This window comes from Homo sapiens, chromosome 11, assembly GCF_000001405.40.
Source record: "Homo sapiens chromosome 11, GRCh38.p14 Primary Assembly".
In the NCBI taxonomy this organism is placed as follows: domain Eukaryota; kingdom Metazoa; phylum Chordata; class Mammalia; order Primates; family Hominidae; genus Homo; species Homo sapiens.
In genome coordinates, this window is record NC_000011.10 from 46,274,744 (window position 1) to 47,206,365 (window position 931,622).

Genomic DNA, 931,622 nt, shown 5'->3' on the forward strand with positions numbered 1-931,622 from the left:
CCTCCCTGCTGGGTTAGAAGGCAGACTTAAGACCCAGGGAGACATCTCATTTCATCTCCTGGAAAATCTTTAATAGACAAGAGAGAAGGGATGTGTGACTGACCACACCCTACAGAAGGCTTTAGGTGGGCACAGTTCTTTCCAGTCCTGGCACAGAATAGAGCCTGGGCTTCAGTGTGGCCATAAGTACGGGGTTTGTGTAGGGCATTGGGGTTTCGCCCTCATCATCTCACTCCTGCGCCACTGCCTGTTCTTCCCAGTCCGGCCTTCCTCCTCTTTCTCTTCTACTTGCTGTTCCCTCTGCCTAGAATGTTTTCCCTGCATTTTGCCCCATAAATGACCCCAGTTCTTGATTCAGTTCTCAGTTCACATGTGGCCTCTTCAGAGAGGCCTTCCTTACCCAAAGAGTCACATCACACTATTTTATTTTTTCATAGTCCTTACCACTCTCTGAAATCATCTTCTTAACATTTTTTTACCCACCCACCTCTGTACAAACACGTTTACTCTGGGATCCAGGTTCTTAATCACTGCTGTGTCTCCAGTGCCTAGTCTCGGAACCATTCACAGTAGGTACTCAATAATGCTTGTAGAATGTGTGAATAAATCTGCGATCATCCTCATCTCTGCTGGACTTTGCCATCCTCTTCATTCCAGAAAGAAAATGATCACACTCCTCTGTGTGCCCGGCTCTACACTGCCTGGTCTCCCTCCTCCCCCTGCCACCCCTTTCCCCAGGATTTCTCTTGGGAGATTCTGCCTCTCAGACTCCGCAGAAGCTGCTGGAACCAGAATGGCTCCCCAGGATTATTTTCAATGGTTTCCTGGGGTGTTCACCTGGGTAAGAATAAGGAAAGAGAGGACACTCTAATCCTACTTATCTAAAACTATATAATCTTCCCCAATCACTTAAATGGTACCTGTGTCTCTAATTACAGAGCAGGCTGGGAGGAACACAGGCACAATTTCCAGCCAACCTCAGGCGGGGGGCCACTTTTTCTCCTCCTGGGGGCCTGTAGGGACTATAGCTTAGTAGCCAGGACTCCAGACACCTGCTGCTGGAGCTCACTCACGATAGCCTGTTCACCCAGCCAGAGACCCCTCCCCTCCCCCTGAGAAGTATCAGCCACATCCCAGTGTTTGAATGGTCCCCATTTGGCCAGATGTGACGCATTTGGGGAAGACACCCATGGTCCCAGCACCCTAATTCTACCCGCCACTGTTGTGAAAGTGAATTGATTTCTTTTTGGCCCAGCCTTACTTCTCGGAGTTGCATGGCTGGTGAACTGGTCCCCAGAGCATGGGTTATAATCCTACTTTCTCAGGAGCAAATTCTACAGGAGGCCTGGGAGCTAACAGTCATGTGACAGCCTGGAAGGTCAGAACTTCACTCTCCAGAACTATGTCAACTAGATCATAAGGTGGGGAAAAGCCACGTGACTGCCTGCCTGCCAGGGAAGCAAACAACTGCTGTCTCAGCCTTGGTATGAACCCTTCTCCCACCTGGTGCTGAGAGCAATTTTGGTGACATCCATGGCTTAGCTGCAATGACATCTCTACCTCTTAAAGGCCTTTGGTTCCTGAGCTAATTAAACGTCCCAGACAGAAAGGACATGCTTAATCTTATTAATAACTTCTGGTCAGGAAACAGTGTGCCCAGCCCTCTGAGGGAGTGCCTTTCTGAACCACCTCCATTTGTTCAGGTGCTTGGCGATTGCTATCAGCCCTTTCAAGAGATTAAGTTTGTACGCAGGAGCAAGCCACTTAGGTAATGGATCCCGGGGCCCTGGGAGTGTCTGGTGACTGTGGAGTGTGCAGCCAGCCAGCACCTTGGCTCATTCAGATTCCAGAACCACTGTTTTCCAACTTCCTGCTCTTCAGAACCATTGGGGGGTAGGGAGGGACTTGACTATCGAGGAGAAGAGGGGGACTCTCCTATCTCTGGCTGTTCACCCAGCCCTTTCACACAGAGGGAAGCTGGGGACTGTCCTTGCCCTGAGGAGCCTCACAGCTCAGTGGGGTCACAGATACAAACAATGTGAGCAAATAAGGACAATACCACATTAGACTGGAAACAGTGGAGGTGAGCACATGATGCCCTGTGGGTGTATACCGTTGGTAACTGCTCCAGCCTGGGGGTTCAGGGAAGGCTTCCTGGAAGAAGAAACAGGTGAGATGAGAAATGAGAGTTACAAGCTGAAAATCGGCTGGGCATGGTGGCTCACACCTGTAATCCCAGCACTTTGGGAGGCCAAGGAGGCCGGATCACCTGAGGTTAGGAGTTCCAGAGGAGCCTGGCCAACATGGTGAAACCCCGTCCCTACTAAAAATACAAAAATTAGCTGGGCGTGGTGGGGCGCGCCTGTAATTCCAGGTGCTCAGGAGGCTGAGGCAGGAGAATCGTTTGAAACTGGGAGGCGGAGGTTGCAGTGAGCCGAGAACACACCATTGCACCCCAGCCCGGGCAAAAAGAGCGAAACTCCGTGTCAAAAAAATAGTAATAATAATAAATAAAATTTTTAAAAAGCTGAAAATCTCCCCCGTTGAGGGGAGATCTGTTGAGGGGACTGTGAAATGGAATTCCCTGACTGGGTTTCGTGCAGGCTTTAGTATAAGGCTGGAAGGATGGAAATAGCTCCCTCATCAATTTACGGGACAGTGGTTGGTGAAGCCTTAAAATGCCAATGTTCCAGGAACACTGTTATCGGTTCCAGGACTATTGTTGCTTTAAGCCCCCACCTTGAGCATTCAGAGAAGAGAGATTACTAAGACGAAGTTGCAGATGTCTCTTTAAAAAAGGAGAGAGGATTCCTCGAGCCACGCCCTCTTCTCATTAATATTAAATTATTGTGAATATTGATGTGGGGGCGTGGCGCCTTGGCCAGCTGGGCTAGCCAGCCAGGGGTTCCCGGTTTCACAGAGAGGAAAGTGACAGAAGACGTGCGGAGGGAGACGCAGAGACAGAGGAGAGGCCGGCAGCCACCCAGTCTCGGGGGAGCACTTAGCTCCCCCGCCCCGGCTCCCACCCTGTCCGGGGGGCTCCTGAAGCCCTCAGCCCCAACCCCGGGCTCCCCATGGAAGCCAGCTGTGCCCCAGGAGGAGCAGGAGGAGGTGGAGTCGGCTGAATGCCCACGGTGCGCCCGGGGCCCCTGAGCCCATCCCGCTCCTAGCCGCTGCCCTAAGGCCCCCGCGCGCCCCGCGCCCCCCACCCGGGGCCGCGCCGCCTCCGTCCGCCCCTCCCCCGGGGCTTCGCCCCGGACCTGCCCCCCGCCCGTTTGCCAGCGCTCAGGCAGGAGCTCTGGACTGGGCGCGCCGCCGCCCTGGAGTGAGGGAAGCCCAGTGGAAGGGGGTCCCGGGAGCCGGCTGCGATGGACGCCGTCTTGGAACCCTTCCCGGCCGACAGGCTGTTCCCCGGATCCAGCTTCCTGGACTTGGGGGATCTGAACGAGTCGGACTTCCTCAACAATGCGGTAAGATGAAGGGTCTCCGTTCCCGTTCCACCCCTCGGCACCCGTCCTCGCGGCGCGCCTGGGCCCCTAGAAGGACCCGACTACACATCACTGGGCAGGAGCCGGGGAGAGGGTTCAGCGCAGGGTCTCCAGGAGCGACATGTGTTTGGAGCTAAGCGCCCCTCCTGGGGGCTCAATCTTTGAATACACTGGCCTCCACCTTCTAGGGGGAAGGGGCCATCGAGGTATCGGGTCCGTCCGATCCTCGGATCTGAGCTCAAGAGACACCAATCCCGCCCTCCACCCACGTCTTCTAGCCGTCCCCAACCCACCCCAGGTTCCAGGACCAGACTGGGCGCAAAGTGGCAGCGCCCTTTCCTGCGCCTCCCTTGGGGCTTCGGTGGCTCATAGGCTGGATCTCCGCTGGGGGGCGCACCGGGGAACGTTCAGAGGGCCTGAGACCCGACCCCTCGGGGAAGCCAGGCCCAGAAATTTCAGGGTGCTACCCTGGCAGCCCCAGGGAATCAGGCCCAGAGACCCCCCACCCCAGGGAGGGACCTGAGGCTGGGGGCTGGGAAGAGGCGGTCAGGGCAACATAGGGTGATGGCTCAGGAGGAGGGAGCCATTTCTCTCCATCTGCCTCTAGATCTCTGCTCTGTCCCTCTGTTCCTGGAGTCTGGCTGACTTTCTCCCTCTCCCTATGTCTTCTTGACTAGGTCCGACTGTGAGCTTGTCTTTCTCCTCTTTCTCACTCTTCCCCTCCCTCCCTAAGGAAACGTGGCTTCTCTCTCTTCTTCCCTCCCTCCCTCTCTCAGGCTCAGCCCTAAGGCCTTGATGGGGGAGGGGCACGGACTTAGAATGGGAGAAAATATTTGGGTTCAGAAGGGCCTGCCCAGATGAAATGTGGATTGTTTGGGGAGTCTAGTGGGAGCCCCCTCTTCAGTGAACCACCAGTTGCGTGTGCATGCCTGTTCACACGCCACACACACACACACACCCTGTGATCAAGCACTTGAGACTCTTTACCTGCTGACCTCTACCTCCCAGGACCAAGATAAACTTGGCCAGGCAAGAGTCAAGTCCTTAGAGGACTTGAGCATCTTGGACTTCCACCTAAACTGTCCCAGGCCACTAGATTGATGGTGAGGAACCAGGCCAAGGGACAGGAGCCGGAGTCAAGGAGGCATGGGGGCTGAGGTCTCCCTGTTCTCCATTAAGCAGCACATCCTGGTCACCCTGCGCTCTGAGGAAGGCCCCTGTCCCAGGCAGAGAGAGCATAATTCAGCAGACAAGACAAGGGTATAAGGGCAGAGGGCTTGCATTGACTGCAGCGAGACTTGGTTTCTAGTCCTGGCTCTGCTTCCCCTGTGAGCTTGGCCCCTACCACTGGCTCTCCTCCCTGAGCCTCAGTTTCTTTGTCTGTAAAATGGGGGAGAGGTTGGATCAGGTCTTCCTATAGATGGTTCTGGCACAGATCCCAGGAATAAAGCAGCAGGGATCGGGGGATCCACACCTCCTCTTGAAGCTGGTAAAAGACACTAGTCAGAGGGAAAGAGGTTTGTCAGAGCTCGGACCCTTGAAGTCAAGCAGGGCAGTAGAGCCCTGCAGTAAGCTTCTCTCGGCCCTTGGCAGCTCTGAGTTGGGCTTTCTTCTGAATGAACTCGGCCGCCCGAAGCCTCTTCCTGCTGCTCCATTCAGCCCTGCATCCCCAGCTGCTTATCTGGGCCTTGGTCCAGCACAGGAAAAGAGGCACGACCAGACAGTGGGATCCAGCACTAGGACACTGGGGAGGAAAAGCCCTGCTGGGGAGGCTCCTGATCTCGCACCTGGGGCAGCGCCAGGAGAGGCAGCGGGAGAAGATGGGGTGCCTAAGGAAAGAGAGAAAGGACTCTTGGGCTGGGAATCAGGAGATTTAATTCTGTCTCTGTTTCTGCCACCAGCCAGCGGGACAATTCAGAAAAGTGACTTTTCTTTTCTTGTTTTTTTTTTTGTTTTTTGTTTTTTGTTTTTTTTCAGACGGAGTCTTGCTCTGTCGCCCAGGCTGGAGTGCAGTGGCGCGATCTCGGCTCACTGCAAGCTCCGCCTCCCGGGTTCACGCCATTCTCCTGTCTCAGCGTCCCGAGTAGCTGGGACTACAGGCACCCGCCACCACGCCCGGCTAATTTTTTTTTATATTTTTAGTAGAGACGGGGTTTCACCGTGTTAGCCAGGATGGTCTTGATCTCCTGACCTCGTGATCCACCCACCTCGGCCTCCCAAAGTGCTGGGATTACAGGCTTGAGCCACTGCGCCCGGCCAAAAGTGACTTTTCTTCTTCTGGGCTTTGACTTCCTCATCTGAAAAATGGGAATATTAGAACTATAGCATTACTGTAAGCATTTCGAGAGAAAATTAAAGTGAAGGTTATGTAGCACAATGCCTGGCATGTAACGTTCATCGTTGGCTTGATCCATAGAGACTGGATGGGCGTGATAGTGAGAATTGCTCAGCTACGAGTTGCTGTGTGAACATAGCAAGTCACTTTCCTTCTCTGGGGTCTCCATCTCCATATCCGAGGTTCTTTCCAGCTGAGATCCCATTCCAACCCTTCCCCCAACTTCTTCATTCTGCATGAGGATAGGAAAATGTTTCCAGGGTTAAGGATGGGTAGGGATGGCGTCTGTGTGCCTCTCAGTCTGGAAAATGGAGAGCAGAATATTCGCTATCCTCCTTAAAAATCCAGATACGGGCCATAAATCATGTGGAAATCATGTGTGCTCTGTTGCTCTGTGCAAAATGCAAAATGTATGCTCACCCTGAAAACAACTATGCAAGAAATACGCATGCACTTGGACAGACAGGAGAGTGAGTACACAAAGTCAAGACAAGTGTGTTTGGAGGTGGCTGGGCTGCCTTATTTTTCTTTCTATGAGGATACCTTCATGTTGCTGCAATTCTGTTTATGCGATTCTCAGAGATCCTCAGAAGGGGGCTGCCCTTCCTGTCCCATGTGGGGGCATCTCCTCCCTGCCCCTCCCGCTCTCCCATGGTTTCTGATGTGGCCACCCTTGAGCCACTGTACTCTGTGGTCCTTCAGCCCCTTGGCCAGTATGAGAGAGAGGGTCTGGGCTCCAAGAACTGGGATAAAGGACCAGAGGGAGAGCAGGTCGTTTCTCCAGATGGAAACACTAGGTCTGTGTGCTGTCCCCTCCTTCCTCTGGCTAAGGGGAAGGGATGTCTGGCTTCTCTAGAGGGAACTGGCTTGGGATCCCAGAGAAGCCCCAGCTGGGAGGGTGTGGGGAGGAGAAGGAGGAGGAAGAAAAGGTCTGTTTTCTCAGAGGGGAGCAGCAGGAAGCTGCAAGGATGTTTGCCCAGCACACCCGTTTACTCCCTGCAGCTGGGGAGGCCAGGTGTGGGAGTGACGGGGACCCAGGGACCAGCCCAGCATTGCGGGGAGGCGGTGGGGGCTAAGGCTGATCGCTACTCCCCACACGCCTAGCCTGGCTTCTCCTGAGCTAACTGGGAAGCAGAGAGGCACCCCCACCCCCAGCCTTCGGGAGATTTAGGGAGATTAGAGAAGTATGTGTGTTTGGGTGTTCCTATGTCTGTGGGTGGGCCTTTAACAGTCCTTAAAAGGGGAGATTTGTGTGTGTTTCTGTTTAAGTTCTCACCAACAGGAAAGAGGACAGAAGTGCTAAGGCACTCTGGTCTCAGAGTGCAATCTGCTAGAAAAGATCTAATGAAAAACCTACTGGAGGAGCCCAAATCTCAGGGTGCCTATTCAGAAAGGAGACCTCTGATACCTACTCTATCAAAACATTAAGTTCGTTTTGAGCAGAGGTTTGATTTGGGTTTTGCTTCCCCCAGTGTTGAGGGAACAGTTCCTTGAGTCAGGGGCTTGGTCTGTCTTGTTCACTGCTGTATCCCAGTGCCTAACAACCGTTGATGAATGAATAAATCGATGGATGGATGAATGAATGGATGGATGGATGAAGAAAAAGGGGCCCAAACCAGACCCCACATTCTTAGAGAAGAGGGAAAAGTGTCCTTAAGCCCATCTATTTGCAGCCATCGAGGTCCTGCAGACCCTGCACTGTCTCTGGGGTCCAGGAAGGGCTCTCCATGGTTTTTAATGAGTTCTCATTACCTTGAGCCATCCCCCTACTGCACAGGCCTCTGCAGCCCCTGGTCTAGAATAGTCTACAGCTGGCTGACCCACAGGGGATTTGAACTTGTGGCTCAGGTGTCACTCTTGAGCACTGTCTCTAGGGCTTCCGTTTTCCCCAGTTTCTTCTTCAGATTGCTCTAGGACTCCTGGATCCATACTCACCCAATTTAAGACTAAGCCTTTTCCAGCCCTGCCTCAGAGCCCTTGCACATGCTGTTCCTGTCATCTGGACTGCTTTTCCCCCAGTCTGTCCATCTCAGCCTTCTGATCCCAGCTCAAATATTGCCTCCTTAGGGAACGCTCCCTGACTACCTAAAGTGGGACCCCCCTGTTCTTTTCTGTTTTAGTCTTTTGATATCTTCTAGCCCTTAACCCAGTTTGCAATTATTTTAATGGCCTATTGTCTATTTCCTCCACGAGAAAGTAAGTTCCATAAGAGGAGAGTCCATATCAGTTTTGTGCATTGACATAAACCTAGCACAGTCACATGGGACAAAATAGATGCTCAATGTAGTAAAATTCTACAATAATGCAATAAATATGCCCAGTCAAAAATTTCCAATTATGTTCCTTTGCGGTGACTCATGCTTGTAATCTCAATGCTTTGGGAGACCAAGGTAGGAGGATTGCTTGAGCCCAGGAGTTCAAGACCAGTCTGGGCAACATAGGGAGACCTCGTCTCTACAAAAAATAAAAAAAAAATGAGCCGGGCATGGTGGCATATGCCTGTGGTCCCAGCCACTTAGGAGGCTGAGGAGGGAGGATCACTTGGGCTGGGGAGGTTGGGACTGCAGTGAGCCATAATGGCATCACTGCACTCCAGCCTGGGCAACAAAGCCAGACCCTGTCTCTAAAAGTAATAATAATAATACAAATTTAAAAATAAATTTTCCAATTACATAAAATGTGGAGTAATATTTTTGTAGAATTAACGAAAAACAGTATTTTTCAGATGGTCTGTACTATCACAAAAAGCAGGAAAGTAAAAATTGTGACACCTTACTGCACAAAGCAGACCAAACAGAAAGAGTACCACAGGAGCATGAGGCAGTCACTTTTTTTTACCAGCCCCATAGAGAATGGAGTTTTGCTCACTTTTATTTGAGAAGGGGCCTGAGCATAGAACAGAAGTCAAGTTTGGGTCACATTGTAGTGAACTTTGCTCTATTTCAAGGACTTACTATATTTGTAGAGAAAATTACTTTAGACTGGGGCAATCCTTGTAAGGGAAGGGAAAAATTGTTTTAAAAAAATCCCAGGCTGGATGTGGTGGCTCACACCTGTAATTCCAGTACTTTGGGAGGCGGAGGCAGGGGGATCACTTGAGGCCAAGAGTTTGAGACCAGCCTGGGCAACACAGAAAGACTCCGTCTCTACAAAAAATAAAAAATAAATTATCCAGGCATGGTGGCACATACCTGAAGTCCTGGCTGCTTAGGAGACTGATGTGGGATGATCACTTGAGCCCAGGAGTTCAAGGCTGCAGTGAGCTATTATCACGCCACTGCACTCCAGCCTGGGCAACAGAGCAAGACCCAAAAAATCAGATCTAAGTGTTCAAGAGGTGTACTTATGATTCCTGAAGGGATCCTGGGGTTTTCAGGATCCTGGACTGGCCATCCCTTAGGGTGGTGGGGATGCTGGGTCCCACAGAAGTGCTGTCTGTGCCCCGATATGTTGTGAGGTCCCTCCGGCTTCCCTGGACCAGCTGGGAATTCACTTGCTCATTCATTAATACACATGTCCATTCCTTCAGCAACTGGGCACTGAAGGAACATCTATGCTGGTGCCAGGGTAACCCAGATGAAGAAAACACACTTGACCCTCCAGTCAATCGCGGACGAATGAGAGAGACAGAGAGGGAAATAGGCAGTATCAACACCATGGTGGGCGCCATGATGGAGCAGAGCATGGCAGGAGGCTGAGCCAGGCTACAGGTCATGAAAGCTTTCTCAGAAGGTGATCTCTGCACATGCTGCCCCAATTTCCCTCTTCCTTAGTGGCAAAGGAGTTATTAGAAGGCTTTTCTGGCCAGGCATGGTAGCTCATGCCCATAATACCAACACTTTGGGAGGCTGAGGCAGGTGGATCACCTGAGTTCAGGAGTTTGAGACCAGCCTGACCAACATGGTGAAACCCCATCTCTACTAAAAATACCAAAAAAATTAGCCAGGCATGGTGGCATGTGCCTGTAATCCCAGCTACTTGGGAGGCTGAGCCAGGAGAATCGCTTGAACCCAGGAGGTGGAGATTGCAGTGAGCCAAGATCGCACCATTGCACTCCAGTCTGGGCAACAAGGGCAAAACTCCATCTCCAAAAAAAAAAAAAAAGGCATTTCCACAGGGACTGGGGCCATGTTCCTTTTACTGAACACGTATAGGCATTATTATCCATTGTGCACTCTGCTCAAGGGCAGGAGTCCTATGGAGAGTCAAAGAGGGGAGCAAGAAGAAGCTACAAGCAAGTTCTCTCATTGTTCTAGTTTGAGATTTCCCCTCTAGAGCAAGGAAAATTCAGGATCTTTCATATCACAGGGTCCCTGTCTTCATCCTCACCCACTCCCATCCTTAGGGCACCTTGGATGCCTAGAGCTTTATGGGCAAAACCAGATCCCCTGAATAAGCTCCCACATCCCATTTCACACCCTATCAGATTCACCCCCAGGATGCTGTTCCCCAGCCCTTCTGGGGACTTGGATCTTTGCTCTCTGCAGCTCCCAGGACTCCTCAGGAGACTCTGTTTCTGTCTGCCCTGGCCTGGCCTGGCTACTGCACCAGGAGAGGGGAGCATAAAGGACATCCCTGTTTTGTGTCTTCTCCCTGTATCATGTGCCTCGTGCGAGTCCTGGTACCGAGGCCCTCCTGGAGCATCTCTCTCTGGAACCTGGCTTGCCCTTGAACCTCCCTCAAGAAACCAGCTCCAGATGCTGGAGAACAGGCTGTTTCTCTGGAAGTCTCAGCACTCCTGGGGGCAGGATGGAGGAGGAATATTTGGGTGGAGTTAAGTCAAGACTGTGAGCTGGAACTCTGTGTAACCCTCTTGAGCAGCCCTGGGGAAGCCAGACTGAATGGCAGGACCCTGGACCAGGATTGGGGAATGTGTGGGGGTGGGATTGTCTGGTTCAGGAGAAGCTGGGAGAGGCAGGAAATGCCCCAGGACTCTGACCCTCAGAGGAAATATGTCAAAGGTATTGATTTCTTTGGAATGTCAAAGATCTTGATCCCCACCACCTAGACACACCATATTGTCTACAAGGCCAGTTTGATAGCTGGAGCAACCATGGGCTTCCCTGCCGCCGGGTTCAGTGTGCCTCCTCCCCTAATTCCCCTGGGACAGAGCCTTCACTGCCGCTTCCTTGGCCGTTGGCTCGTGGCTCGTGGCCCAGAAGCCACTTCACCCATCACAGAGAGTTTGACACATCTGGGCTGGGATGTGCGGTCCGACATAACAGCTGGACAGCAGCAGCCACTGGCTCCTCCTCCCCTTCCAAAAGAATAACAAAAATGAAAGTAGCGATGGAGTGAGGCAGGCTCTTCAGGCCTTCATGGAGAGCCAGGAGGCGGGTTTCAGGCAGTGATTGACAGGGGCTCGCTTTGGAGGCAGACAGGTCTGAGCCTTTGCCCATGGGTTCCCCTCCACCTGGAATACCCTCACCCTTCTTTACCTCATTTCCCTCACTTGCTGTGTGACCCTGGGCAAATCACTTTCCCTTTCTGGGCCTTGGCCTCCTCATTTCTGAACTAAACTGAGGGCTCCTTGAGAGCAGGGTGTGTCAGTCAATTATTTGCGGCTATTCCCTAGGTACAGCTATAATGACTGAGTGCTCAGGAAATGTTTATTTATTGGATGGATGGAAGGAAGGCAGGATGGAGTAGGGTGGGGACGATAGAGGAATGAATAGGTGGGTGGATAGATAGTAAAAGAAAGGACACTTCTACACTTCCAGCTTTGATGGCCCTCTTTTTTAAAGTAGATTGCTTCATTCGTTCACTCATTTGATTACTCAAATCGTGAATGTTAGCATAAATGCCATCTCTCCCTTTCACTTTATCATCATGGCCTTTTCTATTATGATATCTTGTGCACTGGTAGAATATATAGACTGTATATCTATCAGTTATAAAGTATAATAAAATTAATACATGGAAACTTACCCAGCTTAAGAATCAGACTCAGGGCCGGGCATGGTGGCTCATGCCTGTAATCCCAGCACTTTGGGAGGCTGAGGCGGGTCAGTAGTTTGAGACCAGCCTGGCCAACATGGTGAAACCCCGTCTCTACTAAAAATACAAAAATTAGCCAGGCGTGGTGGCGGGAGCCTGTAATCCCAGCTACTCAGGAGGCTGAGGCAGGAGAACTGCTTGAACCCAGGAGGCGGAGGTTGCAGTGAGCCGAGATTGAACCACTGCACTCCAGCCTGGGCAACAGAACAAGACTCTGTCTCAAAAAACAAACAGACAAACAAAAAGAAAAAAGAAAAAGAAAGAAAGAAGAAAGAAAAAGAAAAGAAAACACACTCGGTTCTGAATATCTTGGTCTCTCAAAGCTGCATGAGTTTGGGACAGAGGTGAGCTGTAGACCCTGAATCCACCCCACTCTGGGGAGATTTTAAACAGGAAAGTCCCAAGACTTCCCAGGTGCGTACTCCCAGGCTCAACGTGTGCAGACAGTGGGTCCACAGGTCAGATGGCAGATGATGAGGCAAGTGCTGGGGAAGTGATCCTTGCCTGAGGCGGGACGTCTTCAGCACTGCTTAGACCTGGGGCCTCCCACTTGTCACCTGTGTGAGCTTGGGCAGGTGCTTTAACCTCTCCAAGCTTATTTTCCTCATCCAAAAGTAGGGTTCATGGTAAAACATAGGGTTCTTAAGAGAATTCCATTAGAAATTCTTGCAGAGGGCCTGGTACACCATAAACCCTCTATAAACAATAGTTGCCACTGCTGTTTTTATTGTTTTGGTTTTTAAATTTTTTTTTGAGACAGGGTCTCACTCTGTTGCCCAGGCTGGAGTGTAGTGGCACAAACACAGTTCACTGCAGCCTCAACCTCCCGGACTCAAGTGATCCTCTCACCTCAAACCCCTGAGTAGCTAGGACTACAGGGACATACCACCATGTCTGGCTAATTTTTTGTATTTTTTGTAAAGATGTTTTTTTTGCCATGTTGCCCAGGCTGGTCTTGAACTCCTGAGCTCAAGCGATCCTCCCTCCTTGGCTCCCAAAGTGCTAAGATTACAGGCATAAGTCACCACACCTGGACAATTTTTAATTTTTGTGGGTACATAGTAGGTTAGATATTTATGGGGCACATGAGATATTTTGGTACAGGCATGTAATACATAATAATCACATGATGGGACAGGTGCGGTGGTTCACGCCTGTAATCCTAGCACTTTGGGAGGCCGAGGCGGGTGGATCACAAGGTCAGGAGTTTGAGAACAGCCTGACCAACATGGTGAAACCACATCTCTACTAAAAATACAAAAATTAGCCGGGCGTGTTGGTGTGCACCTGTAATCCCAGCTACTCAGGAGGCTGAGACAGAAGAATTGCTTGAACCCAGGAGGCGGAGGTTGCAGTAAGCCGAGATCATGCCACTAAACTCCAGCCTGAGCAACAGACTGAGATTCTGTCTCAAAAAAAAAAAATCACGTCATGGAGAATGGGGTATCCATCCCCTCGGGCATTTATCCTTTGTGTTACAAACAATCCAATTACACTCTTTTTTTTATTTTATTTATTTATTTATTCATTTATTTTTGAGATGGAGTCTCGCTCTGTTGCCCAGGCTGGAATGCAATGGCGCGACCTCCACTCACTGCAGCCTCCGCCTCCCAGGTTCAAGCAATTCTCTGCCTCAGTCTCCCGAGTAGCTGGGATTACAGGCATGCGCCATGACACCTGGCTGATTTTTGTATTTTTAGCAGAGATGGGGTTTTGTTATGTTGGCCAGGCTGGTCTCAAACTCCTGGCCTCAAGTGATCCGCCCGCCTCAGTCTCCCAAAGTGCTGGGATTATAGGCGTGAGCCACCGCACACGGCCCTCTTAGTTATTTTAAAATTAAGTTATAATTGACTGTGGTCCCCCTTGCTGTTTTTATTTTGATTGTTGCTGTCATTGCTTAAAAGGAAGGCCCATGGCATTTGACAGCCCTCGCAGGAATATCCCACCTTGTCCAGCCCTGCAGAGCCCTGATCACGGGGATTTTATTTTTCTGTCTCAACTCTCTGGAGATGGAAGGCTCTTTCCTTTGGGTAAAGCCAAAAAGCCCCAGGCCACTTCTCAGGGCTCTTTCTGGGCAGCAGGAGAGGGATGGCCAGGAAAGGAGCAAAACCGGATCCCCAGGATGAACCCAGTGTGTGGAGTGGGGGCCCATATTTTGTATCTGGCCCTGGACTAGGTGCTGCAATGGGGCAGCAGGATCATTCTTTCAGCAACCAGTGTTGTTGTGGGTGCTTAAGAGCGTGGGTTCTGCAATCAGAGCTTGGGTTCAAATCCCCGCTTGACCACTTGCTAACTGAATGAACCTGGGCAAGCTGCTTAACTACTCTGAGCCTCAGCGTCTCATCCATAAAGTGAGGGTACTAAGAGGACCCACTTTATCCTTTGAAGCTTAAATGAGATACTACATGCAGGAAGTTAGAGCAGTGCCTGGTACATAAATATTCGCTGTTATTATATTATGATCATTACCATTAGGCAGAGTATATGCTGGGCCCTGTTTGAGGCTCTGCAGAGGGTTCAAGGATGAAATCCGGCCAGGCGCGGTGGCTCACGCCTGTAATCCCAGCACTTTGGGAGGCTGAGGCAGGCGGATCACTTGAGGTCAGGAGTTCAAGACCAACCTGGACAACACAGTGAAACCCCGTCTCTACCAAAAAATACAAAAATTAGCCAGACATGGTGGTCCATTCCTGTAGTCCCAGCTACTTGAGAGGCTGAGGCAGGAGAATCACTTGAACCCAGGAGGCAGAGGTTGCAGTGACCCAAGATGGTACCACTGCACTCCAGCCTGGGCAACAGAGTGAGACCCCATCTCCAAAACAAAAAAGATGAAACCTGTCCTTGATCTACCCGAAAGAAGGGTAACGTTTAGAAGGACAGCTGGATCCCATTGTGTGTAATTAGAGTTCAGGGCATGACATTAACCAATGACCTAACAGTCTGTAAGTGCTGTGGTAGAACAGAGAGGGAGATTACTCTTCAAGCTTGGTGATCAGGGAAGGCTTCTTGGAGGAAGCAGCATTTGAGTTGGCCCCTTAAAGGATAGGAAGAGTTAGAATGAGGAGATAAAGGACAAAACACTGCAGGCACCAGGAGAGGTATAAGCAAAGGTCCTACAGCCATGGGGACCACAGCAGGTTTAAGGAGCTGGGAATGGTCCATCCAACTAGCCTGGAGAGGAGAGAAAATGAGGGGGCTCCAGCTCTAGTGGTAAGTTGGGATCAGTTTCTGACAGTCCTTGAGTATCATGCTGAGGAGCTGGGAGTTTTTCAGCAGGCAGGAGGGAGCCAACGATAGTTCTGGGTTGCACCAGGTGATGGTCACCAGCTCCTCTGAAGGGTCTCAGTGCTAGGAGGCCTGCGGTCCATCAGGCGGATCTCAGCTGTCAGCCTGTCTGGGTGATCAGGGACTCTCCCCCAGGGGGAACAGAGTTGTGGGACCTCCCTGAGCCCAGGACAGCAGCTGACTCCAGGTCCCTTCTCTCCTCTGATTTCTACTATTCAGTGCCCTGATGTGACTCTCGCACTGGGCCAGGAGTACCAGTTCCCTTCTGGCTCCTTCACCCCCAGCACTGAGAGCTAGGCTGGCCTGGGGAGGCCCAAGGCAACTCCGCCCTTGCAAAGGGACAGGCTGTTCCTCTTTGGGGCTGGGAGCTCCAGCCTGAACCATGTCCTGGCTCCTGGCCCAACACCAGGACCCTAACAAGATTCCCCCATCTCCTCCAATACTTCAGGACCCTCTACTATCAGACAAAGCATGTCTCTATGAACCCCAGGGGCCTAGGAGGGTCTGAACCCTCCTCCTGAGCCCAGCCCAGCCTGGCACACCAGCTCCTTGACCCTCTTACCCATTGGCTGGGACAAGATGCCCAGAGCCCCACTCACCATCCTTCCAGCCCTGCCCTCTGCCGCCCCAAGGCCTTCACCCCTTTCTCTCCAGGGCTGCAAATCACTTCCACATTTGGGATCTGGCATGCACTATCTGCTTGGAACTCTCTCCTCCCAGTTAGCTCCCATCTCCTTCCACCCCACAAGTTCAGCCCCTGGGGTCTGCAGGAGGGGAAGGGCTCCTGCCTCTGACAATCCCTTCAGAGGACTAACAGGGAGCCTGACTGTGGCACGGTGCCAGAGGGACAGTGTACAGGAGGCCTCCCAGGGAGAGATGAAAGAGGAGGAGCCAAGGGGGTGGGCGGAGGCAGAGCTTGAGCAAGCAAGGGGATGAGGGGTTGGGGGTGGGGAGGCAAGGAAGGTGGTAGTTCCCAGCTCAGCACATTCCTGAGACATCTGGATGCACTGGAAGGGCCCCAGCTGGCCTGCATAACTGTGGCTCTAGCTTCTCTGCTCTGTGATGTCAGGACCCAGCACTCCCCGCTCCCCTCAGAGTCCCACTGGCCTGGGGGCCACTTGGGGCTGAGTACTGGGGTCTCTTCCCCAGACCCCTGACCCTCAGTGAGCAAGAAAGAGGCCCCTGGGGCAATGGAGGAAATGCTTGCCACAGAGGTGGGCCAGGGTATGATGGCAGGAGGGAGGCACTGAAGACCCAGTGGTTTGCCCATCCGACTGACTCAAGGAAAATGTGCCTTTGGGCTGGTGCCAGTCCTTCTCTTCTCCTTGGAAGGGAGATAGAGACAAATGAATGACTCTGGAAACGGCTGCTTACCTTGGGCTGTGTGACCCCAGGCAAGTGCACTCCCATCCCCAGCTCTCGGTTTTCTTCATCTGTAATAATAACAGCTACATTTAATGAGAGCCTTCCTCCTATATGTCCTGCATTATATAAAGCACTTCGCAATTGTTGTCTCATTTAATCCTCACAGCAACCTGGTGGGGTGGATATGAACGTTCCCATTTTATACTCAGGACTGAGGCTTAGAGAGGTTAAGTAACTTGTCCAAAGCCTGCACAGTGTATAGCAGAACCAGGATTAGAACCAGGTCCGTCTGACTCCCTTGCTTATAACCATTGAACTGCTTTGCCTCTTCACGTAAGAGGGGGTGGACCTAATGATGCCAAAATTCCTTTCAGTTCGAAAATTGTAATGATTTCTTTTGGCCGTTGCAGGGCTCTTCAAGAAGGGCAAGGGCAAGCATTAGTCACCTACTGGGTGGGGGAAGGAAGGCAGAGACAGCTGGCTTTGAAGCATCGGGTGGGTCAAGAGTCTTTGGAGGTCCCCTCCCTTGGAGGCCCAGAGAGCTCCAGACCCCAGGGATTGGAGTCAATAGCCTAATCCCCAGCTGAGCCCAGGGGTCCCACACCTTCCCTGAAAGAAGGGAGTAAATAAGGAGAGAGAATACCACTCCTTCCAAAAATAAAACCTGAGGACAACTCAGGCCAGGACCGCTGAGGATGTCAGAGGCTGAATGCTGAGTACACTGAGGAGAGGGGAGAGGCCAAGGGAATTCCAGCCAGAGTGAGGCGGTAGGCTCCAGGCGAGGAGGGCCTTCCAGCTGGCCAGGGGCCGAGAGAGCAGCCCTGGCGGGTTGGCCACTGTGTTCTGTTTATACCCTTAGGCCTGACAGGGTCTGGGGGGACAGCAATTCCAGCACTGAGTGGAGTCTGTGCTTCCCAGGTACCTGGTCTGCTGGGGCTTAAGAACAGAAAGGCTTAGGGAAGGAAGAACAACCCGGAGAATGGGTACAGCGGCCCCACTAGGGAGGAGCCGAGGGAAGGGGTCCAAACACATGGAAACTCTGCCTGGAGCAGAAGCAAGCTGGCATCAGAGCAAGATTCGGGACGGTCATTCCTGGAGGCTCTCTGCTACAGAAAAAAGGGCCTGACTCCATAAGCTCTCTGACACACTCCTTTATTCACACACTCATCCAGTCAGTCAGTCACTCCGTGAATGCCTGAGCATCCACTGTGTGCGGGGACCAATGCTAGGCTTTGCAGATTCAAACGAGAATTGGACACAGCAAGACATATAGGCAATACGGCTGGATCATTTGAAGCTACACCAAGGAACCTGTACTCTATCCTAAGGGTAGTAGGGAGCCATGATTCACTGATGATGAGTACAAGTTCCTCATCAATGGAGCAGAGAAATGACATAGGACTTCTAAGTTTTAGAAGATCCCGTTTTTTAGAGACAGGGTCTTGCTCTGTTGCCCTGGCTGGAGTGTAGTGGTGTAATCATAGCTCACTGCAGCCTCAAACTCCTGGGCTCAAGTAATCCTCCTTCAGCCTCCTGAGTGACTGGGATTACCCACCACACCTGGCTAATATTTTTAAATTTTTTTTTTTTTAGAGATGGGATCTCGCTATGTTGCCCAGGCTGGTCTCAAACTCTTGGCCTCAAGCAATCTTCCCACCTTGGCCTTCCAAAGTGCTAGGATTACAAGTGTGAGCCCCCTTGAGTGGCCTAGAAGATCTCTCTTCATGTAAGGTGGAGAATGCTCTGGAGAGGGATCAGAGTTTGAGACTTGGACTTACCCTTCATTGTCACACCATTGGTCAGAAAGCCTTTTGAGAGCAGGAACTGGATCTTGTTCATCTCTGTATCCACAAAGCTGGGCACCCAGTAGGTGCTGAGTAAATACCGAACAAATGCATGAATGATGAATAAATGAATGTGACTAGATGCCCTTATTCTCCAGAGGCCCCTGCGCCAACCCCGGCACTCGGTTTCCGGTGTCCTAAGCTGCCCTGCAGGGATCCCCTGGCCGCTGCCTATAGACCAGCATCTCCAGCAGCCAGACCGTGGGCTGCTGTGCCCTCGGAGGTGCCAGACACAGCTAATCCCAGCCCTGGGCGGCGGCACTCGCTGCCATCGCTTCCTCCTGCCCAGACAGTGCCTGGTGCCCACCCCAGGGTTGGACCACAGCGCATGGGCTGCCTGGTAAGAAGATGCCAGGGGCTGGCTGGGAAAATGAGGAAGCTATGGCCTGACCAGGACAAGGTTACCAGTGTCAGGAGGGGCAATGGAAGGGCCAGACTAACAGGGCTAGGGGGCTGCAGAGAATACACACCCTCCCCAGGACTCTGCTCTGCCTTGAAGTAGCCCGCGGCTGGCGCCAGCCTGCTGATTCCTCTCTCCTTCCTTTCTCCAGCACACACTGGCAAAGAAAAGCTCAGTCCCCATGTTGGCGCTTTCTTCAGTCCCAGCCCTCAGTGTCCCAGCCCCATGCAAGCCCGGGGCTCCCAAATCTCCCTCACTGGTGTTCACATGACTCAGTCATCTCAGGCACTGAGATGCTGGCTTGGCAGCCAACATTTAGTTCTGTGGTTATGTGAGATGGTGTGTGTGTGACAGCGAGTATGCGTGACCATGTCTGTGTGATCCTGTGTCTGGGGTGACTTCGCATGTGTGTGAGCGTAGGGGTGTGAATCACTGTTTGTCTGATCACATCTGATGAGTGTGTCTTGTTGAGTTTGTGTTCATACCTGACAGCGTCAGCCTATGTGACTCTGTGAGGGTATCTGTATGTGTGATAGCGCCTGTACAAGGCTGCACATGGAACTGGCTGAATGTGTCGATGAGTGTACTTTTCACTATGTGGTGTCAGAGAGGTGGTGTTTCCCTGTGTACAAAGGAACCCCTCAGCCCACATCTGTGTAGCATGTGCACATGCATGCGTGCACACACACACCGAAGTATTTCTGCTTATTTGGACTTGGGATCTGTGGTGACCAGTTCGGTAGGGGAAAATATGAAACTTCAGCAGCCGCCTTCCCTAGGCCTATGGGGACTGGGGGCTGAGAGTGAGGTCGGGGGTCAGAACAACGTGCTCCCTTAACCCCCATACTCTGCCAGGAAGACTCAGGGAGGGACTGGCTCCAGGGACCAGGAGAACTGGTTTCACACCATCCAGTCCCCAAAAGGCCAGGGCAGAGGAAAAAGGCCCACGTTCTGAAGACTAATTCACTTTTCTAGGCCCCTGTCAACCGCGCTTCCATAAAGACACAGACTGTAATGGATGAGGAAACCGAGGCCAGGAGAGGAGACACCTGCCACTGCCCAGGTCTCAGAGCACACCTGGGTCTTGAATTAGGGCCTCCTGAGTTTCAGTTCAGTGCGTTTTCTCCTTCACAGGGCGGCTTTAGCTCTGGGAAGGCAAGGCCTGGGCCTCGTAGGAACCCCAGCTACTGGATGGCAATGCTTAAGGACAGGGGGGTCTGCTGACAACCGGGGACTCAAGGGGCCCACCTCCTCTCCCTGCTCTCACCACTCCCCGCCCCCTAGGCACAGCAGTGACTCAGACTGAAGGCCCTTCAGCTTGAAATGGGGACAATTTTCTAGTGACCACGAGGCAAGTAACCGTCCGGGAATGCATGGGTCAGTGTGTGTTGGGGTGTGGGGGGGTCTGTGGGCCCCAGCCTGCGGGGGGAAAGAAAGGGGGAAATGTGAGAGGCCTCTCCTCCCATCTCTCCCTAGCTCTCACTCTCTCGGAAGGAATGTCCGGGCTCAGGATTCCCCCCCACCCCTTATCCCACAGCTCAGCCTGGACCCGCTCTGGTCTCCTCCCTCCTTTCCCCAAGCACAGACTGAACCAGCCTGGGCCGGGGGAGGGGCAGAAGTTAGGAGTGGGGGTGCAGGCGCCAAGGAGCCAGGGACCTGAGGGAAGAGGGCGCGCTGAGGCTGCTTCTGGTCAGGGAAACCATTCTCCTACACCGACCCCAGCAGGCAGCTGCGCCCCCAGAGCTTTACCCTGTCTCTGCACTGACCTTGGGGAAGGAATTTAGGGAGGGGTAAAACAAGGCTAGAGCTGGTACCATTACTGCCCCGGGAGAGTCCCCTCTGCCGCCACCAGAGACAGCCACCAAAGCGCCCCACGGTAGGACGATTCGAGATGGAGCTGCAAGGGGATTTAAGGCCCGGCTCGCCCTTTGAGTCGGGGTCGTCGGGGAGACCCTCGGTCTCCACTTCTCCCTGCGGGGGTGGGGGCGGGGCCGCGCTACTGATGAGGGGTTTAGGACACCGTGAGACGGCCAGGCCATTTCTGCCTCGGCCCCAGACGCAGAAGGGGTCCCATGCAGGCCCGAGCCAGTGCACCCTGCGCTCCCTCAGCCGCGGGCCGTCGGCGCAGGCCGGGACCCTCCTCCGCGCGAGCCCTGCACTCCTCCGGTGCCCTCCACGCCGCCACCGGCTGCTGCTCGCAGCCTCCCGCCATTGGCCAGGAGCTCTGCGGCTCCCACCAGTGAGCAGGCCGGATTCCGGTGAGGGGCGGCCCCGGGTGTTCCCGGGTTAACCCTTTGTGGGCCGCTCCAGGACGGCGGCACCCGGATCCTTCTCTAAAATTTAAAGGGCGGGCGGCTGAGGCCAGGCTCCAAGAGAGGGTGCAGCCGAGAAGAGGGGTACGCAGGTCTGCAAGCAGGAGAGCTCGGGAACCTCTCCTCCAAGGGAGGGAAGCCGGCGCCGGCTGCGCGTGACAGCCGAGAAGGAGCTTATATTGGCACGACTATAGGAAAAAGTCTTTAACGAGGAGGGAAACAAATCATAATATGTCCTTCTCCGGCTTCCCACCCCCGTTGCCTGGAAAGGCACCCCTGTAGGACGCTCACCCCCTGCAGAACCCTGTCGCCCTCAGAGCGTTGACACATGGCTCCCCTGAAGTTCGTGAACTCCTGGCCGCCGACCCCTTGCTCTTGCTCCCCAATTTCCATCGGACAATCTAAACCTGAACTTTTGTGTGTGAAGTGGAGGGAGGGCTGGGTGTGGTTGGGGGTAGAGGGGACAAGGGGGCGTGCTGGAGCGGAGGAGGTCTGAGGTCTCCAAAATGGGCTTTCCAGGGATGGGGCCAAGTGGATGCGGTGGAAGGAGTGAGAGGACCAGAAGGTCCCGCACACGCCAGGGCAGCCCTGGACTTCACCAGCTCACTTTGCAGCCCCGGACATCACCAGCTCGCTCACTGTGCGTCCTGGGTAGCTGTGTTTCCCTCTCTGGACTGGAGTTTTCTCTACTAAGAAATAGGAGGGGGGGAACGAGGGGCAGGGGACCGTCGGGGAGCTTTCTCCCGTCCCTTCTGCCTCTAACTTGGTGATAGAAACCAACCCTACCTTAGCCGCCATGAGAGGCCAGGCATCAGACGGAACTAGGGCCGCAGAGCGCTCTAGGGGAGTCCCTGATGGCAGTGCTCCCAGGAGGGCGAGGTGGGCCTAGGGATGATGGGACGCGCCCACCGTCCACCCAGCACCTGAAGAAGCCCGGCGCAAAGAGGACCTGGGCGTCGGAGTGTCCTCCACCCCCACCCCGCCTGCCCCTTGGCCGCCCTCCCCTTCCACTTGGCTCCCGTTGCTCTGGAAGCTCCATCCTGCTGGGTTTTGGCTGCTGTTTCTAGCAGGTGGGGTGGGGACTGCTCACACAATGGGGCCAGCTGAGCTCTCTAAGCAGTTTCCTGTGGGCACCCTAAAAGGGTCTCTGGGAAGAACCTGGGTCATCTGCCTGAGCCAAGGCCTTCAGGGAGTCCAGCCCAGATCCGAGGAAGCATCTTTCCTCTCCCAGGCCCCAGGAAGGGGCTTGGCAAACCCTTATCGCCTGAGAAGCAGCTGCTGGAGAAATACCTTAGCGGCTGACTCACCGGCTCCCTCTGCTCACAGCCCCCTCCCACTGGGCCCAACACCAGGCCTTTGAGAGACCCTAAGGGAGAGAACTGGCGGAAGCGCCCCCAGCCGGCAGGCCCGGGCTCTGCGGAGGGTGTAGCCAGCGCGGCCCTGGCTGTGGCTGGCTGGGTGGTTGGGGGGTGGTTATACCCTGTAAATGGCCTCTGTCTGGGATCACAGTGATTCTTAGAAACTCATTCAGCTCTGACCTCCTGGTACTGCCTCACTCCAGGTATTGATGGACAATTGGTATGCTGATGGCATTGCCATCTGGGTTCTAAGGCCCTGTCCCTCCACCAGTATCATGAGCCAGGTGCTGGAAGGCAGCAGGTGAACAGGGTGCAAACCCTGCTTCAGGGCAATTACCGGACCGGGGAGGGTCTGCTGCAGTTGTAAAAGACTGGACAGTGAGGGATGGTGGGCACCTCCCTGCTGCATTAGCGCCCTTGGCCTCAGTTTCTCTCTCTGTCAAATGCCAATATGCATTTGTCTTGTCTCATTGGATAATTGTGAAGATTAAATGAAATAATGCATAGGAGAGCACTTTGGGTTAAAAGCACAACAGAAATGTAGGATGATGATTGATTGCTGGCAAACTGGGAAGTGGGAGAGTACCCCTGCCAATGGGGCTTCTGAGCTCATTTTGTCCTGGATTATCTCATCAGGCTTTGTTTGGAGGGAAAGGCCAAACATTCCCCCCACAACTCCCACCATTGGTTCCAAGCTCAGCTCGGGGACAGAGTTTAGGGGCTGCAGTTTTCATGATGACGATAACTAACAATGATCGAGCATTCACTCTGTAGCAGGCACTGTTCTGTGTTTTATATGTACAGTATTTACTCATTTTACCCTCATACTCCTATGAGGTGAGTACTAATCTAACAAAATTTTAGATCCTCATGGCAACACTATGAGGTAGGAACTATTATTTTCCCCTTACGGATAAGGAAACTGAGGCACGGGGAAGTTAAGCAACTTAGCAAGTGGTGGAGCTAGGAGTCAAAAGCACGTCTATGTGACTCCAGAGCTCGTGTTCATCTCCTACTCCATGCAGACAGACTCATGTGGCCCTGAACCTTATGCTCATACAGAAGGCTTCTCTGCTCATTACCTTCCAGGTTGGGACAGGCTCCCAATATTCCAGGCCAGAAAGGGCCAACAACTCCAGACCTTGAAGGAATCCCCTGGCACAAGCCTTTAACCACTCAGCAGGCAGGGCTTCAGGACCTAAGGCAGCCCCCCATCCCCCATCTCTTCTGACCCACCAGCAAATTCATTCGTTCAATAAATAAGGAACAAACAATAGAAACATTTATTGGACAGGCACGGTGGCCTACACCTGTAATCCCAGCACTTTGGAAGGCCGAGGCGGGCAGATCACTTGAGGCCAGGAGTTTGAGACCAGCCTAGCCAACATGGTGAAACCCCATCTTTACTGAAAATACAAAAAATTAGCTGGGCGTGGTGGTGCGCACCTGTAGTCCCGGCTGCTTGGGAGGCTGAGGCATGCAAATCACTTGAACCCGGGAGATGGAGGTTGCAGTGAGCCAAAATCATGCCACTGCACTCCAGCCTGGGTGACAGAGTGAGACTCTCACAAGCAAGACAGAAAGAGAGAGAAAGAAACATTTCTTTACACATTTATAATTCTTTAGAGAGAGAAAAATAATGTACAAGAACCTACCATATGTCAGCCACTGGAGTGCTTTACTAACAATAAGAGGCAACGTTTATTGAGTAATTACTATGTGCCAGGGACTGTTATAAGGCCTGTACGTGGATTAACTTGTTTAATCCTCATGACAATCTTGGAAGGTAGGAACTATTAATATTACCAGCTGTACAGAGGACGAAATGAAACAGAGAGGTTAATTGACCTTCCCAAGATCATGGAGACCAAGATTTTTCAGACTTTTTTGTTTCTAAGAAATATATTTTACATCATTACCAAGTACACACATGTGCGTTCACACACACAACTGTGATTTTTTTTAATTGCCAGGTATTTAACTCCACTGTGTGCTGTGCACTCTGATATTTTCTACTTTTTTTTTTCTGTTTTATTTTTACTTAAAATTCTGGTCGTGACCCACTAAATTGATTTCACAACCCATTAATGAGTCACCACCCACAGTTTAAACAGCACTGAATCATAGCTAGAAGGATGGAGGCCACCATTCGAACCTAAATAGTAGGGCTCCGGAGCCTAACCTCTCCATATAAAGGATGGCTTGGGAAAGGAGAGAGACCCCGAAGTCTTGAGGACAGATGGACACTGTGCTGCTGAGGAGACTGGAGGCCTCAAGAATCCCACTGCCCTGCATCACTCCCTTCCCACATTCCAGCAAAAGATCATACAAAATTCACTAATATTGCCTTTGGAAAACAAACTTGTTGGCGTAGACACACGGTTGTTCTTTTACTTTGTCTTCACATCAGCCTATGAAGGAAGTAAGAAGGACTGAGAAACTGACTCACGCAGTTTAAGTGATTTGACAAAGGTCACAGAGCCCAGTGTCCTGTTGCCTGGTCCAGGGAGTTTTTGATCCCATCCTGAGCTCACCCTTGCAGATAACAATGGTGAGCGTGGAGCTGGTGGTAGAGAGAATGGGATGACAGTGGTAACGGTCATGATGGAAATGATGAGAGTTGGTGTTGCAATGTTGGTACTGGGGAGATTGGTGATGTTGCTGATATTAATGGGAATGGGCACAGTAATGGGAGGTTGCAGGGACAGTGGTGGCCATGGTGGGGTGCTGCACCACCACAGTAGCACCTGCACCCCCTTCCCAAGCAAAGCTGAATTCCCTCTTCCCCTCACCTCTTCCTTCCCTAGCACTTTCCTGAGCACCTGGACCACTTTACGGAGAACATGGAGGACTTCTCCAATGACCTGTTCAGCAGCTTCTTTGATGACCCTGTGCTGGATGAGAAGAGCCCTCTATTGGACATGGAACTGGACTCCCCTACGCCAGGCATCCAGGCGGAGCACAGCTACTCCCTGAGCGGCGACTCAGCGCCCCAGAGCCCCCTTGTGCCCATCAAGATGGAGGACACCACCCAAGGTAAGAGGTGGAAGAACCTGGGGACAGCACAGGCCCAGGAGGCCCAGGAGGGAGGAAGCTCTGGGGTGACAAGAGAGTGTGCCTGCAGCCTGAGACTCCCAGAGGCTCCAAGAGGAGCCACCACAAACCCCTTAGGAGGTGCTCCTCCCTGCCTTTCTGTTCTCCCTCAGCTCAAAGCCAGAGGAGCACTTCTCAAAAGGGTTTTTTGCTGACTTAAGTCAGTGGTTTACAAAGTGTGGTTCCCAGACCAGCAGCATCACCTGGGAATCTGTTAGACATGCAGATTCTCGGGTTCCACCCCCAACCTGCTGAATCACAACCCTGTGGGTAGGGCCCAGCCTTCCAGGTGATTCTGATGCACACTCAGATTTGCAAACCGCTGACTTAGAGGAGACAGTGGGGGTAATTCAATAATAACTGTGGGGCCGGGTGTGGTGGCTCACGCTTGTAATCCCTGCACATTGGGAGGCCGAGGCAGGTGGATCACCCGAGGTCAGGAGTTCGAGACCAGCCTGGCCAACATATGGTGAAACCCCGTCTCTACTAAAAAAAAAATACAGGGCCGGGCGCGGTGGCTCACGCCTGTAATCCCAGCACTCTGGGAGGCCGAGGCAGGCGGATCACTAGGTCAGGAGATCGAGACCATCCTGGCTAACACAGTGAAACCCCGTCTCTACTAAAAATATTAAAAATTACCCGGGGGTGGTGGCGGGCGCCTGTAGTCCCAGCTACTTGGGAAGCTGAGGCAGGAGAATGGCGTGAACCCGGGAGGCGGAGCTTGCAGTGAGCCAAGATTGCGCCACTGCACTCCAGCCTGGGCGACAGAGCGAGACTCCATCTCAAAAAAAAAAAAAAAAAAAAAACCAACTAGCTGGGCGCGGTGGTGGGTGCCTGTAATCCCAGCTACTCGGGAGGCTAAGGCAGGAGAATCGCTTGAACCCAGCAGGCGGAGGTTGCCGTGAGCCATTGCACTCCAGCCTGGGTGACAAGAGCGAAACTCCGTCTCAAAAAAAAAAAAAATACAAAAATTAGCCAGGCGTGGTGGTGCGCTCCTGTAGTCCCAGCTACTTAGGAGACTGAGGCACAAGAACTGCTTGAACCCGGGTGGAGAAGGTGTAGTGAGCTGAGACCGCACCACTGCATTCCAACCTGGGCAACAGAGTGGGACTCCATCTCAAAAATAATAATAACTGGCTGGGTGCAGTTGCTCATGCCTGTAATCCCAGCACTCTGGGAGGCTGATGCGGGTGGATCACCTGAGGTGAGGAGACGAAGACCAGCCTGGCGAACGTGATAAAACCCCGTCTCTACAAAAATACAACAATTAGCCCAGCATGATGCCCTCCATCACATGGTGCCTCCATTACATGCTGCCTGTCATCCCAGGTACTTGGAAGGCTGAGGCAGGAGAATCACTTGAACCTGGGAGGCGGAGGCTGCAGTGAGCCAAGATTGCGCCATTGCAATCCAGCCTGGGCAACAGAGTGAGACTCCGTCCCAAAAAAAAAAAATAGACGGGGTGCTGTGGCTCACGCCTATAATCCCAGCACTTTAGGAGGCTGAGGTGGGCGGATCATTTGAGGTCAGGAGTTCAAGACCAGCCTGGTCAACATGGTGAAACTACTAAAAATAGAAAAATTAGCCAGGCGTGGTGGTGGGCACCTGTAATCCCAACTACTCTGGAGGATGAGACAGGAGAGTCACTTGAACACAGGAGGCAGAGGTTGCAGTGAGTCGAGATCAAGCCACTGCACTCCAGCCTGGGTGACAGAGTGAGACTCTGTCTCAAAAATAATAATAATACTATCCTGGCTAACAGAGTGAAACCCCATCTCTACTAAAAATAAAAAATAAATTAGCCGGGCATGGTGGCGGGTGCCTGTAGTCCCAGCTACTCAGGAGGCTAAGGCAAGAGAATGGCGTGAACCTGGGAGGCGGAGCTTGCAGTGAGCTGAGATTGCGTCACTGCATTCCAGCCTGGGCAACAGAGCGAGGCTCCGTCTCAAATAATAATAATAATAATAATAATAATAATAATAATAATAATAATAATAAGCTGTAGACAAGTTACCAAGACTCTAGAACCTCACTGCCTCCTCATACTATGTTGTCCTCTGAGACGCTACTTGAGAGAGATTCCTTCTTTTATTCCTGAAGGTAGCATTCTCTAAAGCTCTCCTCTCCCCCTAACTCCATCCTTTAAAGCAAAGAGCACCCTGAGTTCTTCCACTCAGGTAATCAGCATTCAAGACCCACATTGTGCCCCACTTAGAAATGGTCCCTTCGGGCATTTCCTCAAATACAGGTGGTCCTGGCTCTGTCGCTTTTGGCTACGTGATCACAGACATGTTGCTTAACCTCTGTAATCCTTAGTATCTATATCTACAAATGCAAATAACAATAAACATTTCTATAGTACTCTCCAGTCTACAGATTGCCTTCATGTTAATTATCACATTTATTTCTCATGACTGACAGGTGAGGTTGGAATCACTTTTATCATAATCTCCATGTGACCGATAAGAAAACTGAGACTTGGCCGGGTGCAGTGGCTCACGCCTGTAATCCCAGCACTTTGGGAGGCCAAGGCAGGCAGATCACGAGGTCAGGAGTTCGAAACCTGCCCGACCAACATGGTGAAACCCCATCTCTACTAAAAATACAAAAATTCACCAGGCATGGTGGCGTGCGCCTGTAATTCCAGTTACTCAGGAGGCTGAGGCAGGAGAACTGCTTGAACCCGGGAGGCGGAGGTTGCAGGGAGCTGAGATTGCACCACTGCACTCCAGCGGAGGTGACAAAGCGAGATTCTGTCTCAAAAAAAAATAAAAAAGAAAACTGAGACTTCACAAAAGCTCAGTTGTCTAGGTCACGCCCACAGTAAAATGCAGAACAGAGACATAATAGCACACCCTGATTCTCAACCGCAAACCCTTGCCACCACCACATTTGCCAGTCAAGAAGGGCAGCCAGGGCTATTTGGTTGGGACCCACAAGGGCATTGGTGTGCATCCCCGTGTCTCCACCAGCCACTGGGTGATCTTGGGCAAGTTACTTAACCTCTCTAGGCCTCTGTTTCCTCAGTGATAAAATGAAAATAATATACGCCTTGAGAGTTCTCGTCAGGCTTAAAAATATATATATACAAAATACCCTGCTAAGTGCCCAGCACATAATATATACATCAATAATTAGCAGCAGCCAAGTGCAGTGGCTCAGGCCTGTAATCCCAGCACTTTGGGAAGCCGAGGCAGGAGGATTGCTTGAGCCCAGGAGTTCAAGACCAGCCTGGCCAACAGATGAAATCCTGTCTCTACTAAAAATACAAAAATTAGTTGGGAGTGGAGGTGTGTGCCTGTAATCCCAGTTACTCAGGAGGCTGAAGCAGGAGAATCGCTTGAACCCAGGAAGCGGAGGTTGCAGTGAGCCGAAATCATGCTACTATGCTCCAGCCTGGATGACAGAGTGAGACTCTGTCTCAAAAATTAATATAAATAATAATAATTAGTGACTATTTTCACTGTGCACATAAAAGTCCTATGAATACTATGGGTGGGCCAGGCATGCTGAGTCACACCTATAATCCCGGCACTTTGGGAGGCCGAGGCAGGAGGATTGCTTGAGCTCAGGAGTTTGAGACCAGCCTGGGCAACATAGCAAAACACCTTCTCCACAAAATTAAAAATTAAAAAATTAGCCAGGCATGGTGGCACATGCCTGTAGTCCCAGCTACCTAAGAGCCTGAGGCAGGAGGATATCTTAAGCCCCGGAGGTCGAGGCTGCAGTGAGCTATGATGGCACCACTGCACTCCAGCCTAGGCGACAGAGCAAGACCCTGTCTCAAAAAGAAAAAAAATAAAACAGAAACACTATGGGTGCTTGTAACAATGAACAGTGTTCTTCTTATTCCTCTTTCCCTCTAAAGGACCTGGTCTTGAGTGAATTTCTTAATTTTCTCACTTGTTAAATGGTGAGAACAATGGTGCCTGCCCCCAGAGAGTTGTTGGGAGGAGTAAAGAAGCTCATTTGCCTGGGCGCGTGACTCACGCCTGTAATCCCAGCACTTTGGTAGGCCGAGGAGGGTGGATCACCTGAGGTCAGGAGTTCAAGGCCAGCCTAACCAACATGGAGAAACCCCGTCTCTACTAAAAATACAAAATTAGCCGGGAGTGGTGGCGCATGCCTGTTATCCCAGCTACTCGAGAGGCTGAGGCAGTAGAATCGGTGAACCCGGGAGGCAGAGGTTGCGGTGAACTGAGATCGCACCATTGCACTCTAGCCTGGGCAACAAGAGCGAAATTCCATCTCAAAGAAAAAAAAAATAGAAGCTCATGTGTGACAAGGGCTTAGAGCTGTGCTCAGCGCAAGAAGTGTGAGCTGCGTCTGATAGTCTTTGAGATTCCCTAGGGGCAAAGACAAACCTTTGTACCTCCCCCCAAACCCCATGAAGGCAGGGACATCCGCCCCTCTTAGGTCAGCCCAGCAACTCCTTAGCCACCCTAAGTCTTTTTTTAATTATTAATTTTTTGGGGGGGGCGGGCAGGGTGACAGGGTCTTACTCTGTCACCCAGGCTAGAGTACGGTGTTGCAATCTTGGCTCACCTCCTGGCCTCAACCTCCTGGCCTCAAGCGATCCTCCCACCTCAGCCTCCCAAATTGCTGAGATTACAGGCATGAGCCACCACACCCAGCTCCCACGTCTATTTTTAAAGCAATTTGTCTGTGGGCCCTTTGCAGGGGGCAGCTTCCCGGAGGCCGGTGGCCAGGCCCTGTAATTTGGGAAGATTGTGGGTATTCCTGGAGCCCATGGGCAGCCTGTGGCCCAGAGCTGGGGCACTCAGGCTCCCAACAGGGTGCGGCCTGGCCTCCAAGGTGGTCAATCAGCCACTACTGCCTCTCCCCGACCACAGCAGGCCCCAAAGTCCAGAGTCCCCTCCAGCCCTGCCTTGAATGTTGGCTCCCCTCCCCTCTCCCCTGTCTTACCCGCTGCTTCAATGGCTACCAGGCAGTGTGGCCACCATGAACAGGGCTGACTTAGAGTGGAAGACTGTGGGCACCCATCAGGAAAAGGGGTGATGCCTGCCAGCCCTATTGCCCAGGTGAAACCAGGAGGCCCACTAGGTGGGCAGGAGGTGGGTTCTTCCCTCAGGAAATCTAAGCCTCACCTCTCACTGCTCCCCACCGCTCCCCACCGCCGCCTCCTCCACCCGCCTCATACCCCCAGTCACTGGGTCCTGTGGATGCTTCCTTCTAAATCTGTTCCCTCCTCTCCATCACAACTGCCACTGCCTTTGCTCAGGCCTCCCCTTCTCTCTCTCCTGGCCGATTTCAACACTTCCTGCAGTTCTCCCTGCCTCCATCTTGCCTGCAGCCAGTCTAGTCCCCACACGAGGGCAGAGTGATCTTTTATATATATATATATGTATATATACACACACATATATATGTGTGTGTGTATATATATGTATATATATACATATATATGTGTGTATATATGTGTGTATATATATGTGTGTGTGTGTATATATGTGTGTGTGTGTGTGTGTGTGTGTGTGTGTGTGTGTGTGTGTATATATATATATATTTTTTTTTAAGACGGAGTCTCGCTCTGTCGCCCAGGCTGGAGTGCAGTGGCGCAATCTCGGCTCACTGCAAGCTCCGCCTCCCGGGTTCATGCCATTCTCCTGCCTCAGCGTCCCGAGTAGCTGGGACTACAGGCGCCCGCCACCATGCCCAGCTAATTTTTTGTATTTTTAGTAGAGACGGGGTTTCACCATGTTAGCCAGGATAGTCTCGATCTCCTGACCTCATGATCCGCCCGTCTTAGCCTCCCAAAGTGTTGGGATTACAGACGTGAGCCACCGCGCCAGGCCATATTTTTTTAATTGATTTAATTTTAGAGATAGGGTCTCGCTCTGTCACCCAGCTGGAGTGCAGTGGTCTGATCATAGTTCACTGCAGCCTTGAACTCTTGGGCTCAAGCGATCCTCCTGCCTCAGCCTCCCAAAGCTGGGATTATAGGCGTGAGCTACCGCACCCAGCCATAATCTTTCTTAAAATTGCAAATTTGGGCCAGGTGCAATAGCTCATGCCTGTAATCCCAGCACTTCAGGAGGCCGAGGTGGGTGGATCACTTGAGTTCAGGAGTTCGAGACCAGCCTGGGCAACATCTCTACAAAAAAATACAAAAATTAGCTGGGCATGGTGGCATGCGCCTGTAGTCCCAGCTACTTAGGAGGCTGTGGCGGGAGAACCAATTGAGCCAGGAAGGTCAAGACTGCAGTGACTCATGATGGCACCACTGCACTCCAGCCTGGGCGAATGAGTGAGATCCTGTCTCAATAAAAAAAAAAAAAAAAATTGAGCACATACAAAACTCTTCAGCGGCTCCCCATTTGCTTTAGGATAAAGTCACATCTCTGAACTAACCCAGCCTCCAAGGCCAAGCCACCCCCACTGGCCTCTCTGACCCCATCTTCCACTCCCCTTTGCATTCCAACTATGCTAAACTGCTTGTGACTCTTGCTATATCCCCAGCATCTAGCACAGTAAATGTTTACTAAATAACAGTAGTTGTATTAACACTGGCTTGTATTTATTGAACACTTACTCTTTTTTTTTTTTCAAGACAGGGTCTCACTCTGTCTGTCTAGGCTGGAGTGCAGTAGCACAATCTTGGCTCACTGCAACCTCCTCCTCCCAAGCAATTCTCTCTCTTTTTTTTTTTTTTCAGACAGAGTCTCACTCTTGCCCAGGCTGGAGTGCAGTGGTGCGATCTCAGCCCACTGCAACCTCTGCCTCCCGGGTTCAAGTGATTCTCCTGCCTGCCTCAGCCTCCTGAGCAGCTGGGACTAACAGGCACGTGCCGCCACAACTGGCTAATTTTTGTATTTTTAGTAGAGACAGGCTTTCACCATGTTGTCCAGGCTGGTCTCAATCTCCTGGACTCAAGCGATCCACCTGCCTTGGCCTGTCAAAGAACTGGAGTACAGGCATGAGCCACTGCACCTGGCCGCTCAAGTGATTCTCCCACCTCAGCCTCCTGAGTAGCTGGGATTATAGACACACACCACCACACCTAGCTAATTTTGTGTGTGTGTATTTTTTGTAGAGATGGGATTTCGCCATGTTTCCCAGGCTGGTCACGAACTCCTGGGCTCAAGCGATCTGCCTGTCTTGACTTCCCAAAGTGCTGGGATTACAGGAGTGAGCCACGGCGCTCAGCCTGAACATTTACTTCTCACCAGTGTTAAGTATTAACACTCACAGTGTTAAGTGTCTTATGTACATTATACTACTTAAGCCTCAGAACTTCTGTATTAGGTACGTCCTGTTCCTTTCCCCATTTTGCAGATGAAGAAGCTCAGGCTCAGAGAGGTTAAGCAACTAGCCTAAGGTCACACACACAGCCAATCAAGAGGAGTGTGAATCTGGTGCCCAAGCTCATTCTGTAAGCTGCTGAATGAAGAGGATGTCCTCACCTCTTCTGGCCCCAGACAACTCCTCCTCACCTCACAACCACCCTCTTTCCTGCCTGCCCCCTGGTCTACCCTAACAGCTCTCTTCAGTTCAGCCTAGGGTAGCTCCCAGGGGGCAGGCAGGGGGCTGAGACCTCTGCCCTAGAGTCCCCTGAGCCTTTCCCCTTCCCCTAGATGCAGAGCATGGAGCATGGGCGCTGGGACACAAACTGTGCTCCATCATGGTGAAGCAGGAGCAGAGCCCGGAGCTGCCCGTGGACCCTCTGGCTGCCCCCTCGGCCATGGCTGCCGCGGCCGCCATGGCCACCACCCCGCTGCTGGGCCTCAGCCCCTTGTCCAGGCTGCCCATCCCCCACCAGGTGAGCCTGGGAACTGTTTGTAGCGGCTGAGGGAGGGAGGAGGGCTGGTGGGTCTGTGGGAAGAGGTGCCCAAAGCCCTGTGCCCTGGGGCTCTGTGAACAGGAAGACATGAGCCTCAGGGCTGAGGGTGGGAAGCCCCCGCCCAGCCCAGGCCTCCGCCTACCCCCCTGGCTGCCCCCTCACCATACCGCAACGGGCACAAGCCACAGCCCCCTTGGAGTAACTGAGGCTCTCGTCTGTGCAGAAAAAGACAGCTTGCAGGGCTCCAGGCAGGGGTGGCATCAGGAGCCCAGTCCAGGGTCTCAGAGGTGGAGACAGCCCAGGCCACTGACTTTTCTCAAAGCTTCAGTATTTTTAAAAAAGAAAAAAGACCAAAAAGGAAATTACAAAAAAAAGTGTGCTATATTCCAATTGTTTACATTTATGAGATTAATATTTTTAACCCACACTCTCAGGCTGAACTCCCTCCTCCACCAATGTGTAGATGACAGCATTCAGCTATAAACCCAAGACCCCTCTGGGAATGTGAACCCCAGACCCCTGGCTCCTAGCCGAGGTCCTGCCTGAGTCCCAACTCGGTGCCTCCTTTGTGTTCTGGGCATGTTGCACATCCTCCTTCTCTGTAAAAGGGGCTCATGAACCCCCTAAGGTGCTTCTAGCCCTGGGATTCCACAGGATGAGCAGCATCTTAAAATCCCTAGATGGGAGCGTGGCTGGCCCTGCCCCCTGCTGGCCACACGGCTCACTTGCTCTAACTGTACGTGGCTGAAGGCAAGAAAGGTCAGCCCCTCCCTGCCCCACCACAGACCCGTGGGATCAAGGGTCGGCGGCAAATATGCAGGATCTTTTGAGACCATCTCCAAGACTGGCTCTGAGACTCCTCAGGCCTTGCCAAAGCAGGAAGGGATGGAGTGACAGCAGCAGCAGCCAGGGAAGAGGAGACTTCAGAAAGGGAAACTGAGGCTCAAGGGGTTAAGTAATTTGCCCAAAATCATGCAGTTAGAAGCAACTGACATGCCTTCCAAATTCGGCCTGCCAGACCCTGAAGCCCACGCGAGTGAGGTCATAACCCCTAGTGGAAGGCACAGGAGCTGGCATTGTCAACAGTGAGCTCTCTGCACCGCAGTCCCCTCTCTGTCACTTGAGGGCTGAGCTGGGATGTAGACCAAGGAATCTCCAAGGTCCCTGCCAACTTGAACCTTCTGGGATTCTTACTCATCAGCCTACATTCTGGATTCTGCGTCCCACCCACAATATCATGATCTCTCTGGGGCTGCAGCCCAGGGCCTGCAATCCAGCCCCCAACAACGCCTTCCTCAGACAGAGCACCACTTACTTGCATGTTGGTAGTCATGTGTACAAAGCCATGCATGCTCTTGAAGTCCTTTCTGGAACAACAAGTCAGAATAGAAATAAAGAGAAATGCATGTTTGTTAAAAATGTCCATCTGATTCTATCAAGCCCTTACTTCAACCCATTAGGAGCTCTCATTGCCTCCAACTTCTTTGTCTAGATTCTACTTCTATTTATACCCCGGGACTCATTTCAGACTTTGACTTCTCAGGGAGCATCCTCGGAGCCCCCAGCCAATTAATGCCTCCTTCTGTACTACTGCTACCAGCCATTGAACAGCTACACTGTTCCAGACATTACCTCTTGTTTTATTCTCATGGCAACCCACATACCAAAGCCTGTGTGGCCTTCACAGTTGGTGTGGAAGGTGGCCCCACACTCAGAGGCTCACCTTCTCTGAGCTTAAGGTCTGAGCTACACTGCTTGGCCAGCAATCCTTTCTCTTAGGTGTGACTTGGCTTCTTTAAGCTCAAGAGCTTGCCTCTGTTCCCTTGCAGCTGTGCCCAGAACTCCAAGCCCAGCCACTTCCCCAACTGTGCAGGGCAGGCAACCAGCTTTAGGGAGGAGGTGGGTAGATGGCATGGTGGGGACAGACCCAGGGGCAGCTAATGGAGCTGGGCTTGTCTGTTCCTCAGGCCCCGGGAGAGATGACTCAGCTGCCAGTGATCAAAGCAGAGCCTCTGGAGGTGAACCAGTTCCTCAAAGTGACACCGGGTAGGTGTGTCCAGGGGAAGGGCTCTTTTCCCCTCCAGTCATAGGCAGATAGCATCCCCACTTCCTTGGTTCAGCCCATCCCTATCTCTTGACAACCTTCCCCCACCCAGAATATCCTCTCCACCCTGCCCTACCCACTGTCCCTCCATCCATGCCCACTCTTCGTCTAGTCCTCTTCGTTTTTGTTTTTTGTTTGTTTGTTTGTTTGTTTGTTTTTTGAGATGGAGTCTCACTCTGTCACCCAGGCTGGAGTACCATGGCACGATCTCAGCTCACTGCAACCTCCCCATCCCAGGTTCAAGCAATTCTCCTGTCTCAGCCTCCTAAGTACCTGGGATTACAGGTGCCCACCACCACGCCTGGCTAATTTTTGTATTTTTTAGTAGAGACGGGGTTTGGCCATATTGGTCAGGCTGGTCTTGAACTCCTGACTCAGGGGATCCACCTGTCTCAGCCTCCCAAAGTGCTGTGATTACAGGGGTGAGCCACTGCACCCAGCCTTCGTCCAGTCCTCTTCTTGCCCAATCTACTGCTGCCATCGCTCCTGCTTGCCCAGCCTGACCCTATGAGAGAGAGGCCCCAGTCACCTTCTGGGGTTGCTGAGCTAGAGCTTAGTGATCTTCTGGAGTTGCTGAGCTTAAGGCCCTGAACCCTGTGAAGTCAGAGGTCACAGAGGACCTCCCACGAATTCAGCTCCTATGATGTCTATGCCAAGGGCGAGCTTGTAAAGGAGCTGGGCCTCTGTGGTGTCAGATGAGGCAGCACCCAGGAATTGGCTACCCAGATGTCAACTGTCTTTCTGACCCTGCAGAGGGGCTTCTGATGTCATAGCTGAGACCAAGCGCCTGGCAGTCCGTGTCCCACAATGTCAGGGCTGGTGCAAGCTCATGCTCAGCTGAACTCATGATGTCCAAGTGGAGCTGATGTGCAACGTTGCTAACTCGGTTTCCCCTGCTCTCCCCAGAGGACCTGGTGCAGATGCCTCCGACGCCCCCCAGCAGCCATGGCAGTGACAGCGACGGCTCCCAGAGTCCCCGCTCTCTGCCCCCCTCCAGCCCTGTCAGGCCCATGGCGCGCTCCTCCACGGCCATCTCCACCTCCCCACTCCTCACTGCCCCTCACGTAAGGAGCTGGGGGTGGGCTGATCCCAGAAATGAGGAATTGAATACATCCACCTGAGCACACTGGCCAGTCAGGAGGGTTTGGGGAGCCCCGAGACTGATCCCCACCCTCATCAGAATTCAGAGGGATGCTTACCTGGCAGATGGGAGTTCTAATCCTTTTATTTTTGAGTCTTGCTCTGTTGCCCAGGCTGGAGTGCAGTGGCTCAATCTCGGCTCACTGAAACATCTGCCTCCCAGGTTCAAGCAATTCTCCTGTCTCAGCCTCCCAAGTAGCTGGAATTACAGGCACTTGCCACCGTGTCTGGCTTTTTTTTGTTTGTTTTTTTTTTTTGAGATGGAGTCTCGCTCTGTCGCCTGGAGTGCAGTGGCACGATCTCGGCTCACTGCAACCTCCACCTCCAGGGTTCAAGTGATTCTCCTGCCTCAGCCTCCCGAGTAGCTGGTATTACAGGTGCACACCACCACCCAGCTAATTTATGTACTTTTAGTAGAGACAGCATTTCACCATGTTGGCCAAGCTGGTCTCAATCTCTTGACCTCTTGATCTGCCCACTTCAGCCTCCCAAAGGGCTGGGATTACAGGCGTGAGCCACCGCATCTGGTCAGGAATTCAAATCCTTTCGCCCTGCCTCATGGTGAACAGGAGACTATTGCAGAGCCAGGACTAGAACTTGACATTCCTGACCTCCAGGGGATGACCCAGGCTGCCTCCAAGGAGCGCTGTGTGAGGGGAAGTGCCCAGATGGTCCAGAATCCCCAGGAAACATGGAGCTAGGCCCTGAGCCCTGGGATGGGTGTGGAGTCTCCCAAGCCAAGATTGTAGGGAGGGGTCTGAGGGAGATGCTGTTTGGGGCACCCTGGACAAGTAAGCTTTGAGGGTGCAGTCTCAGGGATGGGATCCAGGAAGCCCTCCCGAACAATGCACTAAGAGCCTAACACCTGAGCTCTCAGCATGGCCCTGGCACCTGACACATGTTACTGAATTTCACCCAGATCCACTCCCTTTCCAGATGAGGAAACTGAGGCATAGAGCATTGTGTGCCTTGCCCAGGTCATATAGATAGCACATGGCAGAGCTTGAATTTGAACCCAGGGCTGCCTGGCTCCTAACTACCACATCATACTTCCTACAGAAATTACAGGGGACATCAGGGCCACTGCTCCTGACAGAGGAGGAGAAGCGGACCCTGATTGCTGAGGGCTACCCCATCCCCACAAAACTCCCCCTCACCAAAGCCGAGGAGAAGGCCTTGAAGAGAGTCCGGAGGAAAATCAAGAACAAGGTAAAGCCTGCCACCCTGGGGCTTCAGAGGGCTTCCTTGGTGGGTGGGCTCCCCTGGCATACCAGCTCTGAAATTGGGGGGCCCAGGAAGTGAATATGTGGCAGTGCTAACCCTTGTTTTCGGGCCTCCCCCTCTAGATCTCAGCCCAGGAGAGCCGTCGTAAGAAGAAGGAGTATGTGGAGTGTCTAGAAAAGAAGTAAGGGGCTTGGGAGGGGTGGGCAATCCACTCCCTTGCCTGACCTGCCCTCCCCTAGGCCCTCCCTCAGGGGGCAGCAGAGGCAGGGGGCACAGGGAGTGTGATGGTGGTGGGCTGGGCCGAGGAGCTGTTGTGAGTCTGGGGGCTGCCCCTGAGCCTGTGCCTGCTTGGCCCCTACAGGGTGGAGACATTTACATCTGAGAACAATGAACTGTGGAAGAAGGTGGAGACCCTGGAGAATGCCAACAGGTGGGTAGTGCCTCCTGCATCCAACCTGGCCCCCTGCCCCTCTGCAACCCGTGCCTGGCTCTGCATAGCTCTGGGAGACAGGGGAGAGGAGAGAGAACTAAGTTTAGGATGACAGGGACCCCAGAAACACACCCTGCAGCCTTGGGCCACTTACATCCTGCCCCTCTCTGTGTTCCCATTTTTCCTCACCTACACCTGGCAGGGCTGGGGAGTTGCTTAAGTGAGCAGATGTTTTCAAAGTGTGGTCCTCAGACCAGCAACAATCCCTGGGAATTATTAGAAATGCTTATTCTCGGGCCCCATGCCAGGTCTACTGAATCAGAAGCTCCAGGGGTAGGGCCCAGCGCCCTGTGTTTTAATAAGCCCTCCACGTAATTAGGTTGCACCCTCAAGTTTGAGAACCACTGGTGTAAATCCTTGTTACTCAAAGCCAGCTGACCCAGACAGGCAACATCAGCATCACCTAGGAGCTTGTTAGAAATGCAGGCTGGGCACGGTGGCTCACGCTTGTAATCTCAGCACTTTGGGAGGATGAGGGGGGTGGATCATTTGAGGTTAGGAGTTCGAGACCAGACTGACCAACATGGTGAAACCCCATCTCTACTAAAAATAGAAAATTAGCTGGGCGTGGTGGTGGGCGCCTGTAATCCCAGCTACTCGGGAGGCTGAGGGAGAAGAATCACTTGAATCCGAGAGGCGGCAGTTGCAGTGAGCTGACACTGTGCCACTGCACTCCAGCCTGGGCCAGACTCTGTCTCAAAAAAAAAAATGCAGAATTTCAGAACTCTCTCCAGACTTACTGAGCTAAAAACTGCACATTCACAAGGTCCTTGGGTGATTCACATGTACTATGAAGTTTGAGAAACAGGAGTATAGAGACAGCAGGACAGTGCCTGGCAGGTAGCAGCCACGTCAAGTCACAGCTCTGGGTTCTTACGCTGCTCTGCCATTTTTGTGACTCTGGAGAAATCGTTAAATATCTCTGGGCCCCTGTTTCTTCGTCTAAATGGGGATGATAGAAACATTATCTCATAGGGCCAGGCACAGTGGCTTACGCCTGTAATCCCAGCATTTTGGGAGGCGGAGGCGGGCAAATCACTTGAGGCCAAGAGTTCGAGACCAGCCTGGCCAACATGGTGAAACCCCCATCTCTACTAAAAATACAAAAATTAGCCGGATGTGGTGGTGCATGCCTGTAATCCCAGCTACTCAGGAGGTTGAGGGAAAAGAATCACTGGAACCCGGGAGGCAGAGGTTACAGTGAGCTGAGATGGTGCCACCGTACTCCAGCCTGGGTGGCAGAGTGAGACTCTGTCTCAAAAAAAAAAAAAAAGAAAGAAAAGAAACATTATCTCATAGGATGGATGTGAGGGTATTAATAAGATCCTGCGAATAAAGGATCCAGCCTGATGCTTGGCATTTAGAAATGTGCAATTCATGTTAGCTTTTATTCTTCTTTCATTATTTTTATTTATTTATTTTCTTGAGATAGGGTCTCACTCTGTTGCCCATGCTGGAGCGTAGTGGGGTGATCATAGCTCACTGCAGCCTCAAACTCCTGATTCTCCCCCCTCAACCTCCTAAGTAGCTAGGACCACAGGCGCACACCACCACCCCTGGCTAATTTTAAGTATTTTGTAGAGACGTGGTCTTGCTGTGTTGCCCAGGCTGGTCTCCAGCTCCTGGACTCAAGCATACCTCCTGCTTTGGCTCCCAAAGTGCTGGGATTATAGGTGTGATCCACTGCACCTGGCCTTCTTTCATTATTTTTACTTTTTTATTTTTATTTACTTTTTTTTTTTTTTTGAGACACAGTCTTGCTCTGTCGCCCAGGCTGGAGTGCAGTGGCACAATCTCGGCTCACTGCAACCTCCGCCTCTTGGGTTCAAGCAATTCTCATGCCTCAGCCTCCCAAATAGCTGGGATTACAGACGTGTACCACCACACCCGGCTAATTTTTGTATTTTTAGTAGAGACAGGGTTTCACTATGTTGGCCAGGCTGGTCTTGAACTCTTGACTTCATGTAATCCTCCTGCCTCAGCCTCCCACAAGTGCTGAAATTACAGGCGTGAGCCACCACACCCCACCATTATTTTCATTCCAAATTCCTGATAGTGCCCAGCCATGAGCCTGTGGTAGGTCTTTAATAATTATTTGCTGGGATTAATTACAATAACCTAGACAACAGCCTTGGTATGCAGCAGGTGCTCAACACAAGACTTTTTCCTTCTTTCCTTCCTTCTCCCCCAGCTTCTCCAGCGGGATCCAGCCACTCCTCTGTTCCCTGATTGGCCTGGAGAATCCCACCTGACCCCCCACCCCACCCCTCTGTCTCTGGCTGGGGTTCCTTTCTGGCCCAAAGTAGGTCCAAGCCCTTGTAGTTATTTCGCCACCTGCTGTACATTGTGGGAACTGCAACCCCTACGTGCCCGTTTGGGTGGAGAGAGATTAAACATTTGCCCACCAAGCCTGTGCTGAACGCATTCTGTATGCACCCAGAAGATTCCACGCTGAGTGGGACCCGGTCCTCACCCTCAGGGAGGCCACAGTTAATAAAGGAGACTGATGTGGAGATATATAAATAAACGAAGTGCCGTGATAAAAGCAAACACAGCAATAAAGCAAAAATGGCTGGGCACGGTGGCCCATGCCTGTAATCCCAACACTTTGGGAGGCCGAAGCGGGTGGATCACCTGAGGTCAGGAGTTCCAGACAAGCCTGGCAAAACCCCGTCTCTACTAAAAATACAAAAATTAGCCGGCATGGTGGCGCACGCCTGTAGTCTCAGCTAGTCAGGAGGCTAAGGCAGGAGAATCACTTGAACCTCGGAGGCGGAGGTTGCAGTGAGTCGCAAACGCACCACTGCACTCCAGCCTGGGTGAAAGAGCGAGACTCTGTCTCAAAACAAAACAAAACAAAAAACCTAACAAAAACAATAGCTACCATTTACTAGACACTCACTACATACCAGGCACTGTGCCAAACAGCTCCTTCTTATCAGCTCAGGGTGCTGGGGGTGCCAGGGAGGGAAGGTCAGTGAAACTGTGGCAGGTGTCGGTTAAGCAAAAGAAGGCTGGCATCTGTGCAGCTGGGGGCAGGCCTTCCCTCCTCCAACCCCCTTGGCCAGGAGCATCACAGGGCAGGCCTGAGCTTCCACAAGGTGACCCAGCCAGTCACCATGAGGCAGGCCCCAGGCGCCAGGCCACTCTGCAGAGGAGCCACGCAGGAGGTGACCTTTCCTATCTTGACTGAAACGGGCACCTGGCGTGGAGGCCAAGTCTGGAGCCAGCCCCCTAGGAGAGCTCCAGGAGGCAGAGATGCCTGCGGGGTCAAAGCCTGCCAGCTGACTGCTGTGCCCTCCTCAGGACCCTGCTCCAGCAGCTGCAGAAACTCCAGACTCTGGTCACCAACAAGATCTCCAGACCTTACAAGATGGCCGCCACCCAGACTGGGACCTGCCTCATGGTAGGTGTGGCTCCCTCCACCACAGACCCACAGGAGGAGAGTTCTTCCCAAGGCTGGCTTTTTCCAGGGTTGGGCAGAGCTTTAAGGATCGGTAACATCGTGGGCAGCGTCCCAGGGTACACCATCCTGGCGCCTGGTGGGCTGGTTCTAGCAGACTCCAGACTCCTTCTCCAAGCCCATGGTGCCTTCTGCCTCACACCGGTCCCCGACTGGTTAACACAGTGTAGATGTGTAGGTGACTCCAGTGGCCCCAGCTAGGGGACAGCTGGGCAGGTTCCTTGAGGAGGCGGCTTCCACAGGCCTTGTGCAGGGAAGGGCTTGGGGAGACTCAGGGAAGAACGGACATGGTTCTTTCTGGAACAGATGGCAGTGAAAAGGCTGAGGAAACCCCTGGAAACCCGGAAGGCTCCCAGGGCGTGTTTCAGACCTCTTCCAGTCCCTCTTCTATCTTCTTCTGGAAATGGCCAGTCTCTTGCCGCCTGGCTCAGCATGCCCCGGCCCTCCGAGACCCTCGAGCTGTCAGGCAGCAGAACCAGGCTATGGGCAGGGGTAGTGTGGGCTCCGTGGCTCTCAGCACCTCCCGCTAGCCAGGCTCCTCAGAATCCTGCTGAGAACGTGATGTGGCGGTGTGTCCCCCTCCCTCGTCCCAGCCCCAAGCCCCACCTGCACCTATTCCTTCCTTTCCTGATTCCTCTACCCCGTAAGGGGACTCCACATTGGCCACTTCCCTCTTACTTCTAGCACTGCCTGTGGCGACCCCCCTACAATGGGCTGGGATGGCCTGGGCTGTCCCTGCCTTCCCCAGAGAGGATAGGAGACCCCACATGTAGGAGGGAGTGGTCGACTGGAGCAGCTGCTTCCTTGGGAAAACGCTAAGACTTTTGTGCCTGTTGGTTTGGGAGAGGAGGAGTGGGGTGGTCAGGGCCGTGGCCCCTCCTTACCCCAGATCTGATGCCACTCTCTCTTTGCTACCAGGTGGCAGCCTTGTGCTTTGTTCTGGTGCTGGGCTCCCTCGTGCCCTGCCTTCCCGAGTTCTCCTCCGGCTCCCAGACTGTGAAGGAAGACCCCCTGGCCGCAGACGGCGTCTACACGGCCAGCCAGAGTGAGTGCCCGCCTGTCATGCCAGCTCCCTGGGCTGAGGCTGCCCTGCCCCAGCCCCAGTGTCCAGGCAGAAGCCAGACATAAGAGAGAAGCCAAGTGTGGGGTCAGCATTATCTCATTTTGCCTCATTTTCCAGATGGGGAAACCGAGGCCCAAAGAGAGTCTATGCTTTGCTCAGTGTTTGTGGTAGAATTGGGACTAAAATACAGAGCTCCCGATGCCCAGCCTAGCTCCCAGAGAGCTCAGGAGTGGCTTGCAGGAGGTGGGTTTAGGGGATAACAGGAATGTTCCAGCCCTGGGCCCCATGCATTATGGTGCCAGTGCTTATGGGGCATCTGCTAGGCACCATCAGTATCTCATGATAGGGACAGCAAGTGAGTTTCAGCTCAAAAGCCATTTCCAATAAGGTGGTGGTAGCTGCCTGAAACACTGAGTTAAGAAGGACCCTGGGCCGGGCGCGGTGGCTCATGCCTGTAATCCCAGCACTTTGGGAGGCCGAGGCGGTGGATCACCTGAGGTCAGGAGTTCGACGCCAGCCTGGCCAGCATGGTGAAACCTCGTCTCTACTAAAAATACAAAACTTATCTGGGCATGGTGGCATGTGCCTGTAGTCCCGGCTACTTGAGAGGGGTGAGACAGGAGAATCACTTGAAACTGGGAGGCAGAAGTTGCAGTGAACCAAGATCACGCCACTGCAGTCCAGCCTGGGTGACAGAGTGAGACTCCATCTCAAAAAAAAAAGAAGGATCCTGAGGCACCATTCAGAATTGACAGGAAGGAGTGTCATGATCCACTGATAATGTCTACCATGGACAGAAGAAGGGTAGCGGTGGTGTGGGTTCAGATATCTACTGTTTCCAAGGGGGATAGTAAACGTACAGTGGTTAGGAGCATGGGGATGTCAAGTCCATCGTAACTGGCACTGCCACCTGCTGTGTGACCAGGGGCATGTGTCTTAAGCTTTCATTTCTTCATCTAGAAAATGGGAGTGGCAATTTTGCACTTACTGAGCCATGGCTGTGAGACAGTGCATGAAATAGCACAGTGTCTGTGCTTATGAAATGAGCACACTCAGTCTCTTAGAGCTCACGGAGGAGAGAATAGCTACATCACAGTAGCTGGCAAAGGGAGAACCAGGGTAGGGCCCAGCAAAGAAGAGTGTGGATTTCAGACGCAGAGAATCCTTCAGGTGGACCCACAGAGGAACTTCCTGGCTGTCCCTCATCACTTACCAGTCAGTCACTTACCAAGAACCACGTGTCTGGCAGGACAGGAGGAGGAAGAGGAAACAGATGGGAGGTCAGAGGAGGGAAGATTAAGGAGTGAGTTTCAAGAAGGAGGGATATAGCAGGGAGGATGAGCTAGACGTTGAGGGCCTTGAGGGGAGGAAGCTGGTGTGGGGAGGGTTAGGGAAAGAGGAAGTAGAGACAGGGAGAGTGAAAGCTCCTCCCCGGACACGTGCAGGCTGAGGAGGAGAGAACGGGGTGGTCACTAAAGGCGGGTGGGCAGCAGCAATGCAAGGTCTGGAGAGCCATGTGTCTGCTTTTCCAAGGCCACAGAAGCCACTGGAGAAAAAGGAGTGGAAAGAGAGCTGGGGTTGATGGATAAAGCCACAGTGAGAGGAGGCAATGAATGAGCCCCTTGGAGGGAAGGCAGTGGGTTTTAGGCCCAGGACCTGGGCTGGGTGGAGAGGAAGACACATCCCAGCAGGCAGATGGCTTTGGAGCAGGCTGGTTTGCAGAGCTGGCGCACTGCGCAGTTCCAGGGACCTCTGTTCACACAGACTATGAGGTCATGGCTGCAGAGCCGGAGGGGCAGCAGATCCCAGGGCCAGGCAGACCTGGGTTCGCATCCTCCCTTCAGGGAGGACAATTTCCCTGAGTGCCTGGAACTTCAGCTGCCTCCTCTGGGAAGCGGGGCTAAAGAAACCTCATTCCCTAGAGTTTCTCTAAGATTTTAACCACTCTACTTAGGTCTATGGGCCTTGGATAATGCCTAACAAATGATGGGTGTCCAACAAATGTTTGTTTTCCTTCTCTGAAGGGCAAATTAGGATCTAGAATGGGGAAGAGACTTATTCCAGGTCTCACAGAAAGTAAGTGGTGGACTGGCCGGGTGCGGTAACTCACTCCGGTAATCTCAGCACTTTGGGAGGCCAAGGTGGGAGGATCACTTGAGGCCCAGGAGTTCAAGATCAGCCTGGCCAACATGGTGAAACCCCGTCTCTACTAAAAATACAAAAAGTAGCCAGGTATGGTGGCACACACCTGTAGTCCCAGCTACTCGGGAGGCTGAGGCAGGAGAGTCGCTTGAGCTCGGGAGGCGGAGATTGCAGGGAGTCAAGATCCTGCCATTGCACTCCAGCCTGGGCGACAGAGCAAGACTCTGTCTCAAAAAAAAAAAAAAGGGAGATAGAGCAAGTAAGTGGTGGAGGTTAGAACACAGCTCCCAGATGCCCAAACTCAGTACCCTCTGCTAGGAAGAGGTGACTTTTCTGAGTATTTCCTGAACACAGTTTCAATCACTTCCCCTGTATTACCTCATTTAAACCTCTCATTTACATGAGGTTGGTCCTAGTATCCCTATTTTACAGAAGAGCACACTGAGGCTCAGAAAGTTTAAAGCAAAGTGTGTGGCTTACCTGAGGTCACACATCCGGGAAGTGTCAGAGCTGGGACTCAGATCCAGGGCCTGCGTCCTTAACCACTAGGCCATGAATGTGGCCAGGATGTTGAGGGAATCTTGGGCACACCGCTCATCCTACACTCCCTCTCCAGTGCCCTCCCGAAGCCTCCTATTCTACGATGACGGGGCAGGCTTATGGGAAGATGGCCGCAGCACCCTGCTGCCCATGGAGCCCCCAGATGGCTGGGAAATCAACCCCGGGGGGCCGGCAGAGCAGCGGCCCCGGGACCACCTGCAGCATGATCACCTGGACAGCACCCACGAGACCACCAAGTACCTGAGTGAGGCCTGGCCTAAAGACGGTGGAAACGGCACCAGCCCCGACTTCTCCCACTCCAAGGAGTGGTTCCACGACAGGTGGGGTGTGTGGCCCCTTTCCCTCCTGAGGTCTCAGGCTCCACCTGCCTCCTGCCCACCCTTGGTCCCCACATTGGCCACACCCTCCCAAGGCCCCATCCCTACTTGGTCTAGATCCAGCTTGCAGAGGGTAAGAGGGTTCCTGCTGGACAGTCATCGCTGGCCTCTCTTCTCTCTCCAGGGATCTGGGCCCCAACACCACCATCAAACTCTCCTAGGCCATGCCAAGACCCAGGACATAGGACGGACCCCTGGTACCCAGAAGAGGAGTTCTTGCTCACTAACCCGGATCCGCCTCGTGCCCCTGCCTCCTGGAGCTTCCCATTCCAGGAGAAAAGGCTCCACTTCCCAGCCCTTCCTTGCCCCTGACATTTGGACTCTTCCCTTGGGCCGACCACTCTGTTCTCATTCTCCTTCCCACCAACATCCATCCGTCCTTCTCAGACAAACCACTCACTGGGTACCCCACCTCCTCTCTCATATGCCCAACACGACCACTGCCTCCCTGCCCCCACACCTGCACCCAAACAGACACATCAACGCACCCCACTCACAGACACCCCTTACCCCACCCCCACTGTACAGAGACCAAGAACAGAAATTGTTTGTAAATAATGAACCTTATTTTTTATTATTGCCAATCCCCTAAGATATTGTATTTTACAAATCTCCCTCTTCCCTTCGCCCCTCCCTTGTTTTATATTTTATGAAGTTAGTGCGGGCTTTGCTGCTCCCTGGCCCAGGAAAGAGGGACTACCTGACCCTCACCTGGCACCCCCCTGCTGCTGCCCAAGCCGCTGGGCCTTTTTAATTGCCAAACTGCTCTCTTCATCAGCTCAGCACATGCTTTAAGAAAGCAAAACCAAAAAAAAAAAAAAAAAGATGCAGCATCAACTCCTGACTTTGTGCCTTTCTTCATTGGAGGGGAGGGAAAGTAGAACCAAAGGGCAGGGGAACAACAAGGGTAGGTTGATTTTATGTTCTGGCAGGGGGTGTGGGGGTATAGGAGTATGAGAAGGCATTTTTTTTTTTTTGTAGAGGTAGGGTCTCGCTATGTTGCCCAGGCTGGTCTCAGACTCCTGGGCTCAGTCTGCCCACCATGGCCTCCCACAGTGCTGGGATTACAGGCGTGAGCCACCATGCCCAGCCTGTTCACTTTTTATTTTCCAATATTTTGTTGACTGATTTGTTATTTCCTCTTCTGTCTTTGGGCTTTATTTATAGCTTTTATATGTGTATGCTTTTATTTGAGGATTAGGAAGATAGTTTAGATAAATGTTTTTTATCTGCCTATTTAAGGAGAACCCCATGTATGTATGTATGTGTACATGAATGAATGACAAGATCTCGCTCTATTGCCCAAGTTGGAGTCCAGTGGTGCAATCATAACTCACTGTGGTTTCAAAATCCTGGGCTTAAGCAATCTTCCACCTCAGCCTCCCAAAGTGCTGGGATTACAGGCGTCAGCCACTGCACCTGGCCAAGAAGGCATTTCTATTGGGCTTTCTCTTCTAGCCAGGTGCAGAATTCAAACCAAACAGCCAAAGAATCTGCTGCAATTCACTCACCTCAGGGCTGCTCCAAGGATCAAGACAGAGTATCAAAGCCACCATCTTGGCCTTTGGGGATGGCCACTGCAAGAATGGAGCCTCCACTGTGGTCCAGGCACTGTGCTAGACACTTCACATACTATACCCAGTTTGGTCCTCCTAAGACCTGCCAGTTTCTTAGTTCTTGTATCCTTTGCCTCAGCTGGATTGAAGGCATAGACTTCTAAGTCAGAAGAGCTGCATTTGAGTATTGGAGCTGCCACTTGCTAGCTGTGTGTGGCAGGTAGAATTCTAATATAGCCTCTAAGATTCCCATCCACTGGTGTACACACCCTGTTGAATCCTTCCCCTAGAACATGGAGGGGACCTGCGAAGATGAGAGACCATCACGCTCATAATTAGATGATCTTTTCTGGAAACAGTTAAGAGATTTTGCAGATGTAATTAAGATCCCAAATCGGATGATTTTGAGTTCATTAAAAAGGGAGATGAGGCCGGGCACGCAGTGGCTCATGCCCGTAATCCCAGAATTTTGGGAGGCCGAAGTGGGCAGATCACTTGAGGTCAGGAGTTCCAGACCAGCCTGGCCAATATGGTGAAACCCCATCTCTTTGTAGAAATACAAAAATTAGGTGGGCATTGTAGTGCACACCTAAAATCCCAGCTACTCGGGAGGCTGAGGTAGGAGAATTGCTTGAACCTGGGAGGTGGAGGTTGCAGTGAGCCGAGATCATGCCACTGCACTCCAACCTGGGTGACAGAGCAAAACTCTGTCTCAAAAAAATAAATAAATAATAAAAGGTAGATGATCCTGGGTGGGCCTGGCTTAATCAGGTGAAAGCCACGAAGGAAGGGACTGGGCCTTCCTAAATAGAGAGAGCACCTCCTGCTGGCCATGGGGCAGAAAGCCATGCTGTGAGGGGAGGGGCGGTTTCTAGGAGCCGAGGATCCCAGTGCCATAGCAGCAAGGACCAAATTCTGCCAACAACCTGAACACGCTCGGAAGATGACCCCAAGCTCCAGATGCAAACATAGCCTAGACAATACCTGGCTGCAGCCTGGTGACACCCAGAGGGAAGGACCCTGTTAAGCCATACCCAGACTGTGAGCCATGGACACAGAGATAGGGAATGTGTGTTGTCTGAAGCTGCCAGGTGGTAGTGATTTGCTAGGCAACATAGGACATAAGTAAGACACTCTGTAACCGGAATCTCTCTGAGCCCCCATTTCTTCATTTGTAAAACAAGGCTGTATTGGGGACTCAAGGAGGTAAGTCATCTAAAGTGCTCAGAACAGGGCCCAGAACTAGTGAGCTCCAAGAAGCACCAGCTGTGCATTAAGAGGCAATGTCGGGACCGGGTGCAGTGGCTCACGCCTGTAATCCCAAGCACCCTGGGAGGCCGAGGTGGGTGGATCATCTGAGGTTATGAGTTCCAGCCTGGCCAACATGGCAAAACCCTGTCTCCACTAAAATATAGAAATTAGCCGGGCGTGGTGTCAGATGCCTGTAATCCCAGCTACTCCTGAGGCAGGGAAAATTGCTTGAACCCAGGAGGTGGAGGTTGCAGTAAGCCAAGATTGCGCCACTGCACTCCAGCCTGGGTGACACAGAAGACTCTGTCTGAAAAAAAAAAAAAAGAAAGAAAGAAAGAAAAGAAAGAAAAGAAAAAAGCCAATATTGATACCATGTGCTACAGAGGGCCTCACAAGCGGGGCTAGGAAGGCACACAGACCTCACCCAGACCTGAGCACCAAGCCTTTCTGGAGGAGGGGACAGGAAAGATTGTTAGACATTGGCAGGAAATGGCCAGACATGGTGGCTCATGCCTGTAATCCCAGCGCTTTGGGAGGCTAAGGCGAGAGGATTGCTTGAGCCCAGGAGTTAAAGGCCAGCCTGGGCAAAACATAGTGAGACCCTGGTCCCTACGCAAATTTTTTTTTTTTTTTGAGATAGAGTCTTGCTCTATTGCCCAGGCTGGAGAGCAGTGGCAGGATCTCAGCTCACTGCAACCCCCCACCGTCTTCTGGGTTCAAGCAATTCTCCTGCCTCAGCCTCCCGAGTAGCTGGGACTACAGGCACACGCCACCACGCCCAGCTAATTTTTGTATTTTTAGTAGAAACGGGGTTTCACCGTGTTGGCCAGGATGATCTCCAACTCTTGACCTTGTGAGCCACCCATTTCCACCTCCCAAAGTGCTGGGATTACAGGCGTGAGCCACCACGCCCGGCCACAATTTTTTTTTTTAATCATGATAATAATGGCCCATGCCTGTTGTCCTAGCTACTCAGGAGGCTGGGGCAGGAGGATCACTTGAACCCAGGAGTTCAAGGCTGCAGTGAGCTATGATCGTGCTACTGCACTTCAGCTTGGGTGACAGAGCAAAACCCCCCCACTCTAAAAATACTAATAAAAGGCAGAAAAGAGGAAAAGGGGCATGCCAGGAAAAAGCAGCAGCCTGGGCAAAAGACTTCAAGGTGAGACAGAACAGGAAACGTTTCAGAAAAGTCAAACAGGCCAGGCGAGGTGGCTTGCACCTGTAATCCCAGCACTTTGGGAGGCCGAGGTGGGAACATCACTTGAGCCCAGGAGTTGGAGACCAGCCTGGGCAACATAGCAAGACCCTGTCCCTATTGAAAGAAAAGAAAAGAAAAGTCAAATAATTTACAATAGCCAGAAGGTAGAGGCCAGAGACGCTAAGAATTAAGCCTGACTGATGAGCCAGGGCCGGATCCAGAGGGGTCACGAATGCCTTGCTAAGGCATTTGGACTTTATCACTCAGGCACGATACTTTCATACACAGAAGCAAGGGCACGGTGGTGGGATGGTGCCTACACTACCACCAGCCACCCACCAGAAGAAAAGTGGGACGAGGCCAGGCAGAATCATGAAAACTCAGAACTGGCCTCCACGCCCCTTCCCCTCAAAGCTTCGGCTTGACCACCTCCAGTGACAGTGACAGAGACCTCACTGCCTGCTGCTGGGCATCAGTTTTAACTGCTGGAAAGCGTAGGCCTTTAGAGCAAGGCCATTAAAGCCTGGGCTCTGGATCCCACGCTGTTATTATTATTATTTTGAGACAGAGTCTCACTCTGGTGCCCAGGCTAGAGTGCAGTGGTGCAATCATGGCTCATTGCAGCCTCCACCTCCCATATTCAGCGATTCTCCTGCCTCAGCCTCCAGAGTAGCTGGGATTACAGGTGTGCACCACCACATCTGGCTAATTTTTGTATTTTTATTAGAGATGGGGTTTCACCATGTTGGCCAGGCTGGTCTCAAACTCCTGGCCTCAAGTGGTCCACCTGCCTCGGCCTCCCAAAGTGCTGGGATTACAGGTGCGAACTACTGCACCTGGACTCAATGTTATTATTATTAATGATAACTTTTTTTTTTTTTGAGACAGGATCTCACTCTGTCGCCCAGGCTGGAATGCTGTGGCATGATTACGGCTCATTCCAACCTCCACTTCCCAGTCTGAAGCCATCCTCCCACCTTAGCTTCCTGAGTAGCTGGGACTGCAGGCATGTACCATCATTACCTCAAAGGCCCCAGGCCGGTGGTGGAAGTTGGGGAATAAACCAGCCATGGGGATGTTGTGATGGAGGGGTGTACAGGATATTAAGGGACACAGAGTATCATGTAATTCAGATGGAGGGGGAGGTGAGGGAAGGCAGCCGGGAGGAGGGTGACCCTTGAACCGAGGCTTCAAGGATGGGAGGAGTTGGTAAGACAGAGAAGGGGTAAGAGCATTTGGAGTGGAGAGAATGGCAAATGCAAAGGCATGGAGCCATGAAAAGCAAGACTAGGGTGGTGCAAGCGGGCTTTGATACACACATGTGATGGCTTCTGCCGCACCAGTCATCCTGCTCGGATTGCCACAACAAACCCTTTGTTATATCTGGAAACCAGGGTGCAGAATACAAGGAGGCACCTGGACAGACCTGAGAAAGGGCACCTCCTGGCCGAGCATAGTGGCTCACACCTGTAATCCCACCACTTTGGGAGGCCAAGGCGGGCGGATCACTTGAGGTCAGGAGTTCGAGACCAGCCTGGCCAACATGGTGAATCCCCATGTCTACTAAAAATACAAAAAAACTAGCCAAGCGTGGTGGCACACACCTGTAATCTCAGCTACTCAGGAGGCTGAGGCAGGAGAATCACTTGAACCCAGGAGGTAGAGGTTGCAGTGAGCTGAGATCGGACCACTGCACTCCAGCCTGGGTGACAGAGAGAGACTCCGTCAAGAAAGAAAAGAAAAGAAAGGGAAAGAAAGGGAAAGGAAGGAAGGGAGGAAGGGAGGGAGGGAGGGAGGGAGGGAGGGAGGGAGGAAGGCAGGCAGGCAGGCAGGCAGGCAGGCAGGCAAGCTCCTTAAACGTCACACCTTAGGTGCCAGCTTGTTTACCCTCATCCTGGCCCTGAGGAAAACCATGGCCCTTCCAGAGATCTAAAGAAAGAACACCTTATCCTGAAGGGGTGGGAGCCACCGCATCCTTTCAAGCCAGAGAGTGAAAGAATCAGACGTCCCTGCCCTGAGTCTCTGCAGAATGGAGAAGATGAGATGATTCCAGACAGAATTAGAAGGAATCATCAACAAGCTCTGACATCAAATTGGCCGTGAGGTCTGGAGGAAGGGTGGGGCCTGAAATGACCCACTTGGAGGTCCTGAGTGGGTGATGAGGCTGTTGACCATGACAGGGATTCAGGAGGAAGAGCAGGTTTGGAGAGAAAGATTAGAACTCATTTTAGCACATCTGGCATTTGAGTTGCCTGTAGAACATTCACATTAACATGTAATTATAGGGCTTGGGAGAAAAAGATCCCAGCCAGAGATGAGGAAATTGTCAGCGCCCAGGTGGTAGGTGAAAGCCTTGGGTCTGCATAAAGGGATGTGAGATAAGGGCAGGACTCCAGGGAAGAAGACATTAAGAGTGGAGGGAAGAGGAGTGAACCAGAGGGCAGAGAAGGGATGGTCGGAGAGGAAAGAAAACCAGGAGAGATGAGTGCCCAGAAACTGACCAGGAGAGCACTTCCCGGGGCGATGGTCAGGGGTGTCCTCGCTCCTGGAGTGGAGGCTGAAGCAGGAAGCTCACGTGAGCCCAGGAGGCTGAGGCTGCGGCAAGCTGTGATTGCACCACTGCACTCCAGGCTGGGCAATAGAGCAAGACCCAGTCTCTAAAAAAGAACTTTTTTAAAAATGTGGTTTGGGCCAGGCGTGGTGGCGCATGCCAGTAATCCCAGCACTTTGGGAGGCTGAGGTGGGCGGATCATGAGGTCAGGAGTTCAAGACCAGCCTGACCAACATAGTGAAACCCTCTCTCTACTAAAAATACAAAAAAAAAAAAAAAAAATTAGCCAGGCTTGGTGGCGCATGCCTGTAATTCCAACTACTCAGGAAGCTGAGGCAGGAGAATCGCTTGAACCCGGAAGGTAGAGGTTGAAGTGAGCCAAGATCACGCCACTGCACTCCAGCCTGGGCAACAGAGCGAGACTCTGTCTCAAAAAATAAAATAAAATAAAAAATATGGTTTGGAGCAGTTTTTCAGATGGGAGATCATTGACCATGGTTATTTCTAGAACACAGAGCCAACAGAGGGAAAACCCAGAGGGCCACAGAGAGGATGGTAGATGCGGGGGGTGGGAATGGGATCCAGGGGCAGGTGGATAGGTCCACCTTTGGACAGAGAGGACTAGACAAAAAGGGAGAGCATTCTGTGGGTGCAGAATGTGAGGAGACAGGAAACTGAAGGAGTACTCCAATAACTGAGGTGTGGGAGAGGGGCAGTGTGGAGGGTTGGCATGGGCGTGGAAGGGGGAGAAAAGGGACAGTTTGAAATAGTCACTCAGAAGAAGGAAAGACAAAGCTGACATTTAGTGTGACCTCTCATCATTCATTTATTCATTTAGCAAGTATTCACGGGTGTCCCTTATGGGCAGGGCACCATGCCAAGAATGGAGCTCAAACAAAACACAGCTCCTAAAGGAAAGGGCTGGAAATCTAGGCCGGGCACGGTGGTTCACGCCTGTAATCCCAGCACTTCGGAAGGCCAAGTCAGGCAGATCACCTGAGGTCAGGAGTTCGAGGCCAGCTGGCCAACATGGTGAAACCCCATCTCTACTAAAAATGCAAAAATTGGCTGGGCACGGTGACTCACGCCTGTAATCCCAGCACTTTGGGAGGCCAAGGCAGGCGGATCATGAGGTCAAGAGATTGAGACCATCCTGGCCAACATGGTGAAACCCTGTTTCTACTAAAAATACAAAAATTAGCTGGGTGTGGTGGCGCGCACCTGTAGTCCCAGCTACTTAGGAGGCTGAGGCAGGAGAATCGCTTGAACCTGGGAGGCAGAGGTTGCAGAGAGCCAAGATCATGCCTGTACTCCAGCCTGGTAACAGAGCGAGACTCTGTCTCAAAAACAAAACACAAAAATTAGCCGGGAGTGGTGGCATGTTACTGTAATGCCAGCTACTTGGGAGGCTAAGGCAGGAGAATCGCTTGAACCTCGGAGATGGAGGTTGCAGTGAGCCGATATCGCACCACTGCACTCCAACCTGGGAGACATAGGAAGACTTTGTCTCAAAAAAAAAGAAAGAAAGAAAGAAAAAAACAAAAGAAAAAATTAAAAAAAAAAAGAACTGACAGCCAGGTGCAGTAGCTCATGCCTGTAATCTCAGGGCTTTGGGAGGCTGAGGCAGGTGGATCACCTGAGGTCCGGAGTTTGAGATCAGCCTGGCAAACATGGTGAAACCCCATCTCTACTAAAAATATAAAAATTAGCTGGGCATGGTGGCGGGCGCCTGTAATCCCAGCTACTTGGGAGGCTGAGGCAGGAGAACTGCTTGAACCTGGGAGTCAGAGGTTGCAGTGAGCCAAGATCGCACCACTACACTCCAGCCTGGGCAACAAGAGTGAAACTCCAACTCAAAAAAAAAAAAGAAAAAAAAGAAAGAAAGAAAGAAAGAAAGAAAGAAAGAAAGAAAGAACGAACTGAAAATATTCCATCTCCCTTTTTTTTTTTTTTTTTTGAGACAGAGTCTTGCTCTGTCACCCAGGCTGGAGTGCAGTGGTGCAATCTCGGCTCACCACGATCTTGGTCTTCCAGGTTCAAACAATTCTCCTGCCTCAGCCTCCCAGGTAGCTGGGATTACACGTGCCTGCCATCAAGCCCAGTTAATTTTTTTTTTTTTTTTTGGATTTTTTAGTAGAGACGGGGTTTCACCGTGTTGGCCAGGCTGGTTTGAAACTCCCGACCTCAAGTGATCTGCCTACCTCGGCCTCCCAAAGTGCTGGGATTACAGGTGTGAGCCACCGCACCAGGGCTGCATCTCCCATTTTTGACCAGTTACCCTGTGCCAGGCATTGGACTGAGGATCTGAATATCCCAATTAGGAATTTAAGTGATCTTCAGGGGTGGATATTTTTACAGATGAAGAAAGTGAGGTTCAGAGAGGTGACTGACTTGGTGAAGTTCATGCAGCTGGAAAATGTCAAGGCTGGCATCTGAACATAGGTTTGTTTGGCTTCAGAGTTCATGCTGCCCCTCAACCCCTCTCCCCAGTCCCACTTCCCATGTCCTCTAGGCCTCCCTGCCTCCGCCAGCTTCATATTACTGCACAAGATCTAAGAACATTGGAGCTTCCTGAAGTAACTAAGCCAGCGAGCCCATGGTTGCTGAGCTGGTCAAAATGCGGTCATCTGTGATCACTACCCTCTGCCCATTCATCCAAAGCCATCTTACCGGCCTGTGTTGAGAAGCGAGGCGAGGTTAGTCCCCATGAATAAGCCACCTGTTAACATGCCACCTCCTCAGTGCCATGTGTCATCGTCCCAAGGGGGCCCAACCCCAGTGTGTCCCCAGCAATGGAGCTGCAGTCCCCACGCTCTATTGTCAGCCCTTGGCAGCCTGCTTTGCCACGCACATATGATGGCTTTTGCGGTGGCAGTCATCCTGCTCAAATTGCCACAACAAACACTTTGTTATACCTAAACCAAAGCTCTGGAAAAAGGGAGAGTAGCTGTGGGCAATGCCTGGAGCTGGTATGGGCAGAGGCAAGGTCCCAATCCCAGGCAAAGTTCTGATCTCGGAGAGGTTGGATGACCTCAGGAGCCATTTGGCCAAACTGGGCACATATCTGATGTCAGTAACAGGTACCCCTGGGGTCTTTCCAGGGAGTGACGTAGGCAGGCTGGGAACTCAGCTCCAAAGCAGCATGAGATACTTTGTGGGCTCTGATACCTGTGCTACACTAAGTATGATGTTGGCAAATCACTTAATCTCTCGAAGCCACAGTATCCTTATCTGTTAAATGGTGCTCACCCTCTTAAAGATGCTAGGAGGGGTAAATGAAAGCTTGCACATAAAGCTCTTAGCACACTGGTCAGTTATGCAGTAAATTCTCAAAAGACATTAGCAATTATTTTCTGAGCACAGAGATAATGAATGGGCTGGAGACGGAGATGTTCAGAGGAGCGAGCTGCAGCTGGGAGAGGCTGCAGAAGGTGGTCGGGCTGGTCTGGGGAGGGAGTCTCATTTTCTCCTTCCTCTGTGTGAAAAGCACAGACCACAGCTAAACGATAATGCAGTCAGCAGCTGGTCCTAAGGGGGAGGGGAGCTGTGAGGACAGAGGAAAGAAGCCTCACTTTAAAAAGGATTGAGTGGGGAGAACGCGGCAGGAAAGAGCTCAACAAAAAACCAACCTGGAAACCCAGCAGCTAGGCAGCTGGCGAGGGAATGTCAAACCCAGCCAGAACTACCATAATTCACAGTGTAGGAGGTTCCCCTGGCCCAGGCCGCTTGGAAATAGGAGCCAAGACTCCTGAAAGAGCAAACCCAAGGGCAGCTGACCCCCTTGTAGGGGGTCGGGGACAAGTGCCCCACCCTACCCACTCCAGCAGCAAGACTTCTTTAGAACTTGGCTCTCGGGAGGAAGCTCCCCTGTGACCAAGAAGTTGAATGCAATTCCACTCATCCGACAGGGAAGTACTAGACAGAGACAGAGATGGGAGGTGGAACTGAAGCAAGCTATTCCCTGCCCTTTGGGAAGCTTCCAGATTAGAGCGAAGAGGGCAAACTGCAGGAGGCTGCTACTCTGTGGCTGGCAGCATGATGAAGTGGAAAAGGGCGTGAGTTCTGAGGCCAGAAGCCCTGAATTTAAATCCTGGCCCCACCACTCACTGCCTGAGCCATCTTGAGCAAATAAATCACTTGAATGATATCTCCGTGTCCTCCTCCATAAGACGGAGGAAGTGATAATATCTGCCACCCAGGGTTGTGGCGAGGATCAAATGAGATGTTAGTTATTGTTCAAGGGTAAAGGGGAGGCCCAGGAAATCGTTATGGGGCTGAAGGAGGGAGACTGTATCTGTACTGGAGTATTGGGGAGGGGTTCATGGGGGAGGTGGCACTTGACATGGGCCTTGAAGGGCACTTAACACCTCTTCCATAGGCAGGACAGGGAAGGGGACATACTCCAGGCAATGGGAACAGTCTGAGCAAAGGCACAGGGCAGGGCAGCTATGACACAGCTGTCTCCCTTTGTAGCCCATTCTCTACCTCTGTGAGTCTGGTCCCTCCCACCTTCCCACACTCATAGTCACAACTTCAGTGAAAAGAAAGACACAGACTAGATTAGACATCTGAGGCAGAGGGCCATGGGGTCTGGGAGGAAAGAGAGTGTTGTTCAGCTGGAGCCATCCAAGGAGACTTCCTGGAAGAGGAGGCTTTTAAGCAAAGCCTCAGAATTTGAAGTACATCAATAGGAGATATCAGATGGAGGGGACAATAGGAGATATCAGATGGAGGGGACTGTACAGTCCTGATGCAAGTTCCCAGAATAAGGAGCATAAATGAGTGGGAGAAAACGGAAGAGCCTGGGCTGCAGGATGGGGGAAGATCAAGGCAGGCCTTGAGTGCAGGCTAAAGTATAGGCATGAGGAAGCTAGGAAATACCACGGGAGAAGAGTAGATGCTATGGCCAGAAAGATGAGTCTGGGGCCGTGAAGAGGAGGTGTTCCATCAGAGAAGTTCACCAGGGCCCCACTGTAATCCAGATGGAGGGTTCACCTGAGGAACACTGCAAGGACAAGAGGAGGTGACCCAAGGAGGAACCATGGGATTTGGAGGGAAAGAAGAAGGGGGAGTCCAAGATGGACCTCAAGGAGAACTCCAGTCTTTCCTTTTGGAGTTGGCTTCTCCCCTATCTCATCAGCCTCTCCTGACCCAGCAGGCCGATTAAATCTAAGAGACCCTGGCCCTGAAGCCTCAGTAATTCAGGTCCTAGGAGGCCTCCCTGCCTTGAGGAGACACCACCCCCATCTGGGGCCCTCTCTAGGCACGATCCAGAAGAGCTCTAGGCCTGAAGGTAGTGTTACCCGCCATCGGGTCCATCCCCAAATTCAAGGTATCCCTGGGTATGTTCCCTCTCCTGTGCCCCTTCCCCAAACCCAGTGGGTCTCTAAATTCCAGCGGCGCCGACGGGGTTAATGTTGGCTCATGTCACCGCCTCTGCACGCCCCCGCTCCAAACCTGCCAGCTGCAGCGGCGAATGCCGAAGCCCGAAAGCGAGGGACCAGGCAGCCGTGGGGGTGGAGGGGACACATCGCAGTAGCTGAGTGACAGGCGGCGGGGTGATGATTGGCAGCTGCCGAGCTGCCTGGACTAGGACCCGGGCGGGGGCGCAGAGGTGGTCGCAGGAGGCGCCCCACACCCCGGGCCTTGCGCCCTGAGCTAGGTTCGTGCCCGTGGTGGGCTGGGCCGGGCTCGCTCCCTTCGTGCCCTGAGCGGGCGGGCTGGGCGGAGCGGCGCCCTCCCCTCCGGACCCCACCGGCTGGAGAGTGTCTCTAAGGTGACACTCGGGTGCGCGGCAGCAGCGGCGGTTGCAGGAGCTCGCTCTCCGCCCGGGCTCCGGCTCCGCTCCAGCCGTCCGGGGGGCGCCGCGGCGCGCAGAGCGCAGCACCCCGACTCCAGCCAGGAGCCCCCGCCCCCCCGGAGCGCAGGAGGACCCCGGCCCGCCTCTCCCAGGCGCAGCGCCCAGCATCTCGCTGCTCCTGTCGTCTAAGCGTCGGCGTCGCTAGGGACCTGCGGAACCCGGCGCTCCCCTCCCTCCCCGCCTCGCGTCCCCGGCCCGGGCGGACTGGAGACTCGAACTTGAGCGGGTGCCCGAAAGGCCGCAGGAGCCGCGGGCGGAAGGCGGCCGCACGATGGCCGAGGGGCAGGGCGGCGGAGGGCAGCGCTGGGACTGGGCTGGCGGCGGCCGGGCAGCCGAGGAGGAGGTGGTGCGGCGGCGATGCCGGCGCGGGGAGGAGGCCCAGGTCGCGCAGCCCTGGCCCGAGGGTTCCCGGGGCACGGCCGCTGGGCCCCCGGTGGAGGAGCGTTTCCGCCAGCTGCACCTACGAAAGCAGGTGTCTTACAGGTAAGGAGGACGTGGGCAGAGGGGAGCGCGGCGCTTGGGACCACCCCTCTTGCAGGCGTCATTGCACAAACGTTTATTGTGCGCCCGCCGCCTGCCTGGCGCTGGGAGTTTAGAGATGACTGCCGAGGGATCTCTGTCTTTTCGTGTACAGCGGGAAGGAGGCAGCTTCTGAGACTCCTTCTCTGCCTGAACCGTGAAAGCCGTATTCATCCAATATGCAGTGGCTGAGGGAACAGTGTACCAGGCGCTAAGGAGAGGAAAGAGCCATGACATTGTTCTTACAAACCTCTATCTGCTGGGGAGAGCCAGGAGATGCCCCCTGGCCCTTCTGGGGGAAAGAGGAACCCCCTCTTCATTCAACAGGTCTACCCTGAGCTTTCCCGTGGGCTGAGTCTGTGCCAGGCACAGGCTTGTGGAAATGACTGAGAGGCTCCCTGCCACCACTGTGGAGACCCTGCTGCCCAGAGATGGGGAACAGAATTCCCTCCTGAACCCCCATGCCCCAGCAGGCCCTGGCTGGCAACCTCCAGGGGCAGAGGGAACCTCCCCACCCCCACCCAACATCTTCTTAATTCAACTGTCTTCTGTCAGTGTCAGAGTCTCTTGGCCTGCCACCTCTGCCCAGAGGGTCCTGGAGGAGCCAGCTGGAGTGGGCCCCAGAGGTCATTTTGGTGACCTGGGGTAGGACGTTAATGAGGGAGGACAGCCCTTCAGAACAAGGGTGGGAAAGTTACACAGAGGTTGGAGCTGGGACAGCCCAGTACACACCTTACCTTCCTCTTCCTCTCCCAAACCACAGCCTCAACTTGGACTTGCTGTCCCTCTCAAGCCCTTGGCCCAGAGTGACCTCCCCTGGAGAGTCTAGCAGGGCCACTAGGGCAGCTGCGGTCCTTACAGCCATCGGCCTGGTTGGAGAGGACAAGTTCCCTGTCCACTTACAACCATGGGGTGTTTGGGATATGTCTGAGGCTGCCCTGGTTCTCCCAGTGGCTTCTGGGAAGACGTTTCATAAAACTTGCCCAGCCCTGGGAGCTTGAAAGGCCTCAGTATTCTTAATGGCTCTGGGGCCATCAGGGCTCCATCACTTGGGGGAGGAAGGGACAGAAGGGGAGGGGATTTTCCAAGAAGCAAGATGCTCAGAGCAAATGGGAAGCAGGCCAGGTTCCCATGGGCCCTACCTCCACCTTCTAGGGTATACTAGAAATCGTGGGTACACCGGGCTCCATTACCAAGTTCTTCCAGAACACCACGCCCAGGGGAGTGCATCATCCATCCCATGCCTCTGGCTGTAGGTATGAATGTCCCCCTGGGGCAGGAGGAAGTGCAGAGGGACTCACAGGGGATGCAGCAAAGAATGGAGACTCCTGGGATAAATGTCAGCCTGGGAGTCAGAAGACCTGGTTTCTACTCTCAATTCTGCCAGAGACTTGTGTGTCCTTGAGCTGGACAATATCTCTCCCTGGGCGTCAGTTCTTTACTTTTAACATAAGGGGATGACCCCGAGTTTTGCCTTAGCTGTGGGTCAGAGACAAATCACAAATGGAGGCTGGGCGCGGTGACTCACACCTGTAATTCCAGCACTTTGGGAGGCCGAGGCAGGAGGATCACTTGAGGTCACAAGTTCAAGACCAGCCTGGCCAACATGGTGAAACCCTGTCTCTACTAAATATACAAAAATTAACCAGGTGTGGTGGCAGGCACCTGTAATCCCAGCTACTCGGAAGCCTGAGACAGGAGAATCACTTGAACCTGGGAGGCAGAGGTTGCAGTGAGCAGAGATGGCGCCACTGTACTCTAGCCTGGCGACAGAGGGTGACTCCATCAAAAAAAAAAAAAAATCACAAATGGAGGCCAGAGTGGAGTGGAGACTTAGAGGGCAGAGAGCAAAGAATAATTGAATAATTAAAGGGCTGAGATAGAAAATGTTGCACACGTGCACGCACACACACACACACACACACACACACGCACACAGCGGCAAGGGCTGGGATTCCCCTGGGTGGCCCCAGAAGGGAGGCCCCTCCACAGCCCAAACAACTTGGGGCCTGTAATCACCAAGGATGCCAGGTAATCCCACTGAGGTCCCCCCAACCCCTGCCTCCAGGTTACCTGTGTGAGGGCGGCAGAAAACAACACCAGGGTGGACTCTGCTGTCACCCTTGGACAGATGAGAAGGATAGGGCATCTCCTCACTCCCTGGGGTTAGTCTAGGAACCCAGTCTCAGTCTCAGAGCCGAACAAGGCATCAAGGCAAGGAGAGCCCCTGGTAGAGGACAGACAGACAAGCCCTGGGAAAGAGCCAGCAGCTCTTCCAGGCCCAGGGGACCCCAGGGGAACAAACTGTGCTCTCCAACTAAGCCCTCTCTTGTGGCTGCTGTCCTGGGTGGCCTGTGGCCTCCTGGCAGGGGGACTGGGGGACCGGGGGCTGGCAGGAGCTCAGGCCCATGGTGGCCCTTTTCACATCCTCCACATGCCACAGTTCCGTGCAGCTCTGGCTGGCAGCTAAACCTCCTACCCTGCTGTGCGGAGTTGCTAAGAAAAGCAGTTGAAAGCCCTTTCCAGAGCGAAAAGGCTTTTAGACAGAAATGTGGGGGCAAAAAAATCTGAGGGCGAGGAGTGGAAGCGGAAGCGGGCTGAAGGCCTGGCTGCTTCTGACGTAAGTGAGGACGGGGGCTTTGGCAGGACACTAGAAGCTTAGAGGGGTGTGGGGCTTTCTCAGAAATAGGTTTCCTTCGCCTCCCAGTGCCAGCATGGGCTGGAAGCAACCCTGGCAGCTTCTTTAGGTGGATGGAGAGATGGCGGGTGTGTGCCAGCAGAAACTCAGACACCTGGAAAGGCAGGGGAGGGGGGAAGGGCAAGAAGGCAGGAAAGAAGGCAAGGGAAGAACTTCAATGGGGTATGTCCTTGTTTGGTTTAAATGGGTCCTGGTTTCCAATAAGTCATAAAAGGGCAGGGCAGGTCTAGGCATGGTGACTCATGCCTGTAATCCCAGCATTTCTGGAGGCCAAGGCAGGAGGATCACTTGAGCCCAGGGATTTGGGACCAGCCTGAGTGACACAGTGAGACCCTGTCTCTACAGCAAAAAAATTTTTTGTTTTTGTTTTTGAGATAGGGTCTCACTGTGTGTGTCACCCAGGCTGGAGTGCACTATCATGATCATGGCTCACTGCAGCCTTGACTCAGGTGATCCTCCCACCTCAGCCTCCTCAGCACACACTACCATGCCTGGATAATTTTTGGTATTTTTTGTAGGGATGGGGTTTCGCCGTGTTGCCAGGCTGGTCTCGAACTCCTGGGCTCAAGCGATCGCCCATCTTGGCCTCCCAAAGTGCTGGGGTCACAAGCATGACCCACTGCTCCTGGCCTCTACAGATTTTGTTAAAATTAGCTGGGCGTGGTTGCATGCGTCTGTAGTCCCAGCTACTCAGAATGTTGAGGTGGGAGGATTGCTTAAGCACAAGAATTCGAGGCTGCGGTGAGCCACAATTGCGCCACTGCACTCGAGGCTGGGAGATAGAGTGAGATCCTGTCTCTAAAAAAAGTGGGGGGCAAGGCAGTAGTGCCTGAGATCTTGCATCTCCATCTGGGGGAAAGGAAAAGTCACTCTCAGCGTAAATGATCAGGGTTGGGCTCAAGAGACCATGGGAGAGCAGGCTCCAGCTAGGTAAAGCCAGAGTGGGGCAAGGGATGCAGGGCTTGGTCTAAAAAGATCAGTTCAAAGATGCAGGATTTGCAATTCCAGAGTTAAACTCAGTGGCTTCCAAACTGGATCACCTGGGGGTCTCTTTTTAAATGGGTTCTTTTTTTTTTTTTTTTTTTTTTTTTTGAGACAGAGTCTCACTCTGTCGCCCAGGCTGAAGTGCAATGGCGTGATCTTGGTTCACTGCAACTGCCACCTCCCGGGTTCAAGCAATTCTCCTGCCTCAGCCTGCCAAGTAGCTGGGACTACAGGCGCCCACCACCACGCCGGGCTAATTTTTGTATTTTTAGTAGAGACGGGGTTTCGCCATGTTGGCCAGGCTGTTCTCAAACTCCTGACCTCAGGTGATCCATCCACCTCGGCCTCCCAAAGTTCTGGGATTACAGGCATAAGCCACCGCGCCCAGCCTTAAAATGGATTCTAAAGCCCTCTCCCTAGAGGTCTTGCTACAGGTGTATAGGGTTGGGCCTGGACGCCTCCATGCTAAAAACCTCTCCCAGGTAATTTTGACAGTGGAGCAGGTTTGGAAACCACTGGTTTTGCCTGTGAAGAAGCCGAAGGAAAAAGAGAAAAGGGCAGGGCAGGAAACAAACAAACAAAAAAAAAAATGGAGGGAGGGGGTGTCCAATGTGAGATGACTCACTGGGATGTGGCTGGCGGAGGGCTTCCCTGTGCTGAGTTCTGTTTTGGCCCCAGAAGGGCCTCTAGGAAGAACCAGTGCCTGTACCTGGTGTCCTGGGTGTGGGCCAAGCATTACCTGAGATGGAAATATGGGAAACAGTCCCTTCCCTTAACAAAAGTGTGACCCCCATACAGGGTGAGACAGTAAATACTTTAGGCTTTGCAGGGCACTCGACTCTGCCATTGTGGTGCAAAAGCAGTCATAGACAACGTGTAAGTGAAGAAGCGCCAGGGTTCTGCTAAAACTTTATTCATAGACACTGAACTTAACATTTCATAGAATTTCAGCAACGCAATACCATTCTTTTGCTTTTTCCCACTCATTTAAAAACTTAAAAAGCATTCTTGCCGGGCGTGGTGGCTCACGCCTGTAATCTCCGCACTTTGGGAGGCTGAGGCAGGTGGATCACCTAGCTCAGGAGTTCGAGGCCAGCCTGGCCAACGTGGTTAAATCCCACCTCTACTAAAAATACAAAAATTAGCCAGGCGTGATGGTGGGTGCCTGTTACCCAAGATACTCGGGAGGCTGAGGCAGGAGAATCGCTTGAACCCGGTAGGCAAAGGTTGCAGTAAGCCAACATCGCGCCACTGCACTCCAGCCTGGGCAACAGAGCAAAACTCCATCTCAAAAAAAAAAAAAAAAAAAAAAAAAAAAGCACTCTTAGCTCCTGGGCCCTACAAAAACAAGCAGCAGGCTGGATGTGGCCCCGATCCAGTAGATGGGACAGGACAAGCTCATGGGAAACAAGAACTGAGGCATCGGAATGAACCTGAGCATGGTGGCGGGGGGCTCCGTGGCACATGCATCCCACCAAGAGAGGTCATGCAATGCCCGTGCATCCTTCTGGGTCAGAGAGACCTGGGCTCCAATTCCAGCCCTGCCCCTTCCTAGTTGGGTAAGAGGCTTTCACTTCTGACCCTGTTTCCTCACACGGAAAATGCGAGCGATGATACCTTATCAAGAATGTGGCTGGGAAGATTCAAGAAGATACCAGATGTCAACTTCCTGACTCAGAGCACGGGTAAAACAAGTTAGAGCTTTTGTCCTGTGTAGCTGGACCCCTCCGTGGGTTCCAGAGGCCCTGTAAGGTGTGGAGATGGAGGCTGGCCCCGAGCCACAGATGGTGGTGGGACCCAGGGGTGGTAAAGTTTAACAGAGACTAAAAGCAAGGCTGAGCATGCGCGCATGTCCCAGCCTACGGTCCTCCCCCTTCTCCACCCCTGCAGAGGGGCTGGGGGCAGGGACTGGGCACCAACTGGCAGATGAGGATGCCCCCTGCCGTGGGCACGCTGCTGCGGGTCCACGACTCCTCAAGGGAGGGGCACCTGATCCAACTCTCCCTGCGGCTATTTACCAGAAGCTAAAAATAACCCAAGAGTGACAGGGAGATGGGGCCGATTTGTAATTTAAATAGCAACAGGATAAAGCAAGGAGCTGCCAGAGATCACATTCTGTCCTGAATTAACAATGCAAAACCAGGGGCAGAGAGCTGAGCTGAGCAGGGGGAGGGGACCACGGCCAGAGGAAGCCTGGGGTCCATCAATTTTCTTTCCTTTGAAAAGGGCGGGGCCCAGGCCCAGCCCGGAACTCCTTCCCTCCCCTCAGGGACCTGCAGTTCTTGCTGATCAGTGAGTCAAAGGCCAGAGAGGGCAGTGCCACACTGTCCCAGAGGCCAACGTGCAGGGATCGGGATCCCAGGAGAGGGTCTTATCTGACCTCATTTTGGCACAAGGAGCTTGGGACGTGCCCCCAGCAGCCCATGTCCCCCAGTCCCCGCACCAAGGGGCACAGCCACTTGGGCATTTTGGAGGGAACCTGGGAAGGCCAGTTTGATCAATGGCATTTGAAGAACTTATTTGGTGGCCTGCTGAGATGGTGGCCTGTGGGCCAAGCATGGGGAAGCCTGGAGTGGAGTCTCATTTTTGCCTCAGTTGGTGCCTTTCAGAGTTTTCAGAAAGGCCCCTCCAAGGTCCAGGGTGCCAGGGACAAGGGTTAGTACCAACTGGAGAAAACCTCTCTTCAATGACATACAAAGAGGGTGGGGAAGGAACTGGGACTGGACTCTAGGCTTCTGCAGGGCTCCAGTGTGACTGACAAGGGCTCTCGGCCTATAGATGCCTGGAAAAGGCTAATCAGAGATTGCAGAGTAGGCAGTGCTTTGGAGGCCACTGGGCCGCAGCTTACAAATGAGGAGCTAAGGTTGGCAGAAGTTAAGCAATGTGTTGAGATCACAGAGCCAGTAACTGGTGGAGCCAGGATCCAGACTGAGATCTGTTTCTCTCCAAAGCCCTTTTTACTCTGTCAGGCTTGCAAAGGCCTAGACTTTCATCCTTGAGGATCTTGCTTTTGGCTCTGTACAAAGTGTACATATCTCTGGGTGTGGTAATAGGATAGGTAGTAAGGGGGCTGAAAGGTAGCTATGCAATCAGGGCTTATGACCCTACAGATGTGAGTGGGAGGCTTGGAAGGCAGGAGACACACTGACCGTGTCGTGGGGGCTTGGTGTAGTCCAGGGTGGGGACAGATGGAAACTTTTGAGCAGATGCAGCTGACCCAGACTAAGGGGAGAGCTGTGCAGGCTCCTCTCTCACCTCCAATCCAGGAAATTGGGAGGTGCCAAAGGACAGCTTTCAAGAGACATGGTGGTTTGAAGGACCACCTTTGGCTGCTGGGCCGCCAGTGCTGTGCCTGCAGCTCTCTTGCCTCAGCAGGAGAGGGTCTCCAGCCCCTCCTCCAGGTTTCCTCCTGCTCATGACTTTCGTGAAGCTACCCAAAAGGAACCTAGTCAAATGTCCATCTGTCACTAGCCAGCAGCACCTGCAACCCAGCTCAGACACATCTGTCTCCTCTGTGGGGGCAGAGGCCCAGCACTTCAGCAGGGGCCAGTGATCAGCAGGTGATCCCAGGCTCTGGGTTGCTCCCAAAGGCTTCAGCAGGTGCCCAGATCACAGGCATAGCTAATGGGGAGGCATGCACTTAAACTTCAAAATCCTTGTAGGACAGGCATGGTGGCTCACGCCTGTAATCCCAGAATGTTGGAAGGCCAGGGCGGGCCAATCACTTGAGGCCAGGAGTATGAGACCAGCCTGGGCAACATGGCGAAACCCTGTCTCTACTAAAAATACAAAAATTGCCAGGTGTGGTGGGACATACTTGTAATCCCAGCTACTTAGGAGGCTGAGGCAGGAGAATCGCTTGAACCTGAGAGGCGGAGGTTGCAGTGAGCTGAGATCATGCCACTGCACTCCAGCCAGGGCAACAGAGCAAGGCTCTGTCTCCAAACTCTCCATGTCTCACCATGGCCACTTAGGCAAACAAGAAGCCAGTCTCCCTCCCTCCCTCTGCCCAGCCTTCTGAACACCTGTATTCAACCCATGGCAACTTCCATAGGAAGTCACTGAGCACAAACTCATGTACCCAGCACTGAGCTAGGAGCAACATAAGGTTCAAGAATTTTGTAAGGAAGCAAGACTAAGTGCACAAAAAGTCAGATGATACAGGAATATCATTGGGAACAAAAGTGAGCATCATAGGTAAGGGATCAGCAGGTGGGGTGGAATGCCAGTTCAGGAGAAGTGTTTGACACTTGGTAGATATTTATGAAATATTTGTCGTACAAATGAATGAAGGAATGAATGACCAAAAACTTGGAAATCAGGAAAGAAGATTCAAATGGAACTGTCAGATCTAGAGCAGATCTTAGAAATCATCTGGTCCAACCCAGAGAGGGTAATGACTGGCCCACAGTCACACAGCAAGGGCTGGAGTGTGAACCAATGGACTCCATGTCTGCGGCTCTTTCTACCTTCCCACTTTTGCTGCTTGGGCTGGGTCTGAAGGATGGAGAATGTGATTGGCCAAATACTCAGGGAAGACAACCTAGGAGTGCAACATAGGCAAAGGGAATGGCAGGGGTTAGGGCCACATGTGAAGGGAATGCGAAAAGGGGGAGGAGGGGAGGTTCATTTAGCACCTACTATGAGGCAGGCACTAGCATGGCATGAGCTGAGAGAAAATCTCTGCAGGGAAAGCCTGGACAAAGAGGCGGAAAAGCAAGAACAGCCAGAGAACGTAAGGAGCCGCGAAGGTCAGGCCAAGGAGGCTGGCTGGGCGGGTTTTGACAGCAGAGGATGTCCAGGTCGTGGGTTGAGTGTTTGTTGCCCTGGTACATTTCTTTTCCCCAGCTCCCACTTGCTCATCCAGGCCACAGAAAGTAGAACACCAACCTCTGGGGCCTCAACAAAGCCCAGAATAATTTTCTTACCCAGATTCTTCTTCCTGTGTGTACCTGGGTGGATTCTGAGGGGTCCCCAGCTTCCCAGGGCTGGCACATGTTGTCCTAGGAACTGCCAAGGGCATCCTCCATAGTCCCATGCACCTGTCCCTTCCAGCCGTGTCCTCCCCACCCCACCTGGAAAGCAGAGATGACATTGACAGCGCCAAGGAGTGCAAGTTCAAGGTGGCCCTAGTCTCACAGTCAGGACTGCCCTGCTTCTTGAAGCCTCCAGCCTGCCTGCTTCCCCTCCAGGAGCCCCATTTCCTGCTCTCTGCAGCTCCAGGGCTGCCAGACGCCTCAGATGGAAAACAAGCCCAGCCCCATTTCCTCTGTTTAACTGCTCGAGCTACTTGCAAAATGCCTGCAAGAGGAAGGCAGGGCCCTGCACAGCCTCCTTCCAGAATAGACCTTGGTCTGGTGGACACAGTCTCCGATGAGGCCACAGCATATAGAACCCATCTTGAGGCATTCAGAGATAATGGGTTGGAGAGGAAACGTGGAAAAGTGGGGACTGAGCCTTGGGGGCATTACATGGCCATATCCCCTACCTTAGAGCAGCAATAGGATGTTTTATTTAAGAGCACAGATTCTGGGGCTAGATTCTCACTTCTACCACTTACCAGCTGGGTGACCTTAGACAGGTAAGCTTAGCAGCCCTGTGCCTTGATTTCCCCATCTGTAAAAGGAGGAAAATAAGGCCAGGTGCGGTGGCTCATGCCTGTAATCCCAGGACTTTGGGAGGCCAAGGCGGGCAGATCACTTGAGGTCAGGAATTCAAGACCAGCCTGGTCAACATGGTGAAACTCCGTCTCTACTAAAAATACAAAAATTAGCTGGGCATGGTAGCGCACGCCTGTGATCCAAGCTACTCTGGGGGTTGAGGCACAAGAATCGCTTGAACCTGGGAGGCAGAGGATGTAGTAAGCAGAGATCACGCCACTACACTCCAGCCTGGGTGACAGAGTGAGGCTCAGTCTCAAAAAAAAACAAAAAAAAAGCAAAAAAAGGAGGAAAATAACAAGATCTACCTCCTAGAGTCATTAAGAGGATTCAAAGAGCTACGTTACATATTCAGTAAGATTTTTGGCACAGAAATGTTCAGGAACTATTAGCCATTGTTTTATGATTACTGAGTATTAATTATTAATTGCATAGCATGCATTTATTAAACAAATATTTACTGAAAAATATTATGTTCCCATCATGAGGGACACAAAGGTGATTACAGCACCAGATGGAGGTTTTTAAGGGTCGGGATAGCATCTTGAAGGGTTCTGTAGCATAAATGTTTACTGAACTGAACTGATGCTGTTTCTGTCCTCAAGAAATTCACAGTAACAAACACATATACAACTAAAGAACTAGTTATAGAGCAGGGCGATTAAAGAATGCTTGAGGAAGGTACAGTTTCCTTCCTAGAACCAGTCCTAAGAATAAAGAGTGAATATATGCCCTAGTATTTATTTACCAAATCCTCACAATGGCCTTGAACTCCAGCACAGTTTGGCCTCTGGAGATCTTTCCAGCTCCTAACGCATTCCCCCTGGCTCCCTGTTCTCTGGCCATGCTGGCCTTTTTGCAATTCTCCAGACACAAATACATTCTTTGTTCCATGCCTTTGCTCTGACTCTACTTCCACCTAGAATGCTATTCTCCCAGGTAAGTCACATAGCTCACGCTCCCCATTCATTCAGGTCTGCTCTCAAATATCACCTCCCCAGAGAGGCCCTCCCTGATCCCCTCCCCCTGCCTAAGTCACTCTCATCACTCTTCTCCCTTCCTTTGGCTTCATTTTTCTTTATAGCACATCTTTTTTTTTTTTTAGACAGAGTCTCATTCTGTTGCCCAGGCTAGAGTGCAGTGGTGTGATTTCAGCTTACTGCAAACTCCGCCTCCCGAATTCAAACGATTCTCCTGCCTCAGCCTCCAGAGTAGCTGGGATTACGGATGTCCACCACCACACCCAGCTAGTTTTTGTACTTTTAGTAGACAGGGGGTTTCACCATGTTGGCCAGGCTAGTCTCAAACTCCTGACCTCAAGTAACCCACCAGCCTCAGCCTCCCAATCTTTATGGCACATCTTGTTTGCTGACATTATATTGTACATAGATTGTTTGTTTCCTGAATGTCTTCCCCACTAGAATCTAAGCTCTGTGAGGACAGAGCCCTGCTTCCTTGTTTTTAGAGCTATGTTCTCCGATACGGTGCCTGATGCACAGAAGGCATTCAATAAGTATTTATTGAATGAATTAATTTGTCAACCTTCCTATCTCTTCTTTATTCCTCAGATAACACCATGAGCTCAATTTTTTTTTTTTTTTTTTGGAGACAGTGTCTCACTCTTGTCACCCAGGCTGGAGTGCAGTGGCGCGAACTCGGCTCATCACAACCTCCACCTCCCAGGTTCAAGCGATTCTCCTGCCTCAGCCTCCCAAGTAGCTGTGATTACAGGCACCTGCCACCACGCCGGGCTAATTTTTGTATTTTTAGTAGAAATGGGGTTTCACCATGTTGGCCAGACTGGTCTCAAACTCCTGAGCTCAGGTGATCTGCCCACCTCGGCCTCCCAAAGTGTTGGGATTACAGGTGTGAGCCACCATGCCTGGCCTATTACTCCACTTTACAGATGAGAAAACTGAGGCTCAGAAAATCTCCCTGGCACATGTATTCATTAGTTTATTTGTTTATAGGCTACCTTGTCCCAAAAGTTATTTAGAGGACTCCGAGAGGTTTATGACCTGATCCAGGCCACACAGAGCTGGTAAGAGGCAGAACAGGACACATGCTCATGTCTCCAGGCTCCATCCTCATTGCTCATTTCTCTACACCACCTTCCTGTATGCCCAGCCCTGTGTAAGATGGTATGCTGCACACAGAAGTGCTAGGAAGAGAGCGCTCTTTGAGGGCTGGGCACACCCAGCCATTGTACCTGGTGGTTGTCATAAAGCGGGAGACCTCAGCAGGACCAAGAGTTGAAAATCAGACAGTTTAAATGGAGAGGAAAACCAGACAGGAGCCCAGGTGCAGATTCCAGCCCAAGCAAGCCCCATGGCTGCCTCCTGGCTGCTGGTCTGGGCTTGTCCCCACCTGCCCCTTGCTTTCTTGTGCAGCTCTTCACGGCAGCTGGCCCCAGCCAGCGGAAGGCGCCTATGAGCCCTGAGCCTGTGGTCCTCAGCTTGGGCGGCCAGCGGCCTCTAGCAGGCCCCCCCCTCGACCCCACCCCCGTCAGGAAGTGCCGAAAGAGGAAGAGAGTCGCCGGGCAGGATGAGCGCACCGGGGGCTGGCCACAGTGCCGGGGGAAGCTGCAATGAATCCTCAGCTCTGGGCCCAGTGGAGGCGCTGGGGACGGAAGAAGGGGAGCGGCCGGGGTCACTGAGGCAGATGTGGCGCTACCGCTCCTGGGACGTGCCACAGATCCCATCAGAGGCACCCCAGACACAGTAGGTACAAGGGGTGGCCTGGGAGTGGGCATGGGACCTCTGTCCCTCTATGAGCCTTTTATCTGAGATGGGGGTGACAGAAGTAGGGTCACCCATCTGTCATCCAGCACTCTGCAGAGGCACAGAGTAGGGCAAAGGAGTTATTGGCAGGGTGCAGGGAGCTCTGATGTTTGGACTGTGTGGAGGAACTGAGCTCGAGAGAGGCCAGGAGTTGAGCAAGCTAGCAGTGGGGGGATCTGGGAAGAGGAGCCCCCCCAGGAGTGTGGCACTGGATGCTGGAGATTTCTGACCCAGCTGCAAGGCCTTGTGGAGACTCCGTGGGGTCTTCAGTTGCCTCTGATCTCTTCTCTCAGAGCTTGGAGTAAGAGCCATTGGGAAACTTCCCCAAAAGGACCCATGCACCCCAGAGGCCAGTTGTCAGGCATACTTGGGGATTGATCTGCCCTCCTCCTGGCCACCCTGGCACCAGCTGCTGGCTGGAGGGCTGGAGCCCCACCTCCCTGATCAGACCTTCTCCCAACTTGCAGGAAACTGGGAGAGGGTTCTGGGCCTCGGGGTGCTGGTTCTTCCTCAAAATCACAGGCTTGTCCGCAGGTCACAGCCCTAAGCATTGGCTATTTGCGGCTGACTAAGGCTGGAAAACGGGCTGCCAGAACCCAAGAGGGGAGGATGAAAGCGAAGGTGACACAGGATGTGGCTTGGCAGAGAGGCGTGCACACAGAAGTAGTGGGCAGCTGGTGTGGGCAGCAGGGTGGTAGGGTTTGGGGAGGTGGAAGACCATGCTTCCCAGCTCCTGGCCTCCCTTCGTCAGCCCTGCGGGGGCCATCAGAAACAGCCCCGGTGTGTGTGATGGCTGTGCCCCTACAGGTGACTGCTTGGGTTCCAATTGCTCTCATTTCTGGAGGGGGACGGCCTCGGCTGCATTGTGGGGTGTCTTTGTGTGTGCATGTGAGGTATATTTCTGGATGGGAGTGTGTGCATATGCACACACATACATATGTGTGAGGGATGTGGCAACCGGTAACCATTGTCCTGGGAGTATTTGTATGTAGGAGAAAGGTGTGTGTTCTGTGTGGGCATGTGTGCTTGTGAATGGGAGTGTGGTACCTGTTGTCCTTCTGTGTATTTGTGAGTGTGTAAGGGCTGTGCAGGTGATTCCCGTAGCATATGAGATCTATAGGTTCTGTTGAATACTATGTCAGGAAAATGCGATGTGTTGGGCCTGGGTGAGAAGGTTGGAAACCATTGTGAATAGCTGTGGAAGGATGACTTTGTAGGAGAAACTTGTGAGTTCTTTGTTGGTGTGTGTGCGAGTCATTAAGTGACTTTGGTCACTGAGTGCGAGAGGCTGGGGTGGGAAGTGTTCGTTTAAGTAATGAGTGGGCATAATTGTGTAAGGGATGTGTTTGTTCTGCGTGCATGGGGAGCACTGTGTGACTTTTGTTCCCCTGGGTGCGATTTGGGGGAGCCAAGGAGGTATGGGTGGAGATTGTGAGTGGCTATGAGTAGGGTGTGCGAGAGCGGAGGGGAGGTGGTGACAGCAGCCCTCGCGAGTGTACACTTGTGAGCGTGCAGTTGTTTGGTAGCGGAGGGATCGGGGGAGGAAAGATGCGCGTCTGGATGCGCGCAGTGCGAGTGTGCCAGGCCGGGAGATTCAGTCCCATCCAGGCGGGCCGGGCCGGGCTGGGGGCAGGGCTTTCTGCTGCCCCGCCCATTCGTCGCCCCGCCCCTCGGACCGCCCCAGCGGGCTGCAGCGCAGCGGGCGTCCGGCAGAGGGCGCTGCGGGCCCGGTGCCACCGTGCGGCCGAGGGGGCGTGCTCGGCGGCGGGCAGGCAGCGGCCCGGCCAGCTATGCGGGGTCCTGCGGCCGCGGCTGGCGGCACTTCCTGGAGCGGCGGCGGCAGCGGCTTCCCGGGCACCTGGGCGTGGGGAGCGGGGGCGCGCGGCGCGGGGCGGGCGGAGCGAGCGCGCGCCATGGAGGTGGCGGGCGGCGCGGAGCGGGCGTGCTGAGCCCCGGCCGCCGGCCCGGCATGGGCGTCTCCCGCGGGCCCTCCGCCGGCCGGGGCTAGGGCCGGATGGAGCCGCGGGACGGTAGCCCCGAGGCCCGGAGCAGCGACTCCGAGTCGGCTTCCGCCTCGTCCAGCGGCTCCGAGCGCGACGCCGGTCCCGAGCCGGACAAGGCGCCGCGGCGACTCAACAAGCGGCGCTTCCCGGGGCTGCGGCTCTTCGGGCACAGGTGAGCGGGGCGGCGGCGGGGCAGGCACCGAGGCACCGGCAGGTTACCGCTCCCTCACCGGGGGACATTCCTCGGCCACTGGGGGTCCGGGCCACTTCGGTACTGACACTGAGTCGGGGAGAGGCTGGCACCGGCGGCACGAGCCGTCTTGGCGTGGGCACCCACTGGGAGTCATCCCCCAGGGCCGGGACACGGGCGGGATCGGTCGGCTTGGCACTGTCACCGGGTGGGGGTCATTCCCTGGCACCGGCAGTCTAGTGCGCCTCATGTGTAGTACCGTGGGAGGATCGGCTCCCAACCCTCCAGCAGGAAGATGGAATCACCCCAGCCCCCGGCACAAGCAGGTTGGGCCCCCAGGACTGGTCACCCACGCCTTCTTGGCACTGATAGAACAGGGCCTCTCTGAGCCTCCTGGCACCACTGAGGTGGGGATCACACCGCCCTTTGGACTTTCGTGGGACCAGGTTGCCTACCATCACTGCGTGGCATCTGCAGAACGTAGCCCCGTTGATACCGTCACCACACATGGCTTGTCCCCAAGCTCTGGTCACTGGTTTAATTGTTTAACATGTTAAGCTTCTCCTTGGGGTTGGGGGTGCCTGATCATCTGCCCTACCTTGCTCTTAATTAGCAGAGAGACCCCAGCCCATCCCTCTGCTAGGCAGGCAGCATGTCTCCCTCTACCCTCTTCCAGCCCATGCTGGGAAAGGGATGGGGTGGGCTGGAGTCTGGAATCTGCTGGCTGTTCAAGCTTCATCTTGCCCCCTCCCCCAGCACTCCAAATGTCACCATCTTGTGCCTGTGACAGAGCTTTGACCAGGACTCTAGCGGGGAACCGGGGGGAGAGTGTGGAAAGACTGAGTGCAGGCAGTTCATGGCAAGTGTGCTGCTCTTGGTCGTGAGCCGCTGCCTGCCCTGGTAGCCGTGGTGTAAGGTAAGGGACGTGAGGCCCCAGGAGTACCTGACCTGGCTCCCTGCGCTTCTTCCTGACCGAGCCTTGCCCTTCCCTGGTGGCCAAGGAGCTTGTAGCCAATCAGCCAAGGACCCCAGAGCCACCTCAGACTGAACTCTGACCACTTGGAGTCTGCCCAAGGCCTCCCTCTCACTTTTCTGCAGCTGCCTAGACTTGGTGGCATTCACCCCCACCCCGCCCCTTAGCTTTGCTCTGCCCCTTCCCTGGGTAGACTTTACCCACCAATAACATGGGCGGTTTTCTCCTGTCGTGTGGGCTAGCATACCCGTGATGCTGACTTGTGCCCTCTACCCGTCTCACCCGGGCTAGGGCCCACTCTTTGCACCTGCACTCTGTCTCTGAGCACATGCACAGATCTGAATTCTTACACTGGCAGATGGAGCTCCGTGGGCTCCTGTGTTACCACGCAGGCTTCAATGTCATATAAAACAGAGCAGGGAGTGAAACTTCCAGTAGCTCTGTTTTGTCACCCACAGCCCTGCAAGATGGAGCAGTTTACACCCAGCTCTGCAGGATGTAGCCTCCAGTATTCACAGGCTCCGCAGGGGGAGGGAGGGGCGCCACCAGAGGCTTCCTGTTGCTGCCCACAGGGTATCAAGTGTTGGGTTCTTCTGACCTGTGGCTGTGCCCCTTCTGAAGGGCACAGGTTTGTGGGTATAGGGATGAGCACATTCGGGAGGAAGAACAAGAAACCAGAGAACCAACAGATACCTTTATGTAATTCTCTAAAATAAGCAGGGTAGGTGGTATTCTTCCTTTTGTAAAACAAAAAAAAACCAATTTTTTGTAGAGATGAGATCTCACACAGCATTGCCCAGCCTGGTCTTGAATTCCTGACCTCAAGCAGTCCTCCCACCTCGGACTCCCAAAGTGCTGGGATTATAGGTGTGAGCCACCACACCTGGCCTGTTTCTCCATTTTTATAGATGAAAGAAACACAGTCAGAGGGGATTTGCTCAGAGTCACATAGCAAGGAAGAGGTAGAGATAAGGTTTGAAGTCAAGTTGGTGTGATTCCAAAATCCACATCCCTTTCTCTATACCAGGATCCCAAACGGAACATCACAATGGCCAAGGGAGCTTTAAGAAATACAGATTCCTAGATCTTCCCTTGGCGTGTCTGACCCATCAGGTCTGGAGGTGGGGCCTGGGCATTGTTTGAAGCTTCCCAGGTGATTCTCATGTCCCATCAAGTTTGAGAAGCACAGTAGTCCGTCACGCTGGGGAGTGTAAGTGCTCTTATAGGATGCCTGATGAGAGGAAAGAAAATTCAGCAGCACCTCTGGAAGCATGTAAGGAGTGTCCTTTGTTTGGGAGCACTGTGCTGGGGATAGTGGGGCCTTCAGAAATGAATACATTCAGAGAACCCAGTAGTATCAGGCAGAGAGCAGCAAGGGAAAGCACTTTCTCCTGGCAGGCCTGGGAGCTCACTGGGGCTGGCCTCCTTCCCTTTGACTTGATGGGGCCAAGGGGTGGGTGCTGGGGGCAGACATGTGGAAGGGTGGAATAGTACACCTGCTCTGGGTTCTGCCCCCTCCAATGCTGCTTGGCTGGTCCTGCTACCTTTGTTTGTTTGTTGCAGCCTCAGGTAAAAGTCCTCGAAGCCCCAGCTGAAACCAGCCCTTCATCTTATCCCAGCTCCATGCTAGCTCTTAACCTAGCTCTTGCTTCTCCCCAGTCATCCACCCCATGTCCCCCATCCCGCCCCCTCCCCACCCCACCCACATACACACATCCAGCCTTGGGGTTGAGGGGCCCGACGGGAAGATCAAGGGTAACAACTAGGTTGGCAGTGGCTGCTGAAGCCAGGTGGAGAATTCTGCATGCGGGCCCTGGCTCATGGGGAGAGTTCCATGAACAATTAGCAGTGTCTGCTGTGGGCTTGGCAGGGGGTCTTGATGGCACATGGGCCACATGTTTGCCATCCTGGCCCCTCTGGGTAGGACAGTCTCTGAATGGCAGCCCCTGTGGGGCTGAAAGAGGCTTTTCCTTAAAGTCCATCTCTGCCCCACACAACTGGCGTCATCCTCTCAGAATCGGGGGGTGGCAGCTTGCCATCTCCCTTTTTTTTTTTTTTTAGCTCAGTGAGCCATGATTCTCCCCAGCTTGTGGATTCCTCCCACCCCAACTGCATCCCACCTTACTTCTTGCCGGAACTATCAGTCTCCTCCCTGAGGAGGAGGAGGAGGAGAGGAGGTACAGGCCCCTACTCTGATCCCAGGGTATTTAGTTTTCCTCTACCCTGAGCAGAGGGCAGGCAGGACCTTTCCATTTAAGCTTCTGTTGACCCTAAGGATTGGGCAGCCAGGAGTGGGAGAGAAGTGGACTCTCTCTCCTCCTCCAGGACCCACCGGGAAGGAGGACCCGCTTATCCTCTGGCCTGGTCTCAGCAGCCTGATCCTGGCAGGTCACAGGGCTTCTGGATTAGCTGGTTTTACACCCCAGGGGCATCAGAAATTACCTGGCACCTCACACATGTAGACATAAGGAGCCTTGGCCTCAGAGCCCCTAGGAGCCTGAGCGTCTGTGCCGCCATCCCCTGCCCTTCACGGTGCTCAAAGTCACAAGCTCCCAGAGGGCAGGAGGCACACCTGCAGAACCAGTGTGAGACAATGGGTCCCATTTAGAGGCACTGCCACACGGCCCCAGCGAGCATGGCCCTGAAGTCAGGGCTGCAGAGGGTGCCCAGCGGGTGCCTGAGCAGAAGCAGCCCCTGTTTGAGTTGGTTCTGCAATGAATAGGGAGGGACGTGTTGAGGGACGCCTCTTTTGCAGAGGTGAGAACCCTGTCTATGGTGCCAGGGTGTCTGGGAGCGAAAGGAAACCTCTTTGAGTGGTTTGTCTCACCTGGGCTAATGCTGGGAGCAGCCCAGGTTGCTGTGAGAGGCAGGGACAACCTAGAATCCTTGGGTTCCAGCAAGTTTGGGAAAGAAAAATGGGCCTCAGTGGCCGAGCTGCGTTCATCTCACTGTGTTTGCTCCCCACACAAGGTCAGGTGCCAGAGTATACAGCTGGCCCCTGCTGGGAACCCAGTGTAGAATTCTCACAGTCTCCCTCTGTGCCAAACGCTGTCAGGGGAGGGAATGACAATTCTTGTCATTTTGTCTCCATGCCATACTCCAAAAAGGTCAGATCCTGGGATGTGGAGCTGCCCAGGATTCTCGGTTGGCACAGGAGCTTGAGAGTTGGTGTCCCCTCAGGCAAGGACAGAGGAAGGACTAAGTGACCCCTGGTGAGAGAAAGCTGAGGCTCCAGGCAGCTGGGCTGGGGGAGAGTGAGAGAAACGGGCCTGCCCTCCTCGGCTCCCTGGAGGCCTCTCCAGAATTCGCCAGTGGCCCCCCCGGGGCAGAGGTGAAAGTGGAGTCATAGGTTAGCCCTGAGTCTTAGGCCGCGCGGGCCCCTCGGAGAAGCAGGGATCCGGAGCCCTTCCACCCACTTTAAGGCAGGAGAGAATTGGGAGGTGTGGAAGCAGCCCCTGGAGGCTGCCCTGCAGTGCCTCTGGAGCGACACAAGGGGGCGACAGCTGCCGTTGTGGGAGGCCGGTGGGCGAGGAGCTTCTCCTTCCGCCAGTCCACAGGCCCACGGGGACCCACAGGCACTCGCTGGAAGTTACCTGCAGCTCTAGCTGCCGGGCGGAGCCAATCAGTGCGGCCCAGGGCAGGCTGGGTGGGTGCCTCTAGCCTCCTGGCCCCACCCCTCCCGTCCCCTGAGGCCCAGGCCCAGCCAGGTGGCCTTGACTCAGCCAAGTTCTCGCAGCTAGCCGGGGTCATCTGGGACTCCCGCGCTGGGCTTCCAGGGCCATGTTCATTAAGGCCTCATCACAGGACCCAGGACAGGCTGACCACCTCTCCTCCCTGCCCCCTCTGCCTCCTCCTTGAACAGCCCTCTAAGTCAGCTGCGGGGGCAGTGTGTGCAGGAAGCGGGATCTGCCACACCTGCGGCCAGGTTCTTCCGCTCCCCGAGTTCCTGGGCCACCCCTGAGCGGTGCCAGGCACTCATTCCTTGCTCTTCTTGGCTCTCCTCTGTTCCGTGTCGGGGTCAGCCCCACATCCAGCCTGCAGTGTGGGTTTCAGCACAGGACTTGGCTGGCACTTGGGTCACAGGTGTGGAGGGTAGGCCAAAACTAACCAAATGCCCTGGAAGAGCTATCATTCTGCCATCTTTCCTCTTCACCCCCTGCCTCGCTGAAACACCAGAGACGTGGTTAGGTCGGGAAAGCAGGTTCGAGTGAGACCAAGGGCTCTGTGGCCGCGGAGGGGAGGGAGAGGCTGAAGAGACAGGAGTGGCGTTCCAGCTCCTCTGTCTTTGGTGATTAACAGCTGCCAGAAGCTTGTAAATTCATCAGTTTCATGTGATCTTCATAACATCTTTGTAGTTGGTTTGATTCCCATTTTGCAGATAAGAAAACCAAGGCTCAGAAAGGTCAGGGGCCTGGCCAGGATCCCCCAGCTCACACTGGAGCCCAGCCCAATGATCTTCTCATGACATTGGGCCACTCTACTTAGGAGTACTCTTTTCTTCTATTATTTGCCATCCCTAAACTGGGAAGACCTAAGAAGAGGTTTGAGTGCTCCATGGGGTTTAGTGAAAGGTCTTTGCCTCCGGTGCCAACGGTGTGAGACCCATGAGATAATCTGACCTGGACCCCCAAGGGAGAATGGCCACCAAGATCCCTCAAGTCAGGGGAGCAGGCTGGACTGGGAGAGACCCTTGGTAAAGAGACTGGGGCTGTGAGCCCGTCATCATGTGGCGTCCGGGCTGGGTCTGGCGTGGAGGACAAGTCTGATCTTTTTCCTTGCTTTAAGGGCGCAGGGAGTCTAAAGCCCAATGGACATGCTCAGAGGAGCCCCCATACCACCCAGGGGTCGGTGGCTGGTCTGGGGCAGGGAAGATCGCTTCACTCGTACCCAGTGCCTCATGGTGAGAGGTCTGAGAGGAGAGGGAGGGCCCCAGCATCCTCCTCATCTACACTGAGACCTCCTCCCCTTGCTCCTGGCAGAGCATCAGTTCAGAGCTCCCACGTAGAGGCCTCTCCCCTGCCAGGGATGAGCCCATCTCAGCACATGCCAAAATAGCTGTCTGGGAGCCTGGGCCCGCACCGCCCACACCCCAGCATCTCGCGGGTTAACAGCTTGCCTGTCTCTCCGCCCCCTTCCCCAGCTTGCTGACATTTTACAGAGAGAGGCGGGGGCGGTTGTGAAAGGGGGCAAGCTGGTTCTTGCTCCCCAACCCACACGGACACCCCACTGACACAGCCTGCCACCACCCACCCACCTCTGGAAGGCATCCCCTTGGGGGAGACCTTCCTTCCATCCTGAGGGCCCTGAAAGGGTGAGGGACAGGCTGCCAAAACCATCCCTGGTAGACCCAGGGAGCTCTAGGGGGCTGGTCTCCCTCAAGGGGTCTTTTGTAGGACACAGGATCTCCCTCTGTCACCCAGGCTGGAGTGCAGTGGCACAATCATAGCTCACTGTAATTTCAAACCCCTAGGCTCAAGCAATCCTTCCACCTCAGCCTCCCGAGTAGCTAGGACTATAGGTGGGGGCCCCCATACCGGGCTCATTTTTTCTTTCTTTCTTTCTTTTGTAGAGACGAGGTCCTGCTATGTTGCCCAGGTTGGTCTCGAACTCCTGGCCTTAAGTGATCCTCCCACCTTGGCCTCCTGAGTTGCTGAGATTACAGGCCTGAGCCACTGTGCCCAGCCTCTGGAGTCTTTTTAAGAAATGATTTTGAAATCTTTCTAAACACATTAAATATCTTGGCGTTAGAAAAGTGTGCAGAATAAGGTGACACCTACTGCCTAGCTTGGTTGGAGCTTAGCATTAGGCCATATTTGCTTTAGATAGAGATGGAGGCCCCTGTGTCTTACTCCCTGGAGGAAACCACAATTCTGATTTTGGTGTGTGTGATGTTCTTGTGCCTGTTTTTAAAATTGTCCTACATAGGTATTCATGCCTAGCAACATACAGTGCTGTTTCGTATGATTTTACTCTGGTTTAAATGGTATACCAGGCATATTCTGCATTTAGGTTTTTCCCTCAATATTGTTTTGGAGATTTAACCATCCTAAACATGAATTCTCACGGATCCATTTTAACCTCCACGTCCGATTCCATTGTGTAACAGCAGCTTATTTGCCCAGGCTCTGTTGACGGACACTTGGGTGGTGTGCAGTTTTTCGCTATTGCAAGCGATCCCTCTGTGTTCTCTCCACCAGTGCTTGCTCACAGGGTCTGTGTATTTTCAGCTTAGACAGATGTTGCCAAATTGTGCTCCGAAGTAGTTGTCCTAATTTTTAGGCCTCTGTGTTTATTTTTTTATTTTATTTTATTTTTTTGAGACAGAGTCTCACTCTCGCCCAGGCTAGAGTGCAGTGGTGCGATCTCGGCTCACTGCCAGCTCTGCCTCCCGGGTTCAGGCCATTCTCCTGCCTCAGCCTCCCAAGTAGCTGGGACTACAGGCGCCCGCCACCACGCCCGGCTAATTTTTTGTATTTTTAGTAGAGACGGGGTTTCGCCATGTTAGCCAGGATGGTCTCGATCTCCCGACCTCGTGATCCGCCCGCCTCAGCCTCCCAAAGTGCTGGGATTACAGGCATGAGCCACCGCGCCCGGCTATTTTCTTTCTTAAAACTTTCAGTAAACTGGGGAATTGTTTCCCAGGAACAAACACTTTCTCCTTCAAGCCTGCAACACTCCCTTGAGAGAGACGAGGGTGGGCATTAGCCCTATTTATCAGATCAGGAAACTGAGGCTGAGGCAGGTTAAAAGGCTTAGCTTGAGGTCATGTAGCTGGTCAGAGGCAGATCCTCTGGGCCTTTGAAGCTAAACCTACTGTGAAGGCCTTTGTCCCCTGTGTGAGTAGTGTGGAAGCCTGGAGAGTGGGGTGGGGCCCTGGGGGCTGATGGGGGAGGGAGCAACATGGTCAGAAAGTTGAGGGGGGAGGTGTTAAATTTTTTTTTTTTCTTTTTTTGAGATGGAGTTTTGCTCTTGTTGCCCAGGTTGGAGCGCAATGGCGCGGTCTCGGCTCACCGCAACCCCTGCCTCTGAGGTTCAAGCGATTCACCTGCCTCAGCCTCCCAAGTAGCTGGGATTACAGGCATGGGCCACCACACCCGGCTAATTTTGTATTTTTAGTAGAGATGGAGTTTCTCCATGTTGGTCAAGCTGGTCTCGAGCTCCTGACCTCAGGTGATCTGCCCGCCTCAGCCTCCCAAAGTGCTGGGATTACAGGCATGAGCCACCCGCCCGGCCAGGGTGTTAATATTGAATGAGGGGTGAGGGGGAAATGCTTCTCCCAGCAGATGGGGAATGGGAGCCCTCTGCAGACACAGGAGAAGACAAGGATGGGACGGTCACCAGAGAAGAGTGGGGGCCCGCGAGGGGTTTATAACAAAGGGGCCCCTTTGGGAGGCTAAGGGAGATATATTGGCATTCCCATCAGGGATCGGTTTCAGTGTTGCCTCTGAGACACCAGAGCTCAGCCCAGACCAGACTTGTCCACCCAGTGCAGCAGGAAGTTCTCGGGAGCTGGCCCACTCCTGGGGCTCTGTGCCCACCTGAAGCCTGTGCTGTCAGCGGGATCCATGAGGCTGAGTCCAGACCATGCGCTGTTCCCTCCACTCACTCTTCAAACCACACCCAGCACTTCTACACTCTGGGGATGCCATTAGAAGCAATGTGAGGCCCTGGGGCTCACAGCCTGTCCGGGGATGCAGATTTGCACATTAGTGCTGATTGCCCAGGGTCTGAGAGGAAAACCATGAGGGAGAATTCACTGAGTAGAGAGGGGAGTGGTATTCCAGGTAGGGAGACCACCGGATGCCACGTGGTGCCACGTGGAAAAGGGACCCGCGGTGTTTTGTTTGCCAGAAGCATCCAGGGTGGAGCCTGAGGGGTCGAGGGTATGTGCCATGGAACACACTACTGAGTTCAAACCCCAGCACTGCCACATGTTAGCTGGACGACTTCAGGCAAATGACTTAACCGCTTTGTCTCTCAGTTTCCTCATCTGCAATATGAGGATACGGGCCATGGGGATAAGAATACCAACTATTCTTAGGAGGATTCGTAGCTTAATATTTGTAAAAACACTTAGAGTAGTGTCTGGTGGAGTGAGTTATGTAAGTGTCAAATACAGCATTAAAAATATGAAAGAGCAGAGAGGAGGCTGGGAGGCCTGTTGCCTGCCAGCCCCAGGTCTTTGCATTTTGCTCAGCTGACAGTAGAGTCAGTAAAAGGTGATTGGGTGCTTTAGGATGAATTCTGATGGCAGCGGGAGTCTGGCTTGGAGGGAGGCACTAAAGGAATGGGTTGGTCATTTGTTGCGCAAACATCTCTTTGAGGCCTAGCAGGGGCTGAGTCAGGGACTCGGATGTGAAAGAAGAGACTGGGGGTATTTCACCAAGGAGCTCAGGCCAGCTTAGGATCCCCGCCTAGCCCCCAAGCCTCTGAGACAGCCCCTCCTCCCCTTTCCTTGCCCACCACCCTCCCCTTGTGACTTCATGTCACCAAACCGACTATCTAGTTTTCATGAGAAAGCCATGGAGAACATGGAGCGGGCGATAGCATCCAGCCCAGAAAGGGGCCTCCAGGTGTCACTCTTGGGGTCCTCTAGAGAGGAGAGGAAGGTGGCCACCCAAACCAAGGCTGTTGCCATCCCCTTGTACCCAACAAAGAGAAGTGGCCTGAGCCAGCTGGAGCCTGTGGTCAGCCGTTGCATGTGGTTACACAAGGTGGAAGAAGCCTTTCTCCTCCCTTAAGGTGCTGGCCCCTCCCCTGTGGAATTCCCTGTTCTTTCCTCCTGCACTGATCAGCAGTAAATGCTGGACTCACTGCCAGGCACCATGCCGGGCATGCCCAGATGCGCTAGACCTGGCCCCGGCCCCCCAGGAGCTCGCGGTCTGGTGGAGGAGCAGGCATGTGGGCTGAAAGAAGCAGGCCTCCCAGGGCTCTAGTGGCAGGGGAGCCAAATGGGCAGTGCGGAGCTGTGAGTAGGAGGGGTGTTCCGTTGGCTGTGAGCAGGCAGCTGCTTATCAGGTAGAGAGGGAGGCCAGTATTCGGGGCAGAAGGTGTGCCAGGTGCGGCGGCACAGCAGTAAGTCAGGCACAGCCAGATTGGGGCACAGAGAATAGGCTGGCTTGGTTAGAACTAAGGCTTCGTGTCACAGTACAGGAGGCTTAGTGCCACACCGCAGGAGCCACGTCTGCCAGGGTGGAGAAGGCAGATTCACTCTGAATCAGTGGTCTTAAAAAGTATGGTCCTGGGGGTGCCCTGACCCATTTCAGGGATTTGATAAAGTCAAAACTATTTTCAGAGATACCCTGGTTCCTGCCTTTTTTTTGCTGTGCTGATGGCACAAAAGCAGTGGTGGGTAAAACTGCTAGCCCCTCAACGCGAATCTAGGCAGGGGCCCCAACATCAGAGTCCTTACTCCATACATACATTTCTTTAAAAGTAGTGAAGATCATTAATTTTATAAAGTCTAGACCCTTGTGTACCTATATCTTCTGATATTTTACATGAAGGAATATGAAATATATATAAGGCACCTTTGCTGCAAACCAAACTGTGATGAGGAAAAGCTCTTAACTCGATGCAGTTGTAAGCTGTACTAGATGCTTTTTTTTTTAAGAACACCATTTGTACTTGGACACCTGATAGACAAACTAGTCAGATGTAGGTATTTGGCAGACATTTTCTCAAAAGTGCATGACATGAGCTTGTCATTTCCAAAACAGTGTCATTATTTGTTGCCAGGCACAGGCCACCATGGCTCATATCTGTAATCCTATCACTTTGGGAGGCCAAGGCAGGAGGATCACTTGAGCCCACGGGTTAAAGACCAGCTTGGGCAACATAGTGAGACCTCATCTCTACATATATTTTTTAAAAATAAGTAATAAAATATTTGTTGCCAATGATAAAATTTGAGCTTTTGAGCAAAAATGAGAATTTTGGAAACCTTTTATTCACTTCCTAGAGCCTGACGGCTTCCTCAGGCTTAAAATTTTTCTGATGAGATCAGTAGTGAAGTTAGTGTGATTTTTGGTATTGTATAATAACATGTGGGCCAGGTGTGGAGGCTCACACCTGTAATCCCAGCACTTTGGGAGGCTGAGGCGGGCAGATCACCTGAGGTCAGGAGTTTGAGAGCAGCCTGGCCAACATGGTGAAACCCCATCTCTACTAAAAATACAAAAATTAGCTGGATATGGTGGTGCACACCTGTAATCCCAGCAACTCGGGAGGCTGAGGCAGGAGAATCACTTGAGCCTGGGAGGAGGTTGCAGTGAACTGAGATCGCAACACTGCACTCCAGCCTGGGCGACAGAGCAAGACTGTATCTCAAAAAAAAAATAATAAAATAAGGCCAGGTGCTGTGAATCATGCCTGTAATCCCAGCACTTTGGGAGGCCAAGGCGGGCGGATCACGAGGTCAGGAGTTCGAGGTCAGCCTGGCCAACATGGTGAAACCCCGTCTCTACTAAAAATACAAAAAAAAATTAGCTGGGCATGGTGGCCCATGCCTGTAATCCCAGCTAGTCAGGAGGCTGAGACAGGAGAGTCACTTGAGCCTGGGAGGCTGGGGTTGCAGTGAGCTGAGATTGCGCCATTGCACTCCAGCCTGGGCGATAAGAGCCAGACTCCATCTCAAAAATAAAATAAAATAAAATGTGTCACCATTTGGAAGATCTGCATAACTCAGTAAACCAGTATTTTCCAATGACTGGTGCTTGATGTTACAAAATTCAAAATGCAAGGTAGTCCAGTGGAAAGTTCATTGACGTGGTTTTATATTTATATTTATTTATATTTATTTATTTATTTTGAGATGGAGTCTCGCTCTGTGGCCAAGGCTGGAGTGCAGTGGCGTGATCTCGGCTCACTGCAGCCTCCGCTTCCCAGGTTCAAGCGATTCTCCTGCCTCAGCCTCCCGAGTAGCTGGGATTACAGGCACCTGCCATCATGCCCGGCTAATTTTTTTTTTTTTTTTTTTGTATTGTTAGTAGAGACGGGGTTTTGCCATGTTGGCCAGACTGGTCTCGAACTCCTGACCTCAGTTGATCCGCCCACCTCGGCCTCCCAAAATGCTGGGATTACAGGCGTGAACCACTGTGCCCGGCCTGATACGGTTTTAGATTCCACATTGCAACTAACCTTTGAGAAACTGTCATTTGTCATATTTTGGTGTAGTAGCAAAGAAAATCTATAATTACCTGGAAAGGCTGTTAAAGATATTCCTTCTTTTTGTAACTACATGTCTGTGTGAGGCAGAATTTTCTTCATATACTTCAACCAAAACAACATGTCACAACAGATTGAATGCAGGGATAGACAGGAGAATCCAGCTGCCTTCTATTAGGCCAGATGTTAAAGAGATTTGCAAAAAATGTAAAATGATGCCACTCTTTTTGCTAACTTTTTTTTAGAAAATTATTTATAAAAGTGTTGTTTATATTAACGTAATGGGCTTATTGTTTTAAGCTAGTAAGTATCTTAAACATTTCTCAGTTTTAACATCTGATATGATACATATTAATAGCTGTCACCCCCTAAAACAAAACTCTTTTGGGATCTTCACCAATTTTGAGAGTGTAAAGGGGTCTGGGAGCTTTCAAGTTGCTGAACACATGGAGGTTCCTGGAGGATGGTGTGCCCAGGGAGGGCGTGGAAGCTCCTCGCCCCTTTCCTCATCAAAAAAAAAAAAAAAAAGGCTGGGTGCGGTGGCTCATGCCTGTAATCCTAGCACTTTGGGAGGCCGAGGTGGGCGGATCACGAGGTCAGGAGTTCGAGACCAGCCTGGCCAACATGGTGAAACCCCGTCTCTACTAAAAATACAAAAATTAGCTGGGCATGGTGGCAGGTGCCTGTAATCCCAGCTACTCGGGAAGCTGGGCCAGGAGAATCATCTGAACCCGGGAGGCGGAGGTTGCAGTGAGCTGAGATCACGCCATTGCACTCCAGCCTGGGTGACAGGGCAAGACTCCATCTCAAAGAAAAAAAAAAAGAGTTTAAAGAGGTCTTGGGATCAGGCAGTTGGACAGCTGCCACTCCAGACCCTAGGGTACCATGTCAGGACTGGGAGTTGGGGGGGTGGCATTCCAGTCAGGATACATATAACACAGACTGGTGTCTTCTGGGCGTTCCTTAGCTTGGCAGAGCCAGAAGACCCAGAAGCTGGAGTCCCAGCTCAACCAAATCGGAGTTGTGGGCAGTCACGGGCTTCCACAAGCCTCGAGTTGCCCCATCTATTCAGTGGGACAGTAGTGCTGTCTGCACAGGGGAAATACCAGCCTCCCGTTTGTAATGCTGGTGAAAAGTACTTTGTAAGTTGTGAAACACTCCACAGATACTTATTTTTGTGATTGTTTTGTCTGGAGCCGGTGTGATTAGCTTCCCCAGACCTCAGAAAACCTGTCCAGTGGGCGTGAGAAGGCATTAGGTGGCTAAATAGGGGGCATTAGTGGGGGGCCCCCTCCCTAAAAGGGCCTGGCTCCCACTTCTCCCTCCTTAGACCTCGTTCCCAAGCTGAGGCATGGGCTGGGCTGTACTGGGTGCCAGGTGGAAGGGAGGCCACTGGGTTGTCACCCAGCCTGGCTCTGGGAACCTTGGGAAAAGGAGCTGGGAGGCACGCTCGTGCGCTGTGTGCCCGTCCGCCCACCCGTCGCCTGCTGCAGGGCCTGGAGCCGCTGCTGGGAGAGGAAGTGCGTTCAGTTACCAATCGGGTTATTTTCATAACGGCTGTCTCAGGCTGCAGGGAGGAGGGTGACAAGGGGGAGGGGGCAGAGGAGCAGCCACGGCTGCTAGCTCTCCAAACTAGGACTTGCTCAGCAGAGGCCGCCAGCCCGGAGCTGGATCCAGAGCCCGGCCTTGGGGACCCCAGCTCCCACCTGCGCCCTGCCTTCCAGATCAGGTCAAAAGGGGCCCCCAGCCCCTCCTTGCTTTCTGCTTCCTCCCTCTGTATCTGGCTGGGTGGGTGCGGGGAGGGTTGGATCCGGGCGGACCCGGGCCCCACCATCCCTAGGCAAGGAGCCTGCCCTGCCAGGTTCCTGAAGCTGATGGAAAAGGGTCCCCCCGAGCTCCTGCTGAGCCAGGGCAGACCCTGCCGACTAAACACTCACTGGCCTGGTCGCCTTCTTACCATCCAGCCTGGCCCACCTGCTCCCCGAGGTACATTTTGTTTGTTGTTTTTGACAGGATCCCTGTGGTGAGTCTCAGCCTGGGGAAGGGAGGAGGACTCTGCCTCCCCAGCCCCTAGGCTGACTGGGGAGGGACTGGCCTCCCTTCCAGCTTCCCCACCTCCTTCCCTCCAACCCAGGTCTGTGGGAGCAGAGCCGAGGGGGTTCTGGGGAGGCAGCTGCAGGCCCTTGCTCTGGGGCTGCTGGAGGTGGGGTCGCCATGCACCATGCCCAGCCTTCACGGAGCAGAAGGCGGACGAGGCCCTGCCCAGGGTGTGGAGTGGGCGCTCTGGGTCAGTCCCATGGGGTATCCTGTGAGAGCAACTCAGGGGGCCAGGCCTGGTACCGGGTGCAGAGGGCATTCCTCATGGCACGAGCAGATACCCAGGTGACACCTGTGGCCGGCTCTGTTCCTCATGCGGTGGGTGGTGGCCACCCTGGGCACTCCTGCTTCCCTTTCTGGGTTCCTGGCCTCACTGTGGGCAGACAGACCCCAGGAGGTAGCACAATCACATGCTCTGGTGTCTATGGTGGGTGTAGGCCCTGCCAGGCCCTGCTGTCTGCCAGGTATCACCAGGCACTCTCTCTCTGTCATCGCATCCAGACCTCCTTTAGGCCAATCTTCTGAACCAGGTGGTGTGAGCTCCATTTTGCAGATGAGAAAATTGAGGCTCAGAAAGGTTAGTGGATCAGTCTAGGGTGGCAGTGGCAGATTCAGGATGCCAACGCCCTTGAAACTAGCACAGGGCGTGAGATGGCCTGGGCTCTGGAGGGTGGGTGTCCTGTCCGCTCCAGCTGTAGCTGATGAAGCTCTCCGGCCTGCCTGCCCCGATAGCAGCCACTGCAGCTCGGCCACCTGCAGCCACAGCCACTGTCCAGCAAGGGTGCACGGCCAGACACCAATGGTCTTGTCTCCTGACTTCCTCTGTCCTTTCCCAGGCCCTGTCCTTGTCAGGCCCCAGAGCCGGCCAAGGGTTGATGGGGTCCCCTGAGTCCTTTCCCATCCTGTCCCCATTGGTGTAACAGGCTCCCCACCCGGAGACCGAGGGACAGCCATTTTGCTGTGCTCTTGGTGTTGAAGCCCTCAGGGTGACCTTTACACGTACTGTGTGGCGAGGTGGAGGTGACCAAGAGCACGAGGTGAGAAGACACTGTCACGCAGAGCTGCGCTATGGGAGAGGCTTAGGCCCAGGGCGGGCTCCAACAAGGCCCAGGAGAAGCCCCAGCAGAGATAGGAAGTGAGGAGTCAGGCTCTTGCTGACCAGGGACAGAGGTTTCTATGGAGACCAGAGGAACAGGAAACTCAGGCCTGCGGGGAGGGGCATGGGAGCACGGAGGCATGGGTGCCCAGCAGGAGAGCCTGTGACAAATTGTCAGCTCAGCCACTCTGACAGCCTCCCCAGACACACAGGGAAACTGAGGCCCGTGAGGGGCCAACTTGCACACAGTCACACAGCACTGCCGGCCTTGCCCACCCCACTCTGCTGGGAGGGGCGGCATCATCGGCCGCCGAGGAGACTCCTGGACAGATGTGGACCTGGGCTGCCTGGCAGTGTGTGGAGCCGGGCACCACAGGAGCTCCTGTAAGCCGCCCTTGTCTCTCGAGGGGGTCCTGGCCCCTGTTGTCAGTGCAGGTCTGGGGCCGCAAGCTGGGCTCAGCCCTCACCGCTGCCCACGGGTGCAGCGGCACCTCCCCCCACTGACTGTGGCCTTTTGTTTTCTGGGTGACAGTAGCATCAGGCGGTGTGTCCGGGTGACTAATCTCCTCCAGGCTGGGCAGCTGTCACAGGGCGGCCTGACCAGGCAGGCAGGAAAGCTGACACCCTGGGGAGGGCTGGCAGGCCGGTGCCCTGACGGCAGGGGGCAGTTGGGCCTTCAGGCTCCTCTTCCCCTGACACAAAGCAGGCCCCAGGTCGGGAAGACCCGGGTTCAGGTCCCGAATGCCGCTGACTGGCCGTGGGACTGTGGCATGTTACTGGCCCTCTTGAAGCCTCAGTTTCCCCATCTCTAGAATGGAGCTGCAGGTCCTGCTTACCTCACAGGGCTGTGGTGAGGATTACACGAGATGATAAAGTACTTAGCCCAGGGCCTGTCACGTAGCAGGTGTTCGTTATTATTCCCTATCTGGTTCCCTTTCCTACCCCATCCCAGCCTCATGTTCCAGGAGGAAGGACCCTGCAACCCACCCCATTTCTGGGACGCAGGCTTTGCCGTTAGGTAGACTTGGACTCCAGCACTGACTCCACACTGACTTGCCGTGGACTCTAGGCGGTCACCTCTGCGTCAACTTCCTCATCAGGAATGCAGTGTGATGCAGTACCTATTCCTTGGGGTTGCAGTTTATGAAATGATCTAAGTGTTTGTCAGGGGCTTAGCACAGTGCCTGACACATAGGGGCTCAGTAAATGTCAGCCGTGACACTGGTGATTTTGGGGGAGACCCAGCGCTCTCCACCCATGCCTGCTGTCCTGCCCCTGCAGCTCCCTCCGGCCCAGGTGGTCTGCTTTGAGTGGGGCACTATTTGGGGTCATAAGAGCACTGCCCTGACCTCCCTGTCATCTGAGGCAGCTGGAAACTCCAATAGGCAGAGACCAAGAGCTGAGCTGTGCAGAACTCTGCTTCCCTAGGCACCTCCACCCTGTCCATCTCTCCCCCAACACCCCTGTACCTGGCCTGAAGCTGCTCAAGACCTGCAGGGCAGTAGCAAATCAGTGCAGTGTATGGAAGGAGAAGGTGCTAGACGTGCGGCCTGGGCCTGACTCCTCCAGCCCTTCATCTTTGCCTTCATCCTTCCTCCTGCCCAACATGCGTCCAGGGCATCACCCACCATGCCTAATTAATGCCAGCCTTCAGGGGACCACAGGGCTTCTTCTGTCAGCCCCAGGCAGCACTGTCCCAGGGCTGTGACCTTGACCTCTGTGGCTGCCAGCGGTTAGGATGCATCCCCCACCAGTCTCTCCCCAGGACCAGGGCCCAGGAGATCACCTGCTGTGGGGCACAGGTGGCCTCAGGTACCTGGAGGCATCGCCAGCCTGATCCATGCCAGGCAGGCTGCCCTTCCCCCACTGTTAGGAGAGGTAGGGCACAGGAGCTCGATGCTGGCTGTGAAGAAGGGTAGGCAGGGCTGAGGTGAGCTGGCAGAGGGAGCAAAGCATGAGTTCAGGATGGGTCCATGGAGGCCAGGTCCAGGTGGGAGCTAGGATGATGCCCACAGCTCCTGCCTGCCTGCAGGAGGGAGCTCTGGGCTGTGCAGCGTTTGGAATTGTGAGTATGGGGGCTTCCAGCATCAGGGCCGCAGAAGAATGTGCAGTCACAGGCTCCATCAGGAGCAGAGTCAGAAGGGTTTCCCGGCATCACCCAGCTTCACCCTGGGGTATCCGTACTTTGTCCCTTCAGAAAGGTGAGACAGAGCAGTCGAGCACCAGAAAGTTCTTACCATCAGCACTTCAGACATACAGGCACGCACACACCCAGAATCCAGAAGGCTTTGCTTTTGGCCCAAGCCTATTGTCACGGCCCCCTGGGTGTGAAGGGAGACTGAGCAGCCTCTCTCCCAGGAGAGCCAGACAGTGACTCTCCAGTTCCCTGAGACCTGGTCTCCCCTGAGCTACACATTAGACCCTCTCTATTTCCAGGAGTCACCTTCAGCCTGACCCCAAGGCTATGGGCTGAGAGACTCTGGGGGTCCTGTCAGGATTAAGTTCCTTTGCAGAGAGCCTCATTTTGTTATAGCTTGGTTTGCTCCATGTCCCATGAGGGGACACCTAACCTGCCCCCACCATGTTGGTGGCAAAACAAAGGCCCAGCAAGTGGGAAGCCCTGCCCTGGGCCCCACCGTCCATCCAGGCAGACCGACTCCCCATTTTCTTTTTGTTTTCTTTTCCATCAGCTTCCGGCAGGGCAGGTGGAGGCCTTTAGGCCCAGAGCTCTGTAGATTCTGGTGCCTGGATGGGGGAAGAAGGGGTAGCCTGAAGCACCCACCTCCCTGGGACTCCAGGGCTCCCTAGGGTGCAATGGGGGAGAGCATCAGTGCCCCAACAGCTGTAAACGTGGGCTCCCCTGAGCACCCCTGGGATCCTCACATGGAGGTCAGAGGCTGCAGTGACCCCTCCCTCCCTCAGGGGTTGCTTCCCTTCTCATGGGGCAGAGGCTGTGAATGGGCTCCTGGTTGCTTCCCTTCTCATGGGGCAGAGGCTGTGAATGGGCTCCCGGACACAGGACAGACCGTGGCCTGATCCAGCTCCTGATGCTCCCGGTCTCTGTGCCCAACAGCCAACCGCCTGCCATGGAGACTTTCTTTAGGAGACATTTCCGGGGGAAGGTGCCAGGCCCTGGAGAGGGGCAGCAGCGGCCCAGCAGCGTGGGGCTGCCCACAGGCAAGGCCCGGCGTCGCTCCCCCGCTGGGCAGGCCTCCTCCTCACTGGCACAGCGGCGCCGCTCCAGCGCCCAGCTCCAGGGCTGCCTCCTGAGTTGCGGGGTGAGGGCCCAGGGTTCCAGCCGCCGGCGCTCCAGCACTGTGCCCCCTTCCTGCAACCCCCGCTTCATCGTGGATAAGGTGCTCACTCCACAGCCTACCACCGTGGGGGCCCAGCTTCTGGGTGCACCCCTGCTGTTGACCGGGCTTGTGGGCATGAATGAGGAGGAGGGTGTCCAGGAGGATGTGGTAGCCGAGGCATCGAGCGCCATCCAGCCAGGCACCAAGACACCAGGGCCACCCCCACCTCGGGGCGCCCAGCCGCTGTTGCCCCTACCCCGCTACCTGCGCCGAGCCTCCTCCCACCTGCTCCCCGCGGATGCCGTATATGACCACGCTCTCTGGGGCCTGCACGGCTACTATCGGCGCCTCAGCCAGCGGCGGCCCTCAGGCCAGCACCCTGGCCCTGGGGGCCGAAGAGCCTCAGGCACCACCGCCGGCACCATGCTGCCCACCCGTGTGCGCCCACTGTCCCGCAGGCGCCAGGTAGCCCTACGGCGCAAGGCGGCCGGACCCCAGGCCTGGAGCGCCCTGCTCGCGTAGGTATAGCTGTGGCCAGCAGGGCGAGTGGTGTGACCTCCTGTGGGTCTGGCCTGGGCATGGGCCTTGAAGCTCTGCCTGGCTGAGGGTTCCCCACTTGGGAACACTCTGGGCAGTACCCTGAAGCCAGCGTACCCCAAAAGGCCATGTCTCTTGCAGGGAGCCTCTTAGTGTCTGGGGCTGCTGGGAGGCTCCTCCGCCCTCCCTGTTGCCGAGGTCACGGAAAGGGCAGAGGCCCCAGGAGGTGGGAGGAAGTAGGGTCAGCAAGTGCTCAGCCCCCTCCTCAGCTGTCTTCTCCTCTCTAGGAAAGCCATCACCAAGTCGGGCCTCCAGCACCTGGCCCCCCCTCCGCCCACCCCTGGGGCCCCGTGCAGCGAGTCAGAGCGGCAGATCCGGAGTACAGTGGACTGGAGCGTGAGTGCCTGAACACCCCTGGGTCCCAGACCCTCTGGGCTCTTGGCCAAGGCGCAGCTGGCGGGTGGAGGCACTAAAGGCAGCTGGGAGAGCCAAGCCTGGAAGGGTTGGGACAGTGGGGCAGACGGAACAGAGCAGGGTCGATCGGGGCGCTGGAGTGGGTTTGTCTTGGGAGAGGGCGGGTGGGCGGGGGCTGATGGGAGGGAGGGCTGGGCGGCCAGCGTGTGCTGAGCAAGCCCATCCCGTGGCTAGGAGTCAGCGACATATGGGGAGCACATCTGGTTCGAGACCAACGTGTCCGGGGACTTCTGCTACGTTGGGGAGCAGTACTGTGTAGCCAGGATGCTGGTGAGTGCTCGTAGGGGCACGCCGCCCCCTGCTGGTGGAGCCAGTAGCCGCAGCCCTTCCGGGAACGTGGGATTGAGCCCGCTCCCTGGCACCCCTGCTGTGGGCCGCCCCAGGATGGTGAGGGGTGCAGGGGCTTTGTCCGGATGCCAGGACTGGGGCTTCCCAGTGCACACAAAGGGCAGCTGTGCTGGGGCAGGCAGCCTCCGAGATAGACTTACCTGGTGCCTCAGGGGCCCTCTCTTCCTGTCCTGCAGCAGAAGTCAGTGTCTCGAAGAAAGTGCGCAGCCTGCAAGATTGTGGTGCACACGCCCTGCATCGAGCAGCTGGAGAAGGTGGGTGGGTAGCTCAGCTTTGCCCGCCCCTGCCCTTTGGGTGCTGAGGCCCTTTCAGCGCGCACTCACACCCACATGTTATACAAACGGCCTGCCAGGAGTGACCCAGCACTCGGGGGTGAAGAGTCAAGGACCCTGGAGCCAAATGCCTGCGTTCGAATCCTGGCTCCTCACTGATTAGCTGCTGTATCCCCACTGCCTGGAACAAACCTGGCGCCTAGTGGGTTCGTTGAATATCACTCAATGGAATGAATTGACGAATGGTGGCCCTTGTACCATTTCACCATGTCCAAACTAGTGCTTAGAAGAGGCCATTGATTTGCTGAAGCTTCATAACTCAGCTGTGGCTACACCCTGCCTCTGTGGAGACCTTTCCCCAAGGGCCATTGTCCACTGTGCATTTGCAGCTGGGGGCATGTCTGGGCACTGTGCTTCTAGAGGTGGAGGCAGCACTGGGCAGACGGGTCAAGGCCAGGGGCAGAAGGGTTCGCATGGAGGGGCAGCGCTTCCCAGCCTGCAGAAACCCAGGCCATCATACGGGAGAGACTGTAAGACTAGGAGTGGTTCAGGCAGGCTCACACAGGCTGCTTTCCCCAGCCTCTGAATTGTAAAGTGAGGCTTCCTTATACCTCTAATAAGGCTGAAGTAGGGACAGTTATGAGAAGGGAAATAGAAATGCAGCCCCAAGCACTGTACACTCATCATTTAAGGTGGAAATCGACCTAGGGTTCCACAAATTAGCTAAAGGTCTCCAGGGGCCAGGCAGTGCAAGTCTGCGTGTGAGGACCAGGCTGGCTGCGTGTGCCCGGGTCGGGAGTGCCAGAGGGCGAGGAAGAAAGGATGCGGCCGAGTGCGGTGGCTCATGCCTGTAATCCCAGCACTTTGGGAGGCCGAGGTAGGTGGATCACCCTGAGGTCAGGAGTTTGAGACCAGCCTGGCCAACATGGTGAAACCCCATCTCTACTAAAAATCACAAAAATTAGCCAGGCGTGGTGATGCACACCTGTAATCCCAGCTACTCGGGAGGTGGAGGTTGCAGTGAGCCGAGATCGCACCACTGCACTCCAGCCTGGGCAACAGAGCGAGACTCTGTCTCAAAAAACAAAAACAAAAAAAAAACAACGAGCAAACCATGGTCCCATGTTAGTGGGGGAGACGGACCCAAAGCTCCCAACCTCCCCCTCATCCTGGGTCCTGGGTGGAAGAAGGAAAGATCCCTCTGGCTAGTGAGGAGGAGGCAGAGAGGCAGGAGGGCTTCTCACAGGAGGTGTCTCGTGTTTCAAGGACTCTCGTGACGATTTGGGGGTATCCCCACCTTGTGAGGATGACTCTGGGTTGTCCTGGAGGGAGTGACCACATACCTGACCCCGAAGGGAGGTTCTGACATTTTGGTGGTCACTGCCATGTTTCACAGATAAATTTCCGCTGTAAGCCGTCCTTCCGTGAATCAGGCTCCAGGAATGTCCGCGAGGTAAGTGCCCAGGGTGGTCAGGGATGGGGCCACCCTAAGATTCCTGCATGGGCCTCTGCGCAGTGCCTCTGGAGTGCCACCAGGGGGCTCGGCTCCCTCTAGGCTGCTGCTCACTGAGGTCTGTCTGAGGTCTGCCATGCGGAGGCCTAACTAGCGCTGCCTGCGGAGTGGGTGGGACAGCTTGTGCCTCCTGGTGCTTCCCAGCCTTCTCTGTCCCTCTGAGTCTGAGCCTCCCCCAGGCCATGAAGAGAGTCTTTAGCCCCTCCTCCACTCATGCGCAGGACTGCAGAGCGCTTCCTGCAGCCCCGTGTGTTGAGCCGTGTGGGCAGTCCTCAGGACTGTGCCCCTGCCCACCCCTCACCCAGTGAAATTTTTCCCCTTCTCCCCCAGCCAACCTTTGTACGGCACCACTGGGTACACAGACGACGCCAGGACGGCAAGTGTCGGCACTGTGGGAAGGTGAGAGGCCCTGCCCGAGGACATCGCCACCTGCACCTGCGGTCCTGAGCCCAGGCCATGTGGCCGGTGTGGCCTGCCGATCACTGACCACACCCTGGTGTGCAGAGTCCGGGGCTGACCCTCAGCCTGGCTGCAGTGCCTTCAGTTCTCAAGCACCCTGGCCTGCTCTTGGTCTCTGGGCTTAGTAGGAGAGCAGGGAGGAAAGTTTTCTTCCCATGTGGCACACCTGGCCTGCTTTGAAGCTGCAAGTGGCCCTTTGGAGAATCGTATAGACTTACTCATTCGGTGACTCCATGGATACTTGTGTGCCGAGCGCCAAGCTGGGCAGCGGTTTCCCACCCTCCTGAGGACAGTGTGGCTTGAAGCCAGGCTTTCCAGGCGACCGCCTAACCCAGTCCACAGTTGTTTGGTTCACTTTCTTGTTTGCTTCTTGCCCGCCTCCCTCAGTAAGTGCAGGCTCTCAAAGATGGAGAGGCTTGCTTCACTGATTCTCAGCGCCTGGCCCACTGCAGGCCTTTCATAACAGCCTGTGTGATGAACAGGGAATGAATGTGATAGGTACTCGGAAGCGGCAGTAAATTTCTTTAACAGCACATGGGGGTCTGGTCAGGCCTCGGGGGTAGGAAGGAGGGAAAATCCGAGTGAGGCAGGAGTTAGCCTGCAGTGTGGCAGAACGGGTATGCATGTGGTGCCGTGCAGGTAACTTCAGGGAGTCAGGGGGCCCGGGCTAAGCCACCCTGCTCTTCAGGCTTATCTTATACATATTTTTTTTTATTTTAAAAAATGTGTTCAGACTGGGTGTGGTGGCTCACGCCTGTAATCCCAGCACTTTGGGAGGCTGAGGTGGGTGGATCACCTGAGGTCAGGAATTCGAGACCAGCCTGGCTAACATGGTGAAACCCTGTCTCTACTGAAAATACAAAAAATTAGCTGGGCGTAGTGGTGGGCGCCTGTAATCCCGGCCACTCAGGAGGCTGAGACAAGAGAATCGCTTGAACCTGGAAGGTGGAGGTTGCAGTGAGCCAAGATCACGCCACTGCACTCCAGCCTGGGCAACAAGAGCGAGACTCCATCTCCAAACAAAAACAAAAAATGTGTTCAAAGCTGGGCATGGTGGCACATGCCTGTTGTTCCCAGTTACTTGGGGGGGCTGAGGCAGATTGCTTAAGCCCAGGAGTTTGAGACCAGCCTGGGCAACATAGCGAGGCCCTGTCTCTGGGTGGAGAGAGGCTGGCACCAGGAGAGGGGCTGGGTCTGCTGCTCCACGCCTGCCCTGGTTCCCATCCATCCTGTCTACCCTCAGGGATTCCAGCAGAAGTTCACCTTCCACAGCAAGGAGATTGTGGCCATCAGCTGCTCGTGGTGCAAGCAGGCAGTGAGTGGTGCCCCCGCCCCCAGGGCCAGGCCCTGCACTGCTGGGTTTGGGTCCCCGAGTCTGAACACGGTCCCGCTGAGCCCGGCCCCTCGCTCTCCTCAGTACCACAGCAAGGTGTCCTGCTTCATGCTGCAGCAGATCGAGGAGCCGTGCTCGCTGGGGGTCCACGCAGCCGTGGTCATCCCGCCCACCTGGATCCTCCGCGCCCGGAGGCCCCAGGTGAGTACTGCCTGCACCCTTGATGCCCCGTACGCACTTGGGGTCTGCCAGCTACCCCAGCCTGCCCACCTCGTCACCAACACCCCTGCTTCCCTTGCAGAATACTCTGAAAGCAAGCAAGAAGAAGAAGAGGGCATCCTTCAAGAGGAAGTCCAGCAAGAAAGGGCCTGAGGTCAGCCCCAGGCTGGGCAGAGGCTGCAGGGGAGCAGGAGAGAGGGGTCTGTTGCTCAGGGTACAGAACTTCCACCCCCAGCTAATGCTGCCAGCTGGTGGGGGTCTGTGTGGGCTCTGGGGCCTCTGAGGAAGGCAGGATTAGATGCCAGTTTCTGCTCTGTGGCCTGGTAAGATCTGGCCCAGAGATGGTACGTGAGGGTACAAAGAGGGAACAAAGTCACCCAGGGGGCCTGCTAAGGATGATGGTAGGGTGTCCTGGACGGGAAGGAGCTTACAGCCTCTCACCTTGTCTCCCAGGAGGGCCGCTGGAGACCCTTCATCATCAGGCCCACCCCCTCCCCGCTCATGAAGCCCCTGCTGGTGTTTGTGAACCCCAAGAGTGGGGGCAACCAGGTGAACGCGGCCTTGCCTCTCAGCTAAGGGCTCGGGCGGGGGTTGGGGTCCAGCCCGTCTGCCAGCAGCTGTTCCCAGAGCCCGTTTCTGGCTTCTACCCCAATCCCTCTTTCCCAGGGATCCTGAGAAAATCCTGTCCTTTCTCCACCCCTCACCCCTTATTGGCCCTGGTTCCCACAGTCACACCCCTCTCCCTCTGCTGCTCCCACTTCGTCCCACCACTGCCTGACTGTCTCTTGGCTCCCCATCCCATCCAGGGTGCAAAGATCATCCAGTCTTTCCTCTGGTATCTCAATCCCCGACAAGTCTTCGACCTGAGCCAGGGAGGGCCCAAGGAGGCGTAAGTACTTGCCAAGGTTTTGTGGGGGACATGGGGGGGAACTTGCCTCACTCCTGGGGTACAGCACACATCCCCTGACCCCACTGCCATCTTCCCATGAGCCCAGGCTGGAGATGTACCGCAAAGTGCACAACCTGCGGATCCTGGCGTGCGGGGGCGACGGCACGGTGAGCTCCCCGCATGGGCCAGCCGAGCACCAGGGCTGGGCCTGAAGCCGGGGTCCCTGTGGGCCTGATTTGCCTCTGTTCTTCCTCCCCCAGGTGGGCTGGATCCTCTCCACCCTGGACCAGCTACGCCTGAAGCCGCCACCCCCTGTTGCCATCCTGCCCCTGGGTACTGGCAACGACTTGGCCCGAACCCTCAACTGGGGTGGGGTAAGCACCCATAGGAGGGGGGTGCAGCTGGGGCCTCTCCAGCCACAGAGGGCTCAGTCCCTGCCTGCTCCCCCAGGGCTACACAGATGAGCCTGTGTCCAAGATCCTCTCCCACGTGGAGGAGGGGAACGTGGTACAGCTGGACCGCTGGGACCTCCACGCTGAGCCCAACCCCGAGGCAGGGCCTGAGGACCGAGATGAAGGCGCCACCGACCGGGTAAGTTGGCCAGGGTTGGTGGGGGGCAGGGCAGGTGACTGGGGACTGGATCCCACTTTTCCACTTGCTGGTTCTGGGACCTCGGGCGTGTCTCTTCATTTCTCCAACTTCCACTTCTTCCTTGTACGATGGGAATAATAGTACTTGCCTCACAAGATGCTGTTTTTTCTGTGTTTTTTTTTTGTTTTTTTTTTTTTTTTTTTGAGACTGAGTCTCGCTCTGTTACCCAGGCTGGAGTGCAGTGGCGCAATCCCAGCTCACTGCAACCTCCGCCTCCCAGGTTCAAGCGATTCTCCTGCCTCAGCCTCCTGAGTAGCTGGGATTATAGGCAGGTGCCACCACACCTGGCTAATTTTTGTTTTTCTGTTTTCTTTTTTTTTTCTTGTTTTTTTTTTTGTTTTTGTTTTTTGTTTTTTGTGACAGAGTCTCACTGTCACCCAGGCTGGAGTACAGTGGCACAGTCTTGGCTCACTGCAACCTCTGCCTCCCGGGCTCAAGCTATTCTCCTCCGTCAGCCTCCTGAGTAGCTGGGACTACAGGCACCCGCCACCACACCCGGCTAATTTTTGTATTTTTAGTAGAGATGGGGTCTCACCATGTTGGTCAGCCTGGTTTTGAACTCCTGACCTCAGGTGATCCATCTGCCTCGGCCTCCCAAAGCACTGGGATTACAGGCATGAGCCACCACGCCTGGTCAGAAGATGCTGCTTTATTCCATAGACATGCACTGAGCGCCTGCTACCTGCCAGGCACTTCTCTAAGCAGTGAGCAAAACCAAGCCTCGCTGTTGTGCTCCACATGGCATGTCAGGAAGAAGTGTTAGGGGAGCTGACAGGGAAGAGATGCTGCAGGCACGCAGGGAAATCCCCCAGGAGCCACCAGGCAGAGCAGGGCTGTGCCTGACAGCGGGTGAGCTGGGCTGAGCCCTAGCGGACGCTGCTGACCAGGAAAAGCCTGTGAACAGATGGGCTGAGCTGGCTCGGCCACACGAGGCCCCTGGAGCGGGGACATTTGTGAGGCCCAGCCCTCATTTTGGTCCCTTGACCTTTTTCCAGTTGCCCCTGGATGTCTTCAACAACTACTTCAGCCTGGGCTTTGACGCCCACGTCACCCTGGAGTTCCACGAGTCTCGAGGTTGGCAGCCTCCCACTGAGGCCAGGGCAGGGTGGGCACAGGAGTGTCCCCGGGAGGGTCAGACCCTGCTCCCGCCAGTGAAGGCATCCATCCCAGCCCTCCCCCAACCCCACCTGGGCAGGCTGGGGTGACTCACTGGCCCCCACTGCTTGTCTCCACCCAGAGGCCAACCCAGAGAAATTCAACAGCCGCTTTCGGAATAAGATGTTCTACGCCGGGGTGAGTGGGGTCTGCACCCCCGCCTGTGCCCACCTCTTCTACCACCCGTGCCCGTGCCCACCTGTGTCCACCAGGCCCCAGGAGCCCTGCCGGGTGCTGGTGAGGAAAGATCTCTGTCAGCAGATGGTGACGCCCTCTGTCTCCCACAGACAGCTTTCTCTGACTTCCTGATGGGCAGCTCCAAGGACCTGGCCAAGCACATCCGAGTGGTGGTGAGCGGGGCCAGGCTGCCGTGGGTGGGTGGGCCGGAAGGGAGGGAGGCGGAGGCCACCTGGCACATGCACCTCAACACCCTCCCCGCCCGCCTCCAGTGTGATGGAATGGACTTGACTCCCAAGATCCAGGACCTGAAACCCCAGTGTGTTGTTTTCCTGAACATCCCCAGGTGAGGAGGGGGCTACCGGAGCTGGGGGGAGCCCTGCTGTCCTTGTCCTGCAGAGACTGTGTTTTGAGGCCCATGTCATCGCCCGCCTTTGCAGGTACTGTGCGGGCACCATGCCCTGGGGCCACCCTGGGGAGCACCACGACTTTGAGCCCCAGCGGCATGACGACGGCTACCTCGAGGTCATTGGCTTCACCATGACGTCGTTGGTGAGTGGGCCCTGGGCCCATGGTGCCTGGGAGCACAGCCCAAAGGTGGAAGGGGTCACCCATACTCACCTCCATGGGCCACGGCGGCCTAGTTCACCCTCACCTCCCTTCTTTGTCTCATTCCTCTGGCTTGAGAGCGGCACCTACCCCCTCTCCTCACTATGCCTCGGGATACCTTCACTCCCCACTCTGACTGGAGCGTCACCCTCATTGCCTCTGTCCCTTCCCTTTCCTACCTGGGGTCTCAGCCTCCCCTCTGCCCTCTGGCCAGGGGTCACTCTCACCTTTGTTCTCTGGCTAGAGTTTCTGCTTCGGAAGGAGCAGAGTCTGGGACCCCCCTGCCCCCAGCCCTGGTGCCATCTGACCCAAGCTTCCTGTGCCCACAGGCCGCGCTGCAGGTGGGCGGACACGGCGAGCGGCTGACGCAGTGTCGCGAGGTGGTGCTCACCACATCCAAGGCCATCCCGGTGCAGGTGGATGGCGAGCCCTGCAAGCTTGCAGCCTCACGCATCCGCATCGCCCTGCGCAACCAGGCCACCATGGTGCAGAAGGCCAAGCGGCGGAGCGCCGCCCCCCTGCACAGCGAGTACGTCCCACCCTGCCACGTGCCCTGGGTGCCAAGGCCAGACCCTGCCCTCTCTGGGCCTTGATTTCCCCATCTGTAAAAGGGGCTGACTGTCCCTCTGCCCCAGGGGTGTTGGGAGTGGAGCGGGACCTTCTCTCGGCAAGTGGTTTGGTGCCAGGCCGAGGGTGGCACCAAGGCAGGGCCCTTGCTGAGCCCCCGCTTGCCGGCCCTGCCCGACAGCCAGCAGCCGGTGCCAGAGCAGTTGCGCATCCAGGTGAGTCGCGTCAGCATGCACGACTATGAGGCCCTGCACTACGACAAGGAGCAGCTCAAGGAGGCCTGTGAGTGCGGTGGGGCGGCCTGGCAGGGTGGCCAGGAGGGGCTGAAGCAGCCGGGGCCCCCTTGGGCAGGGCTGTGGGGTGCAGCCAGCTGCTGACAGGTGCTCTGTTCTCCAGCTGTGCCGCTGGGCACTGTGGTGGTCCCAGGAGACAGTGACCTAGAGCTCTGCCGTGCCCACATTGAGAGACTCCAGCAGGTAAGGGGTGGGGGCTTCCCCAGGTGCCCACCGAGAGGGTGGTGGGAAGTGAGGCCAGGCCTCTTCCTCCCGCAGCCAGCTCGCCCTGCGGAGCCTCCTCTGTGCTGGTTCCCCCTACTCCAAGTTCCCTTCCCTCCCTGGCCCCCACTCTATCCCAGCCTGGCCTTTGCTTCTCTCAACAGGAGCCCGATGGTGCTGGAGCCAAGTCCCCGACATGCCAGAAACTGTCCCCCAAGTGGTGCTTCCTGGACGGTGAGTCTACTCCCAGGGTGCCAAGCTGTTTCGTGTTCCCTCCCTAGGGGATCCCAGGTAGGGGCAGCAGAGGACCTGGGCCTGGACATGGCACTCCCTGATCCTCAGCTGCCCTCTCTCCCACAGCCACCACTGCCAGCCGCTTCTACAGGATCGACCGAGCCCAGGTGAGCGATTGCAGGCCTGCTCCAGCCACAGCTGCTTCCGGGCCCCAGGGTCGCCTCTCCTGGGACGCCTTCCCTGTTAGCTCCCCCGATGGGCTCACCTCTGTCCTCATGCCTCTGAGAGCTTTTACTATTGCCTGTGTGCATGGACAGCGTGCGGCCCTGCCCTCCACACTGGAGAGTATAGGGCGGTGCCAGCCAGAAAGGCAGTGGGGTACCTACCAAAGGCTTGCTGGGTGGGTAGGAGGGCCTGGAAGCCCAGAGCCATCCAGGGAGACACAGAAGCAAAGGCATTCTGGTCAGGCGCCAGCTCACCTGGTAAAGTCTGGGCAGTCGGAGGAGGTGTCAGGAATGGGAAGGAGTGGGAGAGGGACAGGCAGGGCCCCTTGCCTGGCCACCTCCTTTCAGTGTTTGTGCTCATGGCAGAGGCTTCTCCAGGTCTACCAGCCTTGCTGCCCCTCGGCCCCCACCGTCAGGTGCCCTGACCTCCCGCCCTGACCTCCCCCCACAGGAGCACCTCAACTATGTGACTGAGATCGCACAGGATGAGATTTATATCCTGGACCCTGAGCTGCTGGGGGCATCGGCCCGGCCTGACCTCCCAACCCCCACTTCCCCTCTCCCCACCTCACCCTGCTCACCCACGCCCCGGTGAGTCCTGGTGTCCCGTCCCTCCAGCCCCTGGCTTTCAGCCCCACCTGTAAGCCGATGACTTCTGAATCCCTGCTTCTAGCCCCTCCACCAGTTAACTAAATGGTGTCAACCTGAACCTGGCCAAAGCCCACCTGACGGCCTTCAGCCCTGTGGTTCTGTGGGGAAGCGGCCTCACGTCCACCCTGGTTCCCTCCCTGACTTCTCCCTCCTCTGGACCTCATCCTTCAGCCAGTCCTGGCAGCCCCCGGACCCACCACCTGAGCACTCCTCCCCACCCCTACTGCCACCAGCCCTTCCCGGCTGCCACGCCCTGGCCCCCAGCTCTTATATCCCTGTGGCCATTCGTGCCCTCGAACCCCCATCTCCATACCACGGTCAACTAAAAATGCAGAGCATACCAGGCCACTCCCCAACCTAGAAGCTTCTTTCTCAGCAGCCCTTTGGACGTGGATTCTCCCCAGGCCCCCCGTCATTGCACTGGGCTCCCAGCCCCCTCCCTGAGTTCACCTCCATGGTCCTGCCCCACTCTCTTCTCTTGGTTCTTTGAGGCATCAGGTGTTTGCCACCACTGGACTTCTGTCATCGCTGCCTCCAACTCTTCCCCCATCTTTCCGGAGCTCCCCCACCCCCATCCCCTTCGAATCTCAGCTTGGCTGTTTCCTCCTTGGAGAGATCACTCCCAGGACCCCCTCTGCAGGGGTGCCACATCACCTGTTCTGAATTCTTAAGAGCACCCCTGCTCTCAGAACTCCTTATTTATTTGACTTGTTTGTATCCCTGAACTAGAATGTAAGCTCCATGAGGGCAAGGCCTTCCTCTGTCTCGTTTCCCTGCTGTATCCCCAGTGCCTGGAATAGTGCTTGGTGTGTAGCAGGCACTCAATAAACTGTGGAAAGGATGAAGATGCCCCCAGTTGGGGTTGGGGAGGGCGACCAGCTGGCCTGTGCCGTAGCCGGTCACAGCACATCATGCTCTGTTGCAGGTCACTGCAAGGGGATGCTGCACCCCCTCAAGGTGAGGCCTCTCCCTCTGGGGCCCCTCCTTTCTGCCTGGTTGGGGGCAGGAGGCTCAGTGGGGTGGGGATAGGGCCCAGACACAGCCTTACACAAACACAGCCTTTGAGCTTCACGCACCAACGGAGCCCTGGGCACACATGCCTGGCCGGCACAGTCCTGTCCACTGAGGCACCAACCCAAGCCCAGGCCTCCGACTGCAGAGTAACAGGCAGGTATTCCGTGCAGGTGAAGAGCTGATTGAGGCTGCCAAGAGGAACGACTTCTGTAAGGTACTAGCTCCAGGCTCCAGTTCCTTCCCCCAGCAGCTCCCTCGGGCCCTGGGGAGCGAGGCCTCTGGGTTGGGCCAAGAGCTGACCTGCTCAGGTGCTGTCATCTGTCATCGTCTGGCCCTCTGTGGGATCTCCAGTGATCGTCCCATTCCACTTCACTGTATCTCTGTCTAGGCCACAATAGATGGCTCCTAGTAGGGGCTTCCTAGCTCAGTCCACCTGTCCCTGGTGCTTAGAAAGGAGCAGGTCAGAGGAAGCACTGCTCCAGGGCTTGGTCACCAGTGCTGCCAGAGAGCCCACAGGCTGTGGGGTGAGAGGCCCCTCCTCCGGTGTGCTCCAGAGAGACCCACAGAGGCAACTCAGGAGTAAGATGTGTGAGCGCACTCGTTTCAGGCCTGTGCTGGTGTACCCGGCTGTGGGCCAGCGTGTGAGCTCAGGGAAGGAGGGGTGGCCCCAGGAGGTCCAGCCCTGCCATGCCTCCTGCCCTCAGCTCCAGGAGCTGCACCGAGCTGGGGGCGACCTCATGCACCGAGACGAGCAGAGTCGCACGCTCCTGCACCACGCAGTCAGCACTGGCAGCAAGGATGTGGTCCGCTACCTGCTGGACCACGGTGAGCCGGGCAGTGGAGCCCAGGGCCTGGGGCCAAGGTGGGAGGAGGAGGGGCTGCCAGGCCTCTCTGACCACCACCTCCCCTTCTCCAGCCCCCCCAGAGATCCTTGATGCGGTGGAGGAAAAGTAAGTATCTGGGCAGTGCAGAACCGTGGTCACCCCGGAAACCACCCTTTTCCCCACCCCTCCCATTTTGTCAGGTCAGAGCCCATAAACTTCCTGGTCACATCTGTCATCCCCTGGGCCACCCCTATTGCCCCAGAGCCCTGAACTTCCTGCCCTTTCTGATGGCCCTTGGGAGACAGATGGGTGGATCAGGGGACGGGATGGGGTACACAGCCAGCCCCTGCTCCCCCAGCGGGGAGACCTGTTTGCACCAAGCAGCGGCCCTGGGCCAGCGCACCATCTGCCACTACATCGTGGAGGCCGGGGCCTCGCTCATGAAGACAGACCAGCAGGTGAGCAGACGGCAGGCAGGGAGCCCACGAGGGCACCAACCAAACCTTTCCCAAGGTCCTAGGCGGGAGCTGGGGCTGGGGGCTGTCCCTGGGAAGACACAGTCCAGACCCTGGGAAACCTGAGCCAGCAGGGGAGGAGCTGGTGGGCAGAGAGGCCTCCCTCCCTGACCAGGCCACAGGGAGGTAGAGCCCCTGCCTCTCAGCCTGCTAGGGGTTAGGCCTGCCTCTGGCCCCTGCTGATCGCAGCTCCGCCCTCCTCCAGGGCGACACTCCCCGGCAGCGGGCTGAGAAGGCTCAGGACACCGAGCTGGCCGCCTACCTGGAGAACCGGCAGCACTACCAGATGATCCAGCGGGAGGACCAGGAGACGGCTGTGTAGCGGGCCGCCCACGGGCAGCAGGAGGGACAATGCGGCCAGGGGACGAGCGCCTTCCTTGCCCACCTCACTGCCACATTCCAGTGGGACGGCCACGGGGGGACCTAGGCCCCAGGGAAAGAGCCCCATGCCGCCCCCTAAGGAGCCGCCCAGACCTAGGGCTGGACTCAGGAGCTGGGGGGGCCTCACCTGTTCCCCTGAGGACCCCGCCGGACCCGGAGGCTCACAGGGAACAAGACACGGCTGGGTTGGATATGCCTTTGCCGGGGTTCTGGGGCAGGGCGCTCCCTGGCCGCAGCAGATGCCCTCCCAGGAGTGGAGGGGCTGGAGAGGGGGAGGCCTTCGGGAAGAGGCTTCCTGGGCCCCCTGGTCTTCGGCCGGGTCCCCAGCCCCCGCTCCTGCCCCACCCCACCTCCTCCGGGCTTCCTCCCGGAAACTCAGCGCCTGCTGCACTTGCCTGCCCTGCCTTGCTTGGCACCCGCTCCGGCGACCCTCCCCGCTCCCCTGTCATTTCATCGCGGACTGTGCGGCCTGGGGGTGGGGGGCGGGACTCTCACGGTGACATGTTTACAGCTGGGTGTGACTCAGTAAAGTGGATTTTTTTTTCTTTTCTGCTTTTCTTCTTTTGCGGGGGAGGTCTAACAAGCAGCGGGGGCTGCGGGGTTGTCCTCGGGGTGGGGGACTGGACGCTGTCGACAGCACCTTCCTGGGGCCCCGGCTCCCGTTTGGTGGTTGGTCCCAGGGCCTGCCCGGTTCCTGACCTCTGCCCGGCGGCCGCGCTCGTCGGGGCCGGGGGCGGGGCCGATCCCTCCGGCTTCCCGCTTCCCGCGGAGAACAACAATGAAAGTGAAAGAGGGGTGGGGCGGGGGCGAGCCCGGGTTCTGTGGCCCATTTGCCCTGTGGCCTTGAGCAAGCCCCTCCCCCAGGCCTCGGGGGCTCTCCCGGTTTGGGGGAACCGGGCGAGGCAATGCCACAGGCCCAGGGTTAGAGGGGGTGGGCACTTGCAGCTGCCGATGTGGCTGGATCTGGAACTTCTCAGACGGCTCCTGTCAGCGCCAAGTTTCACCAAATCCAGGCCTGCGGGCTCCTCCCCCAGGACCCCCACTCGCAGTCCCTCAAGCCTGTGCTCCCGGAAAGGCACTGGGCGACCGCACCCGTGGCTTTCTCTGGGCGACCGGGTCCCAGACTCCCCCCAGCACAGCAGAGCGCTTCCCTGCCCACCCGCGGAAACCGCCCCAGGTGGGCCGCGCCCCCTCCCCAGCAGCCAGCAGGGCGCCAGGGCTGAGCCGGCCGTGGAGGGGAGCGGGTCCCGCGGGTTATACAGGCGCCGGGGCTCCGCGGCAGGCAAGAGAAGCTGAGGCCTGAGAACGGCCCGGGCCTTGGCGTACGGCAGGGGACGACCTGGGATGGGGGCAGCGGGCGGCGGCGCAGGGAGTGGGCCGGGGGCCGGTGTGCGCGGGCGGGACGGGGCCCGGGGTCGGGAGACCACCGCTCGGAAGATGGGGCCGGGAGAGGCCGCCGTCGCAGCGCAGAGGGCACCGGCGGGGAGACGCGAGGACGCGGGGCCGGGAACACGGACGCCGGAGTAGAAGCGCGGGGGGCGCGGGCTGGAGCGGGGGCGGGGACGCCGGGGTCGGGGGCGGTGCGGGTTTGAGGGGAGGGGGCGGGGCGGGTCCTTCCCTGGGGGGGTGGGGAGAGGGGGCGGGGGCCCATGTGACCGGCTCAGACCGGTTCTGGAGACAAAAGGGGCCGCGGCGGCCGGAGCGGGACGGGCCCGGCGCGGGAGGGAGCGAAGCAGCGCGGGCAGCGAGCGAGTGAGCGCGCGGCGGCCCCTGGTCCGCCCGGCCGCGGCCGATCTAGGGGCTGGGGGCTGGAGGCGGGGGTGGGGGTCTGAGCTGCGTCCTGGGCTCGAGGCGTCCCCCGGGGAGTCGCCTCTTAGCGGTGCGTCCGGGCTAGCGGCGAGGGGCCGCCCCAAGTCTTCCCACCGCCGCCACCTTAGCAGCCCGACTTGGGGCCTGGAAAGTGGAGCACGCGGAGGTGGGAGGGCCCTGCACGCGGCCCCCGGTGGGGAAGGGGACGGGCCAGGGATTCAGACTCGGGCTCTCCCCTCAGGATGCAGCACCGAGGCTTCCTCCTCCTCACCCTCCTCGCCCTGCTGGCGCTCACCTCCGCGGTCGCCAAAAAGAAAGGTGATGGGGGATGATCGAAGGAGGGCTGGGGACGGGCAGGCGAGGCCCCTCCACTTCTGGGCTGGGCCGCCTGGGTTCCTAGCCTGGAACCCCAGGAAGGCGGCTCCCGAGGGAGTCTCCCCGTGCCCCAGTCCTGAACTCTGTTCCTCGCGCGTTGTAGATAAGGTGAAGAAGGGCGGCCCGGGGAGCGAGTGCGCTGAGTGGGCCTGGGGGCCCTGCACCCCCAGCAGCAAGGATTGCGGCGTGGGTTTCCGCGAGGGCACCTGCGGGGCCCAGACCCAGCGCATCCGGTGCAGGGTGCCCTGCAACTGGAAGAAGGAGTTTGGAGGTGAGGCGGGGCGCAGTCAGAGGGCAGGAGACGGGGGGCACAGCCTCGCCGAAGCCTGGGCGGACCCTTGGCGGAGGGCGGGGCCGCGGGCCGCGCAGCGCTGACCTGGGCCGCTCTCTCGCCAGCCGACTGCAAGTACAAGTTTGAGAACTGGGGTGCGTGTGATGGGGGCACAGGCACCAAAGTCCGCCAAGGCACCCTGAAGAAGGCGCGCTACAATGCTCAGTGCCAGGAGACCATCCGCGTCACCAAGCCCTGCACCCCCAAGACCAAAGCAAAGGCCAAAGGTCAGCGAAAGGAGAAGGGGGTGGGGCTGTCGCGGGGGGCTGCCCCCCCCCCCCCCCGCCTGTGAGGGGACAATTCCAAGTTAAACCTTAAGTTTTGAGTCCTGGCCAGTGGCTTCCTGACATCGCCTCACTTGGCTTCCCTGCCTGGAAAAGTCTGAAGATGGGCACTACAAGAGAGGCCGCAGGTGATGCTGGGGACATAAATCCTCCCTGGCCCAAATAGGGACCAACTCAAACTACTCCATTGGAGCATCTGGCTTAGGACCCAGGGAGAGTGTCCTGGAACGGCTTGCCTTTGTCAGCTCTCCAGCCACGGGCAGCATTTGGTCAGCTCTGCCCTTTCTAGTGTTGGGAGGAGGTCAAGGCCCACCCTGGGCCTCTCAGCTCACTCGTGACTCAGCCCAGCGAGGCCAGCAGGGCAGGGGTGAATCTGCCCGCTTCTCAGGTGAGGAGGCTGAGGATGCCCAGGGCTGCTGTGACCAGGACTAGGACTGGAAACTTGAAGGTTTTCTGATCCCAAGTGGAAATAGGAAGCTGGGGATGTCCCATGTCCACATCACAATGGCTGCCCCATCCCCTGCTTCCGAGTCAGCTGATTGGAAACCACTAGGGGGCAGAATCTTCTCCTTCCCTGATGCCCGGGTGTTTGTGGAGCCGGCGGTCTGCAATGGGTCAGCCTAACTGCTGATATGGTATTAATATTTCTTTCTTGTTTTACAGCCAAGAAAGGGAAGGGAAAGGACTAGACGCCAAGCCTGGATGCCAAGGAGCCCCTGGTGTCACATGGGGCCTGGCCCACGCCCTCCCTCTCCCAGGCCCGAGATGTGACCCACCAGTGCCTTCTGTCTGCTCGTTAGCTTTAATCAATCATGCCCTGCCTTGTCCCTCTCACTCCCCAGCCCCACCCCTAAGTGCCCAAAGTGGGGAGGGACAAGGGATTCTGGGAAGCTTGAGCCTCCCCCAAAGCAATGTGAGTCCCAGAGCCCGCTTTTGTTCTTCCCCACAATTCCATTACTAAGAAACACATCAAATAAACTGACTTTTTCCCCCCAATAAAAGCTCTTCTTTTTTAATATATAAAAGCCCCTTCCCAAGGAGTTTGCTGTGGAAATGTGTTTGGGAGTGGGAAGGTGGGGAGAAAGACCAGGCTGTAGGGACTGGTGGGTTTCAGGGGGCTTGGTGGTGGGTGCTCTCCAGAGCTCATGGAAAAAGCAGAACAATTACAAACATTTCTTCCAGGGCCCCTGAAAGGGTGCTCCCCATCAAGTCACCTAAGCCTTTCGGTCCTCATCTCCCTCAGGGACCAGGGCTGGGGAAGGGAACCTGGCTGACTCACTGGAACCACCACACCCATCTCAGCCTCACCCAGTCAAAGGTCTTTTGATACAACCCACAGCCAATCAGGAAGGTTCTACCCATGGGGGAGAGCAGATGCGAGGGCTGCGTGCCTACCTCACTGCCCACCTCCCCCCTTCCCACTGTCATGGAAACCCGAGTGAGCCACCAGGTTGACCCCTTTCCTCTTGCCTGTGTGACCCAGGCCTCCACCCTGCAGAAGCCAGGGGGTGAGAGGTTTGAAGAGGGCAGATGGGAATGCCATCCACCACAGCCTCACCCTGACTCGATGTGTGACCTGGGACAGCCTTCTAAGGCCGGGGCTGCAGGGGGCTGTCTTCTGAATACGTGGACCACTCACGGCTCAGCCTGGGATCGCAGAAGGCCAGACCTCAGTTCCTGAGACAGAACCTCTGACCTCCCAGCTGCCCCATCTTAATGTGACAAGGGCAGTGCTGCTGGGGCGGGGGGGACCTGGCCTCCATCATACCCACCCAGAACCTGGCTAAGTAGCTGCAGCCAGAGGAGATTTCTGCCCCTGGAGTGGGATTTGGGGAGAGGGGGCTGAGCCTACATGCGGGGTGCAAGGGGGCAGAAAGCACCGATTACAGCAGAATGGGGGACCCCACCCTTCTACTCCCTTCCCAAGCCTCCTTTTCCAAGCACTGGCCCCTTTGTTCTTCCTGAGGGGGCCCTGGGCTTCGGCCCCCATCCAGATGTCCATTCTTCCAGCACTGCTGATGGTTGGTCACAGTGGGGCAGGTGCCCACCCAGGCCAGTGCCCCGCAGCTCGCTGAAGCAGGGCCACAGAGGTGGGCCAGGCAGCCCCAGTTCAGACACTCCCTGGGGTGAGCCTCCTCAGCCTGAGCAGAGATCTGGTCTCTGAATGCAGCCACAGAGCCTCTTCTGAACTTCCTCCTCAGCAAACGTGAACGCAGAATGGTGCCTGCAACTCTTCCCCACAGCAAGTGAGCCGTGTGGTCCCCCCAGCACACGCACGCAACACCAGCACCTCCTAGGGCACTCCTGCCTGCCTACCTGGCAGTGCCGATGTTCCGATACTGGCACAGCAGCAGGTGCCGGAAGGTCTTTTTAAAGGTGGCGTTGCACAGAGCATAGCAGGCAGGGTTGATGGTGCTGTTGACGTAGCAGAGCCAGTAGCCAATGGACCACACCGTGTCAGGGATGCAGCTCTGGCAGAAGGTGTTCACCAGGACCATGACGTTGTAGGGCGTCCAGGTGAGGATGAAGGCTAGCAGAATGGCAAAGATCGTTCGTGTCACTTTGCGCTCCCGGGCCGCCATCTGCCGCTTCTTGCGCACCTGGTTGCGAGCGATGCTGGCGAACTTGCGGGCCACGTTGGCCGCAGGGCGCATGCCAGCCGGCGTGGCAGGCACAATCTCAATGGCTGTCACACACTCATTGCCTGTCTGCTTCGTCACAATCTGGATCTTGGACCATCTGGAGGCTGGGTTGAGGGCCCGCGGCTGCAGGGGAGGGGCGGGCATGGCGGGCGTGGTGGCCTCTGTGGTGGACAGCTCTGTGGCTGGGCGTTCCTTGGTGTTCTGGGTGGCACTGCCTGAGCTGGACTCATTGGAAGTGTCCTTATCAGCCACGGGGCGCGGTGGCGGTGGCAGCGCTGGCGGGGGGGCCTCCTCCAGCTTGCCATTGCGCAGCTCCTCCCGGGCGGCCTCCCCGGGCGGGGGCTTCTTGACGCTCTGCTTCATTAGTGGGCTCTTGAGGAAGGCCAGCGTCTTGGCTTTCTTCTCCTTCGGGCCCTCGGGCCGGTGCTTGTGGACTCGGCTGCGACTGGCCAGGGAGATGTGGATGTACAGCACCGTCATGATGACCACAGGCAGGTAGAAGGCAGCAATGGCTGTGCCAAAGGTCACTGCTGGGTTGGACAGGAACTGGATGAAGCACTGGTTGTCGGGCACCGTCCGCTTACCCACCACAAACTGCCAGAACAAGATGGCAGGCGCCCAGAGCACGAAGGACAGTACCCAGGCAGCAGCAATCATGAGGCCTGCCATCTTGGTGGTGCGCCGGGCAGGGTAGGTGAGAGGCTTGGTGACGCAGAAGTAGCGGTCAAAGCTGATGATGAGAAGGTTCATGACGGAGGCGTTGCTCACCACGTAGTCCAGGGCCAGCCACAGGTCGCAGACCACGGCGCCCAGGGGCCAGTAGCCCTTGATGATGTACACGGTGTAGAGGTTCATGGAGAAGGCGCCTATGATGAGATCAGCACACGCCAGGCTGAAGAGGAAGTAGTTGTTGACTGTCTGCAGCTGCCTGTTGACCTTGATGGACAGCATCACCAGGATGTTGCCCACGACAGTCACCAGGCTCAGGGAGCCTGTCACTGTGGCAATGAAGACCATTTCCACCGTCTCATAGCGATTGTGGGATGATGACGTGACCAGGCGCACGGACTGATTGCCCGAGCTGCCATTGACAGGTGTGAAGTTGGCCATGTTGGTTGCCAGGGGTGGGTAGGCCGTGTCTGGGGAGGAAGGGGAGAGAAAAGCATGAACTACAGGAGGGAATGGGGGAGTCATCTGGAGGTACACTGGATTCAAGGTGACAGAGGGACATTCTCTGGCAGAATGCCTTGAGAGAACTCTGTCCCGCCATCCCGCATTTGCCCATTCATTCAACATTAATTGAGCACCTACTATGTGGCAAGCATTGCTCAGGGTGCTGTGGCTACAGAAGTGAATAAGACACACATGGCCCCCTGCCTCATGGGGGGAGACATGCAAACACGTGAGCCACAAAAGAAAAAAAAGGCAGGGTGATGAGAGAGTGAGTCAGAAGGCAGGACAGGCATGACTCCTTGCTAGGTGGCCTCACCCACCAGGTCATCTGGGTGATGAGGAGCCAGCCACAGGAGGAGCTGTGGAGAGTGGCCCTGCCAGGGGCAGTAGCCACAGCAAAGGCCTGGAGGCAGCGCAAGGCCTGGACAGAGGCCAGTGCTGGGGGAGCTCAGGGAAGCAAGAGGAGGAGGAGAGTGGTCCCAGAGGCCCACGAGCATGTGGGCTCTGGAGGGAGGTGTTCTGTTCATCCATTTACCCATTCGGTCATTTCTTAACACCTGCTCTCCAACCCCTGTAGAAGACACTGGGACAAAGGCAATAATCGGGGTATGTATGAGCACCTAACACTGATGGTCTACTAAGTGCCAAGCACTTTTGACACTTAAAAAAAGTGTCTATTTATTTATCTATTTATTTGTAGAGACAGGGTCTTGGTATGTTGTCCAGGCTGGTCTAGAACTCTTGAGCTCAAGCCATCCTCTCACCTCCTGAGTAGCTGGGACTCCAGGCGCCATCATGCCTGGCAACATTTTTTATAGTGTTAACTCATTTCATCCTCATAACAAACCTATGAGGTAGATACCATTTTTTCTCTACTACTTACAGATGGGGAAACTGAGGCACGGAGCTGTTAAAAGCCTGACCAAGGTTTCACGGCTTCTTGCACTATGTTGCTGGTGGGATTAAGTGCGGGGTGAGGTGGTGAGAGGAAGGCAGTCCCGTAACTTAAGAGCTCTGGCTGAAGGAGGCCAAAGAGCTCCAGGAGCCAGAAGGCTTTGCAGGGGACCAGAGGCGGTGCATGGAGCTGGGCACCCCAGAGAGGAGGAGAGTCCCTGCAGAAGGGGCTTCAGGAGGTACCTGCAACTGTCACATCCCCTTCAAGGAGTCCTCAGCTCCAGCCACAGGGCATGCAGCTGGGAGGGAGGCAGTGCAGGGGTCACTAGGTTGTCAGAGAACCCTGAGGCCCAACTGGGGACCCGTGAGGTGAAAGAATTGTCCCAGAGGGAAGAGAAGGGCTGCCAGGGCCGCCTCTCCCCTCCACAGTCCACTCCGCACACCGGGCGGCGCCCTAGCTGGAGTCCCCACCACAGGCCCTTCCCTGAGCCTGCCCTCCCTCCCACCAGGCTCCTCTTAGCTCTCCTCCCCCTCTTCCTCTTCCCTCCATGTGAGGGAGGCCCACGCCAGCTCTGAGTGCCAGGGCAGCCGCTCAGCCCAGCCTCCTTCACACCCGCCAACACACACACCGCTCCACAGACGCACGCGGGCCCATCACAGCCACGCCAGCCCAGCAGGCATGGTCGGATACGCAGTTCTGTGCGTCTGTGTGTGAGAGGAAGAGAGGGCGCGGCAGCCGGCTGTGGAGGAAGGAGCACTAACCCGCAGCCTGGGCTCTGGCTCTGTGGCCTGAGACGATCCACTGCCCCTTCCTGCACCTCTTTCTCATTTGCAGAATAGAGAGGATCCTGTCCTGGGACATCCTCCCCAGCAGCTATAGGGATTGGCACCTAAACTTGATCTCTATACATAAACACAAAAATGTACTGCAGGCTGGGGCCAAGGGCCAGGGTAACTGCCCCAAGTCTGACCCCAGCCCTTCTATTCCACCGTCGCAGATACAGACCCAGCCTCCTAGCCTGATAGTTCAAGTTCTCCTGTTCTAAATCCTTGGTTCGTAGGAGGAGAGGCTGAGAGCAAGTGTTGTCACCCCCAAGGTCACACAACGAGTCAAGGGCAAAGACCACATACTGCCCTCTCTTGGGGTCCCTGACAACCCCATTTGGCTCTGAGAGCCTCTGAAATAGAAGCTCAGGTGTCACTCTCTGAGCTGTCCCCTCCAGCACCAGGAGGCTGCCCTCCCCCAATCACTCACGTGGAGGAGGGGACAGGGCAGGCAGGAGTAATCAGTCAGCCAGCCCCAAGGAAACTCACTTCAGCCTCCCAAGGCAGGATACAGGGCAGCAGGATGATAACAAACGGGGCTAGAAGTGCAGAATGTGAAAACATAATAGCTCTTGTTTATTGAGTGTTAACTGCGTGTCAGGAACCCCTCTGAGCTTTTAATATAGATTATCTGGTTTAATCCTTACAACAGCCTGAAAAGGCAGGTATTATTAGTGTCCTCATCTTACAGATGTAAATATCCTCTTATAGATGAGGATAATGTTAATCAACTGGCCCAAAGTCACCAGGTTAGGAAGTACGGGTGGGGGCAGAAGAACCCGGGAAGCTCCTTCTTAAAGTCCAAGGTGCTACTGCTCAGAGTTGACCTCCTGCCTCTGCTCCCCTCGACCCGAAAACCACACAACTGAGGGACTGTCCAGGTGAGGCTTGGGTAGGGTCCCCTCACATTCCTGCTGGCTTCTCGACTTAGCTTTCCCAGAAGACAAGCGATGTCTTGTCTTCTCCCAGATCCTGGCGGCTGGGCTGAGCCGGGACCACTGGATGGCCGGTGATTAAGTCCTGCTCTTGGCCCGCGTGAGGGAGCTGCCAGGTGCTGACAGGGCGAGGCTCAGGGTCTCCCCGACTCCGCCCCGCCCCAGCTGTCGTCGTTTTGGACACCTCGGGGTCACCCGCAGACATTCCGACCCCCTCTGGCGCCTTCCCTGGAATCCAGATACGCCTGGCATCTGGGGAGCGAGCCGCCGCCGCCGGGGCTGTGCGCACCGCTAGATGGCAATGTCGGTCCCTGGTGCCCGCTCCGGACCTAGACCGTGCGGCCGCCGTTGGCCACCGCCCCCAACTCCAATGCGACTGCGAACCCAGAGGAGCCCTCAGGCACAGCCTCCCGGGGAAGTGACGCGGGGTCCCCTCGCCAGGCCCCGTCGGACGCCGCCCCAGAGCTGCCCTCGGCTCCGCGCGGGGTTCTCGGGTGGGAAAGTTGAGGGAGCCCGGATTCCACCCGGCACCCTGCGAGGAACGTGTGGGCGGGAGCGCGAGTGCGAGTTCTGTTTGTGTGTGCCTACGGGGGAGCGCGAGTAGACGCTAGTAGCTGTATGCATGTGCGTGTGTGTGCGCACGGCCACGCCTGGATACCAGTCCGCCCGTGAGAGCGCGTGAGCATGCCGCGCCGTGTGCACACGTGCATGTGCATGCGTGTGCGTGCCTAGGGTGCTGTGGCCGGGAGGATGCACACGGTTCGGGTGCCTCTACACCTGTGGACTTGCATGCACAAGCAAATGCAGGGCCGAGAGTGGGTGACCGGTCACATTCCAAACGCCCCTGCCGGAGACTCAGCCAGACCTTAGCTGTCCGCCTGAGCGCGTAGAGGGTCGGGCCAGGAGCCTGCATCGGGATTGCACCTGGCCTGTGGGTGAAGGGTTGTGCGGGCGAGGAGGCCAGACTACTAGGGGCTGCCTGCGACGGGCCACCTAACTTTGGGACGCCGTCTTAGCCCGGTGCCCAGAGGTGTCCAAGTCCTTAAAGATGTGGCAGAGTCCTAGCCTCTGACTGACATCTGTCGAGGGGCCTCTGCGAGAGTCGCCCAACCTGGCCTTGAGGGACACCAGGCACGCTCAGCTCTAATAACTCCCCTAAGAGGCGTTATTGCCAAAAGCCGCCCATTCTCGCGGCGAGAGGGCATCCGCAGTGCACCCACAAGGCGGAGGCCCGGACAGAGCTCGGGTCAGGCGAGTGCAAGACTCTTGTCCTCCTTCTCTCCTCACCCTGCACCCTACCCCAGAGGCACTGTCTAGCCCCTGTGACCAAAGTGGGGACCCAGTTTCTCACGCTAGGGTCGGGCGGGCCTCGAGGGCCGTGTTTTCCTAGGCCATCTGGAGGCTCCTCCATGTCTCCGCCGTGGTCGAAGGAGCCCTGGCTCTCGGGTGCCCCGCCCTCCCTCCAAGCCCCTAGCACGCAGTTCCTGCAGCCTCTGGGCGTGGGCACTGTGTTTCCCGAGTCCTCGACACCCCTCTTCCCCGGGCGAGACCGGAGGGGGTGCTCCGCACGCCCGTGGGGTGGTTTGGGGTGTAGGTCTTCGGTTCTTGGGCATTCACTCCATGGCTCTGGGAAGGCTGTGGCCCCTGGATCTGTCCCTGGGGCGGGAGAGGAGACTCCAGAGTCCAAGGGAGGGAGAGGCGAAGATTTGGCACCGACATTGTGCCCAACACTTCCGTTGCGGGGCCGGAGGAGGGGGCCTGGAGCTGGAGGACCCCGGCTTGGAGGCTGGGCAGCAAAGGGGGGTAGTACCGGAGCGGGGGAGGGGTGTCGGGGAGGGCAGGGGTGTTTTCCGTCGGGGCTCAAGGTCGTAGATGGAGGACTCCAGGGGCCGGAGTGGGCTGGCAGCGCGGGGGCAAAGGGGTGGAGGGAGAGGGAGGGCGGGGAGACGGCGGGAAAAGGGCTCTTTGGGGCTTCAGCGCCCGGCGCCCTGCTGAGCCGCCAGTGGGAGGGCTGGAGTACAGGGTCCCACCCCCGACGGCTGCCCCTGGCTCCGTGGGGTCTGTGGGCGGGCAATCCCCCGCCCCCGACATCCTGGATGCCCACCCCTTCCCACGGGCGCACCCGGGCGCACCTGGAGAAGCCTCCGAGAGCCCCCGGCCTTGCTTCCAGCGGGGTCCCCCAGCCCCGGCCCACTGCCGCTCCCGGCCCGCGCTCGCCCCGGAGGGGGTCTGGCGCCCTGTCCCAGTCGAACCCACCTCTGGGGAGCCTCAGAGCGTCCCGGGGACCTGCTTCCTGCTCTTCCCGGCGAGCCCCCCGCCCCCGCGCCGCCGCGGAGCCACTTACCCGCCGCCTCTGCCCAGCTCCCCTCGCGCCAGACAGACGGCGGGACGGACGCGCGGCCCCGCGGGCCGGCGGGGCGGGCGGCCGGGCCGAGGGCCGGGGGCGGGGACGGGGTGTCGAGGGGCGGCCCCTGCTCCGCCCGCAGCTCCCGGCGCTGTGGCTCCGACTCGCGCTCACGCTCGCACTTTTCCCCGAGCCGCGTGATGTCACGAGGAAGCAGCCAATCGTGGCGGGGCCGCGCCGCCCGCCCCGGGCCGGTCACCCGGCGGCGACGCGCGGGGGTCAACACCCGAGGCGTCGGAGACCCCGGCGGTCCGCGCCCCTCTCGGGGGCTGGCCGGCAGCTCCCTGCTTGGGCACAGAGGGCGCCGCCCACGGCCAGCGACGCAGGGGAGCAGGGGGCGCTGCCCTCCGGGGGGTGGGGGTGTCCGCGTTGTCATGGGGACGCGGCGCCCCCTCGCGGGCTGGGGAAGGAGCTGGCAGCTGGGTCCGGCCGCGCTCCCGCCTCCGCCCTGACCATACTCCCGGGACCCTGAGCTATTTTCGCGCCTCTCCGGGACCTCAGCGCCCTGCGTGGCCCCGCTGGCGGTTTGGCCGCGAGGCGCGGGAGTCTGACCCCAGCGGGAGGCTGCGGGTGGGTGGGGCGGGCTGCGCCGCCAGGGATCCGTCGGGGTCGAGGGCCGGGAGCTCCAGCCGCGCCGCTGCGTGCCGGCCGGGCCGCCCGCGAGGAGGGGCGCCGTCGGGGCCTGGGGAAGCGCAGGAGCGGGTGGACTGGAGAGGTTCGGCCGGGGAGAGAAGAGCCCACCGCGGACCACTCGCCCGCACCCGCTCGGCTGCCTGCTCAGCGTTCCGGGCCGGGGAAGGGGCGCGCCCCTGCTCTCCCAGCCCTGGGATGGGACGCGCCGCCAGTCCAGGCGCAGCCTGGACCGCCAGTTCACCGCCGCCTGTGAGGGACAGTCGGTTGCCCAAGGTCGCCGGGGCCGGAGCCCGGGACAAGATCCCGGAGAGCGGGCAGCCAATCTCAGAGGTCGCTGGGAACCGCACGGGCCGTAGCCTCAGGACTCCGGGCCTCGCCCAGGCTGGGCGGACCTTGGGGCGGCTTCAGCACCTCGGAGAGCTCCCCGCGCCCTGGCCCAGCAGCCTCGCCTGCCTGATTCCGCTCCAGCGCTTGTCTCCCTCCGAGAGCGCCCTTCCGGGGGACCGCCGGGGTCGGACGCTCCCCACTGCGCCCAGGACCGAGGCCTGTAACCCCAAATTCTGATCGCAAACATTTGATTAAGCTTAAGACGTCTGATTTCTTCTCTCGGGGAAACAACTCAAGACCCTCCCCCGAGGGCCGGAGGTGGTGAGGGCGATTGCGGGGGCGGCGGTGGAGGAGAGGCAGGAGCCTCTTGGCAGAGAATGGGAGGGAACTCGAGTAGAAGCCAGCGCTGCGGGGCTCTTGGTGTGGGGTTCTCCGCGCGGAACCCGGAAGTGGAGTTCGGGTCCCCAGAGCTCGCGAGCGCGACGGCTGGGGTTGGTCGGAATTGGGAACTTCAGGGCTGGGGTTGGTTGGCTAGAGTAGGAAGCCATCTTCTGTTGTTACATGAATGATCGGGTCTCCCAAGACCTCATAACTGGGGGTGAAAGAAGCACTACTCTTCTTGCCCCACTTCACAAATAAGGAAAGTTGGTTCATAAGACCCTAAGACGGCACTCCTGCACTTCTTCCACTTTGCCATATCCTTCCCAGGGCACAGAAGAGTGTGATACTCCTAAGAGGAGGTGGGGGTTGTGGAGGAGGAAGGCAGATAGATCCTTAAAACAGTCAGATGAGAAAACAAGCAAGGCCAAGGGCGGGAGGCTGCATACACAAGACACGCCTCCAGCTACTGACCCCAGCTCTTCCAGAAGCTGGCAGGCAAAGTCACTTTAATTTCTCCACAATCCCTGTTATGAAGGGCTTTTGACCTCTCTCAATCTCCCAACCCCAAGAACCCACGGTGGAACCCTGGAGAGCTGAATTGGGAACAAGGGGACTTGGTGGTTTCTCTGCTCTGCTTTTGATGCCACTAGGTCAGCAGACAAGTAACAGAATTTCTCTGAACCTATTTCCTCATCTCCAAAAGGGACTGCCCCTATCTTTGCCCTGGTGACCCCACAACCTTGTGACGTGTAAGGGGCCTGCAAAGGTTTTACTACCAGAGAGGCTCTGTCATTGGGCAAGGGCTTTCTAAGGAAAGGGGCTGGTGTGGGGACAGAGAGGTGTTGACAAGGGCCTCCAATGGGGGGTGGGGAGGTTGGGGAGGGTGGCTGGCACCATCCAGAGACAGCAGAGACAAGGCCTGGCAGGTCCAAATTTGGACCACCTTGGCCGGATGGTGGCTCACGCCCACAAACCCAGCATTTTGGGAGGCCGAGACAGGCAGATCACTTGAGGTCAGGAGTTTGAGACCAGCCTGGTTAACATGGTGACACCCCATCCCTACTAAAAATACAAACAAAATTAGCTGGGTGTGGTGGCACACACCTGTAATCCCAGTTACTCAGGAGGCTGAGGCAGGAGAATTGCTTAAACCTGGGAGGTGGAGGTTGCAGTGAGCTGAGATTGTGCCATTGCACTCCAGCCTGGGTGACAGAGACTCCATCTCAAAAACAAAACAAAACAAAACAACAAAAAACAAACAAAAAAACCCAAAAAACAAATTTGGACCACTTCATCCCTAGGGACCTCCCCATACCCTTTTCCCCAAAGCAACAGAACAAGTCAGGGTTCCATTGTTTCTCCTACACCTTGTCTTCCTTCTGTAGAAATGACTGGCTGAAGTGTGCACTCTGGAATCATACACTACTTGGTTCAAACTCTGGCTCTGCCAGTTAATTGTGTGCTCTGGGGGTAACAGCAGTAATGACCTCAGAGAGTTTTTGTGAGGATTGACAGAGAGAACGCACATTGACTCCTGGCCTGTGGTTTACATTAAACAAATTAGCAGGACCCACTATCAGACCAAGGAATTCTTCCTCCAACGGGTGGTGGGGAGAGGATGTGGGGCAGTGGGCTCCCTTCTCCTTCCATCCTTCAATGCTTAGCTCAAATCCACTTTTTTTTTTTTTTAAAGAGATAGCATCAGCCGGGCACGGTGGCTCATGCCTGTAAACCCAGCACTTTGGGAGGCCAAGGCAGGCAGATCACCTGAGGTCGGGAGATCGAAACCAGCCTGACCAACACGGAGAAACCCCATCTCTACTAAAAATACAAAATTAGCCAGGCGTGGTGGCTCATGCCTGTAATCCCAGCTACTAGGGAGGCTGAGGCAGGAGAATCGCTTGAACCTGGGAGATGGAGGTTGCGGTGAACCGAGATGGCACCATTGCACTCCAGTCTGGGCAACAAGAACGAAACTCCGTCTCAAAAAAAAAAAAAAAAAAAAAGAGAGAGAGAGATACGGTCTCACTTTGTTGCCCAGGCTGGACTTGGACTCCTGGGCTCAAGTGATCCTCCTGCCTCAGCCTCCCAAGTACTTAGGGACTACAGGTGTCTAAATCCCACCTCTGAAAGGAAGCCTGCCCTAGCCACTTGTGTGCTCTCTGGGCTTCAGTGATTCCAAAGTACAGAACTAGAAGTAACTTTGAGGTTGTGTAGTACAAGCCCTGCATCCTAACAAGGGAAAGTGAAGCCCAGAAAAGGCAAATGGCTTGCCCAAAGTCACACAGCTAAGTGATGTGTCTTTCAGTCCAGAGTCCACTAATACAGAATTTTCTAGAAAATAAGAGTCTTCCTAACTCTGGCCATGGTTTTTTATTTCTTGCTTGCCAACTTATCTTTTGGTTTTGTCTCTGTTGGAGCAGAACCTGGAATTCTGAGTGCCCCATGGCATCAGGGACAGATTTGGGCACACACACACACACTCAAAAGTACGTGCTGCTGGCAAAAAGCCCTGGAATTGCTTGGATTTTCCATTAGAGCTCTTGAAGAGTTGGGGCAAATATCCTTTTCCCACTTGAGACGGAGTCTCACTCTGTTGCCCAGGCTGGAGTGCAGTGGCGTGATCTTGACTCACCGCAACCTCTGCCTCCAGGGTTCAAGCCTCCCCAGTAGCTAGGATTACAGGTGCGAGCCACCACGCCTGGCTAATTTTTTTGTATTTTTAGCAGAGACAGGGTTTCACCATGTTGGCCAGGCTGGTCTCAAACTCCTGACCTCAAGTGATCCGCCTGTCTCGGTCTCCCAAAGTGCTGGGATTACAGGCGTGAGCCACCACGCCTGGCCAGCTGGAAGCTTTCAAGCAGCCAAAGCCCACGAATAGAGCAGGCCTTTCGGCCACTGTAGGGAAGACACAGTCAAGGGAGACCTGAGCAGCTAGCAACTGGCACCTTGCCTGCAGATAGGACCAAGCCCCTCCACCTGCCTAGCAGGCTGGACACCTGCTGTGCGTGCTTTCCCAGGACTGGAGGGGATCCAGGTTTCTGGCCAGTTACATCACTTCAGGCCTGTAGTCCTGGGTGGGAAGCTATTAGGATGAATAGCCTTCTGTCGTTCCTTCCTACATACTCACCCTGGCACTGGAAGGTGGCCCCAGTCTGTAGCAGGCCCTGGGGAAGCAGGAAGTGGTGGCGTACAGAGAAGTGGTATGAAGCAGAGGTGGCAGCCCTCACCTGACCAGCTCTGGCGAAGGGGTCAGAGGGGTCCACTGCACCCCACTAGGAGAGCACCAGAAACAGTGCCGGGAGAACCTGGGCCTGGCCCAGTTCAATGCCCCTCACTTCCCAATCCCCACCCCTCCCCCATCCTCCTTGGAAATAAGAGAGAGGAGCCTGGCGAGGGGCATGTCATCATTTTAATGATGTGATCTTTGGTGTTTCCCTCATTAGCTGTAGACTATCCCCTCTCCTCCCACCACAATGTTTCTATGATGAGTTACAAACAGAAAGGAAATCACATTTTCATACTAAAAACAAAATGATCAGAGCCTTGATTTCTCCACTAGAAACTACACGTACAGTTAAGAGTCCACATGCAACACCTTAAATCACAGACTGAGACCTCACATTCTGACCTGGAGTCTCCTCCCCTTCCCCAGCCTTGGGCTAGCTTTGGCCTAGGCTCAGGTAATACTGACACCCACAGGCGCTGCTCTGAGGGCCTTGCGGGGAGAAGACTGGTGGACAAGCCCTGGGGGCTGGCCAGCCTACACCCCCCACTCCTGAGTGAGGACCTGCCCACTGTCCCTTGACCCCATCCTGTATCAGGCAAGCAGGCGCCCCCTTACCCCACAGTAGTCCCCCATTAGTAAATGCCGAAGTCCCTGTCCTCAAGAATCTGGGAGCCTGGCCCGATCCCTGTTGGTTTCAGTGGGGTAAGACGACGAAGAGAGGCTGAAGCTCTGGAAGGCTCAGAGTTGGAGGTGGTGTCTGGGTTCCTGGTGGCTCTGCCCACCCAACAGGTGGACAGGGCAAAGCTGCCTCGCGGGCCTCTGTCCAGGATGATTGGCCCAGATCTGGAAGACTGTTCACTCTCTGGAGGCTCTCTGTCCAGGGCTGAGTCCCCTGAGCCCATGTTACTAGGAGAAAGTGGGGTGCCTGGCAGAGATACCCACTTGTTCCTCTATTCACATTAAGCCCACAGTGTGGCTCTCCCGGGCTCCAGATCCTGGAAGGTTCTAGTTCCCCGAGGCAGGCCTTGCCCATTTGACTGTCTTGTGCCCACTGACTGATCTTCCTCTCCACCCTGACCCTCTTCCTCCTCCTGTTCCCTGATGCAGCCAGCAGCTCTTCCACATGTCCAGTTCCCAGTCAGCTGTGAGGTCCGGTTTCTGCTTGGCGGTTCGAGGGGAGGCACCAGTGCAACGTTTGTCTCTACCTGTTCCGTGGTTCTCCCCTAGGGCCTGCAGCGTCCCCCCTGCTGCTGCCACCATCCAGAAGGTGGTTGTTATTGGTCAACTCGCAGTGGAGGGTTGGTCCCTCAGCGCTGGGAAGGGAAACAGGAATGGGGACAGGGGAGGAAGAGGGCAGGGTTGGCTGGGTTGGCTCCCGCCCAGGGGTACCAGGCTGGTCCCAGGAAGCTGTCCGGGGGCTTAGGCCTCGCTCTGCCAGTTGCCCGGCCTCTGGGAGCAGTCCCCGAGAGGTGGAGGGCTGGGGTGAGGAGGTGTGGGCGGCACCAGGTTCAGTGCCCGTCTGAGAGCTGCGGTGAATGCGGTGGCTGACGATGATGTTGTTGCCGAAGCCGCCCATGGAGGCCATGGTGGTGCTCTGCTCCCGCTGCACCACGGCTGTCATGCCGCCCTCCGCCATCAGCCTCTGGATCCTGCTGAGCGCATCTTCTCCACTGGCACCATACTCTGAACCCTCACCTGGCAGATACAAAGCAGAAGAGAGAGCGAATTGGCTGCTGGCCTGGGCCTCTGAGGCAGGTGGGCAGCCACCGGTAGCAGCTGGGGGATTCTTGACTAAACGCAGGATAGAGAAAGACTCGCTCCATCACTGTGAAAACCAATCCGAGTCTTGAAAGCTAGACAAAACCCCCAAAATGTTCACAATCCATACTTCTGTTTTACTGGTGGGGAAACTGAGGCCTAGGATGGCCAGTTAAGAGGCAGCACTGGCCCAGAAGGCAGCAGGTTGGCCTCAATGAGTTCTCTCAGCACCAGTGGCAGCTTAGCATGCGAGAAGGCAGGTTCAGACAGCTGGTTTTGTCTGCCTGCTCCCTGTTGTGGAAACTCAGCAGACCTAGGGCTGAGCTGGGGTATGCCACCCTTTCTCTGCAAAGAGAGTAGGTACCCTATGGGTGTGGCCCAAAGGGAAACAGTCTGCTCTGCTTCATTACAATGCTGTCTTCCTTCAGCGTAGTTTTGTGTTACCTCCTCAAAGCCCCTGAGGAAGCTGAGAGTTATTTTTATATTGATTGATTGATTGATGGAGTCTCACTCTTTCACCCAGGCTGGAGTGCAGTGGTGCGATCTCAGCTCACTGCAAGCTCTACCTCCTGGGTTCACACCATTCTCCTGCCTCGGCCTCCTGAGTAACTACAGGTGCCCGCCACCACACCCAGCTAATTTTATATTTTTAGTAGAGACAGGGTTTCACCATGTTAACCAGGATGTTCTTGATCTCCTGATCTCGTGATCTGCCCACCTCAGCCTCCCAAAGTGTTGGGATTACAGGTGTGAGCCACTGCGCCTGGCCTATTTTATTTATTTTTGAGACAGAGTCTTGCTCTGTCACCCAAGCTGGAGTGCAGTGGTGTGATCTTGGCTCACTGCAACCTCCGCCTCCCGGGTTCAAGCAATTATCCTGCCTCAGCCTCCCAAGTAGCTGGGATTACAGGCATGCACCATCATACCTGGCTCATTTTTGTATTTTTAGTAGAGATGGTGTTTCCCCATGTTGGCCAGGCTGGTTTCGAGCTCCTGACCTCAGGTGATCCACCCTCCTCGGCCTCCCAAAGTGCTAGGATTACAGGCGTGAGCCACCACGCCTGGCCATATTTATTTATTTTTTTGAAATGGAGTTTTGTTCTAGTCGCCCAGGCTGGAGTGCAATGATGCGATCTCAGCTCACTGCAACCTCCACTTCCTGGGTTCAAGCCATTCTTCCGCCTCAGCCTCCGAGTAGCTGGGATTACAGGTGCCCGCCACCACACCCAGCTAATTTTTGTATTTTTAGTAGAGACGGGGTTTCACCATGTTAGCCAGGCCAGTCTCGAACTCCTGACCTCAGGTAATCTGCCTGCCTCAGCCTCCCAAAAGGCTGGGATTATAGGCATGAGCCACCGTGCCCAGCCTTTGTTTTTTGAGATGGAGTTTTGCTCTTGTCACTCAGGCTGAAGTGCAGTGGCACAATCTTGGCTCACTGCAACCTCCACCTCCCAGGTTCAAGCGATTCTCCTGCCTCAGCCTCCTGAGTAGCTGGGATTACAGGCTCCCACCACACCTGGCTAATTTTTTGTATTTTTAGTAGAGATGGGGTTCCACCATGTTGGCCAGGCTGCTCTCGACCTCCTGACTTCAGGCGATCCGCCCACCTAGGCCTCCCAAAGTGTTGGGATTACAGGCGTGAGCCACCGTGCCTGGTCAGAAGCTGAGAGTTTTAACTGTTCCTTGGAAGGGCTGTTTCCTTCTCTTCTTTCCCTTTACCCCCCAGTCTTCACAAGCTATTCCCCAGTTATTGTTCTCCTGGGGCTCAATGCCTGATGCCATATTTCCCGGAAAAGAGTCAACTGACCAGCACAGGACCCAGGTCTAGGGAGGGAGAGAAGGATCTGTCCGCCACTCCCTCTGCAGAAATGCCTGAGCATTCCCTTGTGTGGGAACAGAAAAGACTTCGGCTCAAATCTCAGCTGTCACTTGCTTGCTGGGTGACCTTGAAAAAAATCCCTAACATCTACCTTGCACGGTGCTGGAGAGAGAAAAGGAGCTAACGCACAGCCCAGGCACTTGGTCAACGGTGCCTGTTGTGATTAACTTGGGGTCTGCAGCAGTGGAGCTCTATTGCTGTGGGACCTCCCTTCCAGCTTTCTGCTCAGCTCTTGGTAGGGTGAGAACCAGGCCAAGACCGTGGGCAACTATGATCAAGGCTCTGAGGCTGCGAGGGATGGCTCCACTGAACTGCTGATTTGTCTCCATCAGCTACTGTTTGGAATTTTGCAGTTTTGGGGGTTTTGATGGTGAGTTTTCTTTCCTTTTGGGGTACTTGCCAGCAGCTATTTTTATGAGACTTTCTTTGCTCCCCTAACCCCATCCATCCCCTTCTCTCTGCCTGCCTCATTAGAGTTGGATTTCCAGGCCAGCCAGTTTCACAGCTTGGTGGCATCTAAGGCCCCAAGAGATCTCTCACCCTTCTTGTTGGTACTTGGCAGCCTCATGCTTCTAGTTCTTTCTATAGTTTTTTTTTTTTTTTTTTTTTTTTTTTTTTTTTTTTGAGACCAGGTCTCGCTATGTCACCTAAACTGGAGTGCAATGGTACAAACATGGCTCACTGTAGCTTAGCCTCTTGGGTGCAAGTGATCCACCCACCTCAGCCTCCTGAGTAGTAGGGAGTACAGGCAAGCACCACTCCTGGCTAATTTTTTGTACTTTTTGCAGAGACGGTTTCGCCGTGTTGCCCAGGCTGGTCTTGAACTCCTGGGCTCAAGCAATCCTCCTGCCTTGGCCTCCCAAAATGCTGGGATTACATGGGTGAGTCACTGCGCCCAGCCCCAGTCTTAGACGATCTTCCTCAGCATTATGTCCTCTCTTGCTTTTCTGGACAACCCCTGATAAAGCACTGCCCTCCATCCCTCAAGGTGGCTGCCCTTCCCCACTTCCTCCTGGGACACCCGGCTCCAGCTCCCAGGGCAGAAGGAGAGAAAACCTGAAGGGCTCTCAGAGTACTGGGTCAACCCCATCTTCAGGTTTTAAAGCCTTCTAACAGTGGGGCAGAAGGTAAGAAGAAAAAAGTCAACCTACGGCCTTGGTGCCCACAGAGATTCTACCCTGGGAGCCAAGGGCTGCCTGGGGAGGTCCCCTGGGGCCCTCCCTGTGCTCACTGTAGCCCCAATGCTTTCTCAGAACTCTGTGCACTGAAGCCCTCGCAGCATGGTCTGGGGCGTGCTGTGGCTGGCCTGAGGCCTGCTGGCATTGGAGTGCACTGTGCCAGGCGCTGTGCCTAGTGAATTCTCAGCTCTTTTCGAGACAGAGTCTCGCTCTGTCGCCCAGACTGGAGTGCAGTGACATGATCTCAGCTCACTGCAACCTCCACTTCCCGGGTTCATGCAATTCTCCTGCCTCAGCCTCCCGAGTAGCTGGGACTACAGGCATGTGCCACCATACCCAGCTAATTTTTGTATTTTTAGTAGAGACAGTGTTTCATCATGCTGGCCAGGCTGGTATCAGACTCCTGACCTTGTGATCCACCCACTTGGACCTCCCAAAGTTCTGGGAGGCATGAGCCACCGCACCCAGCTCAGCTCTTCTCAAGTAGATTACCAGGGGCAGAACAGGCTGCCTTGGGGCCCTATGGGTGCTGCTGCAGCCAAGCCCCCAGAGAGCCCCGGATGGGCTTTCCCAGGCTCTGCGGGAGGCCCTGCTGCTGGCACTCAAGTCTGAGCCCACTGCTTGCTTGCCTATGGCTCCAGGCCTGGCCACCCCTCTCTATGGCTATGACTGTGTCCTAACTGGGCTTCTTGCTTCCAGTCTCCTCCCCTTCCGTCTAGTCTCCACACTGTTCCTATTACCATCCTAATTCAGCTCTGCTGACTTGAGCTCTGGTTAAGTCTGCACCCTGTTCAAAACCCAGCAGCTGCAAAAGCCCTCACAGTAGTCAAAACTCCTTAGCTTGACATTTGAGGGCTCTCTGGCCAGACCCTTATCATGCTGCAGACCTTCCTGCCCTGTCCCCCACATTCCTGCAGGTACCCGGCAGCCCTGCTCCCTGCCTGCACAGATGGGCATACACTGTGCACACTGTGCCATGCTCTCGTCCCATCTCCTCTGCCACCCACTTCTCTCTGGTCCCCCAGCTAGAAGGGGATGCTCCTTCTCTGGGACCTCACAGTGCTTCACAACTCCCCGTAGCTGTGGCATCTCTCTTCTGGCCTATAAGTTCCTGAAGGTCTTGGACTCAGCTGTATTCTCTTTTCAGCCAAGTCTAACACGTGGGTTTACACTGGGCGTGTATTTGTCAAATACATGTATGTATTAATAAAAGGGCTCCCAGGCTCCTCACAGGGGCTCCAGACTTAAGGATGCTTGGAAAACCGGTCTTGTAACTGCCCATTGTGGGAGAAGCATTTATTTTATTTTATTTTTTTGAGACGGAGTCTTGCTCTGTTGCCCAGGCTGGAGTGCGGTGGCGAGATCTCAGCTCACTACAACCTCCGCCTCCCAGGTTCAAGCAATTCTCCTGCCTCAGCCTCCCGAGTAGCTGGGATTACATGTGTGCACCACCACACTTAGCTAATTTTTTTTTGTATTTTTAGTAGAGATGGGGTTTCACCACATTGGCCAGGCTGGTCTCGAACTCCTGACCTTGTGATCTGCCTGCCTCAGCCTCCCAAAGTGCTGGGATTACAGGCATGAGCCACTGGAGAAGCACTTACATGTCTAGTTCTCTCTGGACTTGCTCTTTGAGGGAAGAGACACAATGGATTCATCTCAATGTAATTCCCTCCACAGTGCCCTTGAATTCATGGTGCCGAACACAATACCAGACACAAAGTAAGTGCTCAAAAAAGAATGAATGGAAGATTTTAAAATGTACAAACAAATGGCTCCCCCAGGGCTCGGTGTGGACAGCTTCAGCCTACAGAACTATGAGCTATGCTTCCCTCCTGGGAACTCTAAGCCAAGGCTAAGAGCAACTGAGGAGAGCTGGCACATTCTTCAAGAGAAAAAATACCAGGGCTAGAGGGAAATGGCAGTTACAGTCAGGGATCCAGGCACAGTGGCAGACAGGGGGTTAATTCTGCAGTCTCCTCCTCTGTAGCAAAAGCATCTGTTTTTGTCTTTGAAAATAGGAAATTGATTTAGAGTTCACATGAGGTCTCTTCCTTGGCAAGTCCTAAGGTACACTCTAGAAGCAGAGGCCAGGGTAGGATCAACAAGTTCCCACCATGCCCTACAACCATATTTAATTCTAGAGATTTCATTGCCAGAAGAGCCAAAGAGGGAACTGAGGCTCAGAGAGTCACAGGAGGAGCTGCCCTTCCTGACCTCTGGGAGTACTGGTCTTCCAGCCCCTCCCTCTTCACATTTGCTTTTTCCTGGCCCAGGGCCCAGGCTACTGCTGCTGGTCTACCGACCATCTTCACCAGACAAAACAGAGGCTCAGATGACCTTTGCTACGGGTCAGGGGCACAGCCATGGTGCTCTCCAAATAGTGGGGCACAGCCATGCTCAGAGGCAGGGCCTTGCCTCAGCTCAGCTAAACTCATTAATTCCATGCTTGCCCTGAATGCCCACTGCAAGCTAGGGAGGCACTGTCATCAGTGCTGGAAGCCAACGGTGAGCCCAGGAAATGCTTCCCTCCCTTTTCGAGCTATGCTCTTGGCCAGCAGGGTAGGAAAGCTTGCTGTAGAGTCAAATTCTGGGAGAAGTCAAACTCTTGTTAAAGTTGAACATGCAAAAAAGCTGACGCGTGCAAATACCCCTGTGGAGGGCTCCTCCTGGAAGGCCTGGAAAGAGCTGAATGGATTTCAACCACATTTTTATAGAACAAGAAAATGAGAAGTAGCCTAGGAGCCCTTTGGTGCTAACTGACAGAAAAGGGCCAAGGGGAGTGGGGAGGGGCAGGGCACAGAACAGCAATTACCACAAGCAGAGCAGGCTTCCCACATTAATAAATCTGTGTGGCTGCATGTGGCGGCTCACGCCTATAATCCCAGTACTTTGGGAGGCCAAGGTGGGAGGATCACTGGAGCCCAGGAGTTCGAGACCAGCCTGGGCAACATGGTGAAACCCTGTCTCTACAACAAACAAAATAAACAAAATTAGCCAGGCGTGGTGGCGTGTGCCAGGAGGCTGAGGTGGGAGGATCCCTTGAGCCCAGGAGGTCGAGGCTGCAGTGAGCCGTGTTCGTGTCACTGTACTCCAGCCTGGATGGAAGAGCGAGATCTTGTCTCAAAAAATAAAAACAAAATAAATAAATCTTGGTGCCTGTAGCAGGTGTGAGTACAGGTGGGATCTCCCTTCTAGCCCAGCCCAGAAGAGCTGAACTCCCTGACCAGAGGGTTTCACTATCCATGCTCTTGCAGCTCTGGTTTTGTCAATACAAAACCTGCCAGCTGCCTCTGCATGGGGAAATCTGGGCTCAAAGAGAGCCCTGATCCCTGGGCTCCCCTGAAGAGTCTGACAGCACAATAGTGGTGTGAGTGCCTCAGAGCAAGGCTCCTTGCCCTAGGAGGGACAAGGCTGGAGAATGACACCCATCCATCAAGTGCCCATACCCTCTGACCCACACCTCCCCTGCCCTGACTGGTTTCTGAAAGGGGTATGGTGTGTGGAACAGCTGTGGGTACAGGGTATACGCAGAGCATGCAGGGATGCAGGCAGGCAGAAGCAGCCAGCTGCCCGGTCTCACTCTGCCTGCTGCTCCCGCTGACCAGAGCCTCAGCTTAGCTGGGGCCATCCTCTACCGCCTACTCTACTTTACAGGAGGAGGGGATAGTGGGGCGAGGAACCAGGTCTTGCCTCCTAAAACCAGGGAAAAGAGCTCCTTCCCTCTGCCCCACCCTCTGTCCCCATCCCCCCAAAAGAATGAAAGGAACTTATAATTGACTAGAAGCCAGAAATGGGCTGCATGCTAACCAAGAAAACAGCAGAGAATTCTCTGGGAGGTGAAACACCAGCAGACATACTTCTGAAGGTGGCAGCTCCTGCTCCCAGAGCCCCAGCATGTCACCTTCAGGCTGAAGGCCTCACTCCCAGCCCAGTCCCAGTAACTTGCCTTCCCCACTCATCCAGTGTCAGTTCTCCACATGCACCAGACATGCCATGAACACAAATTAGTGGTCCTTTATGCAGTAACATGTCTTTGAACTTGGTGCCATTTCATGTGCTGAGACATGTCTCCAGGAATGCTTCCCCACCACCCTACTTCACCTGACTCCTATTCATCCTTGAAGACTAGGCTCAGGGCCACCTCCTCCAGGAGTCTCCCCTAAACCCCACAGGCTGGGCAAAGCCCCTCCTCCTCTATGCTCCAGAGGTCCTCATCACACTAAAACAATTATCAGTTTAGGTGCCCATCTCCCTCTCTAGACTGCGAGCTCCTCATGGAAGGACAGAGAGGCCTACTTGTCTTCACCGCTTTTACCAAGTGGCTGACACATGGTAAAAGCTCAGTGAAATCAAATCAGAAAGGGCTGCCCAGCCGGGTGCAGTGCTTCATGCCTGTAATTCCAGCACTTTGGGAGGCCAAGAAGGGAGGCTTGCTTGAAGCTAGGAGTTCAAGACCAGCCCAGGCAACACGGTGAGACCCTATCTCTAAAAAAAAATAATGATTAAAAAAATAGCCAGGCATGGTGGCACACACCTGTAGTCCCAGCTAGTCAGTAGGCTGAGGCAGGAAGATCGCTTGAGCCTAGGAGTTCAGGACTGCAGTGAGCCATGATGGTGCCACTGTACTCCAGCCTGAGTGACAGAGTGAGACTCTATCTTTATTTCATTTATTTATTTATATTTGAGACAGGGTCTCACTCTGTCTTCCAGGCTGGAGTGCAGTGGCATATCACAGCTCACTGCAGTCGCCACCTTCCAGGCTCAAGCAATCTTCCTGCCTCCAGCCTCCAGAGTAGCTGGGACTACAGATGCGTGCCACCATGCTCGGCTAATTTTTTGTATATTTAGTAGAGACAAGGTTTTGCTGTGTTGCCCAGGCTGGTCTTGAACTCCAGGACTCAACAGATCCTCCTGCCTTGGCCTCCTAAAGTGCTGGGACTACAGGTGTGAGCTACCATGCCCAGCTGAGATTCTGTCTTTATTTATTTATTGTATTATTATTTTTGAGACAGAGTCTTGCTTTGTTGCCCAGGCTGGAGTGCAGTGGTGTGATTTTGGCTCATTGCAACCTCTGCCTCCCAGGTTCAAGTGATTCTCCTGCCTCAGCCACCTCAGTAGCTGGGATTACAGGTGCCCACCACCATGCCCGGCTAATTTTTGTGTTTTTAGTAGAGACAGCGTTTCACCATGTTGGCCAGCTGGTCTTGAACTCCTGATCTCAAGTGATCTGCCCACCTCGGCCTCCCAAAGTTGCTAGAATTACAGGCGTGAGCCACCACACCCAGCTGAGACTCTATCTTTAAATTAAAAAAAAAAAAAAAAAAAAAGGTCCGGGTGTGGTGGCTCACACCTGTAACTCCAGCACTTTGGGAGGCCAAGGTGGGAGGATCACTTGATCCCAGGAGTTCAAGGCCAGCAAGGGCAACATAGTGAGACCCCATCTCAAAAACAAAACAAAACAAACAACACTCTCTTCCAGTGACTGCTATTTGCACATACATATATACATACTACAAACACACATAAGGGGCTGGCTAGGTATGGTGGCTCACGCCTGTAATCCCAGCACTTTGGGAGGCTGAGGTGGGCATATCACTTGAGGTCAGGAGTTCAAGACCAGCCTGGCCAACATGGCGAAACCCCGTCTCTACTAAAAAATACAAAAATTAGTTGGGAGTGGTGGCAGGAGCCTGTAATCCCAGCTACTCGGGAGGCTGAGGCAGACAGAATCACTTGAACCTGGGAGGCAGAGGTTGCAGTAAGCTGAGATTGCACCACTGCACTCCAGCCTCTGCGACAGAGTGAGACTCCATCTCAAAAAATAAAAAAACAGGCCAGGCACGGTGGCTCACGCCTTTAATCCCAGCACTTTGGGAGTCCGAGGTAGGCGGATCACGAGGTCAGGAGTTCGAGACCAGCCTGGACAACATGGTGAAACCCTGTCTCTACTAAAAATACAGAAATTAGCCGGGAGTGGTGGCACATGCCTGTAATCCCAGCTACTTGGGAGGCTGAGGCAGGAGAATCACTTGAACTCGGGAAGCGGTGGTTGCAGTGAGCTGAGATCGCAGAGGCTGAAGTGAGCCGAGATCATGCCACTGCACTCCAGCTTAGGTGACAGAGTGAGACTCTGTCTCAAAAATAAATAAATAAATAAATAAAAATAAAAAGAAGGGGCTGCCTAAGAGAATGGCCCACTTCTCCAAATCCCTCTCGCTGTCAGGGGTTACTGGGAGCTCTGAGAGGTTTGCCTCCTACTGAGAGGGCTGGCCTGCTGGCTCCATTGAGAAGCCCGTGGTGGTTCCCTTTTGCCTGGCCCTCAGGCTTCCTGGAAAAGGCCTAATGGACTCCAGAGCAGCTCAGAGTCCACAGAAACCTGCAAAAAAGGGCCTGAAGATGGCAGAAGGAGCCTTCCACCACCTCCTCCCAGAGGCTCACAGCGGAGGTTGGCTGCTCCAGCCAGCACCACCTTATGGTCATGGCCCCAGCGAGGGGCTTCCACCAAGCACAAATGCAGGAGGTGGGCTGTGCTACAGACCAAAGAGGGACTTCACTTTGAAAATTCTCAGTTCATGGCATCGCAAGCGACCACGCAATACCCTGTTGGGGACTGCGGTGTAGAAAGCCATTCCCTGGGGTGATAGGCACGTTTGTTATTCTTTGCCTGACGTGCACCGTGGCTTTTCCTCCCATGGTCTCTTCTGGGCAAATGGCTCAACACAGACTTAGAAAATGTGTCTGTTTGGAGGCTGCTTTGTTTGGAGCTAGGATCAGCAAGGGGGCTGGAGGTAGGGGGTGAGGATAGCAACTGAGTGAGAACAGCCTGTTTAACACAGCTGCTGACGGACTCCTAAGTGGCTCGAACTCTGCTGCTGGGAAGTGCTAATTGGTTTTTAAAAGTGTGAGGCTGGCACAGAGAGTCAGGGCCGAGTGTGGCAGAGCCACACCTGAAATAGGTGAGAGGAAGGGGCTGATGATAGGCCAGGCTGCAGCCAAAATGTCAACGAGCCCCAGGTGTGACAGGATTGTGAGAGGTCCTCCCATGGGGCAGTCCCAAATCTGCCACACTGGTAGGGGGACGACAAGCTAGGCTGTGGTTTGGCCCCAGAAGCTAAGGCCTGGGGTGTACTTCTCTGGAATGGCAGCTTGCAGGAGGGAGTCTCCCTTTAGCCCTTTCAATCCAGGCTTTCTGTGCTCTCTCTTTGGAAAAAGAGACAGGGTCCTCACATTTTAGAGGAGAGGGACATCAGTGTACTTGGTGGGAGTTGAGGCGAGCTGCAAGAGTGACCCAGCTCAGGGAAACCATGTCGCTGCTGAGGAGGCTCTTAATGCCACCAGGTGGGCATCACCCAGACATGGGAGGGGGTATGCATCCTGAGTGGGAAGTGGCACTCACTCGGTCTTAGGGTCCCTCTCCCACCCCCTCCAGCGCCACATGGCTCCTACCTTCACCAGGACCTGAGGCGGCTGTCCCTGGCTCCGGCACCTCCCTCTCAGTCTGTGTTTCGGCATTCTGCAGCTGAAGGGCCAGAGTCTGGGTGCCCTGAGATGTCACTGAGGTGGCAGGGTTCCGGGGCTGAAGCCCAATGGCATTCATCAGCCCCATGTCTCTGTCTGTCCTCCATGTGGCTCTGCTGGTTCTAGGGAGAGAAAGGCAGACTAAAGTCAGATGGGGCTTGGGACAGCACCCCTCACAGCACTCTGCTGGCTCTGTGCCAATCCTCAGGGCAGTGTGGGCCAGGCCCTGCAGGCTAAGAGAAGCCCTGTGCTCCTGCAACTACATCTTGATGGTGGTTAACTTGTCTGTGTCCATTCTCCCCCAAGGTTAGTCTATACCCTAGAACAATGAAAGGCCACAGAAACATCCAATCTTGCAACCCTGGCTCACTCAGTCATGCCCTTCAACAACAGGCCCCTGTCGGGGAGTGGGGAGGAGCTGTAGAGATGGCTGATCTGAAAAGACTAATGAAATTCAGGAGGCCAGTAGCTGAGATCATGGGATAAAGAGTGAGCACTAGAAGAAGGTCCTTTCTCTCTTTAGCTTTACCTTCCTTCCAACTGTATGCTCATAAGATTCCACTTTGAATTCTTGAATTTGCAAGTGAACTGAGAACTCCACTTTGGAAGGAAAGAACTGGAACTCTTTTTTTTTTTTTGGTGAGACAGTCTCGCCCTGTCACCCAGGCTGTAGTGGCGCAATCTCAGCTCACTGCAACCTCTGCCTCCAGGATTCAAGCGATTCTCCTGCCTCAGCCTCCCGAGTAGCTGGGATTACAGGCATACACCACCATGCTCGGCTAATTTTTGTATTTTTAGTAGAGAGGGGTTTCACCATGTTGGCCAGGATGGTCTCCATCTCCTGACCTCGTGATCCGCCCGCCTCAGCCTCCCAAAGTGCTGGGATTACAGGCATGAGCCACCGCGCCCATCCAGGACTGGAACTCTTATGAGGCTGTTCTGGGATCCTCTTTCCAGGGCCTTCTGAAAACAGACCCTTGCAGGTAGGGAGCACAGGCTGTCCTACAAGGAAGGTTCTGGCCAATGCTAGCATCCCCCTTCCTTGGGCATCTCCCAGGCACTGCCTTGGAATAGCTGGAGCTGGCAGCAGAGGCAGCCCAGGCCTTTTGAGACTATCACCAGACACTCACATTTCTAGCTGCTTCTGGGACTATTCCTCCAGCTATGCTCAGCAATTCCTAGGGGAAGTAGCAATTGCTTTGGGTTTATCAACAACCCAGCGCTTTGTTCCAGTCTTCATTAGTGAATTAAGTGATGAAAGGATCAGTACCAGATTTCTACTAATGGGTGCCTCAAGAGGATTTGTCCCTGGGCTACAGCCCTGGGCAGCTTGGTCCCTGAGGTCCTGGTCATCTGGAAGAGCCTGGGCCATGGAGCAGACTTCATGGGGCGGCATCCTTCTCCAGGCCCTATCTTCTCTCCTCACCCCAAGTGTGCCCAGGCACCATGGCCAGGATGGGAGAGGGCCAGGGGGTGGTTCTACAGCAAGACTCTGAGAGCAGAGCTTTTGTTCTCTTTCTTAGCCACACAACACTTTTCTCAAATGAAACTGTACACAAAAGATCAAGGAGGTGCTGCTCTGGTTGAGGAGGGACCCAGAGCCCTAGAGGGCGCTGCTTAAGAGCCCATCAAAAGCAGGAGGAAGGGATGGGCCTCCAGCCAGCTGCTCCCTGCCTACTTCCCAAACATACCCAGGCCGCTCGCTGCTCCTGCTGTTGGAATGGACAGTGAAGACCGTCTCGTTCAGCTGGTCCCAGTAGTACTCAACACCAGAGTTTAAGGCCCTAAAAATCAGTTGGGAAGGGTAAAGAAGAAGGTGAAAGGCATTAGAGAGGGAAGGATAAGAGCTCCTGAAACTCCTGGCTTTGTGGACTGTGGCTGCCCATCCTTTCTCTCTCCTGGGGCTGAGCTGAAACCAAGACCAGAGCTGCTGCCTCATCAGGATGCTCAGTGCTGGATCAATTCAGACAAATCTCTAATAGCCTAAATGCCTGGAATGGTGGGTTTAGCTTCTCCCTTCCCCCTGACAAGCCTAACCGGCTCCTCCTCGGAGCTAAGAGACAGCTAAAAAAATAGCAACAACAGATACAGGCAGTGGGTCCTGAGTATTCTTCAGACACAGAGAAAGGAACTAAGATGGCAAATGTGAGGCTGGAGTGAGGCCCACTGGAGAGATACAGAGCCATGGACAGCCCTGCCCAATGGGCATGCCTAGTCTTGAAAAGCAGAGGCCTTGGCCAGGCGCCAGTGGCTCACGCCTGTAATCCCAGCACTTTGGGAGGCCGAGGCGGGCAGATCACAAGGTCACAAGATCAAGACCATCCTGGCCAACATTGTGAAACCCTGTCTCTACTAAAAATACAAAAATTAGCTGGCCGTGGTGGCACATGCCTGTAGTCCCAGCTACTCAGGAGACTGAGGCAGGAGAATCACTTGAACCAGGAGACAGAGGTTGCAGTGAGCTGAGATCGCGCCACTGTACTCCAGCCTGGGTGACAGTGCAAGACTCTGTCTCAAAAAAAAAAAAAAAGAAAAAAAAAAAAAAGAAAAGCAGAGGCCTCAGAAAACAAAGACAGTGCAGGCTCTCGCCCCTGGGGCGGCCTGAGCGGAGGAAGACAAACTTCACCAAAAGTCAGCTATTTAACCTAGAGGCCTAGGTCACCCTCCTTTAACAACAGAAGTTACCTCCATAAAGAGCAAACATCCCCAAGTGAGTGTATTATAGGATGCTGGGAGGTGCTTCCTTCCTAAACATGGGTGTTGGCTAGGACAGAGACCAGGCAGGGCCTGGAAGACGAGGGACTGTGTCCCAGGAGGTCCCAGGAGGTCCCAGGAGGCTGTGCTGCCTCAGGTAAAAGGCAACAAAACCAGGCACTGAGCCTCCAAATCTGCCTTTTTTTCTGAGATGGAGTCTCACTCTGATGCCCAGGCTGGAGTGCAGTGGCATGATCTCAGCTCATTGCAACCTCTGCCTCCTGGGTTCAAGCAATTCTCCTGCCTCAGCCTCCTGAGCAGCTGAGATTGCAGATGTGTGCCACCACGCCCGGCTAATTTTTGTATTTTTAGTAGAGATGGGGTTTCACCATGTTGGCCAGGCTGGTCTCGAACTCCTGACCTCAAGTGATCTGCCCACCTTGGCCTCCCAAAGTGCTAGGATTACAGGCATGAACCACTGCGCCCAGCCCAAATCTGTCTTTTTAATTTTTTTTTTATTTTTTATTGTTTGAGGTGGGGTCTCACTATGTTGCCCAGACTGGTCTTGAACTCCTGGGCTCAAATGATCTTCCCACCTCGGCCTCCCAAAGTGTTGGGATTACAGGCGTGAGCCACCATGCCCGGCCCAAATCTGTCTTTTAGAGGGTAACTATGATTAGGCTTCACCTGAGGGAATACTACTTGCTTCTTTGAAGGGAAAGAGCCACAGCCAAACAAAAGTGCTCTTCTTTTCACTGCGCTGTAGTAAACCTCTCCCAGCTCCTTTTAAGGGGCCTGTCAGGCTGTGGAGTTGGTGTAATTCCAAAGGCCACCTCTTTAAAAAGCAGTACAGTTGTCCCTTGGTATCTTTGGGGAATTGGTTCCAAGACCCCCTGTGGATACCAAAATCTATGGTTGCTCAAGTCCCTAATACACAAACTATCCATATCCTTTTGTATACTTAAAATCATCTCTAGATTACTTGCACTAATACAATGTAAATTATGCAAATAGTTATTATACTGTATTGCATCTCACTCTGTTGCCCAGTCTGAAGTGCAGTGGTGTGATCACGGCTCACTACAGCCCTGACTTCCCTGGGCTCAGGTGATTCTCCTACCTCAGCCTCCCGAGTAGCTGGTACTACAGGCGTGCCTCACCACGCCTGGCTAATTTTTTTTGTTTTTTGTTTTGTAGAGACAGGGTTTCACCATGTTGCCTAAGCTGGTCTCAAATTTCTGGGCTAAAAAATCTGCCTACCTCAGCCTCCCAAAGTACTGGGATTATAGGTGTGAACCACCGTTCCCAGACTAATTGTATTGTTAATTTTCACTGTTTTTTTTTCCCCAAAATGTTTTTGATTTATGGTTTGTTGACTCCATGAATGTGGAACCTGCAGATACCAAGGGCCAACTGTTTATCCTTCCTCTTCTAAACAGCCATTTTTGTGGGGTTTGGGGATTGTCTGAGAACCAGATGGGCATTGGAGGGCAAAGATGAGAAAAGGCTACCTTACATTATGCAAGAGGTAAATGGCCAGAAGTAACAGCAGAGGCCTCCAAAAACAAACTCATCTCTGTTTTTGGTGAGCAAATCCTGTCTGTGTTAGATACTATGTGAAGCTGGCTGCCAGGAAGACTGATTTACAAACTTGTCAAGATGTATTGACAGGTTGCAATACCACATGGGTCCCTGCCAAATCCCTCTTCTGGAATTCTTGCTAGCCAGGGCTGGTTAGTGACAACAAACTGTTCACATCAGACCTACAACAAACCATGTACTTCCTGACCCGGAACCTTCCTTCCTACCTCAGAAAAGAGGCCACAAGAAGGCCTTCTGTCTGAGCTGGGACTGTCAGCATAATGCTGGTGGCCAAAAGGTCCCCTCGAATGCTTTCCATCCAGGCAGCAGCATGGAGCATCATCGGCTCAGGGCTGTGACCTTGGCTACTGACTGAAGAGGTCCACTGCCAACAGAACAGGGGCCGTACTTCCTGTCTCAGATGTGTTGCTCCACTATGCCTCCCCATCCCAATCCTTTCTGCTCCCCACAAACAGGTCTAATTCTAAGCCTGGATTTGCTTTACTTTCTGTGGTCAGAGAGCTGGACTACAATGAGCTCATGGATTTGGTTTCAATTCCAGACACTGTACCAAGGAATAGAGTTGAAGACACCCTCTCTGGCTACTGAAACTCTTAGCTTTCTTTCTTTCTTTCTCTATTTTTTTCTGAGATGGAGTTTCATTCTTGTTGCCCAGGCTGGAGTGCAATGGTGTGATCTCGGCTCACTGCAACCTCAGCCTCCCAGATTCGAGTGATTTTCCTGCCTCAGCCTCCCGAGTAGCTGGGATTACAGGTGTGTGCCACCATGCCTGGCTAATTTTTGTATTTTCAGTAGAGACAGTGTTTCGCCATGTTGGCCAGGCTGGTCTCGAACTCCTGACCTCAGGTGATCTGCCTGCCTCAGCCTCCCAAAGTGCTGGGATTACAGGCATGAGCCACCATGCCCGGCCTGAAACTCTTAGCTTTCAATACCCAGTGTCACTGACTGTCTGTGAGCTAAAGAATGATCCCAACATGTCCTGGTGTCTTCTTGGGTCTCAGTGAGGGTGAATGAGTCACTGTTTGCTCTGGGTTCTTCCTGGGAACTACACAAATACACCAAGGGAGGAGGAAGGCTAGGAGGTCCAATCAGGGCCAGCCTTTTCCAGTGGGCTTCCACCTCACACCTGGCTTCCTCCACAGCATCTGGAAGCTGTGCTTCTGGGCCTGGCTCAACAACTTCCCCATGCTGAGACCTTCCAAGGGCTCCCTGAACAGACCTGAGCTCCCTCAGTGTCACGATGCTCTCTTCACAGAACTTCTGGCTCTGAACTTCCCAACTTCTTGGGACCATTCCCTTGGATAACATTCTTCTTTCATTTATCAGTGACACGACGGGAGAGGATCAGACCAAAGATGCCTGGTGTCTCTGCAGCGCGGGAAAGAGCCAGCACCTGGCTCTTAGAGCCTCGCCTGAAAGATGTGGTTTCCGTGGCAATTTTGGCTCCCTTTTGATTCGGAGGCATGCTTTCCCCTCCCTGGGTGATGATACTTGACTATAATTACCATGATTACAGAAGGGACAGAGCTGGGGCCTTGTCAGGAGCCCCACAGTTGGCCAATGGGCCAGATGCCCCATAGTCTCAGCCCACCTCTCTTCTGCCATGAGTCCCCTGATTCTGTCCTTTGAGCTGACTCTGAGAGGCAGTGGGCTTCCCGCCAGCACCTCCCCCTATCACATTTGTAGGGCTGGTTTATGAGGCCGGAAGTAAGCAAGCACCCCCTCATATCAACCTGGCACTTCACACCCCCCATGGTTATCAGTGGGGGTGCTGGCTGGCTGGCAGGCAGCCAGAGGCACAGCAGCAGCTTGGGCAGAGTGCAGGTGGGGGAGCAGAGGAGGAGGGAGCGCCTCAGTGCCAGGAAGGGCGGGATGACTGCGCTATCAGCCCCTGGGATGGCTTTGTAGAGGGGCTGACTGGCCAGTTGTTTGTCTTCTTGCCTGTCCTAAGAATTCCTTCCCCTGGAGAGATGGAGGATTTTTGAAGGCCTTAGTCTACTGCCAAGTGGGTTTTAGTACCACCAAGAGATGCCCAAGGAGCTTGTTCCTCTGTCTTTGTGCTTGGAGAGACTGCTGAGGCAAAGACAATGGAGGAGAAATCAAGAGCAGTATTGAGAGCACAAAATGGGGTGCAGCTGCCTGTGCCTGGGACAAAGGCAGACAGCCACCTGTTTCGGAGGGAGGGCTGCAATCTTGGCCCAGCTGGCTGGCTGGATCCTGTGCCCTTGGGAATGGGTGTGCCAGGGAGCTGTATCACCCAGGGATAGGCAGCTGCCTATGAGACACACAAGAACCCTGAGCTCCTACTTCCCTATTTGTTCTCCTCATTTGAGACTGGAGACCACTCATCTGTAGACCGCTCAAAAGACATGAATGCGCTCACTGATCCTCTCTCATTTCCACCTGCATCCATGCCTGACCTGCTGAAATGTCTCAACACAATCTAAAGCTGCATTCTTTACCTGAGGTCTTAAAGAGTTACAAAAGTATGTGTGTGTTATTGTGGCATATTTTTCTGTGGAAGACTGTACATTGCTTTCGTCAGAATTTTAAAGGGGTTTTTGAGTGAAAAGCGCTCTGGATAGTAAAGTGAGGAATTCTAGTTCTGTCATCTGTTAGGAGGCCTCAGAGGAGTCTTAACTTCCTTAGGTGTATATTGCTCACACACAGTCTTCCTTGCCTAAGCTTTGAAGAACTTAAGTCATGTCCATGTCCAATTTATATGGTACCCTTACATTTTGGGCCCTAAGGCTTGAGGCATTTGCCAACCTGACCCAAGAAGTCAGGAGAAACAGCAACCAAAAAAGATGGGCTAAACTAGTTTTCTTAGTCCAACACAACTTGGTCTGTGACAGGACACTGTTCAATGTGTCCAGTGCTAATGCCATCTTACTCAGGGAAGAGGCTTGAGTTCCTGGTGGGTAAGAGAGTTCCCCAGGCAGCCCAAGATGGCTTAGGCCAGCTGAGACTCTGGGATGCTGGAGCAACATATGGGGAGAAAAGAGAAAACAGAAGCCAAAGTCAGTTTCATGTTTGGCTGAGGTGACTGTGACTGACACAAAGTAGGCAGGCTGGGGTTTCAGACATAAAAACCTTTATGAGGCCACAACAAACTGGGTGTAGATTATTTTTGCAAGGGAGAGGACTAGAAATTTGGCTGGGACAAAAGTTAGTGGTGGAAGCCATAGACAAAACAACACTGCTGAGGAAAGAGGTCTTGGAGAAACAGGGAAAGAAAGGCCTGTAACTGAAGTGTAAGTAAGAGTAGAATCATAGTCCAGAATTCTGTGCCAGTTTTGGAAAAGATGCTTATTAGATTTCTCTTATGAACTGTTAAGAAAAGAGATAAGACAATCAGCATCATGTGCTTTGGGGAAAAGGAGTATTTCAGGACAGATCCTGGGACTAGGGACAGGCCAGAAGAAGGGCAGAAACTGAGAGACCCAAGGAGATAATGAAAATGCTCTCTGGATGCTCCAGAGATGGTGAAAGATGGTCTCTGGAGCAAGTGGCTTGCAACACAAAACATTCTTGCAGCTCCAAGAGCAGCCTGAGCAGGCTAGGCTTAGACAGTAGTCTGTCTTTGGGAGGAGCTCAAAAAATTCAAAATGGAATGCAAGAGCTGCCCTAAGAACCAGTTTTCCTTTCTCCTAGGCCACTGACCTAATTCAGCCGATAAGGACTCAATCAGCACTTCCCTACCAGGCCACATGAGCTGACCCAAATACATCCTTTAGGAGAAACTATCAAGGATCCCATCAAAAGGCAACACGGACACTTCCGATAACCAGAGACCCTGTTGGAACTGTCACACCACACTCTGTGATCTGCAGAACACTCTGGGAAAAGACTCTGCACCAAGTGGAGGTCAACATGAGGACAGCCTGGAGGCAGAAGTGGCATTTAGTCGGCTGGAACCTTGCAGCGTCCCACGCAGCAATCAACCTGATCGGCAGTGAGGCAGAGCTTCACACTCTCCACCTGGCTGAGGCTGGAAACTGATGACAGACCTGGCTGACTCCCAGCGTCTCTAATGAATGGATGCCTGGAGAAACTCTGACCTCCATAAAGCCAGAGGAAGGGGAAGGGGTGTCATCAGGACTTCAGACACAAATCCCCTCCTACTCCCTACTTCAAGACCAGATAATAATTGCTTTGACTGTAAATTGAGCTTTTCTTTTTTTTTTTTTGAGACAGAGTCTCACTCTGTCGCTAGGTTGGCGTGCAATGGCATGATGTCAGCTCACTGCAACCTCTGCCTCTCAGGTTCAAGCGATTCCCCTGCCTCAGCCTCCTGAGTAGCTGGGACTACAGGCACGTGCCACTATGCCCGGCTAATTTTTTGTATTTTAGTAGAGACGGGGTTTTACCACGTTGACCAGGATGGTCTCAATCTCCTGACCTCGTGATCCGCCTGCCTCAGCTTCTCAAAGTGCTGGGATTACAGGCATGAGCCACTGTGCCCAGCCCCAAATTGAGCTTTTCAATCTGCTTTCACTAGTATAAGCTAGAGCTCCAAGCAGAAAGGAAAACAAGCAAGACAGAATTGTTGTTAGAGATCAGTTAGAGATCGGCTATTAGAGATCAGTGGCTTAACAAATTAGGGTTTCAACAATACCTATTTCCAATTCTTTTTAAGTTAAAGTCTACGGTATTTACTCAAACCCAAGACCACCTGTTGAATTTTTCTAGCAGGGTTTAAAAAAGAATCTTTGATATCTATGCTTTTGACTGCAGGGAAACTTTAGTATCACTAGGAAACCAGAGAACAAGGGAAAACAAAGAAAAAAAAATACTGCCTTTAGATTCAAGAAAACATGATCACTAAATCAGTCTCTGGATGAAATGTGAAATGGGGAGCTAATCCTACCAGCCCCTGTGGGAAGAGGGCCCTTTAAGGAGTGGCGCTGAGAATGAGGCAGGCTCTAGATGGATTGACATTTCCCTTCTAAAAGACCCCAGTTGGTGAATACTGATTACCCCAGTCCTCGGCCCCAGTGATCCCTCAACCCCCACACTTTAAGCCACTTACTCTGGTCGGCAGATCACCAGGTCTCCTTTGTTAGTACCATAGGCCAAGCCAAGCCCTGGCTCAGGCAGCCAACGGGCAGAGTTGATACTGACATGTCTCCGCTGGTCGGCAGGCATGGGATAAAGGACGTTGAAAACTCTCTAGGTAGAGGAAAAGAGGGAAAAAAAGAGAATGGGAGGAGAAACAATTTGTTACCAAGAATAACAAAATCCAGGGAGAAACAAATTAGAAGGAGGAAAGGAGGTGGTTAGGCTGGGAACAGGATGACTCTTTTTTTTTCTTTTTTTTCTATATCTATCTATCTATTTTATTATTTATATATAAATATATATAATATATATTTTATTATTTATATATAATATGTTTTATTATTTATATATAAATATATAATATATATTTTATTATTTATATATAAATATGTATTTTATTATTTATATAAATATATATTTTATTATTTATATATAAATATATATATTTATTATATATTATATATATTTTATTATTATACTTTAAGTTCTAGGGTACATGTGCACAACGTGCAGGTTTGTTACATATGTATACACGTGCCACGTTGGTGTGCTGCACCCATTAACTCGTCAGTCACATTAGGTATATCTTCTAATGCTATCCCTCCCCACTCCCCCTACCCCACAACAGGCCCCGGTGTGTGATGTTCTCCTTCCTGTGTCCAAGTGTTCTCATTGTTCAGTTCCCACCTATGAGTGAGAACATGCGGTGTTTGGTTTTCGAACAGGATGACTCTTAACTCATGCCTGAGAACTTGGGGCAGCAGGAGAGATGGGATTCTCTTAGTTTTGGGGAGAGCTAGGTCTCTTTTAAGAAATACTAGGGGACTCTATGGCTCTAATAATGCGCTCTCCTTAGAGCCTTTTAGCTAACTAACTTCATTGCTTTTAAATTAACTCCCTGGAAAGCCCCATAAAGCCCACCATACCAGGACGGACTGCCCATAACTTTCCTCTGACCAGGCCAACCAGTGAGCATCAGCCTTGGCTGGTAGTCCTGTTACCATGGTAACCACAGTGCTCTCACAGCAATGGGGAATTGGAGGTGATAGGGGGGCGGGAGGGGGTGATAACATCAGAGAACATTCTTAATTCATCTAATTAAAAGCAATGTTAAAACTGCTATTGTTAAGGAAACCTAAAAGGTGCATTAAGATGGAGGGAGCGGAGCAGAGGGGAATCGTGAACATTCAGGCACACAACTTGTTTCTAGCTTATATAAATCACCGTTAAATTGATTGTTTCTCTTTTTCCAAGCTAATATTTTCTGAGCGGCATATTTTCTAAGTATGTAGGGTTTGGGCTGAAGGTAAACTATGGCCTCACAGTCTCTTTCACCACTCTCTGATATGTTTTAGAAGCAACTTAATCAGAGATAGGGGCAGGTCAGTGGAAGAATAAAAGACATGGGCTTTAGAGTTAATAAGACTTGGGTTCGAGTCCTGATGCCACTACAAAACAATATCTCTAGATCTCAACTTAGAACAAACACATACATTCAAATAATTTGGGAGATTAAAAGAGATGATGTATAAAATGCCTGCCATGGTGCAAGCTCCTAAATAGTAACTGCTATTATTGCAACCAGGAACCTGTATCTCAGTCTCTTCACAAATGATCATCAGGGCCTATGAAAACGACAGGAAGCTGAAACTCTATAAACTGGAGTTTATTTCCCTTCTTGCTTCCCCAGTTTTTAATTTATCAAATATGAACTTCATTTCATCTGCCTTTACCTGCCCCCAGGGTTGATAGAAGGGGAAAAAAAGAGAAAACAAATGAGCATGTGGTTTAGACAGTAATATTCATAAAATGAACTTAGAGTGGTACAATTATAATTATTTTTCTGACTATCCTGATGAGGGATGAAGGTGGGGAGGGAGGAAGGCAGGGAGGGATGATTGAGTCTGAACTAAGGGTCCACTCCATTTATGCAAACCAAGTGATAAGCAGCCCTGGATCTGAGAACACATGTTCATGTGCCTTGGGTACGTATCTGAAAGGCCTCTGACAGGACAGCCTCCAGAATGGAAAAGACAGCAGCACGTGTCCTCAATACACACACACACACACACACACACACTCTTCCAGGTGTTGTGGTGCTGAGAAATGTGCCCAGGTAGCTAAATGGTACTCTTCCAGAATGGCCTAGCTATGGTCCTGAGGTCAAATGGGCCTTTTACAGACATGGAACTGGTTCAGGTTTGAGGCACGGCACTGACTGCCCTGTGGCAGCTGCATTAGGAACCTCCTACACCCTTCCTGTAGGACTCAACTCCAAATGTAAGGAACTCGTTAAGGCTCCTTAAATCTTTGCTCTAACTGAGGAGACTATTAAAAAAGAAACCGATGAAGTTAATGAATTTCTCTCGTAGTTATCTGGAGTCTGGCTGCTTGGCCTTTGGATCATCTCCTCCTGGCTGGCAGGAGTCTCAAACAAATTCATGGCTGCTATTCTCACTCAGCCTCACTGTCTGAACGGGCACAGATATGGTAATACCACTCTTTCTCCTTTGCACCTAATCAATATTTTGCCTTTAAATCAAGCAATGAGGTGTGGCACCTTTATTCTTTCTCATGGAGGTTTTCACCTTCTCAGAAGATAACCAATGGTTTCTGTCCAACCTATAGACTTTATGGTTAAACACAACTTGCCATTTAACTTTTAACACTAAAAGGACAATGTGGGTGTGATGAGACAATTGTGGCTGGGATCACTTAATCTGTTTAGTTTTCCTTCTCCAAAGGTCAGATGGTGTGAGCAGAGCACACCCAGAGTTAAGGAGGGATGAGGGTTAACCTCAATGGGTGCATGAGGGGAGCACCTTGGTTTTGAGCCTGTGGTAGCTCTACATGGGCCTCACAACAAAGTCTCCCCTGAAACTACAATGATTTATAATTGTAGGGAATGGGGCAAAAGGGCCAGAGAAAGTAGCCTTACGAGGAGAATAATAAGACTTTAGTAATCAGATGCTTAAGTTGCTGTGCTGCGTTTTTTAAATGGGGGTCTGAAACAAAAGAATAAAAGACCTCTTTCCTAGAAATGTTCCAGACCAGAAAGTAACAAAACAAGCCTCTGTCACAAATTTACCTTTTATCATTTGTTGCTGTACAGGGATTAACAGGCAAATATTATCTATTTGCTTCTTAGTATAGGAACTTCCTTTGGGGACAAAACCCTCAAGACGCCAATATGATAGATGAACCCAGCTTAGGTGAGACAAGGTCACAGAGGGATTGGAGAGAAGTAATGAAATGTTGAGACCCCCGGGTTGTTGCTAGCCACTTCCCAACTTCTGCAGTGGCAAGAGTCATGGGGGCATCAATCTGTCCTCCAGCTATGGCACTCCCTCATGCTCGAGTCCTTAAACAGTGCCGAAAGGGCAGTTCTCAAGTGCACATCTCTTCCCATGTTTGGGTATTAGGCTAAATCCTGCTTTGTGGCAGGAAGCCAGAAAATGCCGCACAAAGATCAGCAGCCTCCTGGATCCTGATAAGCACTTGCTTGCTTAGCACACTCTAGTGCGGTGTGGGAAGGAGGGAGATGAGGGCATGGAGGGTGCAGAATGGGAGGTTAATCACTGATCCATAGGCTGAGAGGTCATCTGGTCCAATCATCCTGATTTCACACATGCCTGAAACCAATGGACACTTGAACAATGAGAATCTGGCCCATTTTGAAAAGCACCCAGAGATGTAGTGTCTACCCCTTTCCCGGGCCAAAGCTGAACAGCTCTCAGTCCACCTCACTGAAGGGAAATACCTCTCACAATTAGCCCTACAGATGAGAGACTATCTGGACAAGTTTCTCAGTACTGACAGATGGTTACGTAGCTCTGCTAATCCCAAACCATTTACGGTTTTGGTCATCAGTCTTTCTAACCCAGAGACTGGGTGAGTTGTGAGTCCCCTTTTAGATTTCCACGGGGACTGGCTCTGTAAACCCAAAGGTCATCAGTACTGACAAAGACAGTATAAGAGATGGCTCTGGTCTTCATGTACAGACACCCTAAAAACATCTCAAGTAAAGGTTTCTTTAATACTAGTCATGTGCCCTGAAGCTCCCCATGGGATGTTCAGAACAAAGCTTGGGTGGCCTGCTGAACACCCACCCTGTCCCCCACTCTTCTCTCTGACACAAGAGACATGCCGTGCAGCTACACCACCAAATTCTATTACACCGGACGTATTATCAGAACAGGGGACCCTCTGTGGGGCTGAATACAAAACCCAGCTGCTGATTCATGATTGACGAGTCCTGGTTTCACCTGTCTCCACTGCAGCTCTTCCCTGGTATATGACGAATGCTGACAGCAACCCCTCTTCCCAAAGTAGATTGTTCTCATTTCTGTCTAACATCTATGAAGGGAAATAGAATCAATATGCTAGAAAGAAGAAATTTCTTAGAGTTAGTGCAGTCTCAGCATGTTAATAGGGAATGAGTCTGGTTGCCAAGATCTTTGTGGTTCTAAGAGAGTAGAAGACAATGATTGCTCCACTTCTGGTGTCCAAGACAATCTCTTGTACCGCTTGCCTCTCTACCCCTCAAACTCTAATAGGAAGTGAGAGCAAAAGAAAACAGTTCTCAGATCAAAACTAAAAGTGTCTTGTTTCTTGTTCAAAGATAGACAGGAAAAGAATGAGAGGGAGCCAGGAGGTCAGCGGGAAACCTTCTTCTCCATCCTTTTAAAATGAAGAGGAAAAAGGTATTGCAGCCCTCAACAAGATGGTCGTATTTTTTTTCCCCTACTGCATGCCAATAAAACTCAGACGAGTAGTTCAAGCAGCAAACGGCACTGTTCAGATCAGCCCGGATAAGAAGCTAAAAGAAAAACTTTATGGTTATTTTGTTTACATTTGGGAATCTCATCATCTGTAAAGCTAAAACCTCGCAGTGGTGGCCAGAGGTCAAGTGCAGTTGGCAGATCTTCTTTAAGACAATGGAAGCTGGCTGGAGGAAGCGGACAACTGGAAACTGAGGCTAGAAGAGCTGTGGAAAAAGGTGCAAGGTGCAAAGCAAGGGGGCTTTGAGGAAGAAAGGAACTGTGAGGAGGAAAGATGCCTTCTGGGTAATGATGGGAATTAAGGAAGGCTTAAGGTTTTAGTGAGGGCTACTAGAAGAGAATCAACTGAGAAGAGGGAAAAATCAATAGAAAGCAGATGCTAAGAGACAGCTGACCTTTCCATTGGAAATGGATGGCTACATATCTTGTCACAGGCTGAGAAATGCACATATCCTAGAGTGGCAGTGGGAGAAATACCTTGGCCATCTTTTCTTCTTTTCCAGCTGTTGATCTGCTTAGATCAATGAATTATTGAGTTTCTTCGACCCTAGGAAAGCCTGATTGCTTTTTAAAAACTTTAATTTCTTTTACTGTCTCCAAACCTTTATATTCTATGTTGGAATTCAGAATTCACAAAATGTTGATGTAATTTTTATAATTTTTATTATTTTATTTTTTTTCTTTTTTGACATGGAGTCTCGCTCTGTCACCCAGGCTGGAGTGCAGTGGTGCGATCTTGGTTCACTGCAAGCTCCACCTCCTGGGTTCATGCCATTCTCCTGCCTCAGCCTCCTGAGTAGCTGGGACTACAGGCGCCTGCCACCACGCCCGGCTAGTTTTTTGTATTTTTAGTAGAGACGGGGTTTCACCGTATTAGCCAGGATGGTCTTGATCTCCTGACCTTGTGATCTGCCTGCCTCGGCCTCCCAAAGTGCTGGGATTACAGGCGTGAGCCACCGTGCCCGGCCAATTTTTATTATTTTTAAATTTTTACTGTTCTGACAGAGCAGGACTAACTCACAGGCAGTGCACCCATTTTTTTTTTTTTTTTTTTTTTTGAGATGGAGTTCCGCTCTTGCTGCCCAGGCTAGAGTGCAGTGGCACGATATCAGCTCACCACAATCTCTGCCTCCTGGGTTCAAGCGATTCTCCTGACTCAGCCTCCCGAGTAGCTGGGATTACAGGCATGGGCCACCACGCCTGGTTAATTTTGTATTTTTAGTAGAGATGGGGTATCTCCAAGTTGGCCAGGCTGGTCTCGAACTCCTAATCTCAGGTGATCCACCCGCCTCAGCCTCCCAAAGTGTTGGGATTACAGGCATGAGCCACCGTGCCCAGCCAGTGCACCCAATTTTTAAAGTGATTATTTAAAAACCCAAATCACAGCTTTGTTTGGAAATTTTTAAAAAATCAAAATAACAAGTCACCTAACTCTCCCCCTTTGAAGCAGGAACAAATCCCTAGATTGCACATATCCAAACCAAAGCTCTCTCCCAGCAGAAAAAAAGGGCAAACAGCAAACAGCCTTTTTTTTTTTTTAATTTGTTCAAATTTGTTGCCCTTTGTTACTATTGACAATGTGCTGCCTTCAAGGCATTTCTAGGCAACCTCCTATGATTTGCTGATTCCTACAAACTTTGTCTTATTCATTTGTTCCTGAAGGAGACCCCAAAGACAGTCAGAGGACAAGCTTTTTATTTTTCAATTGGCCCGCTGCTTTCCAAAGGCCACCCCTGGCCATTAGGATCAAAGCACAGAGATTACTTCAGCTGAGGAATCTACTTCTGTGCTAAAAGAAATACTGAGGCACTCACGGCTTCTGGAATTCCCAGAAATTATACTCGCTGGGCGTGATGGCTCCTGCCTGTAGTCCCAGCACTTTGGGTGGCCGAGATAGGAAGATCACCTGGCACCAGGAGTTCAAGACCAACCTAGCTGACATAGCAGGATCTGTGTGTCTCCAAATAAACAGCCAGGCATGGTGGCACATACCTCTAATCCTAGCTACTTGGGAGGCTGAGGTGGGAGGATTGCTTGAGCCCAGTTATTAAAATTTACAGTGGGCTATGATAGTGCCACTGTACTCCACCGTGGGTGAGATCCTGTGTCTTAAAAAAAATTTTAAACAAATAGGCCAGGTGTAGTGGCTCATGCCTGTAATCCCAGCACTTTGGGAGGCCGAGGTGGGTGAATCACGAGGTCAGGAGTTCAAGACCAGCCTGACCAAGATGGTGAAACCCCATCTCTACTAAAAATACAAAAATTAGCCAGGCTGGTGGCAGGTGCCTGTAATCCCAGCTACCTGGGAGGCTGAGGCAGGAGAATTGCTTGAACCCGGGCGGCAGAGGTTGCAGTTAGCCGAGATCACGCCACTGCACTCCAGCCTGGGCAACAGAGTGAAACTCTATCTCAAAAAATAAATAAATAGAAAGAAAGCAATTACTCTGGTTTCCACATCTCTGGGCACAGAGCACAACACAAGTTCTTGAACTTCTGTGTCTTTCTACATCTCAAAGGAAATGGTCTAATGAGTTCTAGAGATTCACCTTGGATAAGACAATGCTTCTGTATCTTTTGCTTGATCCATTTGTGTGTGTGTGTGTGTGTGTGTGTGTGTGTGTGTGTGTGTAAGAAGTAGTATTTCTCTGTTCAGGACAGGGATTATATTAAATACTTTCAGTTTTTACAAATATATGAATTGATTTTCCAATTCTTGAAAAAAAGGATGTTTTGCCTTTCACTTTTTAAACTATCTACTGGGAACCTCTCATCATGTCTCAGTGCTGGAACTAGAACCTGGAGAAACTCACTGATATCGGTTAGAACTGTGGAAATGAGGCTGGGCGCGGTAGCTCACGCCTGTAATCCCAGCACTTTGGGAGGCTGAGGCAGGTGGATCACGAGGTCAGGAGTTCGAGACCAGCCTGACCAACATGGTGAATCCCTGTCTCTACTAAAAATACAGAAATTAGCCGGGGTGGTGGCATGCACCTGTAATCCCAGCTACTCGGGAGGCTGAGGCAGGAAAATCACTTGAACGCAGAAGGCAGAGGTTGCAGTGAGCCGAGATCGTGCCACTGCACTCCAGCCTGTGCAACAAGAGCGAAACTCCGTCTCAAAAACAAAAAAAAAGAAAACAGCGGGCTGGGCGTGGTGTCTCACGCCTGTAATCCCAGCACTTTGGGAGGCTGCGGTGGGCAGATCACAAGGCCAGGAGATCAAGACCATTCTGGCTAACACGGTGAAACCCCGTCTCTACTAAAAATACAAAAAAATTAGCTGGGCGTGGTGGCGGGCTCCTGTAGTCCCAGCTACTCGGGAGGCTGAGGCGAGACTCCATCTCAAAATAAAAAAAAAAAAAAAAGAAAGAAAACATTGTGGAAATGAGTAAGATGCTCCCTATTTTCAGGATTATCTCATTACTACCTTGATTCAATTAGGGCGTACTGAGTAATGGGCTGTTACAGTGATAGTGGTGGTGAGCAGGGTGCACATGCGTGGACATGCAGAGAAACCCAGGGCACATGAGATTTCAAAGTAACACACACTTAGGAAGCAAACGTTGCATGCCTCCCGCAGCTAACTAAGCACAGTGAGGGCTGGGGAGATGGCAGTGAAAAGACCAGAAGAAGCCAGGCATTGCACATGGACGCACTACAGAGGAAGGGACTAGGTCCATTTTGTTCACTGCTGCATTCCTAGACCAATGACAGGGGCTCAATAAAGTTTTTTTGAGTGAAGAGAATAAAATGCAGCATAGACTGCACTCTACTAAGAGGCCACAGAGGAAAGACACTGTCAGAGTTGGTGAATCTGTCATGGAAAAATTTCCTAAATGAATGGCTCTGACTGCAGTTCTAGTGTTATTTTTAATTTTTATCTTGCCCCCCTCCCTTCTCTGACAAATCACACCAGAGACACCTCTTACTTCTCCTATACTTCTTCCCCCTTTTCCTACAATGTTCTGAAGAAAAGAACTTTTTGAGGATAGATGCTTTGTGCCACATCTCAGAAGTCAACTTTAAGATAATTGCAGCGGAAGCAGCTTTTAATCAACTGACAGGCAGCTTTAAGAAAATTAATGAGGACAAAATTTTAGGAAGGAGTAAATCATTTCTGACAACAAAGCCATCTGTCTTTTATCCCAATCTCCCCTTGAAGAAATAGTACCCTTCCAGGATACAAAAATAAAATATCATTATTTTTGGTATTTGCCACCCCCAAGTCCAGACAAGATTAAGAAAAGGCTCAGTTTCCTTAGATTTCTAGAGAATACTCTGGATTGAACTAGAATTCTAGGTCACTTTTGGAAATCAAATTTGCAGAATATAGGGAAGCACAGATGATTAGGACTATATTATAAGTTCAATTCAAGGGCAGGGAAGGAGAGAGTCATAATGAAGTTTGTAGATTGAAGAATAAAGCTGGGACAAGTCAAAAGAGCCTATATTTGTGAAGTTATATAAATTCTGGTCAGTGCTGACAGCACTGGGCACTCATCCTGACCCAGGATCTAAGCCACAACTATAGTTACCACTAATTTGAGAAGTCTGGATCCCAAGTTTTTTCTATGGTTCATTTTAATGAACTTGATCAGCAGCAGCAGCAGCAGCAGCCATCATTAGTCTCTGTAAGGATGGATACCCAACGGTATAAAAGAAAGCAAGCAATCTAATGTTTATTTTCAGAGATAGTAAGAGACAGAGCAAGAACAAAAGCGGAAAGGATCAAGATACATTGACAGGCAAGGTCTAGATGGAATCGCCCTACAGCCCATGGTTCGTTCTTAACTTAGCGCGCAGAGTCATCAGGAAGGCTTGTTAAAACACACATGGCTGGGCCTCGCCCCCAGAGTTTCTGACTCAGCAGATCTTAAGTGGGGCTGAGAATCTGCATTTCTAATAAGTTCCCTAGAGATGCTGATGTGGTCCCCTGGGGGCACACATTGAGAACTGCTGTGCAATCAGATTTGGGTGGGATGTAGGTCTATAAAAAATGGTAACAGGCCGGGAGCGCTGGCTCATGCCTGTAATCCCAGCACTTTGGGAGGCAGAGGTGGGCGGATCACCTGAGGTCAGGAGTTCGAGACCAGCCTGGTCAACATAGTGAAACCCTGTCTCTACTAAAAATACAAAAATTAGCCGGGAGTGGTGGCGAGTGCCTGTAGACCCAGCTAATCAGGAGGCTGAGGCAGGAGAATCACTTGAACCCAGGTGGCGGAGGTTGCAGTGAGCCAAGGTTGTGCCACTGCACTCCTGCCTGGGCGACAGAGGGAGACTCCATGTCAAAAAAAAAAAAAAAAAAAAAAAGTAACAAATATGCTTTCCTTCCCTGCTGCCTGGGACCTGTTTAGGGTGAGGGGGAGGCATATTGCTAGCGCTCTAGAGGGAGAAGGGGTATAAAGGGATAGACCACTACTGACCAGCAAAACTCTTAGGTCAAGAAAGGAAGAAAGAAGAAGGGGAATGGGGAGGGGAAGAAGAGGAGAGGGAGAGAGATGGATACTTTCTTTTCAATGTGTCCTACGAACTATTGATTTGTCTGGGTAACACTCACTCAACTCTTGGCTACGGTTTTACCACATGGCCACAAAGAAAAAGCTTTCAATAAAATTGACCCTTAGGTATTGGAGGCTTTCCCTTAAAGACCACAATACTGTTCCATGGAGAAGGGGGAGCAAAACTGCATTCTATCCCAGAGCTTCCTCCTCAACCCAAGTCAAATGAAGGTGTCCTTAGTCATCCCTTCTGCCAATAAAATGACCCGAGAGAAAAGCAAACTACGCCTGGTGAGATTCAAGTTCCTAGTGCCTCTAGGATCTGCAGCGATTAGGCAATGAGGATCTTTTCCACTTCTTCTTCTTCTTCTTCTTTTTTTTTTAAGGTTTTTTGGCTATAAGTTTATTCAATGCAAAAGAATCCTCTCCAATTTTACTGAGGTGGCTGACCACGTCCACGACCAAATCCGCCTCTAAACTGGAATTCGGTTGCTGACCCAGCCCCAGCCTCGGCTTTCTTGTCGGCACCAGGTGGCACAGCACTCCGTCTGTAGGTATCTCTGTCAGCTTCCCCTCTTGTGAGTCTCGCAGGTCGCTCACCCTCCAGACCTTTAGGCCGAGGCCTGCCAGTCTCTGGACGGCTACGGCGTAGGATGGCAGGCACAATCTCTGGGGGCAGATGAAGGTAATCACGGAGATACTGGATACCCTCATTGGTAAGGTACCAGTAGAAATGTCTCCAGGCAAACTGTTCCTTCACGTAGCCTCGGGACTTGAGAGACTGCATGGCCTTCATGACATGAAGGTTGGGCACATTCTTGTCTGCCAGCTCCGGGTGCTTAGGCATGTGGACATCCTTCTTGGCCACCATGACTCCCTCCTTAAAAAGGAGTTCATAAATGGCAATCCGGTTCTTCTTAGGCATCAACATCTGGCAGGTCTCCGCCACGCACTGGCTTCATCCTCCCCCTCTCCCTCGGACAATCTTCGCCTACCAGCGGCCCCCTACCCCATAAAATAAGCCTCCAGCCCCTATCGCTACTCAGAAATCGGTGTGTGGGGAGTGGGAGAGAGGCCCCCTGCCCGCATCCTGGGGAGGAGCAGCCGCTAAGGTGGCAGGATAGCCCGGATGGGAGCCGATGGAACTCGAACTCCACAGAAAAACCTTTTCCACTTCTTACTAAACCACTTATGTGCCTACAATCCCCACTTATTGGGAGGTGGGGGGGTGGTCCATGTTAATTCCAGTGTTGAAAGCACTAATCCTTATTCTTGCTTTCTAGCTCAAAATGCCCTAGCTTCGTCCTCATGTCCCTGAACCTCCCTGCCCAGTTGCAGGCTTCTGCCCCTATTCCTAAGTAACACAGCACTTACTGAGATACAAACTAAAGGAAGAATGTGGTATATGACTCTTTCTGGTTTCATCAGTAATTTTGTATTTTTGTTATTATGCTTTCACTTGGTTACAACCAAAGTTATTATACTGTGCAAGTTGCCACTATTTTAGAAAATTAATTGCAGTTCTCTGTTACAATACTGTGCCTGGTTCCAATTAGAAAATGAAAGCCGAGAGGGAACACAGGCAGTTTAGTGTTTTGAGAATTCAGCAAAACTTCAGCTCAGCAGTCTCTAAAAGCTTAACCTAAAAACAAAACAAAAATTAACAAAAAGCCCTCTCTGGCTCAAGCAGAAGGGAATCAGACAGAAAATAAGATTCTGAGTCATAGAGAGTAGCATATCCAGTCTGGAGGAATCGCAAATGGACAGTGGGAAGGGAGAGAGAAAATATGTGCCCAGTCTTACTTTCCTGACTTACCCATCATTAAAACTGGGAGGACTAGCACGATAAACAGAGAAGGGAAAGATCAAAAGGACCCTAGATCCTAGAAATAAGGACAAAAATTAAAATGATTCAACATAAAGAAAAGACTCCAGCACATACAGCTATTCAAGGGAGAAACCTGGAAAGCAGCAACAGCCTAGAAAAGATGGGAGGTGAGGCGCAGACAGCCAAAAAAGCTGAGTTTGGTAGGAAACAGAAGACAAACACCACTGTGCCTGCAACATAATTAGCAAAGAATCAAAGCACCATGCACAAAACCACAATGGCAAGTAGACCTGAGACTGACTCTGCCTTGCTGAGGAGGCTGAGGGCAGACACCTAAAATGAAGAAATCTTGTTTTAAAAATACTAATCCTGGGTCCCTCTGACTCCCATTCTTATTCTGATTTTAGGTCTGAAATGGATCTGTATTTTAATAAGGACCCATGTAGTTCTACTGTAAGTTGTCCAAGAACCACAGTTTGAGAAGCACTGATCCAGAAGTCTGAAGAACTGCTTAGAGTAAGTGCATCAAGGCTAATAGCAATTAGCAATTCATTTTCAGAAGAGTTTTCATATGGGATTGTGTCAGAGATCATCTCTTGGGGAGAGATGTCACTTAGTGCCATCTTAAAATAAATCAATGCTCTGGAGGATGTTCTCCTGGGAATGTCTGTTGGCCCAACACATTTGCCTCTCTGAACATTACCACAGTGAATTCCAAGAGGTAACACCAGACAGAAGGGGAATTCTGGGTAGCAAAGCTCTAGGACAGGCCCATTACCCACTAAAGCATTCCTTTATGGTCAGAGCTTGACATTAGAGATGGAGACACCCACCTATACTTACCTGTGCAAAGAGGGAGATGCTGTACTGTCCCATTAAACCCTTGCTCCCTGTTCTCAGACAAAAATTCACTTCTTGCCTTAAACGGTGATACAGCACAGCTATCCAAAAAAGCTGGTGTCTTCCCTTCCACCAATCACTGAATTCAGGGACATTTGCTGAGTGATCTGGTGCCTTTGGACGTAAGGGGCAACCAAGACCTGGAAAACCAGAAACCTTTCTGTAGCATGGGGGTTTAAAGTCAGACTGGGTGGACACTTGGTTGACCTAAACCTTGTTGAGATGCCTTGATCCTGTCTCTTGGGTGACAGGAACACTTCCCAAATGGGAACTTTCTAGGTACTTCAGCTCCCTTTCTTAGTGCTTGGTGGCAGATGGTACCTACTGAGAATCAAAAAAGGTTCACCAGGCAGCCTGGCAGTAGTAGTAGCTCCAGTCACCAAGCATGCAGCTGCTGGCTAGCTGCCTTGAGACCCTTGGCAGGACAGCCAGGGGCTGACTGGATTACCACATCTCCTCAGCAGAGAACCACATTCCTTGAGCTGCCAGCCCCATATGTGACAACAGATCCCATCACCTTGGCTTCTGCTTTGTAACTGTTTGTCTTCAGCCAGATGTTTCTGGCTACTATGGAAAAGTGGAACTGTGCTAAGATGGAGAACTGGCAGGCTGTGTGCAGGAGCTGGGCAAGAGCCCTGGCTTATGAAAGAAGCTAGAGAGGTCTGTCAGAGCTACCAACATCAGATTCTGTCTCTTAATGATTTAAACGATTATTCCACAATTAGGCCGGAAGGGTTAGAAGAGCAGCTGTTGGGACTGGGATTCCAGGTGGTGAAAAGCAGAGACCAGCTTCTGCTTAAGAGAAGCAAAAGAAGAATATTTAAATGAAAACTCAACTTCCATCCTCAAATATCTAGATAAGAAAATAGACTTGATGAACATCCCACAATGACATCTCCTATTCACCCAATGTCAAATATTTCCAGCCATATGGAATTCAAGATCAGAACTTTCTTGTCATTGTGATATCAAGAGGACAGAATGACTTGTTTTCCTTTCAGAAGCTTGGTGGGACATGATGTTATGTTACCCATCATTGGTTCTGCTAGTTACCACCTAGAAATGATAAAGAGGATGCTTTATTTTTATTTATTTATTTTTTTTTGAGATTCTCTTTCATTCATTCATTCACTTTCTACTAAGTGTCAGGTTCCGCATGAAGTTCTTGGACTTCATAAAGATAAAACAGACACAGTCTCTATTCTCAAGGAGCTCACAGCCCAGGAGAAGAGAGTGACATGGAAACAAATAACTGCAGTTTGGTGTGACAAGTACTGACATGAGAATGTGTAAGAGGTACAATGATAGCACAAGGAACGAGTGATCAATTCTATTAAGATGGATGCCACAGAAAGTAAAAAGCTTGCAGGTAGCTGGAGATAGGGGACAGGAGGGCATTCCAAGTAAAGGTACCCTGGCAAGAAGGCACTTTGACAAATTCAAGAAGCTTGAAAAGTGGCTCAGTGTAGTTGGACAGAGGATATCTGTAGGAGACAGGAGGGAGAAGAGGCTGGAGAGGAAAGGACCACACCAGGCCACCCACTTTCTATCACTTTGTATATAATGGGTGCTATCTCTAGTTTTTTTATTTAAAACAAATGCTTCCCATTCCAGATATTCAACAGCCATCTACATGCACAGCACTAAATGAGGGACCTGAGGGATATCCCTCTAAGGAGCTTACACTGAACCGAATTGGGTGGATTAAACACATACGCTACACAGCTAAAGAAGACAAAAAATGGACCAACAAGTACATCCAACTATAAATGGTACAGATTGCACAAAGTACTAAGGAAATTCACAGGTTCTTGGATTCTGACAAAGCTTGAATACTATCTAATTAGAGAACTGTTCAAATGCTTGAATCCCCTTGACAAAACCCTGGCTAAATGAGCACCTATGGGACGTGGGACGTTCACTCAGGCACGTTAGTCTGGCTGAGGCCAAAAGGCCACGAACCACAGGATGCCCAGAAGGCTTTTATGGCAATATAAGAGAGACGTGCCTTAGACAAGACAGGGTCCTAGACAGGACCTTTTCTCCACTGGTGAAATGAATGGGATGATTAAGAATACAGCAACTGCCTAAAGTCTTCATCTTCCATCATAATTATAACCCACAGAAAAAAAACATTTCATGGCATACTATTACTTTTTACAGCTTGTTCCCTCACACACACACACAAAAAGCTTTAAAAATAAGCATTTCATTGGGTCCTTTATGCATCTCCAGATTAAAAGTTTCACGTAGAAGTAAGGAAGTATTCAGTTTATCTGAAGATACTTGCAGGCCTCTGGGGAATGCAGCACATATTCTAGGGTGTGAGGAAAGGCCTTTGATAGTCCAGAGCTTCCACAAATGAAGCCTGCTGGTCATGGATGGGCTTGACTACAGCCCTTCCTTACTCCTTATGACTGTGTGATAGCTCTGGTCCTGGCTGGGAGGTCACACCACTGTCCCCTCATTACCCTTCCAAGCCTAGGGGAGCTGCCATACAGTGAAGGCACAAGCAATGGCACTCACCCTCATGGAGGTCTCTCCACCATGGGCCTGTTGCAGCCTGAAGACCTGGGCCACCATGTGCTCTGTGGAGGGGTGCAGCAGGATCCTTCGTGAGGCCAAGCCCACCATTACATATCTGCCCATTGGGGACAGGCTCACCGAAATGGCATTGGGACCTGAGGGCCAACAAAACAGAGAAATATTTCCTAGGCTTCTGGCCATTCCAAGGAAACAACTTTCACTCTTACTCTTGTCTTTTTCTCTAATCTTCATATTCACTTGCTCATCCTGGTGTTATCTCATAGGACTGTAGTGAGGAGTATGATGAGAAGGCATATACATACTGAGTGTAGTGTTTGACATATAGAAAGCACATAATAAGGCTGAACGCGGTGGCTCATGCCTGTAATCCCAGCACTTTGGGAGGCCGAGGTCGGGGGATCACCTGAGGTAGGGAGTTTGAGACCAGCCTGACCAACATGGAGAAACCCCATCTCTACTAAAAATACAAAGTTAGTCAGGCGTGGTTGCGCATGCCTGTAATACTAGCTACTCGGGAGGCTGAGGCAGGAGAATCGCTTGAACCCGGGAGGTAGAGGTTGCGGTAAGCTGAGATCACGCCATTACATTCCAGCCTGGCCAACAAGAGTGAAACTCCGTCTCAAAAAAAAAAAAAAAAAAAAAAGAAAGAAAGTACTTAATAAATGCTAACCGTTGTTATCAACATTTTAAAAAATTGTTAACATCCTGTAATTACTATTTTGAAACCCACCTTTTTCATTTAATACATTATGAACACTGTTCTGTAAGAGCATTTTAAGGGCCAATGGAGCAGTTCTATCACTGCACCATCATTTGTTTAGTCAACTCTTAAAAAAAAAACAAAAAACACTTAAATTCAACTCAAGGTGACACCAACAAAACACCCACCCCACCCTCCCGCAAAACAAACAAACAAACAAACAAAAAAGTCTCAAGGCAACAATTTGGCATTTTTCTGTATGGTAACACTGCTGTGAACACCCTTGTATGTAAATCTTTGTATAGTTTTCTGATTATTTCCTTAAAAGCTGGATTGCCAAAGAGCTGACACATTTTGGGAGGTTTTAAATACACAATGCCAAACTGTCTTGCAGTGCATGTGTGTGCTACAACCACCTCCTCCCTTATTCCTGACCGTCGTAACAGGGGCATGCGGTAGGACTCTAATGCTCAGATGCTTCTGCAATGTTACTAGCCAGCACTCCTGCAAAGCAATCTTTCTCTGGCCTGTGCCCCAGTGAAGGTAGGGGCAGTATGTGACCATTACTCCCACCCAAGCTGTGCCTCACCTAGCAATGACCATGCCAAGGCACCAGCGTCCCTCTGTCATTAGGTTGGGCTTCCTATCCCTTACCAAATCGCTTGGTGTAGAGCATTTCGCCCAGGTTATGGGGGGCCAGGGAGTACACTGCCAGGATGCCTTCATCAGGAAAGCCCCTCTGGCTGCTGGGGATGAAAGCTGCCAGGAGCTGGCCATCTGCAGAAATGTCACAGCTGGCATCATTGTAGATCTTGCAGTTCTGCACCAGCACATTCACGGAAGCTGCATCAGACAAAGAAAGAAAAGAGGATAAGAAACTTTGGAGTTGATACTGTAAAAATTCTGGGGCCAAGAAACTTTAGGGACTTCCTAAGGGCCTGAACCTTGTCTAGAAATGCTAAAGAATACCTTCTCATTCAAACTAAAATGTCAAATGAACAAAACACAGGAGGCAAGAAAAGTATGTCTCTTCTCCCACCTTAGCAGGAAACTATAGGATAGTCAACACCACCACAACCACCTGCTGAGTCTTAGTTCACATTTAGGAAATACCGCTTGAGAGATTAGATAAGGAAAAAGTTATTAAAAATTATTCCTAGAGAGCCATTTAACAGCTGTTATTGTCCCAGAGATCAAAACCAAGATAAATGAAAATGCAAACCCACTGGTTCCAAGAAAAAGATGATACAGGTAGAGCTTTCTTGGGGCAGGAATCCTATTCAACACCTGTTATGTGACCTTGGAGAAGAAAGTCATTTCATAAATTTGTATCTTACTTTCTCATTTAAGAGAAAGAGAACTGGAACATCTAGAGACCAGTTTTCTGGAACAGCTCCTTGCTAATACTAATCTCTAACTCTACCAAGAGAGGAAACAGAACAAAGCCCAGCTGCGGCTGGATGGCCAGGGCTCTTTTCATTTCCCACTATGCTCTATGCCAATGTCCATGACAGCCCTAGTCTGCACTTTGCAGCTCCTGAGAACAAACTGCAGGGTCAGGCAGGCAGCAGGCTCAGCCTGGTAAGGTGGCAAGATCTGAGGGTGGAGGAATGTCTGTTGGTGAGGAGCATCCACTCCACACAACAGCACCAATGAGATGTTAACTGGCACTGTGCCTATAGGCCTTGTTTCGGTTTTCATTTGAATCCCTCTGAGTCCCACCGTGTGATTCCCTGCCAGGAAGAAGTGGCTTACCCTTGATGTGAGCATAGAACAAGAGTGCCCACATCATGGGCCCGGGCAGAACAGCACAACACATTCAAACAGACCAAGCTCATCAGGGCTTTGTCTCATGTAGATATACCTCAAGCAAAAAAACTTTTCACTGTTTCTCTTATTTGAAGGAGATGTCCACTGTCAGAGGCATTGTGGTAATTTTTTAAAAGCCAAGCTCAGCTGCCCTCGCCAGAGTCCAGGTGATCTACTGCAGTAATCCAAAAAAAGTCAAGGGCAAGTTTCCCTAGGAAATTACCTCAAGGAAAACAAAACAAGGAATTGCTCTTTCAGAGGCCCCCAGGCTTATGTGATCTGATACTTAAGAGTGATTTGTAAAACTCTATTTGTTCTCCTTTCCCTGTGTGTTGCTAATGAGATGACAGTGTATATCAAAAAAGGCATTAGAATACATTGATTAGGCTATTGTGCCAACTCGGGGGCTGACACCTACAGCACCATTACACATAAAACCGAAGAGGGACCACAAGGATGGTTCTGTTTGCTAACTAATAAAATAATGATATCCAAATACTCACTGCTATCACCATTAGGCCTTTCTACTGCTCAACTCCCAACCCACCATCTGGTCTAGCCTGTAAGGCTAGATTTATCTAATTAGCACTGGGACCGTCTGCTACTTACTACTCAGGGTCCCAAGCCCTTTGCCAAAACAAAAACAAAAACAAAAACAAAAACAAAACACGGCAATATCCCTCTCCTTTTCTGGATCAACACATGAATCCAGCTGGGGATATAGAACCAAAGGAACTGGGAGAAGTTTCAGAAGTGAGACCATCTTGGTTTTCTAACTCTGAGGCTGACAATGCTCAGAAAAATAAACAGAAACTAACAATTTACACTCTAACCACCAAAAGCAGGGAGAGAAAGAAAATAAAGAAATCATAAATGTTAAGTAGTACATGAACCTAAATAGGAAAGGAGATGAGACTCTATGGGCTTTAAGACAGCTTTGAACAGTTACCATTTTATCTACATTTAATGTCTCGAAAATGTCTGTTGGGTATGTTATTAAAGTAGACTTTCCTATCTTGCTGTTACATAGATCCAGCTCGTGTGTGTTAACGTTTATTTTGGTCAAACACCTAGAAGGCTATAGTAACCCTCAAAACTCATCACCAACACACAAAAAAGCATTTAACTGCTTACGGAGACAAGGTGTGCAGAGGAGAGTACAAGTAAGATTTTCCTTCTTCTGGAAAGCTTGGCTCTAAAACCCCTTAAAAACTGGGCATATGGACAAAAAGCATTTCGTCAGCCTCAAATCCAGGCCACTGTGCTTGCATTTGTATTATATGATGACGATTCCAAGTCAATAGCTATCTCCCAAATTCTGCCCTCTCCCCTGACTCCACCCAACTTCATAACTCTTCCTGGCTACTGCAATGAGCTCACAGAGATATGCAAAGGACAAACGAAAAGAGAATGCTGAAAATTGTAACAGCTTCTCCGGTAGCATATTCAGTTTCAGAAATTTTGCAGCTCATGATCTGGGGTTTCACTTCTACCCTAATGGGATGTGGTGGCATAGAGTGATTTGGTAGCTCCATTGCACTGGGTTCTGTTTACAATTTCATTCTCACATTTGCTGTTTGTTGTCTATTAATTTCACATGTGGAAAAGGAAATGTTCAGTTACAATAAGTGTCACTGCTTCCATTCACTTGTGCAGCTTCCTCTCGTAAGGCTGAAATTTTGATGAGTTAATTCATACAGGAAGAGATTTCTTGGATCTCAATTACTTGTTTATTTAGGCCACAGGAAAGTAATGTACTAATGACAAAGAACAACTAACTCATCCTTTTTGGATTCAACAATAATATAAGGTAGAGAGAAAAGGGAGAAGTAAAATATAGCCGAAGACACCGGCTATAGCTTACACACCATTAGAAGTCTTTGTGGTGCTCCATACCTTGTGTGACCCCAGCAGCACACAAACTTTAACACGTATCAAACTCACCAGGAGGGCATATTAAAACACAGAATGCTGGGACGGGGCCTGAGAATTTGCATTTCTAACAAATTCCCAGGTGTCTCTGATGTTGCCGGACTGGGACTACACCTGAGAAATGCGACCTTGTCAAATAATCCTTAGTCTGGGAGATGCATCTCCAGCAACTGGCTTTCACTTAAAGGCAAAAAACATATTGGAAAAAAATGATGGGGTATTTAGCTGGGCAGTGAAGAATGGAAATAAAGATTAGGAAAGAAAGGATTTTCAAATCAAAACTGCTCTAGAACTTCAGGGGGCAGCTCCGGAGGGAGAAAAAACAATGCAGGAGACAGCAGGAAGCCATGTTCCAGACTCTGCAATGTAATCTCCTCCCAATTAGAAATGATTTCCAAGTGAAAATGCCCTAGCAGGGAATGGGAGGGGTTAGAAATACTGATGCCTGGAGGAGCAGATGGCTCTGCCTTCCTATCAGCTCCATAAATTATAAACAAACACCTTGTACAAAGATCGATTTGTAGCCTGTTGCTGGCTGGCCAGATGAGGCCACGGGAGCAATTAGCAGTTGCAGTGCCTTTGCAAATGCATTAGATACCGATTTGGAAAACCCAAGGGGGGTTAAATCAGCAGAAAAATTTCCTCCTGGCTATCTCTGAGCCCCCTGGATTTCAGAATAAGGCCTGTACAGAGCTCCAGATGACCCATAAACACTCCCTGAAGGCACTATATCCCCTGTGGTATCGCCTGCCCCACACCACTCATCCGCCGGGTTTCTTAAGGCCTATTCTGACAGGACAGCCTAGTGACCAATTCCATTCACCCAGTAAGAGTTCACTCTTAAAAATCATAGTGAATCTAATGTGCCACTTTTTTCAGGAAAGCAATTTCAAAATTATTTATGCATGAGGCCTTATTCATAAACTTCTAAACACTAATCTCAAATCTCAAGTGAGAGAAGCAGGTGGCAAGATCTTTAGCCTAACTCCAGGAAAAGGTTAAATGCAATTCACATAAATCAACTTGGTGGTTGCTGAACTCATCAGTAAAACACAGAATCAGGCTGGGCTCACACCTGTAATCCCAGTACTACGGGAGGCCAAGGCAGGGTAATCACTTGAGGTCAGGAGCTCGAGACCAGCCTGGGCAACACAGCGAGATCTCATCTCTATAAAAAAAAATTTAAAAATCAGCCAGATATGGTGGCATGTGCCTGTAGGCCGAGTTACTTGGAAGGCCGAGGCAGGAGGATCATTTGAGCTCAGGAGTTTGAGGTTATAGTGAGATATGATCACGCCACTGTACTCCAGCCTGGGCAACAGAGCGAGACCCTGTGTCTAAAAATAATAATAAGTAAAATAAAACATAAAACCTCAAAGATTAAACTCACGTGGAACTTTCAAATGAATAATCAGACAGATCACTAGAACAGAACAGAGAGTCCAGAAATATATCTAAATACAGAAAAGAAATTAATAGTATGATGAAGATGACATCCCAAATAAATGGAGATAAATGGATTATTAATTAGTTGGGACAAGTGAGTAGCCATATGGGGGGGAAATTGGATCATACTTTGATTATTTGGGACTAAATTTCCTAGTGAATCAAAGACTTAACTATTAAAAAACTAAAATATAAAAGTTATAAATGATCTCCCTAATGATGACACAAAACCAAGGAACCATAAAAGGAAAGTTGTATAATTTTGACTCCTTAAAATAAGTTCTATGACAAAAATAACCTTCAGCAAAGTCAAAACTCGAATGACAAGTAGGAAGCTCCTATTATAAGTTAATTTTCTGATTTATAAAGAATTCCTGTAAAATTGCTAAGGAAAAGACCAGTAACACAACAGAAAAATTGGTAAAGCACATGGACAGGTCAAGAGAAGGGAACACAAATGGCTGTGTATATGAAGAGGCATGCAATCTTGTTTGTAACACAAAAAATACAAATTTAAAATGCCCACATACTACTTTTTTTTTTTAACATATCAGATTTGCAAATATCCAAAAATTTGATAGTACATTCTATCAGCAAGAGTTTATGAAATCAGGCACTCTCATGAACTCCAAGTGGAATAATAATTTGGCACGAGCTGTATAGAGTGTGGTATGGCAATAACTACACACTCTTCCCCCCTGCAATTCCATTTCTAGAAATGTATCCTAGAGATATACCTGCATATGTGCAAAATGATAAACTGCAGCACAGTTTGTAGAGTAAAAGATTGAAAATGACCTAAAGGTCCTTTAATAGTAGACTAGTTATGGTACATTCATACAATGGAATAGTAGGCAGTCATAAAAAAGAACAAATAAGCTCTTTATATACTGACATGAAAAGAACACTGAGCTATACTGTAAAGAAAAAGGGCAGGAAGTACAGACGAGTACATACAGCATGCTACCATTTGGGTTAAATAAAAGGCAGAAAAACATAAATTTGCATTTGCTTGTATATACATATAATATTTCTGAAAAGATATATAAGGAACTGCTAACAGTGGTTACATGTGAGGAGGAGTGGTAGGATTTGGGGGCTTCTTACTGTATTAATCTTTTATATTTTTTAAATTTTTGAACAGTAATATCAATTTCAGATGACAATTAAAGAAAGAAAGTGACAAAATAACAAAACAAAATAATTTTAAATAAATTATGGCCAACTTTAAATAAATTATGGAACAGAAAGCTAGAAATGAAGAAGCAAACTTCATTTTCAATAAGGGAAAATGTGGATTGTGGTTAATTTCCAGCAGAGTTAAAGAATGAATTACTGGACATGTGGCCTATAAGCACTTAGAAATAGATGGTTGCTGCTGAAGTTTCATTGAGACAGGACATGAAAAATTAAACTGATTTTCCTTGTCCAATAAAGATACCAAGACTGGCATCAGGAAATGCCACAGACAGAGAATATCTTAATTATTTTAAGGCAACTGGCAAAGTCTTATAATATCATACAGACAAGATAGAAAAATGTCGTCCTCAGATATGAACAACCAAGCCCAGAGTGGTAATTCATAAACCAAAATCAACACAGAGGAAGTCCACAGTAATGTACTACAAGGTTTGGTGCAATGCCCTGCCTGATTCACTACTTTTTGCTAACAATCTGACAGAAGACAGAAAAGCATGTTTATTGAATTAGTAGACAATGGAATACTGAGAAAGAAGGACTAAAACAAAGTTCAAATAGATGATGAGAGGCAGGAAAAAGAAACTACAGTTGACAGAAAAAATTGAATAGAAACAAATACAAATCTGTTTTCGTTATTAAAAGATAAGCTGGGCCGGGCACGGTGGCTCACGCCTGTAATCCCAGCACTTTGGGAGGCCGAGGTGGGTGGATCACCTGAGGTCAGGAGTTCGAGACCAGCCTGGCCAATATGGCAAAACCCCGTCTCTGCTAAAAATACAAAAATTAGCTGGGTGTGGTGGCGTGCACCTGTAGTCCCAGCTACTCGGGAGGCTGAGGCGGGAGAATCGCATGAACCTGGGGGTGCGGAGATTGCAGTACACCGAGATCATGCGACTGCACCCCAGCCTGGTGACAGAGCAAGACTCTGTTTCAGAAAAAAAAAGATCAAGCTGTACAAGTACAGGAAGGTTGAGTCTTGGTTTATTAACAATTATCAAGAAATTTTAAGTGACTAAAAATTCAAGAGTGGCTTCTGAAAAAACTGCTGAAACCATAGGGTAAGCTAATAGTGTCTGAAGCACCACTGTACTATGTATTCGACAGCTCACATCTAGAGTTTTCTATTCTTTTCTGCCCTCCTCCACTGAAAGTTAAAAGGAAAGAGGAGCAGAACTGTCAAGGATTTGGAAATCAGTGAAAGGAATCTAAGGAGGTTTGACCTTTCAACAAAGATTTAATGGAAAATGGCAGCTTAGTTTAAATAGTCAGAGTACTGTCACTTGAAAGAAGCATTACGAGATTTATACTATGGAGGTTCAGAGACAGAACTAGGACCAATGGGAGAAAGTGACAAGGGAAATGGTGGCTCAGTGCAAAAAAAAAAAAAACTTTTTTTTTTTTTTTTTTGAGACAGGGTCTTGCTTTGTTGCCAAGGCTGGAGTGCAGTGGTGTGATCTTGGCTCACAGCAGCCTCGACCTCCTGGGCTCAGATGATCCTCCCACCTCAGCCTTCCAAGTAGCTGGGACTACAGATGTACGCCACCATGCTCAATTAATTGTGTGTTTTTGTTTTTTTTTGGAGATAGGGTGTCACTCTGTCACCCAGACTGGAGTGTAGGGATGTGATCTTGGCTCACTGCAACCTCTGCCACACAGGTTCGAGCAATTCTTGTGCCTCAGCCACCCGAGTAGCTGGGAAAACAGGCATGCACCACCACACTCAGCTAATTTTTGTATTTTTAGTAGAGACGAGGTTTCATCATGTTGGCCAGGCTGGTCTTGAACTCCTGGGATCACGTGATCCTCCCAACTCAGCCTCCTAAAGTGCTGAGATTACAGGTGTGAGCTGCTACACCTGGCTGAAAGAATATTTTAACACAAATCTAGCAGTGATGGTCAGGCCACCTTGTCAGTGTGGTCTATCATCAGAAGCAGTCAAGCAGAGGCTGGACCATCCCTCTCAGAAATGTGCAAGAGAGAGCCCTTCACGAGGTAGAAAGTGAAATGAGAGGTTTAAAATGTTGTGATTCCAATAGAACAACTGGGATGTGGACTGCAGACTTCACTAGAAGCAAGGAAACTGAAACAGTCATGTTTGTAAATCAGATATCAACCATACCATTGAGATGAATAAAGATACGAAAACTGGCATATCAGGAAATGCCACAGACATAGAATATCTTAATTATTTTAAGGCAACTGGCAAAGTCTTATAATATCACACAGACAAGATAGAAAAATTTCAGCTTCAGATATGAACAACTAAGCCCTATGGGATTATAGGTGCATGCCATCATGCCTAGCTAGTTTTTGTATTTTTAGTAGAGACAGGGTTTTACCATGTTGGCCAGGCTGGTCTTGAACTCCTGACCTCAAGTGATCCGCCTGCCTTGGCCTCCCAAAGTGCTGGGATTACAGGCGTGAGCCACCGCACCCAGCCTGTAACTCTCAATTAAGCAATTCAGCAAACATGTCTTGCACCCACCCTCAGCAGCAAACAATGTAAGGTACTGAAGTAGACACAAAAACAAAGATTTCTCTGCTCTGAAGAGTTTGTGGACTAGTAGTTCACTGGTCAAAACCTAAAGTTTAGGTGGAACTGAAAAGAAGAGAAAGAGAAGGGAGTGTAGGATCCAAGAGCTAAACCTTGTGACCCTTTTAGGAAAGACTACAGTGATGTTAATTAAACTCGATTAATCCAGATCTTAATAGACTTAAGTGTATGGTATGGTTGATATCTGGTTAATGGACCTGAAAAGAAAGTTACAGAAGAGGTGCAGAAATGGCATGTAGATAACAACTGCTCAATAGGATGATGAAAAACCCAGTGCTCCATGAATTTTTGAGTTCTGGCTCACCAGCAAATATAACCCTTCCACTGATACCCCCATTTGACATTGACTTACCATTACTGATTTCAGGGAGGTCAAACTTAGTGAAGTCCCACCACTGGAGCCGGTAGGTAGTATTGGCAATGTTACTGGCCACAGCAGACTGTCCATCACCGATCACTGCCCCTTATGAGGAAGAAGTCAAAGACAGCACATTATATTATTTATCCACGTTTCCACTGCAAAACATAAAACAATACTGGGATTAGTAGTGGGGAGAGAAGAGGAAAAACTAGACTATGGCTGAAGAAAGCTAATGAGTCCCATCTGGCAAGTCTTTGTCTCAAAGAAAAACCAGGCATGTTTGCCAGGGAACAATTCAATGTGGAAATATAATCCCATTCATCAGTCCTTCCCATTGTTACTTAACATTTACTTAGTGCCAACAACGTGGCAGGTACTGTACATACATGGTCTGGTAGGCTCAACATCTAAAAGAGACAGGTGAATTTTCACAAAAATGTGAGAAAAGAAAAATGAAAAATGGGAAGACACCATTAACACAGAAAAGCCAGCAGCATTTCAGTCCCTGGACATCCTGATAGTAAGCAGCACTCTTTCAGACAAAGTATCTCCTCCTTTATCACTTTCTTCCTAATAGGACATCTCAAAAACAGGCTTCCTCCAGGGAAGAGGCAGCTACTATACAGCTGATTGGATAGAAACAGACAGTAAAAAACAAATAAGGTAATATTCATTCATCTCTTCTGGACCCCTGGCACGTAACACAATAAAAATTTATGAGCCTCACTTTGTAGCATCAGAATATTTTTATTAAGGCCATCTTTTATAATACCTACCCCCTAAGAACCTCCTTGAATCCACATTTGCTTGTAACATCTCCAGGTTTAACTTTCTCTGAGATATATTCTTCTGTATGACATTTTTTTCCTTGGTAACCAATTAAATAAAAAATGGATTTTTTTAACAGGGTGACACTTTAATTTGCAGTTGTATTTCATTTACATGAACATGTCATTTCCTCCTCCTCCTTCTGAGGTGCATTTCATACACAACCACCCTCCTTCTGATCAGACAGAGTCAAACCCTGTTGGAAGAATAGAACATTCTTGTATGCTAGCTAACCTAAATGGTATTCTCAGCTGTAAATCAAAGGCTACTGTGAAAAACTGAACTTGTTAGAGTTTACCAGCCTTGGAAAAATGGACAATTTCATACCCAGATTCTTCAGTATCACCTAGTCTTCCTCCTCTGCACATCACTGCAAAAGCATCTTGTGAACTGTAGTTTTTTTCTTTTAGAGAGCGGCATTTATTGCACTGCTACTCCTGGTGTCCCTTTCTTTCCCCAAATGATCAAGAGATGGTTCAAAGAGAAAACCTTCATAGAAGCCAAGAAATATGAGAAAAGTACTCTCTGCACTCTTCCGGTTGCTGCTGGCCACTGTGTCAGAAGACTGTTTTTCAGCATTAATTTATTGACAGTCTTGTCTTTGTCTCATTTTCAATTTGTAAGGAAAAGTACAAATAACAGTTCATTTCCAAAATGATGATACTTCTAGATCATGCATTCTCAACATGGGAAATATCATCCCCATGGGGGTAAAAATTGGTTCAAAGGGGCAAAAAAAAGAAAAACAAAAAAAAAAAAACAAAAAAAAACTTAGTGTAATCATTTGTTCCCCTCCAAAGCATCAGAGTATATAAATAGATACACATTGTATCTGTGATATTAAAATTTCATGGGAGGAGAGACAAGTAGGGAAAAAATGTCTAAAAAGGTTCCTCAGGAGGACAATAATGGAATAAAGGCTAAAACAAACCGTTCTAGATAAATGAATACCCACAAAACAAGACATCCTTTAAAATCTTGCAAATTCAAAGACATAAGCCCAGTCATGCTCTCCCTGAGACCTGAGAATGACAGCATTTGGGGGTGTGCTGTCAGTGAGTCCACTGACCTCAAATCTCTATTTGAGGTCCCTGTGGCGTATCATAAGATGAGGTAAATATATACCCTTGCTTTAACCTTCACAGAAAATTCCCCTTTAATAATTATATCTGACTTTTGCTGAACCTCTGGGTCATGAGGAGGGTAAGATACCTGAACGACTTTATTAAAAGGAACTTTCTTGATTTTTCTATGCCTCTTTGATAATGAAAATCATTCTTTAGTTACAAGGTCTACCACTTCCCTGGAAGGAATTATTCCATTTCATTCTGATCCAGGCTCAGTTCCACTGAGTTTCCGAATTGTTTCCTGGGCTTGCTTATCAAGATGGTTGACACCCTCCTTTGACCACTAGTCTCTCAAATTAATTTAGCTCCTTATCATTTTCTCCAGCTTTTAACAACCCCAAATGATAGAAGGTAAGTTGATTTTCTCAGTACATGATGAACAAAATGCTAGTTGCTAAGAGAGGGTAGAAAATAAATTGAAAAAACAAACTTCATATTTTAAGAGCTTATTCTGGGGGAAGGGATAAGAACTACAAACAGGAAAACAGTTAAGGAATAATACCAGATGCTTTTTGAGTACTGTGGATCTGCAAATGGGAACACAAATGATTAAGACTCCCAAATCCCGGCTCCAGAGGCATCCTGTACTGTCCATGTCTCAAGAAACATCTTCTGGAGAACAGCTGTGCCATAAAATCAACATGTAGGGTTGCCACTGTGTGGAAGAGACTGGGGAGGTGCTCTCTGCCAATGGTGCCAGGGTGCTGAGGAGGAATGAAGCCTGGCACCAAGGAGAGTCATTTTTTTTGTGTCATATAAACACAGATTAGGGAGCTAAAGATGCCAGCAACAGATTAGAGTACTGTTACCAGGTTCTTTTCTTCAAGAACTGTAGGCCAACTGAGCCTGTCTCTTGGAAACAACAGGAGGAAAAAGCCTGATGTTATTAAAACAACCCCAACCATTTAGTAGGCCTCTGGCCACTAAGATGAAGGCAGGAAATGTGCCAGAGGGGGTTAATGGACTGAGCTAGAAAGTATTTACATACGAGGCACTTAGCCTCAGAAACCAAATCCTGAGAGACTGCTAAGGGATTTCTAAGGTTTCAAGGTTCTCCCATGTAGTAATGACAGAATGGAACAAGCTAGACTCAGAGTTTCTCAACCTCTGCACTACTGAAATTTTAGGACAGATAATTATTTGTGTGAAGAGTCTTGTGCATCGCAGAACATTTAGCATCCCTGGCCTCTACCCACTAGATGCCAGTAGCACCCCACTCCACATAGTTGAGACAACCAAAAATGTCTCCAGACACTGCCGAATGTCCTCTGGGGATAAAAATCATTCCTAGTTGAGAAATGCTAAGCTAGATAAACATATCCTACATTTTAACTCCAGGGTAGGTGCTCTTAGCACCACTACTAGAATGTCTGCTGCTAACAAGTGATGCTGTTATAGTCATGGAAAGAAACTAATCCAAGGCACAGCATTACAACTTCAATTTTCCATATCTGCCAATGGGATCTTACGGCTTGTTTTTTGTTTGTTTTGAGAATACAGGTTTCAGAATCAACTGGACCAGATTTTGACACTTCCTGTCATTATCTACTATAGTGTGACTTTGTATAAATTAATCTCTCTGAACCTCAGTTTCCTTATCTGTAGAAAAGGGTATAATAGTACCTACAACTTACAGGATTGTTGGAAGAACTTACTAAGACAATAAATACAAAGTGGTCGGGCATGGTGGCTCACGCCCATAACCCCAGCACTTTGGGAGGCCAAGGTGGGCAGATCACTTGAGCCCAGGAATTTGTAACCAGCCTGGACAGAGTGAGACTCTTATCGCAAAAAAAAAAAAGGCCACGCGCAGTAGCTCACACCTGTAATCCCAGCACTTTGTGAGGCCAAGGCAGGAGGATCACTTGAGGTCAGGAGTTCGAGACCAGCGTGACCAACATGGTGAAACCCTACCTCTACTAAAAATACAAAAATTAGCCAGGCATAGTGGTGTGTGCCTGTAGTCTCAGTTACTTGGGATGCTGAGGCATGAGAATTGCTTGAACCCAGGAGGAGGAGGTTGCAATGAGATGAGATCGCACCACCACACTGCAGCCTGGGCAACAGAGCAAGATTCTGTCTCAAAAAACCCAAAAACACAAAACACAAAAATTAGCCAGGTGTGGTGGCGTGTACCTGTAGTCCCAGCTACCCAGGAGACTGAGGTGGGATAGCTTGAGTCTGGAAGGTGGAGGTTGCGGTGAGCTGAGACTGCACCACTGCACTACAGCCTGGGTTACAGAGCCAGACCATCTTGTAGATAGATAGATAGATAGATAGATAGATAGATAGATAGATAGATAGATAGATAGATAGATAGATAGATAGTGATGGCAAATACTAAGTGCATAATAAATGGCCTTTAAAATTATGTCTGTCATCTACTCCACTCTCTGTGTGTATTGCATCTACAGTTACAGCCTGGGTGACACAGCCAGACCATCTTGTAAATAAATACATAAATAAATAGTGATGGCAAATACTAAGTGTCTAATAAATGGCCTTTAAAGTTATATCTGTCATCTACTCCAATCTCTGTGTGTATTTCATCTACAGTTACACTACTACTTACATCAGCATCAACAGACAGCTTATAGAGAGATGTCCTTGTGTAAGAGACTGGCCCAAATAGTGTGCCAGGGCCAAGAGAGAGAAGTGTTTAATCTGAAGATTAAAATAAACTGTCTAGGCCCTATACTATTTGGCAACTTTCTCCTTGAAAACAGCCCAGGCCAAGACAGACCACCTTCTGGGCCACAAAACACAATGTAACAAATACAAAAGAAAAGGAATAATACATATTACACTTGCAGACTACAAGAGAACTAAACTAGAAATCCGTAATAAAAAGATAACTGGAAAATCCTATAAAACTGACAGATTAAACAATACATTTCTGAACAACACATGGCTCAAAGAATATGTCTCAAGAGAGATTTAAAAATATTTTGGATTAAATGTAAATGAAAATGAAAACATGACTTCTCAAAATTCGTGAAATGTAGTGAAAGCAGTGCTTAGAGGGAAATTTATAGCATTGAATGCATGTATAAGAAAAGACGAAAGATCTAAAATCTGTAATTTAAGCACCTACCATAAGAAAGAAGAAAAAGAGCAAATTAAACCCAAAGTAAGCAGAAGAAAAACATGAGCAGAAACCAATGAAACTGAAAACAGGAAATCACCTATAGAGAAAAATCAATAAAACCAAAAACTTTGAAAGATCAATAAACAATAAACATCTAGGTAGGCCAACTACGAAAAAAGAGAGAAGATACAAATTACTAATACCAGAAAAGAAAGGGGGGCCATCACTACTGATCCCATGGACACCAAAAGGACAATAAGGGAATACTATGAACAACCGTATGCCTACAAATTTGAAAACCTACATGCAATGGACTAACTTTCCTTGAAAGACACAGTATATTACAATTTACACAAGAGACAAATAATCTAAATAGGCCTATATCTATTAAATTGAAGCAATCATTAATAATCTCCTAAAACAGAAAGAACTGGGCCCAGATGGTTTCACTAAATTCTACCAAACATTTAAGGAAGAAATTGTACCAGTTCTCTAACGTCTCTTCCAGAAAATAGAAATATGAAATACCTGCAACTAACATCATACTCAATGGTGAGGAACTAGATACTTTCCCCCTAAGACCAGGAACAAGGCAAGGAAGCCCCTTCTTACCAATACTTTTCAACATCATATTGGAAGTCCTAGCTAATGCAATCAGAAACCACCCCCCACCGCAAAACAAAGTAAATAAAAGGTATACAGATTGGAAGAAATCTGTTTGTTGCCAGATGACATCACTGTCTAATCCCAAAGAATCAACAAAAAAACTCCAGTAACTATTAAATAATTATAGCAAGGTTTCAAGATACAAGGTCAACTGCTTTCCTATATTGCAGCAATGAACAAATGAATGACTGGAACTTGAAATTAAAAATACACCACCACTTACATTAGCATCAAAAAAATAAACTTAGGTATAAATCTAACAAAATATGTACAAGGTCTATAGGAGGAAAGCTACAAAACTGATGAAAGACATCACAAAGGATAAAACTAAATTAGCGAGATATTCCATGTTCATGAATAGGAAGGCTCAGTACTGTTACAATGTCAATTCTTCTCAGCTGGATCTACAGATTCAACACAATCCCAATCAAAATCCTGAATTATTTTGTGAATATTAACAATCTGATTCTAAAGTTTATATGAAAGGGCAAAAGACCCAGAATAGCCAACACAATATGGAAGGAAAACACAAAATTGGAGGATTGACACAACCCAACTTCAAGACTTAATATAGGCCGGGCGCAGTGGCTCACGCCTGTAATCCCAGCACTTTGGGAGGCCAAGGCAGGTGGATCATGAGGTCAGGAGTTTAAGACCAGCCTGACCAACATAGTGAAATCCCATCTCTACTAAAAATACAAAAATTAGCGGGGCGTGGTGGCGCATATCTGTAATCCCAGCTATTCAGGAGGCTGAAGCAGGAGAATCGCTTGAACACAGTAGGTGGAGCTTGCAGTGAGTCGAGATCACGCCACTGCACTCCAGCCTGGGCAACAGAGCGAGACTGTCTCAAAAAAAAAAAAAAAAACAACTAATGTCCACACAAACACCTACACATGGATATTTATAGCAGCTTTATTTATTTATTCATAATTGTCAAAACTTGGAAGCAACCAAGATGTTCTTCATTTAAGAGATGAATGGATAAACTGTGGCACATCCATACAATGGAATATTATTCATGCTAAAAGAAATGAGCTATCAATCCACAAAAAGACATGGAGGAACCTTAAGTGCATGTTACTAAATGAAAGAAGTCAAAGGCTACATACTATAGGATTCCAACTGTATGAGATTCTGGAAAAGGAAAAGTTATAGAGACAGAAAAATGATGGGTAGTTGGTAGGGGTTGGTTTGCAGGGAGGCAGAGACGAACAGGTGAGCACAAGATTTTTTTTTTTTTTCTTTTCTTGAGAGAGGGTCTCACTCCATTGCCCAGGCTGGAGTGCAGTGGTGCAATCACGGCTCACGGAAGCCTCAATTTTCTGGGCTCAGATGATCCTCCCACCTCAGCCTCCCGAGTAGCTGGGGCTACAGGTGTGTGCCACCATGACCAGCTGATTTTTTTTGTATTTTTTGTAGAGATGGGGTTTCACCATGTTGCCCAGCCTTGTCTCCAACTCCTGAACTCAAGAGATCCACCTGCCTTGGCCTCCCAAAGTGTTGGGATTATAGGCATGAGCCACCATGTACAGCCACAAGGAGATTTTTTAAGCAGTAAAGTTATTTTCTATGTTACTACAATGTTGGATACATGGCACATACATTTGCCAAAACCAGTGAAATTTACAACACCAAGCATGAACCCTAATGTAAACGCATACTTTGAGTGATAATGATGTGTCTACGTTGGTTCATCAGCTGCAGCAAATGTACCACACTGGTGTGGACAGTGGGGAAGCCTGTGGGTGTAAGGGGAGGGAGTATATGGGAACTGTCTGTATTTTCCACTCAACTTTTAATAAACCTAAAAAAGAGGGAGGGGCCACGACTTTCATTCACATTCTAGGAGACAGTGGGAACAGCAGCTGTTCATAAGGACAATACTAGTCATGGTAGTTCATATCTATCATATAACCACAGAAATTCCTTTCATTGAGGCTTAGAGCAAAAGAAGAAATAAAGATTATTCTGATGACAGACAAAACAAGGAGGAAAAGAAGCTTAAATCCAGTGATCCTGGCTAACTATCAGCCAACAACAATGGCAAAAACTAAGCTGCCAAGTCTCATTCCAGAGTCAGGTCTTCAACTTGTAGGCCAGAGCTCCCAGAATGTGTCTAGGGATAAAATCATAATAATCATCACAGTCACATGATAGGTGAGCTCTGCCAAGCCTAATAGCCTCTGTGCATCTCTCTACCTTTGCTTCTCTCAGAAACTCTTCTCTTCTGTTGCTTGGAAAGAATTAGGAATCTTTTTTCAAAACAGCTTCACAGCTTCTCTCTAAGATTTGTTCTAGGAGAAGGGAAATGAAAAGTATGATTCAACAGTTCAGTGAAGATACTGAACAATGGGAATCATTAGCAAATCTATCAGAAAAGCTAATTCGGGGAAGGTAAAAAAGGGCAAGTTGCAAAGAAGGAAATGATTAAATTACATTTCAGTCCTGAAAAATCTGTTTAACTTGAGACTTTCTAATTCAGAATGGCCATCTCTGACTGTGTGCTGCTGGGAAGATGAAATAAGAATGGGGTTGGGGATGTAAACACTCATCATCCTGGAGACACAATTACTATCTTTCTGCTTGGCTGTTATATGAACCTGCCCTGGGCTTTCTAGTCTCAGCTCTCCTGACCAGCTGAGCTGGAGGAGAGCTGAGACTAGAAAGCCCAGGGCAGGTCCAACTGAAAAACTTATCAACTTTTCAAACAGATTGACAGTTGCTTTGGGCTGGAGGGATGTGAGAGAGGGAAAGGGGAAGTGACTGCTGATGTGTATGGGGTTTTTTAGGAGGTGATAAAGATGATATGAAATATCTAGATAGAGGTGATGACTGCACAACTCTATATACTAAAAGCCATTGAAATGTATACTTTAAATAGGTGGCCTGTATGGTAGGTGAATCATATCTCAATAATGCTGTTATTAAGAAAACACTATTCAAATAAATGTCTATCAATTTGTGAAGTAAAAAATGGTAATCCTATTTTTTGGATCCATTTCATTTCCTTAATAATTAAGAGTATTGGTGAACATCTTTTCATTTGTTTACCAGCTCACTGTGTATCTTTTAGATGGTCTACTAGTGTCTTATGTACATTTTAAAAACCTTTGTTATTTTAAGGTTTTTTGTTGTTGTTGTTGTTGTTGTTTGTTTTTTAGATGGGGCCTCACTATGTTGCCCGGCTTGCCTTGAACTCCTGGCCCTTAAGTGATCCTCCTGCCTCAGACTTCCCAGTAACTAGGACAACAGGCACATGCTACCCTACCTAGCTTTGGTTACTTTAACTTTTCTCTTATGGATTATCTGAGCTCTCTGTAAATAAATACACTGGCTTCTGTTTACAAAAAATAATTCTCAGAGCAAGGGAACCATCTTCCCTTTCTGAGTATATCTGCATGGCATCCTAGGAAGAACACTTAATCTTCTTTCCAGAAAGCTTCATTCAAATGCAGTCTTAAAATCTGTCCTAAGAAAGGGGTATAACTAAGTACTCAGTCACACTCACTCTAATCATCATTTAATCTAATCTGAAATCACAGTCAATGTATCCTATAGCCTGGTACCTGGAAAAAGTCCCTGATGACAAATAAGAAGACTTCTTCCATGCTTAGAAGTGTCCCAAGTTTCTCTGAGTTCTCATTTATGATTCTGACATTGAGAAAAATGCCCAAATATATATGTGTGTCTGTCTGTTTAAAATTATAGCTTTACTGAGATATAACTTACAATTCACCTATTTTAAAGTATACAATTCAAGGTTATTAGCATATCCGCACAGTTATGTAACCATCAGCAAATAAATTTTACAACCACCATCATTACTGTCTAATTTCAGGCATTTTCATCTCCCCTAAATACCGTACCCATTAACAGTCACTCCCTTTTACTCTGTCCCACTCCTGCCCTAGCCCTAGGCAATCACTAATTGCTTCTCCTGGACATTTCATGTAATGAAATCATATGGTAGGTGGCCTTCTGTGTCTGGCTTCTTTCACTCAGCATAACATTTTCAAAGTTTATCCACGCTTATTGCATGTTTCAGTACTTCACTTTTTTTTTTTTCTTCCCCAAAGAGACAAGGTCTCATTCTATCACCCAGGCTGGAATGTAGTGGTGCAATCACAGCTCACTGCAGCCTTGAACTACTGGGCTCAAGCAATCCACCCACCTCAGCATCCCTAGTAGCTGGGATTACAGGCACGAGCCACTCTGCCTGGCTTCATTCCTTTTTATGACTGAATAATATTCTATCATATGTTTATAACTGAACCATAGGTTCATATGAGAATTAAATAGTAGTTTTTATTTTATAGAAAATATACTGTGTGGAAAACCAGCAATCATAAAAGGACTTAAGATAAATAGAATTATTTCCATTGTAAAGAAAAAGTAGGGCTTCAAAGACTAATTCTGAGTGTATTATCTATAGCTGAAATAGAGTCTTCACTGTTTCCTGAGGCTAAAAGATATGAAGAGTATTAGGGAACGTCATTTTCTGCAAACCACAAAAATAAAATCCCAAAAAAGCACCACGTGGCTGTCTATAATTCTGGCATAGGAAATGTTCTGAGTAAGGCACTTGGTCTATCATGTTTAGGCAGTTTAATAACTACTCTACCAGTCATTTAATCTGATGCTGAGATTAATCATTAAACAAGTTTGCAATATATTTAACATGAATTAAAGGGTAAATATTTTCTAAATACAGACTTCAATGGTTACGTGTCTTATTTGTAGGAATTAGGCCCCCAAATAAACATAATTTTATTGTCCAATAAACTCCTAAAGGCTCCAAAGAAGGATAATATTAGTCCACATGCAAATCATGAACTTTAGGGGCAGACCTGAGAAAGACTCTACTGAGGCCAAAGGCACTGGATCAGGCCAATATAGCAATGATAGTCTGAGAGTTCAACAAGAAAAGTAGCAAGGCCTGGAATACAGTGTATGAGGAAAGGAAAAGAAATAGCTATGAAATTTTTTTTTAATTTTTAATTTTTAGAGACGGGGTCTTGCTGTGTTGCCCTAGCTGATCTCAAACTCCTGGGCTCAAGTGATCCTCCTACCTTGGCCTCTCAAAGTGCTGAGATTACAGGCGTGAGCCATCATGCCTGGCAAACTGTGAAATATTCCTATGTATCACAGCTTCATAAAAAAATTTTCTCAAAACAACAATTCAAACCAGGATTACATGGCCACAGCACAGTAAGGTTTATAACAGGTCAAAAAAGAAAGAGAAATTGGCCAGGTGCGGTGGCTCACGCCTGTAATCCCAGCACTTTGGGAGGCCAAGGCAGGTGGATCACGAGGTCAGGAGATCGAGACCATCCTGGCTAACACGGTGAAACCCCATCTCCACTAAAAATACAAAAAAAAAAAAAAAAAAAAAATTCTCCGGGCGAGGTGGCGGGCGCCTGCAGTCCCAGCTACTTGGGAGGCTGAGGCAGGAGAATGGTGTGAGCCCGGAAGGCGGAGCTTGCAGCGAGCCGAGATCACGCCACTGCACTCCAGCCTGGGTGACAGAGCGAGACTCCATCTCAAAAAAATAAAAATAAAAAAAGAAAGAAAGAGAAATTAACCTGATATTCATTAAAGACACAGCAGTAGATAGAGCCTTCTTATCTGGAATAAGTAGTAAGTGAACAAGGAATCTGGTATTAGCTTTTTTTTTTTTTTTTTTGAGATGGAGATGGGTTCTTGCTGTGATGCCCAGGTTGGAGTGCAGTGGCATGACCACATCTTACTGCAGCCTCAACCTTCTGGGCTCAAGTGATTCTCCTAACTGAGCCTCCCAAGTAGCTGGGACCACAGGTGTACGCCACCCCACACCCAGCTAATTAAAAAAAAATTTGTTTTTGTAGATATGGGATCTCAGTATTTACCCAGGCTGGTCTTAAACTTCTGGCCTCAAATGATTCTCCTGCCTTGGCCTCCCAAATTGCTGGGATTATGGGCATAAGCCACTGCACCCAGCATAGGTTTTCTTTTTCTTTTTTTTTAATTGTGCTAAAAAGAATACAACATAAAAGTTTACCATCTTAACCATATTTAAGTGTACAGTTCAGTAGAACTGTATGTATGTAACAAATCTCAAGCTCTACTCATTAAACAATTCCTCTTTCCCTCTCTCCCCAGTCCCTGGTCACCACCATTCTACTTTCTATGAATTTGACTACTTTAGTTAGCCTCATATAAGCAGAATCATTTACTATTGGTATCTTTTAACATGCTTTGAAAGAGGAGATGCATAACTAGGTAGCGTGCACACAAAGACATTCACAGACATGGCATAAAATCAGAATAATATTCAACTCTACAGGAAAGTAGTAAGGTCTGATGGGAGAATATAACCTCTTGATCTGTCATGGCCAGAATGAAAATGGAGACTCCCTTAAAAAGCCAGTCAAATAACTCAAACAGAGGATAGGGCTCATGCCATCCGGCCTGGTGAGCCTCAGAAAGCATACAGCTTCCATAAGAATACTTTGCTCCCTAATTCAGTAATAATCCCCAATGATTCAATCACATTGCCTTGAACGCACCAGTGCCATCCAGAGTTCAGCAATGAGTTACCACCCCAAAGAAAGTAAGTAAGTTGCTCTTTACTAGGTCATCCTTCCTTCCTCCCATGACACTGAAACCCAGGATTAATCTGGGCTGTTTACAGGGTGGCTGGTGGCTCCTGGATCCCTGAAGTCAAGCTGAGATGCTCCTGTGTGGGTAGAGAAAGAGGGTGAGGCCTGTTTTTATCACCATGCTATAGACTTGCCCTCCCTCCTTCAATACATATGTCCTAATGAAGCAATTACCTGCACTTACACTAATGATGTAATTGGGACAAGTAATTATGAAAGCAGAACATCCATTTTCAAAGAAATGAGTATCATTACCTTTATTCCACCCACAAACATTATTTAAGACAAAAACAAATAAGCTCACAAGAACACATGCTACTGAAAGATTACTAGGAACAGTATTCCAAAAAACGTAGTGTTAAGGAAAAATGGGGGAAAAAAAAACCCCAAACACAAACATCTAGCATTCGCTCCCACCAGGCAGGGATTTCCTCAAAGCCTCTACCTCTGACAAAAGACTTGCAGGTGGATAAGAGTATTAAGAATTACTCTACCTCCACTAATACATTCCCCACAACCTGACACTGCCAATACTTAATCCCAGCAACAGAGGACACTGGCTTAGGTGGGTCCCTAGGTGAAGCCAGGAAAACTGTCAGCCTCTCATCATTATGCAATGCAGCTGCTTAAGGGGGTGCCTCAGCAGCATAAGAATGGGCAAAGAGAGGGGTGAAGGTAGGGAAAAGGACTGAGGGAGAAAAAGGTGAGAGAGAAAGAAAAAGAGAGCGACTGACTCAAACACTAAATGGCTCTCACCAATCACTTGTCTTAAATTGCTGAGACTCCCGCAGCTTTTATTGTTTGGTGGAAGCACAAGCGAGTGGAATTGGACCAGAGGGTCTTTGGCTCGTCAGCAGCAGGAGGGAAACGACCTTTATTGCTGCAAAGAGGATGCAGATTTCAAAAGCCTAAAATCTGCAATGAAGGGAAATGGAAATGTGCTGAACGTGGGTTTGACTGGCAGCTTTCCTCATCTGTCGATCACAGGGTAATAAACACTGGGAGATGGCAGAAATGAAGATAAATGCTTTCAGCAGCACCAGTCCCCACCCTCCCCTCCTCTTCCGCCCCCACTCAGCACATGACAAGAGAGTTAAAGCAAGAAAATAAATCAGCTTCTTAACCAACTCTTTTGTTAAAACTTTCCTTACAGGCCACCTACACGTGAATTATTGCTCTATGAGCCTACATTCACATTAGGGGGCCCAGCTTCTAAAGGGTGAAAAGCTCCTGTCAAATCAGCACCTGTACATTTCAGGGTACAGCATTACAGCTGAGTCAGTTGGGGCCAACATGCAAGAAAGAGGACAGGCCTGCTCCCAGCGAAGAAAGGTGAAGAGCTCCCAAGCCTGCTGAACCCTCTAATTCAAAGCCTGCTTCATTCAGGCTAAGGACAGCATGGTGTCAGTCCACTGCAATCACTGCCACATTACCATTACCCAGCGACAGACAGGCTAAGCTCCAAGGGCTAACAAATCCCACAGAACTTGGTGGTCAAAGGTGAGGTTAGATCGGAAAATGGACTCCTAAATACAACACTCAGTCCAACTTCACATTCACCTTGGAAGGGGGGAAAAATTTAACGGTTGACAATCTTGAGGGTGTTCCACAACTAGGTTCAAGGAAAATGTTAATTTTGAGATTTGTGGCATCAAGATAAAGCATCTGGCTGACTTGGTTACTGTAATGGAACTGAGGCTTTTTTGAGTAAGGTCAAAATATTAGTGATTCTTAATGGATTTGGTGGTGACGGTTGCTTATAAGATGGGCTGGGCCAGGCGCAGTGGCTCACGCCTATAATCCCAGCACTTTGGAAGGCCAAGGCAGGCAGATCACCTGAGGTCAGGAGTTCAAGACCAGCCTAATCAACATAGTAAAACCCCGTCTCTACTAAAAATACAAAAAATGAACCAGGTGTGGTGGTGCATGTCTATAATCCCAACTACTTAGAAGGCTGAGGCATGAAAATCACTTGAGCCAAGGAGGGAGGTGGAGGTTGCAGTGAGTCGAGATTGCGCCACTGCACTCCAGCCTGCGTGACAGGGCAAGACTCCGTTGCAAAAAAAAAAAAAAAAAGACATTCCACCCTACTGGCCCAGCCATGCTGTTTTCCTTTAGATTCTAAAATGGAAAAAAGATTTCAGACCCTTGTTCTGAAGTGCAGGAACCCACTAATGGAAAATCAGGAGCAAAAATAAGTGAGAGAGAGCATGGTGAATGGGTCTGTTTCACAGCATAAACTGCTCTGAAACTTGAGAAGTCCCCAGAACCAGGCATATGCTGTGGAATCTGAGGAGAACAGCACTTGTCATAAAAAGATAGCTAATTTGAAATAGCTTCTAATTAAAATCCAGTGTTCAAACATTAACACCAGGAACACAGTGGAAAAGCAATATTAGCAAGCCATATATTGAGACGCTGCTAAAAGGACGCACCTGGAACACAGCCATCCAGATGAGCCTTTTCAGTCTTGAAGCCTGTTTAAAACCCCACCTCCTCCCAGAAGCTTTCCTGAATTAGAGAGAAATCCCTGCCTACACACTATTAGCTGTTTTTCATAACACAAAACTTTGTCATCTGTTAGGTTACCTGACTACAAGTACATAAAGTTTCCTCCGAATTCAAGTGTTTTTGCCTCTGTGTACACTGAGCCATCGATTTTCCATTGGTACTGTGTGATTTTTCCTTCTTCTTGAGATGGTGAACTCCTTGAGAGAAGGGATCAACTTTTCCTTCATATAATATTTTTTAAGTTTTTAATTTTTTAAGAGACAAGATCTTGCTCTGTCGCCCAGGCTGGAGTGCTGTGGCATGATCATTGCTCACTACAGCCTTGAATTCATGGCCTCAAGTGATCCTCCCACTTCAGCCACCTGAGTAGCTGGGACTAAAAGCTTGAGTCACCATGACCAGAACCTCACATTTTAGATACTGTCCAGCCATGGGATTAGAATATTCCCATCCATAAACATGAAATACACAAGGAATGTCACCATTGGCCTTAGAAACTGCTCCTTCTGCAAGTGAGATAACAGGTCCTAGACGGCTTTTACTACCTATGCGTATTAGAGGGACTGGCTGAATTATACAGAACCAAATCATAATTTAAAGGAGTTTTTAGTATGGCATATACATCCAGGAACAGGACAAAGCAACTATATTTTGCAAAAAGAGTTTGTCTTTCATTATAAATAAATTTAAACATCCATCGGGAAGAAAATAGGTGACCAAATTATGTCCAACTACACCATGGAACACCACGCAGCCACTACTAAGAATAAAGCAGATCTAGATACACGGACAGACAGAAATCCTGGATATTCTGTATGATTCCATCCCCACTACAAAATAAAATGATGAAAACTATACAGATGTATAAATATACGTATGTTTTTTATTACACATAGAAAAAAACTTGGAAAGACATGTTACAAACCAATCAAACTTTGGAGAATGGGGTTGGAAGAGTGGGAAGAGAAATTTGAACATTTTACTTTATATATTTTGGTATTACTTGAATTATTTACAGTGAAACTATATTACTTTATAAATTTTAAAAGGGGGTCAGAGACACTGATACTTATATTTATAACAACTTAATAAAAAATTTATATCCTAGATTGGGAAACCGACGCAAGTGGATCACCTGAGGTCAGGAGTTCGAGACCAGCCTGGCCAACATGGTGAAACCCCGTCTCTACTAAAAATACAAAAAGTAGCTGGGCATGGTGGCAGGTGCCTGTAATCCCAGCTACTTGGGAGGCTGAGGCAGGAGAATTGCTCGGACCTGGGAGGTGGAGGTTGCAATGAGCTGAGATCACACCACTGCACTCCAGCCTGGGCAACAGAGCAAGACTCCATCTCCCTCCCAAAAAGAAAAAAAAAATACACATACACACACACACACACACACACACACACACACACACCCTGGAATACCACAGAGAAGTAAAAAATATATACATTTTACTATTTAATCTCCATTGTATTTGACATATACATTTACTTATTCCATGAAGCTAAAGAGTTGAAGGACTTCAGAAAAACTCCTTGGTCTTGGATTTACCAATGAAGTTCAGGAGCCTCAGGTTCCCTCTTTTCACTGAGTGCCGGTCAGAATAATACCCTGAGATGCCTTTCACATGTTTAAGAAGTAAGAGTGTTATAGCTTTAGTAGCCAAAAAATCTGTGCTATATAACTGAAGATGAGCCAGAACAATTTCATCTCTGTGTAAACATCTTAGAGAAGACACCACATGTGTACAGAATTTCAGGGCACATTATAAGAGTGAAAAATCTAGAAAGTTAAATGTTCATCAATCGGGAACAGACAACAAGACATACGAATGACTATTAGAATACTATGTAACAACAGAAATAAATCAATCAAACTATATCAACATGGACTTATAATACTGAATTTTAAAAGTTATATGATGATCCATATGCATACGACCCCATTTATATAAACACAACTCTTTTTTTTTTTTTTTGAGACGGAGTCTCGCTCTGTTGCCCAGGCTGGAGCACAGTGGCGCAATCTTGGCTCACTGCAAGCTCCGCCTCCCGGGTTCCCACCATTCTCCTGCCTCAGTCTCCCAAGTAGCTGGGACTACAGGTGCCCGCCACCATGCCCGGCTAATTTTTTTTGTATTTTTAGTAGAGACAGGGTTTCACCGTGTCAGCCAAGATGGTCTTGATCTCCTGACCTCGTGATCCGCCCACCTCAGCCTCCCAAAGTGCTGGCATTACAGGCGTGAGCCACCGCGTCCAGCATAAACACAACTCTTAAAATACAAAACAATATTTTACTAATATATTAAGCTATAAAAGATAAAGTACAACCATATAAACCAAAGTCATAAGAGCAGATGCCTGTGAAGTGGTAAAGATAATCAAAGGGGTCAAAGGAACTTCAACTTTATTTGAAATGTTTCATTTTCAAAAATCTGTTGGGAGGCCAGGCACGGTGGCTCACATCTGTAATCCCAACACTTTGAGAGGCCAGGGTGGGAAGATCACTGGAGGCCAGGAATGCAAGGCCTGTCTGGGCAACATAGTGAGACCACATCTCAAAAATAAATAAATGAATTAATTAAATAAAAAACAATTAGGGCCAGGAGTGGTGGTGCACACTTATAATCCCAGCACTTTGGGAGGCTGAGGCGGGAGGACCCCTTGAGCTCAGGAGCTCGAGACCAGCCTCAGCAATCTAATGAGACTTTATTGCTACAAAAAATTAAAAAATTAGCCAAGCACGATGGTACACGCCTATAGTCCCAGCTATTTAGGAGGCTGAGGTGGAAGGATCTCTTGAACCTGGAAAGTCAAGGCTGCAGTGAGCTGTGATCCTGCTATTGCACTCCAGCCTGGGTGACAGAGGAAGACCCTGACTGGAAAAATAAAATATAATAAACTTGTTGAGACAAATGGGGCAAAACAACTCAATTTGTTGAGGCAAATAGGGCAAAATGTCAATAACTATTAAATTTTGGTTGTGGAAGCACAAATGCATGTCATATATATGCCTGTATAGATACTACTCTAAAATTTCTGGGCATATGTTTGCAAGTATTTTTAAAATTTCTCACAATAGGAAGGAAGGAAGCAAACGAAAGCAAACAACTGGGAATACAAAGGAAAGAACATTTATGTGCTTTCCCACAATCTTAAGCCTTGACCAACATAGTATGGGGGAGGTCATAATTGGCTAAAGTTAAATACTTGGGGATGTGGAGTCCCACTAAATTCCAGAGGCAGGCAGAAAGTCTACATTCTGTTTATTTGGAATTGCTGACATAAAAGATTATGCCCACAGAAACATGTCCTGAGTCTTGATGAATCAAGTTCATACCATGTAAAGCCTGAGCTACTGCACTGGTGAAACTATTCTGCAGGCAGCTATTGAGTGACATATGGTCACATAAACTTTGTACCCCACAAAGGCAGAGACTCTAAAGCCATGGAATTCCTGAGTTCAAACTAGGAACAATCTGTCTGCACAGATGAAGCATGCAAACACATGCCCAGGCCCAAGCATTTCTCTTCAATGCCATCTTGATGCCATATAACGTCTTACCCTGAAAAGAAGAAAGACTTAATTTTAAGTCTCATACTGCCCCCCACTATCTAGACTCCTTCCTCCCTGCCCTAGTCAATGTTTACTAAAATCCCCTTCATCCTTCATAATTTTAATGTCAGGTTAGATAAATGTCTGAGAAAGGCCTGTGGCAAATTTCTAGCTTTTACAAGAGATATCTGACGAGATTAAAATGTATTTTGGTGTTTCCTTTTCTGTCAGAGCTGCATGCATCTCCCAGAAAACCCTGGACCTGCTATCACAAGTTAGGGATGCGCGTAAACAAGTGAGCACGGCGGTGTAAGCACACACCTTTTTAAGACCAACTCCGTTGCTGGTCATCATAAAGAATACACAAAAACCTGCAAGCTTCTCTATATGCCCCTTGGGGTATGGGAAACCAGGAAATAATCTTGCAGTCAACACTAAGCGCCGGGCCCTTGTCCCATACAAAACCATCTATCTTCCTCTTTACTCTCCTCACGTCTGTCTTCAATGCCAGATTGTTTTTAAAGCAGATTTTTGATTGTCACTTACCTGCTCTAAAGCTTTAGTGGCTCCTCACTGACTACACTGAGGTAGACTCGTTGGTCTTCAAGGCCCTCCTCGATCTGGACCTGTCTGTCATCTACCCCTCTGGGCTTGTCTCCCACTGCTCTCCAGACCCATCACTTTGTACATGTGTTTTAAACACATCCCTACATTTAAACCTTCTGCTCATACTGCCCCCACTATCTAGACTCCCTCCTCCCTGCCCTAGTCAATGTTTACTAAAATCCCCTTCATCCCTCATCTCCCCATTCAAGTACTTTCTCAAATAATTCACCCCCCTCCTTTTTTTTTTGAGACAGGGTATCACTCTGTCACCCAGGCTAAAGTGCAGTGGTGCGATCCCAGCTCACTGCAACCTCCGCCTCCCAGGTTCAAGCGATTCTCCTTGCTTCAAAACTCCCAAGTAGCTGGGATTACAGGCGTGCACCACCATGTCTGGCTAATTTTTGTATTTTTAGTAGAGACGGGGTTTCACCATATTGGCCAGGCTGGTCTCAAACTCCTGGCCTCAAGTGATCCACCTACCTTGGCCTTTCAAAGTGCTGGGATTACAGGCGTGAGCCACCACGTCTGGCCAATAATCCCCTTTTCTAAGAAGTCTTTTCTAATCTCACTAACCTGATTATGATCTCCTCTTCAGAAGCCCCATGGCACTTTGTTTCTCTCTTATTCTGTTACAGTTCTTCTGCTCAATTTCCTGCCCTCTGCAGGATGCTCTACCATTATTCACTCCACTTGAGGATGAGTTTAAAATTCAGCCCACCAGGGGCCAACTCAAAATCTACAAGCCAAGTATACCTGTTCTATTCCCACTCAACACTTTCCCTGAATCTGAATCCCCATAGTACATTATTAGTAGGTGCCTCTGATAGCAAGAACACACACAGTTTCTTCATCTTTATATAAAATATATAGATGCTCTGCTGTAGAAGGTATGCAGTAACTCCATATTAATTAAAGAAACAAAGGGCCACTTGAATATATCTGACTTGGACTATTCGACTGTCAGCTCCTTAAGAGTAGGGACTACCTTAAATCCCTCTGAGAGACTTAAGTACCTCCGAATCCTTGCACTTAACTAAAGAGTACCTTGCACAAAAGCACAGAATTACAACTCAATTTGTTAACTAGGACTCAAAGTATCTTTGGCTTTGAGAAGATACCCACTCAATCGTCAGAATGGCACTTCCAAAATTCCTAAAAATCTTTTGTCTGATTTCTGCAACTCCAGGAAAGCACCCAACTTCTGGAAGTCTACATAGCACAGTACTCGGGGCCCTAAGAAATTGATGGTTTCATGCAGGGGAAATATAACTGCAGCCAAAACAAAGCCGGGGTGGGCGGGCTTCCCTCTGCAAGTTGGTAAAACGTAACAAAAAAATTCCTGCTCTGGCCTGTGGAAGATCCAAGTGGGTGCAGGCCTTCTCCTTTGTTAGCCTCTGCAAGGCTCTTGCCTTGGGGCCAACAGGATTAGCACAGCCATTTCATGCTCTGAAAAGTCAGAAAAGGAGAGATAGGGAGCTTTTCACTCTAGGAAATGCCTAGTAGTCAGAGACAGTTTTTGTTTCTGTTCAAAAGATAAGTGGGGATGCTGAGGTTAAAAAGCAAAAATTCCAACAATGGTTAATGAAAGGTTTGGAAACAATATACAGAATTAGGCAATGGGATAAACTCCAAGAAGAGAAGAGCAGGTGCCAGAGAATCAGCACTAGATGTTTTCATGCATTCAAAAATTTCCATGTATTTAAAATGTCATCAGGACGCCCTGTGAGCAGACTTGATGCAGCAATTAGAGAATGCAGGCTTATCCCTCTTGGCACAAAATACCCACAAATAAGCTCCTAGTATAAAAGTCAAAACAAAGTAGAAAGAAAAGCTTTACCAAAAAAGTTGAGCAGTTGCTGCATTTCCCTGGATTTAATAATTCACTATGCACCTTCCTGAGATGGTCTAAACTAAACTCAAATACTGTATTCAAAGGCACAGAGCTCCCAGGACCCAATTTGGGTTTTGTACCTTGGGTCTACAGATAGGCTTCAGGTGGTTCAAGAAACCCCTGAAATAGCAAATAAAATTGTGCATGTGTTCATGAGTGTGTTATTACATTAATATTTTTAATTTTCTATATTTTATGATGCTTTGACATCTTAGGGGCTTTGCAGATAAGCAACTGTACCTCCCAGGGTTAGTTACTTCCTGGAGATTGCAAACAACTTGCCTTTGATATGCAAACCAACCAATCCAGAGTCCATACCCTAACTACCTCCTTTATTAAACACCGAGACAAGGCCGGGCGCAGTGGCTCACACCTGTAATCCAAGCACTTTGCGAGGCCAAGGCAGTCGGATCACGAGGTCAAGAGTTTGAGACCATCCTGGCCAACAGGGTGAAACCCCGTCTCTACTAAAAATACAAAAATTAGCCAGGCATGGTGGTGGGTGCCTGTAATCCCAGCTACTCAGGAGTCTGAGGCAGGAGAATCACTTGAACCGGGAGGTGGAGGTTGCAGTGAGCTGCGATCGCGCCACCGCACTCCAGCCTGGCGACACAGTGAGATTCCCTCTCAAAAAATAAAAATAAAAAATAAAAAAAAATAAACACCAAGACAATATTCCCCAGCCCTAAATCACCCCAGGGCCAAGTATGGACAACTAGTGCCCACACCTACAGCCCAGACCCTGCCAAAATTATTCAAACCGATCCAATCCTAAACTTACTTAGCCTCACCCATCCCTTCCCCTAGAAACCCCAATAAAGGCTCATGCTCCTCCCTGCCCTCCTTCTGCCTCCTGACTCCCTGGTACTTCCCCATGTGGCCTTGTGTTGTGTGGCATGGCACACGCTCATCTCTTGGGAACTGTAAGGAACAAACTATCCTTTCAACGGCAATCATCTCTTCATCTTTTGTCCTTACCATATTGGAATAAAAACAAAATCCTGGGCACACGTTACTACAGTTATGTGTAGGTGTTTTTTTCTTAGTGTAGGGTCTAAGTTTTTACCATATTTTCTCAGAGAGTTCACTGTTCTCTAAAGATTAAAAACTAGTGACCTAAATATTTCAGGTAACTTTGGGGCTCAACAGGCTAAGATATATCACAGAGGAAGCCTCTCTAGGGAACATGCAAAGCCAGGTGGTTAGAGAGTGCAAAGAGAAAAAGTGGAGACTGCATAGGGCTTTATTTACTTTTGGTTTTTCCTGGCTCTTTGCAGTGTAAGGGATCATCAGTGTAAGGAGGTAGAAAGGAAAAAGGTTCATCCATCCCCAAAATAGTGATGCTCATGATAAATTAGCACTTCTCATAAGTAACACAGAACTTCTGAAATGTATACATACAATCTTGCTTAAACATTCACAGAAATTGTGCAACTGTCCATGCTATATTCTATAAAAAACAACTAGCATGCTGTGCCAACCAGCGACAGTATCAGCAGCAAACAGATAAAGCCTTGGCCTTCAACCTCACTAAGGCTGACAAAGATACACAGATTTGGGATCTAGACTAAAGTACAGAGTCTTGAGACATGCCTAGAATAAAGAATAGTGATCTCAAAACAGAAAGCTTTTTGATGGCTGAGTGAGAACTGAATATTAAACAGGTATTTATCAAATAGCACTGTGGAAGATGTACATAAAATGGTAGTAAGATGTACTTCTTGCTTGTTTGGAGCCTACAATCCAGTTGGGAAGATAGGACTTCCATCAAAAGCATTATAAATGAGGCCAGGCGTGCTGGCACACGCCTGTAGTCCCAGCTACTTGGGAGGCTAAGGCAGGAGAATCACTTGAACCCAGGAGGCGGAGGTTGCAGTGAGCCGAGATCGTGCCACTGCACTCTAGCCTGGGCAACAGAGCAAGACTCTGTCTAAAAAAAAAAAAAAGGGCAATGTGAGTATCTAACGAGGAGACCAACCACAGCCACAGCCATTTAGGAAGGGGCCACTGGGCACCAATGGCTACCTGAGAAGGAGCAGGAAATTTACAGAGTACAGAGGAACTAGGGCTTGAAGCATGTGGAAAGGAGAATGGTTCAGGATAGAAAGAGGTTACTGCTCAAAGTGGATTCAGGGGTCAAGAGCTAATACCAGTTCAGTGGGAAGCAAAGGCTTATATAAATAATAATAGAGATCAGGTTGAAAAAAGATAAGGAACTTGTCATCTGTGTGGCAGGAAAGAGAAATCTTTTGACATTTTTGAGTAAGTAAATTACACAGTGGATAGCTTTCAAATTTTTATTTTTATCAAAGTACTACCTACCCATAATTTTTAAAGTTAGAAAGTATTCAAGGCTAATAAAGTTAAATGGCAGCCTCCAGCCCCATGACCCACCCTCCTTGATTTCTGTTCTCCAGAGGCAATCACTTTTCAAACCTTTTTTTTCTTCTGATAATTAACCATCATATTTCTAAAATTACTAATGTTTCTTTTTTTCTTTTCTTTTTTCTTTTTTTTTTTTTTGAGATGGAGTCTCGCTCTGTTGCCAGGCTGGAGTGCAGTGGCACGATCTTGGCTCACTGAAACCTTCACCTCCCGGATCCAGGCGATTCTCCTGTCTCAGCCTCCTGAATAGCTGGGACTAAGGTGCACGCCACCACACCTGGCTAATTTTTGTATTTTTAGTAGAGAAGGGGTTTCACCGTGTTGGCAAGGCTGGTCTCAAACTCCTGATCTCAAGGGATCTGCCCACCTCAGCCTCCCAAAGTACTGGGATTACAGGTGTGAGCCACTGCACTAGGCCTATAACTGATTTTTCAATTTCCGCTATTATCTACTGATTTCCTATGATGGGAGATGATTTGTTCCTACCTTCTTTTCTCCCCCATCCTTCCAAAATAGTTACATCCCATGTTTGGGTTAATGTAAATTATTTACAGTATTATAACTATATAAATATTCACAAATACAGGAATAGTATAATAAATTCGTATTTCCTTTCACATGCAATTTTGTTTCTTCTAGAAGAGAAATGTTCTTGTCATCACTTACTAATCATCACTCGCTTTTTCCCATTCTCTTTTTACAATGAATATATACTTTTGTCTAATTCCTTTACTGTTACTCTATGTTACTCTTTTTTTTTTTTTTTTTGGGATGGAGTCTCACTCTGTTGCCCAGGCTAGAGTGCACTGGCACGATCTCAGCTCACTGCAACCTCTGCCTCCTGGGTTCAAGCGATTCTCCTGCCTCAGCATCCCGAGTAGCACACCACCATACCCGGCTAATTTTTGTAGTTTTAGTAGAGATGGGATTTCACCATGTCAGCTAGGCTGGTCTCAAACTCCTGACCTCACGTGATCCTCCCAAAGTGCTGGGATTATAGGTGTGAGCCACTGCACCTGGCCCTTTTACTGTTAATTTAGAAGAGATCTGGGAGAGAGTGGAGATAAACACACATGTTCATTCTTTCATGTTTACCAGAAGTCTAGGGCCACATACTGGCAAGTATTTCTGGCATGGGAAGATTATAAGCAGGGAACAACCAGGCAGGAAACTGCTACGAAAGCATAATGGCCTCAATCAGGGCTAGAATAGTGAGAAGAGATCCTGGAATCTTCAGTTTACTTAGGAAAACATGGTTGCTATTCTTCCAGGGCATAGGATGGTGACAGGTATATTGGAAACCCTCACACATTTGTTGAATGAAGAAATGGCCAAACAACAGCTGCCTTCTTTGAGTGGTTCTGTGAATTATAAGAACAATAGATGATAAAGAATATGCAGCAAGCAGTGCGTGGTGGGACCAATCACTAATACAAAAAAAAGTGGGGAGGGGTGGCGGGCAGCATGGTGGCTCACACTGGTAGTCCCAAGCACCTTAGGAGGTGCCAAGGCAGGAGGATGGCTTGAGTCCAGGAGTTTGAGAACAGCCTGGGCAATATAGTGAGACCTCATCTCTTGAAAAAAAAGAAAAAAGAAGAGGAAGGAGGCCCAAGCATTACCCTTGGCTCAATGTAACTCTGAACTCCTGGGCTTATGGAATCCTCCCACCTCAGCCTCCTAGTAGCACAAGCATCACTCTTAAAGAAAAGGAAGGCCAGGGCCAGGCGCAGTGACTCACGCCTGTAATCCCAGCACTTTGGGAGGCTGAGGTGGGTGCATCACAAGGTCAGGAGATCGAGACCATCCTAGCTAACACCGTGAAACCCCGTCTCTACTAAAAATACAAAAAAATACAAAAAAAAAAATAGCCGGGTGTGGTGGCGGGCGCCTGTAGTCCCCGTTACTCAGGAGGCTGAGGCAGGAGAATGGCGTGAACCTGGGAGGCGGAGCTTGCAGTGAGCCGAGATCACACCACTGCACTCCAGCCTGGGCGGCAACAGAGTGAGGCTCCGTCTCAAAAAAAAAAAAAAGAAAAAAGAAAAAGAGAGAAAGAAAAGGAGGAAGGCCAGACACAGTGGCTCAAGCCTGTAATCCCAGCACTTCAGGAGGCCAAGGCAGGTGGATCACCTGAAGTCAGGAATTCGAGACCAGCCTGACCAACATGGCAAAACCCCGTCTCTACTAAACATACAAAATTAGCTGGGTGTGGTGGTCTATGCCTGTAATCCCAGCTCCTCAAGAGGCTGAGGCAGGAGAATCACTTGAACCTGGGAGGCGGAGGTTGCAGTGAGCCGAAATCACGCCACTGAACTCCAGCCTGCGTGACAACAGGGAAACTCCACCTCAAAAAAAGAAAAAGAAGATGTAATAAAATATTAGATTTAGTTAGTTTAGGCTTTACAGTTATATCTATATCTAACGTATTTTCATTGAATATGGTAAAATGTGTTTTATGCTGAACTCTCCAGCTCCTAATCTTCCCTTCCTCCAAAATGAAATCATTGTTTTTATAACAGAATTTTTTATTTCTCTGAATGTTTTAGAAACAGAGTACCTTGGGAATGATAGTAAGGAGTTAAAAAAAAGAAATAGAATCCTTAGATTACAACAGACTGTAAAAGAAACATTGGGGACAGCAACTATGAAAAAAAGGTATGGTTCCTAACTTGAGAGAACTGACAATCTTGAAGGAGACAGAAAATATGTACACCTATTATATGTGTAATATATATGAAAACTGTATGAAAATATGTACATTATATGAAAATATGTACAATGAAAATACTATAAACTAGGCACAATTTAAATATGTTATCTTCAGAGTAAAATGAATCTAAGAATAAGACTTAGCAACATATATTTCTTTCTTTTTCTCTTTTTTTAGAGATAGGATCTCACTCTGTTGCCCCAGGGTGGAGTGCAGTGGTACGATCATTGCTCACTGCAGCCTCGAACTCCTGGGCTCAAGCAATCCTCCTGTCTCAACCTTCTGAGTAGCTAGGATTACAGGCCCAAACTACCATGCCCAGCTAACTTAAACTTTTTTTTTTTTTTTTTTTGGTAGAGATATGGTCTCACTATGTTGCCCAGACTGGTCTCGAACTCCTGGCCTCGGGCAATCCTCCTAACTTGGCTTCCCCAAGTGCTGGCATTACAGGAATGAGCCACTGTGCCCAGCCTATTTCATTTTAAAAATTTACAATAATCTAATATCCATACTTGCATTCTGATATAACTAAGCATTGTGTAGCAAGATACTTTATACATTAATCAGTTATATAAATAAGACTTGTATTATCTTCCTTAGAGCTAAAGAAAACATGCCAAGTGCCAAAATAAGTGCTCTAAAAGCTTTCATTCAAGACTGGACACCATGGCTCATGCCTATAACCCGAGCACTTTGGAGGCCAAGCTGGGAGGATCACTTGAGCCAGGAGTTCAAGACCAGCCTGAGCAACATAGGGAGACCCCATATCTACAAAAAATTTTTTAAAAAATCAGCCAGGTTGGCCGGGCGCGGTGGCTCACGCCTATAATCCCAGCACTTTGGGAGTCCGAGACGGGCGGATCACGAGGTCAGGAGATCGAGACCAATCCTGGCTAACACGGTGAAACCCTATCTCTACTAAAAATACAAAAAATTAGCCGGGCGTGGTGGTGGGTGCCTGTAGTCCCAGCTACTGAGGAGGCTGAGGCAGGAGAATGGCGTGAACCCGGGAGGCAGAGCTTGCAGTGAGCCGAGATGGCGCCACTGCACTCCAGCCTGGGCGACAGAGTGAGACTCCGTCTCAAAAAAAAAAAAAAAAAAAAAAAATTAGCCAGGTGTGGCACCATGGGCCTGCGGTCCTAGCTACTCAGAAGGCTAAAGTGAGAGGATTGCTTGAGCCCAGGAGTTGGGTGCTTGCAGTGAGCCATGTCTGCACCACCATACTCCAGCCTGGGTGACAAGGTGAGACTGTCTCAAAAAAATAAAATAAAAAGCTCCCATTCTATCTTCACAACCACCCTAAAGGAAGTTTGTTTACTCATCAGACAAATATTTGAGTATCTACTACATGCCAGACAATGAATAAAACAGACAAAAATTCCCACCTTCATGGAAATTACATTCTAGAGGGAGGAGGAGAAAGAACTAATAAGTTCACCATATAGTATGTTAAATTATGGTAAGATCCATGGAGAAATATAAAACAGGGAAGAGGCATGGAAAATGTTGCATGGCGATTTCTGATAGGGTAGTTGCTGAAAGAATTTACTGAATCCCTATCTAATAGATGAGGAGGAAATTGAGGCTCAGATCAAGATAAACCATTTGCCCATGGTCTCCAGGTTACCAAGAGTTTAGACGAAATTTGAATTCACGCCAGATGCAGTGGCTCATGCCTGTAATCCCAGCACTTTGGGAGGCTCGGGCGGGCGGATCACTTGAAATCAGGAGTTTAAGACCAGCCTGGCCAACATGGCAAAACCCCACCTCTGCTAAAAAATATAAAAATTCGTCTGGGCACGGTGGCTCATACCTGTAATCCCAGCACTTTGGGAGGCCGAGGCAGGAGGATCACAAGGTCAGGAGATCGAGACCACCCTAGCTAACACGGTGAAACCCCATCTCTACTAAAAATACAAAAAATTAGCTGGGCATGGTGGCGGGCGCCTGCAGTCCCAGCTACTCGAGAGGCTGAAGCAGGAGAATGGGGTAAACCTGGGAGATGGAGGTTGCAGTGAGCCGAGATCGCCCCACTGCACTCCAGCCTGGGCAACAGAGTAATATTCCTTTAAGAGTATTTTGGCATTTCCCCCAAAAGGGTTAAGAAATAACTTTCTTTCTGTTTTGTTTTGTTTTTTTTTTAGATGGAGTCTTGCTCTGTTGCCAGGCTGGAGTGCAGTAGCGTGATCTCGGCACACTGCAACCTCCACCTCCGAGGTTCAAGCAATTCCCCTGCCTCAGCCTCCTGAGTAACTGGGACTACAGGCACGCGTCACCATGCCCAGCTAATTTTTTGTATTTTAGTAGAGATGGGGTTTCATCATGTTGGCCAGGATGGTCTCGATCTCCTGTCCTCATGATCCACCCACCTCGGCCTCCCAAAGTGCCAGGATTACAGGCGTGAGCCACCGTGCCTGGCCAGGAATAACTTTCTACTTCAGGATTTGTTGCCTCGTTTCACATCCACATTAATTTTTACAAAAGAGTTGTGAATGGCCTAAGATCTTTGGTTAACGTTATGTTCTTGGAAAAGCTGAGAAGAGATTAAAATAATAATTAGCCAGAGATAGTCAAAGGACACATTGTGGAGCAACATTCAGCCTATGAAAAGATTCTGTGCAAATCCTGGACAAGTCTTACCTCCTCCTTACTGCTGCTGTGACCGCTTCTATTTAGTTCAACAAGAAGTATTTATTTTATGTCCCAAGGGTGCCTAGCACAACTCAGATGTTCTTTGGCAACTCCTTTTATTAAACTGAGATGGATCCTTTTCAGCCACCTGAGCCTGTCTCTTAGCATTGAGGTGTTCTTGTCACTGGAACATCTAAAGTTGGCAGTCCCAGCTTGTCTCAAGTAGTTCAGCTACCGCAAATAACCTGGGTGCTAGGACATATATTTAATTTTCTTCCTTTGGACTACAGATAATATCTTTTTCAAATGAAGTTAGAGCACTTTACCAATTTTTCCTACTTAAATTCTGGAAGGAACATAGCGGTAAGTACCACACCCTCACCTGTCAAGTGGACAGAGGTTAAATGACTCACTCAAATTGTATAGAGAATTACTGAAGGAGTCAGGAGAACAACCTGTCAACTTCTAGTTTATTTTCTAAAACACAAGATCAGTAGTTCTCAATCTTTTTGTGTTCACAACATACATTTGAATACTAGATTTCTTAGCAATTTGAAGGAATCAAAAGACTCAGAGAACAGTAAAGTCAGCAATAATAAAAACACAAATCACTTACAGTAAGACAATGTCTCCTAGTCCTTATCTGGTGGCCTTCGGAACTATGTCACTGAGTCACTGAGCAGAGCTGTTCTCCCTGCCCTGTCACCTGCTCACCAGGCAAACTCCACACATGCTCCAGGAAACACAGGCTTGCTCTTTGGTACCAGTCCCTTACCTCTTGCTCATACCAACTTATAAATCCCACTCTAGAACACAGTGTGACTTCCTCAACCTCAAATCAACCTGATATTACAGTAACAGTTTTAGTAAAGGTATATTTTACACACTGATCAAAACTTATTGGCATACAAGAGTGCTAGATCATGTTAGGAAAGTCAGTCTGCCTGCCTTCAGGAAAGCAAAGCCTCCTCAATTAAGAGGTCAACTTGAATTTAGTGGTTAATTAATACTTTAATGCAACGTCACTGGAAAATAAGCAATTGACAAGTAGTGCCAAAGGCACTCATTAAAGACTACATCCTCCTGTATCATGTCAGCATGACAGCCTCTGTGATAGCCAGGAAGAGACAACTGACCTCATCAAAGGAAGCTAAAGCTGGAAAGACACTGCAATACCCCAAAAAAGCTTTCTGAGGAAAAGAAGCCTGTGTACATCTGGTTTGAGTGCCAGGAACTTTAGGTGTGTTTAAGTGACACAGAGAAAAGTAGAGAGGGTGATAACTTGCATTTTTGTAACACATTTCTCTGATAGGATGAGTATTGTATTGACATCTTTGGATAAAGCCCTAACATAAAACAAAGTTAATTCTTCCTGTTACTTGTGGGGGAAACTGTCACAGAGTGATATAATGATCAGTGATAAAGAATCAGAAAAAATCCAGGATTTCTGGAGGTAGAATAGCAATAATAAGTATTGAAAAGGCAGAAAAATAATGGATCCTTTAAGGATTCTTTTTTTGTTTGTTTGTTTTTGAGACGGAGTCTCGCACTGTCGCCCAGGCTGAGTGCAGTGGTGTGATCTCAGCTCACTGCAAGCTCCGCCTCGCGGGTTCACACCATTCTCCTGCCTCAGCCTCCCAAGTAGCTGGCACTACGGACACCCACCACCACGCCCGGCTAACTTTTTGTATTTTTAGTGGAGACGGTGTTTCACCGTGTTAGCCACGATGGTCTCGATCTCCTGACCTTGTGATCGGCCCGCCTCAGCTTCCCAAAGTGCTGGGATTACAGGCGTGAGCCACCGCACCCGGACAGGATCCTTTAAGGATTCTTAAAGAAGGTAACTTAATTTTTCCTGTTAAAAATTCCCAACACTTAGTGTAGGACCTACCTAGCACATAGTAGCACTCAAGAAGTATATTCCAATGAATACACACAAACTTGAAAATAGGACTATATTACTCCTTAGAATAGCAATGAGGAGATCCCTGAACTTTTACTGGTTCAGGGTGCTGCCCTGATTTAGGAAGAAAAAAAAAAAAGAGTAGCAATAAATGTGGTGGTAAAATCAGTCAGTTTGATATTTTTCCTGGTTGATTAATTTCATTATTAAGTTAGTAAATATTAGAACCACCGGAGGAAAATACTTTCAAATGAATAAGGGAATAAATAAATTAATTATTATCAGGTATATGATCAATACGAACAGGTCTATTCATATACTTCTCAACATAAACAGAGGCCCAATTTCTAACCTTGTTCTATTTTTTGAGACAGAGTCTTGCTCTGTCGCCCAGGCTGGAGTGCAGTGGTACAATCTCGGCTCACTGCAACCTCCACCTCCCAGGTTCAAGCGATTCTCCTGCCTCAGCCTCCCGAGTAGCTGGGACTACAGGCACGTGACACCACGCCTGGCTGACTTCGTATTTTTAGTAGAGTCGGGGTTTCACAATGTTGGCCAGGCTGGTCTTGAACTCCAGACCTCAGGTGATCCACCCACCTCGGCCTCCCAAAGTGCTGGGATTACAAGCGTAAGCCACGGCACCTGGCCTCTACCCTTGTTCTTAAGCATCTATACTATACTGTCTGTTGGACAGAGGGGGAAATCCAGAAAGGATTAGTACTCATTCTGGATTTTCCCTATGGCTAGCAGGTAAAGTTAAGTTCAAGGAAAGAAATACAGTACTGGTTCACTGAGGGCAGCTAACCCATATCAGAGCCAGAACAGTGAAAAAAAACAAAAAGCAAGATAGTCGAAAGAGAAAGAACACAGTGTGCGCTTGAGAAATGGACATTTTAAGGCTCAGCCTGACAAAGTCCGCATATATGTATAACATGAGGAGGATGACATTATGTTCCCATAGGATCAACCTGAGTACTTGGAGAGGAGATGAGAGGAGAAAATGAGTGAGGTGAATTGAATATATCTTAAACTGAAAAACAGTCTTATCAATAGAAAAAAAATTAAAGTATTTTAGGTTCTTCTGCAAAGTAGAATAGCAACCCAACTAACTTCAAACCCTAGTCAGCCTATCTGGCAGGCAGCCTCCAGCGCCCAGTGCTACCTATAACTTGGAATGCAAAGTATTAATTATGAATAAGAGAAGAATTCAAGTCCTTGGTTTCCTTACAAGAAAGTAGTTATGGGTGTGTCTCCATGACATTTGCTAACGTTCAACGTTTAAGAACATCAAAGCCAAAAGGGAAGATAGACAAAATATTCAACAGTTTAATGTCCAGGTTCCAGGTTGGAAAAGGAACAGACAAGCATACATTTCTTTGAGGGGGTAGACTGGACCTTAATTCCACATGTATTAGTTTGCTGTATTCTTTGATTGAGTCTATTTCTCTGTATACAAAAATCCCCTCCCATCACAGACTATCCAATGAAAAATGAAAATGAGAGACAGAGGAATCCTAGGATAATTCAATTTGTCAAATTCAGAAGGCCCAAGGACTCAAAATTCCAACCCTTTCCTTCAGAGACAGAGCCCCTGAGGCCATTCCCAGTTTGATAATTTGTTTCAGTTATGCTCCCCACACAAAAGTTATGAGTCATATAAAACTGTAAAATGTCAAATAGTCAACTTGCAACCATCATCACTTTGCTCTGGATACGAGAATCCCGTAATTTCTTGTCGCATACTTCTTTTTTACTGTAAGGTCTCAGATTCGGAGAAAGGTGGAACAGGAAACTGTGGCATTCACAAGAAAGAAGGCAAAGAAAGCAGGCAGCTTCAAATAAAGGATATACTAAAATATCAAGACTAAAATGATTTTTTTCAGGAATTCTAAACCCTAACAGCTATTCTCCAGGTGTCGGAAAAGAACACTGTTCCCCTCCATAGCTGCATTAGCCTTTCAGAAAATGGTCACTCTTCCATATAGGGGAGACACTAATATCACAAAGGAAAAGGTGGAGAGCTGCACTCAGTGCCTGAAAACAATGACTGATGAGTCCACACAAACCAAACCTCCAACACACAGTACCCAGAAATAATAACAGAGAAGAGGAAAAAGTGTCCATGAAGTTGAGAGGGGAAATCAGCCAGTCAGTGTTTCCTTCAGCACTATTACCTCCAAATCCCATGGCCAATTTCTCTGTTAGTTCCATCCAGTGGCAGCTCAAGAAATTCTATAAATGAGTCTCAGGGTTGGCAGGTGAACGAGTAGGGTGTGCACAAGTTAGGTGACTTGTCTTGAAGCTGCCGGCAGAGCAAGCACACTGTTTTTCACTTAGATGGTGTATTTTTAGGGGTGGCTTGTGGTTAGATAATAGTGGTGGGGAGATACGTAAAGAGTCCCAAGCCAACCCGTGGTGCTGGTACTGCTTCTATCCCATAGGACCTTCACATTCTTCCCAGGTAAGACATAGATTAGAATAGCCAGAAACTTATTCACAGCATGTGCTCCTAAACTGTCCCTGTGGCCTCTCCACCTAGAACATGGGAGTGAAGAAACTGGGCATTTTAAACAATTTACTCCAGCTTTGCACTGATATTTTCAGTTTTAATTAGTTTGCAAAATAAGCTATACAACATTTTACCACTTTTCCCCAGTTGCTTCACATCAGCAGAATCCAGAAAAATATTTAGACCAAGAAACACTTTGTGGCTTTTATAAGCTCTCAGTTAGCTCCTGTGTTAGCTCTATTAGTTCTGCCTTAAAGAAAATCAAGTTCAAATTCTGCTTAAGGCTGGGTGTGGTGCCTCACGCCTGTAATTCCAGCACTTTGGGAGGCCAAGGTGGGTGGATCAGCCAGGAGTTCGAAACCAGCCTGGTCAAGATGGTAAAACCTTGTCTCTACTAAAAATACAAAAAAATTAGTTGGGCATGGTGGCGCACGCCTGTAACCCCCCAGCTACTAGGTAGGCTGAGGCATGAGAATCACTTGAACCTGGGAGACAGAGGTTGCAGTGAGCCGAGATTGCGCCACTGCACTCCAGCCTGGGCAAGACTGTCTCAAAAAAAAAAAAAAAAAATCTGCTTAAATACTGAGACCCACAACAGATAAAGGGAGAAAGGTGGAAGGGTGGGAGGGGAAAGGGACCCAGGAGTAAAAGTAAAGGCAGAATAGAAGGACACTAGCTCAATCTCATCACCACAACCTCTAACTCTTATCAGACAAAAAAGGATAAGGCCGAGTTTTCATTAGGGAGAGTCTTTGTCTCTTTAAAGATACTTCTTTTTTTTTTTTTTGAGACAGGATCTTGCTCTGTCACTCAGACTGGAGTGCAGTGATGTGATCTCTGCTCAATGCAGCCTCTGCCTCCCAGGCTCTAATGATCCTCCCACCTCAGCCTCCTGAGTAGCTGGAACTGTGGAACTACATGCACATGCTACCAAGCTCAGCTAATTTCTGGAAAAAAAAAAAAAAAAACTTTTTGTAGAGATGAGCTCTCACTATGTTGCCCAGGCTGGGCTTTCCTGGGTGCAAGCAATCCTCCCACCTTGGCCTACTGTGCTGGGATTACAGGCTTGAGCCACTGTGCCCAGCCTCTTTGAGGACACGTCTTTATTGTACATAGGCTATACCATTTTGAATGCACATGCCTAGGATAATATCCAGGGTTTATCAACAGCAGAGCCCCCAGCCCATCAGCGACTGAGGTGGTTCTAAAAGTACATCAAGGAAGTCCTAAAAGATTGATTGGTGAGGCCAGGCATAGTGGCTCACGCCTGTAATCCCAGCACTTTGGGAGGCTGAGACGGGCAGATCGCTTGAGGTCAGGAGTTCGAGACCAGCCTGGTCAACATGGCGAAACCCCATCTCTACTAAAAATACAAAAATTAGCCAGAGCTAATTTTTGTATTTTAAAAGAACTCTCTACTTTGAAAAGAACCCTGAGACACTATGTGAAGAAGCACAGGTTAGTTTACTGGTGAATGAAAAAAAAAAAGAATGACTGGTGAATATACTGAATTTGTCTCTATGTGACCTGAGGCCCAATCTATGCAATTCACATTTGGTCCCCATAAAATAGTTTTTAACCAATCTCAATAATGCCAAGTAAAAGCTAAGTCCTATGCTTGAGAATAGCTGAATTCTTGCTTCTCCCAACCACTGCTATAAGAAAGCATAATATGCCACAGTAATTGGGCACACAAAAATTCCTTGCCTTAGTTTTTAGGAACTTTTCTTCTGAGTTGCTTCTGTTCAAGGAGCTCTGGATTATAAATGATGCCACGGGTACAGGTTCACTTACAGCAAATTAGTAAGTGCTTGCACAGTTAATTCTGTCAGTCTTACTCCTACACAGAAATACATTTGGCCCCAAGGGGCCCAACCACCCACAGAGCTCTTTTGCACATCTTTTTACCCTCCAGCACAGAAATACAGGGCTATATCCTAGAAAATACCCAGAGAAAGAGAAAAGGTAGTTTCCCTGATATCCTATGTCTAGGAAACCAGGGTCCAGCTTTTTATTTGAATGTTGTTCCTAAATTCATTTCTCTGAATAACCCAAATAATTACCTAAGGCAAGATATTTCTTGTTTTTTTCTTTTTTCTCTTTTTTTTTTTTTTTTTTTTTTGGAGATGGAGTTTCGCTCTTGTTGCCCAGGCTGGAGTGCAATGGCGCAATCTCGGCTCACTGCAACCTCCACCTCCCGGGTTCAAGCGATTCTCCTGCCTCAGCCTCCCGAGTAGCTGGGATTACAGGCATGCACCACCATGCCCGAAGATATTTCTTGAAAGTTCTAAATCTGTACCTTTATATCCTTTGGTATGCTGAAGCTTTCCTCAGTATATGTAAGGACACTTTTAAAAAAAGCAATTTGTGCTGGACGCAGTGGCTCACGCCAGTAATCCTAACACTTTGGGAGGCCAAGGTGGTAGGATCGCTTGAGCCCAAGAGTTTAAGACCAGTCTGGGCAACACAGTGAAACCCTGTCTCTACAAAAAATACCAAAATTAGCCAGGCATGGTGGCATGTGCAGTAGTCTCGGTTACCTGGGAGGCTGAGGCCGGGGAATCACTTGAGCCCAGGAGGCAGAGGTTGCAGTGAGCTGTAATCAAACCACTGCATTCCAGCCTGGGCAACAGAGTGAGACCCTATCTCAAAAGAAAGAAAAGAAAAAAAAAGCAATGTGTTCAGAGTGTGCTAGCAGGCTACCTCAGATTTCAAAGCCTACTTAGTTGTGGCAGCATGTTACAGTAATGGCCCCAAATGATTTAGGCCCTTCTGTATCCATGGCCTTAGAGAGTCTTCTTCCTGGTTTGGGGCTTACCCAAACAGCTTGCTTTAGCTGATGGAATGGACAAAAGCAAACATGACATAAGGAGAGATTCAAAAAGTGCTTATGCAGTAGGACTTGACCTCTCCTGCTTCTTTTCAGAACTCTGAGGTCAGGAGTTTGAGACCAGCCTGGCCAACATGGTGAAACCCTGTCTCTACTAAAAATACAAAAATTAGCCAGGTGTAGTGGCAGGCGCCTGTAATCCCAGCTACTAGGGAGGCTGAGGCAGGAGAATCACTTGAACCCAGGAGGCGGAGGTTGCAGTGAGCTGAGACTACACCACGGCACTCCAGCCTGGGCGACAGAGCGAGATTCCGTCACACACACAACCCTGAGACACTATGTGAAGAAGCACAGGTTAGTTTACTGGTGAATAGAAAGGAGACAAGTCATCCCAGCTGAAGCCAAATAGCCTGCCAAATGCCAGATACATGTGTGAAACTATCTGTTATCAGTTTTCTATAACTGCCATAACAACAAGCAGAAACTTAGTGGCTTAAACAAGACAAATTTATTATCTCTCAGTTCTATAGGCCTGAAGTCAAACAAAGGACTCATTGGGCTAGAAGAAAGGTGTTGGCTGGCCTGTGTTCGGGTCTGTCTCCTTGTCCATTTCGGTTGCTGGCAGAATTCAGTTCCTTGCAGATGCAGAACTGAGGTTCCCACTCGCTGCTAGCTGTTAGCAGAGGCCATTCCCATCTTTGATCATTGCAGCACCTTGACTGACCCTTCTGCCTTCCTCTTCCACTTTTAATAGCTCATGTAATCAGATGAGGCCCACCCAGATAAATCAGGATAATCTTCCCACCTCAAGATCTATAATCTTAATCATAACTGCAAAGTCCTTTCTGCCATGTAAAGTAACATATTCACAGGTTCTGGGGATTAAGATGTGGAAGGACCTCTTAGGCAGATCATTATTTTACCTACTAAACCATCTAAGATCATCCACATCCAGCCAAGCTATTAATTGACCACAGAGAAGAGCCAATGATGCAGACCAGGCAAACTGCAATTGGACTCGCAGAATTGTGAGAAACAAGAAATGTCTTATGCCACTAAATTTGGGGGTGGTTTGTTCAGCAGCAAAAGCTAAATGACATAATGGCCAAAGCTATACCACTTCCCAGGGTTGTGCAACCCTCATCCCAATACATGCGTCTTTTCCTTCTTTGCTCTAGATCAACATGTGTACCTTAAAAGCAACTGGCAGTTTTTTGTTCTCTGAGTCATAAAACAAAATAATTCATTTTATTTTTTCTTCTAGTCCAGATCTAGAGATTATTGCTGAAGTTTAACCAAAGTCAGCCTTATTATCTCAAAACAACCAGAGAGAGGCTCTTTGCTCTACAACTTTGGAAGCTACATACATGAAAAAAATATATACATACTGCAAGTCCCAGGGAATGATTTCAAGGAAGGACTACCTTTTGACAGAGCTAAAGCTGCTGATAGAAGAGGAAAATTTCACTGCCATCCAACTATCTCTCCTTTACGTATAGAGACCAATGAGGGGTTTGGGGCACAGCCTCTTAAAGAGGGATCTCTAACCCTTCACTAGCCAAATAAATTTTCTCAACTAGGCTCCCCCTCAAATTTGCTGATACTTAAAGGTCTGGAAAACTTCAGTAGAAGGAAAATGCCAATAGCAACTTAATGTCCTCTTGGCTCTTTTGGCTGACTTCCCTGTGCCTGGGTCTTGACTATTAATTGAATGCTGTTCAGATTCCATCTCAAAAACAAATGAGGATGGAGACCAGAGGCCTGCCGTCCCCAGACTGATAAGAGCAGCACGGTGCAATTACACCCAAACAGCTCTGTTTTGGAATGTAATCACCGCCCCAGCCTTCTTCCCAAAGGGATGGCAACAGTGTAATTACCACTACACAATTCATTGTTTGGGAATATAATTCTTCTACAGGGCCCTCTTTCTAGGGGAAAGGATCTGCGACAAGGATATAAGAGCATAGTAGCCCCCTCCCCAGTAGCAGTCTTCTGAGCTGAACACACTATTTTTGTTTTTGTTTTTGTGATGGAGTTTTGCTCTTGTTGAGCTCAGCACACTGCAAACTCTGCCTCCCGGGTTCAAGTGATTCTCCTGCCTCAGCCTCCTGAGTAGCTGGGATTACAGGCATGCGTCACCATGCCTGGCTAATTTTATATTTTTAGCAGAGATAGGGTTTCTCCATGTTGGTCAGGCTGGTCTCGAACTCCCGACTTCAGGTGATCGGCCTGCCTCGGCCTCCCAAAGTGCTGGGATTACAGGCATGATCTACCGCGCCCGGCCTATTTTTGTTCTCTGAAGGTAAAGCCTGAGATTAGATTTTAGCCTGTTTTTCTACCAACAAAGAATCAGATCACACCCCATGGTGGTTCTGTTGGAAAAGAGCAGGACTGCCTGAGGTCCAACTCCCACTCTGTCAAGTACTAGCTGTGGTTTTGGGTAAAATACTTCATCTCTTTTAGCCTCAGTTTCCTCATCTGTAAAAATGACAGTGTATCATAGCAATGCTGCTGGTGATTAATATGTGAGAAGTGCTTGGAACAGTACTTGGTATAGAACAAATGTTCTTAGGGGTTTTGTTTACCAAATTTGAAATATCATATTCCAAAGTCCTCACGTTTTGCAAGTTTTGGTTACTACATCCTTGTAGTATAATTCGAAGTCAGGTAATGTGATGTGATGTTTCCAGCTTTGTGTTTTGTTTTGTTGTTGTTGTTTTTGCTTAGGATTGCTTTGGCTATTCAGGCTCTTTTCTGGCTCCCTATGAATTTTAGGATTGTTTTTCTCTATAATACTACTTCATGGCCAAATCTAAGCTTGAGTTACTAAATTCTGTCTTTTCACTACCCCTCTGCAGTTCAGCATGATGGGCAATGTTTTGGATAATTGTAAATGCTGTTATAGAACTGTCACAATCTCAGAGCTATTTGTCTGGGTGAAACTTCACTCTAATGAGCAGGAGTGACTGCGGATATTTCCATGTCATTCCTTTATGTTACCAGTCCAACGGAAACCGTAAAAGACTGTTGTGAACACTTGCTGTTGGGAGTCAGCAAATATTACAAAAAGCAGCCACTGGCACTAACTATATCAATATGGTAGATTCTGGAGACAACTCACCTTTCTAGCCAGCTTCATTTGTGAAAATAAATGTCCCTCACATGTTTACTGTGCACCCCACTTCACAGGAACAAGGAGAAACCCTTGTTCCCAATGGGGACTTCTACCCTTTACCTCCTGTCTAGCTTTCCCTTGTTCCTTTGTACCCTGGACCAGTTAACTTCCCTGCATTAGGAAGGAATCTTTTTGGCTTCTACTTTACCAGCTATGAGCCACAAGAGTAAAAACCAGCCAGGCGTAGTGGCTCACGCCTGTAATCCCAGCACTTTGGGGTGCCGAGGCAGGCAGATCATAAGGTCAGGAGTTTGAAACCAGCCTGGCCAACACAGTGAAACCCCATCTCTACTAAAAATACAAAAATTAGCCAGGCGTGGTGGCATGCGCCTGTAGTTCCAGCTACTCAGGACGCTGAGGCAGGAGAATCATTTGAACCTGGGAGGCGGAGGTTGCAGTGAGCCGAGACCATGCCATTGCACTCCAGCCTGGGTGAAAGAGTGAGACTCTGTCTCAAAAAAAAAAAGAAAAAAAAAAAAGAGTAAAAACCATGAATCTGCTTACCAGGCATCCCTAAAGAATGTAGCCCCACAGCTCAAGACAGTAGAAGTGATGCTGGGCTCCTTCTTCATGGCACAAAGCTGCAGTGAACTGGGCCTATGATAAACCCAGGGACTCCCCTCAATAGCCCTATAACATGAGAGACTATCTTCACAGGGTGAGTATGTGGTTACAAGATGACTCTCTGGCTCTGGGGTGACACTCAACAGCTACCCAAAAGAAATACCCAAGGGAGTCTTAACACTCCCAAAGGGCCCCAGTCACCTATTTGCAGGAGTTTCTTTCCCCATCATGGCTCATACAAAGATATCCATGCTTGCTCTTCAACCTGAGTGGCATGAGGACCCAGGGGAAGAGCTGGCCTTTGTTGATCAGCAAGTTTTAAAGAAAGGAAATTAACAACCACAGGTTGGCTCCACTTTGGTAGAAAAGGTAAGAGGTGATGTCTGCCAGCTCCCATGGCATTTCCAGCCAGGTTGGAATAAACGAGGCTGCTTGGAGATAGGAAAAGGAAACGAGAAAGAAAAGCTGATGTGAGCCCAGGGTTTTAAAAAGGAGGAGGCTGGCAGGCATGGTGGCTCATGCCTGTAATCGCAGCACTTTGGGAGACCAAGGTGGGTGGATCACCTGAAGTCAGGAGTTGAAGACCAGCCTGACCAATATGGTGAAACCCCATCTCTACTACAAATACAAAAATTAGCTGGGCGTGGTGGTGTACGCCTATAGTCCCAGCTTCGGGAGGCTGAGACAGGAGAATTGCTTGAATCTGGGAGGTGGAGGTTGCAGGAGTGTGCCACTGCACTCCAGCCTGGGCAACAAAGTGAGACTCTGTCTCGAAAAGAAAAAAAAAGGTAAAAAGAAGGAGGTAGGGGGTTAGTTAGCATGGGTTATTAACTTCCAGCATTCATACTGCTCACTTTGGTAAAAACTACTGAAGTAGATGGGACAGTAAAGAGGATTGTTCCAAGTCTCTTTACTCACCCTGTAAAGACAGTCTCTCATGTTATAGGGCTATTGAGGTGAGTCCCTGGGTTTATCATAGGCTCAGCTCACTGCAGCTTTGTGCCATGCACAAGGGGCCCAAGGTAGGGGATATCTAATCCTAAAGAAAGTTTGAAATGTAAAGAAATATAACAAAGAAAGCTGCTGCTTCCACTGGAAAATATGGGTTTTGACCTCACATTTGGCCTTCTCTTTCCTCACATGTCCTCTGCAGATTTCTAGATCATTGCATTTGTTCTGAGGGGTTGCAAAACATGTCAAAGCACATACTAATCATAACCTAAGAAGAGAGAAGTAAAAGAATTCTGGCATTATACTGAGTCATTATAGATTAGAGAGAATCTTCAGCTGGCACCTTCAAAATGAGCAGTAATTCCAAGGAGCACACAACCATGGGATTTAATAATCTTTGAGATCATTTTAGGTCTAGGGAAGCCCCAGAGTACAGAGAACTTAAAGTACAAATAAATAGTGGCGCCTCAATCCAGACATATGGACATTAAGATTTCTACTTTGTACTAACTTACATTCCCACTGACAGTGTATACGCATTCCCTTTCCACTGCATCCCTGCCACCACCTATACTTCTTTGGCTTTTTTTTTTTCTGAGATGGAGTCTCACTCTGTCGCCCAGGCTGGAGTGCAGTGGTGCGATCTCTGGCTCACTGCAAGCTCCGCCTCCCGGATTCACATCATTCTCCCTCAGCCTCCCGAGTAGCTGGGACTACAGGCACCTGCCACCACACCAGGCTAATTTTTTGTATTTTTTAGTAGAGATGGGGTTTCACCGTGTTAGCCAGGATGATCTCGATCTCCTGACCTCATGATCCACCTGCCTCGGCCTCTGAAAGTGCTGGGATTACAGGTGTGAGCCACTGTGCCCAGGCTTTTTTTTTTAAGACAAAATCTCACTCTTGTCCCCCAGGCTGGAGTGCAATGGCGCGATCTCAGCTCACTGCAACCTTTGCCTCCCGGGTTCAAGCGATTCTCCTGCCTTGGCCTCCCGAATAGCTGGGATTACAGGCACCTGCCACCACGCCCGGCTAATTTTTGTATTTTTAGTAGAGACAGGGTTTCACCATGTTGGCCAGGCTGGTCTCGAACTCCTGACCTCAGGTGATCCGCCCGCCTTGGCCTCCCAACATGCTGGGATTACAGGCGTGAGCCCCTATGCCCGGCCTCAAGAAGCCCAAACTCTTAAACATTTCACTATACTGTCTCTCAGACAGAGTATACCATATAAATGACAGCTGTCCTTCCAGTGCCCCACTTACTCACGCTTATAGTCCCACTCAAAAGATGAACGGGGACACATTTGCAGAGCTTCTTCAAACTGTACGAAAGACAAACTGGACTGAAAGTCCTTGATCCAAGCCCAGGCTTACACCCCACCTCCCTTAGCTAATCTATCAAGACTGGTAGTTAAAGTCTCAGGGGAATTAGTAAATTTTTAGTGGCAGGGCTAAAACAAAACATAGATATTGGGCTACTCCCTGGCTAGACAGTAAACTCCCTGAGGGCAGAATCATTTAATTATTTTGTAATACCCAAAGTGTTCTGGAAAATACTAAGCATTTAGAAAGTGCTGTGTACATTTTAAGGTGACAATACAGAAAGGGCACACGGGTAAAGCATAAGTGGGGAAAGATCAAGAGGAAATTTCCTGGGGAAAAGAGAGACAAAAGCACAGAAAAACTTACACATATAAAAGGAACAGAAAAGTTCATTGACAAGGCCCAGTATTTTTCCCTAGAAAAGCCTGAAGAAGCACAGGCAATTCAGCTTAGAAACTGGGCCCCATGTTCTCAATAAGCACACTTCTCACTAGTGGTATAAGATAAGGTAAAGGGCTGGGGTAGAAAGGACTCGAATGCTCCAGTGACTGGTGGACACCAAATAGGTAAAAGGCCCCGGGTGCTATAAGGCAACTGGGAAGGCTGAGTTCTCTGGGAGGAGTACTGCATTTACTTCTCTGTTTCCCAGGCAACAAAGCCAGCCTCTTATTCCCTTCACTTTCATCACTGGAGCAGAATGAAATGTAATTGGGTTAATTATTAAAGCAGCACTACCAGTACCACCACCACTAATTGTCCATTTATCTGGGGTTTATAAACAGCCATCTTAATTGATGTTGAGTTGGAATGTGCCACTCATGTTATCTGCCTGGCTACTGGGTACCAGATGGGTACACGGCAGAAAGATAAAGGGAGATCAAAGAGATAAAGGACCCAACACCAGAAATATTATTCATTTCTGTTCACTTTCATCTAAGTAATATCACGATGGCCCTTAACTGCAGTCTCTATTATTAATCTATACCAGATTTGCCAGTTCAAGTGAAGATCTGCTATATAGTGATTAAGCAATTTGTTGTATTAGACAGCTATGCTATCAGATGGTGAAATAAGGCTAATTCCTAAAAGTTAGCAAGCCTGAGGCTCTAGATGCCCACCCCAGTTGACTAAGTGAGACTAAAAAGTCCTCCTGAAAGTAATTCCCTAAGGAACCAGGGAAGTGGGGAACATCTAAGACCAGAGTACTGGTGTTTTTAAAAGAGACAAGAGGAGGCTAGGTGCAGTGGCTCACACCTGTAATCCTAGCACTTTGGGAGGCCAAGGTGGGCGGATGACCTGAGGTCAGGAGTTCGAGATCAGCCTGGCCAACATAGTGAAACACCGTCTCTACTAAAAATATAAAAATTAGCTGGGCATGGTCGTGGGCACCTATAATCCCAGCCACTTGGGAGGCTGAGGCAGGAGAATGGCTTGAACCCAGGAGATGGAGGTTACAGTGAGCCAAGATCGTGCCACTGCACTCCAGCCTGGGTGACAGAACAAGACTCCATCTCAACATAAATAAATAAATAAATAAATAAATAAATAAATAAATAAATAAATACAAATAAAAGAGATGAGAGGGGCCAGGCACCATGGCTAACACCTGTAATCCCAGCACTTTGTGGGGCTGAGTGGGGCAGATCACTTGAGCCTAGGAGTTAGAGACTAGCCTGGGCAACATGGCAAAACCCCATCTCTACGAAAAGTACAAAAATTAGATGGACATGGTGTTGTGTGCCTACAGTTCCAGCTACTCAGGAGGCTGAGGTAGGAGAATAGCTTGAGACCAGCAGGTTGAGGGTGCAGTGAGTCGTGACTGGGTCACTGCACTCCAGCCTGGGCAACAGAGCGAGACCCCATCTCTAAAAATAAAATAAAAATAAAAGAGATGAGAGGGGCAGAGGACAACCAAAAATAAAGTTAACAATAATAACAAGTAAATTGTTGTTAACCAAAAATAAAGTTAATAACAATTTTATTAACAAGTTAATAAAGTTAGATGAAAATAAAAGTAAATTTTATGAAAAGTATAGCTCTGTCTTTCCCACACCAGGCAACAAACAGAAGGATGCCTGAGAAAAGATTGTATTAATCAATAAGTTAACACCACATTGTTGGGTTTGTAATACATATAGATGTAATATTAATATATATATAACAGCACAAAAGAGGTAGAAGGGAATGGAGCCACAGGGGAACAACAGATAGTGAAAAATGTTTCTATATCTTACCAGAATTAAGTCTGAATAAATTGGAAACTGATCCTGATAAAATACATTCAAAAATCAAAAAAGGAATTTAAAAGACACATTAGATGATACCCATTTAATACAAATGAAGTCAGTAAAGAAGGAACAGAGGAATAAAAACATCAGAAATACAAAAAACAAACAGTAAAATGGCAGACAAAAACCCAACTATATCAATGATAATATTAAATGTGAATGGACTAAACAATCAAAAAGCAGAGATTGTCAGACTAGATAAAAAACAAGCTCCAATCATATGCTTTCTACCAGATACACATTTCAGATTCAAAGAGCTAAACAGGCTGAAAGTAAAAGGATGGAAAATGATATCTCATGTAATCAACAACCATAAAAGAACTGCAGTAGCTATATTAATATAAGAAAAAATTGACTTTAAGACAAAAAATATTACTAGACAGAGAGGGACAATGGTAAAATAGTTAATTCATCAGGAACACATATCAGTCGTAGACATATGTGCACCTAATGACAAAGTCACAAAATACATTAATCAAAAATTGACAAAATTGGGCCAGATGCAGTGGCTCACGCCTGTAACTCCAGCACTTTGGGAAGCTGGGGCAGGTAGATCCCTTGACATCAGGAGCTTAAGACCAGCCTGGCCAATATGGTGAAACCCCATCTCTACTAAAAATACAAAAATTAGCCAGGCCTGGGGGCACACGCCTGTAATCTCAGCTACTCAGGAGGCTGAGGCAGGAGAATCGCTTGAACCCAAGAGGCGGAAGTTGCAGTGAGCTGAGATTGCATCACTGGGCAACAGAGCGAGGCTCTGTCTCAAAAAAACAAAACAAAACAAAAAAAAAAACTGACAAAATTGAAGGGAAAAATACACAATTCAATAATAATAGAGATTTCAATACCCACTCTCAATAACTGACAAACTAGATAGAAAATCAGCAAGGATATACAAAGCTGGAACAATAATATTGACCAAGTAGATTTAACCGACATCTACAGGACACTCCACTAAATAACTGCAGAATACACATTCTCCTCAAGCACATGGGTAACACTCTCTAGAAGAGCCTATATACTAAGCCATAAAACAAGTTCCAATAAAATTAAAATGAATAAAATCACACAAAGTATGTTCTCAGACCATGATCAAATTAAATAAGAGAACAACAGAAGGAAATTTGGGAAATTCAAAATATGGGAAAATTCAACAACACACTCCCAAAAAAGTAATAGGTCAAAGAAGTCGTACTGAGAAGTGACACCGTTCAGTAAAAAGGTTTTTTTGTTTTTTTGTGTTTTTTGAGACGGAGTCTTGCTCTGTCGCCCAAGTGCGGGGGCGAGATCTTGGCTCACTGCAAGCTCCGCCTCCCAGGTTAACGCCATTCTCCTGCCTCAGCCTCCAGAGTAGCTGGGACTACAGGCGCCCGCAACCGCCCGGTTAATTTTTTTTTTTATTACACTTTAAGTTTTAGGGTACATGTGCACAACGTGCAGGTTTGTTACATATGTATACATGTGCCATGCTGGTGTGCTGCACCCATTAACTCATCATTTAACATTAGGTATACCTCCTAATGCTATCCCTCCCCCGCTCTCCCCACCCCACAACAGGCCCCGGTGTGTGATGTTCCCCTTCCTGTGTCCACGTGTTCTCATTGTTCAATTCTCACCTACATGCCTGGCTAATTTTTTGTATTTTTAGTAGAGATGAGGTTTCACCACGTTAGCCAGGATGGTCTCAATCTCCTGACCTCATGATCCACCTGCCTCGGCCTCCCAAAGTGCTGGGATTACAGGCGTGAGCCACCGCACCTGGCCAGTTTTTCTTTTTTATATTTAAAAAGAAGAAGAAGGAGTCATAAGAGAAATTAGGATAACTGGGCACAAAGCCATCTCTTGCTCAAGACACTGGACCAGGCCGTAATGACCTGTGGCTAGGAGCAAGAAAACCCTGACACTTCCCATTGATTTTAATCAAAACAGTAAATTAAGTATATCAGGTCCACATCTGCTAGGAGCAGATGCTCATTAGGATGAAAGTCAAAAAGATTATGCAGGACAGACAGCTAATACCCCACATTACCCAGGCCCCTATTCCTCAGAAGTTTTTTGTTCTTCCAGTAATTACCAGGAAGCTGTCAAATGCCAAGCTTCTTATTTCACTTTTATGAGGCCTCAAACATGCAGAAAAATATTATAAGCTTAAGAACCTTTTGGCAGATATTCCCTACTTGAACTCAAACAAAACATGGCACAGACGACAGAACAGAACTCTTCTAAGAGTCAGGAAGACCCGGTTTAAAATTCCAGGTCAGCCTCTCACAGTGATATTGGGCAAGTGACATAACTTTCTGAGCCTCAGTTTTCTTCCCTACAGAATGGAAATGCTACCACCTACCTCACAGGGTTGTTGCAAAGATGAAAAGAGATAACGTGGGAAAGACAGTACCTGGTCCACGGTAGGCACTCAGCTTCATTTCCATCATTTCAGTTGCTGTGACTACACAGAGCTAGTGGTCTGCTACAATGTCAGCAGGGGGAGCTCCTCAGACTTTTGTATGTTCTCCCACAATTTTACCTGGTAGAGCTGCAATAGCTTTAAATGTACTTACAGCTCTTTAAGTATGGGTCTAGAATTTGTGTTGCTGATGATGATGGGGAAAGGCCTGGGTTGATGACCAATTGGAGGCTACCAGAAACCTACAGAATTGCAGGTGAAGGCACCAAGATAAGGGAGAAGAGATGAATAATAGACTATCAAAACACTTTTCTCTTTATTTTTTAATATTTTAAAAATTCTTTTTGCAATAACTTACTCTTCACCTTATAACACTTTTCTATAGTAGCTTCTGTTTTCTATTATTGCTTTCAGTCTCTTGTGGGAGGAAGTAGAACGGATCTTGATTTTCCGCAAACCCATTTTTGTTGATGATTCTGAATGGCTTTGCTTAGGGTCCACTGAAGACTCATTTGGCACTACAGTACTGGTCACACCCCCTAAAACTGCAGGTGTGTGTCTGCTTTGTCCCTCCAGGTCTGCCAAATTTCCAAGCTTCATCCCTGCAAAAAGCCATTCACCATGCAAAAGTTCCACTTATGTCTGGAGTAAGACTGAGTCATGGCTAACCACCTAGACTTGGAGCTACAGGAAGGCAGGGATCATAGTCTGTCTTATTCACTCTGGTAACCTAGAACACTGCCTGGCATATGACAGCTGTAGAACAAATGTCTGCTAAATGTAATTGTTCTGGGACCATTACAATCTCATTCCAATCATACATGACAAAGTGCCTTTCCAGGAAAATTGGGAGTGCTTACTGCTAAAAGGTCAATTGCTCTTTCACTCTGAAAGCTATTATTATAGCAGCTCAATTACATGATCACAAGTAAGTTTAATAAAAAGCAAAACATCTGTATCCAGGAGGGCAAGAAGGCTCAGGAAAAGGGCGGTTACATAATAAGATTTTCCTCAGCAAGCACCACTGGATCATAAAAACCTATGTCTAGGAACCATTTAAATAGAATAATTAAAACAAACAAGAAAAACACTGAAGTTCCCTGGGAGCTCTCTCCCTCTTATAAAGTCCTAAGAAAAAGAATGACATTTTAATGTTTTGTCCTTTAAAACAACTACGAGGAGGCGGATCGGGAAGGTGGTTTAGAGACTACTGGCTCCATTCTTCTACTTCTTAGCTGCATTACTCTGGGCAAGTTAGCCCTCTGGGATTCAGTTTCCTCCACTGTTAATTAGGTAATCGCACCTATCTCATATGATTACTGCAAGACAGAAACGAAATATGTGTAAAGCACGTAAAACACTCCCTAGTATATAGCAAGTGCTCAATAAATGTTAGGCTTTTGTTGCTATATTATTATTATTGGAATTTTCTCAAGAGAAGAAAACAAATGATACAACTGCCAATAGAATCTGGAGGGACATCAAAATATCAACGAATGATAAATAAATACTCTGTAATATGTATTTTGAAAAATTGGTAGAAACTAGTTTAATGGTGAATGAAAACCATCTGCTAATCTAACTCAAGAGTGAGGTTCTAGGGAGTCTAGAGTTCCTTCTCCTAATGGCATTCTGCATCCTTTGATAGATTTTCTCAGATTTCACATCTGTAAACAGCTGCCCACTGCAACACAGCCCCTATATTCAAAGGCATCCATAAGTGTAATTAGGCCATTTGGGGTCAGACCACAAGGCATAAAGTAGGAAACAGGAAATTGAAGTAAGGAGGTCTTGGAGGCAAGGCAGAAAAAAACAACATACAGCTGTTCCCCCAAAGCTAAATGCCAAGGAAACAGAGATCTGCCGGCAGTAGAGAAGCAGGAGGTGCTGTATGGGGTGGTGGAGGCAGATGTCTGGAACAAAGAAGGGTGGAGAAGAGCTCTAGAGTATTGTCTGGCAGCAAGTTATTATCTGCCAGTGAAAAAAGCTTTAACGTGCCTTCGGTTAAGCCACACAGAAGTGCCAGGCAAGGAGAGGCACGGACCACAGCATCTGTTTTACAACTAGGGCCAGAGCCTCCTCAGATGAGGCTGTCAGGAGATTGTGGTATAGTCTGCTCTCCTGCCAGGCCAGAGCCTATGAAGTCCTGGTGTCTGACAGAGAAACCACTGAGGTTTCTGGAATTTCTAAGCATTGATGTTGGATCAAACATACTATTTAGGAAAGGCCAGATCCCATGGCCTTGATGCTGTCACAGCAGCTTGGTTAGAAATCATAAGATAAAGCTTGTAACATTCTCACAGTCAGACAGTGCCACTGCCTCAGTAGATCCCTCCCCACCTTTAACCATCACATGGCCCAGATTCTCCAAAACAGAATGTCATTTTAAAACTTTTAATAAAGATGCTTATTAAAGATACCTCTAAATGTGGCTTGATTTTTATACCTTTTATGCATTTGCATTCATAAATTTATAAGTCGGCAGTGGAGGTGGGAGGGAGGTAGGGAAAGACTGTGACAGGGAAACAACCTTTGCCACATATAAAAATGGAATTCTGCTTTACTTCCTTCTCTAGAGACTGACCAGAAGCAATAGCACACACAACGTCTCAGAACACAGTCACGTCATGCCTCACAGCCGAAAAACATCTGTCACTAAGCTATTCAACCATCATAAAACTGCTGGCCAGGCACAGTGGCTCACGCCTGTAATCCCGGCACTTCGGGAGGCTGAGGCAGGCAGATCACGAAGTGAGGAGATTGAGATCATCCTGGCTAACACGTTGAAACCCCCTCTCTACTAAAAATACAAAAAATTAGCTGGGCGTGGTGGCGGGCACCTGTAGTCCTAGCTACTCGGGAGGCTGAGGCAGGAGAATTGCTTGAACCCGGGAGGTGGAGATTGCAGTGAGCCAAGATCGTGCCACTGCACTCCAGCCTGGGTGACAGGGCGAGACTCTGTCTCAAAAATAAATAAGTAAATAAACAATAAAACTGCTTCAGTGGGGCTTGCCTAGCCCATTTTCTGTTCTGTGGAGATTTCTGAGCCAGCTCCAAGGGCGTCTCCCTCTTTTCCTTCCTCAGAAGATTCCACACTGCCTGGAAATTCCACATGCTGGCAGTACCAAAGGAGTGGAGAGGTGTGCACTAAGCTCCTAATTAAATCACAGGATCTGGCTCATGAGTATCTCACCAACCAAAACATAAACACGGCACCTTTATCATTCAATTAAAAGCATAGCTAGAATTTAATTGCTGGATTAAGAAACAAATGGTTTAAACAAATAATTTAAAAGAAAAAAAAAGGTCTAGGGAAAGTGGGAATAGGGTAAGAGAAACATTTTTCTTCAACCCTGCCATTTCCTGCCTTCAAGTAAGGAACTGAATATCAAACCAGGACCCCAAAATAGAATTTTCAGACAGATGCCAAGACACCATCACATCAACATAGGTAAAGGAGGGAGAAGCTTTATCTGGCTCCTTGGCCCTTCACATTTTCAAAAGCCAAAGAAACATTTCCTTACCTGCCAGGACCCTGTTAACAGAAGAGTGAGTAGCCAAGCCAGGCTGTCCACGTTCATGAAAAATCCCAGCATAAGGCAAGTACTCAGGCAGCAAGAAACGCCTACAAGAAGGAATCACATGTGAAAAGCTGACTAAAGACTACCACGAAACAGATACTAACTACCTACACTGAAAAATCTGGGCTAAGGGACCCACTGAATCCACAGATGCCCAGAAAGAAATAAAATCTCCCAAGATTGGTCCTTCCGCAGATTTGTATCTATCTTTTTCTGCCCTTCCTTCTAAAGTTCCCCCAACACTTCTGTTCTTAAACAGGATTCTCCCAGCACCACTTTTTCATCTCTTTTGAATGTGGCTAACCATCATCCGTCAAGAGTTTAGACAGCAGGGCTGGGCTATGGGCCCACTAGGAAACAATGCCAGATGTGGACAATTCAAAGACCAGAAAGTAGGTTTAAAACTAAATCCTAGGCTCTAACGAAGGCTCCCTCTGTTGCTAGCAACTCGGTTCTTACCTTGGGACAAAGCGTCCAAGCGAAGGTGCAGACATCCGGGCATTGCGTGGAGCTCGGTGCCTGGATCTGTCACCATTGTCCCTGAAAAAAATAAAAACACTACACATAAGAGAGTCACTAAGGAAGAATCATCCACCAGCCCAAAAAGGAAACATCCCCAAAATGACATTCTTACACTTAGGAGAGGACCCCACATAAATTAGTCATCTGGCTGCTCACTAATTAGGCAGCACATTAATAAAACATATTTCTGGAGAACCTCAACTAAGAGATTTATGAGCATTTACCAACAGCTCAGGAAAGAGGAGGATTTTTCTTGAGTTAATGTGGTCCCTTAGCGTCTCAAACTGAAGCCACATTTAGATCTTAGGATTTGGAATGGATATATATAAACTTTTTCTATATTGAAAGATGCAAGAAAAATGTGTCTTGGGGGGTTGTCTTACATTATTTATCATTTTACTTGTTATCCAGACGCCTGCTGTGGGAGGAGGTCTTAAAGGAAGAAAAATTCCCCCACCAATTTCATTTGGCAAATGGTTATCTTCAAATGAAATCTGTTTAGGTCTTCCATGTGGAAAAATCAGTGACAGGTAAAAGAAAAAAAAATGCACAAGAAAAAGACAGTACCTTCTTTTACAGACTGTCAATGGTGAAGAATATTAGAAAACGTAATCCTATGTTAGGTCATTTGAATACAAAGTCTGGGTGTTTTCTTTATGGACTGTTAACAGTCCATGCAATAGTAGTAACTGCCATTTATTAAGTATCTGCTAGGTTCCAATACAAAGGTTATTGATATGTTATCCCATTTAATTCTTCTGGCTAGGCCACGAAGTATTATTACTATTTTACAGAGAAGCGGACGAAAGACCAGAGAGGTAAATACCATGGTCACATAACTAGTAAGTGGTTAAGGCAGGATTCAAGGAAGATTGGACTTTGAAGTCCTAGATCTTTCCACTACATTTCACTGCTTCCTACAAGAGAAGAGGAAAGGAGCTTCACATGTTTTAGTTTCCAGTACATCAAAAGAATAATAAGCCAAAGGGCACTGGCTGGACAGAGCAGTTAATGAGCGGCTTAACCAACTCCACAAAATAAATGAACCTTTGAGAGCTTGATTTGGGATATTTTCTGAATTCTCCCTTTGGATTATCTTCAAATCAATGAGATAATCTTCAAACTGGCCCTGAAACCGAAGTTAAGGCAACACTTGGCTTTTAAGTGGACCACTGGGAACTTCACAAGCCAGAAACAAAAGTCTATGATGGTTTTTATATCTTGGTAGAATTGGCTGCCGAGCATTAAATGACAAATCAATACCAGGGATATTGGAAGCTGATCCATTGAAAGTATTTGGTTTTTATTTTCCCAAAAGAGAAAGCGTACACTGTGTTCCTTAACATATCTTATTCCTTTGACCTGAAATTGTGCAGATGAAAGGAGGGGCAAGGAGAAAGAGATAAGACTATATGGAATGTAAAAGGGGGGTTAAAGAGAACAATGGAATCAGGAGTTCCTGACCAGCAGACTGCAGTTACTGGGGAGCCCACAAATTATACATGTACACAGAGTAGCTGAATATCAAACAAATAAGACAGTTTCCAAATTAAGCATACTATTATTTTTCAAATATACTACTGTTGTGATAAATTACTAATTCATTTAAAAGTACAATTGAATTCATGATAGCTTTTCATTATCGTATATTTCACTTATCAATTAGTACTGAACAAAGTACAACTAATTATCATAAGAGGAGTTAGAAAATATTTTGAAGTTAAAAAGGATCCTAAGCGGGGGAAAGGGTGGAGGCCTCTAAGCCTCAAAAAGATAAAAAACTATCTGGGCACAGTGGTGTGCATCTGTAGTCTCAGTTACCTGGGAGGACTGCTTGAGTCCAGGAGTTCAAGGTCAGCCTGGGCAACAAGAGACTCTCATCTCTTTAAAGAAAGATAGAAAACAGGCCGGGCACAGTGGCTCACACCTGTAATCCCAACACTCTGGGAGGCTGAGGCAGGAGGATCACCTAGGGTCAGGAGTTCGAGACCAGCCTGGCCAACGTGGTGAAACCCTGTCTCTACTAAGAAAAAAAAAAATACAAAAAATTAGCCAGGCATGGTGTTGCATCTTGTAATCTCAGCTGTTCAGAGGCTGAGGCAGGAGAATCCCTTGAACCCAGGAGATGGAGGTTGCAGTGAGCTGAAATTGCGCCTTTGCACTCCAGCCTGGGCGACAAGAGTAAAACTCTGTCTCAAATAAAATAAAATAAAAAATAGAAAATAAAGCTAGAAAAGAAGCATCATGGGTCAAATCTAATTATTCCACACCCATGAGAGAGAGCTGGCCTTCCCAGAATCACATTACAGAGCTGACAATTTGCTCCTGCAAGATCCAAAGATTCACCTCCTTCTGGACAACAAACACGAATCTATCTCTCGTTAGAAGGGCTGAAGAGCAGGGAAGGAGAAGCCAGTGCACTGGACAGTACTGAGCAGTTGCCAGTGCCCAAAGGTAACACAGAGCTTGGTGAAAGAACACAAGAAGACAACAGAGAAAAAGGGGCAAACCCCAGGGCTGGGGAAAATGTGGGCCCGTACAACGTAGGTCACAAGCATCTTTTTGTTGCTATTAAAACCTAAATATAATTTCTTTCTGATTCAGTTTATCCCTTCATTTAAAAAAAAAAAAAAAAGGGAAGGGGGCTGGGTGTGGTGCCTCATGCCTGTAATCCCGGCACTTTGGGAGGCTGAGGCGGGCAGATCACTTGAAGTTAGAAGTTCGAGACCAGCCTGGTCAACATGGTGAAACCTCATCTCTACTAAAAATACAAAAATTAGCCAGACGTGATGGCGAGCGCCTGTAATCTCAGCTACTTGGGAGGTTAAGACACAAGAATCGCTTGAACCAGGAGGCGGAGGTTGCAGTGAGCCAAGAGTGCACCACTGCATTCCAGCCTGGGTGACAGGGCAAGACTCTGTCTCAAAAATAAATAAATAAATAAAATAAAATAAAATAAAAAAATAAAGGGAAGGGGTTAAGATGATAAATTTTATGTTATGTGTATTTTACCAACATTTTTAAAAACTGATGGAAAAGAGAGGGTGCAAAATATGGTCAGAGATAATGGCTTTATAGTGTTTAGAGATTAGTGGGGGATATATAAAGGAAAACAAGAATGAGATCAGCTGGCTCAAATACACGCAGTCTCAGACTGAAGGTTACACGAGGCACTATAAAAGAGGCAACATGTTAAGTAAGGGGAGGTGCTCATGCTGGTCCTCAGTTTATTTAACATCTTGGCTAAGAATGGAGAAATAGGAGCTAAATGTCATCTCAATACAAGGCAGAGCAGATTTCAAATTCCAAGTGTTGAGAACTCTGAAGGAGAAATGACAGGAGAGGACCCAGCACGACCAGGAAAATGTGAAACATAATAAACACAATATGAGATGCTGCCTATGGGAGAAAAGAACCCACAGACCTCTAGGATAAAATAGCCTATAACCAAACCAGCTCAAACATTTACTGAGCAGGTAAAACCTTGAATACCGGAATGGGTAAGGTGGCAAAGGTCAAAATATACTACAAAAGGACGAGTTCGACAGGAAGAGGGGAAAAGGCCATCAGTTTTAGTACTGGTACACAGAAATCCTGGACCAAAGGCACAGTTCCAAATAACTAAAGGCAGAAACAGTAACTGATGACTCTCTAGATTCTATAGTTTAGAAAGAGGGGAAGATTCAGAGATAATGGGTTGGGGTGGGAAAAGAAATTTCAATGCATGGGATATTTAGTGGAAGAACTGAAGGGAGAGGGATAAGTTCCAATAGAAGAGCACAGGAATTAAAAGTACTTAAAATAATGATATACTTAGAAAACTACACAGAAATCTGCCACTCACTTCCGTGCTGATACAAGGTCGACATCAAGCCAAGGCTCTATGAGATAGAAGGAGACAAATTTGGTCAGGCAGGCAGAGGCTGAATATGAGTGAATTGGAAGATATTTGCCAGATGAAAAGTGAGAGAAAGGCAGACCCAGACAGTTTAGGAACAGTGAAGGGTGCTAAATACCGGGCTCTAACAACATAGCCAACACCCTTTCCAAGGGTAATGACTTAAAAGTGTGAAGAACAGAGTACACAAATATGTTGGTATTGCTCCTCCAACATAGGAGGAATACTTTTCAGGGAAACACCAGAGAAACCCTCATCAATTCCAACAGCCTGAAGCTGACTTTGAGCCAGCAGGATAGAAGCTGGCTGGGTTATTAATGGCTTTCCCAGTTGCTGAACTCTGTGCATCTCTGATTAACTCTCAGAGGGGTATTTGGGAAGGAGTAGGGGGAAAAATACTTTCTTATCAAAGATTTTACCAGAAAAAAAACACCCTTCAAACAATCAAGTATCCAAAATAAGTGCTGAATACAAGAAGATGTATTTCCAGAACAAGGGAGAAACACAGCAGCAGCTCTTTTGCTAAATGTCTAGGATTAATTGCCTCGGAGAGAGGCTGTAATTTGAAGGAATGAAAAATGCACCTACAGACTGCTGTCTGAGTCCTGACCAGACAGTCAGGTTGTCATTGCTCCTCAGTGACAAATGGCTCTGACTTGGGCCTTTATAAATGAAGCTCTTGCAGCAAAAAGCTCAAAAGGCCACTGTCCTCTTGACAGTATACAGTTGACTTTGCTGACAATTAGACTATTAAAAAATTTTTGTTTCCCTATGCTGCTCTGTTTCTACTCAATCTCCAGACAACAGAAGGCCTAGCTGGTATTCCTGTCCCTGGAGAGCACAGTGATCTTGGTCAACTCATTTCCTTACTGGAGTGCTGCTGGTTAGAAACTGAGGCCCCAGTCTCTACTTTCAATGACTGTGCACATATGCAAGGGCTTTGATTTCTGGAAGGAAGGCACAGCCCCAGCTGATATCATTCATAGGGAATAGCTAATAGCATAGGTCTCCTGGAACTACAGAGCCTTCATTTTTCTCCAAGGAATGGTAATACAAGAGATAATTACCATTTACAAATTCCTCTCCTCCCTTATGTTACCTTTTAATTTCATCTGCCTACATTATGCAAATCCACATTCCTATTGTGCATTTTATGTTAAAAAATAAGCATATAAATCTAAGGGTTATGTCTTCCTCCCCCAAACCCCCACTGCGTAATTCTTTCCTGCTGTATTTTCCCATTCTAAGCCCAAGCACAATCCAGACGTGTTCCATTTTCTTTCTCTTCTTCTGCATTCCTCTTAACAAATATTCATATGTATTTTACTTGCCCAGTAATTCTAATTCTAGAATCCTAAAGTATTAATTCTAAAGTTGCTAAGCAATATTACACGTTTTTAAGCAATAAATCAAAGTCCTCAGTAAGAGCTAGAATTCAGGTAAAGTATGTATTTTACAAATACATTGAGGCTCGACAGGTACCATATAGCCTATTCTTAATCCTCAGGAAGGCCCCTTACTTTTCTGAGACTTTTCATTATTGTACCTCTGCCTACTACAGGGGAAATTTTTCTTTTTTTTCTTTTTTTTGAGATGGAGTCTCACTTTGTCACCCAGGCTGGAGTGTAGTGGTGCAATCTCAGTTCACTGCAACCTCCGCCTCCTGTGTTCAAGCAATTCTCTGCCTCAGCCTCCTGAGTAGCTGGGTTTACAGGCGCCCGCCACCACGCCCAGCTAATTTTTATATTTTTAGACAGATGGGGTTTCACCATCTTGGCCAGGCTAGTCTTGAACTCCTGACCTTGTGATCCATCTGCCTCGGCCTCCAAAGTACTGGGATTACAGGCATGAGCCACCGCCCCCGGCTGACAGGGGAAATTTTTCTAAGATAGTTAACTCCAACAAAGATCCAAGAAGCTTAAAGCTACAAGAATCTGAGGTTATCTAATCTCATTTTACACATCAGACACTGAGGCCTAGGATGGGAAAGGGGCCGGCTCAAGATCAGATAATAAATCACAGCCTCAGCCAAGACTAGAACCCAGGACTATTCCGTAGACAATAGCTGTCAGGCTGTGGGGCCAGCAGGCATTGACAAGTGATCTCAATGCCAGTCACTGCTGTTCTAAGAAGCAGTGATTGCTAATTTATAAATTTAGTTCAAAACTGGATCCAGTAAGAGTAAAAAAGGACTTAGCATTTTTTTTTTAGACAAGAAAAGTAAGATGGCTGTGCTTTCAGGAAGCTCGTTCCCCTAAAACATTCACAAACAGGCTCCACACTTAGAAAACATCAAGCCCTCAGACAATCAATACTTACAATGCAACCCTCAGATATCCTCACCTGTACTATGCCCACTGCTTTCTAACTGGTACTTCTGCATCAGTACACTTGTCACTTTAGGTCACCTTAACCAATGCTATCAGAGTTAGCTGCCTAAAATATATATTGGATGATGGCTGGCCTGAGACAAAGTCCAAACTTCTCAGCCAGGCATTCCAGGCCATCCAGAGTTCGGGGCTTTCTGATATCTCTCTCATATCACAAACACTCCATAGCTCTAGCCACAGATCTATTCAGGGTCCCTGAATAAGCCCTGTAAATCTCCTGTCTCTACGCTTTTGCTTAAGCTACTCCCTTTATCTAGAATCTCCTCGCTATACCCATCACCAATATCAATTCCTCTCTCACAGTTCTATGCAGTCTTCAATACCCAGCTCAAATCCATGAAGCTTTCTCACCTCTCCCCAAATACTCTCTCCCTTTATACAATGCTCTCCTAGTATTTTAGTGGTAACTTATTACAGTCTATCTTTTTAGATACTTATGTAAAACTTGATGCTATTCCATAACTTAAAATGCTTCAATGATTCCCTCTTGCCTATGGGATAAAGTTCATCTCCTTTGCAAGGCACGCAAGACAAAGATCTAGCTCCATTCTAGGGGCTCATCTGCCACACATCTTTAACTTTACAGTCTAGCCACACCTATCAACAAAGCAATTCCCCAAATATTCCATGCTGTTTCATGTTTCTATGACCATGCATTTACAGCTGGTACTCAAATAATGTTGTTTCATTCAATGTTGTTTTGTATAATGTTGATGAGGGAAAAAAATCAATTCCTGGCCATGGCCACTGTCTGAGTTTGCACACTTCCCCATGTCTGTGTGGGTTTTCTCTGGGCATTCCAGTTTCCTCTCACATCCCAAAGATGTGCACATTGGATGAACTGGCATGCCTAGACTACCTTAGTCTGAGTGAGTGTGGGTGTGTGCATGAGTGCACCCTGTGACGGAATGGCATCCTGTCCAGGGCAGGTTCTCCCTGTGCACCCTGAGCTGCCAGGATAGGCTCCAGCCACCTGTGAGCCAGAATGGGAATAAGCAGGTTGGAAAATAAATGAATACAAAATAATGTAAAAATATGTAAAGCATACAATAATCATACAGATGCACAACAATAATGATGCAGTACTAAGTCTCAGGGCACTGACCATATTTGTTCCTGTTTATGTTTTAACTACATAGTAGTTCCTCACAATTTTCACTTTGCAAACATCTATTCCTTGATTTACCTCACCCCACATTGACCACTGTCACTCACTGATTCACCAAAAATCAAATAATTATATTTTTATTAATCTTTTAGATGTACAAACAGCTCACATTTATTTCAATGTTTAATATAAGAAGTGTTTTGGGTGTTTTAGATGCTTGGTGACGTTTTTGTAGCCAGAAATATGTCACAGGAACTTAACTCTTGTTCATATCAATTAGTCTATGGTAAAATTAGTTTCATTATAGTAGTTTCGCTTAAGTTACAGTTTCCAAAGAGGAATTACTGTACTTGCCTTTCTCCTAAGTATACCTAAATAAAGACCCTATTTTAAGACTTACAGCTCTTTTCTAAGCCATTTTGTAAAGACATTCGACCACTACAAAAATTATCTGGAAAATAAGAGAGGTTTTTGTCTCTCTCCAGGTCATTTTCTTTCTTTTTTTTTGTTTTAATTTTTTATGAAAATAAAAAACTGCACAGGCTGGAGAGCAGTGGCATAATCTCGGCTCACTGCAATCTCCGCCTCCTAGGTTCAAGCAATTCTCCTACCTCAGCCTCTTGAGTAGCTGGGACTATAGGTGGAGAAGTTTTTGTCTCGTTCCACATTAAGAACTAATTTTGTATAATACCACCACTCAATAAATGTAGATGGCTGGCTGATTCCTAACTGCTTTAAGCAGGTTCCAACCTATAAAGAGAGTAACTTTACAGTGTGTTTCCTCAGCATTTCTCTTGCACTCCTAATATTAGAGTCTGTGGCTCATAAGACAAAGGAAAAGACAAAGGGAACTCTATTTCAAAATGAAGTAGATAATACCTTATCCCTCTCTGACGATTTTACTTGCCAAAAGTTACCCCCTCTTCCTTGGGTACAAGTTATATATTTGTTATTAGAGAGTAGTCACTGATTCCTACAGAAGTCCTAGAAATTCCCGGCTCAGAAGAGAGCAGGAACAAGTACTGTCAAGGACAGGTGGCTAGAATTCTAGTCAGGAGAACTTGAAATACATGAGTCATCAGGTCTATCACCTGATAAGAATGGTATTCTCTAGTTTCTAACATATCTTCTTTGCCATGACTCAACTAGGCTTTTTAAGTTATATCAAAGGGGCAGATGAAGAATATTAAATTGTGGGCCAGATGTGGTGGCTCACGCCTGTAATCCCAGCACTTTGGGAGGCCGAAGTGGGCAGATCACGAGGTCAGGAGTTCAAGACCATCCTGGCTAACACGGTGAAACCCCATCTCTACCTAAAATACAAAAAAATTAGCTGGGCGTGGTGGCAGGCACCTGTAGTCTCAGCTACTCAGGAGGCTGAGGCAGGAGAATGGCATGAACCTGGGAGGCGGAGCATGCAGTGAGCCGAGATTGTGCCGCTGCACTCCAGCCTGGGTGACAGAGCGAGACTCTGTCTCAAAAAAAAAAAAAAAAAAAAAAAAAAAATGAATTTTTGCTTTGTGTTCACAACTTGGCTGTTTATAGCAGAAGAGGACTAGCTTCTGGCCTATCTCAAGTTTCAACATGTCTTGCTCACTAATCATTTGTAGCTTTTGACATAAAGTGAGAGATGTGCAACTCTTCCTTTTTCTTGAACATACAGAGGTCACTATAGGGATATTAAATGGCCTAATTTCAATATTGCTGTGTATCAGGGAATAGGAAGGCCCAAGAAGAGGAAGAGAGATGGGGGAATCGCCAGTGAGTGGAGCAGTCAAAATATATACAACATTTACAATTAAGCTTATTGTCTTATATGATTGTGGTTCACAGTGCCCCAAAACAATTACAATTGATCACAGGTCACCATAACAGATCTAATAATAATGAAAACATCTGAAATACTGCAAGAATTACCAGTGTGACAGACAGACACAAAATGAGCACATGCTGTTGGAAAAATGGTGCCAACTGCTCAATGTCGGGTTGCCACAAACCTTCAATTTGTGAAAAACACAATACCTGCAAAGCGCAAAAAAAGCCAAGCACAATAAAACAAAGTGTGCCTGTATTTGGTCACAATGTGGACTTCTGGGAAAAGAGGACCCAAATATAAGCAAATTAATTAGAATAGTTAAGAAAATAAATTAACAGACCTAAAGAGAATTCATCTTAAGGCTAAAAGACTAGAATTCTCATTGAGATGTTTTTTCCAGGCAGAAATCCAAAGTACAGCCCGTGTGTCAAAATTGTGAATAAGAGACTTCTGTGCCAGCAACAGTCTTTTATTTGTTTAATACATATGGGGATCTCACTATGTTGCCCAGGCTGGTCTCGAACTCCTGGGCTCAAGCAATCCTCTTGCTTCAACCTCCCAAAGTGCTGAGATTACAGGTGTGAGCTGCCACACCCGGCTCTAGCAACAGTTTTCAAGAAGCTGAATGTAATTATCCAGTGGCTAGTATATACGATGCAGATATTTGCGACTGATCTAATCTGAAGCTTCTCTAGTCTGACTGTCATTAGCAAAGCCTTTGCTACAGTATCCCTTTGCCTCAGAAAGCAAAGCAGCTATAAAAAGAGGCAGGAAGGGCAGGAATATGGGCTAGGGAGGATTCTGGAATTATAATTACATTTAGATTAACAGATAAAATGAGTAAGGGGGCAAGCATAGCTGGAATAATTGTCATAAAGCATACACACCACCTCTTTTGTAGGCCTTAGCAACTACGGGCCATAGCACTTAACCTGGGCTTTATAAAAGCCCCCTCCCTCTTTCCAAAGGGATGGCAAACATGAAAATGGAAGTCTGCCTTACGCTTATTTGCCATCTCCATTCTAGTAGGTGGTCTGGGCTTGAAAGCAGACAGACAGCAATGTCATGGGCAGCCACACCTTTACCCTGCTTATGAACATCTTTATGCAAAGGCAGCTGCTGAGAGCTTCAGGAGAGACCTGCTGACAGCAGGTTTCTGGATGTCCTGTTTGTGCAGTTTGATAAACACAAGGACCCTGCAGTCTCAATCCTTGCTGTAGACAGAGATGAATGGCAGGAGAGGAAGCCTGCCCAGGAAGATGGTCATTCATCTAGATCACAAAAGAACAGAAAATTTAACCTGATGCTGACCAACCTCCAAAGCCACCCTCCCAAGAGATAAATCTCAATGGTCTTGCTCCACAGCAAGCTCTTGGAAAGGCTCAAAAATGGTGGTACATCATTTTCAAAGGTTTTTAAATCAGCAGGACAATAAAACTCAGACACTAAATATGCTTGCTCCTGTCCTCTAACCTTAGACATATCTGATTTGGTCAAATGGAAGAGAACCACAAAAGATGGGCTCTGAGTAATGGCTCCCTTGGTTTTCTGAGAACACTATACAACTGGATGTGACAAGCCCAAAAATGGCAAAATGATCTATGACTTAGCAAACAGAGGGAGAGGTCATCAAAGTGAGGTAGCAAAGGCAAGAGCATGAAGTGCTGAGAAGGTGAGGATACCAAACAAAGGAACAACTGTCTTAATGGTAACCTAATTGTTAGGAGGATTACTCGCCATATCTACCTTACATGTCTCTCTGTACCTGAAAAAAATATAAATCGTGACTGCACATGCCTCTGACTTTCCTTCTAGTTACCAAAGCTAAGGCAAAAGATTGGGGCAGAAAAATTAAAATGTGCTGGTACATTCCTTCTTTGTTATTCTCCCTCCTCACAGAGCACGTGGACACTCAGAGGACAGGAGCAACCACAAGCAGCATTCAGTTTACTGTAGAGGGAGGTGGGCAGGGAAGGAGACAGAGAAAGAATAAACAGTCAGTTTCAACCAGCCAGTAACATCCTTTACTAGAAGACCTGGACTACTAATGTTGAGGTGACTAATCCACAGCTGCTATTAAAAACAAGATTCTAGTCTACATCAGCCCAAAAAGAAAGGCAAACACCCCAGAAGGGACTTTCCAAGGAGTATGAGAGAAATCAGTCCATTGTTACTAACCAGGGAGCAATATAAGACCCCCTGAGAAAAAACAGTAAGTCAGTGCATGAAAGGTGAAGAAGGAAATGTAAATTCAGGTCATGCTAAAGCCAGGGGAGGGGGTGGGGGAGAGCGCACAGGTGGGCTGGGGGGAGCATAAGGAGGAGGCAGTCTGACACAGGAAAATCGAGGGGGAAGGAAGGGGAGAGAGAGAGGAGGTGGTAGCAGGAGAAAGGGAAGGTAAGACAAGAACAGAACATTTTAAACTAACCCAGAACTCCCTTGTGAAGGACAAGTCACGAGGCAAGATACAGCTTGAAGGCATGAGCCCCACATTTCACCACTGCAAAAAGATAACGCAGTCTCCCAGGCGTGCATGGAAAGAGGGCTAGGCAATCCACAACACTGACTCCCAGGGCTCCACAGCATTAGTGAGAGAAAGTCACCCAGGCTTTTCAGCAGCACTAAGTGCCAGCAGCCTTGGCATGTATGTTTCAACTGCTTCCCTGAATAGACCCTGGTGCTGGAAAAACCGTATCTACAGGAGAACATATTTCACTGTAAGTATCTGCCTGGCTAAGGGAACAAACACTCCATTTCCTTCACTGCTGATATACGCATCCACCTCACCCTAGAGTGGACAGAAGGGAGAAGGAACAAGCTGACAGTCAGAAGGTAGCTCTGCTCTTCTCCTGCAGTTGACAAGAGAGAACCATGACCTCTGCTCCATTTGCCACACCACTGCTACTTCAGGCCATCCCTGCATTTCTTTCACATTTACATCTTTCTCAGACAAATAAACCTCCCACTTAGTTTTCCTTTTGCTTCTAAGAGCACAAATGCTAGTAGTGTGTTTAATGACAGCATCAGGAAGGCAAATTGGTACAAAGGTTGTTCTCACTTTCCTAGTCCTTTCTGGCAAAGAGATTTCTTAAACACACTAAAAAGCTTTGTTGCAAGATGACTTGTGAGGAACTAGCCATTCAGTTAAGGAAGAAAGCTGAGGGGGAGATGAGAACTCTTAAGGCCCCAGACCTGACCCGGCTATGTCAAGATGGAAGGTGGGGAGGAAATGACTGACAGGCTGTCCTCTTTCACAAATGCCAGTGAAGAAGGAGGAAGAAATAATGCTTAACCGCCCTTCTCTCTCTCTTGCTTTTATGTTTGACAATACCAAAATATAAGGAATCAAAATGAGCCAAATGTTCAATTTGATACAGGCCATAAAAGCTCAGTTTCAGGATGGAAAGAAACACAATGAATGGCTAGAAAGGTCAGAAGCAGCAGATGAGAGAATGCAAAACCCAGCAATAAGATTGGCTAGCTTAGGCTGGGCGTGGTTGCTCACACCTATTATCCCAGCACTTTGGGAGGCCAAGGCAGGCGGATCACAAGGTCAAGAGATGGAGACCATCCTGGCTAACAAAGTGAAACCCCATCTCTACTAAAAATACAAAAAAAAAAAAAAAAAATTAGCCGGGCGTGGTGGCAGGCGCCTGTAGTCCCAGCTACTCCGGAGGCTGAGGCAAGAGAATGGCATGAACCTGGGAGGCGGAGCTTGCAGTGAGCCGAGATTGTGCCACTGCACTGCAGCCTAGGCAACACAGCAAGACTCCGTCTCAAAAAAAAAAAAAAAAAAAAAGGCTTGGCACGGTGGGTCACGCCTGTAATCCCAGCACTTTGGGAGGCCAAGGCGGGCAGATCACGAGGTCAGGAGATCAAGACCACCCTGGCTAACATGGTGAAACCCCATCTCTACTAAAAATACAAAAAATTAGCCAGGCGCGGTGGCGGGCGCCTGTAGTCCCAGCTACTCAGGAGGCTGAGGCAGGAGAATGGCGTGAACTCGGGAGGCGGAGCTTGCAGTGAGCCGAGATAGCGCCACTGCACTCCAGCCTGAGCGAAAGAGCGAGACTCCGTCTCAAAAAAAAAAAAAAAAAAGATTGGCTAGCTTAAATTCTAGAGCCTGGGGCTGACCCTGCTCCTTTAGCGCATCCTCCCATGGCTCTCCCCGCTGACCACTCAAAAAAGCCCAAAGAAGCAAGAAATCATTTCTCAACCCACCACATTAATTTGACAGACAACTTTTTAAGGTTCCTGAATGGGGGGTAAGAGTAGGGAGACCAAAAAAGTTTAGGCAATGGAGTAGGATCTTAAAGAGTCAGTCTGATCAGGGCACTAAGATAGAAAATCCGCCTCTTAGGGAAATCCAAGTATTTCAGAACGAAGACAACATCTCCACAGCTACTCTGCTTAGGAGAAAAAACACCAACCCTCCAGCCTCCCTGATGTGGTAAAGACAGTCCATGAGAAGCTTTCCACGGTCACTGGACATGCAAAAGGGAAATAAAAATGTTGCCCGAGGAGCAACAGCCACCATCCTCTCGCAATCTGGCCTGGGGCCCAATGGGAGGTCTCTGTCCTCGCGCGCCAGTGAATCAGCAAAGCAACTGCCAGAGGTGGGAGTGCTCTGGGCATCTTAACCCTCTGTCCCTCACCCCATCCTGCTACTCATAAATAATAATTGAGGAGTTGGGAGCAAGAACATCCACCATTGTAGCTCCAACAGTGGCCAACTTGGAAGCACTCCAAGCTTGAGAGGAGAGGGAAGAAAGCAAGCTGAGTATGTACTTACTCAAAGTCCTCAAATTCCAAGTCGGTTCCCTCTACTGATGGACCCTGGTTGTCTGAGGAAGAGGAGGAGGTGGAAGAACGGAGACGGTTCTGTTGGTAGCGCATGGAGCGCTGGCGAATACTGTCTCTCCGTGAGAGATACTGGATCATCCTCTGGGCGTAGTATGCAGCAGGAGATAATCTGAGAGAGACAGAGATGGACAAACACAAACTAGCACTAATGTGGGGAATACTATGAAAGGCAGTTAATCCAGCTCTCCCATGGCATCTCCCTGCTGAGGTGAACTCTGGAGACATGAAAATTAAAGGGCATTTAACTCAACTCACCAGGAGGTTTGCACTGCAGAATATACTTATCAGACTATCACCAGTGTTTCTGTTCTGAGATAAGGCAAACAGGCAGCTTAACCAGACATCTTCTGAGGAAAAGCTGCCCCTCCCCAAGAGAAACACTGGGCCTTTCCTTCTAGCTTCTGAAGGTACACTTTTAGCTCCTCAGGGTGCTCTTTACACAGAGCTGTGCTCATTCATAGCTTTTCCTTGATCACCATCCATACGCAAAATGGAAGACATGAAAGGGACCTGAGCAATTATCTACCATCATGTTTTACAGATGAGAAAAGATGCCAGGAGATGGTAAGCCTCAGATGATTAAAGAAGGTATCCACAGGTATCTTCACCAGGACTTCTGTCTTCTCCAACAAGTATACACAGCTCCAGATTTGTCCTACCTCCTTAGCATGATCTCTTGGAACCTCTTTTTCTCTCCCTTAAGAATTAGTCATAGATATTTGTAACATGGGGAAAAAATTCAGAACTGAGACTGACAGTAAAATATACTTGGGAGAACAGAAAATCTAACAGAAAAAAATAAAAGAGATTTTTTTCTATTTCTTACAATCAGAGCATCAGAGGCTGCGTGGGCACTGGGCAATATGGAAGGTGAGAGTTGTTCCTCTTTCTTCTCCTTTATGATGGCTATTCCTGTAAATAATTAGTCCAGATCTACATTCTTCAAACTACGGCTTTAATATCTTGCTACTCCATGAAAACTCCTAGTGTTATATACAATTCTCCACATTGCCTTCTCAAGTTTTCCTCCATCTCTCACAACAGTATTATATAATTTGACGCTATGGACTGAAAACATGAGAGGAACAATAACAGAAAAATGTTTTCTATGATAATATTAAATGGATTACTAAAAAATTTCAAGACTAAAAACCTGCCCCAGGCACACTTGACTCAATAATTCTACTAGAAACTTTATCCTACAGAAATACATAAGGTTACAAAGATATATATAAGAAAGTTCATTTGCAACATTGTCAGCATTAGTGAAAAACTGGGAAGCAACCCAAATGCCCAGCAACAAATTAAATAAATTATTAATATATCCATACAAAGAAACACCATGTAGCAATTAAAGAGAATAAACTATTCCTATATACTCACAAGGAAAGTCCTCTAAAATAAAATCTTAAGTGGGAGAAAAATTGAAGAATGGTCTGTATACACTAATACATATACTAAAATATGTTGCTGTTACTAGGCAAAAAAAACTATAAGGGAACAACACAGCAATCCTAATGAGGATTCCTGGGACTTTTGTATTTTATATACTTCCATAATGTTTGAATATAAAAGGAAAAGGGCATAGATTTTCGGTTTTTTAATGGAAATCAGAAAAAAATTGATTAAGAACAGAAACAGGAATAGTTATATCCAAATGGTACAAAAAGTATTGGCAACTATCTTGCAAAGAGGTCCTCAGTAAGTCTACCAACCCAGGTCACAGTCAACTGCAGTCAACTGCTAGAGGAACATAGGCTGCCTCTGAAATGCCTGTCATCAAAGGTGGTATCCTTCTGGCCAACCAGCAAATGGAATTCCCAAGCAGAACAGCTAACAATCTTTTAAACTCAAAAGTCTGTTTTACAGAATAATACACTGCAGTGAACACCAACGAGTCAATATTATAATATCTGTGTATAGCAAGTAGGCATAGGAGGCACAGATGCCTTGGCCAAGAGAATCAGAGTACAAGAGCTAGTTCCTAAAAGCCTCAACTGGAGGAACTTTCATTATCTGTTTGGGCCCCTGTTCCCATGCATTTTGCAAGGATGAACCACAGAATCCTAAATTTTCAACCAACAGAAGTCGATGTTCGTGCACTGTTCTTATATCTGCCCAATATATAGAACTCTTCTAGCAGAAATCAAGCATCATTGGTTAAATTCTCAAGTCAATCAGACTAGAAAAGAATATACAAGGAGAAAAATCTCAAGAGGAGAAAGAAGACCCTTTTATTTGGAACCGATTCTGAAAAGTGATAAGTACACTTACTTTATAGGCTACCCTAAGTAATGGAAAAAACATAATATTATTGGTGATAGAGGTAGACATAATGTTGATGCTAATGATAATAAGAAGACTGCCTTTTTATGTAGGGACATAGGAATTCCCCAAGCTATGAAACTGTAGATTAATGGTTTAAAAAGCATTCCTGCCACAATTATTAAATACAAGTATATCCTAGCCTTGTCCTTTTAGATATGCAGAGGGAAGCTAAGGATCTGAATGCTGAGGTGTCTCACTAAGGCTCTGACCTATACATAGTGTATAGGGTGAAGCCTAAGAGGAAAAAGAAACTAAACAACCAGCAATGAGGTAGTAACAATCATCCTCCTAACAAAGAGCTGGAAAATCATCAAACAACCCTAGTCTTCCAAGTGAACATTTTAAATGTTTAAATAAATCCTTAAGTTTTCTTCAAGGAAAAATACTTCCTTTTCCAAAAAAACCTATTTTGTATTCAAAGTGTAAAAATACCAACACCACGAAGTATGACACTTTCCGTGATAAAGATCACAGTAGGATAAATAACAGATTTATTATATAAAAGGAGGATAAATCATGGTCGTTAAGTATCCTTGTAGAACACTGCCAGGTTAAAAGTTCTGGGGATGAGATGCCTATTGCTGTCTTTATTGCAAGAACTTCTCTATCTCAGTGCTTCAAAGTAATTGATTCATATGAAAAATTCCTTTCCCTTATATTTAGGGTGTATAATCCTCAAACATCATTAGAGACTCACATAAACTTCCTTGTTTCACTCATCATCTATGGTGCCTGCCTGTTTTAAAGTCATCAATCCTTATGTTCCCTGATCCTTAAGTTTGTCATTTCTAGGGTGTGGAAAAGGAACTAAGAGGATAATGAAGAATCTTTGCACCAGTATCTCAGAAAGAATGCTCAGTGTCATGACATAACTGTGGCAACAATAAAAGCACTTAATATTCCTGGAATCAACTTGGTCTAAAGGTTTTTCCAGGCAGACCTGAAAGTCCTAATCTAGAGCAAAGTTCATTTTGCTTTACCTAACCTACACTGCTAACCTGCCAACCCCACAACTGTAAATTACCCTTTTCTTTTGGCAAAGCCTCCTAATGTGCTCTAGTATTGCTTAAATAATGTGCCTTTTTAGATCACGAACAGAATCCGTAAATCTGGCTGTGACAACCCCAAGGGGCTGCTCTCTGCAGATGAATGTTATCCATTAATATCCCACCCTTGGTCCTTAGTTATCACCATCAGTGAAGGGCAGGCCTTGAACTCATTGAAATAACTTCTGTTTTGTTTTTTATCTCTTTAGAACTTTTCAAATGTCTTCTTTTTTTTTTGAGACAGAGTCTTGCTCTGTCACCCAGGCTGGAGTGCAGTGGTGCGATCTCTGCTCACTGCAACCTCTGCCTTCCTAGTTCAAGTGATTCTCCTGCCTCAGCCTCCCAAGTAGCTGGGATTACAGGCATCTGCCAACATGCCCAGCTAATTTTTTGTATTTTTAGTAGAGACGGGGTTTTGCCATGTTGGCCAGGCTGGTCTTGAACTCCTGACCTCAAGTGATTTGCCCGCCTCAGCCTCCCAAAGTGATGGGATTACAGGCGTGAGCCACCATGCCCAGCCTCAAATGTCTTCTAATAAGTGTAAGGCAAGCACTTTAATAAAATGCCAACTTGTTTTATCCATTTACTCCTTCTTCGGTCGTCTCTTCCTTTGGGCAGTCTCCAAAAATGTCAATACCTGAAGGAGCTTGACTTCTGCCTTTTGATATTCTAAATTCCCTCTCAAATGACAGCAAATTGGGTTTTTTGTTTAATCTATACATAATTTCCCTATAAATTAAAAACATTTTGTTCCCCTGTTGGCTGTCCATCTGAATGACAACAGCCTCTCTGGCCAACAGAAAAAGAGTATCCTATGACTACCTGTGGCCTCTCCAGGTTCCTCCTCTAGCACCACACTTGCGGAAATGAGTCCCAAAGGACAAGAGCTTGGTCATAACCCTCTGTCACCAGAGGTACTGTTCACTTACCTGCAATACTTCCCCATCACCTGAACCACCTGTCTCAAAACTGTAACTGAAGAATAAAAGAGCACCAGGACCAGAGAGGCACAGAACGGAGCTTCCAACAGTGTGGCAACCCCAAGGGCCGCCCCTCCCCCCACCTAGTGCCATTTCTCACTTTGGCCTTACCTCGCTGGGTCTGGGTAAATTGGGTGCTCTCTGGATCCTGCTCCATCATAACGGGATAATGAAATGAGGGAAGATTCCAGCAGCCTCCTAGCAGAGATTAAAAAAATGGCAATAATCCCTGTCAATTACCAACTCAGAGGTCATTCATAAGGAAAAATGAGGGAGAGATATATAACTTTCCCCTTTTGCAGCCAGCTAACGCCTGTTATCTGGGATCACACCCTTCTACAAGCTAAGTAGGTAGAGACACAAATAAATGAAGAGCTGCAAAACTCCCACACTGGACATGACCACTGCATTCTGCTGAATACTGCTCTTCAATGAGAAATGAACAAGTGCTTCAGAGACATGATCTTCTTTCTATTTGCAGTACCTCCAGTAGACAAATAGAAGGTTCGGATCAACACAGGAGTGAAAAATTAGGCACACACAGAGATTATCACATAGTGCTAACATTTATCTTGTTGTTTGGTTCCTCCATGCCATCATCATCCACATCTACTTCCTGTCTATCCATTCTGCTCTGCCTACGCTCTTTTTTCTTTTTTTTTTTTTTGTGAGAATTGAGTACTCCTCAGATATATAACTATAATATATCTATTAAAAATATAAATATATATAAGAGTACTCCATAGGCTTTCAACTGACAACGTTTACTTATATAATCTAGCCCAATAACAAACTCAACTGATCATATGTGATACGTACATTTTATTGAACACTTTTTTTGATGCCAGGTAATAGGTAATACTGAGCACTTCATATGTATTTGTTTAAACCTCACCACAACCTAGAAAGGTAGGTATGACTACATACATGAGAACACTGGGCCCAGAAGTTAAAGTGTATCACTCTGTGGCACATAACTATTAAGAGATAGTAACAGGACTCCAGGGAAGGCCTGTCTTAACTCCAAAATGCCTCAAATCTCTATTTTGTACTGCAAGACCTTCCACGGTCCAGGCAGGAAGCAAGAGCATATGTATTCAATGGAGACTGACAAACAGGAAGGTCTGTGGCCCATCATTTAGCTCCAGCCAATTGTTACTAAGCTAGAATATAGGCTCAGTATTGCTGGCTTTTCCTATTTTTTAAGGAAAGCTAGAAATCTGGAATTTTGTATAAAATCTCCTGATTGTTAAATTTTAGCTACAACTTTTTTTTTTTTTTTTTAAACAACAAGGGCCAGTCAGAACACGTATAATAAACACGGCCCAGGGGCTCCCTGGTTTGCATGTCTGACATGGTGCTTCCCAACTCACATGTGCCTTGGCAGCCAATCAAGCTCCTGCCCCAGAACATGTTTCAAAGGAAATGGTCTCAGAGAGGAACGCATATTGTTCCTCTCCAGCAGCATCTTGCCTGCCTTTCCTAGGAACAGGTCCCTGGCTCCCTGCCAGACTCTTCTTTAAAGCAGACCTGCAGGATAAGGACAGCAGCTACCAATCTTTTCCAATTGATTTAATTCAATTCACTGTTACTAAAACCATCTGGCTTTAGGTATAGTCCTGTGCGGTCACTTTATTCCAGCAACTGGCCCACTGCAGTACTTCCCCTAACAGCCTGGGGAAGAGACATAGCAAAGGCCCTAACAACCTGGCTTGCAACCTTTCCTGCCCAGGACAACCAACTATCAAGTAATGTTTTCTCTCTAGACAAGGCCTATATCCCCATACTTAGACACTTGTAACAATCCTACCACTGAACAGAGAGAACACAATGTAAACAAGGAGGAAGAGAGGAAAGCAATAAAATACATCTCTCTGGTTGAAAGACTAAATCTTCAGTAACATCACTGTGGTTCAAATGTGGCAGAAATGCTGTTTCATCAATTCTAAGACACACTTTTCACCTTTGAATGTGTCTGAGGTTGGGGTGTATTTTACAGTTGTGTGACACAGTTTAATTGGCAGGATTTTTTTTTTTTTGATAGAGACAGAGTCTGGCTATGTTGCCCAGGCTGGTCTCAAACTCCTAGCCTCAAGTGATCCTCCTGCCTCGGCCTCCCAAAGTCCCAGGATTACAGCCATAAGTCACTGTGCCTGCCCACTGGCAGGATTTTTTCATGATTTCATAGGAACACATAAAATAACGGCATGTCTTTGAGTCTTTTAAAATACAGAATGTGTGGGACAGGTAAGGGTAGTGAGAGATACAGAGTCTGGGAAAAAAGGAAAATCAAAATTTTGAGAAGAGTATTCAGGTCATTTATGCCATCTTATATAGTACTTATTTATCATTTAACAAACCAGTTCTTCAGGAACTGGGTGTGAGTTGAAGAATGGAAGCAAGGTCTGGGAGCAGCTGACTATCCTAGAATACCTAGAAGCTTGTTCCACCCTAAAGTGCTCTGGAGTTAGTCCTGAATGTCACCACCTGTTGTGTTATCCTCCAAGTGGTCGTTTAGTAAGCTGAGGCCCTTTGGCAAGCAGCATCCTCCACAGTGACCAAAAAACATCCTTCTTGGCTGGGCGTGGTGCCTCACGCCTGTAATCCCAACACTTTGGGAGGCCAGATGGGTGAACTGCCTGAGCTCAGGAGTTCAAGACCAGCCTGGGCAACATGGTGAGACTCCATCTCTACTAAAATACAAAAAAGTAGCCAGGCGTGGTGGTGCGTGCCTATAATCCCAGCTATTTGGAAGGCTGAGGCACGAGAATCACTTGAACCTGGGAGGCAGAGGTTGCAGTGAGCTGAGATCGCACTACTGCACTCCAGACTGGGTGACAGAGTGAGACTGCATCTCAAAACAAACAAACAAACAAACAAACAAACAAAAATACATCCTTCTTAAAGAAACTAATTATGGTAACAAAAGCAAATATTACCCCCAATCTGCTAAGGCAATGACAGTACTGAGTGAGATGAGATGATTTATTAGGAATGCTGTAAAGGAGATTCCTGATCTGAAGGGTTTGCATTAGGTAACTTCAGTTTTAATGACTCCATTTTTATTTTTTATTTTTTGAGACGCAGTCTCACTCTGTCACCCAGGCTGAAGTGCAGTGGCGCAATCTTGGCTCACTGCAACCTCCGCCTCCTGGGTTCAAGCGATTCTCCTGCCTCAGCCTCCTGAGTAGCTGGGATTAAAGGCATGCGCCACCACACCCGGCTAATTTTTGTACTTTTAGTAGAGATGGGGTTTCACCATGTTGGTCAGGCTGGTCTCAAACTCCTGACCTTCTGATCCGCCCGCTTTGGCCTCCCAAAGTGCTGGGATTACAGGTGTGAGCCACTGTGCTGGCCTTAATGACTCCATTTTACAATCCTAAAAGTCTATTTCCCACCTTAACTTCCTACCTTAATTAGGAAGACTTCTTTAAGTTGGAATAGACCCAAAATATGAAGCTTTGTTGCTGGAGAGTCTCTGATGAGGTTCTTTTGGAACACGCATCCCCTGTGCCTACTTACTACGGAATGTGTTGGCAACATTTGCTGCCCAGACAATATAGTGGAACTGGCAAGCCACATATATATGTCACTTTACTGCTAATGCACAAAAGCAGGAAAGCCAATCACCATGAATACACATATACACTGATGAAACATCAGTTCTTCATAGTTACAATACGAGTACTATCTGGAGTAAAAATAGGCTTCTCCAATTGGTGTGGAATAAAGAACTAGAGTTACTAGATGAGTAAACATCCTAGGAATGTTTACCACCATTGCTAGGAACCTCAAAGAAAGATCTTTCTTTTTTTTTTTTTTTTTTTTTTTTTGAGACGGTGTCTCGCTCTGTTGCCCAGGCTGGAGTGCAGTGGCACGATCTCGGCTCACTGCAAGCTCCGCCTCCTGGGTTCGAGCCATTCTCCTGCCTCAGCCTCCCAAGTAGCTGGGACTACAGGCACCTGCCACCATGCCTGGCTAATTTCTTTTTGTATTTTTAGTAGAGACAGGGTTTCACCGTGTTAGCCAGGATGGTCTTGATCTCCTGACCTCATGATCCGCCCACCTCGGCCTCCCAAAGTGCTGGGATTACAGGCGTGACCCACTGCGCCCGGCCAAAAGATCTTTCTTTCCCAGTGTTAGCCTGTTACAGACAGCTGTCAACGGGAAATGGTAGGAGAAAATTGAATGCGATGGCAGTTCTGCACATTCTGCTGTGACCACCACAAACTTGACTTGACTTAATCTATCACAAGAAATCAGGGAGGGCCTAGGAAGGGCTCAGACAAGCTTGTTCAGGTTCGAAGCTGCTATCACTGAAGCTGAAGAAAAAAAAAATACAAAAACACAATACAACCAAACAAAATACTTCCTTGTTTTCTCTACTTGCCTGGTTCATTTTATACACCACTGGTGTCCAAGTGAGGTATACGAGGGGTTGTGCTATTTGATCCATTGGACAGCAAGGGGGAAATATTACAACTTCTGCTATATAATATATAATCATAACACACATGGATTACTCAAAAGCTTTTTTTTTTTTTTTTTTTGAGATGGAGTTTCCCTCTTTTGCCCAGGCTGGAGTGCAATGGTGCAATCTCGGCTCACTGCAACCTCCGCCTCCCGGGTTCAAGTGATTCTCTTGCCTCAGCCTCCCAAGTAGCTGGGATTACAGGCGTCCACCACCACACCCAGCTGATTTTTGTATTTTTAGTAAAAACAGGGTTGCACCATGTTGGCTGGAGCTGGTCTCAATCTTCTGACCTCAGGTGATCCACCCGCCTCGGCCTCCCAAAGTGCTAGGATTACAGGCGTAAGCCACCGCGCCCGGCTAGAAAGCATTTTATTAATAAGGTTTTTTTTTTTTTTTTTTTTTTTTTTTAAGTCTGAAGGCCACTGCTCTATCAAACTATATATTACTTTAACAATACTAAACAGGCCGGGTGCAGTGGCTCACGCCTGTAATCCCAGCACTTTGGGAGGCTGAGGCAGGTGGATCACGAGGTCAGGAGATCGAGACCATCCTGGCTAACATGGTGAAACCATGTCTCTACTAAAAATACAAAAAATTAGCCGGGCCTGGTGGCACACGCCTGTCCCAGCTACTTGGGAGGCTGAGGCAGGAGAATCGCTTGAACCCGGGAGGCAGAGGTTGCAGTGAGCCAAGATCGCGCCACTGCACTCCAGCCTGGGCAACAGGGACAGACTCTGTCTCAAAAAAAAAAAAAAAAAAATGCCAAATACTTAAAGAATAGGATAAGCTTAAATATAAAAAACTATAAGCATATAAAAGTATACCCATATTCGTATATATATAGAGAGAGAGAGAACAAAAGAAGATAATAAAGCCAATGTGGCAAAATGTTAACATTTAGGGAATGTGGGTAAAGGGTATATGGGAATCCTCTATACGTTTTCTGCAAGTTTGAAATTATTTCAAAATGAAAAACAAAAACATACAACACACAAAAATCTTAAAGTAAAATACTGAAAAGAAAGAGATAGCCATTTGTTTTCAGAAGAATTACTCACGGCCAGGCGCGGTGGCTCACGCCTGTAATCCCAGCACTTTGGGAGGCCGAGGTGGGCAGATCACCTGAGGTCAGGAGTTCGAGACCAGCCTGGCTAACATGGTGAAACTCCATCTCTACTAAAAATGCAAAAATTAGCCGGGCGTGGTGGTGGGCTCCCGTAGTCCCAGCTACTTGGGAAGCTGAGGCAGGAGAATGGCATGAACCTGGGAGGCGGAGCTTGCAGTGAGCCAAGATAGCGCCGCTGTACTCCAGCCTAGGTGACAGAGCAAGACTCCGTCTCAAAAAAAAAAAAAAAAAAAAAAAAAGAATTACTCACTTTGTAAAAAGATTTCTTAGAATAGCAACTTGCCCTAATGCTCTACAGCAGGTTTGGTAAACTACAGGCCCCAGGTCAGCTGTCTTCTTTTGTAAATAAGTGGCTACTTTGGAGCTGGCAAGGCAGAACTGAGGAATCCTGATAGAGACAAAGCCTAAAATACCTACTGCCTAGCCCTTTACAGAAGATGTTCGCCCATTTCTGCTCTAAAACATTTGCTTACATAGAATTCTTTAAATTACTAAGGGACAGAACAAAAAAGAACTTGAAATTAAAGTATTGTGCACTGGAAAAAAAACATCAAAAATGAATATTAAGCTCTGCTAAAATCATAATAGGCATATAATTCAAACTGTGAAATCCTGAACATTTTTAAAAGAATACAACTATTTTTTCTTTCCCTGATTAATATTCTGAGTTATGTGCAAAGAAGTTCCCTGTATCAGCTGTATTCTTGATCACTAGGAATACAATTTTTAAAATAGTCAAAGAAAGCTCTGGAAAAGAAAAAAAGTGGTCGGAGCAGATCAACTGAAAGAAAAGAACCTTCACTTCATTATTTTATTTTATTTCATTTTTTGAGACAGAGTTTCTGTCACCCAGGCTGGAGTACAGTGGCGCGATCTTGGCTAACTGCAACTTCTGCTTCCTGTGCTTAAGCAATTCTCTTGCCTCAGCCTCCCGAGTAGCTGGGGCTACAGGCATGCACCACCAAGCCTGGCTAATTTTTGTATTTTTAGTAGAGACGGGATTTCACCATGTTGTCCAGGCTGGTCTTGATCTCCTGGCCTCATATAATCCACCCACTTTGGCCTCCCAACATGCTGGGATTACAGGCATGCGCCACCATGCCCGGCCCCTTCACTTCAAATTCAATAGATATCAGAGTTGAGGTGCAGAAAGTCTGGGTACTAGTCCATATGGAATAAACAAACCGTGGACAACTCCTCCTTACTAAAAAATTATAACCTGAAGATACTCTTTTAACTGGTTGTCAGATCACAGAGAAAAATCAATATCCTAAAGCAAACAAACATGTTTGGACTTTCTCCAACCACTGGAAACAATCAATTGCTAGAACTCTCTGGCCTCTACTGTTAGGGAATGCTGGCTCCCAGAAGGTAAGGTGCCACTGGTGCCCCATGCCTAATGAATAACTTTACAGCCTAGCTTTGATGTCTGGATGGCAACCGCTATTTCCATCCGGGAGCACCAAACCCAAATTAACAGCTTCCTTCTGCCTAGGAAATAAAATCCAGATTCCTCAGCAGGGCATTTGGTATTCAAGCTTTGCAGCCAAATTTCTCATTCCTTTTGGATATACTATATGCTCTAGTCCAGTGGTTTACAAACTTTTTGCTCCCAGGACTCCTTTAACACTCTTAAAAATTATGAGGATCCCGGTGGCTCACGCCTGTAATCCCAGCACTTTGGGAGGCCAAGGTGGGCGGATCACCTGAGGTTGGGAGTTCAAGACCTGCCTGACCAACATGGAGAAACCCCGTCTCTACTAAAAATAAAAAATTAGCCAGGCATGGTGGCGCATGCCTGTAATCCCAGCTACTCAGGTGGCTGAGGCAGGAGAATCGCTTGAACCCAGGAGGCAGAGGTTGCAGTGACCCAAGATGGCGCCATTGCACTCCAGCCTGGGCAACAAGAGTGAAACTCCGCCTCGAAAAAAAAAAAAAAAAAATTACGAGGCTCCTAAAGAGATTTCATTTGTATGGGTTTCCACTATCAATATTTAATTTCAATTTATTGAAATTAAAACTGAAAAAATTTTAATACACAAGCACACATTCAATTAGCCATCAGGATGATAGCCTCATTACATGTCATGGAGCCTCTAGCAAACACTGTATACTTGTGAAAGAATGAGAGTGAAAAACACAAAGGATGTCTCAGCATTATTATAAAAATAGTTTTGACTTTGGGGATCCATTGTTCTAGCTAAACTAAACACACCCTCACTATCCCACCTACGTTATTTATCTTGGCAATTTCTTCTTTCTGGAAAGTTCCTCTTCCTTATTACTGTCTGTAAAAAGCCTTCAAAGCTCAAATACCTGACTCCTCCAGCCAGAAGTTCACCCTCTCTTCCCCAGTGCCCCACAGCATTTTGTTTTTCTTTTCTTTTTTTTTTTTTTTGAGACGGAGTCTCGCTCTGTCACCAAGGCTGGAGTGCAGTGGCGTGGTATCGGCTCACTGCAAGCTCTGCCTCCCGGGTTCACGCCATTCTCCTGCCTCAGCCTCCCGAGTAGCTGGGACTACAGGCGCCCACCACCAAGCCCGGCTAATTTTTTGTATTTTTTTTTTTTTTTAGTAGAGACGGGGTTTCACTGTGTTAGCCAGGATGGTCTCGATTTCCTGACCTCGTGATCCGCCCGCCTCGGCCTCCCAAAGTGTTGGGATTACAGGCGTGAGCCACCGCGCCCGGCCCCTATAGCATTTTGTACCTCTCTTAAGAGGCCTTCTCAAGTCACCCAGTAACTTATGTCTTGTCTTTGCTACATGAAAACAGGTACTGGATCCAAGTCATCTTTTTATCCCCATCAAAACTCACATCCTAATTAACATGTAATAGGAAACCAACAAATATTTAAGTGATGAATCAGCAGCCTAACCAGACTTGGAAGAATAAGCAAGAAGACCTATCTGGTTGCCCCTCACTGGCGACAAGACTCTCAGACAAGGTTGCTAGATGCCCAAAACCTCACACTAAAACTCCTGAAGGAACAAGGTTTTCAGAAACTGCTTACATCACCTTCATCCCCTCTGGTCACTTATGCTGCTCAGGTTAAAGTGCTGACATAGTTGTCCTGATAAATGCAGTGCAGTCTGGTCCCTGGGAGGCTCATTAAATCAAAAAGCCAGAGGCTGGCTACTTGCCTGGGAAACTACCACTGATGCTCCTGGACTGTAAATTGCCAAAAGAGACCCCCACAGGGGAAAGAGGGCAATGTTTGCCAGGGGATGAAGGGGCAGGAGGCCAAATAAACTTGAACGCACTGTGGCTTTCTTCATTTCTGAATCTTACTCTGCAACTCCCCGATCTCTGCCTTGGCGCATGCCTGGGCTGGGAGATGACAAGCCCTTATTCTTTGTAAAAAATAATTGTGTGTTCTGAAACGACACCTCTATTATGATTTCCAAATTGACATCTCTGCTCTAATGCAGAGGCATCCAAGCCTCCCCATTTCACACACTAGCAATTATCGTTTAAGTTATCCAACGATAGGCATTCATCTGATCGCTGCAGGGCCCCCTAGTTTGAGGGGTGCACTTAAAGCATGTGATGCAGTTGCCAGCAGAGACTGGCAGGCAATTCCTGCCCCTGATGTGAGGTGGGCCAAGGCAAGGTACCACTGCTAAAATGCTAGTAACCTCAGGAAAAAAATAGACATACTACAAAAAGACACCACAGTGCCTACAGTGTAGATCAGCCTTATTTTACTATTATCAAATATAAACAATTCACAGAGTGCAAAATAATGCTTTTCACCAGAAACGCTTAAAAACATCTTTACAAAACATTAATGTATTCCTCAGTGCCTCTGGGCAGTGAGCGATAGATGGCAAAACATGAGAGCACAACATAATCGCAGACAGCAAAAGGGAAGAGGCTAGAAACAGAATGTATACATAGTGTGCAATCATGTATCTAGCATTACAAAAGTCTCGTCTGAGAAGTCAGCCAGTTCCCCCTGGGAACATATGACCCTCTGCTAACTGTCTGGTGGGTAGTTATTTTTAATACATGGGTAGTTATTTTTAATACATTTGTAAGATGACTGGTTGGCACTATGCTTAGCTCCTATATACCCTCAACACATTACACTATAGTTGTAAGACTTGAATGTATAATAAAAACTCACTTTAGTTAGCAAGTAAACTCAAAGGCCCAAGCCAATCTACATGGACATCTTTACTTAGTATCCAAATCCATTTCCCTGGGAGACTTGGGAGGTCTGCTCACAGACCACAGACTTTTTTTTTAACCCAGAATTTACCATCAGAGGCTTTTCACCAGAGGATGAGTAAGACCAAATCTATGGGAAAAAAAAAGGTCCACAGCTAGTTTTGATGCCACATGCACACATGCCCCCTACATGCAACAGGTGGGATATATAGGGTTTAGAATTTAAGAGGCAGTGTATCCTAATTCACTGATTTCCCCCTGGAATTTATTGAATTCCATAATGTTGAATTCTTAGCTAATTTTATTCAGAAGCACAGATATATCCTTAAAAGTCTACCTCCAGGCCAACTAAGTCTACGAAGAATATCCTGGTAGAATCATTTATTGCTGTGATACTAGTAAGCCTGTGAAGGTCTTAAAAAACATTTTTTCACATCCACATTTCTGACCTGAAACTTTAAAAACCCTTGACCAAGGCCATTCATTAAGAAGTGACAGGTCCTTCACCCTGGTATACTGCAAACACTATATAATAGGAAGTAAAATCTTAGGACGAATATCAGAAAGGCAAAGCGAGTTAGTACGTGAAGCCTCAAGAGAATGAGGGAAAAGCAAAGCACAGTGTGCTGGGGTGTTTATTAACCAGAGGCAAGGAGGCCAATTTCCCAGCTCATATCTGTCCATGGAATGAGGTTTCTAGAATCTGCAGAAATATGAGGGCAGAGACTACAGCTGGGACCCCAAACAATCCACTGTTAGCCCTTGAGCTAACACAAAGCTCAGAGTACAATCACTTTTCTTATATCCAAGGTTCATTCTGAACTGCTTCTCTTAGTGACATTTGATTTCACTGATTCGCCTCTGGGGATGTACTACTTGCCCTTTCACCCTGATCTTGACTTCAGCAACCACCCTGATTCCTTTTGGACTCAACATTTGACTCTACTGAAATAATTTCTCCACCATTTCCCTCTGTCTAGACAACATGAAATTGTCATAAACGACACCTAAAGTACAATTAGTAGAGAAACTGCAATTTCCACTCTCCTCCCCCGTTCCCAAAAAGATTCGCACATTAACGTCCTCCAGCATGTCAATCAATACTACCCTGAGGAGGATTAACTCTGTAGAGTCTGGAAGCCATTCAATTCCCTGCTTGCTAAAAATTATGCATTTTCCCCCTGTACTATAATCAGAAGATGTAAATTGCCTTCTTTTTATTAGCACTAATGGCTATAATCTCAGAGTTCTGAATGCCTGCTAAATCGATACCTGTGTAAAAAGTCCCACAAACACCGCTTTACCCAGATGCGCTTTATTTAGAAAAATCAGAGACAAAAGACAAAAGATAAGACAGAAGAGGAGAGAAGCAATGAGAGAAAGGCGTGACACAAGACCACCAGAACCAGGCAGTACTATTAACTATCATAAGAAGATGGTTTGAACCCACTGACAGTTCCTTGTGAGATGTCATAGTTTTATTCATTTATTTATTTATTTTGAGATAGAGTTTCGCTCTTGTTGCCCAGGCTGGAGTGCAATGGCATGATCTAGGCTCACCGCAACCTTCACCTCCTGGGTTCAAGCAATTCTCCTGCCTCAGCGTCCCACGTAGCTGGGATTACAGGGATGCACCACCATGCCCAGCTAATTTTGTATTTTTAGTAGAGACAGGGTTTCACTATGCTGGCCAGGCTGGTCTCGAACTCCTGACCTCGGGTGATCCGCCCACCTCGGCCTCCCAAAGTGCTGGGATTACAGGTGTGAGCCACCGCACCCGGCCTAATGTCATATTTTTAAAAACCAGCAAGATCAAAGGACAACAAATCATGAAATAATTTACCAGTGCTTTTCAAGGGGAGTGGAATGCCCCCCAGAAATGTGGCAATGTCTGCTGACATTTTTGGTTTTTGCTTCTGGGTGCCAGAGCACCACCAGTATGTGACAGGTGAAGGCCAGGAATGGTGCCAAACATCCTACAATGCACAGGACAGCCTCCCATGGTGAGGAATTATCCAGCCCCAAATGTCAATAGTGCTGCTGTTATAAAACCTTTTGATATATCTTAATGGTCTGAGACTAACCAAGAAAACTCTGAGTAACTAAAATATGAGGCAATTTAGTGTTTGAGCCTTAGAATCAGACAGACTGCAGTTTAAATTCCATCTTGTGTCACCCACTGGCTGTGAGACCTTGGGCAAGTTCATTATCCTCTGCTTCCACATTTGAGGGGAAATCTCTTATTTCACATGGTTATTATGATTAAGAACCTGTGTCAAGCACAGTAGCCAGTACAGTCTAATAAACAGCCATTACTATTTTTTTCTTCCTTAGATTACAGCTCCCAAAATATCTGCAGGGAATATGATGCCCTCTGTCCACTCAAGTCACTATGCCTAAAAAGGTACTTTGTCAGAAAGAAAGACATGTTGAAGAAGGGTGAATACTATAAAGGTATAAACAGGGGTACCTGAGCCGTGAGAATCACATGCACCCCATCCACGTAAACCAACAAGAACAGTCAGGTATCCATCTACCAATCTATGTGTTGGTCCATCCAACCGGTGATTCAAACAAATACTGAGTGCCTTCTGTTAGTTATATATATCAGTACTATATAAAATACAGATGTGGGCTGGGCATGATGTCTCATGCCTGTAATCCCAGCACTTTGGGAGGCTGAGGCAAGAGGATACCTTGAGCCCAGGAGTTCGAGACCAGCTCGGGCAACCATAGGGAGACCTCATCTCTACAAGAAATTTAAAAATTATCTGGGCATGGTGGCACATGCCTATAGTCTCAGCTACTTGGGAGGCTGAGGCAAGAGGATTCCTTGGGCCATGGACGTTGAGGCTGCAGTGAGCTGAGATCATACCACTGCATTCCAGCCTGGGCAACCGATTGAAACCCTGTTTCAAAAATAAATAAATAAATAGGCCAGGCGCGGTGGCTCACACCACACTTTGGGAGGTCAAGGCGGGTGGATCACCTGAGGTCAGGAGTTCAAGACCAGCTTAGCCATGGCCAAAGTGGCAAAACCCTGTCTCTACTAAAAATACAAAAACTTAGATGTGTCAAGTCTGGGCGCGGTGGCTCATGCCTGTAATCCCAGTACTTCGGAAGGCCAAGGCAGGTAGATCAAGATCACTTGAGGTCAGGAGTTCGAGACCAGCCTGACCAACACGGTGAAACCCTGTCCCTATTAAAAATACAAAAATTAGCTGGGAGTGGTAGCACGTGCCTGTAGTCCCAGCTACTCTGGTGGCTGAGGCAGAAGAATCATTTGAATCCGGGAGGCGGAAGTTGCAGTGACCCGAGATCGTGCCACTGCACTCCAGCCTGGGCAACAGAGCAAGACTCCGTCTCAAAAAAAAAAAAATTAGCCAGCATGGTGGCAGGTGCCTATAATCCCAGCTACTTGTGAGGCTGAGGCAGGAGAACTGCTTGAACCCAGAAGATGGAGGTTGCAGTGAGCAGAGATCACGCCATTGCACTCCAGCCTGGGTGACAGAGCGAGACTCTGTCTCAAAAAAGAAATAGGCTAGGTGCGGTGGCTCACACCTGTAATTTCAGCACTTTGGGAGGTCAAGGCGGACAGATCACCTGAGGTCGGGAGTTCAAGACCAGCCTGACCAACATGGAGAAACCCCATCTCTACTAAAAATACAAAATTAGCCAGGCAGGGTGGAATATGCCTGTAATCCCAGCTACTCCAGAGGCTGAGGCAGGAGAATCACTTGAACCTGGGAGGCAGAGGTTGTGGTGACCTGAGATCGCATTGTTTGCACTCCAGTCTGGGCAACAAGAGCGAAACATCGGCTCAAAAATAAATAAAAAACAATAATAATAAATAAAATAAAATAAAATAGATATGGCCCTTAGAGTAGTCAATCTCCAAAGATGGCTCCAAAGAAATATCCTCTTGGTATTCTCACCCTTGTGTGGTCCCCTCCCACACTGAATCTAGACTGCTCTATCACTAGCTTTAATCAAGAGAATGCAGCAAGCTGTGCCAATTCTGGGCCTACCGTTTTAAGAGAACTGGCAGGCTTCTGTTTCCTTCCTTTTAGAACTGTCACTTTTGGAAACCTTAAGCTGCTATGTAAGAAGTCTGCTATCCCTGTCATCTATATAACAAGAAATATAAAAAAAAAATTAAAATTAAAAAAAAAAAAAAAAGCCTGGCTACTCTCTCAAGAGGCCATGTGGAGAGAAGAGCCCCTGAGTCTACATGACAAGGGAGAGAGACCCAGTTTATTCTAACTGGGCCTCCAGATGACTCTAGAGAAAACCCAAGGAAGATCAGCAGAAGAACTTTCCAACTGAGCCCAGTCTACACCCCACACACACAAAAAAAAACCATGAAAAATAACTGAATCGGTTTTAAGTCACTAAGTTTTGGAGTATGGTTTCTTATACACCAATATGTGAACAAAGTAGTTCCTTATCTTTGTAAAACTTTCAAGCTAGGCACAACAGCAACATTAGAACTAAGTCCATGAGGTTAGTTTACAGCCAAAATCACATCTCTTCTCAAAGGAACCTTGGCTACTAAAAACAAAAAAGGCATTTGAAAACAGATCATAATAAAGCAAGTGTAAACTTGCTCACTGTTTGTAAAGCATAAGGCCCCTGTATTAGTCAGAAGGGTCAATGTTCATTTAGAAAGACTTGCACTCTCTCCTATCTCAAGGCTCTCCATCTTTCTGAAACACATTTCAGCCCTGGGTGGCTCCCTTTCAATGTAGAAAATGGTCCTAGAATTTGAGAAATTAAGGCTATTTGTGCTACCTCCCTTATCAAAGAAGTAGGAGGCCAGCAGCAGTTGCTCACTCCTGTAATCCCTGCATTTTGGGAAGTCAAGGCGGGAGGATCACTGGAAGCCAGGAGTTCGAGACCAGCCTAGGTAACACAGCAAGACCCCATCTCTACTAAAAATACAAAAATTAGCCAGGCATGGTGGCATGCACCTGTAATCCCAACTACTTGGGAAGCTGAAGCAGGAGAATTGCTTGAACCCAGGAGGTGGAGGTTACAGTGAGCCGAGATCATGCCACTGTATTCCAGCCTAGGTGACAAAGTGAGACTGTCTCAAAAAAAAAAAAAAAAAAAAAAAAAAAGGCAACCTATGGAATGGGAGAAAATATTTGCTAACCATATATCAGATAAATGTTTAATGTCCATAATATATGGGGAACTCCTACAACTCAATAACCAAAAAACCCCACAAATAACCATACTAAACAATGGGCCAAAGACTTGCATGCACATTTCTCTAATAATGATATACAAATGGTCAACAAGCATATAAGAAGATGCTGAACATGACTAATCATTAGGGAAATGCAAAGCAAAACCACATTTATTTATCGCCTCACACCTGTTAGGATGACCACTATAAAAAGAAAAAAAAAACAGGAAATAACAAGTGCTGACAAGGATATGAAGTTGGAACCCTCATGCACTGTTGGTAGGATTGTAAAATGGTTCAGCTGCTATGGAAAACAGTATGGAGGTTCCTCAAACAATTAAAAATAGAACTACCATATGTCCAGCAATTCCACTTCTGGTTATGTATCTAAAAGAAATGAAAACAGGATCTTGAAGAGATATTTGCACACCCATGTTCATTGCAGCATTTTTCAAAATAGCCAAAATGTGGAACCAGCCTAAATGTCCATCAGTAGATGAATGGATAAAGAAAATGTGGTATATACATAGAATGGAATATTATTCAGCCTTTGAAAAGAAGGAAATTATGATACATACATACAACTTTTTCTTTTATTTATTTATTTATTTTTTGGAGATGGAGTGTCGCTTTGTCACCCAGGTTGGAGTGCAGTGGCACGATCCCGGCTCGCTGCAACCTCCACCTCCAGGTTCAAGCGATTCTCCTGCCTCAGCCTCCTGAGTAGCTGGGTTACAGGTGCCCACCACCGCACTCGGCTAAGTTTTGTATTTTTAGTACAAATGGAGTTTCACCATGTTGGCCAGGCTGGTCTCGAACACCTGACCTCAAGTGCTCTGCCTGCCTTGGACTCCCAAAGTGCTGGGATTACAGGCGTGAGCCACCGCGCCCAGCCACTGTGACATATTAATAGATGATCCTTAAGGACATTATGCTAAGTGAAATAACCCAACCACAAAAAGACAAATACTGCAAGATTCCATTAATAAGAGGTACCTAAAGTTATCAAACTCACAGAAACAGAAAGTAGAGTGGTGGCTGCCAGGGGCTTGTGGGAGGGTGAAAAGGAGTCATTCAAAGGATACAGAGTTTCAGTCACGCAAGATGAAGAGGTTCTAGAGATCTATTGAACAATAATGTGTACTGTACACTTTTAAAATTATTAAGAGGGTAAATCTATGTTATGTTTTCTATCACAGACACACGTACACGAAGATAAAAAGGGTTACATGTGCCAACAGAACAAAGAAAAGATAAACGCCACCTTGCTGAGGTGAAATGACCCAAGGGGACAGCAAGGAGACAAAGGCAGTAGAAGCTGGGCTACCTCTGTGTAGGGGAGGAAAAAAGCAGAAGAGGCAAAAAGAGTCACACGTACCCTCTGATGCAGCAAAGGAAAAGGGCACAATGTTAACAAGCTGCAATTCTCTTTCTATGACAAGGTCATACTTTCAGCCTCTGATTCCTTTATTATTACAATTTTCTACTCCTGCTCTAACTTGATTTTAATTTCCTGGCAAGTGACACCCAAGTCATGCAGGCTTTTCATTGGAACCCACCACTCTGTCCAAGGTGCTCTGCAAAAGGTGCAGGCATTCTTCTCCAAGATTTTACATAGTCCATTTACATAGTCCAAAAGAAGGTTGCTCTCATACTGCATAATCTGGCGTAATGGAGATCTGCTCACTAGTGAGCCTCATCCAGCAAATAAGCTTGGAACCTCCATTTTCCCCCTTTGGAAACAGAGGAGGAGTTTGTTAATTGTTGCTATTTAAAAATCAGGCAGCTTCTCAGGTGAGGGGGCTGTCAGCATGTCAGCCTACAGCAAGCAGGGGGAGCCCCTGTGGGTGAATTAGGCAGGATGGGTGGGGTGGTGGTGCGGGTACTGCAATGACCAGTGACTCCCCCTGGTGGAGCCAAGTGGTAGGGCACTTAGGAAATATTTACCCACACCTAACCATCAACACTTTTTGCTTGAGCTAATGCAATGGCCAAGTACACAAAATTGGATTTAAGTAGGAAACATGACATCAGCCTAGCATAGACTAAGGCATCAAGAAAGTCCATGCCTTGACGAAAGGGGCTGCTGTCCTACTCAATTCCTGCTGACTGTTAGGTGGGAATGTGAGCCTGTTTTTTCAACAGAATCCAGATACCCGAATTGATATGGAAAAAAAACATCCAAATTTTTAGAAACACTGTGAGGCAAACAAACATACTTGAGGACTATTTTGCAATATCTTGGTTAATGTAACAATAGGCCCACCCATGAAAGCAAAATTTGCTCACACAAACATGTTGTCAGGAATGCTTCCAAGAAAGAGCAGAAATAAGATGTACTGAATCCTGGGCCCACCCCCCAACCACTCAATAAATGTGTAAGAAATCCAGGAGGAGAGGATGCTACCTGCACAGTTCTAATGGGCTGGGACCAATTACAATAAGCAAAATATGTTATGCAAACAGAACCCCATACACCTGGTGTTACTGTCTTGGAAAAGCCTCCAAAGCACCCTTTAGAGCACTACTCTGAATAGATACAGTAGAGAAGGGGATCTGAAGGGGGAAGAATGAGTACACGGGAAATTACTCCCAACGTATTTGCAGCACACATACAGACGTCACTGTAGTCCCCAAGTGCTCCAAGACCCAGAGCTGACAGAAGCGATTACATCTTTTCATGTTTCAGGATGTATACAAAGCACACAGCACGCTCTACACCATTCAGCCCCAGAGAGAGGAATGATGAGGGATAATTTAGATCAGCCTAGTAGGTGCTAGCATGACCTGCACTGGGAGAAGGGCTGCCTGCCAAGCATACTGCCTGGAGGATCTGGAGGCTCATGCCCTCCCAACCAGGGCAAGCCTCCTCATTTGCACACGATTCCCAAGAAAGAAAGTGAGGCTGGAGAACCTTGCTTCAGGCCAGATAGTACAAGAAACAAATTCTTTATGCATTTATGCCTGCTCTTAACCATCAAAGAATCCCACAAGAGCCAATACTTACTTAGAGCATCTAGTCCAAACTAGAGAGAGAGCAAGTGCAGGAGTCCCCTAACAACCTCTTTGGGGCCCTCATTGTCATAATGCCTTCTATTACTCTAGCACCTGACTCTTCCAAATCACATTCCTATAAAGCAGGAGCTGGCAAACTATAACCTGCGGGCCAAAACCAGCTATGAATGGTTTTCATATTTTTAAATGATTGAAAAACATCAAAAGCATTTTTATGACTCGTGAAAATTATATGAAAATCAAATTTATCTCCATAAATAGTTTTTTTGGAACACAGCCACACTCTCATTCATTGATTCATTCATTTATTTGAGACGAATTCTCGCTCTGTAGCCCAGGCTGGAGTGCAGTGGCATGATTTCAGCTCACTGCAACTTCCACCTCCCAGATTCAAGGAACTCTCCTGCCTCAGCCTCCCAAGTAGTTGGGAAAACAGGTGCCTGCCACCATGTCAGCTAATTTTTGTATTTTTAGTGGAGATGTGGTTTTGACATGTTGGCCAGGCTGGTCTCCAACTCCTGACCTCAAGTGATCCACCTGCCTCGGCCTCCCAAAGTGCTGGGATTACAGGCATGAGCCACCACACCAGGCCCACACTCACTCATTTAGATATTGTTTGTGATTGCTTTCATACTACAACAGCAAAGTTGAGTAATTGCAACAGAGACTGTACAGCCTCCAAATCCTAAAATAATTTACTATCTTGACCTTTACAAAAAGCTTGCCAATGCCTGATATAGAGGGTAGGGCAGGGAACACACACAGAATTCAGAGGCTCAAACAGAGTGACCTTCTTGGGCAGGTGAGCAGCAAAGGTAAGAAAGATTAACAGAATGAGGCTGGGCGCGGTGGCTCACGCCTGTAATCCCAGCACTTTGGGAGGCCAAGGTGGGCGGATCATCTGAGGTCAGGAGTTCAAGACCAGCCCAGCCAATATGGCGAAACCCTGTCTCTACTAAAAATACAAAAATTAGCCAGGCCTGGTGGTGGGCACCTGTAATCCCAGCTACTTGGGAGGCTGAGGCAAGAGAATCACTTGAATTCGGGAGTTGGAGGTTGGAGTGAGCAGAGATCTGCCACTGCACTCCAGCCTGGGTGACAGAGCGAGACTCCATCTTAAAAAAAAAAGATTAACAGAATGATATCCCTCCTTCACTCTATCCTCATTCCCATATTGCCAAAGAGAAAATGGGTTGCCTAACCACCCCCAATGACGAATACATTCGATATCTAAATGTTACTGCCAGCTGGGAGAGGTGGCTCACGCCTGTAATCCCAATACTTTGGGAGGCCAAGGGCAGCGGATCACTTGAGGTTAGGAGTTCAAGACCGGCCTGGCCAACATGGTGAAACCCTGTCTCTACTGAAAATACAAAAAATTAGCCAGGCATGGTGGTGGGCGCCTGTAATCCCAGCTACTCAGGAGGCTGAGGCAGGAGAATCACTTGAACCTGGGAGGCGGAAGTTGCAGTGAGCTGAGATCGGGCCACTGCACTCTAGCCTGGGTGACAGAGCAAGACTATGTCTCAGAAATAAATTAATTAATTAATTAATATAAAATTACTTTCTTATGAAGAGGCAAGAGATGCCTGGATTTTTCCAATCACTTAATAAGACACAGAAGACTAAGTGGATGAAGGCCAGTATGTATGTGATTGTCAGAGATAGAACAGGGCTATGTTTTTCTCATACAAGGGTGTCAGAGAACAAATGTACACTAACACCTCAAGGTGGCAATTATTAGAATAAAACAAAAGTTTTTCTCAAAAACTTGAGGAGGAAGCTCCTGAAAACCCGTAGTAGGAGAATTTACTACTGATAAGCTTAAGAGCTTATGGGGGAAGAAAGGTTGAAGAGTTCTTTTGAGATGTTGTTTCTCTCTTTTGCCGAGGCTGGAGTGCAGTGGTGCGATCTCAGCTCACTGCAACCTCTGCCTCCCGGCTTCAAGCGATTCTCTTGCCTCAGCCTCCCAAATAGCTGGGACTACAGGCACCCACCACCATGCCCAGCTAATTTTTGTATTTTTAGCAGAGATGGGGTTTCACCATGTTGGCCAGGCTGGTCTCAAACTCCTGACCTTGTGATCCGCCCACCTTGGCCTTCCAAAGTGCTGGGATTACAGGCGTGAGCCACAGTGCCCGGCCTTAAGAGTTCTAATCTATGAAATCTATGAAATAATGTTCAGTTAAATAAAACAGGAAATAAGAAATACTTTATATATCTTACATTAGTAATAATGAGTAGCATACAATTAATTTTCATTTACCACTAACAACGCTCATACTCTTGGGCACTAGCAATTCCACTTCTAGAACTTCATCTTCTAAAAACACTTAAGTACACAAAGATCCTGCAACACTGTGAAAAAGAAAACAAAACATGGCCAACATGGTGAAACCCTGTCTCTACTAAAAATACAAAAATTAGCCAGGCCTGGTGGCACACACTTGTAATCCCAGCTACTCGGGAGGCTGAGGCACGAGAATCGCTTGAGCCCCAGAGGTGGAGGATGCAGTGAGCCAAGATTGCACCACTGCACTCCAGCCTGGGCTACAAAGCGAGACTCTGTCTCAAAAGAAAAAAAAAAAAGGAAAAGAATTAAAATAAATGGAAAAATGTGTTTTGATTAGCATAGAAAAAATTCTGGAGTTAACACACACACAAATTGTTAATAGCAGATCTCTGAGCAGTGGCTTTAAGAGGATATCCACTTTCTACAATTGTACATTTCTGTAATGTTTGATTTTTTACAAATGAATTGACAATAGTTTTGTAATTAGCAAAAAACAGGAATTTCATTTCCATTTATGATCTCTTGTTTACTATTAATTTTTCAAGCTCTCCCTTCCTCACAGTTCGATAACACGCCTTCTTGTTTGGAGGTTGGGGAAGAGTGGAGGGGCTTTGTTGCAGGTAATATGCCTGCTGAGATGATTGATTCATTCATTTGTTCAACCGTTCATCAGCTCTTCACCCAAACATTTAAGGCCTCTCTTATCTTGACAGAACAAGTCACTCCTCCTTTTTGGTTCTCAACACAGTCTCAAGACACAAATCAATCTAAAAGTGTGCAGAGTTGGCCTAGCTTTAATTTACGCTACTTAGCTCCTAGGTCTATTCTCAACCAGCAGCCACAGTTATCTTTTTAAAATATAAGATCATGCTACTCCACTTCTGATGGTTTCCCAAGTCACTCAAAGGAAAAGGCAAAAATCTTTTAAATGGCTTAGAAGACCCTGCATAATCTCATCCTTGTCACCTCTCCAACTTCATCTTCTATCACTCCATCCCTTGCTGTGCTCCAGCTGCACTGGCTGACGGTGCCAAGCATCTCAGAGATTTTGCATTCGCCCTTTCCTCTGTCTAAAATGTCCTTCCCCTAGTGTCGACGGGGTTTGTTTTCGCACTTCTTTAAGGTCTCCTCTGCTCCAGTGTAACCTTATCAAACCTTTTTTGATGATCCTATTTCAAATTGCAGCATCCCCTACATTTTTTATACATTTCTCTTTTTTGCCATAGAACTTATCACTGTCTGGCATACTAGATATCTTATTTTTTTATTGTCTTTCTCCCATTAGAATGAGAGAATTATTGCTGGCATTTAAATAGCACCTGGTGCCAGCCAGGTGCGGTGGCTCAGGCCTATAATCCCAGAACTTTGGGAGGCCGAGGCGGGCGGAGCACCAGAGGTCAGGAGTTCAAGACCAGTCCGGCCAACATGGTGAAACCCCGTCTTTACTAAAAATACAGAAAAGTTAGCCAGGCGTGGTGGCAGGCGCCTGTAATCCCAGCTAGTTGAGAGGCTGAGGCAAAAGAATCACTTGAACCCGGGAGGCGGAGGTTACAGTGAGCCCAGATCGCACCATTGCACTCCAGCCTGGGCAAGAAGAGCGAAACTCCATCTCAAAATAAAGTAAAATAAATAGCACCTGAAATCCAGCAGGTGCTTGGTAAATATCTGTTAATGGAATGAGTGAATGGATGGATGCATGGATCAATCACAGTTTACAAGCCCAACTCTCAGCGTTATTAGGAAGAACCAAACTCATCCAGGAAGCAGTCCTTGTGCATACTCCTCAGTTCCCTCTTCCTTTTTCTGAGAGACAGGGTCTCCACTCTGTTGCCCAGGCTGCAGTGCAGAGGCGCAATCATGGCTCACTGCAGCCTCAACCTTCTGAGCTCAAGCGATCCTCCCACCTCAGCCCCACGAGTAGCTGGGACTACAGGCACATGCCACGATGCCCAGCTAATTTTTGAGCTTTTTGTAGAGATAGGGTTTCACCATGTTGCCCAGGCTGGTCGCAAATTCCTGAGCTCAAACCATCTGCCCAACTTGGCTTCTCAGAGTGCTGGGATTACAGGCATGAGCCACCACACCCAGCCCTCAGTACCCTATTCTAAAGCCTGAGTTTACCTTCCCCAGCTTCCCTTCCCTTACATCTCTTAAAATAAGTTTGTTAATTCCACCACAGGCTTTGTCTCCTTTTTATTTCCCAATACTTGTTCCTCTCTCTTCCTAGAAAGAACACGTCATAATTTGCCTGTATCACAAATGAAATTCTCACAGTTGAGGATTCTTTCCTATTTGTCCTTAAATGCCGAACTTCTAACTAAGAAGAACTCAGAAGTTAGAAAGCGTTTACTGTATAGTATCTTGAATACCAAAGACAACAATTCCACCAGTTTTTTTCAGGGGGAACTATTCACACTCCGCATAATTAGAGGTAAAGCAAAACTTTCTGCTAACTAACATAAGGATTCTGACCTCCACAAGAAAAAAGGGACCTACAAGCATCTCAAAACTTAACAAGGTTCACTCTCATGATGCTCAGACTCCAAAACAAAAGATGAGAGCACACATTTTCTCAAACCCTAAAAATCCTACTTCTAAGCAAATTTAATGAATGCCTTCCACAGAAACTTAAAGAAAAAGCATCAGTAGGAAAGAACCTTCGCATTTAAATTGGATTATCCACATGTAATTTTTGAACTAAATCAAGACCAAGTATACCTTCATAGAGATTGCAGAAGAATCTTTAAGGAGAAAAAAAATACCAACAGCACTGACTGGCAGAGATAATAATATTACTGAGGTGCCAAGCCAAAGACCTAATAATATTACTGAGATGCCAAGCCAAAGACCAACAAAATGGTGTCAAGAGCAAGCTGTATTCAATAGGAATGGGGTACCAAAAAGATAAAAAAAGGGAAGGCTGCATATGATGCCAGTGCTCTCGAGGAAGGCGCAGACCCTGAGTCATCAGTGTAAAGCCAATATGAAGGACACATATTGGCCAGGTGCAACAGACTTATTACAGGCTTCAGGACAACCCATTCACAAGTTAGGAACATAGCACACAGTGAAACATCAGAGGTCACCGGAGCTCAAGTTTTGGAAGGTGTGACTTCCTTGTACAACTCTAAGTAATACCGTTTCATTTATTTAACAAGTGATTATTGAGCCAATGACTCTCTGTAAGACCAAATGATGGGATATAGTAATAGGTTTTTTAATCTTTTTTACTAAAAAGGCCAAACAGGACTTATATTGCATATGAAACCATAAGGAACATAATTTCAATTCTACTTATTCAATTCAACTAACATTTACTGAGCATCTACTGTGTGGCCAGGTAGTATTCTAGGTAGACAAGGGATATATACAGACATGATCACTGCCTTCAGGGAGCTCACTGACGGAAAGGTAAACAAATAATTTTCTGTCATGGGTGCAATATCACAAAGAAGTATCTAGTACACATGCAACAAAGAAAAGGAAGTGATTACTTGGGACAGTCAGGGAAGGTTTCCCAAGGGACACGGTGACAGCTGTGCTGGGTTTTGAATAATAAATTGTGTATATTCCCCATCCAAAGAAACTGGGAGAGATTAGATATCGAAACTCTTTAGACTCAGCTAGATCAATGGCACAGAAAAACTACTAAATTTGGACCCCTTTCTATAGTAGTCAGGCTAAGAAGACTGCTACTTTCCTCATTTTTAGGTTGCCGGCCCCCTTTTGTGGACCTACAATCAGCCCCGCAGACACCCATTTATTTTCCTCCATCAATGTTTGGGCCGAGGCCTCCCTGGAGAATCCCCAAGTGACTGGAGCTGAGGGATCAAATAAGTGTGGTGGCCCACGAAGCCTCAAAGGGCTTCAGACTGTTCTAAGCTCCAAAGCAATTCCCCCATAAAAGTCTAAGAAACTTAGCAATCCAATGAGGGCTTCTAACTCTAACCTTGATGGCCACATTTCACACTAAGGCCGTCAATGTACTTCCCCAGTCTTCATCTATCATGAGAGAAAAAGACCTAAATTCTCAGAAGACGCTCAGTCTTACTAAATACTCCAGACCCAAGTCTTTAACTACCTAGAGACAGAATACAGAAACAATTAGTGCTTCTAGGAGGAGATTGAGACCAATTTTTATCTCTCTCAGTTGCTGGAATTTTAATAGTGAACATCCCTAACAGGGATCACTTTATTGGGATTAATCAATGTAGTTCTATGGGCAAATAACTAAAACAGCATTTCTCCTAGAAGCATTGTGTTAGTTACCATTCTACCCAAAAATAATAATTACAAATTATCTAACAGACCTCCAATTTCTTACAATAAGAGTTAACTGAAAAGTTCCCTCAGGCAATGACCTACATGAGCAACAGAGGTTTTGACAAAGAAAACTGCTGTTTGAAGGCACTTATTTCAAATGAAACGGAGGAAAGGGTGCCCTCTTCAGGGCCCAGGAGTTCAAACCCCACTTTTGCTTACAAACACCTCTTTAAGAAATCATTTACTCTCTCTGTTTTGTCATCAGAGAGAGACTAGACTACAAAAGTTCTAGGTTCCCTCCAGTTTTAACTTGCCATTGAAACCATTTTCTTTTTCCTAGTACCAGTTTTTAAAGGCCAAGGGCACCCTACCGCAAGGAGCCACAATACCCTGATCTTCTGCTGGATCCTGCACTCCCACACAGAGAAATCATTTCTTTGTAGTGAAGCAAAGGCCCACCACTCAAGTTGCAATGTAGCGTCAGACTATTATAAAAAGACAGTTTGCCCTCCACTGCCCACAGGCAAAAGGAGACAAACCGTGTACTGGTTATTACCACTTGGCAGCACACAGCTACACTGAAATACACACTGTATGCTTATCAATACCCTCACTATTTGCAAACACTATTAAATATCCCAGCAGCACCAAGGATCCAGACATCTCTCCTTTGCCTATCTTCTACTATAAGGCCAATGAACAAAACTTTCTCCTTTCAAGTACAATCACCTTTTATGAACTCCACTCACTCAGGAACAACAGTCATCTACAAAAACAGGCTTTGTTAAAAGAACCAACCTCGTACACAAACAGCAGGGACACCTTTTCTTCCCAGTCATCCTAACCTAGCAGCAGCAGCCCAACAGTGACACCTGCTGGAGAACTAGAAGCAAGGGTTGGCTCATCACCTAGAGACTTTCAGCCCCTTTAGAAGGCAGAGGAAGAGGCAGACCAGCACCTGTTTGTCTTAGTGATTTACATCAGAATGCAGCCATTCAAATGGTGGTCCTTCTTTAATGTGTACGCACTTATTTTACAACATACCTCATTTTTGAGACAGCTGTCAGCCCTTATGGTATACGACATCCTAGCTCATTTAAAAGTGATTCCATATAAATAATGTAACTACTGTATTAATATACTATCTTACAATGAGAACCCTGAGTTATTTGTATATTTTAAAAGAAAATGAGCATAAATATAAAATTGTTTACAGTGAGATGACCAGGGACTTCATTTTTATAATACACATTTTTAAATGGTTGAACTTTAAACCACAATGCATATATTTTTTGGCACCAGAAAAGAAAAAAATACTTAAACAAAAAATTATGGTACATCCTTAATAGTTTCTGGGTTTTTTTTTAGACGGAGTCTTGCTCTGTCGCCCAGGCTTGAGTGCAGTGGTGCAATCTCGGCTCACTGCAACCTCCGCCTCCCCGGGTCCAAGTGATTCTCCTGCCTCAGCCTCCCACGTAGCTAGGACTACAGGCATGCACCACCATGCCTGGCTAATTTTTTTTGTATTTTTAATAGAGACGCGGTTTTACCATGTTAGCCAGGCTGGTCTCGAACTCCTGACCTCAGGCAATCTGCCTGCTTCGGCCTCTCAAAGTGCTGGGATTACAGGCGTGAGCCACTGCACCTACCCAGTAGTTTCTGGGTTTTAAATAACCTACTTTATTAAGTGATTAATAATATTTTAGATGTATAATATCATAGCCATTAGTCACATGTGATTATTTAAATTACTTAAAAATTTAAAGATTACATTTATTTTCTCAGATCACAGTAGCAGCATTTCAAATGCTCAATAGCCATGTGTGGCCAGTGGCTACCATCTTACATAGCACAGATAGAGAACATTTCCATCAGTGTAAGAAGTTTTATTGGACAGCATTGCTCTAGAAAATCTAGTGGTTACAGACAAAATTATCTGATATCTAGGTGCCGGGAGCAGACGGAATATAGATTAAAGAAAGCCAGCCAAGCATTGATAACCTTTGAAGTCAGGTTATAGGTGTATGGAAGCTCAGTTATACTTTTCTCTTCGTTTTTATATATGTTTGAAGATTTCCATAATAAAATATTAAAAGAAAAAAAGTGGTTCACTTAAAAATGAAGTTATCGGCCAGGCGCAGTGGCTCACACCTGGAATCCCAGCACTTTGGGAGGCCAAGGTGGGCAGATCACCTGAGGTCGGGAGTTTGAGAGCAGCCTGATCAACATGGAGAAAATCCGTCTCTACTAAAAATACAAAATTAGCCAGGCGTGGTGGCGCATGCCTATAATACCAGCTACCCGGGAGGCTGAGGTAGGAGAATCACTTGAACCCAGGAGATGGAGGTTGTGGTGAGCCGAGATCACACTATTGCACTCTAGCCTGGGCAACAAGAGCGAAACTCCATCTCAAAAAAATAAAAATGTTATATTAAGGAAAATGCCATGAAGGGCAGCTTGCACAAATCTTTAGTCATGAAGACCAGAGTTCAAATTCTCACTCAGAGACCTATTATATGATCTTTCACAAGAAACTGACTTCCCTGAGCCTCACTTTCCTCAACTTTATAAAATGGAAAATTGAATACCTGACTTGCATAGAGTCGTTGTTGAAGGCAGAAGGAATTATTTCAAAGCAAGAACACAATACCTAACACATAGTAGGCCCTCAGTAACTGGTATCTCTTTTTTTCCTTTTTTCTTGAGATGGAGTCTTGCTCCATCACCCAGGCTGGAGTGCAGTGGCGTGATCTTGGCTCACCGCAACCTCCATCTCCTGGGTTCAAGCGATTCTCCTGCCTCAGCTTCCCAAGCAGATGGGACTACAGGCCTGCGCCACCAAGCCCGGCTAATTTTTGTATTTTTAGTAGAGATGGGGATTTACCATGTTGGCCAGGCTGGTCTCGAACTCCTGACCTTAAGTGGTCTGCCCGACTCAGCCTCCCAAAGTTCTTGGATGACAGGCGTGAGCCACCGTGCCCGGCAGTAACTGGTATCTCTAATTATCATCAAACAATAGAGTTTATTTAAACCACTCAGGAATTTCTCAGAATAGCACATGAAGAGGTACTACTAAAGCAGAATGGACAAAAGCTAACCAGAGCACACTGGTATTACGGAAACAGCAACTGCTTGGTTTCTTAGAGCAGTAACTGAAGACAGTCCTTTTACAGAGATCTTTAATAAACTTTTAAAGTGCCTACTACATGTCATGCCCTGTGTTGACTGCCTTCTCACCACTCTTGGCAAAGAGGAAGAACAGAGGCTCGGGCTCCTGATGAAGACCAGTATGCCAGGCACAATATTCCAAAACCAGGAATTGAGGAGCTGTTAATCCAGAACTGGTTTCAAGCATATGGGCAGAGTTAGCAACCTCTCTATTTTATTCATCTTTCACATCTAGTCAAGTCTCCCTCTGCTTCCTACCCAGGGCCCTTAGTAACTGCCTAAGAACCTACACATACCATACCCTTTCCTCCCTTAACATGTGCTGTTTCCCTAAAATAAAAAGGTCTTGCTCTCTCCAAATCCTATCCATCTTTCAAGACTTGATTTTGCAAAGCCTTCTTGGATGATACTTCCCTCTCTCTGAGACTACATCCAATCTCGGTACCATACAATGAAGCATTTGCTCATCTATACTTTTGAAAAATTTCGTTGTCTTGCCTCCACAATAACACTGTAGACTCAGGTGGGTAAAGACCATGTATTATACTTCTTTTGTATTTCCCACAGTGCCTAGCACAGTGTTAGAAAATTTGTAACCATTCAACTAATACTTATTGACTGAGTGACTGTCTAAAGCATCCTCCCAAAATAACAAGTACATTATGTGCATAATTCATATTCCCACCCTTGTTAGAAGCTTATGTCAGAGAAATTTCAGTTGCTTCGACAGAGGATGTAATGCAGCGCAATATGCTGTTTGGATCCAACAGGCATATTCTTGGAGTTGGTGATTATGCTAGCTTTGACCTTTACAAAATTACAGAAAGAAGTCCCTAATAAATCAAGATAGATGCGCACATAGCCATACATGGAACATATGGTGGGCGATCAACTACACCTACTCTGTTTCTCCCATGAAAGAGTTGGCTAGGATGCCAATCTGAGTATGGAGAGTCTTTCCTTCCATGAATTATTCTTCTTCTCCACCCCAAGGTGAAAGTCCACCTGGAAGGTCCATTCAGAGAATCTCAACTGAGCAATAGGCTGCCCAAAAACAAGTATCTCTGAAAAAATTGGAATTTTTCTTGACATACATATATATACATATATGTATTTTTTTTTCTTTTCCCTTTGTCAAACTGCAGTGTTCCAAAAGATAAGGATTAGGAAGTGAACTCAGTTGTCCAAAGCAATACAATCAGCGAAGAGCCAATATACTAATCTCTACCATGCAGGGTTCTCTTTTACTTATTCCTAGGCACTCTGGGACTACTACAATAAGTAGTCCTGCACATACAATGTCTCGACAAGGTCAAAAAGCAGGCAGAGAAAGTCAATGGTTCCATCTCCTCATGCCTCTCTAACCTAATCTACACTCTCCTTTCAAGGCTAAAGCCAGAACCTTGAGCTTAGCCGAAATAGAGCTAGCGCAGCCAACTGACTCATACTGCTAGGCCCTATCCTATCTCTGCCACCAGAGCAAGATTTTCCAAGAAAATGCAATGGCGAGATCAGAAGCAGATGCGTGGGTCCCAGACACTCCAGATACAGCCACAACATCTATAGGACTCAAGGAAATGATACAAGGAGAAAAGCAAGGGATGCAGAAGATAGGAAAGCGACTGCTTACCTCCTGAGTGAATCCTCCTCAGAGCTCTCCTCAGGCATATCCTGATGTAAGGCCTCCTGTGACACAGTTCCAGATCTGCTGGACTGGGTGTAAATTCTTTCCCAGTGGCCTGTCTCCTGGTTAAAGGCCACCCCCACAGTCCTCTCCTCCTGCGGACTAGCAGAGCTGCTCAACTCCAGCCTGCTGGAGCTGGGCGTTTGGCCCTCAGTCCGCTCGAGAGGTGGCAACTGGCTGCCACTTGATGGCACACTCTCAAAGGAGCTGGGGACCTGCCAAGAGGAACTAGCCTCGCCAGAGGAGTAGTTAGGTGTGGTTCTTTCCCAGCGCAGGGTATCGTTGTTGAAGGTCAGGAGATTGTGGCAAGCACGACAGCGATTCAGGTGGCCACGGGACAGGTTGGAGTTGTTCTCACTGCTGTGTGGGGTGGGCTGGTGGGAAGGGCCTGGCCTCTCAGATTCAATGTTATTGTTGAGCATTTCCTGGGCCTGTTGGGTCTGGGGAGCTTCCCCACTCAGGCTCTGATCCAGCTCCTGAAGCCGGTCATACTCCAGAAAGAAGCGTCTCAGGTCACACTGAAGCTCATGGCGAATGCTGCCCGAGTTGTTTTGGCTGGAGCCATTCCCTCCATCTGACTCAGTTGCCAACCCTGATGCCGGAAAACCCCTCCCTTCTGTGGCTGAAGTGTACACAGATGCCTGAGAGCCACCTTCCTGCTGTCTCAGCACAGACAGCAAACTCACCGAAGAGGCACTGGTTCTGGGCGGGGGCATGGATTCCGCCTCAGAGCGGGAGTTCAGACTGAGTACTGTCCGGGTCCACTCAGATCCTGTCAACCCAGGAGCTATTTCTCGGTGATACCTAGAAGGGTGGCTAGACAGAGGCCCTCCCAAAGAGCGGCGGGTAGGACCCAGACTGAGGTTGCGGAGCGTGTTGCCGGCAGTGCTGCTCTGGACTGTACTGAAGGCAGACGGCCGGTTCAGGAGGCCCTGGTCCTGCTGCGTTGACGAGGCCTGCTCCGGGGGATGGAAGGGCTCGGTCTGTACAAAAGAAAAGGAAGGGGTAGTAGCTCTGGCAGAAGCAGGGGGGACACTGTCCTGGTGTGGCAAGAGGGAAGGAACTCGAGTGCCAGAGCAGCGGCTGCAAAGGCACAGGATCCCAAGGTGCTGGCAGCACTCAGCTGTGGGGTAACTGACCCGCTGTCGGAGCCTGATGTAAGCGGAAGTCCTGGGGCGCTCCGTGGAGGGCTGAGGGGGAGGCGGTGGGGGTGAGGGGGTAGCAGAATCTTGCACTGTGCTTTGCTCTCCCACCTGGATGCCAGAAGAGCGGGAGGACAGCATGTGCAGGAAATTGTGGAGGAGAGGCGTCCGGCGAACTGGCTGTGATTGCAGGAGGGCACGCTGACGGTAGTGGGATAATTCTGTTCCATCTATGGGGATCTCTGGTTCGTCATCACCCTGCAACGTGGACCAGCATGGGGCAGGGGGTAGAGCAAGGCAGTTAGGTAGAACCTCCAAGTAAATCAAGAAAAACTAACCACTGACAATCATCCAAGGAAAACAATGTTCATAGGTAGGAAACAACTCTCTACCCCTGAAGCACTGACAACTGGCCTCAGATTCAAAATAATCACATGGTATTAAATTTTCCACTCCCAATTAGCAGCATATCTGAATGAGTGCAGCTGACAAACCAATTGTCTTACAAAAGACATCTCCCCATGACATGGAAGCAGTGAGGGGAAGCAAAATGTCAACCAGCCAGAGGCACATGAGTGACAAGCTATCCAACACTGTCTAGTGATGATAAGGGTTACTTCTAATGAGGCAATCACTGGAGGGTTTCAGAATCGACTCTCCTGTCAAGATTATGGCTATAACCCTGAATATACAGTCTGAAGCTAGCTTTAAATCTTGACTGGAAAGATAAGACTTGGGTATTGAGAATTAAAATCCAATATAATCAGAATTGGAATACTAGTTAAGAAAAGAACTCACAGTTTAGCTGGAATTGGAACTGCTGGACTAACTTACCTGTTGATTAGAGGGGTTAACAATTGCTGTGAGTAAGTAGTGTCCAAGTGGATCAAATCTCACCAGACTAAAATCACAGAAGAAAGAGACAAAGACACACATAGAGAGATTATGTTAACTGAGAAGAGGAAACTTGTGTTTGAATTTATAGCAATCATTACTGATAACTGGTATCACTCAGGTATCCACTTCATTCAAGACTTCCAAAACTTTCAAAGAGATTAAAATAGTAACACTCAATACTTCTTGCCAGAGTAAAGGAATATGTATCACAAAAATAACGATTTCACATGAAAAACACCTAGAGTTGCCATCCCAGGAAACAGCTACCTTAAGCACACCTTTGCTCAAATACAAGAGTTCATCCTAACCGTAAAGCATAAAATGCTCTCATACTCTGCCACAGAATCAGTTCTTCCCTCATATGGCAGCTACACCGGCAAGAAGCATGAATCTTGGTGGCAATGAACAGTCCCAGCATTAAGTGACATAGCTGAAACCAGAAAATTGGCCTGTATTCGACTGGAAATCCAAGAGGACCAAAGAAACACAATGCATCAACTTTAATACAGACAATATGTTTTGATCTTGAGGACTAAATAAATGTCAATTATGTGCTTACATCTCCATCTTCCAGTTTGATAAACACAGACAACCCACCAAGGTATCTAAAATACCACCCAAACTTCTTTCAGGTTTTCCCAAAGAAGTACTATCCAAAACAGTTAGCTTTGAAACTAAAAGAGAGTCTAATGACCCTGATCTCCAAAAACCAGAAGATGAGGCCAATAAGGGAAAGCTGAAATGAACAAAATGAATGTCTCCCAGCTGATTAGTCAGCTGCTTAGAAAGCAGGAGGCGGCCAGGTGCAGTGGCTCATACCTATAATCCCAATACTTTGGGAGGCTAAAGCAGGAGGATCACTGAAGGCCAGTAGTTCGAGACTAGCCTGGGTAACACAGTGAGGCCCCGCCCCCCAAATCTCTACGAAAAAATTTAAAAATTAGCTGAGAGAGGCTGCACACACCTGTAGTCCCAGATACTCATAAGACTGAGGTGGGAGGATTGCTTGGGCCCATGAGGTCAAGGCTGCAGTAACTTGGGCCCATGAGGTCATGACTGCACAACTGTACTCCAGCCTGGGTAACAGAGCAAGACCCTGTCTCCTTAAAAAAAAAAAAAAAGCCGGGGGGGGGGGGGTGGTGGTGGGCATGGTGGCTCATGCCTGTAATCACAGCACTTTGGGAGGCTGAGGTGGGCGGATCACTTAAGGCCAGGAGTTCAAGACCATCCTGGACAACATGGTGAAACCCTATCTTTATTAAAAATACAAAAAAATGAGCCGGGCATGGTGGTGGGTGCCTGCAATCCCAGCTACTCTGGAGGCTGAGGCACGAGAATCGCTTGAACCTAGGAGGCAGAGGTCGCAGTGAGACAAGACTGCGCCACTGCACTCCACCCTGGGTGACAGAGTGACACCCTGTCTCAAAAAAAAAATAGGAGGAGCTATGAGGATGACAACTTGCCCTGAGCAGGGATAACAACCTGACTTCCAAGGTGACAGCCAGTAGAATGTTCTCTATCACGTCAGTCCTGTGCCAGACAATGCAGATGGGGCAGCGCACTCACCGGACCCGTTCCATCTCACTAGCTGTCTTCACCACAGCAAAGGGTTCCCGTCGACTCCAGTCCCAGAAGTGGATCTCATTGGCAGTGGCAATCAGCAGGAGCTGAGCCGTAGGGTGGAAAGCCAGGGAGGCAATGGCATTGTTGCTATCTGTGAACCAGCTTTCACTGCCACCCTGTGAATGAACCAATTCCAGATATTCTCAGGTTACAAGCTACCAGCACACTGGGAAGTCAATTTCAAGAAAGGTCCATTTAAGGTAAAATGACTATGTCTAGGGACTACTTTAAATACATCCTCTGTAAAAAGATGTAGAAGATCAGCGATCTGGTAGTGCCACTAATTTATCAGATAAATACTATACAATCAGTTCAGTTCTTCAAATTAGTCACAATCTACAAGCATTAAGCATATATACACAGTTCCTATTTCTTTTTTTTTTTTTTTTTTTTGACAGGGGGTTTCATTCTGTCACCCAGGCTGGAGTGCAGTGGCACAATCTCAGCACACTGCAACCTCTGCCTCCTAGGCTCAAGCAATCCTCGCACCTCAGCCTCCCAAGTAGCTGGGACCACAGGCGCATGGCACCATGCTCAGCTAATTTTATATAATTTTGTGTATAATATTTTTGGTATAATATCCTGCCCAGGCTGGTCTCAAACTCCTGAACTCAAGCAATCCTCCTGTCTTGGTCTCCTGAAGTGCTAGGAATACAGGCGTGAGCCACCGCGCCCAGCCCACAGTTCCATGCAAAGCCTGAGAAAAACTCAAGCTCGGTGCACAACATGGTGCAAGACAACCCGCTAGCCAGTTACTAGGACAAAGAGGATCTTGCTTTGATGATCATGATCGGAGTACAGGAATATCTGTACTTAGGCAAAGATGCCCTAAGACAACAGAAATCCAACCTGAACATATCTTAGAGCCTCCTGTACTATGTCACAACGGGCTGAAGGAAGCAAAAGTAGATGTTCATCTTAGCAAGAATGGAAGACAATCTCAGGGCATGCTTAAGCTATTGCAAAAAAAAAAAAAAGGAATGGAAGACAGGGAATTAGACTTCCTATTAATTAAGTGGGCAATGTCTACAACAATATATTCAGATGTAGTCCTAAGAATCTGGCTAGGCTCTTCCAGAATTAAAAAACCAATGGTAAACAAGTCTCTGCATTTAGAATACCAAAAGAAGCCGGGCATGGTGGCTCATGCCTGTAATCCCAGCACTTTGGGAGGCCGAGGCAGGCAGACCACTTGAGGTCAGGAGTTCAAGATCAGCCTGGCCAACATAGTGAATCCCCGTCTCTACTAAAAACACAAAAATGAGCCAGGCATGATGGCACATGCCTGTAATCCCAGCTACTTGGGAGGCTGAAGCAGAAGTATCACTTGAACCTGGGAGACGGAGGTTGCAGCGAGCCAAGATCACACCACTGGGCAACAGAGCGAGACTCCGTCTCAAAAAAAAAAAATTAGAACACCAAAAGAAAAGGGTATCTTAAGGAAATACTCACGTGTAAATCCCAAATCCTAACCTCCCCATCTAGGCAGCCAGAAGCAATAAGGCCTGAGATGGTGGGATGAAAAGTGACACACCATGGAGTACGGCGGTGTCCAATCAGGGAATGAACACACTTGCCAGTCTTCACCTCCGTAATATAGATATTATGGTTCACATGGGTGGAGGCTAAGAGAGTCCTAGAAAATCAAAGAGTAGAACTGAATTCAGAAGCATGTGGAAGGGTAACCAATCTTATCAACTTTGGACGACATAGAATATTGATGCTACCTGCCAATCCCAACATGAAAGAAACTAAGCTTTGTATGTTAGGCAGTATATCTACAAACAGAAATATTCTGATCTTTAAAAGCTTTTGGCTTGTCCACACTGTCCCCAAATGACACATGCCACATTCGGAAAATATTTTTTCCCACTGGAAAAACCATCATACCACTGGTGAGCTGTATCACACAGGCAAATGATTGTTATTGAGAAACTTTCCAAGTTTTGATCCTCTCAGTTTCCTTTGCTTGTTCTCATGATTTTTCAGGTTAGCACTGCTCATCTACTTTCTTTCCCTTTCCGACACGGGGCCAAAGTGCTGTTCATACAGTACTTCAGAGAGACTTTAGGGACTGACTTGGAAGATCAAGCCAGGCCAAATATACAGAAAGCACTGTTATCACAAATCTTAAGTTATAGATAAATACTGAGTACCTGTCTGGGCTGAAGGCCAATAAGAAGGTAGAGCGTGGACTATCCGGCAGTTCTACTCTCTGGGAGACAAAAAAAAAAAAAAAGTTAAAATACATGATTTGTAGACCATGGTTCACCGTATCTCAAAAGCACATTAACCATTCTAGATTAGCATTCACAGTGTAGGCTTAAAAACTGGAGACAATGATCAAGCTACAAATTGAGAGAGATAAACCTAAATTACCTTCAGGAAAACTGTCTAGCTCTAAAGGAAAAAGATATTTCTAGCACATTAGTTCTTTCAAATTTACAAACAACTCCCTAAGTCAGATATGTCAACTCTCCCACACAAGATAAATATATCCCAACTCTCTGCTGTTAACCCATTCTAAGGTCTCATTCTACCATCACCAGCACAAATCCTATGTGAAATATAGCCATTTTCCTTACCTTGCCCTCCCATTTCATCCACCGGGTTTTATCTTCTACCAGCTCCTGCAGAAGCCGCTGAGCTCCCATGGCCCGAGCACCCCGTTCTCGCCCCCAGAGTATCCGGACAGCATTCTTTTCTGGGACAACCTTCATGGCGCTCAGTAGCCACTGTCACACCAGGCCCAGGAAATGAAGGAGCAAGTAACAGCTCCAACACACTGAAGCAGCTAAAATGAGGCCATACAGGTCCTTGTAAGTTGTCCTCATGGAAATCTTAAGGAACAAAGAATAATGTCAAAGAACGACTTCTGCAACGAGAAGCTTCTAATTGCAAATACAATTCTAGCTCAAAAGGGAAATTATACTTTTCCTATTTAATGACACTTTCTCAGAAAAGACCCTTCCTCCCAGAATTTTTCTTCCAAAAATATTTCATACTCTCATATTCTCCATAGCTCAACCTTGTAGCTAAAGAAAGGATCAGGCCAAGCACAGTGGCTCACGCCTGTAATCCCCGAACTTTGGGAAGCCAAGGAGATTGGATTGCTTGAGGTCAGGAGTTTGAGACAGCCTGGCCAACATGGTGAAACCCCGTCTCTACTAAAATACAAAAATTAGCCGGGTGTGGTGGCAGGCACCTGTAATCCCAGCTACTCATCAGACTGAAGCAGGAGAATTGCTTGAACCCAGGACGCAGAAGTTGCAGAGAGCTGAGATAGTGCCATTGCACTCCAGTGCCTGGGCGACAGAGCAAGACTCCATCTCAAAAAAAAAAAGATTATTTAGGAGTACCTTTCTCACTCATTTTCTCTTTCTCTTCTCCACTAAAGATCCAGGGTAGAGGACAGAGAAGGAAAGGGAAGGAAAAAAAAAAATCAGGCTCCTTTTCTCATCTACCACAAGACTTACAAGGAGAAAACTTCATCAGAAATTAAAATTCTACTAAAATGGCAACTAGCAGCACAATACACACAAGTGTAATGATTAAAGAACAAATTGTGGTCTATACAATGGACTATGTAAGCCTGATAAAATGGTATTTCAAAAGAATATCTACATATATACAGTGTTATCCACTGTGACATTGTTTCTTTAGCTCCACTATGAATGTTTTAAAAAATATAGGAAAGTTGAAAGAATGGTACAATAAACATACACTATTCTCCACCTAGACTCAAGAATTGTCAATATTTTGCCAAATTTGCCTCATCTATCTCCATGGATAGAGATATGGTTACATTGAGGTTGGTGTTTTTTTTGTATAATTTTGGAATTATTTCAGTAGGTATCAAGACACTTTAACCCTGCATATTTAATTCATTATGCAACTCCTAGGAAGAAGGATGTTCTGCCTCATAACCACAATAACAATACTATACCAATTATCATCTAATACTTCAATTATCATTCGAATTTTCCCCATTGTCCAAAAAATTTCATTTATGGTTGACTTAAAAAAAATCCAGACTCTAATCAAAACTCAAGCAACGACTTTGGACGTTTATGTCTCTTTAGTCTCCTTTATCCTAGAATGGCCTCCATGTTTTGTTTTGTTTATGTTTTCATTTATTTGTGACACTAGCTTTTCTTTCTTTTTTGGGGGGGGTGGGGGACAGAGTCTCACTCTGTGGCCCCAGTTGGAGTGCAACAGCGCAATCTCGGCTCACTGCAACCTCTGCCTCCTGGGTTCATGCAATTCTCCTGCCTCAGCCTCCGGAGTAGCTGGGATTACAGGCACCTGCCACCACACCCAGCTAATTTTTGTATTTTTAGTAAAGACCAGGTTTTGCCATGTTGGCCAGGCTGGTCTTGAACTCCTGACCTCAGGTGATCCACCCGCCTCAGCCTCCCAAAGTGCTGGGATTACAGGTGTGAGCTACTGCACCCAGCCGACACTAGCTTTTCTAAAAGATCAGGAGAGTTGACTTGTTAGAATGCCTTACATCCTAGACTCAACTGATTGTTTCCTCATAGTAGCATTTAGCTTGCCTCTCTATACCTTTATTTCCTGTAAACAGCAGGTTAGGTCTAAAACCTTCATTAGTTTAAATGTTTTTGGTGACAGTGCGTCACAGTTGATGTGCCTATATACCTCAAGGTGGAGTACATCAGGTGGCACATATTTTCAGACTGTACCATCATTAGTGATCATTTGTAGAAAGATGATTACTTGGTTGAGGTTGTTAAGAGCCAGACCTCTCTTTATAAAGGAATATCTCCCCCTTTACAATTAGCAATCTGTGGCAATTATTTGGCATCATGTAAATATCCTATTACTTCTCAACTTTTTACTTAATGGGTTAGCATTCATTGATGATTCTCTCTTGTACTTTTTTAATGGGGGGAGATGCTGAAAATATTCATTTTCTAATTCTATCATTATTTCTACATGTATTAGCTGGCTTTCTTGTACAAATAATAAATTTCCCTTAAAAATTGGTGCAGAGTAGTTACTACTTCTGTCTTATTGCTTACAATAGCAAAAACTGAGGATAACCAAGTGTCCATCTAAAGGGTACTGGATGACTAATCTATGGCAAGGAAGATTCTCTGGCTACTGATAAGAACAGATGTCCAGGCCAGGCGCAGTGGCTCACGCCTGTAATCCCAGCACTTTGGGAGGCCGAGACGGGCGGATCGCGAGGTCAGGAGATCGAGACCATCCTGGCTAACACAGTGAAACCGCGTCTCTACTAAAAATACAAAAAAAAAAAAAAAAAATAGCCAGACGTGGTGGCAGGAGACTGTAGTCCCAGCTACTCAGGAGGCTGAGGCAGGAGAATGGCATGAACCCGAGAGGCAGAGCTTGCAGTGAGCCAAGATCGCGCCACTGCACTCCAGCCTGGGCGACGGAGTGAGACTCCGCCTCAAAAAAAAAAAAAAAAAAAGAATAGATGTCCAAAATATATTGTCGAGAGAAAAAAAGCAAGGTACAAAACAATATATCGAGTAAAGCTACCTTTGAATAAGAAGAAAAACTAATGGTAACACGCTGGGGACTGGAGGGACTAGATAAATGGAAACAAAAATGGATTAATACCTGTCAGTGTTTTTGAAATGGAATTTTAGTTAGTTTGTGGGGACTTTATTTTTATTTTTTAAAGAAACAGGGTATCACTCTATCACCCAGGCTGGAGTGCGATGGTGCAATCATGGCTCACTGCAGCCTCAAAGTGCTGGGCTCAAGCAATCCTCCTGCCTCAGCCTCCAGAGTAGCTAACTTTTAAAATTATTTTAAAGATGGGGTCTCGCTATGTTGCCCAGGCTGGTGCAAACCACTGCACTAGGTGCTGAAATTTTAGTTTTTGAAAAAGGTAAATCTGTTATCTTTATCAAAAATTTTCTTTAAAATATTAAACGACACCAGGCGCGATGGCTCACGCCTGTAATCCCAGAACTTTGGGAGGCCAAGGTGGGCGGATCACCTGAGGTCAGGAGTTTGAGACCAGCCTGGCCAACATGGCAAAACCTACTCTACTAAAAATACAAAATTTACTCTACTAAAAAGACAAAAATTAGGCCAGGTGCAGTGGCTCATGCCTGTAATCTCAGCACTTTGGGAGGCCAAGGCAGACGGATCACCTGAGGTCAGGAGTTCGAGACCAGCCTGGTCAACATGGTGAAACCCCATCTCTACTAAAAATACAAAAATTAGCCAGGCGTGGTGGCAGGCACCAGTAATCCCAGCTACTTGGGAGGCTGAGGCTGGAGAATCGCTTGAACCCAGGAGGCGGAGGTTGTAGTGAGCCAAGATCGCACCACTGCACTCCGGCCTGGGTGACAGAGTGAAACTCCATCTCCAAAAAAAAATTAACCAATTAATTAATCAAAAAAATAAATTAAATTAAATATTAAATGAGGCCAGGCATGGTGGCTCACGCCTATAATCCCAGCACTTTGGAAGGCCGAGGCAGGCAGATCACTTGAGGTCAGGAATTCGGTATTAGCCTGGCCAACATGGCGAAACCCCATCTCTACTGAAAATACAAAAATTAGCCGGGCGTGGTGGTGCACACCTGTAATCCCAGCTACTTGGGAGGCTGAGGCACGAGAATTGCTTGAACCCAGGAGGCTGAGGCTGTAGTGAGCCAAGATGGCACCACTGCACTCCAGCTTGAGTGACAGAGTGAGACTCCATCTCAAAAAAAAAAAAAAAAAAAAAAAAAAAAAAAAAAAAAGGCCAGGCACGGTAGCTCACACCTGTAATCCCAGCACTTTGGGAGGCTGAGGTGGGTGGTAACAAGTTCAAGAGATCGAGACCATCCTGGCCAACATGGTGAAACCCCGTCTCTACTAAAAATACAAAAGTTAGCTAGGCGTGATGGTACGCGCCTGTAATCCCAGCTACTCAGGGGGCTGAGGCGGGAGAATCACTTGAACCCGGGAGGCGGAGGTTGCAGTGAGCCGTGCCATTGCACTCCAGCCTGGGCAACAGAGCGAGATTCTGTCTCAAAAAAAAAAAAAAAAAATTAAATTATGCGGTAAGTACATGTTAAGTGAAAAAAGAACACAAAATTCTATATGCAGTATTAATCCCAACTTTGTTTAAAAAATATTAGGAGAAAAAGGATACAAAAGAAATACAATAAATACTAACCATGGTTGTCTCTCAGTAGTGGCATTATTGGTGATTTAATAATTTTAATAGGCAAGTTTCTATTTTTTTTTCACTTTTTAATTTTAAAAATTATTATTACCAGAAGCCCAAACCTCATCACTCACTTTTTTTCTTTTTTGAGACAGAGTCTCGCTCCGTCACCCAGGCTGCAGTGCAGTGGGGCGATCTCGGCTCACTGCAACCTCTGCCTCCTGGGTTCAGGTAATTCTGTTTCAGCCTCCCGAGTAGCTGGGACTACAGGCGCCTGCCACCACACCCGGCTAATTTTTGTATTTTTAGTAGAGATAGGGTTTCACCATATTGGTCAGGCTGGTCTCGAACTCCTGACCTCAGGTGATCCACCCGCCTCAGCCTCCCAAAGTGCTGGGATTACAAGCGTGAGCCACCACGCCCGGCCACCATTCACTTTTTTAAAAAGTAATAACTATTTATTGTAAAAAGCCAAACAATAATTGGCTCTTTACATTTCACAAAAGGCTGCAATCTAAAGAGTACACAACCAGATGTATCCAAATACAGACAGAAAAAAACATTAACAGCCTGTGTTGAAGGAGTTCTCTCACTGGAGTACTAAGATGTAAAAGTCAGAAAGATTTCACAGCAAGAAAACACCAAGTTTGGCCAGGTGCAGTGGCTCACACCTGTAATCCCAGCACTTTGGGAGGCCAAGGCGGGCAGATCACAAGGTCAGAAGTTCGAGACCAGCCTGGCCAACATAGTGAAACCCTGTCTCTACTAAAAATACAAAAATTAGCCAGGCGTGGTAGCTCATGCCTGTAGTCCCAGCTACTTGGGAAGCTAAGTTGGGAGAATCGCTTGGACCTGGAAGGTGGAACTTTCAGTGAGCTGAGACCGTGCCATTGTACTTCAGCCTGGGTGACAGAGTGAGACTCCATCTCAAAAAAAAAACACAAAAACAAAAACAAAAAAACTCACCAAGTTCCTAGTCCTACACAGCACAGAGTTACCTAAGGAGTGACAAAGAAACAAATTCTAGCCTGTATCCTCATGATACAGCTCTCATCACTTATTAGTGCATAAATATGTACTGAAAATATCAACATTTTCAGGCCAACTTCCTGAATAGGCTAAGGATGAACTAACTGGAAGGAAATCATCTCCTTAGTAACCCTGACAACTCATAGATTAGGATCAGAAATCTAGACCTGAACCCAGGGTAGCCCTTCGGTCAAACTGCCACATAAGTGATTAATTACTAACCAGGAAAGTGCCAAAAATACAGTTCCTATTAGTTTACCTTAACCCTCTACTGCAATTCTTTTACCCAATATAAAAAAGTTCAGAAGAAACATCTTGAGAGTCCTTTGTCTTAACAGTGCAATATAAAGGCACTTTCAAAGAAATACACTTAAACCATTTATAATCTTACAAGGTGTGGTGGAAACAGCAGCAGTCCAATTCCTAAAAATAAAAAATAAAAAAAACCGACCTTCCGACCTCCTGTTACTCAAGAGGAACAATAAAATACAGGTCACAAGTACTGTATGACTCAGAAAACTGTGATGCAACCTCAGATTCCTACAGGATTCAGAAAGGGGAAAGAGTAGCTACAAATATCAATACCAAGAAAAAAATCAAAGGATCAGGATTACCAAACAACATTTCTATCAATTTCCAGGGACCTAAACACACTAACAGCTCAAACAAGAGAAAGCTTTACTGATGGGAAGAAGTCAGAGGGAGTAAAACAATTACACAATCTCTCTTTCATCTGAAGAAAAATATTTGCTGTTGCTTTAAAAGGATAAGGGACTTCTCTCCTGATATGCTCTTACCAGCCACCTGAGAAGAGATTTTACTCTGTTCCCTGTAAAGAACAAAGGGAGCTAAGTCAAACTGAAGTCACACAGGGCTGCTGATGAGGAGAAAATGCCAGTCAATTGTGTTTTTCATTCCTCTTTTAAAAAGGAAGAAGAAACAAGTTTCCCAATCTGTCCCTTAAAGTAAAGCAGACTGAGACAAAGGTTACCAACAATAGTCTTTGTGATACCGTCACACAGTCCCCAAAATCAATTCTCAATCACCAAAAGCTTATCCAAGTAGAAGCAAAAGACATGGCTAGGATATGTACATAAGACAAATGCCGGTCAGGCATGGTGGGAGGCCAAGGTGGGAAGGTTGCTTGAGTCCAGGAGGTCAAGACTACAGTGAGCCATGATTGCACCGCTGCACTCTTCAGCCCAGGTAATAGAGTGAGACCCTGTCTTAAAAAAACAAACAAACAAACAAAAAGACAAATGCCAAGATTCCATCCCATTTCCACACACACATACTCCCACTCCCAATAACATGACTGAGTACTCTCCAAAGGTGAGAAGGCAATCACCTTTCCAGATTTTCTCTATTTAATTCTAAGAGACAATTATATTTAACAACTACTCATAAAAACCATCTAGAGAGTATGCCACAACCCAGTGGGAATTAGAAGTTAGATTTAGAGGTTCCTTGTGCAATCTGATTATCTTATGCCAGGAATTTTACTCCACCTTCTAGCTATACGACTTTGGGGATACTTAACCTCTTTGAGGCTTCGTTTCCTCCTCTGTAAAACATGATCACAATGTCTGCTTCATAGGGTTGTTATGAGACTCCAAATAAGAAAACAGCTGTGGAAATATGAATCTTGTTTCTGTTGTTTTTATTACTATTGAATCCTCTCTGAGGTTCACTATGGTTTCCCTCACCAAACAATAGGGCCAACTGAAACCCCAGAGACACCACAATTCCCAAGAGTAGCAGATTTCTAAGAATTATGTCAAAGGCTGTTACCAGAAAACAAAGTAAAAAGTGCTCAGGGAGAAAATAAAGTATGTTTATGTGGCAAAAATAATTCATTGTGATTTGGGCTCCCTCTACATAGTTTAGTAAAGTGAATTAAAAACCAGAACCAACAATTTATAGCTGTATCTAAAACCTGACTAATAATTCATACCCCAAATCTTCCCCTTCCTATTGCATTTAGGAGTGTGATTCAGAAACCTATAGACCTGCAAGAAGCTGTTAAAATGGAGTCCAATCTCCTTATTTATTTGAGTAACTGCATCTCTCTTCCACTTCACTATGCCCATGTGGGCAAAGTCTAAGAGTCAAACCAACCATGTAATACTGACATATATTCCATAACTTGATTTAACCCAAGGATATAATTATTTTTTAAAAAATCCTTTAAATACTAATTCTAAGACCACTTGCATAAGTAAAGTTCACCCAAATGGAAAATTAACTACAAAATTTCAGGCTTTTAATTAGAAGCCTAAAACTGCCCCAGTACTCTTTGGAAACTCCATATGGATGGAAATACACAGGGTTTTCTACGACTGGCAGCTTTGTTTTTATTAATAGGACTTTCCTACGGCCATTTCAGGATACTTCAAGTAACATCATATAGAACCAAAGTTCAAACTGTAAGCACCACAAGCCAGCACCCACACCTGACTCCATACAGCTCTTGTGTGACTCTTACACTAGACTGAATTTACAGGGGTACAGAGAATGTGGGGAAAAACATCATAAATTTAGAACAGTAAACAACACATTCCCGAAGGCAAACACACCTAGAAGCAGAAAAACTCCAACTATTCCCTGAATTGTGTATCTATTGTGTGCAAAAGATATCCAAGGATATGGCAAAGTGCTAACTGGTTAACTCTAGATGGAGAAGTCATGAGTGATATTTATTTTATTGTTATTATCCATAACATCCAAATTACAGTCAATATGTATAGTCATATATATGGGCCCCGCAGTCAGAATGGTTGATTGAATTCCAGCTCCATCCTTTTCCTGGTATATGATGGTATCTTGATTTCTAGGAATAGTTACTTAACCTGACTGTACCTTAGTTTCCTCATCCATAAAATGTGACTATTGATAGTATGTATATCACAGGGCTACCACAAGGATCAAAATATTTACCATATGAAAAATGCTTATAGTAGAATAATAGCTTCATTCTGTAATGAAGAATTAGTATGAAAATGGTAATAAGGGCTGGTTGCGGTGGCTCATGCCTGTAATCCCAGCACCTTGGGAGGCTGAGGCGGGTGGATCACCTGAGGTCAGGAGTTCAAGACCAGCCTGACCAACATGGAGAAACCCTGTCTCTATTAAAAATACAAAATTAGCCAGGCATGGTGGTGCATGCCTGCAATCCCAGCTACTTAGGAGGCTGAGGCAGGAGAATCCCTTGAACCCGGGAGGTGGAAGTTGTGGTGAGCAGAGATCGTGCCATTGTACTCCAGCCTGGGCAACAAGAGCGAAACTCCATCTCAAAAAAAAAAAAAAATTAGCCAGGCATGGTGACATGTGCCTGTAGTCCCAGCTACTCAGGAGGCTGAGGCAGGAGAATCACTTAAACCTGGGACACAGAGGTTGCAGTGAGCCGAGATCACGCCACTGCACTCCAGCCTGGGGGAGAGAGTGAGACTCCATCTCAAAAAAAAAAAAAAAAAGAAAGAAAGAAAATGGTAATAAGAACACACAATATTTAATTTCTAAAAATAAAAAGTTTAGGCCACAAAGCCCTGTAAACAGTCAGACAAATTAAATTTAAAACAAATTCTTCTAGGCAAAATGAGACCGTCCACTGTAGAGGTCTCCAAACCATTTCATATAAAAGATCTTACCACTGTCACCTTTTTAAAAACAAAAAATAAAACCAGCCAGGCACAGTGGCTCACACCTGTAATCCCTGCCCTGGGAGGTTGAGGTGGGAGGATTGTTTGAGTCCAGGAATTCAAGATCAGCCTGGTCAACATAGTGAGACCCCTGTCTCTACAAAAATTGTTTAAAATTAGCTAGGCATGGTGGCATGTGCCTGTGGTTCCAGCTACTCGGAAGGCTGAGGTGGGAGGATAGCCTGAGCCCAGGAGGTCGAGGCTGCAGTGAGCCCTGATCATGCCACCACACTCCAGCCTGGGTGACAGAGCAAGGCCCTGACTCAAAAAACAAACAAACATAGCCCGGCATGGTGATGCATGCCTGTACTAACAGCTACTGGAGAGGCCGAGGCAAGAGAATCACTTGAACCCAGGAGGTGGGGGTTGCAGTAAGCCCAGCTTGTGCCACTACACTCCAGCCTGGGCGACTGAGCAAGACTCAGAGAGGACCTGCATGATAAGATACCATGTGGAGAGAGAGAAGCCACGTGGAAGACTATCAAGATACCAAGCAAATGAGTGAAACCTTCTTAGACCTTCTAACCTAGCCCAACCACCAGCTGAAAGCAGACGCACAAAGCACAACTGATGTTACACAGGGGAGAAGGACCATCCAGACAAGTCCTGCCCAAATTCCTAACCTGAGTAATTATGAGACAAAATAAATCTTTATTGTTTTAAGCCACCAATTTTGTGGTGGTTTTTGTACATCAATAGATAACTAAAACACTACTAACCTAATATCACCGGGCGCAGTCGCTCACACCTGTAATCCCAGCACTTTGGGAGGCCGAGGCAGGCAGATCACGAGGTCAGGAGTGCGAGACCAGCCTGATCAAAACAGTGAAACCCCAGCTCTACTAAAAATACCAAAATTAGCTGGGCATGGTGGCACATGCCTGTAATCCCAGCTACTCAGGAGGCTGAGGTAGGAGAATCGCTTGAACCCGGGAGGTGGAGGTTGCAATGAGCTGAGATCCCACTACTGCAATCCAGCCTGGGCGACACAGCCAGACTCCCTCTCAAAAAAAAAAAAAAAAAAAAAAAAAACCACTACCTACCTAGTATCTACTAATATCTAGCTGACAAATATCAAGAATTTTCTACAGAAAACCCACTATCTGCTCAATACTCTAACAAGAAGTTTTTCTGAAAATATGGAAATTAATAAATTTAGGTAACCAAAGATATCTCAAAATAAATTTATTTTATCACACTGGTGATCCTTTCTTAGGACTCGTTCTTCCTAAGTAGATTATAAACTCTGTGAGGGCAAAAAACATGTCTGTCATAGTCCCAGTACCTAGCACAATGTCTAGCGTAGAAGAGCATGAGTATGTGTATTTACTTATATTCAGAGTTGTGAAAAGATCCCAAATGAACCCAAAACTATCATAAACAGCAACATCTAGAGTTTTAAAAAGTGTGGTGGTTATGAGTTCAAAGTCATAAATTCAATTTCTACAAGTCAAATACCTTAAAAAGAAAAACCTAAGCCGGGTGCAGTGGCTCACTCCTGTAATCCAGCACTTTGGGAGGCTGAGTCGGGTGGATCACCTGAGGTCAGGAGTTCGAGACCAGCCTGGCCAACATGGTGAAACCCCGTCTCTACTAAAAATGCAAAAATTAGATGGGCGTGGTGGCACGCCCCTGTAATCCCAGCTACTCGGGAGACTGAGGTGGGAGAATTGCTTGAACTCGGGAGGCAGAGGTTGCAGTGAGCCGAGATCACGCCACTGTACTCCGCCTGGATGACAGAGTGAGACCCTGTCTCAAAAAAAAAAAGAAAGAAAAGAAAAGTAAAGACAAGGCTTTGCACCATTACCAACCTAATTTCAGCCAGTCATTTCATTACGCACATGTCATTGATCACGAGAGGGCCAGGCAAGAGAGTAAGCAAAGGACTAATCCATCACTACCTCAACTATAAGTAGGGAAGAAGAAAGAAAAATAACCTCAAAAATGGCAGTAAAATTTTTTTAATCCTCCTATTTGAAACACAGAATATTAAGAACAAAGTACAGAGACAGTGGATATTCTGATAGCAGAGATGAGAATATGGGATATTACACCTTTCGAGCTTGAGAATACTAAATACAAAACCTTCATCCTAATTTACTCCCTAAGAAAGCTGATCCTGCAATCTGGGGATATAGGAGTATCAGTCAAGTTTATAACAAGAATCAGTGATTTAATAAATAAAGATAAGACTAAGAGGTAAGAAGCTTTAATAACTGATTTTTATCGCTGGCTTGTTATATAATCTTGGACAAATCATATCCTCGCTGAATTTCAAGTTTTCCTCCAATATGTAAACTGAAAGTAATAATACCTTCCTTCTATCTTAAAGGAATAAAATCCTTGGAGAATCTTAGGGGAAATGGGTTATAAAATTTCAAGACAAGATTATTACTTTTCAAAGTAAAACTCAAGATAGAACAATAACCAGAGTATGTGATAAACAGAAGTTCACACAAAGAAGTCTCGCACCTACAGTTCTAAGAGAAAGATTGCAAAGGAAACTACAGTGATTATAAAAAGCCACAGATTACATTATCTCTAATTAACCACCTGACAAATTGAAAACAAATAATTCAACAGAACTAAGATCAATCAATTAAAATTATACACAGTCCCTTTCTTTATAAGAAGCCAAAATCCCAGAAATAAACTGTCAACAGACAGAACCTGCACCTCTACTGCACACAGGCAGCAGCATTAGTTTTTTATATATAAACTCAAAATAAGACCGACCTCTGTATAGGATATATCACAAATGGGCTAACAATTTTACAAAATGTTTTGAAGATACAAAACTGAGTAAATTCTAATTACTGTAACTATAATAAGGGGGGAGAAGTGAAGCACCAGCTTTCCTGCTACAGATTTTGCTTACTAGAGCTTTCTAAAGTAACTCACAATGATGCTGCCTAATGTCTGAAACACGGGAAAGCTTGTGCTCAAAACAAAGTGTGATCAAAACCGGAAATAGAAAGCAATAAGACCCAAATTTGAGACTGACAATTTTCCTTACTCCCACTTACCTCAGAAGGATGAAGAAAAAAGAAACGGAAGTTTTATCTGCAAATTATTCTGGAGAAAACAGTGTGCTGAGAACACAAGAACTCCTAAAAACGGAAGGAAGAACAAGGAGGAAAGCACTAAACCAAGAAGAAACTGAAGCTCAATTTTTTGGTTTCAAGCTATCAAAAGAATCAAGAAGACCAAGAAGGCTACTCTTAAATGTACAGAAATGGCAAAAGATTTCCTATTAGCAAGCAACAAAAAAAGAGTAGCTTCTGATGGAAGAAATTTCAGAGGCAAAACAGCTTAACCCCAGAAACGGAAACTGAAACCAGCTGCCTCAAACAGACCTAATGACTTTGGCAACAATATACCTTTCATCCACCAACAATATCAGGAGGCTGGAGTAGGGCCGATTTCAAATCATAAAGGATCACATCTTTCTATTCTCTGCATAGTCTTTGAGAAAGAATCCAACTCCTTCCTGGGAGCACCACATTGCCCCCAATTCTTCCTGGAAACCCCTGGAGCTACAGCAAGAATATTGTTGGGCCAGGCGCAGTAGCTCACACCTGTAATCCCAGCACTTTAAGAGGCCAAGGCAGGTGGATCACCTGAGGTCAGGAGTTCGAGACTAGCCTGGCCAACACGGTGAAACCCTGTCTCTACTAAAAATACAAAAATTAGCTGGGCGTGGTGTCACGCGCCTGTAATCCCAGCTACTCGGAAGGCTGAGGCAGGAGAATCGCTTGAACCTAGGAGGTGGAAGTTGCAGTGAGCCGAGATCATGCCATTGCACTCCAGCCTAGGTAACAAAGTGAGACTCCATCTCAAAAAAAAAAGGAAAGAATATTGTCAGAAAAAAAAAAAAGCTTTGAGAACATTAACCCAGGAATCTTCACAAGTCCTAGGACAGATGTGATTACTCATCAGACAAATAAGAAAAACAAAACCTGGAAGAGGTTAAGAAATTCATCTAGATTCACAGATGAGTCTGGAGCCAAAGCAGGATTTGAATTCAGGCTTTTCCTTCAGATAGTACCAGAGCTACACTCCCAGTCCTTGCTTGGCTTAGTAGATACTGTGTTCAGTGTTTTCCAATCTTATAGTCAGCCCAGGTCAGGTTCTTGGCTGACTAAAATAGGGAAAGAAAAAATTTCCCTCGAGGCTTCAAGAAAAGAAGTCAAATTATTAAACACAGAGTTCTTATGCTAAAAGGCCGACATGCCACCCTACCATGCCAATCACATTTCTTAGCCAATCAAAAGAAGGCATTAGATTTAAGAACCTAGTTATTTAAATCTGAGTAGAAGCTGGATTCCATTTCCCCAACTTTCCAAATAAAGAACACTTAAAGATGGGGAAGGATGTAAAAGCACTGATAAATAACCAACAAGCATTGATTAAGCAGGTATTATGTTGGCACTGTTCTAGGCACTGAGGATACTATAGTAAAGAAGAACATTCTTGCCCCCCAAAAGCTTATGTGATTTTTATATAATTAAATATTAACAATACTTTCAAGTACTGAAAAAGGCTAGAAAGAAAATATGGCAGGTGAAAGAAAACAACACACCCTTTTACCTGGGGTGGCCAGAGAAAGCCTCTCTGAGATGACATTTGAGTTAAGACTGGCATCTTGAAATAGAAACCTTGAGAAAAGAGGCAGGTGAAAAAAATATTTCAAGGAGGATGAGGAGTACCAAGTACTAAGGTCCCTAACAGGTAAGCTTAGCGCATGTGAAGGCCGGAAATAAGGCCAACATGGCTGGAGCACCACTAACAAGGAAGAGAATAAAGACAGGTTGGTACTAGCAGACCATGATAAAATTTGGATTTTATTAAGTGTAATGGGTTACTATTAGAGGATTTTAGCTAAGGAAATGACAAGATGATGGGAATTTGGGCCAGGGTTATAGCAATATAAGAGATGAATAGTCATACTCAGAATATATTTTGGAGAAACAGCTAAGGGAATTACAGATGCATTGTATTTGAGGTGTGAGAGAGAAATGAAGAGTGATTCCTAAGTTTTGGGCCTAAGTCCCAAGTGGATAGTGGAGACACTTATTGAGAAGGGTTCTACTATATGTGTTATGTTTGCGGGTGGGGGAGCAGATTAAAGGGATAAATCAATAGTTTAGGATCACTTTCTATTTTTCTATGAATATGAGCCTGAGAAAATATGAATTCAAGAGAAACTTAAATTTTTCCTATAAATTAATAGTATAATAAATATAATGCAACATTGGTTCTTTTTTTTTTTTTTGAGAAGGAGTTTCACTCTTGTTGCCCACGCTGGAGTGCAATGGCATGATCTCGACTCACTGCAATCTCCGCCTCCCAGGTTCAAGCGATTCTTCTACCTCAGCCTCCTGAGTAGCTGGGATTACAGGCACATGCCACCACACCTAATTTTTTATATTTTTAGTGGAAACAGGGTTTCACCATGTTAGCCAAGCTGGTCTCAAACTCCTGACCTCAGGTGATCTGCCTGCCTTGCCATCCCAATGTGCTGAAACTACCGTGCCTGGCCTGCTTCCTATTCTTAAATAATTATACATAACATTTGAGAGTCAAGCAAGGTAGATCACACCTGTAACCCAGCTAACTCAGGAGGCTAATGGAGGAGAACTGCTTGAGGCCAGGAGTTCAAGACCAGCCTGCAACATAGAGAACATAGACCTCATCTCTTTTTTTTGTTTGTTTTTGTCAACCAGGCTGAAGTGTAGTGGCAGGATCTCAACTGAACTGCAGACTTGACTTCCCAGGAGTAAGTGATCTTCCCATCTCGGCCTCCCCAGAAGCTGGGACTACAGGTGTATATAACTACGCCCCAGTAATTTTCTTTATTTTTTGTAGAGACAAGGTTTCACTATGTGCCCAGGCTGTTCTCAAACTCCTGGGCTCAAGGAATCCTCCCACCTCAGCCTCCCAAAGTGCTGGGATTACAGGCATGAGCCACACGGCACCCTGATGAGAAACCTCATTTCTTTAAAAGAAACCATCAGCCAGGTGCAGTGGCTCATGCCTGTAATTCCAGAACTTTAGGAAACAGAGGCGGCCAGATCACTTGAAGTCAGGAGTTTGAGACCAGCCTGGCCAATGTAGTGAAACCCCGTCTCTACTAAAAATATGAAAATTAGCTGGGTATAGTGGTGCACACCTGTAATCCCAGCAACTCGGGAGGCCGAGACAGGAGAATTCACTTGAACCTAGGAGACGGTAGTTGCAGTGAGCCAAGATCACACCACTGTACTCCAGGCTAGTCTGGCAACAAAGCGAGACTGTCTCAAAAAAAAAAAAAAAAAAAAGGCCAGGCGTGGTGGCTCACATCTGTAATCTCAGCACTTTGGGAGGCTGGGGTGTGTGGATCACCTGAAGTCAGGAGTTTGAGACCAGCCTGACCAACATGGAGAAACCCCGTCTCTACTAAAAATACAAAATTAGCCAGGCATGGTGGCGCATGCCTGTAATCCCAACTACTTGGGAGGCTGAGGCAGGAGAATCGCTTCAACCCAGGAGGCAGAGGTTGCAGTGAGCCGAGATGGCGCCATTGCACTCCACTCTGGGCAACAAGAGCAAAACTCCGTCTCAAAAAAAAAAAAAAAAAAAACGTAAGAGCAATCTTAAAGCCTTCTTAAGTACATGGCAGAAAAATCCCAGTATTAAAAAAAAAAAAAAGAGAAATCCCAGTATGTATCCAATTACATATGAACTGATAAAGACAAGTGATAGAATATAACACATATATATACACTTAAAGCAACATATTATCTAATATTCATTGAACATTTGCTACACACTTGGTAGTGCTAAACACTTTATCTCACTTTTTCCTCACAATGATACTATGAAGATGGGTACTGTTATTCCCATTTCACAGATCAGAAAACCAGGCATAAAGAGGCTAAATGATTTACCTAAGTGAAGGAGAGATTCAAAATCAAATCTGTTGCCAAATGAGCAGTATTGTATAGTGCTCTAACCATTATACAATACTGCTTCTATAAAATACAGAAAAAGAAAAAAAAAAGCTCTCTTCATGTCCTCACACCTAGAAAGTCATAATTAGAAAGAGCTGATTCAAGAGATGAGGAGAGGGAGAAAGAATTAGTAAATCTGAATGAATCTGAGTCAGAACACAGTGACTCATGCTATAACCTTGGACAAATTCTATAATATCCATGCCTCAACCTATCTATCTAAAGAAGGAGCGAACCTCACTGGAGGTTAACTATTATTTGCCTCCTAGTGGGCTATGAATATTAATTAGTATTTGTAATATATACACAGATCATCAGATGAGACAAGGAAAACTATACATTATTATTTCTTCGATATCTACAGCAAAGCACCAGAAATCACGGTAAATAAGTTATGTGCACCAAGAATGTAGAGTGTGAGTACTCTACAAATAAATCATGGCCAGGTGCAAAGGCTCATGCCTGTAATCCCACCACTTTAGGAGGCCAAGGCTTGAAGATCACTTGAGTCCAAGGTTCGAGACCAGCCTGGGCATCATGGCAAAACCTCATCTCTACAAAAAAATATAAAAATTAGCTGGGCATGGTGGCATTCGCCTGTAGTTCCAGTTACTCAGGAGGCTGAGGTGGGAGAAATCACTTGAGCCCAGGAGGCGAAGGTTGCAATGAGCCGAGATTATGCCATTGCACTCCAAGCCTGGGAGACAGAGAAAAATTCCCTCTAAAAAAAAAACGAAAAGGAAAAAGAACCACATAATTTGTCATTTTACTTCTGTTTTCCTTTTTTTTTAAATTAAAAAAATCAATATACATCACATGAATCAGCAACTGCATGCTTGGGCATTTATCCAGAAAAATGATAACTTATGTTCAGACAAAAACTTGTTATCAGCTGGGTGCAGTGGCTCACACCTATAATCCCAGCACTTTGGGAAGGTGAGGTGGGCAGATTGCTTGAGCCCAAGAGTTCAAGACCAGCCTGGGCAACATGGCAAAACCCTGTCTCTACATAAACCAAAAAAATTAGCCGGGTGTGGTGGCATGTACCTGCGGTCCCAGTTACTTAGGAGGCAGAGGTGGCAGGATCACTTCAGCCTGAGAGGCGGAGGTTGCAATGAACTGAGATCACGCCACCATACTCCAACCTGGGCTCAGAGCCAGATCATGTCTCAAAAAAAAACGTGTATAAAAATGTTAACAGCAGTTTTATTCATAGTAGCCAAAAAATTTATAAAAATTCAGATTTTTTTTTTCAGAAGGGGTCTCCCTCTGTCGCCCAGGCTGGAGTGGGTAGCATGACCAATCTTTGCTCACTGCACCCTCCACCTCCCAGGCTCAAGTGATCCTCCCACCTCAGCCACCCAAGTAGCTGCGCCCACAGGTGTGTGCCATCACATCGGCTAATTTTTTTTGTATTTTTCGTAAAGACAGATTGCCCAGGCTGGTCTCAAAGCAATCTGCCAGCCTCAGCCTCCCAAAGTGCTGGGAACACAGGTGTGAGCCACCATGCCCAGCCAGATGTCTTTCAATGGGTAAAGGATTAAACAAACTACAGTACATCCAAACCATGAAATACTGTGTAGCAATTAAAAAGAGTGGAATTGGTCAGGGCGCTAGCTCACACCTTTAATCCCAGCACTCTGGGAGGCTGAGGAGGGTGGATCACCTGAGGTCAGGAGTTCGAGACTGGTCTGCCCAACACGGTGAAACCCGTCTCTACTAAAAATACAAAAACTAGCTGGCCATGGTGGCGGGCACCTGTAGTCCCAGCTACCGGGGCGGCTGAGGCAGGAGAATCGCTTGAACCCAGGAGGCAGAGGTTGCAGTGAGCCGAGATTGAGCCACGGCACTCCAGCCTGGGTGACACAGCGAGACTACATCTCAAGAAAAAAAAAAAAGAGTGGAGCTATTGATAATATAACTTGGATGAATCTCAAGAGAATTATGCTGAGTGAAAAAGGCCAATCCAAATGGTTACATTCTATATAATTCCATTTATACAACATTCTTAAAATGACAAAGAGAGACATTAATGGTTGAAAGATTACAGACGGGACCCGGGGGGTGAGGATTGAGCTACCTAACCCCTGAAGGCATTCTCCCTGGATCTTCTGGGCAAAGCTTCATTGCAACTTTATCCACTGTGAAACTCCCTTTGCAAAAATTGTAACAGTAAGAAAAGCATGACAGTGAAAAAGATCTGACCTAACCAATCCATCTTGCCTTTAACTGCCCTTGGTCATTCCTGTGCGTAGGACAAGCTAACTTTGGGAGAAATTTAGTTTACAGTTTAAATGATAATAGCCCTTCTTAAAACTAAACCGCCATTGTAAAACTAATAAAAGGCCCCAAGTTTAGGATTATGAGAGGGGCCTGAACTCTGCTAAAATGTAAGAATATGAACCCAGGAGGCGGAGGGTGCAGTGATCAGAGATCGCACCACTGCACTCTGGCATGGGCAACAGAGTGAGCCCTGTCTCAAGAAAATAAATAAAATTAAAATAAATAAAAATGTAAGCATATTAAGTAGTGTTTGTTTGTTTGTTTGTTTGTTTGAGACAGAGTCTTGCTCTGTAGCCCAGACTGGAGTGCAGTGGTCCCATCTCGACTTACTGCAGCCTCCGCTTTCCGGATTCAAGCTATTCTCATGCCTCAGCCTCCCGAGCAGCTGGAATTACAGGTGCACACCACAACACCCAGTTAATTTTTGTATTTTTAGTAGAAACGTGGTTTCACCATTTTGGCCAGACTGGTCTCGAACTCCTGACCTCTGGAGATCCACCCACCTCAGCCTCCCAAAGTGCTGGGATTACAGGCATGAGCCACCAAGCACGGCCTTATTTATTTTTTGAGACAGAGTCTTGCTCTGTCTCCCAGGTGGGAGTGCAGTGGCGCCATCTTGGCTCAATGCATTCTCCACCACCCGAGTTCAAGCAGTCCTCTGGCTCAACCTTTCAAATAGCTGGGAGTACATGCAGGCACCACCACATTAATTTTCATATTTTTAGTAGAGATGGGGTTTCGCCATGTTGGCCAAGCCGGTCTCGAACTCCTGGCCTCAAGTGATTCGCCCGCCTCAGCCTCCCAAAGTGCTGGGATTACAGGCGTGAGCCACCGTGCCCAGCCTTTTAAGATGTCTTTTCAGACTTTTGCACTTCTGATGACAAGATGACCCCACCCCAACCAGCGATTCCTCTGTAGCCCCTAGCCAGAAGCAGACTCAGTACATAAGGACCATTTCACATGTGCCTATGATTGCAACCCCAAACCAATCAGCAGCACCCATTCCCTAGCCTGCCGTGTGCCAAACTATACTTGAAAAACCTAGCTGGGGCTGGGCGCGGTGGCTCACACCTGTAATCCCAGCATTTGAGAGGCCGAGGCAGGCGGATCACTTGACATCAGGGGTCTGAAACCAGCCTGGCCAACCTGGTGAAACCCCATCTCTACTAAAAATACAAAAATTACCCAGGTGTGGTGGCACATGCCTGTAATTCCAGATACTTGGCAGGCTGAGGCACAAGAATCACTTGAGCCCTGGAGGTGGAGGTTGCAGTAAGCTGAGATCCTGCCGCTGCACTCCAGCCTGGGAGACAGAGTGAGACTCTGTCTTAAAAAAATAAAATAAAATAAAATCCAGCTGGATGCCGCAGTGGCACACACCTGTAATCCCAGCACTCTGGGTGGCCGAGGCAGGAAGATCTCCTGAGGTCAAGAGTGCAAGACCAGCCTGGCCAACGTGGTGAAACCCCGTCTCTACTAAAAATACAAAAATTAGCCGGGAGTGGTGGCAGGCGCCTGTAATTCCAGCTACTCAGAAGGCTGAGGGAGAAGAATTGCTTGAACCCAGGAGGCAGAGGTTGCAGTGAGCTGAGATCATGCCATTGCACTCCAGCTTGGGTGACAAGAGAGAAACTCAAAAACAAAAAACAAAAAACAAAAAACAAAAAAAAAGTGGCCAGGTGCAACAGCTCATGCCTGTAATCCCACCACTTTGGGAGGCCAAGGTGGGTGGATCACCTGAGGTCAGGAGTTTGAGACCAGCCTGACCAACAGAGACACCCCATCTCTACTAAAAAGATATAAAATAAGCCGGGCGTGGTGGCACATGCCTGTAATCCCAGCTACTCAGGAGGCTGAGGCAAGAGAATCGCTTCAACCTGGGAGGCAGAGATTGCAGTGAGCCGAGACCTCACCATTGCACTCCAGCTTGGGCAACAAGAGCAAAACTCCATCTCAAAAAAAAAAAAAGGAACCCTCAACCCTACCTTTTTTTTTTTTTTTTTTTTTTTGAGACAGTCTTGTTCTGTTGCCCAGGCTGGAGAGCAGTGGCGCCATCTCAGCTCACTGCAACCTCCGCCTCCCAGGTTCAATCGATTCTCCTGCCTCAGTCTCCCAAGTTGCTGAGACTACAGGCATGTGCGACCAAGACCAGCTAATTTTTGTATTTTTAGTAGAGACAGGGTTTTGCCATGTTGGCCAGGCTGGTCTTGAACTCTTAACCTCAGGCGATCCACCTGCCTTGGCCTCCCAAAGTGCTAGGATTATAGTTGTGAGCCACCATGCCCAGCCGACCCTACCTTCTTGAGATAACCTTATAAACTCATACTTCATACAAACATGTATGCATATAATAGGTTTTGCTTCCTGAATCAAAATGGGATTATATATACCACACTCTAGCCTGGGCGACAAGAGGGAATCTCAAAAAAAAAAAAAAAAAAAGTAACCCTCCAACCCTACCCTCTTGAGATAACCTTATAAACTCATAGTTCATACAAACATGTATGCATATAATAGTTTTTGTTTCCTGTACCAAAATGGGATCATATATAACACACATTACCCTGCAGCCTACCTTTTTCACCTATTATCACTATATCACTGAGAGATTAAAAAAAAAAAAATATATATATATATATATATATATAAAGTGCCAAGCAAGATGGCAGGTACAGAATACTTTCTGACTGGGGCAAACCTAGCAGATGTTTACCATGCTAATGTAGGATAGCTGAGTTAGCCATATTCAGTGAGAGTAGAGTCTGTGTACTATAGAAATAGCATTCCAAAGAGATCTGCAAAAATGCAAGGTCTGCCTGAGCATAGTGGCTCATGGATATTTGTAATCCCGGCACTTTGGGAGGCTAAGGTGGGTGTATCACTTGAGGTCAGCAGTTCGAGACCAGCCTGGCCAACATGGCTAGTCATGTTGAGAAATGACCAGCCAACATGGCTGGTCATGAGAGAAATCCCATCTCTACTAAAAATACAAAATTAGCCAGGTGTGTTGGTATGCACAGGTAATCCCAGCTACTCAGGAGGCTGAGGCAGGAGAATCACTTGAACCCAGAAGGCGGAGGTTGCAGTGAGCCAAGATCGCACCACTGCACTCCAGCCTGGGTGACAGAGTGAGACTTCGTCTCAAAATAAATAAATAATAAAGGCCAGGCACGGTGGCTCACGCCTGTAATCCCAGCACTTTGGGAGGCCAAAGCAGGGGATCACCTGAGGTCAGGAGTTCAAGACCAGCCTGGCCAACATGGTGAAATCCTGTCGCTACTAAAAATATAAAAAAATAGCTGGGCATGGTGGTGCATGCCTGTAATCCCAGCTACTTGGGAGGCTGAGGCAGAAGAATCGCTTGAACCTGGGAGCCAGAGGTTGCAGTGAGCAGAGATCGCACCATTGAACTCCAGCCTGGGCAACACAGTGAGACCATGTCTCAAAAAAAAAAAAAAAAAAAAAAAAAAAGCAAGGTCTTCTGCAGCTACTCTAGGAGCCCATCCCCACTCTAAGTCTCCTCCATGGAACTATCCTGTGGGCCCAGAGGGAGAAGTACGAAATTATATCTTTTCAGCAGAAAATGACAAGTGGAGATAATTCTCCCATGTATAAGCTTCTCCAAAATTACATTCCTTCTTCAGGTAGAAATGTGAAGTATATTGCTGATCATTTTAAAAACATTCATTTGTAATACGAGGTATGACCACTATTAAGTGCCAATGCCTTATATACCCCATCTCTAAAGTCTCCTCCCACTCCACTCCCATTTTACAGACAAAACCCTAGCTCAACGTGATGTTACTTGCCCCCCCATTGAACAGTAATTTGATTGCTGTTAATATTTTTTTTTAAGCCAGTAAGAGATAAACTGTAGGTTAATGATACAACACTGGGTTTTTTCCCTTTATCAGGTTTTTCTATATTAACACATGACAACAGAAAAAATTCAAGACAGTTAACAAGCATGTAGGCACAAGTCATTTTCTAAATACATCTGCTGATCTTGGTTCAACTATTTTTGTCCATTTAGCATACTTTTGGAAGACTACACGATGCAGCAAGCCCTACTCCAAGAAAGGGATAGAGAACTGGAAAAAAAATAAATGAACAAAAAAGGCCTCTAACCTCTGAGAGCTTGTGGGGAGACTACAACTGCAATATACTGTAACCATAACCACTGTACTGAAATGTGGCAAGTGTTACCCTCAAGGAAGTACAAAGTGGCATGGTTTGAAAACTCCAGCTATCTTCCCAAAAGCAACAGATAATCTCTCACATTTGCCTCCTTACAATGGTTCTGGCTTCAATTCCGCTGATATTCTATAAATGACAAATACCAATTCTTATGCCTGGGCAAAAGGTCCCCAGTGTTCTTCTATACAAATCACTCAGTAAGTATGACAGAAGTTTGCCAGCTCAAGTCAGCACAAAGCTCCTTCTCCAAAAATAACCCTGTAATTTTTAGAAATTCTAGCAATGAAAATAAAGTATCTTTAACTTTTTTGTCAAATCATGGATATACAGAGTTAAAAGTGACTTAGGGATCATTTTGAACATAAAATCTTGAAAAGTAGCCATATTACAGTGGTTCACTTCTGTAATCCCAGTGGTTTGGGAGGCAAAGCAGAAGGAGTGTTTGAGCCCTAAAGTCCGAGACCAGCCTGGGCAATCTGGCAAAACCCCATCTCTACAAAAAATACAAAAATTAGCCAGCCATGGTGGCACATACCTGTAGTCCCAGCTACTCAGGAGGCTGAGGCAGGAAGACCACTTTAGCCTGGAAGGTCAAGGCTGCAGTAAGCCATGGTTTGTGTCACTGCACTCTAGCCTAGGTGACAGAATGAGTCCGTGTCTCAATCAATCAATCTTTTTTTTTTTTTTTTTTTGAGACAAAGTGTCCCTCTGTCGCCCCAGGCTGGAGTGCAGTGGCGTGATCTCAGCTCAATGCAACCTCCACCTCCCAGGTTCAAGAGATTCTCCTGCCTCAGCCTCCTGAGTAGCTGGGACTACAGGAGCGCACCACCACGCCCAGCTAATTTTTGTGTTTTTAGTAGAGACAGGGTTTCACCATGTTGGTCAGGCTGGTCTTGAACTCCTGACCTCGTGATCCGCCTGCCTCAGCCTCCCAAAGTGCTGAGATTACAGGCTTAAGCCACTGCGCCCTGCCCAATCAATCAATATCTTAAAAAGTTAGATTCACAGCCAGGCGTGGTAGCTCACGCCTATAATCCCAGGACTTTGCGAGGCCGAGGTGGGTGGATCACAAGGTCAAGAGATCGAGACCATCCTGGCCAACATGATGAAATGCCGTCTCTACCGAAAATACAAAAATTTGCTGGGCGTGGTGGCGCCAGCCTGTAATCCCAGCTACTCGGGAGGCTAAGGCAGGAGAATCGCTTAAACCCGGGAGGCGGAGGTTGCAGGGAGCAGAGATCGTGCAACTGCACTCCAGCCTGGTGATAGAGCGAGATTCCATCTCAAAAAAAAAAAGTTAGATTCACTTGTCCATTGTTATAAGACTCACTAAGGGCATCTCTAGACATAAACCCAGGGCTCTTAACTCACTGTATAGGGTTTCTTTGCACTGCTGCTGCTTTAAATCCAGTAACAATAAATTTAATGAAGTCCAAGTTTTCTCATTTAATCAATCATAGATACATCCATGAGTAAATAATCATAGCAGTTTAAAAACGAACTTCATCAAAAACGAGCACACTAAGCACCCACCATGAGGTGCATACAGTAGGTAAAGAACTGCCTATCTTTGATATGGCAGAAGCTCTTAGGCATTGGAGGGAACTGTCAATACCCACTGAAAAATTGTCAGCATTATCATCATCATCTTGACAATCAGCTAGTATTTTGGGGTGTTTACTCTGAACCAGGCACTTTACATGTTATTTCTGATCCTTACAACAACTCTTGAAAGGTAGGTGTTATCATCCCCCCACTGTACATTTGTGGTCACCAGATTTAAAAATAAGTATTCTGAGCTGGGTATGGTGGCTCACGCCTGTAATCACAGCACTTTGGGAGGCTGAAGTGGATCACCTGAGATCAGGAGTTCAAGACCAGCCTGCCCAACCTGGTGAAACTCCGTCTCTACTAAAAATAAAAAAAATTAGCCGGGTGTGGTGGTGGACGCCTGTAATCCCAGCTACTCGGGAGGCTGCAGGAGGCTGAGGCAGGCGAATCGCTTGAACCTGGGAGGTGGAGGTTGGACTGAGCCAAGATCGCGCCATTGCACTCTAGCCTGGGCAACAAGAGCAAAACTCTGTCTCAAAAAAAAAAAAAAGGATTCTGGCCAGGCATGGTGGCTCATGCCTGTAATCCTAGCACTTTGGGAGACTGAGGTGGGCTGATCACCTGAGGTCAGGAGTTCAAGACCAGCCTCGCCAACATGGTGAAACTCTGTCTCTACTCAAAATACAAAAATTAGCCAGGTGTGGTGGCACGCACCTGTAATCCCAGCTACTCAGGAGGCTGAGGCAGAGAATCGCTGGAACCCGGAGGGCAGAGGTTGCAGTGAGCCGAGATCAAGCCACTACACTCCAGCCTGGGCGACAGAGTGAGACTCTGTCTCAGAAAAACAAAACAAAAAAAAAAAAACTCAGTCCATGCATTTTTCCTGCTGTACCACACTCCCTAAGGGCAGAATAACTGCACTGCACATGTGGCTGTGTTATCAAGTCACTTCAAACTTTGACATAATTTCCAGACTGGCAGTTATGTAATTTAGCCATCTTTTCAATCTTTAGATTGGTTTAGCTAATTTTCTTTTATGATTCCTCAAATGAGTGGTCTTCCAGGGTTTCTCTTTTTAAAGAAGCAGAATCCTTTTTCTTTTTTTTTTTTTTTATTATACTTTAAGTTTTAGGGTACATGTGCATATTGTGCAGGTTAGTTACATATGTATACATGTGCCATGCTGGTGCGCTGCACCCACTAACTCATCATCTAGCATTAGGTATACCTCCCAATGCTATCCCTCCCCCTCCCCCCACCCCACCACAGTCCCCAGAGTGTGATATTCCCCTTCCTGTGTCCATGTGATCTCATTGTTCAATTCCCACCTATGAGTGAGAATATGCGGTGTTTGGTTTTTTGTTCTTGCGATAGTTTACTGAGAATGATGATTTCCAATTTCATCCATGTCCCTACAAAGGACATGAACTCATCATTTTTTATGGCTGCATAGTATTCCGTGGTGTATATGTGCCACATTTTCTTAATCCAGTCTATCATTGTTGGACATTTGGGTTGGTTCCAAGTCTTTGCTATTGTGAATAGTGCCGCAATAAACATACATGTGCATGTGTCTTTATAGCAGCATGATTTATAGTCCTTTGGGTATATACCCAGTAATAGGATGGCTGGGTGAAATGGTATTTCTAGTTCTAGATCCCTGAGGAATCGCCACACTGACTTCCACAATGGTTGAACTAGTTTACAGTCCCACCAACAGTGTAAAAGTGTTCCTATTTCTCCACATCCTCTCCAGCACCTGTTGTTTCCTGACTTTTTAATGATTGCCATTCTAACTGGTGTGAGATGGTATCTCATTGTGGTTTTGATTTGCATTCCTCTGATGGCCAGTGATGATGAGCATTTTTTCATGTGTTTTTTGGCTGCATAAATGTCTTCTTTTCAGAAGTGTCTGTTCATGTCCTTCGCCCACTTTTTGATGGGGTTGTTTGTTTTTTTCTTGTAAATTTGTTTGAGTTCATTGTAGATTCTGGATATTAGCCCTTTGTCAGATGAGTAGGTTGCGAAAGTTTGCAGAATCCTTTTTCTAAAGGAAATCTTATGTGAAAACACCAAAATGTAAAGCAGGTCAAAGTTGAGCTGCTCTGGCTTAAGCAAGGTTGAGAGAACTAAAGCTCATCCTTACTCTCATGGCCAACTCTTGGGCACCTCCAAAGAATACTTTGAAAAATACTGGTTTAAAACTGAAGACTCTGCTTTCTCCATCTCAGCTCTACCATTTGCCAGCTGTATAACCTTTGACAAAAAACAATGTTTCACTTTTTCAAACAATGTTTCACTTTCTCTCATCCTTTACAGGTTTGTTACAAATATTACATGGAAGAATAAATGTAAAACTCCCTATACACGGTTCACATTCAAAAGTTAGTTTCCTTCCTCTTTATCTACAGTGTTAATAGTTGTTGCCAATTCAAGAAAGCTCAATAAATATATCTGAAGATATTCTTGGCAGCAGAGAAGTGAACAAGTAAATGCTCCCATAGTTCAACTAGCATAAACAAACCTAATAAATCCTTCATTAAAAGTACCAGTGGTATCAGTAACTCCCTCTTAGTCCTTTTGGGCTGCTTTAACAAAATACCAAAAACCACTCAGGCATGATGGCTCACACCTGTAATCCCGGCACTTTGGGAGGCTGAGGCAGGTGTATCACCTGAGGTCAGGAGTTCGAGATCGGCCTGACCAACATGGTGTAATCCCATCTCTACTAAAAACACAAAATTATCCCAGCGTGGTGGCACGTGCCTGTAATCCCAACTACTCAGGAGTCTGAGGCAGGAGCATAGCTTGAACCCGGAAGGTGGAGGTTGTGGTGAGCTGAGAGAGCACCATTGCACTCTAGCCTGGGCAACAAGAGCAAAACTCTGTCTAAAAAAAAAAAAAACTAGGTAGCTTATAAACAACAGAAATTTGTTTTTTTCTTTCCTTTTTTTTTTTTTTTTTTTTTTGAGACAGAGTCTCACTCCGTCACCCAGGCTGGAGTACAATGGTATGATCTCGGCTCACTGCAACCTCCGCCTCCTGGGTTCAAGCAATTCTTCTGCCTCAGCCTCGCAAGCAGCTGGGAATACAAGTGCACGCCACCACGCCCAACTAATTTTTGTATTTTTAGTAGAGATGGGGTTTCACCATATTGGCCAGGCTGGTCTCGAACTCCTGACCTCGTGATCTGCCTGCCACGGCATCCCAAAGTGCTGGGATTATAGGCGTGAGCCTCCGTGCCCAGCCAGGCTTCTATTTTTCCAGGCACCACAAACCAAAAATACATCTATGTCATGTGCACCCTCACCTGAGCAATTTTAAACTGGCTCTTGCCTAAAGAATTAAGAATCCATTGCCGTGGTCTATTATTAATAACATGTTCCCATTTCTTCATGTATAACCAGGGACCAAAGCTATTTTTATAGGAAAGAGATTGCCGGTCCCAATCTAAGCCCAGTCAACTCTCAAATCACACACTCTATGGAAGCTGCAGATGTTGGCTTTGATCACTATGATTCAGGAAGAATCATAACAGTAGATTACACAGCTAAGAAAAGAGTCATTTAAGATAAGGAAGACATCCCTGAGTATGGATGTGAAATCCAAAAAGATTTAGAATACTAATCTAGTATTTTACCAGGAACCCTGAGCAATTCACCTGCTCTCTATTGATTACTGCTTTGTGAGAAAAGTGAAAATATACTCATGAAAATGCCAGAGACATTGGTGTTGCTGTTGTTTTGTAGACGGGGTCTCCGTATGTTGCCAAGGCAGGTCTCGAACTCCTGGGCTCAAGAGATCCTCCCGCCTCAGACTCCCAAAGTCCTGGGATTATGGGCATGAGTCACTGTGCCCAGCCAGACATATTGCTTTGATTAACCATCAAACAATTATGTCCCAGGGTTATCAGGGACCTCAGCAAGTCATCTCTGTCACCTCCCTCATTTCTAAACAAGCTCACACCTGAATGATCCCAGAAAGATAGTCTTTGGAGAAGATACTTCATAATATCCCTCGGTAACAACATTTCAGTATCTTGTAGTCAGGAAGTTCTTTCTAACATGTAATCTACATCCTTTATGTTGCAATTAAAACACATTCCCTCTTGTCCTGTCCTCTATGGAAAGAGAACATCTGCTTAACACCACCTGAACAATATCCCTCCAAGAGATTATAAAATATAGGAAGCCCATTTCAAATAGCTTCATGTAAATGCAACATGGCTTTATATGGGTCACCTTAGACAAAGAACATGATTAAGAGTCTTAAATTCCTAATTCCATCACTGACTTGCTCTGAAGATGATAGGAAGTTAAAACCATGCAGATGCTGTGCTTCAATTATCCCATCAGTAAAATGCAAATAATAAAACCAGTATGTTAGAACTCAGTTCTTCATACAGGAAAGAGATTCTGAGTCCCAATCTAAGCCCAGCCAACAACTCTGAAATCACATACTCTGGAGAAGCTGCAGATGTTGGCTTTGATCTCTAACATGTCAGAAGATCATTAATATATTATCATAGGACCTGCAATTCCATTCCTACCTAGGTATATTCCTAAAATAACTGAAAATAAGCCAATGCACATGCATGTTCAAAGCAACACTATTCACAAGAGCAGAAGGCAGAAACAGCCCAAATGTTCTTCAATGGATGAATGGATAAACAAATGTGATGTATACACACAATGGAATATTATTCAGTCATGAAAAGGTATGAAGTACTGATAAATATTCCAATGGAGATAAATAAACCTCCAAAACATTACGCTAAGTCAAAGAAGCCAGACACAAAAGATCACATATTGTATGATGCCATTTACATGAAATATCCAGAATAAATCAATCCACAGAGACAGAATGCAGATTGATGGTTATCAGGGGCTGGAGGAAGGGCAGAATAAGGACAAACTGCTTAACTGGTAAGGGGTTTTACTTTGCAGAGATGGTAATGTTTTGAAACTAAAGAGGTTGCAGAACATTGTGAATGTACTTAAATGCCACTGAATTGTTCATTTTAAGATGGCTAAATTTACGTGAAGTGAATTTCAGTTCAGTAAATCCTTATTCTAAAAAAAAAAGAAAAAAGAAAAAAAATTCAGCCAGGCGCGGTGGCTCATGCCTATAATGCCAGCACTTTGGGAGGCCGAGGCGGGCAGATCACCTGAGGTCGGGAGTTTGAGACCAGCCTGACCAATATGGAGAAACCCTGTCTCTACTAAAAGTACAAAATGTGCCGGGCATCGTGGTGCATGCCTATAATCCCAGCTAGTCAGGAGGCTGAGGCAGGAGAATCACTTGAACCCAGGAGGAGGAGGTTGCAGTGAGCCGATATAGCACCACTGCACTCCAGCCTGGGCAACAAGAGTAAAACTCCATCTCAAAAACAAAACGAAACAAAACAAAAACGCTAGAAGCTGAGTGTGGTGGTTTGTACCTGTAATCCAGCTACTTGGGAGGCTAAAGCAGGAGGAAAGCTTGAGTTCAAGGCTACAGTGAACTACAATCACCACTGTAGTCTAGCCTGGAAGAAAGTGTGTCTCAAATAAACAAATAAAAGAATGCTAGGAGAACTAAAAAGGACAATGTCCATATAAGCATTTCCCAGGAAAGTTACCATATAAAATTCCAGGTAGGGCCGGACGTGGTGGCTCACACCTGTAATCCCAGCACCTTAGGAAGCCGAGGCGGGTGGATCACCTGAGCTCAGGAGTTCGAGACCAGCTGGGTCAACATGGAGAAACCCTGTCTCCACTAAAAATACAAAAATTAGCCAGGCGTGGTCATGTGCGCTTGTAATCCCAGCTACTTGGGAGGCTGAGGCAACAGAGTTGCTTGAACCTGGGAGGCAGAAGTTGCAGTGAGCCAAGATCGCACCACTGCACTCTAGCCTGGGCGACAGAGCAAGACTCCATCTAAAAAAAAAAAAATCTAGGTAGGACTGTAGCCAAAATGTTTATTATTATCATATAAATATGGCTAATTAGACTCTGGGCAAAGTATATAAATCACAAACTATTAATAGAAAACAATGGCGGGGCACAGTGGTTCACGCCTGTAATCCCAGCACTTTGGGAGGCCGAGGTGGGCGGATCACGAGGTCAGGAGATCGAGACCATCCTGGCTAACACGGTGAAACCCTCTCTACTAAAAATAGAAAAAATTAGCCAGGCATGGTGGCGGGCGTCTGTAGTCCCAGCTACTCAGGAGGCTGAGGCAGGAGAATGGTGTGAACCCGGGAGGTGGAGCTTGCAGTGAGCCGAGATTGCACCACTGCATGCACTCCAGCCTGGGCGACAGAGAGACTCAGTCTCAAAAAAAAAAAAAAAAAAAAAAAAAAGTATAGAGCTTTGAGCTTTGTCACAATTATACATTCAGTACATAGAAATAAGAGCCAATAAACAAGTGAATGAATAAAGAGGTTAACCAAGCACCTCAGCTAATTAGCTATAGCAACAATGACCACAAGAAAGCAATAAAAAAAAAAAAAAAAAAAAGATAAGGAATGAACTTTAAAAGCCAGTAATACCAAAATACAAAGAACCATTCAGTAGGGAGGTGAAAAAAGAAAGGCTAAACATAGCAAATTTTAAAAGTACATAAAAAGGGCCGGGCATGGTGGCTCACGCCTGTAATCCCAGCACTTTGGGAGGCTGAGGCAGGAGTATCACCTGAGGTCAGGAGTTCGAGACCAGCCTGACCAACATGGAGAAACCCCATCTCTAATAAAAATACAAAATTAGCCGTGTGTGGTGGTGCATGCCTGTAATCCCAGCTACTCGGGAGGCTGAGGCAGAAGAATCACTTGAACCCGGGAGGCAGAGGTTGTGGTGAGCCGAGATCACGCCATTGCACTCCAGCCTGGGCAACAAGAGCAAAACTCCATCTCAATAAATAAATAAATTAAGTAAGTAAGTACATAAAAAGTAGATAAACCCTTAAGGCCAACATAAAAAGGCCAGAGAATCATTACTCTCACCATTTTGCAAATATCTTCATACCCTCACCCTTTTCTCTCTTAATACAACATCCTGGCAAGATACCAAGCTAAGCAGCCAAGAATACAAAAAATGGAAAGGTACAGCTCCTATCTTCACGGATCTTACTGTCTTAGAGTATACTTCTTATGAGGAAACAGACATGTTTTGTTTTGTTTTGTTTTGAGATGGATTCTTGTTCTGTCACCCAGGCTGGAGTGCAGTGACATGATATCAGCTCACTATATCCCCCGCCTCCCCAGTTCAAGTGATTCTCCTGCCTCAGCCTCCTGAGGAGCTGGGATTACAGGTGTGCACCACCACGCCTGGCTAACTTTAGTATTTTTAGTAGAGACAGGGTTTTGCCATGTTGGCCAGGCTGGTCTTGAACTCCTGACCTCATGTGATCTACCTGCCTCAGCCTCCCAAAGTGCTGGGATTACAGGCGTGAGTCACCACGCCCAGCCTACACATGTCAATAATCAAAATACACAGACCATCTCCACTTCGTCCCTTCCCATGCCTTAAACCCAATTCAATTTAGCTTCTGGCCCTACTTTCCTCCAATATTGTTCTTGCTATAATCATCAATGATCTCTGTGCTGACAAATCCAACAATGTACAGTGATTACTCCCTTCCTGAAATATGTTCCTATGTTGGTTTCTCTAATAACAAGCTCTTACATTTTCTCTTGAATTCCTTGGAGTGTGGTCTTCTCCTCCTACTCTATACTTGTTCTCTAGGAGATCTCATCCATTTCCCTTGGTTGTAAATACCATCTATATACTAATACCATCCAGATTTCTCTCCAGCGCTACTTTTGTGAATCAGCCTAAAGACTACTTACTTGATATCTGCACTTGTATGTTTTCACAGGCATCTCACAATTAGCATGACTAAAACTGAGGTCTTCATTCCACTCCCCAACTCTAATCCAAATCTGCTCCTCCTCCAATGTTTCCATCTCAGAAACACCACCTTCATCTACCCAGATGCTCAGGCCAAAAATCTGGAATCATACTTGACACCTTCTTCTTCCCACACATCCAATCCATTAAGTCTTGCCTGTCCTAATTCTAAAATATCTACTGAATCTTTCTACTTCTATCTCCACTGCCTACAGTCTAATCCAAACCATCATCGCCTTTTGCCTGGACCACTGCAATACTTCCTAACCATACTTCCCCGATTTCTTCTCTTTCCAAACCCCTCCCCACAATGTACCCACAGTAATGGGGTGTTGCTGTTGTTATTGTTGTTTTGGAGACAGAGCCTTGCTCTGTCACCCGGCCTGGAGTGCAGTATCATGGTTTAAGCTAACTGCAGTCTCAACCTCCGCAGATCAGATGATCCTCCCACCTTAGCCTCTTGAGTAGCTGTAAGCACAGGTGTGAGCCACCGCACCCAGCTAATTTTTTTGTACTTTTTGTAGAGATGGGATCTTACCATGTCACCCATGCTGGTCTCAAACTCCTGAGCTCAAGCAATCCACCCGCCTCAGCCTCCCAAAGTGCTAGGATTACAAGCATGAGCCACCGCGCCCGGCCCCAGAGTAACGTTTTAAAATCATATATAAGGTCATGATACTCATGCTTAAAACCTTCAAAATCTTCTAATTATACTCAGGATAAAAATCCAAAAGCTGGCCAGGTACGGTGGCTCACACCTGTAATCCCGGGACTTTGGGAGGCCAAAGCAGGTATATCACCTGAGGTCAGAAGTTCAAGACCAGCCTGGCCAACATGGTGAAACCCTGTCGCTACTAAAAATGAAAAAATTAGGCCAGGCGCAGTGGCTCACACCTGTAATCCCAGCACTTTGGGAGGCCAAGGCAGGCAGATCACGAAGTCAGGAGATCGAGACCATCCTGGCTAACACATGAAACCCCGTCTCTACTAAAAATACAAAAAATTAGCCTGGTGTGGTGGTAGGCGCCTGTAGTCCCAGCTACTTGGGAGGCTAAGGCAGGAGAATGACGTGAGCCCGGAGGCAGAGCTTGCAGCAAGCCGAGATCGCACCACTGCACTCCTGCCTGGGTGACAGTGCGAGACTTCCTCTCAAAAAATAAATAAATAAATACATAAATAAATACACAAATAAATAATTACCCACATGTGGTGGCACGTGCCTGTAGTGCCAGCTACTCAGGAGGCTGAGGCAGGAGAATCGCTTGAACCCAGGAGGCAGAAATCGCACTGAGCCAAGACCACACCACTGCACTCCAGCCTGGGCTACAGAGCAAAACTCCATCAAAAAAAAAAAAAAAAAAAAAAAATCCAAAAGCCTTGCTGGGTGTGGTAGTTCATGCCTGTAATTTCACCACTATGAGAGGCCAAGGTGGGGAAGGAGCTCTTGAGTCCAGGAGTTTGAGATCAGCCTAGGCAACATAGTGAGGCTTTGTCTCTACAAATAATCAAAAATTACCTAGGCATGGTGGTGGGTGCCTGTAGTCCCAGCTACTTGGGAAGCCGAGGTGGGAGGATCCTTGAGCCTAGAAGGTCAAGACTACAGTGAGCTGTGATCACACCACTGCATGCTAGCCTGGGGAACAGAGACCCTGTCTCAAAAAAAAAAAAAAAAAAAATTCGAAAGCCTTGACATAGTCCTGCCTAAGTCTCTATCCTCATTCTATGCCTCTTTCCTCCATCCCCTACTGTTCACTGTATTCCAACCATATCAACCTTCTTCCAGTTTCTCAAATGTGTCAAGTTCTCTCCCATCCTGAGAATTTCATACATGCTATTCCCTTCCCTTTCTATCCTTCTAGTCTCTGCTTAAGTATCACTTCTTCAGAAAAATATTTCTCAAACCTCCAGTTTAATTCAGGTTCCCCTACTATAATCTCTTTTTATTCTTCTGTCATAGGTTTGGCACACACTGCAATTATATGTTTATTGGTATAATTATTTGTTTACTGTCTCTCTTTCCTCTGGACTATAATCTCCATACAGGCATGGACATCTATTTTTCCACTCTAGTCTCACTATATTGACCTAGTGTTTTAAAGTGTTTAGTAGTTAAGAATCAGTATAACTTAGAGGTTAAGAGCAGGGGAATGTGGAGCCAGGTTGTTTGGACGCGAATCCTGGTTCTGCCATTTGCTAGCTATATACCTTGGGCAAATTGCTTAATTTCTCTGTGCCACAACTGCTACATCAATAAAATGAGAAGAATAAGAGTACTTACGTCATAAGGTTGTTAGTTGGAATGAAAAGAATCAATGCAAAGCGCTTACTACAGTACCTGGCACAAAGCATTCAATAAGGACTGGTTCTGATCAGAACCAATATTTGCTAGATAAACAAAAGTCTGAAAAGGTACGAATTGAGATGCAGAATCACAATCAAGAAATAGTTGTAAAAGGCCTCACAGGGATATTTCATAACTCAAAAAAAAAAAAGCCATAGTACATAATACACAGCATTATGGTATCCTCACTGCCTACTGAAGGAATACACATGCAACAAACATTTATCAAATGAATGACTGTCGCCAAGTCAATCCTAAGCCAAAAGAACAAAGCTGGAGGCATCACGCTACCTGACTTCAAACTATACTACAAGGCTACAGTAACCAAAACAGCATGGTACTGGTACCAAAACAGAGATATTGATCAATGGAACAGAACAGAGCCCTCAGAAATAATGCCGCATATCTACAACTATCTGATCTTCGACAAACCTGAGAAAAACAAGCAATGGGGAAAGGATTCCCTATTTAATAAATGGTGCTGGGAAAACTGGCTAGCCATATGTAGAAAGCTGAAACTGGATCCCTTCCTTACACCTTATACAAAAATTAATTCAAGATGGATTAAAGACTTAAACGTTAGACCTAAAACCATAAAAACGCTAGAAGAAAACCTAGGCATTACCATTCAGGACATAGGCATGGGAAAGGACTTCATGTCTAAAACACCAAAAGCAATGGCAACAAAAGCCAAAATTGACAAATGGGATCTAATTAAACTAAAGAGCTTCTGCACAGCAAAAGAAACTACCATCAGAGTGAACAGGCAACCTACAAAATGGGAGAAAATTTTCACAACCTACTCATCTGACAAAGGGCTAATATCCAGAATCTACAATGAACTCAAACAAATTTCCAAAAAAAAAAAAAAAAAAAAAAAAAAACAACAAAACAACCCCATCAAAAAGTGGGCGAAGGACATGAACAGACACTTCTGAAAAGAAGACATTTATGCAGCCAAAAAACACATGAAAAAATGCTCACCATCACTGGCCATCAGAGAAATGCAAATCAAAACCATAATGAGATACCATCTCACACCAGTTAGAATGGCAATCATTAAAAAGTCAGGAAACAACAGGTGCTGGAGAGGATGTGGAGAAATAGGAACACTTTTACACTGTTGGTGGGACTGTAAACTAGTTCAACCATTGTGGAAGTCAGTGTGGCGATTCCTCAGGGATCTAGAACTAGAAATACCATTTCACCCAGCCATCCTATTACTGGGTATATACCCAAAGGACTATAAATCATGCTGCTATAAAGACACATGCACATGTATGTTTATTGCGGCACTATTCACAATAGCAAAGACTTGGAACCAACCCAAATGTCCAACAATGATAGACTGGATTAAGAAAATGTGGCACATATACACCACGGAATACTATGCAGCCATAAAAAATGATGAGTTCATGTCCTTTGTAGGGACATGGATGAAATTGGAAATCATCATTCTCAGTAAACTATCACAAGGACAAAAAACCAAACACCGCATGTTCTCACTCATAGGTGGGAATTGAGCAATGAGAACACATGGACACAGGAAGGGGAACATCACACTCTGGGGACTGTTGTGGGGTGGGGGGAGGGGGGAGGGATAGCATTAGGAGATATACCTAATGCTAAATGACGAGTTAGTGGGTGCAGCACACCAGCATGGCACATGCATACATATGTAACTAACCTGCACATTGTGCACATGTACCCTAAAACTTGAAGTATAATAATAATAATAAAAAGAAAAAAAACAAAAAAAACAAATGAATGACTGAAAAATACACACTCTGCTATAATCACTAGAAAGAATTTTTTTTTTAATTTTTCTGAGACAGGGTCTTGCCATGATGATGCCCAGGATGGAGTGCAGTGGTGTGATCTTGGCTCACTGCAGCCTTGATCTCCTAGGCTCAGGCAGTCCTCCTGCCTCAGCCTCGCAAGCAGCTGGAAATACAGGCATGCACCACCATTTCCAGCTAATTTTAAAAAATTGTTGCCAGGCTCAGTGGCTAACACCTGTAATCCCAACACTTTGGGAGGCTGAGATGGGTGGATCACCTGAGGTCAGGAGTTCAAGACCAGACTGGCCAACATGGTGAAACCCTGTCTCTACTAAAAATACAAAAATTAGCTGGATGAGGTGGTGGGTGCTTATAAACCCAGCTACTCAGGAGGCTGAGGCAGGAGAAACGCTTGAACCTGGGAGGTAGAGGTTGCTGAGATCACACCACTCACTGCACTCCAGCCTGGGCGACTGTGCTCTCTGTGCTCTCTGAAACATGTGCTGTGTCCACTCAGGGTTAAATGGATTAAGGGCGGTGCAAGATGTGCTTTGTTAAACAGATGCTTGAAGGCAGCATGCTCGTTAAGAGTCATCACCACTCCCTAATCTCAAGTATCCAGGGACACAAACACTGCGGAAGGCCGCAGGGTCCTCTGCCTAGGAAAACCAGAGACCTTTGTTCACTTGTTTATCTGCTGAGCTTCCCTCCACTATTGCCCTATGACCCTGCCAAATCCCCCTCTGCGAGAAACACCCAAGAATGATCAATAAAAATAAATAAATAAATAAATAATTCCAAAAAAAAAACGCTGGGCATGGTGCCTCACACTTGTAATCCCAGCACTTTGGGAGGCCGAGGCAGGTGGACCACGAGGTCAGGAGATCGAGACCATCCTGGCTAACATGGTGAAAGCCCGACTCTACTAAAAATACAAAAATTAGCCAGGCGTGATGGCACACGCCTGTAGTCCCAGCTACTCAGGAGGCTGAGGCAGGAGAATCGCTTGAACCAAGGAGGCGGAGGTTGCAGTGAGCTGAGATCACGCCACTGCACTCCAGCCTGGGTGACAGAGCAAGACTCCATCTCAAAAAAAAAAAAAAAAAAAAAAAAAAAAAAATATATATATATATATATATATATATATTCCTAGCTTCCCAAATTGCTGGGTTTAAAGGTGTGGGCCACCACACCAGGCATAAAGACTTTTATAATTGGAAAATAACAATAATTTTTTTTTTCTTTTGAGACGGAGTTTCGCTCTTGTTGCCCAGGCTGGAGTGTGATGGCATGATCTCAGCTCACCACAACCTCCGCCTCCGGGGTTCAAGCTATTCTCCTGCCTCAGCCTCCCGAGTAGCTGAGATTACAGGCATGCACCACCACACCCAGCTAATTTGTATTTTTAGCAGAGACAGGGTTTCTCCACGTTGGTCAGGCTGGTCATGAACTCCCAACCTCAGGTGATCCACCCGCCTCAGCCTCCCAAAGTGCTGGGATTACAGGCATTAGCCACTGCACCCAGCCGAAAATAATAATGATTTTTAAAACTGGACGCACTGGCTCACACCTGTAATTCCAGCACTTAGGGAGATCGAGGTGGGCAGATCACTTGAAGCCAGAGTTCAACACAAGCCTGGCCAACATGGCAAAACTCTGACTCTACTAAAAGAAATACAAAAATTAGCCAGGTGTGGTGGCACACACCTGTAATCCCAGCTACTCGGGAGGCTGAGGCACAAGAATCGCTTGAACCCAGGAGGCAGAGGCTGCAATGAGCCAAGATTGTGCCACCGCACCAGAGCAAGACTGTCTCCAAAAAATAATAAAAAAATAATTTTTTAATTAAAAATAAAGATCCATCTTTTTACTTTTTTTTTCCTAGCTAGGATTTGAACCTATATCCTTTTACTTTATTTTGAAGGGTACTGTGGGGAAAGAGGGACAAATATGCTGTTTTAACTTCCTATTCCCTATTAAAGTTTTCCCAAAGCATCTAAACTTCAATCTAAGAATCATTATCATGTGTTCTTTTGGAAAACTTTATTTTGTTATAATAACATTGTTACTAACAACTGGCATATACAGCACCTAGTGCTGTTCTAAATGCTTTATACATATTAACTAATTTAGTTCTTACAACAACTGTATGGTATTTTACAGATGAGGAGAGGCACAGAGAGACTAAGTAACTTGCCCAAGTTGTATAGCTAGTAAGCAGGGGTGCTGGAATTTGAACCAGGCTGCTTGGCTCCAGGACTCAGTGCCACTATGCTGCTATTCAAAAGTCTGGGGAGAGATATTTTTCTGTCCTGTTTTCAGTGGTCGCCTAGAATAAAATACTCCAATTTTCTCTGCAAATCAAATGTGCTTATTAATCCTCTCCAACTCAGCAAAATTTCAGATGCTTCATTATACTATAGGTATATATACCTGTGATCTATTCTAGAGAGTAGAAATAAGTGATGAAATCATGAAATATAAAATTTGCTTCAGCTCATTTTAAAGAAACACAACTTCAGGTCAGGCACAGTGGCTCCCGCCTATAATCCCAACATGTTGGGAGGCCAAGGTGGGCAGATCACCTAAAGTCAGGAGTTCGAGATCTGCCTGGCCAACATGGTGAAACCCCATCTCTACTCAAAATACAAAAATTAGCCGGACGTGGTGGCACACACCTGTAGTCCCAGCTACTCGGGAGGCTGAGGCACGAGAATCGCTTGAACCCGGGAGGTGGAGGCTGCAGTGAGCCAAGATTGCACCACTGCACTCCAGCCTGGGCCACAGAGTGAGACCCTGCCACAAAAAAAAAGTAAAAAATTAAACTCATTAGTCAAGCATGCTAGATATTTATAAGTCCTAGTTATCCTTGACTATGTAAAACCCAGTATTATCATACATTAAATATCAGACACATATTACATGTAGCAATCAATCTTAAATGAAGACTGAAGACTTAGATGGCAGCAAGGAAACTTAAATTTACGCAATTATGATTCGTGATTCCAACTTTTCAAGGGGATTAAGGATGCTATGACTGAAGACTCTAATCCCTGTAAATACCCAGGGCTCGCCTCACTCCTTCTTCCCTCTGTCAGCCCTTGTTTATTTCCTTCAGAATACTTGTTTCAGTCTAAATTTCAATATTTATCAAATACCTATACTCCCCACTGGAATAAACTCCATAAGGAGACCATAAGAACACCTATGTCTACCTTTGTATCCCAACATCTAATGAGTCTTCAATAAATATTTGCTAGATGAACAAACATCTTCATAGGTAAGGGTTGAAACACACAGTCACAATCAAGAAATAGCTCCACAACGTCTGATGGGAATATTTCTGACCTCAGAAAAAAACACGGTACCAAAACAACACACAATGAAGAAAAAAATTTAGGTAGAGAAGTGAAGATTATTAACCCTAAGAGCAGAGGGAGAGACAAAAAATAAGTCAGAAAAGAAATAGAAGGAGGATGGGTGCTGTGGCTCATGCATGTAATCACAGAACTTTGACAGGCCAAGTTGGGCAGATGACTTGAGGTCAGGGGTTCAAGACCAGCCTGGCCAACATGGTGAAACCTGGTCTCTACTAAAAATACAAAATTAGCTGGGCCTGGTGGCACGTGTCTGTAATCCCAGCTACTCAGGAAGCTGAGGAGGGGGAATCACTTGAACCTGGGAGGCGCAGGTTGCAATGAGCCAAGATAGCGCAGCTGCACTCCAGCCTGGATGACAGAGCAAGACTCCATCTCAAAAAAAATAAACAGAAAGTAGCAAGTTGCCCAAGAACTTAAATAACATCTGTTCATTGTTGTTGTAAAATAGCATGGAAGTTAACAATTGAAGAGTACTTTATCCTTTTAAAGCATTTTCACATACTTTTTCTCAATGTAATCAACTTAAGTATTATGATGGGCCGGGCACGGTGGCTCATACCTGTATTCCCAGCACTTTGGGAGGCCAAGGCAGGTGGATCACCTGAAGTCAGGAGTTCGAGACCAGCCTGACCAACATGGTGAAAACCCGTCTCTACTAAAAAAAAAAAGTACAAAAATTAGCCAGCCACATGCCTGTAGTCCCAGCTACCAGGGAGGCTGAGGCAGGAGAATCGCTTGAACCCAGGAGGCGGAGGATGCAGTGAGCCGAGATCGCGCCATTGCACACCAGATTGGGCAACAAGAGCGAAACTCCATCTCAAAAAAAAAAAAAAAAAAGTATTATGATGGATGTTTTACTTTTCCATTCTTTAAATACAGACTCAGAAAAGCATTCAAAGCCTTTGATTTCAATCACAGCTCTACTATACCTACTGTGTGATCTTGGTTAAATTATTTACTGTCACTGGGCTTCAACAAAAAAATGGAAAAATAGTATCTCTATGGGGAAATTAACATCTACTCTAAAGGACTCTTATAAGTAATAAATGAAATAACACATGTAAAGAACATGACACAGTAAATGCTCAATAAAGGACATTAACCTTCCCTACAGCCTCCTTAAATAATTTGTACAAGACTTCTCAGGTAGTAAACCTAGGGCTTAAACCCAGATCTCCTGATTACTTAATCTATTTTCTCCTTACATTACATTGGCAGGCTGCCACATACTACTGGACACATAAATACATGCTGACAATAACTAATCATAAAATTTTTATCCATCAGTAACTAATTTTAGCTGTGCAAAAAAAAATTGATCACATTAACTTGGGGGAGCCTGAAAAGATAAAATATAAATGACCCCAAACCACAGGACAGGCTGTACCACAGCATTTCTATACAAACAGAAATTAAGACACTGAAAGCTCTCTCTGAGTTTATGAGGAACAATTGGAGAATGAAACAAGAATGACTGTGATTAAAGGAACCTAAGTTTTTTTGGGGTAAACCAAACCACTGGGCAAAAAAATGCGGATTCCACTCCAAAATAACTCTACCAAGGCTGAGGCATATCTTAGAAAAAGACACCTCTCTGTGCTAACAACAAAACATTTTCTCTTATTCCTTTAAGAGTGAGATAAATTGGAAGTGTGAGAGAAATTGCCAACTTTTTTTTTTTGAGACAGAGTCTCCCTCTGTCGCCCAGGCTGGAGTGCAGTGGTGCTAACTCGGCTAACTGCAAGCTCCGCCTACCGGGTTCACGCCATTCTCCTGCCTCAGTCTCCCAAGTAACTGGGACTACAGGCGCCCACCACCATTCCCCGCTAATTTTTTTTGTATTTTTTAGTAGAGAAGGGGTTTCACCGTGTTAGCCAGGATGGTCTCAATCTCCTGACCTCATGATCCACCCACCTTCGCCTCCCAAAGTGCTGGGATTACAGGTGTGAGCCACCGCGCCCGGTCTAAAAATTGTCAACTTAAACAGACAACATTCACCAATATGCTTGAGGACCAAAATGTTTGGATTTGATATTAATAAGCACCATAAAGCTACATGATCAAAACAAAAGTTTTATAAGTTTCCTAACACATATTGAAAATATTGTGAAAATTATACAGTATAAAAATGTATGGCCGAGCGAGGTGGCTCATGCCTGTAATCCCAGCACTTTGGGAGGCCGAGGTGGGCAGATCACAAGGTCAGGAGATAGAGACCATCCTGGCCAACACGGTGAAACCCCATTTCTACTAAAATACAAAAAATTAGCTGGGTGCGGTGGTGCGCACCTGTAGTCCACTTGAACCCAGGAGGCAGAGGCTGCAGTGAGCCAAGATTGCGCCACTGCCTGCAGCCTGGTGACAGAGCAAGACTCCATCTCAAAAAAAAAATTAATTTAAAAAAATGTAAGCCAGGTGCATGCACCTGTAGTTCCAGCTATTGGGGAGGGCTACTTGAGCCCAGGAGTTTTGAGTCCAGCCTGAGCAACATAGGGAGACCTCATCTCTTCAGGAAAAAAAAAAAATTAAATTACTACTTTATTAATAAAAATAATCAATTGTTTTCTAACGATATACAAAACTAATCTTTTTCAAGTGATATACATAACTCTGTTCCAGCTTAAGTTCTAGAAGTTCAAATCTTTAATCATCTCCAAGAACTTTCTTACTAAAAGACAGAATTCAGTCACATTCTGAACCCGTCCAGTTTTTAAAGGAAATGTCAACAGAGAACCCAATCTAACATTGACAGAACACCACAAGATTTAACCAAGTAAGTTAAAAGCTGAGTGAAAATACAAAAAATTAGCCGGGCATGGTGGCACACGCCTGTAATCCCAGCTACGCAAGGAGGGCTGAGGCAGGAGAATTGCTTCAATCCGGGAAGTGGAGGTTGCAGTGAACTGAGATCGTGCCACTGCACTCAAGCCTGGGCGGCAGAGTGAGACTCCATCTCAAAAAAAAAAAAAAAGAAAAACAAAAAGAAAAAAAGCTGAATGAACTTCTATCACAAAGCATGAGATAAGTTGATTAAGTTGATAAGCTCTATCCCTGTAACCTCCCATCAACACCACCAAATTTCTTGGCCTCAATTCAACTTAAGCCTCTGCCAATTATTTCCTGCAGAAACATAATAAAATATTCCTAAGATTGCTTCATGACACTCACAGCAATTTCCATTTGTTATTTAGCATTCATTAGGAGCCAATGAGATAGTCCTTATAACTCTAAATTCTACGCAGAACTTATCAATTCCCAGTGGACAATGTTGCTTTCTTCTCTACATTCTTTCCTCTGATATACATTCTCTTCTACCATAAAAACTTTTTCAAAAATGCACATTCTTAGCTTAACTTCCCAATCTAGATTCTCCATAAAGATAGTCTGGTGGCTCTTCATTAATCCCCTTCTGGGAGCACTGAGGTCGTGTAACTAGGAAATTGCTTATGATTAAGGGCCCTTCATTTAAATCTTGCTGACCTCACACAAAAAATTAAAGGAACAGTAATCTTTCCAAAACTCACATGAGAATACTAAAATAGTGGGAGAATGTGGCCTTGTACAGTTTCCACTCAAGGACTAGGAACTGAATCTCTGCACCCTTAAAACCACTCTCTTAGCCGGGCGCGGTGGCTCATACCTGTAATCCCAGCACTTTGGGAGGCCAAGGCAGGTGGATCACGAGGTCAGGGGTTTAAGACCAGCCTGGCCGAGATGGTAAAACACCATCTCTACTAAAAATACAATAAATTAGCTGGGCGTGGTGGCGACGCCTGTAATCCCAGCTACTCAGGAGGCTGAGGCAGAGAATTGCTTGAACCTGGGAGGCGGAGAAGTTTGCAGTGAGCCGAGATCGCACCACTGCACTCCAGCCTGGGGGACAAAGCAAGACTCCGTCTCAAAAAACACACACACAAAAAAACGCTCTCTTACTGATTCTACATACTTTGGAAACTTATCCAACCCAGAATGACCTCAAGACTGATTTTTTTTTTTTTTTTTTTTTGAGACGGAGTTTCGCTCTTGTTGCCTAGGCTGGAGTGCAACGGCGTGATCTCGGCTCACCGCAACCTCCGCCTCCCGAGTTCAAGTGATTCTCCTGCCTCAGCCTCCCAAGTAGCTGGGATTACAGGCATGCGCCACCACGCCCGGCTAATTTTGAATTTTTAGGTTTCTCCACGTTAGTCAGGCTGGTCTCGAATTTCCGACCTCAGGTGATCCACCTGCCTTGGCCTCCCAAAGTGCTGGGATTACAGGAGTGAGCCACTGCGCCCGACAGGCTGAATTTTTTTTTTTCCAAGAATGAAGTGACACAAATTAGGATCATGGTACTGAATCCGATGAAAATAACAGACTTAGTCCCCAGACTTTCCAAGCTGGGAAGGAAAAGGGAACCACAAAGGAGTTCCCAAAGCGTTAACCTTTCATTTAAATATCTCAATATTTGAATGATTTCTACACACAGCCTTTTTTAGCTTTTGTATGTGCAGTGACCAAACTACTAATCAAATACAACAAAACTGGGCGGGCGCGGTGGATGCCTGTAATTCCAGCACTTTGAGAGGCCGACGTGGACGAATCACTTGAGGCCAGGAGTTCAAGACCAGCCTGGCCAACATGATGAAACCCCGTCTTTACTACAAATACAAAAATTAGCCGAGTGTGGTGGCGCGCGCCGGTACTTCCAGCTACTCGGGAGTCTGAGGCAGGGGAATCGCTTGAACCCGGGAGGCAGAGGTTGCAGTGAGCCAAGATCGCGCCACTGCACTCCAGTTTGGGCGACAGAGCTAGCCTGTCTTAAAAAAAAAAAAGAAAAAAGAGAGACAGACTCCTTGGGTTTCCATTGGATACTCCCCAGAAAGCAGACCCTCACAGGACAAGCGTTTGCCTTCAAAGTCTTGACCATCCTCTACTAGACTCTAACCTCTAACCACAAACACCATAGTTATAAGATTTCCAAAGAGGCTGGGGAGAAGGAGGATAAATCAACCAGGAAACAATGTAGACAACAAGGTTATCAGGAAACAAAGTAGACAACAAGGTTATCAGGAAACAAAGTAGACAACAAGGTTATCAAGAAACAAAAAGAAACTGTCATTGCTACACTAGTTAAAATGATACAGACTTTGAAAAGCAAAACAGCCAAGAAACCACATGGTTCCTTTACTTCTGAAGCCTCTTGTGACAGGATCTATATTCCTAACAGTCTATATTCCTAGGAAAATTGGGATCACAGACGATCAAACAATAACTCACTGTTTTCATAACTTGACTGGTAAGTGGGGGGAAGGGAATTGGTAAACGACAAAAAGTGACTTACAGTGAATTTAATGATCTGTTGGGGATATGTGGGGAAGTCACGTCCCAGACATCAGCCTCAGTTTACCCACCCAGAAAAAGGCGAGAACATAACACTTCGCTCAGAAGAGCCAGAGGGCCTTGTTCCATAAGCCTCCACCTACTCAAAGGTCCCTTCAAAGGCTGGACTCAGTAGGGGTCCCCAGTGCAATTGAGGCATGACACCCGGAGACTTCGGGGTGGGGGGAAAAGGAGAAAGGAAGGAGGGTCAAAGTGCGCAAAGCTCTATCGGTTCCTGGAAAGCCATTTTCGCCACACACTGGGGGTGCCCTAGACCCAACATCTCCTCCCTAAAGAACCACACCGGGAAGCCCCAGCAACTCTCCCTCCTTTCGGCTTCTCCCTCGGTTCCGGGCTGCCCCTCCGGCCGCGCCCCTCAACGCAGTCCGGTAGCCCCTCCTCTGGCAGTGTCACGGCGGCCGGCCAGCCTGCCCACCCGCCGGCGCCAAGGTCTTCTCAACCCCGCGGCGGAAGGATGCCGGGCTGGGCCTCCCAGGCTCCTCCTGGGCCTACCTGCAAGGCAGACGGGAGCTCGGTTTGCAGTCCAGCGAACGGGCTGAGCCACAGGGAAAAAGAAAGAGGAGACAGGAATAAAGGAAGGGGTCCGTTCTACCGACCGGCAGGAGAAGGCGGCTTGAGCGCGGGGCCTCGCGGACAACTCAGCCCTCGACCCGGCGCCGCCGCCGCTCAGGAGACATCAAGCAAGAAGACGGCGCAAAAGATCACCGAATACAAGAACGCCCCAGACATCAAAGGAGGAACGCCCAAGCAATCGTTCAAGGAACCACAGCCGAGCGCCGAAAAACAGCTCAACTCCTACTCAAGGTCCGGCTCCTGTCTGAGGCGTAAATAAACAAACCCAGATCATAAGCCACGGGTTAAAAAAGAGCCTGCACTTCTGCCATTTTCTGTGGGTCGCCGGCTGTTAAAGTTCTTTAGAGAACTGGAGTTTCTCGTGAATGTGTTGAAGATCAAATCATAGCGCAATAACACTTGTTGTGTAACTATAGTCCCCCAACTGTTCTATGGACTCCCAACACTCTTTATCCCAATTGAGCAAATTAGTTAACCTCATTTGACCCTTAGTTTCCTAACAGAGCAGTGAGGGGAATTAAAAATCATAGAGACAGAAAACGAGAGAGAATTCAAGCTGAGGAACAAAATGAACAGTCTACGTAAAAGCTCCAGTTTAGTCCCCACAAAGCATGACCAAGAGAAGCTGGGAAAACCCAGAATTATGTAGCCTGACCTTAAGGCAGGGGGAAAAAAAGCACACGGATTGCTTTTCTCTTTTATTTTCTTCCAAAGGCCTAGAGCCACAGGTGTGCTTCTTACATAATAAGCAAAAGTCTCTTTGGGTTCAGAACCTGATAAAGTGTTGACATTTTCATCACCACAACAATGGCTTTTTTCTGTAGTCTCTTAGTTGATAAATGAATATGCTCAGCACAAATATGGATTAATATGTACATCCTAGATGTGATTCAATAAATCACAAAGATCACTGCAAGTATGGTTACCAATTGTGAGCAATCATAGTCTACCTTACCTGCTCCTAGGGAGGTTTACACCCTTCCCCACTACTCAGAGAGGAAGGGTGTAAAAAGGAAACAAGATAGTCCCAGTTTGTCGGGCGCAGCGGCTCACGTCCATAATTCCAGCACTTTAGGAGACGAGGCTGGTGGATTGCTTTGAGCCCTGGAGTTCAAGACCAGCCTGGGCAACATGGTGAGACTCCAGTCTCTATAAAAAAAAAATAAATAAATACAAAAAGTTAGCCGGGCCTGGTGGCTCCCGCCTGTAGGCCCAGCTACTCGGGAAGCTAAGATGAAAGGATATCCTGAGCCCGGGAGGTGGAGGCTGCGATGAGCCATGATCACACCATTGCACTCCAGCCTGATCTATGGAGCAAGACCCTATCTTAAATTTTTTTTTTTTTAAATGCCGGGCGCAGTGGCTCACGCCTGTAAGCCCAGGACTTTGGGAGGCCGAGGCAGGTGGATCACGAGGTCAGGAGTTTGAGACCAGCCTGGTCAAGATGGTGAAACCCCGTCTCTACTAAAAATACAAAAATTAGCCGGTCGTGGTGGCGGGTGCCTGTTATCCCAGCTTTTCGGGAGGCTGAGGCAGGAGAATCGCTTGAACCCAGGAGGCGGAGGTTGCAGTGAGCAGAGATCGTGCCACTGCACTCCAGCCTGGGCGACACAGCAAGACTCCGTCTAAAAAAAAAAAAAAAAAAAAAAAAAAAAAAAAAAAAAAAAAAAAAAAAGTCCCAGCCTTTGAAGACTTTAATTAAACTCAAAGAGCACATCCTTACAGTATTAGCCTTTTTTAAATAATGTATTGGCACTTTACAAAAATCTCCTCTAAGTCTTTGAAAATACTGCCCAGGCCGGGCGCGGTGGCTCACGCCTGTAATCCCAGCACTTTGGGAGGCCGAGGCGGGCGGTTCATGAGGTCAGGAGATTGAGACCATCCTGGCTAATGCGGTGAACCCCGTCTCTACTAAAAATACAAAAAATTAGCCAAGCGTGGTGGCAGGAGCCTGTAGTCCCAGCTACTCGGGACTACAAAAAAAAAAAAAAAGAAAGAAAGAAAACTCTCCTTCTTGGAGAGGCTTGTGGAGCATAGCTATAGCCCTCATTCAAATTTTACTCAGATAACTACATTGTTTTTGTTTCTTTGTTTTTTGAGACGGACTCTCGCTCTGTCGCCCAGGCTGGAGTGCAGTGGAGCGATCTTGGCTCACTGCAACCTCTGGCTCCTGTGTTCACGCCATTCTCCCGCCTCAGCCTCCCGAGTAGCTGGGACTACATGCGCCCGCCACCACGCCCGGCTTTTTTTTTTTTTGAGGATTCTCGCTCTGTCACCCAGGCTGGAGTGCAGTGGCATGATCTCGACTCACTGCAAGCTCCGCCTCCCGGGTTCACGCCATTCTCCCGCCTCAGCCTCCCGAGTAGCTGGGACTACAGGCGTCCGCCACCACGCCCAGTTAATTTTTTGTATTTTTAGTAGGGATGGGGTTTCACCGTGGTCTCGATCTTCTGACCTTGTGATCCGCCCGCCTCGGCCTCCCAAAGTGCTGGGATTACAGGGGTGAGCCACTGCGCCCGGCCACGCCCGGCTAATTTTTTTGTATTTTTAGTAGAGACGGGGTTTCACCGTGTTAGCCAGGATGGTCTCGATCTCCTGACCTCGTGATCCACCCACCTCGGCTTCCCGAAGTCCTGGGATTACAGGCTTGAGCCACTGCGCCCGGCCAACTACATTGTTTTGAAACCTTGATTGCAGTAAAAAAAACTAATTTCACTGCTCTAGACATTTTCCTTTTTTCAAAAGCTGGAGACTTTTGAGTAAAACACCTGAAAGTTCGGCAAAGATTTATCTAAAATCATCATCTGAAAATGAAAATATTTGCAACGCTGAGTCTAGACTGCTTTGTGAGACCATGGAAAGGGTGGCTTATTCTATGGGCAGAGTTGCACCTTTACAGATAAATTTCCTTTAGAGAACTGTTCTTTTCAAATATGTATGTATATATATGGATTTAAGCTTCAGTTTGACAGCAAACTACTGCATGTTCTTATGGAAATGTTTATTTAGACTGAAGAGTGGATCACAAGAGATCAGGAGTTGAAACCATCAACCTTGCGGGAATCTCCTCACACTAGAGGAAAAACTGTAAAAAAGAAACAAGGCCAGCAGAAGTGAAGATCATCCTGGGCTGTACCCCTGATGTTCCTCATATTGATGTTAAGACTCAAGAACTCATTATGGTGTTTACTGTTGATCACTGAATTCTGGTAGGACTCTCCTCATGGAGCCACTCCCCTGAGGTAGGATGGTGCTTCCCTGAAGTAGGATAACCAGTCTTAGTTTTGCCCAGGACTGAGGAGTTTCCCTGAACATGGGACTTTGAGTGTTAAAACTGTGACAGCCATGGGAAATCTGGGACAGTTCACTCTTAAGCATGGACCTTGCCCCTGTCAATCACATGGAAAAAACTTTGGAAAGACTAAACCAACAAGAGGTCAGGTGTGGCAGCTCACACCTGTACTCTCAGCACTTTGGAAGTCCAGGGCGGGAGGATAGGTTAAGTCCAGGAGTTTGAGACCAGCCTGGGCAACATAGTGAGAACCTGTCTCTAAAAAACAAAAAAATTTTTTTAATTAGCAGGGAGTGGTGGCATACACTGGCAATCCCAGATGTTCAGGAGGCTGGGGCAGGAGGCTCACCTGAGCCCAGGAGGTCGAGTCTGCAGTGTGTCATGATCACACCACTGTACTCCAGTCTGGGCAACAGAGACAGTGAAACCCTGCCTCAAAAAAAAAAAAAAAAAAAAAAGAGGATGAGGATGGGACACACTTGCCTAGGAGACTTGCCTGGAATGAAGGGTGAAGGAGGGAGGGGAGAGAACAGGGAATTGGAGACTGTTCCTTATCTTGGCTCTGGGTTCTGAGAAACATGCCTCTACCACACACTCGGTGGTAGAAATCAGGTTTGACCCTAGCGTGAGATAATTCTGTAATGGTACCGTGAGTCATCTTACTAGGAAGTGCAGGAAGACCAGTCAGGCCTTGAACAGCTGAAATGGTAAGCCAGTTGTCAATTCTGCCATTGCAATTCTGTTCTGTTCTTTTCTAGCCGGTTCTTTTTGTGCTGTGGGGTAATGTATACACTTGATGATGGAATGGTAAAGGTAGTAGTATAGTGACGTAGGAGCAGCCCAGGGAAGGAGAGAGAGCCCAGAACAGCAGGGAACTGCTAGCCGTAGAATGATAGAAGGCTCTCCCTTCTTTGGAATTATTTCTATAAGATAAATCTCCAGTGATGAAATTTATCAATAGATCAAAATGTATGAATATTTTAAGGCTCTAGAATGACAAAGAAATCAGCCCATCTGTAAAAGACAGCATAAAGATTAGAGAAAGTTAACATGTCAACAGAATAATAGATCCTTAATGTTTTGCTGGGCAAACAGGGAGGCCCCTTTTTGAAATTTGCTAATTTATGATTTCAAAGTCTAATCTCCTTTCTCCTGTTCAGTATCCAGAGATCTAATTTCTTCTACTTTACAATCACAAGAGGCCTTCAGTTGTAGTCATTTTTTTTTCTCTTTTTTTTTTTTTGGAGTTTTGCTCTTGTTGCTGGAGTTGCAATGACAGGATCTCAGCTCACTGCAATCTCTGCCTCCCAGGTTTAAGTGATTCTCCTGCCTCAGCCTCCCTAGTAACTGGGATGACAGGCGCCCGCCACCATGCCCAGCTAATTTTTGTACTTTTAGTAGAGACGGGGTTTCACCATGTTGGCCAGGATGGTCTCGATCTCTTGACCTTGTGATCTGCCTACCTCGGCCTCCCAAAGTGCTGGGATTACAGGCGTGAGCCACTGTGCCCAGCCTGTAGTCATGTTAAAAAAAAAGTTTAGGCTGGGCACGGTACTTTATGCCTGTAATCCCTATAATCTCAGAGCGCTTCGAGAGGCCAAGGCAGGAGGATTGCTTGAGGCCAGGAATTCAAGACCAGCCTGAGCAACATAGTCAGACCCTGTCTGTACCAAAAAAAAATTAGCCAGGCATGGTAGTGTACACTTCTAGTCCTAGCTACTTGGGAGGCTGAGGTGGGAGGATCACTTGAGCCCAAGAGTTCAAGGCTGTAATAAGCTACAATCACACCACTGCACTCCAGCCTGGGTGACAGAGTGAGACCCTGTCTCTACAAAAGTTAATTTAAAAAAATTCAGGGCCGGGTGCAGTGGCTCACGCCTGTAATCCCAGCACTTTAAGAGGCCGAGGCGGACGGATCACAAGGTCAGGAGATCGAGACCATCCTGGCCAACATGGTGAAACCCTGTCTCTACTAAAAATACAAAAATAAGCTGGGCACAGTGGCACGTGCCTGTAATCCTAGCTACCCGGGAAGCTGAGGCAGGAGAATAGCTTGAACCAGGGAGGCGGAGGTTGCAGTGAGCCGAGATCGTGCCACTGCACTCCAGCCTGGGTGACAGAGTGAGACTCCATCTCAAAAAAAAAAAAAAAAAAAAAAAAAAAAATTCAGGGCCGGGCACAGGGGCATGCAATCCCAGCACTTTTAGGAGGCCAAGGCAGGCAGATCAATTGAATCCAGGATTTCGAGACCAGGTTGGGCAACTTAGCAAAACCCCATTGCTACAAAAAAAAAAAAAAAGAATTAACTGGGTATGGTGGTGTGTGCCTGTAGTCCCAGCTACTCGGAAGACTGACGTCAGAGGATCACTTGAGCCTGGAAGGTGGAGGCTGCAGTAAGCCGAGATCACTCCACTGTACTGCTCTAGCCTTGGCAACAGAGCAAGACCCTGTCTCAAAAAAAAAAAAAAAAAGGTTTTTTTTAGAACAAGGATTTCTGTGTGATTAAAAAAAAAGTCTATTAATTTTATGTGTTGGGAAACTAGCATGTCCCCAGCCTTCAGCTAGTATTTTTCCTTCCTTTCCACATAATCAACAAAGTCTTAATCCTGAATCTGTGATTTCTCATACCCACAACAATTTTGGAAAATCTTGGCAGGATCTAGAGAGCAAAATGGGCCCTGAGGACATGTGTATGCACAAAAACCCTTTCATTTCTTATTTTCTTGTCCTCCTTCTAACTTCCCCTCCACTGCCAGGGAAAGTAACTACGAAGCTCAGTCTTTGGGCTATTTTCCGTTTGTTTCAGATACAGATAAAATCTTATTATATCTATGATCTGTCTAGCCTCTTTCACCGTTACCCACTTCTTCTATGTCTTCACTACATGACTCCACTAAAATTGTGTCTTGTTTTTTATCCCTAAGTTAGATTAACTTGGTCTAGATCCTTCACAGTCCTAGGATCAGGAAAACAGCTTCATCCCTATTCAGTTAACTTAAACCAAGAATATGTTTATGGTCCCTCTTTTGTATAATCTGGAATTGGTAAATTGGTGATCACCCAATATTGTTTTCCCTTGATATATCCTGAGACCTTACTGCCTTGAAACATCTAAGGGTAAATCTGGAAAACTACTATGCTGGCCAGATGGAGTTATCTATGGGAAAATGAGGCTTACGTAAGACAGACAAAATCCTTGACTCTTTCCCAAAACCATGCCAGAAAAAAGCTATAAATCCACACTAAGGACCACAAAGGGAGCAGCTTTCTCAGACGCTTATAAAAAGCCCCTGTGAGGACACCCTTGGCAATTTGGAAGTACAGACCCTGATCCTTCCCCTCCATCATTTTGGGGAAATAACTAACCAATGACAAAAGAAAAAAAAAAATCCTGGCCTGCAAAACCACAGGTTGAAAGGAGGTTAAAGGTGTAGATCTGAAGAGTTTCCCTGTGGGATTATTAGAAAATAAAATGCTCCCAGGGAAAAACACTGTCAGCCAATGTTCAGCCAGCTCAGCACTTAGATTATCTTTGGTGTGCAAGTAAACAGACTTGAAATTGCTTTTGAAATCTCTCCAAGACTGTCCATCCCACTCAGTCTTTTATGTCACCATCTAGTGAGTTAAGTTGTGAAAAACTCCAATTTTCCTTAAATATAGTTATACAAGGCTAAAATGCAAGGCATTTTCCATGATCACACTTCACCTTGCCACTTATGATACATGTTGGGCAGTAACCCTTTCCTGATGCGATCTACCAAACAGAACCAAAACTTTATGGGGAAAATACCCATCTTAGAAGACTTAAAAAGGAAAGACCTTAAGAATTAAAACATTGCCTTATGAGGGAAACAAGTTGAACTTTACAAAGAAAAAAATGTTAACCGGGCACCTCTGTTGCACAATGAATAGAGTTAATGTTTCTAGCCAACTCTTCGTTGTCCATTCCCACCTCAATGACATCCCTGTGCATATTAAGCACAATCTTCTGCCAAATGGACCCACTCTTTATAGAGCAGGATAATGATGGTGAATAGCATTTGGAGTAGAAATAAAACAGCAGATAATAATCCATAATTGTTTTTAATCTTGAGGATGAGTCACCCTCAATTTATTTCCAAATTTCTTCTGTCATCAGCTGTTCATTTCTTTACTTTGAAAATCACCAGATTAACACTGCCAAAGGCAAGAGGTAGGAAATGATCCAAGAGGACAAGTCAGAGGTATCACATGGTGAGTGGCTGAGAAACTGGAACAAGACAACCCTCAGGAAAGTCTCTTTTTTGTCCCAGCAAAGGCACCAATGTGTGAACCTAATTCACACTTTCATTATTCTAATCAGGTTATTTTTATATCAGTGTAATTTTAGAACAAGACTTGCTAGGGGATTATTTATTTCTTAGGAAATTCTGTCCATCACTCTGCATATCCAAGGTCTAGCACCAGAATTCATTTCAAGCCAAGAAATTATATTCCTATTACCTCTCCTTTGTAATACTTTCACATGCCTTCTTTATTCCCTGAATCTTCCTTTTGTACAACGAATTTCAAAACAGAATGACCAGACTTTCTAACATCACAATTATAAGAAATGTGATCTAGTTGAATGTGAGGTGTCTGAACCTGGGTGAATCTGCATTGCTCATCAATCTCTCTCAGTCCTTAGAACGCCTGTAAAGCATAAGCTTGCTATTTTATCTATATTCGAATTGCCTTTTTTAAGCTGATTGGGTTCTCAAACCCATTTAGCCTCTAACTCCGAGTCAGGGTTGGAAATAGGAAACTGGAGTCCAGATGTTCTCCCTAGGATCTAGGTCCAAGTCACAGTCCAATTATTGCAGACAGGCTAAAGATGGAGGTTTCTGACTGTCTTTAACATCCTCTTAAAAGCACAAAGCTGCAAACTGAGATTAGTAGCCATTTACTAATGTCAGAAGATCATTCCCCAACTGAAATTCTCTCTTCACATTTGCCTCAGATTATGCCTATATAGGCAGCAAAGTAGAAAAACTAAAATACCACCCAAATAATCCAGAACAAGTAAATATTGTTTTCTTTCTTTTTTTTTTTTGAGACAGAGTCTCGCTCGGTTGCCCAGGCTGGAGTGCGATGGCACAATCTCGGCTCGCTGCAACCTCTGCTTCCTGTGTTCAAGTGATTCTCCTGCCTCAGCCTCCTGAGTAGCTGGGATTACAGGCGCGTGCCACCACGCCCGGATAATTTTTGTATTTTTTAGTAGAGACGGGGTTTCACCATGTTGCTCAGGCTTGGTCAGGCTGGTGTCGAACTCCCGACCTCAGGTGATCTGCCCACCTCGGCCTCCCAACGTGCTGGGATTATGGGATTATAGGCGTAAGCCACCACACCCGGCCTATGTAAATACTGTTTTCATCTGAAATCTGCAGATAATTGAAACCAAAAAAGTGTTTTGACTATATGCTGTTTTCCCCTTTACTATGAGTTTTTTTTTTGTTTGTTTGTTTGTTTTTTTGGAGAAAGCCTTGCTCTGTCACTCAGGCTGGAGTGCAGTGGCATGATCTTGGCTCAGTGCAACCTCCGACTCCCAGGTTCAAGCGATTCTCCTGCCTCAGCATCCCGAGTAGCTGGGATTTCAGGCATGTACCACCACGCCCGGCTAATTTTTTTTTTTTTTTTTTTTTGAGACGGAGTTTCGCTCTTCTTGCCTAGGCTGGAGTGCAATGGCACGATCTCGGCTCACCACAACCTCCGCCTCCCTGGTTCAAGTGATTCTCCTGCCTCAGCCTACCGAGTAGCTGGGATTACAGGCACCTGTCACCACGCCCAGCTAATTTTTTTGTATTTTTAGTAGAGACAGGGTCTTGCCATGTTGCCCAGGCTGGTCTTAACTCCTGAACTCAGGTGATCCGCCCGCCTCGGCCTCCCAAAGTGCTGGGATTACAGGCGTGAGCCACCGCACCCGGCCGCTAATTTTTGTATTTTTAGTAGAGACGGGGTTTCACCATGTTGGCCAGGCTGGTCTTGTCTTGAACTCCTGACCTTTACTATGACTTTGTAGGCACAGTCATAAATGTTTGCAACCACTGAGCTTTCAAATTAGTGGTACTCAACCTAGAGTTCACTGGATAGTAGGGAGCCGCTGTCTTGGTTTCAGTTTAATTAATGCATATGCAAATGAATCAAGATATTCTGGCATAGCCCCAACCTTACCAAAACACACATATTAAATGTCAGTTTATGACAAGTATCTGTATACTCAGTCATGCTAGATGATGGAACTGTGTAAAAGGTGATGAGGAGGAAAGTCTGTCACAACTCCTGGGAAGTATCCCTCCTCTCCACCTTCTACATTAGCTAAAATGAGTGAGCATTAGCTCCTGACGAATACGGTCAGCCTCTAAGTCCAGGGACTCCATGTGCTCATACTCCTCTTCCGGGGGCTGTTCCATGGGTCCTGTCATTGGAGAGGACCAAACATCCATCCCATGCTCCAGGGAGATGTTGTGGAGGACACAACAGGCCAAGATGATATGGCTGGATTTCTCTGGTGAGTACTGCAGTGCCCCCTTGGATCCATCCAGGCAGCGGAATCGGGAGCAGAGGGTTCGGAAAGTCTTCTCAATCACACTGTGAGTTGCAGAATGGGCCATGTTATAGCGATATTCTGCTGGAGTTTCAGGAATGTGAAGTGGGGTCATGAGCCAGGTTCGAAGAAAGAAGGAACTGTCACCTGTGGGGAAGGCCCAAATAAATCATAAATGACTATAAGTGGAATAGAAACAGGAAGTGAAATTCAGAAAACATATACTGACAATGGACAAGAAAATACAACAGCCTCTGGCGCCAAAGCACACTAGAAAAACCAAGCGGAAAATGCTATGGTAAAAAGAAATCATGCCAATGCCAGGAGCAGAAAGACACGAGTTCTGGCTGAGAATGTCGTTGGTAAAAATCGACACATAAAAACGCTGGCACCTAAAGGAAGCCAAATATGAAAGAATGTAGGAAGGAGGTGAAGGCACTGGAGGAAATAAAATTCCTGCATTTGGCCGGGCATGGTGACTCACGCCTGTAATGACAGCACTTTGGGAGGCTGAGGCGGGTGGATCACCAACTGAGGCCCGGAGTTCAAGACCAGCCTGACCAACGTGGGAGGCGGAGATTGCAGTGAGCCAAGATCACGCCATTGCACTCCAACCTGGGCGACAAGCGCGAAACTCCATCTCAAATAAAATAAAATTCCTGCATTTTCCTAATTCAGAGATATTGTTATTAATAAAAGGCTTAATAAAACCAAATAAAATCAAATAGCATGCCAATCTTCAAAATCTCTACAGAGCAAGAATGAAACAGGAAAAAAGAGAATTCTGCCAAGAGATCCCAAAACACTTGTGAGGGGAAGTCTTAACTTTACCCTCAAAATTTCAAGTCTAAAAGCACTACCAAGGGATTTCAGGGGATTTCATGGACTACAGTAATTTATTCTCCCAGTGCTAAGAAGAATAAGATAAAAGTCCGAGCACTTATGGCAGAGATCAGAACTCAGGTGTTCTGCCTTCCTATATATCACAATTACTAGAACCATGCCTTTGTAAGAGGAAGAATTTCACATGAACAAAGAGAGCATACATATAATCATGCAAATAGTAATAGTTGGTGATAAGGAAATGAATTCAGAAGTCAATTAAAAAAATACACACAAGGCATTCTCCTTAAGTGACTTCTTTATCAAATGATCCCAGGAAGTGCTAACAAAACAACAACAACAAAAAACTGGGGTGCAATGCCCTGATCCAACAGCACAATGTTAGTATAATGCTTTCTTGTCCTGACTCACTGTCACTACATCTGGCAGATGAGATGTCCCGCACAGAGGCAAAACCTCTTAGAAATTTGAGAGACAAATAGGCCCTGGAGTACCAGTTTGCATACCACTGTGTTCCTGCCCCACCATCAATTTCAGTAAATAGTTCTGGACTGTTCAGACAGTGGTAGGCACTGTTCCCAACATACAGGGCTCATTTCTTTTAGGCGCTTACATTTATTTTTTTGGAGACAGAGTTTTGCTCTGTCACCCAGGCTGGAATGCAGTGGAGTGATAACAGTTCGCTGCAGCCTCAACCTTCCAGCCTCCTACCTCAGCCTCCCGAATATCTGGGACCACAGGCATGCGCCACCATGCCTGGCAAAATTTTTAATGTTTTCTAGAGAGGAGGTTTCACTATGTTACCCAGGCTGGTCTCTTAAGTCCCGTGCCCAAACAATCCACCCACCTCGACCTCCCAAAGCCCTGGAATTACAGCGCCGAGCAGGAGCTTACATTTCTGGATTAACTGTAAATATCTAAGAAGTCTCACAAAATTTTCAAATTTACTATTTAGCTGACTTTTCCCCTCCCAGGTATAACCTTTTTTTTTTTTTTTTTTTTTTTGACAGTCTGCTCTGTTGCCCAGGCTGGAGTGCAGTGGTGCAATCTCAGCTCACTGCAACCTCCACCTCCCAGGTTTAAGCAATTCTCCTGTCTCAGCCTCCTGAGTAGCTGGGACTACAGGCACACGCCACCACGCCCGGCTAATTTTTTGTGTTTTTAGTAGAGACGGGGTTTCACCATGTTGGCCAGGCTGGTCACGATCTCCTGACTTCATGATCCACCCACCTCGGCCTCCCAAAGGGCTGGGATTCCAGGCATGAGCCACCGCACCCAGTTTTTTGTTTGTTTGTTTGTTTTTTTGAGAGTCTCACTCTGCCCAGGCTGAAGTGCAGTAGCATGATCTCGGCTCACTGCAACCTCCGCCTCACAGTTTCAAGCAATTCTCCTGCCTCACCTTACCAAGTAGCTGGGATTACAGGCACCTGCCACCACGCCCAGCTAATTTTTGTATTTTTAGTAGAGATGGGGTTTCACCATGCTGGCCAGGCTGGTCTCAAACTCCTGACCTCATGCGATCCACCCCCTTCGGCTTCCCAAAGTGCTGGGATTACAGGCGTGAGACACCACGCCCGGCCATAACCTTTTCTTTTTATTGAACATAACCCTACTAAATAATGAATTTAAGAAACTGATGCTATAAATAATAATGAAAAATAATATCCATGACTCATTGAACACCTACTATGTAGCATGTACTGTGCTGGTACTTTTTTTTTTTTTGAGACGGAGCCTCACTCTGTCGCCCAGGCTGGAGTGCAGTGGTGCAATCTCGGCTCACTGCAACCTCTGCCTCCCGGGTTGAAGCTATTCTCCTACCTCAGTCTCCTGAGTAGCTGGGACTACAGGCATGTACCACCATGACTGGCTAATTTTGGTATTTTTAGTAGAGATGGGGATTTCACCATGTTGGCCAGGCTGGTCTCAAACTCCCAACCTCAGATGATCCGCTCCCTTTGGCCTCCCAAAGTGCTGGGATTACAATCGTGAGCCACCATGCCTGGCCTAACTTTATTTTCAATATTTATTTACTTTACTTTAGTTTTGTTTTTTGAGACAGAGTCTCACTCTGTTGCCCACGCTGAAGTGCAGTGGTATGATCATAGCTCACTGCAACCTCAAACTCCTGAGCTCAAGCAATCCTCCCAACACACCCTCCTGAGTAGCTGGGATTACAGGCACATGCCACAACACCCAGCTAATTTTTAAACTTTTTGTAGAGACAGGGTCTTGTTATGTTGCTAGGCTGACCCTGAACTCCTGGCCTCAAGCATTCCTCCCGCTTCAGGAGGAACTCCCACCTGCTTCACCTCCCAAGGTGCTGACATTACAGGTGTGACCACCACACCCAGCTGGTACTTTTTAAAGATTATCAGGCTGGGCACGGTGGCTCACACCTGTAATCCCAGCACTTTGAGAGGCTAAGGCAGGCGGATCACCTGAGGTCAGGAGTTTGAGACCAGTCTGGTCAACACAGCAAAACCCCATCTCTACTAAAAATACAAAAATTAGCCAGGCATGGTGGTGCGTGCCTGTAGCCCCAGCTACAGGAGGCTGAGGTAGAAAACTGTTTGAACCTGGGAGGTAGAGGATGCAGTGAGCCGAGATCACGCCACTGCACTCCAGCCAAGGCGACAGGGTGAGACTGTCTCAAAAAAAAAAAAAAAAAAAAGATTATCTCTTATTATGCAATCCCAACTCTGCTAGGTTAGATATTGAACTTATTTTTCAAATGAGAAGATCAAAGTATATGTTCGTCATCCTTTGATATGTTAGGCAAAGGAAAGACCTAGTCACTAAATGCTAATTTCAGACTCAGAATACTAAAACAAGAGCATAATAAAACAAGAATATAATGCTGTAAAAGAGAATAAAATAAGTAAGATGAATACTGAAAACTGGAGATGCTAAATGATCCTTGTTAAAGTTTCTCTAAGAAATGGTATGAGTCTTAAATGGAGGAGATATACAGGAAAAGCTAAAGGAGACCTTTTGTAAAATTGCTCTACCCTCACTAAATGGTTATAAACCAAGCACTACTGGAAAACAGACACTCAAGAGGGGATTAGGATCAGAATTGCTAAACAGATTACAATTGCTTATATGATCAGTCATCCACAAGACATTTTGGCAGATCTTACCCAAAGCTGCTTAATAGGACTAGGCCAAGAGCTAAAGAAATAAGAACTGAGGCTGAATTGTTTGCAGGAATAGGTATATTTAGAGGGGAATTTAGATAATGCATTCTGAAGGGACAGATGAGAATGAGGACAGGAATGGATAATATCGTAGGAAAAATAATGCAAAAAAAAAAAAAAAAAAGGCCAGAGGCTCACAGCTAGTTCTAGGTTTGACAAATCTAGAACTGTTCCTCAAACCTAAGGGTTGTTTCTTAAAATACAATTAGGCGGCCAGGTGCAGGGCTTCATGCCTGTAATCCCAGCACTTTGGGAGGCCACAGTGGGTGGATCACCTGAGGTTGGGAGTTTGAGACCAGCCTGACCAACGTGGTGAAGCCCCGTCTCTACTAAAATACAAAAATTAGCTGGGCATGGTGGCAGGCACCTGTAATTTCAGCTACTCAGGAGGCTGAGGCAGGAGAATTGCTTGAACCCAGGAGGCACAGGTTGCAGTGAGCTGAGATCGCCCCATTGCACCACAGCCTGGGCAACAAGAGCGAAACTCCATCTCAAACAACAACAACAACAACAACAACAAAAATACAATTAGCCATCTATTCTCTCTTTTAACATCTTGTCATTCCTTATAATCCTGCCAATCTTCCCATAATTACTCCCACTGTCCACACAACCTTTAGAGACTAGTGTTTTCCAAATCTGTCTATTCATATGAATGATTTAGGGTATCTCTCTGTTGCCCAGACTGGAGTGCAATAGCACGATCGTAGCTCACTGCAGCCTTGAACTCCTAGGCTCAAGTGATCCTCCCAGGTCAGCCTCCTGAGTAAGCTGGGACTACAGGCACACGCCACCATGCCTGGCAATTAAAAAAAAAATTTTTTTTTTTTTTTGGAGATACAGTCTCCAGCCCAGTCTGGAGTACAGTCACAGAATCTTGGTTCACTACAACCTCCGCCTCCTGGGTTCAAGCAATTCTCCTGCCTCAGCCACTCGAGTAGCTGGGATTACAGGCATGCGCCACCAGGCCCGGCTAATTTTGTATTTTTAGTAGAGACAGGGTTTCACCATGTTGGCCAGGCTAATCTTGAACTCCTGACCTCAGGTGATCTGCCTGCCTCGGCCTCCCAAAGTGCTGGGATTACAGGCTTGAGCCACCGCACCTGACAAATTTTTTTTTTCTTTTTTTTTTTTTGAGGCAAAGTCTCGCTCTTGTCCCCCAGGCTAGAGTGCAATGGCGTGATCTCAGCTCACTGCAACCTCCGCCTCCCAGGTTCAAGCGATTCTCCTGCCTCAGCCTCCCGAGTAGCTGGGATTACAGGCGCCTGCCACCACACCTGGCTAATTTTTATATTTTTAGAAGAGATGGGATTTCACCATCTTGGCCAGGCTGGTCTCAAACTTCTGACCTCAGGTGATGTGCCCGCCTTGGCCTCCAAAAGTGCTGGGATTTAGCACCTGGCTAAAATTAGCACCAGGCTAATTTTTGTATTTTTAGTAGAGATGGGGTTTCACCATCTTGGCCAGGCTTGTCTTGAACCTCTGACCTCGTTATCCACCTGCCTTGGCCTCCCAAAGTGCTGGGATCACAGGCGTGAGCCACTTTTCTTTTTTTTTTTAAGATGGAGTCTCACTCTGTCATCCAGGTTGGAATGCAGTGGCAGGATCTCCGCCCACTGCAACCTCCACCTACCAGGATCAAGCAATTCTCCTGCATCAGCCTCCTGAGTAGCTGGAATCACAGGCTCACGCCACCGTGCCTGGGTAATTTTTGTATATTTAGTAGAGACAGGGTTTCAGCATGTTGACCAGCTGGTCTGGAAGTCCTGACCTCAAGTGATCCACAGACGTGAGCCACCACGCCCGGCCTGAGGAAATCAGTTTCCACATCTTCAACTTCCACAGGTATATTCCAAGATTTCTTCATGCCTCACACCAAAACTAGCTTTAATAAACACTTGCTGACCAGGCACAGTGGCTCATACCTGTAATCCCAGCACTTTGGGAGGCTGAGGTGGACTGGCTGAGCTCAGGAGTTTGAGACCTGCCTGGGCAACACAGTGAGACCCAGACTCTACAAAAAAAAAAATAAATAAATAAAAGAATTTTTTTTTTTTTTTTTTTTGAGAGTAAGTCTCACTCTGTTGCCCAGGCTAGAGTGCAATGGTGCAATCTCGGCTCACTGCAACCTCCACCTCCCAGGTTCAAGTGATTCTCCTGCCTCAGCCTCCTGAATAGCTAGGACTACAAGTGCCCACCACCATGCCTGGGTAATTTTTGTATTTTTTGTAGAGATGAGGTTTCACCATGTTGGCCAGGCTGGTCTCAAACTCCTGACCTCAGGTGATCCACCCGCTTTGGCCTCCCAAAGTGCTGGGATTACAGGCATGAGTCACAGCGCCCAGCCAAAAAATTTAAAACAAAATTAGCCAGGCATGATGGCAGGCACCTATGGTCCCAACTACTCGGTAGACTGATGTGGGAGGATCAATTGAGCCCAGGAGGTCAAGGCTTCAATAAGTTGTGATCATGCCAGTGCACTCCAGCGTGGGTGACAGAGTGAGACCCTGTTTCAAAAATACATGTGTGTGTATGTATATAATATATATATATATATATAAAATAATAAAAAGGCCAGGCGCGGTGGGCTCACGCCTGTAATCCCAGCACTTTGGGAGGCCAAGGCGGGCGGATCAAGAGGTCAGGAGATGGAGGCCATCCTGGCTAACACAGTGAAACCCCATCTCTACTAAAAATACAAAAAATTAGCTGGGCGTGGTGGCGGGCGCCTATAGTCCCAGCTACTCCGGAGGCTGAGGCAGGAGAGTGCTGTGAACCCGGGAGGCGGAGCTTGCAGTGAGCCGAGATCGCACCACTGCACTCCAGCTGGGCGACAGAGCGAGACTCCGTCTCAAAAAATAAATAAATAAATAAACATTCGTTAAATGTTGCTACAGTATCCATTTTTCCCACTCCTACTCTTTCTGTAGAGAGGGGCATCAGAAAAGTTATTTATCAGAATTTTTACTAATTTTCAACTATTTACTATAAACAATGTAAAAAACTACTTTAAAGCCATAATTCCAACTGAATCTTGGATCCCAAGGTGGGAAGAAAAAGAAGTCCTTACCAGGAATATTTGCCAAATAAAGTAATTCGTCCTATGATCTGATTTAAACACTGAAACACAAGCGACTTAAATGTTATGTGCCTCAGTCTCCTCTTTTGTAAAAATGTTAATATTATTATTATTTAACTCTTTTTTTTTTTTTTTTTTTTTGAGACAGAGTCTTGCTCTGTCTCCCAGGCTGGAGTGCAGTGGCGTGATCTCGGCTCACTGCAAACTCCACCTCCCGGGTTCACGCCATTCTCCTGCCTCAGCCTCCGGAGTAGCTGGGACTACAGGCGCCTGCCACCACGCCTGGCTTATGTTTTGTATTTTTAGTAGAGATGAGGTTTCACTGTGTTAGCCAGGATGGTCTGGATCTCCTGACCTCGTGATCCGCCCACCTCGGCCTCCCAAAGTGCTGGGATTACAGGCGTGAGCCACCGTGCCCGGCTATTATTTAACTCTTAAAGAGTTTTTATAAGCATTAAGTGATATAATTGATGCAAAATGCTTACAATATTGCCTGTCAAATTTTAAGGGCTAAGTTTTAGCTGGCTTAATAGTTAGGGAACCGGGCAGGGTGCAGTAGCTCATGCCTGTAATTCCAGCAATTTGGGAGTACAAGGTGGGCTAACTGCTTGAGCCTAGGGGTTCGAGACCAGCCTGGGCAGCATGACAAAACGCCAGCTTTACCAAAAATACAAAAATTAGCCCAGCATGGTGGTGTGCATCTGTAGTCCCAGCTACTCGGTAGGCTGAGGTAGGAGGATCAATTGAGCCCAGGAGGTCAAGGCTGCAGTGAGTCATAATCACACCACTGCACTCCAGCCTGGGTGACAGAGTGAGACCCCGTGACAAAAAAAAAAAAAAGGTGGGGGGAACCAAAGTGAAGAGATTCATAAGAAATCAGCTTGGAACCCAAGTACTCCCACAGCTACAGAAGAAATGGCCAGATGAAACAATTGCAAAATCTACTTTCCCACACTTCTTGGTGTGAGTTGTATGAAAATAAAATTTGAAAGCTCAAAATAGGCAAAAGGTGTGTTTAAGATAAAGGTCCAGTAGAGTAGCAAGAAGGTGGTGCACTAAAAATAGTACGGAGAAGCAACAATCAAGAAACTCAGTAAGCTCCAGGATATTACACGTGGTACCCTGGCAGCTCTACACCCATCAGTGTAGTCTTTGCCCACTTGGAACACAGGAGGTTTCTCTTTAAAGTGCTAGTAAACATGTTAAAGAGAAGTATTTCCTGAGCATCAACTCACAACAAGCACTGTGCAATGAGCATGTGCAGTGCAGATATGATTAGTGGTAGTGATTAGCTGGGTGTGGTGGTGTATGTCTGTGATACCAGCTACTGGTATTATGAGCCTGGGCTGAGGCCAGAGGATTGCTTGAGACCAGCCTGGGCAACATAACAAGACCCAATCTCAAAAAAACAAAAGTTAGAGAAGTCTTCTAATCCTTAACGTAGCTTTCATCTCTTATATGTTGTATACAAGATAACCCTTGTCCTGATGCTCATATAAAAGTAGCACATTAAAAAAAAAACAAACCCAAAAAACAAAAAACTAAGCTGCTGGATTCAAGGGTTTTATCACTGCTAACTGCACTCCTCAGAGCTGTACAGTCACCTTGGTTCACACTGCTGAATGTTGAATAGATTCTTGTTCTACTCATAACAGTAAGCCAGTCTTTCCAATGGAACTCGGGCAGATCTGTGAAGTGAGTTGCTACAATAAGAATTGTGTACATGCATTGTCTACTATCATTTTTATGCAGATATCACAGTGACAATCAACAATGCAAAAATAATTTTTTTTTTTTTTTTTTGAGACAGAGTTTCGTTCTTGTTGCCCAGGCTGGAGTGCAATGGTGCGATCTCGACTCACTGCAACCTCTGCCTCCCGGGTTCAAGCAATTCGCCTGCCTCAGCCTCCCAAGTAGCTGAGATTATAGGTGCCTGCCACCACGCCCAGCTAATTTTTTGTATTTTTAGTAGATAAGGGGTTTCACCACGTTGGCCAGGCTGGTCTTGAACTCCTGACATCAGGTGATCCGCTTGCCTTGGCCTCCAAAAGTGCTGGGATTATAGGCATGAGCCACCACACCCGGATTTTTTTTTTTTTTTTTTTTTTTTTTTGAGATGGAGTCTTGCTCCATCGCCCAGGCTGGAGTGCAGTAGTGTGATCTCAGCTCACTGCAACCTCTGCCTCCCAGGCTCAAGCAATTCTCCTGCCTCAGCTTCCCAAGTAGATGGGACTACAGGCATGCGCCACCATGTCCAGCTAAATTTTGTGTTTTTAGTAGAGAAGGGGTTTGACCATGTCGGCCAGGCTGGTTTTGAACTCCAACTCTTGACCTCAGGTGATCCACCGCCTTGGTCTCCTGAAGTGCTGAGATTATAGGCGTGAGCCACCACAACTGGCCACATTTGAATATCTATACAATACTTCATAGGTAACTTTCATATATATTACCTAATCCCCACAATAGATATTACTGTGGTTGGTGTCAGATTAATCATTTTACAGATGATTAGCAGAGCCAGATAAAAATTAAGGCTCAATTGTATGGATGTACAATACTTAAACAATTCTGGACAGTCCTGATAAGTATGTTGGCTTTTTTTTTTTTTTTTTTTTTGAGACAGAGTCTCCCTCTGTTGCCCAGGCTGGAGTGCAGTGGCACGATCTTGGCTCACTGCAACCTCCACCTCCCAGGTTCAATCGATTCTCCTACCTCAGCCTCCCAAGTAGCTGGGATTATAGGCGCGCACCACCATGCCCTGATAATTTTTGTATTTTCAGTAGAGGCGGGGTTTCACTATGTTGGACAGGCTGGTCTTGAACGCCTGACCTCAGGTGATACACCCTCCATGGCCTCACACAGTGCTGGGATTACAGTCGTGAGCTACCGCACCCAGCAGTATTTTGGCTTTATTTCAGGGGATTGTTTCATTTATTTGTTTGCTTATTTATATTATTATTACTTTTCTGAGAGACATTGTCTCGCTTTGTTGCCCAGGCTAATCTCGAGCTCCTGGATTCAAGTGACCCTCTCACCTTGACTTCCCAAAGTGCTGGGATTACGGGCAGGAGCCACCGCACCCAGACAGGATTGTTTTTATAAGGTTGTTTTTGTTGCTGCAGCTATTGTTTGCAATAAAAATTCTTGTATGCAATTTTGTTTTGCATATGTATAAATATATACCTGTAAGATAAATTCTTAGGAGTAGAAGAGCTGGGTGAAATAACATAAAATACATTTATTAATATATATATATATATAGGCTGGGCATGGTGGCTCACGCCTGTAATCCCAGCACTTTGGGAGGCTGAGATGGGCAGATCAACTGAGGTTGGGAGTTCGAGAGCAGCCTGACCAACATGGTGAAACCCCGTCTCTACTAAAAATACAAAATTAGCTGGGCATAGTGGCGCATGCCTATAATCCCAGCTACTCAGGAGGCTGAGGCAGAATTGCTTGAACCTGGGAGGCGGAGGTTGCAGTGAGCCAAGATCGCACCATTGCACTCCAGCCTGGGCAAAAAGAGCAAAACTCTGTCTCAATAATAATAATAATAATAATTTTTTTTTACGTTGGTGTGGTGGCTTACAGCCATATTCCCAGAGCTTTGGGAGGCTCAGATGGGAGGATAGCTTGAGGCCAGGAGCTCAAGACTAGTCTGGTCAACATAGTGAGACTCTGCCTCTACACAAAATAAAAAAAATAAAAATAAAATAAGAAAAAAAAGTTTAATTGTTTTGGAGACAGGGTCTTGCTATCTTGCTCAGGCTGGTCTCAAGGTCCAGGCTCAAGTGATCCTCTTGCCTTAGCCTCCCAGATAGTTGGAATTACAATTACCAGTTGTACTAGTACGTGCCACTGTGCTGGCTCTAACAGTATGCTTTAAAGTTTTAATAATGTCTATTAAATGTTGATTTTTTAAAAATTAAGGCTAAGAAAATTCTCACCTGAGGTCTCATAAAAAACTGACAGGACTGAGACTCAGCTCTACAGACTGCCATATCTCATTCTACTCCACTACATAATTTTTCTTTTTCTTTTTTTTGAGATGGAGTTTTGCTCTTGTTGCCCAGGCTAGAGTGCACTGGCGCGATCTTGGCTAACCGCAACCTCCGCCTCCCGGGTTCAAGCGATTCTCCTGCCTCAGCCTCCCGAGTAGCTGGGATTGCAGGCATGCGCTACTACGCCCGGCTAATTTTGTATTTTTAGTATAGACGGGGTTTCTCCATGTTGGTCAGGCTGGTCTTAAACTCCCAACCTCAGGTGATCTGCCTGCCTCGGCCTCCCAAAGTGCTAGGATAACAGGCATGAGCTACACGTGCGGTCCCTTTTCTTTCTTTCTTTTTTTTTTTTTGAGATGGAGTTTTTGCTCTGTTGCCCAGGTGGGGGTGCAATGGCGCCATCTCGGCTCACTGCAACCTCTGCCTTCTGGGTTCAAGCGATTGTCCTGCCTCAGCCTCCCGAGTAGCTGGAACTACAGGCGCCTGCCACCATGCCCAATTTTTGTATTTTTAGTAGAGACAAGATTTCACCATGTTGGCCAGGCTGGTCTCCAGCTCTTGACCTCAGGTGATCTACCGCCTCAGCCTCCCAAAGTGCTGGGGTTGTGTGAGCCACCGCCCCCAGCCTACATAACTTTTCTATGCCTCCAAACAAAATGAAAATTCACACTTGCAAACTTACCCAGAAGCCAGCTATCTTTGTGCATACCCGCTTCAAACTGACTACTGAGGGAAGACTGCTGCAGCACAGCACAGTCCTGTAGGCTGCCGGGCCAGTTTGTCTCCACGGTCATTAGTGTCCCTCTAATGTCACACACCATCAGGCAGTTTAAAGAATGCAGGCCTTTTCGGTTCACATAGGAGAGGTCTTCAGCATTTGGTGCCTTGATGGCCACATGGATACAGTCAACCACCCCCATCACCCCTGGCATCCCTGCCAACCCATAGAATTCATCCTTCAGAGCCTGAATGGAGGCTTCATCAGCTGGAAAGCGAATGAACTGTGAGGCCCTTTCCACAAGTGCTTCAGTGACATTGGCAACACAACGACTCATAGACGCCTGACTGATTCCAATGGCATCTCCCATCCGAGTCTGGAAGGAACCTGAGGTATAAAAACCCAATGCTGCAAGGACCTGTGTCTCTGGGCTAATAGCCCTGGATCGCTGAGTAGGCCTAGAAAGATTCGCCCCCAAGAGCTCCACCAAGTAATAAATGAACTGCCGTGGAAACCCATACATGGACATCAAGTATTCATCAGTCACATCATCCAGCTTAAAACGGTCCAATGTCCGGTGACCACGGCCATATAGCAAGAGGTCACAGTCAAGCACTGTTATTGGTATAGCCATGGTAAATGTGAATGTTGGCTCTCCTCTTTGCTTTTTCTGAACTGTTCCCAATGAAGATGTTGGTGCAAGAACGTATTTTTAAGAAAGTATCAGAATCCAACAGCTAACCACAGTTAAATGGCTCTGCCATTTATAATCTTCTCTCTGTAAATGTTAAAAGAAAAAACATTAGGAACCTACCAAAGACTTTAAAGTGACTCAAAGGCTGGAGCAGCTCCTTTTCTACAAATTTCCATTTTGTTGAGGCAAAACGTACTGTACTTACAACTCCGGATTTTTCTCCACTAACTCATGGCTGCACGACAGGCTTGCTCTGATTCAAGGATAATGGGAATTCAATCTTTGTGGCTCATTTAATGCTTGGCATTTCAATTGAGAACACCAAAAGAATAATGGAGGTGATGACATAATTATTCACAAGGTAAAAGAGGTCGGCTTCTAACTATATAGGCCAAGAAGCAGCTGACATATGTCATAACCACCTTGGGTAAGAATTGGTCACGGGTTTCATTATCCAAAGACTTCTGGTTTCACCTGACAAATACAGGACAGATGCTGGGGTGTTCAAACCAGTCTAACAAGAAAAGAAGGGGCAAAAAAAAAAAAAAAAAAAAAAAAAAAAAAACAACCAAAGTCCACAACCCAGCCTTATGGACGTACACTGTGTGCTGTAACAAAAGGCTTTTCCCTCACTCCAAGAACTCCAAATCGTGAACCTGAGGGCCAGGAAGTACGGAAGACCAGACACATTGGAAGTCGGGAGCGAAAAAGAGGCTGGCCGAACCAGGTTTGGGAAGCGACTCTGCCACTTTTAAAGGGCACCCTAAAAACGGATGTCAAAGTCTGATTGCGCCGGCCACTCAGTTAGCCCAGGCCCGTCACCCACCTCTCCGCGGCTGCCAGGTTACCAGCCACACTTCCCACCCACCCAGCCGGGTTGGGCCCTCCTCCGGAACCGGCGACTGCACAGAGGCCGCCACGGCGCGCAACAGCGGCACCGCCCCTTCCGCGTCAGCGCCCGCCCCGCGCCGCGCCCTCACTGCCGCTGCCGCGGCTACCTGCGGTTCATCTCCGCACATTCCACACGCGGCCCAAACGGTCTCTCTCTCTCTCTCTCAAACACCGCCTTTCCGTCTTTGTTTTATCTTGAGTAGCTTAGAAAGATTGGAGAAGAAAGCTTACGTGGAATGAAAATCAACTTTTATGGATATTTTGAGGACTAAAAGAATAAATAGGGCGTCCGTACTGTAGCGAAAGTGCGACTAAGGTTAGGCATCTGGATTTCCCCCGTAGCCCTCTTTCACCCCCCCCCCCCGGCCATTACCGAAGCGGATGAAAACAAACACTAACGATGGCGGCGCCGGGAAGCGACCGGCTGCTGGGCTTAAGGCGGGAGTGACCGCTTAACCAGTGAGGGAAGCACTGAAGAGCGCCAGTCGACGTGGGTGCGACAACTCGCGGAGTCTTAGGAGCAAAACGTCTGGGGCCTGCGAGCCAGGACCCTTCTGAAGCCTTAGGTGTCTATCGGCGACGTGTACGGTCACTGCAGCTCCGGAGCGCGGAACCCTCAGCCAGGAGGCGCGGCTGGTCGGTCCCAGGTCCCGGCCTCCGTAATGAGAGCCCGGAACCACTCTTTGTGCCGCAGCTTCGCAGGTACTAACTTTTGCGGGGGATACCCCAAGATCTCTCAGCGCCCCCGGGTGGGAGGCTGTGGATCTGCGGCCCCTTGGCTGCTGCTTCGTGGAAGTAGAAGGGATTAGCCACGGTTCAATCCCCTGGGCCCCTGAGTTTTCTGTGGGAAGTTGAGTTGGTCTAGGCCCCGTTGGCCCCTGCTTGTTTGGCAGAGAATCCCCTCCACCCCAGAGCTTTCCTCTCCACTTTTTCAGCTCCTTGGGTTAGGTCGTCAGGCGTTTTGGAGGTAATTTGGGGGGCCATAACTCCGGGGTTGGGTGCCAATATGAGTGAGGTAGGTTTTCATTCAATCAAGATTTGCTGAGTGCCAAATATGTACTCCGCGTGTAGGTGAGGGTGACTGTTGACTAGTGAAAAAAGGGACCCATGGTTCACGACTGTCTTCTTACTGGCAGTGGAACGACCTGTGGAAACCTGTGATCCATTCTCATTAAATAAATCTCTGGGTAAGTGGCTAAGCACCTTCTTGAGCTCATCACTAATTCTTCCCAGTTTTCACTTTTCCAGTGAGTTCCCAGTTAGCCTGGTCAATTCAGCGTAGCATTTCACTTTTGGTATTTCTTCGTTCTCTGGCCACCCCGCAGCCAAAAAGAAAAAAGAGATTTTAAAAAATTACCTATTTTCTCATTACACTTAGTTTAAAACTCATCTCCTAAGGTGATAGAATTTATTGGACACCTTTAGTGGGAGATGTATTATAATAAGAAACAACAAGCTCTTCCTTTACACTAAATTAGCTTCCAGATTTTGTGTGTTGTTTTATGACTGTTAGTCCTTTTCATGTGTGCATGTAGTGGCTCCAGCTCAATTATGAGGTTTTTTTTTTGTTGTTTTCAACTCTCCATTTATCAGCTCAGGAGAAGTCTTTTAGTTTTTTAGATTTTAAAATTTTTATTATTATTATTAGAGATAAGGTATTGCTGTGTTACCCAAGCTGGAGTACAGTGGCGCCTTCATAGCTAACTTTAATCTCAAACTCCTGGGCTCAGGGAATCCTCCCACCTCAGCCTTCTAAAGTGTTGGAGTTACATGCATAAGCCACAGAGTCCGGCCCAGGAGCTTAATCTCGAAGGAAGTTTACTTGAACTTTAGGTGTGGAATATTCGAAAGTAACTTCCAACATGGGGTGTGGAGCTAAGTAAGATGAATTTACATAAACCGTCATTTTTCCTGCATGTGCTTAGTGGAGGAGAGTGCATAGAGTTGCTGGTCATTGCTTCCTATCAAATTGTGGAAACCAATAAAAACTGAAAATATTCTGCGAGAGAATAGAGGTACTGTAGCCAGGAGGAATGCAAAGGAGGCTGCCCAGAGGGAATCAAACCTTTCTAAAGTTTGGGTTTTAAATATTTAAAAGGATTTTAAGTCCCTAAAGGGATTTAAAGGTTATTTTAAATAATTAGCTGATTTTTTTTTAATGTCCTTGGAAGGTAGATTTCTTGCTTTTTTTTTTTTTTTTTTTTTTTTTTTTTGAGACGGAGTTTCACTCTGGTTGCCCAGGCTAGAGTGCGGTGGCGGGAACTCGGCCCACTGCAACCTCTGCCTCCCGGGTTCAAGCGATTCTCCTGCCTCAGCCTCCTGAGTAGCTGGGATTACAGACATGTGCCAGCACGCCCAGCTAATTTTGTATTTTTAGTAAAGATGGGGTTTCTCCATGTTAGTTAGGCTGTTTGTTCTTGAACTCCCGACCTCAGGTTATCCACCCGCCTTGGCCTCCCAAAGTGCTGGGATTACAGACATGAGCCACCACTCCTGGCCGATTTCTTGCTTTTAACTGAAGAGTAAATGTGGGCCAGTTTATTAAAAATCCTCTGAAGGGGCCGGGCAGGGTGGCTTACACCTGTAATCCCAGCACTTTGGGGGGCCGAGGCAGGCGAATCATGAGGTCAGGAGTTCAAGACCAGCCTGGCCAACAAGGTGAAACCCCGTCTCTACTAAAAATACAAAAAGTTAGCTGGACGTAGTGTTGGGCGCCTGTAATCCCACCTACTCGGGTGGCTGAGGCAGGAGAATCGCTTGAACCCAGGAGGTGGAGGTTGCAGTGAGCCTAGATCACGCCATTGCACTCCAGCCCGGGAGACAGCGCCCCTCTGTCTCAAAAAAAAAAAAAAAAAATTCCTCTGAGGACCAATATAGGTTACATAGGCAATTTGTCTGTGTTTTTTGTTGTTGTTTTTTGCAATGGAGTTTCACTCTTGTTGCCCAGGCTGGAGGACAGTGGCATGATCTCGGCACACTGCAACAACCTCCCCCTCCTGAGTTCAAGCAATTCTCCTGCCTCAGCCTCCCAAGTAGCTGGGATTACAGGCGCCCGCCACCACGCCTGGCTAAGTTTTTGTATTTTTAGTGGAGATGAGGTTTCACCGAGTTGGCCAGGCTGGTCTCCAACTCCTGACCTCAGGTGATCCACCCGCCCTGGCCTCCCAAAGTGCTGGGATTACAGGCGTGAGCCACCGCGCCAGGCCTGGCAATCTCTCTTATCCTGGTATTTTTTTGTATGCCCTTGGTCATAAGAGAAGGGATGAGAATGTGAATTACCACTGCTTAGAAAAACAACTCAATTGGGCTGGGCGCGGTTGCTCACACCTGAAATCCCAGCACCTTGGGAGGCTGAGGCAGGCGGATCACCTGAGTTCGGGAGTTTGAGACTAGCTTGGGCAACATGGAGAAACCCTGTCTCTACCAAAAATACAAAAATACCTGGGCGTGGTGGCGCATGTCTGTAATCCCAGCTACTCGGGAGGCTGAGACAAGAGAATCGCTTGAACTGGGGAGGCAGAGGTTGCTGTGAGCCGAGATCATGCCATTGCATTCCAGCCTGGGCAACAAGAGTGAAACTCCATCTCAAGAAAAAGAAAAACAACTCAATTAACGTGCATGGTTGACTTAACAGGGTCTCCTCAGTAAAAGTAAAGGTAAATCAAGAATTCATAGAAGTCATAACTTATAGAAACCTCCTGTGGAGCAGAAAAATAAAATGAAAGAAGTAATAACTTAGTATTGCTGTTTTGGAAAATGCTGCTTTCACTTTTGATTCATACATGTGAAAGAAATAGTAAAGAAATAGTTAAGAATCATTTTACATTTTTTTCTTTTTTTTTTTGATACGGAGTCTTGCTCTGTTGCCCAGGCTGGAGTGTAGTGGTGTGATCTTGGCTCGCTGCAACCTCTGCCTCCCAGGTTCAAGCGATTCTCCTGCCTCAGCCTCCTGAGTAACTGGGATTACAGGTGCGTGCCACCACGCCCGGCTAATTTTTGTATTTTTAGCAGAGACTGGATTTCTCCATGTTGGTCAGGCTGGTCTCCAACTCCTGACCTCGTGATACACCCACCTTGGCCTCCCAAAGTGCTGGAATTACAGATGTGAGCCACCGCGCCCAGCCATATTTGTTTATTATTTTGAGTTGTTGATACTTTCTTTTTACATGAAGTCTGTAGTTTATAAAATGATGAATTTGTCTACTTCAGAGTTAGGGGGAAGAGTTATCGGTGTGTACTGGCAGCAGGCTGTGGATTCAGAACTGTGAAAGCTTCTCCCAATACTATTCAGTCTTGTTTCTACCTGTTTCTTGGGGTTTCAGTGTTTCTACACTAATTTTTAGGTTAATTTCTTGGGTTTTCATTTCCTTATGCATGTAGGTAGTTTGATTATGGATCTTACATTTATGTGCTCTTCTGACTTGTGCTTTTAATATTTTGGGAGCAACTTGCCCACCTCTCAACATTGCCATGATAGATGGCAAACCTCTTTGTGGCTTCTCCAGGCTTCTTTGAGCATCTGTGATCAAGGAAAGGAGCACTTGGCTGTTGGGCTTTATGCAGGGTACAGGGCTTTTACCTACCTATAAGGTTAAGGTCATATCTCCCAACCCTATTCTTACTCTCATGTGTTTGTCAAAAGGACCTAACCCTTGTCCCTCACAGGCCTCGGTTCCCTGGCATCAGATTTTCCTTACATCTATAGCTTTGATTGTACTCTTTATGGAATCTGGAATATCTACCATTTTTCTAGTTCAGCTGTGTGTCCGAACATTTTTATTGTCATTTTATCTACATCTTTATGTGTTTGTAGTGGGAGGGGGAACTGACAGCATCAGTTCAGTCCACCCTGTTGATGAAAGGCCACTTCAGAGATTTATTTATTTACATATATATATATATATATATATATATATATATATATATATATATATATATATTTATTTTAGAGATGGTATTTGCCCTGTTTCCCAGACTGGAGTGCGGTGAAGCAATCTTGGCTCACTGCAACCTCCACCTCCCAGGTTCAAGCGATTCTCCCGCCTCAGCCTCCCGTCTAGCTGGGACTACAGGCGCCCACTACCATGCCTGGCTAATTTTTTATATTTTTAGTAGAGACGGGGTTTCACCATGTTAGCCAAGATGGTCTCGATCTCCTGACCTCGTGATCCGCCTGCCTCGGTCTCCCAAAGTGCTGGGATTACAGGCGTGAGCCACCGCACCTGGCCAAGAATGCATTAAAATATTTTAAATAATTTTTTGTTGTTTAAAAGTGAAAAAAATATAAACAAGAAACTGATTCACTCCCTTACTTCATGCATTCATCATCTAAACCAAAAACAAAATTTTAAAGCAAGAACAAACTACTGCGGAAAGTTTTTGTAAGTCCATTTTCTCTGTACATTCAAACTGCTGACTACTGAAGGGAAAAAAATATAATCCATGGTGTCTGCTGAATCAAAGGGGAGAAACAAGGCTGTCATTTAGTATCCAAAAACTGATACACGTATGTTCTGCTTTTATAATGTGTATTTTTCTCTCTTCTGTTTTTCATATCCAAAACTTGTAAATGCTATTTTAGGGGCAAAGCAGATTAGATTCCAACACTTGTTGAACAGAATTCACAAGCTGTGACAAAACTCTGTCATCTTCGGGGTGCAATTTTGTTTATATACACTGTATGTATATATTTCTTTTAGATTTGGCTGTAGTGGACTGGCCGTGGTTCAAGTGCCACCTTCATTCTAAGGCAAGGATATGCTGTGATGAAATCTTGGAAGTACAGCTAGAGTCATCATTCTAGCTGTTTGAAAAAGTGTATTTGGGCCGGGTGCCGTGGCTCATGCCTGTAATCCCAGCACTTTGGGAGGCCAAGGCGGGCGGATCACGAGGTCGGGAGACCATCCGGGCTAACACGGTGAAACCCTGTCTCTACTAAAAATACAAAAAAAAAAAATTAGCCGTGTGTGGTGGCGGGCACCTGGGGTCCCAGCTATTCTGGAGGCTGAGGCAGGAGAATGGCACGAACCTGGGAGGTGGAGTTTGCAGTGAGCCGAGATTGTGCCACTGCACTCCAGTCTGGGCAACAGAGCAAGACCCCGTCTCAAAGAAAAGAAAAAGTGCATTTGAAGTACGTCCATAAAGAAAGAGACCTAATTTTAGAAGACATTTATGCTGGGTGAAAGTTTTTCTCCACTCTATTATGGACCATATGATGGCAACTAGTTTTGTTTTTTTGTTTTTGTTTTTGTTTTTTTGAGACAGAGTCTCACTCTGTCACCTATGCTGGAGTGCAGTGGCGCAGTCTTGGCTCACTGCAACCTCTGCCTCCCGGGTTCAAGCAGTTCTCCTGCCTCAGCCTCCCAAGTAGCTGGGATTACAGGTGTGCACCACCACACCCGGCTAATTTTTGTATTTTTAGTAGAAATGGGGTTTCACCATGTTGGCCAGGCTGGTCTCGAACTCCTGACCTCAGATGATCTGCCCGCCTTGGCCTCCCAAAGTGCTGGGATTACAGGCCTGAGCCACCGTGCCTGGCTGGCAACTAGTTTTTTTATTTGTTAATTTGATTTTTTTTAATTCAAATCTACAGAAAAGTTGGAAGAATATTACAGTGAATTTTTATGTACTCTTCCCTTAGATTTGCACATTGTTCACTCTTTACCACATTACTTTCTTTCTCCTATATATTGTATAACTATTATTTTTGCATTATATTTACACATTCTTATTCTTTTTTTTTTTTCTGAACCCTTCAGAGATGTTACTTATATCTCATGAATAAGAATGTGGACCAAAATGTAATTTTATCAAATTCAGGAATTTTTTTTTTTTTTGAGATGGAGTCTCGCTGTCACCCAGGCTGGAGTACAGTGGCGCAATCTCGGCTCCCTGCAACCTCCACCTCCTGGGTTCAAACGATTCTCCTGCCTCAGCCTCCTGAGTAGCTGGGACTACAGGCATGCGTCACCACACCTGGCTCATTTTTGTATTTTACTAGAGAAAGGGTTTCGCCATGTTGGCCAGGCTGGTCTCGAACTCTTGACCTCAAGTGTTTACACTCCTCAGCCTGCCAAAGTGCTGGGATTACAAAGGTGAGCCACCACAACCAGCCAAATTCAGGAAATTTAATATTGATGCAATACTGTTACCTAGTATACAGTTGGGTTCAAATGTTGCCAGTTGTTTCAGTACTGTCCTTCACAGAAACTTTTTAAGAAATCCAGGAACTGGTCCAGCATCAAGCTTTGCATTTAGTTGTCACACTTTATTCTCCTTTAATCTAAAATGGATCTTCAGATTTTTTTTTTTTTGTTCTTTTATAACACTGACGTTTTTGAAGAGTGACGAGCCCATTATATTATTAAATTTTCAGCCTTTCAATTTGAGCTTGTCCAATCACTTCCTCATGGTTAGTTTCAGGTTATACAGTTTTAGCAAGAAAGCTATGTAAGTAATACATCACATCAGAAGGGATGTGAAGTCAGTTTCTTCAATTGTTGTCCAGGCCAAGGTGAAAGTTCCCCCTCACCCTTGAAAAAATCAGCTCATTAGCTCATTGGCTGGGCATGATTGCTCATGCTGTAATAATCATAGCACTTTGGGAGGCTGAGGTGAGAGGATTGCCTGAGCGCAAGAGTTTGAGACCAGCCTGAGCAACATAGTGAGATGCTGTCTTTACAAAAAAATAAAAAATTACCTGGGCATGGTGGTGTGCACCTGTAGTCCCAGCTGAGGTGGGAGGATTGCTTGAGCCTGGGAGGTCCAGGCTGCAGTGAGCCATGATCATCATGGCACTCCAGCCTGAGCAACAGAGACCTTGTCTCCAAAAGATAATCAACTCATTCACAAGGCCAGGTTCAGTGGCTCACACCTGTAATCCTAATCCCAACACTTTAGGAGGCCAAGATGGGAGGATCACTTGAAGCCAGGAGTTCCAGACCAGCCTGGGCAACATATCAAGATCGCGTTGCTACCAAAAAAAAAAAAGAAAAATCAACTCACAAAAGGCATATGAATTGGAAAAAAAGGCATACAGATTTTTTTTTTCCTAAGGTACTTTTGCTATAGCTTGCTCTTTCTTTTTTTTTTTTTTTTTTTTTTTTGATACAGGGTTTTGCTTTGTCACCCAGGCTGGAGTGCAATGACATGATCACAGCTCACTGCAGCCATACCTCCTGGGTTCGAGTGATCTTCCCACATCAGCCTCCTGAGTAGCTGGGACTATAGGTGAGCATCACCACACCCAGCCAGTTTTTTGTATTTTTGTAGATAAATGTTACCCAGCCTGATCTTGAACTCCTGAGCTCAAGCTATCCTCCTGCCTCGGCCTCCTAAAGTATTGAGATTATAGGCGTGAGTCACTGGGCTGGCCAAGGCATACAAATTTATCACAGAGTGATTGCCCATCCCCCCAGGTGGTTCAGAGGTTATATACCATTCTGGCAAAACAGGTTATGGAAACCTGGAGAAGAGGAATTCCGCTGAGGGGATTACTAGGGAGAATGAATGGATCAGGGAACAGAGATTAACCTGCACATTATCTTGTGAAAGGGTCCATTTAGGTGTGGTTACATTTGTGGTGTTACAACATACAGAAGAACAGTTGTTCCTTTAGGTGGGTCTGGATTTTAGGCGCATAAAGGAATTTAAGCTTTACTGTATGCTTTGGAAGAGAAGGTTTGTGTGGATGGAGTGAGGTGTCAGAGATACCTTGAGGCTTCTTTGGTTAGCATAGCCATATTTGGGGGTATTGATTTCTTTTGTTTCTTTCGTTTGTTTGTTTGTTTTTGAGACGGAGTCTGTCGCCCAGGCTGGAGTACAGTGATGTGATCTTGGCTCACTGCAAGCTCCGTCTCCCAGGTTCACACCATTCTCCTGCCTCAGCCTCCCAAGTAGCTGGGACTACAGGTGCCCACCACCACGCCCAGCTAATTTTTTGTGTTTTTAGTAGAGACAGGGTTTCACCATGTTAGCCAGGATGGTCTTGATCTCCTGACCTTGTGATCCACCCGCCTCGGCCTCCCAAAGTACTGGGATTACAGGCGTGAGCCACCGCACTTGGCCTCTTTTGTTTTTTGAGACGGGAGTTTCACTCTTGTGCCCAGGCTGGAGTGCAGTGGCACAACCTCAGCTCACTGCAGCCTCTACCTCCTGGGTTCAGATGATTCTCCTGCCTCATCCTCCCGAGTTGCTGAGATTACAGGCACGCACCACCATGCCTGGCTAATTTCTTATTTTGAGTAGAGACAGGGTTTCACCATATTGGCCAGGCTGATCTCGAACTCCTGACCTCAGGTGATCCGTCCGCCTCCGCCTCCCAGAGTGCTGGGATTACAAGCGTGAGCCACTGCGCCCGGCCTGGGTATTGATTTCTGAGCCCCAATATCAGTATGTTATCTTTGATGACTTTGTTAAGATTGTATCCACCAGGTTTCTCTTTGTAATTAATAAGTAGTAACCTGTGTTCCCATAGATTGTGTAAATATCTCATTTGTAAATAAAGTTTCACCCAGAAATTTTAGCATTCCTTGGTGATTTGCTTGAACCAGTTATTCCTATAATGGTTACAAAATTGTCATTTTCTAAGTCTGCTATTCTTACATTTATTTATTGTATTATACTATAAAGAAGTATTTTCCCCATCTTCATTTATTGCACAGCTCCCTTTGAAACCACAGTGTTAGGAGGAAGGTGTAAACATTTGCTATAGAAAAAAAGGACTATGTCAGGAAAGGATTGTATCTGCTCTTCCACTGTTAGTTTAAGAAATAAGGTCGGGTGCGGTAATCCTGTAATCCCAGCACTGTGGAAAGCCGAGGTGGATGGATCACTTGAGGCCAGGAGTTCGAGACCAGCCTGGCCAACATGGCAAAACCTCATCTCTACTAAAAATAAGATAATTAGCCCGGGCCGGGCGTGATGGCTCACGCCTGTAATCCCAGCACTGTGGGAGGCCGCAGTGGGCAGATACCTGAGGTCAGGAGTTTGAGTCCAGTCTGGCCAACATGATGAAACCCTATCTCTACAAAAATATGAAAATTAGCTGGGCATGATGGCAGGTGCCTGTAATTTCAGCTACTTGGGAGGCTGAGGCAGAAGAATCACTTGAACTTGGGAGGCGGAGGTTGCAGTGAGCCGAGATTGCACCACTGCACTCCATCCAGGGCGACAGAGCAAGACTCTGTCTCAAAAAATAAATAAATAAATACAGAGAAATGTAAAATTATAAATTAAATTTTAATGCTTCCAAAACCTACATGTTCTCGCATGATAAACATGAGTTTAAAAGCTTTTTTTGAGAAGAAGTTTTGCTCTTGTTGCCCAGGCTGGAGTGCAATGGCGCGATCTCAGCTCACTGCGACCTTCGCCTCCTGGGTTCAAGCGATTCTCCTGCCTCAGCCTCCCAAGTAGCTGGGATTACAGGCATGTGTCACCATGCCTGGCTAATTTTTTTATTTTTTTATTTTTAATAGAGATGGGGTTTCTCCATGTTCATCAGGCTGGTCTCGAACTCCTGATCTCAGGTGATCTGCCCGCCTCGGTATCCCAGAGTGCTGGGGTTACAGGTGTGAGCCACCGTGCCTGGCCTGAATTTAAGAGCATTTTTAAGGCCAAGCGCAGTGGCTCATGCCTGCAATCCCCAGCAGTCTGGGAGGCTGAGACGGGAGGATTGCTTGAGCCCAGGAGTTCACAACCAGCCTGGGCAACAAGGCAAAGCCCCATCTCTACAAAAAAATACAAAAAATTAGCTGGGTGTGGTGGCATGCTAGTAGTCCCAGCTACTCCTGAGGCTGAAGTGGGAGAATCACCTGAGTCCAGCAGGTTGAGGCTGCAGTGAGCTGTGATCGGGCCACTGCACTCTAACCTGGACAAAGGATTGAGACCTTGTCTCAAAAAAAAAAAAAAAAAAAGGCAGGAAAAAAAGCATTTTGGCCAGGCATGGTAGCTCACGCCTGTAATCCCAGCATTTGGGAGACCGAGGTGGGCAGATCACCTGAGGTCAGGAGTTCTAGATCAGCTTGGCCAACACGGTGAAACCCCATCTCCATTAAAAATACAAAAATAAGCTGGTGTGGTGGCATGTGCCTCTGGTCTCAGCTACTCGGGAGGCTGAAGCAGGAGAATCACTTGAACCTGGCAGGTGGAGATTGCAGTGAGATCGTGCCACTGCATACCAGTCTGGGTGACAGAGTGAGACTCTGTCTCAAAAAAAACCTGAAAACAAAACCCCGCGTTTTAAGCATCCAAAGTGTTGAATATTTGTCAGCAAATAGTTTTTTTTTTTAATTACAGGTAAAACATTCTATTATTTCTTTAATAGTTTTGAGGTTACTGCTTATATATTTTATGTAAGTAGAAGTAGGCATTATACAAATGTGAAAGCAATGTTGTTAATATGCCAGGAATTGTTACTCAGAAAAACTGAATTTGGGATTCATTTTTAGAATAAATCAAGGAAATATTAATTGGTTAACTGTTCATTGTTAATATTAGATTAGGTCCATATATATCTAACAGTCTTCTCTACACAGCAACCTGAGCAATCCTTTTTAAAAATGTACTTGTTGAGGTGTAATTGACATAAATAAATTATATCCATTATAAATTTACAGTTTCACAAATTTTGGCAAATGCATAAGTCTTATAATCACCACCACAATCAAAACATGGAAATTCCTATCACTTTAACTTTTCCCTCTACCATTTCTACCTCCACTCCCAGCCCCAAGCAATACTGATCTGTTTTCTTTTTTTTTTTTTTTGGAGACGGAGTCTCACTGTGTCACCCAGGCTGGAGCGTGTGTGCAGTGGCGCGATCTTGGCTCACTACAACCTCCTCCTCCTGGGCTCAAGAGATCCTCCCACCTTAGCCTTCCAAGCAGCTGGAACTACAGATGTGCGCCACCATGCCTGGCTAATTTTTGTATTTTTAGTAGAGGTGGGGTTTCACCATGTGGGCTAGGCTGGTCTTGAATTCCTGACCTCAGATGCCCCACCCACCTCAGCCTCCCAAATTGCTGTGATTACCGGTGTGAGCCACTGCACCTGTCTGATACTGATCTGTTTTCTGTCACAAGAGATTACATTTACCTTTTCTAGAGCATGGTATAGATGCAGTCACACTCATAGTGTGTATTTTTGTGTGCGCTTTCACTTTGTATTATGTGAGATTCATCTATTTGTGTTCACAAGGAGGTTTTTGTTTTTGTTTTTGTTTTTTTCCGAGACAGAGTCTCAGTCTTGTTGCCAGGCTGGAGTGCAATTGCATGATCTCAGCTCACTGCAACCTCTGCCTCCTGAGTTGAAGCGATTCTCCTGCCTCAGCCTCCCAAGTAGCTGGGATTCCAGGAGCCCGCCATCACGCCCGGCTAATTTTTGTATTTTTAGTAGAGACGGGGTTTCTCCATGTTGGTCAGGCTGGTCTCGAACTCCTGACCTCAGATGATCCACCCGCTTCGGCCTCCCAAAATGCTGGGATTACAGGCATGAGCCACCATGCCTGGCCGACCCTGCTTAATCTTAATAAGCACTTAATACTTTCAAACATATTTTAATTATTTTTATTGTCAGCTCCCCCTTGTTAGAATACAAGCTCCATAATATCATGAATTTTTGACTGATTACAAATTTCTGGTTAAACATGACAGAGTGACTACATATATCTGTTCTGTTTATTTATTTATTTATTTATTCATTTTATTTTTGGTCTCCTAAGGCTGTGTCGTCCCAAAGATACTAAGTAACAGGCAGAATTGGATATGGCACAAATTTCTGTTTAAAGAGATGCGGTCTCGCTCTGTTGCCCAGGCTGTTGTGCAGTGGTATTCACAGTCATGATCATATTTCTCTACAGCATCTTGGACTCAAGTGATTCTCCTGCCTCAGCCTCCTGAGTAGCTGGGACTACAGGTATGTGCCACCAGGCCCCATTTCTTTTTAAGCCATATAAAATTATAGTAAAGGAATAAAATGGATGTAAACATGCAAGAATAGAATGGGAAAAGCTGAGAAGGAGAGATTCTCTACATTTTTGGGAGAAGGAAACCTAGAGGAGGAATTTTAACTGGTTTAACAATGCAGAAGAAGCAGCAGCCTGGGAGTGAAATGAAGTTGGAACAGGAAGTGAACTGATTTGAACCAAGAACCCTGTAATGGTTCCAGACTGGAGGTTCTAGGTAGCTAAGGTTCAGGGAAGGCTCCAGATTCAGAAATACCAAACACCGCTTGTGTGTTTCATGATGAGTGAGTGGACCAGTTACAAAGGCCAAATGGAGATAAATATGGTAAAAATCAATTTACCTGATTTCTCACTGTGCTTGTTACATCCAGAAAGCTGATAGGTAGACTTATGCTTGGCCTTGGCAAGAAATTAGAGGCTTTTTTTTTTTTTTTTTGAGACAGGGTCTCCCTCTATGACCCAGTCTGGAATGCAGTGGAGTGGTGCAATCACAGCTCACTGCAGCCTTGACCTTCCAGCTCAAGCAATCTGCCTACCTCAGCCTCCCAGTAGCTGGCTCTACAGGTGCATGCCACCATGCCCGGCTACTTACTTTTTTTGCAGAAACAAGGTGTCACTATGTTCCCTGGCTGGTCTTGAACTCCTGGACTCAAGTGATCCTCCTGCCTTGGCCTCCCAAGTAGCTGGGACCACAGGTGCATGCCACCACAACTGGCTAATTTTTTTTTTAATTTTTATTTTTTGTAGAGACAGAATCTCTCCATGTTGTCCAGGCTGGTCTCAAACTCCTGGGCTCAAGAGATCATCCCACCTTGGCCTTCCAAAGTGTTGGGATTACCTATGTGAGTCACCATGCCCAGCCTATTCACTTTTTATTTTCCAATACTTCGTTGACTTCTTTGATTTGTTATTTCTTCTTCTATCTTTGGGTTTTATTTATAGCTTTTTTATGTCTGTGCTTTTAATTGAGGATTAGGAAGATAATTTAGATAAATATGTCTTATCTGCCTATTTAAGTAGAACCCTATATGTATGTATGTATGTAAGTGTAAATTAATGAATGACAGGGTCTCACTCTGTTACTTAAGTTGGAGTGCAGTGGTGCAATCATAGCTCACTGTAGTTTCAAACTCCTGGCTCAAGTAATCTGTCCACCTCGGCTTCCAAAGTGCTGGGATTATAGGTTTGGACCACCAAGCTGGCCTATTTCTTTATTTAAAATTAGAATTTCAGTACAAAAGTAAGTAAAAGATGTAGAGAACTTGCTTACCTAGTTAAATGTTGTTTTCCATTCGTTCATTATTATCTTTTGCACTTAAGTAGTGTGATAGAATCTTCTGTCCAGCATTTGGAAGTCAGCGATTATCTATGGGCATTATCTAACAATGGGATAATTTGTTTTTTCAGTAATTGTTCAAAAACATTTAGTCTGGTCTGGGTGCCATGGCTCACAGCTATAATCCCAGCACTTTGGGAGGCTGAGGTGAGAGGATCGTTTGAGGCCAGGAGTTCAAGACCAGCCTGGGGAACAAACGGAGACACCCGACCCACCCCACAGGTCTCTGCAAAAAATTAAAAAATTAGTTGGGTGTAGTGACATATACCTGTGGTCTCAGCTACTTGAGAGGCTGAGATGGGAGGATCACTTGGGCCCAGGAGGTCCAGGCTTGCAGTGAGCTATGATGGCATCACTGCACTCCACCTTGGATGACAGAACAAGACCTTGTCTCAAAACAAAAACAACCATTTAGTCTGATACAAGTCTATGCATGTTCTCTTACACTTTGGGAACCTCAAAGTGTTATTTGTTAGGAATTTCTATTTGCAAAAGTGATGTGCAGAGATGTTGCAAAATTGAAATTGCTATTTAAAGTCCAATAAATAGTTTTTATTACTCAACTGTCTTATCATGAAGAAAGGTCTTAATTAAATGAGATTACTTCTAAGACAAGAAAACCTATAAGTATCAAGTCACAGGACAATAAGTGTAGATGAAGTTTAAAGGGATAGCAATATTTGTGGGAACATTATAGAGTATAATTTTTTTTTACCTGATTAAGGCATTTTAGAAACAGTGACATGATAAATTTAATCAATTATTCATGAATGGGAACTGCATAAATTTTTTTGTGAAAATCTGAAATTATACATAGTAATTGGGTTATATCCCTAGGACAGAAAATTTTAATAACAAGATAGTAAGCAGCTCACATGAACTTACATATTCAGCATATTAGCAGGAAAGAGGCAAGACATTTGAAGAACTTGCAGAAAAGTTGCAAAGTAAATGAGAGACTAGAATGCTCAAAGGTAAAGTGGCCTTGATTTGAAGTAAGTGGTAACCTAAAAGCTCTTTTTCTTTGGCTTAGTCTCCTAGCAGCTGATGTGTGGCCTTAAAACCTATACTATCAAGGAGTCTCCACCCTTAATGTAGACAGTCATTTTGGCTGTAACAAGAATTGTAGCAGTAAGTAGTCTACAAAGTCTGAAGAGAAGAAAGTCAAATACATACATTGTCAGGTCCGGTACCTCTATAGACTTTTGGCAGTAGAACCACAAAACCACTTGCCCCTGTGGTAGAGAAGGATGTGTGAAGTTTATAGTGTGGGGTGATACCAGGTAACCATCTGGTACTATTTTACTTCCCAAAACAGTATCTTTTTAGGAAAGATAACATCCTTATTACTTGACACATCTCTTTCTCTCTACTTTCTCAAAAATTGGAATCATGGGCCTAGCACAGTGGCTCACAACTGTAATCCCAGTGCTTTGGGAGATGGAGGTGGGAGGATCACTTGAGGCAAGCAGTTTGAGACCAGCCTGGGCGACAGAGCAAGACCCCCATTAAAAAAAAATATATATATATATATATATATATTTTTTTTTTTTTTTGGCAACGGGGTCTTGCTCTGTCGCCCAGGCTGGAGTGCAGTGGTGGGATCTCGGCTCACTGCAACCTCCTCCTCTCGGGTTCAAGCTATTCTCCTGCCTTAGCTTCCCAAGTAGCTGGGATTACAGGCGCCTGCCACCATGCCTGGCTAATTTTTGTATATTTTGGTGGAGATGGGGCTTCACCATGTTGGTCAGGCTGGTCTAGAACTGACCTCATGATCCACCTGCCTCACCCTCCCAAAGTGCTGGGATTACAAGCGTGAGCCACTGCACCCAGCCCCCAAAAATTTTATTTTATTTTATTTTTTAATTATTGTTTTTTTGGAGACGGAGTTTTGCTCTTGTTGCCTAGGCTGGAGTGCAATGGCGCAATCTTGGCTCGTGCAACCTCCGCCCCCTGTATTCAAGTGATTCTTGTGCCTCAGCCTCTTGAGTAGCTGGGATTACAGGCGCCCGCCACCACGCCCAGCTAATTTTGTATTTTTAGTAGAGACGGGGTTTCGCCGTGTTGGTCAGGCTGGTCTTGAATTCCTGACCTTAGGTGATCCGCCTGCCTCTGCCACCCAAAGTGTTGGGATTACAGGCGTGAGCCACCGTGCCTGGCCAAAAATTTTTTTTAATTAGCTGCACATGGTGTTGCGAGTTTATAGTCCCAGCTACTCGAGAGGCTTAAGTGGGAGGATTGCTTGAGGCCAGGAGTTCCAGGTTACGGTGAGCTATGATTGCGCCACTACACTCCAGCCTGGGTAACGGTGTGAGACCCTGTTTCCAAAAAATATATTTATATGCTATATAAACAGTCTCTTTTAACTTGTGTTGTCCCCAAAACCTTGATTGAATTAATAAAATTAGTTTCTTTTACTTCATTAAGACCACAAATAAATGAAAGCAATTTTTTAGTTTCCTAAGCCTGAATATTGAAATCCTGGACTTTGGTACAGGATCACCTTTTGCCACTTTCAGTGACTAGACTCTTTGCTGAAAGTGTCAGCAGGCCTCTGATCGCCTTTTTGAAGTCACATAACCTATTTTCTCAGCTGAGTTTGCCTGGGATTTTTTTTTTCTTTTTTTTTGAGATGGAGTCTTGCTCTATCGCCAGGCTAGAGTTCAGTGGCACGATCTCAGCTCACTGCAATCTCCACCTCCCAGGTTCAAGAGATTCTCCTGTCTCAGCCTCCTCAGTAGCTGGGATTACAGGCATGCACCGCCACACCCAGCTAACGTTTTTTTGCATTTTTAATAGAGACGGGGTTTCACCATGTTGGCCAGGATGGTCGCGATCTCCTGATCTTGTGATCCACCGGCCTCGGCCTCCCAAAGTGCTGGGATTGGATTCTTTTTTTCTTTTTAATTTAATTTAGTTTTCTTTTTTTTTTTTTGAGTCTGAGTTTTTGTCGCCCAGGCTGGAGTACAGTGGCACAATCTCAGCTCACTGCACCTCCGCCTCCCGGGTTCAAGCAGTCCTGACTCAGCCTCCTGAGTAGCTGGGACTATAGGCATGCACCAACACACCCAGCTAATTTTTGTATTTTTAGTAGAGACAGGGTTTTACCATGTTGGCTAGGCTGGTCTCAAACTCCTGACCTCAAGTAATCCGCCCACCTCATCCTCCCAAAGTGCTGGGATTACAGGTGTGATCCACTGCGCCCAGCCTAGTTTTTTTGTTTGTTTGTTTTTTGAGACGGAGTCTTGCTCTGTCACCCAGGCTGGAGTGCAGTGGCACGATCTCGGCTCACTGCAACCTCTGCCTCCTGGGTTCAAATGATTCTCCTGCCTCAGCCTCCCCAGTAGCTGGGACTACAGGTGTGTGCCAGCACACCCAGCTAATTTTTTGTATTTTTAGTAGAGGCCGGGTTTCACCATATTGGCCAGGCTTTTCTTGAACTCCTGACCTTGTGATCCGCCCGACTCAGCCTCCCAAAGTGCTGGGATTACAGGCATGAGTCACCTCACCTGGCCTAGGTTTTTTTTGTTTTTTTTTTAAGTAGGGGTTTTTCTCTCTGTCTCCTAGTCTGGAGTGCAAGGGTGCTGTCTGAACTCATGGCAGCCTCTGCCTCCCAAGTTCAAGCGATTCTCGTGCCTCAGCCTCCCAAGTGGCTGGGATTACAGGCTGCGGCACCACTCCTGGCTAATTTTTGTATTTTTAGTAGAGACGGGTTTTGCTATGTTGGCCAGGCTGGTCTCGAACTCCTGACCTCATGTGATCCCCTGCCCTCAGCTTCCCAAAGTGCTGGGATTACAGGCGTGAGCCACCGAGCTTGGCCTTTTAAAAGTTTTATTTTAATTAAGACATAATAATTGTTGTACATATTTATAGGATACAGTGATGTTTTGATAAATATATACATTGTGTAATGATCAAATCAGGGTAATTAGGATTGCCTGAGTCCAGGAGTTCAATACCAACCTGGCCAACATAGAGAGACCCCCATCTCTTTTTTAAAAAATTGCATAGCAAGAGTTGCAGGATTTAGTAACTGGATAGTTAATAGCAAAGGGCAGAAAAAAGGAAGTTGTTCAATTGCAGGTTTCTTTAATGTTTGTATCAAATTTACCTTTGTATTCATAGGAGCACTCAAAGAAAGAATTTTGCAAAGAGCAAAGCGTAAAGTAAACCTTACATACATTTATCTTGTAGAGGATGAATTGACTGCTTGGTTAACTGGACCTAAGGGAACACATAGGCCTGGGAGATAACTTTTTCCCTAGTGGAGACTGCACCCTTTTTGGCTCAATAACTGTAGTTACATAATCCTTTCAATGCTACCAGTTGTACAAAAAGTCATTGGAGCCATTGTGCCGTTATAATGATTGCATTGGTAGATAATCTGATGGTGATAATCCAATTCTTACCTTTAGTGTAAGATAAGGGCAGTATAATCCTGCAGCGCATTTCTTTCTTTCTTTGTTTTTCTTCTTCGTGAGACAGGGCCTTGCTCTGTCACCCAAGCTGGAGTACAATGGCACAGTTGTTAGTGTTCTTTTTAACCAAAATTAGGAATGTCTGAAGTGGGTATATGTTTCAAATGCAGCCAGATCTACAAATGATAGATTCCAGTAGGTAAGTCATTTATAGTTTGGATCGCTTTAGGCCATTAACCTGTTCTTGATCACGGTGGACTATCCTGTGGCATCGTATTCCAATAATTATTTCCTCTCTCACATCTTTTATTTCTCCTTCATTGACTTCTTGTCTCTCCCTATAAATTTGTTTAGATATCCCTATCCTGGGAGGGCCAGGCGCAGTAGCTCACACCTGTAATCCCAGCACTTTGGGAGGCAGAGGCGGGTGGATCATGAGGTCAGGAGATCGAGACCATCCTGGCTAACACAGTGAAACCCCGTCTCTACTAAAAATACAAAAAAATTACCTGGGCATGGTGGCAAGCACCTGTAGTCCCAGCTACTCAGGAGACTGAGGCAGGAGAATGGCGTGAACCCAGGAAGCGGAGCTTGCAGTGAGCCGAGATCATGCCACTGCACTCCAGCCTGGAGGACAGGGCGAGACTCCGTCTCAAAAAAAAAAAAAAAAAAAAAAAAGCCAGGCAAAGAGTATATACTGTATGATTTAATCTTTTTTCCTTTTTTTGTTGGGGGTAGAGATGGAGTTTCACTATGTTGCTCAGATTGTTCTTGAACTTTGGGCCACAAGCGATCCTCCTGCCTCAACCTCCCAAAGAGCTGGGATTACAGGTGTCAGCTGCCACGCTGGGCCTATGTGATTTAGTTGATACAGTTTTTTTTTTTCTTTTGAGGTGGAGTCTCATTCTGTCACCAGGCTAGAGTGTTAATTCTCCTGCCTCAGCCTCCCGAGTAGCGGGGACTACAGGCGCACACCAACACGCCTCAGCTAATTTTTGTATTTTTAGTAGAGACGGGGTTTCACCATGTTGGCTAGGATGGTCTCGATCTCTTGACCTTGTAATTAGCCTGCCTTGGCCTCCCAAAGTGCTGGGATTACAGGTGTGAGCCACTGCGCCCAGCCATTGAGAAAGAATTCTACAAACTGCAGATTAAGGATCAGAGGTTTCCTAAGGATAAGGGGTATTAAGGAGTGGCTAAAGGGAGGCATGAGGAAACTTTTGGGAACTATAGGGGTTCACTATTTTGTTTTTGGTGATGGTTTTACCATACATAAGTGTGTTGAATCCTATTAAATTGTATACTTTCAACATACTGTTTATTGAGAGCTACAACTCAGCTATTTTTATTGATCTATTTTGAGATGGAGTCTCACTCTGTTTCCCAGGATGGGATGCAGTGGTGCAATAAAACAAAATGTTTCTACAAGAAAATACAGGAGAATATCTTCATGATTTGCAGATCAGCAAAAATGTATTTTCTTTTCTCTGAATTTTAATAATTTATTAATCTTTCGTTTGATGGTAAGCACTTTTTTATGTTCAAAAAATAATGTTTTTCCAGGGTTCAAGTGATTCTCTTGCCCAAGCCTCCCGAGCAGCTGGGATTACAGGTGTACACCACCACTCCTGGCTAATTTTTGTATTTTTTTGGTAGAGACAGGGTTTTGCCATGTTGGCCAGGATGGTCGCAAATTCCTGACCTCAAGTGATCTGCCTGCCTCAGCTTCCCAAAGTGCATCAAAACTATTTTTCATATGGAAATAGCACCCAGATGAGAACAAGCGCAGGCTATTCAGAGCAAAAGAGTCAGCTGTTATCATTTGCATTTGGCAGAGACTCAGAAGCGGACAGAGGAGTGGGAAAGCTTTATAGTGGGGGAAAAAGGGAAGGTTTCAAGTTTTCCCTAATTGGAGGCTCCTGGCATAGGGCAGCTGGCGGCAGGCTGACTAGAAGCAGGGCATCCTGTGTGATTGGTTAGGAGGTGCATATTTGGCTTTCTTCAGTTGGTCCTAAGTTGGAGGACGTGGGGACCAAAATGTAGGGTATTAAGTCCTAGCTCTTTTGGGCCAATGGTTTTTTGTTTTCATTTTTAATTTATGATTGATACATAATAATTATACATATTTATGGGGTTCGTGTTTTGATGCATGTCTAAATTGTGTAGTGACCTATTCAGGATAATTAGCATATTCATCATCTTAAACATTTATTGTTTCTTTGTGATGAGAACATTTAAAAACCTCTTTTTTGACTGGGCACGGTGGCTCATGTCTGTAATCCCAGAACTTTGGAAGGCTGAGGCAGGTGAATTGCTTGAGTCCAGGAGTTCAAAACCAGCCTGGCCAACATGGCATAACCCTGTCTCTACTAAAAATACAAAAATCAGCTGGGCGAGGTGGCGCATGCCTATAATCCCAGCTACTCAGGGAGGCTGAGGCACCAGAATCGCTTGAACCCGGGAGTCGGAAGTTGCAGTAAGCCAAGATCGCACCATTGCACTCCAGCCTGGGTGACAGAGTGAGACTCTGTCTCAAAAAACAAAACAAAAAAACCTCTCTTGCTATTTTGAAATATATATTATTGTTAACTCCAGTCATTCTGCTATGATATAGAACACTGGAACTTATTCCTCCTATCTAACTGTGGCCTTGTACCTGCTGACCAATTTCTCACCATCAACCTACACCCTACTTCCCCATCCTCTGGTAACTCCTATTCTACTCTCTACTACTTTAATAACAACATCTTAGATTCCACGAGTGAGATCATGCAGTATTTGTCTTTCCATGCCTGGCTTATTTCACCTAACATAATGCTCTCCAGGTTCATTCATGTTGCTGCAAATGACAGGATTTTACTCTTTTTCTGTGGCTAATTTCCATGATATATATATTCCTCTTTTTTTGTTTGTTTGTTTTTTGAGACAGAGTCTCACTCTGTCACCCAGGCTGGAGTGCAATGTTGTGGTATTGGCTCACTGCAACCTCCGCCTCCCAGGTGCAAGCCATTCTCCCACCTCAGCCTTCCAAGTAGCTGGGACTACAGGCATGTGCCACCACACTCGGCTGATTTTTATTTATTTATTTATTTATTTTTTTTTGAGAAGGAGTCTCGCTCTGTTGCCCTGGCTGGAGTGTAGTGGTGCAATCTCGGCTCACTGCAACCTCTGCCTCCCGGGTTCAAGTGATTCTCCTGCCTCGGCCTCCCAAGTAGCTGGGACTGCAGGCGCCACAACCATGTCTGGCTACTTTTTTGTATTTTTAGTAGAGACAGGGTTTTACTATGTTGGCTGGGCTGGTCTCGAACTCCTGACCTCATGATCCGCCTACCTTGGCCTCCCACAGTGCTGGGATTATAGGCGTGAGCCACCATGCCCAGCTTCCACATTTTCTTTATCTTCGTTGATAGACATTTAGGGTGATTCTGTATCTTGGCTATTGTGAATTGGGCCAATTGTCATAGTGGTTATTGTTGGCTTCCTGGACTAGTTGCTAGAGATAGTCTGACTTCATTGACTCATTAGTGTAGATAGTAGGTTGGCTTCTTGGGCTGGTTGCTTCAGGTTGTGGGTCAGAATTCTGTCTTTATATATATATATATTGCCCAGCTGTAACTGTAACAGGTCCATTGTTCATTTCGTGCAGCAAGTGAGTATGCGGAGACACTGGGTTGCAGCAGAGAAAAGAGGTTTAATTGTAGGGTTGCCAAAACAGGAAACAGGAGGAACCCTCAAATCCGCCTCCCAGGGAGTTTGTGGGTAGAGTTTCAATTTAAGAGTTTGAGAGTGGGCTGAAGTGTGGAGATCATTGGTCAAAGTATGCAGGGTAAAGTCATGGCACAGAGAGATGAAGAAGCTATATTCTTACACTGGTTTGGTTTCTCTGTGGGGGGGCCTTTAAACTGTTTGGTGTCAGCTATTCTGCTGTACTTCAGGATCTGCTTATGCAATTTTTTTTTTTTTTTTTTTTGACAGGGTCTTGCTCTGTCCCCCATGTTGGAGTGTAGTGGCACGATCTCAGCTCACTGCAGTCTCTGCCTCCCAGGCTCAAGCAATCCTCCTGTCTCAGCCTCCTGAGTAGCTGGGACTACCATGCCCAGCTAATTTTTATATTTTTTTTTCCTAGAGATGGGGTTTCACCATGTTGCCCAGGCTGGTCTCAAACTCTTGGACTAAAGTGATTCTCCCATCTTGGCCCCCCAAAGTACTGGGATTACAGGCATGAGCCACTGTGCCCATGTATTTAAGCAATTCTTAAACAAAAGTCTTATGATTCTAACATCAGGGAGCCTGTCTGTAGAACAGTAGGGATGCAAATGGTTACAAGGAAGTGGGTCAAAGTACAGCGTGATTAATGGTTAATTATATTTCTGTCCAGAATTCTTGTTAATCTTCTAAGAATGGCTTCATAGCCACTGTCTGTTAGTATATTCAGTCTCTTGTTAAAAAATAAAAAATAGGTTCCATCAGAATGGCAAGCCACCTCTGGGAGAAGATATTTGCAGTATGTATATCCAACGAAGTACTTGTATCCAGAATATATGTTTAAAACTTCAGTAAGGAAAAGAAAACCCAATGGTAAAAATGGGCAAAAGGCTTAAACTAGCACTTCACAAAAGAAGATATCTTAGCTAGAGCCTCTGTTTCCAGCTACTCGGAGGCCGAGGCAGGAGGATTGCCTGAGCCTGGATGATTGAGGCTGCGATCGTGCCACTGCACTCCAGTCTAGGCAACAGAGCAAGATTTTGTCTCACAAAATTAAAAAATACAACAATAAGATAGGATATCCAAATTGCTAATAAGCACATGAAAAGGTGCTAATAGGGGAAATTTCAGTCATCAGGGAAATGCAGATTAGATGAGATACTACCAGATACTACTATCTTTACCAGAATGGCTAAAATTAAAGAATAAGTATTACCAAGTGGTGTATAGATTTATAGCAACTGGAGCACTTGAACGCTGCTGGACTGTGAACTGGTACAGATACTTTAAACCTTTCTGGCAGTGTCTGTTTAAGCTAAACATACGTACCGTGTACTCAGTGACCCACCATTAACATTCCTGACTTTGTCTCTGATAGCAGTGAATGTTTACATCCACCAAAAGACACATATAAGAATATGATAGCTAAAAACAGGAAACAACTCAAATGTTTATCATCAGTAGAATTTTATTTATTTATTTAAGATGGAGTCTTGCTCCATTGCCCAGGCTGGAGTGCAGTGGTGCGATCTCGGCTCACTGCAACCTCTGCCTCCTGGGTTCAAGCAGTTCTCTGCCTCAGCCTCCTGAATAGCAGGGATTACAGGTGCCCACCATCACACCCAGCTAATTTTTGTATTTTTAGTAGAGACGGGGTTTCACCATCTTGGCCAGGCTGGTCTTGAACTCCTGACCTTGTGATCCACCCGCCTCGGCCTCCCAAAGTGGTGGGATTACAGGCGTGAGCCACTGTGCCCGGCCTAGAATTTATTTTTAATATTACGTTATATTCATGAGATAGGGTACTATGAAGCAATGAAAAAGAATAAACTGCTGCTACATCCAACAATATAGATGAATTGTATTATAGACATAATGTTGAATAAAAGCCACACACAAAAAAGTTAGTATTATTGATTATATTTGTAAGAAATTCAAAACAACCCAAACTAATCTGTGGTGATATAAATCAGTAATTATTTCCTTTTGGTGGATTTATAGACTGAGAGGGGTGTAATGGAACCTTCTAGAATATTGGATATGTTCTATAACTGTATCTGGATTGTGGTTATATGGGTGTATACATATAAAAATATTTATTGACCTGTACACCCAAGATTTGTGCATTTCAGTGCATCTAAGTTATACCTGATTTTTTTTTTTTTTCGTGACAGAGTTTTTTACTCCTGTTGCCCAGGCTGGAGTGCAGTGGAGCACCCATGGCTCACTGCCCATGGCTCACTGCAGCCTTGACCTCCAGGGCTCAGGCCATTCTCCCACCTCATCCTCCCGAGTAGCTAGGACTACAGGCATGTGCCACCATGCCTGGCTAAATTTTTTTGTATTTTGATTAGAGACGGGTTGTGCCATGTTGTCCAGGCTGGTCTCCAACTCCTGGTCTGTGATCCTGCAAGTGATCCAACTGCCTCAGCCTCCTAAACTGTTGGGATTACAGGTGTGCACCACCGTGCCCGACCAAAAAAAAATTTAACGTGTACCCATTATTTCCTCTTTCAGCTCTCCTTTTGTTTATTCTTTTCCTTAAAATCTTTTCCCAGTCTGGCTTCCCTGTTTTTGTTAAATGAAACTCTAGCTTCTCAGTTATCCATGTTTAAAACTCTGCTACTCCTTTGTCCTGTTTCTTAAGTCAGTCATTAAATCTTATCAGCTCTTCCTTGTTTTTTTATTTTTGTGGGTTTTTTTTTTTTTTTTTTTTGGATGGAATCTCACTCTGCCACCCAGGCTGGAGTGCAGTGGCGCAATCTCAGCCCACTGCAACCTCTGCCTTCTGGGTTCAAGCAATTCTCTTGCCTCAGCCTCCCAAGTAGCTGGTATTACAGGCGTGTGCCACCACACCCAGCTAATTTTTGCATTTTTAGTAGAGACGGGTTTCACCATGTTGGCCAGGCTGGTCTCAAACTCCTAACCTCAGGTGATCCACCCTCCTCGGCCTCCCAAAGTGCTAGGATTACAGGCGTGAGCCACCGTGCCTGGCCTTCAGCTTTTCCTTTAAAATATCACCCAATCATGCCTATGCTAGATCATGCCTTGATCACAATCCTTAATTATTGCCAAGGACCTAACTGATTTCCCCATTTTTCATACTCAAAAGTGTTCTGCATTATGCCCGTAAAGCTATCTTTCTAAAGCACCATTCAGGATGTTGTTACCACTCTGATTGTGTCACTTCCTCTCGTCAAAAGCCTTGGGTGGGCTCCCCTGTCTCGCACACTAGGTGCAGATCTGGCTTCTAGACGCTGATTGTATTCAAGATGCTCATGGTCTGGCCCCAACCAGCTGTATTACTTCCTGTGAACAAAAGTTCTCTGCAAAGGAATTTGGAGGAAAGAGACTTTATCCCAGTGAACAGTTTGTAACCTGGCAGAACAAAGGGAGGGTGCAGGTTTTATAGTGCCTAGGTTCAGAGTCAGGTCTGTTTATGCAAAGGAAGGATTGAAACTTGCCTAGTTCTGGTTGGTCAGCATAGCCGAGTTCTGATTGGTTGATACAGCTGACCCCTGATTGGTTAGTTTCCAGGCCCAAAACCAGAGGTCTCTCAGACATTTGTTTCAAACGGCTGATTGAGGGAGTTCAGGGGTTGGGGGTTGGCGGTTCTTGCCCAGTTTAGCTTGGGATCAACAGCTCCAACAACGTGTCCAATCAACAACAGCTTGATTGTAAAAAGGGAGGTCTTCTACTACTTTTATACATGTTTTTGAGAACAAAGAGTACATGACTACTTGGTCCCCCAGCTATGGCCATCTTGTTCTGTTTTAAACATGACACCCCTCAGCTGCGGGAGTCTATTTTATCTGCTGGCTCAGGACGTCCATTAACATTTTCCAACTATACTCAATCCTTTGGAAAACTGGAGAAAACTGGAGTACTTAATATTTCTAAACCTAATTTGCTCTGTATTGTTTATACCTCTTTGTTCATGCTCGTCTCTCTCTAAATGCATTCTTTCTCTCAAATCATCTCAAATCATTTCAACCTGGGAGGGCTTTTTTTTTTTTTTTTTTAAATGAGACCGGGTCTCACCATGTTGATCTTGCCCAAGCTGGTCCAAATTCCTTGGCTCAAGCAGTCCTCCTGCCTTGGCCTCCCAATGTGTTGGGATTACAGGCATGACCCATAGCGGCCAGCCAGGGAGGGCATTCATGGTGTGTTTCATGAAATCCATGAATCCCCATGAAATTATATGCAAACATTCCTATATGTATGTTTTTTTCTGGAGAAAGGGCTTTTGTCAATAGATTCTCAAAAGCCCATAACTCCCCAAAGTTAAATTGATTTAGTGGCCTTTGAAGGAATATAAATTAACTAATGTGTGTTCAGCAAAGTTTATGTCTCATTAAAATTTAGTCCTGAATCTGCTGGATGATGAAATAATTTTGAATGGATAATTAAAGCTCAAAGTTTCAGAATCAGGTAAAATGTTCTCATTCATTTTTTAGGTTCCTAGATGTAGCTCAGTGTGGAATCTGTTTTCCTCAAGAGATAGTATCTCAGTATTTTTCACTTTGGTATCTTTAGTTAAAGGAAATTTTTTTCCTCCCACTCCCACATGATTATTCCTAGGCTAGTAGACAATACCATCTCTGTATGCTTTGATGTATCAATGCCTTTTTAAAGATATTAGTCATATTTTTTTCACTTTTTTTTTTTAGATTCCTATAGGCAATGGAAACTGATCTCAATTCCCAGGACAGAAAGGACCTGGACAAGTTTATTAAATTTTTTGCCCTCAAGGTAATGTGTCCATTCTCTTGAGCCTAGAACTGTTAGAAATAACTTCCGTGCTTCTCCCTTTTGCGAACAACTCTCTTTGGAAAGTAGCATAACAGCTTGCAGCTTGCCCATTTTAAGGGATACTTCTGTCTGTTGTCAACCAAACTGTGAGGTATGGGGGCGGTATTGGGGGTGTAGCTAAAATGTAGCTTCCAATTTTCCACAGCTACTTGTTCAAAAAAAAAATTTTTTTTTTTTTTGCAAGTCTGTTTGCAGAAATGTCAAACTGTTATGCCAGGTTATTGGCACAGTATGTTCCCTTTGGGTGGGAACAAAGACCATCAGCTGGAATGGGCAGCATTTTGGACATCTTTCCTTAAGTTTCAAGTAATCCTGAAATGTTCAACTTTTATATATTCTTCCCTTCCTGGTAAATGAGGAATTAAAATTGAATTTTGAATGCCATATTTTCCTAAATCTAAAAATCATTTCTACCTATGTCACTCCTCTCAACCATTGCCATGCTAGAACAATCCATGTAGTTGATTTTAGTTGTAAAATTATGTGGAAGACTTTTGCCATATGGGCCAAATGATATGAATAATTGTGGAATTTTTGTTTTAAATCTACCATGGTGTTATAAGTTTGTGGCAGGGAATATTTAAAACCACAGTTGGACACGTTTCTTTATGAACATCATAGCCACCATGCTCAGCTTTCCTTCTGCCATATGAGAATATTACAGTTTCCAAGCCTCAACCTGTAATTCCTTTCATTGGTTGACACTGTACCCTCAGGAATGTTTATAAAGTTATTTTTTGTATGTGGTGTTTTTTCTGTTCTCAAAAATTAAAATTATACTGTTTCCCAAAGTATACTTATGATTAATTGGCATCTTTTAAACTCTGTATTGGGAGGATTTTAACCCTGATCGGGAGCCAGATTAGTCTAAGACTTTTCATCATTTTAGGATTTCTTTTGTGTTTTTTTTTTCTTTAGACTGTCCAAGTGATTGTCCAGGCTCGGCTTGGTGAAAAGATTTGCACTCGTTCATCATCTTCTCCAACGGGTTCAGATTGGGTAAAATTCTATTATTTACTAAGGTGTATACTGTAGTGTTTGTCACAAGGAATGTGTAAAGTTCTCAAGTGCAATAATAAGTAATACCATTTATAGTATTATAAAAGTAAAATATCTAATTCCATTTGATCCATTTACTTGAAAAGGTTGTTCTTATTGTATGTTAATCCTGAATTTATTTGGTTCTTAACTTTCTGCTGTGATAGATGAAAAGCTTAGTCCTTGTAAGATAAAAATTGTGTCTTAGCTAATTTTTGTAATGATAATTACCTTTTTCAACTTGAGATTTGGGGCTTTGATGCAGGATTATCCCTTATGGGGAAGGGAGAAGTGAATGAATTGTCTTCCTTAATCAGCCACAGCAATACTTGCATTACCCAGCATACACTAATTTCTTTTTCCATAATGTTCCTGTGAGTGTTTCATGCAAAAGTCCCTTTTGTTTTCCAGTTCAACTTAGCAATCAAAGACATCCCAGAGGTTACACATGAAGCAAAGAAGGCACTGGCAGGACAGCTGCCTGCAGTCGGGAGGTCCATGTGTGTGGAGATTTCACTTAAGACTTCTGAGGTAAGGCTATGGCCAGGTTGGTGTCTTCATTTAGCACTGAAGGCTCCTCACACTCTGAGTCCAGTTCATTTCTCAGTCTTATTCCTGCCCCTTTCCTCTCTGATATTCTTATCATTCTCTGAGGGGGTCATAGTTTTTTTTGTTCTTTTTTGTTTGTTTGTTTTGTTTTGTTTTTTTGAGACTGAGTCTCGATCTGTCGCCCAGGCTGGAGTGCAGTGGAGCGATCTCGGCTCACTGCAACCTCTGCCTCCCAGGTTCAAGTGATTCTCCTGCCTCAGCCTCCTGAGTAGCTGGGATTACAGGTACATGCCACCATGCCTGGCTAATTTTTGTATTTTTAGTAGAGACAAGGTTTCGCCATGTTAAGTCAGGCTGATCTCGAATTCCTGACCTTGTGATCCGCCCGCATTGGCCTCCCAAAGTGCTGGGATTACAAGGGTGAGCCACTGCACCCACCCTGTTTTTTGTTTTTTGTTTTTGTTTTTGTTTTTGAGACAGAGTTTCACTCTTGTTGCCCAGGCTGGAGTACAGTGGCACGATCTTGACTCACTCCAGCCTCCGCTTCCTGGATTCAAGCGATTCTGCTGCTTTAGCCTCCCAAGTGGCTTGGATTACAGGAGCCTACCACCATGCCCAGCTAGTTTCTTTATTTTTAGTAGAGACAGGGTTTTGCTATTTTGGCCAGACTGGTGTTGAACTCCTGACCTCAGGTAATCCGCCCACTTTCGGCCTCCTAAAGTGCTGGGATTACAGGCGTGAGCTACTGCGCCTGGCCTGTTTTGTTTTTTGAGACAGGGTCTTGCTCAGTTACCCAGGCTGGAGTGCAGTGGCACAATCATGGCTCATTGCAGCCTCGACCTCCTAGGCTCAAACAGTCCTCCCACCTCAGCCTCCTGAGTAGCTGAGACTATAGGCATGCACCACCATGCCCAGCTAGTTTTTGTATTTTTTGTAGAGATGGGGTTTCACCATGTTGCCCAGGCTGGTCTCAAACTCCTGAGCTCAAGCGATCTGCCTGCCTCAGTCTCTCAGAGTGCTGGGATTACAGGGGTCGTGGTTTTTGAACTTATTATTCCAACCACTTGGTATAGGGTCTTTACCCTCTTGTTCACATGACATACTTCTGCTCATCCTTCAAGACTCGCGTGCTCTAGAAACTTTCCCCCTTTTAATGGGAGATATAACTGCAGTCTTAACTTAGACTTCATATGCTGCTTTGTTTATATTTGTTTCTAGAGTGTGACTTGCTGGGTGGTGGTGGTGGTTGCTTTTTGGGTTTTTGTTTTTTTTGTTTTTTTTTTTTGTTTTTTTTTTTTGAGACAGAGTCGCGTAGGTTGGAGCGCAGTGGCATGATCTCAGCTCACTGCAACCTCCGCCTCCCAGGTTCAAGCGATTCTCGTGCCTCAGCCTCCCGAGTAGCTGGGATTACAGGTGCGTGCCACCATGCCTGGCTATTTTTTGTATTTTTTGTAGAGACGAGGTTTCACCATGTTGGCCAGGCTGGTCTCGAACTCCTGACTTCAGGTGATCCACCTGCGTGGGCCTCCCAAAGTGCTAAGATTACAGACCTGAGCCACCATGCCCAGCCTGCTATTGTTCTGAGACTGGGTCTCACTCTGTCACCCAGGCTGGAGTGCAGTGGCGCAGTCATGGCTCACTGCAGCCTCAAATTCCTAGGTTCAGGGGATCCTCCCACCTCAGCCTTTCCAAGTAGCTGGGAGTATATGCTGCACCACCACACATGGCTAATGTTTAAAAAAAAAAAAAAATTTTGTAGAGACAGGGTCTCCCTGTACTGCCCAGGCTGGAGTGCAGTTCTGCTTATAGCTCACTGCAGCTTCAAACTCCTGGCCTCAACTGATCCTCCTGCCTCACACTCCAAAAGTGCCGGGATTATAGGAGTGAGCCACTTTGCCCAGCCTGTATTGTGAGTTTTAAAAAATGTTTTTGCTTGCCTTATTTCACATTAGGATTGATGCAGATACTGTTTCAATGTATTTTCACTGATAGATTATAAGGCTGTATGGTATAATGAAAGGTAAATAGAATTTGGAGCTACACAGAGCCAAGTTCAATCCCAGCTGAGTGACTTTAGCCAAATTACTTAACCCCACCCCCCCCAGCACTTTTTTTTCCTGCTCTGTTGCCCAGGCTGGAGTGCAGTGGCACGATCTTGGCTCACTGCAACCTTCCCCTCCTGGGTTCAAGCGATTCTCTTGTCTCAGCTTCCTGAGTAGCTGGGACTACAGGCACCCGCTACCACGCCCAGCTAATTTTTGTATTTTTAGTACAACTCCCAAAGTGCTGGGATTACAGGCGTGAGCCACCATGCCTGGCCCAGCAATTGTAATTCTGAAAATTTTCCCAAAGAAATTAATTGAGTTTGTGGGAGAAGTTTTAGTCTCAAGGTTGTTTATCACAATTTTTGCAGTAATGAAAATTAGAAACAACCTTTATGTTCACACTAAGATGAAGATACCCCCAAAAAAGAATAAAGAAACAACCTTGGCCGGGCGCAGTGGCTTACGCCTGTAATCCCAGCACTTTGGGAGGCCAAGGCAGGCAGATCACCAGGTCAGGAGATCCAGATCATCCTGGCTAACATGTGAAACCCCGTCTCTACTAAAAATACAAAAAATTAGCTGGCTGTGATGGCAGGCGCCTGTAGTCCCAGCTATTTAGGAGGCTGAGACAGGAGAATGGCGTGAACCCGGGAGGCGGAGCTTGCAGTGAGCCCAGATTGCACCACTGCACTCCAGCCTGGGCGACAGAGTGAGACTCTGTCTTTAAAAAAAAAAAAAAAAAAAAAAGAGAGAGAGAGAAACAACCTTTATGTCCAAGAATTGGAGGACTGGTTGGATAAAATGATAGTCATATGGTGGGATACTGTGGAACCATTTTAAATGATTTAGAATTTTTAATTATAAGGAAAATTCCATGACGTATTTATTAAGAAAAAACAAGTCATCAAAATAGCATATAGACTGTGATTGCCCTTTTATTTAGAGAAGAGGCTTGTTCGATTATAAGTTGATATCTATTCTTTTTTTTTTGCTTATCTATACCTTTTAATATTTTTATAGTGACTGTAATGCTTTGAAATTAAAAATTTTTTAAACAAATATTTTAAATTTGTCCTTTCTACAGGGAGATTCCATGGAGCTGGAAATATGGTGTCTTGAAATGAATGAAAAGTAAGTGCTGCGTCTTAGGGTCCTTGGTTGTGGTTGCTGAGGATAAAGTAGATGACATCATGTGAAAAGCAGGGCTTTGTTTTCAGAGTCAGGGAGGGCATTCTGACCACTTAACAAAGCCAATAGGTCTTTGCTACAATTTGCTTCATCCTTGGCTTCCAGCCTGGACACAGAGATGACCTTCAGAGGGAACATCAGTCCAGAGAGACTCAGATACTACAGGGAAAGGAGCAGCAGAAAAAGCTGAAAAGGCTTTGTTGTTTTCCCAGAGTACAGCTAGTTCTCTGATTAAATCCCTTGCGAGCTCTTGTAATATGACTACTCTGTTTTGTCTGTTTTCTGTGTGGCAGCCATCCAATAAGATTTCCCCTCCCTGCTCCTTTTTACAGACTGTATGGGTCATGGATTGGAAATGCATGTTATTTCCTTTCCCCATTTTCTTCTTTCAAGGCAGATTAGCTTATCTCTTGCCTGAAGCTTCAGTTTTCAACAAGAGTATATAGGAAAATTGAGGAAACATCAACACATCAAAAGAAAAATCTTAGTGATAAGTATATGTGGTGGACATTAATTTTCTTTATTGAATAAATGCAATTGCCAGGTTATGACCCAAAATTTTAGAGCCAAGCTGACTTTTCTGCAGACTTCTGTTAGATTATCGAGATAGACAGCTCATAGGATAGTACATGTTTGCACCTTCAGTGTATATAATTGCAGTATTTATTTATTTATATGTTTTCAGATGTGCTGCTTTATTTCTAAAAAAAAAATAACCACTTTGAAGCTAGAAAAAATATATTGGGTGCCTTTTGGTGCTCATTTGCCTGTGTCTAGTACATGAGAAAGTAAAACATTGGCTTACCTCAGTAATCTGTTGATAAAGGTGTAATTAGAGTTCTCTGGTTAGTCAGAACATGTCTTAATAATAAATTTGGTCTTGTGTAGCTCCAGCGCTAAATAGAAGAATGCTGACCATATCTTTGTGCCTGGCAGGTGTGATAAAGAAATCAAAGTTTCCTACACGGTGTACAACAGACTGTCATTGCTGCTGAAGTCCCTTCTTGCTATAACTAGGGTGACACCAGCCTATAGGCTCTCCAGGAAACAAGGGCATGAATATGTCATATTATACAGGTAAACAGCATAGATGGTCATCTTGATTCACTCATCAACCCCCTCACTTTGTACATTGTCTGGCATTTAGATGTTCTGTGATGATGTTTTGGACAGTTGGTTGGTTTGTTGGATTATTGATGCTGTCGCTTTCATGTGATCACTATCCAGCCTGCCTTATGAACCTCACCCTTCCAAAGCCACCAGGTTTATTATCCTTTTCTATATGCACAATCGTGATTCCTGTGGAATGGATGTTGAGGTCCTAGTGATAAACATCTTAGAGCTAGGGAAGGAAGTCAAGAGTTTTATTTATTTATTTATTTAGAGACGGAGTCTCGCTCCATCGCCCAGGTTAGAGTGCAATGGCGCGATCTTGGCCCATTGCAGCCTCTGCCTCCCGGGTTCAAGTGATTCTCCTGCCTTAGCCTCCCGAGTAGATGGGACTACAGGCACCCGCCACCATGCTCAGCTAATTTTTGTATTTTTAGTAGAGACAGGGTTTCACCATATTGGCCAGGCTGGTCTCGAGCTCCTGACCTTGTGATCTGCCTGCCTCAGCCTCCCAAAGTGCTGGGATTATAGGTGTGAGCCACGGCACCCGGCCTGGAAGTCAAGACTTTGAAAAACAGTCTATACTGGGAAGATTCCACAGTTTTCTGTATTCCAGGGTTAAATTAAAACTTTGTCTAACAAACTGTTAACTCAGTTTAAGTTTTTAATTAGTTGTCTGTGGATATAAAGAATGGGTCAACAGAGTATTTTCCTTGGAGCATTTCACCTCAGCACATTTATTGAGCACCTTTTTAGTGCAAGCATTGTGCCAGGAGAACTTAAGAACTATACAGAGGCCCAGCATTAGAGGTGGTTTAATGTAGTGAGGAAAACAATTTGATACATGTATAATTACTTTTAAAAAGCAGGATTTGAAAACTGCAAACCAGAATCAGGAAAAAAAGGTACTGAGAGAATATAGAAAGATAAAATTTGTTCTGGTTGGTAAACAGTGCAGTTCTTATGAAGGAAGTAGCATTCAAGCTAGCCTATTAGGGAAAGAGAATTTGAGCTGGTAAAAGTGAGGGAGAATAATTATTCCAGATGGAGAGTTCAGCAGCTAGCAAGGCACAGAAGTGGAGGGCAGGGTCAGAGCTCTGCTCAGATTGTCAGATGAACCAGAGTGGTGGAGTAGAGGGTATGTAGCAAAGTGTGAGAGAAGAGCTTGGAATGCTGGGGTCCCAAATCTACCAAAGATGCCTTTCTTTTGTATTTAGTGATAAGCCATTGGTTTAAGCCTTTGCCTTACATGTATAGAGCTGATTTTTAGACGAATAGTATAGCAAGATAGAGGGACCAAAGGAGGAGAGACTTATCTAGTTCTGTTGAAATAATCCGGTACCTGAGAATAGTTGTCATTTCCTTTAACTTTCTTAGCAATATCCTAGCAAGCCTAACCATGTCTATTTTTCTAGGTCTTTAATAAATTTTTGCCGTCTTCTCCGTAGTCTTCTGGTTTCAAGTTGTTTTATTTGAAAATTGCTAGACTTCTATTGAGATATATTAGAAAGATACCCTACTAAAATCATCGGCTTAGTTACCTAGGACTGCTAGTCCTTTTCATACCAGTGTTTAAAGTGTTCCTTTATTAGGTATCTCTGGAGTAATCATTACTGCTCACAGGGGCCGGACGCACGGCTGTAATCCCAGCACTTTGAGAGGCTGAGGTGGGTGGTCACTTGAGGTTAGGAGTTCGAGACAAGCCTGACAACATAGCGAAACACTGTCTCTACTAAAAATACAAAAAATTAGCTGGGCAGGGTGGCACGCTCCTGTAATCCCAGCTACTCGGGAGGCTGAGGCATGAGAATCACTTGAACCCAGGAGGCGGAGGTTGCAGGGAACCAAGATCACACCACTGCACTCCAGCCTGGGTGACAGGGCTATACTGTATCTCAAAAAAACCCAAACAAACTAGTGCTGCTCACAGGATGTTGATCATTTAGGAGTGCTTTTGGATACAAATAACTGTAGCTTAGATCTAGAGATGTGGGTGATCTCAGAGGTAGACTTGGCTTTTCCACCTGCTTTTTATACTGTTGTTAGAAGGTTAACAGCGTGATACCATTAAAGAATAGTCTTGACCAGGTGTAGTGACTCACGCCTATAATCCCAGCACTTTGGGAGGCCGAGGCAGGAGGATCACCTGAGGTCAGGAGTTCGAGACCAGCCTGGGCAACATAGTGATACCTTGTCTCTACTAAAAATGTAAAAAATTAGCCAGGTGTGGTGGTTCACATCTGTAGTCCCAGCTACTCAGGAGGCTGAGGGAGGATTGCTTGGGTCCAGAAGGTCAAGGCTTCAGTGAGCCATGATCACACCACTGCACTCCAGCCTGGGTGACAGAGCAAGACTCTGTCTCAAAAAAATACACATTGCCAAGAAAAAGTTTAGCAAATTTTAAGCACTGTATCAGTATTTACATGAATAGTGAACTGCCTGAGTCTCAGCTTCTTGTTAAAGGCCTTAAAGGGTATTTACTTAGCAAGATCTCTTTTACCAACACTTTATTAACATTGTTCCTATATTACTTTATGGCAGGAGTCACTAAACTATGGTCAGCCGACCATCTGCTTGTTTTTATAAAAAAAGTTTTTTTAGGACACAGCCATCCCCTTTGTTTACATATTGTCTATGGCTACTTTTGCAATACAACAGAAAGCTGAGTATTTGTTATAGCCTATACGGCCCACAATCTTAAAATAGTTACCATTTGGTCCTTTACAGAAAGGTTTGCTGATCCCTGCTTTTTTAGTATCTTTTGTCTGTCGTATCTGTAGTACTTTTGTGCTTTGTATTTCAGATATTTACATACATTTCATTTCTTTTCTTTTTTTTTTTTTTTTTGAGGTGGAGTCTTGCTCACCTAGGCTGTGCAGTGGCACGATTTTGGCTCACTGCAACCTCCACCTCCTTGGTTCAAGTGATTGTCGTGCCTCAGCCTTCCAAGTAGCTGGGATTAATAGGCATGCACCACCACGCCTGGCTAATTTTTGTATTTTAATTAGAGATGGGGTTTCACCATGCTGGCCAGGCTGGTCTTGAACTCCTGACCTCAATTGATCCGCCCACCTCGGCCTCCCAGAGTGCTGGGATTACAGGCGTGAGCCACCATGTCCAGCTACATTTCTTTTCTTTCATACAAAACTGTAGTCTGTAAGACCTAGGATTCAGATTTATCCTTATTTCATTCCTAACATCTAACCATGAAGCTTCTTTTTTTTTTTTTTGTTTTTTGAGACGGAGTCTCGCTGTGTTGCCCAGGCTGGAGTACAATGGCACAATCTCGGCTCACTGCAAGCTCCGCCTCCCAGGTTCACGCCATTCTCCTGCCTCAGCCTCCCGAGTAGCTGGGACTACAGGCACCCGCCACCACGCCCGGCTAATTTTTTGTATTTTTAGTAGAGACGGGGTTTCACCATGTTAGCCAGGATGGTCTCGATCTCCTGACCTCATGATCCACCCGCCTCAGACTCCCAAAGTGCTGGGATTACAGGCGTGAGCCACCGCGCCTGGCGAAGCTTCTTCATACATTGTTGGAGCTTAGTATTTATTGAATAAACCCATGTGTATATTTAATTTTAACAATATTACTTGAAAAATATGAAAATAGATTTTAGGTATTTTGAATTCAAACTTTTTGCTAATATAGACTGGCCTGTCCAGGGAGAATCATAGGAAGGTTCCACTGTGTTTATGTTTTTATTTTTTTTTTTCAGAATAGTCTTACCTAGTTCATTATTCCACGGTGGAAAAGATTTCCTGCTTTGTTAAGCCATCTACTTAGAGATTTCTTCATGGCCAGGCACAGTTGGCTCACACCTGTAATCCCAGCACTTTGGGAGGCTGAGGTGGGAGGATTGCTTGAGCCCCGGAGTTTCAGACCAGCCTGGGTCACATGGCAAGACCTCATCACTACTATTTTTAAAATTTTATATATATATATATATATATATATATGTAAAAGAGAGCTTCCCACAACTAAAGACCACTTATCAAACTCTAGTACATTCTGGTCAGGTATGGTGGCTCATGCCTGTGATCCCAGCACTTTGGGAGACTGAAGTGGGAGAATAATTTGAGGCCAGGACCAGGGGCAGTGGCTCACACCTGTAATCCCAGCACTTTGGGAGAATGAGGTGGGAGGATCGCTTGAGTTCAGGAGTTCGATACCAGCCTGGGCAACACACCGAGACCCTGTCTATACTAGAAATAAAAAAACTTAGCTGGGTGTGGTGGCACGTGCCTGTAGTCCCAGCTGCTTAGGAGACTGAGGTGAGAGGATCTCTTGAGCCCAGGAGGTTGAGGCTGCAGTGGGCAGTGGTCATACCACTGCACTCCAGCATGGGCAACACACTGAGACCCTGTCTCAAAAAAAACAGTTGAGGCCAGGAGTTTGCAACCAGCCTGGGCAATAGTTAGACCCTGTCTCTACCAAAAATTATTTTTAAAAAACCCGAAAAACAGGCCAGGCATGGTGGCTTGCACCTGTAATCCCAGCACTTTGGGAGGCTACGGCGGGTGTATCACTTGAGCTCAGGAGTTCAAGACCAGCCTGGGCAATGTGGCGAAACCCTGTCTCTACCAAAAATACAAAAATTAGCCAGGCATGGTAGCGCATACCTGTAGTGCCAGCCATTTGGGAGGCTGAGGCACAAGAATCGCTTGAGTCCAGGAGGTGGAGGTTGCAGTGAGCCAAGATGGTGCCATTGCACTCCAGCCTGAGCGACAGAGCGAGACACTGTCTCAAAAAAAACCAAAAAACAGGTCCGGGCGCAGTGGCTCACGCCTGTAATCCCAGCACTTTGGGAGGCTGAGACGGGCGGATCACGAGATCAGGAGATCGAAACCATCCTGGCTAACACGGCGAAAACCCGTCTCTACTAAAAATACAAAAAATTAGCCGGGCGCGGTGGCGGACACCTGTAGTCCAGCTGCTCGGGAGGCTGAGGCAGGAGAATGGCATGAACCTGGGAGGCGGAGCTTGCAGTGAGCCGAGATTGCACCACTGCACTCCAGCCAGGGCGACAGAGTGAGACTCAGTCTCAAAAAGCAAAACAAACAAACAAAAAAACAGCCGGGCGTGGTGGCATGCGTCTGTAATCCCAGCTACTTGGGAGGCTGAGGTAGGAGAATCGCTTGAACCCAGGAGGCTGGAGGTTGCAGTGAGCCGAGATCATGCCACTGCACTGCAGCCTGGGTGACAGAGCAAGACTCCGTCTCAAACAAAACAAAACAAAACAAAACCAGTGCCTTCTAGTAGCAATCCTAGACCTGTTGGCCACTTTTATTTATATATTCTTTATTTCTCAGTAGGTATAATTTTAAAATACATTTTAGTAGCAGAGAGAAGAAACTTAAATAGCAGTTTCCACTTAATTATTATTTTCCTCATTTCTTTTTTTGAGACAGCGTCTCATCCTTTTGCCCAGGCTGGAATGCAATGGTGCAATCTTGGCTCACTGCAGCGTCAACTTCCTGGGCTTAAGTGATCCTCCCACCTCAGCCTCCCAGTTATCTGGTACTCCAGGCATGCACCATCACACCCGGCAAAATTATTTTTTGTCAATGCAGGGTCTTGCTGTGTTGCCCAGACTGGTCTTGAACTCCTGGCCTCAAGTGATCCTCCCGAAGTGCTGGGATCACAGGCATGAGCCACTGTGCCTGGCCTTATTTTCCTTATTTTTTAACCAACCCACTCTGTACGTCTCCATGCCTGTAGCTTAATTGAAGTAGTAGGAATTACTAATGCTCCATCAGCAGAGGTATTTGAGCAGATGAGTAAGGAAGGCTTTGTTTTATTTTGTTTCTACGTGTTTTGGCTATAGAGGCCCTTAGGAGTAAAGAATCAGGTAACATTTCTTATTTTTTCTTCCATACAGGATATATTTTGGAGAAGTTCAGCTGAGTGGCTTAGGAGAAGGTATGTATCAACGGTTGAAAAACATCGTAGTGTTCAGAGCTCTCCTAACTTCAGAGATGATCTTCGTTTCTACTTGTTATAATATGTAGATTGTCATCTTAATATGCATAATACAAGTAAAGAAAAGATGAGAATGCAGGTAGGTGGTCCAGGTTACCCCTGATCTGCCAGGGTAACCAAATAATTTTTCCCAAAGTTCCAGGAACTCAGTCTTCTTTCTTACTCTTTATAAAACTGTATATTTTCCTAATTTTCTACAGTGAGGATGTTAAATGTTTCTGATGAACAACAAGAATTTTGAAAAATTGGAAATGAAACCAAGAAAATCAGGAAAGCTTTGTTGAAAGTGTCACTTGCAAGGCCTTGGCTCTTTACTTAGCCGTGGAGTGGCAGCTTGGGTGGAAGGCAATTACTTCTTAAACTGAAGTGTTTGTGTGACATTCTAGTGCTCCTTCATTGTCTTTTTTAGCATGTGATGTATCCTTTGCAGGGCTGGTTAGTAGAACTTTCTCAGGCCTTAAAACTAACAGTTATTTTATCTCTTTGAAGGTAGCTTTATCTATAAATAGAGTGCTGTTTCCCTTGCCAATATTGGCTCAATATAGAATACATTGAGAGGGAAGAAACCTATATATACACACACATACACGCACATACACACACACACACACACACATATGAAATTAAGGCTGCTGCACTTAACATGCTAAGTGGATAATGCCAGAGATTACACAATAGGCCAAATAATTCAGGGAAAGACGGTCTGGGGGCAGTGTCAGTATTCTCTGCAAAAGAAGCTAATAATGTATCTCTTCTCCTAGGCTTCCAGACAGTTCGTGTTGGGACAGTGGGCACCCCTGTGGGCACCATCACTCTTTCTTGTGCTTACAGAATTAACTTGGCATTCATGTCTACCAGGTGAGGAAGAGCCCTGGAATCCAAAAGAACTCTTCCGAAAATGTTAAAGTTTTTTTTCTCCTAAACTTTAAGACTAAACCTACAATTCAGCTTTGCTGAAAGCAGTACCTTCAGAAGAATAAAGAGAGAGTGCAGTTGCCAGATTGGAGAATTTGAGTGTCCCAGAGCCAGTTTGTCCAGAACGTAGGATTGGTGGTTTATATTTAGGGATTGTGATAGTTAAAGCTCTGGTAGTGCCTGCCAACAGATGTAAGGTGAGGGGCCCTCTGAGGACTTTGTGGGGGCTGGAAAGGCATTCTAACAAATACTGGAATCTGCTTATTGTATTACAGGCAATTTGAGAGGACCCCACCTATCATGGGGATTATTATTGATCACTTTGTGGACCGTCCCTATCCCAGCTCCTCTCCCATGCACCCCTGCAATTACAGGTGAGGAATGTGAAAAGGTGCTCTCCCAAACTGCAGCTGGGCAGAAGCATCCATCCTGCACAAGCACATGGAACACTTTTCTCAGCACTCACTCTCCAGTGGGCAGGGGGCCACTGATGGAGACCCCACGTGGAGAGAAATCAAATGGGCCAGTTTCCCTTCTTTCTGCTCCCTCTTAGGTACACCAAGACTTAGTATATACAGACTGTCTCAGAAAATTCTTGGGATATTTTGGATCTTGATGTTAGTGATAAGACTTTTCTTGGTGAAACCCCATCTCTACTAAAAATACAAAAATTAGCTGGGCATGCCAGCACATGCCTATAATCCCAGCTACTCAGGAGGCTGAGGCAGGAGAATTGCTTGAACCTGGGAGGCAGAGGTTGCAGTGAGCTGAGATTGCACCACTGCATTCCAGCCTGGGCTACAGAGTGAGACTCCTTCTCAAAAAAAAAAAAAAAGACTTTTCTCAGTTACAAGTTACTTAGAGCCTTAGAAGAGTGGCAGTGATTTGTGGAATATCCTTGACAAATTAATTGGTTTTCAGGTTACCATCTGGCACATTAGTTTCATATCAGAATAAAATGTCTCCAGGTCTAGAACTCAGAAAACAGGGGTTAGACTAGATGTATATCAGGAAGGATAGTACCTTTATGTGATAGACTTGTGAAATTGAATAGGCTTGGCTTTAGGGTTTAGATACTTGTTTCGTGGAGTCTCTACTACTGATAATTCTTTGAAAACCCAGATGTGGCTCCATTACTGGCCTGGCTTAAGAAAATGCTCTCTCAGACCAGGCATGGTGGCTAACACCTATAATCCCGGCACTTTGGGAAGCTGAGATCTGTGGATTGCTCAAGCCCAGGAGTTGGAGATCAGCCCAGGCAATGTGGTGAAACACTGTTTCTACCAATTTTTTTTTTTTTTTTTGAGACGGATTTTCACTCTTGTTGTCCAGGCTGGAGTGCAGTGGCATGATCTTGGCTCACCGCAGCCTTCACCTCTTGGGTTCAAACAGTTCTCCTGCCTGAGCCTCCCGAGTAGCTGGGGTTACAGGCATGCGCCACCACGCCCGGTTAATTTTTGTATTTTTAGTAGAGACGGGGTTTCTCCATGTTGGTCAGGCTGGTCTCAAGCTCCTGACCTCAGATGATCCGCCTGCTTCGGCCTCCCAAAATGCTGGAATTACAGGTGTGAGTGAGTCTACCAATTTAGAAAAAAAGAAAAGAAAAGAAAATGCTCTCTCAAATAATAGGTCAGGTAAGATGTTTGGGTTTAAAAAACAGGCTGGATGCAGTGGCTCACACCTGTAATCCTAGCACTTTGGGAGGCTGAGGCTGGAGGATTGCTTGAGCTTAGGAATTCAAGACCAGCCTGGGCAACAGAGGGAGACCCCTGTCTCTACAAAAAATTAAGTTAGCTGAGCATGGTGGTACATTCCTGTAGTCCCAGCTACTCGAGGCTGAAGCAGGAGGATTGCTTGAGCCTGGGAAGGCTGCAGTGAGACATGCCACAGCACTCTAGCCTGGGTGACAGAGTGACACCTTGTCTTAAAAATGAGAAACAAGAACAAAACATTGTCAAACCTCTGAGTGCCACTCTCTGGAATGTTTGAAATTATTGAGGACTCCACATGCCTTTCTTGCCAGTACGAACTGTGTGAAACCGTTCTTAGCACAGGTCCCATCTCTATCTAATCACCTTTTATAGCCTTTCTGAAATTGACTGCCACCACCATAAAATTCATTATTTCTTTCTTTTCACTTTAGAACTGCTGGTGAGGACACTGGAGTAATATACCCGTCTGTAGAAGACTCTCAAGAAGTGTGTACCACCTCTTTTTCCACCTCCCCACCATCCCAGGTAGGGGGAAGCAGGTTCTGGGGTGGTGGTAGTTATTTGGTATATATATGGGCTTTATGAAATGGTGTCCAAATTTAGCTACAATCCCTTTTAATAGTGGTGGTGATTGTTTCAAAGGGGTTACTTTGAGGGGTAAGAGAGAGCCTTCTTGTCCAGAAGATAGTATTTCTAGTCTGTAATTATTCATAACCTTCAAGATTACATTTAGCCCTTACCTTCCTGGTGACATCTTAAAATTCCCTAGAACATCAGTCACAGAATTCCAAATGCATTCTGACACCAGAGATTTTGTCTAACTTACACTTGTTAACTTCATAGCTACTTCTCTATTGAGTGGTAAATTTCATTTCTAATAATGGAAGAGGCCCCAAAGAGCCAAAAATTATTTAGCATAAAATGACAGGGAGAAACCAGTAGTACAGCTTTTCTTTATAGTTGACACAGATTTCTGCTTGTGTGTATTCCTTATCCAGACATTTTTAACCATTAACTTTTCCACTTCAGTCTTCAGTGGCAAACCCAGTTTCATAAAACACAGGCTCCAAACACTGTTGTCAGCTTCCCCAGAGAAAGCACCCCTGTGGTCTTGTTGTGTAATGTGTGTGGCGCCAAGGCTGCTTTGGCTAAACAGTCATTTTTGCAGCTGGCTGAATTGCTGGGGCACATTTCTTGCCTTCCACCACAAGTCACTCATCCTCAGCTTCCTTGCCTCCAGATTCCTCTTCTGCCTGCATTAAGTATTGCTTTCCTCTTTGACTTTCACATTAGATGGTTTCTTCTAGATCTACCTCAGTTCTACTTGCCTTTAAATCAGCCCAGATTCTCCTGTTTCAACTTCTTATTTGGAGGACCAGACAAATTCATTAGCTGTCCATGTGTTTTTATTTACTGTTGTTGTTGGTTTTTTTTTTTTTTCAATTTTTCTTTTTCCCTTTTTTTTTTGAGACGGAGTCTTGCTCTGTCACCCAGGCTGGAATGCAGTGGCATGATTTCAGCTCACTGCAACCTCTGCCTCCCGGGTTCACGCCATTCTCCTGCCTAGCCTCCCGAGTAGCTGGGACTATAGGTGCCCGCCACCACGCCTGGCTAATTTTTTGTATTTTTAGTAAAGATGGGGTTTCACCATGTTAGCCAGGATGGTCTCGATCTCCTGACCTCATGATCCGCCCGCCTCGGCCTCCCAAAGTGCTGGGATTACAGGTGTGAGCCACTGCGCCCGGCCTTTTTTTTTTTTTTAATTTGAAACAGGGTCTCACTCTGTTACTCAGGCTGGAGTGCAGTGGTGCAGTCATGGGTCACTGCAGCCTAGACCTCCCAGGGTCAGGTGATCCTCCCACCTAAACCTCCGGAGTATCTGGGACTATAGGCATATGCCACCATGCCCAGCTAATTTTTTTAATTTTCTGTAGAGATGGGGTTTTGCCATGTTGCCCAGGCTGGTCTTGAACTTCTGGACTCAAGTGATCTGTCTGCCTTGGCCTCCCAAAGTGTTGGGATTACAGGCTTGAGCCCCCACACCCAGCCCTTCTGTGTTTTTTGTTTTGTTTTGTTTTGTTTTGAGACAGGGTCTGTCTCTGTCGCCAAGGCTGGAGTGCAGTAGCGCAATCTTGGCTCACTGCAGCCTCCGCCTCCCAGGCTCAAACCATCCTCCCACCTCAGTCTCCCAAGTACTGTTTTTGTAATTCCAAAAATTAAAAAATTTTTTCCATCTTTGGTTGTTGGAGGAGATATTGGATTAAAGTCATAGTTCTGCCGGGCGCAGTGGCTCACGCCTGTAATCCCAGCACTTTGGGAGGCCAGGGCAGGCAAATCATGAGGTCAGGAGTTTGAGACCAGCCTGGCCAACATGGTGAAACCCCCCTCTTTACTGAAAATACAAAAAATTAGCTGGGCCTAGCGGTGGGCGCCTATAATCCCAGCTACTCAGGAGGCCGAGGCAGGAGAATTGCTTGAACCCCGGAGGCAGAGGTTGCAGTGAGCCAAGATTTCCCCACTGCACTCTAGCCCGGGCAACAGAGTGAGACTCCGTCTCAAAAAAAAAAAAAAAAAAGTCATAGTTCTGCAAGGCTCAGTAGCTCATGCCTGTAGTCCCAGCCCTTAGGGAGGCCAAGGAAGGAGGGAGGATCGCCTGAGCCCAAGAGTTCAAGACCAGCCTGGGCAACATGGTGAAACCCTGTCTCTACCAAAAATAAAAAAATTAGCGGGTGTGTTGGTACAAACCTGTAGTTGCAGCTGCTTGGAAGGCTGATCTGGGAGGATCGCCTGAGCCTGGGAGGTTGAAGCTGTAGTGAGCTGAGATCGCACCACTGCCCTCCAGCCTGGGTGACAGAGCGAGATCCTGTCTCAAAAAAAAATAAAATAATAAACTCACAGTTGTAATCTGTTTCAAAAGCAGGAGTTAATGTCTGTGATTGATGTTGTAGAATCCATGGATCACTATTGTTTCTATTGTCCTAGTTTGTTTTGGGTGAAAGAGATTCTTGTTCTAAAGTTGCCAGAACAGTTTAGTTTGGGGGTTTGAGAATTGTCATTCCCCTGCTCTCATGAACATATGTAGGCATGAATGTCAGCAGTGATCTGGTCAGGGGAGCTTCTTGTATGCTTACTGACACAGAGTAGCATTGACAAAAAAAGCAGACAAAGACCTACTTTCTTCCTAGTGCACATTAATAGAAGCAGGGTTTTTTGTTGTTGTTGTTGTTTTTAGGTAATTAACTTGTAGATATGTCTAATATTTTTCTTTTTATTTTTATAAGCTCATCCCAGCTGTTCTAAAAGATATGTCAAATTTAAATTTCAGTAAGCAGTTCTGTTTTACAAGTAATAGATTCATAAATAATAAAGTTGTAACTTGCGAGATATGAGGGATGGTGAGACTAGGCCTTAACCAAATCAGTTTGTCTGTTTCCCTGATACAATGGAAAGTTGAACCTAAAAGTAAATGGAAGTTTAGTAGTTTCTGCACCTGGTGTTTGCATCAAAGTTTGTATGCCTGTGTGACTAGAGGCTATCTTTTTAATGGTAACTGTCTCTTATTGTGTCTTATTGCAATTTAAAACTAGATCACACCAAATTCTTATCAACAGTCTGCACTCCATAAGTGAGCCCTGTCATCATTACTCCCTGGGGACCTCTGATCAAGGCTGGTACAATTTGGTACAAAAATACTCAATTTTGAACCTAATTTCTCTTGGCAGTAGAGAGACAGTCATTTGCTATCATTTCTCCTCATTCCTGTTAATATTATTCCTGTTAATAATGTAGTATTTTTCTTAGTGACTTGCATAATTACTCAATTCAGCAACTTCTATTGGAGCTTTTGCTGGAGTCCAGTAAATACATGTTAATGTGATGTTGTTGGTTTTGCCAACAGTATAAGGATCGTTGTGCCATTTGGGCACAGAGTTGAGTCTAGAAATGAACCTACTGTGTGGCCTAAGGTCCTGCCTCTAGTTCTAAGCATTAATTAGCTAATCGGTCAGGTTTAAAACTGGAACAGTCCAGGCGCGGTGGCTCACACCTGTAATCCCAGCACTTTGGGAGGCCGAGGTGGGCGGATCACGAGGTCAGGAGATCGAGACCATCCTGGCTAACACGGTGAAACCCCGTCTCTACTAAAAATACAAAAAAATTAGCCAGGCTTGGTGGCGGGCACCTGTAGTCTCAGCCACTTAGGAGGCTGAGGCAGGAGAATGGCGTGAACCTGGGAGGTGGACATTGCAGTGAGCCAAGATCGCACCACTGCACTCCAGCCTGGGCGACAGAGTGAGACTCCATCTCAAAAAAAAAAAAAAAAAAAAAATGGAACAGTAAGACCCAAAATAATCATCATGACCATAATCATTATGCCCTTAAGTAGCTTTGAAATCATAAGAGTTTTCAACATGCCCCCAGCTTTTTACTTCATCAGGTTCACCTATGCCATCAGGGACTGTAAGAACGCATACACACACCCCTGCACACCCACTTGTCTTCCCTGGAATGACGTAGGAAGCATGCATCTGAGCTTCTTCAAGTTCCAGCCACCCCTTCAGCTGTTTGAAACTGTCCTGCAGATTCTGGGTTTCCTGAAAAAGGCTTTCAGTTGAACATTACAAGCCCCGCATCCTTACTCATCTTCAGCACACCTTGCATCTGCAGTCAGACCTTTCTGTTGGAAGCTGCTGTCTGACTTCCTGTCTTTTTTGAGTAGAGACAGACTAATGGTTGACTCAAGTTTCTCTGTTTTGCCAAGTTGTAGCCAGCTCACCTCAGCTTTGTTTTCTAACTGCTTATCAGGGACACAGGCATACATGGAATGCCCTGAAATAAACATCACTCTAGGAATCTTCCAAGTTGTCCCTTTGGAAAGACAGCCCCACGCCCTTGCCCTGCTTCACTCCTGACTCCAGTGTCAGTTCTGGCCTCTCTTGCTACTGCCCCTTCCAGAGTTTCTTCACTTCTTTCTCAAGTCCCTTTTCTTTTTTTTTTTTTTTTTTGTTTCTCCTGTCTCTGTGTGTGTCTGTGCACAGTGTGTGTTTACTGTCACAAAGGCACATTTTCAGACCCCTACTCCTGTGGTGACGGACACCCTGAGGGTCCCCATGGCAGGACTGGCCTTTTCCCATCAAGTGAGTCCATAATGGGAAGAAGGGGATATAATCAGATGGCATCCTTTTATTTAAAAATTGTAAATAAATTATAAGGTACAGTTATTTAAATGTCCCAAGTGTTCTGTGGGATTATTTTGAGGCTTGGTAATAGATTTTAATAGGACACAGCCACGGCCCAACAGCCTAAAATAGGGAATTTTCATCTGCCCCTCCTCCTACCATTGATGTGAAAAATACATGGAGTTATTTATATCAGATTTTTAAATAAACAACTCACAACTGGTATTCTGTCTTTTTTCAATATAAATAGCAACATTCCCATACCCAGGGGTGATGGAGGGTGTGATTAGAGAAGAGGACTTTCTATGTCAAAGGGGCCTCAGGACAAAGGAGAGAATAGAATGACTTTGGAGAACCTGGTGACTTCGGCTACCAGTTCTGCGCAGGCTTGTGCTCCACACATCTGCTGGGCTTAGCACTGAAACAGTTAGCTCAGCCCCTGGGAAAACGGGGAGCAAGGAACTTATTTGAGGCCTTTGGGAAGCTCCACAGCTTGGAATCCCAATCCCAGTACAAACAAGTCTGTGTTTTCTTCTCTAATAACGGCCTCATCTGTCCCTAACCCCTATCACGTCAGGCCCCCTGCACTGTGGGCATGTGGGCGGGAGCCATTCCTTATCTCTCTACTGAGCCATCTTGTTTGTCACGCTCTGGGATTGCCTATTTTTTCCTTGCCTTTCCTTTTCTCCTCTTTGTTTTTCTCTTGCTTAGCTCTCAAGCTCTCGCCTTTCCTATCAGCCTGCTGCCCTGGGCGTTGGATCAGCTGACCTGGCTTATCCAGTAGTGTTTGCTGCTGGCTTAAATGCTACACACCCTCACCAGGTATCTTTAAAGATGGGGAGGACTATGGGTTTCCAGTGCTGCCTCCCCTGCCCGGAGGCAATTGAGGGGTCTCTCAAGGCAGAGGGATATGTTCTAAGTGCTATATTCTGAAGCAAAACTCTTTCGTGACTTCAGAGACCAAAAGTGACTCGAGAGGAAGGAGCCTCTTAGACTTCAGAAAGGAAAGAAGACTTTTCCAGGATTTTTCTCCATTTCCTTTTTCCTCTGTAGTCATTAGTCATTACCGTGCATTTCTTCCATTAACTGAGTTTCAGAGAGGATAAAGATCCAGGGATTGCTGCCTACTTGGTGGCAGCGTTGGTGATGGAAAAGTCAAAAGCAGATACCATCATGCTAGAATGTGAAGTTCCCCTCCTGCCTGGCATGCCATGATTCACTGTCTCTTTCCATTTTTCCCCAAAGCTGATGGTTCCTGGGAAGGAAGGTGGGGTACCCCTTGCTCCCAACCAGCCTGTCCATGGTACCCAGGCTGACCAGGAGAGACTGGCAACCTGCACCCCTTCTGACAGAACCCACTGTGCTGCCACACCCTCCAGTAGGTGAGTTCACATTTTGGCTCTGTCTCTGGTAAGGCTGGCCAGGGGCCTGGGCTCCCTGACACACGTGCTTATTTAGAATTAGTAAAGAGTAACTTTCAGCATTGGCTGGGACATGGCATTTGAGCCCAAAGCATGGACTCCTAGCTGGGAGTGGTGGCTCACACCTATAATCCCAGCACTTTGGGAGGCCAAGGTGGGAGGATTGCCTGAGGCCAGGATTTTGAGATTAACCTGGCCAATATAGTGAGACTCTGTCTCTCAAAAAAATTTATTTTTCCTTTTTTTTTTTTTTTTTTTTTTTTGGAGACAGAGTCTCACTCTGTTGCCTAGGCTGAAGTGCAGTGGTACAATCATGGCTTATTGCAACCTCCACCTCCTGAGTTCAAGTGATTTTTGTGCCTCAGCTTCCTGAGTAGTTGGGATTACGGGCGCGTGCCACCACACCTGGCTAATTTTTGTATTTTTAGTAGAGATGGGGGGTCTCGTCATATTACCTAGGCTGGTCTCGAACTCCTGGCTTCCAGTGATCCTCCCGCCTTGACTTCCCAAAGTGCGGGGATTACAGGCGTGAGCCACCACGCACAGCCTCAAAAATATTTTTTTTAAATGAAAGAGAAAAAGTGTAGACTCCTTGAAGTTCCCTGGTAAGAATCTGATATATCTGCTGGGATGTCAGGAAGCTGGCGTGGAACTTCAGTACCAACGGGAAACAGCAGGAGCTCGGTTCTTGTCACCCTTATCCAGTAAAGGGGTTGTCAGATGTTTTTCTCTTACCCCAAGATTTATATCCTTGGAGTCAGTCCTTAGTGTTTCCCAAGGACCAGAACAGGGTGTTGACCATGGCCCTGAAGTCTGGGCCACAGTATGTCTGTGTTATAGTTGGGATTGATCTCCTTTTTCTGCTGTGTCAGAGCCTCATGGAGAGCCTTTGGAACAACTGTTTTCCTCATTTAAAAAAATGTAAATCTTTGTCTTTTCTGATTACCGAAGTGATACATTCTGTAAAACTCAAATCCTAAAGACATTAGATAGGAAGTGAACGTTCTCATATTTCCACCCTGCAGAAGTCACCACTGTTACCTGCTTATTTAAAGACTGAAAGAAACTTTCAGAACGGTTAAGTGATTGGCCTGAGCTCAGTTAGCTCACAGGGCACAAGGGCGAGCAGATTCTCTGACTCCAGAGCCCCACCCCTTCTTTCCACGATGCTTTCACTCTCCCTGGGGAGCCATGGGCTGTTTTGACCTGCCCTACCCTCCCTTGATTTTGAAGGCCCCAGAGATACTGAGATTACTTTGCCCCCTCACATTCTAAATGAACTTTCTCCTGATAGAAATTCCTGATTTTTTTTTTTCATTCCCACGGTAAAGTGGGAAGGAGTCATTTAGGAAGGTTTTTGTGTGTGTGTGTGCCATCCATCAGGAAAAATAATTTATGTCATTCCTGGCTTCTCAAACTTCCATCCTCTCCCTTTTCTCCCTCTGTTAGATGATTAAAGGCATTTTACACTCTAGTTTTCTGAGCCTTGACTCTTGGGACATATCCAGGAGTAGCTAAAGACAGAGGCCCCTGTGTGGAAATTCTTAAATGGAGGTCATAAGAGCTCAAAAGCCTTTGCATAGTACAGGTCCTCCCTGCTGGCTGGAGTCCAGGGGCCACTTGACTGCACAATCCTCCTGCCCACCTTGAATCCCCGTTTTTGGCCAGAGGACTTTTCCTAACCCTTGCTGCTTGCAGGGCTGTGACTGCTGGTTTGGCAGCCACAGCCATGGGCCCCCACTGCTGCTGCTTAGGGCCCCCTGTGCAGGACTCAGCTTCAGTCTGAAAGGCTGGGGAAGGAGGGAGTGGGAACAGCCAAATTAAATATGTCATTCAAAGACCTTTAGTTGAGGGAGGGATGATTGGGGGCGAGGAGAGGGGAGGAAACATGGCAGGGAGCCTAGAGAACCTTAGCCCAGGCAATTTGTCAAGGGTGAAGAGATCTCTGGCAGGCTAAGGAATCAAATTTGGAACTAAAGAAGAAGAAAAGCTAGAAATTTTAGTAGTTCCAGGAAGTGCAGCCCTCTACAATCAACTCAAAAGGCAGGGCAATAGTGGCATCAGCCAGACCACATAATGCCATCTCCCATTGATGGGCCAGTGGGGACCAACTCCTGCCCTAGGCCACAGCCCCACCAGATGGTGTATTTATAGTGAACTAAGTCGTCCTGCTGTGGTTTGAGAACGAGTACTAACTTCACCTTTCTCCTCCAGTGAGGATACTGAAACCGTATCAAACAGCAGTGAGGGACGGGCCTCCCCTCACGATGTCTTGGAGACCATCTTTGTCCGAAAAGTGGGGGCTTTTGTCAACAAACCCATTAACCAGGTGATTTTTCTGCCACTGCCACCTGTGAGAATGTCTGAGTTCTTAGAGTAAGGCCCCACAGGCAGTTTTCTTAACCTGAGATATTAATATATATGAAACTACTGAACTGGCATGCAAAACTGTATGTGTGTGTAAATTTTTCTGTGAAGAGGATTAATAACCTGTGCTACCCCTCCAGAATAAGTTAAGAACTATTGTCCTGTGACCTTTTAAAGCCTCCTACAAGAAAGGGAGACTAGACCTAGATACCATTTAGTACAAAAACACTACACTGTGTCATTGCCTCGGCCTTATTTGAATTGAACTAGGAGGTTCCTCCTCAGCGGGGCCAGTGAAGCACATTATTACTGCATTACTGTGGATCAGGCTTCCAAAGCTGAATTCCCAGGGTCCTCAGGACCCCAACCCTTGTTTATGCTGTGGGTGTATGTGATGGGGGACAGGGAGGTGAGCGAGCTTGGAGAGCCTCTAACAAGGCAGGAGCCTAAGGGGCAGCATGGTCAGCATAGCTGTGTGAACTTGCTGGACCTCTAGGCTTCTGGCAACCAGGAAGGAAGCATGAACACTGCAGGAGGGGCAGGCATGAATGCTTTTCTCCTGTGTCTCTTCAGGTGACCCTGACGAGTTTGGATATACCCTTTGCCATGTTTGCTCCCAAGAATTTGGAGCTGGAGGATACCGATCCAATGGTGAGCCCACCGTTGACTACGAGTTCCCAGTAGATGGTGCGCTAGTCATTGTTCTTCCTGAGCCAGAGTCACTAATCCCCCACAGACTATAAACCATGGCCCCTCGGCTTACGGGTTTGTAGCCAGCATTAAGTTCTTCCCAGAATTTTCAGATTGTTTACAGTAACTTGAATCTGGGTCACAGCATCAGCCCTAATCCTGCCTTGCTATGAAACAGGTGAATCCTCCAGATTCCCCAGAGACTGAATCTCCTCTCCAGGGCAGCCTGCACTCAGATGGCTCCAGCGGGGGCAGCAGTGGCAATACCCATGATGACTTTGTTATGATAGACTTTGTAAGTCGCCGTCACCTTCCTTGACCTTTGCTGTCCCGGGGAACTAGACCTAGAAGCATCTACTGCACTTGATCCAGATTTCCTTCATAGGGATCAGATGTGCTGGTGTAGACAGAAGGGATGGACAGGTGGAGTCTGGTCTGGGGAGACATTTTGGAGGCCGATAAACAACAAGGCATTTTTTGTCATGCCTTTGGTTAAAATTCATAATGAAATTCAACTCTAAATGGAGATTTTCCACTGATACCCACTTAGGTCCTATTCGTGGCTAGGCAAGGAGTTTGAAGGAGTGGGACATAAACTTAACTAGTGGAGAGGAATATTATCACCAGCATTAGAAGTGAACAGTCTGGGAGAGAAAAGTGTAAAGATTTCTCTCCCTAAGATAAGCCTGAAAGAACCTTTTGATAATTGCTAGAAGGAAAGACTTGTTCATAGCTTATCTCCTCTGTGGTTCAAGGCAAGCTAAACTGACTCTGTCTTGTTTTTGAAGAAACCAGCTTTTTCTAAAGATGACATTCTTCCGATGGACCTGGGGACCTTCTATCGGGAGTTTCAGAACCCACCTCAGCTGAGCAGCCTCTCCATAGATATTGGAGCACAGTCCATGGCTGAAGACTTGGTATGGAAACGTCTTCCTCTACCACAGTGCATCCTTATTTGATGGTCATTCCTTTGCCAAAGGCCTAGGAGGCCTACCACCTTCTATCTTCCCTGTAATAGGAAAGAGACATAATTAGAAAATTATCTTTTGATCACTCTTGAGATTGGCATTGTGCCCAGCAGTCATTATCTGGAATTTGCTTGAGCTTGGTTCCTTCTTTCTCTGCACATTCTCAGCATTACTTACATGCTCCTGTTGTTCTGTGCCTGACGTCTTCTCCTTGCAGATGCCACTAGGCCAAGTTGCTCTAACAGCCATTGCATTAGCTATTTAGCTTTCCAGGCAGATGCCAGTGGTACTGGGCAGAGGAGATTGTGAGGTCCTGAGTATCTGTGTTCTTGCTCTTTCCTCAGAGAGCTCACTCCGTCATCTAGCAGTTCTCACACTTGACCAGATGTCCTGATACTGATTATAATGACCCCATCTCTGCTTAGGGCATTTCCTCTTCCTGCCTCTGAGGGGCAGAAGAGTGCCCCGCACAAGCCACAAACTGGGTGCCCCATGCCAGGAGATGTCCCTCTTTGAGGTGGAATGATCACCTCCTAAATAGATATTAAGATCCTATGGTAGCTGCCCTGGATTTGCTTTAAGGAGAAAAGCATGCCCAGTAATAACAATACAGTAATAGCCAGGTGCAGTGGCTCACGCCTGTAATCCCAGCACTTTGGGAGGCCAAGGCAGGCAGATCACAAGGTCAGGAGTTCGAGACCAGCCTGGCCAACATGGTGAAACCCCGTCTCTACTAAAAATACAAAAATTAGCCAGGCATGGTGGCGGGCACCTGTAATCCCAGCCACTCGGGAGGCAGAGGCAGGAGAATCACTTGAACTTGGGAGGTGGGGGTTGCAGTGAGCCAAGATTGGATCACTGCACTCCAACCCGGGTGACAGAGTGAGACTCCATCTCAAAAAAAAAAAAAAAAAGTAATAATTACTACTACCAAGACCTTTTGGGCCAGGCACAGTGGCTCACACCTGTAATCTCAGCACTTTGGGAGGCTGAGGAGGCCTTCACTTGAACTCAGGAGTTTAAGACCAGCCTGAGCAACATGGTGAAACCCTGTCTCTACAAAAAGTACAAAAAATTAGCTGGGCGTGGTGGCATCCGTCTGTAGTTCCAGCTGCCTTGGGAGGTGGAGGCAGGAGGATTGCTTGCTTGAGCTGGGGAAGTCAATGCTGGAGTGAGCCATGTTTGCGCCACTGCCTCTAGCCTAGGTGACAGAGTGAGACCCTGTCTCAAAAACAAATAAATAAATAAATAAAAATCAAGGCTTTTTGAGTGCCAGGCATTTTTCTAAGTGTTTTACATGAATCTTCAACAGCCCTAAGAGGTAAGTTTTCTCATCCCAGTTTACAGATGAGAAAACCAACAATGATTAGCTTGCTCATAGTCACACAGACCCAGGCAAAACAAAGCTTTGCTTGATCTTAGAGGATCTGGTTCCTCAATTTAGCCTTTTAACCACTAAACTCCCTTGCCTATCATGACATGCACTTGGAAGAAAGTGTGGCTCCAATTCTCTCAACTGATGCCACAGCCGTAGCCAGTTCTGAGGCCTCCCTCTCCTTTCAGGAAGCTGCACCCAAACCACCCTCAGCTGTTGGTGTCTCCAGGCCACATTAAAAACTCTGAGGCAAGAGACTCTCCACGCTCCCTTGTGGTCGTGTTTAAACCCCTACTGGCAGGAAATTGTGATGGTGAAACTCTGCAGATGCAGCTTCTGTTCATTTAGTCATCAGTAGAGACGCATTTTTATTAATAGTTGATACTCTAGGACAGTTAAACTTCTCACAGTTCTGTTTTCCTCTGCTTCTGTCTTTACCATTCTCTCTCAATCTCTAACTCACCCCTTCCTCAGCTGGTATAAAGATAACAGATTCTGGCCGGGTGCAGTGGCTCATGCCTGTAATCCCAGCACTTTGGGAGGCCGAGGCGGGTGGATCACAACATCAGGAGTTCAAGACCAGCCTGGGCAACATGGTGAAACCCTGTCTCTACTAAAAATACAAAAAATTAGCTGGGCTTGGTGACGGGCGCCTCAGGAGGCTACTCAAGCTACTCAGGAGGCTGAGGCAGAGAATTGCTTGAACTCGGGAGGCGGAGGTTGCAGTGAGCTGAGATCACACCACAGCACTCCAGCCTGGGTGACAGAGCGAGACTCTGTCTCAAGAAAAAAATTTAAAAATACAGATTCCTAGGCCTTACCACAGACCTGCTACTGTGTCAGAATGTCAGTAGTATAGTGGGGCCACCTGGTTCACATTCCCCCCAGGGGGTCCCGATGCCCAGCAAAGGGTGTGAAGAAATCTTTTGTAAACTGTTTAATTTGTAGAGCTGTACACTTGGTATTTTATTCTAGTGTCAGTCAGATCTGTGCCAGGGATATTTCATGTTTAATTTCTGAATCATCTTGCTCTTGTGGTCCTTTTCTCTTTTGTTAAGTGTGTGGCCCACTTGGACTCCCAAGGCCGTTCCATTAATCCTCCAGCCCCTGCAAAGCCCTGATGCATATACCCCTCCCTACCCTGTGCCTACGCAGCTGCCCTGCGTTCTCCCACTTGCTCGGCCCAGCTAGGGCTGAGCTTCGTCTTGCTTGCTGCCTCCCCTCTTCGGGACTGGGCTGGCTGCCTCCTCAAGGCCCTGCCTGAATAAACGGCTCTTCCCTCTCTTTCCGGTACAGGACTCATTACCAGAGAAGCTGGCTGTGCATGAGAAGAATGTCCGCGAGTTTGATGCCTTTGTGGAAACCCTGCAGTAAAAGTATCCTTGAGTCCCAGCAGCACCCCCTTTTTGTGGCCCCAGGGCATAAGCAGCCTCCCATGCATCAGCTGCTCCCACCCCTCATCCTGCTCTGAGCCAGGTGGAAGGGAGGCTGGCTTCTCCCATGGGGACCCAGAAGTCCCTACTCTTGGACCTCCTGGAGACTCCGTGGCGGCAGTCAAGCCCAGTGCCCAGTTGGAGAAGACTCACGTGCTGGCCTTGGAGATGGGAAGAACCTTCGTACGAAAAAGCCCTCAGCAGGGCCATCTGTGTGCCCTGCCCATCACCAACTGCTTCCCAAGGGTGTCATCCTGTTCCTCCTGCTGCCGGCCTCCTGCCTGGGCCTGCCTTGCAGCTGGCCCCTTCCCTGCCTGCTGTCACCATCCACTGTTTGACATTCCAGCTGGTGGCCAAGAGATTGGTGTGGAGTCGCAGAAAGAGGAAGGAGACAGTGCCAGGAGGAAGAAGGAAGGAGTCCCTTAGCTCTCTTCATTGTCCCCTTTACTTCCTGCTATCTTCTTCTCCTCTTCTTCTCTCTCTTGCCTCTATGCCTGTATTTCTGGCAATATGACAGGCCTGCCTACCCAAGATCAGAACTCCAAAACCACTCCCACCCCTGAAGGTCGGGAGGGTCTGAGCAGCCCTGGTGGCTGCCTGTGCTCAGGTCCTCAGCTCCATGGGAAATAAAAATGGCACCCTGAATCTCTAGGATTTTGTCACTTGGAGTCACAGCAAAGTTCTCTTCCTCTTGTCCCCCCGTTGCTGCTCCTTGGTTATAGAACATGGTAAATATTTATTACTTTCAGAGAAACCAGATATTTTATAGAGGAAATATGTTTGAGGTGAGTTGTTTTTCACTTGGAGAAGGCGGAGGGCTCTTCCTGGGACGGAGACCTCCTCCTCCGGAGGTTATTGAGAATCCGGGCTGCTGCTTTGAGGATCTTCCCACCATACAGACAGCGAGATCCAAGAAGAGGGCTGGCCGGGGGCAAAGTCACCTCCCAGTGTGGCTGCACTGGAACTGACTAAAGGCTTTACCTTGGATAGTTGCGTATTCCTGGTGAGAGCCTTACATCTCCCACAGTTTCTGCAGAGTGACTGACTCCATTCTGGCAGCCCAGGAAGTCCTGGGTGCTAAATGTGATGGCCACATGTAGTGGTTAGGGGATGTTGTGTGTGTCCCCCAACTGCCTGGGTACTTGTTCCTGATCCCTGGGGCTGTCCTGTGGAGCTTTTCCTCCTGCTTGGGCCTAGCTACCATCTCCCTCTAATCCCAGGTTCTCTACACTGCCCTGGGGTTTACCAGCTGGATTGGCTTCTGGTTGAGAAATCAAAGCTGGGCGTATGATTGACTTAACCCTTCAGGTATTGTTACTTGAATAAGTCAAGTGCCTAGCCTCACCCACCTATGATCTGTCCTTTCCCAGCCTCGCTGGTAGTCCTGGTCAAGGAGATCTAGGTCTACTCCATTCCTCCTGGCCCACCTGGGGCATTCACTGGCAGCAGCTGTGCTTCAGTGGAGCAGGTGGTTCTCAGCTGCTTGTTAGTATACTGCATGTGACACTGTTCCCACATACAAGGCTGACTTCTGAGGATTGGAGCAGGCTCTGGCGGGGACCAGAGCTCTGCGTGCTGCTGCTGCCACCAAGAAGTGTTAGCAGAAGCAGTAGCAGCCAACTGGCCCTCCTGACTTTGGCCCAGAGCACATGCGTGGCTTGCTGAACCCAGGCTCAGGTTTATCCCCAAGGCCCCAGCTTTGAGAAGGGGGAAGGCCCCTGGTAAGTTATTGATGCCCCCATATTTCAGCTACTGCTCTCTTTCCAAGGCCTTGCATGGAAAGGCCTAGCCATTGTCTGAGGCAGCAATCTTTGGCATCTACAGGTGGCAGCAGCCTTTCACCAGGGCTCCATCTGTGAAGAGTCTCAGCCATGACTTTGAGCTGAGCTTGGGAGAAGTAAAGCAACTGTTAAGGCCAGCCCTTGCCCCTCAGACCTGCCATGAAAGGAATGAGCCCTAGACTGACTCCTGCAGCACCCCCGGGACAGGCTGGGACCAGCTGTTTGTCTCCAGGTGTCAGAGTCCCTCCTCCTCCTCCAACCTCTCCAACCTACTTTGTTTGGAAATACCGAGCTACACTTCAAAATGTATTCAAGGGATTTCCAATAAATTTTTTTCTGTACTTTACAGCCTCCTGTCCTGTAGGTTGTCTGAAGACCTCGTAACCCCTTCCCCACCCCTGCCCCAGTGCAGGTCTGGGAAAGGGGAGAGTGGTGCGTTGTGAAGCGCAGAAAGACCTCAAGTGTCTGGGCAAGCCTGTTTTGAGTCGGGTGTGGCCTCTTAGGGGCTGTATACCCTGGGGTTTCCTGGGTCAGGAAACTTCTTAGTATTTCTCTTTCCCTGGTCCCCTATCAGGGGCTTGAATTTGAATATTCAGTTGGAGAATGCATTTAAAATACACCCATAGTAAAATCTCCATAAAATGCAGGCCACCGTTATCAGCTCTTTATTGCTCTTACATAACAACTCACCCTGGAGGGAAAAACAACAGTGCAAGGCAGGGAGTGCAGGGCTCCCCAAGCCATCTGGGGGATTTGTGGCTGAGCAAGCAGAAGAGAAGTAGCAGGAAGTTAAAGGTCCATGCAAGTTTGTTAGCTGCCTTGATCTGACTGGCGGTGCTTGAGCAGCCAGGAAGAGTAGAAGAGCCCCGGGGTATGCGTCCTGTCTGGCTCCTGGGGCCTGGGGCTGCAGGCCTCTCAACCCGGCCAGGGCCAGCCCCGCCTCCTAATTCTCCTAGTTTGTGACCATAGTTAGGGGAGGGAGCTGATTGGTGGAGACAACATCCCGGAGGTAGGGATGGTTCTAGAGGCAAAAGAGAACTGACAGAACTGGACAGCTGCTGTCTGGGTTGCTTCCCCACCCGCCTTCAGGCTGAAGCTAGGCCCAGGATTAAAAGGGCTGGTTAGAAAAGTCCAAATCCAGCCTATTCCTGGAGCCAGGAGCTCCTGATTATTAGTAAACCAGGTGACACTGATCATGTGGCCAGCCAGGACAGTTGCCCAATACCTGAGTCAGAAGTGACGAAAAGGCTGTTCTGGTGTTCCCCCTTCAATCAGGAACCCCCAATAACAAAGTTTTCAGTTGCCCCATGCCCAGCAATGGTGTCCTACCTCTTTAAAGCATCTCCCTACACTCTACCCCTGGAGGCCATCGTTGTTAAGGCCTTGGTAAATTGGCATTTGAGTCACTCAGCAGAGGCCCTGCCAGGAGCCCAACCCAAGTAAACAGTTTCCTCGCTCCTGTTTCCCTGGGTCACTGCCTCTCTATTCCAGCCACTCAGCTCTAGCTGAGCAGATCCAGAGAGAGAGGAGGCCCCCAGTGCCTGGAGGAAGGCCACCATTGTGGAATGGGACTTGCTTCTTGGGGCTGAGGCCCAATGTTTGTAATCACCATCTGTAACCACAGCCTGATCCTGCAGCTCTGGCCCTGCTCCCCCAGCCCGGACAAGCAAGGAGGAGAAAAACCAGGCCCAACTGGGGCCGCTATAGCCTCCTGATTGCCATTAGCAAGCAAGCAGCAGACACCTGGAACCTGACCACTATGGGAGGTGAAATTCTGGCCTACCTTCTCACCAACAAACCTGTCAAAAAAAAATGCGGTAAATAATCATCTTAACTTTTAAAGCAAAGCAAAACTTGCTTAAGAGAGGATAGGAGAACTGGATCTGTCACAGCCTCCGTGTGGGCCTGGCAGGTGGAAATGGCCTGGCCTCAGGCTGAGGGGTGGGCAGGAAGGGAGGACTCGGGCTGAGGGACCCTCTCCCAGCTGCTGTTGCATGAGGCTGGGGCTATCACACCATTCACCCATGACCACTGCACACTCGCGGTGTTAGATACGGTCTACATTTTTTTTTTTTTTTTTTTGAGGTGGGGTCTTGTTCTGTCACCCAGGCTGGAGTGCAGTGGTGCAGTCACGGCTCACTGCAACCTTGACCTCCAGGGCTCAAGCAATCCTCCCACCTCAGCCGCCTCAGTAGCTGGAACCACAGGCATGTGCCATCATGCTCGGCTAATATTTTTTTTTATTTTATTTTTGGTAGACAGGATCTTACTATGTGAGATCTAACTATGTCCAGGCTGGTCTCGAACTCCTGGGCTCAAGCAATCCTCCTGTCTCTGCCTCCCAAAGTGGTGGGATTACAGGTGTGAGCCACGTGCCTGGGGTGTCTGCATTATTTCTGATCCTCAAAGGAACCGTCTTCTGATGAAGCAGCAGCCACAGGGGTGGTGAGCCAGTGATGATGACTGTTAGCGGTGAGAGCTGGCACGTGAGGGAACGAGGACTCAAACTCTCGTGTGACTCCAGATCCCACACCATTGTCCATCACAGTCCACACCACTTTTCTTCCCCCTGCTTGCCTTAGATAAATCTAAGATCCCTTCAAACTTCCGGTACCTTCCAGTTGGGAAACAGGAGAGGCCCTGGTCATAGGATGCAGCACATGGTGGCCTGCTGGAATGCTGGGGGTACAAACAACGGGAAGGTGGCCGTGGACACCTCCATGCCTAGAAGCTGGTCAGGAAGCTGCCCTCATCACCACTCGAGTGCACAAGATGAGGAAGCGGCAGACGGACTGGGGAGGGGACTTCCTGAGGCCCCATCTGTTCCTCTTCCTCCACCGCACCACACTTCCCATCCAGTTTCCAACTTCCACACCCAACTCATTTCCCCAACATCCAGATGAGCAGTTTTGCATCAACATTTTTATTGAAATACAAAAAGTGCAAACGGTGAAATACATGATTGGTGCCAAGGAAGTCATTAAGTGTGAATGTGAACACTGGATTCACACAGTACAAGCACCCGCTCCCTGGGGTACAGACCAGTGGGGGACATGAGAAAGACCAAATAGATCCGAAAGGCTCCCCAGTGAATGGGGCTGTGAGCGACACTTGATACACAAAGGAGGGCGGAGAGCAGAGCAGCCCTGGCCGAGGCTAGAGACCAAGGGACTGATGAAGAACCAGCAGCAGCCCAGGCCCCAGGGGGCTGGATGCACTGCTGATGGTCTTGGGAGAGCCCAGCGAAGTTATGCCCAGGCCCAGCCTGGCTTGCGGATGGGGCTGGGCTGGTCAGTGAGGATCCCCACAGTACGGGCTCTGGAATCATCCTGCCTGGCCAAGGTCATGGGGGCAGGGTCACTGCAGGTACTTCCCTGTACTCCCCAAGGACAAGGCTGCAGGAAGAGGGATCCCCAGGAAGGAGTGTAATTCTACGAGACAGTGGGAGTGAGATCAGCCATCACTGGGGCCGAGGTTCTTTGAAAGACAACAGGGCTGGCCGGGTGCAGTGGCTCACGCCTGGAATCCCAGCACTTTGGGAGGCCGAGGTGGGTGGATCATGAGGTCAGGAGATCGAGACCATCCTGGCCAACATGGTGAAACCCCGTCTCTACTAAAAATACAAAAATTAGCTGGGCATGGTGGCATGCACCTATAGTCCCAGCTACTCAGGAGGCTGAGGCAGGAGAATTGCTTGAACCCAGAAGGCGGAGGTGTGCCGAGATCGCGCCACTGCACTCCAGCCTGGTGACAGAGCGAGACTCCATCTCAGAAAAAAAAAAAAAAAGGTGGCCCTAGAGCCCCTTAATCCCCTGGGGAAATTGCTAGAACCCACCTATCTGGACTGACCTATCAGCACAATCTCTGCCCCTCCTACGGGCACTCTTAGTCTCTACCCCAGCCCCTTTAAGAGTCCCCCAGCTGGAGGAAGGAGCCATAAGATCCTGAGGCACTGAGTCACCTCTGGCTGGGGCAGGGGCCAGTGTGACTCCGTAACAGACAGGTCCACAAGAACATGAAGGCTGATGATCTGCCCGTGTGGGAAAGGAGGCCAAGAGGGGAGAGGCTAACCTGGCCGGTCACTGATTCCATCACACGCTGTAGCTCTCGGGGGCGGGGAGGTGGAGAGGGAGGTTTCAAGTGGATGCTGGGACTCTGAGCCATGTCATCCAAGCTACCAGTCCCTGCACAACCAAGGGGTTAGGACACCCCAGGGGCAGTATCACTTGGGAAAGGCTGACCCAGGATGTGTGGAAGAGGAGGCAGAAAGCAGACACAGTCTCCAGCCCTGTCACTCCTCAGCAGGGGAAATACCCCAGACTGCGCTGCTGGGGGCAGTACAGGAGCAAGGGTGCTTGCACTCAGGCCTTCATGCAGTGGGGCTTCTGCAAAGCAGGGCAGCCTACCAGATAGGGAGGCACCTCAGCTTGGGGCGGTGTCCACACCAAAGAGCTCAGCTGCTCATTCCCAGCAATCAAGAGGGGAGGACTGGCCCCTGCTACCAGCCCAGCCGGCAGTCATTTGATTCATCCACACTTGCTAGGGAAACAGAGGCAGGAAAAAGCAGGAAAGGGGTTACTGGGGCTCAGTCCTTCTCCAGCTGGAAGAGCCAAGCCCAGCTCTGGAGAGCCCAGCAAAAGCCCGGTGTCCAGAGAGGCAGTGAGAAGTGTAAGGCAGAGAAAAACGTCTTCTGGTAACAGCGAGGCCGCCAGGGCCGTGAGGCGGGCTGGACAGAGGTGGGGGAGAGCATGCCTGATGGGTGGCTCCAACATCTCTCTCCAGGGGGCTTCATGGCCCCTGATGCCAGGAGGAAGAGTCCAAACCCGGGCTACCAGAGAAGGGGCTGGTGGGGCAGGGGCCAGGTTCAGAGCCCGCTGGGGTCCGGGCTTGGGAACAGCTCCCCTTGGTGATCCAGAAGGAACTTGGTGAAGGTGTTGATGGGATTAATGGCCTTGAGGGTGATGGCCGCATCCTTGGCCCACAGCAGGTTAGGGCCGAAAACAACAGCCAGGTTAGTGTTGGTCATCTTGTTCTGGTCACTGTGTGCAGAAATCTGTGGAGGGAATCAGGGACTGCAGCAGGAAGCCACAGATGCTGCCTCCCACTCCCAGCAACAATGACCAGGGCGCAGAGGAGGCGGCAGCTCCTCCTTCCCCCTCCCTTCACCCCAGAGGCCAAGTCCAAGGTCTCACCTGCACCAGGAAAGCAGTCAGGAAACGAAGCACCTGGTAGTTCTCCTCGGGCAGCGTCTGGAGGACCTGCAGTGTCGCTGGCACCCTCTGGCTTTCATCAATGTCTATGAGGAAAGGAGGCCCGGGTTATAGGGGCCCTAGGCTGGGCTGGTTCAGGACGCTCTGATGCAGGCTAGAGGGGAGACCCCCAGCAGTCTTCCCTGGGAGGCGCCTAGGCCCGAAAGCCTGCAGCGCACCTGCCCCAAGTCCAGCCCCAGGCCCAACAGAAGAGATGGGGACTCACTGAGGAAGCCCACCACATGGGGGTAGAGGTCAAAGGTGAGCAGGGGCTCAGGAAGCTCCCGGAGGAAGGTCTTGAGGATGACTGCTGGCAGGTGCAGCTCATTGTACTGGTCGAAATCCACAGGCAGCCCTGGGGTGGGGGCAGCGTGAGAGAAGCTCGGCACAGCCTGAAGGGCAGCACCCATCTGCAGACAACGCGGGCCGCACTGCCTGACTGCCCCTGGACACTGCATAAGCCCCTCCTCCCAGGGGCGCCCTCTGACACCTGCCTCCCTCTTCCTCTGTGATCAGAGAATGCAGGTTCCGGCCATCTGGGGAAGTGGGGCCCGGCACACCCCACCGTTATTCCTTGCCTCTGAATGTGCCTATACCCAGGACCCGGGAGCCCGACCGATGAGGCAGCAGGCCTGGCAGAAGTAGGACTTATGTGACACCCAGAGCCACGGAAACCTCCAGCAGGAAGAGACTCTGAGACTCTCATTTACAGGGCAGCAGAGGGCAGAGAAGCCCCCTACCAGTAACACACATATGGCCCTGCAACAGCCCAGGGCTGCTCACCCATGTTGTACTTCTGCTGCACTTCCCGGACCACTTGGGTGTTGGCCGACCTCCGGAAGATGCCCTCGGTGGTGAGAGCTGGGAAACAGTAGGGCCTGGTGAGCCTCCGAGCGCTGGGCACCGGCTGGATTCCCTGCCCCTTCTCTGTCTTGGGGTTCTAGGCAGGGCTGGGTGGGGACGTTGAGGCTTGCAGGACCTCCCTCTGCCCTGCCCAGCAGCTTCCCCAGCTTCCTGAAGGGAGCCGGGAGACCTGGCTGGTGAGGAGGCAGGCCCGGCACTCACCGTGGGCCTGTAAGTAGGCAACAGTCTCCCTGAGTACAATGGGAATGGGCTCCTGCTCTGGATTCTTCTCCTGGAGGCTGCGGGAAAAAGGCTGGTGAGCCGGGCCTGCAGCCCTTCCCGCCCCGCCGTGGCCCAGCCACCTTTCATACTTACTGCTGCAGCGAGACTCCAAACTGCTGGTTGGGCAGGGGGGGCCGTGGGGGCATGGGCTTGGGGGCTGTCGCGGGGCTCTTCTGTGTGGATTTCAGGAAGTCGTCATATCTGTAGGAGTAGAGGGAGGTGGGTCAGGTCCTGCCTGGCTCTGGAGTCACTCTGCCAATTCAATCAAGCATTGACCACGCGGGGTCAGGAGGATCATCTCATGCGATCTCTGTAACAACTCCGCTTTCCACAGCAGAAAGCAAAGACCTGGGAGAGGTCGGGACACGGGCTTGCTCTGCCTAAGCCCCACGCGGTCTCTGAATCAGGACACACGTCCTCATTACCCTGGCTTCACGAGCCCCCAGCCGCCGCACCCGCCTCACTTGAGCACTTGGCGAGGGATCCCCAGCTGCTCCAGCTTCACGTGCTCGCTCAGCTCGCTCAGGTAATTCACATAGAAGATCTTCTGCCCGAACTTGAAGCTGTTGGTGGAAGAAAGGGCCTGGGTTGTGGGGGCCCGCTTCCGGTGGCCTCCACTCTCCCCTCAACACCCACCCAGTTCAGACGGAAGCCCAGCCGCACCTGGTGGTCCCCAGGCTGCCCAGCCTCCCAGCTTCAGAGTTCCAGGCAAGCCGGGACCACCAGCCCTGCCCGTGGCCACTCACCTGATGAGGGGCTTGAAGAGGATGAGCAGAGTTTTGATGAACATGGTTGGATGCACGATGTACAAGGCCTTGATGTTTTTCTTGTACCTGCAGAGACAGAATGGACAACTCAGGAGCAGGCGTGGTGGGACAGGTGCCACGCTAGGGTCCCAGTGCATACTTTTTTTTTTTGAGACAGAGTCTCCTTCACCCAGGCTGGAGTGTGATCTCAGCTCATTGCAGCCTCCACCTCCCGGATTCAAGCTATTCTCCTGCCTCAGCCTCCTGAGTAACTAGGATTACAGGCACCCACCACCACACCTAGCTAATTTTTGTATTTTTAGCGGAGACAGGGTTTCACCATGTTGGCCAGGCTGGTCTGGAACTCCTGACCTCAAGTGATCCATCCGCCTCAGCTTCCCAAAGTGCTGGGATTACAGGTGTGAGCCACCACACCCTGCCTCAGTGCATATTTTCTGATTTGAACATGCATGGCCAGCATGCGAGGTAAGGGCCATCACTGTCTCATTTTACAGATTAGAAAACAGGAGGCTCAAAGAGGTTAAGTAAAACAAGAGGTCAGAGTGCAAATAAGCTGAGAAACTGGGCCTTACTTAAGCCCAGGGTGATCTGACTGCAGATTCTTTACATTGACGTAGACGGCAGCCCCCGCCACCCCCTGCCTTGGAATAAGCTCCTGCCCAAGTGGAGGGCAGCCCGGAAGCTGGCAGAGCCGCTGCCTCTGGATCTGACTGTGCAGGCCCCATGCCCCAACCCACTTGCGGTCAAACTCCCGGTAGGCATCACGGAGCCAGCTGAGGGAGGGCTTGTTGTCGCTGGTCAGGCCGTGGTGCAGATACAGAAGTGTGTAGTCACTCTCCACGTACTGGTCCAGGGTGTGCTTCAGGTACCTTCCAGGGAAAAGCCCTGCTCAGGCCTGCCCTGTGCACAGGGGCGGCCCCACGAAGACAGAAAGCAGCCCCAAGAGTCTCCCACCACGTCACAGCCCCTTCCCCACAGGCCCTCCCCTAGCACAGTCTGTTCTGGCTCATAATCAGTCACCAGGTTGCTGTGGAGGAGGCCTAGGGTAGAGGCTGGGCAGAGGAATGAGAATAGTAATAACAGCTCTCAGCCGGGCGCAGTGGCTCATGCCTGTAATCCCAACACTTTGGGAGGCCAAGGCGGGTGGATCACCTGAGGTCAGGAGTTCAAGACCAGCCTGGCCAACATGGTGAAACCCCATCTCTACTAAAAATGCAAAAATTAGCCGAGCATGGTGGTGCAGGCCTGTAATCCCAGCTACTCAGGAGGCTGAGGCAGGAGAATCGCTTGAACCCAGGAGGCGGAGGTTTCAGTGAGCAGAGATTGTGGCACTGTACTCCAGCCTGGGCAACAAGAGTGAAACTCTGTCTCAATAATAGTAATAATAATAACAGTTCTCACTCTTGAGCAGGAACTAGATGTCAGGAGACCAGGACCCTAACCCGGGCCTGCCTAGGCCTGCAGTGAAAAGGGGAATGACGTTTCCCCTGAATCAGGGATTTCTCTGAATCAATAATAATGATGACAGTCACCATTTCTCAATATTAAGTTTTTAGTGTCTGCCAAGCACTTCACATACATTAGCTCATACATTGCTTATAACTGAGGCTGATGTAATCCCCATCCTACAAATGAAGGCAATGACCAGAGAGGTCAAGTGCTGATCCAAGGTCACACAGCTTGTGGTAGATCCTGGAAGTGAAGTGTCTAACACCAAAGCCTGCTTTTTTTTTTTTTTTTTTTTTGAGACAGGGTCTTACTGTCACCCAGGCTGGGGCACCGTAGCGCAATCACAGCTCACCGCAGCCTTGACCTCCCAGGCTTAAGCTATCCTCCTGCCTCAGCCTCCTGAGTAGTAGGAACCGCAGGTGTGAGCCACCACACCCGGCTCTTTTTTCTACTTTTTATTTTGTAGAGACAGGTCTCACTATGTTGCCCAGGCTGGTCTTGAGTTCCTGGCCTCAAGCAATCCTCCCACCTCAGCCTCCCAAAGTGCTGGGAGATTACAGGCATGAGTCACTGCACCTGGCCGAAAGCCTGCATTCTTGACCATGGGACAGCTTTGCCTTCTACACATGAACTCCAGTGCCGGCGGTAAAACACTGTGCCCATGAGAGGGGATGGGGTGGCCAGAGAGTCACCTGCTCCAGTCACTGGGCCTTTAGTGGACCAAAGAGCCCCAATTCCTCTGGTTCCCTATTATGCTCATGACACGCTATCTACCAGCTCAGCACAAACATATACACACCTGGTGTTGAGCACACTGAGAGTTATGGATGGAATGAACAAGAACTGGGGAAAGGGAAGGGAGTGTGTGTAAAGCCCTCTCCTTTTTTTTTTTTTTGAGATGGAGTTTTGCTCTTGTTGCCCAGGCTGGAGTGCAGTGGCATGATCTCGGCTCACCAAAACCTCTGCCTCCCAGATTCAAGTGATTCTCCTGACTCAGCCTCCCAAGTAGCTGGGATTATAGGCATGTGCCACCACGCCCAGCTAATTTTGTATTTTCAGTAGAGATGGGGTTTCTCCATGTTCGTCAGGCTGGTCTCCAACTCCCAACCTCAGGTGATCCGCCTGCCTCGGCCTCCCAAAGTGCTGGGATTACAGGCATGAGCCACTGCGCCCGGCCATAGAGCCCTCTTTCTAGTTGGCCAAACAGCTCCTAGGCTCCCACAGGGACACTACTGCAGGCTGGGAGGCTGGGCAGGCAGAATGCTAAGCACTTCCAAGGGGAGGCAGGGAAGGAGAGAAGCCTGGTGAAGTGGCCAGAGCTTGACCTAACCCAGACAGAGTATGCTCAAGACTGGCCCGTGGGTGCCAGGCTGGGCCAGCACAGGCAGGCATGGGGTGGCTGATGCTGGGATCCCCAGTACATGGTCATTTACCCCTTCTCCACACTGAGCACTGCAGTTTACAAAGAGCTGTCGCATAAAGAGATTGCATTTTGCAACTACAAAAATAGCAAAGATTGTAGTGAAAACAGACACTCTCATCCACTGATGGAGGTTATGGCCTTTTGTAGGGAAATAAAGTGATGTTTATCAGAAGCTATAAAATGCTCATACTCTCTGACCCTGTAAAAATATGTCTAGGAGTTTGTCCTAAGGAAATAATCTGAGATGAACGAAAACATTTTTGTAGAAGGCTGTTCTTCATGGCCCATTTTATGATAGGGAAAAAAAAAATCTAGTGGCAAGCTAACTGCAACAGCAGGGAATTGGTTAAATCAACCACGTGACAACCATAAATAGAATAGCTCACAGGACATTTCTGCAGACAGAATGAATCTGTGAAGTCAGATGTCAGAACAGTGTTTATGCCCTTTGTAGGGTGTGAGTGACATAGATGTGTTCAGTTTTTGAAAATTCACACAGTACGCTTATATTTTATTCACTTTTCTGTCAGCATATTTGATGTCAATAAAATGTTTTTTAGAAGATATCTTTGAAGAATATTTAATGCTCAGAAAAAAATGTTATGTAAGATACAAAACCAGGCTGGGTGTGGTGCCTCACGCCTGTAATCCCAGCAATTTGGGAGGCAGAGACGGGCAGATCACCAGAGGTCAGGAGTTCAAGACCAGCCTGGCCAACATGATGAAACCCTCTCTCTACTAAAAATACAAAAATTAGCTGAGTGTGGTGGTGCACGCCTGTAATCCCAGCTACTCGGGAGGCTGAGGCAGGGGAATCGCTTGAACTCAGGAGGTGGAGGTTGCAGTGAGCCAACATCGTGCCACTGCACTCCAGCCTGGGTGACAGAGCGAGGCTCGGTCTCAAAAAAAAAAAAAAAAAAAGATACCAAACTGACTATAGAGTTCCATATACATTACAGAAAAAATAGGAAATGACTACACAAAAATATTAACAGTAACTTTCTCTCTAGGTGGTGGGTGTGTGGGAGACCTTTTTTTTTTCACAGTTGTCTATATATTTTTTTATTTATGGCTATGTATATTTTTCTAAACTCTCTAAATTGTAATACTTTAAAAATGTACACAATGGATTTCATGTATATTCTTTTTTTTTTTTTTTGAGACAGAGTTTCACTCTTGTTGCCCAGGGTGGAGTGCAATGGCATGATCTTGGCACACTGCAACCTCCGCCTCCTGGGTTCAGGTGATTCTCCAGCCTCAGCCTCCTAAGTAGCTGGGATTACAGGCGCATGCCACTACACATGGCTAATTTTGTATTTTTAGTAGAGACAGGGTTTTGCCATGTTGGTCAGGCTGGTGTTGAACTCCTGACCTCGTGATCCACCCACCTTCGCCTCCCAAAGTGCTGAGATTACAGGCGTGAGCCACCGCGCCAGGTCATATGTTCTTACCTAATGCCCACAACAGCCCTGGGAGGTGGGCACAAGTCTCTTTTTTTTTTTTTTTTTTTTGAGACAGAGTCTTGCTCTGTTGCCCAGGCTGGAGTGCAGTGGCGCAATCTCGGCTGACTGCAACCTCTACCTCCCGGGTTCAAGCAATTCTCTTGCCTCAGCCTCCTGAGTAGCTGGGACTACAGGCACATGCCATCATGCCCAGCTAATTTTTATTTTAGTAGAGATGAGGTTTCACCATGTTGGCCAGGATGGTCTCAATCTCCTGACCTCATGATCCACCTGCCTCAGCCTCCCAAAGTGCTGGGATTACAGGCATGAGCCACCGTACCCGGACTTTTTTTTTTTTTTTTGAGATGGAGTTTCGCTCTGTCACCCAGGCTGCAGTGAAATGGCATGATCTGGGCTCACTGAAATCTCTGCCTCCCGGGTTCAAGTAATTCTTCTGCCTCAGCCTCTTGAGTAGCTGGGATTATCTTGAGTAGCTAGGATTATAGGCATGCACCACCAAGCCTGGCTAATTTTTTTATTTTTAGTAGAGACAGGGTCATGTTGGTCAGGCTGGTCTCGAACTGCTGATCTCGTGATCCACCCACCTTGGCCTCCCAAAGTGCTGGGATTACAGGCATGAGCCGCTGGACGAGGAGCCACAAGAGACTTGTGGCGCCCAGCCACAAGTCTCATTTTTACAGGGCTTGGAAAAGACCTGCCCCAAGGCACGCAGCTAGCAAGAGGTGCAGAGCTGAAGTTGAATGTGTCTTCTGAATTTGATTCCAAGCTTCAGGCACGTTCTTTTTTTTGAGACGGAGTCTCGCTCTGTCGCCCAGGCTGGAGTGCAGTGGTTCAATCTTGGCTCACTGCAAGCTCTGCCTCCCGGGTTCACGCCATTCTGCCTCAGCCTCCTGAGTAGCTGGGACTACAGGCGCCCGCCACCACGCCTGGCTAATCTTTTTTTTGTATTTTTAGTAGAGACGGGGTTTCACCATGTTAGCCAGGATGGTCTCGATCTCCTGACCTCATGATCCTCCCGCCTCGACCTCCCAAAGTGCTAGGATTACAGGCGTGAGCCACCGCGTCCAGCCACTTCAGGCACTTTCTTTTTTTTTTTTTGAGACGGAGTCTCGCTCTGTCGCCCAGGCTAGAGTGCAGTGGCGCTCAGGCACTTTCTATTTCAACCTCCTGGATCTGGGTGGACAGCTGGGAAGAGCCACATCTGAGATAATCTGACTGAAAATGGGACAAAGTGCTCCATGATGGAAGCACCCCACTGCCCTCAGCAGGGACTGTGACTAGGACGGAAGTGATGGAGGACAAGCAGCAGCTGATGTTGAGGACTTCCTGAAGCCAAGGACGCCCTGGGGTGGGTGTGGCCTTCCCTGGCAAGCTGTCTCCTGAAAACCAGGTGCTTTCCACCCACATCCACTGACTTCCTCCCACTTCACTTATTATCTGGGCAGGAGGCTGTCACCTGGTACATCAGACATAGAAAGAACTAGAGAAAAGGCCATGTGCCTCCACCAGCCCCAGGCCAAGCTCTTGCCCATTCTGGCTGGGCCGTGCGGCGGGCTTGGACAAGGCTCTGCCTGCCTTGTCTGAAGAGCAGTGGGAAGAGGGTTCAGAAGGCCAGAGAGATAGAATTCCTAGATGACGCTGGAAGACTCAGCCTGTGGCCCTGGCTTGCCAGGACTGGCTGAGACTCCAAATTCAGGCCCTTCTCCTTCTGCGGCTGCCCTCTGGGTCTGTCCCTAAGCCCACACCTCCTCCTGCTCGCACGCAACCATTCAGGGTCTCAAAGAGCTGCTTGGGACAGTGCCAGGATTTTACATTTCAGAGAGTGCTTCAAACTGGTCAGGAAAGAACTGCATCTTTCTAAAATTTGCCGAGAAAACAGAAAGAAGGGCAAGATGGTCTCACTCTACTACACACCCCGAGGACAGCAGCAGGAAGTGAGTTTGCTCGCCTGTGGGCCCAGAGCTGGCTCAACCATAAATGAGTCTTTCAAGCCTTGGCATTCAACCAGCCTTCAGACATGAATCAGGACATGTCTGGACCGGCCAGAGCTATTACATATGTTTGGCCCCAGAACCCACATCGGTATAGAAACCACTGACACCAAAGGCACAAAATAAGACAACACTAATGAGTCCTATAAACGATAAACAACTGCAACCATCTCAGAAACACCATAGGATTATAACAGTCAATCATCACATCTGGACAAAAGTCCTTCCTTTTCATGTGCTGTTTGTCACTCCTACAAGGAAAGAGGCCTATATTATTATCCCTTTTGAAAGGTGAGGAAAGCGAGGCTTAAAGATGCTTACCAAGGTCACCCAGCTTCAATAACTAGAAACTAGGTCTGACTCCTCGTCCAGTGCTCTCCCCTAAATATAAACCAGCTCCTTCATGAGAAGAGGGAAGGCATTAAGGCAGGTGGCCTAGCACCCACAGGCAGGGAGGGACAGTAAAGAACGTGGCATTAGGCTACAATGGGGATCTGGGCAAAGCCCCAACACACTTCCCAGCAGGTACTCACCCCAGGAGCTTGCTGTGGTCGAGCTGGTGGCTGGGGGGCATTCGACAGGCACTAAACACAATGATCTTCCGCCCATACTTGTCATCTCCTAGGTGTGGAGAAAGATGGAGCACAGTGGGTTGAAGGGGAACCAAAAGAAGTGGGGTGAGGAACTTAAAGGGGCCAGGCCTGCTGATCTGAGCCAGTTACCACAGGGGCCAGAGTGCCCATGCAGACAGACCTCCGGGCAGCCTCCTGCATGCAAGGGTGTGCCACTGAAGACAGGGACAGCTTGCTTTCAGGGCTACTGAGCTGGGGTATTAAAAAAAAAGTGATTTTTTTTTCTTTGAGATGGGGTCTTGTTCTTTCACCCAGTCTGGAATGTAGTGGCGCAATCACGGCTCACTGTAGCCCCAATCTCCTGGGCTCAAGAGATCCTCCTGCTTCAGCCTCCCAAGTAGCCAGGACTATAGGTGAGCACCACCATACCTGGTGAAATTTTAAAATTTTTTGTAGAGACAGATCTCACTATCTTGCCATGGCTGGGTCTTGAGCTCCTGGCCTCCTCCTGCCTCAGCCTCCCAAAGTGCTGGGATTACAGATGTGAGCCACCGCACCCAGCCAACATCACTTTTTAAAAAGTCATGCCGGCCGGGCGCGGTGGCTCACGCCTGTAATCCCAATACTTTGGGAGGCTGAACCAGGGGGATCACCTGAGGTCAGGAGTTACGAGACCAGCCTGGCCAACATGGTGAAAACCCATCTCTACCAAAAATACAAAAATTAGCTGGGTGTGGTGGTGCACACCTATAGTCCCAGCTACTGGGGAGGCTGAGGCAGGAAAATTGCTTGAACCTGGGAGGCGGAGGTTGCAGTGAGCTGAGCTGGTGCCACTGTACTCCAGCCTGGGTGACAGAGCAAGAGTGTCTCAAAAAAAAAAAAAAAAAAGTTATGCCTGGTGCAGACAACCCAAATGTCCATCAGCGGATAAAAGATGTAGTTAATCCATGCAATGGAATACTGTTTGGCCATAAAAAGGAATGAAGTACTGATACATGCTACAATGTGGATGAACCTCCGAAACATTATGCCAAGTGAAAGCCAGTCACAAAAGGCCACCAAGTCTATGATTCCAGTTACATGAGATGTCTAGATAGGTACATGCATAGAGACAGGAAGCAAATTAGTGGTTTCCAGGTACTGGGAGGAGTGGGGAATGGGGACAGACTGCTTAGTGGGTACAGCATTTGGTATGGGTATGGGTGGTGAAAATGTTTTGGGATTAGATGGAGGTGATAATTTTATGACATTATGCACTAAATATTATACCACTGAATTGTACACTGCAAACTGATGAATTTTGTTATGTGATTCTTATCTCAAATTATTATTACTATTATTTTTTTTTAGATGGAGTCTCACTCTGTCACCCAGGCTAGAGTGCAGTGGCACAGTCTTGTCTCACTGCAACCTCCACCTCCCAGGTTCAAGCGATTCTCCTGCCTCAGCTTCCCGAGTAGCTGGGATTACAGGCGCCTGCCACCATGCCTGGCTAATATTTGTATTTTTAGTAGAGACAGAGTTTCACCATGTTGGCCAAGCTGGTCTCGAACTCCTGACGTCACGATCCACCTGCCTTGGCCTCCCAAAGCGCTGGGATTACAGGCATGAGCCACCACGCCCGGCTCTTACCTCAATTTTTAAAAAATGCTCACTAAAGCATTTGTGATCTTGCCAAATAGTCATCTTATAAGTCTACACTTTTCCAAAAGCACCCCCGCTGAGCAGTGTGTATTTGGAAAGCCTCTTGAAGTTACCTTCTCAGCATGTTTCAGCCACTGAGGAAATCAGTCTGATTACTTAACAGTCATGTCTCATTTCTGACCACTGACAATCGCTTTCTGATTTTATTACTAGAATTTTTTTTAAGAGATGGGGGTCTCGGCCAGGCACAGTGGCTCACGCCTGTAGTCCCAACACTTTGGGAGGCCGAGGTGGGCGGATCATGAGGTCAGGAGATCGAGACCATCCTGGCTAACATGGTGAAACCCCGTCTTTACTAAAAACACACACACAAAAAAAAAAATTAGCCAGGTGTGGTGGCGGGCACCTGTAGTCCCAGCTACTCGGGAGGCTGAGGCAGGAGAATGGCATGAACCCAGGAGACGGAGCTTGCAGTGAGCCGAGATCGCCCCACTGCACTCCAGCCTGGGTGATAAAGCGAGACTCCGTCTCAAAAAAAAAAAGACAAAATTAAAGAAAAGAGATGGGGGTCTCAATGTGTTGCCCAGGCTGTTCTTGAACTCCTGGCTTTAGGTGATCCTCTCACCTCAGCTTCCCAAGCAGCTGAGACTACAGGTGTGCACCACTGCACCCAGCTTATTACTAGAATTATGGACGACACTGGTTCTGATTGACTTCTGTAGGTTTCTAAGCATTCTATCCTTTCTCATTAAGATATTCTAGGGCCCCCACCAACCCTTAAGACTCAATGCAGGCATAATCGCCGCCTGGAATCCTGTGTCCTCGCCCTCTCTCCCCAGACAGGTTAGCTGCCCCTTTTCATGGCTCCCAGCATAAACCGTCACCCATCACTGTCCTGACCCTTCACTCTCCTGTAGAATTGTTTATGTACCTGTCTCCCTGACAGGCTTGTGAGCAGCTCAAAGACAGAGGCTGTGTCTCATTGTCTTTGTTTGTTCTTTTTCTTTGTTTACTCCTGGCAAGCTGTGATTTTTTTTTTTTTAAGAGACAGGGTCTTGCTCTGTCACCCAGGCTGAAGTGCAGTGGCATAACTGTAGCTCACTGCAGCCTTGAACTCCTGGGCTCAAACAATCCTCCTGCTTTAGCCTCCCATGTCCTGAGTAGCTAGGACTACAGGCACATGCCATCCCACCTGCTTAATTAAAAACAATTTTTTGAGACAGAATCTTGTTATGTTGCCCAGGCTAGTCTTGAACTCCTGCCTCAGCTTTCCAGTAGCTGGGATTACAGTTGCGTACCATGGCACCTACAGTCTCCAGTACTGGTCCAGTGTCTGGCATGTGGCAGGTATTCAATACGTTTTGGTAGCCTGCACAAAATCGCAGGTCACCATTAAACTATGGGATGCCTGGTTCTAGTTATATTTCTGTGTTTGTTCTTCTTTTTTTTCTGAGATGGAGTCTCTATCATCCAGGCTGGAGTGCTGTGGAGTGATCTGGGCTCACTGCAACCACCACCTCCTAAGTTCAAGAGATTCTCCTGCCTCAGCCTCCCAAGTAGCAGGGACTACAGGCAGGTGCCAGCACACCAGGCTAATTTTTTTTTTTTTTTTTTTGAGATGGAGTTTTGCTCGTTACCCAGGCTGGAGTGCAATGGCGCGATCTCGGCTCACTGCAACCTTTGCGTCCCGGGTTCAAGTGATTCTCCTGCCCCAGCATCCTGAGTAGCTAGGACTACAGGCATGTCCCACCACACCCAGCTAATTTTTGTATTTTTAGTAGAGACGGGGTTTCACCATGTTTGTCAGGCTGGTCTCAAACTCCCGACCTCAGGTGATCTGCTCGCCTCAGCCTCCCAAAATGCTATGATTACAGGTGTGAGCCACCATGCCCAGCCTTAATTTTTGTATTTTAGTAGAGACAGGGTTTCACCATGTTAGCCAGGCTGGTCTCCAACTCCTGACCTCAGATGATCTGCACGCCTCAGCCTCCCAAAGTATTGGGATTATAGGCATGAGCCACAGCACCTGGCCTCTGTGTTTGTTCTTGATTATGCTTTGGTTATGGGTCAGACTGCTTCAGATAGTGAGTTTCCCAAAGCTCAGGACAGAACGTCTCCAGATTTGCAAGTAGAGAATCCTCTACCAGCTTGTCTGCAGAGGAGGTGCAGCTCCATCCCGGCAGGTCTGTTTTGAAGGACCAGGTGGTACCTGCTCTCTTTCGTACCCTAGCCTAGATCCTGAGGTGCTGAGATCCCGGAGGCCAGCTGGGGGTGGCTCTGGGGCTATGTGCCTGCTCTGATTCACTTCCCACTGGCTCTGACAGTGGAAGGAAAAGCAGACTGGCAGGGGCCAGGGACAAAGGGTTAGACTGGCAAGCCCAGTCTCACTAGTCTGGAGCTTCAGAAACCCCAGAGATGCCTACCACCAGCCTGGGAAGAGGGGGCCTCATCTGCCTACCTCCTTCTAAGCGAGGAAATAACCAGGATTTGGGGGAAATGCTCGAGGACAATGGGGGCTACCAAAAGGATCTTTCCTTCCAGCCCATGAGTCCCCGCACCTCACATCTGCACCAGCAGCAAGGCAGGCCTCATTGGCTGGCAGATTTGAGGATTCAGCCAGGGCAGAAAGTCTGTGAGGCCCCTGGGTCTAAAATATAAGAGGTAGCAACTGGTTAGGGAAGCTGTTGGGGGGAGGGCTGGAGGCCTGTGGTGTCTCCTCTCAGCTGGCCACAGCACTTTGTAAGTGGGAAGCTTTGGGTTCTGAACCAGGGCTCCACCAATGTGCTCAGCAGACACAGCACCTCCATGATGTTATATGACAAATATTACAAGCATGTGCACTTTTTTTTTTTGAGACAGTCTCGCTCTGTCGCTCAGGCTGAAGTGAAGTGGCGTGATCTCAGCTCACTGCAACCTCTACCTCCTGGGTTCAAACGATTCTCCTGCCTCAGCCTCCTGAGTAGCTGGGATTACAGGCATGCACCACCACACCCAGCTAATTTTTTTTTTTTTTTTGAGACGGCGTCTCGCTCTGTTGCCCAGGCTGGAGTGCAGTGGCACGATCTCCGCTCACTGCAAGCTCCGCCTCCCGGGTTCACGCTATTCTCCTGCCTCAGGCTCCTGAGTAGCTGGGACTACAGGCGCCCGCCACCACGCCCAGAAAATTTTTTGTATTTTTAGTAGAGACGGGGTTTCACTGTGTTAGCCAGGATGGTCTCGATCTCCTGACCTCATGATCCGCCCGCCTCGGCCTCCCAAAATGCTGGGATTATAGGGATGAGCCACCGCGCCTGGCCTTAACCCCAGCTAATTTTGTATTTTTAGTAGAGACGGGGTTTCTCCGTGTTCATCAGGCTGGTCTCGAACTCCTGACCTCGTGATCCACCAGCCTTGGCTTCCCAAAGTGCTGGGATTACTAGGTGTGAGCCACCGCACCTGGCTGCACTTTTTTTTTTTTTCAGTCAAAGAGATCCCCCCTATCCTGGGGATACCTTTCATAGTTGCAAAGTGGACTGTGACCAGTTTTAAGAACCACTTCACTAGACTGTAATCTTTTTTTTTTTTCTTTGAGCCAGGATCTTGCTCTATCACCCAGGCTGGAGTGCAGTGGTTCAATCATAGCTCACTGCAGCCTCCAACTCCTGGACTGAAAGGATCCTCCCACCTCAGCCTCCCAAGTAGCTAGGACTACAGGCACAGGCTACCACACCTGGCTAATTTATTGTTATTATTTTTGTAGAGACAGGGTTTCACTATGTTGCCCAGGCTGGTCCTAACTCCAGGGTGGCCCTGGAGTTAATCACCAACAGGTCTCCCCAGGCATTCTGGGCCCCCTCAAACCAGCCCCACCCACAACCGGACCAGCAGGCCTGGGACCTGGGAGGTAGGGCTGGGCTGATGGAGCCAGTCATGTGCTACAGCCAGCTCACACATTTGTTAAGCTGTTCAACTGTCAGGAATTTTGCAAGCCAGTTGACATCATGTTGGTAGCTAGAGAGCTGGGAGGCAGAAACTGCAAATGCTACAAATCATGGCCTTTTTCCCCCTCTCCAGAGAGCCATTTACCAGCACACCACTGGAAAGAACCCACTGGGACTGAGCCAAATCTGACCCTGGGGCATGACAACTATTCCCGGCAGGGAGAGCTGAGGCTATAACCCACCCTCCCTTCCTACAAGGGCTTCTCCCGGACATCTCCACGGTCTCACCAAATGAGTGCCTGGTGATGCCAATCCAGCCTCCTCTCAGCAATCAGGGAGGCACATCCATGGGGACACCATCACCCAGAAGGTCCCTGAGCCACCACTCAGAGGCCATTGCCCAAGGCCAGACCCTCCCGCAAGCTCCTTTCCCTTTGGGGCCTGGGTGTGTCCCCACACAGCCTCCCCCACCCCCATCCTACCTCCCATAAATCTTCTGCTATTTCCGACTCCCAGGCACCACCAACTCCCAGCTCCCCAGGGTGAGACTGCAATTAAGCTAGCCCCATCTGGCCTCCACCGAGAGCCCTTCCTGATCCACAGCCCCAGAGGTTGCAGTCCAAAGAGGACAAGCACAGCGAGCCAGGACGGACACCTACCTGGCTGGGCCCCCTCAGGCTCATCGTAGTCTAGGGAAATAGAAACAAATTGCAGCTCTGTGCGGGGGTTGTGGGGAAGGAGGTGTCACCCACGGAGGTGGGGAGGGGCAGGCTCCCCCAGCTCTGCCTTGACCAAACAGGCCAGGATGATGTCAGGACAGAGACTCCTTCACATCAGGTACCCCCCAGACTCCAGTCAAGTTCAGAACCTTCAAGGTGACTTTCCCGTGCCCAATTCAGGACCAGACTGGGGAAAAAACTCTCAGCTTTGCTTCTGCAGGGGGTGAATGAGGCCAGAGCCAAGGCCCTCAACCCAGATCAGGGCAGGCGCCAAGAATACAAACGCCATGGAAACACCTTTGACGTTCGGGGCAATCCTCTCAACTGCCCCCTCCCTTTCCAAGCCCAGCACCCCCATAGCCAGACAGGCTTCTTCCAGGGCCGGTGTCTGCCAGGTTCTCCTTGCCCACGCCAATGCCTCAGAGCAGGGCCATGCTGCCACCCTGCTTATGAATGCCTGGCCTCACCAGCAAGGATGGACAAATGTTAGGGAAAAGATAAAGGATCCTAGATTCCAGCTGCTCCTTCTAAAGTGGGGCCCTAAGGGCAGCAACCACCTCATCAGCCTGACTCCCTGGCTCCTGGTTTCTTCTGGGTCCCCCCTTATGAACAGGAGGGAGGGAGCTCCCTGAGACAGAGACCTAAGCGGGGCTCTGTACCCACTCTCAGCAGGGCAGCATATCTGCCAGGAATCTGGTGCTCCAGGGAGCCATGTGCCCCCTCCCCATTTTTGGAAAGAGGCTCTGCCCATTCCAGACTTCCCTAGGGCTACAATTTCCCAGGAAGGACTGGCACTCCTCATCCTCCCCAGTAACTGATAGGGTGGAAAAGCCAACATTAGGGTGGAGGGGTAGGAGGGCAATAGAACGAGGGGAAGGGAAGGCTACTTATTCAAGGCCAACTGTGTTCTGGCTCTGGGCTAGGCCCTGACATGCATTCATTATTGTAACCCACAAGGAAGAAATTAGAGTTCAAAGAGCAGAGCTGGAGATCAAACCCAGGGCTTTCTGACTTCAAAGCCACTAGGCCACATGGCTCCCCACATGCCAGGAGCACCAGGGCCAGCGGTCAGACTGCAGAGAGGCCCTTCCCCTGTGGTGTGAAGGGCTGACTTCCTGAGGCCAGGAGCTCTGAGGGTTAGGAAAATAGTGTTGGGTGTGCTTACCTGCCACCTCCACGATCTGGTGCCGGGCGATGTCATAGTATGGGTCATCCCACTTCAGGTGTGTGACAAGTTCCGGGGAGCTGCTTTTGGAGTCATCTGAGGAACACAGCAGGGTCAGGGGACAAGCCAGGGGGCTGGCACCATGCTCTGCCCCACAGGCATGCTGTCTGGCCCTTCCCCCAGTAAGGCCCATGCTCCCAGCCCAAACCTGGGACTGGTCTGCCCCATCCTGCCCTCCTGGCGTCTCCCTTCAGCAGAAGGAGTGCTTCCCCCTCTAAAGCGCCTGTAGCTGCCTGAGACCAGACACAAGCCCACCTGACTTGGGGAAGTCAGGCATTTCATCCGAGGGCCAGTTCTTCTCATCGATGGAGGCCAGCTTCAGCTGGTTCAGAGCCTCGCTGGTGTCATCCAAGGTCAGATCATCCTGCAGCTCTGAGAGCGGATCCATGGCCAAGCCTGTCCCAGACAGCCTTGCCCTGCAGAACCTTAAGAGAAACCTGGGAGAGAGGAAGACAGGTGGCAGGTCAGTGACCTGCTCTTTTCACCTTCTGCGACCTCCACCGCGTGCCCTCCTGCCCCCACCATTCCCTCTCCCAGGCTCCCTGTCCCTATTCCTCAACACTCCTCATCCCCGCCAAGAGCTCCACGTAGCTCTGGGTTCTCCTGGCTCCGTGGCTCAGGCGTGTTGCCAGAAAAGGCAGCTGGGGCAGAGGATGGCACAGCTCAGCGCCTCCCTCCAGGCCCTGCAGCTGGGGAGGGAAGAGCTGTGCCAGGTCCTGTGCCGCCCGCCACCCAGCTGGCTCAGTGATGCAGTCCCAGCTGTAGAGGGCAGAGGTCCACGCCCCTCGCCTCAGGAGACCTGGACACAGAAGCCTCCCAGGCTCTAGCAGTTACAGGGGTAGAAATGTTGTAAGAATCTAAGGAACATGCTGGGCACCGTGGCTCACGCCTGTAATCCCAGCACTTTGGGAGGCCGAGGCAGGCGGATCACCTGAGGTCAGGAGTTCAAGACTAGCCTGGCCAGCATGGTGAAACCCCATCTCTACTAAAAATACAAAAACTAGCTGGGCGTGGTGGCAGGCATCTGTAATCCCAGCTACTCAGGAAGCTGAGGCAGGAGAATCACTTGAACCCAGGAGGCGGAGGTTGCAGTGAGCCGAGATTGTGCCATTGCACTTCCAGCCTAGGCGACAGGGCAAGACTCCATCCCAAAAAAATAAAAATAAAAAAATAAAAGCTATGGCTGAGGGGCCCAGCTGGGCTTGCTCCAGGACAGGAACTAGCAGCAGGGGATGTGGAATCGCCTGCCAGTCATTGCAGACAGTCTGCAGGCTCCTAGGGGCGTCCAAGCCCACTCTTACTCTGCAGGGTGCTCCTGACACCAGTTTCAAGGTGGAAAGGTTGACGGCCCTAAGGATTGGAGGGCGCAGATGGGAAAGGGGGATGCTCGTGATGTCTGGGGTGCTGAGATGAGGAGGTCACCAGCAGAACAGCAGCTCCGGCAGGCACAAGGCAGACTCGACCACCAAGCTGGGTTTCTGTAGGTCTGGAATCTGGCCAGAAGGCTGCAGCCGCATGCAGCCTGGGGGTAGGCACCTCTGCCCTCAGCCCTAATGGGCAGCAACTCCCCCTCCTGCCACAAGCTCCCCACATGAGGGAGGGCAGTTTTTAGTTCAACCTATTCAGTCTAACCCCAGGGAAGAGGCTGCTCCATGTCCAGCTGCATTCCTGGAGCCCCAAAACTGACATATATGGTCAGAGAATCAGCAGGGCAGATAAGGAGAGCAGACAAGCCCTGGGGGTGGGCAGGAAGAAGAGGGGGAGAGCTGCCATCCCAGAGCCACAGACTCTGGGCTCTGAGGCCACTTGACAACCTCCTGCACACATCACATCACAGCCAAGGGCCCTGGATGGTGAGCCCTCTCCCTGTGCCTAGCAACAGCCACCCTATCACCAGGGCAACCACACGGATTGAGTGGTAACGCTGTTTCATGCTCCCAAGCCAAAGCCAACCAGCGAAAACAGCCCAAAAAAACCCTCTTCTTCCTCTCCCTGTCCCCTGTCCTCATCCACTACCCCTGGTTACCACCAAAATATAATCCCTTCCCAAGAACACAGAGAAGAATGATCCCTCACGGTCAGGAATGCATTTCTCTGAGTGATGCCAAAGCCCAGCTCCCTCACTCCCCTTCAGCCTTCAACCCTTCAACCCTTCAACCCTTCAATATCTACATGTGCTTCCTGCCATCCAGCCAGGAGGCTGTGGGAGCTGCTCCCCATAGCGACCTCCAGCTGGGTAATAAAGACAGAATCCAGCTCAAAGCAACCCCCTCCAGGCCAGAGCCTTCTCTCTACCCTTTCTATTCAGCCTGTCACTGCCCAGGGACCAGGGGCTCCTTCAGCCCCACCTACAGCTATCCCAGAGACATCTTTCTGCACAAAGTAGGTGCTGATGCCATGAAATGATGAGGTAGTATGGAGAGCTGGATTATCATCCTGCCTAAGCCAGTGAGCTGCAAAGATGCTGAGCAAGTCCTTTTCCTACTTGGGCCTAAATTTCCTCCTCTGTAGAGGCAATGGCGCCTCCCAGAAATATAATTCTCCAGTGTTCAGAAATACTTTGTGCTGCAGTGAACAACAGGATTAGAAGGAGCAGCCGGGGCCGGGCACGGTGGCTCATGCCTGTAATCCTAGCACTTTGGGAGCCCAAGGTGGGTGGGTCACCAGAGGTCAGGAGTTCAAGACCAGCCTTGCCAACATGGTGAAACCCCATCTCTACTAAAAGTACAAAAAAAAAAAATAGCCAGGCATGGTGGTGGGTGCCTGTAATCCCAGCTACTCAGGTGGCTGAGGCAGGAGAATCACTTGAACCCAGGGGGTGGAGGTTGCAGTGAGCTGAGATCAAGCTACTTCACTCCAGCCTGGGCAAAAGAGCAAAACTCTGTTTCAAAAAAAAAAAAAAAAGGAGCAGCTGGGAGCTGGGGTGGATGTGAAGGAGGGAGAAGGACACCATCTAAAAGGGAGCTGAACTTGAACTTCACCTCTTTTCCAGTGACTGCTCTTCTATGCTGTCAGTTCTTCCAGACATGACCTCCCTCAACGCCCCCACATAACCTCCTTTCCCAGCATAACTAAGCCCAGTGGTTCCCATCTCCCAGTCAGACTGGCCCCTCCCACTACCCCCAACCCACAGTTTAACTTCTGAGCCTGGAAGTTAAACTCCCATTCAGTGGGAGGGTGAGGAAGCTAGCACAGGGAAATTCTAACATCAAGTAGTAGAAATGAAGTATCCTGCCTGTTTAAGACACCAGCCACCCACAAGCCTGCTCTACTCTGTGCAAAATACACCCAACTCTGAGATTAATTTTTCCATTCTCAGCAGGTAAACCTTTACAAAAATCTTAAGGATCACCTTAGGCAATCACTTTTAGGAAGTTGTAGACTTTTCTGAAATTGGTAACATGTGTGGACTTTTTCCCTAAGAAAACTTAGGAGATGTATGCAATTTTAAGAGGTTCATACACCTTCTGAGAATCACTGTTTAAGAACTTCTGGTCTATTCAGAATGACACCTGATATATAGTAGATGCTATCATTTGTTGAATGAATGAACCAATTAATTCATCTCCTAAGTAAAGAAGGGAACCCACACTTGTTGAGGGCCTATATAGGACCATGAACTGGGGACACAAACTCAACCTCACGATAGCACTGATGAGGCATGTTCTACTAAGCTCATTTTACAGTGAGGAAAGAGAGGACCAGCCGGGCACGGTGGTTCACGGCTGTAATCCCAGCACTTTGGGAGGCCGAGGCGGGCGGATCACAAGGTCAGGATTTGGAGACCAACCTGGCCAAGATGGTGAAACCCCATCTCTACTAAAAATACAAAAATTAGCCGGGTGTGGTGGCGCGCGCCTGTACTCCCAGCTACCTGGGAGGCTGAGGCAGAAGAATCGCTTGAACCCGGGAGGCGGAGGTTGCAGTGAGCCGAGATCACGCCACTGCACTCCAGCCTGGGCGACAGAGTGAGACTCCGTCTAAAAAAAAAAAAAGAAAAGAAATCATATTCTCAACGTTGGAATCGGCCTCCCAGTTGCAAATCCCACCACAATACAACAGCAATTACAACTCTCAACTACAATTATGTTTGCATAGAGCTTCACGGTTTACAAAGCCCAGGTTACGTTTTGCAATTATCCTGTTTCACAGATTAAGAAGTTGAACTGAGGCCGGGCGCAGTGGCTCACGTCTATAATCCCAGCACTTTGGGAGGCGGGGGCGGGAGGATCACGAGGTCAGGAGTTCGAGACCAGCCTGGCCAACATGGTGAAACCCTGTCTCTACTAAAAATACAAAAATTAGCCGGGCGTGGTGGCGGACGCCTGTAATCCCAGCTACTCAGGAGGCTGAGGCAGGAGAATCGCTTGAATCCGGGAGGCGGAGGTTGCAGTGAACCGAGACTCCAGCCTGGGCAATAAGAGTGAAACTCCGTCTTAAAAAAATAAATAAGTTGAACTGAAAGCGTGGCCTAATAAGTGGCAAGGAGGAACACTTCCCCCAAATTTCTTCTTCTTAGTGCTTTGCCAGATCAGATCTGGGAGATTTCCCCCTCCCGCCGGCTTGCTGGATGACAGCGATCCGGCCTGGACTCTGCCCTGGGGAAGGCAGGAAGAAGGTAGTGAAAATGATTAAGTCCTCTTATTGCAGGCGCCAAAATGGGGCAGAAACCCTGCAGGAAGGCCAGGCCTCTGAGCCCAGTTCCACCCCCGTTCCCCTCCTCGGATCTGCTCCGGTCCTCCCCATCCGGACCCCATCCCTTCGGACGACCTGGCCAGCTCCTTTCCTTTCCCCATCCCCACCCGGGGAGACCCCGCGCCCAGCAGCTCACCGCGCTCGGGCACTGCTCCCTCTGCCACGCCTGTCAAGGCTCGGCAAACATCCGGCTCCGCGGTGGAACGGGAACCGCCCCCTCCCGCTCTCTTCTATCCCCAACCATTTCCGCCACACCTCCAACCCACTTCCGGCCCCAAACATGGCCTTTCCAGGAGCCCCGCCCACTTCCTGCACATGCCCGCCTAAGTTCCTGCCTCGGGGAGGTAACAGCATAACTGTCCGACTCGTCGCTCCCAAAGAGATGGCTGGAACAATTAGTTCCGCTTTCCCAGCTAGTCGAATCACTGGTGCACCTCCGGAATCCGAGGTTCGCATTGCTCTCGGACAGAGTTCTGCCTCCCCAGTACTCCCAAACTCCCAGTCCTGTGCACCAATGAGGTCCAGCTCTGAGGCTTCTTTCCTGAGAAAAAAATTTGGAAGTCCGTGACTGTTTCCTGGAGGAGCTGAGAAGAGGAAGCTCACTTCCGGCGTAGGGAGGCTTTCTGACCCGGAATGGAGGAGGCGGAGGAGCTGCTCTTGGAGGGGAAGAAGGCGCTGCAACTCGGTGAGTGACCTGCGATGTCCGCGACCCTCAACCTTGGCCCAGGTGGATCTGACGCTCTGTGGTCAGCTTTCTCCTCAGTCTTCTCTCCTCCGGATCCCAGGATCCTCCAGTGCCCTCAGAGTCGCTGGGGGCTTCTGAAGAGCCCTTGAGCCTCCTCAAAACTTTCAGGGCCCTCCTTAGAGCCCTCACCTGTCCCTCGGGCTCCGCAGGCCCACCTGGACCTGCGGTTTCCTCCCACACTTTTCCCCACCTCCCACCTTCTTGGGTGGCTCCCTCACTGTCTTCCCTTCTCTCTGCAGCCCGCGAGCCGCGCCTGGGCCTGGACTTAGGATGGAACCCTTCCGGAGAAGGCTGTACGCAGGGCCTCAAAGACGTCCCACCCGAGCCGACCCGAGACATCCTCGCTTTAAAGAGCCTTCCCCGGGGCTTGGCCCTTGGCCCCTCACTCGCCAAGGAACAGCGCTTGGGGGTCTGGTGTGTCGGGGACCCCCTGCAGCCCGGCCTGCTGTGGGGGCCGCTGGAAGAGGAGTCTGCCTCCAAGGAGAAGGGCGAGGGAGTAAAGCCACGGCAGGAGGAGGTATTGAAGGATAGAGCGACTTCCCTCCGCCCTTGAAAATGTAGGGGAGGTTTGGACATTGCTAGACAGCTTTTCAATTTGAAGAAAGAGAGTATTTCAAGAGATAGGAGATAGTCTTGTCCCTTCTCTTCAGGACTGTCTCCTCTCAGCAGCAGTAGTTAAAGAATCGAGGTTTGAAAAGTTGTTGAAAGCTGGAATCATACAGTGTCAGCAGTGAGTGAGGAAGGTCAAGAGCTAAGGTTTTTGGAATTAAGAAAGCATGGGATCAAATTCCAGCTTTGTCACCTAGCTGGTTAAATTACGTGCCGCATTTAATTCATCTGTGAAACAAAGCAGTGGCTCTCTTGGGATTATATGGAGGAGCTGATGAAATAGTGAAGATAAAAGGTTTCACTGCACAATAAGTACCATTTTATTTTATTTATTTTTCTTTTTTCTTAGACAGTCTTGCTTTGTCGCCCAGGCTGGAGTGCAGTGGCACGATCTCGCCTTATTGCAACCTCCACTTCCCAGGTTCAAGTGATTCTCATGCCTCAGCCTCCCGAGTAGCTGGGATTACAGATGTGCACCACCACACCCAGCTAATTTTTGTATTTTTAGTAGAGACAGGGTTTCACCATGTTGGTGAGGCTGGTCTCAAACTCCTGGCCTCAAGTAATCCGCCTGCCTGGGCCTCCCAAAGTGCTGAGATTACAGGTGTGAGCCCCCGCGCCTGGCCCAATAAATACCATTTTAAAAAGCTGGTGTTCCTTATTACTTTTTCTGTTTAGTACTCACTGGAAGACAGTAATGTGTTCAATTTAGTAATTCTCCATACCCTTGGGAGGGAGGTGAGGAGACAGACTTTTTGGTCCTTACTGAATGAAGAATCAGACAGCACTGTCCTGTTAGAGGAGAACCAGAGGCTTCTAACCTTCCAGGAGTTTCATCTTAAATTTGTCCCAGGAAAGTTTCATCTAGTTTCTTTTTTTATTCCTACCCGACCCCTCGAACACATTTGAGAAGGACTTTTGTTGGTTTATTTCAGAACCTGTCATTAGGCCCATGGGGAGACGTGTGTGCCTGTGAGCAGAGTTCTGGCTGGACTAGGTAAGTCAGAGGAGAGTGTGTCGTTCCTTTGAGGTTTTCTGTTGTGGTTTGGGATGGAACCCGGTGCTGACTGTCATTTCCTATTCAGTGCTCTTTTGCAGTGAATGTTCCAAAGGCACGGCGTCCTTTAGGACCCAGACTGCTTGGGGACTGGGGCTTTCGGGGAAGACCACTTGAATAGTGAGCATCTCCTAGCTGGCTGTTACTTTGCTTTGCAGCTTGGTACAACGGGGCAGGCTGGAGAGTGAGGGAAATGTGGCCCCAGTGCGGATCAGCGAGAGGCTTCATCTGCAAGTGTACCAGCTGGTGCTGCCAGGCTCTGAACTGCTGCTGTGGCCCCAGCCTTCCTCTGAGGGCCCAAGTCTCACCCAGCCTGGGCTGGACAAAGAGGCAGCTGTAGCAGTGGTGACAGAAGTGGAGTCTGCTGTACAGCAGGAAGTGGCCTCCCCTGGGGAGGATGCAGCAGAACCTTGCATAGGTATGTGTCAAATAAATGCTGGTTTCCCAGCAATTTCCCCACCAAAACAACCTGTTGATAAGACAAAGCAGAGTTTATGGCTCATTGCGGTAAGGAAGGACACTATAGAGTCTTAGTAGCTTTTCAAAATCTGTTTTAAGGTGGATCTTTCAACATGGGATAGGAGGGTGGGGCTTGATTAGTATTGGGTAAGGATTATGACTGAATAGCTTAGGGTTGGTACATACAGCAAGGCTAGAATTTTCAGGCAAGGGACAGTCTCAGACTATGAATTGTCATTCATTGCTTTCTGTTGAAGAGCGACGGGTCTGTTCTTTGGAATAACAATATAGATATTTGCAACTTTTACCTTCCTAAGAGCTTCCTGGAATAGTAAGAAAGAGAGTAAGCTTTGTATGTACACGGTTTCCAGCCTCCCATGTTTCTTCTCTCTGGCGTGGGGGTTCTTTTATATTACAGATGAGCTAAGGTGGGAAGGGGTTTTTTTGTTTTGTTTTGTTTTGTTGTTGTTGTTGTTGTTGTTGTTGTTTTTTTTTTTTTTTGAGATGGAGTCTCACTCTGTCGCCCAGGCTGGAGTGCAATGGCGTGGTCTCAGCTCGCTGCAACCTCTGCCTCCCAGGTTCAGGTGATTCTCCTGCCTCAGCCTCAGCTAATTTTTTTGCATTTTTAGTAGAGATGGGGTTTCACCATGTCAGCCAGGCTGGTCTCGAACTCCTGGCCTCAAGTGATCTGCCTGTCTCTGCCTCCCAAGATGCTAGGCTTAACAGGTGTGAGCCACCGTGCCCGGCTGGAAGGGGTCTTGAATCACATCCTAAATATGTGTCTCCAGGGGCGAACAAGGGGATTCTCCATCTGGGATGGCCTTATTCTAGTGATTATCCAGATGGCTGGGACCCCATGGCTCTCAGGAGTGCTTCTCCAAAAGGCGCTTAAGGCTGGACAGGAAGATAAATGGAGTGTGCACCCCATGCTCCAGGGAAGAGATTGGTATCATTGCTCCCTCTAAGGCTCAGGGGCTGGGTGGGAGAAAACATCTGATCCTGTAATTCCCTGGTAACACCATCTGCATTGAAGCTCCCTAAACCCAGTACCCCATCCTTGCCTTGCAGATCCTGGTTCCCAGTCACCCTCTGGCATCCAGGCAGAGAATATGGTGAGCCCTGGACTTAAGTTCCCAACCCAGGACCGAATTTCCAAGGATAGCCAGCCACTTGGCCCATTGCTTCAGGATGGCGACGTGGATGAGGAATGCCCGGCCCAGGCACAGATGCCACCTGAACTTCAGAGCAATTCGGCTACCCAGCAGGACCCAGATGGCAGTGGAGCCAGTTTCTCATCTTCTGCCAGGGGCACCCAGCCGCATGGCTACCTGGCCAAGAAGTTACACAGCCCCAGTGATCAGTGCCCACCCAGAGCAAAGACCCCAGAGCCTGGAGCCCAGCAGTCTGGCTTCCCTACACTCTCGCGGAGCCCTCCTGGCCCAGCAGGAAGCTCCCCAAAGCAGGGGCGACGGTACCGGTGTGGAGAGTGTGGCAAGGCATTCCTACAGCTGTGCCACCTAAAGAAGCACGCATTTGTGCACACGGGCCACAAGCCCTTTCTTTGCACTGAGTGTGGCAAGAGCTATAGCTCAGAGGAGAGCTTCAAAGCCCATATGCTGGGCCACCGTGGGGTGCGGCCCTTCCCCTGTCCACAATGCGACAAGGCCTATGGCACCCAGCGAGACCTCAAAGAGCACCAGGTGGTACATTCAGGTGCCCGGCCCTTTGCTTGTGACCAGTGTGGCAAGGCCTTTGCCCGCCGGCCCTCCCTGCGGCTGCATCGCAAGACCCACCAGGTGCCAGCTGCCCCTGCCCCTTGCCCATGCCCTGTGTGTGGGCGGCCCCTGGCCAACCAGGGCTCCCTGCGGAACCATATGAGGCTCCATACAGGAGAAAAGCCTTTCCTGTGCCCGCACTGTGGCCGGGCGTTTCGTCAGCGGGGCAACCTGCGTGGGCATTTGCGGCTCCACACCGGGGAGCGTCCTTACCGCTGCCCACACTGTGCCGATGCCTTCCCCCAGCTGCCTGAACTGCGGCGCCATCTCATCTCACACACCGGGGAGGCCCACTTGTGCCCGGTGTGTGGCAAGGCCCTCCGAGACCCACACACGCTCCGAGCTCACGAGCGCCTGCACTCCGGAGAGAGGCCCTTTCCCTGTCCCCAGTGTGGCCGTGCTTACACGCTGGCCACCAAGCTGCGGCGCCACCTCAAATCTCACTTGGAGGACAAGCCCTACCGCTGCCCCACCTGTGGCATGGGCTACACCCTCCCGCAGAGCCTCAGGCGGCATCAGCTCAGTCACCGGCCTGAGGCACCCTGCAGCCCACCCTCTGTGCCTTCTGCTGCTTCTGAGCCCACTGTGGTGCTCCTGCAGGCTGAGCCACAACTGCTGGACACACACAGAGAGGAGGAAGTCTCCCCCGCCAGGGATGTTGTTGAGGTCACCATTTCAGAAAGCCAGGAGAAGTGCTTTGTGGTGCCAGAGGAGCCAGATGCCGCCCCCAGCCTGGTGCTAATCCATAAGGACATGGGCCTCGGCGCCTGGGCAGAGGTGGTGGAGGTGGAGATGGGCACCTGACAGCTTTGCCTTTTGCTGACACAGCTCCATAAAGACTCGTGCTTTCTCACTGCTGCGTGTCTGCATCTTCTTTCTTGGGGTTGCCTAGTAGGGATTAGAGTCTACTATGACAGACAGATCAAGGACTTCCCTTCCTGCTTAAGAACCACCAAATCGTGTTCCAAGCATACTAGGTCAAACCTCTTCTGAAGTAGAGATGTTTGAATTGACATCCGGTAGAGCTTGTTGTTCTGCCTCCTTCCCTAGGAACGCCACAGGGTGCTTATTGTTTAAGCGCTGCTGAAGGGACCCAGTGAGGCAGTGGTCGTTGGCAGCGCTACTGCTGACTGGTTGCTTAGCACCAGGATGGTCACACCCATGGAGCTCCTTGAGGGACAGGCGCTTCAATTTGGAAGCAAATCGAATGGCTTTTAAGACTGAACACCGGGCCGGGCGCAGTGGCTCACGCCTGTAATCCTAGCACTTTGGGAGGCCGAGACAGGCGGATCATGAGGTCAGGGGATCGAGACCATCCTGGCTAACATGGTGAAAGCCCGTCTCTACTAAAAATACAAAAAAAGTAGCCATGAGTGATGGCGAGCGCCTGTGGTCCCAACTACTCAGGAGGCTGAGGCAGGAGAATGGCATGACCCTGGGAGGCGGAGCTTGCAGTGAGCCGAGATCGCGCCACTGCACTCCAGCCTGTGCGACGGAGCAAGACTCTGTCTCAAAAAAAAAAAAAATAGACTGAACACCTTGGGAGGTGGCTAGGGCCAGATCTGTGCCCCTCTGTGTGCCTGGTCTAAAGGCCGCCCTGTTCAGGGAAGGACATGTGTTTTGCATTTACTGTGACCTGCACTGTGCTAGGCACTGGGACACAGCTATGAACGTAACAGAGGCAGTACCCTTTACTGATCCACGCATGCTGGGGGCAGGGAGGCAGAAATCATTGGATGAAAGTTTAAAGGGGCATAGCTGGGTACTGTGAACTTGTTTAATGGGGCAATTTAATGTGGTCTGGAGTGCCAGGGAAGATGTCCCCAAGAATAATAACATTCAGCCCTTACTGTGGGCTAGTGCTTTATATAATCCTCATAACAACCCTGTGAGGTAGGAGTAGTGTTTTTTTCCTACAGATCAGGAAATTGAAGAGCAAAGAGCTTTAAGTATCCTGCCCAAGTTCACAGTGCTACAAGTGGGTTGAGATCCCAGCCCACAAAACCTCGCGCTGGAGTCAGGCTCTTCACTGCTGCACTCTCCTGCCCCGTGTTTCAGCTGTGGCTCGATGGATGTGGAGGTGGGAGGGGAGGTGGTGAAAGACTGGTAGGTCTGAGCTACTGGGACCAACATGGATGGGCGGGGGAAAGGTGGAGAGGGAGGAGGGCCAGATCACATAGGACCATGGCTCAGGAGTTTGGACTTTATTTTCAGGACGTCGAGGAGCACTTTGAAGGGTTTTGAACAGGGGAATAACAGGATCAAAATTGTGTTTGAAAAGACAACTAGGAAATGGATTGGAAAGCAAAATGAAGTTGTGGCAAAGTCAATTAGGAGTCTGCGGGGTGCCTGGGAATGGGGTGGTAGCTGTGGAAATGCAGAGAAATGGAGTCATCCACCCAGCTTATATTTACTGAGTGCTTCCTGAATGCAAGTTGTTAGGGATGTAGCAGTATCTGTGTTCACATTAGCTCACCTAGCATGGAAAATGACAAATGCATGTCAGATGGTGGTAAAAGTGTTAAGCGTATTAAGAGTAATGCAGGGTGGCCGGGCACGGTGGCTCATGCCTGTAATCCCAGCACTCTGGAAGGCCAAAGTGGGAGGATCACTTGAGCCCAGGAGTTCGAGACCATCCTGGGCAACATAGCTGGGAGTGGTGACATGCACTTGTGGTCCCAGCTACTCAGGAAGCTCATGGAGGATGATTGCCTGAGCCCAGGAGGTCGAGGCTACAGTGAGCTGTGATCAAGCCACCGCACTGGAGCTGGGGTGACAAAGAATGGGAATGGGATTTACAGAAGGTGGTCATCAAAGGCCTCTAAGAGAAAGGCTTAAGCAGAGGCCTGAATAATGGAGAGGAGGATGTCGGGGAGGAGCTGGATTCTGAGCAGGGCACAGTGAGGACAAGCCAAGTGTAGACAGCAGGAGCAGGGAGACCAAGACAGCGTGGAAGGAGATGAGGTCAGAGAGGTGCCATGCATGCAGGCTGGGGTTAGGGCTGTGGGTGGGTGGCTATGTGCTCCAGGAGGCACAAGTGACACAATTCAAAGACAGTGGAAAAGAGGGAGGTCTAACTCAAGTTTTCTTTTTTTTTTTGTTTTATTAATTTTATTTTGAGATGGAGTTTTCCTCTGTCTCCCAGGCTGGAGTGAAGTGGTGTGATCTCGGCTCACTGCAATCTCCGTCCCCCAGGTTCAAGCGATTCTCCTGCCTCAGCTTCCTGAGTAGCTGGGATTATAGGTGCCTGCCACCAGGCCCCTCAGCTAATTTTTGTATTTTTCGTTGAGACAGGGTTTCACCATGCTGGCCAGGCTGGTCTCAAACTCCTAACCTCAGGCGATCCACCCACCTCGGCCTCCCACAGTACTAGGATTACAGGTGTGAACCACAGCACCTAGCCTCAAGGTTTCTAAAGTAAGTAAGTAGGTAACGGTGGGACCCAGGACAATTATGATTTGGGTTTGGGATGAGTTCAAACTCAGAACTCATCCCAAAGGGGGTCAACAAAGGGGGTCTTGGGATGTAAATGAAACCTCACATGTAGCAGCCCTCAGAGAGAATGGATGATAAATGTTTCTGTCAGACTTTTAAAGGTGTCAGTCTTGGCCGGGCGTGGTGGCTCACACCTGTAATTCCAGCACTTTGGGAGGCCAAGGCAGGAGGATTGCTTGAACTCAGGAGTGGCAGACCAGCCTGGCCAACATAGTGAAACCCTGACTCTATTAAAAATACAAAAATTAGCTGGGTGTGTTGGTACGTGCCTGTAATCCCAGCTACTCGGGAGTCTGAGGCACAAGAATCACTTGAACCCGGGGAGGTGGAGGCTGTAGTGAGCCAAGATAGCACCATTGCACTCCAGCCTGGGCAACAGAGTGAGACTTTTTCTCAAAAAAAAAAAAAAGGCTGGGCATGGTGGCTCACGCCTGTAATCCCAGCACTTTGGGAGGCCAAGGTGGGCAGATCACGAATTCAGGAGATCAAGACCATCCTGGCTAACTCGGTGAAACCCTGTCTCTACTAAAAATACAAAAAATTAGCCGGGCGTGGTGGTGGGTGCCTGTAGTCCCAGCTACTTGGGAGGCTGAGGCAGGAGAATGGCGTGAACCCCGGAGGTGGAGCTTGCAGTGAGCCAAAATTGCACCACTGCACTCCAGCCTCGGTGACAGTGAGGAGAAAAAAAAAATTTCCATCTTAAAGGTGTCAGACTCAGACTCTCAGTTAATCTTTTCTAGATCTGGACAAGGGAGGGCTCAGAGAAAGCCTGGCTGCATCCATGCAGTGTTTTTTTGTTTGTTTGTTTTTGGTTTTTTTTTTTTTGAGATGGAGTCTCTCTCTGTCACCCAGGCTGGAATGCAGTGGTGCGATCTCAGCTCACTGCAAGCTCTGCCTCCCAGGTTCGCGCCATTCTCCTGCCTCAGCCTCTCGAGCAGCTGGGACTACAGGCACCCGCCGCCACGCCCAGCTAATTTTTTGCATTTTTAGTAGAGACGGTGTCACCATGTTGGCCAGGATGTTCTTCAACTCCTGATCTCAAGTGATCCGCCCTCCTCAGCCTCCTAAAGTGCTGGGATTACCATGCCTGGCTCTCTTCAGTTTTCTCTGCAGATGACAATCTCCCCCACACAAGACAGTTTTTCAGCTATTCTTGTATTTCCAGCCCTTCTGAATAGCCATCTTGAAATATATCAAAGAAGTATATTTTGGGGTGAAATATTTTAGTTTCCCTCAATACAGAGAGCAGGGAGGAAGACCAAGGCCAGGATGGTCAAGCGCTTCAGGTTCAGTGACAGGAGGTAGGCTTATCAAGGGACACAAAAAATCACCCAACGAAAGAGAAAAACCTACAAAGTGCATGCCATTGAAGCTGATGGAAAAGTTTCAACAAGGGGGATGTGGTTAGCAATGTCCATTGCTATTGGGAGAGTTGAAGTTTATGGAAGTTACTGGCAAGCTGAGGGAGAGCCGGAGGAAGCCAGATGGGATTGCCTTGAGGGGCGGGAGGCAAGAGAGATGGAAAAGATAGACTTGCTTGTTTTATGCCTCTACTGTCCTGCAAAATAGGAATTGTGGTCCCTGTCTTACAGATAAAGAAACTAAGGCAGAAGGTCATGGTGGCTCATGCCTATAATCCCAGCACTTTGGGAGGCTGAGGCAGGCGGATCACCTGAGGTCGGGAGTTCAAGACCAGCCTGACCAACATAGAGAAACCCTGTCTCTACTCAAAATACAAAAATTAGCCGGGCGTGGTGGCGCATGCCTGAAATCCCAGCTACTTGGAAGGCTGAGGCAGGAGAATCGCTTGAACCCGGGGGGCAGAGGTTGCGGCGAGGCAAGATCACGCCACTGCACTCCAGCCTGCGCCAAAAGAGCAAAATTCTGTCTCAAAAAAAAAAAAAAAGAAACTGAGGCTCAGAGAGGATGACAAGATCACACCATCAGTAAGAGGCAAAGCCAGGATTCTTCTTTTTTTTTTGAGACAGAATCTCACTCTGTCACCCAGCCTGAACTGCAGTGTTGCGGTCTCTGCTAACTCTACTCCGCTAACTTTACCTCCTCTTCCCGGGTTCAAGCGATTCTCCTGCTTCAGCCTCCCAAGTAGCTGGGATTAAAGGTGTGTGCCAACATGCCCGGCTAATTTTTGTAGTTTTAGTAGAGATGGAGTTTTGCCATATTGGCCAGGCTGGTCTCAAACCCCTGACCTCAAGTGATCCACCTGCCTCAGCCTCCCAAAGTGCTGGGATTACAGGCGTGAGCCACCGTGCCCGGCCAAAAGCCAGGATTCTAATGTGGGTGGTTTTCTGGCTTCCCAGCACTTGACCACGATGTCACCGGCAGCCCCGTGCCTCCTGGTTTGCCACTGACATTAACCCAGTTGCCTGCCCAATCTGAAAAACTTGGCAAAGCATAAACCTAAAATTGTCCAAGGGGCGGGAGGACAGCAGGAAATCGTGGTGATCTGTGAAGAGAAAGGCCACACTGTCCAAAGCCTGAGAAACAGCTGCTAAGATTAGTTTTGAGTCAGCCTACCCTGTGACTTGGAACCTGCTCAATTTCTTTTCCAGCTCCTGACTCAGGCAGGCCCACTTCAACTCAGGGGACTGCTCAGCAGTGTCTGCCTAGCGTTTTAGGCATCCTGGGGACACGCTCCTTGCTTGACATTGAACTGTGCAGGACGTGGGGATGCTCTGGGCTGTCCGGGAGGCCTGTTGACACCCCACAGCATCCCCAGGCCAACAGCTGAGATGCCCACACTCCCTTTCCACATTCCCCACACAGATTGGAGAATTTTTCCTCCATTAAAGCCGTCCCTGGTACATGGTACATGGAGCAGGGTCGGAGCAGGGTCAGGACAGAGCCAACGGATTGGAAGGCAGGTGATTTGGGAGTCTCTGCTCTGGCAACACGCATGGCTCAAGTGAGAATGGGTGTTACACAGCATCTCCCAAGATCCTCATGTTACAGTTACCCATGAGAAAACAGAGGCCACAACACAAGTCACTTGCCAGGGTCAGAAGACCAGTCAGTAGCAGAACCAGGACAGAATTCCGGCCTTCTGATTCCTAATTTAGTGCTCTTCCAGCTCAAATAAAAGGCAGACCATTCTTGGAAAGACTAATCACTGGAATATTTTTTTTCACTGAGAAAATATTTTCAGAATTTCAAGGCTACAGTGAGCTGTGATTTTACCACTGCATTCTAGCCTGGGCAGCACAACAAGACCCTGTCTGAAAAATATATATATATATATATATATATTTTATTTTTTTTTTCCTCTGATTTCAATATAATTTTCATTTTATTTATTTTTTGAGATGGATTTTTTGTTTGAGATGGAGTCTTGCTCTATCGCCCAGGCTAAAGTGCAGTGGCACTGCCTCAGTTCACTGCGACCTCTGCCTCCTGGGTTCAAGCAATTCTCCTGCCTCAGCCTCCTGAGTAGCTGAGATTACAGGTACCTGCCACCACGCCCGGCTAATTTTTGTATTTTTAGTAGAGACGAGGTTTTACCATGTTGACCAGCCTGGTCTCGAACTCCTGACCTCAGGTGATCCACCCACCTTGGCCTCCCAAAGTGCTGGGATTACAGGGGTGAGCCACCATGCCCAGACTGTTTTTTGTGTTCTTAGTAGACACAGGGTTTCACCATGGTTGGCCAGGCTGGTTTTGAACTTCTGTCCTCAAGTGATCCACTCACCTCAGCCTCCCAAAGTGTTAGGATTACAGGCATGAGCCACCATGCCTAGTCTATTTATTTATTTATTATTATTTTTGAGACCGCCTCACTCTGTCACCCAGGATGGAGTGCAGTGGCGTGATCTTGGCTCACTGCAACCTCTGCCTCCCGGGTTCAAGGGATTCTTGTGCCTCAGCCTCCCAAGTAGGTGTGACTACAGGCATGCACCACCATGCCCAGCTAATTTTTTGTATTTTAGTAGAGACGGGGTTTCACCATGTTGCCCAGGATGGTCTTGAACTCCTGAGCTCAGGTGATCTGCCCACCTTGGCCTCCCAAATTGCTGGGATTATAGGCGTGAGCCACTGCGCCTGACCACATATAATTTTTATTAATTATAATGTTGAAAGTCCCTTTATTCCACACCTCTCCTCTCATTCACTCCTGATAGGTCATTTTTAATGATTTGATGTATATACTGAATTTGGATGCTTCTTGCTACAGGGCAAAGACGCTAATAAGATTTTGCTGGAGCCTTTTCACAGATGCAAGTCAATCCAGGCAGTGTCTATAGCTGCTGAACCCAAAATCAGAAAGCGAGGGCTATCAAAGCTCTTCTGTCCTGATTTGCAACTTTAGTAGTGCAAGAAAAAAAATCTTAGAATAAAAAATGGGTACCGTTCAGAGACCTTTAGAGATTGCAAGGCATCACAGATGATAAAAAGCTCCATCTCTAGACGTGTTCAGGAGTGGGTTGGGGCTTTGACCTTGACTAGCTGCATCAACTTGGACAAGTCACTTCGCTTCCCTGTGCCTCAGTTTCCTCATCCATAAAATGGGGATAAGTATAGTACCTACCTCATAAGTCCTGCCTACCTGGCACATGGTGAGCAATTACTAAATTGTAGGCCTAGTCCCTATAATCCCAGCACTTTTGGAGAACAAGGTAGGGGAATCGCTTGAAGCCAGGAGTTCCAGACCAGCCTGGCCAACATAGTGAGACTGTGTTTCTATAAAATAAAAAAAAAAAATACCCAAGCTTGGTGGTGCAGGCCTGTAGTCCCGGCTACTTGGGAGTCTGAGTCAGGAGGATTGCTTGAGCCCAGGAGTTCAAGGTTGTAGTAAGCTATGATTGCACCACTGCACTCCAGCCTGGCGACAGAGCATGACCCTGTCTCTAAAAATATAAAATTAGGCCAGGCACAGTGGTTCATGCCTGTAATTCCAACATTTTGGGAGGCCAAGGCAGGTGGATCACTGTGAGCTCAGCAGTTCGAGACCAGCCTGGGCAACAAGGCAAAATCCTGTCTCTACTAAAATTACAAAAATTAGCCAGGAGAGGTGGTACACGCCTGTAATCCCAGTTACTGGGGAAGCTGAAGCAGGAGAATTGCTTGAACCCGGGAGGCGAAGGTTGCAGTGAGCCAAGATCGTGCCATTGCACTGCAGCCTAGGAGACAGAGCGAGACTCGATCTCAATAAATAAATAAATTAATTAATTAATAAAAAAATAAGTTGGGCATGGTGGCACCTGCCTGTAGTCCAAGCTACTCAGGAGGCTGAGGTGGGAGGATCACTTGAGCCAGGAGTTCTAGGCTGCAGTGAGCTATTATCACGCCACCATACTCCAGCCTGCTGTATGTACTCCAGCCTGGGCAACAGAGTGACACCCTGTCTCAAAGTAAAGTAAAATAAAAATTAAAAAACAAATTACTAAATTGTACTTAACAGTATTGTCATCAGTCTTCCTAAATAGGAGGACAGGCAAAATTAAGGGACTTAACATGTGCCCTCAGGTATAGTAGTTTGGGGCAGGCCAGCATCACCCGCACAGTAGTTCTGTACTGTAGGTGCGTGTTCTCTGGGTCAACTTTATGGCCCAGTGAGGCCGTACTCTACCAGAATGTCAGGGGACAAGGGTTGGGAGAGGCAAAAGTGCTGGTCTGAAGCAGGAGTCTGGGTTTCCATCCTAGCTCTACCACCAATTCTGTATGACCGTGCCCCCTCCATTTCCTCCATGACCACATAGAGACATGGGGCAGTTGGATGAAATCAATGATTCCCAGTCTTGGCTCTATCATGGAACCATTTGCTAACTTCTTTTTTTCTCTTATGGATCCCATATTTTTAAAGATTTTTACTAAATAGAAATTGACTTATACTTTTCCAAGCTGGAGTGTGGTGGCATGATTTCAGCTCACTGCAACCTCCGCCTCCCGGGTTCAAGTGATTCTCCTGCCTCAGCCTCCTGAGTAGCTGGGATTATAGGTGCTCACCAGGCCCGGCTAATTTTTTTGTATTTTTAGTAGAGACAGAATTTCACCATGTTGGCCAGGCTGATTTCAAACTCCTGACCTCAAGTGATCTGCTCACCTCAGCCTCCCAAAGTGCTGGGATTACAGGCGTGAGTCACTATGCCCAGCCGCTTACTCACATTTTCTAGTCAAAATAGAAAACTGCTTAAGTCACTGTCTGCAGAAGAGCAAAAAAAAAAAAAGAAATAAAAAATTGAAAACTGCTGATCAGATTGAGAAAAACATAAGATTATTCACCACCTAAAGAGAAAAAATTTCAGTCGAAAGGGAAAAAAATTCATTTTTGTCTTAATAAGGCAAATTCACAATTTTTGAGGTTTTAACAAAATATATGCAGAAAGACAAGGCCACCCCGTAGAACGTGCACACAGCCCTAGGCTTGGAAATGGCTGGATTTAATAATATCTGGTCTTTCTTTGAGCCCTGAAATTCTCTAACACTATGTCTTGGAACATAATTTTACTGTTTTCAGTGGTTATAGAGATTTGCTTTACAATTTAGCATTGGTCTTTACCCATGATTTTGTTTGACGCCAACTTGTTGGGCAGGAATGCACCCCCTGCCCCCCGCTTTGTTATGGCCTTGCTCCTATAGGGCAAGAATATCTGCTTTAAGGCCGGGTGTGGTGGCTCAGGCCTGTAATCCCAGCACTTTGAGGGGCCAAGGCGGGCAGATCACCTGAGGTCAGGAGTTTGAGACCAGCCTGGCCAGTATGGTGAAATCCTGTCTCTACTAAAAATAACAAAAATTAGCTGGGTGTGGTGGCACACACCTGTAATCCCAGCTATTTGGGAGGCCGAAACAAGAGAACCACTTGAACCCAGGAGGCGGAGGTTGCGGTGAGCCGAGATTATGCCACTGCACTCCAGCCTGGGAAACAGAGCAAGATTCCGTCTCACACACAAAAAATATATATATGTCTGCTTTAAGTATGCAGGCCGTGTTTGTGCTGAACGGCAGGAATGCCAAACTTGGCTGCATGGTACCAACTAGGGACCTCAGAGTTCCAAGGAGAACAAACAGTTGGTTCCTGGAGGCTGGGGGCTTGTATCAGACCCTGAAGACTAAGCATGTGCTGGGTCCATTGTTGTCCTGCACCCATGGTAGTGCACTAAACACCTAACCTATATTTAAGTGTTTTTGTTTGTCCAAAAAATGTCTTTTTTTTTTGGGAGTCAAGAGTCTTGCTCTGTTGCCCAGGCTGGAGTGCAGTGACACGATCTCAGCTCACTGCAGCCTCCGCCTCCCGGGTTCAAGCTATTCTCCTGTCTCAGCCTCCCAAATAGCTGAGACTATAGGCACGCACATCCATGCCCAGCTAATTTTTTTATTTTTAGTAGAGACGAGGTGTCTCCATGGTGGCCAGGTTGGTCTTGAACTCCTGTCCTCAAGTGATCCACCTGCCTCGGCCTCCCAAAGTGGTGGGATTGCAGGCATGAGACACCGCGCCCGGCCTGCCTTGTCCCTTCTTAAAATGAGTTGTCCATTTGTAAGCTGCTGATTTCTTTGGGACATTGTCTCCGTAAACTTTTCATAAAGCATCAGTGATTTCACCATTCTTCCACCCAAGCTTCACCGTAAATTTGTTGTTTGTTCTTGCTTCAATTTCAGCAGAATTCATTTAGCTCTGATAAGGGCTCGCTTCAAACTGATGTCTTATCCTTCTTAGTGCCTCAAACTACATCCTGTTCACTCATGTTATAGCAAGTTAGTGTGAGTTTATTTTGGTGCACAAAAATTTTTTTAAATCCATGCAGTCTTTTTTCATAATACGCATTTTCCATGAACTTTTCGAAGACCCCTTGTAGATGTCTGTTGTTTAAACCACCCAGTTTACAGTAATTTTTTTTTTTTTTTGAGATGAAGTCTTGCTCTGTCGCCCAGGCTGGAGTGCATTGGCACACTCTCGGCTCACTGCAACCTCTGCCTCCTGGGTTCAAGCAATTTTTCTGTCTCAGTCTCCCGAGTAGCTGGGATTACAGGTGTGTGCCACCATGCCTAGCTAATTTATGTGTTTTTAGTAGAGACGGGGTTTCACTATGTTGGCCAGGCTGGTCTCGAACTCCTCACCTTGTGATCGGCCCGCCTCGGCCTCCCAAAGTATTGGGATTACAGGCGTGAGCCACTGCACCTGGCCTACAGTAATTTTATAGCAGCCCAGGCTAAGATAGCCATTTCTGGGTATAAGAATGTCATATACTGAACAGGCCTGCAACTGTGAGTAAAAGTCTGCAAAGAGGCCGGGCAGTGGCTCATACCTGTAATCCCAGCACTTTGGGGGGCCGAGGCAGGTGGATCACCTGAGGTCAGCAGTTCGAGACCAGCCTGACCAACATGGTGAAACCCCATCTCTACTAAAAATACAAAATTAGCTGGGCGTGGTAGTGCATGCTTGTAATCCCTAGCATGCACTTGGGAGCTACTTGGGAGGCTGAGGCAGGAGAATCACTTGTACTCAGGAGGCCGAGGTTGCAGTGAGCTGAGATCACGCCACTGCACTCCTTTCTGGGTGACAGAGTGAGACTCCATCTCAAAAAAACAAAACAAAACAAAACAAAAACAAACAAAAAAACCCAACAGGTAGGTAGCAGTGGTTCACGCCTGTAATCCCCACTTTGGGAGGCTAAAGTGGGCAGATCACCTGAGGTCAGGAGTTCACGTCCAGCCTGGGCAACATGGTGAAACTCTGTCTCTACAAAAATACAAAAATTAGCCAGGCATGATGGCGGGTGCCTGTAGTTCCAGCTATTCGGGAGGCTGAGGCAGGAGAATCGCTTGAACCTAGGAGGTAGAGGTTGCAGTGAGCCGAGTTCACGCTATTGCACTCCAGCCTCCATCTCAAAAACAAAACAACAAAAACCCAAAATATATATTATAATTTTATTTTATTTATTCAATTTTATTTTATTTTATTTTATTTTTCTAGGAACAGGTCTCATTCAGGCCAGGCATGGTGGCTCACGCCTGTAATCCCAGCACTTGGGAGGCCGAGGTGGAGGTGGGCGGATCACCTGAGGTCAGGAGTTCGAGACCATCCTGGTCAATGTGGCGAAACCCCATCTCTACTAAAAATACAAAAATTAGCCAGGTGTGGTGGCACACGCCTGTAATTCCAGCTACTTGGGATACTGAGTCAGGAGAATCACTTGAACAGGGAGATGGAAATTGCAGTGAGCCGAGATTGTTCCACTGCACTCCAGCCTGGGTGACAGGGCGAGACTCCGTCTCAAAAAAAAAAAAAAAAAAGAAAGAAAGAAAGAAAGAAAGAAACAGGATCTTACTCTGTTACCCAGGCTGGAGTACAGTGGTGCAATCATAGCTCACTGCAGCCTGGAACTCCTGGGCTCAAGTGATCCTCCTGCCTCAGCCTCCTCAGTAGCTCAGACTGCAGGCATGCACCACCATTCCCAGCTAATTTTTAATTTTTTTTTGGTAGAGATGAGGGTCTTGCTATGTTGCCCAGGCTGGTCTCAAACTCCTGGCCTCAAGCGATCCTGCCATGTCGGCCTCCCAAAGTGTTGGGATTACAAGTGTGAGCCACTATGCCTGGCCTAAAAATATATATATGAAAATATATAAGAAATGGGCCTCCCAGGAATTAAGGTGTTTGCGGGAGTCCTGGTCCCCAGTTTTTCTGCCAACACTCCCTGTTCCCACACATGACCTGGTCCAGACCCCAAACAGCCAGGCCCAAAGGACAGGTGAGGCGAGGCGAGAACTTGTGCCTCCCCGTGTTCCTGCTCTTTGTCCCTCTGTCCTACTTAGACTAATATTTGCCTTGGGTACTGCAAACAGGAAATGGGGGAGGGACAGGAGTAGGGCGGAGGGTAGGGTAGGACCAGAAGCCTCTCTAGGCCTGCCATGGGGCAGGCAGCCAGGGAGAAGGAGGGCCCCTCAGTGGAGACCCAGGGATTTCAGTAGCCCCTGTTCCGGGACAGGCGCAGGTCCTGGGAGGTGACAGAAGATAGACTAAAGGCCCAAGAGTCCCTGGACCTGACTCCTCCCAGGCAGCTGCCACACACAAACACACCTCCAGGCACCCTGGACAGGAAGGAGGAGAAATGGGCCCCTCCTCCAGTGGCTGAGAAGCTGGGGCAAATGTTGGCTGTTCCTATCCCTGGTGCATCCCATGGCGAGGGGCAACTTCCATCAGGCCACACCTTTTATCTTTGTCTCTATTTTTGATATCTGTGTATTATGATTATACAAACCCCCACATTGGCCTATATGTGCAGATCTGATTAAGAACTTACGATATTCCATGGACATTCCATTCCTAATCTCCTTTAGTCCTCACAACAAAGTATTATTCCCATTGTATAGATGAGGAAACTGAGGCACACAGAGATGACAAGCAACCACCGCTATATGTTAGGATTCGAAGGAGCTCCAGGAAAGTCTCATAGCCCCACTGGCCAGAATGGGCTAAATCTCAGAGGGGGAGGGTGGGAGATGGGGGTGACAGTGACCTTTTTTGTGACTCCTCCTAGACCATCCATCCCTGCTCCCAGGAGGACCTGTCCTCCCAGATGGTGGAGATGGACAGGAGGACTATCTACCCACCCGTCCCCACGGCCCTGACCCTCTGACCTCACCCTCTCCGCTGATTTCTTCATGTTAGTTCAACATTAACCCAGAGGGGTCAGGACAGACAATTCCTCAGTGACCCAGGAGCTGACACACTATGGCGCACGTCCGAGGCTTGCAGCTGCCTGGCTGCCTGGCCCTGGCTGCCCTGTGTAGCCTTGTGCACAGCCAGCATGGTAAGGGAGTGCTTGCAGGCTGGAACAGGCTGGAGGACTGGGGTGTGGGCCCATGGGCTGGGGTCTCCTGGCTGGACAGAGCACACAGAGCTGGCCCCTAAGTAGGTCTCAGCCCCAGGCGGCCAGCTTAGGGAAGAAGTCAGGAGCTCAGGGCTGGAAAGAGAATGGCTGCTTCTCTCTTCCAATATAGGGAGCAGGCTGGGGGCAAGGGGCAGTGTAGGAGGGGCACAGGGGGCCACATTTAGCAGCCTTCCAGGCACTTCCACCAGCCCAGACAGCCTCTCTCAGAAGCCAGCAGGGGAGGGTGGGCTTGCTTCATGCCCCCAGAATGGCCAAGACTGCCTGTTCCTGAGGCCGCTGTCCCATGACCCCCCCACCGCCTTACAGTGTTCCTGGCTCCTCAGCAAGCACGGTCGCTGCTCCAGCGGGTCCGGCGAGCCAACACCTTCTTGGAGGAGGTGCGCAAGGGCAACCTGGAGCGAGAGTGCGTGGAGGAGACGTGCAGCTACGAGGAGGCCTTCGAGGCTCTGGAGTCCTCCACGGCTACGGTGAGCCTGGGCTGCTCGGACGGTGCCGGGGCCTCAGACCGGGCCCAACTCTAGACACTTCCACAGAGAAGCAAGCGAGGAACGCCACAGCCCCTTCGCTGCTCACAGCCTCATTTCAACTCTGAGCCCCTCCTCACAGGGCTGGCAAGAGGAGCGGCCTCAGCCTTTCCTGGGGGTCTCTGTGCCTGGACTGTGTCCCTGTGCAGCTCCATGACATGGGGAGGCCTCCACAGTCTTCAGACATCCACCTGCCCTGGAGCTCTGTGTCCACATGGCCTCCTCAGCGGCAGACTCCCACACCACCCTTGAGGGGTGGGACTCTGGGGAGGCCACCACAAGCCCCCGGGCTCAAGACTCAGTGTTCCTGGAGCTCTGTGTCGCCTTTCCTGTCTGTAGGGCTCTGCCAGGGTCCCACTGCCCCCTCTCCTCCCATCTCCCCCAGCCTCTTTCAGTCTCGGTGTGTGTGTTGGAGGAACTCCCCTATCCTCAAATATTCTTCTCCTTTTGGAAACAAAAGTAGGAAACTCTGCCACAAACCTCCCCAGAGCCTGCCCCCTGCGTGACCAGGGTAAAGGAAAGTGTGAGGAGGAGACATAACATTTACTAAAACAACACAAAACAGGAGCTGCCGTAGCCTCACTCCCAGCCCTTGTTTTTCAGGATGTGTTCTGGGCCAAGTACACAGGTGAGCACCGGGAAGGATTTGCCCCAGGAAGGGAGGCCTGGGGACCCCAGTGAGAGAATTCTACCCAGAGAATCTTCTGCTGCACCTAGCCATCCACCCATCCACCCCTTCCCCACTCCTTCCTTGGTCCCTCCCATCTGTTCATCCATCTTTCTGTTTCTCACCAACATCCCATCCACCCTGACTCCAGCTCATCCTGGCCATACCCCAATCCCAAAGGTAAACACCTGGGTCTTTTCCAGCTTGTGAGACAGCGAGGACGCCTCGAGATAAGCTTGCTGCATGTCTGGAAGGTGAGCAACTGACACGGGTTTGGGGAGCAGGACATGGAGGGGAGCCTGGGAGAAGAGCTCAGGGGTGGGTTTGGAGTGTGGCTGGTGGAGGCCGAGGCAGTCCCCAGCATCTGACATTGCTCCCATTCCTGGGGTCAAGATGTCTCTTTGTACCTGGCTCTGTGTCTGGCATGCGAACGAATGAATGAATGAATGGACTAATGAATTAATGTTTTTTTTTTTGAGACAGAGTCTCGCTCTGTTGCCCAGGCTGGAGTGCAGTGGCACGATCTTGGCTCACTGTAAACTCCGCCTCCCGGGTTCAAGCAATTCTCTGCCTCAACCTCCCAAGTAGCTGGGATTACAGGTGCTCGCCACCACGCCTGGCTAATTTTTGTATTTTTAGTAGAGACGGGGTTTCACCATGTTGGCCAGGCTGGTCTTGAACTCCTGACCTCGTGATCCACCCACCTCGGCCTCAAAGTGCTGGGATTATAGAAGTGAGCCACCGCGCCTGGCCATGAATTCATGTTTAAGGCTTCATTCTCCTTTGCCTGACCCGAGTCTCTGCCCCCACCTAGTCAGAGCTTTGATGATGTCACATTCCCCTTCTAGCTTTAGGTGTCACTGAACCAAACAGGAACCCAAACCCCCAGCTGCTCTGACACCAAGGACTTCCCTAAGCATGCCAAGGTGTTTCTAGCACCTGGCCTTGCATATGTTGTCAATTTCCTCTGGAGCGACCATCACATCTACTGAACACTTTCCTATCCTTCAAGGACTGCTTCAAATGTCACCACTTTTGCTGAGACTTCAGGGAGCACCCTCCCTCCTGCACTGTGTTCTGAAGGCACCTTTAGCACGACAAAAATGGAACTCTTTGTTTATTTATAAGAGACAGGGTCTCCCTTTTTTGCCCAGGCTGATCTTGAACTCCTGGGCTCAGGCAATTCTCCCATCTCAGTCTCCCAAAGGAGTAGGATTATAAGTGTGAGCCACCATGCCTGGCTGCCATACTTTCATTTTTTTTTTTTTTTTTTTGAGGTGGAGTCTCACTCTGTCGCCTAGGCTGGAGTGCAGCAGCGCGATCTCGGCTCGCTGCAACCTCCGCCTAGCGGATTCAAGTGATTCTCCTGCCTTAGCCTCCTGAGTAGCTGGGATTACAGGCACACACTACCATGCCCAGCTAATTTTTTGTATTTTTTAGTAGAGACGGGGTTTCACCATGTTGGCCAGGCTGGTCACAAACTCCTGACCTCAGGTGATCCACCAGCCTCAGCCTCCCAGAGTGCTGGGATTACAGGTGTAATCCACTGCGCCCAGCCTCATTTGTTAAATTACGTACTCAACAGACATTTTACAAAGTTCCTGCTACGTGCCAGGCACTATATCAGGTGCTGGGGATTTTAAGAGAATCAAATACAGTCTCTGCCTTCAAGGAATTCAAAATCTCAAAAGAGAACAAAAATACAAAATATTAAAATGATTGCGGCCGGGTGTGGTGGCTCAAGCCTGTAATCCTAGCACTTTGGGAGCTGAGGTGGGCGCCCAGGCCAGGGGTTTGAGACCATCCTGGCCAACATAGTGAAACCCCCAACCTCTACTAAAAATACAAAAATTAGCTGGGGTGTGGTGGCACGCGCCTGTAATCCTAGCTACTAGGGAGGCTGATGGGGGAGAATTTCTTGAATCTGGGAGGCAGAGGTTGCAGTGAGCTGAGATCATGCCACTGCACTTCAGTCTCGGCAACAGAACAAGACTCATCTCAAAATACATAAATAAAAATAAATAATTCAATAAAGTGATTGCAAGAAAAGTTCTGTTCAAGGCACCAAGAGACCACAGGAAAATGAGTGTCTGGTTTGCCAGAAAAATGAGAGATGGCTTCCCAGGAGAGGCAGAGTTCTGCCTGGCCTGGTGGGATGCATGGATGAACAAACAAGTGGGCATTCCAGTCAGAAGAAACAATCCGTGGAAAGACCCAGAGGCATGAGAAGCTGAGCTAGCAGGGACAGGTAGACCAGGGCCAGTTGAAAAGGACCTTCATCACTTTTTCATCCTGCTGGCCAAGAGAAGCCACAGAATGGAAGCTCCATGAGGGCAGGGCTGTGACTGTCCTATTGGTTGATGTGTACTGAGCACCCGACAGTGCCTGTCATATGGTAGGCACTTAGCGAATATTTGGAGGCCACTGTTGAGTGAATGGGAGAACTGCTGGTTGCAGAGGAAGAGGGGCTGGGTGAATGCAGGTTCAGGATTGTGGACCTGCATGAGCTGGGAGGTGGGGGATAGACAACTTTGCAGGGAGAGAGGAAATAAGTCCCCAGGCTCCAAGGCTGACCGGGGTGGGGTCTCCGCAGGTAACTGTGCTGAGGGTCTGGGTACGAACTACCGAGGGCATGTGAACATCACCCGGTCAGGCATTGAGTGCCAGCTATGGAGGAGTCGCTACCCACATAAGCCTGAGTGAGTGAGGGGCCGGCCTTCCCACCATGGGCTGAGAACAGGGAGCAAGCGTACCTCAAGCCCAACAGCCTCCTGTTGGGCAATTTCCTGTTCCAGAATCAACTCCACTACCCATCCTGGGGCCGACCTACAGGAGAATTTCTGCCGCAACCCCGACAGCAGCACCACGGGACCCTGGTGCTACACTACAGACCCCACCGTGAGGAGGCAGGAATGCAGCATCCCTGTCTGTGGTAAGCTGGGGGCAGTGGGGCGGCCCATGGCCAAGGCCCGGGGGCTTCATGGGGCCTGGCAGCCTGGGATGGGAACCAAGAATACTGGCTACCCAGGCACAGTGGCTCATGCCCGTAATCCCAGCACTTTGGGAGGCTGAGGCAGGCAGATCACCTGAGGTCAGGGGTTTGAGACCAGCTGGGCCAACATGGCAAAACCCCGTCTCTACTAAAAATACAAAAATTGCCAGGCGTGGTGGTGGGCGCCTGTAATCCCAACTACTCTGGAGGCTGAGGCACGAGAATCGCTTGAACCCGGGAGGCGGAGTTTGCAGTGAGCTGAGATCCTGCCACTGTACTTCAGCCTGGGCGACAAGAGCAAAACTCTGTCTCAAAGAAAAAAAAAAGATGCTGGCCACCTTCAGAGCTGGCGTCAGTCATTCAGATCATATCTGTGCCTATTGCTCAGTAAAGTCAGGGAATCAGGGGATCTGAGTGGGGGGATCTGCCAGCCTCCTCCTCCCCCTCCCCACTCTTGACTTCCTTATGGTCCAGGCTGTGGCTCATTCCAAACATGCCTCCTTTCTGATCAAGGCACTCCTCCCTCCGGGAAGCCCTCCCTAGCCATTTCAGTCCACACACCCTGTTCTGAGTATCACAGAGCAAGCCTTGTGCAGTTTGGCCCTGCGGGATTCTGTCATTATTATTTCCTTGGTGTGTTAAGTAGCTATAGCCACCCCTTCCCTGAGGCAGACCACAATAAGCATTTCTTTTTCCCATGAGGGTTGGCAGGTGTGGCTGCACTCGCTAATGCGTCTGTAGGGTCAACTGACGGAGGTTGGCCCTGGCTGGGTGGCTCTGATTCAAATAATGGGTCCAGCTGAGTCTGGCTCCTCGTTGAGGGTTGGGCCTAGATCTGCTCCACGTGCGTTCATGCTGGGGCTGAGGCTGAAAGAAGGTACCTGGGAAAACTCTTCTTATGCTGATGACAGACACAGAAAACAATGAACAGAAAAGCGTCTTCTGTCCTGAAGGCCTGGCTCAGAACAGGCACAGTCAGCCCTGCCCACGTTCCATTGGCCAGAGCAAGTATATGTTCAAGGCCAGGGTCAAGAGGTAAACTACACCTCAGCCTGTAAAATCACAGAGCAAGGGATGTGGATGCAGGCAGGGGTAAAGAATTTGTGCCGATTACCAGTCCACAAACATGGGTTAGTGTTTGTTCTCTAGGCATCCCTGTCGGGCCCATTGCTCATTCCTGGGGTTGGTCTTTTTTTTTTTTCTTTCTAAGATGGAGTCTCACTCCCTTGCCCAGGCTGTTGGAGTGCAGTGGCCCTATCTCAGCTCACTGCAACCTCCGCCTCCTGGGTTCAAGCGATTCCCCTGCTTCAGCCTCCTGAGTAGCTAGGATTACAGGCGTGTGCCACCACTCCTGGCTAATTTTTTTTTATGTTAGTAGAGACGGGGTTTCACCATGTTGGCCAGGCTGATCTCAAACTCCTGACCTTGTGATCCTCCCGCCTCGGCCTCCCAAACTGCTGAGATTACAGGGGTGAGGCACTGCGCCCGGCCTTTTTTTTTTTTTTTTTTGAGATGGAGTCTCACTCTGTCACCCAGGCTGGAGTGCAGTGGCATAATCTTGGCTCACTGCAACCTCCACCTCCTGGGTTCAGGCGATTCTCTGCCTCAGCCTCTCATATAGCTGGGATTACAGGCACACGCCACCACGCCTGGCTAATTTTTGTATTTTTAGTAGAGACGGGGTTTCTTCATGTTGGCCTGGCTGATCTTGAACTCCTGACCTCCGGTGATCTGCCCAGCTCGGCCTCCCAAAGTTCTGGGATTACAGGTGTAAGCCACTGCGCCTGGCCCCTGGAATTGGTCTTATAGCAAGTTTATCCCAACAAAAACAGCTACTATTTACTCCCCAACCCCCATACACACGCACACACATTGATGATAAATAAGTTGCAGGCTTGCAGAAATTGACCCATCCAGGTGAACAGCCTAGTGATCCCAGCAAGCGTCCTGCTGTGCAGCTATAAAAACATGACTCCTCCAGCAGCTCCAGGCAGCCACTACCAGTTAATTACAGATGGCCTAGGAGGCCAAACCTGGTTACTATCTCTGGTTTATTATGTGCCAGACACTTATGCTGTATATTTTGTTTAATCCTCTCAACAAACCTGCAAAAGTGGCATTAGTAACCCCTTTAAAGGCAAACGGTCAGAAGCCCAGAGAGGTTAAGTAACCTGAGGTCACACAGGCAGAAAGCAGCAAGACCGGGGTTCACACCCCTGTCTGTTCCGGTCCATGTGTGGTCTCACTCACTCTGCTGCCTCCTTGCCCCTCACCCACCAGGCCAGGATCAAGTCACTGTAGCGATGACTCCACGCTCCGAAGGCTCCAGTGTGAATCTGTCACCTCCATTGGAGCAGTGTGTCCCTGATCGGGGGCAGCAGTACCAGGGGCGCCTGGCGGTGACCACACATGGGCTCCCCTGCCTGGCCTGGGCCAGCGCACAGGCCAAGGCCCTGAGCAAGCACCAGGACTTCAACTCAGCTGTGCAGCTGGTGGAGAACTTCTGCCGCAACCCAGACGGGGATGAGGAGGGCGTGTGGTGCTATGTGGCCGGGAAGCCTGGCGACTTTGGGTACTGCGACCTCAACTATTGTGGTGAGCTGCCTGGGTAGGGGGCCTGAGTTGCAGGGACAAATCCTGGTGGGAATAACAACAGCCGCTTCTGCTTATCGAACGCTTACCTCATTGAGTGCGCTCATTACAGCCTTACAGTAACCAGGTGGGGGGTAAGGTCCTGTGCCCATTTCACAGATAAGTACACTGAGGCCCCAGGAGGTTATTGCCTAGTAGCCCAACTGTGCATGCACGCTTAACCTCTGCACCAAATGGCCTCCAAGGCCCGTAGGGGAATTGGGGGGATCTAGGGGATGGGTGAGGAATGGCCCAGCCCAGTCCCAGCCGGTGCCTGGGTCCCAACAGAGGAGGCCGTGGAGGAGGAGACAGGAGATGGGCTGGATGAGGACTCAGACAGGGCCATCGAAGGGCGTACCGCCACCAGTGAGTACCAGACTTTCTTCAATCCGAGGACCTTTGGCTCGGGAGAGGCAGGTGAGGTAGTGGGCATCCGAGGGGATGCGGGGCTGCGGGGCTGGTGGCCAGGACTTGCCCCTCACTGCTTGGCTTGCTCTGCAGACTGTGGGCTGCGACCTCTGTTCGAGAAGAAGTCGCTGGAGGACAAAACCGAAAGAGAGCTCCTGGAATCCTACATCGACGGGCGCATTGTGGAGGGCTCGGATGCAGAGATCGGCATGTCACCTTGGTGTGTCCTGGAGCCCTGCGCTACCATTCACTCCTGGGGGCAGGTGTGCTGCTGGACCCCCACCCTCAGGCCCTGCCTGCAGGCCTGGGCTTTACAGATGACAACAGCTGAGCATCCAGGATCCCACCAACTCCACACAGCAGCCACATGAGATGGGTTGTTTACTTCTTTTTTTTTGTTTCTTAGATGGAGTCTTGCTCTGTCACCTAGGCTGGAGTGCAGTGCTGCAATCTCGGCTCACTACCTCGATCTCAGCTCACTGCAACTTCTGCCTTCCGGGTTCAAACGATTCTCTTGCCTCAGCCTCCTGAGTAGCTGAATTTACAGACATGCGCCACCACACCCGGCTAATTTTTGTATTTTAAGTAGAGACAGGGTTTCACCATGTTGGCCAGGCTGGTCTTGAACTCCTGACCTCAAGTGATCCACCTGCCTCAGCCTCCCAAAGTGCCGGGATTACAGGCATGAGCCACCACACCCGGCCCATGGGTCCTTTACTTCTAAGCAGATGGTAAAGCTGAGACTGACGGAGCTGGTGGCTCACCTCCGCGCACAGCTAATGGGTTTGAATCCAGTTCTTCTGATTCCAGAGCTGTGCTACGCTATGTGAACTCTGGACTGGAAGGACCTAGTTAGGGGGTGCAAAAAGCAGGAGGCAGGTCAGGTGCAGTGGCTCACCCCTGTAATCCCAGCACTTTGGGAGGCCAAGACAGGAAGATCACTTGAGGGCAGGAGTTCGAGGCCAGCCTGGGCAAAATGGTAAAACCCCGTCTCTACTAAAAATGCAAAAATTAGCCAGGTGTAGCAGCATGTCCCTGTAGTCCCAGCTACTAAGGAGGCTGAGGCGGGAGGATCGCCTGAGCCCAGGAGGCTGAGGCTTCAGTAAGCTGTGACTGTACCATTGCACTCCAGCCTGGGTGACAAGAGTGAGACCCTGTCTCAAAAATAAATAAATAAATAAATAAAAAAGTGTGAGGCAGCCCCTCAGCATCACACGGAGGCTCCAGGCCCCAAAGGCGGCCAGCCCAAGCTTGGATCTGGGCCCCGGAGGCAGCTCTGCCCAGCTGGGTTCTTAGACCTGGGATTGTTACTTCTAGGGCTGGTGTAGAGGCAGCCCCCTCATCCTCAGCTCCTAATGCTTCCTGCTGCCCCTCCCAGGCAGGTGATGCTTTTCCGGAAGAGTCCCCAGGAGCTGCTGTGTGGGGCCAGCCTCATCAGTGACCGCTGGGTCCTCACCGCCGCCCACTGCCTCCTGTACCCGCCCTGGGACAAGAACTTCACCGAGAATGACCTTCTGGTGCGCATTGGCAAGCACTCCCGCACCAGGTACAGAACTGGTGGCCCGTGGGTGTCTGGCAGGGGTCTGAGTCCTCCAAAGCGATCATGAGGGGCCCTGGTGGCTCCGGGACACATAGGATGTTCTGTATACCCCCCAGAATATAACATCCCAGCAGTCTCTGCTGGAAAGCCCATTTGGTCACGTCCTGACTGAGGCTTGGAGCTGCGGGGAGAAATCCGTCTGTCTCCTGGTCCCTCCAACACTAGGATATAGCCCATGTGGGAGTCTCTGAAAATAGAGTCTGTCTGGACTAGGGCGTGCAGCCTGTGCCCCTGTCCCCGTCCTCCAGGCTGTCTGACTCCAAAGCCCTGCACGGCTTTAGGCCCAGGAAGAAACACCCAGGGGGCTGCCATGGCAGGAACCAGCCCTATCCCCTCCCTGGTGGCCTGCAGGACACACTGTCTCCCAGACCCCAAGGGCAGGCAGTTTCCTGCTCCTTGCTGGGTGAACCTGCAGCTTCTCCATTTCTTTCTTGGGGTCTCTGCAGGTACGAGCGAAACATTGAAAAGATATCCATGTTGGAAAAGATCTACATCCACCCCAGGTACAACTGGCGGGAGAACCTGGACCGGGACATTGCCCTGATGAAGCTGAAGAAGCCTGTTGCCTTCAGTGACTACATTCACCCTGTGTGTCTGCCCGACAGGGAGACGGCAGCCAGGTGGGCCACCAGATGCTTGTTAGCTGAGGGGCAGAAGCCAAGTTCTGGGCCTGGCTCTGATACCAAGTAGCCTTGCAAGAGCCCCTTTCCCTTTTCCAGGCCTCGGTTTCTTGGAGTGAACCCAAAAGTTCTTTTCAGTACTGGCGTTTTATTTTTTATTTATATTTATTTATTTACTGACGGAGTTCCACTCTTGTCTCCCAGGCTGGAGTGTAGTTGTGCGATCTTGGCTCACTGCAACCCCACCTCCTGGGTTCAAGCGACTCTCCTGCCTCAGTCTCCTGAGTAGCTGGGATTACAGGCTAATTTTTGTATTTTTAGTAGAGACTGGTGGGTTTCACCGTGTCGGCCAGGTTGGTCTCGAACCCCTGACCTCAAGTGATTCACCCGCCTCGGCCTCCCAAAGTGCCGAGACCACAGGCGTGAACGTCTGTGCCCAGCCAGCTCTGGCGTTTTAGATTCTGGTCTCTAAGAAATGGCGTTGGGGCCAGGCGGCTCCTGTGGGGGTTGGCTCTCACTAGGCCCTTCTTCCTTCCCCAAAGCTTGCTCCAGGCTGGATACAAGGGGCGGGTGACAGGCTGGGGCAACCTGAAGGAGACGTGGACAGCCAACGTTGGTAAGGGGCAGCCCAGTGTCCTGCAGGTGGTGAACCTGCCCATTGTGGAGCGGCCGGTCTGCAAGGACTCCACCCGGATCCGCATCACTGACAACATGTTCTGTGCTGGCAAGTCTGTGCAGGGCGGGCTGAGGGAACAGTGGGGCCCAAGCTGGGAGAACTGAGTTGTGCCTGGGTTCAAGCCATGTGACTTTGAGCAAGTTGCCTAACCTCTTGGTGGCTCAGTTTCTTCCTCTGTAAAATGGAGGTAAAAGTCTCTATCCCATAAGGTTATGGGAGGGTTAAATGAAGTAGTATATATTAATGTACTTGGCATAGTATCAGTCACCAGTGAGCTCAGATAGCAGCAAGAGGCTGCGGGTAGGGAAATGCCATTCATTCAGTCACTCAGCAAATATTTATTGAGCGCCTATCACGTTCCAGGCAGCGTTCTAGGGTATACAGCAGGGACCCAGACGGACAATGTCTGTGCCCTCAGAGAGCTTCCTTCCTAGGAGGGCACATCCATAAACAGATCTAAAACAGCAATCCCTGACCAGTGCTGTGAAGAAAAATGAAGCACAGGGAGAGAGAACGGCTGATGAAGTGGGCTTCTAAATAGGGTGGCCAGACAAGGTGGGCAGATCACTTGAGGTCAGGAGTTCAAGACCAGCCTGGCCAACATGGTGAAACCCCGTCTCTACTAAAAATACAAAAATTAGCTGGTCATGGTGACGCATGCCTGTAGTCGCAGCTACTCAGGAGGCTGAGGCAGGAGAATTGCTTGAGCCAGGGAGGCGGAGGTTGCAGTGAGCTGAGATCGGGCATCATTGCACTCCAGCTGGGCAACACAGCAAGACTCCATTGATCGATCGATCAATCAATCAATCAGGTGGCCAGAGAAGGTTGGAGAAGGCCTCCCTGAGAAGGTGATGTCTGGGCAGGGACTGGAAGAGGGGAAGGAAGGAGTGAGCAGGCATATCTAGGGGAGGAGCACCGCAGGCTGGGGGCATGGCAGGCACTAAGGCCCTGAGGTGGGAGCACTCTTGGCTTGTCTGGGGAGCAGTAGGGAGGCCTGGGGGGCTGAGGAGGGGCAGCAGTGGGTGAGGGGAGAGAGGGGGGCAGGCAGAGGACAGCCACTTCCTTTAGGGCCTGGAAGGACTTTATTGAGTGAGATGGGAAGTTATTGAGGGGCTTGAGGCAGGTTAAGAAATGATGTGACTGACTTTAAAAGTAAAAAATAAAAAAATTTAGTGTAATTTCAGACTCACAGAAAAGTTGTAAAAATAATACAAAGATTTCCTGTATACTGTCATCCAGATTGTCCTCCATTCTGTGGATGTGTGGGAATTTTTATATATATATATGCATAGTTTGAGAGCAAATCATGAATATGGTTTCTTTTTACCCATAAATACTTGAGTATTTCCAAAAAAAAAAAAAATACCCAAGGATGTTCTCTTATGCAACCACAATACAAATATTAAAACCCGGAAATTTTTTTTTGACATAGCTTCGCTGTCACCCAGGCTTGAGTGCAGTGGCACAATCTCGGCTCACTGCAACCTCCTGCTCCCAGGTTCAAGTGATTCTCCTGCCTCAGCCTCCTGAGTAGCTGGAATCACAGGCATGTACTACCATGCCTAGCTAATTTTTGTATTTGTAGTAGAGACAGGGTTTCACCATGTTGGCCAGGCTGGTCTTGAACTCCTGACCTCAGGTGATCCACCTGCCTCGGCCTCCCAAAGTGCTGGGATTACAGGCGTGAACCACTGTACTCGGCCAAAACCAGGAAATTTTTTTTTTTTTTTGAGATGGAATCTTGCTCTGTTGCCCAGGCTAGAGTGCAGTGGCATGGTCTCGGCTTACTTGGAATTACAGGTGCCTGCCACCACGCCCGGCTAACTTTTTGTATTTTTAGTATTTTTAGTAGTGATGGGGTTTCACCATGTTGGCCAGGCTGGTCTTGAACTCCTGACCTCGGGTAATCCACCCACCTCGGCTTCCCAAAGTGCTGGGATTACAGGCGTGAGCCACAGCACCTGGCCCAAAACCAGGAAATTAATGATGATACAATATTATTGTCTAATCTATAGACCTTATTCAAATTTTTGTTAGTCTTGCTAATGTCTTTTATAGGGAAAAAAAAAAAAAAAAGCGTGTTTCTCACCCAGGATTCAATGAAGGATCTTTCTTTGTCTTCTATGACCTTGACATGTCTGATGAGTGCAGTCTGGTTATTTTGTACACTGGCCCTGAATCCGGGTTTGTCTAAGGTTTCCTCACGGTCAGGTTCGGGCTCAGTGGTGCCATGTCCTTCTTGGTGCATCCTGTTAACTGGCACATGAGAACAATTTGTCTCATATGTGGTGAGTCTAACTCTGACCTCTTGAGGAAGGCAATGTCTGCCAAGTTTCTTGCTGTAACTTCTGTTTTTCCCTTTGTAATTAATAAGAATCTGGTAAAGAGACACTTTGATGTTTTTTTTTTTTTTTTTTTTTTGTGATGGAGTCTCCCTCTATCACCCGGGCTGGAGTGTGTGGTGCGATCTCGGCTCACTGCAACCTCCATCCCCCAGGTTCAAGTGATTCTCCTGCCTCAGCCTCCCAAGTAGCAGGGATTACAGGCATGTGCCACCACACCCAGCTAATTTTTGTATTTTTAGTAGAGATGGGGTTTCACCATGTTGGCCAGGATGGTCTCGAACTCCTGACCTTGTGATCCGTCTGCCTCAGCCTCCCAAAGTGCTGGGATTACAGGTGTGAGCCAATACGCCTGGCCTACTTTGATATTTTGTATTCTGTTTGCATCAAAACCTTCTCCCAACTAGGGTGACTACCAAATGGCACTTATCTAATTCTGTCATTCCTTCTACATTTGTTAGTTACTTTATTGCTTTCCTTCCTTTCATTCTATCAGTGTGGACTTAAGGATCCTTACTTTATTCTAAGGGTTCACCTTTTTTTTTCTTTTTTTTTGAGATGGAGTTTCGCCCATGTTGCCCAGGCTGGATGGAGTGCAATGGCGTGATCTCGGCTCACTGCAACGTCCTCCTCCCAGGTTCAAGCAATTCTCCTGCCTCAGCCTCCTGAGTAGCTGGGATTACAGGCATGTGCCACCACGCCTGGCTAATTTTTTGTATTTTTAGTAGAGACAGGGTTTCACCATGTTGGCCAGGCTGGTCTCGAACTCCTGACCTCAGGTGATCCGCCCGCCTCAGCCTTCCAAGGTTCTGGGATTATAGGCGTGAGCTCTACCGTGCCAGGCCATACTTTGTTACTACTGTTATTTTTTCTGATGCTCAGATGATCCCAAGTTTGGCCTGTGGAAGTCCCTTCAAGCTGGCTTCTGTGACTTGGGGAGATGTTCTGTCATTCTTTGAGTACTTTCTTTCTTTCTGGCACAGCAAAATGATTCAGGTTAATCCTACTTTCCTTACTGTAGTGTTGGAACCAGCCATTTCTCCAGGGAACCCTTGTAGTCAAGAGTGGAATTTAGAACTGAGATCTGGGTGCTGGCGTGTGCACATTGCTAGTGGGATGTCATTACTTCTAGGCTCTCTTAGTGGACAGAACCAGAAAAAAATTATATGATGCATATACCAATATCTCTATCATCTATATAAAAAACCATGAGTTCCTACTGAAACCTCCAATTCCATTCTAACACCACAGGATTAATTTTAGCTTTTCCTTTTCCATATTTGTAACTCTCTCTGTTGACAGTGAGAAACCTGACCCTCATTATCTGTAATGCATTTGCCTATTTGAACAATACTAGAATATAGTTTCAAAATCCTCCATCCATAACACTATTAAAACCAATCCTATGGCTGGGCTCAGCCCACTGCAACCTCTGCCTCCTGGACTCAAGCCAGCCTCCCACTTTAGCCTCCCGAGTAGCCAGGGCTACAGGCACACACCACCATGCCCAGCTAATTTTTGTATTTTTTGTAGAGACTGGGTCTCACTGTGTTGCCCAGACAGGTCTTGAACTCTGAGCTCAAGTGATCCATCCAACTCAGCCTCCCAAAGTGCTAGGATTACAGGTGTGAGCCACCATGCCTGGCCTCTCCTAGTAAATTTTTAGAAGTGGTGTTGTTAGGTCAAAAGGCAAACATGTATGTCATTTTTTAGAGATTTTTAAATTTCTTTCCATAAGGGTTGTACCAGTTTGCATTTCCATCACAGTGTATGAGAATGCCTGTTTCCCCACAACCTTGCCAAAAGAATGTCACAGTTTTAAATTTTTACCAATCTGAGAGGTGAGAAATAGTATCTTGAAATTGTTTTAACGGACATCTTTCAAATTGAAAATGAGGTTGAACATCGTATCATATGATTAAGGACCTTTTTTTTTTTTTTTTTTTTTTTTGAGATGGAGTCTCCCTCTGTCACCTAGGCTGGAGTGCAATGGCACGATTTTGGCTCACTGCAACTTCCGCCTTCTGGGTTCAAGCGATTCTCCTGCTTCAGCCTCCCAAGCAGCTGGGACTCCAGGCGCGAGTCACCATGCCCGCTAATTTTTGTATTTTTAGTAGAGACAGGGTTTTACCAGATTGGCCAGGCTGGTCTCGAACTCCTTACCTTGTGATCCTCCCGCCTCGGCCTCCCAAAGTGCTGAGATTACAGGCATGAGCCACCACGCCTGGCCTAAGGACCATTTTTATATAATTTTTTTTTTGAGACAGAGTCTTGCTTTGTCACCCAGGCTGGAGTGCAATGGTGCAATCTTGGCTCACTGCAGCCTCCACTTCCCTGGTTCAAGTGATTCTCCTGCCTCAGCCTCCCGAGTAGCTGGTTCCACAGGTGCGTGCCTGGCTAGTATTTGTATTATATAATTTTTTTGTGAATTGTCTCTTCATGGTTTTTTGCCCATTTTTTGGTCCCTTTCTTATCAATTTTTGTGAGTTCTTCGTATTTATATTAGGCCTTTATTTGTGATATACATTGCAAATGTTTTCTCCTAGTTTGTCAGTTTTTTTAACCTCATGTATAATTTTTCTGGCCATGCAGTTTAAAAAATTACTAGGTAGTCAAATTTATCAATCATTTATTTTATTAAATCTGGATTTTGAATCAGAGATAAACTTTTCCTGGCCAGGTGTGGTGTCTTACACCTGTAATCCCAGCACTCTGAGAGGCTGAGGTGGGGGATCACCTGAGGTCAGAAGTTCAAGACCAGCCTGGCCAACATGGTGAAACCCTGTCTCTACTAAAAATACAAAAATTAGCTGGGCGTGGTGGCTGATGCCTGTAGTCCCAGCTACTCAGGAGACTGAGGCTGGAGAATTGCTTGAACCTGGGAGGCGGAGGTTGCAGTGAGCAGAGATCGTGCCGCTGCACTCCAGCCTGGGTGACAGAGCAAGACTCTGTCTCAAAAACAAAACGACAAAAAACAACAACAGAAAAGCCTTTCCTGATAGCTAGGTCATTGAGGAATTCACTCATGTTTTCTTCTAGTACCTGATTTCATTTTTCTGCACTTAGATTCCTGACTCATATGGAGTTTATTTTTGTATCTGATGTGAGGCATAGATCTAATTTATTATTTTCCAAATGGCTAACTAGCTGTCTCTAAACCCTTTATTAAAAATTATTGGCCAAGTGCGGTAGCTCACACCTGTAATCCCAGCAGTTTGGAAGGCTGAGGCAGGATTGCTTGAGGCCAGGAATTCAAAACCAGCCCAGACAACATAGCAAGACCCTGTCTCTACAAGAAAATATTGGTCAGGTGTGGTGGCTCACGCCTATAATCCCAGCACTTTGGGAGGCTGAGGCAGGTGGATCATGAGGTCAGGAGATAGAGACCATCCTGGCCAACATGGTGAAACCCTCGTCTCTACTAAAATACAAAAAATTAGCTGGGTGTGGTGGCGCATGCCTGTAGTACCAGCTACTCAGGAGGCTGAGGCAGGGGAATCATTTGAACCCAGGAGGTGGAGGTTGCAGTGAGCTGAGATCACGCCATTGAACTCCAGCCTGGCGACAGAGCAAGACTCCATCTCAAAAAAAAAAGGAAAAAGAAAATATTTTAAAAATTAGCTGGGCATGGTGGCATGTGCCTTGTAGTCTCAGCTACTTGAGAGGCTGAGTTAGGAGGATTGCTTGAGCCTAGGAGTTCAATACTGCAGTGAGCTATGACCGCACCATTGCACTCCAGCCTGGGCAACAGAGTGAGACCCTGTTTCTATTAAAAAAAAAAAATCGGCTGGGCGCGGTGGCTCACGCCTGTAATCCTAGCACTTTGGGAGGCCGAGGCGAGCGGATCACCTGAGGTCAGGAGTTCAAGACCAGCCTGACCAACATGGAAAAACCCTGTCTCTGCTAAAAATACAAAATTAGCCAGACATGGAGGCACATGTCTGTAATCCCAGCTACTCGGGAGGCTGAGGCAGGAGAATCGCTTGAACCTGGGAGACGGAGGTTGCAGTGAGCTGAGATCCCTCCATTGCACTCCAGCCTGGGCAACAAGAGTAAAAACTCCGTTTCGCCAGGTGCGGTGGCTCACACCTGTAATCCCAGCACTTTGGGAGGCCGAGGTGGGTGGATCACAAGGTCAGGAGTTTGAGACAAGCCTGGCCGACATGGTGAAACCCCATCTCTACTAAAATACAAAAAATTAGCCTGGCATGGTGGTGTGCGCCTGTAATCCCAGCTACTTGGGAGGCTGAGGCAGGGGAATCACTTGAACCTGGGAGGAGGAGGTTGCAGTGAGCCGAGATGGTGCCACTGCACTCCAGCCTGGCAACAGAGCGAGACTCTATCTCAAAATCAATCAATCAATCAATCAATCTTTGAACTAGTGATTTGAGATTTCACCTTTATCACATTCTAGATTGTATCTTATTTTCATTTATTTATTTGAAATATAGACAAGTCTCCCTGTGCTGCCCAGGCTGATTTCAAACTCCTGGCTGGGCTCGAGCAAGTCTCCCGCCTTGGCCTCCCAAACTGCTGGGATTACAGACGTGAGCCACCATACCTGACCTAGGTTTTATTTTTTAGTTTTATTTTTTCCTGCATCCAGCTAATTTGATTTGATTTGTAGAGACGGGGTCTTGCTATGTTACCTAGGCTGGTCTCGAACTCCTGGGCTCAAGTGATCCTCCTGCCTTGGCCTCCCAAAGTGTTGGGATTACCAGCATGAGCCACGGTGCCCAGCCCCACGTTCTAGATTTCTATGGATAGAGTATGCTTAAGGATGAGTATGTTTCTGGATGTTCGACTCGGCTTTCCTGGTCTGTTGTCTGTCTGTGTACAGCGTCACATTGTTTTAATGATAGAGGCTTTAGCGTACATAGCTGGGAAGGCTAATGTTCTCTTTTAGTTTTTCTTTCCAGTGGTTTCCTGGCAATTCTTGCATGTTTGTTTTTCCATATGAACTTTAGTGTCAACATGCCTAGGTCTATAAAAAAGCTTGGTGGTAATTTTATTGGGATTATGACACTTCAACAAATTAACTGGGAGAATGGACATATTTTTGATGTTGAGTCATTTTATCCAAGGATAAGAAACGTTTTCCTATTTGCTCAAGTCTATTATTGTATCTTTCTTGACTGCTGCAATGTATTCTCTTATAATTTTTTCTATTGGTATCTTATTTTATGTATTTGTAATATCTTATTTTTCTTGAGTAAATTAGTTAATGGCTTGCCGGTTTTCTCAAAACAAATATCTAGGGATTTGATTTATGAAATTATTAGGCCTATTATTTTTCTTTTTTTTGAGATGGAGTCTCACTCTGTCGCCCAGGCTGGAGTGCAGTGGCGTGATCTCAGCTCACTGCAACCTCCACCTCCTGGGTTCAAGTGATTCTCCTGCCTCAGCCTCCCCAGTAGCTGGGGTTACAGGTGCACGCCACCATGCCCGGCTAATTTTTTTATATTTTTAGTAGAGACGGGGTTTCACCATGTTAGCCAGGCTGGTCTCGAACTCCTGACCTCATGATCCGACTGCCTCAGCCTCCCAAAGTGCTGGGATTACAGGTGTGAGCCACCGTGCCTGGCCTTTTTTTTTTTTTTTTTGAGACAGAGTCTTGCTCTGTCACCCAGGCTGGAGTGCAGTGGTGCGATCTCGGCTCACTGAAAGCTCCACCTCCCGGGTTCACGCCATCCTCCTGCCTCAGCCTCCCGAGTAGCTGGGACTACAGGTGTACACTGCCACGCCCAGCTAATTTTTTGTATTTAGTAGAGACAGGGTTTCACCGCGTTCGCCAGGATGGTCTCGATCTCCTGACCTTGTGATCCGCCTGCCTCAGCCTCCCAAAGTGCTGGTATTACGGGCGTGAGCCACTGCGCCCGGCCAGGCCTATTATTTTTCTATTGTGGTTCATTAATTTCTGCTTTTTTCTCTTAAAAAGTTTGCTTACGTTTTTGTCTGGTTTACTTTGCTGTTCTCTTGCTAGCTTTTTTTTTTTTCAGATAGGGTCTTGCTCTGTTGCCCAGGCTGGAGTGCAGTGGCACAGTCATAGCTCACTGCAGCCTTGAACTCCTGGGCTCAAGCAATCCTCTTCTTGCTTCAGCCTCCCACGTAGCTAGGATCAGAGGTACATGCCACCATGTCCGGCTAATTTTTTTTTTTCGAGACAGAGTCTTGTTCTGTCGCTCAGGCGGTAGTGCAGTGGTGCAATCCCGGCTCACTGCAACCTCCACCTCCACCTCCCAGGTTCAAGCAATTCTACCTCAGTCTCCTGAGTAGCTGGGATTATAGGCGCACACCAACATGTCTGGCTAATTTTTGTATTTTTAGTAGAGACAGGGTTTCACCACGTTGGCCAGGCTGGTCTTAAACTCCTGACTTCATGATCCGCCCGCCTTGGCCTCCCAAAGTGCTGAGATTACAGGTGTGAGCCACAGCACCTAGTGAAGGTGTGGTTTTTTTGTGTAGGTTTTACTGTTGTTAGTGTTGTTCTGTATTGTTTGTAGAGGATACGTGGGGAGATTTGGATAAAAGCAACTATCATTATTATCCTCATCAGACTTGTAGGTCTAACTTTTTAATTTTTTAATTTTTAATTTAAATTTTTTTCTTGGTCTTTTATCATTAATTAATTTTTTCGAGACAGGGTCTCACTCTGTTGCCCAGGCTGGAGTGTGGTGACATGATCACGGCTCACTGCAGCCTTAACCTCCCAGGCGCAAGTGATCCTCCTCTCTTAGCCTCCCGAGTAGCTGGGACTCCAGGCATGTGCCACCATGCCCAGCTAATTTTTTGTAGAGAGAGGGTTTTGCCATATTGCCCAGGCTGGTCTTGAACTGCTGAGCTCAAGTGATCCACCCGGCTTGGGCATGAGCCACCTCCCCTGGTCTGGTCCAACTTTTTAAAAGCATTATTCTGCCTGTTGGGTGGAGAATAGACTGTAGGTGGGCAAAGAATGAAGGAAACTAGTGGGTTCAGGAGCTCGAGCTAGAAGTGGTGAGAAGGGTTTGGATTTGGGGTCTATGCTGAAGGTAGAGCCGACAAGATTTGCTAGGATTGGATGGGTAGGGTGAGGAAGTGGGGACAGCAAGAATGACTGGAGGGGTAAGTGGACTCTCACCAGCTGTGTCTCGTGAAGGGGCGTGGCTGGGCTATGAGCTATGCTCCTGAGCACAGACGGCTGTTCTCTTTCAAGGTTACAAGCCTGATGAAGGGAAACGAGGGGATGCCTGTGAAGGTGACAGTGGGGGACCCTTTGTCATGAAGGTAAGCTTCTCTAAAGCCCAGGGCCTGGTGAACACATCTTCTGGGGGTGGGGAGAAACTCTAGTATCTAGAAACAGTTGCCTGGCAGGGGAATACTGATGTGACCTTGAACTTGACTCTATTGGAAACCTCATCTTTCTTCTTCAGAGCCCCTTTAACAACCGCTGGTATCAAATGGGCATCGTCTCATGGGGTGAAGGCTGTGACCGGGATGGGAAATATGGCTTCTACACACATGTGTTCCGCCTGAAGAAGTGGATACAGAAGGTCATTGATCAGTTTGGAGAGTAGGGGGCCACTCATATTCTGGGCTCCTGGAACCAATCCCGTGAAAGAATTATTTTTGTGTTTCTAAAACTATGGTTCCCAATAAAAGTGACTCTCAGCGAGCCTCAATGCTCCCAGTGCTATTCATGGGCAGCTCTCTGGGCTCAGGAAGAGCCAGTAATACTACTGGATAAAGAAGACTTAAGAATCCACCACCTGGTGCACGCTGGTAGTCCGAGCACTCGGGAGGCTGAGGTGGGAGGATCGCTTGAGCCCAGGAGGTGGAGGCTGCAGTGAGCCACTGCACCCCAGCCTGGGTGACAGAGTGAGACCCTGTCCCAAAAGAATCCACTATCTATCTTCAGAGCAGGGCCAGGTGAGAGGAAAGATGGCAGGTTGAATTTACAGGCATTAAAGATGTTCCACCCTCTGGGTTTTAATGGATTATCTCATTTAATCCTCACAAGAGGTAGGTGAGTAAACTGAGATTTGGAGAAGTACCTTGTCCAAAGTCACATGGCTAAGAAAGCTCAAAGTAGGACTTCAAATATAGAAAATATTGAGTGAGGACGGTGCTTTTTTAGTTAACTCCCTACATCTTCCCTTGTATCATTAAAATGATATCAGATCAGGTAGGGCATGGTGGCTCACACCTGTAATCTCAGCAATTTAGGAGACTAAGGTTGAGGCTAGGAATGCGAGATCAGTCTGGGCAATGTGGTGAGACCCCAAAAAATAAAATTAGCTAGGCGTGGTGGCATGTGCCTGTAGTCAAGGTTACTTGGGAGGATCACTTGAGCCCAGGAGGTTGAGGCTGCAGTGAGCCATGATCATGTCACTACACCTGCACTGCAGCCTGGGTGACAGTGAAACCCTGTTTATAAAAATCAGGGCTGGGCACGGTGGCTCAAGCCTGTAATCCCAGCACTTTGGGAGGCTGAGGTGGATGGATCACAAGGTCAGGAGATTGAGACCATCCTGGTGAACACGGTGAAACCCTGTCTCTACCAAAAATACAAAAAATTAGCCAGGCGTGGTGGTGGACGCCTGTAGTCCCAGCTACGTGGGAGGCTGAGGCAGGAGAATGGCATGAACCTGGGAGGTGGAGCTTGCAGTGAGACAAGATTGCACCACTGCACTCCAGCCTGGGCGACAGAGCGACTCTGTCTCAAAAAGAAGAAGAACCAACCATGCATACCAAAATCCACAGATGCTCAAATCTCTTATATAAAATGGCACAGTTTACATATAACCTATGCACATCCTCCCATATACTTCATTTTTAAAATTTATTTTTATCTTTTTGAGTTGGAATTTTGCTCATTGCCCAGGCTGGAGTGCAATGGTGCGATCTCGGCTCACTGCAATCTCCGCCTCTTAGGTTCAAGTGATTCTCCTGCCTCAGCCTCCCGAGTAGCTGGGATTACAGGTGCCCGCCACCACGCCTGGCTAGTTTTTGTATTTTTAGTAGAGATGGGGTTTCACCGTGTTGGTCAGGCTGGTCTCAAACTCCTGACCTCAGGTTATCCACCCATCGGGGCCTCCCAAAGTGTTGGGATTACAGACATGAGCCACCCTGCCCGGCCTTCCCATATACTTCAAATCATCTCTAGATGACTTACACCCAATAGAACGTAAATACTATGTAAATAGTTATACTGTATTATTTTAAAATTTGTATTATTTTTATTGTTTTCTTTCCCCACAAATATTTTCAATCTGCAGTTGGTTGAATCTGCAGATGCAAAACCCACAGATCTGGAAGGCCACCTGTATATTAAAAGGTGTATATAACGACATTACTTACCTCATACGGTTATGAGGATTAAATGAAAGAACTTACATGGTGCCTTAGCACAATGCCTAGTGCCTAGTAAGCTGTGAATCACTACCACTCGTATTCTCACTATTGCCTGGGAACTGGACCGGGCATTGGGCCTGTTGAAAGTTCCTCTGCCGCTTACCTCGTCCCTCTCTTGGGCCCTGGAAATAGCCCATCAGTGGGGTAGTTGCTTCCTGGAATGTTTCCTCACACAGCAGTTCCCAGCTGGAACAATTTATTTTTCCAAGAAATGGGACCTCTAAGTTATAAGAGTCATGGGCTGGGCATGGTGGCTCACGCCTGTAATCCCATCACTTTGGGAGGCTGAGGCTGGTGGATCACCTGAGGTCAGGAGTTGGAGACCAGCCTGGCCAACATGGTAAAATCCCGTCTCTACTAAAAATACAAAAACTAGCCGGGTGTGGTGGTGGGCACCTGTAATCCCAGCTTCTCAGCTGCTTGGGAGGCTGAGGCAGGAGAATTGGCTGAACTCAGGAGGCAGAGGTTGTAGTGAGGAGAGAGGCATGCCACTGCATGCCATCCAGCCTGAGCGACACAGCAAGAGTCCCTTGCAAAAAAAAGAATCATAGAACTTCAAAGATACCCTTTCAGAGCACATTCTTCACGGTTACTGTTGGCAGAGGTCACAGGTGTGGGATGGAGCATGGCTCCGTCTTGAGAAGTCTCATCCATGAGCTCAGGGAAAGAATGAAGATCAACGTCTGCCTCAGGCACAGGATAGTGGAGTGGAGCAGGGAAACCCTGTGGCTACAGTACCTGGCCTAGGATCTTCTAACGTGGTTTTCCACGGGAAGGGACCTGAGATAGGGATCTTTAGCACCCTCCTCATAACGTTTTTTTTTTTTTTTCTCATTTTTCAACACATCAGAAAACAAACAGGACAGAGTTCCTTGGCCTCATTCTTTGGTTCTGGTTGACTGAAAGGCAGTGAGCTTGCAGGATTTGGCAGCCCAGGGCATCAACTCGATCAAGGGGGAAGGGATTCAGAATTACTTGTGACATGCAGGACCTGCTTTTTAAACAAGAACACACATTCTCATAAGTCTGTTTTCTTCCGACATAGCGGTCAGTGTTGTAAGCTCTAGGGACTTGGGTTTTTCCAGTCAGCTGTGCTAATTCCAGACAGGAGTACAGCCACTCTTTTTTTTCCTCTTCTTTTGTTTCCCTCCTCTTTTTTGAGACAAGGTCTTGCTCTGTTGCCCAGGCTGGAGTGTAGTGGAGTGATCACGGCTCACTGCAGCCTTGACCTCCTGGGCTCAGGTGATCCTCCCACCTCAGCCTCCCAAGTAGCTGGGACTACAGGCTTGAGCCACTATACCCAGCTAATTTTTGTATTTTTTTGGTAGAGCCATGTTGCCCATGTTGGTCTTGAACTCCTGGGCTCAAGTGATTCACCCACCTTAGCCTCCCAAAATGCTACGGTTGTATGAGTGAGCCACCAGGCCCAGCCTTTGTAGCCATTCTTTCTAAATATGTCTTTCCACTATAGCAGCAAACGCCTCCATCATCCCTTCAGTGAACAAATACCCACTCCCATGTTCCCACTATAAAGGAGAGACAAGTTTAATTTCAGGAGGCTCCGGGGCCACCTGAAAACGATGACTGGAACCTTTACAGGATTAATCTTCCATCAATCTTTCATTTCTTGGACATCAATTGAATTGAAGGTGGGCTACAATAGGAAAGTTCCTTTGAACTTTATAACTGCCCAAAATCTCCTCCTGAATCCAGAACCTTTTCATCCTGAAGAGTTTTTCTGACTGTGGAGGGAGGTCCTGTGGAATTTATTCCAGAGGTGAATACTCAGCTCACTTTCTCATCCTTACTCTGACTGAATGTGAAGCAACTGTTAGCCTGGACCAAAAGAGACTCATACAACCAAGCAGCAAACCACTAAGATTTCCCAAACTCCATTAGTCAAATGAACACAAATCTAGTTGTAGTGTGAGAACCACTGAAGCCCAGCCAATCTCTGGGCGCAATCTTGTGTGCCTTTGGTCAGCAAAGTGGTAGGATGCCCAAGAGCTTCTTGAAACGACTGGTGATAATTGGAGGGAAATCATGACCAAAATCTCAAAACAAGGAAGGATGAGATTTTTCTGCTCCCTAGGAGCTGTTTGTGGAGAGCAGGGAAGGAGAGTTCCTTCCATTCCAAAGGAATAAAAGACAGCTCCAAGTCTGTGAGCCAAGAAAAAGGGAAGCTCTGTAAGCAGTAATTAACCTTTCTCTAACTGGCTGAATACCCAGCTGGTACCAAAAGTTAAAAAATTGCTGCCCAACACTCCATGATATGGAGCATCTTGGGAGTCAGGTATAGTTAATGCAAACTTTATTTATAAAAGACTCTTAAATTAGTTGTATCATGCCATGCATTCATACAGAATACAGTGACCCTTCAGGGCGACAGAGAAGAGCTCACAAACTGAAAGGAAAACTATTAAAGAGTTTCTAATATTAACTATTAAAAAGCTAGGAAAGATTAGGACAATTTTACAAATGAGCAATTAAAAAGAAAAGAAAAGGATCTGGGAACTAGACTGAGCAGAGAGGGGGCAGCTGTTTACAAGTCTGTACACTAAACTCATCCACGGACAGTCTTCTAGAGCAGCAGGACGCTGACAGAGAGAAGCAGAGTATGTACAAATACTTGTGCCACAATGACTCCTCCCCCTAGCTCCACGGCATGATACATACAACCAGTTTGTATACACTAGGCCTGCTGAGGCCATTTTAAACTATGAGGACTTCTAGTTTAGTAAACTAAAGCTGCAGGGTGCCGGGGGAGTGGGGCAGCTTCATTTGCGACTGCTCTTTATTCTCTCCAGTCTTTTTTTCAAGTCGTCTATGTTAGCTGTGGAGGAGGAGGAGGTCACAGTTCCTGAAGAGTGAGTCTGGTTAGAATCCAGGTCTGAATGCTGGTGCTGCTCCCGTGACTCCCGGAGCTGAGAGAGTTTGCTGTGGAGCATGTCTGTGGAAGAGGCGACAGTAGGAACTGCTGGTTTGGAGAGCAAAGAGGTCAAAGGAGGTCGGTCATCTTGCTATTGAGAGAAGGAGAGAGATTGTCTAAGGTCAGGTCAAGCAGGTCAAGATGCAGCTCCAGAACTACAGCAAGACTAAGCCACTTCTCTGTGGGCCAGCCTGCCTCGGACCTGCTTGTGACTACCCTCCCTGAACTGCACAGAAGAAAAGGAGCAGTACCTTTGTGTTGTCCAGACCACATCGCTGTCGGAGGATCTTTAGCCTTTCCAAGTAGACAGATGGCCCCACTTCTTCCCCATTTGTGTTACCTATGGAGGACACTGTGCTTGTGGGCGTGGGCACACATGTGACTTCCATCTGAGGGGAGATGCCTAGAGGGGAAAAAGTAGAAAGAATATTCAGATATCCACATATCCCCCTTCTAAAGTGCCTTGGTTAATCTCCCACCAAAAAGAACAATTAAGAATTTCCTATACTTGAAAACGACAAATTCCACAAGAATCTACCTGGAGTTGGTGATAAGGGTGCTCTGAAATATACAATATAAGCTTCTTGAGAATGCAAAAAACTGATATAGAAAGGCAGAATGTAAATTGGGTCATCCATCTGCATCCTGGGTTATGCAGGGGATTGTACTCCAGTAATCCCAGGGCTGACTTGGGCAATCCAAAAAGCTGAAGCTACTCCTAAGCATACTGTAATTGCCCAACTGAAAAACCCGAGGACCTTAAATGTTTGGAAGAATTAGATTAAGTTTGGACCAATGTCACATAGGAGAAACTCATTTGAACCTGTGAAGGAAGCAAGGTGTCCAAGGCTATGGTGTATTCATGGGGAAGAGAAGGTGTCCAACAATTATCTAAAGAGGGCATAGAACTGGAGTGTCTGTAACCCTACCACTAAGATCAATATTCTGGCAGGAGAGAGGAAAACCAAAACAACAAAAAATCCATCACACTTCCTAAATTTCTGAGAATGAACAATGATACAATGCGGGCCTTTAAAATATTTCACTTGGTATCAATGCAAATGCATTCCACAGGCCCCAAAGGTAAGGTACTGGGAGGAAACACTGCCTTATGGTAAATAGAAAAGTAGAAAGGTTACTCCAGGGAAAAAGGACTCCTTTAATGTAAAGATGAGGAGAATCCTCTGAGGGGGTGAAAAATGAATGAAGAATTATGTAAAAGCCAGCAATATGAGATGTCTGAATACTCTAAGGCACAAAATCAATTTAATAATCAGTGGGAATACATGCTTGGGTTGCAAATGTGCTGTTTAGGCCAAAATTATCACACGTTGAACATCCCCAAAAAGGGCTTTGGAAACAAGGATAGGATGCCTGCCCTGATCAAACCATGGTATGTTTACATGTGGCATACTGTTGGACATTCTGCACACCACACTTTAACTCCTAAGAGGTCTTTTTCATTAAAGACCAGCCTGGGCAACAAAAAGAGACCCTGGCTGGGCACAGTGGCTCATGCCTGTAATCCAAGCACTTTGGGAGACCAAGACAGGTGGATCACTTAGAGGTCAGGGGTTCAAGACCAACCTGGCCAACATGGTGAAACCCTCTTAAAAAAAATTCAAAAATTAGCTGGGGGTGGTGGCACACACCTATAATCCCAGCTACTCGGGAGGCCAAGACATGAGAATCACTTGAACCCAGGAGGCAGAAGCTGCAGTGAGCCGAGATCGCACCACTGTACTCCAGCCTGGGTGACAGAGTGAGAACCTATCTCAAAAAAACCTCAAAAAATAAAAACACTTGTAAAGTCTTGGAAAGGCGTAATTTAAGGTGTCAAAAACAAAAAAGAACTCCTATTTAAGAGAACAAAATTTAACTGAAGCTTCAGCCCAGCAAGATACAGGCTGAGAGTGGATATGATCAGGGTCTGAAAAACACAAAGGGACATGCTTTGACAGGCAAACACATTCTCAAATGTAAGAGTAGGTGAATGTCACTAAACTCGGAAAGAACTAAGCATAGAACTGATGAGAGGGCACTTTTGCAGTTGGGTCTGTCTTGTCTTGGTTTAAGGCTCATGATAGCTATTTTCTATAACTGAAACCTCCTAAGTCTTCTGTTTGTCTCTAGATCCTGTGAGCAGTAATTCTCGAATAGGGACTTTTTCACTGTGGGGGCAGTAACATTTCAGCTTAAACTTAGTTACTGCATTCATTTATATCATTTAACAAATATCATCATGTGTGGCTTAAGGGCAGGGATACATTCTGAGAAATGCATTTGTTAGATAATTTCATTGTTATGTGAACACCTAGTTGGTATAACCTGCCACACACCTAGGCTACAAGCCTGTACAGCATGTTACTGTACTGAATACTATAGGCAATGTTAACACAAAGTATTTATGTATCTAAACATAGAGAAGGTACAGTAAGAATGTTGTATAAAAGATAAATGGTACACCTGTATAGGACATTTACCAGGAATGGAGCTTGCAGGACTGGAAGTTGCTCTGGGTGAGTGGTGTGTGAAGGTGAAAGCCTAGGACACTACTGTCAACTTTATAAACACTGTACACTTAGGCTACACTAAACTTATACAAAAATAATTGTGCTATGACATTATGACAGCTATGGTATCATCAGGTGATAGCAATTTTTCAGCTCCAGCTGGGTATGGTGGCTCACACCTGTAATCCTAGGTCTTTGGGAGGCTGAGGTGGGGGGATCACTTGAGACCAGGAAGACCAGGAGTTCAAGACCAGCTGGGGCAACATGGTGAAACCCTGTCTCTACTAAAAATACACACAAAAAATTAGCTGGGTGTGGTGGCACGCAACTGTCCAGCTACTCGGGAGGCCAAGGCAAAAGAATCACTTGAACCTAGGAGGTGGAGGTTGCAGTGAGCCGAGATCGTCACTGCATTCCAGCCTGGATGACAGAGTGAGACCCTGTCTCAAAATAAATAATCTTATGGGACCACCATCATATATGCAGTCCATCACTGGGCAAAATGTTGATATGCATGACTAGACACAGATGCTGAACAATTAACCTAATAAATACTACATTATATAGTATGTTAGAGGTGTAAGTGCTATGGTGGGGTGAGGGATAGGTTGCAAGTTTTAAACAATAAGGTTTTACTGGCCAGGCACAGTGGCTCATGCCTGGGAGTACTTTGGGAGGCCAAGGCAGGTGGATCAACTGAGGTCAGGAGTTGGAGACCAGCCTGGCCAATACGGTGAAACCCCGCCTCTACTAAAACTACAAAACTTAGCTGGGCGTGGAGGTGCACGTCTATAATCCCAGCTACTCGGGAAGCTGAGGCAAGAGAATCTCTTAAGCCTGGGAGGCGGAGGGTGCAGTGAGCCAAGATCGTGCCATAGCACTCCAGCCTGGGCGAGAGAGCAAGACTTCATCTCAAAAAAAAAAAAAAAAAGGTTTCACTAAGATGGTGGTATTTGAACAAAGATGTGAAAGAGGAAAGGGAGCTAGGCAACAAAGCCATCTAAGGAAGAGCATTTATGTGTAAGAAATAGCCAGTGCAAAGGCCCTAAGAAGACATATGCCTGGTGTGTTCCAGAAACAACCAGGGGGAGGCCAGGCGTGGTGGCTCACACCTGAAATCCCAGAACTTTGGGAGGCCGATGTGGGTGGATCACTTGAGCCCAGGAGTTAGAGACCAGCCTGGGCAACAAGGAGAAACCCTGTCTCTACAAAAAATACAAAAATTAGCCAGGCATGGTGGCATGCACCTGTAGTCCCAGCTACTCGGGAGGCTGAGGCAGGAGGACTGCTTGAACCCAGTGAGCCATGATTGCGCCACTGCACTCCAGCCTGAGTGAGAGAGCGAGACCCTGACTCTAAAAGAAACAAGGGGGCTGGTGGGGCTGGAGTGAAACAACAGGAAGAGGACTAGGTGATGAGGTACTAGGGGCACTGGCGGGTCCTATAAACACAGGACCTCAGAGACCTTTAAAGGGCCTTTTGCTTTTGCTGAGTGAAAGGGAGAGCCTCTGGAAAATGTTTCATTAGAGTCATTCTGATGCTATGTGTAGAAAAGAACAGAGGAAGGCAGGGTGGAAGCAGGGAGATCAAGCAGGAAGATAGTACAGTAATACAGATGAGAGAGAACACACACACCAAGGTGGTAGCAGTGAAGAGAAGTGTGGATGAATTCTGCATATGGTTTGCAGGTAGAGCCAAAATAATTTCCTGACGGAAAGGAAGAGAAGACTCAAAAGCTTTGGATCTGAACAAACTCGAAGGATAAAGTTGCCATCAACCAAGATGGAGAAGAATGTAAATGGATCGGCTGGGCATGGTGGCTCACGCCTGTAATCCCGGAACTTTGGGAGGCCGAAGTGGGCGGATCACGAGGTCAGGAGATCAAGACCAGCCTGGCCAACATGGTGAAACCCCGTCTCTACTAAAAATACAAAAATTAGCCATGGTAGCAGGCATCTGTAATCCCAGCTACTCGGGAGGCTGAGGCAGGAGAATTGCTTAAACCCGGGAGGTGGAGGTTGCAGTGAGCCAAGATCGCACCACTGCACTCCAGCCCGAGCAACAGAGCGAGACTGTCTCAAAACAAAACAAAACAAAACAAAAGTCAATGGATCAGGCTTACGGGATGATCAGGACTTTAGTTTTTTTGTTTGTTTGTTTTTGAGATGGAGTCTCGCTCTGTCGCCCAGGCTGGAGTGCAGTGATGCGATCTCGGCCCAGTGCAACCTCCGCCTCCTGGGTTCAAGTGATTCTTCTATCTCAGCCTCTTGAGTAGCTGGGACTACAGGCGCACGCCACCACACCCAACTAATTTTTGTATTTTTAGTAGAGACGGGGTTTCACCATATTGGCCAGGCTAGTCTTGAACTCCTGACCTCGTGATCTGCCCGCCTCAGCCTCCCAAAGTCCTGGATTACAGGCGTGAGCCACCATGCCTGGCCAGGACTTTAGTTTTTGACATGTAGAGTTTACAATGTCTATGTGAGGCTGGGCATGGTGACTCAAGCCTGTAATCCCAGCACTTTGGGAGGCCAAGGTGGGTGGATCACCTGAGGTCAGGAGTTCAAGACCAGCCTGGCCAACATGGAGAAACCCCATCTCCATTAAAAATACAAACATTAGCTGGGTGTGGTGGCACCCGCCTGTGGTTCCAGCTACTCAAGAGGCTGAGGCAGGAGAATCACTTGAACCTGGGAGGCGGAGGTTGCAGTGAGCTGAGATTACACCACTGCACCCCAGCCTGGGTGACAGGGTGAGACTCCGTCTCAAGAAAAAAAAAAAAAAAAAAAAAATCTATTTGAAACCCAGGTGGAGATATCATGTAGGATATAGCAGTTTGGAAATCAGGAAGGAGGTCTAAGCTGGAGATTTAAATGTTATTTAAAGTGGTGAAAGTAGATGAACTCATTAAGGAAATAAGAGAAAGAGAGAAGACAACCATAGACTGAACCCTGGGGGATGTCCACATTAAAAGGTCAGAGTGAGGCCAGGCGCAGTGGCTCATGAGCATCATCTCAGCACTTTGGGAGGCTGAGGCGGGCGGATCACCTGAGGTCAGGAGTTCCAGACCAGCCTAACATGGAGAAACCCCGTCTTTACTAAAAATACAAAAAATTAGCCTGGCGTGGTGGCGCATGCCTGTAATCCCAGCTACTCGGGAGGCTGAGGCAGGAGAATAGCTTGAACCCGAGATTGCACCACTGCACTCCAGCCCGAGCAACAAGAGTGAAACTCCATCTCAAAAAAAAAAAAAAAAAGAGGTCAGAGCAAGTGAGCAAGAATCAGTCAAAGGCCAAGAAGGAATAGCCAGTGAGACTGGAGGAAAACAAGACAGCATGGAGAACTGGAAGCGAAGTGAAGAAGCTGTCTCAAGGGCAGGGAACAATTTATTTACCATTGTCAAATACTGATGATGGGTCAATTCAGGTGGCTAAGAATTGACCACTGGATATAGCAATGGGAAGGCCATTTGGTGACCATTAAGTATTGAGGTTCATGGATATGAATTTAAACTAACCAAAACTTCAGGTTCCTGTGCTAGGAGCTATTTTGAGCTTATTCCTGGAGCTATAACAGGAAACCATACCTGTTGAAGTGGAAATACGACCTTTGCCCTCCCTCTCCATCTCAATCACCCGAAGGCCTCTTTCGACATAGCTCTGGAAGAACTGTGAGGAATTTTTCAGAAATGGTTCAATGTCAGCATCTGAGTATTTCTTCTTATATTCATATAACTCTGCTAGTCCCTGGTGAACAGGAAAAGGGAAGAGGTGGGGATGAATGTTAGTGTCCCTTTACCATAAAGCAGACCCCTATTCTGCTTAACCCTTTCACTCTCACCTCTTTAGTGTTTTCTTTAGAGCCAATCTTCTTAAAAATCTCAGCTAAGAAATCATTCACTTTGGCCTTTGATGATTTTTCATCCTGAAAAGTTGAAAGACATAGGAAGAATTGGTTAGACTTGAGTTATTAATTAGGAACTGATGGTTGGATATGAACAGAAAATATCTCAAAATCTGGGCCTTATTGGTATGTTCCTACAGATAACAGATGCACCGATGATGCAGGTCTTGCAGCAGAAGCACTAACATTCTGTGTTACTGAATGCCTCCAGTCTCAGATTTCCACCTCAACTTGATGGAGAAGGAACTGACATATTCTTTCCATGTTAAGCAGAACTAGCTATTTATCTGGTGACCAATGCCTTAGGCATCTTTCTTGGGGACCAAAAAACACATGGTTATACTTAGTTTAGATTTTAAAATTTCAAGGTGGAAATGGTTACTGCACCACAGCAGGAGACTGATTCAACCAGTCCATGAGCCTTCACCTTGGACCTTCGGAAAGCATATCCTGGTGACCTACACCTTAGATAAGATCACTTCCGGTGTAGCCTCATGTCCCTCAATCTTTCAAGTCAGGCCACTCACTATTCGAGATGCTCCCTTTTCTGTTTCCTTATCAGACTTGCTCCCAGTCTGGTCCATACTGTGCTTCATCATCCGGCAGAGATGGGCCTCCAGCTCAGACTCGTTTTTGTTGTCGATCATCGTTAGGTGGTCCAGGATCTGAGGGAGACACATGCATGACTGATAGCACTGCCATTTCCATGATTTTCTCTCAAGCTCCCTCAGAGACCAGTTGCGATTCTTACTCACCTTGGGCCCTTTTAATTTGCATAAGGTGTGTAGCAGGGTCTTTAGGGTCCTTATGGGAAATTCACTTTTGCATTGCTTCAGTTTCTCTTTGGGGAAGACCTTCATGAAAATGTGGATATCCAGAAGAATTCTGTCTAGGTTAATGCTATTGATGGTATCAGGCAACAGTCGAACCATTCTCCAGAGACACTATTGAAAAAAGAATAAAAGAGTTAGGAGTGACTGAAGAATGAGGATAATTTGTCACCATTCATCTTCCCTAAGCTTTGAGCTCACTTCTAAAAGATGGCCAGGGCTATAAATGTGGCACATCATATCTTTCAAGTTCAGCTGCTAAAACATGAAAATTTTTAATCACTTCTACCATGACACCAGCTGAAGTGTGTCCAGTCATTCATCTAATCATCCATCTCTACTCCTTCCCACTCCCCAGAGCTAGGGGCCATCATTTAACCTGGTAGAAATTCTCTCTTGGGTTTCCTTCGTTCCTGAGAGTAAAGTAGTTCATGTTGCTTAACCAAATCTAATGCAAGGGGACAAAATATCTGATACTAATTCAGTGTAATAACAGTATTACAATGTTATAAATATGTTCATTTGGTCTCTTTCACAAAAGAGACCAAATATCATAGGGCTGTAGATATCTTTTTCCCCAAAATAAATGAAATCTGTTTCAAACTTCTTTCCTTTTGATCCTCAGAGAATTAGTAAAATATTTACAAAATATTTCCTCCCTTTCACTGTTTGAGGCCACGAACTGTTTAGGCCTGAACTTAGAATATAAATTGTAGGAAGGGAAAAACTGAAGACCAATTCATATATATATATATATATATATATATATATATACACACACACACACACACACACACACACACACACACACACGTGTATTATATACATATATAACATATTAAGATATACATATATAATACATATATACATATATATAATACACATATATATAAAAAACCATATATATATTTTTTAAGAGATGGGGTCTCACTGTTGCCAAGGCTGGAGTGTAGTGGTATGATCAAGCTCACTTCTGGGTTCAAGTAATCTCCTCAACTCAGCCTCCTGAGTAGCTGCTACTATAGGTGCATGCCACTGCACCTGGCTAAATTTTTAAAAATTTATTAATATTTTTATTACGAAAAATATATTTTCAGGTGTGACTTGGTTGATTTGAGCCTATGTCTTTCTTAGCTCCAATTCCTCTTTCCCCATACTTTTAACAAAGTGATTGCATCTTTGAAAGAAAAGAGATCAAATCATTTCAACTTCACCTTCATAACAAGCTCTGAGAATTTGGGAGAACTGGCTGTTGCTAGCAGGCTGTCTTGGAGCAAAACAAGTAGGGCACTGGAAGAAAAACCCAACACAACAGCATTAAGTTTCAAACCTGCATTCCAATTAGAATCAGCAGTTGAAAGGGCAAGTGAGATTACTCTATTCATCTAATAAACTGAGAGGTCATGGATCAGGAATTGTCCTGGACTACCTGACATTCAGTTAAGAAAATAAACATTGTTTAAGCCTTTTAAGTCACCACTTGGTAAGTGTAAGGTTTGTGACTCTATTTTTCATTGTCATTGGTAGCTGAGAAAGAATAAAATGTACCTGAAATGTACAAGAAAAATGTAACTGACAAACTTTACAGTCCTATTATAGAAAATGCATGATATTGGCTGGCTAACTAAGTATTTACTAGTTTTAGCTATGGTCTCAGGCTAAAATACCTTTGGTCCATGATGAAGAAGAGTAATAAATCAACTTCCTAGGCACACTTAAAGTTTTAACTGATATAGTTATAACTGATGTAGCTATAACTTTAAGTGTGCCTAGGAAGTTGATTATGATTGTTAGGTTGCCTAGGAAGTTGACTTACGGACATTATGGTTTCTAAGTGTAAACAAAAGCGAGGATGCCCCAGGCTCTATTGGCTGAGAGTACAGATATACCTCAGGATGTTGGTCTGGTCTGACTTCTCCAGAACCTTCACCACCAAGAGGTTCACAGAGCGGATGACCTGTTGTCCTTCCTCAAGATCTTCAATCCGAGAATCCAGCATTAAGGTGATGAGGCCATGCATTAGGTCTTTTAGTACTCCAGTGGAGGCCTCCCGGGCAAGGCTCTCTATCTGAAACAGCTATCCAGACATACTTGTGTCAGGGAGGTGTAAAACTCAATATAGAGAGTAAAGAAATGTGGGTGGCATATTCTGATAAATATTCAATTATGTTGTATTTTTTTTTTGAGACGGAGTCTCCTCTGTCGCCCAGGCTGGAGTGCCAGTGGCGTGATCTTGGCTTACTGCAAGCTCTGCCTCCCCGGTTCATGCCATTCTCCTGCCTCAGTCTCCCGAGTAGCTGGGACTACAGGCACCCACCACCACGCTGGGCTAATTTTTGTATTTTTTTTTTTTAGTAGAGATGGGGTTTCACCGTGTTAGCCAGGATGGTCTCGATCTCCTGACTTCGTGATCCACCTGCCTTGGCCTCCTGAAGTGCTGGGATTACAGGCGTGAGCCACCGCGCCCGGCTATGTTATATTTGTAAAAATTCAGAGTATTAAAGAAAAAACAAAATCACCACACTCCCCCAAGCCTCTAGTAATAGGCAAAATTAATCGGTGTGCTTCTAATTGTGAAATTTTTTGTTTTTTTTTTGAGACAGAGTCTTGCTCTGTTGCCCAGACTGGAGTGCAGTGGCACGATCTCGGCTCACTGAAAGCTCCGCCTCCTGGGTTCAAGCAATTCTCTGCCTCAGCCTCCCGAGTAGCTGGGATTACAGGCGCCCGCCACCAGGCCTGGCTAATTTTTTGTATTTTTAGTAGAGATGGGGTTTCACCATCTTGGCCAGGCTGATCTTGAACTCCTGACATTGTGATCCACCCGCCTTGGCCTCCCAACGTGCTGAGATTATAGGTGTGAGCCACTGTGCCTGGCCAAAGTATTTGTTTTTACATGTGAAATTATTTACTGTTATGCCAAATTTGTAATTTCTGGCTAGTTGGTGTCATTAAGTCCACCCTTTTAGCCCCAGTTTAAGAAAGAATATTGAAATCTGAGTGAGAATGTCTTTATTATCCTTATAATCTGCTCTACAGGTAAAACATTAACAAATTTTTTCCCTTTTATTTTTAGTTGACATGTAATAATTGTACAAATTTATGGAATACAGAGTGGTATTTCAACACATGTATACAATGTATACTGATCAAACCAGGCTAATTAGCATTTTTAATAGAACCATACTTATCTGTGGAAAGGCAGCTATGGCCTACCATGCCTGATGAAGAAACTGGCCGGAAGAAGCTAGGTAGTCTGTAAGCATGTTACTTTATATCCTAACAGTAAGGTGGGATGGAGTGTAGCCAAACATCCAATGGAAGCCATCAGTAGCTTGCTATATACAATGCATGTAAAATTCTACCAAGTGACACAGGACTCACTGCAACATCTGCATGGACTCTGGCTTTTGAACCTCTGTAGGCTGAGAGATTGATGGGAAGCTGAAATTCTGCAGAGGTGCCCTTACCGAAATCATGTTGCCAATGATACAGCTATACAACTTGATGATCTCGTCCTTCTCCAATTTCTCATCTGCCATGTGTGTGTTGTAGATGAGTCTTAGCTGCATAAAAGTGGCTATCAGAAACTGATCAATATGGCCGGACATGGCTTCAGCTTTGTCTTCCTGTCTCAGGACCTCATCGATCTGATAACAAAAATTTCAAGATATATTTTCCAAGCTTCATACTTCTAAAATAGCGGAAGACACTATATGAAACTTCTCCATAAGAATATTTATTAGCAAAGTACTTCTAAAGTCTTACCTTAAAAAAAAGCCCATTTACTTATTTATTTTATTCATTTATTATTTTGAGAGAGAATTTTGCTTTCACCCAGGCTGGTGTGCAGTGGCACGATCTTGGCTCACTGCAACCTCCACCTTCCGGTTTCAAGTGATTCTCCTGCCTCAGCCTCCTAAGTAGCTAGGATTACAGGCGCCTGCCACCACGCCAATTTTTGTATTTTAAGTAGAGACGGGGTTTCACCATGTTGGCCAGGCTGGTCTCGAACTCTTGACCTCGTGATCCACCCACCTTGGCTTCCCAAAGTGCTGGGATTACAGGCGTGAGCCACCGCACCTGGCCCCATTTAAATATAAATAACTAGTCCTTAGGGATTCAGTCATTCGGCAAATATTTACTGAGCAAGATACTAGATACATTAGTCACAGGTTCGATTCTAAGAGGCTCATTGTCTAGTTCAGGGAATAATAATCCTTATGTTTGGCTGGGCACAGTGGCTCACATCTGTAATCCCAGCACTTTGGGAGGCCAAGGTAGGTGAGTCACTTGAGGTCACGAGTAGGAGATCAGCCTGGCCAACATGGTGAAACCCCATCTCTACCAAAAATAGAAAAATTAGCCTGGCATGGTGGTAGGCACCTGTAATCTCAGCTACTCGGGAGGCTGAGGCAGGAGAATTGCTTGAACCCAGGAGGCGGAGGATGCAGTGAACCGAGATCACGACACTGAACTCCAGCCTGGGTGACAAAGCGAGACTCCGTCTCAGAAACAAAACAAAAATACTTATGTTTAAATGTTCAATTTATTAAAAAGAGTGCTTTTTAGACTCTTCAGACAGGGCTGATATTAAGATCTCCATTTAACAGATGAAAAGTGAGGCTCAGAAAGATCAGACTACTGGTCCAAACTCAAAAACTCAGCTTTCTCACATACTGGTCCAGTGTTCTGTTGCAGTACACTGGTTGTCACTAATGATAATAAGGCATTGTTTATATCTAATCTATTGGCAAGTTCTGTGGATTCTACTTCCAAAAGAAACCCTGAAACCATGACTTCCTTCCTCTTCACCATTATCATCCTAGTGGCACATAATATCTTTCATATAAATTTTGGCCACAACTTCCTAAAAAAATTGCTGAATTCACTCTTGCCATGCATATAATCTTATCTCTAGAGCAGCCAGAGTAATTTCTTCCACAATTAATACAAACAAAAAACCTGCAAAGGTGAAAAAAAAAGTACATTACAGAAACGTTGAAAGGGTAGTAAAGGAACTCTTTTATCCTGAATCATTTAAGAGTAAGTTGTCAATCTGATGTTCCATACCCTGATACTTTAGGGTATACTTATTAACAACAAGGACATTCTCCTTCATAAGTACAATAAAACCATCAACATCAAGAAATTAACATTGATGTTACTACCATCTAATCCTCAGACCCCATTCCATTTTCTCTAATGACCTCAATTATGTCCTTTAAAGCAAAAGACCAGTCGAGAATCATGCACTGCATTTACCTGTCATGTCTCTCAGTCTCTTTATAGTGTAGGACAGTTCTTCAGTGTTTCCTTGACTTTCTGGACCTTGAATTTTTTTTTTTTTTTTTTGAGACAAAGTTTCATTCTTGTTGCCCAGGCTGGAGTGCAATGGCACAATCTTGGCTCATAGCAACCTCCACCTCCCGGGTTCAAGCTATCCTCCTGCCTCAGCCTCCGGAGTAGCTGGGATTACAGGCATGTGCCACTATGCCCGGCTATTTTTTTTTTTTTTTGTATTTTTAATAGAGTCAGGGTTTCTCCATGTTGGTCAGGCTGGTCTCGAACCCCTGACCTCAGGTGATCTGCCCACCTCGGCCTCCCAAAGTGCTGGGATTATAGGCATGAGCCACAGCGCCCAGCTTTGACCTTGAATCTTTATAAAATGTCCTTAATTTGTATTTCTCTGATGTTTCCCATGATTCAGGTTATGCAACATTAGAATTATCAGCAAAGTGATGTGGAACTGTCACTGGATCCTATCAGTGTAGCACATAATTTCCTTTTATCACCCTGACGCAGTGGCTCACGCCTGTAATCCCAGCACTTTGGGAGGCCGAGGCAGGTGGATCACCTGAGGTTGGGAGTTCAAGACCAGCCTGGTCAACCTGGTGAAACCCTGTCTCTACTAAAAACACAAAAATTAGCTGGGCGTGGTGGTGGGTGCCTGTAATCCCAGCTGCTAGGGAGGCCGAGGCAGGAGAATTGCTTGAACCCAGGAGGCAGAGGCTGCAGTGAGCTGAAATCGCCCCACTGCACTCCAGACTTGGCAACGGCGAGACTCCATCTCAAAAAAAAAATTACAAAAAAATTTTCATTTTGTCACATTGTTGTTGATTCACTTTGGGTTGTTTTATTTTTTATTTTTTAAATTTTATTTATTTATTTGTTTATTTTTTGGAGATGGAGCGAGATCTCGCTCTGTCACCCAGGCTGGGGTACACTGGCACGATTTCGGCTCACTGCAACCTCTGCCTCCTGGGTTAAAGTGATTCTCCTGCCTCAGCCTCCTGAGCAGCTGGGACTATAGGCGTGCGCCACCATGCCCAGCTAATTTTTGTATTTTTAGTAGAGACGGGGTTTCACCACATTGGCCAGGCTGGTCTCGAACTCCTGACCTCGTGATCCACCCACCTTGGCTTCCCAAAGTGCTGGGATTACAGGTGTGAGCCACCACACCTGGCCTATTTTTTTTTTTTTTTTTTGAGACATGGTCTCACTCTGTCACCCAGGCTGGAGTATAGTGGTGCAATCACAGCTCACTGCAGCCTCAACCTCCCAGGCTCAAGCAATCTTCCTGCCTCAGCCTCCTGAGCAGCTGGGACTCCAGGCAGGAGCCACCATACCCACCCATGACTTCTCTTTTAAAAAATTTCTAATGGTTTCCTATCATAATTGAAATAAAATCCAAACAACTCACCCTGGTGCTTTTAAAGCCCTACATGATATGATCACTGTCTGCCTCTCAAATCTCATTCTGTATCATTGTCCCCCTTTAACACTATGCTCCAGGCACATGAACCTTCTCTTATTTCCTTGAACTTCACGCTCATTTCTGCCCTAAGGCCTTTGACCACTAGCTCTTTCCTCTCCTTGGCATACTCTAAGCCCCAAGGATATCAGAGTTTTCCTGATCACCCAGTCTAAGTATCTACTCACTTCCTTTCCGTCATTACCCCATTTAAGTTATATTTACACAGTTGTTACAACTGTGTGATATTTTCTTGTTTACTTGTCTCTGTCCACTAAAATCTAAATAAGTTCCATGAGAGTTGGTCCTTACTTGTTAGCTGCTGTTTTATCTCTAGCCTCTGGTGAATCAATGCAATTATAAAAAATGCAAGGCTTAGCTAGGTGCAGTGATGCAAGCCTGTTGTCCCAGCTACTCAGGAAGCTGAGAGAGGAGGATTACTTGAGTCCAGGAGTTTGGGGCTGCAATGTGCTATGATAGTGCCTGTGAATAGCCACTGTACTCCAGCCTGGACAACATAGTGAGACCTGGTCTCAAAAGAGGAAAAAAAAAAAAAAAAATAAGGCTCTATTAGAGTCACATCCTCTGAGGCAAGTGATGACTGAGTGGCACCTGTGCATTTCTTTCCTCGGGAAAGTATGAAACACTGCCTGCATCCCCTAATGCTATGACTCTGCGAGTGTGCAATTCATCACATTTATAGCCTCTATGTCCACCAATGGAATCCCTGTCACGGGAGCACACCCATTACCTGTGTCAGAGCTTGGATACTTGTGTTGATGTCACCACTGGCTACTTGGGAGATAATGAAATTGATTGTGGATGCTGTATTACTGTGCATGTCATCGAAGTGTGGAGAAACAGCCCGGATCCTAGATAGCAGAACAAAGAGAAAACTTCAACCTCTATTACAAGACATCCCAGTCAGTTGGAGTTATACAATTCTCCACTAGGTCCAGGTCTTAGTTAACAACTGCTATCATTCAAAAAATAATCAGTTCTAAAAAGTTTTAACTGCACATTACAAAGGGCACATTTCACGTAGGCCGTCTGATCATCATGAACTGCTCATATTTAAATGAAAGAGTTTAACTCACTTGGGTTCAGGAATAAGGACTGGCTCAAAAATGTCATCCAGTTTGTGCTGAACAAGTTCTGGCATTTCACATCGGACTGTACCATTGTCATTCTCAATCTCATCTAGATCCAGCTGGAATTCTCGGCGGACCATCTGGGCTGCCTCAGGATGCCCACTCATGCTTCGGGCTTGGCTAAGGGAAGCAAAAGGAGGCTCCTGAACTAAAAGAGACTTCTTAACCAAAGGGCAAGAGTAGCACTGTCAGTTGCCCCAAAGCTTCAGGACAGATGTTCAACTTCTGGTTTCAGCCCCCCTGAATGATTTAAGTCCCTGAGTCTAAGCAAGTGCCTTTAATAGGTAACAACATTGGTTCATGAATATCCTAAGAGGGCAGATAACTTTAATTTGTACTTACATTACCTGCCAAGTTATAAGTATTTGTTCTAGTTCACTAAAGCCAACAAACCTTGTATTTCTATTCCTGAAGGGGCAGAAAACAATAAAATATATTTGTATTGACTCAAAGTTCACTACTTATGAGCAAATATATAAGAAAAATTTAGACTGGCTGGTTCTTTTCCACCAAATTAACCAGTGCTTTAATTTTGCTAATCATAAGTACCATTCCATGCCGTGTTCAGCACATTTTATATTTTGTGAGACCACCAGTCACCCCTTTTTAGAATATTCACTCTTGACAGGTCAGGGCCAGCTTTACATCCAAGAAATAGGGATTCAAAGTTTCCAAATTCAAGTTCGTTAAAATTATACTCATGACACAACCCAAAATAGAGCTGTCTTGCTTAGGAGGCAGTATTTTGAGTCCCTAAGCCAATTTTGGGTTGCATGTATTTTAATTAGCCTTATCTCAAGAATAGGAAACTAAGCACAACCAAGTATAACACAAAGAAGAAAGTGAATCAGTATTTTAGCCACATGACATTGAACTTTTGTGGAAGACTTGATTCATGGGGTACTTATGGACACCCTCTACCCTGATTATAAACTCTAAGCTAGTCACCCTCCAGAGGGGATGAATCCAAGTCAGAAGTTAGAAAGATATAAGAGCCCTGCTAATGAGAAATTAGCAGGCAGTACTTACATCCTATAAGTGCGATACATAATTCTGTCCACGGAAAAGCAGTGAAAGAAGGCACAAGACCATTTAGAAGTGGTTTTGAGACAAAGACAAAGACAATGAAGACTGAAGAATCAAACATTTGGTTACAATACATTTACCCAGACACTCTGTCATGCATGATAATGGCTACAAGAACTCAAGATTATGTTACAGGACAGGCTGTGAGCACACAAGGCAAAGGCCATGGAGATGCTCTCAGACAAGTATCTCTATCTACATACTTGAGTTTGGAAGACATGTCCTCAGCTGGTCCCTTGCGTAACATGTTGGCATTGGAGCTTATGTTCTGTGCACGCTGAGGTTTCTCTTCCACCTGTTTTATTGGTGCAGCAGAGGGTCTCTTTGCTGACCGCTTAATCCTCTCCTCGAGCATGCTCATATCCTTTTCAGAAAGCTGTAAAGAGGCCAAATTTAGAAACCTAACTGGATAACACAATAATATCTATTTTCATATCAAAACAAATAGAACCTTCTATGTTAGGACATGTTTACTTTCAAAGCACCACATTTCAAAATCAACTACTATTAATACCTGCCTAGCTGCTATAGGAAGAGGAGATATGAAAGAAGGAGAGGGGCTGGGCACAGTGGCTCATGCATGTAATCCCAGCACTTTGGGAGGCCAAAGCAGGAGGATCACTTGAGCCCAGGAGTTTGACACCAGCTTGGGCAACATGGTGAAACCCCATCTATACATAAAGTATAAAAATAAGCTGGGTGTGGTGGCACGCGCCTGTAGTCCTTGCTACTCAGGAGGCTGAAGTCAGAGGATCACTTGAGCCTGGGAGGTCGAGGCTGCGGTGAACCATGATCACACCACTGCACTCCAACCTAGGTGACAGAGCAAGACCCTGTCTCAAAAAAAAAAAAAAAAAGAAACGATAAAAAAAAGAAAGCCAATTAGTAACTACAAATAAAAAGGTCAAAAATTAAATGAAGCTTCCTCATTTTTTGTTTTGTCACCACTATCTAGCTGTGTGACTATGGGCAAGAAACTTCATTTTTGGTCATCTGTAAAATTCCCAACTGCTTTATATTCTTCACTGGGTAGTAGTGAGAATTTAATTAGAAAATATAAGTAAACATATTTAAGCCCTGTGTAAATACATGGTGACACTATGAGGTAACTGAAGACGGAGGTCCAGACTCACTCAAACGAAATAAGAGGTCAGAGGCAGAACCTAATGTGAGTGAAAAACTGGCTCACGGCTGTAGCGCAAGATGTGATCTGACAGATACTAGCATCCACACTATACACAAATAAGCACTTTTTAACCAAAAACTCGATGCAGTAAAAATTACAGAGCAGACTGCCAGGCAGAATTTAAACCCGGGACTAGCTCAGATTTCTTGATTCAAAAATAGCACTCATTTCTAAAGCAAATTTGCTATGAATAGAATGCTCAGAAAAGAAAACTTGATTTCCATTAAAACAGCCTAATCAGAGACACCTCAAGGGTCTATCTGGATTCTAGGACACATTGATAGGTTGAGTTGACTAAAAAGTAGTAAAAACTTAGCTACAGTTGAGAGGACAGGAAACCTAACACCTAGGAGATCTTGCAATTCTTTTCACGACATGCTGACAGTGTTCAGAGAAGTCACTCACATTTCCAATCAGTTTGAACACCTGATCCCCATGTACATTGTACACCGTTACAATGGTGTTGAGTGCAGCATTGCGTACAGCATTGTCACGGTCTCCTATGTGAACAGCTATTTCCTTTAAGGCTTTTCCTGGGGTTGGTTGGCAAACATTCATGCCATAGGACTCAACCAGACATCCCAGCTCTTCCAGGCACTCTGATGGGGGAGAAAGGCTAGATTAATGAGACAACACATATTTGGGACAGAGACTTATCCTTACTAGAGAAATTTCCCTTGGCATATATGAAGGACTAAAACCTTACTCTGGCTCTGCCTAGGATTTTTTGTTTACTGCCTTTTATCAGTGAAAAAATGGTATTTCAGCAAGTGCTCCTGAAAGGAAGAGATGCCTGTGAGTCAGATGGCCCCTGTGCACTTGATTTTGTCACCAGGGTGATACTGAGTGGTGCCTGTATCACCTGATACCATGGCTCCACCAGTGTGCAACTCATCACTCTCACAGTCTAAATCAGGAGGTTGGAATCAACTACATAGGCACTGGAGAAATTTATTTGTTCATCTATAAACTATTTCTTCTATAGGCTACTGCTGCAGAGATTCACATCTCAGTTTAAACTGTTTGCTTCACCTGCTCTCTGCTTAGAGTTTTTGGATTTGGTTCCTTCCATGATAAAGGGAAACATCTTGCTAGCTGGGTAGACAAGGCACATCCGGTTCAGGATGGCACGAACATCTTTACGAATGACATCCTTTGGTTCTCCAACCTAGTCGATAAGGAAAATAATGATTAAGTGAGGCATTTCCTAAGTAGCAATGATTCTCCCATGCATTACTATGTTTTGAAAGAATAGGGAAATAGGGATAAGTAGGGAAGGTACCGTGATATAATCAGTAAAAAAGGGAGAGGAAATAAAAGTACAGAAACTGAGGTCAGCTGGGAACTTAAGCAGTCTCCCAGAGAGAGAACACCACATTACCTTGACGACAAGATAGGGGATGAAGGAAGATGCTTCATTCTCAGTAAGATGATATTCTTCTTCACTTAGCAAGGTGAAGAGCAATTTTAAATATTCTAGTGCTTTCATCAGGACGCTTGTATTGGTGTCAAAAAACCTCAGGGTAAGCCACTTTAAGATAAGATCCAGGCAACCAATAACTCCTTCTTTTTCACTCTCCAAGTGCTTAAAATAAAACAAAACAAAACTCCCACAAATAAGAATAATCAAAATCTTAATTCTACTAGGCAAGTGTCTTTTAAATTTTATTGGAGCCCAAAAAGAAAATGACAGATTTTTAAGCCTTCAATTAAGACCTAAAAAATATACACACACATTCATTTATTCTACCAAATAACAAGACAGCTCTAAAAATAGAGAACATAGTATATTCTACTTCCAAGTCATGCAAACTTCAGATTATTTCATAGGGCTCGGTATTTTTACATGTCTGAAATACATGTATATTTATCTATTGCAGACTTACATCAACCATAACAGCAAGGGCTTTGTTATGATGCTGAAAGTCTGAGTGAAACATCTCATCTTGTAACCATTTAGCCACACAGCTAGACATTTGAGTCTTTAGTTGCTCAATGTATTCATCCCGTGGGGTAGTAAAATTCCACTTTAGCACCTGGAAAAAACAAACGGTGAAAAGGGGCTACAGGGTGTTCAACTGAAATGAGGTAGAGAGCCTTATATAATGCAGCTGCAGGAACAATAAAATATTTAAAAATTCAACAATATTCATTTGTAATTAAATATGAATGCAAATTTCAAGGTGTCATACTTCTTGAAGCTTAACAACTCTGAAAATCTTCTAGGAATAAAAATTTTTGGAATTGTTTGTTTTTGAGACAGAGTCTCACCTGTTGCCTGGGCATGGCAGAGTGCAGTGGCATGATCATAGATCACTGTAGCATTAACCTCCCAGGCTCAAGTGATTCTTCTGCCTTAGCCCCCCAAGTAGCTGGGACTACAGACATGCACCACTATGCCCAGCTAATTAAAAAATTTTTTTCGTAGAGATGAAGTCTCAATATGTTGTCCAGGCTGGTTTTGAATTCCTGGGCTCAGGCAATTTGCCTGCCTTAGCCTCCCAAATTGTTGGGATGACAGGCATGAGCCACTGTGCCTGGCCTTGCAATTCTTACTAAAGAAAAAAAAAAAATTAATCCTACATATAACTATATAACATGGTGGACACTGCTGCCACATCTTTGATAGAGAGAAAATTTGAAATATCTATCAAAATTATGCATATCATCATTCTAGGAGTTTAATATAGATACACTCACATATGTGTACAAAGACCTACATTCAAAGATATTCACAGCAGCAGTGTTTGTAATAGTGAAAGACCAGAAACAACCTAAATGTCCAACATAGTGGGCGAAGGATAAAGAAAGGTACATACATACAATGCACCAATACAAACAGTGATACACACATATATACACAGATACGAATGATCTTTCAGATATTTCAAACATCATTAAAAGAAAATAGTGAGATACAGAACAAACAGTACGGCATGTCTGTATATGCCATCTGTATAAAAGGAGGGCTATATAAAAATATACATATGATAGTAGAGGTATAAAATATTTCTGGAGTAATACATTGAAAAAATGAGGACTAATATCCTCCCTGTGGAGGGATACTGGAACAGAGACATGCTTTTCTTACTATACTTTGCACTTTCTGTACTGCATATAATTTTTAAAAAAGATTATGTATTTTGAAAACAAATTTAAGTATCTAATGAAATCAAAGTAACATAAATGACTGAACTAGCCATTTATACAGTCACAAAGTCTGCCTTGTAAGGTCTTAAAAAGAAGGATTAATGAAGAAGCTTATACATCCAATTAATTAAAAAAAAAAATCAATGAAGATACCAAAAAAGCTACTAAATCATTTATTTCTATTTACAGGGAAAAATAGGCAATAACTCTATTCTATAGTTTCTTTTGTAGGAATTAATGCTCCCATAAACTAAATAATATAATTTATAAGCAAAAGAAACACTTAATTCCTAGATATTAAACAATAACATGAATTCAGACAGCAAAACTATTCTTGAATAACAATACAAGCAAAAATCTCCTGACGATTCTTAATCCTTCCTTACCTTCAATCCTTTTTCATCTTTCATCCTTTGCTCTTTTCCATTTGGAACAACAATAAAAATAGGCCCGGATTTGTCTTCATCCTCCTTTAAGCTGGTTTTGCTTGGCATCTTCTTCCCTTGTGCACTCTACAACCAAGGTTCAGGGAATACTGATTAGCTTGGCCACTTCTCCTTAAGAATATGATGCTGCTGCCCAGTAAAAGGGCACTGTAGAAAACAGAGATATCTTTCTACGTGATATTTCACATGAAAAAAACATGCATCACAGAATCTTGTATATGTTTTTGAACAGGTTCTCTAGAAATTTTTCTGAGAATATTCTTAAGTAACTGTTGGTTAGTTCTTGGACTGGCATGTTATGTAGTTGGAAAAACTGCTATTACTGATCATTAGTCTAGGTCACAAACTTTTTGTTTTTGTTTTCTTGAAATCTTCAACACTATTTATAGCTTTCCATATTAATGACATCTTTTTTTTTTTTTTTTTTTTTTTGAGACGGAGTCTCACTCTGTCGCCCAGGCTGGAGTGCAGTGGCGTGATCTCAGCTCACTGCAATCTCCACCTCCTAGGTTCAAGTGATTCTCCTGACTCAGCCTCCTCAGTAGGTGGGACCAAAGGCGCCCACCACCACCCCTGGCTAATTTTTGTATTTTTAGTAGAGACAGGGTTTCACCATGTTGTCCAGGCTGGTCTCGAGCTCCTGACCTCAAGTGATCCACCCACCTCAGCCATTAATGACATCTTGAATGGCATTTACACATTTCCAAACACTTAGTTTGAAAGCTTTTCTGTTTCTTTCCATTGATATTTAAATGTATCTCTTATCATAACAGTGTAACTGAAGACCTTTTGAACTTGCTTCTAGAGAAAGTTACAAGAAATGCTTTAAATATTTAAGTCACTAAAGTGGTTTTAAAAAATAATCCAAGATTTAAAATCTTCATATCAGATAGAAAGAAAATAGTAAACAATAGTACACATATTTAAGGTAAAATTCAAATTTCATTACTGGAATCATTATTATTATAAATGTAGCATGGCCACTATTTCTAGTTGGCCACAATTTCTTTCTAGTATAAACACTAATGTCATTCAGACCAAACAAATATGAGATCATTTATATGAAACTGCTTCGTAAGTTTAAAAAGATTGGGAAAAAAATTATGGCATTAAGAACGGAGTCAAAAATACTGCAAAACACTCGTGATCTAAACTAAAATAAGCACTTGTTAAATTTGGGATGAGGACAGGCAGACAGGAAAAGAACAACGTCATTGGATAGTTGAAGATAATTACCCATTTAAATTAATTCACTGAGGAGTTAAAGGGCCTGAGCATAGGGAAGAAAAATGGTTAATTGTAATATTTAGAAGAAAGGCCCTAGAGTGTGTACTCCAAAATGGGGGTGTAATAATACATGTACTGGTTAAAAAACATTCTCTATATTTTTTCATCAATTACAGGAAGTAAATTAAATAATTCTCTATTTAGACTTACTATTAGATTCATTACCCATTGCACAGTTTTGCAATTTTCCTTTTGTAAGTGTTAAATAATTAACACTCTGAATATGTTTATTAATCTCAATCTTGATAGAGATAATGACAATTTACTGTGATTTTAAAACTTAATTAAATGAAAAAATCACCCAGAGGATAAAGTTGAACATTTGAACACACTGCTTTAAATTGTCCAACTCTCCATGAATATTGAAAGAATTGCTGATGCATCAAAATAAATCCCACTGGGACAAAAGATATTTCCCTGCAGACTAACCGAAACATCTTCTAATATGATGACAACAGTGCCAAATTTGAAGGAGGTTGATTTAACTTCCTTTTCTTAAATCCAAATCAGCCTAAAGTGTTTATTATGCCAGAGCTACAAATGCTTTCTCCTTTTTTTTTTTTTTCCTGAGTCTCGCTCTGTCATCCAGGCTGGAGTGCAATGGCGAGATATTGGCTCACTGCAACCTCCACCTCCTGGGTTCAAGCGATTCTCCTGCCTCAACTTCCCAAGTAGCTGGGATTACAGGTGTGCCACCATGCCCAACTAATTTTTGTATTTTTAGGAGAGACAGGGTTTCGCTATGTTGGCCAGGCTGGTCTCGAACTCCTGACCTCAGGTGATCCGCCTGCCTCGGCCTCCCAAAGTGCTGGGATTACAGGCGTGAGCCACTGTGCCCGGCCCTTTCTTCTTTCAATAAAGTAAATCTTTCCCCGAAAATCTACATGAAAGGAAGATGACAGCACCTCTTGAGAGCAGGATGTCTCCGTTTTAGGACCTTATTAAAAATGAACCACAGAAATTTGTATAAATAATTTGATAATATCAACAGCAGTGATGTTCTTTTATATATAATATGATCCTTCCTAATAGAATGACTCAGTATATAAAATATATTTAAAAGCAAGTCTACATCGAAGTATACAGAGTTAACATACCTTTGCTTTAGAGGATAATCCTGGAGCTTTGGCCTTTTTTGGATCAGGTTTGGGTTCTGTACTGCTGGAAATACAATCTTCAGCAGGTGCTTTGAGGAAAAAAATATATATATACTATAAACTTTAACTAATATCATTTTATTTTGGACAGGTTAAATATATAATGATGACAAGGAAGCTTGCAGTCTTAAATGTATCAATTTATAAGATGTTTTCAGTTAGTTTTTTTTTTATGAGACAGGATTTTGCTCTATCTCCCAGGCTGGAGTACAGTGGTGCCTTCACGGTGCTCACTGCAGTCCTGACCTCCTGGGCTCAATGAATTCTCCCACCTCAGCCTCCCTAGTAGCTGGGACTACAGGCCCGTGCCACCGCACCCAGCTAATTTTCTTTGTAATTTTTGTGGAGACAGGGTTTCGCCATGTTGCCCAGGCTGGTCTCAAACTCCTGGGCTCAAGCAATCCACCCACCTTGGCTTCCCAAAGTGCTGGGATTACAGGCGTGAGTCACTGTGCCTGGCTTAGATTTTTTTTTCCTAATAATTTTTCTCCCAAAATCTTTAAGCGTAAGAGAGAAATTAATTCAGAAAATCTGTATCTCATTTACCAACATTTAAACTGTAGTTTCATTTGTTTGTTTAGACAGGGTTTCTGTCACACAGACTAGAGTGCAATAGCACGTTCAGGGCTCACTGCAGCCTTGACCTCCCTGGCTAAAACAGTCCTCCTACCTCAGCCTCCTGAATAGCTGGGACTACAGGCGTGCACCACCAAGCCCAACTAATTAAAACAACTTTTTTTTTTTTTTTAGAGACAGGGTCCCACTATGTTGCCCAGGCTGGTCTTGACCTCCTTGTCCTCTCAAAGTGGTGGAATTACAGGCGTGAGCCACCATGCCCAGCCCAGACTGATACTTTCTTAAAGGTAAAGACATCTTTGATATTCAGTATCTGCTACATAGCAAGATTTCAATAAAAACTGAATATGTACTTTAATAAAGAGTTTTACACAGGTAAAATTTTTTTTTTTTGAGACTAGTTCTGGCTCACCCAGGCTGGAGTGCAGTGGTGCGATCGTGGCTCATTGAAGCCTCAACCTCCTGGGCTGAAGCGATCCTCCCACCTCAGCCTCCTGGGTAGCTGGGACCACAGGTGTGCGCCACCAAGACTAGCTAATTTTTGTAATTTTTGTAGAGATGGAGTTTTGCCATGTTGCTCAGGCTGTAAAATTTCTAACTTTATAGCATCAACAATTTCTATTCCACTAAATTCAAGAATATTGTTTTGTTTAAGCAGTAAGTCTAAAAATGAATTGGTCACAGGTTATATATTATCAAATTTTATTTATTTTTATTTATTTATTTTGAGACAGAGTCTTGCTCTGTCCCCCAGGCTGGAGTGCACTGGCGTGATCTTGGCTTACTGCAACCTCTGCCTCCCGGATTCAAGCAATTCTCCTGCCTCAGCCTCCTGAGTAGCTGGGATTACAGGTATGCACCACCACACCCAGCTAATTTTTGTATTTTTAGTAGAGGTGGGGTTTCTCCATGTTGGCCAGGCTGATCTCAAACTCCTGACTTCAATGATCCACTGGCCTTGGCCTCCCAAAGTGCTGGGATTACAAGCATGAGCCACTGTGCCCAGCCTATTATGGAATTTTAATATCAGGATAAAGAAATCAAGAATTATCCCTTAAAGAAGGTTAATAAAGTGGATTAAGCTAGATTCTCCCAATTCCTCTTCTAATTATAGTATCCAGGAGCAGAAAATAGTTGTGGAAATGTAGGATGCAACACTTCAGAAAGGACTATTTTAATGTACTATTCCAAAACTCCTTTTGGGATCGGGTGTGGTGGTTCAAGCCTGTAAGTCCAGCACTTTAGGAGACTGAGATGGGAGGATCGCCTGAGGCCAGGAGTTTGAGACCAACCTGCGCATCACAACAAAACCTCATCTCTATAAAAAGTAAAAAATTTAGCCAGGTGTGATGGCGCATGCCTGTAGTCCCAGCAACTTGGGAGGATGAGGCAGAAGGAACACTTGAGCCCAGGAGTTCGAGGTTGCAGTGAGCTATGATCACGCCACTACACTCCCTCCTGGGTGACAGAGCAAGATGCCATCTCTAAAAAAAAAAACAAAACAAAAACAAAAAAAACTTTTTAGAATTAGAAACCAAATTAGTCACGTTTGTACCCTTAGTACAGTTCCTGGCATAAAATAGGTACTTGACTACTTGACAAGTGTTTGTGAAAGGAAAGTAAGCAGAGAAGGAAGGAGAGCTTGGATCTACGCTGTAAGGAAATGTGATTTAAAAAAGACAAGGCTGAATGTCTTTTTAGAGTTCCTCAGGGCTATTTCCTTCCCCTTTAACCTTCTTAAGATAGAGTTACCTGATGCAGGCTGGAATTTGGCTGGAGCGGACCCTCCCATTGGTTTAGAAGTTGCTTTAGTGGGTGGAGCAGGCTTGGCTGGCATGTTAACTTTGGCTTTCTCTAGCATGGCCAATACCTGATCTTTAGAAGTTGGCTAGAGAGACAAAATGACATAAAAAGTGAGAGGTCACATAAATGATAAAGTCATACAAAGCTTATGAACAAATCCTCTGTCAAACAAATGATTGAGCTCCTAGTTTTGAAATACCACTGAAGTAAGGGAGGCAGTACATGGTGTCAGAGAAGTCACACACATTATGAAGTCACACTAAGGTAGGTATCATTCTAGAAGGTCACAGTTTTCACCCCTGTGAGGTCAGCAGATTTTTACTTCTACACTGCTTAATATTTTATTTTTGCTTGTTACGATTTCAAATTGAGACTCACAGGAGGTAATATGGTTTTTTCCTCATATAAATTCATGTTTAATATATATATATTTTTAAGACAGAGTTTCTCTCTTGTTGCCCAGGCTGGAGTGCAGTGGCACGATCTCAGCTGATTGCAACCTCTGCCTCCTGGGTTCATGCGATTCTCCTGCCTCACCCTCCCAAGTAGCTGGGATTACAGGCATGTGCCACCAAACCCGGCTAAATTTTGTTTTTGTAGAGATGGGGTTTCACCATGTTGGCCAGGCTGGTCTTGAACTCCTGACCTCAGGTAATCCACCTGTCTCGGCCTCCCAAAGTGTTGGGATTACAGGCGTGAGCCACCGTGCCAGGCCCATGTTAAATATATTTTTTAATAGCTTTTAACAGCAGTAGCAGCAACAAGAAGTAGTACCTTTAGTTTCCCAGTAGCCTTGGCCATTTTTTCATATCCTAAATGCATCATGAAGAATGGCAAGGCATCTTGGGCCTTCTTTCGCACATCTCCATTTCGATCTTCTAGGCAGGAGTAGAGATGAGGAACACAAAGGATAAGGTCTGTAGGGGTGGAACGAAGAGTAGGTAGTTTCTCAGCCAGCCAGCCCAGAAGCTGCCAAAAGAAATAAAGACTAGTTACACACTTCAAATGAAGACTGTTATCATTTATGATCTCAGGCTTACTGATTTCATTAGTCTCAAGCACTGAATTAGCTTTCACACTATAACTTTCCAATATGAAATCAGTACTTTTCATAATTCAAGAACTGTGCTAAATTTAAATAACATATGCAATGATGACAATCATCTTTAAGATAAGGACACATTTCTTTGGACTATATTTGGGTATTAAATTATAAAGCTTTAATACATCTTAAAGATGAAAAACTTTTACTTATCTCCCTTTAGTTCTGAAAAATATTTAGCTAGAAGACCCAAAGCACTTATTGTGATCAGAAGGTTACAAATTTTACCAAGACTTCTTATTTTTTGCCTTATGTTGACATTTTTCTTCTCTATATCCCTAAAATAGTTCATATTTGTATTTTTCATTTTTGAGACAAGGTTTCACTCCCGTCACCCAGGCTGGAGGGCAATGGCATAATCTTGGCTCGCAGGCCAGTGGGATTGGCTTTAGTCATGCAGCACAATTCCTTGGAGATTTATCTGAATTATTGTATTTACCAGCAGTTTGTTCTTAATTGCTAAATAGTATTCCATGTATGGATGTACAAGAGATTTGTTTAACCATTCACCTACTGAAAGGTATCTGAACTGTTTCTAGTTTTTGGCTATTATGCAGTAAAATGCTCTACCCTTGAGCTATAGTCCCAGTTTTTGGCTACTATGATTGAAGTTGTTATGAATATTTGTACATAGATTTTTGTATGGATATAAATTTTCATTTTTCTGAAATAAATGTCCAAGAGTGCAATTGCTGGCTCATATAGTAACTGCACGTTTAGTTTTATAAGAAAATACCAAACTATTTCCTGAAGTAGTTGTACCATTTTACATTTCCAGCAGCAATGCATGACTGTTTAGGTTTCTCCAGCATTTCACGTTACCATTATTTTTAATTTTAGCAATTCTGATGATTGTATAGTGATATTTCAACACAGTTTTAATTTGCATTTCCCTGGTTGCTAATAACACTGAGCATCTTTTTTTTTTTTTTTTTTAAATTAAGTCTTGCTCTTGTCACCCAGGCTGGAGTGCAATGGCATGATCTCAGCTCACTACTCACAGGCTTGGCCATGGATACCCATTTTCTGATTTTTCTGTTGTTGTTGTTGTTACTGTTGAGTTTTCAGAGTTCTTTATATATTCTAGATATTAGTCCTTTATTGGATACTGGCTTACAAATCTTTTCTGTTGTTCTGTAGCTTGTTTTATTATTTTCATGTGGTTTTTTTTGCAGAGTAAAAGTTTTTAATTTTCATGTGGTCCAATTTATCAACTTTCCTTTTATGGATTATGGTTTTGGTTTTAAGTCTAAGAATTCTTTGCCAGCCTCCCATCCTGGAGATTTTCTAGTTTGCACTTAAAAGTTCTATAGTTTTATGTTTCAAATTTAAGTCCATAATCTGTTTTGAGACAGTGAGGTTTAGGGTGAGGTTCATTTTTTTGTTTATGGATGTCCAATTGCTCCAGAATCATTTGTTGAAAAGACTATACTTCCTTCACGGACTTATTTTTGTAGCTTTGTAAAAAATTAGTTGATATTAGTGTGGGTCTATTTCTGGGTTCTCTCTGTTGTTCCAATGATCTACGTGTCTATCTCCACCCCATCCTCCTGCTACCACTATCACAGTGTCTTGATTACATTAGCAATATAGTAAGCTAATTGTAAAGTGATTCCTCTTTTTTTTTTTTGTTTTTTTGTTTTTGAGACGGAGTCTTGCTCTGTCACTCAGGCTGGAGTGCAGTGGCACGATCTTGGCTCACTGCAACCTCTGCCTCCCGGGTTCAAGTGATTCTCCTGCCACAGCCTCTCGAGTAGCTGGGACTACAGGCGCATGCCACCACACCCAGCTAATTTTTGTATTTTTGGTAGAGACGGGGTTTCACCATGTTTGCCAGGATGGTCTCGATCTCTTGACCTCGTGATCTGCCCCCGCCTTGGCCTTCCAAAGTGCTGGGATTACAGGCGTGAGCCACCGCGCCTGGCCCTCACCATTAAGTTTCATGTTATCTGTAGAGGTTGTTATGCAGATGCTTATATCAAGTTGAGGTAATTCTCTTTCATTACTGACTTGCTAAGAGTTTTTAATCATGAATGCATGTTGGATATGTCAAATGCCTTTTTTGCATCAGTTGATATAATCACAAATTTTGTTATTCTGTTGTTATGATTACTCTGATGGATTTTTGAATGTTCTATTTTTTTTTTTTTTGAGACGAAGTTTCGCTTTTGTTGCCCAGGCTAGAGTGCAATGACGCGATCTTGGCTCACTGCAACCTCCGCCTCCCGGTTCAAGTGATTCTCCTGTCTCAGCCTCCTGAGTAGCTGGGATTAGAGGTGCCCACCACCATGCCCAGCTAATTTTTCTATTTTTGGTAGAGATGGGGTTTCACCATGTTGGCTAGGCTGGTCTTGAACTCCTGACCTCAGGTGATCCACCCACCGTGGCCTCCCAAAGTGCTGGGATTACAGGCGTGAGCCACTGCAACTGGACTTTTTTTTTTTTGAGATGGAATCTTGCTCTGTTACCCAGGCTGGAGTACAGTGGTGTGATCTCAGCTCACTGCAACCTCTGCCTCCTGGATTCAAGCGATTCTCCTGCCTCAGCCTCCCGAGTAGCTAGGACTATAGGCCCGCACCACCACACCCAGCTAATTTTTTGTATTTTTAGTAGAGACAGGGTTTCACCATGTTGGGCAGGCTGGTCTCCAACCCCTGATCTCAAGTGATCTGCTTGCTCGGCCTCCCAAAGTGCTGGGATTACAGGCATGAGTCACTGCACCCAGCCTCTATTTTTATGTTCTGATTAAAACCTCTGATTTTAATTAGAGCTATTTATGACAAACCCACAGCCAATATCATACTGAATGGGCAAAAGCTGGAAGGATTCCCTTTGAAAACCGGCATAAGACAAGGATGCCCTCTCTTACCACTCCTTTTCAATATATTATTGGAAGTTCTAGCCAGGGCAATCAGGCAAGAGAAAGAAATAAGGGTATTGAAATAGGAAGAGAGGAAGTCAAATTATCTCTGTTTACAGATGAACATGATTGCATATTTACAAAACCCCATCCTCTCAGCCCAAGAACTCCTTAAACTGATAAGCAACTTCAGCAAAGTCTCAGGATACAAAATCAATGTGCGAAAATCACAAGCATTCCTATACACCAATAATGGACAAACAGAGAGCCAAATCATGAGCAAACTCCCATTCACAATTGCTACAAAGAAAATAAAATACCTAGGAATACCTCTTCAAGGAGAACTACAAACCACTGCTCAACAAACACAAACAAATGGAAGAACATTCCATGCTCATGGATAGGAAGAATCAATATCATGAAAATGGCCATACTGCCTGAAGTAATTTATAGATTCAGTGCTATTCCCATCAAGCTACCAATGACTCTCTTCACAGAATTAGAAAAAACTACTTTAAATTTCATATGGAACCAAAAAAGAGCCTGTATAGCCAAGACAATCCTAAGTAAAAAGAACAAAGCTGGAGGCATCACGCTACCTGATTTCAAATTATACTACAAGGCTACAGTAACCAAAACAGCATGGTACTGGTACCAAAACAGATATATAGACCAATGGAACAGAACAGAGGCCTCAGAAATAACACCACACATCTACAACCATCTGATCTTTGACAAATCTGACAAAAAACAAGAAATGGGGAAAGGATTCACTATTTAATAAATGGTATTGGGAAAACTGGTTAGCCATATGCAGAAAACTGAACTGGACCCCTTCCTTACACCTTATATAAAAATTAACTCAAGATGAATTAAAGATTTAAACCTAAGACCTTAAACCATAAAAACCCTAGAAGAAAACCTAGAATACCATTCAGGACATAGGCATGGACAAAGACTTCGTGACTAAAACACCAAAAGCAATCACAACAAAAGCCAAAATTGACAAATGGGATCTAATTAAATTAAAGAGCTTCTGCACGGCAAAAGAAACTATCATCAGAGTGAACAGGCAACCTACAGAATGGGAGAAAATTTTTGCAATCTATCCATCTGACAAAGGGCTAATATCCAGAAGCTACAAGGAACTTAAACAAATTTATAAGAAAAAAACAAACAACCCCATCAAAAAGTGGGTGAAGGATATGAACAGAAACTTTTCAAAAGAAGACATTTATGTGGCCAACAAACATATGAAAAAGATCATCACTGGTCATTAGAGAAATGCAAATCAAAACACAATGAGATACCATCTCACGCCAGTTAGAATGGCGATCATTAAAACAACAGATGCTGGAGAGGATGTGGAGAAACAGGAACCACTTTTACACTGTTGGCTGGAGTGTAAATTAGTTCAATCATTGTGGAAGACAGTGTGGCAATTCCTCAAGGACCCAGAACTAGAAATACCATTTGACCCAGCAATCCCATTACTGGGTAATACCCAAAAGATTATAAATCATTCTACTATAAAGACACATGCATACGTATGTTTATTGCAGCACTATTCACAATAGCAAAGACTCGGAACCAACCCAAATGCCCATCATGTTAGACTGGATAAAGAAAATGTGGCACATATACACCATGGAATACTATGCAACCACAGAAGAAGAATGAGTTCGTGTCCTTTGCAGGGACATTGATGAAGCTGGAAACCGTCATTCTCAGCAAACTAACATAGGAACAGAACACCAAACACCGCAATTTCTCACTTGTAAGTGGGAGTTGAACAATGAGAACGTACGGGCACAGGGAGGGGAACATCACACAGTGGGGCCTGTCGGGGGTTAGCGGGGCAAGGGGAGGGATAGCATTAGGAGAAATACCTAATGAAGATGACGGGTTGATGGATGCAGCAAACCACCATGGCACATGTATACCCATGTAACGAACCTGCATGTTCTGCACATGTATCCCAGAGCTTAAATAATAATAAAAAAAACACAAAACCTCTGATTTTACCATTTAAATGTTTAAGAAAAGGGAAAAATTCCACAAAAAGCCTAGTCCTCTAAAAAGCGTTATTGATAAAGAAGCATGTGAAAGGAAAAAATGGAAGCACATGAATACAAAGGCCCCAGGAATGTGATTTCATTTTATTAACTGTTTTATAATGAAACTCATTCTAACCATAAATGCGTATTTATCAGACAGGCCCAAGCCCCTATGGAAGTAAATGACATGAGTAATGCACATGATTAATTTATGATACTAACCTCTTGCCTCAAGAAAGGATTTTCCTTTTTGAGCTCTTCAGAAAGATCTTCTCCTTCCAGCCATTCCTTCATGCCAGTCTGTTCTGCCCAAGCATTCACAGTCGCTAGGGCAGCAGCTCGAACATTGTTCTAAATGGAGAAGATAATCAGCAAAAATAATATCTACTACAGTTTGGAGGTAGGGGGTGATCACTGTTGCTTTATGAACATGAACAATGGAGGGTTATCTAAGGCCCACATGAACATACATGAAACCATCTTCTCTGAAACAGAAACTAGTTCTATGATTGTACTAAAACTCCAAAGTAAAGTAGAAATATAAAACTCCAAATTGTAAAACTTGTGTACTCAGTTAATCAGGCAAAACAGTGAGTGATCTGGGCATAAAATATCATGTAAGAAGAATAACTCTTATATTTTGTTTCCTGAGTAGTTGGGGGCATTTACGTCCATGTCTGTCTGCTAAAGAATGAAATTCTAAATGTTAAAGACATCATAATGGTTAAGACTGAAACTGCTAATAAATTGACTGAAAATTAGTTATATTTTTATATTAATTTACATTAATATTAAAAGCACAAATTATATTAAATAAAGTTCCTCAAGTTAAATAAATTATACAACAGTATAGAGATATTCAAATATTTAGTCTACGGCTAAACATTGTAACCTTCAATGATATTTCAGTGACTTCTAGAACTATGAAACTACAAATATCTTGCTGAACTACTAGAAGATCCCACTCTAATAGTTCAGAAAAATAAAAGTAGAAAATAACTTAATGAACTCCAAATTCACATATTTATTCACTATAGCAAAATGTTACACAATTACGTTATAATCATAATAGCAACCATTTATTGTGTGCATACTATATGAGACAGGCACAATAAAATGTACCTTACATACAGACTCATTTAATTCTGTAAGAAAGAAATTTCACAGATAAAGAAACTGACCCTCAACAAAGATAGCTTATCTAAAAGTCACAAAACTAATAAGTGATACCTGGTCACCTTAATACTGCCTGGAAGATAAAAATGTTTACTGTTTTTCTTCTAATATTTTCATCTTTATAAAGTTTATCAGGTCTTTACATGACTCTAAAAAGAGAATTATCTTTAACCCAAAAATATGGCTGGCCTATTCCAGAATGGAGGCATGGTGAAAAGAGTTAGGTTTACCTTGCTGTCTCCAAGGACTGTGATGATAGGGATGCCTAAATTTTTTACATGTTGCTTAATATTTGGGCCCATGGCTACTGCCAGTTGTTGCAGGATATTCAGCGTTTGCTGTACCTGAGTGGAAAGAGCCAATACTTTATGTTGAAACGATAAGCAAGTTGTGTGCAAACTTCCGTAAATTTGCTGCTATACTGTCAATACAGCAGGAGATTTTTGGCCTACTCAAGAGACAGAGACACTGGCTTGTCATGCTATTCGACTTAGATTATTCTAATTAATTTTTAGGCAGTGGCCTTTTTATCATCAGTTCGTAAAACTAGATTATCAGAATTTTAGACCAGAGATCATAGTACTTTACAACTTTAAGGTAAAACCTAGTTTAAGGAAATCCTGACATAAAAATCCACATTTAAAAATCAGAAATCATTATGTTTACATGTATTACAAGCAGTTTTATACAAATATATTCAATATTGGATTCCTGCAAAAAGCAAATTCTGAGACTCATAAAAATTTGATGAATAAATCTGCCAACTACCATCATATCTTGAGATACACTTAATAAATTAAAGGCAGCTATTTCTAGTTCAAAGCAAATAAAGTAACCACTTATTTTTTGCAAGTGAAGGCTACACTGAAAAGGTAACTCCTGCAGCAGTGGGGAGGGGAGATAAAAAGAACAGCCGTATGCTCTACATACCAAGATTTTATTTGAATCATTGAGTCGACCCTTCAAGGCAGTTGGAAGTTCACCTATATTCGGTTGGATAAATTTTGCGTCATTAATAATACCTGCCACTTCATCTAGGCCTTCTTTCCTAATCTTCCAATTCTTATCACCAATCTTAGATACCAACTCTGAAGTGATTTTATCACTGAAAAACAGAAAATAACCTTTAATTCCAGACTCCAAAAAAATGATGATATCACGTTAAGTTCCCCTCACTGAATTCAAAAAGAAGACAACATTCTGAATTCAATACAATGAATGAAATAAACCATTTCACAGACTGGAACCTACCTGATCTCCGTCCTCGGCAAAAGATCAACGACATCATTGCTCCCGTCATCTGGTTCATCTCCATCTTCTCCTTCATCTGTACCACTTGTGCTATGCTTGGAAATTCCTCTGGTTGGAGCAGGTGGACTTTGTCCCTGCATCTATACACAAATGAATGAGTAAGGCTAATGAAATTTATATAGGATATGGGAACAAACAAATTAGAGAGGGTGCCTGTGTCAAACTCTCATTCCTTTGTAATACCTATTTACACAGTAGGTAATTTGACTACTACCTAGATTACAATTTTGAGACCATATGTCAAAAGGTATTTTTATACAAAACCTACTAGAAGGCAGGGTGTGGTGGCTCACACTTATAATCCCAGTACTTTGGGAGGCCAAGGCGGGTGGATCATCTGAGGTCAGGAGTTCAAGACCAGCCTGGCTGATACGGTGAAACCTCGTCTATACTAAAAATACAAAAATTAGCCTGGCATGGTGGCACGTGCGTGTAATCCCAGCTTCCCAGCTGAGGAGGCTGAGGCAGGAGAATTGCTTGAACCTGGAAGGTGGAGGTTGGAATAAGCCCAGGAAGCGCCATTGTACTCCAGCCTGGGCAACAAGAGTGAAACTCCACCTCAAAACAAACAAACAAACAAAACAACCCAAAAACAAAACAAACAAAACATAAAAATTTTTTTTTTTCTTTTTGAGACAGAATCTTGCTCTGTCACCCAGGCTGGAGTGCAGTGGCATGATCTTGGTTCACTGCAACCTATGCCTCCCGGGTTGAAGTGATTCTTATGCCTCAGCCTCCTAAGTAGCTGGGATTCCAGGGCGTGCTACCACACTCGGCTGACTTTTGTATTTTTAGTAGAGATGGAGTTTTGCCATGTTGGCCAGGCTGGTCTCAAACTCCTGACCTCAAGTGATCTGCCCGCCTTGGCCTCCCAAAGTGATGGGATTACAGGCGTGAGCCACCAAGCCCGGCCAAAATCATCAATTTCTTATGAACTCTTCCATGGATACTTTATTGTGCATAAAAGCAAATACATACATATTCTTCATTCCAGAAAGACAGAGTCTCAGTATGTTGCCCAGGCTGGAGTGCAGTGGCTATTCATAGTTGTGATCCCACTACTGATCTGCACTGGAGTTTTGACCTGCTCTGTTTCTTTCTTTCTTTTTTTTTCTTTTGAGAAAAGGTCTCTCTGTGTGGCCTAGGCTTGAGTACAGTGGTACAAACATGGCTCACTGGAGCCTCAACCTCCTAGGCTCAGGTGATCCTCCCACCTTGGCCTCCTGTGTAGCTGGGACCACAGGCATGTGCCACTATGCCTGGCTAATTTTTTGATTATTTTTTTGTAGAGAAGGTCTCATTTTGTTGCCCAGGCTGGTCTTAAACTCCTGGGCTCAGGGGGTCCTCCTGCCTTGGCCTCCCAAAGTGCTGGAATTACAGGCATGAACCACTGCACCTGGCCGACCTGCTCTGTTTCTGATCTGGGCCAGTTTACCTCTCCTTGGGCAACTGGTGGTCTCAGCTCCTGGGAGGTCACAATACTAATGCTGAACTTAGTGTGGACACCCAACTGGCATAGCACACTACAGCCCAAAACATCTGCACTTAAGCAATCCTCCTTCCTCAGGCTCCTGAGTAGCTGGGACTACAGGCGTGCACCACTACACCCAACAGTTTAGTCTTAATGAGATTCTCAAGTCCACTAACAGATTGTATCATTTGTGGAAATTCTACCTTCTCAAATTCTGCATCTATCTGGGATAGGAGGGCAGGCTTCTCATCCTCAAAGAACATTCGCAAAGAGGGACCAACATACAGATACATCACGCCAAGCAGGGTTATGGCAGCAGTCCTCACAGCCTGCCAGACAGAAGAAAAATAACTTTTTAAATCACAAAGATGGCAATAATAACTTTTTAAATCCACAAAGATGGCAATACTGCCCTATATATGTTGTTATGTACTCACTGGGTTTGTTGCAGCAAGAGCTGTCTTCACATTGCTAATGAAAGCTTTGACATTCAACCTAGAAGAAACATTTAGAATTAAAAGCAAACAAATGAAACCCTCAAAATACTCAATAACGTTTTATAAAGCCAGACTCTAGGACTGGCTCCCTTTGGCAAAGTTCTCACTTTTTCTCTTCCTACACTAACTTTATTTTATTTTATTTATTTGAGACAGAGTCTTGCTCTGTCACCTAGGCTACAGTACAGTACATGATAGCTCACTGCAACCTCTGCCTCTCTGGTTCAAGCGATTCTCATGCCTCAGCCTCCTGAGTAGCTGAGATTACAGGTGTGTAACACCATGCCCAGCTAATTTTTTTTGTTTGTTTGTTTTTAGTAGAGACAGGGTTTCACCATGTTGGCCAGGCTGGTCTCGCACTCCTTACCTCAAGTGATCTGCCTGCCTCAGCCTCCCAAAGTGCTGGGATTACAGGCATGAGCTACCACACCCAGCCTCCTACACTAACTTTAAAGTGAGCTTTAAATACTATCTATAGGCTGACAATCCTATTATGCTTAATTACAACTCCTAAATCCAATCTTGAACTCTCTCCTGAACTCCAGATTCACATCATCCAGCTGCCTTTGTGATATTTCCATTTGTATGCCTGGAAGACAGCCTACATCTAATATACTGAAACCAAACTCCTGATTGTCCTCACTCCAGTCCCAAAACCTGTTCCTCCCAGAGTCTTCTACACCTCAGTAAAGAGCCACATTGTTCTTCCAGTTATTCAGGCTATCCTTGACTTTTTGAAGTTATCCCTGACTTGTCTCTCTCTTGTTCTATTCTACTTTTTAAATATCTTATCAGTTATAACACTTCCACTTCTACAATCTATGTCCAAGCCACCAGAATTTCTCGACAGGATTATTCCAATAGCCTACTAATTCGTCTTCCTGTCTTTGATCTCCTCTCTGTCTTCTCTGACAACAGTCAGAATATGAACCTGTTACTCTTCTCAAAAGCCCCTAATGCCTTCCCAACTTATTCAAAATGTTGAGGCCCCACATGACCTAGCCCCTATTCTTTCTCTAGCTTTATCTCCTACCACTTCCTACCCACTCACTCATTGTCCTACAGCTACATTCTGAAGAAAAGACACTCCTTGCTATTTTAAATACATCACATGTACTCCTACCACAGAGCTTTTGGCATTTGCTCTTCCCTTGGTCTAGAATGCTCCTCTCTGATTATCACAGCTTGCTCTCTCATGTCCTGGTCTCTACTCAAATGTCATTTTTTCAGGAAGAACTCTTCAACTACTATATAGAAAACAACACCATCTAAACTATACCACATTATTCCATTTAACCCTTCATCCTGCTTTACATAAACATATATATGTAAAAAAAAATAGATATATATTTTTTGAGATGGAGTTTTGTTCTTGTTGCCGAGGCTGGAGAGCAATGGCATGATCTTGGCTCACTGCAACCTCTGCCTCCTGGGTGCAAGTGATTCTCCTGCCTCAGCCTCCTGAGTAGCTGGGATTACAGGCGTACACCACCACACCCAGCTAATTTTGTATTTTTAGTAGAAGCAGGGTTTCTCCATGTTGGTCAGGCTGGTCTCGAACTCCTGACCTCAGGTAATCTGCACACCTCAGCCTCCCAAAGTTCTGGGATTACAAGCATGAGCCACCGCGCCCGGCCTGCCTGCCTCTCTGTCTCTGTCTCTCTCTCTCTATATATATATTTTTAACTGTTTATTACCTATCTTTCTTTACTCAAATGTAACTCCCATGAAACAGAAATTTAATTTCGTTCATGATGTATTCTGAAGGACTGGAACAAACAATTGGAACATTGTAGTGGCCAATATGTAATTGTTTAATAAATGAATAAATGAAAGATCATAACAAAAAAGAGGAAAATATATGGCTTTTATAAGTGACATGCCAAGAGATGTGTGTTATATCAAAGACTATACAATTAAGAGGAATTATAACAATACCCTCAACTATGGGCGAACACCACAGATAATAACATAACAAACCGTTCTTTGTTATTTGAGTAACTTCTAGAGTAGTGTTTTTTCAATCAGTAGAACTCAAAATACCCTTTTACAAGATATTAACAGGCATGTTGCAAAATGTAGCATGGCACAGAGAAAGGTAACATAGTATAGCAGCTACATCATTCTTTCTCCAAACCAGAATGCCTGGATTAAAATCTTGGTTTTGCCACTTTCCTAACTATGATGGGCCCAAATTACTTAAACTTTCTGTGCCTTAGTCCTCATCTATAAGATAGGGATAATATAATACCTCGCTTAGTTGTTATGATGATTAAATCAAATGAATTATGATTTAGAAAGTGCTTTTTAAAAGTACCTGGGATAAAGTAAACTGTATAAAGTTTTGTTTTAAATAAACAACCGTGCTCTATAAGCAAATAAGTTTGGGAACAGTGGGTTAAACAAAGTTAAACAAGCTCTTCTATTGCAGGATTTCTGACAGCAGTTAATTCGCCAAGGCATACTATAGGTCTTTAAACAAATGTAATTATATACAGAAATTTCCTAATGTATTTGACTAGAAATTCTTGGAACTGGATTTTCTGTGGGACAGCTATTAATGCTTAAGGAAAAATAACGTAGAGAACTCTTTCAGTGAACATCAAAAAGCAGGAACACAAGCCAATATAGACCTTTGAGAACAAAGGTAATTTTCTTTTATATAAATGAGACAATCCAGCTCTCACTCTTCAGAAATAAACAGCAATAGCTATTATTATAAACAGCACGACTTAGAGACTGACAGAACATTTAACTATTTTCCACTTGATTTCGTTCTGACTTACCCAGAAAAACCAAATTCTTTTATGGCATTTGATAGCCAATTCAGAGTTTCTGACTGATTTTTGGGATTCTTTTGTGAGAAAGCCATTGACACAACCTGAAAAGGGAAAAACAGCAGATCTGTGTTTTATCTCGTATTTCTTATAGAAATACAGCATGACATTAAGGCAGATGTGCATTAAACTAGTTTTCTGACGCTAAAACAACTGCAAGAATGCCTTAGGAACAAGAGTGAACCTACACAAGAAAATGAGGTGAAATGATAGTAGGACTAAAGGCATTCTGGACTATTTATAGCTTTGCAGCAATTACTCTGCATTATAATGTTTTTTTTTTTTTTTTAGAGACAGGGTCTTGCTCTGTCACCCAGGAGTACAGTGGCACAATCATCAATCATTGCAGCCTCAAGCTCGTGGGCTTTCACCTTCTATAGAATTTTTTGTTTATTTGTTTTGAGACAGTCTCACTCTGTTGCCCAGGCTGGAGTACAGTGGCGTGATCTCGGCTCACTGCCACGTCTGTCTCCCAGGTTCAAGTGATTCTCCTGCCTCAGCCTCCCTAGTAGCTGGCATTACAGGTGTGCACCACCACGCCTGGCTAATTTTTGTATTTTTGGTAGAGACGGGATTTCACCATGTTGGCCAGGCTGCTCTCAAACTCCTGGCCTCAAGTCATCCTCCTGCCTCGGCCTCCCAAAGTGCTGGGATTGCAGGTGTGAGCCTCTGTGTCTGACCGAATATTTTTGACTAAGATGAATTTTCATCACTAGGCAATAGAGTATTTTTTAAGGTAAAAATAAAAATGCAGTATCAAAGGGCCGGGCATGGTGGCTCACACCTGTAATCCCAGCACTTTGGGAGGCCGAGGCAGGCAGATCACCTGAGGTCAGGAGTTCGAGACAAGCCTGGCCAACGTGGCGAAATCCTGTCTCTATTAAAATTCAAAAATTAGGCAGGCGTGGTGGCAGGTGCCTGTAATCCCAGCTATGCGGGAGGCTGAAGCAGGAGAATCACTTGAACCCGGGAGGGTTGCAGTGAGCCGAGATTGCACCATTGCATTCCAGCCTGGGCGACAGAGTGAAACTCCATCTCAAAAAAAATGCAGTATCAAAAAAGATTTTACTTGAGAAGATAAAAACTAATGTTTAATTAGTAAGCTTAAAGTTTGGGGGAAAAAATTGGGAAAACTAGAGGAATAAGACTTCTGTGTCACTAACCTGTTCAGCAGTCCATGGTAACATACAGGCTTCGGCTATTGCTGTCATAGCTTCTTTTGCATTGTTCCCACATTTCACATCTCCAATCTTGTCCACAAGGCCATCTAATACAACCTGAGCTGACGTTTTGGAAAAATTTCCCTTCTGGGCAATCAAAGCAACTATATGAAGCTTCATTTGCATCACCTGAACAAGGATCAGTATCATAAAGCTAAGAGCAAGCCAAGGACATTTATTTATTTACTTGTATTAACAGCATGTAACAGATATGACATGGTTAGGGACAGCTGGAAACACAACTAAAGTAAAATCAGGATTTTAAACAAATATGCAAAATAATTTGTATCCTTTAATTGTTACCAATTACTTAACTGACAGTGAAGAGAGGGAAAAAAAGCTACTCAGTGTTCCAAAATACTAACAAGTAATATTGCACAGAAAGTTTATTAATTGAAAAATCTGATTTTTAAATTTTCCTCCTCTTATGATTATTTGCATTTAGTACTGAATACACACCCTAAAATACACAATAAATTACTATACTGACTGCATAACTGAGAATTACTACTAGGGCTGCCTACAAAAACACTACAACCCTCTTATACACACATGCAACACAGAACTTCAGAGATTTTAGAGAACTTGTTGGCTTTTAAGTATAAGAATAAAAAGATCTGTGGAAAATAATTTAAAGATATTATTGTGATGGCAGACCTATGGGATTAAGGACCCCTTTGCTCATAAATATTTTTCTTTGTACTGTGTGAATATTTTAACTTTTTTTGTTACGCCACTAGAAATCCTATTATACAGATTAATTTAGGTGACAAATACTCCCATTTATTTATGTATTTATTTGACAGAATCTTGTTCTGTCACCCAGGCTGGAGTGCAGTGGTGAGATATCAGCTTACTGCAACCTCTGCCTCCTGGGTTCAAGCGATTCTCATGCCTCAGCCTCGCAAGTAGCTGGGATTACTTACAGGCGCCCGCCACCACGCTTGGCTCATTTTTGTATTTTTAGTAGAGATGAGGTTTCACCATGTTGGCCGGGCTGGTCTCGATCTCCTGACCTCAAGTGGATCTCAAGTGGGATCTCACCTCAGCCTCTCCAAGTGCTGGGATTACAGGCGTGAGCCACTGTGCCCAGCCACACAAACATCCTCTTTTAAAATGCAATTATCGCCTGGCTCATGCCTGTAATCCCAGCACTTTGGTAGGTTGAGTCGAGGGGAATGCTTGAGCCCAGGAGTTCAAGACCAGCCTGGTCAATATGGAGGGACCCCAGCTCTACAACAAGTACAAAAATTAGTTGGGTATGGTGGCCCTCGCCTGTAGTCCCAGCTACTTGGGAGGCTGAGGTGGGAGGATCACTTGAACCCAGGAGGCTGAAGCTGCAGAGAGACATGTTGACACCACTGCACTATCTAGCCTGGGCAAGAGAGTGAGACTTTGTCTCAAACCCCCAAAATTTGACATAGCAGGCATGTGAAAAAATAAAAATTTAAAAAATTAAAAAAAAAATTCCCAAACCAAAAAACAAACCAAAGAAATGTAATTATCTTGGGTGGGACTTCTGCAATTGTGGAGTCAATACCTCTGAAAAACTGATCTTCCTCAAAAGCAACAAAGAACACTGGCAAAAACTATCCAAATCAACTTATCTCACAACTCTGAAAATTAAATAAGGCTTGTAACATACAAGAACCATTTAAAGAAAGGATGCTGAATTTTAGTAAGGACAGTGAGGTTTCTGGTGATTTAACTTGCCTTGCTCCCCTTTTCTTCCAGCTCCACAGTAGCCTTCAAAACCTGAAGTCTTGTAACCATGGCAACTATGAAAACCTAGAGCTGTGCAGCCACTGGCAGGTGGGGGGACAGCTCAGGTTTGGACCTCCTCAAAAAGTTTTGACCCAAAGTACTGTCTTGTCTGGCAGCTTCCTAGAAAAGCTCCATTTGAAAGTCCTGTTATTTGACTGGACTCTGGCTAGCTCAGTGGGAAAAGCCCTATCCCCAGGGATTTTGTTGAAAACAACGAAAACAATGAGTGGCAACTGTTTAACATCTAACATCAGAACTGTGTAAGTCCATAATACCAGCTGGGGGAACCCAGCTTGGTCAAAAACATAAAAGGACCTAGGGAATAAGATATCCACAGAGGACTTTGAGAATCTAGAAGGTCATGCGAATATTCAAGGTTATGTGTATGCCCAGGAAAGACTGAAAAGGGCCCTAATCTCTGACTGACCTTCAAGACCTTGCTTAAAAAGTGAATTCCAGGGTAAAGCTGTAAAGTGCCTGAGTATCTCTGGCATGACCCAGCGCGCACACACACACAAACATACACACCTTCCCCCTTGGCAGAGGGTGGGAGACAGATCACATTGGTTCAAGGCATTTAAGAAAATCTCTCCAGTCATTAGCTGGTCATTAAGTTAACCAAGGAGAGAGTCTTTGGTGGCTGAAAATCAAAATCACAATGAGATTACACTTCATACTGTCTATGAATTTGAGAAAAAAATTAGCAAGGTGTAGTGATGCACGCCTGTGGTCCCGACTACTTGGGAGGCTGAAGTGGGAGGATCTCTGGAGCCTAAGGTGTCAACACTGCAGTGAGCCACGTTTGCACCACCACACTCCAGCCTGGACAACTGAGTGAAGCCCTTTCTCAAAAAAAAAGAAGGTGGTGTGAGAGGAAGAGGGCACCTCAAGAATCTTTTAGAATATTTAGCCTTTGTGGAGCTGGCCTATACGAATAAGGTGCTATGTAACACAATGTAAGGGACACACAGTGTATGAGGGAGCTAAACATCCTAGACAGAAAACAAGAGGTGGCAGCAGAAGAGAAACCAAAAAGAGACTAGCAGGATGCCAATAATAAACCTGATACATTTCAAGTTTGTTTAGCATGAGGTCTATTGTATGTACATCTAGAAAAAGAGAAGGAAACTTTTTCTCATTTTCCTTCCTGCAGCACTTTCCTATACTTCCCTCTATACCCACCCCTTAGACTAATAACTTGGTACTGCTAAATTTCAGCTCTATTATCAGTTAATGGGGCTATACAATTGATTATGTGGTAAATTTTCACTGGCAATTTAAGGACTGCACTTATTTTTTATCCTATCAAATAAAAAAGCTATCTCACTGTTTATTTCTCCCTTGAATATGTAAAGATTGGATAAGGAGGCTTCTAGGCCTAAAAATGAGAAGAAAAAAATGTATATATCTAAATTATACAAATTATATATGGATGTATACATATTTACATATTTATACACATATAAATTCCTAATTATATAAAGTTATACAGTTGACCCTTGAACAACATGGGTTTGAACTGCGAAGATCCACTTATGCATGAATTTTCTTCTGCCTCTGCCACTCCTGAAACAGCAAGACAAACCCCTTTTCTTACTCTTTCTCCTCCTTCAGCCTATTCAACATGAAGATGATGGGAATTGAAGACCTTTATGATGATCCACTGCCACTTAATAAATAGTAAATATGTTTTCTCTTCCTTAGGATTTTCTTAATCACATTTTCTCTCTAGCTTACTTTATTGTAAGAATACAATATACAATACATGTACCATTCAAAATATGTTAACTGACTATGTTATCAGTAGGGCTTCTGGCAACAGTAGGCTATTAGTAGTTAAGTTCTTGGGGAGTCCAGAGTTATATGTGAAGTTTCAACTGCACAAGGGGTAGTACCCCTAATCACCACATTGTTCAAGAGTCAACTGTAGTTATGTGTTCAATCAAAATGCACACACCCCATTGTTCATTAAAAATCATTACCAAGCTGGGCGCGGTGGCTCACGCCCGTAATCCCAGCATTTTGGGAGGCCAAGGCAGGCGGATCACCTGAGGTCAGGAGTTCGAGACCAGCCTGACCAACATAGAGAAACCGCGTCTCTACTAAAAATACAAAATTAGCCGGGCATGGTAGCGGGTGCCTGTAATCCCAGCTACTCGGGAGGCTGAGGCAGGAGAATTGCTTGAACCCAGGAGGTGGAGGTTGTGGTGAGCCAAGGTCGTGCCATTGCACTCCAGCCTGGGCAACAAGAGCGAAACTCCGTCTCAAAAAAAAAAAAATCATTACGAAAACTATTCTGCTGTATTACTCCATAGGATGATGTAATGTAAATTACTTCAATAAAAGACATCAAATCTCACATTTTAAAATACCTGAAAATTAGTTTCTTTCCATCCAGGTTTCTTGGCTAGCATCCTCACTAATGCCTGGCATGGCATTTCAGTTCGGTCCATTAGCTCAACAGCCTTGAAGTAAAATAAGAGAATAAGAGTTTAAGGGTTAAAGGTTACTTCCAAAGGAAGAGTAAATACCAAAGTCAAGTAAGTGGTTACCTCTGAAGAAAGGAGTGGAATAGAACTGAGGAGGGTTATTGAGGGAGCTTATATAGCTTCCGCTGTTATGCTTTATTTCTTTGTGTTTTTATGTCTATAATGCTTTATTTCTTAAGCTAGATGCTTGGTATATGGCTGTTAAATTAGTATCACTGAACGTTTATCTCACATTTCAGGAATTCACAAATAGTTTGCTCCATGCAAAATAATAGTTTTCATTTGCCTAGTGTGTGGCAGAAACTGCTTATATGTATTTTCTCTTCCTTGATTTTCCTAAAAACAGCAAAGCAGAATAGATTTGAAGTTCTAAAGTACCGAATATCAAAGATGCACAAACTCAGATCTAAACCCAATGGGCAGCAGACGCAGGACTAGACGGCTTCTGCCATAAGTGACAGTGCTCTTGCAGTGTTTCTCCTTACCGTTCCTCATTAGAATCACCCGGTATATGCCAAAATGAACTGCCATGCTCCTTTACAACACAGGTTTTTGAGAGGTTTTCATACCAATGGATAATGTCCATTCTACCAAGGAATCATGATGATAAAGGGGAGAAAAAGTACTGGATGAGGGGTGGTTTAAGTAGAGTGACCTATTTGCCTAGGAAGTTTATGAGCAAGTACCATAGTTAAAAAATTAATCTAAGCTGGGCTGGGCTGGGCACAGTGGCTCATGCCTGTAATCCCAGCACTTTGGGAGGCTGAGGCGGGCGGATCACGAGGTCAGGAGATCAAGACCATCCTGGCTAACATGGTGAAACCCCATCTCTACTAAAAATCCAAAAAATTAGCCGGGTGTGGTGGTGGGCGCCTGTAGTCCCAGCTACTTAGGAGGCTGAGGCAGGAGAATGGCGTGAACCCAGCAGGTGGAGCTTGCAGTGAGCCAAGATCGCCCCACTGTACTCCAGCCTGGGCAACAGAGCAAGATTCCGTCTCAAAAAATAAAAAAATAATCTAAGCCTTATAATTCAGAATAAGAATCTAATTTTCTTAAGTATTAAGTCATGAGCTTATAAAGGCCATAGAATACTGATGTTTAAAGATAGCAAACACTACACAGCTACAAGAAATAAAAAGTCCCACCTCATCTTTAATGCCATAAAACGTGTTCACCGGTTATAAAACACAGCAATTAGGACAAATCCTTCATTCATCAATTTCGCTGCTTCCATATAATCTAATTTTCTTTCACACTCAATTCTTCCCTATGCACTACCTTCTGGAACTCTTCCATACAAGCCAGCCTTTCTTTCCAGTTACTGCTGTCAAGAAGCTGTATACAGGTAGGGGGAAGAACAGCTGAAGCTTTTTCTTCACATACTTCTATCTGTAAGATACAAAAACATATTAGAATTAGGAATTGCTTAAGGGAACAGATGACAAGAACGTAAACATACTCCAGCCAAAACTAAAAGAATACTCCCATAGGTATGCTATAGTTTCTGAGGCTTCTATTATACTTTGATAAAGGAGATTGTCCAAGGCAGTTTCAATAAGCTAAAAAATATCAATTAACTGTACGTTGTAGAACCCAGCAAAGAACTCCAGTCTTCTCATTGGTCTCACTTTGCAGGGTTCATGATTTTCAGGCTCAGTGTGTTAATACTGACCGAGAGCTCAGGCTCCACTATTTCTTTAGTCTCCAGTCCTTTCTTGTTCTTGGTTCCAGTATTCCCTGCGCCTCCTGGTGCAGCTGGTTTCCCCTTTTTTGGTGGCCCACCAGCCTAAAAACAATTTAAAAAATAAAAATTAAACCACCTAAGGATTTAAAATAGTGGAGTTTTTTATTTTTATTTTTTTTGAGACAGTGTCTCATATTGTTGTCGAGCCTGGAATGCAGCTGCACAAGCTCAGCTTGCTACAGGTTCAACCTCCTGGGCTCAAGGGATCTTCCTTCCCACCTCAGCCTACTGTGTAGCTGGGACCACAGGCGTGTGCTACCATGCCTGGCTAATTAAAAAAAATTTTTTTTGTAGAGACAGGATTTTGCCATGTTGCCCAGGCTGGTCTCGAATTCCTGGCTGCAAGAGATCCTCCTGTCTTGGCCTCCCAAAGTGCTGGGATTACAAGCATGTATCACTGAACCCGGCCTAAAACAGTGGTTTTTAAACTTTTATTGAGTCACACACTCCCTTAAAAATTTGATTAAAATGAGGGATTACCCTAAAATAAACATTTTTTGTACCTACAAAATTTAGCAGTTTCAAGGTCAGACAGAAGCCCTGAAGACCACCCATGGGGTAATCTGTAGACCCCATATTAAAAACTTGAATTTAGAATTAATGAGATAAATGAAACAGAAGTGATGGCCTGAAATTATACTACATTTACAAATTAATTTGAGAATGACATCCTGATACCTTTATTTTTTTTACATTTATTTGGGTTTTTTTTTTTTTTTGTTTTCTGAGACAGGGTCTTGCTCTGTCATCCAGACTGGAGTGCAGTGGCCTGATCACGGCTCACTATAGCCTTGACCTCCTGGGCTTAAGCGAGCCTCCCATCTCAAGCAGCCCTCCCATCTCAGCTTCCCAAGTAGCTGAGCACAGTAGTTCACACCTGTAATCCCAGCACTCTGGGAGGCTAAGGATCCCTTGAGCCCAGCAGTTTGAGACCAGCCTGGGCAGTATGGCAAAACCCCATCTCTACAAAAAATACAAAAAAATTAGCCAGGTGTGTTGGTGTATGCCTATAGTCTCAGCTACTTGGGAGGCTGAGGTGGGAGGGCTGCTTGAGCCCAGGAAGTTGAGTCTGCAGTGAGCCATGATCATGTCACTATACTCTGGCTTGGGTGGCAGAGTGAGACCCTGTCTCAAAATAAATAAATTCATTCCACTCCAGTTTTCAAAAGTCCCAAGATACAAAAGCAGAATATGTACGGGGGAAAAAGTCACAAGAAAGTAGTATATTACAATGTACACAGCAAATGATAACTGTATTATGGCAACACACATCACCATTCACATTGTTCCTTGTACCTATTTTGGATATTTGTTATGAAATGCCCCAAACCTAAAAAGAAAAGATAAAATGAAAGGGGATCAAATTAGTCTTCAACATCCAGACCTGTTCTGAAACTAATGTTATCTTGAATATATTCCAATATTGTAAGTTGTATTTAGCAAAACTAAGGATACTAGTTTTTAACTAAATGGAAACCTGTAATACTTACCATGTCATATCGACAGTATGGTTTTGCTGGTTCACAGTAATAACCCCATAAAAGGATTTGCATTCTAACCCTAAAAATGGAAAATTCTGTACTCTTTGATTAACTAGGATACCTCTTCTGGATCTTTCTCTGTAATAGCATTCTCTATATGGAGAGATACTTCAAATAACAAATCTACTATTCTTTTTGTTGTTGTTAACAGACATCAATTTTTATTTATTAATTGACAGATTTATCGAGGCTGGGCATGGTGGCTCATGCCTGTAATTCCAGCACTTTGGGAGTCTGAGGCAGGCAGATAATTTGAGGTCAGGAGTTTGAGACCAGGCTGGACGACATGGTGAAATCTCATCTCTACTAAAAATACAAAAATTAGCCAGGCGTGGTGGCAGGTGCCTTTAATCCTAGCTACTCGGGAGGCTGAGGCAGGAGAATCACTTGAACCAGGGAGGCAGAGGTTGCAGTGAGATGAAATCGTGCCACCGCACTCCAGCTTGGGGGATAAAAGGAGACTCTGTCTCAAAAAAAAACAAAAACAACAACAACAACAACAAAACCAACCAAACAAAAAAGACAGAATTATCATTCTACATGATAGCTGGCTCAGTGGCTCACGTGCTGCTGATATTGTCCTACTTATCTTTTTCAGAATGGGAATAGAAGGAGGTTGCTCCCAGCATTTTAATTTTTAAGATAATTCCTCATAATAAGAGAAGGTCAGCCAGCATGAACATGGAAGGGTTTAAAGAGGTAAGAGGCAAGTGGGTTACAGCAAGAAAATCTGGACACATCTTTTAAGGTTTTGGGTCCAGGTAATTGTCCAGAGAAACAGGAACTAGTGAGAAAGGAGAAAATAGCTGCCGATTTCCTGTTCTAGAATGCCAAGGAGACAGCATAATGTGAAAGAAAGTAGAGTCTGTAACTAGAGGTACTCAGGGTAAATCCCAGCTCTGCCACTCTACACATTCCACAAACAGATACCCGGTTTCTACTATACGCCAGAAACTATTCTATGCATGGAGGATCAAGCAGTGACAAGATCTCTATCCTTTAAAAGCTTACAATATGGTGTGGGGATACAGTAAACAAAACAATCAAATCAACAATAAAAATATCAGAGCATGTGTAGGACACAAACTCCCTGAGTCTTAGTTTCATTTTTTGGAAAAACAAGGATAATGAATACCTACCTCAAGAGTTGTTACAGTGATTAAATGACATTATAAAGGCAAAGTGTTTCATAAAATGATGCTCACTAAATATCAGTTCTCTTCCCCTAACTCCATGCTGAGTGGTTCAAGATGGGGCTGGCGTGGGGAAGGAGAGTTAAACTTTTTGCATCTGCAGCAGATAACTCTCACTCTTAAGAGAGTCCACAGGACACATGCTCATTAAAAGAATGCCGTAATTGCCACTAGGCATTTGCCCCACTTCTACACTGTACAAAGGTGTAAACACCTGGACTGGCATGAAGACTCAGTGATGTGATCCATCGGCATTATCAGTAAAATGACCAATTGGTATTATTAGTTATTAATGTTAAGTGTGTTGCCACATTTTATTTCATTATTTAATGATACTTTCTGATCCTTTAAAATATACTCCTCCTGGCTGGGCGCAGTGGCTCATGCCTGTAATTCCAGCACTTTGAGGGGCTGAGGCAGGCGGATCAACTGAGGTCAGGAGTTCGAGACCAGCTTGGCCAACACGGCAAAACCCCATCTCTACTAAAAATAGAAAAAATTAGCTGGGCATGGTGGCAGGTGCCTGTAAACCCAGCTACTCAGGAGGCTGAGAATCGCTTGAGGAGGCTTGAACCTAGGGGGTGGAGGTTGCAGTGAGCCGAGATTGTGCCACTGCACTCCAGCCTGGGTGACAGTGCAAGACTCCACCTCAGAAAAAACAAAAAAAAAATACTCCTCCCTTGCATATGCAGTAAAATGATTTTTGACAAGGGTACCAAGGCGGTTTAATGGGGAAAGGACAGTCTATTCAACAAATGGTGCTGGGAAAACTGAATATCCACATGCAAAAAGAATGAAGTTGGACACCGTATATAAAAATAAAGTCAAAATAAAGACATAAATGTAAGACCTAAAACTATAAAATCTTTAGAACAAAATAGAGGGCAAAAGCATCATAAGCCTGGGGGCAGTGGCTCAGGTTTGTGATCCCAGGAATTTGGGAGGCGGAGGCAGGAGGATTCATTGAGCCTAGGAGTTTGAGACCTGCCTGGGCAACACAGTGAAACCCGTCTCTACAAAAATATTAAAAAATAAAAAATCAGCTGTGTGTGGTGGCACGTGCTTCTGGTCCCAGCTACTCAAAAGGCTGAGGTGGGAGGATTGCTTGAGCCTGGGAGGTATGCTGTGATTGTGCCATTGCACTCCAGCCTGGGGAACAGAGTGAGACCTTGCCTCAAAACAACCCAATTCAAAAATGGGCAAAGAACTTGAGTAGATATTTTTTTCCAAGAAGAACTATACAACTACAGATTGCCACCTGCACATGAAAAGATGCTCAAGGCCAGGCTTGGTGGCTCATGCCTGTAACCTCAGCACTTTGGGAGGCCAAGGCAGGAGGATCACTTGAGGCCAGGAGTTCAAGACTAGCTTGGGCAACACAGCGAGGCCCTCTATAAAAAATTTTTAAAAATAAGCTGGGTATGGTGGCAAGTCCCTGTCATCCTAGCTACTTGGGAGGCTGAGTGAGGAGGATCACTTGAGCCTGGGAGTTCCAGGTTGCAGTGAGCTATAATCGCACCACTGCCCTCCAGCTTGGACAACAGAGCAAGACCTTGTCTCTAAAAAATATAGAAAATAAAAACAAAGTAGTCAAATTCATAGAAACAGAAAGAAGGGGCTGGAAGAAGCTGAGAATGGGAGGATAGTTAATTGATTCATAGAGTTTCAGTGTTAAAACATGAAAAGCATTACGGCAATGGATTGTGGTGATGCTGCACAACATTATAAACATACTTAATATTAATGAACTGCACATTAAAAAGTTAAGACAGACCAGGCACGGTGGCTCACGCCTGTAATCTCAGCACTTTGGGAGGTCAAGGCGGGTGGATCACCTGAGGTCAGGAGTTCAAGACCAACCTGGCCAACATGGCAAATTCCCATCTCTACTAAAAATACAAAAATTAGCCTGGCATGGTGGCACGTGCCTGTAATTCCAGCTACTGGGGGGCTAAGGCAGGAGGATCACTTGAACCTGGGAGGCGGAGGTTGCAGTGAGCCAAGATTGCATCACTGCACTCCAGCCTGGGCAACAGAGCGAGACTCCATCTCAAAAAAAAAAAAAGTTAAGATAGTAAATTTTATGTTAAATTGACAAAACACACTTCTGTGCCTTCATCACCATTTTTATCTCTATTAAAGCTCCAAACAGCTGAATTTATTGCTGGAATATCCTATCTTCATTAACAGATTTTCTGCTGTATTTTTAATGTGGCCAATGAATTCATTTCTCAAACAAAATAATTTTAGAGGAACAACCACGAACCTGAGACTCAGACCCTTCCTTACTAACTTCTATTTTTAAATAATCTATTAACCTTAGCAGCAGGTGCCTTTTTTAGAGGTCCTGGTTTGGGTGCAGAAATGTCCTTTGTGTCCTTATCTCCTGCAGCCCCTGAAGCAGCAGTCCTTCCAGGCAGAGGTTTGAATTCCTTCTTATCAGCAGCTAGTCCAGCTTTCTTACCATGTATCAGTTCTACCTTTTCTGAACATTCTTTGATCTGGAGAATGAAAGTGAGATGAACATCATTAAGCCCAACTTTGAAACACAACCACTACGTTATTACATTTCTAAACCACAACTACACATAAGAATTCAGAGAAATGGCCAGGCAAGGTGGCTCACACCTATAATCCTAGCACTTTGGAAGGCCGAGATGGGTGGATCACTTGAGGTCAGAGGTTTGAGACCAGCCTGGCCAACATGGTGAAACCCCATCTCTACTAAAAATAAAAAAGTTTAGCCGGGCGTGGTGGCAGGCGCCTGTAATCCCAGCTACTTGGGAGGCTGAGGCACGAAAATCATTTGAACTCAGAAGGCAGAGGTTGCAGTAAGCTGAGATTGTGCCACTGCACTCCAGCCTGGGTGACAGAGTGAGATTCATTGCCAAAAAAAAAAAAAAAAAAAAAAAATTTTCAGAGAAAAAATTTCCCTTTCAACAAAAAAGATAAATTATCTACACTTTTTTGGCAGTAGATAGACATACGTAAGATATTAATCTTACATTTTATTTCTTTACAAATTAGAATTGTAATAAACTTAAAATGACCACATTGTTTATGGAAGACATTCACATATAAGAAGGTAATTTTCTGGACCTTAGAAATAAATTTATCTCACAGAACTGTTTTCACCTTCTCTACAGATTGGTCACTCAGCTTTTTTTCGGTTATAATTTGAAAGCTATTTCTACAATTATCACCATCATAGCCTGGAATGAAACTTAAATTCTCAAAAGCTAAGTTTTCAAACTCGGTCTGAACTATCAGTGGAGGATGAAATAAATTTCCTGAGGTGATATCAGCATTTTTTTCTTAATAAAACAACAGACAAAATTGAAGACAAAAAGTACCAGAGAGCATCCTCCAAAACTTGTTTCAATTATGCATTTCTTTCCTACTATAAATGGCAATTTAAAAAAAATCAAGAACTCCTCATCAAAACTACCAGTACTCTATAACTGTCAAGAGACAAAGCCATGATGCAAAGAGACAGGAATGTTGTCCAATTTCAGTCCAATCCATTACTAACCTACCTTATCAAGCTTGAGTTTGTCCACATCAGCTAGGAATGGGTTTACTGCTTTCTCGCCAACCACCTTCAAAGCAGTACCCAATGCTTCAAATGCGGCATCTCTGACTTCAGGAGCAGAATCATTGATGTGCTATAGTCCAGAAGTAAGCAAAATGATATTAATGCAAGGTATTTTAGGCATTACTCATTTTAATTCAGACTGATGGTTGCTAGATAAAGAATTTGCTTTTTACAATTTACTGGAACTAAGTATAGCTTTCCTTGTGCCAATTGACAGTTACTCTTTCAAAAATTCTTTTTGGGCCAGGCACAGTGGTTCATGCCTGTAATCCCAGCACTTTGGGAGGCCAAGTTCGAGACCAGTCTGGCAAACATGGTGAAACCCCATCTCTACTAAAATACAAAAACTAGCCGGGCGTGGTGGCACATGCCTATAATCCCAGCTACTCAGGAGGCTGAGGCAGGAGAATTGCTTGAGCCTAGGAGGCAGAGGCTGCAGTGAGCCAAGATTGTGTCACTGCACTCCAGCCTGGGCAACAGAGCTAAACTCCATCTCAAACAAAACAAAAACAACAACAACAAAAAAAAAAAAACAAAAATTTTTCGGGTTAAGGAAACCCTTGGTAATCCATTTAGCAAATAAGTATTTCCTTTTCCTCTTACCCTCTATCTAAAATAACTCACTCCCAAATGATCTTCAAATACTCCACATTTGATGCCTATGCTTGGCCAGATTCAGCTGAACACCAGTATATGGGACAAGTAAGAAACAACATGTTTAACAGTTAATGGAATCATAACACTAACTTGTGCTTTCTTTCAAGAAGAGGAACACAGGAGAATTTGGATTCAGTTTCCAAGCTGCAAAGGCTCTGCTCCTCAAAAGATCATAACCTCTATAGTCTGAAAGTCAAGTAGTCACTGTACATAATTTGCAGGAAAAGAATCTTGCCTAGGTATAAAATATTCCCCCAACTTCAAAGAGAGTCTGTACCTTAAGTAGTGCAGCACAAAAGGGCTTTAGCAAGCTCTTTGGCAGGGTAGAAGCAGTGCAGTGGCGGAAACTTCTTGCAATAAAAAGAGATGTCTGCTGCTTGATGGTTGGATTTTTATTATCCATTACTGCTAAAACATCCTCACTGATGTTCTGTAGTGTGGTCTTTAGAAAGAAAATGTGGTTAATGAGCTTTTTTCAATTGTAAAGAACAATCAAAATATTATATTTACAAACTTTACTTCAGATAAAACTACAAACTCATGCTGTCAACTTACAGTAAGGAAGATTGCATCAATTGCCTCCTGCAGGGCTTGTACCACTTGAGGTTTCTTCTCTTTGAATTTCTCCAAGATGGTTGGCACAACCTGTAAAAGTGAATGGCTAGCACATTATTCAGCAACAAAGAGGAATGATATATTGATATATCCTAGAACATGGCTGAACCTTAAAAATAGTATGCTAAGTTAAAAAAAAAGCCAGTCACAGGCTGGGCACAGTGACTCATGCCTGTAATCCCAGCACTTTGGGAGGCTGAGGCAGGTGGGTTGCTTGAGGCAAGGAGTTCAAGACCAGCCTGGGCAACAGAGTGAGATCTTGTCTCTACTAAAACAAACAAAAAAAAATTAGCCAGGTGTGGTGGTATGTGCCTATGATCCCAGCTACTTGGGAGGCTGAGGTGGGAGGATTACTTGAACCCAGGAGGTCAAAGCTGCAGTGAGCTACGACTGCATCACTGTATTGTAGCCTGGGCAACACAGCAAGACCCTGTCTTCCAAAAAAAAAAAAAAAGCAGTCACAAAGACCATGTATTGTATGACTCCATTTACATGAAATGTTAAATCCAGAGACAAAAAAGTAGATTAGTGGTTGCTAGAGTCAAGGGCAGGGAGCAGCATGGGGAGAGACTGTTAATGGGCAAGGGGTTTCTTTTTGGGGTGATGAAGATGTTCTGGAATTAGATAGTGCTGATGGTTATGTAACATTGTGAATATTCTAAAATCACTTTAAGAGGGTAAATTTTATAGTATGCAAGTTTTATCTCAATAAAACTTACTTTCTAAAAAACCACCTTGTCTCCACCAAAACAAACCAATAAAGCAAACATTTAAGTGGAATAAAAAGTCATTTCCTTTCATGAAGGACATCGTATCTTATGCCGGAACAATGAAGAATTCTCATTCTCTCCCACTATGGCAGTGCTTCTCAACCTATTTGCCGCCTCTGCTCTGTCACCCACGTGGGAGTGCAGTGGGATGAACATGGCTCACTGAAGCCTCGGCCTCCTGGGCTCAAGTAATCCTCTCATCTCAGCCTCCCGAGTAGGTAGGCCTCAGGTATATGTCACCACACCTGCTATTTTTTTTTTTAATTCTTAATTTCTTGACCATTTCCCTGTAAATATAATTTTTTATTTTATTTTTTGTCGAGACGGGGGTTTCTCCATGTTGCCCAGGCTGGGGAAGAAAATTTCTAAGGTCCAAAGGACACAGCAAAGCTCAATGGCATCCAAAAACAAGAAATAATTGTTTTCAAGATTTCACAGAAGTGGTTATAGACTACTTGGTATAGTTCAAGGACTATGGTTCCCATGGAAAAATACAAGACTTTTTAATACTAGTTATAAACTTGAAAATCAAGATATTTTAATGTCTATAAAGCTAACATTCACTTTTATAAATATTGCCAAAAAGTTTGTAAACATTTAAAGAAAATAAAGCCAAGTCAGTAACATGCTTGATACTAAACACCGCATATATTACAGTATTAAGGTGGGGGAGACCCCAAACTACAGAGCAATAGAGACATTCTTTAACCAGGACAACAAACTGAAACAAAGCCAGAATCAGAACTCAAACTGGAAAGCCAGTTAATTATCCAACCATAATTTGGTAAATTAAAATGAATTTTAGGCCGGGTGTGGTGGCTCAAGCCTGTAATCCCAGCACTTTGGGAGGCTGAGGCAGGCAGATAGCTTGAGCTCAGGATTTCGAGACCAGCCTGGGCAAGGTGGCAAAACCCCATCTCTACCAAAAATACAAAAAGTACTCAAGCATGGTGTGGGGTGTGCCTGAAGTCCCAGCTACTCAGGAGACTGAGGTGGGAGGATCACCTGCGCCTAGGAGGTTAAGGCTGCAGTGAACTGAGATGGTGCCACTGCACTCCAGCCTGGGTGACAAAGTGAGACCCTGTCTCAAAAAAAAAAAACTAAAATTATTCTCTGAACTGATATTTAAGTGGTGTAGGAAAAAATTGTTTTTTATCTTGAAAAATTATTCCCAATATAAAAGTGTAAAATATCCTAAGTAATATAAAATTGATCAAAATGGCATATACACATCGATATTATATAATATTGATTGCTATAAAAATAGATTTTAATTTTATTTCAATTTATGATGTATATGTCTAAGGGTTTTACAGACCCTTATTTTTATTTCCCTAGTAATAAGCCAGTCATGATTTATTTTTATTTGGTAGTGTCTTCTTTTTCTTCAGTTAAGTTCTCTGAGATTATTTTTAATGCTATGAGTAAGCAAGCTCCAAATACCATAGCTCATGTGAGGCTAGGTATTAGCTTCACAATATAAAATGGACACATGACTAGGGACTATTAGGAAACTCCTAAGTCAGTCTAGGGAATCAAATGATGAAGGGGCTAGCAAGCTAAACTCTAAAGATCAATAAGGTCAATTTTTAGGATGCTGAGCCATTCTTAGTAATGCAGACCGGATTTAGAGGCCAAAGGACAGATGCCACAGTTAAAGAAAACATCTTAATTAAAATTATTACCAAATTTGATTGGAAACAAACTTATACAAATAGTAAGTCAACAAATGTCTCCAGTCAGATTTTCTTTGAATAAGTAAAACGGAGATAACCTATATAAAATATATAACATTGTAACCTATATAAAATGTCTCAAATATGTAAGTAAATTATATATTAAAATAGGAAAACAATGTAAAACACATTTTATATATTAACCTCACAGTTTTACATTTATAGTTTTACATTGCCTTTCCGACTCTCATTTTCATTCTGGTCCTGGTCGTTACAAGTTTTGTTTCATCTTGTTATGATGTGTATAATGTTGTAAGAACAAAGCAAGATACTAGTAAGTAAATAAGTAATAAGCAAATAAATAAACTCAACTAAGTACTTTAGGCCTAGTGCCTGACTTTCTACATAAGGCCTATAAATTTTGTTACAACTGACATCTACTGAAATTTCTAAGATATATCTATGCTGAATATTAACAAAACAGAGAGAAATTTACTTTGTACAGTATATACACATCTATGCCAAGGAGTTGTTTTAAAGCAAACAGCAAACTAGGCCTACCATTTTTGATAAATTTTGTTGATCTGTATCTAAAAAGGAGTGTTACTTACATGTCCTGCATATTGTCCAAATTTCTTCCTTAGCCCAACAGCCAGGCCAGTAAGACATTTTGCTGCCAAAGCCACCAACATGACATTGGTGTCCTTTCCAACAACCTACAAAGGGGGGTAAAAAGGAAAACAAAATAGTCACAGCCATGTAGAAGGGTATTGAAATTTTATTCTCAAAAGAACTCTGAGGCCGGGTGCAGCGGCTCACACCTGTAATCCCAGCACTTTGGGAGGCCAAGGTGGGTGGACCACCTGAGGTCAGGAGTTTGAGATCAGCCTGACCAACATGGTGAGACCCTGTCTCTACTAAAAATACAAAAATTAAGCAGGCATGGTGGCAGGCACCTGTAATCCCAGCTATTTGGAAGGCTGAGGCAGGAGAATCACTTGAACCTGGGAGGCGGAGGCTGCAGTGAGCCGAGATTGCACCATTGCACTCCAGCCTGGGCAACGCAGCAAGACTCCATCTCAAAAAAAAAAAAGAACTCTGAAAGCTCTTATGCTAATATATGACCAATTTTATTTACTACAACAGAGGAGAAATTCTTCTTTCATTGTATCGAATTTGGGAGCTTCCCTTCATTATGTTTAGTCTTCTATCTTAAAGTTCTACTAATAAAACATAGATAAAACCACAACATCAAATTGCTCACTATCCAGTAGTGGCAGTCTGGGCTGTCAGCACTGTTCAACTGTGCAGGAAATGACCCTGATAATGGCAGAGAGACGAGAGGTCTGCTGACTTTGCTTTGGGACAAGGAAAATGAAAAGGCAATGTATCTCTGAAAGACATCACAGGGCAACAGCTCTAATATTCATAACCAAGAAGCACCAGTACAAACGGCTGCAGGTACCTTCAGGAAGTCCATGGGGACTCTAAATTGTGAATGCTACTGCATTCTTCTGAGAACCATTCTTCTGAGGGAGCTTCTGGCCTTGAGGCTGCCACTTCAGTCATCTAATAATGGTTAAGCTTCAATTCAGAGTCTCAGTCGATTCTCCTCTAGCACTGCTTATATTACTGCCCTCCTATGCCACAACCCACAAAGCCCAGCACTTATCTAAACTCACGGGTAGTAGCTGCATCTGTGTCAATTTAACAAGATACTGACTACGACTGGGTTCCTTCCTGGTAAGATTTTACTGTGGTACACTGCCCAATCAGTTGGTGTTAAAAAGCTGCTTTATTATATAATAATACAGGCAGTGTGACGTGTGCCTGTAGTCCCAGCTACTTGGGAGGCTGAGGCAAAAGGATCACTTGAATCTGGGAGGCAGAGGTTGCAGTGAGTGCAGATCGCACCACTGCACTCCAGCCTGGGTACCAGAGCAAGACAGACAGACAGACAGACAGACAGACACACACACACACACACACACACACACACGGCTGCTTTATTTATAAATGCACACACACACACGGCTGCTTTATTTTTAAATGCCCCCAACTCTTCTTTTTTCACTCTTTTCCCAGTAAGAGTAATGCCTCCAGTCTACTTTGAATTTTATCTAGTCCCTACAATGTGGTGTTCCATAAGCAGAATGCTTTATTCTAGATTCTCTGCATTAAACAACTCCTAACATGCAACATGAAAGAAGTTCTACTTGGCACTTATATGCACTCCTTAAGTGCTGAGGAATAAGGATAAAGAAACTAACATTTATTGAAAAAACAAATTAGGCACCAAAATTTTGTAGGCACTTTATAATCCTTTTTAAGTTTAATTTTCACCCAAACCCTATGAGGTAAGGACTATTATTATTTCAACTTTGCAGATTCACAGCCAGGCATGGTGGTTCACGCTTGTAACCTCAGGACCTTAAGAGGTTGAGGTGGGAGGATCGCTTGAGCCCAGGAGTTCAAGACCAACCTGGGCAACATAGCGAAACCCTGTCTCTACCAAAAATAGAAAAATTAGCCAGGCATGGTGGCATGCGCCTGTAGTCCCAGGTACTCAGGAGGCTGAGGTAGGAGAATCTCTTGAACCTGGGAGGCGGAGGTTGCAGTGAGCCAAGATCATACCACTGCACTCCAGCTTGGGTGACAGAGCGAGACACTATCTCAGAAACAAAAAAACAACAAAAAAGTGCAGACTTCAAAAAGATTTTTTTTTTGAGACAGAGTCTGGCTTGATCTCAGCTCACCGCAACCTCCCCCTCCCAGGTTCAAGCGATCTTCCCACCTCAGCCTCCCGACTGGCTGGGACTAAAGGCACATGCTACCACACCTGCTAATGTTTCTATTTTTTGTAGAAACAGAGTTTCTTCATGTTGCCCAGTCTGGTCTTAAACTACTGGGCTCAAGCAATCAGCCCGCCTCGGCCTCCCAAAGTGTTGGGATTACAGATGTGACCTACTGTACCCAGCCAGATTCTAAAAATTAAATAAAGATTAATGTGCTTACAGTCAGGTAGTTAGCAAATGGTAATGCTGTGTGATTCAAACCCAGGTCAATTCTGACTCCAAAGTTTTTGCTCCTTTTATTAAGTAAAGCATGTTCTCCCTCTCAACTTGTGTTAAGTTCACTTTTCCTTACGAGAGGATGAGATCAGGGTCCTAATAAACATTTTGTTAAATCTCTAATTACTGTAAGTCTATGAAGAAAAAAATTTTCCATTCATTTCTGTATTGAAATCACTATTGGTATTTATAAATGTTCTGATTATTTTTCCTTATCAAAATACCTCTCAGATATGATTTAGATGCTAGGCTTTATATTTAGCATCTAAATATATATTCTAGGAATGGACATCAAAAACATGTAAGATCCCATTCCAACAAATTCTAGTTCAATGAATCTGGGATGAAATTTGGACATCAGTATTTTTAAATGGCTCAAAGGGTGATTTTGTCATATGGGCTCAGTTAAAAAACTATCATTCTATTCCTTTCTTAGGAGAATACCTCTCCCTATCCATTGTTGGAACAGTAACCAGTGGGAGCTAGACTCTAGACACTCATGATCTTATTGTATAGTATTGAAGAAGATACTGCGAATCTGTTAAATTTCAAGATTGCAAAGGCTCAAATAAACTTATAAGTGAGCAATGGACCAGATACCCTAATATAATACCTGCCTGTCACACTCATTGACACTCATTGTTTATTCCCATAAACAAGTTATTCTCAACAGGGAAATGAGAGTAGGGAAGATGGAGAAGTGTTTATTTTTAAGAAAAGTAACATATGAGGGGGGACTCCATTTCAGAGGTAAGAAAAACAATGACTTCTGTCTTTTCAGTAATTTCTGTTCTAGACCAGGGAATGGAAGCTTTAGCTCATAATCTCAATATAATTTAAACAATAGGAAATCTTGTACAGTTTTAAGTGCTGTCACTTTTCTCATAAATTGAGGCCTACAGTATTAAAACAAAGTGCTTTAAAGTAATTATCAATTGGTATTTATCTTTAACTAGAAATTAAAGCCACTAGTTAATAATAACTAAAGCACACCGTTGACAGAGGAAAGGAAACAAATTAATGAAACCCATTATGAATTACTGTGTTTAGAAAACTATGATGAAAACAAGCAATAATTAAGGGGGGAAAAGTAGAAAGAACAAGTGAAAAAAGATTAATACCACATAGAAGTCTAAAGATTATATAAGAAAGCACTTCGAAAATCCAAATCTTAATGTAAAGATAAATAAATTATATATATATAAAAAATCAAATGTCCATAGGCATAGGCACATGACAAAATCAAAGAAGCGATGAGCTGGGAGGGAGGCATCTTATAAATAAAAGAACTATAGGCCAGGCGCAGTGGCTCACGCCTGTAATCCCAGCACTTTCAGAGGCTGAGGCAGGCAAATCACTTGAGGACAGGAGTTCAAGACCAACATGATGAAACCCTGTCTCTACTAAAAATTAAAAAAAAAAAAAATTAGCCGGGCATGGTGGCACGCGCCTGTAATCCCAGCTACTCAGGCGGCTGAGGCAGGAGAATCGCTTGAACTCGGGAGATGGAGGTTGCAGTGAGCTGAGATCGTGCCACTGCACTCCAGCCTGGGTGACAAAGCGCAACTCTGTCTCAAAAATAAATACATCAATTAAAAATAATAGAAAAAAAAGAACTATAATCTGTGAGAACAGGAAAGCCCACAGAATATGCTAAATCAGGTGACAACTCAAAACAGTTTAAAAATAATTTCAGGAATATCATAAGAAATTTTAAAGTTAATGCCTTTTTACTACTTTCATTAAAGGAAAAAAATTGAGAAATTAATGGGATTACTTGATTTATACAATACAAAGAAGAGATAATTATAAGGAGGGAAAAAGGATTGGTCTGTAATCTATTCTTCAATCTCATCCTCTTTTTTCCATTTCACCATTTCCCCACTTTTTTCCATTTCACCATTTCCCCACTTTTGTTATGTTTCTAGGAAGTCAACATAATACAAAGTTTGTGTGTACATATAACTAAAATCAAATACAAAAAATAAAATGTCAGCTGGGCACCGTGGCTCATGCCTGTAATCCCAGCACTTTGGGAGGCCAAGGAGGGTAGATCACCTGAGGTCAGGAGTTCGAGACTAGCCTGGCCAACATGGTGAAACCCCGTCTCTACTAAAAACACAAAAATTAGCTGGGTGTGATGGCAAGTGCCTATAAATCCCAGCTATTTGGGAGGCTGAGGCAGAAGAATCACTTGAACACGGGAGGCAGAGGTTGCAGTGAGCCGAGATCGTGCCACTGCACTCCAGCCTGGGCAACAATAACGAAACTCCATCTCAAAAAAGAAAATAAAAAAAATAAAATGTCTCTGTCACTACTTAAGGCAAAAAGAAAAGAAAATGTCGTTTCAGGTTAATTTTTACAACTGAAGTTAACTTTTCATTGTTTTAAATATTTTAGCCACAAAATTCAGTTTCTTTTTACTTGTTTGTGGTCTCTGATTCCCTCCACCCCACCACGTGAAAAGGGAAAGAAGTTTCTACTGCTACCCTAGATCTCTCAGAAATCTATTGTCTGTCTACTCAAATATAAAATCCATGATGCTCTCTCTTTATATAGTACAGCAAGAGATTATATTTACATTCACAATGCCAATGGAAACCACAGAACTGTCTTTGTGTGAGAAGCTAATATCCTTAGAAAATACATGTAGAAAACACATAATATTAATGATAAGGAAAAAGAAAAGGTTTTCTTTGACACATCGAGAATTCAGCACCAGAGCAATAAGATTTCTAATTAATAACCAAATGCTGGAAGAATTGACAGAGAATCTGTAGCTCTCTTCATATGCCACTGGAACCTGACTTTCCTTGTCTCAGTGCCCTCTACTATTCCCCTTCCCATTCTTTCCTCCCAGGTTCCAGGTTGGTAAAACTCTTTTTCCCCTAGGGCAACTCTCTTTTAATTTATTTTACACGAGTGTAACTCTTCAAGATGGAAAATTGATGACTGAACAAAGATTTCACAAATCATATCTCTGCCTCCAAGTCCCACTGAAGGAAAGCCTAGGAAGGTTAACTACTAGAATATAGTTGATCCTCATCATTCACGAATCCATATTTGCAAATTCACCTACTTGCTAAAACTTGCTTATAATCCCCAAATCAACACTCATGGTACTTTCCTGGTCATTTACAGACAAGTTCAGAGCTGTGAACATTTTGTGTTGTCTATTGTGCACATTCCCAGCTGAGGTAGACAAGATAACACTCTACCTTCTTGCTTTAGCTTTTACACTATAAACAAGTGTCTTTTTCATGGTTTATTCAGTGCCATGTTTTTGCATTTTTGTGTTTTTTGTTGGTGCTCTTGTTGTTTAAAATGGCCCCTAAGTGTAGTGCTGAAATGCTGTCTAGTATTCCTAAGTGCAAACAGGCTGTGATGTACCTTAGGGAGAAAATATATGCGTTAGGAAAAGCTTCAATCAGGCAAGAGTTACAGTGTTGTCGGCCAAGAGTTCAATGTTAATGAATCAACAACATATATTAAATATGCTATCTCCAAACAGAATAAAACAAAGTTATGTACTGATTGATGGAAATGTTGTGACCAAAGGGTTGCAGGATCCTAACCCTGTATTTCTCTTAGAAGCAATGATTCAATATTCACTAATTTAGTGTTCGCAGTGGCTTTACAGAATATAACTACTACAAGTAATGACTTAGGTGTGCGTATAATTAAAAATCAACTTCCTCCCCTCACCATTGTAATCCTCTGTAATTTCAGACTGAGGAAGCAAACAAAACAAAATTTTCATTCTTGCTATATTCATGAAGATGTTTTCAGAGTTTGTTCTTAAGCACTATAATCATATCCACAGTGTTTGATCTATACTTACAGTTTTCATAAAAAGTTACTACATACAAAATGTCCACCAGCAGCATTCAACTTGCAATACCAAAAGATTATTTCCTAAAAATGTTTATCTCTTACTTAGTACTTGTCTGTTTCAGAACTGACCTCATATTCGTATACTCTTTACATACTGATACAAAGTAGTGTGTTATCATTTGCTATCTTCATGTTTAATATTTGTCCAATTAAATACAGCTAACTTAAATAGCTCATCCTATAGAATTATAAAACTGGAAAATGTAGTTCTAGATCAGCAACTCTCTTTTCCTAGAGAGTTACAGAAGCTATCAAATAGCATACCTAAAGTCAAAGTGACAAAAAACAAAGATTGAAAATGAAACTAACCCACAACAGGAATTTAAAACAACCCTTTAAAAATGTATGTCTGTAATTCAAATACCATCAGTAATGTTCCTTAAGTGGCAATGTATGTGTAATTAAAAAGATGACTGATGAGAAATTCAAAGGCCTGATGGCTGTTACAATACCAGTACTGCAAGTCCTCATATTTACCTTCTTTAATGCTTTTACTAAATCTGCATAATCGCCAGCTTCCAGTTTGGGGTTTTTTATTAGTACTTCTACAGACTCCAGGGCCTCTTTTCTCTCTTGCCATTTTTTTGCCTCCTGCAAGATACAATATGAGTCATTTGTAACAGGAAATAAGAGAGCGGAATAAAAGTCTATTTATTGCACTCTGCTAATTCAAAGATACATAATTTTTTTAAAAAATTATAAAACTGGCCGGGCGCAGTGGCTCACGCCTGTAATCCCAGCACTTTGGGAGGCCGAGGAGGGCAGATCATGAGGTCAGGAGATCGAGACCATCCTGACTAACAAGGTGAAACCCTGTCTCTACTAAAAATACAAAAAATTAGCCGGGCGTGGTGGCAGGCACCTGCAGTCCCAGCTACTCGGGAGGCTGAGGCAGGAGAATGGCATGAACCCGGGAGGCGGAGCTTGCAGTGAGCCAAGATCGCGCCACTGCACTCTAGCCTGGGCGACAGAGCGAGACTCCGTCTCAAAAAAATAGTAATAATAATAAAAAATAAAACTGTGGAGGCAATCAGAACATTTTGTTCATATATATAAATTTTTGTTCATATATAAAAAGTATTTTCATAAGATGTTATAACTAAAGTAATATAATAAACAAACAATGCCATAGACGTTTCATTCTCATTTTCTAGGCAAACGTTAGTAAGCAGATGTCAAACAGAAAACATTAATAGAAAGCATTTCTAGCCCACCCATCTCACAGCAGCACAATTACAGGAGAGGAATTTCTACACTGACAACATTAAAAAGACCAGAAAAGAACAATCACATAACCAACAACCCACTACTACAGTGGTGGTTGGGATAAGACTGTGTTTCTCAACTGGGGATGATTTTGTCTCCTAGGGAACTTCCGGCAATGTTTCAAGACATTTTTGATTGTCATGACTTAGGGAGATGGTATTACTGACATCTAGTGGATAAAAGCCAAAGATGCTGCTAAACATCATACAATGCACAGGACAGCTGACAAAAAATGTCAACAGTGCTAAGGTCAAGAAACCTTGGGGTAAAGTAGTGGCAGTAGAAACGGAGAAAGGGGAGGAATCCGGAGCTCTTTAGTGTTAAAAACCAGAGAGAAAATTAGAAAAAGGAAGTCAAGAATGTTCTGGTTTTATGGCAAGACATGTTTTAAAAAAGTGCTATAATATATATATGTACAAAGTAGTGTGGGAGCAAAGAGGAAGAAGCAACTAACTCACTCTACTAGGGAAGATATGGGATGGAAGGGGGTGCATCAGGCAAGGGCTCAGCAGAGTATTCTAATTCTATTCAAGTAATTATTTTACAAGAAATAAATGAAAGAAGTTTAACTATTACTTACAATTTTGTCATAAAAGTCTTTGGGAAGTTTGGAAAGGATTTCTACAGCTTCTAAAAGCTCATAAGCATCTATTTGTGGCACCTCATCACCATCATCACCACCTTTAAGGAGAAAAACAACACAAACCTTAAAAATGCTTAGAATTGTTTTACTTATCAGTTATCAGTCCTTTCACAACCCTGATGAAATTTTAATAGAGAAGGGACCAGAGTTATTAAAGCTACATGCAACTTATATTTTATTAAAGGCAATCCTACAAAATATGCCTAATGAACACAGATTCTCATGGCAGTGCCAGTTCTTGCTAATTTTTGCAGAAACCGGTGTTTAAAATTGGCTTACCTCCTTCAGCATCTCCACCAGCAGACTGTTGTTGTTCCAATTTAGCTTCTAGTTCTTGTTGGGAACGAAGAAATCGAGTAGGTCTAGGAGCACTTGTTGGCAGTTTGACCCATTCTTCTTCTAGTTCTTTCAACTGCAAATGTCATATAATATTTAAATAATATCTGCATCTCCACCATTAGTTAACATACTTAATACTTACATTTATTGACATATCAGGACCCAATTTCTTTCTTTTTTTTTTATTGGAGACAGAGTCTTACTCTGTCACCCAGGCTGAAGTGCAGTGGTATGATCTTGGCTCACTGCAACCTCCACCTCTTGGGTTCAAGCAATTCCCGTGCCTCAGCCTCTCGAGTGGCTAGGATTACAGGTGTGCACTACCACATCCGGCTAATTTTTGTATTTTTAATAGAGATGAGGTTTCACTATGTTGGCCAGGCTGGTCTTGAACTTCTGACCTCAGGTGATCCTCCTGCTTCAGCCTCCCAAAATGCTGGGATGACAGGTATAAGCCACCGTGCCTGGCCTCTAATTTCTTATTTATGTGGCTCTACCAGGGCAAACAAGAAAGATTCATTCATTCATTCATTGAGAGACAGGGTCTCAACTCTTTTGCCCAGGCTGGACAATTTTGGCTCACTGCAGCCTCCACCTCCCCAGGTTCAGGTGATCCTCCCACCTAAGCTTCACGAGTAGCTAGGACTACAGGCTGTGCTACCATGCTTGGCTAATTTTTTTTTTATTATTTGTAGAGATAGGGTTTGCCATGTTGCCCAGACTGGTCTCGAACTCCTAGGCTCAAGTGATCTGTCTCCCTGGGCCTGCCAAAGTGCTGGGATTATAAGTGTGAACCACTGCACCAGCGGAAGAAAATATATAATTAAATTTTATTTCTTTTACAGCATAAGTCAAACCAACTTGAATTTACTATAAGGAAGACGTATGTCTAAGCACTAAGAAAGAACAGTAAGTCCCACTTTTTAAGACACTCTCATTAGTTCATTAATTCAGATACATTTACATCATCAGAAGAGTCTCCAAAACCAATTGTAATAAAAAGCCAGAAAGAATGTACTTCACACAGATAATAAGTTCTGCCACCCAAGAGAATTGCTGAGAAAGTTAGCTATGCTCAGAAAAGCTGATTTCAAAATTAAGAATGTAAAATAATTATTTTTAAGGACAGAATATCAACAACGATAGGAAGAAAATATTTTCATATTAACCTTGTGCGAAAGCAACCAGAAAACTTTTTGTCTCACCTGAACAGAGTTTATATTTTGTAATGGGGGTCTCAGAGCATCCCGAATCCATCTGTAAATCTCCACAGCAATTAGTTTGGCTTCATCTCGAACAGCCTTCTCTCGAGACTCAAAGAGTTTTGGCAACACTTTGATAATTGGCTTAAGCAAGATGATTTTGGAACCAAATTCACTACAAGTAAAAAATTGGGAAAAAACTGTCAACGTGCAATGCAATTAAATAAAGCATTAGCTTTTCTTCATTCAAACATAGTTCCATATCTACATATTAGAAGAATTATATAAGTTCAGTTTTTTTTAAGGCAACAAAAGAAAAGGAACTCATAACTGCTTACCTACTAAGGTGTTGTTCTTCTAAGAATATTATTTAATGTGTAGGGCCCAAAATAATATTACCATTTTTAAACAAACTTTCTAGGTAAGCAGACTAGGAATAATTAAAACCTATAAAGGATCAACATGTTTAATACCCTTTTTTTTTCTTTTTCAGATGGCATTTTGCTCTTGTTGCCCAGGCTAGAGTGGTATGGCATGATTGCAGCTCACTGCAACCTCTGCCTCCTGAGTTCAGGTGATTCTCCTGTCTCAGTCTCCCAAGTAGCTGGGGTTACAGGCATGCGCCACCACGCCCAGCAAATTTTTGTATTTTTAGTAGAGATGGGGTTTCACTATGTTGGCCAGGCTGGTCTGGAACTCCTGACTTCAGGTGATCCACCCGCCTCAGCCTCCTAAAGTGCTGGATTACAGGCGTGAGCCACCACACCCAGCCTAATACCACAAATATGTATGTATATACATATAAAAGCTTACAAATATAAACTAGTTTATAAATATTTACATGAATGAAATCTACTTTTAATAAACCTTTAATAGCTCCTATAATTAAAGTGATTCATTTACCTAGATAGATCACAAATCTTGGCAATATTTTGTTCCTGACTTTGTGGCTATCACACTATAACTCTGGGCATCTTAAATCTTTCTTTACTTCAGTTTTCTATGGGGAAAATGTTGCATTTTGACTTCTTTCAAAAAGCATATTTGGCCAGGCGCAGTGGCTCACACCTATAATCCCGGCACTTTGGGAGGCTGAGGCAGGTAGATCACCTGGGGTCAGAAGTTCAAGGCCAGCCTGGCCAACATGGTGAAACCCTGTCTCTACAAAAATACAAAAATTAGCCAGGCACGATAGTGGGCGCCTGTAATCCCAGCTACCTGGGAGACTGAGGTGGAAGAATCGCTTGAACCCGGGAGGCAGAGGTTGCAGTGAGCCGAGATCGCGCCACTGCACTCCATCCAGCCTGGGCAACAGAGCAAGGTTCCGTCTCAAAAAAAAAATAAAATTAAAAAAAAGTGTGTTTAACCTTACATATCTGTCATAGATTACATTTTCAAGTTCCCAACTGGCCAATTTTAGCTATCTAATATCACTATTAACATTTGTGAGTATCAGATTCTGGAGCAGGAGAGATTTATTTATGAAAGAACACTGAAATTCTGTATGAGTAGTAGGACCCAAATTATTATTTATCTATTATCTAATGTGCACAAATTTATCTCATGTGAGCAAATGCAACAAAATTACTCAGTAATAGCTACTAGTGTACTCCAACGATTTTTTTTTCTTGGTTTTTGTTTTTACTTTTTTGGAGACAGGGTCTCACTATGTCATCCAGGCTGGAATGCAGTGGTATGATCACAGCTCACTGCAGCCTCGACCTTCCCTGCTCAAGCTATTCTCCAGACTCAGTCCCCCAAGCAGCTGAGACTACAGAGGGGCACCACCATGCCCGGCTAATTTTTTTTTTGTATTTTTTGTAGAGACGGGGTTTCTCCTTGTTGCCCAGGCTGGTCTTGAACTCCTGGGCTCAGGCAATCTGCCTGCCTCAGCCTCCCAACCCAAAGTGCTGGGACAATACAGGCATGAGCCACTGCTCCTGGCCTTAATTATTATTATTATTTTTGAGATAGTGTCTCACTCTGTTAACCAGGCTGGAGTACAGTGACACAATCATAGCTCACAGCAGCCTCACCCCCTGGGCTCAAGTAATCTTCCTGCCTCCTGAGTTGGTGGGACTACAGGCACAATAAAAAAAGAATTTTTAATAAGATACCTGGCTATGTGATATAGTTTAAGTACAAATATCATGAGAATAACCTACATAATCTCTAAGATTTTTTAAAATGCTTTTATATTATTAAAAAAATTACATTTTAACTTGGCTCAGCTGACCTTTAAGATTAAACAAAAAATAAGAAATTATAGTGGCAATAAACCATTTTGTTTTAGGGATATTTAACATGGTGCCTGAAGAACCTAACATTTGAGATTTCTTAAATCTTCCTATATATTATTACTGTTTCATCTGAATCTTTTTTCTCTATCCTGGCCTCCTTCTGTAAGAAAAAAAAGATGGAGCAAGTCCACATGGAAAATAGACACCTTAATAAAATAAAACCTAATTTTGATACTAAACGTATTACTATAGAAAACACAAAAGGGTACTAGAAACCTGTTTTAGGTACCACAAATGTTTCTGGTCACCTGAAGCTCTCACTAACAAAGCTTTAGCAAGCTCTGGAACCCAGGATCAAGCAGTTTGGCCTCAAGGTTCTTGAGGGTCCCAGAGAGCTACCTAGTTAAACTATAGACTCTGAAATGCTTTAGGACAAATAAAGAACCACACAGGGATGGGACTACATAACAACATCTATGAAGAAAACATGAGATATACGTAACTTGTTATTTTCCTACCCTTATTCTCCCAGTTTAGCTAAAAAATGAAATAACCAGAGTACACAGCACTCCAGACTAGAAACTTGTAATTTAAAGGTAGAAGATTATAGGCCAGGTGCGGTTGCTTATGTCTGTAATCCCAGCACTTTGGGAGGCCGAGGTGGGATCACTTGATGCCAGGAGTTCCAGACCAGCCTGACCAACATGGAGAAACCCATCTCTATTAAAGAAAAAAAAAATTAGCTGGGTGTGGTGGTGCTCACCTGTAGTCCCAGCTACTCAGGAGGCTGGAGGCATGAGAATCGCTTGAACCCAGGGGCGGAGGTTGCAGTGAGCTGAGATCGTACCACTGCACTCCAGTCTGGGTGACAGAGCGAGACCTTGTCTCAAAAAAAAAAAAAAAAAAAAAAAAAGATTACAGTATTTTTTAAAATTTAGACATCACTAAGGACACAAAAGATTTATTGATATAAGCATAGTTCTGATAACTAAGATGAGTCACTAAATTTCTAAGATAATAGAATGAGCATACTGTTTACTACTCAGAAAAACATCTGCTTACTATATTGTAATAGGCTAGAAACAAGGAAACTTCATTCACGTAAGAATCTAAGCAAGTCAAATTTTATAAAAGTACATTATGAGCAAAGCAAAAAACAATATTAAAGACCTATAAATCAAAGATCATTCAACAAAATACAAGAGTTTTTATACTTTCACAGAAGATAAACACCAAAGGAAACATTTTTCTCCAAGATGTAGGTCATACACAAAATCATGAGAGGTGAGATGGATGATCTTCATTCCGTGAGGATTTTACTACAGCTGCTTTCTAAAATATCTGATATAGACAGTACTTGGGGACAGGATACCAGATTAGAAGAACTGCCAAGTCTGAACAAACTAGTGATCTGTCTAATTCAGATTTCCATAGCAAATTACATCCACTTGTTCCTGAAAGAGATCCTATTCATGAAAAATTTCATGGCCAAACAAGAAAGTCTAGGGTTGAAAAGAACTTACTACATAAGAGCAAAAGTTACTTTTCTATTTGCTTTCACTGTGCGTCTCTTTAAAGGCATATAGCATTTGCTTCTACTTTACTAAAAAGGCACCTAAATAAAGGTTAGCTTTAGTCCACAAACTTTATCTTTAGCCAACATCTCAAAGTATAGACTTCGAAAGTCTATACTTAAGATAGCAAGAGAAAAAGAGCTGCTTAAATACCCTGAGGAGTAGTTTTCCAACAAAAGGCCAGTACTTTTCTTTTCAGTGCTTTTCCACCAAAAGGCCAATTTTTAAAATGTATTTATTTATTTATTTTTGAGAGGGAGTCTTGCTTTGTCACCCAGGCTGTAGTGCAGTGGCATGATCTTGGGTCACTGCAACCTCTGCCTTCCAGGTTCAAGCAATTCTCCTGCCTCAGCCTTCCGAGTAGCTGGAATTACAGGCATGCGCCACCATGCCCAGCTAATTTTTTCGTATTTTTGGTAGAGACGTTTCACCACATTGGCCAGGCTGGTCTCAAACTCCTGACCTTGTGATCTGCCTGCCTTGGCCTCCCAAAGTGCTAGCATTACAGGAGTGAGCCACTGAGCCTGGCCATATTTATTTATTTTTTAAAGAGACAGGGTCTTGCTCTCTCACCCAGGCTGAATTGCAGTGGCACAATCACAGCTCAGTGCAGCCTAGAACTTCTAGACTCAAGAGATCCTCCCCACCTCAGCTTCTTTATAGTGGCAGGGGTCTTGCCATCTTGCCCAGGCTGGTCTTAAACTCCTGGCCCCAAGTGATCCTCCTAACTCAGCCTTCCAAAGTGCTGGGATTACAGGCATGAGCCACTGCCCCCAACTGAAAAGCCTAATTCTTAATCTGATAACAGGTCAGAAATCTCTATTCATCTTCATTAGAAAGGGATTCAGATAAAATAACTACACAACACACTTGAAGGCTAAAATTAGTCAACATGAAGTGCCACACTTGGGGAATGACTTTCCTTATTCAGGTCACTTTCTTGCTTGTTTTGGCATGCCAAGTCAAATTCTGCAGTTTCCATTTCTGTTTAAACCCGGAATCCAAACTCAATTGAGATACTCTAGTTCAGGGATCCCTAACCCCTGGGCTGTGGCCAGTACAGTGGCCTGTTAGGAACCAGGCACACAACAGGAGGTGAACAGCTACCAAGCGAGAATTACCCCCTGAGCTCTGCCTCCTGCCAGATCAGCAGGGCATTAAGGTTCTCATACGAGTGCAAACCCTACTGTGAACTGCACATGTGAGGGATCTAGAGTGCATGCTCCTTATGAGGTGGAACTGTTTCATCTCAAAACGACCCCCCCATCCCCCCAACACACAATTCTTCCATGGAAAAATTGTCTTCCATGAAACTGGTCCCTGGTGCCAAAAAGGTTGGGGACTGCTGCTCTAGTTAACAAAGCTAAAACAAAGTCTTACCTTAAGGCTTTCCTCAGTGTCTCTATACAGGCCACTATGATCTTGGGATTCTTATTGTCCAAGCCTTTCAGGAGCTCTTCTTGAACAGCCTCTCCTTTCTCAATCTCTATGTACATAAGACAGATCTCTATGCCCAGCTCCTTGGCTTTAGCTTTAGGTTGATTGAACACCTTACTTACAACACCTGACACAACTTCTCCTGTGGTTCTGTAACATATTATAAAGAACAAAAATCCCACTTAAGTAGTAAGAATTGGAAAAAGGTCACGGAAAGGGGGTGTACTAGTACTTTTACAAATGCTAGAAATACAGTAAATGAGTCTTTAATTTTTAAATTTATGTTCAAGAATATTTTAAAAACTTAACGTTAAACATAAAATTTTAAGACATGTCATAGCAGGCATAGTAACAGTTTATAAATGTAGAAAATTCAAACAAAAAATTAAAGATCCCTTGAAATCCCACCACCCAGAGAAAACTACTTTCAACTTTTTGATATCCCTCCTTCCAGACCTTTCTCTAAGTGTGTGTGTATATGGACATACAAATATACTTTACAAAAGTAGGGTTACAGAATGCTTGCTTTCAATTTTTTTTTTTTTTTTTTTTTTTTAAAGAGACAGGGTTGGTCGGGTATGGTGGCTCATGCCTGTAATCCCAGCACTTTGGGAGGCTGAGGCGGGTGGATCACCTGAGGTCAGGAGTTCAAGACCAGCCTGACCAAAATGGAGAAACCTCATCTCTACTAAAAATACAAAATTACTCAGGTGTGGTGGCGCATGCCTGTAATTCCAGCTACTCAGGAGGCTGAGGCAGGAGAATCACTTGAACCTGGGAGGTGGAGGTTGTGGTGAGCCAAGATCGCGCCATTGCACTCCAGCCAGGGCAACAAGTACGAAACTGTGTATCAAAAAGAAAAAAAAAAAAAAAGAGAGAGAGACAGGGTCTTGTGCTGTCACCCAGTTGGAGTGCAGTGGTGGGATTATAGCTCACTGTGACCTCAAACTCCTGGGCTCAAGCGATCTTCCTGCCTCAGCCTCCTGAGTAGCTAGGACTACAGGCACATGCCACTGCATCTGGGCAAAAAAATTTTTTAAGTCGTTTTAAACACTTTTTAGGAAAAGAGAATTTCTTCACAGAGGGAACGGATATGTACCTTTAATAATAAAAGACTACTCTTGACTCCTTAATAAGACTTTACAATAACTTTACTGCTTTGAATCTCCTCTAAATGAAATGAAACCTACACTACCGGGAATCAGAAGAACTGAGTGGGTTGAGATTACATGCAGCATTTATCAAAAAACCGCTTCTAGTATCAGAAGAGAAATTAAAAAGTGATAGTTTTACTAACGGTAAAGGAAACCCAGTGATGCCAGTTAACCAAATTGTCAAATTAATGATGATCTTTATTGGTATAATCTTTGAAGTAAGTCAAGTATATATTTCTTGTGCAATTAAGTCAAGTGTTTCAACTTTTTTTTTTGTATGGAGGGTTCCTTTCAATGACACAGAGACTAGAGTTAGGAAAATCAGGTCTATGAGGTATGGGATAGTAGGATGACTAGAAATCTGTCATTCACAGATCAAGTTAAACTGGCCAGGAGTCACTGAGGTTGTTTAGTAAGCATTACCTCCCCCAAGAAATAAAAATGCCTAATGAACAAAGGGAGAAAGACATGATTCTAACATCACCTATCTAACAACCCTTGTAAAAAATTTAGTTTTCTATAATGCCCAAATGTCTTCAGTGAAATTCTGATAATTCCTTTACTGACAATCTCTCAGTTTCTTTTTGAAGTTACTAAAGACTCTTCCTTTTAGTTTAGAATAATTCCCATACAAAAAGCTTAAAAGGAAAACCACTTGGTCATCAAACCTTAAGGTAAACCCTCAAAATATTATTTCTAATTTACTCCTCTACAGATCTCATGTGCCATTTAGATTTCTGAGAATAAAGACTGAATGAAAAACAAGTATCAAGAAACTACGAAAGTAAGAAAATTCATCTATTCTAAAACTGCTAATAACTAAGGACAGTGATCTACAAACATACATTATGTAACACCAAACAGGGGTTTTTATCAGTAAAGTTGGAAAGAAAGTACTTACTTTCCTGCTACATGGGCATTTTCAACATAAACAAGTGCAGCTTCTAATCCTTTCAATTGAACCACTGCATTGGAATCAGTGACAAATTTTTTGATCAATCCTAAAAATTTGGACCACTCTGGGCTCTTTTCATCCTTTATTTTCTGGAAGATCTTCAGGGCCTCTTCATACCCACTTAACCTTGCTTTCCACAGCTAAAAGAAAAGTAGTATTTTGAAACAAAACATAATTTAATGATATTATCATCTACTATTAATCTGGGGGGGGAGGGTGTGAGAATAGAAATGAATATCCTATGTCAGGTAATGTAAACAAAGGACCCCATGACTAGAAATGAAAAAAGAGTTTAAGAAATTGGCAGTTTTCAAAAAAGATTAGCTAATAAACTTCTTACAAGTGTTTAGTGTTTATGATACTCTGCCATTCATAATAGGCCATTATAAATGAATCTCACATTGTATCTAAGAATTATTACTTCTTTATAATATTGTATTAAAGATGTGATAACTCAAACATGAGAAATCACCCTGATGAAACTGCCCCGTCTCCAAAGTATATGCTGTTTTTTGGTTCTATTTTTGTATAATCATTAGGTAGCTTTATATTACACTGTATATTAATTTCAGCTAGTAGATTCCGGACATTTTTACTGAGGTATTCTTTTTTCATTAATTTATTCAACAGGTGTTTAATAAATAAAAATCAATTCAGCTCTGGCCCTTGTGGAGCTTACACTCCAGCAGGAGGGGACATTAAGCTATAATACAAATAAATTTAAAATTAACAAAGCATTAAGTACTACAAAGGAGAAGCAACTTGGTGCTATGAAAGTATATATTATAAAAGGCTTTGTCTTAGTGTTAAGAAAAAATTTCCTGAGAAATGGTAATTGAGCTGAGCCCTGAAAGATAAATAGGAACTAATCAGGAAAGAGTGGCAAAAGGGGAGACAGAACATTCCAGAAGGAACAGTATACTCCAAGGCCCTATGGCAGCAGGGAATATGGTATTTCCCACTCCTATAAAGAAAGAGAAGGGGAGTATGGTACAAAGTAAGCTGGAGAGGATTGGAAAAGGCCAGATCATGCAGGACTATGAAGGCCAAAGAAAAGATTCCACTCATTATTCTAAGAGCAATGGGAAAGCAATGAAATGATTTGGGGGCAGTTAAATGAGAAGTTAGTTTGTGGGATGATCGAATTTGCATTTACTGTGTTAAGCATTAGTAAAGAATTAGATGTTTGTCCTCAACACTATTAGATCAAAGAGACAGAAGGATCAACATATGATTGAAAAACAGAAATAATTTACATGTTATTTGTTTAATGTAAGTAAAAATGTAATTGAAAATGTAATTGAATTGATTCAATTAATGTAATTGAAAATGTGATTTGGGGCAGGTGCTATGCTCACAGAAAAAACTCTTCCTTCTAAGGAAGGAATGCTGCCTAACCCACTATAAGATGCATTCATTAGGAAGAAGGCATTACCTATTCTGCAAAATTAGAGTGAAGTATAACATAAATTAACATCATAGTTGAACATTTACTAACCAATTTAAACCAGATTTATTTTTTTATTTTTTAAAATTGGGCAACATCTCATTCTATAAAGTAGAATGAGTGTTCCCTAAACAGATTTAACATCTCTATGCTTTAAGTTTCAAAAACACACAATAAATGCTCAAAAAATGGGAAAAATAAAGTACCAAATCACACGAGATTGAAAAACTCTTAGCACATATTAACCAATCAAAAATCGGAAAGTCTAAGATTTATCTATATTGTCTGCCCCTTTCAGTGAGAATATACAATATCTACCAAAAAAAGCATTATAGTTAACGATTCTAAATAAGTTCCAAAATTCTCCCCCAATTTTTGTTGCAATTTAATGTACTACATAACCAACAATTTCTATGCGAATTAGAATAAAAACCAACTAGCTCACTTTTAATCTGGCCTTATTTGAAGAGCTACATGTTGATTTTTGATACAGTATTCGGCCTTGGCTAATTTATTATATAGGATGAAGGAGTGGTTCTGTGGAGGATATAGGGACCATGGCTCCAAATTTCTACTCTACATAGGTAGAACTGTATGTATACAACTGTGTAAGTTAGTATATTTTATTCAGTATTTTTAGTAATCAACAACCATAAATCTTGAATACTCAGATTCAAAACAAACTTTAAAAGAACTGTCAAGAACATAAAGTGGTAAACCTGAGGACTTGGAGTAGAATAAATTTACAAGAAGAAATGAAATTCTAAAATCTACCAGATGGTAGATGTTTGTTTAAAATGATTAAAAATGAAAGAAACTAGAGGTATAGTTGGGGAAAAAATAAGATAATCTGAAAGGATGCCCACCAAATAATGACATGATGTAATAAATTGTATCTTACTAGCATAAACTAGAAAATAAAGATTGGTAGATTCTGAGGGTAAATATTGGAATGCCGATCATATAAATCAGAGAACCTAAAAAATGCTGGATTTCTAAGGCCAAATTCAGAACACATCTCAAAAGAAGAGTCTCTATATAATAAAATATTAGTAAGTACTTAGGTACCAGAAGTATATTGTACTGTATATACAAGGAGATGAAAAAACTAGCCAGTTACTTTTCATAGATACCACTTACTTTTCACTTCACTAATATCTTTTCTTTGAATTCTTTCCAGAGACAAAAAAATTTTTAGTTGAGCTACAGAAACCTATTTTCAATGAGAAAAAATAACATATCTAACAAGGCATCAGTATTTTTGAAACTGCCAATGTTTTCACACACTTCTAAGTAAGATGATAGTATAACTGCTCACAAAACAAGCCAACGACACTGAAAATCGAATTCCAGAAGAATCTTACCTTGTGTTCACATTTCTGATCAACTGGCAGTTTCAACCACTCACTGTCATCTCCCATTGTGCTTCCAGGTTTTCCTTAGAATTAAGAGTATTTCCTGGTCAGATAAAGGTAGAAACCTGCTTAGCAACCAGGCAGTCTCTTAAGACAAAAATAACTTTTCTGAGATTATTATTTTATCATTCATGCAACAACAAGAGTAAAAATCCCGTTCTTTCGTCAGATCCCCACTTAATTCAATTAACAGGACTTTTTTTTTTTTTTTTTTTTTGAGACGGAGTCTCGCTCTGTCACCCAGGCTGGAGTGCAGTGGCCCGATCTCCGCTTACTGCAAGCTACACCTCCTGGGCTGACGCCATTCTCCTGCCTCAGCCTCCCGAGTAGCCGGGACTACAGGCACCCGCCACCACGCCCGGCTAATTTTTTTGTATTTTTAGTAGAGACAGGGCTTCACCATGTTAGCCAGGACAGTCTCGATCCTGACCTCGTGATCCACCCGCCTCGGCCTCCCAAAGTGCTGGGATTACAGGCGTGAGCCACCGCGCCCGGCCAATAGAATTTTTTTTTTAAAGTCACTCAAAAGACAGGACACAGTGGTGGCTCATGCCTGTAATCTCAGCACTTTGGGAGGCTGAGGTGGGCAGATCACCTGAGATCAGGAGTTCAAGACCAGTCTGGTCAACATGGTGAAATCCCGTCTCAATTGAAAATACAAAAATTAGCTGGGTGTGGTGGTGCAGGCCTGTAGTCCCATCTACTCGGAAGTCTGAGACAGGAGAATCGCTTGAACCTGGGAGGAGGAGGTTGCAGTGAGCCAAGATTGTCCCACTGCATTCCAGCCTGGGCGACAGAGTAAGACTCCATCTCAAAAAAATAAAGTCACTCAAAAAATATAAATATAAATATATTGCAGTCTGGGCAACATGGTGGAACCCCATCTATACTAAAAACACAAAAATTAGCCAGGCGTAGTGGTGTGTGTGCCTGTAGTCCCAGCTACTCGGGAAGCTGAGGTGGGAGGACTACTTGAGCCCAAGAGACAGAAGTTGCAGTGAGCTGTGATCATGCCACTACACTCCAGCATGGGCAACAGAGCAAGACCCTGTCTCAAAAAAACCAAAAATTTGTTTTCTAAAAAATGATGCTTTTATTTTCCCAAATAAGAACTTCTTAGATATAAAACGAAGCTGGAATAAAACTGAATTGCTGAGCTAAATGGCCTTTTAAAAGGCCAAGAAAAAAGTTTTGGAAAAAGTCATACTTTCACCTAGAATTACTTATAGAAAATAATCAATATGGGGGTCGGGTGTGGTGGCTGACGCCCGTAATCCCAGCAGTCTGGGAGGCCGAGCCGGGCGGATCACGAGGTCAGGATCGAGACCATCCTGGCTAACACGGTGAAATCCCATCTCTATTAAAAACACAAAAAATTAGCCGGGCTTGGTGGCTGGCGCCTGCAGTCCCAGCCACTCTAGAGGCTGAGATAGGAGAATGGCGTGAACCCGAGAGGCGGAGCTTGCAGTGAGCCGAGATCGCACTGCACTCCAGCCTGGGCAACAGACTCCGTCCCAAAAAAAAAAAAAAAAAAAAAAAGAAAGAAAAGGAAAGAATCAATATGTAAAAATGTTGATACTGCCAAGCTCCCTAATTCTAGCAAACATGACTAGTCAATGTTTATATAAACAAGTACAAAATTAAATCCCTGAATGAACCTTTATACATATTCTTTATGTAAACCATGTTTTTAAGTGAGGTTTAAAGTCAACATCCTTTTAATAACTTTATGCTACCTATCTTCTTTTTTTTGAGACAGCGTCTTGCTCTGTCGTCCAGGCTGGAGTGGAATGAACACGATCTTGGCTCGCTGCAACCTCTGCCTCCTGGGCTCAAGCGATCCTTCCACCTCTGCCTCCTGAGTAGCTAGGATTTGGTGGGACTGCAGGTGTGCACCACCATGCTCGGCTAATTTTGAAATTTTTTGTAGAGACAAGGTCTCGTTATATTGCCCAGACTGGTCTCGAACTCCTGGGCTCAAGTGATCCCACTGATCGTGAGCCACCGCACCCACCCCTATGCTATCTATCTAGACAACACCTTTTTCTTATAAAAGTAATGTGTGTAAACTGCAGAAAATTTAGTAACTACAGAAAAAAATCTAAGTATTAAAATACAATTTTACCACCACCTAATAACCATGATGAACACTAAAGTACGTATCCAGTTTTTTTTCAATACACATGTAGTAATATAAATCATATGAAAAAGACAGGCATAATCCCCTTACAACATTTTTGTTATATGATCACAAACATTTTCCCAGATTTGAGAATATGATGTTTAAAGTCTACATAGCACTCCATTTTACAAATGTACCATAATTACCAACCCTACCATTGGACATTTAAATTGTTTCCAATTTTTCTTTTTCATTTTTGAGACAGGGTCTCACTCTGTCACCCAGGCTGGAGTGCAGTGGTGTGATCACAGCTCATTGCAACCTTGATGTCCTGGGCTCAAGTGATCCTCCCAACCTCCGCCTCCCGGGTTCAAGTGATTCTTCTGCCTTAGCCTCCCAAGGAGCTGGGACTACAGGCACATGTCACCATGCCCAACTAATTTTTTAGTTTTTTGTAGAGATGGGGTCTTACTATGTTGCCCAGGCTGGCCGATTTTTCAATATTATTAATAACATAGAAGCGGTCCTCCGTAATTCTCCATCCCTAGTTCTGGCCTGACATAAAATATGTTTTCAATAAATATTTGTTTATTGAATATATACTCTGGTAATATCTATTCTGAATCAGGCATGGTGCAAAGTACTTTTTAAACACGCTAATTCACTTTATACTGACATCAACTATGTGAAGGAAAGATATTCTCATTTTACACACTAGCTTCACAAATATTAAGTAACCTGCCAAAACAACAAAACTGGTAAGCAATGAAATTAAACTAAGATTCATAGTCTATGCTTCTTCCTTTACATTTTGTTCCCTCCCATGGCAAAGAAGAAAATGTCCCAGAGAAAGATGGAATTGTAAAAGTTTATTAGGATATGTGGAACTTTCATTAAGATTTTTCTTCAAAATCCCTAGGATTGCCATGAAACAGCAGCAGTGTAATTTAAAGGAGTCAGGAGAATCTGCAGGAACTCAAATACACCAATGATGGGAGACAGAATAGTTTAACAGTCTGGAAAACAGTATGGCATTATCAGATACACATGCCCTACCACCCAGCAACTCCATTCCTAGGTGTATAGCCTAGAAACTGATGCAAATTACACCAGAAGACCTATATAGGGATAGTCATAGCAATGTTGTTCATAGTAGTCAAAAGCTGGAAACAGTTCACATGTTCATCAAACTGTGCTTTTCAAACTCAGGACCAGTCTTCCCCCTACCACCCCCACCAACTGAATACTAGTATGTCTGTAAAATACAATAAAAATTATTATACCTCTGTATTTTTTAAGTTGAATGCCAAATGGTCCAGCTGCTGTGAATGCAAAATGGTCTAGCTGCTGTGTAAAACCATTTGGAAGTTTCTCAAAAAGTTAAAAGTATCATATAGGGATGAGCAGACTGATCTGGATTTTATAAACAGATATAAGAACCAAGTTTTTGCTACACAGTAGAGTTTGATGCCTAAAGAGCAAATAAAATTGCCAACAAAGAGAAGCATTAAGAAGATTAATTTGAACTATACATAATGCTTGCTGTGGTTTATTTGATCTAGTCCCTAGTAAAGACACATATTCAGAAATTTCAATTATTCAGAGCTCTCAGATTTTATCCCAGTCTAAAACTGAGGCAAAGACAAGTAGGTCAGCTAAAGTAAGTATGTTTTACAGATATATTATAATCATATACCACTGATCTAAAAATGTCTTCCTAAGAGCTCAAATACCATATAGTCCATGCTATTGCTGAAAAGGTTTAGGCATAATTGTTTATTTTTAGACTAGAGGTTAAGAAATGTTTTCAAGGTTATACATGAAGGCAGAACTTAGAATAAATTCCAAATTGTCTGATTTTTCAGTTTAGTGTTCAAATAAATAACAAATTTCCTATTAAATATGCACTATATCCCATCATAAAAGAGACCCCAAAATCTGTGCATTTTCTCATTAACCAACCATTTAAAAGGGACAGAGAGATTAAGTCATGAGTAATACTAGAGCTGGGCCTAGAACCTATGTCTCCTACTTCTCAGTCTGTCTCTCTTCCCTACAACCCATGGGCCCAAGTGTGGTGTCTTTTTAGTTTAAATTCCTGTATTTTGATAGTCTATAAGAGTAATTACAGAGCTACTGTACAGATTATTTTCTCTTCTACTTAGAGAAAAACCACTGGCAGTATGACTTTTTTATGGCAAATTCCCAAGCTCTTGACCTACAAAAGCTCTTCACTATCACAATACAAGAGATCTGAATTTGATTACCATTCCTGGACTCTCACCTCTGGCTAAGGAGATGCTATTGCAGAAGCACAGAATGATTTTAACAGAAGTTTGAGAAAAACTTCTGCTCCATCAAAAAGCAACCCATTTGAATGACCACTGAGTGTGATGATAGGCTCATAAAAAAAAAAAAAGAAATTATTTTTTTAAAAAAGCAATGCATACACATGCCCAGAAATCTACTCAAACCATGTCTAGGAAGGACAACTGGATTAAAGAAACACAACAACTATGTAACTGTCATAGAAAACTTAAGATTTTTATTATTTAACCAAAATCTGACAAAATCCCATCTCTGAGTAGCAGGTGGCAAAAATGACAACACTTTCCCTCAAATTAAAAAAAAAACTCACTGTCTCCAGGTATTTCCCATTAACAAGGACAAGTGTTATCCTCTTGCCGGAGTATTCTGCATTACCAGGCGGCCAGAAATCTGAACAGTTTTCTAGCAGATTATCTCAAACTTTGGTGTGTTTGCTTTCCTAATCTTGGGACAGTGGCGTCCCACAAATTCCTTCAGAGATGGAGAGGGGTAAAGAGCTGTCTCTTTCACATTGTGCTCTTTATATCAGGAGGAAAGGTTAACTGGACTCTTCCTAAGAGATGTTCACTGTCAACATATCCAAAAGGGGTACGGGATACCACCAACACAGGCCTCTGGAGAGACAGCTAAACCTGGCTGTGAATTAGGACAACTTGGAGTTACTGCTCGACTGTACCAAGGTAGCTGAAAACCTAATGCTTACTCATCCCAAAGCTACCAAGGTCTTCAAATACCAGGGTAAGGATCCAAGGCCCAGAGAGAGAGATTCAGCTCCACCCATTCAGCTCAAATGGGTTATACTCTGGTAAAAGCAACCCTCTCCTCACCCCAAGTAAGAACCAGGTGGGGGCAAAGCCAGGTCGTGGGCACTGCTCACCCACTGCATGCCCAAACAAGCACCCTACGGCTGCTGTCACCACCCAGAAGTAGAGCAGATACCCTGGCTTTAGCTCACTGGAGCCGGCATTGTTTACGCTCTTTCGCCGCCTTAGCCTCTGATAGGCCAGCAAAGTCCCCAGTACTGTCCACCAGGACTTGCAGCACGGTCGCGGGATGCTTGCCCTTTGCCCGTGGTTTGACACTTACGCTCCCCGGGCAGGGAGAGGTCAGGGAAGCTAAGGTCCGAGCAGGATCAGCAGGAATACCCGGCAGGCGGCGGCGGCGGCGGCAGCAGCATTGGTGCTGCGGTCCGCTGGGAAACGCCTCCTCCGAGGGCGGGGCCCGGAGCGCCACTGTCAGAGTGCCCGCCCCACCCTCAGCTCCCCTCTCCGCACACTCTGAAAGCTTAAAGGGGCCGCAGTGTATCTTCGCCCAGAGGTTTGCAGGCCTCAGGCGCTGCTTCTAGGTCCTAGGCTTTCCCAGGCAAGAGGCAAATGATGGACCAACTAGGAAGACTACTGCAGTTGGGTGGACCTCTTTTTTTGGTAGTATTACACGTAATATTCCAGAAACAAAGGAGATGACCAGTTCCCACTATCACAATCCTAATCCCTCCTCCAAGGGTGAAAAAAATTACTGCAGGTAACAGCCAAAGCATCAAGGTAGATACATAGCCCCTCATTATATGTAAGCTGCTTACTTCATTAACCTCCTTTGGACTCGAGCAGTTCTTCAAATGGCAACTCAAAGGCCTGGAAAAGATCCTACAATGCTCCACCTCACCTTTTCACGGAATTCGTTCTTTACAAAACTGGAGGAATCCTGGACAATGATACAAGATGGGCAGGAAGGTAATAGAAGGTGAAATAGAAAAATACCAGCCTGGGCAACAAAGTGAGACCCCATCTCTACAAAAAATAAAAAATTAGCTGGGCATGGTGGTACAAGACTAGTCCCAGCTACTCCGGAGGCTGAGGTGGGAGGATCCTGAGCCCAGGACTAGGCTGCAGTGAGCCAGACTGCACCACAGCACTCCACCCTGAACAACTAACCAAAACCATACCTCTATAAAAGAAAAAAAGAAAAATAACCTTCCCCATCTTGTGTGTAAAATGTGATCTTTCAAAAATTGACCTAAAAGTCAACGTAAATAAATGTACAAGTCTATGTAAGTAATCTTGCATGCCAATACAATTGTAATGTGCAATCATCTAATTTAATATGAAGAGTTCTTAAGAAAATTGTAGTAGAAACGGCATTAATATTTCAAGGAGTTAAGTCCTAGTCTCTGAGATCTCCAAAGGTTAGCAACTAGTTTTAATTTTCTTTTTGTAGGAGGAGTTTGTCCTGAATCCTAGTTTACAAGGTTTGACTGCATTTTGTGTCTCCCATCATACCAACAGGAAAGATATGTGCTTTTTTTAAGTCCATATTACTCCACCTAATTTAGATGAATCAACACACCTCCTTAAAGCCTTGGGCCATCATCAGATCAGTACAGGAATCAATGTAGTAAGCTTAAAGACCATTTGTAAGTAACCCAATTTCTCCTATCCACAACAGGAATAAAGCAGAAATTTAAGAATCCAAAGAACAGTTATGAAGATTGCTCCACCAGGGAGCAGACTCAGGTTACTCTTATTCTGAAGGTTTTAGAGAACCCTAAGCTAAAGTTGCCAAGTATCTTTTCCTTACTTGGGTGGGGGCGGGGTAGATAAATAAATAAAGTTGCCAAGTAAAAAATGGATTCAGATTAAAACAGTCTGATTTTTGAACTGCCAAGACAGTCTCATTCTACAATGCATTTAACTGTAAAGAATACCTCTGAATTAGGTAATTAAGACCTTCATTCATTATATTCCCATCAAGCTTAACTGTTCTGAGGGTAATGGTTTGCAGATCAGCCTTTCTCATCAGATTGTGAGTTCCTCAAGGGCAAGGGCTGGAATGTATCTTAATTATCTTTTTCTTCCAATGTGTGATACAAAATAAGTACCCAACAAATATTTATCACAAGAGGTATGACCAACATTTTCTGTTACATAGCATTCTAGTGACATAGGACTTCAGTTAACTGCAATAAACATAGTACAATGAGTGTATGTGTGTATGCACACACAAATGGATAATACCCTGTGCTGTGCTTATGAGCGAATTAAACATTTTAAAAATTAGAGAAAAAAATCTACTAACAGTCACAAAAAAAGTCAAATACTGTATGAACCCACTTTTATGAGGTATGCAGTCAAATTCATGAATTCATAGAACCAGAAAGTAGAATGGTAGTAACCAAAGATGGGGTGGGGGTGTGGCTTGGGAGGGGGATAAGAGAAATATTTAGATACAGAGTTTCAGATTAGCAAGATGAGAAAGTTCTGGAGATCTGTTTCATAACGATGTGAATATACTTAACACTATTGAACTGTACACTTAAAAATGGTTAAGATGGTAAATTTTATACTATTGTTTTTTACCATACACAAAAAATGAGACATTCGTCTATACAAAAATTGCTTTGCAAATATTTAAAGTAAACAAAAGATGATATGGAAGACAGAAGTAAATATATAAATACAGTTGACCCTTGAACAACATGGATTTGAACTGCACGGGTTGACTTGCATGTGAATTTTCTTCTGCCCCTGTCACCCTTAAGACAGCAAGACCAACCCCTCCTCTTCCTCAGCCTATTCGACATGAGGATGACAAGGATGAAGACCTTTATGATGATCCACTTCCATTTAATGAATAGTAAATATATTTTCTACTTACTGGGCAATAAAGTCTTACTTTACTTAAAAGACAGTCTACTTACTGTCTCTAAAAATAAATACAAAAAATTATCTGGGCCTGGTGGCACATGCCTGTTAGTCCCAGCTACTCGGGAGGCTAAGGTAGAAGGATTGCCTGAGCCCAGAAAGAGTGAGCCAAGAGGGGACCACAACACTCCACCCTGAACGATGGAGCGAGAAAAAATATTTTTCCTCCTTCTGATTTTCTTAACATTTTCTTTTCTCTAGCTTACTTTACTGTAAGAATACAATATATAATACATATACAAAATATGTGTTAAACAATTATGTTATCAATAAGGCTTCTGGTCAACAGTAGGCTATTAGTAAAGTTTTGGGGGTGTCTAAAATTATATGTGAAGTTCCCACTGCACAGGGGGATCCCTAACGTTGGCATTGCTCAAGGGTCAAATGTGCCTATGTGGAAGAAATCCATTAAGTTTTAAGAAGAAATTTGCAAGACAGTATATGAAGTCTAATTCCTTTTTTGTATGTGTGTGTGTGTGTGTGTGTGTGTGTGTGTGTGTGTGTGTGTGTATCTCACATACACATTTACATATGCATTTGTGTAGGCTGATAATGACCCCCAAAGAAATCACGTTGTAATCCCTGGGACTTGTAAATGTTACTTTATTTGGAAAAAGGGTCTTTGCAGATGTGATTAAATTAAGGATCTTGAGATGGGGGGATTACCCTGGATTGTTTGGGTGGGTAAAGGCAATCACATATATCATTATGGGCAAGACGGAGGGAGATTTGACCCAATGGAGAAAGTGATATGAAGAGGGATCAGAGAAAGATTAGAATAGAGTAGGCCGGGCACGGTGGCTCACGCCTGCAATCCCAGAACTTTGGGAGTCCAAGGCAGGCAGATCACAAGGTCAGGAGGTCGAAACCATCCTGGCTAACACGGTGAAACCCCGTCTCTACTAAAAATACAAAAAATTAGCCGGGCGTGGTGGCAGGCACCTGTAGTCCCAGCTACTCGGGAGGCTGAGGCAAGAGAATGGCATGAACCTGGGAGGCAGAGCTTGCAGTGAGCCGAGATGGCACCACCGCACTCCAGCCTGGGCAACAGAGCAAGACTCCGTCTCAAAAAAAAAAAAAAAAAAAAAAAATTAGAATAGAGTAGAGAAAGATGGCCACAGGCCTAGGAGTGCCAGCAGCCACCAGAAGCTGGAAGAGGCAAGGAACAGATTCTTTCCTAGGGGCTCTGGAGGGAGTGTGGCCCTGCTGACTGACACCCTGATGTAGGTCCATAAGACTCATTTTGGATTTCTGGCCTCCATACTGTGAGAGAATAAATCCTGTTTTTTTAAGCCACCAAGTTTGTGGTCATTTGTTACAGCAGCCATAGAAAACTAGGACATCATTGTACATGTTTGAATGCACATAAACATTTTCTGGAAGGATCTGTAGAAAATTATTAACCATGGGCCGGGGTGGTGGCTCTTGCCTGTAATCCCAGCACTTTGGGAGGCCAAGGTGGGGGCGGATCACGAGGTCAGGAGATCGAGACCATCCTGGCTAACAGGATGAAACCATGTATCTACTAAAAATACAAAAAAATTAGCCGGGCATGGTGGCGGGTGCCTGTAGTCCCAGCTACTCGGGAGGCTGAGGCAGGAGAATGGCGTGAATCTGGGAGGCGGAGCTTGCAGTGAGCCGAGATCGCGTCACTGCACTCCAGGCTGGGCAACAAAGTGAGAATCAGTCTCAAAAAAGAAAAAAATTGTTAACCATGACTTCTGAGAGTGTGTCTAAGGGTTAAGCAAAGAAATTTTTTTGAAAAAACTTTTACTTTGAACTTTAATACCCATCCATGCCTTCTGATTTTTAATAATGAGCTTCAGCATCTTTTATAATAATGTTTTTGTATTTTTTATATTATTAAATTTTTTTCATTTACTTTTTCTTTATTTAACTCCCGCTTAGATGATAAATAATGCTTTTAAAAGCTTTAAAACTTTAAAATTCCCACTTAGAGGCTTGAAGTTGGATCATCTGCCTATACTCATCCCATAGGCTACACTTCACTCTCTCTCTTAACATTTTTTGTATACATGATATCTCCTTTGAAAGAAGGAACTGAGTCTTATTCATTATCCCAGCATTGCATAGTGCTTTGTGCTCTAGTGTAAAATTTCTAAAATGGCACCATTTCATCAAGTCACAGAAGTCTTTCTGTTTTTTGTTTTTTGAGACAGGGTATTGCTCCATTGCCCAGGCTGGAGTATGGTGGTGCAATAACTGCTCACTCTAGTCTCATCCTCCCAGCCTCATGTGAGCCTCCTGCCTCAGCCTCCTGAGTAGCTAGGACTACTGGGGCATGCACCACCACATCTGTCTAATTTTTAAATTTTTTTGTAGAGACAGGGTCTCACTATGTGGCCCAGGCTGGTCTCGAACTCCCAGGCTCAAGCAGTCCTCCTGCCTCAGCCTCCCAAAGAGTTGATATTACACTTGCGAGCCACCCCACCCAGTCAGAAGTCTTAAATATACAATAAACTTATCCTTTTTTTTTTTTTTTTTTTCTGAGACAGGGTCTTGCTTTGTTACTGAGGCTGGCGTGCAGTAGCAGGAACATGGCTCACTGCAGCCTCGACTTCCGGGGCTCTGGCAAAACTTCTGCCTCAGCATCTCATGTGGCTGGGACCACAGGTGTTTGCCACCATGCCCAACTTTTTTACTTTTTGTAGAGATGGGGTCTCACCACTTGCCCAGGCTGGTTTTGAACTCCTGGACTCAAGTGAACTGCCTGCCTCAGCCTCCCAAAGTGCTGGGATTACAGGCATGAACCACTGCGCCTGGTCTTATAAAGAAAATTTTGTAGAATGTGTATTTCAAATGTGTTGAGAAAACAATATATATTTAATAAAATTCTGAAGTAAACCCTTTTCAAAGTGAAAAAAATCACTCAGTAATATTATTTTGAAATTTTCTAAGATTTTTGCCACTATTTTCCTAGTTAGTTACTTTTTTATTATAAGATCCACTAAAAGAGGGTAATTTCATTTTTAGAATCTTTCACTTTGGCAAAGCCATGGCAGTAAAACAGTTGCTTGAAAGAAATCTTACTGTAGAAAGCTCTACTCTAGATTAAATTTAGTGCAAACCTGGAGTCATGTTGAGCTCTGGAGGTAGACAGATTGAGTTGTAAACCTTGCTCTGCCACAAACCAGCTGATCCTCAGTTTTATCAATCATCATAACAATACCATCTTCATGTTGCTCCCTATTTAACACACACTTCTTGAACACGTATTATGTGCCAGGCACTATCCTAAGCACTTCACATGTATTTACTCATTTAATCCTTAAAACCTTGAAGTTGATATTATTATCCCTATTTAATAATGAGGCAATTGAGGCAAACAGAGTAACTTGCCTAACATGACTCATCTAATCATTGTTGTAAAGATTAAATGAGATTTTGCCTTTTACATGTTAAGAATTCCCTCCATAGCCAGGTGTAGTGGCATGCGCCTGTAGTCTCAGTTACTCAAGAGGCTGAGGTGGGAGGACTGCTTGAACCCAGGAGGTTGAAACTATAGTAAGCCATGATTGAGCCACTGCACTGTGGCCTGGGTGACACAGCAAGAGTTTATCTCAAAAAAAAAAAAATTTTTTTTCCCACAAATATTCACATTATTCTCCTGTCCTGACAACTGTGCTTGTCAGATAGTGTGAGGCTATTCGGTGTTAGATGCTCATCTAGATGCTGAGTATAGGCTGTGCACCACAATAGCCCTGAGGCAAAGTACAATAAGAGAGTATGACGGAGGAATCTAATCTAGACTGGGGCAGCGGGGTTCAGGGAAGGTCTCCCTGTGAAAGTGATACTCAGGCTGAAAACTAAATGAAATTAATAGGGGTTATCCAAGCAAAGGCAAAAAGTAGGGACAACAGAGAATGTTTCAGGCATGTGTGTGGATCTCTAAAAGATGCAGGCAAGAGTAAAGAACAAAAATATGACCCATGTGACCAAATAAGAGAAAGGCTGATTGGAAAGGGTCAAATTAAACAAATCCAGTGGATTTTATGCAAGTAAGTAGTAGTATTAACAGATTTCATGGCAAACACCAAGCACTCAGTAAACCACAGCTATCATTACTATATTATTGTTATTATTATTAATTTTTTTTTTGTTTTGAGACGGAGTCTGGCTCTGTCGCCCAGGCTGGAGTGCACTGGCGGATCTCGGCTCACTGCAAGCTCTGCCTCCCGGGTTCACGCCATTCTCCTGCCTCAGCCTCCCAAGTAGCTGGGACTACAGGCGTCTGCCACCATGCCCGGCTAATTTTTGTATTTTTAGTAAAGATGGGGTTTCACCGTGCTAGCCAGGATGGGCTTAATCTCCTGACCTTGTGATCCGCCCGCCTCGTCCTCCCAAACTGCTGGGATTACAGGTGTGAGCCACTGGGCCCAGCTAAGTAAGTAGTAGTATTAACAGATTTCATGGCAAATACCAAGCACTCAGTAAACCACAGCTATCATTACTATATTATTATTATATTATTATTATTATCATCATCATTATTGAGATGGAGTTTTGCTCTTGTTGCCCAGGCTGGAGTGCAATGGCACAATCTTGGCTCACTGCAACCTCTGCCTCCTGGGTTCAAGTGATTTTCCTGCCTCAGCCTCCTGAGTAGCTGGGATTACAGGCGTGTGCCACCACGTCCAGCTAATTTTGATATTATTAGTAGAGATGGTGTTTCACCATGTTGGCCAGGCTGGTCCTGAAAGCCTAACCTCAGGTGATCCACCCGGCTTGGCCTTTTACTATATCATTATAAGCATCATCCCAGTGTCATTGAGAGATTTTAGGTTGATTTCAGACTTAAACAAACCTATATTTCAGTCCTTTGATATAAGAGTGGGCTAACTTGGCCTGGTGCGGTGGCTCACACTTGTAATCCCAGCACTTTGGGAGGCCAAGACGGGCAGATCACTTGAGATCAGGAGTTCAAAACCAGCCTGGCCAACATAGTGAAACCCTATCTCTACTAAAAATACAAAAATTAGCCAGGCATGGTGGTACATGCCTGCAGTCCCAGCTACTGAGAAGACTGAGGCAGGAGAAACGCTTGAACCTGGGAGGCGGTGGTTGCAGTGAGCTGAGATTGCACCACCGCACTCCAGCCTGGGCAACAAGAGCAAAACTCCATCTCAAAAAAAAAAAAAAAAAAAAAAAGAGAAGCCTAAGTCGGGTTACAGCCCTTAGGACCAAGTAAGGCAAGTCCTCTCTGGTCTAAAACAAACTGCTTCTCTGGGTGTACAAGCAATCTATTCCTTTTCATCCTATAGAAAGCAGATTCACTATTAAAAAATTATATGCTATTTGGTGATATTCAAGGGGACTATCCATAGGTTTGGAGGAATCTCCCATATTAAACATTGCTCAAAATTTGTAGGCAGCCCTCTAAAGCATAAAAATATTTTTATGTACTGGATAGAGATTTTTCTTTTCTTTTTTAGACAGGGTCTCACTCTGTCGTCTGGGCTGGAATACAGTGGCACAAACATGGCTCACTGCTGCCTCCACCTCCCAGGCCCAAGTAATCCTCCCACCTCTGCCTCCCAAGTAGCTGGGCCACAGGCATGCACCACCACTCCCAGCTAATTTTTTTTTTTTTTCCTAGATATGAGGTCTGTCTATGTTGCTCAGGCTGGCTTTATATTTTACAGCTTTCGTTTCGCGACCTTTGTGATCAAGCTAACACTTCTAGTTATCTTGTAGCAGTGCCTTCTTTCTAATTTAGCAATTGATTTAAAGAACCAAGCAGGCTGAAATTGTGCATAGAAGAGTGAATAGAATCTGTTTGAGAGAAGTCAATAAAATAAAATATCAACTAAAAAAATAAAAATAAAGTATAAATGAATAATCATCCACCATTATCCTTTAAAATACATATATATATTACCTGGCTGTTTTGGCTGAGAAGGCCTAGAAACACTGACACCCCACTAGCAAGGAGCAGACGGCAGAGTATCCAGATCTCGGTTTCTAAATACCAAGCAAAAGGAACCAGAAATCTTTGGAGAAATGTCTAATTCTAGGGTTAGAGCAGAGAAAATAAAAGATGAGCCTGGAGCATATTAAAGTACCAGAAAATAAGAAAGTGTTCAAAAAGAAAAAAAAAATTAAAAAGATGGGGGCATGTCAAAGGGACACAGGAGCCAACCAAAAAGAGCTCCCAACAGTCAAAGCTGGAATTATTCGACGGAAAAAAATAGATTATAAAATCTCAAAGTACAGAATAAATATACACAAGCCAATACACACTCACACATACACACTAGTCCATAAGATACAAACAGTGGAATAAAGCAATAAATGGGTGAAAAGAGACAAATCTTCCTTACAAAATTCCGAATATATGTAGATACCCTTAACTCCGGGAAGTGGAATCTAATCCCTTCACCCACTTTGGGGGTGGGCTAGACCTGGCTACTCATTTTCATAAGAATAGCTATAGAAAGGGAAAAATACTAACTTTAATACTTAACCTAGCAAACACTAACTTAATCAAGTGATCATGGTTAATATCACTAATGATGTCACATGGATATCACAAAACCCCTGATATGATATGGTATTCTATGGTATTCTTTCCAAAAACACGTAATTCTTGACTAATCATGAGAAAAATATCAGACAAAGACAAAGAGAAGGGCAGTCTACAAAACAACTGACTAGTACTCCTCAAAATGGTCATGGTCATGAAAACAAGGAAGGACTGAGAAATTGCCAAAGACCAGAGAAGGCTAATAGAGATGACCACGAAGTGCAATATGTTACCCTGAATTGGATCCTGAAACAGAATGGGCACATGAATAGAAAAACTGTTGAAACACAAACAGAATCTGGAGTTTGTTTAAACGATGTTAATAACAGGGCACACTGGGTGAGAGGTATGCAGGAATCCTACACATCATCTTTGCAACTTTTCTGTTGGAACAATCTATAATTATTCCAAAATAAAGTTAATTTTTAAAAAGTTTCCTCTTAAAAAACTAACATTTATTTTCAAAAAAGGTAATGTCGTGAAAACGAATAATTTTAAAAAGTGAGAACACTAGGTCAGGCACAGTGGCTCAAACCTATAATCCTAGCATTTCAGGAGGCTGAGATGGGAGGATTGCTTGAGGCCAGGAGTTTGAGACCAGCCTGGTCAACACAGTGAGACCCCATCTCTTTAAAATAATAATAATAATAAAGTGGGGACACTACATACCTACCAGAAGGGCTAAAATCCAAAAACCAGATAGAACTAAGTGCTGTTAAGAACGTGGAGCAAGAGGAACTCTCATTCATTGCTAATAGGAATGCAAAATGGTACAGCCACTCTGGAATAGAGTTTGGCAGTTTCTTACAAAACTATAACTAGTCTTACCATATGATCCAGCAACCTGCTTCTAGGTATTTATCCAACTGAATTAAAAATTTATGTCAGCTGGGCACAGTGGGTTGTACTGTTAATCCCAGCACTTTTGGGAGGCCAAGGCAGGAGTTCGAGACTTTTATGACATAAAGAGTGAACTTTAATGTATGCAAATTTTAAAAAGTCATTTAGGAGACTGGGAGATTGCAGAAAAGAATGAAGACTATGACAAGGGAATCTATATTACAGATGTGTGAAACAACTTCACCAAAGGGGGTGGGAAAAAGGTTCTGACCTAAGTAGCTTTGGTAATGAGTGGAGTCTGAAAGATTAAGGGCAAAAGGAACTGCACAGAAGTATGTACTCTAGTTGATAAAGTTTTTTTCATGGAGTATGGGTTAGCAATTCTGATACTGCTATCCATGTATGTATATCCATATATAATGGAACTGGACAATTAAATAAATGGATGGTGGAAATTAGGTTTTTCACTATTGTGAATGGAAATTCAAAGATCAGCAAGGGGAGGAGGCTAGAATGATCTATGTGATAATGGATCAGAATTGGAGACACCAGTAGGAACTCATGTTTTTCCCCCCCGCCCATACTACTGAAAGTGATCTATGGAACTCGTTTAACTTAATATAGACACAGATGGCTACATAGAGAAATATTTATAGATATGTCTATATACATGGGGTTAGCATACATTCATATATTTCTTTGCTCTAACAGTTGAAAGGACCTAAAAGAAATGACACCCCAGTAGCAAAGAGAACACTCAGTACCCAGGTCTTGTTTCTAATAGCATTCTCCAATAAGGGAACCAGGGCACCTTGGGGAAATGGCTGATTCTAGCACTGGGACAAGAAATACACAAGATGAGCCTGGAACATTTCCAGATAGTAAGGAAGTACTCAAAGATCAATACAAATACGCGCACACACACACACATGTATGTTAAAGGAATACAGGAAGCTCCCAAAGGACAAAGCTGGAACAACCTGAACAACAAAATAATGTAATATTGGAGTGTAACCTAAAATATAAAATAAATATACTTGAGTCCACACTATTATCAGTAAATACTTGACTAAACTAATAAATGGGAAAGGAGAGACAAGAATTTCAAATAAATTAAGTAGGTACTCCACCCTAAGATCAAGGAACTCCCCATTCCTTAAGTGTGGGCTGCAAACAGTGACTTCCCTTCAAAGAATACAGTATAGAAAAGGAGGGGAAAAAAAAGTAAATTCACTGTAGAAACCTCACAAACACTATTTCAGGTCAATATGAACAGTCAAGGTCAATATTAAGTCATAAATCATGTTGATAGCATGTACCCTTGATATGATGTGATGAAAATGGCACTTTACCTCTGTGGTCTTCCTGCCCAAAACCTGTAACTCCAGTCTAATGAGAAAAACATCAGACAAATTCCAATAGAAGGACATCTTACAATGTATTTGACTAGTACCTCTCAAAACAGATTAAAATTTTTTTAAAAAATTCAGATGTATAATTTTTCTAGCTTTCTTAAAGACTTTCTGAACTAGTCTAAAATAATTTTAAGACTAATTGAGACTGTTAAGATACTGCTTACACCCAAAAACACAGGAACAAGCCTGGTGCAGTGGCTCACACCAGTAATCCCAGCACTTTGGATGCTGGAGCGAGAGGATTGTTTGAGGCCAGGAGTTCAAGACCAGCTTAGGCAACATACTGAGACTGTGTCTCCACAAAAAGAAAAAAATGACAGCCAGACACGGTGGCTCACGCCTGTAATCCTAGCACTTTAGCACTTTGGGAGGCCGAGGCAGGCAGATCACTTGAGTCCAAGAGTTCAAGACCATCCTGGGCAACATAGTAATACCTTGCCTCTTCAAAAAAAAAAAAAAAAAAAAAAAAAAAAATTAGCCGGGTGTGGTGGCACTCGCCTGTAGTCCCAGCCACTAGAGGCTGAGGTGAGAGGATCCCTTGAGCCCGGGAGGTGAAGGTTGCAGTAAGCAGAGATCAGGCCAACACACTCCAGCCTAGGAGACAGAGTGGGACCCCATCTCAAAAAAAAAAAAAAAAAAAAAAAAAAATTGCTGAGCCACCATTGTCGCAACATTTTTAGAATATAAAAATAAAAAAAAATAAATAAAGACACAGAAACACAGCCAACTGAATAGTCAGATACTGTTTTTATCACTTTTTTGTTCAGAGAAGATGATGCCAGTTTTGGCCAATTTTGTTCAACAAATATTTTTGACCACCTAGTTTGTTGCAGGCATTGTTGAGTCACTGAGGTAACCTCAAAGGAAAAAAAAAATCTATGTTCTGCTTTCATTTTTATGAGAAAATCTAACAATATATAGACAAACAATAAACAATTACATAACAATATATGCTATGAAGTAAATAAGGAAAAGTGAAGTAAAAGTGACCAAGAGGGCTCCTCTAATTCAGAGCTCAGAAAAGTGTCTCTTTAAGGAGATGACATTTAAGTTGAAGCCTGAGAGTGCCAGTAATACAGGCTGGGGGTAGGGGTAGAGTGAAGTGAGAAGTTCCAGAACAGAATGCAAAGACCGAAAAGAATAAGCGTAATGTGTTGGAGTTATACACATCAAGTAGGTAGAGTAACTGCCCTGATAGAAATGAGCTAAGTAATGTATTCTAAACTCCAGAGGCAAGAATAGGAAAATCATTTAAAAACCTTAAAACTCTCCAACATTGACTACCAAGAATCCTAATTAGATTAAGAACTCAATTTTTATGCGTCCCTTTAGCTACCCACCGCCACCACTGTCACAGTTGTCCATCTTCCATATGGTAAATGCCATCTTTCCTCTAAAAACTATCATGCCTGTCATTCATATTTCATCACATCTCCGATAGAAGTACTTTTTTAAAAGGGGCTGGGGGAATTCTACCCAGAAATTGCTCCTGAATTCTCCTACAGATCCCTACTTCACGTAGTACAATCATAGGTTAAGAGCAAAGGCCCTGGAGACAGACTGACTTGGGTTTGAATTCAGATTCTATCACTTAGTTCTATGATTTTGAGCATGTTGCACAGCCTTTTAAAGACTCAGTTTCCTCATCTGTAAAACATTGTGAGGATAAAAAAAGATAAAATGTAGCGGGACATGTTGGCTCATGCTTGTAACCCCAGCAATTTGGGAGGGTAAGGAGGGCAGATTGCTTAAGCCCAGGAGTTTGAGACCAGCCTGAGTAACATGGCAAAACCCCATCTCTACAAAAAATACAAAAATTAGCATGTGCCTGTAGGCCCACCTACTTGGGAGGCTGAGGTGGGAGGACAGATTGAGCCCAGGAGGTTGAGTCTACAGTGAGCCATGATCACACCACTACACTCCAGCCTGGGCGACAGAGTGAGATCCTGTCTCAAAAAAATTAATTAATTAATTAATTAAACAAAATGTGGGACCCAGTAGGCATTCAATACATGTTAGCTACTGCTAGTAAAAGTATCTGGGCATGTATTTTATTCAAGGACCAGAGCTGACCCCAGAGGGATTACAGAAACTATAATTTGCTACAGTAAATTGTTTGACAGATAAAACTGTCAAACTCCCTTAGGTCAGGGCCTTTGTCTTTTTCTGGTTCACCAGTGTATTCCCTGAATCTAGAACAATGTGTGACAGACATTAAGCATCAATCTCAATATCTGTTCAATGAATGAATAAGACCCCATTAAAGGAGCATAAGAGAGCCTGGCTTTACCTTAACATACTCATTCCCTGTCAAAATTTTTAACACTTATCCTAAGGCACTGTTAAAGTTGTTTATTATTTTTAATTGCTTACCAAAAACCTAGAACAGTGTTCATAATATTAAGGTACTCAAATTTATTGCAATTAAAACTTTGCTGCTGGAGAAGCTGAGAGCTGAACACATGGTGGTCCCTGGAGCGTGGTGTGCCCAGAGAGGGCATGGAAGCTCCATGCCTCTTCCCCTATACCTCACCCTATATAGCTCTTTGTATCCTTTGCAATATCCTTTATAATAAACTGGCTGGAAAATGTGTTTTCCTGAGTTCTATGAACAGGTCTAGCAAATTAATCAAACCCAAGGCAGGGAATGGGGGGCGGTATTAGGAATGCCCATTTTTATAGTCAGCCTACAGAAGCACAGGTAAAAAAAAACCTGGGGCTTCAGATTGGCATCTGAGTTGGGGGCAGTCTTCTGGGACTAAACCCTCAACCTGTGGGATCTGACACTACCTCCAGATAGAAAGTGTCAGAATTGGCCAGGTGAGGTGGCTCATGCCTGTAATCCCAGCACTTTGGGAGGCTGAGGCGGGCGGATCACTTGAGGCCAGGAGTTCAAGACCAGCCTGGCCAAAATGGAGAAACCCCGTCTCTACTAAAAATACAAAAAATTAGATGGGTGTTGTGGTGGGTTCTTGTAATCCCAGCTACTCGGGAGGCTGAGGAAGGAGAATCTCTTGAACCCGGGAGACAGAGGTTGCAGTCAGCCAAGACTGCGCCACCGCACTCCAGCCTGGGCAACAGAGCAATTCTGTCTCAAAAAAAAAAAAAAAGGTGTCAGAATTGAACTGAATTAGAGGACACACAGCTAGTGTCCACTGCTGAAGAACTACTTGCTTGGTGTGTGGGGAAAAAAATCTCACACATCTGAGGTCACAGAAGTTTTCTGTATTGTGAGAGTATAAGATAAACTTATTAAAGTTTCTTATTCTATATTCTCAGAATTGGCGTCAGAATTGGGATTTGCTAGAATGACTTGGCTCACAGACACATATGGTTTGGGAAGAAAAAGGATAAAAGGATAGGGATAAAGAACTTTGATTCTTAGGTGGCCAAGTGGTCACCCATGGTAAAGAGCTGAAGCTGTGCTGTCATCAATTACTAAAGGTAAAAGTTATCCATGGAATCCAGAGATGGATCCAACTGCCTGGGAGTTGGTTCACAGGATGCACAAGGAAATGCAAACTAGTATTAAAAAAGTGATATGCTGGCTCGGCACGGTGGCTCACGCCTGTAATCCCAGCACTTTGGGAGGCCAAGGCAGGAGGATCACGAGGTTAGGAGATTGAGACCATCTGGCTAACAGTGAAACTCCATCTCTACTAAAAATACAAAAAATTTAGGCGGGTGCTGTGGCTCACGCCTGTAATCCCAGCTACTCAGGAGGCTGAGGCAGGAGAATCACTTGAGCCTGGGAGGCAGAGGTTGCAGTGAGCCGAGATCGTGCCATTGCACTCCAGCCCTGGAGAAAGAGTAAGACTTTGGTTCAAAAAAAAAAAAAAAAAAAAAGCGAAATGTTAAATCCCTTGGTTATTGTTATCTGTAACAGCTAAAATGAAATTAAAAGAAAGTGGTGGGTTGGACCTTCCCGCTAGACCAAGCTCAGCTTTCAGTGAATGTGAGAGCTTAGGCCACTAACCTCAAAGCTGTCCCTCAAGGGAAAAATGTATGCCGGGACAACAGAAAGTGCTTCTAAGACCTCTGGTAACAAAGAAGGTGGTCTGCAAAAATCAAAGAACTATTGAAACCAGGGGGTACAATGTGAAGGAATTGTTTCACTTTGTACATTAGTATCATAAGCTTCCTGAAGGGGACAGTCTGATTCCATAAATGCCAAGTGGAACACCCCAGATCCAGATAGAGCCACTGATATACTTCATATGCAAGCCATGTGAAACTGGCTTTATGATGACTAGGACATTTACCCTCTGAATATGCCCACTACCCAGTCATGGTAAATGCTGTGGTTAAGGGTGACCCCTTAATGTGGATAACCTTACTGTTGCAAAATCAAAAGACAGTTCGAGAAGCCTTATCAAATGTGCTGTCTCAGTTTCCTCTCGTGGGTCTTACAGATGCTAATAAAACCATTAGGTTAAGAGAATGGTGAGACAGAGGGCAAATGGATTCAACCCGGAAGGTGGAAATTTTTAAATGGTTATTAAGAAGTAAGGTAGGCCGGGCGCGGTGGCTCACGCCTGTAATCCCAGCACTTTGGGAGGCCGAGGCGGGCGGATCACGAGGTCAGGAGATCGAGACCATCCTGGCTAACAAGGTGAAACCCCATCTCTACTGAAAATACAGAAAATTAGCCGGGCTTGGTAGCGGGCGCCTGTAGTCCCAGCTACTTGGGAGGCTGAGGCAGGAGAATGGCGTGAACCTGGGAGGCGGAGCTTGCAGTGAGCCGAGATCGCGCCACCGCACTCCAGCCTGGGTGACAGAGCAAGACTCCGTCTCAAAAAAAAAAAAAAAAAAAAAAAAAGAAGTAAGGTAGCAGGGTGTGGTGGCTCATGCCTATAATCCCAGCACTTTGGGAGGCCAAGACAGGATGATCACTTGAGCCCAGGAGTTCAAGACTAGCCTGGGAGCCAAAGGGAGACCCTGCTGGTCTCCCACCATTAAGGGGTTCCAAACAAGTTTGCTATATTTACCCCAGTTTGGAGAAATTGTAAGTCAGGAGGCAGATTACAATGAGAAATCTGATCTGAAATTGTGGAAACAATAGGTAGATGAGTCAAGATAAAGACTGGCAAATGGGCAAGGGTCTCTTGGCTCAACCACCTGCTGGGGACCCCAAGCCTTCTGTATATAAGTAGGTAAAATGGTCAGGGAGTGGCAAAAAGAAATTCCTGGGACTCCTTCATATGGAAGCCCCAGGTACAGTAGTACCAAGAGCCATTGGTGAAGCCCCGAACAGGGCTACAGTTAGATTAAGAGAAGGCCAGGCGTAGTGGTTCACGCCTGTAATCCCAGCATTTTGGGAGGCCGAGACAAAAGGATCCCTTGAGCCCAGGAGTTCGAGACCAGCCTGGGCAACAAGGCAAAACCCCATCGCTACAAAAACTAAAAAAATTTGCCAGGCATGGTGATGCACGTCTGTAGTCCCAGCTACCGGAAGGCTGAGATGGGAGGATCACCTGAGCCCTGGAGGTGGAGGCTGCAGTGACCCATAATAGCAGCACTGCACTCCAGCCAGGGCGAAAGAGTGAGATCTGATTGAAAAAAAAAAAAAAAAAAAATTGAGAGAACACAAAGATGTAAGTGTTGACAGAACTATGAAAGTTGGAAGCTGTGTCTCCTATATGTAAATGTGTTTTATTAGGAATGGATATTATGTCTGGCTGGGGAACACTTCCCCTACCTAGTATTGCAAAAACAAAACCTGTTGATAAAGTCCTAATAGAAGCTACAGTTAGAAAAGTGAGGGTTAGCCAGGTGTGGTGGCTCACACCTGTAATCCCAACACTTTGGGAAGCTGAGGCGGGTGGATCATTTGAGGTCAGGAGTTCGAGACCAGCCTGGCCAACATAGTGAAACCCTGTCTCTACTAAAAATACAAAAAATTAGCTGGGCATTGTGGTGCACACAAGAAGTCCCAGCTACTTGGGAGGCTGAGGTGGCAGAATCGCTTGAACCCAGGAGGCAGAGGTTGCAGTCAGCTGAGATCGCACCACTGCACTCTAGCCTGGGCGAAAGAGCAAGACTCTGTCTTAAAAAAAAAAAAAAAGGAAAAGAAAGTGAGTGTTGATGGAATTAAGATAAAAGTTTACAGGAGAGTTGGTATATTCAAACACACTTCATATGAGAGCATAAGAGCTCCACACCCTTCTCCCATACCTACAAGCCCTACGCCTCTCTTCATCTGTATGCTTTGTAGCATCCTTTACAATAAACCGTGAAGGTAAAAAACAAACAAACAAACAAACAAAAAACACCAAAAAAACAGGTGCTGCTAAAACTGAACTGTCAGTAGTAGAAGACTGCGATGGAATTACCACACCCACTGTTCATAATTCAAACATAATTCAAAACTGATCAAGACTTTAAAGTAATGGAGAATAAAGTAAAAGGCATGTTAATTGTTACGGAATACCTTTGCTTGCCATTGCCTCAGTGAACAGCCTTTTAAAAAATTTTTTTTCTTTTTTTTGAGACAGAGGGTCGCTCTGTCACCCAGGCTAGAGTGCAATGGCGGGATCTTGGCTCACTGCAACCTCTGTCTCCCGGGTTCAAATGATTCTCTTGCCTCGGCCTCCCGAGTAGCTAGGATTACAGGCGCCCGCCATCACGCCCAGCCATTTTTTGTATTTTTAGTAGAGAGAGAGAGAGAGAGACGGGGTTTCACCATGTTGGCCCGACTGGTCTCAAACTCCTGACCTCGTGATCCGCCCGCCTCGGCCTCCCAAAGTGTTGGGATTACAGGCGTCAGCCACCGCGCCCAGCCTAAAATCTTATTTAAAAATTTTTTTACATGAGTTTACCAACTAGATTTAACTTATGGTTGCAAAATAAATTGATTTCACCTTTATCTATATCATTAAATTTGGTAAAAGCATTACAGTTTGTCCAGTCACTTCAGAGAAGTCAAAGTCTTCTACAATTTCTTAAAGTTTCAAAAGATTCTTAGCTTAATTTATTGGCTCTTTAGGTCAAAAGAAGGACTTTTCAGGGTGATGAAAATGGAGGAAGGAGGAGCTCACCTTTCTAAAAATGAGTTTTCAATTACTATAATTATGCATAAGACAGGCAGCATTTCTGGGCCAAGATTTGATGCCTTGGTCCCATGAGAATTAAATTAGAGCCACGCATAAATTTGGGGCAAGTTCTGCAAAAACCACTTCAACCTCTATTGATGCTGAATAAAAAACTCATTGTTAAGATTCATCAACACGAATATATTTTCTAACACACACTAGCCACTCTGGCAACAACCCTTTCATCATTTTCTATCCAAGAAACACAACGGAATGCATTTCAATCCTGCTCAACAATTACCACGATTACAAGTAGAGGGGAGAGCTCAAAAGTAAGAATCTAGTTCACCGAGCCCGACCTTAAAGTAGCAAGGCCCAACCCACACTGCTGGCTATTGTATTGGTTCCCCAACACCTCCAGGGCTGGAAGGACACCAGAACGCTCCCGACACGTTGAGAGAGAGAAAGCCAGTCGTTAAGGGCGGGGTGGTGGATGATCGGAATCGTTCACATCGCAGCAAGCCAGCAGGGACACAGGTGTGCGGCCAGGCCCCGGTGCCGCTGTCCTTGCTCCAGGGCGACAAGGCCCTTCGCAACCACCACAGCCCTCGTAGGCGCTTACTTATTCATTCACTTGACAATTACGCGAGAGGCACTCTAGCAGGGCCGGCTCTCGGGGCCCCCGCCCTAGTCTTGGTAAATCGCTGCCGCCAGGCGCGGCCCTGCACCGCCCGCGCCCCGCGGACGCTGCCACCCGCGCCACGCTGCGGCGCGCTCTGGCCACCTGGAGCCCAACCCCGGCCTCCGCCGCACACGAGCGCCCACGCCCCCGGCCCTGCCCGCCGCAGGTCCCCCGGCCTCCGGCTCGCTTCGCCGCCTCAGACCTGCCGGGTTCGTGGGGCAAGTGGGGCGCGCGTCTGGAGACCTCCAGCCGCCCAGGATTCAGGGGCTCCTCTGCGCGCGCGATGCCTGCACTCGAGGGCCTCGCGGGTGGGGCAGGCCCACCGACCACTCACCTCAGCTGGGTCAGAACCAAGCGGCCTGCTCTAAGCCGTTTGAAACCGCTTGGGCCGCCGCACACCCCGCAGTGTCCTCGTTCTTTATTGGTCCTCGACGGACCGCCCATCGGACTTTTATTGGTCCATTTGAAAGGCCTGTGGGCACGCGCCGCCCGCAGCCTTAAAGGGGCCGCGCGCAGCCGTGTTTCCCTCTGGACCAGACGCCGCCTGCACGGGTGGGGACGCTGGTCGCTGCCGGGGGCAAGTCTGCCGACTCCAGAAAGAAAGGCGAAAGAATGTGTGTAGACCCGGGCATCCTTGGTCGTCAGCATGTTTGCTTTATTTAATTACAGATGTTCAGGCTGCTGTCAACACCCGACAATTTTTTTTGGTCATTTCATTCCCTAGAGATTGTGAAGCTAAGTGCTGTGAGGGAAACCAGAGGCAGCTGAGATGTCGTGGAAGTAACAGCGAATGAAGCCAGGATGCTGGATTCTGACCTTGGAACTGTTCTGAGTAAATCACTTTTCTCAGTAAATCTTCTGGAGTTGTTTCCTTATCTGTAAAATGGGATAACGATGTTTCCCTTACAATTTAATGGAGGAGTTAATATAACTAATAGAATGTCTGAGAAAAGCCTTTGTGAACTGTAACGCATCCTGCAAATGCTTAATATTCCCTTATAAAAACGAGAGGCTTGGTTAACATGATCTCCAGAATTTTAGCTTAGCTCTACATTCAGTGTTTCTGTGAATGAGTTCAGGTCCTTACTTCCAAGGAATTTGTAATCTACAGTGGTTGGAGGAATATAACATACAGACTAGTCACTAAAATTCAAAGCAGTGTAATAACTGTATAAATGAAAAGCTATAAATGCTTAGAGACAGGAGAAATTTGATGGGGGAGGATCTGTGAGGAAGATGAATTTTTAACCTAGGATTTAAAGAATGTGTAGATTCCCAACAGGCTAAAAGATGGAGAGAGGATGGATAAAAGTAAATGAAACAATTACATGTTTTTTCATTGTCAAGTTGGCAGAGATGAAAAAGTTCAACAGCCTTTGGTTGGTCAAGATTTGGAAAAACAGGCTGGGTGCAATGGCTTATGCCTGTAATCCTAGCGCTTTGGGAGGCCGAGGCAGGAGGATTGCTTGAGGCCAGGAGTTCAAGACCAACCTGGGTCTTGCTATCAAGACCCCATCTCTGTTTTTAAAAATATAAAGAGATTTGGAAAAATGGACACTCAAAGTCAATATTGGTAAGAGTATAATTGGTACAAACCTTTAGGAGGACAATTTGACAGTTACTAAAATGTACATAATCTAGTTCTGGCCCAGTAATCCACTATGAGGAATTTATCGTACAGATCTGTGCAAGTATGCAAAGAAAAATGTACAAGGATGTTTACTGCAATACTGCTTTTTTTTTTTTTTTTTTTGAGACAGTCTCGCTCTGTCGCCCAGGCTGGAGTGCAGTGGCGCAATCTCAGCTCACTGCAACCTCCGCCTCCCGTGTTCAAGCGATTCTCCTGCCTCAGCCTCCTGAGTAGCTGGGACTACAGGCACGTGCCATCACACCTGGCTAATTTTTTGTAGTTTTAGTAGAGACGGAGTTGCACTGTGTTAGCCAGGCTGGTCTTGATCTGCTGACCTCGTGATCCTCCCGCCTGGGCCTCCCAAAGTGCTGGGATTACAGGCGTGAGCCACTGCACCCGGCTTTTTTTTTTTTTTTTTCTGACAGAGTCTCTCTCATGTCACCCGGGCTGTAGTGCAATGGCGTGATCTTGGCTCACTGCAACCTCCATCTCCCGGGTTCAAGCAATTCTCCTGCCTCAGGCTCCCAAGTAGCTGGGATTACAGGCACCTGCCACCACGCCCGGCTAATTATTTTTTATTGTATTTTTAACAGAGATGGGGTTTCACCATGTTGGTCAAGCTGGTTTCAAACTCCTGACTTCAGGTCATCCACCTGCCTCAGCCTCCCAAAGTGCCGAGATTACAGGCGTGAGCCACTGTGCCCGGCCCTTTTTTTTTTTTCTTTTTTTTTCTTTTGAGATGAAGTCTCGCTCTCTCGCCCAGGCTGGAGTGCGATGGCACCATCTCAGCTCACTGCAACCTCCACCTCCCAGGATCAAGCGATTCTCCTATCTCAGCCTCCCAAGTGGCTGGGATTACAGGCATGTGCCACCAAGCCCAGCTAATTTTTTGTATTTTTGGTAGAGACGGGGTTTCACCTGTTGGCCAGGCTGGTCTTGAACTCCTGACCTCAAGTGATCCACCCGCCTCGGCCTCCCAAACTGTTGGGATTATAGCTGTGAGCCACTGTGCCCAGCCAGCACTGCTTAAGATAAAAATAAAATAAAATAAAAAAATAAATCTGGAGGCCAGGCATGGTGGCTCATGCCTGTAATCCCAGTGCTTTGGGAGGCTGAGGTGGAGGATTGCTGGAGTGTGGGAGGTCAAGGCTGCAGTGAGCTATGATCACGCCACTGTACTCCAGCCTGCGTGACAGAGTGAGACGCTGTCTCTAAAAAAAATAAAAAATCTGGAAATTACATGTTCATCAACAGGGAACCTTTTACATAAATTATGACATATCCATTCAATAGAACACTATGAAACTGTTAAAAAGAATGCGGTTAATCTATGTGCTGGAACAGAAACATGCACAAATTTTATTAATTGAAAAAAAGGCAAGTTGCAGAACTTGTGGAATGATTTTATTATATATGGTTATAAACGTATGTGTGTTTGAGGGCATGCCTGAAAATGGTTAGAACATTCCTGGAATTATAAGAAACTTAATAGGAGTGGGACTTGGGAGGGAAATGAATTTTTACTGTTAACGTGGTGTGTTTCTTTTTTCTTTCATAGAAGGAGCAGAGAGTAGTGGGGAAAGTGTGAGTCAGGGCGCAGAAACAGCAAAGTGCATCGTATGTATGGGACTGAACATGTGGGGTTGATTTTAGGACTGAAATTTTGTTGGGAAGTAGTGGAACACAAGATTGACACAGAAGGTTAAGAACAATTCTTTTTCTTTTTTTTTTGAGACGGAGTCTCACCTGTCGCCCAGGCTGGAGTGCAGTGGCGTGATCTCAGCTCACTGCCACCTCCACCTCCTGGGTTCAAGCAATTCTCCTGCCTCAGCCTCCCAAGTAGTTGGGACTACAGGCACAAGCCGCCATACCTGGCTGATTTTTTTGTATTTTAGCAGAGATGGGGTTTCACCTTGTTGCCCAGGCTGGTCGCAAACTCCTGAGCTCAGGCCATCCGCCCGCCTCAGCCTCCCAAAATGCTGGGATTACACATGTGAGCCACTGTGCCCGGCCAGGAATGATTCCTAAAGGATCTTGAATCCCAGGGTATGGAATTGGTACTTTATTAAGTAGATAATGGGGGGGCTATTAAAGGTACCTGAGCAAGAGGGTGGCAAAATCAGAGTTGTACTTTAGGAAAATTAATTAGCTTGATTGTCTAAAATGGTTTAGAGTTGGGAACCCAGCTAGGAGTATGATATGAGGTGTTAGCAGTGGAGAGGATGAGAGCAGATTCAAGAAAGAATGAAAGATTTGGCAACTGACTAGATTAGGTGCAAAGGCAAGGGTGGGTCCCATTTAGGGAGGTGAGTCAAAGAGAATTCCAGGATTTGATTGCCCAATGGAAGTAGGAAGTCAGGAGAAGCCAGTCTCAAGGGGAAGGTGAGGCATTTAAATTGCAACCTGTTCACTTTTAGGTACCAATAAGGCATTCTAATGGAATCATCTGAGTAGGCCTAGAAAATACACGATGGAAGCTGGAAGAATAGATGCAGAATCAATGATATAGATTTGGGAATCACATTGATAGAGTGAATGAGACTGCAGATTGGGGGATTGGAGAGAGTGAAAGGATGGCCAATGAAGACAGATCCACATGTAGGAGAAGAAGAAAGGAATGAAAGCAATATGGTCATGGTAACCTTGGATAAATTGGTGAGGATATACAGAAATAGTTTTCTTCAGTCATTGGTCATTGGCATATTTACTTTATTTAAATATTACCAGAAATAAACTGAAGATTACATTTAAGGAGAGGGTGTGATGGTAATCAGGAATTGGCTTAACAAAGGATGTTTGTGCAGTCCGGGTCCTGGAGAGTTTTAGAACAAGATGACAAAATCCCTTTTTGTCTTGGATGACTTAGGTGCAGCCCTACTTTAAGGTGAGTATTAGATGTCTGATGCTACTCATTTATTCATTCAACAAATATTTATCAGCACCTATTATGTGGAGGGACTCTTCTAGGCACTGCAATGATCAGTAGATAAAATAGACTCCCCAAAATTTCCTCCCTTTGTGGTGCTCACACTATAGTGAGGAAACGTAGACAATCAACACATAAATAAATTATATAGTATGTTATTAGACAATATGTCCAGTGGGAAAAGAAAAAGAATAAAACTAGGTAAAGGGATAGGGAAGTGGGGTTGGAAAGACCGTAATTTTATTTTATTTTTCAACTTCTATTTTAGAATCGAGGATACATGTGCAGATTTGTGATAAAGGTATATTGTGTGATGCTGAGGTTTGGGGTATGATTGAACCTAGGTAGTGAGCATAGTACCTAACAGTAAGTAGTTTATCAGTCCCTGCTTGCCGGGGTCTGTCCCACAGACCTTGACCCAACAACGGTTGAATAACGTACACTAACACAGATATTCTGCCTGTCACTCCAGCTAAGGGTCTGGGCCCCTCACAGACACCAAGGAAGGTGCTGTAAAGAGTAGCAGCCGGCCCCATCAGCCAGCGAAGCTTGCATTTATTCAGTATAGATTAAATGACAAAGGTTTTGAGTAAACACTGCTAGAGGGTAATTGACCTGGTTGCCAACAACCCCGCCCCCACCCCCTGCGGTTGTGCACCCGGTTGATCAAAGATTGGTCTTAAGACCACATGAGTAAACAAGCTATTCAGATAAACTACTCTACATTCCTTTGTATCTACTTTAAGCTATTTACTCAAAGTAAGGATTAGGCGGCTTTCAGCCATAACCCTATCCTGAGACTTTTGCAAAACCTTCCGGCCTTCCAAGAAGATTTGTGTCTATATTTTATAACTTCATCTTAAAATTTTCCCACCAGCCTGACTGAACTCCCACACTTGCTCATCTCCCACTCTCCCATCTCTAGTAGTCCCAAGTGTCTATCGTTCCCTTCTTTATGTCCTTGTGTACCCAATGTTTAGCCCCTGTTTCTAAGTGAGAACGTGCAACCTTTGGTTATCTGTTTCAGCATTAGTTTGTTTCGGATAATGGCCTCCAGCTGCATCCAGGCTGCTGCTAAGGACATTATTTCATTCTTTTTTTATGGCTGCATAGTTTTACATGATATATGTACCACATTTCTTTAATCCACCATTGATGGGCACAAGGGTTGATTCCATGTTTTTGCTATTGTGAATAGTGCTGCAATGAATATATGGGTACATGTGTCCTTTTGGTAGAATGATTTTTTATCCTTTGAGTATATACCCAGTAATAGGATTACTGGGTCGAATGGTAGTTCAACTTTTAGTTCTTTGAAAAATCTCCAAACTGCTTTCCACAGTGGCTGAATTAATTTACATTCCCACCACAGTGTACAAGTGTCCCCTTTCCTCTGCAGCCTTGCTAGCATCTATTAAATTTTTACCTTTTAACAAAAGCCACTCTGACTCGTATAAGGTGGTATCTCATGGTTTTGATTTGCATTTCTCTGATGATTAGTGATGATGAGCATTTCTTCATATGTTTATTGGTCACTTGTATCTCTTTTGAAAGTGTTTGTTCATGTCCTTTGCCCACTATTTATTTATTTATTTATTTATTTAGAGACAGAGTCTTACTCTGTTGCCCAGGCCGGAGTACAATGGCACAATCTCAGCTCACTGCAACCTGTGCCTCCCAGGTTCTCCTGCCTCAGCCTCCTGAGTAGTTGGGATTACAGACACCCACCACCATGCTTGGCTAATTTTTGTATTTTTAGTCGAGATGGGGTTTCGCCATGTTGGTCAGGCTGGTCTCGAACTCCTGACCTCAGGTGATCCACCCACCTCAGCCTCCCAAAGTGCTGGGATTACAGGCATGAGCCACTGCACCCGGCTTGCCCACTTTTTAAATGGGGTTGTTTTTCACTTGTTGATTTAAGTTCTTTATGGATTCTGGATATTAGACCTTTGTTGGATGCATAGCTTGCAAATATTTTCTCCCATTCTGTAGCTTGTCTATTACTCCCTTGATAGTTTCTCTTGCTGTGCAGAAGCTCTCTACTTTTGGTAGGTCCCATTTATCCATTTATCATTTTTTGTTTTTGTTGCAATTGCTTTTGACAACTTAGCCATAAATTCTTTGCCAAAGCTGATAATGAGAAGGGTATTTCCTAGGTTTTCTTCTAGGATTTTTATATTTCAAGGGAAAGGCTGTGTTTTCTTTCTGTTGTTGGTTTTTTTTTTTGTTTTTTTTTTTTTTTTGAGACAGGGTCTTGCTCTGTCACCCAGGCTGGAGTGCAATGGCGTGATCACAGCTCAACTGCAGCCTTGACCTCCTGGGCTCAAGTGATTGTCCCACTTCAGCCTCTCGAGTAGCTGAGACTATAGGCATGCATGAAAACACCTTTTTTTTTTTTTTTTTTTTGTAGAGACACAGGATCTCATTATGTTACCCAGGATGATCTCAAACCCATGGACTCAAGCAATTCTCCTGCATCAGCCTCCCAAAGTGCTGGGATTACAGGTATGAGCCACCACACCCAGCTGACTATAATATATATATGTATATAAAAGGAGGCCAGGGGCAGTGGCTCATGCCTATAATCCCAGCACTTTGAGAGGCCGAGGCAGGTGGATCACCTGAGGTCAGGAGTTCGAGACTAGCCTGGCCAACACGGTGAAACCCTGTCTCTACTAAAAATACAAAAATTAGCCAGGCATGGTGGCAGATGCCTGTAATCCCAGCTGCTCGGGAGGCTGAGGCAGGATAATCTCTTGAACCCGGGAGGCGGAGGGTGCAGTGAGCCAAGATCACACCATTGCACGATCCAGCCTGGGCAACAGAGCAAGACTCCATCTCAAAACAAACAAACAACAACAAAATATTTATATATGAAAGGGTGGTCAGGGTAGGTTTCACTGAGATTACATTTGAGCAAAGACTTAAAGGCAAAGGAGTTAGCCATGAGTATATCTAGGGGAAGAAAGTGCCAGCAAGGGCCAACAACTGTGCAAAGGCCTTATGTTTTTGAGGAAGACAGAGGCTAGTGTCACTGGCCCAGGGTAGCATGCAGTAGAGGGGTAGTAGCAGAAGAAATCTTATAACAGTGGGGGGTGAGGACTGGCAGATCCCACAAGGCCTTGTAGAAATCTTATACAGTACCTTGCCCGTAGTAGGTATTCAATAAATGTTTGCCCAGTCATCTTTTGCCTTCTAGGATTATCATCAAATAGCATTTATCTGTGTATTTATTGGAGTTACGTGTGCTTTTATTCCAGGGTCTTCTCAGTAGTCCTTTTACATAAGGAGTATATTTATGAACATACTGCCCTCTGAGGGCAGTGAAGCCCTTGTGGGCATTAGAGATCAAAGTGAATGCTGTATTTTTGCAACTGAAAACAGGAAACAAATGTCAAATACTGTGGCTGCTGAATAACTGTGCTGGGCATTTCTGAAAAGCCTGTTAGGGTTGAGACAGTGCTCATTCTTTTGTAATCACAAGCTGAATTCTGGTTGAAGCATCCCTACCATGGGATATGTATCCATATTTCCAGCCTAAAAGGAGCAGCTTCAGTGATGAGCTTCCTTCAACTTTCAATGCAGGTGCCCTCTGCATTATTTCCCTGGAGATAGCAGTGGTGACATTAATACAGATTTCAAGTGGCTGTGGGTTTTAGTGCCTTAACTGTCTTCCAGGATTGCAAAGCCTACCCTGGCTTGCACTTGATTGCATTTAGTAGGTGCTGGTTGAATGAAGGAATGAATAGCCTTTATTTTTTCTTTTCTCATATTCATTTTCCATAGCCCCCAAAATGTAGGCTGTCCAAGAACTTTGACCACAGAAGCATCAGCGCCACCAAAGAGGAAGGAGGGAGAAGGGAGAGATAGGGACCTCATTAGAAGACTATCAACAGGCTTTTAGGGCCTGGAGGGAAAACCATCAGGAAGAGCAAGATACGTGAAAGTTCTTGGCTCTTTGTGTCTTATAAAATGAAATAAGCAGATTGTGTAGCTTGTGGCTAACTTAGCCTTGGGTTTAAACTATGACCCTTAATTAGGCTGTCTGGGTCTGTTTTAACACCATGTCAAGGAGACCAAAGTTATGAGTTGGAGCTTTGACTAGACATCAAACTTTATTCCCTATGCTGAGCTCTGCTAGCCTCTGCAGCTGGTTAACGGGAGAATGGTGTGGAGAGAAAATAAGTAGGCAGATGAGGGAATGTTTCAAAACAAAGAGTGCCTAAAAACATCCCAAAACACACATCCTATTAAGTGAATCAGTCGACTCAACTTCACATTTGAAGAAAAGATATATTACAGACTGTTTCGTAGCCATAAAAAGGACTCAGCCACATTTCTTTTATCATTATGTCCATAAATAGAAACCAGACAACTTAGGGCCAGGTGCGGTGGCTCACGCCTGTAATCCCAGCACTTTGGGAGGCTGAGGCGGGCGGATCACAAGGTCAGGAGATTGAGACCACGGTGAAACCCCGTCTCTCCTAAAAATACAAAAAATTAGCTGGGCGTGGCAGTGGGCGCCTGTAGTCCCAGCTACTTGGGAGGCTGAGGCAGAAGATTGTGCCACTGCACTCCAGCCTGGGCGACAGAGCGAGACCCTGGATAACCTTGGATATCAGTGCATTACTGGGTCCTCTTAGAACCCTCTTAGAACCCACTTAGAAACCTGTGCACCCTCAGCTTTTGTAGATGCTGCCTCTGAGTTCCTATGCATTGAATTTAGGCCTACGTTTGGTGACAGCTTCAGTTTATCCAGAGTCCTTTCTATGGGCCAGAGATCCTTTCATTTTAGATTCCACAGTTTGTTCATACACCATAGACAGACCGTGACTGTATTTTGAGTGAGTTTGCAAAAATATGGCCAGTTTGTTAGAACTTGACCCACCATCTGCTCACTTATCAGTTTCAGGGTTTTTTTGTTTTGTTTTTTTAGTGACAAGGTTTTGCTCTGTTACCCAGGATGGAATGCAGTGGCGTGATCATAGCTCACTGTAACCTTGAACTCCTGGGCTCAAGCAATCCTCCTGCCTCAGCCTCCCAAGCAGCTGGGACTACAGGCATGAGCTACCACACCTGACTAATATTTTTAAATTTTTTTGTAGAGATATGGTCCTGTCATGTTGCCCAGGCTGATCGTGAACTCCAGGCCTCAAGCAATACTCCTTACTTCTGTCTTGGCCTCCCAAAGTGGTGAGATTACTTTGGTGTAGCCACTGTGCCTGACCCTAGTTTCAGATTTTATACCAGAGAACTAGACAAGGAATTCCCAACCTTTGTTTTATCCCAAGATGTCCTCCTTTTCTGCTTTTTTTTTCCCTCCCAAAGAGAACAGTGGGGGTTGGAGGGATGGTTATCCTTGGGCTATTCTACTTGTTTTTGTTCTGGCACACCTACTCCTTACTACAGTTAGAAAAATTATACACTGTAGCTTATACTCAGATCTCTGGTCACTTAAATACAAGAAGCTTCAGTCTTTCTTACTTTCATTTTTTGTCTTTTTTTGGGATGGTGGTGGTAATGGTGTTGCTAGACTCTAAGCTCTGTAAGATTATGTCTTTGTTTAGGCATGGGCAGTGCCTAGCCCATAGCAGATGAATGAATGAATGAATGAATGAATGAATGGGGATATTATCCTATAGATGGTGTGTGGTTTAGAAAATCAACTATTGAGACTTGACATGAAATTCTACATCGGGCGTTGAGATTAACATGATTCCCAGTTTTCACTGAGGGATATCACATCCAGAGAACCTGAGAAGGGATCCCTAGCTCCTTGTTCTAGCCTTGAGAAGTAGTGGATGAGCTATGAAAAGACAGCTTTTAAAAATAAATGAAATCCTAGTGATAATTTGATCCACTCTCAGACTAACTATGAAAGTTGACTAAGATCAAACAGAGCTAGTGGCAGATCTGGGACTGGAATTAGCCCTCCATGTCCCCAGCTCCAGTACTTTTCTTACTACATGAGATAGTCTTGCCAGTGACCATCACTGCAAGGCAAAGTAAAGTTCTGTAACAAAGACCTAGAACAGAAATAGAAGATACATGGTATACATGCCATGACATTTCCTTCCAGTGCACAGAAGAGATGTCACTAGCCATATGACATTCTTCCCATTGGGTGCGAATAGGCCCTCAGGCAGCCACTACCAACCAGTCAGAGTCAGCACTCAAGAGGAAACCCATCTACCATTCCTCTTCCAGAGGAAATAAAGGTTTCATCAGTCAAGGAACTCTGGCCTCGACCTGTCTTCTCCAGATGAGCTGAAAACTCCAGCAGGAACCTCACACTCTTTATTGCTCTTCACTGTGCCCACATCCACAAAGGACTTAAAAGTGATGTCTGTAAGCAGGTTTTCCACAGCATGGGTCTGCCAGACAGAGCAGGTGCAGGATTAGTCATGACTCCAAGCCAGGCAAGGTGATTAAGAAAAGCTAAATTTATATTAAATTATCATAAAGTCCTAAAATACTGAACATAGTGGTTAAATAACTCCAGAAAGTCCAATCTCTCCAGTGAGTAACGTTAAAACCATTACACATGAGCATGGGAGAATCGCTTCCATTAGTTTAGGACAGAGAGATTTTGCTTTTTACAGAGTAAATCAGTGCTCAAATAGATACTTCCTCAAATATGTCCTTTCTACATTCTGAACAGCCCAAGTGCAATAAGATCCTTCCCCCTTTCCAATCAAGAAAATGCCACTTTTCTACTTGCTCTTCCTCCCCAGACGTGAGTCTAAGGACCCAAAGTGCTCACTCCTTTACTGCTTGTTAAGTGTAATGTGGGGAGGCTCAGAACTGGGGCTGACGCTACTGAGAGCAAGGCTAAGGGCCTGGTATCTCTCTCTAGCAGTCTTAGAACTGACTAGAAAAGAATTGATCTTGTCCTTTTTCACTTTGGTAGCTGATTTCTCAATACCAGTAACCACAGGAGAAGTTTCAACTCAGGAAACTTCCCCTAGAAATTCTCCCCTCCATTCCCAGCCCCTGTTGTTCTCTCCTGCCACTTCTAATTCCTGGGGGAGAAGAGGTCTGGGTCTGCCATGGGCTAGGAGGGCCTCATCAGTGGTGCTCTCTACCTTCCTACTCCTTACCCACCTCTTTGTATTTTTATTTATTCAGCCCTCCCACCACAGGACTTTGGAGATTGCTGGTGCCACAAGGCTTGGTCAGAAAAAGCAAATTAGGCAAAAAAACAAACAAAAAAACCCCACGAAGAACAGCTAGGGAGACGTTTTAGGGCAAAAATAAGTCTCAATTTCCCTGATACCAGGCTGAGACACGTGCCCTTTGTGTGAATGAGCATGAACCAAGTGATGGCATCCCACATGGAAACTAAGCCCCTTAGCTGAGGGGACAGCTGGAAGAGGAACATCACCACCCCGTAGCCACAGGCTTGCTGTCCACTAACTTAGATCCCTGAGCACTTGAGAAAGAACATAGGAAGTTCAACAGGAAGTTTGACCCTCATGGATACTTCTCTTTAGGCCCTGGGTTTCCCAAGTCTCCAACCTGATCGTTCTTTCTGACCATTTATGACAACTTCTGGTTTTTCTTTGAAAGCTTGTTTCTAGGTCTCTTCCCCAGAATCCCAGGACATGAGGGAGAGAGGGGTCAGGAGGTATACCATATTTGGTCTAGGCAGAGCTTCTTAGACTTTTCAGAGACTCAGCCCCCAAGGCCTAACATTCACTCAAGCCACTGGCTCACAACCTGGTTAATTTGAGCAAAGACTTAGGAAAGGTACTGGCCAGTGGTGGCACCAGGAGGGAATTCCTATTAGCCAGTAGCCTTGTGATAGGGGACCCAGTTATCTGAATGTAGAAACAGCTCCAGACATTCTAGGAGGAGGAAGAACAGCCTGAGCCACCCCCATCTCACCAGTATCTGCTGCTGAAAAGGCAGTGTCTCTTAGGGCAAGAATAATGTCCACTGCCAGCAATGGACCAGACACCCAGATCCAACTACCCCCCAAAGCTTTTTCATGTTACTAACACACTTGAGGCTGGAGGTTTCCCAGATGCCCATACCTGCTGGGCTGATTCTTCCTTCTTCTCTCAGCCTCTATCCTTCATCCCTGTCTTTACCCACACCCCCATGTCCCAGCCCCTGATGGGCAAGTTCTCTCAGAGAAGCAGTCATGCTGGCTGTGATGGGGCAGAGCGCAGTCCTGGGTCATCAGCTGCATCAGCACTGAGAAGCAGGCACTGAGGGTACTGGGGAAAGGGGAGGTGGAGCTCTACGCTGGTGAGGAATCACGAATAAGCAGTTTCAGGGGGCCCAGGATGGAGTACAAGATGTGAGGTTCATGGTAAAATCCAGGTCTAAATTCTCGTGATGTGCCATCATTTCTTGTGCACAGGTAGTTATGGACTCACGTGGTAAACAGCTCCGGTGAAGGCTTAGGAACAGTTATGGGGTGGGAGGAGGAGGAGGACAAGCACACAGAAGCGGGGCCTGCGGTGTAAGCGAGCACAAGGACTAGACGTCCATAAAGGAGAAGGAACAGGCAGGCAGGGAAGAGAATGTGGGCATTTAGACCTGGCTCTCTGAGGAGAGCTTGCGTTCATGTTTCCAGCCCGTGTCTGGCAGAGAGCCTCGTCTTTCTGGAGTGGCTGCAGTATGGACGCTGCTACACTCAGACTGCTCTTCCTGTAACAGCTGCTCCGTCTCTGTGTCATCCAGGGAGCCAGAGCTGGCCTGGATGGACACCGTGTCTGTCTTCATGCATACATGATCCCGGAGGAGGCCCCCCCGTGAGCTTCGCAGTTGCTTGAGGTCATCCCACTCAGCATCATCCCCAGACAGGAGGCAGATTCCCTCTACGATCTTGATCTTCTCCTTGGTGTAGTTATGGTCAGGCCCTCCCTAGGGTGGAGAGTGGGCAGATATGGTCAGTCAGTTGGCCTTCTACAAAGGATCCCATGGTAAACTGAAAAAGGAAGTGGATGGGGTAAGAGTAGGAGTGAAGCGCACAAAAATCCCACAAACAAATGGGGAAATGTGATTAAGACAAGTGTATGAGGCCTAGCCTAAAAGGGGAGAGGCAGCTGTGATAATTATTACCATTACCATACAGGAGGAGGGAAAACCATGGCTTCCGGTCCTGCAGCAGCCACTCACTGGCTTTGTCACCTTAGGCAAATTATTTCACATTTCTAAAACTCAGTCTCTTAAGACTCTGCAGTGTGAGGAGAGTAACAGTATCCACACCTCACAACCAACTGCTGTCACCTTAAATGAGATGATACATGGAATGCAGTTATCAGGGAGCTTGACACAAGATGCACTATAACATGTTAGCTATGTTACATTGTTACTGTGGTTTATTAATGGGACATCATGCTGATATAAATCATCAAAAGCAATTGGCAAGAGCAATTAAATGTACATTTATTCAGGATTTTAAGCTACTTCGGGTGCTAGTTTGTATCTCTTTTTTCTAATTTTGTTAAGGAGAAAACTTGGGAGGTAAGACAGGGGACTCTAGAAAATCCTCTTATCTGGCCGGGCGTGGTGGCTTACACCTGTAATCCCAGCACTTTGGGAGGCCCAGGCGGGCAGATCACTTGAGTTCAGGAGTTCGAGACTAGCCTGGCCAACATGGTGAAACCCCATCTCTACTAAAAATACAAAAATCAGCTGGGTTTGGTGGCGGGTGCCTGTAATCCCAGCTATTTGGGAGGCTGAGGCAGGAGAATCCCTTGAACTCCGGAGGCTGAGGTTACAGTGAGCCAAGATCATGCCACTGCACTCCAGCCTGGGTGACAGAGCAAGATTCCATTAAAAAAAAAAAAAGAAAGAAAGAAAGAAAAAAAACTAAAAAAAAGGAAATCTTCTTATCTGGGTCCTAAACGTCAATATAGTGGGGTCCTGCAACTTATAACCTTTTTTGGGAGGTTACTCTCGCTCTGCTGCCATGAGTCCTGGGACCATTCCCAAGCAAAACCTGGGACTCTTCCAGGCACAGCCTGGAGTTCTGCTCGGGCCTCTCCCTTTATGGCTTCTTCAAAGAGCAGCCTCACTCCTGGCTGCTGGGGTATACCAACCGACATACCACCACTGCTAGAAGAAAATGGATCATCTTGGGTTCTGTCCCTGGGATAGTATTCCTGCCAAGAGTTCTGCAACTGTGGCTGTGGCTCTATTTTTGTAACAATTCAATTCCACAGATATTTACTGAGCCCCTATGTTAAGCAGAAGACTGTGCTAGGTGCTTTGATGATTATACAATATAAAACATGGTCCCTGCCCTCTGAGAGTGACAGTCCCCTCAGCCATGCAGAGTGGGACATAGCACACAAGCAAACACACAGATGTCTGTTCACCCAGCACACCCTCCAAGATGAAATTAGTATAAGATGCAGACCACTCAATGTCTTAATTAAGAGACACGCTGGGTAAGTTAGGGAGAGGTGGGGGATATGGCACTTGCAATTTGGGAAACACCACTCCCTCTACAAACACACAGCAACAGGTACCTGAAATCAAGAGGAAATCAGAAGAGAAAAGGTGAAAGACTATCAGAGGGGTGAAAGAGCTGCTGAGGAAGAAACACACAACAGAAGAAAGAGGTCACACTATTTTCATTGCTATCCTGTGGCCTTCATTGTGGTTCTTTTCTGGAGCATCAGATACTCCAGGAACCCAAGAATCTTCAAGAGTCTTTCTCTCAAAGATATTGGGGAGGGGTCTACCATTCCTAGAACTACAAGCCATCCCTGCACATTCTGTTTTGACTGCAGTAGAAGCTTTTAAAAAATTTTTAATTTCAATTTTTTTTTTCAAACACCAACTTGAACCAGAAGTAGTGGAAGCTATTTAAATACGGGAATTCATGGATCCAGAAAGCACATGATTATTATGTGAAATGTGTTTATTACACATGAGAGCCCTGCAGGTGTGAGAGCAGGTTCTGACTGTGCTAGATAGGCCAAAGAAGTAGACTGATGAGGATCTTCATAAGGAATAACTTCTGATGAAGAGTTACAGGATTTTAGGAAAAAAACAAGGCTTATATTGGATTAGGAAAATCTGAAATACCAGGTATAGTTAGTTTCCTTGTGGAAATGGGACTTTTTTTTTTTTTTTTTTTTTTGAGACAGGGTCTCATTGTCACCCAGGCTGGAGGGTAGTGGCATGATCACAGCTCACTGCAGCCTCCAACTCCTGAGCTCAAGTGATCCTCCTACCTCAGCCTCCTGTGTAGCTGGGACTACAGGCACAAGCCACCACAACCAGCTCATTGAAATGGGACTATTTTTCATGCCTTCACATTGAGCAAATAATTTTCCATTGAAGTGACAAAGAAGTTAAAAAAAAACAAACAAACAAAAGCAGGCTGGGCGCAGTGGCTCACGCCTGTAATCCCAGCACTTTGGGAGGCCGAGGCAGGTGGATCACCTGAGGTCAGGAGTTCAAGACCAGCCTGGTCAACATGGAGAAACCCTGTCTCTACTAAAAATACAAAATTAGCCGGGCATGGTGGCGCATGCCTGTAATCCCAGTTACCCGGGAGGCTGAGGCAGGAGAATCACTTGAACCCGGGAGGTGGAGGTTGCAGTGAGCTGAGATCGTGCCATTGCACTCCAGCCTGGGCAACAAGAGCGAAACTCTGTCTCAAAAAAAAAAAAAAAAAAAAAAAGCAAAAGCAGGTAAACCTTCAGAATTCTAGAGAAATTTTTGTGATAAGAGGAAGAATAGTGAAAAACAAGCCATTCCCAACCATAGGTGCTACTAGCTTGGACTGGAGGTTAGTAATGGGCGAGTCCAGGAGCTCTTGGGTTTTTTGGGTGTTGTCTGGGAGAGCTCCCTTGTTTCAGAAGCACATAGCCTTTTGCAGGGGAATGACAGTTCCTGGAGGGAAAGAACCTATAAGCTTGGAAAAATATCTCATGGCAGGGCAACTGCTTTCAGACCTAAATCTTCTGAGATCTGCCTTCTAACCTGGCTCTCACTAAGGTCCCTCAAACTAATCCCTCAGAGATTCTAGAACTTCCCAGAAACCCAAATTACATTCAGTTCTTCTGTTCACTATAACTTCCAAAATGGTAGATGGGATTACTCAGCAGCCGTTACTGACTTATTTGGGCATTTGGAGTAAAATCCCTCCCCACACCTCGCCAAAAAGACCCTTGAATATAAATTTCAATTTTTACCTCTTTCTTATAGCACAGCTGGTTGTACATGGCTGGTTTGGGGATTGCTTCAATCTTCACTTCCTGTGTGGATGTTCGGTAGGAGGGGTTGCTGTAGGTGAGGTTCCCCATTCCAGGATCAGTGAACTTGGATTTTTTGTGTCTTTAGGAGGGAAGGTGATGAGAAATTAGTCGAGATCTTTAAGGGGATGATACCTGGGAAAGCTGTAAACTGAGTCTGGTAGGCAGCCTCTAAGATGATCCCAGTGACTCCCACTTCCTGGTACTCATGCCCTTAAGAATCCCCTCCCCTTGAGTGTGGACTGTTCTGGTGACTTACTTCTAATGAAAAGATTATGCAAATGTGATGGCTACTAGATTAGGTTACCAAGAAACTGGTTCTGGTCTTGAGTTGCCCTCCCTCATTCTCTTTTGCTCTTGCTCTGGGAGAAGCAACCTGCCATGTTGTAAGTTGTCCTATGGAGAGGCCCACAAGGCAAGAAACTAATGAGGAAGGCCTCCAGCCAACAGCCTATGAGGAGCTGAATCCTACCAACAACTATGTGAGTGAGTGTGGAAGGGGATCCTTCCCCGGTCAAACCTTGAGATGAGACTGTAACCCCAGCTGATATCTGGATTGCAGTCTGTGAGACACCTTGAGGCAGAGGCACCTAGCTAAGCTGCATCCAGATTTCTGACCCATAGAAACTGTGAGATAATGGTTGTCATTTTAAGTCACTAAGTTTTCGGGTAATTTGTTATGCAGCAATGGAGAACTGATGCACTGAGCTTTAGAGTCAGACAGATCTGTTTCAATTCCACCTCTGTGATTTATTAGCTGGGACCTTGATAGATATAATCTAAACTCTCTGGCTGGGTGCGGTGGCTCACACCTGTAATCTTGGCACTTAGAGAGGCTGAGGTGGGCAGATCACACAAGGCCAGGAGTTCGAGACCAGCCTGACCAACATGGAAGAAACCCTCTCTCTACTAAAAATACAAAAAAAAAAAAAAAAAAAAAAAAATTAGCTGGGCATGGTGGTGCATGCTTGTAGTTCTAGCTACTTGGGAGGCTGAGGCACAAGAATTGCTTGAATCCAGGAGGCAGAGGTTGCAGAGAGCCAAGATTGCACCACTGCACTCCAGCCTGGGCAACAGAGTGAGACTCTATCTCAAAAAAATAAGACAAAAATTAAAAAAAATAAACTTTCTGAGCCTCAGATCCTCATCTGTAAAGTGAGGAATAATAATACCTGTGTTACGAGGTTGTCATGACATTGATATATATCCATTAATGGTAACTGTTACGATGATGATGATGAAGAACAACAGCAGCAAACTGTAAGCTACGTTTAAAGCATTTGGGGGAAAATATAAAGAAAGAGGGACATAAAAAGATTATAAATGACACATTCTACCTTTCCAGAATGATTGCTACTGAGCAAAGATGTACAAACCAATATTGTAGTAAAAGGCTGTGTTTGTATAAGGGGAAAATCATTTCCAATTTCAGTGGTTTGAAGCAGGGAGTACTGGAAAAAGCAAAGATGTTAAGAGTCAGTCTTAGATTTGCCTCTTACTTTGTGACCTTGGGTAATATCCTCTGTGCACTCAGCATCCTAGTCTATAAAGAAAATCCGAAGGGTTGTTACAGTCATTCAATAAGGAAAATGCTTAGGCTGTGACTGGAGAAGAGTAAGTATTTAGGTTTCCACCCTTTCCTTCTGCTGCCCTGACCAGGCACCCAACCTTGCAATAAGGCTGGTCAGAGCTTGATTCAGTGAACTGCAGAGCTTCGGGAGATCCCAGACATGCTCATGAAGACCAATGAGCATGTGGCCCCTGTAGCAAGACTGAAGTTACCTGTACAGCATCAAAGCTGCAATCACCACCAAAATCAGCAGAATACTGAGGAGTCCACCAATGGCGTAGCTGATATGAAGTCCTTCCCCTAGGAAGAATAGAGAAACACTAGGCAGGGGCCACCGACAACTTTCTAGCGGTGCTGGTGTGAGGAATGGAAAGCTGAAAGGCTCCTTTTGTAGGTGTTGGACCCCATACCATCTGAGGATGGCTAAGGGCCTCCTTTTCAGATAGGTAAATGGGAGGTGCAGGGAGGAGGCTGAGAAGAAATCTGTCACTCTGCCAGCATCTCTGATCCCATTTCGACCACTTCCTAGCTATCTGACATAAGGCAAGATGCTTAACTTGTAAGCCTACATTTTCTCTTTAGTTAAATGTAAATAATAAATTGCTCATAGGACTGGAGGAAATTACATGAGAGTATGTATATATGCATGTGCACACACATATAATGTGGCATATATATGGCTTATCACATGCCTGGCATACGGAAAGCATACCATAAGCTGTCACTGTAAGTGGTGAGAGCTATTATGATTATTATTTCTATGGACTTAGTTTAAAAAGAGTTCATCAACCCCAGAGTCCCAATGAAGGTTATGAAAGATATCAGTGGAGACTTAGATTCATTACATCTTCTTTTCCGGAACAGTGGGGTACTCAGGGCTTACCTGGAGCAGCAGGAACAGCGTCATTGGAACGTGCACAGAGGCCCAGCCTGGCATCCCTTTCAGAGCATCTGTGGGGCACAGAAAACTGGATGTGAAGCCTACTCATACTCAGTGAAGGTCATGCCTTCCTCCAGGAAAGGGGGAAAGGCCTGTAAGTGGGGGCTTTCAGGTATGAGAATGTACAAGATGGAAGACATCAGAAGCATGGAGAGGGCAACAACAGGAAATGGAGAGAAATCCGTGCAAGGCACTGTTTTCAAGCCGTTATACCATGTTTAAGTGTGTTATAAAATATGTACCTTTAAAAATGAGAAGCAGGTTTGGGAGTGAGTTGGAAGTCTGCAGAAAGAATACTAAGGACATCAATATTAGGCTTTCTTAAACTACCAGGATGAGTCAGAAGCAGCTGCTAGCCAAGCCAATCTGATTGGATAAAAATTATCACAAGAGCTAAATATCCCAAGGTCAAAAAATGTTTTTCTTCTCTTCATTCTTTCACAAGGGAATATGCAAGACATCCAGAGGGAGTGCTCAGATAACTAACTTGAAATGCTCAGAAGGTGACTTCTTTGTGGTACATTATGAGCAGGCAATCAAAGGCATCTCCTAAACAGCCAGAGGAAAGCTACTTGCAAGAGCATTTGGAACCAAGATGCACTGAATTTTCAAATAGAACTCTGACAATAAGAAAAGGTCCGAGCGGGGTCAAAAGTTTTCTAAATAAACCTAAAGAAAATCCGAGAGTAATAATGACTGATAGTACTTAAAAGTTAGTGAGAAAGGCACATGTTTATACCTGGGTGTTTCCTTTTCTTTACAAACTGTAGTAAAAACAGAGAATGGGGGCACACAGCATATGAATTTGATCATGTGCAAATCTTGTAACTTTAGGGACATTGAGTCTAAAGTTTTTATTTGGGATCATTATTATGTTTCTGCTTTCAGAATTGAAATCAAGTGTTAACTACCTTGTAAGCTACTGATGATATTAAAAATAAAGAGACCAGTATGTTGCAGTGGAAAAAAAAAAAAACTGTTCTAATTAGAAAAATGTCTAGAAAAGATAGACATCAAAACATTAAGAGTAAATTATATATAGGTATAGGATATTCCCTTCTTCTTTATTCACATATGTATTTCCAGATTATTTATTTATTTATTTTTTGTTTTTTGTTTTTTTTTTGAGACAGGGTCTCAGTCTGTCACCCAGGCTGGTGTGCAGTGGCACAATCACAGCTCACTGCAGCCTAAACCTGGGCTCAAGCAATCCTCCCAACCTCAGCCTCCCAAGTAGCTGGGACTACAGGCATGGGCCACCATGCCTGGCTAATTAAAAAAAAACTTTTTTGTAGAGATAGGATCTCACTATGTTACCCAGGCTTGTCTTGAATTCCTGGACTCATGTGATCTGCCCACCTTGGCCTCCCAAAGTGCTGGGATTACAGGTATGAGCCACTGCGCCTGGCCCAGATTATTTTTTATAAAATATAAATGGAAAACACAGTCATTAGAATTTTTTGCCAGGTGCAGTGTCTCACATCTGTAATGCCAGCACTTTGGGATGCCTAGGCGGGTGGATCACTTGAGCCCAGAAGTTTAAAACCAGCCTGGGCAACATGGTGAAGCCCCATCTCTACAAAAAGTACAAAAAATTAGCCAGGCATAGTGGCACACATTTATAGTCCCGGCTACCTGGGTGGCTGAAGTAGGAGGATCACATGAAACCAGGAGGTCGAGGGTGCAGTGAGCTTGAGCTGTGTTCATGCTACTGCACTCCAGCCTGGGTGACAGAGTGAGATCCTGTCTCAAGAAAAAAAAAGAAAAAAGAAAAAAAAGAATGTCTCTGAATTGAATGTAACATCATATTTAATCAATTTTAAGATGTTTGTTTTTTCTATGGCCTACCATCTCTTAAACAGGCATGTGACTTACAATCAATAGCATTTCACATTTGCTGTTGGTTATCTTTTCAGTTTAATTTCTCAAATCAGGAAGCATTTTATAATGAATAGCACCTTTAATTTAATGAAATAAGATACTTTATACTTGATTTGAGAACTGTTCGTGTTTATGCTTGCTTATTTCATAATGGTGTTTGTGTGTGTGTGTGTGTTGCGGGGGGGTGCACATGACATTATAAGCTAAGGCCATCATATCTCTGGGGAAACCTTTTTGTTCCAAGTCATAAAGCCACAGCCCAGAGACTACTGTTGGACAAGCCAATATGCCAAACCTATGATGTGAGAGCAAATGTCACAGAGAGAAGAAGGAGGAATACCACGTGGGAGGGTCCTCCTAAGTGATTTCTGTTTAAAGTTGTTCTTTTTTTTGTTGTTTTATTTTGTTTTGTTTTGTTTTTGAGATGGAGTTTCGCTCTTTGTTGCCCAGGCTGGAGTGTAATGGCGCGATCTCGGCTCACCGCAACCTCCGCCTCCTGGGTTCAAGTGATTCTCCTGTCTCAGCCTCCAGAGTAGCTGGGATTACAGGCATGTGCCACCACGCTCAGCTAATTTTGTATTTTTAGTGGAAACGGGGTTTCTCCATGTTGGGCAGGCTGGTCTCCAACTCCCGACCTCAAGTGATCCACCCGCCTCAGCCTCCCAAAGTGCTGGGATTACAGGCGTGAGCCACCACACCCAGCCTTAAAGTTGTTCTTAAAGCTTCTTGCCCTCAGAGCTAAAAAGGGAATCACTTGTAACAATCTACAAGTCTGAATATCACCTTCTGTCCCAAATAACAGGGACTGGTAGCTCCTGACATAATCTATCTCCCAACTGCCTTATCAAGCTGGGACTATGAGTTGGTCATGGGATGGTGATTTGAATCAAAGGGCCCATGATCCTGCATTGAACCTATTTACCTTCCTTCCACCTCCTCCAGAGACGTGCGGGTCCGGGTGGTTGAAGAATACAAGGTGGTAGGTGGTGTGTTGGGTAGCACTGGGCTCTTTTCACTCATGCCAGTAGCCCTAGGAGCTGGTGGTACCAGGCCAGGCACTAGACAAAAAAGAGGATTGGAGTGGGCCACTGGAACCATAAACATCTACATATGGCCCAAGAGTAGCAGCTGGAGAACTTGACAAAACAATCTTTTAGCTGCCCTAGTCCCAGGCACCTTCATTAGTAGCCCTTCTTAATACTATCAATAAAAAGGAGTTGGATTCAATAATAATAGCTCTGGATGGGACAGCTGGCTCACCAGTCAGGAAGAGAGAGTGATGCACAGGCCACTGATTATCCCACAGCAGGGACCTGGGAATCAAGAGACCTGAATTCTGTTCCTGCAAATGCCAGAGGGCAGACAAACCCAGGTTTGAGCAATTCCCAAAACCCAAGCAGACTGCTACCAATCACTCCACTAATAAGACCTTCTTTATGGGGATCCCACCCAGAAGGACAGATCAGACCAGTATCAGAGGCTGCTGACTCTCAGCCCTTCCAGGGGCTCTGCCGAGTGGCTCCAGCCATACAGTCCAACTCACCAAGGGAGCAGGGCCGGCTATCAGGTTCGTCAGGACAGGCACATACGAAGTCCGAGGCTCTGGCAAAGCAGAGGTGGGTGCAGCCACCATTGTTCACACCACAGGCATTGGTCCCTGGAGGCAAAGTAGATGAATGTCTTATCTGGGACAGAATCAGGTCTCCCAATTTAAGGCTTCTCAAAAACAGAGGAAATCCAGGATTACCCTACTCCCAGGGACAGGGGAGGAGGAGAGATACAACCGCGAGGGAGTAAAAAGTTCTAAGCGTTTAAAATGTGAACCAAGAAGCTCTCTTGTGGCCCTAACTGTCTTGGTCCCTAACAGTCCTTGGGTTGACCGACCAATCCCACAGATGTTAAGGAAGCAGGCTCAGTACCCGGGAGCCCACCTGTCTGCCGCTGAGGGGAAACCACGATGATATCCATGAGTCCTTCCACATTTGCCAGCACTGTCTCCTTGTTCCGGCCTGAGTATTTGTCAACACGCTGGATTGACTTGGTCTGCCAGTCTGTCCAGTAGATCCACCTGTCTTGCTACTCAACAGGGGAAGCCCAAAAACAGTAAATATTATTCAGCAAGCAGACTCCTTCCTGTACAGCTTCTGTGCCTCACCATGTGCCACTGCCTCTGCTGAAATGCCCTCTTCATCTCTTCCTCATTTCTGTGCATCAACAGACATGACATTGTCAAGGAAATCTCCCCAAATCCATATAGACTTCACCATTCTCTCCTCTATACAGTTCTGCACCTTATAGTCACTTGCCCAAGTACATTTTTACACTCAAGCAATTTGTTTACTGGTCTGTCCATCCTACCAGTTTAGTTCTTCAAGGACAAGAATGTGTTCTATTCATCTCTGAATTCTAGCACCTAACACTCAGTCCCCATTTAGTTGATTGAATGACTCCCTCTCTAGCAAATAGGAGGAAATTTGAAGGTTCTTATAGGTTCCTGTTCCTCTGGGCCCTTTGCTCAGAGCACTGCCCCAAATCCTCTCTTTACTTCTGTAGGCAGCTTTCTTCTAAAGCAATGATGGTGAAATTCTCAATCAAGGGGAGGGAGGGGCAATGAAGGTGTTCTCATCCTCATCCAAGGGTATATATCAGAAACTGTGGGGAAACCTGTAGACTGAAAAACCTATATGCAGTAGTACCCTGTAGTTTTACATTTAGAATATGAAAAAAAAAGACTATCATTAAGTAAAACCAGATAAAATCTTTTTGGCTAGGCCAGGTGCGGTGGCTCATGCCTGTAATCCCAGCACTTTGGGAGGCCAAGGTGGGCGATCATGAGGTCAGGAGTTCGAAACCAGCCTGACCAACATGGTGAAACCCTGTCTCTACTAAAAATACAAAAATTAGCTGGGTATGGTGGCACGCACCTGTAATCCCAGCTACTCAGGAGGCTGAGGCAGGAGAGTCACTTGAACCCAGGAGGTGGGGGTTGTAGTGAGCCAAGATCGCACCACTGCACTCCAGCCTGGGTGACAGAGCGAGACTCCATCTCAAAAAAAAAAAAAATTCACCAGGTGTGGTGGCACATGCCTGTAATCCCACCTACTCGGGAGGCTGAGGCAGGAGAATTGCTTGAATCTAGGAAGCGGAGGTTGCAGTGAGCTGAGATCACACCACCGCACTCCAGCCTGGGCGACACAGCAAGACTCCATCTTAAAAACAACAACAACAACAAAACAAACAAAAAAAATGCTTTTTGGCTAGTGGGACATAATATAGAATACAGACAGAGTTGACAATATTTGGCAAAAAAGGGTCAAATTTATTTCTCTTTCTTTTCTTTCCTTTCTTCTTTCCTTTCTGTCTCTCTTTCTCTGACTCTCCTCTCTGAGATAGCATCTTGCTCTGTTGCCCAAGTTGGAGCACAGTGGTACAAATGTAGCTCACTGCAGCTCGACCTCCTGGGCTCAAGCGATCCTCCTGCCTCAGCCTCCTGAGTAGCTGAGACTACAGGTGTGTACCAGCACACCTGGCTAATTTAACAAAAAATTTTATAGAGATAGGGTCTCGCCATGTTGCCCAGTCTGGTCTCAAACTCTTGGGCTCAAGTGATACTCTGGCCTCAGCCAGAGTGCTGTGATTACAGGCATAAGCCACTACACCTGGCCAAGATTTTTAAATGATCGAGAATTCCTGTTGGCCTCAGGCTTGGTAGATCTTCTTTTCCTGGCCCAAATTATTTTTTGTGTTAGAACTCAAAAGTGACAGCTAATAATAATTAAAATGGGTAGCGATAACATGTATGTGGTGCTTACTGTGTGCCAGGTACTATGCTAATGCTTTGTGTCTATTTCAGGAGGATACTATTATTAGGCTGATTTATTTTATAGATAACTGAAGCTGAGAGAGGTTCAGTCACTCTAGTTCAAAGTTACACAGTTATTTAATAATACAGATAGAACTTGAATCCAGGTACCTGGCAAATTGATGGTACTCATTAAATACTTACAAACTGGCTAGATGCCTCAAAACTCTGGCTTTTAGCCACTCCACCCTGTTGCCACTAAGTGAGCTCCCTATGCCCAGATGCTGGGACCGCAGCATTAGGATTAACTGGGGAACTTGTCAAAATGTATTTTACTGTGCCCAGCCCTCATGAAGCAGCTTCTCTATAATCTCTATAGTCAGGGCCTAGGAACCTGCATTTTAACAAGCACCATATCGGATTCTGTATACCACTCTTTGAGAGCCACTCCTTTGAATGCTAGAACATGGGAATGGCAGGATAAGAGTAGCAAGGCACTCGGTGGCCCTACCAACCTACCAAGGCTTCAGGGCACAGGAAAAATCCCTAAAATGAGCTGCAATAGCACGTCTGTTCAGTAGCAGCTATAGCTGAGACTGCTGACTTAGAACCCCAAAGAAACATCCCAGTCAAGGAGGTTTAGTTACCTCTCTCCTGAGCCAGTACCTGTGTGAGGGCAAAGGGGTGGGACACATGGCTGACCAAGACCTGCCGCAGTTTCCCATTGAGGTCAGCACTCTCGATCCGGTCCAGATGCGCATCCACCCAGTAGATCCTGCGAAGAAAATGAAAAGAGTGGCTGCTCCAAACGCTTGCCAGGGAGCCCAGCTCTTCCCCCTATGAACCTGTTTGTCCCCTCCTGAGCTGACTGGCAGATGCTATGAGAACTCAAGAAGCACCCTCGATGAGGGGTCATTGTGAGTCCCAAAGCTGAAGAAGGGAGCTGGTGGTTCATGAGTGGGGAGGTCAGGGCTGCTCTGGGGAGGCATAGAAAGTCTAGTGACCTCAGAGGAACCACCACCCAGCCTCATCTTCAGGAATTTGATTGCCCTTTGACTCCTACCCAATAATCAAAGCCCAATTTCTTACAAATGGTCTTTAAGAAGAGAGCTCACTCGGCCGGGCATGGTGGCTCACGCTTGTAATCCCAGCACTTTGGGAGGCCGAGGCGGGGGATCACTTGAGGTCAGGAGTTCGAGATCAGCCTGGCCAACATGGTGAAACCCCGTCTCTGCTAAAATACAAAAATTAGCCAGGCGTGGTGACACGTGCCTGTAATCCTAGCTACTTGGGAGGCTGCGGCACGAGAATGGCTTAAACCCAGGAGGCGGAGGTTGCAGTGAGCCGAGATCGTGCGACTGCACTCCAGCCTGGGCAAAAGAGTTAGACTCTGTCTCAACAACAACAACAAAAAAGGAAGTGAGCCCAGTCTACATGGACCTTGCTGAGGTTAAAAGAAGAAGGCATTCTACCACCTTTCCAGAAGTCTTGGATTCCCTTCCCCTTCTTTTGGATCAGAAGGGGGCACAGACTGCTTTAGAGCCCCTTCCCCCTGCCCTTAGCATTTCTTATCTAGACAAGGAGTTGTACATTCCGGAGCCTGGGTCGGGCGTGGTGGCTCATGCCTGAAATCCCAGCACTTTGGGAAGCCAAGGCAGTAGGATTGCTTGAGTCCAGGAGTTCGAGACCAGCCTGGGCAACATAGCGAGATGCTGTCTCTACAAAAAATTTAGAAATTAGCTGGGCATGGTGGCATGTGCCTATAGTCCCTGCTACTTGAGAGGCTGAGGTAAGAAGATGGCTTGAGCCAGGGAGGTTCAGGCTGCAGAGAGCTGTGACTGCGCCACTGCACTCCAGCCTGGGCAACAGAGCAAGATGCTGTCTCAACAACAACAAAGTTCCAGAGCCTGAAGGGATCAGGATTTGTTATATTATAACAAATATAAGAATCAGCCCTTAAATGAGTAGGGGTGTGAGACCTGTGGTCCAGCCAGAAGACATGCTCTGCCAAAGGCACTCAAATTAGGAACATGTAAACCAGCCAAACAAAACCCACATAAGGGTTGAGGGCTGGATTTAGCAATCGCTGCTCTAAGAATATATTCCCTTATCCTTCTCAATGATTCCTCTTCCCCACATACCAAGAAGCTTTCTATCTTTTCATTTTTCCAAGGTTAATCTCAACCATTCTCTCTTCTGCCCACCCGATTTCCAGGAGGCTGTTTGATGCAAGACTCCCACCTGCGGGTATCATAGTCCAGGGTAAGGCCATTGGGCCAACCCAGGTCTGTGTTGATGAGGACCTTCCGCTCAGAACCATCCAAGTTTGCCCGTTCGATCTTGGCAATGTGGCCCCAGTCTGTCCAGAAGAGGTACCTGAGACACAACAGTGCCATCATCATCAAGGCATGGGAAGACAGCACCCAGAGGTTGAGAGAACACAGAGGACCCACTAACACCATCTTTCCACCCAGCCCTTCTTCCCTGGATCTCTCTTCTGCTGGCCATAAACTTACCCCTTCCTGGGGAAAACAGCAATGGCCCGGGGCTCATCCAGGCTATTGTTGATCAGTACTTTGCGGCAGGAACCATCCAGCCTGGACGCCTCAATGGTATTTCGACCTGTGTCTGTCCAGTACAGGTTCCTGGCCACCCAGTCCACTGCCAGCCCGTCAGTGGTCTTCAGCCCTCGCCCGATCACTGTCTCCATGTTGCTGCCGTTCAGGTCTGCTCGCCTTGGGGAGAGCCCAGTGTTGGATGAGCAACCAGACTGACCCAGAATAGAGTAGAACTTTAACCCATGTTCCCATAACTGGACCCCACTGAACTGTAAGCTCCACAGGGATAGAGACCAGGTATCTATGAGTACATTCCTCAGCACCCAGCATGATAGATGTTCAATAAAATAATTGCAGAATGAAGGAACCAGTTCTTAGGAGGACACAGTATTTCCTGCTAACTGGACATAGTGGCGGTTGCCAGGGGATGTCTTGCTAGAAGACAAGTTTATCATTCCCCACATACCTTTGGGAAGAGACAAGGATTGCTAGGTGGTGATGATAAGAAACGCAGATTTGTCAAAACCAACCTGTGCATTTTTTAAAAGTTAAAAACAATTTTAAATACAAGTAGATATGAGGTTTCATTATGTTGCCTAGGCTGGTCTTGAACTCCTGGGCTCAAGCAATCTTCCCGCCTTGGCCTCCCAAAGTGCTGGGATTATAGGCGCGAGCTACCACGCCAGACCCTAATTGTGCACTTTTGCAAAGGCCCTATGGGCAGGAGGGAACTCTACCTCAGAATGGGGAGCATGTCACTGTCACCTAGGGGACTTCCCTAAACTGTATATGCCTACCTGTCCCCAGTTTGAGATTCTAATACATCCCTTGGGGAGAGCAAAGGGGAATGTTCCCTGTTCCTCCATGTGAGAATATCTGCCATGGTAAACCACTCTTACTGGTGGCAGGACATCATATTCCTAAGCTGTGTTAGGGCCACAAATTTAAAGACTAAAAATAAAACAACGAAAAAATAAAAAACAACAGCTTTGTAAACCACCATAAGACTTGGCATTTGATTGGGGCTCCTTTACTGCAATACAGATACTGGTTATATGGCCTACTCATCAGTAAGTCCTAGGGGATTCTTGGAGCTCCCTCAGGGCACAATGGTAGATGTGAAAGTCTCCAGGTCCCCTGACTTTACCTGTTTTTTTTGTTGTTGTTGTTTGTTTTACATACTAGGCTTCCATATAATCTCTAAACAAATGAAAGTTTGAAACTCTGCTGTAAGTGACAACACTACAAAGTGAACAAGTCAGGATTAAAACTCACTATCCAAAGTGCCAAATCACTCATCCATTTAGTGGTCAGAACACAACCTCACCCATGGGCGACCAGAAGCAAATCTGTGTCTTCTGGAGGTTTCAGTGTTGCTCATACCTGATAACATCCAGGAACACATCTGTGTAATAGACCTTTCCATCCACGCTGTCATAGTCCAGGGAGATGACATTGTTGAGCTCAGGAACAGGGACATGCACATCGGTGTGGTCACTGGTGTCCAGTGAGATACGCCGGATGGAGCCACGGCTGGAGAAGAGCAGGTAGGTCTCAGGAGAGGGATCACAGGTCTTCCCATCTCCCTTCAGCTGGATGCCAGTGGGGCAGGCACAGGAGAAGCCAGAAGGCCGAGGCAAGCAGAGGTGGGAGCAGCCGCCATTTCTCGAGCCGCACTTGTTAAAACCTGGTGATGAGAAGCACAAGTATTCACACCTAGCCTGGAACATCATCTGAATCTTACAAAGGTCCCAGTTGTTTGTGGCTGGCTCTTTGCTGTTCTAAGTGACAGGATTCAGTGCCTGGCAGGGTGAGGTAGAAGGAGGGTCTGCAGGAGGATCTCCAGGAGTCCTTTGAAGGTGACAGCTGTAGTACCAGCCATACCCAGAGAGAACACAGCCCAATCTGGAAGGGAGCTTAAACAGGTCACCGTCTTTCTGGCTGTAAAGGAGCTCTGTGCTCTGGATATATCTCTGATGTTGAGATGGCCCCAGAAAGCCAGAGGCTCTGACTCACAGCCCCAGCCCTCTGACTCTCACCTAGTGGCTGTGCCCGGTCCACAGCCTGCATGTCCATGAGGCCTGGCAGGTTGGACCTCACGAGGATGACATTGCTGCCAGTACCCTTGTCAGCACGGTGGATGCTCCGAGTCTGCCAGTCAGTCCAGTAGATATAGGAGTCGAGCAGGGTGAGGCCATATGGGTGCTGCACCGGTGACACCAATGTATGCCGATTGGCACCATTCAGGTCAGCAGCCTCAATTCGCTGCAGAGGAAGGAGAGGGTGGGGGGTGGTGATCAGCAGATTGGGAACTCTCCATGGAGATCCTAGGCAGGCCTTTCCCATCTTCCCAGGCTCCTGGGAAGCAGCAGGGACACGGCTCTCACCTCGGTGTGGGCATCGGCCCATAGCAGTTGGGAGCTGGCCTTGTCCACAGTCAGTCCATTGGGCCATCCTAGGTTGTTGTTGATGAGCACCGCGCGGTCTGAGCCATCCATTCCGGACCGCTCTAACTTGGCATTCTCCCCCCAGTCTGTCCAGTACATAAACCTGAGTGAGGAAGAATATTAGCTATATTAGCTAGTTATTCCAGCAGCTACCACATACCATGAATACTTAACAGTATGTCAGATACACTTGAGTACTTACAGTATGTCAGGCAAAATTTTTGCTTGACAAAGTACTTTGCAAAATACTTCATGTGCATTATCTCAACCTTCATAAGGGCCACAAGGTATGTATTTTCACTACCACCTCCATTTAATAGGTAAGGAAGCTGAGAATTAGAGAGGTTAAATACCGGACCCAAGTGATATAGCTAATACATGATGAAAACATTTCAATCCTGGTATTCTGATTCAAGGCTCATGCTTTTAACTTCTACACTGTACTGTCACCCTGCGAGAAGTCACAAGAGAGTGGAAGAGCCCCAGGGAGGTCACCTTGTTTCTGTGATGCAAGCTTCCTCTCCACTACCCACCTTTACCCCGTCATAACCCCAGCTGAGCTGGCCCCCCACACTACCCAGTGCGATACAGCCAGCTCTCACCCCATCTCATGGTACAGTACGATGGCCCGGGGACTGTCAAGGTTCTGCCACACCAACACTTTCCGCATGGACCCGTCCAGGTTGCCCACTTCAATCCGGTTTGTTCCCGTGTCTGTCCAGTATACTTTCCGGCCAATGGCATCAACCGCGAGCCCATCTGTGGTCTGTAGCCCTGTGGGAAGTCAAAAGAGCACACTGGCTCCTATTTTAAAACAGATGGGCTATTTCCCCAGCCCTGTTGCCAGACAGGTGGTCCCTGGGCTAGGAGGAAGGCCCACCTGTGGTGATGATGTCCTCATGCTGTGAGCCATCCAGATTGGCACGACTGATCCTGTGCAGTGTGCTGTCAGACCAGTACACCTTTCCTGGAGAGGGAAAGCTTGGCTCAACCTAGACCCTCACCGCCTACAATGGGACACACACAGCTGATTCATGTCTTGAAACACCAGAGCATGTCAGAGAGCTCTGGAGCCTCTAGCAGAGGAAATCAAGGAAAACGCAGAAATATCATAGCAGGATAGCTCTTGGCAGAGACGGAGAGAAGAGGGCCCCAAACCATGCTCTCACAACCAAAGAGAGAGTGCTAGAGAGACAGGGACAGGGGCTATGCCAGAGGGAATGGGGAACAAACACCCTGGCTCTTGGCAGGAGACAAAGGTGGTGGGAGAGGAAAGACAGTAATTGTTGAAGGGCAGGGACAGAAGGCCAGGTGGGAAGAGAGGGCCATACAGACCTTCCTGGGGGTCTACTCCAATGGCAATGGTGTTCTTCATGGTAATGTTGATTGGTACCACCACATCAGCAAAATAAGGGATGTCCAGGGAGACCATGCGAATGTCTATCCTCCTGGCGAAGATGAGGAAACTGTTCATGCCTGCCAGGTGGAGAGGAGGGAAGAGGATCACTCGAGCACAGCCATTAAATGGATTTGGAATCAGGCAAACTGAAACTCATGCCCTGTCCCTGCTAGTTTCTAGCTATGTTATTCTAGGCAAGTTATTTAAATTATTATTATTTTTTGAGACAGGGTCTTGCTGTGTCGCCCAGGCTGGAGTGCACTGGCATGATCATGGCTTACTGCAGCCTTGACCTCCTGAGCTCAAGCGATCCTCCCACCTCAGCCCCCTGAGTAGCTGGGACTACAGGCACACACCACCATGCCCAGCTAATTTTTGTATTTTTTTGTAGAGATGGGGTTTCGTCATATTGCCCAGGCTGGTCTGAAACTCCTGGGCTCAAGCCTCTGCCCACCTCAGCCTCCTAAAGTGCTGGGATTACAGGCATGAGCCACTACTCTCAGCTTAAATTATTAGGCCTCAGTTTTCTTATCTATAAAATGGGGACAATAATGGGGTGGCTGTAAGGGTTAAAAGATCATGTACATAAAGCACTTACCATTAGGTCTCACACATATTCATAAATAATGCCTCTTTATTAATATTATGAAAGTGGCTCTCTTTGAAGGACCCTTTACCATGAAGATTAAGAAAGAGAAAAAAAGAAAGGGAATAAAGGGACCCCAGGGGGCTTTACTCACAACCTGAGAGGCACAGTTCACAGCTCCTTTCTCACTCAAATTCCCAGGGAGGTTAGAGTTCAAATGCAGCCTACCCTGCAGCATCTCCTAGGGAGAAGCCTTGACTTCCGACATCTGGGTAGCCAGGTACTGCTTCTGGGACCCTCCAATAAGGTTGTCACATAGGTTGTGCACTCACAAAAGTGGCACATCTAAGGAGGAGGGTACTGTGACATTGTAGATATCATACATTTCTGTTTTTATTATACCAATTTTGGGCAGTTAGAAGTGTCTTTTTTTTTTTTTTTTTTTTTTTGAGACAGAGTCTCACTCTGTCACCCAGGCTGGAGTGCAGTGGCGTGATCTCTGCTCACTGCAACCTTCACCTCCCAGGTTCAAGCAATTCTTCTGCCTTAGCCTCCCAAGTAGCTGGGATTACGCGCCACCATGCCTGGCTAATTTTTGTATTTTCAGTAGAGACGAGGTTTCACCATGTTGGCCAGGTTGGTCTTGAACTCCTGACCTCTAGTGATTTGCCTGCCTTGGCCTCCCAAAGTGCTAGGATTACAGGCATGAGCCACCGTGCCCAGCCAGAAGTGTCTTATTCCAACCAAATCAGTATATTATGACAATGTACTAAGAGATGAGAGGAAAGTGTCTTGAGAAAGGAGCATCTTTATCTAATATGCATGAAGACATCATAAGAACTAGTTGGACCCTGCCTCCAGTCCTTTCTACTTGCTCCCCAGGGCCTCTCCCCAGGCCCGTCCCCTTTTCTAAAAGCCGTGAGTCTCTCCCCTGGGCCTCTAGAAGCAGCAGGACTCATGGTTTCTCAGACCACATTGGAGCCCATCTGCAAGGAAGGAAGAGAGCCATTGCCCCCTCCCAGAGAGGCTGCATCTAGATCTGTGATGCTTTCACTCACCTGGTGAGCAGGTCTTGCCATCAGACAGCAGGTTGATGCCTGTGGGGCAGGTACAGCTGAATCCGCTTGGATTTGGGGACCTAAGACACAGGTGGCTACAGCCGCCATTCTCCATAGCACATGGTGTAGACACTGGGTAGAGAGGAGGGGATGTTCAATGGGGAGAGCTAGGGCATAGGAGGGCCACGGAGAAGCCAATGCGAGCCAAGGGCTGCTCACCTGGGGGCCGGCGGCGGTGGAAGACATGGATGTCCATTAGGTTTTCCAGGTTCTCCTGCAGAGTCTCCCGGTCCAGCCCTGTCAGCCGGTCAGCGCTCTGTATGCTCTTGGTCTGCCAGTCAGTCCAATAGATGCGCTCTCCATAGAGGGTCAGCCCAAATGGGTGGGGGAGCTGGCTTCCAATCAGCACCTGCCAGGGCCCCAACACTGTGTCATCTTCAACAAAGTCTGACAGTACAGAGCAGTGGCAAAGAGCTCACTGTGGACTCAGAAAGCAGCTCTCCCACTAACACCTACTGGGTGACCTCCAGTAAGAGCTACTTATAAAATCTCTCTGAGCCTTGCTCTATCAATCTGTGACTTGATCATGCCTGGCTCTAAGGGTCGTGTGATGGTTTTATTGGAAGATGTTGGAAGTCATCTATTACTCACATCATCTCAAAGTATCTCTGGACAAATTACTTATTAAGTACAAAATTAAAAAATAGCAACTTTACAGTGGACACTACCTTAACCATACAATGGCAGTAAGTATCACAATAACGGAACAGGCCAACACCTGTGTCTACTGATGAGACACACTGAGAACTCAAGGACATGACTTCACTTAGTGTAGTATTCCTGCTGCAAATGCACACTCTGAATCCAATCACAAGGAAACATTAGATAAATCCAAGTTGAGAGACATTATAAAAAATAACTGGCCTTTACTCTTTAAAAATGCAAATGTCCACTTTGGGAGGTCCAGGTGGGCAGATCACCTGAGGTCAGGAGTTCGAGACTAGCCTGGCCAACATGGCGAAACCCTGTCTCTACTAAAAATACAAAAATTAGCTGGGCGTGGTAGCGGGTGCCTATAATCCCAGCTACTTGGGAGGCTGAGGCAGGAGAATTGCTTGAACCCGGGAGACAGAGATTGCAGTGAGCTGAGATCGCACCATTGCACGCCAGTCTGGGCGACAGAGCAAGACTCTTGTCTCAAAACAAAACAAACAAACAAAAAATGCAAATGTCAATAAAGTCACAGAAAAGCTGAGGAAATGTTCCAGATTAGAGAGTAAAGAGACTAGATTAGTTGGGCCCGGTGGCGCACAGCTCCAGCTACTCAGGAGCCTCAGATGGGAGGATCACCTGAGCCCAGGTCAGCATGGGCAACACACCAAGACTGCAGTCTCAAAAAAAAAAAAAAAAAAAGCTATGTGTGGTGGCTCATGCCTATAAACCCAACACTTTGGGAGGTCAAAGCAGGAGGATTGCTTGAGCCTAGGAGTTCAAGACTAGCCTAGACAACAAAGTGAGACCCCCATCTCTACAAAAAATAAAAAAATCAGCCGAGTGGCCTCAAACCCGTAGGCTCCTGAGTAGCTAGGGTGCAGTAGTAGGTGCCTGTGGTCCCAGCTACGTGGGAGGATCCCTTGGGCCAGGAGGTCGCAGTTACAGTGGGCCATGTTTGTGGCACTACACTCCTGCCTGGGCCACGGAGTGAGTGTCTAAAAATAAATAAATAAATAAAAATTAAAAGAGACGTAATTACTAAACACAATGGGTGATCCTGATTGGATCCTAGATTAACAAAGAAAAAAAGTGGGGTGGGAGGAGCTATAAAGGACATCACTGAGGCAATTGGTAGTGAAATTGGGCAAGGACTATGATTAGACAGTAATATTGGGCCGGGCATGGTGGCTCGTGCCTATAATCCCAACACTTTGGGAGGCTGAGGCAGAAGGATCGTTTGAGGCCAGAAGTTTGAGACTAGCCTGGGTAATACAGGAAGTCTCTACCAAAAAAAAAGAAAAAAACTAGCCAGGCGTTATGGCTCATGCGTGTAGTCTCAGCTACTCAGGATCCTAGTAGGTCGAGGGTGCAGTGACCCAATATTGTGCCACTGCACTCCAGCCTGGGTGACACAGCATGACCCTGCCTCTAAAAAACCAAAAAAAAAAAAAAAAAAAAAAAAAAAGACAGTAATATTGGATCAATGTTAGATTTCCTGATTTTGATCATTGTACTGTGGTGATGTAAGACAACATCCTTGCTTTTAGGAAATGTGCACAGGAATAGTCTGGAGTCAAGGGCAGGCTGTCTCCACTCTAATTTCAGACAGTTCCAAAAAATAATAGTGAGTGTGTACAGAAACAGAATGATAAAGCAAATGTGGCAAAATTTTATTTATTCTTTTTACCTGTTCTTGCAACTTTTCTGTAAGTTTGAAATTATACCAAAACAAAAACAAAAAGAGATGAATCACAGGCCCACAGTGCAACTGGTAATTTAACAAGCATTAGTTGTGCTGGTTAACAGGAAATTCTGTGCATTTACACCCCCAGCTCACAATCCACACAAGTCCCTAGTTTCTTTTCATCATCAACCAGCAGCCCTTTCCCACCCCTGCCCCCAAGCTCTGGACAGCACCTACAGCCTCAGAGAAACAGCACATGCCCCATGCTGGTCCCATAACCTCCAGATCCCCTTATCTCCAATCAGCTGCCAGCCAAAAAGTACTGTCCTGGAGGCTGTCAAGGCTGTGGGAAGATGTTTTAGTGCCACCCTTACCTTCCTCTTACTGCCACCCTTACCTTCCTCTTACTGCCATCCAGTCCAGCAAATTCAATTGTCTTCATGCCGGCGTCAGCCCAGTATAGACGCTGGGACCCATAATCAATAGCTAACCCATTAGGCCAGGTCAGATTAGAAGAGATAATGACTTGGCGGCCTGAGGCATCCATGCCAGCTCGTTCAATCTTGGGGCTCGCACCCCAGTCAGTCCAATACATGTACCTGGGCAAAGGCAAGGCAAGGCAGGTCTTACAAGCTAGTTAATATCCAGCAGGGACTCAGAGTACCTAGGATTTCAGGGTTTCTGCCTGAAGCAGATCCTCATCAGCCTCAGCCTCCTGCATCAGTGTCCAGCCCAGCTCTGGGCTCAGCACTATCTCTGAATGCCTTGTCTTCTATTACTATCAAAAGGTACAGAGTCTTAATAAAAGCAGAGCCCACAGCTTAAGCAAAACTCCACAAATAAAGTGTACATGGGAATAAAGAAAGAGGAGGGGTGAAAATGAATAAGAAACATTTCCTTGGCCAGGCGCCATGGTTCATGCCTATAATCTCAGCACTTTGGGAGGCTGAGAGTATCACTTGAGCCCAGAAGTTTGAGACCAGCCTGGGCAACATAGTAGGATCCCATCTCTACCAAAAAAAAAGGGCCAGATATGGTGGTGCACATCTGTGGTCCCAGCTACTTGAGAGGCTGAGATAGGAGGATCATTTGAATCCAGGAGGTCAAGGCTGCAGTGAGCCATGACTGGGCCACTGCACTCCAGCCTGGGCAACAAGTGAGACTCTGTTTCAAAAAAAAAAGAAAAAAACAAAAAGAGAAATGTTTCTTGACTGGATGGGTTAAATAAGTTAACAGAACTCTATAAAACCAGTAAGAACAACATAGGCCAGGTGCAGTGGCTCACACCTGTAATCCCAACACTTTGGGAGGCTGAAGCAGGACGATTGCTTTAGCTCAGAAGTTTGACACCAGCCTAGACAACATAGCAAGACCCCATCTCTACAAAAAAAAACTGTAAAAATTAGCTAGGCATTGTGGTCTGTGCCTGCAGTCCCAGCTACTTGGGAGGCTGAGGCAGGAGGATTGCTTGAGCCCAGGAGGTTGAGGCTGCAGTGAGCCGTGATTTGCACCACTGCACTCCATCCTGGGCCACAGAGCAAGACCCTGTCTCAAAACAAACAAACAACAACAACAAAAACAAGGTAGATCTATACACTCAACTGGAAAGACACACAAGATATAAGGGCAAGCAGAAAAAAAGTCACAAAAAGTATGCTATTTTTGTAAAACCAAAACCATCACCACCAACAACAAATGTTTACATACATTTAGAAGAAAACCTGGAAAAAAATATCCTGAACTGTTAACTTATTGCTGGAGAGTGAGATCACAGAGAATTTTTACTTTCTACAGATTTAAATTTTTTTAACAATGAGTTACTTTTGCAAGTAAACCAACAATAAAAAAAAGATAAGGAAAGAAAGAATTGAAAAGTTTCCTTGTCCACAGAGAATACAAAGTTGTCACCAGCTGTTGGGAACAAGCCCCCCAAAATTTGGCCATAAACTGGCCCCCAAAACTGGCCATAAGCAAAATCTCTGCAGCACTGTGACATGTTCATGATGGCCATAACGCCCACACTGGAAGGTTGTGGGTTTACCCGAATGAGGGCAAGGAACACCTGGCCTGCCCAGGGCAGGAAAACTGCTTAAAGGCATTTTTAAGCCATAAACAATAGCATGAGCTATCTGTGCCTTAGGACATGCTCCTGCTGCATTTAACTAGCCCAACCTATTTCTTTAATTCGGCCCACCCCTTCATTTCCCATAAGGGATACTTTTAGTTAATATCTATAGAAACAATGCTAATGACTGGCTTGCTGTTAATAAATATGTGGGTAAATCTCTGTTGGGGGCTCTCAGTTCTGAAGGCTGTGAGACCCCTGATTTCTTACTTCACACCTCTATAGTTCTGTGTGTGTATCTTTAATTCCTCTAGCACCACTGGGTTAGGGTCTCCCCGACAGAGCTGGTCTTGGCAACCAGCCTCTGGTTTCTACAGCTGCTCTTGCTTCCTTGGGCATATCCATAAGATCTGGTCACTCTTCCTAATCTTTAGACTCCTCTCTGGAGCTCAGATCTTGGGAGGGGTGGATGGAGCTCATTCCCAAGGGGCAGCCACTCACCCGCCCATGGGTTCCACCACGATGTCCCGAGGACGATCAAGGTTCTCCCAGATGAGTACTGTTCTCATGCTGCCATCTGTGTTGGCTACTTCAATCCGGTCTGTACCTATCAAGAAGGGATACAGAGATTAATTCTAGTCTTGTTCATTCACCCTCTTACCTTCCATGGCCAACACAAGAGCCTGGTATGCGCCAGCAGAGCACAGAGTAGGGGCTCAAAAGATATTTTGTGACAGATGCACAACGGAAATTTAGTGACTTGAACTGCAAGAAGAAATTCAAGGATGTGATCAGTTGGATTTCTTGAAAGAGCAAGACTTCCCAAACATAGGCAACCATAATTTAAGGCGATGATTCTCAAACTTTAGTGTGCGTAAGAATCAGGAGAGCTTGTTAAAACACAGATTTCTGAACCTAACACCCAAAGATTTTTTTTAAAATAAAAATATTCAGCCGGGCGTGGTGGCTCACGCCTGTAATCCCAGCACTTTGAGAGGCCGAGGCAAGTGGATCATGAGGTCAGGAGTTCAAGACCAGCCTGACCAACATGGTAAAACCCCGTCTCTACTAAAAATACAAAAATTGGCCGGGCGCAGTGGCTCACACCTGTAATCCCAGCAGTTTGGGAGGCCGAGGCGGGTGGATCACGAGATTAGGAGATCGAGACCATCCTGGCTAACATGGTGAAACCCCGTCTCTACTAAAAAATACAAAAAATTAGCCAGGCGTCGTGGCGGGCACCTGTAGTCCCAGCTACTTGGGAGGCTGAGGCAGGAGAATGGCGTGAACCTGGGAGGCGGAGCTTGCAGTGAGCCGAGATCGTGCCACAGCACTCCAGCCTGGGGGACAGAGTGAGACTCCGTCTCAAAAAAAAAAAAAAAAAAAAAAAAATTAGCTGGGTGTGGTAGTGCACGCCTGTAATCCCAGCTACTCGGGAGGCTGAGGCAGAAGAATCCTTTGAACCCAGGGAGGTGGAGGTTGCAGTGAGCTGAGATTGCGCCGCTGCACTCCAGCCTGGGCAGCAGAGCGAGACTCCATCTCAAAATTTAAAAAAGAAAAAAAAATTCTAGTCCATTTCATGCTCACTAACCCCCAAAGATTCTGATTCAGTAAGTCTTGACTTTTGTTTTTTGGAGACAGGCTCTTGCTCTGTTGCCTAGATTGGCATGCAGTGGTGTGATCATGGCTCACTGCAGCCTTGAACTCCCGGATTCAAGCAATCCTCCCACTTCAGCCTCCCAAGTAGCTGGGACTACAGGTATGTGCCATTACACCAGGCTAATTAAAAAAAAAAATTGGGGATGTGTGTATGCGTGTGGGGGTCTTGCTATATTTCCCAGGCTGATCTTGAACTCCTAAGCTCAAGAGATCTTGCCCTGGTCCCCCAAAGCGCTAGGATTATAGGTGTGAGCCACCATGCCCAGCCCTGATTCAGTAAGTCTAGGGTGGGGCCCAAGAATCTGCATGTCCAACAACTTCCCAGATGATGCTGATGCTGCCACGCAGAGGAGGCAAGGTTGTCATCAGCCTCTGTGGTCCAGCAACCACGCTCTGAGTAGCACTTGTTCAGGGTATCCCCTTGCCTCCCAAACCCACCTGGCTAATTAAAAATGCCTGATTTGGCTAGGCGCGGTGGCTCACACCTGTAATCCCAGCACTTTGGGAGGCTAAGGCGGGTGGATCACCAGGTCAGGAGATCAAGACCATCCTGGCCAACATGGTGAAACCCCGTCTCTACTAAAATACAAAAACTTAGCCGGGCATGGTGGTGCACGCCTGTAGTCCCAGCTACTTGGGAGGCTGAGGCAGGAGAAAACAGCATGAACCCGGGAGGCGGAGCTTGCAGTGAGCCGAGATCGCACCACTGCACTCCAGCCTGGCGACAGAGCAAGACTCCGCCTCAAAAAAAAAAAAAAAAAAAGGCTGATTTACCCAGAAAGCGATGGAAAGAAAACAAGGCATAGGTTCATGATCTGAAATGCCTTAAAACACTCCCCAGCATCAGCTACACAGCAGAAGCAGCTGCCACAATGTGAGCTTCTCACGTGGGAGCTTCTCACTTCGGCTCTGCAGCAGCCCTCCGGCTTCTGACCTACCAAGGACTTGAAGTGAAGACAGAAGTGGTCCAGGAGAGACACTGGGCTCCTTCTATCTGAGGCCAGGGTTTTAAACAAGAGGAATCCCAGGGAGCCAGGCAGGCCACGGCTCCCCTATGCATACCTGCATCTGTCCAGTACAGTTTGTTGGTGACCCAATCAATGGCCAGGCCAGCTGGGCTCTCCAAACTGGTATCCACTACCACCTGGGCAGGAAGCAAAGCTGTATCACCAACTGTACTTCCACTCTAGTTCTGGAGCCCAAACTCCACCAATTCTCAAGGTTGGCAAAGGTATGGGAAGCCCTTCCCTGGAGAGGGTGGATTCCACCCTTCAACCTCCCCACGCTGGGCCCTACCTCCTGTCCTGTTCCATCCCACTTGGCCCTGCTGATGGTATCAGTGCTGACATCTGTCCAGTACACGTGGTCATCCCGGGAGTCCCAGTCAAGGGCCACAGCACTGCGCACGTCAGCCAGTGGGATGACATCATCAGACAGGTCCTCTGTGTCAAAGCTGATTCGACGGATGTCCATCCTTCGGGCAAAAAGCAGGAACTTGTCAAGACCTGATCAAAGGCCGAAAGGGGTCTTCTTTTAATGCTCTAAATCCAAGAACAGTGACAGACACAGACGCTCACCTGCGTGACATCTGGTTCAATCACACTTCCTGGGATCTGGTGCCCTTTGCCCCCTATACTTTATACCTCAGGCTTCTTTTAAGCACTGCCATGCTAGCAGAATCAGACTTCTAAATCAAATGGAAACAGACTCTACTAAGGTCCCAGAAGTGCATGCTGTTTAAGCATCTGTCGGCTTCATCTCAACTTTTCTCTCTTCTTACTTTTCTCCACCTCTTCTGGTGTCCTGGCTTGCCCACTGCCAACCCCTGACCCCTACTTCCCTGATGTTCATGACTGTGTCAGGGCTCCTGCCCCTCCACTCCATCACCTGGATCCCTTCCTCTTGCTCTCCTCTTTACAACTTTAAGCCAGTAGCTTAAGCTGAGCACTTTCCTTGCCAGGCACTGTGCTTGGTGCTTTTTTGATCTCACACCAAGCCTCTCTCGTGTGTTATTCTTATTCCCATTTTCTAGACGAGCAACCCTGAGGCTAATAGAGATCAAGAAACTTGCCCAGGATCCCATGGCTACAAAGCACCAGAGCTAGGACTCAGATCTGACTCCAGAGAAAGAGCTCTGGCCACTCCTCTACGTAGTTTACTTCCAGCCAGCTCTTCCCCATCCTCTGCCTTTCCTCTGGTCAGTCTGAATACTTTCTCAGTAGACTTTTCTATCCAGAAAGGCACTTCCTGACTAATGTTGCCAAATGTCTTCTTCCTAGGGCTGGGAAATCCTTAAGGGGAAGCTGTCAGGGGACAGGGGGCTTTACTTCTTGCATCTCACTAAGACAACAGGGGAAGCGCTGGACACAAAAGAATGCAAGAGGAAAGGGCCAGGCATGGTGGCTCATGCCTGTAATCCCAGCACTTTGAGGGGCTGAGGTGGGGTCATTGCTTGGGCTCAGGAGTTTGAGACCAGCCTGAGCAACATAGTGGAACCCCGTCTCTACTAAAAATACAAAATTCACTGGGCACAGTGGCTCACGCCTGTAATCCCAGCACTTTGGGAGGCTGAGGTGGATAGATCACGAGATCAGGAGTTTGAGACCAGCCTGGCCAACATAGTGAAACCTCATCTCTACTAAAAATACAAAAATTAGCCAGGCATGGTGGCAGGTGCCTGTAATCTCAGCTACTTGGGAGCCCAAAGCAGAAGAATCGCTTGAACCAGGGAGGTGGAGGTTACAATGAGCCGAGATCATGCCGCCACACTCCAGCCTGGGTGACAGAGTGAGACTCTGTCTCAAAAACAAAACAAACAAACAAAAAACTCCACAAAATTCGCCAGGTGTGACAGTGTATGCCTGTAGTCCCAGCTACTTAGGGGGCTGGGGCGGGAGGCTTGCTTAAGCCCAGGAAGTCGAAGCTGCAGTGAGCACTGTTTACACCACTGCACTCCAGCCTAGGTGACAGAGCAAGACCCTGTCTCAAAAAAAAAAAAAAAAAAAAAAAAAAAGGCCGGGGGCGGTGGCTTATGCCTGTAATCCCAACACTTTGGAAGGCAGAGGCGGGCAGGTCATGAGGTCAGGAGTTCAAGACCAGCCTGACCAACATGGTGAAACCTCATCTCTACTAAAAATACAAAAATTAGCTGGGTGTGGTAGTGCACACTTATAATCCCCGCTACTCAGGAGGCTGAGGCAGGAGAAGCACTTGAACCCGGGAGGCGGACAAAAAAAAAAAAAATGCCAGGCACAGTGGCTCATGCCTGTAATGCCAGCACTTTGGGAGGCTGAGGTGGGTGGATCACCTGAGGTCAGGAGTTCGAGACCAGCCAGACCAACATGGAGAAACCCCGTCCCTACTAAAAATACAAAATTAGCCAGGTGTGGTGGCGCATGCTTGTAATCCCAGCTATTCAGGAAGCTAAGGCAGGAGAATAGCTTGAACCTGGGAAGTGGAGGTTGTGGTGAGCCGAGACTGTGCCATTGTACTCCAGCCTGGACAAGAGCAAAACTGTCTCAAAAAAAAAAAAAAAAAAAAAAAAAGAATGCAAGGGGAAAACTCAGAGAATGAAATTAGGTTCTTAGTTAATATGTGTATGAATGAAACTTTTGAATGTTTTCCCTAACCACACTCTCTAGAAAGGACCCAGGTCCCAGGAGAATTTTATTTTACCCAGATTTCAGAGGGTCAGTGGGGTACACAGCAGTAAACAAGAACAGCTGCTGATGTGTGAGGAATCACCCCAGGTGCCCTGCTGGTCGTGCCATATGCCCGGACCGCTCCTCTCTGGACTATTCTTAGAAAAAGTCATCGTGTGCTGGGCTCTCCAGGGTTACCCTCTCAAAACAATAACTCCTAAGGAGCCCAAAGGAAGCCAAAGTAGCAGTTCAGGGACAGACCAGGGAAGATCCCATGATCTTCCACTTGTTTAACACATATTTATCCAGGACCCGCTTACACAGAACATCATCAGAGATTCTAATTTTGGCTTCCTGGTTTAAGGGCCGAAAGAAAGTCTTCAACAGGGTGACGCTAAAGGTAAAAAGGTAGGAAATCATTCCCCTGTTTTCTAGAAGAGCATAAAACCCTCTTGCTGCCTATAGAGAAGGCAATCCTGCCTGGTAAAATGATACATGAGCCTCACTGCAGGTGTTCACACTCGACCGGGCGGTATTGCTGAGCCTTCAGCCACTAGTGCTGGGTCCTCAGTCCTCAGCTTTGATAGAAGATCCCTCAGCCTCTTAAGTTCTTCCTCTCCAGGGCTCCCTGAGGAATGTGGTTTTTCCCATGACAGGCAATCCCTCCACGTCCTATCCCTTGTTCCTTCTCCCCATCCTCACAACAGCCTCCATGGAGGCTGGTGTTGCAGACCCACTTACTCTGGGCACAGGCGTGGCTGCTGATCTTGCGGAAGCCAGTGGGGCAGGCACAGGTGTAGTTCTGGCCACTGGGCAGACACAGGTGCGTGCAGCCTCCGTTGTTGTCCCCACAGCGGTTTTTCCCTGCTCAAAGAGCCCAGGGCAAGAGGATCAGCGAAGGTCTGCAAAAGTGACCCCAAGACTAGGGAATAGGGGTTTAGGTAGGGTGATAGTTCCCTGAAGGGAGAAACTATGTCTTATATTTTTGACATCTGCCCCTGCTGCTAGCACAGTGAGTACCCGGCACAGAGGAGATGCCCTGTAAATGTCTGCCTGAATTAGATGGGAACGGTGAAGTCTAATGAATCTTTTCGTGAATCTTGTTGTACTGCCCCGAATGTCCAGCAGAGGGAGGAATTAGCCCATGTCAGTGCCCTGCTGGATTTCCCCATCAGAAGAAATGGCAACTCTAAGGGGAAGGAAGGTTCTCAGAGGCACCAGAGGCCACCTCAACCATGAGGCTACTTTGGCTCACCCGGTGGGCAGTTTTTTACCTGCAGGTTGGCGCTGGGGGTGCAAGGTGTGGATGTCCATAGGGAAGTGGAGTTTGTTGCGAATGATTTCCTGGTTCTTCCCCGTAAATTTGTTAGCGCTATTGATGCTCTTGGTGTGCCAGTCTGTCCAGTACAGGCTGTCTTCAAACACTGTGATGGCGAAGGGATGCGGGAGGCCTGGGGAAAGTCCAGGAAGACCTCAGTCTGGACGTGGTCTGCCATGTCCCCTGGGCCCAGGCCTGGCAACTACACAAAACCTCTACCAAGGCTCCTGGGGGGCAGGGACGGGGGCAGGAGGACAAGAGATGAAGGAGACTGAAGGAAGGGGCTCACCCTGGCTAATGACAGCCTTACGGTGACTCCCATCCAGATTGGCCCTCTCGATGACATGGTGCTTAGCATCCACCCAGTACATACGGCGCCCGGCATAGTCGATGGTGAGGCCATTGGGCCAGAAGAGATGGGTATCGGCAATGATGCGGCGTCCAGAGCCATCCATGCTGGAGGCCTCAATACGGGGGGTGTTGCCCCAGTCTGTCCAGTAAATGGTACTAGGAAGAGAAAAGTAAATTGGGAAGTGGGCAGCAGAAAACAGGTAGGTAACCAGGAGAATAATCAGGTAGGGCGCTTTTATCCATTTAACTCAGGGGACTCCAATGTTTGGTCCACAGAATGAATTTTTTTTTTAGACGGGGTCTCATTTTGTCACCCAGGCTGGAGGGCAGGTGAGATTACAGCTCACTGCGGCCTCAATCTCCTGGGCTCAGAAGGCCTCCCACTTCAGCCTTCTGAGCAGCTAGTATCGCTACACCTAACTAATTTTTTTTTGTAGTAGAGATGAGGTCTTGCTATGTTACCCAAGCTGGTCTCAAACTCCTGAGCTCAAGCAATCCTCCTGCTTTGTCCTTTCAAAGTACTGGGATTATAGGCATGAGTCACCATGCCCAGCCTCAGAATGCTTTTTAAGTGTCTGAGTTTAAATGTCTTTAGACAGGGCATTTATTCATTTAATAATTTTTTTTTTCATACTGGCAACAGGCAGGACATACTATCTTAGGCACTGGAAATCTAGCAGTGAACAAAACAGACAAAAGTCTCACAGAATTGACAATATAATGTAATATTAGGACAGGCACTTTCTTCTTTGTCACAATCTCTTCCACTGCCTTTTGTATTTTATTTTCTTTTATTTTTGAGACTCGCTCTGTTGCCCAGGCTGGAATGCAGTGGCACGATTTCAGCTCACTGCAACCTCCACCTCCTGGACCCAAGTGATTCTCCTGCCTCAGCCTCCCAAGTAGCTGGAATTACAGGCACCCGCCACCATGCCCAGCTAATTTTTGTATTTTTAGTAGAGATGGGGTTTCACCATGTTGGCCAGGCTGGTCTCAAACTCCTGACCCCAAGTGATCCACCTGCCTCGGCCTCCCAAAGTGCTGGGGTTACAAGCTTGAGTCACCATGCCCGGCTCCTTTTGTATTTTATACACACACACACACACACACACACACACACACACACAGACACACACACATACACACACACAGTTTCTAAAACAGTTGATACATACTGTAGGACCTTATAAGATACTCCCTCCATTGATTGCATAGAATTTTTAAAAGCCAGAGGTGAGAACTTCATTTCAGGAGTTTTTCTTTAATTCAGATTTCTGAATTTTAAATTTAATTTTTTTTGAGACAGAGTCTCACTCTGTCATCCAGGAGTGCAGTGCCATAATCATGGCTCACTGCAGCCTCGAACTCCAGGGCTCAGGTGATCCTCCTACCTCAGCCTCCTGTGTAGTTGGGACTACAGGCATGCATCAATAAGTCCAGCTAATTTTTGTACTTTTTATAGAGATGGGGTTTTGCCATGTTGCCCAAGCTGGTCTTGAACTCCTGGGCTCAAGCAATCTGCCCACCTCAGCATCCCAAAGTGCTGAGATTATAGGCATGAGCCACTGAACCTGACCAGATTTCTCAATTTTATTTATTTAACTTTTTTTGAGACAGGGTCTTACTCTGTCACCCAGGCTGGAGGTCACTGTTGCAATCACGGTTCCCTGCAACCTCGACCTCCCAGTCTCAAGCCATCCTTGCACCTCAGCCTCCCACGTAGCTGGGACTACAGGCATGTGCCACTATGCCAGGCTAATTTAGAAAACATTTTTGTAGAGATGAGGCCACACTATGTTGCCCAGGCTGATCTTGAACTCCTGGACTCAAGTGATCCTCCTTCCTTGGTCTCCAAAAGTGCTGGAATTATAGGTGTGAGCCACTGTGCCCGGCCCCTCTATTAATTTTTAGGCTATAATAATTAATTACAATTCTTATGAATTACTAATAACTATTAATTTGTATTAATTAGGTCAACCTTATGAGCTAATAATAAAAATACGAAACACCTACAACTTATCTAATGTGTGTTATATGCAATTTAAAATGCATCACCTCATTTAATCTTCATACAACTATGATGGAGGTATTTTTTTTTAATCACCAATTTAGAAATGAGTAAACAAGGCAGACAGAGATTAACTGGCCCAAGGCCACACAGCCAGTTATTACAGAGCCAGGACCTAGACTCAAGTGTGTGGGGGACAGAGCCCATGTTATTAACATCATACTTTTTTTTTTTTTTTTTTTCGAGACAGAGTCTTGCTCTTTCTCCCAGGCTGGAGTGCAGTGGCGCAATCTCAGCTCACTGTAACCTGTGCCTCCTGGGTTCAAACAACTCTCCTGCCTCAACCTCCCGAGTAGCTGGGATTACAAGCACCCGCCACCATGCCTGGCTAATTTTTGTATTTTGCAGAGATGGGGTTTCCCCATGTTGGCCAGGCTGGTCTCGAATTACTGACCTCAGGTGATCTGCCCGCCTTGGCCTCCCAAAGTGCTGGGATTACAGGCGTGAGCCACCGCGCCCAGCTACACCACACTTTGAGGATGTACTCCCAGAATGTCTAGTCCAGGTAGCCTGGGAGCTGTCCCGAGAGGTTGCAAGAAAGTTCGGGAGCCTGAGATACAACTTACCCCTCCATGGGATGCAAGGCAATGGCCCGGGGCTTCTCCAGGTTCTGCCACAGCAACACTTTCCGGTGGGCCCCATCCAGATTGGCCACCTCAATCCTCGAGGTGCCTGAGTCGGTCCAGTAGAGTTTGTCATGGACCCAATCCACAGCCAGGCCCCCTGGTGAGAAGCAGCAGCAAAAAATGTCAAGGAGTCAACCCAGGCCCCCATGTCCCATAGTAATAGGAGCAAACTCTTACAGGAAGCAATTTTTTGGGCCAGGCACTATTGTCATCACTTCAGATACATGAATTCATTTAAGCATCACAACTCTGTGAGCTAGATACTGTAATTTCCATGAGGATGAGGAAATTGAGGCACAAAAGAGTTAAGTAACTGTCCAAGGGCATGCACTTCCTCCTCACAGTCAACCATACATCACTTTCTGAATTCTGTCTCCCTGACGCATTCCCAGGGTCCCCCACTGCACTGACCCAGGGGTTTGTAAATTGTCATCTGGGGTTTTGCAGAGGCATTTCAGAAATTCCCTAGGCATTTGAGTCCAATGTGCTTGATACCAAATTAGAATTTGACCACTTCACCTATTTGTAAAATAGCCTGAGATTGACAAGTGAGCTGTTTCTGTGGTTTTTTGTTTGTTTGTTTCGAGATGGAGTCTCACTCCCATTGCGCAGGCTGGAGTGCAGTGGTGCAGTCTCGGGTCACTGCAACCTCCACCTCCTGGGTTCAAGAGTTTCTCCTTCCTCAGCCTCCCAAGTAGCTGGGATTACAGGCATTTGCCACCATGCCTGGCTAATTTTTGTATTTTTAATAGAGATGGGGTTTTGCCATGTTGGCCAGGCTGGTCTCAAACTCCTGACCTCACGTGATCCGCCTGCTTCAGCCTCCCAAAGTGCTGGGATTACAGGCGTAAGCCACCACGCTTGAACTATTTTTTTTTTTTTTTTGAGACGGAGTTTTGCCTAGGCTGAAGTACAATGGCGTGATCTCGGCTCACCGCAACCTCCACTTCCTGAGTTCAAGCAATTCTCCTGCCTCAGCCTCCCAAGTAGCTGGGATTACAGGCATGCGCCACCACGCCCGGCTAACTTTTGTATTTTTAGTAGAGATGGGGTTTCTCCATGTTGGTCAGGCTGGTCTCAAACTCCCAACCTCAGGTGATCTGCCCACCTCAGCCTCCCAAAGTGCTGGGATTACAGGCGTGAGCCACCGTGCCTGGCCTGTTTTTTTAACAATCTATAAAACATTTTGATATACTTATCCAGGTCAATCAGAATATTCTTAATACTAAGCAATCGAAACAAAACTCAGAAATAAACTAGATGCAAAGGCTGATGGAGAACTCTGTCATCCATAAATCTGATTCCCATGATCACAACCACCAACGTGGTCTCATTATTCTCACTGATTGAGCTCAATCATGAGCAAATGTTATATTTGAACCTATAAAATTGATATACATTAACAAATGTTTTCTATATTAGGGCTCCAACTAAGATTTCCCTGGAAGAAAAAGATGTCCTGCTGCCTAAGGTTTGCAAACCACTGGCCTATTCCTCCCACCGTTGCTGCGCATGTGGCATGGCTCTGCCCCTCTCCATGGGGCCTTGTTCCCTACCTGGGCTCTCCAGCCCAGTAGACACAACCTCCTCCACGTTGCTGCCGTTGAGGTTGGCACGGAGGATCCGGTCCAGGGTGACATCTGACCAGAAGACAAGCTCGCGGCGGTGGTGGAAATCAAGGGCAATGGCATTCTCCAGGTTGTTAAGCAGCAGTGTGTACTCAGAGCGGTGTGGCAGCACCTGCCGGATGTCGATGCGATTGGCGAACAGCAGCACAGGCTCTGGCCCTGGGAAACAGTATAAACATGGGATACCCACTGGGTTTCAGAGCCGCCCCTGGTACCCATCAGCAGGTCTTCAGCTGACCGATGGAGCCACTTGCTCACAAGGACATGCCCCAAGCTGTCAGCATCAGTACCAGAAGAGTGGCAACCTTTAAACTATATTCCTCCACCCCTCCCCACCCCACTCCACCCCAGCAGCATTTTTCTTGGGGCTCAGAATGCAACTGTTGCTGCATTTTACTGTGACAGAAATCTCTCTACCTCTCTGCAAATCCCTGAGCACCAGAGTACCTGGCCTTCCTCCATGCTCGGCCCTCTGCCCACCCAGCCAAGTGCCAACAGCCCTTACCCAGAGCCTTGCAGCTGCGCCGGTCGGGCCGTAGTTCATAGCCTGTTTCACACCAGCATTGGAAAGCCCCTTCGCTGTTGGTGCAGCCCTGGCTGCAATACCCCTCCTCGGCACATTCATTCACATCTGGGAACACCAGGCAGGTCAAGAGATCTCCCTTCTGTCGTCCTCCCACTCCCGCTCCCAGGCTGCCGAGCTGCTTTTCTGCCCACATCCCCATCTACTTTCCAGGCCTAGTGGGAAGGCTGTCTAAGAAATGGTTAAGGGCGGCCGGGCGTGGTGGCGCACACCTGTAGTCCCAGCTACTCAAGAGGCTGAGGCAGGAGAATGGCTTGAACCCAGGAGGCGGAGGCTGCAGTGAGCCGAGATCGCACCACTGCACTCCAGCCTGGGCGACAGAGCGAGGCTCCATCTCAAAAAAATAAAAATAAAAAATAAAAAAGAAGAAATGGTTAAGGGCTTTAAGGTCATGCAGACCTGGGCTGGAATCCCAACTCTGCTACTCGCCAGCTGTGTGGCCTTTGGTAAGCTACTTATCCTCTCTGTGCTTCAGTCTCCCCATCTGTGAAATGGGAAGGATGATCCCCACCTCCTAGGGTTATTGTGAGGACGAAATGAGGTCACACCGTTCAAATGCCTGACCCATAGGAAACACAGCTGCCTGTCTGCTGCCCCTGCTCAGAACCCCGACTCTGCTGCAAACCAGGCCCCAGCTCACCTTGGCACGTGTGCCCATCCTCTGTGAGCCGGTAGCCTGTGTGGCAGGTACACTGCACTGCCCCCCGCACCATCTGGCACTTCTGGGCACAGCCACCGTTGTTAACATTGCAGTTCTCCTCACCCGTCCGGGGCCCTGTGCCAGCCAAGCCAGAGTTGGGAGTTGAGCCCAGAATCCTCCCCCAGAGAGCCAACTTGGCATTCCACCTGGACCACAAAGAACAGCTCCCAAAGCTGCAAGAGTCCTGAGGGAGGATTCCCTTTGAACCCTATGGGTGGGGTTCGGCCACAAACCATGGGCCAGGTCCGCCCACTGGGGACACTCACGGCAATTCTGCTGTGGGCTTTCGTCGCTGTTGTCACCACAGTCGTTGACCCCGTTGCACAGCTTCCTCTGCCCAATGCAGCGCCCATTCCAACACAGGAACTGGTCCAAGGCACATTGGGGGCTTCCTAGAGAGATGGAGGGTCAGGTCATAGCAAGGCAGGGCTTGGGCCAACAAAGAGATGGGAGCCTGTCATTTTCTAGGGTAAGCTGGAGACAGATGAGACTCAAGGTGGGAGGGTGAGGGTCCTGGGCAGGAAGCAGCTCAGACAGGGCTGGCTGAATGTCTGCATTTGCTTTCTCCCCAGGACTCCACAGTGGGATGGTGAGGAATATGGAACAGAATGAAAAAGTGCAACCACATGCTCAATACTGGGTGTGGCCAGGGGAGCACACATGGGGGCTGCCAGATGGAGGGTAGTCCTTCCTCACTAGACCAGAGCTAAAGGCACTGGCTGTGTGTGAGTTAGAATAGGAGTGGCAATTGAAACTCGCAGCTCTGATACTGTGCTCCAGGCCATAAGGCCGCAGGTCAATGATGCACCTGGATTTTACACTGGTAAAACCTCAACCCAACTGGAAAGATACCAAAGCACCCTCTTTTCCACCCTTCCACCCCAACTATAGGCTAAGGGTTCTGGGGCACCCCGGGAGACACCACCTGTATTCTCACAGTTCTCTTCATCGCTGTTGTCTGCACAGTCGTCCTCCCCATCACAGCGCCAGGACAGGCGGACACAGCGGCCTGAGTGACAGCGGAACTGTTCTGCCGTACACATGGAGGTGGCTGGGCAAAGCAAAGGCTTAATGAAAGGTGGGCCCCATTTCAGCCTGAAATTCTCCCTGCCACCCAAATCTGCAGCTTATATCAGTACCCATGCCACTCTTGACACCGGGATCACAGCTGGTCTATATAGTGTCTTTGTGTGAATCAGAAAAAAGTATCCTTTCCTCAAGACACTTTACTGCCATCTGCTGGAAAACTGCCATGATGAGTATATAAATCTATTATGTGACTGGCTTCCCTTTGGACATATTGCCTCTGCACAGTGCACAACCTACACAACTGTACATGGTGGTGGTCTTACCCAGTGTCTTCAAGATTTATGGGTAGTGGCCTGTTTGTCTTTTTTTTTTTTTCTTTTTATTTTTTTATTTTTATTTTTTTTTATTTTTTAATTTTTTTATTATCATTCTTGGGTGTTTCTCGCAGAGGGGGATTTGGCAGGGTCATAGGACAATAGTGGAGGGAAGGTCAGCAGATAAACAAGTGAACAAAGGTCTCTGGTTTTCCTAGGCAGAGGACCCTGCGGCCTTCCGCAGTGTTTGTGTCCCTGGGTACTTGAGATTAGGGAGTGGTGATGACTCTTAACGAGCATGCGGCCTTCAAGCATCTGTTTAACAAAGCACATCTTGCACCGCCCTTAATCCATTTAACCCTGAGTGGACACAGCACATGTTTCAGAGAGCACAGGGTTGGGGGTAAGGTCACAGATCAACAGGATCCCAAGGCAGAAGAATTTTTCTTAGTACAGAACAAAATGAAAAGTCTCCCATGTATACTTCTTTCTACACAGACACGGCAACCATCCGATTTCTCAATCTTTTCCCCACCTTTCCCTCCTTTCTATTCCACAAAACCGCCATTGTCATCATGGCCCGTTCTCAATGAGCTGTTGGGTACACCTCCCAGACGGGGTGGTGGCCTGGCAGAGGGGCTCCTCACTTCCCAGTAGGGGCGGCCGGGCAGAGGCGCCCCTCACCTCCCGGACGGGGCGGCTGGCCGGGCGGGGGGCTGACCCCCCAACCTCCCTCCCGGACGGGGCGGCTGGCCGGGCGGGGGGCTGACCCCCCCACCTCCCTCCCGGACGGGGTGGCTGACCGGGCGGGGGGCTGACCCCCCCACCTCCCTCCTGGATGGGGCGGCTGGCCGGGCAGAGGGGCTCCTCACTTCCCAGTAGGGGCGGCCAGGCAGAGGCGCCCCTCACCTCCCGGATTGTCTTGTTTTTTGAGATGTCATCTCACTCTGCTACAGGGACGCCGTCTCGGGTCACTGCAACCTCTGCCTCCTAGGTTCAAGCGATTCTCCTGCCTCAGCCTCCCGAGTAGCTGGGATTACAGGCATGCGCCACCACACCCAGCTAAGTTTTGTATTTTTAGTAGAGATGGGGTTTAACCATGTTACCCAGGCTGGTCTTGAACTCCTGACCTCAAGCAATCCACCCACCTTGGTCTCCCAAAGTGCTGGCATTATAAGCATGAGCCACCGCGCCCAGCCGGTAGTGGCCTCTTTGGCTCCACAAGCCTTCTCCTTAGTTCAAGCCCAACCTAATTCCATTTCCCCACTCACTGCAGTTGCGCTCATCAGACTGGTCATCACAGTCCGCGTCACCATCGCAGCGCCAGCCTGCATTGATGCACAGGCCACTGTCACACATGAACTCCCCAGAGCGGCAGGGCTGGTGGGAGGCTAGGGAAACACAAGACTTCTGTCTCTAGCCAGTCTGTGCAGTGTCCCATGGCAGACTAGAAGGCCACAGCCCCAGAATCCCAGTTCCTCCATCTCTTCCCAAGAGGGACCAGAAAATCCAGAAACTCCTCTCTGAACTCCTGCCCCAGCTGGCGACTGTGCCTTGCCACCCAAGCAGTTCTTCCCAGCCTGGCCTCCCCACCTCCCAGCTGGCCAGAGTACTCACAGCAGTCAGACTCGTCTGACCAGTCTCCACAGTCATCGTCGCCATCGCAGTGGTAGATGTCGAGGATGCAGCGTCCATAGGCACACTGGAACTCCTCCAGGTTGCAGGGGGGCGCTGGCACTGCTGAGGCTGGAGGGAAGGCAGGGGTGGGGAGGGGCACACACTCAGGCCTGGATGAAGGAGAGGGGCCCTGATTCCTCAAGCAGGCAGGATGCTCAGGCAGGAGAGCTTCTTCAAGTGAGATGTAACCAGGTTTCATCTGGGACAGCCCTTATAGACGCCCATATTCAGGTGGACCAAAGGAAGCCTTCCCTTCCCACCTGGGGAACTTGCTCCCTCCCTAGCTCAGCCTAGGAGGAGCTGCTGCTGAGGCACCCATGCTCCTTGCCCTTGGTACATGCACTCCTCAGCCTCGCCCTTAGCCAATGGGCAGAACTGTCTGCCCTCATCCAACCCAACAGCCTGAGGTCTGGGGCCACTCACGACAGTTCTCCTCATCGGAGCCATCTTTGCAGTCGGTGTCACCGTCGCAGTACCAATGCTCAGCAATGCAGCTTCCGTCACTACAGCGGAACTCCTTGTCGGAGCACTTGCGCATGTCTGGGGGGATGCGATGGGACAGCAGTTCTGAGGGGGCCCCACAGGCAACCCTCTCACCCTCCTCTCTGACTCCCAACCTCACTGGCTTTGGCGGGTCTGACCTAGCCCCCGAAAGGCACCCCAGAGTCAGTGCAGACTCTCCAGGGAGAACGGAGGCCCTGGAGAGACTGGGCCTCAGCCTCCTGGTCCACAGTTTCTGGGGGGTCTGAGCGGCTCTGCCCCCTCTGCGTTCCTCTAGCTGCTCCAGATATCTGGGCAGTTGGAGGTTTGGCAGTGCTAGGGCCATTGCTGCTATCTTCTCCCATGGCCAGGCCACCCACTGGCCACCTTGCCTGCCTTCCCCCGTTGGGGTCACCCACCACACTGCTCATCGCTGTTGTCGCCACAGTCATTGTCACCATCGCAGTGCCACAGACTCCGGATGCAGTAGCCATTCTGGCAGGGAAACTCGTCCTCCTCACACTCCCGGGGGGCTGTGGGCACAGAGCAGTCAGGCTGCTGCAGGCAGTGGGGGTCTGGTGCCTGGAAGCCTGACTTAAAGCCCTCCGGAGCAGTCAAGTAGCTCCAGTGCTGCCCTGAGGGCTCCGAAGGAGGTGGCTGCCTCTCAGCAGCTTATCTGACTTCGAGAGGAAGTGAAAGGACAGGACAAAGTGCTGAAAACACAAGGGCTCATGTGGACCTGGGGCATTGCTTTCTGATTGAAAATCCTTTCCCAGTGGAACTCAATGGAGTTCCGCCCAGCCTCTGCCAACACTCACGACAGTCCTGCTCATCCGAGTCATCCTCACAGTCGTTGTCCCCGTCACACACCCAGGAGCGGCGGATGCACTTGCCATTGTCACAGTGAAAGTCAAGAGGGGAACAGGTAGGTAGTACTGAATCCCAGGAAAAGAAAAGAAAAGTCAATCAACCTGGTATTCTTACTCAGGCTCAACTAGGCCAGATAGCCTTTTGCTCCAAATCCCCTTGTCTTTTTTTCTTTTTTTGAGACCGAGTCTTACTCTGTCACCCAGGTTGGAGTACAGTGGCGCAATCTTGGCTCACTGCAACCTCTGCCTCCTGGTTCAGGCGATTCTGACTCAGCCTCCCAAGTAGCTGGGATTACAGGCATGCTTCACCACACCTGGCTAGGTTTTTTTGGTTTTTGTTTTTGTTTTTTGCATTTTTAGTAGAGACAGGGTTTTGTCGTGTTGGCCAGGCTGGTCTCAAACCCCCGACCTCAGGTGATCTGCCTGCCTCAGCCTCCCAAAGTGCTGGGATTACAGGCATGAGCCATGGCGCCTGGCCTTTTTTTTTTTTTTGAAACAGAGTCTGACTCTGTCACCCAGGCTGGAGTGCAGTGGTATGATCTCGGCTCACTGCAACCACCGCCTCCTGGGTTCAAGGAATTCTCATGCCTCAGCCTCCCGAGTAGCTGGTGTTACAGGTGCCCGCTGCCACACCCAGCTATCTTTTTTTTTGTGTGTATTTTTAGTAGAGGTGGGTTTTCGCCATGTTGGCCAGGCCAGTCTCGAACTCCTGGCCTCAAGAGATCCACCTGCCTTGGCCTCCCAAACTGTTGGGATTACAGGCGTGAGCCACCACACCCAGCCCCCTTGTCTGTTTTATAGTCCTTCCTTACTGACTCCTAGGCCCATCCCCAGCTGATGGAGAAGCTAAGCAGAAACTGCAGCTAAGACAGAGATTCAAAAGGTAATTGTGGTGAGGGGTTCACAGGGTAGGGGAAGAACAACCCAAAGAACTCACAGGAGCTAAGAAAACATAAGAAAAACATGAGCAAGAGAAAGAAGCGCCTTTTTCCCCTCCTTTCCTCTTGTTAAATGATGATTGACACACCCGGGCTCAATTTCCAGTTCATTACGTAACACTCTGAGCAAGTCATTTACCCTCTCTGAGCTGAAGTCTTTTTGGCTGTACAATGGGGATAATTATACTCAGTTCATAGAGGCCTTTTGATATAATGCCTATGAAAATGCTACATGAAAGTGAAGCATTTATCATCAACACAATTAGCTGAACTGGTTAGGGTTAATGAGGTCCAGGTTGTACCTCCGTTCCCATTAGACTAATTAGCCACCCTCAGACATAGATGCTACAGGTAGGTCAGAGATTGCGCCTCTAATCCAGACTATTGGCTTAGCAGGGATATTTCTATATATCCAAGACAGGTCACCCTGGCCAACTGTGCAGATGTTACCATGCTAGGGGAAAAGGGAGACTTAAGGAAAATATAAGTTTTTTTTTTTTTAGACGGAGTCTCGCTCTGTCGCCCAATCTGGAGTGCAGTGGCGCGATCTCGGCTCACTGCAAGCTCTGTCTCCCGGGTTTACACCATTCTCCTGCCTCAGCCTCCCAAGTAGCTGGGACCTCAGGTGCCTGCCACCACGCCCGGCTAATTTTTTTGTATTTTTAATAGAGACAGGGTTTCAGCGTATTAGCCAGGATGGTCTCGATTTCCTGACCTCGTGATCTGCCCACCTCAGCCTCCCAAAGTGCTGGGATTACAGGCATGAGCCACTGCGCCCGGCCTAAGAAAATATAAGATTTCTTACAAAGTTACTAAGAAAGGTGTGGCTGGGCGTGGTGGTTCATGCCTGTAATCCCAGCACTTTGGGAGGCTGAGGTGGCTGGATCACTTGAAGTCATGAGTTCGAGACCAGCCTGGCCAAAATGTTGAAACCTCATCTCTACTAAAAATACAAAAAATTAGCTGGGCATGGTGGCACATGCCTGTAGTCCCAGCTACTCAGGAGGCTGAGGCAGGAGAATCACTTGAACCTGGGAGGTGGAGGTTGCAGTGAGCCTAGACTGTGCCCCTGCACTCCAGCCTGGGAAACAGAATGAGACTCTGTATCAAAAAAAAAAAAAAAAAAAGGTTTTATTGTACAAAATACCAAAATAAGAAACATAGAAATAATCCACATTTGTGTATAGTATATAAATTTTAAAACGCACAAATATGCGGTACATATACACAAACATATTCACATAAATACAGAGAGACCTATTTAAAGAAACTCCCTGTTGTGTTCTCTTACACGTGTTGTCAAGTTTGTTTTCTTGGACATATATGCATGAACCAACCAAAAGAAACACAGGAGAGTTGGAGCCATATATAGTGAAGAAACTACCCAAATGTCAATATCTATCAAGCTTGCAAAAGACCAACTCTCTGAGTCCGACACAGTTGATGCAGAAAATACTCCATCAGCCTTGTCCTTGCCCCCCACCCCCAGGTCCCTCTCCACCACCTCCCACTGCCTCTGGGGAGGTACTTACTACATCCATCCTCATCGCTGTGGTCCCCGCAGTCATTGTCTCCATCACACTGCCACTGGGCAGGGATGCAGGTACACTCTCCAAGAGCACTCACTGCACATGTGAAGTGGCTCCGACCACAAGCACACTCGGGGCTGCTGGCCAGGCCTGGGCGGAGGGAAAAGGAATCAGTGAGGGCTCAGCTCCCACTCAACCCAAGCCCATTCCGAGGGGAAAGTAGAGGAGCCTAGTCCAGGGGCACTGTCACCTGGAGAGTCACAGTGACACTTCAAGGGAGATGCAGGCAGTAAAACCATGCCTCCTCCAGGGCATAAACGACCCAGCAGATACCCTCTGACTTTGGGCTTACAAAGAGTCCAGGTGACCCGCTCTATGACAGGGCTTTTTTGCATGGCACCTCTAAGGGCCCAGAAACAGATGATGCCACCTAGGCTAGGCACAGTGGCTCATACCTATATCACAGCACTTTGAGGGGCTGAGATGGGAGGATTGATTGAGCTCAGAAGTTCAAGACCATCGTGGGCAACATAGTGAGACCTTGTTTCTACAAAAAACTAAAAAATTAGCTGAGGGTAGTGGCATGTGCCTGTAGTCCCAGCTACTTGGGAGGCTGAGGTGGGAGGATTGCTTGAACCTGGGAGGTCAAGGCTGCAGTGAGCTATGATCACACCACTGCACTCCAGCAGGTGCAACAGAGCAAGACCTTGTCTCAAAAAAGAAAAAAAGAAACAACCCCCTCCAAAAAAAAATGATGCCACTCAGAGGTTTGGTGCTTTTGAAGAAGAGGAACAAGGGACAGAAAGGGTGATGTTGAGAGGCCTCCATAGCCTTCTCACTAAAACTAGGTTGAGATATGGACGCTCTGCCTCTGTCTTGGACCAGACCCTGGGATGTTGGCCAGGGAGGGCAAGAACTAATGGTGGAATTAAAATGCTGGAGCCTCTTTAGGATAAGGAATCCACACAGGGGAGCAGGAAGCAGGGTGGGCTGCTCTGAGTCCCCCAGGCCACCTCAGGGCAGAGTAACTGGGACCTGCCAGGGCCTTCCTGTCTGTGGCACAGGCCACAGCCTTGAGGAAGGCTGGCAGATGCAGCCTCTCCCCCGGCTTCAGCAGCACGCAGCTGGGCTTCCCTATTGAGCATCGAGCTATCTGCCTGGCCAAGTCCCATGACCAGCTGCTGTGCCCCCTCCCCAGCGTGCCCAGCAGGATGCCCTGGGATGGCGTGTGAATGGCTCAGTGCCCTGCTCCAGCCTCAGCTGGAACAAAGGGTTCTGCCAGGGTCACTCTCCCCCCTCCCAGCATTCATCCAACCCGCTGGGCTGCTCTGCTCGCAGCTGGGGAAGGAGGGGGCCGCAGCGCATGGCTCATCTCTCCCCCTTCCTTTCTTCTCCTCTTCCTTCCCTCAGCTGGACCCTGCCCTCAGGCTGGGCTGAAACAGAGAAGGAGTCAGCTCGAAATTGTCACCCCTCTTCCTATACTCTGTACCTGGTCCAGCTTTTCTCTCTCAGCTCATCTCCTTGATGTACATCCTTGTCTCACATTATAATTCCTTGGCCTAGCCTAGGGCTTAGGGCCAGGATAAAAAGGTGTGCTGCCATGCCCTCCAAAAGCAGGGAGAGAGCTCTAGAACTTTCCCTCTCCATCTCAACCCCAAGAGTAAGTGCAAGCATAAGGTAAAACTTCCTAGCCTGCAATGCATGGATGGATGGATGGATGGACGGACAGACGGATGGATGGATGGATGGATGGATGGCTTTTGGGTTCTGTGAATCCCTGATGCTACAGGTATAATGTACGTTTCTGGGGTAAGGGATCACAGCTTTCACCAGATTCTCAACTGAGGCCTGGCCCTCTCCCTCCACATGCTATGGTAATCAGCTGCTCTAGAAAAGATGCAGGATTGGGCTGGGCACGGTGGCTCATGCCTGTAATATCAGCACTTTGAGAGACTGAGGCAGGTGGATCCTTTGAGCACAGCAGTTTTGAGACCAGCCCGGGGAACATGGCAAAACCCTGTCTCTACAGAAAAGAAATTTACAAAAGTTAGCCAGGCATGGTGGTGGACACCTGTACTCTCAGCTACTTGGGAGCATGATGTGGGAGAATCACTTGAGCCCGGGAGGTTGAGGCTGCAGTGAGCCATGATCTCACCACTGCACTCCAGCCATGGTGACAGGATGAGACCTTGTCTCAAAAAAAAAAAAAAAAAAAAAAAAAAAGATGCAGGATTTCCTGCGGAAGCCAAGTGAGGTCCAGTTGGGAGGTGCAGTGTCTCTAGACCTCACAGGAAGGCCTTGCTCCAAGCCCAGTGCTCCTGTCTCTTCGGGTCTCTCTACAAATGCAGGGTAGAGGATTCTTCCCCAGGAAGCACTAAAAGACCCAGGTGCCCCTGCCCCCACTCCATCCTTTCTGGCCTGAGAACTCTGAGAAGGGAGGAGGGTTTTTCTCACTCAGATCCTGGACAACACAGCCTGAGGAACTTCAGTAGTATGACAGGCTCAGCACAGCTGTAGGCACCCTTTTGGTGAACTCTAGCTGGATTGAACAGCAAAGATGTTTAATTCCACTCCATGTGATGGGACTCCCCGGTACACAGATCCCCTTCATGGGGTATCATGGTGAAGAAAAAGGATAAGGCTAATAAGGATCTCAACTGGGGATATTTTGTCCCCCGGAGGACATTTAGCAATGTTTGGAGACATTTTTGGTTGTCCTGCTTGGCGGTGCTTACCGACATCTGGTGGGTAGAAGCTAGGGATGCTGCTAAAGACTCTATAACGTGTATAATTCTATACAGGATTACACGCCTGTAATCCCAGCACTTTGGGAGGCCCAGGTGGGCGGATCACCTGAGGTCAGGAGTTCAAGACCAGCATGGCCAATGTGGTGAAACCCCCGTCTCTACTAAAAATACAAAAATGAGCCGGGTATGGTGGTGGGCACCTGTAATCCCAGCTACTTGGGAGGCTGAGGCAGGAGAATTGCTTGAACCCAGGAGGCAGAGGTTGCGGTGAGGGGAGATCATGCCATTGCACTCCAACCTGGGCAACAGGAGCGAAACTCCGTCTCAAAAAAAAAAAAAAAAATCTATAACATGCAGACAGGCCCCTATGACAAAGAATTATCTGGCCCAAAACATCAACAGAGGTTGAGAAATGCTGCTAACCACACACAGTAGGGAGTGGGGATGTACCAGACGGGAGTTCAGGATGAAAGCTGTGGAAAGGACAGAGAGGAAGTAGGGGGGAATAGGAGGAGGAGGTTAGGCAGAGGACAAAGCACTGGACCTGGAGCAGACAGACTTGGGTTCCATCGACCAGCCAGTTGACCTTGTGCAAGTCACGTAGCCCCTTAAGCTTCAGTTTTCTTGTTTGTAAAAAAGCCACAAGGGGCTGAACATGGTGGCTCATGCCTATAATCCTAGCACTTTGGGAGGCTGAGGCGGGCAGATCACTTGAGGTCAGGAGTTTGAGACCAGCCTGGCCAACATGGTGAAAACCTGTCTCTACTAAAAATACAAAAATTAGCTGGGCGTGGTGGCGCACGCCTGTAGTCCCAGCTACTTGGGAGGCTGAAGCAAAAGAATTGCTTGAACCATGGAGGCAGAGGTTGCAATGAGCAGAGATCACGCCACTGCACTGCAGCCTGGGCAACACAGCGAGACTCTGTCTCGAAAAAAAAAAAAAGCAACAAAGATTAGACAAGAAAATAAAGGTGGAAAAAACTAATCTTATGCCTTGGCACACCAAAGATGTTCAATAATGGAGGCTGGGGTGTGCAGATGCAGGGCTGTGCAGATGCAGGGCTGTGGAGGCTAAATTTTTCCAAAAGGCCTTGATATTAAGAATCAGAGTACCAGAATAGAGCAAGTAGAGCAGTGTCCTGGGGCTGCGTGCAAATGAAAAGTCATACTGGTAGGGAAGAACCTTAAGCTCCGTTTGTTTTTTTAGGGCCCCACCCCCGCCTTTGGCTGAGTGATAACAGAAGTCCCGATTTCCCCCGCGCAGACTGTAGGAACAAAGCATTCCATCGGTGGGCATCAAGTTAGTTGCAGGCAGTTGAAGGGCCTCGACTTCCTGCATGTCAAATCAACATCTCAGCGTCCGCTGCAGTGAAGGGCGGGCAGCCACCGGTCAGGCAAACGCTTGACTTGGGCATTCATACAGTAAACAGACACATTATACTCCAAAAAGCCAGCTCTTCTGGGCAACTGCTGTCCCTCTGGGGTCCTCAGAGGTGGAATTCTGCCTTTTCACTCAAGTCCTGGCTGTGATCATAAAGGCAGCTTTTAACCCTTTTTAAGGAAAAGAATGGTGAGTGAAGAAAGAAAACAAATGACTGTGGGTGGCAAAATGCAGCCTTCATTTTAAGAAGTGTTGAATTAGAACACTTCACTATGCTCTGGCCTTGAAAGCTGCCAGCCACATCGCAAGCTCCCTTAGCCTCCAGGGGCCTGGGCTCTAGCCCCTCCACCTAATGCAATTCACTATGGAAAAGGTCTGTCCGCAAGGTATCTTTGATCATGAAGCCATCCAGCTTTTGGGATATATGTTAATGTGCTCATAGGATGTTTCTCTAGAGGTTAACTAAAATCTTACCTTTTACATCTCATCTCTCCCACTCCCGCCATCTTACCACTTTCTCACGGCTTTCATATAAAGCAAGCTTGTCCAACCTGAGACTTGCATGGCCCAGGATGGCTTTGAATGTGGCCCAACACAAATTCGTAAACTTCCTTAAAACATGAGATTACTTGCGATTTCTTTTTTCTTAGCTCATCAGCTGTTGTTAATGTTCATGTATTTTATGTGTGGCCCAAGACAATCCTTCTTCCAGTGTAGCCCAGGGAAGCCAAAAGTCTGGACAGCCCTGATATAAAGGAAAGAAGGGAAACATCCATCTGGTATACAAGACACACTAACTTAGTAGTAGACAACATAGATTCTAAAGTCAGAGAGATGAAGGTTCAAATCTTGGTTCTACCACAAATTCCGCAATTTTGAGCAAGTTAGTTAATCCCTCCAGGCCTCAGTTTCCTCATCCATAAAATGGGAATATTAACAGTTCTAACTCAAAGGGCTTTGTAAAGATTAACCCATATAAACTGCTTAGCACAGGGCTAACACACAGCAAAAGCTTCATAATAATATAACCATCTTTTTTTTTTCCGAGATGGAATCTTGCTGTGTTGCCCAGGCTGGAGTGCAGTGGCGCGATCTCAGCTTACGGCAACCTCCGCCTCCCGAGAAGCAATTCTCCTGCCTCAGCCTCCTGAGTAGCTGGGATTACAGGCACCCATCACTGCACCTGGCCAATTTTTGTATTTTTAGTAGAGACGGGGATTCACCATGTTGGCCAGGGTGGTCTTAAATTCCTGACCTCATGATCCGCCCACCTCGGCCTCCCAAAGTGCTGGGATTACAGGCGTGAGCCACTGCGCCTGGCCCCATCATTTATTAAATACTTACCAGGTGCCCTCCGAGTACTTTTCTAAGTGCTTTTCATATGCTACATCACTGAAGGCTCTCAACAACCCTAGGAGGTGGTACTGTTATTATTAGTTTGATGCAAAAGCAATTGCGGTTTTTGCCATTACTTTTAATGACAAAAATTGCAATTACTTTTGCGCCAACCTAATATTATCACCACTTTACAGCTGGGGACAATGAACCACAGAAAGGTTAAGTCTGTAGATAGATTGCACAAGTACTAAGGGTTGAGGCCAGCATTCACACCCAGGCAGGTGATTATACTGCTTCCCAATAAATGGTATTACTGTTGTGAGAATCTCCAAAACCCCAAGGTCAAAAGGGGGAATTTACAACTTCTGGGTCCCTCTCTTTTATGTGTTCTCCAATAGCAAATATGCAGTGAGTTTATGGGTCTCAAACAGTGACCTCTTTCTGGTTACTGCTAAGGTAAAGAAAGATTCATTTCCCTCGCCGGAAGGTAAAGTAATGAAGTGGGGAAAGTCTGGCGTCCCAGCACTTTTGAATCAGCACTCGAGTGTTGTTGGTCCAGGGAACAGGGCTTCCCATAACAAATAATTATACTTTGCAATTTCTCTTTAGTTTGTGAGCTACTTTTGCATATGCACTTGCATTCTCATTGAATCATTACAATAATCCTGAGCAATGACTGCAGGGCCCATCCAACAGGTAAGGGCACCCGCTTTGGCCAAGGTCACAAGGTAAGTAGGAGAGCCAGGATGGCAGCCCCATTCTGACACTTAAACTAGTATTCTTCTCTTAGTGTGATCTCAGAGTCTGGACTTTCAGTAAGCTTTCCGGGTGACACCGATGCACACTCAAGTGTCTAGCGGCACTGCTCTCCACCATTCCATAGAATGCACAGCTGAAGGTGGACCACATCTGTCACATGGAGGCACATGGGTAGACCGTGACTACTCACAGCTACAGACCAGCTTTTTCAAGCTGAACCAGAGATGAGAAGGCTTAAGGAGTACCCTGTGAGTGTTCTGGAGTCTGGTGGCTACCCCAGTGTGGAAGCTATTAGGATTACAATGAGAAAAGGAGGAATCGGCCGGGCGCGGTGGCTCACGCCTGTAATCCCAGCACTTTGGGAGGCCGAGGCGGGTGGATCATGAGGTCAGGAGATCGAGACCATCCTGGCTAACAAGGTGAAACCCCGTCTCTACTAAAAATACAAAAAGTAGCCGGGCGCGGTAGCGGGCGCCTGTAGTCCCAGCTACTCGGGAGGCTGAGGCAGGAGAATGGCGTGAACCCGGGAAGCGGAGCTTGCAGTGAGCCGAGATTGCGCCACTGCAGTCCGCAGTCCGGCCTGGGCGACAGAGCGAGACTCCGTCTCAAAAAAAAAAAAAAAAAAAAAAAAAAAAAGGAGGAATCACCATTCGTTTATAATATGCTAAAGCATATTAGCATATGCCTCTCTCCTTTTATCCACTGGCAGCAATAAATACAAGTTCGTTGAATGAATGAATGAATGAATGAAACACTCCTCTAGAATCTTGTGAAAGCTGGAGTCAAAGGAAAAGAGACTCAGAATATCATAAATAAAAGTAGTTATTTCCTACCTAACCAGTGCTGGAGAGAACAGGAATCTTCTCGTTTGCAAGGCAGCCTCTTTGTCCTACCCAGGTTTTGTTTACTCCTTTCTCCTACAAGAGTTCCTTTCACCAGCTGTATTATCCGGCTGTGAAACTGACACGCCATGTTTCTACTTATTTCTGTCCCATGGTCCCTTTTATTCCCGATTCCTAGAGGCCAGCTTAACTTGGTTGGTTTGGAAAATCTACCAGGTGAAGTCTTCTCCTCAGTGGCCCGTTTCGAAAGGGACATGTCGGGCACATGATTGCGGGTCCAAGCAAGTTCAGCCCTCTCTTGCTACTGTTACATACAGAAAAGAAGTCCTTAATGGTTAGCCTCCAAAGTTATGAGGCAGAAGAACATAATGTTAAGCACGGAGGAACAAAACTCCCCAGGATAAAAATCCTGACTCTGCTAAGTTCCTAGCTGTCTGACCCTGGGCAGCTATTTAACCTCTTTATATATAATTTTCTCATCAGGAAAATTGGGATAATAAAATCCCCTAACTTACAGGAATGTTATGAGAAATAAATTAGTTAATTCATAAGAAGGACTTAGCATTACTGCCTGGCACATACTAAGTGCTCAATAAATAATAGCTCTTGTTATTACTATTAAAGATTTGGCTTACCCCAGAACTGTCACATCCAACCACTCCATGATTAAGACCTGCTATTTTAGGACTTGAGATGTTTGAAAACCCTACTGTGTACCAGGCAGCAGTACCACCACCATGGGTTAAGTTGGTGGCATGAATAACTGCAGAGTCTTGCTTTATTGCCTTTCTCTGAAAGAGCTTGAGGCACATGGTATCCTTTATCCTTGCCCCCTTTTTTTTTTTGAGGTGGAGTCTTGTTCTGTCACCCACACTGCAGTGCACTGGCACAATCTCAGCTTACTGCAACTTCCATCTCCCGGGTTCAAGCGATTCTCCTGCCTCAGCCTCCCAGGTAGCTGAGACTACAGGTGTGTACCGCCACACCCGGCTAATTTTTGTATTTTTAGAGTAGAGACAGGGTTTCTCCACATTGACCAGGCTGGTCTCAAACTCCTGGCCTCAAGTGATCCACCTGTCTCGGCCTCCCAAAGCACTGGGATTACAGGCACGAGCCACCACACCCAGCAAATCTTTGCCTAATTTATCACCAACTAATTCTGAGGAGCCAAGGACAGGAGAGAGAATCCAGAAACTAAAGTACAGAGCAATTAAGAAATGGATTAGCTTCCACTTTTGTAAATCAGGAGTAATAACAGTATCTATTTCATAGGGTTGCTGGGAGGTCTAAATGAAATAATACGTATGAGGTTCATACTAGACAGCTGTTATTGTTTTTCTTGTTATTTGTACTAATCCCATTATCTTCATCTGGATATGTCCTCTCTCTCAACCTAGTAATGTAGCCAATGCCAGGCTATCTTTGTATAGATCCTCAAAATTCTACCTGCCCTACCTGGAAGCTGTCAACAGATTTCACAAATCCAACAGGGCTCAAACATGGCTGTGCTCTGTGAAGGGCTGCTCAAAATATTGCTTTCCCTTCCCCCTACATCTCAAATCAGAAGGTCCACACAGTAACAAACCACATTTGTTTATGGCTGTTCAGGGAGCAACAAACCACATTTTTCTGGAAACCTTTTAAAGTCTCTCTCTTCTCCTGAGCCCATGAGTTCGAGGCTACAGTGAGCTATGATCATGCCACTGCACTCCAGCCTTGGCAATAGAGTGAGAACCTGTCTCAAAAAAAAAAAATAAATAAATAAATAAAAATAAAGTCTCTCTCCCTCAAGAAGCACCTGAGAAGTAATTCCTTATGCATTCAGACTCCCTGAGAAGATGTCTGAAAACAGAGGAGAGGTCAATCCAAGATGAAATATAGACCTTCCCAACCTAGATCTTCTGGGATAGCCTGGAATCCTGGCTCAGTTACTCACTATTTGTATGACAGGAAACTGCTCTGAGCCTGTTTCCCATCTGTAAGATGGGAATCTTCTTTTTTTTTTTTTTTTTTTGAGACGGAGTCTCGCTCTGTCGCTCAGCCTGGAGTGCAGTGGCACAGTCTTGGCTCGCTGCAACCTCTGCCTCCCAGGTTCAAGCGATTCTCCCACCTCAGCCTCAGCCTCAGCCTCCTGAGTAGCTGAGACTATAGGCATGTGCCACCACGTCAGCTAATTTTTGTATTTTTAGTAGACATGGGGTTTCACCATGTTGGCCAGGTTGGTCTCGAACTCCTGACGTCAAGTGATCCACCCACCCCAGCCTCCCAAAGTGCTGGGATTACAGGCGTTAGCCATCGCACCTGGCCAATGTAAGACGGGAATCTAATGTTACCTACCTCATAAGGATATTGTGAGGAATAAATATGATATCATATACTAAATGCTTATCACAGTACCAGGGACACAGCAAAGCTCTCAAAAATGCTAACTGCTCCAGAAATACATTTGGATTTTTTAAACCACATATCCCAATTTGTAAATCCACATATCCCACAATTTGCAAAAATTGTCATTGGAGGAGATCATTCCTAGAAGAGCAGAAATTCTCATTTGGGGAAGATACATTGTAGAGTTGTTGGCTTTTATTGGCTCTGGGAGCCTGTAGTTGAAACTTATTGTTTAAACTGCCCGTGGAAGGAGGGTGGAAAACCTGGGGCTCCCCTTTCCTATTTGCTAGGCTTGTGGATGCCATAACCTGGCCTCTCCACTTGGTTAGAAGGAGGCTACAGTCAACTCAACAGAGAAGCTGTCTCTTGTCCTCATCCATGCCAGCGCGTGGTTGCAGGCCACTACCCCTCCCCACCTCCCCCAAGGCGTGACAGGAAGTGGAGCTGCCGAGCTTGGAGAGATCCCTGGAGGCACTTACAACCTTGCAGCTTCTTTATTTCACATGCTAATCAGGTGTCTCTCTGGATACCCTTCTCTGTACCTGCTCTGCCCTACACCCAGACAGAGGGAGGGTCCCTCTCCCGCAAAAAGGCACTGCCTGGAGCCAGGAGCTTCCCGGCTCCAGAAAACCTCCGGTGATAAATTATGCAGCAGCACCTCTGTGTCACTGCCTCTCAGCTAGATGGGAGGTTTGCTCCCAGTCTTTTGTTTCCGGCTCTGCTTGCCGCTCTGATCCTCAGCTGTGCATAGAGGTGAGGGGGAGCTCCCATAGGCCAAGTCAGGGCTTGCAGCAAGTCCCAGCCAGGCTATCCCCAGTTGGGTCCCAGACAGCGCCCCTCCCCTCATTCGAACCTGAATGATGGGGGAGTCCTATTCCGCATGGGGAAACAGGGTGTCAGGGAGCGCTAACAGCCAGTCCGCTCATCTGTGAGCAAGAATGGGAATGCCTACGAGCAGTGAAAGAATGAAGTCTGCTTGGATGGGCGTAAGAGGCGCCCAAGGGCACCTAGGATGTTTGCTTCTTGCTAAATCAAAAACGCACAACAGAAAATGGAGGCAGACAACCGTCAGGAAGCTAGAGAATTGGCTCTTTTTAACAGCTGCTCTTGGTTACGGTCAACTTTCCGCAGCTCCCAAAAATCACATCACTGGCACCAACTTAAAAAGAAGAAACAAAAGAGACAACAGGGGTCAAACTTTGAGGTGGAGGAACTAGGGGTTGGGGGCTATTCGGGGCTGGAGACCCACATCAATTAGGCCTGCAAGCTGACAGGCTTCCTGATTGAAAATGGTAGCTGCGAAGGCTCCACAACAGCCCAGCTCCCAAATTGGGGCAATTACTACCTTATGAGCTCTGGAGCCTGACTCCTTTCTCAGGCCAATGGGAGGGAGGGCTTGGAATTCTAAACTGTTCCAGCTACAAGAGTCCCTGGCCAGCCCCTCTCACCCCATGTCACAGGAATCTTAGCAGGAGAAGTTGCTAGGCTGCATCCCTGACCACTTAAGAAGGGAAACTCTCAGAGGAAAAGCTCCATTTCCCCAGACCTCTCTCAAGAGAACTAAGGCGACATGAGTTCCCCTAGACTGATGTTATAGCTTAGCAGACTTCTTTTCTAGGAGTGGGCACAAGTGGGAACTATGCTTCGGTTCTATCACGTTTTCAAGGGGAGAAAGAAGGGGCAGATCTTTAAAAGAGACAAGCAAAAGACCAGCTGCAATGAATGAAGGACCAAGTCTCAATTTTAGCACAGAACACGGTAGCATAATTATTTACCTGGCTCCCATGTTCTAAAGCCAAGAATCATCTCGGATCCACTTAGGTGACTTTGCTTACAGCTAACTTTTATCAAGCTCTACAGTAACACAGTAGTTGCCAAGCTCTGTGCTGCATAGTTTGAACATGCTATTATCTCAGGTAAATTTTATGATATTCCTATGTGATAATCTATTACTACTTCCCTTCCCCTACCCTACCCGCCTTTGCAGGTAACAACCCTGAGGTTCAGGGAGATTTTGCACAGGGTCACCAAGAATTGCCAGAGCCAAGATTCAAACCCAGGTCTGTGGGTGCTTCTTAATTGCTGAGCTTCGTATACAGTGATTATATTAATGCTTGACATATGTGTGTTTGCTGAATGAATGAACAAGTGAATGGGTGTGGAGCCTAGTTTGAGGAATGCTCCCGATTGTACGAGGAACTCATTCCTGCCAGCTCTAAGCTGGAGTGAGAGTGACAAGCCCATGCAGTCATCAGAACTATTTATAAGGTCAAACTCAGGCTCTGCCAGCTAACCAGTCAGCACTGAGTCTTCCCTGGGACACTGAATCCTCACAGGCTGAGGAGGGGAGGAGGGCTTCCGCTGCTGAAGATGAGATGGCAGTCCAGACACAGTCTGGGGCCCAGATGCCCCATGTCCAGGCAACTGTGACAAAACTCGTGGCTAAGCTGCATCAAGGAATGTAGAGAGACCATGGCTGGAACAGGCTAACAGACCTAGTCAACCAAGGGCACAGACTGTCTCGTAATCTTACCCAATCATAAAAAAGACAAGATTACTTCTTAAAGTAGTCCCTGAAATTCTGTTCCTATTCAGGAACCCCCAGTATTTTTTTTTTCTTTAAAGGGGCAGCAACATAAACAATTTCTCCTATTTTCCTTCTAACAGTTAAGACTGGCAGTTAATCGGTAGAAAGAGTGAGCAAAGAGCTATAAAACACCGTGTCCTCTGTGACCTCCTGTGTTCTTTGCTGGCCCAGAAGATGGACATACCCAACGTGCTCTGTATCAGACATGGCCAGACTTGGTTCCCTTGCACCTGTCATTCTTAATACCACGTGCCAGTCCAAAAGATGTTATCTGATATTCATCAGGGTACAGAAGAGGAAATCCAAAATCAGTGACAAGCCAAGTATGTTTCACAAGCCCAACAGATCAGGGACAAGGTCACTCAAGCACCATGACAACCCTGGTCACGACAACAGCGAGATGGAAAGGAGACCAGTCTCAGCTCAATTGCTCTGCACTTATTTTCAGATACAACCTTCTATCTACCCAAGCACGCCTAGGCAGAAGTTTTAACATTTCCCTTACCTGGATGAGACCTCTAGAACAAACACACTTTCCACTCTTCCAATGGTTGTCATCCATGCCCTTACTTCAAACTTCAGGATGAAAATCACTCAGGGCTATTACCAGCCATCAAGTTTCCTTCCAAAATCTTTAAGGTTGGAGAGTTATGTGGGCTGAGTCCAAACCAATAGGCTCTAGGAAAAGCCCCAAGGACTAGCAGCATCCAAATAAGCACCTTAAACTTTATTTATTTATTAAGATAGAGTCTCACTCTGTCGCCCCGGCTAGAGTGCAGGGGAGTGATCTTGGCTCATTGCAACTTCTGCCTCCCAGGTTCAAGCAATTCTCCTGCCTCATCCATTCGAGTAGCTGGGACTACAGGCATGTGCCACTGTGCCTGGCTAATTTTTGTATTTTTAGTAGAGATGGGGTTTTGCCATGTTGGCCAGGCTGGTCTTGAACTCCTGACCTGAAGTGATCCGCTAGTCTCAGCCTCCCAAAATCACCTTAAACTTTAGTGTCTTTAATTCATGCCTTGCTGAGGTCAGGTCTGCCTAATGGATCTACTACTACATTTATCACAACTGCTGTCTCCCTGAGCCCCTGGAATTGAGTGTCAGTCCAAAAGATGTTTTGGTGGTATTTTTGGTTGTGCTGGTTCCAGGCTCTGAAACTGCTCAATCTTACTGGTGAACTGTGAATCTGACCCCCCAGACCTCCAAGGATGGCTCAGTATCAGGCCAGGTGATGTGTATACCTTCACCCCACTGCCTACCCTTACAAACATGTGCACAGAAAGCTTCCCATGCTTAGACGTTTCTATTAAACTTTTTTCCTTAAAAAGAAACCTGGGCCGGACACAGTGGCTCACACCTGTAATACCAGCACTTTGGGAGGCCGAGGCAGGTGGATCACTTGAGCCCAGGAGTTGGAGACTAGCCTTGGCAACATGGTGAAACCCCATCTCTAGAAAAAAAAACAAAAATTTGTAGGGTATGGTGGTGCATGCCTGTAGTCCCAGTTACTCAGGAGGCTGAGATGACAAGATCACTTGAGCTTGGGAGGTCGAGGCTGTAGTGAGCTATGATTGCCCCACTGCATTCCAGCCTGGGCAACAGAGTGAGACACCCTCTCCAAGAAAAAAAAGAGAAAGAAACCTAAAAGCGTTACCGCGAATCCTCCCATTCTTTTTCTGTGAAACATTAGACATACGCAATTCTCTCCCCCCATTCTCACCCCCATCCTCTATGCACATGTAATATTTGCAGCGTTGACAGCTCTGGAGCAGTAAAATCTTCTTGGCCAGTCTCAGCCCGGAACCTTCCAGCTCCCCCTTCCCTAGGGCAGAAGGCGACAATCTCCTCTCTGGCTTTGTTGGTATCCGTTTTAACCCTAATTTTTTTTTTTTTTCCCAGTGCCTTGCCATTTCCCTTGATCTTTTTCAAAACTTCCTCCAGGGGGCTGAGAGGAAAGTTCCATCCCCTTTCCTTGCAACCCGAAGGGGGAAACCCCCCAAAAAGCAAAGCTGTCCCTTTAAGGGGCCCATGTGGTGGGAAGAACAGCTACATTCCTACCCCAGTAGGGCCGCTGTCCCAACACGCCAAAGAGGCTACAAATAACCTTCCAGGAGAGAGCCGGGGAGGGGAGAGCGCAGAGCGGAGCGGAACGTGGGCCGGCCAAGCTACCGCTCTTCGGAGAGAAAGAGCTCAGTCCGCGCTAGAGAGGACGCGGAAAAAAGCCCCTGAAAACCCACAGGTAGTTTAAATAAGAGACATGAAAACTCTGTTTTGGATTTGGGAGGTAAACCAATCTTTAAAACGAGTGCCTAGACATCTCCACGCCCTGCCAGGCAAGTTCGGAAATCTGCACTGACTTTTTCCACACGAGCTGTCCTACGTGAAAGAAAGAACCGGTAAAAGACCAGGCAGGGTCTCCAGACCCCTCCATTCTGAGCCCCAGCTCCCTTCATCGGGGCTGCGAGGCAAATGGGGAGACTCGGAACTCCCGCCACGATGAATAGCGATGGGTGAATAGGGCTGGGGTTCAAAGATCAAAGTTCTTTGATCTCTGGGCACAAACTAGGGAAAGCTGCTCAATCACGGGGTGCACCCAGGGTCGTTAAGAGCCCGCGGAGAAGCAGATTCCATCGGAGCCCTAGTCCCACACAACAGGGGGTACGGGCACCAAGGAGTCCTGCTGCAGCCGTCCAGCTCCCCCGAGGGCTGGGACCCTGCCGCGAGGGCCCGGCGGCTGCCTTCTGGGGTTCAGGGTTACCGGCCCCCTGCCCCCCTACCCCAGCCAGGGCAGATCTGCGGGAGCCTTCCAGCAGTTTCTTCCCTATATTCCTCCTCAGCCCCCTTTCCAACCACCTCCCTTTAGGACGATCCAGGGCTGGAAGCTGACTGGCCGCAGCCAAGAGAGGGACCCCGAAACACCGCCGAGGGGAGATGCTGCCCGCAAACAGTGCCCCAGAGCCCCTTGGTGGGAGCAAGACCTGGAGTCCGGGAATCGTTCTCCGAGTAGAGGAATCCCGGTGCCCAAGTACCAGATTCTACCGGGGCCTCTCTCCGCAACCCGCCCGAGCCCCCAGCCCCAGGAAGGAGGGCTATTTACAATTTATGGGTTTAGCGACCCTCCTCACCCGCCTCCCTTTCTTCGCACGCATTCATTCGCACCAAGGACACAGAGCCCCCGACCTAACCTGAAAGGGAAGCAGCCCCCGCTCTTGAAAGAGCAGCGAGGGAGGGCGAGCGAACGAACGCCCCGGACCTTACCCGCGCCCCGGCCCAGACCCGCGCCCCGGCCCAGACCCGAACCCGCGGAAGCGCCTCCGCTGATGCCCCCGCTCGGACTGCTGGAGCCGGGGCCGCTCCGGGTCCTCTCCCCTGCACGCAGCCCCAGGGCCACGGCTAGGAGCGAGGGCGAGGGGTCTCAGGCCCCGGCCCGCGCCGTCCAGGTCCCGGGAGGCGAGTCCTGCAGCGGCCGGACCCAGGGACAAACTTTCCCGGCGGGCGCCGCTTACCGTGTGCGCAGAGCAGGGCGCCAAGCAGCAGCGCGCCCCACTGCCGCCTCATGGTGCCGCCCGCGCCGCTCGCCCGGGGTCCCGCCGGCTCCCGCCGGACGGCGCGGCGGAGAAGCCCGCGGAGGGTCCCCGAGGGGGAAGCGTCCCGGGTGCACGGCGGCCTGCGCGCCCCGCAAGTCGCCCTCGGGCCGCCGCCGCCTCCAGTGCTGCCAGAGCCGACGCTGCCCCGCCAGGGGACCGGGAGGGGGTGTCCCGGGCCCGACCGCCCCGCCCCCCGCGCCGCAGCCCCGGCCACCGCCACCGCGCCTGGGCCCGCCCCCAGCGCCGGCCCGGCCCCTTCCCGCCCTCGGCCCCGGCTCCCTGGTCCCCCGACCCCACCCGCCGGCGCCTCCTGCGCGGGGCCCCGCTCCTCCTCAGGCCGCCCCCACATTCCTGGCCCGAGAGAGAGCCCCCTCCCTGTCGCTATTACTACTGCTTAAATTTCCCTAACTTAAAAAAAAAAAATTATCCTAGCAGCAAGTCTCGCCCCCGCTCACTCCAGCTCTATGCTTCAGACGAGCACCTGAGCTGACCCAAGTCGCCTGGACGTGACCCTGCCCCCGCCTACCGGCCCCAAGTCCAGACTTTTTTGATGTCTGCGAATACGCAAGGCTTGTGGATGCATAATCCTCTTGGGTCTTTATTGACATCAAACAAGGGACATCAGGGGGCCTGGAGTGCTGTATCTTAACTGGCGTTCTCACTGTCAAAATTCCTTTTCGGAGATTTTCTTCTCCCTGGCCTCCCCCGGTCTAGGCAGCGTTGTTCTAGGGCTAAATAATTCACCGACCCCCCCGCCCCTTTTCATTCACTCATTTCCTGAGATGGTTGTCTGGGTCCTGTTGCTCCAGCTCAGAGGCCCAGATTCGGCCCATACAGACTTAGTTCCTCCTTGCTGTCTTTGTAAATCACTGTTGTTAGCCTCTTCACCTTCTTTGACTTTCTGATCCTGACAAGGAAGGGAGGGGGTCAGGAAAGGAGTCCTCATGGGCAGCTGCACTCCCACAAAGCCCTCAGCCTCCTTCCAGCCCCAGTCTGTAGGTCCTTCCCTCAGATTTAACTTTTGATTTACTGCATAAAATCATAAACTTGTCTCTAGTCTTCCTTCCTTTTGTGGTCTACTCTCCCTAATGCATATTAATAATACGGATTAATTTCACCACCTTCCATTTTTCCAGGTTGAATCTTGTTTTGTTCCTTTTGCCCAAATGCCCAACTTTCTGATGGCCCAGTATATCGCTTTTTTCCCTCCCAGCTGATATGCCAGCATTTCTTGGGCTTGGATCATCTATGGATTTCATTAACTCACTTTCCTCACCAGTAAATAGAGTCAGGAAGACCCAAATGCCCCCTGTTAGCTGAGGGGAAAGTAATTTGGCATAGTGCAAAGTGGTTATTAGATTTCTCTAAATGGATACATTGACATTTCATCCTTGCTTGTTTTTTTCAGTACTTTCACTTCAAATTACCATCTTTTACCAAAGCTAACATGAACCATACTTTGCGACAGCAACAACAACAACATAAAAGATGTAAGGTGTTAACTCCTTGTTAGGCAGTAGTTTTCTATATCGTTTTGCCTGAAATTTTTATCCAGATGCAATGTGGTTGAACTAGCATCACCATGGTAACTATTACTGAAGCATTTTCTGGGTGTGTAGTTCTTCTTGCTGACTGAAGGCGGCAGTAGCGTCAGGTCAGGCTTACATGATCTTGGGGCTAGGCAAGACTGTCAACATTTCTGGCCTCGATCAGTTACCACAGCCTAAAATCCAAGGAGGAAAAAACGTCAAAAGTAGAGGCTGATTCCCCAGCATCCTCCTTCCCACCTCTCATTTCCTAATGCAGGTTTGGTTGGTCTCAGGGTTTCATATATGTTGCTTATGAAGACTTGCTCTTTTTTTTTCTTTTTTGAGACGGAGTTTCACTCTTGTTGCCCAGGCTGGAGTGCAATGGCGCCATCTCAGCTCACTGCAACCTCGGCCTCCCGGGTTCAAGCGATTCTCCTGCCTCAGCCTCCCGAGTAGGGTAGCTGGGATTACAGGCATGCGCCATCACGTCCGGCTAATGTATTTTTCGTAGACGGAGTTTCTCCATGTTGGTCAGGCTGGTCTCGAACTCCTGACCTCAGGTGATCCACCCGCCTCGGCCTCCCAAAGTGCTGGGATTATAGGCGTGAGCCACTCTGCCTGGCCGAAGACTTGCTTTTAAATCTGTTGGGAATGACCTTGGGATTCTGGAGACCATATTTTTTTCCAGCTGAAAACTAGGGACTTGTGGTAGAGCCAGTACAGTTGTCCCAAAGAAATCCAGGATAGGCAGTCCCCATACTTTCAATGTCAGGGGATTAAGAAGTTATAAACAGTTTCCACTCTGTATGCAAAGGACAGGTTCCTTTCCAGAGGCATGATTTGTGTTGTTTTTCTGGAATTGGAGAAGAAACGAGAGGCGGGCTGTCCCTGTCTGACTCAGCTTGAGAGACTGTTTCCTATGTGCATCCCAAGTCCTTCTCCACGGTTCAGCACAGTTCTGGTGCACAGAGTCATCCCTGGCTGCTGTGAGTCACTGGGAATATCAATGGGTAAGAAACTAGCTTCGTGCATAGTCCCTGTCTGGGTCACCCCCTAGGGTGAGTTAAGTCTTGGCTGTCAGAGACTGCTCTTGTGCCAGGAGTACTAAGCCATATTTATTTTTACCAGGCCTCTCAGACTTTCTTGTTTGGAGTGAGAGATCCTGAAAAGCAGGCCAGAATGGGCTGTTTGTCTCCCTTTCACTGTCCTCTGGGACATGCCCCTAGAAAAGTTGTAGGGGACTGCCAATTCCAGAGGGGTCTCAGAGGCGTTGGTTTCCTCAGAAACACCACCCCTTTCCTTCATCTTTCTAGAACAGCCCAGCATTCTTTCTTCCCAAGATCAGAATATTTCCCTGAATTAGACCATCACTAATGGTCTTTTCAAAGGAAACGCAGGGAGTGCTACGGAAACAAGATAGGGGTGGGCACTATTTTGATCCAACTGGGTTGGTAGAATTCTCTTATAACCCGGGAATCATTCAACAACCTGAATTTCTATATGTAATTCTTCTACAAGAGAATAAGGCCTGAAGTTTCACACTTCAACACAGTGGTTCTCAACCACAGGTGAATTGGCAGGCATGGGGCAACATCTAAAGACTTCCTTTCTTCCTTCCTTCCTTCCTTCCTTTCCTCCTCCTTCCCTCCCTTTCTCCCTTTCTCTCTTTCTTTTCTTCTTCCCTTTTATTTTATTTTATTTTGTTTTATGTTATTGAGACGTAGTCTTACTCTGTTGCCCAGGCTGGAGTGCAGTGGTGCAATGTAGGCTTACTGCAACCTCTGCCTCCCGGGTTCAAGCGATTCTTCTGCCTCGGCCTCCTGAGTAGCTGGCATTACAGGCATGCACCACCATGCCCGACAAATTTTTGCATTTTTAGTAGAGATGGGGTTTCACCATGTTGACGAGGCTGGTCTCAAACTCCTGATGTCAGGTGATCTGCCCACCTCGGCCTTCCAAAGTGCTGAGATTACAGGTGTGAGCCACCATGCTTTTTCTTTTAGAGACAGGGTCTCACTGTTACCAAGGCTGGAGTGCAGTGACTATTCACAGGCACAACTACAGCACACTGCTGCTTTGAACTCTTGGCCTCAGGTGATCCTCCTGCCTCAGCCTCCCAAGTAGTTAGAACTACAGGTGTGCACCACTGCACCCGGCAATTTTGGGGAGTTGATGTTACTGGCATCTAATGAATAGAGGCCAAAGATGGTGCTTAACTTTCAAAGATGGTGCTTAACTTTCTACAGTGAGCAGGGCATCCCCCACAACAAAGAATTATCCATCCCAAAATGTTAATAGTGCCAAGGTTGAGAAACTGCTTTAAAAGATTAAAACATGAGACTGCAAAGAATTACTCTATCTTATTTCCAGAATCACTTTCTTGTTGAAGGCAATGTGAATGGAGATAAGTTTTTGTTGTTGTTGTTGTTGTTGTTTTATTTTGTTTTTTGTTTTTTGAGACGGAGTCTCACTCTGGGCCCCAGGTTGGCCTGATCTCAGTTCACTGCAGTCTCTGCCTCTGGGCCCCAGGTTGGCCTGATCTCAGCTCACTGCAACCTCCGCCTCCTGGGTTCAAGGAATTCTTGTGCCTCAGCCTCTCCAGTAGGTGGGATTACAGGCATGTACCACCACACCTGGCTAATTTTTTTTTGTATTTTTAGTAGAGACAGGGTTTCACTATGTTGTCCATGCTGGTCTCCAGTGATCCGCTCACCTTGGCCTCCCAAAGTGCTGGGATGACAGGCGTGAACCACTGCGCCCGGCCAGTTCTTAAAACTTTAGAAGAGAAGGCACAGCTAAGGGGACTAATAGAATCCTATACCTATTTGCTTTAGAGAGGCTTAATTTCAGGATTCGCTTACTCAGTAACTACTTATAAAGGGTATATTATGCGCCAGGCACTCTGAGGCAATGATGAACAAATAAATATATTGGGTCCCTGGAACTTACAGTCTGATGGTTGAAGGGGGCTGCAAGTTTGCAGAAGCATTTAAAAAATGCTCCCACAAATGAATTTGAAGTTACAAATGTTAGAGGCTTTGAGGGAAAAGTACAGGGTTCTATGAAAGGAAAGACTGGACTTAGGTTTGGGGGTTCGAGGAAGGCCTGCCAGAGGCACTGACACCTAAGCTGAGTAAAAGCCATCAGGCTAGGAGTGGATGAGGCCTTCCAGGCAGAAGGAACAGTGTGTGCAAAGGCCTTGAGCCAGGAAAGACCTCATAGAATGTAAGGAAAAGTTTTACTAACTTTCAGCAACAGATTTGCTTTTATCTAGGTTCAGGGGGCTACTACTGAAGACCAGAAACAGTGAAAGCGTGAAAGCCTGAGAGAATAGTGTCATTTGCATTTCTGTGCTTTTTTAAATTGCAAACCCTCAAAACCTCCATTTCTTTTCTTTTTTTTCTTTTTTTGAGACAGAGCTTCACTCTGTTGCCAGGTTGGAGTGCAGTGGCGCGATCTTGGCTCACTGCAACCTCCACCTCCTGGGTTCAAGTGAGTCTCCTGCCTCAGTCGCCTGAGTAGCTGGGACTACAGGCAAGCACCACCACGCCCAACTAATTTTTGTATTTTTAGTAGAGACGGGGTTTCACCATGTTGGCCAGGATGGTCTCGATCTCTTGACCTTGTGATCCGCCCACCTCGGCCTCCCAGAGTGCTGGGATTATAGGCGTGAGCCTCCGCGCCTGGCCCACACCATCATTTCTAGTGCCAATATTTTTCATGTTCCAGCTCAGCAGTGGTTCTCCAGTCGGGATCTGGGGCATGTGGCTGATTCAGATCCCTGGCCTAACTTGGGGCACACCCTGATAGGTGGGGCTTTCTGGCCCATTTTCATCTCCTAGAAGCCTGATATTCACACACCGGGCACATATAGAGTCTCTGCAGCAAATAGCTCAGTATATCTTGCTTCTTTTAACAGTAAAGATATATTCAGAATGTTGGGGTAAACAGATCAATGAATAAATGCTCATTTGATAACAAATATGAATGAAGCATCTATGTAAATGGCCTCTCTGTTTTCACACTTGCCCCTTTATAATTTGTTCTCTGCACAGCAACCAGAGTGACTTTTTAAAAAATATAACTCATGGTCTGGCACAGTGGCTCATGCCTGTAATCCTACTACTTTGGGAGGCCAAGGTGGGAGGATTGGTGGAGTTCAAGACCAGCCTGGGCAACATGGTGAAACCTCATCTCTGCCAAAAAAAAAAATAATACAAAAAAATACAAAAAATTAGCCAGGCGCGGTGACATGTTCCTGTAGTCTCAGCTACTCAGGAAGCTGAGGTGGGAGAATCACCTGAGCCCAGGAAGTTGAGACTGCAGTGAGCCATGATCCTGCTACTGCACTCTAGCCTAGGTAACAGAGCAAAACCCTGTCTCAAAAAATAAAATTAAAATAAAAATAAAACTCAGATCATGGCTTAAAATTTTCCAATGCCTTCCTGTTGCACTTAGAATAAAATTCTTACTTCTCATGTGACTTTCAAGGTCCTCCATAACCTGACATCTGCTTACTTCTTTTTTTTTTTTTTTTTGAGACAAAGTCTTGCTCTGTTGCCAAGGCTGGAGTGCATTGGTGCGATCTTGGCTGACTGCAACCTCTGCCTCCCGAGTTCAAGCAATTCTCCTGCCTCAGGCTCCCGAGTACCACCATGCCCAGCTAATTTTTGTATTTTTAGTAGAGACAGGGCCTCGCCATGTTGGCCAGTGCTGGGATTACAGGCGTGAGCCACCGCGCCTGGCCCTGCTTATTTCATTGACCACTTTCCACGCTGGCTCCCTTTCAGTTCTGCAACTTGCCATTGTTTCTGTCCTACAACTTGTGCATGTGGTGTCTCCTCTACTTCAAATGCTGTTCCCCTAGGCCAGGTGCGGTGGCTCATGCCTATAATCCCAGCACGTTGGGAGGCCGAGGTGGGTGGATCACTTGAGGCCGGGAGTTCGAGACCAGCCTGGCCAACATGGTGAAACCCCGCCTCTACTAAAAACACAAAAATTAGCCAGGGGTGGTGATGTGCACCTATAATCCCAGCTACTTGGGAGGCTGAGGCAGTAGAATCACTTGAGCCCGGGAGACGGAGGTTGCAGTGAGCCCAGATCTTGCCACTGCCTCCAGCCTGGGCGACAGAGGGAGAGAGACTCTGTCTAAAAAAAAAAAAAAAAAAAAGAAGTCAAATGCTGTTCATCTAGACCCTTCCTGTGACTGGTCTCAGCTCAATATCACGACCTCAGAGAAGCCTCACCTTCAGAGATGTCTCACCTTATCACCCTAAAGTTGCCTCATTCTCACTTACTGCCTTTATCCTATTTTATTTTCTCCACAGGGTTTATCATTCTTTGAAATAATCTTGTTTGTTGTTGTGTATTTATATTTGTCTATCTGATCACTATTAGATGAACTCCAATGGAGCAGGGATTTTTTTTTTTTTTAATTCTCCAGCACCTATGAATAGTGCCTAACACATATTGCTCAATAAATTTTTGGTAAATGAATGAAAAGCAGACAGTCAGCTAGGGCCAGGGAAATACAAAGATGAATAAGATAAGGTCCATAGGGCCAGGTGTGGTGGCTCACGCCTGTAATCCCAGCAATTTGGGAGGCCAAACGGGGAGGATGACTTGAGGCCTGGAGTTTGAGACCAGCTTAGGCAAGAGAAGGAGACCCCATCTCTGCAAAAAAAAAAAAAAAAATAGCCAGATGTGGTGGTGCGTGTCTGTTGTTCCAGATACTCAGGAGGCTGAGATGGGAGGATGGCTTAAGCTGGGAGCATTGAGGCTGCAGTGAGCTGTGATCATGCCACTGCACTTCAGCCTGGGCAACAGAGGGAGACCCTGTCTCAAAAAAAAAAAAAAGAAAAGAAAAAGATAGGCTTCATAACTTTAAGAAGCTCAGAATCTAGAGGAGAGGAAGACTTCAAAAGCAATGATAGGGCAATAGATGTAATGTATAAAGGACTGCGGAAACAGAGAAGCGAGGACCTTTAAATTTGGAGTAGCTGGGCATTAAAGGTGGGGGAAATTTCACCAGGTAAGTAAAGGAAAAAATGAGGAGGGGGCACATATTCCAGATGGAAGAAATGGCATCAACAAAGGCATTTGCAAGTGGCTGCCATGTTTGGAAAATGATCAATACTCTTGTGTGGCTAGAAGAACATCGGGTGATTAAGGAAAGCAGAGAGGGGACCTCTTTTTTTTTTTTTTTTGAGACAGAGTCTTGCTTTGTCTCCCAGGCTGGAGTGCAGTGGCACAGTCTCAGCTCTCTGCAACCTCTGCTTCCCAGGTTCAAGCGATTCTCCTGCCTCAGCCTCCTGAGTAGCTAGAACTACAGGCATGCGCCACCACGCCCGGCTAATTTTTGTGTTTTTAGTAGAGATGGGGTTTCGCTATGTTGGCCAGGCTGGTCTCGAACTCCTGACCTCAAGCAATCTGCCCAAGAGAGGGGACCTCTCAATAACCAACTGTTACTGAAAATTGTTTCTGAATTAAATGCCCTTTATATTTTTTATATCTGTTTATTCAATGAGCAGTGACAGAGTTTCTATAAACTACAAGGGAGCGATTGTACTGTTTTTAAAATTCATCTTTCTATTCTTTTTATACCTTTGTCTCTAGACAAATGATACTTTTCCCAGGAGAGAGATGGGCTAGGTAGTAGGTTTACATCTGGTTTTACTTTTTTAAAATTATTTTTATTGTTTTAGAGATATGCTTTCACTATGTTGCCCGGGCTGGAGAGCAGGGGCTAGTCACAGGTGCAATAACAGCACACTATAGTCTTGAACTCCTGACCTCAAGTGATCCTCCTGCCTCAGTCTCCTGAGTAACTGGGACTATAGATGTGCATTAATGCACTTATTTTAAAAAACTGAAATCTAAAATCTCTGTCTCCTAAGAGACTTAAGAAAAGCTTAATAAATTAACTTAAATATTCTTAAGAAAATATTCCCCAAAGAGCAAAATAATTACAATGTCAGGACAGAGCCTAAATTCTATCTAGTTTAGGTTTATGCCTCTGACGGTGACTCTAAATGGATTTGTCAGGGTTGTCCTTTGATGTCCCCCTCAAAACAACAGTACCATAACATACTAGATTCTAGTTGCCCTTAAGGACTATATGGAACTATCATCAATGGATTTATCTAAACCCATTTTGAAGCTGTGTGGATATTCATTCTTTTTGATAAGTTCCTGTGTCCCCGCCCAAATCTCAACTTGAATTGTATCTCACAGAATTCCCACGTGTTGTGGGAGGGACCCAGGGGGGAGGTAATTGAGTCATGGGGGCTGGTCTTTCCCATGCTATTCTTGTGATAGTGAATAAGTCTCACGAGATCTAATGGGTTTATCAGGGGTTTCCGCTTTTGCTTCCTCCTCATTTTTCTCTTGCCGCCACCATGTAAGAAGTGCCTTTTGCCTCCTGCCACAATTCAGAGGCCTCCCCAGCCATGTGGAACTGTAAGTCCAATTAAACCTCTTTTTGTTCCCAGTTTCAGATATGTCTTTATCAGCAGCATGAAAACGAACTAATACAGTAAGTTGGTACCAGTAGAGTGGGGCATTGCTGAAAAGATACCAGAAAATGTGGAAGCGACTTTGGAACTGGGTAACAGGCAGAAGTTGGAACAGTTTGGAGGGCTCAGAAGAAGACAGGAAAATGTGGGAAAGTTTGGAACCTCCTAGAGACCTGTTGAATGGCTTTGACAAAAATGCTGATAGTGATGTGAACCATAAGCTTAGTCCAGGCTAAGGTGGTCTCAGATGCAGATGAGGAACTTGTTGGGAACTGGAGCAAAGATGACTCTTGTTATGTTTTAGCAAAGAGACTGGAGGCATTTTGCCCCTGCCTTAGAGATTTGTGGAACTTTGAACTTGAGAGATATGATTTAGGATATCTGGCAGAAGAAATTTCTAAGCAGCAAAGCATTTAACAGGTGACTTGGGTGTGTTAAAAGCATTCCATTTTAAAAGGGAAACAGAGCATAAAAGTTCAGAAAATTTGCAGCCTGACAATGAAGTAGAAAAGACAAACCCATTTTTTTAGGAGAAATTCAAGCCGGCTGCAGAAATTTGCATAAGTAGCAAAAAGCCTAATGTTAATCCCCAAGACCATGGGGCAAATGTCTCCAGGCCATGTCAGAGACCGTTATAGCAGCCCCTCCCATCACAGGCCCAGAGGCCCAGGAGGAAAAAGTGGTTTCGTTGGTTGGGCCCAGGGTCCCCATGCTGTGTGCAGTCTAGGGACTTGGTGCCCTGTGTCCCAGCTGCTCCAGCCGTGGCTGAAAGGGGCTAACATAGAGCTTGGGCTGTGGCTTCAGAGGGTGGAAGCCACAAGCCTTGGCAGCTTCCACATGGTGTTGAGCCTGTGGGTGCACAGAAGTGAAGAATTAAGGTTTGGGAACCTCTGCCTAGATTTCAGAAGATGTATGGAAATGCCTGGATGCCCAGGCAAGTTTGCTGCAGAAGCGGGGCCCTCATGGAAAACCTCTGCTAGGGCAGTGCAGGAGGAAAATGTGGGGTTGGAGCCCCCACACAGAGTCCCTACTGGGGCACTGCCTAGTGGAGCTGTGAGAAGAGTGCCACCGTTCTCCAGACCCCAGAATAGTAGATCCACTGGCAGCTTGCACTGTGTGCTTGGAAAAGCTGCAGACACTCAACACCGACCAATGAAAGCAGCCAGGAGGGAGGCTGTACCCTGCAAAGCCACAGGGGCAGAGCTGCCCAAGACCATGGGAACCCACCTTTGCATCAGCATGACCTGGATGTGAGACCTGCAGTCAAAGGAGATCATTTTGGAGCTTTAAAATTTGACTGCCCCACTGGATTTTGGACTTGCATGGATGCTGTAACTTGTTTTGGCCAATTTCTCCCATTTGGAATGGCTGTATTTACCCAATACCTGTACCCCCATTACATCCAGGAAATAACTAGCTTGGTTTCGATTTTATAAGTTCATAGGCAGAAGGGACTTGCCTTGTCTCAGATAAGACTTTGGACTGTGGACCTTTGGGTTAATGCTGAAATGAGTTAAGACTTTGGGGGACTGTTGGGAAGGCATGATTGGTTTTGAAATGTGAGGACATGAGATCTAGAGGGGCCAGAGGCAGAATGATATGGTTTGGCTGTGTCCCCACCCAAATCTCAACTTGAATTTTATCTCCCAGGATTCCCACGTGTTGTGGGAGGGACCCAGGGGGAGGTAATTGAATCATGGGGGCCGGTCTTTCCCATGCTATTCTCTTGATAGTGAATAAGTCTCACGAGATCTGATGGGTTTATCAGGGGTTTCTACTTTGCTTCCTCCTCATTTTCTTTTGCCACCACCAAGTAAGAAGTGCCTTTTGCCTCCTGCCATGATTGTGAGGCCTCCCCAGGCATGTGGAACTGTAAATCCAATTAAACCTCTTTTTGTTCCCAGTTTCAGGTTTGTCTTTATCAGCATCATGAAAATGAACAAATACAGACTTTTGACAAATACTTCTTCTGTCTTTCTGGGTAGTGGAAATATTATAACAGCAAATAAAACATGTTCCCTGGCTATGAACAATTTTTAGTCCAAGAGGAGTAATACCCAGGCAAACAAATAAGTAAAGAATATGATAAATGCTAAAATACAGCTACATATCAGGTGCTAACTGGCTCCTTGGGAAATTGGATAAGGTCTCATGGGTGTGGTGACATTAAACCTAGGTCGTTTTTGTTTTTGTTTTTGTTTGAGACAGGTGTGACTCTGTCACCCAGGATGGAGTGCAGTGGTACAATCACAGCTCACTGCAACCTCCACCTCCCCAGCTCAAACAATCCTCCTGCCTCAGCCTCCCGAGTAGCTGGGGCTACAGGTGCATGCCACCACACCTGGCTAATTTTTGTATTTTTGGCAGAGAAGGGGTTTTGCCATTTTGCCCAGTCTGGTCTTGAACTCCTAAGCTCAAGCCATCCATCTGCCTTGGCCTACCAAAGTGCTGGGATTACAGGCATGAGCCACTGCGCCTGGCCGTAACCTAGGTTTTAAAGGATGTGTAGTTTACTAAGCAGAAAATATAGTAGAGGTACATTCTAGACAGAAAGCTTACACCAAAGCAAAGGGTGTGAAAGAGCCCAATATGTTGGGGGATATCGAGTAGGAAAGCATGGCTGTATGTATAAATTTGTAGAGAAGACTGAGTGGCGAGATGGCTGGAAGAAGAGGTTAGTACCAAGCTGTGAAAGGATTTATATGTCTGCATGTGAAGTTTTGCTTCTTCCTAGTAATGGTGAGTCAGCAGCAACACCTTTTTTTTTTTTTAATGTAGATATGGTGTCTTGCTATGTTGATCAGACTGATCTCAAACTCCTGTCCTTAAGTGATCCCCCCACCTCAGCCTCCCAAAGTGCTGGGATTACAGGTGTGAGTCATTGTGCATTGCCTAGCAACACTTTTTAAATAAGGAAGTAACATGGTCAAATTTGAACTTCAGAATGACATACTCTTGTGACAATGTAGAGGATGATTTGGGGGAGAAAGAAAAAATAGACACAGAGACTCCAGCTTCTTGTCCTAAGCTTCTGAAATTTGGGAACTCCCAGTTCATATCTTAAATTTGATATCTAGCACATTCTCTCTCATCCTTCTGAACTAATTCTGTTATGTACACGAAGCATTCTCTCTAAACACTTTGTTGTTAGTTGCTTTTTTCCTGGGAATTTGTTTGTTTGAGACAGGGTCTCACTCTGTTACCCAGGCTGAAATGCAGTGGCATGATCATGGCTCACTGCAGCCTTGAACTCTTGGGCTCAAGTTATCCTCCCGTCTCAGCCACCCAAGTAGCTGGGACTTTAGGTGTGTGTCATCATACCTGGCTAGTTTTTATTTTAATTATTTATTTTTAAACATATTTTTTGTAGAGATGGGTCTCACTATGTTGTCCAGGCTGGTCTCAAATTCCTGGGCTAAAGCAATCCTCTTGCCTTGGCCTCTCAAAATCCTGGGACTATAGGCATGAGCCACCATGCCTAGTCTGGGCACTTTTTTTTTTTTTTTTTTGAGATGGAGTCTTGCTCTGTCGCCCAGGCTGGAGTGCAGTGGCACGATCTCAGCTCACTGCAGCCTCTGCCTCCCAGGTTCAAGCAATTCTTGTGCCTCAGCCTCCTAAGTAGCTGGGATTACAGGTGCGTGCCACCGTGTCCAGCTAATTTTTGTATTTTTAGTAGAGACAGGGTTTCACCATGTTGGCCAGGCTGGTCTCGAACTCCTGACCTCAGGTGATCTGCCCACCTCGGCCACCCAAAGTGCTGGGATTACAGGCGTGAGCCACTGCGCCCGGTCAGTCTGGGTATTTTATACATGGTTATTTAGGTGTAGGAAGCATTTGCCAGTGCTTTCTGATTGACTTTTAATGTCTTTCTCAATGATGCCTTTTGTTTTTCTGGCCGTTTTGGGGTTTTTGGTTTTGGTTTTTTTGTTTTTTTTTTTTTGAGATAGGGTCTCGCTCCAGGTTGGAGTGCAGTGGCATGATCACCCCAGGCTCAGCTGATCCTTTTGCCTCAGCCTCCTGAGCAGCTGGGATTAAAGGCATGAGCCACCACACTTGGCCACCTTTTTCTTTAATAAATATTTTTAATGAATTGATTGCCATGAGGCGCCCATAAATCCTATTGATTGGTAGGTCTTTGTTTTCTAAACTTCTAATCTAGAGGGAAACAAATTCATTTAACAGACGTTTATTGTATAACTGATTTCTGCAGGCACTGCACATGGTCCCAGAAATTTAAAGATGAATGAAGACTGTCTCTGCCCTCATGGAACTCACAATCTAGTAGGAAGAATTTTTTAAAAAGACATAAATGGTTATAAAAGTGCATACTAGCTGGGCGCGGTGGCTCACGCCTGTAATCCCAGCACTTTAGGAGGCTGAGGCGGGTGGATCACCTGAGGTCAGGAGTTCGAGAGCAGCCTGACCAAAATGGAGAAACCCCGTCTCTACTAAAAATACAAAATCAGCCAGGTGCAGTGCGCATGCCTGTAATCCCAGCTACTTGGGAGGCTGAGGCAGGAAAATCTCTTGAACCCGGGAGGTGGAGGTTGCAGTGAGCCGAGATCACGCCACTGCAGTCCAGCCTGGGTGAAAGAGCGAGTCTCTGTCTCAAAAAAACAAAACAAAACAAAACAAAACAAAACAAAACAAAACTGCATAGTCTAGGACAGAAGAAGGCATAACTAATTTTTGTGGGCTACCAAGAATCAGTAAATCATCCCCCCTTTCAAACTATATGAATGTGTAATTTGCAACTCTTATTGCAGCATTTGAAAACATAGAATAACAAGAAAGTACAGTCCATAATTACCTTTGAACTTCAGTTCAATTTACGCCATATCCCCTTAACTAGTTTCTTACAATGCATTAGTTATTCTTAACTGCCCAAGAGTTTGTGAACATTTCTTTTCTTTACAAATTACTCCAAAGCTCTGGTCCATTGGCTTGTGGCAGTACAAAATTACCTTCTATAAATAGCATTTTTAATTGAAACATATGAATCCCAGACAGTGGCATCACACTTAGTTTCTGCTGTGCTCTTGTGGAAGATAAGCCTTTCATGCAGAGCCTAGTAGCTCAGCATGAATTTCATGACCTGCATTTCTTAGTAGCTACTTTGCCTTTAGCATCTTTTCTGCTTGATCAGTTGATAAAAGCTTGTCCTAGTTTCTTGAACCTGTTTTATAGCAATAATTCAGCCTGCATTTATTCTTTCCTTATTGCTTCCTTGAAGTTTAAAACTGTTTAGTGTATTCACCGTTTGCTTTTCTATAGTCTTCAATTATAGGGAGGATTTTCTTCCCTATCAATCTCTTAATAGGTCTTCTGCAGAGCCAGAGATGTCTATTAATTTTCTCATTATAAAATCAGAAATTATAATCTGATAAATTGATGTCTCAGCTGGGTGCAGTGGCTCATGCACTTTGGGAGACTGAGGCAGGAGGATTGCTTGAGCTCAGGAATTCGAAACCAGCCTGGGCTACCTAGCAAGACCTTGTCTCTACAAAATTAAAAATATTATCTGGATGTGGTGGCATGCACCAGTGATCCCAGCTACTCAGGAGGCTGAGGTGGGAGGATTACTTGAGCCCAAGAATTCCAGGCTACAGTGAGTTGTGATTGTGCCATTGCACTCCAGCCTGGGTGACAAAGGGAGACCTTATATATACTAAAAAACAAAACAAACAAACAAACAAAAAACAAAAGGTGCAGTGGCTCACACCTGTAATCCCAGCACTTTGGGAGACTGAGGCGGGTGGATCACTTGAAGTCAGGGGTTCGAGACCAGCCTGGTCAACATGGCGAAACCCTGTCTCTACTGAAAATACAAAAATTAGCCGGGTGTGGTGGCACACACCTGTAGTCCCAACTACTCGGGAGGCTGAGGCAGGAGAATGGCTTGAACCTGGGACACAGAGGTTGCAGTAAGCAGAGATTGCACCATTCCACTCCTTTCTGGATGATGGAGTGAGCCTCTGTCTCAAAAAACAAACAAACAAAAACAAAAACCATCTCAATATATTCTCTCTCTTGTTTTTTTCTTATTGTTCTGAATTTGATGTTTACAGTCGTCATGCTGTAGTACTGCCTTTAACATCCGATGCTCTATTTATCATCAATATCTTATCACTTGCCTCTTTTCAGGATTATGGAGTTGTCTTCTGACTTACCGATTTACCTCGGTGATTTTTTTTTTTGGTAAATTTTTAAGAAATATATTATGATAAGTTAAGAACCTGAAAAGTCAATTTAAATCAAAGGCTGACATTTTTTTTCTTTCTTTCACATTCAAGTCACAAAAAATACACTTAATTTTAACAACTCTTATATATTTCTACTCTTCTTAAGACTGATGTAGTGTATGTTTCATTGAAAAATTTCACCAATAACCAATGTGTTTCAAAAATCTATTATCATGTAATCTGTGACAGAAGAGAAATCTAGCAGTGGCTTCTTTTTGGGAAAAACAAACACTGTCTGGAAGGTCATCACATCTGCTTAAAAAATTTTAAAGATTTTCAGGCCACTCATTTATTATTTGTTTTCAGGTTATAATACATGCCTATTATAGAAAGTTTAAGACTATAGAAAAATATAAAGAAGAAAAATGTAAACAGTCAGTAATTCCACTACCAGTAAGGCCACCTGTTATTTCGGTGAAACTTCAAATTTTTGTGAAGCCTTACTCTAGCAACCTCCTACTTTTCTAAGTCCTCCTCCTCAATAGACTGTTCAGGACATTCAGAGTGGAAGACTGACTTTGAATACAGGGGTCCTTCGGATTTTTATGGAAGGGATGGAACTGTAGGAAAAACCTACAAATTGCTCCAGAGATGACATCTTGTTCTTATTTAGCCTTCTTTGAGTCATTAACAGTCGGGCGCCACTGGTGCTGAAACTTATCATTATTATAACCACAAATGGGTTAATGCCCAAACAAAGCTATATTCTTGGGGCTGGTTCCCAGCTCCACCACACAGACCCCAGCAGCCAGCACCCGCCAAGTCCCAGGATAATGCTCCACAAATAAGACGATGTCAAATGTTCAGCCTGGACTCAACATTATCTTCTTCTATCTGGGAGCTTCCAGTTGCTAGCAGGGCAGAGCAAAAGGAAAAATAAATAAATAAAAGCCAGGTCAACAAACCCTAAAAAAAGAGACTGTGTGGTTTAGTGGTCAGACCACTGGCCTGGATGTTGGGATAGCTGAGATCCAGTTGTAGCTCTACCACTATGTGGCTGCATGATGCTAGACAAGTCACTAGACAAGTCACTGTTGTGACTTGTGCCTCAGTTTCCCTAGTTAGAAAATGGAAAAGTGCCTTAGAAAGGTTTTTTTTTTTTTTTTTTTTTTTTTTTTGAGACGGAGTCTCGCTGTGTCGCCCAGGCTGGAGTGCAGTGGTGCGATCTTGGCTCACTGCAACTTCTGCCTCCCCGGTTCAAGTGATTCTTCTGCCTCAGCCTCCTGAGTAGCTGGGATTACAGGCGTGCGCCACCACGCCTGGCTAATTTTTGTATTTTTAGTAGAGATGGGGTTTCTCCATATTGGCCAGGCTGGTCTCGAACTCCTGAACTCGTGATCCGCCCACCTCAGCAGAAAGTTTTTATGAGGACAAATAAGATTATTTGCAAATAGCTACAAGTTGCTTGGGAATAAAGTAAAATTATCACTTAATAATTACTATGGTATTACCTTATTAATAAAATAGTAAAAAGCCACAGTTATGGAACATATGAACCTCCCATAACCTCAAGCTAGATGGGGGAAGCAGATAAGAAGGCAATTAAAAAAAAATCAGATTTGCTGGACTTCACACCAAATACCAAATTAGTAAATTTGCCTCAAGACACTAAGCCCTGCTCCTACTTTGGCTCTGTCCTTTTAACCTCACCACATCCAAACTTAGAGTGACTCACAGGAGCCTAGAATTGAGACACATATACAATTTTAAGGGAAAGCAAGAATTAGGAGGTTTGAGGCTCCTTACTGGAGGACGCTAAGAATAGGCCACTCGGAACACAAAGAGAAGAACCTCCTCTTTCCTTTTCCTCCCAGTGTAGGTGGTCTACTGGTTTCCCAGTCATTCCTTTGATAGCTTGATTTTGTTTTCTTTGTCTCTTTTTCACAAACCTCACCTTGTTGGAGGGGGAGGGCACTAAAAAAGTGAGGACAGAGTGGCTTTTTCTGCTATGTCTGAACTGTGTCTAGTGCTACAGATCTCTGACCTGTTGTCAGGAGTGGAGAGGGGCGAAAAGAAATATTTAGGAACTTGAAAACCAGTGAATATTCTCTTAAAGAAGAAGTGAGCAATTGGGCATATAGGGAAAAAAATCTAACTGGTGTCCTCGTTTCTGCAGCCCCTCTCCCTCAAGAAGAGCAATGTCTTGGTAGGAAAAAGGAAAGACACCTGGGAAAGGTACCAAATAGTAAGGGCTAGGAATAGAAAGAAGAACCAAAGATAAAAAGGAATTGAGCCTGGGCGCGGTGGCTCACGCCTGTAATCCCAGCACTTTGGGAGGCCTGAGGCAGGCGGATCACCTGAGGTCGGCGGATCACCTGAGGTCAAGAGTTTGCAGACCAGCCTCGCCAACATGGTGAAACCCCATCTCTACTAAAAACACAAAAAATTAGCCAGGCGGAGTGGCGGGCGCCTGTAATCCCAGCTACTTGGGAGGCTGAGGCAGGAGAATCGCTTGAACCCGGGAGGCGCTGGTTGCAATGAACCGAGATCACGCTACTGCACTCCAGCCTGGGCGACTGAGTGAGAATTGAGAAGAAATGGCAATTAGTTCAGAGGACTTAATGAGTACCTTTTGTGTGTCCAGCCGTCATAGGCAGAAAAGACACATCTCTGACCTCTAGAAGCATCCAGGGTATATGCATACGTAAGCACTTTGTAGCAATTTAAGATAGTAAATACCAAAGAGATAAAAATAGCTAATGGGATACTAAGTGTTTATGGGGGCCAAAGGGCGGGGGCTATTACTGAGTTAGGATAAACAGTGTATAAAAGCAGGGATAGTTATGAAATTCAGAAACTGCGTATATGGGCGGCTGACAGTAATTCTTCGACACTGGGAAACATAACGGATTCAAAAGAATTCTTCATCTCAGATTCCTCTAAAACCAAGTCTTCAAGAATGGGAGTCCAAAGAAACCTGGACCATCGTGAAGCGACTGCCCCCGGAACTTGAGTGGCCAGCTCCACTTTGCGACACGGAGACTGTTTGTGTGACACCTCCTCCAGCTCCCGTCCCCCTTCCGCCGCGTGGGTGCCATGGCAACGGAGAGAGACGGCAACCTGGGTTCCGGAAGCCGGAGAGCTGGAGCTTTGAAGCCACCCCGGTCAAAGGATGCTGAGTCCGGAGCGCCTAGCCCTACCGGACTACGAGTATCTGGGTAGGAACCCCCTTTAACTTTGGGGAGGGAAAGACGTGCAGACGAATTAGGCCAGGGTCTGGGAGGAGGCGGGGGCGGGGTCTGAGTGGGATCGGGTCCGGGTGGTATGGGGAGGGGCGGAGAGGCGGGGGTTCCAGGGCCTGAGCCTGTAAGGCCGAGCAGGAAGGAAAAAAGCACCTGGGAAGTAAAGAATGTTTGAAGTGTAGGGGCTGGAACTCAGGCAATGTGGATTGTGTTCAAATGGGTCAGGTTGGCGTTGAGGATTTGGGGCCCTGTTGGGGTATTATTGATATGCTGGTAGTGGAGTAAGAATAACCTTGGAACCTCAAGTGCCAAATCAGTCAGCGAACATTTCGAGCTTTTCTTTTTCATTAGGCACTGTGCTAAGCATTTTTCATGCATCATTCTTCATTTGAATTTCTCAACAGCCCTAGGAGGAATTACCGTGTTTTCTTCCAGTTTTGCAGGTGGAGAAACTGGGGCTGAAGAGGTAACTTGCGTTAAGTTAGGCCACACAGCTAGAAAATGGTAGCGCTAGGATCAGAACCGGATTTGCCCACTCCAACAGAACTTGAGATATTGACTTGGCTCTTGAGCTAAGACTGTATATGTAGTACTTTGTTGAGCATCTTTAGTGTATAAGGCATTTAATGAATGAAAAAAGGCACACACACGCATAGATATGTACACACACACACATATGCACACAATACACATTTTATTTTATTTTATTTTTGAGACGGAGTCTAGCTCTGTCGCCCGGGCTGGAGTGCAGTGGCGCGATCTTGGCTCACTGCAAGCTCCGCCTCCCGGGTAGCTGGGACTACAGGCGCCCGCCACCTCGCCCGGCTACTTTTTTGTATACTTAATAGAGACGGGGTTTCACCGTGTTAACCAGGATGGTCTCGATCTCCTGACCTCGTGATCTGCCCGCCTCAGCCTCCAAAAGTGCTTGGATTACAGGCGTGAGCCACCGCGCCCGGCCACAATACACATTTTAAATAATTCATAGACTTTTATTTTTTTAAAGACGTTTTGTTTTGTTTTGTTTTGTTTTTTGAGACAGAGTTTCTCTCCTGTTGCCCAGGCTGGAGTACACTGCAACCTCTGCCTCCCGGATTCAAGCGATTCTCCTGCCTCAGCCTCCCGAGTAGTTGAGATTACAGGCATGCGCCACCACGCCAGGTTAATTTTATATTTTTAGTAGAGACGGGGTTTCACCATGTTGGTCAGGCTGGTCTCAAACTCCTGACCTCAGGTGATCCGCCCACCTCGGCCTCCCAAAGTGTTGGGATTACAGGCGTGAGCCACTGCACATGGCGAGAAGTTTTAAGTTTACAGAAAATTGAGCAGATAGTACGGCGAGTTCCCATATACCTTGGGTCTCCCTCACTCACAGTTTCCGCTATTATTTACATCTTGCATTAGTGTGGTACATTTGTTACAATGGATAAACATATATATTTATAATATATAATAATATATTATATATTATTATTATTATATAGATATATTATTATAGATACATATTATTAACTAAAGTCCATAGTTTACATTAGGGTTCTTTGTGTTGTTCAGTTCTGTGGGTTTTGATAAATGCATGTCATGTATTCACCATTCCATTATCATACAGAATAGTTTCACTGTCCTGAAAAATCCCCTGTGCTCCACCTATTGATCCTTCTCCCTCCCCCTGCAGCCCTTGCCAACCACTGATCTTATGGTCTCTAAAGTTTTGCCTTTTCCAGAATATCATGTAGTTGGAGTCATACAGTGTGTAAATTTTTCAGATGGGCTTCTTTAACTTAGCAGTAAGCATTTAAGTTTCCTCCATGTCTTTCTGTGGCATGATAACTCATTTCTTTTTATTTCTGAATAATATTCCATTGTATGGATGTACCATGCACATCTTTTTTTTTTTTCTTCTTCTTTTTTTTTTTTTTTGAGACAATGTCTGGCACTGTCACTCAGGCTGGAGTGCAGTGGCACTATCACGGCTCACTGCAGCCTCAACCTCCGGGCTCAAGTGATCCTGCTACCTCAGCCTTCCAAGTAGCTGGGACTACAGGCACATGCCACCATCCCTGGTTAATTTTTTAATTTTTTGTAGAGAAAGAGTCTCACTATGTTGTCCAGGTTGGTCTTGAACTCCAGGGCTCAAGCAAGCCTCTTACTGTGGCCTTCCAAAGTACTGAGATTACAGGTGTGAGTCACTGCACCTGGCTTACATCTTTTTTTTTTTTTTTTTTTTTTTTTGAGATGGAGTTTCACTCTTGTTGCCTAGGCTGGAGTGCAATGATGCGATCTGGGCTCACCCCAACCTCCGCCTCCTGGGTTCAAGTGATTCTCCTGCCTCAGCCTCCCTAGTACCTGGGATTACAGGCATGCGCCACCACGCCTGGCTAATTTTGTATTTTTAGTAGAGATGGGTTTCTCCATGTTGGTCAGGCTGGTCTCAAACTCCTGACCTCAGGTGATCCACCCACCTCGGCCTCCCAAACTGCTTGGATTACAGGCGTGAGCCACCGCGCCCAGCCAACATCTTTTTAAATGAAAAACAATTCTGGTTTACATTTTGTTTAACTTATTTTAAAAATTAATTTTAAAATATTTTTTAAGGTTGGTAATATGGAAACTTGATTCAAAGTATTTTTTAGGCCTGGCATGGTGGCTCATGCCTGTAATCCCAATACTTTGGGAGGCTGACGTAGGAGGATTGCTTGAGGTCAGGAGTTCAAGACCAGACTGGATGATAGAGTGAGACCCTGCCTCTAAAATGCATAGATAGATAGATAGATAGATAGATAGATAGATAGATAGATAGGTAGATGTTTTTAGTGAAAAGCCTACCCCTTTGCCTCCATCTGCCCAGTTTCCATCCATCCTCAGCCTCCCAAAAGTAACCACTATTATTGTTTTCCTGTGTATCTTTCCAGAGTTTATTATATACATAAAGGAGTATACAGTGCATACTTTTTCATTTAATACATCTTGAAGTAATTTCCGTTTCTTTTGTTTTTTCTTTTCTTTCTTTCTTGAGACAGAGTCTCACTCTGTCACCCAGGCTGGAGTGCAGTGGCACCATCTCGGCTCACTGCAACCTCCACTTCCTGGGTTCAAGCCATTCTCCTGCCCCAGCCTCTCAAGTAGCTGGAACTGCAGGCACGAGCCACCACACCTGGCTAAGTTTTTGTATTTTGGGTAGAGATAGGGTTTCTCCATGTTGCCCAGGCTGCTTTTGAACTTCCTGAGCTCAAGCGATCTGCCCACCTTGGCTTCCCAAAGTCCTGGGATTATAGGCGTGAGCCACTGCGCCTGGCCTCGAAGTAATTTCTCAGTCAGTAGGGAGCTTCTTCGTTCTTCATGAAATTCATTTTTAGCTATATAGTATTTAAATAATTTATTTAACCAGTCCCGCACTGGTAAACAAGTTGTTTTTAGCCTTTTGCTGTTACTAAGAATGCTGCAATGAATAACCTGCAGTTTTGTTCCTTTGCAAGTGTATCTGCAAGAATAAGTTCCACAAAGTGGAATTGGTGGATTAAGGGCATATGCATTGAAGTACTTATAGATATTGTCAGATTGCCCTTAATAGGTGTTGTACCATTTTGCCACCAGCAATGAAAGAGAATGCCTGTTTCCCCATTGTGCTGACAACAAAATACATCAAACTTGGATTTTTTTCAATCTAAGTGACAGATAGTCTGAGTAGATTTAATATGCATTTTTAAATGAAGTTGAGTGCCTTTTTACCAAGTTTAAGGGCTGATTGGTCTTTGAAAGCTATATATATACACATATATACATGAACATATATATAGACATATATATAGAGAGAGAGCTTAAGACAGTGACCACATCCATTAATCAGCTAAAAGGGGATATCACAGACAATTTTGTATCTAATGAATAACAGTATCAATGTCAAGCAATGCCTAGACTTTTTTCCAAAGATTTTATGTATTTTATTACCCAGTACTCAATGAATATATGAAATATTTGAAAAGGCTAGTTCATTGTTCAGTTCCTTGGGTGTTTGCTGTTTGAATTTTATGTCTCAAAGGCTTGGCAGATTTGGTGTATTGGTGCCTTGGTGAATAGAAGTTGGTGGTCTCTTCATAAATGGCGTTTTCAGGAAGGCCAATTCAGTGGCAGTGTTGAGAATGAATCTACAAACAGAATCAGAGTCTCAGGTTGGTTGAAAAAGCTTCAATGTTTGTGAAGCCCAACCAATCACCTAATAATTGAATCCTATACAAATGCTTCTTCATGCTTTGTTGCATATTTAAGTGTCTTAATTCCTTGTCCTAACCACTAACTAGACATTCATACTGCCCTCAGCATGGTCACACCCCTCACTGCCTTCTCCTGGTTCATCAAACCGTATCACTCTGCTGAAATGCGTTTGTCTTTAGTTGAGAACTATCCCTGCCTTTTACAATTTGTCTCTCTTAGAGGCATGCTGCTTTGACCTATTCACCCTCAATTTTTTTTTTCTTTTTTCTTGAGACGGAGTCTCGCTCTGTCACCCAGGCTGGAGTGCAATGATGTGATCTTGGCTCACTCCAACCTCCGCCTCCAGGGTTCAAGTGATTCTCGTGTCTCAGCCTCCCAAGTAGCTGGGATTACAGGCACCTGCCACCATGCCCAGCTAATTTTTGTATTTTTAGTAGAGACAGAGTTTCACCATGTTTGCCAGGCTGGTCTCGAACTCCTGACCTCAGGTGATCCACCCACCTTAGCCTCCCAAAGTGCTGGGATTACAGGTGTGAGCCACCACGCCTGGCCAACCTATTCACCCTCAATCTAATGACCGTTTAAAACCACTCCCTACAGAATAGATTAATAAAATATTTCCTGATTTAAATTTTTAAATACCTGTGATTTTTCCATTTGTTTTTATTTTTATACATTATAAAGTTACTTGTATGTGTAAGCCTAAAGAAGACTATACTTATAGAGAAAACAAAACTGCAGACTGGAAAGCCCTAGGCATTCAGTGAAACCCAAAAGCTAAAGTTGAGTTCCCCTTGGTTAGTGTATCTGGAGACCTCTCTTTAGGATTATGGTGTAAATTACAGGGATACCTATCCAAAGAATATCTAGAGATATCCCTTTCTCCCTGCTAGCTAGGGATTGTATTTACCTTTCTGACTATTAGTGAAGAAATCAATCTTTTATCATGTTGGGTAAACTGATCCTTTCCCCACTGACTTTGTAGATTAGGAACCTGTAATCATGGCCTTGCATGGCTTAAGATCTTAAGATCATCACTAAAGAATAGCTTAGTGATGTTCATGTCTGCAGTCATCAGAATGTAGTGATAAAAATTGTGTTAATGCCTAGGCCTGAAGAGAGAAAGGAGAGTCTGGTAAGGAGATGAAATAAGTATAGACCCTCTCTGTAGGACCCGCAAAAGGTTTCCAGCCTTATGAAACCTACTTAGTGGAAGCTTCTGCCAGAGGCTGAAGGTGTGTCTGTGTATCTGGTTGGGTGTGGCGAGCTCTCTAGAGCCAAAGGGCAGCCTGTTCTGGTCCCAGGTTTGCCAAACATACCACCTACGTGCTGACCTGAGTATAAGCATGAGGGCGTGAGGTTTATTTTTTACTCCACCTAATTTGGTGAGGTGCATGCTTTCACTCACGCTCCAAGTTGCCTCTTCTTTTCCATGGAACCTGCTTATTCTCACTACGGTTGATAGTGGGTTAGTATAATAGATAACTCTAGAAATCAAAGATGGCCTTTCTCCTTTGGGGACTAGACATTTAGAAGAATCACAATAAATTGGGTAGTTTTTTTTTTAAGCTATAGTTTTTGAACTCTTCCTATATGCCTGGCACTGTGGTTTATCTCATTTAATTTTCACAACTACCATATGAAGTGGGTACTCTTACTGGTCCCAATTAGTAGTTATTAATATCATCTTCTCATTTTATAAATAAGGAAGCTGAGGCTTAGAAAGGCTAATTGATTTGCACAAGGTCACACAGGCAATGATGCATAGTAAACAGGGGTTCATACCCAGGTTTGTCATATTCCACAGCTTGTGTTTTTTCCTCTTCACTAAAAAGATAAAAACAAACCAAAAAACCCCTATTGGTTCAAAGGGCAGTAATTCTTGCTTCCTTATTAAGGATGAGGCTCTTGCAAATAAATTTCTTGGGAACAAGAATTGTGTTTTACTCATCATTGTCAACCTTCTATCATTGTCTACCTTCTATCACTGTATACCTTCTATCATTGTATACTCTCCTACACTTAATTCATACGTATATGTGAAATGGAATATGAATAATCTGACCTTAGGGTACCCTAAACATGAGTAGCTAACAAAAGCAACCGAGACTTATTAAGAACTTACTCTGTACCAGGTACCATTTTAAATGCTTTACATATATTGATGTATATGAAGATAGTTTCAGTTGTTATCTCCATTCGGCAGATGAGGAAACTACACACAAAGATACCAAATAACAAGTTGTAAGTGGTGGATCCAGAATTCTAACCCAGCAGTCTAATTGAAGTCCACATGGTTAAACTCTATGCTATAAATACTTTGAGCAACTCCCAAAGTGGGGCTCCAACTATTGTGTAGACCTATACGTGGATCCTGGAGTAAGGTCAAGTGATTCCAGTGTCTTCATTTAACATTTCTGCCATGAGGAGGCATCCGAGGAATGAGGATGGATCAGGGAATGGTAAAATTTCCAATTTCTTCTTGCCACTGGACTCATCTCTCAGAGGCAGGCAGTGAGGAAGATAACTTCTACCATTTGGGAGAATTTTATTGACAATCATCTTTGTACTTTGGGTAGCTGTATGACCTAGAAGAAATCACTTAACCTCTCTGTGCCTTAGTTTCCACATCTCCAAAATGTGGGTGGTAATAGTACAGTCATGGTGGCTTACGCCTATATTCCCAGCACTGTGGGAGGCCAAGGAGGGAGGATTGCTTGAGCCCAGGAGTTTGAGACCAATGGGACATAGTGAGACTTCGTCTCTACTAAAAATAAAAAAAAAATAGCTGGGTGCAACAGCATGCATCTGTAGTCCCAGTTACTCAGGAGGCGGAGGTGGGAGGATGGCTTGAGCCCAGGAGGTCAAGGCTGCAGTGAGCTGTTTTCACACCACTGCACTCCAGCCTGGGTGACAAAGTGAGACCCTTTCTCAAAAAATTTAAAAAAGGCCAGGCATGGTGGCTCATGCCTATAATCCCAGCATTTTGGGAGGCCGAGGCGGGTGGATCACCTGAGGTCAGGAGTTCGAGACCAGCCTGGCCAAAATGGTGAAACCCCATCTCTACTAAAAATGCAAAAATTAGCAGAGCGTGGGGGTGTGTTCCTATAGTCCCAGCTACTCAGGAGGTTGAGACACGAGAATTGCTTGAACCCGGGAGGAGGAGGCTGCAGTGAGCTGAAATCTCACCACTGCACTCCAGCCTGGGTGACAGAGTGAGACTGCTTCTCAAAAAAAAAAAAAAAAAAATTGTGCTTGCCTCATACATGTAAGCATTTATCCTGTTAGAGCACCTGTGTAGGTGCTCAATAAATATTAGCTGCTAGTGTTATTACCATATTTTTGTGCAAATACGTAAACATCTGGTGGCAACCAGGAATGTGTGCCTCTCAGATCTCCTACACTGGGGAGGGGAGGGTAATTGACTCCTGACCCCAGCTCTGAATCTAACACCTTGTTCACACTGAGGTCACACTTTCCACAGACTGCTCCTAGTCAATGACTGGGCAGGACAGACCCACTTCCATGAGATGTTTTACTCCTCTAGTGGGTGACTTTGGCTTAAAGACTCTCACTGCACACTGCTAAGTCCCTCATTCTCCCTTCTCCCTCCTAAAGGAGGGATAATAATTAGGGTCCCTCCTAAAGGAGGGATAATAAATTAGGGTCACACCTGCATTTGATCTCTTAGCTCTCCCAGACTCCTCCGGCTTCCTTCCCATTTTCTATCATGGGCGTTTCCCCCAGTACATCTCTCGCATGTCTGATCCTGTTTTGGTGTCTGTTTCTCACAGTATCTGAGCTAAGACAACATCTAACAGTTACTGATATAGTCTCTTCCAGCCATGAGGTTAATACAACTTCTTTAGGACTTGGCAAAGGTTCTGACATAGGACCCCTTCTATGTGGAAGATAAGTGTTACTAATCTTAATTTTTTTTGTATTTGCTGATACCACAGCATATGATAGTTACTTGTCTGACTTCCAGACACATTCTATTTTTTGATTTTGAATGAATCCTGATAAACTTATTTTTATTTGAATATAACTAGTGAGCCTTCCAAACCCAATTCTATTCTAGGAAATATTGCTGTTTACAGTAAGTTAGCAGAAATTCTCTTAGGGCCTTAAAGTGTTTGGTTGCTGCAGAAAGGAAATGAAATAAAATAGGTGTTAAACTGACTTCCTAAATCTTTGGAAACTAGGTTTATAATACATAAAACTGGTCACTTTGAAATGATTATGGGCCAGGTGCGGTGGCTCATGCCTGTAATCCCAGCATTTTGGAAGGCTGAGGCGGGCAGATCACTTGAGGTCAGGAGTTCGAGACCAGCTTGGCCAACATGGTGAAACCCTGTCTCTACTAAAAATATGAAAAATAGCTGGGCATGGTGGTGCGCACCTGGAGTCCCAGCTACTTGGGAGGCTGAGGCATGAGAATCGCTTGAACCCGGGAGGCAGAGGTTGCAGTCCACTGAGATCACGCCAGTGCACTCCAGCCTGGGCGACAGAGCAAGACTCTGTCTCAAAATAATAATAATAAATAAATAAAATAATTATGAACATGTTCACAAAGTCACCTCTTTCTTTCCTTTTCCTCCCCCTACCCTTCTCCTTCCTTTTCTTCCTCCCTGAATACCTTCTCTATATAAAGCCAGGCATGAATATATGAATATAAAGCATCCCTCCCCACAGGAAACTTACACAGTAGATGGGAGATGGGACATATTCATAAATGACCATAACATAAAAAGACAGTATAATAAGTAAAGAGTATGTGACCTATATGGTTCTAGAGCCAGCAGCTATCTTGGCCTTTTCTCAGTTTGGTCAGCAGCTTCTCAGTCATGGAAGGGACAGCAGTTCCCTTGGTAGCCTAGTTCTGGAATGGGCCTTTTGGGAGTTGTTCCTGGAAGGTCGATCTAGATTTTTTTCCTTTTCCAAAGATTCTGTAACCTATTTAATACATGTAATAAATAAATATCTTTTTGTTGGGGGGAAAAAAGAGCCAGTAAGTTCTAAGCCATGTTGTTCCCAACCCTTGCCTACCTCCATTTCTCCAAAGTAAATTGCAGAGTGATGTCAGTGTTATTCTGGGGTTTTAAGATAGCTTTAAAATTTTTGACTTTGTTTATCATTTATATATTCAAGTAATGTTAAAATCTTTATTCCAAATGCTATTCAGAAGTTGGGGATCACTTTTATTTGCACAAATGCAATATGTGCTAAATGAATAATTCTAGGAGGCCGAGTAGATAAATTGAAGTTTTAAAAATAATAGTAGAGCAGGCCGGGAGCAGTGGCTCAACGCCTGTAATCCCAGCACTTTGGGAGGCCAAGGCGGGTGGATCACGAGGTCAGGAGATCGAGACCATCCTGGCTAACACGGTGAAACCCTGTCTCTACTAAAAATACAAAAAATTAGCCGGGCGTGGTGGCAGGCGCCTGTAGTCCCAGCTACTCGCGAGGCTGAGGCAGGAGAATGGTGTGAACCCGGGAGGCGGAGCTTGCAGTGAGCCGAGATTGCACCACGGCACTCCAGCCTGGGCGACAGAGCGAGACTCCATCTCAAAAATAAGTAAATAAATAAAAATAATAGTAGAGCAGAAGAGACATGATCCATTATCCTATTTCTGGTTCATCATCCTATTTATGTCCTTCATAGCACTTATCAGAGTTATCTTGTGTACCTACTTGTATACTTGGTTATTGTCTGTTTCTTATTAGAATGTGAGCCATGAGGGCAGGCCTTTTCTCTCTAAAATCTAGCACAATGCTTGGCCCAAATGAAGTGCTCAGTTGTTGAATGAATGGTCTACTTTAAGTAACAGAATAAATTTTAAAATAAATGGGAGAAAGGAATCCAGTTCAACAAATAGTTACTGAATTCCTAACATGTGAGAGAAACTATGTTTTTCCCCCCTTCCATGAATGAAAAAGGATGATTAAATCTGCTCTGGATCTTTTCGGTTTTAACTCTGATTTATACCTAAAGTTAATTTCTTGGTTGATACCATAGTTTCTGTGTTTGGGTTACATAACATTAAAATTTAATCCATTTTGTAAAACCAATATTTTAAAAAGGAAGGAGATTTTCTACAATTTTGGAGCATCTCAATGAGATCCTGTCCTTTAGTTGGACAGAGTGATATGCTTTGATTAAGACTGGAATTACCCTTGTAAACTAATCTCTGGGTCCTCTTTCTGTGTTGGGATCACCCTTACACTACTTCCCTAGGGGCCTTAGGAAATAGCTCATTCTATGATTGGAATTTCAAGTCAAAACACATTTATCTGAGCAGAATTTTAATGATTTATCAAAGAGAGGAGGGATTTTCCCAAACACAACTGAACTTACAAATTACTGATCCCACTAGCTATGTTTTTTCTTAAGCACCTTTCTTTAAACAAAGCAATTACTGCTGAAATCATCAAATGTATTTTTTTCATGGAAAGCTTTTGACTAAGTTTTGTTTGATTAGCAGGAACCTACTAAAAGTAAATATTGTTTGAGACAGCACTTTCAGAGCCTGTTCTTTTTCTTCATTCAATTAGCTTTTAAAGCACTATTCTTTGGAGAAAGTAAGAGCCTTTTTTCCAGCTGTCCTATTGTGTAACTCAAGGTCTCGTTAATACTATTATCTAGCCCCGAGATTACAGGTAATTGTGATAAAACACAAGCTTCAGTTTCTGTAATCTCAGACAGAAATCTGCTTGTGCCCCAGGACTTCAGATCAGGTGTTTTTTAAATTCAGACTTCTCTCACCTGGGACAGTCCCATTGGCCCAAAGTAAACAGAGGCATCTGGCGGGGATAGAGCTGCATTAGGGCCCATTGCCACTTTTTTTTTTTCCCTTTAAATTAATGTGGCAGAACTCCTCCTGTGGCCAACTTACAAAGACCTGTTCTAAATGGGAAAATTCTGTATTTTAAAATAGGCATGCTTGAAACAATAACACTTTTGAATGTAAGATATATGAAAGGCCACACGTCTTCGGCTTTGCTTGTCAAATGGAGAGGCTGCCAGAACCGGTCGGCTCCATGGTTCTCATGCCCCAAAGTCCTGCAAATTGACACGTAAGTAGGCAACACACAAAGAAGTTCAGCCCATGAGAAAGTGAGTTTGGGCGCTTGGGCTGGCCTCCTTTCTCTCTGTGTGGAGTTCTTTCCAACTTTGCCTCTTCTGTCCCATCTTAGTTTTTCAGAAAGGAGAGATTAAATGTGTCTGGTATATCAGCATGTTAACTGCTTGGGCAACATGAGGCTAGCACTCAGGACACTGTTCAGCCTGTCATATGGAAGGAATTGCCTTTCAGAGGAGATTATAATTGTGTATATAGCCACACAAATGCACATTCTGCCTGGAGGAAATTGCACAGAAGAGGATGCCTTATGCTGCCACTCAGGTCTCTTTGTGGAAGGCTGCGTAAGAAGTGCTTACATGGCATAGTCACCTCTTTTGGACTTAATGAGTCATCTTTTTGTGTGATGGCTACATAAAAAAAAAGGAAAGAAGAAATGTACTCTTCCCCAAGTGAGCTGCTTTTATTGGCCCTGCTGCTTTGTCTAAGAGTTTTATACACTCCTCATGACATCATTTACAATGCTGGTGCACAGACAGTAAACAAAAAATAATTTAGCCCTTGGGCACCTAGACGAAACTTAAGTAGTCCAATTTAGAGAAATGATAACAATAAACTTCATAAACAGTGAACACATGAGCTTAAACAGCAAGCATGACTCCAGTCCTTTTTGGAATGCGATGCATTGAAAGATGGCTATAGAGAAAACTAGAAGCTCCACACGTCAGTTATGTGCAGTTAAGCCTTGAGTCCATGGTCTAGTGTTAATCTCAAGAGTACATTCTAGTTAGTGGATAAAATACAGGCTACCATGTGAGTAAGTCATTAAGCTCCTTGAGCCACAGCATTTCACCTATAAAAGTGGGAAAGGTAATATTGCCACCTACCTCACAGGAATGAAAGATGATTGAGAAGATAAACTTGTGGAGTTCCTTATAGGGAAGGTATTTTGTAAATAGAAAACACTGTTATTATTCTCCTTGATCAAATTTCCCCAACAAATGGAGTTGATAAAAGCTACCTCACAGAGGGTTGAGAGGCTGAATTAATTAATATACGTCTAGTATCTTAAGAGTAAACTATTTAATGAAACCTAAAATTGATTGTCTTTCTTGATAGTCTATGAACTACCAGACCTGCTGTTTAGAAACATGATTGTCTTCTAAAGTCTCACATATGCAGTCTTTGCCTTCTCTTCAAGGGTTGGCACGATAAAGAATAGTGAATGTACAGGCAAAAGATAGGCTAAATCTTCAGGGAGAACAGCCTTGCCTTTTTTCTTTTCAAGGGTATATTTACAAATAGCCTTTGGAGTCTTGCTAATCTTTGTTACCATGCCTGAACATAGGGACTGTTTTGACCTTTGTTCTTCCAATAAATATTTATTTTTGATATCATATTTCTAAATGAGAAACAAACTTAGAAGGAAAAGAAGTGGTTGAATTTGTCTCACATTATAAATTTTTTCTTATCTTTCCTAGGATGGTAAGAGAAAATAACTTTTTTTTTTTTTTTTGAGACAGAGTTTCGCTCCATCACCCAGGCTGGAGTGCAATGGCACAATCTCAGCTCACTGCAACCTCTGCCTCCTGGGTTCATGCAATCAATTCTCATGCCTCAGCCTCCCGAGTAGCTGGAATTATAGGTGCATGCCACCATGCCTGGCTAATTTTTGTATTTTTAGTAGAGATGGGGGTTTCGCCATGTTGGCCAGGCTGGTCTCAAACTCCTGATCTCAAGTGATCCTCCCGCCTCGGCCTCCCCAAATGCTGGGATTACAAGCATGAGCCACCGTGCCCGGCCTGAAAATAACTATTATTGAAGGACCAGACATCAGGCTCTCCAACTGGAAAGTTCTCAAACTTAGCCAAGTGATTAAAAACAGCTTTGGCTGTTCAGAATTTAATCTTTTGTTTTCAATTACAGTTAGTAGTATTTGGGTAACTTCATTTCCCAGATTTCATTTGCTGTTAGGTGACACAAAAAGGGGAAAGACTTTTTCTTTTCTTTTTTTTTTTTTTTGAGATGGAGTCTCGCTCTGTCGCCCAGGCTGGAGTGCAGTGGCGTGATCTTGGCTCACTGCAAGCTCCGCCTCCCAGGTTCACGCCATTCTCCTGCCTCAGCCTCCCGAGTAGCTAGGACTACAGGCGCCCGCCACCTCGCCCAGCTAATTTTTTGTATTTTTAGTAGAGACGGAGTTTCACCGTGTTAGCCAGGATGGTCTCGATCTCCTGACCTTGTGATCCGCCTGCCTCGGCCTCCCAAAGTGCTGGGATTACAGGCATGAGCCACCGCGCCCGGCCTAAAGACTTTCTTTTAAATTCTAATCCCTTAGGCAGGGATCATGTCTCATATATATATTTTTTAATACAGAGATAATATTTCAACTTTTAAGTAGTACAGCTGCCTAAATACTGTCTTAAGTAGAAACTGTTTTCTTTTTTCCTTTTTTCTTTTTTTGAGGTGGAGTCTCACTTTGTTGCCCAGGCTGGAGTGCAATGGCCCGATCTCGGCTCACTGCAACCTCCACCTCCCGGGTTCAAGCAATTCTCCTGCCTCAGCCTCCCGAGTAGCTGGGATTATAGGCGCCTGCTATCACGCCTGGCTAATTTTTGTATTTTTAGTAGAGACAGGGTTTCACCATATTGGCCAGGCTGGTCTGTTGGTCAGGGTGGTCTTGAACTCCTGACCTCATGAGCCACCCGCCTCAGCCTCCCAAAATGCTGGGATTACAGCCATGAGCCACCAGGCCTGGCCTGGAAACTGTTTTCAAATAGGTGTTCTTCATATGCCATCTAGAGTAATTCTCATATGCAGGAGGACTGAAGGAGACAGCAGTCTCGTTCAGTCCTCACAGCAGGTAGACACCAGCTGATCCCACTTTTCTTTGAGGAAACTGGGATTTAAGTTATATAACTTGTCCAAGGTCACTGAGCTAGTATGTCTGGAGCTGAAGTTTGAATGAAGTTTATCTGACTCTAAAGCCAGTAGTATTGTTAGCCACTTTCTTTCAGGTTTTGTAATTTCTAAGAGCCTTCTTTCCCATTCAGTTCAATAAAAATTTAAGTGTCAGAACTTAAATTCAGTAGAAAATTCTACAGAATATATGATATATTCCTTAGACTCTTTTTTTTTTTTTTTTTTTGAGACAAGGTCTCACTCTGTCATCCAGGCTGAAGTGCAGTGGCATGATCATGGCTCAGTGTAGCCTCGACCTCCTGAGCTCAGGTGATCCTCCCACCTCAGCCTCCCAGGTAGCTGGGACTATAGGAGTGTGCTACCATGCCTAGCTAATTTTTAAATTCTTTGTTTGTTATGTTGCCCAGGCTGGTCTCGAACTCCTGGGCTCAGGTGATCCACCCGCCTTGGCCTCCCACAGTGCTGAGATTACAGACGTGAGCCACCATACCCTGCCAGATTGTTTTAATATATAGAAGATAATTTAACATTTTCTTGGTGAGGTAGTGTCATTATTTTAGACCTAATTTATTATATTGTGCTATAAATGTGTTATAACAGTTACCCATGAAGATGGATGTTATTTTTTTTATGCATGAGAAGAAATGGTGGCTCAAATAACTTAAGTAAATTTTCCATTTATATAGATAGCAGTTAGTGAAGCTGTTATTTGATTCTAATTCTTCTAATTTGAAATTAAGTGGTTTAGGTGCCACTCAGTGTTAAATTCTAATTTATAGCTATTAATTAATAAGAAGACATCTCCCTGCTCCCACACCAGTACTTACCATTCCCTTCTCTCCAGACTAATGTTTCCTACTGAGTCAGTAAGCTGTTGAGGTCTACTGAGGTTTGTTTGGCGCTTCAGGTGGTTTGGTGCTCCTAATCTCTCAGGGTATTAGGGTGAGGGCTGAGCTGGTGTTATAAAAACAAAACAAAACAAAAAACCTCCACCACTTAACTCCCCCTCCCTCCCAGTGCAATGGCTCATACAAGAAGCACTTTCTTTCTTTCTTACTTAATCCAAATCCAGGATGTGAAAGGCAGGGTCTGCTTTAGGAAGTCATCATTGGATTTCAGCTAGCAGAGCAGTCATTCTGTCTGAAACACATGGTTTCCAAAGCTGCCTCAATTGTAGCCATTTTCAGCCAGTAAAAGGGGAAACAGTGAATCCAGGGCAAGGACCTTTTAGGCAAGTGAAGCCGAAGATGCAAACATCACTTGTGCTCACATTTCATAGGTGAGAACTTAATAAGGTCCCTGCTAACTGCCAACGAGGCAGGGAATTTTAGTCTAATGGACAGTCGTGTGCAAGAAGAATGGCAGTGTATTTTTGGTGGTACACAAACAAAAATCTGTCATACCTAGTATATGCGGTGGAGACATCTACCCTACTCAAGGCAAGTTGTATTGTTGGTAGCTGCTTGCCCTTATTCACAGGTGAAGCATAGATGTGCTGGTCAGTATTTGGTTTTTGTCCTCTACCTCTTGAAGTACAAAGTTATTTTATCCTTGGTCCCTGTCTCTGAGTTCAGTTGCTCCCTTTTTACAATGGTTATTATTTTCTTTCTTAACTTTATGTTGCCTGTCATTTCTCTGTGTCACTTCCTGTCCTTTGTAAACATTTCCAATAATCAGAATAGTTCCTCTCTATACTCTAGTGAGTCGTTCACCTTAGTGAGAACATGTAATTTTAGAATTTTTAGTTCTTTATAATTGGTTTGTTGCTGGGCGTTGGAGGTAACTTTGCTGCTAAATAATTTTATTTTTCTATTGAGAGTTAGAGACCCATTGTAGAAACCAAAATCTTGTTTCCAGAGAGCTAGTTTTACAATAAAGAAAGATATTTATCTTCCTAGACTGGAGAGTGATTTGTAAGAGATTTAGGAGGAGAGTGAGAAAAAGGCAGTGCCACAGACACTGGGGACGTGGGGGTGGAGAGTTTCAAGATGGAGGAAGTGTTCAATGATACCAGATGCCTCAGAGAGGTCAAAGAAGATACGGGCTGCAAGGCAGGTTGTTAGTGGCATTAAGGGAGGTTTTCATGGAGTAGTGTGGCAAGATGCCTGATTTTGCTGGATTGAAGAGTAAATCGGAGGGTGAAGGCGTTGAGAATAGGCTAGATTCGTTTCAAGAAGTTTGACCAATTAGGGAAAGGAGGAGAGGGGGTGATAGCAAGAGGAGGAAGAGAGAGTTTATTGTTTTTAGTTTTTAGATGGGAGAAACTTGAGTATGTTTTTAGGCTGAAGGGAAAGGAACCATTGTACAGGGAGAGAGGGAAGATCCAAGGGAAGGAAAGGATGATGAATACTTGATGGAACATTTTTAGAAGTACGAGGAAATTTAGGATCAAAGGCAGAGGTGCAAGGCTATTTTGAAGTTGGGAGTCAGGACCATATTTATCCAGAAGGCACTGTTTGTGTGGTGCCTAACCAACAAACTGTTATGGGATCTTTGAAAATATTTGAGACCTAAAAAAAAATTTATCAACCCTAAAGTATGGATATATGTTTTATTATATATGTATAAAACAATATAATGTCAACTTTCATTATTACATGTAATATTGACAGACATTTTGCCATATTTGAAAGCAATTCATAAGTAAGAATTTTCTCAATTAGGAAGAATTCCCAAGTGAGAAATCAGGTCTTAAGGTGATCTTAAAACCGCTTCACATGGCGTAATTAAATTTGAACAACAGAGGTGGGAAGTAAGGGTGATGAAGGACATGGTTAAACTTAGAAATGGAGCTAGAAATTGGTGTTCTTTACCTGATGACCTCTTCTTTGTCTGAAGTAAGAATCAAGATTATCTTCTTAGAGTTAGGGAAGCAGAAGTAAAAGGCTTGAGGAGAGCAAAGAAAGTTTGTATTAGCTACTGGGGGAAAGAAGAAAGATAGCTCGACTAGGGCCAAGTACAAGTATTCTGAGCTACATTAAAGCATGTGAAGTAAGGCTGCATAAATCATTTTAAAAAAAGAAGTAACTAAGAATGCTAACAGGAGCAAAGTTGACTATGGGAATTGGTAAAAGAAAAAATACAAAAGCATTACAAAATAATAATTAGAAGAAACAGTTGAAAAACTCTTTTAGGAAAACATGATGTCACAAATAATGCATAAGAAGAGGGAGGATTCGGCTGGATGCAGTAGCTTATGCCTATAATCCTAGCACGTTGGGAGGCTGAGGCTGGTGGATCACTTGAGGTCAGGAGTTCGAGACCAGCCTGGCCAATGTGGTGAAACCCCATTTCTACTAAAAATACAAAATTTGGTTGGGTATGGTGGCAGGTGCCTATAATTCCGGCTACCCTGGAGGCTGAGGCAGGAGAATCGCTTGAACCCTGGAGGCAGAGGTGGCAGTGAGCCGAGATCGTACCACTGCACTTCAGCCTGGGCGACACAGTGAGACTCTGTTTTGAAAAAATAAATAAATAAATAAAAAATAAAATAAAAAAGAAGAGGGAGAATCCAGAGAGCGCAAAATTCCACTTCTTCCATTGAAGAAAGTTCAAAGAATTGCTGGATTTAAAGTTTTTGATGTTTATGTTTCTTAACTACAGAATTTTAAAAATCAAATGGGTCTATAAGAGTTATAACAAAAAAAAGCAGTACCCTACACCATAACCTTCTCACCCCGAAGTCTCACTCCTCAGAGGAGGCCATTTTCTTTCTTTTTTTTTTTTTTGAGTACCAGTAAGTCTTTATTTATTCATTGTATTTTCCCAGGGAAAGGAGAAGGGAAGGGAAGAGTCAGCATGTGTTAAAAAATGATGAGAAAATGGGAAAGGAAGTACCCAGTACAGCAAAATCAACCGTCAAATAAACACACCCCAGTGATGGGGTCACCAAAGCCCAAAGGGGCTCAGTCTCCTGCAGTTCAGGAATGAGGGAAAAGGATCAGGAAAAAAACAGACAGGTACAGGCTTTCCTACCCTCCCTCCCCATAAATTCAAGATTTTACACAAAGCTTTGGTTTCTAGCAGTAAACATGGAGTTACATTCATTCATCTCCTATTAAACAATCTTGTGGCCACTTTGACATAAGTTTCTACCACCTGCATAAAAGTTCCTGAGTGACTTGGATATACATTCATATTCCCTTTCTTGGCCTCCTGACCCCACTTTCTACATGGAAGGCCCCCAATTGCATCTCTTTACTTTAGGATTAGAAATTAAAAGTAAGTAGGTTTGATCCATCCAAAATACAGTAGTGTGGTTTTTTTTTTGTTGTTTTTTTGTTTTTTTTTTTTCGAGACAGGGTCTTGCTCTGTAACCAGGCTGGAGTGCAGTGGTGCGATCTCAGCTCACTGCAACCTCCGCCTTCCAGGTTAAAGCGATTCCCCCGCCTCAGCCTCCTGAATAGCCGGGACCACAGGTATGCGCCACCACACCTGGCTAATTTTTTTGTATTTCAGCAGAGACGGGGTTTCACCGTGTTGGCCAGGATGGTTTTGAACTCCTGACCTTGTGATTCGCCCGCCTCAGCCTTCCAAAGTGCTGGGACTACAGGTGTGAGCCACTGCGCCCAGGCTACAGCAGTGTCTTAAGTGTTTGGCATGAATACATGAAGAAATGGTCGGCCTAGCGTGGTGGCTCATGCCTGCAATCCTAGTACCCTGGGAAGCCAAGGTGGGCAGATCACCTGAGGTCAGGAGTTCCAGACCAGCCTGGACAACACGGTGAAACCCCGTCTCTACTAAAAATAAAAAAATTAGCTGGGCGCGGCGGGTGCCTGAAATCCCAGCTACTCAGGAGGCTGAGGCAGGAGAATCGCCCGAACCCAAGAGGCAGAGGCTGCAGTGAGCCGATCATGCCACTGCACTCCAGCCTGGGCGACAGAGCGAGACTCCATCCACCCCCCCCCCCCCACCAAAAAAAGAAAGAAATGGTAATGGTCTTGACTTAGGAGGTTGGGAACAAGGGATGGAGGGTTTTCCTAGCTTCAGGATTTTTGCATACATCATTTAAGAGTTGTGGAGACACTCCAAGCATTAAATGTGTATGTGTGTGGGTGTGTAAGTTTTCTTTTGGGGGTGAACAGAAAAGAGGGCAGGGTAGAAGACAAGTTTTTAGGACAGAAGATCTGGTCTAATAGGTAATAGGGGAAGGGGAATACAAAAGAAAGGATGGTTCAAGATCCCCACTTTAAGAAGCGGGCCCCCCAAACTAATGTTTCAGATCTTTTTGCCTGGTGCAGAAACTTCTGTCAAAGATGCTTTGGCTATTTTTCTCTCAATACAAAAAGAACTTTGTAAACAAAACCCCCAAAGAACACGGAGGAAGACCAATACATTATATTTACACAAACTAGGCCACCTAGCAATCAACTTAGTGAAGTCCTACAAAGCCCAGACAAATACAGTAACTTGGGGGGCAGCATTTAGGGGAGACAAGAACCCAGGATCAGACACACACCACCCAATGCGTTCTATTGTATTTGTCCCGTTTCAACACAGTGAGGTAGGTTTGCGGTGATCTCACAGCATGTAAACGAAACCCCCTTTTTCGAGGAGGCCATTTTCAAATTTTTCAGCATTAAAAACAATTTTTTTTTGCTGTGTACTTTAAAATAACATGCTTAAATTGCTCTTCTTGATTTTTCAGTTTTAGATATTATTTAATGACTTTATATTATAGAAGATGAGGATTTAGGTCTCTTATACTACTCAATTTCCCTTCTTCCTAGTCTTCCAACAAAATTATTATAATTTTTGGTTAAATCAATATTCAGTGTTTATTATGACTGTGAAAATTATACATATGTATGCACGTATACATAGTATATATGTATATATATATACACACAGTATACAACATATATATGTAAAATATATATAATATAGTATACTATGATTACATTTCTCCTTTTTGAACATTTTTTTTCATTTTCCTGCAATTAATAATTGCCTTTCCTTTTGTGCATGGTTTTCGATGAACTTGTGCCCCAGACTTTATAGCCTAAGGTCAGTTCAAACACATCAGGCATCCTCTCAGTTTCAATTTCTTTTCTTCAAGGTAACTTTTCTGAAGTACTTCTTCATCTAACTGGTCCCCCTGCTTCAGTCTGGCCTGGTTGCTCTCTAAATCCTTCATCTTTATCATGGGTATTACTTCATTCTTCATCCTTACATGGATATTACTTGTCTTGCTTAAGTAAGTTTTAGTGCATATTTCCTAAAGCCTATGTCTTCCTTTTTCCTTACATGTTCCTTCTTTTTATTAGATTGCATCCTCTAGTAGCTTTCTGAGAAAGGGTGCATGCAAAGTAATATTTTAGGGAATCTTCTGTTTATGAAAATGACTTTATACTACCCTTACCCTTGATTGATAGTTTAGATACATATAAAATTCTGTGTTGGAGATAATTTTCCCTTAGAATTTTTAAAGCATTTCTCCCCTATCTTTTAGCTTTCTGTATTGCTATTGAGTGATCTAATGCCATTCTGATTTGTGATATTTCATGTAGTTTTACATTGGTGTGGATCTTCTTTCATTGTCTTGAGATCCTTTCAGTGTAGAAATTCATGTATATCAGTTCTGAGAAGTTTTCTTGAATTATGTGTTTAATATTGTCTCATCTCTGTTCTATCTCTGGAACTGTTGTTACTTAGACATTGGACTTATGGATTTATGCTCTAATTTTTCTTGTTTTCTCTTTTCTGTCTTTTTTGATTTTTGTATGTTATATGAATATCCTTAACCTTTCCAATCCTTTTGTTGAATATCAAAAATATCTATTGTATTAGCCAGAGTTCCCCAGAAAAACTGAACTAATAGGATATGTAAAGACCTAGATACATAGCTATATAGATATACAGCTGACCCTTGAACAACATGGATTTGAATTGTGTGATCCACTTATACACAGATTTTCTTTGCCACCTCTGAGACAGTAAGATCAACCCCCTCCATTTCTACCTCCTCAGCCTATTCAGTGTGAAAACAACGATGAAGACCTTTATAATGAATGATCTACTTCCACTTAATGAATAGTAAATATATTTTCTCCTTGTGATTTTCTTTTTTTTAAATTTTAAATTATTATTATTGTAGAGATGGGATCTTGCTTTGTTGTCCAGGCTGGTCTTGAACTCCTGGCTTCAAGTGATTCTCCTGCCTTGGCCTCCCACAGTGTTGGGATTACAGGCATGAGCCACCACGCCTGGCCCCATAATTTTCTTAACATTTTCTTTTCCCTAGCTTACTTTATTGTAAGAATACAGTATATAATACATATACAAAATATGTGCTAATTGACTGTTTATGTTATTGGTAACGCTGTCAGTCAAATATTGGCTATTAATAGTTATGTTTTGGGGGAGTCCAAAGTTATATGTGGATATTTTTTCTTTTCTTTTTATAGAGATAGAGTCTCGCTATATTGTCCAGGCTGGTCTTGAACTCCTGGGTTCAAGCATTCCTCCCTCCTTGAAGTCCCAATGTGCTGGGGTTACAAGTGTGAGCCACTATACCCAGGCCCCACTTTGTTAAAGGGTCAGCTGTATAGATTTATTATGGGAATTGGCTGACATGACTATGGAGGCTGAGAAGTCCCACCATTTGTGCCTGCAAGGTAGAGAACCAGGAAAGCCAGTGGTGTAGTTCCGTCTGAGTTCATAGGCTTGAGAAGGTAGGGTGAGGAGGAGCAGTGTGCTGGTATAAGTTCCAGAGTCTGAAAGCCTGAGAACCAGAAGCCTTGGTGTCCCAGGGCAAGATGAGAGGGAGAATTTGCCTTTCCCCTCTGCCTTTTGTTCTGCGTGGGCCCTCATTGGGTTAGATGGTGCCCACCCACATTGGTGAAGGTGAATCTTCTTTATTCAATCTACTCATTCAAATGCTAGTCTCTGCCAGAAAGTCTATCACAAACACAACCAGAAATGATGTTTTACCAGCTATCTGGGCATCCCTTAGCCCAATCAAGTTGACATAAAAAAATTCAATTATGGTAGATTTGATGATTTAAATTTCTACTCCATTTAAAAAAGTTTGTTGAATTCCTAAATATAAGATTTAATCTTGCCTTTCTGAGAATATTAATTGTAGAGTTTCTTTTTTGTTGTTGTTTTATTGGTTTTTTTTTTTGCATGTGAATGTCGTCTACATTTTCTTTTTCTCCTGAGTTCTTTTTTTCTAGTTTTTAAATGTGTTTTTCATATACAGACTTTTCTCAAGTTTTTGAAGCTACTTGTTTAGGAAAGGGTCTTACAGATCAATATATAGAGTTTTATGTAATATTCCTGTTTTTAGTAGGGCACCTCTGTCTTCAAACTATTCTTGGTGTTCCCAAGTTCAACATCCTTCTGATTCAACTTCTCAATAGAGAATAAACCTTTAATTTTAAACCTGGGTGGAGGAGGAGTAGTAACTTTACTATGTAAGGTTGGGAAGAGGATCTAGAAATATAACTGCTTCTTATGTAGACTTTTAACCCAATTTTCCATTTTTACCTTTACTTACTCCCACGGCTTTAGAGGTGCCTGATACCTACTGTTCCTAAGCCTTTCTGATGTTGTATAAGAGGGTGTGCTTGTTTTTTGTTCTCTTTTCTCAGTATAGCCACTTAAGTTTTAGCTTTTTTTCTGTTCATACAATAAGTTGTGTGTCTAATTTCCATTTTCCAAAATTTTTAACATTTCTTATCTGCTGCCATCTTAACTTCAACTCTATTTTTATAAATCTATGTCTTCTTTTATTTAGATATGCTTAGCACACCAATTCAGTGGGGTTTAAATAATTTTTTTTTTTTTTTTTTTGAGATGGAGTCTTTCTCTGTAACCCAGGCTGGAATGCAATGGTGCGATTTCGGCTCACTGCAACCTCCACCTCCCAGGTTCAAGCAATTCTTCTGCCTTAGCTTCCCGAGTAGCTGGGATTACAGGCACATGCCACCATACCTGGCTAATTTTTGTATTTTTAGTAGAGACAGCGTTTCACCATGCTGGCCAGGCTGGTCTCGAACACCCAACTTCAGGCAATCTGCCTAACTTGGCTTTCCAAAGTGCTGGGATTATAGGCGTGAGCCACTGCACTGGGCCTAAATAATTTTTTGAAAGACACAGAGTCTCAATATATTGCCCAGGCTGATCTTGAACTCCTGGGCTCAAGTGATTCTCTTGCCTCAGTTTCCTGTGTAGGTGAGATTTTTTAGTATACTATGCATGACGCCACAATGCCTGGCATTTTTTAGTGTACTCACAAGGTTATGTAACTACCACCATGATATAATTGCAGAACATTTTTATCAACCCATAAAGAAACTTCATACCAATTAGCAGCCACTCCCATTTTACTTTCCCCGCAACCCCTGGCAACCACTAATCTAATTTTTGTCTCTATGAATTTGCTTATTCTAGATATTGCATACAAATGATAATTATTATACAATATGGGGTTTATTGTGTCTGGCTTCTTTCACTTAGCATAATGTTTTTAAGATTCATCGATGTTTGCTGGGCGCGGTGGCTAACCCAGCACTTTGGGAGGCCGAGGTGGGTAAATGACCTGAGGTCAGGAGTTCGAGACCAGCCTGGCCAACATGGTGAAACCCCGTCTCTACTAAAAATACAAAAAATTAGCCAGGCATGGTGGCGGGTGCCTGTAATCTCAGCAACTCAGGAGTCTGAGGCAGGAGAACTGCTTGAATCCAGTAGGCAGAGGTTGCAGTGAGCCAAGATCGTGCCACTGCACTCCAGCCTGGGCAACAAGAGCGAAACTCTGTCTCAAAAAAAAGAAAAAAAAAAAGATTCATCAATTGTTGTAGGGTATTTCAGCACTTCATTCCTGTTGTGGCTAAATAATGTTTGATTGTATGGGTACATCACATTTTGTTTATTCATTCATCACTTGATGGACCTTTGGATTATTTTCACTACTTGGATTTTATGAAAATACTGCTGTGAACATCTGTATACAAGTTTTTGTTCGAACACCTTTTTTCATTTCTTTTAAGCATATACCTAGGCGTGGAATTTCTAGGTCATTTGGTAACTCTATGTTTAACTTTTTAAAGGATTGCCAAACTTTTTCAAAGCAGCTGCTCCATTTTACCCACCAGCAGTATATGAGGGTTCTAATTTCTCCATATCCTTTCCAACACTTGTTGTTGTTGCCTTTTTTATTATAGCCATCCTAGTGCATGTGAAGTAGTATCTCATTGTGGGTTTGTTTTGCATTTCCCTAATGATTAATGATGTTGAGTGTCTTTTCATGTGTTTTTGGCCAAGGGTTTGTCTTCTTGGAGAAATGTCTACTCAAATCTTTTGCCTCTTTTTAATTGGGTTGAGGTTAAGATGGCAGTTTAGATCTGGACTGTTGAATTGTAACAGTCTTTACATATTCTGGATACTAGACCCTTATAGATATATGATTTGCAAATATTTTCTCCCATCTTGTGGGTTGTCTTTTTACTTTCTTGGTAGTGTCCTTTGGAGTACAGTTTTTAATTTTGATGAAGTCCAATTTATTTTTTCTTTGGATATTTATGCTTTAGGTGTTATATCTAAGAAATGGTTACCTAAACCAAGTTCACAAAACTTTGTACCTATTTTTTATTCTAAGAGTTTTATAGTATTAGCTTTTACATTTAGGTTTTTGATCCATTTTAAAATGGCTTGAGGTAGGAGTCAAAAATCATTTTTTTACATATGAGTATCCAGTTGTCCCAGCACCATTTAAAAAAAAGACTGTTCTTTCCCCATTGAGTGTTTTTGGCACTGTATTAGTCCATTCTCACACTGCTAATAAAGACATACCCAAGACTGGATAATTTATAAAGGAAAAAGGTTTAATTGATTCACAGTTCAGCATGGCTGGGGAGGCCTCAGGAAGTTTACAATCATGGCAGAAGAGGAAGCAAACACGTCCTTCACATGATAGGAGCAAGGAGAAGTGCTGAGCAAAAGGGGGAAAAGTCCCTTATAAAACCATCAGATCTTGTGAGAAGTCTCTCACTATCACAAGAACAGCATGGAGGTAATCACCCCCATGATTCAGTTACCCCACTGGGTCCCTTCCATGACACGTGGGGATTATGGGAACTACAGTTCAAGATGAGATTTGGGTGGGGACACAGCCAAGCCATATCAGGCACTTACGTCAAAAATCAATTTGCTATAAAATATAAGGGTTTATTTATAGACTCTCAATTATATTTCATTGGTTTCTATGTCTGCCTTATGCCAGTACCACACAGTCTTGGTTACTGTAGCTTTGAATAAGTTTTGAAATTGGGAATGTGAATCCTACAAATTTGTTCTTCTTTTTCGAGATTGTTTTGGTTATTCTGGGTCTTTTGCATTTCCTTATGAATTTTAGGATCAGCTTGTCAGTTTCTCTCCAAAAAGCCAGCTGGGATTTTGATAGGGATTGTATTGATATTGTAGGTCAGTTTGTGGAGTGTGCCATTTAACAATATTAAGTCTAACAACCTACGAACATGGAGTGTCTTTCCTATTATTTAGGCCTTTAATTTCTTTCAACAATGTTCTATAGTTTTCATTGTATAAGTCTTATACTTCTTTGTTAAATGTGTTCTTAAGTATTTCATTTTTATATTATCATAGTTAGCACTGTTTTCTCTATTTCACCTTTGAATTGTTCATTGCTCATATATAGAAATATAGTGCCAGCCTGGGCAACATGGCGAAACCCCATCTCTACTAAAAATACAAAAAATTACCTGGGCTTGATGGTGCTCACCTGTAGTCCCAGCTATTCAGGAAGCTAAGGTGGGAGAATCACCTGAACCTAGGAAGCTGAGGCTGCAGGGAGCCGTGTTCACATTACTGCACTCCAGCCTGGGCAACGGGAGTGAGACCCTGTCCAAAAAGGAAAAATGATCTTGTATCTTTCAACATTGCTGAACTAGTATATTAGCTCTAATAGTTTCTTAGATTTCTTAGGATTTTTTATACCAGATAATGTCATCTCCAAGTAGAGATCATTTTACGTCATCCTTTCCAATCTGGATGCTTTTATTTTTTTTTTCTTGCCTAATTGTGCTGGTTAGAACCTGCAGTAGAATATTGAGTAGAATTGGCAAAAGTGGACATCTTTGTGTTGTTACTGATAGGAGGAAAGCACATTTTGTCTTTTGCCATCAAGTACAATGTTAACTGGGGGAGTTTTGTAGATATTCTTTATCAGGTTGAGGAAGTTCCCTTTTATTCCTAGTTTGTTTAGTTTTAGTTTTAGCTTTTTTTTTTTTTTTCATGAAAGGATGTTAGACTTTGTCAAGTAGTTTTTCCACATCTATTGAGATGATCAAGTAGTAGGGTTTAAGTCTTTTTAAAATCCCTTCAGTGATATTTTAGCAGAGGTTTTGGAGGGAAAAAAAGAAAACACATTTAAGCTGATACATTTAACTGCAAGATACAAAGAGATTTTAAAAAAGATATTAGGGGCCGGGCGCGAGAAGGCCTGGATGGGCAGACCATATGAGGCCAGGAGTTCGAGACCAGCCTGGCCAACATGGTGAAACCCGTCTATACTAAAAATACAAAAAAAATTAGCTGGGTGTGGTGCACACACCTGTAATCCCAGCTACTCCGGAGGCTGAGGCATGAGAATCGTTTGAACCCTGGAGATAAAGGTTGCAGTGAGCTGAGATCACGCCATTGCACTCCATCCTGGGCAACAGAGTGAGACTCTGTATCAAAAAAAAAAAAAAAAGATATTAGAAACTAATGTAGTTTGTTTGAAGTTGGTCATAGCTAGACCAACTAGCTATGACCAATTACTAGACCATAGCTAGACCATAGTTTAAGAAATTTGGAAATTTAGAAAAGATAACTGCTTGATCATGCTAAAACACCTAATTCATTATTTTTAAATGTATAATTAAAATAATAAATAACAACCTATTATCCCTCAAAGAAAAAGGAAAAGTATAGGTTTTTATTCGATGACTCAGCAGTTTTCTATCTGGTCTCGTTACCTTCAATTCTTTCTCTTTATTTCTATCAGAGCTATCTTTCTAAAACCTAAACTGGATCTGGTTAAAATCTTTCACTAACTCCCCATGTTAGCATGGCATACAAACCTTGTGATATGGCAGCTTTTTTCCCTCCGTCTAGCACAATTCTTCCATCAAACTGTTTTCTCTAGCTATGCTGAACAATGTACAGTTCCAGAATTCACAGTGTCTTCTCTCTCTCTCTCTTTTTTTTTTTTTTGAAATGGAGTCTCGCTCTGTCACCCAGGCTGGAGTGCAGTGACGCGATTTCGGCTCACTGGAAGCTCCGCCTCCCGGGTTCACGCCATTCTCCTGCCTTAGCCTCCCGAGTAGCTGGGACTATAGGCGCCCGCCTCCACGCCTGACTAATATTTTGTATTTTTAGTAGAGACGGGGTTTCACTGTGTTAGCCAGGATGGTCTTGATCTCCTGACCTCGTGATCCGCCCGCCTCGGCCCCCCAGAGTGCTGGGATTACAGGCGTGAGCCACCGCGCCTGGCCCACAGTGCTTTCTCTTATCTCTGGGCCTTAATACGGACTGTTTTGTTTACTTAGAACTGTAATTCTCAAACTTTTTGGTTTCAGGATCTCTTTACACTTTTAAAAATAATTGAGGATTTCATTGAGCTTTAGGTAGGATATATCTATCAAATTGTTACTGAAACTCTAGGGGTTTGGTATAGGTCCCATTGCTTGCCCCTCAGAAAGCTGATCACTGAGACTACGAGTATTGCCAGGGAACAAGGCTTTAATCGGGTGCTGAAGCTGAGGACATGGGAGATCAGTCCCAAATTCATCTCCCGGGACTGACTAAAATTGGGGGTTTCTATAGCAGGGAAGAAACGTAACCATGTGTGGGAAAACAGGAATTAGGGAGGGCTAAGGAAAAGGAATTGGTTAGTAGGAAGCAGATGGTTGGACAGGTAATCATGACAGGTGAGTGCACAAATTTTAAGACTGGGGGGGTCGATTTCTATGTTTATTCAAAGAAACCATAAACATCAGTTCTATGGGACAAGTGGACTACTTTCAAAATACTTTCAAAATGTTACTATATTTGAATTTAAAACAGAAAATTTAAACATTAATTCATTTAAAATAACAATAATCAGCCTATAGCATATTAACACAAACAGCTTTTTTTTTTTTATTTTTTTTTGGAGACAGAGTCTGGCTCTGTCGCTCGGGCTGGAATGCAGTGGTGCAATCTCGGGTAACTCTACCTCCTCCTCCCGGGTTCAAGCGATTCTTCTTCCTCAGCCTCCTGAGTAGCTGGGATTACAGGCATGCACCACCACGCCCAGCTAATTTTTGTATTTTTAGTAGAGATGGGGTTTTGCCATGTTGGTCAGGCTGGTCTTGAACTCCTGACCTAAAGTGATCTGCCCGCCTGGGCCTCCCAAAGTGTTAGGATTACAGGCATGAGCCACCGTGCCTGGCCTAAAGAGCATTTTTATTAAAAATATTTTCTAAAAACCAAAATAATTAGTGACAATAGTAGCATTGTTTTACACTTTTGCATATCTTTTTAATCTCTAGCTTAGTAATAGAAGACAGATGAATTCTCATATTTGCTTTTGCATTCAGACTGTTACAAAATGTTGCTTTAGTTGAAGAATATGAAGGAAGTCTATCCTTACACAGATACGTAGTTCAAAAAACAGGAATATTTTAAATTGCCTTTTCAGGTATTTATTTCACCAAAACTAGAGAAATAGTAGTTTCTTACAGGTTAGTTGCATTGTGAAATCTAAAACTACATCAGTGAACTTTTCAGAGTCTTTTATATTAAAGTTCACAGGTCTATGTGCACTACGAAAGGACATTTTACCCTCGTATGATTTATGCAGAAAATGGTGCTTCACTTAAGTATAGCAGGTCTTCCAAATGTGTATTTCATGATACAGTATCAAAAGATCACGTTCATTAATATCACCACAGATCTTATCAGAAAAGTCTTTTTTTTGTTTGTTTGTTTGAGATGGAATCTTGCTGTGTCACCAGGCTGGAGTTCAGTGGCGTGATCTTGGCTCACTGCAACCTCTACCTCCCGGGTTCAAGTGATTCTCCTGCCTCAGCCTCCCAAGTAGCTGGGACTACAGACGTGCGCCACCATGCCCAGCTAATTTTTGTATTTTTAGTAGAGACGGGGTTTCACCATGTTGGCCAGGATGGTCTCGATCTCTTGACCTCGTGATCTGCCTGCCTCGGCCTCCCAAAGTGTTGGGATTACAGGCGTGAGCCACCGCGCCTGGCCCAGAAAAGTCTTTAAGAATCGAGAAGCTCTCAGGCTCATGGATGAAGTATGTTTTCCTCCTTTTTTTCCCATACTGCACAGATGTAGAGTTTTCCAAAATTTTAATTTTTCATGTGAAAGCTTGACTTTTTATCACTGATAACAAATACTATCACTTGTTTTCCTTGAAGTAACAGGCTCATTTTGTTCATTTTTGAGAAAATTTCTGCCAAATACCCAAGTCTGAACAACCAGGATTTGTGCATTAGTTCTTTCAAGTAAAAATGGTGTTTTATAAAAAAAAAACAGCTAGTTGAGCTTGCATGTCAAATAATCTTCCAGTGCTTTTCTTTAAGACAACTTTCATGCTTTTGCAGAAATTTTTTATGCATACTTTCTAGTTTGTACATAGAATATTAAAAAGGCATGTACTTATGGGGCAAGGGGTAAGATTTAATGAAATTAATATTTACTGTATCTTCAAGAATATTTGTAAGTGAAACTGGCTGTATTAGTCAGCTTGGGCTGTCATAACAAAATATGCAAACTGGGGTGGCTTAAACAACTGTTTTCTCGCAGTTCTGGAGGCTCAGAAGTCCAAGATCAAGGTGCTGGCCAATTTGGCTCCTGGTGAGGGCTCCCTTCCCTTCCAGATTTTTGCCTTCTCGGGGTGACCTTATATGGCTGGGAGAGACAGACTCTATGGTGTCTTTTGAAGAGCAAACATTTAAAATTTTGATAAAGTGTAACATCAAATTTTTTCTTTAATAGCTCATATATTTTATGTCATATTTAGGAAATTTTTACCTAACCCAGGGTCACTAAGATTATCTCCTATATTTTCTTCTGGAAGTTTTATAGTTTTAGCTCTTACATTTAGGTCTATGGCCCATTCTGAGTTAATGAGTTAATTTTTCTAATGGTGTGAGGAAAGGTTCATTTTTTTGTATATGAGTTGTATATGAATATCGAAGTATTCCAGCACCATTTATTAAAAAGATTATATTTTCTCCAATGAATTGCCTTGCCACCTTGTTGAAAATGAATTGGCCATGTATGTGCATATTTCTAGATTCTTATATTCCATCATTGTATATATGTATCTTTATGCTAATATCACACTGTCTTAATGACTGTAGCTTTACCATAAATCTTAAAATCAGGTAGAGTAAGTCCTCCAACTTAGTTTTTCTTTTTCAAAGTTGTTTTCGCTATTTCATGTTTCTTCATAGCTATGTGATCTTGGGCAGGTTACTTGTCTTCTCTGTGCTTAGTTTCCAGATTTGTAAAATGAAGAATAATATTAGACTCTTAGGAGGATTAAATGAATAAAACTCTTACAACTGTGCCCGGCACATAGGAAGAACTCCATAAATATTAGCTAATCTTAGTAATTTTGGGTATATTTAATGAGGTAAATATTGGATTTATCCTTAATCCTGGCAAAAAATAATCTTAAAATAGGAAACTATATTATTATTTATAACTATATTATTATATATTATTATTAACTATATTATTATCGAGACAACATTTCAACAAATTTAGTTCAAATATCAAATTAACTTTTATTAATGATTCATGAACAGGGCAGTATCTCCTCTAAAAATTTAGAAAAGGGGCTCCGGTGAGCTGAGTGGAGGAGATTGGCTTTATAGGTAGGGAAGGGCGGAAGAAAGCAGAAACAAGAAACTGAAGCAGATTGGTTGTTTTGAAGTTACTTTCCTTGTAGGGTCAGAACAGAGGAGACTTCTTTTCATGCTGGCTGAAACTGGCCCATTTGGAGATTTGGCTGTTATCTCTCTTGACTTCTCAGAAGGTCAGATAACTGACTTAGTTTTAGTTTGGTGACCTGGAGCTTTAGCCTGAGTGACTCCATTTTGGTTTAGTCTACTGGGGCCTAGCGCAGGAACTCAGTTGAAATCAAAGGCCTTCTATAAATTTTATTTAACACTATTTTAAGATACAAGCAAAAATGTAAACATCCCTCAATACAATTCTAGCAAATGGCATAAATATATATATATTTAATTAATATATATAATATATAATTATATATAATATTTAATATATTTAAATAATATATTTAATATATTATTAAAATAAATATATATACATATATATGTTTATCCCAGAAATAGACCAGTCTTATCTATAATATTATTTATAAGAAAATGATAACTGGAATTACCCATAGGAGCACATTAGTAGACATTCAAAGCCTTTTGATAAAATTATCTAATTTTTTTTAGTATCTAATCTTGATCACCCCCCCGAACAATTAAAAATAGAGTGTTTCTGCTGGGCGCAGTGGCTCACAGCTGTAATCCCAGCACTTTGGGCGGCTGAGGCAGGTGGATCACGAGGTCAGGAGTTCGAGACCAGCCTGACCAACATGGTGACACCCCGTCTCTACTAAAAATACAAAAATTAGCCGGGTGTGATGGTGTGTGCCTGTAATCCCAGCTACTCAGGAGGCTGAGGCAGGAGAATCGCTTGAACCCGGGGGGCGGAGGTTGCAGTGAGCCGAGATCGTGCCACTGCATTCCAGCCTGGGCAACAGAGTGAGATTCTGTCTCAATAATAATAATAAAAAAAAGAGTGTTTCTAACTTTTGTTAATGTCTTCATTTACAACCAAGAGAAGCATTAGGGTTATATTTCTTGAAAAATAAGAAAAAGAAACACTGTTCTTAGGCCTCTAGAATCCTCTAGAACCACTGTTCGTTTTTATACTATTGGATATTCTTGTCTTACAGAAAGACCAGATCTGAACATTTTTTTTAAAAAGATGAATATAGGTCCCCATGACTCCCACGGCAACACTGAGTGGCCTTGTTCTACCTGGCTCACTTTGCTAATACAGTGGGGTTTTTTTTCTTTCTCTTCTGTCCTTATGTGTAAGGCAGAATACAAGGGCCTGAAGCCCCCGCCCCTCCTGCATTTGACAACAGGGTTGGACATTGTGTATTGAGTTTTTTTGTTTACATTGTTCTGATTAAAGTATGCAAAATAAAAAGATGCAGTTTTATATAACAGAAGATGGATATAGAAACATTATAAATGGTAAAAGCTTTTATAATTGTTTGCTGATGAGAATATGAAATGATATATTTTGGAAAATTGTTTGGCAGTATATAAAGCTGAACCTATGTATACCCTGTGACCCAGTTATTCACTTCTAGGCACAGAAACAAGGGAAGTGTGGACATATGTTTACCAAAAAACTCATACTAGAATGCTCGTAGTGGCACTATTCATAATAGGTCCAGATTATGGGAAACTGGAACTAAAGAAAACAAATGCCGTCAACAGTGGAACTGATAAATAAATTGTGGTATATTCAACAATGGACTGTTATTCTGTAATGAGATTGAACAATGGGATATTATGCTGCAATGAGAATTAATGAACAGTTACCCACAGCTATATGGATAAACCCCACAAACATAATGTTTTTTTTTGAGACAGGGTCTCACTCTGTCACCCAGGCTAGAGTGCAGTGGCATGATCTCAGCTGACTGCAACCTCCGCCTCCTGGGTTCAAGCGATTCTCATGCCTCAGCCTCCCAAGTAGCAGGGATTACAGGTGCACTTCACCACACCCGACTAATTTTTTTGTATTTTTAGTACAGACATGGTTTCGCCATGTTGGCCAGGATGCACAAACATAATGTTGAGTGAAAGAAGCCAGAGGCAAAAGACTGCATACTATAATAGACTATATAGATAGTTTATATATGTATACACACATACATATATAAAACAGGCACAATTTACCATTGAGGGGTTAGGGACTAGACAGTGGCTGTAGGATGTTTTCTAGGGTGCTGATTATAAGTATAAATTTACATTTTTCTGTATATTATTATATTTAAATAGAAAGTTGTAAAAAATGTTTGGTAGTAAATTTCTAACTTAAAACTAAGCAAATGATACACAATTGAGATCCCGGAAATAGATGCCAAAGAACAAATCTATTTAATCTGTGACAAACTAAGTGTAACAAAGTAAGCATGGCACATGTATACATATGTAACTAACCTGCACATTGTGCACATGTACCCTAAAACTTTATAATAATAATAAATAAATAAATAAATAAATAAATAAAATTCATTAATTGAGATAACTAGATTTCAATATGGCAAAAATAAATTTAGGTTCATGCCTCATACCATATGGTACATTGAATTGTAGTTTGAATTAAAATATTAATAAAATATTAATGTATTTTTTATAACTAAAGTATAATTATGGCTGAGATAATTTTACATATAAAAATTGATATAGATCTGTAAGGGCAGATTGATGCATAAATAGATGTTGGTTTTTAAAATTTGTGTACAACAAATAACACAGATAAAAGGAAAATGACAGAATAAGGACGATTATGATGAATATGATGAATAAAGCTTAATATGATATGTACAGAAAATAAATGACACAAATTTATGTTACAGTCCTGTCAAGCAGTCAAAGGAAATGATTTAAGAGTTTGTTCATGTGCAACATTCTTCATAAAGGTGAAAAATTAGAATCAATCCACATGCCCATCAATAAGGGAACAATTAATAAATTATGGTATTTCTATGATAGATACTACGATGTAGCCATTACAAAGAATTAGATTTGTTAATATGGAAAGATGTACATGAAGTATTAAGTGAAAAAATGAGTTGTAGAATAAAGTACATATGTATAGTGTCATTACACTTTTCTACAAAACAAGTTAATGCAACATTTGTCAACAAGTATATGGTCACATGTAGTGTAAGTTATGGAAGGTATAGATCAAACTGTTAGCAGTGAATACTCTGGGGAATTGGCATAAGAGGGCGCTTATCCTGTTTTTACTTCACACCCTCCTGTATTGTTCTGTTTCATTGATGTGTGCTTTTACAATTAAAAATTTTAAACTATATATAAAGGAGAAAGGTAAGTTAACTAAATATTCACATTTACCAATAAATAAACCACTGGAAATAAGATACTTTTGAGTTAGTTAAAACACAGAACTTTATATTGGGACATCTGCAAGGAAATTGGTCTCTTCCGTTTCTTGGATGTAATATAATCTGGTGTAATCTTTCTGGAAAGTAATCTGACAATACATAACAGGAGCCATAAAAATGAGCATATCTTTTGATCCTAGAGCCTTACTTCTGGGAATATACCCTAAGGAAGTAACTCAAAAGAGAAAAGAAATTTGCTTGTGCAAATATATTTATAGCCACATTATTTTAAGCAGAAAACTGAAAATAATCCAAAAAGAATTCTGTATTTAAGCAATATTTTAAAATGCAGTAATACATTGATCTTCTAATTTTTTTTTTTTAAGTATTGCTGGGTGCAGTGGCTCACGCCAGTAATCTCAACCCTTTGGGAGGCCAAGGCAGGAGGATCGCTTGAGCCTAGGAGTTTGAGACCACCCTGGGCAACACAGTGAGACCCTGTCTCTGCAAAAACTTTTTAAAAATTAGGCAGGTGTGGTGGTGTGGCACTTGTGGTCCTAGCTACTTGGGAGGCTGAGATAGGAGAATAGTGAGAGCCTGGGAGGTTGAGGCTGCAGTGAGCCGTGATTGTGCCACTGCACTTCAGCAAGCAACACAGCGAGACCTTGTCTCAAAAAGAAAAAAGCTAGGTGACCTAATAAGATTGCCATCAGCTTCATCCTTTTATAATGTCAAAAAAATGAAATTAAAAGTAAAGTTTCTTTTATCTTTTCCCTATAGTACCATTCAAATTCTTCTGCTCAGTTTAACATTTTTCTTCAACTTGGTCCCTCTAACAAGACTTTTTACTGGGTCATTTTGTTTTGGAAAGACAAAGTATGAATTTAGAGAAGTAGAAGAGAGTATAGTAATTTTTTCTCCTTATCTATTTATAGTAAACATTATAGAAGCAAAATATTTACTTACACTTAATCAGGTTTCCAAATTGTCCTGGAGAGTAGAATATCCTCCTCCATGATCTAGTGAGGAGGTTAAGTTGGAGGTTAAATACCTTGCATAATACCCCAAAGAGATAGGACAGGGATTAGAGACCAGGTCTTATATAATGAGACCCCCTTGCTAGGGTTGTTGAGCATTGGTGCCTGTCTGTGGGATGGCAGTGCAGGGCTGGGATCAATTCTCTGTTTAAGAGCAAGTCTGAAGGTCAGTTCTTTCCTTTTTGAGCTGGGCTATTTGAGCGGTACAGTGTACACTTTCTGAAGAGATTTCTGGAAGCAATTGCAGAAGTTTCTTATACAGGGTAGAATCTGACCTAAGCTGTCCAAAGAGAAATGGCCCTTAGAGAGAAGTTGTGCTTCCCCTTTGCTACCTCATATTTTATGTGCTGCCTCTCATTTGTTCCTTTTCCTCTCTAGTTCAAAATGCAGGATCTGAGAAGGAGACGGAGCTGTCATCAGTTCTAAACCTGAACAGAATGTTTCCTCAGTTAGTAAATGGAAAAATTATTTTAAAAAATCTTCATGTATGTTTGTGAAATACCAAGACATTGATTTGTGGTCTAGTTTGCAATCATGATAATTATATTAATTAGTACCAATCATGATCATTTTAAACTTTCTGAATTTCTCTATCCTAATTCTGTGATTCAGTGGAAAATATTTATACTCAAGAGATTAAGGTTCAATTTTCTGCCCTACCACTTAACAACTGTGTGACCTTGGGCAGTTTCTTCACTGGTAATATGGAGATAATAATCCCAGCCTTATCTGACTCCTAGGTTTGTTGTAAGGTTCAATGAGATAATGTATGTGAAAGTATTCGGTAAACTTTCAAGAGCAATACAAATGTTTTTGTTGAAGTTATGAAAGTCATTACCCTGTTTAAAACACAGTAAGCACTGAAGATGTCAGTACGTCTCTTAAGATTCTAAAATAGTGTCAAGAAATGTTCTATCCTATCCTAGCATGCGCTAACCTAGGTCTGTGAATAGGCCAAGGAGCCCTCTCCTTGGTTGATTGGTTGCTTGCCAGATATATTAGTTTGATCTCTTCATTTATACTTTCTGGAAAATATATGGATGCTTTATGTTAGGTTTGTCTGCATACAACAGAGAAACCTAAAATACCGTGGTTTAAACAAGATAGAAGATTATTTCTCTTTCATGGAAAACAAGTCTGAAAATAGGCAGTCCACAGCTGGTAGAGTATACTCCAGGGTTTCATCAGGACTCAAGCATATATTTTTCTGTGCCAACATCCTCACCATAGAATCCATTCTTTACCTCATGACCCATGAGGACTGAAGGAACTCCTTTTTATCCATTGGGATAAATAAAGGATATCTCAACTGAATCAGTCCCATTTAAGTACTTTCTAGAAAATCCACACAGTATTTTGCTTACATTTTATAACTGAGTCACATGACTAAAGACTAGCTACAAGAGAAGCTGAGAAATATAATCTTTATGCCAGTGACCATGAACCCAGGTATGTATACTGGAGGGTGTATGTGTGTGTGTGTGTGTGTCTGTGTGTGTCTGTGTGTCTGTGTGTGTTGAAGAGGGTAATTTATAACCAAAAACATTCATATTTTTATATAATGCTGTGGCAGAGACTTCAAGTTGCAAACTTCAATGGCTTCTTCTTCCTTAGAAACGTACTTGCAGTTTTGGCCAGTCATGGTGGCTCACACCTGTAATCCCAGTGCTTTGGGAAACTGAGGTGGGAAGATTGCTTGAGGCTGGAAGTTTGAGACTACCCTGGGCAACATAGCAAGACCCTGTCTCTACCAAAAAACAAAAACAAAAAATTAAACTGGGTTTGGTGGTGCACACCTGTAGTCCCAGCTACTCCAGGGGGCTGAGGCAGGAGGATTCCTTGAGCCCAGCTGTGGAGGTTGCGATGAGCTATGATTGCACCACACTGCACTCCACTGTGGGCAACAGAGCAAGACCTTGTCTCAAAAATGAAACAGGCCTGGCGCAGTGGCTCACGCCTGTAATCCCAGCACTTTGGAAGGCCGAGGCGGGCAGATCGCTTGAGGTCAAGAGTTCGAGACCAGCCTGTCCAAGATGGTGCAACCCCGTCTCTACTAAAAATACAAAAATTATCCAGGCGTGGTGCCAGGCGCCTGTAATCCCAGCTACTTGGGAGGCTGAGGCAGGAGAATCACTTGAATCTGGGAGCAGAGGTTGCAGTGAGCAGAGACCTTGCCATTGCACTCCAGCCTGGGCAAAAGAGCGAGACTCTGTCTCAAAAAAAAAAAAAAAAGAAAGAAAAAGAAACAGGCCAGGCATGGTGACTAACACCTGTAATCCCAGCACTTTGGGAGGCCGAGGTGGGTGGTTCACTTGAGATCAGGAGTTTGAGACCAGCCTGGCCAACATGGTGAAACCCCATCTATACCAAAAAACAAAACAAAACAAAACAAAAATTAGCTGGGTGTGGTGGTGTGCACCTGTAGTCCCAGCTACTTGGGAGGCTGAGGTGGGAGGCTCGCTTGAACCTGGGAGGTAGAGGTTGCAGTGAGCTGAGATCATGCCACTGCATTCCAGTCTGGGTGACAGAGTGAGACTCTATCTCAAAACACACACACACACACACACACACACACACACACACACACACACACAATACTCCAATTTTTACCTGGAGATTCGAGAAATTAGGGAAGAAACCAAAGAAAATATATTTCCTTATAAAATAAATATTAAAATAAAGAAAAAAAAGTCTGGGTGCAGTGGCTCACACCTGTAATCCCAGCACTTTGGGGAGGCTGAGGCAGGAGGATTGCTTGAGCCCAGGAGTTTGACACCAGCCATAGTGAGACCCTGTCTCTACAAAAAAATTTAAAAGTTAGCCAGGCATGGTGGTGCACACTTGTAATCCCAGCTGCTCAGGAGGCTGAGATAGGAGGATTGCTTGAACCTGGGAGGTCAAGGCTGCAGTGAGCCATGATCACACCACTGCACTCCAGCCTGGGCGACAGAGCATGACCCTCTCTCAAAAAAATTTTAAAAGTTAGAAAATATATTTCTATAGTGCAATAACAAAGTGATTTGTGCAGGGAAAACTAAAAATTCTGGAGACATTTTTTAAGCTCAGCAGTATTTGCATAAAGAAATATTTATAATGTGAAAACAAAGTACTTCATTTAATTTTGAAAGATGTATTAAGCAAAAAAGGAAAGAAAAATGAGAGGAAAAATGCTAGAAATACAGGGGGTACATTGGTTTAATTTGAACCCTCTTATGTATATGTATCTTTAGCTCCTTTTACTTTAGCTTTTCTCGTCTCTTTGGAAATGAAAATATTCAGTTGTTGCCATGATTTTGCTTGCTTTGTACAAATGAAATGTTGGCTTTATGGTTATAGACAGAAATATGGAAAACTTTAGAGCTACTTTGAGCAAGCCCAAGAACTTTGAATCATTGAATCAAGAGGAGAAAAAATGAAGAAAATATTTCAAGTTCTTTATCTGTAAAATGATGGAGATAAACAATATGATCTGAAAGTCTTTCAACTTCTTAAGTTTTTATAATTCAGGAGCAGTGGTAAGAATAGTAATGAAGTTTCTAACTACTACTTCCAAGTTAAGTACAATCCAGAGAGGCCAGTGGGACAGAATCTGTGGGACGATGTGGGAGGACTTAAGTGATTTTAAGTCCTGGTGAAGAGGAATAGTGTGTTCAATGGAAATTGAGGAAGACAAGGACTTTTCAGGTCAGGGGGCTTAATGGGTCATCATTGTGTTTGTTACAGAGTTTTAGGAGAGTGGTGGAGAAAAAGATGGAGAAAAAGAAAATGGACTATGTGCTCCTAGGAAGAGAGATGTGATTGTTTTCTAACATGTAGGCAATGAACCCTCAGAGGAACTATAGATGAGCATTAGGGTGTTCTTGAATGCTCTAAAATTATATGCAACATATTATATTCGTTTTTCTGTGAGAAAGCATTTGTAGCTTTAATCAGATTCTTATTGTAAGCTAACAAAGCCACTTGCTCTTAAAAATGAATAATAAAGACTTTAAATGATTAAAAACAGAAAAAGTGACACTTCAGTGGTCCTGCAGTGGGTGAATATAGTCATTGTGATATTTTCAGAGTAAGCTAGGTTTCAGTCACACACACACACACACACACACACACACAGTACACACACACACACAATGAGAGAAATGTATAGAATCGTGGGGAATTTGCTGTACAGTTTTGGGTTTTGGCTTGCTATTATTAGCTGCACCTTGGGCATGTTACAGAACCTCCCTAAGCTTCAATTTCCTCTGCTATAAAATAAGGATAAAAGTACCTTAAATGGTGGTTGTGAAAATTAGAGACAATGTAAGTTGAGTACATAGTACAGTGCTTGGCACAGAATAGGTATTTGGTAACCCTTTCCCCACATGAGTTTTTTAAGTTTCTGTATTTACTTTAAGGCCCTTATTGTATGCAGTCATCCATGAGTATATGCAGGGGGTTAGTTCCAGGGCTCTCTGAGTATACCAAAATCTGTGCATACTCAAGTCCTGCAGTTGGCCCTGTGGAACCCGAATCTACGAGAAGTTGACCCTCCCTATACGTGTGTTTTGCTTCCTGAGAATACTGAAGTTTCGACCTACATTTGGTTGGAAAAAACCCTCACTTTTAAGTGGACCCAAGCTATTGAAATCCGTATTGTTCAAGGGTCAATCGTATTTCACTTTGAAGGACTGGTCCTCAGCAAGTTCATCTTCTGAACTACTCAGTGATGCTCACACTCAAGAAGACCATATCTTATTAAGTGGTTAGTTTAGAAGCTCTTTCCCATGCAGATTTGCAAGCGGAGTGTGTAAAAATCACACATTGCACTTGTTGCCTGGCAGCACGTGTCCCTGAGTGGTAGTACATGGCTTGCATTGTAATGTTATCAGTGCTGGGGCCAGCTGGCTAGACATGTACTGCTACATGGGCTAGGGACTCCATTCCTCAACAAAACAGCAGCCAGCACTAGGGTTAACAGAAAATGACAAACCAGGAATGGATGAGGGAGGCGCCAGCACAGCAGCGGGATGTCTTTTGATTTGCTTCTGTTATTTGCATGTCTCTCTTGTGATGTCTGTGAAATGTTTAGAATGACAAAGTTTTTAAAAGACCTGCTGACTCCGCCTGAAAAATGTGAAAAACCTCCCATTTAGAGACCTATTATGTCCAGCTAGCCTGCATTTTCTATATCTTTTTCTTTATTTTTTATTAATGCAAACATTTGCATGAAGACAGAACCTTTGTTTCTTAAAGAGTTCATCTGCTCCTGCTGCTTACTGGCCCTGCCATGCAAGAGCACAACAGAACCTTTGTTAGGCTTTCAGCAAAGCTGTTTATGAACGGTGGCTTACTGAGGACTGCTTCCTGTGCTGTGTGCTTCCATTTTGTCTAAAAAGAAAAAAAGAAAATAGTTATTAGGAGTAAAAAGAATTTGGACTTTCTTTTATTCAAGTCCTGGATGTTGAAATGACAAGTAGCCCCCAAATTTGTGAGGAACTGGTAATTGCATCGAATGCATTTTTTCGCTTTACCTTGAACATAATGAGGCTCTTAGTAACAATAGAAGGAACAAGTGCCTTCTCATTGGAATAGAGAGAAGGAACAGTAGTAAAAAGGCAACAGAAAGAGTAGTTGAGAACAGGACAAAAGTGGCTTCCAGTAAGAACACTAACATTGTAATAGAATGTGTTTTGATATTTAGCGTTTCCCACCTGGGAGGCACAGTCCTAAAGTGGTTGAGTTGAATAAAGAACAGCATCACAGTTTATAAATAGTGGATACAGTTTGTATGTTCATTAAGTAAATATTTGAATGTCTACCATGTGAAAGACACTGAATGGTCCTGAGTGTTAAAGGAAATAAAAGATAAATGAGTCATGGTGCCTATCTTTAAGGATCAGGACATCCAACAAAGAAGATAACATACGCATAACAGAAATAACTGTGTATCAAGGTAGAAAGTGCCACTGGAAATATTTAAAATAGATGTTTAGGGAGTTTGGGAAAAGGGAAGATCACTTCTGGCTGGGACAGAATCAGGGAAAGGTTCACAAAGAAGGTGGCATTTGAGTTGGGCCTGGCAGAAAAGGTAGGACTGAACATTGCAACATTCCTAAAAGTGATGAGTCAAAAATTATGTTGTTCTAGTAAAACAGATCCAAAGTATGTTTTTATAGGGTACTTTGGTGGTGTTTTTATACCATTAATTTAGATGATATGTTAAGTGTTATGAGTTTTCTGTGTAGACTAAACTGGGGCCTCTCTGTCTAGTCTATGTTGTTCCAACCATTTGCCCCATACGGTTTTTGTGCACTTTGGCCTAGGCCTTTTTGTATCTATAAATATCTACAATAGCATCCTTTACTTTCATAACAAAAATAGAAACTCAAAGGGATTATTGAGCACTATTACAGCTATATCCCATAAACAGTATGTGGAGATAGTTCTTAGTGGGGATTTCACATGTGAGACTCTTATTTGAAAAAGAATCCCCACCTTCGTGCAGAGCCACATCAACCACAAGAGAGAGGACAGGGAATTCTAAGCCCGTGAGTTTTCAGTTACTTTAAATTAGAACTTTTCTGTATCTTTTTGTCATTAGAAAAAATGAGATCCTGTTACTGTTAGTTCAGTTGTGAATGCCAACTAATTTTTATGTAATATTTTTAATGTAAAATGCCAAGCAAATGATTAAGCTGTTGTATTAGTATCTTATTGCATTAATATCACTATTCTGTATATTCATAGTTAAATTGCATATTACCAATTAATATTAATCTGTAAATTTAATGATAATTGATAAATACATGGTTTGCCCCCAAAGGCTATACTTTTTCTTTTTTTTAAAGAGACAGGAGTCCTACTATGTTGGTCTTGAACTCCTGGGCTCAAGGGATCATCCTGCCTCAGCCTCCTGAGTAACTGGGACCATAGGCATGCATCACCATGCCCGGCTGCAAGACTACAACTCGTGCTATAGCACAATTAATTTTCACCTTGTAATTTTATTACTTCCCTGTTTGAAAACATGAGTGGCATATGATTTACTACATGTTTAGCAATTTACAGGATTTTTTTTTTACCCATGATACTTTCTGGAAAATAGTTATGTGAATGTTTATGGCGTTGACTTGATAACTATACTGCTTTATTAGTAACTATTTTTGCAAAGTTATTGCCATGACAAATATTACTTGGGTTCTTCATATGTCCCTTAGATTGTAACTGTGGGAAACTTAAGTGCTACTTTAGATTTCTCTGGTGTTCAGGAAGTACATTTTGTTATGGTCAGCTAGCTGAGTGCTTTAAGTTTGAACTATGAAAATCTCCTTAAAAAAAAAAAGGACGCGGTGGCTTATGCCTGTAATCGCAGCACTTTGGGAGGCCAAGGCAGGCGGATCACCTGAGGTCAAGAGTTTGAGACCAGCCTGGCCAACATGGTGAAACCCTGTCTCTACTAAAAGTACAAAAATTAGCTGAGCATGGTGGCGGGCGCCTGTAATCCCACCTACTCAGGAGGCTGAGGCAGGAGAATCGCTTGAACCCTGGAGGTGGAGGTTGCAGTGAGCCGCGATCACGCCACTACACTCCAGCCTGGGTGACAACAGCGAGACTCTGACTTAAAATAAAAAAGATTCTGTAGTTTCTGGCACTTGAAATTGCAGGACTCCAACCTACAAATGCTGTATTATTATGAGATTTAGGCTGGAAATACTGAGGCAGTAGGATTTAAGCACTTACCCTTAATTGACATCCCAAAACTATATATAAAACAAACAAACAAACAAAAAAACAAAAAAACCCACCAGTTTTAGGAAAGAGAAGGGAAGAGGGGAGGATTAATGGTTGACCAGAGACTGTTTTGAGTGTCAAGGCACTCAGCTTTTCACAGCTATTAACCAGTACAATACCCCTTTTGGTTGAGGGAAATAGACTTTAGTTTTTCATCCTCTACTTAACATAAAGATCTTTAGACACCTCTTGTTTTCTGGTTGTCACAGGTGATGTTAGCATATGTGTAATGCTTTGTTTGCCTCTGGCGTGTCTTTTAGTATTTGAGTTTGACTAGCCGTATAGCAGGACTTTAGTGGTTTGGATGCATAGATGCAATGTATTGCTTTTGTCTGTTTTATAATTAACAATTATAAAATAAAAGGTCATTCCTTAATTTGCAAATTTGTTCTCAGAAAGTTCTGTTTGATACATGTCATACTGCATGGCTCTTTAAAGGTGGCAGTATCATGCAGTACAGACTGGAATATAGGATAATAGGCTTATACACTTGGAGTAGAGAAGGCCTTTTTGAATAGGACACAAAGCACACCAAAAAAAAGCCACAGATACATTATTTTGACTGTATCAACACTTAAAACTTCTGTAAAATGAAAGATACCACAGACAAGTTAAAAGAAGACCATGAAGTAGATGTATGTATTTGTGACATGTATAGAATTATCTACAAGTCAAGAAGAAGAAAAAAAGACAACCAGAGAAGAAAATTGGCAAAGGATAAGAAATACAAATAAACATGAAAATGTGCTTAACTTTATTTGTAATCAAGAAAAGTAAAATTAAAACAACAGAGAAAAGCTATTTTCTAACTATTAAATCGGCAAAATTAAAAAGCATTAGGCCAAGGATAGTGAAAATAGATACTCATACAGCTGGTGGTGTGTAAATTGGAATAACTAATTTGTAAAAGCAATTGTCTATCTCTGGTAAACATGAAGATATCCTGTGCATCCTATGAAATGCCAATTCCATCTTGAGGAATCTACCTTAGAAAAACTCTTGCACATATATACAAGGAAACACGTACAAGAATGTTCAACACAGCCCAGTTTATTATAGTGAAAACATGGAAACAACCTAAATGTTTATCAGTAGGGAAATATTTACCATTGGGAACTATCAAAAAGGTAAGTAGGTTCCATATTGTTTTATAAAAGATCTCCAGACATTGTTGATTAAAAAAAAAAAAGATGCAGAAAGGATATATCAGACACTTAAAAACAACTTAAAACATGAAAACAGAACAAGCTCACAAACTATATTTCTGTATTTTTGAAAATATGTACCCCAAACTGATAATAGTTGTTATCTATGGGAACTGGAATTAGTCTTTAGCTTTATCTGTATTGTTTGAACCTTTAAAAATTATTGTGTGTTTAACTAGAAATAAACATTTTTAAAAATTTAAAGATCATACCAGTACTTTGATTTACCAATTTAAGCTTCTTAATACTATAAAGTATTAACAGGGAAGAGCCAGCAATTTCTAGATAATACAACGTAAGATGGGGCACTTTGTAGGTTTTTGGATTTTTCTTGTTTTGCTTTCATTTTTGGTTTTGAGAGGTAGTGGGGTGAATGGAAGAATACGGGCTTTGGAGTCAAATCTAAGTTTGAATCCAAGCTCTGCCATTTATTTAGACTTTGGGCAGGTTTCTTAACCTCTCTAGTTTTTAAAAAAATTGCTATTACCTACTTCGTTGGGTTGTATAAGAATTACATGTGCTAGATTTCCTCATTTCCCCATTCCCTTTGGTTAAGGGAAATTGGTCTAGTGTGGTCTAAGATCAAAGATGGTCTCGTATGGATGACAAAATGTTTCACAAGAACACACTATATCCTTGGACCAGGATATACCAGTAAAGATGGAGGATGTAAATAATAAATTTTAGAGGTCTATTAACTGTTTAAACCATTAAGCTATCTATTTGTACCTCACAAGATCAAATACTAGATTATGTTAGTGATTTATAAATGATATTGAACTTGAAACTTCTAAGCAGTTTACATGACAGGTTGTTGATTAACAGGTTTACTTTTTTTTTTAAATCTCAGAGAACATTTTAATTTAGTTCAGCAAACATTTATTTGTGCCATCCAGCATCTCAATCTCAAGAGGCCTCATAGACCAAAATATGTCTCAAAAGGAAGAAAGGAAAACTCTATGTATTTATCAATTTATTTATCAAACTCTGGCAAGGGGGGAAAAAGTCAGGTTTAAAGTTGAGTATATGTATATACTCTGCTTTTCACTTGTACTGCTATTGCCTATGTGTGCATCTGTTAATATCATATATAGCAATTCATATGAAGATTTTTTCCAGTGAGACTTAGTTATTCTATTATTGGGACTCTGTATTAAATAATAATTTTTAAAAAAGAGTGCTCTAACTAATGTTAAGGTGGAAATTCTAGACCCCTCAAACAAAAATTTCCAAATAGGACCCCTTATCATTTAATTGTGAAATAAACAACTAATGCTTTTATGGTATTTATGCTTGGGAAGAGAATAAAATAAATAGTTTTGGATTTTCCCCATATAAATTAGGGCCTGCTGAGTAATTAGCAGTTAATAAGTGAATGCTTCCTACAAGTTTAAAGGTCATACCTGAAATGGGTATATGATGATGTATATTTTTATAGTTATAGATTTTATATAGCCCAAGAATCCTTGAAGATAGTCTAAACATCTTGGTTTGATGAGCAGAACTTTCAATAAGGGGGTAAGGGGCTAATATTGTTTGAGCACTTACTATGTGCCAAGCACTATTCTAAGATGATTACATAGATTATTTTATTTAATCTTCACCACAGTCTTCTGTGGTAGGTACTAGTATTGCCCAATTTTATAGAAAAGGGCAGAGAGATAAGGTAACTTATATGAAGTTACACAGTCAGTAAATGACAGAGCTAGAAATCATATCCAGGTTCAGTTGGCTCAAGAACCCATATTCTTAACCATTGCAGTAAAAATTGTTATGCTGTTTTAATCTGTAGAGTCAGCATGTAGCAATAATAATATAATCATTAACATGTTACATTTTGCATATATTGAATGCTTTCTAAAGAAGTAGTTTATTATCAGACATATTCTTAGAATCATACCCATTTTATAGCAGGATTGACAGTGTTATAAAGAGATTACGTGATCAACATGGGGTGAGTCAACAGAACCAAGAAGTTTCTGATCCACAATTGCCTTCACTTGCTAGGTTCAAGTAAGGATCATATAGTGTTTACTTACATTTGCCTTAGATTTTTCAGTATAGCATGATGAAATTCTAAATGCTTATCTCAGACAGTGATGCTATCTGAGCAAGACATGGACAATTGGGCATTAGTGTGAATTTTAGGACACTAGAGCGTAGGTACAGGTTAGAAAACTTAATCCTCATCTTGTGGAAGTCATGGCAAAGCCAAAGAGGAAAAGCCTGTCTTAAATGCTTTTCCTTTTCCAAGGGGCAGCTAAGGTGCCCAGATATCTTTGCCCTCCAGGGATGCAGGTGTGCTGTTTTTTATTCTTTAATCATTCACATAAATTAAAGCCTATTCCTTTGCATTAAAAAAAATGTAAAATGACACTCTCCGTGTTTTATTGCCAGGCAAGAGCTTTGAACTTCTGTCTCATTGAAGTTTGATAAACTAAGGATTTTCCCGTGTTGGGTGGTACCCTTAACCACAGAGGGAGCATTAGACTGATAAGAGCTGCAGGTGAAGGAAACCACCAGGGCACGGCAATTAGGGAGAGCTTCGCACTTGGCTGTTGGCTGGTGTAAAACTCTCTGCAGGGAGGAACTTTTCTTCTTAGCTTCTTCCCTTCACCCACACGTAAAAAGAACACCAGGGCTTTCTATTTCTACTTTGCGAACTAGGAATGGATGGGATGGTTCTTTTCAAGAAACTTTCAAATTTAGGGACAAGTTCTAACTTCACACAAATGCTGATTGGTATGAAGGTGGGGGGACAGGACAGACAGACATACACACACATAAATTCACGTGGACCCAAATGGACCATATCTCTCAGGTGATTTTACTATCAACATACATTCCTGCCTTTGTGCACTGTGTAAAATAAAGATAATTTTTACTTCCATAACTGATTATAAAGTGTTAATGGTGAGGCAACGTGTTAAGAGAATGGGTTCTTGTATCAGGTAAACCTTGGTTCAAATCTTGGCTTCTCTTCCCACTAGCTGTGTAAATTAATTTTGTAAGTCTCAGTTCTCCCACTTGTAAAAATAGAAGTCTAAGAATAACTATTATAGGATTGTATTTGGAAGAAATAGAATAAAGCATGTGAAACAATTAGTACAGTACTATATCTGTCACATTGTTGTTTAATAAATTGTGCAAGTACTCAAAAATGGTAGCTGTTATTATTTGTAATATGAAACTAAATATCTGATTGGTAGATTAATGTTAAACATGCATGGTCCAATATATTTCTTTCTTTCCTTTTTTATATTTTTGGTATAAAGTCTATTTTCTTGAAAATTCCTGCTTTTTTTTTCTAGAAGGACAAAAGTACTTTGATTTTTACTGCTCTGAAAATATTTATCCCGTAAAAAGCTTTCACATTAACTTTGAGTCCCTGGAGCTAGGGAGGAGAAGCAGCAGGATTTGCTACTAAGTAGAGCTCTTTCATTTCTACCATCAAAAAGAAAAAAAAAAAAAATCCTGTGCTAGCCTTAGGTAGAGCTAAGTCATAAAAGGCCATATAGCCTAAGGAAGGACTCTTTTTATAAGATCAGGATAAACCGATAGAAGAAAGGAAGGAGAACACAGAGGTGAAAATGCAGCTGATTTTAATGTTTCCCTGGCCATTTTCCCTCCCAATTTAATATACACCTAATTATAATTATTATATTTTGAAAACAATACCAGAAATTGGCAGGTATTATCTCACAGCTTCACTCTTAGTTTTGGCCGTTTCTTAAAGAAACAGTTTTCTAGTTGGATGAACTGTTGAGTTGAGGCACTGATTTTGTTTTCACCTCTTTTTGGGTGGGGTTGGGGGTGGGCAGTCAGGGTTTGCAGTGGTTTATAGTTGTTAGTTTTGGGAAGCACTCATTTAGATAGAATGAGTCACAGAATGTAAACAGGTCATCCATCTGGACTTTAGGCTGCTGGGAACGTGGTGAAACCTTAGGTCACCGCGATCATTATGGTCAAATGAAGACTTTTGGGCTCAGGTTGGCAGGTAAACTTACTTGTTTTATGAGCTTCACTAGACTACCAGGACTTCAGAAATAGTTTTTTGAAATACCAATATTTATAAATTTTAGGTAATTCCATCATATTTTCCTGAGGAATGAAACTGTGAAAGAAGTAAATGTCTACTTTGGCAGCAACTTCATAGAATTGCTTTTTGGAAGGATATTCATCACTTTGGGGTTTTTTGTTCTCACTGCTCCAGATGAAAGTATTTTTCTGAATTTTTTATGGTAAATGTGGACACTGAATTGGAAGCTTCTATGTAAAGTTTGTCAGGAAACCTCTGTCATACCTAAGGATAAAATTCAGAGAAAGGGAAGAAGTATTTGAGTACCTGACATCTAAGAAGTTCTGGCCTATGTTGTTTACTGAGTAAACTCCCAATAATGCTTTGAGACAGGCTTTTAAGGAAACATGTTATCAATCACGTACTATGTACCAAACACATAGTGGTGTTTTACCTGTATTATCTTATTTATTTCTCATAACCCTATAATGTAAGTACCATTATTATCCCCATTTTACCATGAAGAATAGGCTTGAAGAATAATTTGTTTATGGTCACATAACTAGGAAGTGGCAGAGCTGAGAATGGAGCTCTCAACTCTCTGTAATCCAAAGCCCAGGTTCTTAACCAGTGATTCTTAAACTTAAGAGTACATAAGAAGCATCAGGAGTACTTGTTAAAAATTACTGGGCTGTAGTAAAAAATGTAAGGTCACTAAATCTGGGACAGTGCCAGACTATAAATCTGCGTTTTAAACGGCATCCCAGGGGATTCAGATCAAGAAATTGATTGACCATATTTTGAGAAACATAGTTAAATTATATTGCTTTTCACACTTGATAAAGAAGAAAACAGGTGTAGACTAAGTAACTATCCAAGATTAAGCTACCAAGACAGAGCCATGATTCAAACTCAGGTCTGTCTCACTCTAATACTCATACTTTTTATTATACGCCCATGATTAACTCACACATTTCCAAGTCACAACAAATGCAGAAAACATGACATCTAATAAACCAAGCCAGATAGATTTCATGGTCTTGTTATTTACCAAAGTTAATAACTTATATATACACCAGTACGAAAATTTTCATGGTCCTTAAACCTTTCCAGTGACTTTTTTTTTTTTTTTCTAATTTAAATTAACTGAGTTTTCTTTTTTTTCTGTTCTGAAATGAAGTCTGGCTCTGTCGCCCAGGCTGGAGTGCAATGGCATGATCTTGGCTCACTGCAACCTCCACCTCCCAGGTTCAAGCAATTCCCCTGCCGCAGCTTCCTGAGTAGCTGGGATTACTAGCTACTCAGGAAGTAGCCACTGCATCTGGCTAATTTTTGTATTATTGGTAGAGACAGGTTTTCACCATGTTGCCAAGCTGGTCTCGAACTCCTGACCTCAAGTGATCCACCCGCCTCAGCCTCCCAAAATGCTGGGATTACAGGCCTGAGCCACTGTGCCTGGCCAGAGTTTTCTTTACAATCATACCATCCATGCTTCAAGCATGGAATTACTAACTCCCTGGGATAAGTTTCTGATGCAGAAATGGAAAAGAATAGAAGGAGGTAGAAAGAAAAGAACTTCCAGGTGTATCTGCTGAATGGTGCTAAATCTCCTCTTCAACCCACCCTTGTGATTGAGATGAAGAATGAAGGGTTGATGCTAATACTAACAGCCAGTCAAATGGCAATTGGTCATGTTCACATCATCTCCCAATCTATCCTTTGAGACTATAGCTCAGTTAGGGTCAGCAAGTTTGCTTTGCCTATTCCAGTCCACTGATGAAGTGTCATCAGACAGAGCCAACACCTGGATTGCCTTACACATGACCTCCTACTAGGATTGGGATCATTCTTTTTAAAATCTTTCTCTCATTTTCTCTTTCTCTCTTGCTATTTGATTGCAGCTCAGCGACATGTCCTCACCTACATGGAGGATGCAGTGTGCCAGCTGCTAGAAAACAGGGAAGATATTAGCCAATATGGAATTGCCAGGTTCTTCACTGAATAGTAAGTACATGAATGTTGTACTAATACAGTGAACCCAGAGGAGGCGCTTGGAAGCAGGCAGGATACTTGAGGAACAGAGCAGGACAATGCTGATTAGGTAGTGGCAGTGAATGTTTAGTTTTGGTAGGTTGGTTGTGGGCCGCCCAAACATGTTTTGGAGCATGCCTTTGGTGCAGCTAGTTTGTCCAGTGATGTCTCATGAATAGTTTTGATTACAGTAGCTTAACAACTGCTTGTTTGATCTATTAGATCTATTTCTGTAGGTTTCTCTTTTAACTTTCTCCTTTATTCAAAATATTCACTTTGATTTCCTTTCGCTGATGTTCATCTAGCCTGTTTTTTTTCATGGCTGGCTTTTCTCATGGAATCTAGGCTAATGTTCCTCTGCAGTTTTCTTTCTACAGGATGCTGTGCCAATCACTTAATGATTTAAGTGTATTTCTAATCAGCAAAGTGAAGAGACAACCCACAGAATGGGAGAAAGTATTTGCAAACTACCCATCTGACAAGGGATTAATAACCAGAATATATAAGGAGCTCAAATATCTCTATAGGAAAACATCCAATAATCCCATCAAAAAATGGACAAAAGATGTGCATAGACACTTCTCAAAACAAGACATACAAATGGCAAACAGGCATAAGCAAAGGTGCTCAACATCATTGATCATCAGAGAAATGCAAATCAAAACTACAATGAGATAACATCTCACCCCAGTTACAATGGCTTGTATCCTAAAGACAGGCAATAACAAATGCTGGCGAGGATGTGGAGAAAGGGAACCCTTCTACACTGTTGATGGGGATGTAAATTAGTATAACCACTGTGGAGAACAGTTTGGAGGTTCCTCAAAAAACTAGGAATAGGGCTGCCATATGATCCAGCAATTCAACTGCTGGGTATATACCCAAAAGAAAGGAAATTAGTGTATCGAATAAATATCAGTACTCCTATGTTTGTTACAGCACTGTTTAGAGTACTAAGATTTGGAAGCAATCTAAGTGTCCATCAACAGATGAATGGGTAAAGAAAATGTGGTACATATACACAATGGAGTATTATTTGGCCCTAAGAAAGAATGAGATCCTGTCATTTGCAACAACATGAATGGAACTGAAGATCATTATGTTAAGTGAAATAAGCCAGGCACAGAAAGACAAACATTGGATGTTCTCACTTGTTTGTGGGATGTAAAAATCAAAACAATTAAACTCATGGACAAAGAGAATAGAAGGATGGTTACCAGAGATTGGGAAGGGTAGCAGGGGGCTGGGGGAAGAGGTGGGGATGGTTGATGGTTACAAAAAAGAAAAAAAAGAATGAAAAAGACCTGCTATTTGATAGCACAACAGGGTGACTCTAGTCAATGATAACTTAATTGTTCATTTTAAAATAACTCAAAGGGTACATTTAGATTGTTTGTAACACAAAGGAAAAATGCTTGATGGGGTGGATACCCTATTCTCCATGATATGATTAGTTAACATTGCATGTCTGTATCAAAACATATTATGTGCCCTAAAAATATATACACCTACTATGTACCCATGAAAATTAGAACTTAAAAAAATTTTTTAAAGGAATATTTCTAGAGGGAGGATATCTTTCATAGATTATATATTTGAAAGGTCATACCTAGGCCAGGCATGGTGGCTCAAACCCGTAATCCCAGCACTTTGGGAGGCTGAGGTGGGCAGATCATGAGGTCAGGAGTTGGAGACCAGCCTGACCAACATGTTGAAACCCCATCTCTACTAAAAATACAAAAATCAGCCAGGCATGGTGGCACGCACCTGTAATCCCAGCTACTAGGGAGGCTGAGGCAGGAGAATCGCTTGAACCCAGTAGGCAGAGGTGGCAGTGAGCCAAGATGGTGCCACTGCACTCCAGCCTGGCCAACAGAGAGAGACTCCGTCTCAAAAAAAAAAACAGGTCATACTTCTTTATAAAGTATACTTAGAATGTGTAAAAGTCAAAATGATTACTACCTTTTTTATTTTTCTGAGATAGAATTTTACTCTGTTGTTAAGGCTGGAGTACAGTGGCATCATCATGGCTCATTGTAGCCTTGAACTCCTGGGTTCAAGGAATCCTCCTGCCTCAGCCTCCCCAGTAGCTGGGACTACAGGTATGTACTATCATGCTCAGCTAAATTTAAAATTTATCTTTTGTAGAGACAGGGTTTCAGTATGTTGACCAGGCTGGTTTTGAACTGCAGGCCTCAAGTAATCCTCTCACCTTGGCCTCTCAAAGTGTTGGGATTGTAGGCATGAGCCACCATGCCCAACTGATTACCACTTTTTGAATATCACAGAACTGTTTTTAGGCTGAATGAGATAAACACTTTAAAAACACATTAATATTCTTTTTCTTCCAACTTTTATTTTAGATACAGGGAATACATGTGCAGGTTTGTTACATGGGTACATTGCACCCAGGTAGTGAGCATAGTACCCAATAGGTAGTTTTTGACCCATTACCCCTCTCCCTTCTCCCCTCTAGCAGTCCACAGTGTCTGTTGCTCCCATGTTCATGTCCATGAATGCTCAATGTTTAGCTCCCACTTATAAGTGAGAACATGTGGTATTTGGTTTTCTGTACCTACATTAATTCACTTAGGATTATGGCCTCTAGCTCCATCCATGTTGCTACAAAGGACATGATTTCATTCTTTTTTATGGCTGCATAGTACTCCATGGTATATATGTACCATATTTTCTTTATCCAGTTCACCTTGATGGGCACCTAGGTTGACTCCATGTCTTTGCTATTGTGAATAGTGCAGCAATGAATGTACGAGTGCATGGGGAGAATGATGTATTTTCCTTTGGCATACCCACTAATGAATGGGACTGCTGAGTCAAATTGTAGCTCTGTTTTAAGTTCTTTGAGAAATCTCCAAACTCATTTCCACAGTAGCTGAATTAATTTACATTCCCACCAACAGTGTATAAGCATCCTCTTTTCTCAGCAGCCTTGCCAGCATCTGTGTTTTTTCTTTTTTGACTTTTTAATAATAGTCATTCTGACTGGCATGAGATGGTATCTCACTGTGGTTTTGATTTGCATTTCTCTGATGATGAGTGATAATGAGCATTTTTTCATATGTTTCTTGGCCACTTATATATCTTCTTTTGAGAAAATGTCTGTTCATGTCCTTTGACCATTTTTAAATGGGGTTATTTCGTTTTTGCTTCTTAAGTTCCTTATAGATTCTGGATATTAGACCTTTGTTGGATGCATAGTTTGTGAATATTTTTTCCCATTCTGTAGGTTGTCTATTGATAGTTTCTTTTGCTGTGCAGAAGCTTTTTAGTTTAATTAGGTCCCACTTGTCAGTTTTTGTTTTTGTTGCAATTGCTTTTGGGGACTTGGCCAAGAATTATTTGCCAAGGCTGATGTTGAGAAGGATATTTCCTAGGTTTTCTTCTAGGATTTTTATAGTTTGAGATCTTACATTTAAATCTTTAATCTATCTTGAATTAATTTTTGTATATAGTGAAAGGTAAGGGTCCAGTTTCATTCTTCTGCATATGGCTAGCCAGTTATCCCAGCACCATTTATTAAACAGGGAGTCCTTTCCCCAGTGCTTGTTTTTGTCAGCCTTGTCAAAGATAAGATTGTTTTAAGTGTGTGCTTTATTTTTGAGTTTTCTGTACTTTCCATTGGTCTATGTTTCTGTTTTTGTACCGGTACCATGCAAAACGCAATCTTCATGAAAGGATGTGCTAGAGAAATACATATGCCATCACATATTTATATAATCGTTTGGATTCTCTTTCCTTTTCTTCTGGTTTTTGGGAACATTCTAAGAAAGGAAGAGTAATCCTTATAGGCTTCCATTTAAGTGAATCTTGAACTCAAGTTCATCTTTCTTGAACATAGTTTTTTTTTTTTTTTTTCCTTTCTGTTCTCCAGAGGCTCCTTGGAGATCAGACAGCTATTCAAATGGCCTCACCTTGGGTTTCTGTTAGGGGAATACTTGAGATTCCCTAGCTCTTTTGCTGAACTCTAAAGTTCTTTTCAATGAAATCTAGATTTTTTATGGATTGGCATTTAGGTTCGTTGGAAAAAGAAGCTTTCTGGGAGTAAAGTTGTTCCTTTCACCCAGTCTTCTAAAGGAGGATGAAGTAGAGAAAGGAATTTTATTTGTTCTCATGATGTGGGCTGGAGCAAATGAGGTGGGCAGGGAATAAAGACTGAGATTGAATAGCCTTGCTTGCTTTTACAGAACAGACAAGTGAACTGACAAGCCTACGGGTCAAGTTTCTATACCATTTAATCTGTACCAGCACTCTTGAGGCTCCTTGCCAAGTGAAATATGACTCTTCTGGGGGTAATGCTTCTTCCTGGCTTTTTTCATTTTACTCCCCTCCCCATCTCTGTTACAAGTCTTTTCCCTATTACACTGGTTGCTTGAAGGTAGGCATCATTTAAATTTTTTTTTGAGGCAGAGTCTCCCTCTGTTGCCCAGGCCGGAGTGCAGTGGTGCAATCTTGGCTCACTGCAACCTCCGTCTCCCGGGTTCAAGAGATTCTCCCGCCTCAGCCTCCCGAGTAGCTGGGATTACAGGCACCCGCCACCATACCTGGCTAATTTTTGTATTTTTACTAGAGACGGGGTTTCACCGTGTTAGCCAGGCTTGTCTTGAACTCCTGGCCTCAAGTGATCTGCCCGCCTTGGCATCCCAAAGTGTTGGGATTATAGGTGTGAGCCATTTGTGCCCGGCCTCATTTATTCTTCATCTTTGCATTCCTGGTACTTGGCATGATGCTTTGCATATAATAGATGTTAGCTAAATATTTATTGAATCAACAGCAGTATCTATATTTTAAGTTATTGAATACTATCTACTCTTCTAGATTTTGTTATAATAAGGACTACTTTCTTGTTTTTTCCTCCCTTTCTTTTTTTATTTTTTTTATTTATTATTATTTTTTATTATACTTTAAGTTCTAGGGTATATGTGCACAACATGGAGGTTTGTTACATATGTATACATGTGCCATGTTGGTGTGCTGCACCCATTAACTTGTCATTTACATTGGGTATATCTACTAATGCTATCCCTTCCCCCTCCCCCCACCCCAAGACAGGCCCCAGTGTGTGATGTTTCCCATCCTGTGTCCAAGTGTTTTCATTGTTCAATGCCCACCTATGAGTGAGAACATGCGGTGTTTGGTTTTCTCTCCTTGTGACAGTTTGCTCAGAGTGATGGTTTCCAGCTTCATCCATGTCCCTACAAAGGACATGATCTCATCCTTTTTTATGGCTGCATAGTATTCCATGGTGTATATGTGCCCATTTTCTTAACCCAGTCTATCATTGATGGACATTTGGGTTGGTTCCAAGTCTTTGCTATCGTGAATAGTGCCACAATAAACATACATGTGCATGTGTCTTTATAGCAGCATGATTTATAATCCTTTGGGTATATACCCAGTAATGGGATGGCTGGGTCAAATGGTATTTCTAGTTCTAGATCCTTGAGGAATCGCCACACTGTCTTCCATAATGGTTGAACTAGTTTACAGTCCCACCAACAGTGTAAAAATGTTCCTATTTCTCCACATCCTCTCCAGCACCTGTTGTTTCCTGACTTTTTAATGATCACCATTCTAACTGGTGTGAAATGGTATCTCATTGTGGTTTTGATTTGCGTTCTCTGATGGCCAGTGATGATGAGCATTTTTTCATGTGTCTGTTGGCTGCATAAATGTCTTCTTTTGAGAAGTATCTGTTCGTATCCTTTGCCCACTTTTTGATGGGGTTGTTTGATTTTTTCTTGTAAATTTGTTGAAGTTCTTTGTAGATTCTGGATAGTAGCCCTTTGTCAGATGGGTAGATTGCAGAAATTTTCTCCCATTCTGTAGGTTGCCTGTTCACTCTGATGGTAGTTTCTTTTGCAGTGCAGAAGCTCTTTAGTTTAATTATACCCCATTTCTCAGTTTTGGCTTTTGTTGCCATTGCTTTTGGTGTTTTAGACGTGAAGAAGTCCTTGCCCATGCCTGTCCTGAATGGTATTGCCTAGGTTTTCTTTTCTTTTCTTTTCTTTTTTTTTTTGCCTAGGTTTTCTTCTAGGGTTTTTATGGTTTTAGGTCTGACATTTAAGTCTTTAATTCATCTTGAATTAATTTTTGTATAAGGTGTAAGGAAGGGATCCAGTTTCAGCTTTCTACATATGGCTAGCCAGTTTTCCCAGAACCATTTATTAAATAGGGAATCCTTTCCCCATTTCTTGTTTTTGTCAGGTTTGTCAAAGATCAGATGGTTGTAGATGTGTGGTATTATTTCTGAGGGCTCTGTTCTGTTCCATTGGTCTATATCTCTGTTTTGGTACCAGTACCATGCTGTTTTGGTTACTGTAGCCTTGTAGTATAGTTTGAAGTCAGATAGCATGATGTCTCCAGCTTTGTTCTTTTGGCTTAGGATTGTCTTGGAAATGAGGGCTCTTTTTTGGTTCCATATGTACTTTAAAGTAGTTTTTTCCAGTTCTGTGAAGAAAGTCATTGGTAGCTTGATGGGGATGGCATTGAATCTATAAATTACCTTGGGCAGTATGGCCATTTTCACGATATTGATTCTTCCCATCCATGAGCATGGAATGTTCTTCCTTTTGTTTGTGTCCTCTTTTATTTCGTTGAGCAGTGGTTTGTAATTCTCCTTGAAGAGGTCCTTCACATCCCTTGTAAGTTGGATTCCTGGGTATTTTATTCTCTTTGAAGTAATTGTGAATGGGCGTTCACTCATGATTTTGCTCTCAGTTTGTCTGTTATTGGTGTATAGGAATGCTTGTGATTTTTGCACATTGATTTTGTATCCTGAGACTTTGCTGAAGTTGCTTATCAGCTTAAGGAGATTTTGGGCTGAGATGATGGGGTTTTCTAAATATATAATCATGTCATCTGCAAAGAGGGACAATTTGACTTCCTCTTTTCCTAATTGAATACCCTTTATTTCCTTCTCCTGCCTAATTGCCCTGGCCAGAACTTCCAACACTATGTTGAATAGGAGTGGTGAGAGAGGGCATCCCTGTCTTGTGCCAGTTTTCAAAGGGAATGCTTCCAGCTTTTGCCCATTCAGTATGATATTGGCTGTGGGATTGTCATAAATAGCTCATTATTTTGAGATACACCCCGTCAATACCTGATTTATTGAGAGTTTTTAGCAGGAAGGGCTGTTGAATTTTGTCAAAGGCCTTTTCTGCATCTGTTGAGATAATCATGTGGTTTTTGTCTTTGGTTCTGTTTATATGATGGATTACATTTATTGATTTGTGTATGTTGAACCAGTCTTGCATCCCAGGGATGAAGCCCACTTGATCATGGTGGATAAGCTTTTTGATGTACTGCTGGATTCGGTTTGCCAGTATTTTATTGAGGATTTTTGCATCGATGTTCATCAGGGATATTGGTCTAAAATTCTCTTTTTTTGTTATGTCTCTGCCAGGCTTTGGTATCAGGATGATGCTGGCCTCATAAAATGAGTTAGGGAGGATTCCCTCTTTTTCTATTGATTGGAATAGTTTCAGAAGGAATAGTACCAGCTCCTCTTTGTACCTCTGGTAGAATTCAGCTGTGAATCCATCTGGTCCTGGACTTTTTTTGGTTGGTAGGCTATTAATTATTGCCTTAATTTCAGAGCCTGTTATTGGTCTACTCAGGGATTCAACTTCTTCCTGGTTTAGTCTTGGGAGAGTGTATGTGTCCAGGAATTTATCCATTTCTTCTAGATTTTCTAGTTTATTTGCGTAGAGGTGTTTATAGCATTCTCTGATGGTAGTTTGTATTTCTGTGGGATCAGTGGTAATATCCCCTTTATCATTTTTTATTGCGTCTATTTGATTCTTCTCTCTTTTCTTCTTTATTAGTCTTGCTAGTGGTCTATCAATTTTGTTGATCTTTTCAAAAAACCAGCTCCTGGATTCATTGATTTTTTGAAAGTTTTTTTGTGTCTCTATCTCCTTCAGTTCTGCTCTGATCTTAGTTATTTCTTGCCTTCTGCTAGCTTTTGAATTTGTTTGCTCTTGCTTCTTTAGTTCTTTTAATTGTGATGTTAGGGTGTCAGTTTTAGATCTTTCCTGCTTTCCCTTGTGGGCATTTAGTGCTATCAATTTCCCTCTACACACTGCTTTAAATGTGTCCCAGAGATTCTGGTATGTTGTGTCTTTGTTCTCATTGGTTTCAAAGAACATCTTTATTTCTGCCTTCATTTCATTATGTACCCAGTAGTCATTCAGGAGCAAGTTGTTCAGTTTCCATGTAGTTGATTGGTTTTGAGAGAGTTTCTTCATGCTGAGTTCTAGTTTGATTGCACTGTGGTCTGAGAGACAGTTTGTTATAATTTCTGGTGTTTTACATTTGCTGAGGAGTGCTTTACTACCAACTATGTGGTCAATTTTGGAATAAGTGCGATGTGGTGCTGAGTAGAATGTATATTCTGTTGATATGGGGTGGAGAGTTCTGTAGATGTCTACTAGGTCTGCTTGGTGCAGAGCTGAGTTCAATTCCTGGATATCCTTGTTAACTTTCTGTCTCGTTGATCTGTCATATGTTGACAGTGGGGTGTTAAAGTCTCCCATTATTATTGTGTGGGAGTCTAAGTCTCTTTGTAGGTCTCTAAGGACTTGCTTTATGAATCTGGGTGCTCCTGTATTGGGTGCGTATATATTTAGGATAGTTAGCTCTTCTTGTTGAATTGATCCCTTTACCATTATGTAATGGCCTTCTTTGTCTCTTTTGATCTTTGTTGGTTTAAAGTCTGTTTAATCAAAGACTAGGATTGCAACCCCTGCTTTTTTTTGTTTTCCATTTGCATGGTAGATCTTCCTCCATCCCTTTATTTTGAGCCTATGTGTGTCTCTGCATGTGAGATGGGTCTCCTGAATATAGCACACTGATGGGTCTTGACTCTTTATCCAATTTGCCAGTCTGTGTCTTTTAACTGGAGCATTTAGCCCATTTACATTTAAGGTTAATATTGTTTTTTATTTTATTTTATTTTTTTTTTTGAGACGGAGTTTCGCTCTGTCGCCCAGGCTGGAGTGCAGTGGTGCAATCTCGACTCACTGCAAGCTCCGCCTCCCGGGTTCACGCCATTCTCCTGCCTCAGCCTCCCGTCTAGCTGGGACTACAGGCACGCGCCACCATGCCCGGCTAATTTTTGTATTTTTAGTAGAGACGGGGTTTCACCATGTTAGCCAGGATGGTCTCGATCTCCTGACCTCGTGATCCGCCCGTCTCGGTCTCCCAAAGTTAAGGTTAATATTGTTAATGTGTGAATTTGATCCTGTCATTATGATGTTAGCTGATTATTTTGCTCTTTAGTTGATGCAGTTTCTTCCTAGCATTGATGGTCTTTACAATTTGGCATGTTTTTGCAGTGGCTGGTACTGGTTTTTCCTTTCCACGTTTAGTGCTTCCTTCAGGGGCTCGCCTGGTGGTGATAAAATCTCTCAGCATTTGCTTGTCTGTAAAGGATTTTATTTCTCCTTCACTTATGAAGCTTAGTTTGACTGGGTATGAAATTCTGGGTTGAAAATTCTTTTCTTTAAGAATGTTGAATATTGGCCCCCACTCTCTTCTGGCTTGTAGAGTTTCTGCCAAGAGATCTGCTGTTAGTCTGATGGGCTTCCCTTTGCGGGTAACCCGACCTTTCCCTCTGGCTGTCCTTAACATTTTTTCCTTCATTTCAGCTTTGATGAATCTGACAATTTTGTGTCTTGGAGTTGCTCTTCTCGAGGAGTATCTTTGTGGTGTTCTCTGTATTTCCTGAATTTGAATGTTGGCTTTCCTCGCTAGGTTGGGGAAGTTCTCCTGGATAATATCCTGAAGAGTGTTTTCCAACTTGGTTCTGTTCTCCGCATTACTTTCAGGTACACCAATCAGATGTAGATTTGGTCTTTTCACATAGTCCCATATTTCTTGGAGGCTTTGTTCGTTTCTTTTTACTCTTTTTTCTCTAAACTTCTCTTCTTGCTTCATTTCATTCATTTGATCTTCAATCACTCTTACCCTTTTTTCCAGTTGATCAAATCGGCTACTGAAGCTTGTGTGTGTGTCACATAGTTCTTGTGCCATGGTTTTCAGCTCCATCAGGTCATTTAAGGTCTTTTCTACACTGGTTATTCTAGTTAGCCATTCGTCTAATCATTTTTCAAGGTTTTTAGCTTCTTTGCGATGGATTCGGACATCCTCCTTTAGCTCGGAGAAGTTTGTTATTACCTATCGTCTGAAGCCTTCTTCTCTCAACTCGTCAAAGTCGTTCTCCGTCCAGCTTTCCTCTGTTGCTGGCGAGGATCTGCGTTTCTTTGGAGAAAAGGCACTCTGATTTTTAGAATTTTCAGCTTTTCTGCTCTGGTTTCTCCCCATCTTTGTGGTTTTATCTACCTTTGGTCTTTGATGATGGTGACGTACAGATGGGGTTTTGGTGTGGATGCCCTTTCTGTTTGTTAGTTTTCCTTCTAACAGACAGGACCCTCAGCTGCAGGTCTGTTGGAGTTTGTTGGAGGTCCACTCCAGACCCTGTTTGCCTGGGTATCACCAGCGGAGGCTGCAGAACCGCAAATATTGCAGAGGAGCAAATGTAGTTGCCTGATCGTTCCTCTGGAAGCTTTGTCTCAGAGGGGCACCCAGCCGTATGAAGTGTCAGTCGGCCCCTACTGGGAGGTGCTTACCAGTTAGGCTACTCGGGGGTCAGGGACCCACTTGAGGAGGCAGTCTTTCCATTCTCAGATCTCAAACTCCGTGCTGGGAGATCCATTACCCTCTTCAAAGCTCCGTTGGAAATGCGGAAATCACCCGTCTTCTGCGTCGCTCACGCTGGGAGCTGTAGACTGGAGCTGTTCCTATTCGGCCATCTTGGAACCTCCCCTTTTCCTCCCTTTCTTGATTCTTTGTGGTAAAGCTCTATATTGTGCCATTTTAGAAGCTGTATACTGTGCGCCTTGCACTCCAAAAGTGAATTCCACTTGTTCTGTGTAGCCAATGCTGAGCTGTAGTGAACCAACAGTAAGGCTGACTGTAGGCAGCTTTTATCTACCAACACACTGTTGAAAAAAAATCGTAAGATTTTCTACAGTGCTGATAGAAATGTACTTGCCAAGCAGGCTGTTTCTTGTCCCCAGAAAGCTGAAATTTACATAATATACGAGTGACACATACCTGACACTTCCATAAGTCTATGACACCAGATTGGCTTGAGGTAAATTATTCTAAGAAGTGAAAAGTAAACCAGCTCCAGAAACTTTTGGGTTTTCTTTTTTTTTGAAGACCTGAAAGGTGTGGATGTATGACAGAATGGGAAATAGTGTAAGTATAATTTGGTAGACAAGGAGACCTGGATGATGGAAGCTCCTGAGTTTACTTTGTGAATTTGATTTAGTTAGTGAAAATCCTTCACTTTCAGGCTTCAGTTTTTTTGTTTTGTTTTTTTTTGTTTTTTGAGATGGAGTCTTGCTCTGTCGCCCAGGCTGGGGTGCAGTGGCGCGATCTCGGCTCACCGCAAGCTCCGCCTCTCAGGTTCACGACATTCTCCCGCCTCAGCCTCCCGAGTATCTGGGACTACAGGTGCCCGCCACATGCCCGGCTAATTTTTGTTTTTTGTATTTTTAGTAGAGAGGGGGCTTCACCGTGTTAGCCAGGATGGTCTCGATTTCCTGACCTTGTGATCCGCCTGCCTCGGCCTTCCAAAGTGCTGGGATTACAGGTGTGAGCCACCGCGCCTGGCCTCAGGCTTCAGTTTTGTATTGATTAATAAGAGAAACATAGTGAAGTGGAAAGAGCACTACCCTAGAAGGAAAAAGAGCTGCTTATTCTTCTAAGTCCTCACTCTATAACCCTGGGCAAATTTCTGAAATATGGGCTTCAGTTGCCTCATCTATGAAGTGGGTTTAATAAAGCCTTACATGATAATAATAATAATATAATAATTATATATTATAATATGCAGTTTTTACTAAACTAATACCATGTCTCAGCTACTACAATTCTTTGAGATGGGTACTATTATTATTGTTATCTCTGTTTTATAGAGGAGGAAGTGGATGCTCAGAAAGATTAAAATAGCTTCTTCAAGTTCACAAGCTGTTAAGTGACAGACTCAGGAATCAAGCCTCATCTGCAGTATTATAGAGTCCACTGTTCTCTACTGCCTCCAAGCCACTTTACTGCTTAATGTTGCTAGAGGGCTAACCAGATCATATTTGGAGGTTTCTTCTAGCTATAATTTCTACTATTTTTGAATTCTCCCTTATGAACTATACTTTGCAAGCTTATCACACAGCCTTAGCTGGTGACCTCAGTTTACTGCCATTTAAATGTTTAATATGGCCTTTTGGGGGATGCAACTAGAGCTGACTATAAAGAGCAGGAAGCATGATTTTCAAAAATATGTTAACGGTATCCTTCCATCTTACAGTTTCGAGTTCACATCTTGAGACTTTCATATATTTAGCCGTGGGTGATTTACCTTTAAACAGTGATAAAAGTACTCCTTGAAATTGTATTTGGAAGGCTTCTCTTCTGATTTTCTTCTCTGGGTCTGCTTGCCCTCTCACCTATGCTGTCTGTCACTCCTTGGTTGTTGGTGTTTTCAAACAAGTCCATGACTGTTCCAGCAAATCTGGATAAACTGTAAAACACAAGTGGCTGAACAGTACTTTGTGTATGTCTGCAAGACCATGAGCTCTGTAGATCATATTCCTCTGGACACTCTTGAAAGACGGATACTAAATCCCAGAGGATTTTCTTTTATGTTGTATGTAACCTCTACCTCTGAATGTTGTCCTTCAACCAGTGGAAGGTAAAAGAAATTAATATTTAGAGGTGCTACTCTAAGAATAGGCCAAATGTCAGCACTGGGTCAGGACCTCTGAAGAAATACATCCAAGAAAATGGGCGAGAGTAGCTCTAACTTAGAAACCACAGCAGAGTGTGACCAGATTCTTGTGGTAAAGATAAAATGAGAAATGTGGCTTTTTGAGACATTGGAAAATAATGATGAGAGAAAAACAGGATGAAATCTGAGAATTTGTATCAGAATTGGGAACCATTCTTCACAGGCTAAATTGATAGTTCCAACACTATGGCATCAGGGAGCTTGACTTCCACATACTAATATAGAAAAGAATAATATTCTGTGGTCTTGGTTGGTGGGCCCAGGAGAGCTCGCTTTTATGATCAAGTGTCTTGTTTTCGTTTTTTAAAGGATGATTTTAGTTTTTTGGTGAAGTTTTTATGATGACTGTTTTGGTTGCAAGGGAAAGAAGTACACAGACTACCTTTGGTTTATTTTAAGGATACGTGAGAATATGCAGCATTCATTTGTGAATTATTCATTCACAAATTACTTTTGGGCACCTACTCTGTGCCTGTGTGTACTATGCAATGGGAATAGAGCAGTGAGCAAGACAAATAAGGTACCTATCTTTATGAACCTAGTGTTTTAATGAGGGTAATAATCAATAAACAAGCAAACTGATGGGGATGAGAATAGCTAATAGTTAATAAGCACTGTGTGCTAGGCACTGTTCTAAGCATATAATATCCATTATTTTATTTAATCTTCACAGTTCTATATAAACAGGGTATTAGTATTATCCTCATTTTACTCATAAGGAAATTCAGGCTATAAAAGTAACATTCTCATGGTTACATAGCTGGTAACTGTAACAAGACAAATAACAAGAAAACAGCCAGAGTAAGGTAATATATAGTATGGACAGGGAAGTCCTCTTGGAAGAGATGACGATTGAGAGCTCATCCCATCAGAGAGCCAATAACTTAGCTCAGAGGGTGATGCACCTTTTCTTTGTCCACCTTGATTATCTAAGTAAGCTTCCTGTGTCCAAAAATGATCATTTGATTGATTTTATTTGTTGCTACTGAGAATGGAGTACCCTTACTAGGCAGTGTTCTTAGGACCCCCTCATGGGTAACTGGCCTCCCTCATGCTCTGCTCCTATTTAACCAGTGAAAGTAAATAAAATAATTCATCATCAAAAGTATTTGTGTTCTACACTACATAGTATAAATATGGAGATGGAAATCTTTGTCAGTTTTTAGAAAAGGAGCATTAATAATTTCATTTTGATACATGTTAATCATCAGAATTAATTTTGATTCAAATAAATCCATAAAATATGAACTTCATTAATTCATCCTTGGAGAAAAAAAGAGATTCCAATAGTGCATACCCGTTTTTTTTTTCTTTTTTCTTTTCTTTTACTTTAAGTTCTGGGATACATGTGTAGAACGTGCAGGTTTGTTACATAGGTAATAGTGCATATTCCTAAATAACTTAAAACGTAACTCTAATGAAAACAATCCATGATTATAAAATATGTATCATTTCTTGTTATTTTTTTTTTCAGACAGGTGCTTTAAGCCCTATGAAAAGATGACCCACTTCTTTCCTACATAATCTATAACAATCAGGGCATAAACATTCATTCTAAAGGTGACAGATTTTTTAAGGATCATTCACCATCTAGAGTTTAAATAATGTTGTTTGGGGTTCTTCTTGTGTCCATGGTAACAGAGGAGCAGGTGTGAGGCAACAAGAAGCACATCAGAACAAACCAAGACTTCGCTGATTTCCAGCTTGTAGCTCTGAATGAGAGATGGACTTGAGACTTCTTTGGGCCATTTCTGCTCATGTTTTCTCTACTTATTTACGTTAAATTGAGCCAAAATGTGGTGTGGTAAAGTAATGGTGACTAATCCTATTATAGACTTCTTCAAAAGGGGTAATGCTTCCCCCTTTACCCACCCCCTCCCCTGACTTTTTTCCATAGTTCAGTTCTTAGCTGTTAAACATTGTAACAGAAAATTACCCGTTTCTCATTGTCAGCATCTGGTTTCCCACAGACTCAGATAATTGTCAGGAAGAGATTTGCCTTCAGTTAAAGCAACCCTATCCCCACTGTTACTAGGCCAGGCACCTCTGTTAGACCATCATAGAACCAAATCTATAGAGGATTCTTTCTGGCTCTTTTCTGTATTACTAGAGGTATGCTATAGCAAAAAGACTACAGGGAGCCATGGTGGTGAGTTAAGAGTCAAAATCTGTTTTGAAACTTAAAAATCCAGGGTCATTGAGGATGCAAGAAGTTGCCTGTTTTTGTAGAATCCATCTCACTTCTTCAGTCCCTTTGTATTATGGTTACAGGAAACTATCCAGCAGCACTTGACCTGGTAATGGAGGAAGCTATTTCACAGCCCACTGGTCCCTTGACTCGTTTAGAAGTCAGAGTCAAAGGTTACAGAAGTAATAATTGGGCCCAGATTCTCCCTGTCAGGAAAGACCTTGTTCCCCCCACCCCACCCCCTGCCTTCTACAAGTTAAGAGAAACTTATCTGTTATAAAACCATTCAATAAGAGGAAATGAAGAAACACCATCCTTGGCTGAAGTGTTCTCAAGCCCCAATGATACTATTTCTGTTTTCATGGGAGCTGCTTTTGCAGCTAGCTAGTATAAAATTTAGGTCTGATTTTTTACATTAAAATATCTCCCCTTAGATAAATAACTTGATTTATTTCAATCTATAAATAATATGAAGGATCTTTATTTGGTCCAAGCCCTGATATTCCTTCACACCACCACTCTGATAATTCCCTGAATACTTGTCTGGCAATCAAGTACACTCACACGAGTCTTAATTAACAAGTGTTATGCCATTAGCAATGTAAAGTCAGTCATCAAAAGTTAAGAAACTAGGCCAGATTATAGGCTCACACCTATAATCCCAGCACTTTGGGAAGCCAAGGTGGGAAAATCACTTGAGGCCAGGAGTTTGAGGCCATCCTGGGCAACACAATGAGACCCCTGTCTCTACAAGAAGAATAAGAAGTTTAAAAAGCTTTACTTCACCAGCAACAGAACAATTTAAAATTTTCAGTGCTTTTAATTTCTTCCATAATTTGCTCAGAACTCTAGCAGATCAATCTGTGGTGCCATTGGCACAGGCTTGGCACTGGAGTAGGAAAGAATGACACAATTTGGCACCTTTAACCAGAAGATCTTTAATGAGCTGGCGTGGGGGTGGAGGGGACAGAGAGGAAGGAAGGACAGTTAGGATTTTGGCAGTAACACAAAGGTTCTTCTTCCCTGAGAAAAGTGAAATGAAAGTCAAATGAAGCTTCACTCTGCTTTTAGAATTTGCTAAGATGTTTGTCTGTCTCTCAGCTCCCGGCCCCCTTGCAGGTGCATCATTATAGTCAGTGACTTCTCCAAAAAACAAATTGTCTCTCAGGATCCTTCAGGAGGGGTCATATCTAACCAATTTCTTGTCTGAGGACATAATTGTGATTCCCTTCTTCAACTATCAGATGCAATGCTACCAGCACTGCAGAAACTGTCTTATCAGAAAGTGGCACAAATGTGTACATTTCTTCTAGGTCACAGTTCTAGTATTGCTGAGTTCTGGGGCTGCAACAATAGATAATACTACAATGAGAGATGTTTGGGAAAAGCATTGTTTCCTGGGTGGCCGTAGAAGCAGACTTGAAATCATCCCTTTGTCATTAAATAATATCAACAACAAATGTCTTTGTTGATGTCATTGTATTGTAATTTTCTAGGTCTAGATTATTGCTAGGGATGATAATACCTATCTTCTAGGGTTGTTATGCAAATCACATGAAATTACACATGCAAGATGTCTGGCTATATATAATTCATCTTCATTGTGTGTTGTTCTCCTTAAGCTCCACTTTTCTGGGATTTTTGTATCTCTGTGGATCTGGATAGTCTTCCTTTTCTCTCTCTTTAAATGGCATCAGAGTTGAAGATCTTGAGGACTTTTTAGTCTCTCTTTTGTTTTTTGTTGTTGTTGTTGTTACTGGTTTGTTTTTGTTTTTGTTTTTTTGTTTTTGTTTTTTTTTTTTGAGATAGTGTCTCACTCTGTCACCCAGGCTGGAGTTGTAGCACAAACATGGCTCATTGCAGCCTTAACCTGGGCTCAAGCAATCCTCCTGCCTCAGCTTCCCATGTAGCCATGACCACAGGTGCGTGCCACCATACCCAGCTAACTTTTTTTTTTCTTTTTTATAGAGACGGGTCTCATTTTATTGCTCAAACTGGTCTTGAACTCCTGGGCTCATGTTATGCTCCTGCCTCAGCCTCCCAAAATGCTAGAATTACAGGTGTGCGCCACTGTACCTGGCCTCTCTTACTTTCTATAACACTTCTTTCTTGCCCTGTATTTTGTGTACGTTTTTGGAGACTAAAACATTCAATGATTGCCTGCATGACTCTTAACCACTTCACTCATCATTTAGTTCATTCACAGAATAGCCTAAGAAAGCTTTTCTATCTTTGTTTTCTTTGCATATGCCATTTTCTCACTTCCTGTCTTTACCCCCTTTCCTCTAGATACAGAATTTTAAAACTCAAGGTGTAGTGGGAGACTTGAGTCAGTCAACTCTATCCAACTTGTGTTGTTCCCACTCTTAGCTCTAGCAGTACAGTGATGGGCTCAGGGTAATGAAAAGCAGACTTTCTCTGCTGAGGTCATTGCTCCTCATGCTGGCAGCCTGCTCCAGGAAGCTGTTTATCTATGCTTGCAGAGCCAAGCTCCAGCCTCTGAACAGTTGGAATGTATTGAGAAACCACAGAGCCCAAAGAGAGAACATTACACAGGCAGTTCCAGGCAGGGAGAGTATATTTACACCAGACAAACTGCAGCTTACATGTGTGGGGATAATTGTTCATCTGCACACTCTCATACTTTACCTTCTATGCAATCTATATACCCTCTCAAGAAGGTTTAACCAGGAGAACTTGTACTGCTATGTCCAAATTACCCTGAACATCCCCTAAAATGTCATAAGGAAAAAGAGATACTACAGAAAATTGATGTAAAAACTTTTTAAGATAGTGGTTTTTTTGTTTTTCTGAGTCAAATTTTATGTTTAGAATCTTAGACCATGTAAGCCTGATCACTAAAGCATTCAAAAACACTGTTTCTTGCATGGAAATGTTTTTCTTCATCCCTTTACAAAAATATTAAGTATTGTTATAGAGCTTCAAATGTGCTCTATATTAATAGGAATATAAGATATGGTCACTTCCCTGTAAGATGTAATCTGGTTAAAGAGGTAAAACTCATTGAATAACGAACAATTACAGAGCAATACAAGACCTTATATAATGGCATTAAGTTATATGGCCCAGTACACTGAGAATTGAGAGTAAGGAAAAATAATGGCTATTAGTTAAGTAAAATTAGTTGAGTCTTATAGAGGAGTTTGTCTTAATTTTGGAAAGGAAGGTAGAGTTTGGATAAACAAAACAGAAAGGAGACATATTTTGCAACATGAAAGCACCATAACATAGTGGTTAAGAACATGGACTTTGGAATCAGATAGGTCTATGTTAGAGGGCCTGCCACTTTCTGGTATGAGATCTTGGGCAGATTGCTTACCTCATCTATAAAATAGGGAGACTCATATATAAAATATAAAATTCCATGTTACATAATTGTTGGAATGATTAAATGAGTTAATGAAAGTAAAGTGCTTGGCATTTCACTTAAGATACAATAAGTGTTGAATTAATTAGTAGCTACTGCTACTACTGTTGTTCACTCATTCATTCAATATATATTTATTGAGTGCCTACGTCTTAGCGTTCTAGATACTAGGGATATAGCAGTGAAAAAAACAGACCAGAAATTTCAACTCTTATGGAGCTTCCATTCTGAAATTGTTTTCATTTTACCTTTTTAGAATGTGTGTGAATAATTTTGGACTTACATAAAGTTTAAAAAAATCTATATATGGAGTTCCCACATCCATTTCATACAGCTTCTACTAATGTTAACATTTCCTGTATCCATAATATAACTGCCAAAATCAAGAACTTAACATTAATTCAAAACTATTAACTAATCTATACGTCTTATTTACATTTTCACCTCATTTTTGAAGGGCAGTTTTTTTCCTGAGATAAATTCTAGGTTGGCAGCTGTTTTACCATTCCATTATCTTTTGGTTTCTACTGACTTTGTTGAGAAGTTGCTCTCAGTTTTATTCTTGCTTCTTTGAAAATAATCTTTTTTTAAATCTCTGGATGGTTTTTGGATATTTCTACTTGGTCTTTGGTTTTTGATAGTTTTAGTGTAATGTGTCTAGTTTTGCTTTTCTTTATATTTAAACTATTCGGTGTTCTTAGTGCTTCTTGAACCTATAGCTTGATATCATTTATCAGTCCTGGAAAACTCTCAATAATTAGCTCTTCAAATTTACTTCTGTTCTACTCTCTCTCTGTCTCTGTCTCTTTTTTTTTTTTGAGGCAGGATCTCTGTCTGTCACCCAGGTTGGAGTGCAGTGGTGCAGTCATGGCTCACTGCAGCCTCTACCTCCTGGGCTCAGGCAATCCTCTTGCCTCACTCAGCCTCCCAAGTGGCTGGGACCACAGTTGCACGCCACCACACTCAGCTAATTTTTTTTTTTTTTTTTTTAGAGATAGGGTCTTGCCATCTTGCCCAGACTGGTCTCAAACTCCTGGGCTCAAGTGATCCTCCTGCCTCGCCCTCCCAAAGTGCTGGGATTACAGACATGAGCCAACACGACTGGCCTCTACCCTCTCTTTACTCCTATTGGGATTCTAATTACACAAACATTAGACCTTTTCATAGTATTCTCTGTCTCTTATGCTCTTTTTTGCATTTTCTATCATTTTGTGTGGTTTTTTTTTTTTTTTTTTTTTTGAGACAGAGTCTCACTCTGTCACCCAGGCTGGAGTGCAGTAGCACTATCTTGGCTCACTGCAACCCAGGTTTGCCTCCCAGGTTCAACCCACTCTGCCTTCCTGGTTCAAGTGATTCTTCTGCCTCAGCCTCCTGAGTAGCTGGGATTACAGGCGCCCACCACCGTGGCTGGCTAATTTGTGTTTTTAGTAGAGATGGGGTTTCACCATGTTGGGCAGGCTGGTCTCAAACTCCTGACCTCAAATGATCTGCCTGCCTCGGCCTCCCAAAGTGCTGGAATTACAGTCATGAGCCACCATGCCCAGCCCATCATTTTGTAGTTTATGCTTTATTCTGGATATTTTCTTCTGATCTATTTTCCAGGTCATTAATTCTCTCTTCATTTCTGTGTAATTTACTATTAAACCCATCTACTGAGTTCTTAATTCTAATTATTGTATTTTTTTAGTTCAAGTATTTTTATTCAGTTTTTGTTTGTTTCCTTGCTAAATCTTGTCTTTCATTTGCTTGAACATAGTAAATAAAGCATGGTTATTACAAAGTCCATAATTTATTGTCTGGATACCCTGTGGGTCTGTTTCTGTTTTCTGTCCTATCCATTTTTTTTTTACTCCATTATCTTATCTTGTGTTATACTTTTTTTTTTCTCTAGTTGAGTTATGTAAATTGTGTATGAGTTATGTAAATTGAAAAACTATACAGATAATGTGAGGCCCAGAATGATGTTATCTTTCTTCGGAGGGGATTTATATTTGCTTTTGGCAGATGGCCTGGGCACTAGCAATCCTGGATTACCTCAATCCCATGAGGGTTTGAAAGGATTTGAATATAGATTTACATCTCAGGGAGGGCTGATTTTCAGTATAGCTCTGAGGAGTGCCAAAAGAGCTTTAGGGTTTACCAGAGTCCCAGCCCCCAACGTGGGTGGGTCCTGAACTCTATTTTTTTTTTCTTTTCTTTTTGAGACTGAGTCTCACTCTGTCGCCCAGGCTGGAGTGCAGTGGAATGATCTTGGCTCACTGCAACCTCTGCCTCCCGGGTTCAAGTGATTCTCCTGCCTCAGCCTCCCAAGTAGCTGGGATTACAGGCCTGCGCCACCATGCCAGGCTAATTTTTTGTTTTTAGTAGAGACGGGGTTTCACCGTGCTGGCCAGGCTGGTCTCGAACTCCTGACCTGGTGATCTGCCCGCCTTGGCCTCTCAAAGTGCTGGGATTACAGGTGTGAGCCACCGCGCCCAGCCAACTCTGATTTTTTATCTGCAAGCCCTAACAGTCATTTGAAAACTCAGGAACTTAACATTAATTCAAAATTATTAACTGCTTAGTGTATCAGTTGAATCTTCCAGAACTGGCAGAGGCCCCTAGAGCTACCAGTGATATAATAATACCTTATTTCTGAAGTGGTGATAAGTATAAATGATATTGTGAGATATCTGGTATGACAGTAATGTTATATGAAAATATCTGAGGTTTCTTTTTTTTTATTTTAAAGTTTTTTGTAAAGATTTGGTCTTGCTATATTGCCCAGGCTACTCTCAAACTCCAGTCCTCAAGTCATCCTCCTGCCTCAGCCTCCTAAAGTGCTGGGATTACAGGTGTGAACCACTGTGCCTAGCCAATATCTGAGATTTCTATTATTGAAAGAGTCACAGGTACTGTTAATTCTGCTATGCTTATATTCATAATAGAAGGAAATGCCAAATTCCAGTTAGAGGTTAGTAAAAATAAACATAAAAATTTCCCTGGCTCATGCCTCCCAGCACTTTGGGAGGCTGAGCAAGCAGATCACAAGGTCAGGAGATCGAGACCATCCTGGCTAACACGGTGAAACCCCGTCTCTACTAAAAATACAAAAAAATTAGCTGGGCGTAGTGGCAGGCTCCTGTAGTCCCAGCTTCTCAGGAGGCTGAGGCAGGAGAATGCCAGGAACCCAGGAGGTGGAACTTGCAGTGAGCCAAGATCACACCACTGCACTCCAGCCTGGGCAACAGAGCAAGACTCCATCTAAAAAAAAAAAAAAAAATTTCCCTATCCAAGTGTGTGGATCTCTTGAATTTAATCCATGGACCCTTCTGTTTAGAAACCCTACACATTGGGAAAAGTGGCACTAAATGCTCAGCTCACCTTTCTCGGTTTTATTCTCTCATAACTTGGCCTTGTCATTCTTCATTTGCCTTGGTGGCTCTCTGATGACTTCAGACAATTGTCTTTAATAATTTATCCATTTTTTTCTCAGCCAGAAGAGTTAGTCTGAATTACCTACTCTACTTTTATTGGAGGAAGAACTCTTTTAAAACTTGCATTCTGATGGAACATATTAATAATTAGTTGAAGTAGAAAATATCATACACTGCAAGGGATCATAAAGGAATCTAATTTGACTCATGGAGGACTAGTACAAGGTAAAAAGCAACAAACAGAAAATATATAATGAGGATAGGGCCAGTTTGTGGAAGGCTCAATTATATTGAAATAAGTAGAAAGGTAAAATGGCTGAGTGTGGTGGCTCATGCCTGTAATCCCAGCACTTTGGGAGGCCAAGGCGGGAGCATCAGCTGGGGTCAGGAGCTCGAGACCAGTCCGGCCAACATGGTGAAACCCCATTTCTACTAAAAATAGAAAAATTAACTGGGTGTGGTGGCAGGCGCCTGTAATCCCAGCCACTTGGGAGGCTGAGGCAGAAGAATTGCTTGAACCTGGGAGGCAGAGGTTGCAGGGAGGTTGCAGTGACCCAAGATCGCACTACTGCACTCTAGCATGGGCAACAGAGTGACAGAGTAAGACTCTGTCTCAAAAAGAAAAAAAAAAGGAAGAGGAAGAAAGGCAAAGACAGTACCTCATAAATGCTGAGAAACTCATTGTTTGGTCTTCTTTCAATTTTTAAAATTCAGTAACTATTTATTAAATAGTTATCATATGCCAATCACTGTGTGTCAGATATGGTCCTCAAGAAATTCACTGTCATGTAAAAATTAGATAGTGACACAAATACAATTAAAATAGAGCATTAGAAGTTCTGGACTAGTGAGTAAACTTTGACAGGAAAAGTGATTATTTATACGGTCAGGAAAGAATTCACAGAATAGTGACATTAATTTAGTTTTAAAGAATGTGTAGATAATTATCAGACAGAGAAGAGAGAATGGAACTCCGGGAAGCGAAGACTACTTGGGAAAGGAGTGGAAATAAAAAGTAGATCCCAAGTTTAGTGTGCCTTGGCAAAAAGAGGAAAGTGGATGGGAATGGAGATCATGTTGAGAAATGAAATTCCTCAAAAGAGTGGGACCAGCTTTTCTTCAAAGAGTCTCACTTTATACAAATTCCGTAGCAGTAAATGTTCTTGGCCGAAGCAACGGAATCTGTCTCTGGCTATCTTAAGCAAAGAGACTGGAGTGGAAAGATGTGTCAGTTGCAGTAGCTGCTTATGGATCAGACTGTTGTGGTGAGACCTTTGCCTAGTTTCCTGATGCTCAGCCTCCAAAGCTCCTTTGATTCCTGTCTGTTTTTCAAGTCTGATGGTTCAGCCACCTGTGGATTTTGTGAGCCACTAATAATACCCTTCCAGCAGAGCCCTTTTTTGCTTAAGATAGTGAGACTTGGTTTCTGTTGCTTGCAACCAAGAACCCTATTACTGTTATTAATTTTTTTGGTACATTCTTGAGTCATTTAGGAATGTATTAGTTACCAGATGAAACTGAATTCTCATAAATGTTATTTGGTAGTGACTTTTACTTTGTAGGGAAAAAGAGGTATGATTGGACTGTTATTCTTATTTACAGGTAATATTTAGATTTTGTTTGATGTTAACACTGTCCCTGGTAAATTTTTTTTTCTTCTCTCAAGCTTCAGTGTGATTCCCCAGGAAAATCTTGGAAATTGCCAATAGAGAAGATGTATTACTAAGTATCAGAAGTTTTCTTGGAAGGACATCTAATAAGTTTCCCAAGATGTGATTCTGCCTGTTCAGTAGTTGCTTGAGTGCTGATGAAATTCCCCCCAAACACTTCCTAATATATTATTGAAATATTTGAGATAAAGGAAAGCTGAACATATTAAAACTAATTTTTAAGTGGTGAGAGAAGTGGAATTGAAGTCTATTTGAGGAATTTGAAACATTTATCACCCACGGTTTTTCCAAAAATATACATTTGTGTCAGTCTGTCAAACTTTTTATCAAAAAAAACTGTGAATTATCCATTTAAAATACATTTTTATTACATTTTCTTCTGTATCTGAGAAATATGCCAGATGGTAGAAATTTCCTAGAAGTCTCTGACACTTACAGATTGAAAGATGAATGACGAGAAGACAAGAATTTGGGTATCCAGATTAATAGATAGAACTTTACAACTATTGACTTCTTATTTGCTCTTGTTGAGTTTTGAAAAGGAATTAGGCAAGGTAGATGAAAATAGAGATTCTTCTCCCTTCAGTACCCATGTGATTTAACACAGCCATAGAAGGCTCCAAGTTTTGGGGTGTGGGCACAATTTCAAAGATATATTTCTATTAAGCTTCTTGAGAGTGATATGAAGAAGAAACGAAGTATAGAGTCTCTCAGATGCAAAAATCACTTAGAGGTAGGCCATGTATCCATCCTTATCACACTTCACTTTTTCCAAGAACTACGACTGGCTTGTCTTTTATGGCTTTTTAAGAATCTAACTTCATTGTGTAATCAGCTTATTTCCTCTCCATTATTAATGCCCTAATTGGCAGGTTTTCTGACCCATTTTCTTTTCTGTGATGCTCTTCTAGATGTCTAAACTTTTCATATCACAACATGGATTTAGGTAGTTTTTCAGTAATAAAAGTTGGTGTGAATATGCAGTAGTATGTGGATTAATTAACATACATTTAACAAATGTTTATTGAAGGCCTACTGCACCCTAGACATGTAATAAATAAATAAACAAATAAATTAGTAAGGTAGCTTCAGATAGTGATAAATTCTATTAAGAAAATCAGGAGCCGGACATGATGGCTCGTGCCTATAATCTCAGCGACTTGGGAGGCTGAAGCGGGAGGATTGATTGAGGCCAGGAGTTCAAGACCAACCTGGGCAACTTAGCAGTACCTCGTTTAAAAAAAAAAAAAAAATTAGCCAGGCTTAGTGGCACACACCTATAGTCCCAGCTACTCAGGGGGCTGAGGCAAGAGGATTGCTTCAGCCCAGTGAACTGTGATCATCCCACTGCACTCCAACCTGGGCAACAGAGTGAGACTGTGTCTCCAAAAAAAGGAAATAAAGGAGGGCTTTGGGATACTGAATGACTGGGAGATGGAAATCTACTTTCAATAGTGTAGTCAGAGAAGGCCTCACTGAGGCTTTCTATTGCCATTGCTATTTTAGATACTTGCTTAAAGAAAGAGAGGTGGTCTTTTAAAAAGTATATTCTTGATTAAGATAATGGAGAGAGAAGAGGAAGAAAAAAGGGATATTACAACCTGTAGCTGTATAGGGGAAAGGAAGAGAAAAAAGATAGGGGATAGGGGATAGCAAAGCAAACTTTATTTGCTTTGTAGATAGCTGTATAGGGGAAAGGAAGAGAAAAAAGAAAAAGAGAAGCTTGAACTTTATTATTTGCTTTGTAAATAATTTGTGACCATTGACTTCCATTTCAAGGATATAATAATGATAGGAATTGGCTGGCAGGTACGACTGGATTCACGATGGGAGCCCTTTCTTTAAATTATGCCACTAGGTCTTCTCTGAGGTGCCTTCTATATAAATCAGGATTCATAATCTCCCTGATTTTACAGGAGCCAGGAACTGAGTCTTCTTTTCTTTCTATCTCTCATAGGAATAAAAGGGGGAAATGAACATTTTTTTATACTACCGAGGTCAGGTATCCTTGGGTCTAATGTTAAACTTAAAACAGAAATTTCTGAGAGAGCCCTTTTATCCTTTGTTATTTAGAAAATACTTGACCCTCCTGTGCCCTTGCTGTATTGGTGCGAGACAGAATGGTTATATATATATTTTATTATATAAATAATAACTATATATAATAATATGTTATTATATAAATAATAACATATATATTTTATTATATAAATAACATATAATCATATATTATTATATAAATAACATATATAATCATATAGCATATATAACCATATGTAGTTATATATAAATGGTTATTATATATAACATATATAACCATATGTAGTTATATATAAATGGTTATATATATATATTTATTTATTTATTGTTGTTGTTTTGTTTTGTTTTAAGTTCCAGGGTACATGTACAGGATATGCAGGTTTGTTACATAGATAAACATGTGTGCCATGGTGATTTGCTGCATCTCTCAACCCATCACCTAGGTATTAAGCCCAGCATGCAATAGCTATTTTTCCTAATATTCTCCCTCCTGCACCCCTCCTAACAGACCCCAGTGTATGTTGTTCCCATCCCCATGTCCATGTTTTCTCACTGTTCATCTCCCACTTGTAAGTGAGAACATGCAGTGTTTGGTTTTCTGTTTCTGTGTTAGTTTGCTGAGGATAATGGCTTCCAGCTCCATCCATGTCCCTGCAAAGGACATGACCTCATTCCTTTTTATGGCTGCATAGTATTCTATGGTGTATATGTACCACATTTTCTTTATGCAGTCTATCATTGATGGGCATTTGGGTTGATTCTATGTCTTTGCTATTGTGAATGAACATATGCATGCATGTATCTTTACAATAGAATAATTTATATTCCTTTGGGTGTATACCCGGTAATGGGATTGCTGAGTCAAATGGTATTTCTGGTTCTAGGTCTTTGAGGAATCATCACACTATCTTCCACAATGGTTGAACTAATTTACATTCCCACCAACAGTGTAAAAGTGTTCATATTTCTTCACAGCCTTGCCAGCATCTGTTGTTTTTTGACTTTGTAATAATAGCCAGGTGCAGTAGCTCACACCCATAATCCTAACACTTTGGGAGGCCAAGGTGGGTGGATTGTTTGAGCCCAGGAGTTTGAGACCAGCCTGGGCAACATGACAAAACCCCATCTCTACAAAAAAATACAACAAAATTAGCCATGCATGGCAGTGCACACCTGTAGTCCCAGCTACTTGGTATGGCTTGAGCCCAGAAGGTCAAGGCTGCAATTAGCCATGAGTATGCCATTGTACTCCAGCCTGAGTGACACAGTGAGACCCCCATGAAAAGAAAGAGAGAAAGAGAAAAAGAAAGGAAAAAGAAAGAAGGAAGGAAGGAAGAAAGGAAGGAAGGAGAGAAAGAAAGAGAAAAGAAAGGAAGGAGGGAGGAAGAAAGAGAGAAGAGAAAGAAAGAGTAAAAGAGAGAAAGAAACAGAAAAGAAAGAGAAAGGAAGGAAGAAAGAAAAAAAGAAAGAAAAAGAAAAAAAAAAGAGAGAAAGGAAAGAAAGAAAGCCTGGCGCGGTGGCTCATGCTTGTAATCCCAGCACTTTGGGAGACTGAGGTGGGTGGATCACCGATCACCTAAGTTGGGAATTTGAGATCAGCCTGACCAACGCGGAAAAACCCCATCTCTACTAAAAATACAAAATTAGCCAGGCGTGGTGGTGCATGACTATAATCCCAGCTATTCGGGAGGCTGAGGCAGGAGAATCACACTTGGACCCGGGAGGCAGAGGTTGTGGTGAGCAGAGATCACACCATTGCACTCCAGCCTGGGCAACGAGCGAAACTCTGTCTCAAAGAAAGAGAAAGAGAGAGAAAGAAAGAGAGAGAGAAGGAAAGGAAGGAAGGGAGGGAGGGAAGGAAGGAAGGAGGGAGGGAGGGAGGGAAAGAGAAAGAAATTAGAAAAAGAAGAGCAATTTAAAAGTTAGGGGGGAAGGGGATGGAAAGAGTAAAGATTAGAGTAGAAATCAATGAAATAGATACCAGAAAAACAGTAGAGAAAATTAGTGAAGCCAAGCAGGTTCTTTGAGAAGATAAATAAAATCGGAAAATCATGAGCCAGACTGATCACAACAAAAGAGAGAAAAGACACAAATTACCAATATCAGGAACGAGAGAGATACATCATTACAGATTCTATAGGTATTAAGAGATAATAAGGAAATATTATCAATTTTATACCAATAAATTCAATGACTTAGACCAAACGGACAAAGACACAAAGGACATTCAAGAATAAATAGATAACTTGAAGAAACAGAATTTGTAGTTAAAAATAATCTCACAGGCTGGGCACGGTGGCTCACGCCTATAATCCCAGCAATCCAAGGCAGGGGGATCGCGAGGTCAGGAGACTGAGACCATCCTGGCCAACATGGTGAAACCCCGTCTCTACTAAAAAAAAAAAATACAAAAATTAGCCAGGCATGGTGGTGCGCGCCTGTAATCCCAGCTACTCAGGAGGCTGAGGCAGGAGAATCACTTGAACTCGGGAGGAGGAGGCTGCAGTGAGCCAAGGTCATGCCACTGCACTCCAGCCTGGCAACAGAGCAAGACTCCGTCTCAAAAACAAACAAACAAACAAACAAAAAATATATATATGTATATATGTATATATATCAGAAACTCCAGGCCCAGGTGGCTTCACTGGTGAATTCTACCAAGCATATTAGGAAGAAAGAACACCAGTTCTACACAAATGCTTCCAGAAAATTGAAAAGAAGTACTTCTGAACTCAATCTAGGAGACTAGCATTATTCTAATACCCAAACAAAACAAAGACATTTCCAGAAAAGAAAACTGCAAACCAATATTCCTTGTCACAAAAATTCTTAAAATTTTAGTAAATTGAATCCAACAATATATAAAAACCATGTGGGATTTATTCCAGGAATGCATGTGGTGGTTTCACATTTAAAAATCAATGTAAACTTAAAAATTCTGGAAAAAGAAATGCGTAACCCACCATATAAAAAGAAAAAAAAAGATCATTTCAATAAATAGAGAAAAAGCATTTTATAAAATCGAGCATTCATTCCTGATTCAAAAAAACAAAAATCAAGACTGTTCATGCTGTCTCTCACCTGTAATCCCAGCACTTTGGGAGGCTGAAGCAGGAGGATTGCTTGAGCCCCAGAGGTGGAGGTTGCAGTGAGCTGAGATCATGCCACTGTACTCCAGCCTGGGCAATAGAGCCAGACCTTGCCTCAAACAACAACAAAGACCACCTAGCAAAGCAGGAATAGAAGGGAATTTTTTCACCAAGTGAAGGGCATCTACGAAAAACCTATCAAACTTAATGGTGAAAGACAGAAGACTTTCCTGCTAAAATCAGGAACAGGGCAACGATTTCCATTCTCACCATTTTTGTTCAACATTGTCCTGGAGGTTCTAGCCAGTGGATAAGGCAAGAAAACTTGAAAAAAAACAAGTTTGTTCACATAGGACATGATTGTCTATATAGAAAAGCCTATGGAATCTACAAAAAACAAAAAACAAAAAACAAAAAAAAAACGCTACTAGAACTAATAAGTGAATTTATCAAGGCTGTATATCAATATATAAAAATTGTATTTTTGTATTCCAGCAAAGAACAATTGGAAATTTAAATTTTAAAAGCAGTGTCATTTACAATAGCATCAAAAAATACAAAATACTTAGAAATAATTCTGACAAAAGGTTTACACTGAAAATTACAAAACATTGCTGAGAGGAATTAAAGACTATAGTGACTGATTAATATATGGTAACAAAGTATATCAGTTGTGGACAGGAGGTCACAGGCAGACAGGAGGGAGGAATTCCAAATAGGGTCAAAGGAAACTTTGGGAGGTAATGGATATGTTCATTATCTTGATTGTGGTGATGGTTTCTTGGGTATACACATATATAAAAACTTACCAAATTATATGTGTACTTTTTCATTTAGTACTTTTTTTTTTTTTTTTTTTTTGAGATGGAGTCTCGCTCTGTCGCCCAGGCTGGAGTGCAGTGGCCCAATCTCGGCTCACTGCAGGCTCCGCCTCCCAGGTTCACGCCATTCTCCTGCCTCAGCCTCCCGAGTAGCTGGAACTACAGGCGCCCACCACCACGCCTGGCTAATTTTTTTTTTTTTTTGTATTTTTAGTAGAGATGAGTTTTCACCGTGTTAGCCAGGATGGTCTCGATCTCCTGATCTCATGATCTGCCCGCCTCAGCCTCTTAAAGTGCTGGGATTACAGGTGTGAGCCACCATGCCCAGCCACTTTTTCATTTAATTCTATGAATTTTTTTTTTTTTTTTTTTGAGATGGAGTCTCACTCTGTTCCCCAGGCTGGAGTGCAGTGGCGCAATCTTGGCTCACTGCAACCTCCACTTCCCAGGTTCAAGCGGTTCTCCCACCTCAATCACCCGAGTAGCTGGGACTACAGGTGCATGCCACCACGCCCAGCTAATTTTTGTATTTTTAGTAGAGATGGGGTTTCACCATATTGGTCAGGCTGATCTTGAACTGCTGACCTCGTGATCTTCCCGCCTTGGCCTCCCAAAGTGCTGGGATTACAGGCGTGAGCCACAGTGCCCGACCAGTTCTATGAATTTTTAACACATGTATATATACAGAACAATTTCATCACCACAAAAAACTCCATACTATCCCTTTATAATCACACCCTCTTCTGTCTCCCAACGCAAACCCCTGACAACCACTGATTTGTTCTCCATCACTATAGTTTTGTCTTTTCAACAATGTCATATCCATGGACTTATACAATATATAAACTTTTTTTTTTTTTTTTTTGAGACAGAGTCTCACTCTGTTGCCCAGGCTGGGGTGCAGTGGCACGATCTTGGCTCACTGAAACCTCCCCTTCTTGGGTTCAGGCAATTCTCATGCCTCAGCCTCCCAAGTAGCTGGGATTATAAGCAGACATCACCATGCCTGGCTAATTTTTGTGTTATTAGTAGAGATGGGATTTCACCATGCTGGCCAGGCTGGTCTCGAACTCCTGGCCTCAAGTGATCTGCCCACCTTGGCCTCCCAAAGTGTTGGTATTACAGGCGTGAGCCACTGTGCCCAGCTTTATACAGTATATAACGTTTTGAGATTAGCTTTTTTCACTCTGCATAATGCTTTGAGAGCTTTGAGATTCCTCCAGGTTGTGGCATGTGTCAGTACTTTGCTTCTTTTTATTGCTGAGTAGTATTGTATTGTATATATGTACCACAATTTGTTTATCCATTCACCCTTGGAAGGATATTTGGGTTTCCCCCAATTGGCAATTATGAATAGAGTTGCTATAAATACTCATGTACTCATTTCTGTGTGAACATACATTTTCTTTTCTCTGAATTGTGTACCCAAGAATAAGATTGCTCACTCAATCACATGGTATGTTTAGCTTTTTTTTTTTTTTTTTTTTTTTTTGAGATGGAGTCTTACTCTGTCACCCAGGCTGGAATGCAGTGGTGCAATGTTGGCTCACTGCAACCTCTGCTGCCTGGGTTCAAGTGATTCTCCTGCATCAGCCTCCTGAGTACCTGGGATTACAGGCACCTGCCACTGCGCCTGGCTAATTTTTGTAGTTTTAGTAGTTACGGGGTTTCACCATCTTGGCCAGGCTGGTCTTGAACTCCTGACCTCGTGATCCACCTGCCTCTGCCTCCCAAAGTGCTGGGATTACAGGCATGAGCCACTACGCCCAGCCATGTTTAGCTTTTTAAGAAAATGCCACAGTGTTGTCCAGAGTGGCTGTACCAGTTAGTATTTCTACCAGCAATATATGAATGATTGGGTTGTTCTATATCCTTGTCAGCACTTGGCACTGTCAGTATTTTTAATTTTAACTATTCTAATAGGTATCTCATTGTGGTCTTGATTTGCATTTCTCAAGTGGCTAATGATGTTGAAAAACTTCTTATTTGCCATTCACATATCCTCTTTGGTGAAGTGTCTGTTCAAACTTTTGCCCATTTTTAAATTGGGTTGTTTGTTTTCCTACTATTGAGTTTTGAGAGTTGTTTATATATTCTGGATACAAGTCCTTTGTAATCTGCAAATATTTTCTACTAGCATTTAGCTTGTATTTTCATTCTCTTCTCAGTGTTATATACAGAGCAAAAGTTTATTTTTTTTTTTTGAGACGGAGTTTTGCTCTTGTTGCCCAAGCTGGAATGCAATGGTGCAATCTCAGCTCACTACAACCTCTGCCTCCCAGGTTCAAGCAATTCTTGTTCCTCAGCCTCCCTAGTAGCTGGGATTACAGGCGTGAGCCATCATGCCTGCCTAATTTTTTTGTATTTTTAGTAGAGACGGGGTTTCACCATGTTGGCCAGGCTGGTTTCAAACTCCTGGCCTCATGTAATCTGCTCGCCTCGGCCTTACCAAAGTGCTAGGATTATAGACATGAGCCACCGCACCTGGCCTGGAATGTCCTTTAAATTTCTTTCAAGAACTTTTTCTTTGCATTCACAACTTGGCTAACTGTTTTGTGTAAGAGGCCTAGCTTTCGGCCTATCTTGGCTTTTGACATGCTCTCTTCACTAAGCTTAATAATTTCTAGCTTTTAATTTAAAGTAAGAGACTCTTCCTTTCACTTGAACACTTAGAGGCCATTGTAGGGTTATTAGTTGACCTAATTTCAATACCATTGTAGCTCAGGGAATAGAGAGCACCAAGGAAAGAGAGGGAGAAAGAGGAATGGCTGGTCGGTGGAGGAGTCAGAACATAACGACATTTATTGATTAAGTTCACCCTCCTATATGGATGTGGTTTGTGGCACCCCAAAATAATTACAATAATAACATCAAAGATCAGTGATCACAGACCATGATAACAGATATACAAATAATGAAAAAGTTTGAAATATTGTGAGAATTACCAAAATGTGAAGCAGAGATATGAAGTGAGCACATGCTGTTGGCACCCATAGACTTGCTTGACACAGAATTACCAAAATCCTTCAATTTTCAAAAAATGCAATATCTACAAAGTACAATAAAATGAAGCATAATAAAACAAGGTATGCCTGTAAATGGTGCACTACACATGCTATTCTGTATAATGAATTTTTTTCTGAATACATAGGCTATATATATTTTAAGATTATTAAATAATATGACATTTAAACATAGCCAATCATATAAGCAAAGTTGTTCAGCTGTTTCTCACACCTGAAAGTGCCCCCCACACCAAATAAAACATTTTTAGATTATGTGTCCCAATTTGGACTTCTGAAAGTATGGTCACCATATGCCAAGGCATGAAGGCATTAACTGGGGAATGAGTATGGAGTTTGATGCCTTTCATCTCCTTTGCTCATCTGTCCCTATCCACATGATGGCTGCATTTGAAATGAAATAAAGTCTACATACTGGAGAATAGTTTATAAATCAATATTTTATGAAAACAGTTATATCTAATAATTTTTTATAAAATAATGTATTTATTTGAGTCTTAAGCTTAGTGATGTAATTAAAAGCCTATTTGGTTTTTTCTTAGGAATCCAAATCCTCTCTTTAATATTTAAACCCTTTAATTTGCTAAAGATAAGTTTTGTGCCCTGTTGACCACCTAATGGAACAAGCAAGTGTTGAAGATCTCTTGTGGTTTTTTTTTTAGTTGCAAATTCTACCAAGCTAACCCATTTATTGCAGTGGATAGGAGCTGGAGAGCTGTTCATTCGGCAATAATAGGCAAAGGGTGGTGGAGGGAAGAAAACTATCTTTCCAATATTTTTGCTTAGGAATTTGGGGATTCAGAATTTAGTCATAAACAACTAGATTAATGTGTTTAAATACTTTGAATCAGTTCTAAATCATTCCTTGTTTTGTAACATACAAGATCTTAGAGATAACTAAAACAGTGGTTGAAAAATTCTGTTGTGGATTGAAGATCCTCCAGAAGCATAATTCACTAATAGGCACAGTGTTTGGGGTGATGGGTAAACAAACATCTGTGTCCTGTGGTTGCCTCTCTGCATAGGAGGAGATATATAGTTTTCAGGCAAGAGATTTCTTTGGAGAGTCCACTGTCTCTGTTTTGCAAGTTATTTATTTATTTTTAATCCCAGAGATAACGAAACCATGTAGTGGCAGTAGATGGTATTATTCATCAGGAGTTTAGGATGTTACCATGTTAGGCCATTTAAAATAAGACAGAAAGGATTACTTTTTGCCAGCTGCATCATTTCTGGCAAGAGCTTACTACTTTGCTTATTGCGGTCATTGTTGTGGTTGTTGTTAACCCATCAGAGAAACTAACCACTACATTGGTTTTAGCCAAATCCTTGTCATCATTGGCCTTACATTCTTTTGGGGACCAAAGAGCACCTGGTCATTCTGAAAGCTTCCATCCCCAGTGATTGATGCTCATCTCTGCAGGCTCCTGCAGGCTCTCTCAAGCTTGCCTCCCATTTTTCCTGAAGCACCTTTAAGCATTTCTGCATGGCTACTCACTCTCTTCTATTATACCTCCTCCTCCTGCCTTACTGAATGCTGAATTTCCCAGCTCACAACTCTAAGAAGGAGCTTTATTTCAGAGTAGAAAGGGGCCCCCATATGTGGCCTATTATATCCATATCAACTTGCTTACCCTTTTCAAACAGCTATTGTCTTTTAATAGGGTCCTGCCTGGCAGGGGGAGTCCTTAATTCCTGCCATATAAGAATGGGCAGCTTGAGTTACAGCTAGCTGCAGTTTGGTGCTCTGATCAAAAGGCCTCTGTTGTTTTTTAGGGTTTTTCCCCCTCCTTCTCTCTCTCTTTCTATATCCTGTGCTAATAATTCAGCACAGCAAGGTCATTACAGGCTTTGAATTGGGAGCTGAGAGTGTTAAATTACTGACCTAGAATAAAAGAGATCTGGGGGGCTCTCAAGAAAGATAAAGTGATTCCGGCTAGTAAAATGCAAGCCCAGCAACCTCACTTCTTAACAATATTATTATTTTTTAATCCCCTCTGTCTCTAAAAGTCTTTTCTGGGACAAGGAGAGATCCCCTGCCAGAGAATTAGGTTAGAAACCCAATGACATCTTCTGAGAGTTGTGGCCCAGGTGCTGGCAGCTTATGGGCGCCTGTGCAGTTGTCCTTTTTGTCTCCCTACCTTGTCAATATTTCACTCTGTTCTACCTTGGTCTCTCAGCCACATATATGGTTTTTTTTTTTTTTTATCACGTAAGTCATATATGTTTATGACATTTCAGCTGAAAGGTAATATCCCATGAAGGGATTTCAGACATGTGGAAAGCATACCACTTAGCCCCCAAAATATCTTAAACATGACATCATCTTATTAAAAGCCACTTTCATTCCATTTATGTTTTGTAAATAATATTAGTCTGGTCCTCCCATACTTTAACAAAAAAAAAGTCCCATTGTAAATGAATTTGATGTCTCCACTCTATTCTACATTGTATCTTCTGAAGAAAGTCATTTCCATTTCTTCATACTATTTTCTTTCATATCTTTCATATGTCCTTTTTTTTTTTTTTTTTTTTTTTTTTTTGGAGACAGAGTCTTGCCCTGTCACCCAGACTGGAGTACAGTGGTGTGATCTCGGTTCACTGCAACCTCTGCCTCCTGGGTTCAGGAGATTCTCCTGCCTCAGCCTCCCAAGTAGCTGGGACTACAGGCGTGCGCCACCACACCTGGCTAATTTTTGGATTTTTAGTAGAGGCAGGGTTTCACCATGTTGGCCAGGCTGGTCTCAAACTCCTGACCTCAGGTGATCCGCCTGCCTTGGCCTCCCAAAGTGCTGGGATTATAGATGTGAGCCACTGCACCCAGCCACTACAGTTATCTCTTAAAGCCATACACTATCCATATCCTCTGGAAAATATTGATTTTCTAAGACTAATATTTTTAGAAAAGTTCCTAAAATCAACTTTCACAGATTTTCTGCACAGCAGAGTAATAATAATAAGATAGTCCCCGAATGTGCCAAGCATTTTACAGAATGCATTATTAACACATTTAACCTTTGGCAACCTTATGTAATAAGCATTCCTGTAATCACTAGTTTACAGAGAAAAATAATTGCAATACAAAGTCATACAGCCAGGAAGATTTGTCCCAGACTAGTGCTTCTTGAACTTTTTCATGTTTGTGTGAATCACCTAGGGATCTTGTTAAAATGCAGAATCAGATTTTGTAGGTCTGGGTTGGGGCCTCAGATTCTGATTTTTAACAGGCTTCTAAGTGATGCTAGTGCTGCTGTCCTTGGTTCACATTTTCAGTAGCAAAGCCATAGTCATTTTTTCTTGAGAACTACTCAAAAAGTTTTTGGTTATAACTTCCAGTTTTTCATTCCATCAGGCAATTCTATGAATATACATAGTGGATATTTCACACCTATATCTTACTTTTTAAAAAATATGATAAAACATAGCACTTAACCCACAAAATATCTTAAATGTTAGAAAATATTTAAGATATTTTGCCTCCTATTGGCCCTGCAGAAGCTGGACCTCCTGAACTGTGTGACCTACTTCAGTGGTACCTCAGGTTCTACATGGTGAGTATCCTGGGGACTGGAAGAGTGGAGATGATCAGGGCCCATAGGGGACCTGGTTAAAATTGACTATTTTAACTATTTTTAAGTGTACAGTTCTGTGGCATTAAATACATTCACATTGTTCTGCAACCATCACTGTCATCCACCTCCATAACTTTTCTATCTTCCTAAACTAAAACTCTGTACTCACTAAATACTGACTTGCCAACTTCCCATTCCTTCTGACCCCCTAGCTCCTGGCAATCACCATGCTACTTTCTGTATCTAGGAATTTGACTACTCTAGGTACCTCAAGTAAGTGAACTCATACAATATTTGTCTTTTTTGATTGGTTTATTTCATTTAGAGTAAGGTCTTCAAAGTTCATTCATGTTGTACCATGTATCAGATTTCCTTCCTTCTTAAGACTGAATAATAGTCCGTTGTATGTATGTATCACATTTTGCTTATCTGTCATTAGACACTAGGGTGGCTTCCACCTTTTGACTGTTGTGAGTAATATTGCTGTGAACATGGGTGTATATATCATATATTTGTCCAAGTCCCTGCTTTCATTTCTTTTGACTATATACCCAGAAGTGGAATTACTGAATTATATGGTAATTCCACCAATATCTTACTTTCTAAGAAACCAGTTTATGTTTAAGTTATTGTGTTCCTTTTTTTTTTTTCTAAGTGAGACAGGGTCTCACTTTGTTACCCAGGCTGGAGTGCTGGAATGCAGTGGCATGAACATAGCTCACTGGCCTTGACCTCTTGGGCTCAAGAGATCCTCTTGCCTCAGTCTCCCAAGTAGCTGAGACCACAGGTGTGTGCCATCACACCTGGCAAATGTTTAAAGATATTTTTCATAGAGACGGGACCTCACCATGTTACCCAGGCTGGTCTCAAACTCCTGGGCTCAAGCAATCCTCTTGCCTTATAGCCTCCCAAAGTGCTGGGATTACAAGTGTGAGCCACTTCACCCAATCTTCTCTCTCTCTTTTTTTTTTTTTAAACATTCCTTACATAAAGTAAATCTTTAAAGGTTTGGCAGGAAGAGTGAGTTTTCAGTACAGATTTTCATTAAAGTCTATTGTCTGTAGCTACTTTGTAATTTTCAATCAATCACAAAAGAATATTGAGAAATGTCCTTTGATCCTTAGAAGGTTGGTAATTGGTTAAATGGCACCAAGTAGAGAATTAGAGAGAGAGTGCTCATGTTCTGAAATAAACCAATACTAAGAAGGTTTATATCACAGAGAAAGTTTTATATAAATGAATTTAAGACCTCACCTGACAAACAGGTAGTCAAGGAACAGGTGAACCCCTTGTTAAATTTATGCTCTCCTTTAAAGATTTTCTGGAACAACTATCCCAGGATCTTCAAAAATTTTGTGGTACCTCTTTCTCTGTGGTCTTTAATAATACATTAAATTCTCGTTTGTTTATAAGAGTTTGGTGCAAGATTCTGCCTGCTACCTAGAGGTCTTTCCTTATGTATCTTTAGAAATGAAATTCTCTATTGGAAATAGGAAAAGAAATAAACTGATATTGAAACCTAATGAGTTAACAGAACATTTGAAGGGAGTTTTAAAAAGGTATCAGGAAGAAACTGATTTTTTTCCTGTGGTATAATACTGAATCATTAAGATAGTAACTTTAATCATTTGTGCCTATAGTGCCCTTATTTTAGGAGTTCCTAGTTACTACAATGGACTTGAACTTGGAAAGGTAAAACAATACAAAATAGCTTTTAACTAAAGTTGGGAATATGAGTGCTTAAAAAATATACATGGATTTACCAGTAGCTTTAGAAGGTAAATATACATGACTACTGAAATAAACTACAATTATTTTCTAAAAAGTGAGACCAACTTTGGAGATAAAACAAATAAAAGAATGAACAGAAGGCGACTCTGGAAATAACGGTAGTAAAGTTATATAGGACATGTTGAGATGATAACCATGAAGAGGAGAATCGAATCATTATCTGCAAGTTTCATGTGGATGGCTCTAAAAGAACAAACCCTGCATCCTAAACCCCCTTCAATTTTATTATTTTGAATTATAATCAAGTCCAAGGAGACTTGGCCTATTATTAACAACTTTGTATGAAGTATTTTTTTCAACCAAATTCATATCATCTTGAATAAGAACAAAGGATTATGGTTTGAGAATTATTATACTTGCTGGACTTTGAACCAACAGAGTTGATATATTTAATACTTCCACTTCTTAGATGAGGTGGTACTGAGGAAGGGGTTTGTAACATCTAAGGGGGCCCATAAAAATAGTGTTTAGTTTTCAGTGAAATCTACAGGTGATGCTAAAATGGGAACATTTTTAAAGGGATCCTAGTGAGAACAAAAAGACAACAAAAAAGAACCTAAAGGCTATAGCTGCAGGCAGAAAATAGAATAAAATTTACCTTAAAATGTTGTCTAGTGCAATGCCAAGCATAGATATACAGTGGATGAGCAAAATCTTGTAAGAAATTAGAATTGAGTTTAAAAAGTTATAAAAGAAAACAGACAAGAAATTAGATGAAACTATGGTATGTGATCTGGCAGTAAAACAGACAAAAGCTGTTTTAAGGTCTGGAGATAGAGAGGAGGGGAAGGAATGGCAGGATCTGCAGATGACTGAGGGAGGCCTCACCTGTGACTAAACTCAGCTTCAGTAGCAGAAGAAAATAGTACAGACAGGGTGAACCAGTTGACAAAAGAGATACAGAGGTTGGAACATAGAGCTGAAGAGAAAGAAATAACAGATGACAGGTTTAGAAACCACATAAAGAATGTGAGATGTAATATGTAGCAGAAGGTGAGATGTAACAGAAATACTGTAAAGAGAAACAGTCTGTCCAGAAACTCTTCCTAGGGGATAAGGCTAGGGGATATTTCCCCAGAGAAACCATGAAAACACAATTATTCTGGATTTCAAGTGAAATTAGGCAAGCTCCTGGAAGCTCTGTTATAAAGAGCTCTGCTTAGAGGCCTTGTTGAAAGAACTGAAGGATCTTGTAGGAACAAGACAAATTAGAGATTTACGGTAATTGTTGTTATTTTTTTTTAATTGACATAACATTACACAATATTTGGAAGACAGGAAGAAATCAATAATAAGCCAAAACCCTAATCCAGTGAATAAATACAATTCATATCTTTTAAATTTTTAATCACTTTCCTTATTCAGACCTACTTTAAAGTAGCTAAAATTGGCTGGGCACGGTGGCTCATGCCTGTAATCCCAGCTCTTTGGGAGGCCGAGGTGGGTGGATCACTTGAGGCCAGGAGTTCAAGACCAGCCTGGCCAACCTGGCGAAACCCCATCTCTACTAAAAATACAAAAATTAGCTGGCCATAGTAGCATATGCCTGTAGTCCCAGCTACTCGGGTGGCTGAGGCATGAGAATCACTTGAACTCAGGAGGCAGAGGTTGCAATAAGTTGAGATCGCAGCACCACACTCCAGCCTGGATGACAGAGGAAGACCCTGTCTCAAAAAAACAAAACATAAATAAATGAAGTAGCTAAAATTATCATGTACACACAATTTTGTTTCCTTTTTTGTTTGTTTGTTTCTTCTTTTATTCTCAGTACCTTCCTCAGGATCCTCCTTAAATATAACATATGAATCATGTTTTTATAATTTAAATTTCTAACATGCTATAAAGAGTATGTATGTGTGCAGTAACCTTTTCCCAGTGCTCGGCGCATTGATTTTCCATCCTGTATTTCCCTGTTTCTACTGGCCTGGAGTAACCAGCCTTATAAAAAAAGATATTCCTTCATACTTAAAGCTGCAAGGGGTAAGCAGATGTGAATTAATCATCTTATATCAGCCGGTAAGAAGCTGATGTGTTAGGGATGGCACCTGCGAGTTTACCATAGCATGCCAGGCCTTCAGGAATGAGTTTTGAAGTTTGAGGGCTTCAAAGGGGAGTTTGAAACATTTTAAAACCCTGACAGGGTTTTACCTGAATTATATGCAAAGATCCAATGGGGGGAAGAGTTTACTTCAGAGAAGCAGCAACTGAAAACCAGGTCCTTTGCGTAGCCTTCCTGGAAAGAACCGTCTTTCTTCCTTAGCAGCAGCCCCCAGGGTAGGACCAGTGCTCTATTTCACGGCTATTTTAAGAAAGTTCTTTATGGATTTGGGTAACAGAAAAGCACTTGGTGAAGTGATCAAGGAAAGAAACTAACTCTGCTACTGAGGATTACTTAGGCAGAAAAAAAATCTTGTTATGAAACACCAATGTTTAAGTCCTTAGAGTGAACTGATAAGCTGATTTGGGGCTTTTTTGCTGTTGCAGAAATTATAAATCCTATCCACTACAATGGCAGCTCAGTTCTCACAGATGGGTTCACCTATCCTTAGACAGTAACTTAAGATTGATAGTCCCTGTTGGATTTCTTCCTAAATTGTTTTTTAAAGAAGCCAAAGATCTTGGATTCTAATTCTAATGGAGCCACTGCTGACAAGAAGAAGATGAAGAAGATTGTTAGTGCTCACTTGCAGTGTGGCACATCTCTATTTTCTTTTTTTTTTCTTTTTTTTTTTTTTGAGACGGAGTCTTGCTCTGTTGCCCAGGCTGGAGTGCAGTGGCACGATCTCGGCTCACTGCAAGCTCCACCTCCTGGGTTCACGCCATTCTCCTGCCTCAGCCTCCCAAGTAGCTGGGACTACAGGCGCCCGCCACCATGCCTGGCTAATTTTTTGTATTTTTAGTAGAGACGGGGTTTCACCATGTTAGCCATGATGGTCTCGATCTCCCGACCTTGTGATCCGCCCGCCTCGGCCTCCCAAAGTGCTGGGATTACAGGCGTGAGCCATCACGCCCGGCCACATCTCTATTTTCTATAGCATTTACAATTATTTCTTTGTAGCCAACAGAAAAGTTGCACTCAATGAACCTATCAATTCATGATGCATATCCGTGGGGAGAAGCTCATTCCGAATACATCATATGTTAAATTTATCCTTGGATTCAGGATCATATTGTTCACTTACTTTTTCCTGTAGTCAGCATGTTGTAATTTTGAACAATAGAATAATAGATAACAACAGCCTACTAGAGAATTAGAAATACTGTAGTTCTAAGAACTGTAGTAATTAGAAATACTGTAGTTCTAAGAACTGTAGTTCTTAGAAATACTGCATTCAACTTTTGTAAAGAAACTTTTTTGTATCACTATATAAGAAAGAAGCTGGTGTGTAAGGCAACTTCTGTGCAAATATGTTGTCTAAACTGCTTTGGGGTTCTGTAACATAGACTAGCTGACTTGCCTCACTGATTTCTCTTATCAAGTTAGCATTGCCAAATTCTATAGCTGATAGGCAATGGGAAGAAAACATTTCAGGGCTTTAGGCTTCCTCTGAATTTCACAAGGAAACAAAGAACAAATCCAGGGATTGTTAGGTCAGGAGACAAAATCATGCCATAGGAATATATATCTTTTTTTTTCTTCTTTTTTTTTGAGACAAGGTCTGGCTGTGTCATCCAGGCTGGAGTGCAGTGATGTAATCTTGGCTCACTGTAACCTCTCCCTCCCGGGCTCAAGCCGTCTTCCCATCTCAGCCTCCCAAGTAGCTGGGACTACAGGCGCAGGCCACCATGCCCAGCTAATTTTCATATTTTTTTTTTTTGGTAGAGACGGGATTTCACTATGTTGCCCAAGCTGATCTCAAACTCCTAGGCACAAGCAATTCATCTGCCTCGGGCTCCCAAAATGCTGGGATTACAAGTGTGAGCCACTGCACCCAGCCACAGAAATATATCTTTAGAGCCTGGTGACTTTGTGCAAAACAAAACTGCAGTTAGCCAACCTGTTAGTGGAAAATATGCCCCAAAAGTCTTCTCCTCCCAGCTTGCCCCTTTCCAACTCAGAATATATTTTTTCCTTCTGTTTATAGAAGCAACACAAGGTTACTTTAAATCATAATTTTGGCCAGGCATGGTGGCTCACTCCTGTAATCCCAGCACTTTGGGAGGCTGAGGTGGGCAGATCACCTGAGGTCAGGAGTTTGAGACCAGTCTAGCCAACATGGTGAAACCCCGTCTCTACTAAAAATACAAAAAAATTAGCCGGGCATGGTGGTGGGCACCTGTAGTCCCAGCTACTTAAGAAGCTGAGGCAGCAGAATCTCTTGAACCTGAGAGGTGGAAGTTGCAGTGAGCCAAGATACAAGATTGTGCCACTGCGCTCCAGCCTGGGCGACAGAGTGAGACTCTATCTCAAAAAAAAAAAAAAATCATAATTTCATAATTTTTCCCAAGATGTTTTGGATCTTTGGTCTTATATATTCTGTGGAGGCCAATTCATATGCTGTGTTTGAATCACCTTAGTGTGGCCAGTTTGTGCTGCATAGTTGGATGTGATCTGCTCTCCTGTTTTACTTCTTGGCAGATATATTTAGGATTCCTTGAAAAAAAAAAAGGCTGGGCACAGTGGCTCACACCTATAATCCTAGCACTTTGGGAGGCCAAAACAGGAGGATCGCTTGAGCCCAGGAGTTCAAGACCAGCCTGGGCAACATAGTGAGGCCTCGTCTCTACTGGAAAAAAAAAAAAAAAGAAAGAAAGGAAGAAAGAAAGAAAATTAGCCGGGCATGGTGGTGCACACCTGTAGTCCCAGCTACACAGGCGGCTGAGGCAGGAGGATTGCTTGAAACTAGGAATTTGAAGCTGCAGTGAGCTATGATCGTACTACTGTACTCCAGCCTTGGTAACAGAATAAGACCCTGCCTCAAAACAAAACAAAACAAAACAAAAAAAACCTATCAGAAGACAAGTTCAATTCCAATTCTAACAGAAGATAATCCACTCTAATGAGCTGGCCTGGTTTTAGAAAGAAAAAAAGGAGACAGGAGAATGGCCTAGGAAGACTCAACTGCCATCATCCAGTTAAACAGTGCAGGTCAAGATTCACTGGCCGTTTTCAGTTTGAGTGAGAACAAGGAGCACCTGGAGGACATAGAGTGCTGTTGGAGTTTTGAAGTTTTGCCTCTTTGCACATTAAGAATGAGCTGGAATATTTTAATTTGGTCCTCTTGCCCATGTCTTTATTACTTCTATATGTGGAATGTGAATAGCTATTTATATATAGATCCAGTATGGTTACAGTTATTTATTTATTTACTTATTTATTTTTAACTTTTAAGTTCAGGGGTACTTGTGCAGGTTTGTTACATAGGTAAACTTGTGTTGTGGGGGTTTGTGGTACAGATTATTTCATCACTCAGGTATTAAGCCTAGTACCCATTAGTTGTTTTCCCTGATCTTTTCCCTCTTCCCATCCTCCACCCTCCAATAGGCCCCAGTGTGTGTTGTTCCCCTCTATGCATCCGTGTGTTCTCATCATTTAGCTCCCACTTATAAGTGAGAACATGCAGAATTTGGCTTTCTCTTCCTGCATTAGTTTGCTAAGGATAATGGCCTCCAGCTACATGAATGTTCCTGCAGAGGACATGATCTCATTCTTTTCTATGGCTGCAGACTATTCCATAGTGTGTATGTACCACATTTTCTTCATCCCGTCTATCACTGATGGGACAGTGTGAGGAATCCTCAAAGATCTAAAGTCAGAAATACCATTCGACCCAGCAATCCCATTACTGAGTATATACCCAAAGGAATATAAATCATTCTATTATAAAGATGTGTGGTTACATTTATATTTAATTCTTTCTTGGTAGTCCCTGAGCTATTGCCCACTTCACCAGAATAATTTAAATCAATTCTTGCTTTTTGCTAGTTAATAGCCAAAATTAAGATGTTTATGTGGAATTGACATCATACATAAATTCTTAGAATTTGTATCTAGTTTTTCAGGAGAAAATAGATACCACTTAATAGAATTCTGTATGACTTTTTCTGTGCAAACAGCGTTTGTTACTAGAAGAGAACATGAAATTGTATCAAGAACTCCCATTAGCTTAACATGTTTACAAATGTCTGATTATAAAATTATTAATTTTTAACACAGCTCCTGCTGTGTTTTCTTAATATATTACTGGAGAAAACTGCCCTAGAGCTGGGCATGGTGGCTCACGTCTGTAATCCCAATGCTTTGAGATGCTGAGGTGGGAGGATTGCTTTAGCTCAGGAGTTTGAGACCAGCCTGGGCAACATAACGAGACTCTGTCTTTACAAAAAATAAAATAAACAAAATTAGCCAGGCATGGTAGCGCATGTCTGAGTCCCAGCTACTTGGGAGGCTGAGGCAGGGGGATCGCTTCAGCCCAGGAGTTTGAGGCTACAGTGAGCTATGATCGTGCCACTGCACTCCAGCCTGAGCAACAGAGAAAAACCCCATCTCTTTTTTTTTTTTTTTTTTTAAAAGAGATCTCTTAAAAAAAAATTGCCCTGAAGTTAAATATTGTATTAGGGTTCTCTAGAGGGATGGAACTAATGGAATAGATTTATATATATAAAGGGGAGTTTACTAAGTATTAACTCACACAATCACAAGGTCCCACAATAGGCCATCTGCAAGCTGAGGAGCAAGGATAGCCAGTAAACTGAAGAACTTGGAGTCCAATGTTTTAGGGCAGGAAGCATCCAGCATGGGAGAAAGATGTAGCCTGGAAGGGTAGGCCAGTCTCTCTTTTCACATTTTTCTGCCTGCATTTTATTCTAGCTGGCTAGACTGGCAGCTAATTAGATTGTGCTCACTCAGATTAAGGGTAGGTCTGCCTTTCCCAGCCCACCGACTCAAAGTTAATCTCCTTTGGCAACACCCTCACCGACACACCCAGGATCAATACTTTGTATCCTTCAATCAGTTTGACACTCAATATTAACATGACAAATATTAAGCTAATAAAATAGGAAAACTATGGAATTTATTTTATTGTCAAAACTAAATTAAGAGAGATTTGTACTCAGCCCATTTCATTTTTTTTACTTTAGAATTTTTTAATTTCCAGTGAAACCAAATTTTACTACTGTTGTGAACACAGCCTTCACATTTGATGCAAATGGGAGGGCTTAATTATAATCACTTAGTGACAGTATTGTAGACAAAGCCAATAGTGTATGGCACATAGATGATTATATCTTCTGGAGAGAGTTGACTTTACAATTAATACAAACATATTTGACTAAAGAAAATGGAAGCATCTTCAGACCATTTCATCTTAATTATATCTTGTAAGGTTAAAAATATATAACTCACAAATAAATTTTAATTTAAAAAATTTTTTTAACTTTCATGTCACAGCCAAGTCCAAAAAATTTTAATTTTGATGTTTCTGGTTCTCTTGTGGCTAGATAATCCATAGAGATTTCCTGAACTTCTTATTCATGATAGCTTAAAAAGAAACATTCAGATCCCTGTGAATTGGACAAAAGGATATCTATTTTATGCTACTTTTTGTAGCATAAGGAAGAAGAGGAAATAAAAACACAATGGGCCCTTGAACAACATGAGGGTTACAGGTGCCGACCTCTCCTCTTCACTTAGTCTAAAATCCACATATAATTTTGGACTCACCAAGAACTTAACTACTGATAGTCTACTATTGACCTTACCAATAGCATTAAAACAGTTGATTAACACATACCTTGTATATGTATTTTATACTGTATTCCTACAACAAAGTAAGCTAGAGAAAAGAAAATGTTATTAAGAAAATCAAAAGGAAAATATATTTACTATTCATTAAGTTAAAGTGGATCATGATAAAGACCTCCATCTTTTTCTTCTTGATGTTAAGTGGCTGAGGAAGAGAAAGAGGAGGAGGAGTTGGTCTTGCTGTCTTAAGCGTGGCAGGGAAGAAGAGGTGGAGATTGTAGAAGGGGAGGCAGGCACACTCGGTGTAGCTTTATGAAAACACATGGTGATTTCTGATTTTTTTTGCCTTTTCATGTCTTTAAAAATGTTTCTATATGGTACCAATTTTTCTTCCATTTGCTTTAGTTTCAGTGCCTGTATCACTGAAGAGTTCATGTCATAAAAGAAGTCAAAAGCAGTCTTGAATAGTTGGAACTCTTCTGCCAGATGGTCTAATGTCAGTTTGTTTTCTGGCCCTGCTTCTGTGTCTTCTTCCCCTTCTATTCCTTCTTTTCTGGCACTGGTTCAGAAGCACTCACCTTCATCAAGTTGTCTTCTGTTAATTCCTCTGGTGTGATGTCTGTTAGCTCTTGAATTTCTCCAAGATCCATATCTTGGGACCCTTCCCCCACCTTCTTTGCCATATCCACAATCTCTTTCATGATCTCCTTGATTGGCTCTGTCGTAAATCCTGTGAAGTCATGCACAACATCTGGATGCAGTTTTCTCCAGCAGGAATCTATTGTTTGGGGCTCAATGGCTTTTTCCATAACAACAGTGGCATCTTCAATGGTGTAATCCTCCCAGACTTTCTTGATGTTCTATCAGGATTCTCTTCCATAGCGTTGACAGTCCTTTCCAACAGAGTACTATGTGTAATGGGCCTTAAAGGTCCTTATAACCCCCTGACTTAGGGGCTGAATTAGAAACATTGTGTTTGGGGGCAAGTATTACAGACCATTTTGATACCTTTGGTGTTGAACTCATGGGTTCTGGGTGGCCAGGGACATTGTCCAATTCAAAAGAACTTTAAAAGGCAGTCCATGTTGGTGTGCTGCACCCATTAATTCATCATTTACGTTAGGTATATCTCCTAACATGGCACATGTATAGATATGTAACAAACCTGCACGTTGTGCGCATGTACCCTAGAACTTAAAGTATAATAAAAATATATATATATAAAAATAAAAAAATAAAAATAAAAGGCAGTCCATTACCAGCAAGGTACATCCTGACTTCAGGAAGAATGTTGATGAAACCCAGTCCAGAAAAAATGGTTCTCATTATCCAGGGCTTCTTGTACAACACCCAAAACTGGCAACTGGTATTTATCTTTTCCCTTCAAAGCTCAGGGGTTACCAGCTTTATAGATAAGGGCAGTCCTAATCATAAACCTGACTGTGTTTGCACAAAATAGTAGAGTTAGCCCATCCCTTCCTGCCCTAAATCCTGGTGCTTGCATCTCTTCCTTACTAATAAGTGTCCTTTGTGGCATTTTTCCCCTTAGCATCTGCATTAAAAAACTGCTCAGGAAGATATCCTTTTTCCTCAATGATTTTTAAAAGCTTCTTTTTTTTTTTTTTTAGAGCAGGGTCTCACTGTGTTGCCCAGGCTGGAGTCCAGTGGCATGATTATAATTCACACCACCTCGAATTCCTGTGCTCGAGTGAGTTTCATGCTTCAGCCTCTTTAGTAGCTGGGACTACAGGCTTGTGCCACCACAGTCGGCTAATTTTTATTTTTGGTAGAGATGGGGTTTTTCCATGTTGCCCAAGCTGGTTTCAAACTCCTGGGCTCAAGCAATCCTCCCACCTCAGCCTTCCAAAGTGCTGGGATTACAGGCATGAGCCACTGCACCTGGTTGCCTCAATAATTTTCTTAATGGCATCTGGAAACTTGTTTGCTGCCTCTTGGTTGGCAGATGCTACTTCCCCTGATATCCTGATATTTTTTAAGCCAAAACTTTTTCTAAAATTATCAAACCATCCTTTACTGGCATTAAATTCTCCAGCTTTAGACCCTTCACCTTTCTTCTGCTTTAAGTTGTCATATAATGACTTCACTTTTTCTCAGATCATATTAGGGTCATATGCCTTTCTTATAGAAATCCTGCACTCCTATAAAAGCTGTGTTTTCAAGACAAGTTAAAAAAGTATTTCACCAAAAGTGCAATGTTTTTATGCCTGCTGATGTAGCTGCAGCAACTGCTTCATGAATTTCCTTTGTTTATAATTGTCCTTACCTTAGATTCATTTATCTTGAAATGAAGGCCAAACCACAGCTGCAGATCTCAATCTATGATGTATGTCAAGCAATTCAACTTTATCTTGTAACGTCATGAATTTTCTCTGTTTCTTGGGAGCACTTCCGGCATCACTAGTGACACTTCGTATGGGTCCGATAGTGTTATTTGAGGTTTATGGTTTTGTACTGAACACGATGAAAAATACATGAGAACCATGAGAGATCACTTTTTACTGTGATACACAATTTACTGGAGAAATGAACTGCCCATGCAGAGATGATTAGCATCACATGGTGTTTTAAGCAGATACTTGCAACACTTGTGCTCACTGCAATAGCAACAGGAGTTGGCTATGAATGAAATTATTATAGTAGTACAGTATGAGCTACAGTTAATTTTATACAGTTATGATTTAATACTGTATGTTTGCTTACATTTCTCTCCACTATGAATGGCACCATGTATGGTCTGTGTGTGTGTCAGTTTTGCTAAATGTTAACTTTTTATAACAGATTTGTGTATATTTTAATGTAGTAAATGATAAAATGGACTAGTGTCTACATATTTTATGCATTCAGGACATACTTTTAAAAATTTTTCCAATATGTGTAGGATGCACAGTTGGTCTGTGAGTTTTTTTTAAATTGCTGAAATCCCTCCAAAATTTCTAATATATTTATTGAAAAAAAATCCATGTATAAGTAGACCCACACAGTTCAAATCCATGCTGTTCAAAGGTCAACTGTATATACATGTATCTGCTCATCTGAGAAAAAAATATGCACACAGGAAGAATAAACCAGAGATGAATGAGATTCATTATCTCTAAGATGTTAGTGAAATGGAGTGAAAAGATATATATATATATATATATATTATATATATATAATATATAAATTATATATATTATATTATATATTATATATTATATATAATGTATATTATAATATACAATATAATATATAATATATTATATATAATGCATATTATAATATATAAATATATATTTATATTATATATTATATATTATATTAATATATAATATATATAATATATTATATTTATATATTATATATTATATAATATATATATTATATATTATATTTATATATTCAACAAGATTGGGGGAGACTCTAAAATTGAAAACAAACAAGTGAAGCAAATTGTATTTCAAATGAATAATATACCGTACTGCAGGGGGTTGGAGAAACTAATCTAAGGAACATAATATTTGGACTATATACCCTCAGGCTAAAACAACTCTAAACAAGTATTAAACTCTAATTAGTAGGCTTCTTTTTCACAGAGGAATGGGTTAGCTAGCTCAGTACATTTTAGGATTAAGCAAATAAGTAAATATGTTATAGATAATAGGAGCCTTTTTCTCACTTTAGAAAAAGGACATTTCAGATATGGAAAGGGAAGATGATAGAATGTAACCTGTAGTGTTGAACTGGAATTGAATCAGTGTGAGCTCATAGATTTGTTTTGTTTTGTTTTGTTTTGTTTTGTTTGAGACGCAGTCTCTTCTCTGTCACCCAGGCTGGAGTGCAGTGGCACAACCTTGGCTCACTGCAACCTCTGCCTCCCGGGTTCAATCAATTCTCCTCCCTCAGCCTCCCGAGTAGCTGGGATTACAGGCGAGTGCCACCACGCCCAGCTAATTTTTTTTATTTTTCTTAGAGGGGTGGAGTTTTGCCATGTTGGCCAGGCTGGTCTCGAACTCCTGACCTCTGGTGATCCGCCCACCTCGGCCTCCCAAAGTGCTGGGATTACAGGAGTGAGCCACCACGCCCAGCCTATTCTTTACTAAAAACAACTGGGCTTCTTGGATAAATGGCTGGCTCCAGGGTGAAGTAGGGAAAGAACAAGATGATCCTGGAACATCTTATTCTATCAAAAAAGGAAGGAAGTGATCAGAGAATTATGTAGATGTGTCAAAAGGACATAGAAGTCAGCTTGAAGGGCTTCCATGGCAAAATATGGGATCATTTGAACATAAAAATATATAATGATAGTAAAGGATTATAACCTATTGAATAAAGAATCCATGAGTCCACAATGATATAAATAAATAAGAAGGGAAAGCTCTTCCTTATTGTAGAAGGTCGACTTAAAAACGTAGATGAAACGACGTAGTTGGAAAAAGATCACCATTTGGCAAAACCTTCATATTCATTGTTGGTTCTGGCAACAATTATTATTATTATTATTTTTTTTTTTTAATTGATCATTCTTGGGTGTTTCTCGCAGAGGGGGATTTGGCAGGGTCACAGGACAATAGTGGAGGGAAGGTCAGCAGATAAACAAGTGAACAAAGGTCTCTGGTTTTCCTAGGCAGAGGACCCTGCGGCCTTCTGCAGTGTTTGTGTCCCTGGGTACTTGAGATTAGGGAGTGGTGATGACTCTTAAGGAGCATGCTGCCTTCAAGCATCTGTTTAACAAAGCACATCTTGCACCGCCCTTAATCCATTCAACCCTGAGTGGATACAGCACATGTTTCAGAGAGCACAGGGTTGGGGGTAAGGTCACAGATCAACAGGATCCCAAGGCAGAAGAATTTTTCTTAGTGCAGAACAAAATGAAAAGTCTCCCACGTCTACCTCTTTCTACACAGACACGGCAACCATCCGATTTCTCAATCTTTTCCCCACCCTTCCCCCCTTTCTATTCCACAAAACCGCCATTGTCATCATGGCCCCTTCTCAATGAGCTGTTGGGTACACCTCCCAGATGGGGTGGTGGCCGGGCAGAGGGGCTCCTCACTTCCCAGTAGGGGCGGCCGGGCAGAGGGCTGACCCCCCCCACCTCCCTCCTGGACGGGGCGGCTGGCCGGGCAGAGGGGCTCCTCACTTCCCAGTAGGGGCGGCCGGGCAGAGGCGCCCCTCACCTCCCGGATGGGGCGGCTGGCCGGGCGGGGGGCTGACCCCCCCACCTCCCTCCCGGATGGGGCGGCTGGCCCGGGCGGGGGGCGGACCCCCCCACCTCCCTCCCAGACGGGGCGGCTGGCCGGGCAGAGGGACTCCTCACTTCCCAGTAGGGGCGGCCGGCCAGAGGCGCCCCTCACTTCCCGGATGGGGCGGCTGGCCGGGCGGGGGGCTGACCCCCCCACCTCCCTCCCGGACGGGGCGGCTGGCCGGGCGGGGGGCTGACCCCCCACCTCCCTCCTGGACGGAGTGGCTGGCCGGACAGAGGGGCTCCTCACTTCCCAGTAGGGGCGGCCGGGCAGAGGCGCCCCTCACCTCCCGGATGGGGCGGCTGGCCGGGCGGGGGGCTGACCCCCCCACCTCCCTCCCGGACGGGGCGGCCGGCCAGGCAGAGGGGCTCCTCACTTCCCAGTAGGGGCGGCCGGGCAGAGGCGCCCCTCACCTCCCGGACGGGGCGGCTGGCCGGGCGGGGGGCTGATCCCCCCACCTCCCTCCCGGACTGGGAGGCTGGCCGGGCGGGGGTCTGACCCCCCCACCTCTCTCCCGGACGGGGTGGCTGGCCGGGCGGGGGGCTGACCCCCCCACCTCCCTGCCGGACGAGGTGGCTCCCGGGCAGAGACGCTCCTCACTTCCCAGACGGGGTGGCTGCTGGGCGGAGGGGCTCCTCACTTCTCAGATGGGGCGGTTGCCGGGCGGAGGGGCTCCTCACTTCTCAGACGGGGCGGTTGCCAGGCAGAGGGTCTCCTCACTTCTCAGACGGGGCGGCTGGGCAGAGACGCTCCTCACATCCCGGACGGGGCGGCAGGGCAGAGGTGCTCCCCACATCTCAGAGGATGGGCCGCCGGGCAGAGACGCTCCTCACTTCCCAGATGGGATGGCGGCCGGGAAGAGGCGCTCCTCACTTCCTAGATGGGATGGCGGCCGGGCAGAGACGCTCCTCACTTTCCAGACTGGGCAGCCAGGCAGAGACGCTCCTCACTTCCCAGACGGGGTGGCGGCCGGGCAGAGGCTGCAATCTCGGCACTTTGGGAGGCCAAGGCAGGCTGCTGGGAGGTGAAGGTTGTAGCGAGCCGAGGTCACGCCACTGCACTCCAGCCTGGGCACCATTGAGCACGGAGTGAATGAGACTCCGTCTGCAATCCCGGCACCTCAGGATGCCGAGGCTGGCGGATCACTCGCGGTTAGGAGCTGGAGACCAGCCCAGCCAACACAGCGAAACCCCGTCTCCACCAAAAAAATACGAAAACCAGTCAGGCGTGGCGGCGCGCGCCCAGGCAGTTGGCAGGCTGAGGCAGGAGAATCAGGCAGCAGTACCGTCCAGCTTCAGCTCCGCATCAGAGGGAGACCGTGGAGAGAGGGAGAGGGAGACCGTGGGGAGAGGGAGAGGGAGAGGGAGCTCTGGTACTTTCTTATAGCCACACGAACAGATAAAGACTGTACCTATCTGTTGGCTGGGCGCAGTGGCTCACGTCTGTAATCCCAGCACTTCGGGAGGCTTAGACAAGCGGATCACGAGGTCAGGAGATCGAGACCATCCTGGCTAACATGATGAAACCCCGTCTCTACTAAAAATACAAAAAATTTAGCTGGGCGCGGTGGCGGGCGCCTGTAGTCCCAGCTACTCAGGAGGCTGAGGCACGAGAATGGCATGAACCCGGGAGGCGGAGCTTGCAGTGAGCCGAGATCGTGCCACTGCAGTCCGTCCTGGGCGAAAGAGCGAGACTCCGTCTCAAAAAAACAAACAAACAAGAGGTCCAGAGTGTGACAACATGGCCTTGCAACCTTGTGCTCAGGGACCCTGGAGGCAGTCCTTCATAGGTCTGCTGGAACTCGCCAACAATTATTAATAGATACTAAAATTTGTGAATGAAAGTTTGAAGAGTAACTATATATTTCCACAGACTCAAAATGTCTTCCCACAGGATACTTATCCATTACAAAGGCTAACTTTATAGTGGCAAAACCTGGCAGATGCTGCTCTAACTAAAGAATCAAAGTTAACATCCCCAGTAATTAGACTAATCAGCAAGTGCCCCCAGATGTGATGCACTGAGAGGAACTCAGCATCACCTTTGTGATAATCCTGCCAAAGGGGCATAACCTGAATTGAATTATGAGGGGGCATCAGACACACCCAAATTCAAGAACATTCTACAAAGTAACCTGTACAACAGGTTTTCAAATAACTTTGTTTCATTTAACATCATTTTCATTGTAACTATTTTGTGGTTTAAGATCATTTTATGAAGAGCAAGAGGCAGGGAGAGATGGCAGGGAGGACAACTAGAGCACTTCTACACCCACCAGGAGAATAGACTCCCTCCCTGCTTCCTGTTGTGCTGGACCCCTATTGACTTCAGTAGGGATGGCACCATGTTTGCGAGGCTGAAAAAGAGACATGGAGCCAGCAAATGAAACATAAGGTTTTTTGAGGGGATTTACATACAGGGCAGTCCAGGGGCAGCATGCTGAACAGGAGAACTGCTACCACTTATAAAAAAGCATGCAGTTTATACAGCATTTTCACTTAGCCCCTCGACCCCGGCAATCTCCACCTGGCAACCTTCATCCAACCCAAAACAAAGGGCCTCGAACCCCTGTATGGCCTGTGATCCATGGGATGGATCAGATGGTTCAGATGTTCCTCATAGATAAAGAATGAATCTCTGGGTTGGCCATTCCCAAATTCCTTCACTCAGAACTCTGAACACACATTCATCTTAGACCACAGGGTCATTCTCAGGGTATGCTTCAATTATTTATGACAGGTGCATCTACCATACACCTGCTCCCCAAGTGGCTCCCTTGTACTATGGCAGCGGTGGTGGGGAGGGATTTGTGTAAACTCTGCCCTGGAGGGTGGGGAAGGTGAAGGTTGGATGTAAAATGGCAGCAGCTGGGGCTGGCAGTGGTGCTGCTGGGTGCTACAGGGCTTGTAGGGTTCCATAAAGAGGGCTGAGAAGGTGTTGACTTTGTCTGCCCCCTGCACCTCATGGGGAAACAGTGGCAGTTTCACAGTGCAAAAGTCTTTATAAGTGTTCTCCGTCTGGTTCAGATACTTGGCCTGGATCTTGTGTCAGGCCTCACATATCTTTCAGGATTTTCAGGGTTGGGGAAGAGAAGCTGGGTGATGATGATGTTGTATGTGTCAATCTTGTACTTGGCCAGCTCCTGGATCAGTCACTCTGTCTCATACAGGGATAGAACTCAGGGATATATTCGCAGATGATACAGGTAATCTACTCAGGGCCCTTGAACTGTTTGCTGACAAAGTAGATGATGGACAGTGTCTACTTCAGCATGGAGGACAGCACGTCTGTGTTCATGTCCCCAAGACCTAGAACGTTGCATGTCTGTAAGATAAAGGGGCTGATCTGGTTCTTGATCTGCTGAGTGTCATGTCAACCACCACCACTGAGAAGTTCATGCCCTTCACCAGCCTCATGACCTCAGCATAGCTCATGGCCTCATTGATGCCGGGAAAGGCGCTCATGGCTTCCTGCATCAACTTCTTGCTCATGCTCAGCATGTTTTCCTTCTCAAAGAACTCACTGGGCAGCTATGCTGCACCCTGGCTGGGGTCAATTTCCACAGTGAAGAGGTTGTCAGAGCCTTTGACCTTGGTAGGCACCTTTGAGAACTTCTGGTCAAAACCATCTGAGATGTTGTGGGCTAGGTCTGTGGAGATGATCAGAATACTTTCATGCCCTTTTGATAGCTGGATGGCCAGGCTGCAACTGCAAGTGGTCTTTCCCATGCCACCTTTGCGCCAGCAAGGATCCACTTAACTTAAGGCTGCATTTCTCAATGATGTTGCTAAACCTAGGCTCCAGTGGCTCTTGGAGGCTGACTTTGGGAGACTGAGGTGGAAGGATCACTTGAAGCCAGGAGTTTGAGATCGGCCTGGAAGTGAGACCCCATCTCTACAAAAAAAAATTTTTTTAAATAGACAAGCATGATTGTGTGTGCTTGTAGTCCCAGCTACTCAGGAGGCTGAGGTGGGAGGATCACTTGAGCTCAGGAGTTCAAGGCTACAGTGAGCTATGATTGCATCACTGCATTCCAGCCTGGGCAACAGAGCAAGTCCCTGTCCAAAAAAATAAAAAATAAAATAAAGAAAGAGAGGAAGGAAGGAAGGATGGATGGATGGAAGAAAGATTTCATTATTTTTAGGGAATATTTTTAGGAATTCCTTATTTCCTAATTTTTATTTATCTTGCTCAGCACTTTGACTTCTGTTTTTTTTTTTTTTTTGAAATACTGTAGGAGTAAACAAGCGTCACGTCTATAACTTACTCTTAAATAGTTCCAAAAAATGATAATATGTATATACATATGTACTTATATGTCTGTGTGTGTGTGTGAGAGAGAGAGAGAGAAAAGAGAGTGAGTGAGAGTAAATGTAGCAAAATATTCACATTTGAGTAATCCAGGTAAAGGATATTCAGGAATTCTTTGTGCTATTATAACTTTTTGGTAAATTTGAAATTACAATATGTCAAAATTTTTAAAAATTAAAATCTTCAAGGAAAAACTTCAACAACTTAAAGAATAAAAAAAATTGCTCAATGAAATTTGAATACTCGTTTTGGCAAAATCTGTTTATGGCAGACATATGGTGTACTTCTGTATGGCCTTTAAGATATTTTTAGGAACTTTTTTGTTTTACTTTAGAGGAAAGATTAATGTCTATTAAAGAACTTTGTAGTTTAGTCAAATACAATGAAAAATTAGTGCAAATATGCATTTTTAAGCTTGGTAGGTCAAATGTTTGTTTTGGATTTCTGGTCATGATGGCTTGCAGTGTTCATGACTTGGGCCTCTTATTCATTTCATACACATGGTAATGATACATAAAATTTTCTAAGATTTTTAAGGACATAGCCATGTATAAAATTAATATAAATTCATCTGACTAGGAACTCACTAAACCACAATGCAGTAAGTGGGACTGTAACCACATGCCTCCTGTGCTCTGGATTCAGAAGGCGTAGGTAACTGAAAGCTCATTTCTTGAATGGTGGAGACTCAAAATGTTATACACACAGTGCAGGAGACTGGAGCTAGCCCCTTTTGCCTCCACCACTTTAAGAAAGACTCAAAAAAAGTTATGACTGCTACCTGAGAAATGGCTTACATAAAACCTGGAGGTTTAGCCAGGTGCGGTGGTGCACACCTGTAGCCCCAGCTGTTTGGAAAGCTGAGGCAGGAGAATCCCTTGAGCCAGGAGTTTGAGACCAGCCTGGGCAACATAGTGAGACCCCGTCTATTAAAAAAACAAAAACCTTGAGGTGTGGGAGGAAGCAGACAGCCTTACAGCCAGGTCTTAGTGGTCCAACCTCCTTAGGGGTACAGTGACAATCTGTATGATATCCCTAATATCAGGAATGGAGCCATAAGCCATCCAATACAAGACCTGGTTCTGGACTAGGGTCTGTCCACAAGAGAGAGTAGAAACCTCCCACTTCACATGAACTTATACGCTGAAATTCTAAAATACATGAGGAACACTGATGTTGAGAAAGATAGTCAATAAACCCAATAAACATAAATTTACTCCAGAGAAAACAAAAATAGTTGAACATTTAAAACTGACTTTGAGGCCAGGTTGAGGTGGCTCACACCTGTAATCCTGGCATTTTCAGAGGCCAAAGTGGGTGGATCACTTGAGCCCAGGAGTTTGAGACCAGCCTGGGCAACATGGCGAAACCCTGTCTCTACAATCCTGTCTCTAGATATAAAAAGGCATGGTGGCATGCGCCTGTAGATTCAGCTACTTGGGAGGCACTTATTATCTTTAAATTATTCATTCTCTATTCTGTCTGGTCAGCCTGAATAATGCAGGTTCTACAATGTATCTACCATGTAGGTTTATTTTTATTTATTTATTTATTTTTGAGATGGAGTCTCGCTCTGTCACCCAGGCTGGAGTGTAGTGGCGTGATCTCGGCTCACTGCAACCTCTGCCTCCCAGGTTCAACCAATTCTCCTGCCTCAGCCTCCCAAGTAGCTGGGATTACAGGCATGCACCATCACGCCTGGCTAATTTTTTTGTGTTTTTAGTAGAGACAGGGTTTCACCATATTGGCCAGGCTGGTCACAAATTCCTGACCTTGTGACCCACCCGCCTCGACCTCCCAAAATGCTGGGATTACAGGTGTGAGCCACCGCTCCTGGACAGTTTATTTTTATTTATCTTACTCAGCACTTTGACTTCTGTTTTGTTTTTTGTTGTTGTTGTTAGTTCTGGAAAATTCTCAGCCAATATATATACATGTGTATTTCTTGAGATAGGATCTCACATTATTGCCCAGGCTGGAGCGCAGTCACGTGAATCTTGCAGAATTGTAGAATCTGCATTACTTAGGCTGAACAGACAGAATAGAGAATGAATAATTTAAAAGATAATAACATAAAGAGATAAAAAACTATGAAGACAGGTAAGAGGCATTAAAAAGCTACAATGTATATCTAATAGGAAACAGAAGAAAATGATATAGGGAATGGCAAAGAAGCAATATTTTAAAAAGAATTGGGGGGTGCAGTGACTCACATCTATAATTCTAGTACTTTGGGAGGCTGAGGCAGGAGGATTGCTTGAGGACCAGCCTGAGCAACATAGCGAGCTCCCATCTCTACAAAAAAATTAAGTTTAGCCAGGCATGGTTGTGTGCACCTGTAGTCCCAGCTACTCAGGAAGCTGAGGTGGGAGGATCACTTGAACCCAGGAGTTCAAGCTTCTAGTGAGCTATGGTCATGCTACTGCACTCCAGCCTGGGCAACAAAGTGAGATCCTGTCTCAAAAAATGTATATGTGGGCTGAGAATTTTCCTGAACTGACAAAAAACAGAAGTCAGTTTAAAGTACTGAGCAAGATAAATAAAAATAAACCTACATGGTAGATACATTGTAGAATCTGCATTAATGATAAAGAAAATTGTTTATATGAATTATAAGAATGATTAACTCCAAAGGAATGGCAGGAGTTTGACAGCAGTTTGCTTGATATCAGTGATAGGTGCGAGGTGACAACTGGGTGGTATCTTTAAAGTGCTGAGAGAAGATAAGTAACAACCAGAATTCTCCACTGAATTAAATTTCACTCCAGAAGGTAAAATAAAGATATTTTGAGGTAGATGAAAACTGAGAGCATTTACCACTCACAGGCTTTTGCTGAAAGAACTACAGGTTTATGTATATTAATAAATTTCACAATTCAAAAAAAGCTTTGAAAACCTGAAGTTGTCCTTTGGTAAGTTTTCAGCAACCTCATTTGTGGGGCAAACTTGACCTAAACTAGTTCATGGGCTAATTTTGGTCTTTGTTTATCCCACTTAGTGTGAATACTTATATGTTTCACTGTGGAGACTTTAATATGTTTGAATCCATGGGGTGCTATCCCAACCCTGCTGAAGGTGTTATATCACATCTGGTTTGTGCAACCTTTATAAAATCTCAAAATTTGTCACTTCCAAACCAGAAAGGTCCCAGGATTTCAGATAAGTGATTATGGATCTTATTAAAGGATTATGGATCTTATTTCTTTAGCAAGAAATAATTGAACCAAGAGTGAAGGAGCAGAATGTGGGAAACAGTAGTGAGCATGAAAATTGATTTGATAAATGTAGGTAAACTTAATTAATTATTGATTTTTTTAAAGTAGTCATTTTTTTCTTTTTTCTCTTTTTTTTCTTTTTGAGATGGAGTCTCACTCTGATGCCCAGGCTGGAGTGCAGTGGTGCCATCTAGGCTCACTGCAACCTCCGTCCCCCGGGTTTAAGCAATTCTCCTGCCTCAGCCTCCCGAGTAGCTGGGATTACAGGCACCTGCCACCACACCTGGGTAATTTTTGTATTTTTAGTAGAGACGGGGTTTCACCATGTTGGCCAGGCTGGTCTTGTACTCCTGACTTCATGATGCACCCGCCTCAGCCTCCCAAAGTGCTGGGATTACAGGCGTGAGCCACCACTCCCAGCCTAAAGTGGTAATTTTTACATTTAAAAAGGTATATTGTCCTGTAGGTATGGGGGTGAATTTTTTAAAAAAGGAAAAAAAAGGAAAAGGTAGATATCAAAAGAAATAAATGACATCCAAATTGGAAAGTAAAAGGTAAAACTATATTCACAGGTTACATGGTCCTATGCATAAAAAGCATCCTAAAGAATCCACCAAAAGAAAAAAAAAAAAAAAAAACTTCTAGAGCTTATAAATGAATTCAGCAAAGTTGCAGGGGACAAGAGCAACACATAAAAATCAGTTGTTTCTATATACCATCAATGAACAATCTAAAAAGGAAATTAAGAAAAGCAATTCTGTTTAAAAGAGCATCCAAAAGATTTAGTCTATTAGGAATAAGTCTAACTGAGGAGGTGAAAGACTTGCACACTGAAAACTATAAAACATTGCTGAATGAAATTAAAGAAGAGCTAAATAAATAGAAAGACACCCTGAGTACATGGATAGGATGATGTAACACTGTTAACATGTCAGTTCTACCCAAAGCAATCTACTGATTCAACACAATTTTCTTTTCTTTTCTTTTATCTTCTTTTCTTTTTTTTTTTTTTTTTTTTTTTTGAGACAGAGTCTCACTCTGCCACCCAGGCTGGAGTGCAGTGGCGTGATCTCGGCTCACTGCAACCTCCACCTCCCAGGTTCAAGTGATTCTCCTGCTCAGAATCCTGAGTAGCTGGGATTACAGGCATCCACCACCATGCCCGACTAATTTTTGTATTTTTAGTAGAGATGGGGTTTCACCATGTTGGTCAGGCTGGTTGATTGAACACAATTTCTTTTCTTTTTTTTTTTTTTGAGATGGAGTCTCACTCTGTCTCCCAGGCTGGAGTGCAGTGGCTCAATCTCAGCTCACTACAACCTCCACCTCCCGGGTTCAAGCGGTTCTTCTGCCTCAGCCTCCAGAAAAGCTGGGATTACAGGTGCCCGCCACCACACCTGGCTAATTTTTGTATTTTTAGTAGATACAGGGTTTCACCATGTTGGCCAGGCTGGTCTTGAACTCCTGACCTCAGGTGATCTGCCCGCGTCAACCTCCCAAAGTGCTAGGATTACAGACGTGAGCCACCGCACCTGGCGATTCAACAAAATTTCTATCAAAATAAATAGGCTTTTTCACTGAGAGAAGAAGCTAATCCTCAAAATCATATGGAATAGCCAGGACAATCTTGAAAAAAGAATATAAAATTGGAAAGTTCAAACTTCCCAACTATAAAACTAGCTATGAAGCCACAGTAATTCAAGTATTATGGTCCTGGCATAAGGACAAACATATAGACCACTGGAATAGATTAGGAAGCCCAGAAATAAATCTTTACATATATGGTCATTTGATTTCCTGCAAAGGTGCAATTCAATAGGGAAAGGACAGTCTTTTCAACCAATGGTGCTGGGAAAACTGGATATCCACGTGTGAAAGAATGAAATTGGACTACAACACTCTTAGAAGAAAACAGGGGACAGTTTTCATAACATTAAATTTAGCAATTATTTCATGGATATAACACCAAAAGCATAAGGAACAAAAAATATAGATAAATTGGACTTCATCAAAATTAAGAACTTTTGTGCATCAAAGGATACTATCATGAAAGTGAAAGGACAACCTACACAATAGAAGAAAATATTTGCAAATCATATATCCAATAAGGAATTAATATCCAGAATATGTAAAGAACTCCTGCAACTCAACAACAACAAAACAACCCAATTTAAAAATGGGCAAAGGACTTGAAGAGACATTTCTCCAAAGAAGATATCCAAATGGCCAACACATGAAAAGATGCTCAACATCATTAGTCATTGGTAAAATGCAAATCAAAACAACAATAAGATGCCACTTCACATCTTCTAGGTTGGCTGTTTTTTAAAAAGGAAAATAGCATGTGTTGCTGAGGAGGTGGACAAATTGGAGCCCTTGTGCATTGCTAGTGAGAATGTAAAATAGTACAGCTGCTCTGGAAAACAGTTCGGTTGTTTCTCAAAAGGTTAAACCTATAACTACCATATGACCCAGCAATTGCACTTGTAGGTATACATCTAAAAGAATTAAAGAAGGAACTGAAACAGATACTTGTATACAAATCATAGCAGCATTATTCACAATAGCCAAAAGGTGGAAGTAACCCAAGGGTCCATCAACAGATCAATGGATAAACAATAGATGGTACATACATACAAAGGAATATTATTCTGCTTTAAAAAGAAAATAAATTTATGGCCCTGCAGTGGCTTACACCTGTAATCCCAACACTTTGGGAAGGTACGGTTGAAGGATCATTTAAGGCCAGGAGTTCAAGGCTTGAGACCAGCCTGGGCAACATAGGGAGACCCTGTCTCTATTATTTAAAAATTATGAAGGAAGGAAAGAAGGAAGGAGGGAAAGAAAGAAAGAAATTTTGATACATGCTACATGTACGGCCCTTGAAGACATTATTCTTAGTGAAATAGGCCAGAACGACAGATATTACATGATTCCACTTATATGAGGTACTTAGAATAGGCAAATATATAGAGATAGAAAGTAGAATAGAGGTTATGAGGGTCTGGGGGGTGGGCAGAAGGGGGTGTTGTTGTTTAATTGATGTAGAGTTTTTGTTGGGGATGATGAAAAAGTTTTGGGTATTGATAGTGTTCATGGTTGCACAGCATTGTGAATATATTTAATGACACTGAATTGTACAGTTGCAAATGGTTAAATGATAAATATTATGTATAGTTTACCACATTAAAAAAGTTTTCCAATTTAAAAAGAGATAGATTCTAGTCACATTCTAAAAAATAATATCAGAAGATGAGAAGACTGCACATAAGTTATAGAAAGTGTGCTTTGGGCTTTGTCTTGTTTTATTTTTATTTTTGTTTTGTTTGTTTATTTATTTTGAGACAGGGTCTTGCTCTGTCACCCAGGCTGGAGTGCAGTGGTGCGATCACAGCTCACTGCAGCCTTGACCTCCTAGGCTCCAGCAGTCCTCCCACCTCAGCCTCTCAAGTAGCTGGGACCAAAGGCATGCACCACCATGCCCAGCTAATTTTTGTAATGTTTCATAAAATCAAGGTTTCACTATGTTGCCCAGGCTGGTCTCAAACTGCTGAGCTCAAGCAGCCCACCCACCTCAGCCTTCCAAAGTGCTGGGATTATAGGCATAAGCCACCATGCCTGGCCCATTGTCTTGTTTTGGAGAGTTATAAAGATAATGAGTATTTTCAGACATTTTCAAAAATATGTAGATAGGCCAGGCGCGGTGGCTCATGCCAGTAATCCCAACACTTTGGGAGGCTGAGATGGGTGGATCACTTGAACTCAGGAGTTTGAGACCAGTCAGGGCAACATGGTAAGACCCCATCTCTACTAAAAATCCAAAAAAATAGCTGAGTGTGATGATGCCTGCCTTTGGTCCCAGCTAATTGGGAGGCTGAGGTGGGAGGATCAGTGCTTGAGCCTGGAGGGCAGAGGTTGCAGTGAGCCAAGATGGGGCCACTGCACTCCAGACTGGGTGACAGTGGGAGACAATGTCTGGGGAAAAACAATGTAGATAAATATTATGTTAATGTTTTAAGATGGGGTCTCACCATATTGCCCAGGCTGGACTCAAACTGCTGGGCTCAAGCGATCCTCCATCCTCAGCCTCTGAGTAGAACTACAGGCATGCACCACCATGCCTGGCTGATTATGTTAAATTTTAATACTGAAAGATTATAGATTTTGTCTATAGCTTCCAAACTAACAGGGAGGGTAGAAAAGAATTAAAACAAAACTTTACTAACACAATAGAAGGTGGGAAAAGAAGGTGGGGAAAGGGAAAGAAGAATGGATAATGGGAAAGACAAAATAAGATATCAGGTCAGAAATTAATCAGATACACTGAAAAGCTACTCGTTAACATATAGTGACTGTAAGGTTGGGTAGAGAAGCAGAATCTAGCCATATGCTATTTACAAGAGATATACATAAACAAAATGACCTAGAAGGGTTATTAAAGGCACAGAAACAGATACACCAGGAAAATACCAATCAAAATAAAGCTGGTATTGCAATATTATAATAAAAATATCAGACTCAAAGCCTGGAATTTAGAAAAATTAGTAAGATATAGACTTTCAATATTTCCTGTGTGGCTAGCTTCAAAGATACATTCTACCTGGCATCACTTACCTGTCTTTCTTATCTTTCTAAATCAATTTCCACAAATATTTATGAGTAACTATCAGTTAGGTAATGAGTCAGGTAATATAGTAGAGGCAAAGATGAGTACAGCCTAAGTGCTTACTCCATAGAACTGACAGTCTAATAGGAGAAAGTCCAGTAACTTTAAAACAAAGTAGCAAATTGTGAGCACTGTTAGAGAGTTTTAAGTGAGATACGATGGAAATTGGGCATGGGAGATAAAATCAGGAAAAGACTTTACACAAAATTGGCATTTGAGATGGTCTTTAAAAGCTATACCAAAGCTATAATTTCACTAGACCATGACCTAGACATCAGCTTTTTCCCCCTTAGAATATGAAGCACAATTTGGGACTACTTCTTTGCTGGACAGTTTCATAAATTTAGGCTACAGTATTATCATTTCAGACTTCATTTGCTGGAAATGTAGCCTACTGCATTTACCTATAACAGCTCATTTGCTGTATTTTTTATTTTCCTTTCCTTAAGACAATAGCACTGCGTGGTTAGGTTAACACTTTCATTGCTTTTGAAAGCCCCTCTTCTAACCTAATCTTTTGCCAGGTGATGTCCGCATACTTCCTCAGGGTGTCTTAGAAGTAGATTTCTATGCTAGCTCTCCATGAAAGGAGAAGAGTATATAATTTGCTTTTTCATACAGTGCTGTTACTATTAGGAAGGAACTAACTTTATTCTAAATGAAAACACACTCTATATTAAAGACAAGTTAGATACTTTCCCATGAAGTTGGTCTAGGAGAAGGGAAACGGAATAGATGCCTCCTGAAATTTTTTCCTGTTCCATTCAGAGTCAGATTTTTCCCCCCCTTTATATGGTCAACAAATGAAAACTGGCATTTGGAATTACCATCGTTCCCCCCATTGCTTGCCATCTTCAAATTTAATGTCTGCCTCTCCACAAAGATTAACATGTTTCCACTCCTGATTTACTTGTCAGGGAATTTAGAAGTTTTCTGGAACCTAAAGTTCACTCTGGTAGGGATGATTACTGGATAATTGCCTATTCTTCGGTGGAATTTCCACTTTTAGATTACACCAGGCTCTACAGCCTTTATTTCTTTGGCAGGAAAACCCAAAGGCAATGGAGTATATTTTTTTCCCTTCCCTGGCCCAGCTTAAACAATGACTCACTTGGGCCCTGGGGCTTTGCTTCATACTCTCATTTAGGGGCCACTTTATACCCTTGTTTCTATTTTCCTTTCTTGTTCTGTTTGGACCCTTTATATCCTTTGGCACATGGGATTTGTCTCTGGGGTTATTGTCAGAGAGATATATAAAACCACCCCAAACTGGAACAGCCACTCCAGTTATGTCCCCATAGCCATGTCATCCTTATGGCAGCTGGTATAGGCCAGGGAGAGTACAGAAATAATATCTTTTTTCTTTTTTTTTTTTTTTTTTGAGACTGAGTCTCACTCTGTTGATCAGGCTGGAGTGCAGTGGCATGATCTCGGCTCACTGCAACCTCCACCTCCCAGGTTCAAGTGATTCTCCTGCCTCAGCCTCCCGAGTAGCTGGAATGACTGGTGCACGCCACCATGCCCAGCTAATTTTTGTATTTTTAGTAGAGACAGGGTTTCACCATGTTGGCCAGGCTGGTCTCCAACTCCTGACCTCAAGTGATCCACCCGCCTTGGCCTCCCAAAGTGCTGGGATTACAGGCGTGACCCACTGCGCCCAGCCCAGAAATAATATCTTTAAGGAAACCTAATTCCAAATGCAGTAGAGGGAAAAGTATTCTCCAAAAAGAAAGATATGAGTGCCAGTGTCATCCAGTTAGAGGCTAAAAGGCTTTCCTCCATATGCGTTGCTCGAATGACTGATTCAGATGTCCTCTGTGTGTACCTGTGGAAGGTGGGAAGCACTCAGAGGAACTGGCCTCCAAGAGTTTTCGGAAAGGTATGGTTATATGAAGAGACTTCCCCATAGAAGGACTAGGTCTAATCTAGAGTTCAGAGTTTTGTTGGGGAGAAAAATTCCCCGTTTTTGGCAGTGGTTCTCTCTGGTCTCAATTTTTCATTCTGATTCCAGCCTTCTGGATTCCATCTAACAATGACTTCTTGACTTTTCTCTTTGCAGTTTTAACAGTGTATGCCAGGGAACACACATTCTCTTTCGAGAATTCAGCTTCGTCCAAGCCACCCCCCACAATAGGGTATCATTTTTACGGGCCTTCTGGAGATGCTTCCGAACTGTGGGCAAAAATGGCGGTAAGTCTTCCCAAATTCTTTTTCCTTCCTTCCTTCCTTCCTTCCTTTCTTCCTTCCTTCCTTCCTCTCTCTCTCTTTCTTTCTCTCTCTCTTTTCCTCTCTTTCTCTTTCAAACTTTTTCTTTTGTTCCTATAAATATTGTTTGAATGCATGCTATTCAAGGCATTTAGAATACCTCACTTTTGAGGAGTTGTCTGGTTTATGTCAAAGATATTACTATTACCACTACCATCACTAATGGTACCTATTAAGAGCCAAGTGTAGCTCTTTACATGTAGTAACTCATTTATCTTTACAAGGGCTCTCTGTGGTAGATACCATAATCCCCATTTTGTAACTAATGAAACTGAGGATCAGAGAGGTTAAGTAACTTGGCAAGGTTACATAGTAAATTCTGGGCCCAGATTTATACCCAGGCAGTCTGACTTCACAGCCCTTGCTCTTGGCAGATATTAAAATGCCATGCAGTAAATACAAGGAATAATGTGAATATGAAGAAAGAAACTCCTGAATGGGGGTGGGATGGGGATACTGTTGTTAGAGAAGGGAGAGAAAAGTGGAGTAGAGAAGGTTCTCCTTAGAACTGACTGTTTGATCTAAGCTGGGAAGGAAGAGTAGGAATCATTCACATGGATAAAGGAGAGAAGGGCATCCTAGGTAGAACATATGCTGAAGCACAAAAGAACCTAGAATACTTACATAACAGATCAGGATGTCTAGAGTTTGTGTGGAGTTTATGAAGGAGGTTAGGGGAGATGAGACTGTAAAGGAATAATGGAGCTGCTGAAAGATCATTTTTTAGCCATAAAAAAGAAATTGGGCCAGGCACAGTGGCTCAGCCTGTAATCCCAGCACTTTGGGATGCCAAGGCAGGTGGATCACTTGAGGTCAGGGGTTTGAAACCAGCCTGTCCAACATGGTGAAACCCCGTCTCTACTAAAAATACAAAAATTAGCCAGGTGTGGTGGCGCACTCCTATAATCCCAGCTATTCAGGAGGCTGAGGAACGAAAATCGTTTGAACCCTGGGGGACAGAGGTTGCCGTGAGCCGAGATCGTGCCACTGCTCTCCAGCCTGGACGACAGAGCAAGACTCTGCCTCAAAAAAAAAAAAAAAGAAAAAAGAAAAGAAAAGAAATTGGGGCTGGATGTGGTGGCTCACACCTGTAATCCCAGCATTTTGGGAGCCCAAGGTGGGAGGATCACTTGAGCCCAGGAGTTTGAGACCAACCTGGACAACATACTGAGACTTCGTCTCTACAAAAAAATAAACAAAATTAGCCAGGTGTGGTGGCACATACCTGTACTCACAGCTACTTGGGAGGCTGAGGTGGGAGGATCACTTGAGCTGAGGGAGGTTGAGGCTACAGTGAGTCATGATTATGCCACTGACTCTAGCCTAGGTGACAGCGAGATCCTGCTTCAAAAAAACAAACAAACAAACAAAAAAGTTAAATTTTATTCTCTGGGTATTATTTGAAGGCTTTTTTTTTTTTAAAGACCCTGTTGCAGCCGGGCACGGTGACTCATGCCTGTAATCTCAGCACTTTGGGAGGCCGAGGCGGGCAGATCACAAGGTCAGGAGATCGAGACCATCCTGGCTAACATGGTGAAACCCCATCTCTACTAAAAAATACAAAAAAATTAGCCGGGTGTGGTGGCGGGTGCCTGTAGTCCCAGCTACCCGGGAGGCTGAGGCAGGAGAATGGTGTGAACCCAGGAGGTGGAGCTTGCAGTGATCCAAGATCGCGCTACTGCACTCCAGCCTGGGTGACAGAGCAATACTCCGTCTCAAAAAAAAAAAAAAAAAAAAAAAGACCCTGTTGCCCAGGCTGGAGTGCAGTGGCATGATCATATGATCATAGTTCACTATAACCTTGAGCTTCCAGGCTCAAGTGATCTTCCTAACTCAGCCTCCCAACTAGCTAGGACTACAGGTACATGCCTACCATACCTAGCTAATTTTAAATTTTTTTGTAGAGACGGGGTTTTGCTGTGTGGCCCAGGCTGGTCTCAAACTCCTGGGCTCAAGGCCTCAGCCTCCCAAAGCACTGGGATTACAGATGTGAGCCACCATGCCCCATCTTATTTGAAGGCTTTTAGATAGGAGAGTGGTGTGGTGATATCTGAGCTCTAGAAAGATCATTCAAAAGGCAGTGTAGAAGATGGCCTAGACTAGAGACAAGGAACATAGAAGTCTGGTAGTAGTTGAGTGAGAGATTAGACCCAACACTAAGGCAGTATGGAGACAGAAGGGGCACTTTCAGAGATAGAATCCATAGGATTTGGTGATTGGATTTGGCATTAAGATGAGAGAGAAGACCGTGGTAATTTCCAAGTTTTTGGCTTGGGCCACTGGGTAAGAATATTTTTTAAAAGCCTTCAAGTAATAGCCACAGAATAAATTTCAATTTTTTTTTTTTTTTTTTTTTTTTTTTTTGGAGACAGGGTTTTACTCTGTCACCCAGGCAGGAATACAATGACACAATCTCAGCTCACTGCAGCCTCGACCTTCCAAGCTCAGGTGATCCTCCCACCTCAAGTAGCTGGGAATATATTTGTGCACTACCATGTGTGGCTAATTTTTCTATTTTTTATAGAGTTGGGGTTTCGCTATGTTATCCAGGCTGGTCTCAAACTCCTGGGCTCAAGCCACTCGTCCACCTCAGCCTCCCAAAGTGCTGGGGTTATAGGCGTGGGCTACCATGCCTGGTCTCCTACTTTCATATTATGTGTTTTCATAAATACCTTTAAGACAATTTCTTGCTTGCTTGCTTTTCTTTTTCTTTCTTCTTTCTTGCCTTCCTTCCTTCGTTCCTTCCTTCCTTCCCCTCCCTCCCTCCCCTCCCTTCCTTCCTTCCCCTCCCCTCCCCACTGAGGTTATAGTCAGTGAATAGGTAGTCTCCCTGCTTTTGAATTTATGAGATTCCCCACCATGCTCTAATCAATGCTACTGCTACGAAACTGTAACTTTTCTAAATAGCTACTAAATATATAGCTATTAAACTTTTATATGTAGTTACTAAATCTTTTCTAAAACTTTTCCACCCAATATCTTATTAGTTCCACTGCCCTAAGAAATAGGTAAAGTGGGTATTATTGTGCCCATTTTGTAAATAATGAAATTGTGTAACTTGCAGAAAGATTTCATGGTGAATTAGTAGCAAAGCTAGAAATTGAACCCAGATTTACTAATATGCTGATGTGCTATTTCTACTATTTTTACTTCAATCATTGCCTCTTTGACATATAACTCTGGAGATCATGCATCTCCATTACAGTATTATGAAAGAAGTACTTAGTGTACTGAGGATCGTATCATTTCCCTTACAGAATAAATGCACTAATAGGCAAAAACCAATGTGGACTCAATTTTAAGTTAAGTAATTCAGAAAAACTATTCCATTGGTCTCTATGTAAACAAAACTGGGAACTGTGAGTATATAGGTAAAGCTCGTGCTATGTTATCAGAGGTTATCTTTCCCAGTCCCTCACTCAGTCAGCAAATATTTGTTTTAGACCACCTAGTACAGTCGTCTCTCAGTCTATGCAGGGATTGGTTCCAGGACCCCTGTTTATACCAAAATCCACGCATAATCAAGGCCTACATTAGTCCTGTGGAACTCTCATATGTGAAAAGTCAATCTTCCGTATACAGGGCTTCATATCCCTAGAATAGTGTATTTTCGATCCATATTTGGTTGAAAAAAATCCACCTAAAAGTGTGGACCTGCACAGCTGAAACCTGTGTTGTTCAAGGGTCAGCTGCATGTTGAAGAATATGGCTAGAGCTAGTTTCTGTGATAGAACATATGGAGATAACTATGGAAAACAGTCTTCAGATAGCCTTAACTTTTTTCCTGATATAGAAGTGGGGCCTCTTCAAGAATGTATTTACTATCACGAGGGATTCATATAGCATTTGGACTCTTAGCAGATGTGGGTTTCTTTATCTTTCTAATAGCAGCTGCCAGTGACTCATCCAGCTGCTAAGAATAAGCAGCTCCAAATTCCCCCAGTTTCTCCTTGTGCCATAAACAAGACCTAGATTTTATGCTGGCTGTTTATTGTTATCCTTCTTAATCAGACAGCCTCAGATTTCTTAGACTAAATGCAACATCTGTGTCTAGGTGTTCCTAAAATAATTGGTTAAGTAGCTTTAATGTATTCTCAGCTTTTTCTAGGAAACTCCAGAACATCTTTCTAAACCAGAATGTGTCAATCTCCAATTTTAATCCGGAATTAGTGAAAACTCTTGGCGGCAAGGTTCTAAAGGAAAGGATTTATTAAGCCCCATTTTATCAATTATAATGCCAGGTACCTACCTACTCAGTGGAACTCCTACTGCATTATTCTTCTGCAGATAACTTCCTTAGAATGTCATGTGCATACTTTAGCATTATCAAGTGGAAAGTAACTCTTCTGGGAGGTAGCAAAACAAGAGCATAACATATCTAAAAATGAAGCCACCTGTAGAACTCTAAGGACCTGGTCCCTTTTGACAAAAAATATTTTATTCCAGTTTTTAGCAAGTACAGGATATGATATCTTTTCTGCATGACTGAGTACTGATGCTAATTATCTTGTCCAAATTTTAGATAATCTCATGAAGACTGTAACAAACCTCTTGGTATCTAAGCAACTTTAGACTCTTGGAAGCAAAAGTTATATTAGAATTTTAAAAGCCTTTAAAATTACACTTCTCACTTTGCTAATTTTTTCTGTATAGGAATATTAATCTGAATTTTCTAAGTCTGGCAAAGATTGATATTCTCTTAATGTAAATCTTTACTTCTGTTTAGGGATATCGGCTCAAAAGTGCCTTCTCCAAGTTTATTTTCAATTAGAATTTAATTTTCAATATATACATATATACACATACATACATATATATATTTCATTTGATAAAATAATGATAGGTACTTCCTCTTCTATCTGTGAAGAAGTATCTACTAAGGGAATTGCCCTCTTGCCACTAACAATGAGAAAATCAGCATATCTGAAACAACAGTTTTCAGACATTGGGCAATAGGCAGTGGGGGCTGTGGATTCTGAGAGCCAGTTTCCAAGCAACAGTATAGGGAGAGAGATTGTCAAAGAGCTTAGCAGTGTTATTGAGTTGAGGAGGCAGAGACTGGGGTTTAGGGAGGCTGGAGCAGCCAGTATTTACAGGTCAGAATCCAAGAGAGGAAGAAGTTGTTCAGTGAGCTCCAGAATCTTTGGCTACAAATTCTGCATATGTGTGGGCTGGAAAAAGAACCACCAGAAAACAGTGGGCCAAACAATTTCTGGAGTATACAAGGGGCTAAGGATAATTCAAACTTCTACCAGCCATAGGGAAGAGACCTCAAAACACACCGGGCACTGGGTAGAGTTCTCAACAGTTTAAAAGCAAAAAGGATTAAATCGATCCGCAAGTAATTTAATGCTATATAAGAACAAAATTCAATAATCTTTAAAGGAATTTAACAAAATCCAGCATTCAGCAATGCAAAATTCACAAAGTCTGACATCCAATTCAAAATTACCAGACAGGCCAGGCATGGTGGCTCATGCCTACAATCCCAGGACTTTGGGAGGCCAAGGCAAGTGGATCACTTGAGCCCAGGAGTTCATGACCAGCTTGGGCAACAGAGCAAAACCCTGTCTCTACAAAAAATTTAAAAAATTAGCCAGGTGTGACACCTGTGGTCCCAGCTACTCTAATGGCTGAGGCGGGAGGATTGCTTGAGCCTGGAAAGTTGAGGCTGCAGTGAGCTGTGATCGCACCACTGCACTCAAGCCTGGGCAATAGAGTAAGACCCTGTCTCAAAAACAAAACAAAACAAAATAAAATTACCAGACATTAAAAGAAGCAGGAAAATACAGCCCATAACCAGGAGAAAAATTAATCAATAGAAACACAGATCCAGAAATGACAGAGATGATGGAATTAACTAACAAGGACCTTAAAATAGTTATTTTAAATCATATAAATATGCTTAAGTATGTAAAGAAAACATGAATATGATTAGGAGATTAGTGGAAGATATTAAAAAGATCCAAATGGAATTTCTAGACATGAAAAATACAATATAGTGAAAATGATAATAATAGCAATTAACATTTATTAAGTGCTTCTATGTAGATTATCTCATTTTTCTTCACAACAACCCTATGTGTTAGGTAGATGCTATTATTTCCTTTGCATAGAAAATGAAACAGATTTAGAATGTTAAATAACTTGCTGTAGGTCACACACCCAGTCAATGAAAAAGCCAATGCCAGGAGAAGCCATGAAGTCTGACTCCAGGCTGTATTATTGCTTCAGCGTGTTATGCATCAACACTGCATGACAGGCTGGAAATACAAATGAGTAAGTGACAATACTTGCCCTCAAGGAGCTCTTATTCTAGGAGAAGAAACAGTAGCATAGGAACCAACCCAAATGCCCATCAATGATAGACTGGATAAAGAAAATATGGAACATATACACCACAGAATACTATGCAGCCATAAAAAGGAACGAGATCGTGTCCTTTGCAGGGACATGGATGAAGCTGGAAGCCATCATCCTCAGCAAACTAACACAGGAACAGAAAACCAAACACTGCATGTTCTCACTCATAAGTGGGAGTTGAACAATGAGAACACGATGGACACAGGGAGGAGAACATCACACACCAGGTCCTGTTGGGGGGCTGGGGGGTGAAGGAAGGGAAGTTAGAGGGCAGGTCAATAGTTGCAGCAAACCACCATGGTACACGTATACCTATGTAACAAGCCTGCACATTCTGTACATCTATCCCGTTTTTTTTAGAAGAAATAAAATAAACTAGATTCTTAATTCAACCCCACCCCCTCTCTGCCAAAAAAAACCTGAGTGGTGTAGAAATAGTCTCCATAGAGTACAGGTGATTTTTAGAGCCACACATAAGATTCCATAATAGCACAAGGGAGAAAATAGTCAATTCTATAGAAGCGGGTGAAGGCTATAAAGGTGCAAAGACAGTTGGGATGGATCTTGGAGCAGTAGAAAGCTGTTAAGCAAATAAGGAATACGTTCTAAAAACAGGGAACACGATTTCTGAAAGTATGATAACATGAAACAACATGGTTCCTTTGGAAAGTGGTAAGAAGTCATTGTGGCCAGTATTTAACACATAATAAGGAAACACTACCACAGTCAATAGGAGATAATGCGGAATGCTTTTATGTGCCATACACTGAGCAAAATGTTTACATGTATTCATTCATTTAATCCACACAATAAACATATGAGTTGATATGATTACTATCCTGTTTTATATGTTAAGACACAGAGTCCGCTGGGCGCGGTGACTCATGCCTGTAATCCCAGCACTTTGAGAGCCCGAGGCAGGTGGATCCTTGAGGTCAGAAGTTTGCGACCAGCCTGGCCAACATGGTGAAATCCCTTCTTTACTAAAAATACAAAAATTAGCTGGGTGTGGTGGTGCATGCCTGTAGTCCCAGCTACTCAGGAGGCTAAAGCAGGAGAATTGCTTGAGTCTGGGAGGTGGAGGTTGCAGTGAGCCAAGATCATGCCACTGCACTCCAGCCTAGGCAACAGAGCGAGACTCTGTCTCGAAAAAAAAAAAAAAGAAAAGAAAAAGAATCGAAACTGAGAGTCAGAGGATTAAGTAACTCACACAAGGCCACAGCGCTTATAAGTAGCACAGCTCATATTCCAACCTACGTCTTCACAAAGTTCACATTTTCACATTCTTTCTCTTTTCTTTTCTTTTTTTTTTTTTTTTTTTTGTTTGAGACTGAGTCTCACTCTGTTGCCCACTCACTGCAACCTCTGCCTCCCGGGCCCAAGCAATCCTCCCACCTCAGCCTCCCTAGTAGCTGGGAATACAAGCACATACCACCACACCCAGCTAATTTTTGTATTTTTTGTAGAGATGGGGTTTCACCATGTTGCCTAGGCTGGTCTCAAACTCCTGGGCTCAAGCAGTCCACCCGCCTCAGCCTCCCAAAGTGCTGATTACAGGTGTGAGCCACCACTCTCAAGCCCACAAAGTCCACATTCTTAACAACTCTGCTGTGCCTGCTACCCCAGGTTATGAAGGGCTTTGTGTGCACTAAAAAGCATAAGAATGATACAATGGACTTTGGGGACCCGGGGAAAGGATGGGTTGGGGGTGAGGGATAAAGGACTACAAATTGGGTTCATTGTTACTGCTTGGGTAATGGGTGCAACAAAATCTCACAAATCGCCACTAAAGAACCTACTCATGTAAACCAGATACCACTGGTTCCCCCAAAACCCTATGAAAATAAAAAATTTCTCCTGAAGTTAGTAGAATCTTCTCCATTTGTGTGGTATTTTCACATGTAACACAGACAAAAGCATGGAAAATGTAAGGCAGGTAAAAGTGAAAGCATAGACCCGTTAGGAGACTACTACAATATAACAGAAATGACCATGAAAATGAAGAGCTATTTAAGAAGTTGGTTTGACAGGATTTGCTGATTCATTGTGTGAGGGATGTGGCAGAGAAAGAGTCAAGAATGAATGCCAGAATGTAAAGTATGGCCAGTTTTATCCCTCTCTTGCTTTTTTCCTTTCCTTTTTTTTCTTTCATCTTTTATGTTTCACTCTGAATTCACAGTGGTTTTGTGTTCATATTTATTCATTCGACAAACATTTATGTATCAGTTCTTGGTGATAAAGCAGTGACTGGGACAGACAGAAATTTTTATTCTTGTCAACTTTGCTGTATGATCAGAAAATTGACAAAAATCCCTGCTTTTATAGAGCTTACATTCTAGGAATCAGGGAATTGCAGTGGGTCTATCTGAGTATGTGATAAAAATCTGTTAGTTTTTCTAAAATATCTATTGTTTATGGTGGACAAAGTGATGTCAAGGGAAAATGCAGACACTTTAGGCTGAAATGAAGATGTTGGTCTGACTTCTTTTTGTAATTGCCTTGAACTTCACTTGATTTTGCTTGTCACTAATCCTTATCTTCACCAGTAAAAATCATTCAGTGAGGATTAATAGCGCTTTACTACAGGAGTGGGTGGCTGTCTTTGAATTATTAAAGAGCAATTGTTGCTTCTGTAATGTTTTAAACAAACAAGAACTGTTCCATGTGGTCTCTTCAGTGATGTGGGCCCCACCAGCCAATTATCTTCACCTGCTCCAGCCAGTGCATCTCCTCTTCTCATTTTCTCCCAGAAACCAGATGTAGACAATCAACAAGAATTTCAGTGCCTGTTTCCTAGCTCCCGTTTTGTTTATTTCTCCTGAGTTCCTAATTTTCCCTTTGTTTTTCATGTTTATTTCCTTCTTCAAAATCTTTTCTCCAGGGAGAAAATTGACAATTGATGGCCCCTCAAATCATTCACCTCTGTACCTCCAATAACTTTAATCTTTCCCCCTATTTAATGTTCTCTTTTTTTTCAATGTTGGTTATTTGGGGCTCTTACGCAAGCATTCCTGGAATGCTTTTGTCACTATCTTCTCTCCCACCTGAAGCTCCTCAACCCTCCATACATAATACCTGTAGGTTTTAGTTTTAAAGGTCAGGTCCTTAAAGAAGCCTTCTCTGTGACTCCCTTCCTTATCTGAATTGGGTCCTTCCATTATAATTTTTCAGATTATCCTCTGATTTTTATCATATCATTTATTACAGTTTCTGACTCAGTATTTACTTGAATGACTTTTAATGTCCATCTCCCTTATTAAAATTATAAACTTTATGAGTACAGGAACCTTGTTTGTTTTGCCAGTAATTATATCCCTAGCACCTAATACAGGTGAATGATTTTTTTGTTATATAATATGAAGGCTTACCTTTTCCCAGTAATGATACAGAAGATAGATTATTGAATGGATTATATTATCATTCATTTTATCAGAGGATAGGTTAGTTTTTAAAATCTGCTTTACACTAACTTTTCTATATTGTATAGGAACTTCTGATTTAAATTAATAATAGCTACCCCTTATTGAGCAAATGCTATATGCCAGGTACTAAAGTTCATGTTTAAAGTGTTCCACTAAAAACCAGCCTAATCAAAGCTATACTATACTAAATAACACCTAATTAAAATAATATTCAGTATTCCAAAATAAGGATTTGAAAGATTTAGATCATGATCTGTAATCAAACTTTAAACACTGGTGAATAGTACATCCGTTCCTTCTTTTGTATTCTGGGTTTTTGCCTTCACTCCATGAAAGGTATCACAAACTAGTAGTCGGCTAACTACACATGCCTTGGCCTACAGATGTGTCTTCTTTGACTTTCAGTGTTAAAAATACTTAGATTCAATTAGATGCCAATGTTTCACATAAAAGTCTCAATTTCAGTTTCACTTGAAGAATGGAAAATCCTCCCAGCACCATGCCCACATTCCTGCAGGGAGACAGTTCACCAGGGCAGAGATGCAGCTGCTCCCTTTAGACAGGGCATGTGGTCTCAGATTTACCACCAACCCAAGCTGCCCTGCTTCACCTGCTGACATTCCCTGCGCGTCTGTAGGCATTGGAGTTTGCTACCATTGCTAGAGCTTCTTGGTCCATTTATAATCACTAAAAGGTAAAGTTTCACTCTTAATTCAGTCAGGAGCTTTTTCCTCAACTATTAATAGATTCTCTTTCTCTTTTCTCCTTGATATCTCCATGATATCACATAAAATTTTAGAATTAGAAGGGACCTTAGAAATTATTTCATCTTGAAACTAGGTCTTAAATATATATATATGGTTTTTCTTATTATTGTGGTAAAATATATAACAAAATTTACCATTTACCACTTTTTAATTTGAGAAATCTTTTTTATGGCAATAAAACCTATATAACAAAACTTACCACTTTAACCATTTTTAAGTGTACAGTTCCGTGGCATTAAGTACATTCACAGTGTTGTGCAACCATTATTACCCTCCATCTCCAAAACTCTTTATCTTGCAAAACCGAAACTCAGTAGCCATTAAACAATGACTCCCATTTCTCTCCTCCTCCAGTCCCTAGAAACCACCATTCTACTTTCTGTATCTATGTATTTGACTATTCTAGATACATCAGATAAGTGTGTACAATATCTGTCCTTTTGTGTCTCACTTATGTAACTTAGCATGATGTTTTCAAAGTGCATCCATGTTGTAATATGTATCTGAATTTCATTCCTTTTTATGGCTGAATAATATTCCATTGTGTGTATATACCACATTTTGTTTATTCATTCACCTGTTGATGGCCACTTGGGTTGTTTCTACATTTTCGCTGTTGTAAGTAATGCTGCTATGAATGTAAGTGTACAAATATCTTTCTAGTCCCTGCTTTCCATTACTTTGGGCACATAACTAGAAGTGGGATTACTGTACCATACAGTAATTTTATGTTTAATTTTTTGAGGAACTGCTGTAAAGTTTTCTACAGCAGGTGTATCATTTTACATTCTCACCAGCAATGCATAAGGGTTCCAGTTTCTCCACATCCCCAATAATGCTTGTTGCTATTTTCTATTTTTCTGATAATAGCCATCCTAAAGAATGTGAAGTGGTATCTCATGGTTTTGATTTGCATTTCCTTAATGACAAATGATGTTGAGTGTCTTTTAATATGCTTATTAGCCATTTTATATCTTCTCTAGAGGAGTATCTATTCAAGCCCTTTGCCCTTTTTGAATCAGGCTGTTTTGTCGTTGAGTTGTAGGAGTTCTTCATGTATTCTGGATATTCATTCCTTATCAGGTATATGATTTGCAAATTTTTTTTCTGTTCTGTAGGTCATCTTTTCACTTTTTTTTTATCATATCCTCTGATGTACAAAAGTTCTTAATTTCAATGAAGTCCAATTTATCTGTTTTTCTTTTGTCCTCTGTGTTTTTGGTGTTATATCTAGGAAATCATTTACAAATCCAGTGTCATGGAGATTTCCCCTATGTTTTCTTCTAAGAAATTTCTAGTTTTAGCTCATAAATTTAGGTATTTGATCAATTTTGAGTTAATTTTTATGTAAGGTATTAGGTAAGGGTCCAACTTCATTCTTTTGCACGTGCATATTCAGTTTTCCCAACACCATTTATTGAAAAGACTGTCCTTTCTCCCCTTGAATGGTACCCTTTGCACCCTTGTCAAAAGTCAAATGACCATATATATGAGGATTTTTGTTTCTGGGATTTACATTCTCTTTTGTTGGTTTGCCTGTCCTTATGATTACTGTGGCTTTGTAATAAGTTGGGGTTTTTTTGTTTTGTTTGTTTGTTTGTTTGGTTTGTTTGTTTTGAGATAGAGTCTCACTCTGTTGCCCAGGCTGGAGTGCAGTGGCACGATCTCAGCTCACCGCAACCTCCACCTCCTGGGTTCAAGCGATTCTCCTGCTTCAGCCTCCTGTGTAGCTGGGATTACAGGCACATGCTACCACACCCGCTAATTTTTGTATTTTTAGTAGAGACGGGGTTTCATCATTTTGGTCAGGCTAGTCTTGAACTCCTGACCTTGTGATCCACCTGCTTCGGCCTCCCAAAGTGCTGGGATGATAGGCTTCAGCCACCACACCCAGCCTTGTAATAAGTTTTAAAATCAAGAAATGTGAGTCATCCAACTTTGTTCTTCTTCAAGGTTGTTTTGGGTATTCTTGGTCCTTTTAAAGATATTTTATGAATGGTTTTTTCTATTAAAAAATACCATTGGAATACCATTGGAATTTTGATAGGATTGCAGTGAATCTATAGATCACTTTCGGTGGTAGTATCACCTTGACAATATTAAGTCATTTAATCTATGAACATAGGATGTGTTTCCATTTATTTAGGTCATCTTCAGTTTCTTTCAGCAATTTTTTTTTTAAGAGAAAGTGTCTTGCTCTGTTGCCCTGGCTGGAGTGCAGTGGCACAATCATAGCTAATTGTAGCCTTGAACTCCTGGGCTCAAGCAATCCTCCCACCTCTGCCATCAAGCCCAGCTAATTTTTTATTTCTTTTAGAGATGAGGTCTCACTCTGTTGCCCAGACTGGTCTCAAACTCCTGGCCTCAAGCAATCTTCCTGCCTCTGCCTTCCAAAGCAGAGGGGTTGCAGGCATGAGCTACCACGCCCAGCCTCTTTCAGCGATGTTTTGTAGTTTTCAAGTATACAAGTCTGTCACCTCCTTGGTTAAATTTATTCCTAAGTATTTTATTCTTTTCATGCTATTGTAAATGGAATTGTTTTTCTTAGTTTCCTTTTCATATTTTTCATTGTTAATTTATAAAAATATAATTGATTATTATTATTATTATTTTTTTGAGACAAAGTCTCACTCTGTCGCCCAGGCTAGAGTGTAGTGGCGTGATCTCGGTTCACTGCAACCTCCGCCACCCGGGTTCGAGCAATTCACCTGCTTCAGCCTCCCAAATAGCTGAGATTACAGGGACATGCCACCACCCCAGCATGTAATTGATTTTTGTATCTTGATTTTGTATGCTGCATCTTTGCTGAATTCATTTATTAGGTCTAACAGTTGTGTGTGTGTGTGTGTGTGTGTGTAAAATCTTTAGGGCTTTCTGCATATAAGATCATATCATCTGTGAACAGAGGTTATTTTATTTCTTTCTTTCTAATTTGGATGCCTTGTGGGTTTTTTTTTTTTTTTTTTTTTTTTGTTTGTTTGTTTTTTCCTTAATTGCTCTGGCTAGAACTTCCTGTACTATGATGAATAGAAGTAGTGAAAGCAGGCATCTTTGTCTTTTTCCTGATCTTAGGGGAAAAGTTTTTCAGTACAGCAGGTCCTCAAATAACATAATTGCATTATAACATTGATGAGGAAAAAAAAAATTGATTCCCAGCTGGGGCCACTGTGTGAAATTTGCACATTCTCCCCATGTCTGCATGGATTTTCTCTGGGTACTCCAGTTTTCTACCACAGATGTATGTGTTGGGTTCATTGGTGTGACTAAATGGTCCCAGTGTGAGTGAATGTTGGTGTGTGTGTGTGCTCCCCGAGATGGAATGAGATGTCCTGTACAGGGCTATCCACCTTGTGTCCCAGGCTTCCAGGATAGGCTCTGGCCACCTGCAACCCTAAGCTAGAATAAGCAGGTTGGAAAATGAATGAATACAAATTATTATTGAATACAAATTATTATCAAATACAAATTTATAAAGTAGATGATAATCATACAACTGCACAACAATAAGCGATGAGGTATGAAAGCGTTCAGCTAGCCCACCATATTTGTGATTGTTTTTTAATTCATGGTCGGAGGAGGTGCTCCTTAAATTTTTCTATTTGCAAATATCTATTCCCTTATTTAATCCACCACCACTACAACTGTCGTCATTCAGCGATTCACCAAAAATTGGGTAATCTTACTTGTTGTTATTAACCTTTCTTAAATGTATGTATAGCCCACATTTATTTCAATGTTTAATATTAGAGGTGTGTAGGGTCTTTATTTAGAAGTTGGGTGATTATTTGTGACCAGAAACATGCCATAGGAACTTAACTCTTGTTTATGTCGATTAGCCTATGATGAAATTGGTTTTATTATACCTTGTTTCACTTAAAGTCAGTTTCCAAGAACCTATTGATGAGGTTGAGGACTTTTATTTGGTTTTAAGGTAAAAGTGTGCCAAAAAATTGAGATTCATACAGATAAGTAGCTTCAAATACTAATAGATTTGTTTTTAACATTTTGACTGATCTTTTTTTAGCTTTACTAATGTTCAGAAAGGGAGTAATAGTAAATTTGTGTTTCAAAGCTGAGTTGCTCACATTCCTAATTAATGAGTAATCACTCTGGAGAAATCAACAAATTTTCTCAGCTAGTTTAAAAATTTTATTGTTTGGAGAAAAATAAATGTATATTATAACATCATATATAAGTTGTTCAATGGTATTATTTTTTGAAAAGATCAGATGACTCAAAGGCTAGTATGACTGAACTGTGTCTGCCCCCCCCAAATTCCCATGTTGAAGCCATACCTCCAATGTGACTATATTTGAAGAAATTCCTCCTGTAAGGAGGAAATTAAGGTTAAGAGAGGTGATAAGGGTAGGGCTTCATCAGATAGGAAGGATTAGTATCCTTGCAAGAAGAGACACCGGAACTGGTGTCCCTGTAAGAGGAGATACCAGAGAGCTGCCCATGCCCCTCCACGTGAGGACACAGTGAGAAGGCAGCTGTCTGCAAACCAAGGAGAGAGCCTTTACCAGACACCAACTCTGCTGGCACCTTGATCTCAGACTTCCAGTCCCCAGAACTGTGAGAAAATTAATTTCTGCTGTTTAAGTCACTCAGTCTATGGTATTTGTTACGGCAGCCCGGACAGACTAACACAGAGGTCTTCTTTTTAACTCACAGTTTCAGCACAGAAAGATTCATTTTATTTTGCATGTTGACTCCAAAACCTGTTTTGATTTATCATTAACATTTTATCTGAAGTTGTGAGTATGGCCGTGTTGTGACCCTGCGTTATCAAATTGAGCCATCTAATTTATTTCCACATTGATAAACTTATATTCAATGGATTTTAGTTTAAGGTAGAAATAATGGTAATTACTTTTTTTTTTTAACTGTAGTCCTCATACCTGCCTTATGTCAATCAGGAAACTTTAGTATAAAAGAATAAATTTTGATACAACTGCTTATATCCCTGCAAATAACTCAGAAAGATCTGCAGCTTAAAGACTTTGTCCTAATAAAACTGACAGCCTGTATCAATCTGTATGTTATCCAATGTAATATTTTTTAAAATGTAAATGTTAATTTTGAAAACTGCATGTGTAATTTTGGCCAGGCACAGTGGCTTATGCCTGTAATCCCAGTACTTTGAGAGGCTGAGGTGGGCAGATCATTTGAGGCCAGGAGTTCAAGACCAACCTGGCCAACATGGTGAAACCCTGTCTCTATTAAAAACACAAAAATTAGTGAAGCACGGTGGCGCGCGCCTGTAATTGCAGCTACTCAGGAGGCTGAGGTGGGAGAATTGTTTGAACCTAGGAGGCAGAGGTTGCAGTGAGCCAAGATCATGCCACTGCACTCCAATATGGGTGACAGAGCAAGACTCCATCTCAAAAAAAAGAAAAGAAAACTTCTTGTATAATTTTAACTGCTAGTGCTTATCTACACAATATTTTTGGCTGCCTTCTCTTTTATGTGATCCTCTACTCCTTGAATTTTTTTCTGCCATTGCCTTTCCAGTCACCGTACAAATATGACTACCTTATACTACTTTGTTAGTATCTTAACACTTAAAGACTTCCATTTTATAATTATCAAGCATTTTATAAAATAATAAATTTACTTTGCATTTGCTTCTATACCAGATCATATAAGTAAAAGGAGAGCTTGACAACATCTGTCTTCTCATCCAGTATAAAGATTTTATGTAATCTCAGCTTTCATGCCAATATAGTCCTGGATTAAAAAGAAAATAAAAAGACCAGAGCAGATAATAATTTCCTAATCAGTGGCACATTTACAGTTGCAAATATATATATATATTTGTGGAGTAGGAGAAATTCCACAAATGAGTTAACCTATGAGCACAGGTTGATAGTGTGTGTATATTAAAATTTACTGTGTAACATATTTAGTGTACATTTTGTTTTTCTTATAGACTTTAAATAAAAGTATGTTTTTAATAAGAATTGAAATTAAACTTTTATAGAAACTTCTAAGTGCCTCTGCAAATTTCTAAGCTTCTGTGGAACATGGTTTGAAAACTACTGATCTACTTCAACCCTTCCCCATTGTGTAAATATAAAAATCAAAGCCAAGGTCTCCTAGTCACTTGGTAGGACCTGTAAAACCAAGACTAAATTCAGGTCTTCTGGTTGTCAGTCAAATGTTCTAGCCATTATCATGCTCTGCTGCTAAATGAACATATACATTTTGTGTCATTTAGTCTCTGAGATGAATGTATGATTTTGTAGCCCAAAACGTAATTGTAGTAGTTAAGGCATAAGAATGCATTGCCCATGTGATTTTATTTCTTCTTTCATTGTTTTACAGATGAAGGTAAAGTAGCTACAAGTTCTTTAATTTTAAGTTCCATTTTACCTATCTTCAAGAGAAAAAATAGTTACTCCACCTGGTTTAAAATTTAAAAATAATAATTCTTATTAGAGAGGGACGTATAATACTTGTTTATTGGATATTTCATGCTTTGAAGGACATAATAAGCAGATTTTGGAAGTTCTTTGAAAATACAAGAGTTTTATTGTTGTTGTTGTTGCTGTTTATTTTATTATTATTATTTTTTTTTTGAGACAGAGTCTCACTCTGTAGCCCAGGTTGGAGTGCAGTGGCACGATCTCACTCACTGCTACCTCCTCCTCCTGGGTCCTGGTTCCAGCAATTCTCCTGCCTCAGCCTCCCAAATAGCTGGGATTACCGGCATGTGCCACCATGCCCAGCTAATTTTTGTGTTTTTAGTAGAGACGGGGGTTTCACCATGTTGGCCAGGCTGGTCTTGAACTCCTGACCTCATGATCCACCCGCCTTGGCCTCCCAAAGTGCTGGGATTACAGGCATGAGCCACCGCACCCGGCCGTTGTTGCTTTTTAATTTTAAAGTTAGGCTGAAGTGAGACTGTAACACACAACGTTATTAAACGCATTCTCTAAAGTAGATCTACCAAGCCAGGCACAGTGCACATGCCGGTAATCTCACTTGAGCCCAGGAGCCCAGGAGTTGGAGAACATAAGTGCACTATGAATGTGCCTGTAAATACCCACTGATCTGCAGCCTGGGCAACAGAGTGAGACACCATCTCAAACAGGGTGGGTGGATGGATGGAGAGAGGGGGAGAGAGAGAGAGAGAGAGAGCTGGAAGTATGTAAAAGCAAATATAAATAATGTTGAAAATTTAATATTTTCCAGTTTTATTTTGCTTGGCATAACCTGCTCTTGATTCCCACTGATACCGCCTGACCCTAATTTAGAAACCTAATTAGACACCTTGGGGAGGTTGTCAAAAAGACAGATTCCTTGATCCCACCTCAAACGTACTCGACCACAGCCAGCAGGCAAGGGGCCTGGGAATTAATTTTAACAAGCATTTCAGGTGATTCTTAGGATCACTCAAGTTTGGGAAACATTAAGCGGTTTCAACCCTGCTTGCATATTAGGATCAGCTAGGGTGCTTTTAAAAAATACTGTTGCCTAGGTCCCTCCCCAGACCACTTTAATCAGAATCTTTTTGGTTGGGACCCAGGCATTTTAAATGCTCTGCAGGTGGTTCTCATACACACTGAAGCTTGAGAACTCCTGCAAGACAGTTGGAAATGTAATTCTCTGAAGCACAGCCCTGGTCTTGTCACTGCTGCTGAGAACCTCAATGGTTCTGTATTGCCTACTAATGAAATATGAATTTATGACTATCATAAGGCTACTCATGACCCAACACCAGCTTTCCAACCACTACTCTCCTACTTATAGACTATACTCTGGCCACACAGAAACACTTTCCCCAAACACTCCTTGTGCTTTCCCCCTTTCACACCTCTGTTTTTGCTTTCCCACCATGTAGAACTTTCCCCCATGTCTGTCTGTCACAGTCCTGCCCATCCTCAAATAGACCCAGCTCAAGTAGATTCCCATTTCCTCCTGTCCTTGCCCTCCCCTGCCTCCATTCAAAAGCGACCTCTTAGGGCATTTGTCCTATCATACCTTATATTTAGTTATTGGCAGATACATAGTCTCTTTCATAAAATGCCATGTGGAATTAAGAATAAGTGGATTTTTATCTTTCCTTTTTCCCCATCTAGATTGTAAATTTGTAATATCAACTATCTGTTTACTTCTGTGTGAGGCACTAAAGAGAAAGACTTTAGAGTCAAATGGCCCTAGGTTCAGGTGCCTTTTTTATTGGATATGGCTGTGTGACCATGGTCAGGTTAATTTTTCCAAGCCTTAGTTTTCTCATCTATAAAATGGAGAATATACTACTTCAGTGTTGTGAAAACTAGATTTGATAACCGACTGGAGCCTTCAGTAATCCCGGTATGTAATAACTGCTCTGTCAAAGTCTGTTGCTTTTATCATTGTGATAATGATCATTGTTAGCTCCCTTGAGGGCAAAGACTGCATATTTTATCTTTGGATCCCCATTCTGAACCTTGCTTATTGTAGGTGCTTGATAAATACTGGGTGAATAAAATAATGAATGCCTGCTGGGTCGTGCTTACTTATATAGTCCACTACCAATCAGTTCAGCCTGTCTTGGAAGGAGCACTTCAAATTTCAATTTAACCATCAGATAAAGATAGAAAATAGGATTTCCACTACAAACTTTAAAAACTGTATTAAAAAGGCCAAAACCCCAGTTAAACTGTAAGACAGCTGCTCTCTTTCTGCTGCCAGGAAATAGAGAAAACCCTCCAAGGACTATTTGCTGTTTGTTTGTGCATCATATAATAAACATGCTGTGACTTGGGGAGAGCACACACTTCCCCTGCAGGCAAGCTTGGGTTTGGGAAGTTGCATGTAGCAGCAGTGAGGAAGAAATCCCCCACTCTGTGGGAGAGGTTCCTTCACGGACTCCACTAAGCCCATTTGCAGTTTTGCTGAGTTATTTACTAAGATGAAGGGACTGGGTGTGGCTGGTCTGAGATTCCTCCTGGGAAGTCACTTCAAGAATCTCCTTAATTTCCTCACCCTTCATCTTTGTTCTCTGGCTTTGGTGCAAGGGTGCAGTCAGTCGCACCCAGTTGGCTGCTGTTCCCAGCACACTGAATTATTTGAAGCTGGCTGTGGCAGCCAAGGATTCCCTGTTCTGTTCTTTTCCCCTTGCCCTGATTTGAAAAACGGTCTGGAAATTCTCATCTGGCATGACCAGAAGGAACTTAGTAGGTTGCAAGCTGTTTTTCTAGATGCACAGGACCAAACAGAACCTTTAAAGCTGTAAATTACCATTTCTCAAAAACTCAATTTGATGGATTTTACATGGACAAATTATATAACGTAGGCTTTACCATCACCACTATCGTTTAAACAAGAGGCCATCCAATTGAGATGAAACCGATATAGGAAAGTAATTATCATCAGCTTTGTCACTTGAAGAAGGAATGTGAGGATATATTAGCTAATTGAAACCTCAGGAAAGATGTATAACAAAACATATAAGGATTAATGAGTAGTCCACAAAAGTGTTTACCAGATGACCAATATCTTTTAAAATATATAGATGTATTCCAGCTCTTTTAATTAGAAAATATATATATATACACACACACATATATGGATAAAAAATGAACTTATAATTACAATAGATGTGATGACAAAATAATTCATAGTCTGAAAAATATATAATTTCAGTGATCAGAGCCTTATGTATTATGCTAATTGTCCAATAATTTCTTGAAAGTATGTTTCTACTTTTAAAGTAAAATTAAATTCAGAAAGCAATGATGAGCAAATATGTGATAATATTCTAGGCAGACACTGAACATTTATATTTATTGTGAGAACAGCATGATGGTAGAGTACTATTTATATAAAATTATGTATCTTTATGTCTTTATATGTTTACATGCATACAAAAATATTTGGAAGGAGGTTTACTGAAATGTTGTGAATGATTTTCTCTTAGTGTTGAGACTACTTTTTTCTTCACACATTTTTATATTGTCTGAGTTTTTATAATGAGCATATAACATTTTTATAATCATAGTAAAAATAAAGCTATTTTTATAGCTTTCATATAGGAAAATTTTGCTTGAGCATCTGCTATGTGTCCAAAGTGGTACTAGAAATTATGAGATATAGGAAAGAAGGCTGTGGCCTGGCTACCAAGATGCTTACAATCTAGCTGGGAAGACAACTAGGGAGTGGGATCCTATAGAATGTAATCCGGTGTCGGGATGTATGGTTCAAAAAGGTGCTACGGAGCATCAGGAAGAGGAGAGGAAGCTCTCAATGGAAGGAAGCTTTCATCGAAAATGAAGATTAGGCTGGGTGCAGTGACTCATGCCTGTAATCCGAGCACTTTGGGGGGCCAGGGTAGGAGGGTTGCTTGAGCCCAGGAGTTCAAAACCAACTTGAGCAACATAGTGAGACCCTGTATTTTTTTGAGAAATATTTTAAAACTTAGAAAGAAAGAAAAGGAAGCTTAGATTGGACCTTGAAAGATGGACAAAAATTGAATAGGAGGGAGAGAAGAAGGCATTTTAGGCAGCATGAGCGCTAAAGTGATAATAATAATGCTTTTTGAAAAGAAAGGAGGAAACCAGCTTGTCTAGAATAAAAAGTAAATATGATTTGTGATGGAGAAGTTTGCTTTATTGCTAAGTTTATTTCATAAGATATCTTTGATATATTACAAACTATATTTTTGTATACTTGAGCAGGTCCTAGAAAAATATTTTGTAATTATTCTGAATATTGACTCTAAAGTGATGTAAAAACTATGACTACTATGAAAAATTCATTATTTTAGTGTATTGAGGGTAGAAGATTTCAGTACATATGCTGTGTAACACTGTCATCTCTGTGCACAAGCTTGTTCTCAAGTCAAACAGTGGCTTTTCATATAGTCTTTTAATTTGTGGTTAATATGTTCCTACACCTTTCTTCTTCTATTAAAAAAATCAAATTAGCCGAACGTGGTGGTGCACACCTGTAATCCCAGCTACTTGGGAGGCTCAGGCGGGAGAATCTCTTGAACTCGGGAGGCAGTGGTTGCAGTGAGCTGAGATTGCGCCACTGCACTCCAGCCTGGGCAACAGTCTCAACAACAACAACAACAAATCAAAAAGCACCAGTTGCCATGGCTCATGCCTATAGTCCTAGCACTTTGGGAGGCAAACATGGGAGGATTGCTTGAGCCCAAGAATTTGAGACCAGCCTGGGCAACACAATGAGACCAACATCTCTACAAAAATAAGAAAAACTCACCAGGCATAGTGGCTCACGCCTCTGGCCCAGCTACTTGGGAGGCTGAGGTGGGAAGATTCCTTGAGCTCAGGAGGTTGAGGCTGCAGTGAGCTGTGATCATGCCACTGCATTTCAGCCTGGGCAACAGAGCAAGATCCTGTCTCAGAAAAAAAAAAAAAAAAAAAACAGAAAAAAAAAAATCAAAACTAAGGTTGGGGAAGGGGGGAAATTTTCTTTTAAAAAAGACATTAAGATGGAGACTTTTCAAACAATGGAATCAGAATTCACTTTTAGCAGTTACTTAGTTAACAGGACTATATTCTGTTTGTAGTGTATACCCTAAATGCTGTAGCCATGTAAGTGATAATTACAATGTATACAAGTCTTCCTGAGAACCATATATTTGAAATTTTAAGTACAAAATGTCAGCCATAAAGTTTTCCTTATTGAATTTGTGTATTATTAAGTGCTTTCAATGTTCAAAGCTCTATGCCAGATGAAAGATATACAGGGAGCTCCCTCATTCATCGATTCGTTTATTCAACAGTATTTTTTTAGTGTGTCCTCTGTGCCAGGTATTATTCTAGGTGCTGGTACTAAAAGAATAAGGAGAATATAGTTCTATTTTTAAAGAGTTCACAGTCTCGTCTGAAAGAAAATGGACATGTAAATAGTTATAGACCCTCTAGAAAGTGTCAGGCCAAATACATGTGTTTATTTGCTGTCTCTGTAGAGCACACTAAAATTGTAATACGTCAGGTGTGGTGGCTTATGCCTGTAATCCCAGGACTTTGGGGAGGCCAAGGCAGGAAGATCACTTGAGGTCAGGAGTTCGAGACCAGCTTGGCCAACATGGTGAAACCCCATATCTACTAAAACTACAAAAATTAGCCAGGTGTGATGGCAGATGTCTGTAGTCCCAGCTACTTGGGACTTGAGGCAGGAGAATCGGTTGAACCCAGGAGACAGAGGCTGCAGTGAGCCGAGATCGCAGCACTGCACTTCAGCTTGGGCAACAGTGCAAGACCTTGCCTCAAAAAATAAATAAATAAAATAAAATAAAAGTATAATAAAGAGGGAGAAAAGATGTAAAGGCACAAGAACAAAACAAAGGAAGACATGACAGGAAATAATAGATATCCACCAAATTTTAGACGGTGGACAGCAGAAGCATAAGTAAAAACTGATTTGGTAAAGAAAACTGATGTATAACTACTTGCAAAAGGAAAAAGGTATGTTTGTGCCATAGAGGCCTAAAAGGGTTCAAGAATTGGAGGTGGGTTCAAGAATTGGAGGTGTCGGCCAGGCGTGGTGGCCTCACGCCTGTAATTCCAGCACTTTGGGAGGCAGAGGCAGACAGATCACCTGAGGTCAGGAGCTTGCGACCAGCCTGGCCAGGGTGGTTAAGCCCCGTCTCTACAAAAATACAAAAATTAGCTCAGCATGATGGCAGGTGCCTGTAATCCCAGCTACTCAGGAGGCTGAGGCAGGTGAATCTCTTGAACCTGAGAGGTGGAGGTTGCTGGGTTGCTGTGAGCTGATATTGCGCCACTGTACTCCAGGCCTGGGTGACAGAGCGAGATTCATTCTCAAAAAAAAAAAAAAAAAAAAAAAAAAGAATTGGAGGTGTCAAGTACTCTGAAACTGGGAGTGAGAGGGGAGCTGAAAATAAGAGGATATATTGAAAATCATTATGAGGAGCAATTAGATCCCCAGATCCCTCCCCCAACTTCAAGCATCAAGGTCACTACCCTTCATTCCATAGAAGACTGGAGATATTAAACTAGAGGAGCTCTTGACTCAGGAGCACCAGACACAGAGCGTAGGTGAGATGCCCTAGTGAAAAAAGATTGTCAATGTCTATCTGCTAAATGTTGACATTTATTTTCCAGCTCCCTTCCCTTGCTTAGCTGTCAGAATGCTGGCTTCCAAATGAATATACCCCAGGTGGGATTCTGGAATATTTTCTGGAGAAACTGAAATAGCCTCAGAGGAAGTCCCTACAAATCTGACATTTAGGAGTTGCACAATGAAATGACCAGGTTTCCGCCCATTCATTCTACAGTGAAGCTCAATATAAACAAGCTCCAATTCATTCAGATAACCAGTTTTTTAGTACCTCGCACCAAATAGGAATGAACATATTCAGGTATTCAAGGATCACCAGAAATTTGGGGGAAGTCTCTAATATGATAGCCAGAAGCCAAAACAAAACAAAATAGAGGCCAGGCATGGTGGCTCACACCTATAATCCCAGCACTTTGGGAGGCCGAGGAGGGCAGATCACCTGAGGTCAGGAGTTCAAGACCAGCCTGGCTAACATGGCAAAACCCCGTCTCTACTAAAAATATAAAAATCAGCTGGCCATGGTGCCTGTAATCCCAGCTACTCGGGAGACTGAGGCACAAGAATTGCTTGAACCCAGTAGGCAGATGTTGCAGTGAGCCAAGATGGTGCCACTGCACTGCAGCCTGGGTGATGGAGCAAGACTCTGTCTCCAAAAAAAAAAAAGGAACAAGAAAGAGTTCTTAGAAAGTAAACATTGTAATAGCTGAAAGAAAAATTCAGTAGATGGGTTGAAAGATCAAGAAATTACCCAGCAAAGGCAAAGAAGTAGAAAACAGGAGGAAAAAAAAAAAAAAAGAAAACTGAAGGCCCAGTCCAGGAGTATAAGACCTAAAAATTTGAAGTTCTAGAAAGAGAAATTGGAAGAACTAGAATGCCATCAGGCTTCTCAACAGCAACATGAGAAGCTTAAAAAAAAAAAAAGTGCAATGCTTTTAGAATTCTAAGAGAAAATTATTTTCAACCTAGAATTCTGTACCAAACCGAACTATCAATCAACTGTGAGGATAAAGTTGTTTTTTTTTTTTTTTCTTTTTAGACAGAGTCTTGCTCTTGTCGCCCAGGCTGGAGTTCAGTGGCCCAAACTCGGCTCACTGCAACCTCCGCCTCCTGGGTTCAAGCGATTCTCCTGCCTCAGCCTCCCAAGCAGCTGAGATTAGAGGCACCCGCCACCACACCCAGCTAATTTTTTGTATTTTTAGTAGAGACGGGTTTCACCTTGTTGGTCGGGCTGGTCTCGAACTCCTGACCTCAGGTGATCTGCCCACCTCGGCCTCCCAAAGTGCTAGGATTACAGGTGTGAGCCACTACACCCAGCCGAGGATAAAGATTTTTAGATGGGCAGGGTTTCATAAACTTTAACTTTTATGCAGCCTTTCTCATGAAACTACTGAAGAGTATGTTTTATCAAAAAGTGAGAATAAGTTTAGGAAGATGAAATTATGAGATCTAGCATCAAGGGGTGCAACACAGGAGAGAAAGAAAGAGAATTCTTAGAATGATAATGGAAGGTAGTTGCAGGACAACAGTTTGTGCAAGACAGCTAGAAAGCAATTCAGATTGAAGTAGCAGGACAGAAGGCTCTAGGAGGAATTTCTGCAGGAAAATTAAATAATAGAATTGATTATCTGTTGTGTAAAAAAATTGTCCAACCTTCAGTTGGAGAATTAGGGTTTAATACTTCAGTTGAAGAAGCACTGATTAATACTTAAAAACCCCCACAAACCGAGAAAGAAATAATCATTCTAAGAAAAACAAAAGGTTGTATAAGAAAGAAAATATAATAATATACCTTGTGTTTTTGCTGTGCATAATATTTACATAGTCATAAATGAGTAAATACTGAATATTGGTAAGCCAAAATTAGTATCATGAAAAGATGGACAGATGGGAAGTATATGTGTGTGGTGAAAAAGATAATTTGTCATCTTCAACTGAAAGTTAAAAGATGTCTAACATTTAAAAATCAAGAAATAGCAGTATAAACATATTATTTAAAGAAGCAAAGCAAAAAACAGAGGACTCAGTGAGTTTTGTTAAGTATGACAGGTTAGAAGAATTACTACAGTAGTTTGGTTGGGGTGAAATGAGTTATAACTTCCAAGAGAACCATTTTAGTTGAGTGACGGAAGCAACGTTGAAGGAGTTACTGAGTGAATGAATGGGTAGTAAGAAAGAGGAGGTAATGAGCATAGCATACTCCTCTGAGAAATCTGGCTTTGAAAACAAAGGGAGGAGAAAGCGGTGTTAGTGAGTTGAGTCTATGAAAGATTTTTTAGATTAAGACACCACTTAGACATGTGTGCATAGACAGCAAGGAGTTAATGGAGAAGGTAAGGTCAACGATGCAAGCGTAAAGGGGATAGTTGGTGGAGCAAGGTCCCAGAAACTGAGATAACATGGACTCAAGAGCATAGATGGAAAGATTAATTGTAGGAAGAGAAGGGAAAGATTTCTTTCTCTGAAAGAAGGAAGGAAGAGGTGCAGATAAGTGAAAATGCAGAGAAATATTAAGGTATAAAGGAAGGAAATTGAGGGACTTAAAAAGGTGGCTTCAGTCTTCTCAAGAAAATAAGAGGTTCTCTGCTGAGAGTTTGGATTTGGGGCATAGGATTAGCTTGGAAATTTGAGAATGGAAAATATCTGAAGGCATGTGATGCCAAGTTAAAAGGAGATGACTAAAATGATTATCCAGTAGCCACGAGTGTCCAGTTGAGGTTAGATAGCAGAAATTTGTAATAAAGCCAATCAATATGGTTTCTGGACTTCCCTCAAGAACGTTCTATCTCCAAAAGTTGTATTAATCATCATCTTGGCTAGGATGGCGTTTCCTTGGAGTGTCTTAAGAGACATTCCAGGGTTCAAAAACTTTAGAAAATGCTTGCTCAAGGAGAGTCAGTGCTCAAGAATACCAGAGAGAAGGTTTTCTTGTGGGACACTTCAATCTAGGTCATTCGGAGGTCTTGTGGGGGATCATGAGCAACGAAAAAGAAATATACTTGAGAGACTTAAATGACACAAAACAGTTTGATATCAAAAAGATCTGTAGCTGCATGGACATCTGGACACAAATCTGAGGGTGAGAGCGTGTTGGAGAACACCTGGATTCAGATAAAAGAAGAGCAGAAGAGAAGTGACATCATTGTGGGATTAGAATATAGACTACCTAGCCAGATGGAAGAAATAGATAAAGCATTTCTGATGCAGATCGCAAAACTGGCCTGAGTCAAGAGAGCTTGGTGATAGGGATTTCAAGCATCAGCACATAAGCTCAAAGTCAAGTTCAGCCAAAAGCTGCATACTTGATTAATTCTTTTTTTCCTGTTTGTTTATGTTTTTCTGATCAAAGAAAAACTTGCTCATTGTAGAAATGTAGTAGTACAGGAAAGTGTAATGAAGTAGAAAAATAATCACTCATAAATCCACTCACCATTAAAATACTTGCTAATTATTTCTAGTATTTTTATGCATTGTTGTCTTTGCATAGTAGAGATTATGCTGAATATACATTTGTCTAAACTGTTTTTTAACATAAAAGACTTTTCTCATATATATTTCTTATATATCTCATATATTTTCATATATATCTGAAATTCTTTTTATATGTTCATCTTTCAGAAGGAAGAAATACGGCCGGGCGCGGTGGCTCACGCCTGTAATCCCAGCACTTTGGGAGGCGGAGGCGAGTGGATCACTTGAGGTCAGGAGTTCGAGACCAGCCTGACCAACACGGTGATACCCCGTCTCTATTAAAAATACAAAAAAATTTAGCCGGGCATGGTTGCACACACCTGTAATCCCAGCTACTTGGGAGGGTGAGGCAGGAGAATCACGTGAACCCGGAGGCAAAGGTTGCAGTGAGCCAAGGTCATGCCATTGTACTGCAGCCTGGGAAACATGAGTAAAACTCCATCTCAAAAACAAACAAACAAAAAAAAGGAAGAAATATGAGATAGGAGTCCAAGATATATATAATTATAAAAATAATTTCAGGGCCGGGCGCGGTGGCTCACGCCTGTAATCCCAACACTTGGGGAGGCCGAGGCAGGCGGATCATGAGGTCAGGAGATCGAGACCATCCTGGCTAACATGGTGAAACCCTGTCTCTACTAAAAATACAAAAAATTAGCCAGGGGTGGTGGCACGCGCCTATAGTCCCAGCTGCTCAGGAGGCTGAGGTAGGAGAATTGCTTGAACCCGGGAGATGGAGGTTGCAGTGAGCCAAGATCGTGCCACTGCACTCCAGCCTGGGTGACAGAGTGAAACTCCGTCTCAAAAAATAATAATTTCACTATTTACTCTTTGCTAACATTATTTCCATTTTTCTGAAAATAACCAGTCAATGCTACTGTATTAGGCAGGAAAAAGAAATAAGAGGCATAAAAATTTTAAAAGAGAAGGAAAAATTACATGATTGCAGGTGATATGATTACTTAGCTGGAAAGCCCAAGGTAATCAAATTGAAATCTATTATAAACATTATGCTTCAGCAAGGTAGATGGACAAAATATACTAAAATCAATAATTTATTTTAAAAAATAATAAGGGCCAGGTGCAGTGGCTCACACCTGCAATCCTAGCACGTTGGGAGGCCGAGGCAGGCAGATTGCTTGAGCCTAGGAGTTCGAGACCAGCCTGGGAAACATGGTGAAACTCTGTCTCTACAAAAAATACAAAAATTGGCCAGGCATAGTGGTGTGTGCCTGTAGTGCTAGCTACTGGGAAGGCTGAGATGGGAGGATCACTTGAGCCTGGGAGTTTAAGGATGCAGTGAGCCAAGATCAGACCACTGCACTCCAGCCTGGGCAATAGAGCAAGACCCCATCTCAAAAAAAAAAAAAAAAGATTACATACCTAGGAAGAAATGTAACAAGAATATGAAGAGAGCTTTAAAACACTACTGGAAACAAAAAAAAGACTTGGACATATGGAAAGGCATGGTATGTTCTTAGGAAGATTTAAAATCATAAACCTGTCAGTGCTCCTTAATTTAATCTATAAGTTAACATGATCTCCCTAAAAAAAACCAATAGGACTTTTTGCTTATTTGCTTATTTTTTTGAGAGAAATGATTGTAAAGCTCATACAGAAAAAATATGTAGACTAAAATAACCAGAAATATCCCGAGAAAGAAAAGAAATAATGAGATACCAGCCTCGTTAATATCTATAATAGATATTAAAATCTGTTATAAAGCTATAATAATTCCACTATAATTGCTAACAATAAACACTGTGTGCCAGGCACTGTTCTAAGCTCTTTAAATATAACAATTCATTTAATTCTCATAAAAGCCCGTTGAGATTAACCTACTCAAACTCACACTGCCAATAAGTGGCAGAGCTCAGATTTGAACTCAGGTGCTAGCTCCAGAACATGTACTCTCTCCATCACCACACTCTTCATCACCAGCACATTTGTTATTGACATATTAATAGACAGGCAATCAATGGACCAGAATCAGAAGCTTAGAAATTGACTCAAATATAGAAATAAAATTAATCTACATTGGGGAGAGCATTTAAATTAATGAGCACAACTGGTAGCCATGTTAAGAATATGATATTGGATTCTTTCCTCACATCTTATATGCAAACAAATTCTAGATGGATCAAAAATTTCAATATAGGCCAGCTACAGTGGCTCATACCTGTAATCCCAGCACTTTGGGAGGCCGAGGTGGGAGGATTGCTTGAACCCAGGAGTTCAAGACTAGCCTGGGCAATGTAAAGAAATCTGTCTCTACAAAAAAACCTTTTTTTTTTTTTTTTTTACAGCAGGGTGTGGTGGCGCACGCTTATATTAGGTTGGTGCAAAGGTAATTGCGGCTTTTGCCATTCGTAGCAATAGTCTCAGCTACTCGAAAGGCTGAGGTGAGGGGATCACTTGAGCCCAGGAGTTGGAGGCTTCAGTGAGCCATGATCACACCACTGCACTCCCGCCTGGGAGACGGAGTGAGACCCTGTCTCAAAAAAAAAAAAAAAAAATACAAAAAACAAAAACACAAACATGAAGAAACCACAGAAAGATGTTCTTACAATCTCACAGAAGGGAAGATGTTTCTAAGAGAGCTGATAAAAAAAAACCTGGAAGCCATAAAAGAAAAGATTGATATATTTTGTTGCAGAAAGAGGAAAAATATTTGCTTGCCAACAAATACTGTAAACAATAACAAAAGATTAACAACAAACAGAAAGTATTTGCAACTTATATCACAGATGAAGGGCTAATTTCCTTATATACAGAGTTCCTAAAAATCAATAATAAAAATACCAAAAACTCAGTAGAAGATTGAAGGATGAAAATGAACAGAGTTTATAGTAAAGGATTGTATAAGTGGTTCTTTAAAAATTATTTTTAATAACTAGATTGAGATATAATTTATATACCATACAATTCACCTATTTAAAGTGTACAATTCAGTCGTTTTTAGAATATTCAGTTGTAAAACCATCACCAAAATCAGTTTTAGAATATTTTCATCAAGCCCCCTCTGCCAAGAAAAATACCCCGTACACATTAGCAGTAACTCCCCTTTTTCCCCACCCACAAACTCCCAGTCCTAGGCAACCACTAACCTACTTTCTGTCTCTGTGGATATGCCTATTCTGGACATTTCATATAGATTATATATAGATAGAATCATACAATATATGGGCTTCTGTATTTGGTTTCTTTCACTCAATGTTTTCTTTTCTTTGTTTTTATTTAAGTTCTTGGGGTACATGTGCAGGATGTGCAGGTTTGTTACATAGGTAAATGTGTGCCATAGTGGTTTGCTGCACAGATCAACCCATCACTTAGGTATTAAGCCCAGTATGCATTAGCTATTTTTTCTAATGTTCTCCCTCCCCCGACCTCACCCCCCAACAGGCCCCAGTATGTGTTGTTCCCCTCCCTGTGTCCATGTGTTCTCATTGTTCAGCTCCCACTTATAAATGAGAACATGCGGTGTTTGTTTTTCTGTTCCTGCGTTAGTTTGCTGAGGATAATGGCTTCCAGCTCCATCCTTGTCCCTGCAAAGGACATGATCTCATTCCTTTTTATGGCTGCATCACTTACAGTTTTCAAGATTTATCCATGTTGTAACATGTATCAGTACTTTATTCCTTTTTGTGGCCAAATAATATTCCATTGTATGATTATACCACATTTTGTCTATCCATTCATCCATTGATAGACATTGGATTGTTTCCACTTTTTGGCTATCATGAATAATGCTGCTGTGGATGTTTGTATACACACTTTTTTGTGAACATGTTTTCAGTTCTCTTGGATATATACCTAGGAGTGGAATATTGGGTCATATGGTAATTCTGTGTTTGAAAGAACAGCCAAACTGTTTTCCAAAATGCCTGCACTCTGTTACATTCCCAGTAACAGTTTATGAGGGTTACAATTTCTCCACATTCTTGCCAGCATTTGATGTTACGTGTCTTTTTTATTATCGCCAGCCTAGAGGTGTGAAATGGTATCTCACTATCCTTTTGATTTGTATTTTCCTGATGACTAATGATGTCGAACATCTTTTTACATGCATATTAGCCATTTGTGTATCTTTTCTGGAGAAATGTTCATCCACATTGTGGAATGTATCAGCACTTCATTCCTTTTTACTGCTATGTAGTATTCCGTTGTATGAATATAGCACACTTTGCTTTTTGTTTGCTTGTTAATGTACACTTGGGTTATGTACAGTTTTTGCCCATTATGAATAAATCTTCTAGGAACATTTGTCTCCAGGTCTTTTTATGGATGTATGTTTTCATTTATCTTGGGTAAATACCTAAGGGTTGAATTACTGACTGCTTTCTAAAACAGTTGTACCATCTTACATTCCCACCAGCAATGTATGAGAATTCCAGTTTTTACAATTGCTTGTTAACATTTGGTATTGTCAGTCTTTTGCATTTTAGCCATTCTAGTGGTTGTGAAATGAAATCTCATTGTGGTTTTAGTTTGCATTTCCCTGATGACTAATGATGTTGAATACTTTTTACTGCTTGTTGGTCATTTGTATATCTTCCTTTGTGAAGTGTCTCTTCAAATATTTTGCCCAATTTTTAGTGGGTTGTTTGTCTTTTTATTATCCAGTGGTAGGAGTTCTTTACACATTCTGGTTACAAGTTAGATATGTTCATTACAAATATTTTCTCCCTCTGTGGCCTCTTTATTTATTTCCTTAGTGATGTCTTTTATTGAGCAGAAGTTTTAATTTTTTAGCATTTTTTTTCTTTTATGGTTAATGCCTTCTGGGTCCAGTCTAAAAAATCTTTGCCTACCCTAAGGCTGTGACAGTGTTACCCTATATTTCCTTCTAAAAGCAATAGAGGTTTAACTTTTATGTTTAGGCCTATAATTCATCCTGAATTATTTTTTGTTGGTAGTTTAAGATTGAGGGTCAAGGTTTTTCCCCGCTCCCCTCATGGATAGCCAGTTGAGACAGTATGATTTATTGAAAAGACTTTCCTTCTCCTACTTGTTGTGGTTCCTTTGTTAAAAATAAATAAATAAATTGACCATGTATTAATATGTGCATATCTATCTCTGGATTCTCTATTCTGTTCCATTGATCTAAGGTAGTGTATGCCCTTCAACTTTTTCTTTTTCAAGATTGTTTTATTCATTCAAGGCCCTTTGCATTTCCATATAAAATTTAGAATAAACTGGTTCATTTCTACAAAAAAAGCCTGATGAGAATTGGATTGAAATTATTAAGAATCGCCGGGTGCGATGGATTACGCCTGTAATCCCAGCACTTTGGGAGGCCAAGGTGGGCAGATCACCTGAGGTCAGGAGTTTGAGACCAGCCTGACCAACATGCCCCTGACCAACATGGAGAAACCCCATCTCTACTAAAAATACAAAAAAAAATTAGCTGGGCGTGGTGGTGGACACCTGTAATCCCAGCTAGTCGGGAGGCTGAGGCAGAAGAATTGCTTGAACCCGAGAGGCAGAGGTTGCAGTGAGCCAAGATCACGCCACTGCACTCCAGCCTGGCAACAGAGCGAGACTCCATCTCAAACAAACAAACAAACAGTAAGACCCGAAATATTATTTTTGAACCCCAAGCTCACTTTTGTATAGATATACCTACTCTAGAAACAATGACAAAACTAGGAATTGTGACACAATACTAAAGACAATATTAAAAGGCTTTTTTAAAAAGTTACATTGGGAGCAAAAAGAACAAGGAGGCCTAGGTGGGTGGTATCATATTAATGAATGAAAGAAAGAAAATAGAGCATTCACCTCTATTTTGGTTTAGTCTTCTCTGTCAAAGAGGATACTCTTTGGACTGGAAAAGATAAAATAAACACTGGTTCCAGGGAATGCAGTCAAACGTAGTTGAGATTGAAATAGGTCATGCAACTGCTTTAAATGATTTCAAGTTCCTTAATCTTATATTTCAAGATACTGAGGACTAGGCTGGGCGCAGTGGCTCATGCATGAAATCTCAGCACTTTGGGAGGCTGAGGTGGGTGGATCACCTGAGGTCAGGAGTTCGAGACCAGCCTGGCTAACATGACGAAACCCCGTCTCTACTAAAAATACAAAAATTAGCTGGGTGTGGTGGCAGGCACCTGTAATCCCAGGTACTAGGGAGGCTAAGGCTGGAAAATCACTTGAACCCAGGAAGCAGAGCCAAGGTCGCACCATTGCACTCTAGTCTGGGTGACGAGTGAAACTCTGTCTCAAAAAAAAAAAAGATACTGAGGACTAGTGGATGAGCTGGCTGAAGCATTGCTGGCAGTCTCTGAGAAAGTGTGCATGGGGAGGGGGAATTAGGGGATGGGGGTCGGGGATGGATAGAAATTTCAGAAGATTAGAGTCAAGGAACTAATATTCAGGAGGTCACTTCAGCAGACTTGACATCCATCTTAGGTAATATTCTTAAACTACTTATGAACAAGAATAAGTTAAGAGGCCTGGCACAGTGGCTCACGCCTGAAATCCCAGCACTTTGGGAGGTGGAGTCGGGCGGATCACTTGAGGTCAGGAGTTTGAGACCAGCCTGGCCAACATGATGAAACCCCATCTCTACTAAAAATCCAAAAAAAAAAAAAAAAAAAAAAATAGCTGGCTGTGGTAGTACATACCTGTAATCCCAGCTACTTGAGAGGCTGAGGCAGGAGAATCCCTTGAACCCGGGAGGCAGCGGTTACAGAGAGCCAAGATTGCGCCACTGCACTCCAGCCTGTGTGATGGAGTGAGACTCTGTGGAAAAAAAATTTTTTAAAAAGAATAAATTAAGAAAAGGAAGTTGGGATCACCATAAGCTTACCAGAATTTATTGAAGATGGAGACAGAAAAGGGGAGGAAGTAGGGGGTAAAGGGGGAAAGGAAGAAGGGAAGAGAAGATAATAAAGGGGAAGGGAAGGGACAGGAGGCGAAGGAAAAGGAATAGGAAAAGATTCCAGGCTTAGTGGGTAAAGAAGACTTGATTTCAACCCTGGCTCTTTTACTTCTTAGTAAAATGATGTTAGGCAAGTTATTAATTGCTATAAGCTAGATTTCCTTATTGGTAAAATTGAAATAAGAGAAACTACTTCATAGAGTAGTCCTGATGATTAAATTAAATAATGTGTATAAAGTGCTTATTTATCAAAAGCAGTGATAACTGTGAAGGGGGTGAATGATGGTAATGACAATAATACTGACGGAGAAGGAACGGGAGTAGACAATGTAAACTTACTCCCTTTTTGAAGAGATTATTACATTGGTAAGTTGACAGAAATCTGTACAGTATAGCTATATTTAGTATAGCTATATTTAGTATATTTGTTTAGCTAAATTGGATTTCTACAAGACTTTGACAACATCTCCATGACATCCTTGCGAACAAGGAGAAGGAATATAGGCTGGATGATATAGGCTGGTTGAATAGTCATACTTAAAGTGTGCTGATTAATGGGTTCCTGTCATGCTGAAATTCTCCAGGAGTGTAAATCTGGACTATGTACTTAGCCAAGCTTTTTTAAAAAATCATTATTTGCATAAGAGCATTGATAGCAGGCTAATTAAATTTGGGAACAATAGCTAATAAGCTGACTGAAAAAAACAGAACCTAAAAAGAAATGGTATAATACAGAGCAAAGAATATGGCCTTAATGTCATGGATCTATCACTACTAGCTGTGTGGCTTTGAGTAAATTGCTTAACCACCTGAGCCTTTTGTTCCTCATTTGCATGGAGATAATACTACATATTCCATGTGGTTGTGAGAACATAAAAGATAATATATGTGTATTATCACACCTGTAATCCCAGCACTTTGGGAGGCCCAGGGTGGGCAGATCACAAGGTCAGGAGATCGAGGCCATCCTGACCAATATGGTGAAACCCCATCTCTACTAAAAATACAAAAATTAGCTGGGCATGGTGGTGCGGGCCTGTAATCCCAGCTACTCAGGAGGCTGAGGCAGGAGAATCACTTGAACCAGGGAGTCGGAGGTTGCAGTGAGCCGAGATCGCACCACTGCACTCCAGCCTGGCAACATGGCGAGACTCAAATATATATGTGTATGTCAAATGTATGTGTGTGTGTGTGTGTGTGAATTAGTTATCTATTTCTGTGTTATAAATCTCCCCCAAAAAACCTGGGGGCCTAAAACAATACACATTTATTATTTCACACAGGTTCTAAAGGCTGGGAATCCAAGAGCAGCTTACTGGGGTGGTTCTGGCTCAGAGTCTCTTCTAAGGTTGAAATCAAGATTTTGATTGGGACTGCAGTCATCTAAAGGCTTGAATGGATCTGGAGGGCCTGCTTCTAAGCTCAGTCATGTGGGAGGCCTCAGATCTTTAGCACATGATCCTCGTGATATGAGGAACTGGCTTCCCCAGAGCAAGTGGTCTTAGAAGAAGAGAGCAAGCAGGAAGCCACAGTGCCTTTATCACTTGGCCTCTGACATCACATTCTGTCGCTTTTGTTTTATTTTCTCCATTAGAAGCGTGTTGCTAAGTTTAGCTCATATTCAAGGGGAAAAGAATTAGGATCCACCTCTTGAAGTGGGGGAGTATCATAGAATTTTGTGGGCATATCTTAAAACTGCAACAATCTAAAAAGTACTCAGTACAGTGCCTAGCACATAAGTGCTCCATAAATGGCAGTTGTTATTCTACTATTAATAGTCTACACTTAATATACATATACAATTAATATACATGGTCCCTACTATGAAACCGGTGTGGGTAGGACAAGATAAACTCATGATTTCTTAGATTCCTGGAAAACACAGAAAAAGAAGTACCACATATGACTACATTAATTACATCTGTTTTGTACACCAAAATGAATGGATTATTTTTGCACTGCATGTAATGCACTAAGAACAGGACTAGTAAAAATAAATTTTAGTAATATTTATTTATTTATTTATTTTGAGACAGCGTCTCTCTCTTGCCCAGGCTGGAGTGCAATGGCACGATCTCAGCTCACTGCAACCTCCACCTCCTGGGTTCAAGCGATTCTCCTGCCTCAGCCTCCCAAGTAGCTGGGACTACACGCATGCACCACAACACTGGCTAATTTTTGTATTTTTAATAGAGATGGGGTTTCACCATATTGTCCAGGCTGGTCTCGAACTCCTGACCTCAAGTGATCCACCTGCCTCGGCCTCCCAAAGTGCTGAGATTACAGATGTGAGCCACTGTGCCCGGCCAAATTTTAGTAATATTTAATAGGCATACATAAAATGTATAGTCTGTAAATATGAGTGATATGAAAAATTCGAATGACAACCTAAAAGTGATATTATATGGTTTTGTTAAAGAGTTTTATATGTACATTTAAATATAAGTATTGATCATCTGAGAACTCATCAAAGCTTAACTGAATAATGTATCAACTTGTCTTTCTGAGTGTCCTTTTCTCATTTCCATTTAAAAATGTGCCACAGCTAAGACTGACAGGCCCCAGTCTGCAGCAAAGATGGGGAAGACTTGGTAGTTCACACGCCTCCCCTGAGGGCAAGGAGTAATTCTGGGGGGATGTAAACTAACAAACATAAAAGTATTATATCGGCAAAGGGGTCGATTAAGTAAAAGAGTTGATGTTGACAGTAAAAATTTAGAAGCAATAATTAATGTGGCTGAATCACTAGATAATTTCCTCTTTATGTATACATTTATATGTGTATATATATATTTATATATGGGTCCATAATGCCCATCATTAGCCTCAAAGATTGTCTAATGTTCATTGGAAACAAAAACATAAGAACTCTCCCACCCGGGTGGACAGAGTAATTTACTGAGCCACTTTGGTAAGATAAGAACATTAGATTGAAGGTAATGTCACACCTTAAACTTGTTAATTTATTGGTGTTTTGATTTGCATTAAACATTAGACAGATCCTCAGGCTAGCGGCTGACATGGTAGAACTCTCCTTAGTATCTCACCAAAATAGCAGTCAAACTTCTAAGATGTTCAAAACATAGTTACTAATTTGAAAGTAAGTAGAAATGGTTGCTGAGGAGCCAGGATTTACAGAGGTTATATGCATCATTGTAGGTGAGGCAGGAAGTCTCCTAAGATTTCACAGGGAGCCTCCTGACTTATAAATGCATAAATCACAGTATTGATCAGGTCAGCAGTGACAGATAAAAAGTAGTGACGTGGGTTTTAACTGTTGCTAGCCTTAGCCACACACTGACAGTTGTGATAAATGGTAACAGAAAAGGGAGTTATTATAGATCCAAACAGTGAAGAGAAAATATATATTTAAAAACCAACATTTTAAGTAAGATAGGTAGTAATTTACTGTGTAGAGGACAAATAAATGGCTTTATACGTCTTTTTGTTCTTTTTTTGTTTGAACGGAGTTTCGCTTTTGTTGCCTAAGCTGGAGTGCAATGGTGGGATCTCAGCTCACCACAACCTCTGCCTCCCAGGTTCAAGCGATTCTCCTGCCTCAGCCTCCGGAGTAGCTGGGATTACAGGCATGTGCCACCATGCCCAGCTAATTTTTTGTGTGTTTTTAGTAGAGACGGGGTTTCTCCACGTTGCTCAGGCTGGTCTCGAACTCCCGACCTCAGGTGATCCGCCCGCCTTGGCCTCCCAAAGTGCTAGGATTACAGGCGTGAGCCACTGCACCTGGCATGTCTTTTTGTTCTTTAAGGGTATCTACTATGGTCCAAGAAAATGAGCAGTATGCACAATGTTGAAACAGAGTTGATAAACAAAAGGTGACTGATGTTCACTATCATCTTTTTTAGGAAGTCAAGTAAGTTTGTGATATAGTTTACAGATACTTCTATCAAATATTAAAATGTCTTAAGATGGAAAAAAAAACAGTTTTGACACTCAAGTAGGTTTTACATATTAACATATATAGAATGCACATAGAAGAAAGGGTCAGAGAGGTCCCTGGAAATGCCGTGTACTGATTCAGCATCATGGGGGCTGCACAGCCTGCACTGTGAGTAATAACTATAATAATAGCTATCATTTAATGAGCATTTACCATGTGCCAGGAATTAGGTTAAATCTTTACATGAATTATAGTATTGAGCCCTTTTATCCATGCCTTGAGTAGGTATTATTATATCTATTTTAAAGATAAGGAAATTGAGGGCCGGGCACGGAGGCTCACGCCTGTAATCCCAGCACTTTGGGAGGCCGAGGTGGGCGGAGCACAAGGTCAGGAGATCGAGACCATCCTGGCTAACACGGTGAAACCCCATCTCTACTAAAAATACAAAAAATTAGCCAGGCGCGGTGGCGGGCGCCTGTGGTCCCAGCTACTCGGGAGGCTGAGGCAGGAGAATGGCATGAACCTGGGAGGCAGAGTTTGCAGTGAGCCGAGATCACACAACTGCACTCCAGCCCGGGCAACAGAGCGAGACAGCGAGACTCCATCTCAAAAAAAAAAAAAAAAAAAGATAAGGAAATTGAGACATAGTGGTTAAAAATTTACCTAACATTGGCTGGGGGCGGTGGCTCACACCTGTAATCCCAGCACTTTGGGAGGCCAAGGCAGGCGGATCAGGAGGTCAGGAGATCGAGACCATCCTAGCTAACACGGTGAAACCCCATCTCTACTAAAAATACAAAAAAATTAGCTGGGCACATCCAGCTACTCGGGAGGCTGAGGCAGGAGAATCACCTGAACCCAGGAGGCAGAGGTTGCAGTGAGCCGAGGTCACACCACTGCACTCCAGCCTGGGTGACAGAGCGAGACTCCATCTCAAAAAAAAAAAAAATTTTACCTAACATTGTTCATGTGGTTAAGTGGCAGAGCCCAGAATCAAAGTGAAGTCTGAGTACCTCCATCCAGGTTTACTATCTCAGTCTACGTGTTTTATGGAAATGAGGCATGCCCTTTCTGAGAAGGAATGATGTTATTATACCTCCTTATATATTTTCATTAAGAATGAGTGAGGATCTCCTCCTTTATTATTTATTCATGTGACCCTTTCTTTTCCCTCACCCTGTGGGAGGCTGAATAATGGCCCTAAAGATATTCAGGCCCTAATCCAGGATTATCCAGGTGAACCCTAAATGTAATCACAAGTGTCCTTTTAAGAGGGAGTCAGATAGAGATTTGATGACGGGAGAGGAAGAAGACAATGTGACACAAGAAGTGGGTGTGTTTGGAGCAGGGAAGTGACATGACATGGGGCCACAAGCCAAGGAATGAGGATAACCTCTAGAAACTGGAAAAAGATAGGAAACTGATTCTCCCCTAGAACCTCCAGGAGGAACCAGCCTGCTGACACCTTGATTTTAGTCCCATAAGACTCATTTTGGACTTCTGGCATCCAGAACTCTAAGAGAATAAATTTCTGTTGTTTTAAGCTACCAAATTGTAGTAATATTTTATAGCAACCATAGGAATTGAATACATATCCCATATTACTGGCTTCAGGACTTATTTGCATTATACTTTCTCCTTGTATTTTTCCTACATTTTGTAACTGTTTATTACTTCCAGAATGCAACTGTAGAGTGTGTAAATAACATATTCGTAAAAGCATTGTTTCAGATAAAGTCTAAAAAAGAGGTATTTTATTTTAAAATAATATCCAATCCTATGGCTATCCCATATCCCAGCCTTTCCAATGGCTGTAAAAGGGAAAATTATGGGACGAATGTTGTCAAGTATATAATGAAAGGAAATCTTTTCAATATGAATGATCAATAAACTTGTAGAAAAATGTCCACCATAACGAGAGTCACACCAGTTAATCATAACCCACATCTCTGACTAGGAATGCAGTAGGTTTCCCCCATTCCCACCACTCTTTATTTGGAGATTTGTTGAAACCTATAAGAGAATTATGAGAATAGTATGAAGGCACTTGTCTGCCCTTCACCAAATGCTAACTAATATGTCACCATATTTGTGAACAACAGATAGATAACTTGAAACTAAGTTATGGGAATCATGACATCTTACCCCTCACATCCCTCATCTCCTAAGAGTAAGGACTTTCTCCTCTTCTCCTGCATAACTCCAATGTCATTTGAGAAAATAACACTAATTTTATAACATCACCTAACATCCAGTCCAGTGCAAATTACAATTTCCCCAATTGTTCCTAAACATTATTAATAGCTGTTTGTTTTCTGACCCAGCATCCAGTCAGGGTTTACACATTGCACTTGGTAATGTCTCTTTAGTTTCTTTTAATCTGGAACAGACCCCTTACAATTTTGTTTTCATGATACTGACTTCTTTGTGTTTTCCTGACCCTCCCACACTAGAATGTACATTTTACAGGGGCAGGGATTTTCGTCTCTGTTAATTGCCATGTCCTTAGCATTGAGAATGCTGCCTAGCACTTTGTAAATATTTGTTTAATAACTAGATGAATGAATAAGTAATACAAGTACAATGAGTGTCATGAAAGGTGATTTAGAGGATGCCAAGGGTCCTGAGAATCTAATCTGTTGTTGTTTGTGTGTAACTCTTACCTCTGCATTACACGTATTGTGTTACACATATACGTGTTTCAGGCTTGAGCAAAGGGCTCATTTTACAAATCAGTGGGGAGATATAAGTGTAATAAATATAAATAAGAATTGAGTTTTAAAAAATACCTAAGTTGGTCAAGATTAAAAGGCATGATAGCAGGCACTTTAACAGCAAAACTGCAAGAGACTTAAGCTGAGTTTGGGCAACTGTGATGTGACTGGCAAGATGCTAAATTAGCTTTAGACTTAATACAATAAGAACAGAGGCTATAATGAAGAAGGTGATTGTCTTGCTCTATTTATTCATTCTTTCATTCAACAAATATTTATTGAGTACCTTGTGTGCCAGGCACTGTTTTGGTGCTGGATATTTAGAATTGAGCACCACAAAGTCTTCGGCCACATGGAGCTTACATTCCATGATGAACAAACAATACTTAAGTAAGTTTTTTGAGGGTAGGGGCTCTGTGCTTTCACAAGAGAGGCAACATAGCGTAATGGTCAAGAGCAGTGGTTTTTGAGCCACCAGACATAGGTTTGAGTCCCAGTTTGTATACTTTTTTGCTGCTTGGTCTTGGGTAAGTTCCTTAAGCTCTCAGAGCCTGAGTTTCCCCAGTAGTAAGGTCATGGCAAATAACAGTACAGCCTCATAGGTTGGGAAGGGACTTAAGCGAGATAATGCATGAGAATTGTCTCACATGGTGCCTGGCACTTAATAGCTTCTTGATAAATGTTAGTTGTTGTTTTCATCATTATTAACATTGACTAACTAAAACATGTCTTACTAGAAAAGGGATTTGAAACCAAATGATGAAGAACAGTTGAAGGAACCAGGGATGTTAAACTCATAGAAAAGTAAATGGAATACATGCTTACTGGTTTCAAATACTTGATGATGTAGCATGTGACCTGAGCTTACTTATTCTGTGTGGTCCCAGAAAACAGAATTAGGTCCAGCCGGTGGAAGTTACCAGGAAGACAATTTTCACAATGTAAGAAGAAATGTTCTTAACAATTAGAATTATCTATAAATAGAAAGAGCTGCTTGGGAGGAAATGGATTTTCTGTCATTAGAGATAATAAAGCAGGTACTAGACATGTGCTCTCCAATATGTAGCCACTAGCCTCCTATGGCTATTTAAATTTAAAGTAATTAAAATTAAATACAGTTATAAAGGCAGAGGATAGGATGGTGGTTTCCAGGGATTGGGGAAGGGAGAAACTGGGTATTGTTGTTCAATTGGTGTAAAGTTACAGTTATGCAAGATGAATCAATTCTAAAGACCTGCTCTATAGCATAATGCTTATAACTAACAAAATTAGGAACCTAACAATTTATTAAGAGGGTAGATCTCATGTCAATCATTCTTACCACACACAGAGAGAGAGAGAGAGAGAGAGAAACTTTTGAGGATGTGGATATGCCTGTTATCTTGATGGTAGCGGTGATTTCACCATTTTATGCATATATCCAAGCTCATCAAATTGTACATATTAAATATGTATAGTTTTTTGTATGTCAGTTAAACCTCAATAAAGCTAATTTTTAAGAAATTAAATACAAATACAATTCAGTTATTTAGTCACATTAGTCACGTTTCAAAGTGCTCACAAGCCACATATGGCTAGTGGCTGCTGCCATATTAGTGCAGAATAACAAACATTGCCATCATCACAGAAAGTTCTGTTGTATAGTGCTGTTCTGGACAATGAACAAAGATGTTTAAGAAGAAATGGAGGCACAAGATGAGAAAGAAGAGCTGAATTAATTAGGTAACTTGTAAAGTCCATTCTAAGCCTCAGTTTTATAGATTATGAAAGGTCATCTTTTAACCATTTCATTTTGGAATAAAGGAAGAGTTATTCTCACAGAAATAAAACTGTTGTGTTATTTGGAGATATTTTTATTTTACTGATTTGACTTAAAAATTGCTTCTTTTCAGCTCATCACTCTAGTTAGAGAAATAAATTTCTGAGGGGAAATGGCCTAGCAATGGCATGGCCCAGGAGAAGTACAGTAATCATTGCATCTTTTTCCTGAAAGAACTTTCCATGATTTTTTAGTTCAGCCTGAAGAGCCATTTGTGACGCTTAAAAATCAATGAAGGGGAAAAATGGGACTGAGCTGGGCCAGTTTTCAAAGGACATGAGGGGTGAGTCTTGTTTCAGTTGCTAGTATTAGACAGGATTTCATTTATGAACTTTGTTCTCTTGTCCAACTCCAGTTCCTACAGGTTTCCTTTTTCCTTTGCTCTCCAGTCAAAAGGAAAAATACTCACATGATTATTAGAAATACTGGAGCAATAAATTGTTTGAGGGACTTGAAACACCCTTTTTTTCTTTCCCTTCAAAGCCTTAAATGATAGTTGCTTCATTGAAGCTTACAGATCATTAAAAGCAGTCCTGCCAGGGTGTTGTAATATATGTTTTAGCTTCCAATTGAAGGAAAATCTCTACCAAACTAACCTTTGAGTCATACAGAATTTTTTATTTTCTATTTTTGATGTCTTGGGTGTTCCAGCACTTTTTCATCACCTGCCATATACAAAATTCCCATATCTTATTTGAGCCAAAAATGAAGCCTGGTATCACCTCTAACAAGTACAAATTCCTAGCGCTTTTCAACTATGTTATTATTTGCCTATTTTATTTATTGCAGAACAGTTCCCAAGGAGTAATGTCCTGGAGAAACAGAAATAACACTGTAGAAGAGCAGTAGTGTTATGGACATTGAGAGTACCATTGCAAAACCTGATTTTTTTTGCATTTTCATGGCTTCAGTTTCGAGTAATTGTAGATGGACAGAGGCCAAGCTGTTTTCAATTTGACCCTTGGTTAAGCTAAAAAACTACATAACAACTAAGGGTACCCTATCTCCTGTTACAGAGATAGATACATAAAAGGGCCAGACTAACAAGAAACCAAATAGCCAGTCTGGGGTATGGCCAGAGAATCTGTAACTCTAATAAGCACACCAAGGGATTCTGGTGAACAGACTAATTTGGGGAACTGCTTAGGTCCACATTATTTTGTAAAGGAATGATTGAAGAACCTTTTTCTGAATTTTTAAAAATAAGACACCAATTTTTTTATTGTAGTAAAATATATGTAATATAGAACTTACCATTTTCACCATTTTTAAATATACAATTCAATGGTATTAAGTACAACCATCACCACGCATTTCCAGAACTTTTTCATCATCCTAAACTGAAACCGTACCCATTAAACAATAACTCCTCATTCCCTGCTCCTTTCCCTCCCAGGCCCTGGTAACCTCTATAACACTTTCTGTCCCTCTGAATTTGCCTGTTCTAGGTCCCTCATATAAGTGAAGAGATAATTGATTTTTAACAAAAGCTTAATTGCTTTCTTGCCTGGAGGCATGGGTCGGAGTGAAGGGGAGCAAACATTAATTGGTGTCTTGACCTGACAAGTCAAGGTCACATTCGGATTTACTGGATTTATCTCAAGCAATAGAAAACTGTGTTTTTAAACTTTGGTTCCATGGAATCATACAGACTCCTTTTATTCTAATTGTTTTTATCATGACCTGTGTGTTCACCTATGAAATTATTCATTTGAAATTGTTACTGACTAGTTGGTGATATTCAATCTGATTTTCTCATGAAAATTAATAAGTATGTTTCTGAAAATCTCCTCTCAATTATGTCATTCTAAACAATTTCTGCAATGTTAAGGCCCAGCAGAAAAAAAAAAAAAAAAGTTACTATCAAAATGTTTCCAAAGTTCAAAAGCAGAAGAATTAGCACTTTTTAGTTTCTTTTTATAAAATGCATCTACTTCAAGCCATAGCAAATTTGAAGTTTCAGATCCTCTGTCCACAAGATTGAGTACTTAACGATAGCCCTTTTGGCTCCTTCCAGATCTCCTAATAAAGCAGGGAGCTCCTCTCAGCCCGGCCAGCCACCCCGTCCGGGAGGGAGATGGGGGGTCAGCCCCCCCACCCGGCCAGCCGCCCCGTCCGGGAGGGAGGTAGGGGGGTCAGCCCCCCGCCTGGCCAGCCGCCCCGTCCGGGAGGGAGGTGGGGGTGTCAGCCCTCCGCCCGGCCAGCCGCCCCGTCTGGGAGGTGAGGGGCGCCTCTGCCCAGCCGCCCCTACTGGGAAGTGAGGAGCCCCTCTGCCCGGCCAGCCGCCCCGTCCGGGAGGGAGGTGGGGGGGTCAGCCCCCCGCCCAGCCAGCCGCCCCGTCCGGGAGGGAGGTGGGGGGGTCAGCCCTCCGCCCGGCCAGCCGCCCCGTCTGGGAGGTGAGGGGCGCCTCTGCCCGGCCGCCCCTACTGGGAAGTGAGGAGCCCCTCTGCCCGGCCAGCCGCCCCGTCCGGGAGGGAGGTGGGGGGGGGTCGGCCCCCCTGCCCGGCCAGCCGCCCCGTCCGGGAGGTGAGGGGCGCCTCTGCCCGGCCGCCCCTACTGGGAAGTGAGGAGCCCCTCTGCCCGGCCAGCCGCCCCGTCCGGGAGGGAGGTGGGGGGGTCAGCCCTCCGCCCGGCCAGCCGCCCCGTCCGGGAGGGAGGTGGGGGGGTCGGCCCCCCGCCCGGCCAGCCGCCCCGTCCGGGAGGGAGGTGGGGGGGGGTCGGCCCCCCTGCCTGGCCAGCCGCCCCGTCCGGGAGGTGAGGGGCGCCTCTGCCCGGCCGCCCCTACTGGGAAGTGAGGAGCCCCTCTGCCCGGCCACCACCCCGTCTGGGAGGTGTACCCAACAGCTCATTGAGAACGGGCCAGGATGACAATGGCGGCTTTGTGGAATAGAAAGGCGGGAAAGGTGGGGAAAAGATTGAGAAATCGGATGGTTGCCGTGTCTGTGTAGAAAGAAGTAGACATGGGAGACTTTTCATTTTGTTCTGCACTAAGAAAAATTCCTCTGCCTTGGGATCCTGTTGATCTGTGACCTTACCCCCAACCCTGTGCTCTCTGAAACATGTGCTGTGTCCACTCAGGGTTAAATGGATTAAGGGCGGTGCAAGATGTGCTTTGTTAAACAGATGCTTGAAGGCAGCATGCTCGTTAAGAGTCATCACCAATCCCTAATCTCAAGTAATCAGGGACACAAACACTGCGGAAGGCCGCAGGGTCCTCTGCCTAGGAAAACCAGAGACCTTTGTTCACTTGTTTATCTGCTGACCTTCCCTCCACTATTGTCCCATGACCCTGCCAAATCCCCCTCTGTGAGAAACACCCAAGAATTATCAATAAAAAAATAAATTTAAAAAAAAAATAAATAAATAAAAAATAAAAAAAAATAAAGCAGGGAGCTCCTTCAGTGTCCAGCATACTACTCTGGGGAGAAGGCCTCTTCATCTTGTCTAGAGCAGGGCTTCAGATATCTGTGCCAGAGGCTTAGGAAAGACCTACCACTTGGAATGTAGAACAAAAGAAATGATTGTTTTCTTTTTTCTTTTTTTTTTTTTTTGGAGATGGAGTTTCGCTCTGTTGCCCAGGGTGGAGTGCAGTGGCGGGATCTCGGCACACTGCAGCCTCTGCCTCTTGGGTTCAAGTGATTCTCCTGCCTCAGCCTCCTGCGTAGCTGGGATTACAGGTGTCTGCTACCACAGCTAATTTTTGTATTTTTAGTAGAGATGAGGTTTCACCATATTGGCCAGGCTGGTCTCTAACTCCTGACCTCAGGTGCTCTGCCCGCCTCAGCTTGTTTTGTTCATTTTAAACAATTTTCCATAAATTTATAAAGCCATTCTCCATGACATGCTTACCACTTTCACGGTCTGTGTAAATCTGATCCATCAGTAATATAGTATGGCAGCACCTAATTATGTGTTTTGTGAAAAGCTATGGAACAAAAAGTACCACCTGTTACTTAACTCCCTAATTGTAAAATTGTGTTTTATTTCTGTGCCCTGAGGTTGGACCACAGTATTGTGATAAACCATGGGACTGACGGGTCTTGCTACCCATTCCTGTTCTCCATTAAAAAAAAAAGTAATCAGATTTCTTCTAACTCTCAAACCTCTAAAAGCGCTTCTGAAAACTTAGATCTAACTGTTTAAAGTTGACCCCTGGATTCTATAACCCTCTCTGTCACAAATCTGCTTTGTAACTTTGAGCGAATTATTTATCTTAAACACTTAACTTTCCATACAACTATTCATTGAGCATAAAACCTAAATAATGATACTACCTCTGGAAAAAAGGATTCATGACTCAGTGGGTCTGTTTCCCTACTTAAATCTGGAAGGGAAAATGCCTTCTTACTCTTCCTTCTGAATTTTCCCATTTAGTCCCTGGCACAAATGAAGACTCGCTCTTCTTGGCAGCATCCATGGCTGCTAAGAGAAACTTTGCCCCACTGCCTTTGATGTGGTGAAACAAAGCCTTTACCAGAGTGGTTGGAGGATCTGTCACCCTGGAGACTCCTAGGGACCCCCACCCACAACCTCTTTGGGAAGTTCTTTTCCTAAAGTTGTATTCAGATTTATACCAATATGCAGAGGAGACGTCTTTCTTATAAAAAGCTTGCTTTTCCTCTCAAAGCTGTGAAGAAGCTAGTGAAGGGGAAGTTGAACTGGGTATAATATTGACAAATGTTTTGAGCACTTCAGATAAAAATGTTTGATAAGTGCAGTCCTGTTTGTATTGCCTTATTACACTGCTCATTGGAGAAAGTGTTTTCTTTGGTCACCTGCCAATGAAAAAGATTAGCCTTTTCCTGTATTTAGGATTGTTTCTTTGACTAGTTATGTTGGTAGAACAAGATAGACAAATGCTGCTGAAATTAGCAAATCAGTATTGGAACACAGTGATACTCATTTCTCCTCACTGCCCTTTCCAATTCATTGACAGTTGCCGCAAGCAGTATGAATGGGTTTTTTATAGGACTCTCTTTCTCTCCTTACCTATTCCAATTTGTATTTTCACTTTAGTTCCCTTGCTCTGATGTTCAAGACTTTAAAGGATTTGCCACTGCCCACCACACCATGCTTTCCTATTTTATAGGATCCAATAAGAAACATTTTTTCATTTAAATGCCTCTTCTATAACATGAGTCACCTTTTAGATTTCTATACCTTGTATCTTCTAGTTTCTATTTTAGTACAGAAAAATTATAGTTTCATCTTCTTTGAGGCAAGATATGAAGATTTTTTTTTGCCCTCCCTCAAATTTATTCCCTGTTTACAGCAAAGGAAGCCACTGGCTGCTTTTCTAACATTTCTCTATCAGAAGCTAGTTGAGCTAAATGTATATACTTTTATATTCCCCTTAATATGTTTAGATTGATCTGGGGTACATCTTTTGGATCTGGACATTATGAAACAAAGTTAAGCCCTTTAACCCATCATCAGCCTACATCTGTCTCTTCAGACAAAAAGGAAATGAACTTCCATTGCTGTAGGAAAAATTTATGTCACACATAAGGGCAAATTTGTTAGCAATAATGTTATTCAAGCCAGGTGTGGTGGCGCATGCCTGTAATCCTAGCACTTTGGGAGGCCGAGGCAGTGGATTGCTTGAGACCAGGAGTTCAAGACCAGCCTGACCAACGTGGCAAAACCCTATTTCTACTAAAAATACAAAAATTAGCCTGGCATGGTGGCATATGCCTGTAGTCCCAGCTCCTTGGGAGGCTGAGGCACAAGAATCGCTTAAACCCAGAGGCAGATGTTGCAGTGAGCCGACATTGTGCCACTGTACTCCAGCATGGGCGACAGAGGGAGACCCTGTCTCAAAAAACAAACAAAAGAGATAGTGTTATTCAGTACTGGGTTCCTAAGCAGTATTACAGTATAACCTTCTCTGAAATTCTTTGCTTTTGTTTTTAATAGAATAGATTTTCATAAGGAATGGATTAGGTGCAGACCTTCTTGACAGCATGAGATAACAAGTTATTTCTTGAAGTCACTCTTTAGAATAAATAAGTCGTATTTTATTCTGAGGGAATTTTTTTTTTTTTTTAGACAGAGTCTTGCTCTGTCACCCAGGTAGGAGTGCAGTGGTATAATCTTGGCTCGCTGCAACTTCCACCTTCTGGGTTCAAGCAATTCTTCTACCTCAGCCTTCTGAATAGCTGGGATTACAGGTGCCTGCCACCACACCGGCTAATTTTTTTTTTTTTTTTTTTTTTTTTATTTTATTTTTAGTAGAGATGGGGTTTCACCATGTTGGTCAGGCTGGTCTTGAACTCCTGAACTCAGGTGATCCGCCCACCTCAGCCTCTATTCCAAGGGAATTTTAACATTGATTTAATTGAGAGAATCAAAAGAGCCTGAGGGTAGTTTACAGAGAAGAGCCCTTTTAGGTAGTATTTTTTATTTGACTTGCCAACCTCTAATTCTCACTGACTTATGGTGAGTTTCAAGTATGGATAGTTTTAAGATGTGGTTAGTTCCCATGACTACAAAATAAAATATGAATTTCCCATGTTACTTGAAGACTGTTTGTGGGAGGTCTTCATTTAGGTCTTTGCATCTTCTCAGGAGCATATCATAATTTAATAGCCTGTCATCGGAACCCTGCAAAGATAGTGATATTCATCTTAGAAAAAAAAAAAACTTGCATACCTCCTATACAGCATTCTTTGCTGCCACCTAAAGCCATTTGCTCATGAAACAGTAACCTTTAGAACAATAGCCCGAGTTCTCTTCCTATCAGTCAATTCTTAGAGACTCTATTAGCACCTTCCTTTGCTTTTGTCCTGTCAGATGGAGAGACGGGGTTGGCAGAAGCAAAACAGCCTTTATAAATTTTTCTTAGAGGTCCGTGATCCTAGATTAAAGTAGGAATCAGAAGACATCAGGTCTAGAAATCCTCAGAGTGACCTTTTTTGACAGAGAAGATATTTATATGAAGAAACATCAGTGCCAATGACCTAAATTTAGCTATCTAACCTCTCAATATGATCATTTCTCTGCTTGTAAAAGGGGAATAGTGACACCAATCACTACCGTCCTCTGGAGTTTGAGAGATACTTAATGAAATAATGAACGTAATTCTCCTCTTGCAAGGGAATATATTGTTGACTTTTAGGAGAATGATTTGGGGGTCCCTAAGGGGCTTAACAATCTATTACCTCTCTGGCACTCAAATAGGATTATTGTAAAAAGCTAATCTACTGCCAAAAAGTAAGCCATTTATTCTGTGGATAGATCAGGTCCAGTGTGAAAAAAAGGATTTTGATCTCTTTTTTGGAATAACTATTACTAACTAGATAGGCACAAAGATGTCTTTTTTTTCTTTCTTTCTTTAAAAAAAAAATTAGAACAGAAGTGTAATTGTGTTTGATGGTTCACTTTGGGAGAATGTTAGGTTCAATCCTGAACACAGTAAATCAGATGATATACTTCTTTTAAAAAGCCTCTAGAATATGCCTTCTCAATTGAGGCAATATTGCCTCCAAGGGGGCAAAAATTGGTTCTTTGGGAGGCAAAAAAAAAAATTAGATATTATAATGGTTTGTGACCCTTAAAAAATATATAGATAGATAATATGTTCATGATATCAAAATTTCATGGGGAGTGGACAAATAGAAAAAAGGTCTAAAAAGCTAGGGGGTGATAATGAAAAAAAGACTGAGAAACTTTTCTCAAGTCTAGAATGTGCATATAACTGTCAATTACTCTTTCAGCTGTGTTTGTCCCTAAGCATGGGCAAGCTGCACATTGTCAGGTCGAAACAGCTTGCTATTGATTATTCCTTCAGTCTGAGAGGAACTGAGTTCATAGAAAACTTGAACGAAATGAAATGTATACCCTAAGGGGTAATGATTTCAGACAAACAAACGTAACAAACATCTACTTGTTAGAACCAATACTTTGCACTTTAAAATGTGGTTAAGCCTTTAAGGTAAGAGGTTTCTTTTTTCTCTTGCCTCTTTAGCCTTACAGAAAGGCACATCAAGGGTAGGAATGATCTTCAAAGTGCCTCACAGAAAAAAAAAAAAAAAAAAGCCAGATTGGGAGAAAGTGTGGCCCCAAAGGCATACTTTGGAGAGAGTGTGGCCCCAAAGGCAGGAAGGGAATAATTGACTAAATAGTAATGTAAAGTGTACAGCATCGGCAGGGTGTGGTGGCTTATGCCTATAATCCCAGCACTTTGGGAGGCCAAGGTGGGAGGATCGCTTGAGCCCTGGAGTTCAAGACCAGCCTGGGCAACATAGTGAGACCTCATCTCTACAAAAAATACAAAAAAATTATCCTGGTGTGGTGGCACATACCTGTAGTTCCAGCTACTCTGGAGGCTGAGGTGGGAGGATTGCTTGAGCCTGGGAGGTGGGGGTTGCAGTGAGCTGAGATCATGCCACTGCACTCTGGCCTGGGCAACAAAGCAAGACCCTGTCTCAAAAAAAAAAAAAAATGTACAGAATCAAAGTCAAGAAAATTGATGGGAATTGACACTGAAGTACTTAAGAAATTTTAAGTTTGCTCTTGCTGCTGGTATTAATAAACTTTCATATATCCAACATATTCTTCCTTCCACCTTTCTCATATGTCTTATTAGTTCTTTCAAACACTCAGAATGGATGGAATGATCCAAAATTGACTTGCTACATACTGGGGAATTTGGAAGGGACCTGTGTTTTGCTTAGCAGCCCTGAAACAATAGAATGGCCTTTTTTTTTTTTTTTTTTTTTTTTGAGACAGGGTCTCACTCTTGCCTAGGCTGGAGTAAAGTGGTGCTATCTCAGCTCACTGTAACCTCTGCCTCCTGAGTTCATGCGATTCTTGTGCTTCAGCCTCCTGAGTAGCTGGGACCACAGGTATGTGTTACCACGCCCTGCTAATTTTTTTTTTAATTAATGGGGTCTCACTATGTTGCCCAGGATCTCAAACTGCTGAGCTCAAGTGATCCTCCCTCCTTGGCCTCCCAAAGTGCTGGGATTACAGGCATGAGCGACTGTGCCTGATAATGGCCATATTTAAAGATATATTTTTTCCTCAGTCTCTGACTCTTCCTTGCTTAATCATCCTATTCTTTAATATACAAACCTATAACTTTGAGGAAAGAGAATCAGAGATTATTTCTCCCTACTTACCCATTTCATGGTGCGACAATGAGCACTCTTCTCCAAGCCAAGCATTTGATAAGCATTCATTGCTATGGGTATTTTACTGCCTTAAAGAAATCCACCCCAATTCCCTGCCGATTGATTTCTTAAGATCACAGAAGAAAGTGGAATGAATCCTAGAGAGGCCTTCAAGCTCCCTGACACCCATGGGGCCCACTCATCTCCACCCCCAATACTCCAATTTCAAAATCTAACACATTGTCCTTTTCTTAGTTCCTCAGTTCCCCGCCCTTCAGCTTCTCTTTGTTAGCCACTGGGTGGGTGTAACCAAACCTCAGTCACACTGTGGCCCCAGCAGCTGGGCTTCTCTCTCCCCCATTACATTGCAGACATTCTTTTCACATCATTTTGTCCTCTCTGCTGCATTCCCTACATTTGGCTTCATTCCCTCTGTGCAAACTTCTGTTTCAAGGGACAGCAGTTTGCCAAGGAGATGCTGGCAGAGAGGGTCCAGTTCTTTCCTTTCTATCTGAAGAGCCCAGTGTCATTCATTAGCATATGAGAAGAATGGTTGTAAATAAACATCAAATGAGGTTAACGAGCTGCAGCTCATCAATATTAATGAAGTCCACCTCACAGCCTTGGTATGAGGTACCAATGGCTCTAATCACAAGAAGCAGTTTCATAAGGCCCCAGTTACAGGGCAGGAAGGGTTAGATCCAGCGTGTTGAAATGTTTGTCATTTTATGACCCCAGGAATGCTGCAGGGTAAGGCAGTCTGATACCAGATCTGTGCTTGCAAACCCCTCTTGTGTTCAGTTTACATCTGTTTGTCTCAACAGGTGGAAGCCTAGGAAAAGGCTATATCTGCTAAGCCAGAATCTGGGGTGGGAATTCTCCAGGTCAACCTGCAGTTCCCAAATCAAAATGAAGTTCCAGAGTACCAGGGTTTGATCTCTCATTGCCCTTCCATCAGTTACCCCAGATAACCCAAACACTTGTTTCCAGTGTAGTGAAGGATGGTTTGAGGATCTAAGCCCAGCTTGGTAAGGAATGAAGAAACTCCCATTTCATGTAGCTCATGTGCCTGCCAGCCACCAGTTAAGTCCCTGTGCCTATTATTTAGAGGATTCAAAGAGTAACAAGGGCCAGGCATGGTGGCTCATGCCTGTAATCCCTACACTTTGGGAAGCAGATGTGAGGGGATCACTTAAAGTGAGGGGTTCCAGACTAGCCTGGGCAATATAGGGAGACCTCTCTCAAAAACAATAAATAAATAAAAATTTTAAAAGTAGTTGGGCGTGGTAGCCTGTATTCCCAGCTACTCAGGAGGCTGAGGTGGGAGGATCACGTGAGCCTAGGAGTTTGAGGCCACGGTGAGCCATGATCATACAACTGTACTCCAGCATGGGCAACAGACAGAGACTCTGTCTCTGAAAAAAAAATTTTTTTTTAATTAAAAGAAACAGTAAGTACAGCTATCATTTATTGAACACTTACTGTGTCCTAGGCATGGTACTAAACATTTTTGTTATATAATCCTCACAATAATCCCATGAAGGTATTCCCATTTTACAGATGAGGAAGTTGAAACTCACTGATTTGATGTCATGGGTCTAAGATCACACATCAGCAAGTGGCAGAAGAGGAGCTCAGATTTCGATCTGTCTAACTGCAGAGCCCATGCTCTTACTTCCTACCCTCTGTGGTATCATCTCAGAGCCAAGCACATAAAATGCAAGCTTTTGTGCTGCTCCTTTTCGTCAAAGATGTGTGTCCTCCAGTTTCAAGGGACTAAACACAAAGTAGTTCCCTGGAAGTAGAATCAGAAGGCTTTAGAATTAATTTTTTTAAGTCAAAGTGCCTCTTTGAAATTATTTTTAGAAAGGAAACTTTCATTAAATATGTTTTCCTTGATATATAAATTTGGGGTCAGAGGGATTAGGCTTTGAGAATATGTGTGTGTATGCATGACCCAGTCTGTGTTGATAGCCATGATACTGATTTATCCACCTTGTCACACTAGTTCCTTTTATGATTAAGCACACACCTTGCATGAGGTCAGTGACCATGGAACACAGGGAAACCGCTCCCATGGCTGATTTGAGCCTATGATCTTAGCCTCAATTACATTGTTTCAACAACTGAACGCCTGGTTTATTACTTAAAGTACTATCATTGTACTTTGTCTTAGGGGTGGGAAGGAGAACCGATCAAATTGTTGTTATCACAAAAGCTACACCTGATTGTTTGTAAAGAAGGACTTCTAGTGAAAGGATGAAAGTGAAACAGCTATTTCTCTTTCTTCTATTTTTCTCCTTGAAAATTCAGGGACCTAGGCCAAGACAGGCGGATCACTTGAGGCCAGGAGTTCAAGACCTGCCTGGCTAACATGGCAAAACCCCGTCTCTACTAAAAATACAAAAATTAGCCAGGCGTGGTGACACGCACCTGTAGTCCCAGGTACACGGGAAGCTGAGACACAAAAATTGCTTGAACCCAGGAGGGAGAGGTTGCAGTGAGCCAAGATCACACCACTGCACTCCAGCCTGGGTGATAGAGCAAGACCCTATCTCAAAAAAAAAAAAGAAAAGAAAAGAACATGAAAGAAAGAAAGAAAACTCAGGGACCTTACTTGGTAATTTTTACCTAGGCAAAATGCCCAGGAATGTTTCCACAGAATGGTACCCAAAGCCCACCCATGCAGGAGCCCTTCCTGCCACCAAGGTAACCAAGACTAGGAAGCAATTGAAACTGGGCCTTCCTTTCCCAGGCCTGTGGCTGTCAACTTGGCTCAGAAAGAGGCAGACTGATGACTTTGTCTCCTTACCCACTCACACTACCACACAGTTCTCATTTGAGCCTGGTCACATGGCTGTGCCTTCTTATGGCCAAACAAGGATACGCTGTTTCCCGTTCTTTGCACCCTGGGTTTGGCCTGAGCATCCTTAGATGAAACCATCAGGACCCCCAAACCTTGAAGCTTTTCCAGGGGCAAATTGCATGCAGGGGAAGGAGGGGCTGAGCTGTGTAGTGGAGCAGCGGATGGTGTGCAGTCGGGATGTTTGCAAGAGCCAAGGGGTTAGTTCATTGCTGCTTTGTATACTCAGGCACACCAGAAAACTCAGATTAATAGGCTGTTTATTCTTCAGCATGTTCCTTGAATCAAAGGCTCTGGATGGTATTATTAAAGAGTGTTTGTGAGAGCGCCCTGGAACACTCCTCCTGGGCTCCGCTCACTGAAGAGGAACGATTGAGTCCTTTCATTTCCTGGGCAGCATCCCTCTCACTCATTGCTCACTGTAGTATAAAGGTCTGTAGAACCTTTGTTAGAAACAGGATCTTTTGTTCTGTCCTTATGAGGTCCCATTACCTACAGCACCTTGATCTGTTGGAGTCTAATTATTTAATGTTCTTGTCTTTTGAGCTACCTGAACCTAATGAATGCAGTCCACTCTATCTCAGGGAGTTGTTTTGCTTTGGTTTTTTGCCTCTATTTGGCACCAGTTTCCTGTTTGGACAGTATTGCCTTTTATTTTCATGGTTTTTTTTCAAGGAGTTTGTCCAGGAGAGAAGGAGACATCCACCTGAAACCTACTCTGTGAAGCAAATGAATATGTTTTTTCTATTAGAAGATTCTCCTAAAATGTTCTGAAGTTTGTTCATATCTGGGAATTGAAGCACATTGAATTAAGAAAGAATTACTTCCTCCACCTCCACCCCTGCAATAGAGATTTATACTGGACAAGGTGGCAAAAAAAAATTAGGGGGAAACTGCTCGGTACAATTCCCCCCCAGTTCCCTTGGGGCAGCAGCGTGCTGCACATGAGGAATCACTGTACCTTGTTCCCCTGGCAGTGATACTTCTCTGTGGCCAGGCAAATACAGTAGTCCAGGCCTTCCACAACTTCTGCATGTGCGCATGTGCGCACACACACACAGACGCTCAAAACCATACCCCTCCTGGGCATCCCCTTAATAGAGGCATCCAGTATATTGCAAAGGTACTCATCACTATACACAGTGCAAATACTCAGCACTCGTTTATAGCAAACCCAGTATGAATAATTAGCAATAGTTTGGGATCTGGCACAACCCTTAATTACCACAACTAGAGGCCAGAAAATGAAATCAGGGTCATATATCTGAGGTTAGAACTCTAGAATCTGTCTGGCATCCTATAGCCCAAAGCACCACAGGGAGGTACACCTTGGAGCAATGGGAGCACTGTCATCCAGGAGACACTGTCCCCTCACTTTCCTCCAAAACCAGCACAGCTGTTTGCACGAGGGCTATCTGCCGTATATACAGTGAGACTAAGATATATATACACACCCTGGCGCTTCGCCTGATTTCTTCTGTGAAGTCCATCTGTTTATCCAGTTCCAGATCCCAAAAGGCAGTCACCAAAAACTAAATAGTGAGAAGGGACAGGCTTTTTTTTTTCTTTTTTGATAAACATGTTACAGTGAACAAAACAGATTTTGCAAACACATTCCATCTAGTAAATCTTACCTCACAGCTGTGTGAGAAGAGCTTGGAGGAGAGAAGGATGGGGAGCAGGAGGGTCTCAGGACTTGATTGGAGAATTAGAAAGTTCAGAAACCCACAAGGGTGGGACAGTTCAGTACTATCTACTTTTTTTTTTTTTTTTTTTTGAGATGGAGTCTCACTGCGTCGCCCAGGCTGGAGTACAGTGGCACAATCTCAGCTCACTGCAACCTCGGCCTCTTGGGTTCAAGCGATTCTCTTACCTCAGCCTCCTGAGTAACTGGGATTACAGGCGCCGGCCACCATGCCTGACTAATTTTTGTATTTTTAGTAGAGACAGGGTTTCACCATGTTGGTCAGGCTTGTCTTGAACTCCTGACCTCAAGTGATTCGCCCACCTCACCCTCCCAAAGTGCTGGGATTACAGGCGTGAGCCACCGCCCCTAGCCTATCTACTTCTTATAGGGTGATAATTGGCCTTTTCCCTTCATTCTAGCCCCTCATCCTAAACCTGGAATCTGTGATGGGCTCACCAAAAATGAAGATCTGGCTGCAGACTTTGGCTTCTTTCACTGAAAAGCTGATCTAGCCAGACTTTATCTTCAAAAGACAGGCCCTGCACTTCTGATGTTCCCTGAGCCTCTCCCACTGAGCCTACTCTCGTCCACTGTAGCCATGATGCTCTCTGGATTCAGACAATGGTGTGTTGTCCCAGAACACTGTATCTGGCCTGTCTGTGCTTCACATCTACCCCTTTGGCTAGGAAAATGAGGGACAGAGCTCACATCAGTAACTTGGATTCTGAGGACCGAGGACAAGCAGAAGAAATTGACCTTTTGCCTCAGAGGTGGCTGGATGTTTGTGTGTCTCTCTTCGATGTCAAATTGGCTCACTGAACCACTCAAGAGTTGTTTTTTAAAAATGTTCTGCTCACTCCTCATTTGCGGGTCAGATGCTTTGGATAATCCAGTGGAATTCTCTCTGCTTCACTGCTGGTTGCTGCCAGACACAGAGTGCTAAATCCTGTCAGTCGGTGACTTGAAATGATGATGTGTGAAACAGTGCTGCGATTTGGACATCCTGCACTCATTTGCATGGACTCCTTTGCCAGTTAACCACAGTAGTGAAATGGGGCAGCCTGGGGCAGCTTCCACAGCCCTTGCCTTATCTTTCCTCAGTGTCCCCACCCTCCCCCATGGCAGTATGTAGCTCCAGTAATTGGTAAGGCTTGGAATTCTGTTTCATTTAATATTATTCCCTTCCTAGGCATCATAGAGCAATTTCTTTAACATGCTAGATTGCAACATGCCAGAGACAGAGAAATAGCATTTGTGTGCAGAATGGAGAGGCGGGAAGCAAAACACTCTTGTTGCTGATTCCCATCTCCCGGTCTTTGCCCTTCCTTCTTTCCCTAGATTGCATGGCTGGCTGATTCTCATCTGGTGAGTTCTCAGCTCAAATGGTACGTTCTCAAAGATGAGCCTGGCACAGCCATCTCATGTGGTCCCACCCTCAGTCACTGTGTATCACACCACCCTGCCTGATTTATGTCATTGCTCTCCTCACTTCCTAAAAGTATTTCTTTCTTTGTTACTTTTTATTCTCTGTCTCCCCAACCACTGCCTCCACACATACACACTAGAATGTAAGTACCATGAAAATAGGGATTTTTATCTGTCTTATCCCTTGCTGTTTCCCCAGAATCTAGCACAGTCCCTGGCATACCTTTGACACTTAGTATATTGACTAAATAAGTAGCTAAGAATGTAGCAATTAAGAACTTCTAAAGCAAATATCCATGGTTACTATCAGGAAATAGTAAAGGCAGACAGACAGAGAGTTTGAGGAATGGAATGAGAAGACATGATTTCTTATACTGATTTTAATAATGGTCTTAATTACAAATTGAATACGTTAAGTCAAAGATCACAATATCGAGTCGCTCTTCATTTCTTCTGACTCAGACTAAACTGCCCCTTATTGAGTAGGTTAGGTCAGGGTCATAGAGACCAAGTACTACAAACTTCCTGGCCAAACTGGCATAATTGATGCCACAAAGTATGCCCACTTCCAGATTTCCACTGGGTGGTGCCTGGCTTTGCTTTCCTTAGGGCAGTTGCCAGAAGAAACTGGCACAATTTAAAGCAGTTTAAAGCCCAGCCTGGGTATCTTCATCTAGCCTTTATTATATTCTTGCCTGCCTCCAGTTCCCAAAAAGACTGCATTCCTGTCTGCAACTCCAGGGCCCTGAAGCCCCTTCAGTCATGAAAGCCATGGAGGTGGGTTAGCCCTGATCCACCCAGCGTGAGACAGTATGACCAAGAGAACACATCTTTTTTTTTTTTTTTTTGAGACAGAGTCTAGCTCTGCCGCCCAGGCTGGAGTGCAGTGGCGCAATCACGGCTCACTGCAAGCTCCGCCTCCCGGGTTCACGCCATTCTCCTGCCTCAGCCTCCCGAGTAGCTGGGACTACAGGCGCCCGTCACCACTCCTGGCTAATTTTTTTGTATTTTTTTAGTAGAGACGGGGTTTTACTGTGTTAGCCAGGATGGTCTCGATCTCCTGACCTCGTGATCTGTCCGCCTCGGCCTGAGAACACATCTTTAGTCCAGCAGATACATGGCACTCATCTCCTCAAGAGTCCTTCACCCAAACGAGAATTATTAGCTTCTCAGAAGTTATCCTTTGTCTTGTTGGGGCAAGATCTGTGCCTAGTGTCAAGAGAGAGATGTTAAAGATTAAAGAGCCTCCACCAGGAAAGGGAATGGTTTTGCCTGAATCTCTTAATTTGTTTTTCCCCGCTACGAGTGCATTCATGTTGCTGGGCTCCCTGGCTTACTCCCCGGTGGTTTGTAGTCATTTTCATCATGACTTTGCGGTTGCATTGATATCAGAATGAGTTTCGACTGCTGTACGTGATGCTTCCATGCTCCATTGCTTTCTCTCTTATGTTGCTAACGACTCTCCTGTTGGCTTCAGCCCTTAGCCAAGCCCACCCCACTCCACACCCCACTCCTTCCCTGTCTTTTATTGATGCTATGTTGACTTTGCATGCCTCAGTTAGTTCAGTTTTCTGAGCACCTGCAGAGAATTAACCATCTCTGCTTGCTGCTGCGGATCACCTAGGCCTTTGATCTGTTTGATTTCTGTACTTCTAAAAATGTTGAAGGACTCTCTAACCCCACCAAAGTACATAAATGGTGCTACAGTTCCTGTAGCCTGACCTCCTCCAGACTAGCTCTGCTTAGGGAACAGAAGATCTTCATGTAAATACAGATGTAGATACCATTTATTAAATGTTTTCTATGTACGATTTTACTGTTCTAAGCACTTAATGTGAATATTTCATTTAATCTTTGCTTATAGAGCTAAAAGGCCATATACATGAACTGGCCCATTATTTCTCTAACCTCATCTCTTCTTCCTTTCCCTCTTATTCTTTTGGCTCCTGCCATGTTGGTTTCCATGCTGTTCCTCTTACCCAATAGGCACACTCCCTCCTTAAGACTGTAATGGCTATTCCCTCTGCCTGGAATGCTCTTCCCTCAGATGTCTGTATCAGTTACTCCTTAACCCCTTCAAATCTTCACTTGAGTGTTACCTTCTCCATTAAACCTACCTAGACCACTCTAGAGAGAATTGAACCACCAGTACCACCTCATATTCCCTATCTCTGACTTGCTGTATTCTCTTTTTTTCCATTATATTTATCACTGAATCTCTTAATTTGCCTCAGTTAACTTTCTATATAGCTTATTTGTTTGTTTGTTTGTTTGTTTTTTGAGACTGAGTCTTGATCTGTCACCCAGGCTGGAGTCCAGTGGCACAATCTCAGCTCACTGCAGCCTCTGCCTCCTGGGTTCAAGCGATTCTCCTGCCTCAGCCTCCTGAGTAGCTGGGATTACAGGCATGCACCACCATGCCCGGCTAATTTTTGTATTTTTTGTAGAGACGGGTTTTCACCATGTTGGCCAGGCTGGTCTCAAATTCTTGACCTCAAGTGATCCGCCTGCCTTGGCCTCCCAAACTGTCAGGACTACAGGCGTGAGCTGCTGCGCCCAGCCTATTTGTTTATTTTCTTTATCATTCATTATCTGTCTTCCCCACTGCAAGATAAGCTCCATGAAGGCAAAGAGCTTGTCTATTTCTTCTCTAATGTATCCTAAGCACCTAAAAAGTAACATGTGACACATAATAGATGCTACATAATATCTATTAAGTCAGTGAACTTTGTCCCCTAAAAACCCATGCTGTAGGTTCTTCTGTTATCCCCATTTTGTTTATTTATTTATTTTTATTATATTTTAAGTTCTAGGGTACATGTGCACAATCTGCAGGTTTGGTACATAGGTGTACATGTGCCATGTTGGTTTGCTGCACCCGTCAACTCATCATTTACATTAGGCAAATCTCCTAATACTATCTCTCCCCACTCCCCCAACCCCACGACAGGACCCGGTGTGTGATGTTCCCCGCCCTGTGTCCAAGTGATCTCATTGTTCAATTCCCACCTATGAGTGAGAACATGTGGTGTTTGGTTTTCTGTCCTTGTGACAGTTTTCTGAGAATGATGGTTTCTAGCTTCATCTATGTCCCTGCAAAGGACATGAACTCATCCTTTTTTATGGCTGCATAGTATTCCATGGTGTATATGTGCCACATTTTCTTAATCCAGTCTATCATTGTTGGACATTTGGGTTGGTTCCAAGTCTTTGCTATTGTGAATAGTGCCACAATAAACATACGTATGCATGTGTCTTTATAGCAGCATGATTTATAATCCTTTGAGTATATACCTAGTAATGGGATGGCTGGGATGGCTGGGTCAAATGGTATTTCTAGTTCTAGATCCCTGAGGAATCACCACACTGACTTCCACAATGGTTGAATTAGTTTACAGTCCCACCAACAGTGTAAAAGTGTTCCTATTCCTCCACCTCCTCTCCAGCATCTATTGTTTCCTGACTTTTTAATGACTGTCATTCTAACTGGCGTGAGATGGTATTTCATTATGGTTTTGATTTGCATTTCTCTGATGACCAGTGATGATGAGCATTTTTTCACATGTCTGTTGGCTGCATAGATGTCTTCTTTTGAGAAGTGTCTGTTCATATCCTTTGCCCACTTTTTGATGGGGTTGTTTTTTTTCTTGTAAATTTGTTTGAGTTCTTTGTAGATTCTGGATATTAGCCCTTTGTCAGATGGGTAGATTGCAAAAATTTTCTCCCATTCTTTAGGTTGCCTGTTCACTCTGATGGTAGTTTCTTTTGCCATGCATCAGCTCTTTAGTTTAATTCGATCCCATTTGTCTATTTTGGCTTTTGTTGCCATTGCTTTTGGTGTTTTAGTCATGAAGTCCTTGCCCATGCCTATGTCCTGAATAGTATTGCCTAGGTTTTCTTCTAAGGTTTTTATGGTTTTAGGTCGAACATTTAAGTCTTTAATCCATCTTGAATTAATTTTTGTATAAGATGTAAGGAAGGGATCCAATTTCAGCTTTCTACATATGGCTAGCCAGTTTTCCCAGCACCATTTATTAAATAGGGAATCCTTTCCCCATTTCTTGATTTTGTCAGGTTTGTCAAAGATCAGATGGTTGTAGATGTGTGGCATTATTTCTGAGGCCTCTGTTCTGTTCCATTGGTCAATATATCTGTTTTGGTACCAGTACCAGGCTGTTTTGGTTATTGTAGCCTTGTAGTATAGTTTGAAGTCAGGTAGCATGAAGCCTCCAGCTTTGTCCTTTTTGCTTAGGATTGTTTTGGCAATGCGGGCTCTTTTTTGGTTCCATATGAACTTTAAAGTAATTTTTTCTAATTCTGTGAAGAAAGTCATTGGTAGCTTGATGGGGATGGCAGTGAATCTACAAATTACTTTGGGCAGTATCACCATTTTCTATCCATGAGCATGGAATATTCTTCCATTTGTTTGTGTCCTCTTTTATTTCGTTGAGCAGTGGTTTGTAGTTCTCCTTGAAGAGGTCCTTCACATCCCTTGTAAGTTGGATTCCTAGGTATTTTATTCTCTTTGTAGCAATTGTGAATGGGAGTTCACTCATGATTTGGCTCTCTGTTTGTCTGTTATTGGTGTATAAGAATGCTTGTGATTTTTGCACATTGATTTTGTATCCTGAGACTTTGCTGCAGTTGCTGATCAGCTTAAAGAGATTTTGGGCTGCGACAATGGGTTTTCTAAATATACAATCATGTCATCTGCAAACAGGGACAATTTGACTTCCTTATATCCTAATTGAATACCCTTTATTTCTTTCTCTTGCCTGATTGCCCTGGCCAGAACTTCCAACAGTATGTTGAATAGGAGTGGTGAGAGAGGGCATCCTTGTCTTGTGCCGGTTTTCAAAGGGAATGCTTCCAGCTTTTGCCCATTCAGTGTGATATTGGCTGTGGGTTTGTCATAAGTAGCTCTTATTATTTTGAGATACGTTCCATCAATACCTAGTTTATTGAGAGTTTTTAGCATGAAGGGCTGTTGAATTTTGTCAAGGCCTTTTCTGCATCTATTGAGATAATCAAGTGGTTTTTGTCTTTGGTTCTGTTTATATGATGGATTACATTTATTGATTTGCGTATGTTGAGCCAGCCTTGCATCCCAGGGATGAAACTAACTTGATCGTGGTGGATAAGGTTTTTGATGTGCTGCTGGATTTGGTTTGCCAGTATTTTATTGAGGATTTTTGCATTGAAGTTCATCAGGGATATTGGTCTAAAATTCTCTTTTTTTGTTGTGTCTCTGCCAGGCTTTGGTATCAGGATGATGCTGGCCTCATAAAATGAGTTAGGGAGGATTCCCTCTTTTTCTATTGATTGGAATAGTTTCAGAAGGAATGGTACCAGCTCCTCTTTGTACCTCTGGTAGAATCCATCTGGTCCTGGACTTCTTTTGGTTGGTAGGCTATTAATTATTTCCTTAATTTCAGAGCCTGTCTATTCAGACATTCAACTTCTTCCTGGTTTAGTCTTGGGAGAGTGTATATGTCCAGGAATTTATCCATTTCTTCTAGATTTTCTAGTTTATTTGCGTAAATGTGTTTATAGTATTCTCTGATGGTAGTTTGTATTTCTGTGGGATCGGTGATGATATCCCCTTTAACATTTTTTATTGCATCTATTTGATTCTTCTCTCTTTTCTTCTTTATTCATCTTGCTAGCGGTCTATCAATTTTGTTGATCTTTAAAAAAAAAAAAACCAGCTCCTGGATTCATTGATTTTTTTGTAGGGTTTTTTGTGTCTCTATCTCTTTCAGTTCTGCTCTGATCTTAGTTATTTCTTGCCTTCTGCTAGCTTTTGAATTTGTTTGCTCTTGCTTCTCTAGTTCTTTTAATTGTGATGTTAGGGTGTCGATTTTAGATCTTTCCTGCTTTCTCTTGTGGGCATTTAATGCTATAAATTTCCCTCTACACACTGCTTTAAATGTGTCAGAGATTCTGGTACGTTGTGTCTTTGTTCTCACTGGTTTCAAAGAACATCTTTATTTCTGCCTTCATTTAGTTATTAACCCAGTAGTCATTCAGGAGCAAGTTGTTCAGTTTCCATGTAGTTGTGCAGTTTTGCGTGAATTTCTTAATCCTGAGTTCTAATTTGATGGCATTGTGGTCTGAGAGACAGTTTGTTGTGATTTCTGTTCTTTTACATTTGCTGAGGAGTGCTTTACTTCCAATTATGTGGTCAATTTTAGAATAAGCGTGATGTGATGCTGAGAAGAATGTATATTCTGTTGATTTGGGGTGGAAAGTTCTGTAGATGTCTATTAGGTCTGCTTGTTGCAGAGCTGAGTTCAGGTCCTGGATATCCTTGTTAACCTTATGTCTTGTTGAACTGTCTAATATTGACAGTGGGGTGTTAAAGTCTCCCATTATTATTGTGTGGGAGTCTAAGTCTCTTTGTAGGTCTCTAAGGACTTGCTATATGAATCTGGGTGGTCATGTATTGGGGGTGCATATATATTTAGGATAGTTAGCTCTTCTTGTTGAATTGATCCCTTTACCATTATGTAATGGCCTTCTTTGTCTCTTTTGATCTTTGTTGGTTTAAAGCCTGTTTTATCAGAGACTAGGATTGCAATCCCTGCTTTTTTTTGCTTTCCATTTGCTTGGTAGGTTTTTTTTTTTTTTTTTTTTTTGAGACGGAGTCTTGCTCTGTCACGCAGGCTGGAGTGCACTGGTGCCATCTCAGCTCACTGCAAGCTCCGCCTCCCGGGTTCACGCCATTCTCCTGCCTCAGCCTCCCGAGTAGCTGGGACTACAGGCGCCTGCCACCACGCCTGGCTAATTTTCTTTGTATTTTTAGTAGAGACGGGGTTTCACCATGTTAGCTAGGATGGCCTCGATCTCCTGACCTCGTGATCTGCCCACCTCAGCCTCCCAAAGTGCTGGGATTATAGGCGTGAGCCACCGCACCTGGCCTGTTTGGTAGATCTTTCTCCATCCCTTTATTTTCAGCCTATGTGTGTCTTTGCACGTGAGATGGGTCTCCTGAATACAGTACACTGATAGGTCTTGCCTCTTTTTCCAATTTGCCAGTCTGTGTCTTTTAATTGGGGCATTTAGCCCATTTACATTTAAGGTTAATATTTTTGTGTGTGAATTTGATCCTGTCATTAAGATGTTCGCTGGTTATTTTGCCTGTTAATTGATGCAGTTTCTTCAAAGCATCGATGGTCTTTACAATTTGGCATGTTTTTGCAGTGGCTGGTACCAGTTGTTTCTTTCCATGTTTAGTGCTTCCTTCAGGAACTCTTGTAAGGCAGGCCTGGTGGTGACAAAATCTCTCAGCATTTGCTTGTCTGTAAAGGATTTTATTTCTCCTTCATTTATGAAGTTTAGTTTGGCTGGATATGAAATTCTGGGTTGAAAATTCTTTAAGAATGTTGAATATTGGCCCCCACTCTCTTCTGGCTTGTAGGGTTTCTGCCGAGAGATCCACTGTTAGTCTGATGGGCTTCCCTTTGTGGGTAACTCAACCTTTCTCTCTGGCTTCCCTTAACACTTTTTCCTTCATTTCAACCTTGGGGAATCTGATAATTATGTGTCTTGGGGTTGCTCTTCTCAAAGAGTATCTTTGTGGTGGTGTCTGTATTTCCTGAATTTGAATGTTGGCCTGCCTTGCTAGGTTGGGGAAGTTCTCCTGGATAACATCCTGCAGAGTGTTTTCCAACTTTGTTCTATTCTCCCCATCACTTTCAGGTCCACCAATCAAACATAGATTTGGTCTTTTCACATAGTCCCATATTTCTTGGAGGCTTAGTTCATTTCTTTTTAGTCTTTTTTCTCTAACCTTGTCTTCTCGCTGTATTTCTTTTCTTTTTTTTTTTTTTTTTTTTTTGAGACAGTCTCACTGTGTCGCCCAGGCTAGAGTGCAATGGCACGATCTTGGCTCACTGCAACCTCCGCCTCCCAGGTTCAAGCAATTCTCCTGCCTCAGCCTCTTGAGTAGCTGGGATTACAGGTGCCTGCCACCACGCCCAGCTAATTTTTGTATTTTTAGTAGAGACGGGGTTTCACCATGTTGGTCAAGCTGGTCTCAAACCCCCGACCTCGTGATCCACCTGCCTCGGCCTCCCAAAGTGCTGGGATTACAGGTGTGAGCCACCGCGCCTGGCCTCTTGCTGTATTTCATTAATTTGATCTTCAATCACTGACACCCTTTCTTCCACTTGATCGAATCAGCTATTGAAGCTTGTGCATGCGTCACGAAGTTCTTGTGCCATGGTTTTCAGCTCCATCAGGTCATTTAAGGTCTTCTCTACACTGTTTATTCTAGTTAGCCATTTGACTAATCTTTTTTCAAGGTTTTTAGCTTCCTTGCGATGGGTTCGAAAATTCTTCTTTAGCTCGGAGAAGTTTGTTATTACCAACCTTCTGACGCCTACTTCTGTCAACTCTTCAAAGTCATTCTCTGTCCAGCTTTGCTCTGTTGCTGGTGAGGAGCTGCGATCCTTTGGAGGAGAAGAGGTGCTCTGATTTTTAGAATTTTCAGCTTTTCTGCTCTGGTTTCTCCCCATCTTTGTGGTTTTATCTACCTTTGGTCTTTGATGTTCATGACCTACAGATGGGGTTTTGGTGTAGATGACCTTTTGGTTGATGTTGATGCTATTCCTTTCTGTTTGTTAGTTTTCCTTCTAACAGTCAGGTCCCTCAGCTGCAGGTCTGTTGGAGTTTGCTGGAGTTCCACTACAGACCCTGTTTGCCTGGGTATCACCAGCGGAGGCTGCAGAACAGCAAATATTGCTGCCTGATCCTTCCTCTGGAAGCTTCGTCCCAGAGGGCAGCCACCTATATATGAGGTGTCTGTCGGCCCCTACTGGGAGGTGTCTCCCAATTAGGCTTCATGGGAGTCAGGGATCCACTTGAGGAGGCAGTCTGTCCTTTCTCAGAGCTCAAACGCTGTGCTGGGAGAACCACTGCTCTCCTCAGAGCTGTCAGACAGGGACGTTTAAGTCTGCAGAAGTTGTCTGCTGCCTTTTGTTCAGCTATGCCCTGCCCACAGAGGTGGAGTTAGAGGCAGTAGGCCTTGTAGAGCTGCGGTGGGCTCCGCCCAGTTTGAGCTTCCCAGCCGCTCTGTTTACCTACTCAAGCCTCACCAAAGGCAGATGCCCCTCCCCCAGCCAGGCTGCCGCCTCGCAGATCAATCTCAGACTGCTGCGCTAGCAGTGAGCAAGGTTCTGTGGGCGTGGGACCTGCCAAGCTTGGCACAGGAGAGAATCACCTTGTCTGCCAGTTGCTAAGACCTTGGGAAAAGCACAGTATTTGGGCGGAGAGTGTCCCGTTTTTCCAGGTAGTCTGTCACGGCTCCCCTTGGCTAGGAAAGGGAACTCCCCGACCCCTTGTGCTTCCTGGGTGAGGCGACGCCCCACCCTGCTTCAGCTCGCCCTCCATGGGCTGCACCCACTGTCCAATGAGTCCCAGTGAGATGAACCAGGTACCTCAGTTGGAAATGCAGAAATCACCCATCTTCGGCATAGGTCATGCTGGGAGCTACAGAACGGAGCTGTTCCTATTCAGCCATCTTGGAACACTGCCCACTTCTTTTTTTTTTTTTTTTTTTTTTTTTTGAGATGGAGTTTCACTCTTGTTGCCCAGGCTGGAGTGCAATGGTGCGAGCTCGGCTCACCACAACCTCCACCTCCCGGGTTCAAGCAATTCTCCTGCCTCAGCCTCCCGAGTAGCTGGGATTACAGGCATGCACCACCACGCCCAGCTAATTTTGTATTTTTAGTAGAGACAGGGTTTCTCCACGTTGGTCAGGCTGGTCTCGAACTCCTGACCTCAGATGATCTGCCCACCTTGGCTTCCCAAAGTGCTGGGATTACAGGCGTGAGCCACCATGCCCGGCCTTATCCCCATCTTAATGATGATGGAATTGAAGCTCAAAAAATTTAAGTAACTAACTTGCCCCAGATCATTTGTCTAGTAACCAGTGGAGCTGAGCTATGAACCCAGAACCCAGGATTGACTAACTCCAAAAAATGTGCTTTCAACCATGAGGACAATCCTAAGAGTCACCTGAGCTATTTAATTAAATGTGGATTCTCACTCTCTTGACCCCAGGGATTCTGATTTTGCTTCTGTGGGTTTAGGGTACAGGTGATTCATGATCATATGTTGAGATGCATTGAGATATACTACATTGCTTTTAGGGTTTCACATCTGTATAGGGAGGCATAGGGATAAAATTCATTGAACGTTTTTTTAACTGTGTACTGTGTGCCAGTCCCCTTGATATGTATAAGCAAGTGAGATGGAGTCCCTACCCTCAAGACTTGGTCTAATGGGACCTTGGAACCCTGCCTTGACTCTGTCAGACTACCTCACTTGAGCAAGCCACTTACTCTTTAAGCCTTAGTTTCTCTATCTGTAAAATGGAGATAGTCAATTACTTACTTCAGAGCAAAAGGCCTGATCTATGATCCTGTGATTCCCAAGGCTCTTTTAAGTTGTGAAGTCACAGGGTGGACTAACTTCCAATGCTGAGAACAATGATGGGGTGGTGATGGGTCAGATAGACAAATAAATCAATAATTCAACCACCAATAAATAGTGGAATATGTAAAAGCATGCGCTTTGGAATCTGGCAGATCCATGATTCAAAGCTCGAATGTGCTTGCCTCTTGCTAGTTACGTAACTGGGCAAATTACTTCACTGCCCTGTGTCTGCAAGTAAAATGAGGACAGTACTTACCCTATAGGACTGCTGCGAGACATTCAATGAGAGTAATGATGCACAGCACTCAGTACAGCAGCTTAAAAACAGGTAACACCATGAAGCACTACAGAAGCAGTGATCAATAAATGGTTTAGAGACAGTAAACATCCAAAGACGCAGAAGAGTTTTACAGTTTTACAGCCTACTATTTTATAGTTTAAATTTGGTTACATTTTTTGTTGTTTTTAATATAACTTACATGGAAATCTTTTTAAAATGTATATGATACGTATACAGTGGCCTTCCCTGCCATCTTATGTAATTTAACTCCTCTAGGCATCTAAGCATCATCTTTGTCATCATAAATTATTTTACTCTGCTGGAAAAGATCATTGCCTTCAGGACCCACTGAAATGTACCCTAAATGTATCCAGATTATATTTAAAATATATTTTTCTGCCTCTCTGTTAGGTCATGTAGTTAATGCCTAATTATAGTTCTTTTTCCTCTCCTTGTTTACCCTGTCTAATCTGTATTGGGCTTAGAAACTAGTGGCCAAGCTTGTTAAAACTGCGAGTATAATCAGAGTATGTCTTGGAACCCTGTAAGTTAGCCACACGAGCTTTTGTATGTGGACTTCATGAAATCTTCTTGCCTACTTGGAGACTTATTGACATTTAGATATTTGGCATTGCCTATTAGTTAAGTTTTAAATTGACTAGATATTACTGTGTAAGGTACAGATACCTGAAAAAAAATTCCATTATTCTCAGCTTTGGAAGTTGATCCAATCTATGACTTCACAACTTAAAAGAGCCTTGGGAATCATGGGCTCATAGGTCTGGCCTTTTACTCTCAAGTAAATAGCAATTGATTATTATCTCTTTTTTACAGACAAAGAAATTGATCCCTAAGTGTAAGTAGCTTGTTCAAGTGAGGTAGTCTGGCAAAGTCAAGGCAGAGTTTCAAGTCTCCCAAGCCTGCCCTTCCGCTCTGCCACACTGTTCCCAGGAGGAAACAATCATCTTAGGCTGTAGAAAGGAAGGAAAACTATCAATAAATATGGTTAAAGATTAGAAAAATGGCCCAGCACGATGGCTAATGCCTATAATCCCAACACTTTGGGAGGATTGCATGAGCCCAGGAGTTTGAAACCAGCCTGGGCAACATAGTAAACACAGTGACATCCCTACAAAAAAAAAATTGCTGAGCATAGTGATATGTGCTTGTACTCTCAGCTACTCTGGAGACTGAAGCAGAAGGATCACTTCAGCCCAGGAATTCGAGGGTGCAATAAGCTATGATCACACCACTGTACTCTAGCCTGACAACAGAGCAAGACCCTGTCTCAAAAAAAAAAAAAAAAAAAAAAATATATATATATATATATATATATATATTAGAAAAATGAGATCTATGGAGGATATTGTAACTATTCAGTTCTATGCCCTTATTTTGATAGATGTTTTTCCTGTCACTCCTGCCCTCATTTGAAGGGGTTTATAACCTTAGTATGCCATCAGTGAGCCTGAACATCTCTATAAGGGAGGACCAAGGGGCATTATAATAAGATCCAAAAACATAGAATTATAAAAGATGATGATCTTTTCATCATGGATGAAACAAGGTGTAGGGAAGGAACTAAATGGCATTCAGGTGACTTAGAGGGGGAAGAAAGAGCCACTGAGAACGAGGGACATGGAAACAGGTTTCTGAAGGAAGATACATACTTGACCATCTCTGTGGATGGTTTCCTGCCTGCCGGCCTGCCATCCTTCCTTCCACAGCTTTGTTAAGATACAATTTATATACCATAAATCAAAATGGCTTTTTAAAAAATAAATCTTCTTAAATAATTCTTTTTTATTTTTTATTTTTTTTGAGGCAGAGTCTTGCTCTGTCACCCAGGCTGGAGTGCAGTGGCATGATCTCAGCTCACTGCAACCTCCGCCTCCCAGGTTCAAGCAGTTCTGCCTCAGCCTCCCTAATAGCTGGGATTACAGGTGTGCACCACTGTGCCTGGCTAATTTTTGTATTTTTAGTAGAAACGTGGTTTGCCATGTCGGCCAGGCTGGTCTCGAACTCCTGACCTCAAGTGATCCACCGGCCTCGGCCTCCCAAAGTGCTGGGATTACAGGCATGAGCCACTGCAGCCAACCAAAAAATAAATCTTATTCTTCTGATTGCAAGAAAGCACATATCATCCACGGTCCCCAAACACTGAGTTAACTACTATTTTTAACTCTGTTGATGTATCCCATTCTTTTCCCTATGCAAATTTTTATTCTTTTTTTTGTTGTTATTTTAAAGCAAACATGGAACCATACTCTATATGACAATTTTTATTTTGCTCTTTCCTCTTAATATCATGAGGTCATGTACTTTGTTTTCATCTTAAACTCATTTCATCAGATGAATTAAATCTTTATTGTAAAAGCTTCCAAAGAGAAATTCCTCATCTGGGGTTGAAAATTCAGATGCCAACACTGGCCAGGCAGGTCATATAAGAAGCATACGTGTTATTCGGTGGTAAACTGGCAACAGCATCCTCTTCCCCAGCTCCAGCTGATTGTGGTCATGCAGGAATGCTGGCCCATCATTACCAGGTCTTCTGATTTTTTTCTAAAAAAGAGAGCTATCTGAAATCTAGATTGTGTTGTGGGAAATATCTTAATGTTTTGCCTCAAAATTTAAAAAGTACACTTCAAGCCAAACAAAACCTGGCTGCCAGCTATATTCTCTGTCCCAGACAGTGAGTGCTAAGAGTTTCACAAGCATTATCTCATGTATTCTTCACAGCAGTCTTGCTCCTCTAATGGTTATTTATTAGGAACCAACAATGAATAAAAAATCAAAATCCTTGCTCTCTTGGAGCTTCTGTTGGGGAGACAGTTACTGCTCTGGAGAAAAAATAAAGCAGGAAAACAAGATGGGGGTAGAGGGAGAGTTCACAGCATTCCCACTCTGCTAGCAAGTTATGTGCTAGATGGTCAGATTATGACTGGGCACCGTGGCTCACGCCCGTAATCCCAACACTTTGAGAGGCCGAGGTGGGTGGATCACCTGAGGTCAGGAATTCAAGACCAGCCTGGCCAATGTGGTGAAATCCCACCTCTACTAAAAATACAAAAATTAGCCAGTGTGGTGGCTTGAACCCGGGAGGCGGACGTTGCAGTGAGCCGAGATCATGCCATTGCACTTCAGCCTGGGTGACAAGAGTGACTCTGTCTCAAAAAACAAACAAACAAATTATGCGCTACCCAGTCTTTGTGCTACTTCCTCAACCACAGAGAATGACAATGAAAGAATCCTAGAATGTTAAACCCAAAAGCAACCGTCACAATTATTGAGATTAAAAGGTTTGTACATTTTCAAATAGTTCTTAATGGTCTTACTTTTTTTTTTTTTTTTTTTTTTTTTTTGAGACAGAGGCTCGTTCCGTCACCCAGGCTGGAGTGCAGTGGTGCGATCTCGGCTCACTGCAACCTCCACCTCCCAGGTTCAAGCAATTCTTCTGCCTCAGCCTCCTGAGTAGCTGGGATTACAGGCACGTGCCACCACGCCTGGCTAGTTTTTGTATATTTAGTAGAGACGGGGTTTCACCATGTTGGTCAGGCTGGTCTCGAACTCCTGACCTCGTGATCTGCCCACCTCAGACTCCCAAAGTGCTGGGGCATAAGCCACCGCACCCGGCCTTAATGGTCTTACTTTTAAAAAATCCTTTGATGTCTTCTCATTGCTCATACTTTTGTTTACTTTCTTAATTTTAAAAATAGGTTATACATGAAAATGACAAAATTCAAAAGGGTATACAATCTTATATACTTTAAAATATACTTTACTTAGTCTATCCTATATACTTTAAAATGTATTTTACTTAGTCTAATCAGCCGTGATCATTTATTTATACGTGAGGCATGACAGGAAGAAATTGAGGCACAGAGTTGGTATCCAATGGAAGGCCACCCATTGATGGAGAAACCAAACCCCAGTGAGTAAAACCAGACTTTGTCTTTCAGAATTCTTGTGCATAAATGAAGTTGGGTAGATTCATCCTGATGCCACTGGATATTTTTCATTTTTTTTCTTTACTTTTTGTATGCCTGCCAGTCTCAGTGAAAGATAAGGATCAGGGTTCAGAAAGCCTAACTATTGTGTCGTTTCCCAGGATGGAGAGCACTATCATTTGGTTCACATTTTTATTAAAATAAGATGAGTGATTCACTCACATTACAGGCAAAGGATCCTTTACCAGGAAACCATACTTTGAAAAACAAAGCTGATGGCTTTAAGGAACAGTAACTACTAACATCAATTTCCTTTCCCATCAAGTCCCAAAAGAGTCAGACACTCTTCTTTCTCTAGCTGCCTCATTCTCTTCCCGATACATATCCATATAATTATAGATAGGGTACATTACATATACCCATAAAAGACAAAACAGCAGGAAAGACAAAGGTAGATTCATCTGAAGAGATGTGTGTGTTTATCTATATCCAGTCTTCTTTCTGGTTCTTGCTGTTTCTGTTCCTTACGTCTGTTTTTTTAGTTGATAGGTAGCCGTAAATCCATCATCATTGGTGGAAGCTAGTGGATTCTGACGAGAAAACAGGCTGTGGTCTTCATAAGCACGCCTACATGCTGGCCACCACCCTCCCCTGCTCGCACACCCATCAAGAACTGGAGAACTTAGATTGTTGCTTTTTTATTTTTAGTCTGTCTTGGTTCCACTCACCCTCAGTGAGTAACCCCGTTAGCCACTGCTTCTGTTTATATTTATTTAGAAAAGAAGGAAAATGCATTTTAAGAAAATCAAATGCATAATCTGTTCCACTTCTTATTTATTCTGTGGCTGCTTTGGACAGTGGAAAGCTCAGAGGAAGTATAATAACTTTTATTCATTTTTGTTTTCTGTGGCTTGCTCTCTTAAGTTCTCATCAGACAGCTTTGCTAATAACATAAAATTTCATCCTAATGATAAGCCTGATTTTAAATTGCAAAGAAAAAGGTAGTGGGGCCAGGAGCAGTGGCTCACGCCTGTAATCCCAGCACTTTGGGAGGCCAAGGCTGGCAGATCACTTGAGGTCAAGAGTTCAAGACCAGCCTGGCTAAGATGGCAAAACCCCGTCTCTACTAAAAATACAAAAATTAGCCGGGCACGGTGGCACGTGCCTGTAATCCCAGCTACATGGGAGGCTGAGGCATGAGAATTGCTTGAACCCAGGAGGCAGAGGTTGTAGTGAGCTAAGATTGTACCGCTGTATTCCATCCCGGGTGACAGAGCAAGACTCTGTCTCAAAAAAAAAAAAAAGTGGGAAGTATTTTTTATATATATAAATGAAATATACTTTTCTCTTCCTAATCTGTGTCTAGTCCTGTTAAAATTGCAGATACAGGCTTATAATGGCTTTAACTGTTTATTACTTTTGTTGTCTCTTCTCTATTTTCTTATAGGCATCAGTAGCAAGTCACTTAAAATAGAAAGGGCCTGTCAGTTTGAGGGGAAGCAAGTTACAAGCCAGACAGACTACATCTGACCCTGGAGCCACCCTAGGACAAAAAGTGATAGAAAGAGATGGAATAGCTAGTGGGAGATTTAAATGTTCACAGTAATAGTCACTGGCCAGGTGCGGTAGCTCACACCTATAATCCCAATACTTCGGGAGGCCAAGGCAGAAGGATCATTTGAGGCCAGGATTTCCAGAGCAACCTGGGCAACATATCAAGACTCTGTCTCTAGAAAAAATAAAAATGAAAAAATTAGCCAGGCATGATGGTGCATGCCTGTAGTCTAACTACTTCCCGCCTAGGCTAAGGCAGGAAGAGCTCTTGAACCCAAGGAATTCCAGGCTGCAGCGAGCTATGATCATACCACTGCACTCCAGCCTGGGTAACAGAGCGAGACCCTATCTCTAAAAAAATTAAAATAATGGCCAGCACGGTGGCTTATGCCTGTAATCCCAGCACTTTGGGAGACCGAGGCAGGTGGATTACTTGAGCTCAGGAGTTTGAGACCAGCCTGAGCAATATGGCGAAACCTTGTCTCTACAAAATATACAAAAATTAGCCAGGCGTGGTGGTGTGTGACTGTGGTCACAGCTATTTGGGGAGCTGAGGTGGGGGGGATTGCTTGAGCCCAGGAGGTGGAGGTTGCAGTGAGCCAACATGACGCCACCGCACTCCAGCCTGGGCAACAGAGCAAGATCCTATCTCAAAAAAAAAAAAGAATAAAATTAAATAATAAACAAAATAATAATAGCCAGTTGCAGCTAACATTTACTGGGTTCTCACTGTGGGAATTCACTGTGCCAGGTGTTTTTCATCCATAGACGAAGGAAAAGCAGGTTGGGTTCCCAGAGACTTACAGCAAAAAGAAAAGGACATCATAGGGAGCCAGTCTGTGTAGCAGAGAAAGGCCAGCCTTTGAATGAGAAGGCTTGATCTGATCCAGGAACTACCACTTATGCGGCAATTTTGTCCCTTGCTTGAGCCTCATTTTCCATGTCTATAAAAATGGGAATTAATACCATTTTCTTTTCCCTGCCCCACAAAATTCTTATGGGGATCAAAAGTGATAATGCATATGAAAATGGTTTGCATAATTCTACACTGTCTGCAAATATGAGCCATCAGCACTATTAAAAGTGAGGCAATAGAGGATTGGCAGTGCACTGACAGTCTGGGAAAGTGGCGCACCTGCCTTCAGGCAGGAACTCTGTTATTCATTCATCAATAAAGAACAAAGGCTTGACAAAATAATCATGAGATAAGAAATAAGATCGTTTCAGCCACCCACTGGCTGGAGCTGAAGGAGAACTGTGATAAATTGTGCCTTTTGTTATGCAGGTGCCATCCCACCTGTGTCTGTGTGCCTTAAATGAAGGAAAGTAATAAAAGTAATAACAAGAGCAGGTACTGTTGATTGGATGCTTATCTATGCCATGTACCAGCACCTTAATTTACCATCTCTTCCTTTAAAAAAAAAAAGATTTTTTAATCCTCTCAAAAATTCATGATTAGCATTATCATTATTCATACCATTATTACTATTATTCACTGTCATTTTCAATTGGCTCGCCTAATGTCACATGGCTAGTTAGCAGAAGAACCAGGATTTGGACCCAGATCGGCTGATTCAGGAGCCTTGATTATTATTATTATTTTTTTTTTGAGATGGAGTCTCGCTGTGTCATGTTGCCCAGACTGGAGTGCAGTGGTGTGATCTTGGCTCACTGCAACCTCCACCTCCCAGGTTCAAGCAGTTCTCCTGCTTCAGCCTCCTAAGTAGCTGGGATTACAGGCATGCGCCACCAGGCCCAGCTACTTTTTGTATTTTTAGTATAGACGAGGTTTCACCATGTTGGCCAGGCTGGTCTTGAACTCCTGACCAAGTGATCTGCCCGCCTCTGGCTCCCAAAGTGCTGGGATTACAGGTGTGAGCCACCATGCCCAGCCTTAGCCTGTACTCTTAACCATTGCACTATGTAAGACCCACTTAGGTTTTAGGGCCTAACTGCCCTTTGTAGAGCTCTAGAGTTTTAAGGTAGCACCTCAGGCCTTCTTTCCTCGACTTCTCGTCTGGGTGAGAGCTGTTGAAGAGAAAGTTGGCTAAAAAAGGCTTTGTTTTTATAAATATTAAATATTGAGATTCCTTACAAGATTTTCATTTGTTATCTCTTTGAGACAGGGTCTCACTCAGTCACCCAGGCTGGGGCGCAGTGGTGCAATCATGGCTCATTGCAGCCTTAACATCCTAGGTTCAAGCCATCCTCCCATCTCAGTCTCTTGAGTAGCTGGGACTACAGGCGTGTGCCACCATGCACAGCTAATTTTTTCATTTTTATTTTTTGTGGAGATGAGGTCTCACTATGTTGCCCAGGCTGGTCTTGAACTCCTGGGTTCAAGCGATTCTCCCGTCTTGGCCTCCCAAAGTGCCGGGATTACAAGCATGAGCCATTGCGCCAGACCTAGATTTCTATTTTTTAAAATGTATATATATTAAAACATTTTTTTCAGGCCGGGAGCAGTGGCTCACAACATCCTTATTTTACAGGTGAGAAAACTGAGGCCTAGAAAAATTGTGCCCAGATAGGTATAATCCTTTGCCGAAGTCAGACCAAGTTCTTTTCTCTATCATGATGTGTCTCTGTAGTAAACTTTTGCCCCCCTAAAACAACATAAAAACCTTCATTCTGGCTTTAAACACCCCCCAGAAATAAATTTAAAATTCTGCCTCTTTTTCAAAGGTTGAGTGAGGTATATCACCATTGGGAGGGTGTGATGTTTTCTCTTGCCTTTAGTCACCATTAGGAGGGATTAAGGTTTATTCTCCAGTTTAGCTCTTGTGCCTGTTTAACCATTTCTGTTCAATTAAGAACAGGAATGGGTTGCAGGAGTTTGTAACAACACCTGCTTCTTGGAGGAGAATTATAACTTGGCCCTGAGTTGTCCGTTTCAAAGGGCCCACCCTGTCCTCCTGTTTCCAAAGAAAAACTGGAAGTGGTAACACCTGGTGGAGCTGCATGAGCACGTGAGTGGTGGTGCAAATTCTAGGCTGGAGTCACTTCTTTGATGGGCTGCCGGAGCCTTTGAGAGCTTATGGTGCCAAGATCCTGCTCTACATTCTAGTGTCCAAAACTGCCTTCCATTTCCTCAATAATGGGTAGGAAACTGTGTCCATGCCAGAGTAGCTAGCCCCGTTGCTACTAGAGAGGCTTTCTTTTCTCCTAGCACTGGTGCCTCCTTCCACAATGCATACGGCTGCCCACCCTCGCCATATGCAGCCTGTGTTTCATATCCTCACACTTTCTAAGACAGGACCTCCCCCAGAACAAAGCCTTGCCTTGGTCCTCCAATCCCTAATGGCCCCATCGTGATGAACAGACCCCCAAGGGTTCGACACAGTATAGGGGATTCTTATCAGACCAGGCCTGTGGTTTAAGCCACCAGTGGTGGTTCAGGATGGCCATGGTTAGCCTAAAAACCTGATCAGATTGCCATGGTATGTCCTACATGACCCTGGGTAGAATGTTGAGATCCTGGTTAGAAATGCCTGCATTTCTTTAAATCTTTACCTGCTGTATATAAACAGTTCCTGGAGAGTTGTTTTTGTTCATTTTAAACGTTGCCATAAAATTGTTACTGTGTCTGATTTAATACTTTGCCTAGAACAAAGATACTGCCAAATAGAAATAGACTAAATACATTTCTAGCTTGGTGTCTGGCTTAGTCATAATAAAATATAAAACTAAAGGGGCAGCCGGGTGCGGTGGCTCACGCCTATAATCCCAGCACTTTGGGAGGCCGAGGCGGGCGGACCACGAGGTCAAGAGATGGAGACCATCCTGGCCAACATGGTGAAACCCCATCTCTACTAAAAGTACAAAAATTAGCCAGGCATGGTGGCAGACACCTGTAGTCCCAGGTACTCGGGAGGCTGAGGTAGGAGACTCGCTTGAACTCGGGAGGCAGCGTTTGCAGTGAGCCGAGATAGCGCCACTGCTCTTCAGCCTGGCGACAGAGCAAGACTCTGTCTCAAAAAAAAAAAAACCAAAAAAAAACTAAAGGGGCTTTCTGCCCCCATTGGAACACACTGAAGATGCTCTGGGGAGTAATGAGCTGGCAAAGGGTAGTGTTCATAATGGCCCAAATACTTTACCCCACAGGTGTCATTCGAGGCCATTGCCTCTTATTCCTTTTGTAAGGTCATTTCCCATTCAGTCAACTAATTATCATTTCCCTCCATTTATAATATAAAACAACAGTGCTGCCAGAGGAGATAAAATTGAATAACACAGCCTTCTCTTCTTCTGGGGCTTTGCTTGACAGGAACATGGCCCTAGTAGGGTAGCAATCTTTCTGTGACATGTGATACCAACTGCTACATGGGGAGTGAAGTCGTCAGATGTCTTGCCTCCTTCTTCCCTTCCCCCACACTGTCCCTCACTCCCTTCCCCCTCCTCACAGAGTAGCACTGAGAAGTATTTACTCAGCTGTGGCCTGGTAACAAAGCCTTGGTGCCCCAGGGATTGGAAGGGGTGGTGTGGTCATGCCCCGAACTATCCATGTCCTTCCGAGCATCTCTTGGCAGAGCAGCCTGGCTGAGGATGAGTGTCATTTAGAGTGAGCCTTCACAACCCCTGCATAAAAGAACATAAAAACAATTGCAGCTGAAAATTGGAGAGTCCACACATGGGCTGTGGTATTCTCTGGCCTCTGTGGTAGTACTATTGAGATCATGCAGCCAACAAACTAGAGGCTGTTCAGTCCTCTGGGACTCCCATGGCTTGTAGCATTTCATTATCTTTAGCTCTTGTCCAGCACTAGCTCACTCAACCAACATATAGGCACTCACACAAATGAATTTAGACTGAGCCCCATTTCATCCCCCATAAATTTAGAGCTAAAAGTCTTTGACTTCAGGCTTTAGGGAAGGTTTTCTCTGAAGGAATGAATATATGGCCCCACTTCCTTCCATCTGGCACTCCTCCATGGGTATTCTTTAGTGACACCACTGTGATCCTGGCAAAGGTACCATTTCCCAGGAAGAGGAGAGGTATCCGATCTACAGCTATATTCCACCACAGTTCTGAGCAAATGTGGACACGCATGGTGGTCTGCAAGGAGGATGTAGAAATGACTAAGCTGCTCCCACAGAGCTTCAGAAGCAGGACTTGCCACAGCAAGAAGGCAGACCAGATGTCAAAAAGACATCCTTTTCCTACAAATGAGAATGAGTTAGCCCTTGAATATATTGGGAATCAATAATTTCTGACTAATTTTCTTAGCTAAAGTAAATTCATCTAACACTCTCTAGGATTAGAGTGGATATAACCAACAGAAGAATATTTTGAGTCAGGGCAGTGCTTATCTTGAAAGCAGTAGTATTCATGCTAGAGTTGTAACAGCAATAAAGTGAATTTCTGTGAAGTGAACCCTAGGCTTCCTTTGGTTTTCATGGAAAAATCAGTGACATGGCCTGGCGCAGTAGCTCATGCCTGTAATCCCAGCACTTTGGGAGGCTGAGGCGGGTGGATCACCTGAGGTCAGGAGTTCGAGACCAGCCTGGCCAACATGGTGAAACCTCACCTCTACTAAAAATACAAAAATTAGCCTGGCGTAGTGATGCATGTCTGTAATCCCAGCTACTCGGGAGGCTGAGGCAGGAGAATCGCTTGAACCCAGTAAGCAGAGGTTGCCATGAGCCGAGATTGTGCCACTGCACTCCAGCCTGGGTGACAGAGTGAGACTCTGTTAAAAAAAAAAAAGGAAAATCAGTGATACATTCTTATGAAAAGAAATATTCAAGCTGATTGAACTGAGCACTTGGTGCAAAGGCCAACAAGCCCATGAAGTGTAGTACACTGGTCATGGTTTATCATGTTTACTGACAGTTATAGTACCTAGCACGTAGGGGATTTTCCTTTTTTCACACTTTACAACTCCTGGTTTCTCCTCATACCCCTGTAATTTTGCAGAAATGCCTCCTGTGCCTGGAGACCCCCTATCTTTGTGTTCACACAGTAACCAGAACTTTTTCCCTATGAATTTTTATTTGGGTCACTGTGTGAGGCATGTTTTTATTTATTCATTCCTTCAACAGGTGTTTACTGCAATGCACCAGGCATTGTGCTGATTGCTTTAGCTAAGTTCAAAGATTCCTTAATTTCAGGACTTCAAGTTTTAATCAGTTAATAATTATAAAATAATGCTACCACTTATTGAGCACTTTGCTAACTTTTTTCAGAAAAGTGTATATGTTACCTCTTTTGATCTTTTACAACAATTCCATTAGGTAGGTACTGTAGTTCTTACACTTTTAAGACAAGGAAACCAAGGTTCAGGGAAGTTGTACAGCTTGTCTAAGTCATGCTGGTGGCAAGTAGTGGAGCCAGGTTTTTGAAGCCAGGTCATCTGATTGCAAAGTCAGAGTTCTGCACTAATACAACTGCCCTGCCCAACTACCCTGTGCTGTTTAAAGTGGCCTGCCTGAAGGGTACCTGTATGTTTAACTTAGATAGAAAATCTGTCAGTCACCTGGTGTGAATAATCCTAACATCAGAAGTCCTTCACAAACCAGCTGGATCCCACCTGCTAGGGTGGAACTTGCAGGACCTTCAGAGCCTGTGCTAGGCCTAGGTCTGAATCTCAGCCCTCTTCCTAGCTGTTTCCTTGAGAAAATGATTACACCTCACTGAGCCCTAGTTTCTTTATTTCTAAAATAATAATAGCAAGTACTAACAGATGGCCCTTACGATGGGTCAGACACTGTTCTAAGCACTTTACATTAACTCATAACAACTCTGCAATGTTCATACTGTCATTTCATAGATGGGGAAACTGAGGCATGGAGAGCTTAAAAGTCAAGTAACTTGAAGTCAGTGGCAAAGCTAGGATTTGGACCCGAACAATCTAACTCCAAAGTCCATGCTATTAACCACAATGCTATGCTGTGCTGCCTCTGGAGAAGATAGGATCAAGGGTGTAAAACACCTCTGGTCTGGAGCCAGCCACATAATTGGTGAGACTAGTGCAAGGCTTAGAAGAAGAAAGTTTAGCAGTCTGACCACCCACAAAAGGAGACACACAAATTTGTGGAGAGTGTTCTGATTTTGATCTTACACCAAAGCCTTATTATGTCTTTGCCTTTGAACTTGCAGGACCTACTGGCTGACACTCTTCTAATTGTGGGGGGATCTAGAGAAGGTGTCTACTGATACACAATACTTACCTCCCCTGCACCTGCCAGGTAGAAGAGTGGCTGGCAGGTGGGTGGGGATGAGAGACCACGGTGTGGCCACCAGCACAGTGGTCCCCCAGCCCATGCCCTCTGGCCTGAGGCTGCTGTGCTGGAGCCTCAGTCTTCCCTGTTGACAGTAATTAGAACTTTTCAGACTCGGTTTCTTACATGGAAAATCTCAATTCACTTGAATTGTCTCCTTGATCCAGTTCAACTGGAGCTATTTAGTTCCTGCAGTTAGTTTGGAGGGGAAAACAAGCTCTTAAGCCTCACACATTATAGCTGATAAGATCAAGGTGCTGACAGTGTTAGCTGGGTAGGCTTTGGAGCCAGACTGCCTGGGTTTGAATTCCAGTTCTACCTCTTAAGTGTGCACAATCTGAGTTTTTGTGTCTGTGAAATGAGGATAATAGTCGTGAAGATTAGTGAGGTGACATATGTAAACCCCTTAGAACAGTGCCTCCCCAAGACCAAGTGCTCAATAAATGTTAGCTGTGTTATTGTTAAGCCCCTCCTGCCATCAGCCTCCCTTCTCTCCCTCCCACCCTGAGATCTTGCTCAGGGAAGACAGGTCCCCTTCCTCTCCCCTACCCTGGACCCTCCTCTCTTTCCTTGCTCACCAGCTTATTTCATCCCTCTAAACTTTCTCATCCTCATCTGTGAAATGGGACTGGAAATAATGGAGTCTACTTCATAAGGTAGTATGCTGTGAAGGCTAAGTGAGTTAATTTTTTTTTATTTTTTATTTTTTTGAGGGGGGAAGGAGTCTCACTCTGTCACCCAGGCTGGAGTGCAGTGGCATGACCTCAGCTCACTGCAACCTCTGCCTTCTAGGTTCAAGAGATTCTCCTGCCCCCCAAGTAGCTGGATTACAGGCACCTGCCACCATGCTTGGATAATTTTTGTATTTTTAGTAAAGATGGGTTTTTGCCACGTTGGCCAGGCTGGTCTCGAACTCCTGACCTCAGGTGAACTCTTGCCTTGGCCTCGCAAAGTGCTGGGATTACAGGCGTGAGCCACTGCGCCTGGCCTAAGTGAGTTAATTCAAGAGCTGAGCACAGATCTCCATGGCTACTCACTCTCTTTACAGTTATTGCTGGAGCACAAAGGGCTGTGAGAAGGGCCTTTGAGATCTTGGACAGTTCTAAGAGCCAAAGGGCCCAAAATAGACAGGAGCATTAGGGTGAACTGGTGCCCAAATGCAGGCTGCAGAAGCTAGGGGGACTGCTACCTTGTTCATCATAATGGGGAGCCTGGAACAGAGCAGGCACATGGGAATAGGAAGTGAGTGGCCACTGCAGGAGAGTGTTCAAAACGGATTTGGCTCAGGCAACCCAACAGAGAACTTTCAAGGCAGAAAACTTTTAGGTGTTTAAGTGTCCAAACTCAGCAACAGCCAGGCTCATGCCTGTAATCCCAACACTTTGGGAAGCTGAGGCGGGAAGTTCAAGACTAGCCTGGGTGACGGCACGAGACCCCGTCTCTACAAAAATTTTTTAAATGCGCAGGGTGTGGTGGCATATGCTTGTAGTCCCAGCTACTTGGGAGGCTGAGATGGGAGGATCACTTGAGCTCAGGAGTTCGAGACTGCAGTGAGCTATGCCACTGCACTCCAGCCTGGGTAACAGAGTGAGGCCCCCATCTCAAAACTAATTAATTAATTAATTAATTAAAATTTAAAATAAAAAAAACTCAGCAACAAATACCTTCCTCCTCTCTTCTTCTCACCTCCAGAATTTGAAAACAGAACCAAAACAAACTCCCATTGTTTGATGTTACTAAGTTCTAGACATTCTGCTAAGCACTTTATAGACATCATCTCTCTTACACTTGACTTTAACCCTGAGAAGTGTCAGTGTCACTTGCATTTTACAGATGAGAAACTGAGACTTAGAGAGATTAAGCAATTTGCCCAAGATTACATACCTGGTGAATCGCAGAGCCAAAATTTGAATCCTAGCCTATGGAGCAGAAAGGGAACAAGCTCCCATATGCCTATCAGTGTTCTGATTTTGAAATAAGTCTTACCACTTATAGTTCTCTCAATACCCACTGTACAACAGCTGAGGAGTGTCTCGAAGTAGCAGAAATCATCTGCCCTTGACATTATCTGGTCACTACTTCAGTAGAATTAGAACTCCTCTCTCCACATCCCAACACAGAGTCTGCATGGAAGAATAATAATAACAACTAATAGAACTACTCTCTCCACAATTAAAAGTTGTTTATTTGCTTGCATTTTCATTAATCTCTTTATCTGACTACTGTCCTCACTTAACATTTAGAAGAGTCAAGTTCCAGAAGTGGTGAGCAGGATGTATTCTGTTTTTCATATTTTTAAGAGCTTTTGTTGTGTTAGAGAAGCACGCAGTGATTTTTGTAAATCATTCTTCTGTCCTTGGAAGCAAGTACTTGAAGTACATGAGTTAGAATAATATCAAAAACCTGAAGAGGGCCTAGGGTCTAGAAACCAGGAAGCTAATGTTGACTCCTAGCATTGTCTTTCTTAATTAAGTAACTCTCTCTCTCTCTCTCTCTCATTTTTTCATTTTCCTTCATTCTGTTATCTTCCCAAGGATATTTTGTAGGTAATTTGGGGGATAAATGTAAGTTCCTATGAAACACTCTGACTCTCCCTAAGAATGCTATCAGATATATCCACCAAAGTTTAGCCTAGAAAAGCACGATGATTCAAAGATAGAACTTTCCTTTATTTACTCCCTGCCCTGCCAGAAATCACTCTTCTCTTTTCTCTACATGGGGAGTTCTGGAGTGAGAATAAAGTGGGAACACATTAGACTCAGTGGATTTTCTCCCTTCCCTTCGCCTTTTTCCTCACCCCAAGCCTGAGACCACGAGTGGCAATGACTCCCTCCCTTGAAGAACAAGACCTCCTGCCAGGCTGTGCCCGAGGTCAGGCAAGTGGGAAGAGGAGAGTGCCACAAAACCATCTTGATCCTTTGACCTATATTGACGCTGAGTCTGTTCCTTTGGTGTTTCTGACTTTGGCAGTGTGGTTAGTCAAACTCTCTGTCCCCACCTTGAATTAAGCTTTGATGAAAAAGTACTAGGAACCCAGGCCTTTCCCTGGAGATTTGGGGTTTTTGTCTTGGAAAAGCATCAACCAAACTAACGGGGGCAGGAGATCTGGATTCCTGTGGCTTGGGCTAACTTAGGTCCAAAGAAACCAAGTGCCTGTGATCATCATCTTCATTCCCCAAATGTAGCCATGCCCTCTGGATTCCCTCCTCTCACTCATCCTCCTCCCAATTAGGCAGGCTTCCGGGTGGATTGCTCTCACTTTAGCATTACCAGGCCCTTCCATATTCGAAATGCTTTGATATATGATAATACTTACACATTCTTACTCCTTGGCTGATCTAAAATCTTTTGCCTTCAGTACATGCAGCAACAAAATAACTTAAGCATCAGTGTATTTCTTCTCCCTCAGGATCCTATAAATTTCTCTGAGATTCACCTCTCTGGGTTCTCTGCTGGACCACAGAGCCTCATCCTGGCTCACCTCTCCCAAAGCACAAAGCATTGCTTCTGTATATCAGGAATCATTTGGTTGCCTTGACTGTATATCTTGGACCTTTGTCTTGGCTTCCTATAATAGGATGACCAGATTTGTGTTCAGCCATTCAAAAGAAGCCAGCCTGCTGCAGTACTGGATGACAGAGTAATGAGGTCTGTGGGTTTCTATGCTGTACTCTTCTCCCTACACAGCAAGACTGTTTGCGTTAGTACTGCTTCCAGATATTCTGTGGATGGTCTTTGGGCATGTGGTGGGAAACGTTACCATGCCAGAGAATTTCAGCAAATTTAACCGGCTTTGAAATGACTTGTTCTTCCAGATTTTTATATACAAGGAAAACCAAACTAAAGAAGACTGATGAAGGTGCCTCTCTTGTTTGCTCTCTTCACCCGACCAATTTTCATACCAGTGAAGCTCCTTTGGTCAAAATGGTGTAACTGGATGCCTCCCACCCTGGAAAAGCTTTGTAGAAATACTGATCTTAAAATCTCACACCTGGAGGTTAGAGACTAGCATACCCTTCACACTGACTTGCTTTTAAAAGAACAGCTCTACCAAGACCAGGTCTGAAACTCATGAAATGAACAAAAAGAGGGCAGTGACTTGAAATGCAGAGACCTAATGTGTTCCTCTCCATTTCCACTTCAGATTTGCTGACCATGAAAGAATATCACTGTTTGCTGCAATTACTGTGTCCTGATTTCCCGCTGGAGCTCACTCAGAAAGCAGCCAGGTACGTCTCCTGGACTCTTGAAACCAACTCAGCTCTCTGTGGGCCACTGCTTCCTAGAGAAACCTGGAGTGTATACAAATGAAAAAAAGGAGCATTTAGGGAAGAAACTGGCAGTGGGAGAGGGGTCTATTTGGGATGTGCCCCAAAACATAATACATTCTGCATTTCCAAAGGGAAGCGAAATGATCCTTTGTGGTTTCTGTGGGGAGCCTCAGGGTCTGAAGATAGAGTTGGAGGGTGGTGAGATGAAGAGGCAGAAAAAGCCCAGACCCCTCCAATACCCCCACACACACACACCCTAGAGGATATTCTGAGAAAAGAGGGGCTGCATTTGTGTGTTTTCACGCTACTGTAAAGATACTACCCAAGACTGGGTAATTTATGAAGAAAAGAGGATTAATTGACTCACAGTTCCGCGTGGCCTCAGGAAACTTACAATCGTGGTGGAAGGCAAAGGGGAAGCAAGGACCTTTTTCACATGGTGGTAGGAGAGAGAAGTACAGACAGGGGAAATGTCAGACGCTTATAAAACCATCAAATGTCTTCAGAACTCACTCACTATCACAAGAACAGCATGGGGGAAACTGCCCATGTGATCCAATCACCTTCCACCAGGTCTCCCTCTCAACACCTGGGGATTACAATTCGGGTTGAGATTTAGGTGGGAACACAAAGCCTAACCATATCAGGGGGCAAGGGTTGGCAGTGACTTGTGATGAAGAGAGTTGAGGTTGGGGACTGGAAGGGCATAAAGGTGATAAAGCCCCAGTTGAAGGAAAGGCACATTATATTATTTATGCCAGAAGAAGGTTTTCAAGATCAGTCCAGAACCAGGACTTGGCAGAAATAGTTAGAAGCCCCTAATTTCTGTGTTGGGTTTCACCATCATTCACAATTTTTAACCACATGAGGTAATTGGACTATGCCTCAGTTAACTTTTACTTACTTAACTCAAAACCTGAGCTAGGCCAGACACGGTGGCTCACGCCTGTAATCCCAGCAGTTTGGGAGGCCAAGGCAGGCAGATCCCCTGAAGCCAGGTATTCAAGACCAGCCTGGCCTACATGGCGAAACTCCATCTCTACTAAAAATACAAAAAATTAACCAGGCACGGTTGCGCTTGCCTGTAGTCCCAGCTATTCGGGAGGTGGAGGCAAGAGAATTCGCTTGAACCTGGGAGGCGGAGGTTGCAGTGAGCAGAGATCGTGCCATTGCACTCCAGCCTGGGCGACAGAGCAAGACTCCGTCTCAAAAAAAAAAAAAAAAAAAAAAAAAAAAAAAAACCTGAGCTAGGGTTGCAAATGGACGTACAGCAAAAATCATGTTTATCGAAGAATGCCTACCTTCCCTATATCATACTGAATGCATTTACCTTCATTGTTCTATTTAAATTTGTTTACCTTAACTATCTCACCTAATCCTTGTAAAAACTGTTACTTCCCTTTAAAATGATCCTTTGTGGTTTCTGTGGGGAGCCTCCGGCTCTGAAGACAGAGTTGGAGGGTGGTGAGAGTATTAGGCAAACAACAAAACACACACACAAATACATACCCACACTCCCACACACACCCCTAGAGGATATTCTGAGAAAAGAGGAGGCAAGGGTTGGCAGTGACTTGTGATGAAGAGGGTTGCGGTTGGAGACCAGAAGGGCCTGAAAGCAGCTGGGCGTGGTAGCTCATGCCTGTAATCCCAGCACTTTGGGAGGCCGAGGTGGATGGATCACCTGAGGTCAGGAGTTCGAGACCAACCTGACCAACATGGTGAAACCCTGTCTCTGCTAAAAATACAACAATTAGCCTGGCGTGGTGGCAGGCACCTGTAATCCCAGCTACTTGGGAGGCTGAGGCAGGAGAATCACTTGAACCTGGGAGGCAGAGGTTGCAGTGAGCCGATTGTGCCACTGCACTCCAGCATGGGGGACAGAGTGAGACTGAACGTCAAAAAAAAAAAAAAAGGGAGCATGAAAGTGATGAACCCCAGTTGAGGGAAGGGTACTGTTACTGCTCACTTCACTGAAGTGGGAACTGAGGCTCAGACGGGTGACAATGTTGTGCGAATATACTGATAGCTTGTAAGTAGCAGTGGCAGAACTGGAACCGCAGTCAGCCTGAATCCAGAGATGGGGGATCGGGAGCACAAGGAGTCTCTTCATGCTCCCACCTCCCTGTGTCATGGCATCATTTCTGCTTTGTGGTTTGACCCACTGAAAACAAAGCTGCATTGGCTGCACTGCACCAAGAATCACCTCGCTCCTTTTGAAATGTGCCAACCAGCTCCTCTATTGACTTGGAAGATGGGAACTCCATTGCTCCCAGTGACAGACACCAGCCTCACGGTGGGGCACGGTGTTTTGCAGCTAACAGCTCATGACCTACTTTTGCTGGTCATGTGCAAAACCTGTTTAGTGATCACACATGCAAAATTTTGTAGGTTTTTTTCTCCCTCATTATTCAGTGGATAATTTTCTTTCCTGATGGCAACTGGCCACTGGTAAAAGCCGCAGTTCAGGTTTTATAATTTTAATTTATCTGCTATCCAAAGGAGATTTGGATATTTTTTTTCTTCACTGAAAAAAAAAAAGTATGGGAGATTATCTCTTGTAATTTAAAAGCAGCCAAATGGAGTTAGCTTTAAATTTCCATGATCGTTCCCCTTTGGGCAGAAATCATTTTATTAAAAACATTTTTGTTTGTTTGTTTGTTTTCTTTGAGACAGAATCTCACTCTGTAGCCCAGGCTGGAGGGCAGTGGTGCAATCTTGGCTGACTGCAGCCTTCACCCCGCCTCTCCCTGGGTTCAAGTGATTCTCCTGCCTCAGCCTCCTGAGTAGCTGGGATTATAGGTGTGCACACCATGCCCGGCTAATTTTTTTTTTTTTTGTATTTTTGGTAGAGACGGGGTTTCACCATGTTGCCCAGGCTGGTCTCAAATTCCTGACCTCAAAAGATCTGCCCACCTAGGCCTTCTAAAGTGCCTGGGATTACAGGCATGAGCCACCACAGCCAGCCTGGGCCCAGATTGTTTTAAGGAATATTCAGCCCCAAAATCTGGGGAGATAAACTCAGCATCCTTAAAGACCGAACTTAAGGCCGGGCACGGTGGCTCACGCCTGTAATCCCAGCACTTTGGGAGGCCAAGGCAGGCGGATCACGAGGTCAGGAGATGGAGACCATCCTGGCTATCATGGTGAAACCCCATCTCTACTAAAAATACAAAAAAATTAGCCGGGCGTGTTGGCGGGTGCCTGTAGTACCAGCTACTCAGGAGGCTGAGGCAGGAGAATGGTGTGAACCTGCAACAACTATATCCTATATTCATTTGTTCATTTGTTTATTCATCAAATGTTTCTTTTTAACAGCTTTTTGGGATACAATTCACATACCATACACTTCACTCATTTAAAGTATAAAATTCAATTGCTTTTAATATATTTCCAGAGTTGTGCATCCATTACCACAGTCCATTGTAGAATGTTTTCATTACCCTAAAAAGAAATCCTACACCCCTTAGCCATTACTCTTCAGTCCCCACTCCACCGTCTTCCCCAACCCTAGGCAACCCCTAATCTACTTTCTGGCTCTGTAGATTTATCCACTGGGCATTTCAAATAAGTAGAATTGAGGCCAGGCACAGTGGCTCATGCCTGTAATCCCAACACTTGGGGAGGCTAAGTGGGGAGGATTGCTCAACATGGTGAAACCCCATCTCTAACAAAAATACAAAAACTTAGCCAGGCGTGGTGGTGTGCGTCTGTGGTCCCAATTACTTGGGAGGCTGAGGTGGGAGAATTGCTTGAGCCTGGGGGGCAGAGGTTGTAGTAAGCTGAGATTGTGCCACTGCACTCCAGCCTGGGCAACTGAGTGAGACTCTGTCTTTAAAAAAAAAAAAAATCAAATAAGTAGAATTGTATATGTGGTCTTGGCCAGGCATAGTGGCTCACGCCTGTAATCCCAGCACTTTGGAAGGCTGAAGCAGGAGGATCATTTGAGGTCAGGAGTTCAAACCCAGCCTGGCCAACATGGTGAAACCTGTCTCTACTAAAAATACAAAACTTAGCTGGGCATGGTGGTGCACATCTATAATCCCAGCTACTCAGGAGGCTAAGGCAGGAGAATCACTTGAACCCGGGAGGTGGAGGTTGCAGTGAGCCGAGATCATGCTGCTGCACTCCAGCCTGGGCAACAGAGCTAGACTCTGTCTCAAAAAAAAAAAAAAAAAAAAAAAAAACCACGACCAGGTGCAGTGGCTTACGCCTGTAATCCCAGCAGTTTGGGAGGCCAAGGTGGGTGGATCACGAGGTCAAGAGATCGAGACCATCCTGGTCAACATGGTGAAACCCCATCTCTACTAAAAATACAAAAATTAGCTGGGCGTGGTGATGCACGCCAGTAGTCCCAGCTACTTGGGAGCCTGAGGCAGGAAAATCGCTTGAACCCAGGAGGCAGAGGTTGCAGTGAGCCGAGATCGCGCCACTGCACTCCAGGCTGGTGACAGAGTGAGACTCCATCTCAAAAAAAAAAAAAAAAGTGTTTTTTTTGTGACTAGTTTCATGTTTTAGGTTGGTGTAAAAGTAATTGTGGTTTTGCCATTATTTTCAATGGCAAAGACTGCAATTACTTTTGCACCAACCTAATAGCACAATGTTTTCATGGTTCATCCATCTTGCTGTATGTATCAGTACTTCATTTCGCCAAATGTTTCTTGAGTGCATATTTTGTGCCGGGAGCTATTCTGCAAATGGGGATACAGTCATGAATAAGATATAGTTCCTGCCCCTCAAAGAACTTGATATAGAAGGGGACTGCTTAGGTACTGGTCATTGGCTGCCACCACTCTGTGACGTATGACCTTGGTTTTGATCAATCACTCCAGAATACTGACCTCTTTTCCCTTTCCCATGATGTGAGGGAGCTTATGAGAGTGAGGCTTCAAAATGCATCTTAGCCCCCCGCAGCCACAGCTTTGCATTTGCCCCAGCTGTCTCCTCAGACCCTTCCAAACAATCTGATACATGAAAGCACCACAAGATTTGAGTGTAGGTGGTAGAATCCTGTAAGAACCAAAAATTCTCGATACCAAGGTAGAATTGTACAGTTATTGATACCAAGGGGCTTCTGGAATGGTATTCCTCTATTTGCGGCTGGAAACTTACCCACTCCTCACCTAGAGGCCTGCTGTTTGACAGACACCTCAGACCTTTCTGTCTGAGCAGGAGGAAGCATCGTAGCCAGTCCATATCAATAGCAGTCTGAGGGAATTATGGGAATGGCAGTAACAACAGAAGGGCCAAGGGTAACCCACATGGCACTGGCTGCAGTTAGAGATGAATTCAGAATTAGGATAAGTTTGTTTTCTCCCCGAGTATGAGCATCAAGCTTCTGTGTCAACTTCTCCTCCCAATGCCATGCTTTCCCCACTGTACTGCAGCTGGTGCATATGTAGAAAAATTGTATGTATCCCAGAAAGCATCCCCTGATTTTGTAAACTATTCTCATTTTGTCCTGAAGATCAGGGTCCCAGCTTCCCCACACACATACCTATGCATCTGATCAGAACTGCAAATGGAGGTGGTAGAGACTTCAAGGCAGTTACTATTGCTAGAAGAGGAACTGCCCTCTCCCATTTCACTGCCAGGCTTACTTTATTCAGGACACTGAAGTCTGGGGACAGGCTGCAGAAGCAGGCTCCAGTCTGTGATGATGTGTGCGTAAAAGAATGTAATCCACATGCAGCTGGAAGCCGGAGCCTGTTCAGGGGCATGGTGTCTCCACATGCGCCTGCCTTATGTGCTACAAGCATCATGGCCAGGCCCTGGGGCAGCAGGTGTGAGCTGGAAAAACAGGAAAAGAAAAAGCAAACAGACTCCATGACAGCAGCCAAGCCAGAGATCCCCTCCACCTCACATATTCCTGCAGCAACTGGAGTAGTTCTTTTATCCCCAGATGATCACCACAGCATCTCCCACTCCCCATCCTCCATGGACTGGAAGCTTTCTGGATGGTTAAGAGCATGCAGTTGGAACCAGACTTCTTGAGTTCAAATCCTGGTTCCACAATATACTAGCTGTGCCCTTGAGAAAGGTATTTAATTTGAGCCTGTTTCCTCACTTGTAAAATGGGAATAATAATAGTTGTAATGATTGAAGGAGAAGTATATGATGTGCTTAAAATGGTGGCTGGCACAGAGTAAACTTGTCATAATCGTTAGAAATGGTAATATTAACCTTGACCTAGAAGAACACAGGCCCCATGGCATTAGAAAGATCTACTGTACATCCCACCTGTGCCCCATTAACTGGATGACCTTGAGGATATCTCTTAACTTCTCTGAGCCCTGTTTTTATATCTGTAAAATGGGGATGATAATAATAATAGTAACTAACTCATAGGGTGTTTGTAAGATTTCAGTAACACCAACAAAACCATGAACACTGCTTACCACATTGTAGACATTAAATCAGTAATAATTTTTTTTTTAGATGAAGTCTTGCTCTGTTGCCCAGGCTGGAGTGCAGTGGCGTGATCTTAGCTCGCTGCAACCTCCGCCTCCTGGGTTCAAGTGATTCTTGTGCCTCAGCCTCCCAAGTAGCTAGGATTATAGATGCCCGCCACCACGCCTTGCTAATTTTTTGTATTTGTAGTAGAGACGGGGTTTCACCATGTTGGCCAGGCTGGTCTCGAACTCCTGACCTCAAGCGATCTGCCTACCTCAGCCTCCCAAAATACTGGGATTACAGGCATGAGCCACCACGCCTGGCCAGTAGTAATTTCTTGCTGTTACAATTATGTTGGTATTATTAATAGTACCAGATTAAAAGAAAAATGAGATGTTCCTGGGTTTCCAAAGGCAATGCTTCCTGGCCTTTTTGCACTTCACAGCAATCAGAAAATAATATATAACAAAAATCTCCAGTAAAGACAAGACTTCTTGTGATTGGCCTGCAGGCTCTGGCCTCCTCCCAGCTGGGCCAAGGGGACCATCACATCTGTAAGTCATTTGAGGCCGAAGTGACAAAGGGTTGGGAAGCTCTGCTCCAAGGGTGAAGATTTAAAGCACTGGTTCTCAAACTTGAGCATGCATCAGAGTCACCTGCAGGGCTTGTTAAACCACACATGGCCGGACCACATCCCCAGAGTTCAGTAGGTTTAGGGCGGGGCTCAATAATTTATATTTCTAAAAAATTCCCAGGTGATACTGATGGTCTGGGAAACACACGTTGAGAACCACTGATTTAAAGTATTGCCTGCCATTTTTTTTTTTTTTTTTTTTTTTTTTGAGATAGAGTCTTGCTCTGTCACCAGGCTGGAGTGCAGTGGCATGATCTGAGCTCACTGCAACCTCCGCCTCCCAGGTTCAAGCGATTCTCTCGCCTCAGCCTCCCAAGTAGCTAGGACTACAGGCACGCACCACCATGCCTGGCTAATTTTTGTATTCTTAGTAGAGACTGGGTTTCACACTGTTGGCCAGGATGGTCCCAATCTCTTGACCTTATGATCTGCCTGCCTCGGCCTCCCAAAATGCTGGCATTACAGGCGTGGGCCACCGCACCCGGCTGTATTGCCTGCATTCTTATTCTGGCTGGGCATGGTGGCACACGCCTGTAATCCCAGCACTTTGGGAGGCAAAGGCAGGTGGATCACTTGAGGTCAGGAGTTCGAGACCAGCCTGGCCAACATGGTGAAACCCCGTCTCTACTAAAAAGAAACCCCATCTCTACTAAATACAAAAATTAGTCGGGTGGGGTGGCACGCACCTATGGAATCCCAGCTACTCAGGAGGCTGAGGCAGGAGAACTGCTTGAACCCGGGAGGCAGAGGTTGCAGTGAGCTGAGATCGCACCATTGCACTCCAGCCTGGGTGACATAGCAAGACTCTGTCCCTCCCAAAAAAAATTATTTAAAAAATGTTATTATTTTTTGAAATGAGGTCTTGTTCTGTCACACAGGCTGGAGTGCAGTGGTGCATTCATAGCTCACTACAGCCTCAAACTCCTGTGCTCAAGTGATTTTCCCACCTCAGCCTCCTGAGTAGCTAGGACCATAGGCACGTTCTACAAAGCCCAGCTAATTTTTTATTTTGTAGAGATGGGGGCAGTGATCTTGCTGTGTTGCTCAGGCTGGTCTCGAACTCCTGGCCTCAGGCATTCCTCCTGCCTCAGCTTTCCGTAAATTATTTTATTTTATTTTATTTTATTTTATTTTAAGATGGGGTCTTGCTGTGTTGCTGGGGCTAGACTCAAGCTCCCAGGCTCAGGCAGTTTTCCTGCCTCAGCCTCCCAAGTAGCTGGGACTACAGGTGCACACCACCACACCCAGCTAAGAACTTTTTAATAAAGAATTCCTACAAATTGGCTGGGCACAGTGGCTCACGCCTGTAATCCCAGCACTTTGGGAGGCCGAGGCGGGTGGATCACCTGAAGTCAGGAGTTCAAGACCAGCCTGGTCAACATAGTGAAACCTCCTCTCTACTAAAAATACAAAAAAATTAGCCGGGCATGGTGGCGGGCGCCTGTAATTCCAGCTACTTGGGAGGTTGAGGCAGGAGAATCACTTGAACCCGGGAGGTGGAGATTGCAGTGAGCCGAAACCGTGCCACTGCACTCCAGCCTGGGCAACAAGAATGAAACTCTGTCTCAAAAAAAAAAAAAAAAAAAAGAATTCCTACAAATCAATAAGAAAAAGATTAAGGATCTCAGTAGAAAAATAGTCCAAAGATATAAACAGGCAATGCACAGAAGAACATTAGTAATAAACCTTTGGGCATATTTTCATGCCCACACTCACTAGTAATCAGGAAACTCCCAACTAAATTGAGATACCACTTCATACCTATCAAATTGGCAAAAATTTTAAAGTCTCATAATACAAATATTGGTGAGGATGTGAAATAGTGGGAACTCTCATAAACTGTGTGTGGGAGTGTAAATTGTTACAATTACTTTCAGACAATTTAGGCAAATTTTTAAAGTTCAAGAGCTACTCCTGGGAATAAGGAAACATGCAGTATTGTTTGTAATGGCCGCCATTGGAACAATCTGCACGTCCCTCTGCTGAAGGAAAGAATAAAGTGTGGCATATTCATACCATAGTTGTGGAATTCTTTCCAGCAGCTAAAATGAATAGCTATATATGCATCAATCCTGATGAATCTCAAAATATCAAAGTTACAGAATGACACAGAGTTTGAGAAAAAGCAAAACAAAGCTATATAATGTTTTAAGAACACAGACATTTGCATGAGTTAATTATAGTATAAAGACATGCAGAGGAATGCTAGACTCCCAAGTTTTAGTAAATCATGGTGATCCCCCCAGGAAGAAAGGTAGAGGATAGGATGAGGGAGGGGTGCACAGGTGGCTGAAATGGTATCTGTAATGCTGCATTTTACAAAGCTTTTAAAAACTGAAGCAAAGATAGTAAGACGTTATGGTCTGATAAAATTGGCTAGTGGGGACACAAGTGTTTGTTATGTTATTCTCTGTAGTTTTCTGAGGTTCTAAACATTTCCTTTAAATAAAAAATGATGGGGGGATTAGGTAGAGAGCAATGAGAGCAAAAAGCATTTCAGGGAAAGTAAGCAGCATGGAAAAGAAGCTAGGCTCTCACCAATGATGGCCTGGAGGAACCAAGAGAAGCCAGTAGGTCTGGAATTTGAGGCATTTGAGGGCAGAGGGAGGGAAAGTGGGGCTTTACAGGCCATACATTGGGTTTGGGTCTTTATTCTAAGGTCTGTGGACCAGTTCACCCCTAGCTCTCAGGCTTCTTGGGAAGTTCCAGAGTAATGACACCTTCAGGCTGTCTACAGGGAAGCAGCAGCACCCAGGCCAAATCTTCCAGTCCTTCTGCGGGCAGCTGCTCTAACAAACACTCAGGCTGGGAGAAGGGAAAGGGGCAGCAGGAAGGCTTCATTACCACGAGACAGCACAGAGTCCACTCTTTCTTACCAGAAGTGGCTGCAGGTGGTCTCGGAACTGTGACTAGCGTCAGAGAGGCCTGTATTTGAATTATAGCTTTTTTGCTCCTAGTTTGTAACCTGAGTCAGGTTTCTTAATTCCTCTGAATGTCTGCGTTCTCCATAAAGATACTCACTGAACTGACCTCATAGGATTAATACGAGCAGAAAATGAACTTATGGGTGTGTAGTGCTGACAGAGTAAGCCCTTGGTGAATATTCACTATTATTATCATCATCATCATATTGTTTCCCACACCCTCTGGATCAAGCGTCTTAGGCATTTCAGGGCAAGTAGGGTTTGGGATACCCTGGAGGTGCGGGCTGGAGCTAGGGCAGAGCAATGACCTGGACACCCCACGCCACTTCAAGGCCCTAGGCTAGAGGCAGCTTGTGCAGCACGAGTGTGCCTCCAACACAGTCCAGAAGAGGAGCAACCCTCAGGAAATGGCCCAGGACACCTTCATAGCGGCCTTTTTCCTCCCACCTGGAGAAGGTAACCAGACATCGTGTCATCGCTGCTTCTCTCATGGCCCTGACATTCAAACAAAAACCCTAGAGGTGCACTGTGAGCCCAAACAGACATGGGGACACCCTTCAGCCACCCCATGACTGCCACCTTGACCTGGGGACACCCTTCAGCCACCCCATGACTGACACCTTGACCTGAGGACACCCTCCAGCCACCCCATGACTGACACCTTGACTTGCGGACACCCTTCAGCCACCCCATGACTGACACCTTGATTTGGGGACACCCTCCAGCCACCACATGACTGACACTAGTCATGTGACCTCCTCAAAGAAGTCCAGTCATGGAAAGTGGCTCTTCTTTCTGGCCGTGGCTGAGGGCTGGCTTCCCCCAAAAGTAAACTGGAAACTAGATCGCTGGCTTCTGCCTGAGACCTCTGCCTGGTGGATGCTGGCAGCACGCATTTCCTCTGGGCTCTATTTTTATTTGCTCTTTTGGGCTCTCCCAGCACTTTAAACCAGATAGAATATACTTACTGATTACAGCCGGCGCTCATTCTGAGCACCTGTTAGACACTAGCATATATAACATCATCATGCTGACTCTCCACAAGAATCCTGGGAAACAGGAACTATGATTATATCCTCTTCACAGATGAGGAAACTGAGGCTCAGAGGGAAATTGTCACTTGGCCAGTGAGTAGTGGAACTAGGACTTAATCCTGGGGTCAACTAATCCAGAACTTCAGGAAAACCGGTGCAGCCCGTGCCACTAGACCAGGGAAACTGACCCTAATTAGGGGTGAATAGGAAGTTGGCAAGTCAGTAGGTTCAGGCTGGAAGCTGTTGCTTCCTTGGCACCCTTAGAACTCCCAGCCAGACTGCCTATCCCAGCTGCTGGAAGTCAGCAGGGGAGGGAGAAAGTGGCCAGTCTCTCAGACCAGCCACGTGCTCTTTCTCCACTCCAGTTGCCTGTCCTAGGCTCCACCCCACACATGGTTCTGCTCAGCACAGCCTGAACCAAAGTGCCTCTACTTCTCCCCAAGAGTCCCTCTCTCTAGCCCGGAGGCATGGTCCGCAAGGGTCCCTCCATGATCCAATAGATTTGTGCAGACTCTCACTGGCAGCAGCTCCCTGTTGGCTCCACTTCAAAGCAGGGGCGGCCGGGCACCTCCAGGTGTCAGAAGCAGCTGGCACGTTAGCAGAAGGCCTCTGGCAGGAAGGGGTGTTGAGCCAACTGCCAGCAACTGGAAAACAGCACATGGGGATGACCTCGTCTCCAAGAAGATTCTTTCCCGAGCCCTCTGGGAGTGGCAATGAGCTTGAGTTCAGAAGGAAGGAGCTGTCTGTGGGGATAGAAGGGTTGCAGGCAAAGGCAAAGAGGCAAAGACAGACCAGGAGCTTCCTGCTTGCCTTTTCCCATAGTTCTGCTGAGATTCCAAAGCAAGATGCAGATGCCCACAGCCAGAAAGATCCCATAGGTGGGTTAAAGACACAGATGCCTAGAACTTTCATGGTCTCAGCATTCATTTGGAGACAGACAGCACAGCATATGATGTGATTAAAAGCACCTTTCAGTAAGTCTTCTGCAGCCATAGACCTCTGAACATCAAACTGTCCCCCCACTAGATTTAACACTAACAGGAGGAGCTGTTAGTTCTGTCCACCCTTGGGACAACACTGTCAGAGCTGGAAGAAGCCCTTTGGGAAGTATGAGCCTTCAAACTTCTGCTTGAACATTTCTGGCAATACACATCTCATTCCTTTACAAATCAGCCACAATCCTAGAACTAAGCAGCTTGAAAATGTCTCTAGAGCCAAACTCTAGATCCCCGTGGCATCTCCCCAAGAGGCAGTCCTTTGAGAGTTGGGTCTCAGCCTTCACTTCCTCCCTAGTCTTCACTTCTAAGCAAAAGATCTAAATGCAGCCATTTATCCAGTATCCTGGTTTTTAGACTGTCCATCAGCCTGACCCTCTTCTCCAGGACTCTAGTTTACTCCCCTTAAACGGACTGTCCAGACCTGAAGGTAGTAGTATTTGAATGACAGCTCTTTTGCTCCTAGCTTGTAACCTTCGCCAAGTTTCTTAATCCCTCTGAATGTCTGCATTCTCCATAAAGATTGTAAGTATCTTTATGAGAGGGATTAAGAAACTGCTCCAGGTGCCACCTGGCCAGAGGAAAAGGGGACCGTGGCTTCTCTCACTCATTTGTTCATGCATTTCTTCATTCAACAGACGTTGACTGAGTGCCTACTATGTGCCAGACACCATACCAGAGTCAAGCCACAAGCAGGGAGACAGAGGTGTCACTTGGTAGATCTTATGTTCCCAGGACAAAGACAACAGTGTGAGGAGGTTTCCGAGAACTGCAGAAGCCAGTAGCAGGGGGGCCTATTCTAGGCTGGGTTAGAAAAGGTGCTTTCCTCTTTCATCTTCCCCAAGAGATGCTGTGGAGGCTTCAGCCTGAAGAATATGGAGATATCCGGTAGGTGAGGAGGAGGCATGGAGGGCAGGGAGCATCATGGGTAGAAGGGACAGGGAGCATTATGGCTAGAGGGACAGACTTGTCTGGAGGGCATGAGTAAGGACAGCTTCAGGGAGGATGGAAGGACTAGTGTGGCCAGAATGCAGTGGGGGAGTCGAGGGAGGCAGGGGGCAGATGGAGCGGGCTCACAGGCCAGATCCAAATGGGGGAACGTGTCCTAAGGGCAATGGGAAGACTGTGAAGGTTTTTTTTTTTTTTTTTTTTTGACATGGAGTCTTGCTCTGTCATCCAGGCTGGAGTGCAGTGGCACAAGCTTGGCTCACTGACATGGCCACCTCCCAGGTTCAAGCGATTCTCCAGCCTCAGCCTCTTGAGTAGCTGGGATTACAGGCATGAGCCACTGTGCCCGGCCTCTGTGAAGGGTTTCCAACACAATGGTAAAATGGTCACATTCACATTTTAGGAAAATCTTTCTGCCCACAGGATGGATACTCAATTAGAAGAAGGCTCACGCCTGTAATCCCAACACTTTGGGAGGCCTAGGTGGGCAGCTCATGAGGTCAAGAGATCAAGACCATCCTGGCCAACATGGTGAAACCCCGTCTCTACTAAAATACAAAAATTAGCTGGACATGCTGGCGCACGCCTGTAGTCCCAGTACTACTCGGGAGGCTGAGGCAGGAGAATCGCTTGAACCTAGGGGGCGGAGGTTGCAGTGAGCCACTGCACTTCAGCCTGGTGACAGAGTGAGACTCCATCTCAAAAAAAAAAAAGCAAGAGGAGTAGTTGCAGGGAAACTGGGTAGGAGGTCATGCCATCATCAAGAAAAGAGAGGTGAAGGCTGGGGGTAGGATGGTGGCTGTGGACGTGGAAAGAAGTAGATGGATTCAAGAGAAATTTCAGCAATAGCATTGATAGGACTTGGTGACTGGTTGATTGGCTTGGAGCAGAGGGTGGCGGGGGGAAGTTTCCAGGATGTCTAGTATGCCCAGCGTTTCTGGTTGAGGAGAGTCATAGCCGGTGTTGCTGTTAACACAAGCTCGGATCCATTTGGCTTTTTAAAAGGTAGCCAGTCTTACTTCTTGCAGTTGAAAAAAAACCCTCAGTCCTTTATACATGTGCTGCTGGGATCCAGCCACATGTCCCCCAGAAAGAAAGCCCTCGCCTCTGTCTGCACCCGCTTCACTCGCCCCCTACTCCCTCCTGCTCGGCATATGTTTCAGCTCCCCAGTCTCTGAGACTCAGACTCTTCACCTGTAGAATGGAAATAACAATAAGACCCACCCGTAGGACTGTTGTAGAATAAAATTTAATTAATGTAGTCAAATGCCTTAATAGCCTGCCATGAGGTAGGGTACTCAGGAAAGATACCTGCCTCTATAGGCGGATCACTTGAGGTCAAGAGTTCGAGACCAGCCTGGCCAACATGGTGAAACCCTGTCTCTACTAAAAATACAAAAATTAGCCGGGCATGGTGACAGGCACCTGTAATCCCAGCTGCTAGGGAGGCTGAGGCAGGAGAATCACCTGAACCTAGGAGGCGGAGGTTGCAGTGAGCCGATCTGCACCACTGCACTCCAGCCTGGGCAACAGAGCAAGACTCAAAAAAAAAAAAAATGCCTCTATTGTTACCCGTATTAAGGGCACCTGCAGGGCTGCCCTGCTCTGACGGACACTCCTACCCTCCCACGGTGTGCGCCCCCTCTTCTGCAACGGCCCATCTCCAAAGGGACTGCTGATGTTTGAGGTCAAGATGGCCCCTAGCAGAAAGCTGCAGACCACTTCTGAGGCTGGAAGGGTGTGCCCTGTTTATAGCTTCTAGTCCCATCTGTGGCTGAAAGAGGAAGATGCTAGTGGCACTCAGCATTAAGGCTTCCGCGAGGCTGCGAGGCAGGGGTAGCCCTTTGGGAAGTACGAGCTCAAGCTTCTGCTCCGAGGCAGGCTCTGGAATGGGCCTATTGGTGAGAATTGCAAATGGAGGTAACTTCTGTAATTAGACAGTGGTGATGGTGGCGCTACTTTGTGAATATACTAAAAAACTGAATTGTACGCTTTTAAAGGGTGACTTTTATGGTGTGTCATTATATCACAATGTAAATAAATAGCAAGTGGAAGTTGCTGCTATGGGAGTGCTGTGTTCCAACTGATGATCAACAGAAGCCATGGAACACGGGGAAAGCCTTGGGCTCCCTGGTGGTTTCCTGCTTGGGGATATTCACAGCCCAGTGCTGTTCTGTCGTAATTCACTTTAGACTATTGGGGCTCCAGCTGTCCTGAGAACAGGGCAGTAAAGGAAAGTCAGTGGCTTCTCATGTCCAGAGCCTTTGCCTGCCCTGCTGAGCCTGCCAAGGAAAAGCTTTGAGGTGCTGGTGGCCCTTGCTCCCTGAGCGCTCCCGGGGGAGCTCACTCTTCCTCTGCAGTTTGGAGGTCTTTGCTAACCCCAGTCCTCTCTAGCTGCCCGCTCTCTGCTGTCTCCCTGCTCCCTCAATCCAGATGTCAAAACAGATTCTGCCATCTGGGTGGGGAGGGAGCTGTTCTGCTGCCTGGGTTTTCCTTGGGTTATGAGATGGGGTAACCACTTGGCCTTTGGCACTGCACTTAGTCCTGTGAACTACTGACAGAGGGACCAGGGCACCCTCTTGTGGCCCTCAGCGGCACTGCTTCTTCCCGCCCTCCAGCCTTGAATTTCTTCCAGCTGGAATTCTAGTGTTGAACTCTGGTGGTGGAGGCAGCTGTCGTTCTCCCCAGGAGATGCCTAACATATCAGTAACAAGAAAGAAAATAAATCAGCCACAGAAACTAGGAGGTAAAATGTTAGTGTTTTTGCTCTGCAGCTTTATTTTCAAAGAGGCAGTGTGCTCTCATGGAAGATGTGTGGCCTGTGGAGTCCAGCAAGCTCCCCAGCTGTGTGTGTGACTTTGGCAGGCTGACCTCTGAGCCTCAGACTCTTCACGTGTAGAATGGAAATAATAAGACCCACCTGTAGGATTGTTGTGGGATAAAATTTAACGAATGCAGTTAAATACCTCAATAGCCTGCCACGCAGTAGGGCACTCAGGAAATGGCACCTGCTTCTATTGTTATCTGTATTACAATAAAGACTAGGCAGGAACCACTGTCTCTCTTCAGGAAGATCGCAGCAAAGGGAGTGGCACCACAATATCGTAGTCTCTGTGAAGCCCTTTCCCCAGCAGTGAGCAATCCTGGCTTTCTCTGGGGCTGATCCAGTTGCCAGTCTGGGAAACCTCTGACTCAGGGAAGTGGAGAGAGATTTAGAAAAATATGAGAGAGCAAAAGAAAACTTTTTTTGTTTTTTTTTTGACAGGGTCTCTCTCTGTCTCACGGGCTGGAGTGCAGTGGTGTGATCTCCGCTCACTGCAACCTCCGCCTCCCAGGTTCAAGCGCTTCTCCTGCTTCAGCCTCCTGAGTAGCTGGGACTACAGGTGCCCACCATGCCCAGCTAATTTTTCTATTTTTAGTAGAAGTGGGGTTTCACCATGTTGGCCAGGCTGGTCTCGAACTCCTGACCTCAAATGATTCACCCATCTCGGCCTCCCAAAGTGCTGGGATTACAGGCATGAGCCACCGCGCCTGGCCAAAAACAACTGAAAAAAGAAAAAAAGAAAGATAAAGCCAGAAGGACCTGATCAGAAACAGATTGGGGGCCCGCCCCACCCCATCTGATAGCTTGGCGCCTGCCTGGCATGTGATGGAGCCCAGCAAACGCTCGTTTCCTTCTCTTCTTGTCCTGGCTCAGATGAGGTGCTGAGCAGAGGATGAACATAGCCTTGGTCGGATCCCTTTATGAGTCAGACGGTTTTCTTCCTGTGAGGTGGGTCCTCAGTGGGAGGGACTAGAGACAGGAAAACCGTTGGGTGGGCAACCTGTGAACATGGATGCAAGGAGGAGCAGGGCGGCAGCACAAGATGAGTGTGGGTTTTGACCCTCACAAGTGCAGATTCCCCAATAGCTCTTTGCCCTCTCCCCTTGTCTGCCATCTGTGCCCCAGGGTGGCGGTGTCTGTCGCTGTTCTGGCCCTTTGGTAGCTTATTAAATCTCAGTACCACTTGCCAAGACCCTTTAAACCCCTTAGCTGTTCTTTTTGCCTTTTCTGATCAGCTGTATTTATTCTGAACTAAATGGTCCTCACGGCAGAATGAAAGGATTTACTGCTTAAGTATATGAAAAGAAACCTTGGCTGCATTACAGTTGCACCCTCTCCTCGCCACCCCCTGCCCATGCTCCATCCGCTAGCTGGTGCCACTGAGACTGAACCGGGAGCCCGCTCTGGGTACAGTGTGGTCAGTTCAGTTTGGTGGCAGAGTCCAATTGATGGAGCAGTGAGGTGACTGGGAGGAGCTTGCTTTTGGGAGCCCTCTCCTAAATGTCCTGCTGCCCCAGGGGAGACTGGCGGCCCAGGAACAGCTCTCTCTCTCCCTCTCCCCCGCACTTTTCCCTTCCTCCCTCTCCCTCTCTCCCTCCCCTCCTTAAACCTCTCCCCCATTCTCTCTCTCAGATTCTCTCTTTCCCCTTCAGGATTGTGCTCATGGACGATGCCATGGACTGCTTGATGTCTTTTTCAGATTTCCTCTTTGCCTTCCAGATCCAGTTTTACTACTCAGGTGAGTGTTCCGGGGCTCCATCTGGCTCCGCACAGGACCCTGTCTCCCTGTCCTGCCCTGCTGCCCTGCCCATCTGTGTGCCTGGCACACACGTTTCTCTTCCCCACTTCCTTTGGGGGTGTGCTTCACTGCGGGTCGCTAACAGGATGTCTAGTGTTCAGTGGTGGTCACAAGATTCAGTCTGCAGAGCCGACTTCCTCAGCCTCCTGAAGACACTGAACACCGCAGTGTTTTCAGTCAGCAACGCAACAAATCAGTTTAAGTGATAATGACAATAACAACATCCATAGCATCCACAGCATTCACTGCTTACTGAAAACTTACTATGTCCCAGGCACAGCACTGACTTTAATCTTGACAACAGCCTTGAGAGAGAGTCCTTTCAGAGACAAGCTCACAGAAGTAGTAGCCAGTCATGCAGCTCATAAGTGGTGGAGACCAGACCTGAAGGCTGACTCCAAAGCCAGCGTTCCCAACCTCGCTGCTATTTTACTGCCTTCAAGGGTCTCTCCCTTGGCAACTGATCGTGCGTTTGGGTGCACATTCTCCTCCACCCCACAGCTTTAAAAAAGCATACACCAGTCCTTTGTCACACTCCCACTCTGCTCCCCAATTCACACAGCTGCACCCTTAAGTCTCTCTGGAATCAGATGGAATAAATATAGACAAATAAATATAAATATACACCAGCTCACGCACAGAGACATCAAATGGAGTGCCGGGTTTACAAATTGCTGACTGTGTTCATAAACAAACTTGCTTAAAACAGGCTCTTCCAGTAAATAGAAGGCTGTCCTTAGATCCTAGAGGTGGCCTTCCTGCCAACTGGTGTCCCCAGCCAGCCCTGGCCTCATTTGGGCGCCACATTCTGTTTACTTGATGGCAGCCCAAGGGCTGTACAGTTAGGGGCTGGAGCCTGGGGTCTCGCCACCTGCTCTTAGCAGCACCAGTCATTTCCCATTTCTCTGAAGCTCTTGGGCCCTAGAGAAGGAGCAGCCATGTCTGGGAGAACATTTTTCCCTCACTGTCTCCCCAGCCCTCTTCTCACAGCACCCCCAGAGGGATGGGACAGCCACCACATTGGGCTGGGAGCATTACTGACACTGCCCAGCGGTGTGTGTAGAGACGAGATGGGCCATAAGTCAGCAGTTCTAACAATGGCTCAACTACGAAATTTGAAAACCATTTCAAATGACTGACTCATCAGCAGCTTTCAGGCTTTCTCTGTTCCTCGCTGGTATTCCAACACGCTTTCTTGAGGTAGAGAGGCAGGTGGCCACACACCATGGGGCTTACCAGTGGGAGCATACTCATGTTCACTCCTCCAAAAAATATTTATGGCCTTAATATGTGCCAAGCACAGTGCTAGGCAGGAGAGGCCAACAAGGCATGACCCCGCCTTTGTGCATTCCAGCAAGGAGACAGATTAGACAATTAATGACACAGAAAGCTCCTCACTGGCTAAGTGCCAGAAAAAAAAAAGCCTATGGTGCTATGAAAGTGTGCAATGGCAGGTCTCACCTGGTCCAGGAACAACTGAGCCAAGGATGGGACATTTGAGCAAAAACACAGATTAGTGTCATCTCTCATCAATGTGTTGTCAAACAAGGTTGAGAACTTCTGCTCTCAGGACACCATGCCCTGAGCACTGAGGCTGGTGTGGAACTGGGCTGACAGAGAAGGGAAGACATAGTGAACAGACAAAACATGTCCTCCCTGCCTGAGCCGTCCACACCCACACCCCCACCCCCACGGTTCCAGAATTCCTGGACAGTGTGGCTGCCATCTATGAGGACCTGCTGTCAGGCAAGAACCCCAACACAGTGATTGTGCCGACGTCGTCCAGTGGGCAGCACCGCCAACGACCTGCCTTGGGCGGGGCCGGCACGCTGGAGGGCGTGGAGGCGTCGCTGTTCTACCAGTGTCTGGAAAACCTGTGTGATCGGCACAAGTACAGGTGAGGAACGGGCATGCAGCCCCCAGCCCCCCAGCCCCAGGGGGTCGGACTGCTGGCTGCGGAACAGAGCTCCGCAGGATGTTCTGCGCGGCCCAGGCATTCTAGGGCCCTTGCTGGTCATAATGTAACAGTGCCATTTGCCCCCAAACCAGTTGTTGACTGAAAGGCTCTCAATTAGCTCACTTCAAAAGGACTGCTTTCACTCAGGCAAGACCACTGTAGTTGACCAATTTACTGGGTGACAGACTGGCCTTAACATTTTAGAGAGAAGGAAAGAGTACTCCTTGTATAAAACTTTTCTACACAAAGAGAGGGGTAAGCTGTCCTGTGTGGCACAAGTACCCTTAGGGACTGAGCAACAGGTTTGGTTTCCCGTAGCCATTTCCCACCCCCACTCCCCACCCCGGTGAAAGCACCAGTTAGTGAACATGCCAGCCCCTCCTGACCATAGTGAAGGCCTGATCCCCCAGGGCCTTGGGGCTCCCAAGGCAGGTCCCTGGCTTGGCTGTGGGTATCCTCATGAACCTGAAAGTATGGATGCAGAGGTGGCCCTGAGGCTGGCTAGGCTCTGAATGTGGCATCTCTCCTTCTTAGCTGCCCACCCCCAGCACTTGTCAAAGAGGCCCTCAGCAATGTTCAGAGACTGACCTTCTATGGATTCCTCATGGCTCTCTCAAAGCACCGTGGAATCAACCAAGCCCTCGGTAAGTCAGAGCTAAGCAGCCGTCAGCCTCTCCTGCCGCACAACACAGGGAGCAGCTGGCCTCTGTTAGCAACACGGCTCCAGAGGGGAAGGGGCATCACCATCTCTGCCTTGACTTCCCAGGGCCGGACTCAATCCCAGGGAGCAGGAATATGGCGACAAAACATGGCTCTTACACATTCCCATGGTAGGGGACAGCCCTCCCTGCCTGCAGCCCTGCCCCAACATGAAACCACCTCCCCATAGCAGAAGCGCCCAGCCCCTCCTCAGAGAACCCCAGCTCTGCTTTGGGGAGCAGCCTGCAGGTCGGGCAGACACAGGACTATTTACTCAGTGACGCTAGAGATTATATATCAAAGAGACCTGAATCCCATTTATAAACAAGGCACAGGTGTGTCTGCGGAGACCTTTTTTCCAAGCTGAAAAAAAAAATCTGATTAATCTGAAAGGGAGAAAAACAAAAGTAGGGGAAGTCTGCAGTGGCCCAGTTTTTCCTGCCTGCTGTTTTTTTTCACTGAGCCTTCTCCACCCACCCCACTGTTCCTCCTCCCACAGCCACTGCTCTCCTAAGAGAAGAGCCAGTAAGCCTCCATTCTACTACAGTTTAAGGTTTTTTGTTTTTTGTTTTATTTTGGGACAGAGTCTCGCTCTGTTGCCCAGGCTGGAGTGCTGTGTACAATCTCAGCTCACTGCAGCCTCGACCTCCCGGGCTCAAGTGATGCTCTCACCTCAGCCTCCCTAGTAGCTGGGACTACAGGCATGCGCCACCATCCTGGAAAATTTTTGTGTTTTTTGTACAGACTGGGTTTCACCATGTTGCCCAGGCTGGTTTCAAACTCCTGGGCTCAAGGGATCCCCTCACCTTGCTCTCCCAAAGTACTGGGATTACAGTTGTGAGCCACTACGCCCAGCAAGGAGTTCTTTTTTGTGTCTCGAGAGATCCTCCTGCTGTGCTTGGGATCCCAGGTGCCTGAGTCTCAAGGAAAAGACACACAGCATCCCCCTTCCTTTTGCCAGTTGAGGGAATGGGATTAAGGGAAGGAAAGTTAACATTCACTAAATGCCAACCACAGCAGGCTAAGTACTGTGCTGGATGCTTTATATTTTTTATCTTACACAATATACAGTTAGCCAGGGATGCTCTGGGATACACAAGCACAAACCCCAGCAGGCTGAACTGCATGCCACCCACAGCCTGGTTATTCTGAGTCAGTGCTTGGGGCATGCACAGGTCTGGGGAGCCCTCAACTGAAGTTGGTAGCCAAGGTTACCCACTGGACTAAGACTAGAAAGGAGGCAATTGACAGGCCAGGCGTGGTGCCTCACGCCTGTAATCCCAGCACTTTGGGAGGCTGAGGCAGGTGGATCACCTAAGGTCAGGAGTTCAAGACCAGCCTGACCAACATGGTGAAACCCCATCACTACTGAAAATACAAAAATTAGCTGGGTATAGTGGCCCGCACCTGTAATCCCAGCTACTCGGGAGGCTGAGGCATGAGAATCGGTTGAGCCCAGAAGGCGGAGGTTGCGGTGAGCCGAGATCACGCCATTGCACGCCAGCCTGTGCGACAGAGCAAGACAGTCTCAAAAAAGAAAAAAAAAACAAAAACAGGCGAGAGTCAGGAATCAAGAGTAAGGGGGAGGCGGGTGGGATCTGCCCTGGTGTTCTTTCATACTCCTCGTTATGACCACTCTTTCTTCCCACCAGTAGCAGCCACTAGGAAGGAGAAGCCAATTAGCAACTGGGTCACAGCCTGAAGTAACCTCATCCCCCTTTTCTAAGGGCCTTTAAAAAGGACACTGGCTGGGTGTGGTGGCTCACGCCTGTAATCCCAACACTTTGGGAGGCCGAGGCGGCGGATCACCTGAGGTCAGGAGTTCGAGACCAGCCTGGCCAACATGGAGAAACCCCGTCTCTACTGAAAATACAAAATTAGCCAGTTGTGGTGGCACATGCCTGTAATTCCTGCTACTGGGGAGGCTGAGACAGAAGAATCACTTGAACCAGGGAGGCGGAGGTTGCAGTGAGCCAAGATCGCATCATTGCATTTCAGCCTGGACAACAAGAGCGAAACTCCATCAAATAAATAAACACTAATAGCCAGACATGGTGGCTCCACCTGTAATCCCAGCATTTGGGGAGGCTAAAGCAAGAGGATTGCTTGAGCCCAGGAGTTAATGACCAGCCTGGGCAATATAGGGAGAACCCCGTCTCTTTAGAAAAAAAACAAAAATTAGCTGGGTGTGGTGGCATGTACCATTGGTCTCAGCTACGCAGGAGGCTGAGGTGGGAAGATCGCTTGGGCATGGGAGGTCGAGGCTGCAGTGAGCCATGATCACTGCACTCCAGCCTGGGTGACAAAGCAAAACTCTGTCTCAAAAAAAAAAAAAAAAAAAAAGTCACTCTCATTCAACCACTTTTACTGCACACTAACATTGGGTGGTTGGATGGAATGGGAGACAGAAAGAAGCATGTGGTCTCAGGCCTCACCTGCATCTCCAGCGTATGAAATAGAAATCCGGAGATACACTGGTTGACGCGTCACGGAGGTCAGCCCTGTTCCCTTAGTCCCCAGGGCACCCCACAAATGAGAGGGTTCTATGAGATGTACTTTGAAAACCACTAACTTAGGGCAAGAGGGGCCAGGAGGCATCATCTGAAAAAGATTTGGAAAAAGGGGAAATCTGCCTGTGCCGGGTTAATTCTGGCCCTGACCCAGCCTTCTCCTCTTGCCCCTGGGATCCTCCTTGGAGAAGCAGAGGCAGCATTTTTTTTTTAACCATCTGTCTCCAAAGTGGGGTCATCCTGATTTAGGGACACAAAATTAGGTAATGTCTGACCTTTGGGCTTAGCCTGGACCATATCCTTTTCAGCCCAGTACCTGAGGCCTCAAGAAGGAACTCAACTCCCAGCACCAGGTCACAACCACCACCTGGTGTTGGAAGGGGATCACCACACTCCTTGGCTGTGGTGTCTGCCCCAGGCAGGGAAAGTAGGCAGTGGGATTCAATAAATGTATCAAGCAACAGCGAGCACCTTCCTGCTCCGTGACTGTTCTTGGCCCCTCTAGCAGTCCTCAGATCTTTAGATCGGCCCTCGCAGGGTCAGCAGAACAGGCAGCCGTGAAGGTGAGGGGCATGGAGGAATCTGTTGCCTGGCTGAAGGGCCCTCAGATTAACTACTGTGCCCCCAATGATCTCCTAGGAGCTTTGCCTGACAAGGGGGATCTGATGCACGACCCAGCAATGGATGAAGAGCTGGAACGGCTGTAAGTGTCAAGTGGGAGGATACTGCCCCCTTGTGGGGGCCAGACGGGTCGGACACGGCTGTGCCCCATCTGGGGCCAACACCACTTGTCTGTAACATCCCACATCTGCCAGGGAAGGGTCTGGGGGCCAGTGGAGGCCTGAGGTGTCCCTCCCTCTGAGTCCTTTGGGGGCTGCAGCCCAGGGGTTTACCCTAGTGTTAAGAGTGGGCATGGAGGCCCTGCTCTCTGTACAGGAGGCCTCTCGCTGCCCTCCAGGCTTCTTCCCTTCTTCAGGCTGGCCCAGGTCCCAGGCCTGGTCAACTCGGTCACAGCCAGTCCAGAGGCCAGTTGCCTGCCTTCCCGGACCCCTCCCCGGGTTGGCTCTCCCTGGAGACCTCTCCATCATTCCCGAAAAGTGGATGGAGAGAGTGATGGCTCCACTGAAGAGACAGACGAGTCGGAGACTTGAGGAGTCCAAAGGGTCCTGCCCACAGCGCCCTGTACCTGCTCCCACCCAGCCCTTGGTGTGCCCACCCAGCCTCCTCTCCAGCACCTTGCTGTGCTGCCCTCTGCTGCTGACAAGGTGAATAACAGCCCCAAGACCAGCCAGAGGGGCTCTGATGATCAGCCCAGCCAGTGGCCCCGGAAGGTGAATGGCCTGCTCTCCCTGGCCCTATCAGCCTGTGAACTTCACTTAGGCCCCAAGCTGACAGACTGTGCTGAGGCCACCTTGTCACGCCGTAGCCTGTTAGTCCTCCTAACCTCTTAAGAGCAGTCTCTTCTGAGCCAGCCTCTGCGGGTCCCCCAATAAGGTTCATCTCCTCACAGCAACTCCATTAAGGGGGAGAACCCGAATAGCCACGCAGGGCCTTGCACCATCAAGGGTGACACCTGCGACGCAAGTACCAGGAGGACATAACCGCTGTGGCCTGTTGGAGAACAGCCAGTAGCCTTGGTAATATGAAGGGTGGGCCAGAAGATGATTTCACTTGCAAAAACTGCTTCAAGTCTTGACCCCTTTGTGTCTAATAGCTAAACAAACATGTGAAACGAATAAAAAGTCCCTCATGTCTGGTAACTGGTGAGTCTAAAGCTCCTAGGCTGAGGGGAGAAGGGAGAGGGGGAGTTTGGGTTTTCGGTGCTTTTCTGGTAGGACTAGGAGGTAGGCCAGTGGCCCACTCAGACCTGGGGACCTGCCTCAGACAACGAGCAGAGGGGCCTAGCTTCGCACAAGAGCAACCTTCCAGAGGAAAAGTGCTCACAGCTGGAACGGCCTTCAGGAAACAGGTTCAGAGGGTTCAAGGCCAGGTTCCCATAACTTTAAAGACCGTGGCCATAAAGGGTTAATACTGCACAGCCTTCCAGCCAGGGTTTCAGTCAACATTTGCCAAGCACCTGCTTGGGGTTAGAACAGTGGGATGCAGCTGTGAAAGACAGACAGACACAGCCTGGGGCAGACACATCCCAGCCAAGACTGGAGGCAGGTAAGGACGAGTGTCTTCAACTTCTTTGGATTGAGGGCTGAAGGGGCGGGGTCCCCCAGAAAGCAAAACCCACCCAGAAGCCCAAGCAGAACAGGACTGCCTCCTCTGAAGGTGGATGTCACCACTACTAGGCATACACATTTCCTTGGGCTCATCCCTACCCAGAACGGATCATTACAGGAACTGCCTCCCAAACCCCTGCAGAGCTGAGGCCAAGACTAGGCATTCCAGCCCCGAAGCTGCTCCAGGATGCAGTGGCTCATTGCCTGTAATCCCAGCACTTTGGGAGGCCAAGGTGGGCCAACTGCTTGAGCCCAGGAGTTCAGGACCACCCTGGGAAACATAGTAGGACCCTATCTCTACAAAATAACCTTAGCCAGGCATGGTAGCTTGCACCTGTAGTCCCAGCTACTTGGGAGACCCGAGGTAGATCACTTGAACCCAGGAGGTTGAGGCTGCAGTGAGCCATGATCGTGCCACTGCACTCCCGTCTGAGTGACTGACAGAATGAGACCATCTTAAAAAAAAAAAAAAAAAAAAGCTCAGGCTGCGTGATGAGCTCTGTAGGCCCACAATGATGCACAGCCCATAAGAGACATGGTTCTCAAATCCTGGTGTCCTCAGAATCACAGGAAAGCCTACTGACGATGCAAATTACCAAGCTCCAGAGAGTCTAACTCTATCAACTTGGGATGGAGTCCAGAAATTCCAGATGATCCCAAAGCTGAATGAGTCCCAAACCTACACTCTGCAAATCCCTGGCTTACAGCCCCCTGGCTCCCTCTGCCCATCCTTTCTAATCATCCACTTCCCAGACCAGTGGTCTGTAACTACCGTGAGGACTCCTAAGGTGGCACAGAGATGTTTCAGAAGCCCCCAAGAGAAAGGGGTGGCCAAGCTAAGGATTTACACACAAACACACACCTTTTCTTCCCTAAATTTAAAGGGTCCCATTAACGTCTAAGAGTATGTGTGTGTATGTATATATATGTAATTTTTTCTTTTTTGAGACAGGGTCTCACTTTATCACCCAAGCTGGGGTGCAGTGGCGCGATCTAGTCTCACTGCAACCTCTGCCTCCCGGGTTCAAGTGACTTCTGCTTCAGCCTCCTGAGTAGCTAGGATTACAGGCATGCACCACACCGCCCCCACCCCGCTAATTTTGTATTTTTAGTAGAAATGGGGTCTCACCATGTTGGCCAGGCTGGTTTCAAACTCCTAGCCTCAAGTGATCCACCCGCCTCAGCCTCCCAAAGTGCTGGGATGACAGCCATGAGCCACTGTACCCGGCGTTAAATATTTCTTAAACTCCACTGAAACCCATCCCCAGTCAAGCCTACTGCCGTGACAAGGGGCAGGACTGCTGAGGTTGCTCGCTCGCCCTCAGCCAGCGAGTTAAAGGGCCAACTAATGCCAGCTCTTTCCTCTGCGTGCCACAGGGTGGTGAGGTCGAAGCTGCACCGGACCTCACGGCAGCACAGAGCCAAGGAGCCAGGGGCCTTTGGCTTTCAGAGAAGAGAGAAGCAGGAGGCCCTGGAGAGAGTGTCCTCAGCTTCGGTACCGACGCCCTACCATTACCGGTGGGAGCCCAGAGAGTGAGGCCAGGGGCCGGCACTGGGCAGGGAGGCAGGATCCAGAGGACACTGCTTCACTCAGACCAACAGGGAGCCAGGCCCTGCAGGGGCTTTATTTTGACACCACTTTGTTTCAATACAAACAGTCCAGAAAGAAAGTCAAGTCCCTCTGGGGGAGGGGCAAGGGGAAGAGTGGTCTGTGTTGCTTGGGAGCCCAACCTACAACCCAAAGGTGGGGGCTGGGCTGAGACTGCCGGTGCGGCAGGGGAAGATGGCACCAAGAATGACAGTGCTTGGCTCAGCTGCCAGAGGGTGAGGCCCACAGCTCTCACTGGCGGGTGCTGTCCAGGCCAAGCCCAGAATGATGCAGAGGAAGGAGCTCAGCCCCAGGAGCCTGCCTCTGCCTCTCACATCCTCTGCTTCCCTGGCCAGCATCAAGCTCACAGCATCCAGAGTCGAATCACAGCAGACAAGACCCTCCATGGCCACCAACCCGGGGAAGAAGGGATAAAGAATGTCACAGAGGGTCCTGCATTCCACAGCAGATGGTACAGAGGGACCCTGAGACACCCTGAAACAATCTTCCAAGTGCTTACTGTAGAAAGGGGTGGTGAGACGGGAGAACCCAAGGGTCTCCGGTCTGATCCCAAATGAAACCTTTAGGTACCAGGTAAAGTTTCCAGCCCTTGGTAACGCCCAGACAAAGGTCCTTCCCCTCTCCTGGCACCCAGAAGAGGCCACTGGCAGCAGCAGCAGCAGCAAGTCCGCAGCCTCTTTCCCCATGGGACGGGTCTACAGTGAACTCCTTCCAGGCCTCCCCCTGGTTCCAGAGGATGGGGACCCAAGGCCTCGAACTAGAAGAACCCTAGAGCCAGCAAAAAAAGCCTTCTACCTTCCGCTTTCCCTACCTGGGGAAAGTCTGGACCCAGAATAAGCCATCGTGGGGGAACCCCCTTTCCCAGTATGGCAGGATAAGTGAGCAGCAGCTGTGGGGGCAGGACAGAAGGACAAGAGTCTAACACACGGAGGGTGGTGTGAGAGGGAATAAAGGGCTCAGTCCACAGGCAGAGGACAAGGGCTGGTACTGACCATTCCCCTCACAGGAGTGAGCGCCTCAAAGGCCACCCCACACACACACCACACATACGAAGTAACAAATCCTCCCCAGCTTCCACAAGGCAAAGCATCCCCAGCCTGGGAACTGTGGAGTTCTTGTTGCCGTCACCATCGTAAGCCTGAGTCACAGAGCTCGGATCAGTAGGAACCGTAGCGATCCTGGGGGCGAGGGGGGAGAAAAAAAAAAAAAAAGTCAGAGGCTCTAAGCTGCAGCAGCTTCCCAGCAAACACACTGCCTGCCCCAGCACCCCACAGCAAGACTGGGGAGGCAGGGGCTGGACAGCCCGGTGAGGCAGGAGTCCACGGTGAGAGCTGGGGCAGCGGCCACTCGGGCACCCGACAACAGGGAAGCCCTGCCTGGCCTCACAGAAGCTGGGAAGAGAAGAGAAAGAGCGGTACAGGTGACAAGGCCAGGGAAGATCATGGCAGACACAGAGGCATCTTGGAGAGGCCCGGCCCTGGCACGGAGCTGAAAGGAAGGAAGCTGCCCTCCAAGAAAATGCCTCTCTCTAGACTCTTGCTTTTTCGTTTGTGGTTTTTTTTTTGAGACAAGAGTTTCACTCCTGTCACCCAGACTGGAGTGCAGTGGCATGATCTCAGCTCACTACAACCTCCAGGTTCAAGCGATTCTCCTGCCTCAGCATCCCGAGTAGCGGGATTACAGGTGCACGCCATCATGCCCAGCTAATTTTGTATTTTTAGTAGAGACGGGGTTTTGCCATGTTGGTCAGGCTGGTCTCAAACTCCTGACCTCAAGTGATCCACCCATCTCAGCCTCCCAGTGCTGGGATTACAGGCGTGAGCCACCACACCCGGCCGAAAATGCTCTTAAGGCTCAGAGGGGCTGAGCAGTAGCAGTGTCTCTATGTGGTGGCGAAGGGCAAACCTCCCAGCACTCCTCATTAGGCCCCACTTCAGCCTCACCTGCAAGGAATTCATCACACCATTGGCCAGCACAGCCATTTTCCCAGCCACAGACTTGACACCCTGCTTAAACTGGGCAATGTCCGCTGTAGGCAGCACGTTCCCCAGAGATACACTTCCTGTAAAACAAGAGCAGGGTGACCCAGAGCCCAGCAAGAAGCCCTTCCCAGTCACAGCAGGGCCCTCCCGCCCTGCTCCCAGGCCTCACTTGGTGCCTGCCACCCCACCAGGGCCCTACCTGCTCCGTGAGCTCCATCCATGTCCCCAAAGAGGTCTGAAGAGCTGATGGCACTGCTGCCTGAGAGCTGCTGCAGCCGAGACCTGGCCTCATACTGTGGTGAGGAAAAGGCCAGGCCTGGGGATCTTGGGGCTGATGACCCAAGGACTCACACAGGCCAGGCCCTCCTGGTGCTAAAGCCCAAAGCAGCGGCAGGGAGAAAGCTCATGCTTCTGCCTGCTGCCTCGGACCTCAGGGCAGACAGCCCCACTTACCTCTGCATCCACCTCCCGCCCAAAGAACATGTCAGATGAGATGGCTTTGGCTCCTGCGAATTTCTGACGCGCCTCACTAGACTCGAGGCCTGAGCTCCGGCTCTCCACTTCCCTCCGGTTTGTGGCTCTGAGGGGAAGATGTGGAATATCTCGGACTCCTCCCATTATCATCAGGGGAGGCAGAGTACAGAGGCCAAACAGAGCACCAGTGGCCTTTTGGTGATGGGTTACCAGGTCCCATTCTGTCTGTGGCTCTGTGGCTCTGGGCCCCTCTCCCCTGGTGAGGAGTCACCCTTCTCCACATTGAGGCCAAGGCCCAGAGAGCTTAGGAACCTGCACTAGGCAGGGTGGAAATACAGCCTGCAGTGGCCTAGGCTCCTGCCCAAAAGCACACAGCTTCGTCAGCATTCAGGAGGCCACACAACTGCTGCTACCCTAATCCTAGTGACAACTTGCCTAGTACTACAATGAGCATATGTGTCGGTCTGCCTGGCTTTATACCTACTCTTGTCATAACTATGAATAGCAAACTGCCCCCTTTACTCTCAAAAGCATCCTGGTGTGGAAAGGGAGATGGTTGCTCTCATCTCACGCTGAGTATGTGGACACTGGGCCAGGTATTTCCGGAGACCCTATGAAGTAGTTACGTTCCCATTTTATACGGGGATAACTCACAGATATTATGTCAACTAAACAGATCCCAGATTAAGATGGAGTAGGGTTTTAAAAAATAAGAAGGGGGCTGGAGACATAAAACCCCTGAAAGGAGGTCAGGACTGAAGCATACAATCAGGCTCCTCCGGCCAGAGAAATGGACCCCAAGCAAAAGAAGCTGCCAGGCCCTCTATGATGACAAAGCACAACTCAAACCGAAGCCTGACTGCTGCCCTGTCTAATGAGGCAGGCACCAGCCACTGGTGGCTATTTACGTTTATCAGAAATTAAACTACATCAGAAATTGTTGCTCAGTTGCACCAACCACATTTTAAGGGCTCATAGCCACATAGTAGTGGCTACCATATTAAACAACACAGAGAACATTCCCATCAACACAGAAAGTTCTTCTAGACAGTGCTGCCTTAGAATTCTCTACCTTCAGCTTGTTTAAAAAAAAAAAAGAAAGAAAAAAGAAAAAACAGCCCACTCTACCTTTCTGAAATAGGCCGGATGCTTGAGATGGTCACTTCTGGCTCCTTCTCCTCTACCCTGTCCATACCCCAGGCAGCATCTGTATCCCAGCGGGAGCCAAAGCTTTCCCCTAAGGAAAAGGGATTGTCCTTGTACCTAGGGAGACAGTAGAGTGGCTCAGAGAAGCCTGATGAGGAACACAGCAGCCAAGTTTACAGCTAGAAAACAGCCTTACTTTGGGGGTCCAGAGGCGAAAGTACCAACATCGTCAAACAAGTCCAGCTGCGAGCGAGAGGATTTTGCACTCACTGGGGTTTCCTGCTCAATCACCTGCATCTCAGACAGCACGGAGTGGGAGACAGAGCTGCGCAGCAAAGCAGAGCCAGGCATGAGACCAAAGGATAGGCATCAGCATCACCGCACAAGAGACAATGCCCAGCAACTGGGTTCTCCTTCACGGAGCGTCACCCAGAGCCTTCTGTCCTTACCCAAGCACAGGGCTGGGCCAGACCCCAACAGAAGGCTAGCTGTGTGTGGTGACCTGTGAAGCACACCTCAGAATTCTTTACACATCAGCTTTGTTTATTCCACGTAGGAGTTCCCTGGCCAGTGACGGTTTGCCTGTTATAATTTAATTTTATTTATTTATTTGAGACAGATTCTCACTCTGTCGCCCAGGCTGGAGTCCAGTGGTGCAATCTTGGCTCACTGCAACCACCACCTCCCAGGTTCAAGCGATTCTTGTGCCTCAGCCTCCCGAGCAGCTGGGACTACAGTGCACGTCACCACACCCAGCTGATTTTTTGTGTTTTTTCAGTAGAGACAGGGTTTCGCCACATTGCCCAGCCTGGTCTCAAACTCCTGAGTACAGACAATCCACCCGCCTTGGCCTCCAAAAGTGCCAGGATTATAGGCGTGAGCCACTGTGCCTGGCTCGTGTTGTAATTTTAATATTGTGCACCAGATGCCAGTGGTCTCTGTCCTGAACAACTCCCTACCTTGTGCACTATGAACCCCATCCTTCACTGATGGGGTTCACAAAGCAAAGGAATGGATGAAGAAATGCCCCAGCACCAGGGAAATGAACATAACTGCATCAAAGAATGAGTTCTTCATCATCCTACTCTTTATTAAAAAAAAAAAAAGCCAGGCACCGTGGCTCACACCTGTAATTCCAGCACTTTGGGAGGCCGAGGCGGGCAGATCACGAGGTCAGGAGATCGAGACCATCCTGGCTAACATGGTGAAACCCCGTCTCTACTAAAAATACAAAAAAATTAGCCGGGCATGGTGGCAGGTGCCTGTAGTCCCAGCTACTTGGGAGGCTGAGGCAGGAGAATGACGTGAACTTGGGGGGCGGAGCTTGCAGTGAGCCGAGATCGCACCACTGCACTCCAGTCTGGGCAACAGAGCGAGGCTCCGTCTCAGAGAGAAAAAAAAAAGCACCTCAAAGCACAAAGACTGGCCTTATGCACTAAGACCTAGAATTGCTGTCTCGTTTCTCAAAGAAAAGGGGTCTAGGGTTGGCAGGCAATACAATACAACTCTTGATGCCTCTCATTCCTCTGTCAGGCTCCACAAGGACACTTTAAGGACTAATTTGATTTAAATCAATTCATTAAAAAATATCTATAGCTTTTAGCTAGAAGAACCCCAAGGAGTGATTATTTTGCAATAGGGCTGAGTTGGGCCGGGCATGGTGGCTCACACCTGTAATCCCAGCACTTTGGGAGGCCGAGGCAGCCGGATCACCTGAGGTCGGGAGTTCGAGACCAGCCTGACCAAGACGGAGAAACCCTGTCTCTACTAAAAATACAAAATTAGCCAGGTGTGGAGGCTGAGGCAAGAGAATAGCTTGAACCCCGGAGGCGGAGGTTGTGGTGAGCTGAGATCACACCATTGCACTCCAGCCTAGGCAACGAGATTGAAACTCTGTCTCAAATAAATAAATAGGGTGAGTTGGGTTTAAGTAAACAATTGTTGCACTGCTAAAAAACTGTTCATATGCCTTAACCCCTTGGTCATCCCTTAACCCAGTCATCTATTAACCCAGTCATTCCTATGTGACTGAAGCAGGGAAAGGAGGGAGACCCAATGTCCTTTCAAGTTAAAATGTTATGCTCTGGCTGGATGTGGCTCACGCCCGTAATCCAAGCACTGGGCGCCGTGGCTCACACCGGTAATCCCAGTACTGTGGGAGGCCGAGGCGGGCAGATCATTTGAAGCTAGTAGTTTTACACCAGCCTGGGCAACATGGTGAAACCCCATCTCTACTAAAATACAAAAATAAGCTGGGCATGGTGGCACATGCCTGTAATCACAGCTTCTCAGGAGGCTGAGGCAGGAGAATTGCTTGAATCTGGGAGGCGGAGGCTGCAGTGGGCTGAGATCACACCACTGAACTCCAGCCTGGGTGACAGAGCAAGACTCCATCTCAAAAAAAAAAAAAAAAAAAAGAAAAGAAAAGAAAAAAGAAAGCCGGGCACCGTGGCTCATGCCTGTAATCCCAGCACTTTGGGAGGCTGAGGCAGGTGGATCACTTGAGGTCAAGAGTTCGACATCAGCCTGGCCAACATGGTGAAACCCCATCTCTACTAAAAATACAAAAAATTAGCCAGACACGGTGGTACACACCTGTAATCCCAGCTGCTTGGGAGGCTGAGACAGGAGAATCACTTGAACCCAGGAGGTAGAGATTGCAGTGAGCCAAGATCGTGCCATTGCACTCCAGCCTGGGTGACAGAGTGAGACTTTGTCTCAAAAAATAAAAATAAAAAGCCATAGCAGCCAGACATGGTGGCTCACATCTGTAATCCCAGTACTTTGTGAAGCCAAGGTACTTAAACCCAGGAATTCGAGACCAGGCTGGACAACATAGCAAAACCCTGTCTCTACAAAAAGTAAAAAAATTAGCTGGGCATGGTGGCTCCCGGCTGTGGTCCCAGCTATTTGGGAGGCTGAAGTGGAAGGATCACCTGAGCCCAGGAGGCAGAGGTTGCAGTGAGCTGAGATCACACCATTACACTCCAGCCTAGGCAACAGAGCAAGAATCTGTCTCAAAAGAAAAAGAAAGAAAACCACAGCAAACCGAGTGGTTCTGAAACAGGAAGGATTCCACCCAAACTGAGGGCATTTGAAATGTGGGGGATATGTGAGGGTATTACAGGGAGCACAAATGGCATCTCTAGACAGGAATTAAGGATGATACTAAATGCACCGCAATTCTCAGGGAGGTCTGGAAAAATAAACTGTCCCATGACTCAAAGTGCCATCAAGAAAAACCACCCTAGTCTCTTGAAGATACTGAAATAACACCTGATCCTGTGTTTTGTTCACATACCTATTCAGTCATTCAACTTACTGAGCACATACCTACTATGCGCCAAGCACTGTATTAGGGACTTTAGAACAATAAGCCAAGTGATCTATTCAGACTTGGAGAAACAATAAGCCTAGCATCCCAAACTGCTAGGAAGGCCCCGCAATGGTTCCCAGAAAACAACGGCATTTCCCTGCCACACCCGGAGCTGAGCCTCACCTTCGGGATACCAAGCCCATGCCCAACCTTTCTGCCTGCTCTCGCTTCTTCCCTTCCAGATTCTGTAGCTTCTTTTCCTCTTTCTTACGATCAATCTGGAGCTCCTGGTAGGCCAGACGCATGGAGGCGACCCTTAGGGGGAACAAAGGTGTCAGTGGCCACCACCCATCCTGACCTGTCCAACATACCCACCCACCAAGCCCCGCAGAAGCCTGAGGCCCCGGCAGCAAACACTTACATGGACTCCTCCGCCTGCTTCTTGGCATCGGCTGCCTGCTGCTCACGGAGCTTCTCTGCCACCTGAGCCTGCCGCTCAATCTCACTGAAGCTCTGGCTGCTCACCTTCTGGGCCCCTAGGCCTTTCTTGGCACCCAGCTGGGAACAGAATCATGTAAGGGGCCTTCCCAATCACACTCTCCTCAGATCCCTCCCAGGTTCAGGCACTGTAGCCACACCCACAAGGAAAAGGCCCTTCTTAAAATTTAGGGTAAAAAACAGGAGCCCAACCAGCATGGCCAAGACAATAGTGCTCCGCTGGAGCTGGGCATGGGCGGCTCACACAGCCCCAGCAGAGCCCGGGCCTGAGGACGGCAGTTAATGCTGACAGGGCCAAGTATGTGCCAAGCACTCCGCCAAGCACTAGATGTGCTCCATCTCACCGACTCCTCCCAGCAGCCCTTGAAGACAGGCTTTAAATCCCTTTAAATCTTTAAATCCCTTTCACAGGCGAGGTTCGGAGAAACACAGTACCTTTGCCAAAGTCATATAGCTGGTAAGTGGTAAGGTCAAGGAGTGAACCCAGGTAGCCTGCACCCAGCTCCTAACCCCTCTACCATACCACCTCTCCCCACCTACCCCTTTCTTAGCTGCTGCTGGCTTCTTCTTGCCAATGATGGAGCTTTTCAGTTCTGCGTGAGAAACGGGTAGGCATGAGCTAAGACAAAGGCAGCTCAGAGGCAGTAGCTCAGTATACACCATGCAGCTTCATGGCAAGAGCTCCTAAGAACAGCTTCAGGCAAGGGAAGGCAAAGCTGCCACCACCAGCTCCAACCAGCGGTGTCAAAGCCAAAGACAGACGTGGCTGGGGTATTTACTGGCACCCAGCAGAGTGAGACAGGAACCTAGACCTGAAGCACCAGAGACGTCCGAAGCACCAGAGACGTCCAAATTCCCTGAACCAAAACAAAGACTGCGAGGCAGGGAGCATATGGTGAGCACCAGGCTCCGCTTCTAAAGCAGGAAGCTGAGAACAGGGGCTGGGCTCCCCAAGCAGCTGTCAGTTACCTCTGGCAGGAAGGGCCCCTTTAGCTGACAGATACACGGACTCTGGAGGAGAAACAGACTTGTGGCTAACAAGAGGCCCACCCCAGAGCCTCCACAGAGCTCCCAAGCCCAGCGGTCTCTATGAAGCCCTGCTTCAGACCAAGCTATGCCAGCCTTCTCATGGATCAGTCTGACAGTCACTCTGCTGGGTTCCAGCCCCAACCCCCAAGAGTCAACAGAACAAACCGAGGTCAGCAAATGGACTGTTCGCCCTGAACCAAGTCTGAAAGACACTAAGGAAAATGTAGGAAAGAGTTAAAGGACAGGCTGGGGTACTGGCTGAGAAAGAACAATGTCACCTCCAGCCTTCGGCAGCTCAGAGCTGTCCCTCCACCCCCGGAAATGCACCAGACAAGCCAGCCCTGCCTCAGAGCCCAGGGATAGGTGTCCAGTCTCATGCTGGCCTCCCCAACACTTTGGCTAGACCCAGCCCCACACTCAGAGGCAGACCCCAGGCCTTATACACCAGCCCACCCAGATTCATCAATTCAAAGGGCTTGGCTCTAAAATCAGTGTTGCATCCACTATTTCAATCACAGTCCCCACTCCAGAGAATCAGATAGATGCTCAGTCTCCTGTGGCCTCTGTCCACACGGCCAGGCAGTAGGACCTCTGAAAAGAACATTTGAGGTCCACCCTCTCCCAGACACCCCACGCCTGCCCGCTGGCATACTGACCCAGTGAGGCTTTGGGTGAGGTGCCAAGCAGGTCTGTGTTGGGGCCATGCTCCGGCTCTGTGGATGCAATGGTAGGAGTTAGAGATGAGCTCCTAGCTTCCTGCAACCTCCCCTTGAAAGAAGTGATGGGACAAGAATCGGTGGCTTTCCTCAGCTTGCCACCAAAAGATAAAAGGAATATCTACCACTTCCTCCAAGGATTAAAATGAATCCCGGCCCACCCAAAGATACAGGAGGACCCCTGCTCCTATTGTCATGGCCAGATGTCCCCTTCCAAACCCTGAGTCCTCTCCTAGGACCAGGGCACCTGGTTGGAATCTGGGCTGAACTCACGTGCCAGGCCACTGCTCTCTGTAGACGGGGCTGGCTGCTGGGTCCCTGAAGGCTCAGTGGCTGGCGCATCCCAGGCAGGGGGCTGAAAAGGAGGCCAGATCACAGATGCCTCGGTGAGCCACTCCTGCTGGCAAGAAGCACCAAGACCTACAAGCACCTTGTGGACAAGAAATCATACTCCAAACCCATGAGGAAAGGGACTGGAGGGTAGCAAACAAGATCACAGTTGCTATTCACTGTGGAAGAAAGCAGGAAGACAAGCAGCCCCCACCCCAACCCCTTCACTATTTACTTAGAGCCAGAGCCCATTCTCCTAACTTAAAGACAGTTAACTACCACCACCTAGGCAGGCACAGATCTAAAGGCTCCTCATATATGAATATATTTAATTATCACTACAACCCCTATGAAGGAGCTACATCGCCATTTTAGAAACTGAGGTTTTGACAGGTTGAGTGACTTGGCCACCATCACAGGAATGCGGAGTAGAGAACAGGAATTGAAGCCAAGAGTCTAACTTCAGCACCCAGGGCCAGTAAAGAGGAAACCCTCCTCAAAGGGGTGGGGCGGGGAGGAGAGAATCCTTTCACTGTCCCCAAGCACAGTGCCTTTTTTTTTTTTTTTTTTTTTTTTTTTTTTTTTTTTTTTGAGACGGAGTCTCGCTCTGTCGCCCAGGCCGGACTGCGGACTGCAGTGGCGCAATCTCGGCTCACTGCAAGCTCCGCTTCCCGGGTTCACGCCATTCTCCTGCCTCAGCCTCCCAAGTAGCTGGGACTACAGGCGCCCGCCACCGCGCCCGGCTAATTTTTTGTATTTTTAGTAGAGACGGGGTTTCACCTTGTTAGCCAGGATGGTCTCGATCTCCTGACCTCATGATCCACCCGCCTCGGCCTCCCAAAGTGCTGGGATTACAGGCGTGAGCCACTGCGCCCGGCCCACAGTGCCTTTCTTATAGGGGAAGAATCCAGGAAAATTTGTTTGGGGCACCGGACACCTCTTGAAACTTCAAGAAGCTGCCTCTCTTCCCCGCCAGCCCAATTTATAGGAGTCGATTTCTAAGGAGGGCTACACTGCACCTCCATTTATGGAGGAGGAAACACCTAGGCCTACCCAGCAGGAACAGTGGACTTCATACGTGGTGTCCAAGACATCACATCAAAGCAAATGGAATCTACAACCATGATCACAGAAGGCCTGGGCCTTGGTAAATTGCCTGTCAAGAACAACTGGGAAAACGGTTCCTTGTGGGCACTCACTTGAGTGTGTTCTGTGAAGAAATCAGAGTCCTTCTTCTCTGGGGAGTGATTAGGAACGGCACTACTCATGTTGTCTATCCAAAGCTAGAAAGGAGAAGACACCCCTAAAACACAGGGCTCTGAATACTCCTAACCCTCCTGCCCCAGCCCCAAGAACAGGCACTTACATCAGTGCCATGCCTAGCCAGGGCCGCACTCCCCAGCTGCCGGATCTTCTCCCGGTACATCTGGGCAGCTCGGCTATTATATTTGGTGTTGGCATCATTGGCTGTGCATCCATGTTGGCGAAAAAAAGCCGTCTGGAGAGCAAAGAAGAGAGCAGCGCGTGCTACGGGTGATTCTCAAGAAGGAAACGTGTTGGCTGTAGGAGACATCTCCTTATGACAGCGAAGTTATTATCTATACAGGATGATACACGCTACTGACACCGGTTTTTCAGAGATAAAGTTTCTCGAAATTCCTGCAAAAAACACCTTGCAGCGGGCCATCCTCTGATATGACTGAAGTCCAGGCCCCACTGAACGCTGCCTGAGCACAACATCCCATACCCAGCCTCCCCATCCTTCATCCAGGGCAGGCCCACAAGACCCAATGACTGTGAAGGCTCCCAACTCCTGTGGCTTTTCCCCAAGAACACCTGCCCAGTTTAATTGGAATCTGAAACCCATTTAAGAGAAGCTGTGACCAGTTTCGAAGTTTTCAGAAAATAGCTTATGGTGGTGTTATAGAACAGAGAACCCTCTGAACAGGGAAAACGACAGGGCCTCTTAGGGAGTCGTGCAAAGTTAGTAACCAGGCAGAAGAATGGAAGGTGAGGGAAGTAGAAGGAGCTTTACCGCATTGGCATTCCCGCCGACCTGCATACACCTCAGCTGGAACCAGTTCCAGTTGGAATCCAACTCTGTGGACCTGTGTACAAGGGCTGCGTCTCACCCACTAGCAGATACCAGCAGGATTTCCCTGGCAACCCGGATACCTGTCACTTGGCCTCAGGCTGCTGTAGGCACCCAGGAAACATTAATCAGCCATCACCCCATTTCCTCCACACTACCCTGTCCATGAAAACTCTCCTCTTCGTTCATTTACTCCAAAGAGTACTAATTATGTCCCCAGATCCGAAAGGAGGTCACATTCTCAGGCACGCACGCCTGGATTTGGCTTTCCCCTAATGGATGGTCACAGTCTCACTAGAGACATACTGGTCTAACAACATATCAGCAACAACAAGGTCAATGCCTCCCTTTCCCCTCAACTAACGCTCAGAGTCTCAAGCCTGACCGTCAAAAAAGAGGAAGTTTTGGCCCAGAGGCGGAGACGGACCGCCCATGTGCCAAAGGGCCCACACAGGTGGTTCCCTCTGGCAGGAGGCTACCGGACCCTCTCGGCCCAGAGGCTTCCCACCGAATTCAGAGCGGCCCAAGTCGAGGCAGCCACTCTCCCTTGTTGCCCAGACACCCCTGGCCGGCCGGGTGGAAACACGGCAACCGCGCGGAGAGCCTACCTGATGAAGCTCAGATGGACGCCCAGGGAGCGGTGCACCCCGGAACAGTCAATGCACAAGAAAACACCGTACGTGATGCTGGCCCAACTCGGATTCTTGGCGCCGCAGTCGAAACAGGCCTGGGTGGAGGCGGCGATGAGCGAATCGTCAGGGGCCCCGAGTAAAGGCCAGGCACCGACACCCCAGAAACATAACCCACCTCCGCCCTTCTCCCTCCCTCAGGCCCCAGCGGGACGAGAGACTCCGCGCGCCCCCTGCTCACGCACCTTGTTGGTTGGAACTGCGCGAAGCCTCTTAAAAAGAGTCTGGATTTCGGTCTTGTTCGGCTCCGCCGCCATTTTCTCTCCTTCCCAGACACAACCGCGGCTGACGGGTCCCGCCGCGGGCCAATCCACGGCGGGGAGGGCGGGCTCACCAGGCCGGCCTCAGCGGTGCCTGGGCCAGCCGAGGGGTGGGGTGATTGGAGTCCGATCTGGACCAATGGGCAGCCGGCGGGACGGGGGCGGCGACGACAACCGCGGCCGCAAGAATCAACGCCGCGCCGGGCCAATCCGCAGCCGGGGCGGGGCGACGGCGCGCGGACCGGCCCAAACCTCCTCGCGCGCGTAGTACCCTTCCCCCCGCCCCTCCCACGCCGCAACCCCCAGGTGGAGTCGCCCCCACGCCGCGCAGGCTGCGGGAGGCTGGGGGCGGGGACCCCCACTCCAGCTAATTACAGATCGATGAATAAGGATTAGGCTGCCCAAACACTCCTCGTCCCTCCGGCCCGAACGGGCAGACGCATTGGCCCGCGTCTCGCCCAGCCTTCAGCCGTTCTCGGTTAACAGCAAGCCTGACAGCGAGTCCCCTCCACTCCAGATTAGTATCTCGAAGTTCCAGAGCAGGTACCAAGCAGGCAAACCCTTTTCCAACCCCGGCCCCATAACAGACGCTAGGCCTCTCTCTAGATGCCCTCTGGTGGCCTGGCAAGGGTGTCCTATCAAAAAAATGCACATGAGCCCGACAGTGGTGTTTTTGTTTTTGTGTGTGGGTGTGTGTCAAGTTTTAATACACGCTAGAACAAGCCACAAGAGGGTGCTGCTAGGCCAGAACTACACTCACCCCAAGCCCACCCCAGGAACCCCAAAGCAGAGGTCAGGAACTGAGTCCACAGCTCCTGGGGAGGCCCAGGCACCCCTGAACGCTTCTGTCACCTCTGACCTCCCATCTTGCCCTCAGCCTAGACTCGTCCCTTCCCTACCAGTCCCTTCCCTAGACAAAGGCCCCTCCCCTCCCTGGGTCCCAGGACTTCCTCCCTCAAGGGACAGAGGAGCAGCCAGAGAGCGACGGTTCAGGGCCCTGAGGGTCCGGCTCTCCAGGAGAAGCTGGGCTCTGAACCAGGGTGGGTAAACGTTGCAGAAGGGCTGTCAGGACACTCAGGCGCCCACACACTCCACGTAGTTGGCAGGGTACAGGCCAATGCGGCCACTCTGCAACTGGCCTTGGCACCAGCCCTGCTCGTCCTCCTCACTCATCTTCAGCAGCTCCTCCCCTGGGGGAAAGGGGATTGGTCACTGCCAGTGGCCCTGGCCCAGGCCCTGTTCCTGCAACTGGGTCAAGGACTGAGGGGGATGGTGTGGTCCCAGAGCCCAGCTAGCAAAGACATGGCTCAGGCAGAGGCAGGTCAAGGTCAGCAAGCTGCCCCACCCCAGACCCTGAATGCAGCCACCAGGCACCAGCTATCTGGACCTGGAACAGCTGAAGGGACAGAGGACTGGCCCTTAAGAAGTGGGTATTTGGCTTCCCTTTCTGACACCCCTGCTCAGGCAGATAAGGCAGAGGCTGAAGCTAGGAAAGGGGTCCCAGGGTACCTGCTCGGAAGCTCAGCTCATCAGCTTCCTGGCCAGCGTAGTCATAGAGTGCCCTCACCCGAACCCCGGTGGCAGCCTTCCGGGGACTCTCTTCATCTGACCACTCCTCATCCTGCCCCGTGCTGGAGAGGGGAGGCAAAGGGAGCAGCTCAGAGTGCAAGGAACACGGGGCTGGAGATCTCACCCAGGATCAGGGCAAAGGCCTCCCTACCCCCAGAGGCACCTGGGAGAGTCAGGTGAGGTACTAAAGATTCTAGCTCTACCTCGCCATGCCCGACTGTGAGCAAAGAGGCAATTCCTGCCACACGCAGCTGATTTAAGGCATAAACGAGAGGGAATGTGGGAAATGCCCAGCAAATCTAAACCACTATGAGAACCAGTATCATTACAACTACTAAGTAGGCCCTCAGGTCCCTGGCACCAATTTTCAACCCATTTCAGGTGTGAAAGAAATGAAACCAAGGAGAAAGGAAAGGAGGGCGGGAGGCAGAGCTGTTTCTTTGCCACAGCCGCGCTCCTGGCTCTCACCCTGGGGACCCCGGGGACTGGGGTGGGGGTGCGGTGCCATCTCTTGTAGGCACAATGCTGGTCAGGGTAACCTCATCAGGGCTCCGGCCACCCTTCTCTTTCCGGCTGATTGTCCTCTGTGTGTCCAAGGACCACTCCTGTGGGGACAGTGCTTATAGTCAGGTGGGGCCATCTGAACCACCTTCACTTACTTCATCCCTAGCCCTGGCCGAGCTGAGTGGGAGCCCATCCCACCTCCCATCCCCACCCCGCCTGGAACACATGCCTCGAACTGTGGCCAGTTCATGGCCATGCCTGGCCCGTGGGTGCTGCGCCACCAGCGCAGATCCTCTTCGTCACTGGCTGCCTCAATGCCCTGGTGCAAGTCACGGTGGAGTTCATGGAACCTATGACCCAAGGCACACCCCTCAGTCTAGGAAGTCTAGACCCTGCATCCCTCAGTCCCAGCCAGGGCCTCGGGGAGATGGAGGAGACCCAGTACTACCCCAGATCTCCATGCCCACCAGGCAGTTCATACTTCTCACTGCTGGAAAGGTCCAGGTGCTGGTGTAAGGTGAGCAGCATATCCTTGAAGAAAAGAAGCCGCTGGCGCTCGGCGGCCTGGCAGGTCTCAAAGGCCTGTTCCATGTCCTCCATGTAGCGTGGAGTGTAGCGATGCAGCTCTGCCAGCGTCTGCTCATACTGAGCTTTTGTCTGGGTGGGAGAGGAGGGGCCTGGTGAGAACCAGACCTTCTTCCACCCAGGACTCCACCAGTGTTTACCAGACACTGCCATAGGCTGCTAGACCCAGGGCTAGCCACTAGGGGCAATCAGTCCCAAGACCCAGCTCCTGCCCTCAAGGACCCCAGCAGCCTAACAAGGGAGGTGACATCAGGCACAGCATATAAAAGAGTCTGGTGAGGATTGAAATGAGGTCAACCTACAGGAAAGGATGGGAGAAATCAGAAAAGGCTTCCTGGAGGAGGTGGAAACTGCAGCATCTCAGGATGGGGAGGATTTGCATATCCAGAGCTGCAGGAAAGGACACTTCGGGCAAAGGGTACTGTGCAAGGAAAAGAGCTGGAAGTTCTCAACTGCTGAAGTCATCCCAGTGCCTGAAACTCCATTTCTTTCCCTAGTAAAGCATCACCTTTTGTCAGGTTCCTCCTTTAAATGATCATCTGGAGAGAGGGTGGCAGGTGAGGAATAGGGTAATAAGGGTGCTGGGGACTGGACAAGATGTTCAGGGAGCAAGATTCATTCAGGAAGCCGTGCCCTGGGCGGGGGCCAGGGCTGGGACCTGTGGCCTGTACCTTCTCGGCCTCCTTGGCACAGCGTTCCACCCGTTCCTGCAGTTTGCGCAGCTGCTCCTGGGAGACGGCGCTGTCTGCCTTTGCGTGGCTCTCCCTCGTCTGGGCGGTCTTCTCATCCTTCCGGGCTGCGTGGTAGCTTTTCTTGGAAGCCTCAACCTGGCATGCATGGAGACCACTCTGGACCCTGGATGCCACACCTTGGCCCCCTCGATCCCTTGCAAACAAACAGGAAGGAGCCTGTCTCGGATACCTCCCCCACCCAGCCTCACCTCCTTCAGCCTCTTCAGCCAGGGCTTCTGGGCCTTGCGGAAGCCGTCCTCGGCCGCCCGGCTCTCGCGGAAGCCGCCCAGCACAGGCCGGTGGAAAGCCCCCCGCTGCCAGGCGCGCACCCGCTCACTGTCCTGCCCTTGCAGCTTCTCCCGCACCTCCAGGTGCAGCGCGCTCAGCCGCTCAGCCGCCGTGAAAAAGGCATGCCAGGCCTTCTCCAGTGTGCCATACTGGGGGCCTGCAGGGAGGGACAGGGCTTAGGCCAGGCCTGGGTACCACCCAAAATGAGCCTAGCCCCTCTCACTGGGTGTGAGGCATGGAGGCATGGGGTACGCGCATGGGGTGCAAAGGTGAATGACAACCCTGTCAGCTGGGCTTATTGAATGAGGACCATGTGCCTTATCTCACTGACTCCTTGTCTCAGCCACCATCGTGAGGACAGCGACATTGCCAACATTGAACAGGCAAAACACTGAGGACCAGAGATGTGAACTCGCCCAAAGCATTATGGCTACAACAGGAGCTGAGGGCCGGGCACAGTGGCTCACTCCTGTAATCCCAGCACTTTGGGAGGCCAAGGCGGGTGGATCACAAGGTCAGGAGATCGAGACCATCCTGGCTAACACGGTGAAACCCTGTCTCTACTAAAACTACAAAAAATTAGCCGGGCATGGTGGCGGGCGCCTGTAGTCCCAGCTACTTGGGAGGCTGAGACAGGAAAATCACTTGAACCCGAGAGGGGGAGACTGCAGTGAGCTGAGATCACGCCGCTGTACTCCAGCCTAGGTGACAGAGCGAGACTCTATCTCAAAAAAAAAGAAAAAAAAGAGGAGCTGAGATTCAAACCCATCTCTGTTGTGTAAACACTACACTCCATTGCCTCAAAGGAAGAGCCTGTGTGTGCCCTCGAGGAAGACAGCTTGCAGGGTGGAAAGATCCATGCTCCCAGTCAGAGGGCCTGGGCTCAACCTTCAGCACTTCCTAGCTGTGTGCCTTTAGGCAAGTCCCTTAGCCTCTCTGAGCTTCCAGTTTCTCCTCTAGAAAATGCATAAAACAGGCCCAGGTGCGGTGGCTCATGCCTGTAATCCAGGCCGGGCACGGTGGCTCACGCCTGTAATCTCAGCACTTTGGGAGGCCAAGGAGAAAGGACCGCTAGAGCCCAGGGGTTCAAAACCAGTCTGAGCAACATAGCAAAACCCTATCTCTACAAAAAATACAAAAATTAGCCAAGTGTGGTGGTCCATGCCTGTGATCCCAGCTATTGTGGTCCCAGCTATTCAGGAGGCTGAGGTGGGAGGATCAGTTGAGCGTGGGAGAGGGAGAGGTTGCAGTGATCCATGATTGTACCACTGCACTCCAGCCTGGTGACAGAGTGAGACCCTGTCTCAAAATAAATAAATAATAAACAAAGGAAAGAAGGCCAGATGCAGTGGCTCACGCCTGTAATCCCAGCACTTGGGGAGGCTGAGGTGGGTGGATTACCTGAGGTCAGGAGTTTGAGACCAGCCTGGCCAACATGGTAAAACCCCGTCTTTACTAAAAATACAAAATTAGCCAGGCGTGGTGGTGGGTGCCTGTAATCCCAGCTACTTGGGAGGCTGAAGCAGGAGAACCACTTGAGAGGCGGAGGTTGCAGTGAGCCAACATCATGTCACTGCACTCCAGCATGGGCAACAAGTGCAAAACGTCTCAAAAAAAAAAAAAAAAGAAAGGAAAGAAAATGGGTAAAACAACCATCTCCACAGGGTTGTTGCAACTATCAAAGTAACTCATGAGCATCCTTTATAAACTTTAATAACACCACAGCCATGAGGATGACCAGGAGGATCTTCCCTTTCTAAGGGAGGGTAGACGTGGAGGCCTCAAACTTCCCACGAGACGTGCAAAAAGAAGCTGGCCCGACAGTCCTGCACTCAGCTGCCCTCTGCCCCCTGCGAGGGCCTGGCTCACCCTTCTCCACGGTCCCCCTCCACTTTCGGGCCCAGTCAGCCAACTGCTGGGCATAAGCCTTCTCGATGCGGGCGCGCTCCTGGAAGCAGCTGACCAGGTCCCCGCACAGCCGGTGCCCGTCCTCCACCCGCTGTACCGTGCGCCTGTAGTTGCCAGCCTGGGCATACAGGAAAAGGGTGCCATCACCAGGGAGAAGCTTCCTTTGGGGCTGGGGCTGTCAGATGGGCTCCTCCCCTAGACAAGTAGCTGAGCCCAGGACCCAGCTGCTCACCTCCCAGAAACTGCCCCCTAAGGCCTCCCCTCCAGCGTCCTCTTCTGGAGCCATGGTGTCCCCGCAGCACGGAATGGTGGCGGATTTGGGGCTGTGGAGGGCAGAGGGGTAAGCAGGAAAGCTGGACATTATGTTTCTGGGGATAGGAAAAGACCCTCTCTATACCTGGGCCTCGCCCCACTGCCATCCCCACCACCCAAGGAGTCATCAGAGCTAGGACTTAGCAGGCAGGGTGCTGAAGACCCTAAGAAGGGCCAGGATGGGTGAGGATGGAGTCTCAAAGCTCTTCCTCTCACTGCTCTGCACTTCCCCCCCCGCCCCCCCACATACCTGGGGCCTAGAGATCACTTCAAGGACCCGGGTGTCCAACTCTCAATGCTGCCACCGTGACTCTGCCTTGAAGGAGAACAGAGCGGGGGTGAGGGTGGGGGCCTAGAGCGTCCAGGGCGGTGCCCGGCACCCCCAATATAGCAACTGCTGTCAGAAGCGCCGGATTCCAGGGAGGAGAATGCCAGGCAGGTCACACGATCCAGCCAGGGATTAAATGGCAGGCGGGGGTGGGCGGTGGGCAGAAGGCCCCACTCCCCCAACTGCCGATGAGAGGACTCCTGCCCAGGCTAGGGCCTCTGTTGCCTTCCCTTGAGTGACAAGACAACCCTGTTACCCGAGAGGCCAAGTCAGAGGGTGCCTGGCCACATCCCAGTAGCTCCCTGTACTGAGGAGGGCACGAAGGGAACCAAGAGGCCTGGCTTCTGTGTTGGCCAGGAAGCCCGAACAAGTGTATGTAACTGTCTCCTCCTAAGGAGGCCCCAGCTCCCTCTAAGATGGAACTCCTCTGTGTGCTCAGCTGCCATGCCAGGGCTGGTGTGAAACTCAAACCAAGCAACGCACCAGAAATACGAGGGGCCCTGCAGTCACGGAAGATACTCATCTCACTCCACACATCCACTGAGGGCCCGCAAGGCTCCGTGGGGAACACACAACCCGGGCCTGCCCTCCAAAGGCCTGGCGTCCAGGGCAGCATGGGGAAGTGAGAAGCGATGGCCAACTATAAGAATGTCTCCCAGGCTGGGTGTGGTGGCTCACGCCTGTAATCTCAGCACTTTGGGAGACTGAGGTGGGTGGATCACCTGAGGTCAGGAGTTCCAGACCAGCTTGGCCAACATGGAGGAACCTCGTCTCTACTAAAAATATAAAAATTAGCCAGGCGTGGTGGCGGGAACCTGTAGTCCCAGCTACTTAGGAGGCTGAGGCATGAGAATCACTTGAACCTAGGAGGCGGAGGAGGTTGCGGTGAGCAGAGATTATACCACCGCCTGGGCAACAGAGTGAGACTGTCTCAAAAAAAAAAAAAAAAGTTCCCTAGAATCGCAGAGGACGGCAAGCCAATTCCAACCCCAGAGCCATGGCCCCAGGGACTCAAGGACACAGTGGCATGTGGCTGCTCCCCTCCTGCCTCTGGGCAGGGTCTCAGCTGTCCCCAGCACTGACTGACTCACAGACCCTAGAAGGAAATCGCTTCCTCTCTGAGCAGGCCCAAGGGACACAGCCAGACCCAGGAGGACAGTGTGCGCCCTTTGTCCCCAAAGCAGGGCGCTGTCACAGCGCTTCCTCCAAACTCATGCACCTCTGCTTCTCCTTCAAACCTCCAATTAAGGCATCTTCTCCTCAGTCACTTCCCCTGTTTCTCTGTCCTTGCTCCTGTAGCCCCGGGTGACCCTTCAGCCGGGGTGTATAACCCATGGAGTTGTGGCTGACAGGACAGTGTCTATCTTCAGTCACCGACAGAGGCTTCCAGGATTCTGATTTGTGTGTCCCCACGCGCTGGAATCAGCAATAATTAGTTAAGTGAGAAAAGAAGCGATGTCCACCTGGAGCGCAGGAAACGCGCCCGCTCCAGCAGCTGTGGGAATGCTTGGTCCAAGTGGGCTTCCCCCTCTGCTAACAGGAGACAGAGCTAGGGGCTCCGCGGAGACCCAGGCAATGGAGGTGCCCACCAGGGGCCTCACAAGCTCGTCACTTGGTTCCCTCTGCAGTGTGTCCTGTCTGCCCAGAAAGGACCTGACAGGGCGATGGAGAGAAAGAGAGCTGCTGCCATGAATCACAGGGCTCTGGAGCCGCCCCAGTCCAGCCTCAGGAGCCTGGGGCCCCTTGCCTGTTCCAGCCTCCGAGTTCCCTGCTCCCCAGAGAGCTGCCCCCCACCCCTTCCCTCTCTCTGGCCCCAGAACAGAGCAAGCTGTGTGTACCGGGCTGGCACAGCTCCCTCCGGCCTCCCAGAGCAAACACAGGCCCAAGCCCCGGGTGCAGCCAGGCCCCACAGCCCCAGCCTGACCTCTCAGCAAGCAAGCAAGGAGGGCTTGCACCTTGGCCCCCATTGAGCAGGTTGGCACCCTGTGCCTCCTGAGCTCAGCAGAGACCCAAATCAGTCCCCACCGCAGGCAAGAGCTCAGAAAGCAGGTAATGCAATCTTCCCAGCCCCGGGAGCCAGCACGTTCGGCTCCGAGAGGTCTTCCTGGGCTTGGCAGGGTCTCCTTGCAGCTGCACGGGCCAAGGTAGGAAGTCCCTGGTTCAGGGAAGACCCAGTCTCCCTACCTGAGGCCTGAAGGTACCCGGCCCCAGACCAGCCCCAACCTCTTCCAGAAGCTGGGGGCTTGCCCCTGGGAGGGAGCTCAGCCATTCTGCCTGGCCCATCCCTGGAACCTGAGTCACAGGCTGCGCCCAAGGGCTTCTTTCCCGGGCAGCCCCTCCCGGTGCGCCCGCAGCTCTAGGATTTGAGGACAGAGCGGGGGGGAGGGGAGGGGGCGTCAGTAGGCTGGTCCGAAGAGGGACAGCGAGGTTAGAGGGGCTGGAACCAGAAGCCAGAGCCAGCCAGGAGATCAGGAGGCTGGGGGAGGGGGTGGCGCAGCCAAAGCGGGAGGAGGCAGGGCCAGGGAGGGGCATAACAAAGGGGCACTTTTGGAAACCCGACCTGCCGGCCGGGGTGCCTGCTTCCAGATGACGCACTCCGAACCCCAGCCTCCACTCCAGAGCTCGGCGCCCAGAGGCTACGCGCCTCTGGCCTCAACCCTTATGGACCGCGCCCCTCGACAGGACCCCTTGCCGCCCGGAGCTGCATAACTCGGAGCCCGTGGAGCCACGCGGAGCGGCAGGGCCAGGCCTAGCCACCGAAGCTCTAGACTTCTTGGCCAAACTTGTTGAACTTGGTCTTGGCGGGGGTGGGGCCACTGATCACCGCCAAGGGGAGGGGACGCCCCCTGCCTGGGCCGGCCTTGCCGTGGGCTCCAGATGGTGGCCCCGGGCAGCGGACCCAGGAATCGGGGCTCGCTGCATAGGGCGAGGGATCGCCAGGGAGCGAGGACCCTCTGGGGCCTCGGGGCGGGCGCGAGGCGAGCGGACGGGGGCCCTCGAGGGGCCCCTGAAGACGGCTCAGCCCTCCAGCGCCGGCGCCGCCTCCCCCGGGCGGCCTGCGGAATTGCGAAGCCCGCGGCACCGCAGATGGGACGGCCCCTCGGCGCGGCTACGGCCCTTCCCGTCGGCACGCAGAGCGGGGTGGCCGGGGGCTCCCTGGGCGGGAGTCGGCTCCATTGCAAACTTCAGAAGCCGGAGCAGGAGAGGGCGGGCTCGAGCCACCGCACCCGCCGCCGCCTACCCGCGCGTCCCCTCCAGGGCACTCACCGCGTCCTCCCTGGGCCCCTCGGCGGGTGGGGGTCCGGCCACGCTCCGGCCCGAGTCCTGCCGCTCCTGGGCCCGCGCCGCGGCCTCCCGGAGCGCGCCGGGCCCTCCCCCGGGAAGCCCGGCCCCCGGCCCCCGGCCCCGCCCCTCTCCTGGCCGCCGCTGCCTCAACCCCACGCGGCGGGGCAGCGGGGCTGCAGGCATCGCGGCGACCAGCGGCTCTTGTGGCGCGGGTCGAGGTTTCTCTGCTTCGCCCGTGTGCGGAGTGCCTGGGCGGGCTCCCCAGGGTTGCGCCCCGGTGCCGCAGGGAGCCAGATTTCGGCTTTGCCTCTCCCGGACCGTTGCAGAGCCTGGGAGACCCGAGGGAGCAAGAAGGGACCGGGCCGGCACGGGCAGCCTTGGAGAGGGGCCGGGGGAATTACACTGCCTTACATTTTTAGCTGCACAGCTTGTTTAGAAATTGGCTCAGGCGAGGCTCACAACCACCCCTTGTAAGCATTAGGATTCCCACTGTACAGATGCAAAAACTGAGGCTCGGGGGCTTTTCAGAGGCTTGCCCAAGATTTCCCTCTAGTCAGGCAGGGCTGGGACTCCAAAACCGTGCCCTACCGTTCCACAGCTGCCCTGCTAATCTGGGGCGCCTTCTAAGGCCTGAGACGAACACGCGGTGGGGGTGGGACAAAAAGGCCTAAGCTCCTCCCGCTCCGAGTTCTTATTTCCAGATTTTGTACCACGATTCATTCTTACCCTTCGCCCCTCCACCCCCTTTATCAGTCTGGTACATTTTTCCATATCGCCACGATGCCACCCCACGCTAAATAAATCCCTTCTCCCTCCTCTCTCCCTACTTCCCTCTCCCCGCTTTCCCCCGGGGGTGAGATTTTGCAGAGCGGCTCCGTCTGTTATTTATATCCACTGGAGCGGTCCAAGAATGTTCCGAAGCTGACCTAATCGCCACCTGCTCGGCCTCTCCGCCCCTCCCACTCTCTCCTGGGCCCGGTGACCCAGCGGCGGTGCCCTGAGCCTTGAAGACCAGGGGGAGCGCGGACCAACGGGGTCGAACGCCCGGGCGCAGAAGGTCCCGGACGCAGAAGGTCCCGGGCGCGCAGAATCGCAGCGGGTCGGAGAGCCCCGGCGCTCTCAGAGGAGTGCGCCCCCAGGGACGCGGCTCTGAGCCCTGGGAAGCTGAGGCGCCTGGCTGCGCCCTCTGAAGCTCGTACTTTTCCTCCCACCCTCAGCTCCCTGAAGAGTGTGAGTGCGTGCGCGCGGAGTTTTAAACGGCAGCTTTAAAAATAGCAAAATTATGTTGTTTCTAAATCCAGGAGGAATCACTGACGCGTTCTTTACGCAGATGAATCCGCTCACAAAACGGGAAAGGGACCTGGAGAAAATGAATGGGGGTAATTTTGCCTGCCGAGGGCTCACTTGCTGGGCAGTGCTAATGGAAGGGTAAAACTGCCTCCCCAAGACACCTGTGGGGCACCCAAGGCGCGCCACCTTTGGCCTGAGGATTCTGGCCGTGTTTGGCAAATCATAGCTGAGTAGTGAATCTGAAACCTGGGATGTGGTTTCTGAGACCAATTTCAACACCCACTCTCTCTTAGGGCTTGGACAAGTCCCTTATCTCTATTTCTACCTCTATAAAACATGACAGGTGACCAGCTGACCTTCCGCTGAGCCATGAGCCCCAGCTAATTAATGATTGTAAAAAACAACTGCAGATCAGAGGAGCTGGGAAAATGGCAAATCACAGCCACAGGGTTTTGTATTCTTTAAAATCAGTTAACATCCCTCCTAGCGCCTGAAGGCCTTTAGGCACCTAGACCGAAGTGTGAAAACACAAGAATGAAATTAATTACAGGAGCCACCTATTAAAACCTCATTAAAAATAAAGTTGGCAGCCAGGCTGTGGGATCTGGGAAAGCCAGGCCATAGAGAGACTCAGAAAACAGGGCTGTTCATCAGACCACAAAGAGAAGGGGATGTGGACTGGAAAACATCTGGCTTCCCTTGGGCTCAAGTCTGGGAGCAGAAAGCAGAAATGTTGCAGCTGATCTTAATTGCCCCTGAGGTACTGTAGGGGAAAAAAAACAACAAAATAAAACCCAGAGCATAGGGGGCTGCTTCTAAGCTGAAAGTAGACAGACATGCCTTTGGAAAGCCAGCTCCAAGCTAATGCTACCCCCAGGGCTCCCATTCTGCGCTCTATGGCCAGAGCCCTTAACATCCACACTGCTCCATCAGTGCTGTCCTCAACCCAGAGTTCAAGATGAGATGTCAGTGGACAGAGGGCTGCATAAAGACAGAAATCTGGTCGGGCGCGGTGGCCCACGCCTGTAATCCCAGCATTTTGGGAGGCCGAGGCGGGTGGATCATCTGAGGTCAGGAGTTTGAGACCAGCCTGGCCAACATGGTGAAACCCCATCTCTACTAAAAATACAAAAATTAGCTGGGCATGGTGGCGGGTGCCTGTAATCCCAGCTACTTAGGAGGCTGAGGCAGGAGAATCGCTTGAACCTGGGAGGTGGAGGTTGCAGTGAGCTGAGATCGTGCCATTGCACTCCAGCCTGGGCGACAAGAACAAAACTCCATCTCAAAAAGAAAAAGAAAAAAAATGACAGAAATCTAAGGCTGGGCACAGTGGCTCACGCCTGTAATGCCAGCACTTTGTGAGGCTGAGGCAGGTGGATCACCTGAGGTCAGGAGTTCAAGACCAGCCTGGCCAATAATGAAACCCCATCTCTACTAAAAACACAAAAAAACTAGCAGGCGTGGTCGTGGACGCCTGTAGTCCCAGCTACTTGGGAGGCTGAGACAGGAGAATTGCTTGAACCCGGGAGGCTTAGGTAGCTGAGATTGCGCCACTGCTCTCCAGCCTGGTCGAAGGAAACTTTCTCTCAAAAAGAAAAAAAGACAAATCTAGCAAGGCATTTGGCTCAGGGTACCAATGGGCAGATTGGTCCATAGCCAGATTTCACGCCACTCACAGACTCACCTTGAGTTTCTGGAATATCCTAACCACTGTGCCTTCATTTGTTTATTTATGCATTCATTCACCCAGCCAAGAAAACACTTGAGTTTTTACTCCATGCTAAGGCTATGCTAGGAATGTTGGGAGTACAAAGTTAAATAAGGCAGAGTCCAAGTGTACCGTAATGATGCAAGGCAGATAGGAAGTATTGAGAGAAAACAGGCAGAAGGGACGGCCTTTCACAGGACATGACACTGATAGGTCTTGATGAGTAGGAATTAGTCACGTGGACAGGCATTCTAGGCAGGAGCTTCAGGGTGTGCCAAGCCCCAGGGGTGTTACCATATGACTTTGTGACCTAGCAATTCTACTTTTTGGTATTTACCCTGGACGAACATGTACAAATGCAGAAAGAGGTACAATGATGTTTGCATATAGTACTGTTTGCAACAGGGGAGAACTGAAAACAAATGTTCATCATGAAGGCAATAGTTGAACAACCTAAAGTTCATTCATGCTGTGGATTACTCTGCAAAAACTCAAGAACAAGCTAGAGGCAGGAGTTCGAGACCAGCCTGGCCAACAAAGTGAAACCCCTTCTCTACTAAAAATACAAAAATTAGCCAGGTGTGGTGGCGTGTGCCTTTAGTCCCAGCTACTTGGGAAGCTGAGACAGGAGAATCGCTTGAACCCAGGAGGCGGAGGTTGCAGTGAGCTGAGATTGCGCCATTGCACTCCAGCCTGGGAAGCGAGAGCAAAACTCCATCTCAAACAAAAACAAACCAAAAAAAAAAAAAAAAAAAAAAAAAGAACAAGGTAGAGAGAGACATATTCTTTTTTTTTTTTTTTCGAGACGGCGTCTTGCTCTGTCGCCCAGGCTGGAGTGTAATGGCGCAATCTCAGCTCACTGCAACCTCCACCTCCCGGGTTCAAGCGATTCTCCTGCCTCAGCCTCCTGAGTAGCTGGGATTACAGGCACGTGCCACCACGCCTGGCTAATTTTTGTATTTTTAGTAGAGACGGGGTTTCACCATGTTGGTCAGGCTGGGCTCAAACTCCTGACCTCATGATCCACCCGCCTTGGCCTCCCAAACTGCTGGGATTACAGACATGAGCCACCGCACCCAGCCAAGAGATGTATTCTTATAAGAAGACCTCCAAGACGATGTCAAGGGAAAAAAGCAAAATGCAAAACACACTAAATCTTCACAGAAAATATACTTCATACTGATTTTGGCGTTTATCTTTAGGCAGAGGTCTAGAATTGGTAAGGGACATTTTTGTAATGTTAGAAAATTTACAATGAGAATGTACCTATGTGTAAATTATGTAACTAAAATTAAAAACTGGGGGGTGGGCGAGTGGGTATTTGTATCTAAAATAGTGCTGTCCAATTATTTTCTGCAGTGGTGGGAATGTTCTATAGCTGTGCTGGCCAATATGATAGCCACTAGTAGCATGAGACTGTTGAGCACTTGAAATGTGGCTATTGAAAACATAAACTTGCCGGGTGCAGTGGCTCACGCCTGTAATCCCAGCACTTCGGGAGGCCGAGGTTGGGTGGATCACCTGAGGCTGGGAGTTCAAGACCAGCCTGACCAACATGGAGAAACCCCATCTCTACTATACAAAATTAGCCGGGCATGGTGGCTCATGCCTGTAATCCCAGCTACTCAGGAGGCTGAGGCAGGAGAATTGCTTGAACCTGGGAGGCGGAGGTTGTAGTGAGCTGGGATTGCTCCATTGCACTCCAGCCTGGGCAACAAGAGCGAAACTCCGTCTCAAAAAAAAAAGAGAAAACATAAACTTTTAATTAAAAAAAAATTTTTTTAACAACTGGTAATCAATTTATTAAAATTGTTGACTTAAGCATCCTGCAATGGTGACTTCCACCTCAACTCCTGGCTCAATACTGATGGAAGTAATCTGCTTAACAATCTCAGAAGGACTGTGCAAGTCAATGAGTCGCTGGTGGATTCTCATCTGGAAACGATCCCATGTCTTAGAACCTTCACCACAAGGGGTTTTTCTTGTAGTGATTCTCAAAGTCTTGGTAAGCATTCGGACTGGTCCTTTCACTTTGAGATTCTTTTCCTTTGCGCCTCTGATCAAGTCAGCACACACCTTTTCCAGGGATTTTATGTTGCGGCTTGTTAGGGTGATTCGAATTCAGTGAATCGCCACCTCCGGCTCCACGGGTGTTTTTCCGGTATCCTTAAAAGCCATGGCTGCTGCGTGGCTTCCTGACCGACTTTTTCCTCAGCGAGAGTGAACAGCAGTGAGTCAGGAGCAGGAGAGTGCGGACGAGAGACTCACAGCACCTACGACCGCGTCTTCCTCCAATTTAAAAATTTTGAAATTAGGCCAGGCGTGGTGGCTCATGCCTGTAATCCCAGCACTTTGGGAGGCCGAGGCAGGAGGACCACTTTAGGCCAGGAGTTCGAGACCAGCCTGGCCAAGATGGTGAAACCACGTCTCTACTAAAAATACAAAAATTAGTCTGGCATGGTGGTATGCACCTATAGTCCCAGCTACTCAGGGCAGGGCTGAGGCAGGCGAATTGCTTGAACTCAGGAGGCAGAGGTTATAGTGAGCCAAGATTGTACCACTGCAGTCCAGCCTGGATGACAGAGCGAGACTCTATGTCAAAAAAAAAAAAGAAAAATTAGCTGAGTGTCGTGGCACATACCTGTAGTGCCAGCTACTGAGGAGGCTGAGGTCACCGGAGCCTGAGAGGTCAAGGCTGCAGTGAGCAGTGATTGGGCCACTGCACTCCAGCCTGGGCAACAGAGTGGGATCCTGTCACAAAAAAAAAAAAAAAAAAAAAAAAAAAAAATTAACAACTACATGTGAGTAGTGGCTACTGTATTGGACTGTGCAGGTCTCGAATCTCTAGAATAATGAGGTCATGATGGGGTGGAGGTATCAGAGGCATTTGAACCAGAGAGACTCCAGCTTGAATAGGGGCTGGGTAAAATAAGGCTCAGACCTACTGGGCTGCATTCCAAGGAGGTTAGGCATGCTGAGTCCAGCTGATAAAAGGATGCGATAAAGAAGCTGGCCAAAACCTACCAAAACCAATATGGCAATGTGACCTCTGGTCATCCTCACTACTCATTATACGCTAAATCTAATACATTAGCATGCTAAAAGACACTCCTACCAGTGCCAGGACAGTTTACGGATGCCATGGCAATGTCAGAAATTTACTCTATGTAGTCTAAAAAAGGGAGAAACCCACAGTTCCGGGAATTGCCCACCCCTTGACCAGAAAGCTCCTGAATAATCCACCCCTTGTTTAGCATATAATCAAAAAATAACTTAAGTATTCTTAGGGCCGGGCGCAGTGGCTCACGCCTGTAATCCCAGCACTTTGGGAGGCCAAGGCGGGTGGATCACGAGGTCAGGAGATCAAGACCATCCTGGCTAACAAGGCGAAACCCCGTCTCTACTAAAAATACAAAAAATTAGCCAGGCGTGGTGGCGGGCGCCTGTAGTCCCAGCTACTTGGGAGGCTGAGGCAGGAGAATGGGGTGAACCCAGGAGGCGGAGCTTGCAGTGAGCCGAGATAGCGCCACTGCACTCCAGCCTGGGCGACAGAGCGAGACTCCGTCTCAAAAAAAAAAAAAAAAAAGGTATTCTTAGGTGAGCAGCCCTTGCTGCTGCTCTGCCTGTGGAGTAGCTTTTTTTTTTTTTTTGAGACAGAGTCTTATTCTGTCACCCAGGCTGGAGTGCAGTGGTGCGACCTCAGCTCACTGCAACCTCTGCCTTCTGGGTTCAAGCGATCCTCCTGCCTCAGCCACCAAAGTAGTTGAGATTACAGGTGTGCACCACCATGCCTGGCTAATTTTTGTATTTTTGTAGAGACGGGTTATTGCCATGTTGGCCAGGCTGGTCTCAAACTCCTGACCTCAGGTGATCCACTTGCCTCAGCCTCCCAAAGTGCTGAGATTACAGGCATAAGCCACCGTTCCTGGCCAGAGTAGCCATGCTTTATTCCTTTGCTTTCTTAATAAACTTGCTCTCACTTTATTCTATGGATTCGCCTCAAATTCTCTTTCACCAGACCCAAGAACCCTCTCCTGGGGTCTGGATCAGGACACCTTTCTGGTAACAGAAGCAGATGGAAGATGAAGCTGGAAAGATAGGTTGGGATTGGATGGTGAAGATTTGCAAAGTGGGCTAGGGAATTTGGACGCTACCCTATAGGCAGTGGGAAGTGTCCATGAGAGTAGGTAGATCAGATTTCCCCTTTTATTTTATTTATTTATTTTTTTGAGACAGAGTCTCGCTCTGTCGCCCAGGCTGGAGTGCAGTGGTGCAATCTTGGCTCACTGTAACCTCCGCCTCCCGGGTTCAAGCAATTCTCCTGCCTCAGCCTCCCAAGTAGCTGGGATTACAGATGCCTGCTACCATGGCTAATTTTTGTATTTTTAGTAGAGACGGGGTTTCATCATCTTGGCCAGGCTGGTCTTGAACTCCTGACCTCGTGATCCACCTGCCTTGGCCTCCCAAAGTGCTGGGATTACAGGCATGAGCCACGGCGCCCAGCCAGATTTCCCCTTTTTAATGATAACTCTGGCCACCCTGCCGAGAGTAGATCAGAGCCGGCTAAGTGCTGCAGGCAGGGCTGTCTCCTCTGAAGGCTGCTTTGTGAGTTTCCCTCCGTGGCCTCTGGACATTGCCCCAGGATTCCTGACAGGCAGCTGAGTAAAGTATTCTAATTTCACAGCTATGTTTTTCAGAGCTCAGGCAGTCCCGTGTAAAGACTGGTCCCAGTTATTGAGAGCAGTTAACCTCAGTGGGGCAGGCTGTTTATAGGTTACCAAGGCAGACCGATGGCACTCGGGTGAAAATGAATCGCAGGTTTCAACAGTGCAGCCTATAGAGAAAGTTTCTCCAGGGTCAGGAAGTTACCCTATTAAAAAAAAAAAAAATGATGTTACCCTATATAGTCTAAAAAGGGGAGGAACCGGTAGTTCCGGGAATCTGCCATTGCCCCAGGCAGATTCTTTAGCTGGTCCCCGCCTCAGCAGGAGACGCCCCAGGAGTTGCCATTGTGTACTCCGGGTTTCAGCTCTGTTGGCCGGGAGGCTCCTGCTCCAGAAGCCTACCCTGGTGCACTTGGGCACCCATTGTGTGACCAACACCAGGCTGGGTGCTCAGTCCTTAATTCGAAGAAAGCAGGCCAGGTGCGGTGGCTCACGCCTGTAATCCAAGCATTTTGGGAGGCCGAGGAGGGTGGATCACTTGAGGTCAAGAGTTCAAGACCAGCCTGACCAACATGGTGAAACCCTGTCTCTACTAAAAATACAAAAATTAACCGGGCATAGTGGCGCACGCCTGTAGTCCCTGCTACTCAGGAGACTGAGGCAGGAGAATTGCTTGAACCGGGGAGGCAGAGGTTGCAGTGAGCTGAGATGGCGCCACTACACTCCAGCCTGGGTGACAGAGCGAGACTCCGTCTCAAGACAAAAAAAGAAAGCAGACAAGATGTCTACTTCATGGAATTTTCCACTGAAATCAAATAAAGGTCCAAAAACATCATTACCAATTGTCATGAGTGTTTGAAGGAAAAAAAAAAGGGACAGTGTGCTGGAAGAGGATAGTGGGAGTGTGGCTTCAGGGAGTTTAAGCCTCCACCCAAAAAGACCCAGAAGACAAATGGAAGTTAAGAAGGTGAAGAGGGGACCTAGGGAACGGCATTCCAGGCGGAACAACTGAAGACTGATGTATGAAAAGGTCCTTACATGAGAACTTGACCTTCCAGGTCAGAAGGGTGGAGTGGGCAGGGCACGGTGAATGAGCGGGTGAGAGGCCTAGAATGAGGTGGGAGAGGCAGGCAGCACCCAGACACTACCAGGCTTTGTGAGTTCTGTTCCGAGTGCAAGAGGGGGCCCTTGGAGGGATTTAAGCAGAGGAGGGAACTGAATGGCCTTTTTGGATGTTGCATGAGGAATGGATTAGAGCAAGGAATTAGCAAACCATGGCCTATATGGCCCACAGCTAAGACTGGTTTTTACTTTTTTTCTTTTTTTTTTACTTTTATTTATTATTATTATTATTATTTTATTATACTTTAAGTTCTAGGGTACATGTGCACAACGTGCAGGTTTGTTACATATGTATATATGTGCCATGTTGGTGTGCTGCACCCTTTCTTTTTTTTCTACAGAGACAAGGTCTCCCTGTGTTCCTCAGGCTGGTCTTGAACTCCTGGGCTCAAGTGATCCTCCTGCCTTGGCTCCCCAAAGTGTTGGGATTTCAGGCGTGAGCCATTGCACTGGGCCGGTTTTTACCGTTTTAAATTGATGAAAAAAATAATAAAAAGAAGACTATTTTGTGACGCACAAAGGTTATAGGAAATTCAAATTTTGGCATCTACAAATAAAGTTGGATTGGAACACAGCCACACTCATTTATTTATAAATTGCCTTTGGCTGTTTTCACACCACAATGGTAGAGTTAGTACCGTAGGTGCGACAGAAATCATATGGCTCAGACAGCCTAAAATATTTACTATCTGCCCCTTACACAAAAACTGGCCTGACTCATGGATTAGAAAGAGAGAAAAAGCAGGGAAATCCAATTAAGAAGTATCTGCGGTAGATGGTACGGGGTCAGATGACCACAGAAGATGAACAGGGTGGCAGCCATGGAGGTATGAGATATGCATGGGGCCGGGCAAGGTGGCTCATGCCTGTAATCTCAGCACTTTGGGAGGCCAAGGAGGGCGGATCACCTGAGGTCAGGAGTTTGACACCAGCCTGACCAACATGGTGAAACCCCGTCTCTACTAAAAATAAAAAAATTAGCCTGTAATCCCAACACTTTGGGAGGCCGAGGTGGCTGGATCACCTGAGGTCGGGTGTAATCCCAGCTACTCAGGAGGCTGAGGCAGGAGAATCACTTGAACCGGGGAGGCGGAGGTTGCAGTGAGCTGAGATTGCACCGTTGCACACCAGCCTGGGCGACAAAGCAAGACTCTGTCTCAAAAAACAAACAAACAAACAAAAAAAATCATCACTCATGTCAGAACACAGGCAAAAATATGAACATGGTCCAAAACACAAAAATGACCAAATATCTCCCTATTTTAGCCAATGTGATTCACTGCAGCTGCTTTGCCAATCACAACTTTAGTTTTGCTTCTTTCCTCCCACCTTATAGATAACATTAATTAAGGTACAGGATGCGGGAGGACAAAAAAACTTCCTTTTACCCTCTTAGGTTCTGTAGCTGAGTGTAAGAATTAAACTGGCTGGGCCAGGCACGGTGGCTCATGCTTGTAATCCCAGCACTTTGGGAGGCTGAGGCGGGTGGATCACCTGAGGTCAGGAGTTCGAGACCAGCCTGGCCAACATCGTGAAAACAAAAATTAGCCAGGCGTGGTGGGGCGTGCCTGTAATTCCAGCTACTCAGGAGGTGGAGACAGGAGTATTGCTCGAACCCAGGAGGCGGAGGTTGCAGTGAGCCGAGATTGCACTACTGCACTCCAGCCTGGGTGACAGAGTGAGACTCCGTCTCAAAAAAAAAAAAAAGAATTAAACTGGCCATGTGTGGTGGCTCATACCTGTAATCCCAGCACTTTGGGAGGCTGAGGCGGGAGGCTTGAGCCTAGGAGTTCAAGACTAGCTGGGCAACATAGTGAGACCTTATCTCCACAAAAATAATTTAAAAATTAGCCGATGGTGGCACAAGCCTGTGGTCCCAGATATTTGGGAGGCTGAGGTGGGAGGATCATTTGAGCCTGGAAGGCTGAGGCAGCAGTGAGCTGACTGTGCCATGGCATTCCAGCCTGGGAGACTGAGACCCTGTCTTAAAAAAAAAAAAAAAAGAAAGAAAGAAAAGAGGAAAAAAAAAAACCTGATGTAAGACAAATATACAGAAGAAAGGCATACAATTTTTTTTTTTTTTTAGATGGAGTCTTGCTCTGTCGCCCAGGCTGGAGTGCAGTGGCGTCATATCGGCTCACTGCAACCTCTGCCTCCCAGGTTTGAGCGATTCTCGTGCCTCAGCCTCCTGAGTAGCTGGGACTACAGGAGAGCGTCACCACGCCGGGCTAATTTTTTGTATTTTTAGTAGAAACCGGGTTTCACTGTGTTGGCCAGGATGGTCTTGATCTCCTGATCTCGTGATCTGCCCGCCTCAGCCTCCCAAAGTGCTGGGATTACAAGTGTGAGCCACCATGGCCAACCAGGCATACAAATTTTATTTAATATTTTTGCGTGTACATGGGAGACTTCAGAAAGAAAATGAAGACCCAAAGAAGCTGTTAGGCTCAAAAGCTTATATACCCTTACCTTTTTACACAAAGAACAATCAATTGTGGGCCAGGCACCGTGTCTCACATCTGTAATCCCAGCACTTTGGGAGGCGAGGGGGCAGATCACCTGAGGTCAGGAGTTCAAGACCAGCCTGGCCAACATGGTGAAACCTGGTGTCTACAAAAATACAAAAATTAGCCGGGCATGATGGCATGTGCCTGTAATCCCAGCTACTTGGGAGGCTGAGGCAGGAGACTCGCTTGAACCCGGGAGGCAGAGGTTGCAGTGAGCCAAGATTGTGCCACTGCACTCCAGACTGGGTGACAGAGGGAGACTGTCTCAAAAAAAAAAAAAAAAGAAAAAAGAACAGTCAATTGTTCACAACTGGGCACAGTGGGGATGTGACAAGACAAAGAGGCTTGAACTAGGGGCAGTAAATTGTGAGACAGTGACTAGGAAATAGATGGAGGAAAGTAATGGAAGATAAGGCTTATTTTAGTAGGTTTGTTTGTACAGATCCATTTGGGCATGGGTTCTCAGTCTCTTCCTGGTTTAGGTAAGGAAACTTTCCTATGGGAAATTTTATGACCTCTTTTAGGTAGAAAGGGAGAGGTCAGAGATCCTTTCCTGTATCTGCTGTTTCTCTTGTGCCTTCAGCCCAATATATAATCAGTATGCTAAAGTGGCATATTTTGGGGTGGCATGCTCTGAACCACTTCAATAACCAATCTTAAGGGGCAGGCACCATGGCTCATGCCTGTAATCCCAGCACCTTGGGAGGCCGGGGCGGGCGGATCACCTGGGGTCAGGAGTTCGAGACCAGCCTGGCCAACATGGAGAAACCCTGTCTCTACTAAAAATACAAAAATTTAGCTGGGTATGGTGGCGCATGCCTGTAATCCCAGCTACTCAGGAGGCTGAGGCAGGAGAATTGCTTAAACCCGGGAGGCGGATGTTGCAGTGAGCCGAGATCGTGCCACTGCACTCCAGCCTGGGCAACAAGGGCAAAATTCTGTCCCAACAACAACAACAACAACAAAAAATTATAGCATTACCCCCACTTCCTGACAGCCTCCAATTTAAAGCAAAGCCCTGTTTCTTCGACTCTTCTCCAAATCACCCAACGCAAGTCAAATCCTATAATAAGTCCTTTCTAACACCCTCTTAGACAGATGTCCCGTCATTCCCCCAGTACACATTCTCCACTGCAAACAGCAATAAACCCAAATTTCAGCTACAGGTGTGTTCCTGGTGGTGGCTGGCTGGGAACAGTGACGTTTATTGGTAGGATAGGAGGCAGTTTGAAGAGATCCTCATATTGAAGATCTTTCAAGAGTCAGAGGGGCTGGCTGGGCACAGTAGCGTGTGCCTGGAGCCCCAGCTACTCAGGAGGATGAGGCAGGAAAGTCACTTGAGCCCAGGAGTTTGAGGCCAGCCTAGGCAACATAGTGAGGCCTCTCTTGCCTCTATTTCCTTTAAAAAATGTAAGAGGAGGCCAGGTACAGTGGCTCACGCCTGTAATCCCAGCACTTTGGGAGACTGAGGCAGGCAAATCACCTGAAGTCAGGAGTTCAAGACCAGAATGGCCAACATGGAAAAACCCTGTCTCTACTAAAAATACAAAAATTAGCCAGGCATGGTGGCGCACACCTGTAGTCCCAGCTACTCGGGAGGCTGAGGCAGGAGAATTGCTTAAACCTGGAAGGTGGAGGTTGCAGTGAACCGAGGTCATACCACTGCACTCCACCCTGGGTGACAGGGCCAGACTCTGTCTCAAAAAAGGAAAAAAAAGGCTGGGCGCAGTGGTTCATGCCTGTAATCCCAGCACTTCTTTGGGAGGCTGAGGCAGGTGGATCACGAGGTCAGGAGATGGAGACCATCCTGGCTAACACTGTGAAACCCCGTCTCTACTAAAAATACAAAAAAATTAGCTGGGCGTGGTGGCACGTGCCTGTAGTCCCAGCTACTTTGGGAGGCTGAGGCAGGAGAATTGCTTGAACCCAGGAGTTGGTGGTTGCAGTGAGCCCAGATCGCACCACTGCACTCCAGCCTGGGCGACAGAGTGAGAGTCTGTCTAAAAAAAAAAAGGTAAGAGGGGCCAGATAAAGGGGGTGATTGGATGGCAGGCAGAAGAATCATTAATTATACTGACATTTATTTAAAATCTACTCTCCTCCTCACTGTTTCAAAGGGAACGCTCAGCCAGGCGTGGTGGCTCATGCCTGTAATCCCAGCCCTTTGAGAGGCTGAGGCAGGAGGATCACTGGAGCCAGGAATTCAAGATTACAGTGAGCTATGATCATGCCACTGCACTCCAGCCTGGGTGACAGAGCCAGACTCCTGTCTTTTTATTTTATTTTTTCCTGCGAGACAAGGTCTCATTCTGTCACCCAGACTGGGATGCAGTGGTGCGATCTCGGCTCACTGCAACCTCCACCTTCCAGGCTCAAGTAATTGTCCCCTGTCAGCCTCCTGAGTAACTGGGACTACAGGCTTGCATATGCCCAGCTAAGTTGTTGTTGTTGTTGTTATTGTTGTAGAGACAGAGTCTCACCAAGTTGCCCAGGCGGGTCTCAAACGCCTGGGCTCAAGCAATCTGCCCACCTTGGCCTCCCAAAGTGCTAGGATTACAGGTGTAAGCCACTGTGCCCGGCCTAGACGCCTGTCTTAAAAAAAACAAAAACAAAAAAGAAATGCTGAAATGGAAAATACTCTTTGCTCCCAATGGACTGTCTCTTCTAAGAGTGGGAGACAAGTAAACCTACAACTACAATGGAACGCGATAAGCTTGCTGAGAGAAGAGGCATGGAGGGAGGGGGGGCACAGAAAAGGGGCACTTTAAGTCAGCTTAGGATGGGGTAAAGAATGAACAGTGTTGGCTGGGCACGGTGGCTCATGCCTGTAATTCCAGCACTTTGGGAGGCCGAGGCAGGCAGATCACCTGAGGTCTGGAGTTCAAGACCAGCCTGACCAGCATGGAGAAACCCTGTCTCTACTAAAAATACAAAATTAGCTGGGTGTGGTGGCACATGCCTGTAATCCCATCTACTCTGGAGGCTGAGGCAGGAGAATGGCTTGAACCCGGGAGGTGGAGGTTGCTGTGAGCCGAGATTGCGCCATTGCACTCCAGCCTGGGCAACAAGAGCGAAACTCCGTCTCAAAAAAATAAATAAATAAAAAGAATGAACAGTGTTGGCCGGGCGTGGTGACTCACACCTGTAATCCCAGCACTTTGCAATCCCAGCACTTTGGGAGGGTAAGGCAGGAGGATCACTTGAGGCCAGGAGTTCAAGACCAGCCTGGGCAACATAGCAAGACCATGACTCTAGAACAAAACAAAAAAACAAAACAAAAAAATACTGGGGCATGGTGGCTTGCACCTGTAGTTTCAGCTACTGGGGAGGCTGATGTGGAGGGACCACTTGAGTTCAAGGCTGTAGTGAGCTGCAATTATGCCACTGCACTCCAGCCTGGGCAACAGAGAGAGACCCTGCCTCAAAAAAAAAAAGAAAAGAAAAGAAAAGAAAAGAAAGAAAGAAAAAGGAAAAGATAGTGTCAAGGAAGTCTTCCCAAAGAAGGTGACACTTAAGCTGAATCTTGAGATTGATCGAGGGGGAGGGGGAGGGTGCTCCAGGCAGAGGCAGCAGGAAATGCATGGGCAGGGAGGCCGCCTCTAGCTATAATGGATTTATGAGCAAGGCAAATGTCCTGCTTAATGCCACATTTTCCCAGAATGCATTTTTAGGATTTGAGAGGTTTTCCATGGTGGATAGAAAGAACCATGTGCGGGCCAGGCACGGTGGCTCATGCCTGTAATCCTGGCACTTTGGGAGGCCAAGATGGGTGGATCACTGGACGTCAGGAGTTTGAGACCAGCCTGGCCAACATGATGACGCCCCATCTCTACTAAAAATACAAAACTTAGGTGTGGTGAACCTGTAGTCCCAGCTACTTGGGAGGCTGAGGCAGGAGAATCACTTGAACCTGGGAGGCAGTGGTTACAGTGAGCCAAGATCGCACCACTGGACTCCAGCCTGGGCAACAGAGGGAGACCATCTCAAAAAAAAAAACAACAAAAGAACCATGTTCGAGCAGTGGAGACCTGCCTTGCACACTCCAGTAAAGCGCTTTGTTTCAGGCTGTGCTTTGAGGCATCTTAACTAACCCCAGGTTTTACTTCGGCTCCCTTTGCTACATAGCAAAACCACTTCCTAGGGGCTTAAAGTCATTCATTCCCATCTGATGAGCCCCCAGATGCAGGGTGGACAAAAAACTTTAATACTTTTTTTTTGAGACAAGGTCTCACTTTGTTGCCCAGGCTGCAGGCTGGAGTGCAGTGGCATGATCATAGCTCACTGAAGCCTCAACCTGTTGGGCTCTGGTGATCCTCCCACCTCAGCCTCCCAGTAGCTGGGACCACAGGCGTGTGCCACCACACCCAGTTGATTTTTGTAGTTGTTGTAGAGACAGAGTTTTGCTATGTTGCCCAGGCTGGTCTCCAACTCCTGAGCTCAAGCGATCCTCCCGCCTTGGCTTCCCAAAGTGCTGGAATTACAGGTGTGAGCCACCATGCCTGACCTAACACCTACTTTTTGATGCTGCTAATCTGACAGTGAGGAGGATGGAGTGGCCCTGCTCTGCTTTCTTGCCATGGAGAGGCCGTGTCATGAAGCCCTGTTTACAGACGTTTTGCTCCTGTCTGTAACACTACTTTGACATAAGGCATCACAAGGCAACTCACTGAAAAGCTGCTGGGGATAGCAAACCAAGGTCTCAGGTTCACACTGGAAGCTGGACAGACCATGAGCATGACCCTGAATAATGCCAGTTTCTTTGATCTGCAAAACAATATTTGGCTTTATTGGGGTGTTTTCTAGAACAGATAATGTAGCACAGTGGAAAGAGCATTGGACTTGGGCTATGGGATTTTGGGTTCATCCTTTCAGTTTTCTAGGCTTTAGCTTCCTCATCCTAAAATGAAAGGGGAAGGATTAGACGGTCCCTCGGATCCCTTCCAGTTTTGGGACCTGTGGATTTCGTGACTTGCTGTAAAAGCAGCAGAAGCTTTCAACTCTAGGCTCCCTCTGGGAAATTTCCATCTAGTGGGATGCGTTTTCCTGGTGAAGGCTAATACACGACTCTGATTCTGTTCAAGTGGTCTGTGGATCCAAATGTTTTGCTGAGTCTGCAAAATCATCAATAATCCACATGGATGTGTGTGAGCTTTCCACACAGTCACTGCATCCAGTGGTTTGCAAATAACAGCCTCAAGGATTCTGCAGAACTTGCAGCAAACTGAAGATTAAATTCCTCCTCAAGGCTTGGAAACAGACTGAATACAGGCATCCAGAGTCCTTGCTGCTTGGCATCTCCAACACATATTTAAATGCCCTAACAGGAGCAAATCCATAACAGTGCTGAATGAAGGCAGGAGTCCCACACTCTGGGAGCAGCAATCAGTGTCAAAAATACAATTTTGGGCCTGGACGCGGTGGCTGATGGCTGTAATCACAGCACTTTGAGAGGCTGAGGTGGGCAGATCACTTGAGGTGAGGAGTTTGAGACCAGCCTGACCAACATGGTGAAACCCCGTCTCCATTAAAAATACAAAAATTAGGCTGGGCACAGTGGCTCATGCCTGGAATCCCAGCACTTTGGGAGGCCAAAGCGGGCGGATCACCCGAGATCAGGAGTTCAAGACCAGCCTGGCCAAAACGGTGAAACCCCGTCCCTATTAAAAATACAAAAATTAGCCAGGCATGGTGGTGAGCGCCTGCAATCCCAGCTACTCGCAAGACTGAGGCAGGAGAATCACTTGAACCCGGGAAGCAGAAGTTGCAGTGAGCCGAGACTGTGCCACTGCACTCCAGCCTGGGCGACAGAGTGAGACTCTGTCTCAAAAAACAAAACAAAATAAAACAAAAAAAAAGAACCAAACAAAAAACAAACAAACAAAAAAACAACAACACAAAAATTAGCTGGGCATGGGGGCATGTGCCTGTAGTCCCAGCTACACAGTTGGCTGGGGCAGAATTGCTTGAACCCAGGAGGCAAAGGTTGCAGTGGGCCGAGATTGAGTCCCTGCACTCCAGCCTGGGCGACACAGTAATACCGTCTCAAACAAAACAAAAACAACAACTATACATACATATATATATAAATTTGGATAGTGATGGAAGTGTCAAATAGCTTCATAAATACCAAAAAAACAAAACAAAACACACACACACACACTCAAGCCTCAAGCGGGCATGGTGTCACATGCTGTAATCCCAGCACTTTGGGAGGCCGAGACGAGTGGATCCCTTGAGGTCAGGAGTTCGAGACCAGCCTGGCCAATATGGTGAAACCCTGTCTCTACTAAAAATACAACAATTAATCGGGCGTGGTGGTGTGCCAGTAATCCCAGCTACTCAGGAGGCTGAGGCAGGAGAATTGCTTGAACCCAGGAGGCGGAGGTTGCAGTGAGCCGAGATCGCGCCACTGCACTCCAGCCTGGGTGACAGAGTGAGGCGCTGTCTCAAAAAAAAAAAAAAAAAAAATTAGCCCAGCGTGGTGGTCTGCGCCTGTAGTTCCAACTGCTTGGGAGGCTAAGGTGGGAGGATCGATGCCCAGGAAGTTGAGGCTCCAATGAGCTGAGATCGAACTACTACACTCCAGCCTGGGTGACAGAAACCCTGTCCAAAAAAAAAAAGAAAAACCAAACCCAAGCCTCACCTCTGTCTTTATATATGGGGGATGAGACACCATCCACACACTAAATCAATATCATGTCATAAAATACCATATGTACAGAATGCCAGGTAACTTCTCTAGGCAGCCAGATTTGCACAGCAATCGCCAGAGTGCTGAAATAATATATGTGAAATGTGTAAACTGTAAAGTGTTCTGCAAACAGACATTGTGATATAATCTCCTGGTGATATGTTAGTTACTGATAAGGTCTCATGATGATGGTGAAGAAGCCCTTTGCTGTTCTCAGAAGTCCTCACTGGTTAGAAAACCGTCATAGAAAGAACTGGAACTCCAGAATCAGAAACCAGGGTTTTGAGTTCTGGTAGATCCTTCCTCTCACTGTTCTCATGCCAAAGCCCTCTTCCAAGGATGGCAAAAATCCCAAGTGGCAGAAATAAAAATGATTCTGTCTGTGTTACAGCCAAGCTAGTTCCCTATGGGTGGATGAGTCACATGTGAGCAGAGCTGGGAGAACTACATTTACATTCCTTTACATTTCCCTCTTTCCACCCTCCTTTCCACTGCCCTGTGTTGGCTCCTGTCGCTATGACAAAAAACTTGCTCAAGAAACCCCAGCTTAGTTTCTCTATGGGGAGGAAGGTGGCAAGCTACCTGGGTAGCTGTGGTTCTTGTTGGTGAAGCCCATGGCCCAGTGGGGCGGTGTCTTTGTACAAATCCACACACGTCCTCCCCTGTGCTCCAAATTGTGAGTGCACATCCCCAAAGACTTTTTTTTTTTTTTGAGACAGAGTTTTGCCCTTGTTGCCCAGGCTGGAATGCAGTGGCACGATCTCGGCTCAACCACAACCTCCGCCTCCCAGGTTCAAGCAATTCTCCTGCCTCAGCCTCCTGAGTAGCTGGGATTACAAGTATGCACCACCACGTCCAGGTAATTTTGTATTTTTAGTAGAGAGGGGGTTTCACCATGTTGGCCAGGCTGGTCTCGGGCTCCCGACCTCAAGTGATCCACCCGCCTCGGCCTCCCAAAGTGCTGGGATTACAGGCGTGGGCCACTGCGCCCGGCCTCCCCTTCATACTTGACTATCCCTGTGTCATAAGGACTCAGAATCTGAGGGTTTTGTCATAATTATACACAGTCTAGAAGACCAAGCCACACTTGGGTTGGCAGCATTTAAGCTGCTGGGTCATCCTGCAAGGAGGCATATTTGTGAAACTGGATGAAGAAAAAGTAGGAAAAGCTACCTACTTTTTAAGCTCAGGAAGCATTTTATAAGATTTCCAAGGCTAACAGCTGCAGCCTCCTCTAGCTCCTCTAGCTGGGTTGACTGTAGTCCCTAAAAAGATACGTCCATATCCTAATCCCCAGAACCTGTGGATGTTATTCTATGTGGAAAAATGATCTTTTTGGATATAATTAAAGGTTTGTTTTTGGCAGGTGCAGTGGCTCATGCCTGTAATCTCAGCACTTTGGAAGGCCAAGGTGGGGGGATCACCTGAGGTCAGGAGTTCCAGGCCAGTCTGCCCAACATGATGAAACCCTGTTGCTACTAAAAATACAAAAATTAGCCGGGTGTGGTGGTGGGCGCCTGTAACCCAGCTACTCGGGAGGCTGAGGCAGGAAAATTCCTGGAACCCGGGAGTTGGAGGTTGCAGTAAACCGAGATTGCGCCACTGCACTCCAGCCTGGGCTGGACAGAGCGAGACTCCATCTCAAAAAAAAAAAAAAAAAAAAAAAGGTTTGTTTGAGACAGGATCTCAATCTGTCACCCAGGCTGGAGTGCAGTGGCGTGAACATGGCTCACTGCAACCTTGAACTTCTGAGCTCAATGGATCCTCCTACCTCAGCCTCCTGAGTAGCTAAAACTACGGCCACATGCCATCACACCCAGCTAATTTTTATATTTTTGTAGAGACAGTATGTCACTGTGTTGCCCAGGCCAGTCTCCAATTCCTGGGCTCAAGAGATCTACCCATCTCAGCTTCCCAAAGTGCTGGGATCACAGGCTTGAGGCACTGCACCTAACCTAATTCGGAATTTTTAAGTGAGGTGATCATCCAGGATTATCCAGGTAGGACTTAAATCCAA

At 45.7% G+C, this 931,622-nt stretch overlaps 15 protein-coding genes, 4 long non-coding RNA genes, 7 other non-coding genes and 3 pseudogenes across 145 annotated transcripts, besides 95 other annotated features; 11 read left to right on the plus strand and 18 right to left on the minus strand.

Annotated features, from left to right (window-relative positions):
- Positions 2,919-46,666, plus strand: CREB3L1 (cAMP responsive element binding protein 3 like 1). 6 transcript variants are annotated; one of them, NR_189153.1, is made up of 12 exons: positions 2,919-3,470; positions 25,192-25,420; positions 33,073-33,257; positions 35,246-35,324; positions 36,289-36,446; positions 37,582-37,731; positions 37,869-37,927; positions 38,108-38,176; positions 40,428-41,642; positions 42,618-42,744; positions 45,521-45,785; positions 45,967-46,666. NR_189153.1 is itself a non-coding variant. In NM_052854.4 (12 exons), exons 1-12 carry the CDS (start codon positions 3,369-3,371, stop codon positions 46,001-46,003), a joined length of 1,560 nt encoding a protein of 519 aa, NP_443086.1. In that variant the 5' UTR covers positions 2,919-3,368; the 3' UTR covers positions 46,004-46,666. The 6 variants fall into 6 exon arrangements, 5 of the variants coding, with proteins under 5 accessions (NP_443086.1, NP_001412195.1, NP_001412196.1 ...); NM_052854.4 differs by having other exon boundaries at positions 41,543-41,642; NM_001425266.1 differs by having other exon boundaries at positions 41,543-41,642; positions 46,004-46,666.
- Positions 16,401-17,104: an enhancer, noted in NCBI's record as "H3K27ac-H3K4me1 hESC enhancer chr11:46312695-46313398 (GRCh37/hg19 assembly coordinates)". NCBI's record gives its function as "activates a minimal SCP1, AML or CMV promoter by ChIP-STARR-seq in primed H9 embryonic stem cells {active_cell/tissue: H9 hESC(primed)}" and the evidence as "EXISTENCE:reporter gene assay evidence [ECO:0000049][PMID:30033119]".
- Positions 20,924-21,003: a silencer, noted in NCBI's record as "silent region_3301". NCBI's record gives its function as "represses an Ori minimal core promoter by ATAC-STARR-seq in GM12878 lymphoblastoid cells {active_cell/tissue: GM12878}" and the evidence as "EXISTENCE:reporter gene assay evidence [ECO:0000049][PMID:35858748]".
- Positions 31,769-32,464: an enhancer, noted in NCBI's record as "H3K4me1 hESC enhancer chr11:46328063-46328758 (GRCh37/hg19 assembly coordinates)". NCBI's record gives its function as "activates a minimal SCP1, AML or CMV promoter by ChIP-STARR-seq in naive H9 embryonic stem cells {active_cell/tissue: H9 hESC(naive)}" and the evidence as "EXISTENCE:reporter gene assay evidence [ECO:0000049][PMID:30033119]".
- Positions 56,331-56,472: a silencer, noted in NCBI's record as "fragment chr11:46352624-46352765 (GRCh37/hg19 assembly coordinates)". NCBI's record gives its function as "represses an EF-1alpha promoter that drives an FKBP-Casp9 reporter gene in an ReSE screen in K562 erythroleukemia cells {active_cell/tissue: K562}" and the evidence as "EXISTENCE:reporter gene assay evidence [ECO:0000049][PMID:32094911]".
- Positions 57,609-57,658: an enhancer, noted in NCBI's record as "active region_4676". NCBI's record gives its function as "activates an Ori minimal core promoter by ATAC-STARR-seq in GM12878 lymphoblastoid cells {active_cell/tissue: GM12878}" and the evidence as "EXISTENCE:reporter gene assay evidence [ECO:0000049][PMID:35858748]".
- Positions 58,183-105,811, plus strand: DGKZ (diacylglycerol kinase zeta). 7 transcript variants are annotated; one of them, NM_001105540.2, is made up of 32 exons: positions 86,863-86,963; positions 91,501-92,241; positions 92,548-92,656; positions 92,909-93,004; positions 93,262-93,336; positions 94,751-94,807; positions 95,198-95,266; positions 96,570-96,641; positions 96,744-96,860; positions 96,961-97,032; positions 97,332-97,427; positions 97,685-97,767; positions 97,874-97,934; positions 98,028-98,141; positions 98,218-98,358; positions 99,414-99,492; positions 99,656-99,711; positions 99,861-99,923; positions 100,023-100,096; positions 100,191-100,302; positions 100,689-100,888; positions 101,108-101,208; positions 101,323-101,402; positions 101,585-101,654; positions 101,781-101,821; positions 102,330-102,469; positions 103,455-103,486; positions 103,714-103,757; positions 104,248-104,368; positions 104,460-104,493; positions 104,726-104,825; positions 105,088-105,808. In NM_001105540.2, the coding sequence occupies exons 2-32, from the start codon at positions 91,514-91,516 to the stop codon at positions 105,202-105,204; spliced, it is 3,354 nt and encodes a 1,117-aa protein (NP_001099010.1). In that variant the 5' UTR covers positions 86,863-86,963; positions 91,501-91,513; the 3' UTR covers positions 105,205-105,808. The 7 variants fall into 7 exon arrangements, with proteins under 7 accessions (NP_963290.1, NP_963291.2, NP_001186195.1 ...); NM_201532.3 differs by lacking the exons at positions 86,863-86,963; positions 91,501-92,241 and adding an exon at positions 58,183-58,744; NM_201533.3 differs by lacking the exons at positions 86,863-86,963; positions 91,501-92,241 and adding an exon at positions 70,524-70,842 and having other exon boundaries at positions 92,912-93,004; positions 93,259-93,336; positions 105,088-105,811.
- Positions 58,559-58,608: a silencer, noted in NCBI's record as "silent region_3302". NCBI's record gives its function as "represses an Ori minimal core promoter by ATAC-STARR-seq in GM12878 lymphoblastoid cells {active_cell/tissue: GM12878}" and the evidence as "EXISTENCE:reporter gene assay evidence [ECO:0000049][PMID:35858748]".
- Positions 61,476-62,205: an enhancer, noted in NCBI's record as "H3K27ac-H3K4me1 hESC enhancer chr11:46357769-46358498 (GRCh37/hg19 assembly coordinates)". NCBI's record gives its function as "activates a minimal SCP1, AML or CMV promoter by ChIP-STARR-seq in primed H9 embryonic stem cells {active_cell/tissue: H9 hESC(primed)}" and the evidence as "EXISTENCE:reporter gene assay evidence [ECO:0000049][PMID:30033119]".
- Positions 64,396-65,125: an enhancer, noted in NCBI's record as "OCT4-NANOG-H3K27ac-H3K4me1 hESC enhancer chr11:46360689-46361418 (GRCh37/hg19 assembly coordinates)". NCBI's record gives its function as "activates a minimal SCP1, AML or CMV promoter by ChIP-STARR-seq in primed H9 embryonic stem cells {active_cell/tissue: H9 hESC(primed)}" and the evidence as "EXISTENCE:reporter gene assay evidence [ECO:0000049][PMID:30033119]".
- Positions 70,403-70,512: an enhancer, noted in NCBI's record as "active region_4677". NCBI's record gives its function as "activates an Ori minimal core promoter by ATAC-STARR-seq in GM12878 lymphoblastoid cells {active_cell/tissue: GM12878}" and the evidence as "EXISTENCE:reporter gene assay evidence [ECO:0000049][PMID:35858748]".
- Positions 70,403-70,750: a biological region, named in NCBI's record as "Sharpr-MPRA regulatory region 11965".
- Positions 70,456-70,750: an enhancer, noted in NCBI's record as "tiled region #11965; HepG2 Activating non-DNase unmatched - State 8:EnhW". NCBI's record gives its function as "activates a minimal TATA promoter and a strong SV40 promoter by Sharpr-MPRA in HepG2 cells {active_cell/tissue: HepG2}" and the evidence as "EXISTENCE:reporter gene assay evidence [ECO:0000049][PMID:27701403]".
- Positions 71,453-71,522: an enhancer, noted in NCBI's record as "active region_4678". NCBI's record gives its function as "activates an Ori minimal core promoter by ATAC-STARR-seq in GM12878 lymphoblastoid cells {active_cell/tissue: GM12878}" and the evidence as "EXISTENCE:reporter gene assay evidence [ECO:0000049][PMID:35858748]".
- Positions 71,593-71,642: an enhancer, noted in NCBI's record as "active region_4679". NCBI's record gives its function as "activates an Ori minimal core promoter by ATAC-STARR-seq in GM12878 lymphoblastoid cells {active_cell/tissue: GM12878}" and the evidence as "EXISTENCE:reporter gene assay evidence [ECO:0000049][PMID:35858748]".
- Positions 72,427-72,906: a silencer, noted in NCBI's record as "silent region_3303". NCBI's record gives its function as "represses an Ori minimal core promoter by ATAC-STARR-seq in GM12878 lymphoblastoid cells {active_cell/tissue: GM12878}" and the evidence as "EXISTENCE:reporter gene assay evidence [ECO:0000049][PMID:35858748]".
- Positions 73,007-73,056: a silencer, noted in NCBI's record as "silent region_3304". NCBI's record gives its function as "represses an Ori minimal core promoter by ATAC-STARR-seq in GM12878 lymphoblastoid cells {active_cell/tissue: GM12878}" and the evidence as "EXISTENCE:reporter gene assay evidence [ECO:0000049][PMID:35858748]".
- Positions 73,007-73,232: a biological region, named in NCBI's record as "ReSE screen-validated silencer GRCh37_chr11:46369312-46369525".
- Positions 73,019-73,232: a silencer, noted in NCBI's record as "fragment chr11:46369312-46369525 (GRCh37/hg19 assembly coordinates)". NCBI's record gives its function as "represses an EF-1alpha promoter that drives an FKBP-Casp9 reporter gene in an ReSE screen in phorbol 12-myristate 13-acetate-treated (for megakaryocytic differentiation) K562 erythroleukemia cells {active_cell/tissue: K562(+PMA)}" and the evidence as "EXISTENCE:reporter gene assay evidence [ECO:0000049][PMID:32094911]".
- Positions 73,546-74,531: an enhancer, noted in NCBI's record as "H3K27ac-H3K4me1 hESC enhancer chr11:46369839-46370824 (GRCh37/hg19 assembly coordinates)". NCBI's record gives its function as "activates a minimal SCP1, AML or CMV promoter by ChIP-STARR-seq in naive H9 embryonic stem cells {active_cell/tissue: H9 hESC(naive)}" and the evidence as "EXISTENCE:reporter gene assay evidence [ECO:0000049][PMID:30033119]".
- Positions 73,869-74,028: a silencer, noted in NCBI's record as "fragment chr11:46370162-46370321 (GRCh37/hg19 assembly coordinates)". NCBI's record gives its function as "represses an EF-1alpha promoter that drives an FKBP-Casp9 reporter gene in an ReSE screen in phorbol 12-myristate 13-acetate-treated (for megakaryocytic differentiation) K562 erythroleukemia cells {active_cell/tissue: K562(+PMA)}" and the evidence as "EXISTENCE:reporter gene assay evidence [ECO:0000049][PMID:32094911]".
- Positions 77,043-77,897: an enhancer, noted in NCBI's record as "H3K27ac-H3K4me1 hESC enhancer chr11:46373336-46374190 (GRCh37/hg19 assembly coordinates)". NCBI's record gives its function as "activates a minimal SCP1, AML or CMV promoter by ChIP-STARR-seq in primed H9 embryonic stem cells {active_cell/tissue: H9 hESC(primed)}" and the evidence as "EXISTENCE:reporter gene assay evidence [ECO:0000049][PMID:30033119]".
- Positions 77,441-77,510: an enhancer, noted in NCBI's record as "active region_4680". NCBI's record gives its function as "activates an Ori minimal core promoter by ATAC-STARR-seq in GM12878 lymphoblastoid cells {active_cell/tissue: GM12878}" and the evidence as "EXISTENCE:reporter gene assay evidence [ECO:0000049][PMID:35858748]".
- Positions 77,898-78,752: an enhancer, noted in NCBI's record as "H3K27ac-H3K4me1 hESC enhancer chr11:46374191-46375045 (GRCh37/hg19 assembly coordinates)". NCBI's record gives its function as "activates a minimal SCP1, AML or CMV promoter by ChIP-STARR-seq in naive and primed H9 embryonic stem cells {active_cell/tissue: H9 hESC(naive and primed)}" and the evidence as "EXISTENCE:reporter gene assay evidence [ECO:0000049][PMID:30033119]".
- Positions 78,753-79,606: an enhancer, noted in NCBI's record as "H3K27ac-H3K4me1 hESC enhancer chr11:46375046-46375899 (GRCh37/hg19 assembly coordinates)". NCBI's record gives its function as "activates a minimal SCP1, AML or CMV promoter by ChIP-STARR-seq in primed H9 embryonic stem cells {active_cell/tissue: H9 hESC(primed)}" and the evidence as "EXISTENCE:reporter gene assay evidence [ECO:0000049][PMID:30033119]".
- Positions 80,929-81,797: an enhancer, noted in NCBI's record as "H3K27ac-H3K4me1 hESC enhancer chr11:46377222-46378090 (GRCh37/hg19 assembly coordinates)". NCBI's record gives its function as "activates a minimal SCP1, AML or CMV promoter by ChIP-STARR-seq in naive H9 embryonic stem cells {active_cell/tissue: H9 hESC(naive)}" and the evidence as "EXISTENCE:reporter gene assay evidence [ECO:0000049][PMID:30033119]".
- Positions 94,443-95,642: an enhancer, noted in NCBI's record as "CDK7 strongly-dependent group 2 enhancer chr11:46390736-46391935 (GRCh37/hg19 assembly coordinates)". NCBI's record gives its function as "activates an origin of replication core promoter dependent on BRD2, BRD4, P300/CBP, MED14 and CDK7 cofactors, with strong dependence on CDK7, by STARR-seq in HCT116 cells {active_cell/tissue: HCT116}" and the evidence as "EXISTENCE:reporter gene assay evidence [ECO:0000049][PMID:35650434]".
- Positions 94,443-95,835: a biological region, named in NCBI's record as "CDK7 strongly-dependent group 2 enhancer GRCh37_chr11:46390736-46391935".
- Positions 94,718-95,277: an enhancer, noted in NCBI's record as "H3K27ac-H3K4me1 hESC enhancer chr11:46391011-46391570 (GRCh37/hg19 assembly coordinates)". NCBI's record gives its function as "activates a minimal SCP1, AML or CMV promoter by ChIP-STARR-seq in naive H9 embryonic stem cells {active_cell/tissue: H9 hESC(naive)}" and the evidence as "EXISTENCE:reporter gene assay evidence [ECO:0000049][PMID:30033119]".
- Positions 95,278-95,835: an enhancer, noted in NCBI's record as "H3K27ac-H3K4me1 hESC enhancer chr11:46391571-46392128 (GRCh37/hg19 assembly coordinates)". NCBI's record gives its function as "activates a minimal SCP1, AML or CMV promoter by ChIP-STARR-seq in naive H9 embryonic stem cells {active_cell/tissue: H9 hESC(naive)}" and the evidence as "EXISTENCE:reporter gene assay evidence [ECO:0000049][PMID:30033119]".
- On the plus strand, positions 101,659-101,741 carry MIR4688 (microRNA 4688). Its single transcript, NR_039837.1, has one exon. It is a non-coding gene; the product is annotated as a microRNA 4688 (primary transcript).
- Positions 105,657-106,291: an enhancer, noted in NCBI's record as "H3K27ac-H3K4me1 hESC enhancer chr11:46401950-46402584 (GRCh37/hg19 assembly coordinates)". NCBI's record gives its function as "activates a minimal SCP1, AML or CMV promoter by ChIP-STARR-seq in primed H9 embryonic stem cells {active_cell/tissue: H9 hESC(primed)}" and the evidence as "EXISTENCE:reporter gene assay evidence [ECO:0000049][PMID:30033119]".
- Positions 105,791-106,000: a silencer, noted in NCBI's record as "silent region_3305". NCBI's record gives its function as "represses an Ori minimal core promoter by ATAC-STARR-seq in GM12878 lymphoblastoid cells {active_cell/tissue: GM12878}" and the evidence as "EXISTENCE:reporter gene assay evidence [ECO:0000049][PMID:35858748]".
- MDK (midkine) lies at positions 106,041-109,094 on the plus strand. 7 transcript variants are annotated; one of them, NM_001270550.1, is made up of 5 exons: positions 106,041-106,440; positions 107,314-107,390; positions 107,551-107,718; positions 107,844-108,005; positions 108,726-109,094. In NM_001270550.1, the coding sequence occupies exons 2-5, from the start codon at positions 107,315-107,317 to the stop codon at positions 108,749-108,751; spliced, it is 432 nt and encodes a 143-aa protein (NP_001257479.1). In that variant the 5' UTR covers positions 106,041-106,440; position 107,314; the 3' UTR covers positions 108,752-109,094. The 7 variants fall into 7 exon arrangements, 6 of the variants coding, with proteins under 6 accessions (NP_001257479.1, NP_001012334.1, NP_001012333.1 ...); NM_001012334.2 differs by having other exon boundaries at positions 106,325-106,545; NM_001012333.3 differs by lacking the exon at positions 106,041-106,440 and adding an exon at positions 106,926-107,142 and having other exon boundaries at positions 108,726-109,058.
- Positions 106,431-106,630: a silencer, noted in NCBI's record as "silent region_3306". NCBI's record gives its function as "represses an Ori minimal core promoter by ATAC-STARR-seq in GM12878 lymphoblastoid cells {active_cell/tissue: GM12878}" and the evidence as "EXISTENCE:reporter gene assay evidence [ECO:0000049][PMID:35858748]".
- Positions 107,061-107,170: a silencer, noted in NCBI's record as "silent region_3307". NCBI's record gives its function as "represses an Ori minimal core promoter by ATAC-STARR-seq in GM12878 lymphoblastoid cells {active_cell/tissue: GM12878}" and the evidence as "EXISTENCE:reporter gene assay evidence [ECO:0000049][PMID:35858748]".
- Positions 107,591-107,640: a silencer, noted in NCBI's record as "silent region_3308". NCBI's record gives its function as "represses an Ori minimal core promoter by ATAC-STARR-seq in GM12878 lymphoblastoid cells {active_cell/tissue: GM12878}" and the evidence as "EXISTENCE:reporter gene assay evidence [ECO:0000049][PMID:35858748]".
- Positions 107,591-107,910: a biological region, named in NCBI's record as "Sharpr-MPRA regulatory region 2210".
- Positions 107,616-107,910: a silencer, noted in NCBI's record as "tiled region #2210; HepG2 Repressive DNase matched - State 4:PromP". NCBI's record gives its function as "represses a minimal TATA promoter and a strong SV40 promoter by Sharpr-MPRA in HepG2 cells {active_cell/tissue: HepG2}" and the evidence as "EXISTENCE:reporter gene assay evidence [ECO:0000049][PMID:27701403]".
- CHRM4 (cholinergic receptor muscarinic 4) lies at positions 109,046-117,033 on the minus strand. 2 transcript variants are annotated; one of them, NM_001366692.2, is made up of 2 exons: positions 116,876-117,033; positions 109,046-111,843 (listed from the first exon to the last, which is right to left on the minus strand). In NM_001366692.2, exon 2 carries the CDS (start codon positions 111,812-111,814, stop codon positions 110,375-110,377), a length of 1,440 nt encoding a protein of 479 aa, NP_001353621.1. In that variant the 5' UTR covers positions 111,815-111,843; positions 116,876-117,033; the 3' UTR covers positions 109,046-110,374. The 2 variants fall into 2 exon arrangements, with proteins under 2 accessions (NP_001353621.1, NP_000732.2); NM_000741.5 differs by having other exon boundaries at positions 116,788-117,033.
- Positions 114,795-114,854: a silencer, noted in NCBI's record as "silent region_3309". NCBI's record gives its function as "represses an Ori minimal core promoter by ATAC-STARR-seq in GM12878 lymphoblastoid cells {active_cell/tissue: GM12878}" and the evidence as "EXISTENCE:reporter gene assay evidence [ECO:0000049][PMID:35858748]".
- Positions 114,885-115,094: a silencer, noted in NCBI's record as "silent region_3310". NCBI's record gives its function as "represses an Ori minimal core promoter by ATAC-STARR-seq in GM12878 lymphoblastoid cells {active_cell/tissue: GM12878}" and the evidence as "EXISTENCE:reporter gene assay evidence [ECO:0000049][PMID:35858748]".
- Positions 115,320-115,925: an enhancer, noted in NCBI's record as "H3K27ac-H3K4me1 hESC enhancer chr11:46411613-46412218 (GRCh37/hg19 assembly coordinates)". NCBI's record gives its function as "activates a minimal SCP1, AML or CMV promoter by ChIP-STARR-seq in primed H9 embryonic stem cells {active_cell/tissue: H9 hESC(primed)}" and the evidence as "EXISTENCE:reporter gene assay evidence [ECO:0000049][PMID:30033119]".
- Positions 115,926-116,529: an enhancer, noted in NCBI's record as "H3K27ac-H3K4me1 hESC enhancer chr11:46412219-46412822 (GRCh37/hg19 assembly coordinates)". NCBI's record gives its function as "activates a minimal SCP1, AML or CMV promoter by ChIP-STARR-seq in primed H9 embryonic stem cells {active_cell/tissue: H9 hESC(primed)}" and the evidence as "EXISTENCE:reporter gene assay evidence [ECO:0000049][PMID:30033119]".
- Positions 117,074-117,163: a silencer, noted in NCBI's record as "silent region_3311". NCBI's record gives its function as "represses an Ori minimal core promoter by ATAC-STARR-seq in GM12878 lymphoblastoid cells {active_cell/tissue: GM12878}" and the evidence as "EXISTENCE:reporter gene assay evidence [ECO:0000049][PMID:35858748]".
- Positions 117,344-117,393: a silencer, noted in NCBI's record as "silent region_3312". NCBI's record gives its function as "represses an Ori minimal core promoter by ATAC-STARR-seq in GM12878 lymphoblastoid cells {active_cell/tissue: GM12878}" and the evidence as "EXISTENCE:reporter gene assay evidence [ECO:0000049][PMID:35858748]".
- Positions 118,047-118,821: an enhancer, noted in NCBI's record as "H3K27ac-H3K4me1 hESC enhancer chr11:46414340-46415114 (GRCh37/hg19 assembly coordinates)". NCBI's record gives its function as "activates a minimal SCP1, AML or CMV promoter by ChIP-STARR-seq in primed H9 embryonic stem cells {active_cell/tissue: H9 hESC(primed)}" and the evidence as "EXISTENCE:reporter gene assay evidence [ECO:0000049][PMID:30033119]".
- On the minus strand, positions 121,669-319,280 carry AMBRA1 (autophagy and beclin 1 regulator 1). 10 transcript variants are annotated; one of them, NM_001267782.2, is made up of 20 exons: positions 319,085-319,280; positions 273,503-273,757; positions 273,074-273,132; positions 272,370-272,553; positions 270,861-271,033; positions 269,232-269,298; positions 268,509-268,655; positions 267,202-268,238; positions 243,405-243,683; positions 237,984-238,070; positions 233,448-233,627; positions 219,381-219,461; positions 218,865-218,965; positions 168,745-168,855; positions 160,106-160,294; positions 158,731-158,885; positions 143,170-143,309; positions 135,533-135,625; positions 133,770-133,963; positions 121,671-123,200 (listed from the first exon to the last, which is right to left on the minus strand). In NM_001267782.2, exons 2-20 carry the CDS (start codon positions 273,635-273,637, stop codon positions 122,707-122,709), a joined length of 3,906 nt encoding a protein of 1,301 aa, NP_001254711.1. In that variant the 5' UTR covers positions 273,638-273,757; positions 319,085-319,280; the 3' UTR covers positions 121,671-122,706. The 10 variants fall into 10 exon arrangements, 9 of the variants coding, with proteins under 9 accessions (NP_060219.2, NP_001254711.1, NP_001354399.1 ...); NM_017749.3 differs by lacking the exons at positions 243,405-243,683; positions 319,085-319,280 and adding an exon at positions 316,382-316,621 and having other exon boundaries at positions 121,669-123,200; NR_160027.1 differs by lacking the exons at positions 233,448-233,627; positions 237,984-238,070; positions 243,405-243,683; positions 319,085-319,280 and adding exons at positions 139,357-139,549; positions 156,148-156,344; positions 312,512-312,701.
- Positions 132,684-133,471: an enhancer, noted in NCBI's record as "H3K27ac-H3K4me1 hESC enhancer chr11:46428977-46429764 (GRCh37/hg19 assembly coordinates)". NCBI's record gives its function as "activates a minimal SCP1, AML or CMV promoter by ChIP-STARR-seq in naive H9 embryonic stem cells {active_cell/tissue: H9 hESC(naive)}" and the evidence as "EXISTENCE:reporter gene assay evidence [ECO:0000049][PMID:30033119]".
- Positions 152,621-153,212: an enhancer, noted in NCBI's record as "OCT4-NANOG hESC enhancer chr11:46448914-46449505 (GRCh37/hg19 assembly coordinates)". NCBI's record gives its function as "activates a minimal SCP1, AML or CMV promoter by ChIP-STARR-seq in primed H9 embryonic stem cells {active_cell/tissue: H9 hESC(primed)}" and the evidence as "EXISTENCE:reporter gene assay evidence [ECO:0000049][PMID:30033119]".
- RPS10P19 (ribosomal protein S10 pseudogene 19) lies at positions 153,858-154,638 on the minus strand (annotated as a pseudogene).
- Positions 171,318-171,819: an enhancer, noted in NCBI's record as "NANOG hESC enhancer chr11:46467611-46468112 (GRCh37/hg19 assembly coordinates)". NCBI's record gives its function as "activates a minimal SCP1, AML or CMV promoter by ChIP-STARR-seq in naive H9 embryonic stem cells {active_cell/tissue: H9 hESC(naive)}" and the evidence as "EXISTENCE:reporter gene assay evidence [ECO:0000049][PMID:30033119]".
- Positions 177,062-177,146, minus strand: MIR3160-1 (microRNA 3160-1). The gene has a single exon (NR_036117.1). It is a non-coding gene; the product is annotated as a microRNA 3160-1 (primary transcript).
- Positions 177,064-177,144, plus strand: MIR3160-2 (microRNA 3160-2). Its single transcript, NR_036118.1, has one exon. It is a non-coding gene; the product is annotated as a microRNA 3160-2 (primary transcript).
- Positions 254,649-254,828: a silencer, noted in NCBI's record as "silent region_3313". NCBI's record gives its function as "represses an Ori minimal core promoter by ATAC-STARR-seq in GM12878 lymphoblastoid cells {active_cell/tissue: GM12878}" and the evidence as "EXISTENCE:reporter gene assay evidence [ECO:0000049][PMID:35858748]".
- Positions 262,882-263,385: an enhancer, noted in NCBI's record as "OCT4-NANOG-H3K27ac hESC enhancer chr11:46559175-46559678 (GRCh37/hg19 assembly coordinates)". NCBI's record gives its function as "activates a minimal SCP1, AML or CMV promoter by ChIP-STARR-seq in naive H9 embryonic stem cells {active_cell/tissue: H9 hESC(naive)}" and the evidence as "EXISTENCE:reporter gene assay evidence [ECO:0000049][PMID:30033119]".
- Positions 263,386-263,891: an enhancer, noted in NCBI's record as "OCT4-NANOG-H3K27ac-H3K4me1 hESC enhancer chr11:46559679-46560184 (GRCh37/hg19 assembly coordinates)". NCBI's record gives its function as "activates a minimal SCP1, AML or CMV promoter by ChIP-STARR-seq in naive H9 embryonic stem cells {active_cell/tissue: H9 hESC(naive)}" and the evidence as "EXISTENCE:reporter gene assay evidence [ECO:0000049][PMID:30033119]".
- Positions 267,216-267,510: a silencer, noted in NCBI's record as "tiled region #9650; K562 Repressive non-DNase unmatched - State 5:Enh". NCBI's record gives its function as "represses a minimal TATA promoter and a strong SV40 promoter by Sharpr-MPRA in K562 cells {active_cell/tissue: K562}" and the evidence as "EXISTENCE:reporter gene assay evidence [ECO:0000049][PMID:27701403]".
- Positions 291,500-292,000: an enhancer, noted in NCBI's record as "H3K4me1 hESC enhancer chr11:46587793-46588293 (GRCh37/hg19 assembly coordinates)". NCBI's record gives its function as "activates a minimal SCP1, AML or CMV promoter by ChIP-STARR-seq in naive H9 embryonic stem cells {active_cell/tissue: H9 hESC(naive)}" and the evidence as "EXISTENCE:reporter gene assay evidence [ECO:0000049][PMID:30033119]".
- Positions 296,155-296,284: an enhancer, noted in NCBI's record as "active region_4681". NCBI's record gives its function as "activates an Ori minimal core promoter by ATAC-STARR-seq in GM12878 lymphoblastoid cells {active_cell/tissue: GM12878}" and the evidence as "EXISTENCE:reporter gene assay evidence [ECO:0000049][PMID:35858748]".
- Positions 309,531-310,375: an enhancer, noted in NCBI's record as "NANOG-H3K27ac hESC enhancer chr11:46605824-46606668 (GRCh37/hg19 assembly coordinates)". NCBI's record gives its function as "activates a minimal SCP1, AML or CMV promoter by ChIP-STARR-seq in primed H9 embryonic stem cells {active_cell/tissue: H9 hESC(primed)}" and the evidence as "EXISTENCE:reporter gene assay evidence [ECO:0000049][PMID:30033119]".
- Positions 319,032-319,532: an enhancer, noted in NCBI's record as "H3K27ac hESC enhancer chr11:46615325-46615825 (GRCh37/hg19 assembly coordinates)". NCBI's record gives its function as "activates a minimal SCP1, AML or CMV promoter by ChIP-STARR-seq in primed H9 embryonic stem cells {active_cell/tissue: H9 hESC(primed)}" and the evidence as "EXISTENCE:reporter gene assay evidence [ECO:0000049][PMID:30033119]".
- Positions 319,035-319,464: an enhancer, noted in NCBI's record as "active region_4682". NCBI's record gives its function as "activates an Ori minimal core promoter by ATAC-STARR-seq in GM12878 lymphoblastoid cells {active_cell/tissue: GM12878}" and the evidence as "EXISTENCE:reporter gene assay evidence [ECO:0000049][PMID:35858748]".
- HARBI1 (harbinger transposase derived 1) lies at positions 328,118-343,152 on the minus strand. Of its 10 annotated transcripts, none has more exons than XM_011520028.4 (4): positions 342,819-343,152; positions 340,825-341,638; positions 337,746-337,829; positions 328,118-329,166 (listed from the first exon to the last, which is right to left on the minus strand). In XM_011520028.4, the coding sequence occupies exons 2-4, from the start codon at positions 341,492-341,494 to the stop codon at positions 328,787-328,789; spliced, it is 1,134 nt and encodes a 377-aa protein (XP_011518330.1). In that variant the 5' UTR covers positions 341,495-341,638; positions 342,819-343,152; the 3' UTR covers positions 328,118-328,786. The 10 variants fall into 10 exon arrangements, with proteins under 10 accessions (XP_011518330.1, XP_011518327.1, XP_011518331.1 ...); XM_011520025.2 differs by lacking the exon at positions 342,819-343,152 and adding an exon at positions 342,381-342,484; XM_011520029.3 differs by lacking the exon at positions 342,819-343,152 and adding an exon at positions 342,155-342,484.
- Positions 342,617-342,796: an enhancer, noted in NCBI's record as "active region_4683". NCBI's record gives its function as "activates an Ori minimal core promoter by ATAC-STARR-seq in GM12878 lymphoblastoid cells {active_cell/tissue: GM12878}" and the evidence as "EXISTENCE:reporter gene assay evidence [ECO:0000049][PMID:35858748]".
- Positions 342,776-343,070: a silencer, noted in NCBI's record as "tiled region #32; K562 Repressive non-DNase unmatched - State 1:Tss". NCBI's record gives its function as "represses a minimal TATA promoter and a strong SV40 promoter by Sharpr-MPRA in K562 cells {active_cell/tissue: K562}" and the evidence as "EXISTENCE:reporter gene assay evidence [ECO:0000049][PMID:27701403]".
- Positions 342,810-399,775, plus strand: ATG13 (autophagy related 13). Of its 54 annotated transcripts, none has more exon segments than NM_001346315.2 (21): positions 342,810-343,147; positions 343,517-343,632; positions 346,317-346,414; positions 355,302-355,357; positions 369,536-369,617; positions 370,596-370,676; positions 371,127-371,246; positions 374,394-374,440; positions 375,434-375,574; positions 381,490-381,530; positions 382,352-382,448; positions 382,781-382,879; positions 384,649-384,742; positions 389,254-389,352; positions 390,106-390,216; positions 390,640-390,776; positions 393,030-393,144; positions 393,756-393,833; positions 394,051-394,167; positions 394,661-394,789; positions 397,512-399,775. In NM_001346315.2, coding segments are annotated over 17 exon segments (1,653 nt in total). In that variant the 5' UTR covers positions 342,810-343,147; positions 343,517-343,632; positions 346,317-346,414; positions 355,302-355,357; positions 369,536-369,548; the 3' UTR covers positions 397,590-399,775.
- On the minus strand, positions 402,337-425,876 carry ARHGAP1 (Rho GTPase activating protein 1). 3 transcript variants are annotated; one of them, XM_047426933.1, is made up of 13 exons: positions 425,808-425,876; positions 421,232-421,372; positions 420,917-421,012; positions 413,430-413,517; positions 407,308-407,439; positions 406,550-406,636; positions 406,268-406,366; positions 405,897-406,004; positions 405,744-405,820; positions 405,462-405,539; positions 404,905-405,033; positions 404,622-404,725; positions 402,337-404,482 (listed from the first exon to the last, which is right to left on the minus strand). In XM_047426933.1, the coding sequence occupies exons 2-13, from the start codon at positions 421,362-421,364 to the stop codon at positions 404,294-404,296; spliced, it is 1,320 nt and encodes a 439-aa protein (XP_047282889.1). In that variant the 5' UTR covers positions 421,365-421,372; positions 425,808-425,876; the 3' UTR covers positions 402,337-404,293. The 3 variants fall into 3 exon arrangements, with proteins under 3 accessions (XP_047282889.1, NP_004299.1, XP_024304288.1); NM_004308.5 differs by having other exon boundaries at positions 421,232-421,413; XM_024448520.2 differs by lacking the exon at positions 407,308-407,439 and having other exon boundaries at positions 421,232-421,413.
- Positions 419,664-420,163: an enhancer, noted in NCBI's record as "H3K4me1 hESC enhancer chr11:46715957-46716456 (GRCh37/hg19 assembly coordinates)". NCBI's record gives its function as "activates a minimal SCP1, AML or CMV promoter by ChIP-STARR-seq in naive H9 embryonic stem cells {active_cell/tissue: H9 hESC(naive)}" and the evidence as "EXISTENCE:reporter gene assay evidence [ECO:0000049][PMID:30033119]".
- Positions 425,632-425,751: a silencer, noted in NCBI's record as "silent region_3314". NCBI's record gives its function as "represses an Ori minimal core promoter by ATAC-STARR-seq in GM12878 lymphoblastoid cells {active_cell/tissue: GM12878}" and the evidence as "EXISTENCE:reporter gene assay evidence [ECO:0000049][PMID:35858748]".
- Positions 426,082-426,371: an enhancer, noted in NCBI's record as "active region_4684". NCBI's record gives its function as "activates an Ori minimal core promoter by ATAC-STARR-seq in GM12878 lymphoblastoid cells {active_cell/tissue: GM12878}" and the evidence as "EXISTENCE:reporter gene assay evidence [ECO:0000049][PMID:35858748]".
- On the plus strand, positions 426,288-431,169 carry ZNF408 (zinc finger protein 408). Of its 2 annotated transcripts, none has more exons than NM_001184751.2 (5): positions 426,288-426,398; positions 426,656-426,933; positions 427,961-428,022; positions 428,241-428,500; positions 429,610-431,169. In NM_001184751.2, the coding sequence occupies exons 1-5, from the start codon at positions 426,371-426,373 to the stop codon at positions 431,118-431,120; spliced, it is 2,139 nt and encodes a 712-aa protein (NP_001171680.1). In that variant the 5' UTR covers positions 426,288-426,370; the 3' UTR covers positions 431,121-431,169. The 2 variants fall into 2 exon arrangements, with proteins under 2 accessions (NP_001171680.1, NP_079017.1); NM_024741.3 differs by having other exon boundaries at positions 426,288-426,356.
- On the plus strand, positions 444,470-464,763 carry F2 (coagulation factor II, thrombin). The gene is made up of 14 exons (NM_000506.5): positions 444,470-444,571; positions 444,959-445,119; positions 445,780-445,804; positions 446,047-446,097; positions 448,437-448,542; positions 448,639-448,775; positions 451,116-451,430; positions 451,755-451,883; positions 451,968-452,094; positions 453,253-453,420; positions 453,921-454,094; positions 454,637-454,818; positions 464,305-464,375; positions 464,522-464,763. The coding sequence occupies exons 1-14, from the start codon at positions 444,493-444,495 to the stop codon at positions 464,663-464,665; spliced, it is 1,869 nt and encodes a 622-aa protein (NP_000497.1). The 5' UTR covers positions 444,470-444,492; the 3' UTR covers positions 464,666-464,763.
- On the minus strand, positions 468,305-571,537 carry CKAP5 (cytoskeleton associated protein 5). 2 transcript variants are annotated; one of them, NM_001008938.4, is made up of 44 exons: positions 571,477-571,537; positions 546,432-546,525; positions 543,567-543,760; positions 541,455-541,661; positions 536,264-536,435; positions 534,999-535,131; positions 534,657-534,757; positions 533,288-533,401; positions 526,457-526,561; positions 523,340-523,429; positions 523,062-523,226; positions 522,069-522,197; positions 520,851-521,033; positions 515,727-515,840; positions 515,333-515,443; positions 513,938-514,030; positions 509,745-509,930; positions 508,531-508,625; positions 505,685-505,742; positions 505,451-505,576; positions 503,717-503,856; positions 503,396-503,570; positions 502,696-502,809; positions 501,512-501,640; positions 496,045-496,239; positions 495,220-495,355; positions 492,832-492,920; positions 490,388-490,513; positions 488,738-488,887; positions 488,233-488,436; positions 487,884-488,019; positions 487,257-487,450; positions 485,869-486,041; positions 484,526-484,699; positions 484,180-484,300; positions 480,145-480,324; positions 478,567-478,754; positions 477,892-477,967; positions 476,603-476,791; positions 476,375-476,512; positions 475,785-475,868; positions 475,531-475,690; positions 469,683-469,834; positions 468,305-469,522 (listed from the first exon to the last, which is right to left on the minus strand). In NM_001008938.4, exons 2-44 carry the CDS (start codon positions 546,486-546,488, stop codon positions 469,280-469,282), a joined length of 6,099 nt encoding a protein of 2,032 aa, NP_001008938.1. In that variant the 5' UTR covers positions 546,489-546,525; positions 571,477-571,537; the 3' UTR covers positions 468,305-469,279. The 2 variants fall into 2 exon arrangements, with proteins under 2 accessions (NP_001008938.1, NP_055571.2); NM_014756.4 differs by lacking the exon at positions 480,145-480,324.
- Positions 478,382-478,449, minus strand: MIR5582 (microRNA 5582). Its single transcript, NR_049846.1, has one exon. It is a non-coding gene; the product is annotated as a microRNA 5582 (primary transcript).
- LOC124900314 (small nucleolar RNA SNORD67) lies at positions 484,023-484,130 on the minus strand. The gene has a single exon (XR_007063008.1). It is a non-coding gene; the product is annotated as a small nucleolar RNA SNORD67 (small nucleolar RNA).
- Positions 487,646-487,756, minus strand: SNORD67 (small nucleolar RNA, C/D box 67). Its single transcript, NR_003056.1, has one exon. It is a non-coding gene; the product is annotated as a small nucleolar RNA, C/D box 67 (small nucleolar RNA).
- Positions 551,442-551,994: an enhancer, noted in NCBI's record as "H3K27ac-H3K4me1 hESC enhancer chr11:46847736-46848288 (GRCh37/hg19 assembly coordinates)". NCBI's record gives its function as "activates a minimal SCP1, AML or CMV promoter by ChIP-STARR-seq in naive H9 embryonic stem cells {active_cell/tissue: H9 hESC(naive)}" and the evidence as "EXISTENCE:reporter gene assay evidence [ECO:0000049][PMID:30033119]".
- Positions 551,995-552,545: an enhancer, noted in NCBI's record as "H3K27ac-H3K4me1 hESC enhancer chr11:46848289-46848839 (GRCh37/hg19 assembly coordinates)". NCBI's record gives its function as "activates a minimal SCP1, AML or CMV promoter by ChIP-STARR-seq in naive H9 embryonic stem cells {active_cell/tissue: H9 hESC(naive)}" and the evidence as "EXISTENCE:reporter gene assay evidence [ECO:0000049][PMID:30033119]".
- Positions 568,816-569,721: an enhancer, noted in NCBI's record as "H3K4me1 hESC enhancer chr11:46865110-46866015 (GRCh37/hg19 assembly coordinates)". NCBI's record gives its function as "activates a minimal SCP1, AML or CMV promoter by ChIP-STARR-seq in naive H9 embryonic stem cells {active_cell/tissue: H9 hESC(naive)}" and the evidence as "EXISTENCE:reporter gene assay evidence [ECO:0000049][PMID:30033119]".
- Positions 570,780-571,357: an enhancer, noted in NCBI's record as "NANOG-H3K27ac hESC enhancer chr11:46867074-46867651 (GRCh37/hg19 assembly coordinates)". NCBI's record gives its function as "activates a minimal SCP1, AML or CMV promoter by ChIP-STARR-seq in naive H9 embryonic stem cells {active_cell/tissue: H9 hESC(naive)}" and the evidence as "EXISTENCE:reporter gene assay evidence [ECO:0000049][PMID:30033119]".
- Positions 571,192-571,341: a silencer, noted in NCBI's record as "silent region_3315". NCBI's record gives its function as "represses an Ori minimal core promoter by ATAC-STARR-seq in GM12878 lymphoblastoid cells {active_cell/tissue: GM12878}" and the evidence as "EXISTENCE:reporter gene assay evidence [ECO:0000049][PMID:35858748]".
- Positions 571,522-571,601: a silencer, noted in NCBI's record as "silent region_3316". NCBI's record gives its function as "represses an Ori minimal core promoter by ATAC-STARR-seq in GM12878 lymphoblastoid cells {active_cell/tissue: GM12878}" and the evidence as "EXISTENCE:reporter gene assay evidence [ECO:0000049][PMID:35858748]".
- Positions 571,668-599,673, plus strand: LRP4-AS1 (LRP4 antisense RNA 1). The gene is made up of 3 exons (NR_038909.1): positions 571,668-571,756; positions 571,867-571,974; positions 598,331-599,673. It is a non-coding gene; the product is annotated as an LRP4 antisense RNA 1 (long non-coding RNA).
- Positions 571,812-571,931: an enhancer, noted in NCBI's record as "active region_4685". NCBI's record gives its function as "activates an Ori minimal core promoter by ATAC-STARR-seq in GM12878 lymphoblastoid cells {active_cell/tissue: GM12878}" and the evidence as "EXISTENCE:reporter gene assay evidence [ECO:0000049][PMID:35858748]".
- LRP4 (LDL receptor related protein 4) lies at positions 581,974-643,807 on the minus strand. Of its 4 annotated transcripts, XM_017017734.2 has the most exons (39): positions 643,585-643,807; positions 628,040-628,186; positions 625,519-625,635; positions 625,120-625,233; positions 624,644-624,760; positions 624,161-624,289; positions 623,815-623,934; positions 622,126-622,251; positions 621,467-621,592; positions 621,141-621,275; positions 620,423-620,548; positions 619,846-620,076; positions 618,230-618,386; positions 615,534-615,751; positions 615,201-615,377; positions 614,668-614,790; positions 611,582-611,790; positions 611,348-611,429; positions 609,128-609,233; positions 606,959-607,160; positions 604,383-604,572; positions 604,164-604,295; positions 602,456-602,596; positions 602,001-602,087; positions 601,723-601,894; positions 601,061-601,223; positions 600,713-600,938; positions 600,057-600,360; positions 598,632-598,850; positions 598,357-598,491; positions 596,782-596,890; positions 594,245-594,389; positions 593,857-593,970; positions 593,236-593,371; positions 590,376-590,443; positions 589,705-589,792; positions 587,863-588,004; positions 586,186-586,247; positions 581,974-584,572 (listed from the first exon to the last, which is right to left on the minus strand). In XM_017017734.2, the coding sequence occupies exons 1-38, from the start codon at positions 643,634-643,636 to the stop codon at positions 586,203-586,205; spliced, it is 5,430 nt and encodes a 1,809-aa protein (XP_016873223.1). In that variant the 5' UTR covers positions 643,637-643,807; the 3' UTR covers positions 581,974-584,572; positions 586,186-586,202. The 4 variants fall into 4 exon arrangements, with proteins under 4 accessions (XP_016873223.1, NP_002325.2, XP_011518405.1 ...); NM_002334.4 differs by lacking the exon at positions 586,186-586,247; XM_011520103.3 differs by lacking the exons at positions 586,186-586,247; positions 623,815-623,934; positions 624,161-624,289; ... (3 more) ...; positions 628,040-628,186; positions 643,585-643,807 and adding an exon at positions 623,453-623,561.
- Positions 621,629-622,354: an enhancer, noted in NCBI's record as "H3K4me1 hESC enhancer chr11:46917923-46918648 (GRCh37/hg19 assembly coordinates)". NCBI's record gives its function as "activates a minimal SCP1, AML or CMV promoter by ChIP-STARR-seq in naive H9 embryonic stem cells {active_cell/tissue: H9 hESC(naive)}" and the evidence as "EXISTENCE:reporter gene assay evidence [ECO:0000049][PMID:30033119]".
- Positions 631,186-632,020: an enhancer, noted in NCBI's record as "NANOG-H3K27ac-H3K4me1 hESC enhancer chr11:46927480-46928314 (GRCh37/hg19 assembly coordinates)". NCBI's record gives its function as "activates a minimal SCP1, AML or CMV promoter by ChIP-STARR-seq in naive H9 embryonic stem cells {active_cell/tissue: H9 hESC(naive)}" and the evidence as "EXISTENCE:reporter gene assay evidence [ECO:0000049][PMID:30033119]".
- Positions 632,021-632,853: an enhancer, noted in NCBI's record as "NANOG-H3K27ac-H3K4me1 hESC enhancer chr11:46928315-46929147 (GRCh37/hg19 assembly coordinates)". NCBI's record gives its function as "activates a minimal SCP1, AML or CMV promoter by ChIP-STARR-seq in naive H9 embryonic stem cells {active_cell/tissue: H9 hESC(naive)}" and the evidence as "EXISTENCE:reporter gene assay evidence [ECO:0000049][PMID:30033119]".
- Positions 641,997-642,868: an enhancer, noted in NCBI's record as "H3K27ac hESC enhancer chr11:46938291-46939162 (GRCh37/hg19 assembly coordinates)". NCBI's record gives its function as "activates a minimal SCP1, AML or CMV promoter by ChIP-STARR-seq in naive H9 embryonic stem cells {active_cell/tissue: H9 hESC(naive)}" and the evidence as "EXISTENCE:reporter gene assay evidence [ECO:0000049][PMID:30033119]".
- Positions 643,372-643,541: a silencer, noted in NCBI's record as "silent region_3317". NCBI's record gives its function as "represses an Ori minimal core promoter by ATAC-STARR-seq in GM12878 lymphoblastoid cells {active_cell/tissue: GM12878}" and the evidence as "EXISTENCE:reporter gene assay evidence [ECO:0000049][PMID:35858748]".
- Positions 643,552-643,731: a silencer, noted in NCBI's record as "silent region_3318". NCBI's record gives its function as "represses an Ori minimal core promoter by ATAC-STARR-seq in GM12878 lymphoblastoid cells {active_cell/tissue: GM12878}" and the evidence as "EXISTENCE:reporter gene assay evidence [ECO:0000049][PMID:35858748]".
- Positions 643,742-643,971: a silencer, noted in NCBI's record as "silent region_3319". NCBI's record gives its function as "represses an Ori minimal core promoter by ATAC-STARR-seq in GM12878 lymphoblastoid cells {active_cell/tissue: GM12878}" and the evidence as "EXISTENCE:reporter gene assay evidence [ECO:0000049][PMID:35858748]".
- Positions 644,032-644,536: an enhancer, noted in NCBI's record as "NANOG-H3K27ac hESC enhancer chr11:46940326-46940830 (GRCh37/hg19 assembly coordinates)". NCBI's record gives its function as "activates a minimal SCP1, AML or CMV promoter by ChIP-STARR-seq in primed H9 embryonic stem cells {active_cell/tissue: H9 hESC(primed)}" and the evidence as "EXISTENCE:reporter gene assay evidence [ECO:0000049][PMID:30033119]".
- Positions 645,231-645,732: an enhancer, noted in NCBI's record as "H3K4me1 hESC enhancer chr11:46941525-46942026 (GRCh37/hg19 assembly coordinates)". NCBI's record gives its function as "activates a minimal SCP1, AML or CMV promoter by ChIP-STARR-seq in naive H9 embryonic stem cells {active_cell/tissue: H9 hESC(naive)}" and the evidence as "EXISTENCE:reporter gene assay evidence [ECO:0000049][PMID:30033119]".
- Positions 645,733-646,232: an enhancer, noted in NCBI's record as "H3K4me1 hESC enhancer chr11:46942027-46942526 (GRCh37/hg19 assembly coordinates)". NCBI's record gives its function as "activates a minimal SCP1, AML or CMV promoter by ChIP-STARR-seq in naive H9 embryonic stem cells {active_cell/tissue: H9 hESC(naive)}" and the evidence as "EXISTENCE:reporter gene assay evidence [ECO:0000049][PMID:30033119]".
- Positions 650,045-650,545: an enhancer, noted in NCBI's record as "H3K4me1 hESC enhancer chr11:46946339-46946839 (GRCh37/hg19 assembly coordinates)". NCBI's record gives its function as "activates a minimal SCP1, AML or CMV promoter by ChIP-STARR-seq in primed H9 embryonic stem cells {active_cell/tissue: H9 hESC(primed)}" and the evidence as "EXISTENCE:reporter gene assay evidence [ECO:0000049][PMID:30033119]".
- Positions 661,876-662,085: an enhancer, noted in NCBI's record as "active region_4686". NCBI's record gives its function as "activates an Ori minimal core promoter by ATAC-STARR-seq in GM12878 lymphoblastoid cells {active_cell/tissue: GM12878}" and the evidence as "EXISTENCE:reporter gene assay evidence [ECO:0000049][PMID:35858748]".
- CSTPP1 (centriolar satellite-associated tubulin polyglutamylase complex regulator 1) lies at positions 661,946-889,642 on the plus strand. 7 transcript variants are annotated; one of them, NR_103471.2, is made up of 10 exons: positions 662,018-662,108; positions 712,465-712,567; positions 777,645-777,775; positions 862,573-862,817; positions 862,902-862,986; positions 880,433-880,518; positions 882,280-882,475; positions 883,070-883,179; positions 886,384-886,447; positions 886,721-887,504. NR_103471.2 is itself a non-coding variant. In NM_001003678.3 (9 exons), the coding sequence occupies exons 1-9, from the start codon at positions 662,063-662,065 to the stop codon at positions 889,507-889,509; spliced, it is 981 nt and encodes a 326-aa protein (NP_001003678.1). In that variant the 5' UTR covers positions 662,018-662,062; the 3' UTR covers positions 889,510-889,642. The 7 variants fall into 7 exon arrangements, 5 of the variants coding, with proteins under 5 accessions (NP_001265151.1, NP_001003678.1, NP_001003677.1 ...); NM_001003678.3 differs by lacking the exons at positions 862,573-862,817; positions 886,721-887,504 and adding an exon at positions 889,350-889,642; NM_001003677.3 differs by lacking the exon at positions 862,573-862,817 and having other exon boundaries at positions 886,703-887,504.
- Positions 724,233-736,356, plus strand: LOC124902670 (uncharacterized). The gene is made up of 2 exons (XR_007062665.1): positions 724,233-734,682; positions 736,124-736,356. It is a non-coding gene; the product is annotated as an uncharacterized LOC124902670 (long non-coding RNA).
- Positions 730,057-730,136: a silencer, noted in NCBI's record as "silent region_3320". NCBI's record gives its function as "represses an Ori minimal core promoter by ATAC-STARR-seq in GM12878 lymphoblastoid cells {active_cell/tissue: GM12878}" and the evidence as "EXISTENCE:reporter gene assay evidence [ECO:0000049][PMID:35858748]".
- Positions 733,357-733,857: an enhancer, noted in NCBI's record as "H3K4me1 hESC enhancer chr11:47029651-47030151 (GRCh37/hg19 assembly coordinates)". NCBI's record gives its function as "activates a minimal SCP1, AML or CMV promoter by ChIP-STARR-seq in naive H9 embryonic stem cells {active_cell/tissue: H9 hESC(naive)}" and the evidence as "EXISTENCE:reporter gene assay evidence [ECO:0000049][PMID:30033119]".
- Positions 758,653-759,228: an enhancer, noted in NCBI's record as "OCT4-NANOG hESC enhancer chr11:47054947-47055522 (GRCh37/hg19 assembly coordinates)". NCBI's record gives its function as "activates a minimal SCP1, AML or CMV promoter by ChIP-STARR-seq in primed H9 embryonic stem cells {active_cell/tissue: H9 hESC(primed)}" and the evidence as "EXISTENCE:reporter gene assay evidence [ECO:0000049][PMID:30033119]".
- On the minus strand, positions 765,177-767,125 carry LOC112268075 (ATPase Get3-like; annotated as a pseudogene).
- Positions 782,512-783,061: an enhancer, noted in NCBI's record as "NANOG hESC enhancer chr11:47078806-47079355 (GRCh37/hg19 assembly coordinates)". NCBI's record gives its function as "activates a minimal SCP1, AML or CMV promoter by ChIP-STARR-seq in primed H9 embryonic stem cells {active_cell/tissue: H9 hESC(primed)}" and the evidence as "EXISTENCE:reporter gene assay evidence [ECO:0000049][PMID:30033119]".
- On the minus strand, positions 850,162-862,133 carry LOC124902671 (uncharacterized). Of its 2 annotated transcripts, none has more exons than XR_007062666.1 (2): positions 862,074-862,133; positions 850,162-856,115 (listed from the first exon to the last, which is right to left on the minus strand). It is a non-coding gene; the product is annotated as an uncharacterized LOC124902671 (long non-coding RNA). The 2 variants fall into 2 exon arrangements; XR_007062667.1 differs by lacking the exon at positions 862,074-862,133 and adding an exon at positions 858,707-859,480.
- Positions 878,587-878,666: an enhancer, noted in NCBI's record as "active region_4687". NCBI's record gives its function as "activates an Ori minimal core promoter by ATAC-STARR-seq in GM12878 lymphoblastoid cells {active_cell/tissue: GM12878}" and the evidence as "EXISTENCE:reporter gene assay evidence [ECO:0000049][PMID:35858748]".
- Positions 878,704-882,283, minus strand: LOC124902672 (uncharacterized). The gene is made up of 2 exons (XR_007062668.1): positions 882,040-882,283; positions 878,704-879,780 (listed from the first exon to the last, which is right to left on the minus strand). It is a non-coding gene; the product is annotated as an uncharacterized LOC124902672 (long non-coding RNA).
- Positions 886,315-886,609: a silencer, noted in NCBI's record as "tiled region #11477; K562 Repressive DNase unmatched - State 12:CtcfO". NCBI's record gives its function as "represses a minimal TATA promoter and a strong SV40 promoter by Sharpr-MPRA in K562 cells {active_cell/tissue: K562}" and the evidence as "EXISTENCE:reporter gene assay evidence [ECO:0000049][PMID:27701403]".
- Positions 886,360-886,526: a silencer, noted in NCBI's record as "fragment chr11:47182654-47182820 (GRCh37/hg19 assembly coordinates)". NCBI's record gives its function as "represses an EF-1alpha promoter that drives an FKBP-Casp9 reporter gene in an ReSE screen in phorbol 12-myristate 13-acetate-treated (for megakaryocytic differentiation) K562 erythroleukemia cells {active_cell/tissue: K562(+PMA)}" and the evidence as "EXISTENCE:reporter gene assay evidence [ECO:0000049][PMID:32094911]".
- ARFGAP2 (ARF GTPase activating protein 2) lies at positions 889,558-902,136 on the minus strand. 7 transcript variants are annotated; one of them, NM_001410995.1, is made up of 17 exons: positions 902,039-902,136; positions 901,773-901,891; positions 901,108-901,180; positions 900,439-900,570; positions 900,272-900,355; positions 899,016-899,097; positions 898,683-898,739; positions 897,967-898,008; positions 897,538-897,590; positions 896,921-897,057; positions 896,683-896,814; positions 893,380-893,508; positions 893,166-893,300; positions 892,017-892,143; positions 891,763-891,856; positions 891,525-891,643; positions 889,558-890,759 (listed from the first exon to the last, which is right to left on the minus strand). In NM_001410995.1, the coding sequence occupies exons 1-17, from the start codon at positions 902,108-902,110 to the stop codon at positions 890,739-890,741; spliced, it is 1,608 nt and encodes a 535-aa protein (NP_001397924.1). In that variant the 5' UTR covers positions 902,111-902,136; the 3' UTR covers positions 889,558-890,738. The 7 variants fall into 7 exon arrangements, with proteins under 7 accessions (NP_001397924.1, XP_005253224.1, XP_005253223.1 ...); XM_005253167.2 differs by having other exon boundaries at positions 899,016-899,139; XM_005253166.3 differs by having other exon boundaries at positions 899,016-899,172.
- Positions 901,884-902,113: an enhancer, noted in NCBI's record as "active region_4688". NCBI's record gives its function as "activates an Ori minimal core promoter by ATAC-STARR-seq in GM12878 lymphoblastoid cells {active_cell/tissue: GM12878}" and the evidence as "EXISTENCE:reporter gene assay evidence [ECO:0000049][PMID:35858748]".
- Positions 902,164-902,593: a silencer, noted in NCBI's record as "silent region_3321". NCBI's record gives its function as "represses an Ori minimal core promoter by ATAC-STARR-seq in GM12878 lymphoblastoid cells {active_cell/tissue: GM12878}" and the evidence as "EXISTENCE:reporter gene assay evidence [ECO:0000049][PMID:35858748]".
- Positions 902,655-903,236: an enhancer, noted in NCBI's record as "H3K27ac-H3K4me1 hESC enhancer chr11:47198949-47199530 (GRCh37/hg19 assembly coordinates)". NCBI's record gives its function as "activates a minimal SCP1, AML or CMV promoter by ChIP-STARR-seq in naive H9 embryonic stem cells {active_cell/tissue: H9 hESC(naive)}" and the evidence as "EXISTENCE:reporter gene assay evidence [ECO:0000049][PMID:30033119]".
- Positions 902,655-903,263: a biological region, named in NCBI's record as "H3K27ac-H3K4me1 hESC enhancer GRCh37_chr11:47198949-47199530".
- Positions 902,779-911,691, minus strand: PACSIN3 (protein kinase C and casein kinase substrate in neurons 3). 11 transcript variants are annotated; one of them, XM_047426857.1, is made up of 12 exons: positions 911,606-911,691; positions 909,558-909,754; positions 908,261-908,326; positions 907,931-908,021; positions 907,660-907,816; positions 905,712-905,947; positions 905,443-905,598; positions 904,668-904,843; positions 904,416-904,536; positions 904,151-904,287; positions 903,623-903,744; positions 902,779-903,303 (listed from the first exon to the last, which is right to left on the minus strand). In XM_047426857.1, exons 4-12 carry the CDS (start codon positions 907,982-907,984, stop codon positions 903,188-903,190), a joined length of 1,275 nt encoding a protein of 424 aa, XP_047282813.1. In that variant the 5' UTR covers positions 907,985-908,021; positions 908,261-908,326; positions 909,558-909,754; positions 911,606-911,691; the 3' UTR covers positions 902,779-903,187. The 11 variants fall into 11 exon arrangements, with proteins under 11 accessions (XP_047282813.1, XP_047282810.1, XP_047282811.1 ...); XM_047426854.1 differs by having other exon boundaries at positions 907,931-908,066; XM_047426855.1 differs by lacking the exons at positions 909,558-909,754; positions 911,606-911,691 and adding exons at positions 909,802-909,991; positions 910,523-910,632 and having other exon boundaries at positions 907,931-908,066.
- Positions 903,084-903,133: an enhancer, noted in NCBI's record as "active region_4689". NCBI's record gives its function as "activates an Ori minimal core promoter by ATAC-STARR-seq in GM12878 lymphoblastoid cells {active_cell/tissue: GM12878}" and the evidence as "EXISTENCE:reporter gene assay evidence [ECO:0000049][PMID:35858748]".
- Positions 903,214-903,263: an enhancer, noted in NCBI's record as "active region_4690". NCBI's record gives its function as "activates an Ori minimal core promoter by ATAC-STARR-seq in GM12878 lymphoblastoid cells {active_cell/tissue: GM12878}" and the evidence as "EXISTENCE:reporter gene assay evidence [ECO:0000049][PMID:35858748]".
- Positions 904,868-904,994, minus strand: MIR6745 (microRNA 6745). The gene has a single exon (NR_106803.1). It is a non-coding gene; the product is annotated as a microRNA 6745 (primary transcript).
- Positions 911,320-911,639: a silencer, noted in NCBI's record as "silent region_3322". NCBI's record gives its function as "represses an Ori minimal core promoter by ATAC-STARR-seq in GM12878 lymphoblastoid cells {active_cell/tissue: GM12878}" and the evidence as "EXISTENCE:reporter gene assay evidence [ECO:0000049][PMID:35858748]".
- Positions 911,320-912,347: a biological region, named in NCBI's record as "H3K27ac hESC enhancer GRCh37_chr11:47207755-47208641".
- Positions 911,461-912,347: an enhancer, noted in NCBI's record as "H3K27ac hESC enhancer chr11:47207755-47208641 (GRCh37/hg19 assembly coordinates)". NCBI's record gives its function as "activates a minimal SCP1, AML or CMV promoter by ChIP-STARR-seq in primed H9 embryonic stem cells {active_cell/tissue: H9 hESC(primed)}" and the evidence as "EXISTENCE:reporter gene assay evidence [ECO:0000049][PMID:30033119]".
- Positions 911,690-911,789: a silencer, noted in NCBI's record as "silent region_3323". NCBI's record gives its function as "represses an Ori minimal core promoter by ATAC-STARR-seq in GM12878 lymphoblastoid cells {active_cell/tissue: GM12878}" and the evidence as "EXISTENCE:reporter gene assay evidence [ECO:0000049][PMID:35858748]".
- Positions 916,403-916,916, minus strand: RPS20P26 (ribosomal protein S20 pseudogene 26; annotated as a pseudogene).

Bases quoted from the DNA above. Each gene is read 5' to 3' on its own strand.
- CREB3L1 (NM_001425266.1), top strand. From the start codon at position 3,369: ATGGACGCCGTCTTGGAACCCTTCCCGGCCGACAGGCTGTTCCCCGGA. The intron at 36,447-37,581 runs GTAAGGAGCTGG...TACTTCCTACAG, and splicing joins CACTCCTCACTGCCCCTCAC to AAATTACAGGGGACATCAGG. The intron at 37,732-37,868 runs GTAAAGCCTGCC...CTCCCCCTCTAG, and splicing joins GGAGGAAAATCAAGAACAAG to ATCTCAGCCCAGGAGAGCCG.
- DGKZ (NM_001105540.2), top strand. From the start codon at position 91,514: ATGGAGACTTTCTTTAGGAGACATTTCCGGGGGAAGGTGCCAGGCCCT. The intron at 97,935-98,027 runs GTGAGCTCCCCG...TTCCTCCCCCAG, and splicing joins CGTGCGGGGGCGACGGCACG to GTGGGCTGGATCCTCTCCAC. The intron at 104,369-104,459 runs GTGAGCCGGGCA...CCCCTTCTCCAG, and splicing joins CCGCTACCTGCTGGACCACG to CCCCCCCAGAGATCCTTGAT.
- MDK (NM_001270550.1), top strand. From the start codon at position 107,315: ATGCAGCACCGAGGCTTCCTCCTCCTCACCCTCCTCGCCCTGCTGGCG. The intron at 107,391-107,550 runs GTGATGGGGGAT...CGCGCGTTGTAG, and splicing joins CGCGGTCGCCAAAAAGAAAG to ATAAGGTGAAGAAGGGCGGC. The intron at 107,719-107,843 runs GTGAGGCGGGGC...CTCTCTCGCCAG, and splicing joins CTGGAAGAAGGAGTTTGGAG to CCGACTGCAAGTACAAGTTT.
- CHRM4 (NM_001366692.2), bottom strand. From the start codon at position 111,814: ATGGCCAACTTCACACCTGTCAATGGCAGCTCGGGCAATCAGTCCGTG.
- AMBRA1 (NM_001267782.2), bottom strand. From the start codon at position 273,637: ATGAAGGTTGTCCCAGAAAAGAATGCTGTCCGGATACTCTGGGGGCGA. The intron at 268,656-269,231 runs GTAAGTTAGTCC...TCCACGTTGCAG, and splicing joins TTAACCCCTCTAATCAACAG to GGTGATGACGAACCAGAGAT. The intron at 243,684-267,201 runs GTAAGCAGTCGC...TTTTTTTTTGAG, and splicing joins GAGGAGGATTCACTCAGGAG to ACGGAGTCTTGCTCTGTCAC.
- HARBI1 (XM_011520028.4), bottom strand. From the start codon at position 341,494: ATGGCTATACCAATAACAGTGCTTGACTGTGACCTCTTGCTATATGGC. The intron at 337,830-340,824 runs GTAAGTTTGCAA...CTCACTTCACAG, and splicing joins CAAAGATAGCTGGCTTCTGG to ATCTGCCCGAGTTCCATTGG. The intron at 329,167-337,745 runs GTGACTGTACAG...CCTTCCCCACAG, and splicing joins ATTCAGCAGTGTGAACCAAG to GTGACAGTTCCTTCTTTCTT.
- ATG13 (NM_001346311.2), top strand. From the start codon at position 369,549: ATGGAAACTGATCTCAATTCCCAGGACAGAAAGGACCTGGACAAGTTT. The intron at 369,618-370,595 runs GTAATGTGTCCA...TTTTTTCTTTAG, and splicing joins TTAAATTTTTTGCCCTCAAG to ACTGTCCAAGTGATTGTCCA. The intron at 390,777-393,029 runs GTGAGTTCACAT...TTTCTCCTCCAG, and splicing joins GCTGCCACACCCTCCAGTAG to TGAGGATACTGAAACCGTAT.
- ARHGAP1 (XM_047426933.1), bottom strand. From the start codon at position 421,364: ATGGATCCGCTCTCAGAGCTGCAGGATGATCTGACCTTGGATGACACC. The intron at 406,367-406,549 runs GTGAGTGGCCAC...TTCCACCAACAG, and splicing joins CTCTTCAAGCCCCTCATCAG to CTTCAAGTTCGGGCAGAAGA. The intron at 405,540-405,743 runs GTGAGTGCCGGG...ACTGTTTCCCAG, and splicing joins TGCCTACTTACAGGCCCACG to CTCTCACCACCGAGGGCATC.
- ZNF408 (NM_024741.3), top strand. From the start codon at position 426,305: ATGGAGGAGGCGGAGGAGCTGCTCTTGGAGGGGAAGAAGGCGCTGCAA. The intron at 426,357-426,655 runs GTGAGTGACCTG...TTCTCTCTGCAG, and splicing joins GAAGAAGGCGCTGCAACTCG to CCCGCGAGCCGCGCCTGGGC. The intron at 428,501-429,609 runs GTATGTGTCAAA...CTTGCCTTGCAG, and splicing joins TGCAGCAGAACCTTGCATAG to ATCCTGGTTCCCAGTCACCC.
- F2 (NM_000506.5), top strand. From the start codon at position 444,493: ATGGCGCACGTCCGAGGCTTGCAGCTGCCTGGCTGCCTGGCCCTGGCT. The intron at 446,098-448,436 runs GTGAGCAACTGA...GGGTCTCCGCAG, and splicing joins GCTTGCTGCATGTCTGGAAG to GTAACTGTGCTGAGGGTCTG. The intron at 454,095-454,636 runs GTGGGCCACCAG...CCTTCCCCAAAG, and splicing joins GACAGGGAGACGGCAGCCAG to CTTGCTCCAGGCTGGATACA.
- CKAP5 (NM_001008938.4), bottom strand. From the start codon at position 546,488: ATGGGAGATGACAGTGAGTGGTTGAAACTGCCAGTTGATCAGAAATGT. The intron at 492,921-495,219 runs GTAACTCTATCT...TTTTCCTCAAAG, and splicing joins CAAATTCCAGCCTGCATCAG to CACCTGCTGAAGATTGTATT. The intron at 478,755-480,144 runs GTAAGGGCACCT...ATGTCTGGATAG, and splicing joins TCATTGGCAACATGATTTCG to CTGTTTCAGATAGAGAGCCT.
- LRP4 (NM_002334.4), bottom strand. From the start codon at position 643,636: ATGAGGCGGCAGTGGGGCGCGCTGCTGCTTGGCGCCCTGCTCTGCGCA. The intron at 601,224-601,722 runs GTGAGAGCTGGC...TTCCTCACTCAG, and splicing joins GTACTGTACCATGAGATGGG to GTTTATGTACTGGACAGACT. The intron at 593,971-594,244 runs GTGGGCTCCCGG...CTTTGCCTCCAG, and splicing joins TTCCCCTCAGCGGCAGACAG to GGACCAATGCCTGTGGTGTG.
- CSTPP1 (NM_001003677.3), top strand. From the start codon at position 662,063: ATGCTGAGTCCGGAGCGCCTAGCCCTACCGGACTACGAGTATCTGG. The intron at 862,987-880,432 runs GTACGTCTCCTG...TTTCCCCTTCAG, and splicing joins CTCACTCAGAAAGCAGCCAG to GATTGTGCTCATGGACGATG. The intron at 882,476-883,069 runs GTGAGGAACGGG...TCTCCTTCTTAG, and splicing joins TGTGATCGGCACAAGTACAG to CTGCCCACCCCCAGCACTTG.
- ARFGAP2 (XM_005253166.3), bottom strand. From the start codon at position 902,110: ATGGCGGCGGAGCCGAACAAGACCGAAATCCAGACTCTTTTTAAGAGG. The intron at 898,740-899,015 runs GTGAGTTCAGCC...TTGCATCCACAG, and splicing joins AGAGAGCAGTGGCCTGGCAC to AGCCGGAGCATGGCCCCAAC. The intron at 898,009-898,682 runs GTCAGTATGCCA...TTTCTCCTCCAG, and splicing joins CTCACCCAAAGCCTCACTGG to AGTCCGTGTATCTGTCAGCT.
- PACSIN3 (XM_047426852.1), bottom strand. From the start codon at position 908,059: ATGTCCAGCTTTCCTGCTTACCCCTCTGCCCTCCACAGCCCCAAATCC. The intron at 907,817-907,930 runs GTGAGCAGCTGG...CTGTATGCCCAG, and splicing joins TAGGGGGCAGTTTCTGGGAG to GCTGGCAACTACAGGCGCAC. The intron at 905,599-905,711 runs GTGAGGCTGGGT...CATGCATGCCAG, and splicing joins GGCTGAAGAGGCTGAAGGAG to GTTGAGGCTTCCAAGAAAAG.